Here is a 1,153,433-nt window from a genome sequence, read left to right on the forward strand (position 1 = left end):
GGTGAGGAAAGGAACCAAGAACAGGTGACAATATAATATCCCAGACTATGGAGTCCAACAGAACTCTTTTGGGTCTTGTTCTGTCCTATACTGGCTGCAGGATCGATGTCTCTGAATTTCTGCCTCCTTTTCTCTAAAAATGGGGATACAATAACCATGTAATAGGATGGCTGGAAAGATTCAGGAATTACCTAGAGGTAATGTCGAGGAAGGTCCTGCAGTGTCTGACTCAGGGTTATAGTAGGTGGCCAAGAAATGGTATTTCATTCCCCGGCCTTCGTTTCCCATGAGTTTTCCTCATACCATTTTATGACATTATTCAGAAAATATGCAGGCACTAGACCCCATATGTGGATCGACATCTTTCCTATTTCTGAGTCTAGAAATGAGAGAAAGTTATTACTTTCTTAATTTACACTGTAACATTCTATAAACATTATTTCCTACTTTGGTAGCTTTCTGTGATCAACTCACCCACGAGACAGAGGGAATTAACTCCATTTTCTCTAAAATTACACACAGAGGGTATGTTTTCCAGGAATATCGCCTTGTAACTTTTGTGATTTACATCAGCAGCACATTTAGGGGTCCTTTCCAGTGACAAAGTGAGAAAGAGAGAAGTGGCCAAAGTCTATCACACCAGCCTGAATACACCCCAGTAGTTCCAAACTGCCTGCCGGTCCCGACTTGTAAAACAGTAAAGCAAGGGGCTCAGTCACCAGCCTCTATTGAGCTCCCAGCTTCTGTCCATGGAACCTCCTGACAACCACCCTCTTCCTCTTCAGTTTTTTTAAGAGCTGATTGTGCAGTTTGCAAACTACCTTGATGGTTTGCTTCTACTTCTTCCTTTTCTTGGGAGCCATTTCTTCTTTACCTCTTAGAAAAACCAGTAGAGTGTTTTGTACACAGGGAGCTCAATAAATACCATCGTCTGGCTGAATAATGTCTTCTGTCTGCCTTTCTGACATATTTCTGTTTACAAGCTCCAGAGGAGTCAGAAAAAAAACTAAAGGAAAGGACATTCAAAACAGGTAGTACTTGTTAGCCAACTCTGATGAATGTTGGGGGTGGAAGGGCTCACAAAAGCCAGAAAGGTGGATGCCAGTGGCTTCATAACCATAGTGAAGAATTTCCAAGATGAAACCATCCAGGTTCTTCCTTCCCCTCGGTCGCTGGGGTGGGACCCGGTACTATCGCATACCCTCCTAGTTATTTTACCTTATGGCCTTCCCATACTGGTTGCCAACTAGTTTAGAAAACATTTCTCTTCAGTGCAGTGAGTCAATGCTCTGTGGAGGTAACCCAAGTGGCCCATTAGAGGCAACAGGAGTAGCCAGAGGACATAGCTTGAGCGTAGCACCATAATTCACAACCTACCTTTTTCAGCCCTCATTCTCAGTGAATAGCACCATCGTCCATCTATTTGGTCAAGCCAGGAATCCAGGAATGACTCCTGGCACATCCCTCTCCCTCAAACCCTCCCCATAGTCGGTCTAGCATCAATCACAACAGTCTCCAATTGGACTTGCCCTGCAGCCATGTCCATGCCCTCCAATCTCCCCTCTTCATTGCAGCAGAGTAGCCTCTCAACATGCCACCTGTTTGCATCACATCTCTTCTTAGAATTGTTCAATGACTTCCATTTACTTTTAGGATAAAGACAGAACTTCACTTAGCCCTGGACGGTCTGATCTCTGCCTACCTCTCCTATCTTACCATCCACACAGTGCCTGGTATGTAGGATACCCTTAATATTTGTTGAGTAATAAATATGCCACATCTAGCTGTTGATTAAGTGAACAAATTAATGAATGAATAAATAAGTGAATAGCTACCTTTCTCTTAGGACCTGGAAAAATAATCTCTCTATCCACCAGTGGAATCTTCAAGGGGTGACAACAGACATGAAGCTCTAAGTAGGTTAGGTTTTACCACTGTCCAGTCTTCTCAATTTGCTACACTAATTTCACACCTCACTCTTGGTTTCCTTTTCACAACCCATCCTGGCAATGATTCTGTCACCTCATGCACTTATCTTGACACACAATCTCATTTCTCAGGACTTAATAACTGAGCTATCTTCTGAATACAATTTCACTTTCTATTATGGCCCCTATGCCCTCCGATGTTGCCTGTTCCTCAGGCTCTCCTTGTCTTCTTCTCACATGAGTGGCTGCCATCTAGTCTGCCCTTGAACTACACCCACAAACGGGCAAGATCATGAGGTTTTTTTGGATGTCAGGGTCATGAACCCTAGAGACACAAGTTCAGTATCTCTTGGAAAGATCCCAGACTTACTAGCTCTCTGGATAATTTATTGTGCTGCTTCTGGGCCACTGCGCCTACCCACATATCGGCCAAGAGTCCTCTGCTGGTTCTCTGCTTTCAGCTGTGTCTGTAGACCTGGATGCTAACTTTTTCTATACCAGTGTCTAATTAGACAGTCTAAAGAAATAGCCATCTGTCTGATACAGTATTTCCTGAGCCATCAAATTGTTGAACAAAGTTTCATGGATAACTTGCCCAAATTTTAGCATAGGCCAGAATTTTAATAGAACAAGTAGACAATAAGACTCATTCTTCAGACTATATGTTCATTGCCAGGAAATACATGATCAATTTATACTTCAAAACTCCAGTTATCACTCACACAGAAGAATATCTTATGAAGATATTAGCATAGAGTCTGGAACAGTATAGGTGCTCAGTAAATATTTTTTGAGTGAAGAAATGATTCAAATGCACTCTTCCCCACCAAAAACCACCCTCTCCAAAAGTTGTATTACTAGATTGCCTTTTGAAATTAGAGCTGGCAATTGTACAGACAGACATCCTCACAAGCATGCCATTTTCTGAATTTGGAAGTTCGGAGCCAAGCACCAACCAACTGAATCCTTACTGACTACTGGGTTGGGCTCAGTGCCTGGGCTCCTGAGATGAAATATTAATCAGACGTTTGATTAAGTTTTGAAATGATCTCTTTTTGTATATATACACTATTTGGGTACAAATAAAATCCAATGGCTTGCACATTTTATTCTGAATGTCCTGCTGCTCAAACATTGGAATAGCCTTGGTTGAAGTAAAATTAATGTTTCTTTCATATTGGGAAAGACAAACGATGACATGTGAAGACTGAATAATAACAAAGTAGCACAGCATGCTGGCCCCTTCGCCTAAATCTAACCCTTGATGGAGACACCACAGAAGTGATCAAGAGGCTGAAGCTGTAGGACTCCAGAGCTAAGCTCAACAACTAACATGGGAGCAGTGTGGTCTAGAGTCGGAAAGGGCCTAAACCACTGGATTCCTTCCTTCCTACAGTTCTCTTTCCCTCTTTTGCATTTACCCGTGGAAATCACTTTGTGCAGCAACATTAGCTCAGCACCTTGGGAAAGTGGAGCTGGAAAGGCCACATGAAGCCAACATCAGTGCCCATAGAATAAGAAACATGGCAGAGGGGCAGGCAGGAGCCTGAGCATCTTCTCTGTGGCACCCACCTGCAAACACCTCTCCTGGGACAGAAGTACTGGGGGGTTTCTTGGGGGACAGATGATGTCTACAGAAGGGAACAAAGGGAGTTATTGAGCAAGTCAGCAATACAAGGGTCTGTATACCTTGAGGAGCAGCCCTACCATCCAAACCTACATTAACCTGGAAAGCACAAGCAAGATTTTCTCCCCTCGTCTAGGCAAACATCAGTCGTCAATGCAGCTGAGAGTCCCAATGGAAGAAAAGATGAACTCATAGAGAAAATAACAAACAACTGTTCCAGAGGGAGCAAAATTAATAGGAAAGAAAGAACAATAATTTTACACAGGCATAATTAGTAGCCCCCAACATAAAGGAGCATCAACAAGTAACTATGAAGGTAAAGCTATTAGAAATACTATATACAGAAACATATAGTTTTCCAAGTAAAGGATTCCATGGGTACATTAAATGTCAGAATGGATATGGCTGAAGAAAGACTTGATGATCTGGAAGATCAGGTTGAGGAACTCCCAGAGAAAGCACCAGGAAAGGAAATAATGAGAGCAAAGAGGCATAGAAAGCAGAATTAAAACCATCACTCTCTGCATAGTAAGGTCTCTAAGGGGCAAAAATAAATAAATAAAGAGAAAAATATTTAATGAAATACTTTCCCAGAATTAGAGAAAAAATGTTTACATTGCAAGGTCTTATCCAGTGCTAAATAAGATCAAAGACAGTGGGGAAAGCCACAATTATGTTGTTTTTTTTTATCATAGTGACATTTAGGAACGTCAAAGCTAAGTGAACATTCTAAAAGGTTACAGAGGGAAAGAGAAGATGGCCTTCAGAGGAACAGGAACCACACTGGAATCAGGATTCTTGATAGTAGTAAAGAAATATCTGCCAAATGTTGAAGATAAGGAACTTTGAACCTAAATATTTCCATTCAGTCAATCATATTTAAATGTGAGGACAAAATGAGGATATTATGAAGCATCCTGAGCCTAACAAAAATTTGTGCCATAGATTTATGCCTCTTTGCAGGACTTCTTGTGGTATACACTTTAAGATATTAGGAAATAAAAAGAAATAAAGTACTGATATATGATATACCATGGATGAACCTTGAAAACATTATACTAGCTGAAAGAAGCTAGTCCAAAAGGCCACATATTATCTGATTTTATTTACATGAAATGTTCAGAATAGGAAATCCGGGGACAGAAAGTAGATCACTAGGGGCTAAGTGGGGAAGGTGAGAAGTGGCTGCTAATGGGTACAAGGTTTCTTTCTGGGGGCGATGAAAACATTCTGGAGTTAGTAGTGATGGGTGCATGAATTTGCGACTATACTAAAAACACACCAAATTGTACTCTTTTAAAAATAAATTTTAAATAAATTCAAAAAAAGGTACTGGGAAAGTCAGTTAAAGGAAAAAAAAAAAAAGCAATGGTCTATCCCTGTCCCCTGCCAAAAACTATCTATAGCGTTTCAGACTTAAAACTCCAGACAATAGCAATGTGCCAGGAAGAGAGGGTTGAGGAAGAAGAAACCAGAAAGCATGCTAAGAATTTCTTTCATTCAATGGGAAGACATAAATATGCACACACTTTAAACATTAACAGTGAAAAATAAACATAAATAAAAATCTAAATAAAGTTGGAAGTAACCACCAGAGAAAGAACAATATGGAGTATCGTTGAGTTCAATTGTTTATATATATATATATATATATATATATATATATATATAGCAATACATACTATTTTTTGACAATTGCTTCCCTCTTACTTCTTCTTTGTATTTAGTAAATATAGTATATTTTATATATAAATAAAAATCTATTTCATATTTACCATAAACTAAAATATTTTCTAGGTATATATTTACATAAAATGCATTTATAAATGCACTATATTTCTATTAAAGTGCATTATAGGGGCCCCTGGGTGGCTCAGTCAGTTAAGCCACCAACTCTTGATTTTGGTTCAGGTCATGATTTCACAGTGGTGAAATTGAGCCCTGCGTCAGGCTCCGCGCTGAGCATGGAGCCTGCTTGGGATTCTCTCTTTCCCTAGCTCTCTGCCTCTCCCTCCCCACCCTCTCTCTCAAAATAAACATTAAAAAAAAATAAAATGAAAATAATAAAGTGTATTATATTGTGTTCTTTTACTTAAAATTTTTTTTAATGTTTATTTATTTTTGAGAGAGAAAGTGTGAGTGGGGGAGGGGCAGAGAGAGAGGGAGACACAGAATCAGAAGCAGGCTCCAGGCTCTGCTCTGTCAGCACAGAGCCCGACGTGGGGTTTGAACCTACAAACCATGAGATCATGACCTGAGCTGAAGTCAGATGCTTAACTGACTGAGCCACGCAGGCATCCCATATTGTGCTCTTTTAAAATTACATTTGCTGATATATTAACCACGACTTTCATGTCAAGGTAGTAAATGGAGTGTTATAAGCTTTTTTGAAGAGCTTTGTGTTTGATAGGGCTGAGGATCATCTGCTCAAAATCATCTTGGCGTTTCACCTCACTAACAGTTATTTTTCTCATTTACTTCTTTGTTTATTGTTTATTTGTTTGTTTCCCACTGAAGTGCAGGCTCTTCAGGCCATTCCAGCATGCGGGACACTCATGAATCACATCTGTCCATCCACACTGCTGGCCCATGCAGAGCCAGGCTGAGTGGCTTCTCCCACAGAGCCAGACCAGTTCAGCTCTGAGCCTCCACAAAATAAGGATGAGGGGAATTCAAAGAGCCCTGGAACAGTGGCAAGAGCCCTTCCACCAAGTACATCAAGGAAGGGACAGCCCACCTCTGAACATTTACCAATGTGGAGGAAACGGCTTTGGAACCAGGGGTGCCACAGCAGCCTTGGTGTCACCAGCTTTGCGCTCTGGACGTGATTACCATGTAGCTTCTTCCCAGCAAGCATTGTCCCTCTGCAGAGAAGGCACATGGACATTCCCCAACTCTCACGTCATCCTAACCACAAAAATGCCATCAAAACCCTGCCGAGAACAGTAGGGCCTTGGAGACAAATAGATTAGCAGAAGAAAGAAGGGGAATCTGAGGTCTGCCTACCATACTTTCTCAGCAACCCAAGCCATAAAGAGGACCACCCTGGTTGCACAGGATAATAACTCTTCCTTAGGGCTTGCTCTAGGGATGAATGAAAAAACATACTTCAAGTGCCTAAGGGTATCTGTTGCACTTTCAGCATCAATAAACCAATACATGGTTGAAGAGTCAAAGTACCTAGCCCAGTGGCTGACTCATGGCTGTCATTCAATTAAAGGCAGCTCTTAGGGAGAGAAACAAAGATCCAGATCTGAAGGATGATGGTCAAGAACAGCAAGCAACTTCTGAGGGTTCTGTATAGTATCTATGAAAATAAATTTGTATAAGGGGCGCTTGGATGGCTCAGTCGGTTAAGCGTCCGACTTCAGCTCCGGTCATGATCTCACGATTCGTGAATTCCAGCCCCGTGTCAGGCTCTGGGCTGACAGTTCGGAGCCTGGAGCCTGCTTCAGATTCTGTGTCTCCCTCTCTCTATGCCCCTCCCCTGCTCACGCTCTATTCCTTTGTTTCTCTCTCAAAAATAAACATTGAAAAAATAAAAATATAGAAATGCAAACTGGTGCAGCCACTCTGGAAAACAGTATGGATGTTCCTCAAAAAACTAAAAATAGAACTACCCTATGACCCAGCAATTGCACTACTAGGCATTTATCCAAGGGATACAGGTGTGCTGTTTCGAAGGGACACATGCACCCCCATGTTTATAGCAGCACTATCAACAATAGCCAAAGTATGGAAAGAGCCCAAATGTCCATCGATGGATGAATGGATAAAGAAGATGTGGTATATATACACAATGAAGTATTACTCGGCAATCAAAATGAATGAAATCTTGCCATTTGCAACTACATGGATGGAACTGGAGGGTATTATGCTAAGTGAAATTAGTCAGTCAGAGAAAGACAAAAATCATATGACTTTACTCATATGAGGACTTTAAGAGACAAAACAGATGAATATACGGGAAGGGAAACAAAATAATATAAAAACAGGGAGCGGGACAAAACAGAAGAGACTCGTAAATATGGAGAACAAACTGAGGGTTACAGGAGGGGTTGTGGGAGGGGGGATGGGCTAAATGGGTAAGGGGCACTAAAGAATCTACGCCTGAAATCACTGTTGCATTATATGCTAACTAATTTGGATGTAAATTAAAAAATAAAATAAAATAAGTTAATAAAAAATAAATAAAAATAAATAAGTAAATAAATTTGTATAAAATAAATTCATTTGGGGAAATGTCTTCATTTGATAAAGTGGTTCGTTGCTTGATAAAACATTCACCATCCATTTGTTTTAAAAACTAAACTGTTTTTGGGGTGTCTGGGTGACTCAGTTGGTTGAGCATCTGACTCTTAGTATCAGCTCAGGTCATGATCTCACAGTTAATGGGACTGAGCCCCACATCGGGCTCTGCACTAACAGCATAGAGGCTGCTTGGGATTCTCTCTCCCTCTATCTTTGCCCCTCCCCAACCTGCACATACCCCCCTTCCCTGTCTCTCTCTTAAAAATAAAAGTAAAAAAATAAATAGTAAATCTTTTTCAAAATAGCATTTCGCATATCAAAAATTTATTTACACACCACTTTCCTGAGCAATTTTTTTGTTTTGATCAAGTCACATCTGTATTAATATTTTAATAATATAAAAAATTGTTAGTGAATGCTTTCTACTTCACTGGGGAGGATAAAAATAAATTAGCTTAATTATAGTAGGAATGGCTTAGGGTAGGCATGAGGAAAAACATTGATATTAAGGGCAACCGTGAAAACAAAGAAATTCCCTATTAAATTTGTTATGTGAATACCTTCACATAAATTATTAAGGACACCACATAACCCTCTGACTTTAGTGGGCTACTTTGGAATCAAGAGAGCCATTTAGAGGAGATCCCTTGATAGTCACAATTTCTGTATTTTACAAATGCACTTCCAATCTTATTATTGCAAACTTTTAGGTAAGAAAGGAATCTGAATGGTCATTTAACTGAACCTTAACATATCACAAGTGGAATCTGAGACCCCAAGAGGTTGAACTGATTTACCAAAGGTCGTGTAGCCAGTGCACTCAGGACTGGAACACCATTCTCTCAAATACCATTTCAGCACTGTTTCTGCCACATGATATTATTACCAAGCTTTTATTCTCTTTCATTGCTGTTCTCTAAAGTCTTGATTCATTCAGCTACATTCTCTATATTAAGTCCAAATTGAACCCCAAACCTCTTCTTTTTGCAAGCTTTCTTGCCCCATGTTTACAGCCCACAATTGCTCAGTACCCTTTTCATTTTACTTTGTTGAAAATATAATCTTGGTAAAAGCTGTGTCTCCTCCAATATTATATCCAGCAGAAAATATATTCAACATGTTTAATAACAATACTCATAATATTTGATTATAGCAATGAGGTGTTATAGGTATAAATTATGACTTTTACCAGTGAAACCATAATTTTTAGAAATGGGAAGTGTAGTGTGGGAAAATATTCTCACCACTGGTGAAAAATCACGTTTTCACAGGGTTTGCAAACAGGGAAATATTTGTGGTTTTGTCTCATATGTTTTGCTTTTTTTTGGCAAAAGCAAAAGGCAGTTTTCTTTGCAATAAAAACGGCCTTTCGTTTTCGCCAATGCTTCACATCCATTTTTGCCAAGCAAAAAGCTGTTTTCCCAGGAGAAAACAGCTCAAGCTGAAATAAAAGTGAAGCACAATTTGTAAAATTTCCCTCTTTGAAAACAAAAATCACACCCTCAATGCAAATGCCACCTAAGGGGCCTTGCACAGAGAAAGATAATGGGGAAAACATACATATAAACAAGCTTTCTAGTAGACACAAAAATAAGTCCAAAGTCATACAAATGGAAGTTTTTAAATAATGCTCAGAATTAATACTAAGAGTCCAGTCCTCACCTCTGTGATCCAAATGTTCTTCAAGAATAACTCTTAAAAGAGAACTTGTTGGATCCCTGTACCACTTACTCTGTTGGCTTCTTATTGATAACAACATCTTCCATCTTTTTAGTACATCTTGATCCATTTTGACACTTAACAAAACCAAGAAAATTGGGAAGAACAGGCATTATCTCCATCTTAGACAACTCATCAGACATTTAATGGAGAGGAAGGTGCTGTTGCTCTAATGGCTAGCTTAGAGAAGGACACTGAAGCTTACCAGTTAGTGTTTCTTTGCCAAAGTGATCAAGGTGCCAGAAGCTGGGCACGGACCCAGGTGTTAGGACTCCTTCTTTGTGCCATACCCTAGGATTCTTTATAATAAATTCCAATCAGAAGTTCCTTATATGTCATGGAATTTGTTTATTTCTGTTCTATTTTGTTTGGCTTTGCATTTTCCTATGCATGATATCTGTGTATCCTTTGAAGTGTCATAGCATCTTAAGCCAGTCATTTTTGCTGTTAGAAAGACAATCCCTATAGAAAATTTTAGCTTTGAAAAAAATTGGAAGTTTCCAATAGCCATGCCAATAGCAAACAGATGAGATAGCAACTGTCACCTCTACAGAAGTAGGCCATTTATTACCTAGAAAAATAGAAAGATTGAAGCAATTTTTGATTAATACCAATGTTTAATGAGCTATTCTTTGACACTTAGTCTCTGGGGAAATTTTTTTATTGAATGTATTCAAACAAAAGCTGTAACAAGATTGCAAGATGACCCTCAAGTTTTTAATTTGTTTAAAATAAGATTTTTTATTCTAGAACTCTACATTTATCAGAACTATTATTTTATAGCTTATTATTTCACATTTAAGCTGCCACACAAAAAATGAGTAAATACTTTGCATAAATTCCAACCTAGATGTGGACATTCAGGCAAATCTCATTGGTGTGCCACAGACACTGCTAACAGTCCCAGTCCTAGATGTCTTCTTTGAACAAGAGCTGAAGTCATACCTCCTTTGAGAGCATCAGACTTCTCTATTCTTCCCCCTTTCTGAGTTTCTCCATCCAGATGAGTATATACTACAAAATTTACCACTATGTCACGTAACTGTTGTCTTAAAAATGGTAAATTTTATGGTAAATATCATATGTACATGTACTGCATCAAAAAATTAGGAAAAAATGAGTTTATGCTAACCAAGTCCATGCATAAGTCTAAGAGCTTAAAATAAAGCATTTAGGTAATTGTTCCCTTAAAAATTTTTACTGCTTGATTGCATATTGCTTGGGTTGTTCAGATATGTACATTATTTATTATATCTTCCTAACTAGATTGACTGTAAGCTTCCTGAAAGCTTGAACCATGTCTAAGCCTTTCTAAGTCCTTCTCGAGACCTATAACAGTGCAGTGACACAGCAGAGGATAAATCAATAATTATTGATCAATAAAGAAGGGTTTTTAGTTGGATACACCTCAGTCTGATGCTTCCCTTAAAATTTTAAGTAAATGTTGGAAAGACAGCCACTTGGAAAGTTACAACATCTCATCACTTTTTATCTCAAAACTCTCAATTAATATTATTTAATCACCTTATTCTTCATCCATAATTACCCTTTACATTCATAAGGAGGAGATTTCACAGAGGCAGAAATGGAGCATACCCTCTGGTAGTAAACAGCAATCTGCGGTAACTAACTATAGCGTTGGTACCATGGACAGCGCCGCGGCGTCGCTAGACTGAGTGGGATATTTGATTAAGTCAGCCTTCAGAAAGCAAACAACTAAGAAAAGAGGAAAGGGCAGGGACAGAAGCAGCAGGACAGACAGCAGAACAGTGATATTCAATTAGTGCATTAGTGCACTTCAGAAACCCCTAGGGCACCACTTGGAAGCCTTGGGCTTCCTGTCTCCTTGTATATCATGGGAGGCTAGGGGCTCCCTAGAGTCTACATCAGTCAGATGATGGCAGGACATCTGGAGCATGTCTGCGGATGCTGAGTCGCCCTACATTGACAAGGGGAAGGGAGGCAGGGCCAGCGCCAGCCATGTGGCTCTAACATGTATATGCTTCTGCCCTCCAGCACACACTGTGGAAGGGCCATCAGTTCAGCAAGGGCAGGATGGTGTCTGTCACCCTTCCCTCTCCAAAGTGAATGTTAAGAAGCTGACATTTATCAAATTGAGCAAACACCTGCTGCCAGTGAAGCGTGCCCTGAATAAGGACACATAGAAGAACATCTAGAGAGTTTGTGATGAGAACCAGAGGCTCTTGAGACAGAGTGCCTCCAAACGCAGGCTTTCACTCACACTGTGTGTGACATTTTATTACAACCAGCTTTGGCCCTGCAAGAAGGAAGTCCTGTGTCCATGATCGTACTTTGAGAAGACAGAGGAAATAATATGCAGGTTTCTTCTGGAGATATATCCCAGAGTCTCAGCCTTTTGTTCCTTATTTCTCATATACAGCGATTCATTTATATTCCACTGGGCTTCTGCACATAAAATTCATCTCTGTGTGGGTGGAAGTAGCCCCAACTTACTTCCGTGCTGTTCACAGAGCTATTTTCATTATTGGTACATGATGTGCTATCTCTGTAACTCACTGTACTTGGAGAAACTGTGTTGGACTGTGGAGGGTAAAATCTAGTTTAATTGCCTTAACTCTCCTGTTGCCATCTGGGTAAACATTGCTCTCCATCACCCTTCATCACATGCCTATATCACCAAACCTGGGTCTACACCTTCAATAATAAAACCAGTGTGGATTTCAGTGGCTTGGAATTCAAATGGTGCTAGGTGGTCTTACATTTCTATCACACAAATGCAAACTGGTAACCCAGTTTTGTGTGTTCCATGTCCCCTGCTGAGAAACTTACTTGGAAACCATACAAGACCTTAACCATAATTTCAACCATCTCCAGGTAAGGATTTGGTCTGGCTTGGGGAGACTGAGCAAGCATTTATGGAGTGCCTTCCATGCGCTAGACATTTTCACAGGTCTTATTTCATTGATCATTCCTACAATAGCTCTGGAAAGGGAGTATGACCAAGCTCATTTTGTGGATGAAAAACCTGGGGCATAAAGGGGTTTAAATAACTTGCCAACAGTCATGCTGCTAATTAAGTAGCAGAGCCAGGATTTAAATCCAGGGCTGCCTCTTTCCCGGGGTCCCCATCCACCCCTTCCTCTCTGCCGGGCTGCTTCTGTACGTGCGGGGCCTATGGGATAAGTGTTACCAACAAGCATCATTTGGAATGCAGCAGAGAGCCAGGTGGACCCCGTTCAGGAAGTCATAAACGCTTTCCTTTCTGCCCCCTGCACAATGCTATGGTGCTCACAGAAAGAAGCAGGCCTCTCTCCATCCATCTCTCTGGAGGCAGCTGACTACAGCTGGGTCACTAAGCACTCTCTCTACTGTGTTGCTCAGGCATGGTGAGGCACTGTTCGCCTTATCCCTCCCTAATATCTGACCCTGGTTTTCCTGTCCTCAGTGATAGGAGACTATACAAGGGATATCCTCAGAACCCAGATCTCCCAGGAAAAAGGGGTGCTCTCAGTCTCCGCAGGCTCTGGAGCCAGCCTGTCCAGGTCCACTTGCTGGCAGACTGACCTTGGGCAAATTGCTTCCCTTTTCTGTGTCTTGGTCCCTTCACCCATAAAAAGGTTAAGGATAACAGGATGTATTTCCCAGGGTTGTGATGGAGCTTTGATGAGTATGCATAGCACTTACACGACACCTACCCCTTAGAAGACCCTTTCCGCTATTTCTGCTGTGGGGGCAGGCTTTCCCTTTGCATTTGTAGCAGTGACCATAGCAGAGACTTCCTTGCTCCCCCTAGGACCATGGCAGGAGTCTTTACAAGTACTTAGATGCATAAGGGCTTGGGGAAATGCACTTTTTGTTGTTGTTGTTGTTGTTTTCTGTGTGATTTGCCCTTGACACGGGCCTGGGTGCTTCCTTCGTATCCGTGGATTTACTCCTCATTTAAGCCTCTGTCATTTGGGAAAGGCAAGGGGGCTGCGCTAGGTGTCTTGTCCTGGTAATGCCCTTCGACTGAGAATAGAACCGACTTCACATCCTCCCCACTGACATGTCCGTGCCTGGCACCTATCATGACAACAGTCCATTCTCTTCAGCCTCTTCTGTGGGCTGTGGATGAGTTCTGTGTCCTACCATTGTTTTAGAGGCTCCAAAAGAGTTATTGAAAAGAAGGGTCTTCACCTCAAGGACCTTCCAGCCTGTAACCTTTCATCAGTTCTCCAATTTCCTTTGCTTTCACAAGAATCCAACTTCTTGATTTGTTGTTTTTCTGATGGTGGTACCCTGGCATCCGTGCATATATTCAGATGAGTCTGCTGAAGTTGGCAACGTTTATTATATCCTGATATAATATCCTGATATAGCTGTACTTACAAAAAGTGCTTCAGTGTATTCTAAGACAATTACGTTCAATACTTCTTTCCTCCTCCATTATTTTAAGCAAAAAATGTTTGGAAAATGTGTAATGAGACATTTCTATAAAATCTCGTCCAACATTTAACAAATATTGGCTCACCTTTATGGGTCAAGTATTGTTCTCAAATGCAAAGAACAAAGCAGGCAAGTACTCTCTCTTGTGGAACACACATTTGAGGGGAGGAGACAATTGATAAACAGGCAAACAAGCAGGACAATTTGTGTTAAGTGCCAGGGAGGAAAAGGAGGAAGAGGCAGAAGAGGAGGAAGGCGGTGGGCAGAGACAACCAGGTGATGTGATAGAGAGTAAGTTACGGAAAAGGTGGCAGCACTGAGAATGCAGGGAAGTCTTTTCTGACCCAGTGACATTTAGGTTGAGACCCGAAAGAGGAGACAGACAGCCACTCAGAGTTAGGGGAAGAGACTTCCGCCAAAAGGGACAGCAAGTGCAAAGGCCCAGAGGCAGAAGAGACAGGCTACTCAAACCACAGGAAGCATGCCAGCACGGCCAAAGCTGGGACAGTGTCACAGCACAAAACTGGAGACGCAGACAGCAGCCAGATCAGGCAGGGCCTTGTGACCACTGTGAGGAGTTCGCAGGTGCTGGAGAAAACATGTCTAGCATGTTAGCAACTTGCATCTAAGCCGCCAGGCTCCACACAGGGGTCTTCCTTTGATCTGGCATACTCTTCTTCTGACTTTAATAACCATTTGTTACACCAAAATTTTCAACAGTGCTACAGTAAAGAAGAAAATGCATAGGGAGGAGTACATTTTTGAGAAACTTTGGCCAAACCTAGATGGAAACGGAAAACAAAGAAATCTTTAGTCTGAGTGCTCAGATTTTTTAAAGCTGAGGTCGCTGTCATGTGGCCTGTTATGAAGACATGGATGGGTCAGTGAAAAGAAGTTGAAATTCCTTGGAGGAACAGTTCTTTAAAGTGCTTTTAAAGTGAATTGCTTTAAAGTGAATTACAGGTGCCATAAAGGGCCACGTTTCTCTGTTATAGATGCATACAAAATCCCAGACATAACTCATCAATTCATTCATCTAAACAACATAACTTTTGCTGGTTCCTAGATATGAACTTAGAATGACATAAAGCTGGGGAAGCTCACTCCCCTGTTACATGGGGGAAAAAAAATCAGAGTCCAGTGTTCAGAAGCAAAATCTAGAGCAAAAGGGTAGAATAAATCCCTTAGATAAACTAGATATTAAAATTTTAGATATTTGTCCTGTATAATTTGTTAGTTTATGCATTAAATGCTACTGCCCCATTAAGAGAGTATCTATTTCTTCTAGAATGTGGCCGGAACTATCATTTTAAATAGCTGATCAAACAGTCTTTAGAAAATTAATGCCATTTATTTTTTAAGGTCTTTCATTGTATTGTTCACTTTCATTTACCCCAAGACTCTGCTCTGTCCTTTGTATCATTCAAAATGTAAAGAATAAGACAAACTTCTATAGCAAGACCTCCTGAGAATTGCTTTCCCCACCAGAGTGAACAGAAGCAGAGAAATCCCTTGATTTAGGAATAAGAACTTTCTCTCTGGCAGATTTAATTAAATACCTAAATGTTAATAAAGCATTTGTCAGTGAACTACTTAATTACTCTGAAAGCAATACACTCCCCCATGTTCATTTTCCAGATGAGGAAGTCGAGAATCACATCGATTTAGGAAATCATCTCTAGGACAATGCATTTTACAATCTCTAGCTGGGAAGACATCATCCCACCTTCTTCTCTTTCTTGTAAAAGTCATGCTAATATTGTCTCTCCCTGTATTTGAAGCCAGGAAGTAAAGGTCTCCCCGAACTTAGAGAATAAAATCACTTTTCTAACAGTTCCTTTTAGAATGAGTTCCAAATTGCAAAATAAAAAATACAGCACACATCTCTTCTCTGTATTTATATCTTCTGTATTTACATCAGAAGGGAATTTTAATTTAGGAAACACAGCAACTTGTATTTTAAGAACAAATTAGCCTCATTAGCTAGTACAAAATGCTGCTATCATTTTGAGATTTTTCTTAAAATTAGATTCATCTTTCCTTTGCCATCAGAAGCCAACCCTTAGATTAAATGACTGCCTCCAGCCACACAGAGAGATAATATGGCAGACCAGTTGTTGCTTTGGGTCACTGCCTTTGCAGATATCAGGAGCACCCAAAAAGGATGGGGAGGGTAAGCCATCTGCTACAAACATTTACATGGGGAAAATTTTAAATGTGCACCTCTGGGTGGAACTTTGCAGAGGAATGGGCATCCGGGGAGTTTTCTCAGGTTCCACTGAAATCTTCAGTGTTGAAGTGTCACAGCCAGGGTAAATCCAATGGCTTTGGAATGAAAAGTATGATAACAATGCAAACTCCTATTTTTCCTGCCTAGACCTCCTTTTCCTCCCCTCGCAATATGATCTTATCATTTTTATTCACAAGAAGTTTTCCTTGTTGTCAATTTCAGTGCTGTTAAACTAGGTTATATACTTTTACACTAATTATGCTTTAATAATTCCTGACTCTTAGGTGAAAAATCAGGAAGATATCTTTACACTTAAATGTTCCATTCTTGTGTCTCTTTTAAGTCACACCGCACAGTCCAGGATTCAAAACATCAGCCTGTCACCTGTTAATCACTTTTGTTGCTTTATGCTGATTTCCCTCTAGCTCTTCTTTATATCTGTGTGCTCCCCAGATACACAGACCTGAACACAATATTCCAGGTGTGTTTCTGCCAAATGCACTAAATTACTCCACCTCTCCCTCATGATGTGATGTCTCTGCACATACAGCCCCAAATCACATTAGCTTCAACGGCATATTGCAAACATGTCTAATTTGTTGTCCACTCTCCCCTGGTCTCTCTGGCATTACTGTTTTCTGGATTTTTCCCTGTTGCCACTTCCTTCTATAGCCTGTCTCTTTCCCCTCCAAAGCACAGGGGTTACACCTGTCTACCTTAATTCTCATTTTGTTTGATCCTTTCCATATTTTTAGGCTCAGAAACCCTGTGTAGCATTTTTCTTTATTCACTGGTGTGTTTCCAACTCTTCTTGATTTAATTTCGTCTGTAAATCTAATTAACATGCTGTTTACTACATTTTTTCCAGGTTACGAATGGACGTGCTCAAAAAAAAAAAAAAAAAAAAAAAAAAAAAGCACTAACAGGGACTCCCAGGGCTCTTCTCAGCACCTCTCCTACTGGGACAGCCTCAGAGAGTGCAATTAACTTTCTCCAGCTCAGGGGATGGTGGCTTCAGCCACTTGACACCATTTTGATGGACAGCTGGGTCTCTCCCCTAATCAGCCAATTTGGAGATAGAACAATTACAAAAGACAGCAATTACCCAGTGCAGTCTGTCACTGTGAAGACGGAAGTTGAGAGGAGGAAGAGGAAAGAAGAAATGGCCCAACTTTAGAGTCAGATTTTAAAAAAAGATCTCAGCCCTATGGAACAGGGGTCTCTGTAAAGCAAAGAGTATCTGAGGTTCAAGTAGGTAAAAACTCAGACTTGGTTTTCAAGTGAGCCTCCAGTTCAGCACCCAGCCTCCCAGTAGTCAAAGATTAAGGATCAATTTGTATCTGTGTCATTTTTAAACATTCTAAGAGTTTTTTAGAATCATGCTCTGATGGAGTACCTGGGTGGCTCAGCTGGCTAAGCATCCAACTCTTGGTTTCTGCTTGGGATGTGATCTCATGGTTCCTAAGTTCAAGCTCCAAGTTGGGCCCTGTACTGACACCACAGAGCCTGCTTGGGATTCTCTCTCTTCCTCTCTCTCTCTCAAAAATAAATAAATGAACATTAAAATAAAAAAAGAATCATACTCTGATATTAACACAATTACTTTTTTAATTTTTTTTAAGTTTATTCATTTTTGAGGGAGAGAGACAGAGTGTGAGCGGGGAGGGACAGAGAGAGAGCAGGGGAAGGGCAAAGAGAGGGAGAGGGAGACACAGAATCCAAAGCAGGCTCCAGGCTCTGAGCTGTCAGCACAGAACCCGACATGGGGTTCAAACCCATGAACCACGAGACCATGACCTGAGTCAAAGTCTACACCTACCGACTGAGCCACCCATGTACCCCTAACACAATTACTTTTAAGAGTATTCAGACTAATTTCATTCTGATTCTTTTTTGGTTATAATTTCAGTATATTTCTCTTTGTTTTTTTAAATGAATACCATGACAGGCAAGAACTTTTTTTTTTAACAAAGATTATAAATCATAGAGATTTGAAGAGATGCTCTATGACTGTTTCTCCTTTGGGCTCGGTAATTTCAAGGTCTTGATTTTTCCCTTAATTCACTTAAGCAATTGTCTCGAAAGCACTATATGCTTTTCTCCATATCCAATGAAAACACCGAAACATGGGGTCTTAAGCAGGGAGAAAACATTATTTCTCAATTTCACTGGCCACAGTCTTATTAGAAGGTTAGAAAAACACCCCAAGAAAAGTCATATGTATCTCTATTTACACACGTATTTAATTAAGATGATTTTCTAATTCTGTGTATTTGTTTTTTAACATGGAAACAAGAGAAGATTGGCAATTCTTCTAAAAATTTGGGTCAACATGAGAAGTCATGCTGAAGACTAGTGGAGCTTAATAAAGAAATTCTTCCCAACACAAACTGGGCATTTCCCAGGAAGGAGAGGGAAAGAAACTAAATAGATGGTTGCCAGGGAAAACTTTTTCATGTTTGAGGGAGGAGAAAAATCTTAGATCGAAAAATCAAAGCTCTTACGAATATTCTACAAAAATGCCTTATCTCTCTCCAGCTTTTTTCTGTTCTCATAAAAGAAAGTAAGGGAAAACCACATAAAAATCCAGCTTCCTAGTGAGCATTCAAAGGACGGAAAGGTTTTTAGCTGGGAGATGCCCTGAGAGACAGAGGAGAATTACGAGGCAATCAAATGTCCTCTGCCAGGTGCGCAGAGAGAAGCTTGTGTAAAGCTGTTGACGGAAGCTCCCTGAAACTTCCGGGAGCACGTTCAAACCGGAAGCTTCTTCAGCACTTCCGGACAGGCCTAGGCTTCAGAATAACTGAAGCTCTGCGGGCACTAGGAAGTTAAATACTTTCTTTCTAGAACAGAATGCAGTAAATTCAAACTGGATTTAGCAGTGATCCTGATGGAAGTCTTTGTCCTTTACTGCTTCTGTGGCCTCGCCTACCACATGTGACCTTCTGTCACAGCTCTGTCTGTTCAAATGCCCTCCCCCACAGGGTAGGAGCCACGATCAAATGAAATAATGGCAGCAAAGCCTCAGACTTCCTGCAGAAATAAGACATTTTTCATAATTAAGGCTTTGCAAAAACTTGAAATGGTTCATTGTTACCAACAGCGTTTACAGTTCCTATTAGTCAGCACTAGAAAAACACTGGATTTTATATTTATTAACACTAGACCAGTGATATCAACACTTCCTTTTTCAAGCATATAGGAAACATAAGAACTAAAGATATTAAAACATTAGAAATACGTAATTGCATATACTTCTAATTGCATTTATTCTGTGGCAACCAAACAATCAAATTTACTATGCAGTTTATCAGAAGCTTTTAATCTGAATGTTTACATTTTGGAATCATGTATCTACATATTTTTCTATATTTCCATTTATTCTATTTCTTTATCAATGATGTGCCATAAAAAACAAGTCGTACTATATTTAAATTATCAAATATTTGACAGTCACAATGATGAATTTCCAAATAATGAATAATGGAATAGAATAGTTAAATTCTTTAGCCATCAGCATTCCTGAAACTACTGGACATATCATTTGTAGACTGGTCACATGTCCATGAAGAGAAATGTGGCTGAAATTAACCAGACTACAAATACTTAATTACTATAGTTGCTAACTGATCAGGAATCTGTTCTACTATTATTCATTGGTCAACCTGCAAATGGCCTGTGCATGTAGACATACAAAGCATGTTATAATTTAGCTTTAGCCTCCGACAGTGTATATGTATTTGATGGAAAAGTTCCAGGGGTGTGTGTGTGTCTGTGGAAACTTGACGCTGCCCAGTGGCATTTCTCTAATACAATGAACACCAAGGCGCCTCAGTCAGTTAAGTGTCCGACTCTTGACTTTGGCTCAGATCGTGATCTCATAGTTCATGGGTTCGAGCCCCACATTGGGCTCTGCGCTGTTAGCACTGAACCTGCCTGGGATTCTCTGTCTCCCTTCTCTGCCCCTTCCCCACTGGCTCTCTCTCAAAAATAAATACGCATTAAAAAGAAAGTCTTCAAAAAGAATATCAAAGATTTTTTGTTAGCAATTGAAGGACTCCCTGGTGATTATACAAAGATACTGAGAAATCCGTATCAGGAAAGAAGCTTGAGATTTGATGAATATAGTCTGAAGGATCAAGAGTATATACACCTGAACTCGCCAACCAGTCTTAGCATCACGGAAAGTGGACAACCAGATACTGTATGCTCCATGATACAATAGAAAGTAATGACACAGCGCCAATGATGAAATGTTCCTGCCTAAAGCTTGACCCTGAATCTAAGTAAGCCTACAGCTGCACATACCAGTGTACAGGAAACACAGGGATAGGGGGCCAGGTTAAATATCTTTACAGGGAAGCAACTAATCAAATTCAGAGTTTAGGACATAGTAAGGACAAATAACCTGGTTTATCCAACTATCAATGGAACAAAAAGAGAGGGACTAAGATAAACTTAAGAGACATTATCAGGACCCTGTTTGGGATCTGCTTCAAACATGTTAGCCATAAAAACACATAAGGGCCTCAGAGTAGGGGACTCTAAAGATGGACCAGGAATGAGATGATATCAAGAAATATTGTTATTTTTGGCCATTGTGTTTCAAGAAGTTTCCCTGGTCTGTTAGAGATGAATAGCAAAGTATTTCAAGGTGAAGTGACATTCTGAATTTGCTTTAAAATACTCCAGGAAAGGGAAGGGGAAAGTGTGTGTGGAGACCAGGGAGAGAGATGAAGCAAAATTAACAAAATAGTAATAATTGTTAAGTCCAGGTGATGGACACCCGAGAGCTCATTATTCTAGTCTATCTACTTCTTTTGTAAGTTGTTAATTTTTTTTGTACTAAAATATTTTAAAATATGAGTAAATGTATCTACACTTCAGTGACTTGTTTATTCACAGCACACAATGATAGTTGCCAGCATAATCGTTTTGGGGAATGGATCATAGCTTAAATAAATGTTGCAAGCTCTACACTACAAATCACTAATAATCATCTCAGTTCTGACTGCAGTGAGACAATAACCCACTAATCTCTGTACAGGTCTACTCTGGTTTCCATAAGAAAAAAATAAATGACTCCACCTAATCCTTACCTGTCTGTCCTCCCCTCTTTCCCCACTTCCAACAGGCTATCAAGACTGCGTCACTTTAGTGTTGCATAGTTGAATCTCGACAACCAGCCTTCTGCAGCAGGCCCCATGCGGGAAAGCATTGCCTTCTCACAAACAAGCTTGGTGCCAGACCCAGTGGGTGGGTGGACGCTCATGACCCCAAAGAGGAGTTGGGGACCATCAGGACAATGCAGGGAAGGTGGCAGGAGACAATGTCCCTCAGTTCTTGAAATTAATATATAGATTTCCCTTGGGTTTTTGTTCGCATTTCTAAGTGGCTTTATATAAAACGGATATGCTTAATTTACTAACAGATAGATTTTTTTTTAAGTCTAAGCAAAAACCATATCCCAGGTTGCCACGTGCAGAGAAGAGAAGCTGTCCCAGTGATGGTGGAGAGACATAATGCGCAGCAACTGTTTGAAGGGCGGAATGAAGGCACATCCTGATGTCTTGGCGCTAAGAGAAGGAAAAGGATATTTACATAAGATGAGACGCCAATAAATCGGAAAGTTCAATGTGCTTAGAAATAGACAGTGGCTGGGACAATGATGAAGGAATCACATTGCTGCAGCAGACTGCATCTCTCATGTTTAATTTTCGTTTAATTCCTGAGGAAGGCAGAGGCTCAAAGGAATGACTCACCCTCACGCTCATCCTTCAGAAACACTCTTGCCGACCCCTCGGACGCCAAATCCTGGAAATGCCTTTATTTTTTACTTTCCTGAGTTGATCATCTTTCACAGGGTGTTTATTGATCAGAAGCAATGCTCATCTGGGGTTCAGCCACGAAGCAGTGTTTCAAACCAGGCAAAGAGGTACAAGGTGGACATTTCCAGCCTGTTCATCTGAACTGATTCAACTGTCGTCATCTTCGTGCCCGGAGAGAACAGTAAGCCCTCTTCCCTCCTCCTCTCTTACTTGCTCTATGTCACAGAAGTACAGTTAACAAATTAAGGTATTTCATCTGTGTTAAGCAGAAACACTTTTGTCATCTCAGTCAAGAAGTGAACTAATGTTAAGTGATGGAAAGTTCTGAATAATAAGAACAGTTTAGTTGGGTTCAACATGAGGTTATAACAAAGTTGAAGTAATGGGGAAATTGAAACTGAATATGCTTAAATGACTTTCCACAGTTGTTGGGTTTTTTGTTTGTTTTTTAATTAACTATAAGTAACAATATGCAAAGGTCATCTGGAAACAAAGACAGTATGTTTTTAATGGTCAAGAATTTGACATCCAGTTTGAAATAATTAACCCTTATGGTAGGAGTTTCCCTAAAGTCTCAAAACACACGTAAAACATTCTCACCGTGTTGCACTGATTACGACCAGAAGATGATTTATTATGCTGATTTTAGTTCAATGTGAACTGGAAAACCTAAAGAATTTCGGGTTTACTTGAGGACAGAGAGTACATAACATCCCACTAATCTTTCACAGTATGATTTTGCTTCGGGGAAGGAAGCTGGCTAAAATGTACATGCCAAGTTCAAGACTTTAAGGAGGACTGAGACCTAGTTCACTTTATTTCTTCCTAATGGAAGATTTGTCATTGATATAGAAGGTAATGATTGATTTTTTCAAGTTCTGGTTATTGGTGCTTCTTAGACCATAGGTTCATTTATTCATCAGAGATTAGGAAGCACCTACTATGTTCAAGAGAACATACATATAAATTTAAGAACCCATTGTTGAATCCTTTCTTATGCTTTTATTATTTTATAATTAGGTAATACTTTTTGGCTTTCCCATACTTTTGTTAGACTTTTTGAACGGACTTTTGTTACAGTGATATTTCTAGCCACTGACAAACAAGTTGCTTTGTTCTCACAACTTTTCATCTGGCATTAAATGTCGTTGCCCAAAAGATTATACTATATTGTATTTTTAATTCAAGCCCAAATTATAGCATTTTAAATGAAATTAGAGCCAAGTCCCACTGGTATTTGAAAGTGGCAATTCATGATTTCTCCATATTATGTATTCCAGCATTTTTTTCTGTTTTCCCAACCTGTTCTGCCGACCGGTTTCCAATTCTGAACCATGTCTTCAAGCATGATTCTCCAGGAAATTTCATACAATTGGGAAATATTCTCTCTATTTCAGAAACAAATAGCAGCTAATTTGATAACAAATCATGGCGGAAATGCAAAGTGTACATTCATTTCCCCAAATCTGACCTTTCTTTCCCACAAAACTACAGCGAAGAAATCCCATTCATGGATTTCATCTCTGTCAGGACAAAAATATAGAATTGCCTCCTCTCTGAAATCTGCATTTATCAATTATGGCTTTCTCCAGGAAATTCTAATTTGCAAAAATGCTCTATATCCCAAGCTTTAACAGTTGGAGGTAGATGTCCTTAAGGATGGGGAGGGGGGGGAAGTTCTTTTTCAAATGGCACATTTACTAATTATAAAATGCTCTTATCTCTTTGCGGCCAAAGCCAAAATGAACATGTGCCTCGTACTAAGAAATCCCAGGATTGTCACAACCCGTGCCAGCTGTTGAGGTTATGACACCTGTGCCAGCTTCGCCAGCTCTGCCCACTGTCATCTGCTCCAACTGCTCCATCTGCACTGTTTGTACCAATTCTCCCATTTCTGCATCTGTACCTTCTGCAGAGACGTTTCCAACAATGCCAGCTGTGTCATTGGTGCCAAATATGCCAGATGTTCTATTTGTCCACCCTGGGCCAAATCAATGCAGTTCTGTGCTCATTAGTTTTAGCTGGTAGATTCTATTTTACAATTTTTTGAGACGTATTTAGATGGAATCCAGGCAAAAATCCCCCTTACAACCATTTCACATCGCGCTCTCCAATCTTTTTTGCCACTGCAACTTTATCTAGCAACATAAAGTTGGTCAGTGTCCTCTTGATCATATTAAACTCATTCTCAGTAACCAGTTCAGCGTTCATTGTGGCAGGGCCTTTCCTGTATAGAAGAAAATATTGCAGAAGCTGTGGGACACAACAATAAATTGGCGAGCTAATTAAAAAAGAATAACTTCGTTCAGATAAACAAATTGAGAATGTGCAAAAATCAATATGTCTAGCCGATTAGAGTAATCTATGGCATAATGTTCTATTAGGCTGTCTGTTTATTGGTCTTTAATTGACAGAGTTACATGTGTGGATTGATGTGTGTGTCATCCATTCCCCTTCTCTGGGTTAGGGTTAGTATTAACCAAGGATGCATGCAGGGGTAGGGCCAGGCTGTTGCACTGGCCACTTACTGATGGAAGGAAGCAAGGTCAGGAGCTTATGCTCTGGCCGGAAGCTAACTCTCTCTCTTCTCTCAAATGTCAATTCTACCAGTGCCAACACAAACCATTCTTTGGATAAGAATGCGCTTTCATCTGTAAGGTTGAAAAACAACAAAAAAAGTATTTTCATACTCAAAAGCTCAGTATTCTATATCATTGCAAACCCAAAAGTAGTGTTTTCCTCTTCTCTTCTCTTTTTTCTTTTCTGTTCTCATTTAGGAAGGCCTTTCTTAAGGAGCACTAACACTTAATCTCCAAACTTTACACCAGATTCTTTCCTCTCAAATCATTTTCAGATATGGAGGATGAACCCAGAGTCTGTCATATGAAAATTGATGCTTTACTAAGGGATGTGAGGTCCAGAGGACATCACACTACCTCCTATTTATTCAGCTTGGGTTATTTAACCTGCTGTTTCCAATGATGAAAGTTGTAACCATTCTCCAGTGCTTCAAAGCATTAATGGCGATGTTCTTGACAACAGATAAAATGGCTCACGATTACATCCAAACATTTGTACTCAGTCTATGCATGTGGCAAGGTACAGTGAGGAGATGTCTCAACAGCTTTATGAGGTTTCAAACTCCACACAGTAAACACTAAGCTTCCACAGGGAATTACCAAATTACCCTAAAACAAATGAATCTGTCTAGGTCTTAGGCTAAAAATCCTAGTGACCTCATTTTTTCCCAGACAAGGGTCTGTAGGCTGAGAGTCCAGACACACATGGACAATGGTTTCAGGACATGCCAGTATTCCTGTATGGGTAGAATACCCTCGATTCAATCATACTTTCCCCTTGGGGTCAGTGATCATTTCTCAGTATCCCGAGTCCTTCACTCTCTTACCCAAATTTCATTTGTTTCTGATCTTTTCACTCCGTACCTTTTTATAATCTTCCCTGAACGTAGAGAGGAGACTGAATAAATATTGATTAATTAAAATGGTGGCTTTCTGTCAAAATATGCCCAAGTTCCTAACTTGAGAGATCAAGTCTGATTCTGCTGACCCTACTTCTAGAAATGCCACAGACTTTTTTATTCTAATTCCCTATGTTCCAAGATGCCAAGAGGGAACATCCGTAATTAGGATGAAAATAGTTTTATGATTCGTTGGGAGTGTACCCTGTATCTTCCCAGAACATTTTAATTAATATAACTTCTGCTCCCTGCTGACAAAGATGTTTCCGATGGTGTTTTGGCCCAACATATTTACCGCCTTCATTGATGTGAGTCATTTGAATACTTGGAGGAATCCATAAACTTCAAGGTTTCATGTAAAATACAGAATCGAGTGTCACGAGTGCCACGGAGGCATACACAGCTGAGAATATTTTTCATCGCCTATCAGGCCTTTTGTTTTACATAAGTTTTTAATATGGTGACCATGAGAACATTCAGATCTGCTGGTAAAGAATAGAAAACCACACATTTCAAAGACATGCAGACAAAAAGATCCAAATGACTTTGAAATTTGCTCTCATGACAGTTAGCTTCCCCTTTAGATAGTTGTTTCTCTGGAATGAGTAAGTCACCATGGACTTACTGTGCATTGATCTCCTAGCTACTTGGAGTAAACAGAGCACCTTGGGCCTCTTAAATTTCTTGACTACGTTTCTACTACTTCCTCAATCCCACTGTCCACACTTTCAATTTTGGAAGAACACAAATCCTAATGTAGTTCCCTCATCAGTAGGGGCATCAGTATACCCTGACTCTTTAAATCACAAGTACACTAGCAGTTATGACAGCAATATTTAGGAAAATGCTATCAAAGATGGCAATAACCACACTGAGGGGCCATGGCTCCATCAGCACTATTGCTGTCATTTTCACCACCTGATTACTTATTTTCAGGAAAACGACATTGTTTGACTCACTAATGTTCCAAGCCTTATATTCAGTTCCTAAATAGTCCCCGAACTCCAGGGCTAATACATGTAGGTGAGCTATCCACGCCTAGAAGTGAAGACTGTCAAAATGTCGAACAGTTTGAGGAAGTAGGGAAAGAGGGTAATAGAAAACAAAGCAAGGCAAGGACAGAAAAGAATAAATCACTGCACCAAACCAGTAAGATAAATGGATAGAAGTGGGTTGTCTTGGTTGGAAACAAGGAAAACAGAGATCATTAGTACAGACCCACTAATCCAATCAGAAAACAGGTACTCAGAGCATATCCGAGCTCACACAACTTATTAATGGCAAAATCAAGTGCAGAGAAAACCTATCTTCAGGTTCGTCATGTGTAAACTGTAAAATACAGATGATAGTAATTGTATGGAACCCAAAGAGTTTTGAAGATTAAGTGTGTCAATTGGCAGAAAGAATTGACAACAGGGTCTGAAAGACAGTAAACACTGTGGGTTAGCCCTCCTCCTCCTCATGATTAGGATACTTGGATCTGTGTGATTTTTATTCTCTTATATCATACAAGCTGTATCTAGGATACGGCGGCTGTATCAGCTCTGATGCTGAGACTTCAGCACCAATTTAAAGTCACACTTTTGGGTCACCTGGGTGGCTCAGTCAGTTAAATGTCTGGGTTCTTGATTTTGAATCAGGTCATGATCTCATGGTTCCTGGGTTCAAGCCCCATGGTCGGGCTCTATGCTGACAGCACAGAAGCTTCTTGGGATTCTCTCCCTCCTTCTCTCTGCCCCTCCCCACTCACGAGCGTGTGCTCTCTCTCTCAAAATAAATTTTAAAAAATAAACATTTAAAAAATAAATAAATAATCTTATTTCCAGGTTTTTAGCTGGACCATCAAATTTGTATTACAAAAAAGGAAGTTGGAATGAGACTCTGAAGTTAAGCAATGACCCAACTGTTTTCTGTATCCTACCTGGCACACAATGTAGATATGTAGTCAATGCAGAGAACACGGAGGTGCCCATATGAATGGAAGGAAGCAAAGGCGTGATTAATCTAGACTAAGAGAGGCCACAGCAACAGCAATATTTGGCTTCAGGAAGAAAACACACTCTCAGTCGGTAGCGTGTTCACACATTCTCATGCAGATACTTCCCAGTTATCTCTTTGGAGCTAACCACAGGTAATGGGTGTGGAGGATTGCTTGCAACCACCAAAAGCTAGAAAGGCACGGGAGGATCTTCCCTAGCACCTTAAGAAGGCACATGGCTCTGTAGACACCTGGAATTGGGACTTGGAGCTTCTAGAACTGTGAGAGAATACATTCCTGTGGTCTTCAGAAATGCATTCTAGGGTGTTTTATTGCTGCAGCTCTGAGAAACTAACACAGCTTCCTTTCCCTAAATGTGGATAATTAGATGTGTCTCTAATACAGGACCCGGGTCCTTGCTGAGCAATAGAAAGAATAAGACCGCAGGGATTCCAGAAGAAAAATGCCATTCCAAATGGAACCAGTTAACCATGTCCAGAAATTAGGAGGAGAAGACAGGAAGGAAATTATAGTAGTTACATAATAAAATGAGTGTCTCATATTTGTAAGGCACTTTAGACTTCCATTTTTTACTATCAATCACCAGGGTGGGCAATGCTAGACCAACTGAATCAGAACCTCTTAGGAATAAAGACCCAGGAGTGTGTGTTTTGAAGAGGCTCACCAGGCTATCCAGATGCACCAGGAGAGTTAAGAAACCACTTTGTAAGCCCAGTAGTGCTCTTTTCTCTTCATTAAAGCAGCCTCATAACAGAGACATTTAAATACATTTAAATTAATTATTTAGAACTTCAGAATGCTGAGCTTTAAATGCAAAATGTTACTTCATGAAAAAGGTTTGGATCAAACTGGGTTAACTTGTCCTTTCTTGGCTTCTGCTTTCAGACTCATCTCTTGCCTCACGGCAATACGTTCAAGTTGGACTGAATCATAAAACCCAGAGATAGAACATTAGCTCCTGAGTTTGCTCCATATGCTCCTGTAGGAGTTTGCCTTGTAGTTAACCTCGATACAACTCAAGATCCATCATAACAAGTGCTGGAATGCCTGATGCAGACAGAAACATGTTAGAGATAAGTCACTGTGCTGGCATTTAGGGCGACTGCAGATACATGATGATACCTAAACCCTGTTCATTGTATCCTAAGTATGAATCCACAGTGGGTTGGACATATACTAGGTAACTTTTTGTGGTTTTTGTTTGTTTGTTTTAGAGAGACAGTGTGCGTGCACAAGCAGGAGAGAGGAACTGAGTGAGAGGGAGAGAGAGAGAGAGAGAGAGAGAGAGAATCTCAAGCAGGCTCCACACTCAGTTCATAGCTTAATGTGGGGCTTGATCCCATGAACCTGGGATCATAACCTGAGCCAAAATCAAGAGCTGGACGCTCAACTGACTGAGCCACCCAGGCACCCCTAGATAGCTTTTTTCAAGCAAACACTTCAAATTGTATGTAAAACACATTTTATGCATGGAAGCAGAGTTTCCCAGCCTGTGACAATGGTACACTTGTGTGGCCCAGGTGGTTCATGGATGCCAAGATGGTGATACCTTCATCTTGGGGCAGCCAGAGCTTTTGAGCTAGTTGCCTTCAGACATTAGCAGCCTCACCCCATTGGCCATACACATATTACCATTTTCCATACGTGCCATGACACAAAGAATGTTGTAGAACCAAACAGCACAAGCCAAGTGCTGGGGCAGCACTCGCTAGACATCTAGATTCCATGGGCCAGTAACATTAAGAAGAAAAAAACATAGAAGAAGCAATGAGGAGTTCCCAAATTTTTATTTTGGATGTTAATACGACACAAGTATTATCCTTGGCTATAATTTTATAAAGGAAAAGGGAGTGTTGAGCTGTTTGTTTCCAAAACATTCACATTTTAAAGTAGCTCACATCATGCAAGAGAGCACAGTTCAAACATGTAGTGCTAATAAAACGCTTTATCAAGAGTAATTGAGTCTTCTCTGCCTGCTTTTTATTTTTTAAGTTTTCAGTCCTATTGAAAAGCTGAAATAACATCGCAATGAATATCCATCCCCTGAATTCTTTAAATTATCCACATTTGCTTTATCTCCACCTTTTCTTTCTGCAGAACCATTTGAAAGTTACGACGTCATGCTGCTTCGCTCCTGAGTACTTTGTCCTGAATCCATAAGAAAAAAAATTCTCTGAGGCTCTGGATGGCTAAGTCTGTTAAGGTCCGACTCTTGATTTCAACTCAGGTCATGATCTCGTGGTTTTTGAGTTCGAGCTCTGCATCAGCTCTGTGCTGACCGTGTGAAGCTTGCTTGGGATTCTCTCTCTCTCCCTCTCTCTCTGCCCCTCCCTTGCTTGCATGCAAGTGTTCTCTCTCTCTCAAAATAAATAAATATAAATTTTTTTTAATTCTCCAAAACAGCAACAGTACTGTTGTCCCATGAAAGTTAACAAGAATTCAATGTCACCTAATAAACAGTTCATATTTAAATTTCACCAATTCTTTCAAAAATACAGTTTTTTTTTTCCCATTTGAGATTTAATCCAATTCCATATACTGTATTTGGTTGCTATATCTTTTCAGTATATTCTGATCCATGTGTTTTAAAAAAAATCATTTGTTTTTCATGACATTGACTCTTTTGAATAATCTAGGCAAGCTGTCTTGTAGAATGCCCTACATTCTGGAATCGTCTGTTATTCATGCTTGGATTGAGGTAGAAAGGGCATTTTCAAACTCCAGAATATATAGGAAAGACATAATCCAGATAAAGTGAGTATGCCGAAGTTAATGGAGAGACTCTCCATAGCTTCTATTTTACTCCTTATGGAATGTCAATAACTTAGCCACAGAATGGCCCTCTTCCACAGGCGAGGATTAGGTAACCACCATTCTAGAGAATAAAAATGATTCTACCACAGACTGTCTATCAACAAATGGTATCACTGGTAAAAGATGCCAGGTCTTCAGAAGACTGACCTAAGTTCCCACCAGGGTTCACTTAACAGGCTTTAGGGCAATTACTCATTTCAATCAATGTGTTGAGCCAACTCAGCCTTATCTGACCCTGGATATTGCCTAGGATCAAAGTCAAATGTGGTAGGGCCCAAGGTCTACTCATAGTTGACAAAAGGAAACTAGAATTTGGCACCTGCTGACTTGCCGAGAGCCCCATGCCTACGGCTGTTGGGAGCACCCATGATAGCCTGGAGGACTGGAGCAAGGTGCACAGGTAAAGCTGGGTGGAGAGGTTCACGGTGCTTACACATCACCCACCTGCCTTTTTCCAGAACTTGCTCGGTGCCAGAAATGTCCTAATTACCACATGCCCCACTTACTGCAGAGCTCTTTCAGTCATAGACAATAAACTACAAACACATTTAAGCGTGAGCAAAAAGTTGTATCATGGGGGTGCCTGGGTGGCTCGGTTGGTTGAGCATCAGACTCTTGATTTCTGCTCAGGTCATGAACTTGCGGTTCCTGAGTTCGAACCCACGACAGGCTCTGTGCTGACAGCTCGGATTCTGTGTCTCCCTGTCTCTCTGCCCTTCCCTCACTCACTCTGTCTCTCTCTCTCTGTCTCTCAAAAATAAATAAACATTAAAAATATATATAAATAAAAGTTCTGTCATGGTACTATGGCTTTCACCAAGGGACTTCCTTAGTTATGCTGATTAGGATTGTAATGCGGGACACAGGATCCAGGCCAGAGACAGACTCCAGGCAGGACCATTGTTTCCTCTCTGGGGCAGAGGGTCTCCAGCTCCACCCAGCAGTCTTTGTGGGGTGCCAAAAGTTCTCCTCCCATGGGGAGGTCTATAGCCCTCGGGGTGGGGGTGGAGGGAGACCTTCACTCCATCAGGTGCTTTCTCTCCACCTACAAGGCACATTTGTGGCGAGGGAAGAAGAGAGAGATGTAGTAGCCCCCCTCTGAATGGTTTGTTGGTCCACCCCACTCCTGAATGCACCCCTCACCCTGGTGACGGGGTGCACAACACAGGGCAGTGCACACCCAAAGTGTCACAATGCCAATTTATTTTAAATGGACACTCCTCTGCTTCTGAAAAAGTATCTGCCCGAGGCTTACAATAACAGACACTTCTCACCTCCATTACTCCACTTCCAGCCAACCACTCTGGTGTCTGTTCTGGACCATTCTTGAACTCACTGCTTCTCCTCAGCCTCAGGGGGATGCTTCCCAAACCAAGTTCAGCCAGAGACGGTGGAGATGGCATATTGTGTGTCCACAGCAACCGCCCTCCCCCACACACACACACCCCACAAGGTCTCCTTCCATTCATTCGGTCACCGTGGTCTCATCTCTGCTGGATCTCAACAGACAGAACATGAGCAGCAGTGTGCAGACAGGAGCAAGGAAGGGCTTCAGGTGGGGGAGATTATCAGTCTGCAGAGAGAAATCTAAATACAGCGACAGGAAAGGTTGTGAGAATCTCACTGGAGGGAGAGATTCAAGCTGCCTGCAGTCGGTGGTCAGGCCATACAGGTAGGAACCCCGGAGCCTCCCTGCTTGAGGGAGAACAGAGGCCATGGGTTTTTTTCAGGGAATTTAGGCAGTTTCAGTAGGTGATCAGTGAGATAGAGCAGAGTCAGAGGAAAGAACCGATTGTCAGAAGTTTCTAGCTTGACAATTTAATCTGAATGTCAGTGCCATTCACTAATAAAAGAAATTCTGAGAGACTAGGTTTGGGGGTGGGTGGGCAGAGATGAGCCATTTATTCATTTATCTATTAAAAAAATACCTTCTTTAGCACCTACTGTATACTGGGAACTGCACTGGTTTCAGATGTACTAATTTTGAGGTACCATTAAACTACCCAGAGGGAATGTTAATTTAACTAAATTTAAACATGAATGAAGCTCAGAAGATCACTGAGGGCAGACACCTCCCCTCAGAAATCATCCCTGTTCCTCTCTGGGAAAATTCTGCTTCTTGGAAGTCTACTTCCTTTTGACTATATCCTTCCTGTGGACATGTTAGCTCTTTCGCTGGGTTATACTATATTTATTTAGCATACTTAGCAATTGTCTAGCTGCCCCATTCCCTGGGCTGGGCGAAATCCTACATCTTTCTATTATGGTTGATTGAATTATGTTCTGAGTTCTAAAGGTTTCCTACTATCCCAGTCTGTAGTCTCCAAGCCAGTAGTTCATCACAGGTAAAAAACAAAACCAAAATAAAGTCTGGATATGAGACTGAGACTTCAATAAATGTACAATGCTTATGAATCTTTCCAACAAAAAGATCAAACTCTACAAAGGAATATATTTTCTTATCTCCTGCTAGAAGATTATCCATTCTGCCTTGTTATGGCCAGTATGTTCCTCAGTTTTAATAATGGCTAATTTTGCAAAAATAAAAAAAAATAAAAAGTAAATAAATAAACAAAATAAGATAAAATAAAATAAAATAAAATAAAATAAAATAAAATAAAATAGTGTTTGTAATCTAGACAGAACTCATGGCTCATGATTTCATCCGTGAGACCAGGTACCACCTGCCCTCTCATTAGAGCTTCCTAACTTCCTGCCTGGTAAAACTTGCAAACCACAAATCATCACACAATGAAATGATATCAGATGTCTCTGTCTCCTTGATAGAACTCGCCAAACCAATGGTCAAACCAAAGAGCTACATTTAGGGAAGATACATCAGGCTACTTTGTTGATGTCACTTAATTGATCTCACGTCCTTGACGGGTACCCTCAAGACGTTCCGATCCCTGGTAATGGGATTCCCAAGTTATTACCTCCATGCAACACAACATGGGGAGACCGAGTTCCCACCTGTGGTAGCAAACAACAGCACAAGACTCTCTGGCCTGTCCCCAAGGCTGTTGCAATAAGACCCAGCAAACTGGGGCCTTGGTTTTGGCTGCTGTCATTCTTCTGGAATTCTGTGCATCCCATGAGATGAAGATTCATTCGTATGATCCAACTCACATGTCTCAGATGTAAGCAGAGGTATTCATAAAGCCTTCACAGGGAAAACACTGTATTAGAGACACAACATCTAATGATCCAAGCTTAGGGAAAGGAAGCTGTGTTAGTTTCCCGGAGATGCCTCAATAAAACACCCTAGAATGCATTGCTGAAGACCACAGAAATGTATTCTCTCACAGTTCTAGAAGCTCTGAGTCCCAATTCCAGGTGTCTACAGAGCCACGTGCCCTCCTAAGGCTCTAGGGAAGGATCCTCCCTTGCCTTTCTAGCTTCTGGTGGTTGCAAGCAATCCTCCACACCCATAGGCTTATAGCAGCATAACACCAATCTCCAAGATCAGATAGTGTTGTCTTGTGTGTCTATGTCTGTGTCCAAACTTCTCTCTTCTTATAAAGACACCATCACTGCATTAGAGCCTACCCTGATCTAGCACAAACTTGATTACATTTGCAAAGACCCAATTTCTAATTAAGGTCACATCCATAAGTAGGGGGGATTAGGGCTTGAACACATCTTTTTGGAGGATGCAATTCCACCCATGACAAGAAAAAAAAAAAACCTGCAGGCTTTTGGCCTTTGCTCTTTGTAACAAGAGGAGAAATAGAATCATTTTTACTAAAGTCAAGATGCTACAAAGTTTTTCTAAAAAAAAGTTTTAAAGTTATATGAAATAGATTTGCATTATAATTTTAAAATATATCCTAGGGGCGCCTGGGTGGCTCAGTCAGTTGGGTGTCTGACTTTGGCTCAGGTCATGATCCCACAGTTCATGAGTTTGAGCCCCACATTGGGTTCTGTGCTGACAGCTCAGAGCCTGGAGCCTGCTTCGGATTCTGTGTCTCCCTCTCTCTCTTCCTCTCCCCTGCGTGTGCGCTCTCTCTCTCTCTCTCAAAAATAAACATTAAAAAAATAAATATATATATATCTTAAAAATTAAAAGATATAAAAATCTGAAAATGTTATTAGCATGATTTGATTTACTTTGAGCTTTTAACATGTGAGTCAAACACACTAATAGGACTCATGGACAATTATAGAGACAGGAGCAGTGTATGGTAGCAGCTGGGTGGGTAAAAGCAAAGCGGAAATGAAAACAATTCTTTGGGACTCCAAAGATTCAATAGATGCTTTTAGCACGTCCAGAGAGGTGCTCAGCCATTTCCAACATTTAAGATTCCCATTGCAGAAACATGGCACATAGAGTCAGAAAACCGAGACTAGGGGCACCTGGGGGGCTCAGCTGGTTAAGCATCCAACTCTGGATTTCGGCTCAGGTCACAATCTTGTGATTCGTTAGTGTAAGCCCTGCATCAGGCTCTGTGCTGGCAGTGTGGAGTCTGCTTGGGATTCCTTCTCTCTCTCTCTGCCCCTCCCCAGCTCACTCTAAGTAAACAAACAAAACTTAGAAAAAAGAAAAGAAAAAGGAAATCGAGAGTATATACCTACTTGCAATCCAGTAACCCATCCCCGTGTGAAGCATACGAAATGCAGAAATCTAACACCAGGCACAGATGCCCAGCCCAGACTTGTGCTCTCCATTAGCAAGGGCAGCACTCCACACCGATTCAAAAAGAACTGCCATCGGTGTTATGCTTTTACACAATCATCTCTTTCTGTGAAACCAAATTGCTCTATCACCTTTCAATTCGGGTCATCATAGCCAAATGTTTTCCGAAAGCAATTTGCAGCATTTTGCTTCCCAGGACCACACCCTGCCTGGACGGTACAATCATCATCTTCTCATGGAGCTAAAAGGGTAAGGATTAGCCCCAGGATGCTAGAATCTTGAACAAACGGATTTATAGCCACTCTCACATTGCAGAGACATGCTAGCACTCCAGCTAATACGTACAAATCACCACAAATACAGAGGGCAACAGGATTGTCAGAGGGTGAAACTTGGGTGATATTAAGTCACTCCATCTTCGGCTTTTCCCAAAGTCACCCTCACCATCCACTGCTCTCCACCAAGGCAGGACTCAAGAACCAATCAGCAGTCACTTTTTCTGCCATCCGTCTGGGCTCGTGCAAAATAGTTCCAATCCAGGCTGTACCCAACTGAGAGCAGGTCGACACTTCGGAGATCACCCGGTCTCGGGCAGAAAATACTCAGGACCCGTGAGCCAAGCCTCCCAAGTACGGGTAATCACCTTGACTGGTCAGGTGCAGGGGAGATTTCCCGGGCTGTCACGTGCAGGACATGGCAAGATCCCTCTGTCCTGCTGCGTTTCCTTTGTCAGTTGCAACCAGCATTTGAGACTCTCAATGTTGGACAGTCACTGCTTGCTTTCTGCCAGATCCTCTTTCCAAAAGCCCTGACTGGGCTGTGCACGGCCCAAGACACACTGTGTGCCTGCTTTTCCCACTTGGCTGATGGACCCCTCCCCCCAGACCCTAACTCAGCATCTGATGTACAGCATCAAATGCCCAGAGGTTTTGCTCAATGAAAAAATACTTCTCCAGGCAACAGTACCTAAGGCCTAAGTATAAATTCATCCTACAGAGTTGATGTCACAAGCTACTCGGGGAGTGAGGTGTGATGTGGGTGTGTTTGTTTCCATAGGGACAGCAGGAAGAATGGAGATTAGAAGGAGGGATCTATTTAGGAAACGTATAGGTTTGTCTGCAGCTCCCAATCAACAACAGGGCAGAATGAAAAGGTGGGCTACGGGTGGCTGGCCATGAAGGGCCGGTCACGGCTCTGGGGGCCTGGAAAGGTGGGCAGGAACTTCAAGGTGAAGACGGTGAGAAGCCTGGAGACAAGCATTTCTGTTCACTGCTCCTCTTAGCAGGTGAGGCTGGCTCCAGCCTGAAGGAATCTAAAGCACACCAGGCTCTGTGTCACCTAAGGTTTACCTGTCACAGGCTAATTACCAACAGTGAGGACAACCTCCTCTCACACTGGTCTGGCTTTGTATTTTCTTCACCCTTTCCCGCCATGGCTGCGACCTTACTCCAGGTTGCCCTGGTGGCCTCTCTGGCGACCAGCCCTGACATGCCTGATTCTTTCTCCCTGCTCTCCCTACGTGACAGCAGGGACTCTGCTGGTGGTCCAAGTAGGTGCCTCTTTCCCATGTTGCATCATAACTCGCATGAGGGACTTGCACACACTCAGAGGTGCCACGCAGTGAATGAAGTTGAAGATGCAGGCCCTTCCCTGGTCCAGGAGTCTTCTGAGACTCAGGGAGGGTCCCTGGTACTCTTGCATTTGTCCCTGTGGAAGGTTCTTCCCGTGGGTGCACACCTACACCTACACACGCATATGCGTAGACTTCTATTCTGTAAACTCCGGCCCGTGCACCCAGACCCATCCCCGTCCTCACATAGAGCTCTGCACATCACTGTCCTTCTCAGACTAGCTATGCTGTCGGGCAGCCTGACCTGGCCTGGAAAACCCCATTCCCCAAATCCCATCCCGTAGGGTCTTCCCAGGCCCCTCCACCAACAAAGGCCCTCCATGTCTCCCCATCTGTTTATCGCAGATAAACTGGTCTCTGATCTCTCCGAGCGTTTCTTGACCAGAATCTGGGGTTGTGCAGATAAGAGCTTTGTCTCTGCCTTGGCTTGCTTCTTTGTTTTCTCTAAGATTTCCTCTTTCTAGTCATTCTCCCCTCCCTCCCCCCCCCCCCCCCCCCCCCCCCCACTGAGAATACAGTTCTCTCCTGCTTTTAAAGGCACATGTCATGGTACAAAACAGAATTCTATTTGGTGGGGAATCTCATAGCACTGTTGAAGTCTTAATGTAGAACTAGGCAGCAGAATTCAAGGTCAGTCTGATAAGGTGGATTCCGAGCATTTTTACCTTCCTTTGAAACAACTTGAATTTGGGGCGCCTGGGTGGCTCAGTCAGTTAAGCGTCCGGCTTCGGCTCAGGTCGTGATCTCGCGGTTCATGAGTTCGAGCCCCACGTCGGGCTCTGTGCTGACAGCTCAGAGCCTGGAGCCCACTTCGGATTCTGTGTCTCCCTCTCCCTCTGCCCCTCCCCTGCTCATGTTCTGTCTGTCTCTCAAAAATAAACAAACATTAAAAAAAAATTAAAAAAAAAGAAATAACTTGAATTAAATTCCGCATTACTAGTTAACTTGTTATTCAGTTACTTCATCTTCACTTGGGCATTTCTCCCTGCCCTTAGGTGGTGTCAGGGAAGCAGCCTGTATGACCTCCTCTCATAGAAGCCTTCTTTAAGCTCATCAAAGGAGAGGGCTCTTTCCTGCCCCAGGACATTTAAACTCACTTTTCCCTCAGCACTCTTACCTTAACTCCAGAGCTGGCCAACTTCTTCTCACCCTTCATAACCCAGTGTCATTTTTTAAGAGATATTCCCTGACTATCTCAAGGAAGTCCATTGTCATTCTTTCTTTGCTTGGTTTGTTCCCATATCATAATATGCAAATATATATGAATAGATATATTTTTAACCTTTTATTTTCCTGTGCCTTCCTTCAAACTACAAGCTCCATGAAGGTCAGGGCCACGCCCATATTTTTCTGCATTCTACTCACAGCAGGAAGTGTGGTCTGAGGAAGGATTGTCATTGCCATGACAACTGGCCAAATCACCTTACTTGCCTTGGATTTTCTCACAGTCCTGACAAAAGAGACATAGAACGTTGTCCCAGGCCCCTGGGAGGGCTCTTCCTAGTTGGGCAGGAATGAGAGAACTTTGTTATTAACATCCTCTCCTTCAGAGTTCAGGAGTTTTCCTTTGAGGTGTTACTGGTAATAATGTGGCTTCTCCAGGGCCTCTACCTTCTCCCTGCCCGTGATTTCCCCAACAGGCTGGCTCTCCTGTGCTCGCTTACTGACTCAGAAAGGGTGGACCAAGGACAATGGACACCACATGGGACTGACTGGTCTTGCCAAGTTTCACCTAGGGCTCCCCTCCACTTGGGACAACAGAGTTTCAAGAGACAAAGGCATTATTTACATAGCTCTCCCCCAGAGCAGAGGGGGCAGTGGTCCGTTTCAACACCAGGGACAGCTCCCCTGGGCCTGAGGGAGGCAGGGGCCTTCTTCTCCTCTGTTACAGCTTTGAGCCACTCTCCCTCTGTACTAACTTCAGACATTCAGAGAGCCATTAGAAGGGTATGTTGGGCTCGAGGTCAGGCTTCACCCTGTCACCTAGCTCAGAGACTTTACTTTGGAATCTAGTATCTCAGACCTACACCCAGCTGTATTGGGAATGTGGCAGGGCTAGGAGTGGGGAGTATGTTCAGAATCCTAGCTCCTTCCATCAGGAATTTACTGTCTGGTCAAGTCTGAGTTAGTCTTGGCAAAATACTAATTTGGAAGTTATCGATTCTGGTTGCCTTTTCCTTCTGTTAATTCCTACAGAATAGAATGTTTATATGGATGACAGCTTCGAAGATCTTAGAAGTTGGAGCTTGTCCCTATGGTTAATGGGAACAAAGTTGGGTCTTCAAATGGATTGGAAATTTCTAGGACTCTAGCCTTCCACTAACCTTGAAGGATATGGACATCCTTAGAGACCTGGAGTCCAAATAAGCCTCCAAAACATGTTCCCCAAAACATTCACCCTGGAGCAGACGCGACATGCGTAGTGGTGCTGAGGCCGGCACAACTCTGCAGCCAAAGTTCCTGGAGACGTGTGTGGAGATGGCTCAGAGGCCGGCCACCCATAGTAGCTGGCAGGGAAAACCACCAGCAAAGGTTCACAGCTGATGCAGAATGAATTGCTTCTGGGAAGTTTTGCATGGCAGTCAGGATAGCACAGCCCAAGGGAATTGGCAGATCAGTGACAGCAGGTTAGTTCCGAAAGTGACTGCAAAAGAGGCCTTGGGGTGGGGTTCCTGGGGTCTCAGTCAGGTGAGCATCCAACTCTTGATTTCGGCTCAGGTTGTGATCTCACAGTTCATGGCTTCAAGCCCCGCATTGGGCTCTGCACTGGTAGTGTGGAGCCGGCTTGGGATTCTCTCTCTCTCCCTCCTTCTCTGTCCCTGTCCTGGTTGTACATTCTGTCTTTCTCTCTCAAAAACAAATAGATAAGCTTTAAAAAAAAAAAAAAAGGTCTTTTGGGACGTTGACATTGTACTGTGCTGTACTGGTATTGTTGATACCCCCACTGACTGAGAAGATACATAATGACAAAAAGATGCTATGAGTTCAAGCCTTTAAGTGGATTTATATCTAATTAGATACAGAAGCATCCACACACATTTTCAAAGGAGAATGCATATATTTATCTAAGAGATTCTTCACCCAGTCTACATTCAGCCTCTGATGGACATACGGGTGCCTGGACCTTTCGGAATGTCTGAGCACCATCCAGGCATCCTAGTCCCCACATTCTAACCATCAGATACAATGTCAAAGGGACTAGCCCTTCAGGCATGACACAGACAGGCATCAACAGGGTTTTCTCAATGGGGTGACAAACCCAGGATGCCCTTGGGAATCAGGACCTTGGTCAGTAGTCCCAGGTGGGGAGAGGAGCAGAGCAAGGGTCAGCTCCAGGGAGGAGGACTAGCACAAGCCACACATGGTTGGGGCGCCTGGGTGGCTCTGTCGGTCAAGAGTCCAACTCTTGATTTTGGCTCAGGTCCTGATCTCAGAGTTCATTAGATCAAGCCCTGCATCGGGCTCTGTGCCGACAGCACAGACCCTGCTTGGGATTCTCTGTCTCCTTCTGTCTCTGGCCCGTTTTGCCCGCCCCCCCAAAACAAATAAGCATTTTTTAAAAAGCCACATATGGTATAAAGAAGTCCATCCAGCAGGCTAGGGCTCAAAGCAGGATTCTGCCTTGTAGAGGCTGTTAGAGGTCAGAGTGCTAGAACAAGGCAGGCACAGGGCGGATGGAGCAGCACAGGGCATGGTGAAACACAATACTCTAAAGGCACATAGGAGGTGGGCACAAACCCCTAGGGCTGGTTGACTGCAAAGGGCACTAGCGGGCATGGAAACTTAACAGACATGGCACAGCCATGTACATGTGGAGTCTGCAGGGCATTCAGTTTAATTCTCAGAGCTGCAGGGGGCGGACAGGGCTGAGATTGCCTACATCTTTCTATTGTCGGGATTGATTCGGGACCTGGGGCCAGACTGAGCCCGCCAGTGGGGGCGTCAGAACATTCTGTGAGAGGAACTGAAGGCAGCAGCCTGGGAGATGGACAGAACAGCGCAGCCCGCGTGGAACCACTGCATCCAGCCAGGGAACCCACCAGCACACACTCCCCAAGATTATCAGGACTCTAGCACGTTATTTAGGAAAGAACGACAGAGAGACCTGGAATAATTCCCGAGCCTCCCCTCTTTTTGCACTCTTCCTGCATAATTGCATTCAGTGGGAAAACATGAATACTTAGGGCCTTGCTTCCAAAACAGAAAATAAGAGTGGAACAGTTTTATGGGCAGAATCTTTGTGGGTTCCCTTGATTCAGATCCTTATTGTAATTCAGGAGCCAAAAGCTCTTCTACACCGCCCCCACAACTCAGGCTGAAGCTACCTCTCCAGACTGGAAGAAACGGCTCCTAGAAACAGCAACACCCCCCCCCCCCCAATCCCAGCCCTACAGAAACAGTTCCACATCCTTTGTCTCTGCATCAAAAACAGGATGATTAATGTCGACGGTGCTGATGCTTAAAAAGGGATCTCTGAGACCCAGGGATGTTATCTAACTGCAAGTGTCTCAAAAAATGCCTTCCACAAACCTCAAAGCACTCTTCATCAAATACACCCAAGGGAGCAGCCGCGAAAGGCCAGGACAATAAATTGAGCATGGATAGTGTTCAGAATAGTAAAAAGTTCCAGGAATGGCCAAAAGTCGAAACAATGCCTCGGACAGGGGAGGGCGTTCTGCCCTGAGACTCGCATTCACGGATGGTAATAAATAAAAACTTCAGAGAGAAGGAAAAATTGTGAGCCAGGAACAGGGCAAGCACATGCCTGCTTGGGACCCTCATTATGACTCTGATTGGTGTCACATGCTTCCAACCTCGCCTGAACAGGATGGCATTTTGGCAAGAGAGGACTGTAGTTCATTCAAGAGGAAATGGTCAGGTGCAGCCCAATCTTCTTTCTGTTCTGTGCCAGCTCAGGTCATTCTGCGGAAGTAGGATCCTTACCCAGACTGAGCTCTCCCCATGGCCCACGCAATAAGGAAGTCACCTTGCAGAGCCCGGATTCAGGCACAGCCTCTACAGACGAGATGGGGTAGCCTTCTAAAGCGCAAAGCCATTCAAATCCAGGACAGAGTTTCCACAGAAGGAATCATGGCCAGTCCTCTTCTGACTTTATCACCGCCCCCCCAACCCCGCCTTGACCACACAGGTGAAGTTCAAAATTACAGTTCATCCCCCAAGTCACCAGGCTCAAGTACACAGTGATGAGAACAGCACTAGGAGCTGGTCACCTACTGCCTACCAAATGTGGGCTTTCTGCCACATGCTATTTAAATAAAAGTCACTGACGAATGGTTGCTGGTGTAGAAGATTCCTCTGGTGCCCACCCAGCCCCTCCACTCGTCCCCGATCAACATCTCTCCTGTGAAGCCCAAGCGACACATGACGAATCAACCCCATAGGTAGATGCTAAGGGGTCTAAATGAATCATAGTGAGCTCATTCTCCCTGCCAGAGATTTGGCCCAGGAATGCACACGACTTCATGGCTTTCCTCCAGCATCTGTTGAGGGGTGGGCGTGTGGCCTCAGTTGGCCAATCGGCCTTGAAGGGAAGGACTTCTGATCCATGCTTTCTCCCTGCCTCCCTCGCTCCCTCTCCCTCTGCCTCTCCTCTTCTGGGTGTGAACAAGGAAACACAGGGTCCTTGCTGCTGCTGCTGCTGCTAGTAGTTACCGAGATCCCAAGAGGGAAGCCATTCTCTGAACAAAGCTGATGCAGAGATTGGACAGGTATGCAATCACTGAGAAGTGGAGCCTGAGCCCTAATCGTACTACATCTGGGGCCCACCTCAGATTTCTTGATATGAGAGATGACAAATGCCCTTATTTCTTAATTAAGCCACTCCAATGTTCTGTTACTTATAGCCACTTATAGCCTGAAGTACCTTCATGGATATACCTGGAAGTAAAGCTCTTTATCTCTCTCTCTCTCTCTCTCTCTCTCTCTCTCTCCATTATTTCCTTTTCCTCCCTAAGGAGGCCACTCTGCAGTTTTTCTTGCTGTGTGAACTTAGGCAAATCTTTCAACCTCCCCGCTCTTCAGTGTCTTCATCTTTTTTTTTTTTAATTTGAGAGAGAGAGAGAGAGAGAGAGAGAGAGAGAAGAATTCCAAGCATCCTCCATGCCCGGCACAGAGCCCGACACGGGGCTCGATGCCATGATGCTGGGATCATGACCAGAGCGGAAATCAAGAGTTGGACACTGAACTGACTGGGCCACCCAGCCACCCCCAGTGTCTTCATATTTAATGGAGGAGTTGGACTAGAATGACTTGTAAGAAGCCTTCAAACTGTAACATTTGTGGTTCAAAGATTAAATGGTATAATGCTTCTACTAAAAAGACAAGTGTCATATTCAGTAGGTAAACCACTGAGATTAGTTCAAACTAGTTCAAGCTTGAGGCACAGAGTTGCCAAGGCAATAAAAAAAAGAAGGTTTGAGAAGACACGAAGCAAACTCCCATACACAGCAGGCTTCAAGTCAATGAACACAGAAAATCAATGAGGCGAAAACCATGTACCCCTGAGAATGAATGAGGTGAAAACAAATTGACCACAAAATCGTATGTTCCCTTTTACACTCAGCCAAATAGACGCTCTTCCCAGTCACTCTGTTGTGCCTCTTGGCTCCCACTATGCAAAGATAAGGAAAAAGGACCCAATCCCTTATTCATGAGAAAATAGCAGAAGGCACCAGAATGACTGGAGAAAGAAGGAATGTTGTATGAGGCAAGAGGTTCTGAGAGTCCATCTTGCTGGCATTTTTTTCTCCTTCTACATTCTTATGGGCATTTTGTTCCTACTGAGTCTCCAGTGGACTGCATCAAAGACGGTCCAAAGACGGTCCAAAGAAGGACCAAAGATGGTCTCAGCTCAGAGTAGTTTTGCCCCCATAAAGGACTGTTCTGGTGCCCCTCCAACAAGACAAGGATGCAGTGAAGGAATCAGGAGCACATGTGACTGGGTGGCAGACAATCTGGCGGAGAGAGCAAGAGAGTACTATACTTAAGGATGCAGGGAAAAACAAGGCCTTCTATGTCCCAGGTAGCGACACCAGTGAGAGCATGGAGAGGTGCCTTAGGGACCCGGGTCAGGAAGGGAAGAGGGTGCTTACCTACACTCTCTGGGTTCCCAACTTTTAGCATCATCCTGGCATAAAAGGCAGTTCTACAAATAGTCATTGCATTGATGACCAAGGTGGGGAAAAACACATCTAAGTCAATGAAGATGCTTTATGGTACCAAGGTATCAGGGAAATTGGACAAAAGTAGGAGTTTCTGGGGACCCTGACTGGAAAAAAAAAATGGATAGAGACCCAGTGCAGCAGAAGAATATTTATATTAGCGGCTTTCACCCTTAATTGCACTTAGATCACTCAGAGAGATTAAAAATAAGTCATGAGGCTTAAGCCCCACCCCCAAGAAATTGTGATTTGGCTGGTCTGGAGCAGGGTTAAAGTTTGAGACCACTGGGTGGGGTTGCGGGGAGGGAAGCAGAGCTCTGATCAGCTCCAACTACTGGTTCTCTGAATCCACTATGTGTGGTAAGTTTCATGGTAGGAGCAGGTCTATGTTTTTATCTCTGCGCACCACCACCATCAGAACTGTCTTCCCAAAGCTCTCTCCTCTGTAACCCCAATGACTCTCCATTATCGGCAGGTTAAAAATCCTGGAACAAGTTCATGGCTTTCTTTTTTTTTTTATTTTTATTTTTTAAGTTTATTTTGAGAGCGTGAGTGAGTGGAGGAGGGCAGAGAGGGTGGGAGTGAGAGAGAATCGCAGGCAGGCTCTATGCTGTCAGCATGGAACCCAATGTGGGGCTCAAACCCACAAACTGTGAGATCATGACCTGAGCTGAAATCAAGAGTAGATGCTTAACTGACTGAACTAAGTTCATGGCTTTCTTGTGCCTTCCTTTCTTGTGATTCATCAAGAGCGGTGTCATTGTCACATTTAGACATGGATACCGAGGGATTTCTGAACTCTAAATAAAGATTTTTTTTTAAATCTTCAGAAAAGAGAGTTATGAGCCCTCGCTTCAAAGGAAGAGTCAAGAAACAGACCAACATAAAAATTTCTCTCTTGGTGGACACATTTGTAGGAAACTCTGGTTAAAGATCATTAAATTCTTGACTGACAGTCCACTGAGGGGGAAGCTAATCTCCCGGAGGCAGGCTCTCTTTAAGCTCATTAAAGTTTATTTTAAAATTACTTAAGCATTTTATCAGGAATATTAATTTCTTCCCAGAAGGAAGTAGGAAAATACATCATGCAAAGAGTTCCATCCAGACCAGGTCTGGGACAATTTTTCCTTTCTAATGAAAATCTTACAACTCTCTCAGAAACTAAAGCAACTCTCTTTGCTTTAATTTCTTTTAAAGCAAATAAAATCATTCTGGAACTATCTCATAGTCCACTCTAACATCGGAAGACAACGAACGATGTCTTCAGACTTTTCCAGAAGAAAGCTGTCTGATCCAAGATCTCCGTACCCAACAATAAGTTATTCATATGTAAGAGCAAATTAAAAATATTTTTTGCTATGCAAGGATTCTAAATGTATCCCACTTTGTTCTTTCTGGAAAACTCACTCAAGGAGGTACTCTAGCACAACAAAAATGAAACTGCAGCAAAAATTTCTAGAAAGAGGGAAGCAAACTGTCAAAGTTATGGTAAGGAACGGACACAGGTGACGATAATGTTATTGTAAAATGTAAAACACATGCTAAGAGAGACGTCTCACGAAACAGAAGAAGCACATGAGAAAAGGCAGCCCTACTCTCCTGCTCTGGGACATCCACGTCCCCCTTCTCGTTTTGCAGTATGGCGCGAGATGGTAAGTGGCCCAGGAGTCTTCTGCCTGGGGGGGCTGAATGTTTTTACACACTCACCTTAGCGTAAGCCAAAAATACCCCTTTCCTCCAGCGGCACCAAAGACTGAGATGTTCTCAACTCATTCCTAACCAGGGACAACCCTAAAACGACCTTCAGTAAATAAAGCAAGAGATTATAGCCAGGATGGAACTAGGAAATCGACCAGCATTTTGGAGTTGTGCCCTCTAATCTCGAAGCACAAAGTCGACTCCTCCAAAAGAGCCTTCCATGAAGGGGCTAAAAGGAGAAATTGCCTGACACATCGCAGGCAATCCATGCATTTTTTTGAGGGGGGGGAAAGGAACTAAATATTAGCAACCAGCTTAGCTGATTGGCCTCCCCACATACTTTGGTAAGTCATGTGCAGCTAAGCTAAGTAACTGTGCGCATTCTCATCCAGCTGATTTGTTAGAGGTCAAATCACAGAATCCCACCTCCCGCCCCCCCACCTTTTAGCAAGACTGCTTTATGCCTTACCTTCTGCTTGGAACAGAGAAGGCTGGGTGAGGAGGGCCAGGTGGGACGTGGCTGGGTGAGGAGGGGGGGTGACCTGCAGCCACTCCCTACTGCCCACAGCCTACACTCCTCAGTGCTACCCTCTTTCTAGCCCAAGGGAACTCGAAACTTAGAGGATTTTCACTGGAGTGTAGCAATAGTTGGAAATTGCCAACTTCTGTCTGCTCATACCACCCCTAGACACCGCAAATGTTAAGCTAACACCTCATTCCTTACACACACCCTCGCCCACCTCCTCTCTCTCCCACCCACCCAGAGACAGCAGCTTGCTCCAACATGCCGAATAGCCAAAGGCGACATTGGCAGAAGCCGCCAGCGACCTGAGCTCCTGCGGCTCCCAGCAGCCCACACTCATTCAGGGTTTCAGTAGGTGCACTAGAAAGCCAGAGCCCCGGCTCTGAACCCAGCCCTGCTTTCGACTGTTCTCTCCCGCTCGGTGCCCTTATCTGCGAAACGACAAGGTACACACAGTGCCTGGCGCCAAATGTTGCTCCCCTGCCAGGATGAGTCATCAAAAGGTCTGCAGGAGCCCGAAGCCGCTGTCCCGTCAGGTCTGAATCTGTATTTTCAGAAAATTCAAACATCTGCCTGGAGCTTTCTCTTTCGCACGTCTGTGTCTACCCTTCTCCAGATAAGGTCTCTCCTTAAACACCCAGTGGCTTGGCCTGGCTTCAACGGGGCGCAGTGAGAACTCAAAAGGAAACCAGGAAGAGCGCATTGCTGGCCTCGCCTGGACCCGGGGGAGCGCTGCGAGGGCGGCGGGGGCGGCGGCAGGTGCCCCAGATCCGGCCGCGCCCCCCCGCGCTGCGCGCACCTCGGGAATCTTCGAAGGAAGGAGAGGAAGGAGCGAGGCTGCATCAGCGCATTCTCAGCGCCCCCCACCCCCGCACCCCGCTTTCACCGCCAGGGCCATAGTCCCCTCTTTGTGCCCCAGGGCGGGCACCAGTCCTGCATAATGACCCTCCCTTTTCCAGGTCCAGCGACTCTGCTCGGAGACCTCCCCCGTGTGCACCAGGCGGCTACGGAGGGTGGGGGTGGGGCACAGATCCCAGCGAGTCCCCCACCCCCAGCCACAGCCCCGGGCCGCTCTCCCACACTCTCCTGACCTGAAGGGCTCCTGGGGCCCAGGGGGCCTGTCGCCTGCCACAGGCGGACCCCTTCCAGGAAAACGCTTTGGGCTCCTTGAAAGGGAAAGTGGCTGTACTGAAAACAAAACAAAACAAAACAAAACAAAACAAAAAAAACACCGAATCCACGCTAAGAGGTCCCCGGGGAAAGGATTCCAGTTAGCTGCTCTTTCAGATTTACTTACTGCTCAGGATGCCAAGAATTGGCCAAAATTCCAGGGGTAGGAGTGGAACAGGGGAGCTGGGATTGAACTTCGTACCCCGAGATGACTGCAGGTCTGTAATGTTCTATAGGGCGCTGCAGGGTAGGATGTAGAAGAAGGGCCTGTTCTGGAGGAGAGAAGGGGAAGGACGTTCCGAGGAGGGTGAGAAAAGCAGTCAAGTCAGTAAAAAATGATAAATTGTCGCTGGACGCCACAATCTGCCAGGGAATGTTCTAAACTGCTCCAATGTAATGTTACCACTTAATCTCGGGGCAATTCTAGGAGTCTGAGGTAGATAAAGCCGTTCTACCCATTTTGCAGATGAGGACACGGAACCACAGCGCTACTAACCCAACCTGCCACTGAATGGAGGTGGGACCTGGGAGGGGCTCCCCTGGGTCCTGCTCCTTTTCCAGCTTGTAAAACCAGGCTAGGTGGCAGGCCTTTGGGAACTTACCTGGTTTTAGGTAGATTCTAGCTCGGCTGTTTGGACCAAGTCGCTTAATCTCTGAGTCCCAGTTTCTTTCTCAGGAATGAGGGTGATCACGGTTGACTTTTCAGGAAGGCTGTGAAAATCAAACGCAATGACATACTTGCACGCAGTCTGCAAAGGAGAAGACACCGAACATGAAATAATGTCATCCTGTCCTAGTCCATCCCTGAAGTGGGAGCCTTGAAAATAACTCATGAGCAGGGCACTCATGTAGACTCATTAGCCTTCAGAGAACATTCCCCTTCCATTTCTGCTATTTGTTAGACATTGAAAAGCCCCTGCTCCAAGTAGGCCTCCTTACCCTTTACCAGAATTCTTTGTTTAGTATGTCGAATATAGGACTGAATTCAGGTTGCCTCCCACAGGTATTTCCTTGTAACTTAGAAACAAATTACTAGACATCATGTTGGTTCTATGGTTAATGTCGGGGGGGTGGGGGATAAGGTACAGTTTCTTTTTTCAGACGGCGAGGGGGGGGCGGTTGCTGAGCTTGGGAAACCACCAACCACCTCTTCACTCACTGCCTAGGCCATGCCTCCAGTGGAGGGCAGGGATGGTTCTCAGGCCCACCTCCTGCTTCTCAAATGCTGCGGGTGGAGGGGAGCGTCTGAGAAAATCAGGAAAACTCAGCGAGAGCCTCCAGGAGAGGAAAAAGGAACATGTAAGGTGCTGACAAGTGGCTGCTGGATTAGCTTGCTAGAGCTGGCACAACAACGTACCAGAGACTTGAGTAGCTTAAGCAACAGCACTTTTTTAAAGGTGTATTTATTTATTTTTGAGGGGGGGGGGAGGGGCAGAGAGAGAGAATCCCAAGCAGGTTCCTCTCTGTCAGCCCAGAGCCCAATGCGGAGCGCGAACTCACGAACCGTGAGATCACGACCTGAGCCGAAGTCGGACGCTCAGCTGACTGAGCCACCCAGGCGCCCCTTGCCTGTTGCTCCTGTAACCAGGAAACTTAGATCCAAACTTGGCACTAAGTCTTGGTAGCAGTGTGAAAATTTATGGGCTGTGTATCTCCATACCGTATTGGATTATGGTCTTCCAAACTTATCCATATTTTCCCGAGCCCTGATTCTATATTTATACCTTCTCTATCATGATACAATATATATTCTGGATGCAGTGTCCAACCCATTGTGGAACATGGTAAGGAATATAAATGAAGAAAATAAATTCTACAACCCTCTTAAGCAGCACCAATAATAGCACCTGAGGAAGAGTTGCCTGTGCCTGGCTTTTCCATTTACCTGGGAAGACAGTGACTTATAGGAATTCAATGAGAATTAATGATATAGATGCTCTGGAGAACTTTAAGCTACTTCAGAAGCAGAGTTGGTCAATAAAGCCGCAACTGGCAAGGTGAAGTTAATATTCTGAAACCGAGTAACATTTGCCACTCTTGATGCCTCCTCCCAAACCTACCCCTCTCCGCCCCTCCCTCACCCCAGCCCCAGTGCTCCGCCACATGATTTTCACTCCGGTTTTCTGGGGGTTTGTTCCCCACCCCCACCCCGCAACTTACAAAATTGCCCCTTGGCATCCTAAATTCAAAATGCACAGCTGGGAGCACAGAACCCAAAGATCAGAGGCCATAGTGTTTATTATGATCATTCTTAGGTGCATTAATGAGTCTGCTTTTGTCTCCTTGTGGAGTGCCTGCACTTTCCTGAAGCAAGGTACTGCCGTCCAAATGTTTTCTATTAAGGTGGCGGGAGATCAGAGAGCACAAGGGCTGAGGCCACCTGAAGCTAAATTATCACTTAATATACACAGTGAGCAGCTGATGTCCAGAAGTCAGCGTCAAGCTTCTTGCTAACATCATGAGCGACGGCCATCTGTCCCCACAAAGCCAGGCAGCGTGACCTTCAGTCCCAGGCGTTGCTTGCGTGGCTCTTGCCCGTGCTGAAGGATGAGAGAAAGAGCTACTCCAGTCATTTTCTGTTATTAGCAATGACAAAACCCAAAGCTCTTGTCTCTGTTTTTATTACATATTTTCTCCTAAAAACAAAACAAACAAACAAACAAAAAAACATAGAGGAAGAATCAACCGGAACCTGGGTAGCAAGTTACAGCTTAGAGATGTGTGATTCTATTTTCTTGGAAGGAAGATGTACGCATACAATTAATATGCAATCAAAGAGCACACAGAGCTCATGCATTGTACCAGAAATTCCTTCATGTTTTATTAATCTAAACTACATGAAAACATCTAGCCAGAACGAAAGGCACGGCTCAAAACCTCAGGCCACTAAATCTCTATTGACAAATAACAAGTCACTCTAAACTCCTTGACTCGTGTTGTTGGCATAAAGTAAACAATGACAGAGAAGGTGAGAACAAATCACTGCTAAGATATAACCTTGCCAGTGAGGGGGTTGTAATCTAGGTGGACTCGTTGAATCCTCGTGTGAATTGAATGCATTGCCCCGTTTTTCCGCTGCATTCTTTTCTGTGTCTGTCATACAACGGACTGTTAGCATCATCAGAACAAAACGGGAGGGGAGGGGAGGGAAGTAGTAAGTGCCTGCTTCTCAGTGGGAATCCATCATTTGACAGAGAGTAAAATAACCATGTCCAAGATCAACAAAACCAGACATTATAAAATGTTTCTTTAAGCCTGAGTGGTTCTCACAATATCAAGCAAATATGTACGCACTGTGTTATTTTTGTAAAGAATTCCATTTTTCCATAACCTTTTACTTAGCTGTTGGGATTAAAAAATATATAAAGTTTAAAAACAAATGTTAAGTCATTTCCTAAGAACGTGTTTTAATAGATCATTTAAAGAAATGGGAAACACATAAGAGTTTCTGGTGGATCCCTTAGCATGAGTTAGGGCATAAGGACAAGATGATGGGCCATGACTCAAGCTGTAAGGATCATTTATTGTCGTCCTCACAAGACTGGAAGGATGGATGGCTTCGGGTAGACCAGCAGCTCAAAGGTACCCTCCAGGGCCCCACCTCCCCATTCTTGGGTCCTGCCATCATTTGTGCATAGGCTTTTCATTCTGGTATCTGTCTGCTCCCAGTCTAAAGTTGGCCAACAAAGCTTGAGTTGTCATATTCTCTCGCTGGCATCCCAGCAACCAGGAAAGGGCAGAGGCACAGGTTTGATCTTTGCTGGGCTCCTTCTTTATTCAGGAAGGGCCGCCCTCTGTAGATGTCCCCCTGGATCTTATTGGCAAAACTGGATCTCTAGCCTTTCTGTAGGCCAATCACTAGTGAAAACAAAAACGGGCTTACCTCTGGCATGAGTCACTCCCAGAATAAATGTCTGCCTGATACGAAGGGGAAGATATAGGCAAATGGCGGTTGGGAGGGCAAGGAACACAGTCCACCCCAAGGGGCCAGGTCCCGGCCTCCTCCCCATTCTCCAAAAACTGTACCGTCCTATGCAGTGTCCTTGGGCCTTTCCAAGAATAGCCCATGTAAAACAGCTGCCCACCAGATAGGATATAATATTCAAACTCTCTCCTTTCTGTATTTCCAGGTATTTTCCTACTGCTTTCCTTTCTGCCTTTGGTCCAGCCACATGACTTCCTTCTGGCAGCATGTGTCTCTTCCTCACATTTGCTGGGCCTCCACGCTTGCTGCCTCCTGTGTCAGAGCAAACTTAGCCTTCTGCATCTATCACCCCCCTTCTAGTTCACCAAGAATAATTAAAAAAAAAAATGCATGTGTGTCTTGCTTATTAAAGCGGTGACTTCAGCCTCTGGGATCAGAGCAAGGCAGGGTCCCTCAGTGGCCACAGACATGAGGGCAGGGGGCAGGGCTGGAGTCTCCCCGAGGTCTCTTGTTACTGCCGCCTACAGTGTGTAACCCACTTGGCCATGAGCGCTTCTCGCTCATTTACCTTCTATGAGCATCTATTACATGTATTTGGTTGGAAAAAGAAATCTTCTTTGAAAGAAGGGTTCCTGTCAGACTGTCCAGTCCCAGGCTGTGGCTTGCTGCCCCTCCTCCCACCCGGGTGGGGCTCAGCTCCACACCAGGCTTCCAGATCAAGCCCCACCTAAGGAGGGGATGCACTCAATTATTGCCACTCCCACATTCTGTGGCTCTTACTGCTTGTCCAACCCTAATAGAGCATTATCAGAAAACTGTTGGTTTTCTGATAAAGAAAGAAAGAAGGAGAGGAAGGGAGGAAGAAAGAAAGGCATCTAGATCTGCTTGGATGGGTTGGTGGCAATGGTTTTCCCATCTTGAAGCCCAGAGTGTGGCTCTCTGTGAACGCTCTCTGCGAACGCTCTCTGCTTATCAGCTGCACCACAACCCAAGCTGGTCTTGCTGGGGCACGATGGGGGCAGAGAGCTGCACCGACTCTCCAAAACCCGGGTGTCACCACCTCCAATTTCCTCTTTATGCCCGTGCTACCGTTGAGGTGAGCTTGCAACACATAGAGAAAGCTTTTCTAAAGAGGCAAGAGAAAGGAAATAAACAGAAATGGTTGCAACTAGATGATTTAGCTTACTACAAATGTGGTCTAGTAATTGTCTTCTTGGGGTCTACTTCCAGCGTGCCTCTAGGTTCGCCTTCTTATATCAGGTGGCTCAGTCAGTTAAGTCAATCTAACTCTTGACTTCGGCTCACATCATGATGTCTCGGTTCATGAGCTGGAGCTGCGCATCGGGCTCTGTGCTGACAGTGTGGAGCCTGCTTGGGATTCTCTCTCTCCTTCTCTCTTTGCCCCTCCATCTGCTCTCTCTCTCTCTCTCTCTCAAAATAAATACACTTTAAAAAATAAAAAGAGGCCAAATGCAACAGAATGACAAAATGGGGGCTCTCTGGAAGGCCAAAGGCTGACAGCAACACAAGACCCTAAAGACTCTCAACAGGGGGTGATTTTGCCCCCGAGGGACAGTTTGCAAAGTCTGGAGACATTTTTCGTTGTCACAACTTGGGTGATGCTACTGATATGTAATGAGCCAGGGAACAACTGAATAGCCTATATTACACAGGAGAGGCCCCCCAGAAAAGACTCATCTTGTCCAAGATGTCAACAGTGCTGTGATTAAGAAAACCTACCCTTGTCTTTGTGCTCCAGCCAACCTTGACAGGAAAAACGAGGCCATGGCCCTGGTTCTGCCACAGCGCCCAGCACTTACGTGGAGGCTTATAAAAGAGGTGAGGAGGGGCAAAAAAGAACATGTATTTTCTTCTTTTTTTAATGCTTATTTATTTTTGAGAGAGAGAGACAGAGCATCATTAAGGGAGGGGTACAGAGAGAAGGAGACACAGAATCTGAAGCAGGCTCCAGGCTCCGAGCTGTCAGCACAGAGCCCGACGTGGGGCTCGAACCACAATCCGTGAGATCATGACTTGAGCCAAAGTCGGATGCTCAACCGACTGAGCCACTCAGGTGCTCCTGTTTATTTATTTTTGAATAAATAAACAGGCACAAGCAGGGGAGGGGCAGAGAGAGAGGGAGACACATAATCCGAAGCAGGCTCTAGGTGCTGAGCTGTCATCACAGAGCCCGACACGGGGCTCAAACTCATGGACCGTGAGATCATGACCTGAGCTGAGGTTGGATGCCCAACTGACTGAGCCACCCAGGCACCTGAAGACTGTGTATTTTCTAATTGGCCATTATTGGTATCTCTGTGCCTTGTGGGAGGGGAAGGGAGTGCTTCCCCCTCACTTTAAGTCTGAGTAAAAGGAAACTCCAAGAAATCTACCCCACTAGCTTGACATAGTTCCTCTGGAATTTAGAAGAAATAAGACCGGGCATCTGGCTTTTCTGAAGTAAAAATCTAGATATAAGAGGCTTTCTAGAGCTGGCAGAGCTAAGAGAAGAAGAGCTGTATTGGCACAAGCTATACCTCTACCAACAGCGGAAAAGGGCTGGCCTGGAATGGTCTTGAAGAAAGGGATGAGGCACTTGGGTGGCTCAATCGGTTAAGCCTCTGACTCAGTTTCAGCTCAGGTCATGATCTCAATGTTTGTGAGTTCAAGCCTGGCATCAGACTCTGTGCTGACACTGTGGAGCCTGCTTGGGATTCTCTCCCTCTCCCTCTCTGTCTGCCCCTCCCCTGCTCTCGCTCATGCTCTCTCTCTCTCTCCCTCAAATTAAAAAAATTAAAAAATTAAATTAAAAAATTAAAAATTAAAAAAAAAAGGCCCTATCTACAGGGATCCTGTGGAGGAACAGACACACCCCAGCACAGGGATGGACTGCTAGAACCCCAGGGGATATGACAGAGATAAGATGGGCACAACTCCTTGGGGGCTGAAGAGAACGCCACCATTCTTCTCTCCCCAAACAGAAAGTGAACACACTAGAATATAGGCTTATGACAGTGCTTTCCGTAGGGGTAGCCCAAATATTAACAATCTGACGATTGAGAATTAATGCCAGTCATCGAAAGAGAGTTTTGACCTGGATTCAGATCCTGGCTCTGTCACTTACTGGCAGAGCCTTGCCCCAGTGCTTCAAGATTTTTCATCTGTAAAGCAGGCTTGCAGATTCATAAGATAATGCCTTAGAACACAGTAAGATTTCAATAAATGGTAGCCTTCTGTGCGTGTGGGCGTGCCCTAAATTGGAACCCATTTAATTGCAACATGGGACCTTACTCTAATTCTGCCTGGACTTCTATTGTAGAAAAAAATTATGAGACTCTTTCTGCTTCTGTTGCCAGACTAATGTCTGTGTCACAGTGCCTCGCAGGACTACATGTATCTGCTGGGATGCTTTCAGTTACAAGAGCAGAAAACCAAACTCAATGTACCTTAAACTATAGAGCATTTATTATCTCACATAACAAGACCGTAAGTGGAATGGTTTTGGGTTAATTGGCAACCAAATCTACGTAATCAACAATCTTTCTTTCCATTCTCCTACTTTCAGTGTTGTGGCCTTTGTCCTCAGGCTTATTGCCTCAAAGCCTTAAGATGGCTGCTATAGCTCCAAGCATTTCATCCTTACACAGTAATGGAAAGAGGTAGGAAAATGAGGACATTCCCAACCCTTTCACAGAAAATTCCTACCCGAGAATCTTCCTTTCACATCTATTTGGCTAGAATTGTATCATATGCTCCTGTTTAATCAATCACTGGAGATAGGAACTGAGACCACTAGGAATAGCTTGGACCAATCGAGAATCACCCCAGGAGTGACTGGGATCTCCTCCCTGAGTACAAGGATAATGAACAATGAAGAGACAAACAACTGTGGTTGTTATCTCCAGGCTGAGACATTGTGAGAGCCCCATCAATTCTATTCCCAGTGCTTGGTAAATGAAAATCTCGCATAATGATATATACCAATGAAGTGGAAACACATAACCTTGGAGTTTCTACCAGCAAACTGGCCATTAGGGAAGTTAGTTTCCTTTGTCTTTTTTTTCGGGTAGCCCTTCTCCCTAAGTTTCTGTCTCCTTTGGGCATATATACATTTTTTTTAATGTACATTTTTTTAAATGACTTTGTTGTTTTTATCAAAATGGTGTATATACACTCCTTACTTTTTTTTAATGAGCAATACAGAAAGTACAAAGGAAGAAAAGCAACAAATTACCAAATCTCACTGCTGAGAACCAACTAATGTTAACGATGATGAGCGTAATTGCAGACCTCACTCTGCACGTGAAACAGATATGAAGAGAGATTTAGAGAGAAAAAAATTAATAAGAATGGCATTCTCTGTATTCTCCTATTAATTAAAAATATTAGCTTTAATTTGACTTGAATTTTAATTGGCAGGAAAAATAAATTGACGTGAAACTAAAAAGTATCGTAGAATTTTTAGACACGTATTTCTTGGCCATAAGATATATTATTTTCTTAAAATATCTTAAGTCTCTTTTAAAAAAGAAAATACAATGCTCAAGAAGTTGTTTTTATTTTTTAAATATAGGTTTAGGGGCACCTGGGTGGCTCAGTTGATGAAGCGTCCAACTCTTGATTTTGGCTCAGGTCATGATCTCACAATTGTGGGATCAAGCCCTGAGTGACTCTGAGCTCCTCATGGAGATTGCTTAAGATTCTCTCTGTCTCCCCCCCCCCCCTCTGCCCTTCTTCCCCGCTTGCTCTCACTCTCTCTTAAATTAATTAATTAATTAATTAATTAATTAATACAGGTTTAATTTTAGATAGTAAGGATCCATAGGTGAGGCCACTGGTCCCCTCCCATGTCTACTCCCAAATTTCTACTGGTGATATTATTTTTATCAAGTTTTGTGATATTTGCCCTCTTTTCAGTAACCATAATTCTGAGCCAGCTGCTTTGAACAAGATTCCCTTGCCTTCTTCCTTCTGGCCTTCTTGAAGCTAAGGGTCCAAAGGCAATTCCTTCCACCCAGACTTCATACTCTCTTCCTGGATCTCCAGCTGTGCAAATGGCGGCTTTGCTGATGTCCAGCCACAGAGGTCATTCCTCAGTCTAAACTTTTTCATACCATTCCTTTCTGTCAGACTAACCAGCTCTTATGCACTTTATCATTCACTTTATTTTTCAATCTTCTACTGCTTGTTTTGTACGTTTATGTATCATTTCTTCAAGTAAGTCAAAAGTTCCTTGTGGGCAGGAACCAAGTCTAATGGTTACACACACACACACACACACACACACACACACACACAATTTGGCAGAGCAGCAAGCTTTTAATATACACTCAATAGATAACTGCTCAGTGGAAACAGCCATGTGCAGAATAAAACAAAAGCAACAGACCCTCGTTAAAAGATCTAAAACGCAAAGATATATCTCTGTTTGCTAATCACAGTTAGGAAATGGCCACTAAGCTTCCTGACACTCTTTGGAAGAACAGACAAAAGCATGTCCGCTGGCATCTTGAAAGGAGATGATCCATCACAGGAAATAATAAGATGATTAGATCACTTTCTGTATCACTCACATAAAAAAAATCTAGAAATTTTAATGTTGAAAGTTACAGGTCAATTAAAAGATGGTATTTTTAATTTATTAAAATTCATATTCAGTCACCAATTTGACAAATATTACTGAACAGTTACTATGTTCAAGATTCTGGCATTCTTGAATTTGATGTGTATGGTCTCTGTCCTCAAGGAGAATAAGGGAGTGACAAAGACAGACATTAAGCAGAAAGAACTATTTTGATGGGAAATGTAAGGGAAGACTTATGGGACACCTGGGTGGCTCAGTTGGTTGAGCATCCGACTTCAGCTCAGGTCATGATCTCACAGTTTGTAAGTTTGAGTTCGAGCCCCAATTCGGACTCGTTGCTGTCAGCTTAGAGCCTGCTTCGGATCCTCTGTCCCTCTCTCTCTGCTCCTCCCGCTCCCTCCCTCTGTCTCTCAAAAATAAATAAACATTAAAAAATTGAAACAAAACAAAGCAAAACAAGAGAAGACTTTCAAGCTAATGGCGGCCGGGATGAGGGAACCCATCTGATCCAGGGGCCCAAAAAGGCTCTCCTAAGGGAGGGCTACTTAACCTAAAGACTGAAGAGGGAGAACACTTTCCCTTAATCTAATTAGAAAAAGTTCCACTAGAAGGATAGGTTGTTTTTTTTTTAATTGTTTTTTAACGTTTATTTATTTTTGAGATAGGGGGAGACAGCATGAACGGGGGAGGTCAGAGAGAGAGGGAGACACAGAATCTGAAACAGGCTCCAGGCTCTGAGCTTTCAGCACAGAGCCTGACGCGGGGCTCAAACTCACGGACCGCGAGATCATGACCTGAGCCAAAGTCAGACGCTTAACCGACTGAGCCACCCAGGAGCTCCTAGAAGGATGGGTTTAAGGAAATCTTGGTATGCAGGTGTGCAGTTAAAGTTAATGCAGACAGAAGAAATGGCTTCTTTAAAACGTTCAGTGGTGAATTAAGGAGAAGAGAAAATAACCAGAGGAGACAGGTCTTGTGGAGTATTTGTCAGAAGGCTTGAAGCTCTAATTATTAAAAAAAAATCAAGCTTGAGTATCTCCTTAATTGAAAAAATTAAGAAATCTCTCCATTCTTATGCTTCAATATCATTGGCTAGTTACCAGGCTTAAAATAGAGAGGGTCAGTTGCTTACAGTTAGGTCTGTACAGTAACTTTTCCCCATAAGCATCCTGAAGACTTTTTATGTCACTGCTTATTATATGAAAAGCCTTTATGGCTATATATATTTATAATGTGTCTGCAAAACAAATATCTTTACTCATAAAATAAGCATTCATGTATTAATCTAGTTTTTTTTTTTTAAATAAGAATTTACCTTTCATCTAAGACTTGGCCTCGGATATTAGGTATCTCTCATTATATATATTTTTCAATGTTTATTTATTTATTTTGAGAGACAGAGAGAGAGCGAGAGCAGGGGAGGGGCAGAAAGAGAGAGAGGGAGAGAGAGAATCCCAAGCGGGTTCCATGCTGCTAGCACAGAGCCTGATGTGGGGCTTGATCTCACCAACCGTGAGATTATGAGCTGAGCCAAAATCAAGAATCAGATGCTCAGTGGCCTGAGCCGCCCAGGCACCCCAGTATCTCTCATGATATTAACTAGATACATTTCCAGCAGTGTGTGTGTTGTGTGTGTGTGCGCGCGCGCGCGCGTGCACGAGCACGTGTTAGAGAGAGGATCCCTAAATCAAGGACTCTATGTGTTTTCCCCCCACTGATTTCTACTAGTGTAATAAAAATGCCAAGCTAAAGGAGCAAATAAATTTTAGAAGTAAAGGCTTCCTACATAGTTGTTGCAGAAATACCAACTATATGCCTTCTGGAACAAATGGTGTAGCTACTCACCGTGGACTGTATCAGGTCCTTGTCGCCTCTGTTGCTCTGTTAGCCCCAGTCTGTCTCCCTCCAGCCCACTGCCACTCTGCTTTCAGTGGGACCCAGGGCTCTGTCACCTGCCATACAGTAAGTTCATCCATCTGGTAAATGCAGGTTCCCCACCCTGTCCTCAGAAATCCTAACTCAGTTGATGGGGGATGAAGCCTGGGAGTATGAATTTTGGTCCCCTCCCTAAGTCACTCCAAAGAACGGGCAAACTGGGGAACCACTGCTAACACCCTCTTCAAGTACCCCTTTCTCTTGGAAGGCTTGCTAATCCTCTCAATTCCCCAGTATTCTCCCAAGCAATATATAAATATAAATATATCATAATATAATAAGATGTGATATATAAAGCAGGATCTCCGCCATATTACTCTTCCTGGTGTTAGCACAAGGCTCGGAATACAGTAATCCCTCTCCATCTTTGTGGAATGAATCAATAAATGAAGGAATCAGGAAAAATGCCTCAGTATCTTTGAAGATGGAAAGGTTAGCATGGGGTCTGGTCCTTGGGTCCTCAGTGGTGTCTGCTGAGACCCTCTGTGCTCAGCTTGGGGTGGGGAGGGGTAACAGGGAGGAAGGGGGGTGGTCCCTTCCTCTGGAAGCCCTGACTTCAGGCTTCACTGCCATATTTTCTTGCCTCTTGAGCAGGAGTGGGGTTGCAAGATTTAAACTTCACCAGAAACGGATGTGTAAGTGCATGAAAGCTTGAAATTCCAGAGACGGAAACATATCAAATTAGAATGAAAGAGAAACACGTGTCATTTGGGGGAGAACTCTGAGTCACTTGTAGAGGGTCCTACCATTACAGTTTATCCGCTGGCTTCCATTTTCTGAGAATTAACTGTGAAATGAGATGTGTGCGGACAGTTATCTACTGCAGTCTCCCGAAACCCTCACTAGAATAGGAAGGCAGAGTGGTGGCATGCAGAAAAGACGTAAAACAGAAATATATGTGCAAACAAGAGCATTAAACTATCCAAGAGCTAAATCGAGTCGGTCGCGCCTCAGCCGCGCTGCCGTCTGTGACCGGACTGAATAAACGGGAGGGAACAGTGGCCCCTTCCAAGCAAAATGTAAAAAGCCGCCGGAGGACGTAGCTGTTTAGGAATGCCTGCGTCGCGATTCTTATTTACCGCTGCGGAGCTTAAGCCCCGCTGCATACGCGCTCACAATATAAACAGGAAGGATTAGAGTGACCCCACGTCCCAAAAGACTGAGGCAGTCCGGGAAAAGCTCCGGTTACCTTGCATCCTGAGCAGCCTGCCCCTTGATGACAAATGTCCCAGATTCGGGCGTTCTTTTGTAGTTCATGGGAAAGCACGACTAATCCGTGCAAGCCCGCGCGCACACAGACCAGCTCCATTCAGCAGCGTCGCACAAAGCGCTGGCTGGCTCCCCGCGTGGGGCCCGGGCGCCTGTTCCTCGCCCGGCTCGGGCCCCCTGCCCCCGGCCCCCCGCCCCCAGCCTCCAGCCCCAAGCCCCCGATCCCGGGCCCCTGGCTCCCAGCCCCTGGTCCCAGGCCCCAGCCTCCACCAACCCCCACCCCCGCCCCAGCCTACCGGCCCCAGCCTCCAGCTCCCAGTCTGGCCTCCAGTCCCTGGTCCCCAGCCTCCAGCCCTCAGCCCCCCAGCCACCCCCCCCACACACACACACCATCCCAGGCCCCTAGCTCCCAGCCCCTGGTCCCCCCTGGCCCCCAGCCCCCAACCCCAGGCCCGCCCCGGCCCTGGCCCTCAGCCTGCAATCCCTGGCCCCTAGCCTCCAGCTCTCAGCCCCCACCATCCCCTCCCATCCCGGGCCCCAGCCTCCAGCCTCCAGCTCCAGATCCCCCCTCCAGTCCCAGGTCCTGGCCTCCGCCTCCAGCCCCCAGCCCCTGATCCCAGCCCCTGGTTCTGAGCCCCAGCTTCCAGTCCCCAGTCCTGGCCCCTGACCCCCAGACCCCCAGCCCCTGGTCCTGGGTCCCAGTCTCCAGCCCCCCGCCCCAGGTTCCCAACCCAGGACTCTCAGCTCCCCGCATTCCCAGCCCTGGCCCCAGCCGGGCCCCTGGCTCCAGCCTCCTGGCTGGGGCTCACTCAACTATGCCTCCACGTGTGGGAGCCGCCCCTCACCCAGAATTTGCAGAAGGGGAAAAGCAAGATCAGGCCGGCTGACCTTTTCCCTCAAACCAGTTCTTCCGCTCTGCCTGGGGTTCACCCTACTTTTTAAACCCTCTGCCCTCTGTTCCCATCTCCTTTTCCATTCTCTTGGTTCAGGTAGCACTTTGAATGTTCCAGGCTCTGTTCTGAGAGCCTTACAGGGAGTGAGTGATCTCATGATCATCGCAACCCTGTGAGGTAGGTGCATTCTGCAGGCGAGGAAACTGAGGCACAAACTGGCCCTGGGGCACCCCACGTGGAACCAGCCTTCCAGAATGAGCCTGCTTCACCACTAAGCCGCACCTGTCACTGATACAGAACTATTCTATAACCTGCACTGGCATTCGCCAGCAGAAAACCATCTACATTTTCCATCTCAATGGTCTCCTTTGGAAAGAGCATGCCACTTTCCAGGTCACACCCCAGGGCAAATGGAGAAGACCGGATGGAAGAGGCTGGAGGGGTTCACAATCTATCAGGGGCAAAACCTGGCCCCATAGAAGTTTCTTTGCTTCCGGAAGGGCTCAGGTTCAATGACAGCCATCCTCTTTCCCCATGAAAGGGGTTGAAGAAAACTCTCTGCCTCTGAGAAGGGGGGTTAAAAAACAAGCTGTAAACCCATGAACCGTGTGCCCTAGCCATTCCCAGTTAGACGCCTGGAAGGAGGGTGGTGTATGGGGGTTTCCTAACCAGTGATGGGTGATCTCCTTGGTACCCTGGAAAATGCTAGAAATCCTATGCTATGTACCTGGGAATCCAGTGATGATTCAGAAAACAAAAAGGCAGTGAATAAAATCCAGAAAGTCCAGGCAGATTTCTTAAAGTTTGGAGCGTATTAATCAGAAAACCGCTGACTTCTTGTACGGGGGTGGGGAGTTTCACCTTCACTAGTGACTAAAGATATGAAAGGAAACAGCAAAGAGATATCAGATTTTACTTTGGCCAAACAATAAAAACAAAATGGAGTTTGCCATCTGGTTGTGCCAAGTGGAGCAAACCTATAAGAAATGATTGGGAATCACTTATCAATAGCCTTAAAATGCGTACATCTTTGACCCAGTAGTGCTATTTACTTTGGATAGAAGAAGAGTCAGTAACATCAATAGAATGGAAACTGACCGGGGCGCCTGGGTGGCGCAGTCGGTTAAGCGTCCGACTTCAGCCAGGTCACGATCTCGCGGTCCGGGAGTTCGAGCCCCGCGTCGGGCTCTGGGCTGACGGCTCAGAGCCTGGAGCCTGTTTCCAATTCTGTGTCTCCCTCTCTCTCTGCCCCTCCCCCGTTCATGCTCTGTCTCTCTATGTCCCAAAAATAAATAAACATTGAAAAAAAAAAAAAAAGAATGGAAACTGACCTGGATGTCCACCAACGTCTGTATTTTCTCATTTATCTTCAACTAATAAGTACGATATGAATAATAAAGAAAAACAAAGCATTTACTTTTTTTAAGTTTATTTATTTATTTTTGAGAGAGAGAGAGAGAGAAAGCATGAGTGGGGAAGGGGCAGAGAGAGGGAGAGAGAATCCCAAGCAGGCTCCACACTGTCAGCACGGAACCCCACATAGGGCTCGAACTCACAAATTGTGAGATCATGACCTGAGCTGAAGTCAGATGCAAAGCATTTACTTTTTTTTTTTTTTATAAATTTTTTTTAACATTTATTTATTTTTGAGACAGAGAGAGACAGAGCATGAACGGGGGAGGGGCAGAGAGAGAGGGAGACACAGAATCGGAAGCAGGCTCCGGGCTCTGAGCCATCAGCCCAGAGCCCGACGCGGGGCTCGAACTCACGGACCTCGAGATTGTGACCTGAGCTGAAGTCGGACGCTCAACCGACTGAGCCACCCAGGCGCCCCCAAAGCATTTACTTTTAAGGAAAAATAAATAAATTTCTCTCTTTCTCCCTATAATGGTAAAGTGAAAACAACCTCTGAGTCAAAGTCGGGACAGTCCTCCAACTCGGCAAGAGCACCCTTTGGGCTTTACCACTTTGATAGTGGAATGTGAGACTTGTCACATGGGTGTCCAATACTGGAGCATAAGAATGTCTTTCAATCAACAACACAGAGTAGACACAGGTCTTAGGGTCCCACCAGAGAATTTAACTGGAAAATATTGTTGTTCAATGTTTGACAAATGCCCATCCAAGGGAAGTGAGATTTAAAGAAGCTAGTCTAAGGGGCTTACCGCCCACTCCTCCTTAGGTGGCTTAGCCCGGTACTAGTCCACACGAATGAGATCATGAGCTTTGCATTAGACCTCATTAAATTAGCACTCCACAGAAACACCTTTGCTGACTTGTCCATAATGTTACACGCTTGGCTTCTATCTGAGCTTAAAATGAAATGGTCATATGAGGAACCCCTTTGCTACAGATGTTATTTTTATGCTATGTAATAGTGCTCTGTAGTGACTCTCCTGATAAAAATCCCTTCAGAGCAGCAGTGTTTGCGTTGGGTTGCAAGAGCCATGGAGGGGGTTGAGGGGCCAAACCTCCGTACCAGGGGCATCTACTTTTACTTGTTCTGCATGAGAACCTGCTATTTCACCCCTCTCCAGAATTAACCTTCAAAGAAGAGGAATTCCTCTTATACTTGAGCTCTTAAAAACTTTCTCATATTGCAAGGGACCGAATCAATTATTTTTTACCACAAAGTATTATTTAAGAAAGACAGCCTGGTACCATCGCAGTCAAAGTTAGTCTTAAATTCTTTAAAAGAAGGCAGAGAAATGTAACACAGATTTAAGTGGCTATTTCTGGCGGTCTGATCTTACAAATGAAAGTTTCTGGATGCCACCGAAACAAGTCTTCTAAAGATTTTGTGTGGGGGGGTGGGAAGGGGGAAGGTATTACCAACAGATATGAGCAAAGTTTTAAAATTAAGATTGGGGCGCCTGGGTGGCACAGTCGGTTAAGCGTCCGACTTCAGCCAGGTCACGATCTCACGGTCCGTGAGTTTGAGCCCCGCATCAGGCTCTGGGCTGATGGCTCGGAGCCTGGAGCTTGCTTCCGATTCTGTGTCTCCCTCTCTCTCTGCCCCTCCCCCATTCATGCTCTGTCTCTCTCTGTCCCCAAAATAAATAAAAAACGTTGAAAAAAATTTTTTTAAATTAAGATATATTTGACATACAATATTGTGTGTACTTTTAAGGTATACAACATATTGATTTGATACATTTATATTGCAATATGATTGCCACTGAAGCATTAGCTAATACCTCTACTGTGTCACGTAATTATCATTCCTTCTAGTTTGGGGAACAATTAAGACCTAGTCACTCAGCAAGTTTAATCTTCATACTACAGTTCTGTTGTCTCTAATCATTGTACTATGTATTCAGTCTCCAGGGCTTATTTATCTACATACAGGTCATTTTTTAAAAGGCGTTGAGATAAGGCACTGTGTTGGAAAGATCACATATATATAGCGCATTTGTGTGCTAGGACTGTTGCAGCAGTGTGTCACAAACTGGATAGCTTAGATCAACAGGAATTTATTGTCTCACAATTCTGGAGGCTGCAAATCTAAAATTAAGGTGACGGCAGGCACACGTTCCTCCTGAAACCTGCAGGGGAAAATCCTTCCTTGCCTCACCTGGTGTCTGGTGTTTGTTGGCAATCTTTGGCATCTCTTGACCAGTGGGTGCCTCATTCTGATCTCTGCCTGAGTCATCCATCACACATCCATCTTTCCCCTGTGTGTCTCTCCTCTCCTGTTGCTGGATATCAGATTAGAGGCCCATCCTATTCCAGTATGACCTCATCGTAACTAAATACACCTACAAGGACACTATTTCCAAATAAGGCCATACCCTGAGGCCCTAGAAGTTAGGACCTCAACATGTCTTCTTGGAGGACATGATTCAACCCATTACATACATCTACAAAACAAATTTTTTTAAATTTTTTTTATTTTTTATTTATTTTTTATTTTTGACAAACAGAGAGACAGAGCATGAGCAGGGGAGAGACAGGGAGAGAGACAGAAACACAGAATCTGAAGCAGGCTCCAGGCTCTGAGCTGTCAGCCCAGGACCCGATGCAGGACTCAAACTCGTGAACCACGAGACCTGAACTGAAGTTGGACGCTCAACTGACTGAGCCAACCAGGTGACCCAAAACAAATTTTTGAAAAGTTTTTTTTAATGTTTATTTATTTTTGAAAGAGAAAGACAGAGCATGAGCAGGGGAGGGGCAAAGAGAAAGGGAGACACAGAATCTGAAACAGGCTCCAGGCTCTGAGCTGTCAGCACAGAACCCGATGTGGGGCTCCAACTCACCAGCCATGAGATCATGACCTGAGCCAAAGTCAGATGCCAAACGGACTGAGCCACCCAGGCACCCCTGCAAAACAAGATTTGTTTAACCGTCTTGTCTTATGTAAATGATATTTGGGTCTTGAGATAATATTTCAAAGACTGCATCATACATGGATTCAAAAGCTGCTGTATCCAAATAACTTATATGAGAAGATAATATTCTTCTCCCCAAAATGTGGCAAATGACTCCCAAAGCAGCTCCTTTTGATGATGACACTATGTGATACCTTAATTTTATGTGTCACATTGGTGGGACATGGGATGCCCAGATTGAACATTAATTCTGGGAGTGTCTATGGGAGCGTTTCTAGATGTGATTAGCTTTTGAATTGGTAGACTCAAAAAGGAGATTGCCCTCCTCAAGGGGAATAAGCACCATTCAATCCACTGAGAGCCTAAATAAAATAAAAGGCACAGGAAGGGGAGTTTGCCCCATTTTTCTGCCTCACTTCTTGAGCTGACCCATCTCCTCTTCTCCTGCCCTCACACTGGGAATCACAGTTTTGGATCTCCCAATTGTCAGGCTTTCAGACTCAGACTGGATTTTACCACTGGCTTTCTTGGGTCTTCAGCTTGCAAACAGCAGATGGTGGGACTTCTCGGCCCCCATAATCGTGAGCCAATTCCTCATTATGTATCTCCTTTTATTTATACATATATAAACATATATATGATATAAATATATACAGTATATAAATATATATAAATACTTGGGGCACCTGGTTGGCTCAGTCGGTTGAGGGTCTGACTCTTGATTTCAGCTCAGGTCATGACTTCACGATTCGTGGGACCAAGCCCTGTGTCAGGCTCTGCACTGACAGCGTTGGAGCCTGCTGGGGATTCTCTCTCCTCTCTCTCTGCCCCTCCCCCACCCACACAAGTGCATGCTCTCTCTCTCTCTCTCTCTCTCTCTCTGTCTATCAAAATAAACATTTAAAGATATATATCTATAAATGTCATACTGATTCTGTTCTCTGGAGAACCCTCGCTAGTACACATTGGTGTTAAAAAATCATTTTAAAAGTTTGAATAAAGTTACTTCTTAATATTTGAGAGTTGAAAAAGCACATGTTCTAAATTAATATTCTATCTTACATACTTAAGATATCTTAATATATAAACTACATTGAGTTGCCAGGTGGTATTTCACTTGAAAAAGGATGCCAATTTTTTTTTTTTAAGTGTAAGAATAATCCTGGACTCTTGCCTTAGGATCTCAATATATAGTTTCTTCCCATTCCACCTGATTTTTACTTCTTAATCTTTTTTTTTTTTGGAACCCTATTTATGGATACCTATTATATATACAAAACTACTTGCTAGACACAAGGAAAAGAGCAGTGAATTAAACAGACATGTTTTCCTGCTCCTATAGTCTCCATTATTTATGTTGCAAATTGCCTTTAATTCTCTTTAGAAATGGATAAATTAACACATAAGGGGCAATAAGAGTGAAATTAAGGGGTTATGAAGGGACGGGACAATTTGATGAGGGATTGTTGATGAACAATACTTGGCACCTAGAACTGTTAATCTTCAAAACTCAATGGTCAGCTTACTCATATTTAACCTGGACAAAGATGGACTAGAAATAGAAACAAACAAACAAAAAAAAAGAGTGTGCTTCCAACCAATCCATTAAAACCAGTGCCCAAACCAGGACCATGAACATGGTTTGGAGTAATCCACAGTATTGTTAGCCTTATTGTTCTGGGTCCAGAGTGCATGGTCTGTCTGCATGACCAGTCACTGGACAAAGTACCTATTTTTTCGTCTTGCTCCCCATTGTCTATCACAGACCTGCTCTTTCATTACTCTCCTTGACAGAAAATGGCACTGCCATCCACCAGGTTATTCAAACATACAAATCAGTCTTGACTCCTGTCTCTCCAACACTCCTATCAGATTTATCTCCAAGACTTGGCAATTCTACCTGGCAAGTATCTTCTGAATCCATGCATTCATTTCCATAACTGCTATTATAACCCTAGAATTAAAAATAAAGATTAGCTTGGGGCACTTGGGTGGCTCAGTCGGTTAAGCATCCAACTTCAGCTCAGGTCATGATCTCATGGCTTGTGAGTTCGGGCCCCATTTGGGGCTCTCTGCTGTCAGTGCAGGGCCTGCTTGGGATTCTCTGTCTCCCTCTCTCTCTGCCTTTCTTCTCCTTGTGCATGTGCTCTTGCTCTCTCTCTCTCTCTGTCTCTCTCTCTTAAGAATAAACACTTAAAAAATAAATAAATATTAGCATTTATTGAGCACCTAATTTAAACTCTTTATTTGTATAACTGTTTTAATTCTGACTACAATACTGTATGGTAGGTACAACTAACATCCTGACTTTAGAGATGAGGAAATGAGGCACACAGACGTAAAGTAACATTCTCAAGGTCACACAGTAGGAAAGTGTCAAAGCTTGGATTCAAACTACAAAGACTGCCTTCTGAGCCCAAGTGCTTAATGAAAGTACCATACAGCCCAGCTAGCCTCCTGTTCTTCCATAAAAGTTTGCCTCCTCTATCAGACTTGAGTATTTTATTCCTCATTCATTGTACCCCTTTCCTACTTCCTCACTCTCAGCTGATCACCTTGCTTTCCTGGAGAAAATAGAAGCCACCAAATCCACAAGTCAGCATTCATCAGTATTCATCTTTGCTATCTCCTTGGTTATAATGGAAGAAGTGTCCATAGATCCACAAGGAGTCCATGGAGAAAATTCAGTTTTGTGAACTTACATGGGGAAAGATAATACATCTCTATTTTCTTTAACTGAACAAGTCACAGTTGGATCAGCAAGACTTTTTCTCTTCATCAGCAGTAGAAATCACAGATGTTTTGATATTTCATCACAGTTTTGCAGACATCTCCAAAGAGCATTTCTGCTTCATCACAACACAAAATTATTGTAGTTATTAGACCCACCACTAGATCTTGTAATGTAATGCATTAACAGATAAACACACATATCACTACATAATAAACTTGTCTTTTAAAAAACTCTAGGTACTATCAAACCCTCTCCCAAACTCCAGACTCAGAGCCAATCACCTCCTGTCATCTCTAGTTGAGTGTCTAATAAATATCTCAAAGTTAATATCTCCAAAACAGAGCTCTTGATTTTCCTCCCCAAACTTATTGTTCCCCTCAGTCACCCACTTCTTTGTAGATGGCTTTGCCATTCACCCCACTGTTTACACTAAACCCTAAGAATCCTTCTTCATTCCCCTCTTACTCTCAATCCCCATGACCAAGTTCTATAAGTTACACCTGCCAAACCTCTTCATTCACCCCCAGAATCCTGCTCTCCTCATCACTACACTCAGCCTCACATTACTTCTTTTGGGCCCTGAACACTCCAGGCTTCCTCTCCATTTGTACTCACTATTGCCAATGTTTGCATCTCCAGATCCTCAAATGGTTTTCAGTTCCTTATCCCACAGTCCTCAGCTCAAACATCATCAACAGCATATTTTAAAACTGTAAAACACACTTTTGTATATCTTGCTTGTTTCCTGCCTCCCCTCTAGAATGTGAGCTCTATCAGGACAATGATCTTGTCTGTCCTGTTCACTGCTGTATCTCCAGAGTCTGGATCTGAACCACATAGCAGATCAATAAAAATGTACTGCATGTATAAATGCTTAATCGACTAATTCGTATGTTGCTACTTTGAAGATCAGTTAAAATAGTGCAAGTTCATCCCTTAGCACACACTCACTGCGTGGGGAGTGCTCAATCACTTTTCCCCACTGAGTGTTCACTTTCTCCCAGGGACTCCACCGTGGGGGTGACCTAAGTGTAGCCTGACAAATTAGTTCCCCTGATGACGCAAACATAAAGTTGGAATTCAATTTAAATCACAGAAGAGAAGACTGACTACACAGACAAAAACACCTTTAGGCAAACTAACATAAAATGCAGGGTCAATTTATTCAAGTAAATGCAGGCCAGAAAGAATATAAATTCAGGAGGGAGGTGGTCTTGAATTCAAGTCCCTGTTTCTTTCCTTCCCCAGATTGCATGTTGGCAATCTCTTTGAGGTCTCTGAGCCTCAGTGCACAAGAATAACAATATCTACTTACAGGCTGTGAGGGCCAAGTGGCATAACAGACCAAGGATACTGAACACATGGCAGACCCTCTCTACAGCATCCTTTTTATTTGCCACTATAGCAAGTCCTTTTTGAAAAGCAAGCACTTAGAGTTGCAAGGGACCTGCCGGAGCTCCTGCTTTGTCTCATTTTTGATATTTAATGTCACACATAATAAGGTTTTCTTAATCCACACACTGCACAGCCTACTAACAGTAATAGGCTGTTGCAAACAAAAATTTACCAAGTATTTCTTTATGCCATAAAATTTTTTTCCTTTCTTGCCAGCATTGCATTTGAATGAATCCTTTCCCCAGTAATCATGCTGACACGGACTCATATCTGTATTCAGCTTAGACTCCCACTGTTCTTTAGGGGTAATTTTCAAATCTTTCTACACCAGTCGACACGCAATTCCCATTGATAAATAACAGCCTCGGTGCTTTTACTTCCTGCATAGTATTTTGACAGATCACCACCCTGAAGAAGTTTTTGTGTTTAAGAAAAGTAATTTGTCTAAAGGAAGAGGGTATTTTCAAACCACACTTCCAAAAAATGTCAAATAACGGGAATAAAAGGAAAAATGAGCTTTGGAGTAAAAGAGACAGCTCTTAAATAAAAGAAATCTCAACATAAAAAGAACAGAAAAGATCAAGAGATAGCACAAAAGGAAAATAGGAGTCTAAACATGTATTAGAGGTGGGAAATGAAAGTGTAACTGCATTTTTATCCAGCTGTAAGAGTTTGAAATGACATGACATTAATGAAATAGGAAATGCGATATTTCAAACCAATGGCCTCATCCTTTGAAAAAATTGCCTCTATTTTTTTTTTTGTTTTGTTTTGAATTTCAGAATAATGGGACCAACTCCTGGAGTTCATGCACAGACATAAGTCCTTCACTGTAGGCAATTTTCCATCAATAATTTTAATAAAAATTAAAACTTCACATAGAGGTAAGAAATTAAGTTACAGTCTAACCCCCAATGACACGAAAATGTGAACCACTATGACATTCTGCTTAGTTAAATACCAAATAATTTGCTGGTGCTCAAAGGTAAAATCTCTAAGCCGCCCCATAATTTTTTCCTACACAATCTTGACCTGCACCCTTTGTCTGGTTGGTTTGTTTGTTTGTTTTCATGATAATAGCATAAAAAAATCCAAACCAGAATGTTGGCTTTAGAAGGGACTTTCTGGGGCACCTGGGTGGCTCAGTCAGTTAAGCGCCTGACTCTTGACTTCAGGTCACCATCTCACAGTTTGTGAGTTTGAGCCCTATGTAGGGTTCTGTGCTGACAGTGTGGAGTCTGCTGGGGATTCTCTCTCTTTCTCTCTCTCTCTCTCTCTCTCTCTCTCTCCCTCACTGCCCCCCCCACTTGCACACATTCTCCCAAAATAAATAAGGGACTTTTTATTGACCAAAGTCCTCAAAACCATTTTTTTTTTAAAAAAAAAAACAACATTTTTTTTAATGTTTATTTATTTTTGAGAGAGAGGGAGACAGAGCACGAGCAGGGGAGGGGCAGAGAGAGTGAGGGAGGCACAGAATCTGAAACAGGCTCCAGGCTTTGAGCTGTCCGCACAGAGCCTGATGTGGGGCTCAAACTCATGAACCATGAGATCATGACCTGAACTGAAGTCAGACATTTAACCAACTGAGCCACGCAGATACCCCTAAACTCTCTTTCCTATTAAAAACAACTTCACATGGCAATAAGCCAGGATTTTCATTCCAAGTCACCCCTTCCTGCAGCTGTGTAAATCTTCATGCTCTAAGTTTTGCCTGTATATATTAGGGCTTTTACCAGTTCTTTGGTCTGGTGGCTAGTTATGGGAAGGTGGGTAAAGGAATGAAGACTACTGAGTGCCCACTAAGAGTGCAGTCCTCCTGGATGCTTCAGGGTGATGAACACTTCAGTTATTTTGCCTAAGGTCAAGCATTTATAAAACTTCCAAAACGGTTTAGCAGAACTACTCAGGTAATGAATAATTCTGCCCAATTTATGACAACCGTACACATGGTAGCATCGAATGATAGAGAAGAAACAACAGCCGTGTCAAGGCATAAAGCAATAATTTGCAGTGAAATTTTGAATTTTTTAACAAGAGTATGGAAGGATCTGGTTTTATGTGAAAGATTATCATATTAGTTCTATCTCTATGTCTGTTACGGTTCTCATGAAGGAATATTCCAGAAAACAACATTTATTGGTCCAAACTGATTTTGAACATAAGCATTAAAAAGCACATTGGTTCCATTAGCTGTCAGACATGACACAAGTTCTTTTTAAATTTTTTTTTAGTTTATTTATTTATTTTGAGAGACAGAGAGAGAGAGAGAGAGAGAGAGAGAGAATCCCAAGCAGCTTCCACACTGTCAGTGAGGAGACCGATGTGGGGGTCGAACCCACAAACGGCAAGATCACCTGAGCCAAAACCAAGAGCCGGACACTTAACTGACTGAGCCACCCAGGTACCCTTCCAAGTTCTTGATAATAAAGATAAAAGTATGAGGAGAAAGACAATTGCAGCAGCGACTGAAACAGTAAGGACCCAAAGTTGGGCACTGCATTTTTTGAGGAAAGGGTGTGAGGGTCATACATGGAGCATTCACAAGCAGGAGAGGTAAACACAAATTTTGAATGTTTAGGATCATGTCTGCTAGTTACATGAGATTGTAATAACCTCTCAGAACCTGAATTGATTTATTTGAGGGCCCTTATACCCAAGGATTCTGTATCTGTGTATATGTGTTGCTTAACTATCAAGGCGAAATTTAAAATTCAATCAATCATTTTGATGTATTCTCTGAATATACACTGAATGAAACACTCAGAGAAATTTTTTAAAAATTAAAAGTTTATTTATTTTTGAGAGAGAAAGAGAGTGAGTGAGAGAGAGAGAGAGAGAGAGAAAGAATACCAGTGGGGTGGGGCAGAGAGAGAAGGGGACAGAGGATCAGTAACGGGCTCCAAGCTGTCAGCACAGAGCTTGATGTAGGGCTTGAACTTACGAACCATGAGATCATGACCTGAGCCCAAGTTGGACGCTTAACCAACCGAGCTGCCCAGGTTCCCCTGAGTATTTTTAAAAATATAGGTATCTGGAAACCTCATTTAATGCTCTGACACACCAAGAAATTGAAGCTGACTGACTTAAAGCTTGCCTGCCTCCTTTAGCTCAATCATATTCTCAGTGACTGAAATAATTTAAAATAAATTTGGTTCTTTTCTATCATGTCTGAGTAGCATGTTATAGCTGAGAGCTTCACCCACAAGTTTTGCCACCATTCTCATATCCTTACTTATTATTATCAAAGATGTTGATAGGCGCTAACATATATTATACCTCTACTATGTTCTAGGTATGCTATGATAAGCACTTTATGTATATTCTTTCACCTGTTGTAGCTTCCATGTTATAAACAAGAAGCTTGAGGCTTATAGAACATAAGTCACTTGCACAAGGCCGCCCAGCTTTCAAGAATGGATCTGGGATTTGAGTTTCCGTTGAGGCGGTCAAGGCTCTTAGCTGCGAAGATGGACACTGACCAGCTGGTTTCAGCAAAAAGGAAGAAATTATTGAAAGCATAGCAGACTTGTTTATAGAATTCCCAGGAGGGCTACATTAACAGCCACAGAAAAAATGGCCAGGAGCAAAGGGAGGCTATGAAGGCAGAACCACAGCCAAAATCATGCCCCTACACTAGTCTGGCTGATTTCACTGTGCAGTCCGTCTTGTTAGACATGAGTCACAGTGGCTGCAGCCCCAAGCTTGCCAGCAGAGGCACCAGACATTGAAGACAGCACCGCCATTCCTGGAGCCCTAGAAACTGCGTGTTGCGGCTATCCTTGCTGCCACCAGAAAGAATCTTTCCCTCTACCTGTGTTTTTGGATCACCAATCCTAATCAGAAGTCTGGGGCAGGTGAGTCTAACTGACCAGGTCTAAGTCTAGACTGTGCCTGGGCCCGAACCTCAAGGAACACTGAGAAAGGAGAAGTCTGGCCCCTTTAGCTTCAATAGTGTGAGGTGAGTTCTAACTTGTACCAAGATTCCTATTGTAAGAAACTCCCCCCAAAGATGAAAAAGATCATTTCCTTTTGCTCATCAACATATCCCAAGCATTTAGCACAATACTGACACTAAGTAGATGTTCAATAAAGATGGACGAAATGAACAAATGGATGTATGATCCAGTTGTCTCTGGGAGGGACAAAAAGAAAAGCAAGAATATAGTATGAATAGCTGATACCATGATTAAAATGGGCAAACAGGTAAACCCCAGTCGATTGAAAGTTCTGAGTAGTGAATGCAATGGCCTGGAGCCCCTAGTCCAGAACATGAAGCTGAAACTAACAAGGCTGGGAGTGGGCTACTTTCTTACTTCCTGGGCATGTCCTTCTGCTGAAAGGGAATGCCCCCAAAGAGCCCCCAACCCTCAGTATAGCCTTTGTCACTATAACTGCTGTCAACTAGGTCAGAAACAACACATTTGCAAGTATGCAGAAAGCAATGAGTGCTTACTGTATGCTAAAGGTTTTATATGTATTATCTCATGTAACCATCATAACAACCCTGTGAAATCACTACTATTTGTAGCTGTATTATACAGAATAGTGAAAGCTTGGGGGGATTGCTGAAGGTTGCATAACTAGGAACTGGCAGAACCTGGCTCTGAATCCAAGTCTTCTTGACTCCAAATCCACCTCTTAAGAGCTATGCGACACTATACAACAGCAACTTAAGCTATAAAAATAGGTTATTGTGGAAGGCATTTCTGTTACAAAATCTAGTTTCACTGTAAACCTATCTCATTATTTCTCATTTCACATTTTTACAGAAGAAATCAGCCTACATTTGAGCTGGCTCCAGTGAGGGAAATGGAGGGATGAGTTTGAGCTCTCCAAGGTTCTGAAAACCAATGTTTGAAATTTAAAATTTAACTGCCAGAGTAAAGGTAGCATCATTTTATATTGGCTCTTCAATTTTTACACCCAGGGCAAAGCCATCTGTGAGCGGATGAAAATGAAATAATTATGAAATTTAGGCAGTTCTTAAGAAACTAAGTTTTCAAAACACCCACATCCATTCACTAAAATTAAGGAATATGAACTCTGAAAACAGACTTCCTTCATACATTTTTGGCTCCCCTCCACAGTTATGAAAGTCAATCCATGCCAGTAATGTCTAAAATCACGATGGGAATTTTCTGAGTGCTGCAGTAAATCCTGGTTATGCATCATCACTCCTGGAACGTTGCGGAGGCCAGAGTAAGCATCTGGAACCAGAGTACCTGGTGGCGTAGGCAAGAAACAGCCAGTGGGGTGAGGATCAGAGTTAGAATTTGGCAGCAAGAGTCTGGAAGAAGAAAGGAAATCAAAAGGAAAGGAGGGGAGTAAAGATCTGAAATAGAGAAAGAGGGAAAAAAAAAAACCTAAAAGCTTGAATGGGGCCAGTCCGAAAGGAGATGAGGCTGTGGCCAGTGGCAAGTCGTGGCTTTCAATTCATGGGGAGAAAGGTATCATCTGCTCTCTCTTTACTCCTAATACCAACTGCAGTGATGCTGTTTCTTTCCAAGTCTTTCTACATAGCTCCACGGGGGTTGACATTGGGCTGGACTGACATCTGCTGCTACTTCTTGCTGCATTCTGTGCTATTTGGAGATATTCTATTGATATCATCCTTCTTTGACCTTGCTTTACTCTTCCCCCTCCCAACCCTCCTTCCGCTGTCCTATTTGTAGCAACCGCTTTAGTCCACTAACAAGGGCTCTTTTATCTATTGGTCCTGCACTTGCTTTTGTTTTTCTTGTCTGTTTGGAGTTAGCTTCTTGATATAAAGCCAGCACGAATTCTCCCTTGTCCTTGAGAAACTGTTGAACGTAGCTGACTTGCTGGAACCAGCAGGTAAAAAGTATAATTCTATATTTCATAGTAGTCTGTTTGGCAGCCTAAAACTTTAGCTAGGCAAATAACCATTTTCCTTTGCAGAAATTGTCATCCTGCCCTTCTAATCACAATCCCCAGCCATGAGTTACAGAGACCACATGTGTTTAGAATAAATAAATAAAAAGAACTGAGCTCCTGTCATATGGATTCTGGCTTAGGCTGTTTGGACCCTGCCATCACAGCTGAAGATGCGTTGCTGCTTACAGAATACTAATTGCTATCACTATTCTGAACCAGTCTGTTTGTGAAAGAAAAAATATGAGAGAAAAGATTATTTTGGGTTTGGTCACTCAAAATCATGAGCTGACTTGGGAGAAAAATCTATGTGCCAAATATATACACTTTTAGCTTTTTAATCGATAGGCCTTGGGGTTTGTCTCCCCGTCAGAAGTATCATGACTCTTGAGTTATCATTTACGTTTTGTGTGCTAACTTTGTCACAGCAGTCTGTCAACGATATTTACTGAGCACTCGTGTGTACACAGAACAGTAGAAAGCTGATCTTATTGCTTGTTTGACTCTATTTAGATAGAACAAATTGATCTAAAAGTCTGTTTACCAGAGATTCACCATTGATCATGTATTCTTTGATGTTCTTTTAGTGGATTTAACATCAGATGTCAGCAAACTTGAAGGCAAGAGGAAAAGTATTAATCCTTATACCCAGATAGAAGTTTTCCTGGTTTTGTGGGAGAGCTGTGGGAGACCTAGGATTAAACCCTGGCCCTTTACTTGGGCTTATGCAAGTAACCTACCATTTTTGAACCGAAGTTTATCACCTCTAAAATAAAAGTGGAAGCCATCCCCTGACTATTTCACAGGATCATAGTAAAGATTAAATGAGACTATGATGTGAACCAGCTTCGCAAGCTGTAAAATACTCTAAAATGTGATGATGATGAAATCGTGATGATAATGTGACACAGTGAGTATAAAATGTACACACTGCTCAGGATTAAGGATCACAGTTCAGGGGCACCTGGGTGGCTCAATCATTTGAGCATCCAACTTTGGCTCAGGGCATGATCTCACAGTTTGTGAATTGGAGCCCACATCGGGCTCTCTGCTGTCAGCACAGAGCCTGGAGCCTGCTTCAGATTCTGTGTCTCCCTCTGTCTGTGCCCCGCCCCTGCTGGACTCTGTCTCCCTCTCTCTCTCAAAAATAAATAAATATATTTTTTAAAAGTTTTAAAAAAAAAGGATCCCAGGGGCTCCTGGGTGGCTCAGTCGGTTAAGCATCTGACTTCGGCTCAGGTCATGATCTCACAGTTCGTGAGTTCGAGCCCCGCATTGGGCTTTGTGCTGACACAGAGCCTGGAGGCTGCTCCCGATTCTGTGTCTCCTTCTGTCTCTGCCCCTCCCCCTACTTGTGTTCTCTCTATCAAAAATAAATACACATTAAAAAAATTTGTTTTAAAAAAAGGATCACAGTTCAGAGGACGGCCACTCTAAATTGTCAACCCATTTTGCCCAAGTACAAGTTAATACTATTATAATAAATTCAAAATATGCTTCAGTTTTCTCCTTTTAGGGTTTAATCTGATTGGGTGAATTAAAACTAAAAAAACATGAGTAGGGGCTGGAAGTAATGCATATACTATAACAGGTATCATTAAAATAAACTAGAATGTATCTTAAACTATCTCACCAAAAAGATGAAGAAGCTGTACAAGTTTTCTGATTAGTTACCCCTCCCCCAGTCATCAAATGTGAAACGGGACCATCAGGGGGATACATCCTTAATGAAGGGAGTTCTATGGGGTTTTGGAGAGCATTCTACGAACATCCTCTTCAGAAGCATGTTCCCTGGGAGAAGCCACCTTCCCTGTTTCTGGCAGTGGTTTGGAAAGCTAAATGAAGTCACCACAGGAGAAGTGAGGAGGATATTAAAATACTGGATGGAGTTTTGGACTAGATTAGTCCTTCCCAGGTTAGGGTCACCAATCTTTTCTCCCAAGTTACAAAAAAAGAAAAGAAAAAACATTAATTCTCATGATCTTGTCAATGGTTTTAAAGGGTTATCTTCCCATGAAGAAAGCGGGTAACTACAAAATCACAGAATAAACAACAGTCCTGAGAATATAATCATTTAGTTTATTGGAAAAAAATCATGACATTGTCCTTAGGTTTTCCTTTTTTTATTATTAAAAAAAAATATTTTTGAGAGAGATAGAACGTGAGCAGGGTAGGGTCAGAGAGAGGGGGAGACACAGAATCTGAAGCAGGCTCCAGGCTCTGAGCTGTCAGCACAGAGCCTGATGTGGGGCTGGAACTCATAAACCCTGAGATCATGACCTGAGCCAAAGTCAGACGCTTAACCGACTGCGCCACCCAGGTGCCCCTAAAAAAATTTTTTTTAACGTTTATTCATTTTTTAAGAGACAGAGGGGCGCCTGGGTGGCGCAGTCGGTTAAGCGTCCGACTTCAGCCAGGTCACGATCTCGCGGTCCGTGAGTTCGAGCCCCGCGTCGGGCTCTGGGCTGATGACTCAGAGCCTGGAGCCTGTTTCCGATTCTGTGTCTCCCTCTCTCTCTGCCCCTCCCCCGTTCATGCTCTGTCTCTCTCTGTCCCCAAAATAAATAAAAACGTTGAAGAAAAAAAAAAATTTAAAAAAGAGACAGAGACAGAACGTGCAAGAGAGGGGGAGACACAGATCCGAAGCAGGCTCCAGGCTCTGAGCTGTCAGCACAGAGCCCAACACGGGGCTTGAACTCATGAACCATGAGATCATGACCTGAGCTGAAGTTGGATGCTTAACCAACTGAGCCACCCTGGCGCCCCCGTGGTTTTCCTTTTAGTGCAACCCAGAAAAGCTTCCTGTGATGCCAGAACCAGTTGGTAGTGGTCTAGGAGTCCTTCCGACTCTGAGATACTACGATCACAAAAACGCATTAAAACAATATTATTTCTTATTCTTACAGTACAAAAGAATACTTTTTGGCTCCCGCGTGTGAGCAGCTATCTATAAGGCTATCATTAATTTCAAAATTGAGAGCCTCTGCCATCAGTCAGAGTCTTGATGAAAAAGGTTTAATATTTTCATCAAGGAATTCTGGTCACTGCCATGCAATGAATTCACTTAAATAGCTAACAGGAATAGAGGAAGAGAAAAACAAACTAGAAAAAAAAATCAATTGCAGATTTTCTCTATTGATAAAACTGCGCAAGCTGTTCAGATATTGTGAAAGAGGATATTTGACATTTTCCCCAGGTGGAAGGTTCGATTTCTCAGGATGTTGCACCGCTGATTTCAGTTGCTCTTTGCCAGCAGTGTGGGATTCGTCTGCTGTTTTCTATTTCTATTAGCTGTGAGTTTCTCTGCATTCAAGTTCCATCTGAGAACCTGACTAAACTTAGCTCATTCCAGAGAACAGCTCCCACTGGGAAGGTGTCACTGGATAAAGTCTCATGACCCAGGTTCGAGAAATACAAAGCTCCGTGATTTTGTTCATCAGGAAGGAGAAAAATATATATGTTAAAATATCTTTGTTTTTTCTAGCCATGATCAGATATTCACTAGACTAGACCGTTATTTAGGGAAGCTTAAGAATCGGGATATGTTGTTTCTTAACAGAACAAAGCATTAAAAAAAAAAAGTGATGTATTTCCTATAAATGGAATGAACGAGATTGTGGCTGTGGGATAATATTTCAAAACTTTATAAATGTGCTATACATAGCACTTCCATTTAGTGTTTCAGGCATTCTCTGCCCAGTAGAGAGGCTGCAATGCATAATAATTGTTTCTGTCAAAATCAGGTTTCCTTTTTTAAAGCTCCTTCAGGGACTGAGTTGATTTCTTGTCCTTATTTTCTCCCTGTATCACAGCCTATCCTGAACATCAGCAAATGTAGGATAATGAGTTCAGGGGAAATTAACCCTTACTACACTCACACTCCTACCTTCATTCGCTGCCTCGTTTATTCTACAAGTATTTGTTTAACATCCACCCTACACAAGCACTTGTGCTAATCTCTGGGATTCTCGACATGAAAAAGGAAGTTCACCATGTGATGGAATCTGGGTTGGCATGCGTCAATCCCAAAGTGGTCCGGCCAGTATTTCTCAAATTCAAAGTTTTTTGTTTGTTTGTTTGTTTGTTTTTACTAATAAATAATCCATGGTAGGAAATAAACTCTACATCCTGATTCGGTACCTATAAAGCACACATACCTTCATGCACACACAAGCAAACACTTATGCAGCCAGTGCCCCACTGAAACACAATTTTCACAAATCAGACCCACCCTTTATGTATGTGAGACACTACAGTATTTTCTGTTCCATTCATTTAATTTTTTTAAAGGCTGACCCGAGCGACTGAAGTCATTTCAGAGCCCATGGTCATTACATGCAGTTTGTAAAAGAGCAGTCTGGGTAGGTCAGTATGTAGCTAAAAATAGCAAGAAAATTGTCTAGAAGTGTTTTGGAAATAAAGACAAGAGATGTCACTAAATAATATGAGAATCTTCAGGCTGATATATCTTAAGAAAGATACTAACCACAGATAGGAGGATATTAACTTCCATTCTTTGACATGAAAGTGGTAAGCTTGGACCTGATGGATTGAGTACTGTTTCCCAAAGGGTGCTAACCAAAGGGGAGAGAATTTTAGGCCTTGGTTATATTGCAAGTGGTGGTAAATATGGGGGGGAAATGAAGCTAAAAATTACCCCAATTTAATCTCTTTCTCTACATCCGTTTAACACATTTGTATCCGACATTCTTTATGATCTAAAGACAAGATGAAGGTGATGTGAACATCTGATATAGTTAGTTTTCAGACATACATCCAAATCTTGCAAGATGCAGCAGAGAGAAATCAGAGACAGAAATATAATAATCATTAAAGACATTTGAGATTAACTGATACATTATGAAAGCTTAAAATACTAGTGCTTTAATTATATCACATTTCGCGTGACCTTTGTCTCCACTGGATTGTCTGCCTTAGCAGCACCACCTTTCCCTTCTCAGCCTGCTTTTCCTTCATTTCACACCTTCTCCTTGGGTGATCCAACTATTCTCTTAAACTTTAGGTGATCCAATCCTTCTCTTGAACTTTCTCCTGAATGTGCTGACTTTATGGCCAACCCAGAATCTCTTCCATTCATTAATGGGCTGCCCACTGGGCCAATCAATCTGGGGGGTCCTATAGACGCCTAAAAAGCAAACACATCCAAAGCCAAACTCCTCCCCCCCATGATAAATCAGCTTTTTTCCCTATGCTTCCTAACACACTAAATATTACTAGATACAACCAGCCCATTTGTATGTAGGAATCACACTGTCTCACGTCCCAAACCCGATCCACCAAGTCACCAAATTCTGCCAATCTTACGTCCTCTCCATGTGTTTTCATTCACCATTGCTTCTTCATACACATGGTCCCTGTCATTGTTCCAGCCCCCACCATCTCTCAGTGGTGCAGAAGCCTCTCAGCTACGCTGCCTCTGGCTAGGCCCCAGCGGTGCACAGGCCCGGAGAGGGCTCTTTCCACTCCCCCTCTTTCCTGAGAAGCCTTAGAGCCCAGCCCCCTACCCAGAGGTTTCTTAAGAAGTCATTTTGCTAATGTGTGATACCACCAGCCCCATAACAAACTTCCAAAGGCAGCCAGTCACAGGCCTGGGAGGAGGTACAATAACAGAGACCTGCCCAAATAGGGGTAGGGATGAGGATGCTCCACACTGGATTAAAACTGGTTGCCAAGCAAATCCTCCCTCTTGGGGAGCAGAGCCATGCAGATAAGCTACAGAGGGTGGCTGCATCTCCACTCCAAAAAGCAGCAGGGATTGCCTACAGCAGAATGGGCAACAAGTTAGCACAGGCAACAATGTCATTCTGGTCTTCACCAGTCGAGCTGGGCTGTGCAGTGGATGACCCAGCTACATGTCTTCCCCACTTTCCCCACCAGTTCTGTCAGTAGCACCCCACCAACTGAGCAAGTGTCCTTCCCTAAAAATGGAGAAGAGCCTAACACTGTTCACCTTTCCAATCCACCTGCAACACGGCTGCAAATGATTCCCCCAAATACCAATGTGGTGGGAACTGCTGCTTCACAATTCTTCAAGGCTTCCCCTTCCACACAGGAGGGAAAATCTCAAGTCTGAGCATGCTAAGTTGGGTCCTGCATTTTCTCCCCTGCCTCCACATCTGCTCACCAGCTCCTGAGCCCTAACCTCTGCTGTCCTCTTCCCTCTCTCTGCTTCACTCCCACCCGCTGTCCTCTGTAGACTTAACTCTTCTGCCAAGTCTCAGCTTCTGCACTTGTCCTTCAGAAATGCCTTTTCTGTCTCCCAGACAGTGCAGTGCCCTCTGTAAAATTCTGTGAAAGCAATCATCAGGTGCATTGCACACAGGGGAAATCTATGTCTAGTCTGTCTCTGGCTAGGATGCAACAGTAGGGCTTTGCTTTGTATTTCCTAGTGTTCTTCTGCTGATTAAGCAAACATCTACTATACACCAGCATCTGAAAATACAACAGTAAACAAGACAGGCACAGTCTCTGCCCTCCCAGAACGAGGTGAGAAAGATCCCCATTAAACAATACAAAGTGATAGGTATGTGTCAAGAGCGGAACAGGGCACCCTAGTGGGCAACAGCACAGCTGGGAAAGGCCTTCTGCCCTAGCCATCTTCACATGAGACCCAAGTCAGGAGCAGAACTTAATAGTGAAGAGTCTTGAGGGAAGGAGAAAAGGGGGGGAAGATGAAAGAAAACATTAGAAGAAACAGTAGCACATGAAAAACCATTAAGGTCCAAGAAAGCATGGTAATTTCACCAGTCACCTGGTTGATCTGCTGTCTTCTTCTCGGGGCACTGATAACTCTTAGGCAGATTTCATCTCCCCTGATCAACAGGCTTGGGGGTCAGGGAGCAGAGAGGCCGGGAGGTGTATGAGAGGGTCACAGGGGGGCTGAGGTGGTGAAGAAGAGAATGCAGGGGCACATCAGGAGGTCCCACGAGCAGGACCTGAGGACTGTTTCGGCAGACCTGTGGTTGTTCTGTGATATGTGGACTTGGCCGGGTTGAACCCTTGCTCCCAGAGTTCCCTTATCTGCACGTTTCCCATTAAGGTGGCCCTGGAGAGGGATGCAGGTCCGCGGCGTGCAGGTGGAGGCCCTCTGTGCACAGCCTGCTCCATGCGCCAAGGCATGTACCTGGAAATGCCTTCAGGCTAAGAAATTAAAACCCTTGGACTAAGCCACCAGTTGGGCTTTAAGCTGCAGCCCATCGCCAAACCAGGGTTCTCTAGGGCTCGCGGCTGGGGGCAAGCCTACACTTGCTCAAGGTCACTCTCATGCCTCTCTTTAGGGTCTAACAAAATGAAGCCCCAAGCGTCGTGTGCCGCCCACGTGATGTTGCTCACATGCACACTCCACCGGGGGTGTGCACCTGCTCCCCGGGCTCTCGCCGTGGGGGCTGCGCCCTGGCCTGGGCAGGTACGCACGCCACCAAGGGCAGGGGCCCACGACCTGGCCTGGGTGTCAGTCTGCGCTGAGGGGAGCCAGCTCGTACTTCTGAGCCCAGATCTTTCCTCTTCTTCCTGCCTTTTCATTTGTCTTCCCGTCCGGTGGGCTTTACACTCCAACATCACATGCAAACAGATTAGCTTTCCAGAGACGCATAACCCGTGCCCACACTGCGTGAGATCAAATCTCTAATAGATGTATGCATGTATGTAGGCACCTATCTACCTACCTCTGGCTATAAACAGGTGTGTAGTATACGCATACCCTCTGGAGGCTCTTTGCTTTGATTGGACTCTGCTTGATACAGGAAGGGTTGAAGGAGGGGCGGCAACCGAGAATAATTTCTAGGTTTCAGACTTGGGCTACCGGATGTTACTTATAGAAATAAGACCCCTGGGCAAAAAACACATATGAGGAGAAGATGAAGAATTCTGTTTTGGACATAGTGAGTTTAAGGTACCCGCAAACATTCCGTTCAGCAGGTAATCGAATGAGACAGCTCTGAGCTTGAGACTTAGGCAAACAGCATCAAGGAGACCCAATTGCTATAACAAAATTTCAAAATTTGACGCCTGGGTGGCTCAGTCAGTTGAGCATCCCACTTCGGCTTAGGTCATGATCTCAGGGTTCATGGGTTTGAGCCCAGCACCGACCTCTGTGCTGACAGCTCGGAGCCTGGAGCCTGCTTTGGATTCTGTGTCTCCCTCGCTCTCTGCCCCTCCCCAACTTATGCTCTGTCTCTGTCTCTCTGTCTCTCTCTCTCTCAAAAATAAATTCTTACCAAAAAATTCAAAATAAAAGAAGCCCAACAAAAGCTTTTTAATAAATTTTAAGAATGCTATACAATAAAAATCTTAATGTTTTTTCACTCAACATTTTAAAATTTATTGTGATTGAAAAAATTTTAATTCCAGTATAGTTTAACATGCAGTGTTATGTGAATTTCAGGCATACGACATTCAACGGTTTCATACATCACCCAGTGCTCATCACCTGTTTGACCCATTCACCCACCCACCTACCTTCTAGTAACCATCAGTTTGTTCTCTACAGTTAAGAGACTACTTCATGGTTTCTCTCTCTCTCTTTCTCTCTCTCTCTCTCTTTCCTTTGAGCATTTGTTTTATTCCTTAAATTCCACATGTGAGTGAAAGAAATCACATGGTATTTGTCCTTCTCTGACTGACTTATTTTGCTTAACATTATACTCTCTAGCTCCAACCACGTTGTTGCAAATGGCAACATTTCATTCTTCTTTATGGCTGAATAATATTCCATTGTATATGTATACTACATCTTTATCCATTCATCAGTCATTGGACACTTGGGCTTCTTCCCTATCTTGACTATTGTAAATGATGCTGCTGTAAACATTGGGGTACATGCATCCCTTTGAGTTAGTAGTTTTGTATTATTTGGTCAAATACCTAGTAATTTGATTGCTGCATTATAGGGTAGTTCTATTTTTAAATTTTTGAGGAAACTCCACATTGTTTTCCAAGTAGCCACACCAGTTTGCATTCCCACCACCCGTGCAAGAGTGTTCCCCTTTCTCCACATTCTTGCCAAAACCTGTTGTTTTTTGTGTTTTTTTTTTTTATTTTACCCATTCTGACAGGTGTGGGGTGATATCTCATTGTGATTTTGATTTGTATTTCCTTGATGATGAGTGATGTTGAGCATCTTTTCATGTGTGTCTGTTAGTCATCTGGATGTCTTCTTTGGAGAAATGTCTGTTCATGTCTTCTGCCATTTTTTAATTGAATTATTTGGTTTTTGGGTGTTGAGTTGTATCAGTTCTTTATGTATTTTGGATACTAACCCTTTATCAGATATGCCATTTGCAAGTATCTTCTCCCATTCCGTAGATTGCCTTTAAGTTTTGTTGATCATTTCCTTTGCTCTGCAGAATCTTTTTATGTTGATGAAGTCCCAATAGCTTATTTTTGCTTTTGTTTCCCTTGCCTCAGGAGACATATCTAGAAAAATGTTGCTATAGCCAATATCAGAGATGTTACTGCCTGTGTTCTCTTCTAGAATTTTTATGGCTTCAGGTCTGACATTTAGATCTTTAATCCATTTTGAGTTTATTTTTGTGTATGGTGTAAGAAAGTGGTTTAGTTTCATTCTTTTGCATGTAGCTGTATAGTTTACCCAACATCATTTTTTGAAAAGACTCTCTTTTTCCCATTGGATATTCTTTTCTGCTTGACCATATATTATGGGTATATTTCTGAATTTTCTATTCTGTTCTATTGATCCATGTTTCTATTTTTGTGCCAGTATCATACTGTTTTGATTACTACAGCTTTGCAATATACCTTGAAGTCCGGAATTGTGATGCCTCCAGCTTTGGTTTTCTTTTTCAACATTGCTTTGGCTATTCAGGGTCTTTTGTGAATCCACATAAATTTTAGGATTGTTTGTTCTTGCTCTGTGAAAAATGCTCTTGGTATTTTGATAGGGATTGCATTGAATGTGGAGATTACTTTGAGTAGTGTGGACATTTTAACAATATTTGTTCTTCCAGTCCATGAGCACGGATTGTCTTTCCATTTCTTTATGTCCTCTTCAGTTTCTTTCAGCGATGTTCATAATTTTCAGAGTACAGGTCTTTCACCTCTTGGGTTAGGTTTATGCCTAGGTATCTTAATCTTAGTATATAGTGATCATTTAAAAGTGTTGAATGGTTAAGAAGCTAATTTAGTGTTTTTGACCATGGCAAACACAAGCATCTGCTTTTAACAAATATCCCCTAAAGTTCCCTCCCAAAGAAAGATGCTCATGATAATAGGCAAATAGAGTAAGAAAAGAAGGAGGCTTTGTGTCTTGCTTCATTTACACCCACTAACCTATTTTTATCATATGTGTCTGATTTTAAAAAATGGTTGTGCCTTAAATTGTTTTGGATTTCCAATCTTTGGATTATAGTGCTCATTTTTTAAATGACACTTGCCTAACAACCTGTCCAAGTTATTGCATCTTTCAAAATGTGCTTGTTATTCTGAGGGAACCAGATACACTTGGAGAGCCTGTCTGATTATAAAGATGCTCTAGAGGTTTTCTCAACTGCTTTATATAAATAGCTGTGTGGTTTGCAGCTGCATATCCCCATGGTCAATGTCAGAATTCCAATATAAAAAAGACCAGCCCAAAACTCTTCTAATAAATTTGAAGAATTTTCTACACAACAAAAATCTTAAGGCTTAGATTTTTTTCCCATAATCTTTTGTAGAGTGAAAATGCTACATGCTCTCAGGGCACCTGGGTGGCTCAGTCTGTTGAGCCTTCGACTTCGGCTCAGGTCATGATATCGCAGTTTGTGAGTTCAAGCCCCATGTCAGTCTCGCTGTTGTCAGATTGTCAGCTCAGATCCCACTTTGGATCCTCTGTTCCCCTCTCTCTGTCCCTCCCCCACTTGCGCTCTCCCCCAAATAAATAAATATTAAGAAAATAATACATGCTTTCAATATCCTTCAGAAGAGATATGTAGTTCACTCTTACCACTTTGCATGAGATTGGTCAGTGTTCAGTGTTCATATTTCCCAGGGAGGAAGGAATACCCAGAAGTTATATGACATGTGATAACTTAGTAAGCATCTGTGTCAAACTAGAATTTACAACTTTTAATTCTCAATACCCAGGCTATGCAAGCCACAGTCCCACATATGCTGCTTTTCCAGTAATAAATGCCAACTCTACCATATATCTGAATTGTAAAAATGAATTCTGCTGTAGAATCCCATTTACCATTTTAACTAGAAAATTGGAAAGCACAATCCAGGAGAACACGAAAATTAAAACTGCAGGTATTTTTTTTTTTTTTTACAAATTGAAAACAGCTTAATTAAACCAACAGGGCAGGTAAGGCAATTCTGTTACTTAGTGACAACCCTCAGCTGTTCAAAGTAACCATCTTGGTAATCAATACCATGTTGAGACTTTCACCTAGCATTTATTTTAAGGGGGGTCTTGTTTTGAACAATCGTTTTAAATCCTAGTAAACTGAAGAATTAATTAGCAAGCACGGAGGCTCAGCAAACTAATGCTTTAGTCTGTCCAACCATCTGCCCAGGATGCACCCTTCTCCAATCTTGGCATTATTGATGATGGGGGAACGCAGCACTTTCGATGCTTGTGCTGGTAGACAAGTTGTTCCTTAGTATTTAACCATTGCATCTTCCAAATCCTCGTGAAGAGACTTGATTTTAGGAATAAGATCAGGAATGTTCTACCTCCATTCACACTTATGGTCAGAAGCACTGCAAGGCCAAACTTTCTTTAAGGGCAAGGACCCAGTTAAAGATGACTTATCCACCCTTAGTCCCTTTCAAAACAGGTACAAGAAGTTCTTGTCTAAGTCTGATCATTCTACTCAGATCATTTTTTAAGTTTCATTTTGTTTTTTTGTTTTTGTTTTTGTTTTGCAGATCCATTCTCAAACAGTGGGAGAGAAACCTAATCTATTTAATAGGGTTAGCTGTTTGGGGTAAAAGTGTTATGTAATTATAAACTGATGAGATGATTTTTATTTTATACTGTGTGAACTGACTCAGGAAGCAATTCAGAAGTGGAATGCTAAGACAAAAACAAAACCATGCTGAGTAAAAGGTGACATGATTTGAATAAGCACATAGCTTCCTGAAGGGGCTGCTCCTGGTTGGGTGGAAAGGACTGATAGACTGGTTTAGCAAAAGAAGTCTTACATCCTTAAATAAATTCAGCACATTTGGCAATTGAAGCATAAACCCGCTGTTTTGTCTGCTCAGCACCTACCCTTCCCTCTTCCAATGACGGGACCTGAATTTCCTCTGGGAATGAGCCTCTCGCCCATTTTCAGTCCAGTTAGCTCCTGGGCAGGGTGGACAACTGAGACCAGACCCATCAGGTATGTCCCATCACTGTGGCTACAGGAATTGATTCAGGGATGGGTCCTAGACCCAAGCCTGAGAGTCCATTCCATGACATTGGCTGAAACTGGGAGAGAGAAACTTACTTTCTTTTTTTTTTTTTAATGTTTTTTTTTATTTTTGAGAGGGAGAGAGAGAGAAAGAGAGACAGAGTATGAGCAGAGGAGGGGCAGAGACAGAGGGAGACACAGAATCCGAAGCAGGCTCTAGGCTCTGAGCTGTCAGCACAGAGCCCAACGCGGGGCTCGAACCCATGAGCCGTGAGATCCTGACCTGAGCTGAAGTTGGACGCTTAACCGACTGAGCCACTCACGTGCCCCTAGAGAAACTTACTTTCTTTTGGGTTATGAAGCTTAAATAAAGTGGGGGGAAAAAGGCTGTAATTACTAGGAACCATCTATGGGAAGAACTTCCTGAGGATGAAACCAATGCAGAATAAGGCAGAGCTGAAACCTGGAGAGAAAGAATCCTGATGACGTTGTTTGAGTGGCCAGCTCCAGCTCTCCCTGAAGCTAGATCCCTGACCTTCTCAGTTATAAGAGCCAAGAAATTCATTTTTAAAAATTTACACCCACTTAAGTGTGTTTCCCTATATAATGGTTCGGTCAAGGAAAAACAAAACAGGAAATGTCCCAGCCCATACACAGACAAGTATAATGTGGCTTACGTTGTGCCCATTTATCTTGTCGTTAAGTTTCCGTTTGACGTCTTTAGTCATGTATATTTCATTTTTCAATTTCATAGCTACAGAAAATGTTTTTAATTTCTGGTCTGTTTTACAGTGCTAAAGATTTAGTGGTGGGGTGGGGGGGAGGAAAAAGCGCTTCATCTTTAAGACTATTTTCATCATCAGCTCCTTGTGTTGGGAATATAACGATTTGGGACATGATATATCCCAAGTCAGCAGTGTTACCTTAAGAGGCTAAGAGAATTTAAACCAGAAATCAACCCTGGCATCTTTTGCCTTCCCTTATGTGTTACAGCCTTCCCTTTGCTGCTGAGGATAGCCAACCTTCGAGTCTTTCTGGCAGCCTATTTCCTGGGCTATCATATCTCAGCACAGTAAACCCACGGCAGGCTGTTTTCCTCTAAAAATCTGATCAATACATCTGTTTCCCCAGGGGTAGAGAAAGAACAAACAGCAAGTCCTGATAAACCTTCTCTGGCATCGCTCATTTCCTCGAACGCTATCCATGGCACACACTTATTACTGTAGTCCTCTGCTATTAATAAGCCTTCTTGAGGCAACACTAAAAGCTCTAATTCCACCCAGATGCAAGCAGTATGTAACACCAAGCACCTCGTCCCCAATGTTCTAGCGAAATTACTAAGAGCACATCATGACTCATATGTTCTCAAGCATTCTTGTCCTAAAATCTGAAACCAAGGAATCTGGAACAGGTTGCCTTTTGGCAACTGACTTTTCAGCTAGTGTAAGTCCTCCCTGGTTCTGCAATACATTCTCCCTCCTCACAGAGGAAGGCAGTTAGCATTAAAGAATCAGCTCAGGAGTTCTGTTCCACATCCTTCAGGGCCCTCTGAGGAAGATTACAGGGCAGCTTGCTGCAAACCCAGTGAGTCACCAAGAGAAGATTTGCAAATGAGTCCTTTGCTGCAGATTCCACAACGCCACAACTGCACACAGAAAGAGTTAAAAGAAAGAAGAAAGAAAGAAAGAAAGAAAGAGAAAGAAAGAAAGAAAGAAAGAAAGAAAGAAAGAAAGAAAGAAAGAAAGAAAGAGCGAGCATGATTGTGTCAGGCCTGATGGAGAGCAAGGAGCAGGCATCAGGCAGCCTCTTAGATGTTGAACCAAATCGTCAGACACGAGGCAAAGCTGAGCCTATGATTCCCATCTGTTCCTTTTTCTGCAGGAAATCCAATCTCCCGGTCCCCAGTTACACAGGGAAACGTGCCCCCGCTGTCATTTCTCCCACTGTTCCCTTCCATAGTGACATTCTGGATAGTATGTGCCTCTGAGAGGCAATAGCATTGAACAGCTTTAGGAAATTTTTCAAGAAGGGGATTCTGGAACCCTTGGGATATAGAAAGTTTAGGAGAAACTCAACCATCAAAACTTCTCACATGGAAGAGTGGAACCGGACCCCAGGCCACCCACTCCAAGGAAGGCTATGCTTTTTTTTTTTTTAATATTCTTTGTTTGTTTTTATGTTTATTTATTTTTGAGACAGAGAGAGAGACAGAGTGCGAGCAGGGGAGGAGCCAAGAGAGAGGGAGACACAGAATCCGAAGCAGGCTCCAGGCTCCGAGCTGACCCAGAGACTGACGCGGGGCTCGAACCCATGAATGGCGAGATCAAGGCCTGAGCCAAGCCAAAGTTGGACACTTAACCGACTGTGCCACCCAGGCGCCCCCAAGGAAGGCTACGCTTAAAGAGGAATACCTGTTCAGAAGAAAAATAAGTACGCGGGGAAGCCACTGCTGTTTTGGAATAATCACTGGCTGTTTGAATATAGCTGTTAGACGAAGATAGCAGCTCCTGGGAAGTTTAAAAAGGGCAAGGTTTTTCCGGAATATCCTTTCTCTACTAAGTCTCTTTAGAGGAGGGCTACTGGGAGAGGGGGAAGGGTAAAGGTTTTACAAAAAGCGTGGATGTTGACACCAAATATTTTGCTGCCCCCTCCATGAGATCATTTTGACTAACGTTCTGTGTATAAGATCTTTGAGAGTCAATTTGTACCCATCACACTAATGGCTGGTTTGAGTTTTCTTCTGTCATTATATAATTTCCAGTTTTGAGGAAAATACTAGAGTTTCTAGATAGTATTCACAAATTATGCAAATCAAAAATATAATAGCCGCTTAGCTGCAACGTTCTCATCACCACATAGGATGACTAATTTTTCAAATTAGTAAAGGAAGTTAGAACACTATGAGTCAGTGAGTGGATCACCCAAATGAATGAAAATAAAATTTATGCTTCTCCCAGATGGACTGTAATTTATTTTTTAAATATTTATTAAGGCTTATTAGTTTCATGCCGAAATTTTGTTAGTAGTTTTTCCCCGTGTGCGTCTCGAGCCTTTAGGACATTGTTGTGTTTGTACCTATACAATTTAATACTGAGCCGGGCACGGGACAGACCATGACACAAAATACAGATCTACAAATCGTACTGCATATTACAATTCACACGTAAGTACAGGCCGGCCACCACATTCTGTCGCCGCGCTTGGGAACCATTTCAATATTTAACACAGCCTTTACGGCAGGAAAACAGTTCTGCACAGCTAATCTAAATACCACCTACTAAACTATAAAAACAGTGATGAAACCATCGATGTGTCTGGTTTTTTTTTACACCTTGTCAAATTTTACATGTAATTAGACTTGGGTAGCAGGTCTGGCTGTGTTGGAAAAGAAATAATCTTATTACAGACTGCAGCAAGCGTGTGAACATCCTTGTGCCTTGTCCATACAAGCAAACATTCTTGGGCACCTACTCTGTGTCTGGCCTAGTCTAGGAGTGTAGTACCAAAGAAAAAGGTGCCTGGGTGGCTCAGTCAGTCAGGCGTCTGACTCTTGGTTTCAGATCAGGTCATGGTCTCCCAGTTCATAGGTTTGACCACTGTGTCAGGCTCTGTGCTGACAGCATGGAGCCTACTTGGGATTCTCTCTCTCTCTCTTTCTCTCTCTCCCTCTCTCTCTCTCTCCCCCTCTCTCTCTCTGCCCCTCCCCCACTCGCTATCTCTGTCTCTCTCTCAAAATAAATAAACTTAAAAATTTTTCAAAAGAAAAAGAAAGAAAGAAAGAAAAAGGCACAGTCTCTGTGTTCAAGGAGGTGCACCCAGGATAGCAGTGGCTGTGTGAACGGATGTGATATAGGAGCACTACAGCATGCTTTCCAAAAGTATAAAGAAATGACCACTGAGTAGGTTGCGCACAGACTAGAAATGATAAGGCTGTAGTTTCACAGGGCAAAGAGTGACGATTAAGAGAAGCAGTTGGTCCAATGATGAATGTTCTTGAAATTAAAAAAAAAAAAAAACAACACTAAGATTCTTGTGACCAACAACATATGGAGATCAACAGTGCAGCCACAATCTTTTCTTGAAGAGGAAGGTTGAGTTCCAAAGGGAAAGGTCCTAGAAATGTTCAGGAACTCGTTCTAGTAAGCAGGTGAAGGAGAGTAGGTAGCTTACAGGAACTTTTGATACCCAAATTCAGGGGCCTATAGAAGCCCAAGTGTATTGAACACAAACCTAAGTAGAGGAGTGCAATGGAGTCAGAAAAAAAACCAAAAAGTCGCATTTTAATTAGGGCAGCCGAGTACGGTAGCCCAGAAACATTTTTTTTAACGTTTATTTACTTCTGAGAGAGAGAGACAGAGCATGCACACTCACAAGTGGGGGAGGGGCAGAGAGAGAGGGGACAGAGAATCCAAAGCAGGCTCTGTGTTGACATCAGCAAGCCTGATGTGGGGCTCAAACCCACAAATCACGAGATCCTGACCTGAGCCAAAATCCTACACTCAGCCGACTGAGTCTCCTGGGTGCCCCAGCCCAGAAACCTTTTAATGCCAACAAGACTTAGAGTCTCAGAGCCTCGTAGAAACAACCTCACCCTGAGAGATGCAGGGAGAGTTGGATCTCCATCTTTCAATCGGTTACTATTGAATTCTAAAGGACAGTTGGAACTGGGATAAATTGTATTTAATAATACAAACGGATTAACGACAGAGGTGTTACAATTGCCGAGGTAGTCATATTTCTTGAAATTGTACTCTAGGGTAGTCCCACTGACTCTTAGACATGTGTGCAAAGTCACAAGCAAGAAAAGATTCATTTTAAATGTTTTTTTTTCCATTTTCTTAAAGCATTTATTTATTTATTCTGAGAGAGAGGGTGGGTGGAGGGGCAGAAAGAGACGGAGAGAGAGAACCCCAAGCGGGCTCTGCAATGTCACAGGCACGGGGCTGGATCTCACGAACCGTGGTATCATGACCTGAGCTGAAATCAAAAGTCAGATGCTTAACCGATTGAGCCACCCAGGCGCCCCAATCAAGAAATATGCCCATACAAAAATATATGTGATTGAAAATAATAATCTTTTCAACTCAATCTTTTCAAGTTAATTATGCTTAGGGGATGCTTTGATCTTTGGGGTCCACAGATCCGTAAATCAGCACTCCCTCCACACACACGCACCTATAAAGGCATCTTATCTTAAACACATAAATGATATAACATGAAATAACAGGAAATAACAGGAAAAGCTAACATCTGCTGAGTTTTGCTTATATGCCAGGCACTGTATTAATGAGTTTGCATGTTGTATTTTAATTAATTTTCTCAACTACCTTAGAATCCAGGAGCCATAATTATCACCATCTTATATATGAGGAAACTGAGAAGAAATTTGCGCAAGGTTGCACAGTTAGCAGGTGGAGAAGCCAGAATTCCAGGCCAGAGATGTTCTGACTCCAGAACCCACACAGTGCAAACTCGGCTCCCTTTCCGAGGTATATGCAGCAGGGAGTACTGGCTTCTGAGTAAAAAAGAGAGCACATTGATCCGGAGGAGAAGCACGAAAGTGAAATAGGGCTGGAGGACACAAAGAACAAAGAGCAGAGACCAAGAAAAAGAACAGAGCAAAAACGTTGTCACTGAAAATCATTTCAGTGAGGACTTCCCAACCACCCCACTTGCTCCCTTCTGGCCTTATCCCTGTCACCAAACTCCCTTCTCTTCCTTCAAAACACTTCTGCAACCGTATTTTCCCCTCGTGTTTGGTCTCGATTCCCTGCACACACTAGAAAGTCTGTCTTTCCCCCAACGTACAGATAGCACAGAGCACTGCCGAGCACGTAATCAGCAAGAAGCATTTCTTGAATTTATAATTAAATCAAGCATTGAAATAATATAATTTTCTGAACCGGAGGCTAAGTTCCCACTGACTTATTTTTTTTTTTTTTTTTTTTTACCAGTCAGCTACGAATGATGCCTGCTAGTCTCTAACAACAGAAAAGACACTACCTGTAACACATTCTCATGGGTTCAGTCTCTGCCTCTTGAGCTGGGAAATCATACTTGGTCCGCAGTCAAGACTCCGGGACATATGGAAAGGAGGGGATTCTGTTTAGGGGTGGTGGGGGGTGGTGGAGTATGGACCTTCTGTAGATCACAGATAGATTATTTTGATTAGTAGATTCCGTGCTGCTTAAACTTGCCTTGAAAATCATTTCAACCCGTTCAGAATTGCCTTCTCAGAAAGCGGTGAGCGTTGTTGGAGGAGTATGTGGGAGAAAGGTGATGTCAGATGGTTAAGAGGATTTTGTTTCCACCGTATAGGGCCACGTGGAAGCTCACAAAGAGGTGCAAATGTCAGGGGAGAGTGGGAGTGGTAAGCAGTTGTGATTTACGAGGGTGGAGGTTGCAAATGTGGGAAGAGGAGGAAATGACAGCACTTTGCTTGAGCAGTGGGCTTAACAATCTGGCACTGAAGCCGGAGCTAACAAGGCCCACCTGGAGTGGTTAGCGACAAAGGGAACATTTGTAGCTCACCAAGAAGATTTAATTGAGGAGAAAATCCTACGATGTTTGGCTAGCAGGAGACTCATGCTGGATCTTGGACCCAACTTCCTTTGGAATTTTGAAATGGGCAAGAAATGACTGACATGTTTGCGCTTCTGAACCGAAAACTTGTTTCTTTGGTGATATTGTAGCGCCCACCAGCAGCATCATTATTTGCCCCACAGCGATCTTGTCTTGACTTCCGTGTTTCTGAACATGTGACATTCTGTTACTAGTATCTTCCTTATTAAAATTGTTTTTGCTTTATTCTTTGGGGAGCTTCTTGGCACAGATGTACTTTTTGATGCTAATCATAGATGTGTTCTTTTAACTTTTTATTTTCCATCCTTCTCATGATAGTTCAAGTTTCTCATTCCTTTCGCTGTGTACTTCTGAAACCTGTCTTCCATTTTTAGTCATAAAGGATTCATTCACCTTAGAGATTCCAACAGTCATTTGTCTAAAGCCTACAGTCCATCTGTTACCAGTCCTCTGATATTAAATTTTGTTACCCTGTGTTGTTTCCTCCAACTTTTGGCAGAAGAGACTCTTCTCCACTAAGCCCACTTGCGTCGTATGATAAGAAGGGTATCAAGTTTTTAATCAGTTTTCGCCACAGACAAATCATAAGGCACGTCCCCAAATGTTTACACCTACCACTTGTTTGGGTCACTGATGCAGCTCATAGAGTTGAAGGAGAAGAGATCACACAATTAAAAGAAAGACTCAGACACCGGAGTGCTGTGTTAGGTATCTGTTGCGCTGTAACGAACTGCCACTAATTCAGCAGCTTGAAATGACATAGGCGTATGTTCCATACCTCACAGTTTCTGCAGGTGAGGGGGCTTGGCTCAGCTTAGCTGGGCCTTCCTGGATCTCACAGGGCTGCAGTCACCATGTCAGCCCAGACATTTCCTCTCTGGAGCTCAGGGTGCTCCTCTAAGTTCATGTGGTGCTGGCAGCTATAGGACTGAGGTCCCCATTCTCTGTGCACTGTCAGCAGGGTTGTTCCTGACCCCTAGAGGCCATGTGTCATCTCCCAGGCTCCCTCCTGTGACAACCCACCTCTTCCAGGGCAGTAAGAGAGCCTCACCCCAAAATCAGACAAGCACAGTACCCATAGAAAGACACCTACAAACCAGTATCTCTCACAAATACAGGTGTAAAACCCCTTAACAACAACAACAAAAAAAACCCATCAAGTAGAATTCATCAATATGTAGAAAGAATTATATACCACAACCAAGGAAGTTTTATTCATTCCAGATGTTCAAAGCTGTCTCAATATTCGAAATCAATAAATGCAATCCATGTTAAGATTAAAGAAGGAAAAAAAATCTGTCATAATAGAATTGATGAAGAAAAAGCACTTGAGAAAATTCAATAACCATTCATGATAAAAACGCTCAGAAAATTAGGAATAGAGGGAAACTTCTCAACTTGATAAAGAATACCTATAAGAAATCCACAGCTAACATCATATTCAATGGCATACGACTGAATGCTCTCCCCCTGAGATGAGAAATAAAGTAAAGACATCCACTTTACCATTGCTATTCAACATAATTAGTACTGGCATAGTAAGGCAAGAAAGGAAATAAAAGGCATAAAGACTGGAAAGAAAGAAAAGCTGTCCCTATTTGCAAATGAGATTGTAGTCTACCCAGAAACTCCCAAGGAATCAACAATAAATAAGTAAATTTATTTACTTAAGTAAATAGTAAGTGAATGAATAAATAAATAAATCTTACAGAACATTGGCTATTATCAAAAAGACAGGAAATAGCAATTGTTGGTGAGGACGTAGAAAAAAGGGAACCCTTGTTCACTGTTGCGGGAATGTAAATTAGCGTAGTGCAAGCCACTGTGGAAAACAGTATGGAGGTTTCTCAAAAAGTTAAAAATAGGGGTAGCTGGTGGCTCAGCCAGTGAAGCGTCTGACTCTTGATTTAAGCTCAGGTCATGATCTCACAGTTTGTGAGATTGAGCCCCACATCAGGCACTGTGCTGACAGCATGGAGTCTGCTTGGGATTCTCTCTCTCCCTCTTTCTCTCTCTGCCTGTCCCCTTCACTCTCTCAAAATAAATAAATAAATAAATAAATAAATAAATAAATAAATATTTTTTTAATTAAAAATAGATGGGAATGCAAGCTGATGCAGCCACTCCACAGTATGGAGTTTCCTCAAAAAACTAAAAATGGAACTACCCTACGACCCAGCAACTGCACTACTAGGCATTTATCCAAGGGATACTGGTGTGCTGTTTTGAAGGGACACACGCACCCCCATGTTTATAGCAGCACTATCAACAATAGCCAAAGAATGGAAAGAGCCCAAATATCCATCGATGGATGAATGGATAAAGAAGATGTGATATATATATATACACAATGGAGTATTACTCGGCAATCAAAAGAATGAAATCTTGTCATTTGCAACTACGTGGATGGAACTAGAGGGTATCAGGCTAAGTGAAATTAGTCAGTCAGAGAAAGACAAAAATCATAGGACTTCACTCATATGAGGACTTTAAGAGACAAAACAGATGAACATAAGGGAAGGGAAACAAAAATAATATAAAAACAGCGGGACAAAACAGAAGAGACTCATAAATATGGAGAACAAACTGAGGGTTACTGGAGGGGTTGTGGGAGGGGAGATGGGCTAAATTGGTAAGGGCACTAAGGAATCTACTCCTGAAATCATTGTTACACTATATGGTAACTAATTTGGATGTAAATTTAAAAAAATAAAAAATAAAATTAGAAAAAAAGAATTTATGCTGTATTACAGCAGTATTTATGAAGCATTGAGATATTCAAAACAAATACAAAGTGTGGGCCCATTTCTTAAGAAGCTACTTTCATTTTAAGCATATCTAAATAACACCACAGGTCAAAATCAATTTTCTCCCATAAAACCCCCTATGAATCACAGTTTAAAAAATAAATCAATTAAATTAAATTAAATTAAACATAGAACTACCATATGATCCAGCAATTCCTCTTCTGGGCATTTATCCAAGGGAAATGAACTCACTGTCTCAAAAAGATATCTGCAGCCCATGTTCACTGCAGCATTATTTAGTGGCCAGAACACGAAAGCAACCTAAGTGTCCATTGATGGATGAATGGATAAAGAAAATGTGGTGTATATACACACGATGGAATAGTACTGAGCCATGAAAAGAAGGAAATCTTGCCATTTTCAACAACATGGATAGACATTGAAGGCATTATGCTATGTGAAATAGGCAGACAGGGAAAGATAAATGTCATACGATCTCACTTACATGTGGGATCCCAACAAACAAACAAGTAAACAAACAAATTCACAGATATAGAGAACAGATTGGAGGGTGGGAAAAATGGGTGAAGGTGATCAAAAGGTACAAACTTCCAGTTATAAAATAAAGAAGTCATAAGGATGTAATGCACAGCATGGTGACTGTAGTTAACACTATATTGTTTGCCTGAAAGTTGCTAAGAGAGTAAATCTTAACATTTCTCACCACAAGAAAAAAATTCTGTAACTGTGCGTGATAATGACTGTCAAATGGATTTATTGTGTGTGATCAGTTTACAATATATACAAATATTGAACCATTATGTTGTATACCTGAAACTAATATAATATTATGTGTCAATTATGTCTCAATTTAAAAAAACTTATAGAACTCACAAGTGACTTCAGCAAGGTTTCAGGATCCAAGATCAACATACAAAAATCAATTGTATTTGTAGGTACTAGCAACAAAATATGTGGCACTGAAATTACAACTGCAATACCATTGGTTAGCTCTCCAAAAGTATGAAATACTTAGGTGCAAGTCTAACAAAACATGTATAAGACAATAATGCCAAGAACTGAAACAAAACTGATGAAAGAAATAGAAGATCTAAATAAACGGGGATATAGACTGTACTCATGGATTGGAAGACTTAACATAGTAAAGAGATCAATTATCTCCAAATTGATACATAAATTTGATGCAATTCTTATCAAGACGTAAGAAGGTTTTTTAAAGCTATAGACAAGATTTTTTCAGAATTTTAGTGGAAAAGCAAAGGAACTAGAATAGCTAAAATAATTTTGAAGCAGAAGAATAGGGAAGGAGGAATCACTCTACCTGATTTCAAGAAGACTGTGGAGATACAGATAGAGATTAATGGAAGAGGATAAAGAAGTCAGAAATAACCCCACACAAGGAGGGACAACTGATTTGTGATAAGGGTGAGAAGATGACTCAAAGAATGAAGGGTAGCTTTTCAAGAAATGGCATTGGAACAATTAGATATCTGTATGCAAAAGAAAAATAAAAGGAGCCTGAAGCTAAACGTCACACCTTATACAAAAATTAACTCAAAATGAATCATAGATTTATATATAAAATGTAGAACTGTAAAAACCTTGGAAGACATGGCGAGGATCTTGAAATTATCAGGTGGGGAATTTAAAACAATGACAATTAATATGTCAAGGGCTTTAAAGGATAAAGTATACAGCATGCAAGAACAGTTGGGCAATGTAAGCCGTGAGTTGGAAATCTTAAGTAAGAACCAAAAAGGAACACTGGAGATTAAAAAAAGTAATCAATGCTGGGGCTCCTGGGTGGCTCAGGTCATGATCTCATGGTTGGTGGGTTCGAGCCCCATGTCAGGCTCTGTGCTGACAGCTCAGAGCCTGGAGCCTGCTTCGGATTCTGTGTCTCCCTCTCTCTCTGCTCCTCCCCTGCTTGCACTCTATCTCTCTCTTTCTCAAAAATAAATAAACATTAAAAAATTTTTTTAAATCACTCTAATAAAAATAAATAATGCTTTTTGGTGGGCCTGTCAGTAGCCTAGACACTACTGAGAAAAAAATCTCTGAGCTTGAGAACATGTCAATAAAACAAGCAGACAGAAAATCTTTCCGGATTTAGAGGATTTGAACTTAGCAACAAACATTTATAAAACACTATATCCAACAATAGCAAAATGACGTTCTTTTCAAGTAAATATGCAACATTCAACAAAATGGATTATATACTGAATCATAAAACAATTGTCAATACATTTAAAAGGATTGAAATTATAGAGGATGATCTCTTACCCACAATGCATTTAAATTACAAATCAATTATGAGATATCTGCAAAATACCAAAACATGCAGAAATTAAATAACACATATTTAAGGAAACTGTGGCCAAAAAAGAAAACATAACAAATTATAAAATATTCTGATTGACTGATAATGAAAACATAACACACCAAAATGTGTGTGATGCCACCAGTGCAGTAATTACAGACAAATTTAGATGCTTATTTTAGAGAAAAGAACAGTCTAAGTCAATGATTTAAGCTGCATCTTAAGCTTAAACTAAAATAAATGAAACCCTAAGTAATTATAAGGAAGTAAATCATAAAGGTAAGATCAGAAATCAGTAAAATAGAAACATATGTGCAATGGAGAAACATTAATGAAAAGCTAATTTTATGGAAAGATGAGTAATAGTAATAAACTTCTAGCTTGAACTGATAAAAAAATAAATAAGTCTCAAATTACCAGTATCAGGAATGAAGGAAGGCTACCAGATAAAGTTATAGATGTTACGAGGAGGGTAAACTAATAATGATTCATTTTATGCCAATTAATTCAACAATTTACACGAAATGGAAAAATTCATTAGAAAATATGAAATGCCAAAAATGACACAAAATAAAACTGAAAATGTGAATACTCCCATATCCATTACACAAATTCAATTTTTTTTAATGTTTATTTGCTTCTTGAGAGAGAGAGTGAGAGAGAGAGAGCAAGCAGGGGAGGGGCAGAGAAAGGGAAACACGGAATCTGAAGCAAGCTCCAGGCTCAGAGATGTCAGCACAGACCCTGATGCAGGGCTGGAACCCATGAAGTGAGATCATGACCTGAGCCAAAGTTAGACGCTTAACCAACTGAGCCACCCAGGCACCCCCACAAATTCAATTTTAAAAAAACCTTCTCATAGAGAACACCATAGACCATACAGCTTTACTGCTGACTTCTATCAAGCAAGGAAGAAATAATGCTAATTCTACAGAAGCTCTTTCAGAAAATAGAGATAAAGAAAATACTTCCTAATTCATTTCAAGAGGACGACATAACTCTGATACCAAAACAAAATAAGACATTACAAGAAAACTACAGACTAATATCCTTTATGAACATAGACACAACATCTTGTTTAAAAATTAGTGAATCGAATGCAGCAATGTATACAAAAGATAAGACATAACAACCTAGTAGGATTTATCCAAGGAATGCAAAGTTGGCCTAACATTCAAAAATCAACTAATATAATTCATCACATTAACAGAACAAAGATGAAAAAACAAGTAAGTATTTCAACAGATGCATAAAAAGCTTTTAACAAAATTAATACAAGTTAGTGACAAAAAAATTCTTAGCAAACAAAGAATAGAGGGAAATTTTTTTCAATCTCATGAAGGGTAGCAATTAAAAAATCTGTAATCTATAACATGTTACTTAATGGTGAAATGCTGAATGCTTCCCCACACTTCTCCTACTTCTTTCAATGTTATATTGGAGGTCCTAGCCAGTATAATAAAGCAAAGAAAAGGAATAAAGAGTAAACATATTTGAAAGACAACAATTACTTTATTACAGATGACATGATTATATACATATGGGGTTTACACAAAAGTTACTAGAAGTCAATAAGCTAATTTGGCAAAGTCTTGTAATACAAGGTCAAAATATAAACATCACTTATATTTCTGTACGCTAGCAACCAAAGATCTAAAAATCAAATTTATTAAAAATTACCACTTACAATAGCTCCAAAGACCATAAAACACTTAACAATAAAATTGACAAATATATGTAAGGTCAGTACACTGAAACTAAAAAATCATTGAGAAACAATTTTAAATACCTAAATCAGTGGTGAGATATGTAGTGTTCATGAATTGGAAAATTCAGTAATTTTAGGATTTTGATTCTCCTCACATTGATCTGGAGATTCTGTGCAAGTTCAATCAAGAATCCAAAAGGGTTTTGTGTTTTTTTTTTTTACAAAAAAAAAATTGACAAGCTGACACTACAATTTTTACGGAAATTGTAATAACTTAGAAGAGACAAGGCAATTTTTTTCAAAAGGAAGCAATGTTAGAGGACTTTACACTGCCTGATTTTGAAACTTATTATTAAACTACTATAATCATAGCATGGGGACTTAACATAGGTACACACATATAAATCACTGGAATGGAAAAAAAATTCAGAAATAGACCCACATGGACACTTTTTCATTGGGAAAAAAAAAAATGAGCCTTAATCCTTGCCTCGCACTATCCACAAAAAGTTAGCCTAAAATGGCTGATAGACCTAATGGCAATAGGCAGAATTGTAAAATGTTTAGAAGAAAACATAGGAGCAAATCTTCATATGAAGATTTCTTAGACCTGGCACAAAAAGCATAAAGAAAGTATTGATAAATTGAATCCCATTAAAATTAAGGACTTTTGCTCTTCAGAAAACATCACTACCAAAATAAAAGACAGGCCACCAACTGGGAGACAATATCAGCAATTCATATCTCTAACAAAGGATTCACATCCAAGACGTGTGATGTGCCTGACAGCTTAATAACAAGACAAACTGTATCTGTCTGTCTATCTATCTATCTATCTATCTATCTATCTATCTTAGAGAGAATGCGTGCACACACATACAGGAAAGCAGGGCAGACAGGGAGAGAGAGAGAGACAAAGAGAGAGAGAGAGAGATAGAATCTTAAGCAGACTCCATTCTCAGCACGGAGCCCAGTGTGGAGCTCAGTCCCCAGACCTTGGGATCACAACCTGAGCCAAAATCAAGAGTTGGATCGCCAACTGACTGAGACACCCAGTCACCCCAAGAAGACAAGCATTTTTATAAAAAAAAACAGACAAATGATTTAAGAAGACATTTCACAAGAGAAGATAAAACCATAACCAACAAATACGTGAAAAAATGCTCAATGTAATCAAAATTAAATTAAAACCTCAATGAAATAGCACAACACACCCACTAGAATAATGAAAACTAGTATGACTGGTGAACCAAGTGCTGGCGAATATGGGGAGCCACTGGAACTCCCATACATTGCTGGTGGAAATGTGAAATGGTACAGCCACTTTGGAAAAAAAAATGTGGAGTTTCTTCTAAAGTTAAGCATATGATGCCTATGACTACCCAGCATCCTTTTTCTTTTCTTTCTTTCTTTCTTTCTTTCTTTCTTTCTTTCTTTCGAGCAGCAGGCAAAAGTTTATTAGAGTATAAGATTAGAAAGGAAGAATAGTAGGAAACCTCTCTTTACAGAGAGGGGATGTTCGAAAGGGAATGCCCCCAACTACTCAGCAGTCTTACAGAATGAACAACGGGTACACGCAACGTAAGTGGCCAGGAAACAGTATGGTGAGCGGAAGAAGCCAGATATGAAAGAATACATATTATATGATTCCATTTCTGTGAAATTCTGAAAAGGATAAAATAAAGTGGTAATTACTGGAAGCAGAGAAATAGTTATCTGGCACTATGGAAGTGCGGTGGGGAGGTTGGTGCCAAGGGGCACGATGTGACAGAAATGTTCTTTATTTTGGCCATAGTGGTGGTTACAGAGGTCTATGCATCTGTATACGTTTAGGACTCTACACTTAAAATAGGCGCTTGTATTTTACATAAGAAATGCCTGATGAAGTTGAGTTTTAAAAAAGAGAAGCTGGAAATCCAAATTTTAAAAATGTGACAGCTAATTAAAGCTTTTAGAAAACTACCCACATGAGACTAAGGCGATACATCTGTGACCCAGAATTCTGCTCAATAGTTGACTAAGCTCCGACAAGTCTCTCGTGTTAACTGGAAACAACCATCGATCTAAGTACCAGTATTATCTCCATTTTACAGATGACAAAACTGAAGTCTCATTACATATTTGCTCATTTTCCCAAAGCTGGTACATAGTAAAGCTGGGACTCAAACCAAAATCCCAAGTCTTTAATCCTTTATCTGTTCTACTGTGTTATATAGTTATTCACAGTCTTTTCTTGAAAACAAATTAATAATCTTAAGCCTCTTCTTTCTTAATGCTCTGAAGAAATTAATGAACAAATGACCTCAAGCTATACTTGCTTGCTTTTTTCCTTTTGTTCTATAGAGATTGTCTTAAAATTATACTTGGTATCAGCAAGCTTCCCTTGAGTTCTTTATATTTACTGAATTTGTAATAGTTCCTCATGCTAATCTCTGCCCAGTCCAAGCCTCTGGCCTTGGGAATTTCTTAGTGATTTACCTCCTTTCATACTCGTAGGATTACCGTCACATACTGTTAACAAGTATAACATGGCAGCCAATGTTCCCACCTCCATGATCTAACTGAAGAATAAAGAAGCATAAAATGTTATATAATTAATTATTTTACCTTCAGAAAAAAACACGCTTTCTCCATATTATACCGACGAGGACGGGTCACTGGAAAAGGAGTTACTTATCAAATGGCAAAATAATGCAGAATCACATTCATTAGGAAGACGTAAGACAAATATAACAATTTATCTGTAAATTGTTACACTCATAAATATGCATACACATATGTGCTGTAGTTACTATACTCAAAACAAATTTGGAACTTAATATAATTTATATTGAAGTTCTGAATATATTTCCAAGTAAGAATTATTAACCAACCTAGAAAAAGAGAAATATTCTCTTGCTACAAAATATAAATGCAGTAACTGAAGTTCTAGTTTCTGGTAAAGGTGGGTTTCCACATGATGATTAGCAGCAAAGCCTAGCATATGTACATCTTACCACTCAACGTTTCCATTGCTATCTATACCCACCCAAATGAAGTGCATACCTATGTGTACCAAATGACATATGAGAATGTTCACAGAAGCATTATTGATAACAGCAGCAAACTAAAAACAGTCTGAATGTCCATCAATAGTGGAATGGACTTTAGCGCCTGGGTGGCTCAGTGGGCTCAGAGTCTGACTCTTGATTTTGGCTCGGGTCATGATCTCAAGTTCATGAGTCAGAACCCTGTGTTGGGCTCTGAGCTGAGAGGGCAGAGCCTGCTTGGGATTCTCTCTCTCTCTCCCTCACTATCCCCCTCTCCCCCAACCCTTTCTCTCAAAAAGAAAAAAAAATGGGGGCGCCTGGGTGGCTCAGTCAGTTAAGCGACCGACTTCGGCTCAGGTCATGATCTCACAGCCCATGAGTTTGAGCCCCGCGTCGGGCTCTGTGCTAACAGCTCAGAGCCTGGAGCCTGCTTCAGATTCTGTGTCTCCCTCTCTCTCTCTGCCCTTCCCCTGTTCATAATCTGTCTCTCTCTGTCTCAAAAATAAATAAAAACATTAAAAAAATTAAAAAAAAAGAAAAAAAAGAAAAAAAAATGAAAAAAAACAGTGGAATGTATTTTATTTCTCAATGTAACATATTCATACAATGGAATACCATACAGCAATGACAATGTACAAAATATTGCTATGGGAGACAACACATGTATCTCACAAACAAAATATTGAAAGAATATATATATATATATATATATATATATATATATATATATGGTATGATTCCACTTACATACATCTAAGACCAGGTAAAACTAATTTATGCTGTTTGTAGTTAGGATCGTGGTTCTCTTTGGGGAGAGGGGAACGATTGATGACTTGGAGGGGTGGGAGGATGGTCTGTGTGCTGGTAATGTTTTACGTCTTGACCTAGTTGGTGATTCCATGGGTAGGTCTGCTTTGTGGTAATTTATGGATCAGTAACCTCATAATATGTGCAGATTTATGTATGTATAGTATACTGCATTTAAAAACTTCATTTTAAAACATGGGGGTTTTAGAAAGACATTTTCAGACACATAAAAACTGAGGGCACATTGGTAGCAGGTAGGTACTAAGGAAAATGTTAAAGCAGTACTACTCAGAGTGAGGTTCACGGCCTAATGCCGGTGTGTGGGTGTTGGTACCAGGTGAGAGGGGTCCAGGAGCTCGGAGCAAGCCTTCAGAAAGTACAGCAATTTGACAGAGTACTTTAATGTCTATGGAATCTAATAATAGAAATGTGGGGCTTGGGGCATCTGGGTGGTTCAGTCAGTTAAGAGGCCCACTCTTGGTTTTGGCTCAGGTCATGACTTTGCAATTTTGTGAGTTCAAGCCCCATATGGGGCTCTGTGCTGACAGCGTGGAGCCTGCTTGGAATTATCCCTCTCCCTCTCTCTCTGCCCCTCCCCACTTGAGGGGTCTCTGTCTCTCTCAAAAATAAATAAACTTTAAAAAATTATTAAAAAAAAGAAACGTGGGGTTTATATTTTATATCTTTCATTTTTTCATTTGACTTTCCCAGTAATTCATGTTATTGTACTTAAAAAAAAACATTAGTCTGGGATGCCTGGGTGGCTTAGTAGGTTAAGTGCCAATTTCAGTTCAGGTCATGATCTCTTGGTTCGTGAGTTTGAGCCCCACGTCGGGCTCTGCGCTGACACCTTGGAGCCTGGAGCCTGCTTCGGATTCTGTGTCTCCCTCTCTCTCTGCCCCTCCCCCGCTCACTCTCTGTCTCTGTCTCTGTCTCTCTCAAAAATAAACATAAAAAAATTAAAAAATTAAAAAAACAGTAGTCTATGATGACTAAAAGAAAAAAAACAAAAAAATAACAAAAAAACAAGTCCTTCACCAAAGAGAGTTTAAGAAGCACTATGCTAAAGGATGGGCTTCTGGAAAAAGGACAATTCAAGATGAGAAAAGGAATGGAGAGAAAAGAAAATGGTAACTATTTGGATAAAGAAAACAATCACTAGTTGTGTAAACATTAATAAGAAGGTCTGTATGAATTTTTAAAAAAAATATTTAATTAAGATGCACAACTGTAAAAGTATATGAATTTGATAGATATGGAGGGAATAAGGTTTGAACATTGTTTTTTGTCTTTTCGTGCTCTCCCCCCCCCCCCACTTCCAGAGGAGGATAAAGCTACTGATTAACTTTAGACATTGATATATTGATTTTCCAGATTGTAATTACTTAAATAATAGGCAAAAAGTAATTGTCAAATCAATACAGAACCAAAAAAAAAAAAAATAGAGAGAGAAATCCATAAAAAAGAAGGCAAGAAAGGTGTTGGGCAAAGGGGCATTCACATATATACCTACCATGGGCGTGACAGGACATCCATGGCTAATCAAGTTTATGAGGGAAGCTTGAAGGCACAGAGCAGCTGAAAATACCACCCAGGACTCCACTGCTTATTATCCCAGAGAGAGGCAAGACTGAGGAACAGAGAGCTACAGTAGAAAGACCCTGTCCTATGAGATCCCTACTGTGTTCATGAAGGACTTGGAAGAAGGCAGGGGCACCAAGTCAGCTCTGTAACAGTGGGACCTTCCAGAGCAAGAAACCGGCGTTATTAATGGGGGAGCCGCTGGACTTCAGTGACTTCTGTCCTTCCATTGAGCAGGGATCTGCTGAGTGAGCTCCTTATTAAGCTACAGAAAGTAGCAGAACAAATAGGAGCCATCAAATAGGATAGCAGATTGTTTTAAAACCCAATTTTGTTGATTATTATATGAAAGGTAAATGAATGAAATACTCTGGTTAAAGGAGAGAAAAGTCAGATTCTATTTTGTTAAATCCTTGCAAAGCATACGTATACAGAAAGGTTTAAAGAAAGAGTTAAAGTAAAAGGATGAAAAAAAAAGCATGTAAATACTAACCAAACGAAAGTTAATATAGCTTTACACACACACACACACACACACACACACACACACACGCACGCACAGACTTTATGTATGTATGGGTATGTATGTAAAAATACACATATATACACATATGTATATAAACATACAAGTGTGTGTATATATAGCTCTATAGACCTCTCTCTTTCTTTCTCATTATGTATATAATAGTCAAAAGCATTAATTAGAGACAAAAGAGGGTCTCTTCACAATGATAAAAAGTACAATTCGCCAGGAAGATATAAGAATTCTAAATTTGTATATTTCCTTAAAATATATAAAACCAGAAATTGACAAACCTTCAAAAAAAAGTAGATGAATCTACATCATAGTGGGAGATTTTAAATTAAAAAAAAATGTTTTTATTTTAGAGAGGGGCAGAGAAAGAGAGAGAGAGAGAGAGAGAGAGAGAGAGAGAGAGAGAATCCTAAGCAGGCTTCATGCTCAGCATAGAGCCTGATGAGAGGCTCAATCTCGTGATGCTGAGGTCATGACCTGAGCCAAAATCAAGAGTTGGATGCTTAACTGACTGGCCACCCAGGAGCCCCCATAATAGGAGCTTTTAATATACCTCTCTCAGTAATTGACAGATTATGGACACAAAGAAATCAGTAAAGATATAAAAGATTTTAACAGTATTATTTTTAAAGATTCACATATAGGCATATATCTATATCTATATCTATATCTATCTATCTATCTATATATATATATAGCATCCTACACCCAACAACTGTAAGACAACATGTTTATTTCAAGTGCACATGTGGAATATTTACAAAAATTGAGCTAAAGCTAGGATACAAAATAAGTTTCAATAAATTGTAGAGGATTGAAGCCATATAAAGTATGTTCCCATCTTTGGGGGAATTAAGAAATACTGCATAATTCTAAGGAAAAAATCAGAAAAAAATAAAAAAAAATTTTTGAACTAAAAGATAACAAAAATGTGACATCTCAAGTATATGAGACATTGCTAAAGAAGTCATTAGAGAAAAATGTGGAGACTTACATACATATACTGAAAAAGGAGACTGAAAAATGAATGAGGTCATCATCCATTTCAAGAAGTTGGAGAAAGAACAGCAAAAGAAAGCCAAAGAAAGAAACTAGAAAGTAATAAAGATAGCAGCAATTAATGAATTATAAAACAAGTACAAAATAGTCAAGTAAAACCACCAGTTATACTTTTTAAAAATATTGGTGACATTGACAACCCCCTGGTGAGAATCAACCAGGAGAGAGAGGGAGACAGAGAGGAGGGAGAGAGAGGGAGGGGTAGGGGGGAGGCTGAGGGGAAGAGAGGGAGAGAGGGAGAGAAGAGGGGAAGAGGGAGAGATAGGGAGAGAGCACATAAATAACCAATATCAAGAATGAAAAAGAGGACATTACAGATTTTTCAGATATTAAGAACCAAATAAAGAAACATTTTTTAAAACTGTCACTGAGTTTGAGAGTTTAGATGAAATAGATAAACTCCTTTAGAAATCATGACATATTGGGGTGCCTGGGTGGCTCAGTCAGCTAAGCATCTGACTTCAGCTTAGGTAATGATCTCATGGTTTGTGGGTTTGAGCCTCGTGTCAGGCTCTGTGCTGACAGCTCGGAGCCTGGAGCCTGCTTCTGATTCTGTGTCTCCCTCTCTCTCAGCTCCTCCCCTATTCACACTCTGTCTCTCTCTCTCTCAAAAATAAACATTAAGAAAAATAAAAAATCATGACATATTTATTCGGTGGACTATTATATAGCACACAAAAAAGTGAGAAGGGCACCTGGGTGGCTCAGTCAGTTAAGAGCGCCAACTCTTGATTTCGGCTCAAGTCATGATCTCACGGTTGGTGGGTTCGAGCCCTGTGTGGGGCTCCACCCTGACAGCACAAAGCCTGCTTGGAATTCTGTGTTGCCCTCTCCTCTGCCCCTCCCCTGCTTGCTCTGTCTCTCTCAAAATTAAAAAAAGGAAAAGTAAAAAAAAAATTTTTTTTTAATGGGGGAAAAAAAACAGCTACTCACAACAATGTGAATGAATCTTAAATCTGTAATATTGAGAACAAGGAGAAAGTCCAACAAAAACAACCTTAGAACTTATAGACTGACAAATTGAAGGGAAAAAAAACACAAGGAAATTATTATTCCAAAAGACAGGGTAGTCGTTACTGTTGAAGGAAGGGAGGCTACGGCTGGGGAAGTCCACACTGGATTCAAGAGTGCTATTTCTGTTCTGGGGTATGGAACTGCATGGTAGTTACACACGTGTTACTTTAACCTTATTGGTCAATCCTGATATGTGTTTTATGTACTTCCTGAATAAATATTACATTTCACAATTAAAAATGGAAGATAAATCAATACAAGACTTGAAGTCTATGTGCATTCTTCATTTTGCACATACTGCTTCAATGTCTCTCCCTCCCTCTCTCTCCCTCACGCAAATACAATATGTTGCATAGTCTAACTAAATAAAGCATTCTTTTCTCAGGAAAGCAGTTAAACTGACTTTGACTCATCTGGGAACCAGAATTTTGATTACTCTAATAAGGTAGCGTATATCCTATACATATATTTATCGAAAGCAGTCTTTTTAATAATTCATGAAGACAAGAGAATCAAATGTTGGTTTAAGCAGATATAAATATTCCTACAAATTACAAACATCAGAGTTCTTGATGTTAAATTCCAACTTCTATTCACTAAGGAGCTGTGAAAACTCGGTAGTAGGACTCAAATGGGACCTTCTTTGAGAGTCAGTCCACATGACCTTGTCAAGGCTCCATGTCACGTGTATTAGTGCACGCCACTCTCACTTTTCTCGTGTGTGGGTCTTTACCACCACTTGTGCGAAATGCTCGCTGTTTCTGTTATTGCTTAAAGTTCACTTATTTTAAAAAATATTTTTTGGCAGGAAAAAAATAGCTTCCAAGAGTAAAGAAAATGTTTTTCCATTGCACACAGATGTAGTCATCTTGATATCGTGGCTCATCATCATCCGTCCCCACTGGGCTTCCTGTTTAACCTCCTCCTCCTCCCCAGCTCCCCCACCGATTTCTTGGTGTTTTTCCCCCCCTTTAATTTTTTTAATTGAATAAATTTGACATACAGCATTGTGTACATTTACAGTGTACGTGTACTTTGATACACTTACATGCTGTTATGATTGCTGTTGTAGCAATATTGAGCATATTATATAATTAAAGTACAATATGGTCTACATTCATTATACTGTGCATTAGCTCTCTATGGCTTAGTAACAACTTATTGCAAGTTTGAATGCTTAAACAACATCAGTCTTATCCCCCCACCCCTGGCAACCTGGTAACCTCTCCATTTTCTTGCAGGACTGACGTTTTCATTTCTACTGTGCTGCAGGCTCAACCATAGCTCACTTAATTGACAACCTGGGGCTTGTTTTCATGTGCAGTTAAAAATCAGTTGAATTGGAGGAGGTCATCAGGTTAATCAAGAAGAAAATGAGAGAAAAATTTAAAAAGAAGTTTGTTTTTTTTTTCAACGTTTATTTATTTTTGGGACAGAGAGAGAGAGAGAGAGAGAGCATGAACGGGGGAGGGGCAGAGAGAGAGGGAGACACAGAATGGGAAACAGGCTCCAGGCTCTGAGCCATCAGCCCAGAGCCTGACGCGGGGCTCGAACTCACGGACCGCGAGATCATGACCTGGCTGAAGTCGGACGCTTAACCGACTGCGCCACCCAGGCGCCCCTTAAAAAGAAGTTTTGAAGTTAAATCTGTTGTACTGTTGAGGTATGTCCTCAATTGAAGTCTGAATTCTAGTCTATACTGAAGGATGGACTTCTATTTTATGGCAAAAAGTGTGGTTTGTTTTTTGTTTCCTTTTCAAAGCCAGGATGTTTGCCATGTAAGTGGTAAATGTATTTTAAAAATACTCTGGGTGGGGTGTGGGAGGCACCTCAGTGGCTCAGTCGGTTAAGCCTCCGACCCTTGATATTGGCTCAGGTCACCATCTCAAGGGTTTGGGAGATCAAGCCCCATGTCTGGCTCTGAGCTGACAGTGTGGAGCCTACTTGGGATCCACTCTTTCTCCTTCCCCGCCCTTCTCGCCCCCACTCTCTCTCAAAATAAGTAAATAAGCATTTATGAATAATAATAATTGTTTAGTTTTTTAATGATTTTCTTAGAGTGATTTGGGTTTTAAGTAACTTGTATATTTAAAAAATTCCCTCTTCTTCATTCTAAGGTGATGATATTATGATCTGAAAACACGCTGGCTGAATTGGAGGCATTACTCAAATGCAACCAGATTCAAACGCTGAATGGATGGGTTGACAAATGAGGACACTGTTACCAGTTTAATCCCCATATGGGCCAATTAGTTTCACATAGAGCAGAACTCTGTTCCAAAGCCACAGATTGCACCATTAACCCCAGTCAGCCGTCTCCAAATTGTGTGTCATTGATCACAAGAGGCCCAGGTATGAGTGTCGATAGCTCAGAGCAAACCCATCATCACCTCTGAGAGTAGTCATTCTGGTAGCTCACACATTCTTCCTCTCAGGGAGGGCTGGGAACACTACAGTAAGATGAGAACTTGACTGCTCTCTGACCCCCATTTCCTGCACCTTGTAATCTTATTACCAACGGTGGAAAATTACAATTGCACAGTTGTCATTTTTATAGGAAATCTGAATGCCTTTGAGTAAACTGAGAACACCATGATCGATAAGCAATATTTATGTATTTTATATTATATCATCAACACTTAGACATCCTTAGAAATACTTAGAAATGGTACCTTAGAAATCCTAACATTGACCCAAACAAAGGAGAAGAGCCAAATACATACTTTCTAGCTCTTGTGACCTTGTTATTTCTGGTTAATATACAGAGCAATGAAAACGAATATCAGAAGTAGAATTATATTAATTGTGAAGCCTGCAAAATATGCCACGTCAAACACTCAGCGGGTCTCAGATGTAAATGTTCCTTGATCTTTTTTATTCTCAAAACAAATGAAATCTTACCTGATTTCTTCCTGTGGACAAAGTTTCAGAGTTATCCGTAACTTGGGACTAAGCCTGAGAAATGAATTGGAAGGGTAATTTGGGGTAAAATGAGGTCAAATTAAAGTAATTTAAAAATAGGCATTAATAAAAATAGTGTCACCCTTACCATCACTTCTGCAAATCTATAATAGATGTTTTGATATGCGGCTCCATTTAGCATACTTATCTTTTGGTAATAAAATGTAATTAAGTTAATGGTAAAACTGATTTCAGCAAAAAGCTGATGCAGTTCTTTTCTGTAACAGAGCCAACACTCTGGGTTCTTTATGAATCTTTTGAATTAAGCCCAAAATCTGGAGAATAAAGAACAATGGTTTAAATCTAATGACTGGGAGCCTGGGTAGATTCTGTTTGTGATTCACCCTCTCTCAGGCAGGAACTGCTTTGCATAAAGGACTAGAGATTGCAGACATTCTCCGAGGGTTGCAGTCGTGGTATTTTTTCTTTATCTTATATATCCACATCATGTCTGTTTTTCACATTCCTCGTCACTGTTTTCAAAGAGTAAAACAACTGGCCCCTTTCCTCCTTGTGAATTAGGATCCCGGCTGAGAGACGCAATACACAACACAGGCACTGGGCAACAAAATAGCAGCTTTACATTAGAACAAGCCAGGTTGGAGAATATGAATTGAGGCCTGCGCAGAAGTGAGATTACTGACACTTCATCCCAGAACCAGAAAACCACAGGCCACGCCTGCAGAGCACGTGTCTTTTGACATGGGGGTGAGGGGAACCGACTTGTCTCCCAGAGGGACCCCGGAATGGGCTAAGTGCCCAGTTACTTCCTCCCCAACTCCCCTACTAGATAAGTCTCTGGGGACAATGGAGTAAGGGATGGGAGAGGTCAAGAATGTAACTTTAATCTGCAGGGAAACAAGAGGGGGGTGGGGTGGGGAAAGGAGGTTGCTGGCCTCCAAGGAGCTCTTCATTCACAAAACCTTGATTTCCCCAAGGCATACTGGCTTTTTTTTTTTTTTTTTTTTTTTTTTTTTTTTAACCCCCGGGTGGATTCCCAGTAACACAGGCTGTGTGGAGATTGGCCAGGAAGATTTTGGGGAGTGTTGTCAGGACAGAAGTCTGTGGGGGAAGGGAGGAAGCAGGATGGGGCAGACGGGAAATCAGCACAGTCTAGCAAAGTCCTCAGCTGATCCCAGGGCTGGGTGGTGTGGCACTGGGAGAGAGCGGTGGGGAAGCCTGGGGCCATATAGACCTGCCCTGACCTGAGGCAAGACACTGGACCTTACACACTGGGACTGAACAGCCACTGGGAAGGGGATATATTCTGGGGTAAAGGGGCTCTCTTAGTCTCGGGCATTTCCTCAGGGGACACAAGAAGTGTCAGTGACCAGCATTCCTAGCTGGAGAAATATCTGCTTCAGTCCTGCAAGAAGGGATTGCACATCTGCGCATAACAAACGCTACTGCAAGTGTTGAAGGAATTCAATCGAGTGCATGATATTCAAGGCACCGAATGCAGAGAGTTATGGTCCAGCCTTCATCCTATCTGCATCCTGCCAGCATTGCCACCTGGCCCTTCCTCCTCCTCTCCACGAAGCTCGAACGCTGCCAACTTTCTCCCACCCGTCTACAAAACTCTATCCAAGCAAAGTCGTTCCACCCTCTTGCTTATCTTTGGGAAACAGCCACCTTCCATTCCTTTATCTTTCTTCTCATATCCTTTAGAATCATTTCTTGATAAATAGTCTTCCTTTTTCCTCCATTTCCAATCTCTTTCCCTCCACTGGCTCTTTTCTCATTCTTAAAAAGTAAAAATAAAATAAAATAAATCCTTCACCCTGAATCCCCTTCTGGCTACCCCGCCTCTTCTGTGTCAAATTTTTTGAAAGAGCAAAGTGGTCTAGTGGAAAGAACATTGGCTGTGGGGCAAAAAGGACCTTGGTGCGAGTCTTGGTTTTGGCCCTTGCTAGCCTAGAAAATTCCTTAATCTCTCTGAACCTAGTTCATCATCTGTAATGTGGGAAGGGCAATTCTATTTAGTGAAGTTGCAATGAGGAGGAAGTGTCAGAACAGATAGGGTAGGTATGAGTTTAATTTCCAAATTCAAGTGTTCAGGAAATGGAACTTTATTTCTAGAACTCAACATTATTTCTTTTTTGAATCTTCATTTTGTCGGGTAGCTAGAAGCTTCCTTTCTGCCTGGGTTCGTGATGACGTCCTGGAGGGAAGGCGGTAGGGAGAATGGCTTCCATGGTGTCAGGTCATGGAGAGACGGGGCGACTGGTCTTGGGTGTCCACACACACTGGCATCCTCTGAGATGTCACTCGCCTCAATTGGCCCTTGATTGCTGGTCCTTCAAAGTTACTGCTGAGCTGTCCCTCAGTCGCTCCATTGTCATTTGCTGATGTGCTACAACTGAGCTGCTGATCCTGTAGAACAGTTGAGGGGCTCTCAGACGTCTGCCTAGAGCCCCACGCAACCTCAGAAATCTGAGTCACACGGGGGTTTTGTTGCTGCTCTTGTCAAGCTGGGGCTGGGGAAGCTCTCTGGATGCCTACATTAACCCCAGGGACAAGTCAACCTCTGGTTTTTCCTTCCACCCAGCCTCACACGAGGAAAGAAACACAACTTCCCTGAAGGCTTTTCCCGCTCAGGCTGGTCCTTACAGGCCGGGGTCCAGGGCCAGCCCTTCCCTAGAAAACTACCCCTGAACCTCATACTGTCTTCCTCCAGCCATCCTGAGGGCGGTTCTGGAGGTGGTGGACGTGCATGAGGGTGTGAAGCCCTGTTCTTGGGCTCGGAATTCTCCCAAACTGGCTGTTTTAAGTTCTAGAATCATTTCCATTTCCCGTCCTCCCTGCCTAGGGTTAGGCTTTTGAAACTAGAAAGCCAGGAAAGGGCTCCTATCCTTATCTATCTGCTCTGCTGTCTCTCTCCTGAGGTGACGATTTTCTGGCTCTCTAAATGCTGGGGAAGAGCTAGAAGGACCAGAAACCAGAAAACAACAGTTAATACTTCCAAATCTCACCCCGCCACATTTAGGCAATGGGCCAGCACAAAACTGAGCCCATTGTGGGTTTTAAAAAATACTAGTTCCGGGGCGCCTGGGTGGCTCAGTCGGTTGAGCGTCCGACTTTGGCTCAGGTCACGATCTCATGGTTTGTGGGTTCAAGCCCTGCGTCGGGCTCCGTGCTGACAGCTCGCAGCCTGGAGCCTGCTTCGGATTCTGTGTCCCCCCTCCTTCTCTGCCCCTCCCCCACTCATGTTCTGTCTCTGTCTCTCAAAAGTGAATAAAGATTAAAAAAAATAAAATACTAGTTCCTAGCCTCACCCCTGCACTACCCTATCTTCCTCAATTGACCATGTTCTCTTTAACTTCGTTTGGTGAAGCTTCCAACCCCATTACCGGATAAGATCACTTCCACAAAGCTAACCAATGACTTCCCAGTTGTAGAATTTGGTAGGGACTTACCAGATTTTCTCCTCAATTTGACCTCCCCTACAGCATTTCCACGGGAGAATACAGCCTCCTTTTTGAAACTTTCTCCTACGGTGGCTTTCAAAACTTCTGTTTCTCTTCTTATTAATTTTTTTTTATTAAGAAAATGTTTTTAATGTTTATTTATTTTTGAGAGAGAAAGAGAGAGAGACAGAGCACAAGTGTGGGGAGGAGCAGAGAGAGAGGGAGACACAGAACCCAAAGCAGGCTCCAGGCTCCGAGCTGTCAGCACAGAGCCCAATGCAGGGCTCGAACTCACAAGCCATGAGATCATGACCTGAGCTGGTCAGACGCTTAACCGATGGAGCCACTTGACTATTTGTTTCTCCATCTCCTTCTGCCCTCAAATGTGAGTATTTCCCAAGGTTCGGTTCTTACATTACCCTGCTGCATGATGCCATTCACCCCAGGCCCTGGTGCATACCTAGAATTTCAGGCCAGGTCTTTTCATCAGATCCCCATATTTTCATATCCCCAAATGCCTCTGATACCAAGCCAGTTAATTCCTGTAAAGTGCTTAACACAGTGCTTGGCACAGAGTAAGCACTCAGTCATGTTAGTGGCTGTGTTTATTACTCTATCTACCTGAACGTCTCGCAGGTGTATGTCAATTTTAATATATCCAAAATGGTTCCTTTTCTCTTTGCTCCCTCATAACTCGGCCTCTCGAGAACCCTTGTCTCCAAACTAGGCAATAACAAGCATAGTGTATGCATGCTACACACACACACACACACACACACACACACACACACACACACTACCTCTCCTCCCAGTGTTAGGAGGACAGAATTCTGGGCATCACTTGCTCATCATCTGGTCACTCAGTCCTCCTGACCCTGTATCATAGGTTACTCTAGAGATTCTTCCCTCTTCTCCCTCTCCACTGCTCTTGCATAAATGTACACTCTTATTTCCTCTCGTGATTATTCTTTAGGACCTGCTCAAACTTCTTCATGTCCCTAAAACCTTTTCTGCACACATTTTCTTTTCCTGGAGTCCCTGGTGTTACACTTTCTTGCTTTTCTTTGTGTTTCTTTCACTGTCTGGAATGTCTGCTCCAGTCCCATCAACTGTTTACCTCATTTGAAAGCTCAGCTAAAATGTCATTAATCTTTCTTTAGGTTGGCCCAATGTATTCTCTCTCATTAATTGTTAATATTCCCATGGTGTATTCTTTTATCCCTTTATACATATATTGTCCCAGGTATTTGGCACACAACTGCTTATTTACATTTGGTCTCCTAATAGATGGAACTTCTCGAAAATCATGCTCATATCGGTCTCTAGACCTTTGTCGTACAGAGTTAACCAGTCTTTACGGCACTAAGTTGAAGTGAAGTTCAAACATGAACTGTACCCATCGGAAGTGTCAACCATTTTGCTGGGGAAGATAATCAGACAAGCAAATATGCAAATAAGCTTTATGAAACTCCGGAGGTTTAAGAAAAAGAGGTTATGATAACCCATCTTTCACTTTAAGGAGGAAGTGCATGAAGAGTAACAAAAGTGGAGACTTTACTTTTATCCTCACTCTGTAAGTTTTTTTCTTATGAATCATCTAAAGAAGCGTTAGCTCCAGATGTCACACAGCCCAGGTATTTGGAAAAAGACAACTATAAGGAAGTAACTTTTCAGAAGATGAGAAGCGGAAGGAGGGCTAGTATAGGCAAGCATGACATGTTTATAAATTGTTTTTCTCTGACTTATATACTCAAGGCTCACAGTAGCACTTTCCATGGAGCAAGATAAAATTATGGAGTTTACATTAGTCACCAACGTCCATTCCAAAGTCTATTTTATTCTTCTTTTTTTTTTTTAGAGTAAGGTTTTAATTTTAATTCCAGTATAGTTAACATAGTGTTATATTAGTTTCAGGTGTGCAGTATAGTGATTCAACAATTCTATATGTTACGCGGTGCTCATCATAAGTGCACTCTTAGTCCCCATCATCAATTTTACCCATCCCTCGCCCACCTCCCATCAGCTTGTTCTCTACAGTTAAGAGTCTGTATCGTGGTTTCTCTCTCTCTCTCTTTTTTTTGCCTGCTTATTTGTTTTATTTCTTAAGTTCTACATATGAGTGAGATGATATTGTATTTGTCTTTCTCTGACTGACTTATTTGGCTTAGCATTATACTCTCTAGCTCCATCCATGTCATTGCAAATGGCAAGATTTCATTCTTTTTTTATGGCTGAGTAATATTCCATTGTATACATACACCTCTTCTTTATCCATTCGTCTATTGATGGACACTTGGGCTTCTTCCACAATTTGGCTATTGTAGGTAATGATGCCATAAACTTAGGGATGCATATATCTTTTTGAATTAGTGTTCTTGTATTTTTTGGATAAATATCCAGTAGTGCCATCACAGGATTATAGGGTAGTTCTATTTTTCCTTTTTTTGAGGAAATTCTATGCTGTTTTCCACAGTGGCTACACCAGTTTGCATTCCCATCAACAGTGCATGAAGGTCCCCCTTTCTCCACATCCTCACCAACACTTGTGGTTCCTTGTGTTTTTTATTTTAGCCATTCTGACAAGTGTGAGATGATATCTCATTGTAGTTTCATTTGCATTTTCCTGATAACTACTGATGTTGAGTGTCTTTTCATCTGTCTTTTGACCATCTGAATGCCTTCTTTGGAGAAATATCTGTTCATGTCTTCTGCACATTTTTTAAATGGATTATTTGTTTTCTGGGTGTTGAGTTTATATGTGGTGGATAATAACTGTTTATTGCAAAGTCCATCATTTCCTAAATTGTTTATACTTTGATATAGAACAAAGGAAGGTAACTCCTCTTTGGTAATCACAGGCATTAAAAAAATCAGGGCAGTCTTATGCTATTTAAAAAGAAAAATCCATCTGAACTTAATGCCTGTATCCAGAAGTTTTCATGGCTCAATATAACCTTCATCCAAGTGACCAACTCTTGGTACCAACTGTACTTCCATATTTTTATTTTTGATTTTGGGGGCATGTTTATATATTGTAGGCTCTTTAGAGATAAAACTTCACAGTGTTCAACTTAAAATTCTTTGAGTTCAATTTTGAGAAATTAGCCAAGGCAAGAGTTTAAATATTTAATATCATCGATGTAGGTAATGATCTATGAAAAAGGCAATGTGTTGTGTCACATATTTTGTCAAACAGAAATATAAACAAACAAAAGAAATATAAACAAATGTAAAGAAGATACTATTTCAATTAATTTTGTGCCTTGAACACCCATTAGCTTTCATCTATTTTTTTTGGCAATAGCTGATCATTTTTTTATACATGTGAGCCCATAAGCACATGCCTAAATAAGAAACAACAGAAAATACTTGTACCACAGGAATTTAAAACTGAAGTTTTCACTGAGATCCCAAAACACGAAAATCATGAAATTTCAAGTTAGGTAAGCATCATGAAGGAAGTAGCTCAAAGTCTATTCCATAACTCAAATGCTCTCATTTACTTTAAGAATCAATATAAAAGAGCAGAGAAAATTTGAGAGAGAGATTTGTGAAGGGATTAGACTAGGGAAAGCCGAGGTCGCCATCTCTACTGGGGAGAGGGTCGGGGATGTTTCTTCAGCTCATGCCAGGGGCTGCCATGGGATCAGTGGAGAGTGTAGGGTATGTTCCCTGCAATGAGGTGATTCTGTGGAACCTGGGAAACAGGCTTCCCAACTGCTTCTGTGGCAGAACCAAGACAGAAAGGGTGGCCTGCAGAGCAAAGTGTGTATGAGTGTGTCCCTTGGCCCAGATAAAGTGCCTGGGGAAAGAGACCTGGCCTGGTGCCATCTTGAGTCCCGCCCAGGAGACCTGCCTGAGGGTGAGAGAACTCCTGTAGGGAGACTCCCGTAGTGCTGAGAAAACACAAGCCAGAGGTCCTGAGGAACAGCCGGCTGAAGGAATACGTGCATCACTGTTGTCATAGGGGTTGCAGTTAGAGGAGCCCAGATGTGACTCTCCAAAGAGCCCCTGGCCTTCAACACATGCCAGCAGCGTTAGGGATGTGTGACCTGTTCACACCTCTACACAGGTAGCTCCACTTGGCTCCATGTTTGCCTGTTGCCATCTTGAAATTCTGAATTCTTTTTCAACAGGGGGCCCAGCATCTTCATTTTGCACTGGGCCCCGCAAAATTGATTGCTTGGTTCTGTGTATCAGGCGGAGAGAGTGTAAGACTGGCTCACATGGGTAGCAGGGTAGCGCTGGAAAAGGACCGCTCGGTCCTTCACCCAAAGACCGACCTGCGGGCTGGGAGAGGAAAACCAGATGGAGAAACAGAGAAGCTGAACTTGCCTGCTGTCCCCACTACAGTCTTCCAGCCTAAAGAAGGCTCAAATTGTACATCAAATTCAGTGTTTTGATTAAAATATAATTTCCAAATTGAGATGGTGTTTGCAACTTTACGTGGCCGTAGTTCTGTCTAGGAACTAAAGGTCCAGACAAAAATTCTGAGACTGAATTTGCTCCTACTAAAAAAAAAAAAAAAGCAAGCCAGTGCTATCTAATGACATATTACAAAGTCAACCATTCAAAGACTTTGCGGCATGTGTGTGGGGGAATCGGCAGGAATAGATTCGAAACATTCTGGCTGATTCTGAAAGTATTTTCATTAGCAGGAGAAGCTGTGTTTTAATGGATGGACACACTGCCTGGAATGGAACTGCACCTGCCTGAGACAACCTCAGAAAGGGTTGAGGTGATCACCTTGGTGAGGGTTGGAAATTTTTCACTGTCAGTACTTCGTGGCTAGCTGAGAAGTTGTCTCCCCAGAGCAGATTCAGAAACAGCGAGAGGTGCACACCCCCTCGGGAAGTTAAAATTACATCCTAAAATGAGGTTCTGGGAAGACAATATGGATGTGTTAATTTTATTGCTTACCTTGATTCTCCCCCACAGCTGGGAATAATAGTTATGTATGTTTGTTGCTTTGGAATTAGATCATGAATTCTAGTTATTTTCCCGTGTTCAGTAACTTTCTGTGGCTCAAGTGTCCTGAAAGACTACACGTAACGTCCAGAGATGGCTTCAGCTGCTATGAGACTTAGCTAAGACGGAGAAGGACAATATGAATGAAAAGATGTTCATTCATGTTCAGGGATATAGAAGGGAGAGAAAATCTGACAAGAAAATAAGAGCGAGAGTGTGGAGGGCTTTAAGCATCCCAGTTTTGTGGCATCAGATTGGTGACATCCGTTCCTTACATATTCTCATGTGTTACTAACACAAACACTTGACCTACACCTTAAGAGAGACAGCTTTGAAAAAGACAATTCATACTAATCACTATTGCAACAGACTCTCTTGCTACTTACACCTAGATTTAAAAACTATGCTCTTTTGGAAATTGCTCTATTCATTAATTAGAGCTGTAGATTTAACATGGTTATTTCAGAAACCAACTGTGGGAGAGACTGGCTGGCTATTCATCAAAACTATTCCTCCTTCCCCTCCTTCTCCTCCTCCTTTTTTATTTTTTTCTATCCTGGGCTAGACTCTGTTTCATGGCCTGCCTTATAGGTAGGTGGCTCCGGAGAGTTCTGACAACTCTTTCCCCTCTTCTGCCTGTTTGGTGTCTTGATTATGCACTGAATGTATCGAAACTCTAACATGGAAGAAACATGGGCCCCCAGCATTTTTAAGAATAAATGTATAAAGGAGACTTGCTTGCATTCAGAAACTTAACATGGATGAGAAATACACTTGTGTGCCAGGAGAGATTTCTGTATTTATTTGTGATAGCAGCTAGTGTTATGTTAATGAACATATTCCCATTGAGGATAACGGAATTTTAGCCTGCTGTCTACTCACTACATTTTAGATACCATCTAATATTTCATCACATTCAATTCTCATAATAAGCCGTTGAAGCAGTTGTAATTGTCACTTCACAAATGAAGAAATTAAGGCTTAGGAAAGTTAAGCAACTTGCTGGACACATAAATTCTGAGAGACGATTTGAACACAGGTCTGCAAGTCTCCAAAGTGCATTCATGATCTTACCAATAAGCCATCCTGGAGTCAAGTATTGTATAAACTGGACATAGGGGACAGATTTTTCATTTGTTCATTCATGCACTCATTAATTTATTCAACAAACACTTACTCTGTGCGTACTTTGTGCCATTTCCATTTCCGATCCTAGACACTGGAGACAAGATACCCTTTTTATGCAGAGAAGTGGTAGCTGCTGTCCTGAAATTTTAAATGTACTTCCAGTTTAAGTAACTCCCTTTAAATGGCGGAAATACTAAGAAATAGCTCTCAGTATCTAATTTAGTCATTGGTGGTCAAGAAGAGTAAAGACTTTTTTTAAAAAAATTTTTTTGTAATGTTTATTTCTCAGAGAGAGAGAGAGCGCGCGCGCGCGCGCGCGCGCGCGCGCGCGCGCGCACAAGTGGGGGAGGGGCAGAGAGAGAGGGAGACACAGAAACCGAAGCAGTCTCCAGGCTCTGAGCTGTCTGCACAGAGCCCGAGGCGGGGCTTGACCTCACAAACCGCAAGATCATGACCTGAGCGGAAGTGGGACGCTTAACAAACGAGGCACCCAGGCTTTTCTTTTCTTTTTAATTTTTTTTAATGTTTATTTATTTTTGAGACAGAGAGAGACAGAGCATGAACGGGGGAGGGTCAGAGAGAGAGGGAGACACAGAACCTGAAACAGGCTCCAGGCTCTGAGCAGTCAGCACAGAGCCCAATGCGGGGCTCGAACCCACATACCATGAGATCGTGACCTGAGCTGAAGTCGGCCGCTTAACCGACTGAGCCACCCAGGCGCCCCTAGATTTTTCTTAAGATGCCTAAGTTACTACTACTGAGAGATGTTACCCGAGAATATCTGGCTTAATACAGAAGGAGGGCTTTCTCTCCGAAATTTAAGAGGGACATTCATTCCCATGGACAAACCGTGCTCTGCTCCCGGTATGATTGCCATGTGAGGACAATGAAGAGGAGAAATCTAGCATACGCTCCGCATGGAGTACCATCACACTGTTAATTGTCAGATTCTGCCAATTTCATGATGGCACAGTATGGGGGAAAGAACAATCCTATTTAAATAGCTCTATAATAATTCTATTATAAAAGCTGACATGATTTTATTATAGAAATTTATGAAACTACTATAGAAGAGCAAAGTAGAGCAGAAATAAAAGTTTCTAATTTTTCAAAAAAAAAAAAAAGCCTGGAGTATGTAGTTCACTGTAGTTTATACAATACTTAATTTTAGGGTGTAACCCACCTAAGATTTACTATAATATGGTGAGACTAGATGAAATAGTTCGAGGCAGTTTGGCTTGTAAAACAAATTTGGTTCTCACAAAAATGTTGTTAAAATCAAAAAACAAATGAAAATTAAAATTGATAAGAGATATTAGTAATTCAGAACACCGCAACTCTCACAGTTAAATATTTGTAAGAGCGTTGGAGACACTTTTTAGGGCTGGTATCATAAGGGATTGTTTTCTTCAACATGAGAAGTGGGTTGGGTTACTATAGAACAAAATTCTGACCCAATATTGTGTCTTACAGGAAGAAATCTCTAACAGAATCATTTTGCAGATGGGGACTGTTAGAGGCCTGATAATTATGGCAATAAATGGCGTCCATTTTACACCCTGTAAACTGGATTAAGGATCAGTCTACTATCTATTAATCAGTTCTTGATGTGTTGGGAAACATGGGGAAAATTGAGGACTTTTTTCCGTGGGGTGGATTGCGTATCTTAAAAAGGCAAATTTTATTCTAGAATCGTCGGGGAAAGGTTTCCCTCGCAAACGGAGAAAATTGGCCCACCTCCCCCGTTTCTTCTTACGTTTTAGACTCTTGTCCACACATAGTATACAAGAAGGACTACCCTCACAATGTTGTCTGGCCATGGAAAAGCAGAGAAGGAAGTGCACGTCAGGAGGAATCCTTCAAACCAGAAGCACTAGTAAGAATCTTGCACTGGGAGAAACAGGTACATCAACAAGGCTAGAACCACGTGGTGAAACAATACGGATTTTTCAAAGTGTTCCAGAGGCGACAGAACATGGTGTCAGAAAAAATAAACTTCCTTTGTAACTTTATGGACTGTTGCATGGGAAACTATGGCCATCTTGCAAAACTGGTGTCTCCACTGCAAATATTCTCAGGAGCCATGAAGTTCAAAGGAAAGAAATGGTATCTTCTTCGTAGTGAATGCAGTACATCATGGCTTCCCCAAAGTCAACGAAAACTAGTATCCCTAAAAAGGGTGTCATTTTAAGAGTGAATTCCGATGCCAGGGCCAGCTGTCCTCCCGGTGCGGTCACGACTGCGGCCCGGAGCGCGGGGCCGGCTCTCCCGAGAGGTGTTCTCGGGCCGGGCGGCCAGGTCTCCCGGGAGGGTCGGGGAGGGCCGGGCGCTCGGGACCGAGCACCGGGGCGCCTAGGGTGGGGTCCGCTCGCCGCCCGCTCCCGGCACCCGGGCTCCCCTCCGCACCGGGCACCGCCCACCTCCCCGGGGCGGCAGCGGCGGCGGCGGGGGGCAGCGGGCAGCGGGCCTCGGGGGCCGCCGCGGGCCACGAGGGCGCGGGGAGAGCCAAAACTTCCCGCCCAGGAGCGCCGGCCCCCGCTGCCGGCTCCGCCGGGCTGGGGGGATGTTCTCGCGAGAGGAGAGGGGGCGCGGGGCGCCGCGGCTTTGGGGGGCGCGGGGAAGCCTGCGGACGAGGGCGCGGCAGGGAGGGGAGCAGAGGCGGCGGGCAGGGCCGGGGACGCGGGGAAGCCGCTCCCGCCAGTCGCCGAGAGCCAGCCCCTGACGTCAGGAGTTTTCCTCAAAGTCAACAACAAGCCCCGCGGCGGCGGCGGCGGCGGCGGCGGCGGCGGCGGCGGCGGCGGCGGCGGCGGCGGCGAGAAGCGATCGGCGGCGGCGGCGGCCGGGGAGGGAGGAAGGAGGGGGCGGGGAGGCGGCGGGGTCCCCGGGCGAGGCGCGGCCCCCGAGAGGAGGCCGCAGACCCCCGACCCGCGCCGGGCGCGCCCCAGGGCCCGGAGCCTCCGCCCGCCGCCGCCTAGCCGGCGTGACCCGGCCCCCGCCCGAGCGGTGTTTTCTGGTGATGAATTGAATTTGTAGCCGATATCCGATTCCCATGTAGAGTCTCCGCCTCCTCCTCCCCCCCGCCGCCGCCCTCCCTCCGCCCTCCCCTCCCGCCGCCGCCGCCGCCGCCGCCGCCGCCTCCCGCTCCAGCTCCGCGGCCCGGCCCGGCCGGCTCCCTCCTCCCTCCCCTGCAGCCTTCGCCTGCCCTCCCGCCGGCCGCACCGGGCTCCAGGGGGGCCAGAGGCTCTGCGGGGTGGGGGGAGGACAGGAGGGGAGGAGGAGGGAGGGGGGACCCCCGAGTCGCCCCCTCTCCTCCCCCCGCCCCCCCGGCTCCATCCTCCGCCGCCGCCCGAGCAGCTGCGGGGCCGCCGCCGCCGCCTTTGCAGGTAACAGCCACCGCCCCCCCTCCCCCCGCTCGCCCCCTCCCCGCCTGGCCTCCACTCTCTCCGGGCCCCCGGCCCCGGGCCTCCTTCGGGCGGGGGGGGGGGGAGGCGGGGGCGTCTGGGTTGTCACCGCGCCGGGGGCGTGGGCGGGTGCCGGGTCACCAGAGGCTCGGGTGTGGGTGTGGGTGGGGAGGCCGGGGGATGCCCGGCGCCGCTGACACCGGCACCCCCTCACTTTCCGGGGGAAGCTGGGGGGCGGCGGCGCGCGCGGGGGGCCGGGGAGGGTGTTCCCGGCCTAGCGGTATCGGCCGCGTCTGCGCTGCCCCGGCCCTGGCGCCTCCAGTCCCTGCGCAGCGCCCGCTCCCCGCCGGCCCCGGCCGCGCGGCGTGAGGAGGGGGCGCCGCCCGGGCGGGGGCGGCGGGCTTATATAACGCGGGGAGCGCCCGTGCCGGCGTGTTTGGGTTGGGGGGAGGGGGCCGTCTGCCGCGCTCCCCGGCGCGGGGGCTGTCTGCGCGCGCGGGGTGGGGTGCGGGCGAGGATGCACCGGCGTCCCCCGGGGTCTCCTTCCTCCCCACCCTCCCCTGCTGCCGGCGCGCAGGAAGAGACGGCCCTGAGGGGGAGGTGGGGGTGTGTGTGGGAGGTGGGTAACGTGCTCGTCTGTGTTTTTAATAGTAGTGGGGTTTTAATCCGCTTGGGAGTTGTGTGCTAAGAATAGAAATGTGCGGAAGATGCTGGGTTTGGCGGATCCAGTGATGCTGTCGCTGCCGGCGGCGGCGGCGGCGGCTCTGGCTGCAAGTAAACAAACCAGCCTCTTCCTCGTCCACCTCCTCCTCCTGCGCATCGGTCTGCATCAGCCATGATGCTGGCTGGGCCCTCGGAGCCCAAAGTTGAAGCCTGGCTGGTCGCGGTGCTCACCCTGATTCCCAGGCGGGGGTCACTCCCTGTTCGGGATTACCCGGGGATCTTCGTTTAGGCTGGATTGAGTCTCTTTGGGGCCAGGTCTTCAATACCGATATTTACTGTTTATCTTCTGAAAGCTGAGGAAAGGCTTAACCATGAGGGTAGGGTAGGTAGGGTGCTCCCATTTCTTGCATCAAGAGAACGTTATGAAAATAAAACCCAACTCATTTCACCAGTGTGGTAATTGGTTGAGAGCCCAGTAGTTTGTAATAGATGACGTTTCAAATAGAAAATCAACAGCGAGACCTACGTGTGTATATTGATTAAGTAGTACTGTCAATACAGTGCTTATGCTTTATTAGTTCACCTTGTAGCTAAAAGCTGTGAAATGATGACTTTTGGCAGTTAATATCTTGCCAACTGCCTCAAGTCTTCAAGCTAGGTATGTGTTCCATATTTGGTAAGGCATGGTCATTTTATATCTTTTAGTAGACTGTAAATTACTAGAAAACCCCTGGGTTTTGTCTTTGGTGGAAACTCATTAAATTAGGTTATACGTTGTTAGGAAATAATTGGAAAAGCCAAAGCTTTAAGAGTCCTGTAAACATGGTTTAGGAAAGTTTGTTTTCAGAACTTCAGTATCATAGCAAAATACGTGTAAATGAATGAATATTCCAGGAGGTGGTTGTCTAAAACACACACCCATTCAAGAAGTGCTTGTCTAAAACATGAAAATACTTCTTATTAAGATATCCAATTTTGAGTAAATGGCCAGCTTTCTAAGGTGAATGCCCAATAATTTGGGCGATCTGTATCAGGACTGTAGATTTTTTTTTTTTTTTTTACCTTTGCCAACACATGATCTTGACTTTCCAAGTTTACCAAGGACACTGTATTTGAAGACCTGCTTTTTGTTTTTTTCTCACTAGGGTTGACCCCAATATCTTTAATTGGCTTGAGCTTCTAATTTTAAAGTGAGGGAGTGCATGTATCACATGAATGAGACAACACTGGAATTTAGATGAATGTAGAGTTACAGTTTTCAGTTGTATGTTTGTGGTATGTGTTTGTAGTAGTAAGGTTTCCTACAGCATTTAAAAAATATCTAAAGTAATCCTATAAAAAAACCCCCAAAACTTAGGAAACTATTATTTGCATCCATTTTACCCCCTACACTTAGTCTTTCTGTAATGATTACTTTAGTGAGTTGTTTTCCAACTTAAAAATTTTTGGTTTGACATTGCCTCCTAGTTTAAGTTGTGTGTGTGAAGGTACTTAAGGGTTCAGCTTTGGACTTTTTGGTCCATGTAATTTTATAGCTGTAAAAGATTTTAAATAAGATTTCATTCATTCCTCCAACAAATTATTAGAGTGTGAACTGTGTTGCTAGGGGGGCTCATTTGATTATGAACTTTTCTTATTTACATTTCATTTAGAAGATTACTACCATTAGAAAGAGAATTTGTTTTCAGAATCATTGTAAATCTAAACATGTTTTGGTTAAACATATCCTAGGACAAATGTACTTAGCATAATGGAGTCTTGTGCAAAGTAGGGATTTAAGATTTTTTTAAGCCCTAGGTTTTGATTTAAACATATGAGGGATTTTATTTCTTAAAAATTTCAGTGGAAATTTCCAACTATTTGGGTTTCTTTTAAAAAGAGGAACCTGTTTTACAAATTGATTTTGTGGAAGTTTACAGTTGGCTTAAATTTTGCATATTTTTGTGAAAAGATAACTACACTTTCTTTTCATCACTTTCTTTTCACTTTCTTTTATCACTTTCTTTAATCTTCACACTTTTCAGTTCAAGAATTCACCCTTGAGAAGATAAGGCAATTATTGTTAAGGACATGTTAATTGGATTTTTAGCATGATTGGATAGGATCTTGTCTGTATAATGTGATTAAGTTTGAAGCATTAAAAAATATTTGATTTACAAGACTTTGTATTTGAATAAGATAAGAGGCAGCACAGAAAAGTAAACCATTTCATTTGTTTTGAGCAAGTCAGTCTTAATTTGACTCGCAGTTTTGTTTTTCTCAATATATGTTAGTGCACATAATGAATTTTTGTAGATTTGTGTTAGAATGTGTAAGTCATTCCAAGTTGGTCAGTTTTTGACTCCAGGTTTTCAGGAGTGTGCATTGTTTTTCTAAATCCTGGTTTCGGACAGCGTGCGCTTCTCTGTAGTCACCTGGAAGGTTAGCCCTGGGTCACGTGATGTTAACTGAAAACTTTATCACTTTCACGTATGACAGATAGAGTTAGGTTAGGTTTAGAGTCAGTGCTGCTGGTGCCTTGGTGAGAACTTGCTACGTGCCGGGCGCTGTTCCGTGTGTCCGCTTGTTTAGGCTTCCCGACAGCCCCTGCTACACTTTTGAAAGTGGTTTTCATAGGAGAAAACACGTACTAGTCCGGTATGATGAAAATCCATTTCAGTGGAATGCTCCTTATTCTGAAACACTTTTTTCCTTCATTTTTTTCCTAAGTTGCTGGTACCTGTCCTTAGACTTCATGGTGACATACTCAACTTTGATAACGCATACAGTACAGTAATTTCCACTGAAATCGTGTTAATATAGTAAAACAAAGTATACCGATGGATCCATAACATTCTCTCTCGCATAGGTTATGTCAGAGGCCAGGTTAAATGCCACAAATGTTTACATATAATACCATAGCACCGTAAACACATTTCCTTTGTCAGGTGATTGTCACATAGTTGTTGATAGATAATATATGTTTCTTGACCTGTAGATTTGCTTTTTGGTTGTCTTCTCAATATTGTCTTGATATTCATTCATCACCAGCAGCAGCCAGTTCACATTTTGTAAATGGGTATATTTTGCTAATCTTCCGAGGAGAAAGTAAAATGACTTACCAGAAGAAATCTCTAGAAGATGCTCAAGTGAGGAGTTTTCTCTCTTGTGTTAATTACCAAAGCCTCTGACTCTGTCTGGGAGACTGGGGATGGGATGGGGAGGAAGATGGTCTTTTGCCAGGATTGGAGTTCAGTCCAGTTTTTGTTGAAGTGGAATTTGGTGTTTGATCTTCCCAGCCACATAGGAGCCTTTTGAAGACGGGAACTGTGTATAATCATGATAGTGTCACCTAAGATGCCATCTGTAAGCCAGGTGGATACTCAGTGGATTTGAACTTGAAGAATCCTAACTCGTAGCTCTGGAAGAGCTGTGAAGCTATTTATGTTCATCGAATGCTACACTTTTATTTTAATGGCTAAGAAAACGGAAGCACAGAGAATTAAAGGACCTCATATAGCATCACCCGGGGTGGGGCAGAGTTGGGAACAGGGACCCCAGTTTCTGGGCCTGCCCAGTGTTTTCTAATGAGCCATTGTGATGAACTTTGTTATGGGATCCCATACCATGGGGTATGATCTTAAATCGTTTTTACATATGCAGTGGAAAAGTGTCATACGTGACTTCACCTATGACAAGCCACACCTCATGCAGGAAATGTGGGGAGATCATTCGTCAATAGCTTATTCTGTGCATTAGCTGGACCAAAGGAATCCAGTGGGCATTTTCCTAGTTGTTTCAAAGCAGGATATTAAATACAGCACCTAGCACAAATTGCTTTTTTATTTGGTCAGTAATGGATGGGTTGGTTGAAATGGCATTCAGATGCCTGAAAAACTGGGATAAGGAAGAAGGGGAAAACGCTCTACATTTTTGTGTATATATTTAAAAGTTGATGAAGTTGATTTTTAAGAGCTGGCACTTTGAAAGAACTGAAATTTTGTGTGAAAGTTGGAAATCTTGCTGATGCTTCTTCAGGTATTTTCCTCTAGGGTGAGACAGTGAAGGGATCTATACATAGAGTTTTAAGAAAATCCACAAAGTTTGTTATTGTACTCTGCAGAGAGGAAAAGATCCAAAATACATAGTTTGTGTGGCTCGCTTTCCCCATATGATACGGTTTTTTTTTTAACAGGATAATGACTCTGAAGTGGGACAGACCTGCTGAGAGTTATTTGAAGTGCAGAGCAAGTTGCCTTGAATTTCCTTTCCATTTCAGTATTTTTCCTTTCCCTGAAATCCTTTAAAAGTTTGGTATGATCTTATGAATTTATTATGGCATATGTTAGTTTCACCTATTTCTTGAAATCAGTAGATAGCATAGAGTTGTTCTATGATTACCCTTGACAATCATTTGTGTTTCAGTGTAGTAATATTCTGTTGAATTTGAACGTGAGATGTCCTTCATTAATTCAGTTTGGCTAGGCATATCTAAAGAATATAAAAAACTGTGGTGCAGAGCAAGTACGTTCTATGTAGTGTTATAGCCAAGCATACAGTTTAGAGAAAGTTGTATTATAGGTGGTATTGTGGCTTTAAACTTAGGAATTAACCTGTGAATCTTGTTCTAATTTGTAAAGAATAAAATTGGCTGGCGTGCATTTTAACTTTATGTCAACCTTCTAGTCTTCTGTTGTTATAATTTCCTCTGTGATGCCACAGTTATATTTAGTTTTGAATTTATTGGAAAACCTTGTGCTCTCTTGGACTTTTGAAAAAGAATTTGATAACAGAAAAAAATGTTGGAGCGATTCACAGATGTTACCCATACTTCTGAGACTTGGCATTGGGTTACTTGGTAGAAGGCGTCCCACAATGAAAGAAGACTGGAATGGCAGGCAGTCACTCTTGGTGCTATCACTTATCTTGTTATGCTAACAGCGAGGAAATAACGTCCTCGGTTTTGATTGGTCACAGTTTTCCTGGGCTCACAATTGTAGTGCAATAGCTGTTACATAGATTCATTTTTAGTCAAAATGGGGTAATATATGTGAAAGCACTCTGATAACAAACTGTTGTGTGGAAGAGATTTTTAAATTCTCTATTTTGCTTCCCTCCCTGTATGCCCAGTACAGTCCTTGTCACAGCGCATGCAGTCAGTACCTGTTTACGGACTGAATGTGTGCAGGCTGTATGTTTTTTCCTCGAATGGCATTTTATTTATTTATGTTTTTAATTTGGAGAGAGGCAGAGACCCCTCGAGTGGGGGAGGGGCAGAGAGAGAGAGAGGGAGAGAGGATCCCAAGCAGGCTCAGCACTGTCAGCGCAGAGCCTGATGTGGGGCTTGAACTCATGAAACCGTGAGATTGTGACCTGAGCCAAAAACAAGAGTTAGACGCTTAATCGAATGAGCCACCCAGGTGCTCCGTGAGTGATATTTTAAAAAGATGTTTGAAGAAGTTTAATTATCGTTTAAGACTGAATGGTGTGTTGCCGTAAGTAAACCAGTATCTTTTAAAAGTTGTTATAAATATCATTAAGAGAATATGCCATTCTTTCTCTTTTTTCCTTCCACAATAGATAATTTTGGGGCAGTGTTAATGCTTAATTGTTTGGGAGTTGAAACTTGACTTCATTTCAACAAAAAGTATCCAAGAATGTGGAGAAACGTGCTAGTCCTCACAATTAGCGGACGTCTATAGCAAACGTACTTTAATGAATAAGGAAGAGGATTTCTTGTGATTTTAATTACATTCCATAACATTTGAGTTCAGGTTTGTTTTTAAGATGACTTAATACCATTCTCTCTGTTGACTTACAATATTAGTTTGCTTAGTGTGTTCTTTATTAGTTATGCAAAGCTGTATCTTCTCTCTTTCATTCATGCACTCTTTCATTCATCCTGTATTTGTTGAGCATCTCTTATGTGCCAGGCACTGTCAGATTGCTTTACTAAATAATAATAATGCTGTTGAATGAGATACAAGATGTGAAAATGTTTTGTAAATTGTGAAGTGATATCCAAATGCAGTTATCAAATTTGCAAATAGTTTTGAATGAAAAGTACCTTTAGTGTAACTGCTTTGTGTGAATTGTAAATTGAATCTGCCAAGAATTTTGTATGCTTTTTTTTTTAAGAATAGACAAAATTAGATTATTCAGCAATGAAATATTTAGTGCAACAAGCTTACAAGAAAAAGAAACCAAATTTTGTCTCTTAGAGCTCATTGGGTAGAACACAGTTCTGGAGAAGTTGGGACCGTAGGAGGAGGTGGAGTTCATGTCCAGCTCATTGCTCATCATTTTGCAGAATAATGTTTTTGGCAACACGGAACACTGAGTGGGAGAGTTAGATGACTTGGTTGCAAGAGCCTTGCCACTGTAAGGAAATTAAATCAAAGAATATGGTTTACTGCTTAAGAGTCAGTAGCATTGTGTTTGTGCACACGAGATAGCATTTATTTCTAGCCTATCGGTTGTAACTCTGAAGTAGTATACGTTTGAATGTCTTCTAAGTTATTTCATAGAATGTGTCATTTTAGCTGGGAGTCCTAGGAGCACCTTTAAAGCTGAATATTACGATTACGGGTAGAATTTGGTAACATTTTAAGATGCAAATGGATAAAGCCATTTCTATAATGTGGGTTTACTGGTCCTGATGACGATTATAAATTGTGTCCTGTCGATTTAGCATACATATAAGCAGTTTAATCGAAATGCATAAGCACTGATAAACATTTTTATCACAAAAGCTAGTTTTTTGAAAGTTTCATTATAAAACAAAATTCATTGATTTGGGTTGACCTGGATATTTCCGTATATTGTTTTGTACTGAAGGGGCAGTGCTAGTGGAAAGAACATGTGCCTGGTTCTCTGGTGTCTTGGTTCCCTCAGAAAGCAGCTGTGTGACCTTGGGCAAGTCGCTTCATCCATCTGTACTCTGTTTCCTCAACTATAAAATGAAGGTCCTTTCCTACTTTGAACTCCCAACAATGAAATGTCAACTTAAAAAGTGCAATGAATTTTGAAAATACTTTTGTTTTTTAGTGTTCTTTGCAAGGGTGTTGTGATGCAGATTATTTTAATGGAAAGGGATATGTATTATTTTTTGGTTATTATTGAATGTTGACCTCTGATCTCTTCTGACCCCTGATCTCTTCCATTTCCAATTCCAAGAATATTGAGATAGGAGGGTTTTTTGTTTTGTTTTGTTTTGTTTTGTTTTTAACCCAAATTATATCATTTTGCAGTCAGAAAGCAAGAATGACTTCAATAGATATGAGGCCCCTTGCTACAAGTGTTGCCAAAGAGAAGGTCTGTAGTGCAGCTCTTCTAAAGTCATCGTTTTGCACTAGTGCTCCCAATATTTAATTTTTTTGTAATTATTTATGTAGTATAAAGAACTAACCCTTTTCAGTTATCCAGTTCTGGATTATGTAGCCAATTTTCAGAAAGTTACATAAATCAAATTAAAATGACGTTTGGATTCTTTACTGAAGGCTTTTGTTTTTGTTTTGTTTTTGGCCCGTTTTTTAGTGGCGAAATGAGTCTTGTCTTGTGTGATGTGGCCATTTCTCAAAGTGTGCCCCCATGGATATCAGTACATGCTGCTAAAGAAAAAAAAAAAAGAGCTCTGTGTGTTCAATAAATTTAGGATTTGCTGAGATAATTAAGGTTATATATACATACTTTATATCTTTAATATGTTAATAGTGATGTTTTAATTTTTTTTTAATGTTTGTTTATTTTTGAGAGAGAGACAGAGCGTGAGTGGGGGAAGGACAGAGAGAGGAGACACAGAATCCGAAGCAGGTTCCAGGCTCCGAGCTGTCAGCACAGAGCCTGACGTGGGGCTCGAACTCAGGGACTGTGAGTTCATGACCTGAGCCAAAGTCGGGCACTTAACTGACTGAACCACCCAGGTGCCCCAATAGTGATGTTTTAAGAGAAAGATATGGCTTGTGGAATTTTCCAAACTTATTTGGCCAGAGAATTTTTTTCTCTTTTCATCTTTTTTTCTTAATTTTTTTGGAATTTCGTTTAGTATTGTTTCAAACATATCTTGGCAAAATACACTCAGATTCTAATATCCCTTTGGACTCTATGTAGTATGAGATCCAATGACTACGGGGACAGTCTTGGCCTTACCTGTGGGTGCTGAGGGTACCTATTGGGGTGGTTTTCTATTCAGCCACACAAACTTTGTCAGGGTTTAATTCCTGACTCAGTCTTGATTCCTGACTGTGAAAGGAGTAGGCTTTCCACTTAATTTGCATTGGGAAAGGGGTTGTAATTCAGTCCAGTACCAGTGAGGGAGTCTAACCTTGAACTTACTGCTATGCACTATTTATCAAAACCCAGTCTGAGAAAGTAGTATAGTTATATAGTCCATCTATCCATTTTTGTGGTTACCTAATATTTATGCCTAAATTTATCTAAAATTATGTTTCTGGACCATATAAATGCTCATGTAGCTGGACCACAGTTTTTGGTCCCTTTCTGTGGAAACATAATTTTTAAGCTTACTTATTTATTTTGAGAGGGGGAGAGGCAGAGAGAGAGGGAGGGAGAGAGAGAATCCCAAGCAGGCTCTGCACTGTCAGCACAGAGCCTGACTCTGGGCTCGAACTCACCAACTGTGAGATCATGACATGAGTCAAAATCAAGTGTCAGACGCTTAACCGACTGAGCCACCCCCCGGTGCCCCTCTGTGGAACTATTTTTAACTCAGCTTTATCTTGGCGTTTTCCTCTTTTAGGTTGAGGGGGACAATAAGTAAAACTCATTAGTGTATGTATCAGAGTATTTTTGAGGACTTTGTTACCCTGCAAGCTATCTTATAAAGACCCATGGGATACATTTCAGATTTTTATTCCAGGAAAAATTGTGTTCCCTCTGAAGCAACTTCTTTTTCTCTTTTTAAAAATATTCGTGGATACTGTAAATACTGAAACCGATGGTGTTTCCTTATTTGCATCGCTTCCTGAAAGCTTTCTGCTAAATTTGTGGCCCATCTTTTACAGATATGTAGACTTCTACTCTGGCTTCTTTTTGTCTTAAGGCAGTATAGTTTCTGCAGGCTCTGGAGTCGGCCGTATTGGCTCCATCCTTGAGGAGCTCTGTTGGATTCAGGCAAGCTGCTGAATTCTGTGAGCCCCAGTTTCCTCTTCTGTGAAATGGAGTTAATGGGGGTGCCTGGGTGGCGCAGTCGGTTAAGCGTCCGACTTCAGCCAGGTCACGATCTCGCGGTCCGTGAGTTCGAGCCCTGCGTCGGGCTCTGGGCTGATGGCTCAGAGCCTGGAGCCTGTTTCCGATTCTGTGTCTCCCTCTCTCTCTGCCCCTCCCCTGTTCACGCTCTGTCTCTCTCTGTCCCAAAAATAAATAAATGTTGGAAAAAAAAAAAAAAAAAGAAATGGAGTTAATGGTACCCTCCTAGGGCTACTGTGAGGCTTACCTAAGGGTAATAGACGTAAGCACTTGTTCTTGACACATCTCAAATACTCCGTACTTTTTTCCACTTTCATGTTCCCCATGTTTCACCTCGTCTGCTTTTAAAAATAATTGATTATATATTATTTGTAATATTTTATTCACAATCTAAAAATTCACTGTAATCTAATTTTGTAATCTAAAATATTTCTTGGAGCAAGACAGACCAACCATACCTAAGTGTTGGTTTCTTAGCATGTTGTATTTTGCATAAAATATAGCAACTAAAAACATTCACAATTGCTTTGCCATAAATATTCCTAAATTTACAGAGATTTTGAAACTAGATGTACATGAGAGTTTACTTTTAGTCCACTTCACTTTCATTTTCTTCCCTTTTCCCTTCAGACACACAGCCCCACAAACAGATTTTCTGTGTTATTTGTATAGGTGGGTCAGTGGTTTCTGAAGGCATTTTTTTACTACAGCCTCTTAGGTTAAAAGTTTCACTATCGTTTGAAATCTGTCACAAGACCAGGGAAGCACGTTCATGGTAGAACTATTTAATAAATAAGTTCCCCAGTTTGAGGAGTTAGATTTTTATGTGAGGTCAGGCCAGTTGAAGACATTTACAAAGAATTAGTTGTTTGTTATTGCTGTATGAGTTGCAAGAATGGAAAAAAAAGAAATTCTTTCTTCAATACTTCCTTCCAGGCTGAGTCATCACTAGAGAGTGGGAAGGGCAGCAGCAGCAGAGAATCCAAACCCCAAAGCTGATATCACAAAGTACCATTTCTCCAAGTTGGGGGCTCAGAGGGGAGCCATCATGAGCGATGTCACCATCGTGAAAGAAGGTTGGGTTCAGAAGAGGGGTAAGTGTTCAACAAAGCTGCACATAATGTGGTTGGTAAGTGTGCGAATGGTTGGTGGTGTCCTGGAAGTTGATATTTTTCCTGACGCTGTTAACAAAGTAAACGGACATACTACGTCCAGGAAGAGAGAAATGATATTTAACATATGTGTTAGGAATTTGCTTGTTATGTAGGGATTCTAAGTAATTCCTGATTTTGATCCTTACTACAGTTCTGAACATTTGGCTCTCTGGGATGTTGTGTGCTTGCATGTTACAGAAAGTTCCTGTTGGATTTTTCTGTGCTGTCCACAGCAACTCTGCAATCCAGAGAGATGTCTGTAGGACGATTTAATAATCTAGAAAAGTGCCTAACTTGTATGCATTTAAAGACATGTAAATTTATATTAAGCCGGTTTGGGTGAAAGCAGGGGGAAGGGCTTCTAGGGTTAAAGGGGAAAGAGCTCACCCACAAACTTCTGGCTTCAACAACCCTGTAAGTTAGGTGAGGAAAGTCCTAAAGTAAGAGACCAACTGAAGAAAGGGTTTCTGCGTGTGTGTGTTTATGTTTAATTGCATACTTTTATTTTTCATGATCTAGTTTTAGTATTTCTTGTTTGCTGTTCGCTCCTACTTTAGATAAATAATTCAAATGCATTATTATTCTTTTTACATTATTTTTACTTTAAAGGAAGAACTCTTTAATGTAAAGCTTAGTTTATCTCCTAAGAGATCACCTTTTAATGTGGTCAATGTGTTTATTAAGAAATCTAGAGTGTAGACTCGTTGCCAGGCAACTACTGTTTATCCACGTGGCCAAATTGAGTAGTATGAGGACTGTTGCATTCTTAGGACTTTTAAGTTCCTGTATACTGTATCTATTTCCTGATTAAAAGTTACCTTTTAAATAGTGATTTCAATGTTTTTTGCGGGTCTGTACTTAATACCTATGTTTGGAAAGTCATTGTCAGTAGTTAAATGGGATTATGTATTACTCATTTCTAAAAATTCATCCTTATTGAGTTATAATTTCCATACCAATACAATTCCCCTATTTTAAGTGTACACGGGGATGAATTTTGCTACATGCATGCAGTAGCATAACAAACACTGCAGTCATGACGTTGAACATCTCTGTCACTCCGAAAGCACCCCTATTCCGCTCTGCAGTCCGTCCTCTTTCCTGAGCCCTGGGACCCCTAATCTGCTACAACTGTAATCTTCCTTATAAGTACACTCATCTGGTCCTCTGTGTCTGGTTACTTTCATGTAGCATAATACTTGAACGATTCATCCACATCGCTGTGTACATCACAAGTTTGTTCCTTTTTATTGTTGAGGCATGTTCTGTAGTCTGGACGTACCACAATCTATTTATTTACTGGCTGATGGATATTTGAGCTATTTCTAGTTTGGGGCTATTACACATAAGGCAGCTATGCACATTGGAGATCATGTCTTGGTGTGGTTTGTTTTCCTTTTCCCTTGGGCAGTGACCTGGGAACGAGATTGCTGCTCATACGGTAAGTGTGTGCTTAACTATCAAACGGTTTCAGCCAACTATTGTACAATTGAGTTTAATTTATTGTATGTTATATTATAAATTTAGAAGACATTTTCAGATTTCACTGCTGTCTGAAGGTGCTTTTTCTTTGTTTTTTTAACTTGTCTATTATATTTATACTGTCTTTCCTACTTTGTTTTTTGGGGACGGCAAATCACGTAAACCTTTTGGAGTAATACTTTATGCACCTCTAATGTCTGCTCCCATTAAGTCTGTTTTGACGATTAAGTGAGGTGATGGATGTGGATGTGTTTTGAGAGCTTGAACACAAGTGTAAGTTATTGCCGGCACCACATGTTGTCAAAGATTTAGGGTTGTTCTTGAGTTTGTTTAGTTAATTGCGTCTTACCTGAAACACCATGATAAAAGGTCGGTTTAAACTGCGTGGGGCATAGAAGCAAGAAAAAACTGGACCAGGATTTCTTTGCATTTTTCCTGCCTTGGTTAATAGTACACAAAGATATAAAATGATAAGTAAAAGTCTTTTCTGTCGTGTGCTCTTCCAACTGGTTTCTCTCCTCAGAGATAACCATTGTAGACCTTTTGTATTTTATACTTTTTTTGGTGATTATTATCCCAGTTTTGTGTATAATACGCTAAGCTTTATTTTTGAGTAGTCTTACATAATCTCATGTATCGCCCTTATGAAAAATGAAGAATTTGACTTGTTAATACCTGTTCTCTTCCTTCCCTAAAGGGAGGGAGTGGGCTCATGGTGCACTCTTCATTCTAGAAAGTACTTACACATCATCTCTAAACTGACCACTTTGGGAGTACCCTACACAATCTTTCCTCTGAATTTCCCACATTCCCCTCCCAGTTTGTGGCAACTGAACGTTTATTTTATATTTTCAGGGTTTGTAATAGTTATACTTGCTGATTCGGAGAAGCAGTAATCGATATTATGATAAGTAAACAGTACCTGCTGCCAACCAGAGCAGTATGGTGGGTGCGTGTGATGGGAGCCATAGAGAGCAAATGATCCCCTCATACTCTGTTGGTGTTCAAGATCATGACGCACTTTGGTTTGGCCTCTGGTTTGGGCTATAATGGTTTTTCCTGGATTTTCTAATTGTCACGTTTCCTCCCATTGGTAAAAGAGTGTATGCTTTGCTGTCTTCCTTGTATCACTTGGTCATCCAGCTTTTTAATCCTGGTATTTGTCAAAATTCTATTGTGAACTGACCTTTTTCTAGGTGTGATACTCAGCTAGTAGCATGTTATTTAATTGCATTCCTGGACAAGTTCAGTGCTTTCTTAGATCTCCTGTCTTTCCCCTATTTGTTTTGGATTTATTTTATGGTTTTCTAGAAGTAGTTTTTTTTTTTTTTTCCTTTTTTCAATTTACTGAAGAACTTCTTTCAGAAAGAATATGTCAACACAGTGTTTGAAAATGTGCTTTTCACTTTTACACCTGATGCATACCTTTGCTGGGTATAGAATTCAGTTGTGAAACAGTTTTCCTTCAGAGTTTTGAAGGCTGCATTCCGTTACCTTTTGGTAACCAGTTTTACTGGTAAGAGGCTTAACACTAATAGGAGTAATTTCTTTCTAGGTAACCTGTTTGTTGTCCTCTTGAAGTTTGTTGTGTTCATGCCTCTTTATCCTTGGCTTTATAAAATTTAAGGAGGATAAGATGTGGTTCTTTTTAATTCACCTGTAAAGCATTTGGTGGACCCTTAGAATATGCAGGCAAATGTGTTTAATTCTGGGGAGTCTTCTGTATTTCTTTTGTTATTTTTTCCCTTCTGTGTCTTCTGTATTCTTGTATGGTTTTTTCCCTTAGAGCATCTATATCAGTGCTCTGTTTTAAAATTTTTTCTTTAATTTCTTTGTTTTCTCTCCTTGTTCTGGAAGATTCCTTAACTTTTTCTTTGAACCCTTTACTGAATTATTTATTTCAGCTATTACTTTATATTTCTGGGAATTCTTTGTAGTTCCTAGCCACCCGCTCTTATTTTACAGATTTTTAATCAAAGCACACCAACGAGACTATTTTTAAATTTTTTATCTGCTTCGAATAACTTTTTCAGTTTGTTTATTTTGTTTATTATTTTTTTTTCCTTGGTGGTGTTAGTATTCCTCAGGTATCTGATGATCCCTGTTGGTTTATTTGTGAATGAAAGACTGAGTTTACTGGTAGTGACCTCTGTCTGTTTTTGTAATTCATGTATTTTCCCTGTACTTACGACTGGCTAGATTCTCTGAATGAGGATTTGTAATGGTACTTTTAACTGGACTCTTACAAGCATTAGTTGAAATATTAGGGGAAACCAAATGGGGCATTTTTTTCCTCTGAACTATTCTTAATTTATTCCTTTAGAGATTTTCAGTATGATTTTAAGAATAATCTTCTGTTTTAGTCAAGCAAATTTCATTAGTCTGTTGTTGCTGTTTGGACATATTTTGGCTCAAAGAATTTCTTCTTAAAGAGTAGTAGTATTCTCTGCCTCTTTACACTGGGCAGGTAGATTATCATCACCTGAACTCTGGTGTACTTGTTTTAAAATAAATATATAATGTCTGCCTTCTTTACCTCACAGTGTGCTGGTAAGCATTGTGAGCTAATGTGTACAGAGTATTTGTAAACTATTAATAAAAGTATCGATATAAAAAATTCACAGTTACCCTTAGTTTGACTATCAGTCCTTTTTCTCAAACTTGCATTTGTGAATCAGTTCATGTTAGCTCCTATCTAGATATAATCTCATTTCATTTGTACTTTTGATGTAAATAAGTTGTTCATCATTAAATAGCATCCTGGAGAAGGAAAAAACAGAGTTAAAAATAATTAATGATACTGTGTGGGGCAGATACTTTCCTAACTTCGGTTATTGGTGATATATCAGCATTGAAACCTTTTTTTCCTGTACTTTTCTGGAGCAATTACAGAATGGTAAATATTAATTGAGATAACACATTGATGTAGTATTGTTGGTGTCAGAAATGACAGTAAAGGAAACGTCATGTAGCACACGTGGAGTAAAGTACCGTCTACATTTTCCTGCTTGATGGTCCTGGGAGAGCACATCAGCTTAGGAGATACCTGCAGACGTGTTAAACACTTCTTAGACTCTCTCCTTCACAAGAGAGAAGTGACCAGAGGCTGGTCACAGACCAGCCTGTCTGTACTGCCAGTCTCTAAACCTGATGTCAAAAGTTTTACTCTAAGTTTGTCCTGTTACAGTAAGGGCTAATAGTTGCTGTGAAGAAAGGTGTTGCATTAATAAAGTGGGAAATTTAACCAGCTTAAAAGGTCTAAATTATTGAATTAAGTAGGTTGCAATAGCATTAACCAGGGCTAATTGTAATTTATAAAATTCCGTTTGCGTAATAGTACTGTTTCCTAAGAAGGTAAGTAGTCTCTTCTAAAGGTGGAGAGCCAGTTCCTTGACAACATGTTAAAATCTGTAATGTATTGGTGGTCAATGCACAGTCTTACAATGCTGAAATTGGTACAAATTTAAGAGGTGGTTTTATCATTAAAAACATTTGACTGATGGGGGTGCCTGGGTGGCTCAGTCGGTTAGGTGTCGACTTCGGCTCAGGTCATGATCTCACGGTCCGTGGGTTCGAGCCCCGCGTCGGGCTCTGTGTTGACAGCTCAGAGCCTGGAGCCTGTTTCAGATTCTGTGTCTCCCTCTTTCTCTGACCCTCCCCTGTTCATGCTCTCTCTCTGTCTCAAAAATAAATAAATGTTAAAAAAAAATTAAAAAACAAAACATTTGACTGATGAAAATGCTGCATGCATATGATAGTTTCTTAGGCTTTTTGTTGCTTTGATATCTAACAGATTGAACTTCCAGGTTGTGTTCTGTGTGCGTAACCAGTTTGTGCTTTCAAAGCACTCCTTGCCTTAGTTTGCCTGCTACTTAAAGAGTTTCCAGTTCAAGGATCTTCATGAACTGTGTTCTTGGAATAACACTTGTTTTGTATTCTATGAACTGATTTGTTTAGGTGAACCGGAATGTTAGTATTTGGTAATTCCAAGCTACACTTGATAAGTCTATGAATTTTCTGTCAAAATAGCTTAATGCCACTATGCAGAATGTTTAGTAACGCGAAGATTGTAAGCTGGGCTATGTGTTAACATGAGATTGTTGTGAGCTAGTCAATTATAAGCTGTTCTAGAAAACAGAATCACAGTTTTTGGGGTTCTCATCCAAGTCCAAGGGCTTTTTCCTTAACTTTGTATGTACTTGTACAAGTACCTTTTGCTTCTGTTTTATTCACAAAGTGAGTTTTAAATAAATGATCAAGTGCTTATAGAAATAGAAAACAACTGTATGATTTTGTTTACTACGCAGAAGCAAGCATTTTCCATAGAATGTGGAGAGCTGTGGTAGCCACTGTATAAGTCACATGATAGTTTAGAGAAGCTCACTTGACTATTAATGTTACAAGTGGGGAATAAACATGATAAAATTAAATTTATTTTCTTAAAAAAAATTTTTTTTAATGTTTATTTATTATTGAGAGAGAGAGGGAGAGAGAGAGAGACCATGAGTGGGAGGTGGGGGGGGGGGGAGGGGAGGAGTGGGCAGAGAGAGAGGGAGACACAGAATCTGAAGCAGGCTCCAGGCTCTGAGCAATCAGTACAGAGCCTGATGCGGGCTGGAACCCATGAACCTTGAGATCATGACCTGAGCCAAAGTCAGATGTTTAACCGACTGAGCCACCCAGTCGTCCCAAGTTTATTTTCTAATGACATTGGGGCTCTGAGATTTAATGTATTTACAATAACGTGAATTTTATTTTATTTTCTTATTTGTCTTATTTTCTTCGTCTTATTTTATTATTTGAATACATTGGTTTTGAAAATGTTAATCAAGTAAACCTGGAGAGAACCATCAAATGATAAGCTTTCATATGCATTCTAGAGCTGGAGAATTGTAGAGCTGCTGTTATGTACGCACACACTCACACTACTCCCTATCTTATGCGAGATAGGGATACTTATCCTTCCCCATCAGCAGTTTTGTGTATTGACTTGTAAATTCACTTGTTCAAGTTAGTTACCTCTACAGTTTTCTGCGTGGTCAAGTCATCTGCAAAGAGTCACAGTTTTGCTTCTTCCTTTGCAATCTTTATGTCTTCAGCTAATTTTTCTGATCATTTCACTGGTTAGGAATTCCAGCACAATTTTGAGTAAAAGTGGTGAGAGTGGACTTTTGGTCTTATTTCTCATGTTATTTTACCACCACCATCATCATATTATGTGATAATCACTATTGTAGTTGTTGTGGGCTTTCTATTGCTGCCTTTAATCAGATTGAGAAAGTTCCTTTCTTGTCCTGTTTTGCTGAGAGTTTTTATCATGAGTGGGTGTTCACTTTTTTCAAGAAGTTTTCCCACATCTATTGAAATGACTATTTGACTTTTCCCTGTATTGTGTTAATATGGTGTATTACTTTAACGGCTGGAATATGTCCCATTTGGTCCTGATGTATAATATTTGATTTACCAGTTTTGATGTACCTTGTCAAGGATTGTGGGGTGTTTTTGCATTTTTATTGGTCTATAATTTTCATTTCATGTTTTAGTTTGATGGCTATGCTGGACTCATAAAATAGGTTGGGAAGTATTCCCTTCTCAATTTTTGAAGGAATTTGCATAAGATAGGGTTTATTCCTAACTTAACATGTTTGGTAAAATGCATCAGTGAAGCCATTTGGGTTGGGGCCTTTTTGGTGAGGTTTCTGATAATAAATACAATTTCATTAATAGGCATAGGACTATTCAGATTTTTTGTTTCATTTTGTGTCACTTTGGGAAAATTGTGATTTCTTAGGAATTTTTCCATTTAATCTAAGTTGTTGATATATTTGGAATAAAGTTGTTCTTAATATTCCCTTATTCTTTAAGTGTCTGTGGGATTTGTAATTATAATCCCCTATTCAATTCTGATGTTGGTAAATTGTGTTCTCCCTCTCATTTTTTTTCCTTTGATCAGTTTTACTAGGAGTTTATACATTTTATTGATCTTTTCAAGGAGCCAACTTTTTGCTTTGTTTTCTTTGACCTTTTCTATTTTACTGCTTTTGCTCATTATTATTTTAATTTACTTGTCTTTTTTTCTGGCTTCTTAAGGTAAAATAGTATGTCATTGGTTTTAAATCTCTCTTTTTTTAAAAAATATAAGCACTTAAATCTATGGATTTATCTTTTTAAAAATTTTTTTTAACGTTTATTTATTTTTGAGACAGAGAGAGACAGAGCATGAATGGGGGAGGGACAGAGAGAGAGGGAGACACAGAATCGGAAGCAGGCTCCAGGCTCTGAGCCATCAGCCCAGAGCCCGACGTGGGGCTCAAACTCACGGACTGCGAGATCGTGACCTGAGCTGAAGTCGGACACTTAACCGACTGAGCCACCCAGGTGCCCCTGGATTTATCTTACATCACAGCTTAGTTTTGTCCTACAAGTTTTGATGAAATGTGTTTTCATTGTTATTTAATGTAAAATGTTTTCTAACTTCCCTTGGGATTTGTTCTTTGAACCATGGGTTATTTAGAAGAAGGCTGCTTAATTTACAAATATATAGGGGTTTTTAGATATGTTAGTGTTTTGATTTCAGTTTAATGTTTGATTGTATTTACAGAAGATATTCTATAAAAGTTTCAGTCATCTGGAATTTTTTGTTATTTAAAAAATTTTTTTTATGGTCCACCATATGGTCTATCTTGATTTTTCTGCTGTTGTGGGTGTAGTTTTTTTTTTTTTTTTTTTTTTTTTTTTTTTTTTTTTATAAATGTCTGGTCAGGATGGGTGATAGTGAGTCATATCTTCTGTAACTTTACTGATTTTTTTCTTTAGTTCTATCAATTACTGAGAGAGAAGTAAAATCTCCCAACTATGTGAATTTCTGTTTCTTTATTCTATTTTGCTTTATATATTTTGAAGCTCTGTTGTTAGATGCATCCAGATTTGTATCATCTTCTGGATATATTGCATCTTTTATCCTTATGAAATGTCCATCTTTTTCTGTCTTGAAATTCAGTGTGTCTGATATTAATATAACCACTACAGACTTTCCTGATTAAAGTTTACATCTTCTATCTTTTTAAAATGTTATTTTACATTTAGCTTATCTGTGTGTTATATTTAAACTGTCTCTCTTGTAGATAGCATAGTTTTAGGTCTGGTTCTGTTTTTTTTTTTTTTCTCCTCTTTATCTCATTTGACAGTCTTTACCTTTTAATTGGGGGTGTTTAGACCATACATATTTGTTAATGTAATTATTGATATGATTGAATTTAGGTCTACTGTTTTTTTATTTATTCTCTATTTGTCCTATTTAAAAATTTTTTTCTCTGTTCATATATAGGTATATTTTTGCCTTCTATTGGGTTGATTGAATTTTTTTTAGTATTTCATCTAAATCCCTCTGTCAGTGTGCATTCTCAGTGGAGGGGAGGATATCTCCCCCAAGGGGGTAATCATTGGTTCTGGGGGAGGGTGCAAAAAACTCAGATATTTATAGTCATTTGTGCCTTTCAAGTGGGACACATTATATAAACATATACAGCATATCTGTGGCATTAAAATTTCATGTGGGAGGCTAGAGTGGTTAGGGAAAAAAAAAAGACTAAAAAGGCTTGTTAGGTGGGCCATAATGGAAAAAACTGAACTTCTCTGTAATCTTACATTACTTAATGGTTATTGTAGGGCAGTGGTTTTCAGCCAGGGTTATTTTACTCCCCTGGGGACATTTGACAATGTCTGGAGACATTTTTGGTTGTCATGACTTGGGGTGGGTGTGCTATTGGCATCTAGTAGGTAGAGGCCAGGGATGTTGCTAAGTGTTCTGTAATGTATAGGACAGTTTTCCCCAAACAGAAAATCTTCTACTCCAAAATGTCACTAGTGCTGAGGTTGAGAAACCCTGCTGTTGGGATTATAATATGCATTCCTAATTTATCACATTATATACTGGGTTAATATTTTACTGCATTATGTAAAATAGAACACCCTTGAAATACTGTAGTTACAGGGCGCCTGGGTGGCACTGTCGGTTAAGCGTCTGACTTCAGCCAGGTCACGATCTCGCGGTTCGTGAGTTCGAGCCCCGCGTCAGGCTCTGGGCTGATGGCTCAGAGCCTGGAGCCTGCTTCCGATTCTGTGTCTCCCTCTCTCTCTGCCCCTCCCCCTTCATGCTCTGTCTCTCTCTGTCCCCCCAAAAATAAATAAACGTTGAAAAAAAAATTTAAAAAAAAAAAAAGAAAGAAATACTGTAGTTACATTTACCTCTCCTCTGAGTGCCTTGTGCTGCTGTATCTCATATATAGCAGATATAAATATGTTGTAAACCATGTGATACAATGTTTGAATTTTTGTTTTATGTCCTTTTTATGTCTTTTAAAGAAGAGCAGGATAAATATAGTCTTTTATATGTACTTAATTTGCAGTGTTTCTTTCTTTCTATAGATTTGAGTTTCTGTCTGATATTATTTTCCTTTAGCTTGAAGAGCTTTCTTCAGCATTTCTTTTAGAGCAAATCTGTTGGTGAACAGTACACTCATATTTTTGTTTATTTTAAAATATTTTCGGGGCACCTGGATGGCTCAGTCGGTTGAGCTTCCGACTTTGGCTCAGGTCATGATCTCACAGTCTGTGAGTTCGAGCCCCACGTCGGGCTCTGTGCTGACAGCTCAGAGCCTGGAGCCTGTTTCGGATTCTGTGTCTCCCTCTCTCTCTGACCCTCCCCCATTCATGCTCTGTATCTCTCTGTCTCAAAAATAAATAAACATTAAAAAAATTTTTTTTAATATTTTCATTTCTGTTTTATTTTTGAAGGATTTTTTTATTGTATATAGAATTATGATTTGTGAGTTTGTTTCTTTCCTCACTTTAAAGATGTCTTTTCATTTTCTTCTACTTTCCCTTGTTTCTGATAAGTCAGCTCTTACGTTGTGTTGTTACCTGTATACAACATACCATTTTCTGTGACTACCTGCGAGATTTTTCTAGCTTTGATTTCAGCACTTTGATGATGTGCCTAGGTGTTTTCTTTGTATGTATCCTATTTTGGATTTACTGGATTTTTGTTGTTTTTCATCTGTAAATATATGTTTTTACCAAACTTGGGAAGTTGCATTGGCCATTATTTCTAAAGAACATTTTCTATGCTGTTCTCTGGAATAGTTGTTTTTTATATTTTATACAGAGTTTATAATTTTATGTATGGCAAAATTAGTCTAAGTCACCCTACAACTACTGGAAGTGGAACTCTGATAGGTATATATGTTTTAATGTGTGGATATACAAATTTGTTAAAGTTTTACCATTCACTTAGTTTTGTTATTGCTCATAACAAATTATGTGGAGTAGAAATTTCATCTACATTGATATTTGAGGAAGCTGATGATTTCTGTTTTTGAATTAAAAATTTTTTTTTAAGTTTTATTTATTTTGAGAGAGAGAGCATGAGCAGGGGAGGGGCAGAGAGAGAGAGAGAGAGCATCTCAAGCAGGCTCCACACTGTCAGCACAGAGCCTGATATAGGGCTTGAACTCACGAACTGTGAGATCATGATCTGAGCTGAAATCAAGAGTTGGACTCTTAACCGACTGAGCCACCTAGGCACCTCAGAAACTGATGGTTTCAACCAGCTGAGTTGGAAACATAGAAATACCTGGAAACATAGCTGAACCTTTTTTTCCCAACTGAATTTATAGAATTTTAAACTAAAAGAGACTTTAGAAGTCACCTAGTCTTATATCCATTTATCTTTACAGAAAACAAGTCATTTTTTGAGTTGGGGCTTAGCCCGGACCAGTAGCTGAAATTTCTTTATTGCCAATTTTATGATGCTTCATCTTTTGTTTCTTTCTTGACACTCAGACGTGTTTTGGAGTTCTTTTTTAAAAAGTCTGTTATTAGTATGTGCTGAGAGAGGGGCTCAGAACAGTTGCACAGGAGGAGAGTTTAAAACCCTGTGAGAATGGAAAAAGGGGAGTATCTTACATCTGGTGGAATCCTTATGCCATTTGAGTGGTATCACTTACCTCTCTGTGTCCCAGTGGGGACTACAGGGAAGCTGTATCTCTAGAACTTACTGTGTTACCTCCTTGGAGAAACTATTTTTATATTCTTTGACATGGATAAACTTTCTTTAATTATCTGTTCACATTCTGTAATCAATTGCGTTATCTTACTGGTATGATTAACCGTGCACATACCAGTGTGCTTTCTTTTATGTATGTTGATGCTTAACGCCAGTTTTTCTACTTTTTTTCCCCTGCATCCTTGTCAATAAAAATGTTCTAAGTATTTCAAATATAAATTCTAATATAATCTCAGATTTTTTTCCCAGATCACAGTCTTACAAAGTTGGAATGATTTCTCTTGTCTGTGTATTACATCACTTTGCTCCCTTGTGGCTTTATATTGACTAGTTGTCACATAGACCCTTTATTTCTCTTTGTCTGTTGTCAACTCCCCTGAGGGCAGGAACTGTGTCTAATACAACTACATTTTGCATATCGGTTCTGCGAGTACTTTGAATGTGGGAGGCTCTTAGTCTTTGAGTGAATGAGGAAGAAAACAGTCTTTAGAAGTTCCTGTAGCTGGGGCACCTGGGTGGCTCAGTTGGTTAAGTGTTCAACTCTTGGTTTTGGATCAGGTCATGATCTCATGGTTTGTGAGTTCGGGCCCCATGTTGGACTCTGCACTGACAGTGCGAAGCCCACTTGGGATTCTCTCTCTCTCTCTCTCTCTCTCTCTCTCTGCTCCTCCCCTGTGCGCTCTCTCTCTTAAAATAAATAAATACATTTAAATAAGAAAAGGTCCAGTAACAGTGTGTCACAGATTGCAGGGCAAGGAACTAGAATTGGGACAGCTGGGGCAAGTCAGGAAACACAAAATAGATCACAATTATGAAAGCAGCCTATAATCTAGGATAGGGTTTTGGTAAGGGCGGGGCTGGCATTCTAGATCAGGTTGTATATCTGTCAAGTTGTTTGTAGGAAAATGGAGCTAATAGGGTAGGAGTTGCTAGAACTGACTGAATGACTGTTCTATGCACAGGACTCTGATAGTCCCAGAATGGTTTAGCATATAAGATGCCTAAATCAGGGAAGTGAGAACAGAGTATGGTCATAGTTCTGGAACACTTACCCATATTTTACTCTTAGAACCACAAAGTACTTCTGAGTTCATGATTCTTCCGGCCTGGAAGAATCTTTGGTACTGTGTTGCTGATGGATCATTGATCTCCGATATTGTGGGTAACTAAAATCTCACTGTATAGGACGTAACTGTTTGATTATTTAACAGCTGTGAGTAGTGGGGGTCTTTGTTTTGCCCTCCTGAGCAATCTAGAACAAGTTCTGTTTTCCGTGAGACAGGCCTTCCAATATTTCAGGATTGCTGTGACACCTTCCCTAAAATGTTTTTAAGCAAACTGTTCTTTTCTTTTAACTTGTTCATTCTCTGACATGTTTCTAGCCCTCACACATAATTTTGGTGTCCTGCTGTGGAAATATCTCAGTTTGTCACTGTCTTTCTTAAAATGTGGTCGCCAGAGTGAACCTAATACTGCAGGTGTGGTCAGTGCAGCGAAGAGCACAGCAGGACTGTTCCCCACAGCACGGCACGGGAGGGCCGGATTGCCCTCCAAGGCCACAGCTGGGTTTTCAGTTTTAATTTTTTTTAAGTTTTTATTTACTTACTAGAGAGAGAGAGAGAGAGAGAGAGAGAGAGAGAGAGAGAGAGAATCTCAAGCAGGCTCTGCACTCTCAGTGCAGAGCCCGACTCTGGGCTTGAATTCAGCAAACCCTGAGATCATGACCTCAGCTGAAACCAAGAGTCGGACACTTAACTGACTGAGCCACCCAGGCACCTCTTTAGTTTTAACTTTTAAAGGAACTTTTATTATGTTTTGTTTATGCAGACCATTTACATATGCCAGTTTGTCGTCCACATGTTACCAATTTTCATTCCTGTCACTAGTATGTAAAAGTTTCTGCTTTCTCTTGCCATAATTATCACTTGTATTATCTTTTTAATTTTAGCCATCATATTGCTGTTTTATTTTGCGTTTATTTGTTACGCTGAGGCTTAACTTTGTTGTTAATGCTTTTAGCCATTTTTTCTTCAAATGAATTACTTGTTTCTTATCCTTAATCAATTTTATGGTATGAGGCTTATGTCTTCTTTATTAAAATTTTTTTTTAACGTTTATTTATTTTTGAGAGAGAGAGTGAGACAGAGCATGAGAGGGGGAGGGCCAGAGAGAGGGAGACACAGAATCCAAAGCAGGCTACGGGCTCTGAACTGTCAGCACAGAGCCTGACGTGGGGCTCAGACCACGGACTGTGAGAATATGACCTGAACCCAAGTCGGACGCCCAACTGACTGAGCCACCCAGGTGCCCCTATGAGGCTTATGTCTTTAGTCAATTTTATAAATTTGATATGTTCTTATTATTTGTAAGAGCTTTTTATGTATTCAGAATACCATTATTTTATTTATCAATTTGTTGTTACAAATATTTTCCTGGTTTGAGTATATCTTTTAACTCTATGATTTTGTCACGTATAAGTTTTTAATTGTTACATAGTTTAGTATATCAGACTTTTCCCTTCCGAGGAGGCCATTGAGGTCACACTTAGATACTCTTGCCCTGTTTTCTTCGAGCATCGTTATGGTTAAAACAATTTGTATTATCTACATAATACGTTAGTTCCTCTTGTAAAAGGTCCAAGTAGTATGTAATAGAGTATGATATGGTTCCTCCACTCCCAATTTCCTTCTTAGAAATAACCGCCGTCAAGTGTGATGTCCTGCTATAAAGCCAACATTTTTCTGAAAACAGGTAAGAATGAGAAAGATACATGTCAAACTATGGGTAGTATTTGTCTCTTGTCAGGAGATTGGAATTCAAGAGATTAGGTGGGGGACAGGAAGAGGGATAATTAAAGAAATGAGACTTTTACACTTTATTCTGTATAAACATTTGGATCTTTTATCTCACTTTGCGTAAATGACATCATAATCACTTAACAGTATGTCTTAGAGATTTGTCTACGCCCTTGCAACATGGTCACTCAGAAAATTTGAAAAAATGACCAAGTTGATGTAACTTGCTTTTAGTGAATCTGTTCTTCTCATCCATCTACTTTTCTCATTTTTAAGTACGCAGGTACTGTCAGTTTAGCCCAATGGTCAAGAGGATGGAATTTAACTTCAGATCTTGGCTTTGCCATTTACTAGTGACTATGGGCAGAAATCTTTTTTTTTTTTTTTTTTTCAACGTTTATTTATTTTTGGGACAGAGAGAGACAGAGCATGAACGGGGGAGGGGCAGAGAGAGAGGGAGACACAGAATCGGAAACAGGCTCCAGGCTCTGAGCCATCAGCCCAGAGCCCGACGCGGGGCTCGAACTCACGGACCGCGAGATCGTGACCTGGCTGAAGTCGGACGCTTAACTGACTGCGCCACCCAGGCACCCCCAGAAATCTTAATATGCCTTAAATTTCTCATGTGTAAAATGGTGCTGATAATAAATGGTTTAAGACTCCGAGATCATAATGTTTGATTAGCTCTTATCCCAGTGCATGGGACATACTAAATAATTAATAGACAGTAGCGGTTATTTAATAATCTGTTATAGGTCCTAATGCTGAATTTCACATCACATTTAGTAATTGTTAGTGTTTAGGCTCATCTATTGTTTTCCTCTGTAAAAACAATAAAGATACTTGCCCTTTTCAGGGTTTTTTTTTTTTTTTTTTTTTTTTTAATCCCTTCTGGTGCTCTGCATTTCTTAGAGATAATTGATGCTAACTGGAACTCAGAGTGGTAAGTCACTTAGTGTCTTCTCAGCACCTCTGGGCATCAATGTTTGCATTATGATGGTTCTCTCTTGAGAAGACAAGTGTAAAAGAGGAGTTAATCAGTATTCCTTTCCTGTTGCCCGGCCTGAGTGCTATACTCTCTTCCTCTGGCTTCATCTTTTGTAATTTTGAAATTCGCGTTGGCCTGTAACTATGTTTTCCAATTCATTGAGGATTACGAGTTCTGTTCTCTGTATTTGTTCTTCGTTATGCTTGTCTTTCCCAACACTTTTTCTGATGTTGAGTGAAGTAGCGCTTAAAGCAACAAGTACATACATTTTTTTCTTCCTCACTCAGGGTTGGGTAAGGTCAAATGATAATGATATTTTAATCTTGTGCTTGAATTTTATGACTAAAACTGCTTGCCATATAAGAACACTAACTTTGTTATCTTAATGGTTGGACGCGAAGACGTTTCTATCCAGAATTCATCGATCAAGAAATAGAACTTAAGTGTATTTTTTAGCTTTATAATATCAAGCAATACAAAAACTGAAAATGAAAATAACAGTAATAAGAATTGGGAAGAAGGTTGAAGGGGAACTCAGTTTTTCACCTTCATAGTGGGAAGTCAGTTGATGTGGTTACAGGTGATAAATCAAGAGACAGAGGCATAATACCGAAAATATTAAAAGTGGCTATTGTTGTGAAGTGGAATAGAGAGTGAGGCTGTGTGTGCACGCACGTGTGTGCATGTGTGTGCCTGTGCAGGGGAATGGTGGAAGAGATTCTTTCTTATGCTATTGAACTATTGTTGCTTGGTGTATGTGTCCATTAACAATAATAAATTATACCTTGCATGATCCCAATTGCTGAAAATAAAATACAGTTTTGTATATCAATGTATGTTTAAAAAATTGATTGGAAGGAACTATACCAAATATGATCTCTTGGTAGTGAGTTTTTTTTCCTTCATTATATTTTTCTGTATTCTGTGAGATTTCTAAAGTGAATATCTTACTTTGATAGTTTAGAAGAGCATTATTGAAGGAAAACGATCTAGGACCTCCTGGATTTAATTTGTCACTTGGCATCAGTATGCTGTTTTTTATTTAGACAAGTACTGTAACTTTTTTTTTTTAATTAAAGGAATTGTACACCATATTCTCTAAATGTTTGTAAATGTATTAGTAAGGCAGGCATTCTGCTAAAAATAACAGAAAACCCAGCCAACAGTAACAAAACAAAGACTGGTTTATTTTTTTCACTTAAGAAGGGTAAAGGTGAGCAGTTCCTAGTTGCTTAGCAAATAAAGATGAAATCATCAGAGATTCAAGCTCTCTCTGCTGCTTCACCTTTGGCTTGTTGGCTTTTCGTGCTACAGTTGTTGCTGTAAGGTTTCAAGATGGCTGTGCTAACAAGCATTACATTTCTGTTTAGGGAAGACGGATGCGAGTGTCAGCCACACTGTCCCTTTTATTAGGAAACTAGCAGCTTTCTCAGAGCTCACTATCAGACTTCCTTTTATGTTGTGGTGCCCAGAACTGGGTTATGTGTCCCCATAGCTGCGAAAAGCTAGTATCTGTCTTTCAGTCTGTGTAGGGGGAGGTGACAAGGGTGAGGGGGACTGGGAGTTGACTCTGCGTTAGCCAACAGTGTCTTCCACCACGAGTTGTGATTATACAGTTACAGTGCGTGTACTTGAGTTCCCAGACAGATTTCTAGGAGAGACAGCAGCCTTCCTAGAGGTTAGACTGAGGATTTGGCATATGAGCATTCTCTAAAATGCACCCCTGTGGAGATTATTCTCAAATGGGGCCATTTTGTCTGATTTTGGGAGTACTAGTCTTGTGCTCCTTTTTGTCTTTTGAGATGATTGTGAGTTAGGGAGTAGGTCGGTAAAATGCTCCCCAGTTTGACTTTATTTTTCTTATAAATTCCAAATTTCAGTTTCTATCCAGGATTCTAAGGATTGTGAGTTTTTAGTGTATCAGGTACATTATGTAAGATTTTCATTTTTGTTTTTAAGTCTTTGAGTATGCAATGAAACTGGTAGTCACAGGTTTTATAGCTGATGATTTCAGCTCTCCCAACCCAAATAGTACTGGGTCAGCCCCAAATACCCAGATTACACTGGTCAAGATATTAGGTCTTACATTTACTTGGGTTTTTCCCATGACGTGTATTGTAATGGGTATTACCCCTTATTTTCTTATTCCTTTGTCACGGACTTATTAAAAAATTTTTTCAAAATACAGATGTGTACAGTTGCCATTGTGATGTTTATGGGTTTCAGCATTAAAATGGTGCTGAGTACTCTTAAATGTAGAGAACAAACTGAAGGTTGCTGGAGGGATTGTGGGTAGGGGATGGGCTAAATGGGCAAGGGGCATTAAGGAGGACACTTGTTGGGATGAGCACTGGGTGTTATATGTAGGGGTATAATGACTTCAGGAATCTACTGTAATTGTACTATATGCTAACTAACTTGGATGTAAATGAAAAAAAAAATGAAATAAAAAAATAAAAAATGGTGCTGAGTAAAATGTGTTACTATCAAATTAGACTTATTTATAAAAGTTTAGGATTTAATAGTAGTGTTTATCAATGAATTGGTAAACTTTAACCTTAGGTTTGTCTTACCAGTAAACCAGGGATATTTATTTAGTCCTAACCCATTTTTTTCTTAGTCCAAAAAGATATTACTCACTTTTGCTCTTGCGGAGTGAAAAATTGTCCTTGACACGGAAATGATCATACTCATTTCTAGTACTTGGATAAACTGATGTCTTTATTTGATTAGAGAGACATGTGTGCTGGAGACTGGGGAGAGGATATAAAGATGAAGAAACAGGTCACCTGTCCTCATGGAGTCCAGAGTGTCAGTGGGGGTAAAAGGTGAATTTCCTCATCTGTGAAGTGGGGATAATGCCCGTTCTTACCTACCTCTTGATGGTTGTTGTGAGGCTTGAGTGAGGGAAATCATGTGAAAGGTGTAGAATTATACTGGTAAGTGCTCCAGAAGTGTTAGCTGCGATTACTGTTATTATCACAAAACAGAGATTTGCACAGAGTGCTTTGGGAGCGCAGACTAGGTAGGGATTGAGTTTCTGGAAAGGTTGGGGAAATGTCAGATTTTTACCTGCCCTCAATGCCTTGTTCATCTTTGCCACTCTAATGCCTACTGCCTGGTAAGCCCTCAAAAACTGCTGATGAATGAATTGATCAGAGAATGAGAATACACTTACATGGGTGGAATTTTCTTTTTCTTTTTTTTTTTTTTTTTAAACAATTTCTTTTTTTTTTTTTATTTTTTTTTTATTTTTTATTTTTTTAACGTTTATTTATTTTTGAGACAGAGGGAGGCAGAGCAGGAATGGGGGAGGGTCAGAGAGAGAGGGAGACACAGAATCGGAAGCAGGCTCCAGGCTCTGGGCCATCATCAGCCCAGAGCCCGACGCGGGGCTCGAACTCACGGACCGTGAGATCATGACCTGAGCTGAAGTCGGACGCTTAACCGACTGAGCCACCCAGGCGCCCCTGGGTGGAATTTTCTTAAAGCATCTTAAAGTAGATACAAAATTGTAAAATACGAAAATGTGATACTAAAATTTCCATGCCTGACTTAATCCTGGGATAGAATTTAGAATATTTTTTCGAGTAAGTAAATAATAGAAAGTAATTTCAGACATAGAAAAGCTATTACTTTCAACCAGGCTTTTGAAACAAGCTGGGTTTTCAGACAGTCTAAGAATATTTTCTAGCAAGGACTTAGGATACAGGTGTCTTTCGCTGCGGGGTCCAGCTTTGTCCATATATTTTGGCAGTATCGTGTTGTTTTAGATCTGTTTTGTGACATCAGTTATCTGCTGTTGTGGAACTGACCACCCAGCACTTAGTGGCTTAAACCAACAATGGTTTATTATTTTTCATGATTTTATGGTTTGATTTGGAAGTTCTTCTAGTGATCTCACTCAGAATCACTCCTGTTGCTGCATTTGAAGGCTAAACTGGGAGATCCAAGAAAGCCTTTCCCCCAAATTTGGGTCCTTGGTTCAGTGTTGGCTGGGGGTGCCTTAGTTCTCCCCCACATCACCCTTTTCCCACAGAGTGCCCTGCACTCTTGAGAGTGTGTGGCTGCCTTCTGAGGGTGGGAGACACCGGCCTCCCAAAGGCTAATTCCAGAGCTGGCACAGCATTTGCTTCATTCACATTTTATTGGTCTCAAACAAGTCACAAGATCAGCTTAGAATCAAGGGGAGAAATAGAGTCCATTTCTTGATGGAAAGAAATAGAGTCCTTTTCTTAATGGAAAGAATGACAAAGAATTTGTGGTCCTCTGTAATCTGCAGTAGAAACATAGTGCCTTACTAACTTTGGATATTTATCCTCTGTATTTATCATTTCTTCCATTCTGTTTTACCTATTTTCTTCTTTTGTTCCCAGTGGGTTTTTTTTCCTAAAGATTTTATTTTTAAGCACTCTCCACACCCAAAGTGGGGCTCGAACCCACAACCCTGAGATCAGGATCCACACACTCTGCCAACTGAGCCAGCCAAGCGCACTCCCTCCCTCCAGTGAATTTTTATAGTTTGTCTTCAAACTGTTTGATTCAAGTTTCCATTCATTAACACAAAATTACTTTTCCACCCAGTGTGGATGTTAGTTCTGCCCTTGTATTTTCCTGTGTTTTAGTTATCTCTCTTTTCTTTATATCTTTGAACTTTAATTTTATGCAGTCTATTACAATTTTTTAGTCATGACATAAGTCATAGGTGTGGTGGTAGGACCAGAGGTAGTGTCAGAAGCAGTGGGGTAGTGTCTTCTGTGCTGTGTTACTGACATTAGGAGCCTGAGTCTTTGGTTTAGTGGTCCGGTGGAAGATGACCAGATAGCCCCTTTGCATCCAGACAGTCTTCAGCTTTTGCTAAATCACTACTGAGTTTTTACATAAGTGGTTATAAAAATGATTTCAGCAGGTTACCCATAAAACTGTAGTGAAATTATGAATTGCTCAAGTTCTGTAATTTAAAACATGAAAGATAAGCTGTTGATAGGCCACTTTAGAAAGCAGTTCTTCATCCTGGTGCTTAACTTGGGAAAGCATTATCCAGAGCCATGTAAGGGTGGAGTGGCCACTGAGCTCCTTTTCACACCAAGAATATAGAATTATAGTCTAAAGTATATTATGAAGTTGTCAACCATGTGAGTAAACTGTCTTGGAATAAAACCCAGTTCAATTAGAGCCTTTTGATGCCCTCTCCATGCTAACTATATTGCCTGTAGCCTCACGAGAGGTCCTATTTCAGAACCACCAGGCTAAGCCACTCTTGCTCTGTTGAATTTGTGCAGTAAAGTGCTGATTTGGGGGTAGTTCGTTGCGTAGCAGTTGATAATACAGATTTTGTAAGGGATGGTTTTGTTTTGCCAAAGATTTGGAGGCAATTAGTGAAAGCCTCAAGAGCCTTAGAATAGACTGTCAGTGAAGCTTGAGGGGCTTTGGGTGGGCCGTGGGTGAGAGTGCAAGGAACAGTGGAAAAAATGTTAGTGGAAATGTGAGGAAGGAAATCCTTGTTCTGTGGTGGCAGAGAGTTTAGCAGTCCAGTTGCTAACATGTGAAAGGAGAGACAAAAACTAAAGGAAGTACTATTAAAGAAAAAGGAGCAAGGAACTGTTGAGCTTGGAAACACCTGGCCTCTTTTCCATGACCAGGACCACTAAAATTAAGAAATAGATTCTGGGGAAGATCAAGTATGGGACATTTGCAGGAGAACGTGATCCACAAGTGAAGCTGAAGATGTGACTTTAAAATCCTTTAGGACCTCAGCAAGATCCAAGGTGTTCCCTCAGAGAATTCTAGTCCGACAGTAGGGGTTCTGAGCACATTTGGAGAGCTGGCCCTCAGCTGTCCCCGCAGAGGGGCTTGAAGAGATTTGTGGCTGTGGCCTTTGTCTCAGAATGGAGTGAACTGTCCAAAGATGCACGGGAGACCCACAGACTTTTTTCTCTTCTTCTGTCTCCCTCTCCCTCTCTCTTTTCTCTAAAGACCATCGAATTGGCAGAACCACTGTTGACTCGGCCTGAAGGGGCCACAGACAGTACAGATGGAGGGCAGCCTTTTGATCGCTGAACCTCTGGAGATAGGAAGTGCACTGAGAGCACAACATCGTGTCACACGTGGGCCCTCCTCTCTGCGAAGGAAAGGATGACTCAGAAAGCAGAACCAAGACCGTGGAGGGCAGACCCTCATCAGGAGCTGCCTGGGCCCCCCTTGATTTCAGAATTGCTATGAGCCAGTATCAGCCAGCCACCTCCTTCCTGACCCCTTTCTGAGCAGCGCTGCTGTGGTAGTTTCTCTTTGCCTCTTGCCCCATTGGTCCTGAGTTCCCGACTCACAGGAACCGTGGATAATAAAGACTGATTGTGAAAGTCCTAAGTCTTGTGTCATCCTGCCATTCAGTGGTACAAGGCGAATGTGGTGACAGGTTGAAGTCGCAAGGCTGAGAAGGCAGCTGCCCAGAGATGGCAGGCGGTGGGGTGGGGGTTGGGCACCAGCGCAAGGGAAGGAGGGTCCAGTCCTTCACGCAGGGGAAGGGGCTGGTCGACCCACAGGGCGGCAGGCTGGCATTGGACGAACGTGCAGACTCAGGAACGTTCACAAATGCGTGTTTTCTTTAAAAAAAAAAAAATTTAATGTTAGTTTATTTTTGACAGAGAGACAGAGCATGAGTGGGGGAGGGGCAGAGAGAGAGGGAGACAGAGTCTGAAACAGGCTCCAGGCTCTGAGCTGTCAGCACAGAGCCTGACGCGGGGCTTGAACTCACAGACCGCGAGATCACGACCTGAGCCGAAGTCAGACGCTCAACCGACTGAGCCACCCAGGCGCCCCACAAATGCGTGTTTTCTTAAATATTGGAGAAAGGAGTTATCTGACCAGTAATTATTACCAAGAACTACAGAGGGTTACTTGTGAAATGAGGAAAACGTTTCTCTGCTTATTTTACACGTAATCATTTACTGGTGTTTCTTTGTCACCAAAGTTACATCTACGTAGCCTGTCTTCTCAGAGGTCACTTCCCGTATTTTGAAACGTATTTAAAAGGAATAAATGTTAGATACAGTAGGGCTCTAACCTCAGCTCTGACCTCTTCTTATCTTTACAGTGACTGGAAAGAAAAGGAGGGCACATTCACTCCTAACTTCTTATCTTGGAAACTTCAAGTATACCGAAGAGCTGAAAGTATAGTGTTCACAAGCATGTTAGCAGCCTTAATGTTTTGCCACATTTATTTCTTCCCAGCTTTATTGAGGTACACTTGACAAAACGATGTATTTAAGCTGTGCAGTGCGACGTTTTGATGCGCTTATCCATTGTGAGACCGTGAGTGCACCATGCTAGTTGACGCATCTAACACCTCGCATAGTTAACACTTTTCCTCCTGCTTTTTTTTTCTTTTTCTTTATTTTTGGTTGAACCGCTTGAAAGGGAGTTGCAGGTATTATTCTGTCTGTGAGTCCTTTTAGCCCTGATCCCCAAGAATGAGGTGTTCGCAACTACAATACCATTAACACAGCTAAGAAATTAATGCTTTCAGTAATCCCATCTAGTACCACAGTCCCAAAAAAACTTAAACATTTTTAAAAATCTGCGGTGCAGGGGCCCCTGGGTGACTCAGTCGGTTAAGCATTTGACTTTGGCTCAGGTCATGATCTTCTGGTTCATGGGTTTGAGCCCCGTGTTGGGCTTCGTGCTGACAGCTCGGAGCCTGGAGCCTGCTTCGGATTCTGTGTCTCCCTTTCTCTCTGCCCCTCTCCGACTCGTGCTCTGTCTCGCTCTCTCTCAAAAATAAATAAACATAAATTTTTTTTTTTTTAATCTACGGTGCATACTATTTACTTAGTTGTATCTCTGGCCCATTTCATTCTGGAATAATAAAAATACGACATTTATATTTCTGTGAAATTGATTCTAAGTTTTTTGAGGGTTTTATGCCTCAGGTTGCCTTATAGAACGTCCCCCGTTCTGGATTTGTCTAATTTTCCTCACTATTAGATTCACGTTGAACTTTTTTGGGTGAGAATACCACATAGGTGATGTATACTTGATCAAGAAGGTGACTTCTGGATCTCTTCACTATAAAGATGTATTTTTCCCATTTGTAAATCTGTGGGTCATAGTTCCCAACAACCCTTCACTTGTTTAAACTTCCATTGATGATACTTGCCTGAATCAATTTTTACATTATGAATTGTAGAGAAATTGCTTGTTTTATTAAAATTTTTAAATGTTTATTTATTTTTGAGGGGGAGAGAGGGATACAGAGAGAGAGAGAGAGAGAGAGAGAGAGAGAGAGAGAGAGAGAACCAGACCAGCTGGGGAAGGGCAGGGAGAGAGGGAGATACAGATTCCAAAGCAGGCTGCAGGCACGGAGTCCAACATGGGTCTTGAACTCACGGATTGGGAGATCATGACCTGAGCCGAAGCTGGATACTTAACTGACTGAGCCATCCAGGCACCCTGAGAAATTGCTTTTTAATGTCCATTTATATTTGCAAGGAAAGAACACACTGTTGCTTTTTCTTTTAAAAATAAATATATTATTTGGGCTAGAATTTAAAGATATTTATTGTCTTAATTCTGTGTATTTTTTTTCTTAATGACTGATTTTGAGAGGACTTAGTTTAAAACAATAAGTTGATAACAGATCAGATAGTTCTTAGAATTGCTAACAGTGAGGCTCATCAAACAGTCGTGCAATATTTACTGAATGCCTGGTGGGGTGCGAGGAATCATACCATATAGTATAATATGCTTAACATTAAAAATTATAGCTCTCAAGTACTTATCCAGTTGAGAAGATAAGACAATATGCACGTAAAAATGGGATAATGTTCACAGCAGAAAATCATAAATGCCAAATTACTGGTGTAGTCAGTAAATGCTTTCAGTGTTCAGAGGGCGATCACTTTGAACTTTGACGAGTGCAAAGCAGTGTAGGTATATGAAGTGTTTTAAGATGTTACTGACATTCTGAACCTGGGCCTTTCAAGCATGTTTTCCAGTCAATATCATGTGCCTGCTGTGTTCTAGCAACCAGAAAAAGGATAAAGCATGTCCCTTGCCCCTGAAATGATTATTGAGTGAGATGAAATCACAGGAATGTATACTGTCTCTGATCATAAAAGCGCTCTAATCAAACTATCTCTTTAGCGTTGTGGCTGTGTAGAGGTGAGACCTGAGACTTCGTGTTTCTTTGGAGATGGGTGTGTGTGTGTGACCGAGAAGGCTTCATGGGGGAAGTGGCATTTGACTCTGATAGGATGTTTTGGGAGAATGGAAGAATATTGGGCCCACTGGCCCAGAGGTGACTGTGTGCGCCATGGTTTTAGAGAGACTAGTGATGCCATTCTCAGCCAGGTCAGGAGGGGTCCTGATGTGAGAAGGTGGGACAGACATGGTTATTCAGCCTTTTGTGTGTGTGTGTGTGTGTGTGTGTGTGTGTGTGTGTGTGTGTATCTGTAAATAGTTTTTCTCACATAGGAGAACAACACAGTTAGATTTTAATGGTAGGTGCAATTTTGCAGAAAAAGTATATGGGAAGATGAGCAGTGGACCGAAGAAGCAGCTCAGGAAACACTTCCTCTCATAACAAGTGGGGAGTGGGAGGGGAAAGAGACTCTTCAGGCACTTACCAAAGGAGTGATTTATTAGGAAGAGAGCTAAAATAGGAAGGTCACAGCCAATACACAAGACATTTTACGAGAGGATCATTGATGTCATGAGCAGCGGAGTCTGCAGAGGGAATGAAACAGAAAAAGGCCATTGGATTGGGTAGTCCAAGAATGTTCTTAATACAGTTTCAGTGATTTCGGGGGGCGGGGTGCAGTATGGAAGCCAGATTTCTGGGGAGTAAGGAGAGAGAGTGATTGATGCTCAGATATCAGATTGAAGCCATTTGCTTGAAAAATTTGGCAGCGAAAGTAGAGGAGGAATAAATAAGATGAGGACAGCTTGGTCAGGGGCAGTGTTGTATGTGTATGATGGCAGAGGGGAACTTGGTAGTGGGGCGGGAGATCCTGCAGTTGACCGAGACAGTTGTTGCTGAACAGGAGCAGAGGGTGGGAGGGGGTGAGAACTTGGGAGGAAGGGTTACTCTTGGAGGAGGAGGGGCGATCATCAGTCTAGAGGGAAGAAGTGAGTGTGAGGGGAGAGCAGAGAGAAGGAAGGATAATTATGGAAGAAGGAACTTGTGTGTGGTGGCTAGAATGTTCTCTGGATTTGGAGAGTGCAGAATCGTCTTGGTTTTAGACCTTCCTTCTCTGTTCACGTACCCCAGGAGCCTGCACGGACAAAGCCCCTACCCACCCAGCGTATTCTGAAGTCGGCGAGTAGCATGGCAGCGAACGGGCAAGAGAGTAGACACGTAGTATTTCCTACCCTTAGAATAATGTTGATGAAAAAAAAAATTGAACACCAGATACTCTAATATTATCCTAAAATGCAATTACTGTTATTCTATAAGGATTTAAAATCACCTTATTGAGGAAGAACATGTATTCACTGTGTTTAGAAGTTTTGTTAGTATATACACTTAAAAGCATGTCTTAAGTAGAAAAAATTATTGATCAAATTTTCAAATGTTTAAAAATTTGCAGCATGTTATTATTTTTTTACCTGAGGACTTTTCTCTAGGAGGATAATTCGTCAAGACTTTAAGAAGTTTAAGCAAAAAGAACCCCACACAAGTTTACACGATGAAGGGAACATTAAAAGACGGGGTGAAATTAATAAGATCATGTAAATGGTGAATCCAGGCTGGACTGATTTCAGGTGTGCCTGAATCCAGGGAACCTGGTGACGACGTCAGGCATCCTCTCTCGGGCTTCATTCTGCTCTGTTTCCAGCTGGGATGGTCTCATTTTCAAGGAGGTTTCTGCTTGGTAGCAGGTCTGTGGTTCCTGGTGGCTCCAGGGTGGCAGCGTCGGGGCTCGCCATCCAAAAGGAAGGTAGGCTCCTCCCAGGAGCCATGTGATTAAACCAAGACTGGATGCTGTGGGTGTCGTTTTTCCATCCCCAGTTATCAGTGTAGCCAGGAGGATAGCAGCCGCTGCTAGTGGAGAGCCTGGGTTGTAGGATCATTTCTTGAAGAAGGTCACCATGATTGTGGGAGGGATGGTGGCTCTAAAACTTCGGCACGTTTCCTTCCAGTCTTACATACACATATGTATGTATGTGCGTGTGTATATTTGTGCTGTAACAAACCAAGTTGTCTAATGAAAGCCTTATGTTGAAATCAGATTGCTTAGGGAAGAATCAGCCTTTGATTGCTTATATAAATGAGGCTTACCAGCTTTTTTAGTTTATGGTTTCATAAAAAGATACTCTAGAAGCTTTTTCTTTTTTAGAAGGAAAAGTGTTTTCCACACCACGTATCACAATATTTTTATGTCTCCACAAAAATGCAGCAGGTGTCCATGGGTCAGTTTTAGTAGCAACAAACACAAACGCAAAAAAACAAAACAACCGTCACAACACACACACACACACACACACACCCTGGGTTTCTAGTTGGGATTATTGGAAGTGTTATGATGGACACAAAAGTGTAGCTGGCTTTGGAGTGTGCAGTTGTGGGCTTTTAGAGATCATTGGGAGGATTCAAGATAATTCTGCAGGATGCCATATGTAGTGCTAGGCTTCTTGTAGGTGCTTGATAAGTGAAAGCTGTCATTATCATTCTTATTGGTAAGCATTGATCTTTTGTGACGCCGAAAAGCATTGGGTGTGAATCTGACAGAAGTCCCGGGTTTCCGTGTTCGCTCTTTCAGTGACCAGCTCTGTGCAACCAACATATAAAAGTACTTGTGTCACTGAGGCTGTAAGACAGAGAGGTTGTTAGCGATCTCGTCTAGCTCTGAAGTCCTATTTTTGATGGAGTAATTTGGGTTACAGAAAAATGTTAAGTAGGAGGAATCTTGGTATACTGTAAAGAAAATTAATGATCCTCGTTTTGGTGTTAGACAGATTTGGGTCTGAATTTCAAGTCCTCTGCTCACCAGCTGTGTAAACTTGGACAAATTGCTAAACCTGTGCCCTCATGTAAAGAATGGCAACAGTAATAATACAGCTATGTAGTTCACGGAGAGAAAAGCATTTATCTTCAGTAACATTTTACTTTGATTAGAATCTGTAAATTTCCTTCCAGCTCCAAAATTTGATATGTGGAATTATTTGTGCTTGAATATTTATTTATTCCATCTTCTCTGAGAGATTCCAGCAAGGAAGATTATTTTAAGTCACAAGCGTGTAGTTATAAATATATGGTTATAAATGCGACCTTTCTCACAGCTGCGTTAGGCCTTTCGACGTGCTGCCCTTTGAGACCACATGGTGTAGAGTTCATGTGGGCGGTTTCGTAACAGGATTTGAGCACCTCATGGTTCATTGCCTTACCAGTAGTTGGGCTTGGTGGTGGATTGTGTTGGAATTTGCCTCATAAACTTGTGCCAGCAAAAAAGAGGTGAGCAGACTTACAGAAAATAAAGTCTTGGTCAGGCAGTTGGAAATAAGTTGTGGACATGAGATCTACTAAAATTCCCACGACCAAGACGGATGTCACTTAAAGGTGACACCTAATTAACCTAAAGGTTATTGTGAAGATCAAAGGCAATGATGTGTGGTTGGCTCTGGAGCGTAGTATTTTCCTTCTGCATTGGCTACGACTGTTGTTATTTATATCTTCTAGGAAGATTTTTCCTCTTGGATTACCAAGCCACGTTTAGTCCAGAGTAGACCCGGTGGAACAACCAATGCAATTCTTATCCAAGGGTTCTAACGGAACCTTCTATCAGAAGAAGCTGAGGAAGCTCACCTAAAACCCCAAACTAGACTTTTACTTTCTTTCTGATCTAGCTTTAGTTTCTGAAATCATTTTTTATGAGAAGTGTTTCTGGTATTCATTCATTCAGCAGATACGTAGTACTCATTAAGGGCTAGGTCCTGAGGAAAAGAGCACTGCTTATAGGTAGGTACATATTTTATATTAAAAAAAAAAAAAGCCAGTTGCTCATTTAAATTTTATTTCATAAAAACTTTGTAGTTGCAAAATAAAATTAATTGAAGCTATAAAGTCAAATAAGGCACATTAGTATACCAGTGACTTTTGGGTAGAAACTAGATGGTAGTACCTTGTTTACCTTTAATTTGGTGCTTCTGAAACTTTTTTTGACCTGCTGTACCCTTTCCCCCCATTGAACCCACTTTCAGAAATAATAGCCTATGAGTGGGTTTGTTTAATGGGAAGTGAACAATATTAGGTTAGCTGTAGGACAGAAACTGTTGCCTGTCAACAGTATTTTGTGGTGCATCTTAGGCTGATTGGGTGACTCTGTCCTGGTTTGCCAAGGACAGTTCTGGTTTATGCCTGTTGCTCCAGTGTGGTTATTAATAGTCTCTTTATATCTCAGAGTGCCCTGGTTTGGATGATAAATGATGCGGTCCCTCCCATAGCTAACACTTTTGGATCACGTATGTGCCAGGCAGCATTCTGAGCGTTTGATGTATAATAATTCAGTTCTCACGACACCCTGAGAGTATTTTGTCCTTTTTTTTTTTTAGCATGTGAGTAAACTGAGGCACAGAGAAGTTAAGTCTTCACATTACACACCTAATTAGTAGTGGCCAGGATTCAAACACAGGCAGGTGCATCTGGTCCTGAAGAGTATGCTTCTAACTGCCATGCTGGGCTGGTGTAGACATGCATGCTCAGTGAGCACACCTATGGGAAGTGCAAGGGTAGCACCCTGGGGAATGCGGACATTGAAGAGTCAGTGAAGGGCATGGAGACTTGGAAATAAGGCAGAAAGTAGGAGCTGAGAGGAATGAACTGTAAGTTACATGAAGTAGAATTTGGTGAAGTTGTTTTCTTTTTTCCTCTGGGAATTGTCCTCATCTTCTTTTAACTGCAAAGGGATGGTTTCCTTCTCACTTTAAAAAAAAAATTTTTTTTTTTTTTTTTTTTAACATTTACCTATTTTTGAGAGACAGAGACAGAGTGTGAGTGGGGTCGGGGCAGAGAGAGAGAGGGAGACACAGAATCCAAAGCAGACTCCAGGCTCCGAGCTGTCAGCACAGATCCCCATGCAGGGCTCAAACTCACGAACCATGAGATCGTGACGTGAGCTAAAGTCGGACACTTAACCAACTGAGCCCCCCAGGCGCCCCTCCTTTTCACTTTTAATTAGTGTCCAGAAGTACCAGTTTTCCCTTGAAATATAATAAAAGAGCATTTATTTAAAGGAATTTGTTTCTGTGTATTTTGTTTTAAATTTGGGGATATCTTCTTTTTCCTTTAGTATTAGAAATCAGACTTTTGAAAAAGCCCTTTATTTTTTGTAAGTGTTTGTTTATTTTTGAGAGAGCACACCCACGTGGGTGAGGGGCAGAGAGAGAGGGAGACATAGAATCTGAAGCAGGCTCCAGGCTCTGAGCTGTCAGCACAGGGGCCGACGCGGGGCTCGAACTCACAAACCACGAGATCATGACCTGAGCCAAAGTCGGGCGCCCAGGCGACTTAGCCACCCAGGTGCCCCTAAAAGAAGGCCTTTAAAACCTATCCCAACTTATTTATGACATTTTCTTCAGAGACCAAGAAGTTAATTTTAGGACATGTATCGAATTTTTTTTTTACTACCCTATCTCCAGACTTCAGTGTTGACCTTGTATTTCCTCCTCATTTCACGTGGACTCCAACTTCAGTATGCCCCTCCCCGATGCCCTCTGGAAGTCAAAGAATGCTAAATTATATTATTCCTTCATTGAGTAGTGATTTCTAAAACTGAATTTGCTTATTAATAACTCTACAACTGTAGGTAACAGTGTGATTTTTATAACCAAGCCTTTAAGATAAATGTGGAATTCTCAGAATTTTAGCTGTGAATGTCCAGTGAAATTGAACCAAACCAAACCATTACATAGGTAGTATATACGCGTATGTACATATACATACATATATATATAGGCATTCAGTTAGATTCCGCAATCACTGATTGAGGTACTTTTATGGTTAACTTTCCTGCTTTGTACTTAGGGATTAAAAAGATTGAGGAAACCTGTGTCCTGTGTGTTCTTCTCCCTCCCTTTCTTCCCTCTCCACCCCTCCCCTGTGTCATTTCTTCTCACCCTCCCACAAAGCTTCCCTGAGTGTCTGCTATGTGCTGGAGCCTGTGGACTTGGGCAGATCAAGATGAATACATAGTGTGTGCCTTCAAGTAACTTGTGCCTTAGGGAGACAGACTGACCCTTGAGTCAGCTCAGACAAGTGTCGTCAGTGTTGGAGCCAGGCTCACACCTAGATCTGTCTGCTGTCCGTTAAGGACGAGCAGAATCTAAGTCACATGGAAGGGGCAGGGAACTGGAACAGACAGGAAATCCATGGTGAGTATCTGGGGAGCTCACAATGGCTGTTGAGTGGGCCACTGCTGTGTGAAGGGATTGACAGCCGTGTTAGGTACCCTGAGTTGAGGGTTAAGGAATCAACGGGAAGTGAGAAAGCATTCTTCCAGGAAGTTTGATGCGGTGAAGTGGGGGGATAGATAAGATTGTAGGTTGAGTGTGCAGTACGATGAAGTGAATATTTTTTATAACGAGAGGCACATACATTTGCTGTCTAGGAGGGAGCTACAGAAATGGCAAGGTGAGATTTAAAGACAGGAGAGGGAAGATAATAGAACAGATTCCTGTGGGAATTTAGATACTTTCAAGAACATAAGTGGAAAAGGGGTTGGTTGTTTTTTTTCCTAACTCAACATTTGAATTACATGATAAAATAAGATTGTTAAACATCTTTCTGATGTGAAAGCTCTTCTAGTGAGGCCTACATGCTTATATTTGAAAAGAGTTATGTTAAAGGAAGAATATTGCCATGTTATCAGGAATTCCTGTTGGGAAGTAACTAGAAACTCCTCTTTTATCCACACCTTTCCCATTGGTCAATCCCTAGTCAAAAGCACATGAGTCTCCGCTTAGAACAGAATATCTGTTTTAAGGGTCGGATGTGTCCAACTGTTTAGCTAGGGAGAGGGGTCCTATTTGGGTCATAAATAGCAGATTTTCTGTTTTTATAAATCAGTGTTTGAGAATTCAACAATCTCATTCAGTCGGTCTAGTGAGGCCCAGAAACCAATTACTTCATTTATCTCCCAGATGTTTACTGAGAGCTTTCCTGCTATTCTTATCACTGTGACACACAGGTGATGTTAGAAGGAGGCCCCAGTGTCCACTGTCTTATTGGAGGGCAGAGGTAATAAACAATTACTGAAATAAAGAAGATAATTTCAGATAGCTATATGTGCTGCCAAGAGGGTAAATCATAGGATGTACTAGAGCGTTATCCTGGCCAGTGAGAAAGAGGACTTTGCATAGGGTGATCTTGGAAGGGGCTTTTGAAGAGGTAGCTTTTTCTGAATATTGCTTAAAAAATTTTTTTTTTAAATTGTGGTAAAATATATATCAGGAAATTTACCGTTTTAACCATTTTTTAGGCATCCAGTTTGGTGGTAATCGGTCCAGTCACAGTATGTTATGCAGCCATCACCACCACCCATCTCCACAACTTTTTTCCTCTTGTACAACTGAAAATCGGTAACCCTTTAGAAAGTAACTCTGTTCCCCTCTGAATGAGATGACAGCAGGAGATAGAAATTGCTGTATTTTGTTTTGAAATGAGGAAGCAGACGGATGGGCGACAGCGGAATTAGCAGAGCAGAACGGTCTGTAAGTGCACAGTACTTGCAAGAAGTGTAAGTAATACTGTGTCCTGAAGCTTCCCAGAGGCTCGGCGTTGGGAGCCTGCAGACCCTAAGGGAGGCAGGGTCCGAAGTGGAGGTGAGAACAGGGATCGGTCAGAAAATCTGTATGCTACAGGTGGGGTCCTTAGGTTCTCTCCTTGAGGACACTATGTAGATAGGTGACTGTCCACCACCAGCTTGTGGCCTCGGGAGGCCCAGATTTATTCTTTATAAAATTAACATGATAAAATATGAAACTGAAGAAGTGCCTGCATTCTGAAACCAGGGGCCGGGGGTGGCCGAATGACTTAAAAACAGGAAGATTCGGGGAAATCTGTATCTGAATTGTGGAACTCTGAGCCTGTTTTCTCTGCTCTCCCTGCAGAACTCCGCAGTCAAGACTGTCCTGCTCATCTCCTGCAGAAAACTGACGTATCTTCAGATACTGATAAGCTCACTACCAGAGCCCCCTTAAATGAGTGCTACCAGTTGACAAGCCCCATTTCCTCACACAGATCTTTCAGTCAATTTGTTTGTCAGAACCTCATTCTTAAATATAAATTAACATTCCAAGACCACGGGACCTTTGGGGAAAGCCCCCATAAGGAAAGAGAGGTCAAAATAAGCCAACAGAAATAAAGAAGTGGAGGATGGAATGGTACTTGGGGTATTGGGGAAAAGACAGGGATCAAGAGAAAACCTAAAAAACATCCACCCCTCTAGTAGTAGTATGAGAGAAAATAGATTCTTCTCTTCCCACTAAAATGATGGAGAAAGCCAAAGCATATATCCATCAGGGTAAAGAGAACTAAATGAGGGAGGACAGCAAACCGAAGATGCCAACTAAAGGCTGGAAGCGGACAACCTGATGCGTGAGCGGTAACCGACTTAGTAGCAGGGCTGAGAAAGTGGAAACGGAGTCCTAGGAAATGGGTAGTTGTTGTGAAACCAAAAATTGGTCTTCCCTTTAATTTTGATGTGCTTTGCCCTGTTTGGACTACTTACTAGTTCTTACTTTTTGAGTACTGTGCCCTTTCCCAGTTGGAGCTGTGAATGAGCTGTCCACCAGTAGAGACATCAGAATTACTAAAATGCAGTGCCTGTTTGCGTGTGGTTCTCCCAAGTGCACTCTTGCATCCTTGTCCTTACTGCTTGTGAGCCGGCATCTCGTAGAAGTGGACAGCTGATGCTTTTCTGGGTGCCAGTGCCAGCGGGGTTAAAAAGGATGCAGAAAAGAGAATAGAAGCAATATTTAACCTAAGAGTGCGCTCTGCATTTTGTTTGTAAAGTAGTTGTTTAAAACTTGGTACTTCCTTTAGGAATAATTAAAACATAATTGTTGAATTCCCAGACTTTAGAAGACTTTTCATCAGCAAGTAGATGGGCCTTGGTGGGTTCCCTCGGAGAGCTCCCAGTGTTGTGTAACATTTTCCTATGGAAAAATCCTTTTTTTGTGTGGTCAGGTGACTATGGGCTTGGAGTCGGGCAGACTTGAATTCAAAGCCTGCCTCTGTCATTTTTCTGTTGCGTAATGTTGGGTGAATTATTTAATGTTTCCGAGTCCCAGTAGCCTGAGACTCTGTGTAACTCCGAGGGTAGTTGTGATGATCAGGTGAAATTCAAGTAGATTAAGCACTCAGCCTCGCTCTTGGACCCTGTAAGGTCAGTACGTGTTCGTTTCCCTCACTTACACCTTTTCTGTGGAATGAGTTAAGAGGGACCATTATTTTTCTAGGACTTCAGGGAAGTGCAGATCAATTGAAGGTGTACAACATTTTCAGAATGCAATTCCTGTGTTTTAACGTTTTGCCTCATTTATTTGCAACATGTGTTCCCTGTCGTTTGATAGATTTGCTCTGGTGATGCTGTAGAAAGAGCTTGGGAACGGGCCTCGGGAGGTCCGGGGTCTGGTTCACCTCCTTTTCTCTTGCTAACTGGATGAATGATGTGGTGGTGTGTGTCACTTCCCGACTTTGGGTCCCGTTCCTGATCTGCAAAATGGAAGTGTTTTTTGGGTTACAAGATGATTTCTGAAATGTTTGTTTCTGCGCTAAGATGTGATCCTGAGACCCGTAAAGCTGTAGGTGTCTTTGTGTGACCTGGGTTTTATGGAGTGTTGACGCTTGGGATACGTTGATTGTTATAAACTTGGTTTATGTGTGTGGAGGACTTGAGGTGATTGGGCATTACTAGACTAATCGCTGGTGTTTGGCTTGTCCCTTGGAAAATAGTTCTAGCTGTGAAACCTGTTTTTGAATGGAAATATACCAGAAGTGGGCACCGCTTTCCTTCCTACAGAGATATAAACACTCTTTGGTACTGTTTACATGAGGCTATCGCCATTATTTTCAGAGTCCCATGGATTTTACCTTTGCTCTTACAGACCCCTGTCCTGTCAACAGTATGGACATTCTTATTCCTAGGGTGATTTGGGGTGTGTGTGTGTGTAAGTTTTAAATTACCTTTAATGTTTGTTGTGCTGAACTCTGCTCAGTTGTCATTACCAAAGGAATCCGTCTCTGATCCCTGGGCTAGATCATGTTGTATGTTTACATGTTTGTTTTGTATTTTATTTCCCCCTTTTCATTGTTTGGATTATATACGTGTCTGATTTCATAATAGCTTTCTTCCCAGCTGGATTGAAAGCTCTTGGAGGGCAGCGACCCCATCTCTTCTGCTGACTTTCCTCTGTAATGTTCTGGCACATAATTGACATTCAGGACGTATTTTTTGAATACACAAATAAAGTAAAATTGTTTCCCTGCACATAGTAATAGTGAGCAGAAATATAATGGAAATTAAAAGCTCAAAATACTTACTAGAATTAATGACCGTAGCCTTTGCTATTACCAAGCAGTGAATTTAAAAGGAGAGGAAAGAATAATCAAGGTGGTTGCATAAATGACGTTTATTATTGTTTGTGCAAGAACAGTGAACATTCCCTAGTACAGGAAGCAACTTTTAAAAACTGCTGGCAGAGCTAAGAAGTCAGACTGTCCTTGACCCTTAGATCAAATGTCTTAGAGCCCAAGTTTCCTTAACTCTTCTTCAGTTTGGAATAAACATTTTGACACAATGAAAGATTTATTCTGTAATTTTTGGTCTTCATAAACAAAGAGCTTAACTAAGTTTGCTAAAACGGAAAACAGAAACTTTCTGAATTTTACTGGTTCCATTTTAAAAAAGTTTGTTTCCTTTCAAGTGCATAACACGTTAAAATGAGCTCAGCTGTATTAGCAGATAAACATGTTGATTCATTTGGCCCAGAGCTATTGAATGAAGCCTGGAGGGGCACAGTCTGTTCTTTCCCCCACCCAGCAGGAGAATATTTTTCTTCCTCTCCGCCCAGTTGAGGGCACGGGACTGGAATCAGTGACCCCCCCTTATTTAAGCTTACCTGAATTGCTTGGGGGCGGGGGGGCAGAGAGAAAGGTTGGCTCACCATTTCCTTCTCCTTTCCCTTGCTTTTGTTCTTACCATTAACATACAGCATATGCTCCTGGTCCAGTGCTCCCGCTGTACTGGCTGTGTTGTGTAGTGACTTACCATCACTTGTGACTTCACAGTTTCTACAAAGACGTTGTAGAATGCTCCGTTTTGAGTAGCTCCTCTGTTGTGAGTTAATTGTGATTCATTTTGAGGATGGACTTCATTTTGAAAACAAAGAGAAGTACGCCAAGTTCAGTGGTGTTGGGATAATAAACTCACATGTGGTGAATTGATGTAGAGATTTTATCAGGTATATAGAGAACTTTTATAAGAAACCTAGGGTGGTGAGCCTTGGCATTTTGGAATAATACTTAGGAAATGGCCAAAATATGTGGCTTTTACTGTTTTAGAAACCCTCTGAGTAATTGTTTGTTTCAGCATACATCGTGTCCTGTGTGTTTCGGCCCATGTTAGGTGCCTTCAGTGTGCAAAGATTAATAGGTTCTCTGTGTACCATCTGTGTACCATTTCCCAAAGTGTACAACCTTAGTACATAGGTGTTCCTCAAAAACAGATTTCTGTCACTGAGTAAGTTTTGGGAGTACCTGGACTAAACAAAATTAAAGGCTTCTTTAGGGTAAGTGTCCATTGTGGAATTTCAAAAACTACTTATGCTTTGTAAGATTGTCCAGAATTCCTTGGCACAGTTTCTTTTTCTCACGAAACTGCTGCAGTGGGATCTGAGGGGTGGGGCAGGGGGAGAGATAGTGGCAGTGATTTGCAGGAAGATGATGATTAATGAGTCCTGGAACACTCTTTGGGACGCGGTGGACTGGTGTAGTTTTCTCATGTAGCCCCCGCCTCGGAATGATGCGTTAAGTGTCTAGCATTTGCTGCAGGGTTTGTTTATGCTGCTTAATCCCCTTTGAGGTCAGATATGGGGCTTGGGTCTTCCGATTGAATGAGTAAGCTGGAAGTGGGGATTAGTAATTCATATGAAAAATGGTGCCTGTTTATTGCAAATTCAGTCTCTATTGAAGCAGACTGACCATTTCTTCCCAAACAGTTACACCTCCCAGCTTTTCTATTTGATTATACCGTTTTACCCCTTTTCTAGTCAGACAGGAGACCACAGTCATTGTTGACTCTTCTCTTTGTCTTACTCAACCATAGCCCCAGTGCCTGTAACTAAATACTGCTTCGTTTTTCCTTCCCATTCATCAGTTTTTCCTCCAGTCCCACTGCTTTGGTTGACATGACGTAAGTGATCAGTAAATATTTGTCAAATGATGAAATCTTTCAGTCCTGAACCGCTTTGTGTTGCACTCTGTGACTTAACGCTGGGTTTCTGTGCTGCGCCCTTGGTAGCTCACTCTTGCATAGGAAAGTGGCCCAGATGTCATAACCTGGTCTTGTCTGGCACCTGTCTGCCATTCATTCCAACCTGGCCCTCACTACTGTTTCACTTATACCATACGCTCTTTCCACTGATACTCCGGCTCACCATTGGCCGTGATGTTCTTACCTTGACACTTTTCACCTGGAGACGTGTTCCTGTTTCTGTTTTTTCTTTGACCACCTATTTAATTACCTAAATCTTACCCATTAACAGAACTCACATTAAAAGCTGATACTTTCATGATCTCTCCAGCTGCGAGTGCTGCTGTTTTTCTGCACATACAACTTTTCTCTGTAAATGTCCGTCTGTACTACACTTTTGATGCTGTTTGCATGTAGTGTTATAGTTATTACTATTACTCCCATAAAGGTTTAAGTTTCCTGAGGCGGCGTGGCATCAAGCCTGACTGCTGAAACAGATAAACCTCAAATCTCGGTGGATTAAGATGATTTGAATTTTGTTTCTTGATCAGCAGAGTCCAAAACAAGCACAGTGTCCCTGATTCTTGCTCCTTCTGTCCTGTGACTCCACTGTCATCAGCAAATGGTTCCACATGTGCTCATCTGCATGATGCTGGAAAGGGAAAGACATGTTTGGGGTGGGCCCGGCCTGAAAGTCGCGCTCCTCATTTGTCATAGTTCAGTAGCTAGACCTTTGTCAAGCGGCCACATTTGACAGCCAGGGAGACCGCAGGGCAACAAGTGACCGGGAAGAAGAGCTTTTTGTTCAGGCAGTTTTGTGAGTGCAGGAAAGCTTGCATCTGGAGTCAGACAAACCAGGATTTTAATTCTGGCTGCAGCGCCGCACCAGCCACGCGGTGTTGGACAAGTTACTCCTCCTTTCATCTGAGAGATTTAAGTAATAATGCAGATAAGATGCTTGGCAGATAAGTAATTTCTCAATAAATTTCACCCGTTTTTGACATCCTTAGTGACATATCTTGGACCTTTATTGCATAGGTGCATATTAAATAAATGTTAAATAACTTTAAACATGGATAGTTTTTTGTTTTGTTTTAATTTTTTGTGTTTGTTTATTTTTGAGACAGAAACAGAGCATGAGTGGGGAAGGGGCAGAGAGAGAGGGAGACACAGAATCTGAAACAGGCTCCAGGCTCCGAGCTGTCAGCACAGAGCCCGACGCAGGCTCAAACCCATGAACCATGAGATCATGACCTGAGCTGAAGTTGGACGCCTAACCAACTGAGCCACCCAGGAGCCCCTCCCCTTTTAAAAAATATAATTTATTGTCAAATTGGCTAACATACAGTGTGTAAAGTGGCTCTTGGTTTTGGGGTACATTCCTGTGGTTCATTGCTTACATACCATACCCAGTGCTCATCCCAACAAGTGCCCTCCTCAATGCCCATCACCCATTTTCCCCTCTCTCTCCACGCCGCTCAGTTTGTTCTCAGTATTTAAGAGTCTCTTATGGTTTGTCTCCCTCCCTCTCTGTTTGTAACTATTTTTTCCCTTCCCCCATGGTCTTCTATTGTTTCTCAAGGTCCACATGTGAGTGAAAACATGATATCTGTCTTTCTCTGACTGACTTCACTCAGCATAATACCTTCCAGTTCCATCCACGTTGCTGCAAATGGCAGGATTTCATTCTTTCTCATTGCTAAGCAGTATTCCATTGTGTATGTAAACCACAATTTCTTTATCCATTCATCAGTTGATGAACATTTAGGCTCTTATCATAATTTGGCTGTCGTTGAAAGTGCTGCTGTAAACATTGGGGTACAGGTTGCCCCTATGCATCAGCACTCCTGTATCCCTTGGGTAAATTCTTAGCAGTGCTATTGCTGGGTCGCAGGGTAGATCTATTTTTAATTTTTTGAGGAACCTCCACACTGTTTTCCAGAGCGGCTGCACCAGTTTGCATTCCCACCAGCAGTGTAAGAGGGTTCCCGTTTCTCCACATCCTCATCAGCATATGTTTAAACATGGATAGTTTTAGGATTTACCTGGGTCATCACTGCTGTTCTTTCATTAATAATATTTTGGTCGGATCTATCAGAGATCTGTTTATACCAGAAGTTACAAATTATGCTATACAGGCATACCTTGTTTTTACTGTGCTTTGCAAATAGTGTGTTTTTGTTTTGTTTTTGTTTTTGTTTTTTTTACAAATTGAAGGTTGTGGTAGCTTCACACAGAGCAAGTCTGTTGACGCCATTTTTCCAATAGCATTGTCTCACTTTGTGTGTCTGTCATATTTTGGTAATTTTTGCAATATTTCAAACCTTTTCATTATTGTATGTGTTGTGGTGATTTGTGATTATGACTTGCTTGAGAGCTCAGATGACAGCTAGCAATTTTTTAAGTTTATTTATTTTGGGAGAGAGGTAGAGAGAGGAGGAGCATACATGTGCATGTGGAGGAGGGGCAAAGAGAGGGGCAGAGAGAGAGAATCCCAGGCAGGCTCTGCACCGTCAGCACAGACCCGAGGGGGGCTCCATCCCACGAACTGTGAGGTCACGACCTGAGCTGAAACCAAGAATCGGATGCTTAACTGACTGGGCCACCCAGGCGCCCAGATTAGCAATTTGTTTATAATTAGAAAGGTTTTTTTTCATTATTTAAAAAATTTAAATCCAAGTTAGTTAACGTATAGTGTAATAATGATTTCAGGATTCATAACTAGCAAGAAAGTATTTTTAAACTGAGGTATGTGCATTGCTTTTTTAGACATAATACTCTTACACACTTAATGCACTACATAGCGTAAACATAACTTTTGTCTGCACTGGGAAACTGAAAATTTACGTGACTCACTTTATTGCAGTATTAGCTTTATTGTGGTGGTCTGGAACCCAACCCACAATATCTCCAAAGTTTACCAAAGTTTATATTATTCCTGCCATTTGAGGATTTCATGCACATACTTTGAAAAGAAGAATGAACGATATTTTTGAAGAGGTTAGAAGATAAATTAGGAACACCTCCCCAGAAGTGCAGTAAAAGAAGAAGATAGAAAATGGGAGAGAAGAAGCCAGGAAAATCAGGACACTGGTCCAGGAGTTTCCAACATCAGAATCGTAGACCTTCAGGAAGAAAGCAGAAGAAACAGACAGGGGACAGTCATTAATGAAATAAATCAAGAAAACATTCTAGAACTGAAGGACATGATGTTTTCAGATTGAAAGGGCCTGTTGAAAATTCTGAGCAATGGTTGATGATAATCCCACAATAAGGCACATTATTGTGAAATTTAAGAACTGGACCCACATATGAACAATCAGGAATCCGTGCCTTTAGAATTTTCCTCAGTAGTCGAAGCAGGAAGGAACAGAGCAGCGGTGCCTTTAAAATTCTGAAAAACAAAACAAAACAAAACAAAAGACATCTAGTTTAAGTAGTTTAACTAGACTGTTACGCTTGAGAGTAAAATACAGATCTTTTCATCGAGGCAAATACCTCCCACAAACCCTCATGAAGCTGAGGGAGATACTCCATCAGAAGAAGGGGTGTATCAAGAAAGAGGAGGACCTAGGTGAGAGGGAAGAGGACTTGAGACCCAGCAGCGGGTGAAAGGGACACCAGGGTGATGGCCATGCAGCTGGCCCAGGGTAACCAGGCCAGACCGGAGGAAGTCAGAAGGCAGGGAGAGACTTCTTCAAGAAGAACTGATGGAAGCCTGATGTGAATGGATATATTCAAAGGGGATTTGTCAGACTGGAGAGTCTGAGGTTAATTAAGGATAAATATATACCGTATAAACACACAGGGATAAGTGTATAGAAAACTAAGTAAATGAGAAGCCGAGCAATTATTAATTCCGAGGAAGACAAAATGTTACACAGGAAAAGAAAGGTAATTATTGTTTACTGCTTGGCTCAGTTCTGAATACCCTGTGTAGTCATAATGAAATAAGCCTCCAATACTGATCTAACCAATGGATTGAGGCAATGGGGGTGGGCAGGGTGGAGGGTGGCAAGACTAGGAGACAGGGCTAAATCTTTTTATCTTCAGCAAGCAGTCGCTGGAGAATACCCCGTACTGGCCAGTTCCGAAACAGAGATACAAACATTCTATATTATTTGGAGAAGTGGAGGTAGATTTCCAAAACAACTGGTTAGAGACAGTTTGGGGGAAAGAGAATGTTGGCGAAGGGGGGCCGGAGACTCGTTTCCCTTAACAAACCTTGCTTCACTTTTTAACAACTCTCTGGGTGGGCACTGTTTATTCCCGAAACTCTAGATTTTGGAGAACCCGTTACCTTCAGTGGATTTTTTTTCAAGTGCTTTCGCTTCTCCCTTAAATGTTATGTTAAGTTAAAGTTTCCGTGGTGTACAGTCGGATTTGAAACCTGTAAACCCATCTTGTCATTGCCTTCATCGTTTAGATTGTACCTACAGGTGAGGTGATGGCTGGGCGTTCTTGCTTCAGCTTTGGCCACACGAGGGGCAGCTTTCCCAGGTTCCCTCTTCGTGCAGTGGTTTTGCTCAGTGTCCCACACCTCCGTCGTATTCCGTGTGTGTTTCCCTCTTCCGTGTGTTACACTCCGCCGTATTCTCAAATCCGTTCTCATGTGGACATGCCCTCTGCCCCCGTACCCCCTTTGGTCTTCCCCGAGTTCCTGTTCCTTTGTAGCAGGAATGCTTGTGTGGGGAGAAGGCCGTTGCTCCTCTCTGAGCCCTTCCCCAAAGTAGGAGTGGAGGGTGGAGACCTGGGCTGGGGAACGTGTCACCCTGCAGCCGCTCAGTGGCTTCTAATTACTTCCCCATCTCCATCCCCAGTGCTTTCTATGACTTCAGGGCCCACAAGTGGCTGGTTTACTATTTGCTTCTTGCACATTCCCCTCTTCCATTCAGAGTTCTTGATTGTTTGTAAAAACAAAGTTTCTAGTTACATTTTGCTACTTTAAGCACCATGGGGACTTGCTAGGTTCCCCTGAACTGATGAAATAGGCCCCCATGGGGACCTATTCTAGGTTCCCCCGAACTGATGAAAAGGCCAGGACTGGGATCTAGATCTCAGGATTGGGGCCACGCAGCAGGGAGCGCCTCTGTTTCCAAAGAAGGACGCTCAGTAGCCGAGCTCCCTGCTTTTGAAGGTTGTCCTTCTTTATTACATTAGTACCGCAGCCCTGCTCTTCAGTGATAGACTCGTAAACTGGAAATTACTCCTTTTCAAGTAGTGGAGGAAAATGAGGGGGTGACTGGATTTGCAGTGCCTGGGATTTGAAATCCAGAGATGGGAGGAAACAGGAAACATACATTGTCAGGAGGTGAAAGCATAATTGTGCTCTGTTTTGTGCTCGAATTCCCCTTTTTTGAGCAGGGTTAGAGACAGCCTTACGGGAGTACATTTCTGTGTGTTCTGGTACTAATGGAATTCAGGTCCCTTGATCAGAGTCTTCCTCTGGTTTCTTTTCTTGTGTAGCATTAAACATCCAAGCAGCTTTGGATAGTTTTTAAGGCTCAGGATGATGTGGACAGAGGTGGGTTTGGCACGAAGGTAACTCAAGTTTACATCCTCTTGCTTGTGCAGGGTATTTCCTAGGCTGGACCGAAATCTGTTAAGGCCACAAGAGTTTCCCACTGTGACTTTCTTCCCGTCACACTTCCCATCCTTCCAGGCTGCGTTGGAAGGGACACTGGCAGTTTGGGAACCCTCAGGAGAGGGGTGTGGGATACGTTGATGTGATTTGCAGTCAGTCAGTCAGTCAGTCAGTTTTCACGGATAGTTTCGTGATTGCAAGCTGACCCCGCATAAGAACACCTTGCAGCTGGCGTTGGCACATGGTGGTGCACGACCAGAGGCTGAATGGAGGTGTGAACTTGTCTGTGTCCTGTGGCGCCCGGTCAACACCGGAAGGATGTGGGCAATGGATGAGAAGCCAAGATGGACCATTTGCAAGTTTGCTGAATATTCTTCTAATTTTACAGCCTCTACGTGAAAGAATCGTAACAGGTTTTCACCAGTTCGATAATTTGAAATACTTACATGGCATCCCCATAGTTGTGTAGTTGAAAGAAACCTTTCTAAACTATCAATAATCAAAAATAAGTTTTCACCCTATATTCTAGATGAAAGACTAAACTATTCTCTGTAGAATTAATATAAAATTGTGCCGGGGAGCTAATGCTAAAACTATCATGTGATTATATTTAGGGTCTGTTGATGTGGTCGACAGCTTTTAAAGATTTATAATTTGATGCGGTTTCCTTTCTCATTCCAAAGGAAAAGTCCGTCAGGACCTATTTTATTTCATAGTGGTGTGTTCCTTTCCTTGAGAGAGCCTTTCCCCCAACCGTGTAAACCCTCAGCCTCCATCGGCCCTGTGTCTTTTACCCCATCCCATGTGCACACTTCATCACTCTGTGTAGTCAAGCCGTCTTGGTCTTGTTCCTCAGATGGATTTGGTTTGTTCTCGCCGCAGGACCAACCGATGCCCGTGCCTGGGACGCTCTTGCCTGGGCTTTTCAAAGAACTTTTCATTCTTTACTCCTCAGGACTCTCTTCTCAGAGTTTTTAACCACCCAGTCTAAAGTCTCCTTTTCTTCCTCCCTCATCCCTAACACATCACCTGCTTTATTTTCATAGCATTTACCAACATCTGACTTTCTGTTTCTGTTTTTATTGACTGCCTCTGCCTTTCCGAACATAAGCTCAGCAGATGAGAGCTGTTTGTTCGCTGAGCCCTGGAAAGCGCCTGCACCTTAATAGGCACTCAGTGGATTATTTGTTGAATGAAAAGTTATGAGTAAGCTTGAGCTTGTATGTTTTGCTGTGTATTTGCTAGTACAGTTTCTAATTTTTTTTTGGCATGTTATTTGTATATTCACTGTGGTGCTGGGTTGTCTTTATCAGTCTGTGTAAATTCCCTTTTGATTTTTTCTGCTGCAAATATTGCTTCAGTCTCTTACCTGCTGTTTGGTTGAAAATGTCCTGTTTTAGAATAGTCAGACGCAGTGGGCACCTGGGTGGCTCACTTGGTTAAGTGTCAGACTCTTGGTTTTGGCTCAGGTCATGATCTTGCGGTTCAGGAGTTTGAGCCTTGCATTGGGCTCTGTGCTGATGATGTGGAGTCTGCTTGGGATTCTCTCTCTTTCCCTTTCTCTCTGCCCCTTCCTACCCCCACTCCCCCCAAAATGAATAAATAAACTTAAAAAAAGAAAAGAATAGTCAAGCACACAGAAAAGTATAGAGGGTAATAAAATTGGTACTCAAGTACCCGTCTCCTAGCTCCGTCGTGTCTTGCTTTTAAATCCTTCCTTTATTAGTCACACCTTATAGAAAGGCCTGTGGTTTATGCGTCCCTCCCTCACATTGCTGCCTCCCCTTCTACCCTACTTAATCTAGAGATGTACTGAGTTCAGTGTTTAGCATTCTCATGCATTTATATTTTAAGTTTTTTCCTATGTGTAAGTGTATGTGTAAACAATATATGTTTGACAGTAGAACTAATATGTTTTCAAGCTTTATATAAATGGTACCATATTGCATGTATCTTCTGCACCTTTTTTTTAAACGTGTTTTTTTTTTTTTAAATGTGTTTATATTGATATATAGAGTCCTCATTTCTTCATTTTCATTGCTGTGTGGTTTTGCGTGAATAAATCACACTTTACTGAACTGTTCTGTTTGTTGAGGGGCTTTTAAGTGGTTGTGGATTTTTTTCTGTACCACAAACCGTGGTGCGATGGAGGTTTCTGTAATGTATATGTGAAACTCTTCTAGGATATATTCTTGCATGGAGAAATTGCCAGGTCGCAGGGGCTGCTCAGCCTTCCCTCTGCTAGGTTTCGTATATGGTTTGCTAAAGTGGGTGTTACCGGCCGATCCCACCAGCAGTTCAGGAGACAATGTCGTTTCCTCGCCATCACTTTGTATTGTCAGACATGACTGTTGTCGTTCCGATGTGCGAGGACTGTTATTTCGTGTTTAAAATTTGCATTTCTCTGGTTACTAGTGGGGTTCCGATTTTTTTTATGTGTTTATTGCTATTTAATTTCCTTGGTAAATTGCTTTTTCCCTCCTATGTCTCCACTCCCCTCTTTGTATAGGATGATTTGCCCTATTTCTGTTGATTTGTAGAAATTCTTCAGGTATTGATATAAGTAATTTATTTGAATCCCAGACATCTTTCAGTTTGTGGCTTTGTTGCATTTGCTCCAACTTCTGTTCTAGACTTTTTCATTTTGACATAGAGACATTTATCAATCTTTTCCTTTATAGTTTTGGCTTCATATTTATAGTTTTGGTATCATATTTAAGAACCTCCTTGCCTACATTGAGGTCATAACAGTAGTCTCTCTATTAATTACCTATTACTGCATAGCAAATTACCACCCATCTCGATTTGTTTAAAACAAACAGTAACTATCTCGAATCTCCATCTGTCCCTGTGAACAGCGGAGCAGCCTGGCTGGGTGCTTCGCACCTCGTCTCTGGTCAGTTTGCAGGCGAGACGGTAGTGAGGCTGCTATCGTCTGAAGGCTCCCTAGAGCCCAGAGGGCTTGCTTTTAAAGGGAGCCTGCTCCCATGGCTGGTGGTGGGTGCTGGCTGTTGGCGGGGGACCTCAGTTCATCTTCTTAAGTCCTTCACCAGAGCCACCTAAGTGTCCTCATGAGGTGGAGGCCTCCCTGCGTGAATGAGGCTAGTGAGGCAGGTGGGAGAGGGAGGTGGAAAAGCCTTTTGTGATCCAGCCTTTGAAGTCACAGGCTGTGATCACAGCCTTTTTTTTTTTTTTTTTATAAACATTAAAAAAAAAGAAAGGTGATGTACTTGAAAAAGAATCATAGGTATAATAGGATAACTGTAGATGGTTGTCATTATAATTTAACAGGAAGAGCTCAGAATCACAGAGTGGAGAATGTGCAGAAGAATGGGGTAGGGGTGGGGAGGGAAGGTTGGATACTGGAAAGAATCTAAGCTTTAGGTGAAGAGTAACCAGACTTTGTGATGTATCTTTGGGCAGGTGGAGTGCCTCTAGATAGACCCTCTCTGTGCTTAGTTGGGAGCCAATGGAGGTCCTAGGGTTTAGAACGTGTGAGTGCCATTCTGTACAGCATGTGGAGCCATCAGGGCACAGGGACATCAGTCAGGTGGTCTGCACCTGAAAAGGGGTGTGCACGGCTCTTTTTGACTCAGTCCTGTTAAATATCCCCATGCCTCAAGCACAGCCTGCACGATCCCATCTCAGCCCTCTCTTGGGGCTTCTACAAGCCAGTGGAAGGCTTTGTAGGTGGGGGAGAGATCATATGGCGGAGGGGGGGCGGCAGCCACAGGAGGGTGTGCGGATCTCCGGAGGCTGACTTGGAGGCTAGCTACCAGAGTGGCTTACATTTGCTTATAAAATGCCTAAAGTTCTTTCACATTTAGGTCTCTTTTACTCCACTTTGAGGATGGTGTGTGTGTGTGTGTGTGTGTGTGTGTGTGTGTGTGTGTGGTGTTAAGAAGGGGGTCTAACCCTGTTATTCTCCTGAAGATATAATTTGTTCCAGTCCCATTGATTAAATGATCCATCATCATTGTTCTGTTTCCATGTGGCTTTGTTTCTGGGCTCTCTGTACTCTTCCTTCAGCTTCTTTTTCTCTTCTTCTGCCACCTCTGCTTTACCACAAGTGCTGCTCTCTCTACCACCAAGTCTCAGACTCATTTTGTTCTTCTTGGCTCTTCTGGTCTCCAAAGGGCCATTAAGAGAGAACTTGTTAGATAACTCTATCGTATTTCTACGTTCCATGTAAGGTCCTGATAGGATTTTGCTTAAGAAATATAAAAATATGACTTTTTTTTTCATTAAAAAAGTGATAATGGTTTATAAAGATTTGTGAAATATTGGTAAATAAAAAGAAACTTAAGGGGCACCTGGGGGGTCAGTGGGTTAAGCGTCCAACTCTTGATTTCAGCTCAGGTCATGATCTCATGGTTGTGAGATCGAGTTCTGCATCAAGCGTCATGCTGAGTGTGGAGCCTGCTTGGGATTCTGTCTCTCTCTCTCTCCCTCTCTCTCTCTGCTCCTTCCCTGCTCTCTCCCTCAAAATAAATAAACATTTTAAAAAATTAAAAAAAAAGAAACTTAAAAAATGAAAAGCACCCTATCACCCAAATGTCACCATTGTTGTGACTAGGAATAACACTAGGAACTGTTAAAGGTTTGATATTGTAAAAGTTAAATCTGCTCTATAATAGAGGACATCATATATTGGGGAAAAAAAAAGGATTAATGTTGTTTTTTTAAAATATTCTTGGGGCGCCCGGGTGGCTCAGTCGGTTAAGTGTCCGACTTCAGCTCAGGTCATGATCTCACGGTCCGTGAGTTTGAGCCCCGCGTCGGGCTCTGGGCTGATGGCTCAGAGCCTGGAGCCTGTTTCCGATTCTGTGTCTCCCTCTCTCTCTGCCCCTCCCCCGTTTATGCTCTCTCTCTCTCTCTCTGTCTCAAAAATAAAAAACTTAAAAAAAATAAAATAAAATAAAATATTCTTATTATACAGTGTGCCTTCATAGATTATTAAGAAAAAGATAAATGACCCAAAAGAAAAATGGGCAAAGAATAGGAACAGGCATTTGACAGAGGAGGATGTAAAGAAGTGCATATACCCTTTCCTCAAATGTTAGTATTTTTCTACGTTTCTGTTTTCTTTTGTCTCTCTCTCTCCTCCTTCTCCTTTCCTCTCTGTCTCTTTTCTTACCCCTCTTTATATATGATATTTTAAACATATTTATGTAGAGATTTAAAAAATATATTTAGATAATTTCATTCTTTTTTGTGGCTGAATAATATTCTTTTTTCTCAACGTTTTTTTTTTTTATTATTTTTATTTTTGGGACAGAGAGAGACAGAGCATGAATGGGGGAGGGGCAGAGAGAGAGGGAGACACAGAATCAGAAACAGGCTCCAGGCTCCGAGCCATCAGCCCAGAGCCTGACGCGGGGCTCGAACTCACGGACCGCGAGATCGTGACCTGGCTGAAGTCGGACGCTTAACCGACTGCGCCACCCAGGCGCCCCTGAATAATATTCTACAGTATATATACACACCACCTCTTCTTTATCCACTTACCTAGCAACGGACGCTTGGGTTGCTTCCATATCTTGACTTTGGTAAGTGATGCTGCAATAAACATAGGGTGCATATATCTTTTAGTATTAGTGTTTTCTTTTTCTTAGGGTAACTACCCAGTAGTGGAATTACTGGATCATAATACTAGTTCTGGTTTTAATTTTCTAAGGAACCTCCATACTGTTTTCCACAGTGGCTGCACCAGTTTGCATTCACACCATCAGTGCACAAGGATTCCTTTTTCTCCATATCCTCGCCAATACTTGTTGTGTTTTGTGTTTCTGGTTTTAGCCATTCTGACAGGTAGGAGGTGATATCTCATTCTCATTACTAATTTTTAAATGCTCAAATTACCCTACATTTGGCCCATGGAAGGCCCTTTAAGTTAGCACCTATATTCTTTTGACATGTTCCTATTAATTTGAGGAGACTTTCTGACATTCTGACACAATAAGATATGCCAGGTTTATCGTATCCTTTCCCTTTTCCAGCTTTAGAACCAGCCACTTCTCCACAGAGTTCTGGTTCCTTCTAGTGGATAATAGTATTATCTTTCTTTTATTCTTAATTCTTTTATTTTTAATTACCTTTATTCTTCATTACTCTATTTTTGTGCTATCTCAATCCATTCTGTTTTTGCATGAGTACCACGTTGCTTTAATTATTAAGTTTTATATTTTAGTTAATTATTATTTCATTAGGTCTGTCTGCTATATATTTGACACTGGTGAGCGATCATTTTTTCTTGCTTTTATTCTAGAAACCCATAGTTCCTCTTTTGTTAACTTCTTTGATGGCTTATCTCATTCTTGTTCTGGATTATTCATCGTTGATTAGGTTTTAAAGGGTAGAGTTGCCTAGGGAACCAGGTACTGTCATTGCTCAGTCTACACTGGTTCCATCCCTCTGGGACAGTTTGATAATATATATGAAAATTACAAATGTGTATTTCTGCTTCTGGGAATGTCTTTCCAGGTGTATTTGCATGTTTCATGAAAATGTATGTACAGGATCATTCATATGAATATTGTATGTGATAGTAAAAGATTTGGAGATTATCCACACTCATCTGAAAAGTTTATTAACCTTTTCTCCCTTGTTCTACTCCACTCTGCATGAGGCCTGATTTTCTTTATATGTGTGAACCAAAACAACCTATTGCAACAAAGTGGGAAAAATCTCAAATGTCTATTAATAGTAGATTGAGTGAGTAAATTATGATAGACCAATACAATGAATTTACACATTTGAAAAATAGGAAGAATAATATTTATATGGAAAATCATGGAAAAATTACTACAATTAAAGGGGAAAAGAGCCTGGTACAGAACATATTAGATAATATATTACTTTCTGTGGGAAGGAGAGGAAATAAGATTATGTCATTGTATTTGCTTAAATTGGCATAAAGGAAGTCTGGAAGGTAAAAAATAAGAAACTAACACTTTACCCCAGAAAGCAGGGTATGAACTGGGCAGATGACAGACGGGAGTGTGGTTTATGATTGTGGCATGTAAAGGCACTACCTATTGAATTAGTTTTTAAAATGTTTCTGGTATAACTTAAAGCTAGTTTTGACACAGCACAAACTTACACTTTGTAGTTATAAACCACTGGCCCAGCATAATGGCCCTTAACACACTATGGGAAGCCCTTTGTCTGTTCAGGTTTTTACTTTGCCATTTCTGGCTCCATATTTCACATTCCGGCAACATTGAATTTCTTGGGTTCTTCTCACACATGGCACTGTGCCATACTTGTGCCTGTCTTGCTTACGTCATCTTCATATTCATCTTTAAGAGTCCATTTGTCATCTTCTCCACAGGCCGAGTTAGGGAATTCTCTCGGATGCTCTGCAGATTGGTCTCTTACTGCTCTTCTCATGTTGGGTCGTCATGATCAGCTCGCAGTACCTAGACGCAGGCACTCAAAGATTTGTTGTAACTTTTTTTTTTTTTTTTTTAATGTCTTTGCCCTTAGGGTCAGGGTCATCCCTGAAACGGCTGACGTAGTCTTAATGGAGGTGGACATACAGGCATGTCGCTACCATAGGACAGGCATACTAAGAGAGGCCCGAGGCAAAGTTTATTTCCAAAGGAGGTCTTTGACATGGGTCTTGAAGCGGGGCCAGAGTCCAGATGGACACGTTCTCACAGGCCCTGTGGAGGAGCAGCACGTAATCTGGTGCAGCTTCAGTATAGAGGAATCATGACTCAAGGTGAATCGGGAAGAGGAGGAAAAACAGGGACAGATTGTGAGAGGCCTAACATTCTAGTCTCAGGAATTTAAATAGTATCTTGTGGGCAGAGCAGGACTATGGAATGTTTCTGAACAGGGAATCAATGTGATCTGTGTTTTAGGATGATTACTTTTATGCTTTGTGTAGGGTGGTTTGAAAAAGAAAGAGATGAGACAGAGAGGCACTTGTTAAGATATTTTATACTGTAAACTACAGTGTTGAGTTTGGGATCAGAAAAGGACCAGGCAGTCACATTTGGACTCCACGTTTTTGTCCATCAAGTCCATTCAGCCTGGACTCATGTGTCATTCCAGCAGTGAAAGTCTATTCATCTCTGAAGAGACAGCTTATAGGTTACTTTTTAGCAATCCCTGATAGATTCCCTCCAAATGTAATTCATTGTGCCCTGTTCTGACTGCATTTCATTTATTTCTTTTATAGCTTTTTCCATACTCGGTACCTATCTTTTAGTAGTTGTCTTAATCACCCCCAGAGTTAATTGCTTTCTCCTGGAAAACCGTGTTACTTTATATGATCCAGTCATGTAACACCACATTGTATTAATTGTTTGATGGCTTTTCTGTTTGTTTTGGTAAATACTTATTGGGTATCAAACCTCAGGGAAACCCTGGCAATCCATATGTTTATCAATAACGTATGATCGGACGTGTGAATTCCTGAAGGGGACCTTATTTTGATCTCTTTCACTTAGCACAGTTGGAGATACATATGAGGCTCTTAGTAACGTAGAGACGTCAGTGGAATAGTAGTGGTTAAAAACCAGGCTTAAATCGTGGCTCTGCCACTGTAACCTGGGTCTACTGTAGAGGTTATTTAAGCCCGTCTGAGCCATAATTGTGACAGCTGTAAAATGGGGAATTAGCTTGGGCTGCCGTAACAACACCAGGGACAGAGCAGCATAAACAGCAGAGAGTTATTTCTCACGGCTGTGAAGAGTGGGAAGTCTGAGATCATGGTGCCGGCGCGGTCGGGTTTGGCAAAGACTCTCTTCCTGGCTTGTGGACAGCACCTTCTCATTGCACCCTCACGTGGTGGAGAGAGACTGAACAAGCCCTCTGGTCTGTCCCTTTGTAAGGGCACTGATCTCATCATGAGGATCCCACCCTTACTGTCTCATGTGAACATAATCACCTACCAAAGGCCCCGTCTCCAAACACCGTCACGTGGGGAGTTGGGGCTTCCACGTATGAACTTGGTGGTGGGGTGGTTGGGGGGCTTGAACATTCAGTCCATAACACTGTCTTACACAGTGGTTGATGCACATGGAGCACTGTGCCTGTGACATAACAAGGGTTGTGTTTATTTAACCCATCATCATCATTGTTGTCATTACTTTGACTTGGCATGTATTTTACATATGGGGTGATGGAGGAAAATGCCAAATGACGTGGTGGCTTTGCTCTTCACTGATGGCGAGTAATAATATTAATGAAGAAGGGGACGCGGGAAGAAGGGCACGATTTCAGGCGTGCTGGCAGAAATGCTGCCTCCCTCTACCCTCAGGGGAGGAGAAGGTAGATGTGAATGTCCGGTGTAGACATGGGGCCTAGCCTTGCCACTGAAAGACAAGAGCACTTTAATATTCTGTCTATGTTTGTGCCCTTTAAAATGTACTTCTTAATTTGTTTTATTCAATTCTTCATTGTCTTTTCTCTGACTTTGAGTTTTTCTCTGAGCCCGGGAAGACAGAAGTGCGATTTAGATCTTTCTCACAAATAATACTAAATGTATTTTGCTGGATTTTGAAAAGTTGTATTTCAAACGTTAAGACCTATTTTGATATTCTAAAATGGGAATGTAGTCTTTTCTTACTCACTAGCTTTTGGATTTAGACTTTTTCCTCTCTAACTTCATGAATCAAGGACTTAATTTATGAGCCTTTCTAGAATATTAAGGATCTCTAATTCTTTCACTTTTGGCAGTAATTGTCTCCACATTTACTTTATAGAGTCCTCTTTGGTGGAGCCCACGGGCGGAGAGGAAGCATGGGATTCATAAGATGGCGGGCGAGTGAGTGACTGAGAATTTGGGCTGGAACTTGGAAGAAAGTGGTAGTGGTTGCCCCTTAATAACAGGAATAAAACATGAAGTATACGTTTGGACACTACCTTGTCTTGGTGAGGACAATAGAGATAATGTAATGGTTTTTTCTGTATGTAAATCTTTTTAATAATTTGTGTGGCATAGTTATCATTGCCACTTGTACTAAGATTTTATCAGAATTCACACAGTGACTCAGCACACAGTTGACAGTTTGGGGAAATGGCAAATGGTTGATCCCAGAGGACATCATTTCTTTGATGATAGTGGCAAAGAGTACTTCATTAAAATGTAGTTGGGTTTTTTCTTTTTTGTTTGAATAATAAACATTTCAACTCTTAATAATAATTACTATTTTAATTATAATTAGCAGACAAATATGCTTCTGGAGCCACAAATCAAACTTGAGAGAAAGTAAGAAAACTTACAGGGAGGTGGTATTCATCCTCACGTAAAATAATTATCAAGTGACAGACGTTTTCATGCGGAAGAAAGATGATCTGTGCTCAAGATCAACTTTATTATTATATATCATATAACTGTGGGCTGTGATTTTATATAACATAGTCAGTATTGCAGCAGTGATACAAACAAAAGGAAAAGGGCAATGAATTGACATCAGGAAAGGAATAGAGCCTTGGAAGAGCGGAACCATTAAAAAGCGGAAAATCTGTGGGCCTTTACTCTGGAAAGTGTTTCTGTTTTGCAACAAAAATAACCTCAAATTGGTCTTGCTGGGTTCCTGATGAATTTATGAGTTTCCTATGAATGTACATGGTGGTATGCGATTAGATGAGACTGACTGTAAGATGATAAATGTTAGAAAAATCTCTGTCTCTGGGTCTCTTCTACTGCTCTTTTTCTTATTCCTTCAACCTCCTCATTTAGGATCACCCTGCATAGGTTTTGCTCCGTTTTATCACGATTAGAGGGGATCCTAGTACTTTTGGGCCTTGACAGGTTATCTTTGAAAGATGAAAAGACACAATTAATGGCAGATTATTTTACATTTAATTGAGGCTCTTGAAAATCCAAACAGAATTTCCTTATGGTTAAAGCTCAAACACTGACATCTGTTGGGGGAAGTATTTTTAAGGAAGAGAGTGTTTTGACTCTGCTCCCTAAATCACAGCCTCTTGCGAGGTAGGAAGGAATTAAGGGGGCCTGTTACACGCTGGTGTCTGGGCATCTGTGCTGGGCCCTCAATCCCCAGGATAGCTATCATTTGATCCGTACAGTGAGATCAGCATTCTTATTCACATTTTACAAAAGAGGAACTGAGAGAGGCACAGAGGGATGGAAGTGACCTTTCTAAAGAGGTCACAGTGGAGGCACATCTTCAAGTCGGGACTTTTAGCCTCTAGAGCTTTTACCTTTACTCCAAGACCAGTATTTCACATTTTATTCTTTTGTTTTACGCAGACACCTTTTTCGTGAATGTTCGGTGTCTTGCCCTTAAGAATTCCTCCATCTGCTTCTGTAGAGGTGGTTCCCCCGCTCCCTTATTAATCACCACATAGACCCCACTGCTTGTGGTCGATCAGTCTTACTGGGACCCTCTGCTGGGCTTCAGGCTGGGAATATAGGAATACCTTATTAGCAGAGGTAGCCAACAGCTGCAACGCCGGTCCTAATCACAGTCAGTTAGGTTGGTTTGGCTTTTAGCAGATTGGCCAACTCTGAAGCTTGTACTTAGAGTAGGGAAGTGTGGATGAGTTACGTGTGAACTCTAACATTTGGAAACAATCACAGCAAGAACTGATCAGTTTCTTCTTATTGACCCTTTTGAATAGGTGTGTTCAGTGTTACAGACAGTTTGAAAATGTTCATTCAACAGAGAGCTATAAAGTGCTTTCCGTGTGCTGGGGCAACGCTAGATTCTCGCCTGAACACGACACTGAAAACATGTGGTTTGCGCATCCCCCCCCCCCCCCCCCCCCCCCCGCCGTGAGATGGTAGTTTAGGAGGGAGACAAGCGAGAGAGGTCCTAGTAGAATGCACTGTCCTTATTCAGTAATGCAGGTGTGCGGGAGGAGTGGACAGGGCTCTGGAAGGAGCAGCTGGGTGTGCTTGGGGGCTCATGGAGGGATTCAGAGAAGAGGGTGTAGTTTCACTGGAGCTGGAATATATCCTCGACTACAAGAGGCCGTCTAGTCAACTTCTGTGTGTTTCGTACGGAGCATCTGTACTGACAGCTGGTCCCTCACATGGGCTCGTAACTGTACTAACTACGCTTGAACGCTTAGCTTCTTCCCGTTTCCCGTAAGTCCTGCATAGTCACGTATCTTTGTTTTCTCTCCGTATATCTTTTAGAAAGTTTGTCTTATAGGTGTTCATTTGGTTCCCTTTATTTTTCTGGTCTCCACTCTTAAGTTTCTCTGGTTTTGGGAAGCAGGCAGATAACATTTCTGGGTTGTAAAGCAAAGTCAGATTACTGTTTGTTGTCGATTTCTGCATTCTTCACAACACTTGGGAGTGCGTTGAGGGGTCACAGTGGTGGCAGTAAATGGAGAAGAGAGGAGGGTCGTGGAGCTAGGGACCTGATGCTTGATCACTTTCACTGTCACACAAATGGTTTTCTTCTGTGTAGAATAATCGAGGGGCTGACTGTATGGGTTGCTGTGTTCGTGAGCTGAAAATGCAGTGAGAGGACACCTGGCTGGAGGGAAATGTACTCAGTGGTATATGATTTTCTGGACCATTTTGGTTGGAAGGCTTTTCGGTGACTTAACACTTAAGAAAGGCTCCCCTCTGATTGGGTATTCTCGTACGTGCTTGTCTCTCATGAACACGCAGTTTTCTCAGGCACCTTGGCAGATGTGAAAGCAATTTGGTTTACTTGAGAAGCCACATGACATTGTGGAGAGAGCCCTGCACCAGAAGTTAGGAGAGCTGAGTTCTAGTCCTGCCTCAGTTTCTTGTTCTTTGCCTTTGAGTTAATTAACCTCTGGGTCTCAGTTTCTTGCTTTTTAAATAAGGGTAGAGGATAACGTTCTCTGAGGTGTTGCTTGGCTCAAAACTTTCATCCTTGCATTATTGACAGGTGTATTTAACTATAAAAATCTTCATTGAGTGCTTCCCACATTTCATGCAGTGAAAAAAAGATATGGAAGATAGACTGATGGCAGTGGAAGAAAATTGAGAGTCAGAAATAAACCTATACATCTGTGGTCAATTGTTTTTGACAAGGTTGGCAAGACCGCTCAGTGGGGAAGAATAGTCTTCAACAAATGGTACTGGGACACCTAGCTTTCCATGGGCAACAGAATGAATGTGAACCCCTACCTCACACTGTATGTGAAAAAGTAACTCAAAATGGACCTAAACATAAGAGTTAAAACTATAAATCTCTTAGGAGAAAACGGGTAAATCTTTGCAACATTCAATTGGGTGATAAAGATTTGACATCAAAAGCACAAGCAACCAATGGAAAGCTGATAAATGGGACTTCATCAAAATTAAAAACTTTTATGGGTCAAAGGACACTATTGAGAAAGTGAAAAGACCCACAGAGCAAGAGAATAACTTGTAAATTATATATCTAATAAAGGTCTGGTACGCAGAATATTTCAAGCACAATAATGAAAGACCACAATAAAAGGCAACTAAAAAAATGGGCAAAGGATCTGAATTGACATTTCTCCAGAGAAGATACACAAATGGCCAATAATACCCGAAAAGATGCTCAACATTATTAGCCATTGGAGAAATGGAAATCACAGTCACATGAGCTATCACTTCATACCCTTTGGGATGGCTGTAATCAAAAGGACACATCATAAGAAGTGTTGGTGAGGTTACCAAGACGTTAGAACCCTCAGACAGGCTGGTGGAATCGAAACCAGTGGAATTGGAAACCAGTTTGGCAGTTCCTAAAAACCTCAAACATAGAGTTGACCACATGACCCAGAAGTTCCACATCCAGAGAATTGAGAGTATACTCCCAGGAGAATTGAAACCCTGTGTTTCCATAAAACTTGGGTATGAACGTTCATAGTAGCATTCTTCATAATAGTCCGAAAGTGAAAGTAACATAAATGTACGTCAAAGATGGTGTAATCCATAAACTGGAATATTACACTCCTCCAGAAAAGGAGTGAAGTGATCCATGTTCCAGAACGGATGAACCTTGAAAACCTTATGCTCAGTGAAAAAAGTCAGACACAGAGGTCACATACTGTATGATTCCATTCCTATGAAATGTCCAGAATAGGCAAATCCATAGGCAGAAAGCAGTGCAGCAGTTTCCAGGAGCCCAGAGGAGGAGGGAAGAGGGGAGGGAGCACGAGTGGGTTCAGCATTTCTTTCTGGGATGATGAGAAGTTCTGGAGTTAGTGTTGACAGTTGCACAGACTTGTGAATAACCTGAAGCCCACACATTGTCCACTTTAAAATGTGAAATATATCTCAATAAAATTTTTGGAAGACATGGCCCTTTCCTCGTGGTGCTAAATTGAATGGTTTACGTGACAGAGATAGAAAAGGGTTCTGTGGGAGGATATGGCATGGCATTTTCTCCTGTTGTGTGGGATCAGAGTCCTGGAATAAGTAATACGGAGACCTGAAGAATGAATTGGAATTATTCAGGTGAAAAGACATGTTGTAATGGAAATGAGGAGAGGAAGAAGGAAGGAAGACTATATCAGAATTAAAGCTTCCAGCCAACGTAGCATGTCTAAGCCCCTACCGCTGTTGCTGTATAAGACTGTCAAAGACCTTTTGCTTGAGTAATTCGGTTACCCTATGGTGTTGATTATGAGATATGTATGTATGTATCTCACCATCTTGAGAAAACGTAACGTTTATATTTCATGACTTGATTGCAAATTTTTAAGATTTTTTAAGTCTATGGCATTTAATTTTTTTTTTTACATTTATTTATTTTTGAGAGAGCATGAGTGGGGGAGGAGCAGAGAAAGAGGGAGACACAGAATCTGAAGCAGGCTCCAGGCTCTGAGCTGTCAGTACAGAGCCCATCGCGGGGCTTGAACTCAGGAACTGTAAGATCATGACCTGAGCCAAAGTTGGATGCTTAACCGACTGAGCCACCCTGGCACCCCTAGTCTATGGCATTTTATAATTTAAAATTTTCATGAAACCAAAGCTAGCTTCTAGAATTTGTGCTGATTTTTTCTTTTCTCTGTTTATATGTTTTAGAAGTCCAGTTTGTAGAAATTCTACTGTTTTCATTCTTTTTGGCAGTTTGAGGTTAATTTTAGATCCTTGTAAGCATTATTTTCTTTGGAGTTCAGATAAACACAAATATTTTTGTTTGAGGTAATAAAATGTTTTATTAGGAAATTTCAAACATGCACAAAAGTAGAGAGAACAGTATAGTCAACACCCATGTAATCATTACCAGCTTCAAAAATTTTCAGCCCCTGGCCAATCTTACTATATATCCACCTGTTCCTTTACCTTGCGGATTATTGGGAAGCAAATCTCAAACATCACATTATTTCATTAATATGTTTCTAAATGGCAAGAATTCTTTTTTTTTAATTTTTTTAATGTTTTTATTTATTTTTGAGACAGAGACAGAACATGAGCAGGGGAGGAGCAGAGAGAGAGGGAGACACAGAATCCGAAGCAGGCTCCAGGCTCCAAGCTAGAACCTAATGCAGGGCCCAAACTCACGGACTGTGAGATCATGACCTGAGCTGAAGTTGGACGCAAAACCGACTGAGCCACCCAGGCGCCCTGGCAAGAATTCTTTTTTTAAAAAACATTAGTATTTTTTAACTTGGAAATTTTTTTCTTCTGAAAACAAATTGTTTCAAAAGTTATCTACTACTGGAAATTGTTAGTTACTCTTTTATACAGTTTTTAAATAGTTTATTAGAGAGAGAGAGAGAGAGAGGCAGAGAGAAAGAGATAGAGAGACAGAGAGAAGAGGGAAGTGGGGGAGGAGCAGAGAGATTGGAAAAGAGTGAGACCCCCAAGCAGGCTCCGTGCTGTCAATGCAGAGGCCGACATGGGGCTTGAACCCACAAACTGTGAGATCGTAACTGAAATCATGAAATCAAGAGTCAGACACTTAACCGACTGTGCTACCCAGGCACCCCTCCTTTATATAATTTTTAAAATTTGCTTATACATTCATTTCTTCTAATAAATATTAGATATGCTTATAAATTAATAAATTGATGTTACAAGAATATGGTTAATGCATTATTTCTTATGCTCCTATGCACAACTAATTGTGCATAGTCCTGTGCACAACTAATTGTGATTAATTGTGATTAACTAGGACTTAACACATGCTCAAACTCTACAGTAATTACCTCTCTTTAACCATATTCAGTGGCCTTGACTCTTTTGCCTTCTTAAGAGTGTTTGTATCATGTAATACCGATTACTGCCCACTCCTTATCGGACACACCCCTCTCTTGGCTTCCTTGACATTTGACATTCTTGGTTCATCCCTGCATGGTTCATCCCTGCATCGGAGCGCTCTTTCACTGACACATTTTCTGTTGAGATCCTCAGAATGTTACTGTATCCCATCCTTACTCTGTTGGTGGGCCTCTTTTGACCTCTCTGCAGGCACTTTGCTCTTCTCCCTTGGCCGTCTGATACATTATCTGTGTGTTAGAGTGAATCGCAGATATTTGTTACTCGTGAATGAAAGAACCTGTCTATTATGTCCTAGTTGAATATTTTAAAAGTTCCTGTGGATATCCTAGTGTATTCATCAGTTGGGATCTTCAGAACTGAGCCCGTCTTCTTTTTAATACCGAGTCCTCTTCAGTTTTCCTTTACTGACATCACTAGGCGGCTTCTTCAAATCACTAGCCTGGAAATGTTCTTATCTTCCTCTTGCCTCAGTCTCCTTTCCATTATCTTGTCCTGTTAATTCTTCCTTTAAAATATGTAAGTTATTTGCATTTTGTTATTATTGTTTATTCAATTTTGTTTTGTTTTGTGTTTCCGTTTGGAAAACTTCCTAACTACTTTCAGGTCAGTGAGGTGCTCTTTCTGTGATTCCACAAACCTCACATGTTGCCCAGTCAAGATGATCTACTTATGTGCCTCTCCCTCATTAGAATTTCAGGTCTTCAGGGGCTAACATGGGGTTTTATTTATGCTTGCATCAAGGTGCATGAGACATTGTAATATTCATTAAAAGCTAATTGATTTGAATTAAATTTCTAATCTCTTTACCTGTATTCCTGCAATATATCCACCTAAGGTCTTGTCTTTTCCTGAGGATGCTTCCTGTATACAGTAGTCTCAACTTCGAGTTTCTGATGAAGTGACAAGAGTTTCAATGTACTCTGTAAATTTCCATTATAAAACTTACTGCAGTCTAAAATTATTCTTTATTTTCTTTCTTATTATGGGTCTTTCTCCCTGGAGAAACTCTATATGATGGTGTGGACCATGTCAATCTCTTACATTTTTGCGTCCTCTTATTTAACCTTATACATGGCAAGACCTTGATAAACATTCATCGAATGTGAATGGGCACACTCCCTCCACCTGAGCTGAGAGCAGTGCATGTCTACATAATATACGTAATCCGAGTTACCTCAGACTTTGAATCTTGGCTTTATTGTTACCAGAATAATCTTTCTAAAACTGTGCTTGTATTAGCGAAAAGTCCAGTCAGACTCCTGTGCCAGACTTAAGACAGGTTCTGGGAACACAAACAAATAAGAGCATCAGTTCCTGCTTTTTATGCATGATAGGAGTAAAGAGGTGGAAATGCTTAAATCTCCTTGAGGAGGGCAAAGAAAGCTTCCTGGAGGACACTTGATATTTCTAAGGTTTTTGTTTTTTGTTTTTTTCAGCTCAAAAACTGTGCAGTGCGCAGGTGCCGTTTTCCTTAGCAGGAGGCAAAAGCAAGGGGGGCGGGTGGGGTGGTCCTCTACCAAGAAAGGAGTGAGAGCCCCCAGCAGGTGTTCCTGGCGGTTCCCAGCAGGTTCATTCTGATCAACCTGAACCCCTTCTTCAACCTAAGTGGTAACTTCAGAACGGAAATCTCATTCCTTACTGGATAGAGACGAGTTGTAGATGATCCCTTATGTTGTTAGTTTGGTTCACTGAAGGACTCACTCGTGTTACACACGGCTTTCCTGAAGCCACTGCAAGCTTTTGTTGCTTGCGATTTGTTGGATTTTTGTTTGGTTAACCAGGGAGTCAAGGAGACATTAGCACTTGGCACTACTAAAATACTATTTACTTACTCAGACTTACCAGACTTACTTCTGCCACTCATTTACTATGTCTATTTTCCCTTTCATTCCCATTAGAATGTAAGCTCTGTGAGAGCAGGAGTTTGTCTGTTTCCCTCACCGCTCAACACGTTTACTGAATGAATACTTAGAAAGTGTGGTAGCCTTTACAGGGTAGTTTAAATAAACGAGTGGAGACGGAAGCTGGTTTACATGGTTGAGGATCGCCTCCGCTGGTGATTTTGAATCAAACAGGACTGTTTTCTTTTCCCCCGTTAAAAAAAGTTTGGTATAGAGAGTATTTATGAAAATTCTCTGCTTTGTCACTTTCTCTGCTTTTTCTTTCTTTTTTACTGATGGTAGCTTGTAAAGTCCCTTTCAAATGAACCATGTTCTTTCAGATATCTTTCTTGTAATTTGGAGCAGTGTTAATTGTAGAATTTATTTATTGTAAATTATGTGATCTCAACTTCTTGTGAGTTTCTAAATATTTACAGAAAGTGAAAATTTTAAGTATTTTCTTCTTTACGCTAAATGCAGCTGTGAAATGAAGTATCAGTATATGGTTTTGGACCTTCGATTAATTTTATTTTTAAAAATTACTGAGCAAATGTGCACCAAAAGTAAATATATGTATAAATGACTTTACATTATTCAAAATTGTAGAATTAGACATCTGTCTAATGAATGCTGTTCTAAATGTTGCTAAATCATTAATAGTAATTAAAAGGTTAAATATAAGCTGAAGAAAGCTTTGAATTTTGAAATGTTTGCAGTAGCTGGTAATCTGACTGATGCAGACGTTTTTGTCAAAGTTGAAAAAGTTAGAACTAATTAATTTCTTGGGAGACATATGATGAAATTGTAGGTGTGATAACATATTTGAGTAACATATGGTGGTAATGGGGCACCTTTCTAATGACTGAGCAGCCAGTTAAATATAGACTTTTTTGGTGTTTTTCTTTCATTACAGTTCTTTGTTACAGTGTATTTTTAAACTAATCTTGTTTTCTGGAGGTCAGTACTCAGGATTTAATGATTTATATTTAAAATGTTAACGTGAACATGTAATTCTATTCTAAGTTGGCATAAATTTTTGTAAAAGGTTTTCTTAAAACCACAGCCAATCATTTTTTCTCTCAACACGCACAAGCATGCTTATCTGACTGAGTAAACTCAGTGTGTGGGGAATTATGGTCTCCTATACATTGTTGAACTCATATTGCCCTTGAACGAGGGCCAGGGAGAGATGTTAGATAGTTATACCTTTGCTTTGCAGCACATATAAGGGCTTACTTTAAACGTTTAGCAGTACTTGTCTCTCAGGAGGATTCACTATTTGCATTTTGACTAATTTCCTCCCTTCCAATTTTATCTTCTGAATATTGCTTGATGATGACAGCACATTAAGAAAGGAATTAACCACTGGTGGTGGAAATTTTGAGTTCAGAATTTTGCAAATAGAGACCATTTTAGGTAGTGACTTACGGTTTTCATTTTGTAAAGGTTGGGTTTTTTACCAAAATATAGGATTGTAAGCTGGTGCGTCATGCACAGTTTTGTAACCATCCTTCCAAGCCATCCGCGGTGAAATAAGAGTTCAGGGTGAAAGCTCTCCTGATTGTGCTGTGGAGCCAGTGGCTGGGGTGAGGGGGTGGGGGGGTGGGGGGGTGGGGGGGTGGGGGGGTGGGGTGGGTGGGTGAGGGGCAGGGGATGCCTCAGTCTTACTGTTGTGCCGGGGGGTGGATGAAATGAAAGTTAGTGGAGGCTGTGTGCTTCCAGATCCACTGGCATTAAAACACAAGTCCTATTTGTGTCTGAGAGGAGATATGCTGAAAGGGAATTTAATTTTAAACCTGAAAGGAGAGATGATAGGTAAATTCTAGAATTATTAAGGAGATAAGCTGTCACATTCCTTTGATCTCTACTCCAGACACTATTCAGAATATTGTTGTATTCTTGGATATACTTACTTTAAAAATCTGTGTGCACTTAGAGGGTCTCACTTGTCTAGAAACCTTCTAAATTGATTTACTAAACTTTTTTGATATTACCATAATTGTTTTCATTTAAATTTGAGTGTCCTATGAAGAATTTTGGTATGGACATCTGTTCTATGAATTCTTTCTTGTTCTAAATCTGTTGTAAAATTTCTCTTGTTAATTGGCATGCTTTTAGCCAATGGGATTGAAGACACATACCTCTGAGGGGACTGCTAGAATATTTTGTTCCTGGTGGTCTCTGACCTCGTCTGAAGTTAAATAATAAAGGTGAACTTTCAAGTAATTCACAGGAATGCGCTAGCTTTTCCCTCCTTGAAAAAAATTTATGAAGTTTGTGACACTCAGTTTTAAGATAGCAGAATTCCCTGAAATACAGCTTACCAGTATGAAAAGTAACTGGGGATTTATTCTGGGAGTATAAACTTTAAATAATTTAGTTGGTGCAATTATTAGAAATGATTGGAATCTCCAGAAACAAAATCATCATGGATAGGCTGTTTATTTATTATTTAAAACTTATAGGAGCTTCAGTAGAGTAAAATGGTGACTTAGAAATTAAATGATTGGTATTGTTGATAATCAACAACAGTAAACTTTAAGTTGGATCATTTTTTATTAAAGTAATTCATATAATTCTCTGTAGCTAGTAGGCAGTATTTAATGAAGACTAGAAAGATAATTTTTTATTCAGTAGGAAAGTTTGATATTTGATTTCATAATTGAGTAATTACACTTAGAAATAGCATTTTTTTTTTGCTTTCATAAGTTGTTAAAATATTTTCTGTTCTGATAAGTCTGTCTTTATGTCATAAGGTAAGTAAATGACAGATATCAGATCTATAAGCCAACATTAAAATTCACTATAAAATACTTGGCTCCAATCCTGAAAGCTGTGCTTAGTTCTAGAAATGTTTCTGGAACAGTGAGTGAGTGATTTTGGAAGATGAGGAGATTTACATTTTAAATACAGTGCTAACGTCTCTACCTTGCCATGCATAATTTGCATTGCCACATGTGCGAGGTCAGTGTTAACCATTCACATATCCTGCTTATTTTCTGGAATTGCTTAATGAGTCTTGAAGGGACTTAAGATTGAAAAGAAGAGTTTGAGAGGAAGTCTGCTAATAGTCTTATTAATAGTATGGAAAACAGTCCATTTTGTGGCGCTTGATGCACTCTGTCACATAGAAACATTTTTTTGGATGCTTTCGTAGCCATCTGTAGAGGGTAGATCATTGATTATACATAAGTCAGATAAAAAAGATAATTTGGACATTATCTCCCTTTCTCTAAAAATCTTGTTTCTGGAAAATGGCGTGTTAGCTTGATCAAATCATTACATAGGAGTCTCAGAGTTGGCAATTACAAAAACATATATAGTAAAATCATTGTTTATGATTTTATTTTAGTATTTTCTGTTGACATGAAAGATTTTGAGAACAGATGATCAGCAATGTAGCCTGAGAATAAATGATTATTTTTTTCCCTCTAGGAATCAAAAATTAATTAAAAAAAATTTTTTTAATCTTTATTTACTTTTGAGAGAGAGAAAGAGACAGACAGAATGCAAGCGGGGGGAGGAACACAGAGGGAGACACAGAATCTGAATCAGGCCCCAGGCTCTGAGCTGTCAGCACAGAGCCCAACGCAGGGCTCAAACTCATGAAACTGTGAGATCATGACCTGACCTGAAGTCAGACACTCAGCCGACTGAGCCACCCAGGCACGCCAAAAAATTAATTTTAATAACATTAAATTTTTTTTCATATTAAAATAGAATGCTTTATTCATTTGCAATCACCAGGTATACTGACAAAAACCTATTATTTTGACTTAAAGAAATTGCCCTAGCATTGTAATTTCTTATGAGATACCAGGTTGGGATTAGTATCAGGAGTTCAGTCAAACAAAGATTCCTGGATTAAGGAACCAAAATTCAAGACATTTTGGCCTTAACAATAAAATAAATATTTAATACATTTCTTAAAATGCTTAGATATTGTATTCCTTGAAATACACTCACCTCACTGTCTTTGAAAAAATTACGTCTTTAAGTTAACTGCTGTTTCTTTCTAGATAGCTAATGCTAACTGCTTCTCAGGCAGAGTACGGTGTGCCTTGTATTAGTATATCACTTTGTCTGTCTAAGTGGCTGAGGATAAAGCCGAGAAAGATCATTAGGTCTCGGATTACAGTCACGGGAGGTTGGCTGTGGTCTTATTTGGGCCCAGCCATCTAGGTAACTGGGACACACCCCTCATTGTGCATACGGGTGCTGCAGCTGACTGTCAGAGGATCCCAGGGATTTGAGAAATCATAAACTGGGGTTCCTTGACTGACTGAATTTTCAGGAGCCGGGGAAGATGTTCTGTCAGCTCCTAAGCTTTAAACTTGACATTTGGGATTCAGTAACAACTTAAAGCAAGGGTGAAGTAAACGGGCTTGCCTGAATGGGAGCGGAGTCTGGCCTCAGCCAGCTGTCCTCCACCGTTCATTCATCCAATTGGTCAAGCAATATTGGTTGAGCACCTAGGCAGTGGGAGGGGCTCCATTTGGGGAGGTGCACCTAGTGCGATGGCAGCCTTATCAGTGACCAAGGTCTAGTCCTTCAGTACCTGACTGATGCCCTTCTTTGGTTTTTGCAGGTGGTCACGCAGGGAGTGCAACACAGCCCTGGCCTCCGAGGACGGGCGCTGTAGGAGCCCATCCCACTTCCGTGAAGTACCTAGAGTAGTCAGATTCCTAAAGATAAGAAGTCGAATGGTGGTTGCCAGTGGCTGGGGCCAGGGGCGGGGGGGGGGGGGCAGTTACTGTTTAATGGGTACAGAGTTCCAGTTTTGCAAAATGAAAGGAGCTCTGGAAATGGGTGGGGGGGGGTGGTTTGCAAAATGTGGATGTGCTCAGTGTCACACTTCCTGATGAAAGGTCTTAGGTATCAGAAGAAATGAAAGAATGACAAATGTAAAAAAAAAACAAAAACAAAAAACCAATCTTCAGCAATCAGAGAGATGACACCGTAAGACAGTGTCTACACACACACACCGTGTTGGCAACAATTCGAAGTCATGATAATATCCAAGGTTGGAGATACTGGCGAAATGAACAGTGGTACACCTAGAACAGCTTGTCTTGATCTAGTGAAGCTGAGGACGTGCAGACCCTCTGACTGAGTAATTCAACTCCTGGATAGAAACCCTCAGATGTGTGCCTGTTTCCCATGGAGACACGCGTAGGGATGTTCAGAGGAGTGTTGCTTGAGATAACAAGCAACTGGAAACAGATGCCCGTGTGCGGGAGAATGGATAAATGAGTCGTGGTGCAGTCACACAGTGGAATACGGTACAGCAAAGAAAAGTAACGGACCAAAGCTACACTAAACAGGGAAGAATCGCACCAGCCTAGTTTTGAGAGAGAAGTGAGGTAGAGACGATGCATAAAGTCCTATTCCAATGTGTAAGAACTCCATACGCAGGAAACGTTGTTGTTTAGGGACACAGAGCTGGGTGCTGACACTAATAAAAACTAGGTAAGTTAATACCATAACAGTAGGAGAGCGTTTATACCTGTAGGGGATGCGAACCGAGAAGGCACGTGGGGAAGGCTTCTGGGGCGTAGGCAGTGTCGATTCTTCACCTGCAGGCTGAGCAAGTGCAAGGTCCCTCTACAACAATCTTTCATCCTGCTTCATTGTATGTTATCACATGGGGCCGGCGGTTGTGGAGAAGTGAGATTTGATTGTTAACTCTCATCCACTGCCCCTGTCCTCCTCTATTCCGTTTTCCAGCAGTAGCCTCAGTGATCTTACTGCAACTTAAGACAAATGACGTGGCTTCTGTGCTCAGCAGCCTCCTGTGGCCTCCCACCTCGCTCAGAGTAAACGCCAGAGTCCTCTGTGGGATCCACAAGGCTGTAGATGACGAGGGGCTCCTCATCACCTCTCTGACTTTTTCCTAGCAGTTCCTCCCTCGTTCATGCTCTGACTGTTCCAGGGGCACATCAGGCCTGTCCCCATCTCAAGCCTTCCTGTTCCCTACGTCAAGAAATCTCTCTACCATCTTGCCACCCCCGCCCCCAGGTACCCACACATCTCTTCAGTTTTTCTTAAAAGTTACTTCGGAGCACCTGAAGAAAGTACTTCGGAGCACTTTCTTAAAAGTTACTTCGGAGTCCATTAAGTGTCTGACTCTTGATCTCAGCTTAGGTCTTGGTCTCAGGGTCGTGAGTTCAAAAAAAAAAAGTTCTCGGTGATGTTGTCCCAGGCTCCCTTATCTAAAGCTTCAGTCCTCTCCCTGTTCTGTTTTTCTCCTTGGCACTTACCCGTATTTAGCGTACTATACACTCCACTTGCTTCTCACCCATCAAATATAAGCTCCATGAAAGCAGGGATTTTCCTCCACTTTTTCCTGTGGTGTTCACAGTGCCTGTGACAGAGTAAGGCACTCCGTGTTTGTTGAGTGAAGAATGAATGAATGAATGAATGAATGAATGAATGAATGAAAGAAATACATTTCCAAAACCTATTAACAGCTTTAATTGTTAGATAAAGCTGCATCAGAATGCAAAAGGGAATGCAAGTGTAAAAACCTTTACATTTTATTTATTTTTCGTTTATATTTTGAAATAATTCCAAACTTACAGAAAAAGTTGTAAGAATAACTCAGAAGCTTTTCTTTCCCAGTCCATTTGGATGCAAGACACTCCATTACTCCTGAATGCTTTTGTGGATTTTTTTTTTTTTTTACAAAGGACATTCTCCTATATGAAGACTTAACTTTTAAGTCAAGAAATAGATATTCTTACATCACTCACTACTACTGAATAACCAGGCCCTTTTCAGATTTTGCCGGTTCTTCCAATAATGTTTTTTGTTGAGAAATTTCTAATCCAAAATCTTGCACTGCATTTAGTTGTCAAGTAAGTTCAGTCTCATTTAGCCTGAATGGCTCCACCATCTTTACTTTTCTGGTTCTGATGCTTTTGAAGATTACATACCAGTTATTTTGTAGAACATCCCTCAATTTGGGGTTGTCTGATGTTTTTTTCACTGTGAGATTCAGGTTGTACGTTTTTGGCAATGTCACAGAAGAGCTGCTGTGTCCTTGTATCCTCTGGGGTGGTGTTCAGTTTCGATTTATCCCATCACTAGTGATGTTAGCTTTGATCACTTGATTAAAGTAGTGCCTACTAGTTTTCTACACTGTAACGCTCCTCTTCCCCTGTTGTTATCATTATTTTGTAAACTTATCTTTTAAAAGGTTTAGACCAATCTTTTCACCTATTCCTTTGAATCAGGTTGCATTCTTGTTGCCTGCTGAGATCAGATGTTGGTAGAAGGAAGAAGTAAATTTTGAAGTACGGGGCATTTGGGGAAGTTAAGGCAGATCAAGATGGTATGACATGATGCGAGAGGGGTGAAGACCATGACACTGGTAGAAATAACAGCAGGATATGGGAGAAAAGCTTGTATTGAGAAAGGATGTAGGAATTATGCCAAGGGTACATTTGCCCATTTCAGGTATTTGATTACGGTGAATTCTGCGCCTGGAAAGAGTGTTAAAAACTTTAACTTCCTTTTCCCCACCCCTCCATTCCAGGGACCTAGATTTAAGGCTGGTTTAGCTGGTACTGATTAGGACTACTTAACTGAGTTAAATAGACCTTTGATGACATCCTCAAATTTGACCACTATTTATAGCATTATTCTCTGGAACAAAACGGTCAAAGTGTCCAGAAGGTACCAGTGAACTTAAAGAGTGCAGACCACTTATAAACCAGGCAACTACCTGCAAAATTGTTTCTGTTATTTAAAAATTTAAAGTGTAAAATTTAAAGAAACAAAAAGTTGAAAACACCAGATCTAAGACTAGTGTGTAATTGAAATGAGGTTGTTTTAGACAATTAATTTTGGCAAGTGATTAATCCTTAATAAAGAATAATTGTTTTATCTATTTTAGGGAAAAATTAATTTAACAAACCTATTATTATGTGAAATTTAGGTAATGAACATGGGCAGTACATAATTTCCGTAACATTTATAGCATCGACCACAAAAAGGGCTGAATTGGTATCATCAGATACAAAGAATGTTCATTTCAGAATCAGAGCTGTTCAGAAAGCATTGCTCATGGTTACTATAATTAGTTCAGCATTTCAGGGCTCTTTAAAATGCTGTGCCATATCACTTAACTAGATGTACCTTTCAGGTGCTTATATGCTTGTTTTGGATAAGTGTCACATTTTTTAATACTTTTCAGTATTGAGTAGATATTTTTCTTAGTTGAAAATGTTCTCTCATTCAGTGATTTTTGATTTTGTACGAGAAGTAAAGAAACGTCCAGCTATGTTAAATAATAAAACAGCAGCCTGCCAACCCGCACTGATTAGGACTCCACACAGCATCAGCCCTGGCTCAGCAGCTGGCTGTGATTAGCCAGCCAGGCTTCTGTAGGTGGGTTCCCTTGCCATTCCCTGGAGCCAGTGGAGTTTTGGGTGGGTGGTGAATGGATATCGAAGAAATGAAGAAAGACACTATAGATTATTCTTTTGAGTTATTCTTTGATAAAAAGAGAATAGATTCAAACAGGTCAAAGAAAGATAAAGATGATGTTTGGATGGGGTGGGCATGTTCATAGGTTGTAGGGAAGGAGTCAGAATACAGAGGGGAAATTTTGAGGGTTCAAGAGAGATAGATAATCATTGCTGTAACCAAGTTTTAAAGACAGATAACAATAAAAATGGTACACGAGAATAAGGCTAGCCCTCGACAAGGGGGATATATATGTCTTCCTTTGAGAGAGAGAGAAAGAGAAAGTTTTCCAATTAAGTGTCTGCTTCAAATGCAGAGTTGGGAAGTTGGGGTTACTTACATTCAATAATTTCCATGTTTTCTGGGAAGTAAGTTTATTACAGGTTGAGGGAGATAGAGTTTGGGTAGAGGGGTTTGTATAAGGGTGAAGAAGATGTAACATGATGGCTTTTGGTAAATAATCATCTATCAGTTTGACTTGATAGATGGTCAGTCAACTGGAGATGAATTAAGTTAATTTCCCACGGCTGCATGAATTATGGTCGTTTCATTTGGCGTAGTTCCATGACTTAATACAGCCATATTCAGAACAGTCCTACAGAAAACAGATTCTATAAAAGACACAGGGTGGAGATTGATCAGATGTGTACAGTGAAAGAAAAAGCAGATGAGAAAAATACAGACTGACCAAGGAGTCCCTAGAGAATGAGACAAGAGGGTGAGAGTTGGGGGTGGGGTGGGGTGGGGAGGGGAGCTTACAGACTAAGAAAACAGGAAGAATGGATGCCTGGAAAATGGCGGGAAAGGAAGGAGGAGGTTCAGTAGGAACGGGGAAATTGGGATATTAGCCCAGAGTATTCATGGTGGAGTAGCTGATTCTGCAGTAGTGTTTCAGCGCCTGCCACGTGCTGGGTACCGGATCCTTCGGTGTTTAGGGCACATGGAGCACCAAACGTGCACTGTTCAGCGGAGCTGCCACTAGATGTCGCTCTGACTCACATGGCAAGGCTAGCCTGGCCACCTTACTCTTCAAAATGCAAGGCTTTGAAAGGCAGACATGCATAAACAGGCAATCTTTAAGAGTTTATGCAGATTGATTCTGTATTGTCTGGGTATCTTATTTTAAACCTACATCTTGAGAGAATACCTCCTTTGAACAAAAGCAAACCCTGAAAGATTCATGTGGTTAAGACTGCTTTGCCTTATTGACTTATTTTTGCTAAATTAATCATACTGAATAGTCATATTCCTCCAGTGAACTTTAAAATTTTCTGAAATTCTACATCAAAGTCCGTGAAACCGTCCTCTTTCCTTAATACTGTTTTAGTTATTTGTCTGCTAGGTTGGTTCTGGTTTTACAGGGATTAATGAAGTTTTACAAGCATCCGTGAAGCTAAGCTGTCACCATTGTCCTTGACTACACCATAGCTTGTAAAGTTTTGCTTTATGTGAACCTTTCTGGTCTCAACTGTAAGGAAGAATACCATTTCTGTCTGGCTCTCTTTCTTTTTTTTTTTTTTTTTTTTTTTTTAACCCTATTCTTGTTTTCTCTCTCAACCAGATAGGATCACCAAGTTCAATTTTGCCTCTTTATCTTCAAGCTCAGATAAAGGAGCTATGTTTAGGGAGCTAATCCAACTTCCTTGCCTACCCACAAGGTCTTCCAACTTGGTGCTTTCAAAACCTTCGAACTATTTTGGACAGCTGTGCAATACAATTACTAGACAAGCATGTGAAAACAGACAGACTAACAAACCATGTTGACTTCCTCAGAAACGCAGATAAACAACACCCTGGCACGATATATACTTTATAGGGTCTATTTATGTTCTTGTCTTTCTACTTGTGTTCATTTTTCCTTCATTTGATTGAGGAGAGATTGTTCCAGAACTGTCAGGTCTCAATATAAAACGATTTGAAGGTTGTTATGGTGGAAAAAGCATAGTATCACGTTTTTGTTTTCATGGGACTGTGTCCAACCAACCACGTGTCCCTGCGCTTTTTACATACCTCATTTCACTGGTGACCCTTTGTACCTTGTGATTAATTATGACCTTAAATCATTTTGCAGAATACTTATACACTGTCTGAAGTACACTGTCTTAAGTTTATCCCTTTTTGAATTTTATTCACAGACTGTCGCTGTGGACAAAGTCAGTTTATATTTTAAGGTTGTTTTCTGTAATACTTCTATGTAATATTAACCTTTTCATTTGAAAAGGCATCTGTTTGCTAACATCATTATAATCAACAGATGCTAATCAGGAAAGCCCTTTGCATTAGGTGGCCAGGAACAGAACCCGTGGCACAAGCTCAGTGAACTACAAAGAAAGAGACGTATACATTAAATTTGGAAGAACCGCAAATAGGCAGAAGATGCCGTTGCAGCTTGCTTTGAGAATTGTGCGTACGACTGGGGGGAGAAAAAAACAAGTTAATTTTTTGCTGGTTTTTAAGAGCAGATGTTGTTAGGTGATAGTTTGCTTTATGAACTGAGGATGTCTTCCTTTAATCTTTCATGTCTGCCAAAAGCAAACAAAAAAAAATTTGCTGTTTTGGACAAATGACCATGAATGTGTTGCCTTTACTGAGGCGTATTGGATGGAAGGCTAACACAGAGGCCAGTGAGAACCTCCCATCGGTGCCATCAGAATTCTGATCACAATTCCTCAGAAGTGTGTTGCCCCAGTCGTAATGAATTACTGCCTATGTGATAAGAAAGCATGGAAGGTGGGATGCAGAAATGCTCCGTGAATTAAATTCCCTTAGAAGTTACTCTCTAATTACTTTTCTATTCTAAAATTCACTTTGCCATGAAACTTCTGACAATGTTGGTACATTCCTGCAAAGAGCGAGTGTTCATTTCATTTTTTTGTTTGGAGCTTTATGGTGAACATACCGCAAATCCTTTTTTAGGAATATATTCTTTTGTTGTGCTGGGAACAATAAGTTTATTTAGATAATAGCCATCTACGCTCTCTATCTATAATCCCCCAAGGTCTTAACCTCCATTAGGAACCAATGTAGATTTTTGTTTGCTTGGAATAGCTTCCTGGGCATGTAAAAACTCTTTTGACATCATTATTTAGGGGCGTCCATCCTCCCAATGGGGTCACAGCCTAATACAAAACCTTTGCAGCTGGTGAGCTCCCAAAGCCCCCTTTGATGATTGTTTTTAAGCTCAGTTCAGCAGCTTGCAGTTGTTTTTTTTCCTGTCCTGGTCCCCCTCACCTCCCCCCCACCCCCACCCCCTGCCCTCATGTTCATGTTCTTCAATCTCTGATGATGCCTTCTTTATCAACTCTGTTCTCCCTGCTTCTTTTTCATGAGTCCATGAATAAAGTTTGCTGGAGATTTTCAAGGGCAAGGTCTTGGTGCTTCTCCTTCTCCCTTCTCTTCTTCCTTCTCTCCTCTCTTCTGGTCTCCATCTCTGTATTTCTACCTCTGTCTTCTCTGATGCCTCACTATCTTTAATAAACCCATTTTCTTGATGAATGTTTTAAAATCCCAACAGCGGTAAATATTTTCAGAGATCATGGGACGACTCTTCTTCTCTGTAGAGCGTTAATTTGAGACAGACTCGGAATCAGATGTTCAGTCTGCGTTTCTTTTTTTTTTTTTTTTCCGACGTTTATTTATTTTTGGGACAGAGAGAGACAGAGCATGAACGGGGGAGGGGCAGAGAGAGAGGGAGACACAGAATCGGAAACAGGCTCCAGGCTCTGAGCCATCAGCCCAGAGCCCGACGCGGGGCTGGAACTCACGGACCGCGAGATCGTGACCTGGCTGAAGTCGGATGCTCAACCGACTGCGCCACCCAGGCGCCCCTCAGTCTGCATTTCTGACGGTGGCCCAGTTACCAAATTTTGAAATTTCCTCATCTCTCCCTGTATTCTCTAATGAAAAGCTGGGGGTGCAGATAACAAGCAAGTGGTAGGTAGTTAATAACTTACTAACTCAGTGACATGCTGGTTAATAAAATAGTCCCTAAAGGTTTTTCGTTTTTGTTTTAACTTTAACTAGCTTTATCAAAGGTAGGCTTATATTGGTATTATTTAGAGGAAAAAATACTAAAGACAAATCATGTTTACTTCATTGGAATGTAAAGGTGGAATACATTTTATTTATTTTTATTTTATTTATATTTTGTAAATGTTTATTTGAGAGAGAGAGAGCACACAAGCAGGGACAGGGGCAGAGAGAGAGGGAGAGAGAGAATTCCAAGCAGGCTCCGCACTGTCAGCACAGAGCCTGATGTGGGGCTTGAACCCACAAACCCGTGAAGTCATGACATGAGCTGAGATCAAGAGTTGGATGCTTAACCAACTGAGCCACCCAGGTGCCCCCTGGGATACATTTTAACCTAATAATTAAATAGGATATGATTTGTATATTATGAAAATGTGTAACACAGCTCTCATTGAGAAGGTTGGGGAAGATGCGGGACTCATAGGCCAAGTTAGGGATGGATATTAAACTACTATAAAATACATGAGAAACATGTTTGACCAGAAGGTACTACCTGTATTTTGAATTTAGTGAAAAGAGTACTCAACTAGGGCTACCTGGAAATAGAAAACAAAGCAAAGTGAAAAATCATCCATTGAACCCGGAAGATCTTTCCTTTTGGTTCCGCATTGGGAATTTGTATTTTTTTATTTTTATTTTTTTTAACGTTTACTTATTTTTGAGACAGAGAGAGACAGAGCATGAATGGGGGAGGGGCAGAGAGAGGGAGACACAGAATCTGAAACAGGCTCCAGGCTCTGAGCTGTAAGCACAGAGCCCGACGTGGGGCTCGAACTCACGGACCGCGAGATCATGACCTGAGCCGAAGCCGGCCGCTCAACCGACTGAGCCAACCAGGCGCCCCGGGAATTTGTATTTTTGCAATGGGTTGCAAAAGAGTTCTGTTCTAGAGTCAACGCAGACTTGCTAAATTTAAGTTTTTGGGATCTACTTAATGCATTTTTATTGAGATATAATTGACATGTAACAGTTTCAAGTGTACATTGTTCTAATTTGATGTTTGTATATATTGTGAAATGATTACCACATAAGTCTTACTGGGTCTTAAAAAGGTATTTTCATGAAGAACACTACTCTGGATGCTCACTTTATATGATTATTATAGGTCTTGAGTTCACTAGATTCAACTTCAAAATCATCCAGTAGGAAATTCCTTTTTGTAGTAAAATTTTCGTTTCTAGTATCCACGATTAAGTGGGCAGGAGAATAGTTTAGAGGTAAGAATAATAAACATTCTGGAGAGCTGAATACTAATATCTGTTACACTTATTTTTGTGACCTTGGGTAAATCACTTTGCCTGTTTTTGTAAAATAAGAGGGATTGGCCTAAATTATGTCTGAAGTCCCACATGTGTTAACGTGGTGTGATATCAATGTCTTTGGTGTCATATTTTATTTTCTTATATACTTAGGGCCCATATTTTTATGTTAGAACTGAATTCTTCAACAGGTTCATTACAAAAACATTTGAATATCTCCCACATTACTTGCACAAGAAAAATCTTTTTGAGAAGTTAATAAAAAATATTTTTAAAGAGTAAGGATTTAAAAAACATTTTTTTAAGTTTATTTATTTTTGAGAGAGAGAGAAAGAGAGAGGGACGGAGGCGCAGAGGGAAAGGGAGGGAATCCCAAGCAAGCTCCTGACTGTCAGCATAGAGCCCAATATGGGACTTGACCCCACGACCCTGAGATTATGACCTGAGCAGAAATCAAGAGATGGTCACTCAGCCAACTGAGCCAGCCAGGCGCCCCACTGAGTAAGGATTTTAATGAGTAAGAAGTGTAGTTATAACAAAAGTGATTCCTACATGTTGACTAGAAGAGCCGTTTCAAAAATTACCATTTACCATAGTAAGGAATATTGGAACTAAAAATGATGGTGCAAAATATAACAAATGAAGAGGTTCTGTTCCTGTTACCAGTAATAATTTTTTTAAGGTAAACTTCTTAAAGTATGAGACACAGACTAGAAAGTGAAAGGTTGTACAAATACCCTTTTGTGAATTTTCACCAAGTAAACCTGCCATGTCACCAACACCCACACAAAGAAACAGAACATTACCACTACCTTCCAAACCTTTCCCTCCTGCCTGTCCAAGTCAGTGCCCTCCACCAAGCATACCTGGCTTTTACACTAGAAACAGTTTTACTTGCTTTTGAATATGGAATCCATTGGCTTTATTTTCAAGGCTGCATTCATGAGATTCATCTGTGTTGTTGCATGTGAAGATAGTTCATTCATGTCTCTTATTACACAATGTTTCTGTAGTGTGACTGGGCCACAACTTATCTGTTCTGTTGCATATTTGGGTTATTTTTACTTTTGGGCTGCATGTCTTTTGGTGTGCTACGGACAGATTTCTGTTGGGTGCATACTAGAGGTGGGACTGGTGGATGGCAGGGAGTGCGTATGTTCAGCTTATCTTGTAGCTCCTGCTAGACACTTTCCAGAAATGTTGGTTCTTTTTCTTTTTTAATCGAAGTACAGTTGACATTGAAATGTTGCTTCTTTATATTCCCAGTAGCGGTTTTTGAGAGTTCCATTTGTTCCGTCTCTTTACCAGCACTTGAGATTGTCTTTTTCGTTTTTCAGTCTTCCTGGTGGTATGGCATTGTGGTTTCAGTTTTTATTTCCCTGATGACTACTGAAGTTGAGCACTTTTTAAAAATATGTTTGCTCTTCATCTGGAGTCCTAAAATAATTGTATGACACTGTATGTAAACACACTTTAAAATTAATTAAACCTTGGGGCGCCTGGGTGGCGCAGTCGGTTAAGCGTCCAACTTCAGCTAGGTCACAATCTCGCGGTCCGTGAGTTCCAGCCCCGCGTCGGGCTCTGGGCTGATGGCTCAGGGCCTGGAGCCTGTTTCCAATTCTGTGTCTCCCTCTCTCTGCCCCTCCCCCGTTCATGCTCTGTCTCTCTCTGTCCCAAAAATAAATAAACGTTGAAAAAAAAATAATAAAAATTAAAATTAATTAAACCTTAGGTCAGGGACGTTGCAAATTAGATCGTGTCTAAAACATTGGGTGTCCTCACTCGCGCTAATACCGTATTTGATAAATTGTGGAAATCTTTGAAAATCTTTTCTAGCTTAATGAAACTGTTTTCTGTATTTCAAACCATAAAATTCATTTTAAATGCTTATCTTTTAAGTGTTCTTAAGACTACTGATACAATTTTGGGTGGGTGGAGGGAACTATCAAAATGAGGTAGTTTAAAGAAACAGCATCCACTGTTTCCCCAGGAAACAAATACCAGCCATTGTAGAAAATGTATGTAAAGTCGATCTAATTTTAGTTTTAGTAAAGGTCAATTAGAACCTTATCTTTTAACACAGAATTTGAGATTTCCTTGAGCAGTATTTGAGAGCTGTGTTTCGGAGGCGCAGACTAACTTTTCCATGTGTTCCCTACATTTTCCAGCTTTCCATGCGCTTACGTTGGATCCGAATAGCTAGTTTCTGGCCAGTGGACTGTGAGGGAAAGTATTATGTGTCATTTTGGGCTGAGGCAGTGTACTTCCCCCACTTGATCTTTCCTCTCACCCCTGTGACCTTGGAGGCCGTGTGCGCCAAAGTTCATGCATGAAGCCGGCCAACACTTGTCTGCGGGAGCTGTGTATATTCGCTAACTGTATTCGCTAAGTACAGTTTCGTTTCAGGAAATGGTCTAACACTTTTTCCAAAAGATACTCTGAAACCCTGACATATTTTTATGTACAGGCTTTGGTGAACAGAATGCTTGCTGTCTTTCTTAAATACTAGAGTTCAGAGGATACATCGTCTTAAGGGGAGAAAAGTTTCTAATGAGAAAATTAGGAAGACCAGAATTTGTTTTGCTATAGGACCAAAAGAGAAGAAAACAGAAAAGCAAACACTTTCTTTCTGATTCCCCAAGAGATGTATTTATCATTTACATAGAATCTCAATTTTGTATGATCTTAACTGGTTCACTTTTTTAAAAAATATTTTTAAATTTTCAACTTAGCGAGGTGACAACTCTCATAGGAGGCACGTGTCCCAGAATAGATTGACAGATTATGAAATAAGTGTGGTAGTCTTTAAGTATTTACTGAATATTGTGACTACAAAGAAGTCATGGCCTAGTTGAGATGAAAAATATTTTATTAAAAAAAAGCATCTTTCATCTTCAACTACCATTTTAATTTTTTTGCACAAAAGCAGTTTCTTTGAAAAACTCTCATTTGTTTATGTCTTACTCTTGGTTTTGCTTTAGAAAGAATTCCCAGCAACCAAATGTAAACCTGAGTTAGTATGGACGTCAGAGGCATTTTATATATCATCTGGTCTGCTAACCTTCTTGTATTAAATTACTCAAACAACATTAGTAGAAAACTTTGGAAATGCGAGCTCCGTAACAACGGGGAAATGAGAGGACAAAATTGAAATGAATAAAAAGCATGTGATAAAAATATGCAACACTCTCACTGACCTATTTAAATATTTTGTGAAGGATTATTGTTGGACCATGTTCTATCAACTTGTAGGAAGACCTTCATTCCCTCTGTTTAACCTCTTTATAGTTATTGTCAAGATTAATGTTCTTGCACATCCATTTTCACAGGTATGTGTGGTAGGACTGTCACTGACTGAAAGGTTTTAGTTAAACAGCATCAGTATGGGAAAAAAAGATAAATGCTCTTTAATAAGTTATTACAGTAGTCTTTTACTGGTGTTCTTGGAAATAGGAAATAGATCTAATGCCACTTTTTGTGTCATTTGATTTGTTTCAAGAGATAGGGAACCATGCAAGGAAACAAGAATCAATAATGTCCAAAGACTATTTTTTTTTTACAGAAAAAATACAGGTACTGTATGTTTTCTTAAAGGGCATGACATGAAAACTTAACACTCTAAGTCTTTTCTTTTTTTAATACAAGAAATTGTATTTACTTAGAAGCAATCAGAATGTCAACAAACAGTGGCAGCTTTGTGTGTGTGTGTGTGTGTGTGTGTGTGTGTGTGTGTGTGTGTCTGTGAGTTTGCAGAGTGGTATTCAGAACAACAGTCATCTCATAGAAGCTACATCAGAGGCAGCTGAAGACGAAAACCTTCCATCCCCACAAACAACTAGGGTGTGCTGGGCACCAACAGGAACCTGCTCAAGTTGTAGCGGGCAAGGTTGGTGGCTGTCGGACGTGCCACCAGGACCGGGCTGTCTGAAGACAAGTTGGCTGGCGTGGGAACTATACGAAGAAAAAGATACTGTGCAGTTCAGAAACAAATCTTACACAGCCTTACGTTGCAGGTTTTTTCTTTAAAAAGAGTGAGTTGGATCCACGGGGTTTAGATGCTTTACAGACAAGGGGAAAACCTTCGCTGGAAACAACTTCTCCATCATCCTCTTCTTCACCTTCCTTCCTTACTTTTTTTTTTTTTTTTTTTTTTTTTTTTTTTGCTTTTTCAGCCTTGCCGGTGACGGTGACTCCCTTTTTTGCCTCATCAAGTCTTCTTTAGCTCGGCACGCAGCCTCATCTTTTCGAGATTTTTCCTTCAGCTTGGCCACCGTCCCTTCCTAAGGCCACACTTAGCCAAGTTCTTCCACGTCTCTCCATTTCTTCGCAGTGTCAACACTGCATAGACCGGGATGTTCTCCTTCCATTTTGGGGCAACACTCAGAACAAAATGAGAAAAAGGCTGAAGGAGGCCTCCTGGGTGCATTGGGGTCCTTGATCTTCTTGCTTTGGTCCCCCCCTTAGGAGGGAGATGAGTCTTCATTTGTCTTTCGTGATGGGCCCTGTCCGGCTTTGCCATGTCTTCAAGTTGTCCTTTGTCTTTGGCAGACATGGTCTTCCACCTCTCCGGGCTCTTCCTTCTGTGCCCCTCCCAGCAAGTCTGCACAAGGAATGCGCACGATGACATTTTGCCTGCTGGCTTCTTTAGGCTCTCCTTTGCCCCACATAGAATCATTTTCCTGAGTGAGAGTCCCGGCACGGTCTCTGTGGAGCTCCGTGTCCTGCAGTGGCTTTGAGGGCGGGCGCCAGACGCGGCCTGCAGCTCTGTGGGTCTTCCTTGAACGAGGCTGCAGTTTGGAGTGCCGTTGGCCATCACTGAAAACAGGAGAAAACACAGTTCTGGGTGTGATGAAGTTAACATTAATGAGCTACATTTCCCAGATGTAGGGCCAGCGTTTCCTTCAGAAAACAGATTTCCAAGTACTTCCTCGCTTAAACAAGTGCTTCCCTGAGGCTCGTCCCTTGGAACTTTTGTACCCAGAACTTAATAACTATGCCTAGAAATATACAAAGATGAAGTGTACAGGCCACAGTGTAAATAAGTACTTGTTATCTGGCCTCGTACACAATATTTGAAATGAAAAGTAAAGATGGAGACCAAAGCATATCACTAGTAAGGATTAAATTGGAAGTCTTAGTATGAGAGCCTGGTGACTTGCTGATAGAATTGCAGATCTTCCTAAGTGCATTACAGGCATTAAGAGTGAGACATATTGCATGGATTTGTTTCTGCACAGGGACAGATACTAAAATACCTTTTTTAAAAAAATTTTAAGGAGTTTTTAAAATGTTTTTTTTTTTTAATTTATTTGAGAGGGAAAGAGAAAACCCGTGTGTGCTCCAGTCAGGGAGGGGCAGAGAGAGGGAGAGAATCCCAAGTAGGCTCTGTGCTGTCAGTGCAGAGCCGACGTGGGGCTCAATCCCACGAACCGCAAGATCATGACCTGAGCCGAAGTCAAGAGTCAGATGCTTAACTGACTGAGGCACCCAGGCGTCCCCTGAGATATCTTTGTAGGCCCTATGGTTTTGGTCACCACTGTAGCCACTCAACTCTGTGACTATAGTGCAAGAAAGCAGCCTTAGGCAATATTTAAGTAATGGGTGGGGCTGTGTTCCAATAAAACTTTATTTAGAAAAACCGGCTACAGGCTTCCTGTGGTTAGTTAGTTTGCTGGTCTCTTACATGTAGGAACAAAGGCACATTTGCATTTTCTGCAACAGGCTGGCTTCAAAAGGAAGAAAAAGGCACTGGGCTTAATTCTGCACACCCAGGTGTTCCCCCTCCCCCCAATCTCTCCACCAGAAAAATCACTGCATCTCACCAGAATTAGAGTAAAGGGAGAGAAGGAAGCCTTGAGTTATGTTAATGGACTCCCCTCATAAGAAGCAGGGGGAAAGCTTCCCTCTGACCTTCACTACCCTTTCAGGGGACACAGGAGAATCTTAGGCACACAGTATTCGTTGCTACTGAAGAATCCAATGTGGAGAGTCTTGGTGTTTCAGAGTTCATTTTAGCATAGTGTCCCATGGTCAGTGTATTTCTGGTTGTGACAGTGAAACCATGTTAATGAATCACCGGAGGACTCTTGTCTTCCTTCCATGCGCGTTAAGTGAGGGCATGCATCAAATAGCTCCAGTCAGTCCGCTGATGGATTCGTATTTATTGAGTGCCCATGCAGTGCCAGGCGTTTTGATAGATGCTAGGCATACAGAACAAGAGTGACACGGTTCCTGCCTCATAGGAGCTTGTGTCGCATAATAGGAAGGGATCTGAGAAGAGATCGTGATCTCTTGGTTGAACCCGGAAGGATATGCGAGAGGTGGCCAGTCAACAGGTGGGGAAGAGAAGTGTCCAATGGAGCTGACACCACAGGCCAGTGGAGGGTGCTGGCAAGTGGGGACAGATGAGGCCGGAAAGAGAAGGGGATCCCATGTCGTAGGCTGGCTGTAGAAGTGAGGTTTTGTCAGAAGATCACTGAGAAGTGGACAAAGAGTTTAAGCTGTAGATGGTGGGAACGGTTTGCACGTTTGAATGTGTTGAGTCTGGATTTGGAAGGGCCAGAGACCGAAGCCCGGTATCTGTGCCATCCAGCACAGGAGCCGGGAACCACAGGTGGCCGTGAGCGCTTGAAACATGGCCGCTGTGACTGAGGGACTAGATTTGGAATTCTGTTTAATTTGAATTAAAAACAGAAGCAGTATAAAATCTCTTCCCTGTAACTTTATTGTTTTGGTAAGATTACATTTCACGTAAGCTATTGAAAATGTAACCTCTACATTGGGATGTTCTGTAGGTATAAAATACATGCTGGGTTTTGAAATCATGCTTTGGAAAAGGCAGAGTGTAAAATATCTTCTTCTTTTTTTAAAATTGGTTGTTGAGATGACAGTATCTTGGGTGTGTTTGGTTAAGTAAGATCTGTTACTGAAAATAAGTTCACTTGTTTGTTTCTACCTTCTAAAATGTGGTGTTTAGAGCAGTTGAAGTTGTGCATGTGGGTTGTGCTGTGGACCTGCTGGAACACTCTGGCCGGGGAACAGTTAGGAGGCGCTTGCCGGAGTCCCGGTGCGCCATCCTGGTGGTCTGAGTGAGGGATATGGCCACAGAGTATGATGCAGAAATATGAGAGCTATCCAGGAGGCAAAACAGAATGTGGCATTGCTTAAATGAGAGAGGTGGCCACGTAGTTGTAAGGAAGGAAAAAGGAGCCCCTCCGAGTACTAAACTACAAGGAAATGTATATTAGGGGCTGAGTGGCAGATTAAGCAAACAAAAAGAAGGTGTTATTTTCATTAACAGTTGAAGTGTGTACTTGAAACTGTTTTTCTGCTTCGACTGTTGGGTGTTTTAAAAGCCTTTTAGTATTTGCCTTCAAGTAGGTCCTAGCTAGAAATTGGCTCTTTAGAGTTAGGTAGTTTTACATTTCTTAGATTGCAGCCGAGGACTAAGTTTTGCAGTGTCATGGTTTACCATTTTTATATTTGTCATTTATCTCCCTCGATCAGTTACCAGTTCAGACCTCCAAGTGGGAACTAGGACACAGGTTTTTTCTATGGTCTTAAGTTATATACATTCTCTAAACACCCTTAAATTTGATATAAGTGAAATGTATTTACACTTTTTCTTTAAAATTTAGTTTATTCCTATGAAAAGAATAAGCACCGTATTTACACATGAAGGTTGACTAGACCCCCTCTGATTTGAAGCTGAAGCCCTAAAACGTATCTGATGAATGTTAAACACTTAATACTTTTTCCTATTGTCCTCCTAAGAAATAAGATGCATTTCCAGCTTCATTTTCCAGTCTCTTAAGCTTATGAAAGTAGTCGAGACAGTTTGTTGACCCCAAAGAGACCTTTTAGTCTCTGGCTTGTTAGACAACAGGGTCTGACTCTTCATTGGCATTCAGATCACAGACAGCCACTGGGCCCCGTGCAAAGCCAAGCACAGCTTTAGGATTTAGACAAAGCCACTCTGGCAAAGGGACCCAGTTGTCAGGGTAGCTGGCTGTATTGTAAAGAACTGTTGCATAATGGGGAGACCAAGTAGAACTAGAAGGATGCAAATGTGAAAAAAATGGTGGTGCTAACCTGCAAAAACAAACATTTCTTTTTTGCTGAAGAGTCTATTCATCGTCGCTTTCTGCTCTTTAACTTCTTTGGGCTGTAGATGTAGTCGATGCAATTCGGGCAGACTGGCGTACCTTAATCTCCGGCCCTGACGCCACGCTCTGTGATTTAAAAATGAACAGCTAATTTGTATGAGGGGACCAGGGTGCTTCAGTGTTTTGGAATTTTTTCATAATTTACAAGTGTGTCCTACTTTCGCCCAGATCCACATTTGGGCGTAATTTCTTATTCCCAGATCCGGACAAGGAGTCATTTTGATCCTTGATTTCATTTCCTTTTGATTCATAGCAAAATATTATTCTCATCGTGACACCCAGTAGCTTACCCCAGTGGACCTGAGCATCGTCCTGATTAGTGTGGGATCTCTGTGGGCTCAAGAGAAAGTATTGAATCCTTAAAACAGGAGTTCAGCTTTATTTTATAATGTCTTATTTTATAATGTCTTATAATGTCTATATTTTATAATGTCTTATTAAGGAAACCTACCCTTTCCCTCTCGCTCACTCTGTCCATCCCGGTGTTGAGTGTCCACTCTTTTCTTGCCTTTTACTTCCTTTTCCATGTTTGTTTTCCTTTGCCTACTTTTCATCCTTCCTTAGCAAACAAATACAGTGGATCCCAACCTTGGGTAAACGCTGTGATGATAACACTCGAAAGGCTCTCCACCTAGAGTCGGGGTCAGGGAATAAGCAAGGGAGCTAATCCTTTATTCAATAGTTGCTACTTGCCCAGCATGCTATTCCGCACTTGGAGTGACCTCACAGTCTCCTGAGGTGAGTAGACTGAGGCACGGAGGGGGAAAGTGGCTTGGCCAAGCTCACGTACATACCTTGTACGCAGGAGTCTGGAACAGGTTCCGAGAGGCTGTGAAGAAGTAAAAGCCGCGACTGCAGCCAAGAGGCAGAGGGACTTGTTACCGTATGACGGGAAGCAGGTCCCTGGGAGGGGCCCAGCCAGAGTGTGACAGGATGGACTCTAGACCTTTCTGGAAGGGAAAGATCTGTAGGGCTGGAGAGAGCCTGTGAGGAAGGGGCTGGTGAGAGGTGGTGCTGGAGAGACCGCTGCTCTGTGTTCACGTAACAGTTGACCTGTGCTGTTCAAGGGTGCCACTGGGCATTTAGTGTCTGTAAATGGCCATGAAGTGCCTGTCACACGGGCACTGTTCTTTGGGAAGGTGGAAAGACAGTAGCAAACTGTGTGGGTGGCACTGGTCTGAATGGAATCAGGTGGAATTTGAGGTTCTTCTTTTTTCCTTTTTTAAAGATTATTTAAATAATGTCTACACTCAAGATGGGGCTCGAACTCACAACCCTGAGATCAAGAGTCACATGCTCTTCTGATTGAGCCAGCCTGGCGCCCCTTGAGGTTTTTTAAAGTAGGTGAATCTTGAGATCTTTGTACCTCTCTCTGTTTTGCTTTGTTTCAAACCAGCGTGTGCCTTGACTTTCTTTCTCATTTTGTTGTTGTTTTTTCTTAATTAAAAACAATTTTTTTTTGATGTTTATTTTTGAGAGAGAGAGACAGAGTGTGAGTGGGGAGGAGCAGAGAGAGAGGGAGACACAGAATCCGAAGCGGGCTCCAGGCTCTGAGCTGTCAGCCCAGAGCCCAACACGGTGTTTGAACTCACAAACTGTGATATCATGACCCGAGCTGAAGTCGGACACTTAACCGACTAAGCCACCCAGGCGCCCCATTGACTTTCTCATTTTGTAGTCAGGCTTCCACGCCTTTATCTTAGCTCTGAGCACTTTGCAAGGCTCCTAATTTCTTTAAGGTTGTCCTATGGCTGTATCCGTCATTCTTGTTTTGCTTTGCCTTTGAAATCTCTTCAGACCAAAACTGTTCTAGGCCAGTGTTCTCCTCACTCTTAAACTTTCACCTGTAGAGCCCTTTCCTTCCTCATCCTTCCGGAACTATGCTTCCTTCAACCGCTTTAGTACCTTCCTTTGAAGAGTGGATTTTGTTTGCACGGGGCACCAAGTGCAGGCATTTGAAGACTTTTGCTTTTTCCTTCCTTGACCTCAGTTCTTTGGAATTTGAATGTTGATCGTTGTGGCTGATAATGATTGGTGATTGTGATTTCTAACACACATTGATCACTCACTACAGTGCGTGCAGGTAACTACGCTGCTTGCTCTATACATACTGTATAATTTCAGCCTTCTGACAGCTTTATGTGGTGGGCATTATTATATTATCATCCAATTGTATATGGAAAGAAACCCCTTCAGAGGGACTCACTTCATCTGGGTTACACTGATAATAAGTTGGAGAGTCAGGATTCGAACCCAGGTAACTGACCACAGAGCACACGCTTTTCACCTCCTCAAGCCTTCTGTCTGGGCCTTGCCATTTCTTATGCTTAAAGATTTGTAGTTTTTGAAATAGATACGTGGCAGATAGCTTAGACTAAATGTAATGCAAACTAAATGTATCTCCTACTAAATTACCTGTGCCTTTGCTTAATATTTACATAGGACATATAAACATTTGCATTAGCAAAAGGAAGTACTTTGGCTTTTTAATAATATTTGAATTATATTGTTTTCAACCTCAAGTTCATCTGAATTATATTGTTTTCAACCTCAAGTTCATCCTCTCATTCTGCCTATTTTTCCGTGGACCATCTCACACACTGTCATTTTCTTCTCCACCTTCCTGCCACTTCGAAAGTTGGACCCTTTTTCTTGGATTTAGATTTTGTTTTCCACAGGTGATTGTGTCAAACGTGCACCTGTCTACTTCTGCAGCTCAGTCTGGTTAAGAAGGAAGGAAATAGCTGGGAAAACCAGTAATGAGGACAATGATGATGAGGCAGATGATGGTGGTAAGACTTAGCCACTCTGATGTGGATGTTCAGTTGCTGGGTCTGGTGCAGTAGTCTCTAATCAGGAAGAAAAATGGTGGAAAATGTTAGGAGGAGAAATAGAACAAAATATTTTTCTGGCTGTAAGATAATATCACTAATTATTTTTAGAATGTATAGCCTGCTGTGCAAGTTTCAGATAGCTTTCTAAAAACGGTATTTTAACAAATATTTAACATAATGTAATACCATGACCTACTTTTTGTTTTTATCTTTTTTCCTTTTTGTAGCTCACAGTTTTTTAAACAATCGGTATTCTGACACTTCAGTCTATTCGTGAACTCCAGTTAGGCACTCACTCACTCACTTAATGCATTCATTCATTCACGAATTCCTTATTGGTCAGCAATTACTATTTGCTGGAAACCCTGGATGGGCACAGGAGATACACTGACAAGCTGGGCTGATACCATGGCTACCCACGTGGGCTTACCGCGTTTCTGTCACTGGTTTGAATTTTAGGAGCACAAGCCCTCCCCGTTTTTTTCTGTTTTTTTGTTTTTCATATTCATATGTTTGGAAATCCAGATTTTAGAAGGATGTTTATAGTTATATAGATAATGATTTGGTTAGTACATACTTTTATGGTGGTGAGCCTTCGCTTCTTGGTGTTCTGGAATTTCCTTCTTTTCACAATCATATTTTTTGTATGCAGTCCACGCTATTAATTATGGCTGTAGCCACGCCTAGGTCACGCCTTTTAACTGCTGTAGAGTATTCCGCTTGACTTATTCTTTAATTGATGGACTTTAGAATTCTTTCCTCTCCCCCCTCTTCTATTTGTCAATACTATAGTAGTTTAGGTCTCTTCTGAGCCAAAAATAGGAACAGCTTTTGAAAAAGAACTGTCTCTTGTCTCATTAATGTGGTTTTCAAACAAAAGTTTGAGTTTTGCTTTAGTATTTTCGGTTGGCGCGTTAGTTTAAGCTGCCCCTGGTCTCTTCTCTTTCTGTGCCTTAAGAGTGAAAGCCCTGAAATGTGGTCACTTAAGAGAGTAGGAGTTGGCATAGCACAGGCCTGAACAGGTAGAAGGAAACAAAAGTGGAGGGAAGCAGCTAATTATAGTAATTGCAGCTGGTTTCAAAGTACTTCTAACAGTTTGTGCATAATGCTTACTTGAAAGCATCAAATGGGTGCTAGTTGTGAAACAGAACACCTGTTTGTTGTTGAGCATGTGTTTATGCAGATGATTGTTGTTGTCAAAGCACCTTGATGCAGAGTAGTCCTGTTTACACTTACATTCTCCCCAAAGGATTAACAGTGTTCTCTCAATAAATTTGCAGTCTCTTCTCCTCTCAAAGGCTGCTGTTTGGAGGGTGGTGTGAACGAGGCAACAAGTGCTTGCTAATCACTTGAATATACATAATTAGCTACAGTCTGGTGCACTGGAGTCTTTGTCAAACCACAACAATACTGATTGGCGAGAGTGCATAACAATAGTTGTGTTACCATATAGTTGTGGAGGGTGCTTGTTTGCTCACTGGTATTTATTATTTTTCTGAACTTGAGATTTTATTTATCAGCACACAGACTCTCTTCTTGTCCCTTTGAAATGAACCCGTGTCAGTTGTAACAACAGCTCATCAGAGTCACCTAAGTATGAGTGTAGCAAATTCGTAGACCAGCCAGAGCTTGGGGTTACTATTTGAAAACATATTTGACATATGTAACGATTCCGGAGATTGAGAAGTATTTACGCTTATTGGATGGCTGAGCTCAACCCACCCTGGAACGTTTTTAGACCAGTTGAAAGAGAGGTAAATTTAAGCCCAGTGGATCTATCCTGTAAGCAAAGAAACAGAATGTGTTCCCTTATTTTTTAATGTGCTAGCCTTGCATCCCATCGTAGGACTATTTAGACCTCAAACTTTGCATCTTGAACTGTGGGTGCAGACAGGGGTCACCTTCCGTTGAAAAGACAGCCTTCCGTGAAAGCTGGTAGGCTGTGGTACTATGTGTCCTTTCCCACTTTCTCCCTGCCACGCTCAGATCCACAGGCTCCCATGCCCGATCCCTCTAAAGTGGCGGACAGATGGTCACTCACGAACTTAGCATTCTAGAGGTGTCACTGAGGTTTTCCTTGTGACATAAAATATTCTGGTAGTTCCATCAGACTGCAGAAATTCAGACTTAGTAGTATTAATGAAGAAGATGCTTTTTATATAGATTTCAAAGGAAGCTTGTTAACTTTATGTCCCTAGGAGGGTGTAGTGCTGACCTGACAATTGTACACGTGGTTGACGGTCCTGTCTAGAACCCAAGTGCAGTGCAGCATTTCCCAAAGTCTAACATTTGAAGATTATTTTAGGTGGTGCCTCAGGCGATGTTTTGAAGTTTATTAAATATTTATTTTTATGTATTAGAATATGACTAGCCTATCAGACTGTCCACGGTGTGGAAATCCACAGTTGACCCCCGAATGAGAACAGTTTGTTTACCCAGAGCGTGCATAGCGAGGGAGTCCGCCACCTGACCTCGCCTTTGACTCCGAGGCAGCTGGCAGGGCAGAAGAGCTTCGCGGTGTAAACAGGGAAGGCGTCCGGTGCGCCCGGACGGGAGTGGTTGGCCCGGCGGGGCGGGCAGCTCACGTGACTGGTTTGGGGCGCATATTTCGCTTTTGCCGGTTGGCCTCGGCCGGAAGCAGGGGCAAAGATTTGGGAAGCGGCCAGGTCCTGACTGTTCGGGGCGGCCTGCTGCGGAGCTCGCGTCTTCCCGGGCTGGCTGCGCAGGCGCAGGCAGAGTTCTCTTGTGTACGATCCGCCCGTGGTCTGTGTGCACGCTCGGCCCCTGCGCAGGTGGCCTCGTTCCCGCGAAACGGAATCTCTTCAGGGAAAATAGATGCGCACGTGTGTAAGGAAGCGTATCACAGAGCTCATGCAGGTGGCGTGTGGAGGTGACAAAACTTGTGAAGGTGGTAAAAGAAAGAAATTGGGGAAGAAAACTAGAAACTTGGAAACCGTAATTATGTATCAGGTGTTCCATTAGCTGTTCTTCTACGTAATATTTCATTTCATCCTCGTGGGAGCGCCACAGGTACAGTATCGCACTCTTGAAATTAAATATGAGGATCCTGGAATATGAAGTAAACCGTGAAGTCAGTGGCCCAGATGGCACAGATAGGAAACGGCGGGGCTGGAACTGTAAGCCGGAGCTTTCCGACTGGAAAGACGTTTCTCTAGAAAGAGGACCGAATCCTTGGTTCACAAATGGGATCATTCCGTGAGCTGAGACCCTGGCTGTGTAAAAAGGGTTCCGCCTCCTTTTTTCTCCTTTTCTTCACAGCACACCCTTCTTGCGAAAAGGCGTTCCGAATAATAATGTCTCTGTCGACTCTTAAATATCGGTGGCTGCTAATTTCCAGGTCTGGGGCTGCGGAATTCCTTGCTTGAGGCTGGCTTCCCCGCGTGCGCAGAGCAGGTGCGCACACACCCCTGCTCTGTGAGAAAGATCATCCAGGAAGGGTCACCCTGGGTCTTGCCCCCTCAGTCCTTAGCTGCTGTCTCACAGCTAATTGTTCTCCAAATCCTTCTAGACTGTTCTCTGTGGCCTTTGCCTTTGGCGATATTGTTAGGCCATTTAACTCAGAAGTGTGGGTTGCAGGACACACACATGAACTCGTGCCGCGCTGTCTACTTGCTGCGGGACATTGAGTTCCCTTTGCCTTCACTCTGGCCTGTGGCGGATTGGTTTCCATGCCCCAGGTAGTTACATGTAAAGTTTTAAGTTAGATAAGAGATGACCCAAAGGTGGTTTTGAAACATGTAAGTATTTAAGGATGTTAGGAAGGAGTAAGTAGAGAGTGAGGCACTGAAAGCACAGACAAGGTGAAAACAAATTATTTTATCCTAGTATTTAAAATGACCCATTCATTGGGGAAAATTTTTAAGTATCTGTCAATAAAGAACAAAATGACAGTCTTTTATAATCATACTATGATCCTGCTACCCAGAGGTAAGTTATTGATATTTTGTGTTTCTTTCATCTTCTGTCTATACTTGCATTTGTATGTATTTGAAATACAACATTTGGAATTTTATATCCTGCTTTTTTCTTTTAACAGTCGAAACATTGGCCCATGTTGTTAAGGACTTTTCGTAAGCATTTTATACTACAGTTTAACAGTTTTCCTTAAATCATTACATAATTAAGATAATTTTTGTATTTTTTTTTTTTTAGAATTTTACAAGTAAATTATGGGCTCAAAGATACAATTATTTCCTTAAAAAATTTTTTTTCATGTTTATTTATTTTTGAGAGAGAGAGAGAGACAGAGAGAGAGTGAGCAGGGGAGGGGCAGAGAGAGAGGGAGACACAGAATCTGAAGTAGGTTCCAGGCTCCGAGCTGTCAGCACAGAGCCTGACGCGGGGCTTGAACTCACAAACTGAGATCATGACCTGAGCCGAAGTCAGACACTTAACCGACTGAGCCACCCAGGCGCCCCAAAGATATAGTTATTTTCATGGCTCTTCGTAATGTATAAAGTGCTTGATCTGGGAGGGTGGCACCAATTTATATTCCTGCCGTATTCTGATGTTGAAATTCCGTGAGCCTGCAGTTCTTTTTTCTTATACTTTGGGCTCCGTTCCGTGCCATCCTCTCCAAGACGTCTCAATTTTGGTCAGACCCTCTCTCCTACCACAGGCCCCTCCCTCACTGCCTTCATTCATCACTCACATCTGCACGTAAACACCCACTCCTACCTCCCGCCTTAACAAGGAAGGCCCTCCCTGACACCTCTACCTGTTCCATTCCCGCCTCTGTTTCTGCTTCCTCCTTTTGTACAATTTCTTGACGAATGTGTCTGTGCTGGCAGCCTGTACTCTCCCCTCGTCATTACCTTCCTACTTTGCAGACCACCCCAGGCTACTTACATTTCTCCCCGCTTCACTGAGCAGGCTCTTATTAAATCACAAGTGACTTTTGTGTTTCCCAGTCTGTTGGACATTTTTTTGGCTCCTCTTCTATTTTCTGAATATCGTTAAATGGCACAGTTAGCAACTGGTTGTTCTTCTTCCTCTTCTTCTTCTTCTTCTTTTTTGACGTTTATTTATTTTGAAAGAGAGAGCAGAGGAGGGGCAGAGAGAGAGAGGGAGAGAGAGAATCCCAAGCAGGCTCCCTGCTGCCAGTGCAGAGCCTGATGCAGGGCTGGGGCTCGAACTCATGAATGGTGAGATCATGACCTGAGCCAAAACCAAGAGTCAGATGCTTAACTGATGGAGCCACCCAGGTGCTCTGCAACTGATTCTTCTTGAAACACTTTCCTGTCCTTACTTCTTCTTCTAACTCATTGGCCATTCCCTTTTTCATTGGCTTTTGAAACTCTAGCTGATGCCTAGATACAGGAAGGCCTTGTGCCTCAATATAGGGCTTTTTTCCTCTAAAGAAGAATAGACTTGTTAGGTATTTTTCTCACCTGAGAGTTCCCCTTGCTCTCCAGGGAAGTCTGGCATTTGACTTCTGCCTACAAGTCTGACTGTAAATGGATTTGTAATGTTAAAGATACATACTTTAAACTCGTTAATCTTAGAAAGCTTTAAGACTTTAGTTTCTGGGGGCACCTGGGTGGCTACGTTGGTTAAGCATCCAACTTCTGCTCAGGTCATGATCTCGTGGTTCATGGGTTCGAGCCCTGTGTCGGGCTCTGTGCTGACAGCTCAGACCCTGGAGCCTGTTTCAGATTCTGTGTCTCCCTGTCTCTCTGACCCTCCCCTGCTCATGCTCTGTCTCTTTCTCTCTCAAAAATAAATCTAGAAAAAAACATTAAAAAAAAAGATTTCAGTTTCTGAAGTTTTCTTTCAACTGGTTATGCTTTGGCTCCTTGAAAAAATGACAACATATGGCAGGAACAGTTTTTTTTTTTTTTTTTTTAATTTATTTATTTAAAGTCAAGTTAGTTAGCGTAGAGTCTAATACCGTCTTCAGGAGTAGAACCCAGTGATTCATCACTTACATACCACACCCAGCACTCATCCCAACATGTGCCCTCCTCAGTGCCCATCCCCCATTAGCTGGTCCCCGTGCCCACCTCCTCTCCAATAACCCTCAGTTTGTTCTCTGTATTTAAGAGTCTCTATAGTTTCTCTCGCTCTCTGTTTCTATCTTATTTTCCCTTCCCTTCCCCTAGCAGAACAGTTTTTCTAAAAGAACACTGTGATTGCCTGTCTAGTCCTAACTGTTCTTGTCAAGTTTTAGGTGAAATAAGAAGTTTTATAATCCACGTTCACAGTGGCTCGTGTGCTGCATCGGCAAGGTAAAAGTTCTCAAAAACTCTTTAAACTTTTTCCTGAAAGAAGTGAAATATATAATTGGCTTAGTATCAAATGCCAGCTTTCCAGATAGCTCCTTCACAATGTGTGTTGATCAGACAAAAAACAAGTCGGATGGCTTTTCGAGGTACACAATGGCACCACCTGGGCAGGCTCTGGCAGGAAGAAGTCCAGAACCAAAGTTTGGTTTAGGATGGGTTAGTGCAGGTGTGAGGGTGTGCGTGTGTGTGTTTGATTAGGGTTGTGTGAAGATCCTGATACAACAGTAAAGGATTCAAAGAATCTTCGAGACCAGACACTTGGTACTTGACATTGAATACTCGATGGGTATTTTGGCAAGTGACTAGAATGAACAGTCTGACCATTTGCCTGGGCCAGGGTCTCCCGGAAGAGTGTTAGTGTAGACAGCAAGTTGGTTAGGGGTTAGTAGTTTCAGCCTTCAGTATCTAGGTCGTATGTGGTTTCTGTAAAATGATTAATGTCATGAGGTTACAACATTTCACCCTGAGCTTTTGGACTGGTGAGTTTTCACGTAATTTAGAGAGACGTAGTTGAGTGCTACACAGGTCAATTCTTATAAAAATGTCAGCATTCCCTTACAAAAAACTATCAAGTCAGTGTTTTCATTCTCTTCATTTTATTATTATTTTAACTCAGGTCACATTCAGAGCTACTTAATTTTAGAGTTGATGCTTATAGAGTATTTATGATGCTTCATTTACTCGGGTTTGCTTTTTTTTTTTTTTTTTTTTTTTTTACCGGAAATAGTTTGAAATGTGAGGGTAGAGATTCCTTTTCTGTTGACTAAGAGGATATGAAACTTGGTGTCGTGAGTTGCAAATACCCCTCAGGTACTGTTTCAAAAAGACTGGAGTTTTCAGCTGTGCATATTTCAACCTATAAATTGCAAACAAGGGCAAGAATCCTTAAAATAATAAACCTTGGATGTTATAGGATGATTTACGAAGACTGACCCCAGGATCGAATGGTGTCCATTGTCTGCCTTGTGTCTTTCCTCCCATAACAGATGCCAGGCCAGCCACCTTGTCCTGAGCTTGACCAGTAGTGTGTACTCAGCCTCTATGTATTAGGTATGTCGGGCTCCTTTTAAATGTTAATGTGTTCACATTAACCAGAAACACTTACACTTGTGTGAATTGCTCATTTTCTATCCGAACCTGGGGCTGTGGAAGAAATCTGTTGAAGACTGAGTGGGGCCCCAGGGCAGGAGGCAGATTTTGCCACATCTCTCTCCTCAGCTCGGGCAGGGGGCCTCGCTAGGTCACCTCTGCAAGTGCTTAGAGGGGATGGGATTGGCAGAATGTTGTCCACCTTATTTTGACTTTATATGGATGCCAGGTGTTTCGGTAGAATGAGTCCTTTTTGCGCTCTGTCTCTGCTCTACCAGATTCCCTGTTTTTTGGGTCTTTAAAAACATGCTTTTTGGGTCTTTAAAAAGATGCTTTGGGTCTTTAAAAACAAATTTTTTTAAATGTTTATTTAATTCTGAGAGAGAGAGGTAAGAGAGAGAGAGAGCAGGCAGGGAAGGGACAGAGAGAGAGAGGGAGACACAGAATCTGAAGCAGGCTCCGGGCTCTGAGCTGTCAGCACAGAGCCCATCTCAGGGCTCGAACTCACGAACTGTGAGATCATGGCCTGAGCCAAAGTCAGATGCTTAACCGACTGAGCCACCCAGGCGCCCTGAAGATGCTTTGGTTTTTAAGGGCTGTGCAGACCATAAAAGAGGACACATTTGACTCTCAATTTGAGCATTCTGACCCATTTAGAATTTTGTATCTTAAGCTCTTGGTTCGTTTTTTATCTTCCATTGTTTTGACAACTCTTTAATGGCTGTGGGACTGAGCACTTGATAACTTCCTCTTGTGTCGAGAGAATGTTGGTTGGTAAGCCGAGTAACTGAAGTTTTTCATGAAAATTGTTCTGTTACTTTGAGAAATTACTGTTACAAGTTACCATAAAAGTCAAACTTAGCCATTGGAAAAGACCATATTAAATATTTACTCTATTTTTACATTATTCTCTCCATTAGTTGAGTTCACTTTATATGTGTGAAATAGTTGCACATCTGGTAGGTAGGTCAAATGATGCTGACTTTGCTTTTTTCATAGGTTAAAAAGAAAACAAGTGACATCAGGGAATTTACCACGTTACCACCACTGGGGTTCACTTAAGGGTCCTCGAATGCACACCTATCTAGTCAGCCTTATTCTTCTGTCGTCTGCCTTTCATAGATAAGTAAAGGAGATGTGGTCTACATACTGGAAAGAAGGCTATCCCACCTTTGGGGTTCTACATTGGTCAGACTTTAAGATCTGTTCTAATGCTCAGTAATGGAGTAATCAAACCAGACTTGAAAAGACCATCAGCACCCACCAGCATGACGACACATTACGGTTGGGGTGGAAAATGCCAAACATACCCTCTGTTAGGCCTTTATGAGCCGTAGTAACCTTTTTAAAGTGGCAGTAGCCTTCCTGGTCTTCTACAAAGTGCCTGGGAAATGAGTAGAATGCACACAATGACGTTTCTGTGTGCACTTTGTGCTGCTACTGTGAACAGTCTACTAGGTATGTTGCTTATTCATTTTGAATCAATGTGACATCTTTTAGCCACGTGTATGCGGCATATGTATCCTTTTCATTAACATACCCAAATCCCATAAGGCGTTACCATTTTCATTTATTTTTCTTGGCATGTTTTAGAAGAATTAGGCATATTCGAACTGTATATGGAAAGAGCCAAAGTGGCCTTTGAAAGGAAAGGCACGTGTTATTTTCTTTCACTTAGTTGCCACTGAGGACCTACTTTTGTGCTCTCACGGCCCTGCCCTCAACACTTGCAAATCACCATGTGTGGTGAGCAGCGTTATTGCCGGGTCACGTTAGTCTTCACTTTGACGTAGAGACAGAAGAACAGCTGAGGTCTAGTGCTCTCCTCTCCAGCCAGGAGAGCACATGCAACCGGCTTTCCCTGTAGCTTTGCACATAACGCTTTTCCCTCCTGGAGTACAGTAGCCCCCCTGCCCCGGCTTTTGCTTTCCGCCGTCTCAGTTACCCACCGTTCCCAAGCAGACGATCTTCCCCCTGAAGTTGCCAAGGTCAGCAGGAGCCTTATGTGACATCACATGCCCGCCTCCTTCACCTCCCTTCGTGTGATCACATAGCATGTTCTCAGCTCACACCATCACTAGAAGGGTAGCACAGTAAGATCCTGTGACAGCTAGAGGAAGAGACCACGTTCCTAAAGCTGTTACTACAGTTTATTGTTACAGTTGTTCTGTTTCATTGTTTGTTATTGTCATTACTCTCTTTCTGTGCCCCATTTAGAAATCAGACTTGAGGGGCGCCTGGGTGGCTCAGTCCGTTAAGCGTCCGGCTTCAGCCAGGTCACGATCTCGCGGTCCGGGAGTTCGAGCCCCGCGTCAGGCTCTGGGCTGATGGCTCAGAGCCTGGAGCCTGCTTCCGATTCTGTGTCTCCCTCTCTCTCTCTGCCCCTCCCCTGTTCATGCTCTGTCTCTCTGTGTCTCAAAAATAAAATAAAACGTTTAAAAAAAAATTTAGAAATCAGACTTGATCACAGGCATGTGTGTGCAGGGAGAAAGCACCATACGTACAGGGCTCAGTACCATCCAGGGTTCGGGCTTCCCCTGGGGGTCTAGCACACGCCCCCACGATCAGTACTCCTGCACTGTGGTCAGATGGTGAGATCCTGCCCAGCAATCAGTCCGTCAGGGTCAGCTCCACTTTAGCAGTTTGCCCCACGTGCCCTGTGCCCCACGGAAAGTGAACTGTGCCAGCCTGTACCTGATTTCCCCACATAGATACTAGGGTATTTTAGAGCACCGCTTCCTTTGATTTGTTTTTCTCCCTCCATCACCTTGTAAGTTTTTGTTGACCAGTGATTTGATGAATGAAGGATGGATTTTCATGTAAAATGTAAATATCTATCATTTCCTGTAGAAATGTAGCACTTAAGCTAATATTTCTTAAAGGCTGGGGTGTAGTCCACCTGCTTTAGAATCCCGTGGGATGCTTATTAAAAATGCAGTCTTCCAGAAACTGGAATTAAAATTTCTAGGTTGGGTATTCTGCAAGATGGTTACATGTGCATTAAGTACTCTGGTAATTCATATTTCCATTAAAATGTAGGCCTTATTCTCTTAAATTATGATGGAAGTCAGTAAGAAAATGCTTTTTAAGACATAATTATGTCAAAATCTAATTAACTTTAAGGTACAGTAAGTTTTATAATGTGAAACATTTTCCTCATTTTTGTGTTTAAAAACTCTGTCTTTGGGAATTAACTTCCTTATTGATTCTCAGTTTTGGATCTTGATTACTGATTTATAATAGAGAACATAATAGTTCTCTAACGTATGTGGGTTTATATAGCTAAAATTAGAGATACAGCCAACTGAATTTGTTACCATATAAAGTGAAAAATACAACAACTGCACAGTCTTAACTGTTCTCTGAATTGTAGTGGTTTTTTTCCCCTCAATTTTCCTTGATTTTCCCCTGCCTCATGTTGTCTCAGTTGTTTTCTGGGTGTAGACTTTTTCATTTAAGGACCTCAGAGACAAGCTCCCTGTCCCCCCATTTCACACAGCTCTGTATGGTGGCTCAGAAGAGCATTTTTGAAAAATTTGAGAACTGTCTAGATGTTTGATTTGTTGTATCTAACTTGGGAAAAAAGCATGTACATTTTGTAGGAGTCAGTTTTAAATGAAGTTTCTTGAGAGAGACAGCTTTATTTAACTTGAATTCTATATAGTGTCACTGAATAAGAAGCCAGTGAAAATACTTTATCCTTTGTTGTGCCATTTTCCTAAGGGGTTGGTAGCTGGATTGTGCTTTTATCTTCTATCTAGTTGTGAAAGTAATGGCGAGGTAGAGGCTTTGAGTAAAGGGATCAGATCCTTGAATTCAGTTAACAGCATAAAGTGAGAAGTACTAATGTGACCTAGTGACTTCTCTAGAATTCTGGAGAACATTTAACTTGCATTCTCAGATCTGGAGATGAATTCAAAGTGATAAAATCTGTATTTACCTCTACTATGACATACAGAAAAAGAAAGTAGCTTTGAAAGTGTGGTTTCTTTCTTTCTTTCTTTCTTTCTTTCTTTCTTTCTTTCTTTCTTTCTTTCTTTCTTTCTTTCTTTCAGTAGTGACAGGCATCTATGAATAGTGATGAATTTCAGGAAAACTCCTAGGCTAGACATTATCTTGACAGTTGGCGGACAGATGCTTCTGATTTGAGTGTGAGACTGAGGTATTCAGAAAGCACTTCAAAATACTCTCCTATGCCAGCCAACTTTATTTTCCTTATATTGGGATGGAGTTTTTAGCTGCTTTGCAGTAATGCTTCTTAAAGGACCTGGTAAGAGCTGGGTCAGATATTTATGAGTTGTTTCTTTTGAATATAGCAACATCTAGTTATTTTTATAGATTGTCTTTTAGACCTTATCCCTACTTATAAACTGCTGTGTGTGTGTGTGTATCTATATAAAAGGACAACAGATACACACCAACAGTTTCACTTCGAATATTTTAACTAAAAATTGCAAATGTCAAAGGAAATGTGGCTTTGATAAGTTTGAAAAAGTCCCCAGATTTGTTGCATCCGTTTCTGGAGAAGGATTACTTCCTAGTGACTTGTTTTTATATTCCTGCTATCTCATATAATACTGGAGGTCCGGTTGTCATGCGATTTCTTTTTCTGGGTTAATTGATACTTTATTGAAGACCTGAATCTTCCCTTCAGTTTTCTGCATTTAGGAAGAGTTTTTCCTTGTCTGGTGGGGATTAGACAGGGCATTCTCATCCAGGGTGCTCCAGTGTGGGATTTGTTCATCTTGTGTGTTTGAAAAAATTTGTTGACTCTCTGTGTGTGATGTGATGTTTGGCCTGGGAATGTGACAGTCACTGGAAAAGATGTTTTGTGGTTGGGGAATTCCTTTTGTAAAACAAATTTTGGTAATTATATTGTTTTCTCCTCAGCATTTTACTTATATGTATGAACTCAGAAGCATGCATAAGATCTTAAAAATCTTAGGAATATAAAAAAATTAGATGGAACTGCTTTGATGGAATTATGACTTTATATTATAATGTAAATTTAAGTTATATTTCAATTTATGTATCTTTTTTCTAAAGTTTTGTATCATAGCCTGTTTGTTATGATAACAAGTTCAACTTGCAACATGAATTCAGATGTGTCAAAATGTATGCATTGTTCTTAAAAGTTAGACATTTTGCTCATGAGAATAACAGAACACCTGCTGTGACCTTTTAAGCTGTGTAAATTTCAGGGACTGTAAAATTAAAATATATTCATCTCTGAAATGTGTTTGGAAATTATTTGAAATGTTTTCTGCTTGGCTCTTTTCAGGGGATTTTTGTTATGGAATATGAAGAGATTCATATCTGGTATGAAACTAAAGCATATCATAGTGCATGCCTTTGTTGTATCTTTTTAAAAAAGTAATGTGTAGGGTAATCTCACCTCTGATGCTCCTTGTCCAGGAGCAACAGAAAGCATTATCCAATACTACACCAATAATCGGTTTCCTCTTAGCACTGACATTCTTTGATTTTATCCCTAGATTATGTGGATACTTTCTTAAAGAAGGCATCCAATAGATAGGATTACATTGAAATAATAAATTTTACAGGGTTATTAATTTATTTTTCTCTCCATGATATAAGAAACAGCGAGAAAATACAAGAATGGTAAGAATACTACTTGTTTATCTCTGGAGCCCTGTTTACCAGTGGGATGCTTTACAGCACATCCTTGTACAGAATGGTTTGTATGCTTATCTTTTCTGAGAGATACACCATGAGCTAGGAAGATGGTAAAAAAAAAAAAAAAAAAGGCAGTGATTGCATTTTGATTTGTCCCAAATCCCATTAACCCTTAATGTCTGTTACTCCTGTATAGTTTTGAAAGATACTCCTATTTGAAGAGAGTATCTCTTTAACTGCTTAAACTCTTGCTCTAAGGCAACACTGTGATATTACCAAGTCTGGTTTTTTTCTCCTCATATCTTTTAGATCAGCACAAGCAGGCCATGTCAGGTTGAAGCCCTATTTAGGACAAAAATCTTAGCACTCTCTGTAATACAGTAAAGCACATGAAGAGTGCACTTGTTATCTTTAGTGATACTTGGCGTTTGCTCATACTTGATTTAGTATTTTTTATTCATGAAAGGTTTTTTGATTGGTGTGTGTGTGTGTGTGTGTGTGTGTGTGTGTGTGTGTGTGTGTCTGTGTGTTACCAAAAAGATTTTTAAGTTCCATAGTGGTAGAGGTAGAGGCTGCCTCCCTCCCCCTAACTCCCTTCCCCTTCCTCCCTCCCTCCTTTCTTCCCTTTCTTGCTCCCTCCCCCCTTCCCCTTCCTTCTTCCCTCCCTCCCTCCCTCCCTTTCTTCTGGTAAAATAGATACAAAATTTAGCTTGTTAGCTTTTTTAGTTGAACAGTTGCATTCATTTCTTATGTGTCCCTCATAATACAGGCTAGTTAAGTATGAATTTATTTAGAATATATATTAGCTATTCAGTATAGCAGAAATGGGCTATTGATTCACTAAATTTGCACACCCTTTCACCCCACCCCACACAGTTAGACTGTATTTCCCAGCTGACTTGATGTTAGGTGTGGCCACAAGCCCACTTTGGCCCCTGAATTAAGAGCAGCAATTAGCTGCATCACTTCCGGCCATGCCTCATAAACATCTCCTGTGTTCAGTCCTCTCTCTCTTGGCCCTTCTAATGGCAATTGAGAAGCCAAGGAGATAGTCGAGCCTCTAGAAGGAAGGAGTGTTGGTCCCTGAATCACTGCCTGGAAAAGAGCCACCCATGGAGAAGGAGCATGTGTTTGACTTTCTGTGAGCCCCACATCAGTCTGGTTGTGTTTGTCACTAAGCTCTTGTGGTTCTCTTGCAGATAACCCACAGCTCACGAATCCACTCAACACTGGTTAGAGTGAGTAACTTAGTTTGTTTGAAATTTAATTCTCATTCGTTAGTAATTGGCAATGGGAGTGGAGAAGAGAAAGTGGAACTGAGGAGGGAGAGGTTGGGTGTGATTCCACCTGGAGGGAGGAGCCAATGTGGAAGTCAGTGAGGAAAACTGGGAATGCCCTGTTAGGGAAAAGAGCAGAGAGTTACAGTGTAAACACATTAGGAAAACATCTTGGGAGTTGGAGGAGTAGGGGACATTATGAAATCGACTCAACTCTGAGAGCTGGAGAGGATTTGAAAACCCTTTTGGTTTTTAAAACAGGAATTTTGCCTCATTCTGTATGCGTTTTGTTGTTTCTGCAGGCTTAGTGCACAAGTATCTTGACAAAACATGATATTCGGAAGGTGATATGTTGAAATGAACAGAGTTGCAGAGCCACATGTTTTGTGTACTATGATTTAGATTCATTACTGGAATACTTTCCTGAGTGAGTCATTCTCTTAGGTGCATGGAAATCATTGAATTATGGCCATGTTTTATGCATATGTTAAATACAGTGTATCATATTTTTACAATGCCTAAGTATCGGTGAAATTGACCCTGTGTTTCAAACATTAAAATATTGGATAGAATATTTAAAAAGGAAAACGTTCAGCAATTCCTTTTACTAACATTTATTCTTTATATTTTCAGTTGATAGCATTTAACCTTTTGTGCCTCAATACTGGATTTTATTGGCCAATAAAACAACAAATTGGTAAAATATTTATGGCTTAGACCATTTTTTAAAAAAGCTTTTAAAACAAAGAGTTAACAATACGTGTAAGTTAAAAATATACTACGTGACTGATATGATATTTCCAGTTTTCATATTCTGTGTAAATGATAGCAGAGAGAATGCATGCAGTCACTGACTTCTGAATACTCATGTCCCAGGTCTCGCCAATGGTAGCAATGGTGATAAGATGTGGGGATTTAAAAAAAATATTTATTCGTTTATTTTGAGAGAGAGTGCGCGAGATCGTGAGCAGGGGAGGGGCAGAGAGAGGGAAAGAGAGAGAAAGAGAGACAGAGGAGGAAGAAAGAGAATCCCAAGCAGGCTCTGTGCGGACAGCCCCAACATGGGGCTTGAACTCACGACTGTGAGATCATGATCTGAAATCAAGAGTCAGATGGGTAACCCGCTGAGCGCCCCCCAGGCGCCCTGGGATGTGGGTGGTTTGTACCCATTGTCCACAAGTGTTCCAACTGCACATGTGCTAAGTGCTAAGAGACTGTCTGACCTGGGCCTTGGGCATCATTGTTGTGACTGATTGAAGGGAGAGGTTCTCTTTCTTCCTGTGCATAGATAGCATGCATCATAAAAAGAATACGGCTCTCTTCTTTTACCCTACACTGACTCCGATGCATGTAGGAGACCATAGATATATTGTATATTCGGTGTCCTGGACTCCTATAAATGCATCTCAAAAAGAGAAGTGCTATTAAAGGGAATTTCCAGGACTTCTTACAAGTATAATGTAGAATGTATGCTCTGTGATGTATGATGTAGAATATATGCTCTGTGATGTATAGGTTAGCTGGAACTGTGCTGCACTTCAAGTCAAAAGAGCTAGTCCACACGCATGTCCCTTGCCAGCTCTAAATCTTCGTTTCCTAATCTGTAAAGTCATAATATTTTAGAGTCTTAGTGTTAAAAGTGACCTAAGTAACAATTTGGCCCAAACTTACACTCCGATTTCTTTTATAATGTGTTCAATATGTGGCCATCCAATGAGGTAGAAAGTCCCTAGTCTTACTTACTCTTCTCTCATCGGGTACATACAGTTTTGAAACTCTTGGGGGCTCAGTTGGTTAAGCATCCGACTTCTGCTCAGGTCCATCTCATGGTCCGTGGGTTTGAGCCCCGCATCAGGCTTTGTGCTGACAGCTCAGAGCCTGGAGCCTGCTTCAGAATCTGTGTCTCCCTCTCTCTCTGCCCCTTCCCTGCTCATGCTCGCGCTCTCTCTCTCTCTCTCTCTCTCTCTCTCTCTCTCTCTCTCTCTCTCTCAAAATGAATAAACTTAAAAAACAAATGGAAACTCTTGAGCAAAACATCTCCCTATTCTTTGTGTGTTGACTACTGATGGGGATATTAATATGTGACCTGTCTGTCTCTCAAGTTGAGGTCAGGATCACATGAGCTAATGAGAGTGAAAACAAAGTGATGTTGTTGTAAACATAGTAAGAGTCATGATTACTACTGGGTAGTGCTTTTTCAACTAATGGCTTATGTAGGAATTAACCACCATCTGTATTAGTAAAATTTGTCCTACAATCAGTTAGGCTTTAAATCTTGACAAATTTAATAACTTTTGCAAACTTACCTGTTTGTCAGATGGGGTTGGCCAGGGGCTTCTAGTATTTTTGATACTGCCTGGTCATTGAAAATTAAAAAATCTTGACCCACAGTTTGAGCTACTGGACAAGACTCTTCTTGGGAAGACATTTAGATTCTTATAGTTCCTATTGGAACTAACTAAAAGACCATAATACAAACTGAACTTGTCTTAGGATTGTAAGAAGTCGTTTGCACAGCAGCCCCACCCCCAGCCCCTCATCCACAGTTTGGCTTTCACTGTTTCCGTTACCCGTGGTGGACTGTTAGTTATTGCTGTCAGCCTCTTACTGTGCCTAATTTATAAATTAAACTTGATCATGAGTCTGTAGGTATATTAGGTGTGTTAGGGATATTAGGGAAAAAACACAGTATATACTGGGTTTGACCTGCAGTTTCAGGCACCCCCTGGGGGTCTTGGAATGTATCCTCCACAGATAAGGGGGGGGGCGGCTGTGCATTTCTGCCACATGGTTAGTGTTATTCTTGAATGTAGTGGATAAAAACATGACTGTGTTTTATGTGCTAATAGTGAATTGACAGATTCCAGTGAGTCCTGCCTGGATGCCTTAATAGTTCTCAGTCACACAAAACACAAAGCAGTTTTGGGGTAAGTTTTTTTTTTTTCCTTGTTTTAACAAAAAAAGTTAAAAAATTCAGTGGCCTATTTCACAAGGCCTTTTATTATTAGCATTTTTTTCCAATTGTTAAAACGAATCCACTAACCTAGAAATCTGTTCCTTGAAACACACACATACACACACACTTAGCTCTGCTAAGTGTGCTGGAAATGCCAGTGATTTGTTGCTCTCTCTGTGGCCCTTTCTGAGGGAAGTTCGCCCTCGCCCCCTGTTGTTTGGGGACAGACACACCTGCCCCGGTCAGGCTGGTAAGTGGGCATCTGACCCAAGAGCTTCTTCAAGGGATTGGAGAGGCTGAAGACTGAAGCAGCTAAGAGGTGCAGAGGTGAAGCCCTAGCTCAGGTCGGAGTTGGGATGGCCATCGGGCTGCCTGAAATTTGGAGGGTAGGAGGGAAGAGCCCTTGTGAGCCAGCTGAGGAGCTAGTGGGTGCAGAGAATGTGGCAAAGGCCTCTAATGTTCTGACAGAGAGAGGCTGGGGGTAGAGGGAATAGGAGAGAGAAAGAGAAGAGAGACCAGAGACAGAGACCGACCGAGACCAGACCCTGAACAAGACAAAGGGAAGTAGAGTTGGCGATTTTCCAGATCTAATTCACTGAAGTTATACCTGCACAGCTCTTTTCTTTGGATGAGGTGTTTGTACTCTTATAATAAATAAACCTTTGCTTGCATTAGCTTCAGTGGGGTTTTTCCTGGCAGCTGGGGGAGCCCCAAAAGAGCACCAAGGTTAAAGACGAAATATCAAAGGTACATCTTTGGCTGGTGCCTGCTGCTGAATACTGTTCTGGAAATACTCGCCTTCTTCCATCTCTACATCGTCATAATAATGTATTAAGTAATCGTTTTTAACTTCTGGGCTCTCATAATTTTAAATTCTAAGATAAGCATTATTATTACTTGCTTTGCTTTTGTTGTCAGAAATGAGAAGTGTGTTGTAAACCGATGCATTTCTTTTATTTCTGCCAGGGAGACCCATGTGAGTAGGTCGTCTTCTTGAATCTTAAAGTTTTGGGTCAGGTTTGCCATCACCATGAGGGCGTCAGTGGACGACTGCATTGTTTTGTCTGTGCTGTGTCATGGGCTTTGACCAAATGTTTGCAAGTATTTAAGAGTACACCATCCACTATAGATAGCATTTGGTACCTGGTTAAACCTGTTACGGGGACTTTCCTATTTCACACTTAATAAGAGAATCTCCACTTTCGTACTTCTGTGTCAGATGTGAGCTCTTAAAAAGGTACGATTGTAGGAAAGTCAAGATGAGGGTGCTGACCAGACGTACTGGTGTCTAATTTATGCACAAGTCTAACTGATGCACATTTTCTTAAGAGCTTATTCTACCTGAATTTCTTTCTCTCTGTCACCATCCCCCATTTAGGGAAAGGATAGTCTTCTGAATTGTGATTACACAAAGAAAGCATTCTTTTAAAACCACTGTTTGTACTCTCAACAAATGCTTCTTATTAGAAAGAACTTTTAAAATGGTCTTAATTTATCCCTGTGGACAATGAGATTTTTTGCACTGTTATTGAGATAATGCGAAATGGTTTCAGGTAGTTTAGCAACTGTTGATAGATTTTGCTAAGCACTAATGATCAGATGCTGAAGTCAAGCACATCGTTGTTCCCTTAGGTTTTCAGATCTTACATTCACATCCGACATCCTAAGTTTGGTAACTGAATGGAGCTTTCAAGCTTACAAACACTTCCTCAACTTGATTTTCCTAAGCAGAATCAAGTTCCTGTTTCTGCACCAAAGCATGGCTTTTTATTATTATATGATGAAGACCTCGGCCATTTGATGGTCACATCTTTGAACCTGTTTTCCAAACAATATTATTCGCTTATTTCTTCTGCCCAGTTAACCAGGATAGTTACTATATAATTCTGCACAGTTTTGGAAAAAGATTTATTTTTCTTCTGTAGCTGGAGCCCTTCTTTTGACACAAGACAGTGTCATGACCTTCTTCATATAATAGGATTCACCTGGTTTGAAAGTATGTGGACTCAGCCATGGATTACTGGTCAGATAGTTCCCAAACAAAACATCATTGTATGTCAAACCAAATTCTGGCGTATCAGAATGAACTTTGGAGATCCATTTTAATATTTGAAAATGTTCAATGAGCTGTAAAGCAGAATGCAAAAATGAAATATTTTTATCTTAAGGTAAATTGGTCCTGTGGCCCAGTATTGGTGGCATAAAGAGAAGCCACTCTGCCAGTAATGGATAAAACATATATCTTCTAAGGCAAGACAGACACATAGCCTAGGAAATTGGTGGAACTTCTTGAATGGGGCCATTCCTTGTCAGTGTAATAACACCTACCTTTGGTGGGATCACAGCCTTCTGGTATAGTACTGGGGTAATATTACATTGATACATGTATTTTAAAGTCACAGATTACTTCCAGCTTGAAGAGGGACTCTTTAGTTCTGTGTTCAACTAGTAATTCGTAAGAATATTTTACTCTTTCACATCCCCAAAATAGTGACCAGGGCAATACTTGCGGATGCAAGTACATTGTAGAAGTTCAGACCTATGATTTCATTCCACTTGGAGTTTCAAGGATCTCATGCATTCTAGTCCAGTATTTCAGTGTTTTAGAGTATAGGTTATCAATGGTAGATAAACACTTTATATTTTTATCTTCAGAGACAAAGCTGGCATTAAAATGAATTTACTTCTGATTAGAGAAAAAACTAATCTTACAGTCACTTTTTACACAATGTTTTGTCAGAAAAATGTCACTTTGATATATATATTGGACCTTGATAAGCTGTGCCCTGATGTTATTGAAGACTTTTTTCAAATAGTAGGTGGCTTTTTATGAGAATGCTGAAGTCGACAAACAAAAATATTAAATCAGTTTATGTTCAGATTTTATTTCAGATATGTGAAGACTTTTGCATGGTGCTTGGCACATAATACTTCGTAACTGTTTAATAGCTGACAGATTTTCTTGAAAAAAAATTTTAGAACACATAGTAGGAGATTCTCTTTTAAGTCTAGATGTACTGATATATATGGAGAAGAGTTACATCTGCTTCACTGAAATACAGAATTGAACCAGATGGTCTTAATGAAAGGTCATTCTCTTGGTGATTTGGTATCTTTGAAATGGGTCCACAGAAATCTTTCCAACAGCCATAGCATATTCTTTGAGAATTTTTCAAAATATACGGCACCTTCCCTCAGCAACACTTTAATGAACCTGTAGTCATTCTTTTTTATGGAGTTAAAGAAAAAACATTTTACCAAGTGGACACATTGTTTAATTTTGTTTTGCATTTACTAGATTGCAGTGCGAGGCCAATAAATTAAGCCCAGGCAGTTCTGTTGCTAATTACACACAACTTCTCTTGAGTATCAGATATTCAAATCCATTTTATGAATATGGTAGAGAGAATAACAACTGTAAAACAAAGCAGTGTGCATGTAAGTGACTGTTAGCGTGCATTTCAGAAAGGATAAATGCTCACCATATGGTACAATTACTGTGTCCAAGTTTTCAAATTAGCTTCTCTCATCCTCCTTATTACTGTCTTTAAAAAGAGAGGAAAAAACCCAACATGATTTATCTACTCTGCAGCAGAACTCTTGACGCAAAACAGCAGCCCAGTTCTGTCCAGTTTTTTTTTTTCCCTTAGCATAATAGAGGCTGTCGGACTTTTTTCTACTAATTACTGTGTGAGCCTCAGATGAACCCCCTTCAATTCGCAGGGCTTTGTTAAGGGAGGAGCTGTCAATGTGTCTGCCCGTTTGCAGCTGTGCTGTGGCTTTAGCTTGCTTAACATTATGCTGCTTTTTAGACTTGACAGAAGGGATTTTTTTTTTTTTTATTAAGGCAAAGCAGCCTTGTAGCGAAATGGTTTAAGCAGCTGCATTGTGGGGAAGCACAAAGAAGTTATTATTGTGTCTGTTTAGGGGGGTAGGACGGAGGGGGAGATATTCGGCTGCTGTTGATGCCGATTGTTGACTTGCCATCTGCCAGATAGGGAGAAGAAAAAAATGACAGCTCCAGCAGGGTGTTCAAGAGGTTGTTTGGAGAGACGCATAAACATGTGCAGATGTCGAACTGAATAATGGCTAGAACTTGAGACGGTTTATGATGCTGCTGATGTTTGTGCGTATACAGAATGAATGTATGTGTGGATTTGGTTAACCAAGGGGACATACTAATTATCATTGTTTTCCTGCCTGCCCCCCTCCCCCTTATTTTGTTAATTAGTTTAGGGGCTTAATACTTCCTCTTCCTTCTCTTATTCACGTATAGTTGCAGAAGGCAGCTTCTTGTCTAAACGGCAATGCAAACTTTCTTGTTTCCCCCTAGAGACGCCAGCTAATCGATTTGGTTAATATCAGGTGTGAATTGCGAACCACTAACAGGAGATTTGGGTTAGGAAATCAGGTAGATTGCCGTGTTTTCAATACGCACACGGAGAGTTTACCGGCAGCGTGAACTCTTACTTGAGTCTGAATTGATTTGTTTTAAAGCCGACCGCTAGGGGTGAGATAGAGAGTACCAAATTTATTTTACTAAGTAATTCCGTCCTACTTTGAACTTGGATGTTAGTAGTTGTGAAGCCAAGTTATATGGGAACCGGGCCTCCCTGATTAATACTTTTTCTCTCCGGGGTCTTTGATTCTGTAAACGATAGGCACACATTTTCATCATGGAGTACTGACTTGGCTGTGTGTTTCCTTCTGATCCGTTCTTGTCAATTAGGTGTTGGAGATCTGGTATCTGTAATTTTTTTTAAATGCTATGATAACACTTAGAGTGAATGTTATTAAATACGTTTTGTCCCTTTGACTTTAAATAATTGAGAAGAAACAGTGGTGTTAAGTACAGTTTCTCAAAGGTGTTTATATTCTAGAACAGCAAATTTTTGTAAAATTTTATTTTTTTAAATTTTTGTAAAATTTAAAATCAATCACGATGGGAGTGAAATTGCTGGAACACGAAAAGGGAAGCCTTGGCTTCTCTTTCCCCTTTTTTTCCTCTTTGGATTTATATTATCAAAAAATGTGTGTGGTGTAATTAAAGAGTTTTTACTTTGACTTTTGGTAAACTCATGTTTTCCTAAAACATTTAGGGTATTGTTGCATAATTATTAAGCAAAAATGCCTCCAGTGTGGATGAAAGGCAGACATAAGCGACGGAGCTTTGTGTCCACAGTAATGTCTTTCTGAAAGGACTAAAGGAAGATTATCTGTTGTTTTCTACTCTTCATATAGAAATAGAAGTCAGGTCTATTGAGAAGAACTTTCTAGCTCACTGTCAGTTTCTCTCCAACTGATTCTAATCTCTATTTGCAGAAAAGGCTTGGAGACTCCTCAACTACACCGGACCTTGTCTTTGTCTCCTTGTGTATTTAGTTTTCTCTTTTACTTAGAAGCCCACGAATACGCCCCGATTTTTGTATGTGGAATTATGTACAAGTATCTGTAGTTCCTTAGTCAGTGCTGATATCCCCGCTAAGTTTGGGAGCATTTTGCAGGTAGAGGCGTTATTAAACCGAGCGAGTGTGGTGTGACAGGATGTCAGCGAGTGGCTGAACAAAAGCAAGCCTGTGCGAAAGCAAACTTGTGGTGCCTCTGGCCTTCGTTTGTCATGTCCTGTTACTTCCCATTTCTCAGAGCCATTTACGGAATCTGAGTGGCACAGGCACGTGTACATAGGTGATCACGGGATTGAAGGCAGAGCGTCTTTGAACTCACGCAGACCAGATTTCAGTGGCACTTGGCTTAGATGAGGGACTTCACGAAAATGCCCTCACCTGTTTGAGTGTTAATTTCTTCGCGTGCTGACGGGAGGCAACAATGACCGCTCTTCAGAGATCTCGCGAGGACGCAGTGAGATGACAATAGGTTTAGACTGGCCCCTGGCGGTAGTGTGTTTGTGGTAGGTGTGACGCGTTTGTGGGGCCGCAGGTCTGTAACCGCACTGGTGGGCGTGCTTTTATAACGCTGTGAGTGTTGCCCTGCGAGCATGCACAGTTCCAGGGGCCAGATTAGAGGTGCCAGGTCGCTTTCTCAGAACCCTACATTTATTTAGTGATTTACGATCGTTTCGTAAATCTGCAGGGAAGGTGATTGTTCAAAGAGAATATAAGAGAACTGTGATTTGAGTGAACCTATGTTGGGGGTGTGGTAGGAGTAGTTATTCAGTAATGATTTTATATTGTATCTTATAAAATCGTTTTTCTACTTTAAAGAACTCAGCATGAGATAGCTGAAAACTGTATTTATTCCTTTAATTCAGCGTTAATCTCATTATTTTAGAACTACATTTTGCTCTTCTGTGGCCAGTACTTACGCTGGATCTGGGTTACAATTATTTTTAAAAACTCGATTGTAGAACACATTATAATTACTAAATTTTGTGATTATAGTGAACAACACTAAAAGTAATGTTTTTATCCTCTGACGGAGTCTTGAAACATTGATTGTCCCAACCCCTGATTTTGCAGATGCGGACACTGAGGAGGCTGCGGGCTGGGGGGCGAGGGGGAGGCACTCTTTCCCGGAGGGGAAAGAGGGGGGCTGTGGCCGACGGGGGCGGTAAAATCAGCGTAGCGTGGTGATGCCCCCACGTGTGCAGGTGGTTCTTTAAGGCTTTTCCTTTAAACTTGCTGTTTCTCTCTGGCATCCTCTTTACTAAATAGTACTCACTAATTTGGGGTGAAGAGTCAAGGAATGCTGTACCTGGGAGAGCGAGCGGTTCATAGGACTGGGCATGACCACTGCTGCTTTGGTTTTGAAGGATAAATTGGTTATACGAAAAAGCAAACCCTCAGTCGGAATGCTGTAGAACACAACGCTGGCTTCTTCTCAGCACGCTTTACTGTGTAATGGCACACGGTGGTAAATGCCAGTGTTTATATACAGATAGGTGTTGCCGTTTAACTCTTTAAAATAATGTCACATGTGCCCAGAAACAAGTTACAGTACCAAAGAGGCGGCACTGTCCCCACGAAACGTAGCGTCACAGATTAGGAGGAGAATGTTCGACAGTGAAGACATTATGAGTGAAATTGGTACTTGGTGTATTTTCAGGGTAATCCAAAAACCCCTGAGGAATTTCTAGCTTTAATGGTATATAGATGTATTTGAACTGTGCCTCAGAAAAATCCTGCATGAATAGTAATTTTTAAAAATATTGGCCAGTATGTTGAAAACAGAAGAGTATTTCTCTGTCTGACATATTCTTTAAGGCATCTTGCTAAATGTTTTGGCTTAAAATTTTTAATGTGTTTTAGCTTCAAGAAAATCTGATTAAAGATGTTGGTAAACTTGGTAGCACTTTTTAGAACAGAAGATGATTAAGATACAAAGGCAGAGAGGCATAAAGCGTGAAGTTTGTGTAATTTTTTGGCTGGGCAAGTCATTTATTTGCTTGAGACTAGAACACAGCATCAAAAGTTCATAATTTTATACTTTTAAGTGAAAGCACATAGAACAGCAGCTGGTGTTTCCTGGCATCTTTCTGAAGAGATATTTAAACTTAAGTATGTATATTTATTATAGAAAAGAATTTTATGAAATGACCTTCTGTCCCTTCTCTGCATTTATTATATTATGTTCAACTGACTCTTATGATAACTGTTGGTGCTTTTTAAAGGACCAACAAAGTAAAATAGGATTTGGGATTTAGGAATTTTTTTCTTTGACCTTCACATGTCCATAGGGTAGTATAATTTCAAAAGAACAAAACTGTTTAATTCCAGTAGCACATATTTCAAGAACCTCGTTTACTCAGAGGTGTGCCAGGTGATGGTATAGTTCCTGAGTAGAGAATTACCCTTAACTTAGGGAAAGCAAGGGCTTTTCTTAAAAGTAAATACACATGCTACACAAAAGTGTATTTCCACGATGTGAAAACCACACGTCAGCAGATCTTACCATGTAAAAGTAAAAGTTTGTTACTTAACCTGCTTGTAATAGTTTTTCTCTCCCTCAGTACACAAGGCCACTCACTGTAAGAAAGCTCTCTGGTTTAGGCTGGGTTCTGTGGGGCCATGGGGGGCAGGGAGGAGTTGGTGGGGTGCAGTTGCACAGTAAGACTCCGACATGAGGATCAGCACATTTTATACCCCTCAATTCAAAGTTTGCCACGACTGTATCATATAGGGCTCGTTACTCCATGTTTTGTATTTCAGACAAGTGAAGGCCAGAAAACTTCTCTCCTACTTTGTGTGACATCGGTGCTTTCTGAGAAGAAAAGAATAAAACACCCAATACACATTGCATTAGATTCTGGAAAGTGAACTGATAATCCTTAAGCTATGGGAAGAGTTTTACACTTCGAGAATCAGCGTGAAAATTAGGTTGGCGCTTTGACCCTACACTACCGATTCGTCACCTGTCTTCTATTTTATTAGTAAGCGAGGGGGTTGTAATAAATGGGCCTATTGGTTGGTGGCTGCTTGTAAGAAGACACCCGATCACCTACCGTTTGGGGCTGAGTGTTAATCTCGTTGAATTAGTTTATCTTTACCGGAAGGTTTTATGTTCTGGTGTCCTGCAGTTTTTAAGTAACAAATTATTCTACAGAGGCCATTATGATAGAAACGTAATAGAACTGAATATTTATGCAATGGGGAATCACTTTTATAATTTTTCATTTCAGTGGATTTTGAATGACTTTCATGACTGATGCTCCAAGTCGTTTTCCTTTGTGATGCCTTGATTTTCAGAAAATCTTTCCTTTCAAACTTTCAGGAAACACTTGAAAACAGGCTTTATTATGCTTGTAGAGGTGTAGGTAATGATGAGGAAAGAAATACTTGTGTATAATGAGAAATATACCCATTTAAGGTTTTTTGGTTTAATTTTTTTTACAGATTATTTGTTGTTGGAACGGTAGGTAGATTGTTTTAGCAAATTTCCTGTCTGTGTGTTAGGTAATACTGCCCTCAGAGGGCCAAGGTAAGTAAATTCATTTTTAACATTGAGAGGCAGCTTTTCAGCTGTTTGTCTGATCGATAAGCTTGCCTTGGGGAGGAGAAATGGACTTATTAGAATAATTGAATAGTGTTTGATGTGTCCTGTTCTTTTGAAATGTTCGCTTTCTCTGCGCTAAGTGTGCTGAGCCCCTTAAGCACACTCAGTTCTTGCCTCAGAAAGTGATAGCAGACGACTGGCCACAAATTGCTAAATTAGGTCCGTTTACAAAAATGATGAGAGAATTAACATGGGAAAGTTAAGATGATTTTACTTGGGTGTCTTTTGCTTTTCGTCTCTTTTGATCGCAAATATTCTGGTATTCGAAATCATTTGAACCACACTTTGAATACATAGCCACATTCATTGAAATGGAAACATATTCCCTACAGTTTTATCGACTTAAGCATAATCACATCTTAAAATACAGTATAAAGTCAAGAATAATTGACTTCACTGGATACGTAATTGTTAGATGCAAATATAAAATATACTAGAAGTTGAAATACAGTATTCTTCCTAAGTGTTTATAAAAGTGTAACATTAATGTATGGTTTAACAGAGATCTAAATTCAGAATGTTTGAGGTCCAGTGATAATTATCTTGCACAATAAAAAAAGAAGAGTGAGAAAGCCCTGGTGTCAAAGTAATGAGTTGTGCGCCCTTGCGTTTTGTATGTGGTAACGTTTTTACGAGATACTTTGAAAGAAACATTGAGATGTTTGGTAGTAAATCCCGTGGCGTGCTTGATTTTTTTCCCCACAGAGTAACTTGATAGTGAATCAAGAAAGGCTGTTTCTGTGACAGCATTATCTGTTTTTAGCAGAAGATTTCGATTGGGGGAGCATAAATGATATGTAATTCATTGTTGTCAGTAATAGTGGGGGATGAAACTAGGATACAAGCAAAGTGAGTAACAAATTGAAATTTATCCGCAAAAAACCAGCACCTCCTTTGCCCCACAAACGTGCAACAGTGATAGGCCGGCCAAATGATCCGAACAGATTACACTTTATTTTAAATACTCCACTTACTTCTGTGGAGTTTAATATGCTATACGTATTAGGCACTCGCTACATCTTTGTTTGTTTGTTCAGCTATACTCTAAGATGTAAACCATACTTTATTCATTTGACAAATGCTGGGTAATGTGTATGAGCCAGAGGTTGTTCTGTGTACTTCATAAGTATTCATTTATTTCCTCCAAACTGTTGTCCCCATTTTCCAGAAGAAGAAGCTGAGGCACAGAGAAATTAAACAGTATGCGTGGCGGCACACAGCGAGTTAGTGGCAGAGTGGCAGCCTTTGAACCCTGGGCTCCCCACTTCTGAGAGCTTGAGCAGCCTGGCAGAGTGGGATTGTGTTTACTTCACTAGATCTTTGTTCAGATCACAGCTTTGGCCTTTACTTGTTAGCAGTGTCTCAGAGCCTCAGCCCCGGTGGGCCAAGTGAGGACACCTGGCACCTGTCTCTCCGTGTTGCGGCAGGGGGGTGGGGGGGGGCAGGTCTCGTGGGTGAAGCCCGAGAACAGTGCGTGGACCTGTGCACTTAAATGTCCTTTTCATGCTGGCTTTCAGCACTTCTGTTCACCCCTTAGGTGCTGGGAGGCAAGTCTCGGGCAGGATGCTGCCTAGGAAAAATGAAGGGGAGGAGAGAAGGGCTTAGGAAGACCATGGATTCAGCCGTAGAGTGAGTTTGTGGTTCGACTCAGTGTCGTTTTGGGGTCTTGTGCTCTGGAAATTTACTGTAGGAGATACTCCGTGGGTGACAGTCTAAGATAAAGCCCTATTCTGTTGTGTTGGGGTTTTTTTGCTAAGGCAGCGATCTGAATATCGGGCTGGGAGGGTTGAATTACCTGAGGGTTTTTCCAGAGGACACAGCCTCTTCCCCGTGAGCAGGCACTCCTGTCGACTCCCGACCACTGCCCTGGGGAGGCACTGATGGTTGTGTTTGTTCTCCATCAGATGTGTTCTAACCCCGTATAGGTTGTGTTCGAGTGAGATTTCTGTGTGAGAGAGCTTTCTGACATGAGTATACTTCACACAGTGGTAGGTTTATCTGTTCAATTAATGATAAATGCCAGCCCGCTCTGGGGTAGGTGCTGGAGATACATGGTGAATAGGTTTCTGTTATGGACTTGCTGCCTCCATATTTGATATTTACTAAAGCTCTTTGCTGTATATGCAATGTAGGATGTTACGCTAATTTAAACACTTAGAGAATATCCTGTGTCGAGATGGAAAATATTTATAGTAAAGAAGCTGTACAATTTTGTCTTTGAAAACGTCCATTTCTTCCAAACTGTTTAAAGTTCTGTGGCCCCAGATACTTGGTTAAAATAGTCCAGGAATGACCGTGTGTTTGACGCAGTGTGTGGAGTCGGAGACTTTTTGCTATCATGCAGAAAGCAGATTAAGAAGAAAGCTCTGCCTTCACAATCTACAAGGGTGTAAATGTAGGCAAAATAATAATTTAGCTCACATTGAACCCAGCAGGAAGCTGAGTGCAGATTGAGTAATTCTCCACAACATATCTACTGCTATGTAAACTAATCTCATGGTTTATTCTTCATTAAATTGCCAAGATGCTATTTTTCTGTTGGCTAGTTTGTGTGGATGTTTTGCTCTCTCTCTTTGTCTTTCCTTCTCTCTCTCCATTCACCTTGCTTTTCTCTCAAAGTAAAACTTACTGCTATAATTCTAGTAAGATGTTCTTATGTTTCAAAGAATAATTAGTAAGTGTCACATTTTTGGTTTAAAGTATAATGTTGTCTAAAAATACTAGGAGGGAACCTGGGTTTGATGAACTAATTTACAGAATACCTTGAAACAAATACCATAATGCTTAAGGATAGATGGTCATTGTGCAGTTTGCTGGATGACAGAAGATAAAGCAGATAAAGTACTGGAGGACCTTAGAGACGTTTGCATTGTAACATCTTGTGGTATTCAGTGCAGTACTTTTCTTATCATTGCTTCAGCTTCAAAGCAAAACATGGAACCCAGCCTTCTTTAGGAAGTAGATGTGAAAACCATACCTAATATAAAAATGACAAGTTCATGCATTATGCAGTGGAAGCAAAATTTCTTGACTATAATATACTTTTCAAAATAATCACGAAGGAGCATATGTGGTAAAGCAGAGGAATGTGGGTACATCTGGAAAGCTTTTAAGGCATCTTGGAAGCACAACGCAGAAATCACCAAAATTGTAAACACCTTCCATCTGGTCAGTTGCGGTGGTAACATTGACCAGGACAAGAGCAGACAAATCTCGCAGTGACCTTGTGTGACAGCCAGACAGCCAGCGTGAGATCATCATAAACGTCTGAGTGTTTTGCAGTATGACCTCATTCACCAATACGATGCAGAAAGCCATGAGAGAAATAGACCGCACGGGCACGGTCCCGACACGTGAAAGCTCAGGTGTGTCACATGTCCCGCTGGGTGAAAGCAGCATCGTGAACCGTTCCTATGCCTCTGCCAGTGTTGTCACGAGGCTTCAGAGAGGAGTGGGTGCGGTGCCTTGTCTTGGAACCCACACAGCAGCAAACCAGGTCTGCATGCAATGCGGAAGGATCCTCTGCTGATACTGCTTCCAGCCCCTCTCCCCACGGTGATGCGTCAGACGGCGTCACCGAGAACCACCATCACCAGGCACACTGGGTGCTGTTTGGAGAGGCCAGGCACGGGAGATGTTGCCACCCTCCATGACTTTCTAGACCGCTAAAAACGACGAAGAGAAGCGGGAGGATTTTTCACTTTGAATTTTATTGCTCGGTCGTCCACTTTTCTCCAGTTCTCTCTTCTCCCAGCTGCCCTACTGTAGTTAAAGCTCCCTGCGGGCAGGTGCTGTACCCGTCTCACTCGTTCTGTACTCACGGAGCTCCTGCATATTTTGACACCCATTCCGGACTTCTGAATGAATGAATCGATTAGAAGCCATTATCTCCGGTTCTAAATAACCGTGTTTCAAGAACCTTGTTCTTTGAGCTGTGAGCGTTACCTGAAAATGAAGGAGCTGGGGTGCTTCTGGCATGTTTAGTAGACCCCACCCAGTCCTGGGAGACCATCAGAACACAGCCAGAGCTGCTTGATGAGGGTCCAGGAGATCTCACAGAGGACACCACAGAAAGTAACGCTTGGAATTTTGCCCAAGGGCAAGGAAAGACTGTGCTTGAAAGGTCTTGTTAAAAGGGGCGTGATAACCCAAACATTGGGGTTTGTAGAAGCTGGAAACCCCAATCAAGATATATTTAGTAAGCTCTTAGCATATGCAAAAGTACTCTCATTTTTTTAAAAAAAGTTACCAGGTTGTCCCCATGCAGTTGAAAAATTGTTACTATGCTAGCTCATTGCAGTGTAGATAATATAAAAATAATTCCTTAAGATTATTTTCAAGACATTTGTAAAAGAGGATGATGATAATTTCATTGAGAAACTCTACTTCTTTCATTCCCTGAGAGGCATTCTTAGGGCTTTTACTTAGAACTGATTGGAACAGAATACTCGCAATCCACTCTAGAAAAATGTAACAGACTCTTTCAGAGATGGCAAATGTTTTGTTATGTTTATCATCGTGCGTTTCTGCAGTAACTGTATTTGGCTTTAAGATCTTTAAGACATGGTGCATGGTTGTGAATTATATATTCAGTATTTATTTATTTGTGGTCCTAATATTTCTTTATGGAAATCTATTAGTGGAAAAGGATTCTGCTATATTTCTTTTAGGTAATGCATGTGTATTAATTTGGTTGATGTCGGTCAGTAAGCAACTAAATACTTAACTATACTGTGAACCTCAAAATTAATAGATTTTATACTGATATCAACATGAAACCTCTTTCTTGTCTTAGGTAGAAATTGTCCCATGAAGACTTTTATTTAAGACTAATGATTTCTTAAAGTCCTATAAATTCAGTTTGAAAGCTGCCATATTTTTGGCTTAAAAGCTCTTCTTTGGAAATTTAAAATTATTTTATTTTCATGGGACAGTACCCTGTGTATATCACTTAATAAAAATAATTCAGAGGGGGCGCCTGGGTAGCTCAGTGGGTTAAGCATCTGACTTTGGCTCAGGTTATGATCTCACAGCTCATAAGGTTGAGCCCCGCATCAGGCTCCATGCTGACAGCTCACAGCCTGGAGCCTGCTTCAGATTCACTGTCTCCCCGTGTCTCTGCCCCTCCCCACTTGTGCTCATGTGTGCTTTCTCTCTCTCTCAAGAATAAATAAACTAAAAAAGTAATTCAGAGATATCTAAAAGATACCTAAAATTTTAGCTCTGTTTTTGGGAAGACTAGTTACTCTGATATCCTCAAGAAAGAAGTATTAAATCAATGCCGTGTTTTGATATGGGATAGCCTTTTCATTTCTTTAGGTAGGATTCAAGTTTTATATACCTGCCGCTAGTTAAAGAGATGTTGTTTTGGGGTGAGAGAGTACATTTACTACAGGTTTTGCCTGTTGCCTCATCTATGTCAATCTTCTCGAGTAAGCGCAGTACGGATGAGTGGAGTATGGAATGTGAGGTTGGAGAGGTATGGTAAATGGCATCGGTTCCACTTAATAGTAACAAAACCTGACCCGTGCTGTGCTCAGGTAAGCAGTGTCCCACTGTGTCCTTCCGGGAGCTGCTACCACGCTTCTCGTTTTTCAGATCGGGGCGCAGGGAGCAGTTCCTGCAGCTGGAAAGTAGAGGAGCCAGGTTCAGACCCAAGGTGCCAGGCTGCAGAGTCCTTGCCCTGCAGCACGATTTCGTCTTACCTGGAGCCCTTGAAGGGTGAGGCGGAGTGGGGAAAGAGCTGAGCCTCACTGGAGAAGTGTATTGATCCTGTATTGACCTTGACTCTCTCAAAGAGAGAAAGGCACTCTCTCAAAGGTGCCTTCAGTAGAGTTTCTTTTGCTCTGAAAAGGGGACCCACGTGCCTTATCACGGTGATAATATGGCCAGTTTCTTTTTTGTGTGGGCTCTCCCCCTCCGTCAATCCTGAATTATTAACATACCCATCCAGTGTGGCTTTTATCTATTCATTCTTCCTCTCCGAGACAACAAAGACAGATAGTAACATAGCTTGAAAATGTGTGTTGTGATTAAACGTGGCAGTAGAACATACATATATATGTATATTCTCAGGAAAGCTGAGCCCGCAGTTCTCCTGGCTTTACGATGAGACGGTGGTGCCACCATGCACGTGAGAATGCCCTCACCTCTTCCTCAGGGAGTGGTTAGCTTCGGAAGCCTGTGTCACAGCACGGATGAGTGACTGTTAGTCATGTTTAAAAAGCCGTGTCACCCGTGTCTCTGACAGAAATTAGAATTTCAGTGTGTCTGCAGTACAATTGTTGATAACCGGCTCTTTTGTTTTCTTCATATTTTGTCCAAGGAAAGTAGCTTATTTTAAAGCTGCTGCTTAATTGTATCATCTAAATTCTAAATGATCATGTGTATGGGATTCATGACAAACAGTGCTATAGTTGTACCAATTGCTTCTCAATCGGATTGTCTCTATATGTATTTCAGTAACATCTTCGTGACTTCACCTGACTGTTTTCAGCATAGCCCAGGACAGTTGGCTGGGCCTCCAGTGGATGAATGAGCGTTCCCGAGCTGTTCTCGGCCAGTTCTTCTCAAGGAGTTAGGGTCAGGACCAGGTTCTGGAACACAACCTAGCCTTAAAAATGAATGAACGAATGAAGCAAATACTCGTCAACATGATTCATTTGTGAGGATACCAGCTTTTTTCCGTTCGTATGTCTGAACAAATCTCAGCATTTCCTAGTTCTAGATGTAAGATCATTTGAACGTTTTAATCAGTCTGCTTTTAGTCCTTAGATGTACGTTCCTAGCTCCTACTCTGCACTTTTTGATGATATCAGCTTTAAAGGTGCAAAGGTGATTCTCAGCAAAGTGCTGATGAAATAATCTGTAGTGTGCGAGGATGAATGTAAGTTGAAGATTATTAAATACAAATGTGATTTGAGATCAGGTAGGACGTGAACACCGTCAACTTGGTTGGACAGCCCTGAGCTGAACGCATCTCCTAATAAAGATGACCCACAGGGGTACTCATTCAGAATATTGTAGGTGGAGAGTTAGCATGGATTTAAACTCCCACCATCTCCCATCTGAGGTTGTTATTAAAGATCAAGACTGAGAGCCAAAATATTATTTGTACTTGGTGGGGAAATCAAGAATGTTCTGTATGGCCACACGCGCTCAGAAACACTGAGATTTTTTTATTTGTGTGTTTGAAGAGATTACAGGAAATAAATTATTAAATAATGTAAGAAAGTTGGCAGAAGTCCAGAATCTGAAGTGATTGTAACCAAGAAAACTGTGAACTCTAGTGAACAGCCTCCTCCAACCCCGCATTTCCTAAATAGGACTCTCTCCTATTTATAAGAGTGAGGTGCGTTTCTCCCTTTGTGCTCAGAAGGTATTAACTATGTGTCTCTCTACCACTGATGCCAAGAACTTAACAAATCAGTAGGCATTTTTTTTTGGTTCTGTAAACAAGCCTTCGGTTGTGGTGCTAAGAAACTGCATTAAGCTTTCTAGGGCCACTGTAACAAACTACAACAAATTGGGTGCTTCAAAACAAAAGATATTTATCGTCTCGAAGTTCTAGACACTGGAAGTTCGAGGTCAAGGTGTCGGGTCATACTCCCTCCAGAGGCTTCACAGGAGAATCCATTCCTTGCTTTTCCAGCATCTGGTGTCCCCAGGCAGTCCTTGGCTTGTGGTGCACCATCAAGTCACATGGCCTTCTCCTCGATGTCAGAGCCCCCCCTGCCTCACATTTACACCTGCTTCCGAGATGCTTGTGATTGGATTTAGGGCTCACCCAGATAACCCAGCATAAGTTCCTCTTCTCAAAACCCTTAACTTAATCACGTCTTTTGCCATAGTAGGTAATTTTCCCAGGTCCCTGAGATTAGGGTGTGTCCATCTCTTTTGAGGGTCACCATTCAGCTCACTACAGAGGCCAAAATCTCAGGATCCTCGTTGGGAAATATATGTGTTTTGATATTGGAACCAGCAGACTTCAAAATACATAAAGCCTCCAGCCAAGGAGTGTGAGAACTAATTGAAAGGGCCCTTAACTAAGGTAGATTGAAAGCTGGGAAGAGGTGGTGTTGGAAATACCTATCTAACATCGAGGGTGTGGCCTCGATGCTTGCTGAGGATTGATCATGACAACGCGCCGTAAGCTTTGAATAGGAGCCCCATAAATGCTGCTGCTTTTTTAAACAAGACTTTCTCCCCATTACAACAAAGCTGTGTCTTAGATAGTTGAAGCCTATGGGCTATAAATATAAAAGTATGATACAACTTGGTTTTAATACATATAATACGTATAAATTTAGGTGTAAATGCCATGTTTAAAATGCAAGCTGTGGTTGACTTTTAGCAGTCTGGCTTAAAAGGATCGGAGGCAGAGAGGGTACCTTTGTTCCGGGCACTTAGCCCCATAAAAGTGAGGACTTTTGGGCCATATTTTTAGAGCAGCCTGAGAGTGTGTGCCTTATCCAGACTCTCAGCGAGGAGAGTGTTCAGGTCCTTTTTCATGACCGGTGGGACAAGGTCCGATTTTCTTGGGAAGCCCCAGGCTGCAGGAACAGTTCTCCTTTTCCACCAGTGTGCACAGTTTCCTGCCGTGGTATCGGGAAAAGCTATGACCTTTTCTATCTCTTGAGCTACGAATCTTCTTCTTTTGTTCTGGGCCTGGGTTGGTGGCAGTAAAGCTTGCTTTTATGCTTTATTCCCTCCTTGTGAATTTGTGTCCCCGGTAAGGCCCATTTCTTTGGCAGAAAACGAATCTCTTCTCAGTTCCACTTTTGGAACTAGAAAATAAATATTTAATTAGGCCAGCACAACATGCTGTTGTATGAACTTGACTTGAGAATGTCAATGGGAACCTATAAACGAAAGGATCTGCTTTCAGGAAGTATTCAGAAGGCTTCTCCGAGTTTTAGGGGTGCCTGAAATCTCATGTGGTCAGGAGTATAAACTCCAAGAGTCAAAATCCTTGTCTTTTTTATTTGTCCACGACTGTCTCCAGCATACAGAACAAATAAATAAATGTACTCTAAACATCTTCTCAGGAAGTTTATTCATATTATAAACAAGAGTCAAATATCAAGAGTGTTCATTGAAAGTTTGAGATCCACTGTGAGCTTCATGTGATAGTATAATTGTTGACCAATTTAACTGAATCAACTCATTATTAACCAAAATTTGTGAGAAATAATACTTATTTCTATTTTGTCAAGAAGGTAAATTTTGACTTTTAATCCTGTGTGAATGACTACTGCAGTGTCTTGGTGTAATCTTTCTGTGTCATGGGTGCACAATAGATTTATTTTTAAGAGAGCTTTTTGGCAACCAGAAGTCCTGCTTGTAGACCATATGAAATATTTGAAATTTCCTAAGACTTGCTTAAGAAAAAAGAAGATTTATGTGGTGGTATCTCATGTCTCGCATCTGAGCACGTAAATACTTAGTGGCTGATAGGAAATTATTCTTAGAGATGAAAATTTGATGTTTATTTCTTTTAATTTCATATTTCTTGAATAAGTGTTTTCAGTGCTTTCATAAAATAAGAAATAGTGCTATCCCATTATTTCTTCTTTAAAATATTTAAAATGATGGGGCGCCTGGGTGGCTCAGTCTGTTGAGTGTCCAACTTTGGCTCCTGTCATGATCTCATGGTTGGCAAGCCCTGCATCGGGCTCTATGCTGACAGCTCAGAGCCTGGAGCCTGCTTCAGATTCTGTGTCTCTCCCTCTCTCTGCCCCTCCCCTGCTCACACTCTCTCTCTGTCTCAAAAATAAATATAAACATTCAAAAAAATTAAAATATTTAAAATGAATTTGTTTTGTTTTACCTTTGGTGTAATTATTAAACTATTGTTCATTTTTTAGCCTGGTAGACTTACAGCATCTTATACCGATATGAATCTGTTCCTTTACAGTAGCATTTGAAATCTAAATACTCCATCACTAATTAGAGAAGTAATAGCTAATGATTTTAAGTTTTATGTAGGAATCCATAGATAAAAATAGAAAAATAAAATAATACGGACAGTCAAGAAAGGAACTTCCTTCATCTTTTTTGATGGGAACTGTGGGTTTATTAACATTCTGGTTTTATAAATTTGGCATGTGTGTATCAATATTTGGGCCATATTTTTTCAGTAAAACAAAGTGAGGAGGGGAATCAGGTTTTCTTTTTCTTGCCCTTTAAGTTCTTTTATGTGCTGGGATATTTGTATACGTATCATTCATTCATTCATTCGTTCATTTGGTAAATCACTATTAAGCTCTGTCAAGTAGCAGCCCTAGGCTGGCACTGACCCGGAAAGCATCACTGCAAGGAAGAGGACTGACAGCCCTTAACCACCAATGGGGAAGATCAAGTTTTCAAGCAAAAATTTGAACATGTCTGCCATCGTGAGCTTGATGGCTTCCCGGTGCTTACTTTTCTGATGATACTTGCGTAATACGGTGTGTCAGTAGTGGGAAGGTCAGTATAACTCAGCAGACCAGTGTTTTCTAAATGCCCACTGTATGATGTCACAAAACCATGCATATGTAAAAGATTCATTTGACCGGTGGATTTTCCCACAACCCGGTGTAGGAAGTTCATGGATATGGTGTCATCAAACCACCACCTGTCAAATGCTGATGTAGTATCAAAGAAAGATCACTGTAACTGTCAGAATGCTCTTCCCTTTTCCAGCTTCATACCTGTTTGAACCAGATTGCTTTCCTATGTTTTAAACCAAAACAAACATACTACAATAGATTGAATACAGAAGCAGATAACGAGCACCTGGCTGTCTTCTATGAAGCCAAACATCAGAGAGATTGTTAAAACTGTAAAGCAGTTCTCTCTTGCTGATTTTTTTTGTTTTAGAAAATATAATTTTCATAAAAATATATTAGCTATGTTACATGCAATGAGTTTATTGTTATTCTTGAAGTGACAGAAGAATTTAAAATTTCTTTTCAGTTCCTAATACAATAAATTAGACGTGATCTACATTAATGGGCTTGTGGGAGTTCTCAGTAACAGTTAATAGTATAAAGAGGTGTGAGGGAAGGACCTTGAGAATCGCTGATTCAGAGGCACACTGCATATCTGAAATGTATGTTGGGGTGAGATTATGGAAGGGCTTACATTTCCTGTTAAGAAACTTGATTAAACAGTAGGGAGTCAGAATATTTTTGAGCAGACAGGTGATGCAATCAAAGTGGTACACCCAGGCATGGGATTAATCTGGAGGTGGTAGACGCATTAGGACGGAAGGGGGTGAGTAGGAATCGGGGTGGTCACGGCACAGCAGCAGAAAGGCAGGGTGCAAGGGCCCCTTTCAGGCTAGGCTAATAGGAGACTGGGGAAGGCAATACTGACCGAGCCGAAGGGGAGGCAACAGCCAGGTGTTTGAGCTTGGGTAACAGTGATCAAGAGAAGAGGCTGATTTGTAGGGAAAGTTGGGCTGTTTTCAGTTGTTTGCAGTACTGTGATTAAACATTTGATATTGAAGAACCAGGTAGAAATACCCAGTAGAGAGGGGACAGTTTTGAGACCAGATAGCCTTCCATCTCTTATGGTATCACGAAACACCTGTTTCTTAAAATTAAGAAGAGTCCCATATTAGGTAAGCAACTTGTGATCTGGTTGCTAAAAACTTACTTTTTGGAAGAGAGGTGACAGTTTATGTTAAAATTTGATAAAGTGCATTTCTTGACAATCATGTGCTTGGTATTGTAGCACGTGTTCTCACGGTTATTAATGTGTGTGAGTGTGTGAATGGTTTTTAAGCTCTGTTCACCCATGTTCCTTCATTTCCTTGACTTATTTGCAGCATTGTAGAGAGGATAATTTCCCTATTCAGAACAATAAAATGTTGTTAAAACAAGTTACGATCAAGATTTAACAGTGAAAACAGACTTTCCCCTCTTTCTTCTTAAAAAATGACACAATTAGTCAGTAGTACTTGGAAGATAAACATCCATTTCATGTTCCTCCTTATGATAAGTGTTTTTCATCGAAATTCCTTGATACTGTGTGGATGATTTACCAAGGCTTTTTAAAATGGTTGAAATATGCTCTAACAGCCCATCTGATAAAATGAAAAACTGAACAAAATGTGTACTCAGATGAATGATTCTCTGAAGAAATAATGGTGCAAATGAATTATCAAAGTGTGAAATCATTAAAAACAAAACATGTTTGAGTTTTTATTGAATCTTAATTGCAGGCTTATGTATTTTCTTTTGTAAGCTAAGTTAAAAGAAAATTGCCTAACTAAATTCTTGGAGGCCAGTGTTGTGGGACATATATTGTACCATAATTGATTTTTCACATAAAAGCTGCTGTTCATTTTTTCCCCCCAGCATTAACATGCATGCTTTCCTCATGTAGGAGAATATATAAAAAACTGGAGGCCGAGATACTTCCTTTTGAAGACAGATGGCTCATTCATTGGATATAAAGAGAAGCCTCAAGATGTGGATTTACCTTATCCCCTCAACAACTTTTCAGTGGCAAGTAAGTTAATTATAGTTGTTGATTCACCTCCTATCTATTTACTTGTGTGACCTCACGTGTCAGATCCCTTATGATATATGAGAAGCCTATGAAAGAGTTCAGGTTTGTATTTAAGAGCAGGGAAACTCTCAGCTTTGATTATCGATAATACATGGCCTTCTCTAAGGCAATACAGTACAAGATTTTATGTAGTTAGAACCTAAATGTGGTAAATACAGTTCCCCAAATATGTACCTCAGGCCTTTCTTCATAAAATAAGATTGGAGACCTTTGAACTTGGTTGCTAGGGTGAACTTGGTTGTAAGATGTTGCGGTACCGAGTGCATTTCTGATCGGTTTCCTGGCATGATCTTAGCTCTTTTCGTTGATCATCTGATGAGAAACAAGTGATTTACTTTAGAAATTATTTTCTGGGGAGGTTTTATGTTTGAAGTTAAATTTTTCTTCCTTACAAGTATCTCAGAAAAATGTTTGTAATTAAGATTGACTTAGGGACTGTATATTTTCTTGAACACAGCACAAAATAAACTGAAAGATGGTTCTGCCTGTGATAATGGCAACAAATAACATTGCTGTGAAATGCCGGGCTCTTTAGGCTGATTGTATTACTGATTAATCAACGGAAGGGTTTTTCTGTGTTAACGCAGAAATAAAGCATTTAAAAAGTTACGTTAGGTTAAAATAAACTTGCATAAGAGCTAAAATCTGTGCCATTGAGATAAAATCTTCAGCTAGACACCATTCTTAATTTTGATTTTGGTTATGTGTTGTTTTCTGTTAGCTACATTTGGAAAAGGTAGGAGGTTAAGATGGAAGCAAAAAAAATAAAAATAAAAATATCAAATAGCAACAACAAAATATCCAAGATAACAAAAGTCCTTGAATGTCATAAAAGTCATTTTAAGATTATATGGAGCCCCAGCCTTTTTAATGGATAGTATCTTTTAATTTTTTTAAGAGTAAGATAAAGCAGTAAACCAAAGGGTTTGTGAAATCATTTGAGTGATAAGAATACTAACTTAAAAGACCCAAACATCTCTCTATTTATATAAATGGATTCTTATGTAGGGATTTCAGTTTTTAACAAGTGAGAACACTTAATGTGTATATATTGGTTAAGGAAATAATTTTTCCCCCACTGGAATACACATTAGATGTTTATGGCTTTCTCTGACTAGAAAATTACTTTTAAAATCCTGTTGTCAATTGAAGTAATATCTTGTATTTTGTGTTGACTTAAGAGCACATTTTCACTCTAAAGATCTTCTGAGCGAGCATTTGCTTTAAAATGATAAAAAAATTGGCTTTTAAAACCCTAACAGCATACATTATCTCCTCCATAAGGCCAGTACAGTTTCTTAGTTTCTCTATCTTACTAGCAAATGGTATTGGTTTGTCTGAAATGATTTATGAAAGTACAGAACTCCTGTATCTGCTGATCAAAATGCAGCATTTTTTGACCTTATGAAATTTCACACCCCAACAAGTTTTAAAGACATACTGTATGTCACAGTCTGCCAACATCTGCTCCAACACTTCCACTGGCAGAGGCGGAAATAAATACTGCACTCTGGGGGAGAGATCCTATTTAGTGACTGACAGTCAGCCTATCCACGAAGTAAGTATTAGTTGACATCTGTAATCTTTACTTCTATCATCAAGTAGTCGTAGGTAGTTGACAAACCAACAAGTGAAGTTATAGACCAGCTCCTTAGTGTTCAGAAGTGTATTAAGATGGGTCTTACACTAAATCAACTATTTAAGATAGATTATTCTTGAAGCTTGACTTCCTTGCAGTCTTAAGTGGACCCAAGGATGAGTTGTGAAATGGACGCTGGTTGAAGAAGTAGTTCAAATTCTAGCTTTGCCCCGAGGCACGAGTATGACCTCGGAGGGATCATTCTCTGAAGCTCTCAGCATAGAGGGAGAAACACATGGATGTCATGAGCCTGTAAGGCCTTTTTGTCTCCTACATGCTGAGATTCTGTGAGGGGAATTTTGAGCAGGCCTTCAAGAGTGAATAGGAGTTAAATAGTTAAAGCAGGGGAGAAGGATATTCCTTAGTGTTCCATAATGTTTTTATGAAACATTAAGAGAAGGAACAGTTGGAGCAAGGGAGGGATACTTGGTCAACAGTTTCCCTCTGTCCCTGGCCCCCTGGAGTATGTGAAAAAAGAGATGATTTTACCAGGTACTTGTAAGGTATGTTGGAAAATGTTACATATGCGTATATGTATATTCCATTGATGGCTACATGAGTCCCTTGTTTTTCCTGATAATTAAAAACCTTACTTCCAATTTAATATATGTGGGTTTTATTTGAATTTTACCAAAATAGGCTTTTTATCCGTCTGAAAAAGTGAAGAATGAGACCTGGCCGGGACTTCGAATCCCTCTCCCCAATCTTCACTAAATTTCACATTCCTTCCTTCCGGATTTAAAATTTCCAAAAAGTTAGTTTGTGCTTATATATTTCTATTTCTCAATCCATTGCCATCTGGCTTTCTTTCTTAGTCACTTGATTGAAACCACTTTCAGTAAGTTCTCCAGTGACCACTTAATTGCTAAGACCAGTAGACATTTCTCAGTTGTTCTTTTCCTGGATTGACATCTTGGGCTGCATTTCATGCCATCGATCACCACTTCTTTCTTGGGGTGACCTCTCCTGTTGTATTCTGGGATGCCTCTTCTGGTTTCCTTCCTTTGCCTGTTTCGTGGATTATGGTACATAACTGGGTTCTGGTCAAGGAAGCTTCTCATTTTGTCCCCGTTTCCTGGGTGGTCACATTCACTTTGAAGGTTTTAGTTACCACCTGTATGCAGTTTATTCTCCCACAAGATATATCTTCCGGGCAGACCTCTCTCCTGAGCCCTAGGCTACTATAGTCAACTCACTGCCGGATATTTCTGCCTAGGTATTTCTGGGACTCAACCTGTCCTAAGCTGAATTTAAGATAATCTTGTCAACTTCCCCTTGTATTCAGTATGTCAGTTCTTTTCTTTCTCTTTTCTTTTCTTTTCTTTTCTTTTCTTTTCTTTTCTTTTCTTTTCTTTTCTTTTCTTTTCTTTTCTTTTCTTCTTTTCTTTTCTTTTCTTTTCTTTTCTTTTCTTTTCTTTTCTTTTCTTTTCTTTTCTTTTCTTTTCTTTTCTTTGTTTCTTTCTTTCTTAATGTTTATTTGCCTTTGAGAGACAGAGACAGAGCAGGAGTGAGGGAGGGGCAGAGAGAGAGGGAAACACAGAATCCAAAGCAGGCTTCAGGCTCCCAGCTGTCAGCACAGAGCCTGACGTGGGGCTTGAACCCACAAACTGTGAGATCATGACCTGAGCCCAAGTCAGACGCTCAACTGACTGAGCCTCCCAGGTGCCACTCCTCAGTATGTCAGTTCTGTCTTGAGCAGAAACCTGAATCTATTCCATGCCGTTACCTCCGCCCCCCACTGCCTTCACGTCTTCACCCCATTCCCAGTCCATTTCTGTTTCTGCTGATTAGTGTTTGAACTGTAAATCAAACTATAATCACCCCAGAATAAGCTTGTTGTCTTCTATTGTAGATTCTTAACTAGATGCTCTGCCTGTAGATTCGACCGACCACTTACATTCTGACCTTCTCGTGACTGTCACAGGGACCATTCCCCAGTTAAGTCCTCACCGTACCATTCCACTGTGATGGCCCTGCCATTGCCTACTGGATGAAGTCCAGCTTCTTTAGTATATCATGTGGGGATCTCCTCAGTCTGACTTCTGCTTTCAACTCTCGCTTCCTGTGTCTTCTGGGTGGTCACATGTGGGCACAATGAAGCGTTTGTGATTTCCTGCATAAACTCCACAGCTCTTCCGCTCTGAGGCTTTGTTCATGCTGTTCCCCCTGACTGGAATGGCTTTGTGGCCTCTATTTGTCTGGATCATTTTTTTTCATACTTTAAGATTTAATTCACATTTAAATGCCCATCCTTAGTCCTACTAAATTACTCTTCCCTGCCTTTCATCAAGCTGGTCTCTTTTGTTGTTATCACAGTGGTTTTTGGTTGTTTGTTCATGTGTTACGTCTCCTCTGCTGATCTGCGAGTTATTTTACGGTAAAGAGCCTAGTGTTATTTATCTTCTATCTCCTAGTGCCTACCTATTAGGGCTTAATAATAACCATTTTTGAATGAATGAATGAAAACAAATAGTCCAGATTTCTCCAGTTTTAGATGGAAAAGGAGGCCTTTTGAAATTCAGTGATCTGTATAAAGTTACCTTACTAGGTAGTAGTAGCTAAGTGCCAAGGTTAGAACTCAAATTCATCTACTGTCATTTGCATTTTATTTCCCTCCCCTGTCCCCATTCTGTGCCGTTTTCCCTAGATTGAGAGCCTTGAGATATGATTTGGGGTCAGAGTTACGATATTTTAAATGGCTAGATAGCCTTTGGCATGCAGAATGTAAACTCTCCAAGCCCCTGAAACATGGATGAAAAGATCTGACCTCATCCTCCTTTGGGGGATCATATATGAACTCTATGCGAAGGTCCTCTCTAAATATCGTACTGTAGAAATGTAAGTAAAAATAACCATTGTTTTTTAAGCCAAGTGCCTCTCTCTAATCAGAATTATGATTTGGTCAGTTGCTAATTATAGATTGAGATTATTTTTGCGCAGGAAACATTACAATTTAGGAAATAATATAGGATATGTAAGACACAAGCATTGTCATAAAGCTGCGTTCACATGTACTTTGAGCACAGTAGCTGGTCTACCCAGTAGTCATGGTCTCAAATGTTTTGACAGTTACCAGCCCAACTGAAGAGTAAAACAGTTCTTCAATGGAGAGTTTGAACATTTGTCTGTGTGTCTTGGGGCTCAGCTGCCTTTTTATCTACTCCCTTTCACTCTCAGTGGTGGGAAGAGAGACGTGCCAACCTGTGTTCCAATAGCACCTCCCAGAAATCCAGCTTATTCCGTGTTGCAAATTCTGACCATATCGCTTTCCTCTCTGAAACCTTTCTTCAGTCAGCTTTTTAAAAAATAGGTCGATCTGCATTTCTTAGGCCAATTTTGAAATGAAATGTTTACTCATTAACCTATTTTTCTTCTTTTTATAAGAAAGTAAGGGGGCTTAAACCTACCAAAAAGACATCATTACCTCTGAATACGTAGTATAAAAGATACTTTAAATACATAGAAAAATGAGGCGATTTCTACTAATGTTTTCACTGTGGCTGTTCATGGGGATAGAGAAATTGCTAATTGATTCTCAGTCTTACATAACATATAATACAACCTAGAATAGCAACCCTATAAATCTAGGGTAACTCTATACCACATAAATATAGAAGAATTATAAGAGATCTGGCTAGTTCACTTTTAAAGGGTTTATTGATCATTAGAACCATACTAGATACTAAAAGGAGTATAAGATACAATGTTTGAATGTGGGAATTTGTCATTGACTGTGGAAGACATTCACAACACACTGCAGTGGGAGGAATGATGAGATTCGTCGCCAGAATGAATTTTATAGAAGTTGAGAGAATAGGTAAAGGTAAGCTAGGGTGACTAGGTAAGGATTTTAGCATGAGCTCTGGAGGATAGGTGATATGTAAGTTTTCGGAAGAAGGAGGACATTCACAGTGAGGTTAACAACATATGCACATGAAGTCCAGAATTAATGAGGAGCCTATTTTGTGAATAGCATAGGCGATATCACAGGTAGATAGAACATTCATGTTGGAGAAAAAACAAGATTAGATACTTTGTAATCAGATTGTGAAAGATCTTAAATACCAATTTGATGTTTTTAATGGAAACCAGCTGGGAACCGTCGGAGGCTTTTATGCATTAGGTGTCCAAATCAGTATCTGATGAAAAGAAGAACCTACCAGGTTACGGTAGAAAGGGGACATCTGTAAGCAAATGGCGCTCTTCCCTCCGTGAGCCAGTCGGTCAGCAAGATACCGTCTTGTTTCCGTACTCTGCAATCTCCCTGCTACCATCCTGGGGCAGCTCTTCATCAGGTTCTCCCTGGACTATTCTGATAAGTCTCCTAGTTGATCTCTTGCCTTCAAATATTCTCCTGTCTGGAGTATTTGGGAGCAATGCATAGGATAGATTAATCTTCGGAAAAAAACTTCCTTTCCAAGTATCACCTCCTTAGCTCAGAAAAATCTCACATTTTTCCATTTTTTGCAAGAGGAGCCTGAATGGCTATTTATTTATTTTTTGTATGTATCATGTATCAACAATCGAACACTTGCCCAAATCATACCTATGTTTCTACTCTGTGTATTTTCAATATTCACTTTGTCTTCTATTACTCTTTAATGTTCCACACTTTTCTTTTTGACGTATATTGCTACATTCTATTAGGTTGAATTACATATAAAGTTCTTAACCTCATTTTTGTTTTCAGTGATTTTTATTTACACTATTTTATGTACTTCATCATTTGAAGATTTGGTGCTTTTCTTCCCCTTGCCTGTGATCAGATTTTTAGGCAAACAAAGTTATGTCCTGTAATAGTGGCGTCTCACTATATATAATAGAGCCCTTACTTAAAATTTGATCATGTAGTGGATAAGTGCAACTGTAATCAGATTTTCTTCCTTTCTGTCATATTTTCCAGGGGGTACTGTAATCATTTATTTGCAAAGTTTAACCCATAAACTAAGTTTAGAACGGGGAAAGGAGAAAACCTTGTTAAAAATCACTTTAAAGGGAGATTGTTTGTAGATAATTACAAAGAATAATAATGCCATACTCAGTCACACATTCTCTTCCTGCCATTCAAATCACACCCTAAAATGATAAGAAAAAATTTCCACAGAATGTCTATTCTTCCCTTCTTTTTTTCGGCATTACACAACAAACGTACAAAAAGAAAAAGTATAATCCTGTTTTCATGGACATGACTATGGAGTTCAGGGTTTCAGATGCGGCTCCTAGGTGTGACAGCACCCCTCACCATCACGTCCTTTATGGACATAAATTTACATTGTGTGTCACATGAGTTTCCTATTAGATAGTCTTACTGTTTTAGTACTTCCTTCGTTAGAACGTTGTCAGTGACCTGCTCAGACATCTGTCACGAGTCTTCCCTCGTGACTTTTCTGAGCTCTCTGTCACCCCCTTTCCTGATTTACTTGAAGCTAATTTATAGTTGCAGTCTTTACTGCCATAGCCTCATTTATCGAAATGTAAGTTGGGGGGCGCTTATGGGGAACCCAGGGGAGTGATAAACTTCTAGAGCACAGTGACTGTGTATGCTCATGTAAAAATTTTCCTGCAACATTTGTGACAAGGTCTGTGTGCTGGAAGGTCATCTGTCTTGGTTCTGCTACTTTACTAGTGTGTGGCCTTGGGCAAATCACATAATTTCTCTGGTCTTCATCTTTGTCATCTTTTTTTTTTAAGTTTATTTATTTGTGTATTTATTTTGAGAGAGAGAGAGAGAGAAAGAGAGAGAGAGAGGGCACAAGCAGGGGAGGGGCAGAGAGAGGGGGAGAGAGAATCCCAAGCAGGCTCAGCACTGTCAGCACATGGCCTGACGCAGGGCTTGATCTCACCAACCATGAGGTCATGACCTGAGCCAAAACCAAGTCTGATACTTAACCGACTGAGCCACCCAGGTGCTTCCATCTTTGTCATCTTTAGACACGAAGGTTAATAATACCCACTTCTCAGGATTATGGTAAGGATTAAATGAGATGCTGTATGTGAACACGCTTTGTAAATTGTGAAAGGGTGTGCAAATAAAAGTCTCAATGTAACAGGAGATATGCGGTAATTTTGCTCGGTTGGGTTAAATGACAGCCATCCTTCCCTTTCCAGCTACATTACATTGGAATGGCAAGGAAGCTACTTGATTGGATTTTCTTTAAAGATCTTGGGGCGCCTGGGTGGCGCAGTCGGTTAAGCGTCCAACTTCAGCCAGGTCACGATCTCGCAGTCTGTGAGTTCGAGCCCCGCGTCAGGCTCTGCCTGGATCCTGCTTCCGATTCTGTGTCTCCCTCTCTCTCTGCCCCTCCCCCGTTCATGCTCTGTCTCTCTCTGTCCCAAAAATAAATAAAAGTTGAAAAAAAAAAAAATTAAAAAAATAAAAAATAAAAAAAAATAAAGATCATTAGAGGTTTTAGGTAGAAACTATTTGCAGTGCTGTCTTGCACTTGAAGACAGCTTCTATGGGTTGGTTGGGGGAAGAAATCCCAATTTCATTTAATGCCAAGGACTTTGATCTGTAACAGCTAGTCCTTGTAACTAAACATGAGCTGGACCCCCAAACCATGGCCATGGCCACCTCTGGCCAAGGAAGGAAGCATCACTACAGCTGCAAGGCCAGCCCCATTTCATTGGCCTCAGAGGAGTGGGGCACAGACCAGATTCTTCAAACCTTCACGCCTTTGGGAAGTCAAAGCTTCCACGGGTGGTTGGTCCATGTGACTATTGTTACCCCTTATTTTAGTCAGAAGTTGTTTTCACTTTTTAATAGAAGGAATAGAATCCTCACATATCTTTCTGACTATCCTGAGGGGATCCCTTGGTTACCATCCATTGGTGGAAAGTTTTTGATTAATTTGGTTCTTCCATTAGATGATTACTGTTTTATAAGGTGGAAGATGCATTGGGACTTGTTCTTAAGGGAAGGCAGGCAAGGAGTGATGAGTTTCCGTAGCTTATGTTAAATGATGTGAGGAGACCCCAACAGAGCCAGCCTTCCTTCTCTCCCTCCTCTCCTTCCTTTCTCCCTTCCTTCTTCCCTTCTCCCTCCCTCCTCCTCTCCTCTTCCCCTCCCTTCTCTCCTCCCTCCTCTTCTTCCTCCTTCCCTTCTTCCTCTCTCTTTGAGCTTCTCCTAAGGTCAACAGTTAACTACCATCTATCCAAAGATACTGACATAAAAGAACACCCTGCATGCAATTAGTTTCACTGAATTATTCTCAAACACTTTACCTCAGACTCTCTCCTTGACTCTCTTTCCTAGACACACTATCCAACCAACAGCCTCCCTCACTTAATTCTGTTTTTGAAATTTCCTACCTCGTGTGCCTATGATTTAAAGTAACACAATTTGGAAGCATAGGAGTTATCACAATTAATATTTAAGCATATTTTTAGGAAATCTAAGTTCTAATGGCTATTTAGAAAGTTTTTATTGAGGGTCTATTGTGTTCTCAACATTGTACCAGGTACTGAGGGAAAAAAGAAGGAAATAAGGAAGGAAACCAACCTTTCTTTGAGCGTTACTATGTGCCAGGCCCTTTCACATATGTTATCTCATTTAATCTTCACACCGCTCTGAGGTAAGTATTATGTTCTCTATTTTAAAGAGACTGAGGGAGGTTATGTGACTCGGTGAGCTCGCTTACCTGGCAAATGGCCGGGCCAGGATTTCAGCCCGTGCTTCACAGAATGACTCTGAAGCCTGTGCCTGTGTTCATTTCATAATCCATAGACCTGGGTTAGCCCTTGGCTTTGGAGAGTTTATCATCTAGTAGCAAAAATCTGCCACAAATCCTTGGAATTGGTATTTTGCGATGTTTCATTCAGTTCTGAAGTAAGTTTTACAATTAACACATTGAGTAAGAGTTTAGGAAAGGGAGGGTCGTTAAGGACTGGATCATGAAGACGAGCTTCTTGGAAATTGTGCTCGTTTGGAGAAAGAGTAAGATTTCAAAAGATGAAGTACATTCCAGGTAACGGGAATAGCATTAATTTGAAATGTTATTTCTGAGAAACTTCGGCTGAATCTCTTATTGTTGATTTAAATGAGTATGAAATCCTCAGATATGAATGAAAGCTCCAGATGGTATGTTATTTTTTTATCCCTGTATAGAGTGAAAAATATCAAAGGAGGAAGAAGGATAAATGATGGGAATAAATATGGCACTTGAAATCTGTAGCCGAATGCCGTGCTCATACCAGACACTTGTTTTCTCAGGGTCACAGTTAGGCACTCGCCCCCCTTAGCTGACCTGGTGTTGTACGTGCGGTTCTTGCAGTAACATCGCTGTTCCTCATCTCTCCTTGAAGAGTATAAAATAATTTTACTGATGCAAAGTAGTACTCCATTTTAAAATCCCATCTTAAAGGCAGTGTTTTTTCTTCAGCTAAAAAGGTTTCAAATGATAGCTTTTCACTTGGAAAAGGTACATTATCTCTCTATCTGTTTATTAAAAACAAGACCCTGACTTCTTAGATAAAGGAGAGGTAAGGTGGTGTGGAAAGGAGTGGGCGAGGGGCACTGGGTGGGAGGCTCTCCCCCTGCAGCCTGGGCATGAGAAGCAGCTGTGTGGGTTCAGCCACACACTTGTGTACTCTTTTGCACTAAGGTAATTATTAACAGGTCAATCCAGCTCAGTCTTCCAGGTAAAAATTTGCTGAATGTGTAATGCTGCCCAACATGAGCCAGCCTGTGTGCACTGTTGTTTTTTATCTTGTCACCGATCCCAGCATTGTCCTCCATGATGCCCTTCCATCTCTGAAGGGTCAGAATCATTCTTTCCACACACTCTTCTGACTATACTCATTTATGAGCTCGTTACATTTATAGATCACTTTTGGTTAAGTTAAATGTGGATACCTACCTGATTTATTTGTTTAATACTTATTTTTTAACTTAATTTTTTGTTTTCCAGAACGTAGATGTTTATGTGTAATTCATTTTTTTAATTGTCGACTAAAAGGGGTTATATGCCCATCGTATTTGCCTGTCATAGGAAATTAAGAGGGACTTGAGGAAGCAAGGAAAGAGAATTGACATTTTTTAAGAGCCTACTATGTACGACGTGCTTTATTTATGTGATCACATTATGTCACGACAGGAATGACATGAAATAAAAGTACCTAAAAATCCAAGCAAACTAGACACTGAAACCAAGATCTAGAGAGATTAAGAAACTTTCCCAGAGCCTCTAAGCAGATAGAAGGCAGAGGTCCGTCTGATATCTGGCTGGAGTGTGTTGAATCATACACAGGGCTCAAACGACAGCTCTCTTCAAGTAATGTTTAGTCAGCACCCACAGAAACTTCACCGTATGCCAGCTATTATACGCAGTGGGTTAATAGCAGATTCTCATTGTTCTAGAGAGATGTATTTTATGTCACAGCAGTTCTTACTTATTCTGTAGCAGGGGGACGAGCATGCAGGTGATAGCTAGGTGGCCGGTTATTTGATAGATTCCTATCAACACGACTGGTAATATCGACTGGTCCCGCCACCACCCAGGGATTCCAGAGTTTTGTCACATGTGGTGTCAGGGAGGTTACAATGAAGGATCCATACGATTCTTTCTTGTGATATTCAGTGGTGTGCCAGTCAGCAACATGGTAATTTCTCGAGACATTCAGTCTGCTGAGAAGTAGTAGTAGTAGTAATAATAATAATAATAATAACAACAACAACAACAACAACAACCACTTGTTGAGGACCTTTATGGGTATGTTAATCCCACTAACAGTTTTCCAGGATATATACTATTGCTTCGTGATAGCCAGGGAATGAGGCTCATGGAGTTTGCCAGTGATCATGTGAACTTTTAAACCCCCAACTTGCAGGTTTCAAGGGCAGTGATTTTTTGTGCACCATTGCTTAACTGAAACCTCTCCTGCTGCCCCGGGGTCTTGAGGTGAGAGGTTTTCTCATGTGGGTAGTTCAGAAAGTGTGGGCTTTCCATGCCTCTAGACTAGTTTATATGTCGGTATCAGGGGTCCGAGCTGGTGATTCTCAACTAGCGTGAGAAGATTTGTTTCAGAGCTCTGGGCTGCTTCTCTTTGTGGAAACTGAAGCTTAATGCAGAGGATTCACTGGTATGTGACCGTTTCAGCTTTGCTTTTCTAATTATGTCCGAGAGGTCATAGGAGAGACTGATTTTGAGAGGCATAATCATCTGGATATTTCATATGACTCACGATCGTTGCATTTTTAACAGATTGGACTTGAAGGACACGTGTTTTGTTGATCTCTCTGCCATTATAGTCTAAATCACTCCCTGTCTTTTCCCCCCATATCTTTATACTAATTTAAAAGCATTTATTTATTTATTTGAGTGAAGTTAACTGAGGCCCAAGGCCAGGGTGCAGGGAAGGACCTTTAAGCCTTGGAATTTAGGAACACTATGCAGGCATTCTTTTGGATTGGAAATAATACATAATCAAGCAGATGCTAATGAAAAATGAAATGCAGGGAGAGAGAAAAGAGACTAGGGTGGCTGTGTGAAAGTTTCATGGAGGAGAGTACATTGCCCCTTTATTACAATAATGTTGCTGCCCTATAATAAGGTCTTTCATTGCTGGTTCAGCTTTTTTCATTCATTTGTTTTGTGCTCTGCTTCCTGTTACTAATTGTCAGCACAATCGTCTTCCAACTATGAAGTCTCAGTGTCCTTTTGGACCAATTTGTCATTGTCTTTCTCCCTCACCCCCCAACCCATGCTCTCAGAATCTATTACTATGGTTGCATTTTTAGACATTTTTTATGTTTTAAAATGGCACTGCTTTTGAAACACGCCAGAATAGTTTATGATAATTGAATCATCCAACCAGCAACAGTTACTGCTTCCAAAAGCACACTGGTGAAGTTTAAAGTTTCTGTCTCTATAGGATATTCTTATAAAGTGATTAAAAATAAACATGCAATACTCTCTTTATAGCAGTATTTCATACACATTGTTCCTTTGAGCTTCACAATGGCCCTGGGGAAAGAGGACATTTCATTAAACTATATTCTTGACATAATTCACCAAATATTTGGAATTTCTGTGCCTATAGGAAGTTATATTTTTATTGTTTTCCTATCAGTGGCTCTTGATTCTTAGACTATTATAAGAAATCTTCAGGGTTGGCTGACATTGACAAGCCTAAACAAATTCCAATATCAGAATCCAGGCACATGTTACATGTTACATGTTATTTCCTGTACGGTTTTTAACTTTTTGGCCAATACATATTCCAAATGTGCTCTCCGCCTTGAACCAGTAATTTAATATTGACAGAAAGACATTTTTCAAATTTAATTTCTGTAAAGAACTTCTGAAACAGTATTATTCCTTGACAGTTCATCTGTCACCTAGAACTTTCCCTATCTTATGATCACGTGATAAAAGTTTATTGGTGTTTCTAAGTTTTGTATTCTCACAATAGATAGCAGTTATTTTTGGTGCATAAATACTAGACAAGAAGTTTGGTCAGTTTACTTTGGGGGAAAACAATTTCAGTACTCTCTGTAGGTCACCTATTTCTGTCGATTAATTGCAGAAAACTGGCAAGTGTAATATACAAAGTTTGTTATAAAGAAAGAAAACTTCACTTCCTCTCTTGTAAGTAGCTAACATTCCTAAAACAGTTCATGACATACCAAGAAGAGCCAAGAATTCAGAGCTAGAAAACATGGATTAGAGATTCAGCTTTACAACCTTAATGACTTGATGATTTTGAATTAGTGACTGAAAAACCAGACAGCTTCCATTTTCTTATTTGTGAAATGGAAATAATGAAAACCCTCTAAAACTTTACTGGGAAGATTAAAGGGAAATAATGCACGTAAAATCTTAATGTTACAGGAAAGCAGCTGATAATAGGCCAAAATAATGGCTTAGTACTTAATTATTTAAAAAGAATAAATTTTGGAGAAAGATGTAGTGGAAAGCAAAGTTTCCCTACTCAATTGGGAAAAGATAGAAGATGAGATTTTTTTATTCTGCTGGAGACAAATGAACTGATTATTCCAATGTACACTCTTCATTTATCTTGCAATGCACCACTTATACCCAATTTTGAAACATACTGTTTTTGTGCTATAGTAAAGACCCAGAGGCCTCTTTATGGTTATGACTGAAACCTTTTAAAGTCAGGATAGCTTATTTGGAGTCAGAATTCTGAATGGAAACCGAGACATCTCTGTCTTTCCTTAAAGTTATAAGAAGTTAGTGTTTTCCAGACCGGTCAGATTATAATAATGACTCTTTGGTTATCTTTACATATGGTTTCAATGAAATTAATAGGTTTGTTGGTTTATAATCTTCCAAAATTCATTTTTTTTGATAGTTCTCCGCTTTACTCTGAATGGATAGGCCTACCTTTTGATTGTTCTCCAAGGAAAAAATCCCTTTAACTATTCTATAAATCTACTGCTTTCTATAGGGAAAGGATACTAGCTTTTAATTGTTAGAGCCATGGCTGTGCAATCAAGAATTTGATTAGGCTTTAAATAGTTTTTTCAAACTGATGTCATCATTGAGATTTATTTATATGTATACATAGAGTAAACTGGACAAATGGATTTTGAAGAAATAAGTAAGATTGGTGGGGATCATAAAGGAAATTGTGCTTCTCAAGGCATGTGAACTTTAAAATATTGAGATTATCTTATAAGAAAAAGAGAACTAGTTGTGATAAACTCTGTTGCATCAGAAATATTTTCTATTTTAAAAAAATGCTTATTTATTTATTTTGAGAGAGAGAGAGAGCAGGGGAGGAGCAGAGATAGAGGGAGAGAGACCCCTGTCAGCACAAAGCCCGACGTGGGGCTCGAACTCACAAACTGTGAGATCAAGACCTGAGCTGAAACCAAGAGTTGGATGCTTAACTAACTGAGCCACCCAGGCACCCTGTATTCAGAAATGTTTTCTGAAGCTCTTTTTGTTTGTTTGAATTCAGGCTGTGACGAATCAAACAGAACTATTAGAAGTACCAGGTACCCTGAAGCTTACAGTATAGTTAAGGAGATACACTTGAAGCAGTCTGTAACTAACAGTATGTGATCAGTCCCAGCATGTGCAATGTAAATGTTAAGTTTAGAAGATCTTCCAGAGTAGAGAGTAAGAGCTGGAATCAGAGCTTTTCAGCGACTGGAATCTAGGTAGAAGGGAAGGAAAGTGGTTCACATGACAGAAGCAGTGTGAATTAAATCCTGAAATTAAGAATAATCTGGGAGCTTTTTAAAAAACAAAGCAGAAAGAGACCCATGAATACAGAGAACAAACTTATGGTTGCTGGAGGGGAGGGGGTGGGGAATGAACAGAGTGGATGAGGGGGAGTGGGAGGTGCAGGCTTCCAGTGGTAGAATGAATAAGTCACAGGAATAAAAGGTACAGCGTAGGGAATATAATCAATGGTATTGAAACGGCATTGTCAGGTGACAGACGGCAGCTATACTTGTGGTGAGCACAGCATAACATACACTTGTTGAATCACTGTGTTGTACACCTGAAAAAAAGAACCGGAGAATGTTTAAGGGACAATGAAGATACACATATATATCAGGAGAAAGTACTCCTTGTCGTTTTCAATCAGCTTTTAAATTTTTCACACTCCACAAGCGATACCATACAGTGTTTGTCTTTCTCTGGTTTATCTCACTTCGCATAATACCCTCAAATGTGATCCATTGTTATCCATGAAATTGCAGGGTATTTTTTTTAATATCACATTTTCATCATCCATTTGTCCATCATAGGGAAATTAGGTTGTTTCCATACGTTGGCTGCTGTAAATAATGCTGCAATGAACAGGAGGGAGATTTCCAGATCATATGGTAGTTCAGTTTTTACTCTTAGGAACCATCATAGAGTTTTTCATAATGGTTGCCACCAATTTCTCTTCCTACTAACAGTGTTGTATAAAGGTTCACTTTTCGTGCAAGCCCAGCAACATTTGTTATTTGTCTTTTTGATTCTAGTCTTTCAGACAGGTAGAAGGTGATGTCTCATTGTGGTTTTGGTTTGCATTCCCTGAACGATGAGTGACGTTGAACATCTTTTCATGTGTATTTTGGCTTTGTTTATTCAGCCCTTCTGCTTGGTTTGTAATCAGATTACTTGTTTTTGTTGTTGTTGTTTGTTTATTTGTTTTTTGGTGTTGAGTTGTGTAAGTTCTTTACATAGTTTGGATATTAACCCTTTATTGGATATGTCATATGCAAATATCTTCTCCCATTCAGAAGGTTGCCTTTTTGTTGTGTTGGTTTTCTTTGCTGTGCAGAAGCTTTTAATTTCGTTGTAGTCCCAGTAGTTTAATTTTGCTTTTGTCTCCCTGGCCTCAGAAGACATATCTGAGAATGTAGAAGAAAATGTTTCTATGGTTGATGTCAGAGAAATTCCTTTTTGTTTTCTTCTAGGAGTTTAATGGCTTCAGGTCCCACATTTAGGTCTTTAATCCATTTTGAGTTTGTGTGTATGGTGGAGTTTTGTTCTTCTGCATATTGCTGTCCAGTTTTCCCAACAATGTTGTTGAAGAGACTGCCTTTTCCCCATTGTATATTGTAGCATCCTTTGTTATAGATAAAATGATGAAATAAGTGTGGGTTTGTTTCTGGGCTGTCTGTCCTATTCCACTGATCCATGTGTCTGTTTTTGTGCCAGTACCATACTGTTTTGATTACTATAGCTTTGTATTATATCTTGAAATCTGGAGTTTTGATACCTCCAGTTTTTCTTTTTCAAGATTGCTTTGGATATTTGGATCCTTTGATTTTCATACAAATTTTAGGATTATTCTTTTCTAGTTCTGTGAAAATGGCTGTTGATATTTTGATAGGGATTGCATTGAATCTATAGATTGCTTTGGGTAGTATGGACACTTTAATGACATTTGTTTCTTTTTTCTTTAATTTTTAAAAATGTTTATTTTTGAGACAGAGAGAGACGGAGTGTGAGCAGGAGAAAGGCAGAGAGAGAGAGAGAGGGAGACACAGAATCTGAAACTAGCTCCAGGCTCTGAGGTGTCAGCACAAAGCCCGACGCGGGGCTCAAACCCACGAACTGTGAGATCATGACCTGAGCTGAAGTCGGACGCTTAACTGACTGAATCACCCAGACACCCCAACATTCATTCTTTCAATCCATGAGCATGGAATATTTTTTCGTTTATTTGTGCCGTGTTCAACTTCTTTCACCAATGTTTTATAGTTCTCAGAGTACAGGTCTCTAGCCTCCTTGGTTAGTTAAGTTTATTCCTAGATATTTTATTCTTTCTGATGCAATTATAAGTGTGATTTTTTTTCTTAATTTCTCTTTCTTCTGCTTCATTGTTAGTGTGTAGAAATGCAACAGATTTCTGTGTATTAATTTTGTATCCTGTGACTTTACTGAATTCAGTTCTGAATTCTAGTAGTTTTTTTTGGGTGGGGTATTCATTTTGTTTTTATTTATTTTTTTAATGTTTACTTAATTCTGAGAGAGAGAGAGACAGAGTGTGAGCAGGCAAGGAGAAGAGACAGAGGGAGACACAGAATCCGAAGCAGGCTCCAGGCTCTGAGCTGTCAGCACAGAGCCCGCCGCAGGGCTCGAACTCACGAGCTCTGAGGTCATGACCTGAGTGGAAGTCTGACGCTTAACCAACTGAGCTACCCAGGTGCCCCTTATTGTTTTTATAGTAAGGGATAAAATTTGAAAAGGATTTGGGCTTGCTTATGAGTGACCAATGGGGTTGAGCTTTGTCCTGCAGAGACTTGTGTATTTTTGAGAAGGAGAATCATCTATAGAATAAGAGTTTGAGGAAGACTGCTCAGGCCTATAGTCATACGTGGGACACCTTGGACAGGGAGAAGGGTGGGGGAAGGGAGACCATCTGGGAGGCCAGTTCAGGGATCCCGATTTTGGTAATGAGTGTCTGGTTGAGCAGTGAAAACAGACGTTTCTGAAAGAATTGTTAAGATGAATGTTGCTTAGCTATGGGTCAGAAGAGTCAAAGATGAGTGTGTTTATTGCGTGATTAGGAAAATGATACAGAAATAAGTTGAATAGAAACACTGTGTCGATGTGGTAATTTTCAGTGCGGACGATAAAAGAAAATATGAAACGCTTTTAGGTATGTTGAGAATGGGATGATAATAGGGCCTCAGAAAAGCGATGCCAGCTTTGCCATATGGAAGGTTCAGGTTTGAGAGTCTTCAGACATCAGGTGACATTTGAGGCAAAGCCACCAGAGAGCTCCCCCAGGATTATATCTGCAGCCCTCCCCAGGTCACTGAAGACCCCCCTGACCTCATTTCCTACCATTTCCTGAACTCCAGCCACACTGGACTCCTTGCTGTTGCTCAGACACATCTGTGGGCCCCTTCCCGCTGTGGGTCTGTGCACTTCCTGTGCCTTCGACCGGAAGCCTCCTCCCACAGACGGCTGCACCGGAGCCTCCTTTCCGCGAGAGGATTTTCCTACCCTTTCGTTCTAAAGTAGTACTGCCTGCCTGCCATTTTAACTCGTTGCCCTGCCTCATGTCTCTTCATAATACTTACAAGCAGTACTAGGTTAATAAATTCATTGTTTTACTTGGTTATAGCTTGACCACGCCTCCACTCAGTGGAGCAGAAGCTTTATGCCAAAATAGGGACTTTGTTTTGTTGGCCGCTCCACCCCCAGGGCCTAGCTTGGTGCCTGGCACACCGTGGGCACACGATAAATACTCATTTAGTGAATGAACTTACTAAGGACAAAATGATCACAAAAGCACAGTTGAACACAAAGGACGGAGCCTAAGGGAGCAGCTCCGTTCGGAGGAAGAGACCCTGAGAAAGAAGACCCCTGAGCCATCAGAGGGATGGAAGCAAAACCGGGAAAGTCAGTGTCCTGGGGGCGCGGGGGGAGGGGACTTGCAGGATGGGGGACAAGAACATCAGATACAGCAGAAAAATGGGACAAGAACAGGGAAGAGATACGAGGGACTTTAGGAGAGACGGTAACCGCAGCGTTACTGATGGTTAGGGAAAGGCGACCGACGAAGGCCAGTTCCATAGCTCCTGGTTTTGAGTAATGGGCTGTGAGGGCAGGGCGATCAGCACGCAGTGCGCACGCGTCTTGGTCTGGGTGCGTATTTATGGCTTAGGCCCCTTGGTGCGCATGGCGATGTGGTGGTGAGCGTGTCGGACTAGAAATACTGTCCCGTTGGCACAAATAGAGGCACGAGGCATTTACGTTGTAAATTAGAGTTGGTACGAAATAAACCGATTATTCCAGCAGTGATTCCTATAAACTTAAATGCCCAATGAAATATTCTGAAGTTTAAATTGTATTAGGTGAGTCTAATTAACCAGAAGAGCCTTTATTTTAGATAGTCTCATGTATATTTTATATTTTAAAAATAATTTCCTTTTCCATAGTCAGCCATTTAAGCCTTTGGGGGTTTTTGTTTTGTTTTGTTTTTTGTTTTGGATACAATACTTTGAGGAAAGGATCTAATACTATTTTGGAGGGGGTTTCCGTTTTCGACTTTTGATGATGGGAAATTTCAGATGTACAGATAAAATAGAATAGCTTAATAAATTCTCTTCTACCTGTTACCTAGACTTAACAGTTACTGTTTTATCAGACTTACATTATCATTTTGTTAAAATATTTCATGTAAACTCAGGTATTATGACATTTATCCCTGAATTCTATGTAAACAATAAGGAATTTTCCCACATAGTTACAGTATCACCGTCTACCTTTATTAGGTGGATTTTATTAATTTAGAAATTTTATTAACTTAGAGCTCTTTAATAATATCTAAGAAGAAATTCATATTCGGGTTTTTTTCCAGTTGTCACCTAAAATAGCTTTAACAGCTGGCTTGTTTAACAGAATACATTAAGGCTCTGCTGGTCTAGAAGAGTTCTGGGTTCTATATGACCCCCACTTTGGTTCTGCATTCACTGAGCAGAGAGACGAGGCTGTGCGACCTGTGGAGAGTCCCTTCTTCTGGAATATTCTCTGGTAATTGCTTGTCAAAGTGTCATTAACTTGTCACATGACAAAATTTGTCATCTGTTCTCTCATTACATGTATTCACATGAGACCTGCTGTGTTTAGGCACAGTACTAGGTAATGAAATAGTATGGGCCTTGCTCTTAGAGAACTTGGAATCCAATATACGTTCTCGTTAGATTCTTTTACAATTTTATTATTAGATCCTAGTTTCATCATACCTCAAATAGAAATTAGTTTTTCTTATTTAGTTGATCCAAAACTGGTACTTATGATTATTTTTCAGATTTGAACACTGTACCCAAGAACAGGCTATGTTAAAATGGTTAGATGTTATCCTGTTTACATCTAAATAATCCACTTGTTTGTTTTGTGGCATATTATCATAATCTGCCCACTGTGATAACTGAGTATGATGGGTTTCTGTGCCATTGTTAAATAGGATGATGTAGGGGTGCCTGGGTGGCTCAGTCGGTTAAGCTCTGACTCTTGATTAAGGCTGCCATCATGATCTCATGGTTCGTGAGATCAAGTCCCATATCAGGCTCTGTACTGACAGCGCAGGACCTGCTTGGGATTCTCTCTCCTTTCTCTGCCCCTCCCTTGTTCACACTTGCGTGGTCTCTCTCAAAATAAATAAATAAGCTTTAAGAAATTAGGATGGTATAGACCTTCATTTACTGAAATGAAAAATTTGCAACATATTAAATGAGCAGAGCACCTACATAATATGTCTTACGTGTTGTGGTCTCATTTTTATTTTTTAAAAATGCTTAGAAAAGTTCTGAAGGAATGTACATTAAAACCTTAACAGTGGTTATACTTGTGTGGTAGGATGCTGGTTAATTTTCTTTTCATTTTACCTATATCTGTTTATAAAGATTCTTTTTGGTATGTATTTTTTTGATTTGGCGTGTTACAATCCTCTAATTGGCTTCCAGGTTTACAAAGTGATTACAGCTTCAAATATACTTGGGTGTCTGTGGTTCAGAACATGTAAACATAAGCAGAACACTTGAAATTTAGCTTACAGTTTAACTTGCTCAGGTGAATTTAACTAGGATACCTAATTTAAGTACCAGTGTAACAAATGCTTTGCTGAAATGTATGATGGGTTATGATATAATAAAAGTTAGCTGCCTGGCATTTTATACGAGAACACTTGCTTTTTACTAGTGCGTTAAATAGCTCCAGAAATCATAGCTAATCATTTGGTTAATAGCTTTTTAGAATCGCTATTCAAAGCTTCTGCTTTTGATTTTAGAATTTTCACGTGGCCTACCTTGATTTGGGAACTTTTCCATAATTAAAAGGAAAATATTCTTCTGAAGAGGTATTAGTTAATCTAATTATCAACCACCATTCCCTTTAAGAATAAGAGTGTCCTTTAAGAATGAGAGTTTTCAGGGGCGCCTGGGTGGCGCAGTCGGTTAAGCGTCCGACTTCAGCCAGGTCACGATCTCACGGTCCGGGAGTTCGAGCCCCGCGTCGGGCTCTGGGCTGATAGCTCAGAGCCTGGAGCCTGTTTCCGATTCTGTGTCTCCCTCTCTCTCTGCCCCTCCCCCGTTCATGCTCTGTCTCTCTCTGTCCCAAAAATAAATAAACGTTGGAAAAAAAAAAAATTAAAAAAAAAAAAAAAGAATGAGAGTTTTCAGACATGAACCATATTCTGAAAACTCCTGTATTTCTCTTCATTTTACAGGGAGCTGTAGGATGTGTTCATGATTCCATATTTTGGTTAACATAAAAGAACCAAAGGCTCACTTGTTTGTTTAAACATGGTAATTGACAGTGTCAACGGTTTTGTATTCAGATTCAGCTCTTTGACTACATCTTTGTGCAGCAGTAAACCCGATACGGAGATAGAGTGCCCTCTTCCCTTGTACTGACCCGAGTACCACTGAATATCTTGAGCCAGCTTTTGGTAACTGCTTCTCTCTTTTACTGTCTCAATCTCTTTTACTGTATCATTTTGAAGTAGGATTCATTTGTAGAGTATTTCATATTGAAACATATAAAATATAGGTTTGTTTCTGTAAAAACAGAAAGTAGTAAAAACTACGTGTTCATAATAACATTTTTGTTCAGCTAGGCTTCAGAAGGTCCTGATTGAAACCTTTAAGCCATTAGTGAAGTACTACTTTACAATTACATGTGTTGTAATTGGATGTTGAACGATTAATAACAGAGTTTGGTGTGTGCTATAGGTTGTAGAGAGTTTCTTACTCATTATTGTTACTATACTATGCCCAGAGTCTTACATAGTGGCTGGCCCAGAATTGGTATAGGTCGTTGAGGCCATGAATATTTAGCATGTTTAGTCCAAATAGCCAAGTTGTGCATAACTATTTAGGTCATTATGTTATTGTTTTAGTATTTTTCCAAAACCATCCTGTATGTAAATACAAATAGTTTGTTCGTCTCTAAGAAGTTCCTTTCCAGTGGTCTGCTAGAGAATGGTAATTAATCACTTGTTTATCACTTTTGTAAATTATGTTAATTGATAATCACTTATAATCCCATATGTAATATTTTAAGTAGGTTGTTAAATTATAGCATTGAGAAGTTTTTAAAAGTATATCCCTTAAACTTCACTTAGGTATAGTGTTGAAAATATGCTTCCTTTAAAGTCTTTCTTTAATTCCTGAACCTGGGGGCTTGGAGGTGTGCTTTGCAGGGGATCACAGCACTGCTGGTGTGAGAGAGGCTAGATTTGAGTCTGACACTCTGATTTAAATTTTTTTTTAAGTTTTTATTTATTTTTGAGAGAGAGACAGACAGACAGACACAGCAGAAGCAGACTCCAGGCTCTGAGCTGTCAGCACAGAACCTGACGCAGGGTTCAAACCCATAAACTGTGAGATCATGACCTGAGCTGAAGTCAGATGCTTAACCACCTAAGCCACCCAGACACCTCTGACACTCTGATTTTAAAGTCTGCTGTCTTGGGGCGCCTGGGTGGCTCGGTCGGTTAAGCGTCCGACTTCGGCTCAGGTCATGATCTCACCGTCCGTGAGTTCGAGCCCCGCGTCGGGCTCTGTGCTGACAGCTCAGAGCCCGGAGCCTGTTTCAGATTCTGTGTCTCCCTCTCTCTCTGCCCCTCCCCTGTTCATGCTCTGTCTCTCTCTGTCTCAAAAATAAATAAACGTTAAAAAAAATTAAAAAAAAAAAATCTCTTTAAAGTCTGCTGTCTTAGTCATCTTAACATCACCACAGGAGTGACCTTAAGTAAACTAAAGTGTAGGTGAACTTGGATTGGGCATTCTTACTTCCCTTATCTGTCCTTCCTATTTCTGCTTCATACAGTCCATAGAGTTCACCCTTGAGTATTTCTGTCAGGCCTGCCCATCTTGTGTCTGTCCTCTATTCATTACTTTAAAAGTCACTCAGTCACTTGTTCAGTCATGAGGTATGTCCTGTGTCCCCTTATGTGCTATTGCGTCCTAGGTGTTATGGGGAAGGTTTGCACATAATTCCTAACTTCTAAGTAATTTCTCTACTAGGGCGTCACTTGAACTGTATAAAAACTGACTGGAAACTTAATAAGAGTTTTGTGAAGTAGGAAATGGGAAGAACAGTGGTCTTCACAGAGAATCAGGTTGGGTCTGTGCTTTATAGGTATAAATGTATAGTATATAGTATTTATAATATTTGTAGTGCAGTATTTTAGAACTTTCGGATTTAAACAAAATATAAATTGACATTCTGTATTTGGTGCTTTTAACATTCATATTTCAAAAAGTATGTGACATCGCTGTACAGTATTTAACTGTGGAACAGATTTTACGATCTGTCGATTCTACCACCTTTTCATTATTTTGCACACCACCAGGTTCTCGCTTTTCTCCTTACCCATTTTGAATTCACCAGTTGATTACCTAAATCAGGGTGCCGTGACTCCTCTCTTTTGCTTCTTGCTTTGCCAAACTTACTTGGTTAAATTACAGCTTTGCTGAAATCCAGTCCTCTGTGTGCCCCAGCCACACCCATGTAGCTGAATAAATACATCTGGGGGAAACACGCAACCATGTGAATTCTTGATTGTGAAATTCCAACGGGCCCCTGATGCTGTCCCGCTGTCGTGTTACAGTTCCCTAGTCTGTTCGCTCTTCTATTCTCCTAGAGGGCTCTTACGTACCTTATCTCTTCTCAGAGCCCCAGTGCATCCTCTTCCAACCTGAATCTCTTTTTATACATTTTTTAAATGTTTATTTATTTTTGAGCAAGAGAGAGAGAGAGAGAGAGCTTGAGCAGGGGAGGAGCAGAGATAGAGGGAGACACAGAATCCAAAGCAGGCTCCAGGCTCCGAGCTGTCAGCACAGAGCCCAACGCGGGGCCGGAACCCATGAGCTGTGAGATCATGACCTGAGCTGAAGTCGGATGCTTAACTGACTGAACCACCCAGGCGACCCTCTTCCAACCTGATTCTTAAAAAAAAATTTTTTTTAAGGTTTATTCATTTCTCAGAGACAGAGAGACAGAGCGTGAGCAGGGGAGGGGCAGAGAGAGAGAGGGAGACACAGAATCTGAAACAGGCTCCTGGCTCTGAGCTGTCAGCACAGAGCCTGATGCAGGGCTTGAACTCATGGACTGCGGAATCATGACCTGAGCCGAAGTTGGATGCTTAACCGACTGAGCCACCCAGGCACCCCTCAACCTGATTCTTAAAGATGGCTTTATATCCCAATTCACTGGGGGAAAAAAAATAGAAGTAATATGAAAATCCTTTCTACTAGCTCCTACTTGCACGTATACCCTTGATTGCTTTGGGGCTCTTAGTGTCTTGTTCTCTCACTAAATGGTCTATACTCCTGACTAGAGCCAGCCCTCTGCTTGTCTAGCAAATCCTCTCTTCTTATCTGTATAAGGAAGTTGCTCCAGAAATTTACTCCTCTTATATCATCAAAACTACCTTCTTCTTAGATACTACTATCAGAATTCATCCAACTTGGACAATATTTGGTAAGTGTCTGCTTTGGGGAAAAATAGTGTTTAGGCACAGATGGGCACAGTTCTAGGTGCTAAGAATCTTATCAGTGCAGCTTACATTCTTGTTGGAGAGATAGACAATAAGCAAAAAAAGATACTAAGCCATTTCATATGTTTGAGGGTGATAACGTATGTGAAATAAAAAAGTAGAGCAGGTAAGAGGGGTTGGGGAGGCCCGGGTCAAGGGTGCAGATCACAGAATTTCAGCAGCATGGTCGCATGTGGGTGAGATCTGATCTGAGACTTGGTCGGCCGTGGGCTGTGTGAGGGGATAGCATGCCAGGCAGAGAGCACATCTAGACACAAGGCTAGTAGAGAGGGTGTAGCGCCTATCTGAGGAAGTGCACCCAAGCCAGGGTGGCCTGGAAGGGAATACTGACTAGGTTGGGAGGTCAGAAACTTAAGCTGGGTGGGTGGGAGGCCCAGATCATGTAGGACCCTTGTTGATCATTTCAAGGCCTTTGTCTTCTATTCTTAGTGAATCAGAAGCATTGCAGAATGTATTCTTGCAGGCGATCATGTTAAGATCTCTGGCCGCTCATGTTGAGAGCCGACTACAGTGAGGGACAGAGAGAGCTACTCTTGAGTTCTGGGCGTGTTCACATGAGAGATAATGATGGGTTGTTCCCAGACAGTGGGAGAGGAGAGAAATGATCCTAGATACATTTGGAAAGCAGAGCCAACAGGCTTTCCAGGATGAGATATGAGAAGAGAGGAGGAGTTAAGGGTGGTGCCAGGGCTTTTGACCTGAGCACTTAAGGGGATGGAGGTGCCGTCATCTGAGATGGAGAGAGCTAGAGTGGAGGGTGGCGGAGGGGGGAGGGGCAAAGGTAGGAGCAATCAGCTCACTTTTGGATGAGTTCAGATGTCTTTTTTTTTTTTTTAAGTTTTTATTTAAATTCCGGTTAGTGAAATACCAGTTTCAGGTGTACAAAGCAGGGATTCACCCGTGCTCATCGTGACAGTTGCCAAGTTCTGATGTCTTTTAGAATACAGTTTCTAGCCTTCAGTAATGGATCTAGCCCTTCCACATTTCTGAGTAGGAAGAGCTGGTTTTATGGCACCTGGGAGGTGTAGGCATTTGGCAGTGAGAGTCTGAAGTAGGACTGCATTGCTGGAAAAGTCATGTCCTGGCAAATACTACCAGTATCAAAGAGGAGCACCCCATGATTTGAGTCTGGATGGTGGAAAAATTAGGAAAGCCAGGAGGAGGAACAGAATCAGGGGAAAAGATAGTAGGTGTTAGGTGTCATACCAGTAATTCAGCCAGGTAGATCGACCCACTGTATAGCTAGTCATGGGTATCACGAAATACAGATCCAAGATGGAAAGAAGTGTGGAGTTTTAGATCGGTAAACCAAGAGATGATGGCTGAAACTGTGAAATCTTATTAGACACGAGAAGAAACTAAGTGGAGACCCTTCGGTGAATGATCTTTTTAGGTCAAAGAGTCAACAAGGAACTGGTCCAATGTGCTCAATGACTTGAGTCCTATAAAGACAGAGACGGAGGTCGATAGTTGCTACTGATGGAGGGACCGCAGAACAGATAAACACTGAGAAAACACAGTTGACTTTGTCAGCTGCAGGGAAATTGTTTCTTTCAAAAGAGCAGTGTCAGTAAAACAACCCTACCCTACTCTGTCTTGTTGGCCACTACCGTGTATCCTTAAAGTCCTGCTCAGTATATACACCTGATAATGATAACTGACATGTATTGACAACTTACTATGTGTTACATGCTAGTCTCAGCATCCTACTGATTTATTATTAATCCTCACACCAGTTTTATGATGTAGTTACTTGTTTCCCCTTTGATACTTGCAGACCAGAAAGGTTAATTAACTTGTCCCAGGTTACATAGTTAATGGTAGGAAAAGAAATTGAATCCAAGAATACAGGTGTTAGAATCCACACTTTCAGCCACTACAAAATGCTCCTCCTCTTCTTTGAAATCTTCTGAGCTATTCCCTGACTTAATTTATCACTTTTGATGAACTGGCTCTGTGGGCTGTGCTTACTAAGATTTTTAAGTGGTGTATACTGTAGAAAAGCTTATAATCTAGGGGGATAAGGATACCTTTTTAAATGATAAATAATAATAAAGATAGTCTATACTGAGTGAAAAATGAGGGATATGATAATAAGTAATGAGAATATGGAGAGGTGAATGTTTGGTTTAGGACCAGGTTGATATAAAAGGCTTCCTGCAAAGAGTGGGATTGGATCTGGACCTTTCAACTGTAAGTGATTGCAATATGGGGAGGGGTGAAATCAGTGACCAGCGCCCCAGGTAGTAAGAACTGCTGGAACAAAAGGTACAGATACAGGACAGAGCAAGATGTGTTTGGGGAAAGTAAGTAGTCCAGTTTGGCTGGTTAATAGAGCATGTGGCCAGAATGGATGATGGAATGGAAATACTGAGGTCAGATTGTGAACAACCCTGAATGGAGGGCCCTGGAAAGCTGAGAGGTTGCATAGAGTAGAACTCTCTAGTTCTCAAATCTTTACTTCCTGGTTTAAATGTAAGTATATTCAAAGAGACATTTTATGTCATTTCTAGAATGCCAGTTAATGAAAACAGAACGACCAAAGCCAAACACATTTATTATCAGATGTCTCCAGTGGACCACTGTTATAGAGAGAACATTTCATGTAGATACTCCAGAGGAAAGGTAAGAAATGTTTTTCCTATTTTATGAAAAAGCAACAATTGGTAAAAAGATATATGTGTATCTGACTTCACCATTTGTAAATATATGTGAACATATTTGTAAAATCCAATAGTCCCTTAATAATTCTGTTTCTGGTATAAGTAATGAATAACAGAGGCTTGCAACACCCTAAATCAAAGCCTCTAGAACTGCTGTGAGATTCGCTTCTTAGCAAAGCACAGGACATTCACCAATTAAAATATAAATTAAGACATTTTTATAACTAAACTACCCTTAAATAATGGTAGAATTGTGTTCATATTTGGAATTCTGAGGCTAGTAACAGCAAAAGGTTTCAAGCAGTGTGACGTTTTGTTGGTGGCGGCCTGGACTATGACATTGAGAAGGATTATGAGATTGGGGCTAAGCTCCGCGAGAAAAAGCTACCAGGATAGATTGGCATGGACCGTCCTCATGCTAAAGAGGAGAGTGACGACTTCATCAGGGCCATATTTTCATCCTCCTGATCTACGCATTTCTACAACCGCTGTACCCCCACCCCCACCCCCAAATCTGTCTTTATAATCTCTTATCTTGTGCTCTGGTTCTGACTTAGGTCCAACAACCACAACCACAGAATCATTTCCCTGCACGGATATTATCATAGTTGATCCAAATCAGCAACTTTGTGAAGTTAAATGTTGTTAGCCCTATTTTCCAAATGAGTAAATGAGGTCTTAAGAGACTTGTCTAAGATTTAAAACAAAAACCAAAAAAAACCTCCCCCAAGACCTAGTAAACAGTAAAGTATTATTTTAATAATACCCTTTTGATCAATGAACAGTGAATGATAATATGTGATTACTTTAGAAAAGAAAGAAAAATGAAAGCAGACTAGAAATCACTTGTAATTTTTTGATCCCAGTTAAGGATAGATAATTCTTTCCTACACTTCCAGTCTTACTCTGTGCAGATGTATTTAGGTCTTGAGTATACATACAATTTGGGATGTCTTTTTTCCCCTGTCTACCCTGTCTTCCTGGGGCATTTCTAGATGCTAAGTCCTCAGTTTGCTTATGCTTCCGCTCGTAACCATGGCTGGGCTAATACCTATTTATCTGCCAGATCTGAGCTTAAAATAATCACATTTTCTACAAAACCTCTGAGTCTTGTAGATGAGCCAGGCCCCCCTTCTATATACTATGTATCTCCCTACAGCTTTTATGTCTGGTGTATCACCACTGTAATCTCTGTTTGCTTTTCTCACTGGACTATGAGATTCTTGACTAGCAAGGATTGTATCTTCCTTGCTCAATATTCTATCTTTATAACACAGTCCAGGATCCGACGTAGTATTTGTTGACTGGCTGAATGAATGGAACTTTTCCCATGTCACTGTACATTCTTTGAAAATATGATTCTTAGTGGATTTATAACATCCCATTGAAGCATGATTAATTTTGCCATTTATGTTTTTGCAAAGCTGGATTTATGCCATATCTTAAGACTTCAAAATAGTTCCTGCAATTATATCACACTACTTTTCTGAACAATCAGTTTTTATTTGCATTTATGACTAGAAGGCAGTTTTAGTAAAAATGAAAAACAGCATATTTAGATTTACCATTGGAATGTGTTTTTCTATATTCATCTAGAATCTGGTGTCTGGAGATTTTATACGACTTTAATGTTAATGAAGACTTAGAAAGATGTAGTGAGAACTAGGAAAGCTATATATTTTCTGTGTTCTGTCTGCCAGTCTAAAATCCATCCTTGCTGTAAATGAAATATGTATCTCTAATCTATGTAAAAAAAAAAAGTCTATTTGTTTTATTGAATGATGGAAGTTTGGAATCTATTTTTTTTCCAAAGGATGAGACCACTGTCTCAGCTCTGTTCTTTTGTCCATTTCTTTTCATTGAATAATCCATTCTGTCCTCACTCATTATGGATGGCACATGTACATAAATATTTGTATATTTAGGTTTTTTTCTCCCCCCCCCCCCCCCCCGGCCTTTGATTTCTGTCATTCCAGCACTAAGACCACATGGTTTTAATTAGAGAAGCCCTATAAAATTTTTAACTTCTAATGGACAGAAAAGGCCATAAGTAGAAGTAAGAAAATTAAGAAAAACAATTTCATGGAAAAGGAAACATATAGTAAAGCAAGACTTCCATTATTATTCCATTATTTTTTTTTCCCAAAATGTTCTTAGTTTTTGTAAGCATAGCATCTGCAGATAAATAGTAATTTCGTCTCTTCCTTTCTGATAGGACAATTATTTTTTTGTTTTTATTCTATTTATTTTATTAAAAATATTTTTTAATGTTTATTCATTTCTGAGAGACCGAAAGAGACTGAGCATGAGTGGGGGAGGGGTAGAGAGAGAGGGAGACACAGAATTTGAAGCAGGCTCCAGGCTCCGAGCTGTCAGCACAGAGCCTGACGTGAGGCTTGAACTCATGAACCGTGAGGTCATGACCTGAGCCGAAGTGGGACGCTTAACTAACTGAGCCACCCAGGTGCCCCTGTTATTTTGTTTTTCAACAGTATTTAATAGTCTTCATGATAGCAGATACATTTATTTTTTCCTCTGGTTTTAATGAATGCATTTCAAATTACTTACTGTTAAATATGATTTTTCGTATATAGTTTATTTTGTCATACCGGAACATCCACTTTACAGACCCAGGCTATTTTCCTTTCTTAGAGCTAATCACTTTCTTTATCACCATGATGGCCCTATTGCACTCATGCCCACATGTTTATGTGCGCACGTGTTTCAGCTGTGGTGAGCTATACTTATAGTTTCCCAACTACTGATTCCATAGTGGACTCTCACATTGCCTATGGCTCTTCCTGGCTCTTTTGCCCCTGTGTCAGAAATACCTTCCCTTGCTTGTTTCTTTCTGTGCCAGCTCATCTTGTACATCTCTGCTTACAAATCACTCCTCTCCTCTGTCTCCACTCAAAGCTTAACATTGTTTGCCTTAGAACACCACTGTTCTTAGTGCATACTTGTTATCATTTTACCTATAATGCTTTGTTATACTTCTTCACAATGCCAAGGTTTCCCCATGACCCTAAGTTCATATTACACCATGGCTTTAGTCACATACATGTATTAGATGTTTTAATTAAATGTTTATTTTTAAGTAAATAATCAGCTTGTGAAAATTAGTTTTCATATAAGTAGTATATTCTTTTAAATTAAATTAAAAAGATAAGTGTACTTGCTTCATTGGGGTCTGCATTCTGTTTCCCAAATTAAGTACGTTTCCTGGCATTACTTAGTAATAAGAAGATTGCGTGCTTTCTTTCATTAGTGTGATATTTGGACCCAATACTGTTTTGCAGAGCATACATATATATTTTAGTTATGGTGAATAAGGTAATTTAGGTCAGTAGTCCACCTAAGAACTCCTAGAAAAGGTGGACAAAATGGTTTAAAACAAACAAAAAAAAGGCATACAAGAGCCAATTTGGCTGTGAAGAATTATGGGATCAAAACTTTATGGAAGAGTGAAACTTAGAGAGATGAGCCCACTGTTTTACTAGGGGTCCCTGCCAATTCTAGAACTGTCTGATTTGTTAACATGTGGAGTAGCTGTCAGATCTAGGAGTCACATTCTGGAATCCAGGGCCTACCAAAGAGGGGTCATGGTACATCAATACCTTTTAGGTTGGCACTAAGAAGAAAGGATAAACTGGATTTAAACTTATCTTTTAAAGACTGAAATCTAGCTTTAAATTATTTCAGGTCTTAAATTTGGTTAATATGATCCATTTTTGCTAGTCTCCTAGGAGCCTGTTAAAAGCAAATATAACTAATCTTAAACTATTTACAATTTTAATGTACGTTGTTCGATATGCATTAAAAAAATAAACAAGGATTCAAAGATTCACAAACCACAGAGACAAAACAGACAACTGAATCAGATTCATAAGCACTCTAGATAATGGAGTTATCAGACAGAAATTAAAAGAACTCTGTATTAGTATTTTCAAGGAAATAAAAGTTAAGGCTGGGAAATTCAGAGAGCTAGAAGTTATAAAAAAGAATAAAATGGGAATTCTAAAATTGAAAAATAAGATATTTAAAATTCTTTGTGCTGGTAGATGGTTTCAGCAGTGGATTCGGCCTAACATTAGGGAAAATTAGGAACTCATACCTAGGTTATAACAGAATATCCAGAATGAAACATGAAGTGATAAGGATAGAGAATAAAAATAAGTCAGAGTGGAATGTAAGGTGAAAGGAATGCAGTGAGAAGGTATTAACGTTTACGTAATTAGAGTCTCGAAAAAGAGTAAGAATGGGGCACAAAGTATTTGAAGAGATAGTTGCTAAAAAATTTCTAAAATGGCTAAAGACACCAAACCACATATTGAAGAAGTTCTATAAAGCCCATGCAGGAACAAATACAGAGAAAACCCACTTAGTCCCATTAGACTTTTAAAAACAAAGACAATGAGAAAATCCTCAAAGCAGATAGAGAAAAAAGATAATTTGCCTTCAAAGGAGCATCAGTTAGACTAAAAGGTGATAGAAGTAGAAATACTTGACCTGGAATATATGGGATAGAATGATAATTGGAGATAATGGAATGATATTCTCAAAGTGCTAAATGAAAATAAGTGGTAATGAGCAAAAATATGTTCCAAGAATGAAAGTAAGATGGAAATGTTTCAATTAAATATTTTAGTAAGTTCAGTCAAGAATTGATAGAATTTCTCACCAGCAGACTTGCAGAAAAGGAAATACTAATAGGGTATTCTTCACACACAATAAAAATAATCCTGGATGGGAGAAGAGATACAGAAAGGAATGAAAAACAAAATGGTAACTAAATTGATCAAACCAAATGAATATTGATCTTATGAATAATAATATTTTGTGGTTTAATTGTATAAAGAATAAAAAATCTGAAGTAAAAACATACAAATTGAGGTTGAGGGGAAAATGGGGTTAATGTCTTATGATGTCACTGCATTTTCTAAGAAGACTTAGTAGTGTGGACATGTTATATTAGGTTTTGCTAAGTTGAGGATGAATGTTACAATTTCAAGAATAATTGCCAAAAGGAAAGCAAGCATCTGATGACTACAATGCTAATATGAGGAGAAATAGCGTCATAAAAAATTAATCCAGAGTACATTATGTAGGTTGACCGTGTGAAGTTAATGCTATATATAAAAATAATATTTAAAAAATGGCTGAAAAGCCAACGGGAAAATTGAAATAGAATTGTGAAAAAATTTAATGAAACAAAAACAGACAGGGGAAAAAGAAAGGAGAAGTGTAAAAAAAAGGTAAAATGGTAGACTGCGTGTAATCATATAAATAATTGCATTAAATATCAATGGGTTAAACACAGTAGTTAAAGGCAGAGAGTTTCAGAATTAAAAATATGAGGACCACTTATGTACTATCTATAAGAAATAAACTTTAAGTATAAAGAAGAGCTACGTTGAAAATAAGGGCACCTGGGTGATTCAGTCGGTTGAGTATCTGATTCTTGATTTCAGTTCTGGTCATGATCCCACAGTTCATAGGTTCAAGCCCCATGTCAGACTTTGCGCTAACAGTGTGGAGCCTGCTTGGGATTCTCTCTCTTTTCCTCTCTTTCTGCCAATGCATGTGTGCTCTCCCTCTCTCTCAAAATAAATAAACATTAAAAAAAAATCTTTTAAGTTTATTTCTTTTGAGAGAGACAGCCAGAATGCGAGTGGCTTAGGGGCAGAGTGAGAGGGAGACACAGAATCCAAAGCAGGCTCCAGGCTCCGAGCTGTCAGCACAGAGCCCGACATGGGGCTCGAACTCACGAGCTGTGAGATCATGACCTGAGCCGAAGTCAGACACCCAGCTGACTGAGCCACCCAGGTGCCCCATCAAAATAAATAAACTTAAAAAAAAAGATGTAGCTAAGTTGAAAATGGATTATACCTCTTAAAAATCATTGGGTCAAAAACAAAATTCATAGGAGCCATTAGAAACTTCTGGGGGTTTTTTGTTTTGTTTTATTTATTTTTTATTTTTTATGTTTATTTATTTTTGAGAGAGAGAGAGAGAAAGAGAGAGTGCAAGCAGGGGAGGAGCCAAGAGAAAGGGAGACACAGAATCTGAGGCAGGCTCCAGGCTCTGAGCTGTCGCACAGAACCTGATGCGGGGCTTGAATTCATGAATGGTGAGATCAAGACCTGAGCCAAAGTCAGACACTAAACCGATTGAGCCACCCAGGAGCCCCAGAAAATTGTTTTTAGATGAATAACTGTGAAAGCAAAGCATATACAAATTTGTGGGATGTAGCTAAGTGAGTGCTTAGAGGGAAATTTATAACCATTAAATGCCTATATTTGGAAAGAACAAAGTTAAGCCAATAACCTAAGCTTCCTTTCTAGGAAACTAGAAAAATAAACCCAAAATAAACATCAAGGAGGAAACAGTAGAGGTCAGAAATCAATGAAATAGAAAACAAAAATAAAAATCAATAAACCAAAGAATTAGAAACATCTTGGAAAATTGCTTAAAAAAAAAAGAGAGAGAAGGAAGACACAAATTACCAATATCAATCCAAGAAAACATTAGAAAACCTGAATAGCCAATATCCATGAACAGAATTGAGGTAATAACTTAAAATCCTTACCTCAAAGAAAACTCCCAAGTCCAGATGGTTCCCTGGTGAGTTCTATCAAGCATTTAAAAAAATACTTATTATTAGTCCTACACAATCTATTTCAGAAAATAGTGGAGAAGGGAACATTTTCCAACTTATTTTGTAAGGTCACCCATATTTCAAAAACCAGGCAAAGGCATCATAAGAAGGTAGAACTATAATATACCTGTGAACATCAACGCAAAATTTCTTAACAAATTTTTGATAAGTCAAATTCAAAAAATATAGAAAAAGAATAATACTTCGTGGCCAAATAGAGTTTATCCAAGAGCTCAGTTGCATTTTCTGAAGGCTTTCAACTAAATTCACTATATTAGTAGGATAAAGTAGAAAAACTACATGGTCATTGAACAGATACAGAAAAAGTATTTGCCAAAATTCAATATCCTTTTATAACCAAAACACTCAGCTGACAAGGAATAGAAGAGAACTTACTCAACCTCATTAAGCCTATCTATCAAAACCTTATCTATCTATCAAAAGCTTATATAATACTCAAAGGTAAAAGCTTCATTGCTTTCTCTCTAAGATCAGGCACACATTAAGAATGTCTTCTCTTGGGGCACCTGGGTGGCTCAGTCGGTTGAACATTGGACTTGAGCTCGGGTCCCGCCTTGTGGTCAGTGAGTTCGAGCCCCACATCAAGCTCTGTGCTGACAGCTCAGAGCCTGGAGCCTGCTTCAGATTCTGTGTCTCCCATTCTCTCTGTTCCTCTTCTGCTCATGCTCTGTCTCTGTCTCTCAAAAATGAATGAACATTAAAAAAAAAAAAAAGAATGTCTTCTCTCACCACTTTTATTTAACATTGTAATGATGGTCTGATACAGAGTATTATAAGGCAAGAAGAATAAGTAAAAAGCAAATAGATTGGAAAGGAAGAAGTAAAACTGTCCTTATTTGTAGACATGCTCACATGTATAAAAAAATCCAGAAAAATAAAAGATATTAGAACTGATACATCAACTTAGTAAGGTTTCAGGGTACAAGGTCAACATACAAAAACCAACTTTATTTGTAAGTGCTACCAAGAAAAATTAGAAAATTAAACTTTAAAAAAAAACCCTCCACAATAGCATGAAGATTAGGTAACTCACAAGAGGTCTGAAGAAAGTGAAGAATGTTGCCAAAGAGAGAAACATCCTAAGAAAACAATTCAACCGATTTCATTTAAGGAAGATGGCACAGTAGGGATATCCTGAGAACACCTCTTCTCACGGACACACCAGTGTTGCAGTTACGTGTAGTACAACTCACTTTGAGAAAAACCTGAAGACTAGCAGGGCAGCTCTTCACGGCTAGAGCTATATTTTAAAAACCACCTAGAAAAGAGTAGGAGTTATGGAGACAAAGTTGGGAACCAAACCCCAGACACACTGACCCACAAGCAGGAGGGCTATCAAGGTGCTGAGGCCCTCTGGGAGGACATAGATTGGACACCCCAAGCCCTGAGGATTTGCACTGGGAAGGCAAGCATCCATAGCCTCTGCCGTTGAAAATCAGTGGGGCTTAACTCAAGAGCTTTGAAAATTAATGGGTCTTAACTCCAGGAAAGTTGGAGGACTGTAGATAAACAGACACTGTCCTTAAAGGGTGCACAGTATCACTTGCTCTGAGACCCAGTTCAGAGGCAGTAGTTTGAAAGCTTCTGGGCTATACATGAAGGAGATTTATTGACCAATTGTAGCGTTTTGCTGGAGGCTGAGGGATCTGTAGGAATATTCTCTGGGAATGGAAGAACTGGTAGGTGCCATTTTTCTGACCTCTTTCAGTATAGTTGGTCTATGCTGGCAGGCACCAGTTCTGATCCTCTCCTTCTACCTCGCTAGCACTGTAGCACCTGCCCTGTGGACCTGCTCTGTCAGGTACCCCTCCAAAGCCACTCCTGCCCCTCCACACCCAGCAGGAATCCCTCAGAGGGAATCAGCAGCAGTCTGATTTCAGTCTACTCTGAAAGACAGCATTGTGGAAGACACCCAAGCTGGACAGCAAAAAGTAAAAAGGATCTAAAAACATGAACGTAGGGGGGCGCTTGGGGGCTCGGTTAAGCGTCCGACTTCGGCTCAGGTCATGATCTCATGGTTCATGAGTTCGAGCCCTGCGTCGGGCTCTGTGCTGACAGCTTGGAGACTGGAACGTGTTTCATATTCTGTGTCTCCCGCTCTCTACCCCTCCCCCCACTTGTGCACACACACATTCTCTCTCTCTCAAAAATAAACATAAAAAATTTTTTAAAAATATGAACATAGGAACCTCTGGGGCAACATCAAACTTAGTAACATTTGCATTATAGGCTTCTCAAAAAAGAAAAAAGAGAAAAAGGGGGGGGGGGGAACTACTTTGAAGAAGTCATAGTTGAAAACTTCCCTAACCTAGAGAAGGAAACAGACTGCCAACTCCAGGAAGCTCAGAGGGTCCTGAACAAGATAAACCCAAAGAGATCCACACCAAGACACATAGCAATTAAAATGTCAAAAGTGAGATATAAAAAAAAATAAACCTTAAAAAGCAGCAAAGAGAAAAGCAACAAGCTATATAAAAAGGAAATGCCGTAAGACTGTCAGCTGATTTTTCAGCAGAAACTTTGCAGGCCAGAATGGAGTGGCATGATAACAATCTAAGTGATGAAAGAAAGAAACCTACAACCAGGAATACCCAGCAAGGTTATCATTCACAGTGGAAGGAAAGATAAAGAGTTTCCCAGGCAAATGAAAGTAGAGTTCATCACAACTGAACTGGCCCTATAAGAAATGTTAAAGGGACTTTTTCAGAAGAAAAGAAAGATGATAATGAGAACTAAGAAAATGATTAAAGGAAAATTTTACTGGTGAAAGCAAACATGGTAAAGGTAGTAGATCAATCACATATAAAGTTAGTATTGGGGCACCTGGGTGGCTCAGTCGGTAAAGCATCCGACTTCAGCTCAGGTCATGATCTCACAGTCGGTGAGTTCGAGCGCCACGTCGGGCTCTGTGTGGACAGCTCAGAGCCTGGAGTCTGCTTCAGATTCTGTGTCTCCCTCACTCTCTGCCCCTCCCGCACTTGCCCTCTGTCTCTGTCTCTCAAAAATGAATAAACGTAAAAAATTAAAAAAAAATAAAGTTAGTATGAAGATTAAGAGATGAAAGTAGTAAAACCAGTTACATCTACAATAATTAATGGATACACAAAATAAAAGATGTAAGATACGAAGTCAAATACATAAAATGTGGAGAGTTGTAGTAAACCTGTGGTGCTTTTAGAATGTGTTAAAGTTAATCAAACATCAGCTTAAAGGAGACTGCAAAGTATTATTATATTATCAACCTCATATGAACCACAAATCAAAAACCTGTAATAGATACACAAAACCTAAAGAGAAAGGAATGCAAGCGTAGCACTAAAGGAAGTCCATAAAATCATAAGGGAAGAGAGCAAAAGAAGAAGAAAGGAGCCAAGAAAAACTTCAGAACAACCAGAAAATGGTTATATATGCTAGTTGTTATATGCCAACAGATGACAATAAGTACATACCTATCAATAATTACTTTTCACGTAAGCGGACTCAATGTTCCAGTCAAAAGATAAAGGGTGACTGAATGGGGAAGAAACAAAATAACACTCATTCAAATGTTGTCTACAAAAGACTCACTTCAGACCTTAAGACATTTACAGACTGAAAGTGAAGGGCTGGAAAAATGTATGCTTTGCAAATGGAAGTGGGAAAAAAAAAAAAAAAGCTGGGGTAGGTAACAATACTCCTATCAGACAAAGTAGGCTAAAACAAAGACTTTAACAAGAGGCATAGATGGGCATTACATAATGATAAAGGGATCAATCCAACAAGAGGATATAATAGTTGTAAATTTCTATGCACCCAACATAGAAGCATCTGAATATATTAAGCAAATTAACAGACATAAATGGAGAAATTGACAGTAATATAATAATAGGAGGTTATTTTGACACCCAACTTGCATCAGTGGATAAATTACCCAGAAAAAAAAAAAAATCATTAAGAAAGGAAACAGTGGCTTGAATGGCACATTAGACCAGATGGACCTAACATATATGCAGAACATTCCATCCAAAAACAACAGAAGACACATCCTTTTCAAGTGCACATGGAACATTCTCCAGGACAGATCACATATTAAGCCACAAAACGAGTTTTAATACATTTAAGATTGAAATCATATTAAACATCTTTCCCAACCATAACAATATGAAGCTAGAAATCAATTATAAGAAAAAAGCTGGAAAAAACCCAGAAACATGTGGAGTCTAAACAACATGCTACTAAACAACCAATGGGTCTTTGAAGAAATCACAGAGGAAATAAAAAAAGTGGATGAAAATGAAACACAGCAATTCAAAAGTTTTGCTGTCCAGCAAAGGCAGTTATAAGAGGCAAGTTTACAATGATACAGGCCTCCCTAAAAACAACAACAACCAGAAATAAGAAAAATCTCAAATAAGCAATCTAACCTTACTCCTAAAGGAACTAGAAAAAGAAGAACCAACAAAGCCCAATGTTAATAGAGGGAAGGCAATAAATACCAGGGTGGAAATAAATAAAATAGGGACTTAAAAAACAATAGAAAAGATTCAGTGAAACTAAGAGCTGGTTTGTTGAAAAGCAAAACAAAATTGATAAACCTTTAGTCAGATTTTAAAAAGGAAAAAAAAAAAAGAAAGAAAGACCGGACTCAAATAAAATCAGAAATGAAACAGAAGTCACAGCCAGCAGCACAGAAATAGAATTAAAAGCAACTACTATGAAAAATTATGTGCCAACAAATTGGGCAGCCTAGAAGAAATGGATAAATTCCTAGAAACAGAGACTCTTCCAAGACTGACACAGGAAGAGTAGAAAATCTTAACAGACTAATTAGTAGTAATAGAATTGAATCAGTAATCAAGAAACTCCCAACAAGCAGAAGTCCAGGACCAGATGGCTTCACAGGTAAATTCTATCAAACATTTAAAGAAGAGTTAATACCTGTTCTTTTCAAACTATTCCAAACAAATGGAGAGTAAGATTGCTTACAAATTCATTCTACGAGGCCACAATACTGTGATTCCAAAACCAGACAAATACACGACAAAAAGAAAATTATAGGCCAATATCTCTGATGAACATAAACACAAAATTGTCACAAAGTTTTAGCACGCCACATTCAAAATACATTAAAAGGATCATTCCCTGTGGTCAAGTAGGATTTATTCCAGGGGTTCAAGGATGATTTTGTATCCACAGATCAGTCAGTGTGATACAGCACCTTAACAAAATGCAGGATAAAAATCTTCTGATCATCTCCATAGATGCAGAAAAAGCATTTGATAAAATACAACTCCATTCACACTCAACAAAGTGGGCATAGAGGGATTGTACCTCAACATATTAAAGTCTGTATATGACAAACCCACAGCTAACATCATACTTGATGGTGAAAATTTGAAAGCATTTACTTTAACATCAGGGGCAAGACCAGGATGTCCGGTCTCACAACTTTTAATGAACATTATGCTGGAAGTGTTAGCTCCAGTAGTCAGACAAGGGGGAAAAAAAAAAGGCATCTAAATTGGCAAGGAAGAAGTAAAACTCATTGTTTGTAGGTGAATGATATTATAGATATAGAAAACCCTAAAACTCTACCAAGAAAACTATAAGAACTAATAAATGAATTCAGTAAAGTTGCAGGATACAAAATTAATATACAGAAATCTCTTGCATTTTTATGCACTTATAAGAAACTATCAAAAAGAGAAAGTAATCCCATTTGAGGTGCCTGGGTGGCTCAGTCAGTTAAGTGTCCGACTTTGGCTCAGGTCATGATCTCATGGTTCATGAGTTCAAGCCCCACATCAGGCTCTGTGCTGACAGCTCAGAGCCTGGAGCCTGCTTTGGATTCTGTGTCTCCCTCTCACTCTTTCCCCCTCCCCCGCTCATACTCTGTCTCTGTCGCTCAAAAATCAATAAATGTTAAAAGAAAAGAATCCCATTTACAATTAATTCAAAAAGAATAACTTTAACCTAGGAGGTGAAAACCTGCACTCTGAAAACTGTAAGATACTGGTGAAAGAAGTTGAAGGTGACACGAATAATTAGAAAGATATGCCATGTTCATGGATTGGAAAAATTAATATTATTAAAATGTTTATACTACCCAAAGCAATCTACAGATAATCTTTTCACAGAACTGAAACAATAATGCTGAAATTTGTACGGCAATACAAAAGACCCTGAATAGCCAAAGCGTTCTTGAGAAAGAAGGACAAAGCTAGAGGTATCACAAAATTGTATTTCAAGTTATGCTAGAAAGCTATGATAAGGAAAACAGTTTGGCAGTGGCAACAAAATAGACCCATTGATCAATGGAATAGAACAGACGGCCCAGAAATAAACCCACACTTATTCTATCATTTTATCTAGGACAAAATATGCTAGAGTATACAGTGGGGAAAGACAGTTTCTTCAGTAAATGGTGCTGGGAAAACTGGAAAGCTACATGCAAAAGAATGAAACTGGACCACTTTTTTTTTTTTTACATCATATGCAAAAATAAACTGGAATAAATATCTAAATATAAGACCTGAAATTATAAAACCCTTAAAAGAAAACATAAGTAGTAAACGTTTGGATAGTGGTTCTAGCAGTATTTTTTTTTAATCTGTTTTCTAAGGCAATGGCAACAAAATCAAAAATAAACAATTATGACTGCATCAAACTAACATGCTTTTGTAAAGGAAATAATCAACAAAATGAAAAGGCAACCTACTGGATCAGAGAGGATATTTACAAATGAGATATCTGATAAAGGGTTAATATCCAAGATATATAAAGAACGCACACATCTCAAAGCCAAAAAACAAAAAAAAAAACAAAAAAAAACCCCGAATAATTTGGGGCAATAAAAAATGAGTAAAGGGCTTAAATAGACATTTTTCCAAAGAAGACATACAAATGGCCAACAGACACATGAAATGATGCTAAATATCACTCATAATCAGGGAAATGCAAATTAAAACCACAATGAGATATCACCTCAATGAGATATAACCTGTCAGATGGTTAGTATCAGAAGAAATATCAGGTGTTGGTGAAGATGTGGAGAAAAGGGAACACTCATGCACTGTTGGTGGGAATGTAATGTGGTGCAGTCACTATGGAAAATAGTATGAAGGTTCCTATAAAAATTAAAAATAGAAATACCATATGATGCAGTAATTCTTCTGGGTATTTGCCCAAAGAAAATGAAAACACTAATTCAATAAGATTGAATATATCTCCCAGTGTTTATGCAGCATTTACAATAACCAAGGTATGGAAGCAATCTAAGTGTCCGTCCATAGATGAATGGATAAAGAAGATGTGATATATTTGTCTTCATCCATAAAAATGAATGAAATCTTGCCATTTGTGACATGAATGAAGATAGAGGGTATTCTAAGTGAAATAAGTCAGAGAAAGACAAGTACCATGTACTTTCACTTATATGTGGATTCTAAAAACCAAAACAAGTGAACATATAAAACCACAAACAGACTCATAAATACAGAAAACAAACTGGTGGTTGCCAGAAGGGAAAGGTATGGGATGATGGGCAAAATAGGTGAAGGGGTTTAAGAAATGCAAACTTCCAGTTATAAAATAAGTCACGGGGGTGTAAAATAAGGCATAGCAGATATAACCAGTAGTACTGTAATAACTTTGTGTGGTGACAGATGGTAACTACACTTACGTGGTGAGCATTTCATATTGCATGTAAGTGTTGAATAGCTATGTTGTACACCTAAAACTAATATAATACCGTATGTCAAATATATTTCAATGAAAACTAATATATTGTTAAAAATAGAGTACTTCGGAAGGAATTCAAGTTAAAATATGCAAGACCTTTTCACACAAAGTCACAGATTGCATTGGGAAATTAAAGAGCTAAATAAACGTAGAAATACACCATGCTTATGGATTGGAAAATTTAATTTTTTGAGATAGTAATTTCCCCGGAATTGGTCCATAGATTTAAGACAGTTTGACTCAAAATTCTCATAGACTTTGTTTTAAGAAACTGACACACTGCTTTAAAAACTTACATGGAAAGACATGATTCTTGATCTGATAACACAGCTGTCAATTAGAGCTCCTGAGACTTACTGTCTTACCTATGAACTATGGCTATTTAAAAAAAAAAAAAAAAAAAAACTTCTCTGTGATTTGGGAACAGTTGAAGGCTTTGGCTTTGAAAACCTTTTCTTAGAACTTATATTGGGCGACGGTAAAGATCTTGACTATTTCAATGATGAACTAAACAATAGCTAGACAAAAAAGTTTTTCAAGGTGCAGCAAGCTTTTGGGGGTCAATTTACCTTATGGAAAGATGTTTATAGGCAATAAAATTTAATTGTACTTTTAAAGAATTTTAACTGAATTTTCTTATAGTTCTTTCCTTTTTTTGAAAATATACATTTAAATAAATGCTCCTACAACCAGCCCTAGGGTCTATAATGTTAAATGCTTTGGGGATTAATTTCACCTTTGAGTAAGGGTGAGAAGATATGTTTATGTGTATGTGGGGGTATTATCCTGGAGTAGACTTTATTTGTGTTAATGTCATATTTTACAAAAGGGACATATTTGATTCATTTACCCTTCTTCATTAATGGGAAATTGTACTTGTTTTTATAGGGAAGAGTGGACAGAAGCTATTCAGGCTGTAGCAGACAGACTTCAGAGACAAGAAGAGGAGAGAATGAATTGTAGTCCAACTTCACAAATTGATAACATAGGGGAGGAAGAGATGGACGCTTCCACAACCCATCATAAAAGAAAGGTAGAAAATAGTATCTTATTCCCCTACTCAGGCACGGCACTTACGCGTGTGGAAGGAACACACTAAAAATTGCCGTTTGTAAAACGTGTTGGCCGGTACAACTATATGGGTGAGGGTGGTGTTTGTCCAGGTAAATCTGAAATACCTGTCGTTGTTTAAAACCAAGTAATTTAAACGTCATTTTCGTGGTTCAGCACTTCGCACTGACTGCTGATAGGGCTTCTCAGGTCGTTGTTGACTGAAGTGCCATCATGCTGGTTTATAATTTGCATTTTCCTCTTATTGTTTTTAATACCATTTTAGAACTTGGAAATAATGTTTTCCCTAATGATTGGGTCCTGTTCCATGTGGTATTTATTTTGTACGCTCTGAGAGCAGAAGCGGAAACGGTTGTAGTGTGCTTCCTACCTGAAGCCCCAGCCTTATGAGTATCAGCGGGAACGCAAATAGTCTTGGAAATGATATTTTTTATTTTAATGGCTGCTCCTGAGCCAGTGAGGGAAACAGACTTTCCTTCCCTGAGTGCTCCAGATTAATAAATGCCAATTTAGAGATTGATGGAAATTATAAATTATGTTTTTCATTGCTACAGAAAATTGAAAAGCAACTTCCTTGTGTGAAAATGGTATTTTAGGATTAATCTAAAGGTCTCAGTGTTCAAAGTAAATGAACGTGCCATTTATCGTGTTAGAATATATTTGTTATAATAAATTGTAAATTTCATCTTGATGTAGGAGAACACTAATTTTTAATGTAATTACCCATGTAATTTGCTATTAGCATAATGATGAAGAACTCTTTTGGCGTTAGACTGCTTGAGTTCAAATCCTCCTTTTCCCACCTGCTACACGTGTGAACTTGATGAAGTTACACTGTCACAACCTATGGCTCATTAATTATTCTCTCCTTTTCTGAAATTTCTGTTTGTTTGGTTTTTTTTAAGTTTATTGTATTGATTTTGAGAGAGTGCAAGCAGGAGAGGGGCAGAGATAGAGGGAGAGAGAGATTCCCATGCAGGCTCCACGCTGTCAGTGCAGAGCCCAACACGGGACTGTGAGATGACCTGAGCCAAAATCAAGAGTCAGAAACTTAACCCACTGAGGCACCAGGTGCCCCTGAAATTTCTGTTCTAATTACAGTAATATTCTATGCTTGATCTTGGCCAAAAGGGGTGTCTTCATTGAAGACTTATACTCTGTTTGTTAGTTGAAGTGAATCCCTCTTTTCTTTTATCAACTTAACGCCTACCTGGTTCTTCAGTCATTGCAAAAAACAAAAACAAAAAAACCCCACAATGTAGTTTTCCTCACCTACTCAGAGATAAGAAAGCTGCTTCTGCACGCCTATGTGCACATGTACGCGATGAATGTAAAATTTGACTGTGCTCATAAATTTAAAATCAGATCCCAGTTAATCTCATCCTTTGAATTATAAACACCCCAGATGATACTAGCTATACTCTAAGTCTGTAGAATTGCTAAAACTCTGCTTAACAACCCATGTTACTAAAAAGCTGCTGTTGGGGCAGTTCCTGGTTGGAAGTGGGGAGTTTATAACACCCTAACGAGAAATACTGTTACTGATGGATGAGAGAATTTGGAAATGAATATGGAAACTTAACCAGAGAATTTTGAATGAAGAGAGACAAATGTTTTCAAAGATGTAAAAATGGAAAAGTATGGAGATTTTTTTTTCTGGTAAGGCTGTTTATAAATCATCATAAAAGCACAATGCAGTTTTCTCATTTTGCCGTTACAAGTGCAGATTATCTTAGAATTCATCGCCTTCACTAATTATCACTTGTAAATGTTTATTAGAAGTATATTTTGTGCTATGCTCTCAGAAGTACTTTTATATGTATTATCTCATTTAATCCTCACAAATATCATATGAGGTAGGTACTGTTATTACCCCCATTTTACAGTGATTCTGACATTGAGATAAATTAAATATCTTTTTCAAGCATGTAAGGACTTTCAATTCTATACTGTATAACTTAAGTGTGCAACTTATTGATTATCTTGAGCCTTTATAATCACTATAATTATTTATACTCATTACATGACCAAATTATATTAGAGAACAAAATTAGATATTCTCCCTTACAATTGTAGTCAGTTTCTCAAAATATTGTGTCAAGCTGTTGCACTTACTCAGTGTTTCAGTATTAGTTAATTTCATTTTATACGGCGAACTCTTGGGAAAATCAGTAGAATTTTAAAATTACAAAATAGTGGTAGAAAGTGAGGTTTAAAAATTTTTTTCAATGTGTATTTATTTTTGAGAGAGAGAGAATGCAAACTGGGGAGGGGCAGAGAGAGAGAGAGAGAGAGAGAGGGAGACAGACTCCAAAGCAGGTTTCAGGCTTGGACCTGTCAGCACAGAGCCCATCGTGGGGCTCAAACCCACGAACCGTGACCTGAGCCGAAGTTGGAAGCTTAACCGACTGAGCCACCCAGGTGCCCCGAAAGTAAGGTTTTTAAAGCAGATTCTCTAAGAAAACTCTCACTGAAACTGGGTCTCCAAAATTCAAAATTGATACAGTCAAAAGTATTTTGAAAATGGCGGATCCATTGACTTATTTGACCTATATCTGATTTCCATTGTTCTTTTTTATTTAATTTCATCTTAAATGAAATAGTATGAAACTGTTTTAAGTAACAAAGAGTGTAAAAAAAGATAGAACCTGTGCACCGCTATTCTGTGATGTTTCTAACAATTTGGTTAAAAAGGATTAAATAGTACCGTCACTTCCCTAGTTCCCTAAAACTACATCCTTTACGTGGCTCCGGTATCATAAAAAGAATGGTAGAAGTTCAGATGATTTTTCATTTCAAACTGTAAACACAGATATTCTGAAATAAGGACACCTTTCTCATAGTTTACCGTGTCCGTTTTCTTCGTCGTTCGCTTTTTGGAAAACGAGTGACAGGATGAAGAGACTAGCTACTGATTGTGGTAGCTCTGCTGAGAATTGTCGCGACTACTTTCTCTTGTCTCAAGCAGACAGATGGTCACTTCTCTTAGTGGCAGAGTATTGCCCGAAACCTGCCACCTGAGGTGAAGCGTCCCTTAGGGAAAGGTACTGGGTGGTGGGAAAGAAGCAGAGGGCCTCATAATCAGATTTATTGGTGGTTCTGTGTTTAAACGAAAAGATGGTCTTTCAAAAGAATTTGATTGGAGGACTCAGAAGTGCCTACTCTTGGTCTGCCAAGTGGCCATTTCCTAGACCCTGTCAGATACGTGAAGGGGCACAGTATAAAAGGCCAGATGAGAGTCAAAGTTCTGCTCAGTTTTTTTTTTTAAGTATATTTATTTAGAGACAGAGCGTGAGTGGGATCAGGGCAGAGAGAGAGGCAAAGAGAGAGAATCCTAAACAGGCTCCATGCTGCCAGCACAGAGCCTGATGTTGGACTCGAACTCACGAAACCACGAGATCATGACCTGAGGTGAAACCAAGAGTCGGACGCTTCACCGACTGATCCACCCAGGCACCCCGTGTTCGGCTTCATTTTTCAGTGACCAGTGTAGGCCTCTCCGAGGGTGGCTACTTACCATCTCCTGAGTTGGTAGAAAGTATAAGCAATATGTTCTACCTTCCCATTAAGTCTGGCTCCAGTTCTTGGAGTTGTGTCACCTAATGCCTGGCTACACTAACTCAAAGCAATGGCTGGCATGTGGAGGCAGAGTGAAGAAAAGAAGTTTCCGTGTGACCTGCAGAAATCACGTGATCCCTCACTGCCTATCCAGAGAGGGAGCAGCGGCCTCATCAGTGGTGGAGAGGTTGGCAGGACAAAGAGGTGGATCTTTTGAGAGCACCCCCCCTTTTTGCTTAGTGCCCCATGGGGCTTTGTTTGGTTTAGCTCGTAACATTGCAATTGTGGAAATTATTCTCTTGGACCAAATACGTTAAAACATCTGTATTCCCTTCTGAGTGGTTTCTTGTATTCATCTTCAGTTACATAGTCATATTCTTTAACCCGAATTTTGAAGTATACAGTTAGTCTTTCTCTTATATTCTAGTGTGTATTTGAATACTCTTACGAAGCATTTGTTATGTGTGCCCATGCATCTCTTAACCTAAAACGGCCACATTGACGTGGAAGAAAAGAGTGTAACTATGTAAGATATTTGCTTAATGGATTTTGGGGATTGGGTTTTAGAGGATTAACTTTTCTGCAGAGTCTCCATGCTCTCATCTTTTATTAAAATCTTACTGAATTTTTCCCTTAACACCATTGAAAAGAGGAAAACATTTTGTAATAGGTTACATTTCACTTGTAAAGACTAGATAATTACTGTGTGTACCGTGCTGAACGTGAGCATTTGGTATCAAAGATGCTTTTTAAGTTTTCTGAAGTTTTGTCAAAATATGGAACTGTTTCTGATTTTATCACATAGAATGCTTTTACTAATATTAATTTCCATGCAAATTCTCTTTTTTTAAGGTTGGCAGTCAAACTGTGAAATATAAAGATAGGAGTATTATACTTTAAACCTCCTTTTCTCTAAGAATTGCAATCTTAAGGAATGTAGCAATATAATTACATAGTGCTTTTCATCTGGAAATGCCATAAGGCAATTTACAAACTCTTTTCTGATTTTTATCCCTAAGAATTCAGTTTCCATTTATGTGGTATTTAATAATAGGATGCAGGAAGTATGATTTTTCAGTGCATTTAGCTAAAAATTGAGGAGGGTACTGCTCAGATGAAGCTTTGAGCAAAAAATAACATCATAGCCTAGTTATGAGAATAACAGCTCTCAACTCGTTATTGCCATGGAATTAAACTACCCAAGTTTAACATTAAAACAATAACAGTGTATTTCAGTATATATCTCATGATTTTGCAGTTTGTGTGGGCAGTTCTACGGGTCTCCCATGGATCTCCCAAACAGTTGCATTCAGTGTTAGCACATTGGCCAGGCTGGAAAATCCAAGAAAGACTTTCTCACATTTCCGGATACTTGGTTCTTCTCCATGTGATCTCTTAGCATATGGTGTCTCATCATCCAGGTTCTTTCTACGTGGCCCCTTTCCCCAGAAGATAGTCTAGACTTCCTTATGGCATGAAAGCTGGCTTTCAGTTACGACTTTTCCAGGAGGTGAAAACACAAGCTGCCAGATTTAAAGGCTGGACCTGAACTGGCATGTTACCACTTTGGTCATATTCTGTGTTCAAAGCAGGACACAAGGCTGGCCCAGGGAGAGGGAAAGTTGAGTCTATCTCTTCATGAGAAGAATGTGCGTATAGGGAGTCAGGGGACTTGGTGGTGCCATCGTTGGAGACCACCTAGCACAGATAGCTTTGTGGCCATATAGTACTCCTTGATTTGGAAAAATCTATTAATGAAAACACAGTTTCTTAATACTACCTGCTATTCAAATGACACGAACTTTGTTAACTATATTCTGTATATTTTGTGCCACATGTTTGATTTTTCGTTAAATTGATAAATGTACTTTGCTATTTTCCCTGATACATTTTGCTACTTTTCTTTTGAACTAGTGTTTTTTTTTAATTTTTTTTTAACATTTATTCATTTTTGAGAGACAGAGAGAGACAGAGCATGAGCAGGGAAGGGGCAGAGAGAGGGAGACACAGAATCTGAAGCAGGCTCCAGGCTCTGAGCTGTCAGCAGAGAGCCTGAAACGGGGCTCAAACTCACAAACTGCGATATCATGACCTGAGCCGAAGTCAGATTCTCAATTGACTGAGCCACCCAGGTGCCCCCCTCCTTTTTTTTGAGAGAGAGAGAGAGAGAGCAGGGGAGGGGCAAAGAGAGAGAGAGAGAATCCCAAGGAGGCTCGATGCTGTCAGCACATAGCCTGATGCAGGGCTTGATCTCACAAACCATGACATCATGACCCGAGCCTAAAACAAGAGTTGGATGCTTAACTGACTGGGCCACCCAGGCGCCCCTTGAACTAAAGATATTTTCGAATGATTAAGACATTATAATTTGACATTTGGAAAAATTTTCAAAATTATAGACAGCAAATAAACTTGAAAGGGAATATAGGCATTTGTTTCTAAAACTTAGAATTTTTACATGTCATGTACATGAGGAATATTGGTCTGTAGCTTTCTTGTAATGTTTTTGTCTGATTTTGATAATCAGGGTAATGATGGCCTTATGGAATTAATTGGGAAGTATTCCCTTTTTCTCAACTTTCTCCTTTAGGCGTGTACATAGAATTGGTATCATTTCTTCCTTAAATGTTTATAAAATTCAGCAGTGAAACCATCTAGCCCTAGAGTTTTCTTTGTGGAGAGGTTTTTGACCACAAATTCAATTTCCTTAGTAAACATAGGGCTATCAAGGTATCTGTTTCTTAAGTGGGCTTCGAAAGTTTGAGGCTTTCAGGGAATTTTTTCGTTTCATGTATATTGCCAATTTTATGAGCTTACAGCTGTTTATAATATTCCCATGTGATCCTTTTAGTATCCGTAGAATCTGTAGTGATGTCAGCTCTCTCTCATTCCTGACATTGGTTAATTTGTGTCTCTTGTTCTTATTTTCCAGGCCAGTCTGGCTAGAGGTTTGTCATTTTTATTGATCTTCTCAAAGAACCAGCTTTTGGTTTCACTGAGATCCTCTACTTTTTTTTCTTTTTAAAATTTAATTGATTTCTGCTCTGATCTTCATTATTTCCTTCTATTTCTCTTGAGTTTAATTTGTTCTTGTTCAGTTTCTTAATGTAGAAGCTGAGATCACTGATTTGGGACATTCTTGACATTTACTTCAGATGGGTGGTAACCAGGAAAAAAATATAAAAATCTTCAATAACTTCTGATCATCTGTAGGATAAAATCCAGATTCTGAACTTATTATTCATAAAACCCTCTGAACTGAATTTAAATTCAATATGATAAACTGAGCATACCCAGTTATCTCCCCTTCCATTTAAAGGCCCATTAAAATGGTAATAAAGGCATTTTAAAAAGAGATAAGTCCATACAAACAAAAAGCTGGGGGGTGGGGGAAGGCATCGGTGCAAAAGCAATATCGAAATTAAGGAAGTTTGTGGAAGAATGCTCATAGAGCAGGAAAAGTGTGCATCTAGAGGGCTGTAAAGAGCAAGTAGCAAGCAGGTCAGCTTGGCAAAATCCTGGGAATCACCTGCCTTAGGAATGAGAAATGAAACTGAATACAGGCAGATTAATTAAAGGCATTCTTAGACTTCCCTGCCTTTCTGCTCTGATTGCACCAATTGCTTTCTCAGATTTGTACTGCCACTTTCTTAGGTTTCTTCTCCTTGTGATCCAGGTTATTGTCAACATTTCTTATACACGTATCTTTCACTTTCTAGGATTCTATCCTTACTTCGCTTGAGTACATTCTCAGATAGCTTCCCTGAAAAGGACTGCTTCCTTACATGTATCTGGAAATGTTTGTGGGGCGCATTTTTGATGATCATGTTGTTTGGGGAAAGTGACACTACCAAGTCCTTAAAAACCTGAGTCCTTAGAAAACAGTGTGGAAGTTTCTCAAAAAATTAAAAATAGAATTATTATAGGATCCAGTAATTCCACTACTGGGTATTTATCCAAAGAAAACAAAAACACTATTTGAAAAGATAGATGCACCCCTATGTTCATTGCAGCATTTTTTACAATAGCCAAGATACGGAAAGAGGCCAAGTGTCCATTGATAGACAGATGGATAAGAAGATGTGGTATATGTACACCATGGAATACTACTCAGCCATAAAAAATAATGAAAACTTGCCATTTGCAACAACATGGATGGATCTAGAGAGTAGTGTGCTAAATGAAGTGTCAGAGAAAGACAAATACCATATGAATTCATTTATATGTGGAATTTAAGAAATAAAGCAAATGAACAAACAAAGGAGGAAAAAAAAAAAAAACCAGACTTAAATACAGAGAACAAATTGGTGGTTGCCAGAGAGAAGGCAGGTGGAAAAGACGGGTGAAATAGATGAAGGGGATTAAGAGTACACTTACCTTGATGAACACTCAGAAGTGCATAGAACTGTTGAATCATTATGTTGTGCACTGAAACTAATATAATACTCTATGTTAATTATACTTCAATAAAAAGAGAAAAAAAAGAAACTTGAGTCCTTGAAAGTGAATGAAAATGGTTCTATTTTTCCTTTCCTCCTACACTTGACTGATAGTTTGGCTAGCTGAGGAATTTGAGATTCACAGTTACTGCCTGTAGTATCTGAGAATTGCTTAAATTATTTCTAGCATCCATGATTGTTGGTGAGGTAGCCATTGCCAGTCTGATTCTTCTTCACTTAAGTGTGCTTAAAAATTGGTAAAATTTACTTTTGGGTAGATACCACAAACATATACCTATATGTTTATAAATGAATTGCATCAAATATTTCATATTACATTTTTTTAATTTATATTTTTCAGACAATGAATGATTTTGACTATTTGAAACTACTAGGTAAAGGCACTTTTGGAAAAGTTATTTTGGTTCGAGAGAAGGCAAGTGGAAAATACTATGCTATGAAGATTCTGAAGAAAGAAGTTATTATTGCAAAGGTAATTGATAAATAGAGTTGATTACTAAATATTTGTGTATGGTATGCACATATGTGTGTTCACGCATACACATGATTGAAGTATAGAAATTCCATTAAGTAACCAAAATGTAGATTGTTGGTTACTGCTGTGGTAGTATCTGTATATCAATATTTATTTATAACATTAACATTTTCAAAAGTTTATAATATTATCTGGAAGTTGTATACTGAAGGTATTTTATTTCCTTGAGATAGAAATATATTTATTTATGTGTGTTTGGGGGAATGTTTTTACTGTCTATTTGTGACCTGTATCACTGATTATACTTAGTGTTGCTTTTTAATGTTTTTCCCCAACATTCTGAATTTTCTATTATTAAATAAAAAAGTGATTAGGATAACACCGATGACTTGTACCCATATATTATACAGCTTATATAATGATGAATGGAAGAGCATCTTTAATAGATTTGAAAATATAGGAATCATAAAACTAAAAGAAATAGCAGTCTTTGAAATTCTTTCAGGAGGCCTTAACCCCCATCTCCGTAACTTAGATCCATACAGATAACTAGCATGTTAATGATGCTAGTCCTCACTCAAGAGTTCTGAATTGAGGAGCTCCTGGGTGGCTCAGTTGGTTAAGCGTCCAACTTTAGCTCAGGTCATGATCTCACGGTTTGTGAGGTTGAGCCCCTTGTTGGGCTTTGTTCTGACATCACAGAGCCTGGAGCCCACTTTGAGTTCTGTGTCTCCCTCTCTCTCTGCCCCTCCCCTGCTCATCCTGTGGTTCTCTCAAAAACAAATAAACATAAAAATTTTTAAAAATATATATTATTATCATACTTTATAGACTACTTTAACTTTCCATTATTTGCAACCACCATTGACCGTTGAACAAGATGGAGGTGAAGAATGACTCCCTGCTCAGTCAGAAATCCACATCTAACTTTTGACTAAAGTTAACTACTAACAGTATATGATTGACTGAAAGCCTTCATGGTATCATGAACAGTTCATTAACATATTTTGTATGTCATATGTCTTATATACTGTATTCTTACGATGAAGTAAGCTAGAGAAAAGAAAATGTTATTAAGAAAATCATTAAGGAACAGAAAATACATTCACAGGACTGTACTGTATTTGTTGAAAACAATCTGCGTGTAAGTGGACCCGCACAGTTCAAACCCATGTTGTGCAGGGGTCAGCTGTATAGTTTCCTCATCTCCCCTGTGTTTGTACATTTGTTTTAATTTCAACTGTTACACAAGTCTGTGTCTGGTATTGGAAAGAACACTGACCTTGGAGTCATGCAGGCCTGGATTCACTTCCCAGCTTTGTGTCTTACCACCTAATGGCCTTTAACAAGCAGTTTGGGGGCAGTACTGCTCCCTTAGGGACATTTGTAATGTTTTAGGGTAGTGTATTCACTTAATCACAGTGAATCAGTGGAAGAGAAACTACTGAGTGTCACCAGGTGGAGGCCACGTGTGCTGAGTACATGTTGAGTAGCCCAACAAAGTGTTGGATTTTTCATTTGTAAAATTCTACTTGTTAAAAGACAAAAAAGTATTTCTGGACAGGAATATTGAGGATTTGGATATTTAGTATAGAGCCTGACTCTTATTATTCATTAAACTGCTGTCTTCGCGGAGGTAGTATAGTGTAGTAGGCTCTGCCACTTACTAAATGATCCCAAACAAATTGCTCAACTTTTTATGCCTTTGTTTCCTCATCTGCAAAATGGGGGATATGATAGTGCCTGTCTCATAGAGTTGTTGTCAGGATTAAATGAATGAATACATGTAATAGCATTTGCTGTAAACAAAATTAAGATTAAAATAGTATCAAATGAAAATCTATTGTTGTTATGAGGATTTGCTATGATTATTATTACTCTTACCATCTACTGTGTGTCAGGCATCAGTAAAAATATCATTTCCATTCTGTTTTTTTCTTTTATGCATTAGACTCACCTAGAGCCTGTCTTCCCTTACTAATTAATTGTACTTTTCTCACTAACTCCACAGAACTGGGTATATTTCACAAGTGAGAGAATATCCAGATTGGTATACTACCCTTGATACGTTTGCCAACAAATCCCTTTATCCATTTCTTGAAAGAGAATATGTCTGCTTTTAGAAAAATGATTAAGCAGTATAATGTTTTAGAGTCTGACAAGACCTGGGGTTTGAATCCTGATGTGCCAATCACAGAGCCTCATAGAGAGGAGTAAGTGATGTCCATGTGCCTTATTACGGTTGACATTAACACTGACCACCTGATTAAAGTATTGGCTACCAGCATTCTCCACTGTAGAATTACCATTTCTCCCGTTGTAGTTAATAGCTATCTTAGGGGAGATACTCTGAGACTATACAAGTGTCCTTTTTCTTCTTAAACTTTTGCCCGCTCATTTTAACTTCCATCAGTGGATCTTGTCTACAGTACTTATTACTGTGGCGTACTAGTGGTATTTTCTTTTTTCCCCTAATTCTTTATGTCTTTATTCTTTGTGCCTTTGTATCAATTTTTGTAATCTTTTCAAAGAACCAACTTTTACTTTCATTGCTTTTTCTCTGTTTTTCTATTCTCTGTTATTTATTTCTAATCTTTACTATTTCCTTCCTTCTGCTAGCTTTAGCTTTAGTTCTTTTTTTAAGCTGTAAAGTTAGATTGTAGATTTGATACCTGTCTTCTTTATAAATGTAAGCATCTAAATCTACAATTTCCCACTTAGCACTACTTGTGATGCATCCCATAAATTTTGGTGTGTAACATTTTTCTTTTCATTCATTTCTCAGTATTTTCTCATTTAATTTCCCTTGTGATTTCTCCTTTGATCCATGGATTAAGATTCTACTGTTTAATTTCTACAGATGTGTAAATTTTCTAATTTTCTTCTGTTTTTCATTTCAAACTTCATCCCACTGCTGTTAGAGAAGATACTGGGTATGATATCTATCTTTTAAATCTATTGAGACTTAATTTGTGGCCTAACATATGGTGTATCCTGGAGAATTTTCCATGTGCACTTGAAAAGAATGTGTAATCTGTTGTTGGGTAAAATGTTCTCTGTGTGTCTGTTAGGTCCAGCTGGTTTATTATGTTAAGTCCTCTGTTTTTTACTTACCTTTCATCTGGTTGTTCTCTCTCATTATTGTGAGTAGGGTATTGATGTCTCCAACTATTACTGTAGAACTATTACTCATTTCAATTCTATTTTTGCTTCATACATTTTGAGGGCTTATTATCAGGTACATAAATGCTTATAATTGTTATTTCTTGATGGATTGAGCCTTTTATTAATACCTTTTTTTTTTTTTGTCTTTTGTAACCTTAAAAAAAATTTTTTTTGGTCTGATAATGGTAAAACCACCCCTGCTCTCTTTTGATTATTTTTGTATGAAATATTCCATCCTCTCAGTTTCATTATATTTATGTCTTTGGCTCTAAAGTAAGCCTCCTGTAGATAGCGATCATTTTGTTGTTGTTAAATCCATTCTGCCATCTCTTATCTTCTGATTGGAGAGTTTAATCCGTTTACATTAAAATAAATACTTATAAGGAGGGAGTTCTGTCACTATTTTCTTTATGCTTTGTACTTTCCTTGTCCCACATTATCTGCATTACTGACTTCTTTTATGTTTAATTGATTTTATTTTCGTGAAACATTTTAATTCCCTTCTCATTTCCTTCTCTATATATTCTATAGCTATTTTCTGTGTGGTTACCATGGGGATTACATTTAACATCCTAAAATTATAACACTCTAATTTGAATTTATACCACCTTAACTTCAGTAACATACGAAAACTGCTTCTGTGCTCCTCCGCCACTCTACTCAAGGCTTTTTAAGTTATTGATGTCATAAACTACATCTTTATTCTTTTTGGTGCAGTTGTTAATGGGATTGTTTTCTTAATTTCTCTTTCTACTACTTTATTATTAGTGTAGACAAATCCAAGAGCTTTCTGTATGTTAATTTTGCATCCTGCAACTTCACTGAATTCATGTATCAGTTCTATTGGTTTTTTTGGTGGAGTTTTTAAGGTTTTCTGTATATAGTACTGTGTCACTGCAAATAGTGACAGTTTTACTTCTTTCTTCTTGATTGGATGCCTTTTATTTCTTTTTCTTGTTTTATTGCTATGGCTGGACTTCCAGTACTGTGTTGGTTAAACATGGTGAGAGTAAGACATACTAATCTTATTCCTGATCTCAGAAGAAAGGCTATCAGTTTTTCACCATTATGATGTTAGCTGTGGTTTTTCATATATGGCCTTTATTATGTTGAGGTATGTTCCCTCTAAACCTACTTATTGTTGAGAGTTTCTATCATGAATGGAAGTTGTATTTTGATAAATCTTTTTTCTGTATCTATTTATATGATCATAAAGTTTTGATCCTTTTTCTTATTAATGTGAGATATCACATTGATTGATTTGTGAATCTTTTAAAATTTTTTTAATGTTTATTTTTAAGAGCGAGCAAGAAAGAGAGTGCAGATGGGGGAGGGGCAGAGAGAGAGAGAGAGGGAGACACAGAATTGGATGCAGGCTCCAGGCTCTGAGCTGGCAGCACAGAGCCCCATGCCGGGCTTGAACTCAAAAACCATGAGATCATGACCTGAGCCAAAGTCAGCCGCTTAACCGACTGAGCTACCCAGGCGCCCCTGATTTGCAAATACTGAATCAATATCCCTGGAATAAATCCCGCTTGATTGTGGTGAATTTTTTTTTTTAATGTACTTTTGAGTTTGGTTTGCTGATATTTTGTTGAGGATTTTCGCATCTCTTTTCATCAGAGATATTGGTCTGTAATTTGTTTTTTTTTTTTTTTTTTTTTTTTTTTGGTAGTGTCAGGGTAACAGACATCAGGTAGATATCAGGGTAATGCTGACCTCATAGAGTGGATTTGGAAGTTTTCCTTCCTCTTCTGTTTTTTTGGAATAGCTTAGAATATACGTATTAATTCTTCTTTAAATGTTTGCTAGAACTCATCTGTGATTTTGATTACTGATTCAATGTCATGACAGTAATTGATCAGTTCAGATCCTCTATTTTTTCCTGATTTGGTTGGAAGATTGTTTCTGGGAATTTATCCATTTGTTCTAGGTTGTCCAATTTGTTGGCATATCATTTTTTTAAGTTTTTTGTTTTTTTTGTTTTTTTGTTTTTTGAGAGAGAGTGAGCGAGAACGTGAGCAGGGGAGAGGGGTAGAAGAAGAGAGAGAATCCCAAGCAGGCTCCGCACTCAGCATGGATCCCACAAACCTGGGATCGTGACCTGAGCTGAAATCAGGAGTTGGATGCTCAACCAACTGAGCCACCCAGGTGCCCCTGTTGGCATATAATTTTTTATAAAATAATTTTATAGTCCATTGTATTTCTGTGGTGTTGGTTGTTATTTCTCCTCCTTTGTTTCTGATTTTATTTATTTAAGTCCTTTTTTTTTTTTTTTTTTTTTTTTTGCAGATGTGTCTGGCTAAAGGTTTATCAATTTTGTTGATTGTTTCAGAGAACCAGCTCCTGGCTTAATTGGTCCTTTTTCATTTTGTTTGTTTGCTTGTTTGAAATAGTCTCTAATTTGTTTCTGCTCTAGTGATTATTATTTCATTCTTTTTACTAGCTTTGGGGTTTGTTCTTTTTTTCTACCTCTTTTTAGGTGTAAAGTTAGGTTGTTAATTTGAGATTTTTCATTTTCTCTTTGATTTTTTGGTTTGCCCATTCATTGTTTAGTAGAATGTTGTCTGACCTCTGCCTATTTGTGTTGTCTCCAGACTTTTTGTTGTGGTTGATTTCTACTTTTATATCACTGTGGTCAGAAAAGATGCATGATAAGATTTCAGTCTTCCTAAGATTATTCAGACTTGTTTTGTGGCCCAGCATGTGATCTGTCCTGGAGAATGTTCCAGGCACACTTGAATAGAATGTATATTCTGCTTCTTTTGGCTGAAATGTTCTATATATGTCTGTTAGCTCCATCTGGTCTAATGTGCCATTGAAAGCCACTGTTTCCTGGTTGATTTTCTTTCTGCATGACCTTTCCATTGATGTAAGTGGGGTGTTAAAGTCCCCTCCTATTGTATCATTGTTAGTCTCTTCCTCTGTATTTCTTAATAATTGCTTTATGTAATTTGTAATTATAATTTGTGCAACTTACAATTGTGCTGTCCTCTTGTTGGATTGATCCCTTTATCATTATGCAGTGCCCTTTTTTGTCTCTTGCCATAGTCTTTGCTATAAAGTCTACTTTGTCTGATGTAAGTATTGCTAACCTGGCTTTTTTTTTTTTTTTCACTTCCATTTGAATGGTGTATGTTTTTCAGTTTCTATGTGTCTTTAGGTCTGAAGTGTGTTTCTTGTAGGCAGCATATAGATGAGTGTTGCTCTTACCCATTCAGTTACCCTATGTCTTTTGCTTGGAGCATTTAATCCATTTCTGTTTAAAGTAATCATTGATTGGTGTATACTTACTGCCATTTTTAAATTTGTTTTCTGGTTTTATAGTTATGTAGTGTTATGTAGTTATGTAGTGGTATGCTTGGTTTCCTTGCTTTTTATGTTTTGTGTATCTGTTGTAGGTTTTTGATTTGCGGTTACTATTAGGCTCATGTATAACATGTGTATAGCAGTCTATATTAAGTTGATTATTACATAAGTTCAAACACATAAAAGCACTAGATATTTACTCCCTCTTCCATTTTTTGTGTATATGATGTTGTATTTTACGTCTTTTTATTTTGTGTAGTCCTTGACTGATTTTTTGGATATAATTGATTTTACTTCTTTTGCATTTTAACCTCCATACTGGCTTTATAAGTGATTAATCTATTATTTTATTATATGTTTGTTTTTAACTGAAATTTTTTTTTCCTTTCATTATTTTCTTACTCATGATGATGGCCTTTTCTTTCCACTCAAAGGATTCCCTTTGATATTCCTTGTAATACATGCTTAGTGGTAAATGAACTCCTTTAACTTTTATCTGGGAAACTCTTTTATTTGTCACTCTATTTTGAATGGTAATCTTGCTGGGTAGAGTATTCTTGGTTGCAGGATTTTACCTTTGAACACTTTGAATATATCATGCTACTCTCTTCTGGCCTGCCAAGTTTCTGCTGAAAAAACAACTGATAGCCCTACAGAGTTCCCATTGTATGTAACTTTTATTTTCTCTTGCTGCTTTTAAAATTCTTTCTTTGGCTTAGCCCTATGGAGTTTTCCCCATATGTAACCATGTTATTTTCTTTTGCTTCTTTTAAAATTGTGTCTTTGGGATGCCTAGGTGGCACAGTCAGTTGAGTGTCCGACTCTTGATTTCGGCTCAGGTCATGATCTCACGGTTCATGGGTTCAAGCCCTGCATCGGGCTCTGCTCTGACAGTGCAGAGCCTGCTTGGGATTCTGTCTCTCCCTCTCTCTCTGCCTCTCCCCCACTCTCTTCCTCTCAAAATAAATAAATAAAGTTTAAAATTCTCTCTTTGTCATTACTTTTGCCACTTTAATTACTTTATGTCCTGGTGTGGACCTCTTTGAGTTGATTTTGTTTGAGGTTCTCTGTGCTTTCCAGATCTGCGTGTCTGTTTCCTTCCCCAAGTTAGGGAAGTTTTCAGCTATTATATCTTTAAATAAGTTTTCTGCCCCCTTTTCTCCTTCTTCTCCTTCTGGGATCCTTATAATGCAAATATTACTATGCTTGATGGAGTTGCTGAGTTCCTTTAACCTTTTGTCATTTTTCAGTATTATTTCTCTTTACTGCTCAGTTTGTTGCTTTCCATTACCATCTTCCAGATTGCTGATGTGTTCTTCTGCATTTTCTAATCCACTGTTGGTTGGTTGTAGTGTATTTTTTTATTTCAGTTATTTAGTTTTTAATCTCTGATTGGTTCTTTTTATGTTTTCTGTCTCTTTGTTGAGGGTCCTACTGAGGTCTTCCGGTCTTCCTTCAAGTGTAGTAAATATCTTTATGACTGCTACTTTGAATTCTTAATCAGGCATATTGCTTATATCCATTTTATTTATCTCATTATGATTTTTGTCTTGTTCTTTCATTTGGAACATACTCCTCTGTCTCCTCATTTTATCCAACTTTCTGTGTTTGTTTCAGTGTATTGGGGTGTCAGCCCTGTCTCCAAGTTTTGAAAGTAGTGGCTTTATATAAAAGAGGTCCTGTGGTGCCCTGGAGTGCAATGCCCCCGGTCACTAGAACAAGGTGCTCCAGGGTGTCTCCTGGGTGGGCTGCATGTGCCCTACTGTTGTGGCTAAGCAGTGTGTCCCTTCAGTCCAGTTAGCTGCGGTGACTTGCTTTGCCTGCAGTGGGAACACTGGGCAGGATTCGGTCCCTGTGCTGTTGAGGTCCCCGGCAGAGCTAGTGGGAGCTCATGGTGGGGTCAGCTGTCTGCATTAAGTCTCTCAGCCACAGTTGTGGGCACGTCGAGTAGCAGCCAGCTGAAAGGCCCTGCTGATTAAACTCTGGGTGCGCTAGTGTGTGCATCATCTCCCCCTCCCTTCATGGCAGGGGTCACTTGGGAGGGTTGGTTGGGGCAGGTCTGCAGGGGAACACCAGGCCAGAGCACTGCTGTTAGCAAGCTAGGTGGAGAGTTGTAATGCTGGTTCCCACAGAGTCCAGCTGTCAGGCTAGGGGAGGGGGGGAGAAACGGTGCCCACAACACGTTCCTTCTTGGAGAAGCCTCCTGAAGATCCCTTCCCCGAGATTAGTAAATAAATCTTCGCACCCCCCAGGCACGTTTCAAAGTGCTGCTTCTGTGCTGCGTCTCCTGAGTTACTTACTATGCTGGCTCTTTAAGGGTGTGTGAGCCTGCTGATTTTTCAAGTACCTAGAGTTAAGCTCCACTGACTTTAAAACCTGCTGAAGTTAAGCCCCATTGGTTTTCAAAGCCAGATGTTCTCGGGATTCATCCTCCCAGGGCAGGCACCTACTGTCCGATCCACTTGTTTCTCTGTGCCTGTGGTGCCTCTCCCGTTTGTGGGGAATCTTGCAAGGAGTTTGGTTCCCAGCTGTGTCTCTACCCCTCCTACCCTTTTTGCCATGGCTCTCTCTCTACAATTAACTGTGGAAGATCTTTTTACCAGTCTGCAGGGCGTTTTCAGAGTTAGTTGTACGATGTAGCTATTGTCTAGGCTTCAGACTTTTCTTCTGCGGCTTCCTCCCCTCTCTGAGCCTTCACAGACTTGAAGGGAGCCAGGGCCCTGCTCTGGGTTAGGCTGTGGCTTAAAGGAATGTGGTGGCTGTTTGATCTTCTGTCCAGACCACTGACACTTTCTCCACATCAGCAGTAAGGCTGTTTCGCTTTCTTATCATTGATGTGTTCACTGGAGTAGCAGCTGTAATTTCCTTCAAGAATTTTCCCTTTGCATCCACAGCGTGGCTCACTGGTTGGTGCAAGAGGCCTGGCTTTCAGCCTCTCAGCTTTCAGCATGCCTTCCTCAGTCAGCTTCATCATCTCTAGCTTTTGATTTAAAGTGGAGACGTGCACATCTTCTCTTGAACACTTAGAGGCCATTATAGGGTTATTAATTGGTTTAAATATTAATGTCAGTATTTTGTGTCTCAAGACATAGGGAGGCCCAAGGAGAGGGAGGGAGACCAGAGAGGAGCTTGGTCAGGAGAGTATTCAGAACACACACATTTATCGATTATGTTCACTTCCTCGTATGGGCGTGGTTGATAGCACTTAAAAATAATTACAATAATAACATCAAAGATCACTGATCAGAGTTCACCGTAAAATAAAATCTAATAGTAATGAAGAAGATTGAAATATTGCAAGAATTACCAAAATGTGACACAGAGACACAACGTGAGCAGTAAATGCTGATGTAAATGCTGCTTGATGCAGGGTTGCCGCAAACCCTCAATTTGGAAGAAAAACAGCACTATCTGCAAAGGACAGTAGAGTGAAGCAGAAAAAACAAGGTATGCCTGAAGGGCGTTTTTACCTCACTCTGATTGGATCAGCTGAGTCCATCTAACCCCGCCTATAGCCTCAGCCATACAGAGTGGTTGGGTATAGTGTTTATGTCAGGATAAAAATCGAACCGCCTCCCTTACAATGTTTTTGAGTAGTCTGACCTAGGTAGGCGAGGTTCCCAGTGGTGGCAGCTGGCACCCTCTTTTCTTGGATATTTCTGGGGTCAGAATGGAGTAGTCAAATTGCTTTTCCGTTCTCTCAGACTCTTAAAGTGTGCCGGCATGTTTCCTAATCCACATAGTAGAATCTATTTTTAGCGTTCCCATTCAGCTAGAGAACCCGTGTTCTATTAATCTACCTCGTTAGTCATTCAAGGATATGAACAGAGTGCTGAGGATCACCAAACAGATGAGGAAAATCTAAAGACAGCATAAAAGAGAACGAAGAAGAACAAAAGAATAGTTGATCCTAGTGAGAACAGAGACAAAACAGAGAACTGAAGATATATTCACAATCTCTAATTAGTATTTGTAGAGAAGTAGGAAAAGATGTCGTCCTACAAAACAAAAATAGGCTGAAAAAGAAATAGAGCACAAGAAAAAGTAATTGTAAATTTAATGCTTGATTGCTAAAATAAAACATTTAATACAAGGATTGTAAACAGATCTTGGGGGAATATCTGAGAATGAAGTGCCAAAAATACAGCAGTGGAAAATATTGGAAGAATAGTTAGGACATGAAAGCTCAATCAAGAAAACTCAGTATGTAGAAGAGGCGCCTGGGTGGCTCAGTCGGTTGGGCGGCCGACTTCGGCTCAGGTCACAATCGCGGTTTGTGAGTTCGGGCCCCGCTGTCAGGCTCTGTGCTGACAGCTCCAAGCCTGGAGCCTGCTTCGCATTCTGTGTCTCCCTCTCTCTCTGCCCCTACCCTGCTCGCACTCCGTCTCTCTCTGTCTCTCAAAAATAAATAAACGTTTTTTAAAAAAGAAAAAGAAAATTCAATATGTAGAAGAGGCACCTGGGTGGCTCAGCTGGTTAGGCAACTGACTTTGGCTCAGGTCATGACCTCATGGTTTGTGGGTTCAAGCCCCACATTGGGCTCTGTGCTGACAGCTCAGAGCCTGGAGCTTGCTTCGGATTCTCTTTCTCTGTCTCTCTCTCTCTCTCTCTCAAAAATAAATAAGCATTTTTTAAAAATTAAAAAGAAAACTCAATATGTATAAGAATTTAAGTGGGGGTGCCTGGGTGGTTCAGTCAGTTAAGCGTCCGATTCTTGATTTTGGCTCATGTCATGATCCCAGGGTCGTGGGATCAAGCCCCCCATCCGGCTTCATGCTGGGTGTGGAACCTGCTTGGAATTCTCCCTCTCTCGCGCTCTCTCTCTCTCTCTCTCTCTCTCTGTTCCTCCCTCCCTCCCCTGCTCTCTTCTCTCAAGATAAATAAATAAACATTAAAAATTTTTTGAAATGGGAAGAGATTGAAAGAACTAATCAAAGAAGATAAAATTAATTACAGCTGAAGTCTTCAGATTGAAAGTGTCTGCTGAGTACTGAGCCAGAGAAAAGAAAAGCCACCCCCTGGCTGGCTCAGTCAGTGGAGCCTGTGACTTTTGATTTTGGGGCTGTGAGTTTGAGTCCCACATTGAATGCAGAGATTATTTAAAAATAAAACCTTAAAAAGAAGAGAAAATGGACCCTAGACACTCTCTTACATCTTTGGGAAAGTTTTGAACCTTAAGGCTAAAAACATCATCTTGAAAGCTTTCAGAAAGCAAGAAACAGATTATCTCCCAATAAAGGAATGCCCATAAAATTGTATCATACTTATTTTAGCAAAATTTAGAAGGAAGTTCAATCAGGAGTCAGAGATGGAGTCCATGAAGCAATAGAGCTAAATAACACTTAGTGTTCATGATAATGAATCTCAAGATGATATATGTATAAATAGCCAATCAGTTCCTAGCAGGTTATTTGACTAAGGTTGTTTCTAATGGTAGAATAAAGGAGGAGGAGGGGGGAAAAAGAATTTAGGAACTTCAAGATAAAACAAATATTTGTTCAAGAAAGACCTAGTCCAAATGTGAAGCAGAGTGAAATATGGAATGATCAATGAGTAATGGATGTAGTATAAGAAGCAGTTTGGCCCAGACACATGAAGCATTGTCCCTAGAGGAACTCAGGATTATTGATGAAAAGGATTTCCTTTTTTACTGATTAACTATACTATTTGATTCTGCTATAAATGATATGTACTTACTTTTATAATACTGCAGGCACAACATTGGTGTTCGGTTTTCAGAATTAATCAATAGACAAAGCACACAAGACTTAACTATGGTTACAGAATACACTGACAATGTTAGAAGCCCAGGCAGTGTAAAAGAAATGCTGTAGTTGATGGATGTGAGCTGCAAATAGATGTTACTTTTAAAGGAAAAAGAAGTAAGACTCTGAGGCCAGAGCCACAGGCATATAGACAGAGGCTGCAGGGCAGAAATGGGCCTTGAGGAGAGAAATGCAAATACAGGGGCACCTGGGTGGCTTGGTTGGTTAAGTGGTTAAGCATCAGTCTTGATTTCAGCTCAGGTCGTGATCTCATAGGTTGTGGGATAGAGCCCCAAGTCAGGCTCTATGCTGACAGTGCGGAGCCTGCTTGGGATTCTCTGTCTCTGTCTCTTCCTGCCCCTCCCAATTACAGTCTCTTTCTCTCTGTTCCTCTTAAAAATAGATAAACATGAAAAAAAGAAAAAGAAATGCAAATACAGAGGATTTCTCACACCTTGGGGTCTAAAGGAATTTCCTTGGCTGAGCTTGTTTGAGATGGCTGATCCCTTTATTTCCAGTTTCTCCCTTTCAGAATGACAATGTCCGTCCTATGTCTGTCACACCATTGTATTTTGGATAAAGATACCTTGCTTTCTGGTTTAAGAGGTCCATAGATACAGATGGATTTTGCCCCAGGATGGATCATACCAGCCATCTCTCCCATATCTGACTTCATGATTTAGATGATGAGGTTTCAGACTTTTGAGCTGATGAGGTTTATGTGAGATTTTAGCCTTAAAATTGATAGTGTGAGTCAAGACTTTTGGAGATGTTGGGATGGGTGAATGTGTTTTACATGTGAAACAAAAGTGAATTTGGGGGACCAGAGTTTGAACTGTAGTGGGCTGAGTATTGAACCCCAGAACAATCATCTCCACATCTTAATTCCTGGAACCTGTTAATGTGTCCTTGTTTGGAAAAAGAGTGTTTGCAGATATAATTAAATGAAGAATCTCAAGATGAGGAGATTGCCCTCAGTGATCCGGGTAGGTCCCGTAGCCAGTGACAGTTGTCTGTCAAGTAAGGCAGAGGAGGGTTTGATTTACACAGGGGAGAAAGCGAAGGTAGCATAAAGACTGAAAAGAGACTGGAGTGGTGGGGCTCCAACGCACGGAGCTTCTGGCACCTCCCAAGAGTTAGAAGAGCGGCATGGGATGAATGGATTCTTCCCCCTGAAGGGAACTTAGCTCTGCCAATCTCGATTGTGGACTTCTGGTCTCCAGAACTGTGAGGGAATAAATTTTTGTTGTTTTAAGCCACCAAGTTTGTGATAATTTGTTACAGCAGTGACATGGAACTTCTACAGACAAGTAACCCAGAGATGGGAACTTTCCCATTTGGGGTAAGTATGTGCTGATTCAGATTGCCTGCAGTGCCGGTAGTCTACTGCATGTGTCTCCCTCAGTCCAGTCCCACTCATGGGGTAGAGTTACAGTCACGGAACTGGTGCACTCTCTCGACCGCCAGGCATCACAGCTGCGTTCGCGGTCAACCCTGCTTTTCCTAGATGGGGTGAAGACACAGTCCATCCCACAGGCCCTTTGGAACTCGGGCATGGCAGTTAAAGGTATAGACTATGTCTTGCTAAGGTTTGAGCCCTGCTCCTAGCACCCATAGTGGTAGCCCCGGGCCCGGGATCACTACATCAGGTAGGAAGAAAAGAAAGTTGTGGTGATGTGGGGAAGAATTGCAGAGTCCTTTCACCATCCTTTCCTACCCCCTGTTCCCCATGTCCTCCAGAAAAGTGGAGAAATCTATCAACTGGGCACACTTGGGAAGGCACGTACTCTAGCCCTTTATGTCTTTATCTCCTCCCATTTTAGATAACAGTTGTTTCAGTTTCCCATTCCAATTCTTTTTTTTTTTTTTCAAAAAAAATTTTTAATGTGTATTTATTTTTGAGAGTGAGAGAGACAGAGCACGAGTGGGGGAGGGGCAGAAAGAGGGAGGGAGACACAGAATCCGAAGCAGGCTCCAGGCTCCGAGCTGTCAGCACAGAGCCCAACGTGGGGTTCAAACCCACAAACCAGGAGATCATGACCTGAGCCAAAGTTGGAAGCTTAACCGACTGAGCCACCCAGAGCCCCCCCCCGTTTTTTTTTAATGTTTATTTGTTTTGGGGAGGGGGAGAGGGGGGAGGAATGGCGAGAGGGAAAATCCCAAGCAGGCTCTGCACTGCCAAGCCCAACGTAGGGCTCAGTCCCATAATCATGAGATCATGATCTGAGCCAGGATCAACAGTCTGACACTTAATCCACTGAGCCACCCAGGCACCCCCCTCCCCATTCTAATTCTTTATCAGATGGTTATACTGAGGATGAAATGGACATGAAATGTCCATTTGATGTGATACCTCTTTGCCCATTATTGGTGGCTGTGGGTTGTAAAGTATGTTTCTTGGTCTGATGACATGTACCTTGGTGGTCCAAATTGATACACTATCTTCTGTTCTAGTCTTTTGAATTTTTACCTACCACCAGTAGGTGGTATGCAAAGCCCAGTCCAGAGTACGTTTGCCTGTCAGGTCCCATTTATAGCCTTGAGGAATACTGGTGGTGGTGGTGGTGGTCCACTGTAGTGTACCTGGCCAACTGTATACAGTAGGGAGGGGCTTCCTCCTGGGGAGTCTGCCGCCCTAGGGATCTGCTCTCTGTCTGATAGACTGGATGGTTCTTACTGGCATTTTGTGTCTCAGAGGGTGCAGAGGAATATGTTGATGGTCAAGCTATCTCTGCATTGCTCTCCAGCTCCCCTGTATCCACTCACTTTGTGAACTCGGACGGCCACCTTAAACAAGCATTCAGGGATGTACACTTGCTGGTTCCAATCACCTGATCCTGGACCAGGTACTTCTGCTGGGCATCAGCTTGCCCTACTTTAATGTACCCCTTAAATTCCCATAATGATTGCCGTAGGGCTGTGCCCCAATTAATAGTCCATCCCTCCAGTAGTGTGGTTTTCCACCGCCCACCAGACTGCCCATATGGCCAGGCAGATGGCCAGTGCCCATTCATCATCACCCGCTTGGTCTGTCATCTTTGCTTTTCCCTCACAGAGTTCTTGCCGTGTTTTAGCGAGTCAGAATTATAATAAATTCTACTTTTTTCCTCCCAACTTTGAGCGATAATTGACAAATATAAATGTATTTGAAGTATACAACATGATGACTTGGAACTGTGGAATGATTATCAAGATTAAGTTAGTTAAAATATCCGTCACCTCTTGGTTGACCTTTTGTATGTGTGCAATGAGAATTCCTAAGAAAGATCTACTCTCAACAACTTTGAGGTAGAACATATGGGATTATTTACTGGAGTCTCCATGCTGCACATTAGAGCCTCAGAACTTATTCTTCTTGTAACTGAACATTTGTGCCCTTTGACCTACATCTCCCCATCTCCCCCTCTCCAGCCCCTGGCCAAAACCACCACAGTACCCTTTGTTTCTATGAAATCAGCTTTTTGAAGTTTTTGTTTTTGTTTCTGTTTAGATTCCACACGTAAGAGACGCCATCCAGTATTTGTCTTTCTCTGTCTGGCTTATTTCACTTGGCATGATGCTCTCCAGTTTCATCCATGTTGTCACAAATGACAGAATCTCCTTTTTTATGGCTGAATAATGTTCCATGTATTTATATGCCAAAGTTTCTTTTTTTTTTTTTTTTATTTAGATCTTTTTTAAGTTTATTTATTTTGGGAGAGAGAGAGTGCAAGCAGGGGAGGGCCAGAGAGAGAGAGAGAGAGAGAAAGAGAGAGAGAGAGAGAGAGAGAGAGAGAGAGAGAGAGAGAATCCCAAGCAGGCTCCACACTAACTGCACAGAGCCCAATGTGGGGCTGGAACCCACAAACCGTGAGATCATGACCTGACCCGAAAGCAAGAGTCAGACGCTTAACTGACTGAGCCACCCAGGCACCCCTGTATGCCAAAGTTTCTTCATTCATTCATTCATTCATTCATTCATTGAAGGACGTTTAGGTTGTTCTCATATCTTGGCTGTTGTGAATGATGCTGCAGTGGACATCTCTTTAAAACCCTGATTTCATTTCCTTCAGCTGTATATCAGGGTGGGATTGTTGGATCGTATAGTAGTTTTATCTTTAAGTTTTTGAGGAACTACCATACTGTTTTCCGTAGTGACTGCATCAATTTACATTCCCATCAACAGTGTGTAAGGCTTTCCTTTTCTCCAATGTTTGTTATTTCTTCTCTTGATAATAGCCATTCTTCAGGTGTAAATGATACCTGATTGTAGTTTTGATTTGCATTTCCTGGATGATTAGTGATATTGAGCATCTTTTCATGTACCTGTTGGCCATTTGTTTGTCTTTTTGGAATAATGTCTGCCCCTTTTTCATCAGATTATTTTGCTTTCTTGCTGTTGAGTTCTGTGAGTTCTTTATGTATTTTGGATATTAACCCCTTATCAGGTACATGGCTTGCAAATATTTTTCTTGTTCTGTACCATTTCAATTTATTGATGGTTTCCTTTATTATGCAGAAGCTCTTTAGTTAGATATAGTCCCACTTGTTTATTTTAGCTTTTGTTGCCTTTTCGCTTTGTGTCTTGTCCAGGTAAAAGTTGCCAAGACCAATGTCAAGGAGCTTTTTCCTTATGTTTTCTTCTAAGATTTTTATGGTTTCAGGTCTTAGAGTTGTCTTTAACCTATTTTGAGTTAATTTTTGTGACTAGTGTAAGATAGAGGTCCATTTTCTTTTTTTTTTTTAATTTTTTAAAATCTTTATTTTTGAGAGAGGGAGAGAGAGCATGAGCAGGGGAGGGGCAGAGAGAGAGGGAGACACAGAATCTGAAGCAGGCTCCAGGCTCTGAGCTGTCAGCACAGAGCCTAACATGGGGCCCAAAGTCCCGAACCGAGAGATCATGACCTGAGCCAAAGTTGGACCAACTGAGCCACCCAGGTGCCCCAATGGAGGTCCATTTTCATTGCTTTGACCATAGTGTTTTGCTTACTATACTGTTTTGCTTACTATAGCATTGGAATATAGTTTGAGATAAAGAAGTGTGAAGCACCCAGCTTTGTTCTTTTTCAAGATTGCTTTGGCTTTTAGGGTCTTTTTTGGCTACAAACAAATTTGAGGATAGTTTTTTAGTGCCACTGGAATTTTGATAGGGATTGCGTTGAATCTGTGTATATCACTTTGGGTGGTGTGGACATTTTCACAATATTAATGTTTCCAATCCAAGAACACAGGGTATATTTCCATTTGTTTATGTGTTCTTCAGTTTCTTTTGTCAATTCCAGTAGTTTCCAGTGCACGGGTCTTTCACCTCCTTGATTAAATCTCCTCCAAAGTATTTTATTCTTTTTGATGCAGTGGCAAATAGGGTTGCTTTCTTCCATTTCTCTTTCAGATAGTTTATTGTTAAGTGAATAGAAATGCAGTGGATTTTTTGTGTGTTGGTTTGGTATCCTGTAACTTTACTGAATTCATTTATGAATCCTAACAGCTTTTTGGTGGAGTCTTTAGGGTTTACTGTGTATATATAACATCATGTAATCTGCAAAAGATAATTTTACCTTCCCCCTCCCTCCCCCCCAGTTTGTATGCTCCCTCTCTCACCCACCTTCTTTCCCTCCGAACTATTGTGGCTAGTAACTCCAGTACTGTGTTGATTAGAAGTGCTGACAGTGAGTGTCTGTCTTGTTTCTGATGTTAGAGGAAAGACTTTTAACTTTTCACCACTGAGTGTGGGCTTATCATACATGGCCTTCGTTATGTTGAGGTACATTGCTTTTATACCTGGTTTATTGAGAGTTTTTATCATGAAAGGATATTTATTTTTGTCAGATATGTTTTGGCACCTGTGGAAATGATCATGATCATATGCTTTTTATCTTTTATTAATGTGATGTATATCACACTTACTGAATTGTGTTGAATCATCTTTGCATCTCAGGGATAAATCCCAGTTGATCATGGTGTATAATCCTTTTAACGTGCTCTTGAATTAGGGTTGCTGGTATTTTGTTGAGGATTTTTGCATGTATGTTCATCAGAAGTGTTGGCCTATAATTTTCTTTTCTTGAGGTGTTTTGTCTGGCGTGGGTATGAGAAATGCTAGCCCCATAAAACAAGTTTAAACATGTTCCTTCCTCTTCAATTCTGGAAGAGTTTGAGAAAGATTGATATTAATTCTTCTTTAAATGTTTGATAGAATTCTCCAATGAAACCATCTGCTTTTGAGCTTTTATTTGTAGGGAGATTTTTGATTCCTAATTTAAACTTTTGCTCATTACTGCTCTGTTCAGATTTTCTATTCGTGAGTCAGTCTTGAGAAGTTGTATGTTTCTAGAATTTATCCATTTCTTCTGAGGTATCTAATATTTTGGTGATAATTGTTTATAATAGTCTGTTATGATTCTTATATTTTTGTTGTATCAGTTGTAATGTCTCCTCTTACATTTATAGTTTTATTAGAGTCATCTTTTTTTATCTTAGTGTCACTAAACACTTGTCAATTTTTTTTATCTTTTTAAAGAACCAATTCTTAGTTTCATTGATTTTTTTCCCCATTGTCCTTCTAGTCTCCATTTCACTTCTCTAATCTTAATTATTCCCTTCTTTCTACTAACTTTGGGTTCAATGTGTTCTTTTTTTAATTCCTTAAGGTGTAAATTTAGATTATTTGAGATCTTTATTCTTAATGTAAGAAACTTACGACTATTAACTTGTCTCTTAGAATTGCTTTTGCTGTGTTCCGTAAGTGTTGGTGTGTTGTGTTTCTATTTCATTTATTTCAAGATTTTTAAAATTTCCCTTTTGATTTCTTCTTTGACCAGTTGCTTAATCTGAAGTATTTTGTTTAATTTCCATGTATTTGTGAATTTTCCAGCTTTCTTCCTATAATTCGTTTTTAGTTTCTTACTGTTTTGGTTGGAAAAGATACTTGATATGGACAGATTTTCTTAAGTTTGTTAAGAATTGTTTTGTGACCTAATAAATGATTAATCCTGGAGAATGTTCAATGTGTGCTTGAGAAGGATGTGTATTATCATGCTGCTATTGGATGGAATGTTCTATATCTGTTTGTTAGCTCCATTTGGCTAAAGTATAGTTCAAGTCCATGATTTCCTTATTGATTTTCTATCAGGATGGTCTGTCCATTGATGGGATCTATCCCATGTCCAAAGTGGGATATTTGAGTTCCCTACAACTTTCATATTGTTGTCTGTTTCAGTCTTCAGATTTGCTCATAATTATATATATTTATAACTATTACAGCCTCTTCATGAGCAGACCCTTATATCATTATATAAAGATCTTCTTTAAAAAAAAAAAAGATCTTTGGCTCTCACTACAGCTTTTGACTTAAGTCTCTTTTGTTTGCATAGGTAGAGCTACCACTGCTCTTTTTGCCTAGAGCACCTTTTTCATCCCTTCACTTTTCAGTCCGTGAGCTTAAAGCTGAAGCGCTGCTCCTTTAGGTAGCATACTTGGATCTTGGTTTTTTAACTTACTCAGCCCCTCTGTGTCTTTTAATTGGCGAATTCAAACCCTTTGCATTTAAAGTAATTATTAATAGTCCAAGACTTGACTGTCACCATTTTGTGTATTGCTTTCTAATTATTTTGTAGTTTTTGTCCTTTCTTGCTTGCTTGCTTTTTTGTGAATTGATGTTTTTTTGTAGTGGTATGTATACTTTGATTCTTTTCTCTATTTGTGAATCTGTTACAATTTTTGGCTTTGTGATTACCACGATGGTCATAATACATCCTGCTGTTGTAACAGTCTGTTTCAAGCTGATAACAGCTTCAATTGATTGGAAAAAGTTCTATACATGTACTTGCTCCCCCCAACATTTTATGTTATTGACGTCCAAATTTACCTGTGTCCAGTAGCAAAATACTGTAGCTATAATTATTTTTAACTCATTTGTCTTTAAAGTGTATGCTAGTGGCCAAGGTGATTTACACACTTCAGTTGCAGCATTAGAGTGTTTTGAATTTGACTATATATTTACCTTTTCCAGTGAATTTTATCCTTTTTGTATGTTTTCATGTTACTAATTAGTAGCCTTTCATTTCAGCTTGAAGAACTTTGTTTAGCATTTCATGTAAGACAGTCTAGTTGTGGTGAATTCCCTCAGCTTTTGTTTTTCTGGGAAAGTCTTTGTCTCTCCTTCATTTCTGAACGACCACTTTACTGGGTAAAGTATTCCTAGTTAGGAGGTTTTTTTCTTTCATCACTTGGAATATATCCTCCCACTGTCTCTTGGCCTGCAAGGTTTCTGCTCAGAAACTTCACTGAGAGCCTGATTGGGGTTCTCATGTATTTGATGAATACATTTTTTTCTCGCTGCTTTCAAAATTCTCTTTGTCTTTGATTTTTGAGAGCTTGATTGTAATGTGTCTCAATAAAGATCTCTTTTGGTGGAATCTCCTTGGGTATCTTTGAGCTTTGTGGACCTGAATGGCCATATCTCTCCCCAGATTTGGGACATTTTTGACTGTTACTTCTTTAGATAAGTCTTCTATCCCTTCCTCTCTCTCTCTTCTCCTGCTGGGACTCCCACATGTGAATATTGTTTCACTTGGTGGTATCCCATAATCACATAGGCTTTCTTCACTTTTTCATTCTCACATCTTTCTTTCTCCTCTAACTGGATAATGTCAAGAGGTCTGCAAGTTTCTTCTGCTTAATTGAGCCTGATTTAAAGCTCTCTATTGCATTTTTTCATTTTGTTCTTAATATTCTTCAGCTCGCAAATTTTTGTTTGGTTCTTTTATATGATCTGTATCTTTGTTGAACTTCTGGTTTTGTTCATGTATTGTCTTTCTGAGTTCATTGAATTATTTCTCTGTGTTTTCTTGAATCTTGCTGAACTTCTCTATTTTTAATTCTTGATAGAGAACTATCAAGTCCATTTCTTTGGTGTCAGTTACTGGAAAATTATTGTGTACCTTTGGAGGTGTCATGTTTTCTTCCTTTTTTGTGTGTTTCTAATGTCTTTGGGTTGCTATCTCAGCATTTAAAGGAGTGGCCATCTGTCCCAGCCTTTTTGGACTGGCTTCTGTGAGTACACCAGCTGGATGTGGCCCAGTGTCTGGTTGCTGGGAGGGTACAGCCAAGTAGTCCCCATGCAGCTCTGTCAGCTGAGACCAACATCAGTGAAGATTGTGGGTGTTTTCCATGGCCAAGCCTGTAGAGATCCCATGGGTGTTACTGGTGGGTAGGGCTACTGGGGCTGAAGGTAGCTGGGGTCCTCCCATTCTTTTTTTTTTTTTTTTTTGATTTTTAATGTTTATTTCTTTATTTTGAGGGAGAGAGAGCAAGTTGGGGAGGGGCAAAGACAGAGGGAGAGAGGGAATCCCAAGGAAGCTCCACGCTGCCAGCGCAGAGCCCAAACATGAGGCAGGATCCTTGAGATCATGACCTGAGCTGATATCAAGACTCAGATGCTTAACCAACCGAATCACCCAGGCACCCCCTCCTGTTCTTTTTTGCCTGTGAGAGGAAGTTCTAGCCAAGGAAATCCCTTTTGGTGCGAGGTGTGATGTGCTGGCACTGGGTGTCCACAGAGCTGGTGTCCTGGGATCTGGTGCACACAGAGCTGGATCTTGGAGCACAGGTGTATGTGGGTGGGGTGGCGCTGGTGTCTGGGATGCCGGTATGTGCACGTTTCCTGTGGAACTGGGGCCTGGGTCTCTAGGGATCGCCACAGGGACTCAGGACCGGGGGCGGAGAGGGACGCAGCAGTAGCTGGATCGCTAGGATGTCAGAGTGCAGTGGTGCCTTCGGACCCAATGGCAGCAGGGCCTCCTTTGTGGATGGTCAGTCACAAACCCACCTTGCCCCAGCAATGTTGGGTCAAGTCGCAACTTTAAGTTCAGGGAGCGGGTCACAGAGCCCCCAGGTGCCAGTGCGGTGCTGGTGGGACAGAGCCCTGACTCAGGACCCGAGGACCCAGGGGTGGTCCATGCCATGACAGGTCAGAGCCATGACTCGGGGCCCTGTGGCAGTGGGCAGAGCAGTCACAGCGCCACTTCTGTTTGGTCAGAGCCTCAACCTGGGACCCCCAGGCCAGGGTGTGGAGCAGCAGCAGTGCTGCACTGGTTTTGCAGGTCAGAGCCCAGACCCAGGATCAGGGGTGAGGTCGGAGCAGCGGCAGCTCAGCCCCTTACGACTGACTGTCAGTGGGGCTGGGCCCTGGGGGTCCAGGGGGCAGTTAGTGGGGCTGGGCCCTGGGGGTGGGGACAGGAGCATCAAGGACAAAGTATCAAATGACAGCACTTGAGAACGGAGACGTGGTGTTCATAGGCCGCAGAGGACCACCTGTGCTTTGCTTTTCTCCATGAGGGTGACAAGTGGGCAAGAAAGAGAGTAGAGATAGTAATGAAGGAACAGCGTGAAGACAGTGTGGCCCCTGGAGAGTGGGAGGGCGTGAGCAGGCTCATCTGGGCAGAAACCAAGTTTGCAGAAGAGGGGAAGTTAGGACCCCAGATTTAGCGCTTGAGAAGTGTGATGTGTTTCCTATGGAAAGAAATGTATAGATTGCTAACACATGGCGTCAAGACAGAGCACAAGTAGGGGCGCCTGGGTGGCTCAGTCGGTTGAGCGTCCGACTTCAGCTCAGGTCACGATCTCGCGGTCCGGGAGTTCGAGCCCCGCGTCAGGCTCTGGGCTGATGGCTCAGAGCCTGGAGCCTGTTTCCGATTCTGTGTCTCCCTCTCTCTCTGCCCCTCCCCCGTTCATGCTCTGTCTCTCTCTGTCCCAAAAATAAATAAACGTTGAAAAAAAAAAAAAAAAGAGCACAAGTAAATAACAATCGCTGGCCCTCCCTGCGGGTTAATCGAGAGTAAGTGAGGCAGGGTGCAGGCTTCTCTGCCCCCTTGTCCCTGTTTCCCGCTCACCCCTCGCCTCCAGGTGTTTGCTGTTGCTCTGGTGGGGGGCGGAAGTGGTTCCGATGGGCGTATGTTGATGTCAACTGGCTACAGCCTTGTGTTCAGGGTGGAGAAAGTCACCATGAACGGACTTCAAGTATCGGGTTACGTAGACACTGGGCTGTGTGAACAGGAGGCGGCGTCGTGTGGAGTAGAAGTGACTGGAACGTTGGCCTCACACATGCCATCAGTATTGCTTATCCCACCTGCAGCCCCGGTGCCTCCGTTTCTGCCTGCAGGGTGGGAGTAATCAAGCCTACTATGTTGCTGAGTTAGTGCAGGGATTGAAGGATCTGAAACCCTTGGTGTCCCAGATCTTCTTTTTCTCCCCTTCTCTGCCACTTCCTACCCCTCACCCCCCACAAAGCACCCAACCTCCACACGACAGGAGGTGCGGGGTGGGGAGGGGGGGGCAGATGAAGGCGGAAGCTGAGACCACGTGTAGTAGAAGGGAGTGATAAATCAGAGACAATTGGGAACCTAAATGTGAGGAAGGAGGGCTGTTCTCTGCCTCACATCCTCCAAGAAATCAAAGCCCATTCCTGTGAGAGAAACTAGATTTAAAAACTCATTAGTATTTTACGGGGATGAATATACATGGAACTGTATTTCAGAAGCTTTTTCACGAAAACATTCTACTTCTGTTGCACACCCAAGCATGTTTAGCGCTTCTTCATTTATAGTCCTGATCAACGAGTGGATTTTTTAAAAGGCATCACATTGTTTTAGTCACTAAGTTTTATCGCTGTTATTTTTAACTTTTTGTTTTGACATGTTGCTTTTAACTGTAATTAAAAATTATTGGCATCTGTGTTTACTTTTTAGCTTGTGCCTACCTTATCTTCATAGCAGAAACTAATTAGTATGTGAAATACAGTACTATTAAATCTGCATTAAGAGGGAAGAATTCTAATCTGATCGTATGTAAAATATGGCAGAAAATACATTTTAATATTTTTGCAAGATGCGTACATGGTATTAATTGCATTTCCATTCTCCTGACAAAGAAATCTTGTTTTAGCATTTGTTTCCGTACATCTTTACTTGCTCCTTTGGGGTGGTTAGTTAGGCAAATTGCAGAACTTAGAAAAAACTAATCTTCTGTCTTGAAACTTACTGATTTAGGAAAATAACTATTGTATGTGCTGGGCTTGTTTTAAGAAGCAGAATGAACTCCCCTCTGGAAATACTTTCTGAAGCACTAGGATGTCTTTTCTGGTTCCAGATGGGTTTCATACTTACCTTTTTCTAGTCTTTTCCTGGCTCTCTGCCTCCGATCACTTTGCAATCCTACATCATAACCTGCAAATGGTATCTTTTCTGTGAATCTCCTTCTGACTGCCTGTAAAGAGGTGTGTTGTTTTTTTTTTTTTAATTCACCCTCATGTTGAAGGCAGGTATTTTTTGGATTATTGCTGCTAATTTTATATCTCAAAAAGATTTTAAAACTATCCCCTTTTCTCCTGTTCCTGCTGCTACCATTGTAGCCTAAGGCATCCTCATTTCTCTCTTGGAATACTGTTGTTGTCCCTTGGTTTATCCCTCCTTTTTGTTTTGTTTTTGAGAGAGAGAAAAAGCGAGTGGGGGGGGGGCAGAGGGGGAGAGAGAGAATCTTAATCAGGCTCCTTGCTTTGGAGATTTGGGCGGGGGGGGGGGGGGGCTCCATCTCACAACTGTGAGATCATGACCTGAGCAGAAATCAAGAGTCGGACACTTAACCAACCTAGCACCCAGGGGTCCCCATCCTTCCTATTTTTTGTGTCCTTCTGCTCAGCGGAGCCTGAGTAAACTTTTAAAATAGAAATCAGATTATATCACCCCTCCTGCCCCCCACATCAACATATTACCCAACTTATATACTCCCCCAGTAATGTTAGTTTTCCTTATTTACCCCATTTATGGGGTAATTTTTTCTTAATATTCCTTATCAGGCTTAGTAATTATTTATTAAATTGGATATTTACCCATCTGTTATGCCTTCTCCACTAGCCTGTAGCTCCATGACTCCAAGTCCCTATGCTAGGGACTGTGGGTGTAGAAATCAGTAAGTTATGGTATCATTTCTGCTTCCGATTTATTTTGTATTAAAATGTGTGCTATTCTTATTTAGAAATTCTAGTATGATATGACAGAGGCTTTCAGATTTTTTTTTAAACCACTTTATACCTGCACTGTTAGTATCATTTAGTAACTGCCCACCAAGGATTTTGTTTTTTAGTGAATGAATTAGGGTCTGTATGTCACAGAGTATCCACTTGCCTGATGCTTCATTATATATTTCATGTTTCATTATGTGATGCTCATAAATTGCAGTCACCCTCTTCTCTGCTTTTTTCCCCACTAACATTGATCACCATCTGTGTAGGGAGACTGAAAGTTCCCTGAGGGCAGGGATCCTTGTCTTTGTACCGTTTTCAGGGTACAGAACAAGCCCAGAATACGTTTGTTGCATATTTTTGGAAGGGATGAGTGATTGAATAAATGAAGTTTCACACCCCTGATGACTGGAATTTATTCCTGTGATAAACAGTTGAGTTCAACCAACATTTATTAAGTGCCTACTGTGTACTAATCATTATGCTAGGGGCTGTAGGTGTGGAAATCAGTAAGTTATGGTATCATTTCTGCTTCTGATTTATTTTGTATTATTCTGATTTGTCTAAAAATTATAGTATGATATGACAGAGGCTTTCAGATTGTTTGAGCACTAAAGCTTGATTCTTATCAAACAGATACGAGGGATGTTTTGTTTCACTGGATTTGAGCACTGTGTTATTAATTACACTGGCCTTGTTCAGACATGACTGGTCCCGCCCTCTTGGAACGGCTTTGGGATCTTAGCATCTTCGATCAATCTATTTCTCATTTCTCTCTGAGGTCTAAGGTCAGATGGTAACTAGAATGAGGTGCCCTAATGTTTTGCTCTTCACATCTTACTTCTGATCTAATTGTGATTTGCTGACAGTGTGGAGACATGGATCCGCAAGAGCTTTGTCTAGGATCTTGCTAGAAGCAGAGACCGGAGATGCTGTGTTAGTTTCAGCAGTGATCTTCCTTTCCTTTCTTCTTTAAGATGGTGTTATTTTTGAAATATGAAACATTTTTCCAGTTCTCCATATGTTGAAGAAAATCTCTCCTAGTTCACTTTTGATGTCAAAATGAGATTTATGTACAAAATTGGGGAAATACACTTATTTTTGGTTTGAAATACACCCAGATTTTTTAAATTGTCACCTAAAGTAGGTTGTGACTTTTTTTTTTTAAGAAGCAAGTTAAAAAGCCACATGCAAAAAAGATAACAATTTTTATATTCTGTTTCTATTTCTAAAATGTATAGTTGAAAATTAAATCTTAATGTGTATATTCTGTGTTCCTATTTTTGGTAACTGATTTTTCTTTTAAGTAGGAGACTTATAGATTCTGTGATCTTTCCTAAAATATATCCTTTCTATCCCCCTGAATAAAATATATTACGAACTTGGAAATAATGACTACTCCATGCCTAAATATTAGCTGCTAAGGCATTGCCTTCAAGGGAAAAGGTTTAGCTATTTAATCATCTGTGTCCCTGATAACTTTTTGGTGGTTTTTGTATCATTATCAGTATATTTTGATTAAGCCTGACTGAGTTTATATGGTTCATTATACTTTGCAGCCATCTGATTTAAATAAGTAATTGGATGTTTTTGGAGGAGGTTTGGAGGAAAAGCCCAGCAATAAAGGACACATGTCATTGTCTTTTCAGATCTTTTTCTGCCTCTGGGTTTAACCTCTTTGGCTCGTAGAGAAATGGCGAAAATTTTATATCCCTGGTGCTTAGTACATATATTAAAGGTTTGCCTTTTTCTTTTGTAGGATGAAGTGGCACACACTCTCACTGAGAGCAGAGTGTTAAAGAACACTAGACACCCCTTTTTAACAGTAAGTGGCTGAAGGGCAGATGTTATAATCATAACATTTTAAATTTAAGGGAGTTGTGCAAAAACTAAGCCATGAAAAATAACATTTTAAATAAAATTCATTTAGGTATGCCATTTTCTTTGTGGGAAGACTAGAAGTTTTGTTTCTTTGAAATTACTGCAGTGTGTGGATTAAGTTTACGATATGTATGCATTTGTACTCCATTATTTTTTTTGAGACTTTTTTTTCCCCTCATGAATTTCACTGCCTTAAAAACAAAAACAAAAACAAATTACTCCAGAGCAAATATATGTAGAGCACTGAGAAAATGGTAGACTTAAAAGAATTTCTTAGTGTTAAATGTAAGGATTTTGTTTCCTTTGTCTCTTGGCTTCTGATAAATATTTAAATGATCAAGCAGCATTCTCTTCAAATATGAAAGGCAGATATCTTTACTGGATATTTTTTATAGAAATTGAGACTTGTTTTAGGTATAGAGTACTCTCAGAAACACAGGAAGACAATACACATTAAATTAAAGGTAGGATAAGTCATGATGTATTTTCTTGACTGGACAAAGTATAAACTATGAGTTATATGCATGTTACTTGTTTTGAAAGAAACTGATTTTTTTTTTTCAGTCCTGTTCTTAGATTGTAATAGAGACATAATTTGCCAAGTTTCTGTATGTTCTTGGTTCTGATGATATGTATTAAGATTAAAAATAACAGGTAGACATACAAGAGGGAGAACATTTTAAAGATTTAGCATTATGTAAAGTAGGAATTTCCAGATACCTAGACTTACTTTGTTACATTGCTGGGTGTATATTGTCCAGTATATTAAGATAGCTCTAAAGTTCTGCTGTCTTTATAACTTACACAATTATATGAACCAACTCTGTTGAATGCAGTCATGTTTTGTACCCAGTATGCAAATAGTGAAACTATATTAGAAGCCTGAACATAACTACTCTAGCTGTATTTTTGAGTCTTCCTTGCTCTAAGGTTACATGGGTGCAACTTCAGGCACTAATACAGTTTCAAATAGGTGGCACAGTAGATGGAGAGTTGCTCGTCAAAATTACTAAGTGTGTTTTTACTTAAAATTTTAATTTTAATTTTCCCCTAACAATATCCAATGCTGATCTAAATAGAATTTGTTTTATGTTCCTCAGAACTCTTGCTTACACACTCTTAAGGAGTAGGTAGATTCTTAAGGGCAAGAACATTTCATCCAGCAAGCTTACTGTTTCTAAGTGTTCTATTTTGGTATTGTTATAAGAATACTGGATTATAATGTAACATTTTTTCTTTTTCATTTCAAGTCCTTGAAATATTCCTTCCAGACAAAAGACCGTTTGTGTTTTGTGATGGAATATGTTAATGGGGGAGAGGTGAGTCAAGAAGTCAATCCAGCATATGCATGGTAGTATTGTCATCATTTTAAAAAATTATTTAAAATAGAAGTTATGATGTAACCATTCTGTACTTTGTTGTGGAGATATGTGTAGCTCTTTCTCCTGTGGAGTAGATGGGAACTGAATAATTTCTAATGAAATGTAATGGTCACTTTTTAAAAACTATTTTCATATATTAGAAAGCTTACTCATATTCTTTTTCTTCCTATATTTTGTAAGTGTAAAATATTTTATCACTTGTACAAGTTTTGAAATCATGTTTTTTAATTTTGGAAACTGGAAATACAGGGTTTTTAAAGCTTTTTACAACGTTCTTCCTCAAGTGTTTGTTAACCTTACAAAAGATAATTTAACCAATTTTGAATTCAGTTTAACAGTACTCCATAGTCTCATCCTGGCTGAGTTTCCTCTTCATTTACATAGGAGTTAGAGTAACCTTGACTGCATTTGAAGAGATTCAAAGGGTCAGGGTGCCTGGGTGGCTCCGTGGGTTAAGCATCTGGCTCTGGATTTCGGCTCAGGCCATGATCTTGTGGTTCATAGGATCAAGCCCCGTGTTGGGCCCTGCACTGATAGCATGGAACCTGCTTGGGATTCTCTCTCTCTCTCTGTCTCTCTGTCTCTCTGTCTCTCTCTCTCTCTCTCTCTCCCTCTCCCTCTTCCTCTTCCTTTCCCTCTCCCTCCCTCCCTCATCTCTCTGCCCCGCTCCAACTCTCACTTTCTGTATCTCTCAAAATAAATAAATAAATAAATGAACATTTTTTAAAATTATTAAAAAAAAACAGATTTGAAAGGCTTTTGTAGTTTTGAAGAGAAATGCAGTCTTAGTGGTACATTTCACCTATTCCTTTATTCCCTGTCCTTTCTCCTCTGTATTTTTGATCAAAATCAATGTGAGGGAAAATTTCAATTTACTGGAATAGCTAACTGGAAATACTTACACTGTGGATTTTCTAAAACAAACTTAATTATTAAATAGGGAATTTGTCTCACAGACCTTAAAATAGTCTTATTTTTCCAAAATAGATTAAATATCCCCTATAGAATATTTTCTCCTGTAGAATTATCTGACTTGTAGGAATTAGTTCATTGCAAAATTCATTCATTCATTTGGGAAACACATTTTAAATACCAGGCAGTGTGGGTTTATCAGAATGTGTGAAGACATCATCTTTCTATGAAGGAGCTTACATTTTATCATAGAAGTGTATTATAAATTAGAATGTATAGTGAAAGACCTAAGTGCTAATAAAGTCATATTAGAAAATCCTTTATGGGGTTTTCTAATTCAGGGCAGACCTTTAATGCTTAATGAGACTTCGGCAGGAAACTGATTTGAGAAGATTCTGCAAGCAGAGGGATCATGTGAGCAGAGTTACCAGGATGAGCACAGGGGCCAGAAGAACTTGAGTAGTTGGATGAGAAAACCCAGGCATGCGGTCACGTTATCTGGGAAAATGCAAAGAAAATGAATGTCATGGCATTGCGCAAGATCGGTACATGTTCATGACCAATTATTTAGTCGTGGGTAGAAAGAGAGGTATCAGAAGTGGCTTTTGGTTGGAATCAGGGAGAACTAATATAGTGAAATTACAGAGAATGTGTTGAGGGCAAGATTATAAATTTGGTTTTGAAAAGGGTTTTCCTAAGTTCCTAGGAAATGAGTATGTGGAAATAGCATGGAAATCTCACCGAGGATAAAGAAGGGGTCAGAACTATGGATACAGGTTTGGGAGCCATTTGTATAAATGTTATAATTTAAGTAATGAGGGTGGCTGTTTCCCATTTCATGGGAAATTAAGTTGATGAGATGTTTGTGTAGTATCTATCAAAATAAAAAGTGCTTATATTCTTAGAGCAGTTACACTTCCAGTAATTTATCCACATACATATTCACAGATATACCACAGAATGGAATTTGGATAAATACATTCAGTGCAGCATTCATAGTACCTTTGGTAAGGAGACTGCCGTATCCGTGCAGTGGAATACTTTATACCCATTAAAAAGAACGAGGCAGCTCAATACGGGCTGATAGAGAACAAGTTCTAAGATACATTATGAAGTGAAAGAAACACGGTGCAGAGTATAAAGCATGCCACCACTGTAATGGTTTAACGAAGGCAGGACCGTGTGTATGTGATACGCATTTTTATAGATGCGTCAACTCTGTCTGGAATTATGCTCTCTGAAATTATACACTGGGCATTAGTGTGTACCTTTGGGAAGATAAACCGAGTGACTGGGGACCAGGTGGGAGGACTTATTTCTCAATTATGTGTTCTTCAGCAGCTTTTGTATTTGGTGCTACAAATAAACATTATGTATTTAAAAAATGAAGGAGGGAAGTTAGGCAGGCAGGCAGATGGATGGATTGATAGATGACCAGGGAAGACAATATTGGGAAAATGGTAAACTCTACAAACAAAAACTTGGAGAACTACTCTTTCACAGTATCATGTATTTACATCTATTATAACAATTACCAGGTTGTTTTATAACTAACCTATTTACTTTTATATATTTCCTACTAGACTCTGAGCTGGTCAAATGCCAGCAACTTACTCACTACCTAGCATGAGTAGGAACCTGACAGATATTTACTGGATGGTTTGAATGAATAAATAAATGAAAAGGATAAATAAATTCTCTCCAGGAACAGGGATCAACAGGGATTTTTAAACTGGAAACTGCTGAGAAGTAGGAAGAAAAATAGAAAGTAATGTACTATGTAGTTTATTTTGGCCAAAAACTTGAAAGTGTTTCTTCAGAAGGGAGTATCTTTGAGTGTATTTATAAAATATATGTATTTTTTGAGGCTTTGTGCAAGGCACTAGGGTAGGTATGGTGCATAAAATCTGAATTAAACCTTGATCTTCCCCTCAAAGAGTTTGTAGTCATGTGGTGAAGGTACCAAGCCCACACTCAGCTTAGAGTGATAACTATCACCTGTATCAGAAATACAGATGAAGAACCACAGGACTTCACGGGAGGGAGAGGGTTTCGTGTGGTGGGGAGAGGGAAGCTTCGGAGCCTCGGGGAGGGGCGGGGGGGGGCTCGTGGCACCCACACTCTAGCATACTTCTGAGATTAATTAACTGATGATTGTCGAAACAATTTTACACACAAAAGCAGATTTTCAGACTAGCCAGATGGTTTTCTTTAGCACTGAAACTCCTACATTATAGCTCTCTTTTTTCGGAATTTCTGTTTTGAGAATGTGTTATAGATAAAGACTGAATTATTTAATGGATTGCAGCAGGTGAACTGATTCTGTATGTGCATGGATAGCAATGATAGCATTGCCATCTATATAGATACATTTGGAAAATTTGATTGTATTTATACACTTTTAGTGCAAAGAAAGTTTCTTATTTGTAATTTCCCAGTTTTTCTCTTTTAAGTTATTAAATATACTTTTGAATACATTTTGAATGTACTTCATAAATACAAATAGTTATTTTGTTCTTGGAACTTAATGTGTTTATTTCTCTTCTTAAATTTATTGTTTCTCTGAAGGAAATCTATGTTCAGTATATCCTTATGGTGACTTAGTTAATTTTGGTTTTGCTTTAGGTTCACCATGACACTTATTCTGCCCAGGGATGCTTCCTAGAAATGCATAAAACTCAATTTCTGTAGAAAAAATACGAAACAGAGTACTTCTGTTTGGAAATAAGGTTGACATAGAGGTAAAGCAAGGGAAGCCGTAAACTCACACAGGCAGGCTGTCCATACCAATACTCACCGATGCGCTGGGAATTATCCAGTGGGGAACATCTGGGTGGTAACTAGGAGATGTGGGTAGGAGATGACTGACCTATTGGAAAGTAAGCTCTGGTAAACGTGGTGTTCATGAAACGGCAATATATTCAGACCTCTCTGTATCTCACCTGTGCCCTGAGATGGACTTCTTTAGTGGGCCTATTGAAATCATCGTAACTAGCCCAGTCTTTACTTAATTTGTGTTTATTGTCTTGATTTTTAATTAGCAGTAGCATCCTTTGAGTCTGTGTTCTGGAATGTCTCAATAGTTGAGACATTCTTTTTCTTACTTAACATTTTTGTGAATATATGAACTTCTTTCAGCCTAGTAGACGGCATGGAAATTGAGCATGTTCGTGGCCATGCTTGTTATCTTCCCTGTGTTTGCCAGTATTGTTGAAAGCACTGAATAATCCTGATTATTCAGGAAGTGGATTGTGAGAGGATATCGATTGTAAAAAATCAGCAGGTCTTTATAGGCATATCAGTACAATGGGAATCACATCATAATTGCAGTTAACTTATATGAATTCAAAGTAAAAAGCTGAGCAAAGGACATCATAGAAATAGACAGTAGATAGATCAGTAGATAGAAAGATAGTAGATAGATAGGAAGGATTTGATGATTCTTCCATTCTTTTTAAGTGTGTTGGCAGTCACCTCAAGATGAGAAATGTAAGTTTGCTATTCTTTTACTCCATGTTCGTTTCTACTTGCCCTCCATAGAGTTTCATGGGATACAAACCCTAGTGCTTAAAAACACATAGTTTTCAGAAAACATTGTCATGAAGTGCATCATAACTACAGATGTTCATCTAAAGAAATTATGGTACTTTGTTGCTGAAGGAAGAAGTGCTGAGCTTAACTACAGTGTGTTGGGTCTCCAGTGTAGTACCTGCCTCAGGAATTTTTCAGGAATGATTTTGATTATACTTGATAATTTATGTATGAACTTCAGAACCTATTCCATTAGAATTCATTTGCCTATTAAATATTTAATGAGCAACTACTATTGACTGGACCTCAGCAGATACACAAATAAGGACAAACTTGGTACTTTCTTTTAAAAGATGACTCTCTAATTGGGATTATAGACAAGAGAGTGTGTATACACCTAATAGTGTTATTATTGCCATGATAACACTGATTGCTATGGGAAACAGAGAATGGGCACTTGAATCAGTCTGGAGGAAAGAGGGAAGAGAAAAGGAGAGAATGCCAGAGAAATGCCTTGGGTGGTTGCTATGCTAAGACTTAAGTTGAACTCTAAGTTACATCAGTACAAATGCGAAGGAGGGCATTCCAAACAAGGCAATAGAATGTGTAGAATGTGCAGGAATATGCAAATTCTCCCCCATCTGCCCAGCTACAACACAGGATGGGCAGTGCTAAAGTCCTGCAGAGGAAAGTCAGAAGTGTATGAACAAGTATTCAGTGTCGTATTAGGACAGATCTTCCAAGTAATTTGGGTTTTATCCTGAAGACAGTGAAGCATCGTGGAAGGATTTCTGTAAGAAAATGTTTCAGGGGGCGCCTGGGTGGCGCAGTCGGTTAAGCGTCCGACTTCAGCCAGGTCACGATCTCGCAGTCCGTGAGTTCGAGCCCCGCGTCGGGCTCTGGGCTGATGGCTCAGAGCCTGGAGCCTGTTTCCGATTCTGTGTCTCCCTCTCTCTCTGCCCCTCCCCCGTTCATGCTCTGTCTCTCTCTGTCCCAAAAATAAAAAAAAAAAAAAGTTGAAAATGTTTCAGGAGGAGTACTTGGTAGCAATATGAAGCTTGGACTGAAGAAGACAGAATTGGAAACAGGGAAACTACTTCAGATGAGACTGCATTTAGGTTTTTCGTCATCCAGTTATAAACTGTTAGAGTCATTAATTGAGGTAATATTAGAAGGAATAAAATTCTAGGATTTAAGGACTAAACGGAAAGAGAAAAACATGGCACAGTTTTCTGCTTGTTGCTTGGGGGGACTTGTGTGGATACTGGGCTATTCAAAAAGTCAGGAAACACAGGAAGAGGAATGAGTCCCGGCATGATCATCTTTTATTGGAGGAGCCTGTTGGGGCTAACAAGGAGGTAGAGTTAGGTCAGAGGTACAAATAGGCTTCATCAGCAATGCTGAAACCAAAGAAGGGAAGAAATGTCCGTTGTGAGAAAAATATGGGGGGCGCCTGGGTGGCGCAGTCGGTTAAGCGTCCGACTTCAGCCAGGTCACGATCTCGCGGTCCATGAGTTCGAGCCCCGCATCGGGCTCTGGGCTGATGGCTCAGAGCCTGGAGCCTGTTTCCGATTCTGTGTCTCCCTCTCTCTCTGCCCCTTCCCCGTTCATGCTCTGTCTCTCTCTGTCCCAAAAATAAATAAACGTTGAAAAAAAAAATTAAAAAAAAAAAAAAAGAAAAAAAAAAGAAAAATATGTAAAGTTAGGACATTAGTGGCCAAGAATGGTGCCTGGGGATATCAACATGAGAGGTGTTGGTGATGAGAGAAGCCTAAGGAGAATCCTGCACAGAAGGAGCCAGGCAGGAGAAGCCTGTGAAGCCAAGTATGAATAGAACAGAGTAGAGTGAATCCTGCAAGTTAACAGTTGACAAATGTGCTAGGATTGGACATTGACTAGTTCCTAAGCAGAAGCATGGATTCTTCCTTTTTCTTGGGTCGATGTAAGGTGTGAACCTTGGTGATAGGATGGAATGTACAAGAGTTAGTTCAGAGCTCACTAGAACAAGGCTGTGAAAGCGAACTCAGGGCACCTTTGGTAAGCAGCCATCCAGCATCTGGAGAACATACTATGAAAGCGTTCCAGTAATATGACCAGTGACATGCTGCCAACACATCCAAGTCATCTCTTTTTGTAGCTCAGGTATTACCAGAGTTCCATAAGATTACTTAAAATCTTAAAAAATAAGACAAACAAAAGCAAAAAACCAACACTGGGATGCCTCTAGTTAGGATTCTTCCCCCAAATCTTACTCACAGCCATATTTCTTTCCAGACCTCTGTAAATCTCTCTCCAGGCTGGAATTGGAAGTCAAGATATCCGTTAGGGGGTAAAGAACAGTCACTGTGTAGAAATGTTTGTTCACCTGATAAATTCTTCACACCCTTCTATTTTCTTTGTGTGGATACAGATGAACTGACACTGTGCTCATTATACACTATATTAATCTCTTCGAAAAAATTCATTTCGTTGTTTGCATATGACTTTCAGTTTCATGCCAGTCTTGAGATCTTCTCATACTTTAGGTTTTTCATTGTTTGTCTTCAGTGAACCCAAGTCTGTCGTTTCAAATTCACGTGAGGCAGAAGTGCCAACAGTGAGAAATTGTAGTTCTGCTCACTAATTTATGGAGGTGTGATTTGGGTGATTTTTAAATTAAAAGTATCATTTCATATTCATAGCGATGACTTTAAAATTTTTACTAAACTTATGTGTGTATAAATATCTTTAGTGTTAGGAGTCTGGCAAGTTAATTTCTTTGCCCACCATTTTAATTATGAATATATTATGTAGGTTATATCAGAGTTTCATTGCTTTCGTCCGATGTGTTTTCAAAAATTCCCAAGCCAAGAAAGATACATTGTAAAATTCACTTTAGCACGTAAAGTTTAAGGCAAAATAAGTTTGGGAATATTTTTAGTATATACTTTAGCATAATTTTATAATATTTCAAGGCTGGCTTCCTACAGTGAATCATTAAACCAATATATCACTGCATCTAAGGTAATAATTCAAAGCCTTCACTGGTTTCAACATCTAAGAGGCTTACTTTCATATCTAGAATCTCACTGGAGAATCTGACTGGAACTGTAGGAACCGATCAGGCATTTGCCTACTTCCACAATTCTTTTCCATGTGGTTATGGCACGGCACAGCGTTTTCAAGATAATCAAACTTTGTTTTTGTTTTTAATTTTAATGTTTTATTTATATTTAAGAGAGAAACAGTGTGTGAGCAGGGAACGGGCAGAGAGAGACAGAGACAGAATCTGAAGCAGGCTCCAGGCTCCAAGCTGTCAGTACAGAGCCCAGTGCGGGGCTCGAACCCACGAACTGCGAGGGTCGTGACCTGAGCTGAAGTCAGACACCCAACCGACTGAGCCACCTGGGTGCCCCAGGATAATCAAACTTCTCACACAAAGGTTGGATTACCCAGAGTAAGCATTTCCAAAAAGTGAAAACAGAAGACAAAATGTACGTATAATTGGAGACCTTGAAGAGAAAACACAGGGCATTGGAACACAATACCTAAACATTAAAAAGTATAATCTCCCTTCCCCCCAAAAAAGTATAATCCCCAAACACAGTATGTAGTCATTTGTGCTCTGCACCTTTCACTTAGCACGTTACTTTTAAAATTCATCAAAATGGTTGCATGTATCAGTAGCTTGTTTCTTTTTATGGATTTACTCCATTACATTGTTGTATCATAATGTGCTTGTACAGTCACCAGTCAATAGGCATTTGGGTTCTTTGCAGTTTGGGCTCTTATGGAAAATGTTCTTGTGAATATTTCAGTACAAAACTTTATATGGACATTTATTTTTACTTGGGTAAATACCTAGGAATGCTATTTCTGTGTCCTCTGGTGTGTCCAACTTTGTAAGAAACCGCCAAATTTCATTTTACATTTCTGAGATGTTACTCAGCATCATCACCGTGCTTGGCATGGTTAGTCTTTTTAAAATTTTACCCATTTTAGTGAGTGTGGAGTGGTAGCTTGTAGTTTGAATGTGAACTTCCTGAACAACTAATAATATTGAACACCTTTTCCTCTGTTGATTTGCTATTTGGATGTCTTCCTTATTGAAGTATCTGCTAAAATATTTTTGTCCACTCTTTAATTGGGTTGTTTGTCTTTTTTAAAATTGAGTAGTCAGAATTCTTCATAATTCTAGATACAAGTACTTTATTATATAGATGTTTTGCAGATATTTTCTGCCAGTCTGTGGTCTGCCTTTTCATTTTTTTTTAATGGCAAATTTTTCTCTCACCCTAACAAACCTCTCATGCCCCTTTACAGTCCGTGCATCCCATCACCCCCTTCCTTGTAACCACTGATACGGTTTCTTACAAGTGTCTTTTGAAGGACAAGTCTTTTAAATTAGATGAAATACATCTCATGAGGGTTTTTTGTATATGAGTGGTTTGTGCATTTTATGTTTAAAACATCTTTTCCTCACCCAAGTTAAAAATTTTTCTCCCATGTTTTCTTCTTTTTCCTTTTTAAGTTTATTTATTTGTTTTGAGGGAGGGAGAGAGAGAGAAAGAGAGAGAGAGAGAAAATGTGCATGAGCAGGGGAGGGACAGAGAGAGAGAGGCAGAGAGGGAATCCCAAGCAGGCTGTGTGCTGTCAGCACAGGAGTCTGACAAGGGGCTTAATCTCATGAACCTCGAGGTCATGACCTGAGCCAAAACCTGGAGTCACTTGGATACTTAACTGACCGAGCTACCCAGGTGCGCCACTCCTCCCCAACCCATGTTTTCTTCTAAAAGGGTTAAATGTTTTAGCACTTAAATTTAGGTCTGTGATCCATTTCAAGTTAATTTTTGTATATGGTGCTATATAAGAGTCAGAGTTCTTTTTTTTTTTTTTTAACAGTTGGGTATCTGTTTCAGCATATTTGTTGAAAATGCCATCTTTTTCCCACTAAATTACCCTGCCACCTTTGTCAAAAATCAGTTGACCGTGTACATGTGGGTTGATACCTGGGCCCCCTGTTTTGTTGCATTGATCTAGATCTATCCATTCTTATCCCTGTCACACTATCGCTAGCATTTTTACTTTAGAGTAAGTGTTAAAATTAGACAGTTTGGGTCTTTCCCTTCTGTTCTTTTAAAAAATTGTTTTTACAACCCTATTTCCTTAACATTTCCATATAAATTATAGAATAATCTTGTTGTTTCTATGTAAAGGTCTCCTGGATTTTAATTGGGATTGTGTTAAATCTGTTGATCAATTTGGAGAGAATTTATGTGTTAATAATAATGTGTTCTGATCCATGAACATGATATATATCTTTCCCATTATTTAGGTTTTCTTTAATTTTTTTCAGCAGTATTGTGTAGTTTTTAGTGCATAGGTCTTGAATATTTTTTGTTAAATTTACCCTGAACTGTTTTATGTTTTTGATGTTTTTATAAGTGATTGGTTTGAACTTGCAAATTTGAATTGTTTGTTGATAATATATAGAAATGCAATTGATACTTCTTCCCCTTGAATCTTGCATTCAATTGCTAAAAATATTTTTTGTAAATATGTTGAGATTCTCTGTGTAGATGATCATATCATGTGAGAATAGAGGCAATTTTACTTATTTCTAATCTCATGCATTTTTATTCTTTTTTTTTACCATCTAGGACCTCCAGGACAGTGTTAAATAGCATAGTGAGAGCAGACATTCTTGCCTTATACCTGATCTTAGGGTGAAAGCATTCATATTTTCACCAAGAAATATGTTAGCTGTAGGTTTTTCATAGATGCCCTTCATCAAGTTGAAGACATTTTTTTTTTTTATTCCTACTTTGCTGAGCTTTTTTTGAAAAAATCCTTATAGGATGTAATATTTTGTCAAATGATTTCTCTGTTTCTATTGTGATGGCCATATGGTTTTTTTCTTTATTCTGCTAATATACTGCGTTTTGTTGTTGAGTTTTTAATGTTAAACCAACTTTGAATTTCTTAGATAACTTGGTTGTGAGGTATTATCCTCTTCATGTGTTGTCAGATCCAGTTTGCAAGATTTTGTTAAGAGTTTTAAATCTTTGTTCCTTTGTAATATTGTTTAGGTCCCTCCTTTTCCCTTCCCCAAGTAATGTCTCTGGGTTTGCATTTGAGATAATGTTGGCCTCTTGAAATGAATTGGGAAGCATTGCTTCCTGTTCTGTTTTCTGGTAGATTTTATCAGTGAAATTTTTGGACCAAGAGTTTTCTTTTTAAGAAGGCTTATAACAATGAATGGTGGAGGGTGGGGAGGAATACATATATATATAAAATAAAATGCATGGATATATTGCCATGCATTTTATTTTTTCTTGAGTGGGCTTTGGTAGTTTATGTGTTTCCAAGAATTTATTCCTTTCATCTAAATTTTTAAGTGTATTTGCTTAATACTGTTTTCTTTAAAAAAAATTTTTTTTGATGTTTATTTATTCTTGAGAGAGAGAGCCTGAGCGGGGGAATGGCAGAACGAGAGAGGAACACAGAATCTGAAGCAGGCTTCAGGCTCTGAGTTGTCAGCACATAACCCAGTGCGGGGCTGAAACTCACAGACTGTGAGATCATGACCTGAGCCGAAAGTCAGATGCTTAACTGACTGAGCCACCCAGGCGCCCTGCTTAATATTGTTAATGTTCCCTGGTATTGCATCAGTGTCTGGGAGCAGTGGTTCGTGTCTCTCTTTTAATATTTCAACTTGTGTCTTCTCTCTTTATTTCTCATCATTTTTCCTAAAAGTTAATAATTTTTATTGATATTTTAAGCTGTAGTTTTTATTGATTTTTTTCTCTTATTTTTGGGTTATCTATTTCATTGACTTTTGCTCTTTATTATTTCCTTCGTTCTGGTTACTGTGGGTTTAATTTGCTTTTCTTATCCTTGTTTCTAATGTGGAAACTTACAGCATTTATTTAAGCCTTTTTTCTTTTCTGATCTAAGTATTTCATGTATAAACTTCCCTGTAGAAACCAATTTTATGTTATATGTTATATGAATATTTATAGCATATTTTTAATGTTATATAGGTTTTTACATGGTTTTAATGTCTCTTATTCTTTTCCCAAATTTACTAATTTATCAAGTCATGTTTTCTTTGACCAGTGGACTATTTAAAGGTGTATGTTTTCCAAATAAGATTTGTTTATTCATTCAGAAATATTTAGAGGTGCCTGGGTGGCTCAGTTGGTTAAGCATCTAACCTCGGCTCAGGTCATGATCTCACGGTTCGTGCGTTCAACCCTGCGTTGGGCTCTGTGCTGACAGCCCAGAGCCTGGAGCCTGCTAAGGATTCTTTGTCTCCCTCTCTCTGCCCCTCCCTAGCTTGTGTTCTTTCTCAAAAATGAATAAACGTTAGAAGGAAGGAAGGAAGGAAGGAAGGAAGGAAGGAAGGAAGGAAGGAAGGAAGGAAGGAAGGAAGGAAGGAAAAGAAAAATATTTATTGAGTGCTTATTGTGTTCCAGTCTTAGGGTGCACTGGGGTGAGTAAAACAGTCATAAAATAAACCCAACAAATGTATTGTAATAGCACCGAACAGATGCTATGAGAGGGAATGGAGAACCTACTTCCTATAAATTGAGTTGCCTGGCTTGAGGAAGTTGCACTTAGACTGAGACTTGACTGCAAAAAGGATGGGGAAGCAGGTACCGGGGAAGGAGCTGCACGCACGGAGGCTGTGAAGAGAGCAGCTCTGAGATGCGACCGCAGCACATAGCTACGCACTGATCTTTCAGCACAGATGGGTGGCTGTCGTCTTCTCCTTCTGCACCTTGAGAAGCTGCACTGTGTAGTAAGTTCTTTGTCCTATGCAGTTCATACTATGCAATTATGAAGGAGACTCATGAGCGAGATTTCTTCTTAATGGAATAATTTATACATTGACTGTCTCAAATTCACAGAAGCTGTAGTTTTAGTGTAATAAATAGATGATATGCCTTAGAGACAGATGACCTAAGTTTGAACTCAGCCCTACCACTTAATAGCTATGGGACGCTAGGTGAATTTTATGCCATCTCTAAGCCTTAGTTTTCTCATTTTTGTGATGCAGATAAGAATCTACCTATTTTATAAGGGGCGTTTTGAGGATTATGCATGTAAGTCACTTAGTACAGTGCCCAGCAAGTAGAGGTATTCGAAAATAATGCCTAATGTGATAATATGGGAATAGTCACTTCAACTTACTATATTTAATCATCTGTAATATGGAGATAACATTATGTAGCTTTTATGATTGTTAGAATGTACTTCCCTGAGTGCTCAAAATGATAATGTTTATTATTTTTATTGTATTGGTATTGGATATATTTCATAAATAGCCCAGATATTTCACATATATCCTAATAAATACAAATATTTTAAAATAATGACCTTGGGAACATTCACCTTTTTAAAAGTCTATTTTATTTTCCAAATGAAGAATCTGTTAATATTTAATGTGGTAGAACTGAGCAATCTCTTCTTTATCTTGTTAATGTAGTTTCAATAAAATATTTTCATATAAATTATTTAAATTGTAATAGTATATTGGGAATTTAAAATTAATTTTTAAAGGAATTATTAATTTTTTAAAACTTGTTTTAGAGAGAGAGGGCATAAGCAAGAGGTGGGGGGTAGAGAGGGAGAGAGAGAGAATCTCAAGCAGGCTCAATGCTCAGTGTGGAGCCCAACATGGGGCTCGATCCCACAACCCTGGGATCATGACCTGAGCCGAAATTAAGAGTCAGACACTCAACCAGCTGAGTCACACAGGCATCCGTAAAAGGAAATTATTTTTTGTACTTTTCACATTATTAAGTATTTTCGTTATTTGACTTTTAATCCCAGAAAATTTTCTTAACTTGTCTTGCATTACTTCTTTAAAACTTGCCCATTTAGGAGCACTTGGATGGCTCAGTTGGTTGAGCATCTGACTTCGGCTCAGATAATGATCTCATAGTTGGTGGGTTCGAGCTCCGTGTCAGACTCTGTGCTGACAGCTCAGAGCCTGGAGCTTTGGATTCTGTGTCTCCTTCTCTCTCTGCCCCTCCCCGACTTGTTCTCTGTCTCTCTCAAAAGTAAATAAGCATTTTAAAAAATTTAAAAATTGCCGGTTGACAGGCTATTTTTTCAGATATCAGGCACCTACTTGGTGATCTAGAATTCATATATTTTCCTACTTGTAAGAAGAGGCCAAGAAGTAGAGGCTGTAGGGCTGGAGGCATTTAACTGATAATATGGCTAACACGGCTGCCACCAACCAAGTGTTTCAGTGTCCAGCAACTTTGACCTTAGGTCCCTTTCATTTTTTCTGTAACATCATAAAGGTTTAATTTGTATTTCAAGAAATTTTAATTTAACTAGGCTATTAAAATACAGCATTTTTTGTTCTTCTGTCTATATCACAATCGTTTCTGAAAGAACTTTCCTTGAAAACTAATGCAGACTCTGGAGTTAGCCTGTGAAGAGGGTAGACACAGTCTAGAAGATAATTCTATGAATTGCCTGTTAAATGTAAGAATGCTTGCATTCAGAGTATCCTTCCATTCGAAGTATTTGAATACTAAGTATTCAGGTGTTTGTTTTATAATGTAATAGATACTGTTCCGGTTTTATATGTAGTATTTGCTGTGGACTGAGTATTTGTGTCCCCCTCACCACAGAACTCATGTGTTGAAACCTAGCCCCCAAGGTGATGATATTAGGAGGTGGGGTCTTTGGAAGGTGGTTAGTCATGAGCATGGAACCCTCATGAGTGGGATTAGTGTACTCATAAAAGAGACTCCAGAGAGTTTCCTCGCCCCTCCCACCATGTGAGGATACAGAAGAAAGACAGCCATGACAGACTGGGAAGGAAGTTCTCGCCTGACCCTCAGTCTGCCAGTGCCTTGATCTTGGACTCATCAGAACTGTGAGAATAAATTTCTCTTGTTTACAAGAGACCCCCAGTCTGTGGCATTTTGTTACGGCAGCCTAAACAGACTTAAGACAGCGTCAGTCATCCAATAGTTTCCCTGCAGGTAGGCCAGAGCCATTCTTTTCATCTTGTCTTTTTGTAAACCCAGGGGAGGTGTTAATCTGCACATCGCACAGATTGGCATTTCTTGTTGTTTACTTACTTACTGTCTTTAGGATATTTAAGTTTCAGCTTCAACAGATATTATGGCAGTGAATGTAGTCATTGAAATTGAACATATTTTGTTACTCTGGAGTTAAGTTTTTTTGTTTTTTTGTTTTTTAGTTTTGTTTTGTTTTACTATTACAAAGGAATGACTGAAAGTTGTAAAGGTAGTATTTGCAAGAAAAAAAGTTGTGTTGTAAATCTTAGACTGCAATGATAATTGTTAGGAACTTTTTAAAGTCCAGGTTTTTTGTTGTTGTTGTTGAAAAATTCCATTAAAAACTAAATTTTTGCAGTGAAGGAAATGACCAATAAAGCTAAAAGGTAACCTACTGAATGGAAGAAGGTATTTCTAAATACATCCAATAAGGATTTAATTTTTTTTTAATGTTTATTTGTTTTTGAGAGAGAGAGAGAGAGAGAGAGAGAGAGCGCACAAGTAGGGGAGGAACAGAGAGAGGGAAACACAGAATCCAAAGCAGGCTCCAGGCTCTGAGCTGTCAGCACAGAGCCTGACGTGGGGCTTGAACTCATGAACTGTGAGATCATGATCTGAGCTGAAGTCAGATGCTCAACTGACTGAGCCACCCAGGTACCCCATCCAATGAGGATTTAATATCTAAAATATATGAAAAACTTACACAACTTAATATTTTAAAAAACAATTCTGTTACATAACGGGCAGAGGACTTGAATAGACTTTTTTCAAAGAAGACATATAAATGGCCAACAGACACATGAAAATATGCTCAACATCACTCATCATCAAAAAATGCAAATCACAACCATGATGGGATATCACCTCACTCACACTCATCCGATTGGCTGTTAACAAAAAGACAAAAAATAACAGTGTTGGTGACAACGTAGTGGGAAGGGAGCCCTGGAACACTGTTGATGGGAATGCAAATTGGTGCAGTGACCATGGAAAACAGCATGGACGTTTCTCAAAAAATTAAAAATAGAACTACCATATGACCCAGCAAACTCCACTTCCGGGTCTTTATTCAAAGTAAATGAAAACTAATTTGAAAGGATATATGCACCTCTAGGCTCATTGCAGCATGATTTACAATAGCCAGGATATTTGAAAGCAACCTTAGTGACTGCTAAGATGAATGGATAAAGAAGATGATGTATCTCTCTATCTATAACTTTTATTACTTTGTGTGTACATAATGTATACATACACAAACATACATTTACGATGGAGTATTACTCATCTATAAAAAACAGTGAAATCTTGCTGTTCATGACAACATGGATGGACCTAGAGGGTATTACGCTAAGTGAAATGAATCAGAGAAACAGATACCATATGATTTCACTTGTATATGGAATCTAGAAAACAAAGCAAATGAACAAATAAAACAAATAGACTCATAGATACAGGAAATAAACTTGGTTACCACAGGGGGAGGGCGGGGTGAAATAGGTGTAGGGGACTAAGGTGTACAAACTTTTAGTTATAAAATAGATTAGTCATGGGGATGTGACATACAGCATAGGTGATATGGTCAGTAATACTATAATAACTTTGTATGGTGACAGATCATAACTGGACATTGTGGGGATCACTTCATAATATATAAAAATATCAAATCACTGTCCTTATGATGTACTCCTGAAACTAGTGGGACATTGTACGTCAATTACACTTCAGTTAAGAAAAAGAATATAACTGTTTTGCAAGATATAGCAATTTATTTTCAAAATAAACATTACTGGTTTTGTGAAGAAATAGTCTTATTTAGTAGGTTAAGATCATCTGTTTACATTAGTGTCTTCCTAACAGCTTGACTAAGTACATGACTAAGACATGTAGTCGTTCCCTTAAAGGAACTTAAATTTCTAAACTTTCTATGTTTTTTGCTCGAGTAGCAAGTAACTCGTTGTTTTTGAACAAAAACAAGAATATTCAATTATTTTATACGATTTTCTTATGCTTCTAATAAAAATATCCTGAGAAGTGTAAACCTTATTTTCCCTATAGATAATTATTTCGAAAGTATTTTTGAATTTCCCTTTATTCTTTACATATTTATTGAGCACATATTATGTGCTACGTATTAGGTTTGGCTCTGAAGATTCAAAGCTCTAGAGTACTTGCATGGTCTTTTCCTGTGCTTTTCCCTGTGCTTCTGCCAGGAAAACAAAACTAATACAGCATTAAATTAGCCACGGGGGTTAACAGTACATGTATTTGAAAGCTTTGCAAAGTTTCTTTCTGATTACAGTGTAACAACTGCATGTCCATTGCAGAACATCAAAAAGCCAAAAAAGTAGTTATTTTAATTCAGTTGTAAAATAAATTTATTGACTGCTTGCTAGAAGCTAGTCACCGTGTACTTGGTATATGACATGAACAAGACAGATGGCCTCTGTATTTATGGAAATCATGGTGTTTGGGGAATTCATATCAAACAAATAATTATAAGTGATTTTCAAGGTAAAAAACAGAAGATGAAAACCACTCTAAATCTCACCGCCTAGCAATAATTGCTCTTACCATGTTAATATATTTTCCTGTTTTCATACTGTACACGTTTTCCATTTTATTTAGTATTTTAAAATATATACTAATTGTCTACTGATTAATTATGTAGATATACTATAATTTATCAAATCCTTACCAAATTTTGGGACATTTAGATTATTTCCTTAACTTAATCAACTTTGCTTGGGTATAATCTACATGCAATAAAATGTGCTCCCTTTAAATACACATTACATGAGTCTTGACAAACATTACGTGCATGGAGTCCCCATTATAATAAAGATGTGGAATATTTCTGTTGCCTCAAAAAGTTCTGACATGCCATCTGTCACCCCGTCCTGCACCCACACTAGGCCCTAGGCAACCACTGACCTGCTTTGTGACACTAAAGATTTGATTTACCTTTCCTAAAGTTTCTTTGAAATTGAATCATATAATATATACTGCTCTGTGTGTTTCTTTTCCTCAGCCTAAGGTTTTTGAGTTTATTCTTTTTTGGAACTTCTCAATAGCTTGTTCCTTTTCTTGCGGAGTCGTGATGGATTGCATGGCTAGACGAAGATCTGCCCTGCTCTTGGCGAACATTTGGACTGACTGCAGTTATTTCCTAATAAAAAGGCTGATACACACATTCATGTACAGGTTTTCTTTTCTCTTAGGTAAACACTGAGGAGTATCACTGCTGAGTTTGTGGTAAACATACGTTTATGTTTTATCAAAAAAGTCCAGAATTGTTTTCTAAAGTAGTGTCATTTGACATTTCTGATAGCAATGTAGTGAGAATTCTAGTTACTCCACAACACTTGGTGGGGTCAATCTCTTTAGTTATTCTAGTCAGAATATAGACGTGTATTACTGTGGTTTTAAGGTGCATTTCTCTGATGATTAAAATGATATTAAATATCTTCTCACACACGTCTTGGCTATTCATTTCTTGTGACCTGTCCAAATACTTTGCCTAATTTGTTAATTGGATTATTTTCTCATTGTTATTATAAGAGTTCTTCATATGTTCTGGTTACAAGTAGTTTGCCAAATATATGCATCAAAATTATTTCCCCCATACTCTACCTTGTCCTTTCATCATCTCACTGATATTTTTTGACAACAGTTTTTAGTTTTGAAGTCTCAATTTCTCAATTCTTGTCTTTTCTGGTTTTTATTTTTTTGGTCTGCTATCCAAGAAATCTTTGTCTACCCTAAATCATAAATATTTTCTTCTAGAACTTTATAGTTGTATCTGCTACATTTGGATCTATGACCTATTTTAAATTGATTTTTATGCATATGAAAAGGTAAGGATTGGTGTTCCTTTTTTTCCCCATATGGATCTCCAGTTATTCCAGCGTCTTTTATGGGAAGTACTGTACTCTGCCCCATTGAATGACCTTAACACTTTTGTCAGAAATCAATTTGTCACGTATTTGTATGTTTCTGGACTCCCCACTGTGTTCTGTAAGTTGATGTGGCGTTCTTTACACTGATACCATATTGTCTTGATTATGGTAGCTTTAAAGTGTGTCTTAAAATTAGGAAGAATACTGTTGTTTCTCAGAATTGTTGTGGCCCTTTTAGGTCCTGTACATTTCCATATCAATCTAGTATCAGCTTCTTAATCTTTACAGAGAAAGCCTGCTGGGACTATGATGCATTTGCTTTGAGTCTGTAGATCATTTTGGGGAAAACTGACATGTCAACAATATTAGTGTTGTGATCTATGTGCTCAGTGTATCTGTTTACTTTTGTCTTCTCTAATTTCTACTGACACATTTTGTAATGTTCACTGTGTTAAGTCTTGCACGACTGTTACCAATTTTTCCCTTACATATTTCTACTGGTTTTTTTCATTGCCAGTTGTTCATTGCTAGCATATAATACATTTGAGCTTTTGGGTATTGACCTTGTATCCCATGGGTTTCTGAAGCTCACTTATTGTTTTATAATTTTTTTGGTACATTTCTTTGGAATGTCTTTGTAGACAAGCTTACTGCCTGTGAATAAAGGCAGTTTTACTTCCTTTCCAATCTGAATGACATTCATATATTTGTCTGTCTGTCTGTCTGTCTGTCTGTCTGTCTATGCCTTATTTCACCTGGCTAAGAACTCCTGCACAATGCCAAATAAAAGAAGTGAACATCCTTGTTCCCACTCTCAGAGGGAAAAGAGATTCAGTCTGTCATTATTAAGTGTGATAATAGCTATACATTTTTAAATGCCTTTTATCAGGTTGAAGAACTTCTCTCCTGTTCCTGCTTTGTTAAGAGATTTTAGTATCAGTGGCCATCAAGTTTTCTTAAAACTTCTTCTGCATTGCTTGAGATGATCGTATGGTTTTCCCTTTTTTAGTCTGTTAATACGGTGAATTACATTGGTTTCAAATGTTAAACCAACCTTTCATTCTTGGAATTAACCATCACTAGTCATGTTGTATTGTCAGCCTTTGTTGGATATGATTTGGTAAAGTTTTGTTAAGACTTTTTACATCTGTGATTATGAGGAATATTGATACCTTTCATGTAGTAGCTTTGGTTTTGTATTAAGGTAATGCTGGCCTTGTGTAGAGTATTTCCTCCTCTTATTTTCTGCAAGTATTTGCATGAAATTGTTATGATCTCTTCTTTAGGAGTTTGGTAGTATTCACTAATATTTTATTTGCAAGTTTTGGGGGAACTGCATTTTTGGGGGTTAGGTTTTAAATACAGACTCATGCTTACCCCTTTTTATTTTCAAGTTAGGTTGTACCATTTCACATACCATAAGACCCTTTGACCTGAACACCTTCATTTCCCCCCTTCAGGCTTTTATGCTACTGTTAATACATTTTACCTTTACATATGCCATAAATGCCACTATGCATTGTTGTTTTTGTTTTAAACCAGAACTGTCTTTTAAAAAGGTTAATAACACAAGAAAAGTCAACATATATTTACCCACAAAGTTATGATTTACAGTCTCTTCTTTACCTTGTGTAGATCCAGTTTTCCATCAGGTACCATTTTGCTTCAGCCTGAAGCATTTACCTTGAACATTTATAGTGTAGTGTTTCTGGGGTTCATTTCTCTAACCTTTTGCATGTCCCCAAAAGGCTCTATTTTACTGTCATTTTTGAAAAGATACTTTAGCTGTGTATGAAATTCTAGTTTGCCTGTTCTATATTTACTTACTATCAAGGTGCCTCTCCACTTTATCCTGGTTTGCAGAGTTTTTTTTTTTTTTTTTTAATCTTTATTTATTTTTGAGAGAGTGAGAGAGAGAGAGACAGAGTGAGAGCAGGGGAAGAGAGAGAGAGGCGGGGGGGGGGGGGGGGGGACACAGAATCCAAAGCAGTCTCCAGGCTCTGAGCTGTGAGCACAGAACCCGATGTGGGGCTCAAACCCACGAACCGTGAGATCATGACCTGAGCTAAAGTCGGACGCTTAACCGACTGAGCCACCCAGGCGCCCCTACACAGTTTCTGACAAGGACTGTGCACTCATTGTTTGGTCCCTGTGGTTAACATGTCTCTTTTATTTTTGAATTTTTAAAAATTGTTTTTAATGTTTATTTTTGAGAGAGAGAGATGAAATGTGAGTGGGGGAGGGACAGAGAGAGAGAGGGAGACACAGAATCTGAAGCAGGCTCCAGGCTCTGAGCTGTCAGCACAGAGCCTGACATGGAGCTCAAACTCATGAACTGTGAGATCATGACCTGAGCAGAAGTCAGATGCCCAACCAACTGAGCCACCCAGGTGCCCCTTAACGTGTCTCTTTACCACACCCCTGTCCTATTAAACTTTTCTTTTATCCCTTGCTTTCAGCTATTTAATTATGATGTGTCTTCTAGGATTTTCTTTACATTTCTTTGTTTCCCTGTTTGTTTATTTACTTATTTTGAGAGAGAAAGAGAGCATGAGCAGAGGAGAGGCAGACAGAGAGGGTGAGATAGAATTCCAGTCAGGCTCTGCATTGTCAACACAGATCCCAGTGCGGAGCTTGAACTCACAAACAAGGAGATCAAGATCTGAGCCAAAATCAAGAGTCAGATATTTAACCAACTGAGCCACCCAGGCACCCCTCTTCACATTTCTTTCAGTTGGGTTTTCTTTTAAGTCTTTGTGAATCTGCAGGCTTATAGTTTCATCAGATTTGAAAACTTTTTGGACATTATTCAAGTATTTTTTTTCTGTTCATTCATTTCTCTCATCCGATCCTCAGAATGCACTTATACATATGTTAGACTGCGGGATATCATCCCACGGTTTATCAATGCTTTGTTCATCTTTTTCATTATTTTTTTATATCTTTAACTTTAGATCTGTTTCCTGTATCTTAAAGTCTGTTACCATTTTTTTCTCCAGTGTCTAGCATGCTGTTACTTAAATCAGTTTTTTGTTTTTCATCTAGGACATCTCAGACTTCATCTCTTAATGTTTAATTTGGGACTTTTCATATCTCCCATTTATTTCCTTATGCTTCTCTCTCTATCTTTTGAACTTTTAGACTATATCTTAATAGCTATTTTATCATAGTATTCTTCTATCTCTGTCATTTGTGTCACTTTCTGAGTGACACATTTTTCTCCTAGTAATGGGTTATATTTTCCTAGTTCTTTTTGTGCCTGATAATTTTTCATTGGACGATGTTGTTCTTACTTATAAACGGTGATCATTTCCAGGCTTGCGTTTAACCGTAGACTGGCCACGCTAGCCTTTGCTGTGACACTGGTATTGCCGCACTGCCCAGGCAGGAACCTCACCTACTGTCCTGGGTGCCGCATTTCTTCGGAGGCCTTTCCATCCTGCCTGGCAAGGATGCAAAGCACTTTGGGCTCTGTGTGAGCCTGGGATTGTTTCACCTGATCTTTTCCAGGGTCTCTTTCCCTGGCCTCAGCCTTTTTCTTACATATGCTGCTCCTTAACTATTTGGATTTTCCTACTGGATACAGAATTTTAAGATGCCTTTTTGTTTTTCATTTAGCCATTTGGCCGTATTGCTCCATTGCCTTTTTGCTTACGTAGCCTCTGAAAAATCTAGGATTATTCTCCTATTTGTTCTTCTGTATGTTATGTTTCCCCAACCTCAGAATTTTTAAAAGCTTTCCTGTCACCAGTTTTTTGGTGATTTGAATGTGCTCTGACTTCCTACGTTCCAGTAGTTCATGCATGTTTGTGAATTTTCATCATGTTGAGGTTCATTGAGATACACAGATGTATGCATTTATCATTTTTATCCAAGTTTGGAGAATCTGGGGCATCATTTTGCAGGTGTCTCCCTCCCTTTTTCAGGAACTGCCATTACGCATATGTTAGCTTCCTTGATGCTGTCAACCCGTCACTAAGGCTCTTTTTTTTTTTAAGTTACAGTTTGTATAGTTTCTTTTATTGTGATTTGATACTCATTGCTTTTCTTCTCTTGCAGTGTCCAATTTGTTGTTAATCCCATCTACTGAAATTTTTCAGATACTGTACACTTTATCTCTAGACGTCCCATTTATTTCTATTTCTATTTCCCTTTATCTCATGTACTGTTTTAAAGTCAGTCTATTAAATCCATCACCCCTGCTATTTTTAAGGTCTGTGTCTAATGACTGATTTTTCTCTTGGTTATGGGTCTTATTTCCTGCATCTTCTTATGTCTAGTAATTACTGCTTGCATACTAGATCATTGGAATTTTACGTGAATGTCTGGGTTTTGTTGCCTTCTTCATATTTGTTAACCTTGATAATGTACTTGTTTAACTTGTACTTTGACTTTTTTGAAATACCTACTGAATGCCTGGCTATTCACTAATGACACTGTTTTGACTGCGTAGAAATTGAATGTCTGTCAGCTCGGAGTGACCTCTGGGAATTATTTGGCATACAGATCTCCATTCCTACTCGGCTGGTTTTCCTAGAGTTTAACCTCACACACTACAGTGCTCACTACTCTGTGGCATACCAAACGATGTGGATTTTGTGTGGCTTCTTGCTCACTGGTGTTCTCTTCAGCAAATGCCATCTACCTCACCCTCCTCAAAATCTGCTCTCATTCTCTGGTGGTGAGACCTTGAATCATGCTTGGGATTTCCTTTCCTGCCAGTGATGTTCCACCCAGCACCCCCGGACAGAAGACGGGTGGCTTTAGGACTCACTCATATGTTTCCCTTTTCAGAAGGATCTTGGTCCTGTGCTGCCTCTTGTCCAGTATCTAAAAAGAATTCTGTTACATATTTTTCGTAATTGTCATTTTTTTGTTGTATGCATTTCTGCCAAGTTGTGTAGGGCAAGAGGGTAAGTCTGGCCCCATGGACTTTCTATTCTACTTTTCTAGTTTTTTAATTGTTAGTTTAATATATTATGTTTAACTATTAGTTACATCAGAAGTTATTTTGATACGGGATTAGATGAGAAATCTAATTTTTTTCAACATGGTAGGAAGCCTGTGTTCACATTTTTGTCATTGTATACACTGCTACAGAGAATATCCTTATGTAGAAGATTTACACATTTCCTTTTTTTAAAAAGGAAATTTCTAGAAGAGAAACTGTGGTGCTTTAAAAATTATCATAGTATCTATTTCCGGTTGCCCTGTGAAGAGTTGCTGTCTGCTTACATCCCAACCACGAGCGTATAAAGATACTTATCTCACGACACTTCCATTGACAATGCTATTTCTGGATATGCTAAATTGCCTCGTTTACGTGTTTATCTCTACTTTATTAATTATTATAATGTGGCATGTTTTCATAAACTGTGTTCATTTGTAGTCCTCTCATTTTAATTGTCTATGTCCTTTTCCCTTTTTTCCTTGTGTCTTAGTCTTTTAATTTTTTTCATATGATTTCTTTATATCTGTATGCCATCTTTTTCTCTTCCTAGTGCTCAACACAGTGACTTGAAAATAATTAATGCTCACTAAGTGGAAAGTTGGTTTAAAGCCAAGGTAGAAACTGAGAAGGAATATCCAGAGAGTTAGCTAGAAAATCAGGAGAGAGAGCTGTATTACCAACGGCAAGGAACACGTTCAAGAAGGGGGCCAATAGCTGATGTTGTCAGTTCCAGAGCAGGAAGACATAAATAGATCATTGGATTTGGCAATTAAGAGAATATGGGTTATCATAGCAAGAATAAGTTCCATAAGATAACAAGGGTGTACATCAGAGGACAGCAGATTGAGAAATTATTCTTCTCCTTAAGTATCTTTTTTTTTTTTTTAGCTGATATTTTTATAGAAATTGGCTGGGAGACAAATTGAAGAATATGGTCTAAGCAAAGCTGTAGAAGGCTGCACGTATTATATTGATTTAGGGAGGATCTTTATCTTTTGTGTGGCAGATGAGTAGGTAGGCTTGACATTGTTTTAAGAAAAGTTAGGAATCTAAACAGTATTTTCATCCCATTAGAAGGTTGCCATAAATCTACGTAGAGATCACAGGGGTTCCTTCATCCAAGTTAGTGATATTTTGTGTAAAGGGCAGCAGAAGTTACTTGGCCCAGAAATTTTTCAGAGTGGCTTTACTGATAATGTAAACTTCTTTACCTCTCATCCTCATTTGAATGGTTATGCATTAATAATATATATCTGCCTATATAAATGAGTGAATTCTGACAAATATCCCCGAGTAATTATATGCAGTGGTTTTATTTTGGCATACTGTATTTGATCCCTTGTAAGGTGTATTTAACATTTCTGTAGTCAGAATGCCTTCTATATTGACTTTTATATTTGATGGTTTATTAATAGTTTTAATTGACAACTTTTTTGTTTCTTTTTTTGTTAAGTTTATTTAGAGAGTACGTGCGCGTGTACCTATGCTAGCGGGGGGGGGGGGGGTGGTGGGGGGGGCAGGAAAGGAGGGAGAGAGAGAATCCCAAGCAGGTTCTGTACTGTCAGTGCAAAGGCCAATGTAGGCCCTGACATAGGGCTTGATCCCACACGCTGTGAGATCATGACCCGAGCCAAAACCAAGAGTTGGACACTTAACCCACTGAGCCACCCAGGCACCCCAACTTTTTTTGTTTCTTGCTATTAACTTAAAATGGTGATGGAGTCCCAATAAAGAGCATCTTAGATTTGATACAATATGACAAGATAGCATTAGAGTTTAGGGACTATCTGCCAAATATTTTAGTTTTACTATAACTGATGTTAAGCCAGTCTTTTTTGGCAGTTGTTACATCATATTATCTCCCACTCTTCACTGTGACAATGGGTTATGCATAAAATTTATCTTAAAACAGTAACAGACTCTTCAGTGGAGGTGGAGGAGGAAGAAGGGAAGAAGTCTGTAGGGAACCTCTTTTATGTTGCTTAAGTTATGATTTGCTGTGTGAGGAACAAATCTTGGATAACCATGATTCTTACATGTTTGTCGGGGCACCAAGTCCATAATCGTGTGAAGGTGTAGTTAATTTCTGATCCAGTGGTCAAGGACACACTGGTTCATTCCTTTAATCACAGACCTGTATTGAGAATCTACTGTGATACGTAGCAGTGGCCTCAGCACTATTAACAAACCTTCAGTGTTCCTGATGGATTTCTTAATACAGTGAAGCAGTACATTAAGAGTCAACTCATAGTGCCCGGAACCTGCTCCTTCCATACATGCATTGTTGAACTGAGAGATGAGATGGGGCAGTTTCACAAATCAAGAGCTGGCCTAAATGGAGGGCTGAGTGCTTGGCCACAGTGAGCACCCAGGGAGCACCTGTTAATCCTGTAGGTGATTCGTAGGAAGTGAAGGAGCTTATGGTTTTAAGTGATCATATGAGGGGAGAGGTTGGTGTTGTAGTTATTATTGAAATAGCACTAAAAGGGGAATAACGGGAGCTCCTCAGTCCGTGTTGACCGTTACTAACAAAACCTTGAAGCCTTATGGTTTGTCATTGTAGAAAACATTGGTTCAGACTTTGAAAATGTTTCCAGAGATCTCATAAACCAACAGCGGTTGTGGAAGAAAGCAAGTTCACATTGATCTGTTTTAGCGAATCAGCAGGCCTTCCTTGGAAATCAAATACAAATCAAATAACCAAGTAGAAATATACCCTCTCTGTTGTGTTCATTTATTTTAATAATATCTCGATACCTAATCCTTGCAAGAGTGAAGCAACAGGACCATGAGGGGAAATGCAGTCTGATGATGCGTACTTTTTTCCTCTGGTAACTGAAGGTTAAATGGGTAGCAAGCAGAATGCCTTAAACAAGATTGGTATATTGATTAAAACGCTGATTTAACAGCTCGCAGTCTCCCCTTGGAAACCTGGAGAAGATAAGCCAGCTGCTGTGTAAGAGTGCTCCGCGTCCACTGAGAGTACGCTATCTATCATCACAATATGGTGGTGAGAGGTGTTTTATGTTTGTGTTAATTTCCCCCACTAAATCAGTAATTATTACAATCCTGTCCCTGCTGTTTACCCTGCAGCTGTTTTTCCATTTGTCGAGAGAGCGGGTGTTCTCCGAGGACCGCACACGTTTCTATGGTGCAGAAATTGTCTCTGCCTTGGACTATCTACATTCCGGAAAGATTGTGTACCGTGATCTCAAGGTAAAAAAAAAAAAAAAAAAGTAATCAGAATTTGTTTTTGCAGAGACTATAGGGACAAACACAAAGTAATTACAAAGTTATACAGTTTGGAGAAAAGCAGATTTCGTTGGGAAAAAAAAAGCACTCTGTTTAAGAATGTAGTTTATTGTATTTGACAGGGATTCCATTCACTGATATGTACGTAGTTCCTTTATGTCTGAGGTTTTGAAGTGCCCAGTAATATCTGTTTCACTGCTTTGGTCAGATGTGACCTGCCAATAATTGTTTCATTTTTCTGGAACTTTGTGAGTAATATTAACCATCTGATTAAGAATCAGGTGCCTTTGCCAGGGACATTCTAAAGTAAGTTTCATTGTTATAGTCTACCATACTGTTATGGATGAAACTTGTATAATAATGAAGGTATTTATTGGGAAAATACTCAGTTTGCTTTTGGTATTGACTTTGTGGTGGCTTTAAATCCCTGAAGCCTTTTAATACAGCCTTTTATTAATTTGCTTAGTTTCCATTTTAAAAAGCACTGTATTGTTTTATGGGCAATAGTGACTTCACTTCTCTGAATTCCTTCCTGACAAGGCTCTGGGACCAGCTCTGGGTCAGCATCCGTTCTGTAAAGAGCAGACAGCACCCGTTTCAGGCTTTGCTGCCCAGATTCACTCTGCAGCTGCCCTGCTCTGCTCCTGTAGGGCAGTAGGCATGTGAGTGAGGCTGGCTGTATTCTGGTAAAACTTCACTCACAAGAATGAGCAGTTGGCCAGATTTCGCTCCCAGGCCATAGTTTGCTAGGCCCTGAAGTAGCTCGTTAAAGGTAGTAGTAATTCTCATGTGACACTGTTTTGATGGATTGGCCACGTTAGGGAAATGTATCCCATGATACATTTGGAACACATTCTAAATGTGACTGTCTAGCTTTCATGAAAAGTAAATCCTACAGTAATCTTATTAAAATCAGATACAGAATTGCTTAATTTATTAAATACTAGCCCATTTAAAGTGTGATTTGATTTGTAGATATAGACGTTACCAGAGTCTTTTATGAAATCTTTCTGTACGAAACGAGATATAGATCTAGAATACTATGAAAGACATCACAACTGTCCCTCGCTCCCACCTCACTCCTTTTCAACCTGTGATTCCTACATCATCCATTTAAGTGCTTGTCTTTGAAGATGTTCTTAATCATGTACCTTTAGGCTACGAATGACCCTAAGGCGTAACTACCTCGCAAAGCATTATTCTGCACACTGATGGTGAAATTTAGTATGTATGTTTGTGTAACATGTTATGCATTGAAGTTTAAAAGTAACTATAAATACCGTATTTAGGAAAAATGAATTGAGCAGCTATAAAACATCTAGGTCAGGGGTGAGCCGCTGTGCAAGGGCCAGATGCACCAGCGGGGAATACCCATCAACGGTAGGATTGTATTTAGCCTGAAGTTTTTTATGACAAAGAATGTGATGGAATTAAGCTTCTGCATCTGATGTCTGAGTGGCCAAATAATCCGTTAATGTTTACATGTCTTGAATTTCAGTATTTTTTTAAAGAAATTAGTTATATGGCATGACAAAACTTGTAAGTTTCATGGCATTTCAGATAGACTTAGAAATAGTTTGCTCTTCTCTGAGTCTGCTCTCCCTGCTGAAGAAGTGTTATATTTTATGGATCCTAGTTGTGGGGGGGGGGGGGGTGTCCTCGATTTAGGGAAATGAGAATAATCTGGAAGTACTCAGTAACATATTCAGAATGCTTAAAGCTGGAAGATAGAACCATTAACCTAAAGGAGGAAGAGAAAGAATGCTCCTTTGATTGGCAACATTGATTAAGGAATGTTATAATTGGGATGGTCTTGGACAATATTCTTTGCGAATCATCATTAAATGAACCAACAGGGGCACCTGGGTGGCTCGGTCGGTTGAGCATCCGACTTCGGCTCAGTCATGATCTCACAGTTTGTGGGTTTGAGCCCTGCGTCAGGCTCTGTGCTGACAGCTCGGAGCCTGGAGCCTGCTTCAGATTCTGTGTCTCCTCTCTCTGCCCTCCCCTGCTCATGCTTTGTCTCACTCTGTTTCTCAAAAATAAATGTAAAAAAAAAATTTTTTTAATGAACCACCATATTGTGCATTTAATATGAGTTTCATTGCCCTATCCTTTCTGATGTTGGAATTAGATCAACATTGTTACATGGCAATATATATGAATACCAGTCCAAGGAGTTACCATATACACAGACTACTAACTTCACTAGACAGTTAGGTAGTCTCTGCTCTCCTAAGCTTATTTTTTTAATACAGTATTAATCTCAAGGTCTAAGTAAATATATAACATAGGACAGAATATACACACGCACATACACCAGAAAGAGTACATGTAATGTTAAAAGCCAAGCATTCAAATTTATATAAGTATTACTTGTATCCGTAGTGCAGGATTATGCACAAGCAAACGAGATCCTGTAGGTGGGATCATTAATACTTTGAGTTGGTCCGTAGGTGACAGGTGAGGTCACTGAAGCCCGGACGCCTAGCAGGTGACTTACTCAAAGTCAAGATGATGGAAAGCATGAATCCAAGTCTGGTGTTCTGCTCCTTACACCCTTCTGCCTCTCCAGAGTCGAAATGAAATCTATGCGGGGCCAGGAATGCATTGGATTAACTCTGGGAGATGTTTGTAAATCTAAAATTCAAATAATGCTGTGGAAGATAAGAAAATAGATGCTTTAACTGTATTTACACCAGATATATTAAAGAACAGCATCATCCACAACTGATTTAGGTACCCACTTTAATTGATCAGTCTCAGATTTGTCTTGATCATCTCCTTACTAATGACCTTATGTTTAATAAAATGCAAATCCATTTGAGATGCCTCTCATAGCTGTGCCTCTCAAGTAAATCAGTACCTATTTGCCAACACCTCATTTATCAAGGAAGGAAAGCTTTACTTCACGTGCAAGTTAATGTAAGATACTTTATCAATTCATAGTTCCTAAGAAGTTGGTGTTCATAGCAACAGATAAATTATTGCAACCTTTGTTACGCTTTCAAAAGTAAGTTTGCTTAGTTTATCAATATATGTTGTAATACGAAATTCTGTTTTAGTAAGGACCCAAATTCCTTGTGGTTACTTGCGAAAAACTTGTATAGCTTCATCATCACCTAAAAATTTGAAAAAATCCCTTTTAAGATTTCATCAGTAGTGCAGATTATATTAGAAACTTTTCTGCCTAGTTCTTATTTTGCAAGTGTAAGATTTCTTTTCAAAGACCATGCCATCAAGTACAGAATGGGCTGAATAGGGACCTATGAAAGGTGCATATAATGATACTGGAATTCATTAAGAATTAGTTTCTCCATGAGTTTGTAACAGGGCAAGAGGTAAAAAATAGTGCATACTTCACTACTGTATTCTATTGGTGGTTAATCTAATCTTGTTTTCTACTCAGAGTTTATTGGTTAATTTAATCATCTACATTATTAATATGAGAAACCCACAAATAGATCATCTCTTTTTCTTTTCAAGTTTATTTATTTTGAGAGAGAGCGGGCATGTGTGAGAGGGCACATGTGTGTGTGCAAACAGGGGAGGGGCAGAGAGAGAGAGAGAGAGAGAGAGAGAGAGAGAGAGAGAATCCCAAGCAGGCTCTACACCATCAGCACAGAACCCCATATGGGGATCCTTGAACTAATGAACTGTGAGGTCATGACCTGAGCCAGAATCAAGAGTCTGATGCTTAACTAACTGAGCCACCCAGGGGCCCCAGATTTAGATAACTTCAGAGTCTCAGTGCTGACACAAAAGGATGGCTCAGAGTCTTCCCACAGTACCCCGCCCCCCCCCCCCCCCAGTCTTCATCAGCTCCCTGGTGCTCACCCCCCATAATCCTGCAGTCTGGAAGAGAGCAGCATAATTGCTTTATTATCTGCTGTTTCAGGACTCAGCCTCCAGCTCCCACTTCTGACCAGTCTCTCTGGATTCCCTCTTCTATAAAAATTTTAAGCCACTGCTATTAAGAACTCCTTCACCCTCTAAGGTTAAATTGTATTATTGGGCTATGTTCCTTATGTGTAGTCAGTTTTTTTTTTTTTTCCTCCAAAGTTCATTTATTTTGAGAGAGAGAGTGCAAATAGGGGAGGGGCAGAGAGCGAGGGAGAGAGAGAATCCCAAGCAGGGGCTTCAACTCAGCCACAAGATCATGACCTGAGCTGAAGTTGGACGGTTAACTGACTGAGCCACCCAGGCTCCCCTGTGTGTGGTCCGTCCTTAAGCGGCCGGACAGCGGAAGTAAGGTCTCTGCTGTTGTACATTGTGAATCCCTTTCTAGCTGAGGCAGGTTCAAAGTGGAGACGTGTTTTCTTCAGTATTTTGGCACACTCTCCCAGCTTCGTGGTACGTTCCTGCAGGTGAGCTTGTATGACACTTGGTTACTTCGATAGCCCTGAGCCTGAGTGTGCAGTGTGTGGAGGATGAATTCCTTACTCCGCTCCTGGACCGGAGCAGCCTTGGTACCGGGCACTGAGTCTGATACAGCTGCCCCCAAACGGGGTGGGAGGGCGAGGGAGGGGAACTAACTGTGTATTCTGCTCCAGCAGCCATCAGAGCCCTTAGGAAGCGTTATTTTCATTCCTTCGTTTAATTACAGTGTCAGCCATTTAAGTAAAATGATACATAAGATCATTTGATGATCTTTGATGAGACGTACAGTAGCTAGATATTAGAATGTGTATCTATACTAGAATACTGTATTCAAAAGTATAAAAAACTTTGCTAGCTTGGCGTATGTTAGAGCAGAGCTTCCCAGCCTGTGCACCACAAAAGGGTTACGTGTGTGCCCAAGCCGTGGTCTCCTTCAGCCTGCACGTGGTTCAAGGAGCCTCCAGGCCAGTCCGTTCTTGGCCTCCACAGCCCATCCACTGATCCTGGTACACGCTACAAATTTCATTTTTTATTGTACTTTGAAGTGTTGAAAACACAGTGTCAAAGACAGATAGGAGTTTGAGAGTTTAATTTTATGCTACGCACCAGCAAGAACAAAAGGCGCATAGTACTTTCTTACTATGATTTCTTGTCCACAAAGCACAGAGGAAAAAAGGTTTCAGAATCGACCATATTTTTCTATATGCATGCTGAATGGAGACCCTCTGTCAGGTAATGGCTGTATGCTTCTGCTGGGTACAAATGTTACCTTTCTTCATGGGAACTCTATGAGGTATACATCTAATATTTTTTCCCTCCTGAAAACGTAAACTGTTAGATAACAGCCCTCTCTAATGGGGCAAGGAGTATTACCCACATTTTTAATATATAATCTTTTCTGTCAAACCTCTTATTTGACTTCATCATTGCTTTTGCCAGTGGACGCATCCACGGAGCATAAATGTAATGCCTGCTCTCAGTTCTGGAAACTAAGACTGAGGGGAGTAGAAACAGGTAGACTTAAAGTTTACAAATGGAGAGTGCGTGAACACTCACAGTCAGTAATGCTGTGAATTGTGCACTTTGTGACTAACCAAAAGGACAGCCATGAGACTTAGGAGAGAGAACCAAAGGGAGAGCATTTGTAAATGTTTTTCTTTCTCCTTGACACAAAACGTGTGACTAAATCCCCTTCAGGGTTAAATGCACGGAAGAGGTGGTTTCCAGGTGTTCTCGATTATATCTGAGCCATCCATCTCCACTGAAAACTTGCAGGTTTCTGTGCCTCCTTCACATTTGTGAATTACAACACCCATAGTTCTTAACATTTTACGGAAACTTTGTTATCCTTCTGTGTCAAATTATTATTCTTTTTTTTAACAAGACTGGATAGTTACCCCTGACCTATGTTTATACAAGAATAGGTTTGGGGATATCATTTCTGTAAGGTGATACGCCTCTGACTATGGTTGATACTTTCGATGGACAGGTTGTTTTGACATTCATACTCAGTAAAATAACATTTCAGGATGGTGAGAGAGCAAAATTAATTGATGGAAGAAGGTGGACACAATTGAAAAACAGGCTCAAAAATTAGGAAGTATTTATCTTTTGTTTTATTCAAAAGAAATTATTGAGTACTGAAAGTGTTTTTAAGAAGACGCTCAGCTGACCAAAGTGTTTTATTGGGTTCCATTCCTGTAGTTTCCTGCATCATCCCAAAGAACACATACCATTTTGATAACTTGTAATTTAGCCATTAAACTCTCCACATTTAATAAATAAATGGTTGATACATTTATTGAATACTTACATTGTGTTAAGTTCTACATTCAATATCTCTAATTCTCAAAGCAACCGCATTGGCTGGTACCCTTATTTACCTCTAGTTCATAGATGAGGTTGAGGGACACAGAAATCAATAGCAAGCCCAAGGTCACACAGTGAGTAAGGGCAAAGCTTGGAATTTATAAGCTCCCATGCACTACACTACCTCCCCCGTCTCTGTGACCCTCTCCCCATCCCTTTTTTCTTACTATAGTATTGTGATGGCTTTTTATGAAGCTGACTTATAAAATAAGTAGGATGAGCAACTATCTGGTTTGCCCCAAACTTCCCCAGTTCCAGAACTTTTAAGTCCTGCATCCCGGGAAAACCCCTCCATTCTGGGCAGACTGGGACACTTGGTCATGTTCAACCTATTCCTTCCTCCAACCCTGTCCTGCATCTCCGTCCATTCCCCATCCCTCAACCCCTGACATCTTAGAGCTGAGATATGAGGCTAGAGAATTAGGCGCAAATCAAGATTTTAAAAAATATGTACCCTTTTTGGTACTAAAAACAGTGTTTATATGTCTTGTTATTTCTGTATCCATGCACTTCCAAGTAGCCTTGTCAAAATGTGGAGACACAGTGCATGGTATCATGTCTCCATGAATACTGTCTGATGCACATAAAGTGTATCAAGAGGATTGATGCAGGGGCACCTGGTGGCTCAGTCAGTTAAGCTTCCAACTTCAGCTCAGGTCATGATCTCATGGTTCGTGGGTTCGAGCCCCGCGTTGGGCTCTGTGCCGACAGCTCGGAGCCTGGAGCCTGCTTTGCTTTCTGTGTCTCCCTCTCTCTCTGCCCCTTTCCCGCTCACGCTCACTCGTGCTCTCTCTCTCTCTCTCTCTCTCTCAAAAAACAAATAAACATTAAAAAAATGTTTTTAAGAGGATTGACATACCTTCAACACAGGGGAGCAGGAAGGAATGGAGTAGATAGCACATTCACATTCTCCTCAATATTATTATTTGAAGTTTTTATAAGAATTTTTATGTAATGTGCTAATAAAAGGGACTTTTAAATATTTTTAAAAGACCTTTCAGCATTTTAAGAATTTGATTTGGTTTTTTTTGGGGGGGCGCCTGGGTGGCTCAGTCCGTTAAGTCTCTGACTCTTGATTTCAGCTCAGGTCCTGATCTCATAGTTCGTGAGATCAAGCCCCGCAGTCAGCTCTGTGCTGACAGCATGGAACCTGCTTGGGATTCTCTCTCTTCCTCTCCCTCTCTCTCTGCCCCTCCCCTGCTTGAGTGCATGTGTACATACTGTCTCAGAATAAACTTGAAAAAAAAGATGAAAAGTCCTACAACATATTGAGTGTTTGTTCACCTTTCTGTAGACCAGTGAAAGACAGACTCCCTTCTCTGCAGTCTGTATAGTACATGAACCAGGTACTGAGCATTTAGTTCAGCTGGGGATGCATCTAGGCCTCTACCCAAGGACTGAGGTCTGTTCGGATCTCTCCTTCCATGAGCACAACTTGCTTAACTGTGTCGGGTTTCTCGCTTATAAGACTTTGGATAATATGACAAAGTATAATATCACATTTTATGTGATTGATACCTGTTTATATTCTTACATGGAGTTCTGTTTTGAAATTGATCTTGACTTCAGGGCTGAGGTAAGCACTGTCATGTTGTCACGTGGAGAAGGAGATGGAGTGCTCCTGAAATAGGTGAAATGTCATTAATGCTGCTGATAACGGTTTCTGCATGTGTTTCTTTGTGTGTGTATTTCTTGTGTGCGTGTGTAAGTTCTGTCTAGACGACTGAGCGGGGTTCGCATCCTTGTCTGTGTGAGGCTGTAGGATCACAGCTCAGAACTAACATGTATCTTTGTGTGATGACAATCATAAAGTTGTGCTCAAGTTGGGAGAAGAACATCAGTTATGGTTGGTACTTTTAATTGCGTTGACTTTGCACAAACTCCTTCCCCTTACATTTGACAATTTTCACTTGAGGCAAATGATCTTGGTACTTGGTTAAATCTTTGAGATTCTCTTTGGTGTTTTGGAATTAGTGGGTTCAAAGAGATTCCAGTTTTAAAATGTATGTGCTATATATTTTCATTAACTGTTGAATGTTTGACTTTGATATTTTTCTTTTTATGTTTGAAAGGGTTGGTATTTTTTTATTACAAAGACCTTCAAAAGAGGATATCGCCTTACCTTACAAAATAAGATTTAGGTTTGATTTACAACAACCACCAAAAAACATTTCTGTAAGAGAATATTTTATAATAGCAATAGATTCCCAAGAGAAATTGTTGAAAACCATCCATATATATCTAGAAGAAGGTGCTCATCTCTTTGGGATTGTTTAGATCACAATTTAGGGACACAAAAAGGATTAAGGACTGATGTTTGCTTTGAAAAGTTATTTAGGTGTGTATTCTCAGAAATTACACAATAAGGGCTCTTACTCCCATTCGTTTAAAAATCACTAATTTTATCACCATGAAGTATTTGATAAAACCTGTTTCTTTTCACACAAATTAGGAAGCTGTGGGGTTTGTAAGCTCTGAAAGTTCTATTAACTACGGCCATGTCCTCTTTCCAAAATATCTTACTCAGCATTCAGTCATTTGTCAAAACTGTATTTTCCTATTTCTGAAAACTATGAAACACGTTATGTCATTTTTCTTACTACACAGTTGGAGAATCTGATGCTGGATAAAGATGGCCACATAAAAATTACAGATTTTGGACTTTGCAAAGAAGGGATTACAGATGCGGCCACCATGAAGACGTTCTGTGGAACACCAGAATATCTGGCACCAGAGGTAGGCTGTGCTTCCATTCATAGGGAGAATACCAGGGCCATAATGTTTTGCAGGGTAAACTGCTTAGCATGAAAAATCATTGCAGTACCTACTACTTTCTTATAATTTTAATTCTAGTATTATTGATGTACAGTGTAACGTTAGTTTCGGGTATACAATACAGTGATTAAACACTTCCTCAGCAGGACAGGTGCACTCCTCAATCCCCATCACCTATTTCACCCATCCCCCCACCTGCCTCCCCTCTGGCAGCCACCTACTTGTTCTCTAGAGTTGAGTGTGTTTCTTGGTTTGCCTCTCTCTTTTCCTTTGTTTTGTTGCTTAAATTCCACCAACAGGAATTAAATCTATTTTGCTTTCACTTGTTTAACATGGTATGATAGAGTAAGAATATGTAGAAAGTAAATTTTATAAACTTTATGAGCACAAAGGTACTAACTTCCATAGAGTAAGTCAATTTTTTTTTTTTTTGGCGACGTACATTTTATTTTTTGATTAGGCCCGTTTTGATTCATTTATTAAAATCAAGTAATTGGATGGCATCAGCAAAAATGCTTGCGGTTTTATAAACTACCTTGGATCTTTCTTCGAAACAAAGACACGGTGATAATTTACATTTGTAGTGTTGTGAATTTTCATACTTCATTACTATAGGAAAAGTAAATGAAATGACAGTAGCCACATTTTGGAATTCATGCCAAAGCAAGTCCCAACCAGTGACCTCCCCATGCTGAGGGTTCCACAATAATCTGCTAATTTGTTTGTTAAACAACTACATATTATGTGTCTACTATGTATTGGGTATTTTTCTGGGTGATGTGGTTACAGAGCAAGACACAAAAGACACTGCTCTCCAGAATGAAACAATAAAAATTGGGAAATAACATAATGTCAGCTAATGAGTGAGTGCCAGGGAGAAGATAAAGCTAGGTGAAGGGAAGGGTGTGGTGTGGTGGCCATTTTAGATAGAGTTCAAATTACTCTCGCCGTGTAACAAACCACTCCAGATCCTAGCGGTGAAAAACAACCATTCTGTGTGATCTCGGATTCAGAGTCAGGAATAGTCAGGGGACAGCAGGGATGGCTTATCTCTGCTCCACAGCATGTGGGGCCGCAGCCAGAAGGACGCTGCAGCCATGGGGTGACGTGTGACTGGAGGCTGGAATCTGGAAGCATCTTCACTCACATGTCTGACGACCGATGTTCCCGTCCACTGACTGGTACCCTTCAACAGGAGCGTTTATGTAGAGCCTCCACATTGCTGTGTGGTCCAGGCTTCCTCATAACCTGACGGCTCCAGGGCAGTCCGACTTCTTTGGCTTTGGGCTCTAAAAGTGAGTGTCCTAGGAGCGCCTGGCTGGCTCAGTCGGTTAAGCATCTGACTCTCAATTTCGGCTCAGGTTATGATCTCACGATTCATGAGTCTGAGCCCTGCATCCAGCTCTGCGCTGTCAGTGCAGAACTCTGGCTCCCTCTGTCTCTGCCCCTTCCCTGCTTGCGCGCTGTATCTCTTTCAAAATAAACAAAAAAAAAACTTAAAAAAAAAAATGACTGTCCTTAGGAACAAGTTATGAGCTGCTTCCCTTTTCTTTGTTTTGTTTTTGTTCCTTTTGTTCACCTGGCAAACATTAAGAATGTTTTATTAGTTGTTTGCAAATTCCTTTTCATAGTATGTTTTTAATAATTTTATTAAAGTACAGGTCACATACCATAAAATACAGCAGTGGTTTTTACTATGTTCACAAAATTATGCGACTGTCACCAACATTGAATTCCAGAGTATTTTCATCACTCTAACAACAAAACCCATACCCATTAGTTCCCCCTCCCCACTGGCAGCTACAACCCACTTTCTGTCTGTATAGATGTGCCTGTTCCGGATACTTCCATCAGTGGAATCCTACAATATGAGGCTGATTGTGTGGCTTCTTTCACGTAATATGTTTTCAAGGTGTGTCCATGTTTTTACCATTTTAGTGGTACTTCATTCCTTTTTGTGGCCAAGTAATATTCCATCGTATGGATATGCCACATTTGGTTTATCCATTCAGCAGTCTGTGGACATTTGGTTTGCTTCCAGCATGGGGCTGTAATGCTGCTGGCAAACATTTGTGCGTGCGTCCCCTTTAGTGGCCTGGTTTCAGAAACTGCACCTATGCTCACTGGCGAAGCAGTCTGAGACCACACAGATTGAAGGGGTGGTGACCCCGACGCCCACCTCCCCTTCGTAGAAGAGCGTGTGAGATGGGAGATAGTGTTGCAGCTGTCTTTGGAAGATACGGTCTTCTGCAGATAGGACGTTGGGGGAGGTGAGGCTTGGCCAGAGACCTGAATGCTAAGGAGGAGGTAGCTCTGCAGGGTGGAGGGGACGAGCTCTCCAGACACAGGGAGCAGTGAGCATGGAGCCTGAGGCAGGAACAAGCCCAGTTCTTCCCTCAAACTCCAATAAGGGTAGTGTGGCTGGAGCCAAAGACCGAGGCAGGCATCTGATCTCTGATGGGTGAAGGTTACAGTTGATTGAACACCTGCTGTATAGGTGCGTTGCGTGTCTGGAATGACCTTTTTGTGATAGCATCCTTGATGTTTTTTTAAAGGTGAGGGGACTGAGGATCAGAACTCTTTTTCAGTGGAATCTGTACACAGCAGGGAGGTGGTGGCAAGAGGAACAGGATTGTAACTAGGTCCATCTGGGAAAGGCCACTTTTGCTTTTCTAATGACAGGTGTTATGGCCCCCAAAAGTCACACTTTCAAGGCCACTTATACATGTGAATAATTGTCAGTTTTAAAATGAATGCTTTATAAATGCTCAACAGGAAAAGGTAATTAAGAGAAATTAGGCAGTAGGAATACATTGCATTTCCTATACATGTATAACTCATGCCAGTTTGTTATTATAATAGTTTTTTTAATTAGAGAGTAAATTTACATTTCAAGATTATTGCATAATTATAAATAAGTGCTAATAATGTGAAATGCAGTACATTTCCAAATATTATTTTCTCAAGAGCTGCCAAAAATACTATTTTTCTCTGTCATAAAATCTAGAGTTTAAGATTCTCCCACTTATTGTGGTGAATTAGGTAAAATTTTAGGAACACTGTTCCTTATTCATTCAAATACAAGATCGTATTTTCTAGAAGAGAGTTGTTTTTGTGAATATCATGAAAAACAAATTCTTTGTTTCTCTGGAGTTCAATTACCCCTGTTCTCTATGCACCATGGATAGTACTGTCCTGTATTTAGAATAACAAAATTAGTTGTGTCACAGTTAGGGGAAATTATTTCTGAAGAAGATAAACACATCTCATTTCATTCAGAAGCAGATGATCTCTCAAGAAACAAAGATACTGTTTTACATGCTTATATCATCAACTGAAGAACAAAACCAAGGGTTTCATGCAAGAAGGATCCAGTTGTTTCTAAATAGCAACTTTACAATACCCAAGAAATTATCCATTTCTTAAAAAAAAAAAAAAAGTAAGAAAACATTTCTGTGTACCTATTTTTGTTTGGTTTTTTCTTTTGGGGGGGGGGAATATTACAGAAGCCTGGTCTTTAACAGCAATTTCTATACCCGTGGCTGATTCCTATCTTTTTGTTTAATGAGAAACAGAGACAGAGCATGAGTGGGGGAGGGGCAGGGAGAGAGGGAGACACAGAATCTGAAGCAGGCTCCAGGCTCCTATGTGGGGCTCACACCCAGGAACTGTGAGATCATGACCTGAACTGAAGTTGGATGCTTAACCGACTGAGCCACCCATTCGTCCCCATGGCTGCTTTCTAATTACAGTCTCAGCCCCTGATTTGTGATCATGGTAGTTACCATTTGGGGATGACAGTTCTAACTTCTCATGCAATTTAAATTCTTACATTTTTTAAGTATTTCTGTCAATCATTACATTTTTGTTAAATAGGGGTAACTTTGAATGTGTTTTACTTTTAAGAACAAGAATTGAAGTCCTTATTTCTTCTCTCCGATATGGACCATTTCACTGTAGAATTCTCTCGTTCGTTAAAGAGGTACTTACTATTTATTAGGTGTCACGCATTATGTTGGGGACTGGGAATAGAAAGAGAGTAAGAAATGGTTTTTGTCCTCAAGTAGCTTGCTATTTACCGGGCTGATAAGAGACGGAAAACAATCCTGACTGTGCAAGAAAATAATTACTTTACTGGGGATCTGCCTGGCGTGGTAGAAGAAAGCAGGGTGCGTAAGCCTGCTGGGAGGGTCCGGGGGCGGTCAGTGGGAGATGGGAGAGGAGGCTGGACACGGACACAGGGATTGGAATGCAAAGGAGTTTAGGTCTGATCTCTTGGAGAGTCACTTCTGAATTGAGAGCAAGGCAATAACGTGATCAGATACATGTGGTCAGAGTTAGTGGGCAAGAGTGACACCAGCTTCTCCCCTTTACTTTGGATGGTGTCCCTCACTTTTCTTGAACCTTGGCATTTCTGGCACATTCCATCGTCAGTGCCGGACTTTTCTTCATAGTATGTGAGTGATCAGACCTGGAATACATTCCTGATTTCCTGCTTCTCTTGTGAATGGCTCAGTGTCAGCATTGTCTCTTCCTCCACAAGACTTGCTTCCACATTATGGAGAGACCTCCGCACAATCTGTGTGTCAGCGAGCAGTGGTCACCCTCTGCCAGTTAATTGTCTCAATTGGGCAGAAGTGCTTGGCTACTTAAAGATACATGAAGGCTATCAAAAGATACTTCAAAAAAGACTTAGAGATCAGGTCAAAACCCTATTGTTTCCTGTCGGATAAATCAGGCTCCTAGCCGATTTTAAAAATAAACTTAAATTTTAACCAAACTTAAGTTTCTTCTTAAAAAAACCCACAAAAGAGGACTCTTATGGTATAAAAAATGCCCCTTTTTAAAAAAGAGAAGAGAATATTTACAACCATTCTCTTACCTCTTTTGGTGAAGAATTAGAGATATTTATTGATAAAGAATAAAATCATGTGGTTTTTTTCTTTTTTTTTTTAAAGAGGCTGGAGAAATACAGCCCTAGCAGGATATAACATATGCATTTAGTGTCCTACATCTTTAAAAATGCACTAGTATGTATTGGTTTTAAATGAATGTGTTTTTGCTCCTTCTTATACTAGAAGAAAGAAATTTTATCTGCCATACGTTATGGACAAGAAGATATTTTGGGGGGATTTTGTTTTTGTAATCCACACTGCATTTTCAATCTAGAAATTATAAAAGAAATTGGAAATCACATATAAGACCTTACTGTTAAATGTTATTATTTGATTTGGCTCTCATTGAATCCAAGCCACTTTATGCAGTGCTAATTATTTAGTCTCAGCTTTGCTCTTGAGTTAGCAGTACCTGATCAACTTTCCAACTGTAAAACAGTTTGAAAATCAAATGTAGCTTACATGCAAGACCCAACAAAATTAAAAGTGTTAAGTACGTTTTGGCAGTTCACTTTTATTATGCCCAGTCCTCAAATGTACCAGCAGATAATCATCTGAATGTTAGTTATTTTTCACATGCTTATGTGATCACACAAAAAGTACATGCTAAAAAGAAGCAGATGGTGACAGATGGGGAAGGTTGAATAAGGTGGTTTTGGAAACCTAGAGAAATGCACTTCTGTAATAGTGTAAAAATAAAAATTATTTGATAATCAAGTTAGAACTAACAAAAAGATTGCAAAAAAATGACTTGGCTGGTGGAAAATATCTAGTATCTAGTATCTAGTTGTGGTTGCTATTCAGAAAAAAATACATATATAATTTTATTTCATGTGAATGTAAAATATTTTTTCCAGTGGCTAAAGATGCATTGTTTGATGTTTTCTTAGTTTTCAGAACCTCATGTTTTCAAAAACATCCACTTGCTGTCATTTTATTTGCTTTTATTTTGAAGCCTGCTGTCTTTACTATCTTTTATATAATGTATAATTTGAAAATATCTGAAATAGACAAGAATATTTTGCTATTTGGATAAAGAAAGATTTGCTTGAAGTTATTGTGATGCCATAGAGGTAATAGCACAAATGGAAGTTAAATTTTATATAAATTTAAAGCCAGAGAAATACATTCGCTTCTTCAGCATGAGCTAAGAGCATCATATAAATTAAGGATAAAGGTTGTTGCTGGCTTGAAGTGGTATATGGGTAGTGGGGGGCGGTTAGAACCTAACTGGATTTAAATGCATTACGTGGAATTTTATTTCTTTATTTTAAATACAACAAAGAATAGATGTAAAAGATGTCATTTCATGGGCTCTGTCAATAGTGTCTTCAGATCTTGAGAAAAATGAATGAGCCCAGGGCTACATATGTTTGCACATTTAATCTGTAGGTAAAAACAGTAGCACAGTTACATTTTGCTTAGCCCTTGGACAAAATTCTACTGTTTCAAACAGATTGTGAAACCAAGTCTTAAAATGGCTGAGCATTTTGTGGAAATACAAAGTTTTAGTAGCCTTTCTAAAACCGTGTACATCCCTAATATTTTATTTGTCAATAATTCATGTTGCACTCCTCCTCTTAAGGTATTTTTGAAAAACCCTTATCCTCCTGAATGGTTCTGAAAAGGATCCATCCATACTCAGGGGAAAAGTAAGTGACAGAGATATTAGTTCAGGTAGAAGCTGTCTGCTTATGTAGAAGCGTATTTAAGGACTTCTAACTGTCCTGAGCTGGCTTACTACTTGTACTGTTTCTGGGTAATATTAAAAATCATCCCATTCCTCCCCACCCCCAGGTTGGATGTTACTTACATATGAGCTAAAGTAGTATTTTTAGTTCAACATTTAATGTCTCAGTATGTGTTAAGTTGAGGCTTCTACTTCCCAGGGGTCTGTCACTTCTGTGGCAGCTACCTGTCACCTAACGTTCTTCGCAATGGTGTATGGTCTTTTGACTTTAACAGTAAGAATATTTGCTTTTGGAATGATTCTAGGTTAAGCACAAAGTTTAATTTTAAATTCTCTGACGCATGAGGACGTACACAAAACTCACCCTCCCTGGGTGCCGCTAGTGATGGCCTGTATATTTTACAGTGGCTGTATGGACTTTGGTGACAAAGACCCAATTTCTTGGGATCCCATTATGACTCTTGCTCCGGGATAAAGGGGCAGTGTAGAACTCTCCGGGAAGATGTGTGTTTAAGTATGATTCAGCCACCAGTATTGTATCCATTTCACTTTTCTCTGGTTCAAGAATGTCGCCTGCTCTATCCAGAGATTGCTTTTGAGAGGACGCCGTTAGCTGTATGCAAGGACTTATGTATACATGCCAGGAAATAGCCCTAAAACCTACAGCCTTCTAATTCCGAGCAAATGGTGTTTACAGTTTCAGCCTCTTACGAATTAACGGAGCAGTTGAGAACTAGGTATAAGATATATATTATGGAGAAAATACCAAGAAACCATGGAATTCATAAGTCTCCTGAAACATACACTTCTCCTAAGGCTGCAATACATTTTAGAGTCTGGATTGGAAGACTGAACAGGTCTTTTTTTTTTAAGGCAAATTCCTCTGATGTTAAGAATATGCGAAGGATTTCCATAAATCGTAAAGTATATAAATGCGTCTTGATACAGAACACACACATATCCGTTACCTGAAATACAAGGTTACCAGAAAAAAAAAATTCCTTTTTGAATTAGTGGTAAATTGGTTCATCCAAGTTCGCAGTTTACTTTCACAACATAGGTGTGCAGACAGTTTGTTTGGATGTTTAATTTTTTCCCCCATCTGTTCTGTCTGGATTATTGATTGAGCAGTAAGCCACTCCGGGGCACACGTCCCCTCCTTACAACTGCTTGCCGTGGCTGCATTGTGTGGCCTGGCGGACAAGCTGAGAGAGCTGCTCCTTCAAACTTCCAGTAAATCCCAGTTGGTAAAAGAACATTGGAATGAATATGTTTTTTGAAAGTGCCCCTTAGCCAAACAGATATTTACACTGGGAACTTTAATCGATGGTACCATTTTAAAATCATAGTTCATTATTTAATATCATTCTTGAAATTAGTAACCATTCAAGAGCTACTCGTGGTGATGTTTATTTAACTCAGTTGGCTGTTTTATACACGGAAGTGTCTACAACAAATATTACCAAATATCAATCAGATGTTATTAGAATATTTAACAGCAATTGATACCTGCTCTGACTTCCTTGAATCCAGTTTTTATTCCAGCAGAAAATGAAGCGATCTCCGATTCCTGGGGGAAAATTGAAACGAAGTCTTGTTTCCTAGAGTTTGTGTTCTGTTTGGGTGTTGATTTGATGTGACCTCTTATCATTGTTTAATATTTATGTTACTTTTAGTGTCCGGAATAACCTGTTGTCCTTTGTGTCTGTCTTTGGCATTCAATGTGGTTACAAAGTAAAGCTACATCCACGGTGACAGGACAATAGGGGTAGAAGGAAATCCCAAATGTCTGCATTTGTGTTCAAACCTTGAGCTTAGTTTAAAACGAGAGTAACATTGATTTTGTGAAAAAGAGACACTTTCTTCAGATTAATTCTTTAAGATAAGTCTTTCAGTGGATTGCTGCTCTCGGAGCAGGTTTTGATCTGCATTTATATCCAAATTACATGGTAAGTCACAGGGTCATGGACTTGAAATGCACTTTGCATTGTTGTACCACTGCAGGACCAATTACACTACTCTTTGGATCAGCCCTCATGATAACCATGAAGTAAATTAGCCTTTTAGGAAAAAAAAAAATCATCAGAGGCAGCCAGAAGGAATTGCAAATCCCAGTAGGTTAAAGACTATACATTTTATATGTTACTGTAATTTGTGGGGAGATACGTGCTTTGAGTAAGGGAGAAAAATTATCTTTAAACAATAACATAAAAGAGGCTGTGGATTTTAACTCCACGCTGGAATTTCTAGAGCATTTCAGAGTACTGTATTTTGAGACAGTTCAGATTTAAGGAGAGAGAAAGGCTGTTTGTGGACAGTGGTGACGTGTTTTAGATTCTGTATCCACATGTAGAATGTTAGGATCACTTTCGTTTTTATTTCTTGTGTTTTTCATCTTCCAGCTGTTTGGAGGTGGGAGTTGAACAGAAGTCTTTCTTTTTAATTGATAACAAAGACTCTTAGATAAAGAGGGCTGGCTGAGTCTTTAGGGTGTTTTCTCCTGAACGTTGCTGGACTTTAAATGTCGATAAGATAATACATTACATCGGGTTTGTGCGGTTTACAGTAACGTAGCAAACAGTTCTAATTATAGTGTTATGTATCTATATATTCATTAAAATGCCTAGGTTCAGAAGCAAAACCACTTATTTTGAGAATCAGCATTCATTTTACAAAGTTAAATAAAATATATTTTCTTTTATCAAACATTTTTTTACAATGCAGTTTTATTTTTCAGTTGCTTATTTCTCTTCAAAAATAAAACCCTTTTTTTATGTACTCACTTTCCCTTCTGGCCGCAAACCAGGTATTTAAACAAAAATAAAGGATTGCCAGTTTTGCCAGCTGGGGATGAGAACCCGGCTGGTGAAATGTGGGTTCGGGAAGCAGTTAATCCAGCTTTTATGCTTTTTATGGTTTTATGAAAAAAGAGGTTAAAAACCACATTTGGCTCTTTTTCGCGTGCGCCACTGTTTTGTTGGTGTTGTAGGAATTCAGCAAAAGGTTACTTAGATTTTAAAATTGTTTGTTATTAGGTAAAATCCTGGGTCCGTTAGATTAAGGCCCACAAACAGTGCATTCTACTAATTGGACATGAGATAGATTCTTGAATAATCAAAAGTCACTGGTATTTAAAAATTACACATACAACATTTCCTCTCACTTAAGAAAGTGCACAGGCCGAATTCTTTCTGCTGCTTTAGGTTATTTGTTGTTTTCTCTGTATTTTTACATTACTCATTTCAAACAAGTAGAAATTTGAAGTATTTTTAGCTAATGATGAAAACTAGAATTTGTTGTTCTTCCCCGAAATATTCTGCTTAGTTTGTTATTCTATAAAAGATTTTCGAAAAAATGTAGGAAGTGGACTTGTGTTCATATCTTGCTAATGTAGTTCCTGCTCATCTTGGAACAATGATACAATTGAATTAAAAATCTTTTCATCACATGTGACAACCACTGCTGAATTAATCTTTAAGTAACATAGCTTTTTCTCAAAATTATATTCTCCACGCATATAAATACCTTGTCTACCCAAGTGCCTTTCATAGTATTTATAGGTAATCATAATGTAACCATCTAAAATGTCATGTTCAGTCCAAGACATAATTGGTAAATTTTAAATAAAAGTCCCATGGGAGTAATCCTCAACAAGTTATTTACTCAAACTAAGACAGTCTGCAACACGAGCACTACTTTGTTCTGCATCAAATTCTTTCTTATGTCATCAGTTACAAGATTTTTTTAATCGGTAAATTTTGTGGGTCTGGTTTTCTTGATCTTTTTATCCCAGAGCTATTTATCCCAGAGCTAAGAGAATCAGATAAAGTAAGCTTTAAGATTATTCAGATATAGTAGCTTAAAGTAAAATATTGAAAGATCCAAACAGATGAAGAAAACTCCATTGAATGAGGAACATACCTAATAAAAAGGTAAAAATCAAAATTTTCCTAAGACAAATGGCAAGCCATTCTGCCCCAGTTTGAATAGGTTGCTCCAACATAGCCTGATAGTGTCATACCATATCTTTCCCAATTTATGTTGCATGTAATGTATGTTGGGAAATAAATTTAAGGGCATATACCAGAGTCTGTGAGTTTTGTTTGTGTTTAACTGAAATTTGCTTGTGGGCTTACTAACGCTTTGGATACAACTCACACAGTACATCTTTATATTCACTTTGATGACTGTTTCCTTAAAGACTTGAAACGCTAGAGGCCTCCAGAAGTTTTCAGTTTTATTTTTGTGGTGGCCGTGCCCTGACCTCATCTGTGTTCCATCGCATAACTCCTGTCTTTCACCGTCTGGTTTGTATGACTTTGCTCTTCTCCATGCAAGAGGGTGTAAGGCTCATTATATACCGGGCAATCAGCACAGTGTGACTGCAAGTTAAAGTCCACATTAATGGAACCAGAATGAAAAGTTAAGTAGGCCTAAGAGAAAACGTGCAGATACGCAAACATTTTTGTTTGATCCGTAGTGTACTCAGTCATTCACTTGGAATCTGCTGTGTGGCCTGTTCCCTTCCTTGTACGCTGGCCACTTCTGGACATATATGGAACATTTCGCCTATCTGGTGTGATTTAAATCTTTTGTAGGCTACCTTATAGTTTAAATGTCAAAGTGTTAGAAGAGCCTACCTAGGCTTTGAAGGTTAGGATTCACTTTGTTGATGTAAAAGTCTTACATTTTATAAATACTGCTGTGAAAGTTAATGTGGAGTAATGAATCTTTTCGCTGGTTTCGCTCTTAGGTGTTAGAAGACAATGACTATGGCCGAGCCGTGGATTGGTGGGGACTAGGGGTCGTCATGTATGAAATGATGTGTGGGAGGTTACCTTTCTACAACCAGGATCATGAGAAACTTTTTGAACTAATACTAATGGAAGACATTAAATTTCCTCGGACACTCTCTTCAGATGCAAAATCATTGCTTTCAGGGCTCTTGATAAAGGATCCAAATAAACGGTAAGCCACAAATAACACTCACTGAGTTACTGACGAATGTGGTTAGAAATTGTGATATGGAAATTAATTCAAATGTAACTCACTCCAAGGAGCAATGTATTTGGTGTAGACATCTTCCCACTGAAATACTGACTTATTTTTAACTGCGTAATACAGAACATTTAAAAAATTTCTGCAACTCTTTCCTAACTTGGGAAATTTTATGTAGATCTTACCAAATAAGGATTTTGAGGGTTTTATTATCCGTACCGTGAGTGAACAATTTCTTAATTGCCCTGGTACTTGCTATTGTGGGGACAGAAGTATCCCCTTTTTTCCCTTTCAGTCTCTGGGCCTTTATATTTATGCTAATTTACATAATAAAAAGGATAGAACCGGCTCTGTATTCTCCTTCCATCCCAACCTGTGTTAACATAGCCAGCTACTTTTTTTGTCCATTGTAGATATTCCTTTCCATGTGTGGCTGGAAAGAACTAAAAGCAAAATATGTTTACACACTTTGTGTTTCTTTTGTAGCTACAACTGTGACCTGAAGAATCCTACAGCCCTTTGCTAAGCGAACTGTAGCGTTCTTTGTTCGTGTTTCTGTGTTCATTTACACATACAGTTTATAAGTCATATACGAAATGACTGTTAATATAAAAATGTCCCTTAATCTGTGTTTGTGTATTCATGTATACAGCCGTCCTTTCCTCTAGGTACATACGCATATCAGCGTTGCTCTAAAAACCACTTAGGTGTTACGCTCTTGAGGATTATTTCTTAGATTGCTAAATCTTCCCTCACATAATGATTTTTTACAAAGTTCTGTTCTTGGTTGGTGTTCGTTGTGTATTAGTTGGCAGACTGAATTAATGAATGAAGGAAGGAATGAATCCTAAAATGTGATTTTTGTTTGCTTTAGAGATGGTTTCCATTACACACTTCTAGATTTTAAATTTGTGAGGAGCATGATTTTACCTTCCGAAATAAGCAGACTTAATAAAAGAGATAGCTTTTGCTCGTGAGGAACCTTTCTGACATGTGTTTTATAATCCTGGTCATGGAGATCTTACCTTATATTTGTAAAGTGATTTTGGTTTCTTTTTCAGGGCATTTGTGTATCTGTTGTTCCCTTTGCTGTTTCAGTAGCCTTGTAGAGTTGATAGGTGGATATTATTCTCATTTACATTTGATTGAGGACAAAGCGGAGGCCGCTAGAAGGTGAAGCGGTTTATCCTACAGAAAATTCCTATGGAAGAAGAGCAGAAATCACCTTTCTTGGTGCCTATTTGCTGTTTCTCTCGTAGCTTATTTGCAATGCATCAGTTTCTCAGTTGGTTCAGGTTTTGAAATGTGTTCCATTTAGTGTGATTATTTCACAATTAATGTAACACACAGCACTTGGTGATAGGTAATCTTTAAACAGAGCTAAGATTTCCGTTTTGTCTACTTGATTTAGGGATCTAATATTTGGCTTGGATTTCAAGAGCAGCGAATTTTTTACTGCATCCTTTCCTGGTGACTCCAGGGAACTTAGCCCTTTCCTTGATGGCCCCTCTAAGCAGCTGGTAGAGCAAACTTGTGTCTGTGGTTCTCATGTCTGTGTGTCATTCATTTTCTTATCCCCACCCCCACCCCCGGGGGAGGAGGGAGATAACACAAACTAGATACTTGATAATTGTTGAATAAATGTGAGGTACATTCTAGAATGTTAGTGGCCTGGTGAGTAGGACAACTCCTAAAGGTTTGCCCACCCAGAGGTTGGTACCATCTAAAGAGAAGCTGGGGTATTCTTTCTCAGTTCTTTGATGTTCTCATTTAAGATAGGGGAGTCATTCTCCCTCCACTGTTGCACTGCAATGTTGGGAACGGAACGATGAGCAAGACAAATCATCTCTGTTCTAGATAGTCATAGAATAATGCAAGACAGAAAACAGGTACTCACAGATACTCAGACCTACATACAAATGCCTGTTGAAATTTATTAGCTCTGACCAGGGGGCTGGAAGAGTTGGGGAGGCGTAGGGGTGCTCATGCAGAGAAATTTACATGAAAAGAAATCCAGGGGTATCTGGGTGGCTCAGTCAGTTAAGCCTCCGACCCCCGATTACCACTCAGGTCATTATCTTGCGGTTTGGGAGTTCTAGCCCCACATTTGGCTCTGCACTGACAGTGTGGAGCCTGCTTGGGATTCTCTCTCTCCCCATCTCTCTGCCCCTCCTCCTCTCTCTCTCTCTGTCTCTCTCTCGCTCTCTCACTGTCTCTGTCCCTCTCTCAAAAATAAATAATATTTGAAAAATAATAATAATAAAAAGAAAAATCCAGAGTTGCGAATGAACATGGCATTTGAGAAGTTCAGCAACTACAAGGTAGAATATGAGTTGGGTAGTGTTGGGAGATGAAGCTGAAATGGTAAATTCCAAAGACCTTCTGCTTCTGAGAAAATATTTAACCTTTATTCAGAAGGGGATGAAAAAACAAGTGAGTTATTAAAAGTAAGAGATGGTATAATGAGTTTTGTGCTAGGAAAGGTGAAGGGCCAGGGGCAGGTAGGCAGAGCAGTTGAGAACACATACGGGATTGTCCAGATGAGAGATGGGGGTCCTCCAGAAGCAGTGAGTAGGACTTTGTGAATAATGAAGGAGACGTGGTGGGGACGTGGAAGGAGTCTCCTGCCTCCGTGCTTTCCAGCTTGAGTGATTCGTTTGGAGGATGGAGTGTTATTAGCGGACAGGGAGCACAGGCAGAGGGCTGGGGGGGGGGGGGGGGGAGAGGGGAGGGTTTACTGACACCCGCTCCGGCTGTGCCGAGTCAGGTGTCCATAGAAAACCCAGATGGAACTGAAAATAGTACCAGTGCTAAACAGAAATGCGGTGGCTGAATACATGGTTTGGGGACCCACGGATGTCTCGGAGGCAGCTGGGGCCGGGACAGTCGTGGGCAGGGTTGAGTACAAAGGGAAGACGGCCTAGGACAGAATCCTGGGAAGCATCACAATTTAAGAGGTAGGAAGAAGAGAAACAGCCACTAAGAAGACCCTGAAAAGTCTTTGGAAGCCTCATAAAATAGCATTATCCTAGACCTCGTTATTCTTCCTCTTCAACAATTTTAAATACTGCCTGAATTTTTTGAGACTCTTTACTGAGTTACTGTCAGTTCTACCAGAGGGTCAACCATCATTTGCCTTTCTTTCTAATGCTCCATTACTTTATGCTCATTCTATCAGTATCTCCTTTATCCTCCTGCACGCAGTTCATAGGAGAAGCGTGACCGTGTGTTGCATTCAGTAACACAGGAAAATATGAATTCCATGATGTTCCTAATAATGAAGAATCCATAGTCGCTGAGGATTTAGTTTGGCATTCTGATATTGGAGTTTACTATTCTTAGACATAAATATCTTAGTGCAAATCATATTTTGATATTATTTTGAAGTCTTAAATTGTATATTAAGGAGTCATTGACATTGAAGTTTTTGACAGTTTCACACTTGGAGGAAGCTTGTGTTAAAGAGTCTCTCCCAGCTTCTAAAATGGCAGTCTAAGATTATATTCTTAGACTTCACATAGTACTCATGGCTGATACTTTAGTTTTTTATGTATTTGATAAATATAGATTAAATGCTGGCAATGTCCACAGCCAAGCTATTGCTAGAGAACTGAGGGGTGACAGAAAATGAATAACTAAACTAAAGCTGGATTAAAACCTCCTATTTACCAAATGATTACGGCTCTCTATTCCCAGCTCCCACCTCATCCACTATCTCCCGTAGAATTCAAAATGAGAGCGATACGGAAATAAAAACAATAGCGTAAGGGTGAGAAAAGACAGTGAACTTCTGAGTTTTCTCCTGCAGACTACTTTGATTCATACTTTGAAATGTTAAGTTCTCTTCAGAAACACGTGTTTTGGTGTCTCTGCTTTTCTGGCTCCCTGAGTAGGAGCTTAAAGTGCTTTTTGGATAATCCAGGGCTGGTCTCTGCCCTCAAAAGAATTTGCAGCCTAACCGGGGAGGGACACATACAACTTGGAATAGAATGAAGAAAGAGGAAGGTTAGGGAGTGGAGTGCTGGCGTTGACTAAATACGGAACCGCCAGTCGGAGAGTTCTGCATTCGATCACCGCTAATACCGTCTGGTCCCATCTAGAGTCCCTGTCAGCGCTGTGGCTCATTCTGCACGATCTGGGGATGGGAGACCCATGGATCATTACTACAGATAACTCAGATATCAGCTCATTGTTCTATTTTCTATTCTGGCCGTGTGTCAGGGAATCCCAGATTCTTCCCAGTCGTGTGCTCCTTATACCTAATAATAGATTGTATTACTGTTTGTTTATCCTGACCTATTTGTGTTTCTTCCTACCCAGTGGTGTGTGGGAGTTGGCATGTTCCAGCTCTTAAGAGCCAATTATTAAATTTCAGGAATTTCATGAGCTGGTTGTTTTTAATACAGTCATTATTAAAAATCAAATTACATAAACTTACAAAAGTAAATCAAGTACATTGAAAAGAAAGGTGATAAACACTCAAAATTCATCACTCCTTGATAATTTTGTTGCATTTTACTATTCTGATGTTACTCTTGTCTGTTGTGTCTGCATAGAAATACTATGTAATGGTTTGCTTCTGTGTACCTGTTCCCACTTCTGTGTTGAGTGGCATCAGGTTGCTAACTTGAAATTGGCCATGTGGGGAGTATTCACATCACCACAATGGCAAACTTTGTACGTCAGGGCTTGATTTATTGTTTTTCAATTAGGTATAAGTAACTAAGTAGAGAAGATGTTAATAATACGGTTTACATTTTCAAGCTGTTCTGTCTGTATCTGCTACATTGTGACTAGCGCGCGCGCGCACACACACACACACACACACACACACACACACACACACACATACACACAATGAAGAGATACTCTCCCACTGTTCCCAGATGATTTACCATCCATCAAGGAGGTCACTCACATAACTGAGAAGCAAGTGAAGTTCTGACATGTGCCTTTTTGTATGACTTTCAAATTCGTCTTCACCATAAACGAAAAGATCAGTTGGTATTCGTGCTGGAGACACTCCGAGTCAGTGAGGGGCTGTGGAGTTCAGCAAAATTAACAAATGTTCTCTTTGAGCATCACTTGGCTAATTTACAATAAAGGACATTCTGTATTTTATTGCTCTTTGAAATTTTGTGCCTTGCATCCTTTGTATCTGTAAAATCCATAACAAATGTATGTATAATATGCATATGTAATATTATACATGCATAATTTTCCCCAGAGAGCTGGCTGTTAAGCACTTAGCAGCCCATACTATTCCTTTTGTTTTTCAAGTTTTTATTTAAATTCTAGTTAACATATATGGTAAAATTGGTTTCAGGTGTAGAATTTAGTGATTCATCACTTACATAAAACACCCAGTGCTCATCCCAACCAGTGCCCTCCTTAGAGCCCATCCCCCACCCACCTCCCTCCATCCACCGTCAGTTTGTTCTCTGTAGTTAGTCTCCTACAGTTTACTTCCATCTCTCCTTTTTCCCCCCTTCCCATATGTTCATCTGTTTTGTTTCTTAAATTCCACGTATGAGTGAGATCATACGGTGTTTTGTCTTTCTTTTACTTTGCTTAGCATTATACTAACTCCATCCACATTGTTGCAAATGGCAAGATTTCATGCTTTTTGATCGCCAAGTAATATTCCATTGTATATACACACCACACCTTCTTTATCCATTCATCAGTTGATGGACATTTGGGCTCTTTCCATAGCTTGACTGTTGTCAGTAGCACTGCTGTAAACATCAGGAGCATGCACCATTCCTAACCATGAACAAGACTAGAGAGAGCTTTTGCTATATCAGTTTGGATTTAAATGGATTTCTTTTCCTTTCTTTTCTTTCTTTCCCTGTTCTTTTTTTTTTTCCTCCCCTTTCTCTCCTTCACTCCCTCCTTGCTTCCCTCTGTGTTATTTTTGCTTTTCTCATTCCTTCCTCCCAATGACTGGTACACACTACATGAAACTGAGGAAGCCAGAAAACACCTGAATTTCACACTGTGCCACCTATCAGTTAAATAAGAGTACCTGCAAAGATGGGGGGAGCATCCTTAAATTCATGATTTATGTTGCAGCTTGCATAAGAAATTACCTTGCAGTGATATTTCATAGGTTAACAACCTCGTTTCTATGGCAGTTCATTTGCGCTATGAAAAAAGTCCGTGAGTTTCTGTCTATTAGCAATACTGTACAAATTGCTTTTTCTAACTAATTAGGTAGTGACTTCAGAACTCAGGGTAACAAGGATGCATTTTGACATGAGTGTTACCAAAATAAATTTGGCTTATAGAATTGACGACGGTAATTGCTACCATTTCTTGTGCGAGGTGCTTGCCTCTGGTGTCTAACCCTTGCGGTGATCCGCCAGGCTAGTGTCATTGTCCCCACTCTACAGAGGGGACACTGGGACTGAGCAGCTTGTTCATTGTCACACATGTCATAAGTGCCAGAGCTGGTTGCCTGTTTCAGGTTTGTCCCCAAAGCCTGTGCTCTCTTCAGCTACCACACTGTCCCGAGGCTACTTCTTATTAATAGCACATTAGGGAAATTAGATCTTATGGCAAAAGCTCTTTATTGGTTTGGCTATTTATCTCAAGGACTATTTATCACACAGAAAATTACATTTCACAAAAACTTTTTGTTTCGCCTTGGGCTTATGTAAATGTTGTAATGCGCACTCACTTTTGTTTCTGTCTCTTAGCCTTGGTGGAGGACCAGATGATGCAAAAGAAATTATGAGGCACAGTTTCTTTTCTGGAGTTAACTGGCAAGATGTGTATGATAAAAAGGTAGGTTATTTTCATGGCATAGTATTTATGTATTTTGGCTAAAATGAATTGACAGCAAAAAAAAATTTTAAGTGAATAAAATTCAATGATACAATGATACTTTTCATTTTTACCCCCTACATTTGATTGAATAGAGTATTGAAATTCTTAGCACAAAAATTTATTGATAAGTTTGACTCCCAAAATGCATCTTGAAATTTTATTCAGCATGGTCACTTGATTTTTCTTTTGTCACAGTGATGGTAGTTTGCTACTCGTTGTTTGCTTGGTATTAAGAGAAAAAGTAAAGAAAACAATGTTGTGTTACTCTTTAAGAGAACTAGCAAAAAAAACCATGTTTTTCTTTGTCTTTATGTCTCTAATTTTAGAGTGAGCTCTACAAGTTTGTTTATACAAATCCTTATTTTAAAAGGAATTGAAAGGAATTTAGTTTTAATATTTAACAAAGTAATAAATATTTTTCTTATTTGAGACTTCTCTGTTACTTGAAACAATTTTAATGCCCACAAAATGGGTGCTACTAATTTTATAACTTTATTTTTATTGTAATCTTATTACTTGTTTTTAATACTATAATTTTTGCCTAGGAACAGGAAATTACTGTGTCTAGTCCTTCTTTTTAATTTTTGTCTCTTTTGTTTCTACTACTTCTGGTATTGTTAGTACAGGCACTGATTTTGATTTTTTTGTTTTCAAATGCTTATATTAAAATTTTACTGTGAAATTTTTACGCAGTACAGTATTTGCTGCTTAGAATCTTTATCTGGTAATTTTGTGTAGTTCGTTTCCATTTATTTCAGTTTTCCCTATTTTTCTCTGAAACATATATAATCAACATTTGTGAAATGTCTGTTTTGTGCTAAATATTCTCTTCTATTAATCTCTAAAGTGAAGATAGAATGATAACATATGACTTACAAGGAGGAAGACAAGTACCGAATTTCGGTATTGTGTTATGGGAATAGAGGGTGTGGTGATTTTCTAAAAACACTTCTTGTAAAATAGTTGCACGATATTAAACATTTCTCCTCAAACTTAAACTGCCATGTCTTGGGGCACCTGGGTGGCTCAGTCGGTTAAGCGTCTGACTTTGGCTCAGGTCACGATCTCACAGTTTGTGGGTTCGAGCCCCGCATCGGGCTCTGTGCTGACAGCTCAAAGCCTGGAGCCTGCTTCGAATTCTGTGTCTCCCTCTCTCTCTGCCCCTCCCCTGCTCATGCTCCGTCTCTCTCTCTCTCTGTCTCCCTCTGTGTCCGTCTCTGTCTCTGTCTCTCTCTCTCAAATATAAACATTACAAAAAATATATATATATACAACAACAAGGGCACCTGGGTGGCTTAGTCAGTTAAGTGTCTGATTTTGGCTCAAGTCATGATCTTACAGTTCATGGGTTTGAGCCCTGCATTGGGCTCTTTGCTGACAGCTGGAACCTGGAGACTGCCTCAGATTCTCTCTCTCTCTCTCTCTCTCTCTCTCTCTCTCTCTCTCTCTCTCTGTTTCTCCCCCACTCATGCTCTGTCTCTGTCTCTCAAAAATAAATAAACGTTAAAAAAATAAAAAAAAATACCTCCCACATTTTAAGTTTCCACCATGTAGAAAGCACTGGGGTAGGTGCTGGATCTTTTTCAACGCTTATGAGAAGCATGTGACTGCTCTTAAATGTTTATTAACTTCATGAAGACAACTGAACATCCACTTTATAAACTGATGATGTTCTCACTGGGTTGCATCCCTACTTAGACCCTGTTGGCTCTAGACAGAGTGGAGACCATGGCCAGAGTGGAAGTGACAGTAAGACAGTAAGCCGGCTCCCTTGTGGTGAATGGGATTGGAGGAGCCAGCATGCCATGAGAAGGAAACATAGCTTTAGATGATGTATGTGGAGACATGAGTTTAAATTGTTGTCATTGATAAAAATAGATGCCACTTAATCTGAGCAAAGGTGTTACATATCATACGTGAAGAACAACTGCAAAAATTACAGTTTCCATAAACGAAATTCACCAGCAACTGACATCTGCTATAGGCTTACTCGGGCGGATGTCAGATGAGGCGGTGGCCTAGCCATCTTTACATACTTGAAGGACGTTACGCAGCATTACAGTAGCACGGTGACGTTTGAGTCTCTCTCTAAAAGCCTGTGAAAATGTGACTGGGTCTGTCTGGGTTTGTATCATATCACTAAGAAACAGGGAATTAATTATGAGAGTTCCAATGCCAGTAACTATTTTAATGAATCCGGTTATAATTCTACTCTTTGGACAGCATAAATTATGAAATAATTTAGAAAAACAAACATTTTATGGGGCTCTTATGTTTTTGAAATATGTAACTTATTCATGAGAGGTTAATTCATCTCTAAGATAAGGTATTTTTTTATATTTTTATTTATTTTTGAGAGTACACAAGCAGGGGAGGGGCAGAGAGAGAAGGGGACAGAGGGTTCAAAGTGGCCTCTGCGCTGACAGCAGAAAGCCTGATGCAGCACTCTAATGCGTGAACCGTGATAACGTGACCTGAGCCAAAGTCGGATGCTTAACCGACTGAGCCACCCAGGCGCCCAAAAGGTTTTTTATTACAATTTTACTAATACTCTTAGGGAGCTTTACTATTTCATAGATTTATTATTACGTAGTTATTGACCCATTTTTCTATATACTGTGGCAGATCTAGAGATGAAGACATAGATAGAGATGCTAATATCTTTAAAGGTAGATCTCTCCCTAGGTTAAGTAAAAAGCGAACTAATCTTGGGACGCCTGGGTAGCTCAACTGGTTCAACGTCCAGAACCAACTCTTGGTTTCATCTCAGGTCATGATCTCACAGCCTGCATCAGGCTCTGAGGTGACAATGCAGAGCCTGCTTGGGATTCTCTTTCTCTCTGCCTTTTTCCCCCTTCCCCCGCTCACACTCTGTCTCTCAAAAATAAACAAACATAAAAAAATGACTTAACCTTAATTGTGAATATCATGGTGTACCACTCAAAAGAGCACAGCACTGAAGTGTGGAAATAAGTGTCCTGGATTTGCTTCTTCCTTCCTGTGTGGAAATGGACAAATTATTTGAGTCACACAAAATTATGATCTCTGAATTGCCTTCAAGCTTGAAGATTCTCTGGAGGATGTTTTATAAGATGAAGCTGTCCAGTTAAATTTCTGTGTAGGCTTTACACTCGGTTTGTCATCTACAAAGAGTCTGCTGGGATTTTGTGTGCTATTGTGTTGAATCTGTAGGTAAATTTGGGGGGGAATTGACATTTGAATAGGACTGAGCCTTCAGATCCATGAACATGGTATATCTGTGTTTATTTAAGTCTGCTTTAATTTCTCTCCATAATGTTTCATAATTTTCCATGTTCAAGTCTTACCCATATTTTGAAGGTCCTTCAGTATTTCATGTCTTCTGATAAAATGTTATTTAAAATTTTTATTTTCACATTGTTTGCTGCCAGTATACAGAAATACAGTTGATTTTGTATATTGATCTTATGTTCTGCAGGCTTGCAAAACTCACTCACTAGCTTTTTTTTTTTTGTAGATTAGTTAGTATTCTCTGCATAGATGACTATATCTTATTTAAATAAGGAGGTTTACTTCATTTTCAGTTGGTACTTTTTTTTTTTTTTTGCCTTGGTATATTGGCTAGGACCTCACTATAATGTTGAGTAGAAGTTGAATAGAGTGAACATCCTGGTTTTGTTCTTGATCTTAGGGGGAAAACAACTTTTATCACTAATTATGATGTTAATTATCACATCTAGTGCTGAGATCTTAGTTTTTAAATATCATTCTTCAATAAAAAGAACCAAGGCTACTTTGAGAAGCAGTTGATTTAAGAGCTGGGATGGGGGAAAATAAAAGATGGGTCCAAGGAATTTTGTGATGCCAGAAAGTAAAAAAGAAAGATACGGAGGGAAGGAGTTAGAGGTACATTAATAGGATGGAGGAGCCAACCTTAAATAAGTCCCAGTGGTGAAAGCTGAAACAATTTCAACAAGAAAATAAAGATTATTATATATTGCTATTCCATTATGACCCAAAGAATAAAATACATATTCATAAGTCCACAGTGTAAAAAATAAATGTTGAGAAAAAGGGACATTCCAGTTAAGGAAAGAAGATGAGTTCCAGTTAATAAATGTGGAAGGAGTGAGAGAGCTAGAAAGTCACCATTAGGCCCCCAGCATAAAACTTAGTGCATGCAAGATCTACCAATGAATGTTAAACTTAGTGGGCAAAAGTTTAGTTTAAGAAAGAGAATATTGGGGCACCTGGGTGGCTCAGTCGGTTAAGCGTCTGACTTCGGCTCAGGTCATGATCTCACGGTTTGTGAGTTCGAGCCCCGTGTCGGGCTCTGTGCTGACAGCTCAGAGCCTGGAGCCTGCTTCAGATTCTGTGTCTCCCTCTCTCTCTGCCCCTCCGCTGTTCATGCTCTGTCTCTCTGTGTCTGAAAAATAAATAAAACATTAAAAAAATTTTTTTTTCTTAAAGAGAATATTTGCACAGTCTCAGTGTATCTCTCCTCAAGCATTTATTATATACAAAGCTTAGGAGAGTAACTTCACAGTAGAAAAGGCTGGCAGACTGTGTCTTAAGCCAGGGGATCAAGATTAACCACCAGTGATAAGACAGACTGACTTCATGTAGCCCATGATACGATGCTGTGAGAAGTGCCCAAATGGAGGAGGCATTCCTGAAAATAACTGGCCAGGTAGCCTCAAAAGTGTCAACGTCACAAAAGGTGAGGAATGACCCTGGAACTGGGCGGACTGGGGGAGACTGAGGGCACGCTGGCCACATGCTGCCTGCGGCTCTGGTTTGGCTCCTGGGACAGAAGAGGGACATGGTAGGGCACATGGTAGGTAACAGTTCCATACCAGCACTCATTTCTTAGTTTGGAGCACTATGAGGTACTGGCCTATGAGGTACTGGCCTTAGGGGCAGGTGTGTAAACGGGATATGGGAACTTTTTGTACTACTTTTGTAAGTCATCTCTAAGCCTAAAATTATTCCAGTGTAACAAGTTATAAAAATGTGGTGTTAGTGTAAGCTTCCTATACCTCCTTTATTAGGTTGAGGAAGTTCCCTTCTGTTCTCATATGCTAATAGTTTTCATCCCTGAGAGGTGTTGAATTTTGTTAAAGTTTTTCTGCATTTGTTGTACTGGCCTTACGGTTTTTCTCCTTTACATTATGAAGATGGTGAATTACATGATTGGTTTTCTGACATTAAATAAACCGTTCATTCCTAGGGCAAAACCCATTCGGGTTATCCTTATTAAGTATTGCTAGATTTGATACAATGTATTTTTTAAGGATTTTTGCATCCTTAAATCACAAATGGTGCTAGGCATCATCTTCTTTTTCTAAAATGTCTTTGTATGATTTTGATTTCGGAATCATGTTTGACTTTTTTTAATGAAGAGGGAAGTATTCCCTTTCTTCAGTTGTTTGGAATTGTTTGTGTAGAATTTGTATTACCTGTTGCTGAAATCTTTGATAGAATTTACCAATGAAGCCACTTGGGTCTGGCATTTTGTATTTGTTGGGAGCTTTGAACTATAATTTCAGTTTCTTTCATAGTTCTGGGACTGTTCTGGTTGTCTGTTGCTTCTTGAATGTTTTGGGATCTTTTGTCTTCTAGGCTTTCTGATGTACTGGCTTAAAGATCTTACTGTCTTTACAGTGTTTGCTATCTATGTAATTATGATCTCTCTCTTAATGCTGAAGTTGGTAACTTGTGTCTTCTCCTTTTTCTTGATCAGTCTGGCTAGAGGTCTATGTCTGCTGTTGAGTTTTTTCAAAGGACCAGCTTTTGTTTTCACTGATTTTCTGCATTTTTCTGGTCATTTTTCATTGATTAATTCGTTCTGCTCTTTATTATTTCTTTATTCTGCTTCTTTTGAGTTTACTTGCTTTTTTTCCCTTATTTTCTTTAAGGGGAAGGTAAGATTATTGTTTGGGGACCGTTCTCTTTTTCTAGCCTAGGCCCTCAATGGATGCTCTAAGTTTCCATTTAAGGACGGTTAACTTTGTTTTGACCTATTTGTTTTTATTTCAAAATATTTTTAATTCCTCTTGTGATTCCTTCTTCACTCAGATTATTTAGAAATGTATTGTTTGATTTCCAAATATATAGATTTTTCAGATATTTTTCAGTTACTGATTCCTAACTAAATCCTCTTGTGTTTGGAAAACATACTCTATATGATAGTGATCCTTTTAAATTTATTGAGACTTGTTTTATGGCCCAGAAAATTGTTTATTTGGGTATATGTTCTGTGTACACTTCAAAAGAATGTGTTTTCTGCTTTTATCGTATAAAGTGTTCTACCACTAGCCATTGGTCAAGATGGCTGATGGTGGTGTTCATGTTTCCTGTATTCATACTGATTTTCTTTCTAATTGTCCTATCAGTTATTGGGAAAGGATTGTTGAAATCTAAAGCTATAATTATGGATTTTTCTTTTTAGTTTTCATGTATTTTGAAGCTTCACTGTTGATTGCATACACATTTAGTTTTGTTACATCTTCTTGGCGAATTTACCTTTTAATCATTATGAAGTGTTCCTATATATTCATAGCAGTAATCTTAGTTTTGAAATCTGCTTTGTCTGATATTAATATAAGTATTCCAGCTTTCTTTTGATTTCATATATCCTTTCCATCTTGTTACTTTTAACCTTGGTCGTTATATTTAAGTGGGTTTTCTTTTAGGTATCATGTAGTTGACTCTGTGTGTGTGTGTGTGTGTGTGTGTGTGTGTGTGTGTGTGTGTGTGTATTTTAATGTGTATGATGATGGCCTTTATGTACAACTTTATGGTAAAAAAAGAAGAGGAAAAAGTTTAAAACAGGCATTCCAGCTGATCCTGTCAGATTGAAGAAGTTCCTTTTTAAATGCCAGTTGCATTGCCCCAAGGTAAACAATACTCAATCTGCATATGCAGTTTCCTTTATTTTGAGCTAAGTTGATTTCAATACCTAAGTATTAAATGTGAAAGGTCATTTTTGGCATAACAAACAATATGCAGCAAATAGCAGCATCTATAAGCACAAAACACTCCTAGAGATGTGGAGACTTGATGGAAATACAGTGTCCTGCTCAATGTGTGAGAGGTTTAGCCAGTAAGAGTCAGCTTGTGATTTTGTTGATATTCTTCATCAGTTTTGTTTTCAGTTTCATTGATTTCTGCTCTTAAAGTTATTTATTTTCCTTATCACAATTTTATTTGCTCTTCTGTTTCTACTTTCCTAAGCTGGAAGCTTACGTTATTACTTTATATCTTTGCTTTCTAAAGAACGCATTCAGTGCTATAAATTTTCCCTTAAGTACCGTTTTCACTGCATCCCACAAATCTTGGTAAGTTGTATTTTCATTTAGCTCAAAATATTTAAAATTTTTTGTTGAGACTTCCTGTTTGACCCATGTGTTATTTAGACGTGTATTATTTAACCTCTAAGTATCTGAGGGGTTCTGAGCTGTCTTTCTCTTATTGCCTTCCAGTTTAATTCCATTAAGGTCTGAGTGCATACCCCTTGAATGATCTGTTTGTAAATTTGTTAAGCCAGAGCATAAGAGACTCTTAAAAACTGAGAACAAACTGAGGGTTGATGGGGGGGTGGGAGGGAGGGGAGGGTGGGTGATGGGTATTGAGGAGGGCACCTTTTGGGATGAGCACTGGGTGTTGTGTGGAAACCAATTTGACAATAAACTTCATATATTGGAAAAAAATAAAAAAAATAAAAAAAAATAAAGATTAAAAAAATAAATTTGTTAAAGTGTGTTTTATGGCCTAGAGTGTGGTCTGTCTTGGTGAATGTTCTGGGAGTTTGAGAAGAATGTGTATTTCACTGTTGTGTGATGAAGTAGTCTATAAATGTCATTTGGATCCAATTGGCTGATGGTACTTTTTTAGTTCAACTATGTCCTTACTAATTTTCTGCCACCTGGATCTGTCAGTTACTGATAAAGGGATGTTGCAGTCTCCAGCTGTAATAGGGAGTCTATCTGTGTGTCCTTGCAGCTCTGTTTTTGCCTATTGTATTTTGATACTCTGTTGTTAGATGCATACACATGAATGATTCTTACGTTTTCTTGGAGAATTGGCCACTTTATCATTATGTAATGACCCTCTCTATCTCCGATAATTTTCCTTGCTCTGAAATCTGCTCTGTTTGAAATTACTGTAACTACTCCAGCTTACTTTTTGGTTAAGTGTTACTATGGTATGTGTTCCTCCCTCCCCTTACTTTAAATCTCTTGGTATCTTTACATTCAAAGTGGATTTCTTGTAAATAATAATGTGGTTGGTTCTTGTTTTCTACACCCTTGACAGTCATTGCCTTTTGGTTGGTGTTTTTAGACTGTTGAAATTTGAAGTGGTCGTTGACATGGTTGGATTAATATCTACCCTATCTGTTACTGTTTTCTATTCATTATCCTGTTCTGTGTATATTTTTGTGTGTTCTGCTGTTTTTCTAACTTCTCTGGTTTTAACTGAGTATTTTCTAAGACTGCCTTTTTTCCTCCTCCGTTAGCGTATCATTTATACTTCTTTTTAAACTTTTTTAGTGTTTTCCTTTGAGTTTGCAGTACATATTTATAACTAACTCAAGTCCTTTTTCAAATAATACTACACCACTTGGCAGATGGTAAAAGTACCTTAAAGCAATATTCCTGATTCCTCCTTCCTGTCCCAAATATGTTGCTGTCATTAAGTTCATTCATCCATAAGCTATAATTATTGTATACATTGTTGCATTATTATTTCTACAAACTGTTCTCTGTTAGATCAAGAATAAGGGGAAAACAGGATTTTATTTTACCTTTGTTGGTTCCTTTTCTAGCATTCCTCCTTTCTTTCTGTTGAACTAACTTTCTGTCCTATATCATTTTCTTTCTTTTCGATGAACTTTTTTTTTTTTTTTTTTTTTTTTTTTTTTGGTAACATTTCTTGCAAGGTAGGTCTGTTGGTGATGCCTTGCCTCAGGTTTTGTTTGTCTGGGAAAGTCTTTATTATTCCTATATTATTATATTATTATTTTGAAGGATAATCTTGCTGGATACAGACTTCTAGGTCAGTGGTTTTTTCTTTCAGCAGTAAGTGTTTTACTGCATTTATTTTTCTTACTTGCATGGTTACCGAAGAGAAATCCATTGTAATTCTTGTATTTGAGCCTCTATAGATAAATAAGGTTTTTGGAGTGTGTGTGTGTGTGTGTGTGTGTGTGTGTGTGTGTGTGTGTGTTTCTGGCTTCTCTCAAGATTTCATCCTTGTCTTTGATTTTTTGTACTTTGAATAGGATATGGCTAGGTGTAGCTTTTGGGGTCTTTATCTTGAATGATATTCTCTGAACTTCTAAGATATTGGTGTCTAGCACTAATTTTGTAAAATTTTCAGTCATTATTGCTTCAGATATTTCTGTTGTTTTCATTCTTTCTCTTCACCTCATGTTCCCATTACATATACGTTTTATAATTATTTCACAATTCTTGGATATTCCATTCTTTTTTACTCTTACTTCTCTTTCAGAAGTTTCTATTAACAGTTCTTCAAACTCACTGATTCTTTCCTTGGCTATTCCCTGATTATGATTGAGCCACCAAAGGTATTCTTAATTTCTGTGATGGTGTTTTTTATTTCTAGCATTTCCTTTTTATTCTTTCTCTGAGAATTCATTTATTTATTTACCTTACCCATATGTTCTTGAATGTAGTATATTTTTTCCATTAAGACCCTTACTATGCTTTCATAGATGATTTAAATTCCTGGTCTGGTGAGTTCCAACATCTGTGCCATATCTGAGACTTTCTGGTGCCTGCTCTTTACCTCGAAACTGGGTTTTGGTTTGGTTTGTTTTTTTTTATCTTTTAGTATGCCTTGTATTGAGAGCCAGACATTATGTACTGGGTAAAAGAAACTGAAGAAACTGAGGTAAATAGGTTTTTCGAAGTTGTATGTGTTTATCAGGGTAGTTTTTTATGCTAAACTTACTTGCTAGGGGTAACACCTTTTTTTAGGAGATTTTTCAATTTGTTTGCCTTTTCTTTTTTTCTTGCATTATTTCACTAGTTAGGATTGCCAGAACAATGTAGTATAGAAATGGTGAGAACAGACATTTAATTATTACTAATATTAGGGAAATAGCATTCACACGATATTAGTTGTAGGTTTTTAAATGTACACCGTCTCTCAGACTGACAACATTTTCAACTATTCCTATTTTCTGAACATTGTTATTATGAATGGACACTGGATCTTTTCAAATGCTTTTTTCTGCATTCACTGACACAATCATGTGGTATTCTGTTTTAATTTGTTAATATGGTGTGTCATGTTGATTTTTGAATATTGCCTCTATACTGCATGCCTCAGGTTAACCTCAGTCATGGTATATACACTTTTTATATATTGCTAAATTTCTTTTGCTTGTATTTTGTCAAGAACTTTTTATATATTAAATTGTGGGCTGTACTTTTTTTTATTGTTATTACCTGCCTGATTTTAGAATCAGGATAATGCTTGACACCAAAAGTGAGTGGTGTTTCCCTCTCTTCTATTTTATGAAAGATTTTGCACAGAATTGGTATATTTCTTCTTTAAATGTTTGATAGAATGTCCTGTTGAATCCATCCAAGCCCAGACTACAGAAATTGTCTCTTTAATGGATGTAGGATACTTCCAGTTACTTGTTTCCTTTGAATGAAATTTAGTAGCTTGTATGTGTTTCAAGAAGTTTTAAAACTTTATCTAATTGTTGAAATAATTGACATTGAGTTGATCACTTATTGTCTTGATTTTTTTTCCATTTTAGCTTGTTTTTTAAATCAGTTCTTCTTTTTCTAGTTTATTCAGTTGAAAACTTAGATTTGAGTCTTTTGTTCTTTTCTAACACAGTGGTTGTGCTATCTATTTACTTCTAAGCACTCCAGCAAGTTGTGTTACATCATAGTGTGACTTGCTATTCATTTAAAAATGCTTTCTAATTTCCCTTAGGATTTCTTCTTTGGCCATATGGGTTCTTGAAGTGCATTGTTTGATTTACAGTGTTTGTCGATATTTCAGCTATCTTTCTGTTTTAATATCTAGCTTAATTATCTTGTTTTTAAAGAACATCCTTTGTATATTTTAAATCTTTTAAATTTTTTGAGATTGTTTTATGAAACAAATTATGGTTTATAGCGATGAATGTTTTGTGTGCATTTGGAAAGAATATTCTCTTCTTATATATGGTGTTTTATAAATGTCAATTAAGTCAAGTGAACTAATGATAAGTCTTCTGTATTCTTATTGAATGTTTAATGGCTTGCTTTTATCAGTTATTAAGAGAAGGGGATGAAAATCCTCAACTATAATTGTGGCTTTGACTATTTGTCTTTTAGTTTTATCACCTTTCCTTTATTTTAATCTTCAAGTTCTGCTTTTAGGTGCTCCCAAATTTAAGATTGTTGTATCTTCTTGATGCATTTACCTCATCATTTCATCTAGGTTAGCCAATTTTTGGCATAAAGATTAGAGTGTAAAGAAGTGAAATAAATAGAAAAACAATAGAGAAATTTAAAAAAAAGTTGATTATTTGCAAAGATAAAATTGACAAACTTTCAGTTAGATTGACTAAGGAAAAAAAGAAAAGTACTAAAATCACAAGTGAAAGAAAGACATTACTACTGACTTTATAGAAATAAAAAGGATTGTAGGAGAATACTCTGAACAGATGTACACATAAAAAGTAGAAAACCTATACAAAATGGAAAATTTTCTAAAAACATACAAATTACCAAAATGAGTCAAGAAGAAATAGGAAATCTGAATAAAGTTACAACTAATAAGGTAATTAAATCAGTAATCAAAAAACTCCCAACAAAGAAAAGCCCAAGACCAGATAGCTTCACTAGAGAATTCTATCAAATATTTAGAGAAGAAATAACACCCGTTCTTCTCAAACTCCTCCAAGAAATTGAAGGAGTGAATACTTATTAACTCATGCTATGAGGCCAGCATTACCCTGATTCCAAAGCCACACAAAGACATTGCAAGAAAAGACTAGAGACAAATATCCCTAATATAGACACAAAATTCCTCAGTAAGATACTAGCAAGCCAATTAGTAGCATATTGAAAGGATTGTACACCATGATCAAGTGAGTTTTATGGAATGCAAGGACAGTTCAACAGACTAAAATTAATCATTTTAATATCCCACGTTAATAGAATAAAGAAAATCCACATGATCATCTTGGTGCATAAAAAGCATTTGACAAAAGTCAACACCCTTTGCTGATTAAGAAAAAACAACCTCAGAAAACTAGGAATAGAAGGAAACTTGCTCAAATGATAAAGGCCATAGATGAACCCACAGCTGACATCATACTCAGTGGTGAAAGACTGAAAGCTTTTCACCTAAAATAAGGAAGAGAACAAGAATGCCCATTTGTGACACTTCTGTTCAACATAATACTGGAAGTTGTAGTCAGAGCAGTTAGAACAGGAAATAGAAAGCAATCAAATTGGAAAGGAAGTAGTTAAATCGTCTCTCTTCACAGATGTAGAAAAACCCAACAAATACACACATTCACACACACAAAACCTCTTAAAGCTAATAAACAGCAAAGTTGCAGGATATGAAATCATACAAAATATATTATATTTGTATACATTAGCTATGAACAATCTGGAAAGCAAATTAAGAAAACAGTTCCATTTAAAGTAGCAGCAAAAAGAGTAAAGTATTTAAGAATAAATATAATCACGGAGGTGCAAGGCTTGTATGCTGCCAGCTACAACATTGCTGAAATAGATGAAAAGACATGACCACCGGAGAGACACGCCATGTTTGTGGCTTGGAGACTTACTATTGAGATGGCAGTTCTAGTCACAGCGACGTTGCAGATTCGGTGCAATCCTTAGGACGGTGGTCACGAGTGCAGGCCTTGGAATATGCCGCTGCATTTATTTTCTTCTATTTTGTTGAGGATTTTTGCATCAGTGATAATGGGGATATCGGTCTGTAGTTTATTTATTTTAATCTTTTTAATGTTTATTTTTGAAAGAGAGTATGAGTGGGGGAGGGTGGTGGAGAGAGAGACACACACACACACAGAATCCGAAGCAGGCTCCATGCTCTGAGCTGTCAGCACAGAGCCCGACTGTGGGGCTCGAACTCATGAACCAGGAGATCATGACCTGAGCCGAAGTCGGTTGCTCAGCCAACTGAGCCCCCCAGGTGCCCCTATTGGTCTGTAGTTTAGAACATGCATTTCTTTTGAGGCACTAAATCAAACCTCAGTGGGAAACAAAGGAACTATATATAACTCAGACCATATTCTGTGATCAGTAAAATTAGGAGTAACCAGCAAAGAAATACTTCTCTAAACTTCAAATATTTGAAACTCTTAAAATGAACTTTAATATAATTCACGGACTAAGAAGTAGTTACATTGAAAATCAGAAAATATTGGAGTTAGAAGGACAGTGAAATTTGTGAAAGGCAATCATACTTGTACTGGGGTGGGAGTGGGCAAGTAAAATAGAAAGATCAGAAATTAATTAGCTAAGCTTCCAAATGAGGGAAAGAAATTCAGCAACAGAATCATCATGGTGAAAGTAAGTAGAAGCACACAGTAAATGTAGAAGTACAAATGAATAAATAGAAACAATTGAAAACATCAGGAAATGCAGTTATATATAAGACTAGTAAAGCAGACAGAGCTCAAAATTAATAAAAAATATTAGGAATGAAAATGAGATACAGAAATATATTGCAATGAAAATGTAATAGAACTACCATGAATGTGTGTGTGTATATATATATATTTTTTTTTTTAAGTTTAAGTGTGTATATATATTTTAAGTTTATTATTTTGAGAGAGAGAAAGTACGTGCATATGCGTGAGGAGGGGAGGGGCAGAAAGGAAGAAAGAGAATCCGCGCAACAGCACGGAGCCCCACGCAGGTCTTGATTCCATGAACCTTGAGATCATGACCTGAGCCAAAACTGAGAACTGGACACTTAACTGACTGAGCCACCCAGGCACCCCTATCCTGTTTTTTAAAAAGAGAGTTTATGGATAATTTCAGGCAAGCTTAAAATTACCAGCTGACTCACTCAAGAAAGTGTGAAAATACCTAATTGTTAAATTAGCTTACAGTCTGTCACTTCTCCAACTCCAGTGTTTTTACCCCAATAAAAAACACAGTACAAACCCAGATGAATTTTTCAGGTAATCTCCATCAAACATTCAAAGATAAGATAATCCCTATCATTAGAAAAATTTTATACAATCTGTTCTGAAGGAAGAGAGGGGAGGAGGTTATATGCTTCTCAAACTTATTTTGTAACTTTGATCCCAAACCCTGATAAAACTATTACAAGAAAGAAAAATAATAAGCTATTTATGGACAGGGATATAAATATTCTAAATAAACTACTGAGCAATTATTTCCAACAATGCAAATAATATGTATGTTCTGATGTCCGTGTTAGATTTGTTCTAGAAATGTGATTATATTAGAAAAAAATAATGTTATTCACCACATTTAGAGATTAAGGGAGAAATCCACATGACCATCTCAAACTTTATAGAAAAACTTGTCATAAAATGAAAGTAGAACATACTCATGGTTTTTAAAAATATATTTAAAACACTTTTAGTAACATAGAAATAACATGAACCTTCTTTAAGTTTTTATCAAAAATTTTTCTATAGTTAGGGCACCTGCGTGGCTCAGTCGGTTAAGCATCTGACTCTTGATTTCGGCTCAGGTCATGATCTCACAGTTGGGGAGATTGAGCCCTGCTCAAGCACACGTGCTCTCTCTCTCAAAATAAATGTTAAAAATTTTTTTTTCTACAAACATTATACTTAATGTTTGAATATTATAAATATTTTCTTTAAACGTAAGAAAAAGGTATCCACCAATATCACATTCTAGGCAGTTTTTATTATAGATTCTAACCAACATAATAAGAAAAAGAAATAAGAGATATGTGACTTTTAAAGGACAAAATAACTTAATAGATCTTTAATGGTGGAATATGTAATAATTAAAGTTTGTCCTGTTCTTATAGTGGAATACTGTACTGAATAAAAAATGAATAAATTGGGCTTATTCAGCATTCAATATTGATAGTCAAAAATATATAAACATAAAAAGTCAAGTCATATAAGATGCCTAGGGAATGATACCATTATTACAAAAACTGAAAACGAACTAAAGAAAATTGTATCTGCGACATAATTGGGAGAAAAGTATAGGAATTTGCATGCAAATGACACAAAGGAGCTCCACCACAATATTTGCGTGAATCGAACATAATTGTAATTGGGGGGAATTAAAAATGGGTATTAGTGAGGGGAAAGCAATAGGTCTTGAGCTGTGTCTGTGTTTTAGGTCTTAAAAATACAAAAGTCTGAAAGTACATTTGACACAATGTCAACATGTGTTGCATCTGGTTGTCATTTTATATTCTTTCCTTTATGCTCAAGATAGTTCTTTTTCAATTTTGTAAGTCGGGTGGAAGGGAAAGAAACGGAAGCGCCAAGCGCGGTCCTACTCAAGAAAATGGAGGAGTAAAGAGGGTGCAAGAGCTAAATGGAAAACCGCCCACAGAATGGGTTAGATCTGTTTTTTCGCTTTTGTTTTGCTTATGTACCTGGGGAGAGAATGCAGCCAGGGCCCTGAAGGTGGAGCTGTGTAGAGAAAAGTGAGTGTGTGTACCGACAGTAAGACGTACAGTGGGTACATTGTGAGGTGTGAGATTAATAAATACAGGGGCAAGTAAGATACAAGAAAAAAGCAAGATCTGCGAAGCCTCGCCGGCGGGGTTAGTCTTCACGGAAGAGGCGGGGCAGCTGCGTGGTGACAGTCACGGGAAGAAGTGGGAATACCGCGGAAGCAGAGGTGTTCGTAGATGTTTGGTCCTGAAGCCAGGGTGGTGGTGCCTGCCTGCGGGCCCTGCCTTTACCGCGGGAGGCCTGGCCTCTTTGAGTGAGAATGTGTGCGGCCCACGGTAGGCCCCTGAGGAGAGGCGTGCCTTGTGTGGGGAGGGGAGGGGAGGGCACGGAGGGAAGCCTCACTGCGGGCAGGGCAGGGGCCCCGGCCAGCAGCTGAGGCAGGAGACTCCAGGAGTTCATGCGGACTGCTGAGGTTTTATTCTTCATAAAGGGAAAATACTGATACAGAGTGGTGAAGTGACGACCAAGAGGTTTTCAGGGAAGATTGATCTGGAATCTGTGGCTCATTTTGATTTTACTCAGATCTTCATTTTGATCTGCCTCCTACTTATTACATTTGTACTGACTTTCCAGAGGTTTCCTACAGAAAAGAAGGGAAAACTTGCTTTTTAGAGTGTAACTTAAGTACTTGATAGTTTGTTTTGATCACCTCTTTGATACTCATTTCAGTGAAATGGCAGCTGTTTAAATGAGTAATTTATATGGTACTTAGTGTGAGGAGCAGAGCGAGGCCTGCATGAAGTAAGACCTCTTCTGGAAGGGCCCGTGCAGATTTTCCATATCGATTGTAACTCTCTGGTTCCTTCAGGAAACGTCCGTGTTCCCTCTTGAACATTACCCTTCATCTCCGTCCAGTTGCGAAGTTAGAACTTTAGTATTTTCTTTTTTTTTTACATGTTTACCACTTCAAATGCTCTTCATTCTTCTTTTAAAATTAGAAAGTAATTTGTTTTACTGAGCTGTGATTCACCTGTAATGTGTACACGTGAGCGGGTGTCGGTGTACTCGCGGTCATGGTCACCATCGTCTTAAATGCAGAGTGAGTGCCCGTATCTCTTCATTCCTCCTTGGAGGCCCAGGTTCCTTTCTGGTACATTCCCCCTCAGCCGAAGGAACTTCCCCCATTTCTTGTAGTGCAAGTTGGCTGGCAAGGAATTTGTTTTCTTTTATCTGATGATGTGTTTATTTTGCCTTCACACTCAGGATATTTTCACTGGATATAAAATTGTGAGTTGGTAGTTTTGTGAGTGCTTATTCAGTTACCTGTTCCCTTGTAAATTATGTGTCACATCTCACCGGCTGCTTGCAAGGTATTTTCGTTTGTGTGATGGCTTTAGAACAAATCAGTCTGACTAGGCCAAGCTACATTTTCCAGAATTCCTTTTGTCGTATGAGACTCTCCTGTGAGATTCGGGGTGTGGGGGGCAGAAGTGACGCAGCAGGGACTTGTAGCTCCTAAAGTTGTTGCTGGTCTGTTTGCTCACCTCGCCTGCCTCTGTTCCCTGTTCCCCTGCAAACCGGTTAGCTTTCCCGCTGCCGGGCCAGCGTGTGTGTTGCCATTGCAGGTCCCCAGCTTGCGTGGGACATCTGTGCCAAGGTCAGAGACAGTAAGAAGTGGTGTGGGTTTCAGTCTGTCCTGTGGGCTCCAGTTCCTGCTTCTGGGTTTCGCTGTGTTCTTCTGCCTGCTTTACACGCGTCCTCCCCTCCCACCCACTGCCCTACGGATGCCAAGCTCCACATGTCCTTGAGTGTGAAGACAACAGCCTCACAGAGACTGACTGCATGACCAGCTCTCTCCCTCTGGCCCATCCTCCTTCCTTCTCGTCCTCCCTCTTCTTCCTCTGTCCCTCTCTGTCCTTCTCTTTCTCCCTCAGTCTTTCTCTCTCTCTCATGGACACACACACACACACACACACACACACACACACACACACACACACGTGTTTCTGTTTCTCTGCTCGAACCCTGACTGACAGACTTCGGATTTCAGATGATAATGTGTGTAGGTGAAGGTTCCTTTATATTTATTCTACGTGGAGTTCTCTGAGCTTTCTGAACCTTTCACTAACAGTGGAAGAATTTTAGCCATTATTCCTAGAAATATATATTTTGTCTTATTGTCTCCTCTCCTTTTATAATTCCAATTACACATACATTTCACCCTTTGACATTATCCCATTGGTCTTTGAAATTGTGTTCATTTTTTTCTAATTTCTTCCTGTGCTCTGCAGACTGAATAATTTCTATTGATAAATCTTCCAGGTTACCGACCTTCCTCAAATCTTTAAGTTGCTCTAAGCCCGCACAGTGAATTTCTTATTTCAGAGGTCATATTTTTCTGTTTTAGATTTTCCATTTGATTCCATTTTTTTAATACTTTCCACTTCTCCATCTCTTTATTCATTAGGAACATATTTTATCATTGAGCATAGCTGTAAAATCTGCTTGAAAATTCACATCTGCCAACAGAGTCCAGGCCTTGTTCACATCCGTCTCCCTGATTGTCTCTTTGTGGTGGGTGTGTCGTCTTCCCCTGTTTCTTTTGACGTGGCGTCAGTCTGGACTATGTCCTGGACACTGTGACTGACACACAGTAGTGCCTCTGAATCCTGTTAGATTACAGCAAAGAATTTTGAGTTTTTGTATTTGTAGGCAGTTTGTCATGGCCGAACTGAAACGGCAACGTCTGTGTCCTCCACAGGGAGCGTCAGAATTTTAGGTTGGCTTATTTAGACTTCCCTGGGGAGCTTGGAGTCTGCCCTGTGCAAGCGCGGTTCGGGAGTCAGCCGGAGATGTGGGCGCACTAGACGCAGAACGTGGGGTTCCCCGTCTTTCACTCTCCCCACTTGAAGCTGCTGTGCCCATCTCCAACTCTGTCTTCTCATTATTTAATGAGTTATTTGAGTTTCTGGTCACCTGTCAAGAAACGTTCGTTGGTATTGTAAAGCTTAGCAGATGACGTAGTTAAGTAACGTTTGCCAAAGATGTATTAGTTTTGTTAGAAATAAATTCCTCTTTTCCATATTCCCACTTCTCCTGGGTGTGTGCACATTCACATACACACACAGCATAAAACCAGTTTTTTAGGACAACAGAGATTAAATAAACCTACCTAAGCTTAGTTACTCTCTTGAATTGTTTTAAAGAGATAGAATTAAAGCCTTAGATTATTGTCTGTGGCATATCTAAGCATCCAGTAGTGTTAGCATTTTTTTAAAAAATTGTCCTCCACTTTCTGTTTTTTTTTTTTTAATGTTTATTTATTTATTTATTTTGAGAAAGAGAGCACATGCCTCAGTGGGAGAGGGTTAGGGAGAGAGGGAGAGAGAGAATCCCAAGCAGGCTCTGTGCTGTCAGTGTAGAGCCCGATGTGGGGCCTGATCCCCCAAACTGTGAGATCCTGGCCTTAGCCAAAACCAAGAGCCAGATGCCCAACCGACTGAGTCTCTCAGGTGCCCCAAAGTGTTGTCAGTTTTTGTTGCTAGTGTCTGTGTTCATAGTCTTTTTTGATCCACATCAGAGTGGTGGACATAACCATAGTGTTCAAATAGGATGACAATTAGGGTTCCCTAGTCACTGTATCCATTTTTCCTGCAAGTTTGAAGCCCTGCTTTGTATTTTAGAGCGCCTACACTGAAGACAGAAGGAAGAACACAGAAAGCGGATGGTAACAATTGATTGGTTGCTGGGGAAGGGTAGAGGACACTGACCCTAAGAGACCGTGGTGTCTGTACTCCCCTGCTGTCTGTCATTCCAGCCACACCAGGAGTGGGGACTGTGACTTATTATAATAAGTTCAGGGACATGTTTTCTCTCTGTTCTTTCATTTATGCCGCAAACCTACACAGTGCTTTAGAAACATTGCAGTTGATAGCATGACTTGGTAACTTGTAACTCTGGTAGAGGAGTAGCGTGGGAGTAGTTAGGGGCTGCAGCATTGCTGCCTCTCTGTGGTCTTGAGGCTGGACAAGTAAATGCACCCTGATGATGCCTTTGCAGTGAACTGGAAGCAAAGTCCAGAAGCCAGCACTGCGATCTTCGTGTTTACATTGTCCGGAACTACGTATCCTGAAAACAGACTAGCTTTCAAAGAAAGATATGTCCTAGGTTTATCACGTTTGCTGGGAAAATAGGTCAAGTTTGCAGTTCATGACATTGCAGCCATCCATCAAGTAGGTAGCTGAGGTGTAGAGTTGAGTGTTTCTGGACTTGGCCTGTACTTTGGCGTTCCTAAACAAGAGTTTGCAGTTGACACAGGAGTGTTTTGAGAACTATGTCCTGAGTGGGGGAGGGAAAATTAAGATGATACTGGTTTAAAGGCAAAAATAAAATGGGATGTGGTCATCTGCTAGGACTGCTATGACAAAGTACCATGGACTGGGTGACTTCATGGAAATTGGTTTTCCTGAAGTTCTGGGGGCTGGACGTCCAAGATCAGGAGACTGGCAGGGTTGGTTGCTTTCTTCTGAAGCCTCTTTCCTTGGCTTGTGAATGGCCACCTTACCTGCTCATCCTCACGTGGTCTTTCCTCTTCCTGTGCGTGCCTCTGGAGTCTGTGCGCGTGTCCACATTTCCTCTTCCTACAAGGACACCTGTCAGGTTGGACTAAGGCCCACACTGACACCTTGTTCTAATGGAGTCATCTCTTGAAAGGCCATCTCTCCCAGCACGGTCCCTGGGGATTAGGACTCCCAACATCTGGATGTGGGGGAGGGGGCACAATTCAGCCCAGAAGAATTAAATATTTGAAATGTGTTCAGTGGTTTAGAGTGAACATCTGCCCTGGGGCTCTGAGGAAACCGTGGCTTGGTGTCCCCAGATTTGCGTGGTAGCACCTCTGTTGGGGCCTGTGGTGGTTCTTTGCATGTTCTCTCTCATCCCTTTCCCTATAGGGTTCTCGCTTCCCTGTGTGGATGTTTCTATTTTACTGGGTCCTCTTCTGCTACTGTGTGTGAGTTGAGGGGAGGAAATACGCTCCCAGAACGAATGTCTTGACTTTGACTGACGTCCAGAGAAGCAGTCAAAGGCAAAGGCGTTTTCATGCCGTGTCTCTCCAGGCGCCGCAGTAGAGAGAGCTTGGGATCGGGAGACGGAGGGTTTGCTGCTCTGGTTGTTACTTGTGCCATCTTCAGCAAGTCATTTTACTAAGTGTGCTTCGATCTCCTCGTTTCTACGAGGGTAGACTGCATGCTCTCTGACAGCTCCCTCCAGCCCCAAGATTGAATGATGTGTTCGTTTACTCGTGCCACTAAGTGGCAAGCGCTGTTCTAGGAACTGGGGGTGTGGCATCACTGCAAAACCAAGTCCCAGATGAGACAAGTATGAAACAACTAGCAAGATGGTAGATTTAATCTCAGCCATGTCAGTAGTCACGCTGAGGGCAGATGATCTAAATGCCACAATTAAAAGAGATTGTCAGATTGGACAAAAAGCAAGAATCACCTATATGCTGCCTACAAGAAACCCATCTAAATGTAAATTACAAATAGATAAAGATAAAAGGATGGGAAACCATGTACCATGCTTATACTAATGAAGAACTAGAGTGGCTGTATCAGTATCCTATGAAGAAGATTTCAAGTCAATGGTATCAGAGATGAGGAGGATTGTTTCATCATAGTATAGGGATCAGTTCATCAAGAGGATGTAAAAAACCTTAATTATTTTTGCATCTAATAACAAAACTTAAAATACATAAAACAAAAATTAATAGAACTGAAAGAAAAAACAAGTAAATCCACATTATAGTTGGGCATGTCAATGCCTGTTTTCAAATAATTGATACAAGCAGCAGAGAGAAAATCGTTAGGTTGTGAAAGAGTTTAGCAATCCCATCCACCAACTTAATCTAACTGACACAGAACCCCATCCAACAACAGAACAATATTTATTCATTCTCTTCAAGATCACATAGATCATTTGCCATTGAGCAGAACAACTCTATAAATCTTAAAGGATTCAAATAGTTTTAAAGCATGAAAAGAGAATAAAAACAAATCAAAACAGATACGTGGAAAATCCTCAAGGATTTGGAAACTCAGCACAATTTTCAATAATCTGTGGGTCAAACAAAGAAATCAAAAGGGAAATTAGAAAGGATTTTGAACGGACTAAAAATGAAAACAAAGCTTGTTCTGCTGTGGGATAGCTAACATAATACCTCAAGGGAAATTTGTAGCACTGAAGGACTACATTTGAAAGGAAGAAAGGTCCAAGATCAGTGACCTTATCTTCCACCTTAAGAAACTAGAAAAAAAGAACAAATTAAACTCCATTACACAGAAGAAAGGAAATTATAAAGATTGGGGCAGCAGTCAGTGAAATAAAACAAAACAAAAAAATAAAAATAAAATCAATGAAAGGAAAAGTGGTTCTTTGAGAAGATTAACAAAATTGATAAATTTCTAACCAAAGTGAACAGAAAAGCAGGAAGACAAGTTATGAATATCATGAATGAGAGGGGTGGCTTCACTATAGACTTTATGGGTATTAAATGGATAACAGGAAATAGTATGAAAATCTTCATGTCCATAAAATCAACAGTTTTGCTGAAATGGACAAATCCCTTGAAAGACACAAATTACCAAGAAGAAATAGATATCATGAATAGCCTTGTACCTGTTAAAGAAATTACATTTGTAGTTAAAATTCTTCCCACAAAAGACTCCCAAACCATTTGGTTTCACCAGTGAATTCTCCCAAACATTTACATGAGGAATAGTATCAATTCTACGCAAATCTTCAATTCTCTGGAGCAATAAGGCAGTGTTTCCCAGTTCATTCTAGTAGTTTAGCTTAATCTGATACCAAATGCAGGCAAAGGTAATACAAAAAAAGAAAGCTATAGGACAATTTCCTTAATGAAATTATATATAAAAATACTTAATGTAATTTTAGCAAATCAAATCCAGCAATACATACAAGAATAGCACATCATCACCAAATGGGATTTATACTAGAAATACAGAGTTGGTTTAATATTTAAAAACCAACTACTAAAATTTACCATATTAACAATAATTAAGAAAGACACATGGTTATCTCACTGGATGCAGGAAAAAAAACATTCGAGAAGATCCAACATCCATCTGATTTAAACACAAAGCAAACCAACAAAAATGCTCCCAGTAAACCAGGAACTGGAAACTTCTCTGCCCTCATAAAGGACATCTAAGGAAAACTTATCACTAATATCCTAGTGGAGAAAGACTGAGTGGTTTTCACAAAGTGAAAATGTTCACTCTGTTCAACATTGTACTGGAGTTTCTGGCCAGGGCAGGTAAAGAAGTAAAGAAAAAGAAATAAAATGCATTCAGATTGGAAAGAGAGAAGTAAGTCTGTCTTATTCAGGGACAACACTATTACCTATATAGAAAATCAGATGGAATCTATAAAAAAACTACTAAAGTTTAACTCATTAGTTGTTTGATACAAGCTAAATATACAAAAGATCGCAGAATACAAAAATAACTAAATGTATACAGCAGCAATGGACAATCCAAAATGGAAATTAATGTCACTTATGACTGCAACAGAAATATGAAGTACTTAGGGATACTTCTGACAAAGATGAAAGCCCATCATACTGCAAACTAAAAAATATTGTAAGGAAATTAAAGGCAACATACAGCAGGGGAGACATCTAATTCATTCATGATTTAGAAGACTCAGTATTTTTAAGATGATAGTTCTCTCAAAATTAATACATGAATTCAACACAATCCTAATCAATATGCTAGCAAGCTGTTTTGTAGAAATTGTTAGGTTGATTCTAAAATTCATCTGGAATGCCAAAGACTTAGAATAGCCAGAACAATTTTGACAAAAAAGAAAGTTGGAAAGCTTACATTGCCCAGCTTCAAGACTTACTAAGTTACAGGAATCAGGACAGTTTGTTCTGGACAGATAACATCTTTATTTGCCCACAGAGAATCTAGAAATCTAGACCCATGCATAACTGGTTAATTGACCTGGAATAGACGTGCAAAGATCACTCAGTCCAACAAATTGTGATGGTAAAATGCACATACATACTTTTTTAAAAAATAATTTGCAGCATATACAAAATTAACTCAAAACAGATCATAGTCCTAAAGGTAGAGCCTTCTAGAAGAATATACAGGAGAAAACCTTTGCAGTGTTAAGTTACACAGAGACTTCGTAGATGAGAGTGGTGTGTGATCCACAAAGAAAAACTGACAAATCAGCATCATTAGGAATGTGTGTTCTTCAGGAGGTACTGTTAAGAGAATGACAGGAAAAGTCACAAACTGGAAGAATATATGCAAATCGTAAATCTGATTAAAGACATACACGCAGATTGTGTGTAAAAAAAAAACAACTCTGCATTTCATGACAAAAAGGGGAGTGGGGCAAATATTAAACAGACGCTTCACCAAAGAAGTTACAAATTCATGAAAAATACGATTATTCATTAGGGAAATAAATACATTAAAACCATAGTGAAGGACCACCACACATCCAAATGTCTTTTACTGAAGAGACCAACCAAACCAGTACTGACAAGAACATAGTGGAACTTTGATCCACTGGTGATAGTAACATAACATGAAGCGACCGCTTTGCGAAAACAGTTTGGCAGTTTCTTAAACAGTTAAATGTACATCTAGCATGTGACCCAGCCATTCCACTCTTTGGTATTTGTCCAAAATGAATGAAATCTCATCTCTGTACAAAGACTTGGACCTCAAGAGTCCTAGCAGCTTTATCTGTAATAGCCCCAAACTGGAAGCAACCCAGATGTCCACTGACAGGTGATGGGTAAACAGATGGCGGTACACCTGTATGACGGAACGTCACCCAGCCATGCAGCGGATGAGCTGTTGACACATGAAGTCACATAGATGGACGTCAAAATAATGGTGCTAACTGAAAAAAATCAGAGAAAGGATACATGCTATACGATTCCATTTACATACAAGTCCTGAAAATACAAACAAATCAATCATGGCAGAAAGCGTGTCAGTCATTGCCTGCAGGGATGGAGGAGGGAGAGAGAGCTCACAACGGGCTCGTGAGAAAACAAACGTTTCTCCATCTTGATTTTGGTCATAGTTTCTTGGGTGAGTACACGTGTCAAAACGTGTCACTTCGTACACTCCTGATACGTACAGTTTATTGTGTGTCAGTCAGCCCTCACCCTCACGGAGCTTCTGTTTTGTTGGGAGAAGGTGGAATGGCAGTGACGGTAAACAAATGTAAGTCTGTTTTGCATGTGTGTGCGTAGGTGTATTGAGTCAGATGCTGAAACACCATTTGGAGGAAAATGAAGCAGTGTGAGGATAGAAGGGGACGGGCGGGCGGCCACCTGGGAGAGGAGGCCAGGTAAGCCTTTGTAGCATTGGGACATCTGAGCAGAGACGAGCTTAAGCCTCCCGTGACCTTTGAAAACTGTTTTCCGATCTCGTTTGAGTGACCATTCTGGCTCTCACCTGAAAGGCTGGCAGCTTTTCCCCCAACTGGCAGCTCAATCTTTGCCCCCAGAGGGGGCCGCTGGGAAGGGTGGGCAGAGGTTAGCAAAGCCGACGGCACATGCCCAGAAAGCCACCTCTGCCAAGAAGAGTTCCTTGTGGCGAATTTTTGCTTGGAAGGACGTGGAGGAACCATTTTTTGAGCATTTGTAAAATGGTGACCCAACCAGAGCCCCAGTCTCCAGTTGTCTGTGGGTAGAGGCAGTGACCCTCCTTCTTCAAAGAGGAAAGCCCCAAGTTCTCTGATCCCGATCACCTTTGCTGTTCCCGTGTGTGTAAGAACGCCCTTGAGTCTGAGAGGAAGAGGGAAGACTTCCGTCAGTGGAGCGAGTGCTCGCGTGGCCTGGGGAGCATCACAGAGCAGGGTGCATGTGACAGAGGAGCTTGGCCCAGATGAGATCAAGGCTGTGGGAGGAAAACCAGGCTGCTGTTCCGAAGCCACTGCCAGTGACGAGTGGAACCTGGATTAGGTCCGTCCCCCCAAAAGTGCTTGCTAATAACCGGGGCTGTGCACTGGGGGCAAAGAGAAGGAATGATAAGAAGAAAAGAGATTAAAAATGCTCTGTTACATGGGCCATAAACAGGTGTGGTCCATCATTCTGAAAATGTGCTTTTAATTCTGCTCAGCCCCTGGTGTTTTAAAACATAGTCTGTCTAGAGAATAATTTAAAGATTTTTGCCTGACTATTTAACATAAATTTGATGACAGTAAGAGTGGGAAAATGCACTGAGTTAAAGCCAGTTGTGTGTTTCGTAAAATTTGTATAAAACATATTGATTTCTATCACTCTTGTTTCCTGTTTTTCTGTACACACGGGAATTTTATTATAAAAGCAGTGTCTCCTGGGGTGCCTGGGTGGCTCAGTCGGGTAAGCGTCTGACTTTGACTCAGGTCATGATCTTGAGGTTTGTGAGTTTGAGCCCCACATCCGGCTCTGCACTGATGGGGGCAGAGCCTGCTTTGGATTCTCTGCCCCTTCCCCATTCCCTCCCCCCCCCCCTCCGTCTCTCTCTCTCGCTCTCAAAATAAATAAAAATAAACCTTAAAAAAATAAAAACAATAAAAGCAGTATCTCGTATTCTGAATGGTATTCGTGAGAGCGTGTACTCTGACTCCAGGTCCTGGGTCGGGACTCCCTGTGTGAACAAGAAATCTGTAGACTCTCCTTCGAGGCCAGAGCCCTGACAAGCAGGAGTCACACCCCAGCCAGTGGAGGTCACAGAGGTTCGGGCTTCTGTGGCTTCTGTGACCTTCAGCAGCCCCAGGCTTCCCCAGTGCCACACCTGCTGCAGGTCTGAGGCAGAAGATTCCAGCTCTGTCAGTTCCTAGAGTGATCACTCTTGACCCTCTCTTGGGTCACTCTCCCCAACAAGGATCTGATGCAACCTAGGGACGCAACGTTTGCACCTAACTTCAGGGGCTCCCAAGACCCCCGTCCCAGGGCAGGGGCAGGAGGTAACGCCCATCTGAAGTAAGCAGGTGTCGTTCTGTGCCAAGTACAGGGGCAGCACCCGGTGACCTGGAATAACTGTCACTAGGTTGTGTTCTTAATGACACAGCCTGGTGGGCCAGGCGCCAGGGAGAGAACCCAGGGCAGGTCGTGCTTCTGCTGCACTGGGTAGAGCCTGCATTTTGTTACGGGGCTTTACATCTGTCTGGTTTGTGTGCATGTTTGTTACCGGGGGAGAAACTAGGACTTTTCAGTATCCTCTTTGCACCCTGTTCTTTGGTGTTCACGTGTTCTATTTCACACAATCCCTCCAATTTTATACAGAACAACCAAGTACCTCCTGTTCTGTGCTCCCGACTGTTGACTGGGAAGCCGAACTCCACGTCTCCCGTACACAGTGACTCAGAGTGTGGTCTCTCTGGCACTGTTCACTTCATTATTTGCTCCCTAATTTTATCCTAGAAATTAATTTTCCTAAATTGCAATCTGTTAACAGGAGTCTTGTTCTTTCTTCTTGCAGCTTGTACCTCCTTTTAAGCCTCAAGTAACATCTGAGACAGATACCAGATATTTTGATGAAGAATTTACAGCTCAGACTATTACAATAACACCACCTGAAAAATGTAAGTAAACCTAATAGTTGAAAATGTTTGACTATAATTGAAGAAAACAGCCACTTTTTGAAAAAAAAAATTTTTTTTAATGTTTATTTTTGAGAGAGACAGTGTGTGAGCAGGGGAGGGGCAGACAGAGAGGGAGATACAGAATCTGAAGCAGGATCTAGGCTGAGCTGTCAGCACAGAGCCCTACATGGGGCTCGAATCCATGAACCGTGAGATCATGACCCGAGCTGAAGTTGGATGCTTAACCAGCTCAGTCACCCAGGGGCCCCTGATATTTTCTTATCGGATATTTTCAAGATCAAATTCCACAGTGACTTACTCCATTCCACTTAAGAATGTGGAGTCCCTGGGGCTCCAACTCTTGATTTTAGCTCAGGTCATGATCTCGCAGTTCCTGAGTTCGAGCCCCGCATTGGGCTTTGTACTGACAGTGAGGAGCCTGCTTGGGATTCCTTTCTCTCTCTCTCTCTCTCTCTCTCTCTCTCTCTCTCTCTCTGTCCCTTCCCTGCTTGAGTGCATTCTTTCTGTTTCTCTCATAAAAGAACATGGAGTTCTGAAGTGGAAATACCAAAGACAGTAGCTGAGAGAAACGTTTTGGGGAGCCAGAAAAATTACATAAAGAAAAATTGCAGCCTGAGAATTACAGACTAAATTATAGACGACTTAGCCCTTGCTTACTATTCTAACGCACTCTTGCCATCCGCTGAGAGGATCCTGAGGTAGACCCTGCTGTGCGTCCCCGACGGCTCACTCCCAGACCACCCTCAGAATCGCGCTAATTCTGGTTTCCTGCATTCTTAATAGTTCTAAATTACTCTAAATGGAATCACCCTGTTTTTATTTAGCTTTGTCTTAAGCACTAATATCTGTAAAGACATAATTTTGTTTGCTAGTAACTTTTTGATACATGTAAAGTGAATTACACGTGTGTTAAAACTGAACATTCGTGCACCACGTAAGATCATTCCGCAGACACTAGTATGTGCACACTCTTCGATCAATATCCCAAACACGTGGGCTTTCAAGGAAAGAAAGGTACCAGATAAAACTTCCAGACAAGACACTCTCATGCCGACAAAGGACTGTGTGTCTGTCGTCATTAGCTCAGCATCGAGGATAAAATTGAGTGTGAGGGGCAGGCTTGAAAAGCCAGATTTCTTCCAGTCACACGTCTCTTGGCTCACAATCCCTTTGTGGTAGTTTTCTCTCCTTCTCTTCCCTTTAGGTCCCTTCCCACTGTTCTTCCCCCCCCCCTTTCCTTTGCCAAAGGCAGGGTAGCGGAAGTGCTTGTTCACAGTGAGGGTCCGCGAGCGGGAAGGTTGAGGCGCGGTGTTCTTCCAGCGGCGGACGTGGCCACCTGATGGTCTGGGGTTTCCAGCCCCGGGCCCGGGGCCTGACGACAAGGGGCTGTGAACACACCCTGAAGTGAAAAATATAATTACGTATGATACGCATAAGTGTGCTTTTCTTTCTTAAGATTTGCTGCAAGTTAAGAACCTCTTAACTTTAATTTTATAAGGGAAGAAATTGCAACCCAAAGAGAAATTGAGCTGCCCGAGTCCCTCAGTCAGTGTCAGCAGCCTTGCCGGGGCCCAGGCCAAGTTGTGAAAGATTAGTATGTTGAAGTGCTTCTCAGGGTATATCCCCAGTGGGACGACGGGCTTCCATTCTGTCTTGATCTTACAATGGTAAGAGTTGAAGACCATGCTGGACACCCTGTGCAGTCGTGGGCAGGTAGCTCAGGACCCGCGTGAGCAGAATGGTGGGCACAGGCCGTGGCACCGATTCCGCTGGCCCCAGAGTGGACCGTGGCAGGCAATCCACTCGTCTGAAATGCTGGGCAGCACCAGTGAGGTGGTGGGTGGGCCCGTGAGCACTTTCCGCCATAGAGCATTTGCTAGGCCTCATCATTTGGATATGCTGTCACCTGTGATCAGACCACATCCTGCCCTTGCCCACAACCCTCTGGTGGCTCCCTAAATCTGTACTCTAAATCCGACTGACCCCACTGGCTCCCACAGGCCTGTCTGATCCCGGCCTTCTGCTGCTCCATCTTGTCCCCCGTCCCTGCGTTCAGCCAGCCCTGGAGCACGCCGTGCCTCACTGTGTTTTACCGTGCCTCAGCACTGGTGTGCTAAGCGTTGTCCTGCCTGTGGTGCTCTTTCCCTCGACGTGTGCATGAACAGCTCTTACTCGTCCTCACATCGCAGCTTAAAGGTCACTTTGTCAGAGAGCCTTCTTCAACCTCCCATCTAAAGAATGGTGCAGCATTTTGGACACCGTCTCCTGCCCCCCTTGATGCTGTACGTTGACAATTGCTGATGGTCTTCCAGTTAATGTGTTTATTCCTTTGTTTACTGTCTGTATGTCCAACTAGAAAGCAGTAACCCTGAGAAGAACGACCTGGTTTCTTATTCACTGCTGGCCTCAGCTGCTAGCTGGGCACTTGGCCCAGTGTCAGTGCTCAGTAAACATATATTAAATGAATGAAGTCTACAGGCAACATAATGGCAATAAATTCATATCTTTCACTCTAAGCGTCAATGGGCTAAACTAGTTCCAATCAAAAGACATAGGATAAGAAAACAAGATCCATCTCTGTGCTGTTTACAGGAGACCCATTTTAGATCTAAAGACACCTGAAAATAAGGGGATGGAGAACCATCTATCGTGCTAATGGTCGCCAAAAGAAAGCTGGAGTAGCCATACTTATATCAGACAATCTAGATTTTAAAATAAAGACTGTAACAAGAGATGAAGAAGGGCATTATATCATAATTATGTGGTCTGTCCGCCAAGAAAACCTAACAGTTGTAAACATTTATGCTCCAAACGTGAAAGCACCCAAATATATAAATCAATCACAAACGTAAAGAAACTCATTGATAATGATGCCGTCATAGTAGGGAACTAAATGATGAATAAGCATTATGGTGGGAGGCAGGGTAGGCTCCCGGCCGGAAGGTGGCCAGCTCTTTCCAGAGATCATACTGGATCATACTGATGGCCTCCACCTGCGCCCAGGATTTTGTGCTTCTTCTCGCCGCCCCACGTCATACCCACAGCAACCTAGAAGGTGAGGTCCCAACGTGTCTCTGTGTCAGCCACCACCTCTTCGAGACCGTTTTCTCTGGTAAAGAGAGCTTTGGAATTTGTGGACTCTTTTAAGACAACTAGGTATGTGGTCTTGGAAGTCACAGAAATAGGGACAGTCTGTAAACGCAAAGCCACGAGGACATATTTTGCTTCCAAAGGTGGGAGTCCAGTCCCAGCAAGGATGAGCCTGGTGAGCCTGAAACGCAAGGCAAAGGGAACCGTAAAGGATGAGGAGAGACTGGGGTTGGGGGTGCTCCTGTTCACGTCCTGACTCTGCCACCCCATCCCTGGAAAGGGGCGGGTCACTCCGCCCTCTGGGAAAGGGGATGCAGGGCTGGCCAATGTCCCCGGGCCCCGACTTTCCCCTGCTGTGTGCCTGAGAAGCCATCTTTTTGGGAAAAGCACCTGAGTTGTGCAGCTTTGAATGGCCGTAGCTTTGATTTTATTGAAGTGCCACACAAAACGGTCTGTAGTGTTCTGTGTCCTGTGATGCATGCTTGGAGCGTGGTGACAGGCCCAGTACAGTAAATGCCCAGCAGAAGAGTGGGCATGAATCTGGGAGGACTTTGGGAGGCCAAAATATGATGCAGGGAGTGGAAGGGACCCTACAGACCAGCTCCCGAATCCAGGACTACGAGTAAGTTAAACCTCAGGCTCTGTGGCAGGTGCTGCCCTGGCCATCAGTCCTTTCTTCATACTGACTTGATTTCGAAGCCCTGGCAGTCAAGGCCCAGATGTCTCCAGGATTCAACTTGCAGCCTCACTCCACACTCCAGACTCACATGGCACTGGTCGTGCTGAGAGCGTGTCGTTAACACACCCTCTGTGGCTTGATTTCTAGAACGTAGAAAATGAGGGGGACCCAGCACAGTTTCTAGAATATAATCTGAACCCGGCGTCTCAGCTTCTTGGTCAGCAGAACGGAATGTCGTGACAGAGCATTTTGTCACTAACAGCATCTGTGTCATTTTAGACGTGGGGAACGCTGTATCCGCCCAGTGACTCGCTGATTGAAAGGGTATAAAGTGTGTTTCTAGTGTGAGACCGGGGTCAGCAGGAGGCCCACACACTGTAGTACCTTCCAAGGTGGACCTCAGAATCGACCTGTGAACGTGTGGCTGTTTCAGGTATCGGAACCCAGAAACCTGAGTCCAGCAGAGTCCTGCGTCTGACTGGGCGTCTGGTTTCCTGACCCTGCAGAGGGAGTGAGGGCCAGCTGAGGCCAGGGGGCACCTGGTGGAGGGAGGGCCACAGCAGCCAGTCTTTACCTGGATGTCCCCCGGGTGCATCCTGGATTCTCGTAGGAGGCCAAATCAAAGGAGATCTGGTGAAACCCCAAGCTTGATTACATCTCACTTGATCTTTTCTTGCAGCTCTGAGTGGTGGTGCTGGGATGGCCGTGGCCGTCCAGCGGCTAACACGCAGAGGTTTTGTTCCCAAAGCCTCCGTGATATGTGACAGTTGTCTCCCCACTTGCCACCTTGCTTTTATGAGGCAGAATGGAGTTACTTTTTAGAACAAATCAGCAGTTAGACAAAACGTTCCTTCCCTGCAAACAGCTGTGGTCATGTGCCAGATTGCTCTCACTGGTGTTAATTGAACAGATTTGGGAATGTGTCCTCTTGCATTCTACCCATGAATGGTCCTCTGCCTTCCCTTATACAGGAAAAGAGGATTTCTTTGAGATCTAGTAGCTTGTAATGCCATATAATTATAGTTGTTAAACACTAAGAAAATTGGGCGATGGATTGTTCCTCGGACTGGAGATTCTGATGCGGACTGGGGAGTTGACCTCTGCTTTCTTGTACCAGACAGGTCTCGTGTTTTTAGTGTGGGTCCTGTGTGTGGTCAGCATGGTTCCCTGCGAGCCAGCTTTCAGAGCAGAAACCTGTTCGCGGACGGTGTGTTATTGCGGGCTCTGGCTCGGGCAGGCTGCTGTCCCCTCCCTCCACAGCCCCCCACCTGTGCAGATCAGAGGGCTGCCAGTGCCTCCCCCGAGCACCTCCTCAGGGAAGGATCAGATACTGGCCCCAGGAGGCAGCGGTCCTGAGGGAATGGTGGGGTCATCAGCATTAGAGAATTTCAAGGTGTGGGGCCCTGGCCTAGTCATCTGTGAGACTGAGATTTCTTCGTGTTCGAAAATGTGATTATTATTCAAGCTACAGAACGAAGACTCTTAATTCTCAGCTGACGTGCAGCCTAGAGCAGTAAATGCTCCTCCTCGGAAGGAAGCCCGGCCCCTCCTGTGTGGCTCCCGTGTGGTGTAGGGGCAGCATAGCACAGTCCCCTCTCTGCCCAGCCTCTGCACGGGCAGTCCAGCCAATCTGCACGTTCACGGCGCAGAAAAACACTCAGCCAAACAAAGCTGTTGGTGGGGAAGACTCTTGCCTGGAAATGTGATTCACGCAGAACGCTCCGAATTTGAACATTAAGCTTTCAGCTGCCTTTTCTCTAGAGTTTTTATACTTTGTGACTCAACAGGCCATCCCCAGCCCCTACCACCTCTTGTGCAGCTAAAAATACTGTGGAAGGTATTTCATCTAAATGATGCGTGTGGTTTGCTTGATGCCTAGCAAATATTTGATAATAGGGAGGCAGAGATTTCCCCAAATCACAGGGCTTTCTAGAAATGCTGACAATATGCCTGTCAGCAGCAGGAAAGAAGCCTGTGGAGGTCCATGGTCTACACGGAGCAGGAAGCCACAGATCTTCTCCATGGACTGATTCCCACCTAATCCAGTGATATTTTCTGTTACATTCAAGGCTGAAAATGGTTAGCAACTTGATCCCTTTCTAGAATCTTCTGTATTCAGAATAGAATATTGAGAAGAAGCACAGTGAGGCAAGAGCAGAAACGTTTGCTCTCCAGAGGAATGTGTGTCATCGAGGAGCACAGAGAGTCATCCTTGTGTGACAGGCTGTGATTTCTCCCATGATGTGACATACGTGCTCTTGGAGAGGCTGGAAAATCCAAGGGATCAGCAATGTACTCCCTGTATGTATTTGAGGAAGTGGAATTATTTTGCTTGAAGCAAAAAAGGTTGGGTGTTTGAAAGCCTCCTCTGGGGCTTTCACTGTGGGCCAGCGCGTGACCCCCGCACACTGGGGGAGAGCAGGAGGGGCTTTGCGGGCACCCCTGCACAGACGCGGAACCCCGAGGGTGGCCAGAGCCCGGAGCAGGTGCACAGGGGACGGTGTGGACTGGGGTGACTGAACACATGATGACGTACAAGGAAGAGCCCCCTGCTGGGTGGGACTTCAGTCACCAGAACGGTTATGAGAAGGGCTTGGGTGACCATTTGAGATCCTTCAAATGTGGGAAGACAGGGAAGATGAGGGCGGCTAACGTGAAAGCAGCTTCCTCCGTGCCTTCGAGTGTCTTTCTGCTGTTGGTTTCCCGAGGAGCTGGTGTTTGGATGCTGACATCTTACCCTCTTTTTACTCTGGTTTAAAGTTGCATTTTAGGGAAATTGGGAATGGTGACTAAAGACAGATATGAGATGTAGAGTAAATAATGAGTCCTGTAAAATTAAGGGCCCATATGAAGCTTTATTTTGCAGTCCCACCTAAAGCACCATGAAAAAAAATACGCACATTTAAAGGCAGTTGGTAGCGGATTCTAGACAAACACGGTGCCTTAGGGTTTGATCCCTGTAATTTTGACATGCGTGGTTTCGTGAAATTGAGGGCTACCGAATCTCGCTTGTTCCTTCTTATTTAAAAAAAGTCTTCTCTTCAATAGTATTTTTTTCACAGCATCCTGAGTCTTAAGATGGTCATGTCTTGAAGGAGATGATCTGATGTTGTTATCTCTTTGTGGATCGTGTGTTTGAAAGTGAGATTGTTTGGGGATTAAGTTTAATTAGTCTGTGTTTTGCTGACAAACCCGAGTTTCTGGGAGCTCATTGCCTCTGTTAATCCTCATGATGCTAGAAGTTCAAACTAAGAAGACCAGAGATGGTGTTGCAAAAGGTAAACGTACGCTAAGTGGCCGCTTTCTGCCCGCAGATGACGAGGACGGCATGGATGGTGTGGACAGCGAGCGGCGGCCACATTTCCCTCAGTTCTCCTACTCTGCCAGCGGCCGGGAATAAGGCCCTCATTCTGCTCCTTCACGGTCATCCTGGATTTTCTTCCTCAAGATGATTCCTGGACACCACACCAGTCGTAGCTCTTACAAAGCAGGAGCGCCTCCAGACACCCCAGCCCACGCACACCCCCACGAGAACACACCTGTACGCAAACACACCTGTTTGTTTTTGCATGAAATTGTATCTCCGTCTACGGTCTCATGCTGCTGCTGCTACTGTCTTACTGTCCTATAAGCAACTTTAAGAGGTAATTTTACAGTCTTTGGAAGTCACGAGCCCGCCATTGTTCACTTGTGCACAGTTGTCATCTTTCGATCTTTTGGTTTTTGTTTTTCCCTAACAGTGAAGGCTAAATGAGATACACTGAGTCTAGGTACATTTTTTAACTTTCTAGAAGATAAATCAAAAACTAATTAGACTAAGAAGATTTAGCGTATAATTCAGAGTAAGCGATTGCGGCAGGGTGGTGATGTGCATATGCGGGTTGTAGGAGAGCCTATCAGATCAGTGCACAGAGTGGGGAACTCGCACGCAGACCTGGCTGGAGTCCGTAGGGAAGCATCCGAGAGAAGGCCTGACCAACCGTTGAGCTAGCTCGATAGACACACACTTAATCCCTGTCGGACGCTGCCGAGGAAGCCTGCCGCCCCACCCGGACGTCCAGACCTCACTGGCGGCTGGCGGCAGACGAACACTGTCCTTCCGGGGAAGGAGGCATATGCACAGCAGAGGCAGGTCACTTAAAGGGGCTATGAAACCATTTGCACCAGAGAGCATTTTTCTTTTTTCCCTGTGCTTGGAAACCTTTTTCCCTTCTTGATATTTATCACCTCTGATGGCTGAAGAATGTAGACAGGTATAACGACCCTGCTTTTCACCAAAATTTGTACACCGAGGTAAACAGGTGTTTGCCTTATTTGTTTTAAGTTTTTACTTTGAGTTCTACGTGAATTCGCTTTTTCTCGGATGTTAAATCTTTGAATGTCCTTTTATGATTTTGTTTATATTGCAGTAGTATTTATTTCTTAGTGAAGAAAACTGTGTGTCATGTTAGCAAATGCAGCGCCAACTTACATGAAATAGACTCACTGCAGTTTATTTGGACCCGTGTGCAAGGATGTACACGCCAATGAGAGGCATGCACTTTTTCTCCTATGTGACAAAATCGGACGAGGCTCTGAAATTGTACATCTTGGTTAGAATTTGGCTTTGGGAGAAGAGATGCTGTCATTTAACCCCTTGGTGCTGAAAGTGAGAAAAATCCCCAACTCTCCAAGCCGAGGGGTTAATGAGACAGAAGGATGTCGGTGTTGCTCATTCGAGGATGGAAAGGCTCTGACGCCTGGCGACGTAACGCGGGGGAGGAAACCGAGACCCGCGTGACCGTGAGAAACCAACTTGACTTGGCAAAAGGAACGCATCTCGAGTATTTGCAAAGTAGGCAGTAAGGGGTGAGAACCTGGTGTGTTTATTCCGCTCATGGTACATTTATCACTGAATTAAGCCATCAGGGAAAACACAAAACAACACAAAAAAAGAACACCTCCAACTTTTCTTTTTCTGTATATACTCATGTCCCCCAATTCCAACATTTCTCACTGAGAGGGGACATGTATGCAAACCTCATCTTTCTCCTTCATTAATGATGATCTTCAGATTAAACCCTTTGGTGCTAGGAGCTGACATTTTCCAAAGCAGCCTATGAAGTCCAGGGGCCGGGGGCCCTGTTGCGGAAGCTGGCAGCCGGCCCCACGGAGCGTTCGTGGGGATGGATCGGTCACGTGATCTGACAGCTCCCCGTGGAAGACTGCGGCATGACGTGCTGTCACTGTCGAGATGCGTTGTGTGCAAGAGCGAGTGACTTTCTGAGTAGGATGAATCATATTCATACGCAGATGTCTTAGCCTCGTGACGCTGGAAGTGTGGTCTGTACAGGAGACGCCACTGCTGGCGGTGGGCGGGCCACTGGGGCTGAGGGGGTTAAAGGGCATTTTACTAAGGCAGCTAAGACATATTCAGACATAGGTTTTATCCTAATTTTTCATATTTCTACCTGAGTGAAGTTCATCCTCAGCATCGAGTAGGAAGTTACAGGAAATGGTAGTTCATTCCTTCTGACACATGTAGCTTCACTTTTTTGTTTTTTCTTCCCTTGGAATTATGTTGAATGTTTCACTTTGACTAGAAAGTAGACTAGGAGGTATGTCCTGTAAGTTGTCTCGCATCCATTATATACAAGAGGAACAGGGAGAGGCAGAGGAGGCGGCTGAGGCTGGCTGAGGTTTGTGCGGAGCGTCCGTCCCTTTCGAGGAAAAGGGGGGGCCCGTACACTAAGCACTTCGATAGCTTTCCCCCCCCCCCAAACCTTAAGGTGATTTCCATGACCCTGGCCAAGGACACTTCCTAAAGGTTAAGGACCGCGTGGACGGTGCCCCGGGCTGGCCAAGCCTCCCAGCCAGCTCTCCAGGCCCAGTCACTCTCGGCCTCGAGATCCGTCAGAGGCACCGAGGTGTTTCCAGACTTCCCCCCCCCCCCCCCCCCGCTCTCACCCCCGGGTCTCAATCAGCTGGCGCCGAGGACCGACAGGTAACACGTGTGTGTAGAGGGAGATTTCTGGAGATTTCTGCACCTGCCCTCGAGGCTGCCCGTGGCTGTGGCATGGGCCGCCGGCAGATGGCGAGGCCTGAAACCCAGGGTCGTCCTCTCGGAGTTCGGTTCAGGCTTCGTGGACTCCGCCCCGCACTAACTCTCGTGAAGGCTGCCCTCTTGTCTCAGTGCAGCCACCTGGGAGGAAGTTGGCCGTTTCTGCTTGGATTTCTGGCAGGTTGCTCGCAGCTTTGCTTTCTACACTAATCACATAGCATTATTCCAGTGTTTTCCACTTTCCCGTACCTGATTTCCGGCTTCTTAAAGCTGACTGTTCTTGCAGGGGCCCCTTGCTTCTCCTAGAGTACAAAGGTAAGGGCCTCCCTTACTAACTGCAGGGTCTCTGTATCACACCTCAACGTACACACTTTGCTGCTACTGTTTGTACTGTCTACAGTAGAATTTCCTTATCTTGCTCCTGGTAGTGCATTACAGGCAAGCATGAAATGTAAAGTATTTATTTAAATAAAAAGAAAACCTCTAAATTGGTAATTGAATTACCTCCCTGTAGCTTTATAGTTTGTGACATTTCTTGACCTTGCTAGTTCTTTCATTAGATCCGCGCAAGATCTAGTCATCTGGTTAAGGATTTTAAGCAGACGCAACTATGAACCCAAGAAACTGTATTACTCTTACTGTTGGTCATACTAAAACTAAAACTGTTCATTTCCTTAAGTATATGACCCACAAGGATGTGAAATAACTACAAGAAACTGTTTTTGTACACTGTACATCCTTAGTATTTTTACACGTATATGATAGGGATGCACATTATTTTCCTTCGTACAGACAGCTTAAATAAAGCACTATGTCAATCTGCTACTTCTCTGTTTATTGTTGTTGGACGTGGTTCTGTAATCTCAGAAAATCTTTTCTGGAAAACAAAGAGATTTTTAATAGCTCCAGCTGGTATTAACCTACCCTACATAAAATGTGACAGGACAATACAGCAGTTTCTTGTAGCCCCGAACGCACACACAGGATTATGTTGTTACTTCAGTGACGTGGCAGTAGCGTGGTCGTGCAGACTCGGACGAAGGGCCGCCTCCGAAGGGGAGACGCCGACCGCGCCGCAGTGGGTTCGGGGCAGGTCTCCCGTGAAGTCAGGGACGGACCGGGTCTCCTTGGAAATGTGTTCAGTCAGGACCTAACAGTCTTCACAGCAGATGGTCTGGACCCGGAACTCTCTTGAGGAGTGTCGCTCGTCGGTGACGTCTTCCTGAGAACGCGGAACGCGTTGCTCCGCACGCTTCCCTTCTGAGAGCTTGTGTCGGCAGGTTAACCACCTCTGTCGTGGCTGCTAGGCGGGTAGGGCGGTTGTACCACAGTCTGATTACCTGGAAGCATTTTGGATGGGGCCTTTTTCCGATTTTACCTCATACGCCTGCTATCGTAGAAACTTGGCTTGGCTTCTGGGACTAAGCTCAGTAGAGGAACGGCTTTGGGACCAAAGTGAGTCAGGCGTGCGTGTGTGTGTCACACAGCCAAACCTGAGGGCAGGCTTCCACGTGCTCTTCTCAAAACCACTGGGATTCACACATCCAGGAGGCTAAAATAAAGCGACCTCTTACAATTCTTTAAAGGTGCTATTTTTAGAATTGTGTCATTTATTTACTGTAGTCCTAACACAGAATTAGGGACAATTAACATACCTTCTGCGACACCCTTTATGTCTAGCACGTTTGAGGAGATCGAAAACTGGATCCGAGTAGACGTTCTGCTCTTTCAGGCTTGAACTCGTCCGTGCTCGAGAGACTTTTGAACGGTCTTTGCGTGTGTATCATTTCCCCACCTCCAACGCTGAACCCCCCCCCCCATCCGTCCTGAGAGGCACGGGTGGGGGACGCTGAGGGCGAGGGCGAGGGTGCTGGGTTGCCAGCCGGGAGAGCGGCCTGAGGTCAGGGCCCTGTCCTGCCTGCAGCCTGTGGTGTAGCCTTGTCCTCAGAGACAACCCAGCATCTTCAGCGCCCATTTTTATTACTTTCCAGCATTTGAGGGCTCACCTGTGTATCGTAGAAATACTATTTGAAGCTAAAACAATGATCTGTTTACAGACATCTGATAGAACTCCAAGTCAATTGTGTCACTTCAGGAAGTACATTGTCAGGCTCCTCTCAAACCGCACACTGAAGAAGAAACCCAAACCGCCAGGCCGAAGACGCGTCCTTGTCTGTTCTTGTTGTTGACGGAGCGGACAGAACAGCGCTTCCTGGCGTCTCCTGACTGTGCACAGATTAGCAGGATGGTAAACGATGGAGCCTTACGAGATGTTGATTCAGAGCGTAAGAAGTGGAAGGACGGTGTCTAGCTCATGAAGAGGGAGAGAAACACGAGTGGCAGGAAGAAAGTCTGGTCCTTAATGCCCTTTGGCCTAGTTAAAATATGTGCCTTTTTGGTGTGTTTCGTTCATCACTACAAGGTAAAAAGGAAACGCTTCAATTCAGGTCTTTAAAAAAGTTCATTTATTGAAATTCACATGTGTAACAGGATACAAATGAGATTTATCAGAACACAGTTAACTTCAAGCCATTTCTGCAAACATAACTGCAGGAGGTCTCCTGGTCCGGCGCGGGGCCTGGCCGCACGGGCACCGCTGGGCAGTAGACGCGGCTGACCTGGCCGCCTGCTGCCGTCCGGGGCGCCGGCCACCGGGAAGGTCGTGGTGCTCTGTGGCATCTCACGAACAAATCAGATGAATGTAAATATCTCTTTGTAAACCATTTATTTCACTCTGTTTCATCCAGGTCAGCAATCAGATTGTGGCATGCTGGGTAACTGGAAAAAAATGATAATAAAAAGTAAGTTTAAATAGATCACGTTCTTCACTGTGATTTGTCTTCTCGCTGGTGCAGGTGCCTCTTCTAAGGAGGAAGACATTCTTTTGCTAAAAATAGAGAAATTGTACGTGACCAACTGCACGAAAATCTTGTTACTCCCCCTGACCTTGGATCACAGCCCCTGTCAGACAGGAACTGAAGGGAACCCATTTCGTTTTACGGCCTTAAATCTGAACACATCTGTACTGCAGGCATCGGTCTGTCTTGGGAGTAAGGCAGTCCGATGACGGGACGTGGCTGGAGGGCCACCACCTCTCTGCCCAGGAAAGGAGACCCTGATTCATGCCAGAATCTGTTTACTGAGAACTGCTCAGACATTACAGCTGGTAAAGCAGAACAAAAAACAGGATGTAGGCCGAGTGTCCCTAAGAAATTCCTAGTAAAATCAAAACGAGCTAAAACCTCCAAATTTCCAGCTGCAGACAATCTATTATCACGCACACACCCGCTTTTTCCCCCATGGAAACCACCTCCCACGCACTGGAAGAGGGAATTGGGTGTATCTGGCCTTAGTTTTGAGCAGGAATAAATGTTTCAAAGCTAGCTCCTGAAAGTCGGGTTGAGAGAGGCACAAGTTAGGGACGCGGAGAAGCCTCTCCTCTGCCCTGGCCGGCGACGGGGCCGCTCAGGTTAGCTTAAACCATGTCCGGAAGTGGTGCCAGAAACCACTGCACGTGGTTCCGCTCCACAGAACAGGGCACACCCACCCTGCACCACGTGGGAAGATGAGTTAGGCAGTCCTTGACCTCGAGGAGTGAGGTCCCTAGGAGGGCAGGCAGTCTGGTCTGTGTGGCTGGAAACCATCTTCCAGAAAGACAGACCCGTGGGCCTCAGGCTCTGCACGCCCTCTGCATTCTCAGATTTCCTGAGCTAGAATCAGGGTGGGGGGGCTCCTGAGAACCCAGTTTCGGTCACAATTACTCGAGGGTTTCCGAGACAGGACAGTGAGGGAAAGACCACAATTCACGCATGAGCAATAGGAAAATCTGCCTGTCACCTCTTTCGAAAAATGCAGAAAGGTAATGTGTACGTGTCAGGTAGGTTTCTCAGCATGTGTGACACTGATGATGCCTTTCCAGGGAGCAAGTCTGTGAGGAGACGGGGAATTAGAATGTCATGTGTGCGGCCCACCTGGCTCTGTACACAGGGCGGGGGCCGCGGCATGGTGAGGAAGCACTCAGTATGTGTGTGCAGCCCTGGGTGGGGGGGCTGGGGCTCAGGGGCCCTCTTCCTTAGGGCCCCGGGGGGCTTCTGGGCTCTCCAGAGCAGGCCAGCAGGAGTCCACTGCCCCAGAGCCCTTGCAGAAAGGGCTCCTTTCCACCCCCAGCGACACACTCAGCCCGAGGGCTGCCACCAACTCAGTGGACCATCACGCGGGGTCTCCATCCAGACCTGATGCTGTCCAGTCTGGACGGAGCTGACCTGGTGTGGCACCACCCAGGGACTGCGGGCTGCGGGCCGGGCGCTTCCTAACTTCAGAGACTCCAGGAACGTCTCTGAGTGCAAGGATAAGCAGAAACCACGACAGGCATATCGCAAATGGAGTGGAACTTGGGGTAGAAGACACACGCCCGCGACACGCACAGTAGAGTAGCAGTTAAGACCTGAAGTAGAAAGGAAAGGTGTCGCGGGAATTTTTTTAAACCAAGCTCCAGGAAACTGGCACCTCTCGTTATGAGTCTTCCTAGTGCCTGTGCCCCAGGCCCATCTAGTAACTTCCTGCCCGACTCGTCCCCTCTTGGCACTCGGGCCTCTGCCTGGGAACCGGCCACCATGGCCCCGTGGGGCCCTGTCGGAGCAGATGTGAGGTCCCCGACGTGAACGGTCTCTCTCCCTGGAGCAAATCGCCTGTCACTATTTCTTCGCTGGTTTGGTATTTTATTTGGTCCTGATGCAAAGCCTGTCCTGACTTTCCCATTATGGTGCTTGCCTTTCACTCTCCATCCCCAGTGCCCACGGCTGCCCTGCCCATGGCAAGCATTCAGTAAATATCAGAATGACTAATTCAGCCGATGACATCACCATTCAGTCTCTAATTCCCCACTCAAGTGTCACCCTCAGTTTGCTGGATCTTCAGTAAAGAACAGTTCTCGGTACCTCCCCCATCCCGCGGCATGTCCAGAGATCGAGAAGCATTAGTTACTGCCCAAATCCTGCTCGTCTGCCATCACCTCCTAGGGAGATTAGCCTTGCTGACTTCCAGAAAGCTGGGTCCGTGGTCCTCACCACCACGATCCGGGTCTGGCTGTAAGGGACAATGAGGATGCACATGCCCGTGGGACATTAGCTGGCTCCAACTGTGGCTTGAGCCCTCGGCCACCTTCTCCCAGACCTCTGCGTCTCAACTTGTCACCAAGGCCCCTTGCCGTGGCATGCCTGGGCGGTGTGGCCACATCGGCCGTGTCCATGGCTGCCCTCCAAGACAGAGGAAGGCCCACAGGGTACCCTGGCACCTGCTCTTCTAGAACACTGTCCACAGATGACATAAACGCTCCCCCCTCCCCCGTCTACATGCCTGCTACTGCTAGCCCATTTCCTTTGTTCTCATTTTAAATCCTACGAGAGCCTTCTCTCCATAAACCCTGACCTTTGTGTTTATTTCTGAAGTTTTGACTTTAAAAATTAATGAGTCTCTCTCTGGGTGACTTGAATTGTTCCCCAGGCAACCACGCCGTGGGGTTGAGCAGAGCCTTTTCTGCCGCCTTGTTCCCAAGCCTGTGACCCGGGAAGCACACAGCCCACCTCATCCCTGCTCACAGAACGGGCCTGCTCAGCCTCAGCCCGGCCCAACTTTCCCTGTGCATCCCTTCTCTGGACTCCACCTCTCACTAGTGGCCCCCCCCCCCCACCAGCCTCACTCATTTTCACATTTTCTGTGTCAGTGTGGCCAGGTCAAAAAACGGTCCTGTTTGGGGAGCCTGGGTGGCTCAGTCGGGTAAGTGTCCGACTTGGGTTCAGGTCGTGATCTGACGGTTCGTGAGTTCGAGCCTGCATCGGACTGCCTGTCGGCACAGAGCCAACTTAAGACCTTCTGTCCCTCTCTCTTTGCCTGCCCCTGCTCTCTCTCAAAAATACACATTAAAAAAAAAAAAAAAAAAAAAAGTCCTGTTTCTTGTGCCTCTGGCAAGAAAGCATCTATTTTTAGCCAGAGAGAGGAGAGTCCGTTCCCCACCTCTAGCTGGGGGCATTTTAGAGCCTTGTCCTGAGGTCCAGAGAAGCCACCAGTACCTACTGCTGGAGAGCCAGGGCCCGACTGCAGGCTCTGCCCCGGGAGAGTCGGATGGACACCCACCCCCTCCATGCAGCCTGCGGCCCAGGGCCTGAATACCACTTTCTCGAGAAGTTTTTTCCCAGTTCCGTGCACTTCATCTCTCTGGGCCTGATTTTTCTGTCTGGACAGAAAGGATGCCGAATGATTGATCCAGTGGCCCTGTCTTGCCAACCGTGATCTCTGCCAACCCGGCCGGCTTCACGGTCACCTGTGTGGGAGCCGGGTGATGGGGGGGGGGGGGCTGCCTCTTCAAGGGAAGCTGGTTCTGTTATTAAGGTTTTCTGTTTGTTTTTTGGTTTTGGTTTTGCTTTTGAGCAGGACCCGAGTGATATGAAAGCTAAACATTTTACCCCAAGTGGTACAGAGCTGAGATTTGAACCTCGGCAGCTGGACCTCGAAGTCCGGGCCTGTTAATGCTCTTGTGACCTGCCCAGCGAAGCAGCGCAGAAGCCACCAGGTGTGCTGTCTGTGGGATCAAGTAGAAGTCAGATCTGGGAGGCCAGCTGGCACTCACAAGCCACGTGAGCTGTGGGAGGCCACCGATTTGCTCAGGAGGAGGGTGCCCTCACCAGTCCTCTGCAGAACGTCGTGGAACGTGGCCGGGAGGGCCACAGAGGCGAGCCTTCCCCCAACCCACGGGGCCCTCGATGGACTGCCTCCAGGTCAGCAGAGTCCAGCAAAGTGACCCCAACCCTGCCTCGTCCCCCGGCTCCGGCACCCCAGAACCCGGTGGTCGGCAGCTCCAAAGCCGGGTCGCCCGCACACCGGGCAGTCCGCCGAGCCCCTGACAATGACAGGCCTGTGCAGGCAGAGGTCAGAGTCACGGCTTCCCTAGACCACCGGCCTGGCTCTCTGCCTCTGGGCCCCACAGAGGGAAGGGGCTGTAGAAGCCAGAGAAAGGAAAAGGTAGAGGCAGGAAGACCTTCCTTGCAGAATGGAGGTGGGCCGAGGAGGAATCCTTGGCCTTCCGGAAAACAGCATCTCAAGCTGGGCCTGGGACGCGTGGCATGGCAGGGTGGGGAACCGGGGAGCCCGGTGCGTTGGCCGCAGGGGTCAGACCGCCAGGACGCCCCTCCCCTCTCCAGAGCTCCGACGACACAGGAGTCCCATGCCTCGTGCCGTCCGACTTTGTCATCTTCCAGCTTCCTGGAATCCCGCAAGTCATGAGAACTTTCTTTGCACATGGGCAGGTGTCTGTGTTTTATAGGAACCATGTTTCCATGGTAAATAGACTTTAAGAATTCCCAAAGGACAGACAGTGTCACCAACAGCAGAGAGTGGAGCCTCTGGCTGCCTCGTGTTTGAAAGCGTTAGAAATAAAGACAACACTGACATTTGGGGTTGTAATGTGACGGAACTGCAGTCTTTTAAAGGCAAGAACCACTTCTCTCTGCTCCATGTAATATTCAGTGTTTTGTTCACTTGTCTGATTGGATTAAAATATTTAGCTCCCTTTAAAATCTTGATTGTGAATTTCTATCGCAAAATGTACTGACTCAGGAAGCAATAAGTGGAGCAAGCGTGTCTGCAGCAGCAGAAAATTCGATTTATTTTTCTTCCATGCGTCCTACTCCGACATTCACTCATGGACAAAGTGAGCTGTTAACGGAATAGCAGGTCTGTCTTCAGTGAAGCCTTATGTGCTTTTCAACATTAATCACACGTGGGCCTTCAGTGAAAACAAGAATAAAAAACAAAAAAACAAAACGGAAGTTAAACTCGGTGATTTGAGTTGCTTGGGGAAGTTTCCCCGAGGGTCGCAAGACCCGTATGTCAGAAACAGACACCGGGGTCTCGTGTCACTCTTGAAAAACACTCAGGCAGCAGGGAGTTAATGACATTTTAGCTGCATATGTTCAAGTGTATTTAAAAAAATATGCAAGTCACTTTGGTTGACAGTGTCTTGTACACAGTTTTGAAAGAATCAGGGCAAACTTTAACAGAGTCAGTTTTTATTTGAAAAATATTTTCTGGGAATGTATCAGTGTTTATTTTTGAGACTGACAATTCGGGTGAAAATCAGGATAAAAACAAAAAAACAACAATTTGGTTGAAATCAAATTGTTTGTTTTCATCTATTTAGAATTCTTTCCAAAAAAATCTTGGTTCAGGAGGAGGCTTTTTTAATTTATTTTATTCAGTGTATTTGCTGTTCTATCCAGGCACCATCTGTCCTGCAGGTAGCTAACTCCAGGAGGACACCCACGTGAGCCGGGCGAAGCCCCCAGGACTGGGGAAGGACCCCCGCCATCCCACACACACCCTCCGGGTCCCATCCTGGGCAAGCCGCGGGCACCCCCTCCTCAGCTGGACCCCAGCCTGGCAGCCCTGGGCCATGCTGACATTTCTGAGGCCATCCTGCCCTTGCCTCAGGTCAACAAAGGGGCCTCACCCTGCCCCTCATCTGGGTTCAGCCCTCTTGCTTGGGTCCTTTGGTGGAACGAGATAATGTCCATGATTCTGAATATAACCACATATGGCTGCTAGATCCGTGCACAAGTTCAAATCAGAGTAGAAAGTCAATTCACTGCCAGGAATACTCCAAAGTCACAGGGCCAACTGATTAATCACCGATAAGTCAGTCTCAGGATGCGTCCTGCGCACAAGCGCCTCAACTGCAGGGACGCAGGGAGCCCCCTGAGCACTGAGGATGGAGCCCTACAGGTCGTGCATGGCAGAGGTGGCAGGGACCAGAAAACACAAATCTGCTGAACCCCGAGTTGTTGCCCAATGAGTATATAAACAAACTCCTGGCGTATAAAACCATCCTCTAAATGGACAATCCTCCCCAAGAAAAGACTCTAATTTTCTCACTAGCTGGCATCTCCCTCCCTGGCCAGATGTTAGAGCCCCGGGCACTGGGTCACAGACCACCAACCCTGGTCCCAGCTGCCCACCCCTGGGGCCCAGCTTCCTCATCCGGACATCACCCCCATGCCACCGCTACTACGGTCTCTCTCCCCCCAGAAGAGGTGGGAGGGCATATGCCCAGCCTCGCCCGTAACGAAGCCACTCGCTGTACCTGGGGAGACGATATGGGGCCCTGTTTACAGTCAGGCTGGGTGACCGTCTTCAGGCTCTGTTTCTCCACACTGACCAGCACAGCCATTTCAAGACATTTTAACAAAAGCCCTTTGCTAGGGGTGCCTGAGTGGCTCAGTCGGTTAAACATCCAGACCTCGGCTCAGGTCATCATCTCGAGGTTCATGAGTTCGAGCCTGATTTCGTGGTTCGTGAGTTCAAGCCCCGCATCGGGCTCTGTGCTGATAGCTCGGAGCCTGGAGCCTGCTTCAGATTCTGTGTCTCCCTCTCTCTCTCTCTCTCTCTCTCTCTGCCCCTCCCCCACTTATAATCTCTCTCTCTCTCTCCCTCTCTCTCTCAAACATTAAAAAAAAACTTTAAGCCATTTTCTAGAAGTCCCCCACCTGCAGAGTGAGGCAGGAGAGTAATCAAGTCTACGTTTTTAGTCACACTAAGATCAAGGCAGATTAGTGGTCAGCACCCTGTGCCCCGTACTCCGCACTAGACTGGCTCCCTGCACCATAGCAGCGTCTGAGGGGAAGATGGGAATCCTCATGGGTAGAAATGTCACTGCAGCCTGGTTACGACTGTGACCAGCTCCCTCTGCAGACACTGTCCATGTTCCAGAAGTTAAGCAGAAGTGATTTAGGATACTAGAGCCTTTTAAACAGGCTTAGCTGTTTCCTGTCAGAGGCCACAGGCCAACCCGAGCCCTGTCACCTGCTCCAGGGCCCAGGACTCAGTACATGGGAGCAGATCAGAGGGATGGGACTCAGCTTCGGGGTGGCCAGGAAATCTCCATTCTCTTTGGGGTTCTGGGTGGACAGAGATTTTTAGAGTGTGACATACAAAATTAAGTCATTATGCTTAAGTTATCCAGGCTGAGAAAATGGAAGCCTTTAGCAAAGCCATCTCCAACCCAGAGATGAACCAGTCTCTCCAGGAAGACAGGAACTGTGGCCGAACCCTCCAGAACCGTCAGCAGGCAGTGTCCTCTGATGTCCCTGCTGGGGGCACACAGCGGCCTTGTTCACGTCAAGGCTGGGAGGCTAACCTCACAATTCCAGCTTACTCCATGGCTCAAGTGGGTCTAATGCCACACTTGGGTAGAAAGAGTAAGCCTTCGGCTTAGATATTCAGCAGAGAGCTTGCAAAACTGGACCCCTGCCTCTTCTTTGAACACTAGTGTTTGCTACCGAAAGCCAGGACTCCCTCTATGAAATTCCTTTTGTCATGTTCATATTAAAATAACTCCAAATGCACTCTGTGAATCTGAAAGACCCCTTTAGAGATGAGCCAGATGGCTGGTATCAGATAACTCAGGACGGTCAAAGCATCTCTGTTGCTTCAGCCAAAAGAAGAAAGACCAGCTCGGTTTTCTGAGAATTTTTTGAGGTTTGGGTTGTTTGGTTTGTTTTGTTTTTTTTTTTTTTTTTAATGCATTTTATGAAAATTTTGCAATCCATTTGGTAATTAGGTTTTTGAAGCCCTGGAAGAGGTTTCTAAGCATTGATGGTCCATGTTAAGATCTGAGTGGTTGTAAGGTAGGCAGATGGGGAGTTAAAAGGGAAACCCTACCCGGTAACGATCCGGTCCAGAAGCTGCCATGTGCTCGGAGCTTGTACAGAACACTCCCCACAATGTGCGTCCTGAAGTGGCTCTTGGCTTCTAGAGCCAAAGGATTCACTCCTGCTAGGAGTCCCTGTTCCTCCGCCGCGTGTGGCGGGAGCCCCATCACCTGCCTGACAGCCAGTGGCCTCGACCCTTGGCTGGTGCCACACAGGGCCTCCTGTGGGACTCACCCAGACAGTTAGGTTGGGCCCAGCTCAGCGTGGGGGGGAGGGGGGCAGGAAGGGCCTGAGCACGTCTGAGAAGCGCGGGGAGCAGTGGGCACAGCGCTGCCAGCCCCCTCCCTGGCTGTCCCTGGGCTTCTTCTGGGCCTTCTCCAGTCTTGGGAAGGGAGGGGAAGGGGAAAGCCTTGACGTTTCTTGGACCTACTATGTGCAAGAGGTTCTGCCGTGCACCTCAGGGCTGCACTCACTGAACACTTCTGACATCCCTTTTGAGTCAGGCTGATGTGACACACACCCCCCGCCCCCCACCCCATCCCCGGCACACGTGGAAACAGACTCAGAAGAGACTCCAGTGACTTGTTCTGAGCCTCACAACACTGGCACAGTCTGGAATCCTGCTCTGTTCTTTCTGCCTCCAATCACTTGAGAGGTTCTCAGACCTCCGTGTCCCTCAGAATCACCCAACCAGCTGCTTAAAATGCAGATGCCTAGGCCCTGCTCCCAGAGATCCTGCCTTGGCCTGTGTGAACCGGGCCCCAGGACCCATGCTCCTCACACTTTTCTGTTTGCAAACCTCCTGGACTGTGGCATGAGGTGTGACAGAGTCAGCGGCACGGGGAGCAGAGTGGCCGGGCGGGTCCCCAGCCCCAGGCCTTGGAGGTGTTCACCTGCTACCTTGGAGAAATGAGTCCTTAGAGAGGGACTGCCTGTGCTGAGTGGGAAAATTCACTCAGAGGAGAGCGGCTCCCCGCTACCCACTGGGCACATGGTTATTCTGAAAGAATTACGAGAGACAGTTTCCCATCCTTTTCATCTCCAGATACATTCTTCCCGTTAATCATCTATCCCAAGCACTCACTGTGTGGCGTCCCTGGGCCCTCACAGAGCACCTGGCTGCAATCCTAATTCAAGGCTAAGACCAGGGCCAGCCCACAGGCCACCCCACTATCCTAACAAATTGCTCGATGGGGCAAAAAGTACAGCTTGTCTGACAGGAAGAGAACCAATTTAGGAGAGAAAGGTCTCATACCACATCCCAAGTTCACCTGGCTGTTCCCTTTCCCCACCATCCCTTCTGGTGGCCCCAGAGCTAACCTCAACAGGGAGGTCCTGGGCTGTGGAGTCAGCCTCTGGTAGGACACTGGTAGTGTCCTACTTGCTAGCTGGGCAGGCTTGCTGGAGCCTCAGTTTCCCTATCTACGAAATGGAGGCACAATCAATCTCGCAGGCTCGTTCAAGGGCACGTTCTGTATTGCAGCGCAGCCAGGCCGCCCGCAAACACTCAGAATCTTCGCTCAGTCACCAGGCACCTGACCTGGGACAGGACTCCTGCATTCTGCTCACAGCGGCCCCCTAGCCAGCGGCATCTCTTTCCTCACCTGATTCAAAGCAAACGCATCCTCCCTCCGGGGGCAGCCCGAAGCCGCCACCTCCAGAATGCTCACCACCCTCCCCACCCTTCCACCACCAGCACCCCTGGGCAGTGGTGTCTGTGGCCTGCTGGGTCTGTTCTCTCACACAGACTGTAGCTCTCCGAAGGGGGCAGGCCCATGACCCACACGTCTCTGTCCCCCCCTCCCCTCACCCCCCCCCCCCCGCCCCGTGCCCATCACAGTCTTCAGGAACTACCTCCCCCCCACCCCCACCCCGCCCCGGGTTACTAATGGACCAATGTGATCACTGGGCATTTCACCTGTAAAGATGCAACACTGAAGAAAGGGAGGAGAAAAAGCCCTGCATGCGGATTCTGCGGTGTTCTCTGGCCGGTGAGCCAGCCCGGAGGACTCCCGCCCCCGTGCTGGGTTTGCACAGTACCTGGGATCTCAGACGCCCCGCCTCTTCCTGCAGACTCTGTCTCTCCAGCAGAAGCTGATTCTGCTTGTTGAGAAGCTGCACCAGCTGAAGGGCCGTGGCCTGGCTGTGCTTGTCCAGCTGCTTCAGCCTGCAGAGAAATCCGCCGCAGAGTTAGGGCCCGGGGGCAAGAGGTGTCAGAGAGCAAGGGGGACCGTGCCCAACTTCAGCCCTCCGGCGTGTTCCATGGCTGCCTGTGTCTGCCGTGAGCTCCGGACGGTGAACCGGGAGCTGTAAGCCTAGGGCGACCCTGAGGGGGGAGGCCGTGGCTAGCTAGCAGTGGGCTAAGTGGAACGGAATCGTATCAAATGTGAACCGGCATTAAGAGCCTTTGCAACGGAGTTGTCAATTAGGAAACACACAGACGAGTCGGAGAAGTGGAAGAAGAACTGAAAGCGTACACTCACCAGGGTCAAAGATGAGGGGCCTAAATGCCTCCATTGTTCAGCTGGAGACGTTGCTGGCAGGCTGGAGCAGACAGCCCGCCCTGGCTGGGCAAGTGGGCGAGGGACAGCAGAAACACTGAACTAAGGGTTTTCCATTATTAATCACTCAGTCAATCACGAGCTCCGGCATCGCTGACCAGATGTCTTTAAAGATCCTAAATTTGTCATTCTGCTGATGGGCCCTCCTCTCCAGACTTGCTAATTCACTCAAACTATTATCCTCATTTGTCCACAGACGGCTTCCTACAGCCAGTAGCACGCTCGCCCCTGGGAATGTAGGCTTTGGATTAAATTTAGAGTTGCATAACTACCCACAACTGTTCTGGAAAGAAGCTGGATGTGTCATGCGCCCTTCCTCACAGACTTCACCCACTAAAGCGCCAACGGTGAAATTAACTTGTATTTTCACAAGAAAGGGGTTTTCAAAGCTCAAGATGCATTTCAAACTCCAAGCTACATGTCCAACACTGAGTCAGTGACCTCTCCGAATCTGCAGACACCGGCGTCGGGGCACCCCCTTGGCCTTCCTGCGGGTCTAGGGAGCTCTGAGCACAACCAAGGGGTGGGAGGGCGCCCTCGCCAGCAGCGAGGCAGCAACTGGGAGGTGGTACAACTACACTCCAGGAAACCTAACGACTTTCTAGTATTACTGGCACTCTCCCGGATGCCTGTGCCACGTGCAACCCTGTCCATTTCCGTTTCCGAGACGGCACCTACCTACCGCCCGCCCTTCTCAACCTCGGATGGATTTGGGGGCACCTTCGTTCAAGCCGCCCCTGACAGCACACTTGCCGCCCCAGTGCCCACCCCGGTTCCCTCCTCTTCACACACCGCGGGCTACTTCCCACACCGGCAAGTGCGACGGGTAGCCGGGAGCGAGCGGGAAACCGAGAGACACCGGTGGGCGCCCAGGCAGCAGGGCGCATGCTCACAAAGCCCGCCCCGCCCCCCCCTGCGCTGGAGACCGACGTCTGGCCCCGCCCACAGGCCCATGCCCCGCCCACCGGCCTCCAGCCTTCTGCGGGTTCTGGAGAAAGAGCAAGAAGAGCCAAGGGCAGAGCTTAGTTCTTTCCTCCTTAGTTCCTTCCTGAGCCTGTAGCTGTTCCGGGCCAGGGTCAGCTGCTCCAGCCCAGATCGGCTTCCCAGGTCCCCGGAACCGAACACAAGGATCTTCCATCCAAGTGTGAGTGCTTTCCTGCTCCTGTTCTGTATACACAGTAATGCCCCCGGCCCCTGTTACCCTTCCTCCGATCGTGGTGCAGCCAGGGCACCTGGGGCTTTGGGAAGCCCGCTCTGTCCCCACCGCCACTGTCACACAGAGACAGTTTCTTCAGAGAGCAGCCTCAAAACCACCCCACTGGCGTCAGACCAAACAGGAGTTTCCCTGCGTTGCGACCTGGACCGGGCGCAGCTGGGGGAGGCAAGGGCATCCCAGGGCGGCCTAGAAGCCGGGCCAGTGGGCTGGGGGCGGGGGTGGGGGGTGAGCGCCAGGCAGGGGCATTCTGCCGGGGCTGAGCCACCGACAGATGCAGGCAGCCACCACTCATTTGAGCAGCTACTCTGCTGTCCAGCACCGGAGTGGGTCCCGGAGATGATGCAGAGAGGAGGAGAGCAGCCTTTTTCCTTGAGAAGCACACAATCTAACACTTGGATGTTTGAATCAGGCGAAAAGCATCATTGTTAGCAGCTGAGCTGTCTAAACCCTTGGGTGGCTTTCCCCCTCCAATCAAGTCCTGGGTGTGGAGACAGCCACAGGCCAAGAGTTAGCGAGGTAGTAACCCACTGGCTTCATGCTCGCTGGAAACAAATGTAACAGAAACATGTGATAAATAGATGACACCATTAAGGCTTAAAGGCAACAAGGCGCCAAGAATGGCCTTTCTCCATGTGGTCCCTTGCCCTGTGCTTTGATCAAATGGGAAAACAGTCCTATGGACTGATGGCCTCAGTATGTGTTTTTGGGCTCCTGGAAAGAGGTGGCTGCCTGATCCAGAGCTCCGGGCTGAGCCAAACCCTGCTCTCATCGCACAAAATACCGGCCATGGGCTAGCCACACTGGCTTACAGCCAGAATCGGGCCCAGTTCCTGCCTAGACTCTCCCCCTTTGGAGCCCCCCGGAACCTAAATCAGGCTCTGTTGGCAGCGTTTTGCAAACCGTAGGCTTCGGATCCCTGCGGCAATTACCTAAGGGCGCCCAGGCCCCACCCGGCCTGGCTGAATCCAGTCCCTGGGTGTGAACTGGGCATCAGAGCAGGAAACTGCTGCCTGGGTTGTGCAGCAGAAGGACCACCAATCTGGGGAGTAAGGGCCTCGGGAGGGCCAGGTCCTCCCTCAACGAGGCTGAAGCCCCCACTAGCTTTGTGGCTGGAACCGACTTGAACACTCCACGCAGTCAACCTTGGGGTGCTTTTCTCCCTTTAAAAGACGTGTTGTTCGGGGTCAGCCTCTATTATGGCACTCCACGTGCAGCAACAAAGGCAATCACAAGCTCAGAAAAGGTCAAAACCACAATAACAACAAACCCAGACCCACATGTGTTAAAAGGGTGACAGAAAGAAAGAGAGAGAGAAAGAAAGAAAGAAACCTACCTAGATTTTAGATAAAAGGGATTTTGTTACGGAAATCTATTTCAGTAGCAGTTCTCTCAAGGCCTATTAGGAATATTGGGAGGACCTTGTTTTTACAATGAAAAGTTATTTTGGGGGACAGCCTTCCCCAAACACCACACAACCCTGCCTGTACTCTGTTCATGGATGTTCCATTACTCAGTTAGAAGAGATACCTTGGGGTGTCCTAGGACACAAAAGTTGTATTTTCCACACTGGTTGTTGCTCTCACTTTTGTCCTTCTAAGTGCCCGTGTTCAGCTGCCACCACTGACAACAGCTAATGTTAACTGAGCCGTGTGCTTATTCCTCCACGGTGATGATCTCATTAAAAGGTAGGTGCTAGCTTCCCATTTTACAGATGAGAAACTGAAGCTACGAGGTTCGATTAACTTGCACAAAGCCATACAAAAGTGGTCGAGCTTGGAGGCACGTTTAGGCAGTGCCTGAGTGTTTTTGTTTTTGTTGTGTATTTATTTACTTTGAGAGAGACAGGGAGACAGAAAAATCACAAGCAGGCTCCAAGCTGTCAGCGCAGAGCCCAATGTGGGGCTCAATCCCACGGACCGTGGGATCATGACCTGAACTGAAATCAAGAGTCGGGCGCTTAACCGATGGAGCCGCCCAGGTGGCCCAGTGCCCTGGTGTCCTTAAGTATTGTTAATGGATGGTTGATTCATGGAGTTAATTCAGGGAACCAGCCAACCCTTGGCAAGCATCTTAAGTGTGGAGTACTAAGGTAGATACTGGGAATACATCAATAATCACAAGGGGTCCCTGCCTTCAGAGGGCCAATTCCGGAGAGACCAGCTGGACAATGAAAAGGTGCTGTCCTGAAAGCGGGGCCGGTGAAAGCAGGAAAGCGAGTGGTCACCGGGCAAGTGAGGGGTAGAGGAGGCTTGTGCCCATCAAGGAAAACAGACCAGCATCTTTTGAGCACCAGCTACGTGCCAGGCGCTGCACTAAGTGCTTGCAACAACCCCGCGGGCAGAAACTCATTATCCCCACTTTAAGAATGAGGAAACCCAGGCACAGAAAGATACACGGCTGGTTCGAGCCACTCAGCCAGTATGTCAGGACGTGAAGAGAATGGGGGTGTCTGGGAGGGGCAGGGAGCCCCCCATGAGAAGAGAGGCTGCAAAGGCCATGCTGTCTGGAACTGTGAGCTGGGCGGTGTGGCTGGCCCACAGTCTGCAGGCTGCTCACAGGGGTAAGGCTGGTCCCAGCCAGCTCTGCAGCCAAACTAACAGATACGGACCTGGTCGTCCACACAATGGTGGTGTCCTTCCCCGGGAAAGAGAGGATGGGAGGAAGGGCAGGCCTGGGGTGGGAGTTCTGGGGCCAGGGTGAGGCACCTGTGAGACACCCACCCACCCAGCAGTTGGGGCCCGGCACCTGGGACAGCTCTGGCTGGATCTCCGGTTGTGCTGGCCAAACCTGCTGAGAGGCGAGGCCATGAACTTGGGGCAAGATTCACCCAGGGAAGCCTGGCAGAGACTTTCACGTTTGTTAAAAATACAGGTATTGGGTGGCTCAGTCGGTTAAGCGTCTGACTCTTGATTTTGGCTCAGGTCATGAGCTCATGGTTTGTGGGTTCCAGCCCCATGTGGGGCTCTGCACTGACAGCACACTGCCTCCTTGGGATTCTCTCTCCCTCCCCCTCTCTCAAAATAAATAAGCCCCCTATGAGCTTCCTGGCTAAGCACACTTACAGCAGTGAGGGAGCAGGGCCAGGGCAGGGCCTTGGGGATCAGCCACATTTTACAGGCTAGCAGAGGACACGGAGCCAGCAAGCCATAGCAAGCCATGGGGACAGAAGACGGGGAGGGAGGTGGGGAGCCAGGAGAGGAGACCTGGAGCTTAGGCGAAAAGGGGCTTTCTGGGAGGAAGTGGGGGGGTCTTTGTGTGAGATGCCACTTGGCTGTGGAACACGCTGTGGACGCGGCTGCCTGCCCTATCAGCAGGGAGGCGTGGTGGAAGCCTGATTATAAGGATGGAAGAGGGGAGACTATCCTGGAGAGGGGCTTCGCTGAGGGCAAGGGAGCAAGAGGGACGCAGAGGATGGAAGGGGCTCGAGGCAGTGGCCAGAGGACTGCAGGAGAGGAGGGAATTCCCAGGGCAAAGAGAACCAGGCCTCCCAAGGCGGAAAGGCCCCCTCGGCAGAGACTGGGACCCTCCTCCCCGAGGCAAGAGGGCAGAGAGGTGAGCAGAGGAAGCCCCTGCCCAGCAGCCTTCATACTCTGCCTCAGTTAGAGGGCACACGTGTTTGTTGAGAAAAGAAGCCAGGCGACGGCATGGTTGTGGGGGAGCCGGCACCCGAGGGCCGGGCAGAGGGCGCACCTTCTCCCGGAGGCCTGGACACCCTGACTTCCTTCCCCTTTGGATGATCTCGCTCTTCCCGGCCCTGCGGGACTCGTGCACTCCAGCCACCCACACACCCTGCTGCTTTTCCTCATGTTCTTGGCCCTGGAGGTCCCCTGGGCCTGGAACGGGACCCCCCCCCCCCCCCGCCCGCCCGGATCTTCACAGGGCTGAGCATTCTCAACGCTCACGTCTCAGCTTCACGGCCTGAGAGGCTGCAGTTTCTCGTTCCGTCTGGGTCCCCTGTCTTGCGCTGCTTCCTGCACAAGGCACGACGTAACTGGAGGAGGGAGTGGGGCGGCCCTCACCAGGCCTGCTCTGGAGTCTGCCTCGGCAGCAGCCCCTCCGGTGAGAAGGGGCCCCCCCGACAGCCTGCAAGCCACACGCGGGCTCCCCACGCGGACACAGATTTCGGAGCCCGGTTCCTAACTTGTACGTCCACACCCAGTGCCTGCCTCTCATCTCTGGACCGGGCACCCATTCTGCTCCTGCCAGGTGCCCCCGGGACACACTTGGCATCTGCACTGTGCTGTCGTGGCCACTCTGCGCCCCAGGCTGGGCTCTCCATCCTGACGGCCGGGGCCAGACCCGTTTCCTTACGGACCTGCCGGTGCCCAGCCACCGCCACTGGGCAGAAGCGGGCCCGTCGGGGGAGAAGAGCCGTCAACAGGGGCTCGGGCTCGAGGTGCAAAGGCTCCGGGGAGGTACAGGCGGGTGGGGCCACAGTTGCCATAGGAACAAGCGAGCCTGGGTTTCTGAAGCCCAGGATGCAGATCGGATACGGGTGGCTCGTACCCACGCCGGGCCTGGACGATCCCCTGTGCCACACCCACAGCCATGATCAGAACCAGCATTTTTTTTTTTTTTTTAAATATGCAAGACTTCAGGATAAGATGGAGCAAGTGGTAAAATACAAAACAACTTTATAGAGCTGAGTGGGCTGGGTAAAATATCTTATGCAAAACAGAAGCGGTGCAAGCTGCCAGCTCTGGTCCTGTGCTTCAGACACTCGTTTGCCATGAATACTGTGAAAGCGAGTGAATACATATATTTAAATTTTTTTTATGTTGTATGTGATACATACAAAATATATGCAGTGTATAAATACGCTATGAGGTATAATAACCAAATGAACACTTGTGAACCTGGTACCAACACCATGGGGCTGCTTTGCCATGTGGTTTTCTCCAGGCCGGCCCCCTTCTTCCTCCAGAGGGGGCCGATGTCCCCATAAATGTATGTATGTTCTTGATTAGAGGTTTGAGTTTCGCTCAACAGTTTCACCCAGGAGTTTCCTACCGACTACTGTGGGGTGTTTTTTTGTTTGGGTTTTTTTTTTCCCCCCTTTCTCTTTTTGTGTTGTTTTGCCTTTGGTTTGGGAAGGAGGGCAAATGTCTTTTAACCTAAAATGTTTTCAGACCAGAACCCCTTCCTTTGATCACCCTGGCTACAGTAAAGACGTGCCTCCCCTTCTTAGAGAAGTGTTCTCAAATGCTCAGACCCACAATTTCACAGGGACAGGGGCCTCGTCATGGAAATGAACATTTTTCAACCAACATATGGATGTAAAAAGTGCAAATGCTTGACTGTAAAATATGCAATCACGTCTCTACTGTTCCCAGGGAGTGGTCCCCCTAACAAGAACAAGCAGTAGGTATTACTCTCGTCCGCATCTTCGGGGCCAGGAGAAAAGGGAGGCACAGAAGTCAGTTGTCTGCCCTCCTAACTCGGGCCACCAGCAGGGGTAAGAGCCAGGATGACTGGGTCACAGTGGCCTGCTCCTCGCCGTGCGTGTCTCTCTTGCGGGCGGGCCCACCTCTGGTCGCCTGGCTCGGAGGCCGCCTTGCCACCTCCTCCCTTGCCCTTTCTGTCCACAGGGCTCAGACGCCCAGCTCTGGAGACTGGTTCCTAAACTATCCCCTCTTTCCGCAGCCAGCTGCCCTGGTTACCCCGCTGCGATCCCGTTCTCGGTCGTGGCTTGTCTGCCACTGTCACTGAACTCGGGTTCCCAGAGGACAGGAATGGGGTCTTGTTCATCTCTCCATCTCCAGCACTCAGCAAGGTGCCTGCCATATAGACTGTGCTGGGTAAATACATCAGAATGAACAAACTACTTTCCAATGGACACTATTTATACCAAAGACACCTGTAATTTCTTGTCTGTAGTATAAGCATGCCTTCAGATGTAATAACTTTGAAAGGGCATAAAATATACATTAAATAATTTGAAGTATGCTATCGAAATTCGCCACTAACTTAAAAGATCCCAGAACAGATGCGTGAGTGCCAGCTGTACTTGGATGTTCAGACATGGCTTCAAAATCCTACCACGAACTACCTATTCCGCTGGGGCGAGAGGCTTGGTCTCAGCCAACCTCAGGTTCTCCATTTCTAAAACTGAGAAAACAATAACTCCAGACCTCCTGAATCAGCAACTCCGGGGACGGTGGGGCCCAGCGGTGTATGTTTTCCTAAGCCCTCTGGGTGATTCTGGTACATTCTCAAGGGTAAGAACCACTGGCATGAGATAATTCACAATACTAGACACACATACAACATGAGTTTTGGTGGAGAAAAATTTCTCCCCCTGGCTCCAACTCTGATCCTCAAAACAGCCAACTGTCCAAACGAAAACTATCATGGTCTACTCCCAGGCTTGGACGCCAGTCATAAGTTAAGCAAAGCAACGTGGTCACATTGAGTGTCAGTTTCCTCACATGTGAAATGAGACAAGAAGCTAGAAGCAGGGGTCAGCACACTTCACACCCCCAGGCCACACCCCACCCTGGACCACTGCCTGTTTTTGCACAATCTGCAAGCTCAGGATGCTTTTTCTATTTTCGAATGACAAATTAAAAAAAAAAAAAAAAAAAGAAAAAGAATACTTTGATGTGGACGCTCCATGACATTCACTTTCAGCCCTGAGATACACTGACTGAAACCCAGCTACGCTCCTCCTTCACATATCGTCTATGACCGCTTTGCCCTGTAACAGCCCAGTTGAGGAGCTGCAACTGAGCCCGAAATGTCGACAGCCTGACCCTTTGGAAAGAAAGTTTGGCAGCCACGGGGCTGCAGGATGATAGCCTTCTCTTCCAGCTCCACACGTCCATGGCGCTGTGACCATACAATCTCACTGTGTTCCCATCCTCAAACCCTGCGGTCCGCTCTAGTCCTAATAACACCGGTTGCCCAAGTTGAAGTTTGAAAGCCCAATTACCCTGAAAACTTGCTCTAGGGAGTTAATTTCAGCGACTAAGCCATATTAACTTAAAGTTGTACGCTTTTCTCCAATGCCTGAACGTTGCTCGCCACAGTTTACGTAATCCCATCTCATTAACGTCATACGGTGTCAGCGAGAATAAGCCACGTGCTTAGGCATCTGGAACACATTCCGCCGGTTATCCTCACATAGAACATGAAGGCAGTTTCAATGGCTGCTCTGCCTTTTAATTTCCTTTGCCCAAATCCAACCTGTTCGACAGTGATCGTAATTGAGTCGTTCATTCTAAAGACTGTGCCATTCTGGGGAGAGTTGACCTTTCCAGCAAAGAAAATTTATGTTCCTGCACCCCTTTAATTTTTCATTCTCTTAAATTTCCAATCAGCGTAGGCGGGGGGCAGGCGCTGCTTAGGGGCAGCGATTGAGGGAGAGACCCCTGCTCTTCTCTGCAAAAGGAGCACCTGATGAAGTCATGTGAGAGCTGAGGGGCACCTCAGAGGTCATCCAGTCCAGCCCATTATGGTGAACCTGCGGCCGGTGGTCACACAGCTTGTGTGTAGTAAATCTAAGAATGAAACCCATGTCTCTTGACTCCAAATCCAGTGTTCTTAGAAGCATCTCAGAATCCTTTTGAAAAAGACCTTCTATTTCATACTTAAACAAGAAAAAAAAAAAAGGATTTTAGGCAAGGATCTTGAGAAAGGTGACCCACTGGGGGACCTAGTGGGGGCTGGAGGCACAGTCATTCTCTGAGGCCGGGGTGGGGGAGCCCCTGGGCCAGTACTCCTCCACCCGGCTCAGGGGGATCGCCAGTTCTGGCTTTGCTTTTGTTCCTTTTTAACTGCACTCCGCTGCCGACTGATAGTTCTGCGAAGGACAATAAAAACACTCCTGCACCGATTGCCCTAAAAGTTTCGAAGCCCCGTTTCTGTTATCTCGTCCCCGACCGGTTTGCAGACTCCTCAGTCTGGATGCCAACCTAGTCCGGGCTGGTGCTGGCACGAAGGACGCAGATGCGGGAGGCCCAGGGCTCCAGAGGCTCATTTGGGGAGCTTGCTGGGGGCCAGCTCCCCAGGCCGCCGCACCCCCGAGGCCTCGGGTGGTGTCACCTGGCGCTCTCACAGACCAGCTGCTTAAGACAGGCTGGAAATGAGCCTCAGCTTCGGCACAGAACACTGAGAACATCTGCTGCATCACTGCCTTGTCATCCGAGAGAGAAAGTGCCATGTGACACGGGCTGAGCTCCTGATCCCCTCGGAGGGCCTGGCAGGGAGAAAGGATCCTGCAACCAGGAACAGGAGGGGCAGGAGCCGACGCGTCAGGAGCCTTAAACTCTAAAGAACCTAGGAGACTGTTTGCCTCCAGCCACGGTCACCTGTAGCTGGCTCTCATTAAGGCAAAAGCAGTCATGGGGAGCACAGCCCCACTGTGCAACAGGGAGCGGGACGGAGGGATGAAGACGGTCGGGTCTCACGACTGCTACAGAGGAGAGTCCAGGCCACATGCGGCGCGAGGCCATTTAGCAGCACCAGCAGAGCACCCCAGATGCCTCTCCTACCACCCTCTACCTAAACCTCAGTGGAAGCATCCCCTTGTTAAAAAGCATTTATTTGGGGGGGCGCCTGGTGGCTCAGTCGGGTAAGAGTCCGACTCTTGACTTCGGCTCAGGTCATGATCTCGCGGTCGGTGAGTTCGAGCCCCGCGTCGGGCTCTGTGCTGACAGCTCGGAGCCCAGAGCCTGCTTTGGATTCTGTGTCTCCAGCTCTCTCTGCCCCTCCCCCACTCAGGCTCTGTCTCTCTCTCTCTCTCCTTCAAAAATAAATAAACATTAAAAAAATGTTTTCAATAAAAAATAAAAAAATGAACATTAAAAATTTTTCTAAAAATAAAAAATAAAAACAAAACTTTATTTGAAAATACTATCAAAAAAAGGAAATAATATCATACTTACAAAAAGTTGTAAGAATAGTACAAAGAATACCTGCATACCCTTTATCCAAATTTACCTGTTATCACTTAACCCATTTATTATTCTCCTCTCTCTCTCTTCACACACACACACACACACACACACACACACACACACAATGGATATGTATATTTTTTATTTATTTATTTTTTTTACTTTTTAAAAAATTTTTAACGTTTATTTATTTTTGAGACAGAGAGAGAGAGAGAGAGAGAGAGAGAGAGAGCATAAACAGGGGAGGCTCAGAGAAAGAGGGAGACACAGAATCTGAAACAGGCTCCAGGCTCTGAGCTGTCAGCACAGAGCCTGACGCAGGGCTTGAACTCACAGACCACAAGATCATGACCTGAGCCAAAGTCGGACGCTTAACCGACTGAGCCACCCAGGTGCCCCTGTATATTTTTTATTGTTTTCAGAGCCATCTGACAGTAATTTGCAGGCACCCAGACCTCAGTGTGTAAATCCTAATGATAAAGACACTCCCATGTACCACAGTATATTATCAACTACATTGACTTGGAACAGTGACAAGATACCTTTATCTAACCTACTGATTTCTAATTTTGTCAACTGACCGGAAAATGTCCCTTTCCTCCCTACAGAAAAGATCCTTTGTGCTTAGACAGCATGTCTATTTAGTACCCTGTATCTGGAACGACTAAGAGATCAGTTTTATTTTGACGAATACTATTTGCAACTAAAGCCAAGTATAGTCTTAAAAGCAGATGTGGCACTATGAGAACGCATGAGGGGCCTGTTCAGATGCCCTCCGGAGTGTCTGCAGCAGTGTGGTGTTAGCACAAGGATTCGGGGCCAGTGAGGTCCCCCAGGCGCTCCCAGAGGGTCTGAGTGTCCTGGAGTGTGGCAGATCCACACTGGAGTGAGCTTGCCCTCTGTCTTCTTCGTGTTCAACCATCCTCGAGGTCGGCAAATTGGTCACAGAGGTGTGATCGAGTCAGAGTGGGCCCACGGCAGCTCAGTAACCAGGTCCAATCACTACGGCACCCTTACTGGCACACATCTTAATTAGGTTTTAATGCAAGTAATTTGATAAGTACTCCTGGCCATCCGCTACAGAACTGTCAGTGCTGAAAGCTTTTTATTTAGCTCCTCTTCCCTCTATAGTCTATACTGAGGCAGCCTCCCTGCTGACCCTTGTCAAAGAACCCCATCTGCTGGTTGCCACGGTAACTGAAGGCGACCAATTGAGCTGAACAGAGTGACTCAGAAATAAAATCTGCAGCCAAAGGAATTCTGCTAAGAGTAATAAATCATTTAGTAAAAGGGGGTCCTCCACACAGCGACGGGCGTCGGGATAATACGGTGGCAGAGCTCTTCCAGCTAGAAGGTCCGGCAGAGGCCTGCCCGCTTCCTTTCCGGGGAACTCGGGCAGCACAAGAGTCCTAACCTCGCCCAGTTCCACGCCGTCGCGGGGGGGGGGGGGGGGGGGGGGCAGAAGGAACCAATTATCGACACTTTAACGTTTGGGTTGTGAAATTCTGAATTTTAAAAATGGCAAGAGAGCCAGACTAGGCTTCCAATCCTCCTTCCTCTATTTTGTAAAAGGAGCACAAGTAAACAAAGTGCCCCACGCAGCTCAGGAAACCACGGTGGCCTTGAGGTGGGCGGCAGGGAGAGAACACGTATGGAGACTGCTCTGGAGGAGGGAAGGCCACCGCTGCCTCCGGTCATCGATCAACCCTGGGGTGCTCCAAGCAGAAGCCATCTCTGTGTCCAAGGTGTGCAGTGCCTGAGAGAGCAGGGGAGAGAGGATTGGGTTCGGAGAGCAGGGAGGTGTCACTACAGGGTGGCGGAGAGGGTCAGGGGCTCTGTCTCTACAGCACTTGGTCAGTGTTCCGAACAGAGCGAAGGAGGCATCCTTCCTCAATTAAGAGTTCCTGACTGAGAGGAACAGAAAAGAGAGGGAAGGACGGGCTTCCTGAAGGCTGCTCCCCGGGGCCAAGTGAGGGCCCCAGCAGTGGGCTCAGTGTTGGTGCCGAGGCCCTCCCAGCACCGCCACCAAGGTTCCGGTCACGGCCCCCAGGCCCGGTGAGCTTCTGCTGTGTAGACTAGGAACCCCCTGTGGGCAGCAGTGCCCAGATTTTAAGAAGAACCCCCAGGCATGCTAAATCATCCATCCAGTATTTACTCTCTCTAGGCCAGGTCCCGGTGGTTGTGATGCAGCGGCAGTAACACCCTCCCAGGCGATGACAATAGGCGGTGAGGGGCTACAGGACCGACAGCTGGGCCTGGGGCGCGGCGCGGGGCGGTGACGGGAGGCTGGGGACCCTGCTAGTGTCTCTCCCCACAGGCCGCAGAGCAGCATTTTGAGAGGTGTGGGCGCACAATACTGACATCCTCCCGAGCCCTGACCTGAGCTCACGGCCACGGGAGGACCTGCCCTAAACCATCCCCGGAGACAGTGTCCTGCTTTAGAGACGAGCAGCTGCCAAACAGAAGGTAGCGGTCGTCTCCCCCCCAGCTCGCCTCCCCCCCCCCCCACCTTTTCCCAGATGCCGCCAATGAAAGGCTCCATCTCAGACTTGCAGTGAAAATCCCGTCGACGGGAGCGGGGAGCGGTGGTGCGCGCTCAGGACGAGCCCCGGAGATGCAGCCCGCCTCCCGCCGCGCGCTGGCCACTTCCGAGCGCGCCCGCCGCGCCCCTGCACCTGCTCTCAGGCCGCCTCCGAGCGCGCCCGGGGCTGCGGGCGGCCCCCCCCGCGGCGGGCGGGGAGGCGCCCGGCTCCGGCCCCCCACCGCGCCCGCCGACGCCCCCCCAGCCCCAACCCCCGGGCCGCGCGGCCGCTCGCCCCGACCTCTGGGCTGCGCCGCGGCGCAGCCGGGAGGGGGGTCCCGGGAAGGCGCCTGCACCTGCCGGGCGGCCGGGGCGGCTCCGCGGGGCCCGCGGGGCTCCGGGCTGTGGCGGACGGCGAGGATTAAGCCGACGTGGCAGTCGAAGAAGGAGATGGGCGAAAGGCTCATTAACTCCAAGCTCCCGTCCCCGTCTCCTTCTCCCTGGGGAGCGGTGCGGGAAAAGTTTCCTTGTGATGGGAAAGGTGCCGCGTGATTGTTACTGGCTTTTCTTACCTTTTAATTCCTTACGTGTAAACCAAACGTTCACCGTTTGTGGATCATCCTGGACATTCAAGATTTTAACCAACCAGGAAAAAAATATTGGCTGACAGGCCGAAGCACCATTACGGCCCGCTTCGGTTTCTGGGTTAGTGATTAAGCTTCTCCTGTGACCCAATTGAAAGGGCCCAACCCCTGAAGACCTCAAAGAAATGCGAGTTAAAAGGTGCTGGGTGTGACAGCGCTTTATCCGCGCCCCCATTGTCCTCCAATAACCCAACTGGTTTCCATGACCTATCCTAAAACGCGCCATGAGAATCAGGGCTTTCTGATTCCGCACAAATGTTCTAAGCCTGAGGACCCTTTACTGCACAGTTGTTCATACTTACATTCCCTCTGCCTGCTTACAAAGTTACCATTAATTTCACTTTCCAACAACACTTCCCATCTCTTTGTGTGCGCTCACTCTCTCAAATTCTCCTCCATATTTCCACTCCCAGATACTCTTGAACTTTTGCACACATTGCCAGTTTGAGCCTGCACGGAACAATCAGTATATTAATTCCACTCGGAGAGAGTGAGGTTTTTCTAACACAATCTGCGCAACCTGAACTCTTTCCTTCAGAAACACTTTGCCTTTAAAAAGAAACTCCCAGCATGAACCTCATAAGAAGCGACATGTAACAGACAGTGCATGTGGCGTTGGGCATGCAGCTCAGAATTAAAAGAGAATTTTTTACTTTGTTTCTTCGGTGCCATGTGCATAATGTACATGTGGACGAAACTGACATCAGACATTTAAAGCAAAAAAAAAAAAAAAAAAAAAAAAAGAAAAAAAAAAAAGAAAAAGGGATGGGGGAGGGGGATGTGATGGTGGCGGGAAAGAAAGAAAATGTGTTGATAAAAACAGTAACTTCTGTTAATCTACATTTTTCAGTTACTGTCTTAATTAAGAATGTTAGGAAATATGTTGCAGTTTAATTGCATTGTTTCAAGAAATTCTAATGCTGACAAATTTGGGACCATGTATACTTGGATGGTATAAAGGATTAAAGTGGTAATTTCTTCCAATTGGGAGATAACAATCAAAATGATACTTCCCCCACAGCCCCCCACCTCCGCCCCATGTTCAGCATGAAATAAGCCCCGGGGGTGGGGGTCAAAGTAATGTGTTTTTATTTTAACCTGTGTCTATGAGATATAAATAATTTTTCTGAAATTTTTTAATGTTTATTTTTGAGAGAGACAAAGAGAGAGCGAGCAGGGGAGGGACAGAGAGAGGGACACAGAATCCAAAGCAGGCTCCAGACTCCCAGCTGTCATGTCAGCACAGAGCCCGATACGGGGCTTGAACTCAGGAACCGTGAGATCATGACCTGAGAGGGAGTCGGATGCTCAACTGACTGAGCTACTCAGGCGCCCCACGAATAATTTTTTAATACAAAGAATTCACAAAAATGAAATAGCACCTCATCTGAAATAACTGGGTGACATTGGTATCCTTGCAGAAAAGAGTTATTTATGAAAGAAATTGGTAATGATCTCCAAGTGATTCTCAGATGACCTTGTGTCAGACAGTGAAAATCATCTGCCTCAGCCACAAGTACATAAAAACAATGACGGTTTGGAGACATATTCAGATTTTGGGACGCTGTTTTCTTCCCTCCCACTGCAGCGCAGTCCTGCACATGCTCTACGTTTCATTTCTTGAGGCGGGGGGGGGGGGGGGGAGGTTATTCACGTTTAACCTGGGCTCTCACTTCTTCTTTGCTCCCATTCTCTGGGGCAGTTGGGCTCACTGCCTGTGATCGGGGCGGGGGTGGGGGGGTGGGGGTGGGAGCTCAAACCCTAAAGGAGATGCTGCTGTTCAGTGCTCTCTGCTCCCATGGCACGCAGCACAAACCAGGCACCCATGAGAGACTCCCACTGACCCGACTGGCTGCTGCTTTGATAACGTGGTCAGATAAATCAGCCAGTTCATCGCGCCTCCCGTGGACCGCAATGCATGAGACATCAGGGCATCTGACACATCATGGCGCCTGGGGGCGGGTCACCCATTCCCTTGAGGAGGCCGACCCAACTTGCTAGCAGCGAAAGGCATTGCGTCGTATATGCAGTGGCCCTGAACTGGCCACAAAGAAAGATCTGTTTGCCCCGGAACGCAGCTGAAGTGTCCAAAGAGCTTGGCCAAGAGAACAGCTCCAAAGATTTGCTCTGGCTGGAAGGTGTCCCTTCTGCCTCAGTTTCTCAAAACAAGAACGGACAGAGAACGTGACCCCAGATGAACTACTGCCCACACGTTGCCAGTTTCGCAGTGTCTCAAGTCTTGAACTTATATTTGCATTTCGTATCAGGGAGTGGAGTCCTGCTCAGTTAATGGCATGCATGACCCAAGAGACCAAAGAATTCACTGCTATGGAATTAGTACAATTTGTTTTTAAGTGGCACACATGAGATCCAAAATGGTGAAGGAGCACGCACGTCTCTTAAGTGGTCAACACCTGGGACCACATAAAACTCTGAGCTGACCCATTAAGGGATTAAAGATTTTTCATCTCTTGGGGTTTCTGGAAGTTGTGGTGGGAGAACACCTCCTGGGGAGCTGGGAAAGGCCTCTGTCGGCCCCGGATCCCTGCAGGGACCCCAGGAGGGGACCTGGAGCAGGACCCCAGCGTTCACTTCCAGGTTCAAGGGAGAGGAGAGAGTTCAGGCAGACGTCTAGGCGGGGAGAGCCCAGAGCGAAATTCTAAGTGGAAAAGTTCTGAGTCCATTCTCGGAGTTGGAAGAACACTAAAAGAAGGAGAGGCCACAAGGCGGGGGGGGGGGGGGGGGAGGAAAAAGGGAAACAGCTCCCGCCCGAGGGCCGACTGCCTATCCAGCAGCGGCAAGGCTGTTCCCGGGCTCCCAGGACCATTTGTTCCATTACACAATCTCCTGAAGCCATTTAGAGAGAGCTCAAACAACTGCCTGTACCAACACGACACATGGCTTCCCATCCCGACTCTTTGCTAATCCAGACGCTCCAACCATCTTTCTTTAAGATGCCATATGGTTGGCAGAAGCCTGTAGATCTAGCAGCACATCTGCTTGTAAGTTTCTCCTTCCCCTCCATCCCCCTAACAAAAGAGGGATCGGGAGACAGACCGCGCGGGGCACGCAGGCGTACCTCTGCCCATATATAGTTCTTTCTTTTGAAGCCTGCTAACTAAACAGAACTGTTAAAGGGATGATCGGGAATTATTCGGGGCTCGCTCATTTTTAACTCGACAACATGGCGATTTATTTGCCTGTCGTGATTCAGAACAAGATTAGAAAAACAAAGGGTGGCTGGTCTCCTTTTTCCAAGAGCTTGATCACTTGAAAACCACTTCAAAGCTCTCCCTCTGGGAATCCTTGGGAGGCTTTCTGGCCGCGGGAGAGGGACGGCACCCTTGCCTGAAGCTATCTCTCCTCTTCTTTTTGGTCAAGGAAGACGGACAATCTGAGAAACCAGCAGATACCCAGAGCCTGCTTTGTTAGCAAGCACGGCGCGGCTGTATGCTAATGAGCCGGCACTGACACACTGCTTTTCCGTATGATGAGCAAAGATTGTTGACGCTGTTGAAATCCTGGCTCTCCTGGCCTGTGAGCCCACGGGCTGCCTCCTTGGAATCCGGCCCCCAGAAAGACAGGCTGCAAAAAAATAATACATTCGACTCTCCTGATGACTGAAATCTGGCCATTTGTAACTTAGAGCGGTGGGGGACGGGGGAGGGGAGCGGGACTGGGAAAATATTCTAAAATATTTCATCAGGCCAGGAATCAGAAAGACTAACTTCTAGACAAGCTAAAAGTTAAACCTGGCAGACACATGTGAGTGATCGAGGCCAGGGCGCTCGGCTTCAGGAGCTAAATCTGCAGAGTGGGGGTGAGGGGCAGTTGGTCTAGCCTCTGTAACATAGGGACAGCTGGGATATTCCCTCCGGACTGGTGCAGAGAGCCCTCTTGCAGATGGGACACCCCCACCGGTGGCACCACTCAGTCACAGGTGAAAAGCCGTTTCTGATCTCCTTGTAAATTTGTTTGATCCATGTGTTGGTTGACCACGCATGGTTTCCCAAGTCCGTGCAAATGAGGGATGGTAAAAAAAGCAAACCGAATATGCCATTGTTGCAAAAGTAGACCCTTTTTTTTTTCTTTCAGAAGTCAAAGAAGGGTGGAAAAGGACGCCGTGTTAAGTGCTGAGCACGTTAAGTGAAATATCCCTTTATCTGCTTGGAAACTCTAAGTAGTCAGGCACTATTATTTTGATTTAATAGATTGTGGAGACTGAGGCTTAGAAAGGGTTAGCAAAAAAAAAAAAAAAAAAAAAAAGAAGAAGAAGCAAAACTTCAGCAAACCTGCAGTGAGGAATTGCTGAACCCCAGGGAGCCCGGGTGGCTCAGTTGATTAGGCATCTGACTTTGGCTCAGGCCATGATCTCATGGTTCGTAGGTTCGAGCCCTGTGTCGGGCTCTGTGCCGACAGCTCGGGGCCTGGAGCCTGCTTCAGATTCTGCATCTCCCTCTCTCTCTGTCCCTCCCCCAATAGTGCTCTGTCTCTCTGTCTCTCGCTCTCTCTCAAAAATAAATAAACATTAAAAAATTAAAAAAAAAAAAGTAACTGCCAAAGCCATGCAGATCTCATGAAGTCCAGTAGGCTCCAGGTGTTCAGGGACACTTCTGCACAGACACGTCCCCTCAGGATATGCCCGGGTTCCAGGCTGCCCACCTGAGCAGACCACTGTCAGCTGGTGAGCAATAAACTAGTTCAAATTAGTATGCTGACGGGGGCACCAAACTGTAAATTCCATTTACTTGTAATCTACAATGTGAATGAAAATTCATGTAACTGAAATGCAAAAACATGAGGAGTGACTAAGAAAGCATTGAATATTATAATGAAAGTATCAGAACTTAGCCATTCAAAAAGTATGGCCTTCAAATTATTCCCCTTGGGGAAGTGGGGATAGCACGTGTTTTCCAACCACGGGGCCACTGCCTAGGTCTTGCCGACAGGTTCCTCCTTTCTGAAACTTCCTCCATAGCCTCGGGCTTCATGGGTGGATACACACGTAAGTCTGTGAGTAGGTGTTCAATGCATTTTGTCAAATTCATACATTTGTCCCCCCCTCCCCCCCCCCAGGGGAAAGCGCGAACGCAGTCACCCACTACCAAAAATTGTGCAGTCAAGTTTCCCACATTTGGGGAAATCGCAGGGGTCAACACATCCGGAGTGCAATGGATAAGCCTCGCCCTGGGAAAAACACCTTCGCTGATCATGGTATCTCCCTTGCCAGGTACGTATAAAAATCATATGTTTTAATATAAAATACATGCAGTGCAGGATATGCTACTCGATGATTACACAGACTAGATGCTGGGAGCCTGATTCTATTATCAACAGGAACAGATAACCTATTATTAACAATTGTTTTGTTACCATTGAGATGCAGCTATGTAGAATGACGACTTTGAATTAAAAGAAAAAAATCTACGTTGAAATCTCAGCATGGTCCCAGGCAAATTCTTCTAAGCCTGTTTCATTTCCAATATAAAATGATTCTACTACCTCCCAGGACTACTTGGAGAGTTAGAGACAGCATGTAAAACGCCTGGCCCTTAGAGATCCTCACTAAGTGAAAGTACAGCCATCATCATCATTATTATTTTTAATAAAGTGTTTCAGGGGCGCCTGGGGGGCTCAGTCAGGTGAGTGTCTGACCCTTGATTTCGGCTCAGGTCATGATCTCACGGTCGTGGGATGGAGCCCCGTGTCAGGATTCTCTGCTTGGGGTTCTCTCTCTCTCCCCCCCTCTCTTTTTGCCCCTCCCCCGCTCATGCTGGCTTTCTCTCTCTCTCAAAACAAATAAATAAACATTAAAAAAGTACCTCGGAGCATATGCACAGTGCTTCCACATACACGAGCTCACCTAACTCTGAAAACGGCCCCGAATATACCAAGTGCTTCTTCTTTCAAATGAACGAGGCAATGAAGATTCCATAATAACATAACTAAAGCAATAAACAGTATGAGGTATTATTATTATTATTAATTGAGACTCTTCTATGTGCAGTGACTGTGCTAAGTGTTTTTCCAGTTATTTTTAAGTCATTATTAGCAACCTTTTCAAGAAGGTATTATGGCTACTATTGTGATCCTCATGTTATAGACAAGAAAGTGAGGCCCAGAGATGCCCCCGATATCTTGCCTTATTCACATAGTAAGTGGAGAGCTAGAACACAATCCCAGGTCTGTCATCTAAACCCATGATCCTCACGGCAGCTATAAAATAGCTAAGACAGGACTGAAAGCCAGATTTCTCTGTTTAAGATCTGGTGTTCCTTTGTCCATACCACATTGTCCTTGGGTGGAACTTAACTAAAAGCTACTGGACATTTGACAAGACAGTCTCCTAGCAAAACAAAACAAAACAAAACAAAACAAAAAACAACTTTGTCCTCACCAAATTTCCATGTATGCTAGTAAATTCTATAGGGTCCATGGTTCAAGTATCACGTGCGTTTATGTGCACTTGCACAGAGCCTGAATGCTGGGTGCCCCCTCCAGCGTAGTGAAAAATTAGAGCAGTTTTCCTTAGAGCATTTGAATGCATTACACACACAAACACACACCATCAGAGCTGTCATTATATACTTGGAATCCAACATCACTGAAGTTGCAAGGAATTTCTTATCAAGACAATAGTCTTTCAATAAAAGTTAACTGTCAATAGAAGGCTTCTGAATCAAAATGATCTGCTAGGGATGCTAGAACATTTGGAGGCTGCTGATCAGATGCTGGCATGGAGCAAAGGGAGGTTTGGTGCACATATGTGCCCAAGCAGACAGTTCCCCCCCACCCCCACAAAGCCCCGAGGTGTCCCCGAGACTCTCCTCTGGCTTCTGGGCCAGTGGGATCTGGGGGCTGTAATCTGGGGTGGGTTTTTCTCCGGCCTCTGCTCTCTCCCTCCTCGCATCCCCCTCACCTGATTGGACCTGGACTGATTTCCAAAATCACTGGATCCCCCAGCTTCCTAATTTCACCGCTGACTCCAACTCAGTTCAAAACAGAATAGGATTTTAACCAACCAGCCAAGCAAACAAACAAATACCTTTTCTATCACTTCAGTGCTTCCAAAGTCATTAATCTCTGGTCACATTTCCAGTCAACAGTCAAAAGCAGTTTCCAGGAGGGTCTGAGCATAATAGACTGTGAACGGAGATGTGTTACTTGGAAGTTAGCGCTGTATACGCACCAAGTGCCCCCACGCTTTCAAACTTAAAGGAGATGAGTCTCAAAGGCCTCTCTATAGAGTATTCTGGAATGCATCGTTATGAGGCGGCACTTCTGATCTGTCAGGGGTGGAGACCTGATTATTAACCGTCCGTCCCCCTGACGGTATTCCCCAGAGGCCGACATTGTGAACGTTGTGTCCTTCATTAATTGCAAGGGCTGCAGTAGTCCTGGGTTACAGCACGAGAACAAAAGCCCTGTTTCATTCTAACTTCGCTAAAGGTGTAGGGAAGACCCATTTAATGTTCACGAGCTCTGATTACAGGTTGTACATGTTGCTCCCTGTGCTGAGCGCTGTGGCAATGCACATAGCTAACGTTTATTGCGTCCTTGCTGTGTGCCAGGCACTGCTCTGAACATTTGTGTAATAGTTCGTGCAATCCTCTTAACCCCATGAGATACGTAACACAACTGTCATAATTTTATGGATGGAGATGTTTAGGCCCACGTTAAGTAGCTCGTCCCAAATCACACAGCGCAGAAGAGGGCAGAGCAGGTATTTGAAGCCGTGCCGTCTGGGTTCAGAAGGCACGTTCTTAACTACCCTTCCCTGTGATGACGCTCAGAGACATTAAGTAGGAAAGGGTCTGATTCTCAGCCTACCAGCCATGGGAGTTTGGTGATATTTAGCCTCTCTCTAACCAGATGACTTCAAAGTAAAATGTAATTTTTACCATACATGTCCCACCTGTCCATCTCACAAGATTGTTAGGAAACTTTATTTTATATTCGTGTTCTCACTCCCATGATTCTCTGCTTTCTTTCTCCCCGTGTGCAAAGGTCTAGTGTAGGCCCATTGGGCGTGACCTCTCTGAGGGGAGGGCCGGTATCTAATATATTTCAGTAGCTCCTGTGGCCAGACCTCACAGCTTGCTATGACTATCTTCATCACAGCCTCAGAAATTGCCTCTTTGGGTGCTAATTAGGGGCCCCAAAATGAACAACCAAAGACCTTTGGCTTTGCCAACCGAAGAAGGGGGCATAGATTTGTATAGATTTGTGCATCCTGCATTTGGTGTTTAAATGCCTTCTCCAAATGGTCTCAGACAAAATGAAAAGGCACTGAAATCAGCCAGCCCCAGTAAGATATACAGGGACAGTCTGACCAGAAATAAGCTAGGGAAAAACAAGTAGTAGCTTCTCGTCTGGAAGCCCCTGAGGTCAGCTTTGTCATCAGCCCATGGTGCTCAGGGATATTAAAAACACTGCCACAATGGAGCGAACACAGCTAACGTGATAGAAAGGAGACAAGATTGGATATAAAACAGAAATACTGCCTTTCCAGAGAGAGAAAATTGTTAATACAAATGAACAGCTGTTTGGGAAGAAAACATTATTTCTCCAAACCCAGACAAAGCTCTATTTATTACATTTCAGAGACACTTAAATTATAGTGTCTGAAAGCTATCCTATCATGGGTTTATCTGTGACACCTAAATTATCCAAAAATCTGAGAGGTTAAGCCAAAATAAAGGCTTTCCTGTGAGAAAGGCTTCTAGAGAGAAAGTTCCTCTTTTTCCTCAAAGGAGCAGGTGAATAAATTCACTGTGTAGCATAACCAAATGAATACTAAATTCCAGCACTAAACTTGCTGGAAATGCAATGGAATATTAAATGCAAAATTCATTCCAAGATGTTAATGTATGCTATTTAAAAATCTAAATGCATAGTTCACTATTCCCATTGGTCTGTTTATATTCTTGTGTTCACATGGGTTCTCGACTGCATCCAGCTCTGGGTCTGCCCCAGGTGCTCCCCAGAAGTCCTGGAATGTTCTCTGTGCTTGCTGTGCTGGGCCAGTCCTGTTATGGGAGGTGCTGGAAATGGCATCAGCCCTGACCCTTCCAGAGGAGACCAGGGCTCACCAACACCTTTCTCACTGACTAGCATGTGTCTGGCTGCCTTGAGGCATTTCTGGAAAGTAGACTGTCACACTCTGATTAAAAAAAAAAAAAAATGGGGCACCTGGGTGGCTCAGTTGGTTAGGCGACTGACTTCGGCTCAGGTCATGATCTCGAGGTTTGTTGAGTTCGAGCCCCGCATCAGGCTCTGTGCTGACAGCTCAGAGCCTGGAGCCTGCTTCGGATTCTGTGTCTCCCCCTCTCTCTGCCCCTCCCCTGCTCACACTCTGTGTCTCTCTGTCTCTCAATAATAAATCAACGTTAAAAAAAAAAAGTAAAAAAAAAAATTGCCACTAAGGGGAAAAAATGAAGAAAATCCTATTTGGCAGGGTCTAGGGAAAGTTACACAACAGACCAAGTGACCAGGTTAGGGGGCACTGTCAAGGTCAAGGGTAGGCTTGCCTCAGTCCTTTCTGCTCATCCCTCCAATCAATTCAAGTACAGCACAGGCTTCAGGCTAGATGGGAAACACAACAAAAGCAACACCATAAAGAAGGAAACTAAAATCCATAATCCTGTGATGCTACCTTACCACGGGGTGACCTGAACTTGAATGCTCTGGGGCCACTCAGGAGTCTCTGTCACCCTACACAAGACGCGTGCTTCCCTCCTCTCGTTAGCACTTGGTACCGTTCTACCTTTACTTCCAACACACCTCGTGGGGTGCGGTGCGGCATAGTAAGTTAGTGAAGACTTGAGAGTTTCCTAGTGAAAGGTGTTATGGTGTTATGTAAATACACAGTATTATTTTGTCTTTATTCCAGCATTACTGGTTTGAAATAGTTCAGTGTGTGTAAATATGTTTAATAATGTGTATTAATTAGACTTTTTTTTTTTTTTTTTTGGAATTCCCTGGCGTCTCAGTTAACCAAGTGGTAGCAGGCTTACTGGTGCAGGGAACTGTTAAGGACAGTCTCTGACAACTATCCGTTGGCCTGTCCCATTCAGATCAAATTCTAGCTAGGTGAATCCACTCAGTGCGTGTAGTCATTTACTTGAGCACAAGACGAAATCGCTAGGTTGTGACCCCCTCGTGAAAATGAAGAGCCAGGTGCAAATGTTAAAATTCACAGCATGCGACCAACCCATCCCAGAGAATGGGAGGAACTGGGCAAGCTCCCTGTAAGCAGTTAGTAGGATGGTAAGCCTAAGCGTGCAATGTTCGGAAAAAGAAGAAAAAATTCTTTTAAGTACCAGTACCACATGCTTTATACTGAAGTGTCTAAAAATAAATACTACTCTGAAGATCAAGTGTCAATCAGGGCCAGGTTAACCCTTGATAGCCACTTCCGTTCCCCTCTAGGAATAGCATTTTCTCCGACCTTGTCAGCAATGTAGGGTCAAGAGGATCTGACCGTGGCAACCCAACTTTCTTTACAGGGTTCTGAATAAAGGGTTATTTCCAGCCTTCTCTCCAGACAATAGCCATCTACACCTGCTGGCGCTCATAGGAACACTGAGAGTTCAGATTGATTACACGGACAGGTATTTCCCGGAGACATTGCTTTTTAAATATCCTGTGTGGGCATGTGCCCATGTGGCAGAATGGTCTTGTTTTCTTTCCCATCACAGATGGCCGAGAGTCCTTCCCATGAGAATGGAGTCAAAAGCATAGGCTTCAGAATTATCATAAAGATGGGGAGAAGGTGTCAATGAATTACTGAAAAACTCACAGAACTCATCATATGCTGAGTTAAATGAGTAATGTTACCCTAGAGAACATCTTGTGTTATGTGTATTATTTTCTCCCTCCCAAGATAAAAATCTGCACAGAGACCTGCACTGTGATTGGATCGTGCCCTACAGGCATCATAAGAAGTCCTTGAGTCAGGATGGTCTTGAGCTGGACAGCCACCAGAAACACTCCAGGCTAGCTGACTGAGCCACCAGGAGGGACAAGACATAGAACCATGCCTCGACACTGGGAATACAAGGGAGGTCAGACAGAAGTCATGTGCTGCTTCTCATGTTGGGTTTTAAGTCTAAACCGATCTTCCAAAGTGTGGAATCCAAAGAATATTATTAGAAAGAGTGCCTTTTTTTACTCTCTGCATATACCCAGCTCTCCTTCAGAGTCAAGAATCACCTTCTACAAAGCCCTATCTGATCTCCTCCTATATGTTCCTTCTCCCGTGTTCCACATCATCGCTCTGATCACAGTGCATCAGAACTGTCTACAGGAAGAAAGGTCAGCCCTTTGTGAGCAGGGGATGGTTCTCACGGGCAGCCACAATGTCTGGCACAGGACCTGACATAGGCAGGTATTGAAGGAAAGAAGGATTTTTTTTTAAGTGTTTATTTATTTTTGAGAGAGAGAGACAGAGAAACAAAGTGTAAGTGGTGGGGGAAGGGAAGAGAGAGAGGGAGGCACAGAACCCAAAGCAGGCTCCAGGCTCCGAGCCATCAGCACAGAGCCCGATGCAGGACTCGAACTCACGAACTGTGAGATCGTGACCTGAGCCAAAGTGGAACGCTCATCCAACTGAGCCACCCAGGCGCCCCAGGGAAAATAGGATTTGTAATGACAGCATCACAGACCGTGCTTATAAACCACCGACTGGCCTGAAATCAGATGGCATCACAGTCACATCACCCTTTTTATAGAGATGGCTTTCAAGGAACCACTGGCAAAAGCTGCCATCTCCACCTTCAGCTGGAGTAGAGAATTAGTTACATTTGTGGAGGTCATATTGCTTTTGCTTCTGAAGAATATGGACTTCTCTCTTTTTTTTTTTTTTTTTTTTTTTTTTCTAAAAGAAAACTAGATAAAAAAGAGGGCAATGCCTCGGTGTAGAGAAGGCCTTGGGGACTTTCTAGGAAAACAATTTCACTGGCAGCAGCTGGAGATGCAGCATATGATCTTGCTAAAGCTGTTTAAGTACCATACACGCTGTTGATGCTGGTGTTTTCCAGTGACTGAGAGGCAGGGACTTCAATGCAACGTGAAGAAAATACCACAACATTCACCTGTCCCGGCAAGTATTTACCCAACACCTACAACGTACTCCCTGCCGGCTGCTGGGAAATGGTGGAGAACAAGACAGAGAAGATGTCACTCCCAGGGGGTTGCATGTAGTTGTCGACGGGATCCCTATCTGGGGGAATTTCGCAAAGACGCTTCTGGGAAAGTGCTGGGAGAGGAACCTCAGTGGTGGAGTGGAGGCAAGTTAAATCTCTGCTCGAGGACTCACTCATGACGGCATCAACGTGACGCGATTCGGTAAGCTTTGTTTAAACAGACTTCCAACTACATTTTATGAGCTCTGGCCACGGTGGCTACCCAAGTAGATTAGATACTGGCCCCGCCCCTCAGCACCTCCAGAAAGACCTTGGCACACGGGTAAGGAAAGCAGTAGATCGGCGTGCAAGGGGAGGGCCCAGGTGCAGGTGAGCGGTCTTAGAATTCAGAAAGAGGACTTCATTGAAGAAAACCTCTCCATTGACTCTAAAGCAATGTGAGTTACTGATGAACCAACAAGATACGACAGGACACTCATCTGTACCAATAACCCTGAAAGAGAGTAATACGGGAATAAAATGTGCTGCCTGACTGGTAACAAAGGTTTCGATGCAATCCGTTTCACAACACAGCAGAATGCTAATGTAGTTCAAATCTGACTGGATGTGCCAAGAAAGAAAAAAATGTTTCCCATCGATGCAAATTTTTTGGAGACTAAGAAAATGGACTTCTAGAGCCTCTCAAGGACTCTGCTAGTCATGCCACAGACAGTTTGAAGGAACTGCTGACTCCTGAGACCACGCCGCGGGATTAAAACAAAGACCGCAAAGTTGCCGCCTTCCCCAAGCAGCATTCATGGGATCGAGAGGCGGGGACACCTTTCAGAGCAGGGAACAGGCAGAGCTGGGAACAGGCGGGCTGACCCAGTGCACTTTCTTTTTGATCAACCTTATATTTGACTGTATTTTAGTAAATTATCCGTGTAGTTGTATTTTGACAGCTCTCTTTACAGCAGTAAAACAAAATGTGTGCATCGCAAATGGCAAAGATTCAAATTTCAGCTATGTTTATCCAAAATAGCACTGAACTGCTTCTGTACTTATGCTATACTGCCTACAGCTTTACGGAAGGGAAGACAGATGGGATGAATTTAGCAGGGAAACAGCTGTGGCTTGAAGAAGAGACAAGCAAAAGTTTTGCTATCGGCTTCATTATGTATCAAGGTACCAGTAAATTGTGTATCCGTAAGGCAGCCAAAAAAGTGTTTTTCATTTGACTAGTGATAATTACCCTTTCTCAACAGCTGACAATGTTCTAAGTGGCATTAAATAGGTAGAATAATTAAGCAATAAGATACAACAGGCAGCGCCTTGCTGGGAACTGTGGTTCCCCTCAGGTGAGCTTGGAAGGCCGAGGCTAAGGGGTCAATGACTTCAACCGACCGCCTGAGAGATACAGCAGGAAGTTGCTGGGGGGACCGCACACCAGTAGGAAACAGGAGGGAAACTCCCCAGGGAGGCTGGAAACTGGGAGCTTATCTGTGACGGTGACATCTCGGAAAGAAAGTGACCCCCGAACTTCTCCCCCCGACTCAACAATGGATGTGCGCCCTTCACCCCCACTGGACATGCTTGTGGAAATGGAGGGAGGGATGGTCCTCCTCGGAATCATCTTTCGTCTGTGTTCAGATGTTCAGTTAGGTGTTTCTCAAGACTGGGCTGCGTCAACCTTCAGACAAGAGGAAGTTTCCGGGCTTTACAATGACGACCAGTCACATTGCTAGTTAAGTGTGCTCGGATATACCGTTCCTGACACCGTACCGATCCCACTCTCAGCTGTAGCCTCGGGGAAAATTGACCAACATCTACTGCCAATCCTAGAGACCCTCCTATGCAGATGAGGGCTCACTGCACAACCTTGGTGTTTGCAATAAGAAAGCATGCACTTTGTGGGAAAAAAAATTGTACCTCTTTATGATTGCATTAAGTAGAGCCCTTTATATTGGGTGACCGACAAAGAAAATATATCTATACGTTTATATATTGATGTTTAGCTATTTTTGAGAGAGACAGAGACAGAGCATGAGCAGGGGAGGGGCAGAGAGACAGGGAGACACAGAATCTGACGTGGGCCTCGAACCCGCTGACTGCTAGATCATGACCTGAGCCGAAGTCGGACACTTAACCGACTGAGACACCCAGGCGCCCCTAAATAGATTTTTTAATAAATCTAACCTGTGCTCCACCCAGATCAATAACGTTAATACTGCCACGGTAACAGAAAGGAGAAACACAGAAACGGCCTGAAAAAGGAACAAACACACTGTGACATGTATGCACTAAACCCGGGTGTGACAGTGCTATCTGGTGGCACAAAGTTTACCTCACTGCCACTGAGTGGTAATGAATGGAAAGCATGAATATGGTCAAAAGCATGTGAGAACAGATTAGAAACTTACTACCTTCCTCAGTTTTCACCATCACTTTCTATTTGCGCTCAGGCAAGAGGCTGTACGTTTTCTTTTCTTGTAGGTACAATTATTGTTGTCCCCCTGTGGCCTTTTTGTAACGTTCTGCTACTTTTCCAGTGACTTTTATTCCTGGCAACACTTCTCAGGACTCTACCGGACTGCGTCTTGACAGGCCCCCTAATACCACTGCTTTTCTGGGTCCACTAGGACCATTGTCTCTTTTAGAGGCAGAAAGACCATGAGGTATTGTAGAGACAGCACAGGCTTTGGAGTCAGGTAAAACTGTTTGAAGTGTAGCTTCGCCTCTCACAGACAATTTCCTTCCTCTGGGTCTCAGTTGCCTCATTTGTAAACTGGGGTAAACTGTGGACAGCTTTTGTAGAGCACCTAGTGTAACATCACGGTAAACCGTCAATAATTAGGAATGACTTTTTTTCCTTTTTTTTTTTTTAATGGAAGGAAGGATTTTACTGAATTGCCCTTCCTGCCATTCTCTTATTTCAAATGATTGTTCCTCTTCTATTCCTTCTCACAATTCATCCATCTGCCTTGAATTTACAGCAACATAAACATACTTGAGAACGTGACTATTTTAGGCTACTACATTTTCTCCTATCGATCAGCACCCAAGATTTTCACGCAGAGACATGGGATCCTCAGGTGTGAGATATGTTTGCACCGCTTAAGGCACGCATGTTGGGACTCCGTTCTGAAACTGACCAGATGCCCTTCGGGGAACCACAGTCGTGGCTTAGTGGCTGGACAGCAGCTCAGAGGACACAGAGAATGAGAACATAAAATAATGCCATCTCTGGTTGGTACCACGCAGGAACTTTTTAAAAATTGGTATCACGGGAGCTAAAATATTCCTAAGTTCTTCACATCGGCCTCCCTTCTTCATAGACTTGGGAGTAAAGCCACATGGTTCTGGTTACTCCTCTGTCGTGTATGTGGCTGTGTGACCTCCCTGTGCCTCAATTTCCTGAGTAGTACTTTCCTCATAGGGTTGTACAAGAATTAGATTGTCAATAAAGGTAAGCGTTTAGAACATGGGACAGTGGCTGGTACATAGAAAGTACTGTCTAAAGTTAGCTGCTGCTAGGGCGCCTGGGTGGCTCAGTTGGTTGAGCATCTGACTCTTGATTTCAGCTCGGGTCATGATCCCAGGGTCTTGGGATCAAGCCCCGCGTCAGGCTCTGAGCTGAGTGTGGAGCCTGCTTAAGATTCTTTTTCTCCCTCCATCCCTGTCCCCAACTCTCTCTAAAATAAATGAAAATTAAAAAAAATAAAGTTAGCTGCTACAATGTTAGTGATAACAATTGTAATGGTAATTTATTATATATGTATTTATGTGTTGTATGATTATGTGCTAGGTAATAATCATCATTATTGTAAGGTGTGTCAGAAAATTTGTACATGGTAGCAAGAAGTTTTGTACAATGTTTAATGGTGCCCAACTATGGAAACTGGGAGTCAGCAAGAGGGCCTGGAACCAAGAACCCTTAGCACATGAAATGAGAGTAGAGACAAGGTCCTGGGCCCTGGAGGCTGGTGGTGTGGATGAATTTCTCTTACGGCAAAGATCTTAAAATCGTCGTTTTGATCACCAGACTTCTTCATAAGAAGTATGCTCCTAGGGGCGCCTGGGTGGCGCAGTCGGTTAAGCATCCGACTTCAACCAGGTCACGATCTCGCGGTCCGTGAGTTCGAGCCCCGCGTCGGGCTCTGGGCTGATGGCTCGGAGCCTGGAGCCTGTTTCCAATTCTGTGTCTCCCTCTCTCTCTGCCCCTCCCCCGTTCATGCTCTGTCTCTCTCTGTCCCAAAAATAAATAAACGTTGAAAAAAGAAGTATGCTCCTAAAGTTAGTAACTTGCTCAGACCCACACACAAGTCAAGACCAAATAGAACTGTGTCTTGTACCTCTTGAGACCTCATTTCAGGATGGATCCCAAAGGTTCCTACAGAGAGATCTCGATCCATACCAGGATACTTGATGATTATATTTCTGACAGAGAGAGATGCCTTGGGTACTGCAGCCAAAAAGAGAAGAATACACGTGACAGCCCAGAGGCCATGCTGTCTCAGTGCAAGTCAACAAGGTCTCCATCTCTTGGATTCCTCATATTGTAAATGATGATAACCACCTTTGATAACCACTTAACCGAGGGTTGGAGCTGAAATTCATAAAGCATGCATGAGGTTGCAATTATATAAATACAGAAACGATCTCTCTTTTAAGAATCAATTTTGAGTGACTTCAATCAATATGTTAAATGCCTTATAAAACTAATGAAAAATTAAACTTCAGATACACTGTACTTTGACATCAACCATCAACATTACAAATGCCATGTTTGCGCAAAGACTGCTACCAGCAGAAAATTCAGAAATAAAATACACCGTATTTAAAAGAAAACATTTCTCAGTGCACGATACCTGTCAACAGTGGTAAGCCATTACTGATATGGAGACTGACCGGCCAGGCAAAGCAAAGACATTTTTACTTAAAAGGTGGATTCTTTCCCTATATTTTCTGCACGGCTCTGATATTACATTTTTTTTAATTTTTTTTCGATGTTTATTTATTTTTGGGACAGAGAGAGACAGAGCATGAACGGGGGAGGGGCAGAGAGAGAGGGAGACACAGAATCGGAAACAGGCTCCAGGCCCTGAGCCATCAGCCCAGAGCCCGACGCGGGGCTCGAACTCACGGACCGCGAGATCGTGACCTGGCTGAAGTCGGACGCTTAACCGACTGCGCCACCCAGGCGCCCCTGATATTACATTTAAAAAGAAAGAACCGTGCCTTGGATGTAAAACCAACTATTAAACAATGTGGACATTTACATGAGCTATCTCTAGTTTTGTGATAATAGTCGCTCCCTGGTAGTCTAGTCGTTAGGATTGGGCGTTCTCTAGTTTTGTGATAATTTTCACTTTTGATCTGACACCGAGAATGAAACATCCTCGTGTCTCTGGGATCAACACAGGAGACAAGGGCTGAACTTGAATATTCATATGATCTTTTCCATAAAGAAAAATTAGGAAATAATTGACAAATTGTTATAAAGCATGATGCCCATTTATGACTCCCAAGCCCTAATGTTTCTAGCATTCATGATAAATACCTATGATTCCTCCATCCATTTTTATTTTTGGAAGTTCATCTCTGTATATTCTGTGACAATCTGCTCCCCTAGAATTTGGAATTTGAATAAAGCAGATTTGGTTGCTTTTTTTTCCCCCCAGATGAATGCACAAAGACCCTAAAAAAACAAACGTTCTTTAGAAGACAGAGCAATGAGTGTATTTACTATTTATTAAAGTATAGCATCTACCAAAAAACCTACAGGCTGAGCTCTAATCAGCTCCCCCCTACCCAGGACAATTCCATGGTAGGAAGCATGATGGAAGGTCCAGAAAAGCATAATGAGAAAGAGGAGATAAAGACAGAAGATTGTCCCCTCAAAATAAAAAGAAAGGAAAGAAATAGCCTACCCCTCACCAAAAACAAAAAGTAAACCACTTCCCCTGCTTCCAACCCTTTTTTTTTTTTTTTTTAATGCTGGGAATGACCCACTTTGACCTAAGTATATTAGTATAAAAATAAAGGCTAAAAGACTGGTTTTCCTTACATATTTGCATGAAAAGAATTACAGATACAGGGAACAGCTCACTCTAATTTCTTCTAAGAAATCATTTTCTCGAAGCAGATTCTCCCACACTGGCTTCATTATAACTGAGGCATCCGTTTTTTAAAAATACTATTTATTTTGCCACTATATGGCCAAATTTGTCTTCTATTTCTGCAGGCTTATTAAAAGAATCATCATTTAGCTTTCCATAACCTGCAGGGCCCAGAGCAGCTAGAATTATAGGGGAATTTCCCCACTGGCCAGGGCAGGATAGAGGAGGAAAACAGAACTTGACTACTTGGGGCACCTGGGTGGCTCAGTCGGTTAAGCATGAGACTTAAGCTCAGGTCGTGAATCTCACAGTTCGTGAGTTTGAGCCCCGCGTCGGGCTCTGTGCTGACAGCTCAGAGCTTGGAGCCTGCATCAGATTCTGTGTCTCCCTCTCGCCCTCTGTTCCTCTCCACTTGTTCCCTCTCTCTCAAAAACACATAAATAAACATTTAAAAAAGAAAGAAGAAAAGAACCTGACTACTCTTCTCAGACCTAATTCTGTCAGGTTTTCGCTTTCAGGAAACCAAAACAAGGAGAGGAAGCCGACATCAAAGTAAACTCTACATGCTCCTGGTTCATGCAGTGGATAAGGAGGTGGGGGACACACGACATCTGGATGGAGACCAAAGGACCCCACTAATCCTCACTCCCAGACCACACATACCTCGGGTGCAGAGACCACTCTGACCCATACTTGTCTCCTTAGGGCCCAGGATAGCGCCCAGCCAGGTCCCGTGAGAAAGCTGAAACTGCTGGTTGGTTGGGTAACATTCTCAAACATGCTCTGCCCTGCAAATGCGGCACAGAGGGCTCTAATGAACTGAGTATTGTTTCACCAGCATCACAAGGCAAATTTACTACAGTGAATTGTGTTGTTCAGGGATGAATGACCACTTAACTCATCCATTTTGGAAATCTGGATTTAATATGTGGGGCTTGCCTGAAGTGAGATGCAGGGACACAAGCTTGGCTTTCTATCAGGCTGAATATGGAGTAAGACATTTTGATTTAGGGTCATTTATGAAATTTCAGAGCCTCCAGTTTTTTAGCACAATTGAGTGTGCCCAAGACAGACTGACGCAATGCAATTAAATATTTTGCCATTGGCCCACTTTTTCATGTTAGGGCTGAAAGAGGCCTCACAATTCCCTGGGAATTGTTTTCCCTATAGCTTTTAAACTTTTTATTCTTTCATTCTGAAATAGAAAGATTCCCTTCTCTTAATATTGTACTTTTCTTTAAAATTGTGCCCTAAATTTTTCTTTTTTTTCTTTAAATTTTTTTTAAATGTTTATTCATTTTTGAGAGACAGAGATGGCATGCAGTCAGGGGAGGCTCAGAGAAGGAGACACAGAATTTGACGCAGGCTCCAGGCTCTGAGCTGTCAGCACAGAGCCCTATGTGGGGCTCGAACTCATGAACTGCGAGATCATGACCTGAGCCAAAGTCGGACGCTGAACTGGCTGAGCCACCCAGGCGCCCCTGCCCTAGACTTTTCTTGTCTTATGTATTGTGCCATTGTATTGTAAGCAGTACATATGTTATATATATATGCATTTATTTATTTATTTATAAATAACATTAAAATTAATGATTTTGATTACTGAAACTAAAATGAACAGTTACAAAATTATTGTATTCTAACTCCCCTAGGAAGTTTTCTCTGACCACCAGATGCCTGCATTAGGAATGCCATATCTGGTGTGTTTATTGAAATCTTGACCACATGCATGGTCTATCGGCTGCAAAGTGCTGTGTCTGTTCGCTATGCAAGATGCAGGCCCCAATAAAGAGCTCTTCCCCACAGGTGCTCACCATCCAGTGGGGACACAGGCCCGTGTCACCAGGAGACAGTGCAGGTTGCACAAGAAGCATGATTTTAGAAATCTCAATGATGTGGGGCACCTGAGTGGCTCAGTTGGTTAAGCGTCTGACTTCAGCTCAGGTCATGATCTCGTGGTTCGTGGCTTTGAGCCCCGCATCAGGCTCTGTGCTGACAGCTCGGAGCCTGGAGCCTGCTTTGGATTCTGTGTCTCTCTCTGCACCCCCCCCCAAACTTGCACTCTGTCTCTCTATGTCTCTCAAAAATAAATAAACATTAAAAAAACACAAATAAATAAATAAGATCACATATTAAGGTTAGCTAGAGCCAAATCCCTATTGGCCACCCAAAAAGACACTACCTCGTTTCTTATTCATACCTAACCATGCATTCTAACACCCCAAACGGGCATAATCCACAGATTGTAGTGCACTTGGGAGTAGATGCATCACCGGCGCGGCTGTAAGAGGACCCCACGTGAAGGGGGCGTTTCAGCCCACACGACAGCGTGAGCCCGTCAACCGGAAACAGAATTTTAGCCCTGCTGCAATTAGTTCTCAGATGTTGGGCTTGGCCTCTGTGCCTCAGCCCCATCAAAGGGAAGACAACACTAATAATCCATCTTGCACAGCATATATGAAAAGAAGTATCTATTTCATGTTTTAAAGGTCATTGAATATATCACAGCTAGATAGTTGAAGCAAAATACCATATTCATCAGTGAAATAGGAAAGTTTAGCAGCCTTCATCTGTTCCCATTTTAAATTTACCACAGTATGTAAATGAGAGGATTTAAAAAAGCACCAAGCAAAAATCTGAGCTAGGTGCGACCGAAAAGCACAATCAGAAGCAAATTTGTGAGCCTCAAGTGCGGGAGTTTGCCAAATGGGCTGGTGCTTACATTTTACTACTAATCTGAGTTTATGCGAAGCCAGTAGAAAGATCCCAATTATTGTTAAATACCCAGAGTAGAAATTTGCTGCTAAACTGCTGTATAGTATCGGTCTCAGGTTGGTTTTTGTAAACATCTTATTTTATATCCTGAAATTATCACAGGAATACCACACACAGAGCTGAACTTGAAACACACGGTCCTAGTCGCATCCATGGTCTGAAGAAAACACACGGAATACAACTTGCACTAGAGACTGAATTACCGGATTTTAATAATATTTTGCAGGGGTTGAGGGAATCTACTTAACCAGCAAGAGCAGTTACGCTACCCAACTTAACACTTCAAAATACAATTTGATGGTAGAATGAGATAATCTGATCATTCTTAACAGGAGTTTCGTCGGGTCAGAACATTCACACCGTATCAGACATTCACACCGTACCAGAAAAGTGCACAGAGGTGGGTTTCACACTTTTGGAGATCTCAGCAGGCCAATATGTCATGTTGAGACATCAGCCTACTATTGAAACAACATCCTGTCTGGTTTCTATGGAACAAACTACCTTCAAAACCAAAATGAACCATATTACATGAAGCCAAAGGGAAAGTAAAACTCAAGCATGTCGAGCATTCTCTAACCAAGCGTTAGCAGTTGGGAGGCCTGGTGTTCATACTATGCGGGTCCTGCAAACTTGGGCTGGGCCCCTGAGCCCACCAACAAGGGTGGGATTTTCAGACAGAAAGGCCTAGGCAACCACAGGATCCAGCCTGAAAGATGAGGAGACAGACCCCCACACTGGTGCCCATCGAACGCTCCGTGGCCAGTTCCACAGCAAGACAGCGTGAAGCCCGGTCTGACTTCCCAGAGTCCCGTGATGCTTATGATTCCCTCCTTCTTCCTCAAGTAACGTCGCAATGTTTATTCAACTATGAAAATGGGGAGAGTAAAATAAGTGTCTTTTCTACCTCGTAACGTGTAATTACAGGAAAGGTCCCACTTTTGGGGTTTCTACTATGTTTCAGAAACTGTTCTAGGCAGTAGGACCCTGGTGATGAGCAACACAGACCAGTCCTCACCTCATGGCACCTACATTGTAGGCAAGAAAAGTAAACAGGGTGACTATGGAGAACAGCGGGTCAGGGATTCTTTAGAGAGTCTGACAAAAGATCAGACCTAGAACCTTGCCTGGCATAATGGAGGCACTGACAAACTAATTGGACCTGCTTCCCAGAAAAGGAACAAAAACATTAAATTTTGCATCCATTTTCGGGAGATTCACAGCCCATCGATGGATCTCAGCTTAAGAATTTTGTTGCAAAGGGAAGGAAGAAGAGGTCTAGGGAGGTGAAGAAGCATGGGGAGGGGAAAGGCCTGAGAACCAGGAGGAAAACACGATGGAAACAGGCCACTATAAGGTAAACATGTAAGTGTGGGACACACGAAATCAAAAGGGCAAAATGGAAAAACAGGTGCAGGGAACCTAGAAGGGGTTTGTCAGGGAAGGCTTCCGAGAAGGGGCAAAAACCCAAGCTGAGCCTTCTCTGAAAAAAAAAACAAAACAAAACATTTTTTTTTTACTGTTTACATTTCCTTTTACAAAAGTAACACATGCTCAGTGCAGAAAACTTAGAAATTCTAGGAAAATGTTAAGAAAACACACCAATAACCCCTTTGCCTAGAAACAGCTAATGTAAACTATGACATTCCTCTGTGTGTGTATATGTGTGTGTGTACATGTGTATAGGCACACACAGGTGTGTAACAAGATGGAAACAAATGTATTCACTCGGTGTTTGGAAGAAGTAATTTGATAATCTGAGAAGATTCCAAACAGGCATGCTGGAGTTTTCTGGTCATTAAGTGGCCTCCTACGGCAGTTTTTCAAACTCTGGGTCACGAGTCCCTAGCAGGTCATTAAACAGAAAACATAGATTGCAGTCTATAGCAAAGGTATGTACTGTTTTATTAAACTTTCTTTAGGTGTGTGTGTGTGTGTGTGTGTGTGTGTAAAGCTTGCAATGTTAACTTTACTTTTTACTCAAGACCCAGGCTAGTTTGAATGTATGTACATTTGAGGCAAGAGCACGGGCAGACTTAGATTATTCTGAATATTAGAGGGGTAAGGAATTAGCGGTCCCCAGAATGTGACAAAGCAAAGACAGTGATGGCGGCTGGGGACGGGAAGCAGAGGGAGGAAAAAGTTTCCTGAGTGGAAACACAGCCTAGAAGGGACTTTGAAAGAGAGAACCACGGATCAGTGGGAATTGCTACATTGTTTCTGAGGGATGCTATAATTTCTGAGGGTGTAAATGCTCACCACTTTTCTTATTATATCCTCTACGTCCATGCTGATCAGCCGTGTTTTGTGCATATGAAGTCTTTTTGGGAATTCAGAGAGATGCTGAGTTCTGCATACGAGTTGGCACAGAGAAAAAATTTGAGTCCACATGTGTGGGATATGAAAGCTAGAGCGTGAAGAAGATATTTTGGGTCTATATATCTGTATCTTTTTTCTTTTTTTTGCAAAAATGGAATCATGTAATATATATTACTTTTATCCTATTTCTCCTTACAGATATGGAGACAGTTTGAATGTCTGTCATGTCAATAAACACTTTTCTGCTAACAAGAGATTTTATTAGCATTTTGGAATTCCACTGTAGGGAATTTATTGTTAGCTGTTTATGTAACTAATGTTCTGCTGCCGGACATTTTGATTATTTAATATTCTGAATTGATTATTCTCAATGTTAATCTCTTAGAAATAATACCACTGCTTAGAGTCATAATTAGTAGGACTGGCCGAAGAGAAGTATCATTATACTCATTACACTTTATTATCTACTTGGGTGTCCATCCTATAAAGGAGGACCCTTTAACCTAGCACCAAGGACAGCGCCAGGTGTTAAGGTAAGTGAACTGCAGGGAGCAGGAAGCAGCCTGGCTGGGAGGTGACGGAAGGCTATATACATTGGCAACATTGGTAAATCAACTACAATCTCTCATCTCATACAGTTCTTGACATTTCTTGGGATTTAAAATGCTTCTTGCAAAAACTACACATCTAGATTGAATAGTCATAGGAATATATGTAAATTTGAAAATAAATTTGAAAATAAAAATTAGACTTGATTTAGGGAAATTTTAAGCCAAACAGAGATATGACCAACAATTGTCATCTTCAAAGTCATTGGCTCTTCAAGCATCCTGCAGATTCATTCCCAGAGCTATAAAAAATGTCATGGGGGGGGGCACCTGGGTGGCTCAGTCAGTTAAGCATCTGACTCTTGATCTCAGCTGAGGTCTTGAACTCAGGATCGTGAGTTCAAGCCCCACATTGGGCTCCACACCCAGCGTGGGTTAAAAAATAAAACAAAACAGAACAAATAAATTTTTTAAAAATGTCACTGGGATTTAGACCAAAGAAACAGGTACTAACAGTAATAGGAGGAAAATTACTTGATTCCTTCTTCCCCTCACTTCTCATATCCCATCAACCACTAGCCAACTTCACCTTCTACACATTTCCCCAATCCACCTCCTCCCCTTCGCCTCTATTTCAGGCACCCATCATTTCCTGTCTAGTTTCCCTGCCTGGCTCCCTGAAATCCACCCTTCATGCTGCCACCAGAGTGAGCTATTTGAAATGCAAATCTCCTACTGTGTCCTGTTTAACACTCTTCATTGGTTCCCCAATACCTACAGGACACAGAGACAAGTCTCCGGCCCGGACCTCCTTCCTGCTTTGCACCTTCCAACACACCCTGTTTGTTGTTCATGTGACATCACTTTTCTCTCTGGGTTTCCTCTTTGCCTGCCATGCAGCCTTGCACACCCTCTGAAGTTACGTTTTGGCGTCCCTTCCTCTAGAAAGTTCTCCAGCATCTCCTGGGCTGGATTGGTGCCTCTCTTCAGTGATCCTATGCAGACACACACACATCTCTACCAAAGTCTTTACCCATGGTGCCTGTTGGGATGGGGTGAGGGCTTTACACCTCTTTCTCCAGAGATCAGAGACCAGTGATTAATTTATCTTCTCTGTCCCCATAGCCTGCCATTCCTGTCAGGTAACAGGCATTCACTTTCCTTTGTCTGTTTGTTGTTGTTGCTGCTGCTGTTGCTTTGGATGGACCAAACCGTATTGTAGTTTAAAGGGCTAAAAAACTGCTAATAAAGCCCGGTGAGTTCAAATCCTAACGGACGGGTGGAATGAAATGAGGGCACATAAGTAATCAGTGTATACCAATACTAACCATTAGCTAACAGCTTTTATTTTTATTTATTTAAAAAAATTTTTTTAAATGTTTTTATTTATTTTTGAGGCAGAGAGAGACAGAGCATGAGCAGGGGAGGGGCAGAAAGTGAGGGAGACACAGAATCCGAAGAAGGCTCCAGGCTCTGAGCTGACAGCACAAAGCCCGATGTGGGGCTTGAACCCACAAACTGCGAAATCATGACCTGAGCTGAAGTCGGACGCTCAACCGACTGAGCCACCCAGGCGCCCCAGCTAACAGCTTTTAAATTAAAACAGTTTCAGTTCCTAGAGAATTATTCATTGATTCAACACAGTTGTATACACCGGGACCTCAGAGATTGGAAACACATGGTTCACACCAAAGACTTCTCCATCTGATGGCAGGAAAGGACACACAATACCATGAACTCAGTGCTGTAAGTGCTAGAAAACAGAAACACTGGACCAAGAGGGAACCAACTATGGAGAATTAAGAAATGGCGGTCCCCCGTGAGAACTCAGATTCTCAGTTAGCCTTGCCCTAGTCAGCCCCCCAAATCTCACCCTGACAGTAGTTCTCATGTGAGATATCTGGAGAGCAGGCCCCACACATTTTCCAGCCTTTCCTTGGGGTCACTGACTCTTCACACTGAAGACGGGGAGATCTGGAACCAGGATGGGAGCGCGGACCTGGGGGGGAAGGGCCAAGGCAGCTGCCCCCTGGCCACCTCACCTGCACTCGCTCAGCCCTCCGGGTTCTAGTGACAAGCCTAAGGAATCCGGGACCCTCTGATCCTGCGAGGCCCAGCAGAAGATGACCTTGCAGGTGGACACAGTGGCGTAATTCAAAATAAGAAATACGAAATGCAGCACAAATGTCCCTGTGTTTTAAGGGTCATGTGGAAAACCTGGGGCACTTCCAGACACAAGTCCCAGAAATGATTATTTTACACTGGGAGACATAACAGAAGTTAAGGTATATTTGGTTTGAGCAAGAAATGATCATCTCTTTCCAAGGATCATCTTCCAAGGGCTGTTCTGTCTGGCCATGTAAAACAAGAAAAATGTTCCCCCACCTCAATTCTAGATTCTCTCCTTCACCTATGATACAGAAATCACAGGCATTGGGTAAAATGTCAACTTTGGCTGATTAAAAAAAAAAAAAAACAACTCTCACAAAATTTGCAAGTTAATAGTTATCCTCTAATATATCAGGCTACTGGGGAAACCAAAAGCTTGGGAAATATATAACTCGTTCCAAGTGACTGCTGTAAAATTTGTAAAGTCAAAGTCATTTATGTAACTGCTGCCAACCCTCACATTCAGCTCCATTAAATATGACCTACAAACCTTACAAGATAAGGACCAACTAACAAGACAGTGAGTAGTTAAATGGCCTAAATAGAGTGAGGAAGCACCTCTAGTACTAGTGAGATCAAAGCATGTTTAATAGCTGTGACTAATATTTATTGAGTGCTCACTGGATACACATCCTTACACAATAACAGTTTAGATTTATATTTACTCAATGACAGCAATTCGACACACCTAGAATTGAATGGTTTTTTTTCCAAATGTGAGGATCCGGGTAAGAGGTTATAAAATATGTTTTTAAAGTTGTATATTCCCATCAAGCTCTGCTTTTAGCTCACTATTTTTCCTGCTTCTACACTTTTGGGGAGGCTGAAAAAGGCGAGCTTGAAGATAAAAATGATTGCAAAGTCACAGAGTGAGTGTCTCCTAAGTACCTGGTACCTAAGTACCTAAGTACCTGGGCGACAGGCTTGAGAAACAAATGACTGGGACACGGGTCCTGTTCTCAAGGAACTCAGGGTCTAACCAGTTGGACATTCAAAGAATAAAGATGGCATCCTGTGCACTTGAACAAAGTGTGGTTTGAACACCCAGACGGTGGGTGAAGGAAGGCGTCCCTCAAGAGAGGACAGCTGACCTGTCTCTTGAGAAACATGAGGCCCGTAGGCCGAGAAGAAAAAGTATTCCAGACTTCAGGGAACATAGGCAAGAGCATCTGGCCTTGTATTCTCAAAGACCAGGGTTCAGTCTCAGGTCCCTTTCATCCCCGAGCCTACCACACGCCTCTATTACCATAGTCAGCACTCAGTATCTGAAGAGTGTATAAACAATAAATGAAAAAATAAATAATTAAGTGAACACAGACCTTCTTTCTATATGTACTCAGAAATGACCCTAGATCCCTGAGAAGGAGGAGGAACATAACAAAAAAATCCCTTCTGAGAGCCTATGACCCGAGAGAAAAATGGATGTTTACTCTCCTGGCTCATGAGAGCCACATACTCGGTAACAGAGGACCTGTTTCTCGAGAAATCCGCTTCATGACACAGTCTCAGTAACCAGGGTTAATCACATCTCAAACTTGTCCTACAGGTAACAACCCCATCGCCTGCATGTGCGGCAGTCATGGGTGGGTCCCCCTGCCGGTGAGCTCCAGGGTACAAAGGACACGCAGTGGAACAGAGAGGCAAAGGGATGAGAGATGATCACGGAGCCACAAGAAACCACACAGTCCACACGGTCACTTCCACGCTTCGACCTGTGATCTGTCTCCACACACAGTCCTGCAGGGTGGCTTAAAGCCCTGCCCTTTTACCCTTATCTGTAAAGTTTAGTAAAGTTTAAATGTTTACAAATGTCTATATTATTATTTTAATTAAAGCCAACTTAAACTTTAAAAATGATTAATAATTTCTATGATTTATCAAGGCTTTTAATATACTAATGTAAGTTTCGCCTCTCTAAAGAGTGGGTAGTTTATGCAATAAGTCCCAAACTAAACCCTCTGCTTTTTTCAAAGACCATTTTGTGGAACTGATTGCTCACAAAATACATATGGAAAAGTGCTGCCCACAACAAATGTAGCAAGGGAGGCAAGAGGCAGGATGTTGCATTATTGTGTGTGTGTGTGTGTGTGTCTGAAGCAGTTTGTGTGCTATAATCACCATCTTGGCAAATACCATGGCCTAATTAAGAAAGGAAAAATGTGGGACACCTGGGTGGCTCAGTGGGTTAAGCGTCCGACTTTGGCTCAGGTCATGATCTCACAGTTTGTGGGTTTGAGCCCCGCATCGGGCTCTGTGCTGACAGCTCAGAGCCTGGAGCCTGCTTCGGATTCTCTGTCTCTCTCTCTCTCTCTCTGCCCCTCCCCTGTTTGTGCTCTTTCTCTCAAAATTAAAATAAACATTAAAAAATAAATTTAAAAAAAGGAAAGGAAAATGGATGGATGCTTAGACCAAATAAAAATGATAAAAAGAGAAGTAGAAAAATGACATTCACCCAATTGAGAGAGAGGACAGTTGTTCATTACTTGCTGATTTCTTCATTCATTATCATTCTAGGAATGGGACTTAATGCATTCATAGTACCCTTTAAAAACCAGGCACGGGTTCTCGGGGCGGGGGGGCCTGTGTGGCTCAGTCGGTTAAGTGACCGACTTCAGTTCAGGTCATGATCTCGTGGTTTGTGAGTTTGAGCCCCGCGTTGGACTCTGTGCTGACAGTTCAGTGCTTCGGATTCTGTGTCTCCCTCTCTCTCTGCCCCTCCCCCACTCACTCTCTGTCTCTCTTTCCTTCAAAAATAAATAAACATTAAAAAGATTAAAAAAAATAAAAATTAGAAATTAATAAAAACCAGGCACGGGTTCTCAATCCAAGAATTTATTGAAAACCATTTTGGGTTTTGTTTTTTTTTTTTAAATATAATTTATTGTCAAATTGGTTTCCACACAACACTCAGTGCTCATCCCAACAAGTGCCCTCCTCCTATGGAAAACCATTTTGAAACCATTTGCATTTTCAGCAGCCCAGTCTCCTAAGAAACCACTCCTGCTAGGACTCCGCGCAAGGAAGAGATCAGCTCCCTCAGGAAAGCAGGACCGCAGCCCCCACCATCCCCAACCGAGCAGCAGGTCACTCGGAAATCTGTACACGAGGGTGATTCTCTAGGCTGAACGGTGGCCACTGCCTTTCCTGCCAGGCAGCTGTGGAACGTTTGTTTGGGATAAGAACGCTCCACTGGCCCAGCTTCTGGGTGGTGCGAGGCCGTTCTCCGTAATCCAGGGGAAGAGAAAGCAAAACGGGAACAGAGAAAGCTCCCCGTCTTCTGCCTCCAAGTGGCTTGCCTCCTCTGTGGTACAAGAGGGAAACTGTGCATGGAGAGGGTGTTGCAGATTCTTCTTACCCAAGAGTTAGTATTTTGTACATTTTCATTCGTCTGACCCTAGTGGTTCCCTCCAAAGTAGAGCAGGAGCTCTCTGAATGGACGGCCACTTGCCCTGAGCTCCTGATGAACCAACACTTCCCTTTGCTCACCGAAATGTACTGAACAATGTCCAGAGCACGCTCAGTCCTTGTGGCCGTCAGTACGACTGGGCACCACTGCCCCGCCCGCGTACACGCTCCCCAGTCACTTGTGTTTCCTCCTAAGCCTGCTTAGGCTGCCTACACAAGCATAACTTAATGTTTAGTGAAATCAGAAGTGATTGGTAAAAAAAAAAAAAAAAAAAAAAAAAAAAAAAAAAAAAAAAAAAGTTTGCTGATTCACTGAAAACAAAGTGGAATGATTTAGAAAGAATCGACAAAGCAGAGTTGTTGCTGTTGTTTTTTTTTTTTAAGTCTGTCAAATTAAGTGTGCATGAGATAATCATAAAAAATCTGGTGGGAGAGCATCATTGAAACAGCAAATTCTGCAAGGTGGCTGCTCCCCAGGGGTCTCATGGTTTAGAGAAACCAAAATTGGATGCGTCAAAAGATGCAACTTTGGTGTGGCTTGTCCAGAAAAGACGATGTGGCGCTCCATATCAGGTGATTTGTACGCAAAGGAACTGTCTTAGCCCAACACAGGGCCCTTGTTATGATTTCCTGGCCTCTCAGTTCACCACCCAACTTCTGGGTTTGAGCTTGCAGGATAAGCCGGCTTTGTGAAACATCTACTTACCTGCACTTAATACTCTCCTCTTGATTATTAGTAGTAGCCCACCTCCCTCCTGCTGGAAACATAGATTACTGAGTGGGTCCAGGAGAAAACATGAGAGTGGCAGTCAGAGATCACAGATTCTAGTCATTACCTGAACTGTATCTTAGAAGTCACCTTATCTCTTCAGGCCTCAGTTTCCTCATCTATAAAGTGTCTACTGAGGAGGGATGCAGGGTGAGAAGTAGATGCTAACACAAAGAGGGGGGTGTCACACTAATCTTTCACGTTTCTCAGGTTCTTGAAAATGTTGTTCTGTGTAGTTCAGCTCATACAAGATAGGCAGTGTTCCGAAAACATTTACTCATCTTTATTTGGAACATAAAATAAAAATATTTGGAAAAAATATACAAATTTATTGTTAATGATAAGAATAAGCAAATGTATTTCAGAAAGATAATATTACTTAAGGGCACCTGGGTGGCTCAGTCGGTTAAGTGTCTGACTCTTGATTTCAGCTCAGGTCATGATCTCATGGTTTGAGCCCCATATCGGGCTCTGGGCTGATAGCATGGAGCCTGCTTGGGATTCTGTCTCCCTTTCTCCCTGTCCTTCCTCCACTTGCTCTCTTTCTCTTAAAATAAATAAATATAAACTTAAAAAAAAAAAGAAAGGTAATATTATTTAGAAATTTTTACTACAAAGAAAAAAATGTAAAGTGATATATACACTTCTAATACAAAAATACAAGTTTATATATAATAAACACACCATATTTGTGTGCACACACGTATATACGTGTGTGTACATGTATACACACACACACACACACACAAATAAGATTCAAGTTACCAACATGCAATTGATCATTTGTATCCTTATGGTTTGAGAATGGGAAAAAAGTCTCTAAGATGCCACATCTCCAATGTCCACGCTTTCTATAATAAGCTTTTGGGAAAAACCATACTTACTAATTTACAGTTCCAAAGTGGACTACAAGCTTTAGTTCTGGGAATAGCATGTAACATAAAATTGTTCAAAGATTTTCAAGGATTAATTTTAATTTTACAAGTACAAGACTGCAAACAGTTCTGGCTGGAGAACACAAACTACTCAAAGAAACAAACGCTGCCTTCTTTAAGTTTTTTTTTTTTTTTAACATTTAGTTATTTTTGAGAGGCAGAGAGAGACAAAGCATGAGCAGGGAAGGGGCAGAGAGAGAGTGAGACACAGAATCTGAAGCAGGCTCCAGTCTCCAGGCTCCGAGCTGTCAGACAGAGCCTGACTAGGAGCCTGAACCCATGAATCGTGAGATCATGACCTACGCCGAAGTCAGACACTTAACCGACCGAGCCACCCAGGCGCCCCCAAATGCTGCCTTCTTTAAAATCTAGAGTTCTGCAACAGAACTACAATAAAAAATTAGCTCAGGATTCAACTTAAATTACAAATGAATTTCTTTAACAGCAATGAGGCTTGTCAAAAATACATGCTTCTAGATAAGAGGAAAATTACCAGAGAGCACCAATATTGTTTGGATATTTCTTTCATTTTTATTAGGATGGTACCTGAGGTATCCTGTGCCAAAAAATTAGACACAAAAACTAGACTCCTACGCAAATATAAGAGATTTAAACTAGGCACGCATCACCTTTTAAAAGAACCGTTTGCCACTTGCGAGTGGGAAAAGTAATTGTACCATTCGGTTTACACACTGCCTTAGAATCTATATCAATTTCAAGTTTTCTTTTACGATTCAGTTATTCCAAGAGTCTGAAAATATTTCATTAAAAATTAATGTGTTACCCACACAAATGGCAAATATTGAAAAATGGAAATATAAATACAAACTAATAAAAATAGTAAGTCTACTAATACTGAAGAGGAAGGAAGACAGGAGGGGGAGGCGAGCATGTGAAAGGGAGAGAGAGTTTAAACATCCGGTTTCTATTCTGGACCGTTTATAGAAACAGACAGACACAGCAAGCGGAAGCCAAATATATTCTCGGGCTCTGACAGGATTTGTTTTCTATCTTGTCATTATTTGTACTATATTCTTCCTAATACTGCTTCTCCGGTGTTCTAGATTTCCTGACCGACCGACGATACCAGTCTTGCTGAGAGCTTGCACAGGAGAGCTGCGGAGGGCTGGGCGCCTGGGCGCCTGGCTGCCTGGTATGTTCCCTCGCTGCGGTTCGTAGGCACGAGACCACCACGACTACGTCCCCTGTCCTGTGCATCCTTCCCAAATCCCTCCGAACAACTTCCTGAGGATCGACACATGATCCCTGGTCTATTGCACAAAGGTCCAGACGAACACCTGGTGCCTATTTCACTAAGGCTTGAACAAAAGCAAACGAACTCACTCAACACTCTTTGTTTGCTCATTTTACAAGAGTGATTTCGTGTCAAACAGCAAGCAAGTGCCTACCTTACTCTGTCTCAGCCCTTGCAATTTAAATGACATGGAGAGAAAGTCACATTGCTTATTAAACATGCAGCCGTGGACACGCTTGTCCCTACATCAAAATAACACACAATAGAGTTCTCCTACACCAAAGATAATGAGGGAACTATTTTGAAAATATGAAAGATTTGTTTATGCAGACTATAAAAACATCCCTTTGCATCAAAATAAGTGTCCCTCTTTATTGCACACTGATTATTTTCTATAGAATTTAAATTGTACATGAAAGTATAATTGTGCCTTGTTTAATGTAAATTGATTGTCTCAATTATTGGGAAAGGGTCTGAATTTTAATGGACTATTTTGCTGGAGATGTGCCAAGCGCATCAGCAAAAACTCTAATAGCTCTCACTGTGGAGGTACACAGCCAAACAGTTTGAGGGAAATCAGGAAAGACGGTAGGCTCCAGGATTGGTCCTAAAGTGGTCCAGAATCTAGTAAGCTTTTCTCCACGAGCAAGAAATCAGCCGTTAATTTTCAACGTTGAAAGGTTCTGTGACAGTGAGGCTGAAATTTGGTCTGAAAAAATGGCAAGGTCCACATATCAGTAGAAAGGACTTGTGGGGCTGCACTTTTTTGTTTTAATGTTCTTTCGTTCTACAGATTAGGTGATCTATGCAAATCAGGGCTTTCCCCTAAAGGTGGAACTGACATAAAATCCCGTAGCTCTGTGTCACACAGGCACAAAGGCACAGTTGAACCCAACACTTGAGTGTCTGAGGGAAGCCACCCCCAGGAAGTTGGCTGCAGACACATCCCAGCAGCAGGCCACCATGGTTACTGCTTAACATACCTCCTTTTTATAAATCCAGTGTCTATGAAGTCAAGCAGATCTCCTCCATACTTAGAATCATGGGCAAGAGCAGACCTCAGCCGTTTGGCTACCCAGATGGTTGCAACATCGCTCTAGTTAAATTACAACCAGTGACGCCAGAGGTATAGACCCACATCTGCCCAGAACTGCCAGCTTCCTAAGATCTTTTTCTCAAAGCCTCAGCCTCAAGAAGCACTGTTGAGATAGATGTAAAAATCGCCTCTGGTCATAGTATGGTGAACTATTTACTACACAGCCAAACTTATATCTTGGCTATCAGCCATCATGAATTTAACTGCTATCTATTTGAGATATTTTAGGAATTGACAATACAAAGTTTAATCATTTTGCTCCCCAAAGAGCCTCTTTTTGCAATGGGAAGCTGGCACTATTAATCTAGACATAGACACAGATATTATAGATATTATCTTTAACACCCATCCTTTCTAGTGCATAGTGCAGAGTATAGATTGAGATTTGGGTCAGTGATAAAAATTTCTTCTCCTAGGGGTGCCTGGGTGGCTCAGTCAATTGAGCGTCCAACTTTGGCTCGGGTCATGATCTCACGGTTTGTTGAGTTCGAGCCCCACGCCGGGCTCTGTGCTGACAGCTCAGACCCTGAAGCTGCTTTGGATTCTGTGTCTCCCTCTCTCTGTATCCCTCCCCTGCTGACGCTCTGTCTCTCTCTCTCTCTCTATCTCAAAAATAAATAAACATTTAAAAAAATTTTTTTTAAATTTCTTCTCTTATTCATCAAACTTTCCTATGATGCTAAAATTTCTATGATGGTAAAGAATTAAGCTGAATATAAGGCATTTCTTTTTATAACTGAGCCCAGAAAGAGCAACCTCAATGTTAAAATAGTTCAATGTTCACATTTCCTATAACTTTTTTTTTTTTTTAAGGACACAGAGTTTCCTGGCCACTGCATGGTTGATTAAAATTCCCTGTTTCATGATTAGCTGCCTCAAATTTTGGAAAATACACCCTAACGGTATGGATTCCAATAAAATGCCACACCCAGGGCACACCATTTCACTGCATGTGTGTGAAGAGCTGCGGCAAAGCAACTGAACCAGGAGAGAGGAAAAATAATGTAAAAATGAGGGGAGTCCTAGACCAACAAGAAGGTAGGGAAGGGGCAGGTGAGTGGCCCTCGCTGGCGGGAAAGCAGCCCCGTGTGAACCACACATTTGGCATCTTTAACACCCATCCTTTCTCCCATGCCCACATTTGCAGAGGGCTGGGTGAGCTCCACTTAGCAGCTAGGGTAGGCAATGCATCAGCTGGATGGATGTCTACTTTCTCTCTCGTCTGGCATATAAACACTAACGATTTGCATTCAGCGCAAGGGAGTGACTCGAAAGTCACTGTCATGCTGCTTTTCTGTATTTCTACAAAATGCCTTTAAAATCCCCGCTCCTTACTGGGTGCTCAGTCAATCAAGTGTTTGACTCCGGATTTCAGCTCAGGTCATGATTTCACGGTTTGTGGGCTCAAGCCCTACGTTGGGCTCCTGACAGTATGGAGTCTGCTTGGGATATTTTCTCTCTCTTTTTCTCTCTCTCTCTCTCTCTCTCTCTCTCTCTCTCTCTCAAAATAAATAAACAAACGTTAAAATACCTGCTTTTTAAACTGTCGCATACTTTTCATGGATGATAAGGAGAAAATGGTTCTGCTTATCGTGTTCATACACACACAAACATTTCAAGGAGAGTAGCAATTTTTTTAACCAATTAATTTCTGGAAAACAAAGGCCCAGAAAATCACCGTATATCATCAGGATATTATCAGAAAACCAAACATGCTCTTTAAATCTGTTACGTTTCCACCGCCAGCGAGCAGTCTGCATGTTATGCATGGTGAGAACAATGCATGAACTTGCTTTACCCCCTAAATGTACATGTTCAACTAAACAAAGGAAAACGCTTTAAAGGGTCTAAAGACATTGTTCCTTGTGTAATCACTTCCGAAGTTATTTTGTTCAAAATTACCAAAGAAATGTTCAAAACAACATGGAATCCCACAAAGGAGTCCATTCATCATGTTCGATTGATTCTAGATTGCAATCTTTTGTGCAACATCAGAGCTAAAAGAGCACAAAAGCCTGGTGCCCAAGGGGCTGGGCGTCCGGCTTGCAAATGCACGAGTCCTGCCTGCCAGGCTGAGGCTCCAGCTCTTCCTGAGACTGCCCTGTGAGCTCTCCGACCAGCAGATAAACCGCCCTGCCTCAGCCAGGTCTGCCTCGGAACACAACCCCACAAAAAGCAGCCTAAAACTGAGTATCTCCTGAGAAAATGGAAGGTTCGGCCATCTCATCAGCAGAGCCCAGCTAGTGTTCAAGGGAAGCCTGCTATTTTGGGTTTTTCTTTTCCTTTGATTTATTTTCTAGTTAGCGATGGCCTACTATTTAATTGGAATTGCAAAATAAGACCCAAGAATGAATTATTTTCTTTAACAAAAACATACATTGCAGCAGCAGACCTGGAGCTCCTGTCAGTCTCAGAACAACCCAAGGCGGGGCGCGGTGGGGGATACATTCTCCCCTCCTTTTATGGATGAGGACACTGAGTCACTGAGAGAGGAGTGCCTTGCCCAAGAGGAGTGACAGCCTGTTCAGCAGTGGGGCTGGGATTAGAACCCAGGCAGAAGGCTTCAGAAACTGCATGTTCTTAACCACTATGCACCATATGCTCCACTGGTAATTAAAAAATCTTTTCAAAAACTCATTTAGTCTTGCTGTAACAGGTGGTGGTGGTGGGGGGGGGGGGGCTCTAGGCACATCAGCCTGAAGAGCCCCTAGCAGAGAATTTGACTTTTAGATGTCACACTGTCACTCACAGGTTGGAATGGGGAAATCTGCCAGGGAACTTCACAGCTCAGGACTACAGGGTCCTGGGGACCAGCCCTAGCTCAGATGCTGGCTGGTGGGGGACCCTTGCGGAGGTACTGCAGTATGAACTCTGGTGTTGGATGGCCCTGCATTTCTAGATCGGCCCTACCACTATGCATTAGCTAAGTGACAATGGTGACCATGGTAAGTCACATAACCTTTAGGAGTCTCAGTTTGCCCCTCTAAAACACAGAAGACAAGAATACTATCTTAAGAGTACTGACCTAATAGTTGCATTCCATACGGCCTCTCTGCTGCTTGAATTACAAAACTACGGTCTTGTGTCAGAGATCACCAAGTCCCAACTGCCTAAGACACACTGGGATTCCATGACACCATGACTGTAAGACAGCTGATCTTATAATAATGCTATATTTATATAGTGCAGAGTTTCCCCCTCCCCCAGTTTTCATACCTAGGATCTGATTTGATCCTCATAATTATTTTACATGGTCTTTAATCCCCATTTCACGGATAAGGAAATTAAGGCTCAAAGAGCTTACTTAAGCCTGTCCAAAATCCTATGTTGGCAGGTGACATAAACCCCGAGCTTCTGCTCCCTAGCCACTGTCCTCTTCCTTATGATAATGTTGTTTCCACAGAAGACAGGAAACCTATCTGCAGTAAGCTTGCAAATTAATGAAGAAAAAATGAAGGAATAAGAAAAACAGAAATAACTACTGACTGCTGTAGGGTCCCAGAGGAATGGAGTAGCGGTCTCTGGGTGCGGTAGGTCACGGAGCTTGTCCTGAGGAAGAGTCTCAGGCATCCAGAGAGTACGGCACTCAGTCTTGCCTGGAAAGGAAAAGAAGCCAAGGTGGAGATTCCAGGAGGAGAAGTGAAGAAAAGAAAATGAAAGACACCTAACCAAAGACACATTTGCAGGAATGAGCATAGTCAGTGAAAGGTCATGGATCGGTCTGGAAGAGAAGAAGCAGCAGAGGGTACAGGGAATGCACATGCTGAAGTCTCTCTCAAGGGCTGGCCTTGAGGCTGACACTATGTAATGCCATTACCCCTGACAGGTGTATCAATCAGCGTCTCTTGGTGCCACCTTCTCCTGGGCTCTCAGTACCTCACTGCTGCCCTCGAGCCCACTGGTCCCATGGTGGCCATCTTGGTCTGCCACTGAGGCACACTGCCCACATCTCAAGTCATGGGCTCCTCCTGCCACTCAGAGTCAAATGCCATGTCAAACCCTAGAATTTAGGATCTGGCTTCTGAGGTAGCTCTAAAAGGACTGGTTAATTTAGTCCAAAGTGCAGGTGAATTATCTCCCATGGGGAAAATTCTGGACCCACGGGAGACATGAGACAGAACCTGGACAGATAAAACTCGCTCTCTTTTCCTCCCTCCAGTGGGCTATTGGGAGGCAATTTCTTTGTAACGGGTTTGTCCAGAAGCATCTGTATGGTTGTGTCTCTATGGTTTATTATGAAACAGTCACCAGTATGATAATACATCGTCTTACATTGTTCTCCATTCTTCCATGCCTCACCTTCCTTTCCCTCACTCATTGTCCTGGGATAGCAGCAAGCAAACATCTGCCCTTAATTCTTGCTTAGGTTCAAAAACAATGGAAATGAAGGGATTGGCAAAATCTTCACTGATATCACACACTTGGTTAATTAATATATCTAAAAACAGATAGAGAGAAATACACACCAGAGGAATAAGTCATAGAAATGGAAATCGTCTCATAATGCAAGAAAAATACTAGCGAAAACAATCTATGAACTCAGGCAATAGAAACAAGGTACAAAATTAAGGATATGAAATGCTGAGCAGAAAGTGTTCAGGGGGCCACTCTGGCTTTGCAAGTGTGAGACAAACATCACCGTATTCAAAAAGTTGACATCACAGACAGTCTTTCCCGATGTAAAATCCTTCAACAGTGCTCAGGATAAACTCCAGGCATTTTTACATGATTCAAGAGAAAGACTCTTCCAGATCTACCCTAACAATGAGGAAAAAGTTAGATAATCAATAAAACCATAACTTTTCTTGAGCCAACCAGGGCTGAAGTCACTAGACAACCACACGAACTCAATTCCAAAAGGTGATATGCCGCTCTGAGGAGAGACAGAAACTTTTGAGCTATTTTGTCTTTGGAAGAGACTGGGAAAGAGCAGTGGCCACAATAAATGTAGGTAAGAGGAAAGCAGGTGAAGATTTTAATGGACTCTTAGAGTATGGCCTCTTTAACAGTCTAGAATCCCCATGAGTCCCAGACACAGGAGGGTAAAAGGGATTTGCACTCATTGTCAAGGACCTCTCCACAGGCTTCCTTCCATTGGATGCTCACAAGAAAGATGGGGGGCAGGAGAGGAGACCACAGAGCTCCCCTTGTACCTCTCCAGCTTGGGCACAAACACAAAACCCTGCCCCCTAACTAGACTCTTTTGTCATACAAAGCAAAATCCTCAAGCTTCTGGATGAGGGGTAAGAAACCTGAGGAAAAGGTCCTGGGGGAAGGTGAGAGGTAAAAGCTATCTTCCTCTGGAAGATGGGTGGAAACCTTGTGCACAGGGACCAAGGAATAGATAGTTACTGAGGGAGGGGTAGAAGCAAATCCATCATGGTGTGATAACAAATGTCTGAAATGCAGCTCTCGGGGGTGGTGGGGATGGGGAGAGAGAAGAGGTCCTCTTTCATGTCTGCTGATTTCTGTGATGTGAATCCTTCTGCCACGGCCAATTTAAAACTACCAACATGGGGGCACCTGGGTGACTCAGTCAGCTGAGTGTCTAACTTCAGGTCAGGTCATGATCTCACGGTTCATGTGTTCAAGCTCCACATCAGGCTTGCTGCTTTCAGCACAGAAGCCACTTTGGATCCTCTGTCCCCCTGTCTCTCTGCTCCTCCCCTACTCACATTCTCTCTCAAAAATAAATAAAATATTAAAAAAATAAAACTACCAACATGATGTCAAATGCCTCACACATTTCTAAAAATTTAATAATCAGCTCCAGCATACAAAGGAGCTGACCCTGTGGAAGCCTTCCTATGAAGTCCATCCCATCCCCATCCCCATCATAAGCCATGATGACAGTCTAATAGAAAGGCTAGAAATAAAAACAAACAAACAAACAAAAAAGCATCAGAAATAAAGAATACATGTGATGGGCCTATTGGCAGAAGGAACTCAACAGACTGGAAAAATCATTAAGTTTGAAGACTGGCCAACAGAAATGATCCCAAGTGAAATACAAGGATGGGGTAGAGAGTCTAGAATGGTATACCCAAGAGCTACGGGCCACCATCAGATGGTCTAACCAATGTGTAAGCAGAGGTCCAGAAGGAGGAGAGACAGGGAGAGGATGGGAAGACCTGACCCCTCTGCCTACTTCCTCCACCTCATCTACTATTCAGTCTCCCTTTAGATTTTAAAGCCATGGCGTCAGTTCTTGAAGAGACCATGTTCTCCTTGACCCCCAGGACCTTCACACATCTACTCCTTTTTCTCGGTTAAGATTACTTCTACCTCTTTCCAGGATTCAGTCAGGAACTGTTTCTCTAAAGAACTGTACCCTGTCCCTCCAAACCTGGGTAAGGTGCCAGTCTGACGTGCTCCCAGAGCACCCTGGGTTAATCGTATTAGAGTAGATTATTCCACTGGGATTACCGTGTGCTTCCCTTGTGGGTCTGGAAACTCCTTAAGGGTAGAGATGATGGCTTTTTGCTTTTGTATGCTCAATGCTTAATAAATGTTACTAAATATAAGGATATATTAATACGCCAGAAGATATAAAATAGAGCTCAATCCAGACAATCTAGTACAGGTTTTCATATTTAACATGCAATGTTTAAAATTCTAGTTCACAGCAAAGCAACAAAAATGACTGCTGATATTAAAAATAGATCCTACTTAACTTAAAAGCACAAAATTAAATTTTGTTTATTAAAAATTTTTTTTTAAGTTTATTTATTTATTTTGAGAGGCAGAGCACACAGGAGGGGAGGAGGGAGGGAGAGAAAGAGAGAGAAAGAGAATCCCAAGCAGGCTCCACACTGTCAGTGCAAAGCCTGATGTGGGGCTCGAACTCACAAACCATGAGATCGTGACCTGAGCTGAAATCAAGAGTCAGACGCTTAACTGACTGAGCCACCCAGGCACTCCAGCACTAAATTAACTTTTGAATCATAAGGGTTAAGGTAATGAAAACGCTCATGAGAAGGTCTCAGTCTACCTAAACAATAAAACCAGAGAGAGAAATTTGGCTCTAAAGAGTGAGCTCACTCAAAGCGGTTTACGTTGGAAGAAATGTGTAGGGATTTTAAGCATGGAAATACACTTTTTGTCCTGTAATGTCAGAACAGAAATTTGCCTGCTCTTTCTAGCAAAGGCTCTGTCCAAAGAGTGTTCAGTGCACATAACCTCTAGTGGTTCTTTGTACAATTTGAACATATGTTTAGTACTTTTTTTAATTGAGTATTTTTCAGTATCCAGACTTAATTGTGAAAAAATATAATATAATAAACATTATAAAAATATTGTAACTGGCTTATAATGGTTGGTTTGCTAAAATATCTGTCTCCAAAATGGCATTAGCTATTTCCTACTACTGTATGTTCTTAGAGTTTTTATTTTTAAATTTTTAAACGTTGTAACAATTTCCTTCCCAGGAATAGAAGTTAAAATCTGTTAGTTTTTTGTTTGGTTGTTTGTTTGTCTGTTTGTCCTCCTCACTCCCAACTATACTGAAAATATGACTTTTTAAAACAAGTATCCCTTTTGAAATTTTATTTGGGGCTCATACTGAACACTTCCACCACTGAATGGAGCACGTATACACATAAACACACACACATTCACATACTCTCACTTAGAAAACCTTAGACATATCCCAGGTATGGTCCAAGATTTTTCTCCATACACCAGTTGTTGGAGATTCAGAAGGGATTTCCCCATAGAAACAATATTTACGTAAACATGGTATTTTATTTCACAGACTAGCTCATGAGAGCCAATTTAACCCATAATGTAAATAAACTACCTTCTAGAATGTTAGCCTCTGAAGTTCTTGTTCCATCCCCATCCCCAGAATCTGGAAGAGAGCCTGGCATGTGTTAATGGGCTGATAAGTATGTTGAACAGAGGATATTGAATGAATAATAGTGCGAAACATTTGTTGAGCCCTAAGTCTGTGCCAGGCACCATTCTAAAGACTTTTCATGGATTATTTTAGGCAACAATCACATTCCTATAAGGTTGCATTTTTCAGATGAAGGAAGTGAGGGAGTGAGGATGATGAAAAGTAAGATTTCTGGAATTTGCTCATGACCACATGGCTAAGAAGTGGCAAACAAGAAAAACCCAGAGGGTCTGGTACTTGGATGCATGCTCTTAACTACCATACACTTGTCTCTTTACTTCCCGTTTTAGGTCTTACAAGCAGAGGACTAGAACCTGAAGGCAGCTTAAAGAATATAAGTCCCAGAAGGGCAGGGATATCTGTCTGCTTGTCGAGTGATTTATCCAAAGCATATCAGTGCTATATGATAAGCACTCAAAAAATATTTCATGAATAAATGAAAGGGAGGCTTTTTTTCCCCCTTTTCTTGGGTATTGGGCCTATTCTAGAAAGATGTGTGAATTATATTAAAACGTCTGTGGCATCTTCCTTACTCTGTTTTGTTGGGTATCTTTCCATTTAATCTATTCTCAGGTGATCAGCTATGACAGTGCCTGCCTTCTTCCAATTGTAGTGTCTAGACAGGCTGCTCTAAATAACGTATTATCCACTCCCGGATCAGAATTCTAATTCCTGGAGTTACAACCTCCTCTGTTATTGGGAGGAAAGCAATGTGACTTCAGGTCTTCCCATTAAAATATAATCGAACATGGCTTCCAGCCCTCTTAGGGACTTGTCAATAATACCTGGAATAATTGGATTTTAAAGTGATTGCTGGCTAACCCCAACTGGCTCATAATTTTGGTATAATTTGGGGGGAAAGGGTCAAGTTTTCTAAGTTGTTCGTGGTTTTCGTAGCTTCCTCCTTTCCTCTACACAACACTCTCAGATCGTTTGTCCTTAGACCCTCTAGGGAGGCAGCCTACCTAATTCCCCACATCTCCATGGTCCAGCAACATGAAGGCTAGAGATACCCAAGAAACATTTCAAAATAAACAGGATGCAGCTTCTTTCTCAGCACCATATGGATTACTTATCATCTTCTATAATTTTATATTACAAAATAATGGTATATAGATAAATCTAAAATAGCACAGGAGTTATGTTAATTTACTTTTAACAGTATGTTGTCAGTTACCCAAAAAATACAGATTCCCAAGCAGCACATCGCCAAAGCAGTGCCTCTCTAAAGCAAATTGGTGAGGGTGGGAGGAGATGGGAGGTGGGGATTATACATACATTTGCTTTAGCAAGAGAGATGCAGACAATTCACTCTGAATTACAACTCATACAGGACTTGAAACACAGTTATGGAGAAGACAATACGCTGCTGGAGCAAGTACGCAACATGGAACCCTGGAAGGTTAACAAAACAACTCAGGACAAATGAAATTAATTACCATGAAGCTAAATGAAGAGCATTTTACAAGTGAAAGCAAGAACAGCAGCATTAAAAACCCAGATGACCTCAGGGCAACACTAATGAGACATCAGTAACTGCATGCCCTGCGCCCCCAGATCATCGGAAGTCAAACTACCTGAGTTTGTGTGGGGTCCTGGGAGATTGGCAAGGCGCGGAAGCCAGTGGAATATTGCGTTAGCATTCTCAATAAATTGTTTTGATTATAAAAACTAAATCTTGGTACTTTTAAAACTTCCACGTAATAGATTTTAAACTGCCCCTGAGAACTGCAGAATGGTCCTATGATGTTGGGTCAATCTTCTGCCATCATGACCCAGGGCACTTAGGTTTGTAAGTTGATTAGTCTTCTAAATGAGGGAAGATCAACTCAAAACATTTCCTCAGGGACAGGAAAAGCTGTATGACTATAGACCCAAAGCCAACATCAATGGACTTCTGATTCACACAAGTCAGAACAAGAGATCAAACAAACACTCCAGGACAACCGACTCTTGCCCAGGCTGCCAATGGAGGTGAGTCCCCCGAGATACCCCTTCTTCTTGCCTGTGGAGCTCCTGGAGACATGAGAACAGCAGGAGGGACCTCCCAGGAGATGGTCTGTGATGTCACTCTGGAGCTCCCTGCCCCCCATCAGCCCAAACAGAGGGAGCCTGCAACCAGGGGAGAGAGGCAGAGGGAGTAGACCCTTTTCACCTCTGTACCCCCTACCCTTGAGTGGTGACTGGGACTAAGTAGATGCCCGATAAACAGAGAATAAGCCAATTCTGGCCTCCGCTCACTTTACCAGGACCCTATCTGGGAAGCCACATTCATAAGCTCATATCCTTCTCTGAGCCACCTCTGCGCAATGCAAGAGGTGACCCACTCCTGGTCCAGGATTAATCCTGGCTCGAGCTTGGTGTCCTGGAAATCTCCAAATTCATCTGATTCTCAAACCCCTTCCAGGAATACATACTTTTGTGAACCCCCTTAGGAATCAGTGAAATGATTTCATAGTTTTTATATGGTATGATTAAGAGGGATTTTTAAAGTAATAAATTGTATTTGGGATAGGTATACATTAAAACTTTTTAATATAAGGCTTATTTTTAAAGTAATTTTCCTGAACCTGAAAATGTCCTAAGAAACATCACCTATTAAAAAATATGATGAGAAATGGATTTGCATGGTCTCTACCTATCTCCCCACAAGATGCTTAATAATTTCTCTTGAGCGGAGAGATCTGGCAGACACTATCTCGACCAAGTGATCAAAGTCCACACCACCAGTGGCAGGACATGGTGACGGTTCGTTCCCCTCAACATGATGCACTGAGGACACAACCCTGTGGGATTCATGCCAAAAATGCCCGACCTCAGCCTAACGATGAGGAAAACTCAGACAAACCCACACTGACAGCCACTCCACAGACGGGGCAGTTCTCATCCAAAGTGAGGCACTGTCACAGATCAGGTTTCTCCACATGAGAGAAATTATTAAGTGTCCAAAGACTACTAAAGAGGGGCACCTGGGCAGCTCAGTCAGTTAAGCATCTGACTTCGGCTCAAGTCATGACCTTGCGGTTCGTGGGTTCGAGCCCCGCTTCGGGCTCTGTGCTGACAGCTGGAACCAGGAGCCTGCTTCAGTTCTGTGTCTCCCTTGCTCTCTGCCCCTCCCCTGCTTGCACTCTCTCTCTCTCTCTCTCTCAAAAACAAAAAACATTAAAAAAAAAAAAAGAGAGAGAGAGAGAGACTACTAAAGAGAACTACATGCAACATAGAATCTTCGACCAGAACTGGAATATTAGGAGGAAAACTAGTGACATTCTAATAAGGTCTAGAGATTAGTTCCTACGATTGCATCAGTGCTAATTTTCTGGGTCCGATAACTGAACCGTGGTTATTTCAAATGCTTACATTTGGGGGTGGCTGGGGTGAAGGACATACAGAAGTCTCAACTTTTCTGTAGGTCAAATTTTTCAAAATAAAAAGTTAAATAAAAGTAATTTTCTGGGAATGCAAGCTGGTGCAGCCACTCTGGAAAACAGTATGGAGGTTCCTCAAAAAACTAAAAATAGAACTACCCTACGACCCAGCAATTGCACTACTAGGCATTTATCCACGGGATACAGGTGTGCTGTTTGGAAGGGACACGTGCACCCCCATGTTTATAGCAGCACTATCAACAATAGACAAATGTCCATCGATGGGTGAATGGATAAAGAAAATGTGGTATATGTATATGCAATGGAGTATTACTTGGCAATCAAAAAGAATGAAATCTTGCCATTTGCAACTACCTGGATGGAACTGGAGGATATTATGCTAAGTAAAATTAGTCAGTCAGTGAAAGACAAAAATCATATCACTTCACTCATGAGGATTTTAAGAGACAAAAGAGATGAACGTAAGGGAAGAGAAACAAAAATAATATAAAAACAGGGAGGGGGACAAAACAGAAGCAACTCATAAATATGGAGAACAAACAGAGGGTTACTTGAGGGGTTGTGGCAGGGGGGATGGGCCAAATGGGTAAGGGGCACTAAAGAAGCTACTGCTGAAATCATTGTTGCACCATATGCTGACTAATTTAGGTGTAAATTTTAAAAAATAAAAAAATAAAATAAATAAAGTAATTTTCTGGGGCACCTGGGTGGCTCAGTCAGTTAAGCATCTGACTTCGGTTTAGGTCATGATCTTACAATTTGTGGGTTCAAGCCCCACATCAGGCTCTGTGCGGACAGCTCGGAGCCTGGAGTCTGCTTCAGATTCTGTGTTTCCCTCTCTCTCTGCCCCTCCCCTGCTTGTGCTCTCTGTCTCTCAAAAATAAATGAATGTTAAAAAAATTTTTTTAAATAATTTTCCTATGTAACAAATAATACCAGCTATTTCACTTGCATAAGTTAAATTATTAATGAATTAATTATATAAGCAAAAAGGCACAATTGGCCAGTAACATAATACGTTTTAGGAACAAAGTGTTCTCTAAAATGTAGATTTTAAATTAAATTGATGTATAAGAATCAAAAACCTACAAAAATAGCTGCATGATATTTTTGAGGATTCTTGTTTTTTTTAATGTAAAATTCAACTGTTACTCTTATTGCTTCATTTGTCTATTGTCTTTTTTTTTTTTTTTTGAGAGTAGTTTAAGACTCACAGCAAAACTGAGGGGAAGGCACAGAAACTTTTCATATACCCTCCCGTCCCCACACATGTGTAGACCACCAGCCACTATCAGCATCCCCAGAGAGCAGCACATTTGTTACAACTGATGAATGGACATTGACACATCACAATCACCCCAAGTCCACGGTTTACATTAGGTTCATTCTTGGTGTTCTTCATTTTATGGGTTGAGACAAATGTAGAATGACATGTAGACATGCAGACACTATTAGGGTGTCATCCAGAGTATTTTCACCGCCCTAGAGATCCTATGTTCTCCTCCTCCCCACTGGTACCCATGGCAACCACTGATCTTTTTACTGCCTCTGTCATTTTGTCTTTTCCAAAATGTTATACAGTTGGAATCATGCAACACGTAGCCTTTTCAGACTGGCTTCTTTCACTTAGCAATAAACATTTAAGGTTCCTCCATGTATTTTCAAGGCCTGATAGCTCATCTCTTTATAACACCGTGTAACATTCCACTGTCTGCTCGTTCCACACTTTATCCATGCACCTACTGAAGGATACCCTACTTGTTTCCCAGTTTTGACAGTTATGAGTAAAGCCTCTTATGGACATCTCTGTATAGGTTCTTGGGTGGATACAAGTTTTCAACTTCTTTGGGCAAATACCAAAAAGCATGACTGCTGCACCATACATTCAGTTTGGTAAGAATTTGCCAAACTGTCTTCCATTTTGCATTCCCACCAGCAGTGAATGAGAGTTCCTACTGCTCCACATCCTTGCTAGCATTTGATGGTGTCGGTGTTCTGGATTTTGACCATTCTAACAGGTACGTACCTCACTGTAGTTTTAATTTGCGCTTCCCTGAGGACATATGATTTGGAGCATTTTTCATATTTGCCATCTGTATCTCTTCTTTAGTGGGGTGTCTGCTGAGGTCTTTGGCCCATTTTTTAATTGGGTTGTTTGTTTTCTTACTGTTGAGTTTTAAGAGTTCTTTGAGTATTTTGGACAATAATCCTTTATCAGATACGGGATATTTTCTTCCAGGCTGTGGCTTGTCTCTCCTCATTCTCTTGACATCATGTTTCTCAAAGCAGAAGTTTTACACTTAAATAAAGTCCATCTTACCAATTACTTCTTTCCTGGATCACGCCTTTGGTGCTGTGTCTAAAAACGTCATCACCATTCCCAAGGTCGTCTGGGTTATTTTCTAGGAGTTGCAAAGTTTTGAATTTAATATTTTGGTCTGTGATCCATTTTGAGTTAATTTTTGTGTAAGGCGTAAGATCTGTGACTCGATTTACTATTTTCTTTTTTCTTTTTTTGCACGTGGATGTCCACCTATCCCAGCACCATTTGTTGAAAAAACTATCTTCGCTCCGTCGTATTGTCTTTGCTCCTTCATCAAAGATCATTTGACTATATTAATTTGAGCCTAGTTCTCTCTGTCCCGTTCCATGAATCTATTTGTCCATTCTTTCTCAAAGACTACACTGTCTTGATTACTACAGTAAGTTGGATGTCAGATAGAGTCAGTCCTCGAACTTTGCTCCTCTCTTTCATTATATTGAAATTGTCTTGGCTATTCGGGATCTTTTGTCAGTCCATACAAACTTCAGAAGTAGTTTGCCACTACCCACATAATCACTGAAATTTTAATTGGGATTACATTAAATCTATAGGTCAGGTTGGGAAAAACTGACATCTTGACAATATTGACTTTTCTTATCTATGAACATGGAATATCTCTCCCTTTATTAATTCTTTGATTTCATTCATCAGAGCTTTGCAGTTTTCCTCATATAAATCTCGTACATATTTTGTTAGAGTTATACCTAAGTACTTAATTTCTAATTGTTAATATAAATGGTGTTGAATTTTTAATTTCAAATTCCAGTTGTTCATTGCTGGTATTTAGAAAAGTGATTAATTTTCATATATTAACCTCGTATCCTGAACCTTGTTATAACTGCTTATTAGTTCCAGTAATTTTTTGTTGATTCATTCATATTTTCTACATAGATGTCATGTCATCTACAAAGACAATTTTCTGTCATCCTTCCCAGTTTTTATGCCTTTTATTTCCTTTTCTGTCTTACTGCATTAGCTAGAACTTCCAGTGTGATGCTGAAAAGGAGGGGTGAAAGGAAATATCCTCATCTTATATCTGATCTTTGTGGGAAAGTTTCAAATTTCTCACCATTAAGTATGATATTAGCACTAGGTTTTTTGTACATGTTCTGTATCAAGCTGAGGAAGTTCCCCTCTACTTCTAGTTTTCTGTGAGTTTTTATCATGAATGGGTGTTGGATTTTTTCAAATGCTTTTTTCTGTGTCTATTAATATGATCATGTGCCCATTTGTGTGATGGGTTACATTAACTGATTTTTGAATGTTAAACCAGTCTTATACATTTCAATGATAAATCCTACTTCAATGTAGTGTATAATTCTTTTAAAATATTGTTGGGGGTGCCAGGGTGGCTCAGTCAGTTAAGCATCTGACTTTGGCTCAGGTAATGATTTTACAGTCCATGAGTTTGAGCACTGCATCGGGCTCTCTGCTGTGAACATGGAGCCCACTTCGGGTCCTCTGTTCCCCTCTTTCCTTGCCTCTCCCCTTCTCTCTCTCTCTCTCTCAAAAATAAAATAAACATTTTTTCAAAAAGGCTTATAGAAGTCTGACAAAAGTTTAAAAAAATAAAATATTGTTGGATTCTATTTGCCAAATTTTGTCTTATTTTGCTTTTAAATGATAAATTAAGATTTCAGGCTTCTATTTTCAGGTACTTTGCTGAAAACAGTGAAGAGTCTTAATTACCCAAAATTGAAATGTCAGATTAGATAAAAATCAATACTTTCTTTTTCTTTTTCTTTTTTTTTTTAAGTAAGCTCTTGGCCCAACATGCGTCTTGAACTCACAAGTCTGAGATCAAGAGTCATATGCTCTACCGACTGAGACAGCCAGGCGCACCTACCTATTTTTTTTTAACGTTTTATTTATTTTTGAGACAGAGAGAGACAGAGCGTGAATGGGGGTGGGGGGGGTAGGGTGGGGGGGGCGGTCAGAGAGAGAGCAAGACACAGAATCTGAAGCAGGCTCCAGGCTCCAAGCTGTCAGCACAGAACCCGACATGGGGCTCAAACTCACAAACCACAAGATCATGACCTGAGCCAAAGTTGGACGCTTAACTGACTGAGCCACCCAGGTGCCCCCCATCTCCATTTCCTATTTTTAACACTGATTTTCAAGGAATAAAATTTCTATTAGGAAAATACAACATAATAGATTTGGTAAAGATCATTTGGAGGTAGTTTATAGAAGAATTACCAATTTAAGACTCATTATTAATTTGTTACATTTCAGGCCTTTGGTCAATGGCTCTTATGTATGTAATGTAAGCTACACGTTACCTTAAGAAAGAAAATAAAACTATGTGAACCTGTATAACTGACAAAGCCCCCAGGATTGCTAGCTATTGTTGGTAACACAACACTTGACCACAGGGCAGCACATGTGTGCACCTAGTGGGTCTCTACTGGCTGTTGGCTTATTCCCTCTGCAAACACTGTGGAGGTCTCCCGTGGTTCTATTTTCTGCAGTGAAATATGGGGATCCACACTTATTTTAAAACATAACCAGAAAAAAGTGCCATTGCTGTCTTTAACGTGAATTCCCTAGACTGCCTTTGTGGACGCCAGGGATTCCAAATCACCACCTGGAAAATGTAACTTTCCTGACTCCACAACTTTAATGAACTTGACAATTAGAATTTAATACATTCACATCTACTCCAACCTAAAACCAAAAATTGTCTGTTTAAAATGTCCCTCCTCATCCATTTCCCTGTCCCTCGCTGTTTGGTCTGTCTCTCTTGCTTCCTCAATGCTCCCCACTCTCCTCTGCTGACAGACTTCGTGAGAAAGCAGCTCAAATTTGCTGTATCAGTTTTTCAGCTCACGCTAACTTCTCAGCCCAATAGGGTTGCCATACACTGCTACCAACAATACTTATGTTCGTGTGACCAGTGCCGTGTCTACGTCACCAAGTCCACTGGATAGTTTGAGTCACTCAATCACTCGGCACATCTGGTCGAGCCCTCCTCTTTCCTGAGGCACTTGCATCCCTCGGAACACATGACAGCATGCTCTTCCGGCTTTCCACTTATTTCCCAGGTTACTTGTCTTCAAGTCTTTTACCAACCTCTACCTTATCTTTGAAAATGCCCATGTTCTTTAGGGTCCGGCAAGCCCTTTTTCCTTCTTACCGTATTCTCCCTCTAGGCGATCCACTACATCATTTACTCTCAAGGTTTCAAATATCCTCGATGCGCCGATGGAGACTTCTATCGCCAGCCCAGACCTGTCTCCTAAGCTGAGTCTCTATGGCCACCTGTTTATCTGACCTTTCCATTTGGACGAGGCATTGGCATGCTGAGTTCCACAGAGTCAAACTTAACACTTGGTCTCCTCCCAAAACCGAGCCATCTCCACCGCAAACCTGCTTCTTTTGCACATGTCCTCTAAGTGGCACCACTATGTACCCATTGCTCAACTCAGAAATATGGGTATTATCCTTGATGTCCCTCATTACCACCCAACAGAGCCGACCAATTATTAAGTCCTGTTGATTTCACCTCCTACACGTTTCTCCAATCTCTTTACTTCTCTCCATCATTATTACCATCATATCAAGTCCAAGCCATTATCACTAACCTCTCCTGGAGCTCCCTAACTGGAGCTCATGTAAATACTGTGGCTCTGCTCTAACGTATGATCTACTCAGGACCTAGAAAGCTGATTTTTTAATGTTTATTTATTCTGGGGGCAGGGGAGGGACAGAGAGAGAGAGGGAGACAGAGGATCCGAAGCAGGCTCTGCACTGTCAGCACAGAGACTGACGCGGGGCTAGAACTCACGACCTGTGAGATCTTGACCTGAGACGAAACCAACAGTTGGACCCTTAACCGACTGAACCACGCAGGCGCCCCTGGAATGCTATTTTTTAAATGGAAATTTGATCACATCATTCTTTTAAAACCAACAACACTTTTAATTATTTCTGCTCTTTACTAAAAGGATAAAGCTAAAGGTTTGTAATAAAAACTTAAGGGCCCTGCCATTAGGTCTGGCCCTCACCTGCCTCTCCAAGGTCACCTGTGTTGTTCTTTCCCTTTGTTAAACACACACATTTCTTTCCTTCCTCAGGAGTCCTACCTCAGGATGTTCAATTTTACAGTTTTCTTTTCCCTCGAACAGGAGCTGGTAAACTTTTTTAGGAAAAGACCAGAGAGCAAATATTTTAGGCTTCGTGGGCCAGTAGGCCACAGTCTGACTCAAGCACTCAGCTCTTATAGCACAGTCTGACTCAGCACAGATAGCACGTGGATAAGCCACACACAATGGGCTGTGGGCTGGGGCACAGGTTGCCAACTCCTGTTCTAGAAAGCTGGACGCCCCTATCCCGACACTTACAGATTCATTTCAAGTACCATTTTCCTCACTGAAACGCTTCCTGATCAGGCTAAGCCCTCTTATTTGATGGGCTTTTACCTACCAAGTACATTTCTCTTTCATAGAACTAATTGCTCTCACGACTAATTAGATATTTGTGAAAGTCTTTTGTCTATATCCATCTTCCCTGTAAGTCTGTAAATTCCATGACACTGGGGACTATATTTACTTTACTGTTTCATTCCCAGCATGTGGTGGAGAACACGACAGTCAGTAGCAATCAATAAATATTTGTTGAATGAATGAATGATTAATTTGCTATCTGACCTTTAGCCGGCAACTGTTTCTTTTTGAGCCTTAGTTCTCTCCATCTGGAAATGGATGATAGTAACAGCTTAGAAGAGATAGAAACAGGTTTGTGTCAAGGTGAGATAACATGGGTGAGTGCATGTTGTGAAATCGAATACAAATTTAGGGGAAAAAAACCAAGACAGATGCCTTGATTGCCTAGTATGGGGTACACTGTAGCTCAAGGGGCAGGACAAATCCTGTGGCGGGATTTGCTGGCCCTCCAGCTAAGAAAGCTTTTGCTCTCTTAAGAGGCTGGAAAAAACCAAAACAGAGGGGTGCCGGAGTGGCTCAGTTGGCTAAGAGTCTGACTTTGGTTCAGGTCATGATCTTGCAGTTCCTGAGTTTGAGCCCTGTGTTGGGCTCTGTGCTGACAGCTCAGAGCCGGGAGCCTGGTTCAGATTCTGTGTCTCCCTCTGTATCTGCCCCTCCTCGGCTCACGCTCCGTGTCTGTTTCTCAAAAATGAATAAACGTTAAAAAATTTTATTTTTTAAAAAAACAAAAACAGAAATGAAACAAAGAACTGTGTGACAGAAAGCACGTGTGGCCCACAAAACCTAAAATATTTTAGTCTGGCCTAGAACGGTGTCTGAGATTAAGTAAATATTTTAATCAGTAACTAAATGAAGGATTAATGTTTTCCAAAAACACTCATATTTTAATATTTTGGTGGCTAAAAGGCGGTGCCATTTTCTGACTCCCTTTCTTTTCTTCAATGGAGCAAGTGATCAAAATTGTAAACTACCCCCTCCCCAAAGGCTCTATGTTGACTTTAAATTTAACAGACAAAAAAAAAGAGAGTCTACAAGCATTTGCATTTTCCTCTCAATTATATCAACAGTTGCTTTTGAAGCAGAGAAGGTGTGGGGTGTCAGGGAGGTGGGATAGGAATGGGGACCTGGGGGCCCAGAAAACCACTGGAAAAGCTGGCTGTCGTGTTACACGTGGGATTGCCATGTGGAGTCTAAATCGGCAGCAACCAATTCATCGTGTGGTGGACATTATTGACTTTTTTTCCCATGGGGAATCCATCATTATATAGAAATTATAAACCAAACATTTACAGGAAATGATAAGGAGCTGGGTTTATTACAAAATAATAGTGCACAAATGGAAAGGGATTTGGACTCAAAAGATCAGACTTCAAGTCTGAACTCTACTACTTACTCAACCTACCACTGGGAGCAAATCCATTAGTCTCTCTCTGAGCTTGTGTTTCTTCATCTAGAAAAAGGGAGTCAATATCATTGGTGCCATTCAGTGGGTGGCCATTGGGAGCTTTACATACATTTGATCTTTATATCAAGCTGCAAACTGGCCATTACTAGCCCCAAGATACAGATGAAGAAACCGATGCTCAGAGAGGTCAAGTAACTTGCTCAAAGTGATACCACCAGGAAGAACCAAGAGGTGTGGAGTCAAATCCTGACTCGAGCAACACTACCAGTGAAACCTCTGATTAAGATATTTAACCTTCTTGGGCCTTGTACATGTCTTATCTCACAAAACACACGTGAAGCCTAATTTCTATGAAATTCCTCTATATTAAGTTACCGACTTAGACCTTAAAGGTAGATGTTTTCCTACAAAGTTCTCTCTTAAACCTAACTCTATGTCTCTCGAACAGTAAAAAGGGGATATGCTCTCCCTTCTGTGTATCATAAGAACAACTTAAGTTGAGAAAGCATTAATGCTTAAGAGTATTGGATTTCAAGCATGTCTTTTGAGTACCACAGTGACCATGAATTCTATTTATTCCACATCGATTCCCATCCTGCTTTTGAACCAACCCCCTTTTAATATACGGCATGTCAGTCGATTATTAAATCTTTATTACCTTTGCTTCATTATCTCATGTAGTCTCCCATGTTGGACACACTGTTTCTCCAATTCATCATTTCTTCTCTGTAACTTTTCCAGTTTGTCATACGTATACCTTTTCTCTTGACTGAGCTGAGCTATTTCAGATCTAGAGAGGTGAACACACAGAAATGACAAGGTGTTAAAGGTTCTTACCACCAGAGCATGTTTTTACTGTATAACCTTAGCATCACCTTCAACTCCATACTTAAACATAACAGTGTGAGGACAAGTTATTTTATATAAAACAGAGTATCTCAGACATTGCAAACTGTCTAGTGGAGACATACAATGCATTCAGGGACTCAAGTGGTGGGTAGAGAAAGGAATAAAAACTTGCTCCGAAAGACATGGCGTCTTCAAGGAGCGACACAAGAGTGATCATGACTCGTATTCACACCCAATATTTATCGAGTGCCTATCACAGGCCAGCTACCATGCTGTTAAAGGAGCAACCCCAGATCCCATCTCTATGACGGGGAGTTGTTTCTTTTAATTAACATAGCTAATGCAATGGCACATGATTTAAGTCCTATAGTTCCAAAAGGCATAATAATGAAAAATGGCACTCCTCTATCCCCGACCCCATCTCCAGCTTCTCAGTGTAACTACTAGTATTTCAGTGTGTGGTTAAATCAAGATCTCTATTACGTCAGTGGGCTTTAGGGTAGGGTGACAGAACGTGAAGCCATCTTATCCAGTGGGAGATTTTTAATATCAGTGTTTATAACTCCTCTGTGGCCATTCGGCTTCTCAACAGAAGAATCCTCCTGTTCCCTGCTTATTGTGTATAACACTAACCAGCAGTGTTCTAGGGGCTGGTTGGAAATAGAGAGTTAGGGATCTCGCCTTTCAGAATGCGGACTTTCTATTAGTTTCTCTCATCTCCCCTTCAGTGCCCCTCTTTTAACCAGAGCCTGCTGGTTTAAGCTCTTCAGAGAGGAGGGCCCTAATTTCCTGGGTGGAGAAGGACAGTCAGTGGCCGCATGGGGTGGGGGTGGAACTGTCAATTTTGCTTTCAGTCCTAAGTTCCACTTCTGCCTTCCAAGTTTTTCTGGAATCCTGAGAGCAGATCAGCTTGCTTCACAAAGGAGTGCCCCTCTGTAGACACTGAAGCCTCACCTTCTTCCACTTTGCTACAACAGGTACCATTTCCCTGTCTTCTTTCTGTCTTCACATATTTCATTTTTGGGATCACAGATATGTACTCTGGTGATGATTAATGTCCCTCAGGAAATATGCTTGCTGCCTCTTCTGTATCGTGAAGGATTAGCTCAAGTCTCAAAATCTGAAGATCAGAAAGATATCTCTCCGAGAAAAACTGTATCCCTGTCCTTGATTTAGATAAACCTTGCTCCTGTGGTCACCACCTCCTCATGTTCCACTGCCCCACAGACTGCAACTGAAAGTTTAAAATTCTTGCAATTAAAATACGAGCAGTTAACGACTGGTTTGTTTCTTGAAGTTCAAGTAAGACACTTGATGCAGAACTACGTCCCTCCAAAGAAAGGATTCCTCCTCCATTAGGTGAGAGAGTCTTTTCTTCCCGGTCAAGAGACGAGGTGGGTTTGCTCCGCGTCATTGGAAGGACCAAGCGGTGTCACTGTACCAAGCAATTTGTCACTCTGTGTTCACCTCATTCCCCATTTTGTTTTCATCTTGATTCAAGCGTCACCTCAAAGGAAGCTCGCCCTGATTAATACTTTGCAGTTCCCAACGTGTCAGCACATTTTTTGAAACTACCTCCGGCTTTTACTCATACATTAGCTTATCATTTATTCCTCTGAATGGTGCCCTACGCCTCATCTTTCTTACTAGATTATACATGAGGGCCGGGATTATCTCATCTTCAAGCTTAGATCAAGTACTCGATCTACATTTGCTTCTTCTAATAAGAATTCACCTATATTTGAAATAGTCTAAATCAGTCAATAATGGTTTAGGTTTCTCCTTTCAAAATCACATACAATATACGAGAATGTAATGCAGTTATAAGAAATTGTTAGTGTTCTTGCAAGATAGTGTCTCCTATCACAACAAGGGCTGTGCGCTGAAATGAATCCCCAAAAGACAAAAAATATCCTTAAGCCTGATTAGGAAAACATGCAGAAGAATGTCTGTTCTCAGGTACTTCCCCAGAAAAAAAGTCCCTTTTTAAAAGAATAATCATAAAGGAGACACAGACTTTACATTATAAAAATATAAAACCTTTACACACAAAAAATCATAATGTTCATAGTAGCATCCTTTCTAGCAGCAGTCTTGCTCTGCAACCCAGTATCTGCAAACTTAACCCAGAAATATGTCAACAGAAGACTGGTTACGTTACTTATGCAAAGGAATGTCAAGAGGCTATTCTGACAGTGTGGCTGTTAGTGTTATTCATTGACCTAAAAATATGATATACTGGTAAGAAAGGAAAATAAGTAAAAATCAGCATATAAAGTGATTCCATTTTATAATCAAAAATATTTTTTTAATTAAAAAATGTTTTAATGTTTTATTTTATATTTGAGAGAGTGAGCGTGAGTGGTGGAGGGGCAGAGAGTGAGGGACACACAGAATCTGAAGCAGGCTCCAGGCTCTGTGTGTCAGCACACAGCCTGACGTGGGGCTCCAACCCATGAACCCAGAGATCATGACCTGAGCCGAAGTCGGACACTCAACTGACTGAGCCACCCAGGATCCCCTAATCAAAAATATTTTGATGTGTATATCATATATTAGTATTGACTATCTCTAGGTGTCAGAATTAGGAATTTTTTAAAATTTATTTTCCTTTCCCGTATTTTTTTGAATTTTTGCAATGATACCTATTTAAGACAAAAAATAAAGTCATGTTAGCTGAACCTACTGTGGTAATCATTTCACAATACATGTAAATCAAAGCATCATGCTGTACTTCTTAAATGTATACTGATGCACATCAAATATACCTCAATAAACCTGGAAAAAAAATTATGAAAGTCACTGTGATTTTGAAAAAAATTCATGAAAAACAAAAGGAACCGGGAACAAAATTTGCAAAATTAAAAAAAGAAATGGGAACACATAAAAAAACCTAACCTAAATGATTAGAGGCATCATTTAATAAAGTGCTGTCCTACTCTCCATCAAAATTCCAATTAAAAACAAATACAGAGAGGGCACCTCGGTGACTCAGTCGGTTAAGCGACCGACTTCGGCTCAGGTCATGATCTCATGGTTCGTGAGTTCGAGCCTAGCCTTGGGCTCTGTGCTGAGAGCTCGGAGCCTGGAGCCTGCTTCAGATTCTGTGTCTCCCCTCTCTCTCTGTCCCTCCTCTGCTCACATTCTGTCTGTCTGTCTCTCTCTCTGAAAAATAAATAAACATTAAAAAAAAACAAATATGGAGAATATAACACAAATGTTCACAGAGGATGAAACAGAAATGGCCAATAAACATTTATGAAATATACAATTTCCACTATTACTCAAAGAAACGCATAATAAAATCGGATTCTGGTTGAGTATTTATTGCACAATTGTTTCCAGAGTAGTGATGTAGACACGCACCAGGTAGTGGAATCCATCCTTCATATTAATGATGGCAATTAATTCCTCAGGGCAAGTGTTTCTTTCCTTTTCTCTGTGAGGTAAATAGGAGGTTTAATGATTTGCCTGAGGTCACCGGAATGGTGATTAGCCCCGCCCAGATACAAACACTGGCCTATCCAGCTCTAAAGAGGGCTGTCTGGCCCACCATGCAATATTGCCTCTCACTTTTCCTTTCTTAAATCTCTCACTTTTTCTTGTCACATACTGAGATTGGTACATATATACTGAGAAGAATTTAGCGTAGTACTTGAGCAAAGTCGTACACATTAATAGCCTTCAAAGGCTTCCTGTGATTGAAACAGAAACAAAAAAAAAAGGTTTATTGTTTTTGGACGAATGATCCCCTTTTAGGGTATCTCAACTAAGGGGATCATCAAAAATTCAGAATTATGGACAAGATTATTATTATTCATTACAGTTAAAAACCGGAAACATCTTAAATGTCTAATGAATTATGCATACAAATGGCTCCATTACAACTGTTTCCAGAGTAGTGATGTAGACACGCATGTTCATTGGATAATATATGCAGTGTAACTCACTCACCAGGTAAACATACACGTACAGACACATTTACATCCACACGCAAATTCACTGAAAGGAAGTATGCCACAGGTTAACAATAGTTAGCTGGATGGTGATGTCACAGGATATTTTTTCTTTTTTTTTTTTTTAATTAAAAAAAAATTAAAAAAAAATTTTTTTAATGTCTTTTTATTTCTGAGACAGAGAGAGACAGAGCATGAGTGGGGGAGGGGCAGGGAGCGAGGGAGACACAGAATCAGAAGCAGGCTCCAGCTGTCAGCACAGAGCCCGATGTGGGGCTCGAACTCATGAGCTGTGACATTATGACTTGAGCCGAAGTCGGATGTTTAACTGACTGGGCCACCTTGTAGTTATAGCCAAATGCTCTATGAGGTTGTCTTACACGACCACAAAAATATAAATGTTATTTTGTAAAAGTATATACTATTACCAGGTATTTTATCGCTAGAATATTTTTTTCTGCTCTACATATTTTTGGGTTTTTTTTTTTCCCCTTTGCTTAAAATGCTGATTTGACTTCCAAGTTCCAGTGTTCGATAAAAACTTTGTTAAGTGTACACAGACATCATCTCATGTCTATCTGGGGCCCATGATACACTGAAAGAAATAGATTGCAAAGTTCAGAGAGTAAACTTCCGGCACAAGTTTCTGTGTTAGTCTGAGATTACATTTGTGGCACGGTTATCCAGTGTCATATAAAAGAACAGATGACTCTAATGCATTTTCATCGAAAATTTAGGTAATTTCTGGCTTCACAGAAGCATGAACTTTCCCCTGCATTTTTATACACCAGTTATATTGTGTGATTGCATTTGCATGAAGTATGATATTTTACTACTATAATTAGGATTACAGCAATAACTGTTTTTTAAGGGAAAACACGACCCCGTCATTTTTTATTCTTTTAGATTCTCACTCGGCTTTTGGTGACAATTAGCAGAGGTCAGTATCAGTCGTTCCTTGTAGAATATAATTTTTGTAGCATCCCAACCTAACATCATCCAAACATGCCGGGGAAAAAAAAATAGTTCAACCGGGTGTGTGTTCTTTACTTCAATTAAACTCACACAGTTGGATACCGACTGTTGCCAAAACAGTAATATAATTTATACATTATAGTCCACACAGTAAAACTACACTAAAAGTCATTTAACAATATTTATAACACCATAAAATACAGTGTTAAAATATATGAACTGCAATATGTACCAAAATTATAAAATTTGTTTCTCATCATCAGTGATTAAAACCAGGATCATTGCTCTAGCCTCAATACCCACAACCCTAGTGACAGATTAGAATTCAAATCTTAATGATCAATTTACAATTAACAAGATAGAAGTGAAACAAATTAAACCAACCATTATATATAACGAGACCCAATGGACTCCCATTGTTCCTCTTAATTACAAAACGCAAATCACAAATACACAATGGGCAGTGTTAGACATCAATCCACAAGCCTAGCAACCCAGAAAGTGACAATGACAGAAAAGAGAGGAGACGCGAAGCCGCATAGACCGGGGTTGTGTGCTCCCGAGCCCTTCTCTTCCACAAGCAAGTGCTGAGACCCTGCAACCCAGCACAGCCTTGATCTCCGCTCTGCAGCTGCCCGAGGCTCACCCCTCCCAGTGCCCAACCTTTCTCAGCTCTTTCGCAGGCCACGGTCAGAGCACAGCAAACCACACCACAAACATCTCACTGCTGATTCATCCAAGCGCCTGCGGAGAGGGACCGCTTCCCTCACTTGGATAAAGAGAAATCACAGTTGCACCAAGGATATTTAAATATCTCCACTTACCAACCTCAAAAACAAACCCTATCCCTGTAATAAGCTCTCGGGGTCCCGGGGAAGAGAGACGGAAGGGTAGCTAAAGTTTATGAGAGCGTCAACTAAAATCAGCCAGAATGTCTGCCCGGTGCCAATTAAGAGCAAAATGGAATTAATTCTCTCGTCTCGTGGTCAAAAAACAAGCTATGTAAAAGGCACAGGATCGGCAGTTCATTTTTAGTTTTGAAATGGGACGTGCCATTCACAAACCCTGGAGTTGCAGACACCATCCAGGCAGCATGGCACGCGCCGTGCAGAAAGTACCCTGCTAACGGCTGTGGAGGGCTTCCAGAGAACGGGAGCGATAGGACTTAAGTTACTTGGGGAGAAAACACATACATCAGACACACACGGAGAAACCGTTTCAAAACACTTGCCCAGAGCAGCCCAGCACGGGGCTGGGGTAAGGAGTTAGAGACCACGGAATGGTGAGCCCAGATTGTCAGCTTTCCTAGCGACTGCATGGGCTCCAGTCAAATGGCTGGATCTGTGAACTAAAAAATAAAGCTTATTATCAATGGTAAGAATCCATTTGGTTGGTAAGGGATTATAAATAACATGGAACCCTTAGAGAAACGGCATGGGCAAGACGAGGGGAGCAACAAGGACTGTTTTAAATTGTTGACCGGCACAAAAGAAATACACCTACTTTTAAGAAAAATTGTACCATAGTACTCTGAGGAAAAGCCGGATCAAAATTACCATGTGGTTTAATTATTTTGGAGACTGAGCCTCCACAACGATGACAATTTTAGAAAGCTCAGAAAATTCCAAGGTTTTCCTCACCTCAAAGCACAGGAAAAATTATTTATCGCAAAAGTTTAGTATCGGGTATACAGAGGCATGCTCCTGGAGGTCTCCCATAAGGCTTAGTAAGTTTATAATCTTTTTTTAAAAAAGACACACTTTGAGCCCTTCAAGTTCTATAGGTGAATTCAAAGCAAAAGGTAATGTCGAAATCACATGTTACATTTTATATGAATTTTGAAAATGTCCTAGGCTTCATGGAGGGAGCCAGCAGGAAAAGAGACTCAGTCAGTGGACAAGAAATTAAGAGTAAACAAGCAAACAAACAAACAAACCTTAAAATCACAGTTTAGCCTACTGACCACTTTCCTGTGAGATACACAAAATGAATACGTTGTAAACTTCGGGGGCTCCTAGAAGTCTTACCTATAATAAGCAACAATTTTTTGAGTGCTTATGATTGCCAGGCCTTAGTTTTGGGTCCACTTGTAAAGTTACAGTAGACGCCTATTCTAATTCTTCAGATTTACAAAACAAGGCGTCAGAGCAGGACTTGAAACACAACCAGATCCACATTTCCCTGATCCTCCTTCGCCTTTAAAAAGTATTTCCTTGTGGTATAGACTTTGCGTCTGTCAGAACGGCACTCAGACCCTCCCTGGAAAAGACAATAATGGCTACATCAAAGTCAGATCCAAATCACCCCTGTCAAGACCCTTCCAACAATGCCATCGGCTACAGTTATATTTCTACGTATCGAGCACGGTGCCAGGTGCTTTACATATGCATGGCTGTATATATGCGTTCCCGTGTATCTCTCTATATTTCTGATTCCCACGACAGTCCCGCAACATGATTTTAGAAATGTTTTTCAGATGGAGAAGCTGAGGTTTGCAGAGATTAGGCAATGTACCCAAGGTCATGAAGCCCAGGGGCAGAGTGAGACTCCAACCTAGCTCTTTCTGAATTCCAAAGTGCCTTTTGCTGCACACCGCCTGTCATCAACAAAGGAACAGGTTGGGACCAGAGTCAGATTAGGATATGGGGGGGGGGGGGGGGAGGGGGTGAAACCACACTTGTTTCATTCATTCAGTCAGTAAATATGTGTTGCGTGCCATCTGTGTGTCAGGCATAAAGGAACACACCCAACTGACAAAGTAGTGGTCAGGAACCGGAGGCACCCTAAGCAAGAGGAGGTGGAGAGGGGCTGGGGTTCACTTTCACTGGATCAGTACAGGGTGAATGAACAGATCTAGAGCAGGAAAAAGAGGACCCAGGGCACAGGGCACAAGTTGACCCAGGGTCACGGGTTTACCCTCACATGACAAGCATGCCTACTTCTCCATGGGCATTTTTTTTTTTAAGTTTTTATTTATTTTGAGAAATAGAAAGCATTATGTGCGTGAGTGAGGGAGGGGCAGAGAGAGAGAGGGGGAGAGAGAGAGGGAGAGAGAGGGAGAGAGAGGGGGGGGGGGGAAGAGAAAATCCCAAGCAGGCCCCGAGCTGTCAGAGCAGAACCTGATGCAGAGCTCGAACTCACGAACCAATCCTGAGATTAATGACCTGAGCTGAAGTCGGATGCTTAACTGACTGAGCCATCCAGGCGCCCTACTCCATGGGAATTTAAAGATTAAATTTTCTTTCCCAAACTTTCTTATCATAACTACTTTGGCCTGGATTTTCTTTGGTAGTAGATGTGAAATATTATACTTATCACAAGAAAGATCATTGGCTTCGGAACTAGAAATATCGAAGATAGAACTCGAGCTCTCCCACTTCTCAGCTATTTCAACACCCCGAGTATGGAGTCCCTCATCTGTAAAAGAAGGTAATAATTCCTGTCTCGGGGCGCCTGGGTGGCTCAGTCAGTTAAGCGTCCAACTTCAGCTCAGGTCATGATCTCACAGTTCGTGGGTTCGAGCCCCGCGTCGGGCTGTGTACTGACAGCTCGGAGCCTGGAGCCTGCTTCAGATTCTGTGTCTCCCTCTCTCTCTCTGTCCCTCCCCTGCTCATGCTCTGTCTCTCTCTGTCTAAAAAATAAATAAAAACATTAAAAAAAAATTCCTGTCTCAAGTTGTAAGAATTAAGTAACATATACCAAGCATATAGCAACTCCTCCTTTTAATACACTGCAGTTTCCCCAATTATGTCTCCTTAGAGAGCAAGATAATTAATAATCACAAAGCAATATTAAGATAACATAATCTTTTAAGTCCCAGATCAACTTCTTAAATTATACGATCCAGTTTGTTGTTGTTCTGTTGTTTATTTCTTCTAACAAATTACATACTTTTGGGTTCATGTGAGGCAAATCACACATTTCTAGTTAGCAGTAAGTACTGTTGATATATTATGAGAGTCTCTTCCGTGACAAAATCATTTGGGTTCCCTTGTCAAATTTCCTGAAAATATCTGGCATTTTAGCATCCTGAGCGTTTTCCCTACCCAAACAAGATATTTAATTAGCATTTGTTAAGAAGGTGCCCATGTCAGAGCACATTCTGGGTGCTTTATGGGAGCCTCTGTCTTTCTGAGAGCAGAAAGAACTGAGTTCATAACATAAGCCTTCTGATTCCCCCAAAAGATTCAGGGATGGGGATTCCATCAGCTAAGCCACCTCATTGATGCAGGAACGCAAGATGGGGCTCAGGGTCATCAGATATGCTCTGATCCTCCTGGAAATTCTTTCTGAATGAGATACCAAAGTCAGAAGTTTGTTTGCTGAGCACTACTGCTTGCCCTGTGTAGATCTAAGTGAGCTTCAGAAAAATACAGAAGAGATCTACAGGTTATTTTCCATTTGGTTATATTTTAATGTGATATCTGATAGCTTGTTAGTTACATGAATGATGCCTTTCGTAGTTGAATTCAAAGTGACTCTGTCCAACATCGTTCATTTACAAGAGGAAACAATAGTTCAAGCAGGTCGAATAAATTTGTCCGTGACTACACAGTTACTCTCAGAGCTAAGGTGAAAACTCAGGTTTTTTGTTGTTTTTTGTTTTTTTTACAATTTAGAGGCTAAAATAATTCATTCGCTAAAATAATCTGATTAGAAAATGTGCCAAAAATAATTAAGATCTCAATCAATGTATTTTATAAAAGAGCAGTGTACCAGGGCGGCTGGCTGGCTCAGTCAGTAGAGCACACGACTCTTAATCTCAGGGTGGTGAGTTTGAGCCTCACGTTGGGTGTGGAGCCTACTAAAAAAACAAATAAACAAAAACAGTGTACCTACAAAATGAATGATAGCTGTCCTAGTAAAACAATTTTAGGGGAAACAAAAGGATGGCTTGGGTTTATGTATTTTGAAGTATCCCCTACTTTCACTGTTATATGTACACATCTCATCTATTATCATTTGACCTAAAGATAGCTTCTGTGTGCTCACGGAGAATCGTGAGAATAGATTAAAACATGAACTGTATTAACATAAGGCTTTCCAACTGTTTAACTTACCCACATCCTTTATTAGAATACCTGTCATCTTGACTGTTGTGTTCTGAAGTTTCATAGTTATCAATTTTGAACATTAAAAAAGTCAAATAATAGTACATATACATAATCATGAAAACACACCAGGGTGTCTGTACAGACAATCAAGAAAGTGTTCATACAGAGAAAATATTTTCACAGTTAACATATCAACACATATCTAATTTTGACATTAGACTCTAAAATAGTGGAAATGCTGTTTTTTTTCTTAAGGAAACAAACGATAGTATTTACACAAACAGTGCTCTGAAAGTATTCTATCATATTACTTACCTGCTTTTTTGGGAGATTTGTTCCAGTTTCTTGGCTAATGCACAGCACTCTTCCTTTAACTTTGTCAAAAATGTATTCTGGGAGGTCAGCAGTGAATACTGTTCATTTTCTAGAAATAATAACAAACCCCACCCCCCCACCAACATAAGATGTTTATGGTTGTGACAGCATGCTTCTGTGTGTAGAGTGGTAAAGGTACTAAGACCACTACCCATTTCCTATAAGCCACTAGATCAATTTCAATGTCCTAAGTCGAAGCACCAGTCACCTGGCAAGACACTAAATCTTGGGAGGCATTAATTTTTCTAATAATTACACACCAGAAACATTTTTTATCATACCAGCTTGGGGTAATGTTTTAATGTGCTGATAAACTGTCAGAAACCTCAAGATGCTTATATCTTTGTAATAGGCAAGATATTATATTTTTATTTTGACAATTTTACTATAAACAGAGTGTCAAAAATAATCATGACTAGATAATTCAAAAACAAAATAACTGAGGAACTCTCTTGTATACTGTAACTCCTGCTTTGAGTGTCACATTTGCTCATAGATTTCCCTATCCCCACCCCTGGTATATAGTTCTTTCATTATGAAGGTGAAACACATAATTTCCTTAGAACTCAGCTTTCATTGTCAACAGCATGAGCTTCAAGGAAGATCTGGTCAAAGGAATTGAAGAGAGTGTGATATTTTCCTGCAAAATAAAAGGGAGTGCTCTTAAGGTGGTCTTAACAGTTAAATACTCTCACGTAGCGCTCAGAGATTCTGCCCAAGACCCCTCGATCGCCAGAATCCTGCAAGCAGGAAAGGCAAATGCTAATTTTTCCTGAAATTTCCTCCTTTTACTTTTAGTGGAAAAACATCTATTGAGTCTGGAAAGTGCTGGAGGGACTCATGTGAGTCGGTATGACATTTGCCTCTTTGTAAGCAAATCGATGATTTAGTGAATTTTACATGACCGATTTTCCACCTACAGGATAAGCAGTAATTTTTTAGCATGTCACCGAATGCAGTGCAATGAAATCATGTGCGAATTATCTTTAAGTGTAAGCTTTGCTAAGTCCCTTTATTTCTTTTCAATGTTAACTATCGATTGGCAAAAAGCACGCATCATCCAGAGCAAAATAAATCAAGGCACTAAAAACCAGGCAACACTTTTCTGGAAGAGACGGGATCAATTAAACTTTTGTTTTTAATAGTACAATCAGCTTGGAGTATGTGGTGCGGAATTATAATGACTGCCACTGTCTTGTTTTGACTAACACTGTCTGTGAACACACAACTCCAAAGTGAAAGGAACCACATAATGCTCTGACTGAACACATCAAACTGCCTGCTTGGAAAGTGCATTTTACTTTCAAATGCAAGGTAAAGAGTTACTGGCCAACTCAGTCTGCAAAATCGCGCCAACGTGATGAAAGATGGCAATTTTTAGCCAAGCTGCCAGCTGTGGTCAATGCCTTGTATTAGCGAATTTCCCCAGCAGTTTGAGAACTTGAAGAATGTGAAGGATTAAACATCACTCTAGACAGGGGCTGGGGGGAGGTGGGGACATCATACAAATGCTAAAAATGTTCGAAGCTGCAAAGATTAAATAAAGGAACATATCAATTTGGAGCCACTGAATTACATCCAGCTGCGACAGTGAATTAAGAACCGATTAATGGCTAAAGCTTTTCTCCAGTTTGGATGCTGAAGCAAACTCATTAGGCTTTTAGAGTAGCTATAATGTGTGTACTGTGGGAACTGTTCAATGCTATTCAGGAGACTCTAACTGTAAGCTCAGAGCATTTCCCGCAGAGCCTCTGATGCTATTTTCTTTATATAACATGTGTGCCTGAAAACCCAGCCAAAAACAAGCCCTTTGTTTTTCTACTTTGTTGTGGTCTCTCTCAGCTTTACGTTTCTTGAACACAGGTAAATAAACTCATAATCCAGATGGTGCAACAGATGTGAGAGCAGCACTCTGAAATCAACAGACAGTGGGCAATACTTTCCGTTTTCTCTTTTAAACGCTAACTAATATGTAATTCGGAATCTCCGGTGTAGTTAGCATCTGCTCCCTTCGGCCAGCCAAAGGTTACAGGTGTTCCTGATGTCATTTCACAGTAAGGCGTGGGCCTGGCTTGTGAGCGAGTGCCCAGGCTCTAATCTTCCCCTACCACCTACCAGTTTTGTCATGCTGGGCCTCCATTTGCTGTATCTTCTGTGTCAGCTCCTGCTCCCTTTGCTGGGCCTGAAGGGCTTGGGCCTTTGCTTCGTTGCTAAGCCTCTGCTGAATGCTATCTTTTTCCAGTCTACAAAGCAGAGAGGAGACAGACAGAAATTTAATCTGCAGATGCACGGCGCCTCCTCATTTCCCCTACAGACCCCAGAGAGCTGACGCGGTCGTCGATTGTGGGGCGTGAGAAGACAACAGTCTTTGTCGGACTCCCCCCACTCCCGCCCCCCTGGGGGGGAAGATCCAAAGGACCCTTCCTACTGTGGTAAATACGCGCCATAAATCTAACTGGACTCAAGGACGCAACTTTAAAGGTCAAAAAATCGTGACACCCGAATATTGGTGTTTTGTAACTTTAAAACACAACCCCCCTCTACTGTAAGACTGTCAATATTGTGGTACCAGTTCATGTTTTATCTCTGGAATGGTATTTCCTAATCATCTTACGGTTCTAGGAAGAGCCTGATTCTATCCTCCAAACCCTAAACTCTCGAAACGAAGCGTTGGAGACGCTCGGATGTAACGCAGGAGATTCTCTCTAGAAGCGAGGAAATGATTCTGCGGTATCACCTGCATGTTTTCGTTCAATGCCTTCACACATTAGGCCATGTAATGTGAATCTAAATATGAATATGAAAATGAACGACTTCCCCTAGCATGTCACAGTAGGGCCCCTTTGGGGTCACGTTGAAAGAAATGGCGGGATGAGGCTATTCCATGGTCCAAGACAATATCCCACCCCGCTGTGACGGGACATTGACCCAGCAAGATGGGTCACGCCACTGAGTCCAATAACCCATCACCGTGGTTCTTAAAAAAAGAGACTGCCTGAACAATTAGAAGCTGACGAACGCAGGGGGTCTCATCGCGGGCGGCACCACGCACACACACACATTAGGTCGGTTCCTCATACTCTAAATATGGGTAAGTGAAATGAGGGTTTCCTTTAATTAACTGACTTAGTTATTTCTAACTCCTTATCTCCTTGTGGGCATTTCTCATCCGTGCTGTTTTAGTTTACTAATTGAGATATTTACTGCCTTGCCTTTGCCAAACTAAAAATAAACAATTCCATAAAGCTATCACTAGTAGTCTACATACCGCTGTGGAGCTTCAATTCATTGGCTTCTAATTATAAAGCAACATAAGGAAAGTCTGCGTTGAAATTGGTCAATGCATGCAGGAATGTTGTGGTGGAAAATTTCAGAAGGAAACTACACCCATATCTCACTCAAATGGAATCATCAGGAGTCCATGCTAAATGTGAAATAAGGTCCCTTCTGGTGCTTCTAATAACGACACCCCCTTGGATTGGCTCCAAGGTCTTGCTTCACACTCAGTTCCAAACTGGTATATTGCAACAAATAGATAGACTAGGCCACTTTCTGCCTCCCCAGTCACACCGTGTCTTTTCTGCCCATGGATCATTGCATATGTTTCTTTGTTTTCCTGGGATGTCTCCCCCCACCCATCCTGTTCCATGCCCCCCACCCCCACCCCATCGTTCTGTTCAGTAAATACTGCTCTTTGAGGTGTCCTCAGAATTCTCCCCCTCTCCTTCCATTCTCTCCTAAATTATTCTTTCCCCCATGACCTAAGTACACGTTGCAAATGTATATGTCCTATAAGACAGCATTTAGCACACTTGCGTTATTGGTTTATGTGCCTGGCCCTTTCTGTCATCTTTGTCTCTTCCTACCCTGAGCGCCGCTCAATACTTGGCACATGAGAAGTGGGCAGTGAACACTAATGAACGGATGTTCTTATACCCTTGCTGTGGGGGAAGGGTGGATGCACCTTTAGTGAGGTTGGAGAATCTGCTCATGTCTCAGATGAGGAGGCAAAGCTTTTCAGACATGTTAAAAAGGAAGAATGCCCAGAAGAGAATGGCTCTAGTGGCTTTGCCAGCTGAAGACCATGCTGCTGAAGGAATCAGCCAAAAAAGAGCACTGTGGTCTCTTCTACTGAGTAACCACTCCCAGGTCAGACCCCTGGTTATGGGTCTGAGACCCCTAATAACTGGGTAGCCGTACTGTGCACTGCTCAAAACCAATACCTATTTGAGAGTGAAAAGGCGTACTATCAGCACATCGAGACAACAGTCATAACTGGGGCTACCCTTTGCAAACTGGGGCTATGGGTCCCCTCCGTAGGGGTTGCCAGCCTCAACATCAATTTTCAGCATGAGAAGTTGCCTAATTACTGATATTCCAAATTTACTATAGAAAAATACTTACTGTTATTGCGGTTCTCATTACAAAATGAGACCATTTAAAAGAGTAGTCTACCGGGGCGCCTGGGTGGCGCAGTCGGTTAAGCGTCCGACTTTAGCCAGGTCACGATCTCGCGGTCTGGGAGTTCAAGCCCCGCATCGGGCTCTGGGCTGATGGCTCAGAGCCTGGAGCCTGTTTCTGATTCTGTGTCTCCCTCTCTCTCTGCCCCTCCCCCGTTCGTGCTCTGTCTCTCTCTGTCCCAAAAATAAATAAACGTTGGAAAAAGAAAAAGAAAATTTTAAAAGAGTAGTCTACCAACAAACGTTGAGCTACACATCAACTTTTGTTTCTTGACTCCTTCCCCAATTTTTACTCTATTTAAGAAATGACATGTGATTTTATTATTTTTAATTGAGGTATAATTGACATATAATATATTGGTTTCAGGTATAAAACATATTCGATATTTGTACATAGTACAAAATGATCACAACAATACTAGTGACCATTTCCTTTCATTGCATAAAAACACAGCCTGTCTTTACTTTCCTATTTCCTCCCTTCAGTCCCCTTTCCTCCTAGGTTCGTTTGTTTGTTTATTTAGGGTTTATTCGTTTTGAGAGAGAGATAGAGTGAGCACCCAAGCAGAGGAGAGGGAGAGAGATTGAATCTCAAGCAGATTCTGCACTGCCAGCACAGAGCCCGACATGGGGCTAGAACCCATGAACCATGAGATCACAACCTGAACTGAAGTCAAGAGCTGGATGCTTAACTGACTGAGCCTCCTCCCGGGCACCCCTCAAATCTATTTATTTAAATCTGCTCACATTATAGCTGAAAAAAGAAATCTGCTCAAAGGCTACATTGTAAGTGATGTGAAGGCAGAGATGGGATTTGAACTACAGTAGAACCCTGGATTGCCAGTAACTTGTTCTGCAGGTATTCCACAAGACGAGCAAACATTTCTAATAAATTTTAATGTGATAAACCAGCGATGTCTTGCAGTATGAGTAGTATGTGAAGCCAAATGTCACATGATCACAACTGAGCCAATGGTTCTTGAAATTTACTTTGATATACAAGTGCTTTGGATTACAAGCATGTTTCCGGAACGAATTATGCTTGCAAACCAACGATCTACTGTATTCTGATTTAAGAGAGCCTATTTTATGACACTCCAGAGGCAATGCAATAATGGACTGAAAGAGTAATAAAAACCACTTAGGTAGCCAAGGGAGGGATTAGAGAAGAATCTGAATCAATTCATTTAATATTTATCATAACCCCATAACGTGAAAGACAGTCTGCTAGGCACCGAGTCAAATAAAGATAAGTATGGCAGAGTCCTTGCTCCTAACAGGGAATTCAAAATGGCTAACATAGAAAGTAGAGGGTGCGATACACCACAAGAAAGCTACAAGGCAAAAACTCCCGAGGCAGAGAAAATGAGAGGTTAATCCTAGCTGGGTGTGAGCGCATCATGAAGGGTAGCTGAGCCAGTCTTCCCCAACCGGTTTTCTTTCAGTTCTCATTAGAAACACTGATGATCTCACTCAATCCAACTTGAAGTTAGCCATATTTTTAAATTGGAAAGCAATGGCTGTAAAGAAGAATTTCTTGGTTGTTATTAAAATGAGGCTGGCGTGCCTGGGTGGCTCAGGGGTTAAGCGTCTGACTCTTGATCTCGGCTCAGGTCTTGATCTCGTGCTTCATGAGATCGAGCCCCGCATCAGGCTCTGTGCTGACAGCACGAATTTGCTTGGGATTCTCTCTCTCTCCCTCTCCCTCTGCCCTTTGTCCGCTCATGCTCTTTCTCTCTCTCAAAATAAATAAATACACATTTTTTAAAAATGAGGCTGAAAGATTTATTCATAATAGCTAAAAATTGGAAACAACCTAAATGCCCATTAGCTGCTAAATGGATAAACAAATTGTGGTGTGGCCGTACAACAGGAAACTAGGAATAGGAGGAATAAGAAGAAACAGGCTACCGTACGTATAACACATGGGTGAGCGTCAAAAGCAGTATGCTTAGTTAAAGAAGCCAGACACCAAAAACATATTGCGTGATTTCATGAACATGACATTCTAGGAAAGTAGGCACCACAGTGACATGTCAGTGCTGCCAGGACCTAAGGATCGGGGAGGGGTGCGAGGAAACAAAGGGGCAGGAGGGAAACTGGGGGTTGATAGAAATGTTCTCTATCATGATTACGATGGTCCCACATCTGTGTCCATTTGTCAAAACATATTTCATTACACACCTAAAACTGGTGATGTTTAGTATATTTAAATTCACCTCAATAGAGCTGATTTTAAAAAGGAGCAATGGGGGCACCTGGGTGGCTCAGTCGGCTAAACCTCTGACTGTTGACTTTGGCTCAGGTCATGATCTCATGGTGAGTCTGAGCCCTGCATCTGGCTCCATGCTGACAGTGCAGAGACTGCTTGGACTCTCTCTCTCTCTCTCTGACCCTCCTCTGCTCATGGTGTGTGTCTCTCTCTCTCTCTCTCTCTTTCTCTCCCTCTCACCCTCTCTGTCTCTCTCAAAATAAATAAATAAATGTAAAAAAAAAAAAAAGGAGTAAATGTGCTAGAACAGGAACAGTTACCTTCTCCAACTTACTCACAATCACTGGTGGCCACACATGCACCCTGGTGGGCACGTCAGTGTTTTCTTGGTAACAACTGAGAGCTAAAGGAAATTAACAAGCATTGGGTAGACCTCAAGCGTGGACTAAGTACACACAGAGGCTTTGTCACTCCTTTTTTCCAATTACAGTTCTGGTGATTATATTTTCTTAAGGTGGCTATGATGATATTTACCATCCCATTAAAGAAATGGACTGAAGAATTAACTTCATGTTTCTGATCCTCAACTTTATCATTTATTATTTTAAATCCCACTATTTTAAAAATACGCATGTCACCAAGCAAAAATGACTTATTAGAACTTTTTTAAAGACATTTAAAATTTTAGGGGCCTCTGGGTGACTCAGTTGGTTAAGCATCTGACTTTGGCTCATGTCATGATTTCGCAGTTCATAGGTTCGAGCCCCACATTGGGCTCTGTGCTGACAGCTCAGAACCTGGAGCCTACTTTGGATTCTGTGTCTTGCTCTCTCTTTGCCCCTCCATGGCACGTGCTCTGTCTCTCTCTGTCTCAAAAATAAATAAACTTAAAAAAAAAAAAAAAGTAATATGAGGTTTTCCAATGTGTTAGAAAGAAAGATAAAACTGTTAAAGGAGAAGTCATTTCACCTGAAAAGTAATTTTCAGGGGTGCCTGGGTGGCTCAGTTGGTTAAGTGTCCAACTTCAGCTCAGGTCATGATCGCTTAGTTTGTGAGTCCAAGCCCCGAACTGGGCTCTGTGCTGACAGCTCAGAGCCTGGAGCCTGATTTGGATTCTGTGTCTCCCTCTTTCTCCCTACCCCTCCCCACTTACGCTCTGTCTCTCTCCCAAAAATAAATAAACATTAAAGAAAAATGTATTAATTTTATAACTACATTGAGGGACTAAAGTTTCTGGTGACCCTAAAGCTCATCAATGAGTCTGGGACAGAAATGATGAAAGCTTCAAGTCTAACCCGAGAATGAAACCTGTAGTGGCAGTGATTTGAGGCTCCAATCCCATCTGCCATGTTTCTAGTCTCCTTTTCACTGACAACTGACATTCTAGTGTTAAACATACAACCCTTTTGGTTAAAAGGTCTTTCCCTCGTAAAGTACAGTACAGAGAGCTTTGTGACAGCAGAATGTCAGTATGGCGAAACTTATGAGACCCTTTATAACATGCTTACTCGCCAAGAGCCATATCTGATGGAATTATATAGAAAAGCAGCAGCAGGGAGGCGTGGGTATTATTGTGAGTTAAGACACATCGTGTCCATTTGTCCCAAGATTGGTGATATTATCTTTGATCACTTGGGTAATGTCATTGGTGTGTTCTAAAATGTTTAATAACTGGTCTTCAGGGTGAGGGGGAGGAGGGAGGAATTGCTTATTTGTAGTGTTTACCAATTTTCAGTGTAAATACTTCTACTGTGGCCTATTTCAAGCTACTGGAGTGACATCACTGAATAGAGAGTTGTGAAGAAATGCGTACCGTTGGCTTTCATAGGCTGGCATGAGCCAGCCCTGACTCACCACTGGTTAGGTGGTCTCTCCTGGGCTTCTCCACTGTAATGTTACTCTTTCCCTCTTTGTAATCAATAGGTAATTTGTTGGGAGATGTTAAGACCATGTGAATACCCTATTTCTCATTAAATTTTCAACTAATAGTTTTATATCCCATGGTTACTCCTGTGTCTAATAGTCTTTTTTATTTATTAATTAACATTGTGCTGTAAGAAAGGGCCTTCCTTTCTCTCTCATTTATTAATTTATTGATATCAGCATGGAATCCTGGATTCCTATTTGATTCAATGTGTTGCAAACTATTATGGCCACCATTTATTTATCAATTCATCCTAGATTTGGCCAGTGGGAACCCCTTCAAGCTGTTTCCTATATTATATCTATTAGTCTTTAAAAAAATTTTTTTTTAACATTTACCCATTTTTGAGAGACAGAGCATGAGCAGGGGAGGGGCAGAGAGAGGGGGATAGACACAGAATCCAAAGCAGGCTCTAGACTCTAAGCTGTCAGTACAGAGCCCAATGCAGGGCTTGAACCCACAAACCACGAGATCATGACCTGAGCTGAAGTCAGACATTTAACCAACTAAGCCACCCAGGTACCCCATATCTCTCTATTATTCTTATGAATATCTTGGCTTTGTATCCCCACAAGATGTTGCAGGTTCATCTGGTACTATCCCTGTATAAGTCATGCAATCAGCATTTGTCCAAGAAACTCTTCTGCCTTTTAGTGGAGAATGGTACTTAGAAACCAAGATCCGTCACCAGGGGGTACACATTGCTACTGAGAAGTTTGCTTCTAGGTCACTTTAGTAGACAGAACCAGGATAAGAATATATGTATCAATGTATGAATATATATTTATAAATATTTTTCTATGTATGTTCATATTAATAATACATGCACGCTAATGTTCTCAATTCCAATCCAACAACATAGATAAAACCCAGTCTCCCCTCCTTCCATCACTAACTTCCTTCCTCAACAGTGAGAAACTTGGTTCCCATTATCTTCAACATATTTATCTTCAACATTTGTTCAAACTTACTCAGTATACACAGAAAGCACTTTCAAAATTTCTAATCTACTACAGAAAGCAAATCTATTACCTAGGATTAAATATTTGCTTACAGTTTTATTGCTTCCTTTTGTGTTTGTTTGTTTTACAAATGCATCCACACCATTTTCGGTTGATTTTCTTTGTGTTCTGGGAAAGTTACATCTAGGGAGGCAATAGAGTACTGTAGAAAACTCACACAGCTGCAGTGTCAAAACATGGCATTCACTGTCTTATTACTCATGTGGCCATGGACACGTAACTTAATTCTTTTAATCCGGGGGTTCTTCGTTCAAATAAGGCAGAAAAAAAATCCTGCCTTAAAGGATTAATAATTTCAGTAAGCTGTTTACTTATTATTGTTTTTACCATAAGCTAAGCTCTTTACATTTATCCTTTTATTTGATCCTCACGCCCTCTGAGGTAGGTTCTATTATTATCCTTTCTCTATAAAAGAGGGAACTGAGGCCTAGGAAGTTTATCCTACTTGTCCAAAATCTTCCAGTTATTAAGGGGCATAGCCAGGCAATCCAGGCCTGCCTGACTCTCAAGTCCACAGTATGAATCCCTATACTTCAATCTCTTAGTTTATCCAGGGGTGCAGGGAAATGAGAGAAGGTTAAAAGGATAACAAGAGTCTTATTTCAATTATCCAGAAGTATGTGTCTTTTAATACCTATATTACCCATCTTGACAGCCAAATTCCAAGACAGCTGTCCTTCTCCTTTTCAGTTTGTCCCATATGTTATTGGATCACTTCCTCTTACAGTGACACAACCAATTAGTTGTATCCTCCTTAAAGAAATACAGTGATCTTTACAAAAACACTGAAAGTCACGCAAATATGCTTCCGGCCTAAAGCTGGTCACAGAGTCCTAGAGAAGATAAGACACACACATCTTATCTGGAACATAAGTACCTAAAAAATAGAGACCTTGGTTTTGTTCACTAATTTATCCCAAGAGCCTGGAATGGTGCCTGGAACATAGTTGTGTGGTCAATAAATATTGGATAGATGGTTGGATGGATGGATGGATGGATGGATGGATGGGTGGATGGATGGATGGATGGATGGACAAATGAATGAGCAACTGTTAAGAGATGGAAAGTACTAAGTGTCCATACAGGTTTAAGGGTCCTCCTGTCTACTGATCAGAAGAGAATAGGATAAGATAACCCTATTTTGGCCAACAATTTGATTTTATTTTTATTATTGTTCTTGACAATAATAACAAAAGAAAAACAATAGTGAAATTAGTAGACAACATGATGTCTTCCATATTTGACAAGAACAAAAACTCCTGTACTTGTTTACCACTAACAGGAGCTATGTTCTTACAGTGAAGCAAATGTAGAAATACTAGGATGTAACAAACAGGGCTAAAAAAATCCAAGAGGAGTAGCTTTCAGGAACCCCTACTTCCTCAAGTATGTGAAAAAACCCTAATGGCATCATACATATTTCTCGAGTAAATTATTTCTATTTTCTTCACTGCAAAGTATGTCAGAATTTTAAGTACAATGTTGAAAGATGAGTTATCCGATTAGAGCGTGAGTCACTTCTAGGAAAGGAAGCAGAAACAGAAAGGACATCAACTTCTTTCAAAGGAATAAACACAAAAGAAAGGAAATAATTAACAAAAACATGCCTAAAAATAATTTTCTCTCCAAAAGTGTTCTCTTATAGTAGCTCCAAACTGATTTGAAAACTCTGTCAAGGCAACGGGGGCTGTGCTTGACTAGATACTGCCTGCTTCTATTACATCTTGTGTGCAACTCTCATTTACTGAAGACAGAACCAGAGACTCTTACCAACTGAACATCCTCCCACTTCCATGCTTTCTGTGTGGCAAAGAACATTCAAATGCATTGACCGCCTACTCTTCATAACAATTCTGTATGGCAGGGGGATGGAACAGACATTCCTGCTTGATACAAGAGGCATCCCAAGTTTAAAGAATTAAGGGATTTGCTCAATGGCACACAGCTTGTAGTAAGTGACAGACCCAGAACCAGCACCCGTCTTCTCGATTCAAGTTCAGTGTACTTCCATTCCATGGCATTGCCTCGCATGAGCGGTTTCGTCAGATTCGTATTGCTCATCCATTCAACAAATACTTAAACGCCTACTTCGTGCCAAGCACCAAAGTGTGAGGATGCATCAGTGTACAAGACACAGACCATGACTGTGCCTTCAGAATTCATGGTCTAGTGAAGAAAACACACAAGAAAGAACAACTAAAGTAGAATGGTAAGTATTAAAATAGGGCTAACTACGTGCTATCATACAGGCAGATGGGACAGGAGTTGGAGAGGGGCAAGGTACCGTCAGGGAGGATTTGGGGAAACTTAAAAAATCAGAGGTTTAAAGTGAATTGTAATTAGCCATCCAAAGAATGAGAAGAATATTGTTACAAGTGAAGTGGACAACATGTGCAAAGATTCGAGGAGGAGAGACAACCAGGTGCCTCTGGAAAATTGCAAACAGCCTTGGCAGGACTGAAGGGTGGAATACACACGCTGCAGGGTGGAAGTGAGCTGCTGGTAGAAGGAGATTGGAGAACGATGAGCCTGAAGCTGTAGGCAGGAGCCAGAACATGAAGCTATTTTTAAGGACTTCATCCTGAGGAAAATAGGGAGCCAACGTAGGGTTTTAAGCAGGGGAGTGTTGTGATCACACTCAGGCTTCAGAAAGATCCCTCTGGCTGCGGTGTGGAGAACAGATGGGGAAGGGACAACATTAGAAGCAGGGAGAGCACTTATTACTACAGCAATAGCAAGAGCAATTTCTGAAATTGTTTCATAGACATGGTAGATACCATAGGTAGATACTGAGACTGAACAGCCACCAAATGTACGTTTCAGTAATTTTCACCCTTAAAACTTTTTGAGAGCTCAGAGGTCTCTGATGCATAAGTGGTTGTAAATATATCCTATTTTACAACATCATGGGCCCAGTTCACCAGACCAAAGAATAAGAACAATTATGCTAGCACATAAAATAAATTAGATCATGATTTTGCCTTTGCACCTTCAGACTGTCAAAATATTCATAGTTTCCATCTCTAACCTTTCTACATAAACTAACTGCTTTGGTCCGTTCTTGGCTTTCCTCTCTGAAAAATGTCAGCTGATCTACACAGTCCCAGTAATTAATCCTTCTGATGAGTAACTTCAAATCAGACATCGGTAGGATCAATATATGTCATAATGGCATTTCTGTACCCTGTCAATGGATATACACCATTGTCCAGTTGCATACAACTGACTGAAAAAAAGCTTCTATTTTATTATTATATGTTTTTGAAATTTATTTATCAGATCCATTAGTAAATGAGGAATGTGTCGGTCACTTTGTGGCTGCTAAACTTATTAAGAAATATGCTATATAGCAAGAATTACAATTATTAAATTCATTTTATAGAATCTTCTTTCTCAAGCACAACATAATGCTTCATTTATCTTGAATGTGGAGAGATGAGGTGTCCCCGCTTGAGAGAATTTTCCAGGCATCAGACCCACAGAAATCTGACCAGTTCCAGCGGAAATATGTCTAAAATATTTATTTATCATGACTCTTTTTCCTTAAGCAACGCATAGCAAATATAACCAACTCCACTTGATAATCAAGGTCATAATTTCAAATGAGGAAGGCCCACGTGCTGCTACTAGTGTCCCGGCCAGGACGCGCTTAGGGATCACCGTTCACCGTTATAGCTGCTGGAGGCTACCACAGTGACTGGAAGCAGAGGCACTTTGTGATAGCTGTTGCACGAAAATCTCAGAGGCTATTCTGAAGATCCAGAAAGCAAATGGAAGCCTACTGATCTGCTTCTTATAGTGCTTTTTTATCGCTTGTTTTGCTACGATTTGCTGCCATGCTTTCCATTTCGTTTGGTTTTGCTTCTTAAAAGTCTTGGCTTATAGCTATGTATCAAATGGCTGAATTTACCGGAAGTCTGAGTTTGAGTAAGTGGGGACATGCTGTAGTAAAGACTCATAGAGTTTTCAATGTCCCTGAACTGGTGTGCTTTTGGTCAAACACCCAATACGTTTGTACCTGGAAATCAGGACTGTGTTCTACTGACTAACCTTGGCTGGATAACAAAACTAGAGTTAGTTCATTTTTAAAACTTGATTGAGATCTCTGGAAACTGTCCAGTTTTCCACGGGATTCTGGAGCTGAAAAGCACAATTATATTTACAGAAGACAAAACTGCCTGAAGCCCGTGTGCTCCGGTTCCCACCTGTGTTATCCTCTCCCTCTTCCAAATAAGAGAAGCATGTTCCTGCCCCCGGGCTCAGGTCATTTTCTCCTTCAAAACATTTTCCCTTTTAGTCATTTTATGATTTAACAGGATTATCTATTTGCCTTGGAACACATGCTTGTAACTATTCCTACCTGCCTTCTGAAAGGTTTCTTCTCTGCAGTAACGTAAGTGTGTGTTGGGTTTTCTGCTTCCTTGGTCGTTGATAGGCCGTCACGCTCACCATTCCTATGGCTGTGGAGCCGCCCTTTCTGTTCCTGAAGACCAGGATCTACCTTTAGTCTAAGTCTACATGCAAACTCATTTCTACAAGGTAGCCTGTTCTGAGCTTATCCAAAACGGGAATCCGTGTCCCGAGAAAAGGAATAGGAGGAACTAAAATCCTAAAGGGCCTTTAAAAACAATGCTTTTGCCGTTGGCCTTGAGGCCTTGGCATGTAAGCCCACTGCCAGCAGGGCTGGGCCACTCATCTGCACGCAACGAGCCAGAGGTTAAGAGCTCAGACCTTGGTGTCAGCCAGCCTTGGCAGGGAACTCCCAACCTGCCCACTTCCTGGCTGTGCACCCTAAGCAAGTCACTTAGCCTATGACTCAGTTTTCGCAAATGTGAAATGGGGTTAATGACAGTACTGCTCCCTTAGGAACACCAGGATGTTATATGTAAAACGTATGTAGTACAGCACTGACATACCCTGTGTTCAAAAACATGAATCGGTACCATCAGTAGTCTCATTGCTACTTCCTAGAAGATGATGATTCAAAGTATAACAATCAGAGACACCTGGGCAACTCAGTTGGTTAAGTGTCTGACTGTTGATTTTGGCTCAGGTCATGATTTCAGGCTTGTGAGATCGAGCCCCATGTTGGGCTCTGTGCTAAGCGTGGAGCCTACTTAAGATTCTCTCTCCCTCTCTCTCAAAAAGTACAAAATAAAAAAATAATAAAACAAAGTCTAACAGTCAATACAATTATCTCAAAGACTAGCTCGAAGAAACAATAAAAACAATACAAAATTTCCTCAATTTACTGATAAAAGCAATGGGAGGAGTGGTATTGCAGAACGGATGTGAGTTTGGGCTTTGGACACACACAGACTAGATTTGGGCCCTGGCCCTACCTGATACTAGCCGTGTGCCATTAGGTGGGACCTTAGCGTTAAGTTCATTTTCTCATTTAATGAAACGATGTTATCCGGAGACTGAGGCAACCTATATAAAGCAACCAGTAACATCTGGCCCAGACCACCCTTCGGAAAATGTCTAAATTCAACTAACAGCCTGGCATCACGTTATTTAATCGTCAATTTGATTTTTCAACAGCTCTAAGGTGTAAGGACAAAGACGCAACAGTAAGATACGAAGAACTCACTCCAGCGTGCTGCGGGTACAGCTAAGAGTTCAGCTGCCCTTCAGAGAATGACCAGTAAATGGCAGCTTCCTCTCTCCTCCTCCCCTTCCTGCTCCAAGTGGCAGTCTTTCAGAAAAGGACTAATCAAAGACAGGCCTAGCTCCTGGCTCCAAAATTACAGAAGAAGCTGACATGATTTTCTTGTTTTTATAGAATGATGCCAATTATTGTAGAAAGAGAATTCAGGGTTTATGCTCATGAGAAACCCAATGGCATCCATACTGGGTGTTGTGGGGAGGCTGGGAAAACTGAAAACAAGGGCTTAGGGTTGCAATGGTTCATACAGCAGCCACAGGCCACATGTGGCTGCCGTGCACCTGACATGTGGCTAGACTGAAGTGAGATGCTCTGTATGTGTAAATAATATGCACTGAACTGTGGAGAATTGGTGGGGTGGGGGGGGGGGGAGTGGGAAAGCAGAAAAATCCAATTAATTTTTATTGATTACATGTTCAAGGATACTATTTGCTATGTTGAGTTAAATAAACTATTAGAATTAATTTCACCTTTTAATATATGGCTATTTAGGGGGGCCTGGGTGGCTTAGTCGATTAAGTGACTGACTCTTGATTTGGGCTCAGATCATGATCTCGTGGTTCGTGAGTTCAAGTCCTGCATCAGACTCTGCACTGTCACAGTGCAGAAACTGCTTGCGATTCTCTCTCTCTCTCTCTCTCTCTCTCCCTCTCCCTCTCTCTGCTCCTCCCATGTGCTCTCTCTCTCTCTCTCTCAAAATAAATAAATAAACTTAAAACAAAATTTAAAAAAAGAAATAAAATACAGCTTTTTGGAGATGTTTAATTAAGTATGTGGTTTGCATTTTGTGGCTCTCCTTATATCTACATTGGACAGTGGGGGCTTGAGCATAACTCCTTTGTCTACTCCCCCAGAGCACAGAGTCATTTTTAATCCTGATGTAGCACAAATCAAAATAACCATGTGGCCAAAACCTGCTAACTTTAAATGCCTCATGAAGATATCAAATCACATAATTTTTCTAAAGAGCAAAAACTATTAAAATGACATTTTTAAAACCAAATTTCTCATTTAAGTCAGCCAGTCACCATCGCTTGAAAGGAGAAATGAAGGAGAATTACGACAGAAAGCTAAGAACAGCTGAAGCTGAAGCAGTTACCATATTACACAAATGTAAGCAATGAGATCTTTGAAAAAAATCAAATCTGGTTTGAAGCACCTCCCAAAATACATATTCATAATTAAAATTAAATTATAAAGCATATTAAAAAATTATTCCATACAGCCAAGCTGGCAAATTATAGAAAAATATCCAGTTATGAACACGCATTAAGACTCCTAATAAGTTAATGTGCATACGGTTGGAAAATCTTTATCGTTTAATAGTATTTCTATAATTGTTACGTGGGAAATAACAGATTCTCTAAGAGATTTTCCCCCACAGGTTTCGTCCCTGAATCACCAGTAATCAACCTTGTATCATTCATTACTTGTTTCTACTAAAAACCAGCACTTTCAAAGTTGATTAAGAGGACGATGTAGCCGTATTCGTCCATCAGCTTGTCAGCCAATTTAATAAACTATCCCACCACTTGGTGAGCTAATCTGTGGCCTTTGTAGTTTTCGCTTACTGCAAAACATAATCTATACTTTGTGGGATTCAGATAAGCCAATGAATGGTTTCAACTCTCTACAAAAATTGCTGGAGTTTATCTGTTGGAAGAAACAGAATTCAAGAACCCAGAAAAGGGAAGGGGAGGGGTGGGTGGGAAAGCCAGGACCACACATAGAAAGCCCAGTCCCAGCCATCATTATCACTGCAACATCATTATTTACCGAAAATCTTACCAATAGGAGCTGCTGGAAGTAATTATAAATTACAGGCACCTCCAAGTGTATTTACAGGAAAATTAACACATTAGGAGTGCTAAACTTCTCGACTTCTAGAGCTTACTATCCATGAGTTGCTCCATTTCTTCAGACTACAGGAAAAGATACACTTAGAGGGGAGGAATATTGGTATAGCAAGAGTTGAAGGAGAAGAAGCTCTCTTTCAGAGTCTGATTTAGGGGCCCATACTCTGAATCTGTGCCAATAATCCCCAGCAGAAGTTTGTCTGAAAGGATTTATATCCAAAAGCATCCATGATATTTTATTCTATGAAATCTGATTCCAAGAGTCAGGCTCTGAGAGGTTCCTAAATCTGATCAACTAGTTACTTGTCACCTTTATTTTCAAGAGCTATTACCAGACAAAGGCCAAGTTGAAATGGTAGCCGTGGAAGGAGTCATTGTCATGTGACTCTGGCACAGCTACCTGATCAAGTAATGGTCAGAGATGCTCCCCAACGCTCGCCCTGCTTTGGAGGACAGACAACCCAAACTGAAGGGTACCCACCCACCTGGCCAGGGAGAGAAGTTCTAGAGGTACTGATAAAAACACTTCCCATGTGGTAATTCTGTCACCTCACCACAAATTAATTTAGATTAGTTTTTCCCAAAGTGTGTTTCTCTTTTTTAATGTTTACTTACTTATTTTGAGAGAGAGCGAGACAGCACATGCACACGAGCTGGGGAGGGGCAGAGAGAGAGGAGAAAGAGAATCCCAAGCTGGTTCTGTGCTGTGAGCACAGAGCCTGATGCAGGGCTTGATCCAATGAACTGTGAGATCATGACCTGAGCCAGAATCAAGAATCTGACACCCAACCCCCACCCAGCCACCCAGGTGCCCCCCACAAAGTGTATTCCTAAAAAACCTGATTCCTGGGAGAGAATGTGGAGATTTAATGGAAGAGTTTCCATGAGTCATACACATTTGGGAAATGCTGAAAATAGAAATTCCTCTCGAAGAGTCACAGTGTGCATTAGTGAGCATTTTGAAGGCTGTCAAGAACCCTATTTAATTTAACTTTCCAAAAGGAAGTGGTCACAGGATTGATCTTCTCACAACACCTACCATCACAGGCAATATAGGAAGTATAATGCATAAACCGGTCCGGGAGCCTAATTGCTGAGGCCTGAATCCCTACTCTACCTAACTGCCAGCACTGTGACCCTGGTCAAGGTAGTAGCCTCCATTCAACTCAGTTTTCTTATCTGTAACATGGGCCTCATGGCAAGAATCTACCTGAAAGGCTCTTGTGGAGATTAAGGGAGTCAATGTGAGTAATGTTCCAAAAGTTTTAATTGCTGTTTGTAAGGTACAGCTCTTTTATTTGTTTGTTTCAAGAACCAGTAACCATGTGGGAAGGTCCAAAAAGAGACTTATTTTTCCTTTCAGCAACATGTTGTGCAAGACTTCCACAGAAAGATTTTGGTAGGTTTATTCAGACCAGTCCTATTATCACTGAATACCAGGGGCATATAACCTGGACTACCAGAAGGAGCACTGGACTAAGAGCAAGGGGACGGAGAGCCCACGTTTGGCTTCCACGAAGAACAGTTGACCTCGGGCAAGTCCCTGAGCCTCACTGCACCTCAGTTGTCACACAAGAGAATGAGGGTTGGACTAGATGGGTAGTTTCACAATTCATCCACTCACAATGTGAGTTAAGGAAGGTTTCTAAATCTAAATACTGTTTTCTAGATCACACACACACACACACACACACACACACACACACACACTTATGTACACCCTGTCCACTAGGTTGTTAGATACTGTAAAGAAGGATCACACCCTCTTCATTTAAAAAACCTACAGCAAAGGGGCACCTGGGTGGCTCAGTCGGTTAAGCGTCCGACTTCGGCTCAGGTCATGATCTCGCAGCTCGTGAGTTCGAGCCCTGCATTGGGCTCTGGGCTGACAGCTCAGAGCCTGGAGCCTGCTTCGGATTCTGTGTCTCCCTCTCTCTCTGTCCCTCCCCCTGCTCACGCTCTGTCTCTGTCTCTCAATAAATAAATGTAAATAATTAATTAATTAATTAATTAGAAAACATCCTCTAGCCATATGAAAAAACTGAGCAAAAGGCTTTTTGCTTCGACTTGACATTTGCCCACAATGTTGCCAACAGATCCCAACAAGAAATTATCGATCCTTAGAAACATGTCCATCACAGGGGCGCCTGGGTGGCTCAGTTGGTTGAGCGTCCAACTTTGGCTCAGGTCATGATCTCACAGCTCATGAGTTCGAGCCCTGCATAGGGCTCTGTGCCGACAGCTCAGAGCCTGGAGCCTGCTTCACATTCTGTGTCTCCCTCTCTCTCTACCCCTTTCCTGCTTGCACTGTCTCTCTCTCTGTCAAAAATAAACATTAAAACAATTTTTTTGAGTTTATTTATTTTTGACAGAGAGACAGAGAGAGAGAGAGATGGAGCATGAGTAGGGGAGGTGCAGAGAGAGGGAGACACAGAATCCGAAGCAGGCTCCAGGCTCTGAACTGTCAGCACAGAGCCCGATGCGGGGCTTGAACTCACAGACCGTGAGATCATGACCTGAGCCAAAGTCGGACGCTCAACCGACTGAGCCACCTAGGCACCCCAAACATTAAAACAATTTTTTTTTTAAAAAAAATCTACAGCAGCTGTATACCTACTGTTGAATGAATGCCTATTTAACAGTAATCAACCCATTATCCCACCATTCAAAAAATTTCAAGACCCCATGACATAAGACATTATGCTAAGTACAATTAATTTACATATTTCTGGAAAGCTCTCAGTTCTACCTATAAAGAGCTTTGCAATTTAATTTGTGACGTATCAAATGATGACTCATTGTTGCAGTTTCTTTTTACAGCCTTTCAGTTTGTATCCCATAACTGAGGTGAGTTTCATGGTATTATGTTACACAGCAGGTCAGTGCTCGTTTTTTACATTATCATACAAAGGCTCTATGTTGTTATAAAAAGGATTGTATAAAGGTATTCAGGAGCTATGATAGAAGAGATAGCAGAATCAATACATTACGATTAAAGCAAGTATGCTCTAATCAGTTTTATGTAAAATTTTAGATTAATAGAGAACATTTATTAGATGAAAACTTCTTAACAAGTGGGGAGAAACAGGCACGTTTTGGAGCTGATTTTAAATACAGATGATCAATCTCCTTTTGTGAGAAGAAATCATTTACGATTTTTCCTTCACATATACAGTTGTGTATAGCCTCATTCGGTCTCAAAAAAAAAAAAAAAAAATGACCAAGAGCACGGATCTCCATAAACAACACAGGCGTAAACAAACATCTTCTATAATTACTAGTCAGATTTCAGTTCTTTCTTTGCACTGACAAAAGCATGCTATGCCATGGATGTGATCTCTGAAATCAGAATGCTCTGAAACACCCACCCGACTTCACCATAATCTATTTGATCCAGGCTGCTCGGAGACGGGGAATGTGAATACATGTGAATACGGTGCTTGCTGAATACACTCTGAGTACTGCATCTTTGTGAAAAGTGTGCAGGAACTCTTGTGGATCAATTACCAGATTTTTAAAATCTCAACATGATCGTGCACTTTCATCACTTCTCTTGGGGGCTGCTTCAGCTCCTCCTCTATTGGCATCGCCTTATCAGTAATGGAACGTAGGAAACTTCTCAAGGACAACAGTGGTAGACGAGGGCCCACAAAAACGGCATGCATGATGCGACCAGGCAGGGGATTCGCAAGGAGGTCTTTGGTTTGCAGAAAGTTTAATTTTAATAGGTCTAAGAAAACAGGAAAGGCCTCCATCCTTGCTCTGCTATATACTGTTTGTATTGCAAACAATTCTTGAGATTGCAGGTGTCTGCCTGAAGGCAGGTCACGGAAAGTCAGTGAAAACCAGGGCAACCCCAGCAACAGAAATTAACCTGCAGATCAGACAGGCAAATATGTATTTTAGAGAGCATTAATCCCACTGCAGCAATCAAACTGGACTTCACAAAATGAACAGAGACTCCGAACAACAAAAGCAACCAACAGCATCTATTCCAACATTGCAAATTTCTTAGATATTACAGATGTCACCCAACAGTGAGTGCATTTGCTTCCCATATGTGAACAAAACTAAGGCATCACAAGATCCATCTGAATGGAATGTTAACCTTCACTTAAAATTTTTTTTTTTTCTTTTCCTAGCTGACGACACAATTTTGGTATTATCACAACGGAGCTTCTGGCTGGAAAAAATTAAATTAATGGATGGATTAAAAAAAAGCTTAGAAACTTAAAAAAAAAATAAACAACTCTCAAATATCTATACTTGATGGTGTCAAGAGCCAAGATGAATGTGTTTCAATTGCAACTTCCAAACTAAACTCACAAATTACTACCATTATGCTAAGTGTTAGCTACCCCACTGTGCAGTTTTGCTTTGTGAATTTTTACCTTCCTCTATGAACACTTTTAGCCACTGATCGCACAGCCTTTCAATGTTTTCTGCCTTTTCCTTTAAATAAACTGGCTGTGGCTCCCTCCATCTGGTTCCCCTTCCGTCAGCAACCCTGCACCTGTTCACACCTCCTCTCCTGTTGGATTCCACTGAACATTTCCTCCTCTGCCAGGGCTATTCTGGCACTCACAACCTTTCTGTCATTCAATCCATCTGTCAGAAGTGAACTTTGTTTACCGCAAGCTTCTGCTTTCTTCTTCAAGAAGCGAAGCCCCTCAAGGTCATTGTCAAATGAACTGTCGGCACGGATTTAAATCCTCCCCTGCTAACCAGCAGAAGATGAAGTTCTGTTGTGTAATGCACTTGTGAAAATTACTTTGGGGTTCGGGAAGACAATAATTTGGAGTCAAAGTAGTAAGACGTGGTATTTTAATGATCATTTCTAAAACCAGACAGCTGATATGTATTTCCTTCATGTGTGTCTGCACTTATTATATCAAGTATGAACTATATGTATAAGAAGCAAAATAAAAGTTTTAAAGTGAAATCAAAATACCATAAACAAGTTTACACTATGCAAAAATTGCTTCGTACTATACAGCATTAACTTGAGGAATAAATATTTTCACTAATGAATTAGCCAAGGGAAAGAGTATTCCAATTAAGAAATTTTACACTGAAATGCTTACAATGTACAAATATGTACCATTTCAATTATAAGCTATATATTAACACACAGCTCCATTACTGCTTTGAGAAACTGAACCCAGGATATACAAATCAAGTGTGTTTTAAATTCCATCATTTAAAACAGGAACAATTCGGCTTCAATAGTATTCAAATAAATATATGTCGCCCAACAAACACACCATCTATCTACAGAAATGGAAGTTGTACCAATAGGCCAGTTCTGTGAAAAAAAATTTAACTCATCAAAATTAGGTGAAAATTATACTCTCAACTGAATTTATTCTGTCATCCATCCACAGCTAGCGAATAATTGCCCTCTTTTCATAAATCGGACATGAAATCACTTGATGCTGAATTCCTTACCGGTATTTTAGGCAACTGTATTCTTCAGGAAAAAGACAAACCAAAGACTCGATTCAATTTTCTTAGGACTTCTTTTCAGAAAAGATAAAAATTGAGGCTTTTGCCATTGACATAACATTGCAAGCAGGTTTTATTAATAAAAGCAGTCTAAAAACAAGTAATTTAAAATATGAATCTTAAGGGTTTGATTGATTAAATATTTACAATTTACCAAAAAGACTTTCTCAGAACAATTCTTCAGATGTATTAAGGAAAACTGTTGTGATGCTAAATATAAAAGCCAAAACAAAACCCGACAGAGACAGCTTCAAATCCGAGGGCTGAGACATTCTTTTTTAGCTCGAATTTCAATTTTATTACGAATCTCCAAAGTGCCCTGTGTCCTATAAATCATTCTGATCTAATATATATTATGTAATTTAATATGTGGATTTTTGGACGCAAAATGTGGATTCTTTGAGGTGCTTCCTTCTTTCAATTCCCCCCAAACGTGATTTCTAAATAATTTTCGTGTGGAGGAAATTTCAGAACTAGCATCTAATTCACCCGGCAGGTTTGTCTGCTCTTTTTCTGGGCATTTTTTTTTTTTTTTTTCCCCTGGAGTGTGATCTGTGCTTGAGGGGGTAGTTCAGTTACCTGGATGCCTGCTTCTGAATAGCACGGAAAGAGTCCCGGTAATTTGATCACTTCCATGGGCTGCTTTGCTACATACAAGAAAGAGGTGTGAGCAGAATGCCAGTTTCACAGGGCTGCTTAAATCACCGTGAAGGAACGTTTCATTCTTAGCTGACTGCGTTTCAGAAACACACTCGTAGGCTGGTTTCGGAAAATGTATATGGTAAGAATGTAAACAAATGAAAAACCACTCAGTCTCACATCACTTATGCTCACGCACAGATGCGGGAATGTGCACACGCGCACACACTTCTCCCCTCCAGAAGCACGTAAGAAAAAGGAAAGGGAGAGATTATCTCGATGACTTTTCCAAAGGGACTCATTGAAGGAATTTGGAGAATACTGTTAACATTCATCTGCCTAATGTGTGCTAGGCTTATTTTATGTTTTAAACGGAAAAGCTGGGAGAAAGTTGGAGATAGTTTGATACCAACACCTGAAACACACATTTTACAGGAAAAGTCGAGCGGCACTGAGGCAGGGCTGTGGCAGGGCGCAGGAGAGAGCAGTGGAGCAGCTTCTAAGGGCCCTGCTAGGTAGAGGCAGAGAGCTGATGTCATCCGCATTCTCTGATAGGAGTTTTCCTCAAACAGCATATGGACGTAGGACGGAAGGTAAAAATATTTCAACTCCGTAACAGAGAACTTGACCTTCCTTAATTTATCTACATTCTGAATGAGACTAACAGTTCTGCTTTTCTAAGAACTGAACATGATGAAAACGCAATGAGTTTTCCTCTGGTGTATTGATTTTTCTGCCCATCTATTCACGGAGTCTTTTAAAAGCAGAGGCTATTCCTTCTTCCGCCCCCTTCCTCAGTTACCTTAAGGCAAGACCTTCTCTTGGATGTGAAAATATCTGCAGGACCGCAGGACAAAGAACTGAGACATTTTCATAGAGTCGATCAAGGGGGAAGAGGCAGATCTGCGAGATTCTGTTCAGAGTGAGGAGAGACTAAATGTCAACTTTAAATCTGCCACAATCATTTACTAATGTGCTGCTGTATCAAATAAGTCTAATTTTTTGACAGGACCAAATTAGATTTATTGCAGAAACTGCTGCATAAATAGCATATGGCTATGTTATACCACCTATTTCAAATCCTGGTAACGTTTCCCCCTCCCCCTCCAAAATGAATAAATTGAGCCAAGCTACAAAGCTTCTGCAAAAAGAGAGAGAGAGAGAGAGAGAGAGAGAGAGAGAGAGAGGGAAATATACTAGTTCAAAAACAGATGTAGGAGATCTGCATTTCTTTGTTAAAGTAATAGTTTTAACCTGAAGGTCCCAACTCCAGATTTTAAAAAGAAAGGATTCCTTAATAAGTTATTGAATTTACTAGATCGTTTTCACCTTCCTTTCTTTCAGAAAGACTTAATCTTACTTTTGTTTTAAGGATTGGGGCTCGGATTTATGCCCAACATGTTGACGTTCAACCCACAGTTACAGGGGAAAGAAAAGAAGGCGAGCTGCTCTGAATCGAGAACGGTATCAGTCAGGTCACGAGAAATCACCAAGCACAAACGCACGCATCGTATGTTGGTTTGGGTTTTCATTTGTTAGAGACCCGGGTGGTAGAAATCACAGCAAAGAGTCTCCTCTGATTGTAAGTACAGCCTTGGTCCCGGAAACTCTCTGATGCATAAAATACATAAAGTGATCATTCCACGTTGCCACCCTGGACACATCAGGACGGCGGAAGGGCACAGACGGCGAAAACCAAGGTTGCGTGGGGGCCGGGACTGCAGCCCCCCGCCGCAAATTTCGAGATGGCCCAGTCTTCCCTTCTCAGTCCCTACCCCGAGAACCCACCCCCCGCCCCCAACTGTGCTACCGTTCCACTCCATTTTTCTTCTCGAACAAAAAGTTCCTGCTCTTCCGTGGATGGGAAAGACATTGCAAGGTCTTATCTCAGACCAATGGGCACACCACTGCAGACATCATGGCACTCGGCTACCCCGCAGACTCCCTCTCTGTGGTCAGTCTTCCCAGCTGCCCTATCTGTTACTGTCTGATTAGTTCTGCTAAGGAGCCCCTCCCCTGCCAGCTTTCGGCGCCATCTGTTCGACACAAGATGGCTGTTGCCCAGGAACCTAACACCGCCCTCCTACCTGGCACCCGGCTACCGTCCTTACCCCAAAGTGCTAACACAGGTTCTCACTGCTGGCAGAGTCAGGCTTTCATTACTACTACTTTGACAAGTGCAGGGTTGTTTGTAATTTCTCTTTTATCCTGATTTTGATTGTACAACCACCTCCCACTGATTCAGTTTGCTTCAGTTTTGTTGCTCACAGATTTTACTCTCCACATTAATCTCCCTCTGGCATGTTACTGCATCTGTTCCCTTTTTTATTATTAATTTTCAAATTCCCACCATTTTTGACAAAAAGGAGGTAATCTACACTCTGTTTCTGCCCATTTCATTTTCTTTAATTTGGAAGATAAGTATGAGAGCGTGCCAAAGAAGTTAATTCTCCGTTAACAGTTTATTTTCTGGCATCCCTAAGCCTTTGTATATGAAAAACAGATAGGAATAAATGTTGACTGAATCACAACAACGTCGCAACCGTTCCCGAATTTAATGAAAAGCAAACATAGGAAACAGCGTCTCAAAAGTTTATTAGTTACGTGAGTTGTCTCATGCTGTCATTCTTTCTTCCACTTTGAACAGATAACCCTTTGTGCAAATCAGTCTGAGCGCAAGACCTGAATTGGGGCTCCTCTACGGTTCCGAAATGGGCTCTGTCTCCACCGTGCATGAATTTTATCGTTCCTTAATATAATCATCATCTTTCCTCAGCCAAACACTGTGGACCTATTCAATAGCGACGGATCCTGAATCAATGCTTTATTTCGGAAACAGGTTCAGAATCCAGAACTGCCATCAGTGCAGTAAGGACAGAGCTTAAAGATATCCAACTTTGCAGGGGCCGCTTTCATTATTCCTTGTTTGACAAACAGTTACTGTCGGGAGTGGCAAGGTGGTTCTCCTCCAAAGACAAAGAGAGCCATTGAGGAGTGAGCACACGGGAAGTCGTATATTTAACAATACATTCTCTCCGTGTCCCCGACTTGTCACCACCACCGCCTTGCCATAAAAGGACTTGCCTAATCTGACCTTGCCTCAATGGCCCTGAAGTTTTCTAGACTGAGCAACGCGTTGTGCCTGCTAACGAATTTATTTTACACGAGTTCGCATCGGTGGCGTCATCCCTGAGCAGATGAGTGACGCCTCAAGATTTACAGAGCCCTGATTGCGTCTCAGTGATATTCATACTCACATTTATCCTCCTAAAATTACAGTTAAGATCTGTAGTAAATAAAGTACGGTGGGAGACTTTTTCCCAAGGGGACAGGAGATCCTCAGAAACAGAACCAGAGCTAGTGTAAAAGTCAAGCTATGCCCAGGCTGGTGAACCACACTTCAGACTAGCTGCTGGGAAACCAACCTTGAACCTGCTAAAACCCACTCTTAATGCCTCATCTTGAACACCACGCCCCACCTCCGCCCTTTGCATATATCCCAATAGTGACCTGTTAACTTTATTTGATATCCTTCTTCTGTTGGTATAGTTATATTTAGAATTACACTCTTGACACAGGCTGGATTCTTTTGGTAAATCTGGCTGGAAATAGGCTTCTTGGGGGGGGGGGGTTAGACACAATACAGGTGTTGGAGGGATACGTGACCAGACACTGGTGCCCTCCCTAAGGAATGCCTTCATACTCTGCCTGGCTCTCTGCCCTCCCTCAGGTGACTGGGGCCTGCTGTGGAGAGGTCACACAGAGCCAAGGTGGAACAGTGTTCCCCTCAGCTGGATACCAGCTTTACACACTGCTTCCAAATGCTTTCTGACCCATTTGGTGTCTGCTCTGAGTTCCTGAACTCAGGGAGCTACACTGTCTGCTAAGCCGATCTAACAGAGTAGTAGCTTAATAAAAACATGTTTAACTTGCACTGGGCCCTGGTCCCCAGTGAGACATGGCCCCAGGGGGGCACTGAGTGAAACTGGATATTCCTCAGACCTCTTCCTTTCTCAGGATCCTAAAAATGAGCTTTGATTCCAACATTTCACATCAATGAATCACTATATAATCTACTCGTGGGTATCAGGAAAACATTAAATAACAAGTAAGTAATGCCTGGTAATTTGTCTAGGCAACACTTCCAATTAGGAAGAGGTGTTTAAGAAGAAATTAGACGTCAAGTTACATTGTTTTAATTTACCTTAAATGAATATTGGAGATCAGAGCTCTCTTTTAGAAAAATATTCCTATTTAGAGGTACTGAAACCACCGTATTTTGTTTTAGCTTGTTTCTCCCCCCCCCCCCCCCCCCTTCCTATTTTCACTGAACTTGATGTTCATTGTTGTTGAGTCAGGCAAGTGCTGTGGGCAGTCCTTTCTCTGTTTCCTCTGGGCTTCTCCAGAAAATGAGTTGGCTGCCACCACCACCATGCTCCAGGCGGTGGGCCTGTGTGGCAGGGGAGAAGAAGAGACATCCCCAGCGTCGATTTTCATTGCACACACATTCGGGCTTCACGGAGCCGAGACGAGCGAGCCAGGGAAACTTAAGCAGAACCCGCAGACACACGTTCTCTGGCAGCGTCTGACTCCAACCTCTCCCGCCCCGGGGCTGCCCCGAGACCCCGGTTCTTAGTCCATCAAACAGGTGGAGAGAGGGGGCTCAGGCAACATGGTGTCCACCAGGGCAAAATGAAACGCCTTTGCTTTCCTGGCTCTCTGACAGCCTGTTCTCTCGGGTACCAGGTGGGGGAAGGGAAAGAGGATGCAATTTAAAACAGTCCCAAGGCCATCTATTTCAAGACTTGAAGATGTTGGTTGCACATATATCCATTTAAAAGTATTTTTGACACGTTCTCTGCTTAATTTATTCATGAAAGGAGCACAAGAAAAAAAAAATAAGCTTAACTTTTAAATGGAAACTGGAGGCTAAAAATTCTTCAATAAAACTCAGGAGGGGAAAAAAAAAAAAAAACCCAAAAAACTGAAGTTCACTGAGCAAGACGGCACGTCAATATTCTAGACTCTCCTTTGCAAATGAGGAGAGGTTGGGAGTTTGGTTTGTTGGCCTGAACCCGTCTGTCACCTGAAAATGAGAACAGTTCCTTCTCAATTTCCCCTAACAATAAAGAACAGAGGCAAAGTTATTCAACGTTTACGGACAATTTGCTCCCCTCAGCCAGAGGCCAAACGTGGTTCATGAGACCCGCCTCTTGGCCCATGAACTGAGGTTCCGCAATCCAAAGGGCATTTCTACTTAGCTTTGAAATACGTCTTTGCACTTATTTGTGAACAGGAGCCTCAGAGCACAGGCTCTGGAGTCTGACGGACCTGGTTCGAAGCCTGCCTCTTCCACTCGGGCCTCTTCCTTCCTACCCGGCTGCAGGATTTCATGCCTCAGCTTCCTCCAGCTTCCTCTAAGGTCTGAGAAGGCAGAGTGTTCAAGCTTCTTGTGTGAAAGCTTTTTGTTTTTTTAATTTTTGAAAATGTGTATTTATTTTTGAGAGAGAGAGTGTGAGTAGGGAAGGGGTAGAGAGAGAGAGAGACACACACACACACACAGAATCCAAAGCAGGCTCCAGGCTCTGAGCTGTCAGCACAGAGCCCGACACGGGGCTTGAACTCACAAATGTGAGATTATGACCTGAGTGGGAGTCAGATGCTTAACTGGCTGAGCCATCCAGGTGCCCTGAAAGGTGTTTTTTTTTGTTTTGTTTTGTTTTGTTTTTTTAATTTTTCTTTGCAAAGCACTGGTTTTATAAAATGGACTAAAAATGAATTACTGCAAAATTAAAAAAAATTTAAACATACAAAAAAATAAAGGTCACTGATCATGCACTTGGATAACTGGATAATGTGGCAATTTAAAGTAAAAGTTTGCGGGGTGAGTGGGTGGCCCGGTTGGTGAAGTGTCTGACTCTTGGTTTCAGTTCAGGTTGTGGTCTCACAGTAAGTGAGTTTGAGCCCCACGTCAGGCAGAGCCTGCTTAGGATCCTCTCTCTCCCTCTGTCTCTGCCTCTCCCCTGCTCGTGCTCTCTCTCTCTCAAAATAAATAAATAAACTTAAATAAACTAAAAGTTTCCAAACACTCCATTTCTGTATTTATCGCAGACTCGTAATTTACAGGCCACATTTCATGCCGCAAGGCTGTCAGGAGTCAGGCACAGCGCCTGGTTAGTGCTAGATGCTCATTTATGCATCCTTTACATCTCTCTTTTTGTATTCTGAGAGTTCTCTACTTAAAACCACAAAGCAACCCTGTACAGAACTCCTCCCCAGTCAGAGCGCCTCTCCTTGCTCAGTGCAACTCTCCTCCCTTCCTCAGGCACCTCTGCTGAGACTGCCAGGCCCCCAGCACCCAAAAGGGTGTGTGTGCACATGACCCGTGTGCATCCAAGGGGTGGCTGTGCAATTGGAAGAGGACAAGCTAGGATGCCCCAGTCTTACAGTCTGAAATCAAGGGCATGTCCTCTACCTCCAGTTCAGAATGAAGGACGTGACTCCATGGTGTGGAAGAACCTGAAAGGAGGAGGCAACATTCAGAAAGAAGTCCAGCCTTGTGATTGGCAGGGAAGGACAGCAGACTGGTGCGACCCCCGAGTCCCTGCTCCAAGAAAGCCCGAGGCCAGCTGCATCCGGATTTTACGTGGGCTGATTATCAGACTAATCAATTCCCTCTTTCTGGGAATTACCTCAACCAGAGTCCTGACATTCAACAAGCATTTGCAATAATTATTATGTGGAAGGAAGCTACGTGCTCTCCAACGTTCTGGAAAGGAAGCTTAATCACCTTTCCCCAAGTAACCCACCCACCATAACAGGAAAACCTGTTGTACCCTTTCTCAATTTCAAAAAGATACAGATACTACATTTCACGTTAATATCTCTCCAGGTCATAGGTCAGATCTTCCCCCTTTGGGTCTGGAAAGGAGGGAAGAGCAGAATACCCATTTTATGGGCATCACGGAGCTTCCTGCTCTGAGAAAGTCTTTGAAGTACGTATCACTGAAAACATCATTTATATAAAAGAGGAAATAAACATTTGAAAGGTAGCCCTGCTGAGATAAGCTTCAGCCTGCAGGTTTGATGGCAGGTTGGTCTCCCTTGTGTTTTGGGCGTAGGGCCACTCAAGTTCTAAATTCTCTGGAAAGTAAACAGAAGGCTTCCTGCAGTAATTCCCCTCCAGATCGGATCTGAGAAAACGATGCAGGATTCAAAAGAATATGCTTCAATACAGGTACAGTAGGGATGGAGAAGCGTGTAACAACAATCATCTAAACGTTCTGAAATGGGTTGTTTTAACACATTGTATCATAAAGTAATCTACCCGCATGGATGTAAATGATAGTCTCGCAAGAGGGATTGAAATCCAGGAGCTCTGTAAAAATGTTTGGACATGTCGAAAGCAAATATGTGAAGGAATTTCCACTTTTTTATAAAGGCCCCTCCTTCCTCTTGGGTAAAAATGAAGTGAAGAAAGTGAAGGAGAATGAGAGTTGTATTATAACATGTTAAGTGACTAAGGCAAAATAATGACCTGAAAACACTGTTTCCTACGAAAAACCCAAGCCAAGATTAAAACACACTGACATGTATTTATATCAGTGTACAAGGGAGCAGCTAACACTTATTTCTAGCATAAATTTACACCGCTGATTTCTTCAGTTGTATTTTCGGGGACAACTGCATGAATCCTTTTCCTGGTAATCTACACAGAAATACAGCGGGATGGATAATGGTACAAGGCGTGCCAGGCAAGCTGCTGGGGTTGAAAACCTGCTTCTGTAACATGTCAGCTGTGTGACCTTAGATGAATCATTTTACTTCTCTGCACCCTGCCTACCTCAGCTGTAAAACAGCCTGTACCTTATACAGCTATAAGGGGGGAGGTACCAAATTAAAAGCTCTGAGCTCAGATCCTGGAACACAGAAGGGGTTCGGTAAGTGATGGCCATTGCCGCCAGCCACTACCCCTGTTCTTATTTTTGAAAGAGCCACCACATGATCTAGCATGGTTCCAGGTAGATCTTAAGATGGATATATTCTTCATCTCAGAGACTGATACTCTTAGATATTTAAACAACAAGTTGTGTGTATTTAACTCACTCTCGTATATACAGGTGCACCCCGACCCAGAATGCCCATCGTTCCCATTTTCCTGCTTCCAAAATGCTGCTGAGCTCGTAAGACGCTGTCCAGTTCTCTGTCCCTGTGATGCTTTATCTGGAATCTCCCCTCTGGATCTTTTCATTTATCTCACCAACTCTGTGTATTTTCTTTTCTTCCCTAGCAGCCTGTAAGTTTCTGAGGGCCAGCATCTGAAGCTATTTTATATTTCTGCCTCCTAACATCCCTGGCACAGTGTCTTGCGATAGGATATGCTTCACGTGGAATGAGCAAATAAATGAGCAGATATTTTAAGATGTGTTTGAAAGTTTGTTATGGAAAAGGAAGAAGTCATTTGAATAAGACTAGTAATAAAGACATAACTGGAAGAAGGAAGCCTCGCTTTTGTTTTCATGTATGCTAGGCTATATACACTTATCGATCATGTTTATTAGGCACTGCTTTCAGAGGGGCCACCTCTCAATTACAAAAAATGCTAATTTGGAAGTGTGTGTGTGTTTAAGAGGGAAAGAGAGAGAGAGGTTTTTAAGGGAGCATATTTAGGTGAGAGCCGTGGTATACTTTATCAACCCTACTTGAATTGTCAGAATGTCTATCATTTGATCCTGCTATAAACATGTACGTTCATACAAAGTTAAAAATGAAAACAAAAAGCTATTTCTATCTTATCTCCATCTTACATTTTTACCCTGATATATTTTAGTGTATCAATGTACTGAATTATATTAATATATCAATATATTAATATAATAATTATGTTCAGCATATCAATATACTATATCTGTATTAATACTGTTGAAAGAACAGTCATAAACTTGCAAAACACTGGCCGTCCCTGTAATGACTTACTAAGCTCCAACTCTTCGCAAAGGGCTGAGCCAGGTGCTTGGAGAAATAGAACATTAATAAGACCTCCCACTCTCATTCCAGAAGGGAAGAAAAGCAAGTACTTAAAAGCCTTCAGAGTATTAATTCATTTTTTTCGGATTTTCACTGTTCCTGTCCCTGTTTGGAGGGATTCACTCAGGGGCAGAGCCTTCAGCTCTGAGTGGGAAGGAAGATTCAGAGGGAAATGTGCTCCCCTGTGGCAGGGCCATCTGGGAGGGCGACAGTGGAAAACTCAGGACTTTGGACAAACCTGGAAAGGAAGGTAAGATTACAATAGGGCTAGAGAAGGTCATAGGGGTATTCTAAGTGTAGGCAACAACAGGGGAGAAAAGCCCCAAAGTGCAATTTGGCTGTGTCATTGGCACGCAAGCAAGGAAAAAACTGGAGGGGCTGGATACCTGCCCCCCCCCCCCCCGCACTACCCTCAGTGGTCTGAACCCTCTGAAGCAACGCCACCCAATGGAAGGTTTCAGCAGCAGGTGACGGAGTCAAGGCAGAGCTTAAAAACCTTCAACTGGCAGAGGCTTGAGGAACAGACTGGGAGGATGCTACAGGGGAACGTTTCCATGGCCCTTGTGAGAGGTCAGCAGAGCCTAAGTTACAATGAATATAAATAAATTGGAGGCATGAAAGACGCTTCAAAGAAATCTTTGAAATTCAAACTAAGGAAAGGTCTTAAACAAAGAATACTCCAAGCAATTTAAATGCCTAATGTCAGGAAATAAGGCACTTCATAATGGGGTGTCTTAAATTACTGTTAGAATCATTGACTGTTGGGGCTAGAAGGAAACTCAAAAATCAGTTTGTAACCTCATTTTATAGGTAAGCAAGCAGGTTCAAAGAATTAAGTAACTTTTCAAAAGTTACAAAGATAGCGAATGCCCCAGGAAAGGATTCCCAAATTCTGCTTTGTGTCCCTTGGATGCCTGGGGAGGGGGCTGCCCTAAGAAAAGCATGTGGCTTTGTTATTCCATCCTGTGCATCATTCTATATTATTTCCTTATTTATTTTTGAGAGAGAGAGAGAGAGAGAGAGAGAGAGAGAGAATGAGCAGGGGAGGGGCAGAGAGAGAGGGGGACAGAGGATCAGAAGCAGACTCTTCCCTGACAGCAACAAGCCCCATGCGGGCTTCAGACTCACAAACCTTGAGATCATGACCTGAGCCGAGGTTGGGAGCTCGACGTCCCCAGGCGCCCCTCTGTTTTGTTTTCTTGTGCCCTGATGTCCCCTTCAGTATCCTTGGCTGGTGGCTCTTTTCCATCCTACTCTACAAGCATGGCCCTCTCGTGCTCTCACCCATCTCCTTGGCTACAACTAGTAGCTTTATGTCGAAGCATCCAGCGAAGAGTCTCAGGTCTTGACCTTTCTCCTCACACTGGACCTGCACTGCACATCTCCACTCAAGTCCCAAAACACAGTGTATTATTTTTCTCTGTTACTCCTTTTAAGTTTCCCAGTTGAACTAATGGTTCATCCAGTTAACATGGGAGTCACCTTTAATTCTGGCCTCTCTCATTTGCTACCCCATGCCTCCTGTTTGTTTTGTTTTGTTTTGTTTTTTAATGTTTATTTATAGTGGAGAAAGAGAGAGACAGCATGAGCAGGGGAGGTGCAGAGAGAGAGGGAGACACAGAATCTGAAGTAGGCTCCAGGCTCTGAGCTGTCAGCACAGAGCTTGACATGGGCTCAAACCCATGAAACATGAGATGAAGACCTGAGCTGAAGTCAGATGTTTAATCAACTGAGCCACCCAGGTGCCCCTACCCTAAATGCTTCTTAAAGATGCTATTTTCCTTCTGTTTTACTGGCAAAGCCATGCCCAGGATTCATTACTAACCCCTGGACTTACATTTGAATCCAGGCCCTTGTCAAGCGTCTCTTTGTTGGCCAATCTACAATTAACTTCCATTTACCTTCTTTAAGTACATGTTTGGGGGCACCTGGGTGGCACAGTTGGTTGAGTGTCCAACTCTTGATTTTGGCTCAGGTCGTGATCCCAGGGTCATGGAATCAAGTCCCTGTCAGGCTCTGCACTGAGCGTGGAGCTTGTTTTGAGATTCTCCCTCTCTCTCTCTCTCTCTCTCTCTCTCTGCCCCTGTCTCCCACTCTCTCTGTCTCTCTCTAAATTAAAAAAAATTAAATAATTTTTAAAAAATAAATAAATACATATTTGAACCCCTTATAGTCCAAGCTCTCTTGACTTCTTCCTTGAACAGCACAGCCTCCTAACTGAGGGGTTGGTAAATTTTCTCTGTCAAGGGCCAGACGATAAATATTTTAAGGTTTTGAGGACCATACTCAATTCTGCCATAATAGTCTTAATACATAATGCATAAGGGATAATCATGGCTGTGTCCAGTAAAACTTTAGTTATGGATATATAATTTTTACGTGTCACAAAACATTATTTTTCTTTTGTTTTTTTCCCTAACCATTTAAAAATATAAAAACCCTTTTTAGCTCATGGCCCAAAACAGACAACAGGCCATGTTTGCAGGCCGTAGTTGCTGACTCTGCCCTAACTGGTCCTCCTGTTCCCACATCAGCTCTCCGAGTTTGCTCTCCACAATGCTGAGGTCAACCCAAAGAGTTGACCATGTTGACAGCCTTGCTTAAATACATCAAGAGTAACCCATTACTCTCAGAATGGCCCAAACTGCAGAATACAGATCACAAGGCCCTTCCTCTGGTCCCTGTTTGCCTCTCCTGGCTTATCCCCTGCCAAACATCTAACCTGATTGTAGAGTTTATACTCCCTCTCAGCTTCCTGTCTGTACATATATATCGCTCCATCCACCTTCTTCTACTTTGAGAACTGCTACTCAAGAACTTATTAATCACAGTAGCTACCAAACATCTCCTCTTCCAGAAAGTTTTCCCTATCATCTTCACCTCCAATGTACAACGAGCCGATTCTTCTTCCTAGGTGCTCCTGTGGTAGTATTTATTCCTGTTACTGCATTTTTATCACACTCTGCTCTAACTGCATATATAGAGCTGGCTCTGTACTAGAGTGTGAGCAACCTAAGGATAAGAACTGAATCTTATGTTTTTCTCTATGCCCAAGACCAAGTAATGTACTTGAAAGATACTAGGTGTCCAATAAATAGATGGTGGATGAGTAAATGTTGTACTTACCAGCTGGGTACTTCCATAAATGTTCAATTTCTATTTTCCTTCTTTTTTTTTTTTTAAGTATTCAGTATATCCAACATGGGGCTCGAACCCACAACCCAGAGATCAAGAGTCTCATGCCCCAGTGATGGAGCCAGCTGGGCACCCCTCTATTTTCCGTGTTTAAGTCCAAGTGGACAATAAAGGGAAATAGCAAACAAGTGATGGGTTATTTTTGTTTCAGATTGCTCTACGGATTAATATGCTAGTTTATACGTTTCCTTTCCCTAGATCACCTCCATCCTTATCTTGTCATTACTTACAACATTGTTTTCATATTCTATGTCAAACTTTGTTTAGACTATGTCATTCAAAATGTTAAAGTTAAGGCTAAGTGAAGAGCTACCTGTGTGGGATGTATTTATTTCCACTGGTCTACATGGGAAAAGAAGACATAATGTTTCTCAGCCACATACTTGAGTATACCGAATCAATACAGAATGTTGAGGGAAAGCAAATTCTAAAAAGCCCAAAAAAGTGTATCAGAAATATTTAGCCCAACAACCACATCCCATTTTTAGAGCAAAAGAGAGATACACATAGTTCTTTGCTTTTTTAATTGTCCTCTTTAAATTTATGAATGTGGATTTTATAAAACGTGAACGCAGACTAAATGTAAAATGCTTACAAAAGAGTACTGCACTCAGAAAATGGGTAATTTTTTTTCTGTAAAACTAGTTTTCAATTTCTGTAGACTAGCTGTAAATAAAGCCCAACAGAAAAAGCTTTCTATGGAACCAAGCAACACCATTTTCCTCAAGAACAAAGGAATTAGTTACTACGAGTCCATTTTCAGCAGTCGCTGTACCTTAAATATGCTCCTCTTACAAGAAACTGGTCTTGTCAGACAGTACAAATTGATACGGTGCAGGAACACTCCCTACAGGACTTCGACTTCAGAAATTAACTAAGACAGAATGGCGAAGGGAACAAAACCAGCATTAATATTTATTTACTGAAGCCCAGCCACACTGAGACGTTAAAGGCTGTCCCGTTTCTGTCGTTGGCAGTGCTTAGCACACAAATGGTTGTTTCAGAAGAACAACTATTAACTATCATGACACAGCTAAATTTCAAAACTTCTAAGATTAAATAATCCATAGGAACTATCTTGACATTACATTCTCAGGTCTACAGCACAACACTTTGAACGGGCATGAAAAGAACAGCTATTATTCTGTAGGAGTAAGCAGTTTCTTCTCATAAAAAGTGTTTTATCTATTGGGATTTTTCCAGATATCACACATGTATAAATGATTTATTTTCTTTCTTTCTTTTTCTCTCTCTCTTTCTTCTCTTTCTCTTGCATTGTTTAAAAGCAAAGTTGGCAAACCATTTGGAATATTATCATAACAAAATGTTTTTAACAAAGTTTGATTTTAACAGAACTAGAGGCATCTTAACACTAACCCAAAACTTTGGGAGGTTCACCAACCCCTAGAATATTTTTTTCTCCAAATGCAGGCTGTTCAAGTGGTGCTTTTCCTCCATCTGTTATCATACCGTGCTCAGAATTACATTGTCATATTTAATGTAAAAGGGATCAGTCCCCTTTCGTAGTTTAAATTCAACATATTACGATGATGAAAAGACCAGGGATTTTCTAATTTATGAGCCACATCAAAGCTTATAAACTTACATGTGTATTTAGACAAAGTTCTCTGTAAAAACGGAAAAACTGTAAGAACTGAACTAAATGCTTGATCTGAAAAATGAAAAATCGTACTAGAATTCAAAGTGAGAAGAAACCACTTATATGGGTAACATGAAATTTTACAACCTCTATTTGAATTTCTGTGTGTATGCATTTGTGTGCGTGCGTGTGTGTGTGTGTGTGTGTGTGTGTGTGCGTGTGTGTGTGTTTTCCACACAGCAAATTATACAGCGCTTGCTACCTAAAATGTCTCATCGTAACCCAGGGCTGAGCTATACGTTCACTAAAGTTTCACAACATTGACAATCACCTCACAGTACCTCATGACAGAAGCCATGTAATTTGAGACCACAGTGGTACAGGGCACAGTTATAATAACCGTTTGAACATGAACAGTGTCAATCGATTCCATCTCTAAATTCTATCCCTTCTTAGGACTCAGGTTCCTTATTTTGTATCAGTTACATCCTAGTTTGCATCTTGGGATGCCTTCTACTTGGGTCTCTTTCACCACTGACAGTATCTGATTCTTTTCCTAAATATATTTCCTCAGATCTTTCAGTTCAACATTTTTATTAGACACAGAATTAACAGGAGAGGTACTGGTGGTGGTAGGAGGAACATGTCATGTTGCTCATCTTGATAGAGAATCACCTAAATATTTGAGCATTGCCGATGAAAGGTTTTGTAATATATCATAATTCCCTGCCACACTTATCATTCACATGTCTGGGTGTTTTGCTTTCCACATCTCCACTTCTCTTAATATGCCTGAAAGCTGTGTGTGAATTGAATGACTAAGACGAACTCTAACAACTGTTTGGAAGCCGGTGGCAAAAATCAGTGGGATGGAATTGGTGCTCTGGCGCGTAATGGGATTAGGGGTACCTGGTGAGGTGCAGTTGGTGCTGGGACTCGCTCAGCAGATCTGTCAGTTGCAGGCACTCCTCTCTGGCCCCGGCTGCCTTCTGCTGCTCCCGTTCCAAGTGCTGTTTGCTTTCACTGACTTCTAATCTCAATTTCTCTATTTCCTTAGGTAGAGAGGGGGCGGGGGGGAAGCATCCATATAAACTATATGCACTTGAATTCAAAATTATCTCATTTTTATTTTCACCATGAATTTTAATGGGATGAAAAATTATTAGAAAATTTAGGCTAGCTTCCATTTTATGACAAAGGGAATTAACCCAGCCAAAAATGCACATTAGTGAGGTTTTTTTGGATCGTAAGATGAAGTCTAATTTCAGAAATGAAATGATTAAATGAGAGTAGTCAAAATGGATAATCTGCACTTTCATTCTTAAGGCTTGGTCCTTTTAAAAACCGTATTAACTTAAAAATGTCACTACTTTAAAAATACAACATTTTCATTTGTGAGATTAGATCAGATACATGCAGTGATTTACTTCAAATATGTGACTCTGTTCTGAAAGGTATATTTATGGTTTCATTTGGATGTTTTGAAAGCCAAACTGAAGGGTAAATTGTTACACCTTTTTAAAAAATGTGAGGTGTAAAAGAAGGCATCATTATGATGCTCAACATTATTTGGAAAAAAATACTTTTTAGGAAAAAAATATAGCATGAGAACCGTCAAGCCTTTAGAGTATATGAGATTTTTGAGCTAAAACAATATTACACTAAAATTGCATTAAAAGGCAACAAAAGCACTCTACAGTTAATAAATATGAACATCTAAAATATATAAAAATTTATGACATATAAAAATTTATGATATATAAAAATTTATGATTCTCTAGTCTCAGGATGAAATTATCCCCATCTTACTGAAACGCAAATATTTTGAAGCAAAAAATACCTTATATGGAACACAGTTTTAAATAGTTCACACATTAAAGGATAATTATTTATCATACAACATCTATAAATTAACAAAAAATAAAAGATAGATCTTCAGACTATTAAATCCAGAAAAAAAAAATAAAGGGGAAAGTAAAGGGTAGAAACATTTTCAAATTCAACAGAAAGCAAGAAGCAATTTTAATTCACAAAAATGCAATCTCCTTTTGGAAAACAAAATCATGTCTAAGTGTTTTGAACTTAGTATTTAAGTACATCTCAATTTCCTCATATCATTACTCAATATGCTCCAACTACATTTAATGCATCAGGAAGATAAACTAAATGATTTGTTTTTTTGACATTTATCACATATAAATATCCAGTTTATCCCCATCAAAACTGTACATTACCAGCAACTTAATAAAATGACTTACAAGTTCTCAGATATTGCTTTATTTTTAAAAACCTATGTAATAATGAACCTATCACTTACATTCAGAGTAGATTTTCTGTATCTTTCAGATTAGAACACTAAATGAAACTGACCTGTTTCTTTAAAAATTTCAAACTGATAAAGCTATACCAATTTATTTCTAATCCCATAATTTAATATAATTAAGGAAATGAAAAAACGTGAATGTCTATTAAGTTTTATTTGCCTAACATTTACAAAATTAACAAAGGCAAACATGTATAGAATCGGAATAATATGTTGACTTTAAAACTTCAAAAATTCACTCACTAATTTTGTACACAGTGCTACATGCAAGAAACCACACTGAATATTATGGTGGGCTCAGAGAGTTTCCACCTCTATACTCAGGAGTTAATTCAGATGGGTAAATGAGACATAGACATATACAGAAAACTATCAAAATACAAAGCACATAAGAAACAACAAGAGAGCAGTAGAGAGAATCTGTGCTTCAGTAGGTCAGATTAGGGATATATTAGCATGGGCAAGAAAAGTGGGAAAGAAGGTGAGGGCACATTAACTCATGGAATGATAGATGAGACCACATTGTGAAGAGTCTTAAATTCTAGACAAATTAAAGCTGTATTTTTCTTATAGATAATGGAGAGATATTAATGGTTTTAAAAGGTACTCAATATGAGAGAAGCTGAGCTTTAAAACAATGAGAGAAATGTTTATGGTCAATTTAAGATGGCAGAGACTGGCGGAAGGAAGACCACGAAGAGATAGTTGCAATATTCCGGATATAAGAATAGAGACACTTCAAACATAAAGAGAACATGGAGAATATATGGAAATAAAAGGAAAGCTATCATGAGACATCAAAGATGACTCCAGAATTATGAATTCTGCCAAAAAATTACAGAAATGGAAAATTTATAAAATCCCCAACTTTCTTAAAAAGAAAAGATGCAACAATTTTTTATAAGCTCGACACAGCTCTGGCACTTTCCAGCCCTGTGAGCTTGGATGAATCACTCAACTGTTAATCAGATTGTTCAGTCCACAATGGAAGTTATGGCTGCAGCCGGCTCTGAATGCTATCATAAAGATTAAATGAGATGATGACTAGTTAGCAGAGTGTCCAGCACATAGTAAGAGCTGAATAAAAGACAGCTAGTGCTGCTATTGCTGATTTTTTTTCTCTGTCTTTCAAGAACAGCACAGTGGTAAGTAGATAAAATGATCTTCCTAAGGATATATGGCTATCACAGAGGACTAAAGAGCTCTTGACCTAATTCAATAAAATTTCCCCCATAAATCTGATGAGAGCTGAATAAAACTTTATTATAATTTCAAAATGCAAAAAGCATTTTTGTTAGATGGAAAATTACTGCCTTCTTCTGATTATCTGTGCCAGAAAAAAAGCTTATTGGTGCAGATAATCAAAATCAACAAATAGCGTAACCAGCTGGACCAGGGCTCAACACTCACTCCCTGAGTCAGGAAAATCTGCCATGGCACCAACTCCAACAGTTAGAAGAGGACTCTCTTGCCAGAAATGCCATGCTCCCACTGGCAGGATAACCCTTTGCCTCACCCAACTAGGTCAGCGCTGCTTCCTTGGCCGTATACAGTGGTTCAGGGATGAAGGACCAACAACAGTCATAGGCCAGTGGTACGTTACTCCCAAAGCACACTATTAACCTGCAGTGTCTACAGTGCAACTTGATGCGGCCATCTCTTGGCCAACTGGGCAAAGACAAGTCCAGATAGCTTTACGCTTTACCAAAAGATAAACAGTAAAACCTTGGATTGCGAGTAATTTGCTCTGTGAGTCTTCCATAAGATGAGCAAATAGTTCTAATAAATTTTAACTTGATAAAGCGATGCTGAACGTCACATGATCACAACTGAGCCAATGGTTTTCTCTCTCTCTATCTCTGTAGGATTGTGGGTGATCATCTCCCATGCTCGGATGCTCGGTCTCAGGCCGCGATGTTTGGCAGAAATCAGTGACATTTCAGAATGTTGGAAGGTGACCACAATAGGCACTAGTGTATTTATTGTCACTTCAAAGCAACCTATGGACAGTCCTTTGCTTTTCCATACAGGAGTAAGCTTGAAATGCTTTGCTTCATTCTAGGTCAGGCTGCCTGCAGATAGAGACTGTTTTTTCTGCTGCCTTATTGCCGGTTACATTAAATACAGTGTATGACAAGAGTTTATTAATACTGTACTGTAGTCAAGGTCCATTAGTGATAGTGAAAGTCATCCTACACAATAACCCTCCTTTCTCTTGTCTCCCTCACACCAGCCACGAAAGTTTTCAAAGGTAAATGGAGGTTAATTTGCTTATTTTTCTTTATTATTTTGTATTATATTATAGTACGGTAATCATTTTCATATGAATATTTTTGGGTGGTGGAATGAATCATCTGAGTCTCCATTATTTCCTATGGGGAGAATTTGCTTTGATATAAAAGTGCTTTGGATTACAAGCATGTTCCCAGAACAAATTTTGCTTTCAAACCAAGGTTTTGCTGTACTTCCAGTCATGAATGTAACCACCAGAACAACTAAAAATAGAAACTGTTAAAAGGGCTATAGTCGCCTGGGTCACTCAGTTGGTTAAGTGTCCAACTTCAGCTCAGGTCATGATCTCACGGTTCATGAGTTCGGGCCCCATGTTGGGCTCTGTGCTGACAGCTCAGAGCCTGGTGCCTGCTTCAGATTCTGTGTCTCCCTCTCTCTCTGTCCCTCCCTCACTTGTGCGCTCTCTCTCTCTCTCTCTCTCAAAAATAAACATTAAAAAAAATTTTTTTTTAAAGTGGCTAACTCAGGGGGCGCCTGGGTGGCTCAGTCGGTTAAGCGGCCGACTTCGGCTCAGGTCATGATCTCACGGTCCATGAGTTCGAGCCCCACGTCAGGCTCTGTGCTGACAGCTCAGAGCCTGGAGCCTGTTTCAGATTCTGTGTCTCCCTCTCTCTGACCCTCCCCCCGTTCATGCTCTGTCTCTCTCTGTCTCAAAAATAAATAAGCGTTAAAAAAAAAATTAAAAAAAAAAATAAAATAAAGTGGCTAACTCAGGACAATCATACCACAGATGGGGTATCAAGAAAGGGAGACTTTTTACTGTTTATCTATAGTCTTCTGTAGTATAGGAGTTTTTTTTTTCTTAATCATAGACATATGTAACTTTATTTTTATTACTTATTAAATTTTCATATCAGAGCACTTCACTTTACCTAAGTCAAATAATACTCAACTACTCATAACAAAGAAGGGCAGTGCCCATGCTCTTCCCCACACCCATCTCCAAGCCCGATCATCAATGGCCCATCCGATCCACTCTTCTGATATGTATCTTCATATTTTTATATGACATACTTATAATGTTATTTCTTGATTTTATAATATTAGACATTACCTGTTACCTCCCTACATTAAAAAAGTAACAATTTAGGTCACTCAACATACCTATCTCATCTTCCCATATAACAATTTTGGTCAAAATAAGACAAACCTTATTTTGATTAATTTTTTTGTACAATATTTTATTATTTCTGGAATTAATTGCTTACTTTTTAATAGCTTATTTTTCTAGGTAACTGACATTTTCCCCCAATATTCAAAAAGATCTGTCACATACACATTAATATTATTTTCTCAGATAACAAAACACATCAGATAAATTATCAGTTCCTTTTAAAATTTCCCCCTAGATATATCCTTCTTGGTGCCTTATGTCTGGCCTGGTTGATCTCTGTCTTGGGTCAAGCCTTAGACATGCTACTATTAAAGTTTCATGTTTTCTGGGTTGTAAGTCATCCTGTTTTTCAGTTTATGTCCTTTTTTAGTTAAAGTACATTCTTCAGGAAACTTTCATAAGAAAGAATATCTGAATAATACCTTTTTAAAAAGTATTTGTATGCCCGAAAATGCCATTTTTCTAGCTATACATTTGACAGTTTGGCTAGGTATAAAAATCTATGTTGAAATCAATTTTTACTCAGGATTTTTAAGGGGTTACTCCATTGTCTTAAAGATTCTAACACTGCAATTGAAAAGTCCTATGCCATTCTGATTCTTAATACTTAGTCTGTGATTTTTTGTTTGTTTGTTTCTGAAAGCTTTTATATTAATTTCTTTTTCCCTGGCATTTTGCAATTTTACAGTGTGGACCTTGGAATGGCCTTTTTTCATGTTTTGTGCTGGTTTTTCAGTAGACCTTTCAATCTGGAGGCTGTTCTCCTTAGTCTGGGGAATTTTTCTTGTATTATTATTTAAAAATATTTTGATGTCATACATTTTAGTATTTCCTCTTCTTGGAACTCCCAGACATTGGTTTTTCACTCTGTTGGATTTATCATCTAATTTCCTTATGCTTTCTATCTCACCTTTTGATTCTAACTTCTGGAAGACTGTGTTGACTTCATCTTCCAAAGCTTCTACTGAATTTCTCATTTTTCATTTCCACACATTTTTCATTTCCACGAGATATTTCTTGTTTTCACTGTTTTACATAGCATGCAATTTTTACCTTATGGATATATCTAATCTCTCTACTAGAATATTAGAGTATTTTAAATATTCTCCTCTGCTCATTACATATTGCTTCAATTTCCTTTTCCTCTGTTCATCCATTTTTAGCCAATCCCCTATGTTAGAGGCTTTCTTCAAATGCATGGTGATACCTGGCTGTCATTTCGCATTCAGAATGAAGTAGTGAGCAAAAATGGTTTTTGGGTAATGTGCCAGTTTAGATTATTGTTCAGAAAAATTTCATTTCTATCTCCCTTCCACTGGGAATGGAATATACTATCCCTTCCTAATGACTTCGGGCTTGGCCATGTGATTTCACTTAGCCAATAAAAATTTTGTGGCTATAACGTAAGCAAAAGTCATAAATACTTCACTTCCATATTCTAGTGATTCTCCATTAGAAAAGTATGCCCTGGACAGTTGCTACCCCTTTTGCCTGGACTGAAGAATAAATACATGTGGAGCAGAACCAAACCCAAACCACAGCCCAGACAACCCACAACTCATAACCTGACGCAGAGCCACTGAGTCAAATGCAGCCTAGATCAGCCGAATCTCAGTTGACCTGAAGATTCATAAAATGAACACAAATGATTGCTATTTTAAGCCATGAGTTTTTTCAGTAGAAATGACTGACAAACCACTTGAAAGGAATATGGAGTGCTACAACTATCTATTACCTTTAAATGTTATTTGATCCTTAAAACAACTGCATAAAGCATATAGGGCAGGTGTCCCTATTTATTCAAAAAGAAACTGGGGTCAGAGACATTGAATGACGGTTCAAAAGAGTAAATCTAAGCCCTGAACCAGATCTTCTGACATTACTGACCCCACACCATACCATGTTAAACAATGGCTTTCAATCTTTTTTGTTTCTTTTCTTCAAATAAGACCATAGTAAGAAATCCATTTTACATCACAATTCAGAAACATGCACACTTTCACACACGTTTAAATGTAACTAGCATTTCATAAAACAATATTATGTGTGAAGCACTCAGATATGTCCAATTCCTTCTGATTCTATCCACTTCTTTAAAAAAAAAAAACTTTTGGTTGCAACCTATAACATCGATTTCACAATCCTGCAATTTGAAAAGCATTGTGGGTTTCTGAGAATTAAAAAACTTTTTTTACATAAATTAAGGAGAATCAAATAAAGAGTTTCATTAGGAGAAGCTCTAGTATATATTTTTTCTTTATTTCCTAAGGAAAAAATATCCAAAGAAATGAATGTAAAACCCATCTGAAAAATATGTCAGCTTAATCTGGAAGGATAACTTTACCTGGAAAGATAAAGTAGCACACATAAACTATTTTAATCCAATGGCAGTGATTTATCCCTGCTAATAAACAGAATGTGACTTAAAAATCATGTAATAATTTTTAATACAGGGTAACTGATTCATATACTGAGGAAGAGAATGGGGACAAAAGTGAAAAACGGAACAGTAAGAAGACCGGAACCCAAAGTTCTTGTTAAGTGACAAAGAACTTGTGGTTTTGAAGCTGAAAAAACTTGACAGTGTGAATTTATCACTCAGAAACCAATGGATAAATTCATAGAATAAGTTTAGAAAGTAAAGTTGTATACGATACTGAAAAATGAGACACAGTAACCCATAGCTTGGGAGAGAAATGATAGTTTCTGTCAAGTTCCGTATAGGTAGAAAGAATATACTCATTGGAAATTTGGTATTTGTCAGTTGACACTTGTATTAACTTGCAGATGCTAAGAGTGATTTTACCAAATCACTAATAAGGTTGCGTCTGGAGCTACACTAGCTACCTGTGGCTGTTAAAATTTAACTTAATCAAAATACAAAGTTTAGTTCCTCGTTTGCATTAATCACAGGATAAGTGCTCAATATGGATTGTGTCTGCCATACTAGACAGTGCAGGTATAAAATGTTTTCATCATCACAGAAAATTCTACCATAGCACGGCTCTAGAATATAGCAAAATGTGTTTCTGAGACTCATTCTCCACCCTAGACAATTAGAAAAACAGCCTATTTGAATAAAAGGATATTGTAGGAGATTAAAACGTCATTTTGGAAATGCACAAAAATGGTTGCCCTTTTTAGCGTAGATGTGGAAGGTTGCTGATACCATTCCAGAAGTTCTATTCGTGGTTATCATTGTTGAGGGCCCACGACATTGATTTAATGTTTTTATGGCAGACCAGATAGTAACACTGATACCAGTCGTCATCTTTGAGTGCTTACCACGTGCCAGGCACTGTCTTAGTTAGCATTTTATATTTTTAAATTTTGTATTTTTAATCTCGTTTTGTGTTCATGACAACCTTGTAAAAATAAGCATCCTATTCCGGTTTTACAGATGAAAAAACTGAAGCTTACAGACGTTTAGTAACTTACATAAGATTATATAGTGGCAGAGCCGGGATTCAAAACTGGGTTCGTCTGATCTCAAGCTCTGTAGTCTTTCCACTCTCCTGTGTATTGTCTTCCTAAGCAAATGTAGATGTTTACAGGAGGTGGAGAGGAAATGATGCAATGTGCTCTCTACAACCTCTTGGCCCACAATTTGGCATGGATAACAAAGACACTGAAAGAGGACATAACTCAGATGGCTTAGATCAAATATCACACCGGCAAACACAAGGATCTCAATTTGCAAAGCCCTGGCCAAGATTAATTTTGAAGAAGCATTTCTCCATGAGACGTTAGCAGTGGTGATCTGAAGTAGAGTGTGGATTTGCTTTGCCGAGGGTCACAGTTTCTATCTTCTACAACAGAGTGACTCCACGCCAGCCTAAGAATCAATATGGCCTTGACCTTTCAGTCTTTCAGGTACAATACGTAACATCTTGGTGAAACTTTTCAGTTTTCTAATTGTTTCTAATGGGACTACTGAATCTATCCTTATTCTAAGAAAACGTTCTTTAAAGAATTTTAACAAAAGGTTTTTTTTTTTTCCTTTCCTTAATATTAAGGGAAGTTGTATCAACTGATCACTTACATTCAGAAGCTAAAGTAACTCTCAGACAAAACAAGTGTTCAAAACAGATGAGAAGGGACTGTGGAAGAAAAGAAGTGCCTTTCTAAAAGTATGTATCCAGAGAAAAGGAAAATTGAAGTCATCTAAAATAAAATTGATTCTGCTGCTCTGACAATACAGCGGACTCTTTGGTTAAGCCAAACTTAAACCACTGCTCTGTGACACCAGGAGATTCAAGGGAAAAAATAAGAATCATTTCAACTCTATAGTCAGTTTACAAAAAAGAGCCCAGGTGATAGCTCTACTTTTTGGGCTGGTTTAGTAAATGCTTTATGCTTGCTAGAGGTAGAGAAATGGCTTGCTTTGTCTTCTCATGAATGCGAATTTCCGTTCATCACAGACAAAGTATTAAGCCATTCAGAATCTGTAATGTTTTTTCTTTAAAACGCTGAAGTGCCCTAATTCTCTCATGCTCTTTCAGTGTTCTAAAAGGGTAAAATGTTAACAGTGTTCCAATACTTATGTGCTTGCACATTCACATTATAAAGAAAAAGGAAAGAAAGATCTTGACCTTTGGAGTCTGATGATATTATAAGTGTAGCATATTGTGGAAATATTAAGGAGCATTAAGATGACCCAGCATTAAAAAGAATTTTTTTTTAAAAAGGGGCGCCTGGGTGGCTCAGTTGGTTGGGCATCCGACTTCGGCTCAGGTCATGATCTCGTGGTTTGTGAGTTCGAGCCCCTTGTCAGGCTCTGTGCTGACAGCTCAGGGCCTGGAGCCTGCTTTGGATTCTGTGTCCCCCTCTCTCTCTGCCCCTCCCCTGCTCATGCTCTGTCTCTCTCTGTCTTAAAAATAAATCAAACTTAAAAAAAAAATTTAAGATGACCCCAGATGAGGTAAAATTTGAAATAAGATGTGATTGTTGGAAAGCCATAAAAAGAGAGGCGATAATTTTTTTCTAGTGATACTTTGCAAAGGTATCATTGGCTAAGAACGACTGGGTGAACTAGGTGCGGGTCTCAGACAGCAATGGATAAAGAAGACTTCACACTGTGAGTAAAAAGGTGGACTTAAAGGACGCAATATTAAAATAAATGTTGCGTTCTTAAATTAATGAAATGTAAATATGTAAATCTGCTAATCGTTGACCATACCAGTTATTGATAGATGTATCCATGATGTGAAGTTTTAACGTTAGCTGAGAATAAATTTTGCATTGGTTCAATACCAGCAAATGTATCAAGAGTTGCACTAGAAAAAGATAGCCATCAATCGCGATGTTACAAAGAGAACCTACCACTTCAGAGGCACACTTGTCACCTGCAGGAGACATTTCTCCTTTGAAGCTCCCCTGTTTCTTCTATACTATAGTTTGATGCCAAGAGCCCCCGTTGTGTGCAATCTCACATTTCATCTGCGTGGTACATTTCATCTTTGCCTTCATTCATCATGATCACACAATCAGAGGGTTCAGAGCTAATGTTAACTGCAACACGAGTACACAGTAGAGTTGCAATGTGCAACAGCAAGAGAGAAACGAAAGAAGTGGACATAACTCTGCCCACCATTTATCTCAGGGACTGAACGTCCTGGAATGAATATGAAGAGTGAGACATGGACCTACCGAGCCTCCGGTCAGGTACAGTACGTGTGCACCTCTCACCATATGAGCATCCCGGTACGTAAAGTGCAAGTTCATCTAAGAAACAGATGGATTCTTCATACAAATGAGTCCCACGCACAAGCCAACTTGTTTATCCCTGGTCCCTGTCTAAATAAATGGCAATCTAATCCAATAATGGAAGTGAAAAAAATGCAAATTAGAATTTTTAAGAAAGGATATGAATGTATCCAATGTGGTAGAAATAGAATGCTCTAAACACATATAAAACCAATACATTCGAATCCCTGTGGACTGTGTAAATTATGAGCAATTTGTAAGATTTTCAGAAGTAATTTTGACCACATACAATATTTCCCTTTTTTTTTTTAATTTTTTTTTTAACGTTTATTTATTTTTGAGACAGAGAGAGACAGAGCATGAACGGGGGAGGGTCAGAGAGAGAGGGAGACACAGAATTGGAAGCAGGCTCCAGGCTCTGAGCCATCAGCCCAGAGCCCGATGCGGGGCTCGAACTCACGGACCGTGAGATCGTGACCTGAGCCGAAGTCGGACGCTTAACCGACGGAGCCACCCAGGCGCCCCAATATTTCCCTTTCAAAGTGAATTTAGAACATAACCCTCTCCTGAAATGTCACTTTGCTATAATGAAATATAGTATATGAAATATACTGAGTTTATTTTAGTAGAATTTATTTCAATAGCTTCACAAATAATTTTAGTTCTATATTTATAAATATTCTAGAAGTTGAAGGGGTCACTTATATTTTATTATATTTAATTGGAGGAATTAATTGCTTTTGCTGTCATTGAAGACTTGGGGATTTGTCCCAACAAATAATCAAGAAACTGCTGTAACCTCAAAGATTTGAAAACAGCTTCCTAACACCACCCCTTATGCCACACACCGCCCCCCCCCCCCCCCCGCAACTGCGACTTCACTAAATCGCTGGAGAACTAATAGGTTTAAATGTATCAATAAGTAAAAACTTCCTAGGAATGGTTGCTTCATCTCTGACAAACCCACCTAACCGAACTATCATTCAAGAAGATATTTGTGTTTCGTTCATAGCTGAGAGCTATGTTACTGGAGTTATTTTAATAAACTCAAAACACTTCAGATCATTGGCAGTCCTCTGCTTCACAAAGCCGGTAATCCTATGGCATCACCTCTGCTGCACATTTACCATAAAATGCTACATTAGGACATTTAAATATGAAAGGTCTTGTAATGTTGTTCATGGAGAAAATAGAACTAAAAAGACTAGTACAGGTCTATATATTCCTGGGTACATAAAAAGGACATCCTCTAATATCTTGGAACCACCCCAGATTATAACAAAAAAAAAAAAAAAAAAAGGAAGGCTTTAAAAAGGTAACAGTTTGGCTTCTTGTTTTCTAGAAGGAAATTTATGTTGGCAATGTACTTAACATTCTAATTTAATAAAAGCAGAAACCATTTTACATTTAAAATGTGAAGATATAAAATTAACTTTATGGTGATATAAATTGGTACAACCACTATGGAAAACAGTATGGAAAGCCCTCAAAAAATTAAAAGTAGACCTAAAAAATGATCCAGCAACTCCACTTCTGGGTATTTATCTGAAGGAAACAAAATCACTATCTCAAAAAGATACCTGAACCTTCATGTTCATCATAGCCTTATTCACAATAATCAAGATATGGACACAACTGGGGTGCCTGGGTGGCTCCAACGGTTAAGCGTCCAACTTTGGCTCAGGTCATGGTTTCATGGTCCGTGGGTTCAAGCCCCACATCTCCAGATCATCTGCCTCCCTCTCTTTCTGCCCCTCCTGTGCTCGTGTGCCCTTTCTCTCTCTCTAAAAATAAAGACATTTAAAAAGAAGGAGATATGGACACAACCTATGTGTCTGTAGATGAATGAATAGATCAAGAAAACGTGATTTTATATACTCAGTCATAAAAAAGGATGGAAATCCTGACATTTGTGGCAAAACGGATAGACATTGAGGGCATTATGGTAAGTAAAGCAAGTCAGACAGAAAGACAAGAATCACACGATGTCACTTACATGTGGAATCTAAAAAAAAACTGAACTTATAGATACACACAACAGACAAGTGCAGGGCGGGCCAAACTGTCCAAAGGAACCAACTTCCAGTTAAAAGATAAGTAAGTTCTGGGGATGCAGTGTAGACTACAGTGACTGAAGTTAACATTACCATATTGTATATTTGGAAGTTATTAAGAGAAAAGGTCTTAGGAGCGCTCATCACATGAAAAAGTGTGTAACTATGTGAAGTGATCATCATTTCACAACACACACATACATCAAAACATCAGAGTGTATACCTGAAACCAATACAATGTTATATGTTAACTGTATCTCAATAAAACTGGGGAAATACATTTAAATATATTCATATATATTTAGGAACACACGTATATTAAATATGCATATATTATACCTTATAATCTATTATATATGTATGCACGTTTTAAATATGTGTAATATATCCAAATTAAGTTTCAGCGTGAATTTAGTAAAATAACAGGGGATATTAGTTTTTTTTTTTTTTTTAAAAAAAAGGCCAAGAAGAAACCGCGACTCCTTCCATTCTTCCCGGAAGTGGGGCCATGGTCTTTTGGCCAAGAGGCAGGAGAGGGTGGCTAGTGAAGACAAGCCCAGTTTCCGAGGTGAGGGCGACCCGCACAAAGGAGTCTTTGACCTGTACTTCCCAAGAAGTTAATACAATCCTTTTTTATAGTAGCTCTGTACAGAATCCATACTAAAAAATGCTTGACTAACTGTAACCCAGTGCTTTTTAAGGCACTTCAAAAGAAAAATAAACTCTGGGTTGTTTCTCGCAAACTGAGCTGCAATAAAAACAGGAAAATCCCTTTTCTTCTGTTGTTGTTGTTGATTTTTTTTTTTTGGCTTTCCTTTTTTCTTTTAATTTTTTTAATGTTTATGTTTTTAAATTTTTTTTAATGTTTTTATTTATTTTTAAAGGAGAGAGAGACAGAGCATGAGCGGGGAAGGGGCAGAGGGAGAGGGAGACACAGAATCTGAAGCAGGTTCCAGGCTCTAAGCTGTCAGCTCAGAGCCCGACGCAGGGCTCGGACCCACAAACTGTGAGATCATGACCTGAGCCGAACTCAGACGCTCAACCGACTGAGCCACCCAGGCACCCCAATGTTTATTTATTTTTGAGAGAGAGAGAGAGAGAGAGAGAGAGAGAGACAGAGTGCAAATGGAAGAGGGGCGGAGAGAGAGGGAGACGGAATCTGAAGCAGGCATCAGACAGACTCTGAGTCTTTTTTTTTTTTTTTTTTTTTTTTTAGTATTTATTCATTTTTTGAGAGAGAAAGAGACAGAGCTTGAGGTTGGGGGTGGGGGGGGGGGGGCGCGCAGAGAGAGAGACACAGAATCCAAAGCAGACTCCAGGCTCTGAGCTGTCAGCTCTCAGGGCCCCCACACAGGTATGGAACTCACAAACTGTGAGATCATGACCTGACACTTAACCGACTGAGCCACCCAGGCACCCGGATCTTTTTTCTGGTGGGACATCCTCGCATAAAAGGATTGGTCTTTTCAGGATGCCTGGGTGGCTCACTCAGTTCAACACCGACTTCAGCTCAGGTCATGATCTCACGGTTTGTGAGTTCAAGCTCTGCGTGGGGGTCTGTGCTGACAGCTCAGAGCCCGGAGCCTGCTTCAGATTCTGTCTCCGTCTCTCTCTGCCCCTCCCCTGCTCATGCTCTGTCTGTCTGTGTCTCTCTCTCTCATTCGCTTGCTCAAATATAAAAAAACAATAAAAAAAATTAAGTTTATAAAAAGATTGGTTTTTTCTAAGGCCAAAAAACTATTTCACATGTTTTTCTCTCTTAGGAAAGAGGACTACTCAACAAGTACAAATGCTGGGAGATAAAAGAATTGCTAAAGAAAATATCTATAAATAGCTACTCTAAACTCACATGTTCATTACAATTGTTGACTTTTATCACCATTTGAAAATTGTTTATCACCATTTGAGAAAACCAGCCAAAGCAAAACTAAAATAAAAGAATTCCTATTTAGGAAAACAAACTGTTAACTTTTGTCAGTAATTCCTTCCCCCTAGCCCTCTACTCAATACAATAAATATTTTTCAGTGCCTACTAGGTACTGTCCATCTAACTCTTTCTTGTCCTTTATAACTATTAAAATATAGACTAATTCCCTACCATTGTGATACAAAAACCAAACCCAACAATATATCTAATTTCTTCATATCATTACCTCCTCAAATTTACAAGCATCTGGGCTATAGTAGATAATAGAAATTGCAGCAACACTCTTGTTTAATTCTTGTCAAAATTTATAGTAGAAAATGTCTTTCAGGTCTTAATCTTAGGGCTCTAGGATTCATGGTATATGTAGTCAAAGCATAATTTTCACATTACATTACTACATTTTGGAATATATTGTTCCTTCTATCTCTGAATATTAAAGATGTTAATATTTTCCAATAACATAATCCACTTGAAAATATACTTAAATATAAGATTAAAATCACTTTGGTCCTATTGTCCACTAATTACTAATTATAGAGTTGTTGCTACTCTAGCATTCCCCATGGATAGAAACAGAATTAAGCACAAATAAAAAATAAGACTAAATATAAAGCCACACTAAAACCATCTTAATAAACAAGAGAATGAAAGACATTTTCAAGTAACATAAAGATGCTTTCACTACCTATAAAGATAAATAAATTTACATGAACTGAAAATACTGCTATTCTTTAAGTTTTATCTGAGTATGCTACAGGAAAAAGTATCAGTTAATTTCAATGTGTATTATTATGTATTTATGGTTTAGAAAACATCTTTTTATTATCAAATGTATTTACAATGCCTTCAGGTTCTCATTATGAGATTAAAACTACTTAAAAGACACCAAGGATATAATTTATCATCCTAAATTAAATAGTTAATTTCCGAAAGTTTTTCAAAATCGACACAACCTTAAATGAGTTGCAGCGTAAAGGTATAGCAACGCGGAATTCCTATATCTTCTATTTATGCTTCAAATGTGATTTTTTTTCAAATACTATAATTACAGGAATACCAATATCCAAGTATGCTTTTCAAAGCCAAAAATTTTTTTTGAGTAGACATAAAAGTATTGACAACTAGCAAACCACAATTTCCGAAGAAAACAAGTTAATAAATCTGCTACTATTCCAGCAGTAAGCATGGCTTTTTAGTTACTGTGTCAGCTATTAAGAATTATGTAAAAATACACTGGCCCATTCATTCGTGGTGGGAAAACAGGCAATGATGGCAAAACTATTGTGTCTCTTAGATAACACATACATTTTTATTATTTTTCAACTGGAACAAATTAAAACTCTTATATACTCAATGTTACTGTTTCACGAGTTGTCAGAAAAATATCAGTGAAATATTCTGATTCCCAAAAGGAAAATGCAAGAAAGCTTTTGGATTATTTTGCACCTAACTTTCAAGACCTCGATGTGGATTCTTTAATTGATAAAATTCTTCCTTAAATATTGTGCTGCTTAGATTTCTCCTAAAATGTGCTTCTACCAAAATGACCCTAAATCATTTAGGAGCCTCCTGAAACATTTTGAGTGTTAACTTCCCTGTTTACTTCAAGACTTTGTTTAATAAAAATTAAATAAAGGCCTTTAAATAAAAAAAGGTACAGTACGAAACAGAAGATGCCCACTTATCCTCTTTATCTATTCTCTCCCTTTACAAATGGGAACACTGGGGTCCACTGTAGAGAGCCCACTGAAGTTCACTCAGCTGGACTAGAACCCAGTCTTCGGACTCTCTGTCGAAACCCATTTCTATTTAAACGTGGAAAAATGCCAAACCACAAGGCTAAGTCAGTTAACAAGCATAAACAAGCTTCTATTGGCAATAATTAATTTTTTAAATGCAGTAAAGAAAACACATCATCTGTTTCTTCTCTGACAACTGTTATTCAACAAGAAGTTTTTCTTTGTGCTCTGTGTATTCTCCTATTAGTTAAATTCTGTCAATCTCTGACAATCAGAACAAATTTAAGACTCAGATCTCCTCTTTTTAAAATTAGTTTCATAAGACCATATATATCATTCCTTAATTAAAAAATATATTTTACTGGATTTTATTTTTTATCAATATTACTGTTTAGTATAGGTGCTGGGGGCAAAATAAAACATTCCTTTGCTCTTAAACCAAGAAAAGCTCAAACATTTAGACCTATTCAAGATCTCCCAGCCTTTCACTGGAAACTGAATGATTTTACTTTATGGGAAATCATATTTTAATTTTTCAGAAAAATCAGTTTCAAATGACCGAGAAAAGTAAACCCCCATCTAAGGAGTCTAGACCACTTAACAGTACAGACGATGGAATATGGCCCCTCTTCTGCCCCATGCAAATATACTGGACCTCCAAGAGGTCACCCCTTTTTTCTACCCACCCACTCTCTGTTACTCCTCGGTGTACCTGATGACAGAGAACATCAATATCAGTGCTCTGGCTAGAAAACTCTAAAGAGCGTAAGAGAGGTAGGGTATTACTAAAAGCACACGTAGAACATCCAAACCTCTTCCCTGAACACCTATGCTTGGATTCAAAATCCTCTGACCACTGAACCAGCATGTCTGTCTTCAACTCACCTCTTAGCTGCTACTCTGCTCGTGACACAAAATGGGTTCTCTTCCACTGGAAAACTGGACAATTTAACCTTATCTTGTTGGACGGTTTTCACCCAAATTAATGAGACGTTCTTATGTGAAGAGGAAACAGCAAATTTTAACAACAAAACTGGGTTTATTTTTAGAGACATAACTGATTGAAAAAAAAAAATCCTTCTGTACTGAGACATGGCGTACGTGATCTCACCTTATGGGGAGTTTTTAGAAAATTCACTTTAGCTGTGAGTTATATAAATATTTCTGTAAAGTTCTATTTGGGGAACTTAAGAATTTATTGTACTTCACTTCAACTCAAAAATAACCTGTATTTTCTAACTAATTTTGGCAAGAAGCTTCCAATGTGAAATAGATGCTTCAGTTAATAAATATTTTGGGTATGATTCTTTTACATTAATACCATCCACATACAAAGGAGTAAATTCATCTACTCAATTTACTGAACACCTATTCAATCATAACAGCTCTCTCTGTATATACAGCTTTTCACAGTTTAGAAGACACTTTCATATAAAGTACAGAATTTACATGTTGTGATGATTAGAAAAATAACATAATTCTTGCTTTCACTCATTTTCATAAAGAAAAATGAAGTTGGCATAGAAGAGAAAAAAAAAAGGGTAATGATGAGGATGTAATACTTTTTGCCACTGAGATAAAATTGACATATAACATTGTATTACTGTTGACCCTGAACAATGTTGGAGTTAGGGGTGCTGGTCCCTGACAAACTTGAAAATCCACACAGAACTTCTGACTCTCCCAAAACTTCACTACTAAAAGTCTACTGTTAACAAGAAGTCTTACCAATAACATAAATAGTTGATTAACATGTAAGTTCTACGTATTATGTACGGTACCCTTACAATAAGGTAAGCTAGAGAAAAGAAAATGCTATTAGGAAAATCATAAGGAAAATAAAATACATTTATAGTACTGTACTGTATTTATCATAAAATACCCTGCATAAGGGGGCCCTAGCAGTTCAAACCCATGATGTTCGAGGGTCATTGTACTTTTAGGGGCTCCTGGGTGGCTCAGTCAGTTAAGCATCTGACTTTGGCTTGGGTCGTGATCTTGCAGTTTGTGAGTTTGAGCCCCGCGTCGGGCTCTGGGCTGACAGCTCAGAGCCTGGAGCCTGCTTCAGATTCTGTGTCTCCCTCTCTCTCTGCCCCGCGTCGGGCTCTGGGCTGACAGCTCAGAGCCTGGAGCCTGCTTCAGATTCTGTGTCTCCCTCTCTCTCTGCCCCTCCCCCACTCATGCTCTGTCTCCGTCTCTGTCTCTCTCTCTCCCAAAAATAAATAAACATTAATTTAAAAAAAAAAAAAACTGTACTTTTAGGTACACAGCATAATGATTTGGTATATGTATACAAACATATTTTTAAAAGGAGAGTAGGCCAATAGAATGAATAGAAGAAATCTCAGAATAGAATTCTACAGTCTAATTCCTCAGATTTCCAATTTAGTGTATTTATCCAGATTACTTAGATGAAGAAATTGGAATTTCAGGCAGGCCCATCCCCTTCCACTGGGAGCTTCCCAACACGGGTTTAAATCCTGCCAACTACAAATCTGCTCCCTATTTACAAAGGCACTTTGATTTCTTAGCCATCTATGCCTAATTTCTTCATTATTTGCCATCAATCTAATCTGTCATATGGCTCAGTGGGGCCCACACACACTACTTGTACATAGTAGGTACAAAAGTCAATGTGTTTTGATTTGACTTGAAGAAGGAAATGGCCTGGTTCTCAAAGAAGAAAATAAACACATCAGCTTAAGAAACCATGTGGAAGACAATGGAAGTATCCAGCTCTAGGGAGGTCTCCAGCCACAGGTCACAGGGTTCTGCTCTGCGATTCCTGCTAAACTGCGTAAAGCACTGACTTTACAGAGCACACCAATGATGTTGCTGGTCAAACCTGCCTGGGACATAAATCTGAGAGGACTAATTTATTACACTGAGATGTCAAAAACAGAATCCAAAGAGGTTCAGGCCAGCTGACACAATAGGTCCAAACTAAAACGATCAACTTTCAGAGAGACAAATGCAAATAGCTGTATTTACTGCCCGGTGTAGGGAAGCAGACACGTGCTGTTTGGGGTTTTAACTGAACTCGAGCTCAAGAAGAGTTCACAGTGAGACACAGTTGATAAACACATAATGCAAAATGGTACCTGGGTTCCAAAGCTAGATTAATGTAAGCTCACATGACTAGTCAGGTCATACCAAAAATATCATTATGTGGTTACCATGACTCTGGAGAGCAACTAGATAGAACACAGTCAGGAGAAAGAGATGTGGGCAGAGAATGTGAATAAGAGTCATCAAGACATTAGTAAAAATATACTAACATATACCAATATATAGTAACATGTTAACATGTACAGATCAGTTGTATGTCACGTACTGTGCTATGGGGTTAACGCAGATTATCTCCAATTTTTATAAAACCCTGTAAAGTGCTAATTTTATCTGTCCTCATTTTACGGATCAGAAAACTGGGGCTCGGACATCTTAAGGAACTTGCGCAAGTTCACCAGGTAGTAGATAGTGAAGGGAGAATTTGACTATAGGCATGTACTCTCAGGGCCTAACTGTTTGGCTACCTCTCTACCCACTCATCCATCCAGTTACTGGGGCCTTCACTGCATGTTAGACACTGGAGCACAGGAACCCCAAAGGGAATAAGACAGTAAGAGTCTCTGACCTCAAATAACGTACATTCCAATAAAAGAGAGAGAGATTTTTTAGTAAAAAAAAAAAATAATAATAATGAAATAATTAAAAATTACAATAAGTTCCATGGAGGAAGTAAACCAGATGCCATGAGAGACTAATGGGGTGGAGACAGGCAAGTGGGACTTAGAAAGAGAAACAGCTGATTAAGCACAGGAAAAGTGCAGAAGAACAGATAAGGTGGAGCTGACACGTTTGAGAAGCTAAAGGAAACCCACTGAGGCTTGAGAGAATGGAGACAGGAAGAGCAGGTGAAGGGGTAGAAAGACAGGTAGTGATCAGATTACACGGGGCCTTGGAAGCTAGGAGTTTGGATTTGTGTTTCTAAATGCAAATGAGAAGATATCTCAATGACTTAATTCAACTTACAATGTGCTTCAGTAAATATTGAGTATGGACTGAGGGGGACATGCCTTCATGGAACCGATATTGTGGTGGCGGGGTGGGGGAGGGCAGATAATAAAATAAGTGAGAAAGATAGGGAGTAAAATAAAGCAGAAAGGGCAAGAGGGAGTCCTGGGGGAACAGGGTAAAATTTAAAATAAGGTGGTCAGAGAAGGGCTCACAGAGGAGATATCAGAGCAATGACTTGAAGGCTGGTGATCCATAAGGCTATCCTGAGGAACAGTGTTCAGACAAAGGGAACAGCGAGTACCAAGGCCCCAAAGTGGGAGTGTATCTGATGTGTTTGAGGAACATCAAGGAAGCCAGTGTAGCTACAGCAGAGAGGTGGGGGGCGGGGCGGCGGGGGGAGTAGGATCTGATGTGTTTGAGGAACATCAAAGAAGCCAGCATAGCTAGAGCAAAGAGATGGGGGCGGGGGAGGGGGGAGGAGGATCTGGTGTGTTTGAGGAACAGCAAGAAAGCCAGTGTAGCTGGAGCAGAGAGATGGGGGGGGGGGGTGAGGGGAGGGGAGGCAGGGAACATGGAGTAGGAGATGAATATGGAGAGGTAACAGGAGAGCCAGACTGTGCAGCACCTTCCCCTTGTAGATCACTGTAAGGACTCTGCCTTTCACCATGACTGAGACAGGGAACCAATGGATGGTTGTAATCAGAAGAGTGACAAGACCTGACACAGTTTTCACAGGGTCCCTCTGGTTGCAAAGGGACTAGATGGGGAGAAACTGGGGAAGAGAAATCAGTCAGGACATGATTGCAGTAACACCAGTGAAGACAATGGTATCTTGAACCTGCAGGGATCGTTGCAACTGATGAAAGTATATGGATGGCAAGCAGGCACCCAAAAAGATGGTCAGTATCATCAATCATTAGGGAAATGCAAATTAAAACCACAGTGAGATACCATGTCGCTCTTACAAGAGTGGCAAAATACAAAAAGACTGATCAAATGTTTTAAACAAGTTAATGAACTGCTAAAATGGAAATGTGACTATAAAGGAAGTTCCTTTCCTCTTGACTCTAACACTTTTTGTCTGCTCTAGCACAACAAACATGTACTAGGAGTTAGAGGAGGTGTCGTTTAGTTGAGGCACTATTACTGAGTATTTTCTTTTAAATGTTTTTCTTATTTTTGAGAGACAGAGACAGACAGAGCATGAGCAGGGGAGGGGAAGAGAGAGGGAGGGAAACACAGAATCCCAAGCAGGCTCCAGGCTCTGAGCTGTCAGCACAGAGCCCAACGTGGGGCTTGAATTCACAAACTGTGAGATCATGACCTGAGCCAAAAGTTGGACGCTTAACAGACTGAGCCACCCAGGCGCCCCTATTACTGAGTATTTAAAGTTCATTCTTCAGCTTACCTGTGCATTCATTTACTCACTTGTGCAACTGACAGATAAAACTTTTGGTAAGCCTTCTCTGTGCTGGATACTGGGGATGCAGAACAAGATACAGACTCTGACGTCAAGTGATTCACAGATATTTCTGGCAAGAGACTACAGTTTTCTGGGGCTCAGTCTTCCGTCCTCACCTCTGGAGCCTCCTTTTGTCCTCCAGATATATACAGATCAGTGTCCCTACTTATTCTGTCCCTTTTACCGGAACGGCCTTTCCTTCCTACTCTTGTTCCCCTCCAGACTAGGCTGAAATACGCCATCTAGGGTAGGATTCTTTTTTTTAATGTTTATTTATTTTTGAGAGAGAGACAGAGACAGAGAGAGTGAGTGAGGATGGGGCAGAGGGAGGGAGAAAAAGAGAAGCCCAAGCAGGTTCCACACTGCCAGTGAGGAGCCCAATGTGGGGCTCGAACTTGAGTTGTGACCTCGAAGTTGAGATCGTGACCTGAGCTGAAACCAAGAGTCAGACGCTTAACTGACTGAGCCACCCAAGTGCCCCTGTGGTAGGAATATTTTTTTAAGCAACAGCTCTGTTGACATAATTCACATATAATTCTCTCATTCAAGTGTGCAACTGAACATGTCTTAGCACATTCACAGAGTTGTGCAACCATCACATCAGTTGATTTTAGAACACTGTATTGCCCCCAAAAGAAACCCCATACTCATTAGCAGGAGTCCCCATTTGCCCCCAACCTCCTCAGCCCCAAGCCACCACTAATCTTTCTGTCTCTAAAGATTAGCTTATTCTGGACATTTCCCATAAATGGAGTCATACAATAAGTTGTTTTGTGACAGGCTTGTTTCACTTAGCATACTTCCTTCAAGGTTTGACCATGTTATAGAATGCATCAATACTCCTTTCATTTTTACTGCCAGTATATAGAAATAGATATAATCACATCACTAGTTGATGAACACTGAAGTTGTTGCCATTTGGGGCTATTATGAATAATGCTGCAGTGAACATGCAGGAACACAGTTTTGTGGAGACGTGTGTCCTCTCAGGTATACACGTAGTAGTGGAAATGCTGGGTTGCACGGTAACTCCATGTTGAACCTTTGGAGAAACTGCCAGACTTTTCCCCAAAGCAGATGCACCACTTTACAATCTTAGTAGCAATGCACGAGGCTCTGATTTCTCCACATCTTCGCCAACACTTGTTATTATCTGTCTTTTTGGTTACAGTCGTTCTAGTAGGTGGAAAGTAGTTCTTATCTTGATTTGGATTTGCATTTCTCTCACAGCTAATGACGATGAGCAACTGTGCACAAACTTCTTCTGCCATTTGCCTGTCTTCTTTGGAGAAATATCTACTAAGGTTCTTCGCCCATTTTTAAATTGGGTTGTCTTTTTATTAAATTGTACGCATGCTTTATAAGTCCTAGTTACAAGTCTCCTACCAGCTAGGTGATTTGTAAACATGTTCTCTCTTTGTGGGGATTGCCTTTCCACCTTCTGGATGACGACCTTTGAAGCACAAACATTTCCAAATTGGATGATGCTTGATTTATTCTTTTTCTTTTGTTGCCTGTGCCTTTGGTGTCATAACGAAGAAACCACTGTCTAGTCCAAGGTCACAGAGATTTAGGCCTATGTTTCCTTCCAAAAGTTTTAGAAGTTTAGCTCTTACATTTACGTCTTCACTTTGAGTTAATTTTGGAATACGGCGCAAGGTAGCGGCCCAAGTTCATTCTTTGACATGTGGATATCCAGGTTGCCCAGCACCATTTGTTGAAAAACTACTCTTCCCCCCATTGATTTTTCTTATCATCCATGTGGAGAATTGGCTGTTGAGTAGAATCTTTTCAAACTCTCTCCCACCACAGGATGCCACCCCTTGCACTGAGCCCCCACCTTGTCACATTTCACCTCCTCACCAGACCAGAAGAGTTGTATGAGCACTACACATAGTTTATTTAAATATATCCTACTGCAACCCCAGTGACTATTTGTGAGTGACATATAATAGTTTATCAGTAATATTAAACAAAGTAGTGCATACAAGTGAGATAATCATTCTGTGCTCCCCTGCAGTCTAAACCTCTACAACATGAAGGGGACAGCTTAAGTCATTAAACACTTTCTGGCTCTCAGTGCCCATGAAGCCATTGCTCCTTATGACCTGAGGCCCTCCAACTCTGGTTTTTCATATGTGGCCAATGAAATGAGGGAGGTAATGAAAAAAATCACCTCCATCAATTTTATTGCTATGTGATTAAAAAGCATCTTCTGAAAAGTGCCACGCTATATGGAATTACTCTCAACAACCAGTAATGATTTAGGGGAGAGGAAGTGGGGAGAAGGTGGTTATAATAGCAATTCTAGTTTTAAAAAATCTATTATTATGGATCCCTCCTGAAACTGCTGATGGAACATAATGGATGGATCTGTGGTCATGTTTGCCTTTCCTGAGTTAGAGTCTAATGGAAAGCCCAGTTATTCTTAGTGTAAATGTCTATAGAATGCTTTCTAAAATCTTTTTCATTTTCTCCTCCTTTTTCCTCCCTTTCCCTCTACTCTTCTTTTCTCTTTTTTTAAATTATTTTTTAAATGTTGATTTATTTTTTATAGAGAGACAGAGTATGAGTGGGGGAAGGGCAGAGAGAGAGGGAGACACAGAATCCAAAACAGGGTCCAGGCTCTAAGCTGTCAACACAGAGCCCTACGTGGGGCTCGAACTCGGGAACGGTGAGATATGACCTAGGCTGAAGTCGGATGCTTAACCAGCTGAGCCCCCAGGCGCCCCTCTCTTATTGTTTTTATAACTGAGACAACTCTCAGAGGGTCCTCTCTTCTCTTCCAGCCTTCCTCATGAGGAATGGGAAATTGTTCTTTGTATCACATCTCTGTACTTACAACCGAAGTTCTGATGATCATTCCATCTCTGCTCTGCCTCTCTCCATGGTAATAAGTCACGCACCTGATAGCATCAGCCTGGCTTTGGAAATCATGAATCAAGCTGTGGTTGAGAAGGCCTACTCTCTCTTCCAGCTGATGAGGTAAGTCTAAGGTATCCTAAATTCAGCATTTAGAGACTTAAGACTGGTTGTCATCATCAGCTAGTCAAACTTCTTGTATGACATGTTAGCAAGATACATACAAAGATCAATATCCACTCACAGATTTTAAAATATAGACAGGGGCGCCTGGGTGGCTCAGTCGGTTGGGCGTCTGACTTCGGCTCAGGTCACGATCTCGCGGTCCGTGAGTTTGAGCCCCGCATCGGGCTCTGGGCTGATGGCTCAGAGCCTGGAGCCTGCTTCTGATTCTGTGTCTCCCTCTCTCTCTGCCCCTCCCCCGTTCATGTTCTGTCTCTCTCTGTCTCAAAAATAAATAAACATTAAAAAATTTAAAAAAAATTAAATATAGACATAAATAGATATTTGACCCATTATCTTAACTCCACCTTTCGATTAAAACATATCTGGTTCTTGCTATACAAACCCTTGTATGGCTTCAATCACTATACAGAGAGTGGACCTTCAGTAACTTAGGAAAGGAACACTGACCCGGTCCTATAATTCTATGATAAATTTCAGTGGAGAGGCAACTTGAACATGATACCCTAAAGTTTCTAATTCAAATTGGGATATGACAATTATCTCTCCCTATGAGTGAATTCAGGTTTCTATGTAAAATTCTGAGCAAGTGAAAGAAGGATCCAAAAGAAAAGGCGGTACTCGCAATGAAGAGACAAACTTTCAAGTGGAACAGTTCTTTTCAGTCCATCTTCTTAAGGTGTCCCCAGAAGCATTTACTTCTCTTTTTCCCCTAGCTGCCACTCTAAGAAAACAGGAGCACTCTCCTGCACTTCAGTGGGAACTTTCAACCACAGCTTGATTCATGATTTCCAAAGCCAGGCTGATGCTATCAGGTGCGTGACTTATTACCATGGAGAGAGGCAGAGCAGAGATGGAATGATCATCAGAACTTCGGTTGTAAGTACAGAGATGTGATACAAAGAACAATTTCCCATTCCTCATGAGGAAGGCTGTAGGCAGGCAAGAAATAAGGACACTGCTGCTCTCTTGTCTTTTCCCTAAAAACTAAATGCGACTACATAACTGATCCACCTAACTACAGATGTTGACACCAAAAAAGGGTTAAATTACTTTGACAATCTGTTAACAAGAATAACGGGAGAATCTAGACATGTTGCAACTTACTAACAGTCAGTTACATCTAGAATCTGCAGACTTATATCTATAACCTCTGCCTGGGGCAGTCTCTTACACCGGACTCCAATGAGGGCCCAGGAAACATTCCAGGGATACATGAAATCTCTAAGAGAATTTAAAAAAGTATTTTTTTATTGTTTTCATTCAGATGATTAACAAAAAAATCAAAATACAGAAATTGAACACGATCATATAATAGGTCACCTAGGTCCAGAACTGCCACACATTTCATTCCTGGACTACATTTTGTTAGAGCACCAAGTGGAAGTGTTAAGGGAAAGCATTAGCTATTAGGATCATAATTCTCCAACAGGAATACACCCTTGTCATCCTGGGGATCGAGAGTTCACACGGGAACTCCAGCTGAGGATATTTCATTCCACGGGTTTCAGGAAAGCTGGCTACTCCTCTAAAATACTTCCTTGGACAGTGTGCTGTTGCCTGAAACGTATCCAATAGAACTTCATTCTTAATTCAGAGTAGGGCTTTAATCCTTATTGCAAATTAAAGTCTGTCTTGTAATTAAATTCAACTGTTTAAAAGGCTAGACATTTCATTGTCCTATTATTAATCATAATGAAAAAATATGATCTAAAATTGGTGACAGTAAAACTTCATTTTTATCAGATCAGCTGAATAACTGGAATATTTGAAATGACACTTGAAACTCCATGCGATTTATATTGATTTTATTAATACTTAGTTCATAATTAAGAGAGGCAGAGAAATATCTCCTGTGTTTCTGGAAACGGAGGGATTTTGAGTTAGAGAAAACCTTAGCTATCACTTCTCCAAGCTTCTCACTTCACTGGGAAGGAAGGTGAGGCTCTGAGAGGTTTGCTCAGGAAGTTAGCCGAAAAGCCAAATCAAGAAGTCAAGTCTTTGGACTCACAGTCCGAAGGTCGAGTAGGACCCCGTCATTTGAAGATATCTTCCATCATTTGAAGATACCGTCTACAAATCATTAAGGGAACTGTGAATTCTTTATTTTTTAAAAAAACTAATCCTACTTGATTCTAACATTATTTATAAAATGACATTTTATTGTATGCTATCTGAAATTTGAAAATCTTGAAATTATTTTATTACGTAGAAAGCACTACAAAGGAAATGAAAAACCAATGCAAATATTCCCCACATATAACATGACTTCTACGCCTGACTGCAGGGCGTGCAGTATGTTACATAATAGGGAACTGCACTGGGATTCTGAACCTTACAGAAAGAAGCCTATTTTCTATGGCACTGGAGATGTTGGGGTCAGTTATGCAAGCATGCTATGGAATCAAGACACATATGTTCCTTGAACGCATCTTCCTTTTCCACAGCCCACCCCACCGTTCCCATTCCTTTGCTCAAGCTGTCACACTGGATCTTCCAACCAAAATGCCTTCCTCTCTCATCTCTAATGGGCAACGTCCTACCCATCCTTTAAGGATGCCATCTCTCCCTCTTCTAAATCCCCATCCCCCTGTGTAGTTTGCTAATTATAGTTACTAGGACCTCTCTGACATATAGTTATTTGCATACCTGCCTTACATCTTCCCTTCTCTAAGAACCAAAAAACAGAAGTGCGCTCCAGCCCGGCACAGTGCATGCCATATATGGTTGCTGAATTAAAGCAACAAGTGAAGTTTAGGGCAAAAAAATTCTAAATTTGTAACAAACAGTGTTTGTTCTATTCCAAATCTGACTTTTTTTTTATGTTTGTTTATTTTTGAGAGAGAGAGACAGAGAGTATGAGCGGGGGAAGGGGAAAGAGAGAGAGAGAGAGAGAGAGGGAGAGAAACAGAATCTGAAACAGGCTCCATGCTCTGAGCTGTCAGCACAGAGCCCGATGCGGTGCTTGAACTCACCGACTGGAAGATCATGACCTGAGCTGAAGTTGGACAGTTAACAGACCGAGCCACCCAGGCGCCCCCAAACCTGACTTATTATTCTTTCCTTTAAAAGTACAGGTACATGGCCATATTGAAGTGATCACTATGAAGAAGAGGAAGTAACACATAAAAATGCTGGAGATATAGTTAAGTGAAATAAGCAAAACCCAGAATTCTACCAAGTAGCATGTTTGCTATTTGCAAATACCATATATGCATATGGACAAAAGTAAAAGGTAAAACAGAAAAATGAAAACAATTTGCTCTACTGGGTGATGGAATTATTGGCTTCCGTGAATGTGCTTATGTTTATATAATATTGTTTTAAAAGTTGTACATCTGTAGTAATGAGTAATATTTACACTGGGTATCAGTACTAATATTTCTGGACTGTAAAAAAAGAAAAAGCACACGTAGCTGCCCTATGTCTAACGCTTCCCAGCTTGCTGGCCAGTGTGGCCGCACAAAACGCTGCTGGCCATCTGGTAGCTACCCCTATTGCGGACTTGGTACCCAAGACGATGGTCTCCAAAGAGCGGCAGGTTGGTCTGTGGGTCCAACCTTTAAAGTCAAAAGAAGCATGCGGAAAGTTTTTTAAGGACCAAAATACGTATATCCAGTGAATCTGAAAATACAGCAAAAATTCCTTGAGTTCACTTACAGTTTTATATTCCTATCCAAAGACATTTATTTCTAAATGTTTACCCCACAAGGCATATGCTTTCTAAACTGGCTTGTTTTCTATCCTCTTTGTACCCTTATCTCTGAACAGCCCTAAGTTGCTATCTTCAGATATATTGTTTCTGCTTACACATTTGATTTTTAAAAAATACATCATTATGGTGAATAGCATTACCATGTCTCTTGGAGAATCAAAGGACTCTTTTTTGAGCGTATAAATTTCCACTGGGTTTTCATGAATGGGGTAAACAAGTACTGCCCAAAATATTAACAGAGTTATCAAATGATGAATGCCCCAATAATCTCCAACTTGGTATTATTCACTGGATTGATTTGGAAACTGTTCTGTGCAAAAAAAAAAAAGCAAAAAAAAAAAAAAAACACACAAAAAAACTTACTTTTTAACTGCTAATTTTGTAATTTTACCGACACAATTACGGTTTAAAATGAAGAAATTAACTTTGCATGGTGTTTTAGAAAAAACAGAAGTTCAATAATCTTTTATTAAATGAATTTTATTTTTATTTACATGATCCCATTTGTCCCATTCAAGCAGCGCGCGGCGCAAGAACAAAAGAGGCTGATTTATTAGACATACGCCGGGCTGAAGAATTTTCTCACAATTCTTGGTTAGGCTGTGATAAGAACACAAATTTATCTGAACAATGCTTTAGGGCGTACTTAGGGAAGATGCTAGAAAAAAAAAGCTTTATTGCATCACACACATGGAACCAGATTCTGCCTCGCATGGGCTGTAGCCAGCATGAAGTTCACACTACATTAATTTGCACTTGTCGATATGCTGCTTTGCAAGGTTTTTGTAGGCATGTTCAAATGTGTACCCCATCTCCTCAGCTAGAATATAAACTCCCTCAGGGCAGGACCTGGGTCTTCCAGCTAGCACCCCCTCGGTGCCTCCTGCACCGGCCTGGGTAGGCCAAGCCCTCGCACGCGGCTGCTGCCTGAGTGAGGAGCAGGGAGAGGGACGCGCTGAGCCTCCAGCGCTGGAAGAGGGTGTGAAGAACACTGGAGAGCGGCTCTGTCATCACCAGGACCGAGTGATTACATGTGCTAACGGCATGCCCAAGTGGCCCCTCTCCCAGTCAGCTTTCAGAGGCAGAAGTGAGACTGCAGGTGGTAGTTGGAAAGTCTCTCAAGTCTAGCTCTCCAGAAGCTATCCATTATCTCAGTATACTCCCCCAAAGCCTTCCGACGAGATCACATGGCACTACAGACACAAAGCAGAGAACAGAGCTGAGGAGGATTTCGCTTTAATCTGTAGGTGCTAAATTACAAGCAGAAAAGACAAATACCACTACTAGCCACTTGAACAGATCGGAGTGAAATATTCTGAGGATGCTCCCACAATCCAGTAGAAGACAGTGGACCTCGGAGGTCCATTTGCTGGGTTTTCAGCATATTGTTCTTATTGTTTGAAACTGGCAGTTTCAGGGAAGAAAATTCCATTGCCTGTTGCTGCAATCTACTGCAATCATCTTACTGTCAGAAAGTTCTTATTTCAGGCTGTTGTGATTTCCAGTTGCTGTGATTAAATAGCTTTCTTCTTATTCTTTCCATATTGAGGATCAAGGCGTTTAAACAGGTGTTAAGCTTCCTCCCTGAAAGAATATGTCTAGCCCGTGAAGGTAGCGAAGATTTAGACTTCTCGAAATGAAAAGGTGTAATTCTTCAACTCTTCTTCATTGTCTTTATTTCTCTGCCCTTCAGTAGGACCTCCTTTTGGGACTTTGAAGGCTTCTTCTCATCTTTACACAAAGCCATGCAGAACAGATGCACGTCTTGCAACAATTTAAATAAGTCAACTGTACTTCAGAAATAATTCCTCCACTGAAACAGTCCACCTATGACGTCAGTACTAAAGTGCTGAATCATACTGCTGTAGACAGGAGTTCAAATTCTTGTTTGGCCCAATTTTTCTAGCCAAAATTTTCTGATCTATTTCTTTTTTATATGTGCCCTACCCTAAAATATTTGTTTTCATTACCCCACTCAAGTGATTTTGAACTTCAACGCCTCCTGCTCAGTTGTAGCTACAACTCCAAAGTTATAACTTATGCAATACTGGTGGGAAAAAAAAAAAAAAAGTCTTATCTGAAAAAAACTGTACCAACCTAAAAGAAATTGTGCTGCAAAGCAACTTTTATATTTATACTCTCACCTAAGCCATTATTATTACACCATGTGCCACCACTAAGATGATGACGCCCTAAGCAGTCACACACTCATTTGGCAAGGCCGTGAGATGACGAAGAGGCCACGGAAGAGGCCACGTGCTGCGCTGAGAAATACTCTAAAACCATTAAGTTATCATCGAAGATTGAGGAGTCTTTGAACCCAAGCTCCACTGTTTAGTAAGGCATGAGAACCCAAAGACATACAGTTCTGTCTCTATACCCAGGGCCAGCCGGGGCTGGCCGCCTTGGTCCATCAGGGCTCAGAGAGTAAGTGTTTCAGTCTCCGTGGGCTTGAGCGTCTCCGCCACAACTCGACTCTGTGTAGCAGGAAAGCAGCCGTCGACAACAGAGAACGAACGGACGTGGCCGTGTTCTAACACAACTACTTGTCAAAACAGACAGTCGGTCGATTCGGCCCATGAGCCGTCGGTTACGGGTACGGGGCCCACGGGCGTGTTACACGCTCCTCCACGTCGGCGTGTGTCGGTGGGAGTGCACGCACGTGCAGCAGCACACCACACCTCTGCCTGCCTCTCCCCACTGCCTTGGCACCGTCACGGGCGTGTGATGGGTGCAGGCGGATGGGGCCCCGGGTTGAGAAGCCTGCCGTTTAGCGCTCTGTGGTCGACCTCTCGAACTTCTTCATGACTATATACTGGCACTTGTGTTTTGTCAGGAAAGTCTGAGGAGGCAGTGGCGCTGCTGCTGCTCGGGTCCGCGGTCTTGTCCCTTCACTGCCTCACGGCAGCCCCGAGACGGTCCTCAGACACCTGTTCCCCTGCAGTTCCCTCGTCTGGCCCGAGCTGTGTTATCCTGCCCTGTGTCTCGGGTGGAGTCAGGTCATGGGGGTGGTGTGGGGGTGGGGTCGTGTACTGCTGTCATGCTCTGCCTCTGCCAGGAGCCCAGGTGTGAACCTGGAGAAGATGGGGTTGAGGGTGTGTGCCCCTGACATCACAGGGCAGGACACAGAGGTGGCTACATCCCTGCCTCCGACAACACCCAGTGGCCTCAATATACAGCCTCTGCTTACCCTGATCCAGCTACCAGGTAGGTCTCCCCACTGCTCACCCCACCCCCCCACCCCGGGGAGCCCTGTGCTGGAGGTCATCCGAAGTTAAACAGCAAATAGAAAACACCATAACTGGGCGAGAGAGAGAGAGAGAGAGAGAGAGAGAGAGAGAGAGAGAGAGAGAGAAAGGGACAGGGGGAGAGAGAAAGGCTATAAAAGAAAGGAAAATTTTTATATTTTAATACCTTTAAAATATCACTTTTCCCCTGCATTTGAAATTACTGCATTTTCTGTTTATACTATACCCTGATCAAACCTTTTAGCTCTGAAGAATCACCTTCAGAGATTCATCTACCAGAATGGAAGGTGACAAAGAAACTTTCACTTCTTCATCAGCCATAACCTTTGTAATGGGCTTCCAGTCACACTCCCGAATCTTAAATGTAAGACTGAATTAATTACAAAATTTGTCTTTCAGACTCTACAGGGCTCACTTCAGGATATGACTATTGGGGTTGCGACATGGTAGCCATTTTCCTTCAGACAGTTGGCTCTAGGATTAATTCATATTTCTTTAGAATGATGCTGACGCACCTTATAAATTCAATCAAAATATGTGTGTGAAATTTAATGAGACAACAGCAGATAAAGAAAGTTGAAATTTTGCTGAGATATCCCTTTATCTCCTGTTAAAGAAGATCAAACCATAACATTCTGACATACAAAAATGCTCCTGTCTGTCTGGTTCTAAAAAAAACAGCCAAAAAACAGACATTGTTAAGATGGTCAGAGGAGTGTGAATATGGGCTTGGCATTATCAGATATTAAAGAATTATTGTTGGTATTGTCATGTGTGATGACGACCTGGTGGTTATGAAAAAAAATATCCTTCATAGATGCACACTGAGGGGTTCATAAGTGAAATAACATCATGTCTGAGATCTGCCTCAAATACTTCAGCAAAAGGAGCAATGGGGGAAGAAGACAGAATTCGGGAGAGAAGAGGAAGAAACAGACGACAAAGGCGACAAAAAAGACGAAGGAGGAAGAGAGGAAAAAAAACCCACGAGATCGATGGAATAGAATTGGCAAAATGGTGAGCCTAGGTGATGGAGATGTGGGAGTTCATATTAACATTCTCTTTGTATGTTTTTAAATTCCAGTAATGGAGTGTGTGTGTGTGTGTGTGTGTGTGTGTGTATGTGTACCTGTTGCTTACAAAAAATTTGTAATAAAAATCAGGGTACAGATTTTTCATTCTCCTCCAAACCAAATGTCTTTTTTTTTCTTTTTTTTTTTTTTTTAGTTCAAGAGGCGTCCTCTCGGGCTGGCAGGGCCGCTCTATGCTGATGTGATACAAAGGAGTTGATGGGAAGGATAATCCGCCCATGGGTTCCTGACACAATATAAAGAAGAAAAGGAGAAAGTGGGAGGAAGAGATCGCTATTGTTAGTCCCCTAACCCTTCCTTCTAATTATGCCAGAGTCAAGGCTCGGGTCACAAAGAAAATGATTTTGGTGCTCAACCATTTGCCCTATTTTGTAGACATCAAAAAAGCTCTTGTTCTTACCACATTCCAATCTCACAGTTTCCCACCTACTTTAAAAATGTATCAAGAGTCCAGATTAACAAAAATATGAATAAAATGACTATATTACAAGGAACACTTTGTTTGTGAAGCTAGAGATGGCCTTCTTGTCATGCTCAATTGCGTGATGTGTAACACTCTAAAAGTTAAATACACTTTATATTATTATAAGTATTTCAGATAAATGCTCGACATGCCCAGCTTTTAAAAGTTGAATGTAAATTTCTCTCTTGAGTGCAGATGGTGGGCAAGCAAAGGAGCTCTTTGGTCTTGCGGACAGAAGGTCAGGTCATGGCTGAAAGACCAAAGAACAATTGCTGCTTTGCTCGTCCAGATCATCCTCGGAATGAGACACCACTCCTTTCTTTTCAGAAACTGTCTGTTTGATACAAAATAGTTACAAAGAGTACCTATAAGATTTCCTCACATTCTGTCCAAGAGAAAATGGTAACGAGCACATCACATCACAAGCATCTTGTAACCGTTCCAAGGTTTTATTCCTAACCCTCTGACCTCCTGAGAAGGCACATCTTTATCTAAAAACACTGGAAATCATTATGAAAACTGCTAATGTTTCACTATGTAGCAGGAAATGGTTTACAAATGGAAACGGCTCCTTTTAAAATCCTGCAACCTTAGCCTCCACATCATTGCTGGTTAATTGCCAAGAGCTATAAGCTCTGAAAGACAAATACTACAAACACTTCTACACGTTATTCATTTACAAGTGATATGCTAATCTTATTATTCCTATAGTGTTTTTTCTCTCTGGAACATTATCCTGTAATTTTAAGTAACTCAGACACTCTTCCTATTTGTTTTTCCAGTTAGTCCAAGATGTTATATTGGGCAGATGCTATAAAATACTATTACAAAAGTATATAATAATGCTAGTGAGCAAACCAAGATGATACCCTTAAAAAAAAAAGTCATTATACATCAGGAAAGGAAAGGAAAGGAAAGGAAAGGAAAGGAAAGGAAAGGAAAGGAAAGGAAAGGAAAGGAAAGTTCCGTTTGGTGTGGTAGTCTTAGTCCTTCAGTCGAGGACAGAGAGGATTTTCAATTCTACTATCAGGCACGCCCCCAACTGGATGCCATGAAATAGTTTCATTATCCGTACATGTTAGTAATGAAAACTCTGAAAATTAAAGTCTGAATATAGCGGCACAAAAGCAGAATCTGATTTTGGTCGTTCAGATGTTAACTTAATGCCAGAGATTTCAGCTATGCCTTGAAAAACTTTTTGTACTAAATTTCATTATCACTTTCATTTTTAATACTTTTCCCAACTGTCTCTGTGTCATCTGCATAGAAAGTTGACGGGGTTGAAAGGGAAAATATGCTGGAAAGTATAATAAAATGCCTTGAACTAGAAATATGTTTTGAGAAAATTTACCAAGAGCTACCTACTTTTAAATTGTGGTGTTTTTTTAAAAAAATATATTGACACTGAGAACTCATTTTAATGGAATAGATTTATCAATCTGCTTTTGCTGAACATAAAGAATGAGAGCCTCCAATGTTCTGTACTGTAACATGAAAATAGAAAATCCAAAGTGAGTCTATTAGAATTGCCTCTCTAAAAACTTTATCCATGTCGACAATGAAAATTGGAGTATCTACACGATCTCAACAAAGATATAACATAAAACATCTGTTCAGCTGAGATTGAAGTAAGCAGCATTTCCCCCTAACATTTCTAATTTCCCTGTATTTAGGCAAACGTATTCATGGTTATCTTAGTTAAAACTGGTTTCGCTCTGCCAACAATCAATTTGATTGACATATTTACATATCAACTCATCTCATCTTACAAATTTTAAACTTTTTCACTTAAAATTGGATTCAAGTTGGCATCTTTCAAGAACTTTATGTACGTATATTTTAGGTTCAAACTGTGCATTAGAACATTTTTTTTTTTTACTTTTGTAAGTAATAGATACACATATCCAAATGTATTATTTATGACCTGTCAGATTGGGATTTTATATGCATGCGGCTGTATTCTCACCATTTCATGTGAAAGGTGATAATTTTAGGCAACTAGAAATGAAATTCTTTTAATAGTATAAACTGGATTGTTCCATTAGTTAGAAGCAATATAATAGAAATAAATAACTTACGTCTTTAATTAGGTCTTTAATTGCTGCAGTTACCCTTGTCATCTCTTACCTGATCTTTCATTTCAAGATCCCTTTTAGTTTTTGCTCTGTACTCTCTGTGCTCCTTCTCTGCCTCATCCTTCTCCATTTTGGTTTTATTCAACTGATAGCGCATTTCCCCACACACCTGTTAGATTGTAAAAACTACATCAATAGCTGCTGGAATCTACCAGGCAATGCCTGCAATTAGATCTTTTGGTGCCCCCTAGAGGTCATATAAATAAAATACAATAGAACTCTTCGAAGAATGGCATTTTCTGTATAGAATATTCAATGCATTCTGTTAAGATGCGAAGGCAGTATCAGGTACCACTGAGTTTAACAACTTCAGATTACAGATAAAGAAATGTATTGAGAAATTTAAGTAATGTGCCCAAGATTTTTTGTGGGAAAAATCGTTTCAATTGCATGCTATTATCCAAAATGCATTGTCACCTCAATCTTAACTAGGTGAAATCATTAACTATAATATTAAGCTACATCAATACTCATTCAAATTATTACAGTTAAACAGACATTCTATAAAAGAAAGGTTTCCCTTAAAGATTTGATCAGTTAGGCTTTTATTCAAGAAATTTATAAAGGAATTTTTCTCTCTGCTAATAGGCTATATGATCGGTATTTACGTGTACAGTGGTCCCTAGTATTCACTACAATCTCTTAGATAACATCAATCTTATGCACAGTGCTATGCACTTAAATTAAGAAACACTGTCTCATAAGAGTCATAGACTGGAACCATGCACACTCTGCATTTATAACTGTAGCATTCAACATAAAAGGAAAATATACATTTAAGTGAAATGATTTTAACATATCATTAAATAATGAACACACACAGCATCCTAAAAGTGTTGTGTATCATCCCTTACACAATTTTTTTGTATAAATTTTTTTTTATACAAGGGCTCTACACACAGGTAAATATATTTGGTAAATGCAATTCAGCAGATAAATCTAAAGAAATTATGAGCCTTTGAGATAACTGAGAACCTGTAAGAGATTAACACACACGTCTGTTAATTCAGTCTCTGATTTACAAATACAAGTTTTTAAAAATTATGTTTCATCCAATGGTTATAGGTGCTTGAAACCTTTCAATTTTGGTATTTATCCGAAAATACAATCAGAACTTTAGAAATTAGTTTTATCATTACTGAGGTATTAGAATCTTATAAAACCTCCATCTATCTCCTATGCTCAAACAAACAAACAAAAAAAAACACTTTTGAAAATAAACCAATCTGACAGAGGAAAAAGTCAGTAAGTTTCTCCCCAGGGGCCCTCAAAATACTAGGAGAAGAATACAATTACTGAAAATTCTACTTGAAGTTCAAATTCAAATGCCTTGAATGTGTCAGAGCTGACCCCTCCCATTTCAAAAACACTAGTAATTTATAAAAAGTTATTAATTTTAAAGCTAAATAAAGTTTAAAATGAAGAATGACAGAAAAAAATTAGAGAGGCCCTAATTCCCTTTGCTTCTTGGTTCTTCACTATTCCAACCTATTCGATGTATATACATGAATGAAATGAAAAAAACCAAATTGACGCCAGGAAATAATAATTACACAGCCATGGTGTTTCAAACCTAATACCAACATATAATTATTGTGTAATAATAAATGCCTAGGCATTAAGTTTTATTTAAAATTATTTTATCCCTTAATTTGATTTTTAAAGTTCCCTTGCCTTACTGCTTCCATGTTAGCATCTGCTAAGTTTATCCATGACACTTGAATTTCATCTAAAATAAACTAACGAATTAAACTGAAGTAGAATGATTTCATCTCAGGGTTGGAGCCACCTCAAGGCACCCTTCTGATGCTGGAGTGTTTTTTTGGACAGTTCTAAAGATAGAAGAGGCATCTCGACTGTACATGTTTCAACAGAAAGTTCTCTCCCTACAATGGACTGAACACTCACTACAGCTTTCTCCCTAAATCTGGATTAACCACCGTCACCCCTCTATCCCAACTCCCTTACATTTACCCTTAGCCTCCACACAAACGCGCTGATGATATTGGCAAATATGACAGCTTTAAACCTCTATATTGGCTAACTTGAGTTTTAGAAAGCAAATGGAGAATTAAAGAAATTCAAGGGAAAAAAAGAAAAAAATGGGCTTTGTTTCTTCTATATATTAAAGGCAATTGCAATTACTAAATTATAAAGCAACATTGGCATTACAAATGTGTCAACATTTAGGAAAATATGTTGATAGCTAAAATGCGATATGAAAAGGGTATACATTGCAAACAAAATTATCCGTGTACATTCTGGTAAAAAATACATCCATTTAATTTATTACATCATGCGTGCTCACACGTAGTTTCTTAGTTTTAAGGCAACTGCTTACTGATACCTACATGGACTTCTCGTGTTTCATAAATATGTACCTTACAGTGGCCAGTTGAGACTACTAAATATTTTAGTTCTTGGTTCACAAGTTTGTGATGCCCAAAGTGCAGACACTGTGATGTTTTGAAGTATAAATTTAAGGACCAATAAAATAAGACACTTAGTGTGAGAAACCTTGATATTGAAGACCAGGTATGAAAAGGAATGGGAGGTAGAAAATTTTTTATTTTAAGCACACTCTTGGTGTTGTATATATATATATGTCTTTTACTATTTTTGTGGGGACCAAACCAATGCTATCTCTGGCAAACATTTTTCCTAACTGTCTAATTTAGAGATGCTGGGATTATCACACATTCAATGACTAAAGTAGTGACACTTGCTTAATGACAAGTCTGTTTCAGCCACTTTGAGTTCTTCAAGGACATTATTTGTGTCTAATTCATCTTTGTATTTTCAGCACTCATCAAAGGGCCTGCCAGTAATAAGTAAATGTTCGCTTAATGACCATTAGGTGGACCTTTACTGTCTGAAATAACAAAACCTTTCTATTCCGTGCTTCTTTCTGAGTTTTGTGCATTAGAAAAAATTATAAACTAGAATCTCACTTTGTACCTTTGTGACATCCATTTCCTTGGAAGCAAGCTGGTTTTGAATTTCCTCTAGTTGATTAATAGCTGAAATCTTCTCTCTTGTAACCTTTTCAACCTGGACCTCCAGTTGGGCAATATTTTGAGACAGGGACAATATCTATAGGAGGAAATAAAAGTCCTAAATGATAATGGCATTTGACAAAATAAATACTGAGAACACTGATGACCCAGCCATAAGAAAGAATGAGATCTTGCCACGCGCAACAACGTGAGTGGACCTAGAGACAGTAAGTCAGAGAAAGACAAATACCGTATGATCTCACTCACTTGTAGAACTTGAGAAACAAAAGAAAGGGAAAAAAGAGACAAAAAAACCCCACAGACTCCTTAATACAGAGAACAAACAGGTGGTTACCAGAGAGGAGGTAGATGGGGGGGGGGGGGAGGGGTGATGGGTGAAACAGGTGAAGGGGATTAAGAGTGCACTTATCTTGATGAGCACAGAGCAATGTATAGAACTGCTGAATCATTGTATGGTGCACCTCAGACTAATAAGACACTATGTAAAAAAAAAAAATCTTGAATTAATAGTCTTCACGTGGCCACTGGGTTCACTCTTAGATCATTTCTCTGTGGATCGGGTATGTCCATTTTTCCACCTCCTCCACTCACCCGTCCCCCATGACTCAAATATGTACTTCCTTCCCATTTATTCCTGGGTCTCTACCCTCATTTGGGGAAATACATAACAAGATGATAAAATCAAAGTTTGGGTTGAAACTTTAAGGTGAAAAGTTGTGGAAGAGGCTGATACAAATAAATTTCAGGGGCGATGTCAAGCAATCAGAGAAGTCTTGAACTCTTCTCTCACATGGAAGGATAAAAGGACTGGTCGGGAGAGCTGGAGAGGCAGATCTCTTTAGAGAGAGCAACTGAGATTCAATGGATCCTACTCTCCTTCCCCCCAACACCAACAGAGGAGGCTCTATGCACTTCACTTGGCTACACAAAACCACCAGCGTTCCTGTTATTTCCCCTCTCAGCCATTATCCCCTCTCCTCCAGGAAGTTTCTTTGACCCCCTTGTTCCCAGCACAGAATAGGAGCCCTTGATGCACTCAGGGTTGCTATTCAGCTATTGTGTCCTGGGGGGGCCATGTCTGCTGTTTGCAGCTGACATCCACTCTCACGGATTTGCTGCTCATGCAGTACTGCGGTTTCGTATCTCGACTCCCACTCCGGTGTATGGCTCCCACAACAGCTTCTATATATCTCCATCACACCGCAAGGTCTGCACGCTTCCAACGATGTACTTATCTCACTGTGTTTAGTTGTCTGTTTCCACGTTAGACTGCAAGTTGCTCAAGGGCGTATTCCTCACCAAATGTTTGAGGAATGGATCACTGGAATAAACAGCTCTTCTGAGGAGCACTCCACTCTACGGATCTCAGGCTCTTAGTTTTTCTTCTCAGGGTGAGAAATGCTTTCTAGGTCTTAGATTTAACCCATTTTACAGTTTTTTTTTGTTTGCAGTTACATTTTACTCTGCTCCAGTAAGTCAAAATTTCCTAGGCTCTTAATTTCTTATTTGTATTAGCAGCTTTGACATGAAGAAGAAACGCTACCTTCCTCGAGAGTGAAACACGCAGAGATATCTATCAGTTTTTAATCGGGTAAACAAGAACTCATAACAAAATTGAAATAACATTTTAAATCTACCGTTGCACACTGATATGGGTGTGAATTCAGTTTTCACAACTGAAATCAATAACTCGGATTTTGTGACACAGATCAAGATGGCCTTTGAATTACATAACAAACTAAAGTTGACACATATGAAATAATGAGCCCTGGTAGCTATTTTCTAATTAAATGGTAGATACATTCATTAACTTTTCTGGCGATTGTGGGGAATTGTGTATTTGACTTATGGTTTGTTTACACGTCCTTCTTATGGTTGAAAGATTGTCTAAAAGTCCAATTTGCACATAAAGCTACTTTTACTAATACCCAGCTACAAATGATTCTAATTCACATTATAATCTGAACTTGAAATTCAAAAGAAGTTAAATGCAGCAAATAACAAGATTAATTTATATCCTTAATTTGAAAATTCAGGTTCATGAGTATCCATATTATGAATGTAATTCTAGCTTCTCTGGAACCATACCACAGCAGCAAACTTTAATTACCAGCTACTAAAAATCATATTTGTGTGAAGATGTATCTTATGGTAAACATACTAACATTGGTGGTTTTTGCAGTAAATATGCAGACATTTACCTGCTAACTGTAAATTCTGAGTCAGTTTCTATAATAAGCATGTAACAAATCACATCCCTTCCATCTGACTCCCTCCCTCTGCCACCCATCACTTCTTCCCTGTGCCCACTACCTGTCTGCTCCCTCCTGTCACCCACTTCCTGAGGCCTCCGCTCCTGTTGTCACACCTCCTTTTTCCCCACGCCCACCATCTGGAAGTCAACATTACACCGCAGGAGCGTCTCCATCCACATCTGTTGCGGAGACACAAGTAACACGGACAGCTGCAACACTGTTGGATGTCCGGGGCGTTGACATCAGGCAAGTCCTTTAAACTTTGACAGGGGCAAGCAAGAGACAAGGACACCCAGGCTGGGACAGCTTGATGGAAATCTCTATACAAAGGTGGTCCCTAGTGCACTCACTATACAAAGGGTGCAAGAGTTAAGAATTCTAGTGATGGACTATCAAGGGAACCAACTGAAAAAAATGGGTAGACCATAGGGGGCGCTCAATAAATATGATCAATGGCCCACTGAACTAACAAACCTAGGGGCTCAGTGCAGCCAAGGACCGTAACAGAAGACAGCAAACAAACTCACAGCAAGTCCTGCTCATGGGGGAATGATTCGAAATCTGTCTAGGTAGAAGACATCTGCTCTCCAAGAGCTTCCCACACACACGAAATTTAATGAGAATGAGTAAGAAGAAAGAAAAGAAAAAAAGAACAAAAAGAGAGAAGCAAAGCCTAAAAGCCTTGCAAGCGTTCCTTACTGCTAGGAAATGGGGGGCGGCGAGGGGGGGGGGGCTCTTTAGCACAAACTACAGAGCTCTCCCAGCGTTAGGATGAACTGTTCTGTCTCCCGTGTCGGATACACTTCCTGTGCTAGGCAGTGGGATACACGTTCTCTCTTTTCATCCCCTTGGAGAAGGAATTATATGGGATTAATTTTCCAGTGGAAAAAAAACCAGGAGATTCTGAAAATCCAGAAATTTGCCTACGTGCATTCAAGCTAATGAACAAAAAGGAGAGCCAGGCTTTATATTCAAATCTGCCTGCTTTGCTAAGACGCAGGTGCAAGAATTCCTTCCTCTCAGCCTACTCCTCTTTCTGGGCAGTAAGAATGATACTCGCCTCAAGCTGAAAGCCATTAAATGTCCGCTCTAAGCGAGGTATATAGGTCCTTCCGAAACATTCTTATTTAAGCCCATCAGTTCCTTGAGTAGATCAACTCCATTATTTACTCCTCTGAAATCTGGCGAGGTTAAAAGAATTGTTCAAGGTCACACAAAGGTCAAAGTGGATTCAACTCCGAATCCTTTGACTCCAAAGCCACTTTCTGCCATTTCCTGGTGACAGCACTTGCCAGAACGTGAGAAGCACTTTCAGCTCTTCATTCAGACACTTTCCTTAGGGCAGGACCTCGAGATGAAATGCCAGCCAAGGCTCACTGAGGGCAAGACACATGACTGGGTCTCAGCCATACATTGTACTTTGGTTGCCATTTTTGCTCCTGGAACGATTATTAGTGTTAAGAAAGAGGCTGTGTTATACAAGAGCACCTGGAATGCTGCCTGGCACTCTCGGCCTTCCTTTGTCCTTCCTTATCAGGAATTCTCACCACCATATTTTTGTCAAGTGGAACCGCTCAGCGGGGCTAAAGGTTTCCACTGAACAGCCCCCAAATTAAGAGTCTCCCAGGCGTGAAGAATAGCTGGTCTTTGCTATCGGTCCTGTTCTTTGTCACACGCACAACACTCACTTCACAAAGTCCCCTCCCTCCACGCCTTATCCTTGTTGGTTCCAGCCAGCATCCCTTCCCTCATGCTCTGTATTTCCGAATCCTACTTACAGGTCCATATGCCACCTTCCTCCCCGGATCTTCCATGAGCTCAGGCAGACACAGACCGTTCTGATCCTCTGAATTCACAACCTCCTAGTCACATGATTCCAATGGCACAGGGCCTCTCTTCTTCCCCTGTGTTACACTCATTCATTCAACAAATTCACATGGAGCACATTTTATGTGAGTGGGATGTGCCAAGCAATGATGATGTGAAGCGACCACACATTCAGGGGACTCGTGGTAAATTGGGGGAGACAAACAATTCAACAAGAATTTGCAATTAACTGAATCACAGGAGACCATAGGAGAGACTCCGAATTCATCTCTGAAAGTAGGTGGTCTCAAGAAGAACTCGGAAGGATCACTTAGGAAGGACACAGAGCAGAAGATTCCTCTAAGCAAGGGGCAAAGCACATGGAAACTCCTGAAAGAAAAATAGTAGAGCAGGATGGTGGTGATGCAAGGAAAAAGGTGAAGGGAGATGAGACTGGGAAACCAAAGACAGCCAGAGAAATGCAGAATCTGTGTGCGATGCTAAAGGATCCAAAATCTTACCCAAGGAGAGGCAGGGAGACAGGAAAGGATGTCAAAGCAAGAGACTGACATATTGCCTGGTTCGTTTTAGAAAGACCATCCTGGCTGTGGCTTAGGGGTGACACGGGAAGCAAGGAGAGTGCTCGGGGCTGTAGAAGTCATCCAGGGGTGATGATATGCATGGCAGGGAGACAGGGCAATGGGAAACTCCTAGGTGTCTGAATCTCTAGAATTTGGTGACTTCGTGATGAGTATGGTAAGGGACAAAAATGCCAGCGAGACTGCAGAGTTGGGCAATCTCCCGTAGGAGAGGGAGCGTGGCAAGAGAAGCTGGTTTAGGAGATCACTGGAGAGCTGAGGATCTAGGAATCGATGTCACATACATGAAACCGGGAGCCACTCTAATGCCAAAGACATCAGAATATAATGCTCTCTGCTAAACTCTAGAACTTTCCATCAAGTTGCTTTCTGGATGCATTTCCTTCATTGTCTCAAAGGCACTTTAAACTCTGAGCAAACTGAAAGGCACACATGATCATCCTCCCAAATCAAGAAATCCAGAGAAATCAAGGAAAGAGAACCTTCCATTTATGTATTTTCTAAAAGTAAGCTTCATGCCTAGCACAGAGCCCAACTTGGGGCTTGAACTCACCACTCTGAGATCAAGACCTGAGCTGAGATCAGCAGTCAGAGGCTTAACCAACTGGGCCACCCAGGTGCCCCGGAAAGAGAATCTTTTAAAGAGAATAAGAACTGGAGCACCTGGGTGGCTCAGTCGGTTGGGCGTCCAACTTCAGCTCAGGTCACGATGTCACAGTTTGTGAGTTCGAGCCCTGCATCGGGCTCTGTGCTGATGGCTCAGAGCCTGGAGCCTGCTTCAGTTTCTGTGTCTCCCTCTCTCTCTGCCCTTCCCCTGCTTGTGGTCTCTCTCTCTCTCTCTCTCTCTCAAAAATAAACAAACACTAAAAAAAATTTTTTTAAATAAAAAAAATAAAGAGAATAAGAACTAACAAATATTCCCTAAAAATAGCACAAGGAGGACATAGCAATGGTAATTCCACTGGCTGTGGGCACAGAAGCTGAAATGCAGGGGCTGAAGAGGTAATCAGAGGAGAGAGCATCAAGGCAGCATGTACAGACAGACCTCTCAAGAAACTGGACCATAAAGGGCAAGCATAAGGAGGCACACGGAATTACTGAGGTGGTTTCCAACCTGGGATACACTCTGGAGTCACCTGGATCCAGTCTCCTGAATCCTACCCACGGTTATTTTCACATACTGGCTTGGGACGCAGACTGGACAATGAGATTTTGGAACTTCTGTGGCTCCAAGATTGAGAACCATTGGATTAGAAGAAAGATTGTTTCTTTCAATGGGTGAGAGAAACTCGAGGGGACTTTCCTGAGAAGGAGGAAGCTCCCTGAGGTAGAGGGAGAGAAAGGGACCGAGAGCAAGGGGAAAGAATGAGCGCAAGGCCTCTCCCATTCTGACAATGTTGTGTTGGGATGCTGGTGAAATCGTACTTGAAGGCACAGGTGAGGGGGAGATAAATATTGAAGTGGTTACCACTCACTGGCTTCAGTTCTCTTTGTTAGGTAAGTAAGACTCTGCTGAGAATGAGGGGAGTGTGGTATAGTAGAGAATTTGAGGAGAATAAAAGTGATTTACAAGAGTCTTTGGGGGTGCCTAGGTGGCTCAGTTGGTTGAGCGTCCGACTTCGGCTCAGGTCATGATCTCGCGATCTATGAGTTTGAGCCCCGCGTCGAGCTCTATGCTGACACCTCGGAACCTGGAGCCTGCTTCAGATTCTGTGCCTCCCTCTCTCTCTCTCTCTACCCCTGCCCCCCCCCAAATAAATAAACAAAACAAAAATAGTCTTTGAAAATGGGCCCAAGATACCATCATTTCCACCGGGACTACGATAATTACCTCCCACCTGATCTCCAGGCATTTATTCCAAGTCTTCTTCCAATTTACTGACAGATGGAAGTTCTCAAATAGAAATGGCAGCATGACGCTGCCCAATTTCAAGGTGTTCAATGGTTTTCCACTTGGTTTGGGATAAAACCTAAAATCTTTCACATGGATTTTAAGGGCATTCCTGCTTTGGTCCCTGCATACTGCTTCCAACTCATCTCCCACTACTGTCCCCACGTCCTATGCCCCATTCCTGCTTTGGTCCCTGGATACTGCTCCCAACCCATCTCCCACTACTGTCCCCACGTCCTATGCCCCAGTCACCTGGGCCTCCTCTAAATTCCTAAAAAGTATGATGCTTGCTAGCTTCAGAGTCTGGGGGGGGGGGTGCTGTTTCCCTGGGTCTGAAACTCTTCCCCTCAACTCTTCACCTGACTACTACTCATCGCTGTCGAGTCTCATTTTGAAAATCTCTTTCTTAGGAAAGTCTTCCGTGGCTGCCTAGACTAGGTCAGATTTTCTCACGGTACCCTATACCGTACTTTTTTGCCTTTATCACAGTGGTAATTAAAAACTCATTTACGGAAGTGTGTGTTTAGTGTCTTCCTCTTCCCTCCTCTGTAAGCAGCACTGCACTGGTCCTGGGACCCCCACACCCCAAGCCCCCCAGTTACTATCTGTTACCCCATGCTGAGTGAATGGGAGAGAGGAGTGCATGGCAGGACTGCTGGAAAGCAGCAAGAGCACCGTGGACACTCAGGCCATGACACACCTTGGTGCCATCCGCAAGGCTCAGATCACCAATTCTGGCCGGAGAAGGTAAAGTCTGATTGACACATAGTGGGCTTTCCACAGGCACACTTTTGCTTTTTTAAAGGAGAAGACAAGGGAGTTTACAGTAAATGCCTCAGGCACCCATAAGACTTCAAATTCACCGGACAGAGTTGGTGATTTTTCTCTTTACGCATCCTCAGGATTGCATTGCCTGGCACACAGCAGATACTCAGGAGAGACACGTGCTGAGTAAGGTCATTATCACACACTAGAATGGTATAGCACAGCATTCAGGGTACAAGCTCGAGTTGCTGTAAACACAACAACAACATGTAACTGCTGTTTCGGTCATTTCATGGACCACATCTTGCTCAATTTTACTCTGTTATAGCAACTTGAAAGCTAGGTTTCACTTATCTCTGTATTCCAGTTCCTTTTTTTTTTTTTTTAAGTTTATTTATGTATTTGGAGAGAGAGAGTGCGTGAACAGGAGAGGGGCATAAAAGAGGGAGAGAGAGGATACCAGGCAGGCTCTACGTTGTCGGTGCAGAGCCGGACGTGGGGCTCGACCTCACAAACCATGAGATCATGACCTGTGCCAAAATCAGGAGTCAGACCCTTAACCAGGTGCCCCTCTCTCTTCCAGTTTCTTACTGTTTCCCAAACACTGCCCATTTCAGGCCAGCTGTTCACTTCTCCCTTGTATTCATCCATCCGGTTATGTTCATTATTCATCGGGTACCTGCTTTGTACCGTGTACATAATCACTTTTCCTTGGCCACTTGGTTTCTTACATGCGTTTTATCTTCTGCAAGTCTAATTTGAGAGTGGGGGGTAAAGTGGGGGAGTCACTGCTCCTTGACTTCACCCAGGTTGAAATAAAATCTGGATATATCCACAGAGCACCTCCTTTCCTCTGAGAAACAGGAGACAGGGACTCAAACAGAATGGAGGGATCAAAGCAAATTTTACAATTTCACAGCATGGAACCGAATTGACTGTTTTATTTGGACAGGTCCGAGAATATACCTTTTCTCGAGAAATACATTGGAAAAATGGAAAATGTTTCTGAACTCTAAATTATAAGCAATTGGCTACTTACAAGATTTTTAAAATTTAGAGTTCATTCAAAAATTGTAGCCTACAGCATCATCAGTGACATCACCAGAAACATTTCTGCTGCAGGGCAGGGAACAAACTGAATCCACAGGTACCTTTGATCCCAGGTCCTCCTTTTCTTTTGTTAGGTCCTTTTTCATCATCTCTTTCTCAAAGGCCCTTTTTTCTTGCTGCGATGCGAGTTCTTTTTCAAGTCGCTCTTTCTGCCTCTCCAGTTCGTTCTTCAACTGTTCACATTGGATTAAAGCCTGCCAAAGTAAGATGGAGGGAAATGGGGTCTTAGAGTTTGGAAAATGTGAGGGGAAAACGAGATAATTAAGCCTTGATTTTACTTAAAATCATCACAACTCGCTGTAGAGCCCATTAGAAGAATTTTATACTCGTTTGTCAATACCAATTACAGATCTAAAATACTATTCAAATGGTACATTTATTCACATATTTCAATTTTCATAATTAACGCTGTATTAACTAAGCAACTAAAAGAATTCAGATAAATGGACCCTGATGAAGGCCACAGATGAGTCCAAATTTGGAAAAGGGCATCAGAAAACTCAAGCATTCTCATATTGTATTTCAATTATATATCATGTTTATACTGAATGAAATATGTGAGTCTCCAGTTTAACTGATTTTTCATTTGCTCCTGGTTAAACAGATCAAAACTGAAAATGAGATGAGCTGGTTATTACATACAGGCATCTATTTTTAACATTATCAAATAATCGAGGTTCCTGAAACTTGATTAACTAAAGTAAAGATTAGGTAATAATAAAAAGTTTAGATAAGGAAAGACTCAAAAGAGCATTTACTACCTAGTTTTATGAACTAAGAAGTACCATCTTTCACTGCTGGTTTTTTATGAGTCCATAATAGTTCTTAGTCTCAATTTCCCACTCTGGATTTCTAGAAGCAAAAACTTTCTAACTTCCTTTCGACTACATTCACAGTGTCTTTATGTGTAACACCCAACAATAAACTAGCTTCAAAATCCCAATTAAAAAAAACCCCTATACAGCTAAGGTGCTTGACAGAAAATCTGAGTCATTCTATGGTGTCTTATTCCCGTGGCTCTTATCTAATATCCAATATCCACCTCATTCAACAGCTACGTTCCCCTAAATTGGGAAGCCAAGAAACCCAAGTCTCATATGACCTACAAACTGTGTAAGTATGTATCAAGTTACAAGTGGGATAGAGACACATTTGTTGTCTCAGTAAGCACCACAGGCTTTATGTGTAGCTCTGCTTCCCTCTGGAGAAAGCTACAATAAATATAAACAATAAATAATCTAGGGTATGACAGGCGAATTTTCTTCTCTTCATCTGGAAAGCATTAAATCCTAATTTCCTTCAAACTCTTCTGGAAAGTTGCTGTACTCCTAGTTATAAAATACGAGGGTAAAACTTAATTGTCTCAGATTAACTGACAAGCATATACAGTAACTGAAAAATGATTCTCCCAGGGACTTGGTCCCAAGTCCAATTCTAGTTGAGGATGCCTGTAAAATAAAATTTTACATTCGATTTTAAAAGAAGTGAAAAAGCATAGTTTTTCTATAATTTAAGCCCTTAGAGCTTGATAGATTATGAATTTGAGATTTCTGTGCTTCAGAACACAATTGCTGTTGTGAAAAAGATTTTCTATGAACCTAATAAAAATGTTCATAACTTTTACAGATAGAATACAACTGGCATGAAAGAATAAAATGACTGTTGTATATAAAGCTTTTTCATCAAACAAGAACTCAGGAGTCAACATTATTAAGCACAGGAACAGCAGAGCATGACTGCTGAAGGTCTAAACATCAGGTTAACATGAACAGCAACCAAAGAATCACTTCCAAGAAGTCAGTCCATTCGGGAACAAGGAACAGTAAATGATCCTGACAGGATAAGAGGCCTAAGCCGAGGTAAGACGTTATAAACACAAAGTCCAAAGCAAGAAGTTGTAAATCACTTAAAAGCAAGGCTGAAGTCTCAGTTTCTGTGGATGGCCTTCTCCTGGTTAGGACTGGCCACCACGGAGAGGTGATGATGAGGAAGTGTGAAGGCATACTTTTATTTGTCTTGATTTTCATATCTATGCCTGGTCACAATGAAGAAATTAAGGATCGGTAACACTTGTACTTAGAAAAGTGATTTAATCTTTCTAGAGGTATCTCTCTTACCACGGACCTCACACACTAGATAGATCACAGAGAACTAAACAAGTATTTATACACTCTTTCCATTAAAGCTTCCCTGTTTTGTTCCAGGGCTCCCTCTCCTAGTTTCCGGAATCCCTCCCTGATTCTGCTGGTCTAACCATCTGGTAAAGGCGTAATAACTGAATTCTCACAAGTGAGGTCAGTAAATGGTCAGTGACAACTAACTGAGAGATGTCCAGAGGGGACCAGGGTGATTGGGGGCCTGTAGCTGCCATTGTTCCCAAGAGGGTGGATTCTTCCTGTCCCTGAGCACGGCCCCTTTTCGGTGGAAATGGCTGTGGCTCTTGAGGAGCTGAATTATACTATTCCCCCACCCAGTAGACTCAATCCTCAAGGGACCTCTTCTCTTTTGGGACATTTCTTTCATTTGTGGTTATTCTGTGCTGGCCACATTAACACACTTTTTAAGACATAATTTATTGGACTTGATATGCCCAGCTCTAGTTTTATTAAACCAACCAGTTTTTTGGGGTCAAAACATTTCCCAAATGGGGTCTTAATGGGGTCAAAACATTTTCCAAAATAAATTTATATCTCGTCAACTAAATTTTTCAAAATAGGAAATCTATTTTAGGACACATAAAAGTCCTTCCCAAGTGTTAGAGTTGGGTTCCTAGAAACCTTCATGATCAAAGAATTCATGATTCAAGAATTCAATATATTATGAGAAATAATAGAATTCACACTTAAGTAAATTTAAAATTCACGTGAAAACTTGTGACAGTGTTTTCATTTTGATGAACTACAGCCCACAAAATAAAAATGATTGTCAACATGTTTTAAGCATTTAACTTATAAACAATGAAAAGTATTGATTTTCAATTTATAAACTTGCTACTAGAAACCTATCAGTCTCTATCTCCCATTTTCAAGATGTTTATGATTTTTGTTTTGTGGAAGATAATCTACGTATCAAGAAGCATATGTTCTCTGCCTGTGCTTGTGATCAAATGGCCGATTGCTTTCTGATCTTTATACTTTAGGTTTATAATTTTCACCTTTCTGACTCTACTATAGTGTAAGAAAAATAATAATTTGGAAAGGAAAAAAGTTGAGGGACATTGATTCAACCTCCTGGGTTGTTTTTTTTTTTTTAATCTTCCCTTGGAGGGTTATCTTCTTATAGAGATGGTCATGATAACTTCATGCCAAAGGCAACAATTTCTCTTCAAATAGAAGCAAACAGGTCTGAGGCCTGGTTAACCTCTTCATCTTTAAGCTTTACCAAGGCATCACTACAAAACTTCTGCTTTTCCACCCTCATTTTTTTCAGGTTATTTTTTTCCTCTATTTTAAAATTATCCCTGGTTGTAAGGACTTGCAATTTCAAAGAAAACCAAAAATATTTATTAGTCACTTACTATGTGCCAAATAATTTGCTAAATAGCTTACATGGGTCAATTTTTTAACACTCTTGTTAAATTTTAAATAGTTCTTTTTTTAAATGTTTATTTATTTTGAGAGAGACAAAGAGACAGAGTATGAGCAGGGGAGGGGCACAGAGAAAGGGAGACACAGAATCCGAAGCAGGCTCCAGGCTCTGAGCTGTCAGCACAGAGCCCAACGCGGGGCTCGAACCCATGAACCGCAAGACCATGACCGGAGCAGAAGTCGGAGGCTTCAATGACTGGGCCTCCCCAGGTGCCCTGAATTTTAAATAGCTGTTATCACTCAGCTGAAGAAACTGACCAGCTTTGAGACATTAAGTAACTTGCCCAAGATCACAGACCTAAAAAGTGGTAGAATAGAGCGATTCCACAGCTGAATCTACGCATGGCATTACAACTTTCTCGTGTTACAGATTTATTTTCTTATAAAATCCTTAGGTGTTTTCACTGCCATTGTCAATGTAAGTATATAACATAAAATAATTCCATGTACTTACTTAGAATGCAATATGCAAAATGGAACACTAGATGGCAACAACAGTCAAGGAACTAGATAGAAGAAGGGCTCAACAATCAAGTAGTTGTTTTTCAAATTAAAATATGTATGCCATTTTACTCTTTACTCTCACGAAGCAAAATCCCTAATATGTTGTAACATCCCTTAGAGATAAAAACTAGTAGATCTGCATTGTATTTTGTAAACTGCTTGGAAATCAGTTCCTGCATTATTACTCATTCAATGATGCTTAGAAATCGGTTCTTGCACACTTACTAATTGAATGAAAAATGCTTTGGATTCCCAATACACAATAGCTTCTTTTGTTCTTAACTGTTAAATTTTTAACAGCACTAATTACGAAATTCATATTCATAGTTAAAGCTAACAATTGACTTTAATTCAATTCAACAAACACTGTGCAATGAACATGTGAAGGATATAGTGATAGATGTCACAGGCCTGACTTTTAAGGTCTTTTGGTGGTGAGAGCTATGTAAACAGCTACCAAAATTCTATACAGCTCAGTCAAATATGGAGGAGGAAGAGATTAATTCAAACAAGAAGGGGCTGGGGAAAACTTTGGGGAAGACTGCCACCTGAGTTGAGCCTCACAGGTTGAATAGATAGATCAATACAGTGCTGTAAAGTGTAGCATAAGCAAATTCATGGTCACATTCAGGAAGGTCACATTCCTGACCTTGTAAGTCACATTCAGGAAAACTGTAGGTCACATTCAGGAAACAGCACAGGTCATATGAAAGAGTGTAGTGGAAAATAGCGGGGTGGGGGGGGGGCATATTGTAAAAGATCTGGCAGGTCATGCTTTTATTGTACTGCAAGAAGGGAGCTCCCAGAACAGGGAGCGTTACAACTGAGGAGGACTTCAGCAACAGTGGGAAAGATATACTGGAACTGGAAGAGGCCTGAGCAAGACCAGTAGAAAGCTAATGCAATCATCTACATAGGTTGGGTAACAGTATGTTGGGACTTGAGCCAGGAAGGAAAGGGTGGGCATAGCTTAGGAAAAGACTCCAAAAACCAAGAGCTTGGCAACTGATTGGATGTTGAGAGCGAGGGATGGGGAGAAGCCAAGATATTTTAGAGGCTGTGAGCCAGGGCTGTTGGTAAGATGAGGGAGCCAGTATCTGAGGAGAATACAGAAAATGGTAGAAGGAAAAGGAGTGGTGGACAGGAAAATGGAGAGGAACAATAATCTGTGCAGATTTTCAGATGCTAATGGAATATCACCCATATACAGGGGTCTAGGAGCAGCAAGAAACGGGGGTGTGGTGCTCAGGAGGGCTGGTACAGCTAAAGGCACAAGGTGGGGGTGTTCCAATGAAGGGAGGGTTTTGGAGAGACAAATCTTGGCAATTAGGACGACACGGGTGGAAGGAACTCCTGACTGAGGAATGTCGGTGTTGAAGGCTTGTGGAAAATAAGAGAAAAGAGATGGAGAGGAGAAGAAAAAGCATGCAAAGAGGATGACTCCCACAGGAGTAAATATCAGATAAATCAAGGGGAAAAGAGGACGTGTTATAACAGGCCAGCCAATGGCTTCCTAGATGGCAGAGCTGGAGTCGAATGAAGGCAGAGATGAGGTCACCGGGTTTAGTAATCAGGAAATGAGTGGTGACCACTGAGTGAGCAATTCAGCAGCATGAAATCAGACTACATTTTGTTGAACGCCTGACTGCAGTGTGTTCAGAAGGGAACAGAGAGCTTCGAGGGTGAACGCCTGTTTTGAAAGGTCCGCCAGTAAAATGGCGGTGGGAAGGTAGGCAATTACGTGGAAGCTGATCAAGGGAAGGCTGCCTCTTGTTTGTTTAAACAAGAATAACAGCTGTAGACAGGATGACAGGGGAAACAGAGGAGAGGGAGGGACAGAAGATATAAGATGTGGTGACTAATGGCTCAGGGTCCCTGAAATCCTCCAAGTAGGAGGCTTCAAGAACTTAGAGAAAGAGATCCATCTTGGGAAGTAAGAGGGCCAGATGAGCAAGAAAAAATGAGCAGAAGACACGTTTGAGGGATGAAAAGGTGTTGAAGGGGCTCTTGTCAGTTGGTTGTGATGTCAGTGACATAGGTTGGCCATGGAGTGATGAGCTAACAGCGGAGCTGGGGAAGCGTGGGAAGTGAAATTCCTGCCTTGAGTACTGAAGGCGGTCAACTACAATGTAAAGAATTGCTAAACAGTACTTCTAAACAACCGAAGGTGACCGGTGTACCACTCTCCCGTGGAATTCATTCGGTGGCTTTCTTCAGCAATGCCTGACAGGCTGAAAGTAGCAATAAAAAAAAAAAAGTGCGATCGGGGCTTTCGCTGGGCACCGGCAAAGTGGGTAAACCAGAAAGATAAGAATAAGAGAATTCTAGACTGTTAGTGAAAACAGGTTGCAGTTTCCTTAGTGAGTGGATGCTGGGTACCATCAAGGGCCAAGCACTATGCAAGGTACTAAAGATTTCATAGTGACCGAGATGGGTAAGTTCCTTCCTGGCAGAAATTTTAAAGCTTAATGAAAGATAAAGACAAGGAATAATAATACGCTTTGATAAATGCTGTAATGAGAGTTGTTCTTAGCTGGGGGCGATTCCGCATGCATACACACACGCACACACACCCTGGGAAGCTGTAGCAATGTATGGAGATATCCTTGGTTGTCAGAACTTGGGGAACAGGAGGTATGCTGTTGGCATCCAGTGAACAGAGGCAAGGGTTGCTGCTAGATATCCTATGGCATGCGGGCGGGATAGCCTGTACAACAAAGAATTATGTTAAAGTCCACAATGTCAATAATGCCAAGGTGGAGAAACCCTGCTCTACAGACACATAAGAGGTACATCAAATCTAGGCGTGGGAGAACAGAGATTTTCTTTTCTTTTTTTTCTTAAAGAGAGAGGGTGCAAGTGAGTGAGGGGCAGAGAGAGAGAGAATCCCACTGCAGGCAGAGAGAGAGAGAGAGAGAGAGAGAGAGAGAGAGAGAGAGAGAGAAGTGGGGCTCACCAGAAGCGGGGCTTTAGCTCACCAAAGGTGGGGCTCAAACTCACGAATTGTGAGATCATGACCTGAGCCAAAGTCGGATGCTTAACCAACTGAGCCACCCAGGTGCCCCCAGAGATATTCTGGAGTAGCAGACCTGAAAGATGGGAGAAAATATCCAGGTAGGAAGTGAAGAAGAATTTGTGCAACATGTGCAAAGGCCCAGGGGCTAAAAAGCAGGGCATAAACAGGGGGATCAGGAGGCATCACCATCACCTAGTTACTGAGGAAATACTGTGTGCCCAAGTTTCTACAAGATAACAGATCTCCACTTTAAGATGTAGTCCTCAATGGGGGTGCCTGGGCGGCTCAGTGGGTTAAGCGTCCGACTTCGGCTCAAGTCATGATCTCACGGTTTGTGAGTTTGAACCCCACATCGGGCTCACTGCTGTCGGCACAGAGTCTGCTTTAGATCCTGTCTCCCTCTCTCTCTGCCCCTTCCTCACAGGTTCTCTCTCTCTTTCTCAAAATAAATAAATAAAACTTAAGTTTTAAAATCAATCAATTACATGCAGTCCTCATGAACAATCCTCAAAGTCAACATCATCTCCATGTTACACATGAGGAAAAACCGTGGCCTGGGGAATTAAGTAAGTTGTCCTAGGTCACGCAGCTGGTGAATGGCGGGGCTCCAAAGTTGAATCTAGGTCTGCTAACTCTAATAAGACCTTGTCCAACCCCTAAACTCAGCTGCCTTTGCAAGCTAACAGTGGCCACGTTTGTTGGAAGAGAGTAATAAGTGACATGGAAGGGCTGGAAGGAAGCACATGACAGACCTCGGGAAGTCTGTGAAAGGGTTTGGAGACTGTCCTGAGGCAGTGGGCAATCCTGGACAGATTTTAAGTCAAAGTCCCAGGGTCAAATCTGCCTTAAAGAAAGATCACTTCTAGCCGCAGTGCAGGGAACAGGGCAAAGGAAGAGGATGTCGTAATTCATAAGTCCAGAGAGGATGCTGTCCTGAACAAGAGAGGGGACAGTGAGGAAGGAATTCAAGAAAAGTTCAGAAACTAAGACGTGTACTTAGTGACTGGAAGTCAGGCGAGAAGCAGGGGATGACCAACCAGCTTTCCGGTCAGGGCACGGTAGTGGATGAAAGTGCCATTCAATGGATAGAGAACACAGCAGTTTGGGGGGAGCAAATGTAATGAGTTCAGTTGGGGACATAAAATTCATATTTAAATGGAAAGAGAAGAAGACCATCCTGGAGACAACAGTTAAAACAAGATGTGAGAAGAAGCTGAAGGAGAAGCAGGAATGAGGACAGTGAGTAGGTTTAATGGGGATGACGAGGCAGAGAGAGGCTCTGGTCAGAGAGAGCATTGCAGAGTTTGAGATCCCATGGACACACCAGTTCTCACGGCAGTCACTGCAGAACAGGGAAAGCGCTAGAGGTAAGCAAGCCAAAGTGTGCTGGGATTACAGTGTTGTGTGTATTAACAACATGGACGTAGAAACCTTTCAGGACGATCCGAGGAGGTCAGTGGAGCGTGCTATGGACTCCAAGTGTGTGCCCCTCCAAAATTTATGTGTTGAAACCTAACCCCCAATGCGATGGTATAAGGGTGTTTGGCCTTTGGGAGGTTATTAGATCCTTAGGAGGGATCCCTCGTGAATAGGATTAGTGCCCTTATAGAAGAGGCCCCAGAGAGCTCCCTCACCCCCTTGGCCATGTGAGGACACAGTAAGAAGACAGCCACGTATGAGCCAGGAAGCAAGCCCTCATCAGATACCAGATCTGCTGGTGCCTTGATCTTGGGCTCACCAGCCCCCAGAACTGTGAGAAAGAAATATTTGCTGTTTAAGTTCTGTTACAGCAGTCTGAACAGACAAAGACAAGGGAGAAAAGGGTCAGAGGCTAACGCTCTTAAAAAGTATCAGATAGCCAACAACTATTTTATAAACCCAAGTAATAAAATGGATGATTTTCTTTAAAATAAGTCTCAAATAGTGACATCTAAGATTGAGAGTTTATATTGATTAAAATCAGGGAGAGGAGAGACAACAATGATTTCAAAGAGGAATGGCCACTAACGTAGATGATAAAACAAAGGCCTGGAAACGGCAGGAAGGAGGGAGAGGATGCTGATCCCTCCATCACAGCCAGATGAGGCGAGGGGAGTGGCAAAGGGCCTTCACCGGAGGGTTGGAGGGTCACGGTGTCATCGAGGGACAGCTAGAGTTCAGTACAGATAAAGAACTAGGAGTGTTTGAGGAGACAAAGCATATAAGGGAGCTTGGTCTGAATGAATAGAAGTTTCAGAGGCACAGGGGCATTAGTAATGAAAGCAGTGAGGGCCAGTGGTCTGGGAAGAGTCACGGATGAACTGGATGGAGACAAATGGATAAGGCAGTGACTGAGGAGCTAAAGAGAGAGTTGAAAAGCCCATACCTTAATAAAATACTGCTGCTGCTCTATGGCTTAGACCAAAGCTATCCGACAGAACGCTTCACAGAAATGTTCTATATCCACACCGTCCAATACAGTAATCACTAGCTACTCGAAGTGTGGCTGGTATGGCTAGGGAAAATACATGGCAACCTCGGTGGACTCAGACGGAGCAAGGAATCCACGATAACCTCCCATAATTCAAAGTGCTTACGACACTGCCTGATCATGAAGTGGTAACTATTACTGTCATTATCACGATCACTCAATGTGTTTGATTTAGCATCCAGGCGTCCGGACTCATTCATAGCTAAAGATGCTATTCCGTACACATATATTATTCATTATCTGTGGCATATTTGGATGTTCTCAAAATCTCCCATGCATGGAGGAGAAACATTTGTCTGCAGTCATACCTGAACGTGTACACATGTGGTTAAGATCTTCACAGCACGCGAAATCGCCAGCAAATGAAAAGGTGAGGCATGCAAGTCTCTCCAAGTACCTTGCCATGTCGCTCTCTATTCTCTGAACAGCGATATAACAAGAGGATTTGCAGAGGACTAAGAATTCTACCAACAGGAAATCTGTGTAATTCAGCAAAGCCAACACTCAAACACTGGTCTTTGCTTTGCGTGTTTCGAAAAAAAGAGTTTAGTTAAGGATGAACAGCCACAGGAATACTTGGCGGAGAAAAAAGAGCAGTGACAGGCTGCCTTAATTTTGATCTTCTGAGACTTGCCTTGGTCTTCTCGAAATTGGCTTCCTCGGCCACTTGCACGGCTTGCTTCACCTGCTCATAAGCGCCGGCTTCTCTTTCCTGCACGTCTGTCAAGATGCTCCTGACGGAAACTAGTGCGGACATTAAGTCATCTCTTTCCCTGTCAGCACAAAAAGAACATTCAAAACAAGAAATGGTCACATGATCATGTATTCGTGAGTCAGGAAGAAAAAGGCATTAACACACAGTAGAAGAAGAGCCAGGGTGGGCCGGCTTAGCACGTCCTGAAGCACACCCTGGAGAAAGGCCCTCTGTCCTCCCCTGGCGAGGTGCATGCAGAGGGGCCAGAAAGGCTGAGGCTTCATAGCAGGACTGCGTCTGGAGGGACAACCACCTATTGTGGAAAGGATGACCACACTGCGGGCTGCAGATTCAAGCCCAGAAAAGAGGAAGTTAGTCTACAAATTAAAAGGTTGGGGGCTGGGAGGAAAAAAAGGAATAAGACAGAGAAGGTGGGGGCTGTACACAGGTTCAGGGGCTGCTAAGGCCTTGTCTACACTGCTGACTCCCCACGCATTTTTCTGAACAAATAGGTCCTTTCCTTTTTATCTTTCTCTACCATCCTCTTTTTGACCTTTCTCTCTCTCTCTCTCTCTTTTTACTTTGAGAGAGAGAGAGAGAGAGAGAGAGAGAGAGAGAGAAACAGAGAGACCACGAGCGGGAGAGGCAGGAGGAGAGGGAGAGAGAATCTCAAGCAGGCTTCACGTTCAGTGCAGAGCCCAACACAGGGCTCGATCTCATGACTGTGAGATGACCTGAGCTGAAATCAAGAGTCGGACGCTTGACTGACTAAGCCACCAGGTGCCCCTGCCCTACTCTTTCAATTAAATTCTTTCACTTACTTATGAACCCATTTCTTCTTTCAAAGGGTGGTACTGCTGAATCCCTCAAATAGTCTGGTTCCACAGAGAATGCTCAAGATTTAACAAAATCCCATCCTGCTGGGTTGGACCGCTGCCTGGTCCCACACCCTTGTCAGCAATTCTCAGAAGCCCTCTGTCCTTGGGGACAGATGGAACCAGATGCCAAAACACTTTGGCATGTAACATAGCAAAGGCCCAGTCCCATGGGTTAAATAAATCCCGTATAAGACTTTAGGATATTTGGAATTTATCCACTGGATAAAAATGACCAGCTGACCAAAGAGAAAATGAGGTGGGCAAATTTCTATACACACAAAGCAAAGAACTCTAAGTTGGGCTGTTATGTATGCTATTCCATGCTTTGTTTGAGAGCTCAAGTTTAAACCATGGTTTCAAATTCAGTGAAAGTAACTGCTTGAAGTTTCCTTTTTTTTTTTTTTTTTTTTTGTCCAAGTTCCAAACTACCAGGAGAGAGCCAATTTTGATTTTTTTATTTTTTTTTAATTTAGCAACCTTTAAGGAGCAATGATTTCAAAGATTATAGTCTCTGAGTTTGAGTGGCTTTCAGAATTAACCAATGACTCCATGTAAAAAAAAAAAATCTCTTAAGACAAAATAATTTAAACTATTTGTGGTATTTGGAAAGCAGTCATATTTTAAGAAATATGTAATACTGAACAAAGTTACAATTATTAGCAGTTTCATAAATGCTCTTTTTGTTAAAAAAAAAAGGACTGCTGCAAATATAAAATTCATGGGAGCATAGTGATCTTCAATTTAGAATTTCCTGGTTTGTTTTAAATTGAGAAAAATAATTTGTCTTTAATTCTTTTGTTCTAAAGGGAAAGAAAATGGAGTTCATTATTTTGGTCAAATCTAACCAACACAATGATTATGTGAAAAAGTAGAAGAGTCAAAGCAAGGTTAAATTGTTCTGGTTAAGGAAAAAATAGATTATATGAAGGCAAAAGTGAATGTATGCCTATTTGCATACCAGAAAAGCTCTAACATGGAAGGGGACTAGGTTCATTAAGACTATGCAGTCAGAGTTCCTGGGTGGCTCAGTTGGTTAAGCTTCTGACACTTGATTTGAGTTCAGGTCGTAATCTCCCGGTTTGTGGGTTTGAGCCCCTCATTGGGCTCTGTGCTGACAGCTCAGAGCCTGGAGCCTGCTTCGGATCCTCTGTCTCCCTCTCTCTCTGCCCCTCCCTTGCTCTCACTCTGTCTCTCTCAAAAAGAAATAAGCATTAAAAAAAATATGCAGTCAGGGCGCCTGGGTGGCTCAGTGGGTTAAGCCTCCTGACTCTTGATTTCTGTTCGGGTCATGATCTCCTGGTTCCGAGATCAAGTACCACATCGGGCTCTGCGCTGACAGTATGGAGCCTGCTTGGGATTCTCTCTCTTCCCTGTTCCTCCCTGCTCTTCCCCACTTCTCAAAATAAATAAATAAACTTAAAAAAAAGTTAGGTAATAAAAAAAAGAATATGCGGTCCAGGGGTGGTTCAGTCAGTGGGGCGTCCAACCCTTGATCTCAAGGTTGTGAGTTCAAGCCCCACGTTGGGCTCTGTGCTGGGTGTAAAGCCTACTGAAAAAGAAAAAGAAAAAAAAAAGTATGCAATCCAACTAGAACCTACGATTCTAGAATAAGATAAAAATTTACTCTTTAAGGGCAGCAAGTCAAAATGGGCATCTATAGTCACCTTTCTTAAGGTTGTACGACCGACTAAGAGACCCAAGTTACTATTCAGTGATGCTCTGATCTGTTCCTGACACCGTGGCATCATTGAAGCCAAAGTTCCAACTAAAAAGATTAACCGAAAAGCTCAGTGTTTACAGTATGCTGACAGATCACAACAGGATCAAAATCCAACAAATTTGCTTCTAACAGGAGACTTAATGCTTAATATGTTTAATCTCTTTTCAGTGTGTGTCCTCTTGTTAAGAGGAGTCTGCCAGATAGTAGATAATCAGTGTAACAGAGGACAAAGACCAAGTGGGTGAGTAGTGATCCTGCCACAGGAGGGCATCAAAGAGGTAAAGTAAAACTCCTCCCAGTTCTAGTATTGCATGATCTAAATTTAAAAAGTCACTAGGCTACTTAGAATTGGAAACTAAGGAGTTTTGTTGCTCTGGTTCAAAAAATTTTTCAGGCTATCAGCTCACCAACTTCAGACCACAGACAATCCTCAAAGAGAAACAGCCCCGAATACTGATGTCTTGTTAAGCTCATCATTCAACAGTGAGCCCATAAAATGATTGTACTGAAAACCTGTGGAGCCACCGGACGGGCACCCTCCAATGTTCTGTCAGAGAAATGTACCACATGCTTTCAGGTGGCCTTCAGACCACTGGGCAGCTGAGCTTCATCAGGAGAGATGCCTGAACTGCACCAGTACAGGAAGCCACTTGGGTAATCTGCAATTCTCCACTCAGTCGCTGCATTTTTTGTTTTGCCTCGTCTCAACTCAGCCAGCCCACATCTCAACAGCAAGCACTCGGAGTGAACCCAGCTCTGGGCATGTCAGCCCTGTCTTCCACACAATGCCTTGCTTCCGGTCCCGTTCCTATGTCACCTTCTTGATTTAGCTCCCCTTTATCAGCCCCACTCCACTCCTCATTACCTGGCCCTCGGGAGCAGCCAATCCCAGCACCCAGGATAACTGCACAGGCAGCTGCAGGCCTGTCCAGAGCTCCCAGTCCGCAGGCCCAGCCCAGAGCCAGGCCTGAGTGCGTCTCTCCCAGTGGGAAGCTGTATAAACACACGTGGCCTATGAGTGTGAACGTGAGATGGCAGCTCTCCATATCACCGTCTCCCAAGGCCAGAGTTCTGTGAGTGCTGAACAAACACCATGTACGTGATCAAGGAGTTTTCTGAAGCAAAGCAAGCAGTATGGCATCGATGCTGCTGGGAGAGCAACTAAAGCAGAAGATGAGGCAAGGAGCTTGGGTGGGAGTTCTCAGACAAACCAACTAACAAGATGAGCATGGGGTATTTAAGGAATGCAGAGCAACAATGAGAGCAATGAGAACCGAGGAAGTCCCTGAATAATCATGGTCAAATGTTTAAAATAAGGAAAAGGGGGGCACCTGGGTGGCTCAGTCAGTTAAGGGTCTGACTTTGGCTCAGGTCTTGCGGTTCGTGGGTTCGAGCCCCGCGTCGGGCTCTGTGCTGACGGCTCGGAGCCTGGAGCCTGCTTCGGATTCTGTGTCTCCCTCCTCTCTGCCCCTCCCCCAACTTGTGCACGCTCGCTCTCTCTCTCAAAAATAAATACACATTAAAAAAAAACCTTAAAATAAGGTAAAGAGACGGTTAGTCTGCTATATAGGCATGAGCTTCATCTTGAAATATAAAGTGCCTACGAAATGCCTTTAGTTCCTCAGTTATTCCACAGTGAGTACCAGTTTCAAGCATCATTAAGCATCATTAGTCAGTATTATCCCTGTTTTTTAAAAGAAGATCTAGAAGGCTGACTACAACATCTCCTTGTTCCTCATTTCTGGGAAGTTCCTGCCACAGTCTCTCAAAGCCAACTATACACGACTGTGCCAAGACCCACTCGAAAAATCACAAGCTGGACTAAAGTCCCAGGATAGTACAGTAGTAATTACTTCTCCTTTCTGAGCAGTACGCTGACACTTCTCCAAGGCACTATCAACTACAGAAAAGAATTTAATATAAAGCAGTTCCATCTTGATTATCATTCGAAACCGTTTTGGTCATTAAGCGAAAAGGAGGGGTTACTTTCCCTCTTACTGACCTCAAGGCATAATGAGGCCTGAGCGAAAGGCAGAAGTTCAGAAACACTACAAAGACTTCAGATCAACTTTTAAGTGCATCCAGTGTCATCAACAGTTGTTAAGTATACTCTCCAAAAAAAGTCCTCACGGCCCTAACAAAACGCCACAAACAAACTGGTGGTCTGGTCTCCAAGTCATGGCTGATCCTGTTCATTTCCTGGGCTCAAGTCAGTCCTGTGTCATATACCCAATATATTCCGTGCTCACAGATCAACAAAGGAACTGACAGCTGGTGTCACAATTGCCACATTTCAAGTAGAGGCCAGGAGGGAAGTCTTGATTTGTCATATTTGGGGATACAAGTTTTTTTGTTTTTGTTTTTTGTTTTTTAATTCCATCCTAGAGTCATGCAGGGAATTCTATGATGCAGCTCACTGAGGCTTCAACCTTCTAATTATGCATGAAACTAGAAATCCAGACCTAAAGAGTGCTGGCCCCTCTTCCAAGTGAGCCTAACACTCAATATTCAGCATTCTGCATTAACACATTGAAAGAAGTGGAACACCAGCTTCGGCCAAAGGACTCCTCTAGACAAAGGTTTCATTGACAATATAAGCAGGGGCCTTCCACTGCACTGTTATTAAAGTAGAACAGGAGCCAATGATGTGCTGACAAAGCAGAAAATTGAACGGAGAAGGCTGACATTTATTTTAAAAGGCTAAGAGCTGAAATTTAGGATAGAGACAAAGGAATACAGAACCAAGAATCTAATTTCTAAATGACTGCCAGTCTTGAAATCAATGTAAACATTGTAGCTTCCTCTTAAAATACTTTTCTCATGACCTACAAGGGTAATATGAAAGGCAATAGGGAAAGAAACCCTGCCTTTAATTTTTGGTTTGGTTGTGCTTGGCTACTTAAACTCTGCCTCTCTTCATCTGTGTGACTTTGAATATGCTTTTTGCCCTTTTTAAGTTAATTTTTTCATTACATTCTCCCTGAAAAATTCATTACCAATGTGGTTAAAGACCCATTCGACACACACTTTCAATTTCAGTGCCTTCTTCCACCTCTCCAGTGGTCATCACCGTTAAGTACTGAGTGTTTATCCTTTTAAGCCTTTTTCTATGTGTATGTATGAACCTGGAGAAAATATACTGTATGGCTGTGTATGGACTTTTACAAAAATAAAAATACAAATAGTTTTGTATCACATGTGTCTTTTTCATGTGTCACATGTGTATCACATGTGTGTTATGTTTTTCCTTCAAAAATCTATTGTGGAGCTTAGTCCCACATTAGCACATCTAGATCTATTTCATTCTTTTTTTCTTTTACTGTGCATAACATAGTAGATGCAAAACTCTGAAGGATATTTAGTTATTCACATCCAAAAGAAACACTTTTGGTTTCTTCTGTAGTTTCTATACTCACACTTCTGACACCTCATGTGGGGGGTGTCAGATACTGACACTGACCCTGATGCTCAGTGGGGACATTAATTTCCTGAAGTCAGCACAGACCCCACAGGGTAAGGCTCAGCCCCACAAGACTGTCTGCTGGCTTTGGGTGCCACTTTCAAGTCCTATCTTGTCACCTGTACTTCTGAACAACTGGCCGTAAATCACAGGTTCTCCTGACCCCTTCCTCAGCTTTGATAATTTGCTATGACAGCTCACAGAACTCAGGAAAGTGCTTTACTTACTCTTTCAAATTCATTATAAAGGATACAATTCACTAACAGGTAAATAAATAGAAGGGATGCACAGGGCAAGGTATGTGGGAAGGGGTGTGGGGCTGCCATGCTCACTCTGGGCATGCCACCCTCCCAGCACCTTGGTCCCCAACCCAGAAGCCCTCCAAATCCCATGGTTTAGGGTTTTCATGGGGTTCTATAGGTTCTATAGGGGGTTCTATAGGATTGAAAAAACATTACTCATTGGTGATAGAACTCAATCTCTAGTCCCTGCCCATTTCCCAGAGATTGGGGAGTAATCTCTACTCACCAGGATGCTTTCCCTGGCAAGCGGCACACCCATCCGTACTGGGGTTCCAGAAGTCATCTTATTAACATAAGCCCAGGTGTGGTTGAAAGGAGCTTATTAAGAAAAACAAAAGATGTTCTTTTCACCTTTATGTTCCACAGCTATTTCAGGAGCAAGGGACAAAATCCAAACAAAGGATGTTCCTTCTGTTCTTACCATTTAGGAAATTACAAGGATTTTTTTTTTAATTTTTTTTTAGTGTTTATTTATTTTTGAGAGAGAGACAGAGCATGAGCCAAGGAGGGGTATAAAGAGGGGGAAACACAGAATCCAAAGCAGGCTTTAGGCTCTGAGCTGTCAGCACAGAGCCTGATGCGGGGCTCAAACCCACGGACTGCGAGATCATGACCTGAGCTGAAGTCGGACGCTCAACCGACTGAGCCAACCAGGCACCCCAAGAAATTATAAGGATTTTGGGAGCTATATGCCAGGAACTAGAGACGAAGACCGAAATATGTATTTCTGATCATATCACAATATCACAACCCTGTCACAAATAACGCTATAAGAGCATTCCCTGAAACTACTCCATTTTGCATATACATATTCCTTGGGGGTAATGTTGAAATATGTAAGACACAACTTAAATATTACTCACTCATAGCCTCACCAGTACTTGTCACTATCAATCTCCTTAATTTTCACCAATTTGATGGGTTGGTTTTGAAAAAGAATCTGTCTTTCCCTGAATGAAAGCAGAGTGAATACCTTCTTCTACGGTGACAGTTTCCTCTTTCATTGCTCACCAATTCCTATTCTTTATCCGCTTTGCCACTGGGTAGTTTGTCCTCTGTGTTTGTTTCAAAGGATGTTCTTTATACATTATACCAACTGTTTGTTATGTAACATGCAAATATTTTCCCCAGTCTTTTAATTTGTATTATTGTATCATAAAAAGTTTCTTTTGGGGGCGCCTGGGTGGCTCAGTCGGGTAAGCATCTGACTTTGGCTCAGGTCATGATCTCATGGCTCGTGTTGGGTTCTTTGCTGTCAGCACAGAGCCTATTTCAGATCCTCTGTCCCCCTCTCTCTCTTCCCCTCCCCCACATGAGCGCACGCATGCACACTCTCTCTCTCAAAAATAAATAAACATTTAAAAGGAAAACACTTTTTTAAGTGAAGTTAAATGTATAACCTTTTTCCTTTATGCCATTCATTTTCCATATGCACAGGGCTTTAGCTGAACGCCATGAAAATAATTTTCTACATTTTCTTTTAATATTTTTATAGTCTGAATTAGATCTGGGTCTTTAAACCATCTTGAATTTGTTTTTGTGAAACAAGTCTCTTTTTTTCAAAAGTAAACAGGAAAAATTTTAACTTATCTGAGTCTCAGTTTCCCTAGCCACAAAATGGAGCTAATAATATTTACCTCACGAATGCTTTACTAAGATTAAAAAAGATTATGTTTTTAAACAGCCTGGCAGAGTCCTTGACATATATAAATGTGTACCACATGGTAGTTGTATCTGAAAATATATTTAATATATATTTAATAAATTTCATAGTTATGTGAAATCTATAAGAATAACTTAACAATACATTTAATAATATAACATAACAAAAAGCAGAACCATCAGCTGAGATCGTAAAACCTACCAGTCGGTCCACACTGGAGAAATTCAGTTTTTATACAAAAACCAACAGGTTAATCACGTGTGGAAACCATGGCATTTTGATTCTTTTGGAACAGGAGAGGTACAGAGGAGTTTTAATATTTATGGAGCATTTATTATCTGGCCTGCCAAATAACAAAAAAACTGGGCTTTTTTTGTGTGTTTTTGTTGTTTTCTGAATTATTCACATCACTGGTAGGAACTGTCTTAAGCAGTGTATGGTATTCTTTTAATGAAACCTCAAAATAACTCTATTAGGTACTTTTATCTCCATCTTAAAAATGGGGAAATTGAGGCATGAGAGGTTAAGTAATTTTCGTGAGGTTACACAGGTAGTTAGTGGTAGAATAGAGTATTAGTCTCAGCAGCCAGTCTGACTCAAAAGCTAGTGCTCTGGCCCCAAGGCTAAGCATCCCCGTAAAACCCCCAAACCAGATGCAGAGAAGTAATTTGTCCAAAGGCCAAAACACAGAGTAAAACTGGTCTGACTTTAATGAACAAGTCTTTCCATTCTCCACGCCAGTTCCAACAGTAGGATCTCTGACTGTTGAGCAGTAAAGGCCAAAATGCCTGGTCCTGCGAGCAGCAAACACTCATGGAGCGTCTACCACAGGCCAGGTCCTCTGCTAGACGCCAGGCGTACAGACAAAAACAGATCACACGTGCTGCCTCCAACATATTATAAAATCATGGAAGACAGGAGCCTAAATCAATTGAAGACCAGGTGGGATGAGGTTGGCCAGAGAATACTTCTCAGAGGTGGTGCTGTTTGAGCTATTTAAATGAGTCCAAACAGACAGGGATGACCTTGAGCACAGGGAATAAGAACCAACACCACCGGACAGTATCGTAGATAAAAACTCTCAACTGCGCAGGATAACCTTTCCACAGGAAAACACCTCCCTGGAATAGTGAAAATAGGACAAAAAAGATATGCACAGAGAACTGTCATATTTCAGCCTAGATGAACTACATGAAAGGCCATTTGTAACTTGTCCTTAGTTGATCTTCAAATATTGATACTGGGACATAGGGAGTCCTTCTTCCAATGCACTGGTAATACTCTTCACTGCAGGCACGAGACAAAGACGTGATAAGAACTCACTCTACCTACGCTACAGCACGGAAGTCCAGGATTTGACAACATCAAAAGAGAGCCTCACAAACTCAGTTTTGTTAAGAATAGTGCTGGATTTGCAGTTATAGACTCAGAGACATGCAGGGAATTGTAAAGATTCCTTACGTCCATTCTCTCACTTCGAGATGAGGCTGAAGCCTAGAGAGGTAAGACCACTCGTCCGAAATGACCTGATCGCACAACCCTGGCAGAACCCAGCTATTCTGTCTTCCAGAAAGCTCTGATGAAGGGACCGTTTCCAGTCCATTTCACTCGAAGCTCAGGGTCAATCGCATATGAGACAGCACGGGGATAAAGGGACACAGCGCTCCTTTAAAGATGCAATTCTCCATGTGGAGAAGCACACTTACTTAGTCAGTCTTTCAATGGTCTGCACGTGAACATTATTATGGGTTTGGGAAAGAACAGCTTCGTGCTGAGCACATTTCAAACACAGGCCACCAACCCAGTTAGAAGTATTCGCAGCGAGGAGAGACTCTTTATGCTTCAGTCGCTCTTTAAGATCTTCACAATTTTTCTGATATTCAGCTAAGTCTTTCCTGAAAAGAAGGGAGAGAAAGTTCTAGCAAAATGACCAGGAACATTACTTTCACCTGGAACATCACAGTGGTAACTCCTACTATTGCTGATGGGTGTTTACCTTATGAGGTGCTCTGTATATAACGCATTAATTCTTACCACAACCCTGAACGTAAGCGTGATTATCCTAATTGACACTTCGGATAAAATGAGGCTTGACTATATTAAATAATTAAGCAACGTTCTTGTAAGATTTTAACACAGATTAGTCTACCTCTTGATACTGGCTCTCATTTCAAAGGATCCCATCTCCATGGCATTGTATTACCCACAAACCAAAAGTAAAACTACAAATACAAATCCTCAACAGTTTCTCTTTTTTAATAAAGAGTCAAGGCAATATAACAAAACATCCTTGTATTGAGAGAAATACCCTATTCCAAGTGTTAACCCTTGAAATTTGTAGAGTACCTCAAAAGATTACATAAAGCTCATGGATTTTGTCCATGAGTAATTTATTATTGCCCGTTCTTCCTTAGGAGGAAAAAAAAAAAGAACTTGAAAACAATTATCTAACCACAAAGTTCTATAAAGAGCTATTTCAAAAGAAAGTGGGCTCCTCTCCTCTTTCAGAAAGAAGTTATATAGAATTTACCAGTCATAAGACTTGTAAGTATAAGCTATTAACTGGAAATATGCAGCCCGATAAAGAAAGGACAGAGGAAATGTGTGTGTGTGTGTGTGTGTGTGTGTGTGTGTGTGTGTGGTTACTTTGTTTGTTTTAATATATGAGATAGTTCCTGGAAAAGGTTTTGCTCCAAGCTGACTGTTTTAAGAATAAAATGTATGGGTTGTATTCCTACCCCCACCCCTTCTCATAAAGCTTTGGCAAAATCAACTTGGAGAACTGACTTTCCCACTGTATAAAAAACAAAACAAAACACAAAACAAAACAAAAAAACCCCACTTCCTAGCTTACAAAGGAGAAAATAGCCCTTAAGTACTTGGACTCCTGAAAGCAGGCACGTGATCTCTGTCTGTGTCAACTCTCTGTTGTCAGTTTCTATTAAATTCAGGGAGCTGTAGCTACCTTAACTTGCTGTCACAGAGGGGAAGCCAATAATCAAGACACCTGGCTGTCACAGGCTACCTCATCTCTGGATGGGGAGGGGGAGGGCAGGGGGGAGGAGCTGATTTTGTCCCATGCCCAAGATACTCTTTCCAACACACTTAGTTTTCTGTTTAAGTTCCATGTAGAAAAAGTCTGACTTTCAAAAGGCTTTATAAAAATAACTTTGGAAGCACATTCCAAAGTCAAAGGGTCTGCATTACTCTTTCTGTCAGTTTCAGATTCAAAACACTCAGGTAGATTTGATTACTTGAAATGCCAAAAAAGAAAAAGAAATAGGTACCAAAAAGGTAGAGTTTCTGAGAGTGGTGGTTTTATCTCTTTCTGAAAGAAAATGCCTCTTTAAGTGCTCTTAAATTACACTAAAGGAAAAGACAAAAAAAAACAAAGATGCAGGGAATAAAGTCATTACAAAGTAGTATTTTAATGTAATTAACTATGGCATATTTGACTTCTGAATGAAACAACAGAAGTCACATTTCCATAGTATAGTAACCTAGAAATATATTAGTTTAAACACTGGAGACTTGGGGTGCCTGGGTGGCTCAGTCAGTTATGTGTCTTGACTTCAGCTCAGGACATCATCTCGCAGTTCTTGGGTTCAAGCCCCACATTGGGCTCTCTGCTCTCAGCACAGAGCCTGCTTCAGATCCTCTGTCCCCCTCTCTCTCTGCCATTCCCCTGCTCACGTTCTCTCTCTCTCTCTCTCAAAATAAATAAATGTTAAGAATTTTTTTAAAACTGAAGACTCAATACACTAGACATCAAAATATAATAAAGCAAGATAAAAAGCAAGAATGCAAAAATTAGGCCATTTAAAAAATATTAGGTTTCTTCATGAAAAAAAATATCTATAGAAGTAGGTATATACATAGAGATCAGGATAAGGTTTAAAGGTTTAATACACATAAAAGCGTATTAAAATAAATGAATGATAGTGTGCTTAAAAGCCAGGAGCTCTGGTTCTTAGTATCACTCTACTTACATTTCCAAACAATACATGGCCTGAAAAATCTTAAATTTTATTTAAAATTAGACTTATTAAAATTATAAAAAGTATTTTAAATTTTGATTGAAATATATTTCATTACTGCTATTTAAAATAAGCTGCAATGCACAAAAAAATCAATTCCTGTTACTTTTTCTACACATAACACATAATAAATCACTGATGGTTAATCTATCATATATAAGTTTTATTGGGATTTTTTAAAAAAACATGTCAAAAATTACATGAAAACTTATTATATATAAAGAAGTCTCAGGGCACCGGGGTGGCTCAGATGGTTAGGCGTCCGACTTCGGCTCAGGTCATGATCTCGCGGTCCGTGAGTTCGAGCCCCGCGTCGGGCTCTGTGCTGACAGCTCAGAGCCTGGAGCCTGCTTCGGATTCTGTGTCTCCCTCTCTCTCTGCCCCTCCCTGACTCACATTCTGTCTCTCTCTGCCTCTCAAAAATAAATTAAAAAAAAAGAAAAAAAAAGCAGTCTCTCTCTTATCCACAGTTTCACTTTCCACAGCTTAGTTTCCCACCGTCAACCGAGGTCCAGAGCAGATGATCCTCCGGACAGATCATCAGAAGGTCGGTAGTAGCCTAGGCTGCTTCACAACACCTACATCCTTCACCCCTTCATTGCATCACACAGGCATTTTAGATCTTACGTCATCACAAGAAGGACAATAAGATATTTTGAAAGACCACATTCGCTTAACGGTTATTACGGTATACTGTTATGGCTGTTCTATTTTATTATGAGTTATTGCTGTTAATCTCTTACTGTGCCTAATCTCTTACTAAATTAAACTTTATCGCGGGTATGTGTGTACAGAAAAAAACCAATATGTACAGAGTTCAGTACTGATCAGTTTCAGGCATCCACTGGGGGTCTTGGAACGTATCCCCCATGGAGAAGGCGGTGGATACGTTCTCATATTCATCACGTATAGAAAAATACTCAAACTATTATTGTTACAATTTTAAAAATTAGATACAAACACCTATAGAGAAAAAATACTTTCACGTAATTTTAAAACTAGAAGAATGCTTTATTTTCGGTATTTTATTTTAAAAGCATGGTTTCTATCAGAGCAGCTAGTGTTTCTTATTTGTATAAGAAAACACAAATATTTCATAACCGATGAAGGCATAAAATTTGTAATTTAGCTCATAGTTCTTTGACATGTGATTTGGAAAAGGCCTTCACAATTTTATGCCCCCTTATCCTTTAATAACCTGAGGATATTTCTTATGTACACATAAAATGTCATCAAGTAATTCTTATATTGAGTAAGACTGGCAGGTCAGCAAACATTCAAATATATTTGAAAGATCATTATGCTTTTGCTATGATTATTTTAAATGGACAATGATACTTTACCTTAAAAATTTCAATTGAGATTCTAGGACTTCAGTCTTTTCTTCATAAGTAAGTTTCAGCCTCTCCTTTAAAAAACAAAAATGTACATTTTCTCTATGTCCCGTGCTTTACAAACAAGGTTTCATTATTCATATTAAACTCAATTTTTTTTCCTTTTACCCAGGAGGAAAATTTTTAAAAATTAAAAAAAATTTTCCCTAGTCCACCCCAAATTTTGTATTTTATTGACTATATACCTGCAAAGAACTATCGAGTCATAAAATGGGTATCACTGCCAACCCCCGCCCCCAATTTTTTTTTTTCAAAAATGCATTCATCAGGTCTTACTTTTAAAAGTGTGACTGAGAATGAATAAATAAATAAACAAAAGGGTGACTCTGGGAAAAACCGATTATAACCTGTAAGGTCTGTGAGGGCAAGGATCAGATCTTACTAGAATCCCCCACTGTGATTGCTGCATATAGACATACAATAAATGTGTGTTGGATGAATGATAAAAGCAAAGTTATGAATCACAATAAATGACAGAGCAAACTAATATCCTGGCTACAAGGGTCTGTTGGTGTCCCACTATTCTCTCGTTCAGCAAACATTTTTGGGGGTACCTAAGAAGAAGACGCCTTTAACCTTAAGGAGCTAATCATCTAGTACAGAATAGAAAACACATGGATGGGGGTGCCCGGGTGGCTCCGTAGGTTGAGCATCTGACTTTTGATTTTGGCTCAGGTAATGATCCCAGGATCAGGAGATCGAGCCCCGTGTCAGGGTCCGTGCTGAGCATGGAGCCTGCTTAAGATTCTTCCTTTCTTCATTCCTTCTTTTCTTTTCTTTCTTTCTTTTCTTTCTTTCTCTCTCTCCCTCTGCCCTTCCCCCACTCATGCATGCTCATACTCTCTCTCTAAAAAATATAAATGAAAAACAAGAAAAAGAAAAACACATGGACAATTTCAATTATACATAATTCACTCCAGTGAGGCATATAGAAGGTAAACTGATATCACAGAGGTGGGAACTTGTAATTCAGCTTAAGAGGGGTAGAGAAGACTTCAGGGAGGAAGTGCTAACACTTAAAGGATTAATTTCCAGCAGAGCAAAAGGCACAGAGAGAAAACATGCTGAATATCTGGGTGGTAAGCAGATCTGTATCCCTACAAATAAAATGCGAGGTGGAAGAATGGGTAGAGATGCGCGGAACAGGTGAGAATGTGCCACGAGGAGGATAAATACGCAAGACCTTGACCCAGACAACTCGTGTAGTCTCCATGTAGTGGAGGCATTGGGTGGACACTGAAAACTCTATCAGATTTGATTCTTAAGTCACTCTGAAGTGTGGGAAAACAAAGACCAATGAAGAAGTGCATTACAATTACATCAGGAAGAGATATACACACAAGCAAGAGTAATCACACAGTAAGAAGAGAAAAGAAAGAATTTAGTATGGAGCTACATAAAAACTGAAATTGACAGAATTTTATAACTGAATAGATAACTGGGGAGAAAAATACATTAAAAATGATCCTGGGGGGTGGGGAGCCTGGGTGGCTCAGTCAGTTAAGTGTCCAACTCTTGGTTTTGGCTCAGGTCATGATCTCATGGTTTTGTGAGTTCAAAACCATCGAGCGCCATGCTGACAGTGGGGAGCCTGTTTGGGATTCTCAATCTCTCTCTCTTTTTCTCTCTCTGCCCCTCTCCCACTTGCACGCTCTGTCTCTCTCAAAATAAATAAAATAAAATAACTTTTTAAAAAAGAAAAAAAACTGTAAAAGGTTATTGACAAAAATTAAAGATGTCCTATATAAATAGAGTAATACATAAGTTTAATGGATTAGATGATATAATATCATAAAGATATCTTTTCTCCCAAGTGACTTATAGCTTAAAGACAATCTCAGTCAAGGGATGCCTGGGTGGCTCAGTCGGTTAAGCATCTGACTTCAGCTCAGGTCATGACCTTGCCATTCCTGAGTTCAAGCCCCATGTCGGGCTCTGTGCTGCCAGCTCAGAGCCTGGAGCCCACTTTGGATTCTGTGTCTCCCTCTCTCTTTACCTACCCCCAGCTTGCACTCTGTCTGTCTCTCTCTCAAAGATAAATAAACATTAAAAATTTTTTTTAAATAGACAATCTCAATCAAAACCTCATAATGGCTTTTTGGACTTTGACAAATTAATTTTAAAAGGTATTTGGAAGTACAAAAGGCCAGAAGTAAGACATTTTTGGGGACAAAGTACAACGTTGGAAGATGTGGTAAGTAGTCTAATAGGTAGATATACCTACCCTAACAGATAGAGAGCTGTAACAATCGAGAGGAGAGGATGGTTGTAGCACAAAGAACAAGGAAATAAAAAACAGAGCCCAGACATCTATGTACACCTGATTTATGACAAAGATTCAGACAAAGGACTGTCTTTTCAACAAGTGGTTAATGTGTGTGTGTGTGTGTGTGTGTGTGTGTGTGTGTAGACAACTATATGGGAAAAGAGCAAAAGGTGATCCCCTACACACTACATCAAATACAAAACTAAATTGCAGGTAGATTGAGATTTAAATGTTAAAAGCAAGACTATAAAGTTTCCAGAAGAAAATCTAAGAGAAGTTCTTCATGATCTGGGGCAGGGATACATTTTTTGTTTAATTGTCTATAAGAAACTCACCTTATTTTTATTTTTATTTTTAAATTTACATCCAAGTTAGTTAGCATATAGTGCAACAATGATTTCAGGAGTAGATTCTAATGCCCCTTACCCATTTAGCCCACTCCCCCTCCCACAACCCCTCCAGTAACCCTCAGTTTGTTCTCCATATTTAAGAGTCTCTTATGTTTTGTTTTCCTCCCTGGTTTTTATATTATTTTTCCTTCCCTTCCCTTGTGTCCACCTGTTTTGTGTCTTAAACTCCTCATATGAGTGAAGTCATATGGTATTTGTCTTTCTCTAATTTTGCTTAGCATAATACACTCTAGTTCCAGCCACATAGTTACAAATGAAAAGATTTCATTCTTTTAAATAGGACACAGAAAGCACTAAACAATAAAGGGGATGACATTAAAATTAAGAAATTTTAGTCATGAAGGAAGGAATGAAAAAAATAGAAAGCAAGAGAAAGAAATAAAACTATCAAGACAATTATAAGGCAAGCCACAGAGTGGGAAAATGTATTTACAACAGATAGAACCAACAAAGGGCTTGTATCCAGAATACATAAAGAAGTTCAAAAAAACAATGTCAGATAACTCAAAATAATGAGTAGGTATTGAACATGCACCTCACAAGAGGAGCACACCAATAAGTACGTGAAAAGTATTCAATCTCATGCGTAATCAGGGAAATGCAGATGAAAACCACAAGGACATAGCACTACAAGCCCACCAGAAAAACTGACAATACAACGTGTTGGGGGGATATGGAGCAAAGGCGTCACTCCTATGCTGCTGTAGAAGTATAAACTGATAAAAACCACCCCAAAGCTCAACTTAACCACTCAGTTTGAACAGCTATATACCCCTAAGACCAATAATTCCACTCCAAGATATACACCTGACATAAATGTGTGCCATGTACGCCAATAGACCAATCTTAAAGAATGTTCAGGGATGCCTTGAGTGGCTCAGCCGGTTGAACATCTGACTTTTGATTTTGGCTCAAGTCATGACGCCATGATTGTGGGGTCGAGCCCCGCCTCCAGCTCCGTGATGAGTGTAAAGCCTGCTTAAGATTCTCTCTCTCTCTCTCTCTCTCTCTCTCTCTCTCTCTCTCTCCTGCCCCTCTCTTGCTTGCACGCACTCTCTCTAATAAAAAATTTTAAATAAGTAAGATTCTCTTTCTCTCCCCCTCTGTCCCTCCCCTGCTCATACTCTCTCTCTCACTCTCCCTCTCTCTAAAATAGATAGATGGAGGGGCGCCTGGGTGGCTCGGTCAGTTGAGCGTCCGACTTCGGCTCAGGTCATGATCTCACGGTCCGTGAGTTCGAGCCCCGCGTTGGGCTCTGGGCTGATGGCTCAGAGCCTGGAGCCTGTTTTGGATTCTGTGTCTCCTTCTCTCTCTGACCCTCCTCCATTCATGCTCTGTCTCTCTCTGTCTCAAAAATAAATAAATGTTAAAAAAATTAAAAAAATAAAATAAAATAAAATAGATGGATGGATGTATAGACAGATAGAAATAAGGAAAGAAAGGAAAGAAAGGAAAGAAAGGAAAGAAAGAAAGAAAGAAAGAAAGAAAGAAAGAAAGAAAGAAAGAAAGAAAGAGTTAGTCCATAGCAGCAACATTTACAATAGCCCCAAACTGGAAACAACACAAAAACCCATCAACTGAGGAATGGATAAATGAATTGTAGTGTATTTACACAGTAGACCCACCCTGAAAATGAACAAATGTCTGCCACATGCAACAATGTGTATGAATCTAACAAACATAATGTCAAACAAAATAAGTCAGACACAAAAAATTATATACTGTGTGACCCAATTTTTACAGTGTTTAAAAAATCAGGTAGACATCAACCAGAGTGTCCAGAGATCTTGCTTCGGCAATTTTCATAAAAGTCAAGATAGTGATTAGCTCTAAGGGAATGAGGGGGCAGTGACTAGGAGGGGGCACAGAGAGAGAGGGTGCTCATTAGAACAAAATCATGAAGCTGCACATTTTTGTTTTGTGCACTGTTAAAATTTTTATCTATTTATTTTGAAAGAGAGAGAGAGAGTGTGTGCAAGGAGGGGAGGAACAGAGAGAGAGAGAGATAGAGAGAGAGACAGAGAGAGAATCCCAAGCTGTGAGCACATAGCCCGACACGGGGCTCAGTCCCACAAACTGTGAGATTGTGACCTGAGCCAAAATCGAGAGTCAGATGTTTAACCAACTGAGCCACCCAGACACCCCTGTTTTGTGCATTTTTCTGAGCGTATGTTAAATTGGGCCATTAGACAAGTAAAGGGGGATGACATGAGCATTATACGTATCATAATTAGAATGCTGCCACAAGGTTGAGGAAGAGGAGGACTGATTGGTGCAGGTCATTGATGACCTTGAAAAGAACAAGTTGAGGCCAACATGAGGTATTGGCTCAACCGACGCATGTTAAAGAGACAGTGGGAGGGGAGACGTGGTGACATGAATGTGGACAACTGTTTGGGAAGGTGTTGGTATGCAGGGGAGCAATCGTTGAGTGATAGTTTGAAGGGAGCACAGGGTCCAGAGAGTATATTTTGTACCTGCTTCAAGATGGGAGCTAGTAGAGCACATGTTCTGCTGAGAAAAACCCAGTAAAGAGGGAGGAAAGATACAAGAGCAAGAGGAGATCAGTACAAGAGCAAAACCCTGGGAAACAGCGAGGAGGATCAGGACACAGGGCACACAGACGTGGGGACTGCAGTTTGCCACAGACTGGATAACCAAGGAATTTATAGCAATTGTAAACACGACACTAAGAGGAGATGTAAGAGAGACATTAATTCTTTTTTTTAAGTTTATTCATTTATTTTGAGAGAGAGAGAGTGCAAGTGCTCGCGTGCATGAGCGGGGGAGGGACGGAAAGAGAAGGAGACAGAGAATTCCAAGCAGGCTCCGCACTGCCAGCACAGAGATCAACAATGGGGCTTGATCCCACGAACCGTGAGATCATGACCTGAGCTGAAATCGAGTGAGACACACAACCGACTGAGCCACCTAGGTGCCCCAAGAGAGAAACGAATTCTAATGTGGGAGAAGGAGGAGTGGAAGTGTGTAATCAAGGAAGGTAGAACGGGAGGGGGCATCTGAACACAGCCTTGTAGGCAGGAAGTATTTCGGTGGGTAGATGTTAAGAAGGAAAGTTTAGGTCAGGATATCTGCATAAACCACAGCCAGTGATGCAAACAGAAATGGAAGTGGGTAGGGGCACCTGGGTGGCTCAGACAGTTAAGTGTCTGACTTCAGCTCAGGTCATGATCTCACAACTCTGTGCCAGGCTCTGTGCTGACAGCTCGGAGCCTGGAGCCTGCTTCAGATTCTGTGTCTCCCTCTCTCTCTCTCCCTCCCCGTCATTCTCTCTTTCTCTTTCTCTCTCTCTCTCTCTCTCTCTCTCTCTCTCTCTCTCTCTCTCTCCCCCAAAACTAAATAAATATTAAAAAAATAAATAAATAAATAAATGAAAGTGGGTAATAAGTTTATGACGTAGTAAGTAGTGAGGGGTCTGTATGTCTACAGTAATGTTTGGGAGACTGACAGAAATGAGTCCAGAAAGGTAGCTTGAACCAAACTGTGGACAGCTTGGGAGATGGGTCTTTATCCTGTGGGCATTAAATAGATATCATAGATTATTCAGCTGGGAAGAAAATACAATTTATGTAATCTTTCATTTTGTTTAAAAAAAAAAAAAAGAACTCTTTCCAAAATAGTAGCATAAAGCTTGGGTTAGGGACTGAGAAAGGAGAGGGAGTTAGAGCCATATGAGCCCTCAGAATACTCTAACAATAATACCTAGAGATGATAATGAGAGCTGAACTATATAATCCATCCTATCTCCCCCTGGAGTCCTCCATTTACAGTGTCATTTTTACATTTTCATCATCATTGATCAATTCTGCACATCAAATTTAATGCAAATAAGATTTCAAGCAATAGGAAAAAGAAAGGCCTGTTACAACATCAAAAGATTTGAAAGTATCATTTGATCTGAAAATAAAATTATTTGAGACTCTGGGAAGTGAGGACATTCAAAACCAGCTACGTATATGAGGGGATTTAGAAAGCCTTCCCCCGGAAGATACATGCTCGGGCCTGAGAAGACCTTAAGCTTTCACTCCAGCTGATCTCTAGGCTGAGAGCAAGCCCAGCTACACGCTGAAGGAAGGAATGCCCCAGCACAGAACCAATCCACAAAGACTGGCAGAGGTGGCTCTTCTTTCTGGGCTTTCTAGGTGTGTGTGGTTTTGGTGGTTGTTGGCTTGCTTGTTTTAGCTCCTGGCATTCACGGAAATCTATCAAACATTAGTGGAACGTGAGCTAACGAAACAGAGTTCAGCGATCACACACAACAAGGAACAGTCTACAAAAATAAATTGGAAGAGTCTCGAAACAAAAAGACGATACAACCTTCAACAATAAAAGAAGCAGAAAACCATTGGGGAAAATGGGGGATTGGATTTCCAGAGTTATCACAGTATAATAGTTCATTCCAATGTCCAGTTTTCAACCACCAAAAAAAAAAAAAAAAAATCAAAAGCATACAAAGAAGCAGGAAAATATGACCTACTCAGAGGCATAGAATAAATCAATAATAAACAAACAAACAAACAAATAAATCTACAGAAACCACCCTTAAAAAAATCTACAGGCACCAGGCCTACTAGAAAAATAATTTATTTTTTATTTTTTTATTTTTTTTAAATTTTTTTTTCAACATTTATTTATTTTTTGGGACAGAGACAGACAGAGCATGAATGGGGGAGGGGCAGAGAGAGAGAGAGGGAGACACAGAATCGGAAACAGGCTCCAGGCTCCGAGCCATCAGCCCAGAGCCGGACGCGGGGCTCGAACTCACGGACCGCGAGATCGTGACCTGGCTGAAGTCGGACGCTTAACCGACTGCGCCACCCAGGCGCCCCTAGAAAAATAATTTAAAACAATAATCTTAAATATGCCCAAAGAGCTAAAAGGAAACATGGCCAATGTCCAAAGAACTACAAGAAGTAAGGAAGACACTGTACACCTGAAACTAATATAACACTTCGTGCCGACTAACTGGAATGAAAATAAAACCTTTAAAAAAGTAAGAAAACAAAGTATAAAAGGAACCAAACAAAAATCCCAGAGCTGGAAGGTACGATAACCAAAATGAAAAATTCACGAAAGGTATGGAAGGGCACATGTGAGCAGCAGAACAAAGAATCAGAAAACTTGAAGACAGGACAGACGAAATGATGGAGTCTGAGGAGCAGAAAGGAAAAAGAGTGAAGAATTACCATAGGATCCAACAATTCCATTTCTGGTTATATACCCAAGGGAAATGAAAGTCGGGGCAAAAACAGATACTTGTGTACTGATGTTCAGCTTCATTCACAAGAGCCAAAAGGTGGTAACAAACTAAACTTTAATCAAGAAATGAATGGATAAACAAAGGGTGGTATAGACATAAATGGAATGTGACTCACCCTGAAAAAGGAAATTCTGCTACATGATACAGCGCCGATGAATCCTGAAAACATGCTCGATGAAACATGCCAGACACAAGAGAACCAATATTGTTTGATTCTGCATATGTCAGGTACCTAGACTAGGCAAATTCATAAAGACAGAAAGTAGAAGAGGTTGCCAGGGGTTAGGAGAGAGGAGAATGGAAGTTTTATTTAATGGGTACACAGTTTTTTGATTTTTTGTTTTTTATTTTTTATGTATTTATTCTGAGAGAGACAGAGAAAGCATGAGTCAGGGCGGGACAGAGAGAGAGAGAGAGACAGAGAGAGAGAGCAAGAGAGAGAGAGAGAGAGAGAGAAAGGATCCCAAACAGATTCCTCAATGCCAGCACAGAGCCCAACTTAGGACGCGAATTCACGAAACCACGAGACCATGACCTGAGCGGAAACCAAGTGTCGGATGTTTAACCGACTGAGCCACCCCAGGTGTCCCAACAGTTTTTGTTTCGGATGATAAAAATTCTTGAAATGGATAGAGTTTATGGCTGTACAACACTGTCATTGTATTTAATGCAAATGAGTTGTACACTTAAATTGTTAAATGGTAAATTTTAAAATGGTTAAAGTGTTAAGCTTATGTTATATACATTTACCACAATATAGTACACAAGAGAAAAGCACTCAAATTCTCACCAGTTCTAGTTTCCATTTTTCAGCTTCCCCAGCAGATGCACCTACGACAATATCCGCATTGCCATGGGAGAATCGTCTCTTGGCAGCTTCACCCACCCCAGAATCTTCACCTGTTGTAATCCAAGAATTCTGCATGTTTCCCTAAAATAAAATGTACCAGTAATTACAATTGGCATTTTAACTTTAAATCAACATGCATGCTTTACAAATGGAATACTGACTCTCATCTGTGATGAAAGGGGTAAAAAAGCATATGCTTCTAAACTGCAAATCAAGAATGAATTTGAAGTGTGGGCCCATGAGGGTCATACTGCACAGGTGGTACAAGGTCAAATTCCTACAGGCGCAGGCAATAACATAAATGAGCAAGGAGGGCTGGATGCCAGTGCTTCAACAAATGAACTTCTCTCTTATTTCTCTGAAGACATACTTTTCTCTTTTTTACATTTATTTATTTTTGAGAGAGAAAGTATGTGTGTGTGTGGGGGGGGGGGGTGGGAAGGGAGGGGGTCAGAGGATCCGAAGCAGGATCTGTGCTAACAGCAGACAGCCGGATGTGGGGCCCAAATTCAGGAACCGTGAGCCCATGACCTGAGCCAAATTCAGGCACTTAACTGACTGAGCCAACCAGGCGCCCCTGGAGACGTATATTCTTAAAACACAGGGCCCTCTCTTGTTTTCATTTTCCACATTTCCTAAAGCCATGACTAATAATAGTGCTAATACCTACGGTGTTTACTATGTGCCAGACTCGGTTTATGTGATTCACTATATATCAACTCATTTAATCACTACAACCACCCCAGGAGGTGAGTTTATTGTTATCTCCAATTTATAGAAAAGGAAATTGAGTGACACTGAGTAACGTGTAAGAGTCACAAAGGTAGAAGTGGCTAATAAGCGGCAGAGCTGGGATCTGAACCCCGGGCAATCTAATTCCCTCGTCCACACCCTGAACGACGATGCTCTCCTGCCCTTCCAGAAAAATATTTATCTTCAACAACAACAAAAAAAAACAATGCATGCAGATAAACAGAACTGACATGCAGCCTGCATGCCAGGGACTCACCAAGAATTGGTAGGGACCATTGCAAACCATCTAAAACATGCAGCCGCTACTCAGTTCCAGGCAATTGCTGCCATGTGTGAATGCGAAGTTGAGTTACAAAAACAGTCTTTTGAGTTTTTAAGAGATTAAACCGGGTATCTGGCTTTTCAGCTAAAACATTGTTAAACACTGGTTCATAGCTCGTCAAACAAAACATGCCTACAGACTGAATTTGTTGCTGCCCCTGTGTTTGCCACCTCTGTTACCCTCTCAACATTCAACGAAATATGCAGCCCAAAGATCTGGGTAATTTATATGTACCACCAGGACGGAAATACAAATGTACCTCAACGAATAATTATGGAACTCTTGCTAAGGGCCAAAGAAGCACTCACAAGAGAGGACAGATCCGAAACCCAGAACTATACTGCGGTGTCGTATCATGCTAGAAAGAGATGGTATTCCGAGAGCCTCCTCCACATTCTTCTGGAAGTTCAGTTTAATGCAAACGCCTGTGTATGATACCTCCTATGTTCAGGCAGTGTGCTAAGGAGCTTGGAGGGTAAAAATGAGCCAGACCAATCTTATCCTCAAGGCAAAAACCCTAAGCAGATAATTTCAGTTTAATATGGTATGTGCTAAGCCAGAGGTGTGCATGGGGGACTATGCCAAAACGGATGAGGGACACTAAGAACAACCAGAGATTCAAGGAAGGTTTTCTGGAGGTGTTGACACTGGCATGATATCTTGGGTGAGAAAGAGAGAGCTAGAGAGGAAGAGCATGCCAGGAAGAAACCATCACGGGGAAAATCACAGAAGTGTCAATAAGTATGGTGCCTCCGAGAGATTCAGCCTATCTGAAATGACTAGAGATTGAAGCAATCCGAAACAATGGATGTTCAAAATGTCAAGCCTCAGAGGCAAATAAGGGTCTGGGAAGTATGGCATAACAAGTCTGAATTTGATTTGGTAGGTAAGGACAAATCTTTCAATATTTGACTGAGTGCATTCAAAGCTGCATTAGAGAACTATCTAATTTCCTGTGGAGAAATTGGAGAAAGCACATAGACCACAGATTGCTGGCTTATGGTATAAAATACTGTCATTCTTTGGAAAGCAGTGCTAGTCTAATTGACACTTTGTCCTTTCACAGATAACATTTAAAAACCTGAATGGCATTTGACCAAAGTTTTAAAAATTTAGTTAGCATTTACATCCCTGAAGATCACTGAAAACCTTTGATTTCTTAATTGAGGGGAGGGGTGGTAGTGGGGAGAATGAAATAGACAGAAAAAGAAATGGCTCAGAAATGTTCTGCTTTAAAAAAAAAATCTCCTAGATCTTTTAATGAGTATACATGCCAAAATTTCTTTTTTTTCTTTTTTAATATATGAAATTTATTGTCAAATTGGTTTCCATACAACACCCAGTGCTCATCCCAAAAGGTGCCCTCCTCAATACCCATCACCCACCCTCCCCTTCCTCCCACCCCCATCAACCCTCAGTTTGTTCTCAGTTTTTAAGAGTCTCTTATGCTTTGTACATGCCAAAATTTCTAATAAATAGCATATTTTAATATTATTATAATTTTTGGAACTCTTGAGAAAAGCTCTCCATGAAAAGAAATTTCATAGGAAAAAAACGATGAAAAATAAAGATAGAAATGAAATATCCCTTGAACAGTTTTAGTTTTTAAAAAATAAACTGTTTGTTCCTTCAACTACTAGGTCATAAAATAGACTAAAATCTAAAAGTCATGTAGGCTACCATCCAAGTCCAAGGCTAAAATTAAGGAACAATAAAGAGGACGTTCTTCTCTTCTGGGGAGAATCTTCTATGCAATGGCAAACAAAGATGGTTTGGTTCAATATTGACAAGCTATTCTTAACCTATGCAGGAAGTTCTACAGTATGACATTAGACTACGTAGATGGATCTAGGGAGTCAGACAGTCTGATATTTGAGTCCTCACTTTGCCATTTTCTAGCTGTGTGTGTGTGTGACATTCGTAGAGTTGCTTTATTTACTTAACTGCTATATACCTTAATTTACTCATCTGAAAATAGATATAACACCTGCCTTCTTTGCCTACTACAAGCCTGAAATAATTTAATGTAAACAAAGTGCTGGATATAGTGCCTGCTACATCATAACCATGTAGTGATCAATAAATGTCAATCATTACTATCTATTTTAATTATTCTTCAAAAGAAAGTATTAAGAATACTGAAAATCTATACTCAAATCTTCCAATAGCTTTGGCAAGATCTACTGTCAATATGGTAATAGATTCAGTAAAAAGCATTCAGAAAAAAAAAGATAATCTCTCTTGGTGTGTTTATATTTAAGATATTCTAAAAAGTTTCATTTTACGTTAAAATTCTGAATAAAAAGAGTTAAGATGGCAGCATAGTATGGGGATCTTGAGCTTGTCTCATCCCAGAAAAACTGCTAGATCAACACCAAACCATTTTGGACACCTAGGAAATTAAACTGAGGATGAACATGACAATCTGCATAATTTGAGCGAGAGATCTAGGCAGGTATATGGTGTGGAGGTGAATTGAGAGAGAGAAAAGCCGTGGCACCACAGAGATTAGGGAGCCATTTTCACAGATAGAGGACAGAGAGAGAAGGGGGAGACAGTGCAGTGTGTTGGAAGCATGCAAGAAAAGCATTTCCCCTGAAAGTAGCTAAAGGGAGAGACAAGGAGAGAGAGAGAGAGAGAGAGAGAGAGAGAGAGAGAGAGAAAACACTCACAGGGAACTGGACAAGAAGAAATTTGTTTCCCAAAACCACTGACAGGGAAAAAGGAGAGGGTTTCAACACCAACAGTTTTCTATAAATAGTGGAGTACAGAGGTGCCTGGGTGGCTCAGTCGGTTAAGCATCCGACTTCGGCTCAGATCAAGATCTCACAGTCTGAGGGTTTGAACCCTGTGATGGACTCTGTGCTGACAGCTCAGAGCCTGGAGCCTGCTTTGGATTCTGTCTGTCTGTCTGTCTGTCTCTCTCTCTCTGCCCTTCCTCTGCTCACACTATATCTCAAAAATAAATAAACATAAAAAAAAAAAACCCACACACACAGCAGAGTGCAGAATCTGAAATTTCAGAGCTCAGTGCCTAGTAGTGCTCTGGTGAGGAAGCAGGGTGAATCCCCCAGGAGCGGGTAGTGTGGTCTAAGGGGTCCATGTGCCACACAGGGAGAGAGGGTTCCATTACTTGGAGTGCATTTAGTAGAGGCAATATGGCCTCTCCACAGGCAAAAGTCTCAGCAGGCCCCAGAGAGCTGCCATGTTTACTGATATCAGAACAAAGACACTGGCTAAGGGCAACAAACCCTGGCGATAGCTATGTGTTGGGATTTACCATAAACTTTGAGCCTCTGCTGATGTGTGGTCTCCTGCGAATGTTTTTTGGGACAATCAATACCTGGCAATTGTTCAGCAAGACCCTCCCCCAGAGGATCAGCATGGGTCTGAGCCACGTGGGTCTCTGAAGTGTAGGGTTTTGAAACGCAGCCCCATCTGAGATAAAACTCTGGAGGGAGGTGCCACCTGGCAAGAGAGCAGCTTGGATAGGAGAGTAAAGGTGGGGAGAGGATGGAAGCCTGAGACGAAAGAGGAGTGATTGATCACACATCTGTGAAGGTGCAAAATTCTCACTATAGAGACTAGACAGTGGGGTGAAGCCATTTTCGCCCCCAGCTGAACTGCAGTGATCAACCCCAGTGAGCTAAGCAGTACCATAAAATGGAGAACAGAGCTGTTATAATCCCTACCCACCTGCACTCTCCAGGCACATCTCCACTAGGGCAAGTCGGCCTGAGAAACAGCAGTAGGCCCCTCCCCCAGAAGACCAGCAAAAACCCTTTCCATCCACTTAGTCTAAAGATCACAGTGTACTGCAAAGTTTCAGTTCTAGGGGAAACTGGATCTACCTCTATTTGGGTTGTTTCTTATTTGCTTGTTCATTTTCTCTGCTTATGTTTTTGATTATGTTGTGGAGTTTGGGGTTTTTTTTTCTTTCTTAGATACAGAAAGAACCATTTAAAATTTTTTTTTTAATGCTTATTTTTGAGAGAGAGAAAGAGCACGAACAGGGGAAGGGCAGAGAGAGATGGAGACACAGAATCTGAAGCAGGATCCAGGCTCTGAGTTGTCAGTACAGAGCCCAACACAGGACTCGAACTCACAAATGGTGAAATCATGACTTGAGCCAAAGTCGGATGCTTAACTGACTGAGCTACCCAGGCACCTCAAGAGCAAAATTTGTATTCTATTTTATTTTTTATTTTATTTTATTCTATTCTATTATTTAATTTTTTATTTTTAATTTCTTTTTCTTTTACTTTTTTTCCTTTTCTCTTTTTTCTCTTTTCTATCAAACTTTTCTCAGGAAGCACACGAAACATACCTAGATTATAGCTTCCTTTATTTGATTTTTTTGTTTTGTTTTAATTGTTTAATTTAAATTTTTTTTCTCTTCCTCCAAAATGACAAGATGGAGGAATTCACCCCAAAAGAAGGAACAGGTTAAATGATGGCTAGCGATTTAATCAACACAGATATAAGTAATATGTCTGAACTAGAATTTAAAACCACAATTATAAGAATGCTAGCTGGGGTTGAAAAAAGCATAGAGCACACCAGAAAATCCCTTTTTGTAGGAATAAAAGATCTAAAACCTAGTCAGGCCAAGATTAAAAATACTATACTGAGATGGAATTTTGAATGATGCCATGATGGTGAGGATGGATGAAGCAGAGCAGTGAATCAATGATATAGAAGATAATTATGGAAAATAATGAAGCTGAAAAAAAGAGGGAAACAAAGACAAAAGATCACAATACAAGACTTAGAAAACTCAGCTACTTATTAAAGAGGAATTACATTTGTATCATAGGAGTCCCAGAAGATGAAAAGAGAGAAGAAGGGAAAGAAGGTTTGTATGAACAAATTATAGCTGAAAACTGTGCTATCTGGGAAGGATAAAGACACCAAAATCCAGGAAGCACAAAGAACTCCCATGAAATTTTAAAAAAGCCAACCAACATATCATAGTAAAACTCACAAAATACACGGTCAAGAAAGAATCATGAAAGCAGCAAGGGAAAAATAAGTCCTTAACCTTCAAGGGAAGACAGATCAGGTTTACAGAAGATTTGTCCACAGAAACTTGGCAGGCCAGAAAGGAGTGGCAGGATATATTCATCAAGCTGAATGGGAAAAATATGCAGCCAAGAATTCTTTATCCAACAAGGATGTCATTCAGAATGGAAGGAGAGATAAAGAGTTTCCCAGACAAACAAAAACTAAAGGAGTTCATGACCACTAAACCAGCCCTGCAAGAAACTTTAAGCGGAACTCTTTGAGTGGAGAAGAAAAAAAAAAGAAGACCAAATCCACAAAGACTACAAAGGATCAGAAAACATCACTAGAAACACCAACTCTACAGGTAATATGATGGCGCTGAATTCATATCTTTCAAAAATCACTCTGAGTATAAATAGACTAAATGTTCCAATTAAAAGACACAGTATATCACAATGGATTAAAAATAAAACACAAGACCCACCTACATGATACCCACAAGACTCATTTTAGACCTAAAAACAACTGCAGATTGAAATTGAGGGGAGTGAGAACCATCTCATGCTAATGGACATCAAAAGAAAGCCAGAGTAGCCATACTTATTATCAGACAAACTAAATTTTAAAACAAAGACTGTAACAAAAGATGAAGAAGGGTATTATATAATAATAATTAAGGGGTCTCTCTACCAAGAAGATCTAATAATTGTAAATATGTATGCCCCCAACTTGAGAGGACCCAAATATATAAATCAATTCCTCACAAACATAAAGAAACTCATTGATAATGATACAATGATACTAGGGCCTTTTAACATCCCACTTACAATAATGGACAGATCATCTAAGCAAAAAATCAACAAGGAAACAATGGCGTTGAATGACACACTGGACCAGATGTACTTAACAGAAATATTCGGAACATCCTAAAGCAGAACTCATATTCTTCTCAAGTGCACATGGAACATTCTCCAGAATAGATCACATACTGGGACACAAATCAGGCCTCAGCAAGTACAAAAAGATCGAGATCATACCAAGCATATTTTCAGACCACAATGCTATGAAATTTTAAGTCAACCAGAAGAAAAAATGTGGAGAGACCACGAATACTTGGGAGATTAAAGAACACCCTACTAAAGAATGAATGGGTTAACCAAGAAATTAAAGAGAAAATTAAAAAGTACATGGAAGCCAATGAAAATGAAAACACTACAGTTCAAACCTTTTGGGATGCAGCAAAGGCAGTCATAAGAGGAAAGTATATAGTAATCCAGGACTACCTACAGAAGGAAGAAATGTCTCAAATACAGAACTTAACCTTATACCTAAAGGAGCTGGGGGAAAAAAAACCACAGCAAATAAACCCAAAAACAGCAGAAGAAGGGAAATAGTAAAGATTAGAAAAGAAATCAATGATATCGAAATCAAAAAAACCATAGGACAGATCAACGAAACTAGGAGTTGGTTCTTTGAAAGAATTAACAAAATTAAATACCCCTTAGCCAGACTTATCAAAAAGAGAAAGGAAAAGACTGAAATAAATAAAATCACAAATGAGAGAGATCACAACCAACACTGCAGAAATAGAAACAGTCATAAGAGAATATTATGAGCAATTATATACCAACAAATTGGCAATCTAGAAGAAATAGAAAAATTCCCAAAAATATATAAACTACCAAAATTGAAACAAGGAAGAAATAGAAAATTTGAACAGACACATAACCAGTAAAGAAACTGAATCAGTAATCAAAACCTCCCAACAAACAAGAATCCAGGGCCTGATGACTTCCCAGGGGAATTCTACCAAACATTTAAGGAAGAATTAATACCTATTCTTTTGAAACTGTTCCAAATAACAGAAATGGAAAGAACCAAATTCACTCTATGAGGCCAGCATTACCTTGATTCCAAAAAAGACAACCCCACTAAAAAGGAGAATGACAGACCAATTTCCCTGATGAACATGGATAAAAAATTCTCAACCAGATACAAGCAAATTGAATCCAACAACACATTAAAAGAATTATTCACCATGATCAAGTGGGATTTATTCCTGGACTGCAGGACTGGTTCAATACCCACAAATCAATCAATGTGATATACCACATTAATAAAAGAAAGGATAAAGGGGCACCTGGGTGGCTCAGTCTGTTAAGTGTCTGACTTAGGCTCAGGTCATGATCTCACAGTTTGTGGGTTCAGCCTTGTGTTGGGCTCTGTGCTGACAGCTTCGAGCCTTGAGCCTGCTACAGATTCTGTGTCTGCCTCTCTCTCTCTCTCTGCCTCTCCCCTGTTTATGCACTTGCTCACTCTCTTTCAAAAATATATAAACAAACATTTTAAAAAATAAATAATAAAAGAAAGGATAAGAACCACATGATCCTCTCAATACATGCAGAAAAAGCATTTGACAAAATACAGCATCCTTTCTTGATAAAAACCCTCAAGAAAGTAGGGAGAGAAGGAGCATACCTCAACATCATCAAGTGCATATACAAAATACCTATAGCTAATATCATCTTCAATGAGGAAACACTGAGAGCTTTCCCCCTAAGGTCAGGAATAAGACAGGGATGTCCACTCTCACCACTGTTTTTCAACATAATACTGGAAGCCCTAGCTTCAGCAATCAGATAACAACAACAAAAAATAAAAGGCATACAGACTGGCAAGGAAGTAATCAAACTTTCACTTTACAGATGATACTCTACATGGAAAACCTGAAAAACTCCACCAAAAATCTACTAGAACTGACATATGAATTCAGCACAGTCTCAGGATATAAAATCAACTTTGAGAAATCTGTTGCATTTCTATATACCAATAATGAAGCAGCAGAAAGAGAAATCAAGGAATTGATCTCATTTACAATTGCACCAAAACCTATTAGATACTTAGGAATAAACCTAACCAAAGAAGTGAATATCTGAATGCTGAAAACTATGGAACGTTTCTTAAAGAAATTGAAGAAGACACAAAGAAATGGAAAAACATTCCATGCTTATGGATTAGGAGAACAAAAATGTCTGTATTACCCAAAGCATTCTACACATTCAATGCAATCCATATGAAAATAACATCAGCATTCTTCACAGAGCTAGAACACAATTCTAAAATTTGTATGGAACCAGAAAAGACCCCAAATAGCCAAAGCAATCCTGAAAATGAAAACTAATTCCAGACTTCAAGATGTACTACAAAGCTGTAATCATCAAGAAAGTATAGTACTGGCACAAAAACAGACACTTAGGTCAATGGAACAGAATAGAGAACCCAGAAATGGACCCACAGATGTATGGCCACCTAATCTTTGGCAAAGCAGGAAAGAGTATCCAATGGAAAAAAGACAGTTTCGTCAGCAAATGGGAAAACTGGACAGTTACATGCAGATGAAACCTAGACCACTTTCTTATACGATATGCAAAAATAAATTCAAAATGGATGAAAGACCTAAATGCAAGACAGGAAGCCATCGAAGTCCTAGAGGAGAAAACAGGCAGCTACTTCTCTGACCTCAGCTGCAGCAACTTCTTACTAGACACATCTCCAGAGGCAAGGGAAACAAAAACAAAAATGAACTATTAGGACCTCATCAAGACAGAAAGGTTCTATAGAGCAAAGGAAACAATCAACAAAACTAAAAGGCAGCCTGTGAAATGGGACAATATATTTGCAAATGACATAGCAGATAAAGGGTTGGTATCCAAAATCTATAAAGAACTTATCAAACTTGACACCCCCCCCAAAATTAATAATAATCCAGTGAAGAAATGGGCAAAAGACATGAATAGATACCTCTCCAAAGAAGACATCTAGATGGCTAACAGACACATGAAAAGATGCTCAACGTCATTCATCATCAGGGAAATACAGATCAAAACCACAATGAGCTACCACCTGACACCTGTCAGAATGGCTAACATTAACAACTCAGGCAACAACAGATGTTGGCAAGGATGCGGAGAAAGAGAATCTCTTTTGCACTGCTGGTGGGAATGCAAACTGGTGCAGCCACTATGGAAAATAGTGCAGAGTTGCCTCAAAAAATTAAAACTAGAACTATCCTACGACCCAGCAATTACACTACTACATATCTATCCAATGAATACAAAAATGCTGATTTGAAGGAGCACATGCAACCCAACGTTTATAGCAGCACTATCAACAACAGCCAAATTATTGAGAGTCCAAAAGCCCATTGACTCATGAATGGATAAAGAAGATGTGGTATATATATATATACAATGGAATATTACTCTGCAATCAAAAAGAATGAAATCTTGCTACTTGCAACAATGTGGATGGATCTAGAGTGTATTATGCTAAGAGAGATAAGTCAGACAAAGACAAATATCACATGATTTCACTCATCAGTGGATTTAAGAAACACAACAGATGAACCTAAGGGAAGGGAAGGTAAAATAAGATAAAACCAGAGAGGGAGGCAAACCATAAGAATCTTTTTTTTTAAGTTTATTTATTTTGAGAGAGAGAGAGAGAGAGAGAGAGAGAGCGCGCGCATGAGTTGGGGAGGGGCAGAGAGAGAGGGAGAGAGAGAATCCCAAGCAGGCTCTGTGCTGTCAGCATGGGCCTGACATGGGACTCGATCCCACAAACCATGAGTTCATGACCTGAGCTGAAACCAAGAGTCGGACACTTAACTGACTGAGTCACCCAGGCACCCAACCATAAGAAACTGTTAAATACAGAGAACAAACTGAGGGTTGCTGGAGGGGAGGTAGGCGGCAGGATAGAACAAATGGGTGACGGGCATTAACGAGGGCACTTGCTGGGATGAGGACTGGGTGTTACATGTAAATGATCAATCACTAAATTCTACTCCTGAAACCAATACTACACTACATGTTAACTGACTTCAATTTAAATTTAAAAACCCCTCTGAATTATAGCACCATGCTTATGTTGCTGAAATGCCTCATTTCACCTACGCAAGCAAAAAGCAGTAAGCAGTGGGGGTAGGGGTGCCTGGTTGGTTCAGTTGGTTGAAAATCTGACTCTTGATTTCGGCTCAGATCCTGATCCCAGGGTTGTGGGATCGAGCCCTATGTGAGGCTCTGCACTGAGTGTGGAGCCTACTTAGGATTCTCTCTGTCTCTATCTTTCTCTCTCTCTCCCCGCTTTGCCCCTCTCCCCAGCCTGAGCCCTCTCTCTCTTAAAAAAAAAAAAAAAGCCGTACGGGTAGTAATTCTATATCTACAAAGTAACAGACGACCAACGTTAAAACAGACATCAAGGTCTCCTGACATATCTGCAACAATAATTTTGATCGTCTGCATTATATTTTAGTTCATGTGAATGTTAAAACATAACTCTCGACAGCTGTGTTTTTTCCATAATTAAGGCTGCAATTGACTTCAGCTAGTTTCCTTTGTTCATGTAGCAAAGCATGTTGCACTTTTACCATTGTCTCCTTCCCCTTTGGTGTTACTCACTTCTCTGCCCTCTGGCTCACTTGTCTGCCTGATTTCCTTCCTCACTTCACTTCCCCCTTCTTCGACTTCCTTGCCACTGTATAAATACTGAAGACTATGAATAATCAAGTAGCTGTTTGCTAAGCGACTGCATATTGGGAAGAAAACCAAAAGAATGTACTAATTTTTTAAAATGAGTGAATTCTAAGTACTTTTTATATGGCTATATCACCTTAAATTGACATTGAATAAGCAATTAAGATGGAACTTTTAACTACTAATATTGATAATAAATAATATAACATAATAATGTAAATATTAAGAAAAAGCCTTCCAGGGAAGGGAAAACAGCTGACCGCAAACTGAAATGTACTGCAGAAAAATAACCTGAAACACTGATCAGCCCACTTTGTCATTCAGATTTAACACAATCAGCTGCCTCTAAATAGTAAATTCTAACACAGACCTCAAGGATTACAAATGAAACATCAGGTCAGGAAAATTTAAAAAACTTCAAAGCCAAAAATTAGAGGACACCTAGGTAAAACATTAAGACACGCATGTTTTTTTTCTTAACGGGACGGATTTGCTAATGATGACTAAGCCAAAATCCACTGTAAAGCTGCAGCAGGCAAGTATTAAAACTTCCCCGCGGAACCCTGACTTTGTTTCAAAAAGCAGAACAGGCTGTGATTAACTGTGTCCTACAGCAAAAGCGTAAGTAAAAATTTTAAGGTGACAGTACCGCTGAAAAGTCATAAGGAGATACTGAGTTTAAACACTACTTAAGTATCATCACAAGAATGTTGTGTCCTAGAATTATAGAGATCCTCGAATCCACTGTTGTGCAAAATATGGCACATTCATCTTTGTGACTCAAGGTCTCAACCCAGACCGACTGCATCAGACTCTCAGGGGATGGCACTCAGGAATCTGCACGGTCAACAAATATCTCAAGTGATTGTCACTCACGCGAAAGATTAAGAACTGCTAATATAGCTGAATCCTCTCCATTTGCCAATAGACAGAGAACATGAGGTTAAGCCATGTTGGAAAACCCTGTAAAATCACTCGCTAACCCGCTTGTTAGGGACAATGGGAAGACTAACATGCTGATCCCTGGACCCTCGGGCCAGGGTTCCTTCTGCTCCTCCATGCTGCCAATCAGACTGATCAGAATTCAGAGCACGATTGGAACCCTTAGGGAAATACAACAGAAATCCAAGCTCCAGTTATACAGTTTCTGGATTTAACAGAGTCCCTCCTATGTAATGCACTTCCTGCTTCACCCTGCTGTTTCCATATGGAAGAAACATCAACGGTGTGCTCAGGGAGGAAACCAGTGTGGATATGAGGCATTGCTACATCATTTCATTTGAGGATTCGGCCCACCACGGCACAGCGAATCTTAATTTTTGAGGCCCAAGCGAGCAACGGCAGAGTACATGTGCCAAATTTCAAGTGGAGGATTTCAGCAGTTCAGAGGCTGGTCGGGGAGGGTAGGAAGGAACGTTCAAACTAAAATATAATTTATGGTTTAAAAACAATGCTCACAGATGCATCCAGAAGTGTTTGTTCCCTCATTGCTTCCTCTTGTCTTTGAGATTTCAGCTCTTGTTGGAGACTTTCATTTTCAAGCACAACTACTTGTACCCTGTTTTTCATTCCAGAGAGTTCCTCCTGTAAAAAGCAGAAACAAATAGCAAATGCATTAAGCACTTTAAAGCACTGTTAATTGCTGTTTACTAAATGATCCAACATGCTATAAAGCATGGAAAACTTATGCTCTCTATCCATTTTCTGAATTATTATATTTAGAGAAATAAAGCAACTCAAACATTAGCTAACAAACAAACAAACAAACAAAACAAGAGGCTAGGGAATACAGTAGAGGGGTCTGCGAATGGCCATATCACAGAAATGTGTGATTTCTGACAATTTTTTTGTAGGCTTAAAAAAGGCTTTAATTAAAGGGCTTATCTAAAAGACTTTTAAGAATAAGGTAGAATGCTGAAAAATAAGATATATTATTATTCATGCTCAAATGCTAATAACTTGTTGAACCTGATAGAGTGACTAAATAGATAACAGGACTCTGAGACCGAAAGGCATGGAAAGTTGGAATAGTTATCCATGAACTGGTAGCCAGATGGAGGGAAATTATGAGTGACATAGTTTGGCAGAGAGTTCTTTCAGAGTGCTTCCTTAGCCTGGTGAGGAATAATACAAATGATTACAGATAAATAACAATTAGAATAGCTATTGAGTGGCGTCTCACTCTCTGAAAAAAATGTCACAAAAAAAATCAATGCACTGATGGTACAATATTTACCTTAATCTTCATTACCAGTATAATAAAAAAAACATATTAAGCAATATATGCAAATTCTATTTCAATTATTTTATTCAGAAAAAAAAGCCCAAAAACCAAATCTGAGCTCGAAAGCTATAATTAAAAAAACATTGCAGACTTGCAATTTTTGGTCTGGCATATAATGAGCTTGGAAGACATCATTCTCATCTTTACAACAAGAAAAAAGCTGAACAAACCAAGAAATCAACCACTCTTCTGAAATCCGTCAGAGAACGGAGGTCACAGGGAAAACTTCCATCCACGAAATTTGAGAGACCAGTCTCTGAGAATCACAACCTACCTGAGCAGAAACTTCCAGGGAAACCAGTACCAGGAGAGGGAAAGGTCAAGTGCGATTGGTGAAATGCCAGGAGCTCAGGGTGGACAAGTTTAAGAGTTAAAAATGCCAGACGGACGCAGTCTAAAGGACCCAGAAGGACCCAGTCACAGTTTTGTGAGTTTTATCTTTGGGACACTACCAGGTTCCTACAGTAAAGACTAGAGACAAATCCTCTCAATCTTCTCTAGTAGGAGAGGAAAAATAGCTACCTTGAAATATGCCCAAAGCATTCTATTCTTAGAAAGGCCTGCCTCGAGAGAAACTATTTTACCAGAACCTAAACAGCTAGGGCTTTTCAGAACCTACGTGACCTGAGGGAAGGGAAATACCCAACTCCAGCTCACTCAAGCCTTCTCACTGCACGCACGTTAGATGAGAGGGTGAGGCCACTTGGGTGGCTCAGTTGGTTAAGCATGTAACTCTTGATTTCAGCTCATGTCATGATCTCATAGTTCGTGAGTTGAAGGCCCACGTCAGGGCTCCATGCTGACAGTGCAGAGCCTGCTTGGGATTCTCTCTCCCTCTCTCTCTCTGCCCCTACCCCCGTGCATACTCTCTCTCTCTCTCTCAAAATATATAAATTGGAAAAAAAAAAAAGATGAGAGGATGACTGAGAAGCACTTGTGAAGGTCAAAGCTAAGGGGCACAGACTCATTAAAAGATGGAAACCTAACCATACGACTATAAAATGCCTCCGTTGCTCCCACATCTAACCACCACATCAAAAGGGTGTCTGTAAAATAACAAAGGAATACAGTAAAATTACACATCTCAGACTATATTTAAGAAGAATTCTCAAGGGAAGCCCAAAGATAACAGGGGAGACATAAACCAGGACACCAGAGGAAATTTTAGTCTCTGACACCTATAATAACACAAAACAGTAAACACAGCCCAACTCCTACCAAGAAAAACATAATATCTCACACTAAAAAACTATTCCCTCAGTTCCTTCTACTATACCGTGTCCAGTATTCAACAAAAAATTAGAAAGCACATGAAAAGACAGCGCAGTTTCAGGAGACTAAGCAAGCTCAGAACAAGACTTGAATATGGCAGTGATCGTGGAATTATGAGATTGGGAGTTTAAAATAATTATGATTGATACGTTAAGTGTTAAAGGGTCTGATGGGAAAAGTAGACCACATGCAGGAACAGATGGGCAATGTAAGCAGACATGGAAACTCTAAGAAAGAATAAAAGTGCTGGAAATCAAAAACACTGTAATGGAAATGACAAATGCCTTTGATGGGCTCATTAATAATACACTGGTCACAACCAAGAAAAGAATCAGTGAGCTTAAAGAACTGCCAATAGAAACTTCCCAAAAGAAAATACAAAGAGAACAAAGAATGAAAAAGACAGAAGAGAAGATCCAAGAAATGCAGGACAATTATAAAAGGTGACAAAAGGGGAAATATTTGAAGGAATAATGACCTAGAATTTTCCAACATGATAGTCACCAAACACAGATTCAGGAAGCTCAGAGAACATCAAGCAGGATAAAATAAACAATAACAAAAAAAAATCGGGGTGCCTGGGTGGCTCAGTCAGTTAAGAGTCTGACTTCAGCTCAGGTCATGATCTCGTAGTTCATGAGTTTAGGCCCTGCGTCAGGCTCTGTGCTCAGAGCCAGGAGCCTGCTTTGGATTCTGTGTCTCCCTCTCTCTCTTCCCCTCACGCTCTTGTCTCTCTCTGTCTTTCAAAAATAAATAAATGTTAAAAAAGAATTTAAAAAAATCTATACCTATGCATATTATATTCAAAGTGCAGAAAGTCTATACCTATAGAGAAAGGTATGGGGAGCTCAGAGAACATCAAGCAGGATTAAATAACAAATAAATCTACACCTATGCATATCACATTCAAAGTGCAGAAAATCAAAGACAAACAGAAAATCTTCAAGGAAATCAGAATTTTAAAAAAAAAGCAACCTTACTTACAGAGAAGAAAAGATAAGAATTATATTGGACTACTCTTCAGAAACCATGTAAGCAAGAAGACAATGGAATGAAATATTTAAAGTATTACAAGGAAAAAACCCCAGCAACCTAGAATTGTATATTCAGGCAAATTAACCTTCAAAGGTGAGGGGGAAAATAAAAACTTTCTCAGATAAATAAAAATTGGGAAAATCTGTCTCCAGTAGACCTGCCTTGCAAGAAATGTTAAAAGAACTTCTTCAGAAAGGAGGAAAATGATACAATTTGTAAGTTCAGGTCTACATAAAAAAAGAAAGAGCATTTGAAAAGGATTATATGCTGATAAAATATTTTATTTTTCTTAATATTAACTGATCTGACATATAGCAGTTTGCTCAAATCACAGTAGTAGCACTATATATAGTGATTACAGTGTATGAATAATTGAAATGAATGCCAGCAATGTTGTAGAGGACAGGAGGGAGGGATTGGAAACTCTTACAAGGACCTTGCCCTACCCATGTAGTGGTATAGAGCTATTTGACAACAGCCTTTGATTATTGATCAGTGTGACTGCAAACTCAAGGGCAGCTACTTACAAAAGTAAAAATAGTTCACCTGGTATGCTAAGAGAGGAGAAAAACTGCAATCATATAACATACTCACTTAAAACCAGAGAAGGCAAAAAAAGAGTAGAAGAGAAGGAAAGAAAGAAAGAAAGAAAGAAAGAAAGAAAGAAAGAAAGAAAGAAAGAAAGAAAGAACGAACGAACAAACAAGGGCAATGAGTAGAAAACAGTAACAAATATGGTAGATATTATCCAACTATATTGATATCCAACTATATCAGTAATAACTTTAAATGTCCATGGTCTGAATACACCAATAAAAATCAGAGACTGTAAGAGTGAATGACAAACAGGACACAAGTATATGTTGTCTATAAGAAGTCGACTTTAAATATGAAGACACAGATTGATTAAAGGTAAATGGATAGAGAGAGACATACCATGCTAACACAAATCAAAAGAAAGCTAGAGTAGCTACATTAATTTCACACAAAACAGACTTCATACCAAATAAAAATATAAGGGATAAAAAGGAGCATCACACAGTGATAAAGGGGTCAATTCTCCCAGCAGACATAATAATCCTCAACGTGTTTGTGTCTAACAATAGAGCATCAAAATACACGATACAAAAACTGATAGAACTGTACGGAGAAACAGAGGAATCCACTATTTAAGCTGGAGATTTCAATACCCCTCTGTCAATAACTGACAAGACCCAGAGATCTTGCAGATTGGCAAAATATCAGTAAGAATATAGTTGAACTGAACAGCACCATCAATCAACCAGATCTAATTTGGCATTTACAGAACACTTTATTCAACAACAGAATACACATTCTTCTCAAGCTAACAGAACATTTCACCAAGACATACCAATCACATCCTGGGTGTAAAAACACACCTTAACAAATTAAAAAGAATAGAAACCATAAAAAGTATGTTCTCAGATGACAATGGAATTAAACTATAAATCAATAACAGAAAGAGAGTTGGAACACTCCCAATATACTTGGTAATTAAACAACATTTCTTCTTAATTTTTTTTTTAATGTTTATTCATTTCTTGAGAGAGGGAGAGAGAGCTAGAACCAGGGAGGGGCAGAGAGAGAGAGAGGGAGATACAGAATCTGAAGCAGGTTCCAGGCTCCGAGCTGTCAGCACAGAGTCCAAGGTGGGGCTTGAACTCACAAACCATGAGATCATGACCTGAGCCAAAGTCGGATGCTTAACCGACTGAGTCACCCAGGCAACCCTAAACAACACTTCTAAATAATATACAGGTCAAGGATAAAGTCTTGAGGAAAATTTTAAAATATTTTGAACGAAATAAAAATGGAAATACAACTAATCAAGATTTGGGAGATGCAACACAACTAGTGAAAAACATTAGAAAAGAAGAAAGATTCCAAATCAGTAATCTAAACTTTTGTCTTAGGAAACTTTCAAAAAAGGGGGAGCAAATTCAATCCAAAGAAGATACAATAAAAATTAGAGTAGAGATCAAAGAAATTAAAAATAGGATAAATAAGGAAAATAGGAAATAAGATACCTAGGAATAAACCTAACCAAAGGGGTGAAAGACCTGTACTGTGAAAACTATAAAACATTGGTAAAAGAAACTGAAGAGGACACAAAGAAATGAAAAGATATTCCATGCTCATGGATTAGAAGAACAAATATTGTTAAAATGTCTATAGTACCCAAAGCAATCTACACATTTAATGCAACCCGTATTAAAATACCAACAGCATTTTTCACAGAGCTGGAACAGACAATTCTAAAATTTGTATGGAACCACAAAAGCCCTCAAATAGCCAAAGCAACCTTGAAAAAGAAAAGCAAAGCTGGAGGCATCACAATTTCGGACTTCAAATTATAATACAAAGCTGTACTGATCAAAACAGTATGTTATTGGCACAAAAACAGACACATAGATCAATAGAGCAGAGTAGAAAACCCAGAAATGAACCCACAGTACATGGTCAATTAATCTTTGACAAAGCAGGAAAGAATGTCCAATGGGGAAAAGACAGTCTCTTCAACGAATGGTGTTGGGAAAACTGGGCAGCAACATGCAAAAGAATGAAACTGGTCCACTTTCTTACACCAAACACAAAAATAAATTCAAAATGGATTATTAAATATCCAAATGTGAGACGTGAAACTGATAAAAAAAAATCCTAGAGGAGAACATAGGCAGTAACCTCTTTGACGCTGGCCATAGCAACTTCTTTCTAGATATGCCTCTTCAGGCAAGGAAAACAAACGCAAAATAAACTATTGGGACTTTATCAAAATAAAAAGCTTCTGCACAGTGAGAGAAACAATCAACAAAACTAAAAGGCAACCTATGTAATGGGAGAAGATGTCTGCAAATGACATCTGATACAGGGGTAGTATCCAAAATATATAAAGAACTTATAAAACTCAATACTCAAAAAACAAATAATCCAATTAGAAATGGGCAGAAGACATGAACAGATATTTTTCCAAAGAAGACACACAGATGGCCAACAGACACATGAAAATATGCTTAATATCACTGACCATCAAGGAAATACACATCAAAGCTACAATACAGAACTACAATGACATGTCACCTCACACCTGTCAGAGTGGCTAAAATCAGCAACACAAGATACAACAGATGTTGGCGAGGATGTGGAGAAAGGGGAACGCTCTTGCACTGTTGGGGGGAATGTAACTGGTGTAGCCACTTTGGAAAACAGAATGGAGGTTCCTCAAAAAGTTAAATATAGAACTACCCTAGTTCCAGCAGTTGCATTAGTAACTATTTATACAAAGAATACAAAAATACCAATTCAAATGGATACATGCACCCCAAAGTCTATAGAAGCATTATCTACAAGAGCCAAATTATACAAAGAGCCCAAGTGTCCATCGACAGATGGATGGATAAATGCATGGTATAGATACATGATGGAATATTACCCAGCCATAAAAAAGATTGAAATCTTGCCATTTGCAATGACATGGATGGAGCTACAGAGTATTATGCTATGGCTACAGAGTATTATGCTATGGGAAATAAGTCACTCAGAGAAAGACAAATACCATATGATTTCACTCATATGTGGAAGTTAAGAACAAAAAAAATGAGCAAAGGAAAAAAAAAAGAGAGGCAAACCAAGAAACAGATTCTTAGCTATACTGAACAAACTGATGGTTACCAGAGAGAGAGGAGGTCAGTGCGGGGAGGGAGGGATGGGTTAGATAGGTGATGAGGATTAACGAGTACACTTGTGATGAGCACTGGGTATTGTATGGAAGGGTTGAATCACAATATTGTACACCTGAAACTAATACACTATATGTTAACTAACTAGAATTTAAGTAAAAACTTAGGGGTCCCTGTCTGGCTCAGTTGGTAGAGCTTATGAGTCTTGATCTCTTGGTTGTGTATTCAAGCCCCAAGTGTGGCATGGAGTTTACTTAAAATAAAATTAAAAAAATAAAAAGAAAATACATAAAATCTTTAAAAAATACATTTAAAAAGGATATAAAAATTAATTATTATTAAATAAAAAATTTTAAAAATTAATAAAATATCTCTAAGCCCTTAAATGTTACTTTTATTCTGTTACTCTCTTGTTAAAACATACCAAAAGCGTACTCCGTCTACCTTTCAAGGCTTTTGTAATCTTCCATTTTCCCAGCTCAGCATAGTTTTAATAATTTCTAACAGAATCCTCTACTGCAGAAATTTAGAATAGATGCCTCATGGCCCCCATAAATAAACCCTATTCATCCTGAGTATATCCTTTCAGTGTTGCTGTTCTCTCTATGGAACTCTTTCACCCCACTTCTGCTGATCTAAATGATCTTACTCTTTTAAGATTGCTCTCTCCCAGAAAAATATCTCCCAAAACTCCAGCTTTTAGTACCTTTCTACTCTTATTATAATTACAGTTTATATTACAGAATACAGACTACATTATACTCTCTGTAGTGTTGCTATGGTGCTCATAGACATTAGTACTCTCTTCTTGACCAGATGGTAAATTTATTACAATTTATATTGAAAGGGTGGCAAAATCTGCCACCCCAAAATATGCCAGTTTGGAATAAGAATTATTTTGAGCTAAAGACACTTGAAAAACAGCAAATACAAAAAGAGTGCTCTGACTTCCCCTTTTTTTCCTGAAAGCAGGAGATAAAACTCCCATGTGAAAGATGGCCTCCCCGTATCAGGAGGAAAGAAACATTCTTATCACCAGAGACAGGGAGTGGAGGCTGAGAGGCATCTGTGCAAACAGACCTCATAAAAATAACTCATCTTCCTTTAACCTCCCCATATATTTTAGTTATGTTTCCACACTGCCTCTCTTTGTTCAACGTATAAAAGCATTTAGGTTTTGCCATTTCTTTCAGACATCATTTCCTTATGAGGTCTCCCATGTTACATAAAACTTCTATTGAAACAATCCCATTTACAATTGCACCAAAAGGAATAAAATACCTAGAAATAAGTTAAACCAAGGAGATGAAAGATCTATACTCTGAAAACTATAAGACACTGATAAAAGAAACTGAAAAAGATACAAATAGAAAAGCTATACCATGCTCATGGATTTGAAGAATAAATATCGTTAAAATGTCCATGCTACCTAAGGCAACCTACATATTCAAAGCAATCTCTATCAAAATACTAATATCATTTTCCACAGAACTAGAATAAATAATCCTAACATTTGTACAGAACCACAAAAGACCCCGCATTGCCAAAGTAATCTTGAGAAAGAAGAACAAAGCTGGAGGTATCACAATCCCAGATTTCAAGAAGTTCTACAAAGCTACAGTAGTCAAAATAGTATGGTACTGGCACAAAAACAGACACATAGAACAATGGAACAGAATAGAGAGCCCAGAAATAAACACACCTATACGGTCACTTAATCTATGACAAAAGAGGCAAGAATATACAACAGGGAAATGACGTCTTGTCAATAAATGGTGTTAGGAAAACTGGACAGCTACATGAAAAAAAATGAAAATGGACCACATTCCTATACCATACACAAAAATAAACTCAAAATGGATTAAATACCTGAATGTGAAACCTTAAACCATAAAATTTCTAAAAAATAAAACATAGGCAGTCATCTCTTTTATTAGCAACACGTTTATGGATATGTCTCCTCAGGCAAGGGAAACAAAAGCAAAAATAAACTATTGGGACTACACCAAAATAAAAAGCTTTTGCACAGCAAAGGAAATTACCAACAAAACAAAAAGGAAACCTAGAGAATGGAAACCTAGAGATGTGCAAATGATATATCTGGTAAGTGGTTAATATCCAAAATTTATAAAGAACTTACACTACTCAACATCAAAATAAATAACCTGATTTAAAAATAGGCAGAGGGCCTGAATAGACATTTCTCCAAAGACATACAGATGGCCAATAGACACATGAAATGATGCTCAACATCACTGATCATCAGGGGGGAAAAAAATCAAAACCATAATGAGATATCACCTCACACCAGTCAGAATGGCTAGTATCAAAGAGACAAGAATTGGGGCGCCTGGGTGGCTCAGTTGGTTGAGCGGCCGACTTTGGCTCAGGTCATGATCTCACAGTCCGTGAGTTTGAGCCCCGCGTCGGGCTCTGTGCTGACAGCTCAGAGCCTGGAGCCTGTTTCAGATTCTGTGTCTCCCTCTCTCTCACCCTCCCCCGTTCATGCTCTGTCTCTCTCTGTCTCAAAAATAAATAAACATTAAAAAAAAAAATTAAAAAAAAAAAAAGAGACAAGAATCAACAAGTGTTGATGAGGATGTGAAGAAGCAGGAACCTTCATGCACTGTTGGTGGGAATGTAAATTGGTGTAGTCACTGTGGAAGACAGCATGGAGATTCCTCAAAACATTAATATTAGAAATACCATATGATCCAGTAATTTCACTGCTGGGTATCTGCCCCCAAAACTAACACAAATCCAAAAAGATATATGCACATCTCTGTTTACTGCAGCAGTATTTACAATAGCCAAGATATGGAAGCAACCAAGTGTGTGCATTGATATATGAATGGATAAAGAAGATGTGCAGGCTGTGTGTGTGTGTGTGTGTGTGTGTGTATACATACATATGCATGTATACATACACACACATATATATACGTATATATATATATTACTTAGCCATAAAATATTACTTAGCCATAAAAAAGAATGATATCTTGCATTTGTGACAACATGGATGGACCTAGAGGGTATCATGCTAAGTGAAATAAATCAGACAGAGGAAGACAAATACCATATGATTTCACTTATACACGGAATCTAAAAAACAAAATAAAGAAACAAACCAACAGCCTCTTAAATACAGAGAGGTGGTTGTCAGAGGAGAGGTGGGTAGGGGGATGAATGAAGTAGATAATGGGAATTAAGAGGTATAAACTTTCAGTTATAAAATAAGTAAGCCACAGATATGAAAAGTATAGCTCAAAGAATACAGTCAATAATATTATAATAATGTTTTATTGTGACAGATGGTCACTACACTTATTGTGTTGAGCACTGAATATATGGAAGTATTCAATCAATATGTTGTACACCTGAAAATAATATAATATTGTATGTCAGTTATACTTCAATAACAATAAAAACAAATGTGTATACTTTCATTCATCCTGTTAATCTGCCTTATGTTAATTTAAGTCTAAGTCCCAGCTGTAAACTCTAAGAGGGTAGAGATGAAGTTTTATCTCCACTACAATATTTTTAAGTTTTACCCACAGCATCTGAGTGATTAACAGGAGCTTATTACTGGAATGAGTCCTAGGACATTATTTTAGCCTTTCTGGTAATCCAAGAACACTGTGCAATGATGACTGTATCTGCTAAAATCAGGAACGTCTTTCTAAAGTCAAGACAATGAAATGTTTAAAGGTTTCTGAAGGCACATATCAACTTGCATCTTGGAAGAGTAACCAGAATGTAAAAAAAATAATACACGAGGGGCTCCTGGATGGCTCAGTCGGTTAAGCATCTGGCTCTTGATTTTGGCTCAGGTCATGATCTCACGGTTTGTGAGACTGAGCCCTGCACCAGGCTCTGCACTGACAGCATGGAGCCTGCTTGGGATTCTCATTCTCTCATTCTCTCTCTCTCTCTCTCTCTCTCTCTCTCTCTCTCTCTCTCTCCTCTCTGTCTGCCTGTCCCCAATGCTGGTGCACTCTCTCTCTCTCAAAGTAAATAAATAAACATTTAAAAAATATATATATAATACAAGATGCATTGGTAATGAATAAAAAAAAAAAGAAAAACTAAAATGCTAACCTAGTTTGGAAAGGCAGGAAAGCTCCAATGGCATTAGTGACATTACTAAACTGCATACAGTTGAGCAATAGAACCATCTGGTGTTTCAAGCCGTAGTGGACACATTTGGTTTCTCAATCATTGCTATCAGTACGACCACGAGCCATCCTTATTCAAAGCTAAGGGAAGAACCTTCACCCTGACAATGGAATAGACTCGGTCTGCAGTTTATAGTTCCTGCTTCTGCACCAGTGCTCAGTAGGCTGACAAGGTGGGAAGATGACCAACAGGTTGTACTGTCCCAAAGCATGTGCCATCAGCTGGGCTAAAGAACATGGGGTGGAAAGCAAAAACTCTGAAACGTGAGAGCATATTATCAAAATATCAGACATAGTTATGAGCTGGGGAATTAAGCAATCATAAATGGCATGGTCAGGAGTATCATTCCCCGGCTTGGGAAGCTCCTGTAACACATCAGCCTCCTCAATCATGGAAGGGTGATAACTGTCAAATGTATCGCAATACACATAAAGATGAATAATAGCAAATTTTCACATAAGGTATCATTAATATAAACTTTAATGTAGTTACATTTAAATTTTTAATGAGAAACTTACCTTGCAGAACTTGACTTCTGCCTCTAAATGATGAATGTACTGAGACTGGTCATTGATGATCGGAACAAGATTGTGGATGGTAGGCACGTTGGCTTCCTCATCTTCTGACGCCCGCTAAGGCAAGAAACAAACAAAAACTAAGCATGTTTGGATTTAGCAGAGACTCAGGTAATACTGCCTCCATACTCAACTTAGTACTGATGTCATATAAACATCGAGGAGATCACAATGTGGCCAATAGTGTTCATTTCTCTATCCTATAAATTTCACATAGATAAGATTCAAGGATACCAATATGATGTGTTGAAGATGGAAAGTGGAAGTGGTTACAAAAAGAGTGGCAAGTGGAAGAATGCTGGACTAGTCTAATTGGCTTGGGATAAACTGCCCATTAGAGCCATCTGGAAATGGGACGTCCCGCTCAGTAATGCTGAGATAAAAGGACAATTCCCTTCAAGAAACTGCCATGCAAGAGCACTGCTGCCTAAAACTGAACAGTTGCCAGAAGAAAGGATTCTTCAGGCAAGCATTTGCCGCCAGGTGGGTCAATGAGGTAAAATTCTACAAAGGAGTACATTAGCCAAGCGTGGTTTCTGAGTCTTGACTCAAGGCCATTGGAGACCCTGCTGGTCTGGGGCACAGAGCCTCCAAGACTAGAGTGCTAAAGCAGACACTGGAGAAAACTCAAGCGTTCCCTTGCACCGGGAGTCCAGGGAAGAGACTTCCTGCGTCCTCCTGCAGCATTCCTGAATTGACTTTAATAGCATCTATATCCTACTTTCTCCTAAAATGATTGTAGAATGGTTTCTAGAATCGTTTATCATTCCATGACATTTTGTAAAGAAAAGAAGAGGTCAGGAAGGGAAAATGAGTGTCAACCAGATAGATGAACCCAGAGAAAGCTTGAGATCAGACACCCAGTCACTATTTCTCAGTCTGGTAGAAATTCCTGACGACAACAAAGTACCAGCTCTCACGGCAGAATAATTAAGTAGAGTTTTGCTTCTTGGAACATTTAAGAAATTTAAAAATCAAAATAACTTTAATTAAATGGATGATCTGTTGTGAATAGAAAGCAATTCTTTATAATAAAGGTATATTAATAGAAATGGGTCCAGAATATGGCAAATAAGAATTAAATATCACTCTGGGCACATAAAGGACAGTCTGTGTAAAAACAAAACAAAACAAACAAAAAAAACATAAGCTAATACTCTGTGGAAAATAAAATCATCTGTATACATTTTGAGGGATTTATTATAGTCTGGATATCCACATTTCAAAAATATAAGCCATAAAATCCTTCTCAACCGTGTCTCAATTTCACTGTCCATACAGCCCCTTATTACCAGTATGGCATACGGGCTATGAAAGTGCATCTAGGGGCACCTGGGGGGCTCAGTCGGTTAAACGTCCAACTCTTGATTCCGGCCCAGATCATGATCTCACGGTTTCGTGAGTTTGAGCCCCTCACTGGGCTCTGCGCTGACCATGCAGAGCCTACTTGGGATTCTCCCTCTTTCTCTGTCCCTACCCCCGCTCGCACTCTCTCTGCCTCTCTCCAAATAGATGAATAAACTTCACATATAAAAGTGGATCTAAACCTTCAAAAGCTGCTTATTATTACTGTGGCTTGTAATCGTTCCATGTGGGCTGTATACATTCCGAACGTGAGCTGTATCCTTCCACGTGGCTCCATGTACACAGACCTGTGCATCTGTAACGTACATGCTGCACATACTGCTCTGATGATACTCTTGATGAGGCTCCTCCCACTCTCCAGGTTCAATCCTGCTGCTGCTTTGTAGCTTTAAAATGCTAATCAGCGTGTCTGAGCATTCAACAGATACAGCAACTTCATCTACTAGACTTGAAAGTACTCCACCCTACTTAAGAGCATTCTAGAAGCTAGGTGGTAACAGTAATACATTTACTTAATGGTGAAATGTTGTATTAAAATTATGATTGAGAGCCGTAAATATTGAATAGGCATATGTAGTACATTTCTCCAGAGTGGGAATTAAGCAGGAAGGTATGTGTCAGGCTGGAATGAAGTGTTAATATAGGGGTACGGTTATGACATTTCGGCTGTGAGTAGAGAAAGTGACGTGTCTCCATGGTTTCTAGCAAATAGCCTTGGTATCTGTCACACACACTGAAAATGCAAGGTAGTTATTGCTACTATGACATGTTCTATTTGTGTCACACTTCACAGGTTCATAAAGAATTTTAAGTATATATACTCTTATCTTATTGTTACAGAAACCCTGGGAGACACAATATCCTTCTAGAAAGTACACAGTAGGCCTTAGATACACCTAAAGGCTAGACTGTTATTTTGGCCATTTAAATCTGGCCAAATCCTCTCCCTCCCTCGCATCTATCCCAGGCTTTAGTGTATCATACTGCCTCAATCAGGAATAATTCACTCTGCTAAAGCAATAGCAATAAAAAACAACTTCAAACAAAAATAGAATATAGCTTCTCATTTTGTGCAATTTTATAACCATGTATTTTAATGCATGAATTAAAAATGCAGAATAAGATTGCATACTTTGGCTTTGACATTCAAAATAGACAAATATTACAAAGGACAGCTAGATATACAATTAAGTAAATTCTAAAAATGATAGGATATCAATAGGAGCCTGTTGAAAAGGCAATGGAAGCCTATGGAAAAGGCAATTCTTTTCCATATATTGTTCCTTTTTTATATTTGCTAACAGCTGCAAAGTAAATTTTCCAAACTGTTTCCTCACTTACATGTTTCAAGCACACAATAGATTTAAAACTCAGGATTCCCTCTGCCTCCTCTTCAGCCAAAATAATCAGACGAAAGATAATTCCTTTCAATGCTTTACATTATTAGAATGTTTTGCTCAGAATCTATCGACAAAATGTACTACTGAAACGACATTGTGGAGTTAAAACACAGAGACAATGCTCCTGTCAGGTTGCAGACGTTGATACTTACCAGAGGGGACACTTTTCGCCTTCTTGATGGAGACACCTCACTTTCCTTAGTTGCTTGTTGGCGCAACAAAGCTTTGAGCTGATTAACTGGAGAGCAAACACAATGGTTTCATCAGCCTTACTGCAGGGGCTTATCATCACCCATCCATGCTTCCATCCACGTAACAAATATTGTTTAAACATGCTATAGGCATCAAGAACTGTGCCATGGACTGGGGATCCGAAGGCAAACATGAGAAAATCTCTACCACTTAAGAGCTAAGAATCCACCGAGCAAGAGAGATCCACTGACAGATATAAGACGATATAGTAAGTTCACATGTAGAGCAGCAGCTACACGTAGTGCTGTAAGAAGAGGAAGCGCCTAATCATGCCTGTTTTTTTTTTTTTAATTTGTTTTTACGTTTATCCATTTTTGAAAGACAGAGAGAGACAGAGCACAAGCAGGGGTGGGGCGGAGAGAGAGGGGGACACAGAATCTGAAGCAGGCTCCAGGCTCTGAGCTGTCGGTACAGAGCCCGACTTGGGGCTCGAACCCACGAACCACGAGATCATGACCTGAACCGAAGCTGGACACTCAACCGACTGAGCCACCCCGGCGCCCCAATCGTGCCTGTTTTTATGGAGGAGCTAACACTGTGAAGGATGAACAGAAGATTACCAAGCAGAAAAGGGTCTGAAAAATCCCACTTGGAGGGCGTGGCATATGCAAGAGCATAGAAGCAGGGCCAGTAGGTTGGTATGCACTAGAACATGCCTTGCAAGATGGGTGGCTGGGAGGAGGACAGAAAAATGAGGCTGAAGAGGTATGTTGGAGCCTCTTAAGAAAATATTGCTAAGACACACAAAGGAATTGGGACTTCAGCCTATAGGCATCACGAAGTCAAAGGAAAAATATTAAGGAGCGCCTGCATGGCTCAGTCAGTTAAGTGTCTGACTTCGGCTCAGGTCATGATCTCACAGTTTGTGGGTTTGAGCCCCGCATCAGGCTCAGCGCTGACAGCTCAGAGCCTGGAGCCTACTTCGGATTCTGTGTCTCCCTCTCTCTCTGCCCTTCCCCACTGGCACTCTGCCTCAAAAATAAACAAACATTAACAAAATATTAAGCAAGAGGATTATAGTAGTTGGTTTGTGTCTGAGGAAGAAAAGCCTAGCAGTAGAGCAGAGGATGGACTGGAGTTCTTACTGTACCGGATGTAGAATATTCTCTGTGTGTCATTCAGACCAGGGCTGTTATCCATCCACACTCACCGGCATGGCTGTGTCGCAGTTCATGCCAGGCGGTCCCAGCGTCCTCATTTTCCTCATTTTCCTCATTTTCCACACTGGGACCCGCAGCATCTTCTCCAACAGTGACATCACCTTCTCTCAGGGCACATTTCAGTTGGTGAATGCTTCTATTTGCACGTTCTGCAACAACAGCCAGGTGAGAATCAGGGCCTGGGAAGTCTGCATGCCACCATGCACACTTACCCAAAAAGACGGTTTCTAAAGAAGCAATTGTTTGTCATACTTCATGGAAAAAAAGCAGAGTGTTGTTTCTAGCCTGCTGAAGACAGTGCTAGAGGAAGATAGAGATGAAGTTCATGGGTCAGAGGTTAGACCTGATGATCTCTAAGGTCCCTGACATCTCGGTGGTGGATATTCACTAAGTATAGCTCTATCGCCAAAGAGGATAATGGGAGAGAGCTCTTCCCCACCCTCCAAGCACTAACCCCACCCCAGAAAGTGCTCCCCCCTCCCCTCCTGGAGACACTGGGGTGGGTGGGCAGAACCGGCAAGAGGGACTCCACACCTAGTTCCTGCCCAGGGAAGCCCAGTTTCCCTGTGAGCCAGATGTCCCTCCCCAAACAGGAGACAGTTGACTACCCGGCCGCGTTTTGGTCAAGACTGAAATAGGTGATGTGCTCATAGTACCAGCCTCTGCAGTACAGTCCTTCTTCTGCCCTGCTTGCTGACCACATACTTGCGGAAAGTCTCGCTTAGTGAACCTCAACACCCCTAGAATTGAAGCTTCAGCTCATTAGCACATACTTAACATTACAGTCTGAAACAAAGTATCTGAAGACATATTACTGTAGTAGTTCATCTCTACAAATAGCCTCCCACAAATCTAGCCTCATGCCCTTGCCCCTCCAGGCTGTAACAGAGTAAGTCAGTGACCTGCACTTGCCAATGGAATTCAGAAGTTACACAAGGCCAGACCAGGCTTCATTTCTGAAATGTCTGGTAGCTTCTGTTTCCTCCCACTTGGAATCCGTAAGCCACTAAGTAGGAAGTCTGCCTGATGGAGAGATTGTGGAGAGGCCATGTGGAAAGGAGAGGCTCTGAGACTATACAGGGAAGGAGAGGAGCCTGACCTGCTGACCCCAGCAGGGCCTCTAGATGACTCCAGCCCCAGAGGCCATGTAACTGCAATGGCACAAAAGAGACCAGAAGAAATGCCCAGCTGAGTCCAGTCAACCCACAGATCCGAGAGATAACCCAAACGCCTCCAGTTGTTGCTGCCAGCCATCAGGCCTTACAGTGGTTTGCTACTCAGCAACAGGTAACTAAAGTAATTAGGCAGTGAAATACCTACCCGAAAGCATTTTCAGCAAAGGATCCAAGACTTACATTGAAAACAGACCTATACTGGGGTGCCTGGGTGGCTCAGTTGGTTAGGCGTCCAACTTCAGCTCAGGTCATGATCTCACAGTTTGTGGGTTTGAGCCCCACATCAGGTTCTGTGCTGTCAGCACAGAGCCTGGAGCCTGCTTTGGATTCTGGGTCTCCCTCTCTCTCTGCCCCTCCCCCGCTCGCTCACACACGCGCTCTCTCTGTCTCAAAAATAAACATTAAAAAAATTTTTTTCAAAGACCCATATTAATGACACTAGTGATGGCATTAATAATAATCCTACCCTACTTTATGGATATTTTTACAGTAGAACAACTGGAGAACCAGGCAATCGATTGGCAATTTCACTAATTAAGGTCCATGTGCTTTCTCCATTTAAACTTGTTGTTTCTGCTAATCTCTTATGATTCAATTCACTGGTTCCAATCTAGAAACCTTTAACTGTAACAAAAAGTGTTCCTTGTACGTTAGAGCTGGGACCCCGATTTCTGTCACCATTTTCATATTCTGACATTTGTATTTGAAAATTATTTTTTAATTCACTCATTGATTTACCAAACATCTACATATATCTAATATGAAAATTTATGTTAGAAAAAGATGGATTCCCATGCAAATTCACCTACATCTATTATCTATTTCAGATAGATTGCATCTAAACAATCCTCAAGGTCTTCGGAGGAGAGGAGCACCTTGGTGGCTCAGTCAGTTAAGCATCCGACTCTTGATTCCGGCTCGGGTTCTCCCAGTTTGTGAGAACGGAGTGTGCTTGGGATTCTCTCTCTCCCTCTCTCTGCCCCTCCCCTACTCATGGTCTCTGGTGCATACTCTCAAAAATAAATAAATAAACTTAAAAAACTTAAGTACATTGAAAAAAAAAAAACCAGATCCTTAGAGGAGATGGTACGTTCCCTAAGAAGGAGCAACTCATAACAATGATGGTCAATGACATTCTTACTCTTCCGATCTAGGCTCTTCTTTGACAACTTAGATCTGTTTCTTCTTGTGGCCTCAGCAGAAAAGCTCCTAATCTTTGCCACCTATATGTGAACTCTAAGAGAGCAACAAAACAACTATCTTTTCATTACCAGCCATGGATGAAAATATATTTACAAACATATTCTGCAGGACCTTGAAAAACAGATTTTATTTTCTCCAAGCTCATTGATTTCAAAGTTTAGAACAGAAAAAGAGGAAAAAAAATACACTCTGTTGTTACAAAATAGCTAATATAGGTTCTTCTCTTAGAGGAACTCATTTTATTTCTTGATTAAACTAAAGAAAACAGGTCTTTCAGGTCAGGGTTCAACAATGAAATTTTATTATTAACTACACAAGAGACTCACTGCATTTATCTCTATGTTTCTCTCCACACACCAATCCTATTTCTGCACAGACCTTTCTGTGACAGGCCATCGGTGCTAAATACTGAGCCTGGCTTCCTCTTACTCATCATGAGTTTAAGAAAAGCCTAGATAAGACACATTACTAGTTTTAGCAAAATAAGAAGTAGCAATAGTTTTCCCATAACTTCGGATTTTCTAAAGAGACTTGTTAATGGAAACGGAAAACCAAAGTGTTACTTGATAAGAAATTTAGTTCACAGAGCTTTAGATTTACACATGGAATCTATGAATAAAGTACTTATCTTTACTGCATCCATTAGAAAGGAAACAGAGTCTGACTAACACTAAAAGTGTGCTCTGTCAGGGGCATGTGGGTGGCTCAGTCGGTTAAGCATTCAAATCCTGATTGCGGCTCAGGTAATGATCCCAGGGTCATGGGATTGAGCCTCACGTCAGGCTCTGTGCTGAGCGTGGAGCCTGCTTAAGATTCTTTCTCCCTTTCTCTCTGCCCCTCCCCGACCCCTCAAAGAAAAGTGTGCTCTGTGGAGCTAAGAAATGATTTCACTTCTATGATAAAGAGTAATTATTTATTTATACATAATATGACTAAAAACTAATAAGCTACATTAGGAAAAAGAAAGGAAATCTGGAACAATTTTGCAGTTGAAACTCTATACGTAGAGTTCTTATAATCAGATTATAAGGGCAGCAGAGTTTCATGAGCTCTTTTAATCCCTTTCCCAATTTTCTTCTTTAATCTTTTAGAATTTATAATATTCAAAGACTACATGTTAAAATTATGCTATGAAAATAGTTATTAGTGAAATAGTGAGATACTGAAACCAATAACTATCCTGAAGAAAAGTGATATCCAAAAGACGGTTTGGGTTTTTTTGTGGTTTTTTTTTTTTTGTGTTTGTTTGTTTGTTTTGCAATTACTGACTTCAATTATTAGGATCAGAGAGGAAGAGAAGGAATTAGCAAGAACTGCATCCTAAAACTGAAACTAAGGAGGTGACAGTTTTAAGTCATTTCAATACTACATTTCAAAACATGTGAAATGCTCTTCAATATATACACAGCAATGATAATTATACAGTGTAACAGACAAACCGAGTCAGTCCTGAGGAAGAATAATGCTTAGATGACTTAAAACAAATGAAACCCTATTGCTTTTCCGCTGGAACCAGTGTAACTGAAGGCCCCAGAATCCTTACAAGGAACACTACTCCCCACATGCAGTTATCTGCTACCCACCACATTAGACAGGAGGTGCCAGTTATCACTTCCTGTCCCATTACTATTGGGCACAACTTTATCTATCTATAACCGAGAGACAGAAAGAATACTCCTTTCCTCTTCTCTCCAGAGAGGACAGGAAGAGTATTTCACGCTGCATCCTGATTTCAACGCACCAGCCATGCATTGAAAATAAACTTAATTATGAAGACAAACACAAACAGGACCTCTGAGTCCTACAGAGTCACGTGAACATAAAGGTAAGTAAATAGTATTTCTGGGGGTGCACTGTCCAAACATCAATCTGTACAAAGAGACCCGAAAGTGAATGAGCTGCTGACTGTTGGCCAATTTCAGTCTGTCTTCATCATTCTAGTAATCCAGTTCCCTCCCAGCTCACCATCAGGTCCCTCTTCACCAAGGTGTCTTCACCAAGACAAAGGAGTCCCAGGCTAGGAAGGATCATCACTTGTAGACCCACCATGAATTATTAATGTCTGCCTTATCCATTTGCACAGGGAGATGTGAACAAGAAGTACTCCAGTGACAGGGAGGGGGGACCGCACCCTGGGTAGTGCCCAGCTGTCTCTCAGAAACCATGCAACAGACCAGAGCTTCCTGGGACTTGAGATGCACTGCACTCCTCTAAACAAGCTCAGACCAGGGCAGACAAGCAGAAAAACGAAACCACATCGAGATAAGAGATACATCTGTCTGTCCACCCTTGACTGGACCTCAGCTGGCTCAGAAGATTGTGGTCACTGTTCACCTGGGGACTGACAGGTAGGGCAACCAAGATAAGAACAGCATAATCCAAAGTCAGGCAGAGCCAGATCTGGAAATGGCAATTATGATAGTGAAAGGGATTAAAAGAAGTACCCAGAAACTACAAGATCAAAAAGAAAATACTGTCATAAAAGACTCTAATAGCTGAAAAATGTGAAACGGTTGGCACCGGGAGTGAAAGATAATCTGAATAAGAATGTCAGCATCTTAAGAAAGCAGTGTCTGGAAGATCATGAAGGATGTGTGGATGTTGGCAAATCAAGGAGACTGGCTATCTACATAATGGGGGATATGCCAGGTATGATTTGGGGCACCACCTGGGAGGATTTATGCACCCATCACTTTCCACCAGAGAGAGTCTCCCTCTCTCTGACCCTCCCCCATTCATGCTCTGTCTCTGTCTCAAAAATAAATAAACGTTAAAAAAAAAAAAAGAATGACTCTTGGGGCACCTGGGTGGCTCAGTCGGTTGAGCGTCCGACTTCAGCTCAGGTCACAATCTCACAGTTTGTGAGTTTGAGCCCCGCATCAGGCTCTGTGCAGACAGCTCAGAGCCTGGAGCCTGCTTCGGATTCTGTGTCTCCCTCTCTCTCTATCCCTTCTCTACTCTCACTCCATCTCTCTCTCTCAAAAATAAATAAATGTTAAAAAATTAAAAAAAAAAAGAATGATTCTCGAGGAACAAAGGCTAAGAGCAAGGCCTTGCTACTTCTAGGTCACAGTATCTCAACCCGGCACTTCTGACGTCTGCACCTGATAACTCTCTGTTGTAAGGGCCTGTGTTGTGCATACTTAGCAGTCTCCCTGGCCTCTACCCACCAGCTGCCAGCCGAAATTAACCCCCAACCACCACCAGGTGTGACAACCAAAAATGTCTCCATCCATTACCAAATGTCCCCTGGGTGGAAAAAATCACCCCTGGTTGAGAACCAGTGGTTTAGAGCAATAAAACAGGATAGCCACTGTTCAGTTCCAAGGAGAGACTTCCCACATTACGACATGGTAACTACAGTCACCTGTTAATGAAAAATGGGCAGGACAGTGAGCAATTCAGCCACAGTAGTGGTGGTGGACAGTGCACGACCCACAACCTATCACAGCCACGATGGGGCACCTCTGACCCAGGTGTCAGGAGAAAGCGTTATACCTACTACAACTGAGAACTTGAAATTCGTATTTTAGCTTCATATTGTTTCAAGATTTAACACATGAAGCAATAGTTACACCTCAGAGCCACTTTTCAGAGCCACCTTGGGTGATCATTCCTGTAAATATTCTAGTGGGCTTTGAAGAAGACCCTCCTCCCCATCAAGGTTGCTTTGGCAAGTACACAAGTACATTTCAAGCTACTTTCTCTACCTTTTGACCTTGACAGGACTATCACTAAATGAAAAGGTAGAAAACCTCAGCACACACTGGGGAAGTGATCAGAGCATAAGTTTGTAAACATCCCAAGAGAAAATATAATTATTCTCAGTTTCTCAATAGTTTGAGAGTAACTTAATCTCTTTTTCTGACCAAGAGCATGTGAAAATGCCCGTACAATTTCATAACGCTCAGCACTGTTTTGGTTCTAGATAATTCCAGGGATGATTCTTTACTTGTAACACAGGTTTTTGCTGGCTTTTCTTTTTTGGCTGCTAAGTCCCGTCTTTTGCCTATTTTATCTCATCAGTAGTATGGATGAGATACTGGCTTTTGTTATTCTGGTAGAAGAAATGGTCATAAAAGTTAAAAGTATTGGGGCGCCTGGGTGGCGCAGTCGGTTAAGCATCCGACTTCAGCCAGGTCACGATCTCGCGGTCCGTGAGTTCGAGCCCCGCGTCAGGCTCTGGGCTGATGGCTCAGAGCCTGGAGCCTGTTTCCGATTCTGTGTCTCCCTCTCTCTCTGCCCCTCCCCCGTTCATGCTCTGTCTCTCTCTGTCCCAAAAACAAATAAACGTTGAAAAAAAAAATTAAAAAAAAAAAGTTAAAAGTATTAAGAAAAGCCATTAGAGCACATAAAACAAAAAAATGAATACATTTAATTTAAATTTTATCAGCCCCAAAAAGAAACTCAAATGTTTACAAATTTCATTTGCATTACCAATCCTTACTTAATAATAGCCAAACCATTCCATGCCTCTAATTTTGACAAAAGAGAGCTGTTTCAGTCTGCAGTGAAATACCAAAATAATTTTTCCATTTGTAATGAATGTTTCTGGGGCCTTTATTACATTGGTCTCAATGAGGCTGATAGTAAAGCAAACAAATAATCAAACGCTAGCTGTGGAGAGACAGAGAGAGAGAGAGAGGGAGCGAGACAGCGTATATACAGCATACATGGCAAAGAATATAAAAATATTCAGAAAACAGTTAAGAAAAGCAAAAACAAAAAGAAGAAATATAAGTTTCATGAGTAAAGCTGAGGAAAGGAAGAACTTGACTTAAGTTCCACACATGTTAAGTTTGTGCAAGGTCCAGATGATATCACAGCTGGCTAATTCAGTGACCAAAGTATTGGCAAGTTAAGATTAACACAGGCCTTCTACAGATGTGAGCCCTTCCCTGGAAGGAAAAAAAAAAAATTATAGAATCTGTGGAGATGTGCCAATCATACATATAAGTAAAACATAGAATATCAACATTATCTTCAGTTTTCTCAAACTAGATCAATTTACAGAGAAAAGAATCACCCTCCCCCTCAAATTATGTATTTTCTTCCCATATTCAACTTCTCATGTTCTATGGGCCTAGTTCCACTCTAGCTCTCATTTTTATAAGAGAGACACATAACCTTTTATCGTGCGCATGGGGCCAATCAGTGTTGATGGAAGGGATGTTAGAAACCCAGGGGTCTGAGAGAAGTGCCTGGAGGAGGAACCGGCTCTCAGATGTGTTCTGCTTGGCCAGCGCAGTGTGGAAGGGAGAAGAGGAAAGAAATTCCAATGTTTTTAGAAAAAAGCGTAAGCTGCCCAATTTGGCCATAAGCCTCACCATTCCCTAGTGTCTTCCACAGAGGCCATCACACATTTTGTCACCTGCCACCTCGTCCAAATGTTTCACTTTACTGATGAGGAAACAGGAATCCAAGAACAGTTTACTGACTGCCTCAGGTGACACCGATAGTTATTGGCAAAACCATAGTAAGATTTCAGTGACCCGGCTCCTGCTTCCACATTCTCCTCTGACTCCACTATACTCTTACACAAATTCAATCTAGAGCCCAGAATGCCAACATGTTGAAAGAAAATGAGGAACCAGTATCTAAAATGCTGGTTAATGGCTAAAATATGGAAAATGTTGTATTCTTGTCACAGTTCAAGTTTGTTCCATATTTCTTTATGCTCACCTAACCAAAGGTGGTCAGGACCTACGTGAATAGGTGAGTCATGAACGCAGTGCTGTTGACACAACTGTACCCACAGCTAACACTGCAGCAATGGACGAGACATCATTGTGTTATTAAGGCTGGGACACTGCTCTTCTAACAAGTTCTCTCCTTCTTTCTATTACCATAGCACTACATTCAGGGTACAGGACTGAAAACAGCCTGGATTCCCTGTTAAATTGGTTTTTCTGACCCTTTCTTGGCTACGTACTAGTTATTTTATATCCTTGTGGCCTTGTACAATGAGAGATTTCAATCAGATTTCAACGAGAGAAGAGCTATATGCTACTCTCCGCAGTTCCCAAGACAATCCTCAGTCCTTCTGTAGGTCTTGAATGCTAGCTGCCTATATTAACCACAAAGGGGATGAACACCTAGCCATACTGCCAGGTGACCTCCCAAGTCACTTTCACTTCCACATTAAGTTCTGTGATTCTCAGGGTACATGGGATATGTCCCCTTTTCCCCACTCTGGAGACTTTCAGATCACCTACTGTGAAGCAATCATATTACAGATCTGAGGGGCAATGAGGCCTTCTAGCTTTTCTGTCAGAATGCTTGCTTTGAAGGACAGTCACTAAATGTCTCTAACTTCTTGCAGCAGGGGCACAGACAGACAAGCCAAAGCCAGAGATCCCTTTAGAGAGGATAAAGAGGGGTCACATCTGGGAAGCCTAAAGAAAAGGATGAGGGGAGTGTGGAGTCTGCAAACAGGTTCCCTCCTTCCATGGCTGCTCTAAGATCACAGGTCAAGGACAGGCAAGAATCCCACTCAAGATTCATAAGAAACAAAGCAGGTTGACTCTGCCTTTCAAATGAGAACTTCAAATTCTTAATATACTATAATAGTCCCTAAAATTACATTTAAAGCAAAGAACTGAGGACAAGCTATGAAAATGAGGGATTATCATAGAAAATTGTGAAAGCATTTTGCGTTTTTATATGGCTACTTCCTGGCTGAATATAATTGAATGGATATTAATAACGATTACATGTACAATTATTTAGGAATAAGAGAAATAACATGTGAGGAAGGACCAAGAATGCTTATGAGCCTTTCTTTAAGCACAAACAAGGCAAAACATTTTGGGGACATAATAGCAGATAAACAAAGACAAAGCAAGAAAACCAAAACAAAATAAGACAGAAGTACTTAAAATTACCTTTTATCTGATTGTATAGTAACAGAATTCTCAAGTTATTAAGCACAAACACTGAAAATAATGAAGTTCCATGTGTAAAATAATGCCACTATACTTTGTTTATTCAGAAGCACAAATTTTTATATGTGTGAAGCAAAGAACTTCTATATGTGTTTTAACTCAGGATTGGTTGTTTCCTTCCATGTGCTATAATTTTTTTTAAGTTTATTTATTTTGGGGGTGGGGGCAGAAAGAGACAGAGAGAGAGAATCCCAAGTAGGCACTGTGCTGTCAGCAGAGAGCCCAACACAGGGCTGTGAGATGATGACTTGAGCCAAAATCGAGTCGGATACTTAACTGTCTGAGACACTCAGGTGCCCCCATAAGCTGTTATATAAACCAAATAAACAAACAAGTTAAAACGCTACTAAATAAATAATAAAATAAGTTATGAAAACCCAGGAAAAATTTCAGGATCCATTTCCTGATTTGTTGTTAAAACCATCACTTAAAAAAAACCCTTTAACTTTTTTCTCTTCTTTATGTTTGCTTCTGATTATAAATGTTCTTTACTATCACACTACATTTATAATTTATCTCTAAATGTATCATCTTTGAATGAAAACTCCCCACTCTATATAATTACTGAAAGCAGTATTAGTTTGAAATTAACTTTATTGCATTAAAATGCCTAAAATTAAGCCCCCGATGCTTACATAAAGGTTGAAAATAAGGCAAGAGGAAGAGCAGCATTAGCAGAAACTTATAACAGAAAACAAATTGTTTTCACCAACCTCAAAAAATCACTCATTATCATTGTGCACAGTACTTTTCTTGCTTTCAAATGAGAAGTTAAAAGTAGTTATTTCTGTATCTAACAGCTCTTGAAATACCAGTAGGCTGATGAAAACATTCATCAAGACCAATTATTTAACTCACGCAGTTTGAGCATGAAGAATATTGACAGTTTGTAACACGTTGACAGATGGAAACAATACATAATAACCCTTACAAAATCTAGAGTTACTAGAAGGTAAACTTTCTAGTCTCTTCGAAAAATCTTCACTTTGCTGCAAGTCCCAATTATAAATAGCAGCTGACATTTAATGAGTGCTTATGTGCCAAGCAGTGATTTTTACCCTTATTCTCTGTCATAGTAATCTGTCATTATTTTATTTATTGTTTTTTCCTCCCACTAATCCAGAGGCTCCATGGGGACAGGGACTCTGTCTACTTCTTTATTGTATCCCCATCGCTAGTATGCCTTACACATAGCAGGCACTGAATTGTTAAATGACTCATTGTTCTAAACACTTTAACTTTTTAAAACTATTGGTCATGGCCTAGAGTGTTAAGAAAATGCAAAAGAATAAGTGGAATGTATTACATTTAGTAGAATATTCTTCAATGAAACTTTTACATGTATATGTCGTATCTGTGTAACAGTAAAAAAGAAAAAGGCTGAAAATCACTGCTTTATGTGGATTATTTCATTTGCTCCTCACAATAACCCTGTAGACAATAGCATAACTTCTACTTTAAAATAACAGAACTGAGGTTTCCAGATGGCATATATGATGTCCATGATGATAGAGCTATCTACAAGTAAGAACATCATTTCTATAGACTCACTCACAGGGTACCATACTAAGAAAACCTGAATTAACTAAGCAAGGTTTCAGTAATAGTAATTGTGCAATGATTAATAAAGAAAAAAAAAAGGCTTTTACGGGAGTCAGTCTTGACTGAATTTAATATCTGACTTAGCCACTAACCAGTTATGTGGACTTTGGACGAACTTAATCTCTTTGCACCTAGATTTCCCCATGTGTAAAAGAGGGGTATTCATCAAGTTGTTAAGTTTTAAATGACTTGATGTATGTAAATAGTTTAGACCACTAAACAGAAACTGTTCTGATTAAAATAGTTAGTATTTCCTTTTTCTTGGTCCGAAAAATCACATTCAACCCATTGCACTACAGTTGGAATGTGTAAAAAATGTGAATAAGGAATTTACTGGATTAAAGAGCAAAGCATGGGAACTGGGCAAGTTTGGAATAGAGCCACCCAAGAGGTTCTGCTGGACTTGCGTGAGAAAGATGCTAAGTCAAGCTCAGGGAGTTGGTCCAGGTAACTATGGGAATCAAGGGAAACAACACTGCTTAACTGTAAAAACACACACAAACGACTTCATCTTCCCTCAAGGATCACAGCAACATCCATCTTCCTCTGCATATTGGCTGGGGCCAATCCAAGGTGTCAGGAAAGGAACCTGGGTCAGCTCCCGCCCAGTAGGGCCTGGTACCAAGGGGCTAGGGCGCAGAGGTTCGGCGCAACTCACCCCGGAGACTCCGTTGATACTGCCCTAGAATCTCCTCCAGGGTAGAGTTCTCCGGGGACTTCGCCATGCACAGACTCGGGGCCCAGAGATGGGAGTTACGTAGGGAAATGTCCGATGTCGCCCTTCGGGGAACCAGAGGCCTTGGCGCCGGAGTAGCACCCGCCAGCTTCCTGCCGCTGCTGTCACTGGGGAGCATGGAATCCCGGTCGGAGCTCGCTGGGGGCCCTTCCCACCCATTCGCCCTCATGGTTGATTTCGGGAGTTGTAGTCCGCAGACTGCGGGCCTGCAGTCACGAGGCTCCTAAAAGGCCCTTCCAACTGAACTACAATTCCCAGAGGTCATTGCGCCTCCTGGTTTGGCGGTTTGGCAGCCAGATCCGGTTGCCAAGAGACTGCCTGGAGGCTCCGCCCTTTTTTTGTAGCCCAGCCTGGCTCAGTCCTGCCTTTATCCCATCCTGCTGTTTGGACCACCCAATCGACAGAAAGAGCTCACTGAAGGTCTTGAGTCTTCTAAATTTGCTGGCTTGCAGTTGGTCCCTGAAATTTCTCAAGGACACAAATAACAAGTTCTACACCCTTCAGCCGCGACATCTGCCAAAATGGCCAAATACATTCTCAAGAAAAAGAAGCTTTATATCTTCGAAACAGCCTAGATTGTGAAAGCGGCTGACACTACAATTCCTAGCATGCCCCGCAACCCGACCTCCACTTGGAGTTGGCGCACTGCCCTCTGGGAACTGTAGTCCTTTTTAGTTGCGGTCCCGGCCTTACACCAGGGTCCTCTTCATTGTTCAAGCTGGGTTTTTTGGAGCACGCCTGCGCAGTAGGCAGCTGGAGAAGCCTTTGGGTGAGACCCTCCACACAGCCCCTTTTCATTGTCTGCGTTTGGCGCCTGCGCAGTAAGAGATCGTTGGGACGGCCGGAGGAGGGGATAGGGCCGGGCTCCTCGCCCTTTCCCCAGGCGCCTGCGCACTGGGCGGCCGCTCTCCGCCGTTACCGCTATGTGTGGGGCGTGTGTGGAATAACGTTATTGCCCAGCGGAGCTCAGGGCCGGGAACTCGACCGCAGCGGCAGCGACGACGACGACAGCGGCGACGACGACGACGGGGTGGGGGGAGGACGGCGTGCGAGAGACTCACGGGACGCGACGCGCCCCGCCTCCCCCGTCCGGTCCCTCTCTCAGCGGTGAGGGGTAAGTGATGCGCTCAGCGGCTCGGCTGAGGCGCTGCCGATGCCGCCGCCGCCGCTTCCCCACATCCTCCGGGGTGTGCAGCGGGGGGCTCGGGGCGCGGCCCGCGGCGGCCGGGGTTGCTTCCCCGCGGCTCCGCACGGCGCCGCCACCCCCTCCCTTCCCCTCCCCTCCCCCACCCTGCCCCCAGCCCCACCCGCCGTCCCTCCGGGCCCGCGGCCGCCGCCTCTTCCCGAGGACGTCTTGAATCGTTTTCAGCCCTCTCTCGGCTTTGTGCAGCCCTCCCCCCTGCGCCGTAGCAGTTTGCTAGGGGTGCGGGCGGAGCATCGGAGGGAATGGCTGTGCTGCCGCCGGGGCAGGGATTTTTTCCCCCGCCCCGATCCGAGCAGCTAACAGTGCCGGCCCTTTCTGTGAGGTTGGTCTGGCGATGTGGGGCGGTTTGGGGGAGGTCAGGCGAGGAGCCCTCCGGACGCGGCTGGAGGGCGTGGAAGACGTGGAGTCACGCACCCTGCCAGGCGACTGCACCCGCGCTGGCTCTGGCTCTGTAGTAAACCCGGGGGAGGAGAGAGTGGCTTCCTGTCGGCTTCATTGTCCTAAGATTCAAATGTGGGGTTTGGGTATGCTTCCCGTCATTTTATGCATAACACAGGGCGGGAAGACGTGGGATTTGTATCCCAAGTTATAAAAACTCTGGGTTTTTTTTTTGGGGGGGGGGGAGGGATGGTGTTTAGCAGAGTTTTATTTGTCTGAAGAATATAAGCCCCTGGAAGACAGGGACGGTGCCTGTCCAAGCATTGCCAAGGTGATAAATATAAAATTACCAGCTGGCGAGGAAGAGTGGACTTAGAAAGGGCCTGACGACGAGGCTGTTGTGTATCAGGGAAATGAACCAGCAGAATTGTTTTTTCGATGGGTGGGTAACGCATTCACGTTCCTAAGGGAATAGATGAGGCTTCATCTTTCCGTTTTGTTTTTTGAGCAGTCAAGACAAAAAATAGGCCTGCTACCTTTCTGTTCCTGATTTTGTTTATAAATACTTTTATTCCCTTAATGAAAATTCACTCGTTTGGGAAACATGTAGTGAGGCAGATGATAGGTGATTGAAAATGCATCTTTTAAAATGATTTGATCTTAAGCTTTCAATGCTTACAACCGTTTGTGGCGTTAAAACCAGGGGAAGAAAGAATGAAGCAGGATGGGGAGGAGCAGGTGGAGGAATAATGGGAGAGGAGAGACTTACATTGTGAGTACTCTATGTAAATCTTCAGTGATACAACCCTAGCTGGACATGCTTCAGGAATTTAGTAATTCAGCTCTGGAAATACTACATTGCAAGGGACAAATAATTTTGTATTTTTCTGCCGTTATTTTTGAAAAACTAAAACCAGGGCTGTTTTTCATCCTTCCTAACTTCGTAGATACGGTAGAATTTTGATGTTTTAAAACTCAATCTAAGTGCACTTGACACAGAGGAGGACCCTAAAACTTGGGAAGTTCGCTGATTTGTCTGTCCAAGCCTAACTGCTTGGAAAGGGCAGAGCCAAACCAAGATCTGTGCCTGCAGAGTGCTCTTTCAGTTTTGTGCCTTAGTCTGCCTACCCTGTGAAAATTTGTGGAAGGCTTCTCTACAGCTCCTTGAGTTGTCTTTGACGATCAAGTTCATTGATACCCTAGTTTGTATTAATCTTGTCCTTTTCTTCGTGATGTAAAAATAGTAATTCTGCTGAAGTGGAGCTTTAGTTTTATAAGTTAACTTATGATGTAAGGAAAGATGCCCTACCAGGGGGTTTTCATAAAAACAAACTCTTGGAAGCTTTTCCCTACTACTTGTTAGTAACCACATTTTAATAGCATTTCCTAACATTCAGTATTAGTTGATAGCGTGAGCAACTCTGTAAGCTGTTAAAAATAAAATTGCCAGGTAACAAGAACCTGTGAAGTTCATTTTTCTCTTCTATTAATGAATTATATTATTTGCAACTTGCCTTTTGAGAAAAAATCTTTGTTGAACTTTTTAATCAAAATTAAATTTGTGTGTTTTCATTGAGCTGGTTTTCATACAAAGTGCTTTTTTGCTTTTATAAACTTTTAAATTTTACATTGCATTTCAACAGACTTTTAAAAAAGAATTTAGTAATATGCCTTGTAAATTTTAGCTTACTTAAAAATAATCTATTGTTAAATGCAGCACGGGGAATTATATTAAGTCAAACTTTAAATGTATTTTACTGGTAAATTTCGCTGTTGTCAATTACTTTGTATGGAAATAAATAACCATCTGTGTTTTCTATCTTAGCATTAAATTAATGAAATTTATGCTATAGAATTATACATTATGCCCATTGATGCAGATATCAAAGTGTATTTAAAAATCCTATGCTTAGTGATCTATTTTCTTTATTTCAAGTATCTGTTTCCTTTTATCACTGAAGAAAAAACTAGTTTTATTGTTGCATCTGATAGCAATCGGATATCACTCATCTGGTACTCAGCACTGTATGTTTAACCTTGTTAACATGTTTTTTTATTCAACAAAATTCTCCTGTAAAATAATTTTTACTATTTTAATTAATGAATGATTTTCTCAAATGAATGATTTTGTTCTCTATCATGAACATTGGGGTTTCAAGGAGTGTCCTAATAAATACTTAACAGACAGCAGTGTACTAAATTGCCAGCTAAAATATCTGTACAGTTGCAAATTATTATGGAAGTGTAAGTATAACAGAAGAGCAATTAGATGCCATCTGAAAAATCCTTGGTGGGTAGGTAATATTGAGAACATCACGTGTTGATGTGTTTCAGTAAGAATAATGAGTTTCTTATGGAGAGAAACCTCAGACCATCTTTATTTCATAAACTTCAGTTAATAACCAAGACTTCTAGTAATCAACTACCCTTGTTGAAGTGGGATTTAATTTATTGACTCAAATATTTCTTGAGGGAAGTGCTCAGCAATGAGTTAGTCGCTGTGGGCAATACAAAAGAATAAGAAGACATCTGTTTGGTAGTAGAGTTGATTAAACTAGGTAGATATATAGTCTAGCTGAAATGATTATGCAACAGTATATCTATTTTGTAAAAAATTTTTTTGGCTAAAATGAATGATATGGTCAATGTATACCAATGATAAAGTCCTCTTTTATGTCAAACAAAGGTAGAAAGGAAACAAACAAAAGCGAAGCTAAAGAAAACCTTACAAAAATTACTTCAATCCATATAGGGATTGTACAGAACATGGCAGTGGAAAGAATCTCAAGCGTGCATTGCTTAGATTTGAGAAACAGAATATGAAACATAGCAGAGAATAAGTCATTATTTGAGTATATCAGTAAGAAATAATGTAGAAGACATTACCCTTTGGGACATGATATTTGTTGAATAAATGACAACAACCTACCATGTATTGAGACCTACTAACTGCCGGGCGGCAGGTGTGTGTATGTGTATGTGTATGTAATTAATGCAAGAGTCTTGTATATAAGGTATAATTTTACACATTTAAATCTGAGAATATTTGAAGCCCAGAGTTAGTGATAATTTTGCCTCTGTGTCACACATTACTAAGTGGTAGAGCCTATAACTGAACGTTTGTCTTTTTAACAAAAGCCTAGATTTCCACTCATCCTTTTTGGTAAATTAAAAAAGCAAAATTTACTCTTTTCTGATTCACAAATTTTTAGAATTAGAGGAGACTTTAGAGTCATCTGGTACAGTGTACCTCCTACTACAAATATGTCTGAGACTTTTATTGAGTCAGCTGCTCCAAGAACAACACTTCCACGAACAATGAGCCATAAGATGTCTCATTTAGCTTTTGGAAAGAGTAATAGGAAGGTCTTAATTAGAGCCGGTATCTGCTTTCCTGTGTAACTTCTCCCCATTGGTTGTAGTTTTGTCTTAAGTGTAGGCCACAGTAAGGTTTTTCTCTACCAGGTCTTCTCTTTTCTTGTTAAATACTACAACCCTAACAACTTCATGTGATGCTGTTCCCTCTACCTTTCTCATCTCTGTCAACTACATTCAGTTTTGTTGATGCTGTTCTTTTTGTTCCGATCTCGTTTTTATATTTAGTTCTCCAGTTATGGTCTAAAAACAGTGTAGTGAAATTATCCCTTTCTTTAATTCAAGCTATACACTTGTGTTTACAGTCTAAAATTGTGTTAACTGTTTAATAACCTTTATTACTTCTAAGCAAAAAAAGAGAAGGAAATGTTATATGGCTTTTCAAGTTATATTTATACAATTCAAAAGATTATTTGAGACTCTGTATTTCTACTTTTTTAATGTTAAAATGACCTTTCTTTATGAAATGATAATATGTAGTAAGTTTCTTTTAATATTTGCCTTGGGTTTTTTGTATTGGTTTGGTTCTTAAATGAACAATGAAAAGTTGGCAACCTTATATTGTTTTTCATTTTGTTTTTTGAAAAATCTGTTTGGAAACCACTGATGCAGTCATCATAAGCGAGTGTCTTTTCTATGTTAAGATTTCTCCCATTCTGTAGATGATTTTTTGAAGCACTGTTTAACCCTTTCAAGTATCATCTCCTTGAATGTAGCCATAGTTAAAACTTGTCGAGATCTTATTGAATCATGATTCTGTCATCCAAGGGATTAGCTTCCCTTCCTGCCTTTTAGACATTTATAAATTTAACATACCAGCCCTCTTATGTCTTCATCCTGGCCGTGTACTGGATATAGCCAAGGACAAAGCTGTGCGGATTTATAAATAGAATAAATGTAGCATAAATAAAATATGCTTAAGAAAAGAGACAACACAAAGATAATGAAAGCCATTTGCATGGTTTTTTGTTTGTTTTTAGTTAAGGGGAAAACCATTATATTCTCCAGTACTGGGTAAAGCTTACAGTCTGTGGGGTGATACAGATAATTGTATAATGGCAAGTCAAGTAAGCATAGGTGTTATGAAGAAAATTCAGAGTAAAGGGATAGACTGTGATGGAGGACTGCTATTTTTCATTTATTTTTAAGTTGTCACTCAAATAGAACATTCAAATGGTTCCAAAAAAATCAAACTTCTAAGAACAAATAATGTGAAAAATCCTCATATCCTCAACTTGCCTGCTGAGTTACCACTTACTCTAATCCAGTAGATAACTTTTTATTATTTCTTGTGTATAATTCCGGTGAATTTCTTTTTCAGTTTAAGCAAATATAATGTATATTCTTAATCTGCTTCCCCTCTTTTACACCAAAGACAACCTCTTCAGACAATATTCTGTACCTTGAGAGCTTCCCGTTTTAGGAGTGGTTAAGGAATACTGCTCTCTGAGGAGGTGACGTTTGGCAGAGACTTGTGGTAGGTCAGGAAGTAAGCCATGGAGGTGTGTGGTTGGACTGTGCAGTGGTCCTGAGACAGCAGGGATGGGTGAATTTGGTGAATATAGATACCACTGGCTGAAAGTGAGTGAGCAAGAGGAAGGAAGAATAGGAGGAAATGAGGCTGGATAGAGATTGCATGGTTTGATTTATTTCAAGTGCTTTGGGAGTTCATTGCAGGGTTTTGAGCAGGGGAATAACAAAATAATTGTGTTACATTTTTGAAATGTGGTTCTGACTGTTTTGTGGAGAAGACTGGAGGGGAAAAGAATGGGAACAGGGGGATGAGCTAAGAGACATTTGGAGTAATCCATACTAAGATGTTAATGGTTTTGACTAGAGTGATAATGGTGGAGATAGTGAAAGTTGCAAGGTTGTGAGTTTTTTTCATGTTGTTTAAAATGTCTGTTAAACATCCAAGTGGAGCTGTCAGGTAGACAGTGGAATATATGAGTCTGGAATTCAGAGAAGTTCAGACTGAAGATACTCAAATCTTAAGCATCACCAGTAGACTATATTTAAAGCCATAGGATTGTAAGACATCACTTAGTTTGAGAAGAGGTCCAAGAATTGAGACCTGCTACTCTTCAATAGTGAAAGCTTAGCAAGAGAGACTGAGTTCCCCAGAAGGATTGAGAAGAAGTTGCCAGTGAGATAAGAGTGTGCTGTCCCAGGAGCCAAGTAAAAGAAGCATTTGTAGAGATAGGGATGTTCACTCTATACTGCCTTTGATCACCTGAACACTCCTTGTAAACTGTCTGTGAGAAGATTTTGTTAGACCTCTCCTTACTCTTACTAGTTTTTGATGGGGATGTTCACAAGTATTCCCCAGAAACTACTAAATCTAAAGCCCTGAACAAAGTTTTATGTGTAAGTAGACCCCTGCTGTGTCTTAGATGGATGGATGTGGTTGCTGCTGCTACTGAGGTTTGAACAGGAGAGACAGCACTGTTCAGTGAGAAGAATTTGCAGTCAGGATTGATTCAGAGTCACTACCTGTGTGATCTTGAACATGTCACTTAATTTCAGAAGTTTGGTTTCTTCCTCTGTAAAAATAACACTAGTGGTAGTCCATCTACCTCGGAGGTTTATTTTGAGAAACAAATGAGGTAGATGTAAATAAAGCAAACGAAAGGGATGGTTGCAGGTAGAAACCTCCTCCCATTGCCCCAAATGTGGCACCACTTGGTGGTGGTTCACGTGAAGAGATACTTTGTTAGGGGTGAGGAATAGAAACATTTTTTTCAATCAGACACTGTAGGAATAGTTTTGTACTTCTTCATTTCATCCCCATTAGGCAGTTTTGCACATTATTTTAATGTTCTTAGAAGTGGAGAGAGACATGATGTGGGAAAGAGGCTTTGAGAGAATGACTTTTCCCCCAAGTCCTATGCTCATCCTTCAGTTCTAGGCACAGTGTCTACATGAGAATGAAGTCGATAAAAGTAAGCAGGCCAGCTTTCTTGTTTCCAGGCCCACAAGGAACATTTTCTCTTCTCACTGGCTTCTTTTCTGGAAGGTGTTTTGCCAGCTAAGGGTTTGTCACATCTCCCATGGAAGAGTAAAGTACAAGTTCAAATCGTACAGGTTGTTAGGGGTCTTTGAGGCAGCCAGCTAGAAGCTGAATTGAGGAGACAGTGGACAGGGAAAATGAGCATACTTGATATAAAGTATTAAATACTCATTTTGGTGAAAAAGGAGTATTGCAGTTGGAGGACTTTCAGCAATAGTCCTAAGCGATAAAGACTTCGAGGCAATTGGACTGTAACTTCAAAATATCTATCTCGAGGACCCTATGTATTATTATTTGCTCTGGTTACTCAATAAACACTTCTCATTGGATAAACAATGCATTGCAAATTGAAGGTCACCTTATTTTTTCATGCTTTTATTTTTCATATTAAAAAACTAATCCTTGTCTATTGCAGATATTTAGAAAATATCATTATGTCAGGAAGAATATTCTCTTGTAATCCCACTAGCCAGTGATGCAGCTGTTACATATTCTTGTTGATTCTGGTTTAATCTGGTGATATTTTATCATGAGAGTAAACTTTCCGACCAGTTTTTCATGGTGGTATAGGAGTCCATGTTACCAAATTTGTAATTTACTTAAATTCATTTTTTCTAAAGTAATGTTCATCATTGTGTATAGTTGTAACAACCAACTCCTTTATAAGTCATATACATGGTAAATATTTTTCCCAGATTGTCATTTTCCTTTTTAAATTTGTTATTTTTACCCAACAAGGATTTTTAACTTGGGTATTTCTCTTTTCCTTTTTCCTTTATGAAGTAATACCATTGCACACAGTTTTATATACATACCTATATTCTTACAGAATTCATAATGTGAATATGTGCAAATGTGTTATTTTCTCTAAAATGTATTTAGGTGTGTGTGTCTGTGTGTGTGTGAGGGGGGGGAGAGAGAGAGAGAGAGAGAGAGAGAGAGAGAGAGAGAGAGAGAGAACGAACACAAGAGTATGCGCACCTTTCGTCCCAGTACCATTTATTCTGTAACTCTTAATAATCTCCAAATGTCCTTTTAGTATGCATAGGTTTATTTCTGGATCTTTTATTCCTTCTGCCTGTCTACCTATTCTTGCACTGCTATATTACTACCATGTTTTATAACATAGGTTTATAATATCTGTTTATCGGCGGACAGACTGTTCTGTCTACACTATACTGGTTTTAACAGAATTTACTTTGTTGTCCTTGTATGCTTATTTTTAAGTGCACTCTTAATCCCCTTCACCTGCTTCACCCATTCCCCCCTAACCACCTGTTTGTTCTCTGTAGTTAAGAGTCTGCTATTTGATTTGTCTCTCCTTTTCCTTGTTTTGTTGCTTAAATTCCACAAATGAGTGAAATCTTACGGTATTTGTCTTCCTCTGACTGATTTCACTTAGCATTGTGCCCTCTATCTAGATCCATGCATATTGTTGCAAATGGCAAGATTTCATTCTTTTTTATAGCTGAGTAGTAGTCCATTGTATATTTGGGGATCTTAGTTTTGATAGTGTTTTCAGATCTGTTCAAGTTCCTACCTATTATTTTAGTCAATATGTCATTTTCATTTTCCTAGAAGTTTATTTATTTGAGATTTTCAAATTTAGACGCACAGAGTTGTAGTTATTTTATAAATTTAAAAAATCATGTCCGTTGCCATAACCTAAGCATTTTTAAGTTTATTTATTTGTTTTGGGGGAGAGAGAGAGAGAATGTGTGTGTGTGCATGCGTCTTAGCCAGGGAGAGACTGGGAGAGAGAGGGAATCTCAAGCATGCTCCTTTACTGTCAGCACAGAGCCAGACGTGGAGCTCCCAAATTGTGAGGTCATGACCTGAGCCAAAATCAAGAGTAGGATGCTTAACTGACTGAGCTACCTAGGAGCCCCTGTGGTTACATCTTTGTATTACAAAGCCAAATGTTTATGATGAATGAAGAAAAATATCTGTTAGGGATTTTAATACTTTTGAAAGAATGAGCTTCTGATTTATCATTTTTATTTTTGTGTTTTTAATTCATTAATTTGTTTTTAAATCTTTAATCTCTATTTGTTGGATGAGTTTATTTTTATTTTTTCTAGTGTAGTAGAAAACACTTATAAGGCTTTGAATTTTGCTCACTTCACTTTGGGTACATTCCTTAGATTTTTATATATATAGTGTTCTGAGAGATTACTTTTTAAACTATTCTTTCATTTCACTTCTCTTTTATTTTTGAGAGAGAGAGAGAGAGAGAGAGAGAGATTGATTCTCAAGCAGGCTCCACGCTCAGCATGGAGCTTGACACAGGGCTCAGTCTCACAAACCGTGAGATCATGACCTGAGCCAAAATCCAGAGTTGGACACTTAACCGACTGAGCCACTCAGGTGCTACAAAATTTTGTGCTTTCTAATAATTCATTTTAAAACACATTTTTTTTTCAACTTTTTATTTATTTTTGGGACAGAGAGAGAGAGAGAGAGCATGAACGGGGGAAGGGCAGAGAGAGAGGGAGACACAGAATCGGAAGCAGGCTCCAGGCTCTGAGCCATCAGCCCAGAGCCTGACGCGGGGCTCGAACCCACAGACCGCGAGATCGTGACCTGGCTGAAGTTGGACGCTTAACCGACTGCGCCACCCAGGCGCCCCTTAAAACACGTTTTTAACAACTCTCTTGTAAAAACAAATTCTCAGATGCAAAAACTTACATTTAAAACAAATAAACTCTTGCAGCATACAGTAATACATTAACACCTTTTTTTGAAAAGTTCATTAATTTTAGGACATAGCATTCTGAAAGGCTAAGATATCCTTAGATTCTAGTGGGCATTTGTATTTTATATTCCAACTTTGCTGTGTGTACAAGCAACTCTGCTTGTAAGAGCTGGATTAGACGTTTTCTTAACAGGAAATAGCATTTTTTTTATTTTTTTAAATTTTTTTTTTTTCAACGTTTATTTATTTTTGGGACAGAGAGAGACAGAGCATGAACGGGGGAGGGGCAGAGAGAGAGGGAGACACAGAATCGGAAACAGGCTCCAGGCTCTGAGCCATCAGCCCAGAGCCTGACGCGGGGCTCGAACTCACGGACCGCGAGATCGTGACCTGGTTGAAGTCGGACGCTTAACCGACTGCGCCACCCAGGCGCCCCAGGAAATAGCATTTTTAAAAGTAGTAAACCTACTTTCCAAAATGAGTTGCTGTCTAAGGGTATCATGTTCAAAATCCAAAAGTTGCATTGGCCTTGGAAATTTGAATTTACTAATATGGGTACTGAATTCTGTTACAAAATTACTTTTTGGTTCGCTGATTTGAGTTTTTCGCTGATATGTACATATACCTTATGACTCTAAAAAGTAAGATTACTGGGGCACCTGGGTAATTCAGTCAGTTGGGCATCCAACTTCCCTTCAGGTCATCATCTCATGCGTTTTGAATTCCAGCCCCACATTGGGCTCTGTGCTGACAGTTTAGAGCCTGGAGCCTGCTTTGGATTCTGTATCTCCCTTTCTGTCTGTCCTTCCCTCTCTTGTGCTCTGTCTCTCTTTCTCTCACAAATAAATAAACATTAAAAAAAATTTTTTTTAAGTAAGATTACTATTTGACAGAATTCAAATATAATGATCAAAATCATTTCTTAAAAATGTGTAAGTATTTGGCTACACCTGTGTTGATCCAGCATAGATGAGGAAGCAAAAGTAAACTTTTATCAAACATATGTCAATGTCAAAAATAAGGACTGAGCCTGGGTGGCTCAGTCGGTTGAGTGTCTGACTTCGACTTAGGTCATGATCTCACAGTCTGTGGGTTCAAGCCCCACATCAGGCTCTGTGCTGACAGCTCAGAGCCTGGGAGCCTGCTTCAGATTCTGTGTCTCCCTCTCTGTCTGCCCCTCCCCTGCTCACTTTCTGTCTCTCTGTGTCAAAAGTAAATTTTAAAAAATTTTAAAAATTAAAAAAAAAAAGGACAGAATAAGGGCTAATGTCCAGAGAAGGGAACAATAACTAAAATGTTTATTAATCAGAGTCTCTAGGCACTTAATAGGAACAAAAATTATTTACTTCTTTTTATATTTTGAATATTTTTATTTGATTATGTGAAAATGTCTGATCTAAGTCCCCTAAGAAATGAATATGAAATTAATATATATCAATGAAATGCAAGATTATCATACCTTTTTATAAGATTCTCAAAGATCTAATGGAAACAGTAAACTGGTTCAAATAAAAAACTTAACATTAGAGGGGCGCCTGGGTGACTCTGTTGAGTCCAACCCTGGTTTCAGCTCAGGTTGTGATCCCAGGGTTATGTGATCGAGCCCTTCATCAGGCTCCAAGCTAAGTGTGGAGCCTGCTTAAGGTTCTCTCTCTCTCTCTCTCTCTCTCTCTCTCCCTCTGCCCCTCTCCCCTGCTCATGTGCATTCTCTCTCCCTCTAAAAAAGTAAGGGACTCTTGGGTGGCTCATTCGGTTAAGCATTTGACTCTTGGTTTTGGCTCAGGTCAAGATCTCACCCTTTGTGAGATCCAGCCCCATGTCTGTCTCTGCCCTGAACAGTGAGGAGCCTGCTTGGAATTCTATCTCTCCCTCTCTTTCTGCCCCTCCCACCATCAAAATAAATAAATAAACTTAAGGAAATAAATTTAAATTAACAATAGAAATTTCAATAGGATTTTTATTAATTAATTTAATGTTTATTTTTCCTTTTGCTAATTTACCCCATAGATTGGTTTTTAATAGTGTGACATGATTTTATTCTCCATTGCAGTTATAGGGAACCATTTTTCTGTTAAAATTGGCAAAACTACAGAGAAAAAATGGGGCTCACAGGAAGATAGGAACCAAATTATTTTCTTTTGAGACAGTCATTTGTATAAACCTGTTTGTTTTATAAACTAAAAAATATATATATCATTTTATTTAATAAATACTGTCATCAGATATCTGCTCCAGAAAAACCAGATGGCTTAGTTATTTTCTGTCACAGATGACTTTTGAGGTTGTTTCCTGATCTTAGGGTAAATTCACACACACATACACACTTTGTCAACATGGTGTGAATAAAAGAGTACTTTGTACAAGAAGTTAGATCCCCATTTTAGTTTTGGCATTATAGCTATATGACATTGAACAAGTCTTTAATCTTATAATCTCATTTGTTCATTTGTAAAAAGTAAAAGACTTAAACTCTCTTATTTCTAAGGTTACTCCCAACCTTTAAAGCAATATGGTGTAGGTGAAAATTTCAAAGTATTCTTCAGTGTTTTGTTTTATGGCCCATTTAGTCACAAAAAGAGAGTCAAAGGATTGGAAGGATGTTTGTGGTGTTCAGTGGCACACAGAGATGCAGAAAAGGGGAAAAAAGGCTGAATAGAGGAGGAAAGAAAGGTAGGATTGAAGAGAGACAAGGTGAACTTTTTTTTTTTTTTTTTTTACATGTATCCTGATATTCATTTGGACTCAGAGTATTATTTCCTAAGAATCATTGTCCTTAAAAATACCAATATCTTGGGGCACCTGGGTGGCTCAGTCTGTTGAGTGTCTGACTTGATTTCTGCTCAGGTCATGATCCTAGGGTCGTGGTATTGAACCTTGTGTCAGTCTCTGCACTGAGCGTGGAGCCTACTTGGGATTCTCTCTCTCTTTCTCTCTCTCCCTCCCCCTTCCCTCCCCCTCCCTCTGTGAGCTCTGTCTCTCAAAAACAAACAAACAAAAATACCAGTATCTTTTAATCTATTATAGCTGCTTTTTATCCTCGAACTTGGAGAGCAGCTCTTCTCCAAATGAAATAAATGTCAGTAGGACATTACTCTTTAACTGTGTGTGGGGATTCCCTCCCTTAAAAGAATTGCTTTCTCAGAAATATTCACACCACAAAATATTTCCAGCGAACTATTCCATACTTAATGGCGTATATCCTGGTAAACGATAACGTAATTGCTTTAAGCATTTATAGTCTATTTAATTATAATATGAAAGAATAGACTTAGAGTAACAGTTGAAATGATGGTTGAAAAGTTTTGGCCAAGAGATAGGCTTGTTTACATGAATGCTATATACCTTCATAAATGAAAATGTGAAGCTCCTTATGCTGTTGTAATCAGATCAGAATTTTTCTTTCCAACATAGGTTATTTTTTGTCTGCCTAATCTGTGAGTTTATATTCTGTAGGTATAGAGTATATAACTAAAGCTATTCTGTTAATGTAAATAATCATGTGATTCCTGCTTGTGTAGAGCTGAGTAAGCTGGGGTAGCCACTAGCAATATGTGAATATTTAAATTTAAATTAATTAATATTAAATAAGTTTTCACAGATGCATTTGCTGTTCATATTTCAAGTGCTCAATAGTTACCATGTGGCTAGTGGTTAAAACATTGGATGGCGTAGATCTAAAACCTTTCCATAAGCACAATTTTACTGCATAGTACTGTTTTAGAGATACTTATCAGCATTATAGTTTTACATGAAGGTGAAAAGAAATACTGCAAAATATAGGCTATTAACATTTTGTTACACAATAAATAAGCACATTTATGATATATATGAAAATACCCTTGCTTTTAACACACTCTAAGATTCTTTATTCTGCAGTTTGAAGATTGATTATGGTTTTCATGTGTTGTCCTGACCCTGTGGTTGAATTACGGTAGTAGTTATGAGCAGGAACTATTTTTAAAGGGCACATTAGGCAGTGATATTGTGAGATTCATTACAGACAGATGGCAGAAACAAGAGAAATTGGTGTCAACTAAGAAATTGTTGAATTAGGAAAGGTGAATCAAAAATATTTGGCTTTCAGGATCTTACAGACCCTCAGTTCATACTGCCTTCTCCCCACTGTCACCCCCTCCTGTAGAGTCTGTTAAACTGCTTTGTGCACCTTTTCCTGCTCCTAGTGATACATGACCTGACCAAGATTTTCAGATCATTGTTGTTCAGTGAGCCTGGAGATAGTTTACCATTCTTTCAGATTCTAGGTTTCTGATCCATGCTGAACCCTGTTTACTAAATTTGCATCATTCCTCCAGATGAGTCAGCTGACATTTGGTTCTTGTCTACAGATGTCTGAGGGAGGCAATCTTGGAGCCTACTGGTGGCCAAGCAGGAGGGTAAGAGGTAGATTAATTTGCATGAACATTCAGTGTTTGTGGCTCAGAAAGATAGTGTCAGAGAATATGTTACCAGATAAAATATGTATTTCTTTTCAGTCATATTCAAATTCTTACACAAAATCTGAGTTTGTGGGAATTGGTATCACTAGCATCATTGTAAGATATACCAGAGGACAGTATGAAGAAGACTGTGGTTGTGAGGAAAAGCCCAGACCTTGGTATGTGAAAGCCCAGGTTTGGATCCAGGTGGCTCCTGTTGACTAGATTTGTGACCTTGGGTGAGTCCTTGAACTTCAGCTTTCTTGAAGGGAAAAAGGATTTTCACACATATGTTCTGGGAGTTAAATGAACCCTGGGAGTGTGAGCTCTTAGCACGGTTACTGGCACAAAGAAGGTACCTGGTAAATATTTGAATCTGAGTCTTTTTTTTTTTTTTTTTAATTTGTTTATTTTGAGAGAGAGAGCACAAGCAGGGGAGGGGCAGAGAGAGAGGGAGAGAGAGAGAATCCCAAGCACTGACAGTGTGGAGCTCGATGCAGGGCTGGAACTCAAGAACCTGAGCCGAAATCAAGAGTTGGATGCTTAACTGTCTGAGCCACCCAGGCACCCCTGAATTGGTCTTAACTGATTTGTTGGTGTAAAACAGCAAAGTTGTGCAGTTCTGCAAAAGAAAGTAAGTCAGACTTTGCATTTTTCATAAACTGGCAGAGAAAACTTGGCAAGAACTTTTAATGCCTAGATAATTTATGGAAATGTATGCTTGTTTTCTCAAGCATTTTCTTTAAGCACTTTATGAAATGATTGTTATGAAGAAATGTCTTATTAAATCACTAGCTTTTTTTTTAATCCAAACTAAGTCTTCTTTTGAAAATATGTAATAAACTCCGATATAGAATATATGACTATTAATATTGGAATGTCATCTTCCTTTTTTTTCTTTGTGAAAAGAATTTTCACACTTTAATTAATTTTAGGTGAAAGTTGTAAATTACAGTTTTTCTGAATACTTGTCTCAATATTTGCTTTGTTTTTTAAAAAAATTAATGTAGGGGCGCCTGGGTGGCGCAGTCGGTTAAGCGTCCGACTTCAGCCGGGTCACGATCTCGCGGTCCGTGAGTTCGAGCCCCGCGTCGGGCTCTGGGCTGATGGCTCGGAGCCTGGAGCCTGTTTCCGATTCTGTGTCTCCCTCTCTCTCTGCCCCTCCCCCGCTCATGCTCTGTCTCTCTCTGTCCCAAAAATAAATAAACGTTGAAAAAAAAAATTAAAAAAAAAATTAATGTATATGGCAGATGATAAAGGTAAAATTGGAAGCACTCATTTCAAAGTAAGCAGGAGTACATGAAAACAGACATTTTCCCAGTACCAAGTTTGTTCACATGAGTATAGAGCAAGTATCTTGGTAATTACCCAAAAAAAGCACAGCTGTGGATTTATTGTTTTGGATTAACTGTACGTTTCAAATGGGGGTGGAGCTTTAAAAGAAAAAATTTTTCCCAAGGGTATATTTTTCATCATCTGTTCCAGGTCAAGTTAATTATACAGCAGAACTGAATTTTTTAACATGTCACTTTCTCAGAGATGTTGGCCTAGACCATCCAGCCTAAACACCCAACACCCTAAAACTGTTAACATCATGCTGTTTCTTTGTCTTTTCATGTTCCTGTCTTCTCATGGTCACTAAAGTGGTCTTACTCACTTACTTAGCTCTCGTTTGTCTATTTTTATTTTTGCTTTGATGAGAGAAGGAACTTTTTCTATGTTGATCACCACCCCGTTACCTTTAGTGCTTAGTACTTAAATACTTGTGAATGAAAAAAAAACCAGATTAATTCATTTTAGAGTTCTCTATAAAATGGTGTCCTCATATATAATTGGTACATAATATTTATGTCCATTTTCTAGAACTTACATAATTTTTGTAATTAAAATAAATTATGTGAGTGTATGTATATGAATGAAGTTCTTAGAATGGTATATGGTACATGGTCTATAAATGATACCTGTTATAAGTAAAAGATTATAGATAATTAGGTCTATTTGATTTTATAACATATGATCAGTCATACCTATACCTTGTTTGATCCTGAGTCTTCAGCTGATATGCATCCCAGAAGGCAGAGACTTTAATGTTAAGGATATTTTCCACTAGGGATTTAGGGGGAAAATGTAAAATATGAATTTTGGGTTCATACGTTTGCTTAAAATTTATTCAGTTATCTTTTGGGTACCTGGTATGATGGCGTAAGATATGGTATTAATAGAAGCTTGATTTATAGTTGCTAAAACTTGGAAGCAACCCAGATGTCCTTGAGCAAGTGGATGTATATACATAAACTGTGGTCCATCGAGACAGTGGAATAGTGTTCAGCAGAAATGAGGTATGAAGTCATGAAAAGACATAGAGGAGCCCAGAATGCATATTAGTAAGCAAAAGAAGCCAATCTGAAAAGGCTACATGCTATGTATGATTCCAATTATATGACATTCAGGAAAAGGCAAAACTATGGCAACAATAAGAAGTTCGGGGGTTGCAGGGAAGAGATGACTAGGCAGAGCACAGGGTTTTTAGGGCAATGAAAATACTCCATGATACCATAGTGATATATCCATTGCTATGTCATCAAACATTTGTCTAGTTCCATAAAATGAACAACACCAAGAGTGAACTGTAATGTAAACTATGGACTTTGGATGATAATGATGTGTCAGTGTAAGTTCATCAGTTGTAAAAAATAATCACTGTGGTGAAGGATATCGATGATGGGGGAGGCTTTGCATGTGTAAGGGTTGGGGGTACTGGGACATCTCTGTACCTTCTCCCTGAATTTTGCTGTGAACCTTTAACTGCTTTAAACAAATAAAATCTTAATTAAAAATTTTTTTTTTCTAAAAGCCTGTATGGCAGTTAATGCAGCGGCTTAGTTCACTTTACTGCTTATTTTTTTGGTAATTCCATTTAGTTAGCACACAGTGTAATGTTAGTTTCAGGTGTGGACTTTAGTGATACATACAATACTCAGTGCTCATCACAAGTGTTCTCCCTCATACCTATCACCTATCTAACCCATTCCCTACTCACCTCCCTCCAGCATCCCTCAGTTCTCTATCGTTAAGAGTCTTTTTCCTAGTTTGCCTCTCTCTTTTTTTCCCCTCTATGTTCATCTGTTTTGTATCTTAAATTCCACTTACGAGTGAAATCATATGGTATTTATCTTTTTCTGACTTCTTTCACTTCGCATACTACTCACCAGCTCTGTGCACATCATTGCAAATGTCAAGATTTCATTCTTTTCTATGGCTAAGTAATATTCCATTGTGTGTATACATACAGATCTTTATCCAGGTATCAGTCAATGGACGTTTGGGCTCTTTTCCATAATTTGACTATTGTTGCCAGTGCTGCTATAAACATCAAGGTGCATTTATATATCCCTTCAAATCAATACCTTTGTATCCTTTGGGTAAATACCTTAGTTTTACTGCTGGTTTAAATGACAGTTTCAGGAAGTGAAATTTATTGCTTTCTTTCCCTTTAAGTTTTCACTTATTTTGTTATGAAAATCCTATTTTCTTTCTCCCTGTTATGTATTCATTCAGGAAACAGAGCTTGAACAAAACTGGGCCAGGCCCATGAAGATCTTTGTCACCCTTTGATGCCTCCTGATACCAGAAGAAAAGTTGTCATTTGGATTCATCAGTAGATAATATTTTATTGAAAAAAGAATTGGATGCATTGGAGGAAAGCATTTTTAGCTGTGTAGATTAATAGGTTTTTTTTTTTTTCCATTTACTTATTTTTGAGAGACAGAGCGCAAGTGGGGGAGGGGCAGAGAGACAAGGAGACACAGAATCCGAAACAGGCTCCAGGCTCTGAGCTGTCACAGCACAGAGCCTGACATGGGGCTCGAACTCACAAGCTGTGAGATCATGACCTGAGCTGAAGTTGGATGCTCAGCCGACTGAGCCACCCAGGCTCCCCAATAATCTTAATGCTACCCCAGTTATTTCTTACTCTGTAGTAGCAGGACTTGTGGGGTAGGAGGAAGTTCACACTCTAAAGCCATCTGGTGATGAATCAGCGAGCCGATTGCCAGAAGCATAAGGATAGACTGCCCTTAGCATGTGTTTTAGCTCCAATAATTACATACACTGATGATCATTTATAGAATAGCTTTTCAGTCATCTGAGTTAAACTGCTCTTTGCCATTGGTTATGTTCTGTGTTATTTCATAGTTCTGTTGTAGTGTTATTACATATCCAGTACAGTGTTGTCTGTCTCACAGAATTCCAGTAATTAATAGCACTCGGATTCCTGCCATTAGTCCTCAGTTTTAAGTGACTGGAAGCAACATGTTTCAATATAAATAAACAAAAGCAGTAAAATATCTGGAAGGTTGAAACTTAGAAGTGTAGTTGAAGCTGTGTGTTCTGAACATCTGTAGTTTTTTTTTTTAAATTTAAACCTTAAATATTAGATTTTTAGTACATTTGTTTCTGAAATGAGCTAGAATCTAACAGGAGAGTCCATTTTTAAAGCCAGTAATAGCTATCAGGATCATGGAAACCAGACTGTGATTCTGACCTTCAAAGATCAGGGCTTTAAGCTTTTGTCCGGTTGCTGCTGGAAAGAAACCTGTGTGACAAGGAGATGAAGAGTATGCAGGAGGCACCTGAAGGCAGGGGCAGAAACTACGGTTTCATGACTTTGATTGTACTAATGGTTAAATGATTAATTTCTCACCTTCTGTCCCTGCACATTTCCATGTTACCACCTCAGGAAGATTTGCCACAGCTTCAGAACTACTCATTCATTCATTAAAAATAGCTTGTCAGGGGCGCCTGGGTGGCTCAGTCGGTTGAGCATCTGACTTCAGCTCAGATCATGATCTCGTGGTCCGTGGTTTCGAGCCCCACGTTGGGCTCTGTGCTGACAGCTCGGAGCCTGGAGCCTGCTTCAGATTCTGTGTCCCTCTCTCTCTCCGCCCCACCCCTGCTTGTGCTCTGTCTCTCTCTCTCTCTTTCAGAAATGAATAAACATTAAAAAATTTTTTTTTTTAAATAGCTTGTCAGACACTCACTAGAGGTGAAACAGTGGGCCGGGCTCAGGGGATACAGAGGTAAAGAAACATGACTGTAGTTCAGCTCTGCACTGACTTGGAAGAATACCACGCCCAGTGTCACCATCCCCGTCCAGGGTAATGACAACCTCCTGTTTGCTCAAGCATTACTTTAGACTTACCTCTCTCATGGTATCTACTAACCAGCATTCCCCGGGGACTGAGTTCCTTGTGGAATGCTACCGTTTTTATTTTGTCTTTGTGCACCCTAAATGCCCAAAGTGCCCGGATTTCGCATGTTTCTCAATAAATATTTACTGAAGGAACTGGTGATGGAAAAAGATAGATTTTTCTTGTTTTCAAGAGATAATCTACTAGAGACATTATCATATCATAGTACAGTATCATTAATGCTATAAATTATAGTTTAAATAACAGCATAAGAGATGTTTGAAAAGTATTGTAGGGCTACAGAGGAAAGAATGGCTTACTCTGCCATGGGAATAGACTTACAGAAAGGCATCTACTTTGTACGTTGTCACACACTGAGATTTCTTGAATGCTACAATTAAGCACAGAAGATAGAGACTAATGTAACTTTGTATCATGTCTAGTTTGCATTTCTAAGGCTCTAGGCTTTGATAATTGTTACAGTGTTAGAAAAGTCCGTGAGGATTGCTGGTAAGGGTGACGGAAGAGATTGAGTTGTGTTTTCATTTTATTCATTTTAAATGAAGCAGACTGTATCTATTTTTCATTAATAGGCTTTCTTTAAAAAAATTTTTTTTAATGTTTGTTTATTTTTGAGACAGAGAGACAGAGCATGAACGGGGGAGGGGCAGAGAGAGAGGGAGACACAGAACCGGAAGCAGGCTCCAGGCTCTGAGCCATCAGCCCAGAGCCCGACGCGGGGCTTGAACTCATGGAACGTGAGATCGTGACCTGAGCTGAAGTTGGACGCTTAACTGACTGAGCCACCCAGGCGCCCCTCATTAATAGGCTTTCATGTTTATAATTCTTAAGTGAAATGTCCTGGAATTTTTACTGCTTGTAATTAAATCTCTTACCTGTTTCTCATATCCAGAATATACGTACATATTTAGTGTTTTGTTGATTTTTCATAATTCTGTGTAAAACTCCTCGGACCCTGAATTTGTTTAGCTTTTTAATCTAAACCTAAGCCATACCTATCTGTGTTAATTATATGTTTCATGGTTAATGGGTCAGCATACACCATATGGTCTAATCCCTGAAACATTACTAGTAGCTTTAGGGGCCAGTCTTGTAGGCTTTTATATTTCTCATTAAGTTAAATTCTTGTATTATACTAGATAGCAAATAGTAGTGCTAAAAGAAATAGTAGGCAAAAAGAAATAGAAAACTAAACAAATAAGCCTTCACTAGGTCTCCAATTTAAAAACAGAGTAATCAAAGCAGAGAGAGAGCTTGAGTGGATTTTTTTCCAATTACATTTTTTTTAAATTGTGGTAAAACATACATAATGTAAAATATTTCATTTTTTAGGTGCACCATTCAGTGACATTAATTGCACAATGTGTATTATGTATAAAATGTGTATTATGTATGTGCATTCACAATGTGTAACTGATACCACTATCTATTTCTAGAACATTTTCATCACCATACTAAACAAAAACTCTCTGCCTGTTAAACGGTAACTCTCTTTCTTCCCAGCCTCTTGTAGCCTCCATTCTCCTTTCTGTCCGAGTGAATCTGTCCGTTTTAGGTACCTCATAAAAGTGGATCATACAATATTTGCCCTTTTGGGTCTGGCTTATTTCACGTAGCATAATGTGTTCAGAGTTCTTTCATGTTGTAACATGTGTTAGAATTTCATTTCTTTTTATGATGCAATAATCATTGAATGTACAGATCATATTTCGTTTACTCATTGCTGATGGACACTTAGGTTGTTTACACTTGTTACCTACTGTGAATAATGCTGCAGTGAACACTGGTGTGCAAGTATCTGTTACTTCATACTTTTTAGTTCTTTTGAGAACTAAACACCCAGGAGTGGAACTGCTGGATGTTCAGCTTTTTGAAAAACCACAGCAGCTACACCTTGTTACAGCCCCACCAGCAGTGCACAAGTGTTCACGTTTCTCCATACCCTCGTCAACACTTGTTATTTTCATTTTTTATAATAATGGATCACACACATTCTAATGAGCGTGAAGTGGTATGTTATTGTGGTTTTGATCTGCATTTCTAATGTTAGTAGTCTGGATATTAATCCCTTATCAGATAAATAATTCGCATACATTTTCTTCCCTTCTTTTCACTGTTTTGATAGGGTCCTTTGGTACACAAAAGCTTTGAATTGTTATAACGTTTGATTTATCTCTTTTTTTTTTTCGTTGCCTGTGATCTGGTGTCATCTTTAAGATACCATTACCAAATGCAAGGGTTGTGCAAATTTCCTCCCGTTTTTTTTTTTTCTTGTTAGAATTTTGTATAGGTTTAGATCTGTGATCCATTTTGAGTTAATTTCACAGATGGTTAGGTAAGTAGCCAACCTCATTCTTTTGCATGTGAATATCTAGTTTTCCCAGCACTGTTTGTTGCAAAGACTGCCTTCCCCAGTAAGTGGTATTCACACCCTTTTCAAAAATCAGTAGTCCATCTATGTGACAGTTTATTTCTGGGCTCTCTGTTGTGTTTCATTGGTGTATATATCTGTCTTTATGACAGTGTTTTAATTACTGTAGCTTTGTAGGAAGTTCTGAAATCAGGAAATGGGAACATTTCAACTTTGCTTTTCTTCTTCAAGGTTGTTTTGGTTGGTCACAGTCCCTTGAAATTTCACATGAATTTTAGGATGGATTTCTCTATTTCTTCAAATAATGTTGGGATTTCCATAAGGATTGCATCAAAGCTGTACTTGGCATTGGGTGGTCTTGTCATCTTAACAATGTTACATCTTCAAGTTCATTTATTTAGGTCTTCAAAAGTTTCTTCCATCAGTGTTTTACGTTTTTCAGTGTACAAGTCCTGAGCCATCTTGGTTATTTTTAATCCAAAGTATTTTGTTATTATTGATGCTGTTATAAATGGACTTTTTAAAAAATTTCCTTTTCATATTGTTCATTGGTAGTAAGTAGAAGTGCATTTGACTGGGTTTAGATCCTGCAACTTTTCTGATTCATCTCTTGCCGTAAACAGTTGTTGGACCTTTTTTTGGAGGGGGGTAATAATCTTAAGTTTTTTACATATAAAATCATTTCATCTTTGGATAAAGATGACTTCACTTCTTCCATTCCAATTTTGATGCCTTTAATTTCTCTTCATACCTAATTACTATGGCTAGGATTTCCAGTACCATATTAAATAGAAATGATGAAAGCACTCATTCTTGTCTTGTTTCCAAATTTTTTTAATTTTTTTAATTTTTTTTTTTTTTCTTTTTTGAGAGAGACAGGCAGAGCATGAGCAGGGGAGGGGCAGAGAGAGAGGGAGACACAGAATCCGAACCAGACTCCAGGCTCTAAGCTGTCAGCACAGAGCCTGATGCAGGGCTTGAACTCATCAACTGTGAGATAATGACCTGAGCTGAAGTCAGATGTTCAACTGACTGAGCCACCCAGGTACCCCTTGTTTCCAATTTTAGGGGTACAGGTTTCAGTCGTTCATTATTGAGTCTGATGTTAGCCCTGGGATTTTCATACTTGGCCTTTATCATGCTCCTTTTTTTCCCTAGTTTGAGTGTTTTTTTTTTAATCAGAAAAGTTTTGAATTTTGTCAAATGCTTCTTTGTGCATCAATTGAGCTGATCATGTGAGGTTTTTTCCACTTATCCTACTAATATGGTCTATCACATTGATGGGTTTTCCTATGTTGAGCCATCCTTTTAATTCAGGAACAACTTCCACATTGCTGTGGTGTGTAGTCCTTTTAACATGCTACTGAATTGAGTTTGGTAGTGTTTTGTTAAAGAGTATTGTATTAATATAAGATAGTCTGTAATTCTCGTAATTTTTATATTTATCTTTGGTATCAGGTAATGCTGATTTCATAGAATGAATTAGGACATCTTCCCTCCTTTTCAGTGTTTTGGAAGAGTTTGAAAAGGATTGGTGTTAATTCCATTTTAAATGTTAGGTAGAATTCACCAGTGAAGACATCTGGTCCTTGACTTTTTTGTTGGAATGTTTTAATTACTGATTCATTCTCCTTACAATAAATCTATTCCATTTTTCTGTGTCTTCATGACTCAATCTGGTTTGGTGGTATGTTTCCAAGAATTTGTCCATTTTGTTTAGGTTATCCAGGTTTTTTTTTAGCTTACAGTGCTTTATAATATTCTCTTACAGTCCTTTTTTGTTTCTCTAAAATCAGTAATGTCACCATTTTTACTTCTCATTTTAGTGATTTGAGTCTTCTCTCTAGCCAGACTTTTCATTTGTTGCTCTTTCAAAGAAACAGCTTTTGTTCTTACTGACTTTTCTGTTGTTCTTTATACTATTAATTATCTTTATTTTTTATTATTTTCTTCCTTCAGCTAGCTTGTGTTTAGTTTGCTCTTTTCTCATTCCTTAAGGTATTAAGAATAACAGGTTATTAACAGTTTAACAGGTTATTAGTTGGAGATATTTCTTTTTTAATGTATGCATTCACAGCTGCAAATTTCCCTCTTAGCACTGCTTTTGCTCTGTCTAGTAAGTTTTAATATGTTGTGTTGTCTTTTTTTTTTTTTTATTTTCTTATGTTTATTTATTTTTGAAGAGGAAAGAGACAGAGTGTGAGGTGGGGAGGGCCAGAGAGAGAGGGACACACAGAATGTGAAGTAGACTCCAGGCTCTGAGCTCTCATCACTGAGCCTGATGCAGGCCTCAGGGCTCGAACTCATGAACCAGGAGATCATGACCTGAGCCGAAGTCAGACACTTAACTGACCGAGCCACCCAGGAACTCCTGTTGTGTTTTTGACTTTACTTGTCTCAGTGTGTTTTTCCATTCTCTCATGATTACTCCTTTTACCAGTTGTCTAAGAGTGTGTTGTTTAATTTCTACCTATTGAGAATATTCCTGTTTTCCTTCTGTTACTGATTTTAATTTCCTTCCATTGTGATTGGAAAAGTTGTTTTGCAAGATTTCATTCTTTTAAAATATGTTTAAGTTTTGCTTTAGGCCTAACATAATGGACTCTCCTGGAGAGTGTGCTTTGTGCACTTGAAAGGGATGTGATTCTGCTGTGATTGAATTGAGCATTGCATGTATGTCTGTTAGGTCAAATTGGTTGATGGTCTTGTCAAGTCTTCTCTTTATTGAGCTTCTATCTACTTGTTTTTGTTTTATTGATGAAAGTGGGGTATTGAAGTTTCTGACTATTATTGTTCAGCTGCCTGTTTTTTTTCTTTTAATTCTGTTTATTTTTGCTTCATATCTTTTGGAGCTCTTGTTAAGTGCATATATGTTTACATTTGTATGTCTTGCTTTATTTAAGTTCTTGTAATTATGTAATGTCCTCCTTTGTCTCTTGTAATCTTTTTTGTTTTAAAGTGTATTTTTTTTTTCTGATGCTAATATAGTCACTTACACGTTTGGGAGGGGATTACGAATTGCATGGAATATCTTTTTTCATCCATTTAAACTTTTTGTGTCCTCATATGTACAGGACCTTTTGTGGACATTATATAGACAGATCCTGTTATTTAGCTGATCTGTCTTTTTCTTCCTTTTAATAGGAGAATTTAATACATTTACTTTTTTTAAGTAGACTTCATGACCAGCATGGAGCCCAGTGTGGGGCTTGAACTCATGACCCTGAGATAAAGACCTGAGCTGAAATAAAGAGTTGGACACTCAATCAACTGAGCCACCCACACACCCCAGAACATTTACATTTTATGTGATTTCTGAAGGATTTACCTCACCACTCACCTGATTTTTTGTATTCTCTATGTTTTGTATTCACTATTTTTGTTGTTTCTCAATTTCACCACCCTGCCTGCTTTTTGTATTTAGTTGATTTTTTGCTAACATGCCATTTTGATTCCTTTCTTTCCTTTCCTATATGTTTATTTACTTATTTTCTTAGTGGTTACCTTGAGGATTACAAACAGTACCTTAAATTTGTAATAACCTAATCTCAATGATACCACCTTAATCTCAAGAGTATACCACACTTTGCTTCTATACATTTCCATCTCTCCCCTTTTATTTTATAATTGTAACAGATTAAATTTTTATATATTGTATTCCTATTGACATAGCTTTATAATTACTGTTTTATGTATCTGTTAAATCATATTGGAAAGAGAGAAAAGTTACAAATCATATCAAAAGTATGGTCATCCTGGATTTATACTTGTGTAGTTATTTTACCTGTGTTACTGCTGATTTTTCTTAGGGTTTCTAGTTACTGTCTAATGTCTTTTTGTTTTAGCCTGTAAGTCTCTCTCTTGCATTTTTTGTAGGCCAGTCTACTAGTAATGAACTCCATCAGCTTTTTTTTTAACTGGAAATATCTTAATTGTGATTTCATTCTTAAAAGATAGTTTTACCAGATACAGAATTCTTTGTTGACGGTCTTTTCCCTCCAGACTTTACAAATAACACCATCCCACTGCTTTCTCGCCTCCGCGGCTTATGAGAAATCAGCTCTTAATCTTATTATGGATTCATTGTACATGACAAGTGTCTTTTTTTTGATGTTTTCAAAATTGTCTTTTTCTTTCAGTTTTGACAGTTTGGGTATAATATAACTGAGTGTGGACTTGTGTGAGTTTATCCTGCTTGGAGTTTGTTGAGCTTCTTGGATGTGTAGTTCTATATCTTTCCTCAGGCTTAGGAAGTTTTTTGCCCCTATTTCTTCCCCTTTTTTGGGACTCCTTTTCTGGGACTCCTGTAATGTATATGTTGATATATTTGATGATACCCTACAGATCCTTCAGGCTCTGTTTATGTTATTACTTCATTTTTTCCTTTCTAATTCTCACACTGGGTACTTCAAATTGTCTTATCTTCTGATTTGCTGATCATATTTCTTCTTTCTGCTCAAATCTGTCAAACTTCTCTAGTGACTTTTTTCATTTTCTGTCATTTGTCTGTTATGCTCTTGGTTTTCTCATAGGTCATTTTAAGATTTCCCTTAGTTCTTTGTTATGTTATACATTTGAGACTGTTGATTTAATATCTTTGACTAATAATTAGAACATCCAGGCTTCTCAGGGGTGGTTTCTGTCCATTTTTAACCCCCGGCAAGTGAGCTTTCCTGTTGCTGCTCTGTATGTATAATTTGAAAACTGAACTGGACAGTTGAAGTATTATATTGTGGTAAATGTGGCAATTTAATTATCACACTCCTTTGAGATTGCTGAATCTTTCTTGTTGAGGGCTGAAGCCAACTGTTACTTTTCCAAACTTTTGTGTATTCCTTGTTGTGTGTGGTCACTAAAGTTATGTTCTGTCATCTCTGTGGTCATCCAGTGACCTGATAGGATTTCCTGAAATACCTGGCTCCCAAAAGGGGAAAGAAAACGAAGCAACATGCACACACTGGCTATTTCCTTGAAAGATGCTTCAGCTCATAAGAGTTGAAGCAGCAGTGATGGCCAGCACAAAGGCTAAGTGATAAAAAGCAGCAATCAGCAACCAGAGCGCACAATCCAGTGTTTGGATGACAAAGTCTTTATTATGTATCCTGGTTCCGGTGAGCCACACCAGAAATGCAAGAGGCTGTCCACAGGTGACTTCTTGCAGCTTTTGGAATGGGAAATGGGATGGCACCTGCTACCATGCGAAATACTGAAGTTTAACAGCCTCTTCAAGCTAGACATCAGAGCCCCAAAAGAGTTACTTCAGATGGTTCTTAGGAGTTCAATAGTTGTTTAGGTGGAGGAATGGATTCGTGGAGCTTCCTATTCCTCCATTTTTTGTGGTATTCCTAAGTAGCTTTTATAGAATTTCTTACCAAGGTAGAAGTGCTATGCTTAACCAAGGAGACGAATACATAGAAACTGCAGATTGAACAGTGAAACCACCTAAACCATTTTGTTTAGTTCCTACAAAATCAGCAGGGTGTTTACTGTTTACAGTGTGTTTATTGGGGAATATTGCAGGATTCTTCTATTGGAATCTGAACTGTTCCACAGAGGAAAATAGTAAACTAATGATATTGGCTCCCCATCCCCCTCCAAAAAGTGAGATTGCATTTTCTTCCATTGTATGATTTTCCAGTTGTTGGGGTCTTTGTTACAATAAGTAAGAGCTTTACCTATAATTTTTAGTTCTGTAATATATAGCAGCCTTATGTTTCATTATACAAATAAATATTATCATCAAGAAAAGAGTAAATTGGGAATAAAGAGACAACTAAAACAAAAACCTCATTGGTATATTAATTCAAAAACTATTCAAGTGAGTGCATTAGACTGTGAATGTACTTACTAAAAGATACTGTATTTTAGTGAATTATACTCAGTGTGCATTATACTCATTGGTGAAACAAGTCAGCCCACATTTCTCAGTGGCTTCAAACAACAATCATTTTTATTTTTTGCTCACGTACTGTTGTTCAGCTGGAGATTGGATGATATATGAGCGCCTGACTTCAGGTTGTACATGAGGCCCATGTCTGTTCCACATGTTTCTCATTCATTTTGAACCAATAGGCCAGCCAGGGCATGTTGGTTTTTTAGTGATTGCAGAGATTCAGGAGAGCAAGCCAACTGACCAAGCACATTTGAGCCTCTACTTGCCTCAGATCTACTAACCATCCTATTGGCCCAAACAAGTCATGAGTCAGAACCCAGAATTATGCTGTGGGAAATTATACCCACCTCTCAGTGGAAGAATTTCAGAGTCACAGGACAAAGGTTATAGTTTGTGGTAGAATTTGTGTAAGAGGGCCTGGGGCTCCAGTCTTCAAAAAAGTCAGTGATCGGGGCGCCTGGATGGTTCAGTCAGTTCAGTTAAGCATCCAACTTTGGCTCAGGTCATGATCTCCTACTTTATGAGCTCAAGACCCGTGTCAGGCTCTGCTGACAGCTCGGAGCCTGGAGCCTGCTTCGGAATCTGTGTCTCCCACTCTCTCTGCCTTTCCCCTGCTGTACTCTGTCCTCCTCTCTCTCTCACAAAAATAAACAAACATAAAAACTTTTTTTAAAAAAGTCAGCAATCCTCTATACTATTCAGACTTTTGATCCCAATGAAAAGTATTCATGCTTTGAGAAAATGTTGTGAGAATTTTAATCATTGATCTATTAAATTTACTTATCTAAAATTGAAATAAGTCTGAAATAAAGACTATAGCATTTTTAATTTTATGAGTAAGCCATAAGCCACATTATGTTGTCCTAATTTTTATTCTAAAATATTCCTTGAAGGGAATACTTTTAGGATGTTGACGTAGAATATACTCCATAAATGTGGATTGGTTGGTTGATATTGTTCCAGTCATAAGTTATGACTTTAGGGTATTATTTGGCAGAAAAGATTAAGAGGACAGGGAGAAAAGGAAATGAACATTACTTAAGTGCCTCTCATATGCCAAGTGTTATCAGATACTATTTCTGTGTCTCATTTTCTCTTTAGATATTGTCACTTTGGTTTTTTTCCTTTGTCTGAAGTTCAGAAACATTTGTTGTTACTTTTTTTTTTTGTCATTTTGGGTTTTTTTTTTTTTTGAGTCACCTAGAAAACATGAGGGACTAGGGTTTTAACTCAAAAAGTCTACTCCATCAATGAAACAGAGTAGAGAACCCAGAAATGGACCCACAAATGTATGGCCAACTAATCTTTGACAAAGCAGGAAAGAATATCCAATGGAATAAAGACAGTCTTTTCAGCAAGTGGTGCTGGGAAAATTGGACAGTGACATGCAGAAGAATGAACCTGGACCACTTTCTTACACCATACACAAAAATAAACTCAAAATGGATGAAAGACCTCAATGTAAGACAGGAAGCCATCAAAATCCTTAAGGAGAAAGCAGACAAAAACCTCTTTGATCTTGCCTGTAGCAACTTCTTACTCAACACATCTCCAGAGGCAAGGGAAACAAAAGCAAAAATGAACTACTGGGACCTCATCAAAATAAAAAGCTTCTGCACAGCAAAGGAAACAATCAGCAAAACTAAAAGGCAGCCAATGGAATTGGAGAAGATATTTGCAAATGACATATCAGATAAAGGGTTAGTATCCAAAATCTATAAAGAACTTATCAAACTCAACACCCAAAAAACAAATAATCCAGTGAAGAAATGGGCGAAAGACATGAATAGACACTTCTCCAAGGAGGACATTGAGGTGGCCAACCGACACATGAAATAATGCTCCACAGCACTCATCATAAGGGAAATACAAATCAAAACAACAATGAGATACCACCTTACACCTGTCAGAATAGCTAACATTAACAATTCAGACAATGACAGATGTTGGCGAGGATGCGGAGAAAGAGGAGCTCTTTTGCATTGTTGGTGGCAATGCAAGCTGGTGCAGCCACTCTGGAAAACAGTATGGAGGTTCCTCAAAAAACTAAAAAATACAACTACCCTAAGACCCAGCAATTGCACTACTAGGTATTTATCCAAGGGATACAGGTGTGCTGTTTCGAAGGGACACATGCACCCACATGTTTATAGCAGCACTATCAACAATAGCCAATGTATGGAAAGAGCCCAGATGTCCATCATGGATGAATGGATAAAGAAAATGTGGTTTATATATGTATATATATATATATATATATATATATATATATATATATATATGCACACACACACACACACACACACACACACAATGGAGTATTACTCGGCAATCAAAAAGAATGAAATCTTGCCATTTGCAACTATGTGGATGGAACTGGAGGGTATTATGCTAAGTGAAATTAGTTAGAGAAAGACAAAAATCATGACATCACTCATATGAGGACTTTAAGAGACAAAAACAGATGAACGTAAGGGAAGGGAAACAAAAATAATATAAAAACAGGGAGGGGGACAAAACAGAAGAGACTTATAAATATTGAGAACAAACTGAGGGTTGCTGGAGGGGTTGTGGGAGAGAGAATGGGCTAAATGGGTAAAGGGCGTTAAGGAATCTACTCCTGAAATCATTGTTTCACTATATGCTAACTAATTTGGATGCAAATTAAAAAAAAAAAAAAAGTCTACTCCAAAACACATGTTTTCTTGGCTCATCCAGAAACTACAGAGAAACGTAACTGCTGTCACATCTGGTCAAGACCTTGAACATATTGTCAAACCCAAAGTCTTCTTTCCCCCCTCCCTTTTGAGGAATCTGAGCTGAAACCTATTTCTTGGTCATTGAGGAAGCTCTCAACCAGGTTTCAGTTTTATCCATGTGTTAAGTGTCAGTATTACTCTGTGAGTAGTAAAAGATCATTGGAATTGAAGGGCCACTGAGAAAGCTGTGTTATTGAAGGAGAGAGCCCTGTGTAAAAATTGAAAGGCCCAGTAGCTCTTTGTAATATCTCATTCCCACCTATTGTTGAGAAGCTAGAAGACTCAAGGCCATTGTGCCACTGCCAATGGATAAATACCCCTCATCTTGAGGATTATGTTTATTTTTGTTTTTCAGAAAGTATGTATTCTTTTAGGTACCTTTCAAGTGTCATTGAAAGTCAAAACAATATATTAAAAGCCATTATTTTTATTTTATGTAGTTATGTACAGTTGATCCTTGGACAACGCACAGACTAGGAGTGCCAACCCCTGCACAGCCAAGTCCGTGTATAACTTTTTTTTTTTAGAGCTTCTTTATTTATTTTGAGAGAGAGTGGGGGGAGGGGCAGAGAGAGGGAGATAGAGAAAGAATCCCCAGCGGGTTCCACGTTGTTAGCACAGAGCCCTACCTGAGGCTGCAACTCACAAACCTTGAGATCATAACCTGAGCTGAAATCAAGAGTTGGATTCTTAACCGACTGAGCCATCCAGGCTCCCCAGAAGTCCATTTACAGCTTTTGACTCCCTCCAAATGCAGCTATTAATAGCCTATTGTTGACCAGAAGCCTTATCAATAAGATAAATTATTAATATATATATTTTCATGTCACAGGTATCATATATTCTTACAATCAAGTAAGCTAGAGGGGTGCCCGGCTGGCTCACTTGGTAGAACATGTGACTGTTGATCTCAGAGTTGTGAGATTGAGTCTCATGTTGGGTGTACAGATTACTTAAAAAAAAAGCTAGATAAAATAATATTAAGAAAATCATAAGGAAGAGAAAATATGCTTACAGTACTGTATTTATCAAAAAATTCACATATGAGTAGATCCATTCAGTTCAATCTCATGTTTTTCAAGGGTCAACTGTAATTATTGTTGTATGTTTGTATTGTAGGATTATGTATTATGTATTTGTATATTATGTAATTGTGTTTGATATTATCTAAATAGCTAAAACAGTGTTTTTGTAGCATATGAATAATGCTTATGTAAAACTTTGATTTTGAAAATGTTATATTGTTCCCGTTGCCCATGTTTGGCTCTGGTGTGTGTGCCACTTACATGCTGTATTTAGATTGGAGGGGTTTTCTTGGGTAAAATTTTTTTGATTCTCTGTTGACTTGGCCAGGAAGTACACATGCAGTGCTAAATGCCCGTTTGTCAGAGAGTAGACGGATGAAAAACCAACCACATCTCCAACATGGAGTTAAGTGGATGGAAGATTAAAAATCCACATAAATTGACCATATCAAGGGATAAGCTGAAAGTGGAGTAAGACTTGATTGTTTCAGCTTTACAGAAGGCTCTTTGCCTGTTTTGGTGAAACCCATTGTTTCGTGTATATGTTGATAAATTTATAATATATGGGATGTTTACCTTCACATAAAGTTTTACATTTTATAGGATTTTGTTTTAATGTATAGCTATATTTCTTATTGCAGAATGTTTCATGTCACTGTAGTTTGCTTCTAATTAAATTGTAACAATATGCCATTTCATGGAAAAAATATTTGCAAGTAGTAGTTTCATAAAAAGCGGTTGAGTAGATACTATTATTATCACCGTTTTACAAAAGAGGAAACTAAGGGACATGAGATAAATAACTTGCCCAAGGTCAAGTGTTGGAACCAAGAGTCAGATTCTTTATCTGTTAGTCTGACTCCAAGATTTAGGTTCTAAATGACATCACCATGTTCTCTAGGATAGTAGTTCTCAAAGCTCAATCCACAGGCCTCTGGGAGTCCCTGAAACCATTTCAAAGGTCACGAGGTCAAAGCTATTTTAAAAATAATATCAAACATAATTGGCCTTTTATATTGTATTGACATTTGAGTTGCTAGTATAAAAAGAGTGGTGGGTAAAGCTGCTGGCTTCTAGCAGAGATCTAGGTATTAGCACCAAATTATACTAATAGTAGTTTACCGCCATGCACGTGCAGTTAAGGGAGGAGAAAAAACCAGTTTCACTTAAGAATACCCTTGATAGGGGCACCTGGGTGGCTCAGTCAGTTAAGCAGCTGACTTCAGCTCAGGTCATGATCTCATGGTCTGTGAGTTCGAGCCCTGTATCGGGCTCTGTGCTGACAGCTCGGAGCCTGGAGGCTGCTTCAGATTCTGTGTCTCCCTTTCTCTCTGCCCCTCCCCTGCTTGCACTCTGTCTCTCTCTGTCTCTCAAAAATAATAAACATTAAAAAAAAATTGTTTTAAATGTCCTTGATAAAGTGGTAAAAATGGAAGTCACATCTTTTTAATATTCTGCAGAAGTAATTGGAAGCACATGTAAAACACTTACATTGAATTCCAAAGTACCATGGTTGTCTCAAGGAAAAGCATTTGTGCCGTTGTTTGAGTTGTGAACTGCACTACAGGCTTGTTTCATGGACCAACTTGTTACTTGAAACAACGACTGACAGATTAATGGTTTTGTACACTTGAGTGTTTGGCAAACAAAGTAAGCCTGTCACCTCAAAGAAAAGAATTGGTAGTAGTTTTTTGCCAATAAGATTTGAGCTTTCAAGAGAAATTAGAATTTTAGAAACCTTGGTTCTGCCACCATGAGCCTCACAGCTACCCAGTACTTGACTTTTCTGAGAAGGTGAGATGGGTGATAAAGTTAGCAGATGTGATGTTTTAATAATAAAGTGAACATGTTAACCTTTGGGAGACTGTGTAACTCAGGGACAGTGTTCCCAAGATCCCTTCCGAGCTGAAGATGGGTATTTACATCACACACTATAAAAGTGTTAAGATTTCATATTACAAATAAATTTCAAGAAACTACCATTATTGAAGTTTTGATATTAGTATCAAAATAACACTACAGTTATTTGAGAAGACTATTAAATTACATTTCCCTTTTCTAACTATCTGAATGAAGGCAGGCCTTTAAATATTTCAAGTTCAACAGTGTACTGACAACAGATTGAATGCAGAGCAAATGCAAAAATCTATTATGCTAGACATTAAAAAGATTTTTTTTAATGAAAAAGATTTTTCATTAAAATGTTAGTTTATTATAAATGAATTAATAAATCTTAGTTGCTCAGTTTTCATTGTTTTTATATGGTAAATATTAATATATATAATCCACATAAACAAAATGCTCTTTGGTTTTTTTTTTTTTTTAAGAGAACAAAAGCCTAAGAATTGGTGCTGTAGAAAAATGTACTAAGAAAGTGAAGTACATGTGAGGAGAGAAATTGAAATTGCATCTTTCTGAAAGTTCTTTTGGTGGTTACACTTAGTTGACTAAGAAGCAATTTCTTTAGTTTTTATTGTTCTTAATTAGATCTCAGATGTATTCAAATGAACTTAGTCTTTCTTTCTCAAGTCATAAGTTAGACATTTAAGTGTATAATACTCCTAGTGTTTACTAAGGTTAACGTGATAATAATGTGATCATTTACTTGAGGATTAGACCTTTATTATAAGCTGTGCTCAGAGCCTTTCAGGAGTATGATAAATGTTTATTATTTGACTACTTAATTGCATAATGTCTTTTAAAAAAATTTATTTTAATGTTTGTTTAATTTTGAGAGACAAAGTGCGCATGCGCAGGCATGCATGAGTGGGGGAGGGGCAGAGAGCAAGGGAGACACAGAATCCGAAGCAGGCTCTGGGCTGGGCTCCGAGAGCCCAATGGAGCGCTCAAACCCACAAACCCATGATTGAGCTCAGACACTCAACCGACTGAGCCACCCAGGCACCCTTTGTCTGCCTTCTTAATTGAACTCTTCGCGGAGTCTGTGGACTTACTTTACTAACGAGAATTTGGTAGATGTGCCATGTCTGAGGGCCTCTGGATGGCCTGTTTACTTATAGTAGGAGCAGATGAAGAACCAACTTCTATTCTTAGGCCTGCTTGAAGGGTTTGGTGAATCGATACCAAAGCTAAATATCTGAATGTATGTTTTTCTTGAATATCTCTGCAGGATGACGTAGCTTTGCCGAAGACTTAAAAGCTAAGCAGAAAATGAGCTTAACATCCTGGTTTTTGGTGAGCAGTGGAGGCACTCGCCACAGGCTGCCACGAGAAATGATTTTTGTTGGAAGAGATGACTGTGAGCTCATGTTGCAGGTAATTGCATCAAACTTCTGTGCCTCCACTCAAAACCCGGGACTGGTGTAAAATGTGTCCACTCAGAACCTGGGACTGTGTATAAAATGTGTCCACTCAGAACCTGGGACTGGTATAAAATGTTTTTCTGTTCCATTGGAGAACAACACTACATGGATTTGAACTTTCTGACCTTTCCTCTTTTAGCTCCACCTATCAGTTTAATTCATTTTTTCCCTCTTGAATCCTCTAAAAATAAGTTGTAAGTCTTGGGGAATGTCTTTTCAAAAGTGAGAGCTCAGAGTAGAGTTTATTCTTAAGTAAGAAGTTTCTCATTATATACTTCAAAAATAAGACTTGTAAATAATTCATAAAATTAGCATAGCATGAAGTAAAAGTGAATGTTAATCACAGATGTTTCAACAACACTGAAAGTAGTTTCTCTGTTTCTTTTAGAGATGTTCATTGAGATACCTTTCAGTAGTTTGAGCATAATTAAAGATTGTTGGTATTTACTGCATTATGTATAAAGGAGTTACTTTTAAAACATACTTTGAAGATATCTTTGAGTAAAGTAATTAGCAAAAGAATTGATCTCCAGAGTTTTGAGAATTTGGTTATTTTAATAAGTCCCGGTACTTTTTTTTTTTTTTTTTTTAACAATTTATTTATTTTTGAGAGACAGAGAGAGACAGAGCACAAGTAGGGGAGGGGCAGAGAGAGGGAGACACAGAATCTGAAGCAGGCTGAACTGTCAGCACAGAGCCCGACACAAGGCTCAAACCCACAAACTGCAAGATTATGACCTGAGCTGAAGTCGGACGCTTAACCGACTGAGCCACCCAGGCGCCCCAATAAGTCCTGGTACTTTTGAATAAAGTCTTATCCCCTTATTCTTCCTCCTTTTTTTTTTTTTTTTTTTTTTTTTGTTAAAAGCCTTAAGCAAATACTTAGAATAGAAATGTTTATTCTGTTAGCCCATTGGTTCTTAACTGGGGCAATCCTGTCTTCCCCTGCCCAAAGGACATTTGACAATATCTAGAGACATTTTGATTGTTACAAGTGATGGGAGGTTGGAGGTGGTTGCTATTGACATTTAGTAGGTAGAGACCAAGAAGCCAAGTGTGCTGCTAAGCATCCTACAATGTACAGCATACTTTCCCTACTCCCCCCACCCCAACACACACTGCAAGGAAGTATGTGGCCCTGAATGTCTGCAGTGCTGAGATTGAGAAACCCTGCATTTTCCCTAGAAAAATCAATCTTGCATGTGTTTGTAAACATGTTTATTTTAAAATTAGGGAACTTTATAGTTTGAAGCAATAAAAGTAAAGCCACCATACAGCTATGTTAGTTTGGTATATAAATGCAGTAGGTAAGTATAGCATATGAGTAAGTTGCATATATAATGACACCTCAAACAAATTCACTGCGAGAAATAGAATACAGAGATCTGCTTCTCAGTGAGATGGAGTGTTGAGAGTGGCAACTGAGAAAAAGGCAGTGATGATTCTGTTTGGATAAAGGCCTCCTGGAACTGGGCCATATCTTAGGTTCAAATAGGGGGGGCTCATTTATCAGAGAATGGAAGTGGTGCCTTCTATGTGGCATCTCTATCAACCAGCCAAGAAATGTGGGAATGGTTGTTCTGGAGCTTCCTACATTGAGATAAGGAATATGAAGAGACGAGACTGACAAGGTCATAGTCTTCCTGGACTATGTATAACAAATGGAAGTTGTCTGACAGTAAGTGAGGTGGGCAGAGAAAGCTGTGAGTCCAAGGAGACCAAGGTGGGTTCCAGTTCACAGGACACAGTATCAGAGTGGAAAGAGTTACACAGAGAAGGAACTTTGCAGAGGTAATCCCTGAGTATGAGGTTGAGTACTGATCCCATACAAGTGAGGAAACTAACCAAAGGCAGTGGGGAAAAAACACTCAAAAGGATTAGAGTTAACAGTGTGGGACACTAATAGGGTCAAGAATGGTGCCTGTCTTAACAGCCAGACTGGAAAACCTTCTGAGTCACACACAGGGCATTGATCTCTACCCCCTCAGTAGTGGGGAGTCGTTTACCATAGACTGAGTTCTAGCCTCATCTAAATCTTAAAAACAGTACCCAAAAAGGTCACACTCTTTTCAAGTAATTTAACTGTGTCCCATAACAAAGTTCAAGAATATGTATAGGAACACAGAAATATTTAACACCCTCAAAAGGCAACATCTATGGTGTCTGGCATGCAATAAAAAGTCACCAGTCTTGTAAAGAAGCAGGGAAGTGTGGCCCATTATAAAGACTGATGATAAAAGATGTTTTGTTTCTGAAGAGTTTGGCTAAGTTTAGCAAAGTCTGACAAAATTAAAAAAAAGTGGTAAAACGGTAAAATCTTGAAGAAGATTTCAAAACTTATTATAAAGCTAGCGTCGCTGGCTTTTATAAAAGTAGACATATAGACAAGTGGATTAGAATAGAGAGTCCAGAAATAAACCCCTATATATCTGTAGCTGTTGTGGTTTGAGTTGTGTCCCCTCAAAAAGGTATATTAAAATCCTAAACTTCCATACCTATGAATGTGACCTTATTTGGAAATAGAGTCTTTGGGGATATAACCAAGTTAAGATAAAGTCATTAGGGTAGACTCTAATCCAGTATGACCTCGTATCCTTATAAGGAAAGGAAAAGACAGACACAAAAGGAAAATAGCTATGTAAAGATAGAAACAGAGATTAGAGTTATGCTACCGGAATCCAAGGAACACCTGAGTCTACCAGAAGCTGGAAGAGGCAAGGAAAAATAAGATCCTCCCCTAGAAGTGTTGGAAGAAGTATGGCCCTACCAACACCTTGACTTTAGACTTTTATTTGTTTATTTATTTTTAATTTTTTAAATGTTTATTTTTGAGATGAGAGAGCGAGCAAGCGGGGAAGGGGCAGAGAGGGGGACAGAGGATCTGAAGCAGGCTCTGTGCTGACAGCAGAGAGCTCAATGCAGGGCTCAATCTCACAAACCGTGAGATCATGACCTGAGCCAAGGTTGGATGCTTAACCAGCTGAACCACCCAGGCACCCCTGATTTTAGACTTTTAGAGTCCAGGCTATGAGAGAATTAACTTGTGTTGTTTTAAGCCACCTAGGCACCTAGTTTGTTATGGTACTCCTAGGACACCATTGCAATGGCAATTGAGTTTTTAGAAGGCTGTTAAGTTTATTCAGTGGAGCTAAGAATGACTATGGCAGAGGAAGCTTGGGACAGCTGGATTTCCAGATACAAAAGAATGAAGTTGGGCCCTTGCTGCATACCACATGTAAAAATTAACTCAAAATGGATCAATGACCTAAATATAAGAGATAAAGCCATAAAACTCATAGAAGAAAACATAGCGATACGTCATCATGACCTTGAATATGGCGGTGGAATCTTAGGTATGACACCATAGCACCAGCAACAAAAGAAAAAGGTAAATTAGACTTCATTAAAATTAAAAACTTGTGTATATAAGGATATTGCTAAGAGAGTGAAAAGACAACTGGCAGAATGGGAGAAAATATTTGCAAAACTATGTATCTTATAAAGATTTAATATCCAGAGTATATGGAGAATTCTTACAACTCAACAACAGAAAGACAGCAGCCAACTTAAAAAATGAGCGAAAGACTTTACTGGTCATTTCTTAGAAGAAGATACAATAATGCTCAATAAACACGTGAAAAGAAGATGCTCGACATCGTTCATCATTAAGAAATGCAGATCAAAACCTCAGTGAGTTACCACTTCACATCTGTTAAGGTGGCTATAATTTTGTTACAAGAGGAAAATGGGCACCTCGGGTGGCTCAGTCTGTTGAGTGTCCAGCTCTTGATTTCAGTTCAGGTCATGATCTCACGGTTTGTGGGTTCAAGCCCTGCATCAGGCTCTGAGCTGGGCGTGGATCTTGCATAAGATTCTCTTTCCCCCCCTCTCTCTTTGCCCTTCCCTCCACTGTCTGTCTGTTTCTCTCTGTCTCCTTCTCAAAATAAATAAATTAACTTAAAAAAAAAAAAAGGAAAATGTTGGTGAAGATGCAGAGAAATTGAAATTCTTATATGTCGCTGGTGGGAATGTAAAATGGTGTCAGTGCTGCAGAAAATAGTGCTTCCTCAAAAAGCTGAACATAAAATTTCCATGTGACCAGCAGTTCCACTTTTATATATATACCCACAGTAATTGAAAGCAAGGTCTCTGGGCTCCTGGGTGGCTCAGTTGGTTAAGTGTCCAACTCTTGATTTCAGCTCAGGTCATGACCTTATGGGTCCTGAGATCCAGCCCAATGTTCAGGCTCCATGCTGAATGTGGCACCTGCTTGGGATTCTCTCTCTCCCACGGTCTCTGCCCCTCCTCTCATGCAAGCGTGCGCTCTCTAGAAATAAACTTTTTTTTTTTTTTTAAAGCAAGGTTTCAAACAGATACTTGTATGAATTATACGTACATTATTCACAGTAGCGAAAAGGTGAAAACAACCCACGTGTCCAGGCACAAATGAATGGATGAAATGCAGTGTATACATCCACTGGATTATTCATCTGTAACAAGGAATGAAGTTCTCATATATGCTGTAACATAAATGAACCTTGAAAATCTTATGCTAAGTGAAATAAGCCAGACACAAAGGACAAACACTACATGATCATTTCTTTGAAAATAGCTAGAATAGGCAAATTTACAGACATAGGATGAGTTAGAAGCTACCAGTGGCTGGGGGAAAGAAGATTAGGGAGTTATTTCTTAGGAGTTACAGAGTTTCTGTTTGAGGTGATAAACATTTTTTGGAAATAGATAGTGGTGCATAACATTGTGAATTTAATTAATGCCACTGAATTGTACACTTACAAATGGTTAAGATGGCAAATATTATGCTTTATATATGTATATATAAATTTATATATATATATATATATCACCATAATGAAAAAAGGAAATCGATGGCAATAGAATTTTAAAATATCTTTGAATTGATACATTTGATTCATATTGCCTTTATAACAGAAATTTAAAACAAAAATCAGTATTATTTTAATGAGTAGAACCAATATCACAGTATTATAAAGTCAAAAATTTAAAGAACATTTTTATTTAAATTTATAAATGTGATATGGGCATCTATCCTATTTATGACTGTTTTTGTTTATGCTTTATTTTTTAAATAGAATGTAGAAGAGATGAGAGAACTCCATGATCAGGCAGGGCAAAGAAACAGTTTTGAACCGTTCCTCAGTCTCCACCCCTAAAGATAACTTCTGCGCTTTATCTGATAGGAGCACACTGGTTTTAGCACTGCTCTCGACTCTGTGTATTCTCTGAAAGAGATCCAGAAAGAGATTGGCATGCTGGTCATTTGCTAGTCTGAATCAATGCTACATATTAATAGTCCTCTTCCTAGCACTGAAAGACATACGTGGAAGTAAGAACAAATATTTGCAAATTGTATTTAGTTTTTAACTGATTTAATGTTAATTTAATCTTTCCTAGTATAGGAGTAAAATGATACTTAAAATCTTTTATGTAATTTTTTTTATGTAATTTCTGAAAAATGGACTATAGTGGTAGAAAAGTGAAGAATTTTGCATTTATACATGCAAAATATATTTGTTTTAAAAGATTAGTGCTGTAGAATTGATGAAATTATGTTTTCCTTTTAAAGGCCTGACATAGCTTAAATGGTTCTGCATTGGTTAGGTCAGTCAGTGTGGTAATTAAAATTGTTAGTAGTGCGAATAGCTAATATTTGATTGCTTTTTAATGAATAAATAAGAGTTCTTTAAAAATTTGGTCAACCTAAGTCTCCATTTATGGTTTTAAGCCCTCCATTTTTAATGTACAGGAAATCACTTGTTAAATTTTAGAATCTCTGCCTCTGAATAATTTTAAGTAATTTCTTACATGTAAAGATTTCAACTACAACTAGATTTGCTGGCATTAAAAGAAAATACTTTGATGATAATATGGCTTAAACCCAGTGCAGAAGAGAAATAAATGATCTATAAGGTTAAATGATCTGTTTGATTATAATTAATTTTTTTTTGTTATTTTATGACAAAAAATAAAGTTTTTTGAGTTTTATATTTTTTGTTACTTCATCTCATTCCAAAAAATGTACTCTAAAGAATGTGATCATCCAGAAGAAAATGTGCCTGGATACTGAAGAGTAGGTAATTACACAAAAGATTCTGGATGAGTTTTCTCACTTAGCTTGGAAGCTTCCAGCAAATTATGCAGATTTGCTGTGCCTGTCTCTGGCTGTAGACAGATGATTGTGCTGTTTCGTAAGACATATTATGCAAGATGAATCTTGCATAGCCATGGATGAAAAGCCATAAAGTATAATTTATTAGATAAAAATTATACTTTGGAGCAACACATGAATATCACTATTAACAGTACATTCTATTTAAATAGTACTTTCTATTTCTCATTGTTCATTTATGTGATTTTAGATGTTGCTCTCAACAGTTTTCTAAAAGATACAGTCATCCCCGTTTTTACAGATGGTAAAATCAAGATTTGGAAAGACTTGGTCACTGGGCCAGTATCATACAACCATTAAGTCATGGAAGCTGGTGTTAGAACCTTTATCATTTTGGCTCAAAAATCAAATGACCTTTCTCTTCCACCACTTAGCAGCTACTGCGTGTGTGTGTGTGTGTGTGTGTGTGTGTGTGTGTGTGTAACCTAAAAAGGACTTGATAACTTAATTCTTCTAGTAAACATGTTCAAACACTTCTTGCAACATATGGCATACTTCTAAGTACAAATAAAGTTGCATTTTAAAAAGTTTGTTACCTAAATTCTAATTTTATCATCATAAAAAATTTTTAATTTTTCTTTTAATGTTTATTTTTGAGACAGAGTGTGAGCGGGGGAGGGGCAGAGAAAGGGGGAGACACAGAGTCTGAAGCAGGCTCCGGGCTCTGAGCTGTCAGCACAGATCTTGACGCTGGGCTCGAATTCACGAACTCTGAGCTCATGACCTGAGCCAAAGTTGGACGCTTAACCAACTGAGCCACCCAGGTGCCCCTGTCTTCATAAAATTTTTAATTGCACCAAATAATTGAATTTTGCTCTGTTTTGAGAAATACCATCATACTAACTGAAATAGCAAAATTATATTTGACTTACTATTTTAATGTTTTAACTTTCACGCTGGTGTAAGAACAGTTTCCAGGAGGGTAATGGTATGTTTTAAAGATCATAGGTAACATATTTTCAAAATATGTCTTTTGGAGCACATAGCAAAGGATAAATCACTATTTATTATTCTGATTGTAAAAATGCAGTTGGGTTTTTAAAAAGTCTTTCAGCCACGGTGCCTTTTTTTTTTTTTTTTTTTTTTGATGAAACAGCAAAACTGTATTTGATTGTTGGATATGAAATTTACTGTCACATAATTAAAAGGGACTGCTTCAGAGAAAGAAGCATAAAAATAAAATGTGATTTTTTTAATATGAAATTTATTGTCAAATTGGTTTCCATACAACACCCAGTGCTCATACCAACAGGTGCCCTCCTCAATGCCCATCACCCACTTTCCCCTCTCCCCCACCCCCCATCAGCCCTCAGTTTGTTCTCAGTTTTTAAGAGTCTCTTATGGTTTGCCTCCTTCCCTCTCTGTAACTTTTTTTTTCCCCTTCCCCTCCCCCATGGTCTTCTGTTAAGTTTCTCAGGATCCACCTAAGAGTGAAAACATACGGTATCTGTCTTTCTCTGTATGACTTATTTCACTTAGCATAACACTCTCCACTTCCATCCATATTGCTACAAAGGGCCATATTTCATTCTTTCTCATTGCCACATAGTACTCCATTGTGTATATAAACCACAATTTCTTTATCCATTCGTCAGTTGATGGACATTTAGGCTCTTTCCATAATTTGGCTATTGTTGAGAGTGCTGCTGTAAACATTGGGGTACAAGTTGCCCCTATGCATCAGAACTCCTGTATCCCTTGGGTAAATTCCTAGTAGTGCTATTGCTGGGTCATAGGGTAGGTCTATTTTTAATTTTTTGAGGAACCTCCACACTGTTTTCCAGAGTGGCTGCACCAGTTTGCATTCCCACCAACAGTGCAAGAGGGTTCCCCTTTCTCCATATCCTCGCCAGCATCTATAGTCTCCTGATTTGTTCATTTTAGCCACTCTGACTGGCGTGAGGTGATATCTGAGTGTGGTTTTGATTTGTATTTCTCTGATGAGGAGTGACGTTGAGCATCTTTTCATGTGCCTGTTGGCCATCCAAATGTCTTCTTTAGAGAAGTGTCTAGTCATGTCTTCTGCCCATTTGTTCACTGGATTATTTGTTTTTTGGGTGCGGAGTTTGGTGAGTTCTTCATAGATTTTGGATACTAGCCTTTTGTCTGTTACAGCCACAGTGTCTTTAAAAAATACTTTAAAACAGTGATGACACACCATGGCCATCTTTCTTTTTCTCTTCAGGTTTTTTTAGTCTGTGTGTCCCTGTATGTCTGTGTTTTTCTTAAATGTTTTAATAGGAAAAATAAATAATACAAGAAGTAATAATAATGTTAAAAAGTAACCATTTCATATCCAAAGCATATGTGACACATATTAGGTGGTCATTGGTGCCACTTCATGTTAGCTTTTAGGTAGAGATTTGCTTTTCATTGTGCCTGGCCTGGAATTGTGTTTTTGTGTTTTTAGTTGATTTGATAACAGGCTTTTTGTTGTTTGTTTTTTTTGTTTTGTTTTTGCAGAAAAGGAAATATTTCTTAAACAAATGAAACCATATTATTACTTCATTTTTTTTCCAAAATTTCCTGGTTTTATAATTATCTTGTCTGGGGGCCAGAATTTTGTTGTGACTGCTTTGGTTCTGTTGTTTAAAGCTACCCAGTTTGTAGGTTTCTTAAAATTTGGTCTGATCTTTGTAAATTCAGTACTTTTGATATTTTAATCTCTAAGAAAATTTTTCTACCTTCATTCTTTATGAAGTGAGATTGGCTAAACAGCATGTATTTTCTTTCTAATAAACCCTTCCTGAGCATCTACAATGCACTAGGCCCTATGCTGGCTTCCAAGGGATCAATGCATATCCCAGGCAGGGTCTCCCTGTCCTTGAGGGCTTATTGTCTAGTAGAAGGAGATGTGCATGTAAACAAATATAGACGTTACAACATAGAATGTTGATGTGGGATGCACAAAAGACAGATTAATCAGTCCCTACCTGCAAGGGCATAAGATGAGAAGTGTGGAAAGAACTCATGGAGGAAATGGCTTGAGCTGAATCTTAAAAGATGAATAAATGGTTTCTGGAAGGTTTAGAGTATGATGGAGTCCATGGTATTAAAGACAGCATGATGTTCAGTCTCTGTTTAGGTAATTAAAATAGTTCCTTATAATTTACGTATAGAATATGAAGGCAAACATTTGGAAGTTAAAAGAGACCAGACCTTGGAGGGCATGTGCTGAATTAAAGCTTATATGTTTCACCTTAACCAGCAAGTACACTTAGGAGGTTTTGCACAGGGAAATACTGCCTTTTTAAATGCCTCCCTGTTATGTCTTTGAAACCTTACAAACAAACCTGTGAGATTAGTCTATCTTCTTTATAGATGACTCAACAAAGATTAGTCATTTTACCAAGGTCACACAGCTGCCAGATGTCGTGACCTGTTCTTTTGGACTCCAGCACCTGCTCTTTAAACTATCACTCTACATTCATTACTGCTAAGGAATTGGAGCTTGGACTCGGTGGAAGCACTTAGGAGGTGACAATAATCTAGAAAGTGAGGCAAAGTTCAAGAGAAGAGAGAATTCTTTGAAATGAAAAGGCAACAGAGTGCTAGCAGGAAGTTAGGATGTACTTTCTAGTTATATAATGAGGGACGGGGAGAAAAAGAGTTTCAGATCTATTGTTTTTGGCATAGAAATGAATATAATAGAGGTACAGAAGATGCACTTTTGGGGAATAAGATCATGAATTTGAGGTTCTGAAGGGACATCCAGATTGAGATATTCAGTAGAAAGCAGGAAATAAATATGTGAAGCAGAGCCGGAGTAGTCTGGGCAGAAGGTAGAGGTTTAGTAGAGTTTTGAGCATGAAGAGGTAGCAGAAGCCAGGGGGAGCTGGATTACAGAGAAGGAGGTAAAGTCGGGGTGACGGGTGTTGTGTGGGAGAAAAGGAAGGGTCGGAGTATTAGATGTCCTGCTGCAGTCAGAGAACTGAGGTAGCGTACTCGTCAATTATTGTAAATAAGTGAGGAAACTGGAAGAATAGAGGAATGTGGTCCTAGAGAAAAATACTGCAGTTTAGATTCTAGAGGTAGAATCAGTTTTGTAGAAGGTCTAAGCAACGGGAGCAATATGCCAGGATAGGGTTTGGAGTTTGGTTGTGGAAGTCAAGAAGGCCAGATTTTTATATGGGTGTCTACATAGATGTTGAAAATCGATCACGATGAAGTAGGAGTTTGTACAAGAAGAAAGACTGAACCATAACTCCCAAACTTCAGTCAGAAAGTGAGAATGAGGGCTGCATGTGACTCTTGACCTTGGGGTCATAGAGTTCAAGCCCCACTTTGGGGGTACAGTTTACTCAAAACAAAGAGCGACCACAGATGATTGCAGCAACCTAGGAAGGGTGTGTGTGTGTATGGAAATATATAGTATGTATATATACTTGTGTTTATATTTACAGGTGCATAACAAGAACTTCAAAAAAGGAAAGGGCTTTTCCCCTTCAGGGGGAAAGTAATGGCCAAAAGCCACAGTGTAAACTGTGTGAATTCATTCTGTGTCTCTGAATTCAGCAGAATGGTGGATTGGGGAGGACAGCATCCCCTTTAAAGGAATGCTGTAGAAATAGTGTTCTCAGGAGGAAAACCAGATTTCAGTTAAAGGAAGGAAGTAGGAGGTAAATATCTGTGAGAGCTTGAGAATGAAGAGTTTCCGGTAAGGCGGATTCTCGGCAGCAATGCAAAGCCTTGGGAAGAGAGTCTTTCTAGACAGTGAAAATCAAGAGGAAGGAGGCACACTCTTCTGGATATTACGTATAAGGAGATAGTGACTAGAGGGTCTTGATTTTTGTTTTTTTTACTGAGGTGTAATTGAGTTACAACATTATTAGTTTCAAGTGAACTGCAATAATCATATGTATATAGTGAGAAGCGATCACCGTAGTAAGTGTAATTAATATCGGTTCCCCTACAAAGCTGCAGAAAAAATTTGTTTGCTTGTGATAAGGAGGCTTGCATTCTTATTGGAGGCTTAAAGTGACAAGAATAACAGAACTGGTAAAAATTGACAATCTTTGCAGTTTATGCCTGATCAGCTAAGACTTTCCCGTTAGAATCAGAAACTCGATGAAGTTACAGTCTCTGTTAGGATTTAAATTATGTGCTTCTGAGATACTATCGGATTTTCATTGAGATAGCCAAATGGGTTGTGAAAATTAAGTTGTAACACACCTTCTCCTGGCTAGTTTAATCTAGAGAAAATGAGAATATGATTATCTGGAAATGAAAATGGGTTAATTAATACTTAAGTGGTTAGATGTAAAAAGCAAACCTTTCTTATTCCTTCAGTTTTTCTTGACCACTGACTTAGATGTATTCTCTATAATCTTGGCTTTTTGCTGAATTTCTTTGATGGGTACTGAAACACACTGGCACCTTGAAGACAGGAATGTTTTGTTTTGCTTTCTTTCCTTGGCTGTTACTTTTTAAAGAGTTACACAAATGGGAATGACTTGTTCTGTTTTATGATAACTCTAGCCTTAAGTTTGTAAGACCAATCTTCTCAAAGAGTTACTACCCTATTTACTAAGTTGCTTTTTCTGATCCCACGTAACATCCTCACTCCTTCACCCCCCAACTCCAAAGTTGGAATGGTGTCTCAATTCAGTGCACTCTGTCGTTTTCTTATGTCTTAAGTTGGCTCTATGTTGTGTAGGAGGCATTCTTGTACTTACCAACCCCCATAAACATGTTGAGGGCAAGATGTGGATCAGATTCAAGATTTCCAGGTTTCTGGCAAGTTGTTGACTTAGTCAAGTGGCCTCTCCTAATTATCTCCTCCTTGAACCATTTTGTTCTCCTTCTCTCTGGTCCGTGTTGACCACTTCCCTCCAAAGCTGTGACGACTCCCTGGCTCCATGCGCAGCCATTTGGCTTGTTTTCCATATCTAACCGTAACTTCCCTTCCCTGTATGATTTTTCTTTTCTCTGCTCTCATTGAAATTTCCCCCCATGAATTTCAGTACACCGTGCTAAGACTTGAGCTCCTACTATTTTCTTCCTCACAGAGATTATTTGTGATGGATGTTTCATTCATATTTATTAAGAGCCTACATATACCTGAAATCTCAGTTGCCTTACAGCATGTGATTTTTATCGTTAGACTAATTCAACTTGGTAAATCTGCAATATGGAGGAATTATTTTCCTAATGGTGCCACATTTCTTTTTGTCACCCTAATAACTGAATTTAGGACTTCATTAAACAGAGCATCGATTTAAAACACAACAGTAAAAACTAAAAGTTTAAGTAACTTTTAGATTAATGCAGATGTTTTGTATTGGTTACAGTTATAAGTTGACACAATAATTGGCTTTCAAGTAAGTTGTAGAGAAGTGGCATTAATACTGCTCTGCCCAAAGTCGCTCTTGAGTCTGGGGTTTGCAGTTTGTCCTAGAGAAACTGAGGTTTCAGAGAAAACCAAACCAAAACCCAACTTTTAAAACTTTTAAGAATGAAAATGTACGTGTGATGAATGTTTAGGTTTTGTTGGAAGATTATTTTAGGTCACATACTGTTTCTTTCTAACGTACTTAGAAGGAAAACCAAAACTTTTTCAATATGGGATTTAAGCTAATTGAGGCAAGGACTTTTAATTTTGGTGATACTTTTTGGATAGGACAATTTCAACTAGGGTTTACGTCTGTATTGTTATTTTATTAGCTGCTGACCCTCTCCTCATTTTGTGGGTGTGGCTGGGAGTTAGGCCGTGGTTGCTATTGGCTGTAGCTGAAAGTATCAGAAGTTAACGTTTCCTCTGGTGTCCTTGTTTCTGTCTCTCCTGTGGTTTTTTGAGTGTCCTTAGAGACCCGTTTTGTTCAATAATCTGAACTTAGCCATTTTTTCCATTGTAATCTCTTACTGTGTGCGTGTGTAAACCCCTGTGGATGTGATGGTAGCATTTGGAGGGAAAGGAAGCATTCCATAATGCTATGATTAGTTCTCAGTCTTTCAGTGAGGTCATGACCTCCACAAGTGCATCTCACCTCTTCCTGAGGTGAGACAGGAAGGCTAGAGGAGACTGGAGTTCAGGATTCCTGTTCTCCCATGTCAGTTAGGCGCTGGTAAAAGCCACGTTGGTTGAGCACTGGTAAAGTAGTCTTCCTGGAGGACAGGCGCTTGGTGACAGAATGCTCTGGGTGTATTTCATTCTCATACTGAGGGGAACACAAGAAGAGTTTCTCCAGTCTTCACCCTGACACCCTTGTGGGGCTCCCAGGGTAAAGCTCATGAACCCATGGCAGTGATGGCCCCCAGTGCTGTGTCCCTGGGAGCTTTTGTCTGCAAGCTAGTTCGCATTCACATTTCTAGCAATTACACATCTTACCCTTAAGTTTTCTTGCCCTGCCGGCTACAGCCATGGTTTCTGTGTTCAGGAAGCTGTGATTCTCTGATTTCACCTCTCTCTCTAGTTGTCAGGGTGGCAGTTGGCCATATGACCTCAATTCTCTGATAAAATAAAGACTATTTTTGATTTTCAGTTTGTGCATCTTTTCTCTTGTAAGGATGGGACTGATGACTCCAGGCTCTTCACATGTTGGACTGGGAACTGGAAGTCCTGTCTCTTCCCATGTGGGATACTTCCTTTGCTTTTTGTATACCAAGGTTCACAGAGTAGCCCTCAGTGTTACTGAGTTCAGATTCATTGTGGTTCTCAGACTGTTTCTTCCTGTGACTGGATTGATATTTCTTTCAATAAAAGTTTCCACAGGCCTTTATACAGTTCATCTTTCAGGTGCTTCTATCTACAGACAACTCGCTAAGCTCTGGAGTGTGAGCTCATGTGCGTGGACATCCGAAGAACATCTTCAAATTTTGGCAGCTTTCTTCTTTGGGGAGTGATGCCAAAGTTGTGTTATATAGTAGTAACACAGTTTAAATCTCATTTAATCCACTTTTACTTTGATATTTCCTGATACTTATCTGTTATCCTATTAATATGAAGTATCTAGCCAAAAAACTTTGTGTTTGTTATTCTAGTATTTTCTTGTATTTACTAACTCAGAAAACTTCCTTTCAGTCCCGTAGTGTGGATAAGCAACATGCTGTAATCAATTATGACACTTCTACAGATGAACATTTGGTGAAAGATTTGGGCAGCCTAAATGGGGTAAGTGAAGATTTTCTCTTTTGCTTTATTTGAATATTTTTTTAATATTTGAAGTAAACAGATCAGGTTACAGTTGCTATTTGTGTTATATTTCCTTCTCTTTAGTTTGCATTTTACTTTCTTTCTGGGTTGTTTTTTTTGTTGTTGTTGTTGTTTGTTTTTTTTTTGCGTGCATGCGCAAGTTGGGGAGGCGCAGAGAGAGAGAGAGGGAAACACAGAATCCAAAGCAAGCTCCAGGCTCTGAGCTGTCAGCACAGAGCCCGACACAGGGCTTGAACCCACAAACTGCGAGATCATGACCTGAGCCAAACAAAGTTGGACACTTAACCAACTGAGCCACCCAGGCACCCGGGTTTGCATTTTACTTCTAAAGGCTTATTAGGTACGTGGCACTTTGGGGACCATACAGTAGAATATGGAATGAGCCCATGTTCCCAAGAAACTGTGTAGGCAGAAAATACAGGAATGCAGACGGTTGCTGGTTCTTACTATCCATAATGGTTAAAAAAGACTTCTTTAAGGAGATGAAATGAAATTTGACCTCACCGGATGGTTTGAATTTATATGTGGGAGAATAGTGGAAAACCATGGCAGTAAGTATGAAAAAAAGGACTCTTGGGAGCCCAAGAAGTATAGGTTAACTTAGAAGATAAAGGTGAAAACATAGTTTGATGCCAGCTGCTGGAGAACTTTCTGTGCTAGAGTAAAAAAGACAGGAAACACATCCATTAACCTTAAACATGTGACTTTGTGATCTAAACACCAGTATTCATTATTGCTTTTCTGTATTCCTGCTTTGAAGATATTTTTGTGTTACTGCAGTGAGTTTTTTTTCCTAATTCTTCATTTGGTCTTTCCACATTGTTGGAACATAACTAGCCACAGACTAAGAGAATGCTGAAGTATTGAATAATTTCTTATTTTTTAATTTTCTAATAGCCTTGGTAATATAAGCTGATGCAATATTTGTCTACATCTGTGCTGTTGAAATTACTAAAATGAATTTAACAGAAACTAAATGTATCCCCACTGCTTCCAACTGCCACTGCTTTTTGAAATATACATTAAACTTTATGCAGATTTTGGGATGAGCACTGGGTGTTGTATGGAAACCAATTTGACAATAAACTTCATATATTGAAAAAAAAATAAACTTTATGCAGATATTGAACAATTATAGTGAAACATTGTTTTCTTGTTCTAAGTTGCCCTGGTACTGAAGGACTGATGTTTAATCTTTGAGATACTTTGTTTTTCTGTTAGTTTTATTCTAGCCTTTGTTTGTTTCTCATGGCACACAGAATTAAGTCTCAATTCAGGGTTGAACCAAAATCCCTCACATTTGACACTTTTCCAGATTCCTGCTCCCTTGGGCTTTCCCTTGTCCTGCCTCCCGAATAGTAGTTCTGCTGCTGTCCGGTCTCCTCCTCCGAATACTTTGTTAGATTTTCTTCAGCCTAGTAGTTCTCCCATCTGCCTTGTCATTTAGAAAAGTTGTACTTATAAATTTGTACGAGTCAAGCCCAGATTCCACTTCTTCCTGAAGGGAAGGAACAAAGGAACGGTATTTAGGAATATTAACTTGCTGACGTCGTTAACATGTGGAGCAGATAAAGCAGAAACAGAGCAGACTAGGTAGAAACCCTTCTAACGTGAGACAGGTAAGTAAGCTACTGTGATTCCCAGCTCCCAGTTGCAGAACTTCTTTCGTCCTTCTCCACATCTGTAAGCCTTTGTTTTAATCTTGATTTGGGGTGCTTTCTCTGCTTTGTATTATGTCTTCTTTTACTTCTCTGTCACCGTGTTGAGTCATGAGCTCCTGAACAGTCATGAACGTTTGCTCAGAAGTCTGCACAGTGCATGAATACAGTCAGTCTTTTTTTGGTGAAATTGGATTTATTTTCTTTATTAAGGAATTTATGGAGAAGAATTTTAACTTCTGTCTGGGGACTATTTTAACAATGTCATGTTCTGGTTTTAAGCCAGAAAGATTGATCTTTACCACAGTGCTGTGCGTAGATGTCCTTACATTATTATCTTGGAAGATAGTAAGTGAGAATTACGTCACAGTGTTTTATTCTTTTAAAAGACTGTGATCAAATATAAAAATTACTTGTTTTTCATTATAAAAAGAAGTCAGATGAAGTACTTCTAAGTTTCTCTAGGTTGACCTTTCTTCATAATTCGATTATACTCAGTAATTCTGTGGAAGATAATAACTCATAGGGGGCAACATTTGCATTTCGAACTTGAAATCAGTACCTAGATTTGAACGTCAGTCTGTAATTTACCAGTCCTAAACACAGGGACAATCACTTTCTCTTTCTGAAATTTGGTTTCCTCATACATCTTCATATTTGTGAGTGTGAGGACAGACAAGTTCAGTTCCCTTGTTTTAGCTTTCAGATAATGAAATGGAAATTCCTGCTCAGTAGTACTGGCGTGGGGATGCAGCCTGACGACAGTATGTGTGAGTTTGTGCCTGTTACGGAACTTGGGAGCATCCGTCACACAAGCGATAACTGTGCTCTGACCCAGATGGCAGCCTAGGGAATACACCAGAACAGAGTTGTGAACCACCAGCTGCCGTGCGCTTAATCCATAAGGAGACCGTTTGCTCTTCATATTCATATAACTCTAGAAATTTGAGCATCAGGTTAACAGCAGTAATTTTAGAAGTCAGGGGACACGATGTAGTGGTTATGAGCCCCGCTTGAATTCTTACCAGTGACGTAACTGTAGACGGGTTACTTAATTTTTCTGTTCCTCAACTTTTTTAATGTTTGTAGCAAAATGGCATTTCTCTCAGGTTGTACCAAAGCTATAAATAAGTTCATAATTGTAAATGATTAGAACAGTACGTGGTGAGCATTCAGTAAGTGCTGGCGGTGGTGTGGCAAGCAAAGCAGTTAAAACGAGTTCAGCACCCTGGAGCCTACATGCTTTCCAATGAATCCACTGCCTTATTTTTTTTAAAAGCACGTGCCAACTAACCCCAACTTATAAATAACTCTTAACTGTGACCACTTTCACTCCTCCCTTTCATCCTACCCTAAAAGAACACTCCCAGGGGACCTAGACTTATACTTGATGTTATTGCTACCAAAATGAGATTGCTCTGCCTAAGGAAGCTGGAACGGGTTTTGTTGCTGATGTTATGGTGGCCTGTTTCCCCGCAAGCCCCTGGGAGCTTCTCCTGTGAGAACCCTTGTTTGCCTTCACTTCTTCCTGCCTCCCTCTCCCACTGGGGCACTTGCCCCTCTGAGAGCCACTGTGGCCTCTGCCATGTGCCTCCCGTGGCATTCTACCTCTGGCTTTTGTTCTAGGCTGCCCCCTCGACTCCCTGTGTTCTAGCTTCTGCTGGATCCCCTTTTCGCACTGGAGTTTCTACCAGCATCAGACCACAGTGGCGTAGAGTGGAGAGAGTATGCAGAGGAGAGGGAAAAAAGAGATGACTTTTGTCTCTGGCAGTGTGATTGGGGTGGTTACGCCCCTGGCCACTCACTCTGTTCAGATTTCCCAGAGCGTTAACACAATACACAGTGGTTATGTGGTTTTATGCAATCAATTATGCAATTTCGTTGTATGTCAAATAAATAGATGTTTTTCTAGTTTGGTTTGCTTCTATGAGCTAGTGGTTTGGAAGAGGGAGTTTGAAGAGCTGGCCTGGCTCGGGCACCCATCCTTCCTTGAGTTGGAGAGAATGTGGGATTTGTAGCTCAGAGACCTCAGTGTGAATCCCAGCTCTTATTCCACTTATGAACTCAGGTGTTTGTCAATTCATTCTCCGTGCCTCCTTGTTGTTGTCTGTTCCTCCTACAAGGCACAAGTGTGATCAAATGGTGTTGACGTAAGGAATCAATCCTGTTTTTCCCCGTGCTTGACTTACTAAAATGCTCCATAATTGATTTACTTAAATGATTTTTTTTTTTTTTTTTTTTGCCTGTTGCTCTTTGAAATTTTCTCTCCTCCTTGCGTAATTTCAGACCTTCAGGAGACTTTTTCCCTTCAGATGTTTTCACTTGCATTTTTGTAAGCTGAAACTTTGCATTTGGCTCATATTTCCTAAGCCTTTTTAGACCTTAGGGAATATTTCCGTCATAAATGCCAGCATATTAAAATTGTATGTTTCTCGTTCTGCAAGTACCTACCTAGTATGTATGTTAAACACACAGTAGGTGCTTAATAATTAAGAGAATTGAGCTGTCTTAAGCTTTGCGTGGATCTGATTGGTCATGTTAAGCCTTTTGAGTAAAATGGTTGTTTAAGTTGAAACAATTTTAAGTAAAACTGGCTTAGAAGTGTGGCATTCCTTGTACATCAAGTGTCTAATTGCTTGTCTTCTGCATACTAAACATCAGTGAATTAATGTTTTCTTTTATTCTTTTCTTTTCCATCATTTGAAAAAGCTCTTCTGTTTTGTAACTCTACATAGAATATTTTGGTAAACTCAAGGTTTAACTTTTTTTTTTAATGTTCATTTTTGACGGAGACAGAGAGAACGTGAGTGGGGGAGGGGCAGAGAGAGAGGGAGACACAGAATCTGAAGCAGGCTCCAGGCTCCGAGCTGTTAGCACAGAGCCCTACGTGGGACTTGAACTCACGAACCATGAGATCATGACCTGAGCCAAAGTCAGACACTTAACTGAATGAGCCACCCAGGTGCCTGCCTCAGGGTGTAACTTTTAAAACACTGTAAAATGTTCATTTTGGAAATGAACATGAAATTAAAGCTTATAAATGCCTGTATTCAGAATTTTCTTTATATTAACATTTTAATCTTTCTGTGAAGGATGTTGGAAGATTATTTTCTAGGATTACTCATGCATCATACTAAGGTGTGATCTCAAATTTTAGCAGTATGCCACTATCTTCATATATCTGTGCTTGAAATTAAGACTATAACTTCTAATTTTTTCTATAGATTTATAAATTGGTATTCTGTGACCTATTACAAAGTGCTAGTCGTGCATAGGAATTTGAACATATGACTGTAATCACATAATTTCCTGTAATATTTTACTGTATGTCACTTAGGACCCTTCTGAACTTCCTCACCATGGAGGGAGCTTTCCCAGATAAGGTATTATGGCCATCTCAAATCCAATAAAATAGAAGATTTTAAAAAATGGAATTCACTAGGAAAAACTAATTTTTAAAGTTTCAGCTTATCAGAGGAAAACTTGGGTGTTTATATGATATCTGCATTCTGGGCAGTTAAGTATAACATTGTTCTGTGTTCTGTGAATCTAGCAAATTCCAATTTAACTTCCAACGTGCCAGGAAAAATAGTCATCACCATTTGCCATCTGTGTCTAGTTGACTCTTTGTCTTTTTACAAATAATTTGAGGAAGTAAGGATAAAAGGATAATGAAGAACAACTTGAAATTTTAAGTAAAAATTAGTCATGACAAGCTCATATTTTTATTTCATATTTTTCTGGTTTTGAAAGGTACGTAATACACAAAATGGGTATTGTTCATCAGTTGTCAAGGGAGACCTGGGATATATATCCGTTTTGTAAATGTTGCTTTTCAAATTTCAAGTGCATATCCAGCTGGTTCTAGCTTATCATTATTTCTAGTTCTTCTTGCATTGTATTGTCAAAATGCATTATTTTTAAGACTTTGATAGCTTATAGTTTTATTAAGATGATAGCTTTCTTCTATTATTGCAAAACATTTCTCAATTTTAGATTTGTTAACAGAAGGTTAATTTATTTCTTTTTACATCATCTTTGCTTCTAGTTACCTGATAGATACCTGCCTTGGGCATTTATCCACTTAGAAACTAAATCAAATAAGTGTTGGAAAACATCAAAAGATGAAAGAATGCTGTGAAAATGTGAAATACAGAATTGTTCAAGTTCTTATTGAAAAATATTTAATTATTTGTTGAAATGGTACTATTTTGGATATATGGGTTGGGTTAAAATATAGCATTAAAATTAATCTCACCTTTTATATTAACTTTTTTAATGTACCTACTGGAAAATTTAATAGTATATGTTTGGCTTGCATTTGGGGCTTGCACTATATTTCTGTTGGATAGCAATGTCTGGGCAATTCCATTTTCTTCTGTTTTCTTATTATGTTGGTCATTTTCAGCATAGTTAGAAATAATTGATGAGTAATGATAAAATAATGATGTGAAATAGCACAGTGTTTCAAAAAAAAAGGAAAAATAAGATCAGTAAGATCCCATAATGTATCTTAGAGTCAAGAAAAGACTCATATGGCAATTGTGAAATAGAATAGCAGTTTTATTCCTTTTTTTTTTTTTAAGTTTATTTCTTTATTTTGAGAGAGAGAGAGAGAGAGAGAGAGAGAGAGAGGAGAGGGCATGTGCTTGCGAGCAGGGGAAGGGTTAGAGAAGAAAGAGGGAGAGAGAGAGAATCTCAAGCAGGTCCAGAGACCAATGCAGGGCTTGAACCCATGAACCGTGAGATCACGACCAGAGCTGAAACCAGGAGTCAGACGCTCAACTGACTGAGCCACCAGGTGCCCCAGTATTTCATTACTTTTATTCTTAGAATTCTTCTAAAGAACAAAAAGAAAATTACTTTAAAAAATGGAATAGGGGCACCTGGGTGGCTCAGTCAGTTGAGCATCTGACTCTTGGTTTTGGTTCAGGTCATGATCCCACTGTTTTGAGTTCGAGCCCTGCATCAAGCTACTGATTGGGATTCTCTCTCTCTCTCTGCCCCTCCCCCACTCGCTCGAGCTCTCTCTCAAAATAAATAAATTTTTTTAAAAAGTAATGAAACATCAGACCTCACAAATAATTAGAATTGTCCGAAAAAAGCTAAAATTGAGTCCCCTGCATCCTGATGATATATCAAAAGTTAAGTATTTTACAATTTGCCAGCTTCACATGAGGAGCTTTTCTTAGCATCATTTTTAAATGCCTATATTTGTCTTGGCAGCGTGATGGACTTAGAGGAGGTACAGCCTGGTTCTTTGTGTGTTCAATTATTAATAAAAGACTTAGTATGAAAATCACTTATCAGCCTATAAGATGCATGGCACATTTTGTAATACACAAGCTGTGTTAGCCACCATAGCTAATGTATTTTTAAGTATAAGGTTTGAGTGTTTGTTTGTCTGAAATGTAATAATCAATACTTCATATATAACCTAAGATCTTTTTCTCTCTTTGTAGACTTTTGTGAATGATGTAAGGATTCCAGAACAGACTTATATCACCTTGAAACTTGAAGATAAGCTGAGATTTGGATATGATATCCTTATATGATTTTGTGCATTTATTGAATTTATTCATAAAGCTTTCTGATGTACATTAACATTTCTTGATCTAAGAGTTTTCAGTAAAGGCATGCTAGAAGTCTCTTTGCCCTCCCATACTAAAATACATGTTTAAAAATAATACATATATTTTCTGGTTGTTATGCCTATTCCTAAAAATAATCCTAGAAAAGTTGATGGACTCAGCTTTTCCCCCATCCCTATAGTTTCAGCAGTGGTATTTACATGTGTAATTTGGGTATCAGAGAATGTAACAAGGAGAGGACAAAGGACTGTTTAATATTAGCCCAGCCCAGGGATTTTGTTGTTGTTTGGATGAGCATGACACAGATCAGTGTCCCGGGAGGAGTGTGAGAACTTATCCCTACCTTTTTTTCCCATTCGTACTTTTACTCTGTTCTAAGAATTCTGTCTCTATCACTTATTTCACTCAGATTTTTCAGTATCCTATGTCTTCTGAGACCCATACTCCCTGGCTCAGTTCATTATACAGTTAGTGTGTATTTAAAATTCTTTCGTTAAAAATAGGATTCTAGGGGCGCCTGGCTGGCTCATTCAGTAGAGCATGCGACTCTTGATCTCAGAGCTTGAGCCCCACGTTGGTTGTAGAGATTACTTAAAAATAAAATCTTTTAATAAGTAAATAAGTAAGTAACAAAATAGGATTCTAAGAAGTGAGTGGGGACATGACTTTGTCCTCCCTAGGGTATAGTAAAAAACCACTAGTGAAGAAGAATAAAGCATTTCTATTCATATAAGGCAAAAAGCTTTGAAATAAAGGGGACTTACTTTATTTAATTAAAATATACATATTCCACCTTATACTGAATGTTTTTCTTGAGTTTTCATTTTTCAGTTACTACATTTATCTGGACTTTAATATTGAAGAATATATTAAACATTGGCAAGTCAAATGGACTTTTATCACTATACTATAGCAAATGTAGTCTCAGCTACCTGGAGTTGATGCATAGATAAAATAAATGTACTAACACTTTAAAATTGTTCTTAAAGCATAACCAGTTTTTTTTTTTTAGATTTAACTTAAAATTTATGAAAAATCGTTTTTAGCACATCATATGAACTTTATACTTGAACAGCAAAGGAACATTGAAAAGTGAAACCATTGAATCTTAGTATTTATGAGTTGTATGTTTTAAATCCTTTTAAGAATATGAATCACATAAAATGATTAAGAATTAACATTAAAGCCTTGATCCATGGACCATTTTCCACCAGCATAAAAAGTTTCATCAAACAATAAATGCAAATAAGTATATTTTGAATTTAAATACCTCCTTAATCTGATTCAAAACATGAGAAAATAGAAAATCTGAGTTTCAATAAAACTCTATAATGTTTACTTTGACTTTTAAATCAAGAGAAAACTGTTGAGGGGCTCCTGGGTGGCTCAGTCGGTTGAGCGTCTGACTTCAGCTCGGGTCATGATCTCACAGCTTGTGAGTTTGAGCCCCATGTCAGGCTCTGTGCTGTGACAGCTCAGAGCCTGGAGCCTGTTTCAGATTCTCCTGGAGCCTGTTTTTTCTCTCTTTGCCCCTCCCTCGCTCGCTGGCTCTCTCCCTCTCTCTCAAATAAACATTTAAAAAAAGGAAAGAAAACAACTGCTGAGAAATAACTCCCGCTTTTACAATTTGTGTAGTGATTTCTTAGTAGTGAACTAATACTTCCTTTTTTATATACCAGCTCATAATAGTCAGCAATAGGAGTTGCTGGGACACATGTTTTGTTGGTTCCAAAGGACTTTCTTCGTGTTATGAATCGGTGTTGAACCAGAACTGTTATCCAAATCTTCAGAGTAGGCTCAGTAAATTTTATTATTTTAAAATAGCATCTCCTATTGCTTATGATTTTTGAAAACTATACATAAATGAACATTAGGATGAAATTTTATTGTATGGGATAAAATTTTTAAAACAAATTTTATATGTTACATTTACCTGTTTTATATTTGGCTGAAATAATTGTGCTTTATTTTTATTAAAATTAAGCTTAATAGTTAGCCAGTTTACAAACTCCTCTTCTTTGGAGTGGAAAACTCTTTATTACAATGTCACAGTAATAGAAGGAACATCTTACCATGAATTGAGATAGAACTGAAGACACAAAATTTATCTGCCACAAGCGCTTTTCTAATTAAAGAAATTAAGTGATTTGGAAAAGCCAGTAGTGGAAGAAATATCCAAGTTTAAGAAATGACTATAAACTCATGAGGGATAATAATCCCTGCAGTAATCAAAAAGGAGCTCTTAAGTGTCCAAGTGGCCAAACTTTAGCAGATATGCAAGCCTACGGTTATTCACCTCACAGTTATTAAATGTGTGTATCTCCTGTGTGCTGGGAGATCCTTGTCCCCATGGTCTGGGGACACGAAAGTGAAAGAAACAGACCACTCTGTCCTCCTGGCGATGATACTTGTCCTCCTGGTGATTATACTCTAATGGGGTTGAAGGAAGCTGACAGCACACAAAAAAAGAATAGTAGAGGATAAGTTCTATGGAGAAAAAGTGTAACTGGGGGATCCAGAGAGCTCGTGGTGGTGAGTGAGAGGTTGTAATTTTAAAAAAGGATATTCATGGAGCCCACAGTGGAGCAAAGATAAGGAGAAAGTAAAGAAGCTGGCCATATGGATATCAGGGGAAATTGCTCTTCAGGAAGATAGAAGAGTAAAATACAAAGGACTTGAGGCAGCAACATGTTTGGCATGTTTGAAGAACAGCCTTCAAAAGTCATTGTGGTTGGGACCAGTAAAGAGTAGGAAGATGGGGTATGGGAGCGGGGTGCACATCAGCCCTAACAGACCATTGCAAGGATTTTGACTTCTAAGTGAAATGGGGAGCCATTTACAGGGGTTTGACCAGAAGAGTGACATGATAATGACTTACTTAGAAACATCCTGTGGCTATTCTTGTTCAAGAAGACTAAGGAGGGAAGTGGGCCGCGGTGAAAAGAGGGAGGTGAGTTAGGAGGCTGTGTAGTAGCCCCAAGTGAGTCAGAGGTTTACAGCAGGGTGGTGAAAGAGGAGGTGGTGAGGAATCAGATTGTGGGTGCATCTTGAAGAGGAAGCCAGTAATATCCTTGATTAGATTGGAAGTAGAACGAAAGAAAGTCCAAGATTTGGCACTTGATCTCAGCAGTTGGAAAAGTAGAGTCACCATTAACTGACAGAATTCTGTGGGTAGAGTGAATTTCATGGAGAAAATGGGAAGAATCTTCTGAGAAAAACAAGCTTTTGGTTTAACTGAGTTTCCTCTATTTCCTCTTTGATTTCTAATTAATTTCTTTTTCCTAGATAAAAACTGAGGTTATTCGTTTGAGACCTTTTTTTTAATATAGGCTTTTAGTTCTATAAATTTTCTCCTAAGTACTGCTCTACCATTCAAAATACTTTCTGATTTCTCTTGATTTTTGAGTACTGGTTATTCAAGTAATTTTGAATAAGTTTGTTAGTTTCTAAGTAATTTGGAGATTTTCCCAGAGACTTTCTGTTATTAATTTCTAATTTAATTCCATGCTGATGAGAGAACATACTTTGTATGTCTCAAACCGTTTTAAATTTATTGAGACTTGTCCTATGGCCCAGAATATACCTAATTTATCTCTCCTGGTAAATGTTCCATATGTACTTGAAAAGAATGTGCATTTCTGTTGTTTGGGTGGAGTGTTCTATTAATGTCAGGCCAATTTGGTTCACACCTTCTATATTTTACCAAACGATTGTCTACTTGTTCTGTTAATTGAGAGATCAATATTGAAATCTTAGGCTATAATTATGGATTTGCTTATTTCTCCTTGCAGTAGTTTTTCTTCATATAATTCGAAACCTGGTTATTAGGTACATAAACATTTAGGATTAAAATGTCTTCTTGATGAATTGATCCCATTAATTATTATAAATTGACCTGCTGGGGGCACCTAGGTGGCTCAGTGGGTTGAGTGTTCAACTCTTGATATCAGCTCAAGTCTTGATCTCGCAGTCATGAGATCAAGCCACAAGTAGGGCTTTGTGCTGGGCTTGGAGTCTGCTTGGGATTCTCTGGCTCCTTCTCTTTCTACCCCTCCCCAGCTCACACTTTCACTCTCCCTCAAAATAAATAAATAAACTTAAAAAAAATAAATAAAAGAAAATGATCTGCTCTATTCAAGACAGTGTTCTTTGCTCTAAAATATAGTTTGTTTTGACATTGATTTAGTTGTTCCAGCTTTCTCTTTCTTCTTTCTTTCCTTTCTTTCTTTGGATTGCCGTTAGCAAGGAACATCTTTTCTGTTCTTTTTTATATTCTTTTGCTTTTAACCTATTTGTGTCTTTACATTTAAAGTAGGCATCATACAGTTGGTATTTTTTTTATTCAATCTGATCATTTCTGCCTTAATTTGGGGATTTAGGTCGTTCACATTCAGTGTGATTATTGATGTAATTAGGTTTACCTCTGTCATCTTGATATTTGTTCTATTTGTGCCATCAGTTTTCTTTTTCCTCTAATTTATTTTGGATTTTTTTGAACATTTTGTATGATGCCATTTTATGTCTTTTATTGGCTTATTAACTATAACTTTTTTATTTGATTGGTTGCTTCAAGATTTGTAGTTACTTCTTTTAAGTTGTATCTTCAAGCAGTATTATACCAATTCACATATAGTATAAGAGCCTTACAGTAGTATACTTTCATTTCTTCTGTACTGACCTTTGTGCTATGATTGTCAAACTCTATTCTTAGATGTTACAAACTCCATACTACATTATTACAAGTGGAAGGTCAATTATCTTTTAATGAGATTGAAATAAAAATATCTTATATCTTTATGCCCATTGTACTCTTATAGCTTAAACCAGTGTAACTATCATTTCTCATGCTCTTCGCTCCTCTTTATAGATCTGTTCTTCTCATCAGATATCATTTTCTTTCTGCTCAGGGCTTCCTTTAACATTTCTTGCAGTATGGTTTTGCTGGTGATGAATTCTTTCAGCTTTCATGTGTCTGGAAAAGTAGTAGTTAATATAGTAGTGAATATAGATTGGTAAGAGATCCAAGAACTGAAACCTATTCTATACCAGTATTAAGAGGTGGGAGAGATAAGGAACCAGTTTAAAAAAGATTAAGATGCAGGGGTGCCTAGGTGGCTGTCAGTTAAGCATCCGACTTTGGCTCAGGTCATGATCTCATGGTTCATGAGTTCAAGCCCCGCGTCGGGCTCTGTGCTGACAGCTCAGAGCCTGGAGCCTGCTTCAGATCTGTGTCTCCCTCTCTCTGCGTCTGCTCGCACTCTATCTCTGTCTCAAAAATAAACATTAAAAAGAAAAAAAGATGGAATCACTGGTGAACTAGAAGGAATATCAGAATATGATATGGTTTCCATGTTTAGTGGAAAATGATTTAAACATTACTTAAATACCGTAAATCTCAAAATCCTTACCATCTCAGTCATCTCAGGGTTATTATAAAGAACCCAGTACCTTAATTTTTTTAATGGGCTGGTTTTTCCCAAAGTAGTTGTCTATTCCTATAATGTCCACAAAACGATTGGATTAATTGTATTAGAAACAAGGTAAAAATCATTGTCTTGGCTTTTAAGATGATGATTTATCTATAATTGGAACATTACCTATGGCATTGTGTGTTTGGGTCCAGATCATGGCTGCTAAAATGATCGGGAAGGGGATAAACATAACTAAAAATCAAAGACTCTTCATTTAGAGAAGTTAGGGTTCTTCCTGATTAATGTGATTGATGTCCACAACAAAGCATGAACACACTTTCCAGATTTCAAAAATGGAGGATGTTTCCAAAGTTTGAGAGAGCTAAATTTAAGAAATTGACATGAGCTATTAGATATGGAATAAAGTCGTAGAAGAAAAGTTTAAAGGAGTTGTTTTAAAACAAGGTTTTCTAAAAGCTGGACAAAGGAATTGATCTTCCAGAACAAAACGATGCATCTTTCTGAAGATAAAGACAAACTTAAGCTAGTAGAAAGTTTGCTTAAAGAAATAAAATTTTACCCTTGGAAGGTTTTCTGCTATGAACTTTTTTTTTTTTTTTAACTTTGGCATCTTCTAGGACCTGCCTTGTTAATACAATGTGCAATCTATTTTAGCGTAATTGTGTATTTTATTATGAATGTAGTCAAACAAATTTCCCGTATATATTTTTTTAATGTTTATTTATTTATTTTGAGAGGGAGAGAGAGAACACGAGCAGAGGAGGGGCAGAGAGAGGGAGAGAGAGAATACCAGGCAGACTCCACACTGTCATCACAGAGCCTGATGGGGGGCCTGAACTCACAAACTGGGAGATAATGACCTCACCTGAAATCAAGGGTTGGATGCGTAACCAACTGAGCCATGCAGGCACCCCTAAATTTCCCATATTTCTTTAAAACAATGTTTTGGTTTTTTTTTTAATGTTTATTTATTTTTGAGAGGGAGGGAGAGAGAGGGAGACACAGAATCCAAAGCAGGCTCCAGGCCCCGAGCTGTCAGCCCAGAGCCCGACATGGGACTAGAACCCACAAACAGTGAGATAACGACCTGAGCCAAAGTCGAACACCTAACCGACTGCGCCTCCCAGGTGCCCCTAAATTTCCCATATTTCTAAGAAGATCCAAACAGACAAGTTTTTGGCTAACTTTAAGAAAAATTTTTAAGGGTAGTCTTACTATATATGTATTTTAAATCACACATATAAGGCACATAAATTTTAGAAAAAATGTATTTTTCATTGTGTAAAGTACTTTACAATTCTCATTTGTTGTGGCATCCAGTGTCTTCAACACCATGAAAGTCACATTCTTTTTAGTAATACAGTTTTTGAGAGAATATTGTATTAATGCCCATTAAACAGTTTGAAAATACAGCATCTTTTGAAACCTTAACACTGGAAACCTTGTACCAAGCAACAAAAGCTCATATATAATATTTGATTTCTTCTGTAAGTGTTTGGTATCTCCCGAGTGAAGCAACTTAATTTGTAAAATGACTTTTGAGATGCATGTTCACACTGGCACCTGTTGTTTTAAGGCCCTAGGAGTAACTAAAACTGTTCAAAATGTTGCCCTCCTTTTAGTTAGCTTTAATTGTCATTTAGATAAGATGTTTTATCTAGCTAAGATCATCTAGATAAGAGATAACATTTAGATAAGATGTTTTTGAATGCATTACTAGTATGCAGATGAGTTTCTTTGACCCCACTTGTAGATAAACATTTTCTTTTTAAGTTTATTTATTTAGAGACAGCTCCCTGAAGGGAGCACAAGTGGGGGAGGGGCAGAGAGAGAGAGAGAGAGAAAGAGAGAGAGAAAGAGAGAATCCCAAGCAGGCTCCACACTGTAATTGTGGAGCCAGATGCTGAGCTCAAACCCACGAACCAGGAGATCATGACCTGAGCCAAAGTCAGGCACTTAACCTACTGAGCCACCCTGGTGCCCCAATAAACATTTCTTGAATAAACTGAGCATAGGGAAGATGTAAAATCGCAATCACAGCCCGATGTAAAGAAACAGGGAAATAACCTAACAAATACAATTTTTAATAAGTAGGATTTTAAACTTTTTATAACTTAGGAAGTTACATTAGGAAGAAGGTAGCTAAGCTGGAATTAGGGCAGTCTCAGAATCTCCCAGCCAGACCGGTGTTCTCAGGTGAACTCATGACCCAAACAAGAGGATCCTTGAAATCTTTGGTTTCACACACATGAAACTTTTTGAAAGATAAAGTGTTTGACCCCAAGAAGTGTGGGCTCTCTCAAGTTTTCCCAGATCTTCAAGGAGTCTTAAGTGTAAACTTAAGACCCCACACTAGCCTTAGGGGACAGCCTGGAACTCCCTCAGCAATAAACTTGAATGGAGCGCCGGAAAACCCCCAGAGCAGGCTAAAATCATTGGTGTTTCCCATTGAAAAAATGGAAATGGCTTTCTGTTTTTTTGAGACACTGTGTTTTCCATTGGAAGTATGCAAATGCTGTGAATCTCCTCCAGCTGTTCATGCATTTCTTGGGTGTAAAACAAAGTTACTGGACTTTTATTTTTCATTAAGTATGAAATTACTAATTATGAAATGCTTATTTTCATATATGTCAGCAAATATGTATCAGCATATACATATAACAAAAAAGGAAAATTCTAATATTGCACAGCTACAGGAACCCTGGACTGGGTTTCAGCTGACAAGATTCTCGTCTTAGGTTTTGCCCTTCCATTCCTCAAGTTCCCTATGTATAGAAGAGAAGGATGAGATATTAAACAGGATAGTCCCTAAAGCTCTTTACAGTTCCAAAAAATTCTGAATTTTTATCATTTTAATGAACAGAAATAGAAGTTAAAAACTCATTTGCAAGTTTACTGCTCCTTATGCATGGGAACAAATATTTTTACCCCAATCATTTGTGATAATTACAGCTTTCTAGCCTTGAAGTCATAGGGTGCTATGAATTGGTAAAGGATAATAGAATTTAGTACATGGTTATAAAAGTCCTTTTAGTACAGGGTTAAGTAATGGTGGGAAATGTGACCTCTACTGTTTAGTGAAAGATGTTTTTTAATATACAGAGGCATTGTTCTTTTTGGCATAATAATGAAAGCACCCATTATTTCTAGCATTTGGTTCTAATTGTATAGAATCAGTTGTTTGTCAGTGTGATACGACCCTGATTGCAATGTCTGGAGGAAAGGGGTGATTGTGGTTGTTGTAAGGACCCTAATTATAGAATTTCTTTTGCACTTTCAGAGTGAGCTTCATTTTTACCAATGCTTGTGAAGTCTGAGTAATCGAATTCTTTCAGGATTTGCTGTTGGATAATCACTGATGACATACTTCCTTTTACATTTTTGTGATTAAGTATTAATATAATTTGATCCAGGTGCTTTTTCTTCTTTGTAGTCATATTGTTTGTTTGTGAGAACTGAATATGTCTTTGTGCTCTGATTTATTACCCAGTTATTTACTTCCTGAAGGCCGTTATTAAGTTTAGAATTATTTGCTAGATTTTAAGATTTTTCTCTAGTATGTATTTTTTTTTAATGTTTGTTTATTTTTGAAAGAGAGAGAGAGAGAGGGAGAGCACAAATGGGGAGGGGCAGAGAAAGAGGGAGACAAAGAATCCAAAGCAGGTTCCAGGCTCCAAGCTGTCAGCAGAGACCCCCACGCGGGGCTCAAACCCACGCACCGTGAGATCATGACCTGAGCTGAAGTGAGACGCTTAACCAACTGAGCCACCCAGGTGCCCCAAGATTTTTCTCTGGTATTTAAAAAGTAAAGTCCTCACAGTTATGAGCATATTTTAACATTTCACTCTTAAGGGGAATATGATACTTCTGTTGTAATTACCTATTGAAAATAGGACAATTCCTAAATTATCTTTGATTATTTTAAGCTTGATTATCACAATTTTGAAATATATTCTTCCTTAGCCTTGTTTACATACAAATCTTTTCACTGTAGTTCGAGGAGAAATGAGGGTCCCTGAAGAAGCACTAAAGGTAAACATTTTTTACTTATTTCCTTTGTAAATCCACCATTTGCTAGGGTCGATTTCACTCCTGGATGTTTCACTTTCATTTTTAAATGTTTTATAGCATGAGAAGTTTACCATTCAGCTTCAGCTGTCCCAAAAATCTTCAGAATCCGAGTTATCAAAATCTGCGTGTGCCAAAAGCCTGGATTCAAAGGGAGCAGATACATCAGCAGAGGTGCAGCATAAGGCCACAGAAGCACTGAAGTCTGAGGAAAAAGCCATGGGTAAGTTCACCTGTTTGAAAATACCATATTTATACGTGGTTATGAAGAAATTGCATCCTTTGTTCTAAAAAAGTTGGCCATGTCCATATAAATTTGTAATAATGACAATTTTAGAGTAGGTTTTAATATAGCCAACGCTTTCATTAGAAAGCATTTTATAACACATAATTATATATGACAGTTATATGTAGGTGTGTTTAATATATTTAAATATTTGAGAGAAATAAATATAGTTTTCAATATTTTTATTTAATGTTTGTCTGCTTTTTTTGAATTATAACAAGTGAATTAAAAGGAAATATCCAGGGGCACCTGGGTGGTTCAGTTAGTTGAGCGTCCAGCTTTGGCTCAGGTCATGATGTCATGGTTCGTGAGTTCAAGCCCTGTGTCAGGCTCTGTGCTGACAGCTCAGAGCTTGGAGCCTGCTTCGGATTTTGTGTCTCCCTCTCTCTCTGCCCCTCCCCTGCTCGTGTTCTGTCTCTCTCTGTCTCTCAAAAGTAAATAAATGTTAAAAAAAATTTAAAAATGACAATGAAAAATCTAAAAAAATAAAAGGAAATATCCAATGATACTATGTCATCATAATTATTATTGTATATATGATGTTCCAGGAACTGCTCTACATAAATAATCCTATTCATACAAAAACATTTTTTTTTTAATTAATAGAATAGGCATTACCAAATTTGCTCAAATATAAATCTACTAGTCATGTTAACATCTAGGTTAAATTTAGTTACTGTACAGTCCCCCTAGGCTTAAAAAAACTTTTTCATGGTCATTCATACCAAAACTTACTTTTGTCTTTTTTATCTCGACTTACTTAATGAGCCATTTCTGTATACCAAAATACTGAGTACACCTTAGCAAAAAGCTATTAGGTTACAGCAGTGTGCATTACTTAGATATCAGCCAGTGCAAAATTTCATTTATTTAGTCATGTCCAACATTGAATAAGGTCTGACACAAAAACTTAAGTTTTTCAACTTAGAGTACTCTTCAGCTATCTAGACTATATGTTGTTTTCATTTAATAAATTAGCCAGGCAATTCTAGCATTCTGCAAAACCATTTTTTTTTTCTGTTTCATATGCTTTAGACAGATTTTTTTTCACCTTTTCCAGATATTTCTGCGATGCCCCGTGGTACTCCATTATATGGGCAGCCATCATGGTGGGGGGATGATGAAGTGGATGAACAAAGGGCTTTCAAGTCAAATGGCAAACCTGAAGAAAAAAGTCATGAAACCGGAACAGCAGGTAAGGAAAATCTCAAGATTGTGACATTAAATGGACATTTGGGGAAGAATTTGTAATTAAACAAAAATCTGGCAACTCTGAAAAAAAGATATCTACTACTCCTTAATTTAATAAAAAATGTTGATGAATGTCTTAATGATGTCATTTTAAGTTTATTATGAATGATTCTCATATAAAGTATTAATTCCAGTATCATTTTATTTAAAAGGTTTTTCCAACTTATGAGATTAAAACTTGGAAAATAGATTAATAATGTAATTGAGCATTTAAGGTATTTAAAAAGAATTATTAAAATGTTTCAATTAGACCAAAATAGTGGGCACAAACGAATTGTGTGTTTCCTTAGATTCACAGGTTTATAATCATGTTTTTAAATGAACAGTTTCTGTTATGTTCAGAAATGTGATATAAAATTAAAACTTATTTAAAACCTCAGTTTGCTTTGTTTGTTGGGATATGGTAGCAAGACTAGCCAAGTTCAGCCAGAATGAAAAATTAGTTCTGGGTCACATTAATAGTCAAGGAACATATTCTTGTGTTGCTGGAGGGATTTAGTAATGAACCAAGTGCCCTTAAGCCAGCAAGGGTCAAGATTTCCAGGAAATGAATGGAGGTGTCATTCGTCACGTAAGGACTTGGCAAAGACATCAACACCAAAGGGTGAAACGGGCAGTTTCTACGATAATGTCAGATAAGGATCCAGAACTGTAGGAATTGAACACAGGTACCAGGGAGCAGTCTGGAAAACCAAGTCTGACTGAGTCAAAGATAGATCCCAGCACAACTCTTCTCAATTTTCTACCTTCGACCCTAATTGTACAAGATAATTAATTAATTAATTAATTAAGAACACTGTTCTTTAAATATGTGCTAATTTGACCTTGGACAGGTCTAAGAAAGCTGGCTTTATCAACTTGATTTTACAAGTGCCCCAAACTGAAGTTGTCAACTTTGCAAATAAATTCCCATCGTAGCTTCCTTGTTTCTCTCCACCAGCAGTTTTCTTCATGTCCAAGCTTAGAAATACTTAGTATTCATACTGAGTATCATTCAGCGTTACATCAGATGCAAATAACAAATGCTACCTGAGACTGAACAGGAAAGAAATTTCCTGGCTTAAATAACCGTACCTCTTCAGGGTTGGCTAAGGCATCTCTACAGTGTCATCAGCAACTGGTTTTTCTCCCTTTCTCAGCCCTTCAGTCCACAGTGGGCGTATAGGGCCGCATAGGGGGGTGTCTCCCCTCATGGCCATCTGTGTGAATGAAACTAAATTCTTAAATGATTATCAGCTTATGTGGCATGTCTCATTGAGTGTCATTTTTGCCAGATGACAAAAGCTGTTTCATAATCTTGGGATTATTTTTGAGTAAGAAGGAATTAAGTGATTTATGTTCGTGTTAAATTGCTTGAAGAACCCAGCCAGATTTAGCCTATTAGGTGTCTTGTGAGAGAATTTTATCTGCTTTCTTATGTTAGTGCAAGGATGTTATTGTTTCAGATTTATCATTGGCAGTTTTTACAATATAGGATGAGGGGAACAGTTTACTGACCTGAAATAACTTATGATACTAGCCGAGATTGTAGAATCAGTTTGAAGATGGGTACTTATTTAATTTGATCATTTTGAAAGTGTTATTAAATGTTTCCAGTTATGAAATATAAGTGATTCATTTATGCTTTAAGCATGCAACTTGTAAATACAAAAAGTGACTTGCTTCTTGGTTACCCATTATTAGAATGCAAAATCTTAGTAATTGTTAGGAGGGGGGAACATTTCAGAAAAGCTAATAGAGTATCTGCGACCTAGTAATTTGTTATGTCCCTCTCAGTGGGTCCACATGTATCCAGAATCTCCTACAGACCTAACCCAGGAAGCAAATGTATATACTGGAGCAATCTAATTCTCCAGAAATTGTCCGAGTATTTTTAGTCCAATTAAAAAGGAGAACTGCCCTCACTTTAGCTATAGGTGCGCCCAGGACCTGCTAACTTGGTGTAAACATTTACGTAGGTTACATCTAAAGGTCTTCTAGTGTTGCAAAGGTGTGTTTGAAAAGAAGGTGTGTGCAGCTGTGAGGAATAAAGCTCTGGCTCTTTTACGTTGATTTTCATCTAATCACACTAAATTTGGGAACTTTCAAGTTGTGACTCCTTTTGCTGTTTCCTAGTCTTTATTTGCAGTCCTTGAATATGCCAGGCTGGATGTATGTTGTAGGCTGAGTGAATGTGCTTTCATCATTGCCTTTAGCATCTGGAATTGAATATTTCTTAATTTCGTACAGAAGAATGAAGGGAATGGCTTTCTTGGAGGTGTACTGTCCCCATTTTCTCTTCTGATTTAGATAAGCAATTCTAGCATAATCAGTTATTAAATAGTTTTAAATACCTAGCAGTTGAGATTATGACAGACTATTAGTATACTCAAAATATTAGTATATTTAATATATTAATTTACTTAATTTGGTATAAACAGAACTGAGTTTGAAGGTAAATGAATGTTAAATTCACAGATTTCCAGAATCTGTTCCATCAGCATTCTGAGATAGAGCTGTTTTATTCTTCTGTATTAATTTTCCCAATAATTTTTCTAGTAGGCCTACATTTCCCAAGTATAGTAGGTCCACACTTGATCTGTTTTTATCATCTCCAGAGAGATGAATTCCTTCACGTAATGAATTTTCCAAATGACTGAACTTTTACAACTGACAATTTCTGTAAAAGTTTGACCATTTTCTATATTTCTATTAATGAATTACCCATATCACTGTCTTCTCAAGTGGAGAAGCCTGAATGTAATATAAGTTTCTGGTTTATGACCCAAAGTCATCATGATGGATGTCACTTACTGCAGTGTGATACATCACATGACAGCCTTGGGAGACATTACGGGGTGTGGGACTGTTGGCCCTCTGCACAGAATGGTTCTGGACTGTTGTGGTTCTGAGCTGGGTCCCAAGCTCTTGTTTTTTGTCTTACTCCTGCCATCTGTCTGACCCTTACTTCTTGGTGCAGTGTATCTTACCTTAATCCTCACTTCAGGTTTGCTACATGTGTCTGTGCAGATAGTAAAAAGACTCTTGAGTGAGTGACTTTTCTGTTAGTAAAGGTCATGAATATGGGAGTATAGGTGTTATTGTATCCTTCTTGAGTTTTTTAGAGTTAGTTTTTCTTGTTTCCCTAATTCTTAGCTATGTTGGAGAGTTGGGGAAAAGAGAGAAAGATTTATTTGTGTGCCTACTTTGTGCCAGGCTTTGTTCTGGGTAATGTACGTTGTGTCACTTAATACTGAACCTCACTGGATCATGACAGTGATCTCATGGATAGATACCATTATTTCCGATGAGAAAAATGAGAATTAAAGACTGACAGACACAGGATTCATCAGATCATAACATGCTGCCTTTCCCCTCTACTGTGCTACCTGATGTTGCAAGATAAGTGATTTCTGGATAAGTTGTGTAAGTCTCAGGTTTCCAGTCCTTGAAGTAAAGGTGACATGGATGTAGGACTAAGGGGTGATAACCTTTAAAACAGTGGTGTGCATTTGATCTAGGCTGTTTTTATGTGTTATAATGTGAAAACATGTTGAAAGTATGTCAATATTAACTGTGAACTTTTCCTTCACAAGGAAGGAAAATTAGGAAAATATTCCTTTAAATCATGATGACAAATAGATGGTAAGTGTTGTACCCCCGGAGCAGCTTTTCACGGTTTGGGCTTGCACTTCAGCCACATCATTTTATTTGGGTATCTGGTGGTGGTACTAAGAAAGTACCACCCCTTGTTCCCAGCCAGTATTATCCTGTTGCTAGAAAATGAGCAAAGCAGATAATAAATGACTGAGTGATTGTATGCATGTGTATAGATAGATAGATACATAGGTAAGAGAGGATAGGTTTATAAGCCAGTTGTCCTATGTGGAATTGACCCAAGTACAGTATACCGTAATGAACAGGAAATAAGTCCATGTATGAAAAACTACAAATAGCATTTATTAGTGAATTCATTAATACATGGGAAGTGCCTAATTTTACTGTCATGGAAATTTTAAATGACAGGCCTTCAGAATGCAAGTGAACATTTTTTTATTAAGATATAGATGAATTAACTCTGAAAGAAATTTTTAAAACATGACTTAGGTTATTTAGTCTTGTATAATCTCTTCTTCCAATTAGCAAGTAAAATTTTTGCTTTGATGTATTTTCTGATGTCCATTTTTCATTTTCAGTTATAAGAAAAATTAAGTATACTTTGATAAGAATAATTTTTACATTGAAAATTGTTTTTGTTAGATACTCTGTTTACCTTCTGTGTAGTGTTTTGTTTTGGGAGGCGGGGGGACTAGAGCTTGATGTTCTCTATACCCTGTTCCACACCCTGGATGACAGCAGTGTTGCTGTCCCCTTCTCGTTACCTGAAAGCAAACAGTTTGATGTTTGTTTATATTCAGAAAGTACTGCCAAGAATTCAATTACAGCACCTGAAGAATCCCATCAAGATCTAATATTCGATGCTTCAAGAGACCAAATATTACTTCACTTAATTGGGGAATGACTGGAAACAGCCTAGTCTCCCTGTATTGCCTTTCCTCCTAATAAATTACCTGCATACGGTTTTCCCATCAATCTGTTTAAAAACGGAGTACTTTTATGAGCTTTAGGAAAATGTTTTTCATTTGAACTCTTTATCATCTTAATAATGGCTATGGTTCTTTTGCTTCCTGAAAAATAGAGCAGCTTAATCTTTTTTTATTTCTTTATCTGTTTATTTTTTGCATTTGTAGTATCTGGTAACACAGTTTACAAAAATTTTTCAGTTATCATTTTCATTTATGTATTTTGTTTACTTATTCATTTACATATATTATGTATAAATGCATTTTTATACCTTTATATTCATTTCTGAGACAGCAGAACAATAGTGACAGCACCCCAGCGTTGCTCACTTCTTCTGCCAACTCTGGTTGTTTTGATCTGAGATTTAATTCAGCTTTCCTCCAAGAATTCTTGACACTTGTGCATATTCTGACACATGTATAGACATATACGTGAATTTTCTTCTGGGCTTATTGGCTGGCAACTAAATTTTCTATTTTTAACCTATTTCTTTCACACTGCTGCTTGGATCGCAGTGCTGCAAGCAAACCATGTTTTATCTTTAGTTATTCTTTCATTCTTTACAAAATGTATCCATCTTCTCACAAGGATCGCACATCAATGTTATTTTTGTAATTCGAGAAGTAATGCCTCTCAGTGTCATGGTGAAGAATGGTAAGTGGAATAATTACTTCTAGAATATTGCTCACATGGTGACCTCATGTTTATTTTACTTTGTGCAGAAGCTGTACTTTTTGTTCATACATATTTCATCCTCCTGACTTGATACGGAAATTCCTATTTTTTCTGTTACTCTAAGATATGTATGTTGAACGTGCATCTCCATCCACATTTGATTTCAGTTCTTTTGCACTTGGATGATTTCCGGATCCAATTTGGAAAAAATACGGTCTAGCCATGAAGGATCCATCTCTTGCTGTCGTGGCTTCTCTTGCATCTTCTGTTGGTACCTGAACGCTGTGTTTATAGTCGACATCTCTTCTCTCTGACATTTGCCGGTTTTTCATCCAGGCTCTGATCTGCCTTCTGATGCTCATGGCGTAATACAAATGGCCATGATTATATTTCCTTCTGTGCTAGAAGCTCCCAAATCTTTTGAATTTTCTCTTATTTTTTTATTAGGGTGCAGCATAGATGCCAAGCACGTTGAGGAACAATCTGCAGCTGCAAGCGAAGATGTACTTTTCCCTCTCTGTAGGGAACCGAGTTACTTTGAAATCCCTACCAAAGAATTTCAGCAGCCATCACAAATAGCAGAGAGCACTATTCATGAAATCCCGACAAAAGACACACCAAGTTCCCATACAGCAGGTGCAGGGCATGCTTCATTCACCATTGAATTTGATGACAGTACCCCAGGGAAGGTAACTATTAGAGACCATGTGACAAAATTTGCTTCTGATCAGCGCCACAAGTCCAAGAAGTCTTCTCCCGGAACTCAAGACCTACCAGGGATTCAAACAGGAATGATGGCACCGGAAAATAAAGTAGCTGACTGGCTAGCACAGAACAACCCTCCTCAGATGCTATGGGAAAGAACAGAAGAGGATTCCAAAAGTATTAAGAGTGATGTTCCAGTTTACTTGAAAAGGTTGAAAGGTAAAGTGAATTACTTGATCATTTCAGAACTTGCTGTTTTGTGACAAAGAAAATTCAGTCTTCACAGTTACCAAACTCCTGCTAGATAAAAAATTATATGGTAGGAAACTTCAGCTCTTTCAAAGCTTCCTGTTTTGATTTTGAAGCTCAGAAGCAAACCGTACTGCCCATATCCACCTTACTCATTGAAAATAGTCTGCTTTCACTTTCTTGCCAAAACCAGATTGGTTTTGTGAATTTATATTTATGCCATTAAAAATATTTCTTTTCCTATGGAAATAAAAGATTCATTCAGTTCACCTGTGGAACTCCCTTAGAAGACCTTTCTCATCGTTTTCTTGACTTAAGGAAAAGATGTGTTCAATTCTGTTCTTCTCTATTGTGATACTTCAAGTGAAATGTCAGTGTCTCGATTTTGAAAGAAATTTTAAGCCATTTGATAATGGGCGAGAAGTTCTACATTAGTAATAATAGTCACATTGGAGTTTTTTAAATGTTTATTAATTTTGTGAGAGAGAGAGAGAGAATCAATCCGAAGGAGGCTCCACCTGCCAGTGCAGAGCCCGACATGGGCCCCCAACTCACTAACTGTGAGATCATGACCTGAGCTGAAATCAAGAGTCAGACACTTGCTGACTGAGCTACCCAGGTGCCCCAGTAATACAGTCACATTGTTGAGAAAATGTTTCAAACTTTTCTCAGTGGTTATTCGTGAAACAAAATTCTTGGTTTAGAGAACGAAATTCTTGGTTTAGAGATACTGGGAATTAATTGAATTAAAAATGTTTTTGATATTAAAACTTATGAAACCACAATTGAGTGTTTATTTGTGAAGTAGTCAGTATATGCTTTATTAGTATAACACTTGGCCAAAATTAGTCAGATGTCTATACCTGTACAACAGGGTATCAGCTGAATAATTTTTCTATTGTTTTGCTCTATCTTAATTACTCTATCTTAATTTTATTTCATAAGCTATCATTAAGAGAAATGACTGCATGCTAATATGACCATTCTGTTACTATACAAGGAGTTAATGAGCTTTAACAAATGCTAATTGAGGTCACTGTATCCCTAACACTTCACCTGGGACTTAATTATGTGGCAAGTACTCAGTAATTTGAATACACAATGAATGACTTTGCTATCAATGATAAGACGAACCCTGGCTTAACCTGTACTTTATGCCCTGGGATTTTGGTCAAGTACTGAAGAAATACCTGTTCTGATTTGCTTCTAAGACATTTCAGGATAGTGAGGTGGTGTGATTACCTAATTCTTTGCTGGGGCCTATTACTAAATCTAATTATAATCATAAGCAATTGCCTGCATTATGCTCTTCATGTTGATTGTTATCTTTTGCCTCTGTCAGATAATATTAAATTCATAACTGAGAACTATATATTTACATATAGGTGAAAGCTCACAGATAAAAGCTACCCATCTGTATGCTGACCATTTGTAAGAATCAATAAATAGTACTGATATCCAAGTGTAATATAAAAGGTAGCATAAACCTTGACAATTTAGAAATGACATGGTCTTTCTCAAACTACTTTTAATAAATGTGCCAAAAGTGAGCTAAAAGGTTATTTTAAAAGTTGCCATTTTTAAATACCTTTATCCCTTTATTTTATAACTGTTTTTTTTAGTCATCATAAGCATTTTCTGTATTAGCTATTATTTTTAAGCCATCATTTTTAGCCATTCTCTTCTTGAACAAGGCCCATCTGTAAGCCTGATTCCAAACAGAGGCATTAATGCCCATAATCACACTGTATCTGTGCATTAATGATACTTAAAAATTTTACCAGAAATTATACAAATTGCTGTTTTCCCTCAAAGTTGATTTATGGGTAGACACATGTTCTAGTGTATTGCCATCGCTCAGAACTCTTCTTTTGGATTGGCCTTCAGACCATTTTACAAAAAAATATCTTTGTGAATATAACTCATTTTTGGTTCAAGATAGATCCATTTTATTGCTCCAGTTATATTTATAAATGACATTTGACTTTTTCCCAAAGTCAGATATGCCATCATTAGACAGAATTTCCACAATCTAGGTAGGATGTTGAAAGTGTATACATAGACTTTAAATAAAAGTAACAATTTTACATTAATTAGACTTCCAGCAATTATTTGAATCAGTCTCAAAAATTAAAAGTAAGTAAAATAAAAGCAAAAACCTTTGCTCCTACAAGAGTAAAGTGCACGCGCTTTGGGACAGTGAAGAAAATCATGCTCACAAAGCCCGTACACTTTTCCCTTTAGGAGACTTGCAGCTTCTTTTGACCACAACGTCTGACCTGGTACAGCTAACCTACCCCCAAAAATACTGAACAGACTTCAACATATTTACGCGTGGTTGATGGTAGACAACACAGAAACTCGGAGAGGAGAGTTTCCCAGTGATTTTTGTTGTTGTTGAGTACAAAGAGAAATTGCAGTTCTTGCCAGGGGTCTCCCCTTTTGTAACACTGAGAAATACAAGAAGGAATAGCAATATTCCATGAAAGAAAATGGCTAATCCATAAAAAGTTTTAAACTGTAACTTAAAAAATACCAAAAGGACCCAACACCACTTAAGTGCCAAATTTTACACGTTGGTACAAGAGCTGAAGTCTTGTAAACATGGTGTTTTCATGTTGTATATGTGTGCTGTGTGGGCTATTTGGTCTTATTGGTACAGAAATTTAGAGTTTAGTTATTACTGGCTCTTGGAAACTGGATTCCTTTCCAGTTCAGCCAGTGCAACAATAAAAAAGATTGTAAAATAGCATGTTTTCAGTGAGTTTTATATTTGAATTAGTGGTTTAGTTTGGTTTTGCGTTCCATTTGCTATCCCTGATTCCTTGCTTAATTGCCTGAGGGTGGGGATTCCATTAATTAAACACCTGTTTGGGTTTTATTATTCTTTTCAGATTGCATTTTGAATAATTGCTAATTTGAAGAAAGATTTTCAGATTTGTTGTTGTATCTGATGCTTATGACATTTGTCAGTTTTGTTTTGCTGGGAAGTGCCTCCCTTCGTGTTGGTGTAATTCTCTCCCTTGGCTTCCCTTGCCTGTGACTTTTTCAAAACATTACCCTTTTCTGTGGATTCTTTCTAGCTTCTGAGTCTTCTCACACCTTTTATGTACATTTTTACAACTAGTCTTCTGTTAAATCATTAGCACCAGTTGGTAACCTCTAAGTACATTTAAAACAAAAGACAAAAAAGAACCCCATGAGTATTAAAATTCCCCTTTCTCTTTTGGATGTGTGCCCTTTGCCCCTCCCAGCCAATGCATCGTCCAGTTCTGATCGTTGTCTTGTTTGTTACTACATTATTCAGCAGGTCTTCAGATTTAGAATTTGTAGCCCAGGAAAGGTTTAAACTCAGACTTGGGACTAGAAGCACTTTTCTTCCAATGAAGCCATCATTTAAGCCCTCGTTTGTAATTCATTCAGTCTAAAACTGAATAATTTAGGAAGCATAGAAAAATTCTTGACCTTCAAAAAAAATTTATGCTATAATAATATAAGTATCATTTGATAATTTCTTCTAATGTACTTATTTAAATACTTAAAATTCTAAATCATTGAAAACTAATTTCTCTAATGTTTCACATTTAATCCCTAGTAGAACTATGAAGGGTAACAGAAAAGCTGTTAGGAACCTAATGTTTCAAAATTCAAACATATTCTAACTTGACTCTATATGCTTTATAGAGAAGACAGATTTTTAGCTGGTTATATTTAGCACCCTGCCATTTGCCCAGAAGGTGGTTAGATTTATATAGGATTTCATAGACGATGCTATTCTGTGATAGGCCTTTAGCATGCTTTATTTAACTCTTTGAAGCCACCAGAGTGTAGAGCACAAATGTAAATTTGCAAAACTTCTCATAGCTAGAAAGACACTTGTAGAGAAGTGTATAGTAACTGGTGGAAACTACAAATTTGTATCTTTGTATTAAAATTTTGTATACTTTTTATAAAAGTATGCTGTAGTTTTAGAAGTATTAAACATTGTCAAAATTCACATTTTATGGCATTTGTGTTCTATTTTACTGTGTAGTGATAAGCATCTCAGGAGGATCACTCTCTTTTCTCTTTTCCTCTCAGGCTAGAAGCCAGTTTTTGATTGCTAAAGAAGGTATAAGGCTTGGAGGCCGGATTAACGTTTATTAATGTTATAAATACAGACTACCGCAGATGATACAGCATTGCTTATCTGTTAAGGCATTAATGAATCATTAGAAAGTTAAAAATTTGGAGAAAGAAAAGCAGTCCTATTCATTTATTTATAAAGGACCTCATTGTTGGTTGAGAAAATTTGAATGTGAGCGTTGCAGTTGAGGGGAGTTTGCCGAGCCTGTTACTGAAACGAACATATGACTGGGGTTGAAGAGGGGGAGGGAGGGTGCCAAAAGCAAGTAACGCTTTTGTATACGCGTCTAATTTTCTACATGGGACTTTTTCCTTCCCTATTATGTGGCTTCTGTTTTGTGTCCAGGAAATAAACATGATGACGGTACACAGAGCGATTCAGAAAATGCTGGGGCCCACAGGCGCTGTAGCAAGCGTGCTGCTCTCGAGGAACACTTAAGGCGGCACCACTCCGAACAGAAAAAGCTGCAGAAGGCCCAGGCCACTGAGAAGCATCAAGACCAAGCTGTTGTAAGTCAAACTGCTTTTATGATTGCATTCTTTGACGAAGACAATCCCAGAAAAAGACGGTCCTACTCTTTTACTCAGAGTGCGGGAATCTTGTGTCAGGAAACTGCTTACTCGACACCACATACAAAACTTGAAAAAGCAAAATCTCCAACAGCAGATGCCAAAGTGGTTTCTTTGTCTTTCCAGACTAGCTCTACGCATCACAGAGGGGGGCATGGTGTTCCACATGGGAAATTGTTAAAACAGAAATCAGAGGAGCCATCGGTGTCCATTCCCTTCCTACAAACTGCATTATTGAGAAGTTCAGGGAGTCTTGGGCACAGACCAAGCCAGGAGATGGATAAAATGTTAAAAAATCAACCTACTTCTGCCACTTCTGAAAAGGATAATGATGATGACCAAAGTGACAAGGGTACTTATACCATTGAGTTAGAGAATCCCAACAGTGAGGAAGTGGAAGCAAGAAAAATGATTGACAAGGTAAATAATTGAAATTCGGGGATGGTGGTAGTTTTCTTTTGGTGTATTTGACTGTTGGAAATTATTGGAGGGTCAGCATGAAATGTTCTCATGCAGTCAGCGGCATGGGAACTTTAGGTTTTTGTGAGGGAACTGCAAAACTAACAATAAAACCAAACTGCTTTCTGATTTTATTCTGCTGATATTCTGAACTTACCTGACTTCCACGTGTAAAGTCCTTTATGTTTATAAGCTGTTTGGACCTTTTAAAGTTGTGTAACTATAAGATAGAATTTTAAAACCGTGTACTTTGTGTGACCATTCTCACTCTGTATTTACATAAAAAGCCAGGCTGCTCTGCCCCTGTTAATATAAACATAAACGTCACCCGATGATATTCACCCGTGAATCTTGCCTACTGGTTTCATGTCAGAAATAGGTGAAAGTGTGTATGTTTTAGTCCATTTTGTTCTTTGTCCTTATTTTCTTTTCTTAATTTCTGTTCACTGCTGCCTTTGGAGATAGAAAAGAAGTGTATGGAAACAAAATCTGTTTCACTGTGATACTCTGAATTCAGCCACTTAAGTGTATGCCCAGCCATGATGATTATTTACATTTTAGACGTGTTCTTTGATGTTATTAGTTAATGTGCCTAATGATTGTGTTGTTTGGTTTTAAAAGCAGTTTTTAACAGTTTTGCCTGTAGTTATGGAAAGTTGAATTTAGGATCAGCTGTTTGTTTTACCGTAGAAAACAACAGCTTAAGTTTGGTTACGTGTTAACCTCTTGTTTAAGTTCTTGTTACTCAGTGTGAGCAGCATTAGCGTCACTTAAGAGCCTACTAGAAATCCCAGAGACTCTTAGCCCTGATCTAAACAGGCCGAATCAGAATCTGCTTTAAAAGCAAGATCTGCGGGTGATAATTCGTATGCACCTTAACTTTTGAGAGGCACTAGTTCAGGTGAGGGGTTCACGGAGCGGGCTTTCAGGGAGTCGAAGAGGTCCACCTTTGGGAGGTAGGAAAATTATTAGGACTTTTATTTTCTTAGTCTTTATTTACATGTTGGAGTGTGTTCTGTAGTGTATGCAATCTGTTACTACACGGATAGACATGTATATAATTTATTGAGGAACACATGCTCAAAATTGTTTACCTTTGGAGTGTATGACACCAAACTTTCAGAGACCCATTAGTCTAAGAGAAATAAAGCAAGTAAGAAGCAGATGAATAAAGTGAGTTTTCCAGTTATATTAAAAGAAGTCTAAGAACATTCTGTCTGGTCATTGAGAACAAGGATATTGCTATCTAAAATACTGTCACATGCAAAATAAAGGAATAGGTTTGAAAAGGAGAAGGATAAGTTTTAGAATTCAGATTAATAATGATTTTAATCCTATTATGCCTTTGTTTGGTTTATGGATATTATGATCATAGTGGTCAATTTTTCTCTACTCGGTTATTTCACGGTGAGGGATTATATTGTAGTATTGAAGAACATGAGCATCTGCAGGCAGATAGATCTGCGATTAAGTTAAACTCTGCACGTACCAGATATGTGCCCTTGAGTAAAGTAACCTCTTTGAACCTTTCCTTTTTTCTAAAATGGAAGAAAGTTCACCAGGTTTTATAAAAAGAATTCAAATATATAATTCAAATAATACACAATGCCTGTCTTGTAATAAGACATCTAAAAATGTTAGCTATGTTATTACCCTTACCAGGAGTCTCCACATACGGATCTCTACACAAGGTATGGATAAATGCTGGAAAGTGTTTTCAGCCTGAAAGAGTCAAATCTGAAGCCCAAGGGGAAGTGCAAGGGAGCAGCCTGTCCAGGATAGCAGAAAGCCAAAAAACAAGTGCACATGACCCTGGTACACATGACCCTTAGGAAATGGCTGGATGGAAAGGGTGACCACAAAACCTGGTGCATACCTGCTGTGTGTAATTATCATGAGCATTTTTTCTTCAGTGGCAAATTATATGGTAACATTGTGGATAGAAGAGAAAACAAAGATTTTAAAGCAGGATTCCTTTAAGGGAGTAATGGTTCTATGTGAATGGTCATTCCTAGTTTGCATAAACCAGAAAACAAAGCTGCCCATAACTATAGGAAACAGTCACTGGTTGTCTTGTGAATACAGAGAAAAAGAGCTGTGAGTCTACTCGTTGTGGTTAGAGCCAGAGGCCAAATTAGGTTAATGTCAGACTCTGGGAAACAAAAGCAGGGAAGCAGGAGTCAAATGTGTGAAGAAGATGAAGTAACCTGCAAGTGTGGAGAAAACAAAGACCAGGACTAGCCCAGAAGTGAGTGCCCTGGGAGGGTGTAGCGATACATGCATCATATCAAGTTGCTTGGATGAGTTCAGGTGTGTGGATAGAAGTTGGGGCCTTAGCTGCTTTCCATCTAAATTTCATTGTTTGTCCCTGAAAACTTGCATTTAGTCTCTTACCCTATCCACTCCATCATTTGAAAACCGGTTTATTTCATTGATTTGTTTTCACAGGCTTTATTCAACATCAACTGTATGCCAAGCTTTGAGTTAGAAGAGAGAGGTTCAAGTTGAAAAGACAGAGTTCTTCCTCTCGAAACATGAGTCTGTAGACGAATGGAAATGCACAAGTAAAAACATGAATTAGAATAGTAATGCTGAGTGCTTTGATAGACATAAGCTATTGGAGGAAGGGTGCCAGTAGCCTCCAAGAAAAGATCTCAGGTTAAACATCCCACCTTCAGAGAAGTTTTTGGCCGAGCAGTCTAAAGAGACCTGCGTAGGCCCTCACTGTCAAGTCAGCCTGTTTGATTTTAATCGTAAGCTTTATCACTACTTAACACTTTCCTATTTATTCACCTTCCCACTCCCCCAAATACGTGTGCACACATGAATGTAAACTCCATAACTGTGGGAACCTAGTGCCTGGCATTTTATATGTCTTCAATACGGAATTTAATTGCCAACCGAGCTCATTTTTAAGCAGGTGGAATCAATCCCATAACAGGCGTGATAAGGTAGGGTTTTTCAGAAATATGGAGCACTCTGTTCCAAATATGGAGCATGAGAGTGTGGAGGACCTGTTCAGAGGACCACAGTTATTTTAGACAGATGAGATCAGACTAGATATTGAAGGCCCCTGTGTATCATACTAAGGACTTCAGATATTTTAATGCTGAAGGAGAATCCCTGAAAACTCTTAAATAGGGCAGTGACATCTAATCATTGTCAGAAGTGTGAAGAATGGATTGGAAACAGAAAGCAATTAAAAAGCTGCTGGTGTGTCCAGTATTCATTTGGATAGAAACATCTGAGTCTTAGATAAGAGATCTGGGCTAAAATACTAAGTTGGGAAATATCAGGAGTAGCTCTGTGCAAAATAATAGATGAGATTACTTAGAAAGAATGTACGGAGGGAGAGGAGACAAAGTATGAAGTTCTTAGCAACACCAGCATTGGTGGACAAAAGGAATAAGAGTGAACAAAGGAGGCTGAAAAAGATTGAACACAAGAAACAGAAAATAGCACATTGGAATCAAAAAGCAGTAGGCCACAGTATCGCATGATAACAGCATTGAATGCCTCTTCAATTTTTCCCCCAAATACATCATATTCCTGGGCCTAAGCAAGTTAATTAGAACAGGTATAATTTAGGAGAAGTTGCATGTAGTTAAAATAGGATCTTTTTAAAGAAATTACCAAGCTGAAATACTGTATCTTTGTTTTTCTGTGCTGGTTGTAGTCAGAAGGTAACCAAAATATCCCCTCACCAAACTCCAGGTTATGGGATTACAGCATTTTGGTTCATGTTGTTGTTGTGTGGTTGTCAGTAGGTAGCCTTATTTTATGCATTGTCCCCAAATTCACTTCTTTTTATAACACAAATGCCTGTTGTTTATGAAGACCTCTTAAGTTTTATGTCTAAGCTTACATGGAGATGCGCTATGATAAGAAAATGCTGTTCACTGCCTGGATGAAAGGTAACTGCCTTCCATAGTACTGATAGCCTCCCAGCCCTCCCTTGTCTGGCCTTCCTCTGGGATCTAGAGAACCCATCACAGTAACCAGTTTCTTCTTCCCACTCCTCTATCGAAACAGACCCTGCTGAGGGAAGAGGAGGATGTTATGAGGGCAATTTCCTAGTCTTCCAGGCAAAGGGAGAAAAACTTGTAGTGAGAACAGAAAGCTAAATATTAAATTAACAACAAGAAAAAGAAATTGGTCCAAAAAATTGGCTTGAGGTGCTCTTTTGAAAAAAGTACTTTCCATAAGTTTCCTGCCTTGAGTTTTGATTCCTGTCCATATATCTCCCAAAATACCTCTTCTCAGCATAGTCTCTTCTCTCATGGGCCTTGTATCTACCGGTGCTGCTCTGCAGGCAGCAAGTGGTAGGGAAGAATCCAGAACCAGGAAAACTATGACAAGACTGGAAACACAGGATGAAGAATATCTACAGCCCAAAGAAAGTCAGTGCTGAGAACCTGAATCCAGCTGTAAGCAGTTTGGAATAGGGGATATTACAAACCTTGAAGTCCACAGCAAGACTTCAGATTCGACCAAGTCAGAGCCAGGGGAACCCCGATAAACCTGAGTCAAAATCTGGGTGACAGTGCCCGACGGAACACAGAAAGGCAGCACATCCCAGGTCCACTCAGACTCAGGGTCTGACGTGCGTGGGAACTAAGACGAGGAGATCAGCTCCGAGCCTTGAGTGAGAAGAGAGGACCTTGATAACAGGCAGCATTTTGATTTGGACTTCATGTTTGCTTCCACTTTGTGCCAATCCAGGAACAATCTGAGTTCCCGGGCCAAAGCAAACAGCAGTTCTTAGCCAGCAAATTCTGAGGGCTTCGGTTTTCTTCCTCTTATACTAATCTTTCTTGCCCTCCCTTCGCTGATCATTTTTTTCTTTCAATCTGTATCACAAGGATTTACTTTTGGTCACTGTGATTATGGCTCCTTGCCCCTTCTCAGCTCTCCTTCGTAGCCCTCCTCAGGTACAGGAAACCCTCTCCTGCTGCGTTCCCAGAGCTTCACAACTGAACCCTCACCTTTCTTCATCAGCTGAAAGCTTAACATGTACTAGGTTTTCCCCCCTTCCTTCCTGTGTTATTGTATGAAATCCTGCTGATTTTCCTGCCTAACAGTGCTTGCCACCTAGAGTGCTTTCACACACCTAGCTCCTTCTCCGTATTCATGCTCAGAGACTTTCTCTCCCCACCCTGCCCAAGTAGCCCTGGCATTCACCTCTGCTCTCTCTGTATCACATTACCATGTTTTATTTTCCTTATAGAACTCCCCTCTAGCTAGTTTATTTCCTGCCTGGCCTTTCTAGAATGACCCGGTTTGTCAGATCACTTCTGTATCTCTTGTGCTTGTTAGAACGGTGCCTGGCACATAGCAGACACTCAATCCCTTTTTAATGAATGGATGAGAAAGAAAACTGCATGACCTGCTTTTCAATTTCTGTCAATATTTGTATGTGGTTAAGCTATAGATAAGCTGCTTTATTTAGTGAATTTGTGGATTGGTCACTTTCAGCCAGTCCTCCACAAACAGGTTTTCCTGTATTTTTTATTTGCTGAAACTAGTTTGTATCTTGATCCTAACATAACTTGTTAAAATGGGTCGTTTAAAACCTTGATGTGTCATTTAAAACCTTGTATGTGTTATAAGCTTCGCTTTGTCAGTAGAAAGCTGAGGAGTATAGGTTGTATTAGAAGAAATACATGTGTTTAAGTCTTAGGGGAGTTGCCTTGATTAGTAGGAGACTGGGCATGCCTTTACGTTTCTAGCAATACCCAGCTAACAGCACTTAGAAATCGCTTGGCAAGGAAAAGGTAACATGGTCATTGATGAACAGCCATATTTTAGACACGAAAGGAAGGAATGCATGTCAAGAAAATGAGCCATAAAGAGAGAAATTGGACATTTTAAGTGTAGAAGCAGGAGATTAGACCTGAGCATAATTTGAGGACACGAAAGGAGGAGCTAACAGAAGATGTTCAGCAGTGCTGGAAAGGCAAGAGGTCGTGGATATAACTCCTAAGGAACGGAAGAGTCAAGGCGCACGGGGTAGGGCAGGGAGAGGGCAAAGTTCTGAGAGCATGTTTTTACCCAGACAGAAGTAAAAAGGAACAGGATCAAACTAGATGGTGGCTTAAAAAACTGAGGTAAAATTCACATAACTTTCACCATTTTAGCCATTTAAAGTGTATATTTCATTGGCTTTGGGCACATTTACAAAGTTATACAACCACCAGCACTATCTAATTCCAGGACATTTTTGTCACCCCAGAAAGAGACGCCAAACCCGGTTCCGTTTCCCCCGGCCCCTGGCAGCCACTAATCTCTACTTTCTGTGTCTGGATTTACTTCTTCTGGGCCTTTCGTATATAAATGGAAAGTCATACAGTGTGTGGCCGTTGGTGACTGGCTGCTTTCACGAGCATAATGCTTCCAAGGTTCATCCTTGATGTAGCATGTATCAGTATTTCATTCCTTTTTATGACTAGTACACCATTGTGTGGATGGACCACATTTTATCTGTCCATTCATCTATTGATGACATTTGGGCCATTTCCACCTTTGGCTATTGTGAATAATACTGCTATGGACATGCATGTATGCATGTTTGTATACCATGATAAAATATAAAATGTCTCTCTTAACCCCATTCTGAGCTCTTTTTTCCTAAAATTTTAAATGCGTTTTAAATTTAAAAGTTGATTACAAATATGTTCTAAAAATCACAGTGTTAAACATTTAGAGCCATTTATTCCATTGATTTTTAAAGGATTTTTCTTTCCAAAAGTGGAATTAGATTTTTATGAAAAATTACATGTTTGAACAAATTCTCCTCTATAAAGTCATCCTGATTTTGTTCCCTGATGTTAGAAGCTAGGATTCTGCATAGTTCTTAACATATCAAGTGATTTTCATGGGGACCTTTGCTGTTGACTTGAACTGGTAGAGACCCTGCTCTCTCTACCTAGGAGGTCCTTGCTCATTGAGGAAAGTGTTGTCCTGGTCATCTGAGGTTGAGCCTTGACACCCTGATTGATATACTAATGCAGTACTGTCTTCAGTTGCTAATTTAAAATAAACCCAGAAAAAGCTTGATACTTAACCTACCATTGTGTTTCTTATTTCTGTGGAAAGTTGAAATCTGAATTTCAACTGATTTGGAAAGTGTTTTAACTAATAAATTAAGGATTATTGCTGTTGAATTACCATTTTGCTCAGCATTTGTACCTATTACTATTTTTATATGCCCAAGTCTTCTCCCTTTCAACACGCCTTTTCACACTGGTCTCTCCCCTGTCACAATAAACAAAGCTCCTTATCTGATGTTACCAAATATAATTTGACCTCCCTTTATGAGTATTTAGTAGGTGGGATATTTACCCCCATGAAAATTGACCCTGTACTCTTTGGTTTGATATACCGTTATTCCCTCTCCCACCCCAGCTCTCCAATTTCAGAATTAGAAACTGTGGACATTTTCTGTACAGTCTGAGCTTTTAAATAATGACACTGATGATAACATGCTAGTGAAAAAACCAAGGTCACACTTTTCGCAGGCTTGGTTTGTATAGCACATACTGGTCCTTTATCATCTAGAGAATGTTTCATTTCTTTAAATTTAAAACTAAAGATGTTACGGAAACTTTGTTTTAACTACAGAGTGCCCTTGCATGGTTCAGGTGACAGTCTCTTTTTTTTTTAGGCTTCTTGTATTAGACTTGAGCTCCTTGAGAGCAAGGGCTGAGTTATGTAAACTTTTGAAGCCCCTATGGCAGCTAGCCCAGTAGCCTACAAAGAGTAAGTACCATACCTCAGTCCCAGGTTGTTAAAATTACTTAGAGTAGTTGCTGAGACATAGATGTGAAATCCCAAGGTGAGATACCAAATATCACATGCATACATTCAAAGGAAAGGGGTAAAGAGGTGTTCCATAATGCTGAGAGTGGAATGACGAGGGAAGTGCCATCTTTTTACCCGAGACCTAGAAGCCACAGGAAGGGGTCACAGGTCACTCCCTAAACTAGAGATGCACCTGCTTGGATCAAGGCCCCTAGAGGCATGAACACTTTCCACCCCTGGTGTGAATGAGTTCTCTTTAAACCTCTCCCAGACCCACAGAGCTCCGACAGTGCAACTTCTAAAAGAAAGTTTTTCTTCCCATCTATTCCTCCTTTCTTTTGCCCCCATCTGGAAGAATTAGAAACTGACAAACTTGGTGTGCAGGACCCTGCCTAACAATCAGACAGGCATCTGATCTCTCTCCCTTCCTCACTTTAGACTTCCAGCCTAAAAAAGTCCCTAGCTGAATGAGAGAACCAGATTTTACACATATCAAGTTGGGGGGGTGTGATTGAGCCCAGAGAAGGGAAGAGAATCATGAGCCTGATTAACATATAGTGCGTTCGAAACACCTTTGAGCCATCTGTGAGGAGAGATGACAGGCAAGCATCTGTCTGTAGTTGGAAATTGAAGAGAAGCTTGGATGTGGATGAAATCACCTAGGGACAGTTTATAATGAAAAGAGAAAATGTAGCAAACTTGGTCTGAAGTGTGGTCCAACTCTTGATTCATATGTCAGATTGTATGTACTTTTCGAAATGTGAAAATTTTAATAGCTTTAAAGTACACAGACACAGCGTGTTTATGTCCTCTTGGTTTTCACATGAAAGTCCTCACGAGGGGATGTTTTTGCACCTAGACACAAACAGGAAGATCTAGATTTCAAGCTGGGCTGGTCGTTGCTATCATTAATTTTCCAGAACACTCAAAAATATAGGTAGGAACTTTGAAGGCTTCTTTTTCCACACAGTAGCGCTTCAGGCCCTATTACTTGTTTGGGCACAAATAGTGATTTAACTTCTTTGACAGATGTGTGTATAATTGTCTCTGATGCTTTGCAGGGAATCTGTGGAAAGTCATCTGAGTGTTCTTTCTGTCCGACGTCAGCCCCTCTTCCCTAGAAGCGTTACTTCTTTGTGTCTGTGTCTTTTGTTGTCATTTCAAAATAGCTTCAGAGTGATTTGGAGAGATAATATTTTGTTTGAAACTTGTGGTGCCTCTATGTTTGAGGAAAGCAAGTTTTGCAAGTCCATTTTGAGTGTGAAGCGTCCAAGTAAATGTTACCAAGTCAGAAAATCACCTGAGATCATTTGTAAATTAAAATGCCAGAGAGATACCACATGCACATACTCACACCTGGGTGCTTTTATCTTTTACTTCCAAACTTGAGTTAGATTTTTATTCCTCCTAATCATGAAAATAAGGAAATAAATTTGGAGTTCAGTGACTTAAGCTAGAAAAATTTCTCAATGTTCTTGTAAGACAGTCCTAAATAACTCGAGTAGCTCTAATTTGCTTTCTTTACAAGTGACACTAGAGGCAGAACACACAGGACAGTATACACAGTATTTTTACTGTTGTTGTTGTTGTTGAACTTACTAATTCTGATGTTTAACAAAATGAAACAGGTTTGTTTTTTCCCTTCTGTAAACTTCCATGTGCTTCCATGTATTACTAAAATCCATATTTGATTTAAAGTTAGTAATATACAATTTGCTTCTAAAGCAAAGGTAATTTGAATATTGAGTGCTTCAACAGAATACTAAATCACAAGTTTTGAAAACCATACAGTTCTATTTGAGTTAAATATTAAGTAATAAGGCCATCTAGTGGTAAAATTTCCAAGTTTCAGTGAATTTGAGAATGATGTTTCCTTTACTAAATGTAGACTTCAGAATTTATCAGATGTGATCAGGCAATCATTGAAAAGCTTTCTAGAAAATAGTTTAACCTAAGGTATTTTCCCCTTTTTATACCAAAAAAGGCCCTTTGGTTATGTTCCTAAGATCTTTTCTACAAAGCACCAATTCAAACACATAGTATTTTTCTTGATTGTAATCATTAGAGCCACAGATAACATCTATGAATAATGCTTAAGAGACTTAATAGTAAATAAAATGGAACGTTGCAGTTTTTGTAGTTACGACCTTTTTCCAATCTGTTTGACAACATCAGGGCCTATTTACGTGCCAGGAAGTCAGTCAGACTCAGATCCTCCCCTTGATCAAGCATATGATTATTGGTCTTTGTATTTAAATATTTCACAAGCGTTGACCATAGTCATCCTGCTTATTGAAAATGCTGATCTGTGAGAGTAGACCGGAAGATCTGCATTTCAAAGGCCTTTCAATGATTTTTTTTTTTTTTAGGCAAAAAAAGTTTGACGATCTCACTGTATTCCATACAGAGATCATACAACAAAATCTGTTCTTCAGGACCTTAGAAAATTCTAAGTATAATTTAGTTCATATAGATAAACGTTAAACATTTGTTAAGAAAGAAACAGGTAAAATCAGCTTTATGTTTACGGTTTTGCAACATGCCTCTTTCCTAAAAATAAAAGAGCAAAGAGATAAGCTGAAAACAAGCCAAAGCGTATTCTTTCCTAATTTTGCATTATTATAGTATTTAACATTATTAACACCTTTTAATAAATCAAGTGTAATATCCTGGATATTTCTTACTTATCAAACAGAACTTTGCTACATATTAAAAAGGATAGTTTGATTTACATGAGCTGCCACCCAATTTTCCTCTTCAACCTTCACTCCCTGTCCTTAAATAAGTTTCCCTGATTATTGAATTACCTGTTGAAATTAGAATATTTTTATTTGCCTCTGAAGTTACTGATAATATTCATATTAATCTGGTGCTCGGACTTTTCATTTATAAAATAATTTCTTCTCTTAGGTATTTGGAGTAGATGACAATCAGGATTATAATAGGCCTATTATCAATGAAAAACATAAAGACCTGATAAAAGATTGGGCTCTCAATTCTGCTGCGGTAGTAATGGAAGAAAGAAAGCCACTGAGTACACCTGGATTTCACAACTCAGAGGTATACATCTCTTCCTCATATGTGACTTTTACACACATGAAATGTGAATTTTTATCATTTGTAGTTATATTATTTTAAGTAACTGATATACTCCTTTGAAAATTCTTCTAAAAACTAAATTCTCACAACTGAATTTGTTTCTAATAAAAGCCTAAAGCAAGTTTTGCAGTAATTCTGTTTCAGTTTTTGTTATTTCTTTTAAATTATGTTACTCTGTTCATCCGTGAAGGGAAAATGTTAATTTCAGTAAGCAGTTAATGAACTCACTGCTCTGATTGGCATTATGAGATAAAAGAAAAAGTATACTCCAGTAGTACTTCCTAGGAGGGCCCGTAGTTAGAATGGAAAGATCTGTAGATCTTTCTGTCATGCCAGGAAGGATGTGCCCAGTAGTGCCTGGCAGATAGAATTTCTATACCTGAATAAGTGCCAGTGCAGCACAGCCCCCGATGTTGTTAGAATGACCTGAAGTTAGTCAAGGATGGCTTGGTTAGTAAGCTTGGGGAGTCAGCATGGGTGCAGTAGAGCTACGAAGACCTGAGCTCAGGTCCCAGAATTGCCACGTTTGTCCAAGTGCCCTTGTGTCGTCGGTCACTTCCCCTCTCTTAGCTGCAGTTTTATCGTCTGTGCAGTTGGGATTTTTGATAAAACCTACTTACAGGGAGTTCAGTGAAGTATGTAAAGCACTCAGCATAGTAATCGCCTGAGATCTGTGCCCTCAACAAATGGTTATTCCCTTATTGGAAGTGATACTGGAAACTTCATTCCAGTGATATGTCAAAAATAAATGTAAAAAAAAAATATGTAACTGAGAAGTATTAATTCATTATAATGTATTCAATCAGAGCTAACATCCAGTAGGAACTTTCTCGTGCCATTTTACAAATGTGGAAACTGAAATATGTAGACCAAGGTCATAAAACTAGTACCTTGTGGAGCCAGAATGTGAACCGTAAGCAGCCCTGTTTTCTTAATTCATTCTCTTACTCAGTATGCTACACCACCTCTCCAGAAATGAGTTAATTTATACAAATGGCAAATAAAACAATCACAAATGAAATGTTACCTTTGTCAGAAACATAAATAGAATATTTCTATAGGCAGGGAAATCCACCTATCCGTTTATCAATGTTAAAATCGTCCCTTTATGGCGTGCCTATTCCTGAAAGCTGTTAAAGCATTTCTTGCATTTCAGTGTTCTGTTTCCTTCCTTGGTCTTACAGAACTGTAATTCTGGTCTCCGTTTCATAAGATGCTTAATTTACTTACTGAAAACAAGTGATACTTACGCGAGGCGTAAGTTCTGGTGTTCTGATTACCAGGAATGGTTCTGGTGACCATGAACTTTTATATAAGACTTCCTCTTCCCTTCCCCATCCCCTCAACCCATCCCAAGTGGAATTGATATATAGCCCAGTATGTACCTGCCTTGGAGAGAATCTCCGGCACAGGGCATGAGAACCTCTTCACAGAACATAAGTGTGTGTGTCAGTGAAGGTGGGAGGGGCTCTGGTACTTCCTTCCTGCTGAGAAGCGTGAGCAGTTAGTAGAGTCTTGGAAGGAACTTCAAGGATCCAGCAGCCTTTGGAATCCTTAGGCTTCATTGTGTGCAAGTCACTGAATACTTACTGCTTTAACCTATTCTGGAAGTCGTTATCTGTAGCCTGTTTGAAATAGTCATCAGTTTTTAGCCCGTAAATCTGATACTTAAGATAGTGTTTTGAATCATTTGTAATACAGTTTTCGTGATAGTCTTCCATTCCTTCGTTGTCATTCCAGTCTCAAAATTAAGATTTGACTTACTTTTTTTGTGAGGGAACATAATTTTTTTTCTGTACTCCCTAGGTCTTGCCTGGATTGCCCTCAAGTTACCATTCTATGTCCACAAGTCTGTAGAGCCATTTCATGAATTAAATTCCATTTCACATTTGACTGTGGAAGTTCAGAGAGTACTTGCCTTAAGGCCAGATCTAGACATGTGCAGGTCTAGGCTCAGACTAAAGGCTGAGTGATTTCTAGCTTCTTCTGGAAACAGCGAAGTGTTGTAAAAAGAGGTCTAGAGCTTTGGGTTTGTTTTTGAAATCCTTGAAGACACGACCTGGCAGATGTAATGTTCCTTGAGACTCTGGAACCAGTCCGCGTCCTAGAATCACGGAGAGGGCCAGAGAACAACTTAGGAATAGATCTTTAGACTCCTGCTCCAGCGACAGAAGCAGAGCCAGCCTCAGTGTGGTAGCCGTGAGGCCCTGGTGACACACCCACATGTATCCAGCCACAGAAAATGTTAAGCTCCAAGTATTTATTTTAGTGCCATCGTTAGTATTTAATAAGTAGAGAAAATTATACTACGTTTACAGTAATGATAAGATGTAGTTAAAAGGGGTACCTAGAGACTTTTCATTCTATATCTGAGGACATTTAATAAATGATAATATAGCAATGTGAGTTTTAAATACGGCTTCTTATGACAAGATAATGTAACTAAATAGAATTCTCTCTTGTCTAAATAGGCTATTTCCTTCCCTTATTTTCCTCCTTTAGGAAGGCACATCTTCATCAGGAAACAAACGCTGGGTTTCACAGTGGGCTAGTTTGGCTGCAAACCACACAAGACATGATCAAGAAGAAAGGATGATGGAATTATCTGCACCTGTTCCTTTAGAGAATGGTATTTTCTTCCTCTTGGTCTCTTTTTTGTGAATCAGCTTTGTAAAAAACAAGCTAAATCTATATAGTGAGAAGTAAATTAAACCTAAATAAGCAAATCACATATTCTCATGCTTATTTTACATATATGATTTTATTTGCACTAATAATGCAGGTATCATTAAAATAAAACCCTAACTGAAGATGAGAGGTAATTTGTAGATGAAATATATATATATGTATTTTTACATATGACATGTAAAAATGAAGATTTTAAATTTTCTAAATTACAGTTTTCTAAATTACAACATTCATTAATATCATTAATACAACAAATATTTAAATGCTACTTTGTGCATTTAAAAAACATTCAGTACAGTTCAATAAAAAAAAATACACACTTAATTTACTTAATGTATCTTTTGCAAGTCTGTGTAATGTGATTTTTATTACCTTCTAATAATATTTCTATGAACTAAGTTTCCTTAAAACAAAAATGAAATTTTATGCCTAATGATTTTATTTTAGATTCAGTTAATTACATTCTTAATTTAAAAACCCTCAAGGAGAATTTGCATGTGACTTTTTATGTGTATTCTTAATTTTGTTATTGTTGAAAACAAATGAAAATTTATTTTGCCCCTGGCTTATGGCACCCCAAAAATCTGGTTTAGGAATTTTGTAAACATTACTCAGTAAGGATTTGAGCAGGGTACTAGAAAAGGTATATCATTTACTTACTATAGAAATTAGAAGTAATTGATAGTATTCCCAAAAATCAAAGACTGAATGATCTGCAGATTGATTAACATAAACTGGTCACTTTTCGGGGAAACAAGGCACCCAAACAGAGAGGGTCAGAGGGGCTAGATAAACTTACCAAAGAACCCATTATAAAATTAGTAAGCATTAGCTGTAGAAGGCAAAATTCTACCCTTGTTACAAAATAAATCAAACTGCCTGGCCCTCATTATCTCATTTCTGTTTTATCATATTCTTTTTTGTTTTTTTTAAAGTTTTTTTTATTTTTGAGAGGCAGAGCGCAAGCGGGGGAGGGGCAGGGAGGGAGACACAGGATCAGAAGCAGGCGCCAGACTCTGAGCTGTCAGCACAGAGCCTGATGCGGGGACTCAAACTCACGGACCGTGAGATCATGACCTGAGCCAAAGTCGGATGCTCAACCGACTGAGCCACCCAGGTGCTCCTATTTCATCATATTCTAAATTATTTAGCTGATAAATCCACTTAAATCTTAAAATATTCTTGTTAAACATTCATCTTATGTGTGTTAGGAGCAGGACAGTGTGAGAAATGCTAGAAAAATAAAAAAGATAAAACGGTTCTTACATTTTAGCGCTTCAAGTAGTATCAAGGAGCCAAGACATAATACGGTAACTTAACAATAATTGCTAAAGTTGAATCAGTAAGTTTAGTAGCTATTTTCCTGCATCATACCATTACATTGCTGTGAAATTTAAATGTTAAACTTTCAGCATTATAAGGGGAAAAAAGACTTACAGAAGCTATGTCTTAGTATCTTGTCTCCGCTTATCTCCCAAAGATTAGAATGCTTTATATGTTAATTTATATTTCCCTTTGTCAGAAATGTCCTGCCGCATTCTCAATTTCTCTAACATGGAAACATCAAAGTATGTATTTTCTCTTTGGCTTCTACTTAATTGTAAAAAGAGAAAGTGATCATGTGTTTGTATATGAGGTGTTAATATGCCAGAAGACCATAATTTAAAAATCCCTCAGTGTTTAAAATTATGACAAATCCTGTGATCTTGTTTCACATTTACACTTTTTAAAATTCTTTTAATTGGTGTTAATTTTTTTTTTTTTAGAAAACCTAATAAAGGTTTGCATTTTCCGTTTTACTTAGGAAATCCAAACTTGTCATTCTTTCAGATAACAGTGCGCATTAAAAGCTAAATATATTATTCTTATATTATTCTTATATAATTGGAAGTGTTTATTTAGGCCTTCTCTGTGCAATTCTGTAAAACAGCTTCTTGAGCAAAATTTCATGGGTGGAATACACCACAAAAACAGAAATGAACACAGTGACCTTCCCTGCCGTAAAATACATTGAAAGAAAAAGAGAGCAGCGGATGTAGGAGTAAGATCGGATGACCCCAGTTTTCGTCTCCTAAAACTGCCTTTCTTGACTCCCCTGTTAGTAATCTGCCTGTTTTATGTCTTGGCACTGTACTTGCTTTTGAAACTACTCTGTTACCATGTTGGTATGTTTATTCAGAGTTTTCTTGTACATGAAGCCATTTCTTAACTTACACGGCAAAATCTAATTAATAGGATACTCTGTATTTGTACCTTTTTGCCCTAATAGATTTATTCTTTGTGGTTTTATTTTATAGATACAGACATCAGTGAGTCTGGCATTTCAGTGAGAAGTACTGGCTCAGCAACGTCCTTGGTCAGTCAGGGAGAGAGGAGGAGACGCACCCTTCCTCAGCTTCCCAGTGAAGAAAAGTCCAAGATTATAACACAGAGGTCAGAGATAGGAGAAAAACAAGACACAGAACTTCAGGAGAAAGAAGCACCCACACAGGTATACCAGAAAGATAAACAGGATGCCGACAGAGCCCTGAGCAAGATGAACAGGGCAGTGAATGGTGAGGCTGTTAAAACTGGTGGAGACAATAAAACCTTGCTTCACTTGGGCAGCTCTTCTGGGAAGGACAAAAGTGAAACTGATAAGGAAACTTCTTTGGTGAAGCAAACGTTAGCTAAAATTCAGCAACAAGAACAGAAAGAACAGGCGCAGTGGACGCCTACCAAGTTGTCTTCTTCAAAAAATGTTTTGGGTCAGATAGATAGGTGTCGGGAGGAATCTTTTAAACAGGAGTCACAGCCTCAAGAAAAAATTCCAGGACACTCTACAAGCAAAGGAGAAAGGGTGATACAAAATGAGGGCAAGCGAAGAAAAGCTGAGGAGGTTCTGAAAGGTCAGTCTTCAAAGGGCGGAGACAAGAAGGAATCCTCCAAGTCCTTAGTGCGACAAGGAAGCTTCACTATAGAAAAACCTAGCCCAAACATACCCATAGAACTTATCCCCCACATAAATAAGCAGACATCATCTACACCCCCTTCTTTAGCGTTGACAGCTGCCAGCAGAATACGAGAAAGAAGTGACTCTATGGATACTGATTCTAGTATGGACACAACCCTTATTCTAAAAGACACAGAAGCAGTAATGGCTTTTCTAGAAGCCAAACTGCGTGAAGATAATAAAACTGATGAAGGCCCAGATACTCCCAGTTATAATAGAGACAACTCTATTTCACCAGAATCTGATGTGGACACAGCTAGTACAATCAGTCTGGTTACTGGAGAGACTGAGAGAAAGTCAACCCAAAAGCGAAAGAGTTTCACTAGTCTCTATAAAGACAGATGTTCCACAGGTTCTCCTTCCAAAGATGTTACAAAATCGTCCTCTTCAGGTGGTAGGGAGAAAATTGAGAAGAAAACAAAAAGTCGTTCCACAGATGTAGGTTCAAGAGCAGATGGTCGTAAATTTGTACAGTCCAGTGGAAGAATAAGACAGCCTTCTGTAGACCTAACAGACGACGACCAGACCTCTAGTGTACCTCATTCTGCGATCTCTGATATTATGTCCTCTGATCAGGAAACTTACTCTTGTAAACCTCATGGAAGGACTCCACTTACCTCAACTGATGAGCATGCACATTCCAAACTGGAAGGAGGCAAAGTGACTAAATCTAAGACTTCTCCCGTCACACCTGGATCATCCAGTAAGTCAACCACTCTTCCTCGGCCACGACCCACCAGGACTTCCCTCTTGCGCAGAGCACGGCTTGGCGAAGTGTCCGACAGTGAACTGGCTGATGCTGACAAAGCATCTGTTGCCTCTGAAGTGTCCACCACCAGTTCCACGTCCAAGCCCCCCACAGGAAGGCGTAACATCTCTCGGATTGATTTATTGGCTCAGCCCCGTCGAACAAGGCTTGGCTCATTGTCGGCTCGCAGTGACTCTGAAGCAACCATCTCTAGAGGTAGTGCCTCCTCACGGACTGCAGAGGCCATCATTAGAAGCGGAGCCAGACTAGTACCTTCAGATAAATTTTCTCCTAGAATTAGAGCTAACAGTATCTCTCGACTATCAGACTCCAAGGTCAAAAGTATGACCTCAGCACATGGCTCTCCTTCAGGTAATTGGATCCAGACTTTTTATAATATTAGCGTATTTCTTTTATGTTTTGGGACTCCTTTCTTTCTTTCTTTCTTTTTTAAATACGTGTCTAGTATTACTTCTAAAAATATTCAACAGAGAGGTTATGCTATAAGAGGGTATTTTCTCCTATAAAAATTATTTTTGTTAGCTTAGTAAATGGAAAATTCAGACATTACACACCCTTCCAGTTAATGACCTAGGGCAAAATAGTGATTTCAAAATTAGAAGTATATGGAACCTATTTAGGAGTTTTAGTTGCCTGCTTGGTGAGGCATCTGGACCCGTGTGTCAGAATTAGAGGAGGAATGGTATCTGGTTTAAATAATAGGAATAACATTGAACTGCTAAAAGTGTGTGGCTGATTCTTAAATATCCTCACGTGATTCAAAGCCCTTAACCTGAAGAAAAGCAGTATACCTTTTATTATTCCTTTCAGGGCTAAGTGAAATAATTGCCGTTTTACCCTTTCTTTCCCATTTATTTAGAAATGTCTCATACACTTTTTTTTTTTTTAATTTTTTTTTAACGTTTATTTATTTTTGAGACAGAGCATGAACCGGGGAGGGTGAGAGAGAGGGAGACACAGAATCTGAAACAGGCTCCAGGCTCTGAGCGGTCAGCACAGAGCCCGACACGGGGCTCAAACTCACGGACCGCGAGATCATGACCCGAGCCGAAGTCGGACGCTTAACCGACTGAACCACCCAGGCGCCCCTCATATACTTTTTAAGCTTCAATCTGTTTGTGGTTGGGGCAGGTGAAGACTAATCCATGGTTTATTTCAGTGGAAGAAGATGGATCCATGAGATAATCACTAAGCACATATGGGTCACACTGGGCTATAGACATGTAACTGGTTGTGAGCATTATCTCCTGAAGCCCTGTGCTATCATCGAGCTACAGTAATTAGCAGTCATCAAATGTAACAGTTCCAAAAGTTACTTCTTCCCCACGGAATTTAACTGCCTCTAGTATATTTATCTGTACCTTCGTATTCAGAGCTGCAGCCAGTGAGAGTATGTGCATGGCCAGAGATGTGACCCAGATACTTGTATGTCTCCTGTGAGCACGGTATCATTACTTCATAATCGGCCTCACCCCTGGGTGTGGCTGGAAGGGCCAGTGTGGGGAAGCCTGCTGTTAAAAGACTTAAAAATTTCTTGTCAGCAAGCATCCAAGTGAGCTGAGTCTTGGGGGGAGAGTGAGGGGAAGGTTGGTCTGCAGTCCTATGTTCGTAGTTTGGAATCTACCTGTCTGTAGCCTACAGGACCCCGAACAATGCTCCTTATTTTATTTTTTCACTTTTTATTCCTCCTCTCTCCTTCCCACTGCTGCTTGCCTCCCCTGCACTCACATCTCCCTCCCTCCCGGTCAGTGGCTGTGGTGATGATGGTCAGAACTGTGGTAGGAACAGTCGTAGGCTGAAGATAGGTAACATACAATCACGATTCCAAAAGAATGGACAGTGATTCCCTTATTAGCGCCATCTTCCTTGCTTCTGCGCTTCAGGCTTTCACTGGTGGTTCATGCAGTTTTTGCAGGTGTTTTAAAACTGACTGCTGTCTTCTGGTTTATGTTTACCTATCGTTTTCCTGTCGTTCCTTATGGCCCTACCTCTTCAATTCACATTTCCTTTGTGCTGCATTCTGTGACGCGTAGCGCGATCAGATCTCTTCTGCCACGTTGCCTGTTTGCTCACCCATCTCTGTTTAGCACAAGAGAAGTGTTACACTTTTCTCCTGTCTTACTGTGAGCCGTGACGCAAGCTGTGTATCCCCGAGTAGCGTGGAGCAGTTCCTTCTGTACTGGTCGTCTGGTCCTTAACACGAGTGCTGTGGTGCTGCTCCTCAGTGCGTAACAGGAGGGGCTTACGTGAGATGCAAGCCAAGTACCATTACTTAAGCACGTCTAAAAAACCACTATAAGATGCCATGTCTAAAGATAAGCTTTGTTTTCTGCCTTGAATCCAGAACTTGATAAACATGCAGTTTTCTGTATGCAAAAAGTACCTTGCATTCAGTTTAATGAAATCCCCTAGGATAAATTGAAGTATGTGATGTGGACCTTCTTCATACATAACAGCAGTGTATTAAATAATTCAAACCATGGCATTCAAAGGCTGGAAGGGTTATTCACTTCAGGTAACTAACGGCAAGATATGAAATCATGTGCCCTGTTCACACAGCTATGGCAGGAGAAGAAGTCAAGGCCTTTTCCTTCCCAGCCTCTGGCTTCTTCCATGTCTAGTCTGGCTCTCAGAAATAGTCTTTATCTGCTTGCTTGCAAGCTGCCAGGGGATGGCTGGAATCTACTGGATTATTTTCAGGAGTATATACAAGGCCACTGTACTGTGTATTTGATATATTGTGCACTGTAATCTGTGTAATCCCGATTTACTGAGTTCATGTTCTGTGTTCTACCCTGTGATCCAGGATTGTTAATGCACATTCTCTCAAGATACACATTTATATCTTATTACATCTTATCTGGAAGGACAAAGCTAGGATCTTTTAGTCAGTGATAAGGTATTAAAACAGTTACATTGGGTAGGTAATAAAACAGCAGTAAGAAAAACAGACACTTTTTTGGTCTAGTGGCTAATTGGGGTGTCTTTGATGTCATGACATTTCTATTTAAGAAAATTATAATATCTTGAATGGAAAAAGAAAATAAAAAGTCTTAGCTTTTGAAATACAATTGAAAAGAATGTAAAATCATACTGGTCAGTGTTGCATCAACTGTAAACTTTAAAGGATTTAGAAATATCTGAACCCAGAGCCTGTGATATGTCCAGATTGGCATATGTGAAAATAATTCTGTGATGTTTCAAATTTCATATTTCAGGCCATGTCTTAAAAAGTTTTTCAAAGAAATGTATATGATAAAAACATAAGAATGGAAATATCTGATTGGAAAACAGAGTAAAAGTTCTTTTATGCTTCTTTAATTCTGATGTAATTTGCTTTTAGGAAAGTTTAGTCCCCACTTGTCCCCACCCCAGTTCCTTCGGTGATCCTTCAACATCAAGTTACAGTAAAATATCCAGATTTATTGTGATAAGATGCTTTTAAAACTAAGTGTGCGGAGTTATCAAAATAAAGCAGTTGGTTTGCATTATGTTTTAGGTGCACATTCTAAAAAATAGCATCATTTTAACATCCTTAGAATTTTTTTTAGACTGATTTCTCATTTTTATTCTAAACCTCAAACTTTATAGATGGTAGGAATGAAATGTTAGGCATGCATGGCTTCAGTTCTTTCTTCCTCCTGGTCAAAGAGCAATATAGCACATTGTCAGGGGTCTTTTCCCCAAATGATCTTATTGCTACGTGCTTATAAACATACGTGTAAAATATGTTTGTGGTTTTGTTTCCCACAAAGATATTGTGATAGAAAGTGTGAAAATGCAGTGTTTGTTTCCTGAAATGTGTTTGTTAAGTCTGTAGTTGTGATTGCGTTTTAAGGCCAACAAAGCTTTAGTTAACAGTAAGAGAAATCTGAGCATTCACAAATGAATAATGCTAAGAACTCTTTCTCCCTTTTAAAATTCTGGATGGTATGTTTCCATAGTGAATATAGTAGTAGTTGATTATTTCCACAAGAGGAAGTGCTGCATAATTTCATAACTAAAATAATTTTCAGGTTAGCTGTAAAATTAATTAAGCTGATCTTAGAGCTGATTTTAATCTATGTCCTATACAGCCCTTCACCGACCAAGGAGCCTCTTAGGGACTGGCATTTGAAATAGCTTCTATATCAATGTTCAATTTAATGATTTATCAGAAATGCCTTTTTATACCAGTATATTAAATAAGCCTAATGCTATACAATTAAATTTAATTCTTTATAGAATTTTACCCAAACAAAATAAAATTCAAGAAGAAGAAGTAACATTTTTCTTGATGGGTAGAAATCACAAAAATTACCATCCTATGAGAAATTGAGGCTGTTTTATAAAGAATTAGCCTAACTGGAATTGTTTTTTTTTTTTTTTAATAAAGATTTTCTGGGGTACCTGGGTGGCTCAGTCAGTTAAGCTTCTAACTGTTGATTCTGACTCAGGTCATGATCTCATGATCATGAGATGGAGCCCCTCGTCGGGCTCTGTGCTGACAGTGTAGAGCCTGCTTGGGATTCTCTCTCCCTCTCCTTCTCTCTGCCCCTTCCCTCCCCTGCTTACTTGCTCATTCTCTCTCAAAATAATAAATAAAATAAGTAGGCATTAGCAAAAGTTAAAAACATTTGAACTTTAAGTTTACTCTGCAACAACTAGCAGATGGTAGGGATTTTTTTTTTTTTTTTCCAGATAAACTGTGTTGCTGCTGTAGTTTAGAAGCAAAGATTAAGAAAGCAAAAGGTATTGAAAGAAGTTCTTTGAGAAATAACAGGTCCTGGCATGAAATCCCCTTTCCTGGTCTCTTGGCCCCCGAGTAGTGATCCACTCTTCACTGTTACATGAACAGAGTGGTGTCCAGCCATAACTGAGCCCTGCTTCCTAGCACACCCTGGAGGATAAGTTTTCCAGTGGTAAAGATAACCCTTAATCAGTTGAAGAGTTATTAATCCTATTTTCATTCCTCTGCTGTACCCTATTTTTTTTTTCTCTCTCTCATTTTGCCCTCAATTTTAACAGAACAGACCTAAAAATGTTACCTTTCAGTTTTGAAAAATATGCTCTGTCCTTATGGTTGCTTTTCTTTGTCAAGATATTACTGAACTTCACTATTCTTACCAGATAGTAAAGTAGACCTGTAAAACTAAGTGGGAGCTTTATGAATGTCATTTGAAAAAGAAATTTTTCTCTTTTATTCCTCAAATATGTAATTATTTTCTGATCTTGAGACTGAAACTATTAAAAGTTATTTCTAACGTGACTCTACTTACTGACACCTGACTGTCAACTGACAATCAGCACTTGGTTCTCAGTTTCCCATTCTGCCCTCCTGTATTGTCCCACTCTTGAAATATACCAGGCATTGATGCTATTCTTTCTAAGTTACCTCTGAGTTAACTAACTGAGCTCCATCATACCTACTTAGTTTACCATCTCCTACAGTTGATTGAAACTCTTTGTTAGTGGTTTTGTTTTCACTCCAAACAATTTTCCGTTGTAAGTATGGTTTCCATAGTTCCCAAATCAAAAATCAGGAAATTCAGTCTAACAAATGATCTTATTATTTCTGAACTTGTTTTCTACGAATAATATTTTAAGGTACCAAAACAAATAAACATCTAACACTTAGTGAAATGCCTTTGTTAAAATATAGCTATTTTGCAATATTTTTAGTGTTTTGCTCTTATTCCTAAACTTTTTCTAAAATTGTTTTCAAGTCTTAGGGTCAGTTCAATTCGTAGGATTTTTCAGATGTCTAAAGTTTAGTAATTTTCCACTATGGTAAAAGTAGTTTTATGTTAATGAATGATCTTGGTAAAACCAGAAACAGTACTGACTACCGCCTTCAAAAGGCACTATGAATAATTACCTAGAGTTCTATACATGTGTTTGCATACACTTTTACAAAAAGCCGTGGAGTTTCTGCTTATCGTCTTGTACCCGTGAATCTTGTTCCAAGTTCCAGGAGCTTCAAAGGGGAGTGTGAATCAGGACAGATAGGTAGGCTCTGACTTAGGGCGTATTCCTGATTACAGATTTCTCTGCTTCTTAAACCAACTCTTTGGCAATGTATACCAGTCATTTTTGTCTGACAGCCACCTGAGACTTACAGAGTCCCAGACAAAAATGGGGTTTGGGGAGGAAAAGACATGAGTGCATAAAATCCTAGTGAGGTAGGATGAAGGAATTCCAGACTTCACCACGATGCAGCCTCGGGTCAGTTTCTGTTTTAAAAGAAGGAGAGAGAGAGAGAAAGAAAGAAAAACAAAACTCTTCTGATATTAATAGCAACTGGAATTTATATAGCAGGTGCTAAGTTTTTGTCCCTGTACCCACCAAAAACATCTGCTTTTCACTGGCTTTCCCCTAATTTGAGAAAAGCAAATGGCCAGTAGCTAGGAATTCACTTACTTTTTCAAAAATATTCATTAAACATTTGCTAGCCAGACACTCTGCAGAGTCCTAGGTATGCAGTAGTAGATTCCTGCCCTTGTGAAATTTGCTGTAAATCAGCCATCATTGCCCTGTTTTTGACCTCTGTATATGCCTCACAAATTATTTGTGTGTTTGGTTCTCGCATTAACAGTACTAGTGAAATTAATTTGTCTTCTGATTTTTCAGATGTGTCAACAACACCATCTTTTAAATGTCTTTCCTAACCTCAAACACGAAAGTGGTTGCCACTTTCTTTACTGTGAATATTCACAGTATCTCCTGTGCCTTAAATGTCAGTGGTTGTGAGCATAGCTTTGTAGAGCTTCGCTCCTCGTAGGTCTTACGCCATTGTCTAATTTCACTGTATGCTTTCAGTGTCAAAGCAGCCGCGAGTTGTACTGAAGATGCTTTGTTGTGTTTTTACCATGTAAAAGATTTTTTCCAATCATAGCATAACAGGATGTTGAATGACAGAGGTAATGTTTTTTTTCTGCCATAAAAGCATAATTTCCACAGCAGGAATTATGCACATTTGTATGTTGGGAAAAGAGGGTTTACCATATCCATGTTGCAAGTCCATGTGGCATGAGGAAATCTTTTCCCTTATTTCTGTTGTTGTTGTTACTGTCGTTTTCTAAAACAAAAATCCATATCGTCACTCGAATGAGAACTGTTTGCAATGATAAAGTACCCAAGTTAAACATTTATGGATAGAGCTTGCTTAGTTGTTTATCATTAGTGAATTTTTCATCTGAATGTTTTATTCACCATACTATGGAAAACGTGGTCTTTCGATTGTTTTTAATTCCTCATTGTTTTTAATTCACCGAAGTATATTGTTTCTATCTTTAAGGAGTAGTAGACTTATTTCGTGAGGTATGTGTATGTCAGTTATTGAAAGTTGTGCTGTGTGTGTCTCATGGTGTTTTTGAAATCATGATTTTTATCTCCTTTAAAAGGTAACATAATAATTCTTTTTTTAATAATTAAACTAATTTAGTAAATTCAAGATGGAGGCGCTTTCCTACTGATTATGCTTCCACCTCAGAAGATGAATTTGGATCAAACCGTAATTCCCCTAAACATACTCGTCTACGTACTTCTCCAGCCCTGAAAACCACTCGGTTGCAGAGCTCTGGGTCAGCAATGCCTACTAGTTCTTCGTTCAAGCACCGGATAAAAGAACAGGAAGACTACATCCGAGATTGGACCGCTCATCGAGAAGAGATAGCCAGGTTGGTTCTAAATGGATTATCTTTAAGAGCTGGAATTTCGTGTCCGTGTTTCAACTCGATAGCAAAAGCGTAGCTTTTACTCGATTTGTACAGATTGTCCAAGGAGTGAAATCCTCAGGTAGCTGTGCACGCACTTCCATCCAGAGTGTTGCTCTCCATCCAGTTTCTCTGGGTTTGTGTGTTTAGTGCCAGTGCTACTAACATCTTGTAGAACTAATTTATTTTGCTTGCAACCCCCTTTCTTGTTTCTAGTAGAGTTGCCGATGAGTTAATACCACTTTTGAAAGGTGGTATTGGCTCTACACCATTAAGAATTGTGCAGCTAAATTTTTGAGTACTTTTCCTTTTACCTTCCACTTCCAAAGAGGTAATAGTATAGTTGTTGGAGATACATGGCTCTTATTCTCTGGGGAGAATGCGAGGATGTGGATTTTTACTCACACTTTTATGAATTCGTGAGGTACAGTTGAACCCTTTATTATTTTGAATATTAAATTTGTTTATTATACCCTTTAGGTTATATGATTAAAAAGTAAAATTCATGCTGCAGATGTGATTTTTAATGAGTACCTTATCATGTTTGAACACTGAGGAGAGGCCGTACTCAAACAGATGCTATTGTAGTTAAAATATGGGTTTTGTTCATTTTGTAAGATAGTATATTTTACTGTGGTATACCGTATGTCACCTAAACGTTTCCCCGTGACACTCTACAGTTGTTTCTGCCTTCAATTTAAGACCCTAAACTTCAAGTTTTACATTTGGCAACATTATTAAAGAATGTGATATGTAATGGTCCAGAGATGGTTTTTAAAAAAATAAACTCTTAACCATAATTTAATGGTGTTTTATCTTTTTTTTTTTTTTCCTTTGCTCTGTTGACTTCTGTGAATTATGTTTTTTCTGGCTCATTACTTCAATGTAATGTCTGTGGTTTTTGGTCGCTAATGACTATTGTAATTGCTTTTAATTGCTTATCATTCTTTGAGAACATGCCCTTTTAATCTCACTGTGCTTCTTAAACATTTTTATTTTACCATATAAATCGCTTTTTGGGAGACTAATTATTGAAGCATTGTAAGCCAGTTCCAGTTAGGGGACAGGCATATATGTATGTGCTTTGGGATCCCTGAGTTATTAGGAGACTACAGGACGCCTGCAGTGAGGGAGTTTCTACGTCTTTTTATTCTTGTGGGCACGGCTGGCCTCCCTTTCCTGACATCATTTCCCTTCCTGTGGAGGGGGGACCTGCTGCAGCTCAGGAGGCACCTGATGGTTCCCCTTAGGGGGCCACCTCTTTGAAATCTGGACCCCTCCTTCCGGGCCACACCCACTTCCCTGCCCCCAAACAGAAAAGATGCTGCGGAGGGGAAAGTGCAGGGGAACTGGAGGTGACACTTTCACTTGGTTCTGTCTTTATTATGTGCATTTTATTACTCCTGTCTCTTGTGTCTCTTGTTACCTGTAGCGGGACAGCTAATGGGCCAGGCCTTTTAACTTCTAATGACTTTATGCCTTTTCCCTCTGGTTTGTTAAGTAGCACTGTGTTAATAAAACTTGCCTTTGGGATTTTAATTTTTTAAGGTGTATTTTTCAGCCATATATCTGAAAGCAATGAAAGCAGATGGATTGCAAAACTCTAAATAAAATGTGTGCATCATTTTAGAATTTCCCCTCCTAGCAGATTTGATGGGGGTGGAGACTGAGAATAAGAACGAGGATTACAAATTTAAGCATTGAAAAAAGCACAGATACAAGAGATGTAAAGAAATACGTTATTATAAAATATTCCAGTGAGTGTAAACCTAGAAGCTTTCGGAATTCGTAAGCTTCGATGTAACAACCTTATGAAGAGGTCCATACTTTACACTGAACCATAAATCTATTATTTCTACTTGAAGATATTTATAACTTTGATTTTCTTGATAATTTTGCTTTTTAGAATTCCTAATGCTGGTTTTAGTAGGTGCTGAGATTTTTAAGCAATGTGGATTTAAACCAGTCTAACGGTCTGTATTACTGAGTTGACTTTCAGATACAAATTGTTGTGTAAGAAATCGCTGGCATATACACGATACACTCAAACGAAAAGGTGACTTTGGGGTGCTTGCCAAGTGAACAACGTATGTTGTGTATACACACATTAAGAGTTGTTGGTGTTGGTACAGTGGTTACCACATGACCTGTTGATGTTGCTATTGTCTGGTTTTTTTGACTCTTTTTTTTCTAATTAACTCCTGCTTTCTACAAATATCAGAAGCCTCATTGTACAAAAGTCTGCATACAAAACTTGAGAGCAAAAAATAGATTTTTTGGATAAGCTCATGCTTGTCTATTTTTTGTCTCATTAAGCTTGGTTATTCTGTTTTTCATCCTACTTCATTTGTTTCAGAAATGCAAAAATTGAATATATCATCTTAGAGAACACTTTAAACTCTTGCTGAGAAAATTATATCGACAGTTAACAAGCCTTTAAAAATTACATATGGAATGATTATGTGAGATATAGCATGACATAATAAAAAGATCTAGTTATACCACTTAACCATTTGTGACCTTGACCAAAAAAATGGTCACATAACTTCTCCTAAGCCTTATTTTCCTCCTCTGTAAAACAAGATGGTGAATACCTCTCCTCCTGCAGGGTGGCTGTGAGAATGAAGTCAGTTGATGAGCATAAAGCTTCTTTATAATGGTGCTCACGGGGCGCCTGAGTGGCTCAGTTGGTTAAGCGTCCGACTCTTGGATTTGGCTCAGGTCATGATCTCACGGTTTGTGAGTTCAAGCCCCATATCAGGGGCTTGCCTGGGATCCTCTCTCTCTCTCTCTCTCTCTCTCTCTCTCTCTCTCTCTCTGCCCTTCCACTGCTCTCTCTGTCTCTCAAAATAAATAAACTTTAAAAAAATTAAAAAACAAATATAATGGTGCTCACTATCAAATAGTGGTTTTGACTGTATTATAATGTAATGGTGCTCATTACAATTGTTGTAAGCTTATGAGAGCAGGGACTCTATCTGCTTCTCCATCATTATAGCCCTTAGGTCATAACACGGTTCCTGGAACATAAGAAGAGACCAGAAAGTGTTTATTGGTGTTCTTCCTACCTTTTTGTACTGATAAATAAAGGAAGTGACCACAGATTGCTCTTGGTAGGCCATAAGCTTCCATTTAGCACCTTTTTTTTAAATCTGTAGTTAATTATGCAATTACTGCATTCCTTGAAAGTCTTACATTTTGCTCAAGTCAAAACATGTTTTACTTTGCTTCTGCTTTCGATTTTAAAGTTGAAGAAGCTTTCATTTGAACCTTCTGTCATTTCAAAACCTTCCTTGTGGAAGTAGCCAAATTGAGTTCAGTAGATCCATAACTTAGAAATTTTTCAAGTCTCATTGAATTGAAATCTTTTTGATTAAAACAGGAATATCAGTAGTAGATTATGTAAGTTTCTCTCTTTTAAAAATAGAGAAAAATCAGTTTTTTCTTTTGCTTATCACTGGTAATATTTATTTAGTTCTTCAATCTGTGTGGCTGATGACACAAATAAATGGCTCTCTGGGAATGAGCTCTAAACCTGGAATGTGGCCCTCTGCCTTAGCTATTTGTAAGTTGTGTTGTCATGAGCAAGCCTCTCACCTTCTCTGAGAATGTGTCCTCATTCACATTCAGTTAGAGAAGGCCTACCTCACAAGAACTGTGTGCCTCTCAAATGACCTCATGTGTACTGTGAGGTGCTGTGCATAACAGAGTGCTGTGTCGGGGTTACTAATCTCTTTGGCCACCTGGGGAAGCTTATGGATCTCTTCTCAGAACAGTGCCTCTTCTTTTTTTTTTTTTTTTTTTTTTTTTTTTAATGTTTTTATTTATTTTTGAGAGACAGAGACAGAGCGAGTAGGGGAGGGGCAGAGAGAGAGGGAGACACAGAATCCGAAGCAGGCTCCAGGCTCTGATCTGTCAGCATACAGCCCGATATGGGGCTCGAACTCATGAGCGGCAAGATCATGACCTGAGCTGAAGTCAGACACTTCAGCTTCAGACTGAGCCATGCAGGCGCCCCTCAGAACAGTGCTTCTAAATGCATAAACATAGGGACTCTGGGTGGCTCAGTCAGTGAAGCATCCAACTCTTGATTTTGGCTCAGGACATGATCTCACAGTTTGTGAGTTCAAGCCCCACATCAGGCTCTGAGCTGACAGTTGGGATCCTGCTTGGGATTCTTCCTCTCTCTCTCTCTGCCCTTCCCCTGCTTGTGCTCTCTCTGTCTCTCAAAATAAAATAAACTTTTAAAAACTTTAAAACTAAATAAATAAATACATAAACATGAAATTACTTCGTTGTGTTTCAGTATGATTGCATTTCTTTGTAATGTTATCAAAGTATTTTTAAAGTGACAGAGTAGTACATGGAACTTTGTTGCTGTGGGTTTAATGACCGCAGTAATCTTGAGGCAGTGATGATGAAAGGCTCTGGGACACCTATAGCAACCATACTATCTATGATTTCTGTGGGTGGAAAAAAACCCAGTATCACTAATTCCAGTACTGTTTGTTACCCGAATTCTCACTGAAAGAAATGCTAAGCTTCAGGTGGAGGTTAGTGAGAATGAAGTTGTAATTGCTCCTTCTTATCCAGGTTCATGGACTCCTTGGGTTCTGTTTACCAGCCCCAAGTCTAAGAGCTGTCATCTGTTAGTGCTGGTCGTTAACATGAACTGTATTTTGAAAGACGTGTCACTACTTCAGGGTGTTTAACATATTTTTCAAAGTGACGTGAAATTTAATTTTATTAATTTTTGGAATTAAAGCTTGAAAGCTTTCTTGAGTATCAAAATAGTTGATAGGATTTCCAAAGAGTCTTAAGTTTTTGGTACAGATCTTTAATTAGATGTCGAGCTTATGTAATGGATTCTATCACAAATGATTGTGTCTAGAGCTGTTGTTTAAAAGAGATTAAACTTCTTTTCTGAAACTATCACCAGGATCAGCCAGGATCTTGCCCTCATTGCTCGGGAAATCAACGATGTAGCAGGCGAGATAGACTCAGTGACATCGTCGGGCACCGCCCCCAGCACCACAGTAAGCACTGCGGCCACCACCCCGGGCTCTGCCATAGACACTAGAGAAGAGGTAGGAGATCTTCATGGACAGATGCAGAAGGTTCTTCCTTTTCTTTGTTTCTTTTGCTTTTAGCCTTTTGCTGAGTTTATTTGAGTTATACCCACCCTCCCTGTTTGCATGAAGCTCTGCATTTTCCAACTTTGGTTTAAAATTTTTCTTTTTATGTTTTTGTAACAAAACTAGCAAAGGCTAACATTTGGTCTATTATTCCATGAAGCTGTAAAATTATTTAAAACCGGTACTTTGTCTGCCAATTACTGGTATATAGTTTCACTGGAAAATATGACTATAAATGACATCTGAAAAGCAAACTAAAATTTGATAAATGATTGTATAACACTTCCATAAAATTTGGCTATGAAAATACTTCAATTAAAAAGGCATTTTTATATGTAGCTGGCTAGTAGATGTCTCTAATAGCAAATAAAGGAAAAATTGTACAGTTTCCACTAACTTTAAATAATTCTGTTGAAAATTACACATATATGTTTAAGGATACTTTGAAAACTGAAAGATATACACACATAGATACACAAAGATATATACACATACCCACACACAAATACATGCATATTCAGTTTTGAAACCTTCCTGTAAGTTCTGGAATGCAAGGTAGCACGTAGAGACTATTGCCTTCCCCAAACTGAGACCTCCTGCTCTCTGGCTCTCTAACGTTGCTCCAGAGGGTGCCTTTAACAGATAATGAAAAATAAATGGTAGTCTGACATGTTGGCTCTCAATCTGGTGCAGAAATACAAGCAAAAGATTGGCATTTGAGAGAATGAATTAAAAGTTTTATTGGGACAAAGCCACATTCTTTTGTTTAATTATCTGGCTGTTTTGTGATATAATGTCAGAAATGAGTAGTTAGACACTGTATGGCTATAAAGCTGAAAGTATTTATTATCTAGCCTTTTACACGAAAAAATGCCAGCCTCTAATGTGCTTCGTTAATTTTATAAAATAATGTCATCAATAGTAGCTCCAAATGGCTAGCCTTTTTGACAGATTCGATTTTGACAAACTCTATTAATAATCTCTTCCTTTGCTTTCTGTCACATTCCTTTTATAATCCAGTTCTTTAATGGTCATTTTTGTTGTTGTAGTTGTTGTTTTTCACCTTCACGTGTTGTCTAAGTTGGTAAATGAGCTTTTGTGAATCTGTGTAGAGTTTTGTTACCACATTGATCAATTGTAAATGTATATAAAATCATCCTCATTGGTGAAAAACAAAAGGATCTTCTTGGTGGCAAGACATACACAATTCTTCTGGTACATTTAAAACGATGAAGACATTATTTCCTCAGCTATCTAACTAAATGCTACCTAACATGATTATACACTCACGCAGACCCAGTAAAATTACTCAGTCATTTCATTGAATAGACTTTCATTTTTCCTTTTTGTTTTATCTTAGAATATTGTACTAAAATTTATTCCTTCTTCAGTAAACCTGAGTTACTTTGTATTATTGGATGTGTATAATTTGCACTGTAGATGGCAGTATGTCATTTTCACTAGAATATGTAACTGCTGTAGCATTGTTAAAAGTTTACCTAAGACCAAAATACTTACTTTGTGGATTTAAAAATTGTTTCCTTTGTAAACTTAATTGGAATTTGCAATTTATGTATTTGTGAAGAAATTTGGCACCTGGATTTGGGGAAGAAAAACAAAAAACAAAATAGGAAACTAAAAGAAAAAGAAACATTATTTTACATTGGTAAGGCATTGTGAGTAAAATGAACTTGTCCATCTACATGGCTCAGCTTTTTCTATTTACTATCTGTTTTACAGTTGGGGGAAATCTTATCCATGGAAGGATTGAACTTAACAAAGTTCTGTGTTTTGGATTTTAAAAATCTATGTAGATGAACATCTATTTTATTAAACAGGCACCTTTGAAGAACTTATAAAAAGAAAGAGTAATTGGTTTATTGAAGATATCATGCTTCTGTTACTACTTGAGAATGTAATAACTTCTGTCTAATAAAAAAAAATTATAATGCCAATATCGGTACTTACCCAAATTATTCTCATAAGGATATGCTTTTGTCCTATTAGTTGGTTGATCGTGTTTTTGATGAAAGCCTCAACTTCCGAAAGATCCCTCCATTAGTTCATTCTAAAACACCAGAAGGAAACAACGGTCGGTCTAATGATCCAAGACCTCAACCAACAGAGCCTCCTGATCACTTAACAATTACAAGGCGGAGAACCTGGAGCAGAGATGAAGTAAGTAAACCACAAACTTTAACAAATGTCGGAGGAAACATGTCCTGTTGTGGGAAAAGAAGGAACTGTTCAATAAATGGGGCTGGGGAAAAAAGTGCTTGCCCTTATGAATAGAGTGAAGTTTCATCTTGACATTAAATCATGTACAAAATAATCAACTACAAATGAGTTAAGTTTCTAAAGGGCAAAAGCAAAACTTTAAAACTTTTAGTTAAAAGTATAGGTAAATGTCTTTCAAAAAAAGACACAAAAAAGCTTTAAAATAAAAGACTGATAAATTAGAGTATATTGAAAGACTTTGTGAAACATGCAGTCAATGAAGGAGTAGTATACAGAATACATAAAGAAGACCCTACCAATCAATTAAGGCAAAAACAGTCTCCACAGAAAAATCTCCAAAAGACATGAACAGCATTTGACTGAAAAGAAATTAACTGAAGTCTACAAAATAGAGATGTTAAACCTCATGAGTATTCAGAGAAATACATTTCAGGGCGAAAATGTGATTCTTATTCAATTGGCAATAAATTAAAAATCTTAAAATAGTAAGTATTGGAGAGCTTGGATACATAGACTCCTTTTTGTGTTGCCACTAGACGTTAAATTGGCACACTTTGGAAAAACAGTTTGACATTATTTCCTGAAGTTGAATGTAAACATGTCACATGATCATATCACACAGTTTTACCTCTAGTACATGCTCAAGAGAAACCCTTTCCTATTGCCAAAAGAAGTCATGCAAAAGAATATTTATAGTACCACTATGGGCCTAACAAAAACTTGGGAACTGTCTAACTTTTTATCAGCAGAAAGAGAATGTATAAACTGGTGTGTTCACAAATTGAATACTTACAGAGTAATAAAAATAAATGAAGTACAGCACTATGCCACTACATGGATGAATTTTAACAGTATAACAGTAAATGAAAAAAGTAATTCTCAGAAGATATATAATGTGATTCTTTCTCATACATTTTTTGAAAATGAAAAGATATACTTAGGACAGAAATGGAAGTAACACATGATATAAAAAGGAAAGCAAGGGAATGATGAATGGAATTTAAGATACTGTTCAACTTGGGCGGAGGGCAATAGGGAAATGGGGAGGGGGAAACCATAGAAGTAGAAGTAGATTCTATCAGTCAGCTATTTCTGTATAACAAGCCACAAAAATCTCACTGGCATAGAGCAGTAAGCATAAATTTATCACATACCTGTGGGTTAACTGGGACAGCTCAGCTGGACAATTGAAAGTTACAGGTTGAGGGGTGCCTGGGTGGCCCAGTCGGCTAAGCGTCAACTCAGCTCAGGTCATGATCTCGCAGTTCGTGAGTTCGAGCCCCGTGTCGGGATCTGTGCTGACCGCTCAGAGCCTGGAACCTGCTTCAGATTCTGTGTCTCCCTCTCTCTCTGCTCCTCCCCATTCTCTCTCTCTCTCTCTCTCTCTCTCTCTCTCTCTCAAATAAACTTTGAAATATCTTTAAAAAAAAAAGTTATAGGTTGAGTCCAGGTCTGCCCCATGTGTCTTTTATTGATTGGACGAGTGGGCTGGCTAAGGCATGTTCTTGTCGTGGTTATATCAGAAACACAAGGGAGCAAGCCCCACCATGCAGGCACACTTCATGTTCATGTCGTGTCTGCTACTGTCCCATTGGTGAAACCAAATCACACAGCTTGAGGTCAGAGGCAAGTATCCTCTTCCTATGGCATCAGGAGCAAATGGCTTATTGTTGCATTCTAGCCTTTGTTTTGGTGTTAGATTCATAAGTGCTTCTTACGTTATTCATGAGAAAGAAAGAAAAAGTGGTCCGTATTGGACTAGTGAGCTATGTCATGAATTAAGAACTGTGATTAAAGGTGCCTGGGTGTCTCAGCTGGTTAAGCAACCAACTTCAGTTCAGGTCATGATACGGTTCATGAGTTGGAGCCCCGCATCGGGCTCTGTGCTGACAGCTTGGAGCCTGAAGACTACCTCAGGTTCTGTGTTTCCCTCTCCCTCTGCCCCTCCCCCCCTCTCAAAAATAAACATAAAAAATTTTTTAAAAAGAATTGTGATTAATTCTATATACTTGTGAACCAATGCAGATAAAAATTATTAAGTAAATGTGACAGTGACAAATCAAGTAAAGAGAGGTTTATTGGAAAGGTTTATGATAATGGAAATTAGATGAAGTGAGCTTGGGAAAAATTCAAGGATATAGTTTGGTTTATTCACCAAAAACTGGCTATTTCAAATGGCACCATGGAACGAGCTAATTGAAGGACGCCATGCAGGGGTGGTACAGGTAAAAAGCCTTAGGGCATGGGTGGGAGAAGATTGTAGAAAGCGGCAGTGGGCAAAAAGGGTTTGGTCATAGGCTGGCATCCTGTGCATCCCTGGATTTAAGGAACAGGAGCTAAAAGTATGTAAGAATGTGTATGTTTGCATAATACTAAGTAGAAAAAAATGTCCCAATGGGAAAGCACACAGCTAGCTCCATGGCTGCCACTGCACTATATACTAGATGCTTTTGTTTGTTTGGTTTATTTTTATTTACTTATCTATTTTTTGTGAGAGAGAGGGTGGCGAAAGTGAGCAGGGGGCAGAGAGAGAGAGAATCCCATGAGGGGCAGAGTGAGGGAGAGAGAGAAAGAAGCAGGGCTCACCCGAAGTGGGGCTCATGTTTTTACCCGAAGCGGGGCTCACCTGAAGCGGGGCTCAAGCTCACCCAATGTGGGACTCGAACTCAGAAACCCTGAGATCATGACCTGAGCCAAAGTCAGGCGCTTAACTACTGAGCCACCCAGGTGCCCTATTCTAGATGCTTTTAACACGCACTCCCTGCCCTGGCCTAAGTGATACATGTCTTCCACTCTTGTTTTGGCTTGTTTTCTCAAGGCTCTCAAAATCATGTTTATGTAGCCTTTTTACTGCCTGTATGTTGCTGATCACATCCTAAGTAACTTTTTATCCCCCACTGACTTGTCAACCCTTATCCCCCAACCCTTGTCATTCTCGGGTTCTCATTTTCCATGGTGCCTTCCTTACTTCTGCCTCCTTTCACTGAACTCCCTTTCATTAGAATTTGCCTCGCACCAATTCACAAAAGTTAGCACTTATTTATGTTCTTTTTGATAAAATATTTAACAGCATTTCCTAGGTACTTTTAACTCCCACACTGCTCTTTAAAGCTTCTTAACCTCCAAGACCATATCTTATTTTTTGGATTGTCTTGCAGAGTCTAAATACAGTTTTGACATACAAGGAGGTGATTTGGGAACCCACATCTAGCCCCACGTTCAGTCCTTTTTCTCGCTTCTGGAGACCAAATCCAGCCTGCCACCTGTTTTTATAAATAAAGCGGTATCTCAGCACAGCCATGCCTGCTCGTTTGTGGGTTACCTATAGCTGCTTTCATAGCACTGAGTTTGGTAATAGTTGTAACAGAGTTCAGTTGTGACCTGAAACCTTCACTCTCTGGCCTTTTACAGAAGTTTGCCAAGCCCTAGTTTTGCCCATAAGTTTCAAGTAGGGTGGTATCAACCTCCATAATAAAAACTTACTCTTTTGAGTAAATTTTTTTTTTAACATTTATTCATTTTTGAGAGAGAGACAGACAGACAGAACCTGAAGCAGGCTCCAGGCTCTAAGCTGTCAGCACAGAGCCCAACGCAGGGCTCAAACTCCTGGACTGAGAGATCATGACCTGAGCTGAAGTCAGACGCTTAACCAACTGAGCCATGCGCCCCTCTTTTGAGTAAATTTTTAAAAATTATCTCTCCCACTAGACTGTGCTCCAAAGAGCGGGATTGTAATCTTCTTCATCTCTACGTTCATATTATTTGGTGAAAGAATAGATAATAAACTTAGCATTCTAAATTATCTGTATTTTCCCTTTTATTATCTTTTGATTTGGAGGCATGAGAGAGAGGATCATGATAGTCATTGAAGATAAGATAATATGGATTGGTTTTTAAAAGTGGTGTGGACCAAAATAACATGGAACCTTGACAAGTTTTTTTTAAAAAAGGAACTCCTTTGTTGATATTTATTTCTCTTTCTCAATTTAGTTATGTAGTTTAGTTATACAGTTTAATTCTAATTATATTCTTCATTGACCTTTTATTAAAATTAGCATACATACTAAATGCCCCTAAACATAGTGGGCTGTGACTGGTGTTCTCAATGGTTTTACAATACAGTGGTAATATTTTAATATAATTTCTCTGGATGTTTCAGGTCATGGGAGATAATCTGCTGCTGTCATCCGTCTTTCAGTTTTCTAGGAAGATAAGACAGTCTATAGATAAAACAGCTGGAAAGATCAGGTACTGTTCTGCCACTGGAACCTCCCGGCTTCCATTATTAACAGACGCGTGTTCCACTTTGTGCGAGCCTGCTACCCCCACAGCTAGTAGGAGCTAGTGAAGCCGGTGGCACTGAGTCTTCCTGCTGCCAGTGTCCCGTTCCTTGTCTTTTGTAGGTGTGAGTAACAGCCATAAGCTAGGTCACATGCAGGGGGCAAAAAGGGAAAGAAATGTCCTAAATAATCAGCCTTTTGTAATTGAGAGTTAACAGCTCTAATTACTTAGGTTAACTTTATTAATAACCAGGAACAGTTTACTCCTCCACAAAATAATAGGTAAGTATTTAACAGACCTTTGGGGTTGGCTTTTATAAGACCTGAAAGTTGAGTCTAATTTCATGTTCCTTATCAGTAAAGAGGACAGTATTGTGTAATTTTATAAGACTCAGAATACCTGGTTACTTGTCTGCCTTGTGTACTCAATTATGAGGGCATCAAAACAGTGCAGGACAAATAATATGCAGTCAAAAATCATTCAGTCTGATGAGATTTGGAGATTTTGTTCCCATATAAGATTATTTTTATCAATATTTATTTCATTTATTTATCCCTTTGGTTCATTATCCTTCCAGTATGTCCTAGTTCTAGAATATAATTTTAGTGGAATTAAATTCAGAATAACAATGTTGCCACCTTCAACTACAGTGAGTACTTGAGCCAAACTTGAGGCATGACTCCTGGTATTAGGCAGGCACGATTGTTAGTTCGTGTGTAATAACTAATTGGTTAGGCTTAAAATTTTTTTCCCCACAAATTTCAATTGGTTGGACTTAATTTGTCCAGCTGCATGTTGTATTGGCAACTCCTAGGATGATGGGGCTGTTGTGGTGAAGGAGAGCACTGTGACTTTTCAGAGAAGGTGGTGGGATCAGCACACTTGGAAGTGATGTAGCTACTGGGGGACACATACACATACCTCACCTAAGATGATACCAAGGGTGCGGATTGCTTAGTCACTGAGTATGATTAAAAGAAAAACAGTGGGCTCACTTATAAGCCAAATCAGAAATTACAGAATGTGTTATTTATAAATAACATGCAACTAATTTGATTTCTTTACAATCAAATACAAACCTTAAAATGGACACATTTTCCTAATTTAGAAAGGATCCAATTAAATTATATTGTCTTTGTACTTTTTATTCTGTATAACTAGTGATTTTAATAATAAAAAGGAAAAAGGGGTGATTGGGCTTGGTTGGAATAGAAGTTGTGAATAGTAAAATCAGATAATTAAAGCAAAATAATGAAGACAAATCACATGGAGATAGCAGGAAAAGCTAACTTTGTTTAAGTGGATATGCTCAGTAAGTGAGCTAATGTGTAAATCCCATGAGAGCAGTGGTCTTCGTCCAATTATAAAGTACCTAGAATATACTATGTAACTATTTGTTCATGAGTGAATATTAAATTATTACTTTATAGGAAGTTCAGTTTACTTAAAATTTATAGGAAGATGTGAAAATTGATACGGGTAAATTATCTTGGGAAAAAAAAAAACATGGATGGCAGCATAATGGTAGTCATTAAAATAACTATTTAAATTAGTTAGATGTACAAGGTACTCCTTAAGAAAAGCCAAACATGCAGTCACTGTGAAGGTAATATGCCTCGTGTTTCAACTGTATTTGGAGACGCTGTTGATATACTTCTCTGAGAACTCTTTTGTAAAGGTGAAGGTATTAAGTGAAAAGACCAAGGTATAGAAGAGTAAATATATTATGAGGCCTAAACCTTTAAGAAGTAAACCTGGAGGGAAGAATTATATGTATATGAACATTCACATACACACATAATTAGGTGTTACATATAATATGTATTATGCTTTTTTCTGAAATATTTGTATTTTTAACCATGTTCTGTATTACTTTTACTAAAAAAAAAAAATCTAAAAAGTAAAAAATAGGACAAGACAATGTAGATTACATTATCCTTTTTAACCTAAGGAGAATTTAATATTTTTTTTACAAGGCAATACAGTGAAGAGATAAACTGGTACATTTTTAAGGGATATCAAGATAAGGGCTCAAGGTATAAAAACTATGTAAAAATACTTCAGAAATTCATTGATGCTGTGGCTTAATTTCTGATTCCTATAAATAAAATTTTAAGATATAATGCAACCGTGTCAGAATATGGTTTGTGAATTATAATATTGCACACAATCTTATATTGCTTGTATGTTGAAATAATACATTTCATCAGTGTTTGATAAGTACCTAATGATGGTAAAAACACATTGAACACCGTGTTATTGAATTGCAAGGCTAACTATCTAGTTTAAGAGAAATCATTTAGATAATTTTTTTTTAAAACTCTTCCAAAAGTACCTTTTTAAAATATTGTGTTTAAGGTGTTCTTTTAAAAACACAACCATTTTAACATATGTTTTAAGCTACTGTAAAGGCAGTTTGCTTTCTCTTCCAGTAAATTTAGAAGGATGACCCATATAAATTTTGCATGGTGTTAGATGGTCAAAACCTGGGTAAATTAAGAGGACCGGGGGTGATGAGAGATGACCCTGGAGAGGTAAGGGAGGGCCCATGTAGGTTGAATTTGTTCAGGAGTTTGGACTTTACCCTAAAAAACCATGGAAAGCTAATACCTTAATAGGGTCCTCTCAATAGCCAACGTTACCATAAAAGTACATGTAGGTCTCATCATGTGGTCATGCGACCTACCAGCAGGAAAACTCTGAAGTCTTCTCACCTGTAAATGGAGATCCCTTTTTATTTCATCCCACCTATTGAAATACAAGTCGTCCTCCACAGTAACTGGGTCCCCATTCACTCATGTATTCATTCAGTAGATTTTCATCATGTCCCTGACTGATACCATTCTCTCTTCCTGTTAACTGTTGCTTCCTACCAAGTATCTTTCTCAGTCTGCACTGAACTCGTCCCTAGTTTCCTCCAAAGAAAACTACTTTTTGTAGCTTTAGCATTTAATTAAAATTGAGACCAAAAAACACATTCATTCATTGGTTGATTGATCTTACTGTCCCAGAAACTTGACAGAATTTAAAAAGGTTAAGTACGTAAAAATGCCTCAATCAAGTTTGATATTGTTGCCTTCAGTGTGAGCATTGAATTGTACCATGTGTTGTAAAGCACTATGGCGGGCTCTGTGGAAGATCATAAGGAGGTTAAAACCTCATCCCTACCCTTACAGGGTTTACAATCTGATCAGCAAGGTGAAACATATACACACTTAACTATTGTACGGGGTAGCATGTGGTAGATTGGTGCCCACTTATAGATAAAGACAAAGGAAGGATCACTTTCATTCAGGACAATGAAGGAAGGCTTTATGGAAGGTAGTATTCAAAGATAGGTATAATTTTTAATAAGCAGATCTAAGAGAGCAAGCCTGAACCTTTTGTGTGGAGTACCAGGCAGTTTGGAGAATGACTGGTCTTTAACTTTTATGCCAGGAGTTATAAGCTCAAATGCCTACCTGAGCCTAACAATATACACCTATTTAAATTGCCCCAATGCTTTCTATGGGCATGGCTGAAAATATTTATGCAAAAACCGTTTTACAGAGTTCTCACAGTATTCCATGTGAAAAGGACCCCCTCAAGCTGCGTAGCATGGCCCTGTGTTGGTAGACTACCAGTTTGTAACCCTAATTTGCATGGATTAAGGGCACTAGAGAATAGACAGTGAAAGTCGTAGAGTATGAACCAGAGACTTTATTCTAAAGCCAACTGCCTTATCAAAGAAAGGTTTTTTAGGTTAATAGTTAAATTATTGAATGAAATTATCCTTGGAATTTAATGTGTTCCCATGGTGACATTTAGTCTACCATTTTGAATCTGTAATGTAATACAAAGATCACTCAGAAGCTATGAATTTTTTCCTGATAGATCTGTAATGACCTTTAAACAAAAACAGTTCTAACCAGTATGACCTAGTCTAAAGTAATGTCTTGATCTAGTTTTCTGCTTCCTTAGATTTAAATACTGTATTAGAGTTCACTTCCTAAAGCCAAAATGGTAAGTTTGGCTTCTTAAGTCCATACCGCAATATTTACAGATTATCTTTAAAGTAAGTTTTTCATCCTTCAGTACTTCAAGCTCTGGAGGAGCTCCAGCTTTTCTGGAGTCAGGGACCTCAGGTGACCATTCTAAGCCATTTTCAAAAAAGCAGAGGTGAAATATGTACCATTTAACAGTTTGAGAAGCCCAAGCATTATACCCAGTAACCATCTTCTGGCAAAATTCACTAAATTTTTAGCACGCTGTAGCTAAGCACGGACTTGCTCTATTATACGAGTCCGTTGCAGTTCTCCATTGGTCCATGAAACAGTCACTGTTTTCTTCCCGCCAGTCTCAATGCTGCAAGGACTCTTTTACAAATATCCCATAATTTCCATAAGTGCCCTAATTATCTTAGTATTATGAAAACAGCTCTTAGACAGCTGGCAAGGACATTTATTAGCCTTTCAGGTTTAGAAAATTTATCAGTTTCTAGAACCATTATTGCCCTTTTAAGAATGGTGATGCATAATTATAGATGTTCCAGACTTGATTTGATGTTGATGAATTTCATGTTTGCCAAAAGTAAGTTGTACTTGCCATATTGATCTTTGAAGAAATACAAATAATATAATTTAGTTTACTACTTAAATACTGATCAGCTTCCAGTAGTAATAATTTATTTACTTCTACACTGGTGATGTTTATATAAAGTCAGTTAAACTAGATTTCCAGGCTCAACAAAGAAATCTTAGAAGGAAACCAGAAAGGTGCCTATTATTTATGTCTCTCTAAAGCTGCTGAGTCCTCTCTCAAAGATTCCGAAGTATTTGGGAGAGAAGGACAGCACTTTTGAAAGACAAAACTTTGTGGTACTTTTTTTTAATAAGTTAAGATATTTAATAAGTTAAGATACTGAGTTAAGATATTTAGTTCCTAATGTAAGGATAATTATCTGTGTGGCAGTTGTTTTTATCAGAAGGATAGTGTCTTACTCTAATTGGTTAATCATATACAAATCTAACCTGAATTAAGATTTTTAAAGAAAAGCACAGTAAGTACTCCAATTTTCAGCCTTTAAAATAATGTTCACACTTTAATCAGTTGGAAATTCTTCATACCTAATTCGGTCTGTGTTCATCTTAATTTCATTTTAGGTTCATACTGCGCACATTCTTTCTGAACCAAGTTGTGCTCATTTAATAAGGGGTCATTTTATGGTTAATTACAAATGTTAGATAAAAACAATTTGGAGGTGGTGTCATCAACATTTGTTGTATATTTGGTTTTCAGTAACGAATGTGATAAATGTGAAAGGATGTATGTGTGTATTCACAACCACACACTTGCTTTTTTTGATACAGATTTCTCACATAAATGAGCTAATTGGTAATATTGGCTCAGTAGTTTATTTGCGGTTTTTGTTTAGTGGTTTCTTTATCCTCGTGTAGCTTTGACTGTTAAACATATGACAGATTTTTAAAACATGAAAAGTAAAATGTTTATGTTTTTTTGATTTCTAGAATATTATTTAAAGATAAGGATCGGAATTGGGATGAAATAGAAAGCAAGTTAAGAGCTGAGAGTGAAGTCCCGATTGTGAAAACCTCAAGCATGGTATGGGAATTCTGCTTGAATATTAAAACATTTTAATGGGTTTAAGGGAATGATATGCTTACTTTTGCAGTGCTTGTGGATTTACGGTTTTAAAGAGATACAAATACCCAGATTTGGGAAGGTTTACACCTTCAGCTGTCTGTCATAGGGGCTTAAAATGTTGATTGCTTCAAAGCTGCAGACAGTATGAAGGAGGAACTTTGTGTTTCTTGCTAATCCATTCTTTTTGTTGTAACAATTATATATTATAAATAGGCGATTTGAAATAGGGGCCAAACTTAAATAGAAGTTGACATGAATCATTTCCTCTTACTCAGTAGATTGCTTATCTCCTCCTTAAGAATTTGTACAGATTTTCATTGTCAGAGAGTCTTACTAAAACTAAGGTTGCAGTTCATGCATTTTTCAAAGAAAATCCTTAACGCAGTTTTACAAAGTTGTTGTGAGGTTGATCAATGCAAGTTTTTCAAAGTCTTTGCTTATTACAGTAGTATTATCTTGAACTTTTCATCTTTTACCATTATCTCATTCAAAAAATAATTCTAGTTAAACATTAAAGATTATAAAATTTGCATCTTGTTTATGGGATATCATAATCATTTCCTGTCTTGCTGCAGATGTCGTGCCATGTAGATGTTAAATATTCCAAATAAGAGGAGTGTGAGATTTGTTGCTATTCAAATAAAAATGCTTTCCTTACAGTAAGCTATTTTTTGTCATTGCTCTCCCTACAGGAGATTTCTTCTATCTTACAAGAGCTGAAAAGAGTTGAAAAGCAGCTACAAGGTACATTTACTACTGAATTAAGTAGGAAGAGCTAATGATTTCAAACAAGTACATTCTAAGATGCCACTTTAGAATGTGGTATCTCTTAAAATATTCTTACTATATTATAATGTGATTTGGTTAAATGGATATATAGTTCTACGTATCCAAATTACTCATAAAAAGGAAGTTTTAAAATCCAGTATAAATAAAAAGGTAAAGTTAAATCTTGGGTATGTGGGCTAGTTGTTGTAGATGAAGTCATAGTATTCTATATATTATCTATTTTACTTGTATATAAATACTAATACATAAAAAATATGTAAAATAGTGTATTAAAATGTGTGTGAGCAACTCAGAATCCTTATTGACAGTTGATCTTATTTATTTGATTTGACATTTCTTAAGTTATATTTATGATGTCACCCCAAATGAGTTTGTATTCTAAAATGAGTGATAGTTGTTTGGATGAACCACAAGAAGAGAGTGCATCTTGCCAAAGGGGCTGGAAAAGGAGAGAGAGAAGAAAGAGAAAGGGACTCTGTTTGCCTCCTGAACGTTGACAGGGCCATTGTTTGGGTATGTGGCACATCTTACTCAGGCACTAATGCCTGTGTGTGTCTTGAGCTAGAATCTGCAGCGATAGAACAAATAGCTTCCAGAGTTAACTGCTAATTCTACTCAGTCTTTCGTGCTTGAATTACCATAGGCATTATTTGTTGGCCGTAGCTCAGTGATTGTTAACATCCAGTCAGCTTCCACACCCCGAAGGGTTATGTGTTCTGCTCCCATGGGGAAAAGTGTCTTGCTAATAACACAGCGACTGTTAGCTGGTAGAATGGAAGTATACTTTGAAAAGGACCTCTGAGTGATTCTTACATCAGAGGTACTTCCTTCTGCCAACTCCCCCCTCCGCCCAACGCCAAGTTGGAAATCACTCCCTAAGAGTTTTCCTCATCCACTCAAGGATCTTTTGGAATGAAAGCCCCTCCCATGCAGTAGCCAGGTCTGTGCGGCTCGCAGGTGCCGCCATGGGATATTAGTAGAGAGATTCTTCTGAGGGTGTCCCTGAGGCCCAGTGGCACATACACACATGCACACGGCTGATGGCCCCACATCCTTACCCAAGAAAAGGGACAACATGCTTGTGGTAGCATTCAAAGTGTGAGGATGTTCTCTCGGGCCTCCCCAACCTTCCAGTTACTCTGAACCCCATCTTAGCAGTGAATCCCCAGTTATCCACGTAGTAATACATCTAGGAGTGCTTATTAAAACCACAACCAGTATTATCCCTATCCTCTTGCAATGATGAGCAAATTTCAAAAAGATCTTTCTTAAATTCCACATCTTCAAATCTCAGTCTTCCAACAGACTCCAGAAGGCCCATGTGTGAGCCTGTTCAGGGCACCAGAGAAAGCAATCAGGTCGGTATAATCTCCAATGTAGATCAGCCCCAGAATTATCACAAATGGGTTTAAAATACAGTGTCAAGAGGATTAAGCAAATTTTAAGATCATACAACCATCAGTAGTTGAAGTATTATCCGAGTCATGAGCAGTGTTCACGTCCAAATTTAACTGCATCTGCAATTCTCTTTTTTTCCCTGTGTTCCTTTTTTTTTTTTTCCCCTTCAGCAATCAATGCTATGATTGACCCAGATGGAACTCTGGAGGCTTTGAACAACATGGGATTCCCCAGTGCTATCTTGCCGTCTCCACCAAAGCAGAAGTCAAGTCCTGTGAATGACCACGGCAGCCCGGGTCAGACACCGACACTTTGCCAACCAGAAGCTAGGGTACTCCACCCTGCCGCTATCCCTGTGTCGGCCGAATTTGAGAATGCTGAGTCTGAGGCTGATTTCAGTATACATTTCAATAGGTTCAACCCTGATGGGGAAGAGGAAGACGTTACAGTACATGAATGACTTTCTCTCGGTTGTTAAAAATAATTACCTGTGGATTGACTAGGAATATTGGCAGCAGCGTAGTGTTGACTTACACAAAACAAGACAGCTTGGTCAGCTACAATCTTGTTATCTCTGTCTTCTTAATTTTATTTATTTATTTTTTACCTGTGACGTGGCATCCTATTAATCCTTGCAGACCATTAGCGAACCACTTGATGCACACGTAGGCAAAAGCAGATTGTGGCAGTGTTGCCTTTTGTGGTTTTATGATTTTCAAATTGAATTCTGTAATTGCATCCTTTCCCTTCATAGATCTTTGTTTTTTTTCTTTAAGCCATGCTGTGACCTACAAGCAAATTAAATACCCAACATTTCTGACCCCCATGTCTTCTGTGCCAAGCTGCTCCCTGAAATGGACTTCTTCTTCATCTGTACAGATTTGTTAAACACTTATATTTGCTTCTTAATAATAGGATTTATATTAGTATTCATTACCATTGGATACAATGACCTGTTACTCTCCACAGTCAAACTGACCTTTCAAAATAGTCCTTCTTGTGTTCTGAAATTTTCCAGCATCTATGTGATTTATATAACCTTGTTGCTACGTAAATTGTCTTGGGGTTTACGGAGATGAACTGTTATGTTTGCACTAAGATTTGCCGGGAGTGCTAGGTGGACATAGCTATATATCAATAAGGACTAACTGTCTTTTTTGTACATAGGAGATTGATAATACTGTATTTGTTTTAACCCCTCAGTGTTTTACTCCACTTTCAAAAAGCTTAATCTGGCACTTTTTTTTCATTTTTTTTTTAACGGAAGTAAGATTTTGTCTCATTTTAGGGCAAATGATAACTAGAAAGATTAAACTGGACTGCTTAGGTGGAGTATATTTTTTAATCTGACAACACGTATATTGGTCCTGTGTTACCAAGTTTATATGTGACAGTCGAAAAAAAATTCCCTTGAAATGATCATGAAGTTAAAATTTTCTTCATTAGGAGACTTGGAGAGCCAGTAGTCATAAGATTAGCTGATAGTTTCACTCCCAAGCAATGAATTGCTTCTGTGTGTTTCCCTGTAGGACCCAGTAGTAAATCCTGTCCGTCTTATACATTTGTAAGGACCCTGCAGGACAGCAACGATGAAGGCTCGGGCCTGTGCTACTGAACAGGAAGCCTGTGACAGATACCTTCTGTAAACTTGTCTTTTCTCTTTCCAGTAAGTTTACATTTGGTTAAGTTTTAAAAGAAAGTAATTACCTTTGTGTTTCCAGAACACTATAATTTGGGTGAATCTTATGAATTCATTTAAATATTACTAGCAGACTTGGATTTTCCCCTTGACCCCATCAGTCTATAAAGGTTAAAACTGCAACTTTTGCACCTTGTACGAAATGGTCTTTAATATTTAGCAATAATCCTGTACTACATTTGTTTCAAGAAACAAACTAAGTCCATGCACTTCAAAAACCTTACAAGATTTAAAAACTCCTGTACTGTTAGGCCAGTTAATAAAGATGCAAAAAAAAGAAAAAAAAAAAGCCTTTTGTAGAGATGTAAAAACAGAAGTCTGTTGTATAATGAATCTCATATTTTTCTTTAAATTAAAAAACACGGTAAATGAACTATTCTCCTTGTAAAGCTAACTTCTCCATTCTGTCTGATAAAGGAAGACTGAAGAGAAGGTTTTAAAGAACATGAATGGAATGATACAAATGCTTTGAAGGAATAAGTGAAACATTAAAACAGGGTCAATATCCATTTGAAGAAAAAGTCGAACACAATAATCACACCATTGTTCCCTCTTTTATTTAATGTTTGGGTACTGATTATACCCCCGTGGAAGTGGAAGGTAAGGAGTTGTCAAGGAAAATATTAGCATCTACTCTACTTAGTTATCCTTTTAAGTGTTTACACGGTTTTGTTCACTTATAAACATTTGGCCTTTTACTATGTTATTTTTATTTTGTATGAATACATTATCCTCCTTATTTATTTTTGTTACATTTATTACTTATGTTATTTTGTTATGCATTTACAACTCCATTTTTAAATAAAGTGTTTCTGGAACTTTACACAATGATTGTACATTTTATTCTACCATCTGAATTGCTAATACTTCATCAGTTTATCAAGTAACTATTTTCCAAGGCTTAGCAAAACAAAAAATCCTTCAGTTCTAGTTAACATGTGATAATTGTGAGGCTTCATAGTATTTTGACTAAGGAAGAAAAATTTTTCTTGGCTGATCTCTGTAAATCTGATTCTCTTAGCTTAATACTCCTAATGTAATGTGCACACACAAGGCCTTTATTTTTAACTGGCCTAGAATCAGTCATCAGAAGGTTCTATGACAGTGATCTATTTGGGGAACAAAGGAGAAATTTCAGATATCTTGGACATCCTAAATTTGAGAACTATCCATTTGGATTCATTTTCTTTCCTCGTACCGTCCACACCCAAGAATCTTAACTGTCCCCCTCTTACCGTTCAGCATTGTTTCTCAGCTTGACCTTTGGAGGCTTTGCACGATCTGGTCCTTTTCTTTCGTGTCTGTGTGCACCTGATACAGACTCTCCCACTAGCTCCTGACAGTCAAGCTCCTTCACTGCTCTGTGCATGTAGCTTCCCTTTCTTCTTCCTTCCTGCTGCCCCATATCCTCTGTCTTCTTCTTCATGAAGCTTCCCTGACTTGACTGGGCCACAGTACAGACCTGTGCCACATACTTGCATTTTTCTCTTCCCTTCCCCCACTGTATATGCGTGTTTCTTCCTTCCAAATCACCAAACTAATCTTTACTTCCTGAATAGACCCTGTACATTCAAGTATCTGTGCCATTTGCCTCCTTCATCTGTCCTTGAGTTTGCTTGCCATATCTCTGCCTGACCAGACCCTAACTTTTGAAAGGAAACTAGACTTAGAAGCATGGGGTCCAGACCCATCCCTCATTAGCTAAAATGTGTTTCTCTGCTTTTGATCTGCAGAACGAGAGCATCATGGTCATTCTCCACGTCCCTGCCAGTCCACGTGGTCTGTGACTGTGAAATGGTTCCCCTTCCTCTTTTCCTCCAGAACGCCTTCTCAGATTCCTTGTTCTAGAAAACCTTCCTTTCACCATGTTGTCATAACCTCTTCTTCTCTGCTAGAGCCCAAATCACAGATCTGTTCAACAAATAGGTACTGAGTGCCTAACACTTACCTTAAATATACCCTCACAGGCCTTCTGTTCTAGAATAGGGTGACAGAAAATAGAAACTAAAAATTAAGTACATTGATCATGTCAGATGGAAAGATTACATCCTGCGTCTTCCTCCCAGTGAATTGTTTACATGCCTGTCTCCTAAAAGGTGTTTTCTATAGGCTCCTCTCTAGAAATACACATTTGCTGCAGAACCCCTCACCCTTTAGGAAGTAAGTGGTCTGCTAGGACTGTCTCTCATCCGAAGGAGGAACAACATCCCTGCAGGACACCAGGTGCTGGCCGTGCTGCAAGAAAGTAAGTGTGGGAGTTAAGATGTGACCCTGGGTCTGACTGACTGCTCCGGCCCTCTTTGTTCTCTGTCATGAAGACACAAGAGAGTAGAGTCTCCGTGGTGTTAGAAATCCTGCAACTAAACTTACTGTAGTTTTGGCTTACGGCAAGCGATTTCAACTCCAGTCTGTTTCGTTATCTGTGAAGAGAGGGGGAGGGGGGCGGTGGTCGGCTAGCCAGCCGGTCTCTGAGCTATCTTCCTGCTGTATTAGTTTTTATTCTCTGACCTTCAGGTATTATACTCTTTGCTCTCTTCCCCAGATTTGTGGCTGAAACATACTTCGCTATCTTTACAGTAATTCTGCCTCTCTTCCCGTCCCCTTTAGCAAATGATTGGCCAGACACTGGCTCTTTCATTCTATGTTATTCTTACTGCTTCTCCCAGAAATCCTCCAGTTCTGTGACTTCACCACAACTGTTGGCTCATTTCACTTTTGCCCACAGACAGAGTGCCCGTGCTTTGGGCTGAACAAGGACATCCTAGTGACGATGACACCATTTCCAGGAAAAAAGGCCTAGCACTTACTGAACCCCTTCTCTGTGGCAGGCACTACTTACCCGGGGCTGTATTTTGAGAATTTGCCCTCATCTTTCTCCCTTTGGCCAAACCAAACCAATCGCTCATACATAGACTCTGAGGAGGAATGTGGCAAGATGGGAAGCAAATCTCACCTGTAATTAATTCTGTCTGTTTTTGAGAGTGTTAAGACCAAAGCCCTTCGGGGAATTTATAAGACTTTCAGAGAAATGAAAGCAGACATTCTGGATTTGATGCAGTCTCTTAGCTGGAATTGAAAGAGAGGATTCCTTGCACAGCAGAAGATGGGACTCCAGGTCCTGGGGCGGAGGGGGCGGGGAGTGGTTGCTATAGCTTCACAGCAGCACCGCCCAGGGAGACAGCAATACCCCCAGGAAAAACCAGTGTAGTGTGGTGAGCAGACTGGGGGCAGCGTGGGAGCTCCCCTTGACTTAACCACCAGAAAGCAGGAGTACCTTGGCACCGAAGCCTCAGGCTTCCAGGACAGTAGGCCTCTCAGAGGTGACCTCTGCGGACAGCTCGGTACACTGTCCTATCCTGGGGGCAGAGGGATGTCTCCCAAACCTCCTAGCTGCAGTGATGGGGTACTTGAAACAAAAACTTCGCTGGTTTATAGAAAGCATATTTTTACACATCTAAGTGTGTGGATTGTGGACCGATCTCCACATAAATCTATCTCTATATATCCCCCTCTGCGTAGGTATATAGAGATACAGATCTGTCCATACAGCACGCTCGCTCGCTCTCACTCTTGCTCTCTTCATAGGTATATCGTATTGATGTGTATCCAGGCATACCTTGGAGATAGTGCAGGTTGGGTTCCAGACTACTGCAATAAAGTGAGTATCACCATAAAGCAAGTCAAATGAAGTGCTAGGTTTCCCAGGGCATAGAAAAGATTTACGCTATGCTGTAGTCTGTTCGGTGTGCATTAGCATTATGTCTAAAAACACAGTGGACATACCTTATTTTCAAAATATGCAGCTAGTAGGAGCACGGGGGGGTTTGCGTCCAGGTCACTTTGCCTGGGACAGACCTGGCAAGTTGCTAACAGCACCCCCTTCCATGCCCCAGGGTGTCTCTGTTCAGATACCAAGTTGTGTGTTCACACGGGCTGACACCCACAGTGCTGTTGCCTACTAGCATAGCCTCACAGGAAGCCCATGTGCAGGTGACAGGAAGGAGGCAGGCCTGCGCAGCGTGGGGGCTTGGCCTGCTGCCTCCCCGCCTCTCTGCCCCCCTCTCCCTGCCTCTGTTCCTCCAGCCTCCCTGCCTCCCACCTCCCTTCCTCCAGCCTCCCTGCATCCTGTCCCCCAGCCCTCCTGCCTCCAGCCTCTAGCCTGCACATGTAGGGAGGGGCAGTCCTGCAGCCAAGCCATGCTGTGTGCCCCGAGCCTGTGCTACTGAGGAAGCCATTTCTTCAGCCTGTACTACTGAGGAATAGAAAATTGTAAGTACATTTGGCACTGAAGTGAAGATTTATTTAGAGCGAGACAAGAAATGACAGCTAATTGCAAGTTTCCACAGTATCACAGCATCATCAAACCCCAAAAAAGAAACCTCTACCGTATTTTTGTCCTGCATTTTGGGGATGCATTCCCTGTGATGACCTTCCTCCACCTATAGTATGATACATCAAGACGCCGGGAAGAAGTTCCAGACACCAATGCCCAGCTCCTCACATGGCCCACCTGTTTCTTTCCACCCCCACATGTTGCCTGTGTGGGTCGCTGTTGAGCACGTTCATACTGCGTCTGCACCATCGTGTGGTGCCCTGTGGGTGAAGATGGCACCAGTGCAGGTAAGAGGGTTTCTGAAGACCATTCCTACACCAGGACAGGTAGAAATCGCTTAACTATGCTAAGAAGAGACTAAAAACCACGTAACATCCTAAACCCAAACAAACCCTGTCCTCAATTCGAATCCCCCTTATCCACGCCTATTCCCATTTCCGATGTCCACAGACACGGGGAAGTGTGGAGGGGGGAGGGCGATATTCAGGATGGAAGAGATAGTAACTTTAACAATCGCAAATTGTAAACCTGCCTGGAGCTTGCCCTTGTCTTCCCCTTCCCCATGCCTCTCCAGTCCGAGCACTTGAGTCCTCTGGAAATGTACTAGATTGCTGATGCATTCAGGAAGTACTTTCTGAACATCTACTTATCCTAGGCACTGTGATTAGCACTGGAGTACAGCCAGGATGTTGGAAAAGTTCTCCACCTGGAACTTTCTGGGCTGCTTCGCACTGAAGTTGGTTTCCTAGCCTGGCATCAGTCCTGAGACAAAGCCGTCAGACTCACAAAGCTGCTCAGGGGGTTGTGAGCTGGAGAGAAACTTCCGCCTATCAGAGGCCCTTTTGTCCCCTCCTCCTCCCAATCCAGCCCCAACCAATCACTTAGCAATTTCTGGGATCAAACCTCCTTATCACTTAGAGGCACCGTCTTAAGATTACTACAGGCTCCAAGGAAGGTCCTTTTTGAAAATCTTCAGGAGGTGAGTGATAGATGCCTTGACTTGAAAGGCCAGCATTTTGTATTCACAAGCTATATGCAGTAAATCAGTAAATACTGTCCCAAGGTACTCCTAAACTTAACTTCTGAGTTTCAAGCTATTGCGTTTTATTAAGACACTGGTAGAGTCATCAATATATCACAAGAGAGAGAGGAATCTGCAGGAGGATACATTTTAGGATGTGTTGTCCTGGCCTTGTTAATTCCAGCAATATCAACCAGACATAAAGTCTCTCTCCCTCTTAACACCTCAAAACACTGGCTAAAATATAACAAACATGGTTTTAATAGCATCATTTTAATTTTTAATAATTTTAGCATTAATTTTAATAGTATAATTCAAAATTTCCCAGGGGCCAGGATTAAAAAGGAAACCGAAATACAGAAGTGATTCTGTGTCTTGTGCTAGTCGCTGGTTCTTGGTGACCAAGGGCCTTGGGTTTTGCTTGGTGCAGAGAAAGGACATGAGCCTCAAGGGTGTGCTTGCTTGGCAGTCAGTGTGGTAATGTGCACATGAGCCACATCGAGGAGAGGGAGACCCGCCATGGCAAAGAGGCATTGTTCCAGAAGAGAATAGACAGTCTTTTTCCAGAAATGAGCTTAGACACGGATCCTCAGATTTATAAATCACAATAAGTCTCAACCCTGATACATTGTTCTGAAATACCTGGTTATACCATGGAACACCAAAGTCCAAGACAAAATCTTAGAAACTAATCAAAGAGAAGAGACTTATTTTTCACCAAGAACTACAGCTAGACTTCTCAACAGCAGCAAGAGCTAGGATGCAGGGGGCTACTTGTTGTTCATGGTGCATATCCATGCAGAAGTACAAAAGCATATATGGGAATGACACATATAAATTTTCTTAATTATTTCTTAGTGTTTTTATTTATTTTTGAGACAGAGCATGAGCAGGGGAGGGGCAGAGACGGAGGGAGACACAGAATCTGAAGCAGGCTCCAGGCTCTGAGCTGTCAGCACAGAGCCCGACGCGGGGCTCGAACTCACGGACCGTGAGATCATGACCTGAGCCAAAGTCGGACGCTTAACCAACTGAGCCACCCAGGCGCCCAGACACATACAAACATTTGAATCAAGTTATCCCTGAGAATGGAGAGAAGAAGGGGGTGGACAGTGGGTGAGTTTTTAGGGAGGCTGTGATGTTTTTTTTTTATTATTAAAAATGAGATACCCCATTACACCTGTTAGAATGGCTAACATTAACAACTCAAGCAACAACAGATGTTGGCGAGGATACGGAGAAAGAGGATCTCTTGTGCATTGTTGGTGGCAATGCAAGCTGGTGCAGCCACTCTGGGAAACAGTATGGAGGTTCCTCAAAAAACTAAAAATAGAACTACCCTACGACCCAGCAGTTGCACTACTTGGCATTTATCCACGGGATACAGGTGTGCTGTTTGGAAGGGACACGTGCACCCCCATGTTTATAGCAGCACTATCAACAATAGCCAAATGTCCATTGATGGGTGAATGGATAAAGAAGATGTGGTATATATATATACAATGGAGTATTACTTGGCAATCAAAATGAATGAAATCTTGCCATTTGCACCTACGTGGATGGAACTGGAGGGTATTATGCTAAGTGAAATTAGTTAGAGAAAGACAAATATCATATGACTTCACTCATATGAGAACTTTAAGAGACAAAACAGATGAATGTAAGGGAAGGGAAACAAGAATAATATAAAAACAAGGAGGGGGACAAAACAGAAGAGACTCATAAATATGGAGAAAAAAATGAGGGTTGCTAGAGGGGTTGTGGGAGGGGGAATGGGCTGAATGGGTAAAGGGCATTAAGGAATCTACTCCTGAAATCATTGTTTCACTATATGCTAACTAATTTGGATGTAAATTTTAAAAAATAAAAGATAAAATTGAAAAAAATAGCTTTTTGTTCACGGCAATGGTGGGTTTAAAGCAAATAAGATAAAGTGTTAGTAACTACCTCATTTTTGACAGTATCCCATAGAACTTGTTATTTCCTATGCTTTTCTATATGCCTGAATTGTGTCAAGTTTAAAAAAAAATGTTAAAAAATGTTTTGAAATATATTTCCTTTCCCACTCTTATTTGACTTGTGCTTACAGAACGTCTATCAATTAAAAGATTAAAATTGATACTGAATTTCTGGTATGTCTAACAAGGAGAAGAATTCGTCAGATCTACTCGTCACACATTTGAAGGAGACAAAATATAAAAAGAACTAAATTGGCACAAAACTTCCTTTCAGAAACTGAGCTAGCATTACCGAAAAGAGCAAAGTCCACTAAGCTCATTCATTGGCTTATGAAATTGTAGCCTAGTGGCTTACATCCAACCCCAGGCCTCTCTTAGTCCTGCCTTCTACTTGGGAAAATTTATATGCAATAAAGATCTGAATACCTAGTGAAATAAGATTTCAGAATTTCTTTCTTCAGAGAGGTTTTTTTTTTCTTTTTGTTTTTTTAATACAACGGTTCTTGGGTCAGTGACCTAGCTGTGGTCCCAGCTAGATCCAGGGGGCAGTGCACCAGGGACTTCTCCAAGAGTACCTTGATAATCCATGATGGGCTACTTAATATATGTGTCTTAATATATGCAACCAAGCACTCAAAGGGTACAAGGAGTCTTTATTCACCAGTGCCCACCTCCCATTGTTCAAGGGTTGCCTCTTGGGACATTGAGTCCTGTGTACATTCAGACGATGCCTGTGTAAGCACTGGGCTGGCCCCTGCAGGTGTTCCATGGGGTGGAGCCAGCAGACAGGAAGTGTTGCCAGGTTACATCTATTCGAAGCTGGTTGCTATAGCAGTGGCTGGAGTAAGAGAAGGACAAATTAGATGTGAGGCTGGGCACATGTTTTGTCCCAAACAGGTGGTCGCTGCGAAAATGGCAGTGTTTATTTCTCCTGGGTTGGGAGAAATAAAAACCCACTTATCTACTCTTTTCAACCACACAAGAGACAATACCGGACAAATCCATGTGTTGTTTCCATCCTAACACTCCGGGAACAAAATTGTACCTCAAGGTTACTGGCATTGGAAATTTTTTATTTTTCATTCCTGTGCACTTCAATCAAAACAATGTTGTATCAAGTAGGTCATGCCCTGGTTTTCAGAGAAAGCAGTAAATCCATTCCAGAATCCCTCAGAAGTGTGCTGATCTAGTCATTTGGAGAAGATGCTGTTTGCCAGAGGCCACTAGGATTATTTCAGTCTTAAAGTAATAAGCAAATAGGAAAACATTTTTCTCCTTCATATTTTATAAGAGTGTTACATGGATAATAATGACATGACTTCCATAGGGCAATGTATTGCTTAAATTGCATTATTTACCTCAGTATTCAACTTTAGATTCTCTGAGTAGTGAAGATTCACCCTCGTTGGCTTTGGAGAAAAAAACAAAATACCTGAAAATATTTTGTTCTCCTAGACTCCAAGATCCTAATGAAGAATTTATAATTAAGACTATCTTACAAGTAGCTAAGACATCCTACCAGAAATGTCAGCACCCTGGATATGTGTGCACGTGTCTACTTGTCACAACTGTTGGCTCCTCAGAAAGACCAAGGAAGAACACTTTCCAAGGCACATCTTCCAAAGTACACGGAGCCTGAGCAAGGCCACCAAACCCCAGATTAGCTGGACGAAGAGAACCCCTCGGAGGCTTGAGTGAGACAGTTCTCAAACAAAATAATTGGAGGAAGTATTTTATGCTTAAAAAGGAAATTGAGGGGCCTCGTTTCACTAAGGGGATATATGGAATGGAGATATAACCTGTGTAATAGTTAAAACAAAGAATCCAAATTATCCATGGATGACCAAATCATAATTTTTTTTGAGAGAAATAAAATGCTGTGGGGCATGTTAGGTTGACACCTGGAAGGGGATGGGATGCTGTTCCCACAGTGTACTCCTGTCACCTCAAAGACAGAGACAGCACCTGGTAGGCCATGTGCCTGAACTAAAGGGGGAGGCAGCACCAGGGAGAAGGGAAACTCTACTTTGTTGGATACCCACCATGTGGCAGACACGAATGCACACCATGTTTCATGTCATCTTCCTCAACCTCACCCTCATGAAGATGAGCAGCTGGCCCAGGCCGCATGGTGACGTAGAATGTTGTTCCTCACTTCCAAGCCTGTCTCAAAGTGTCTTCCTCCTCCAGGCCACACTAGGGCTGGCCCCCATCTGTGCTCTGCTGCTCTCCAGGGCACAGAGCAGGGAGCTCAGCAGAAGCAGAGTCTCGGTGTTGCCTGGTCCTGAGGGTCTGGGACCCCGCCCCAGAAGCCAGCTGATGTGGGATAAGCTTGCAGGCATGGTCATGGGGCTTTATGTAACTTCTGATTTTAAGAGTCACCAAAAGATCTTACATTGCTGAAGGAATCTACAGGGATGGATCCCAGAATGGACTAGGTTAGAATAAAAAATCAGCATATCAAAGGAAGAAAAACATTCAGTAGCTTTAGTGTTTCCAAATTTTGGTTTTAGACACCTGGGATCTTGAGACTGTGGTATAATGTATATGCTGTGTCTAATCCCAAAGCAGCCAACTGGACCCTTTGATGAGACCACCACAGTGAATCGCAGCTGCAACAGTGAGGCCATTTTCTATCCCATCTTTGAGTCTATGGAGCCCAGCCATAAACACATGTCACTGAAGGCTCATAATATCCCCATGAGCATGGTTTATTGTTCCGTGCATAGATTAGGAGGGATGAGCGTACTAGTGACCTTCCCAAGGTCAAAGAGCTTCCAGGTGGTAAGGCCAGCATCTCCATCTGTTTTTGTTGGCTCTGGCTCCAGTGGGTTTTCCAAGACACCAGACAATGGAAAAGTGAGACCTGTTTCACCCAGAGTAGTGTGGAAATCTGCCTATATGCCCGCAGACTTTTCAGATTTAACATGTTTTACATTAAACACCTGATCTCTCATTTTAGACGGGACCTGCTAAACCTAGAACCTTTCTCATCTCAATCACAGTGACTCCATTCTTCCAGTTGCCCAGGCAAACAAACAAGCAAAATCCTTGGAGGCATCCTTGCCCTCCTCTTTCTCTCACACCCACAAAATCCTCCTGACCTGACTTGAAAAATATCCAAAATCTGACCACGTCTCACCCCCTCCACAGCTGTCCTGCTGGCCTGAGTCACCATCATCACCTGCATGGATTCTTGCAGTGACCCCCTTATGGGTCTCCCTGCTTCCTGCCTTTGTTCCCAGGATAACAGCCACAGTGATCTTTTTAAGATAGGACATAGGTCGTAAGTCAGATCAACTATTTCTCTCCTTGAAAACCTGCATTGGCTCCTTGTTTCACCAGAATAAAATCTAAAGTCCTTGCAGAGACTACAAAGTCCTGTTTGCTCCCACCCCATTGTCTTGGTCACCTGCTCTCTGATTGTGCTCTCCTGTTCTACTCTAGTCACACTGGCTTCCTTACTATACCTCCAGACTTCCAGGCACATTCCGAATACAGGACATTTACTCTGGATGCTGACTCTGCTGGGAGTGCTCTTTCCCAGATTCTGTTTGGCCAACTCCGTCCCCTCTACCACCTCTTTGCTTCCTACCAAGGGCTGCCCTGGGAGCTCTTCAATCCTATCTTCTGCTCCATACCATTGCGTCTGACCCCCTTACTCTGTTCTATTTTTTCTCTATAACCCTACTTCCTTCTGTTTTACTATTATTATATAATATTATAGTAGATAACATAAATTGCATTATTATTCAAATATATTCTCTGATACCCCCCTGGGAGAGGATTATACCACTCCATTGACATCCAACATTGCTATATGACTTGCTCTGATTGATGACATGTGAACAGAGATATTGCCACTTCTTTGCAGAAGTTTTAGAGCCAGCATGTGGTCTATGGTGTTTGTTATTCTTCCATGATGTCTTTTGAATTTGACTTTTCACTTAGTAATAATACTTTTGAGTTCATCCTTTTTACTTTTCTGAATTTATAACATGTTGTGCTTTTTCATTGCTGGATAACATCCAAAAAACAATACGACAGTTGTTTTTCCAGTGTTGCAGATAATGGCTGTTCCCATAGTCTGGGTCCCAGAGGGAAGGCAGTAAGTGGCAGAACAGCTAACTGGCAATGGCCAGGTGGCATGAGTCATCAATGAACCTTTGTGGTGGAAGCTACTGAGATTTTTGGAATAGTTTATCTATCCTAACTGATACATATACTCTTTTGTTCATTAGTGTATCACAAGTATCTAGAATAATTGGGAAAAGGGCTAAAGAGTCAGCCAACCATTGCTGAGTAACCCATGTTATTGAATAACCCTTGTTCTAGAAGATGCACCATGGAAGAATTGGATATACGTTTCTAAAGTCATTATGACACAAGTGATCTCCCTGACCATTAAACTTCTGCCATTGCTAGCACAATTTAAGGATTATACCTTTAAAATAGTTTTACTGGGGCGCCTGGGTGGCGCAGTTCGTAAAGCATCCGACTTCATCCAGGTCACGATCTCGCGGTCGGTGAGTTCGAGCCCCGCGTCGGGCTCTGGGCTGATGGCTCGGAGCCTGGAGCCTGTTTCCGATTCTGTGTCTCCCTCTCTCTCTGCCCCTCCCCCATTCATGCTCTGTCTCTCTCTGTCCCAAAAATAAATAAACGCTGAAAAAAAAAATAGCTTTACTGAGGTATGTTTGCATTGAAAAATCCACTAATTTTAAGTGTTTGATGATGTTTGGTATGTGTATGCAGAGACAGACCTCTATGGCAGTTAAGATATAGATGAGTTTCATCCCTCTATCAAGTTTCACCATGACTCCACCATTAATTCTCTTTTCCAGCCCCCTGCCAAGGGTTACCACTGACCTTCCTTCTGTCTCTTTACCTTTGCCTTTTCTAGAGGTTCACATGAATGGAATCTCACTGCTTGAGTCTTTTGTGTGTTGCCTTTTTCATTTAGTCAGAATGTTTTTGAGCTAGTGTCTGAGTAAGTAGTATCTTCTACTTTCATTGCTGAATAGTATTCCAAAGAATGGATAGGCACAATTTGTTTATCCATTCACAAGCTGATAAACATTTGGGTTGTAGGTAGTTTTTGCTTAATTGTCTATATGCATAACATAAAATTTACCATTTTAACTATTTTAAAATCTACAATTCAGTGACATTAAGTACACTCACAATGTTGAGCAACCACCACCACTGTCCATCTACAGAACTTTTTCATCATCCCCCAAAAGAAACTCTTTACCCATAAGATGCTAATTCTCCATTCTCTCTTCCCCTGAGCCTGTCTCTATGAATGTAACTAGTCTAGGTATCACAAATAAATAGAATTACACAATATTTGACCTTTTGTGACTGATTTATTTCATGTAGCATAATGTGCTTTGTGTTCACCCATGTGGTATCATGTCTCAGATTCTCATTCTTTAAAGGCCGAATACTATTCCATTGCTTGTATCCATCACATTTTATTAACCTGTTCATCTGTTCATTGACATTTGGATTATCTGCACTCCTTGACTATTATGAATAATGCTGCTGTGAACCTTGGTGTACAAGGATCTGTTCAAGCCCCTGCTTTCAATTCTATGGAAGTTGAAATGGAGTTGCCAGATCATATGATAATTCTATGTTTAACTTTCTGAGGAACTGCCAAACTGGTTTCCACAGGGGATGCACTATTTTACATTCCCACCAACACTCTTAGGGACTCTACTTCCTCTACAGCTTCACCAACAATTTTTATTTTCTGTTTTGGGTTTTTTTTAACTTTTTAACTTTTTTTTTTATAATAGCATTATAATGGGTGTGAAGTTTGTGGTTGTGATTTGATTTGCATTTCCCTAAAAGCCAGTGATGTTGAGCATCTTTTCATGTGCTTATTGGCCATTTGCATGTCTTCTTTGGACAAATGTCTGTTCAAGTCTTTTGCCCATTTTTTAAGTAGGCAGTTTATCTTTTTGTAAGAATTCTTTCTGAATATTAAACCCTTAATATATATGATTTGCAAATATTTTTTCCCATTCTTTGGGGTGTCTTTCTACTCCCTTGATGGTGTTCTTTGATGCACAAAAGTTTCTAATTTTGACAAAGTCCAATTTATCCATTTTTCTTTGGTTGCCTGTGCTTAGGTGTCACATCCAAGAATCATGACAAATCTAATGTCATGAAGATTTTCTCCTGTTTTCTTCTAGGAGTTTTACAGTTTCAGGTCTTATGTTTAAGTCTTTAATCCATTCTGGGTTAATTTTTTTTTTATGTGATATAAAGAAGGTTTGCAAAAAAAAAAAAAGTCCAACTTCATTCTTCTGCACGTGGATATCCAGTTTCCCCAGCACCATTTGTTGAAAAGACTGCCCTTCCCCCTTTGAATAGTCTTCACACCTTTGTCAAAAACCAGTTGACCATATATTTGGGTTTATTACTAGACTCTATTCCATTGGTTTATATGTAGCCTTATTTAAGTGCCACATTGTTTGTATTACTATAGCTTTAGAGTGAGTTTTGAAATCAGCAAGTGTGAGTCCTCTTTTTTCTTTGTTAAGAATATCTTAACTCTTCAGGATCCCTTGAAATTCCATATGTATATGTGCTGCTGAAGCAAGCACACTTGAAATTCCATATGAACGTTCGGACAGCCTTTAATGTTTCTGAAAAACAAAACAATATTGAGATTTTGATAGGTTGCATTGAATCCTATGAAAACTATGTAGATCATTTTGGGTAGCATTGTGGCCTTAAAAATATTCAGTCTTCCAGTTTATGAACATGGGATGTTTTTCTATTTATTTATGTGTATTTTAATGTCTTTCAGCAATGCTTTGTAGTTTTTGGTATACAAGTCTTCTGCTTCTTTGATTATATTTATTCTAATTTTACTCTTTTAGATACTATTGTGAGACTGTATTCTTAATTTCTTTTTGGGTTGTTCATTGTCAGTGTATAGAGATGCAACTGATTATTGTCTGTTAATTTTGTATCCTGAAACTTTACTGAATTCATTTATTAGCTCTATAGGTTTGTGTGTAATCTTTGGGTTTTTCTACATACCATATCATCTATGACCAGAGATAAATTTACTTCTTCTTTTACAATTTGAATGTCTTTTATTTCTTTTACTTGCCTAATTTCTCTGGCTAGAACTTCTAATACTATGTTGAGTGGAAGTGGTGAAAGCAGACATCTTTGTTTTTGGTTATAGTTTTTACCTGTCTTGGTTTTGAATAATGCTGATATGAACCTTCATGTTCAAATATTTACATGGATATATTTCATTTCTCCTGGGAGAAAGCTAAGAGTTGGACTGGTGGGTTACATGGAAAGTGTATGTTTAATTTCACAAGATGTTGTCATTCTGCTTCCTAAAGTGGCTGTACTATTTTGCATTCCCACTAGCAATGTATGAGAGTTCAGTTGCTCCACATCCTACCAACTCTTGGTTTTATCAGTCTTCTCAGCTTGAGACATTCTACTAGCTGGGGAGACATATATCATTGTGGAGCTTTGTTTTTTTAGAAGAGCTCATGTGTTTTTCACTTGCATTTCCCTGATAACTGCTGACTCAGAATTTTTTAATGTGCTAGTTGAAATTTATTTTATTATATATATTTTTAAATGTTTATTTATTTTGAGAGAGAGCATGAGCAGGGGGAGGGGCAGAGAGAGAATCCCAAGCAGGCTCCACACTGACAGCATGGACCCCAACACAGAGCTCAATCCATGAACTGTGAGATCATGACCTGAGCCAAAATCAAAAGTTGGATGCTTAACCAACTGAGCCCACCAGGTGTCCCATGCCAGTTAAATTTTAAAACGTACTCTGGGATGGATATAAAGTTAGGAAATTTGTTGTCAAATATATTGTGAGCTTTCCAATAGGATAGGTCTCTTATATCACATTCTCTCTTGAAAGCCCCTCCCCACCTTTTTTTCTCAGTGATCTTTTATGTAAAAGTGAGTTTTTGGAAATGTATCTTATCGATATTTAATTTATTAATGTAAATTTAGGCTTAAGCATTACCTCTTCCAAAATTATTTTAAGCCCTAAAAATAACCGGAGAGTGAAAAACTATGTTTTTCATTAAAGAAATTGAAGGTGGAGAAAAGAAACTGAAGGGGAGAGAGTACGAAATGGATTTGATGAAAGGAAAGACATTATGAGGGAAGAGATTGTTTTGAAGGAGGGAGAGAAGGAACAGAACATTTAATGAAGGTCTTCTGAGAACCAGACACTGTCACAGTTTTGAGGACTCACAGATGAGTGAGAATTCCTTGTGACCAGACCGTTAGCTGCATCAAGTATGCCTCACCTCCTCACCTGTCATCTATCTGTGGAAATGTGAAAACCATAGAGGGCACCCTTGAGACCCCCAGGAGTATGCCTGATGGATCCTTGGGGCCTTCTGTCATGGCTTTCCATGTTTGTGACGAATGCCAACTACATAAACATTTTATTGTCTTAACAACAAATAATGTTGCTCATCTCTATCTTCCAAAGCTGTGAGAAAACCTGCCCTTTTCCCCAGGAGACACTCTTTTCCAAGGCTGTTTGCCACACAAATACTCTGGAAAAGATAGTCCAGAAGAAAGGCCTCTGCTCTCATCATGTGGAAATGTGACAGGCCCATGGAGAACTCTCTCCCAACACTAACTGCCTCACGACTGTCAGCACAGACATGTTTGCTCAAATGTTAGCCTCATGATGCTGCTGTTTAGGGAGTGCTCCCTAATACATCTTTCTTACTATGCAAAAATAGGTTAAGGGTGTGTTACATGACCAAGAACTAGAATCTGTGTCTGCTCTCTTGGTGCTGAAAAAGTCATCCAGATGGTTTGCAGCAATTAAATAAAAAAGTCTCATCTGTGGTGTGTTTTCTTCCATAGTCTATTTTCAACAAAGTCCATGAATTTATTCCTTGAGTGTCTATTTTCACACAGAACCATGATAGTCCATGTAATAAAAAAACAAAACCCCTAAGATAGTCCATGACTTCAAGGAGTCAAAAAAAATTTTTTTTAATTCCATACAGGAGTTGACGCAATACATAATGTTAACTGAGAAAAGAGGCTGAATTAAATAAAAACAAAAGTATTTCTCTAGGGCCTCAGAATTGCAATTTGGGGAGTACAGATTTGGGCAGGAATCCAACTTGTGCCTCCCCAGCCCAGAACAAAAGTCAAGGGTTTTAAAAAACAAAAAGGGAGGCTTGTATATGGTGTTTACAAAGAATTTTGATTGGTGTTGGTGGCAGAAAAGTAATCTTGGCTGAAGATTATTGGTTTATTATGGCGTTCACTAAGCAAAGTCTCCTACTATACAGAATGCAGGTTTTCAGGCCGAGTCCTTGGAATATTTGTGGTTAGGTGAGTTCAAAAGTTCATGGCTTTGCCAGTGAGGACTTGCATAAGGTTCCTTAATGGCCTCCCGGCTCCGTTTTAAAACCCCTTGCCATGAATGATCTCATTTCATTTCACCTTTTGCAATGATATGCTATCAAGTGACAGGACAATAAAGGTTTGTGAGAAAAATCAGGCTTACCAGACTGCAGGGAATCATTACATGGTATTTGTGCGTATAGCTAATGAAATGGTAAATGATTTTGAGGACCTAACAACGCAAAGACCACTAAATGTTTAAACTCTTGTTCTGCACAATATCAGATTCCTTTTCTGACAATGACACAGAGAGAGATTTTACAAGAGAAAACGTTAGCTACCCTCTAAAATTCAGGGCAATGCCATTCTGTAACACCATCACTGGATGCAGTAAAACCTTTTCAAGGCTGATTTATATATTCAGTGTTGTTGCTTCTTGGTAGCAAAGAGAGGCATATATGCTGGCTGCTGTAATAAACAACATAAATTTTGCTCTCCAGATATTCACTCCGATAACAAACACAAGGACCTGCTTTGCTCAGGACAGGAGATAGGTGCTCACAGAACTCAAATATCAGGAAGGGCCATGACCAAAAGAGTGAATAGACTAGCCTGGGCACAAAAAAGCAAAGCCAAGGGCTGGAGCAGATAGAAAGCAACATGGGCCTACAGAGAAAGATACAGAAAAGTGTTCTGTGCACTCACGAGAAACTTGTATTAATTTTAAAAAATAAAAGGATAATTATCACTTGTATACTTTAAGAGGATCTTTGGTTTTACAAAAGAATTCGTCATAGGATTCCTCTAAATGGCAGTTTTCCTGAACGAATTCAAACTGTCATTTGATTGGTCACAGTTGAATTGATGTGCAAGTCTTCGGTCACATGTTTACTGGGTGAAAGATGTCACTGAATAAGCTCTTTATATTTGTTCTCAAAATGAAATTGAGTTTAATAATTAATGTGAGGCAGCATCTAAACAGGCAGAATCCCAGGGTCGCAGGGCCACTAAATAAAGAATTTCGTTTACCAAACCAAACTCCATTCCTGTTCTGTGTCCGAGAGCAACTCCTAAACATGCAGAGCAAACTAGAACCTCACTGTCACTTGTGGGTTTCTTCACTCCTCTCATGCTCTGGGATATTGCAAAGTTCTTTTATAATAGGCAAGGGAGAGATAGAATGACATCAGGTGGCTGGTTTCTAATCAGCCTGCCACATCAAGCTCCAGATGGCAGTGCAGACTTGTAATTTTGCTGTGTGCTGGGATTATTTATTGATATCTATTAAACAGCCAGCAGCTCCATATTCTGGACTGTACTTCAATGATTCTAAATGACTTGGATGTGCATTATAAACATGCCTGCTTCCCTGGGACTGTTGACATTTCTGGAATGGCATTTGAGTCTGTTTTGCCGTGGCCTGTTCCCAGGAGGCCAGTCATTATTTATAGACACAAACCAGTTTTCTGCTTTTTCCATCATTCTTCCTTCTTAAGACGTGCTAAAGCTGTGGGAGTTCAGGCCAGTCTTAATGATAACAAAAGGTCTTGTCTGGGGTCTGATCTTCCAGCTGCACTAGGTCCCAATAAACATAAAGCTCAGGGATTGTTGGCCCTGAGTGTTAGTGGTCCAGGAAGACAAATTGTTGGGGGAAGGGATGAAGGAATGAGGAGGATTCAGAACAAAGAGATGGATAGATAGATAAGGGCCAGAACAGCTTCCATCATCAGGCCGGTGATAGATCTATAGGAGTCAGCTGGGCAAGGAGGAGCTGGCAGGGGTCTGGGTCCAGGTAAGTGACAAGCATATGGTTCATTTAAAAAAATGTTAGTTGAGCACCTATGAAATGCAGAGCAATATCCAGAATCCAGGCTGATCCGGTCAAGAGGTAGGGATCAAGAAATAAGGTGAGATGATGGAAAGAATGGAGCAGAGAGGCCTCCAGAAGTTTAGGAACTGGCCAAGCTCTGTCAATAAGAAACCTGAGACAGGATCCATGTAAATTCATGTCATAGTATGTTTTGAATGTCCCAAGAAGCTTGCCATTTTGAGCAGAAATTCTCAAGTAGTGGCCTGTAGACCTATACCATCATAATTGGAGGGACAAAAAGGAGAAGGGGGGCAAGAAAAATTCAGACTGGGGTGCCCCATCCCAGACCTACTGAATCAGAATTCCTGAGAATTCTGAATTCAAAAAGAAAATAAAATGACTCCCTTCTAATCGTGAGTCTTATGCAGCTTTTTGAGAACCATAGATTTAAAAAGGTCTTTTGGTGAATTTTTTTTTTTGTAAATAAAAAAATGTATCTATCCCTATCTGTGTCATCTATCCATGTAATCTATCTATAAACATTCTTTGAAAAGTGGCCACTAAAGTTTGAACTAAAGCTCTTTAATAAGAATTTATTAAGAATTCCTTCTAATAAGGGATTCCCTTATTAATAAGGGAATAAGAATTCTCCTAAGTCTTTTACTAGATTTCTTTACTGGCACTGTTGTTGTCACTGTTTACATTAATACTTCTGGGTGCATGAAATAAGGCAGGATGTGAAGCTGGAGTGTGAGAGCCTAGGACTCTGTAACCTCCTCCCAATCAGAGAAGTATCTTGTAGTGAAATGACACAACTTCCAGGTGAGACTAGACTTCCCTTGAGGGCAAAGACCTACATTTTGCATATCTCTGACTGCCCTGTTCCTAACCCATATCTGGAATACTGTAGGCATTCAAGAAATGATTGATCAGTTTGCTTTGCTGCTGAACAAACAATCTGCAAACTCAATGATTTAAAACAAATACCTTGCTTGGAATCTGTGGGCCAGCTGGGGGTGGGCTAATATACTCTTGGCTCAGTTGAGTTTGGCTATTGGCTGCAGGTGGGTTCAGCTCTGCCCCATGTGTCTCTCATTATCCTTGGACTAGCAGGTGACTCGGGGCATGTTCCCTTCATGACAATGGCAGAAACCCAACAGAGGAAAGAAAAACACATGTAACCTCTTAAAGTTTATGCATAGAATTAGCAAACTATAGGAGCGCCTAGGTGGCTTAGTCAGTTCAATGTCCAACTCTTGATTTTTGCTCAGGTCATGATCTCTTGGTTCGTGAGTTTGAGCCCCTGCATCGGGCTCTGTGCTGGCTGTGCAGAGCCTGCTTGGGATTCTCTCTCCCTCTCTCTCTGCCTCCCAACCACCACCACTTTCTCTCTCTCTCTCTCAAAATAAAAAAAAGAAAAAATCTTAAAAAAAATATTTAGCAAATTATCACTTGGCCCCCATTCAAGTAGGCAAAGGAAATTACATTCCTAAAGCCTAAAGTTATGGATTGGGTAAAGTTCACATCTTTAGTGAAAAGAGCTGCATATTAACATAGCAAAAAGTATAGATTCAGGGAAGGATGAACAATTGGGGCCAGTAATCAAATCTACCAAATTAGGGAACATGAACAAAGTACATTTTTATACTTGCTGGAGTGCAGAATTAGGAAAATGGGGAAGCAAGACCATTTCAATGCAATAGTGATTTACTTATGTTACAGATTCATTAGGAAACTAATGTAAGACTAATTACCAACTCTTGTTGGCTTGATGAAGACTGTTAGATAATTCATAACATTTAACATTCTTTAATAAGCCAAATGTCAAGATTTAAGCACGGAGGCTTAAAGCCAATTATAGTTTTAAGCACAGAGGACAAAAAAGAATACTCTTAGTTCACATATTTTGCAACACTCTGGAATTTGCCAGAGCAGTGAAAAGCAATGGCTATTCATAATCACACTTTTCCTCTGGATAATTGAAGTGAAACCCAAGCACTGATGTAATTATGCCTACAGATGACCTGTTTGTGATTTAACACTTGATGAATGTCACTAAAAATCAAATTAATCTTCAATTATCCATAAACAGACATCACACATCTACTACAGTTTGGTCATCCTGAGAAACCACTAGTGGTTTCTAGGCAAAGGCAATTATGTCAACAGGCAGAACTCATTGCACTTTTTTTAGTTAGTTTCTATTGGTGTCTTTGGGTTAACTAATCTTTCCCTTTCCATTCTCTAATCTGCCACTAATCATTCCAGTGTATTTTTCATCTCAGATTTTATAGTTTTCATTTTTAGAAATATGATCTAGATCTTTAAAAAAAACTATCTTTTTAGGGATACCTTGGTGGCTCAGCTGGCTCTGTGTCTGACTCTTGATTATTGGTCAGGTCATGATCTCACGATTCACAGACAAAGAAACAATTATGAAAGCAGCAAGGGAAATAAAGGGCCTTAACCTACAAGGGAAGACAGATCACGTTCGCAGCAGACCTATCCACAGAAACGTGGCAGGCCAGAAAGGAGTGGCAAGCTATATTCAACATGCTGAATCAGAAAAATATGCAGCCAAGAATTCTTTATCCAGCAAAGCTGTCATTCAAAATAGAATGAGAGAAAAAGAGTTTCTCAGACAAACAAAAGCTAAAGGAGTATATGACTCCTAAACCAGCCCTGCAAGAGATTTTTTTTTTAATTTTTTTTTCAACGTTTTTATTTATTTTTGGGACAGAGAGAGACAGAGCATGAACGGGGGAGGGACAGAGAGAGAGGGAGACACAGAATCGGAAGCAGGCTCCAGGCTCTGAGCCATCAGCCCAGAGCCTGACGCGAGGCTCAAACTCACGGACCGCGAGATCGTGACCTGGCTGAAGTTGGACGCTTAACCGACTGCGCCACCCAGGCGCCCCTGCAAGAGATTTTAAGGGGGACTCTCTGAGGGAGAGAAAAGACAAAACAAGACAAAAAATACCCAAATCAACAAAGACTAGAAAGGACCAGATCAAAAAGAATGAAGTCTTGCCATTTGCAACAACATGGATGAAACTAGTGTGTATTATGCTAAGTGAAATTAGTAAGTCAGAGAAAGACAAATATCATATGATTTCACTCATATGTGGAATTTAAGATACAAAATAGATGAACTAAGGGAAGGGAATCAAAAATAATATAAGAAAAGAGAGGGAGACAAAACATAAGAGACTCTTAAATACAGAGAACAAACTGAGGGTTGCTGGAGGGGTTGTGGGGGGCGGGGATGGGCTAAATGGGCAAGAGGCATTAAGGAGGACACTTGTTGGGATGAGCCCTGGGTGTTATATGTAGGGGATGAATCACTGGATTCTACTCCTGAAATAATTATTACACTATATGTTAACTAACTTGGATGTAAGTTAAAAATAATAATAATAAAAATATTTTTATCCAGTGTGTGGTCTCTCCATTGAAAAGGCAGTGTGAGCCACTTGTACCTGAGGAATTCAGCAGTTTTCTTGCAGGATTTCTTTAAATTTTTTTCTTAATGTTTTTATTTATTTATTTTTTTTGAGAGAGAGAGACAGCACATGAGTGGGAGAAGGGAAGAAACAGAGGGAGACACAGAATCCGAAGCAGGCTCCAGGCTCTGAGCTGCCAACACAGAGCCCAATGAGGGGCTTGAATTCCTAAACTGCGAGATCATGACCTGAGCTGAAGTCGAATGTTTAAGTGACTGAGCCAACCAGGTGCCCCTCTTGCAGGATTTCTAAAACAAACAAAGGTGACTATAGAATAATTCATTATGCAATAAGCTTAGATAGACCATCCCAAGACACATTTTTGTTTATCAGTTCTAACTAGGACCAGAAAAATAATTGAAATTCTCTGCTATCTCACAAATGCTGTTTTAATTGCTGTGGTGGTTTTTAATTTGTCAATGTGATTGGATTATATTTCCTGGAAATCTTGTTTGTATTGTTTCTGGTTAAGATGGACCACTAAACAAATTCTTTTTTTTAATGTTTATTTATTTTTGAGAGAGACAGAGTGCAAGCAAGGGAGGGGCAGAGAGAGAGGGAGGCATAGAATCCGAAGCAGGCTCCAGGCTCCGAGCTGTCCACACAGAGCCTGATGTGGAGCTTGAACTCATAGGCAGTGAGATCATGACCTAAGCTGAAGTCTGATGCTTAGGTGACTGAGCCACCGAGGGGTCCCCACTAGACAGATTCTTGCAGGAAACTTTGGGGAGTAAGTGAAGTTGCAGTCACTTTGTGGTTCACACACCTTGTTGACTCTCTTCTGGTGCACTTTGTTAGGATGAGGCAGGGGTCAGGACTAAAACTGTCCCTCCATCCCCTGAATTATCCTCCAGTTTCTCTCACCCCTGTGTGTGTATTTAGCTCAGTCATGAAGGGCGTTGGCTTCTGAAGGACATATGTATCATCAGGGTCATATGCAACAAGAACTGACAAGGACCCCCATCCATTTTTGTGGGTTTTTCCTTGTTTCTGCTCTCCCTCACTTCACATCTGTCTTCCCTCCCCAGCAGCCTGCCTTAAGGAATATCTTCTATAAAATCTAGTGGTTTTGCTTCTCTGATTGACCTTGACTGATACCAATGACTTTGGTCAAATGTCTCCCAACCAAAGCACAATAGCTGAGGAGAATAAAAGTATTGAGGAGGAGAGGCAAAGTGTCATATCTTAGTCTGGATAAGAGCAAAGGGCCTTGGCAGGTGGTGTGATGCTGACTGCAATTTCCTGAGTTGGGGCTGGGCCTTCTTCCACTTCCTGGTTCTCGGGCTGCTTTTAAGATTTTCTCTGTAAAACTGGATTTAAGCAATTTGATTTTGATGTGCCTTAGTGTAGTTTTCTTCATGTTTCTAGTATTTGGAGTTGTTTGTTTGCTTTTTTCTTTTGCTTGTTTGTTTGAGAGAGAGCGTGAGTAGAGGAGAGGGGCAGAAGGAGAGAGAGAAAAAATCTTAAGTAGGCTTCGTGCCCACTGCAGAGCCCAACACAGGGATCGATCTCATGACCGTGAGATCATGACCTAAGCTGAAATCAGAGTCGGACACTCAACCAACTAAGCCACCCAGCCAACCCATGGAGGTTTTGATCTTAGATTTCTGGGTTTATGGCTTCCATGAAATGTGGAAAAAATTTGATTATTTCTTCAAATGGTAATTACATTACTCCAGCTCTCTCACTTCTTATTCCAGGATTCTAATTACATGGAAATTAGGCTGATTAATGTTGTCCTGATGCTCTGTACCATTTTTGGTTTTTTTTGTTTGTTTTTTTTTGTTTTGACTTTTTTTAGTTAGTTTCTATTGGTGTCTTTGGGTTAACTAATCTTTCCCTTTCCATTCTCTAATCTGCCACTAATCATTCCAGTGTATTTTTCATCTCAGATTTTATAGTTTTCATTTTTAGAAATATGATCTAGATCTTTAAAAAAAACTATCTTTTTAGGGATACCTTGGTGGCTCAGCTGGCTCTGTGTCTGACTCTTGATTATTGGTCAGGTCATGATCTCACGATTCGTGAGATCAAGCCCCACATTGGACTCCACACTGACAAAGCAGAGTCTGCTTGGAATCCTCTCTCTCTCTTTCACTATCTCTCTCTCTCTGTCTCTGCCCCCCTTCTCAAAATAAATAAATAAACTTTAAAAAAATAAATAGAAATTAAAAACCATCTTTTTATATCTTTTCTGAGTACTTAATGTACTCTATCTTTCTTCTACCATCTGGAACATATGGAACATAGTTTTAATAAAACTTCTATGCCCTTTGTCTATAAATCCTATCTTTGTTATTTGGGGGTCTATTTCTGTTGATTAATTTTCTCCTCATCACGGCTCATACTTGCCTGTTTCTTTGCACACTTGGTAGTGTGTAACTGGATACTAAACATTTTGAATTTTACCTTTTTGAATGCTGGGTATTTTTATATTCTTATAAATATTCTTGGTCTTTGTTCTGGGATATAGTCAGTTACTTGGAAACAAATTGATTCTTTAAGGCTTGCTTTTATTAGGTGGGATCAGAACAGTCTTTAGGTTAAGGCGAATTTTGCTCCTTTGTTTAGGCAAAACGCTTTTATTGATCTACCCAATGTCCTATGAGTTAAGGGGATTTTCTACTTTGGCTGAGGGAGACACAAACCACAGACATACCTTGAAGATATTGCAAGTTCACTTAATAAGGTGAAAATTACAAGAAAAAGAATCAAATGAACATATAAAAGTTACATTTAAACTATACTGTGGTCAAGTAAGTGGCAATATGTCTGTAAAATCAATGTACATACCTAAATTTTAATATTTTATTGCTAAAAATGCTAACCATCATCTGAGCTTCCAGCAGATCATAGTCACTGATCACAGATCACCATAAGAAATATAATATTAATGAAAAAGTTTAAAATATAGTGAGAATGACCAAAATGTGACACAGAGACACAAAGTGAGCAAATGCTGTTGGAAAAATAGCACTGAGAGATGTGCTCATCACAGGTTGTCACAAACCCTCAATTTGTAAAAAAAAAAAAAAAAAAAAAAAAACACAATAAAGCAAAGCACAGTAAAATAAGATATGCCTCTATTTCAAGTCTCATGTGAGCTCCTAGGGTAGCTTCCCCTACATATATGCTGGTCAGTACTCCCCTAAAGAATCAAGGGGGACCCTCTGCAGATTTCTTCAACTCTTTCTCTGTTCAGCTCTCTCTTCCTTGGTACTCTGTGAATTTAGCTGCCTTGGCCTGCCTAGACGTCCAGGTCTGTCTCCTCCTGTCTGGGAGACTGCTGGGACCCACTTGGGATCCTCCTCTCTGAGCTGCAACCTAGAAACTCTCTCAGGGCTGTTAGCTGCGGCACCTGTGAGACTCAAGTTGTATGCTTCCCTCTCTTGTGCTGCCTGATGTCCACTGATGGAAAACCTTTGTTTCCTATATTTCATCTGTGTGTTTTTTTTTTATTATTATGTATGAAGGATAAATCTGGTCCCTTTTATTGCATGCATCTTGACTGCAAGTGGAAATTTCAATTTATATAAATTAATATTGACATGAAGTTTTTCCTGCTAAATCTGCTTAACTTAAGAGTATCTTGTAATTGTGGGGCACCTGGGTGGCTCAGTCGGTTAAGCAACCAACTTTGGCTCAGTTTATGATCTCGCGGTTCATGAGTTTGAGCCCCGCAACAGCGCAGAACCTGGCCTGGAGCCTGCTTCAGATTCTGTGTCTCCCTCTCTTTTTTCTCCTTGACCACTCATGCTTTCTTTATCTCAAAAGTAAATATTTAAAAAATTAAAAAAAAAAAGAGTATCTTGTAATTGCAAGTCAGCTAGTAAAAAAAATAATAAAACAAAATACACGCAAAGCTCTGTTACCACATACAATTACTTATGTGTTTAAGTCATGTTTTAAAATGTGTTTATAGAGGCACCGGGGTGGCTCAGTCAGTTAAGTGGAAGACTTCAGCTCAGGTCATGATCTCACAGTTTGTGAGTCTAAGCTCTGTGTCAGGCCTTGTGATGACAGCCTGGAACCTGCTTCGGATACTGTGTCTCCCTCTTTCTCTGCCCTTCCCCTGCTTGCACTCTGTCTCTGTGTGTCTCTCTCTCTGTCTCAGAAATAAACATTAAAAATTGTAAAAATTAATAAATAAATAAACATTTAAAAAAATAATAAATAAAATATGTTTATAACTGAAACAAAACAAAATCAATTACCTGCTGAGAATGATGTAAGATGCCTATTAATGTTCACAACTCCCAGTGAAAAATTTGTTCTTGTTTTTATTAATTATCCTGACAGATTAATGTAAATGTATATGTCTAAAACACTTTTATAGCTATGAGATGTTGTTTTTATCTTCTATATACAGAGATTATAGCATTTTATATAAGAATTCATTTTTAAAGTGTGTTCTTGGGATGCCTGAGTGGCTCAGTCGGTTAAGCGTCAGACTTCAGTTAAGTCATGATCTCACAGTTCATAAGCTCCAGCCCCACGTGGGGCTCTGTGCTGACATCTCAGAGCCTGGAGTCTGCTTTGGATTCTGTCTTCCTCTCTCTGCCCTTCCCCCACTCACACTCTGTCTCTCAAAAATGAATAAATGTTAAAAAAAGGTTTTTAAAGAAGAAATTACCTTAAAAAAATAAAGTGTGTTCTTATGTTTAGAAAAAGTCAAAAAAACAACTGTTTTTGGCTGTCATATAGACTGTTTTTTAGCTACAGTTGTGAAGGAATGTAAGTTGGGGCAGTTAAGGGATAGGATTGAGTGAGATGCGTGTAGTGATGGAAAAAGGACATCAACCCAAAATAGTGAATAGCCTCAAGTCCTAATGCTGTGTCTGGACATCAGCTCACTTCAAAAGCAATATGTGTAGATTCAAGATCTTAATTTTACTGTGTCTCTTCTCTCCACACCAGGATTTCTCAAACTGTGTTTCAGGAGATTTCTCAAACACAAGTTCCAGATATGAGTAGGTACTTTGTGGGCGAAAGTGGTTCTGGGAGTAAATAAATTTGGTAGAAACATTGAAAATCCTGAATACAATGTCCTCTTCCTAGATATGCATAATGCATATTAATATTAAAGGATCTGGAGTGCTGGGGTGGCTCAGTGTGTTAAGCATCAGAACTTGATTTCGGCTCAGGTCATAAGCTTATGGTTCATGAGATTAAGTTGGGCTCTGCACCGACAGCATGGAGCCTGCTTGGGATTCTCTCTCTCCTTTTCTCTCTGCCCCTCCCCTGCTCATGCTCACGCTCTCTCTCAATATATAAATAAACATTTTAAAAAAACATTAAAGGATCTGACAAGTCCTGTTTCATTTTTTAAAATGTTTTATTTATTTTTGAGAGAGCATGAGCAAGGGAGGGGCAGAGAACGAGAGGGATAGAGTATCCAAAGTGGGCTCTGCACTGACAACAGAGAGCCAGCCGGCTGTGGGCTCAAACTTGCTAACTGGGAGATCATGACCTGAGTCAAAGTCAAAGGCTTAACTGACTGAACAACCTAGGTGCCCCTCAGTTTGTTTAATCAAGCATTCTGTTTCCTGAGGGGAAAGTGTTATTTGCAAAACTAATTTGGGAAACCCTGATGTTAATGTTAAAAATATTTATAACGATAGCAAGTGCCTTAATAATTGTCATTACCATTAAGACTTTACTTTAAATCTTAAATTTTCCTGTTTTGTCATTGTTCTAACATTGCTTCCTGTAATGACTATTTAAATTTAAATTAATTTAAATTAAATACAATTTAAAATTCAGTTCCTCAGTCACACTGGTCACATTTTTAAGTGCTCAAAAGCCATATGTGGCAGGTAGCTGCCCTAGGAAATATCTGGTCTAGTTTGCTTTTTCAGGAAAAGCAAATAAATACCTTATTAATGCAAATCTTCATAAACTTCTAAAACATGCAATGTAGACACTATTATCCAGAGTTCTCAAACACCTTTGAAAACATCAATTTATTAATCTTCATAAAAGCTTTGTGAAGTACTGAGCATAATTCCTTCCTGGAGAGAAGATCTCAGGTGTTTTCACTTAAGGGAAATTTTCGTTGCTGGATTTAACTTAATTGCTTGATTAGTCATTTTCAAAAGTTCCCAGTGGTCTTCTGAACATGCCTTATGCAAAAGCCAAGGATATACAAAACCAGAGACCAAATCCTCACCATTTCGTGACAGGAAGTGGTGGTGGGGGCACATGTTTTCTGGGTACCCTAACAGATACAAGTAGAGATGGGCATGAGCATCTGCCCCTGGTATCTGGGTGTAACTTGAACTTTGAACACTATTCTCAGTAGGGGACTAGGTGCTCTTCTTGGCCTTTGTTGTTAGGAATTGTCCAGACTCCTATGCCCAACATCTGTTCAGTCAGCCTTGCAGAATCAAACTTTAACACCCACACTGTTTAGATGTATAAGCAAAGAAAAACATAGCTTCTAAGGGGAGTGGAATCTGTCACTCCCAAACATGCCTCTAGGCATAGGGATTATTTTAAGATTGTTATTTATGAGGAACTAAACACAAGAGAAACTCTGAAAACAGAGTAAAAGTCACACTTTTGTAAAAGACATTTAAATTTACAGGGAAAATCTCCATTTGTAAAGATGTCTCTGCACCAGGAAGAGAAAAATGACTATAAATCTCTAGAAACTCTTATCAATTCAGTGGAGAAAGCAGAGACTAAATCTGCATAACAACCACACCTCACTTACTGTACTTTACCTGGAAACCTCTGACCACTGGCCCCACAACTTCACCCCACCCACAAACATCTTTTGTCTTTAACTGGAGATAATATTTTGGGTGATGGCTTGAGTTATTTCAAGGAGTTACTCAGTTTTCCTGGGTCTCTTCCATGTATACAGAAGGTATATATGTTATTAAGCTTCTGTTTGTTTTTCTCTTGTTAACCTGTCCTTCATTATGAGGGTGGGGGTGGGAGTGTCTCAGCCATAACCTAGAAAGGTAGAGGGAAAATTATTTTTCCTCCTTCACTTCTCTTTCTTTCTTTTTCCAAGACTCTGAGAGGAAGCAAAACACCCCAAAATATGTCACTTTGGCATGTAAATTATTTAGAGGTGAAGGCAATCAAGACCCAGGAGACTCAAGAAAACTTTTATCTCTTCCTTAACTACCTAAAAGAATTTAGTTACTGGGTATCAAAAAGAAAACTCCAGGCCAAAATGGAGTCACTTATGCTAGGCCACATCACCAAAATGAGGCTTAAACCTAACTGCAGTTTCAACCTCCCCCAGAAATGGGGTCTTCACTGGTCAGTCAGGAATTTTCTGGTCAGCACCAATGAGATAATCTGCCACATGGGCCCTCTCCAACCCCAAAAGGAAGATGAGGTCATCTGCATGATAACAGCCCCTGCTTTTCCCCCTAGAGGAATATTACCTCTCCTGAAACAACCTTTCCTGTATCAGGCTCTGTGCTGACAGTGGTGGGGGGTGGGGTGCTGCTTGGGATTCTCTATCTCTGCCCTTCCCTCCTTTGTGTGCTCTCTCTCTCTGTCTCTCCCTCTGTCTCTCTCAAAATAAATAAACATTAAACAACAATAATAAAACAATAAAAATAAGAGGTTTAATTCTCCATTGAAAAGAAGAGATTTCTCTCTCTTCTTCTTAGAGCATTTACTTTAGAAAACTTAAAATTGTGCATTTTTTTCCTCTCTGAGAGGTGACTATAAATCCTTCTGAAGAATTCACAGGTCTTTTGTCAGATATATGCTCCAAGAATGTCTTTTCCAGGACACAGGACCGTCTCTTTGTAATATAAACATCAAGAGAGAGAGCACCCCTGTCTCCCAGATTCTGCATGTGTGTGTGTGTGTATGTGTGGGGGGGTGGTCAGGACCCTAAATGGCATGACAATGGGTGCCTTGTTCCAACCTGCAAAACTACCTCCTGTCATAAAGAGATGAAAAAGTGGTTTTCCTTTGTATAAAGCCACTTAGCTAACACAGATGGTCACCTCAACTAGTAGGTAAAATTAAGATGAACTATGTGTGATAAATGGTGCTATCACATTCTCTTACTTGAGGACTAGTTATTGCTTATCTTAAGCACATGATGTAATCGTTTGTATCTGCTTCTCTGTATAAAAGGGTGAGATTTCTGGGGTGCCTGGGTGGCTCTGTCGCTTAAGCAACTGACTCTTGATTTTGGCTCAGGTCACAATCTCATGGTTTGTGAGATCGAGCCCTGCATCAGGCTCTGTACTGACAGTGAGGAGCCTGCTCGGAATTTTCTGTCTCTGTCTCTCTGTCTCTCTGTCTATCTCTCTCTGCCCCTTCCTTGCTCGTGCTTTCTATCTCTCTCAAAAATAAATAAACCTTAAAAAAAAAAGGATGAGATTTCTTTATGTCTTGGCAATTGCCTGTGATGTGTTTCACATTCTGCTTTAAAGCTTACTTAATAATAACTCATTTTCTTTCTCTAGTACTTTTTTTTTAAGTAGGCTCCATGCCCAGCACAGAGCCCAATGTGGGCTGTCTGAGATCAAGACTTGAGTCAAGATCAAGAGTCAACCGACTGAGACACCCAGGTGCACCATTTCTTTACTACCTTTGAGAAGAGGATTTCTGGACTGGGGAAGATTTTGTATATAGTTATATTTCACCAGCACATACTGGTGGGAGCTTGCTGTAGGTGACACTTCCATTTGGCTCTGTGACATCATTTTGCTTTCTGTTTTGTCTTGCATCCTTGGCACACCTTGGCCTCTTGCACTGTCTTACCTTCCTTGGTCCATCCTTTTGACAATGTGTCCTCCTAGGTTCCTGCCTGAATTCTAGTGTTTTGTTTTGTTTTGTTTTTCAGAGAGAGAGAGAGAGAGAGAGTGCAAGCAGGAGAGAGGAACAGAGAGAGAGACAGAGAGAGAGAGAGAATCTTAAGCAGTCTCCACACTCATTGCAGAGCCCAGCATGGGGCTTTATCCCATGACCCTCGATCATGAGCTGAACCAAAACTAGGAGTTGAACGCTCAACTGAGCCAGCCAGGCGCCCTAGTTTTTTCTTAATCTGAACAATTTCAGCCGTTCTCAGCCTGTGTGCAGATGACAGCCAATTTCTTTAAATGCCAAGTCCAAGTCTCACTTTCAGACTTGAATTTTGAATTGTTTATTGGACATCACCATAAAATACTTTTGCCCATTAGCCCATCACATGCCACATGGCAGAGTGTTGGAGTGGATGGAGAGACAATTTTGGTTTACCCTAAGAAAATCTTTGTTCCTATACCAGAGTCTCATTTTGCCACCTGACAATGAAAATAATAAGTGTCAGTATGAGTATTACAGGAGGTAATATATATATATATATATATATATATATATATATATATATATATATATAAAGAACTGGCACATAATAGGCACTTAATAAATTGTAACCATCATTATTTGTTCAAAGCCAAAATAGCTTCCCTCTTTCCAAAAAGGCATGCTGCCTTTTTTTTTTTTTTTTTGGCCTTTGCTAATAGCAACATCCTCTTAATCTCACAAGCCATGAAGGTTGCTGACATCAAACAAGTCACCAGATCTTATGAATTATACCTTTTGAGTATCTTTCAAACCTGTTACATCCTCCAACCTTGCTCTCTCTGGCCTTTATCATCTCTTTCTTAGAAAACTAGTTTTTTCCTAGTCTCTAGGCCACCCCTCTCCCAACTCATCCTCCATACTCATGAGTGTTGTTGTTAATAATGCAACCGGAGTGTTCTTTCTGAAATTAAAATTTGTCTCTATTAGAAATCCTTTAATAGTATCCTTTCCTGCAAGATAAAATCTTCACTTTTATTCTGGCATATCAGGTCCTTCTGGATTTCTCTCTGCTGCTCTGAACTTGTGCCCTGTGCCAGCCTCACTAGGACACCCGCTGTCCCCTGCCCACACTCCGTGTCATGATCTGAGCCTTAGTGTTTGTCTTGCTCTCTGCTGAGAATCCCCTTCTCCACATTTCTTTCTTGCCCAGAGATCTGTTACACATTCTTGCCAACTTTGCTCAGATACCATCTCCTATCTGTCCCTGACCACACAGGACATCTGTATTGGTTTTCTATCACCACCAAAATAAATTATCACACACTTAGTGGCTTAAAACAGTATATATTTATTATCTTAGGATGCTGGAGGTCATAAGTCAAAAAGAGTCTCATTGAACTAAAAACAAGTTGTTGGCAGGATGTATTCCTTCTGGAGGTCCTAGGGGAGAATCTGTTTCTTGACTTTTTCAGTATCTGGAGGCTGCCTATATCCCTTGCCTCATGGACCCTTTCCTCCATCTGCAAAGCCAGTCAGGCAGCACCTTAAAGTCTTTCTCTGACTCTGAACTTCTGCTTCCCTTCTCCCTTTTAGAGGGCCACTATGATTATGTCAGACCTGCTCCAGTGACCCAGGGTCATCTCCATACTTGAAGGTCAGCTGACTAGCAAGCTTAATTCCACCTGTAACCTTAATTTCCTTCACCATGTGACCTAACATAGTCACAGGTTCTAGAGATGAGGATGTAGACATGGCAGGGAGGTGGGTGGCATTCTGCTGCTTGTTTCCGGTCCTTGATGTTCCATGGCTTTATACAAACCCACTTATAGCACTTATCACATGGTATGGTGGTCCTGCAGAGTAGTCTGGGGATGGTTAGAGCAAGAATTTCAAAGACATAACTGTCTTTTATCAAATGCGAAAGTTATTTAAGTTCTCTCTGTGTCAGTTTCCTCATTCGTGAAATGTGGATGGTAACAATGACATCTATTTATGAAATGATATCTATTTTATAGAATTGCTAAGAGGATTCCATTATATCTCATAACACACAGGAATGCACTTTTTAGACTGCTTGGCAAGGAGTAGCTGCTAAATAAATGTAATATTGCTATACATGATCATATAGCCGTGATAAGAAATCTGGCAGCTAATGAAGCCTGGAGAGTGGGAATTGCATTCCCTTGTCTTCCCTTTCTTCTCAGTTTGATCTGTTCCCATGAGGGAGGGGATAGAAGAGTGGAAGGGAGGAAGAATATGTCCCATATGCATTCTGGAATCCAGATCCAAGAAGAAACCATGTCCTAAATTAGCCATCAGTGTGATGGGTGGGGGACCCCACTGGGCTCGCTGATGGATGTTGAGACTGAGTGCTACAAATGGCCCCTGATGGTCTGCCAGTGGGGATGGACATGAGGACAAGGACAGGAAAAAAACTAAAGGCAACGTGGAGAAAGTTCAGGGCATGGTCTTCGGAGTTCCTGGAACATCATGAACATCCAAACATAGCAGGGTTCCCTATTTCAAAGTGAACTTAGGTTTCCTCATTAATTGGCAAGTGAGAAACGCTCAGAGTATCATCAGTAGGTCCAGAACAAGTGCAGAGTGTGAGAGGAATTTCATTAACCAAGTGGGCTATGATGGCCAATTGGTCTCAGAACATTAATTTAGAGTTATCAGGTTAAGTCTTTGGCAGGGAAGCAATGCCAGCTCATAAAGAATGCCTACTCTATTTTTGCCGGACTCAGAATTTCTTGGTAGAGTGGTGTCAATTTTTGATTTGAGACAAAACCCTTTGCGCTTTTGACACTTATATGTTTCATGGAGACAGTGTACAGTTGCCTGGAAAAATAACTTCAGCTCAAAGAAATATTAAAATCTGCTTAAGCTAATGAACTGACTGTACCTAAGTCGAAGTATCTTCTAAAAAGTTTCCTGTGCATATGCATATGTGTGGCATGTGCATGTGGTTGTACATAGGTGGGGGAGGAGGGTTGTGCTTTTTTTATCCCCTTAAAATGAGAGATTTGTTCCCTTTTTTAATGGATGTTTTAGGAGAAACTCAAACAGGCAACATGAAATTTATGAAATCAATTAACAAAGCAAAGCAAGTCAATTCTATCCTGATGCAGACAGCCCTCTGTGACTGATACATTGCAATCACTAGCAGTTCTCAAAGTGTTGTTTGTGAAATCAGGTGCTTCATTGAGAATGATATTTCAAAAAAAATCCATATGATTACCATTTCTATCAATGTTTTGAGCCAAAACAGGGGAATTTGATGCATCTTTCAGACAGACGTACTTAAAGAAAAAAAAGGTGTGAGTTCCATTTAACACTCACTGTAAGTGAAATACATTCACCTTCTTGGTTACAAATAGTAGAAATCTTGTGAGCATCTGGAGAAAAGGAATTAGAAGAAGCTAGCTAGCTTAAGTAGCTAGCTCATGGAATGGATGGAAAAGTTAGAGAACAGGGGTGGAAAAATAAATATCTAAGAACTAAGGAGTTGTAGCTGACACCACAAACAGGTGATGAGGCAAGAACACCCTGATAAGGAGCTGCTGCCACCAGAGGGCCAGCCACTGCAGAGATGCCCCCACTGCCCTGGATGGTAGTCACTGGAGGTTGCCCCTCTTACCACCACAATGAGGTCTAATAACACTGTCCTGTCACTTACTTCTGTTTCCAAGATCTGGCAAAGGCTCCATAACTTACCAAGTTTACATCACAAGCACAAATGGCTGCCTATGTGCTGTCTTGCTCCAAGATCGACACAATGATGGGTTTCCCAAACATAGAATGGGTTTCAGATCCTGGGAAATCAAGATAACAACCAGTCAATCAACTAAACAAAGAACTTCAAAGATTAAGTATCTACCAAATACAGGGTTTTCCCTCCAAGTTTTGTTTTAATCTACACTGTCCCCAGTGACCATGTAATTTATAGGCCAAACTGGGGACAATTTGAGAGTGAAACCTGGTGCTTTCAATAGAACCATCCTGGGCAAACCAAGATAAATGATTGCCATACCTATATCTGAAAAATTATTACTTGCCTTTGAGGGCTGTCTCTTTGTCTTAACTAAGAATTTGCTCATGAGTTCAACAATATGCTGAAATATAGCAAGAAAGGTGTAAAAGTCTGATATTCTCTCTAACTCAAGGGGAGTAAAATAATGACCTTTGATGAGGAATGGAATTGGATTTGGTGTAGCTCTTTATCAGTAGGATTTCTAAAGGTAGAAATATTGCAGACTGAACTCTCCAGCCTTTGGTCATCTACAGTGGATTTTTGTGTTTGAGTTGTCTGGGCCTCTGGGCTGTGGGCTTGAAGTACTCTGAATAATATGGATGTCCTATTCATCAAAATTCCTGAAGCAGCAAAGAAAGAAGGCTTTGGAAGGAAAGGGGAAGGATCTTTTCCTGTCAATAGAGTGAAATGTTTCATTGGATTTACACTTCCAAGGTGACTTTTGACAGTTCCTGTTAGTGGTGTGGTAGAGAATCTACTCCTGGGTGCTAGAAAGGAGCTCTTGGGTCAGGTTTTATTATGATGTACCTGAGTATGGTTTTTAATGTCCTCACATCTTGCGTGTTATAGCACTGTATTGAATCTGTGGCTTGATATCTTTCATTTATTTTGGAAAATTCTTTTTTGAGAAACAATCTCAAACTTACAGAAAGTTGCAAAAATAATACAAAGAAGTATTTTGTGGAACCATTAGGGGTAACTGCTGATATGATGTCCTATCACCCTAGAAGAGTTTAGTATGCATTACTGACAGAAAGGACATGCTGCAAAACCATAGTGCAACCATCAAAACCAGGAAAAGAACTTTAGCTCACTACCTGCCATCTAATCTTCAGATTCCATTCAAGCTTATCAACAATCCCAACAATGTCCTCCATTAAAAAAAGATGAAGAATCATGCACTTAAATTTCATGTCTCCTTAATCTCCTTTAGTCTAGGACAACTTTCTGTCTATTCTGTTTTTTTCTTGGAGTTTATGGCTTTGACACTTTGGAAGATTACAGGCACTGTTTTGTACAATGTCCCTCAGTTTGGGTTTGTCTAATGTTCCCTCATCATTAGACACATTGTGCCTTTGGCAGAGATGCCACAGAAGTGATGTTTTATTTTCTCATTGCATTGTATTAGACGGCTCATGATTTTGACTTGCTCTCTTAGAGATGACACACACCTTGATTAAAGCAGTTTAGATCAGTGTAGTTCTTCTAGGTTTCTCACCTATTAAGCTATGCTTTTCCCTTTTGTAATGAATATGTAATTTGTGGGCAGCTTTCTTAAGGCTATGGAAGTATCTCATTCCACCTCAAAATTTCAACATATTCAGTTATTATTTATATTAATATAATGTCACAAATCCATACTTTATTCAATGGATCATAATCTGCTGTCATTAACAATGACCCCCTGGATGACCTGGATCTCTAAAGGAGATTTCTTGGAAGTCCCTTATAATACTCATATATCATTAGTCAGAACTTGTTCAAATAGCCTTCTAACCACAAGGGATCCTAGAAAATTAGCCTTTTATTACAGGTGTCAGTGTGCCCAGCTAAGATCAGGGTCCTGTTAATAAGAAACATGGAGAAGATTGGCTACTGGAAGCAACTAGCAGCCTTTGTCACTGTGACTTAGAACAGAAAAACTCACATGAGGATTTCTTGGTGTATCCTGGAGCGTAATTTCTCAGTAACATTTGTGCAAATAGCAGATATTTATATCAATCACAACTTTAAGGCACTATATCCAATGCTTTTTAAATAGTTATATATATTTCAACTAAATAGTACTCCTTTGAGCATTTGCAGTGCTGGATAAGATGTAAGGAAACGTTATTGATCTGCTTTGGAAAGTCCCTTGAAATGTCTGCATGGTTGACTCTTTATTGATAATGAAAGAATGTCTTTATAAGGAGGTACTATTAAGTCTAGAAAGTGAATAAGAGAACTTCTCTCATTAGTATGTTCTCATGGATAAAAATATCTCATTGTCCTCATCCATTAAATGGCTCAATAATGCTAAACTTCCAGAATTACTGTGGGAATTAAATGTGACAGTGTATAAAATGTGCTCAGCACAGTGCCTGGCATATAATATATTCCAGATAAATGATATTTATTAATTTAATAATAATAAAATTTTTATTATTAGAGGGTACCTGCACATGTGTATGTAAAGAAATATAGTGGTATCAAAAGGGAGATTATTTTTGAAACTATCTTGGTTTCTGTGATAACTGAGGTTTGGGCTCTTTACATTGTAATTCACCACTCTGATCAAAATTCACAAAAATGAAACTGCACTGAATAACTGTTGAAAACATATGGTCCCAATGTACTGCTGGTTTTCATGAATCAGCTCAGTTGCTGATTCAGAGCTGATGTGACTGTATCTCCTTCCAGCACTTTCCGTGACTACCTGATTATACATTTGATTCTGGGGAAGCCCTAGTTTATTATCTACCAGGAATACTGGGAGAAATAACGGTATAAAAGTTGATTTTCACAGTGTGTTAAAAACAGGTTAACATGGACCTCATGTTCTAGCATTTTCCAATGCCTTGGTCTTCCCCACTGCTATTTGTGTCATGTCAGAATTCTGGAATTGCACATCTCTCAAAATTATTTTTTTTTCTGTCTCAATAAGATAAATCCAGTTGAACTAGAACAATAAGATTATAATAATAGAATTGCTTTTTGGGGTGTTTCCTCAGTACTTGGTATTTGACCTTAACTGAAAAGAATTTCAAAACTAAAAATACCATATGAATAAAAATGGAGAGCAGATATTTTTGAAGGTATTTCAATCCCAGTGAAATGTGTAGGTATATCAACCTTACACAATTGGAGACGTAATAGAGAAAGTTCTTGGTATTGCAAAGACCAAGGTGGTAATTCTAATAGCACATGGCATAAAATATTATACCTGGAAAATAATATACAGCATGTGAGAAATAAAATTCATCTTAAAAGTGTTTGTCCTTAGGTAACAAGCCCTAATACTTTCAGAAAAGCTGCATATAATTGTAGGAGTGAATAAAAGAAGAAAAAAAATTAATTCTTCAAAGAACTGAGAAAATTTGGGGGCAAACGTTGCCACTAAATGGAGAAAAGGCAATATGACCCTACAACCCAGTTAAGATGGAAGGTTTTTCTAATGAAAATAGCAAATAAACGGAAATCATCCAGTCTTGGCTTCTGTCCGTTTTCAGGATTTTGGGACACAGGTGACTCATTGACACTAATTCTATTTAAAGGAATATGTATCTTCCTTGCTCCTCTCCCATCCTCTCTGTGTACCTGCCCCCTCAAATGAAAAGAAAGTAAAGGAGTTAAGAGATGAAGTAAGAGGGAAAGGAAGTGCATACAAAGATCATAAAGGGTTATTTTCTTCAAGGTGGAAGAAAGTCCCCTGTCCCATCAGTGAATTCTTCACTGGGGCACTTACAAAGTCCTTAGCAAAGTGCCAAGGGCAGGGTGGCATTGCTGATGCATCGTGATTTTTAAAAATCAGGCACACGCACATATTTGCTCACTTTTATTACTGTTTTTAAATTCTCTACAGATCATGCCTTCTTGCTTCCATGGGAGCTGACCATTCCCTCCACTCTGCCCTTGGTACATCATTGGAGGAACTTCAGGTTTTATAAAACAAGTCATTTTAAGTTATAATTATATAAGGGCATTTGGGGAGCAGAGTGGAGTTCATCTTAACCACAAAAGGTAATTAATTGTGTGTTTTTTAAAGGCCACTGCATTTCCTGACCTGCTCTTTATTCTCCATCATCTGTTTGGATCACTTGTGCTTTCTGCTTTTCAGGCTTTGCATTGCTGAAGTCACTTCTGTGGTTCATGATCCATGAAACTGCTTTCACAGTGAAATGGCACTACCAAGCCAGGGTTCAAAGCAAATTTTTATGTCTCCTCTAGGTCAGAATCCAAACTATGGAAGAAATACAGCTATGTCAACCTTCCAAAGTAGTCAAACTCTCTAAAAGTCTACCTAGCCATGTACTATGTAGCCCTTCTCTTTCTGAAAGAAAAAAAACACAAAATAAATGCTTTTTCCTAGTTAAAAATCCATGCATATTATAGAGAATATAGTAAACAAAAAGAGGAAAACAGAAGGCAACTCTAATTCCACTACTTACAGATAACTATTATTTCTTTGAGTATATGTATACTTTAAACATTAACATACATAGGTAATATATACGCACACAATTACATATACTGTTTTACAATCTTTTCTCACTGAATAGCTTATTAACAGTTATTTATGTTATTATGATAGCATTTTTTCTTCAAGGCCTTCTAGAATCAGGCGTTTGCTCCTCTATCTGGAGACCCCATTCTTTCAACAGGCATTTATTCTATCTGTTCCAAAGAGGTATTCTGGCTGTAATCATGGCCAAGAAAGGAGTTATAATATGAGGCCTAAAATTAACTGCAAAACTGCTATTTTTGGATGAATATTTTGTTGTTTTGACAGGACTTAGAAGCATTATGAACTTCAGGATATTTAGTCACTACCCATTAGTCTCTTTCAGAAGTGGCAAACTCAAAGATTGTTTTTAGAGGGATGTGTATTTTAATTCCTATGTTAGGAGCACCTGGGTGGCTCAGTCAGTTAAGCATCCGACTTTGGCTCAGGTCATAATCTCACAGTCTGTGGGTTTGAGCCCCGCATCGGGCTCTGTGCTGATGGCTCAGAGCCTGGAGCCTGCTTCCGATTCTGTGTCTCCCTCTCTCTCTGCCCCTTCCCTGCTCATGCTCTGTCTCTCTCTGTCTCAAAAATAAAAATAAAAAAAAAATAATTCCTATGTCAGTAGCAGGGAAGACATCCAAACAAATTCAAGATCTTGGGTCTTGCCTATGTGGTCCTTTGAGGGAAGGACAATCATTTGTTTAAGTAGGACTGAGCAGTGTGTTCAGTACCAGCATTAGGTTGCTGAGTCTGAGTCTGAGAGGTGTAAAGGGAATGTTCTCAAGCACATAAATCTTCTGCAGCAGCCCCAACAGTAGATGGCAGCCTAGCCTCTGATTGAGTTCATAAGTGATGGAGGAGGGAGGGTTACTCTTCCAATTGCAATCTGTGTCACTGATGGATAGGTCTAAAGATAAGGAATTTATTGCTTATGTTGAGCTAATTTCTGCTTCCTGATAATTCTCTTGAATGTGTCTACTATCTGCTTTCTGGACTGCCACAATTTAGTCTCCTTCTGCTTGAGCATTCATGCTTGTCTTTCTGTAGCCTTTCTATGCTAGAGTAAATGCCCTAGGTTTTTTAAGGGTTGACATACCAGATGGCTTTCTTGGGATGCACCTGTTGTGTACATTTCCTTCTCTGTGAGGCACTCAGACAGAGCATGATCTCCAGGTACATTGTGGTCTGTGCAGAGGACAGCAGGACGGAGATGCTTGATGATCAAGACCTAAAATATAGATTAATACGCCTGAGACTAGATTAGCTTTGTGTGTGTGTGTGTGCGTGTGCGTGTGTGTGTGTGTGTGTGTGTGTGTGTGTGTGTGTGTGTGTTTAAAGGATCTGAGTCACTCAGTTGGATGGGAGTGAAAGTGCTGATTATTTTCTATTTGCTTCCCTGCCAAATAGGTTCCCCAGGTTTGTGTTCCCTGAAAAATTTCCTAGGAATAATCCCTAAGGAATGTACCTCTCAGGTTGCCCTGTTCTCTAGCTTCTGGTTGGGTTTGACCAATGGGAGGCCCCCATATGAATTCTGAAGATAAGAGCAAAAAGGTATAAACCATTAAAAAAAATGAGTGTGTCCTTCTACCTATGGCCTCAGTTCCTGCTGGGAAGCCATGGTGCCAGTCCCTGGGTGATTCACCATTACTAATTAGCTGCCATAACACTCCTTCCATTAAACTCTTCTTAGCTAAACTCTTTGACAATACCACTATTTCCTGCTGGGACATGGACTGATATAAGAAGCATACAGGCACTAAAATGCTGAGGAATTCTTCAGATGAACTGCATCAGAACAGATCTTCCTGATTCTGTATGTATAAAACTATTTTTTTAACTCCCAAATATAGTACTTTGAACCTAGCCCTGAGGAAGCTCTTCATGTTGGTGTCGGTCAATTATTTCAGATTGCTGAGATGATTTGGACATTGGTTTTATTAATCATCTTGGCCTTCCTTCTCAACAATTTTCTGTGTACAAATTTTATTAGTATGTGATATGTGATCTCTACCTCTATCCATGGAGAGGCAGTATAGTATCATCACGAAAAATTGACTTTGGAATATATAGAGTTATGTTTGAGTTACTATGTAACTTTGGAAAAATTAAACTTTATGAACTTCAATTTCTTCATCTATAGGATAGGCATAATGCCTGAACATTTTGGTGTGAGTTTAGCAAAAAATGTCTGTAAACTGTTACATTCCACTTGGCCCATGATAGACATCCGATAACTGGTAGCTTTGTATACAGGAGAGAAATATGAGCTTTCCTAAAAGGAAATAAGGGAAATAAGAATACCATTTGAGATGTAAATGTAGAATGAGAGGGGTATAACTCCTCTCTCTCCCTCTGCCTGTGTGTATGTGAGTATGTGAGTGTGAATGTACACGTGTGTGTAGGAGGGAAGGGGAGTAGAAAGAGAACTGTTGTTCAGACTTCCATGGAGAGAAAAATAATTTTACTAGGACCTGCAGTCATTTGAAATGATGGGAATTTGAACTTTTTCTTTTACCCTCTGACTTTGCTTCTCCAGTTGGTTTGTTCATTGAGCTATCTCTGCCTTCTTTCTTCTGTGCCCCAGCCTTCTTTCTTCTCTGCCCCAATCATCTCTTCCTTCCCCTAACTCAAAATTTTCCTCCCTCCTGCCAAGAAATAGTACTTTAATTTATTAATTAATTCTATGTTTTTGTTTTTTATGTATTGATGTCTACTTTCTTGTTTATTAATATGTTCTTTCTGCTTTCCCAGGCATAGTTATCTTTTACTAATTTTTAAATTCAGTACTTACTGTGTTTATTTTCATTATGCTATAACTATTTTTCATATGTAGTGTTTTATTGTCACTATTTTCTAGATATTCTGCAAATTTTATTTTGATTTCTTTTTTTATTTTGGTTCTCAGTAAGAATTGAGAGACCTTTTAAATTCTCGTATTGTAATTTCTAGCTTTATGATCAGATAATGTAATCTGAAGCATTTCTGCCTTCTCTACTTTGCTCAGATTTTTTTGGGAAATGGTGGTGTTTAATGTGTTCAATTTTATAAATGTGTCACATATATGTAAAAATTCACTGTTTCTGTTTTCTGGTTATAGGCTTTGCTATATAATATTATGTATGTATATTAGGGCCTCTATATATCTTCTTTGTTCCCTCTTTCTCTATCATAAAATTAGAGGAAAGTAAAAGTCTCATTATCATTAGTTTTCTTTCTCTATTTCTTTGCATTTCCCAAAGTTTCATCTTCATTTAACTTTTACACATTAAAAAATCATGCATACAGTTTTTGTGCATAACATTTGGCTTTTACCCTTTATATAAAACTTTTGTCCACCCCCCTTCTTTGAATCTGGGTGGGTGTTGTTAACAGCATAGGATATAAATTCCAGGGAGAAATTTCGTTAAGATTCAGCAGGATCTCAGGGTTGCCAATAGTTGTTCAGAACCACGGACAGTTCCCCACTCCAGAAAAGTCTTGGTTATCATATCTCAATGTCTTGAACAGTGTGAATCACAGAGTTGGAGAACAGATATGTCATCCCCTTAAGATGACAAGCTGATTTCTGATCTTCCCTAAGACTTATAAGAAGGCCAATAGACTGTTCAAGCCCAGAAACTATCCAAAGTTGAGGAGTCATTTCTAGTATCTTCAATATTACTATCCCCCTTGAGCAAGATTATCCCTACTCTGAGGGTGACTGTCTTAAGCTGTTTTGGCTGAGGCATGTTTCTAAAAATTTATCCAATTAACTTCCCTTGTTGTGATTCTTTGCTCACAAAACACTATTCTGATTATAATTCAGCATTTCATATAATTCCATCTAGAGGGAGAGAATATGCTAGGCTTGACAATGCTAACATTTCAGTCCACGTACTGCAAAAATGTCAGTATAATTTGATGACTTGGCATCTTAGTTCTATACAATGTTCTCTATGTTCTTGGTTAGTGTGATGATTTCATTTCCAGAAATACTCATCCTTTCTTAGATGTGGATAAATCAGCTTTTGCATCTACAAGGTTGAGAGTCAGAACTTAAAACTATGAATTCTCTAAGACATTGCCTGTCATATGCTCTGTCAACTGGTCCCCTCTTGGGGGCACTTTGACATCATTATAGATTTTCTAATAAAGTCATGGACCATATGTGATGGAGGGAGAGCCCTGTGACACTTCACCTAATTCCTTCCTTCAAGTTCACATTGACTTATTTACCAACACTCACTATCACATGAAACTCTGTAACTGAATCTGGGAACCTGGTATGATGAGATGGTATGAGGTTCAAGTAGGAATATGGATATCAAATATCTTTTTATTTCCTGGGAGAAAATTTTTAAAGAAAAGTATCTTTTAACAAATGTTTATGTTTGACTAAAGAGAAGAAAGCAAGCAAGGAATTTATGAATTTGTTAATTGCTATTCTCAACTGAGAACATCAGTGTTAAGTATTTGTCATTATTCTTCCAGATTTTGCACAGAATGCTCCCAAGGACTAAATCCTGGGGCTATTGAGGCTGTCACAATGACACTCTTTTGTTTGGGTCTTGGGAGCATTTTTCCTGAATAGAGTACAATAAGGTTTGTTCTCATTTGTCACACACACATGAATATACTGAAGTTTGCTTATATTTGACTTAAGAAAAAGAGGAAACCTGTTACTAGGAAGACACATCAATGCATTTCTCCTATGCTGATAGTAATTAAGGCAGCTCTGTTTTCTTTTTAAGGCATTTTTCTTACATATTAAATGCCAAGAAAAGGGCACTCCTTAGTTTTAAGGAGACTCTTTCTTTATGAAGTCAAATGGCTATGTTTAGTCAATTTCAGTCAATGATATTTACTAAATGCCACCCAAGAAGAAGTGAATACCAACAGAAAATTGCCTTTATAAAGACCTTCACCTCAGTATCCTAACTTGCCGTGTCATAATTCTGAGGCTGCTTTTCTCTGATGTGGCTGGAGGAATACAGGTAGCCTCCTGAGACTACTTGTATGACCTTTCTAGAAAGGAGGTTCTTGGATAATGAGGTATTTTAAAAGCTGGAATGAGTCAGCAGCAATAGCAGAAGGAGAAAAGTGAGTGTGGTCTGTCCAAGAAGCCATCTGGCTGCTAAGGGTTCTGCAGGAAACCCCTGGTTTAGGAAGCAGCTCAGGCATTGCTTCTATCACAGTGGGATGGGATGGCAGGAGGTGGGGAATTCTGAAGTTTAGTTGGCTAACTTCTTGCCTTAGTTCTAGTGTAAATGATGCACTTCATTTCAAGGATTTCTACTTCTGCCACTTAGAGTCTATTTATCACTCTTTGGCCCTGCAACATCTTCATAATTCCTGTTAGCACAGTCATCTCCTTTCACCATGAATTCTGCACTGGTGGCAGTTTTGTTGGTGTGGGTGAGGGCAGGTGAACTAAGTTGTAGCTGTCTGGACATTCTCAGTGGGAGTTTGAACAGTGAATGAGAGAGGGCAGTCTTGCTACACAGAGGCGAGTAGGCTAAAAATGTTCTCCCAGCAGCCCGTATTTTCTGCTGTCCAGCCCTGTGAGGGAATCCCTTTGTCCTGACCCGCTCTTCAAGCCTTGTTCTCCATCACTTCTGCGAGTCTCTCCACCCATACTTTCAAATAAATCCCTTATTTTTAAATCTATCCAGAACATTCAGAATAGATTTTGAGACTTTCAACCTAAGACTCCAACTAATATGTCCTCTCTCAGCATTGATAGACTTATTTAGTACAAATTTTCTGTTTTGAGTAAGTCAGGATAGGCTAGGTTATGCCATGTTAACAAATTTCCCCCACAGGGAGCTCTGCTTCTCATGCTCACTTGGGACCCAGGCAGCTGGGTATCAGGCTGAAGTAGGTGGAAAATGTGTGAATCACTCTCGTGCTCTTAAATAGCTTAAATAGGAGCTTAAATAGCTTAAATAGAAGCTCTTAAAGCTTCTACTGGAAATGACACATCACTTCTATTCATATTTCATTGACCAAACAAATCACGCGGCCCTGCCTAACTCTAAGGATGTTACAGAAGTGCAATCCCACAATGTTTCCAGTAACCATCATAGTACATGTTTACAGCTCTTCTTACAGAATTTCCTGTGTTCTATTGTGTGAATTTTCTATATGCCCAAATAGGAAGGAAACTCTTAAATGGAAAGAAATAATTTTAAATTGCCTCTAAAAGGTCTATCTTGCAACTCTGGCATGGTGCACATGTGGAGTTCTTACTGATAGACCCAATCTTCTTAATGAAATATTGAGAAGTGAGGCTCAAAATTTCATAACATAGACCAAAGGAAAAATTTAAATGAACTTTTAAGATAATTGAGACAGAAGCAATTGTGGTATCAATACAACTCAATTTAACTACTTACTAAATAATTTGGAAAAAAGTGAAAATAAGTTGATAGTCACCGCTAAATCAGAATTGCTCTGGCTTTTGCTGTATTGACATAATAAGGCATAATAAATACTCCAAGTATCACATAAACATAGCCAATATTCCTTCAGAAAGCAGAATTTGCTGGTAGCATTATTTTTTAAATATTTATTTATTTATTTATTTATTTATTTATTTATTTATTTATTGAGTGTGCATGTGTACATGAGCAGGGGAGGGGCAGAGAGAGAGAGAGAGAGGGAGAATCCCAAGCAGGCTCTGCCTTGTCAGCACAGAGCCAGAAGTGGCTTAACTCACAAACTGTGATATCATGACTTGAGCTGAAATCAAGAGTTGGACACTTAACCAACTGAGCCATCCAGGTACCCCCAGAATTTTATGGTGGCATTATTACTAAAAACTGGGACATACAGATGCTCGTGTGGGTTGTCAGGCTGTCTAGGAAGTACCTAAAAAGTGGCAAAAACCAAACACAGGGTGTGATTATGAAAATGTAACCTTGGGCTGAAATATAGTTTTGGCTCAAGATGACACTAATATTTCTTATAGCTTATCATCTGTTACATGGAAGCCATTGGACAGGACATCCTTATTTTTCATCTTCCATTTTCTAACCACCTGGTCCTAAAACATGCATGCACACGTGCGCGCGCACACACACACACACACACACACACACACACACAGCTCATGCAATTTCATTCATGTTGGCAACTTGGCTGTCATTAGGAATTAGTCTACCAACTTACTTTCTCTTTAGAGAAACTAAAAAAAAAAGCCCCAAACTCATTTCACCCACTGAACCAGATGAAACCTATAACTGTTCCCATAATGTTAACAAATTATTATAAAAGAATAAGTAGCAAAAGAAAACACGCTCATTTACTCCTGAAGAAGTTTAATGTTAATCTTTTGAAAAGTATGCTCTGAGCCCATTGTGGCAACTACCAATGGCTTTGGTGCGTTATTCTCATCCCAGTGACAACAGAAGAGTTGGCTGCAGATCTGAAGTACAGATTCCCTATTTGCCCTTCAGAATGTCTGCCTGAACTAATTTATTGCTCAACTTGAAGAGCCATTTTTTATAACTCACTGCAGTTGTACCTCCTATGTTTCTCCAACTCTCCTGCAAAGGCTATTGAGAAATCAGTTTTGTAGATTTCTCTACTATAAGTGACTAAGGAAATCATACGTTCATTGTTACCTAATGAGGACAAAATGGAAACACTTTGAAGCCCAGCACTACCTCCCAACACACACAGACACCTGCCTCATGTCCCTTCTGTCTCAGGGTGCACAGAGGACGGCCTTCAGAGGCTGCCTCCCTTTGCCCTTCATCAATCCTGTGACCGTATCATTCCCAAGGAAATCTCAGTTTCCAGGCAGCAAAGGATACATACAAAGATAAGATCATTGTGAGGGTTCCCCCCCGCCGCCCCCCTCCACTATCTTGGCAGTTAAGATTTTCCTGGGACTTATAAATCTTCCAGCATTTATTAAAATTTCTGGTTTGATGTCAGCTTATTTGTGATCATGCCCAAGACTGAGGGGGCCCACAATCCAGCCAGGAGGTGTGGCTAATTCCAATGGTCTCTCCCCCTAGCTTTTGAGCAGCAGGAAGCTCTCAGGTTCTGGGGAGGAGGTCCTCCAGCAATTTGGATGATGTTCCTCTGCTCTTCCCAGTCACACTGTGCAGAACTGGGGTCTGGTGTTCATGTCTCACCTGAATTCATTTCCTCGATTTGCTCTGGAATGTCCTTGGATGGGATCGCTCTCTCATGTCCAGTGGCTTGGGTATCCTGATTCTTGGGCTTGGCTCCCAAGTTGACTCTGACCCTGACTTACAGCAGATGCTAGAGGCCAAGAAACCTGCAGCCTTGGCAAAACCTGAGACGCTGACGTTTCACATTGAGACTCAGGAAGGAGGGAACATCTAAGTGAATGTGTTTTTTTGAGTACTGGTTAAAATCATGCCCAACTCTTTCTGGTGGTTAGCTCTGGGCTGTGGGATTTTGGGAGACATTTGCTTTTTTCCTTCAACTTACCTGCACTTTCTGTGGTGGGCGTGCATTGATAAAATGCATGATGCTGTTCAGAAATTGCCCCTTTGATGTGCCCGGGTGGCTCAGTTGGTTGACTGTCCGACTCCGACTCAGGTGATGATCTCACGGTTCATAAGTTCAAGCCCTGCATCAGACTGTGCTGACAGCTCAGAGTCCAGAGCCCGCTTTAGATTCTGTGTGTCTCTCTCTCGCTCTGCCCCTTCCCCATGCTCTCTCTCTCTCAAGAATAAATAATAAAACATTAAAAAAAAAGAAATTGCCCTGTTGTCATGGTGCTGATGTTATTGGGGCTGTTGTTTCTGATAGATAGAAATCCAGGCTGGACACCAAGGTAATGCAAGTGATGTTTACATTGTTTGATAAGTGTTCTTACTTCTTCACCCCTAGAAAATTTAAACACAAAAGTGTTCTATGTGATTAATAGGTTCAGAGAGTAGAAAGGTATCCTGCCTTGTTACCTCCTTTCTATCCCTTCTGGTGGCTGCCCTGCCTCACAGCACATTGAAAATGGTGATTATAAAAGAAAACCATGGTGCCTTACTGTAAGAGGAGTATTCAGGTCCATCTTGTCTAATGTCAGACCCACTCTCTGCCTCAGGCTAGCCACACTCCTCAGCTTCCCGGATTTCATCAGGGTCAACGGAATGGTCGTGTCCCTTTGGTTTCTCCCCATCTCCTTCAGAAACTTTTAGCTTATGCCCATGACACAAATTGCAAACTGCAGTCACATATTCCTAAATGGTCTGCATGTCCCTTTGCATGGATATGCACATGTGACTTTGGCACTCTTCCCATCAAGATAAGGAGCCTATTTAATGGAATTTGGGCAGGCCCTGGAACTTGTTTTGCCAATAAAATATAGAGGAAGCAATGTTACATGACATTCAAGGCTAGGCTATAAAAGGCTTTGGGTCTTCTGCATTTGCTGCTTTCAAATGCTGCCCAGAGACCATTATAAGATGTTCTAGCCTACCAGAGAATGAGGTCCACACATGAGCCTGAAGGCCTCCAGCCAACTGCTAGTCATGTGAGGGAGGCCATCTTACCAGCCTGGTATACCTTTACACTGAACACAACCAAATGGAGCCCAGGCAAACAATAAATCATGTTGTTGGTTTGCAGATGGTGATTATACAGCAATAGGTCACTGAGAAACCCAATGCCTTTTAGAGATGGAAACACCCAAGTCCAGTTCATGTAGATACACGGTTAGCACAACCTGGCTGTGGCAGTGGCATTGATCACAGGTCAGGTAGGTAAGCAGCGACCAGAACACAAGGCCTATGTCCCATGGTCAGGAGTTTAGACTTAACCCTAAAAGCAGCCAGAGGAAGGTTTAGGCAAGAGAGCAACATGGTCAGATTTTCAATTTGGAACATCATCTGTCGCAAACCCAGAATGGCTTGGCAGGTATGAAGGCTGGAGGCAGGAAGGTCACTGGGAGGCTGCTGCAATCTATTGAAGAATTGATGGTAGGCTGAGGAGTGTGGCAGGTGTCTGGAAGATTTGAGAGAGGGGGAAATTGGTGGGGCTTGCTGATGGGACAAGGAAAGCAGGTGGAGAGTGGTGCTGCCCGGAAGGTGGAAGCCCCTTGGCAGGGGGAGGACGCTGGAAAGGATAGATGTTGAGTTCAGTGTTGTGTGGGCTGTTTGTGGAAGAGGCGTTCCATTGGAGAATGATGATGAGCTTTATATAGAGGCCTGCTTCTAAAGAAGCCAGAAGTGAACTTACGATAAAATGGAATCCACCAATAATTGTCAATTTTAAATAAAAAGTATTTTTCTTTCTAGTTAAAAGAAGTACCATGCAAGTCAGAGAGCCAGAATTTTATTTCTGCTGGCCGAAGATTATGGTATAACCTTTAGAAAGGAACGTAAACACTGATCTTAAACATTAGCTTGTAAAGCTCATAAGAGAACAAGGAGGATTGTGTTTCATGATTTACGTACGAGGAGTAACATTTTAGAGTTGATTTCATGGGGGAATTCATTAAGCCAATAGAGAGCCATGCCATTTTAACTGTAGTGTTTAAATATCTTTAGCTCTGATTTTTTAATTAGCAGAAGCAAATAAAGAGAGCTTCATTTTAACTGTGGGAAATCACTCTTCTGTACATCAAGTGACTTCAAATTTGTCCTGATGCTGCTGTCCTAGGAATCACTGCAATTACCAACATCATTATTAATTTCCTGAGTATAAGTCCATACTTTGCCTCAGTTTCTCTCCTGTGAGTTGGACATGGGAATAAGACCTACTAACAGGTTTTATTGATAGCCTCTGGAATAGCTACCAGAGGAACAGCTACCAATGTGAAGTAACAGACAAAATATGTAATTTTTTTTTTTAGTGCCAGAAGAGACATTAGAGATTTTTCACCTATCCCCTTCCCTGTGACTCACACTCTCTCTGACACACACACACACACACACACACACACACACACACACTAACTCCACTTTGATGCAGACACAAAGGATCTTCATACAAGCTCCTATTCATTGAGCACTTCTTAGGTACCAGGCACTGATTCTAAATATTTCACATGTATTAGTTTAGTTAATCCTCAAAGTTCGATAGAGTAGATGCTGTTACTATTCCCTTTTATTTTACTAATGAGGAAGTGAGGTACAGAGAGGGTTAGTAACTTGCTCAAGGTTACCAAGCTAGTGATTGGTGCAGCAGGGACTCCAAGGAGGCAAGCTGGTTCCCAGACCAACCAAGAGTGAGGTGTTGTCAGGCCCCCAGGAAGCTGAAAAGGGTCAAGTGGAACTCAGCCTCAGCTACAAAATTCCACTGCAAGATTTCCTCCCACCTTCCCAGCCTTGCTCCCAAACAAATAAGAGCAGATTAGGAGGCAGTCACAGCTGGGTCCTCCCCTCTTCCCTCCAATCTGACCCCCTCCCCAGATTTGGCATCAGTCTGTGTCAGCCCCAGGGGGTTGCACCCAGTCACCCCTGGGAAGGCAGCACAGGCCAGGGCCAGAAGGCTGGTCTTCCCCCAGACCTCTCCTCTCTGTTCACATCTCCACCCAAGCAAGTAGCTTTCTCGTGAAGTCCTTCCCTGAACCCCCTACAGCAACCCCCACTCTTACAGCCTGCTTTCTTTTTCCTCAAAGTCTTTATTGCTACCTGACATTGTATTACACTCTTTAACTGTCCCCCTCCTTGAAAAAACCTCTGCGAAGGAAGGGATTTCTCCTGTCCCATGCTCTCAGAGCTCTGGCACCTATCATACGGACACACAGTAGAGGCTTCTTAAGTATCTAGTGTATGATGAAGTGTGCTGGACTCAGCCTCCCCCAGGGCCAGGACTTGGCCATACTTAGCATAAGTATGGTGGTCCTCAGAGAATTCAGCCACACTAAGCCCGGCCCTGAGCCAGGCTGGATAGTGGGGTCTCACGGCCCCAGTCCTAGCCTGAGACCTTGCTGATTTGATCTCCATCATACTGTGGGGACCAGCTTGAAGCTTTCATTTGCTTCTCACTGGGAAGCTGCTGAGCATGGGACCGAGGATGGGAAGCTGTACTTCCTGTAGTCTCAGTGTGGCCTGGGCACCCATGAGGGCTGCAGTGTGCTGTATGCTCCACCAGTTCTTCTAGGGTGAAGGCCTGACCAGCTGTCTGGGGAAAGGACATTCTCCAGTCCCAAGAAGGGTGTGCTCCAATGGGGAAAGTTCAACAATAACAGAGTCTTTCAGAGCTTGTGTTTTGAGCTTACCTTAAAAATTCTGGTTCTGACTCTTCCAAATACTGTGAGTTAACTTCTTTGAGCACTTTTTCTTATCCATTTAGTGAAAAGAACTATACTTATTTTGTGAGGTAGTTCTTTGGATTCACCAAATAGTAGTCATTATTGCAAAAGAATCACCTATTTCTGAAGTGGGCAACTCGACCTTTTTCTGGGAGCTTTTTGGTATGATTTCAGATATCTGGTGGGATTTTGTGAATGGGTTTATTGTAAATAATTTTCATGGTTCAGATTGTTATTAAACAACACGATTTCCAAAGTATATTCCATAGGGCGTTCATTAGAGGGATGTTAATAGATATCACTCAAAAGTAGGCAAATGTTGCAGTGCTTGTATAGTCTGTAGAAGCCGAGTGGCTGCTGCAAATATCCAAGAGGAGTATTTTCCCAAATTCATGAGGTCACTGTTAACTTTCAACAGAGCAAAGATCAATTTTATTTAAGTTTAAAAAAAGTTTATTCAGGAATAGCAGAGGAATGGCTCTTTGGGACAAGCAAACTATCATGAACCACCAGCAAGTCAAAAGAGACTTTTATTAGGTTTTAGGAGGAAACTGGGTAGGGTTGTTCTGAACAAGAGTTTATCTGAGAAGGAGAATCTGAGGTTGTGAGGGTCTCATTGGCTGTAAATGGTGGTTAGTGCATTGCTGCTGGGGCATGAAGGGATCTTCCTTCCTTTTCTTTTTTTTTTAATTAAAAAAATGTTTCATGTTTATTTTTGAGAGACAGAGTGCTAGTGGGGGAGGGGCAGAGAGAGAGGGAGGCACAGAATCTGAAGCAGGCTCCAGGCTCTGAACTATCAGCACAGAGCCCGACACAGAGTTTGAACTCATGAACCATGAGATCATGACCTGAGCTGAAGTCAGATGCTCAACCAACTGAGCCACCCAGGTACCTCCTTCCTTCCTTTTCTTAAATGCAGAGGGTAAGTTCCTATGTGAAAAGTGCCCTGCCTTATGGAAATAACATTATCTTCCTTCTTTCTGTTGGTTACTGGCTGTGTTGAGTGGTTCGTGTGTGAAAACTCCCCCGTCAGAGCTTGCTATTTGAAATCGGGTTTTCTTTATTTACTTTCACATCACAGACTCTTCTTTCAGTGGAGTGCTCAATAGAACTCATGTTCCATGGAAAGTATTTTGAGAAATACTACTGAGAAAAGAAAATGACTGGGTTCTGCATCAGGGGAAATATCTGGCATCATATTATATTACACAATCAAGTCCCATCTGTGAAAATCATCTCATTATTCACAGACTGTAGGTCAGGTAGTGGGGCTGAAGGGAAAATGGCCATTTTGAATGGTCCATACCAAGCCAGTGGGGTGGCTCAGAGTCCTACCTGGCGGGTCATGAGTGAAGAGACTATACGATCAAATGCATTTCCATGGCTAAGAAATCCTGAGAAGAACTTATAAAGTAGACTGTGACGGTCAATATATTTTAAATTCAAGAGTCTCCCTGTCATGGTTATGGTCACAGTTACTGTTTAGGCCTCAGGGTTGCTTTAGGGAGAACCAATTTCATACCTAAGCCACACTGATTTTAAGTGAAATATTGGAAACCATTGTTGAAATTGCATAGAGGTCATCAGCCAGCAGGTGAGGTCCAAATGCCTGTTACTTTCCTTGAGCTGAAGTCTCTCTAATGTCCTTATTTGCAAATCCATTTGACTCAGAAAGTACATGCACAATCAAAGGTCACCACCTGGTTTTCATTTGAGGTCTTTATTAAAATGGGTTCCAAGCCATTCATTGAAAACAAAGTGAAATCAAAGATTTTGTTGGTAGACACAAACTGGATTTTTAATAAGTGCTGGCTGCAGAAAGAATTGTTCTTTTTTTGGATAAGAATTTCTGTTCCACTTCTCTACCCCCCCCCCCCACTCCGATTCTATTTGTTTCAGATCTGGATTCAAATGCTAGCTCCACAGGCCACAATATCTCAGAAGCACCCTTGAGTCAGAATACATTTAACCTCTTTAGCCTTGGCTTTCTTACCTGAAAATGGGCTGATATTTATGCCTGACTCAGAGGGCTGTAAGGTCAGAGGGACAGAAAGTGCAGTTAGTGGTTCCACTGTCACTCTAAGCACCCCTGCCGTTGTGTCCTTCCATTTACTGGAGAGAGTGTGAGGTGACATTCTTCTTGTGCAGTAGTTCAAAATACAATGAAAACATTAGCACTGGTTTCCCAATGAAATCATAGGCAGATGACCAGAATGTATAATGCAGAAGGTAGGAGCTGCTATGCTTAAAGAAGTGGGGACTGAGGCAGGGGAGGAATCTGATCCCAACCTGCACTGCTCCTCAGGGCCACTTATGCCTCTTTGGAACAGTAGCTTTGGCAACTCATGCCTGAAAATTAAATGATATTTCGGGGCAGAAGTTGAACACTCTTGGAAGTAAGGAGGCTCTCGCAGCTGAGCCAGCAGCTCCTGGACCTGCTTATTCAGAGCTCAGTCCTGCTTTGCCTGGGGCCAGCTCCTGGAGGATCAAGAGAAGCTGTCCAGCCTTCTGTTGTGTCTGGTATGTAGAACCCAGAGGAAGCTTGGCATTCTCTAGAAGTTGGAATTTACACAATGGTGGGCTTAACCTCAGAGTGATGACTTGGGGCCCAGGCAGGTAGCCAAGATTGCTACCAGTTTGACCCACATCTCTCCCTTCATATAGTTTCTATCTTTCTGCATCCATTTATTAAACAGATACTTATCTAGTAATAAGTATTATTAGATACTAAGCCAGGAGCTGAGGAGATAAATAAAACACTGTCCCTCTCCTCCAGGGGCTTTTAGCCTATTAGGATGGCAGAGGTACATTGTAATAAACACCAAGCATCTCATGAATGCTGCAAATGGCATGTGCAGAGTGATGGGGTGTAGAGAGAATAACTGGTCCAAGTCTAAATTTTTGATATAGGCAAACACAGACTCAGAGACTTTATTGTTATCAGATCTATAGTATTTCATGCTAACTCTCCTTTGTTTTTTCTTGTCCCTAATATCATTCTTCCTTCAGATCATGATCACAGAATTTGAGAAGAGGATAGACTGAAAATGGACCTTTCTGCAAGTTTTTTCTTGCAAACAAACATTTGCTTTCCTCTTGGAGGCTGGTTATAGTGATGGCTACCATTTATTGACTGCTTATTATCCATTGGACTTTTGCTAAGGCCCTTTAGGTATCTCATTGACTCTTTATGATAACACCACAACAAAGACACTTTATATGAAGAAGAAAAGGGGAGATTCAAAGTAATCAAGAGATCTTTTTTTCCACACAGGTAGCAAATTGTAGAATTTCGATGTGAGCTTAGGTTTGTCTGACCCCAGACAAACCCCAGCTTAGGTTTGTCTGAGCTTAGGTCTTGTGCTGGTTGTTTTATATGTCAACTCAACTGGACTAAGGGTTTCTTAGATAGCTGGTCACACATTATTTCTGGGTGTGTCTGTAAGAGTATTTCTGGAAAATATTAGCATTTGATTCAGTAGTCTGAGTAAAGAAATCAACCCTAATCAATGTGGGTGGACACCACTGAGGGCCTCAACAGAACAAAAAGGTGAAGGAAGAGCAAATTCTCTCTTTCCTCTTGATCTGGGACATCTATATTTTCCTGCTCCCATTGGAGTGCATGGTTCTTTTTCAATTATAGTATTTTTTCCCTTCTTTACACTCTTCCATTCCCACCTATCCTTCTTCTCAGAGAAGCTGTTCTATCAATAGCAGAAAAAGTGTGCCTCGGCACAGCTGATAGGACCAGGGACGGACACTTGAGGCAGATGCTGCTTAGCTAGTAATTGGGGATTGCAAGACAGTGGAAACTGAGCTGGAAGGTTCTGCTGATTATCGTGATCAGACTGCCATTTTGGAGTAACTTTGATGGGCCCAGAAATGGATAAGTGAGCAGAGAAGTCAATCTGCAGATGGAAAAGGATGGAGGAAGATGGCAGCAGAGTAGGAGGACCCTAGGCTCCCCTTATCCCACAAATACAGCTAGGTAACTAGCAAATCATCCTAAATACCCAGAAATTGACCTGAAGATGGACAGAACAAACTCCATAGTGAGAGGAAGAGAAGAGGCCACATCAAAAAAGGTAGCAAGTGTGGAGATGTGGTTTGGGGAGAAATGGACCCTGGCTGCTGTGGAGGGGAGAGAGCCATGGACATGGAGAAGGGAAAGAGAGAGAGGAGCACACAGGGGTGCACACAAGAATGTTTCCCTATTGCCACTGGCTTGGAAAACAAGAGGGCTGAATTTTGTGAAGTGCTGCAACCAGTGGGGCTTAACGCCTGGAGTTTTAAAGGTCAGAGGGCTTGGCTGGGATAGAACCCCGAGGGCACTGTGCCACTATTGGGGAGAAGGCAGGCAAACAACCTGAGGGCAGATAGCATGGAAACAGTGATCTGAAGAGTGCCTAGTGCACAGAGTGGGGAGGTTATTTGTTCTTGGAGTGTGTCCCTGAGAGGCAGCATTCACAGAGGCACCTCTTTGGGAACAAAGGAGCTGGCCAGCACCATTTCTCTCCCCTGCCCTTCGGCATAAAGGCAGAGCCACCTCTGGAAGCAGCCTAGTACCAAAAACTGGCTGCCTAACTTGCTTACAATAAGCCAACCCCCATGCATTCTGGTGGAACTGCCCTTCTCAGTCATGGTTACCTCAGTCCCAGTGTGGCAGACCTCTCCCCCAGAAGAGCGGCACAAGCCCCTGACCATACTGTGTCTCCCAACCAGAGAGTTTTGCATGGCCTCAGTTCTGGTGGAAGTGGTGACAGGTCTCATCTTGCAAGAAGACCAGAGCATACCTAGGTAAAACTCACTGCATTCAGGCCAGAGATCAAACACTGCCCAGAGCATGCAAGGAGAACCGTGGCAGATGGCTAGCCTAATGGATACAGCAGTCAGAACTCAAGAGTAGAGTGCATGCAGCACACATTGGAGACACTCACTGGGGCACCAGGCCCTGGGCACTATAAGACCTCTTCTTTATAAGGCCATTACTTTCATGAGTAGGAGACGTAACTGGCATTTCTAACACATAGAAGAAGGCAGAGACTTAGACAAAATGAAAAGACAGAGGAATTTATCCCAGATGAAAGAACAAGATTAGGCCACGACCAGAGAGCTAAATGAAACAGATATAAGTAACATGCCTAATGGAGAATTTAAAGCAACAATCATAAGGATACTCACTGGACTTGAGAAAAGAATGGAAGATATCAGTGAGACACCTACCACAGAGATAAGGAGCTAAAAAAATCAATCAGAGGTGAATAATGCAATAAACAAGATTAGAAATACCCTTGATGCAGTGGACAGCAGGCTTGAAGATGTAGAGGAATGAGTTAATGACCTAGAAGAAAAAGTAGAGGAGAAAGGAGAGAAGAGGACTGGAGTAAGAAAAAGTAACACGAAGCAATGAAACTGAAAGTAAGAGAGAAAGAATTATGCAAAATGAGAATAGACATAGGAAATTTAGTGATTCCATCAAATGTAATAACATTCGTATTACATAAGTCCCAGAAGCAGAAGCAGAAGAAGAAGGGGGTAGATAAAAGGGGGTGGAAAATTTATTTGAAGAAATAATAACTGAAATCTTCCCTAATCTGGGGAAGGAAATAGGTATACAGATCCAGCAGGCACACAGAACCCCCATCAATATCAACATAAGCAGGGCAACCAAGGAATATTGTAATTAAATTTGCAAAATAAAGTGAAAGAGAAAAAAAATTTAAAAGCAGCAAGACAAAAGAAGTCAGTAATGTATAAAGGAAACCCATAAGGCTAGCAGATTTTTCAACAGAAACTTGGAAAGCCAAAAGGGAGTGGTATGATATATTCAAAGTGCTGAGTGGGAAAAGTATGCAGCCAAGAATACTCTATCCGGCAAGACTATCATTCAGGATAGGAGGAGAGATCAAGAGTTTCCCAGACAAAGAAAAACTAAAGAGTTCATGATCGCTAAACCAGCTCTGGAAGAAATATTAAAGGGTTTCTTTGAGTGGAAAGATGAGACCAAAAGTGACAGTAAAAGGCAGGAAACACAAAAGCAGTACAAATGAACATTTCTATAAAATAAGTCAAATAACTCACAAAAAATGATATAAAATATAATAACATATACCTAAAACATGGGGCGAGGGGAGAGGAGAAAAAAATGGGTTCAAACTTAATACAGACTGCTACATGCAGAAGAGATTATATACACAATGGTAACCATATATCAAAAACCACCAATAAACATGAGAAGACTAAAGAGAAAGAAATCTAAATATATCACTAGAGAAAATCAGCAAATAAAGGATCATAGAAAATCTCCAGAAACAACCACAAAACAAGTAATAAAGGCACTAACTACATGTTATCATAATTTGAATATAAACGGACTAAATGCTCCAATCAAAAGACACAGGGCGTCAGAATGGATTAAAAAAAAAAAAAAAACACAAAAAAAACAAGACCCACTTATACACTGCCTGAAAGAGACTCATTTTAGACCTGAAGGCACGTGCAGATTGAAAATGAGGGGAAGGAGAAATATTTATCATGGAAATGGATGTCAAAAGAAAGCTGGAATAGCAATACTTACATCTGACAAACTAGACTTTACAACAAAGACTGTAATAAGAGACAAAGAGAGACACTATATACTAATAAAAGGGACGATCCGAGAAGATATAACAATTGTAAATATTTACATATCCAACATGGAAGTACCCAAATACATAAAATAATTCATAACAAACATAAAGGAACTAATCAATAATAATACAATAATAGTAGGGGACTTTAACACCCCACTTATGGACAGACCATCTAAAGAGAAAATCAACAAGGAAACAACGTCTTTGAATGACATACTGGACCAGATACATTCAGAACATTTCATACTAAAATAGCAGAACACACATTCAAGTGCACTCAGAACATTCTCCAGAATAGATCACATATTAGGTCACAAATCTTTGAATGACATACTGGACCAGATACATTCAGAACATTTCATACTAAAATAGCAGAACACACATTCAAGTGCACTCAGAACATTCTCCAGAATAGATCACATATTAGGTCACAAAACAGGCCTCATCATTTTCAAGAACATTGAGGTCATACCATGCATCTTTTCTGACCATAGTGCTATGAAACTAGAAGTCAAGCACAAGAAAAAAATCTGGAAAGACCACAAATACATGGAGGTTAAATAATATGCTACTGAATAATGAATGAGCCAACCAGGAAATAAAAGAAGAAATAAGAAATACATGGAAACAAATGAAAATGAGAACACAACAATCCCAAACCTCTGGGATGCAGCACAAGTGGTCCTAAGAGAAAAGTATAAAAGTGTATAGCAATACAGGTCTACCTCAGGAAGCAAGATAAATCTCTAACAACCTCACCTTACACATAAAAAAGTACAAATAGAAAAACAAATGCTTACCAAAGCCAGCAGAAGGAAGGAAATAATAAAGATGAGAGCAGACATAAATAATATAAAAACCAAAAAAGCAATAAAACAGATCAATGAAACCAGGAGTTGTTTCTTTGAAAAATCAATAAAATTGATAAATCTCTGGCCATACTCATCAAAAAGAAATGAGAAAACACCCCTATAAATAAAATTACAAATGAGAGAGGAGAAATAATAACCAACACCAAAGGAATACAATCATAAGAGAACATTATGAAAAACAACAAATCAGACAACCTGGAAGAAATGGATAAACTCCTAGAAACATATAAATTATCAAAACTGAAACAGGAAAAAATGGAAAACTTGCAGATTGATACCCAGCAAAAAAATTGAATCAGTAATCAAAAAACTCCCAACAAACAAAAGTCCAGGACCAGATGGCTTCGAGGCAAATTTTAAAGAAGAGTTAATAACTGTTCTTCTCAAACTATCTTAAAAAATAGAAAAGGAAGAAAAACTTCCAAATTTATTCTATGAGGCCAGCATTACCCTAATACCAAAACCAGATAAAGAAACTACAAAAAAAGAAAACTACAGGCCAACATCTGTGGTGAACATAGATACAAAAATCCTCAACAAAGTATTAGCAAACCAAATCCAACAATACTCTGAAAAAAAATCATTCACCACAATCAAGTGGGATTTATTCCTGGGTTGTATAAGTGCGGTTCAATATTCGCAAATCAATCAATGTGATACATCACATTAATAAAAGAAAGGATAGGGGCGCCTGGGGGGCTCAGTTGGTTAAGCGTCCGACTTTGGCTCAGGTCACGATCTCACGGTTTGTGAGTTTGAGCCCCACATTGGGCTCTGTGCTGACAGCTTGGAGCCTGGAGCCTGCTTCAGATTCTGTGTCTTCCTCTCTCTCTGCCCCTCCCCCACTTGCAGTCTGCCTCTCTCTCTCTCTCTCTCAAAAATAAATAAATGTAAAAAAAAATTTTTTTAAAGAAAGACTAAGAACCACAGATCATTTCAGTAGATGCAGAAAAAGCATTTGACAGAGTACAACATCCATTCATGATAAAAACCCTCAAGTAGGTTTCAAGAGAACATACCTCACATAATAAGAGCCATTTATGAGAAACCCACAGCTGATGTCATCCTCAATGGAAAAAATTTGGCAGCTTTCCCTCTGTAGCCGGGAACAAGACAGGGATGCCCACTCTCACCACTTTCATTCAACAGAGTACTGGAAGTTCCAGCCACAGCAACCAGGCAACAAAAAGAAATAAAAGGCAACCAAATCGGCATAGAAGAAGTCAAACTTTCACTATTTTCAGACGGCATGATACTCCATATAGAAAACCTGAAAGACTCCACCAAAAAACTGCTAGAACTGATACACGAATTCAGGAGAGTCACAGGGTACAAAATCAATGAACAGAAATCTGTTGCATTTCTATACATCAGTAATGAATAGCAAAAAGGAGAGATTAAGAAATCAATTCCATTCACAACTGCGTCCAAAACTGTAAGATACCTAGGCATAAAACCTAAGCAAAGAGGTGAAAGACCCGTACTCTGAAAACTATAAAACACTGGTGAGAGAAATTGAAGATGACACAAAGAAGTGGAAAGACATTCCGTGATCATGACTTGAAGGACAAGTACTGTTAAAACGTCTATAATACCTAAAGCAATCTGAAGAGCTAATGCAATCCTTATCAAAATACCACCAGCATTTTTCACAGAGCTAGAACAAACAATCCTAGCATTTGTATGGAACCACAAAAGATCCTGAATCGCCAAAGCAAGCTTATATGTAAAGAGGAGGAAGCCAAGCCAAGCAGAGGCCTCACAACTCTAGACTGTATTACAAAGCTGTAATCATCAAGACAGTATGGTACTGGCACAAAAACAGACACATAGATCAGTAGGACAGAATAGAAAACCCAGAAAGGAACCCACAAGCACTGGGAACGGTACTGGGAAAACTGAACAGGAACATGCAAAAGAATGAAATTGGACCGCCTTCTTTTTTTTTTTTTTAATTTTTTTTTTTCAACGTTTATTTATTTTTGGGACAGAGAGAGACAGAGCATGAACAGGGGAGGGGCAGAGAGAGAGGGAGACACAGAATCAGAAGCAGGCTCCAGGCTCTGAGCCATCAGCCCAGAGCCTGACGCGGGGCTCGAACTCACGGACCGCGAGATCGTGACCTGGCTGAAGTCGGACGCTTAACCGACTGCGCCACCCAGGCGCCCCTGGACCGCCTTCTTACACCATACACTAAAATAAATTCTAAGTGGATTAAAGACCTAAATGTGAGACCTGAAACCATAACAATCCTAGAGAACACAGGCAGTAACCTCTTTGACATCAATGGTAACAACGTCTTTCTAGATATGTCTCCTGAGGCAAGGGACACAAAAGCAAAAATAAACTATTGGGACTATATCAGAGTAAACACTTTCTGCACAGCAAAGGAAATAATTAACAAAACTAAAAGGCAACCTATGGAATAGGAGAAGATATTTGCAAATGACATATCAGATAAAGGGTTAGTATTCAAAATACATAATGAAATTATAAAACACAACACCGCCAAAATGAATAATCCAATTAAAAATGGGCAGAGACTTGAATAAACATTTTTCCAAAGACATCCAGATGACCAACAGACATATGAAAAGATGCTCAACACCACTGCTCATCAGGGAAATACAAAACAAAATTACAATGAGATATCATCTCACATATGTCAGAATGGCTAACAAAAAATAACATAAAGGACAGCTGTTGGCGAGGATGTAGAGAAAGGGGAACACTCTTGCACTGTTGGTGGGAATGCAAACTGGTGCAGCCACTGTGGAAGACAGTACGGAGGTTCCTCAAAAAGTTGAAAATAGAACTACCCTGTAATCCAGCAATCAAACTACTGGATGTTTACCCAAAGAATACAAAAATACCAACTCAAAGGGATACATTGAATCCCAATGTTTATAGAAGCATTATCTACAAATGGTCAAATTATGGAAACAGCCCAAGTGTCCATCAACTGATGAATGAATAAAGAAGATGTGGGAGATATACATAGATATGTTGTACATATACACATATATATGTAATATTGGTTTTTATACAATATAGTGAAACAATTCCATGTATCATCACCCAGTGCTCATCAGGACAAGTGCCCTCCTTAATCCCCATCACCTATTTCACCCAGCCCCCCCCCCCCCCCCAGCCTGTTACTTCCAGTAACCATCAGTCTATAGTTAGAAGTGCCTACATTTTGATTGCCTAATGATGCTGCCCTCTTTATATACAAGATCGCTGATCTTTATTCACCCTGGCCCTGGCAATTGGTAATACGTGAAAGGAAGGGAATTTGAAGAAAGTAAACAACACATCTGTGTTTTTGCACAGTTAGAATTGTTGCAGAAAGAACTGGGCTCTGAGTTTATCTAACTCCACAGTCCATGTGCTCACCCCACCTTCTTCTCTATCTCCAACGTTTATTGAGGACCTACCATGTGCCAGGCTCTTGGGAGACAGCAGGAAACAAAAGTCTTTGCTCTCAGGGAGTTTACAATCCGGTGAAAAGACAGAGGATAGTAATAATAATTAAAATATGATGATGATGATGACAATGACGATGATGATGTCGTCTCCTGTGACGGCATATTTCCTTGTTTATTGTTTTGTGTCCATCAGCAATGCATTTTTCTCAGGCTACATCCCCCATCCTCCAGCGGAACTATCTCTGGTCTGGAGACTCGGCCTCACTTCATAGAAAACACCTGCTGTGCCTTTGTCTCCGGCCTTTGTCGGAGACAAAGCGGACACAGCGGCAGACAAAGCTGCTGGCCCCGGTGGTGCTGCCGGCAGCCAAAGGGGTTCCGAAGGCAGTGTGTGCGGGGTAGAAGGGCAGTGGCGGGCAGCTCCCCGGGGCCAGGGTCGTGCCCACCTGCCAGGGAGCCCCGGAGCAGCGGCCGCAGATTCTCGGAAGCGTCCGCGCTCTAAGCGGGTCAGGGGCAATGCTTGCAGGATCAGTAGCTGAGTTAGAATTCATGCTGAGAAATCAGCATTTCTATTAAGTCAGGATCTCAGCGGAGACAGTGGGACAGAGGAAAACAGGCCTCAAACCTGAATAATTAGCTGCCCCCCCACCCCCGGGGCCCTGCTGCACCTGTTTATAGGACTTCTGGTTGCTGATCATGGAATCCAACCAAGAGACCATAACATCTCAGAAAAGACAGGCTTCCAGAAGCTTTTGGGACACTGACACTTTGGAGGCTGTGCCTGGAAAGCACTGATTTTTTCTTTTTCTTTCAAAAAATTTTTTTAAATGTTTATTTATTTTTGAGACAGAGAGAGAGAGACAGAGACAGAGAGAGAGAGAGAGACAGAGAGAGAGAGAGAGAGAGAGAGAGACAAAGCACAAGCGGGGGAGGGGCAGAGAGAGAGGGAGACACAGAATCCAAAGCAGGTTCCAGGCTCTGAGCTGTCAGCCAGAACTCACCAGTGGTGAGATGTGACCTGAGCCGAAGTCGGTGCTTAACCACCTGAGCCCCTCAGGTGCCCCTGCTTTTTCTTTTTAAAGTTGTTGCAGATTTTTGGGTTTTTTTTGGGGGGGGGGTTATTGTTTCATTAATGGGGCATCTAAATAGCAACTTTGTATTTTAACCTCTTGGAGGAATTCCCCCGAGCCTGAGAGTGGAGAAGAGGCGGGGGATTGCTAACCAGAGGCCTGGTGCATTTGGGTGGGACGCTGTGTGCAGACAGCTTCCTGGTTAGGGTCCTGTTTCTCCATTACTTTAGCCCCCAGGGACATCGCCTGACCCAGCTCCTCCTCCCTGTGTGCTGGGGGTGACAGTGGGTGCTGATGAGGCCGTGGTCACCAATGCACTGAGGCCAGTTAGTTATCCTGGGGCTCATCGCCCCTGGAAGCATTGCTAACCCTGTCTCTGTATAATCACACATGCCTACACATTGGAATCACTTGGAGAGACCTGAAAAACCCTAATGACCAGGCTGCATCCCAGACCAATGAACTCAGAATCTCAGGGTGGGGTGGATGGGACAAGGCATCAGCAAGTATAAAACTGTCCCCAGGTGATACCAATGCTCAGACAAGTTTGAGGATTTTTATGGCTTCAGGTCTCACATTTAGGTCTGCAGACCAAAATGGATTAAAAATCATTTTGAGTTTTATTTATTTACCTTTTAAAATGTTTATTTATTTTATTTTTTGAGAGAGAGAGAGAGAGAGAGAGAGAGAGAGAGCACATGCATAAGTGGGGCAGGGGCAGAGAGGGAGAGGGGAAGACAGAGAACCCAAAGCAGGCTCCACGCTGTCAGTGCAGATCCCCACGTGGGACTTGAACTCACCAACCATGAGATCACAACCTGAGCCAAAGTCAGAGGCCTAACTGACTGAGCCACCCAGGCGCCCCTTAAATGTATTTTTGTGTATCGTGTAAGAAGGTGGTCTGGTTTCATTCTTTTGCATGTTGCTGTTCAGTTTTCCCAACACCATGTGCTGAAGAGACTATCTTTTGCCCATAGGACAGTCTCTCCTGCTTTGTCGAAAATTCATTGACTTTTGTCTCTTCACACTCAGCACATGTCTCCCCCATGATGGGTCAATAGCCTGGCATTCTCATGGGGGAAGAGTAACCATGAACCACGTTCTTATCCCCATTTTACAGAAGATGAAACTGAGGCTCAGAAGAATGGGCAAAATCCCCCAGGGCACCCAATTGGAAGAGACATTAACAGTGCGCATGAGTGCTGAGGATTCTACTCCATCCTAGGAGCAGAGGGTGGACCAGTACAGAGGGCCCCTCTCCCAGGCTTCCCAAATCAGAGTTTGAGCCTTGTTTATAGCACCCCACATAGAAGTCACCTTCTTTAGGCTAACGTGTGTCTGTGTTCACAGGTAGATGCTCATAGAAGGAAGGACAGGAACATTAAAAAGATTCCTTTTATCCCTTACAAGAGGGATCTTAATAAGTTAGCAGGTGCTCGGACGTATCAGGTTGAATTAGTTCTCTATCGCTGTGTAACAAATTCCCACAGAGGTAGTGGCGTGAGACAACCCCTATTTATCATCTCGTGGTTTCTGTAGGTCGGAAGCTTGGGCCCAGTGTGGCTTGATGCTCTGCTCAGGGTCTCACAGGGCTAGAATCAGGTGTTAGCTGGGGCTGCGTGCCGTAGGTTCCAGGCTGAGTTCCAAGCTCAATTCTGACGGTGCTGGCAGAATGCCTCTTCTGTGGTTGCAGGACTGAGGTCCCTGTATTCTTACTGGCTGTCAGTCAGGGGCGACTTTTCGCTCCAAAGGCCACTCTCAGGTTCTTGCCACGGGGTCTCATCTGCCTTTAAGGCCACCGGGAAAATTTCTCTGGCATGGGGTTTCTCTCCTGCTTTGCATCTCTGACCTCTAGGCCCAGATTTAATTTTTTTTTATGTTTTATTTTATATTTGAGAGAGAGAGAGAGACAGAGAAAGCAGGGGAGGGGCAGAGAGAGAGGGAGACACAGAATCTGAAGCAGGCTCCAGGCTCTGAGCTGTCAGCACAGAGCCCAACGTGGGGCTTGAACTCATGAGCAGGGAGATCATGACCTGAGCTGAAGTTGGATGCTTAACCAACTGAGCCACCCAGGCGCCCCTAGGCCGGGATTTAAAGGGCTCACAATCAGGTCAGACCTACCCAAGGCGATCTCTCTTTTGCCATAACATAATCTTGGGATTGATGCACAAGTTCTACCCACATCAAGAGAGAGGAGGTTATATAAGGGTGAGGGTCACTGGGGTCATCTGAGAATTCTGCCTACCACACAGTGTTAATGAATAATGTGTCCAATCTTTGGGTCATTGGATTCTGGGTCTATTTATGGGCACTGGTCTTTTTGACTCCACCCTGAAATTGTATTTACAAATTTTCTGTATGTATGCGTGTGTCCTTTTTTTCTGGGAAGAAGATCCGTCATTTTCATTGGATTCTCAAAAGGGTCGTTCACCCATCAGACGTCTGTACCCGGTGAATTAAGCCAGAACCACTGGGGATGGTGAATTCTCATGGGCAGCCTGAGCGGAGAAACACCGTTGTGCAAGAGACACTAGGCTTGGAATCTAAGTGACCTTGGTTTTTATTCTCTTGGCCATGAGACCTTAGAGAAACCCCTCAACTTCTCACGTGCAGAGGACGAAAATAATGGTAAATCCTTTTGCAGTTGTTACAAGGATTAAAAGTGTATAAAAGGGCTTTGTAAACCGTGAAGTGTTAGCATATGCCCTCTGTCTTGTTGGTGTGAAGAGACATTGAGTGGAAAAGAAGGTAGAAATTCACACCTACCAAAGTTAAAAATAGTAGATGCTGTGTGCCCTTCCTGTCTGCGGCTGCTGGGACCAATCGAATTGTCATAACTTTTCTGAAAGGCAGTTTCCCAATGGAAAGAAGGAGTGTAAAATATGTCTAGGCTGTTTGACCCCAAGATAACATTTCTAGGAATTTCTCTTAAGGATTTAGTTAAGGGCATGTACTAAGATTGTAGTAGTACAAAATTGGAAACCATCCAAATTTGTAACAATAAGGCATTGTTTAATAAGTGAGGTACTATTTAAACATTAACATTCTTTCCCATTTAAATATTTGATGTGGAAAGATGCCTATGGCAAATAATATAAAAGGCAGTGTAAAAGTGATACATACAGGGCACTGGGTGACTCAGTCGGTTATAAGTGTCCGCCTTTGGCTTATCTTATTATTATCTTATTATGTTACAGTCTGTGAGTTCGAGTTGGGCTCTGTGTTGACAGCTTGGAGCCTGGAACCTGCTTTGTGTTCTGTGTCTCCCCCTCTCTGTTCCTCCCTGGCTCTCTCTCTCTCTCTCTCAAAATAATAAATATTACATTTTTTTAAAATGGTATGTATAATATGTTTGCACTTACCATAATTTTTTTTTAAAGTAGGCTTCACATCCAGTGCAGAGCCCAATGACCTTGAGATCAAGGCCTGAGCTGAGATCAAGAGTCAGATGCTCAGCCAGCTGAGCCATCCAGGCACCCCTGTTTACATTTATTTCTAGAAGAGCTTGCACCAAAACAGTGACAGGAGTTAATTACAGGTAATGAAATTTTGGAAAATATTATCTTTTTCTTATGTTGAATCTGTATTAATTTCAAACATATTTTTCATTTACAAAGAAAATTTAGGTAAGTGTATGAGAAGTGCCGGTGTGGTTGAGGGCCGGGCTGGCTTACAACCTTCCTGAGAGCAGAATCCATTTCTCTTGTGCCAACGGAAGAGCCAGGAGCAGAAACGGGGCTCCCCTTGATGCCAGGGTCTGACTCAAAGAGATAAAAAATTATCTCCGTTTCTCCCAAAGGCTGGCCATCCCGCCCTCTCAGTTCTCCATTCCCAAGCTGGACCAGGAGTTTTTGAGTAAAATGAGTTGATGAGATCCATCATGAACACATCCTGCCTGCCTGCATGGTCAGGTGGACCCTCAGATGGGCCCTGCTGGAACGGGGTCTTTTCACTGATCACCAGCCTCTGCACCCCTCTCCTTCATCACAGTGGGAGGAGCTGGCCCTTCTCGAGTTCCAGGCCTGCCCTCAGCTGAGTTAGGAATGATTAAAAAGTGTGGAGTTTGGGGTCAGACAGACTGGGACCCAGGTCTAGGCTGCCTGACTAGTGAGCTGCGTGGTCTGATGCGTGTGATTGATGTGCTCTGGGCTTGGGTTTCCTAATCACTGGTTGCCAGACAGGTTGGTTGGTTAGAACAGGGTAGACTGACCTGAGAAAGCAGTTGGGTACTTGGACATGTTCATCTGGTACTTCTGACCAGATCTTGTTTCTGCTTCTCCGAACCACTGTGTGATGCCCCAACTCTGAAATCATTGCCCATGACCCACAGGCTCGACGTGCACACAAGTCACCAGCTGAGCTCCTACATGTGCACGTCTCTCTGAGGTCCTGCACTGAGTTCTGGTCTCACATTCTTCTCTCCCATGTGGCTCTCGCCACTGCCCACCTCAGGACTGGCAGCCTGAGCACTGGCCAGGGGATGGCTGGGAATCTCTGCTCTCATTACACAGGTTCTTCTGCACATTAAGATGTGACCACCTATCAGAGCTTGGATACTGAGCAAGGGCCTCTCAAATGCTGCCTGGCTCTTTGCTTTCCTGGCTGGCCTGGACTCAGGTGCTGGACCCTGCTCATCTCTAGGTCTTAAATACGTATCTTGTATTGCCTCATATTATTAGTGCACTTTTACTCACAAGTGAACAAAACCCAATCCAAAATGATTTAAGGAAAATAAAGTTTATTGTCAAAGTTCAGAAATACACTGCTTTCAGGCATGGCTTGATCCAGGCACACACTCTATTATCAGGAAGCAGTCTTTCTCTGCCTCTCGGCTGCACTTTCTCTGTGTTGGCTCCACTCTCCAAAAGGATTGGCCTTGTGGTAACAGAATGGCTGCAGGGGTTCTAGATCTTATGCCTTCTCAGATTCAAGTCTGGTAGAACATTCAAGTCCAGAATTCCCATCAAAGTCTTATAGACTCTTTCTGGCTTTGGTGTGGTTACCTGTGCATCCCTGAGCCTGGCACAGAGCTCAGAAGAATGAGTGGCTCTGATTGGCCAGAGTGTGGTGGTGGTTAGTTTTTAAAAACATATAGACCCAGGTGGTTGTGGTACATCCCCAAATGAAAGTGGCAGGCTTTCTGTAGAAGTGGAGTATGTGAATGCTGTGATCCTAGGGAGCAAATATCCATTTATCCCTTTTGTGAATGCTGTCTGGACTCCACACTGACTCTGTTGTGACTGAGGCCTGCCTGCCACACTCTGTGTTATGTTCTGACCCCGTGGGTCAGCACCTACCTGGGACAGGAGCCTGGCTCCCGCGGTCCCCCTGGCTTCCTCACCCAGCCGCAGATTTGCTTTTCTGTCCCAGGTCTACAGCTGCTGAAACATGTAAGAACATCAATGAGGAGTAGCCTACGGGAGCTGCCTTTGGCCCTCTTGCCAGAGAACTAACACTGGTTGTGAACAAAAGGGCCACATCGGGTGTGCGGATATATGATCTCTTAAATAGTGTTTCGAGGAATGTCTTGGCCTTTTACAGAAAGCAGCACATCAAATCATTGGTCTGGTCACTGGAAGTGCATTAGCAGAGGACGCCTACCAGACTCAGACATTTGAGCGTCTGATCCAGTGAAAAGAGCACAGCACAGACTAAACTTTTTCGCATCCTTGTGTGAGTGCCATGCACGACAACAGCCATCGGTGTTCGTGTCTGCTTTTTTCTACTTTGGGTCGGACAATGAGAGGAGCAAGGGATTGAAGTTCCGTGTTTGTTTCCAGTCCTGACTGGCACTGCCTGTTTCGGAAAGACTGTTTCCTTGAACCTATCCTGAGACTTCGTTTTTAATCAATAGGATCAAATGGATTTTGTAAAAGAACAAACTGGAACAACCCCAGCGAGGCCGTGTCACAAGGGGAGTTTTCATAAATGTCAGGTCATTGCTGCTGTGTCCCCTCAACTAAGGTACTGAGCGTGCACACTACCCCAGGGGCCCTTGCTTGCTCCAATAGCATTGCTCAGACGTGAGTAGTGCTTTGGCTGAAATGTAAGTGGCCTACAGCCTCAGAAGTACAGATCGACATTTGAGTAATTAACTCAGCCACCAAGATGCTTGTCTGACGTCATGCAAAATTGCCGTCTCCACTGTGTCTTCATCCTTGATGTCATGTCAACAGCCTTAACCGAGCCCTCCTATTGAATCTTAATGAATTCAAAGTCCTGCGACTTTGAAATCTCTGGGGGAGTTGATCCTATGTGCTCCCCTTGGGGATTGAGGATGTGCTCCCCTTGGGGATTGAGGATGTGCTCCCCTTGGGGATTGAGTAGAGCCTCCTCTCAGGAAAATCTGCTCATTCTGCCCCACGACAGGAGGTTGGGAGAGAAGAAAGAACATATTTCCTTATGTTGCCTATAGATTTATTTGCTTGTATTGCTGTGGGAAATGGGATGACTTTGTGTGCCAGTGTTATGGTTGATGGAATAAAGCATCATTTCATATCGTACCTGAGAAATAAATAACTTCTGAACCTACATAAAAATAATAAAGTGGGCCAGCTCCCTCTGGGAACATTCTCTGTCCCTGGAATCCAGCTTCCATTAATATATAGAAATGATGCCTGATGTTACTTTATAGTTACATGGCTATCGATGCTGAATTTATTAATACACACCTAGGCTTTCTTAAGTTCCATAAGGTGATGAAAACAGTTTCAACGGTGATGCTATATATCCATTTGGACATGTCTCAAAAAAACCAAAGCACTCTCTTCTGAATCGTTAACTGTGTCACAGGGTAGAGGCTGTTTGGAAGGGTCTTTGAGGTCTCAGGGCACCATCAGGGATGGACTGGCCAGGCTGGTGGTACCTGTGAAACCCAGCCACCTCAGGTGACTCTGGAATAATCCTGGCTGCTGAGTTAGTTCTTGCCCACCTGCCACTCTTTTACTTTATGACTTTGAGATGAATCTTTTTCTCAAATCCTTGGCCTCAGACTGTGAAAAAGTAAGATCCCCATTGCCAACTTGAACCTGAAGGGAATGGCTGTGTTAAGTGTCCGTGCACCAGCCGCGTTGTTGGCACCTTGCATGTCTTCCCTCATGCCATCCTCCTAGCAACCCCAATGAGGCATAGTCTGTCACTCCTCCTGCTTTGCTGGTGGCATACTGGGCCACTGGCAGGGTGGGGTCCTTGTCCCCAAGCACATGGTCCAGATGAGTCCAGGCGGTCTACCCGACCCTGGGCCCTGCACAAGGAACCCTTTGGCTGCCTCCCTTAGGAACACTTGCTTATCTGTGCCTGGAACCTTTGGAAGTGCAGGGCCAAGGGCACTTCTTGGGTTATGCTGCTATGTCACCTTTCTATAGCATCCTAAAAAGGCAGTTTCATTAGTTAAAAAACAAGCAAAAAAAAATCAAGAAGTCAACCACTGAAATAGAGCCATTTCAAGTCTTGTACGTTGAGTCTTGGTTGCTCTACCCACTGAGCAGAAAACTTCCCAAAGCCTTTGTGGTTTACTTTGGTCAACTCCTCCCAGCTCAGAAGCCTTTCCTGGACCCCTAATAGCTCTTCCTGATAACTGAAATGCAATGGTAAGATCCTAAGAAATAGAGGAAGGGTGAGTTTGGTATGGGGTTTCCCATTTCTCCTTCCTGGGCCAGGCCCTCAAATTCTTACTGTATAAAATCTTTAAGGAGGAAACATCCCCACGAGGCCATCCACGCAGATTTCTTACCCAAGTGAGATTTCTAATCCAGTTCATGCAGCAAGAGTGCTGACCTGGCCCAAATCCTGGTACCACCATTGGGTAGCAGGGTGGCTTTCAGGAAATGATTTAGCTTCTGTAAGCATCAGCTGCCTAATCTATAAAGAGGGGATAATATTAATAACTACCTCTCAGTGTTCTTTTTTTAAAAAGTCATTTAATTTTTAAGCAATCTCTACACCTAACATGGGGCTCAAACTCACCACTCTGAGATTAAGAGTTGCACACTCCACCAACTGAGCCAGACGGGTGCCCCCTACCTTTCACTGTTCTTAAGGGGAAATATGCAGAGAAGTACTCAGCATGCTGCTAGGAACATAGTGAACAGTCAATAAATGTGCCTATTGGTGTCGTGAAGACCATCTCATCTTTGCTCAAAGGCTCTCAGTGATGGGGAGCTAAGTACCTCACAAAGTAGCTTGTTCAAGAAATCTTAAAATTCAACACACGAGAGACCAAGCAGTCCACAGACAAGAAATCTAAGGCACAGAAAGATCAAATGATTTATCCAAGGATATACCACCAGTCAAGGGCAGAATCAACACAAGAACTTCTGAGTTCCTGACATTGACTCCAGTGTCCTTTCTTTCCATTGTGTCAAAGTCAGCTTCCCGGTATTTTTTTCCCTATGGGTCCAACTCTCTTGCTGTCATGGGCCCTGGCAATAAATACTGGATCTTTTTTTAAAAACGTGATGTTGGAGGGAGATTTCACATTGTCCATTGTCAGACTATAATAAATGCTCAAATTCTCATCCTTGGCACATATAAATGCTGCATAGATAGGTTATAGAACCAGAAAAACTGCCCTTTCTTTTTTAAAATCTTTTTTTTAAACGTTTATTCATTTTTGAGAGACAGAGACAGAGCACAAGCAGAGGAGGGGCAGAGAGAGGGGGAGACACAGAATCTGAAGCAGGCTCTAGACTCTGAGCTGTCAGCACAGAGCCTGACGCAGGGCTCGAAACCACGAACCGTGCGTGAGATCATGACCTGAGCCGAAGTCTGACGCTTAACTGACTGAGCCACCCAGGTGCCCCCAAACTGCCCTTTCTAACATGGCATGACTGAGCTATCCCCTATATTTTCCCTTTTCACATTAAAGAGTGGTCACACTACACGACTATCCATTTTCTCTTACCTGGTCTAATTGTGAGTAACATATTAGTCGCCCTTCTGTTTATCCATTTGTCACTCAAAATGAGTCCCTACTCTTTGCCACATGCTGTGGATACACAAACAGAAAGACACTGTCTGCTCTCCAGATGCCAATGGAAAAGTGGAAGGACAGATCAATAAGCGATGGTACTGGGCAATGAGTAATACAGTAGGGACAGGTGCAGAAGCATAGGGGAAGGAGGTGCCAGCTGAGGAGGTGATCTGCAGTGGTAGGGAGGTGAGTGGCACCATCACTGTGACAGACACTGGCTAGTTGTTCAAAAGTGTCTCCCCTTCCTCCTGAGCATAACAGCTCCCCTTGTGGTCAGGAGGCCGCATGACAGAATTGCAGCAGATAGAATGTGAGCAGAAGCCATGGGAGCTGCCTCTGGCCCAGGCCCACGAATTACCCAACATGTGATTCTTTGTGTGCTCTCTCCACCTATGCACTAGACGCAGATGAGGACAGTGATCTGGAAGCTCTATGTTGCAGAAGGTGGAGCCACAAGATGGAAGGGAGTAGTTCCCTGGCTTAGGAGAGAGAGGCTCCTGCTGACCAGGAACAGGAGTCGTAGACTTTATGGATGTGAGAAATAATCATCCGCCTTGTTTGAATCCTTACATTTGGGGGTTAATTTGCTGCTGTTGAAGCAGTGAGTGTCACCTCTACTATGCACTTACCCCGAAGTTGGGATCTATTTACACCACAATGAAACCAACCGAACTAGGTAAGTCTGAAAGAGATGCCCCTGTAATCCCTTACCCGGCTTCTGAGTCTACTAAATGATGAGCCCATGGGAGCTGGACTCACAACGTGTGCTCCTCCTGGAAAATTCCATTTGAGATATATTTGGGCCCTTATCCTTAAAGAAATCACTTTAGCCCTGATTGAAATGTTCCTGTTTCTCACAGATAACATGGCTTACTCTATAGCTGGTTGCTGCTGCTAAAAAATCTACAGCTTACTTGTCTTTTTTTTTTTCCCCCTAAGCTAAAAGGAAGGAGCAGGAAGCAACTTTACTCCCTATAAAGGGATTGCAGAGAGGACTGGCAGTTCACGTATGAGTGTGGAAAAGACACAGAAGGAAGAGTATTTAGCCCCTTGTGAGTGGGATTTTTCTGGGCTTTCCCTCCAGTTAGCCAGACCCTCCGCATCTTTCACTCGATCTTAGTCAGATCACGTCATATTTCATTACGTTTTTATTATCACTTTTGACAGTTCTGCCACAAAATAATCCATGGACTTCAATCAAATAAGGAATACATCAAGGAAGGACACAAGTAAGGAATAAATTAGAGAAGTTATAAGAAAAAAAGAAAGATGTCTAGTTGTTGACATTCCTCTGGACACGTACATATGCAACACATTTTCTATTTATTCATTTGTGCATCTGTATTAGTTACCTATTGCTAACTGTCAAAGTATTCCAGAACTTGGTGGCTTATTAACATGTCATCCATTATCCCATAAAGTTTCTGAAGGTCAGGAATCTGGGAACAGCTGAGCTAGATGTTCTGGCTCAGGGTCTCTCATGGGGCTGCTGGGGCTGGAGAATTCCATTCCAGATGGCTCACTGACATGGCTGGTGGCTGGAGGCCTCGGTTCTTCATTATTCATTTCCTCATTGTGTGGGCTTTACCATAGGGTTGCTCCTGACATGTCCATTCACTTCACCCAGAGTGAGCGATTTCATAGAATGAGTGAGGAGGAGGCCACCGTGCCTTTTATTACCTAGTCCCTGAAACCATACATCATCTCATCTGCTTTGTTCTTTTCATTAGAAATGAGCCACTAAATCCAGCCCACACTCAAAGGGGAGAGGAATTACATCCTACCTCTTGAAAGGAAGAGCATCAGGATTTGTGGATGTGTTTCAAGATCACTACAGCCTCTAGTAATTATATATTACCTTCTCTGGACCAGGCACCGTTCAAGGCACTGAAGACCCAGGAGTAATGGAAATAGTACTTAAGCAGCATATTGCTCATAAACTTTAGCAACTGATGTTAATGAATCAGCTTGGACACATTTTTCCAGCCACTTTTTCCCATGCTATGCTGTAATTCCTCAGTCAGTTGACCAGTTACCTTTGCTGACTGAGTGCCTACTATGTCTTATACAGTGCTAAGAAGGCATGTATTATACACAGAATGTCTAGTTGAATATACACCTAGTGTTTCTCAATCATCAATATAACATACTATTTAGACATGCTTCATATTGTATACAGATGAACATCAAAGAGACCTCATGCAACCAAAGATTTATAGTTTTTCCCCACAAATTCTGTTTTCTGGCCAAACATGATTGCTGATAAGTTGCAGATAGAGTAACAAGTAGAAAACAAATCAAAGAAAATTAGCATAACTTTTGTGACATCAACACAGTGAGCTATAAATGACTCATAATAATAGTAACTACCTAAAAAATTACATATGCACCTGAGAGATGGATGAACTTAGGTGGCTTGGGAGAGGGGCAGAGAGAGAGGGAGACACAGAATTGGAAGCAGGCTCCAGGCTCTGAGCCATCAGCCCAGAGCCCGATGCAGGGCTTAAACTCACGGACCGCGAGATGGTGACCTGAGCTGAAGTCGGACGCTTAACCAACTGAGCCACCCAGGCGCCCCATACATCTCCCTTTCTGATGAATGAGTAAATGGAGGCGACCCTGAGTAACCGTGGGTGCTCTGATGTGCCCCAACTCTGTGGAGAAGCAATGCCTTACCGTTCAAAGAGAAAGCTCTACATCCTGCTCACAGCCCTGAGCAGAATGTACTGACTGTGGCTCCCACTGAAGGCTCCTAGAATCTCACGAGGTGGAAAGGGTCCTGGTTCGTAAACTAGTCCAACTTTTCCATCTACCATCGTAGAGACTGAGGCTTAGAGAAGAGAAGGGACTCACTTTGGATCATGTGGTGGTTGGTAGCAGAAGTGAGATGTGACAACCCAGATTTTCTGGTTCCAATCCTGACCTCTCTCTCTCTAGAGCCTATGCTGCCTCTTGCAGTAGAAGTCCCCACAGGTGTCCACTGAGCAGGGTCAATGCCATGTTTTCAGAAGGAAAGGCAGTTGGTTGCTGTCGGCCTCTGCGTATCCTATATTTTGCAAATTGCTATCCAAACATTTTGTAAAATGTAATGATAGCCAATGTTTTTGAGGACTCTATTGCCAGGAACTGTTCTCAAATTCATTTGATTTTCACAAAACCTCAGTGAGGTTGTTATTACTTCAATTCTTCTCTTATAGCCAAGGAATCCAGGCACAGAGAGGTTATGTAACTTGCTCCGGGTTGCACAGGTGGTAAGTGGCAGAAGCCATCTTTCCACACCGGTGAATGGCAGCCTAAGATAAGACAACGGCGTGAGTTTTGGACTAGAAAAGGAAGGCCTGGGTTTGAGCCTCTGTTGTACCACCAACATGCCTAGTGACCCTGGAAACTCCATCAAGCCACCCAAGGTTTTGCATCTGTAAAAGTGGTGCTGGTTATTCTGTAGTTCTCAGACTGGTGAAATGGTTGACTCGAGCAAGGCTTGTCAGAATACACTTGAACACTAGGTGAGAAAGTTTCAGGGAGCAGGTGCTTGTGTGTTTTTAATCCATCAATCCACAGATTACGCACTATTTGCAAAGGGGAAGCATGCCTTTACTCTGGAGAGACCTGGGATCACCTCTTTAGTCAAGAGGTCAAAATGAGCATTATTTACGGAAGGACAACCTGAAATTATGGGTCCCTTGATGTGGTGCAATATAAAATGCACAATACCGTCTCTAACAGCTTTACCGAGATACAATTCACACACCATACAATTCACCCACTTACAAGGTATACAGTTCAGGTATTTTGTTGTTGTTGTTGTTTTGTTTTGTTTTGTTTTGTTTTGTTTTATTCATGGAGTTGTACAACCATTGCCAGAGTCTAATTTCAGAATATTTTCATCACTCTCAAAACAAGCTCCAGACCCATTAGCAGTCACTCTCATATCCCCTTCCCATTGCCCCCAGCCCTGGGAAACTGCTACCCTACTTTGTGTTTCTGTAGATTCACTTTTTTTTGATACTTCATAGCAATGGAGTCATATAATTTGTGGTCTTTTGTGACTGGCTACTTGCACCTAGTGTGTTTTCAAGGTTTATCTGCCCATCAGTGCTTCATTTTTTTTTTATGGCAACTAATATCCCATTGCATGGAATGGAATGTGCCACATTTTATTTATCTATCAGTTGATGGCACTTGTCTTTTTCCCACTTTTTAGCTGTTATGAATAATGCTGCTGTTAACACTCTTGTACGAGTTTTTGTGTGGACATATTTTGTTTTCATTTCTTTCTTGGGTATATGCCTTGGAGTAGAAATGCTGGATCAGGGGTGCCTGGGTGGCTCAGTCAGTTAAGCATCCGACTTTAGCTCAGGTCATGATCTCACAGTTCATGGGTTTGAGCCCTGCGTCAGGCTCTCTGCTGACAGTGTGGAGCCTACTTCAGATCTCCTGCCTCCCTCTTTTCCTGCCCCTCCTCTGCTCGCACTCTTGCTCTCTCATTCTCAAAAATAAACAAACATTAAAAAAAATGTTGGGGGCGCCTGGGTGGCTCAGTCGGTAAACCATCTGACTCCAGCTCAGGTTATGATCTCACAGCTCGTGAGTTCAAGCCTCACATCAGGCTCTGTGCTGACAGCTTAGAGCCTGGAGACTGCTTCGGATTCTGTGTCTCCCTCTCTCTCTGTCCCTCCCCGCTCACACTCTGTCTCCCTCTCTCTCTCAAAAATAAAGATTAAAAAAAAATTTTTTTTTCAACGTTTATTTATTTTTGGGACAGAGAGAGACAGAGCATGAACGGGGGAGGGGCAGAGAGAGAGGGAGACACAGAATCGGAAACAGGCTCCAGGCTCCGAGCCATCAGCCCAGAGCCCGACGCGGGGCTCGAACTCCCTGACCGCGAGATCGTGACCTGGCTGAAGTCGGACGCTTAACCGACTGCGCCACCCAGCGCCCCCTCAAAAATAAAGATTTAAAAAAATGCTGGATCGAAGCGGCAAGATGGCGGCGAAGGAGGACGCTGGGCTCACCGCGCGTCCTGCTGATCACTTAGATTCCACCTACACCTGCCTAAATAACCCAGAAAACCGCCAGAGGATCAGCAGAACAGAGTCGCCGGAGCCAAACGCAGACGAGAGGCCCACGGAAGAGGGTAGGAAGGGCTGCGAGGCGGTGCGCGCTCCACGGACTGGCGGGAGGGGGGGGGGGGGAAGGGCGGCCCGCCGGCCAAGCAGAGCCCCCGAGTCCGGCTGGCAAAAGCTGAGGGCCGGGAGGACTGTGGTCCGACAGCAAGCGCGACTTAGCGTCTGGGAGGTCATAAGTTAACAGCTCTGCTCGGAAAGCGGGAAGGCTGGAGGATAAAGGGAGGGAGAGCTGCTGAGCCCCCTGACAACACAGCTCAGTTTGGTGGGGAACAAAGGCGCTCGCCAGCGCCATCTCCCCCGCCCATCCCCCAGCCAAAATCCCAAAGAGAACCGGTTCCTGCCAGGGAACTTGCTCGCTCCGGGCAAACACCCAACTCTGCGCTTCTGCAGAGCCAAACCTCCGGCAGCGGATCTGACTCCCTCCCGCTGCCACAGGGCCCCTCCTGAAGTGGATCACCTAAGGAGAAGCGATCTAAGCCTGCCCCTCCTGCCCCCTAAGCCTGCCCCTCCTGCCCCCGTGCACCTTGCCCACCCACCCCAGCTAATACGCCAGATCCCCAGCATCACAAGCCTGGCAGTGTGCAAGTAGCCCAGACGGGCCACCCCACCCCACAGTGAATCCCGCCCCTAGGAGAGGGGAAGAGAAGGCACACACCAGTCTGACTGTGGCCCCAGCGGTGGGCTGGGGGCAGACATCAGGTCTGACTGCGGCCCCGCCCACCAACTCCAGTTATACACCACAGCACAGGGGAAGGGCCCTGCAGGTCCTCACCACGCCAGGGACTATCCAAAATGACCAAGCGGAAGAATTCCCCTCAGAAGAATCTCCAGGAAATAACAACAGCTAATGAGCTGATCAAAAAGGATTTAAATGATATAACAGAAAGTGAATTTAGAATAATAGTCATAAAATTAATCGCTGAGCTTAAAAACAGTATACAGGACAGCAGAGAATCTCTTGCTACAGAGATCAAGGGACTAAGGAACAGTCATGAGGAGCTGAAAAATGCTTTGAACGAAATGCATAACAAAATGGAAACCACCACAGCTCGGCTTGAAGAAACAGAGGAGAGAATAGGTGAACTAGAAGATAAAGTTATGGAAAAAGAGGAAGCTGAGAAAAAGAGAGATAAAAAAATCCAGGACTATGAGGAGAAAATTAGAGAACTAAGTGATACACTAAAAAGAAATAATATACGCATAATTGGTATCCCAGAGGAGGAAGAGAGAGGGAAAGGTGCTGAAGGGGTACTTGAAGAAATAATAGCTGAGAACTTCCCTGAACTGGGGAAGGAAAAAGGCATTGAAATCCAAGAGGCACAGAGAACTCCCTTCAGACGTAACTTGAATCGATCTTCTGCACGACATATCTTGGTGAAACTGGCAAAATACAAGGATAAAGAGAAAATTCTGAAAGCAGCAAGGGGTAAACGTGCCCTCACATATAAAGGGAGACCTATAAGACTCGTGACTGATCTCTCTTTTGAAACTTGGCAGGCCAGAAAGAATTGGCACGAGATTTTCAGGGTGCTAGACAGAAAAAATATGCAGCCGAGAATCCTTTACCCAGCAAGTCTGTCATTTAGAATAGAAGGAGAGATAAAGGTCTTCCCAAACAAACAAAAACTGAAGGAATTTGTCACCACTAAACCAGCCCTACAAGAGATCCTAAGGGGGACCCTGTGAGACAAAGTCCCAGAGACATCACTACAAGCATAAAACATACAGACATCACAATGACTCTCAACCCGTATCTTTCTATAATAACACTGAATGTAAATGGATTAAATGCGCCAACCAAAAGACATAGGGTATCAGAATGGATAAAAAAACAAGACCCATCTATTTGCTGTCTACAAGAGACTCATTTTAGACCTGAGGACACCTTTAGATTGAGAATGAGGGGATGGAGAACTATTTATCATGTGACTGGAAGCCAAAAGAAAGCTGGAGTAGCCATACTTATATCAGACAAACTAGACTTTAAATTAAAGGCTGTAACAAGAGATGAAGAAGGACATTATATAATAGTTACAGGGTCTATCCATCAGGAAGAGCTAACAATTATAAATGTCTATGCGCCGAATACCGGAGCCCCCAAATATATAAAACAATTACTCATAAACATAAGCAACCTTATTGATAAGAATGTGGTAATTGCAGGGGACTTTAACACCCCACTTACAGAAATGGACAGATCATCTAGACACACGGTCAATAAAGAAACAAGGGCCCTGAATGAGACATTGGACCAGATGGACTTGACAGATATATTTAGAACTCTGCATCCCAAAGCAACAGAATATACTTTCTTCTCGAGTGCACATGGAACATTCTCCAAGATAGATCATATACTGGGTCACAAAACAGCCCTTCATAAGTTTACAAGAATTGAAATTATACCATGCATACTTTCAGACCACAATGCGATGAAGCTTGAAATCAACCACAGGAAAAAAGTCTGGAAAACCTCCAAAAGCATGGAGGTTAAAGAACACCCTACTAACGAATGAGTGGGTCAACCAGGCAATTAGAGAAGAAATTAAAAAATATATGGAAACAAACGAAAATGAAAATACAACCATCCAAACGCTTTGGGATGCAGTGAAGGCAGTCCTGAGAGGAAAATACATTGCAATCCAGGCCTATCTCAAGAAACAAGAAAAATCCCAAATACAAAATCTAACAGCACACCTAAAGGAACTAGAAGCAGAACAGCAAAGGCAGCCTAAACCCAGCAGAAGAAGAGAAATAATAAAGATCAGAGCAGAAATAAACAATATAGAATCTAAAAAAACTGTAGAGCAGATCAACGAAACCAAGAGTTGGTTTTTTGAAAAAATAAACAAAATTGACAAACCTCTAGCCAGGCTTCTCAAAAAGAAAAGGGAAATGACCCAAATAGATAAAATCATGAATGAAAATGGAATTATTACAACCAATCCTTCAGAGATACAAACAATTATCAGGGAATACTATGAAAAATTATATGCCAACAAATTGGACAACCTGGAAGAAATGGACAAATTCCTGAACACCCACACTCTTCCAAAACTCAACCAGGAGGAAATAGAAAGCTTGAACAGACCCATAACCAGCGAAGAAATTGAATCGGTTATCAAAAATCTCCCAACAAATAAGAGTCCAGGACCAGATGGCTTCCCAGGGGAGTTCTACCAGACGTTTAGAGCAGAGATAATACCTATCCTTCTCAAGCTATTCCAAGAAATAGAAAGGGAAGGAAAACTTCCAGACTCATTCTATGAAGCCAGTATTACTTTGATTCCTAAACCAGACAGAGACCCAGTAAAAAAAGAGAACTACAGGCCAATATCCCTGATGAATATGGATGCAAAAATTCTCAATAAGATACTAGCAAATCGAATTCAACGGCATATAAAAAGAATTATTCACCATGATCAAGTGGGATTCATTCCTGGGATGCAGGGCTGGTTCAACATTCGCAAATCAATCAACGTGATACATCACATTAACAAAAAAAAAAGAGAAGAACCATATGATCCTGTCAATCGATGCAGAAAAGGCCTTTGACAAAATCCAGCACCCTTTCTTAATAAAAACCCTTGAGAAAGTCGGGATAGAAGGAACATACTTAAAGATCATAAAAGCCATTTATGAAAAGCCCACAGCTAACATCATCCTCAACGGGGAAAAACTGAGAGCTTTTTCCCTGAGATCAGGAACACGACAAGGATGCCCACTCTCACCGCTGCTGTTTAACATAGTGCTGGAAGTTCTAGCATCAGCAATCAGACAACAAAAGGAAATTAAAGGCATTAAAATTGGCAAAGATGAAGTCAAGCTTTCGCTTTTTGCAGATGACATGATATTATACATGGAAAATCCGATAGACTCCACCAAAAGTCTGCTAGAACTGATACATGAATTCAGCAAAGTTGCAGGATACAAGATCAATGTACAGAAATCAGTTGCATTCTTATACACTAACAATGAAGCAACAGAAAGACAAATAAAGAAACTGATCCCATTCACAATTGCACCAAGAAGCATAAAATACCTAGGAATAAATCTAACCAAAGATGTAAAGGATCTGTATGCTGAAAACTATAGAAAGCTTATGAAGGAAATTGAAGAAGATTTAAAGAAATGGAAAGACATTCCCTGCTCATTGATTGGAAAAATAAATATTGTCAAAATGTCAATACTACCCAAAGCTATCTACACATTCAATGCAATCCCAATCAAAATTGCACCAGCATTCTTCTCGAAACTAGAACAAGCAATCCTAAAATTCATATGGAACCACAAAAGGCCCCGAATAGCCAAAGGAATTTTGAAGAAGAAGACCAAAGCAGGAGGCATCACAATCCCAGACTTTAACCTCTACTACAAAGCTGTCATCATCAAGACAGCGTGGTATTGGCACAAAAACAGACACATAGACCAATGGAATAGAATAGAAACCCCAGAACTAGACCCACAAATGTATGGCCAACTCATCTTTGACAAAGCAGGAAAGAACATCCAATGGAAAAAAGACAGCCTCTTTAACAAATGGTGCTGGGAGAACTGGACAGCAACATGCAGAAGGTTGAAACTAGACCACTTTCTCACACCATTCACAAAAATAAACTCAAAATGGATAAAGGACCTAAATGTGAGACAGGAAACCATCAAAACCTTAGAGGAGAAAGCAGGAAAAGACCTCTCTGACCTCAGCCGTAGCAATCTCTTACTCGACACATCCCCAAAGGCAAGGGAATTAAAAGCAAAAGTGAATTACTGGGACCTTATGAAGATAAAAAGCTTCTGCACAGCAAAGGAAACAACCAACAAAACTAAAAGGCAACCAACGGAATGGGAAAAGATATTCGCAAATGACATATCGGACAAAGGGCTAGTATCCAAAATCTATAAAGAGCTCACCAAACTCCACACCCGAAAAACAAATAACCCAGTGAAGAAATGGGCAGAAAACATGAATAGACACTTCTCTAAAGAAGACATCCGGATGGCCAACAGGCACATGAAAAGATGTTCAGCGTCGCTCCTTATCAGGGAAATACAAATCAAAACCACACTCAGGTATCACCTCACGCCAGTCAGAGTGGCCAAAATGAACAAATCAGGAGACTATAGATGCTGGCGAGGATGTGGAGAAACGGGAACCCTCTTGCACTGTTGGCGGGAATGCAAATTGGTGCAGCCGCTCTGGAAAGCAGTGTGGAGGTTCCTCAGAAAATTAAAAATAGACCTACCCTATGACCCAGCAATAGCACTGCTAGGAATTTATCCAAGGGATACAGGAGTACTGATGCATAGGGCCACTTGTACCCCAATGTTCATAGCAGCACTCTCAACAATAGCCAAATTATGGAAAGAGCCTAAATGTCCATCAACTGATGAATGGATAAAGAAATTGTGGTTTATATACACAATGGAGTACTACGTGGCAATGAGAAAAAATGAAATATGGCCTTTTGTAGCAACGTGGATGGAACTGGAGAGTGTGATGCTAAGTGAAATAAGCCATACAGAGAAAGACAGATACCATATGGTTTCACTCTTATGTGGACCCTGAGAAATTAACAGGAACCCATGGGGTAGGGGAAGGAAAAAAAAAAAACAGGTTAGAGTGGGAGAGAGCCAAAGCATAAGAGACTCTTAAAAACTGAGAACAAACTGAGGGTTGATGGGGGGTGGGAGGGAGGAGAGGGTGGGTGATGGGTATTGAGGAGGGCACCTTTTGGGATGAGCACTGGGTGTTGTATGGAAACCAATTTGTCAATAAACTTCATATAAAAAAAATGCTGGATCATATGCCAACTCTATATTTTATATATAATTATATACATATATAACTTTAAATACAATTAAATTTTTTTCTCCTTTATTCTGTTAATATTGTGTATTATTAGAATGTTTTCTTAAGACTTTATTTTTTTATAATACTTTTAGTTTTACAGCAACATTGAGAGGACAGTACAGAGATTTTCCATAGAGCCCCTGCCCCCACACATCCCCCTGCCCCCCATTATCCACATTCCCCATGAACGTGGCACATTTGTTACAAATGATGCATCATAATTCCCCAAAGTTTGTATTAGGGTTTGTATTAGGGTATTTAATTAAGGTTCACTCTCACTGTTGCCTAAAAATCCTCTGTGTTCCACTTATTCATCCCTCCCTCCCACTCCAACCCCTTAAACCACTGATCTTTTTATTGTCTTCATAGTTTCGCTTTTTCCAGAACGTCTTGTAGTTGGAATCATACAGCATATGCCCCTTTCAGATGGACTTCTTTCACTTAGTAATATGTGTTAAAGTTTCCCATGTCTTTTCATGGCTTGATGGCTCATTTCTTTTTAGTGCTGAATACTATCCCATTGTGTGGATGGACCATAGTTTATGTATCCATTTAATATACTACAGGACATCTTGGTTGTTTCCAAGTGTTGGCAATTATTAATAAATCACCTATAAACATACATTTACAGCTTTTTGTGTGGATGTAAGTTTTCAATTCCTTTGGGTTAAGTACCAAAAAGTATAATTGCTCAATCATATAGTAAGAATATGTTTACTCATCAAAAAAACCCTCAAACTGTCTTCCAAAATAGGTGTACAATTTTGTATTCCTACCACCAATGAATGAGAGTCCCTGTTGTTCCACATCCTCACCAGCATTCAGTGTGATTACGGTTGTTCTAAGAGGCATACAGTGGTGTCTCATCGTTTTAATTAACATTTCCCTGGTGATACATGATGTGGAGCATCTTTTCATGCTCTTATTTCTCATCTGTATGTTTTCCTTGATAAGGTGTCTGTTAAGGCCTTTGGCCCATTTTTATTTTTTATTTATTTTATTTCTTTATGTTTAAAGGTTTTAAGTAATCTCTACACCCAACATGGGGCTCAAACTCACATTGGTGACATCAAGAGTCACATGCTCCACTGACTGAGCCAGCCAGGATCTACTGGCCCATTTTTAAATAGGGTTTTTTGTTTTCTTATTGTTGAGTCACGAGAATTCTTTACCTATTTTGGGCCTTTATCCGATGTGTCGTTTGCAAATACTTTCTTCCAGTCCGTGGCTTGTCTTCTCATTCTGTTGAATTGTCTTTTGTAGAGAAGAATTTTTAAATTTTAATAAAACTTAGTTTATCAATTATTGATTTGATGGATTATGTATGTCTTCCGTGTTATCACCAGACCCAAGGTCACTTAGGTGTTCTCCTATGTTATCTTCTAGGAGCTTTATAGTTTTGCCTTTTACATTTAGGTCTATGATCCATTTTGGGTTAATTTTTGTGAAGGGTGTAATATCTGTTTCTTCTTTTCTTTTCTTTTCTTTTCTTTTCTTTTCTTTTCTTTTCTTTTCTTTTCTTTTCTTTTCTTTCTTTTCTTTTCTTTTCTTTCTTTCTTTTTCTTTGACATGTAGATGTCCAGCTGTTCCAGGACCACTTGTTGAAAACATCACCTTTTCTCCATCCTGTTGCCTTTGCTCCTTTGTTGAAGATCAGTTGACAATACTTGTGCAGGTCTACTTCTGTAATCTATTTGTTCTTTCACCAATACCTCACTGCCTTGGTTAATGTGGTTTTATAGCAAGTCTTGAAGTTGAGAAGCACTGTTCTCCAAATTTGTTCTTCTCTCCCAGTATTAGGTTGGCTATTCTGGGTCTTTTGCCTCTCCATATAAATTCTAGAATCAATTTGTTGATATCCACAAAATAACTTGCTGAGATTTTGATTGGAATTCACCAAATCTATAAATCAAGTTAGGAAGAACTGACATCTTCACCATATTGAATCTTCCTATTCATGAACACAGAATCTCTCTTCAATATTTAGTTCTTCTTTGATTGCATTTAACAGTTTTGTAGTTTTACTCATCTAGGCCTTATACATATTTTGTTAAATTTATACCTAAGTACTTCATTTGGGGGTGTACTAATATAAATGATATTGTGTTTTTAATTTCAAATTCCACTTGTTCGCTGCTAGTATATAGGAAAGAGATTGACTTTTGTATATTAATTTTGTGCCCTGCAACCTTGCTTATTAGTTCCAGGACTTTTGTTGTCGTTGTTGTTGATACTTTTAGATTTTCTATATAGATGATTATGTCACCTGTAAACAAAGACAGTTTTTATTTCCTCCTTCCCAATTGGAATCATTTGTATTTCCTTTTCTTGTCTTACTGCAATAGTTAGTAATTCTAGTCTGATGTTGAAAGGAGTGGTGACAGGGGGCATTCTTGCCTTATTCCCAATATTTTGGGAATATTTACTACTTTGAGGAACTGCCAGACTGTTTTCCAAAGTGGCTGTGCCATCTTTCATTCCCACTAGCAATGTATGAAGGTATGAAGTTTTCTTGTCAAACATGTTTAATCAAGACTTTAGGCCTAACTTTCAGTTTACAGAAAACATTGACAGAGAAAAAAGTTAATAGACACCGTGAGGGAGCAATCAGGAAAATCAGATAATAAGAAAGTGAGATAATCTGTAACTGGCCTGACCTCTTTAAAAAGTCAACGAGTCGGGGCGCCTGGGTGGCGCAGTCGGTTAAGCGTCCGACTTCAGCCAGGTCACGATCTCGCGGTCCGGGAGTTCGAGCCCCGCGTCGGGCTCTGGGCTGATGGCTCGGAGCCTGGAGCCTGTTTCCGATTCTGTGTCTCCCTCTCTCTCTGCCCCTCCCCCGTTCATGCTCTGTCTCTCTCTGTCCCAAAAATAAATAAACGTTGAAAAAAAAATTTAAAAAAAAAATAAAAAAAAAAAAAAAGTCAATGAGTCAACGTACTGAAGAAAAGAGGAATGCTGATTAGAAGTGCCCCCTCGCCCGCCTCACAAAAAAGTAATGGCCAAATCTAATGTGTCGATTTTTAATTGGATGCTGGTTAGAACAAAACAAATAACATTTTGGGGGGACAAGTTGGGATATTTGAATATACATGGGAATTTAGATGGTATTATGGAATACTGTCTTAGATATGATATTAATATTGTGGTTAAATGGGAGGAGAATGTTCTTACTTCTAAGAGAAGTAGCTGAGTTATTTTAGGGACTTTTAGTGTAGTGATACCTGCTGCTTTCAAGTTGTTCGACAATCTCTCTCTCTCTCTCTCTCTCTCACTCACACACATGCACACACAGTTATAAAGCAAGAAACAGCAGATGTTAGATTTTTAATAGAGGTGATGAATATGAGTGCTCAGTATACATTATCCTTCAGCTTTTGAGACTGCTGACATTTTCATAACAAAAAGTTGGAAAGAAGGGAGCTTACAAGTACCATCACTTTTTAGCTTCATCTCCCAATCCGACTGCAAACCCCAGAGGTCTAGGGCCCGCCTTGTACCTGCTTAGTCCCTGTAACAAGCCCAGGGCCCAGCACCTTGAAGGTTTCCAGCGATAATGCCTCAATTCAGATGTGTAGTCATTAATCAGGAAGCAAGAGAGAAACTCGTACAGACTAGCAATTCCAAGTGTCACTGCAGTGGAAGGAGACACTGACATCCTTCACTCTTTATAGCCTTAGTTTGGAAGATGAGTGGGTGGTAATTGCAGTCATGTTCCCAATGCCTGCCAGGAAAAACAAACTTTTCTAACTTTGTTCCCAGAGCAGTTAATGCAAAAGAAAACAGAAATCAACCAGCATCCCAATTAGCATCACTCATGTTGATTGCTGCTTCTGCCCAAGGTGAAGCTAGTCAGCTAAGTAAGATCTTGAAATAAAATATAACCCCTGGGGTGCTGAACTCTACTTGTCTTAAGAAAGATTCTTGGCAGGTAGGCATTCCATTACATAGGGGGCATTTTCATAACCAGCCCTGGTGGAGGGTGGTTTCCTGGGAATTTTATAAAATGTTTTTATAAAAATATCAGGGTCGCCTGGACCAAATAAGGGCAATCCTAAGCTAATATCATTGCCAGCCTTCCATGTTCTCCCTGACCTCCACTGCCAGGCGATGGAAAAAGAATTGTCTTCTGCAAATGCATATTTCTTCATTTCGAAACACAAGTTGAATTACTTTTCCCCCACAGTATTGCTTTTAGGATTATGAGTGAGTGCTAGAAGTATAGCATGTACCTCAGGAGAAATGGAAAAGTAAGTGCTTGAACCAGATAAGCCTGTGTGGCCATTCCTCATTGCAAACCTTTGGGAGATTTCTAATTTCAAATGTTCCATCCTGTTATTCCTGTCAACTGGTAAGATGTCCTGGATATTCTTTTGTTTTGGAATTGAATCTATTATTTCTCAGGTGGCTTATCTCCAACCCCTTGTAATAACAAAATTCCCTTTTAATATACTGAGTCATACTGGTTTTGGGAAAATGTTGTCACTATGGATGTTGAAACACCATAGGCTACTTTCCTGATAGATAACAGCTCTGCTTGCTCAGCAAGTCTGACCTCACGCTCTGAACTCCAAGGGCAGTGCCAGTTTCAATATTCTGCACCTCCTTAGCCATGTATCCAGACCCTGTATCCGTTCAATATATGTTAAACTCTTGCTTACAAACACGTGGTGTTCATTGGCTTGCCCACACCTGCAGTTACTGTAACTATAGTTACTTTGTTAGCAACTACAGTTCATTGTTGTTCATTGGTCTAACCACACTGTAGTTACTTTGTTAGTAACTACAGTTCTGGAATCCAGTTAGTAATAGAATGCAGCTTTGGAAAGACCATATTGATCATCATTAAGACTTCTGGACAAAACCAATCCCATCACATTTTTCACAGGGGAGAGAAAGCTGACACAAAAATTAAGTGACTTGCCTCTGATAGTATTTCCTATGGTTTGGGTTTGGATCAGAGAAAGAAACCCATGTTCCAACAGATTTGGTAAACTGTAGGCCAGATCCCTTTTTCGGAGAGTCTCAATGCACATTAACATATTGAAAGCTTAGGAAGGCCATGCAGGAAAGAAAACTGTTTAACTTTGTTTAATTCAGTGTTTGCTAAATTTATGAGCCCATGAGATTTTTTTTTTTTTTAGTTGCATAACATCAATTAATATCTCAGGGAAGACACTTTGGAAAATGACCTATAGTAACCATAAAGACGAACACAGTATTCAGAAAGACTATGAAAGCAATTAGCAAACAATCAGAGTTATTTGAATGCTGATTGAATATTTGATAATATTAGTGAGCTGTTATTAATTTTTAAATATAATAATGAGATACAGTTCTGGTTTTTTTTTTCTTAACTCCTCTTATCACATGCTGAAATATTTACACGAGTGATTTTGTATCTGAGGTTTGCTTCAAAATGGTCTAGAGCAGAGCACTTTGTAATAGGTGACTTCATGAAACAACATCAGTTGAAAATGAAGGATTTTTTAAATTTTAATTATTTTAATTAATTTATTAAAAATTTTTTAATGTTTATTTTTGAGAGAGAGACAGACAGACAGGGTGTGAGCAGGAAAGGGGCAAGAGAAAGGGAGACACAGAATCCGAAGCAGGCTCCAGGCTCTGAGCTGTCAGCACAGAGCCCGACGTGGGGTTTGACCCACAAACCATGAGATCATGACCTGAGCTGAAGCTGGATGCCCAACCAACTGAGCCACCCAGGCACCCCTGAAGCTTTTTTTTCAAAGGACACGATCGTGTTCTTAAACATTCTTTTCTGACATTGTAGATCTGAGTGTCTGGTTGTTGTGTTGATGGCATGAGGTTGCTTCAGAAAGTGTCTCCAAATAATTTCCAACTTCCACACTAGTTGTAGGATGGTTATTTCTAAGCAGATGGTGAAGAGCTGACCTAGGAGCACTCCGCAGCACCTGGGAGCTGCAATAAGCACTTGCTCATCAATGAGATTGATTTGATGGCTGAGCCAGGAGAGCAAGCATCCCAGTTGCAATGCATTTCATTTATCCACATCCTTAATTTCCAAGGGTGGGACTTGCTATGATCCAACAATCTTTTTTTTTTATTAAAAAACACATTTATTTATTTATTTTGAGGGGGGAAGGGTAAAGAGAGAGAGAGAATCCCAAGCAGACACCACACTGTTGGTGCAGAGCCTGACTTGGGGCTTGATGTCAAGAACTGTGAGACAATGACCTGAGCTGAAATCCAAAGTCGTTCACTTAACCAACTGAGCCACCCAGGTGACTCAGAATCCCACTATCTTAAGCTCATCGGCCAAAGATCTCACATAAGAAGTTCCAGCCAGGAGTTCCAGAGACTATCTTCATCATGGTTCCCTCCAGAGACTCAGAGGCATGGTGGAGTAAAGATTCTGCTCAGAACTGAAGTAACCATAATGTCTTCTTCATAAAGCTGTTGTGACTTTGAGTCAGATGATCTCATATGAAGCACTGGGTAAACGTTTCACGACGATCCATCATCGTCGTCGTCCCCATCAGCATCATCTTGCTGGCTCCTCAGTGGCAGGGTGAGCTCAGCAAGGTCCCCTGAGCCCTGTGCCCTGACAGAGAATGGGAAGTGGTTATGAAACCAGTGGAAACATTTTGTTGCCACACACACACACGATTGTTTCAAAAAAGCACAAAATGCTTACATTTGTACTTACATTAGGAAGTATGTTTTCTCTTTCTCAACAGTCTTCACGTTCAAGTGAGACAATACCATCCTGAACTAATTTATTGAAATAGAAGTTGGGTTAAGTTCTAAATATAAAAGTTGATCAGGAGTGTGTTACATACCATTGCTAATATGGATTATTCTTTAAAAAAATTTTAAAGTTATTTATTTTGAGAGAAAAGAGAGAGAATGCATGTGCGTAGAGAATCCCAAGCAGGTTCCAGGCTGTCAGAGCAGAGCCCGGCCTGGGGTTTAGTCTCACAACTGTGAGATTATGACCCAAGCTGAAATACAGAGTCGGACACTAAACCAATTGAGCCACCCAGGTGCCCCTGGATTCTACTGCCTTTAATAACAACTCTCATCATAATTTCAGAAATTTATCATCTCAGGAAAAGCAGTCAAAAATGCTGTTGCAGAGAGGAGTTTAGGCACCCCGTTTATGCCTCTCACGGTGTACGCAATCTTTGTGCGTCTTTAATTTCTTGCACAATTCCTTCAAGAATTAAAAGAATCAGTTCAGATGATTTTAGGCAGTTAACATATCCATATGTTTAAAAAAGTCATGTTTTTCCTTCCCCTGGAATGGACACAGGAATTTCTCAGGATTTGAAAGAATATCTGCCCGAGATATTCAGAGAATTGTAGCAATATAAGCACCGCCTGATTTCCAATCTCATCTAATAAGCAGCAGGTAAAGAGTGATATGATCCGAAGCCTAGTCTTTGTGGACTAGTAGGCTTGCAGCTCCCTTTGGCCAAGCTTTGACTTCCTTATCTATAAAACAGTGTTACCTACTGCAGTGGGTGATCAAGAGCTGAAAGGTGCACAGTGTGCGAAGTTTGACGTGCTAAACGCTAGCCATTATCATCAACGTACAACTTTCAAATAACTCATAGACTTTAAAAGGTGTTAGCTTGATGGGAAGTTTTGAAATGTTGACTACTAAATCTACGGGTGTTTGTTCTTCTCTCATTTTTTTGACAGTTATCTCCACTGCTGGCCTGCCAATGGGAGTGAAATAGTTGTGTGGCCCTTTCTCCTTGGAAAAGCATGATTTTAGTTCATTAGGTTACTTTACAACATCTGCTCTCTGATAGACTAACGAATGTTATTCTTTTTTTTTTTAATTTTATTTTAGAGATAGAGAGGGCCTGTGTGTGTGCATGCACATGGGTGAGTGAGGAGCAGAGAGAGAGAGAGAGAGAGAGAGAGAGAGAGAGTCCCAAGCAGGCTTCATGCTCAGTGCTGAACCCAAGGCAGGGCTCAATCTCACAACCCTGGGATCATGACCTGAGCCAAAATCAAGATTTGGACACTTAACCAACTGAGCCACCCAGGCACCCTGAACATTATTCTTTTGTAGACTGTGGCTTGTGGGTAGGAGTGACATTCTCTTGAGATTTTTTAATTCCTAAGCCAGAGAGGATGTCCCCATGGGGCTCCTTTAACACTGCTGAAGCTACTCCTCCAACCACTGTTGAGACATGGTTCATGGAAAAAGATAGTAGACAGCTAAATAGGACCATTGCCCCCTAGCTGAATCATCTTGAGAATTGAGTATCTTTAAAGAGGTTCTTTTAAAGGTACCTTTAAAATATATGGGTCAGGTTCTTAACCATTCAGTCTGTGCTTTCTGGTTAGTGAGCAGGTTGTTGGACACATTTCCTTGCAAACTCCAAATGCAGGCATGCTTAGTTATACAAAAATGGATGTATCCAAGAAAAAGATGGTCCTGAGGGTCCTGTGATCTGTCAAAGAGGAGTAGGCTTTGCTTCTCTCCCTTTCTTTCCCTTTCTCTTTTATTTGCGGTTGAAACAAAGAAGCACAAACAAAACAAAACCCTGAATAAATCAGTCACTCTACTGAAAGCTTCTGTTCCACTCAAAAAAGCACATGTTAGTAGGTTTGTTTTCCCATTGTACCCTGAAGTTGGCCCACATGGATATAGTTTGTTTTCTCAATTTATAAGCAAACCTTCTTACATCATAATAAAATGTAAATGGGTGACCAAGTCCACAGACATGCTTATCATCGCCAAAGGAAATTTCTAAGCTCTCAAATCCTTGAGATTGCTAGTTGTCCTGAATATTAAATGTCAGGACATTTATTACACTGTTTTATTACCTTATTATAATGGTATTATATAATTTTGGCCACATGTATTCTTTTTACCTCTTTGACCTCATTATTCTCCTGAGGTCAAACACTGATAATGAGAGGAGCATTTAGATTAGAAATAAATACATTTGACTAGTAATTGTGCCCCGCACTTGTTATTAATTCCTCATCTCATACCTTAAAAGGACAGCTCTTTATTCTTACAATTCACTGTTGCGAGTCAGGGTGTGCAGAGTGTAAGTGGGACTTCAAAGTGGTTTACGTCTGATGGTTACCATTGTCAGAGCTCACGGGGACAAATAGAGAGTGAATGTCTCAGCTTCTCTCAAGGATCCAATGCTCTCCCCAGGTGTGAGGAACCAACATTCATTCAACTAGCTGAACAAGAGTATGAAATTATTGGAATCAAGGTAGGGTCAGAGAGAGACTGAACCTCTCACTGGTAAAATAGTGGGATAGAATGACCAATGAATTGCGGTCATACTCATTCTTCCAGGCTCTAATGGACATCCATTTTTCTCTGGCCCACTGAAGGTCCAAAAGTAAAGAGTTCTTGGCCAAGGCAAAGACAGAGCTAAGCTTCCTGGTGATCATTTCTGATCATCGCTGGTGATCATCGCTAGCTTAAAAACTAAATAGGTTTGTTTTGTGTTTTGCATTTTGCTTTTTTTTTTTTACTCTTAGTCCAGTCATGTAATTAAAGGGGTGTATACATTAGAGAAAGAGAGAGAGAGAGAGAGAGAGAGAGAGAGAGAGAGAGAGAAGCCAATGTTGCAAAGAGTGAAGGGAGAAGGCTTAGCAAGTTCCAAAGCAGAGGCAGGCTGAGAGTCCTAGAAAAATAGGATCTCCTTGGGGCACCTGGGTGGCTCAGTCGGCTGGATGTCCGACTTCCGCTCAGGTCATGACCTCGCGGTCCCTGAGTTCAAGCCTCGCGTCGGGCTCTGGGCTGACAGCTCGGAGCCTGGAGCCTGTGTCTCCCTCTCTCTCTGACCCTCCCCTGCTCATGCTCTGTCTCTCTCTGTCTCAAAAATAAATAAATGTTAAAAAAAAATTAAAAAAAAAGGATCTATTTCATAAGAGCAGGGAAGAGCTGTGGGGTAAACATGGGGCCCGATTAAGAGTGAATCATGATTGTTTAGTGCCAAAGAATCTCCTCATTGTGGGCACCACTTAGACTGGGATAAAAAGTTTCAAACCATGAGGCAATCTGCACCCACTTAATATGAAGGTTTGTTTAAAAAGCAATATCCCACAGGCGCCTGGGTGGCCAGCCGGTTGAGCATCCAACTCTTGATTTCAGCTCAGGTCAGGATCCCAGGGTTGGGGATCAAGCTCCACATTGGGCTCTGACCTGGGTATGGATCCTGCTTGGGATTCTCTCCCTCTCCCTCTGCCCTTCCTCCACTCACTTGCTCTCCTTTTCTCTAAAAAAAGAGAAGAAAATAAGCAATATCTCAGATGAGATTGCCTTTTATCATCCTCTCAGAACTTGCTTGGTGTCTTCAAAGGTCCAGGGTACCTTAGAGACCTTGGCTGTTGGCAGAACTCTCCATAACCTTCCAATCATTGGGGAAAGAGCAAGTAGAGCTGCAGTGTGGACACTGACAACAGAAACCAGCCAGGGTAGCAGAGTTTGGCAAAATGCCATGCCACTGCTACAGCACTGTAGCCCACATGTATGGCCCGGAGGCTACCCTGAGACCTGAGCTGGAAATGGAGTCATAGATGTCAGTGAGCATTGGAAAAATCTCAGGAAAGCTGCTATTAAAACAATTTGGTATGTCTGGCTGCTTAGCTGCCTTTATTGTTCTAGTTGGCTTGCATACAGTTCTGGAATGTGATTAAAGGGAAGATAGAATTAATGTCCTTTGGACAACACCACCCAGCCAATAAGACTGGGATATAATTTATTTCTTAAGAGCGCTATCAGGGGCATCTGGGTGGCTCCATCAGTTAAGCATACGAATCTTGGTTTAGGCTTAGGTCATGATCTCACTGTTTGTGAGATGGAGCTCCACATTTGGCTCTGTGCTGACAGTGCGGATCCTGCTTGGGATTCTCTCTCTCCCTCTCTCTCTCTCTGCCCTTACCCTGCTCATGTTCTCTCCTTCTCTCTCAAGATAAATAAATTAAAAAAAAAAAAAAAGAGTGTTACCAACTTGAGCATGATTTGTGGCTGGCTTTCCAACTGGGCTGTAACTTTCAGGAGAAGTGCCCACCTCACCCTGGCAACAAATACAATCTTTGCTTTAAAGGTTCTTTTTATTTTAATTTTTAAATGCTTATTTATTTTTGAGAGAGAGAGAGAGAGAGAGAGAGAGAGAGAGAGAGAATGGGAGACACAGAATCCAAAGCAGGCTCCAAGCTGTCAGAACAGAGCCCAATGTGGGGCTCGAACTCATGAACTGTGAGATCATGACCCAAGCTAGAGTCAGATGCTTCACTGACTGAGCCACTTAGGTGCCCTGCCTTAAGGGTTCTAAAACGAGTTTCAACCTAAGGTAGCCAGCAGAAGCTAAAAAGTTCCAGCACCTCCTGTCAGCCAATGAGACTATTCACAGAGGTATATGGGATGAAAAGCAAGCATCATGATGTATTTACCACTCCATGCCCAGCATCTGGTGCCGAGCCTGGCATGCAGTAGCACTCCACAACAACTGATAAATACGTGACTGTAATAAGTGATTGGATGAATGAATTTAAATTGTTTAAGCTTTAGCCTCAAGCTAATTGGCAAGCTTCCTGATCAAGTTCAATCCACATGATTATATTATTCATATTTATCTGTAGTGTTTCCTTGAGCGTAAAGACAAAAACGAGGCATAAGATGGGAAGGGTACGACACCCTTTTTCTATGAAAACAGACTGTAGTGTTGTCAGAAGGTCAAAAGCAGTGGTTCTTAGACTTAACTAATCCCTAGAAACAGCCAGGGAGATTTAAAAGGACAGGTTCCTTAAAACTTCTACATAGTCCTAGATCATTGGTTGGGGAAAGTGCCTAATTATCTGGATTTTTAAAAAATTTGGGGTGCCTGGGTAGCTCAGTTGGTTAAGCTTCCGACTCTTGACTTCAGCTCAGGTCGTGATCTCACAGTTTGTGGGTTCAAACCCTGCCTCTGGCTTCATGCAGACAGTGCAGAGCCTGCTTGGAATTCTCACTCCTCTCTCTGTGTCTTCCCTGCTCACACACTTGCTCACGCACTTGCTCTCATGCGTGCTCTCTCTCTGTCTCTCACAAAATAGATAAACTTAAAAAAAAAAACTACCCTAATGTATTCTGTTTGATGAGCGGGTGTTGGGAAATATTGGGCCAACATGTTCTAACTTCCTAATGAATGTGAATATGGGCTCAGCACTGTTTCCAGTTTCTTTGCATTTTCTGGGTAGTGGCACCAACCTGGTATGACTAGGACTAAGGATAAGGGGTGATGTTGATTTTATTTATTGTTTATTTTTTTACAAAATGTTTACTGATTTATTTTGAGAGAGAGAGAAAGAGGGGGAGGGGAAGAGATCAACTTATTCCCATCGGAATTATTATGGACCTTCTGGTCAAAATGCCTTCTCTAAGAACTCTCTTCAACTAGGTGCTCCATGAATTCAGGAATCTTATCTCATTTATTCTGTGTCCTCAACATTTAGCAAAGTGCCTGGCATCTATGAGATGTGCAAGAAACCTTGTTTTCACAAGCAAGGTGATCATCTTGCTTCCTCTCGGACACGCTGGTGACTGACAGCTCATTACTCATTGACATGGCAATTTCCTTACTTAGCATAATGATTGGGACATATAATTTAATACATGTACATTACAACTAACTTACATTATGAGTACAATATTGATTAAAATTATAAGAGGAAATCACCAACTTTTATTTATAGCCTTGGAACTATCTTCTTTCTATTGGTTTTAGCTCTGACCTGTGAAAATAACTTTATCTCTCTTATATGCTCCCTTATTATCTAGTCATCCCATAACTTTTGGCTCCCTGCAGTAAAGTAGGTAGCAGTAGGTAGCAGTGAGCAGATGTCGTGCCTGCCTTCACTTAGGTAGAAGGTAATGATGATCGATGATCTATAAGCATCTCTATATTATATTTTTACAAATACATAACCAAAGACTGTGATAAATTTGATGAAGCAAGTATGTATAAGATGCCACAAAAAAGACCAGCAGAGACATTCTATTTAGAATGAAGACTCAGAGAAAGGAGTTTTGCAAAGGTGACATTTGAACTGAAACGTGATGGGTGAGTAGCCATTGGCTGGAGGTGGGGGGCGGATAAGGAAAAAGAATATTCCATTAAAGGAAGTGGCAGGTGTGGAGGAAGCTGGTTCTATCCCAAGAAGCAGAAGGTCCATGTGGCAGGGAGAGGAGGACTACGTGGGATTGGTCAAGGCTGGTGGTGAGCCAGGGGGGTTATGCATTTCAGATTATCACTAGCATTGTAGAAATGTTTTTGTCCCTGTTGGATAAGCTCATCTAATTTTATATATTCCTTGTTGGAAGATGTGGTTTCTGGTCCCGGAGTCTTTTCTGACCCCCTTTCCTGCCAAGTTTGTGCCTGGCTTTAGCTCAAATGGGGCAATCCTTCCAGCAGCCTTAAGAATTCATGTATACATCCCTAAGGAGCTACTCTTGTATGTTCTATATAGAATCTTTTTGTGTGTGTGTAGTTTTCTCACATACGTGATGGGATTCTCGCTAATAAGAGTACATTTACAACCATGAGAAAGTCAATTTGATAGCTTTGGCTACACCTTTTATGTTCCTTTATTAGTCCCCTGTGCTAACAGAGTTTAATCAGGACTTCACTTTCTACCTCAACTATTATTCATGGCTATACTTTCACTCTCATCTTAGATTGTAACCTTCTTGGGGGAGAATCCAGGGCTGAATCATTCTGTACACCCAGAAGACACTCCCTTAAACTGGGACCTCATCACTTACCTTTTTCTCTTGCTCTCTCCAGGCATTCATCACTGCTGTACAATTGCTAGAGTAAGCATAAGGTGAGTGGTTGGTTTTGTCTTAGAAAAACATCCCAACTATGTTTAGTACATATTTTGGCCTTGAGGGGGTTTATTTTACATTATCTTCTGCCTTATTATAAGATATTGAATGGCTTGTGCTATAGGGATCTGGGGAAGGTGTCTTTCCAGTCATGCTTTGGGTTTAAAAAGAAACAGATCAATTAAGGGAGTAATGTGACACTTGGTTTGGAGAATGACAGAGACCATTAGTCTCTATAGAACATTGTTCATAAGTAAGTTATACCTGGCATGGGGTTTAGCATGTTTTGTAACAGTAATTGCCTTAGTTTATAGTTTTCTTTGGCTTTTTTTTTTTTTTAAAGAAATTCATCACTTTTGACAGAATTGCTGTCTTTTTTGAATTACTGAACTACATTTAGTCCATTGTAAGGAAAAGGATTGTCTTATTCAACACTATGTTCCAACACCGGGCACAGTGCCTGGGACATAGAGACACAGATATTTATTTAGATTATTATGGGATTCTAGGGCATGTAGATGCTTCCTGGAAATGTTTATGTTTATATTTTTGTGCTGGCCACATTGTATTTAAAGCTTTTTTCTTTTCTTTTTTTATTTTTTTTAACATTTATTTATTTTTGAGACCGAGAGAGAGCATGAACAGGGAAGGGTCAGAGAAAGAGGGAGACACAGAATCTGAAACAGGCTCCAGGCTCTGAGCTGTCAGCACAGAGTCCGACGCGGGGCTCAAGCCCACAGACTGCGAGATCATGACCTGAGCCGAAGTCGGACCCTTAACCGACTGAGCCACCCAGGCGCCCCAAAGCTTTTTTCTTTTTAAAGATATTATTTTTAAGTAATCTCTATACCCAACGTGGGGCTTGAACTCACAACCCTGAGATCAAGAGTCATGCACTCTACCGACTGAGGCAGCCAGGTGCCCCTGTTTGTATTGAAGCTTTAAGTGCATCTCATTACTTCAGGCTGTCATAAGGTCTCTAGATCCTCTGGTGGCATAAGGAGTTTTATCTGAGAGTACTCTGTCCTATGCACTCCACTGGAAGGGAGTTCCTCACTGTTTCTCTTGGAGAACAGAATCTCTTCTTAGTTATATTCATAACTCAGCAAAGTCCTTGGCACATAGTAAGTGGTCAACATGTTTATGGATGGCAGAGAATGAATACATCACTAAAGAAGAAATTGTATTGGCTCCATAGCTGTGACCACTAGAGCAGTGAGTGGTCAACTTTGAGATGTGCTTCCTGTTCTCTGTCAACTTCTAAAGATTCAGTTCTCAGTACTATTGTTGGCCACCAATGATGATATTGTCTGGAACAGTATTGACTTAGAACATTCAATCAATCTGCTAAAGGGGATCATATGGCTGCCTGGGGTTGAACTCTCTTCTCTTTCTTGGATGGGGACAAGTCATGTTCTTTTATGGGGGATGCAGTTTGAAAGGTCCCTCGCTGCCTCAGTGATTTGTGGTAGCCTTGGCCATCCACAGAATCTGTGGCAGAGATCCAGCTGTCTGGCTTTGAATACAAACCAGTTTCTGCAACCCCTGTGGGAAATCTTTATAGGCAAGGCCAGAACAAGTCATATTTGTAGTAGAAACTGTCAAAATGCTGTGAATAGAGTGATAAAGAAAGCCCTTGGCACTCCCCACACACACAAGTCTACCTCCCCTCTGTCACAGAGTACACTTCTCAGAGACTGAGAAGTCTAAGATGACACATTTGCTAGTTTTCTCAGAGGCAGAAATTATTTTAGGTAATGTACCCTTATTTTTTAGAATCCTGTATTAGATTGAGAGAGTAGATGCCAGTGGAGAGGTAGGGTAGGGATCGGGGACAAAGCTTAGTATTAAAAGAGAGAGGGAAAGAAGACAAAGAGAAAGAGGGAAGAAGAAAAGGAGTGTGTGTGTGTGCACTCACATGCGTATGTGTGTGTGTGGGGGGGATAGGGATCAGGGGCAAAGCTTAGTATTAAAAAAGAGAGGGAAAGGAAGAGAAAGAGAAAGAAAGAGAGGGAAGAAGAAAGGAGTGTGTGTGTGTGTGTGTGTGTGTGTGTGTGTATGTGCCCACGCATGCATGCACGCATATGTGTTTGTGTGTGTGTGTGAGAAGAAAGAGAGGTGGAGAGAGAGAAGGAGAAAGAGAGAGGGAGACAGAGACGGAAAGAGATCATTTTATGCTAAATGCTAAATGAAGGCCCCAGGAATTGGAATACTAAATTTAATTATGTCCTCACGTCATACTTTTTTTTTTGTTAAATCTTAAGTTAATATGAGAAAGGGCACAACTAAACTGAATATTCACATTTTAGTTAGCTAAACAAAAAATTGGCAACAATGTTAGCATTTTGAGGGCAGGAGTTTATTTATCACTGTATTCCCAGTGCCTAGGACACTGCCTTGACCCTAGTAGTCCCAGAACAAATATGTATGAGTAAAAAAATGAATTAAACACTGCCCAACATTTCCAGAAGGATTAAAACCAAGTCCTTACAAACTTTTCCATAAAATAGAATGGGGGGAACATTTCCCAACTCATTTTGTGAGATCATCCTGATGCTAAAGCACAGACATCACAAGAAAACTACAGATGAATATCTCTTATGAATATCAGTGCAAGAATCCTCAACAAAATACAAGTGAACCACATCCAGAAACATATACAAAGGATGATATATCATGATGAAATGGTATTTATCTTGGGAATACACAGTTGGTTTAAAATTGGAAATCAATTAATGTAATATCAATAGAATAAAAAACAAAATGCACAAGATCATCTCAATAGAGAAAGAATTGCTTTCTCATGATAAAAACATTCAACAAACAAGGAATAAAAGGAACTTCCTCAACCCAATAAAAGTCATCTATAGAAAATCCACATCATATTTAATGATGAAAGACTGGACGTGTTTTCCCTGGGAAAAAAAATGTCAAGGGTATCCATTCTCACCATTCCTATTTGACAGTGTACTGGAGGTTCTAGTCATGACAATTTGCAAGAAAATGGAAAAAAGTCATTCAGACTGGAAGAGAAGAATTAAACTATCTCTATTCGCAGACAGTCTGCTCTTGTACATAGAAGACTTTAAGGAATCCGCTAAAAAACAATTAGAAGTAACAAATGAGATCAGCAATGTATCAGAATATAAGATTAATATGTAAATATTAATTGTATTCTTGTATATTTGCAGTGAACAATCTGAAAATGAAATAAAATAAAAGCAATTATATTACAAAAGAATAAAACACTTAGACATAAATTTAACAAAAAGTGCAAAGCTTATGTTCTGGAAACTGTAAGACATTGTTGAAATAAATGAAAGATGACCTCAGTAATTTGAAAGATAGTTCATTTTCATGGACTGGGATATTATTAAGGCGGCAAATTGATCTACAGATTCAATGCAATCCCTATCAGTGTTCCAACTGGTTTCTTGGTAGAAACAGACAAGCTGATTCTAAAACTTAATATGGAATTGCAAGGGACCCAGAATAGCCAAAATAGTTCTGCAAAGAACAAAGTAGGAGAATACACACTTTTTAATGTCAAAACTTATTAAAAACTAATGGTAACCAAGGGCATGGCATAATTATAGGCATATAGATCAACGAAATAGAACTGAGAGTCCAGAAATAAACCCATGCATCTATGGTCAGTCGATTTTCAACAAGGGTGTCAAGACCATTTAATGAGGAAAGAATAGTCTTCAACACATGGTGCTGGGAAAATTGGATATCCCCAGGCCAAAAAATGAAGATGGCCTCATGCCACATATAACATTAATTCATGATGGATCAACCTAAATGTAAGAACTAATCCTATAAAACTTGTAGAAGAAAACAGAGGTAAATCTTCATAATCTTGGATTTGGCAATAGTTTCTTAGATAGATCAAAAACACAAGCAAACAAGGAAAAAATAGACACATTGAACTTCATCAAAATTATAAACTTTTGTGCTCCAAAGAATGCTATCAAGAAACTGAAAAGAAAATCTATAAAATGAGAAAAAATTTTGCAAATCATAAATCTAAATGTCTAAATCTATATATACAACATCTAAATATGTAATATATAAATATATCTAGGATATGTAAATAAAAAACCTCTTATAACTCAAGATAAGAAAGCAAATGTCCCAATTAAAAGATGGGCAAAGAATTTGTATAGACACTTCTCCAAAGAAAACATACAAATGTCCAATAGCACATGAAAAGATGGTTGACACCATTGGTTATCCTGGAGATACAAATCAAAATCACAATGAGATAGGCCTTCATACTAACAAGGGTGGCTATAACCAAAAAGTCAGGTAAAAACAAGTGTTGGTGAGGACGTGGAGAAATTGGAACTCTCATACACTGCTGGTAGGAATGTGAAATGATGCAGGCACTTTGGAAAACTTTAGGACAAGCCTTCAAAAAGTTAAACCTAATGATACCATATGACCATGTAATTCCAGTTCTAGGTATATACCATGAGAAATGAAATATATATCTACATAAAAACACATACATGACTATTCATAGCATCATTACCCATAATAGCTGAAATAACCAAAAGTGAAAACAACCCAAATATCCATCAGTTGACAAATGAATAGATAAGATGTGGTATGTTCATTCAATGGAATATTATTTGGCCAAGAAAGCTTCATAACAATTAATGGTGCCACAACATGAAACATTATGCGAAGTGAAAGATGTGATTGACAAGAACCACAAATGATGATTCTATTTATATGAAATGTCTAGAATAGGTAAATCTATAAGAGACAAAAAGTAGATCGTGGTTGCTTGTAGGTCAGCACAATGGGAGAAGAGGGAGTTTGGAGTGATAGCTAAAAGGTACAAGTTTCTTTCTGGAGTGATACAAAACAAAGTTGATTGTGGTGATGTTTGTACAACTCTATGAATATACTAAAAACTATTTCACTGTGCACTTAAATGGGTGAATTATATGGTAAATAAATTGTATCTCTATAAAGCTGTTATAAAAAAAGAGAATGGATTAATAACTTGAAAGTTTTGAGATTTGAATAGAGCTTTTTATATAAAGAAATAAATATATAAAGTCCATACCCAAGTCCTAAAATTAATCAATAAAACCTTTGGAAATCAAAGAAGATTTCTCCTTCATTAAAAAAAATCGGTTTTTGATATAGGATTAGATTTCCTGCCTAACACTCAGACTCTATAGAAATAAATTTTGAGGAGGAGCCTCTTATTCGCCAATGTTGTGGTAAATAAAACAACACGATGCATTTGAAGGCATCTGCAACAGGGCAGAGTAGACTTGGACAAAAGTGTGACAGCCCCCTTAACTCCTAAGTTGAGCTCCCTGGTGGCCCAGGGGCTCAGCGCAGCATGGCATTCTCAGGAGCGCCCCTTGACATCCAACAGTATTTGAAAAGCAATTTCTGGGCACCTGGGTGGCTCAGTCAGTTAAGCCTCTAACTCTTGATTTCAGTTCAGGTCATGATCTCACGGTTTCATGAATTCGAATCCTGCATCCGGCTCTGCGCTGACACTATGGAGCCTGCTTGGGATTCTGTCTTCCTCTCTCTCTGCCTCTCCTTCACTCTCTCTCTCTCAAAAATAAATAAATAAACATTAAAAAAAAAAAAGAGGGGCACCTGGGTGGCTCAGTTGGTTAAGCATCCAACTTTGGCTCAGGTCATGATCTTATGGCTCCTGAGTTGGAGCCCTGCATCGGTCTCTGTGCTGTCAGCTCAGAGGCTGGAGCCTGTTTTGGATTCTGTGTCTCAGTCTCTCTCTGCCCCTCCCCCAGTCACGCTTTGTCTCTCTCTCAAAAGTAAATAAACATTAAAAACAAATTTAGGGGTGTCTGGGTGGCTCAGTTGGTTAAGAGTTTAACTTTGGCTCAGGTCATGATCTCACAGTTCATGAACTCGAGCCCCATGTCAGGCTCTGTGCTGATAGCTCAGAGCCTGGAGCCTGCTTTGGATTCTGTATCTCCTTCTCTCTCTGCCCCTACCATCTCTCATGCTCTGTTCTCTGTCTCTCAAAAATAAACATTAAAAAAAAAAATAAACAGAAAAAAAGAAAAGCAAGTTCAATGTTATGAATAATTCCAAGCCATTCTTAATACGAAGCAAGCGTACTGAAATCTCTCAGGGCAGGGGCGCCTAGGTGGCTCAGTCGGCTAAGCTTCCTACTTTGGCTCAGGTCATGATCTCACAATTCGTGGGTTCAAGGCCTACATCAGGCTCTGTGCTGACAACTCAGACCCTGGAGCCTGCTTTGGATTCTGTGTCTCTCTCCCTCCCCCCCAACCCTGCCCACTTTCTGTCTCTGTGTTTCAAAAATAAATAAATGTTCAAAAAATTTTTTTAAATCTCTTGGGGCGCCTGGGTGGCTTAGTTGGTTAAGTGTCCGATTTAGGCTCAGGTCATGATCTCATGGTTCATGGGTTCAAACCTTTGTCAGGCTCTGTGCTGACAGCTCAGAGCCTGAAGTCTGCTTTGGAGTCTCTGTCTCCGTCTCTTTCTCTGTCCCTCCACCGCTCACACTCTGTCTCTCTCTCTCAAAAATAAATAAACATTAAAAAAGTTAAAAGAAATCTCTGTCACTTGCTTCTCAGCAACTCATGAACATGACAGCTACCCCAATAATACTTTCCTCCATCATCTGTGTTCACCCTCATCTCCCCCCAAGCTCTTTCCAATCCTGTCCCAATGGTTCTTTTTTCCCCTCTCCCATCTCATCTCTGTGTGTCATCTATATTCACTGGTCAATGATTACCTGTCATTTCTAGTGTCAATCAATTCAGCCCATTTTGATGACTTTTAATCCCCTCTCACCCATTACCTGATCCCTATGCAAGAAAGGTCACAAAGATAGAATGCACTATAAGAGGCATTGGTCACCTTGCCCAAGACATCTAAAAATTAGAGACAATAGGTTAAGACTTGTGGAAAGAGGAAGTGGGCCCTGCCCTATACTTTCTGGAACCTTCTTGTTACCTGGGTGGCCAGGACATCAGCTGGAAGCAGGGGAAGGGGATTCAGTTCTCCTGAGCTCAGTGACTGTCAACCCAGTGTGAAGGCGAAAGTTTTTCAATTTTAAAAGACAAGACTCTTAACATTCACATTCCTCATCTGAGGTGGACTGACCCCAAGCCTTTGAAGTCAAGGAAATTATAAGGCTTCTTAAGGATCTAAAAGAATCCACAATGATGCAATTCTTTCAAACAGAGTTCCTGAGGGGGATGTTTCAAATGCCAAACTGAAGACAGGATGAAAGGGGTTAGAAAATCACCAATTCTGGGAGCATTCAGACTGCTTCTCAAGCTATTTGCTAGCCAACAGCACTGAGTGATTGTCCTCTGTATACCCAGTGCCATTAGCCTGTACATTTCGAGTTCTGTAAAGAGAACCCTCCCTCACCCCTGGGCCAAAGGAAGTGTATTTTTCTCTGCAAACAAACTCCTTCTGGGAGTTCCGCGGCATTCTGCATTCTCTGCACCAGAGTTAGAGGTCTGTGCTCTAATTTCACACAAAAAGAGGAGGCAGACTGTTCTCCTGGACTCCCCTGCGTGTTCTCCTGCGACAGTAAGAATATTTCACTCAGCCGGCACAGCCTAGACTGGCTTTAGAAGGTTCACTTGATTGAAGATGAGTTTCTGATCTGCTATCTCTCTACTTAGGTTGAAATCCTTCCACTGAGGAGAGACAACAGGAATCTCACATAGATCTATGGGTATCACTGTTTGCAATGTGGATTCTCTGAGGGAAGATGCCAGGTAAGGTGCCGTCAGTTAATGAGCCAAAAGGCCTTTGGGGTTTATACACATTAGAGAGTAACACGTGAGAGGGGCAAGGAACCAACCACTTTCATTTGAACCCTATCTTCCTGTTTTCTTCTACCAGCCCACCTTTTGGTTGTTGTTTAATTTATTGGCACCAGTGAGATACAGGTTAAGGGAGAGGATAAGAACCGTAAATCTCACTTGGTCAAGCTCAGGCAAAACAGTGCTGGGGGAGTGTGATTTAATACAAGTGTCAGAGTTTTTCAGAAAGTATCCACGACTCCTAGACTAAGTGTATGGCTGATGCGGGGCAGGGACAAGCAGCCAGATTGAGAAGTCTGACTTCAGTTTGGAGCTCGAGTTCATACATTTAATGGATGAATGATGTTGAGTCTTCCATCTGAAAAGGTAGATGCCATAGAAAATAAGTAGCTGGGCGATTCTTTTTCGATGGCTACAGGAAATTTCTTTACAAAATATGAAGAGGCTAAAAGAAGAGGGTTCTTAAATTTTAAAAATAAAAAGCTTGCTGGGGCACCTGGGTGACTCAGTTGGTTGAGCATCGTACCCTGGTTCAGGTCATGATCTTGGCGGGTTGTGAGTTCGAGCCCCACACCGGGATCTGTCTGAAAGCTCAGAGCCTGGAACCTGCTTCAGATTCTGTCTCTCTCTCTCTCTCTCTCTCTCTCTCTCTCTCTCTCTCTCTGCCCCTCCCCCACTCATGCTCTGTCTCTCTGTCTCTCTCTCTTCTCTCTCAAAAATAAATAGACATTAAAAAAATAAGTTAAAAGCTTGCTGACTTCTGACAACTGAACATGATGTGCTGTTGAATTAGGGTGTCTGGGAGGGGTTGCAAGCATCAGTGGAAGGCCAGCAACGCTGGGTGACGGGCTGTGTGTGACATTGCCCAGGGCAGGAGTGCCCCTTCCCATTAGTGCGTGTGTGGGAAGATGGGGGAAGGGAGGAGGAGGTAATGAAATGATTGTTGGCCTTCCAAATGTGTGGCTGTGTGCTGTGGTTCAAATGTGTGTGGAGCTGTTGGTGAGGGAGGATGAGGGCAAAATATAGGTTGGCACCCCACTTGCCAGGCGGAATATGTGATATTCCTCAGACACTCCTGGCTACCCAGGAACACAGGAAAGGGGTTTAAGTGCTTGCCCTGCTGATGTGGGAAACTAAGGCAAATGAAAAATTAAATTCCCTTCCTGCCTGCAGCCCACTGACAAGTCCTTGAAACCTCCCTCTAGGAGCTCAGCTGCCTCAATGATGACTCTATTGGGGGCAAAAGAGAACCATGGCTCAACATTGTCCCAACCTCGAGGACCCTGTAAGTCCAGCTTCTTTTTCTCAGCTGCCTCAGGATTTATGCTGGCAATCATGCTTCAAGCTTATGGTCCCCTGATATGCATCTGAGGGGTCTCATGACTGAGGTTTTATTAAACGGCGATAAATGGTGTTTCCCTAGCAACAGCTAGCCGCTCAAGGTCCTGGAAAGCTTGCTTCCAAAATTCCTTAGAGACTTACTCTATCCCCGACCCTCTCCCAACCTGAGGGTGTATAATGAGTTCTCTGTCAGGACCCCCGTGCAGGTCTTTTTGCCTGTGGGTCCTGTCCCCATGCTTTAATAAAGTCACCTTTTTGCACCAAAGATGTTTTCAAGAATTCCTTCTTGGATCCCACGAACCCTCCATCACCCCCAAACTCTATCACTGCCACGGGGGAAGCTGATCCCTCTGAGACAGACCTCATCGTAGTCTTTTTTTTTTTTTTTAATGTTTATTTATTTTTGAGAGAGAGAGTGAGACAGAGCGTGAGCGGGGGAGAGCCAGAGAGAGGGAGACACAGAATCGGAAGCAGGCTCCAGGCTCCGAGCTGTCAGCACAGAGCCTGACGTGGGGCTCGAACCACAAACCGTGAGATCATGACCTGAGCTGAAGTCGGGTGCTCAACCAACTGAGTCACCCAGGCGACCCAATTTTTTTTAAATGTTCATTTATTTATTTATTTATTTTTTGAGAGGAGAGAGAGAGAGAGAGAGAGAGAGAGAGAGAGAGAGAGAGAATGAGCAGGGGAGGGGCAGAGAAAGAGGGAGAGAGAGAGAATCTGGAGCAGGCTCCAGGCTCTTAGCTGTCAGCACAGAGCCCAACACGGGGCTCGAACTCACAAACCGCGAGATCATGACCTGAGCCCAAGTCAGACACTTAACGGACTGAGTCACTTAGTCACTTAGTGACGCTAAGGGCGTCAGTCTTCCTTAGCATTCTAAAGCAATTTTCAATAAAGTGTACTGTTTCTACAGATGCAATTTTAATTTTCCATTCTATGCCTAGTTCGTGGCTAAGCCTGGTTAATAGCCACTTATTATTGTTAAGAACGAAAGAAATAGTCGACTCTGTCTACTACTTTATTTATAGGCTGCCCCGAATTTTATTATTTGCAGTTTTATTATGGCTATTGCCTGGATTCACTGTAGCGATTGATTATTAATGAGTTCTTAAACATTTATCTGGGATATTACAATGAATAAGCACAGCCTATATCCTCAGGAGCTCATAGTCTAGCGGGGGAGGCACCTAAAGAGACAACCAAGCATAAAGCACCACAGTAAACACTGTGCTGGGATGTGGATGGAGGTCTGTTAAAGGGAAAAAGCACAAAGGAGGTGCTTCCCAGTGACCTTTTTCTCTAGTCTTAAAAGACTGGTGTCCTCTGTAGGACACAGCCATGTGGGAATGCCTGGGCCACCAGGGAAGAACATTTCCACATCGTGGTATGGAATGTTAGCTTCCATAGCTATATTGGCTTGTGAGGAATACTAGCTTCCTCACAAAGGGCTACCTCAAGGGCTCAGGTTTCAGGCCCTGGAGGATCACCAACGTCACCAAATATTTAGATGCCTGTCTCTTAGGTATAGGAGTCACGTCATCACAAGAAGAAGGGGGGTGGGTACAGCCCTGCAAGATAGTTTAAGAGAGAGACCATGTCCACATAACTTTTATTACAGCATATTGTGATAATTGTTCTATTTTATTATTACTTGTTGTGGCCAATCTCTTACTGTGCCCCATTTATAAATTCACCTTTATCGCGGTTCTGTACATAAGGGAAATGAACATAGAAGCTGTCGTGTTCTGGCTGTCTGCTGGATCAGGGGTCTCGGGATGTAAGCCTCCTGTGAACTGCTTCTCAGGAGGACTTGTTGACTTTTGGACTCGTTGGGCTTGTAGAATTCTGTGCCCTCACCCAGCACATGCCGCTGACCCAACCCCTCACCCCCCAACGTTGACAAACCAAACCCTGCCCCATATCTCAGATTCCCTTGTAAGAGCTGTGACTGAGTCACAATAATGGAAATCCTAGTTAGTAATCAAGTCAAAATTAAAAAGTTGGGAAGGTAGAGTGACTAGGGGTTCACAGACTAGGGGGTGGGGTACATACAAGAGCCATGTCCTCATTCTCTGCCTTGGAAAATCAAGTTAATGCCTAAGACTCACCAGGCTATTTAGGGACATGAAGACAAATGCAGCAGATTTAAAGAGTTGAAGGTGGCTTCTTCCAGGGAGGAGGAAGTGGGAGGTAAAGAGCTGCCTGGGGAATGCCATTTTTTGGTAAGAAGACCTGTAGAATTATTTGTTGTTGTTATTGTTATTTATATCTGTGATTAAATATAAGTTGAGATTGGGGGTAGCCGCGGAAGCACAGAGACTGGTTAGGAATAAGTTTGGAATATCTCTGTTAGTCTTGTCATTCACCCACATACCCATTATACGGATGGTGAAAGTGAGCTCTGAAGGCTTAGAGTGGTTAGTAAGTAGCCTGAGGTCACAGAGGCAGCAGAAGGAGGAGGCAGAAAGCAGTCTGGTCTAAAAAGCCCAGCTCTCGGGGCGCCTGGGTGGCGCAGTCGGTTAAGCGTCCGACTTCAGCCAGGTCAGGATCTCGCGGTCCGGGAGTTCGAGCCCCGCGTCAGGCTCTGGGCTGATGGCTCGGAGCCTGGAGCCTGTTTCCGATTCTGTGTCTCCCTCTCTCTCTGCCCCTCCCCCCCCCCCCCTCCCCCGTTCATGCTCTGTCTCTCTCTGTCCCAAAAATAAATAAAAAACGTTGAAAAAAAAATTAAAACAAATAAAATTAAATTAAAAGCCCAGCTCTAAAAAAAACACATGAGCATATGGGAAGGGGGGAAAAAGAGAGAAACAAACTACAAGTGACTCTTAGGGACAGAGAACAAATAGGGTTGCTGGAGGGAGGTGAGTGGGGGATGGGCTAGATGGGGGATGGGTACTAAGGAGGGTACTTGTTGGGATGAGCACTGGGTGTTGTACATAAGTGATAAATCCCCAAATTCTACTCCTGAAACCAATATTGCACTGTATGTTAACTAACTGGAATTTAAATTAAAATCTGACAATAAATAGCGAAATAAAAGTCCAATTCTAAACCCCATCACCACCTTCTGCCGCCTCTAGAAGAACAAGTGAGGGGAAAGAGGGAGGACAGTGGGAACAGACATCAGGGGCTGAGACGTCCTCTGGGGATGTGGCTGCAGGTGTTGTCCAGGGGACCCTGTCCCTGGCGCGAGTTAAAGGACTCTGCTCGCAGGCTGTTGGCAGAGGGCAGAAGACAGGGAACCACTTGTGGAGTTGCTAAGAGAAGGCGGGGCTGGGTCTCCTGCTTCAAATGCTGCCTTCTCAGAGTGAGCGGGGAAGCCCAAAGCCTCGCTCATGTCAGACGGCTGATCCCTGGGCTCCGTTTCAATGTTTCAGCCCGGGAAGGCCTGTGCATTTACAACACTCTCCCTAGTCACCTTCTCCCTGGTAGCTTCAGAACCTTCCCGAACAGGGTCTCTGTAGGAATATATTTGAACATGATCTAGTCCTCAAAGTACTTTGGCTTAGGCTCGGCAGCTTTTGTTTTATTTATTTATTTATTTATTTATGGCACAAGGGAAGTTTCACCCCTTTTCCCCCAAAACCCCTTTTCTTACCCCTATCATGTCATGTATCACACCAGATATTTTGTTATATATTGTTACTTTTTTTTAGTGTTTATTTATTTTTTGAGAGAGGGAGAGAGAGTGCGTGCACACACAAGCCGCGGAGGGGCAGAGAGAGGGAGACACAGAGTCCGGACTCCGAGCTGTCAGTTCAGAGCCCAAAGTGGGGCTCAAACTCATGAACTTTGAGATCATGACCTGAGCCGAAGTCAGATGCTTAACCGACCGAGCCACCCAGGTGCCCCTACATTGTTGTTATCTTTATCACCATGTAATCTTTTCTCCTGGCAGAAAATTGGGAAAAAATTTAAAAATTACAACTAAGAAAATAAAAGCGTCCTGCCATTGCCCCACATAGATAACCACTAACTGTGACCCTGTGGATCCCTCTCCACATGCTGGGACTTCTCGAGTGTAACCAGGACTTTCATCCACAATGCTCCTGTCCCGGGCAGGACACCTGGCCCAGCCAACACTCAATAAATGTTTGCCCAGGCTTTAGCTAGGCGCCTGGTATCTAAGTGAAAAATATATCTAGAGATGTAAAAAAGTAGCTGGCCCACTTAGGCGGAGACGTGAGGAACCTTGGAAAAGTCTGCAGGGCAACTTTAAATTTTTTTTTTTAATGTTTATTTATTTTTGAGACAGAGAGAGACAGAGCATGAATGGGGGAGGGGCAGAGAGAGAGGGAGACACAGAATCGGAAGCAGGCTCCAAGCCATCAGCCCAGAGCCTGACGCGGGGCTCGAACTCACGAACCGTGAGATCGTGACCTGAGCTGAAGTCGGACGCTCAACCGAATGAGCCACCCAGGCGGTCTGCAGGGCAACTTTAAATCTCCAGGCGCATGCTCTCAAGATCCTGTCAAGACCCTCTGAGAGATCTTGCTCCTTTCCCAGACCTGTTCCTCGGACAGAGTGACATTCCATCTCAGCTGCACCAGAGCAGAGTTGTTCTTCATGCTCCCTTCTCTTCCAGAGTGTTCTTCCCCCAGCCGTGCACTAATCCGTTCTTTTAGTTCTAGCTCCAGTCTGAACTGCCGCCCAGGTGTCCCTGACCACCGGCTTTCCTGCTTCCCTTTCTCCTCCACGTTCTATAGCCCCTGAGCCTGCAGCTGGTGCTTCCCTGTGGCTGGCTTGAACCCTGTACCACAACTGCATCTGGATTGCCCTCCTTCTCCTCACAGAGGACCAGACAGGAGGTAGATGTGCAACAAAGATAGACTTGTATTTTAGAGTGATTACTCAGGACTGTGGCAGACGGCCCATCCCGGGTTTGGGGATGCTTTCTGGGTGATGCTGGAGGTGGGCTATAAGATATGCCCTTTCAAGGAAATGGAGGTCCAGCTCCTGGCCTTTGGGGTGATTTTTTTTTTTTTTTTTAACGGAGCTTAAAAGAGATACGAAATCCAAGGCTGGGTTTTTGGAACCGGTGAGTTAGCGATCGCTTGCGCCCTGAAATCTGCAGGCCCGTGGCAGGACTGAAGAGGCAAGTCTGCAGTAAGCCCGCGTCTCCCCGATGTAAAGGAGGCGCGAGAAGAGTGCCGTCATGCGACCCATCTGAGGAACCCAGAGCTCAGAAAGCAGCTCCAAGGGGAGCAGGTATTTCATGAGTCGCCTGTGGGCAGGGAGGTGAGTGGAGCAGGAAAACCCGCCCTGCCTTTCGCTGTGTTTCGTTGCCCAGGTGCAAACCCACATCCGACCACCAGGGAGAAAGAGCACAGCACTTTTTTGTTCCTCCGTTGTTTAGCAGTTTTGCAATCACCCCCCGCAAATAGGTATGTAAATTCAGCAGCAACACGGCGAAGCCACATTAAGGCCGAGCTTCCCCAGACGGCTTTCGGTCAGGCTTTCTGGAACAGGGCCTCTCAGCGACACCCTGGTCCAAGCCCGCTGGCACGGTCCGTGATGGGGTGGGTTAGCAGGTGCCTCGCGCACGAGTGCAGCTGGGAGAAGCCGCAGTGACATCCTGCGGGCCAGCGGGGGGGGGGGGGTTGGCTCCTGAGGGTGGGGGTGGGGCACCTGCTGGGTCGCCACGAGGGGGGCGCCGGAGGCCTGTAAGGTTAGGAACGCGGTTCCTTGTACCAAACTGGCACCAAGGGAAATTACCAGAGTAAATGTGGTAAATTCCATCGGTCCCACTAGGGGAACACAGATCCTGTCTTCCTTCAGGTTCCTTTTTTGTGCATTTAAATTAGATAACAAATTAACTATTCCTGTGTAGCCAGCGAGTCAGCAGATGACTTATTCATAAGATGCCATATCCCTGTCTTTGGGAGAAGCTTCCTGAGGCTGGCTGATTCAGAAGACTCAGGCTGCCCTTCCAGCCTGACGGATGGTGCTGGGGCAGAGACTCACTTCTGACATTTTCTTGGAGGCTGTGGTGTGTGTGTTGTTTGAAGCCTCTGAATGCCTGCCTCTCTCAACACATATTTCTTTTTCTCCCCCCTGCTTTATTGAAGTATAATTGACACATAAAAATTGTGTGTATTTCAGGTGCCCAACGTGACGATTTGCTATGCATACACGGTGTGAAATGATTACCGCAGTCAAGTTAATTAACACATCTATCACCTCACATAGTTATTACTTCCTTTTTTTGTGGTGAGCACGCTTAACATTTACATTCAGCCAATTTCAAGTACATGTTATGGTATTATTACCTACGTCCCTATGCTGCACATTAGATCCCCAGGACTTATTTATAATTTGTATTTCTTGTGTTCCAATCGCAAGGCAATGTCCTGGTGGTGGTGGTATGGTGTGTGTGTGTGTGTGTGTGTGTGTGTGTGTGTTGGGGTGGGGGTGGGGGAAAGCCCGAGATGTATAAAAAACCTCTGCACTTGAGAGCTGCCATTAGCAGGGGAGACCGGACATGCCTACCCAGCTCCGTGCCAAGCAGAATCCATTTTATATGGTTAGAGGTAAAGTGCCGTGGGGGCGTCAGGAGGAGGAGGATCCTGGGGCCTGAGGGACTGGGAAAGGCTTGGCATCTGAGGCCAGTTTTGAAGGATGAGGCGGATTTGCACATTTGGGGGGACTTAGGTGAGCAAATGCAAGCCAAGAAAAGCTCCAAGGTATGAAACCTGGAACAATCACGTAGGTCCATGAACATCAGTAGGTAATTTCAAGTACATGTTATGGTATTATTACTTATTGTAATAGGTAATAATTGTAATCATACCTATGGTATTATTACCTCTCTCTATAGAGAGCCAATGAGGACACCATATGGAGTGGTGGGTTAAGAGTGTGGATTCCAGAATCTGCTGGCTGGTTTCACGTCTGCCTCTACCTTTCTAGCTCTGTAACTTTAAGCAAATTACTTAACCTCTCTCCGCTGAAGTACCCCCATTTATAAGGAAACTCTCGGTGCTGCCCGCAGCATCTTGTGGGTCTTGCCATTTGCGACCAGCGAGGGCACCACCTTGGCCTTGACAGATGGTGGGTACTCTAGCACCCAGATGATGGCCCTTCTTTTCTCATCAAGTCTCAGAGTGTGTGTGGCAGTGTGGGAGAGCCTCTTCTCTCCCCAGCTCTGCCTCTCATCTGTCCTCTTCATTCCACTCTGTCCACATCAGGGTCCCGGCTCCTTCTGTGAACAACATTTCTGGCTTCAGATGCTCTAGGTATGAGTGGCCTCACGGTTTTCACATTCTGTAAGTTATAGCGTCTATAAAACAAGCCAAGTTTTCTCTTGCTCATGTTGGTCAGCTCCTCAGAGACATTAACAAACGCAGTCTGTGGCTATTTATACTAAGTCAGACCTTCTTTCCACTCAGTGGAAGAAGGGGAGGAGGGGCAGCGAAGAAAGGGACCAGAATTGCCTTCTTCCACAGGCAAAATAGAAACAGGGAAAATACTTGCCTCATCGGCAACTCCCCAAATTCAAATGGCAGTAATGGAAGCAAAGCCTCAGCACAGTGCAGGGCACGGAACAATCTTTCAAGAGCCACTAGTAGTAGGAGTACTGCAGCTGTCTCCTGGGGGCTGGAGGGCCTCGGATGGTTGAGATGCTTCTGTGATAGACTCTTCTAGAATCTCTCTCGTAACTGTGCTAGGCCTTTTGTTAGCTGCTTTAGTTAAGCTATTTCTAACAATACTGATGGTAAATATTGCATTTGTCAAGATTTTGGTTTTTTTGGTTTGCAAACAACCACTTTCTTAGGCAATCATAGCAAAAAGAGGAAGGAGCGTGGAATGCCCTGTCCCCCATGGAATCCAAACTGTTGGACCACGAAGATTTGGAAGAGGTCAGAGCCTGGGCATCCCCAGGGGTCTGAGAGGCAGCTCTTTGTGAATCTTCTCCCCACAGCCCCATCTCTGGGCCTCAGTTTCCTCATCTGATAAATGGAGATGACAACAGTCCTTGTACGTAGATTGGTTCTGAAGATGTAAACAATAATAGCACTTAGAATGGTGTCTGGCACCCAGTAAACCCTATCTGTGTTCGATTTAGTGTTCTTGTTTAGTACTGTTGCTGTACTAAGACACCTGTTGTTGAGCCAGGTGTCACCTTGGGATGAGTTGGTTGAGGCAGAGGTGGAAAGGTGACTTGGTACAGGCATGGCTCTTGGGGACCCACAGTGCTGTGTTTGCAGAGAAGGCAGCTACCCCAGGACGTGTTTACTGAGTCACTATTCCCATTGTAGAGATGAGGCAACTAAAATTCAGACACATCAGGTTACATGCTCAAGGGCACATTTTCATGAGTGAGACGCAGAGTTTAGATTAAATGCAAATTTCCAGGGGCACATGGGTGACTCAGTTGGTTAAGCAGCAGATTCTTGATTTTGGCTTAGGTCATGATCTCACAGTCATGAGATCGAGCCCCAAGTTGGGCTCTTCGCTTGGCATGGAGCCTGCTTTAGATTCTCTCTCCCTCTCCCTCTGTCCCTCCCCTGCTTGCTCTCTCTCTCTCTCTCTAAAAGTAAAATGAAATAAAATAAAATAAAAAAATGTAAATTTCTATGCCTTTTAAAGCCTACCGTCTCTCCAAGTACCATCTACTCTGTTGCCACACCCCACCCCCACCCCGGCCCCTGTGTCAGTCTGGGCACGTGTAAAGGGCTATCTTTGAACCAGACACCGTGATGGGACGGGTTCTTCTCGCTGGAAGGAGCCATCCATGATAAATGACGGCAAGAACACAATAATATGCTAATACCGACTTCACAGCAAACTGACGAGCGACAACGTGAAGTTCACCCTTACGTTTTAAATTAGATTACACAGGCCACTAAGCCAAGTCACAATAGATGTTTAGATCTTTGGACAGAGTGCACACAGCCAGAACTTATTGTTATGCAAATGAAAACCAGACACTCAAGGTTAAATACCTTGAGTCCAACTTAAAACTAACTTTGTCACCAACGGTGGCTTCGCTGGAAAGTGTGGAAAAGGCTTGTAGGCTTTTATCTTGACTTGTGTTCACCACATACTTATCTCCTAAATGCTTTCTATTTGCAGTGGAAGGAGTTTCTTAAAGTTACAAAGAAAACCATTGTCAGGGAATAGAATTTGTCTTGTTTTTAGAGCTGGTCCTGATGGTGGGTCTTCTCATTACAAAAATCATTTTCTCAGTGTAACCCTGTCCCTTTCTTTGAATTTCAGGACACTGTGTAGAACATTCTGCATGTTCTGGGTGTTCATGGGTTCTTTTTAAAATCCTCAAGTTGGCCAATGTATGTTCTTGAATAAGAAATGACAACAGGAATGAATATATTGCGTATAGATTTTCATTCTCTAAGCACCTTTTGCCCAATCAGTATTTCTCAAGGGGAACTGGATTCCAAGAACTTTGGCTTCTATTATTTTAATGGCTACATACTCAAGAGTAGCCAGGAAGAGCAGATAGGATTATCAATATCCTGGGGGCATGTAAACCGAGGGAGCAAAAAGCCAAGTTACCTGTCCCAAGTTAAAAAGCCAGTGAATGAAAAAGCAGAGGCTGGCCCTGGGCTCCTGTCTCTGAGCCTGTCCTCATGAACCTGGGGTCTGTTTCCCCAGCTACCACAGCACGAATTCCATACACGCACGGATCCTCCTCTCCACCCCTAAGGGAATGGATATGAAAAGTTTTAGAAAACTATTGTCTTTAGCTGCTATAAATTCCTTGTGTGAATGTTCCAATATGAAAATATTTCAGAATTGATAATGAATGAAAAGATATTTGGAGTTGATTTGAAATCATTCTGTTTTCCCCAAACCAAGCCAAACATTTCCTAAATCCACAGTGATTACATTTATTTTCTTTTATATTTTCTTGTCTTTATGAGAAGTCATCAGGCTCATAATTTGTTTATAGTTTCACCGTGATCAATAATCAAGCAACCACATGTTTCCCCTAATCATCTTGTCTGCTGAACCAAATTCTGAAACTTATGACAAATATGTCCAAACTCCAAGCATTGTCATGATATTTAACAAGTGTTTGCCCTCCCCAATTCGGGTCCCAGCTTCCTGAAATTTTGTACTTCCTCATAGAACACATTTCTGATTTTTTTTTCCATCTTGATGTTATTTCCTTCCCTAATTCCTCCTAGTCTGGGTATTTGAGGTACAGTCAAGAAGCAGTTGTATATTCTAGAGACAGCTCGTACTGGCTTGTTAGAGCCAACTGGTAAGTTGTCAGGAATTTTGCAAGCTGATTTTTAACCCACAACCCTGAGATCTAGACCTGAGCTGAGATCAGGAGTTGGAGGCTTAACTGAAGGAGCAACCAGGCACCCCGGCAAGCTGATTAAACATAGCTATTATTAAAACTTAAAACTACTGAAGCTTATAATTAAGTAATATTAAAAACAGGTAATAAATATGTAAAATTTATTACTTTCTAATTATCTTACTACATTTCGGTATTATGCATGCTCTTAAAGTTATTGGTCCATTGGTGGAATGAATATATAATGGTATATGCTACTTGCTCTCCATTTTTTCTCCACTCTGTGTTCCGTGATGTCATGAAATAGCCTGAAATAGGCTTTGGTGGGAGTATTTTCACCATGGAAATTGGCAAACTGAACAAAGCAGGGATTTTTCTTCTGTAGAGCCGGTTGTTAGACATTTACTAGCATACCACCGAGTGCAGCATGAGGGTATAGCCTCAGGAGAGCGACAGAGCAGGCTCTCAGTCTCTGGTCAATGGCTGTGTCACCTTGGGTGAGATGCTTAGGGTCTCTGAGCATTATTTCCTCATCTGTAAAGTGGGGTTGTTGTGAGGTTCAGTCAGTGCCATGCATATAAGACATTTATCACAATTCTTAGCTCAGCTTATGGAATGGGCTTTAGAAATGATGGCTAATACAATTAGCAATAAAATTAATGTAATAAACAGTTTCAATCTTCTCTGCTTTCTCTGCATAGTAGGAAGATAGCATGTCTTTCCAAATATATTGGCCACTGCCTTTGTCCTCTGCAGAAGGACCATAATTTGTCTCAGGGGTGGGTTTTCCCAGTGGTTGATGGACCCTGAGGGGCCTTGTGTGGGTGGAAAAGTGAAACTCCCTTGACACAGCTTGTTGGGCAACATTAATTACAAGGTAGAACTGAATTCACATGCACAGTAAAGGGAGAGGAATTTTGCGATGTGATGGCAATCCAGGAAGGAGGTGTGAAAAGGCAGCAGGATTGGATTGAAAGAAACTGCACAGCTCTGAGTAGGGGGAGGAGGTGGAGGTGAGATGCTAGTGACAGGGACTAGCCAAGCACCTGAGCACAACCCCCTCGGGGAGAAAAGCTCTCTGATGAGGGAGGGTGGTACGTCTGACTTTCAAGGTGAAGCTGGTTCTGGGCTTGGCTTGATTTTGCTCCCTACTACCACACATAAAAGTATGGTACATCACGTTAGGGGTGCTCTGGGGAGTCAAAATGAACCAATTATGAGGGTCTTAGAAAATTCAGTGAAAGGAAAAATTGTGATAACGATGATATCTGCACGTCCCCTGCCTTGGGAATCTATAGAAGAAGTGAGCTCCCTGTGTTTCGCACTGCACATGAGAAGGAAACTTGAACCACCTTTCTTAACTATCACAGTCTTCGAAGACATTTGGGCAGTGGACTGTGGGTTACGGGCAGCTGTCATGTCCAGGATGCACACAGTTATCGCTCCAATCTATAGCTGACTCTCATCTTTCTCAAGCTTCAGTCTGTCTGTCCAGCTGCCTGGTTAGCCTTTCTACCTGCACCTCAACATTAACAGATGAACACTGAGGTCAATAACTGCCTCCCACAAACATGCATCTCTGGGCTGGTCGTTTTATTAACTAACCTTTTCCATCCAAGATGTTTAAACAGCCTCTTAAGAACAGCCACCTGCCAGTTCGTGTCTCCCAAAGCCAATACACAGATGAAAAGGGTTGCTACTGATTTATGTGTTCCCTTTTCTGTAAAGGATTCTTGACAGTTTACAAAGCATTTCTCCCCAAACTACCCTCCATGATGCAGACAATAATTTTGTGAACCAGCCAGTTTCTATGTGTGGTCTTCTAAATGATAATTGGTTGGCCACCAACGATGTACTTGTGATTCTAAACAATCAAAATCATCCTTTTTTTTTAATTTTAGAAAGAGAGAGAGTGAGGGGGGAAAGGGGCGGTGGGGGGGGGAGAGACAGAGAGAGAGAGACAGAGAGAGAATCTTAAGCAGGATCCATGTCCAGCACAGAGTGCAATGTGGGGCTCCATCCCATGACCCTAGGATCATGACCTGAGCTGAAATCAAGAGTCAGATGCTCGATTGCCTGAGCCACCCAGGTGCCTCTAGCAAGGAAACTTTAAAGTGAAGAATCAGGATGCTCTCAGAAATGATTTGTGTTATTTTGAGGTGGAATGGGGGAAAATAAAACCCAGGTGTGCTGGTGGGCTTACACCTGCATAAATGAGGGGGTTCTTGCAAGGGCAGATCCGTGATTCTCAGCGTACAGGGACTAAGTCAAGTGTAGATTCTTGGCGAGGACCACCTGGGACTTGGTCTGAGGCTGGAATGAAGGGGGTGAGAATGACACCCGTAATTATGAGTCATTGTTGGGTCACTTTCCCCTCCAAATCCCCATCTGCTTAACATCTAGGCTTTCTTCAGACCCAGAGTAAATATCGTCTTCTCCTACCACCTTCTCTGAGGGGCCCTCCTTGCCTCACCCAGGCCGAGCTGGTTTCTCCTTTGCTGTGTTCCCATGGCATCCCATGATACCTCCCTCTTTGACACGGTGTTGTTTTATTTGGGCAGTTTCACAACTGTTCCCCCAGATGGATTCTGGGCTTGGGTGGGCAGAGATGATTCATCTTCATGACCCAGGGACTGCCCGGTGTCTACCACACATGAGGTGCCCAGGAGATGCTTCTTGGAATAACTGGCTAATGAATGGAAGGGTCAGCCGAGCAGGGTGGAAGACGTAGGTAGTAGGAGTGCTTGAAAGAACAGGGTGCAAAGAACTGTGCATATTTCGTTCTGGTTAAAACTTCATCTCGAAAAATGACGTCTTTGAATTGAGAAGAGAGAGAACAGTATCTACAGCCAAATGGCTCTTATGTGCCAAAGAAAGTGACTGAAGGCAACTTGAAAACACATTAAACGTAAGAGCTCTTCCGTGGATGTGTTGGACGTGACCTTATTTTGTGCTGGAATAGAAAGATGAGAGAGGTTGGGAAGGAATATCAGGCTTCGTATCCGTTAGCCAGACACATGTATCGCACAAGTGACACAGATACTCAGGACCAACTGCCTTGGCATGATTATCTCACAGAAAGATGTGCCTTTATTTGTTGATTTATTTATTTTAATATTTATTTCTTTTTGAGAGAGAGTGTGCAAGCAGGGGAGGGGCAGAGAGAGAAGAGGACACAGGATCCGAAGTGGGCTCCAGGCTGTCAGCACAGAGCCTGACGCGGGGCTCGAACTCACAAACGGTGAGATCATGCCCTGAGCCAAAGTCGGAGTCTCAACCGACTGAGCCACAGGCCCCAACATGTGCCTGGACAGGACCTGGACCGGAAATACAGAAATCTAGTCGCAGGCCAATGTGCTGCCCCCAAATAGCCAAGCTGTCAATTTCTCAGGTCTTTGGAGTTATTTTGGCTTTTTACTGCCTTTTTAAGTACTAGTGTGAAAGGGTGGGTCAGAAGCAAGAACTTAGTTCAGTGAATTTCGAAGGGAGCTTTGACCTAGCCTTGTACAGGGTGGTAATAACTCCGATCGCAGGCCCAGAGTGATGACCGCTGTCTGCTGGGTGCAGGGGAGGGAAGAGTATGTGTGTGATCCAGGGGCAAGGAAAGCGGGTGACGATGGATGGCTGTTTCTCCTCTTCTTTGGAGAAATTTAGATTCGCTGTCTTAGACTTGGAGAGAGCTGGAGGGTCTTGAAACACTTTTTGCGTCGATGGTTTTGAGTGGGGGCAGGGAGGGAGGTGAGGGGAAAGTGGGAGGAGGGGGGGAAGGGAAGGGGAGGAGAGAGAGAATGAGAGAAAGTAAAGAGAGGAGAGAGAAGGGAGGAGAAGGGAGCGGCAGTTCTCTGTCTTCCCCTCAGGACCCGGGAGGGAGCTGTCCAGGCAGATTCAGCAGATGTCAGGAGTTGTGTGGTCCTGGCACTGGGTCCCCGAATGGGCAGCTTATGCAGGCCTGACTAATGGAGCACAGCAGTCCCCCCCTTATCTGGGGTTTCAGTTACTCGCAGTCAACCGTGATCTGGAAACAGATGATCCCCGCTGATGTCTCCTCAGAACGTCAGCAGGAGCCTCGCACTAGGTCACACGCTTAACGTCATTCGCCTCACGCCATCTGATCACATACGCATTTTACCATCTCACATCGTCACAGTAAGGGTGAGTGCAGCACAGTGAGATAGTCTGAGAGACCCCTGCGGACAGCTCTACCACAGAATATTGTGATAATTGTTTTGTTAGTTGCTGTAGTTCATCTCTTCCTGTGCCTGATTTACAAATTAAACTTTCTCATAGGTATGTACGTACAGGAAACGACACAGTAAATATGGGGGTCAGGACCATGCCCGGTGTCAGGCATCGCTGGGGGTCTTGGAGCGCATCCCCCATGGGGAGGGGAGCATGCGCAAGAGCAGACCCTGGACACACTGTTCTCAGGCTTCTCTTGGCCTCCAGCCGTGCTGAGCTGTCTCTGTCCCTCTCACTGGCCAAGCAGTACATTTCGTTGACACTCCAATTCCCGAGAGAGCAGAAGACATTAAGAAAGGAGCTTTGCTGGGGCCTCATGTTTTAAGCTTCAACAGGTCACTGAAATTTCCTTTGGATGGATCTCTAGTCTTCTCCTGCAGTCCCGCTGGGCCCCGGGAGAGGGACGGGCAGGTGGCTGCACAGAGACAGCAGGGTGATGGAGGTCAAACTGAACTTCCCGATTTGGCTCCGAAGACGGCGAGGTGGTGGCAGTGTGAGCAGTGGCCAGACCTGAGGTCCATGCCAGTTGTCTGTCCGGCTGAGTCTCCTCTGTCCTCAGAGGCTGTGTTAATATCCACCCACAATTTCAGTCTGAGGCATTTGGTTCATCAACTACTCCCTGTGTCCCCTCACATGGAAAGGAGAGAACAGGAAATAGGAAGCAAATTACATCCTTCCTAGTTGAGCGTGTTAGATTCATTTTCAGATGTTTACAGTTACCTCTGCACATAGGAAGAGAAACAGAGAATGTTTTTCATAGACTATCTCTTTTCTCTTAGTTTTCCTCTGGTCTGGAGTCTTCCTTTGTTTTGCAATTCTTTTCTCCCTTCCTTCCTTCCTTTCTTCCTTCCTTCCTTCCTTCCCTCCTTCCTTCATTTCTTTTTCTTTTAGAATTTTTTATGTTTATTTTTGAGAGAGGGAGAGAGACAGAGCTCAAGCAGGGGAGAGGCAGAGAGAGAGAGAGAGAGAGAGAGACAGAATCTGAAGCAGGCTCCAGGCTCAGAGCTGTCAGCACAGAGCACGACATGGGGCTAGAACTCACAAACTTTGAGATCATGACCTGAACCGAAGTCGGATGCTTAACCAACGGAGCCACTCAGGCACCCCCCTTCCTTCATTTCTTAATTTATTTCTTTTGTTCCCTCTCTCTCCCTCCCTCCCTTCATCCCTCCCTCTCCTTCCTTCCTTCCTTCCTTCCTTCCTTCCTTCCTTCCTTCCTTCCTTCCTTAATTTCTTTCTTTTCCTTTCTCTGTCCCTCCGTCCCTCCCTCCCTCTCCTTCCTTCCTTTTTTAATTTCTTTCTTTCTTTCAGTCTCTCTCTCCCTCCCCTTCCTTCCTTCCTTCCTTCCTTCCTTCCTTCCTTCCTTCCTCACTTTCTTTCTTATTTCTTAATTTATTTCCCTCTCTCTCTTCCCTCCCTCTCTCTCCTTTTCTTTCTTTCTTTCTTTCTTTCTTTCTTTCTTTCTTTCTTTCTTTCTTTCTTTCTTTCTTTCTTTCTTTCTTTCTTTCTTTCTTTCTTTCTTCTTTCTTTCAAATGTTTATTTATTTATTTTGAGAGAGAGAGGAGAGAGAGAGAATCCCAAGCAGGCTCTGTTCCATCAGCACAGAACTCAACACGGGGCTTGATCCCACAAACTGTAAGATCATGACCTGAACCGATTTCAAAAGTTGCATGCTTAACCAACTGAGCCACCAAGGCACCCTGCCTTATCTTTTTAAAAAAAGTGTATTTATTTATTTTGAGAGAGAGAGAGAGAGAGAGAGAGAGAGAGAGAGAGAGATGAGGGCAGGGGCAGAGAGAGAGGGAGAGAATCCCAAGCAGTTCCACACTGTCAGTGCAGAGCCAGAATCAGTGCGGGGCTTGAACTCACAAACTGTAAAATCAAGACCTAAGCCGAAATTAAGGGTTGGACACTTAACTGACTGAGTCACCCAGGCACCCCTAAAAGTAACCTTATCTTAACAGCAGCTAGCCCCTCAAGGTCCTGAAATCCTTGCTTTCAAATTCCTTAGAAATGTATGCTATCACTAACCCCCACCAACTTAAAAGTGTACCATCAGTCTCTCCTCACAATCCTGGTGCAGCTCTTTCTGCCCATGGGTCCTGTCCTCGCGCTAGAATAAAATCACCTTTTTTTGTACCAAAATGTCTCAAGAATTCTTTCTTAGCTGTCTGCTCATGAACCCCACTTTATAATTTCATCATTTTGACACCCTTATATGAGGCTTTGAGTCTTTTCATCTGGACCCTGAGCCCCAGAGCAAACTCGGTGATTAATTCCTCTTCTGTTCCCTTACTCTCATTTTGGGGGCTTTTCAAGGAATAGGGTCTTATTGGAACACTTTCATGTCGATTGCTCAGGCTGTAATCCTCTAGCCTGCGGCTACTCTACAGGGAAGAGAAAGCCTGCCCTTTGGCTGGAAGGTAGTACCCTGGCCAGAATGGTAATAAGACTCAGAAACTTGATGCCCTCTCTTTATTCTTATTCTTATACAAAATTGTCTGTCTTGGGCACAGTACAGCCACCTAAGTCCCTCAGACGGCTTCCAATCTTAAAGACTCCTGTGTCAGTTTGCCTCCTCATTGGTCTAATGTGATCCCCTCCACATCTCTTCTCTAGCTGAGACCTCTGCTCAGAACCCGTCAAAAACACTACCCGACTGAATTACAACCCAACTGGGGACCATTTCCAAGGAAAGCTGGCTGTAAAGACTACATGTGTTGGAATGTCGCATAGACCAGGATGGGTTTCTAGCTTTATTATTTTTCATCAGTTCCCCTACTAACTACTGAAGTTACTTCTTCTGTAGGAAACAAAGCAAAGAGATTGAGGTTCCCTATGTCCATCCCCGAATGGCCCTAAATCAGGACTCTGGTCTAAGAACCTCTTGTAGAATGTGTCTGGCCACTTAACCAGGCTGCTACACTCCCTCCTGATATATTGGATGATTGTCTAAACCGGCGTCCTCCCTAAGGAGCCTTTTTCCCTGTTTATTCTCGCCCTAATACACTTGGTGCCTGTGCTCCTAACCTTGTTCGTGGGTTCCATTCTTCAGCTCCATCAGAACATGATCCTGCGTTACAAGATCATGTCACTTTCTTGCTGGAAACCCTCCAGTGGCTCCCCATTGCAAGTCTGATCAACCCAAGTTCCTTGCTGGTTTACAGACTCCTGGGTGCACTGACCTCTGGCTACTTCTCCCTCTCTGCCTTCCATTCTCTCTGGTGCTCGCCATCCTCTAGCTCATTGGTCTTTGTTTTCTAAGCTTGCCAATAGCTTTCCTGCCTCAGGGCTTTGGCACATGCTGTTTCCTTTACCTGGGATGCTCTTTCCCCAGACCCACTGTATGAGGATACCCAGTTTTATGCATATCATCATGCAAACACATTTGTGAATTAAGGCTGGCATCACCCTATATTATTTTTTCAAAACATTTATGACTCTCTGAAATTAATAACTTCATTTACTTGTTTATTTCACCTCTTTTCGCTAGAGTGTAAGAGACTTTAATCTGTTTTGCTCATCCCTGTGTATCCTACAATGTTTAAAATAGCACCTGCACAATAGTAGGTACTCAGTATTTATTTGTTGAAAGCATAGGCCCTCTTTATTACTTAAAAGGCAAGAGCAACAATAGGAAACTGGGTTAAGATTTGGGGTGAATAATCCAACAGCTGTCCGTATGGTATCTTAAGCCTCAATTATTTTAAGGACTTACGCTGCTACTTAAGAAACAGAAACAGAGTAAATGCAGTTATGTAACATTATTCTCCAGAAGAACAAATTCACAGCAAAATCAGCCCATCTGAATATATGCTAAGTTATGAGGCTGTGGAGGTTTCTGCCAAAGTCAGTGTTTATAAATTCATAATATTTATTTAATATTTAATACTAAAACCAAACTGCAGAAATTTACTGAGATAATAGCTTTCATTCTTTGGGGAATATGGTAAAATCAAGCTATAAAAAGGAGCTTCTCTTTTTATTGTGAGTTTCTGCTTCTGATAAATTTCTGCACTGTCAGTAAATAATAGGTGAATGAAGGGCAAACTTTGTGGCATGAATGAGAAAAATTATGGCTGTAATTCTGAGAGCTAACTACTGATTTTCTCTTCTCCGGGAAACAGCACAGGGAGTTACCATTCCATGAAAAAGGCAACGCGGTGTTAATAATAACATAAAGAGGGTTTCATGGATGAATTTTATCTTCACTCTCAAGAGTTTTGCCATCAAAATGCTTCCAAACAAGTCCACCAGGAAGTTTGTTTCTTCCCCCTATTTACAAAATTTCTGCCCCTCACTCATTGCCTACCTTAACTCCTGTAATGTACATAGTGGGGCAGACAGCACAGCTCTTTTCTTATTTAAGAACAAACACAATCTCTATTGCCAAATTGGCATGAAGTTTTCTTCCAGTGGCTTCTGCCACATGAGTTCAGAAAGAGTCATCATCTGGGGAGACAGGGTCGACAGACCCTCTGGAAGGGGCTGAGCAGGTATGGAACCCATCCCCACTGTGCAGGGGGTTGTGAGTTACCCTATCACTGTTCTTTTCTTTCTTTCTTTTTCTTTCTTTCTTTTTCTTTCTTTCTTTCTTTCTTTCTTTCTTTCTTTCTTTCTTTCTTTCTTTCTTTCTTTCTTTCTTTCTTTCTTTCTTTTTCTTTCTTTCTTTTGTATTGATTTCTTGGAAATAGGTTTGTCAGTCCCCTGGAGGCATTCCCTGTTGAGAAGGGACCTTAGCTGTGTCTACATGAGGTCGCTACAGTTGGTTTCAAAGTGAAACATTCCGTCAATCAGCCTTTATCTTTAGACCAAGGAGCCAAACCTCCCACTTTACTGACTTAGCTCCACTGAGGAAGGTAAAATTCTGCCCGAATCGATGAGTCCATTTAAGACCGAGAAAAATTTTGCCCACAATGCAAATCAAAGTGCAGTTGGGGCGGGGGAGGTTGCAGAATGAGCAAGAAGATTGCGTAGCAGGTGTATCGGAAAGAAACTTCACTAGAGTTTTGTTTTATTTTATTTATTTATTTATTTATTTTTTCAACGTTTATTTATTTTTGGGACAGAGAGAGACAGAGCATGAACGGGGGAGGGGCAGAGAGAGAGGGAGACACAGAATCGGAAACAGGCTCCAGGCTCTGAGCCATCAGCACAGAGCCCGACGCGGAGCTCGAACTCCCGGACTGCGAGATCGTGACCTGGCTGAAGTCGGACGCTTAACCGACTGCGCCACCCAGGCGCCCCGAGTTTTGTTTTAATTGAAAGTAACACACCTCTCAGACTCTGGTACTGCTTCAGGCTTGTGGGGGGGTATTGCGTGGCTGGCTCTTTTCCTTGTGACCCAGAGTGAGGCTGTCCTTCACTGTGACCTCCTTGCTCAGCAGCCTGGCTCCTTACTGTCCTGCTGATTGGCCATTCTCATTTCTTCCACCGTGCCTTTGTTTACCCTGAGCCCGCCTCCTTTTGTGCAGTACACAGATCATGGGGTCTTGAGAATGTGAAACCAAATTATCAATGTTCTGGTTAGATGAGAAGTCAGCTTTGGAGTCAAATGGGCATCTTTTTTTTTTTTTTTAAGGTTTTATTCATTTATTTTGAGAGAGAGAGAGAGAGAGAGAGAGAGCACAAGTGGGGAGGAGCAGAGAGAGAAGGAGACAGAGAGAACCCCAAGCAGGCTCCATGCTGTTAGCACAGAGCACAGTGTGGGACTCAGTGTCGTGAACCATGAGATCATGACCTGAGCTGGAACCGAGTCGGGCACTTAACTGACTGAGCCACCCAGGCACCCTGTAAAGTGGGTATCTTTTGAAGAATTTTCTATTGCTCATGCAAGAGTCTTTTAATTGGAGGACTAGGTTTCTCAAATGAACCTGAAGGTAAAAAGGGCACAGGGCCTATTGAATGTGATTCTGGGAGACTGGGTGAGAGGTGGGGGTGGGGTGGGGGTCAGGATCCCATTTTATTTTCTTTATTTTTTAATGTTTATTTTTGAGAGAGAGAGGGAGAGAGAGAGAGGCAGAGCATGAGTGGGAAGGGACAGAGAGAGAGGGAGACACAGAATCTGAAGCAGGCTCCAGGCTCAGAGCTGTCAGCACAGAGCCCGATGCAGGGCCCGAACCCACAAACCATGAGATCATGACCTGAAGTCAGACGCCTAACCGACTGAGCCACCAGGAGCCCCTTCAGGATCCCATTTTAAACAAATACCACAGGGGTCTTCAGGCAAGCAAGTCTGTCAAACTGAGCTGCAGTGGGAGGTGGATGGGGGGGCGGGAAAGCCAAGATGTTAGTGAGGTGCTTCTATGTCTAGCTGGTGAAAGTGCTCAAGGTTATTTCTGGGCAGTGGCTGCCTCAAATCCTCTGTGCTGGGCCATCTAAACCAGCATTTGGGATTGAGGTTAGTCCTATGTCTGGAAGCACAGAGTTTTTATATTGGAAGCCACCTTGAAGCTAATGCTTTGCCTTCAGTTGACAGAGAAGGAGACGGAAGCTTCCCTGGGAACTTGCCTGGCCCGCACAAAGCATCAGAGGGAGGAGCCCACGTCTCCAACTCAGGGCTGGTTTCATGGGCTGTGCCCTCCTGCATGCCTCTGGGCTCTAAAGGGCTCTACACCAGGGGTTTAGTGCTCTGCTGTTGTCATTTTAAAATCCTGAGCGATGTTATCTGTGCATGTGTGTTTTGTGAGCGGGCAGGGGTGGGTGATAGACACACACATGGCTGGAGCAGACATGCATGATCCACGGGGCACCTGGGTGGCTCAGTGGGTTAAGTATCTGACTCTTGATTTCTGCTCAGGTTGTGATTCTACAGTTCCTGAGTTCAAGCCCTACATGGGGCTCTGTGCTGACAGTTGGGAGCCTGATTGGGATTCTCTCTCTCCCTCTCTCTGCCCTTCCCCTGCTCTCTTTCTCTCTCAAAACAAACAAACAAACAAACAAACAAACAAAAGAAATGCACAATTCGCTGGTCCACCATTCTGTGTCCCACACGCCCTGTGTATCCTGATCCGCAGAGCAGAGGGTTCCCATACAGCAGATGCATAGGAGTTCATGAGTCTCCAGGGGCGTATGTGCCAAGTATGCGGCCGAGGCTGAGTGAACAGGGCACCGAGAGCCCCAAAGGCCAGCTTCTACTCCAGCCACAATTTGCTTCCAACACAAATGGCTGTTAAGGAACTGGCGTGGCTAAGGAGCCCTATCATTTCCTTTCTTACTGCTGCTACTTCTGTTTGCACTTCCAATGGGCGTTCTGAAAATGAACAAGGTGAGCAGTGAAATGTGTCCTTGCATGTAAAAATTTAATTTCACTTTACTTTAGAGCAACATTCACTCGCAAGTTGAGAGAGACCATGGAAAGGAGGATAGAACTTTCTATGGCGAGCTTCCAGGAGGGGCCAGAAGGGCAGTGCTCTGAGGAGGCGGGAGGGAGCCACAAATGTCTCCTCAGGCACGATGATGTCACTCTGCCTTCCACAAGGAAATTCTGTGCAGCTGCTTTACCTTGGTCTCCATGGAAACTGGGAAAGTATTAAAATGCAAAGTTAAAACACCTTTCCGCTGGCTCTCCCTCAGGAAGGAACCTCCCATGACTGAAGTATGTTAATAGATGCAGCCTGCTACTGGCCCCTGCCACTGGAAGGGGACATGGTTTTTCAAGCACAGGCTCCCACGAAGAAGTCACCTGTTCCTGTCACTCTCGCAGACCTGCGAACAAGAGGACACCAGACCATGACATTGTATCCCGAAGAGGATAGGCTTCTCTGAAGACACACAACTGAGCTGCGGCATATCCCAACTTTCTGGACTTGTTTGATTTTCTAAGAGTTGGAAGCAGACATCTTCTAGAAGGGTTTCTTTATACTTGTGTTTCAGTCAAGCTTGGAAGACCAAACTCACTCCCAACATTGAGTTTCCTGTGGGGAGAAGGAAGGGAGTTTCCAGATTCCCACCTACCGTGAGCTTCAGAGGTGTCTTCCGTGACCAAGGAAGGAGGCCACCCAGGGCCACAGGGCCACTGGGTGCTACTAGCTCTGGAAACGTTTTGTTCTCTGTCTGGCTGTGACCCAGAGACTTCACGAGTAGTTCTCCCAAGAGAACACTAGGGAGGACACTGCGGTATGATCAGCCCCCTCCACGGAAATGCTCAACGAGGCTCTCCTCATGAATTCAGTCAACCTGGCTCCTAATTTTCAAGATGATAATTACCCTAGGGGCACCTGGGTGGCTGAGTCGGTTAAGCATCCGACTCTTGATATTGGTTCAGATCTTGATCTCACAGTCATGGGATTAAGCCACGCATGGGACTCCACGCTGGGCATGGAGGCTGCTTCGGATTCTCTCTCTCCCTCTCTCTTTACCCCTCTCCTGCTCATGCTCTCCCTCTTTCTTGCTGTCTCTCAAAATAAATCAATAAACTTAAAAAAAAAAAAGAATGATAATTACTCTATAGCAGAACAGGAAGCTTTCAAAATTATTCATGGTGAATTTTGGAACTACATAGCCCCGGCCTCTGAGATTCAGACAAGCCCTGACGCTCGTCCTGCCCAGTGGAAATACATAAACAAAGAACAGCATCAGGTATGGCTTCACATGAACTCTGCTCTATGTCCACAGCATAAGAAGTGCCGTACAATGAAGCAAAGAGGAACAAAGCAAAATGCCCCTGACCCCCATCCCAGTCTTCCCCCACAACCACATACCCCCGGCTGCTTTGCTATGCACCAGGGGACAGGGTGGGAGGGGGGGCTTACCTGTGTTGCTTCCTGGAGCCCTAATAGTGCATTTCTGTGGAGAGGAGATAAGTGTCCTAATTAGGAAGCCTTCGAAAATGAGTGATTGAGGAATTATTGGATCTGATTTGCAACATCACTGCAGTCTAAAGCCTGAACACATTAAATAGCAATGCATTAGAGTAACGGGTAGACTCGGCAGAAAGAAAGAAATGGAAAAGGTCTATTGGGGAAGAAAATCCTTAATGAGTTTTCTATTGAAATAACTGATGAATGGCTTGTTAGAAGTAGGTCAAGAGAAAGTATATATTTATATGTTCACTCACCATCTATCCCTCATGTCCAGCTTGCTGTCTAGAAAGCTTTAATTCTGTGGACTCTTACCATTAGAGCATTAACACAAATAACGGTGCCTGTATATAATGGTTTTCAACATGGCAGAATTTTCCAGAAGTGTGGTGTGCTGGGAACCAGGCTGATTTCCTTGTGGGGATCCTTATATTGTCCTTTAAATCCTTGGTGAGGAAACAACTCCTTTGTGAAGACTGAGCTCTCCTGCTTCTCACTATGCATACCTCTCCTACTTCCCATATCCTAACAGGTTTCAAAAAGGTTTTAAAATTATTGTTTATATTATTTTTTGAACTTGCTTCTGTTATTGAAGTGAAGTCATGCGGCAGTAGAAAAGGCATGGGGATGTGTTATCAAGCAGGCCTGTATGCAAAGTCCAGCTTTCTCCAATACAAGCCATGCATTTTTGGACCAGACATAACTCTTGATTTCTTCAGCTATAAAGCAAGGATCATGACAATGTCTACTTGGACTGTGGTTATAAGATTTTAGTGGAGGGGCATCTGGGTGGCTCAGTCGGTTGAGCATCTAACTCTTGATTTTGGCTTAGGTCAGATCTCACAGTTGTGGAATTGTGCCCCATCCTGGGCTCTGCCAAAGGTATGGAACCTCCTTGGGATTCTCTCTCTCTCTCCCTCTGCTTCTCCCCTGTTCATGCTTGCTTTCCTTCACTCTCTCAAAAAAAATTAAAAAATAAAAAATATTTCAATGAAATGAAATATGTAAAATGCAGAATGTGCATTGTTTAAGAATAAATGTCCAAGATAATTATTTAGGCATTAGTTCCTTGCACTATTGTGATGGCTTGTGATCCCTGGAACTTGTGAATACATTACCCTACATGGCGAAAGGGATCTTGCAGATGTGGTTAAATTGAGGACCCTGAGATGAGGAGATCAAACCCTGGAACTTGTGAATACGTTTCTCTACGTGGCAAAAGGATCCTACGGATGTAGTTAAGTTGAGGACCTTGAGATGAGGAGATCATCCTGGACTTTTTAGGTGGGTCCAATGTAATCACATGAGTCCTTAAAAGTGGAAGAAGGAGACAGAAGAAGGGTGTGAATAATGAGATGTGGGGACTGCACTCACCATTGCTATGTCAAAGATGAAGAAAGGGCACCAGGAGCTCAGAAATCCGGGTGGCCTCTAGAAGCCAGAAAAGGCAAGAAAATGGATTGCCCCATAGAGTCTTTCATAAAGGAATGCAGCACTGCCTACATCCTGATTTTAGCCCAGCAAGACCAGTGTCAAGCTTTTAACCTACAGACCCATAGGATAATAAATCTGTGTTGTCATAAGCCACTAAATTGTTGGTAGTTTGTTATAGGAGCAATAGGAAAGTAATAGACTCACCTTAAGTATTACTCTCCACCCACAGCCACAGGGAACTTTTGAGAACCTTGGACAGATCATGTTTCTTTTCTGCCCAGGACCTCCAGTGTGTCAGACTCCCAAGTCCAATGACAGTCCTCAAGATCCTATAGGATTGGGTCCTGCCACACCTCCTGGACCTGTGTTTATAAATCTTTCCCCTCTCACTTTTTGGCTGCTCCTGAGACATAGTAAGTTCTCTCCTCACCTCAGGGCGTTTACCTAACTTTCCTTCCACCTGAGACCCTCCCTCCTCAGGTTGGCGTGGTGGGATTACCCATAGGCTCCGGCCAGCCTGCCTGGGTTCAAACCACACCTCTGCCACTTGCCAGACAAGACATTTAGCTCTTCTGTGTTTGCAGTTTCCTCATATGCAAAATGAGGCTAATCACATCACCCACAGGATATGATCTTGATGATGATTCAAAGAGTTAATCTGTGTAGAGACTTTACTACTATACCTGTTTTAGCTACACTCCTCGGTAACTGTTCCACTATGTCTATGTGGCTCAGGGCATTTCCTCTGTCTGCTCTGCTTACCACTTCCTATCATTCTCTGTCACTTTATCCTTCTTTTCTTCCCTGCGCTCACCACCACCCGACATATTATGTGTTTATTTGCTAGTTTCTGCTCTCTCCGCTAGACTATGAGCTCCATGGGAGCAGGGCCTTTCTTTTGATCATTATTGAATCCTTAGCCCCTGGAACAGTGTGTGGTTCCAGTAGGCACCCGATGTTTGAGAACGGGTTCATTCCTATTGGGAATCCTGGGTGGGAACACCTGCAGTGAAGCTGAGGTTGAACCGGCTGAGACCTCTAGGGTTATTTCTGTCTCCAAGATTGAAGATGTTCTCACATTCATAGCAGTAAGTGACAGAACCAGCATCTGAGTCCTGGGTGTATGTTTGGTATCCCAAGCAGTTTGTTATAGCTAGTTTTCATGTCCCTCCTCTCTGATGCCTTTCCCACTGGGCCCTCCAGTGAGGTTGATGTTCCTTCCTCCGGGAAACACATTTTACTTGCTTGAGTCTTTAGGGACCTACGTGGTGCCATGTCATAGTTGATAACCATGCCTTCATAAAACCAGTTATAGCCACCAAGGGAGCACGAGGCCCTAAAGGAGCTAAAAATTCCCATGACCTCAGATTACCTCTGAAGCGTTGACAGGGAGGTGAACAGGAAGGAATAGCCCTATAGGAGATTCCTAAAGTCATGCCACGAAGAATTGACATTTGCAGCTCTTATAGTGGGTTACAATTTGTCAGTGGTGCTGTAGAAACTGATAAGAAGGAAGATGTGGCTGATTTGGAGACGTAAAGTGGTATTGAGTATTGAGAGTAATATTTGAAGACTTTTGTTCCTCGATATTGCCACCTGCAGACTTTGTGCACACAGAAATACTAGATCAGGTATTTTGAATAAGCTGATTATTCAGCCCATTGATAGATTTTTGAAAAATAAAACAATGACTTATTTAATTGAATTAAGAAAATCAACCTGTTGACTTGTATACCAATCATGGTGTAGGTGCAGATAATAAGCACCATTCTATGTCTCTTTTTTTTTTCTTTTGGTAAAATATGCATATATTAAAATTTGCTATTTTAACTGTCTTCTTTTTTTTTTTTTAAGAGATCATATCCTGAGCTGAAACCAAGAGTCAGAGGCTTAACCCACTGAGCCACTCAGATGCCCCACTCTTTTAACCATCTTTAAGTGTACAATTCAGTAGCATTAAGTACATTCACAGTGTTGTGCAACCATCTCTACTGTAGATTTCCAGAACTTGTTCATCAGCCTAAATAGACACTCTGTACCCACTCAATAATAACTTGGCATTCACTGCAACCAGAAGGACTCTCCTAGCCTTTCGAGCAGGGCAGGTTTCATGATAACAGACTCCCTTGGCTTTTGTTTGACTGGGAATGTCTTAGTTTTGTCCTCATGTTCACAGACACTTTTGCAGATGTGGAGTTCTCCTTCAGCACATTAAGTGTATCATCCCCACTGCCTTCTGGTCTAAAAGACTTCTGCTGAGAAATTCACTGATAAATCGTGTGGAGGACTCTCGCGTGTGACCAGTCATGCCACTGTCATCTATTTCCCCAATCCCTAATCCTTTCCTCTACTCTCCACATCCAAACCAAATCCTCTAACTCTGCCTACCCCCATCCCCCCCCCCCCACAAGTCCTCTAATGTCTCCTTCTCTCTGTCCTCACTGCCACAAATTTGGCTCATCAACTCTTGTTAGGATTACAAGGTGCTTCCTAGCAAATATGATTTTGCCCTTCCTTGAAACATTCTCTTTGTTTCACAAATTTGACCGATCAGAGACAGTTATGAACATGAAGTTCACCTTTTTAAAATTGTTTGTTGGTTCCTTATTGCTTTTAGCCGAGTCCAGACTCCTGTCCATGACACGTAAGGCCCTGGGCCTCCCGCTCACCAGTCCCTCTCTGTCTTTGCCCCATTTTCTTAGGCTCGCTCAACCACCAGCAGTTTCATGACAGGGTTATGGGCATCTTTTGTAACCACTTGCCTGAGAAGTGCTTTCTTTTCCTCTTCACTGGGACAATTCCACTCATCACTTAATCCTTGGCCTAGGACAATCTGGAAGCTGCATCACACCAATTTCTCTCCAGCACAGATGAAATATTTTTCATGCTCCCAGAGCCTCTTGTATGTGGTTTTGTCACACCACTTAGCTCTCTAGATTGTACATCCTTTTGTCTATGGAAGTGCTTTCCCACTGTACAGTAGGGAAGGGACATTTTTTATTTAATTTCATGTTTTTAATGCCTAGAAAAGCATCGGCTCTATAAATCCTTGTGGAATCAATAAATGAATGAATCGTCACCATCCTTGTTGGTGGAGAGCATTTTTAAAAAAATCCGTCAGCATTCTTATCTTTCTTTAGAGAAAATAAAAAAAATGAGTTGCCCTATTATTAATTATCCAGTAGGTGAATACATGGGAAGAGTCTGGCTAGTTTCTATGTCTTTCAGGAGAAAGAAATGGAATTAATGTTCTACAGGTAGATTCTTTGTAGACTTTTTCTTTGATGAAAAATCCATTCTTCTTTCATTTCTACAGGACAATAAACACAAACCATATTTTTCTCTCAGTCAATTAGATGCTTGTACATTTGTGCCCATTCGCATGTCTCTTATTAAACTATCTTGTTATTCTTTTTTAGAGAGAGAGACAGCACAAGTGGGGGAGGAACAGAGAGAGAGGGAAAGAAAGGGACCCCCAAGGAGTCTCCACACTGTCAGCATAGAGCCCGATGCAGGGCTTGAACTCACAAACTGTGAGATCATGACCTGAGCTGAGATCAAGAGTTGGACACTTAACTGACTGAGACACCCAGGTGCCCCCCCTACTATTATTATTTCCCATTTTCATATCCCCTTCCCAGCCCCCCTCACCAAGTGTAGACCCCAAAGCAGAACTTTCCCTTTACTGAGGGAAGCCTCATGCTGGTGCCAGACCAGTGGTTCTTCCAGGTTATAATTTTCCATCACATTGAATGACATTGTACTCTTGTGTCTGTTGAATGTTTCCACAGGTTGACTTGCGTCATTGCTCTTCCTTATGACTGGGCTGTCTTTCATTTTGGTTGTGATGGCAGTTCATAATATAATTATTCAGGAGTACAGTGCTGCATTACCTCAGAGACGGAGAAAGACCAGAGGAAAGGGTGCTAAATCAGATTAGGCCACATCCTTTGAGAGAGAGAGGCATGCAGCACCCCTACAAGCTGACCGGTCATGTCCACAGTTGTTACTTTTGGGGAGGACAAACAAAATTAGATCCTAGAGAAGTGGCGTTGTCTAGATAAAGGGAAAAAGTAGCTTTGAATTTCCATGGGACCAACTGCATACATGTATTCCTTGGAAAACATAGGCCACTACAAACTCTATGCTACATCAATTTTTCCCATTGAGCTCACTATACTTCAGCTAAGTTGGGCTACTCATTCTTTCCCAGACATCTCCTGAGCATCTCTGTGCTTTTAAATCCTCTCTTTGGTTGCCTTTCCTTGGAAAACAGCCATTAGTGTCCTATTTCTCTGAGGCCTTTCTAGAATACAGCTGCTACGTGGAACTTCACAGGTTTTCCACAAAATAATCTGTTCCTGCCTCTATGAGCCCAAAGCACTGTCTTCAATCCATTCCTTATTATATACTTTATGTTGAGGTTATTACTTTTTGTATATTACACACCTTGCAGTCCTCTGTCTGTGCCCAGTATGTGCCTTGTGTCTGATAGGTGCTCCATGGTTCAGTGTTGTATGGATGCTGTGGAGAGCACCAGGAGAAACTCGGTGTAGGGCAGATGGCATGAGGGATATCAGAACTGAGGCTGCATTTCCACAACTGAGGCATGGAAGAACAGGGGCTGAGTCAAAAGCTGCATTAGAAACTTCAGGGCTTTGATGTATTCCTGCCCTTTGGGAAGGGAAGAAAGATGTGAGAAAGAGCCAAACTGAAGTCCGGATGTCTTGCTCTGTTCTGCCCTGTTCTGGAACCAAGTTATTTTGGGAAGAGAAAGAATATGACTGAGTCTCAGGGAAGGTGAGGAATCCCAGCAGACAGAGGGTTTTACATTTCCTACATCGAACACATTGACAAAAATGACCTAAGCTTTTTCTATAAGGAGACTTTTGGGTTATTTTGGCAACCCTCAGGGAGCCCCCGGTATTTGGAGAGCGGGTTCAGGTAAAAATAATGTCAGTCATATACACCCAGCTCTCCCAGTGATCTGGGTCTATGTAACATTTGCAATAGCAAAGTTTGATTTGCAAAGTCCACTGTCAGCCCTGGTTTCAACCTTGGACTCTGGGGTCCAGGGCTGTTTTCCATACCTCAAAAATCACAAAGGAATGTACATGTTTGCCCATGGTGGACTGCTCAGGCTAACTAAAATGTCAGGTGTTTTTACTTTGGACTGGAATTATTTCCACTCTAGGTAGGAACCCTCATGCTAATTTGAAGTTGATTGGTAAAACATGAGCTCGTTTTTAAAAATGCAATTTTTGTAGATAGGCTCTTTCAACTTTGGGTTTTCCATATTTATCGGAGCCAAGACTTCAAAGTATTTTTTCCCTTTTGTTCTGTTAGGAGATATTTTAACCCTGCAGCTCTGCAGTATCTGCATTCCTCTATATTGTTACTATTTGTACAGGTCTGACTTTCTCTTCTGTTCCTTTCTCTCACTTCACCTGTCTTTTGCATATTTAAATAGCTAATTAGCATCAAACTACTTTTGTAAATGCAAGTGTGCCAACAGTTTCAGGCTTTTGTAATCTGCTAGAGCCATTCATCTAAAGAGACAGTTTACTATTTTCTTCTGACAGTTTAAAACACTTCTGAGGATTAAATACACAAATATATAAAAAAAAATTGTAGTGATATTTTCATCACTACATCTGTAAGAAGACTATCCCTACATTTATTGTTTCTTCTTGACATTTGAAGTTAAATGATGAGGTAGCAAAAAATGATTTCAGGGAAAAATTGTCTTACATAATTCCACAACCTAAAATGGTTTCATTTCTGCATTTTATCCTTTAGAATTTGTTTATATGATTTATAAGTTTTTTAAAAAATGCTCATTTATTTATTTTAAGAGAGAAAGAGAGAGAGACGATGAGTGGAGAAGGGGCAGAGAGAGAGAGAGGGTGAGAGAGAGACCCAAGCAGGCTCGTGCTGTCAGCTCAGAGCCCAACTCGGGGCTCAAACTCACCAACTGTAAGATCATGACCTGAGCCAATATCAAGAGTTAACTGAGCCACCCAGGCGCCCTGATTTATAAATAATTTTTAGTTGTGTTGTAATCATTGTATGCCAGCCATTTTGTTGGTATTCTTTAACTAAACGTCCCACAGTCTCAAAATAGTCATTTATCTACAACAAACAGGATGAGAAGTCAAGATGATAATGATAGAAAATAGCATGCTGAGAATTGCGGGAGGGGGAAGGCTGATAGATCAAACAAGGAAGAGAGTGGACGAGGTCAATATGTCTAAATTTTTTTATCATTAAACTTTAAATAACAGTTTTTTGATAATTAGGTTTTACATCACAGTTGGTATGTGCATGACAATGTAAATAATACATATGTAAGCTCTCAACGTCAGGATGCAATGAATGCTTGGAGCCCACCACCCAACATGGGATCTTGAACAAGTATCCATCATTTGCTTCTGTGTGTTCTACTCTCATCCCATCCTGCTGCCTACACCCCAAAGACAATTCTTCTCCAGAATTTCATGCTAATTACTTCCTGGCTTAGTTCAAAGTTGAGGTCATTGGTGACGTAGCTTTAGGCATATAACTTAAAGCTAAGCCTATGTAGAACCTAACCCAGACTACAGACCTTTCAAAATCTCAAGGAAAAAAAAAATCAAAGCATAAAATAATATAAACAAAAATAAAATACAAAGAAAACAACAGAGGACTTAGAAATATAAAAGAGATATAAAACAAAATACAAAATAAAATGGATAAGAAAACTGAACTTGTTTTCGCAGCAGAAGGGAGGGAACTTACCTGCTGAAAGAAAAAGGCTCTGAGAGTGGATTTAAAAACAAGCATCCAGCAATCTGTTGACATAGCGAAAATGAAGTGACTCACACATTGGAAGGAAAATGATGCACAAGAGTTTGATGGAAAAATATAAAGATATTAAATAGCCAGGAGGGTTATTGAGGATGAGGGTTTGGTCCTCAAGGAGGCTATTAACACAATTCTAAAAACCAAGTAAGAGTTTTGGAATACAAAAAGCAGATATCTTTGGAAATGTAAGTGAAAACTGGTAACAGCACAATAATCGTGACAGCTCTTAACTTACCTCCCAGTCCTTGATAGATCAAGGAGACAATGGAAAATATAGGATATGAATGACATAATTTTTTAAATGTTTTTATTTATTTTAGAGAGAGAGAGAGAGGAAGCGCATGCAAGTGGGGGAGGGGCAGAGGGAGTGATGGGGGAGCACTGAGGATCCAAAGCAGGCTCTGCGCTGACAGCAGAGAGCCTGATGCACTCACAAACTGTGAGATCATGACTTAAGCCAAAGTCGGATGCTTAACCTACTGAGCCACCCAAGGGCCCAAGAATGGCATAATTTTTGATACTGATTTGAATTCATTTTTTTAAATTTATTTTTTTTTAAGTTTTTATTTTAAAGTAATCTCCACACCCACCATGGGGGCTCAGACTCACAACCCTGAGACCAAGATTTGCAGGCTCCAATGGAGCCAGCCAGGTGCCCCTTTGACACCGATTTTAAAGAAATACATCAAATTTTATACATTGCAAACAGAAAATACAAATTATTTCCTACTACTGATTAAATTTTTACATTGACCCTATATTACATTAAGTTAGTTAATTAGTTTTTTTTTGTATAAAACTGGCACAGGCCACTCTGGGTTTAATTAGTTGGAGTTAGAAACACATAGTAAAAGTAGAGTTCACATCCCCAATAACAAGTTTAACATCCTTTCCTAAAATAACCCCCTCAGTCAAAAAAGAAAAAAATCGCAATTCCAAAAGAGCTGGAAAATGGGAATGAGAATACTGCATATGAAAACCTATAGATGTGGTCAAAGTTATAATCAGAAAAAACGCAGAGACTTGAACACTTGTTTGCCAAAAAAGAAAGAGCGGAAGTCAGGTAATTAAGCACTGAAATCATAAATTAAGAAAAAGACGAACAAACAGTAGTAAAGTAGAAGTAAGAAAATAAAAGATAAATGCAGAAATTAATGAATTATAAATAAAGAAGCTCACTTAAGAAGTAAACTCAAGGGGGGCCTGGGTGGCGCAGTCGGTTAAGCGTCCGACTTCAGCCAGGTCACGATCTCGCGGTCCGTGAGTTCGAGCCCCGCGTCGGGCTCTGGGCTGATGATGGCCCAGAGCCTGGAGCCTGCTTCCGATTCTGTGTCTCCCTCTCTCTCTGCCCCTCCCCAGTTCATGCTCTGTCTCTCTCTGTCCCAAAAGTAAATAAACGTTGGAAAAAAAAATTTAAAAAAAAAGAAGTAAACTCAAGAGGAATATAAAGCAACCATAAAAGAAGTTAAAACACCACCTACACCAATCTTAAAGATAAAAAGGGGGCACCTGACGGCTCAGTTAAGCATCCAACTTCTGCTCAGATCATGATCTCACGGTTCACAGGTTTGAGACCCGCATTAGCCTCTGTGCGGACAGCTCAGAGCCTGGAGCCTGCTTCAGATTCTGTGTCTGCCTTTCTCTCTGCCCCTCCCTTGCTCATTCTCTGTGTCTCTGTCTCTCTCAAAAACAAATAAAACATTAAAAAATGTTTTTAATAAAAAAATAAAAAAGAGAGAAAACACAAGTACACAAAAGCAGGGATTAGAGAAGCAATATTGTCATCACAGAAGAAATTATAATTTATAATTATAAGAATTATTATAAGAATAATAATTATAAGAAATAATACTATAATAAATACAATATTTATAAGAATAATTATAAGATAACTATAATATATAATAATATGAAATATTCTGCTCTTACATTTGTAACTGAATGAGAAGGAAGTTTTTTTTATTAAAAAATTTTTTGTTAATGTTTAATTATTTTTGAAAGAGAGACAGAGTGCAAGCAGAGGAGGGGACAAGAGAGAGGGAGACACACAATCCAAAGCAGGTTCCAGGCTCTGAGCTGTCAGCACATAGCCCGACGTGGGGCTCAAACTCACAAACTGTGAGATCATGACCTGAGCTGAAGTCCAACACTTAACCGATTGATCCACCCAGGCACCCCGAGAACGAAGATGTTTGAGGAAATTAGAAACAAGCAAAATTCACTTAAGAAGAAATTCAAAACCAAATATGGCAGGCGTTTCCAAGACCAGCTTCAGACCGATGATTTGCTAGAAGAATTCACAGAGCTCAGAAACACCGTTTATTGCAGTGAAAAGACACAGATTGAAATCAGCACAGGAAAACAGTGAATAGGATGAAGCCCAGGAGAAACCACTGCCAGCTTGTCCTCTCCCAGGGACTCCCACAGACAGCAGCTGTGTGGGACCAACACGGGCAGAGTATTGCCAACCAGGGATGTTCACCTGAGCCTTGCTGTCATGTGGGCCTGGGGTGCCCCTGGGTCTGACTTTCATATTTAGTTTCCAGCCCCTTCTGAAGTCAAACTGACACAGCATGGTCCAGGACCCCAGATGAACAAAATTAGGCACTCACCATAAATCACATGGTTAGCACAAACTCTGGCATGGCCTGACGCCTCCAGTGTGGCAGACATACTCTTCAGGCAGGCTAGCAAAAGGACTCAGACATCATGTCCCAGGAGCTGGTCAAGCATCAGTCCTGAAGACTTTTGGAACGTGCAGGGTCTAAACAACGTATTCCCACTGAGTATTCTTCACTGCACACAAAATAAACCAGTTATTGTGAAAAAGATTTTGAAATTGTCAACATCTACCATTCCAGAAAGCACTAGGCGTCTCTATAGCTTTATAATGAGATTCCTTCAAACTTTAAAAGAATATTGTGCTGTGATTCAACCCTTTCCAGAGTTTATAGGAGAAAAAAATTCTCATTATTTGTATAATTCCAGCATAGAAACATACTACCAAAAACAAATGATAGTGCAGAAAACTGCAAATGAATCAACTTTTGGATATTGATGCAAAACCCCTAAACAAAATGTCAGTTAATAGAATTCTAGTGGTACAGCAAAAGATTAATACACTGACACATGGAATTCATTCCAGGAATGCAAGTGTGGTTCAATATATAGAAATGAATCACTATATGTCACTCCATTAATAGTTCAATGGAGGGGGAAAATGTATTGTCCCAGTAGCTAGCAAAATAATATTTGACAAAGTTCATTTTTTATTTATCATTTCAAAATAAAGTAAGAAAGTATTTCCTCAACTCAGTTAAAAATGTACTTCTCAGGGGGCACCTGTGTGGCTCTGTTGGTTAAGCATCCAACTCTTGATTTGGGCCCAGGTCATGATCTCCCAGCTCATGAGATCGAGTCCCCCCAGTTGGGCTCTGTGCTGACAGCATGGAGTCTGCTTGGGATTCTCTCTCTCTCTCTCTCTCTCTCTCTCTCTGTGCCTCACGGCAGCTCGTTGGTACCTCTCAGAAAGGAGATTCTACACTTGACCCTGAGCCCAGATCTCTGCAGCTGTTGCATGGGGGGGTCGCCTCCAGATCTCCTGATGTGGAGACCAGCAGGGTTTACCATTGCAGCCCCTCAGGACTGTGTATATTTGCACACTTTGAAAGCGGCTGCCTGAGGGTCTGGTCTCCAATCAGCCTGAAACTGGGTGCTGGCTGAGATCCCTCCCTGGGGAACACCAGTGTATTTTTGCACACCTTCAACAACCGAAGCCCATACAAAGAAATCAGGCTACTTAGACAGTCCCAAAGGTTCTGGAGACAACCAACAGCAAGGCAAGGTGGAAGGATAAGGTTCATCTCCTATGCAAGACCACTCTGTCAAGAATGGGAGAGGCAGCTCTTTCTCCTGGTACTAGAAACACAGAAAGGCAAGCAAACTGAGCAAACAGAGGAATATGTTCCAAACAAAAGACCAAGATAAAACCTCAGGAAAAAACCTTAAATGAGACAGGGTTAAGTATTTTACCTCACAAAGAGTTCAGGGTAACCGTCATGAAGATGTTAGAGTGGCTATTATCAAAAAGACAAGAAACAACAGGTCTTGGCAAGGATGTGGAGAAAAAGGAATGCTTGGGCACTGTTGGTGGGAATGAAAACTGGGGGCAGCCACTGTGGAAAACAAAATGGAGGTCCCTCAAAAAAATTACAAATAGAACTACTCTATTATCCAACAATTCCACTACTGGGTATTTATTTGAAGAAAACAAAAATATCTGCACCCCCATGTTCATCAAAGCATTATCTACAAAAGTCAAGGTATGGAAAAAACTCAAGTGCTCATCAACGGGCAACTAAATAAAGAATATGTGAGTAGATAGATAAATAGATAATAGAATTTTACTCAACCATTAAAAAAAATGGAATCTTGCCATTTGCAACAACACAGATGGACCTAGAGGGTATTATGCTAAGTGAAAGAAATCAGACAGAGAAGGAAATATCATACAATTTCACTTATAGGTGGATCCTAAACAAAACAAACAAAAGCCATGCACATAGAGAACAAAAACACAGAGAACAGAATGGTGGTTGCCAGAGTGGGGGGTGGGCAGCGTGGTTGAAGGGAGTCAAAAGGCACAAACTTCCAGGCATGAAATAAGTTAGTCATGGGGATAGAATGTAGCATGGTGACTATAGGTAATAACATTCTATTGCACATTTGAAAATTGCTAAGAGAGGAAATCTTAAAAGCTCTCATTAAAGAAAAGAATTTTGTAGCTGTGTATGGTGGCAGGTGACAGCTAGATTTATTGTCATGATCATTTGGCAACATTTACAAATGCCAAAACATTATGTTGTACACCTGGAACTAATATGTTATATGTCAAGTATACTACTAAAAATTAAAAAAAAAAAAAAAAGACGTAGTACTGGTGAAACCCAGAGAGACATAAGGGACAGGTGTCCAGAAAAGATGATGAGCAGGAGGCATTTCCCCAGTCACTCTCCATTCTCTCCCATGCCTGCTTTGAATCTAAACGCTGGTTGCAAATGGCACAGCTTGTCCAGGCCCTCCCTGCTGCCTCAGGTGTGGTCTGCTGGCCAGCTCACTTCCTTGCATAATAGAAACTGGAGGAACTATTATATGACAAGCTTAGAGTAACCAGTGAATAAGGCACAGAGACCATTTGTAGTGACAACCTCTTAGTTCTATAGAGTATAAAGCCCACCTAAAGCAGCTGGTGGTGTGGCCAGAGACTGAATGTATGTGCTACTCAGAGAACAGCCTCTAAAGTCCTTATTTTTTTTTGTACTCTGGGGAATCCAAGTCTGTAAGGACTGCAAAGAATTAATGAAGCACTTCCGATACGTAGACCAGAAGCAATCTTTGAGGACAGTCATGGTATTCCTGTTCTTTTTTTTTTTTTTAAAGGTTTAAAATTTATTTTTGAGACAGAGATTGAGAGAGGGTGTGGTGGAGGGACAGAGAGAGAGAGAGAGAGAGAGAGAATCCCAAGCAGGCTTCACACTGTTAGCGCAGAGCCTGATGTGCGACTTGAACTTAAGAAGTGTGAGATCATGACCTGAGCTGAAATCAAGAATTGGACGCCCAACCTGACTGAGCCACCCAGGCACCCCGATAACAAATATCTTCTTATTAGAAGTAATGAATCTACTTTTGTTTAACCTCTGGTGGTCAGAACTGTTACTTTCATCTTCCGAAAATCAGCAAGTGGAGAAACAAGGCTAGGTTTTAGGCTTTGAACTGGGGCTATAGTGGGATGAGAGTCTTGGGAAGGTGGGGAGCTGATGTACACAACCTGTATAGTCCTCTCTTTTTGAGTGTAGGTGCAGCTAGTGAATATGACGGCACGTTATTCACACATATTAGTTCACATATTAATATGTGAAATCAATATTAATTCACACATATTATTCAACTGGTTACTAGCCAGTTGACTGAATTAATTTCAAAAGGAGATTATCCTGGGTGGGCCTGACCTAATCAGGCGAACCCTTCAAAGGAGTGATACGGAAAGAGTCAAAGTAGTGGGGACATTTTCTTGTGGGCCTTGAAGAGACAAGCTGCTATGAGAGGCCAAGATTATGGCCTTGTGACACCTGGGTTGAGGGGATGGCTGAGTCCTGCTGGCCCTTCTGAGCTGCAGGACTGACGGAGCCAGTGGGAGTTGTGCTCAGTTGTGTTTGTGGTGATTTGTGGTGCAGAAATAGAAAATCCACAGTGTCTGAGTGGAACAACACAGGGATAGTGATGTGATTTGTTTTGGCTTTGTTTTGTTTCTTTTAATTTTTATGTGAAGTTTATTTATTTATTTTGAGAGAGAGAGAGAGAAAGAGAGTGAGTGAGAGACTGTGTGCGAGAGGTGGGGAAGGGCAGAGAGAGGAAGAGAGAGAATCCCAAGCAGGTTCGGAGCTATGAGTGCAGAGCCCAACACAGGGCTCAGTCTCAAGAACGCCCAATGTCATGACCGGAGCCAAGATCAGGAGTCAGCCACTCAACCAACTGAGCCACCAGGGGCCCCTGTTTTTTCTTTCGAGCAGTAATCACAGTTTTAGTGTTTTGTGTTTGTGCTTGCATTCTATTTCCTCCTGCCCTCCTTTCTTCCTGTTTCTCTCCCTCCATCCACAAACCTTCCTTTGAAGTATCCCTTCCCTGTCAGATTGATTCCTGTTTCTGTTGTGACAGGTGATGGTCATACAGTCACATACACTTGGAATGTGTGCAGCTGACAGGGTCGTACCTGAGCGAGAGCTCCACTGTTGGTTAGCCCCTGAGCAACATCCACGACTCACTTGCGGATGAGTGGTTGGGCCAGGATGTGTCCGAAGTTCCTATTTGCACAGGTGTCTCAGGATGCTCTGACCTGCCCACATCTGTGTGCAAAGCGGGAGAAAATGGTGTCACTGTTTCTGGGGTGCTTGAAGGATGACATAAATGGCTCCATGAACAGTTTGTCTTGAGCTTGTGGCCACCTCCTCCCGGGACAGGCTCATGATGTTCCCAAGTCAACACAGCCTCATTCAAGAGCCTCAGGCAGCCCATGAAGGTTGGGCTTTCATCCCAGCCTGTCATTGATGCTGCTTTTCTTATCAATAGTGTAGAAGAGATCTAGAGGAACAGATGCTAGAAAAATGGGCAAGAATACAGTCTAAGAGCGATCCTCTTTTCTGACGACCTCTTCTCTGGAGGTTAGAACTGGCCTCTGTGAATTCCACCAATATGCCATCAGCACTGCTCTTTTAAGTGCTAAAGATTAAAAGGTAAATAAATCAGAGCCTCAAGAAGCTTACATTCTACTTGGTCCAGGTTTGTACACGACCTCAAACAATGGTAGGCACCTCAAAACCTCAACATATTATGGAGGTTCGGAAGAGGGAAGTTTTAGGATTCAGACTTTGCAGTATTGAACCCCTTCCCACCTTGTGGGTCTGAAGGGATGGAGGGGAGAGAGTTTGTGGATCAAGTCACCACCCCTCACAGGTGTTCTCTCCTCCAAGCTGTGAGCCTGATCACATCCCAAGCAGTTTGAGGAATAGTGAACTTCCGTCTGAGTCACCTTGAGGAGCTGAAATGAGTGGAAACTGAGGAAGGCTGGCTTCTCTGTGACTGCGTAAGTGTGACCTGCCTGGCTGACTGCATTAGAGGGCCATACAGGGTCATGAAAGGGGTCAGCATGATGTTATTTTACATCCTTATAGAGAGGCCTGCCTGGACAAGGGGCTGGTGTCAGCAGAAAAAACTTGGAGGCTCTGGATTTCCAGGGCTAAAGAAGTGATTCTCAATTTTTCTGGCCTCAGAGTCTCCTTACACCTTCAAAAATAATTGTGGACCCTGAAGAGTTTTTGTTTATATGGGTTATAGCTACTGATTCTTACCATATTAGAAATTAAACCTGAAACAATTTTATTTTTTTATTTTTATTTTTTTTAAATTTTTTTTAACGTTTATTTATTTTTGAGACAGAGAGAGACAGAGCATGAACGGGGGAGGGGCAGAGAGAGAGGGAGACACAGAATCGGAAGCAGGCTCCAGGCTCTGAGTCATCAGCCCAGAGCCCGACGCGGGGCTCGAACTCACGGGCCGTGAGATCGTGACCTGAGCTGAAGTCGGACGCTTAACCGACTGAGCCACCCAGGCGCCCCAAACCTGAAACAATTTTAAATGTTTACTTATGAATTCATTTAAAAAGAGCAAAAATCTTGGGGTGCCTGGGTGGCTTAGTTGGCTAAGAGTCCAACTTCCACTCAGGTCATAATCTCAAGGTTCATGAGTTCAAGGTTCTGCACTGACTGCACAGAGCCGGCTTGGGATTCTTTCTCTCTCCCAGTCTCTCTGCCCCTCCCCTGCTCGCACGCACTGTCTCTCTCAAGATAACTAAAACTAAAACTTAAAAAATGTTAAAAAATAGCAATCATCTTACGTATGTGAATAAGATTCCCTGAAAGGGATTCCCTGAAAGGGTCCCAAGAATCCACAGGACTTCCTGGACCCTTCTTGGGAAGAGCTGAGCTACAGGAAAGGGAAACCAACCAGCCAGAGTAGGGATGCATTTGTTCCACACGGAAAGTCTCTTGGTGCTGAGGGAGGCTCTGACGACACATTGACCAAGCTCAGAAAATACTATCCATGTAAGAACCTCTCTGTTTCCCTTAGCTCTTCTCTGCCCTTAAGAGCCAACCAGGAAGGCTTGGAGACACAGTTCATCAATGTGGAGAAGGGACAGTAGAAGGGGAACGAGAAGCATTCAACCACTGCTTACCACAGTCAAGAGGCAGGGAAGGGGCAGGAGCAGAAGCCTCGGCTCTACGGTTGACCTTTTAAATGTAGCGTTTCAGGGGTGCCTGGGTGGCTTAGTTGGTTAAGCATTGGACTTCCCCTCGGGTCATGATCGTGTGGTTGGTGAGTTCAAGCCTGGTGAGTTCAAGCCCCACGTGCGTCAGGCTCTGTGCTGACAGCTCAGAGCCTGGAGCCTGCTCCAGATTCTGTCTCCCCTTCTCTTTGTCCCCCCCCCCCCCACACCCCCGGCTCACACTCTGTCTCTGTCTCTCTTAAAAATAAATAAACATCCAAAAAATTAAAAAAATAAATGTTACATTTCAGTTCATTTCCAGGGAAACTTTTATTATTTAAAGTGATCAGATAAGAAATGGTGTCCGCCTGAATTTTTGTTTGGAGTGGAGAAGAAAAAGACCCCCATAGAATAAACGTAAAGACATAGTGAGTGGGAAGTAAAAATAAATTGGCCTGAGCAGCATTTTTGCTAAACACACTTTAAATACATAAATGCACAAGGAGTTGTGTAATTTCTTGTTTTTAATGTTTATTTACTTTGAGAGAGAGAGAGTTTGTGAGAGTGGGGGGGAGGGGCAGAGAGAGAGGGGGAATCCCAAGCAGGCTCTGAGCTGTCAGCACAGAACCTGATGTGGGAGTCAATCCCACAGGATCATGACCAGAGCCAAAATCAAGAGTCAGACACTTTAACCAACTAAGCCACTGAGGTGCCCCCAGAATTGTGTAATTTGTATGAAAGAAAGCAACAGGGTGTTTTAGAGGCAAATAATATTGTTACCTAATCTAGTCTTAGGAAGAGGACCTGGATTGGAGACAAAGTTGAAAAGATGGGCTTGGGGTCATAGTGGACCAGAGTTGAGCTGCCCTTTTGAGCCATGTGTGTTCAGCTTGCTGGGCAACAAGGCGTAGCTAGTGCTGTCGGAGAGGCTTTAGACAAGGTTGCTTTCCTCCTTATCATGGAGAGTAGAGGCTGAGAAAGCCTAACAAGGGAGCATGTTTAACAAAGCTTTTATCCCTTTTTCCACGATCACTTCTGAGCCTTTCAACTATACTTAAAATCTGTCTTTCTACTCTCACTTCGGATGTTGGCAGCTTAAACTCTCTTGGGTTCTGCTCAGGAACCTTGCTCCTGCAGGATGTGAGAAATGCTGTCACTCTGGGTTGAGTAAAGTCCTGAGAAAGGTGGCATCTAATCACATTGGCGGACTGTGGTCTTTTCCTTTTCATTCTTTCTGTATGCACCGTCCCCGCGCCATCTCTGTCCCTGCTTCCCCTCCCGACCTCACCCCTGCCATCTTTTCCCCTGCAGTAGCTTCCCCAGCCACAGGAGTCTGGAGGGCATGGAAGCCTTAGAGCCACTTCAGCATCAGAGCAGAGCAAAGACACAGGTCTAGAGCCAAGTAAATTAGAGGCTTATTAGGAATCAGGTCATGGTGTGCACCTGCTGCTCCCAATGCTGCCCTTAAGAGGGGTGATGCCCTGGTTGTGCCCTGTCATAAGACTCAGGGAGTAAACCCATCCTGGCTCATGTGCAGAGAAGGGCTCCTATGCAGAGGGCTGCACCTAAAAGCACCAAAGAGCTCAGCCTCTTGGGTCAACACAGCTTCCTTTCTAAGCCAATCTACTTGTAAAGAAGTAGGTGGAGGAGTACCTGGGTGGCTCAATTGAGCGTCTGACTTTGGCTCAGTTCATGATCTTGCATTCATGGGTTCAAGCCCACACATCAGGCTCTGTGTTGACAGTTGGGAGCCTGGAACCTGCTTCTGATTCTGTGTCTCCTTCTCTCTCTGCCCCTCCCCCACTCACACTCTGTCACTTTCTCTCAAAAATAAATAAAAAAACAAAAAAACAGTGGGTGGGGAAGAGGGTTTACAAAAGGCTGTTACTTAATGCCCGACACTGTATTAAATCGCCTCATGTAGTCCCTCTTTCTCTCCCTTTTCTTCTTTTTTTTTTTTAGAGAGAGTGAGCAAGAGCGAGCAGGGGAGGGGCAGAGAGAGAGGGAGAGAAAGAATCCCAAGCAGGCTCCATGCTGTCAACATAGAGCCCAACGCAGGGCTCAAACTCATGGACCGTGCGATCATGACCTGAGCCAAAATTGACAGTTGCTTAATCGACTGCGCCACCCAGGCGCCCCCATCTCATGTAGTCTCTTACGAAAACTCTGCGGAGGTGGGTTTTCTTATCTTCACACCACAGATAAGTAGGGCACTAAGAGATTAAACAGCCTGCCCAGGCTGCACCCCAGCAAATGACAGAGCCACACATTCACCAGAGGTCAGCCGTGCCTAGGGGCCACTGCTGTTCCCCGCTGCTGTTTGTCAATCAGTTCGTGTTTCTTATTAAGAAGGAACTTCTTACGGAACACGATCAGTTCCAGGTTTTCTTCCAGTTTATTACTCTCTTTTGGGGGATATTGCTTTTCGTGTTTGCTTTTTTAATTTGGAAGGTAAGAGAGGAAGAAAAGCTGGGGTGGTTACTTTTCTAAATGGATTCTGAGAGGTATTTTCTCCTTGCGGGAAGAAGAGAGATCTGTGTGTGGAAAAATAAATCTGGTCTTTGTTACCTTTCTTTCTGATTTCTCTAAAAAGTTTTTTGTACTAAAAAGTTTGAAAAAATATAGGAAAGTAGGAATAATAATATAATGAATACCCATTATCTACAAATTCTCCTTCCTAGATTAAAAACAAGTTATCTCTAAAAATACTTTACCCGTGCCCTTTCATGCCTGCTCCCAAAAGAGAGAAATTGTCTTCCGACTAAGGCTTTGAATTAAGATCTGATGTTAGCTCCTTCACTGGCAGACGCTGAGTTTCTAATAAGATGGCTCTTTCTGGAGTTTTGAGATCTCTTCTTTCTATCCACTTACTACTTCCCCTTCATTCTGAGACATAAGAAAGCTCCTTCGGTAGCCATCTTCACAGGGAAGCTTCTAGAATTAATGAGCTGAGAGAGATGCCATTTTGAGCTTCTTTAGTAAAAAAAAAAATTAATGTACAGCCTATTTCTCCCGCTTCGCTGTATTTTTAGAATAAGAGACTGTCTTATCATTCTCTTACACTTACACTCAACAGACACCACTCCAGGATTTACTGCAGGATAGAAACTGGGGCATGGTTCTAATTGAATAATGATAACAAGAAGAGATGCAGGGCCATTCTGAGACATGAAAGTATGAAGAATAATTAACTGATAACAGAAAGGATAAAGCCAAGCTAGTTCTTCATTTATTCAAGTAGCAAGCGTGTACAGAGCACCATAAAGTTATTTCTTACATCAACATGCATTTGCTCATTTATTTTTGGCTTTGTAACTAAACTTTAATTATTTTCTATGATGTCACAAAATAGCAGAAGCAAAGGTGTCCCAGCTCTACCTTTATTAGTTTCGCAACCCAGAGCAAGTAATTTCCTTTTGGGAAACCTCGCTGTCCTCAAGTGCAGCGTGGAGATAATGAAGGGACTCATGTCATCGGGTGCTGAGAGTGTCAAATGAAATAACTCATGCACAGTGCCTGCTTCCTAACAGGTGCCCCCTGCGTGGGTACTGCTGTTTCTGTGCTGATTGCATGGTTTCAGCCATTGTTTGGAATGACATTTACAATTTACAAGACTCCCAGAAATCCACAGAATGACTCTGTGCTTTCCGTCTCTGCAACTCTGGATTCTATAGGGTGAGAGATGCTGGTACCCAGAGGGGGCATACTATTGCTAAGGTTCCCATTGAATTTTGAGGTATGGCTGCCTCCTGAGCCCTGTAGACAACTTGTGTGGATGACAGACAAGAAGAGGTGTCATTGTTTTGGTAAGGGTCATTGGCCTTGAGCTTCCGGAGGGGACAGGGTTGCTGTTGTGCAGGGGTAGGGAGGGATCTGTAGGAAACCAAGATGATCCACTTGGGTGCTTCTTGGGACTGTCTTTCACAACTATGACTGCAAATGGACAGAGGTCGTAACCTTGGCCTGAGCAGGACATGTTTCAGAAGTGATGGTCTGGTTCATGGCCCGGGTAAGCTGATGAGATCAGCAGGGATGCAGCTAATGATGAGGGCAACTGAGGATGATAGTGGAGGAGGGAGATGATGGGTATCCTTGCAGCCCCAAGGTCAACCAGAGTAGAAGGAGGGCAATTCTTCCTCCTAACTAGCCTTCTTTTTCTAAGTTTCTGCCACTGGATATGGGACAAGACGTTTCCTGAATGTATACAGAGAAGCGAATCCAAATGGCACGAAGGGTGGCCTCTGATAGACACCGAGTCTATACCTTCAAGGGAAGACTTGCCACCCAACTGTGGGAGTGACCAGAAGGCAACCTCCAGTTACCTGCTTTTCAGGGTCTGCCTCGGCATTGGTACTACAGGGCTCCTGGCCAAGAGGATTTTCTGGATGGACATCACAATTTGACTTTGCTCTTTGCACAGATCCTATCCTTTCTATTCACAGGTGTTCATCCTTTGTATATATCTTGCATCCAAACTTTCTCAGCATTTGCTTCTAGAAAACTCCACCTGTGACAGCACCTGTTTCCATTTGGAACCAAGGCACTGGCTAATTCCATACACCACCTGCCCCCTGTTTTTGTTCTGTTCTTTCTAATTTTATTGGGTATGATTGTATTTCTTATTCATAACAATCATTGACTATTTTCCACCAATGTCGCTTAGTGTCATTTGCAAGACTTATGCAAGGATTCATTTGTGCTATAAGTTAAGAAATAGAAATCAATTCTGGGCAACTAAAGGGGGAAAAAAAGGAGATGAAAATTTGCAAGACAATGGCACAGCCCACAGAATCCAGGAAAAAGATGATTCATCTGGATCCAGGGAAGAAACGATCCTGTGGGAGTTCTAAGGTATTTAGGAGCAAGAGTTCCGAGGTCTCTTTTCTGGCAGAGTACTGTTATCAGCTCAACTTCCACCATTGCAATGTTCCACTCCAAGCTTTTCGTGCATAAGAAAGGAAATGTGACCCACCAGCTTGTGTCTGTTTCAAACTGGGGATCACAGAAGGAGCTGTTGGAGTCCCGTAGCTGAGAAAGGGCTGCTCCCACAGAAGGGGACCGCATGATGACAGCTATTCCAAGAAGCATTTATTAATTTTGGTAATAAATCAATGATGGGGTGAGTTTCAAAGACATGCTTGGTTGCCAGAAACTGTGTTAACAGCGTTGAAAAAATATAGGAAGGTTAAAAGCTTGATTTTGGTGTTTCTTTTTCTATTGTAGTTCTGCCAGTCTCTCTCTTCTTTGCTTGGTCTTTGGTGAGACGGTCCTCTGGCTCTTTTGTACCTAGAGACAGTGTCTTTCCCAGTGGCCTGGCAGCACATATTGTGGAGATCTTGGTTTTTCTTCCTCTGTCCCAGGGTGACCAGACTCTTTCAGGTCAGTAAACAGAGCATAGCTCCAACTGCTGTCATCTCCTTCTTAGCTCTGAAGAAATGATTCTAAAAATCTTGGGCCTTCTGTATTTTGGTAACTTTGATAGAGGGAATCATTGCTTCTAATCCATTCTATTGTTTCAGGAGTAATTGCATTCCTGAAGATAAATTTATGAGCCGTGTAATGTTATGAAGCCAAAGCCAGATAACCACAACATGTTTCTCTTTTCACTTTCAGTCATAGAAAAGTGAGGTCCATAATAATTTTCCAAATGGAAAAATTTGTTCAGCTGTGGTATCTACTAGCACCAGCTCTTTCCTTTCCCTTTATGTGGGCTCCCTTTTGCTCTATGCTTAAATGTCCCATTGTGCCTTTGCGCTACATGCCAAAACTGTGAGCTAGCCCCAGGTCCTTCTGGAAGCACACAGTATATATGTCTTTAAATAAATAAAGATAAGCCATCTTTTCTCTTCCTTCCTCCAAAATAGAAAATAGCCATAGTGGTTTATTTTAGAGATAAGAAAATGGAAAGGTTTTGATGAAAGGGAAGTGACCAAATTGTAGATAACTGCTGGGCCTTCCACAGAGTGAGATGGACATTTATAGAGAGCACACAGGTTCTTGGCGCCAAGAAGGAAACTTCAAAACACACAGCCTTTGTCGGAACTGCCACTGTGACAAAGAGCCACCATGTCCATCTGACATAATGGGTACCCATGTCTTGTCTTCTTTTTTTTTTAAAGCAGTTGAACAAAAGACCTGTCGTCTGTATACTCTGCATTCACTTTATCTGAGAAAGCATCCAAAAAAGGGATCCTTTTGGGCTAATTATCCCTCTTGGCAGAAATTGGAGTTGTATTGATATGTGTGATTTCTGTGGTGAAAGCTTCTGTGTTTTGGGCGCATAATTTTCAAAGGATATAACTTGCACTTCCCTTCCTCGGACAGTTAACATGTTTAGGTGGATGACCAGTGTTAAGGGGGCCATCAATTCTGGCAGTTTCCATCTGTGGACAGAAGATGCTGTCCCAGTGTCTCCCTGTTCCATTCCATAGGCATAGAGTTCACCTGTAGTCCTGAGTAACCTCCTGTAAGCTACAAGGTATGGGGCTGGGGAAGAAAGTTCTCTGTGATTGAAGAGAGCAATGAGGGCAGTCCTCCAAAGTCTGCTGAAGGTATGGATTTTGAAAACCAGAGCAGGAGGGGGCACATGAAGACACAGTGGGGGACGAGCTATTTCATTTCATCTCCTGGTGCGGCGGATCCTTCAAAGTGCTATGACTGATCCACCACCATTCCAGATTCTCCTCAGCATGGCTAATACTTGTGCTGGTCTAGACAGCTTGTCTGGTTAGCTGATCCAGATTTTCATCCATAAGGGATCAGAGTCCTTATTTATCATACCTTTGTCAATCCATGGTTGCTTTAATTGTCTCTTCACAGATTAAACTGGACATGAAGATATCAAGATATTTCCTAGTGAATATCTGTGTCATAAATATATTCCTCTTTGCCCCCATTATGTAGCAATAACCCTACCAATGGTAGATTACCCTTGCTGATACAATTTCTTTGCCTGCTGGTCTACCAGTGTAACCTAAAATCACCTGACAAGCTATGAATTTAAGTATAGAGGACCCTTATAGTCCCCAGGTGGAGGAGTTCCTCTTCTGGGAACAAGGTACTCTAGACCTTCAGAACCTGTTTGCCTCCAGGGGGACATTAGCAGTGATGATAAGAGTCTTTCCACCCCTTGGTTGTTAGACTGTTGTATTCTACATATGTAGAACACAGAACCATATAAAGACCACTGGTTTAGGATACGTACTTCATTCTGAAGGACAGTGCATCAACATTGCAGAATGTCATCTCCATGTTAGTGCCTCAGCTGCACCTTCAAATGACTGCTTCATCATCATCCAGGCTGATGGCATCTGTGTGGTGCAGCACAGTATGGTGTATGATCATGGAATACCATAGACCATGTTCATGGTTGCATGTCCTTTGGTAATAAGCCGGTCTCTTGGTCCAGGGTGATATTACATGAGATCCCACTCTGTACATAATTGGACATCGTAGTACCCTATTAATGTTGACTAGTGCTGTTACAGGTTGGATATGCAGCAGTGGCAGTGGCTAGATAAGCTTTGATGAGAGGGAGCTTTTGGTTTGGGGCCCAGGCATGGCCTCCATCTGTTAGACTATGGCTGAACTCTGCCCTGGCCCATTTTGCAAGCACTGGGATTGCTAATACTTACTGGATGAGTCATTCTGTCTACCTGGTTGTTTAGCACCCCTTATGCCGTGGATACTGTCTGGTGAGCAATAATATGGAGCGCAAAGAATTGCTCACGTTGAGCCCACTCCCACATGCTTCTCCATATGCCTCTTCTCCAGGTTGTTCACTACAACCCTATGACAAACCAGCTAAACACTACCCCAAAGGCGGGAATGTGTGCATATCCCTTCTTTCTCTCAACAAAATGGACAACCAGATGCCTTCTGAAGCCCCACCCACTGGGAGGGCTTGCTCTCATCGCGGGGGTTCAGGCTCATGCTTGAATGAAACCATAGTACAGCAGCAATATTTGTTCCAGCTCACACCAGCATATCAAGCTGACCCTTCTGTAAGCCAGCCCCAGGATTTTTCCATGTCTGACAACTGGTTGTAGAGAACTGCAGTAGGAGGCCATAGATGTGAGTTGAGGGAGACACATGGGTGCAATAGGGTGGGTAATGCTAGAGCCTGGCCACCTGTTCATGCAGCTCACTTGTGCTCAATGGTCCTGCTTGTGCCCAATCCACAATGTACTGCCTCCATTGTACAACAGATTGTGGCTTTACTCAAGTGGCTTTATGACTTGGTTGGTCTGATAGCACCCAGCTCATGATGGGAAGCTCCAGTTACGTGGTCACTTGATCTATGGTCAGAGCTCAGTCTCCAGAAGGACCCAGTCTGCCAGAAGATGCTTTCAAATGGTCTTACTCCAGAATCCTAGGAGCTTGCACTGAAACTTTCCTATTGGAGTTGGCCAGATACACAGTTCAGCGTCTGTCTACTACAAATAACACTAACACCATGGGATCTGCTGGCCCACTGTAGAGCTTTCTTTTGTTCTGGGCTCCATTCAAAGCTGTAAGACTTCTGAGTTTACTGATCAATGAGTTGAGCAGTGTTCTTAAGTTTGGTGCATGCTACATTGCACTCTGAGGAGGCTACTCAGAGCAGTATTTCTTACTTAGTGGTAGAAGCTGCAAGATGTAGTACTTATTCTTTTATTTTTACTTTTTTAATTTGAGAAAGAGGGAGAGAGCACAAGCAAGTGAGAGGGACAGAGGTAGAGAGAGAGAGAGAGGAAGAGTCTTAAGCAGGCTCCATGCTCAGCGTAGACCCAGATGTGGGGCTCTATCCCACGACCCTGGGATCATGACCTGAGCTGAAGTCAAGAGTCAGATGCTCAACTGACTGAGCCACCCAGGTGCCCCAGTAGTACTTATTTTTTAACTTGGAAGGGAGATATCCTGGCATGCCCTAGACCACTAGACCCCCAAAACTTCACCAGTGTGCTACATCTCTGAATCTTTGTTGGGTTTTTCTACCCTCTCTGGACTGCATGTGTCTCATCAGGACATCCAGAGGGACTGCCACTTCCTGCCTATCAGATCCAATTGTTAATTGGGCCAGTGTGCTACTCTGTAGAATGTCTAAACAATAAAGTTCTCTTTAGGGAATACTATAAAGAGAACAGGAGTGTTAACAGCCCTGGGATAAGATTGAATTTTTATTGTCCTTCCCAGTTGAATGTGAACTGCTTCTGGTCCTCTTTCCTGGTGGCTTATTGACAAGGATGAAATTATCAGATCCACAGACACATCCTGTGTAAGATGCTGTGTTGATATACTCTACTAAGGATAAAATTGCCCAGCAACTACAATTAGGCCGTTTCTTGATTTGGTTTGCAGTTGTCTCTATCAAGCACTATGACCCATCTGTCTACTTCAGTGGTCAGACTGGGATTAAGAGGGGGGTATGATGAGGTTCTCTACTACTGCAAGCTTGAAGTCTTTGAGAGTGGCATGAATCTCTGCTAGTCCATCCACATAAGAGATAGTGTTCTTTTTTACTGGCAATCTTGGTGGGAGAGAGGGAGGAACAGTTTTAAGGGCTTCTTCTTGGCTTTTCTTAATGATGGCTCTTACCTCACAAATCAAGGGGCTAGTGTGAAGATTCTACTGTATGCAAAGTGTGTCCACCCTTCACATTGTTATGCACTTGGGACCTGGGAAAGGACCCCTGTGGATGCCCCAGAGCCAGGACCCCATTCATCATCTGTCCTCTACATGACTCCACTCTCACATGGGACCTTGATAACTTTGGATTCCCTGTTGAGGGTCAGAAAAGATGCTGTATCCAACAGGACCTGTCCTGTCAGAAAAAATAAAGGGGTTGCATTCTATCTCCTCTATAACCCATTTCTACCAGCCCTGTTTTTCAACATGTCCTTTGGGGTCTCTTTGGCTTGAAGGGGCACTAATGAGCTGAAATTTCCAAGCAGAGCTTAATCCAAAGTGTGTATTTCTATCTGAGCAGTTAAAATCCAGGGCAAAACCTCTTTGTCATAATCGTTCTAGACCTCTGTTTCCTTATCTTTTCCACCTTTATAAATCTGCATTCTAACATAGAAAGGGATGTGAACAGGAGGTGATTTGAGAAGCAGTGTGCTTATGAAGTGTAGGGGGGAAAAAAGAAATTATTGTCTAGCAAAGAAAGTATCTGGTTCACACTGAAAGGCCCCCAAATTGGACATGTGTTTCTAGCCCCAAAGAGCTTTTTTAAAATAAGTAAATGCTTTTGCCTTGGACTTCTACTTAATAGAAGTAAAGCAGCTTTAGGACAAGGCCTGCTTTTGGAGAGATTTGGGTGGTTATTAGTTATATATCCAAGAAAAGGAATATTTTCTTTTTTTTAAATTTTTTTTTCAACGTTTTTATTTATTTTTGGGTCAGAGAGAGACAGAGCATGAACGGGGGAGGGGCAGAGAGAGAGGGAGACACAGAATCGGAAACAGGCTCCAGGCTCCGAGCCATCAGCCCAGAGCCTGACGCGGGGCTCGAACTCACGGACCGTGAGATCGTGACCTGGCTGAAGTCGGACGCTTAACCGACTGCGCCACCCAGGCGCCCCTAAAAGGAATATTTTCAAATTTGGGTGGTTGACCTATAAAATGAGCTGAATTGATCAATAGATCCTTTCATTAATTTATTCAATGAATATATATTAAGGAACCTACGATGTTCCCAATTCTAGTAGGCACAAGGGACTCACTAGATCAGATGTAATGACATCTGATGAGTGTGGTGTCAGGGTCGACAGGGACAATCTGGGAGAACAGAACCAGGGTCCAGCACTGGGAAAGGTTGGACCAGTTGCTGCTTAGATATTGGGGGTAAACTAGCGATAAGAAAATGTCATTTTACTAATTCAGTTGTTCTGTTAATCTCTAAAGTCTATGTCACTATCCTGGCAGCTATGTCCTCTAGGGACATGTGTGGAACATGAGATCTAGCATTACTAAGAAATAAGACCAAAGCAAATGTTCCCTTTGCACTTTCTGTTGGAAGGTAATACGATTTGGGCACTAAACTGACTGATAGCTAAAAGCAAGACTTTGCTGGCATTATTCAACTCCTTTAAAAGTGCTCAAGGCCATTAAATGTTTTTCTAACACACATTCAAGATGTTTTCATAAGTTTGGGGCCAAGTTGTCCTCCCTCCCTGATTTTGTCTCTCCTTGCTGTCTTTCTTTCTGGATTTGGCCATCTTTATAGATTTCTATAAAAATTTCCTGTGGTTTTACATATCAGTATCTTCAGAAATATCTTGAACGCCATATTTCAACTCCATTCTGCACATGTTTACTCTATATTAGGGATCTGTGTTACTGACCCTTCTCTTGGTCACATCATTTCTGTTCCCCTGCCCAGTCCTTCTGGATTAATGTTTCACTAGGACTCTATTCTGGAGTCTTGCTGTGACTCTGCCTCTAGATATCACCTGTGGCTGTCTCTCCCAGCTGCATTGTCCACAGCCCTAGCCTCAGCCAATTCTAAGCCCAACCTCTCTGAGAACCTCTGCACAGTCGGCTCCCTAGCCCCCACCTACAGCAGAGGGGTCCGGACAATTTCAGCTTCTACTATACACTCTTCACTCTACACTCACTATAAAATAGAAGCTGATAATTAATTTACTCCAAGCAGTTCACGATTGGAAAAGATACAGCATCTAATATCTATATCATGAAGTTTTAACTTCTAACAGCAGCTGATACTTTAAACCAAAGCAAAAGAATACGATAGTTATGTTTCAGACAATATGAGAAACTAATGGAGGCTATACTTTAGTGCAAGATGATCACATTCTTCTAGAGTGGCTCACAACTAAAATGTCTTTCCTTGTTAACATGTGGCTTAACATAATTCATTTTGAAAACGCTTTCTTTTCTGTAGTCATGATGGAGGGTTTTCAGCTTCCCATTCACATTTTGGAGAACCAGGTCGCCCTGAAGAATTCAGCCATTCAAAACGATACATTTGGCCATGTGAATATAGTGGATATCGATTCACCAAATTGGATGAATAGCTATCTTTTTGTGGTAAGGTAGGTAGGTGTGTGTGAGTAGAGTGAGTAGGCATCTGTGCATGCGGATAGAGATGCATGTATGAGTAGCAAGAACCTGATGGAAGTGATGAAAATATCGGCAGGTGCCACCATGCTTGAATGTGTGCCCATTTTGATTCACTTGCTGGTCAGCCCAGCGGGATCTTGAGCGGTCAGGGCTGTACCTTGTCATCTATCCTTTCTTCGGGCTCTAGGACGGGGCCTGGCACAAGTTCAGATTTGGCAAATATATACAGATGGCATGAATTGCAGCAAGTGGTAGAAATGTCATAGAGTCATAGGGGACCTCAAAGGTCTTCTAGTTTAAATCCATATTTTGCAGAGAAAACAGTGCAGCCAATGATGAGTGTGCAAATCTGTTACAGTTTGTCGGTGGCAGATCTAGTCTCACACCTAGACTTTCTGGCTCCAAGTTCCGTGCTCTTCATGTTGCTCTGGGACTGAAGAATTTTTAAAAAGTAGTTTGAAAAATTGTTAATCAGATAACATGTAATATAATGCAGGTTTATTTCTGTTTAATCTTCTGAGCACAAGGCTTTGGGATTGTTAAGCCTTTGAAACCGAGTGCAATATTTGAAATTAGCCATTTTCTTCTGATCAAGACATTTCCTTAGGGAAGAATACTAGAAACGCTAGTGGAGTTCACCTGAAATTGCTTCCTGGTAATGTCAGCTATTGCTTCTTAAGCCCCGGAAGGTAGATTGATAGATCTTGCATGGCTTGACATTAACAATTTTCTGTGACCCACTTTTATATAAAAGATCATGTTTGAGGGTGAAGAAAGAAACAGACAGATATCTAAATGAAGAAATACCTATTAATGGAAAAAAGGAGGTCTGAGCTTCTTCTTTCTAAAATATATTAAGGGAATTGCAAAACACAATGAGAGGATGTGTAGTGCTACAAAGAAGAAAGTGGAATATAAATGAAAGTCAGCTGAAAGACATTTCATGATTTTTTTTTGTCCTTGCTTCTCTTTGGTAGAGTGACTTCAAACCATGGTCCAGTAATATTTTCAATGAAATAAATGTTATCTTTATTCAGATGTGAAAGGGTAGATGCAAGAGTGATTGAGTGAGAGAGAGATAGAAAGACAGAAAGAAAGAGTGACTGAGGATAGGAGTGAGATTTTATTTTTAGGAATCTTATTTGAAAAAAGTGTTAATAACCTTCAGAAGAGTATGATGTTGAATTCTGGCCTACAAACCACTGTATACCACTGTGATCATAACCGCACCCAAAAGCATTATTAAACTGTGGGATCGAAACCAAAAAGACCCAAGATACTAACCAGAAAATCATGATGATTGCAAAGATGTAGGCTTTCTAACTTTTCTAACATATTCTCTTGGTATCTTTATTATTATAGTTAACCAATAAAAAATCACCAACTTAGATTCAGATCCAAGAATATAGGAGATGAAAATAACTACAAATTATGCTTCCAAGCAATGAAACGATTATGGCACTGAATCATTATATGTACCAAGTGTACAATAATTTTCTTTCTTTCTTTCTTTCTTTCTTTCTTTCTTTCTTTCTTTCTTCTTTCTTCTTTCTTTCTTTCTTTCTTTTGTTTTATTTTACAGGACAACAGCATGATCAGGGAAGAGGGGCAGAGAGGAAGAGAGAGAGAAGCCCAAGCAGGCTCCCACCTCAGCACTGAGCCAGATGCAGGGCTCGATGCCACAACCCTGAGATCATGACCCGAGCTGGAATCAAAAGTTGGATGCTCAACCAACTGAGCCCCCCCAAGCACCCCTACAAGAATCTTATTTCTTATTTTCTTCTGATTTATGCTTCTTCTAAACCTGTGGGATTGACTAAAATATAACAACTTCATACCTTTGCTCCAGAATAATTTCTAATAATCTTCACTTATCAATAGCTTAAAAATGGAGATTCCAGTAGTCTATGGATTCTTCCACGTTCTGATGGCAAATTGGGGGTGTATAAATGATTTCAGATTCTTAGTTCAACACTCAATGAAATCTGCCAAACAGGGTCCTCTCAAATGCAACTATACTTTTGTCAAAGTTATAGGGTGTTTCTTTTACTTTATAGAAAAATTATCTCTCTGATCACCAGGGTTTGTGGAATTGCTCCCCATAAAGGTTTGTGGGCAGGATGCCACTGGCTGATGTAAGATTATAAGAGAAGAATAAAAATCACAATGTGTTCTGTATGTCAGTTAAGAGGCTGGTTTGAAATGATGGAACCAATCCTGGAAAATTGTCTTAATCAGCAGTAAAAATTTTTCCATTTGACTGAATGTTGCTGAAGAAGTTCATGGGTTTGTAAAAGAGGAGAGCAAGAAAAGAGCTTAAAAATAATCATAAACCTTTTCCTTTTTATAAATCAGGAACCTTGGAGATCAAGGTTAAATAACTTGTCCTGAAACTCAAAACTAATAAGTAGCTGGAATAGGAAATAAACTCTCCTACCTTCCAGACTGATTATCTTCCCCAAGTTACTTATTCTTCACTTAATATTGGATAATCTGGCTCCATATGAGCATCAGCAAAATCCACTCCCTCATTTACACATGGCTTGATAAATCTAAGCCTAGGTTTATGGACAGGATACAAAGGCAAAAAACTCAAAAGGCCAAATTTCTCTAACCTGATCTTTCCTTATAGACATTATTTCAGGCAAGTTCCCTGCAAAAATACATCCCGAAAAGTCAAGAACAAAAAGGTGACCACAGTGTAATTTTAGCATGAGGGTGGGGAGGTTGAATTAATAAACTTAAGGTTTATATTTAAATCTGGATTTAGTCTTGGGTGGCAGTTCTCAAAACTTTAGCACCACACAGCACTCTAACTCAAAAATAGGACTTCAGAAAAGGAATGACTCTTGTTGAAATCTGAATGGGAACTGTATTTTTCTGGCATACTGAAAAGAAGGGCTCTTTCCAGGGCTGGGTTCTTACAAGTCTTGGTATTTATGCAAGAAGTGAACTAACACAATTTAACAATGTTTTTAGCAACACAGATTGAAACAAAAAGGAATTCTCTGCTCAATCTGAAGCGAATCAGAACATTTAATTAGCCAAAATACTCTGAGCATCTGGATTAGTTCAGTTTTTAGTGGCGGAAAGATGGTGAATTGGATTTACACTGAATTGGATTTACATTTGGATGCACGGTGGGATTCAAAGCAGGATGTGCTGTGTACTGAATTTGGAACTGGAAAACGATCTGTCAGGTGCTGAATTTCAGGAAAGTCTTTATCATTGAAGAAGATGTTGAAGGGCATTAAAGAAGGAAAGCAAGGTGACATCATGATCATTAGCAAATCCATGGAGAAGCCAAGCTCGGAACACCGCACGTGCCACTGGCTAACGTGAAAAATTTGGCGAGCTATAGTCACTTTGTCTGCAAGGAAGAAAACAGTCTACTGGACATTCCTTGTTTTGTGTAAATTGATCAGTGTGTCAGTGCTGGGCATGTACAACGTAGCTTTATGCCGTGACATGGACAGAGCTCCACGTCTTACAGTTGTGACTGGACTTCTCTCTCCGTGGGAAGAACTCCCTAACCTTATCCCTTAGCCTGTATGAAAAAAAGTCATGATTGCTTCCTTGCTGTGTTATCAAAAGATCTTTCAATGTTTTCATTAAATAATACCAAATCTTGAGTTTAATGTTTATTAAAAAATTTCAACCAAAAAAAACATTAGTTATTTTATGAAAGATATAGAGTTTAGCAAGTTTGTTATTAAGCTTGGGGATGAAGTTGAAGAGAGTAATTACTTTTGGGCATAGAACAATAGAATTTGGGCTCTTTCTGCGCCTAGCAATGTGCTGGGCCAGAAAAATCAAGTGTGTCTATAAAGTTCACAAGTCCTGATGTGCTCAAAAGCCCTGGTTGTTGGAATAAACTTGTCCTTCGATCTCCCACCCTTCTTACTGATGTACAACGGGGCAACAAAAATAAATTTCACAACTGTGACATCTGCCCTGCCTATGCTTCTCCATCCTGAAAGCTACATAGGGTCCCTCTTCTATAGACTCACAGTGGACCACTTCAAGGATGGCGTGTAAGCTCCACTTTCTGAACCGGTACCATGTCCACGGAGTGAAATCCTCCTTTGTGAATGTCAGGCAGCACAGGGCCACCAGCATGGAGGGAATAGTGAGCACTGGGTCACCACACCAGCCTCTGGGATCATTACCTTACTGTTTCTGATGTTTGCTCTGAGCTAGAGTCTGGGGGAAGAGCCCTCGTTGTTTCCAGCTCTGAACAAGGAGTTTATGACAAGACACACAGTCCCTACTGTAGCCGGTATCTTAAGTGCCAGTTTCATTGCCAGCTCCCCAAGCAAATATTATTGCAGAAACCAGCTATTTTTCTTCTATTTTATTAGAACTGCAGGGGAAAACTCATTTTTCCCAAAGATTTTTATTGCAAAAAGGTAATGAGATTCCTTGATACCATACCAGGATCACAATAAATACTTTTGAGTACTTTTAATAAGCAGCAAGCCCCATTGGAATAGGAAAGAAAGCTTATTCAGCATTAAGACAGCTATTAAACATGCTTCCTTCCAATTACCAAGGAATAGCAGCAATAATGAGAGTGGACCAAATCTCATCTGTGGAGATGGGTTGGTATTTACAGTCATGGCTTGAGTACCAGCTTCTCATTTGTAACATCCTTCCCCCAAAAGAAGTGATATGGGGTTGAAAGTAAACCTATGCATATATGGCAAATTAATCTATGTCAAAGGAGGCAAGAATATACACTGGGGGAAACGACAGTGAACAGATGTTGTTGGGAAAAGTAGACAGATGCATGCAAAAGAATGAAACTGGACTACTTACACTATACACAAAAATTTACTAAAAAGGGATCAAAGTCTTGAATGTAAAACCTGATGCCATAAAACTCCTAGAAGAAAACATAGGCAGTAATCTCCTTGACATTTGTTTGGTAATGACTTTTTGGATCTGACTCCAAAAGGAAAGACAACAAAACAAGTGGGACTACCTCAAATATGCTTCTGCACAGCAAACAAACAAACAAACAAAATGAAAAGACAACCTAGACAAAATACTTGCAAGTCAAATATCAGTTAAGGGGTTAATATCTAAAATATATAAAGTACTCATACAACTCAACAGCAAAAAACCCCAAACAATCTGATTGAAAAATGGGCAGAAGACACGAACAGATATTTCTCCAAAGACATCCAGATGGTCAGCAGACCCATGAAAAGAAGTTCAGTGTCAGTCATCATCAAGGACATGCAAATGCAAATCCAAACCACAAGGAGATATCACCTCACACATGTCAGAATGGCTAAAATAAAAAATACAAGAAACAACAAGGTTGGTGAGGATGCTGAGAAAAAGGAACACTCGTGCACTGTTGGTGGGAATGCAAACTGGTGCAGCCACTGTGGAAAACAGTATGGAAGTTCCTCAAAAAGTTAAAAATGGAAATATCATATGATCCAGTGATCACACTACTGGGTATTTACCTTAAAATAAAAAAACAAAAGCAAAATTCAATACAAAAATACAAAAACACAAATTCAAAGGGATATATGCACCCCAATGTTTATAGCAGCATTTATTTATAATAGCCAAATTATGAAAGAAGCCCAAGTATTCATCAAAAGATGAATGGATAAAGAAGATGTGAGATATATATATATATATATATATATATATATATATATATATATGTTTATACACACCCATACATACATACATATACACATATACACACTGGAATATTATTCAGCCATAAAAAATGAAATCTTGCCATTTGCAATGACAGGGATAGAGTTAGACAGTATAATGCTAAGTGAAATAAGTTAGAGAAAGACAAATACTATATGATTTCATTCATATGTGAAATTTAAGAAACAAAACAAATGAGCAAAGGAAAAAAAAACAAAAAGAGAGAGAGAGAAACCAAAAAAAGACTCTTAAGTATAGAGAACACACTGATGGTTACCAGAGGGGAGTTGGTGGGAGGGGTGGGTGAAATATAAGATGGGGATTAAGGAGTACACTTGTGATGAGTACAGGGTAATGTATGGAATTGTTGAATCACTATGTGGTACACCTGGAACTGATATGACACTGTATGTTAACTATATTGGAAGTAAAACAAAAACTACAATGAGATATCCCCTCACATCTGTTAGAATGGCTATTATCAAAAAGACAGGAAGTAGCAAATTCTAGGGAGGCAGTGGAGAAAGGGAACCCTGTGCACCATTGGAGCAGCCACCATGGAAAACAGTATGGAGGCTCCTTAAGAAATGATAGTAATCATATGATCTAGCAATGTCACTTCTAGACATTTATCTGAAGAAAACAAAAACACTAATTCAAAAAGATATATGCAACCCCATGTTTAGTGCAGCATTATTTACAATAGCTAACATGTGGAAACAATGGATGTTTCCACATGGAAGTGTCTACCAATGGATGAATGGATGAAGATGTCGTATATGTATCGATACAGTGGAATAGTATTCAGCTAAAGGGAATGGAATCTTGCCATTTGTGGTGACATGGTAGAACTTGAGGGCATTATACAAAGTGAAATAAGTCAGACAGAAAAAGACAACTACCATATGATGTCATTTTTATTGTGGAGTCTAAAAAATGAAACAAACAAAACAAAACACAAAATACCAAACCCATAGATACAGAGAACAGGTTGGTGGTTGCCAGAGGGGTGGGTGGTGGAGGTGAGGGTACAATGGTTCAAAGGGGTCCAAAGAAACAAACTTCCAGTTATAAAAAAACTAAGTCATGGGGACATAATGTACAACATAGCGACTATAGTTAATCATACTGTACTGCATGTTTGAAAACTGCTAAGAGAGTAAATCCTAAAAGTTGTAATCACAAGAAAAAAGAAGAAAAAAATTTCTGTAACTATGTTTGGTGACAGATGGTACCTAGAGTTTTTTTGGTGAACATTTTGCAATGTATACAAATATCAAATCATTATGTTGTGCACCTGAACTATTAATATAAAGTTATATGTAAATTATATTTAAAAAAAAACCCAACCCCAGAATAGTCTATTTCTTATTCCGGTAAGGATTAGTTCTCATAAATGTTATAACACTTCTCAGGGATTATTTACCCTTTGGTACATGTGATGAAACTTCCCACAGGATTAAAGCTACATGGGAAAAATGTCCAGCTCTATAATTATATATATATATATATATATATATATATATATATATATGTTACATATATATATATACACGTTATATATATACGTTATATATTTATATATATATATATATATATATATATATATCATATATATAACAATCTGTGGCAGAAACAGTCAATTCTCCTTCAAGCCTACCACCTCCCTTGGATAGTGTACAAGGAAGAATTGCCTTGGTTCTAGAGTCCTAACTTAGAATACTGGTTTTCAACCAGAGGTGATTACCCCCTCCAGCAATATCTGGAGACATTTTTGGTTATCACAACTTAGGAGGTGCTACTGGTATCTAGGACGGAGAAGTCAAGGATATTGCTAAACACCCAATAATGCATAGACAGTCTCCTCCCCAAAGAATTGTCTGACTCAAAATGTCAATGGTACTGAGAAACAGTATTTAGAACAACAGTGAGGGCTTCAAATGAAAGCATTCAGGAACAGATATTGGGTGGCCTTAATCATACATGTTTTAATAATTGGAGTAAGCTGGTGGGAAAGAATGAAGAGAGGGAATGTGCAGGAGCCTTCTCACGAGGGCTTCAGTTTGTCTCTCTGTTTGCAGGGTCTGATTCCATCTATGACCAGGCACCAGCAGTTGAATGGGCTGTGGGACACTGACTGCCAAGATAGACAAACTCATGTGAAATCAATGGATAAGTCAGGTCAGTATACCTTATGATTGTAAATATAATTTGCGAATAGACACTTGAATCATCTTATCAGGATAATCTCTCCCTGCAGAGACACTGACATGTAATCAGAAGATGTCTTGGTAAACATACACTCAGAAAGGGGGTTGGCATATCCTATGTGAGTTTTCTGTCTCTGAGTCCTCTGTCCCACCTGTCAAAGGGACAAGATACTTTTTTATTCATACATACAAACTGTGAACGGATTACCACAGTCAAGCTAATTAGCATATCCATCATGGTTGCCGCGCGCGTGTGTGTGTGTGTGTGTGTGTGTGTGTGTGTGAGAGAGAGAGAGAGAGAGAGAGAGAGAACTTAAGATCTACTCTCTTGGTAAATTACTACTACTCTCTAGTAGTAGTGACTACAGTCACTAAGCAGTGCATTAGATCTCCTGAATTCAGTCATCATACATAGCTGAAACTTCACACCCTTCCACCAGTACCTCCCTGTCCCTGGTAGCCCCATTTCTACTTTCTGCACCTGTGGATTTGAGTTTTTTAGATTCCACATATAAGTGACATCATGCAGTATTTTTCTTTCTGTGTTTGGCTTATTTCACTTGGTATCACGTCTTCCAGGCTCATCCATGTTATCACAAATGGCAGGAATTCCTTCTTACTTTTCTTTTTTTAAAGATTTTATTTTATTTTTAAAAATTTTCTTCAATATTTATTTATTTTTGAGACAAAGAGAGACAGAGCATGAACGGGAGAGGGTCAGAGAATGAGGGAGACACAGAATCTGAAGCAGGTTCCAGGCTCTGAGCTGTCAGCACAGAGCCCGACGCGGGGCTCGAACTCACAGACCGTGAGATCATGACCTGAGCCGAAGTTGGCCGCTCAACCGACTGAGCCACCCACGCTCCCCAAAGATTTTATTTTTAAGTAATCTCTACCTCCAATGTGTGACTTGAACTCATAAACCCAAGGTCAAGAGTCACATGTCCCACCGACTGAGCTATCCAGGTGTCCCTTTCTTTTTATAATTTTTTTAAGGCTGAATACTTTCCATTGTTCCCTTTTCTCTGCATCCTCACCAGCACTTGTTACCCACAGCTCTTGCCTTCTCGACTGTAGTCATTCTAACAGGTGAGGTGACATCGCATTGTGGTTTTGATTTGCCTATCTCTGATGATTGCCTATCTCTGATGATTTGCCTATCTCTGATTAGCAATGTTGCACACCTTCCCATATATGCATGATTTTTCTGTATAATTTGTATAATATGTATAATTTCCCCTATAATTTGTTACAGGAGTTTTATGGTCTTGGGTCTCCTGTTTAAGTCTTTAACCCATTTTGAGTTGATTTTGTGTACTGTGTAAGATAAGGGTCTGATTTAATTTTTTTGTATGTGATTATCCAGTTTTCCCAGAATCATTATTCAAGAGACTATCCTTTCCCTGTTCCGTGCTCTCGGCACTCTGTTGAAGAGTAGTTGTGTCATTTTCAAATTCTTTCATCAAGGTTTTATAGTGTTCAGAGTACATATCTTTTATCTCCTTGGTTAAATTTACTCCCAAGTATTTCCTTCTTTGTGAGATTATTGTAAATGGGACCTTTTCTCTTGATTTCCTTTTGGATGGTTCCTTGTTGGTATAAAAAAATACTGCTGGGTTTTGTATGTTGATTTTGTAACCTGAAACTTTACTGAATTCATTTATTAGCTGTTCTAACAGGTTTTTTTTAATAGTCTTTGCATATAGAATCATGTCATCTGAGAACAGAAATAATTTTATTTCTTTCTTTCTGATTTTGATGTCTTTTTTTTTTTCTTGTCTAATCGCTCTGGCTAGGACTTCCAATACTATGTTGAAGAGAAGTGTCAAGAGTGGGTGTCCCTTGCCTTGTACTGAACCTTACAGGAAAACCTCTGTCTCCCCACTCCCCCCATTATGATATTAGCTGTGGGATTTTTATAAATGGCCCTGATTATGGTAAGTTCCTTTTATACTGATGTTGTTGAGAATTTTTATCATGAATGAATGCTGAACTTTGTCAAATACGTTTTCTGCATTTATTGAGATGATCATGTGGTTTTTCTTTTTCATTATGTTAATATACTGGGACACATTGATTGATTGGAATATATTGAATCAATATTGCATCCCAGTGATGAACCTCACTTGGTCATGGTACATAATCTTTCTAACGTGTTGTTGAATTCACTTTGCTAGTATTTTACTGATGATTTTTGCATCTATCTTCATCAGATTTAGTGGTTTATAGCTTTCTTTCTTTGTAGCATTTCTGTCTTTGGTATCAGGGTCATACTGGCCTCATAAGATGAGTTCAGAAGCATCTCCTCTTGTTTCTGGTAAAGTTTAATAAAGATTGGCATTAATTCTTCTTTGAGTATTTGCTAGAATTTCCCTGTAAAGCCATCTAGCCTTGGGCTTTTCTTTCTTGGAAGGTTTATACTTACTACTTCAATCTTTTTATTTATTTTATTGGTCTGTTCAAGATTTCTAATCCTTCTTGATTTAGTTTTGTGCATTGTATGTTTCCAGGAATTTTCCCATATCTTTTAAGGTATACAATTTGTTGGTGTATAATTGTTCATAAAAGTCCCTTGTTATCCTTTTTATTTCTGAGGCATTCCTTGTAGCATTTCCTTTTCATCTCTGATTTTATTTATCTGAGTCTTCTCTCCTTTTTATTAGTCTGGCTATGGGTTTCATTTTTCTATTCTCTGATTTATTCCTGCTTTAATATTCATTGTTTATTTTCTTCTGCTAACTTTAGGCTTAGTGTCTTCTTTTTCTAGTTCCTTGAGGTGTAAACTTAGGTTGTTTACTTGAGATATTTTTTTTTCAGTGAAAGAATTTATTGCTATAAACTTCCTTCCTAATACTGCTTTTGCTGTACCTCATAAGTTTTGGTATGTTGTATTTTTATTTTCATTTGCCTCAAAATATTCTGAAAATTCTTTTTTGATTTCCCATTTGAGTCAATGGCTATACAAGAAGTGTGTTGTTGGTTTCCATGTGATATGTGAATTTTCCTATTTTTTTGGTGTTGATTTCTAGTTTCATTCCATTGTGGTCTAAAAATATACCTGTAATAATTTCAATCTTATTAGCATTTTAAGACTTGTTTTATGACCTAAAATGTGATATATCCTGGAGGAGAATGTGTATTCTGCTGTGTTTTGTGGAAAATTCTAAATATGTCTATGTGGTTTATTTGGTCTAGATAGCTCTTTCTTTATTGATTTCCTGTCTGGATGTTCTTTGCATTATTGAAAGTGGAGTATTAAAGTTTTGTACTATTATTGTGTTGCTGTGAATTTCTCCCTTCAGACCTGCCAATATTTGCTTTATATGTTTAGGTGTTTTGATGTTAGGTGTATATAGATTTATAATTTTTATATCTTCCTGTTGAATTGACTCTTTGAGCATTATACAATGACTCTCTCTCTAGAGTTAGTTGTTGACTTAAGTATAGCCACTACTGCTTAAATTTGGTACCATTTTCATGGAATATGTCTTAGGGACAACATACTCTTGATGGATAAGGGGAAGGCTCATTGGACGGAATCTCAAGACCACCACCCAAGATGCCACTAGAATAGCTCTATTTTTAGTTATTTTATTCATTGGGTTTTGTTTGAAATTTCGTTAGGGGAAAAAAAATGATTCTACTGCTTATAAAGTTAGAAAATCCCCTTTGCCATCCCCTGGTCCATCCCTCCTCCTTGACATACTAACATGTGTACTCTCTGGCTGGTCTTTCACAGATGCTCTAGGCTGAATCCTGTTGTGTTTACAGAGCTCTTTTCCAGACAGGTCACTGAGGATACATCAATTACATTTTGGCTTATTAAACTTTACTTCTTATTATGGATTGAATTGTATCTCCACAGAAGTCTAAACTCCTGGTGCCTGTGCATGTGACCTTACTTAGAAAAATAGGGTCTTGGCAGATTGAAGGTAAGATGATCCCCTTAGTGCAGTATGACTGTGTCCTTATAAAAGGGGGAGACATTTGGACACAGGGACAGACATGCACACAGAGAGAACACTATGTGAAGATGAAGGCAGAGATCAAAGGGATGCGTCTGTAAGCCAAAGGATACCAGAGATCACCTGCAAACCACCCCATGTCAGGCAAGAGGCCTGGAACAGATCTCCTACCAACACTGATCTGATCTCAGACTTCTGACCTCTAGAACGTGATAATGCAGTTTTGGAGTGGTGATGGGGGTCTGGCGCTGATGTTCAAGAATGAATTCTTGAGACGTCTTTGGTGCAAAACGGTGATTTAATTAAAGCACAGGGACAGAAAGAGCTGCAGTGGGGTTGTGAGGAGTGACTGATTATATACTATGGAGTTGGGGGAGGTAAAGGCAAAAGGGAGGTTTCTAAAAGGACTTTCATATGCTAAAGAAGGCTCATAGATACTGGAGGCCTAGCTATTGTCAAGCTCAGGTGGTTGTTTCCTCTAGTAAGGCATTAACATTAAGACAGTAGGGAGTTCCTGGAGAAATGTCATATTCTGCCTTTCTCAAGTATTTGTCAATGGACTGCAGGTTATAAAGAAATTTAATTTTACCTGCCATTTCCTTCCTGCCTTCGTTCCCCACATTACTGTGGAGGGGAGAGTGATGTTGGGGCTCCTGGAAACTGAGTTTATGGATTTCTGGAGATTAGGCTACTGATAAGACTGCCTTTTCCTTGTAATTTACTAAGACACATGTAAAAGATGGAGACTCATGTCCTGCATGACATCAGTTAACTATTGGTTTTTCCCTTTCCTTTGCTCCTGGGCAGCCAAGAGTGCCTGAGGAATATCACTGCTGGTGGGGTAGGGCGGTTGGGTGGGGAGGCTTTGTTAGCTTGTGCTTTGTTCTCAGTTTGCTTTGGCTCCCTCATCAATGACACTGTAAGTTTCTGCTGTTAAACAACCCAGTTGGTGGCACTTTTTTTGGGCAGCCATAGAAATCTATGGAAGCCCACAGTCCAGCCCTGAGTTTACTCCCAGGCCACTTGAGATTGGAGTTTTCAGTGTTCCCAGACCTTGTCAGTTGCACACGGACAATCATTTCCGGGACTGTTTTCGCCTCTAGCTAATCTCATTCAACCGGGGGTGATTTTTCATTAGCTCCACTTTAAGTTGGCAGCCTTATTTCCAAACTCCTGAAGGGGTGGGGCACATGCCTCATAAATTCTTTCTTTCTTTCTTTCTTTTTTTAAATATTTATTGGGGGGCCTGGGTGGCTCAGTCGGTTAAGTGGCCGACTTCGGCTGAGGTCATGATCTCGTGGTCCGTGAGTTCGAGCCCCGCGTCAGGCTCTGTGCTGACAGCTCAGAGCCTGGAGCCTGTTTCAGATTCTGTGTCTCCTCTGACCCTCCGCCGTTCATGTTCTGTCTCTCTCTGTCTCAAAAATAAATAAACGTTTAAAAAAAATAAAATAAGTATTTATTTATTTTTGAAAGAAAGAGAGACAGAGAGAGAGAGAGAGGGAGAGAGAATGAATGGGGGAGGGGCAGAGAGAGAGGGAGACACAGACTCTGAAGCAGGCTCCAGGTTCTGAGCTGTCAATGCAGCCCAACGCAGGACTTGAACTCACAAACCTCAAGATAATGACTTGAGTCAAAGTCAGACTTAACTGGCTGGGCCACCCAGGTGCCCCTCATAAATTCTTTCTTGTACCAAGAAAACATCATATATCAGGGCTTCCTTTTGGTCTGTACAATGCAGAAGTGAGAGAACCAGTGAGAAAAATCAAGTGAGAAGCAATCAAGGCTTATTAGTAAAAAAAAAAAAAAAAAAAGAGCTGGGTCACAGTGGGCTTGGACTACAAGCAAGGTCATCTTACCTTATTCTTTTCAGAAGTAGATATTTTATTATTATTTTTTTTTTTTTACCAAAAAGTCAAGGGAACAGGAGGTTCAGAAAGTTCTTAATTATCTAGTATACCTAGTCTTAAATTGGGGAATGAGTTGGCAAAACAGAGCTGACAGCAACAATTCACAGAAGTTGGTGCAAGATTAATAGGTTTCTAATTGCCAATTTCCATGCAAATGTAGTTAAGGCAATAAGTGCCGGCACCCTGCTGGCAGCTTATTTGCATTGTTTTCTAAGACCCTTGGCAGTTTTGCAGGTCGTCAGGAGTTTAAAAGCAATAGCTAGTTACCTATAGGCTTCCTCATGCTGGGGCTCAAAAGCTGAGGCCAGCGCGAAGTTGAACCTGGCTCTCAGAGTCCCCCAGCACGGACCCAAGTAGCCTCCTCTAGGCCCTCTTCCTAAAAACCAAATATCTCCGCACTGAACCTCTTCCAAGCTTTTCTGCCTTAACCATTGACACCTCATCCACTGAACTGTTCCAAGTCCTAAGAACCATCCTGATGCCTCCCTCCCTTGCCCTCTCACACCCAAGCCCTTTCCAAATGCTGTCATTTTTGATTCCTAAATAACTACCAAATCCATGCCTACCTCCTGACTGCCACCCTTCTCCAGCAAACTGTCATGACTTCTCACTTGAAAGACGGTAGTAACCTCCTGACTGGTCCCCTTTCATCTCTTCTTGTTCTGATGTGAACAAAGACATAGTTCTAGCCCTCATCCAGCTTAGCCTGGAAAGGGTGTAGGGTGGGGGAGGAAAACCATTAATCAAACAAACGACATAATTTTTTGTAAAGGTAGAATTATAAGAGTGATACATGTAGAGGAGAGGTACATGGGCTATAAAAACTTACATCAGAGCAACGGATCCTATCAGGGAAGGTTTCCTCCAGAAAGTGAAGGTTGAAAGATGAGGATTAACCCAGGAAAAGGGCAGAAGGTGTGTAAGCCCCTTGCATGAGGTAGCAGGGCTTATTGAGGAAAGAAAAGTCAGTGTGGCTGGTGCAGACCCAGTGGGACAAGGTGAGGGCTTCGGGTCTCTATCTAGTCTAAGAGCGGTGGGAACACAGCAAAGCGAGTGTGTGTTGTGAGATATCAATTAACAGGCGTCTGATCAGATCTGACTTTTGAAAAGATCTCTCTTGCTGTAGGGGGGTAATAGATTTGAGGAGAGGAAGTAGGAGACTTCTGCAGAAGGCAGGGCCAGAGACGACAGTTGTGGACCAGAGCGTGCTGGCAATAGAAGTGGGGTAAGTGGCCAGACATAGGGGGCAAATTAATGGGACTTCCCACTGCACATGGGACGACCATCTGGTGTGTCTTGTGAGATCACGTAAAGCTTTTTTTTTTTCTGGAAATAAGTCTGGGCTGAGACCTGAGACACAAATAGGGATGGGAGACAGTATTAGGGTAAGAGTATAGGAGGTATAAAGTCTCAGAAACCTATCTATGAACGTCTAGAGGGAAGCCACGACCGTGCCTTTTTGCATCTAGCCTTGAACCCGGCACATTCTGAAAGGAAACGGTGGTTGGATAAACACGAATGAACTTAGCAACTGGTATTGAAAACCAGTCGGCTCGATGCCAAGACCCAAGCTCTTTTCTCTCCGCCAGGTTGCTTCAGTCAGTGTCCATATAATATTTCTATGTCTTTATTATAGAATAGATGAGGAAACTAAAACTCATAGAATTTCAAGCTTAAGTAGGAGAAAAGACTGACTTCATGGCCGATTAAAATGGAGGTGATTTGAAAAAGACAGGCTTTCATCACACCTGCAGATCTATAAAGTAAGTTAGTAAAAATCAATACTTTTTTTCCCCCCCAGAAGAACAAAAGTTTGTCTCTACCTTATACACCAGAGCCCTAGGGTCTGAGTTTAGTGTTGGGATCAAGAGGAGGTTGGAGGACTGTTATTAGGAATTTGGGGTTTTTTTTTAGGGGGAAGGGGTCCAGTATGCTTATAAATATTCTCCCTAAATGAGAGCAACTGCCTGTATGTGAGTTAGAATACACAAGATTATAATATGGTAACAAAATAAACTTCAAATTTCAGTTTCTCTTTTTAAAACAAGAAACTATTTAATTATTTATCTTATTGATTTTCTTTCTTTCTTAAAGAGATTGAGATGTAATTGATATAGGACAATTACTTTCGGGGGTACAACATAATGGTTTGGTGCATGTATATATTGCAAAACGATTATCACGGTAGGTTTAATTAACGTCGACCACCACATGTATGCATTTCTTTCTTGTGATGAGAACTTTTAAGATCCACACTCTTAGTCACTTTCAAATATACAGTGCAGCATTGTTAACTAGCTTCACCATGCCCACATGATACCCCCAGGGCTCGCTTATCTTATAACTGGAAGTCTGTACCTCTTAAAATTTTTTTTAATGTTTATTTTTGAGTCAGAGACAGAGCATGAACGGGGTAGAGGGGCAGAGAGAGAGAGGGAGACACAGAATCCGAAGCAGCTTCCAGGCTCTGAGCTGTCAGCACAGAGCCTGACGCAGGGCTTGAACTCATGAGCTGTGAGATCATGACCTGAGCCAAAGTCGGACACTCAACCGACTGAGCCACCCAGGCACCCCAGAAGTCTGTACTTCTTGACCCCCTTCACCCATTTGCCAACCTCCTTCCCCCACCTCTGGTAACTACCAGCCTGTTCTCTGTATCTATGAGTTTATTATTTTTTTAAGACTCCACACATAAGTGAGATCACACAGTACAGATGACCCTTGAACAACAATGGTTTGAACTGTACAGGTCCACTTATACGTGGATTTTTTAAAAATATGGATTATTTTTTGATAAATACCCTATGGTACTATAAATGTATTTTCTTTTCCTTATGATTTTCTTAATAACATTTTCTTTAATCTAATTTACTGAATTGTTAAGAATGTATTACATAATACATATAGCATACAAAATATGTGTTAAGGCATCCAGCCAACTGTAGGCTATGAATAGCTAAGTTTTTGGAGAGTCAAAGTTACATGAGTTGTTTTGACAGCGTGGGGAGGGTGGGAGTTGGCACCCCTAACCTTCAGATTCCATAAGATCAACTGTGTTTGTCTTTCTTCGTCTGACTCATTTCACTTAGCATAATACCCTCAAGGTCTATCCATGTTGTTGTAGAAATCTCAGTTTTTTTAATAGAGCAAAAGGTAATTTCTTGTGACTCCGTGACCCAGGCTGATGGGTACATTGATACCTCAAACAAACAACCCTTATAACCATGAGAAGAGAAAGCACAAAAAACAAAAACAAAAACAAAGAGGACTAGAGATTGATGCAGGCAGGGCCTTTGACACACAACACCTGTGCTCACATCTCAGTACCCAGCTCTGTCCAACTTCACTGGGGCCTGGGAAGCACAGCCTCCATATAACTAGAAAGGAAATGAAAACTGGGTATTTTGGCAATTACGGCATCTCTAATCTCATTGAGGTGGCATGGCTCACGACTTTGATAGATCCGTGCAAAGTATCTGCTCAGAAGAAGGAACAAAGGGTTCTCCATCTCACTTCTAATGAAATCAGATAAATAGTTGGGGCCGGGGGTGAGAGGAAGTAGACACAGATTTTCTTCTTAACGCCTACTATGTGCCAGGCACAACCCCCAAAGACTTTACATGGCTGAACTCATGCAGGAGGGAAGGAATTCATTGTGCTGGCTCTTATTCTTGTCCAGGGCTGGTCTTTTTGAAGACAGCTGCCTTTGTGGCATAATTTCAGAATTACCCTCAGTTCGTGGCTCTCATTAGCTTATGATGTCCATAAACCGACTTAAACACAGACCACAAGTTTAGGTATACCTATATTTTTTTAAAAGATTCATCATAAATTTGAAATATGTGTAAATTATATTATTTAAAATAAAGATAAAATATGATTTCACATTAGTGAGACGATGTTTTCAACTCTAACCCAGGTAAGTCTATTGAGTTTTAGGGCAAGGAATGTGAGCCATAGATCGAATTCCACGTCCACTTCTTATTTAGACCTTTTATTTCTTCTAAATTAGAAATGCCAAATTCACAATATGTCCTCCAGAAGGGTTGCAAGTACTTGGTGGCTGTCAGTGCTGAGAACTGGTCACAGTGAAACACTAGAAAATTCAAAAGTATAATTAGGGAGAGAGGAGAACATAGATTACGAATGAACTCACTGATTGCACACTGCTCTGGAAGTTAAAATGATATTTTGCTCAGATATTTAGATGTGGTCTTACGTTTTTTCATGGTCCATGATTAATTTCTTCCTCTAATAAGTGAAATAAAATATAAAAATAGTGGGATAGAGTTGAATTCTTAGCAATTGACTTATTTAATTCATTAGTTGGACTTCTTATAAATCAAAATCATGATGTAATATGTGCAGGTTATTTATTTTTTTATTTATTATTATTTTTAAATATATGACATTTATTGTCAAATTGGTTTCCATACAACACCCAGTGCTCATCCCAAAAGGTGCCCTCCTCAATACCCATCACCCACCCTCTCCTCCCTCCCACCCCCCATCAGCCCTCAGCTTGTTCTCATTTTTTAAGAGTCTCTTATGCTTTGGCTCCCTCCCACTCTAACCTCTTTTTTTTTTTTTTCCTTCCCCTCCCCCATGGGTTCCTTTTTTTTTTTTTTTTTAATTTTTTTTTTTAAATTTTTTTTTTTTTAACGTTTATTTATTTTTGAGACAGAGAGAGACAGAGCATGAACAGGGGAGGGGCAGAGAGAGAGGGAGACACAGAATCTGAAACAGGCTCCAGGCTCTGAGCTGTCAGCACAGAGCCTGACACAGGGCTCGAACTCACGGACCGTGAGATCGTGACCTGGCTGAAGTCGGACGCTTAACCGACTGCGCCACCCAGGTGCCCCAGCCCCATGGGTTCCTGTTAAGTTTCTCAGGATCCACATAAGAGTGAAAGCATATGGTATCTGTCTTTCTCTGTGTGGCTTATTTCACTTAGCATAACACTCTCCAGTTCCGTCCACATTGCTACAAAGAGCCATATTTCATTCTTTCTCATTGCCACGTAGTACTCCATTGTGTATATAAACCACAATTTCTTTATCCATTCATCAGTTGATGGGCATTTAGGCTCTTTCCATAATTTGGCTATTGTTGAGAGTGCTATGTGCAGGTTATTTATGACACCACATATATTGCTGAGTTAATTTCTTCAATTGAGCCACTCGAGATAGCAGAAATTGCCTTTACTACAATTGCCATGTCATGCAAAAATGTTTTCTTATTTCTCCTCTCATTTCAGAAACTCTCATGGTCATTTTGCCCCTAGTAGTTGGCAAGGTCTTATCCTTATTGCCCTTTCTTTGCCCAGCACCTACAAAGATGTACTCTAAGGGAAACATTGTTTCAAGTAGTTTTCACAATTTTCTTCAACACTGGATCAAGAGGAACATTACTGACCCCCAACCGTTGTCTGTTAATAAAGCAGCAAATTTACTTAGAGAGACTTACAGACTTAGAGACAACTTCTATTCAGGAGGCTAAGGACTGATGCTCTGGTAGGAAAGGTGACAGTACACGTTTTTTTTTTTTAATATAAAAATCAGACTGATAAATGATTATTTCTACTTTTAATGGCATTGATTTTCAATGCTAAGCAGATAAAAACCCCTCTATTATATGTTTTATACATTTTCCAAGTGCTGGTTCATGCTTTGTACAACAGTGGGATTGTTTGTCCCCAAAGCAAACTATATTTCTTGCACATATATGATGGTGACTATTTCTCCACACTGAATGCCAGTGCTTTGCTCAGAGTTCCATTTCCAAAAGGATTTGTGCCAACAACACGTTCTGCATTCTCTCTGAGCATCATTTCATAAACCTTTCTCCCGTTTTGTAAGACTTTTGGCAATATCCTGAAGCTGGCCCCATTTTTGCTATAAGGAATGCAACGTTGAATGAGGACTTTGTGGTTTTGGTTTTTTCTCTGCTTTCTGTGACTAAAATCATTAATTTTGTACTAAAAAGCATTTTGAAGTTATTCCTGGACAACTTGATGGACTCCCAAGTCAGGGCACTGTCCTTGTAAGTGATGAAAAATTCTTCAGTGGCTTCCTACCAACATTTGACAATGTATCATAACAGAACAGCAGAAGCACTAGAAGCAAGTAGTCAATACAAGCTTGTTTGTGTTTTCCTTATTATACTCTCTGTTCACCTGTTTCCTTATCAGCTGCTACAAAACCCTCGCCTGTCTCAGAGCGTGCACTGCACTGGAATTCTTATTCCTCTTCATGTTTATTGTGCTATTCTGAGTCCTTGTGTTTGGGTTCTATTTTCATTGCTACTTTCATGCATCAATGCACCGGTTTTGAGCCAGCCATCCCTTTTTGCCACTTTGGGGCTATAATACATCAACCTAATAATGAGAAAAAGTGTAAATTAAACAACATAAAATATTATATGCCGTTAACATGAAAATATGTTAGCCAGGGTGCCCCGGGCCTTGGAATGATAACCAAGATAATCTAATTCATTCAGCTCCTTTAGTGGAAACAGATGGTTTAAGAATATAATCATTATCAAAATGAGAAACTATTTTTGTTAAAGAATTTATTAATTTTGACATTTCAAATGCGAAATATGGATGTAAATAAACTTATTTCACAATTTTTTGCTCCCCAATGGCTACACAGCCTGCAAACAACTTGACAGATTTCCGGGGGTTTCTGGGAATAGCCTGAAGTTATAGAACCACAGGTGGATAAGCTCTGATGTGGTTGGGAATAGTGACAGCTGTGGTCCCCTGCCCAGACACCCCTTCCAGGCTAGAAGCTCTATTTCCGCAGGTGACAGGATGTTTGCCAGTTGGTTGCTCTAGGCTGTCTCTCTCAGGGACTTGCCCTTGGCTGAAGAGAGCCACCTTGCCAGTCACAGCCCTTCTAAGGTCAACACCCATCCAATGACTAGTGGATGTTAAATACACATACCTAGTCCTCATCTCAATTTGGGACAGTTTTGGAATATCACATTTCTCCATTCTCCTGCTGATGGACACTTCAGTTGTTTCCAATCTTTTGCTCTCGTGAATTAGGCTCCTGATGGAAACATCCACTCTCTTCTCAGGTATATATCTAGAAATGAAACTGCTGACTCATATGTTTGGCGTTAGTAGATAATGCAAAGAATTTTCCAGAGTGGTTGAACCAATTTCCATGGACCACAGAAATATTTGAGAGACTGCCAGTTGTTCACGTTCTTCCCAAATTAGATATTTTCTTTTTCAATTTAGCTATGCTGATGGGAAGGCAGTAGTATGCCATTGTGATTTTGATTTGCGTTTCCCTAATATGGATTGATTTTTGGGAGCTTTTTCTATGCCTGTTTGCCATTTAGATATCCTCTTTTGTGAAGTGCCTAAGCCTTTCACCTATTTTTAAAAACTGGGCTTTTTCTTATTAAGTTGTAGGAATTCTGGATATAAGCTCTTTAGTGTGTGTGTGCATGTGTGTGTGTATAAAAATATAGATGTATGAGAATATAGATAATCTGTAAGGGTATAGATAATATGACATATATGAAGGTGTGTGTGTGTGTATATATATATATCTCCTCATTTTATATGCATTTTATATTTCTCAGCCTTTAGCTTGCCTATTTACTTTCTTAATGATGTCTTTAATATGTAGATTTGATTTATTTCATTGAAGTTCTATTTGTCAAAAATTTTCCCTGGATGTTTAGGGCTTTTTGTGTCTTAAGAAATCTTTGTTTATCCCCAAGGTCATGAAAATATGCTCCTTTGTTTTGTTCTAGAAGTTTTACTCATCTAGCTTTCACATTTAAGTCTGTGAGAATTCTCAATTTAATTTTTTGTATAGGGTGAGATGGAGTCAAAAATAACTTTTCCATATAGATATACCATTGTTCTTGCATCATTTATTTTTTTTTATTGACTATCCTTTCTTACTAAACTGAATTGGCAACTTTGTTGTAACAAATTACCTTGTAATGTGGATTTATTTTTGGTCTTTCTTATTCTGTTCCACTTTTATGTTTTTATATCTTGAACCAATATTCTATTGCTTTATTTACTATAGCTCTATAGTCAGTTCTAAAGTCTGGCAGTTTAAATCTTCTAATTTTGGTCTCCCTTTTCTAGTCTTAGCTTTTCTGGATATTTTTGCATTTCTATGTGAATTTTATAATCAGCTTGTCAATTTTAATGAGAAACAAACCTGTTGGAAGTTTGACTGAGACTTCATTGAATGTATAGATCAATTTTGGGGAGATTAATATCATAATGATAATGAAACTTCCAATCTATAAACATGATATATCTCTTGATTTTCTTCAATTTCTCTTAACCATAATTTGTCTTAGTCCTGCACATATTTTCTTAGATTTATTTCTAGAACTTTGATGATTTTTAATACTATTATAAACAGTATTATCTTAAAATTCCATTTTTCTAATTAGTTTTTGCTAGTGTATAATAATAAAAATCCAAATGATATCTATCTGTTAACTTTGCTTCCAGAAACTTTGCTAAGTTCACTTATTGATTCTAGTAGGTTTTTATGTAGATTCTTTGGACTTTTACATATAAAATAATGTCATTTTGCACGGAAAACAGTTTATTGCTTACTTTTCTACCAATTTCCTATAGCTATTATAACAACTTACCACAAACAGTGTGGCTTAAAACTAGACATTTATTCAGTCATAGTTCTGGAGGCTTGCAGTCTGAAATCAAGGTGTTGGCAGGTTCTCACCTTCTCTGGAGGTTCGTAAGGAGAATCCGTTTCTTGACCCTTCAATTTTTTGTGGCTGTTGGCATTCCTTGGCTTGTGGTCACATCCCTCCATTCTCTACCTCTGTCTTCACATCTCTTTCTTCTGTGTGTCTGCATTCTCTTTCCCTCTGTCAATTTTTATCACTTTTTAAAATGTTTATTTATTTTTGAGAGAGACAGAGCATGAGCAGGGGAGGGGCAGAGAGGAAGGGAGACATAGAATCTGAAGCAGGCTCCAGGCTCTGAGCTGTCAGCACAGCTGACCAGCACAGCTGGTGCGGGGGTTTGAACTCACGAGCTTAAGCTGATGAGCTGCGAGATCATGACCTGAGCTGAAGTTGGATGCCCGGCCTACTGAGGTGTCCTCATCTTCCTTTCTGTCTTATAAGACACTGGTAAAGGCATGCAGGACCCACCTGGACAATCCAGGATGATCTTCAGGATCCTTAATTACATCTGCAAAGAACTTTTTCCCAAATATAGTAACATTTTCAAGTTCCAGGGATTAGGTCTTTAAAGACCTTATCTCAAAATACAGTCACATTCTGAGGAACTGGGGATAAAAATGTCAACGTAAGAATTTCAGGACACAATTTAGCCCATAACAGGTTCTCTTTGATTTTGATGGATGGGCTTTAAATAATAACAAAAACCTAGCACCCCTGGGTAGCTCAGTCAGTTAAGTGTGCAACTCCTGATTTCGGCTCAGGTCTTGATCTCACAGTTTGTGGGATCAAGCCCCATGTGAGGCTCTGTGCTGACAGCTCAGAGTCTGCCTGGGATTCTCTCCCTCTCTCTCTACTCCTCCCCTGCTCACTCTCTGTCTCTCTCAAAATAAAAAAATAAACTTAAAAAAAATAACAAAAACCCTCCCATAATGTGGTACCAGAAATGCAACCCCCTGGGACCAAATGATGATGTCCTGTTTCTGATGTGTAACCAAGCAGAATGGCAACCAAAGAGAGTGGTTAAGACCACTGCATTCTGCCTATACCTGGTCTGGAGTTCTCTCTTATCCAGCAAGAGAGCGGGCACAGAATTAAAATGCCAGAGAGGCTAATGTCCGGGAGGAGACAAGAACTCCAAATAAGGGGTCCTTGCTTTGTTTTTATTAGGATCAGAAGGCTTACAAATGTGATGGACGTGCACAAACAGACAACGAAATTGTGAATATTAATTTATGTGTGTGAAAAAAAGGGGGGTTCAAAGATATGCAGTGTTAGGGGTTTAGGTCAATACAAAACAAAATCCCAGTGCAGGGCAGATGGTTGTTTAGGACAAGCACCAGGCACCATGTCTGTTTATCTTAGCTTGCCTAGGGGATAAGACAGATAGAGCATACTACCTCAGGGTCAACAAGGCACTTTTCTTTTGCCGATTAGCTCCCTTCCTCCAGGCCACCTCACCCTGCTGTGGTCTATAGCCCTGTTTACCTGTTTACCTATTCTGGTCCTTCTCTTCTGTGAAATCAACTTTCTGCTATTGTACTAAGTTGGGGCACTTCTGCCCTGAATATCTAATAATCTTGGATGCTTTCATCCTGTGACTTCCTATTCCTTTATGCCTTTGTTCTATATTGGGGGTGTTTCTGCCCTGATTACCTAATCTTGGATGCTTTCATCCTAAGCCTTGTTAACCCATTGATGCAAGCTCAGGGAATTCCTAAACTTATTCCTCCCACTCCACCTAGGTGACATCAAGTTCATTCAACTCTGTGTTTCAATTTCCTCACTTAAAATGGGATGAATGATACTTCCTGGCTGATGACATTGAATTATTGTGAGGATTAGAGGAGTTAATATTTGCAGAGTACTTCCAGCACTCCTTGAAAGAAGTGCAGAATTTACAGTATCTTGGAATTCTTTTTTTCTTTAGTTTTCAAAATTTATTTTCTTATTTCAGAGAGAGGGAGAGAGTGCGAGCAGGGGAGAGGGGCAGAGGGAGAGAGAGAATCTTAAGTTGGCTCCATGCTCATCACAGAGCCCAAAGTGGGGCTCAATCCCACAACCCTGGGATCATGACCTGAGCTGAAATCAAGAGTCCAGAGCTCAAATGACTAAACCACTCAGTTCCCTCCTCATGCCTTTGATCGCTCCTTTCCCGATACTTGTCTTTTCTGCTCTGATCCTCATTCGCGTCTGTCCTGGAACATAATCTGGCTCAAACTCCACTTCTGTTGGAACCATGGATCACACAGAATGACTGAGCACGCTTTGGGCTTGCATCCTTCAGAACTTGAATTTGACTTGTTTTGGTATTTATTCCTTTGCTCCGCTCAACACACAGTTTTATCCTCATATTGTTCCACCTGTTTGATTCCCAGACTAAGTTATAAGCCAGTTGAAGGGTGAGAGCTGGCTCCTTCTCCCCCGGCTCTAGGGAGTTCTGCTTCTGCAGTGTGCCTTCAACTGACCAAGATTTAATAGAGCATTGCTGTAAATCCTGAAGCTCACTTCATTTCCCTTCCTTTCAGCTGATGGTCAAGTTAGCTACCACAGTTTTCCATTTGCCCCGTGAGAGTATTTTCCTTCTTGGAGACAGTGTTTATCATTTTCTTTTGCCAACGGACAGACCTACATGAGTTACTATTTAATTTTCAATGACAAATTAAAGCTTTCCAAAGAAATGCCTAATTTTGTGAGCAATTGAGGTTTAATATCTCAAATGTCATCTGCGTTTGCATCCTCTGAAATATCCCTTGTCTTCGCTGCATTTTTGCATGGGGTATAGGGACAGTTTTATATAAGGATAAGGGCTTCCAAGATAAAAACTACCTACCGCAAAGTGTTGTTTGTGTATTAAATGAGATAGTGCTCGTAAAATACTTTGCAGAGTGCCCAGACCCTTAGAAGATCTCCATAAATGTTAGCAATGGCCATTATTACTCAAACCTTTAATGCTATTTACATGCATTCTCTTGCATTTCACAAAGAGAATCGGTCATGTGATTTTGCATGTTTTCTTTCTCCTAAGCCCCTGCATGTTGCTATGCCCCCTAGGGCTTTGAAACAAATGGTTGTGCCAGAAAGAGCCCCTTCCTTGCGTGCTGTGAGGCTATCAAATCATTGGTGTTAGAAAAGGCCAATGTGCTCCTAGGGAAATTGTGTGGGCTTTGCCCTTGACATAATGTGAAACTTTCAGGTGGTTCTGGTTCCCTTAATTATTGTATTCCTCCAGGGTAAGCCAAGTGGTCACTTAAAAATTTCTCGGGGCTGGGTAGGGTGAATACTTACTTTAGAAAGAGCCATATGCCAAAATCCGAGGGTTTCTAAATATTTTCACACTGGTTGGTCCCCACGTTGCTCTTCCCCACACATATTGAGTGAATTTTGATTTCTTGCTACACTTTCTTTTCCTAAATATAAGACACATGTCATGTTAAGCAAGAACTTCAATTATTTTTATATCAAGGTTAGCAAATAAATTTTACCCCTTGTATCAACTTCTATTGATTGGTAATGGAAGATTGGTCTCGTGCGGAAAAATATTCTGAGGCGTTGGTTCCTGGTGTGGGAGAGTATGTGCCCAATTACTACTATCTGTGATGGACGTGAGAATCAAGGACGGCAGCATGCTTGTCTTGTGTTTGCTGAATTTTACATTTGCTGAGGTCCGACTCCCATATCAGAGCCCTGTGGGGGTGAATCGGGCATCAAAGTTGCCTTTGTTCTGCCTGAGTGTGAATGCCAAGAGCAACAAAAGTGAGCTCACAGCCTCTTCACATAGACACAGCTGAGAAGCCCAGGGAGATAAGGGAGAGCCTGTGACCAATAAAACCAGATGAAAAGTGACAGCCTTTTTTTTTTTCAAACTTCAAAAATTTTATGACATAACATAACTTTTTTGGCAAATTTTCTTTTCCAATGGCATCAATGTCATATTAACATTAGCCCAGGTGTCCTTTCCTTCTTTGGGGAGAGAGAAAATCTAGATGCTGAGATATTAGTGCTGTCAAGGCATTACATGATTCAGGGACAAATAGGACAACTTATGTTGAGCCCTCCTCACCCCACTTGGTTTCAGTTCTAGGCTCCCAACTCCCCCACCCTCTTTCCCATCCACATGGATACCTTTGCTACCTCCTTGGTCTTTCGTATATGGTGTCAGGCTACACCCATGCATGAACACCCTTCTCAATCTGCCCAGAATCCAACAGTCCCTGCCAGCCTGCCCCTTTGTGAGGATGCCTTCCTGATGCTGCTTAGTCTCCTGACCCACACGGGTCTGGCCCCCTAGTATGGACACTCCCTCACCCCACTCAAGCTCTGATGCCCAATATGAGACTGTCCTCTGCAGAGGTGCCCTTCTGTCCTTGTTGGGACTCTGACTCTTCACGTCACACTGCCCACCTCATGGACAATCCCTTTTCCTTGCTTGGGCTCCAGCTTTTCCTATGTGATGCCCTCCTCAGCCCACGTGGGCTTTGATACCTTGCTTTGAGGCACTATGGCCCATCCACCCCTACCAGCCTATCCTGTTCTGCCTTCACAAACAGCTCGGGGACTGGGTTGTTTGGAAAAGAAAGGGGAGGGAAGGAAAAGAGGAGCAAGTTTAAAAAGCTGATTCTGAAAGTATTCACTGAAAATGTATAAAAGCCAAAAAAGCAAAGGTAGGAAACACAAGTTGATCACAACACCCAGAGATACCCTGGAGAGAACGCAGAGACTGATATTTTGCTGTAGATGCTCTCTTCATTTTCTGTGCATACGCATCTATATCTGAAACTAATCTGCACTCCCATCTCTGTCTATCTGTATCCATCTTGTACTTTTCTGAATGTTAAGTATGTTAGTTGCACCAAAACACAGAAAGCAAAAGTGGTATCTTGGCATTTTTAAAGGCTGAGACTTCACCTATGATGCTAGGACCAATTTCTATAGACAAAGTCTGGGACTTCATCTGCCCCCTGCCCCCGCCTTCCCGCCCAAAGATTTTGGTCAAGGAATTGGCATAGGAGCTGAGTCAGTCTACCTCAACTATGTATGCAGTATGCAGGCATCCTCTCTGTAAAAACAGGATAAAATCCTTGTATTTGACATGCTCTTGGAATGCTTTGAATGTATTTTATGAAGATGGTAAGTGTTCAAGAAATATATATAGCTTTAAATTTTAAGAGAGAGAGTGTGTGCGAGTGCAACTAGGGCAGGGACAGAGACAGAGAGAAAGAGAGAGAATCTTAAGCACACTCTACGTTCAGCACCAAGCCTGCTGAGGGACTTGATCCCAGAACCATGAGATCATGACCTGAGCTGAAATCAAGAGTCAGACGCCCAGCCAACTGAGCCACCCAGGTGCCCCAAGAAATATATAAATAAAAGAAGTGATTTAATGTATTTTTACTCATCTTCTGGGGGTCACAGCCATCTCAATAAACATGTAATCAGCCTTAAAACAAAGAAATATCAGGATGCTTAAAAAATACTTTGTGAATTTAACCAAATTTCAATTATAATTCAAAACATACAACATGTTCTAGGCAAGAATGTGGAAGGGCAAAGCCAGGGTTTTAATAATGTTTTACTGGACTTAGATCTATTTGTAGTGTCTATTTATAAATATTTGAGTCAGCAAAAAAATATATATATATAATAAGAGAGAAATGTGCTTCTCTTCTGCAGATCTGTGGATGCTGTTTTGAGTGGACACACACTGTTGGTGCTGAGGGAGAGATGGAACTAGGTGCAGCTGTTTTATAAGCTTTTATTTTTTATTAAAAAAATTATGTTTATTCATTTATTTTTGAGACAGAGGGGGAGGGAGGGGCAGAGAGAGAGGGAGAGAGAGAATCCCAAGCAGGATCCACACTGTCAACACAGAGCCCGATGTAGGGCTTGAACCCACAAACTGTGAGCTCATGACCTGAGCTGAAACCAAGAATTGGATGCTTAACTGACTGATCCACCCAGATGCCCCTCTTTTATAAGCTTTTAGGGGAGAAAAGGCAGGAACCAGAATTCACGCTTCTCACTCCAGATCCAAGCCTGGAAGGAACGAAAAGCCAAATCACACACCCGAGGATACACCCCTGATGAAACGTGTCCCACACAAATGTTCAGCAGAAGACCCATGTCACAAGTATGAGTAGGGGTAATAGTCGACCTGATTCTGCGAGGACACTCACCGATTTCCAGCAATCGTCCCCTGGAAACGATGAGGACATTTGCAACAGCAGGCTCTCCAGACCCAGAGGCCGCGTCCTGCAAGCTGTCATCAGCTTGAGTGCATCTCTGGCTTTGAGGGACTCCGGGGAACCATGTTTCTGAATGCTGGTCCTCAGATTCCCTCCTGGCACCTCGTTATCCAAATCAGTACCTCTCTGTCCTTATTAGCTGCTTAAATATTTATATTACTAAGCATCAGAGATCCTGACATCCTCAGGATGTCATCCATACATCCTGTCAGTTTGTAACCTCTGTGGTGGTACTGTGCCCTGTGAGCTTCCTGGAAGGGACTACACGGCCAGGGGCAGTGGCAGAGTACAGGATGCTCACCTGCTCCATAAACAACAATGCTCTAGGCCAGAGTGGTGGGAGCAGGAAGCAGAAGCAGGAGAGACATTGCCAAAGATGGGTAAAGAACCCTAGTTCCACCTCCGGCTCCAGGATCTCCCTGGATTGACCCCTTAAGGTGACAGATGGCTCAAGTATGCCTTGTTTGTCTTATTGCATCTCCCTCCAAGTATTAGCTCAAGTTTTACCTCTTTAAAATTAAATTATCTCTGCTTCCCATCTGCCAAGCTACTGTTGACCCACCGAAAAATTCTGTTGTCACAGTTCTTGTGTTTCTAGAGGCTGTATGTAACTTAAGGTAATTACTCCATTATAACACAAGAGAAGGGCTTTCTCTCAACCTATGAACTAAAGAGCCAGGGCGCAACTCACACGTCCTGATTGCCTGAAAAGTAATACAAGAACCATTAACAAATACTGACCAAGCTTTGTGATCTTCTTCCCCTGAAAATCCAAATTTTGGATAAGTATATTTCTACATAGACAGTTTCAAAATTGAGAATATGTTTAGAATATCTGAAACTTTTATCTATTTAAAAGAGAAATATCATCCAAGATTAAGAACGTTTCTCCTGGAGAGATTCCCGTTTCTTCTCCTTCCTCCCCCTCCCCCTTTTAAATTTAAGACTAACAAAGTACATTTAAGGACACATTGCACCAAATGAAGCTAACATTTGCACCTCACTCCATCCCACATATTAGCTTTATTATTGCTTCATCCTCCTCTAAATAAGCCCTCTCCAAGTCTGTGTGATAAATTCACATTTTCAGAGAGATATGAGTCTGTTGCCAAGAAGTCAGCAAAGTGCCAAGGAGAAACTCCTTGTGATTTCATGTCGTGTTTGACTTTGAGACCTTCAAGTGTCTGAGGAGGAGGGCCTGGATGAAAAGGAAGACAAGGGGCTGCTAGGTTTTGGATTTTCCTATTCCTAAAAGAAAACAATGGTGCTGTCCATAGACTCTTTAGATATTCTCAGAGTAGAGGGGTGGGAAACAAAGAATGAGATGTTGACAGGGAAACAGGTCTGTTCTCACAGTTAAGTTTACTCTTAAGATTGTGGTTTGCTGGGGCGCCTGGGTGGCTCAGTCGGTTAAGCGTCCGACTTCAACCTGGGTCACGATCTCCACCCGGGTCACGATCTCCACCCGGGTCACGATCTCACGGTCCCTGAGTTCGAGCCCCGCATCGGGCTCTGGGCTGACGGCTCAGAGCCTGGAGCCTGCTTCCGATTCTGTGTCTCCCTCTCTCTCTGCCCCTCCCCTGTTCATGCTCTGTCTCTCTCTGTCTCAAAAATAAATAAACGTTAAAAAAAAAAAGATTGTGGTTTGCTTCTGAATGCTTATATTTTATATTTTGGTATTGAATCAGTTAAGAACTCTTATCAAAACTGGCTTAGGAAAAAAAAGTAAAAAAAAAAACAAAACAGACAAAACAAAACTGGCTTAGGAAAAGAAAAAAGGTAATTTACTGTCTCACATAACTGAAAAGATGTAGATTTCAAAAACAAGGCTTAATATAGGACTCAAAACATACATGCCAGACGCCTTTCTCTCCTTCTATTTCTCAATTCCACCCTGCTGGTGTTCTCTCTGGGTTTCTTAGCCCAGTCTCTGAACTGAGACAGTCTGCTCTTCTGTGGTCCTTCCAGAAGCTTCTGGGGCTGTAATCTATTGGGTCTAGCAGGACACAAGCTGAGTCGTGGCCATGAATGTAAATGGTCTTGATTGGCCTTCCTGGAGCTTGTGCCAACTCCTGAGCCAATCACCTTGGTTGAAGTGAAGGGACTCTAAGATTTGCCTTAAGTCAGTCAGGGCTCATTCAGGGATGTGCGCCCATTCAATAACTCCTGAATCGCATGACTCTTATGTGTATGGTGAAAGAAGTGTTCGGCTTTGGAGTATAAAGACTTTGGTTCAAAGTTCAGTCCCATCTCTTAATAGCTGCATGATCTTTCTGAATTGTTTCCGGTCTTCTAACTTCAACTCCCTTTAGGGTTTCTTGGGGATAAGAATAATAGTTATTTTTATAGACAGACTGTTAGGATTACATGAGATAATCACTGTTAAGTGCTGTGCACAGTGTTTGGTGTGCAGTGAGTGCTCTGACTTCCTTTCTCCCATGTGTCCCTTCCAGCTGTTGGATCTTTGCCAAGGCCACAAGAGACCATTTGGCAAACTTCCTCTTGGAAGCTTGGGAAGATACATTAGGCCTCTGACAGAAATTTGGACTTCAGCATGTGCTTGTACCAAGCAACTTGACATCAGATTCCATTCGGATCTTTGAGGCCAATTAACCCGATAGCCTTATGTCCCCAACTCCATTAGACTATGCAAACTTCTCTTTCTGTGTAGGCATTCCCAAAGAGCTTGAAGATTCCTGGTCCCTGACTCATCCTTCCAAGACCATTGTCCTCCCTAGCAACAATGCCCTCCATGCTACTAGCCCTGCCACTGCCCATGTGGATGTGGGTGTTGGAACTAAATGGTTCATCCAAAATCCCTGCAGAAATTTGACCTCTTTGACATCATTATCTTCCATCTTGAATGCACCAGCCCATCTGAGGACTCCCATATTCCATCATCGTGCAGAACTTTGCCCTCATTGAAGATCTGATCTGCAATATCATCTATAAGAGGACAATCTCTCACATTTCTGGTTCTCCCAATCTCATTTCCCATCTTATCTGCTAATCAATCTCACACAAATTTTAGTCCTTGTCGCCTCATTTTTTTCCTCCAAGTTAGTAAACACTTTCAAATCTTCACATTTGCCTCAATCCAGTGGTTTGTCATTTGAACTACTCTGTTAATCCTGTGAGATTCAGCTACCCTTGGTCTAACCTCCAATCCAAACACTTGTCATCTCTGCTCCTCCATCCATGTTGCTAAAGATTTCTGAAGAACATCAAAATTTATGTGAATTGCTGCTATTATGATGTCATTGTCTCTGATCACAGGTACACCCTCGGCAATGCCTAGCAGCCCTCAGGAGAGTTCCTAGACAGTTCCTTCTGCAATCTGTTCAAAATATTCACCATTCTTGGGACGCCTGGCTAGCTCAGTTGGTGGAGCATGCGACTTGATCTCAAGGTTGTGAGTTCAATCAAGCCCCACATCTGGTATGGAGATTACTTAAAAATAAAACATCTTTAAAAAAATTCACTCTTCTTTTCAAATCTCCTCTTCTACTCCCTCCTTCTCACTTGTGTCACACTCCTCCTTCTTCCTAGAGAAAATATTCTCTAAGTTCCTGATCCTCTCTAAAGAAATGTTCCTGAACTTCTTCGTGTAAGTTACTCTTTCCTCTTCTGAGATAAAGCAAACTTCACCAGGCTTTACCCCTCCCTCATCAACAACTAGTAATTTTATCAATGACTCCTTTTCTTCTGGCATTAGCCTCTTCTCTCTGAATTCATTTCCATCAGCACCGAGACATGATCTTTATCTTCCAGATCTAGCCATCAATTGATCTTTCTCTTTCCACTTACAGCCATGATTCTCCCAATTTTAGTTAAATCCTGGGGGTTCTCATTTACTTAACTGGAAACATTTCTTGCTGACATTATCAATGACCTCCCCGTTATCTAAGCAAGGGAACATTTTCCAGTCCTTTTGAACTCGGTGATATTTGGTAATGTTACTCATTCCTTATTTTGATCTGGTCCTCTGGTCTCATGGCTATTATTTTTCTTTGCAACATATTTGCAGTTCTAACTAGTTCTAATTAATACATAAGTAAATTTTTATTAAATTGGAATGCTTCAAATAAAACCAGTGTCCCTTGATATACAGTTCTTAAGTACAGTGGTTTTTTCAACTCTAAAAGAAAGAAATAAAAGCATTTTCTTCAAACATAAATGTATGCAGAAACCCAATATTTGTTCCTTTGTTCATTCATTCCACTTATTCATTTGCTAAATACTTACTGAGTACCTACTACTTATGAAGCCTCAATATTTTAGGCACTGAGAGTATCATTATGGAGAGTTACTTATTGATAGTTACAAATATATAGATTTGTGTCTAGGGCTCACCCCTTGTACTTCCTTGCTGTTCTCTATATAAACTAATTACCTGCATGAGCTCATCCAATCTCACGACGTTAAATGCCATCCACTTACTGATGAAGCCTCCATTTGTGTCTCTCACCCAGACTCGTCCCTGAGCTGCAGACTCCTAAATCCATTTGCATGTTAGACACATCTCCTTGGGTGTATAATGGGTATCTCAGGTGTACCATGTTCAAAGCCAACCTTCTGATTCCTTTTCTTACAAGTGTATGTCTCCCACAGCCGTTGCCATTTCAGTTCACGGCAGTCCATACCTTTGATTGATCAGGATGACCACCTTGGTGTCCTTCCTGAACTGTTTTTCATCACTTCTCACACCAGGTAACTAGTGAATCCCATGGTTGCATCTTCAGCGAACCTCCAGAATCCAGCCACTTCTTACCATTTTATTGCTACCAGCCTTGTCTAAGCCACCACCATCTGCTGCCTGCATTATTGCAATAGCCTCCAATTGATGCCCCTGATTCCCATTGCCCCCGCTGTCCATTTTCAGCAGCATCATCCTTCTCAAAACCTAAAATGCATCACTCCACTTATGTGTTCAAAGCCCTCACACAGCTTCCCACCACACACAAAGTCAAAGAAATCTTCACATGATCTAATCATACCCTGTCTTCCAGTCCTCTCCCTTACTCCTCTCTAGCTGCTCTGGCTTCCTTACTTACTCTAACAAACCAGTGAGGATCTTTCCTCAGGACCTTGACACCTGATATTCTGGAACTCTGCCCAGGATGCTCTTCCCTTGGATAGGCTTTTAACCAATGTCTTACTCCTGTCAAATTTTGCTCAAATGCCACCTTCTTAGTGAGGCTTACCCTGATCACATTTACAAAAAATATAGCCCCCACTCTTAGCTTTTTTTCTCATAAGCACTTAGAACCTTTTAACATTCTATCTATCATCTATCTACCTATCTTTCTATCATCTATCTATCCATCCATCCATCTATTATCTATCTATCTACCATCTATCAATCTATCAATCTATCTATCTATCTATCTATCTATCTATCTATCTATCATCTTCTATCTATAGTTTTTCCTCTCCCAGACTAGAAGTAAGTTCCATTAAGGCAAAGACTTTTGTTTTGCTCACGATGCATACCTGCCAGCTAACACCTAGTAGGTGCTTAATGACATTTTACATTATAACATTGCACAAATATATAAAGTTCATTTATCCATTTTTTTGTAGATGACCTTTTTTGTTGTTCCCATGTTTCCACCATTGCTGCAATGAACTTGTCTATGAATCTTGGTGCAGTTTGGATGGATTTCACTCTAGGGTATTGTCTCAATTTGGTTCTTTAGGAAGGAGACTGACATTTACATATAGAGGATGCTACTATGCAGTGCTCTTTGGAACAATACCTGCAAGGAATCGAATGAAACAGGACTGAGTAGAGAAAAATATTACACTGAGATGTACTTACAAAAGAAGCCTCAGCTCTGCAGCTGATGTGGACATTCAAATTGTCCCAAGGCAAGTCTTGGACTCTAGATCCCCAAGTTGGATATTGGCTGTCCCCAGCAGGTCATTATTGTTGGGTGAGGCAGCTCCCTTCAAGAAGAGCAATTTCCTGAGACGAAATTAGTGCCTGAGTCCTAAGGGGCAGGATCCAAGCCGTGAACCTCAGCACCCACAGGCATATTTTAAGAGGAAAATTTTAGGTAGAGAATGTGCACTTCTTCAATTTAACTAGATTTTGCCAAATTGCATTTTTTAAGTCTATATATTTATTTAGAGTGAGAGCAGGGGGGAGAGAGAGAGAAAGAGAGAGAGAGAGAGAGAGAGAGAGAGAGAGAGAGAATACCCCAAGCAGGCTCTGCACTAGCCCAATGTGGGGCTTGAACTCATGAGCTATGAGATCATGACCTGAGCCAAAGTTGGACGGGTAACGACTGAGCCACCCAGGCCCCCTTACCAAATTGTATTTCCAAGTGGTCGTACCAAGTTCTGCTCCTATCCACAGTATATAAGAATTCTTATTGTTATTCTCTGTATTCTTTTTAATTTTCTGTATATTTTTTTCCTTGTGCTATTTCTGGATAGTTCCTACAGATCTGTCCTCAGGTATAAAAACTATCTCTTTGGCTGTGTGTCTAATCTACTTTTTACATTATTGGGGTTTTAATTTTTTCTTGAAGTTTCGTTCCTTTTAAAATATATTTTTTCCCTTAAAAAGCAAATAGTTTCTTTCTTATGCTCTAATTTCTTATTTTAATTTTTAATAATATAAAGCTTATTTATTTTCTATACTATAGTAAGTCATTGTATTATTTGAGGTTCTAAGGCTCTGATCTCAGTCGTTGTTATGTCTGGTGATTCTCATGTGGGCTTGTCTTTTCATATCTGTCACTATGCGATTGTGAGCACATAACTGTGAGAATTTGGTACTGCCTCTATTTTTCCTCCAGAGAGATCTTAAACCTACTTCTGCCAGGAAACCCAGAACCCAATTTCTCTTCTTTTAACAGACCTTAATTTTTGGAGCAGTTTCAGGTTCACAGAAAAATTAGGCAGAAAGTACAGAGTTCCTGTATACCCTTCCCCCACCTCCGCCCTGCCCAACTGCCTTCACTACTATCAACATCCCCACCAGAGCAGTACATAGGATACATGATCGCTCAAAGTCCATAGTTCACATTAGGGTTCACTCTTGGTGACCCTTTTTTATCTGGAAAGTTTTAAACGTGCAGAAAAAATATGAAATATTATAGCTTCATGCAAAAGTCTCGGTTTCAACCCTATGGCCTTGCAGAGGCCGAAAACCTTCTTCCCAGTCTCCATAGAGTAGCTGCTATCCACCCTGCTTGTCTCTGAGATCAACAAAATATCTTCACAAAATACGCTCACCCCTCCTGGTTTCAACTTCCTCTTCATTTGCATATTTGGAGCTTTCTCAATTTATTAGAAACTCAACTGCGCATTAGAAATAGTCTTGTTATGTATTATACAGTTTATCCAAGTGTTTTGTAGCAGAAAGTGTTTCTGGTGATTTACTCCACCACATCTTCAGAATGGAAGTGTCTTGTGACTTTCCCGCATTTTTTAAAGTTTATTTTTGAGAGAGAAAGAGAGAGTGGAGGGGAGGGGCAGACAGAGAGGGGGACGGAGGATCTGAAGTGGGCTTTGTGCTGACAGCAGAGAGCCCGACGAAGGGCTTGAAGTCACGAAGTGTGAGATCATGACCTGAGTCGAAGTCAGATGCTTAACCGACTGACTGAGCCACCCAGGTGCCGTAAGATTTGATTCTCCCACATTTTAATTGCCACTTTCTACTTTCTACTCTTTTCCATGGGGCTCCTCTTATTTCCTCTGCCCCCTGAAAGTGCGTGACCCCCAGGATTCTACCTCAGTTGTCTTCTCTTCTCATCTGTGTCCAAGCCTCCAACTAAGTTGGTAATTCCCAGTGAGTAATTCCAGTTGAGACTTTGCTTCTGACACAGACTTCCTACTGCTTAGTGGACACCTCCATCTGGTGTCCCACAGTTACCTGCCCATGTGTGCCAAGTTCAAAACTGATTTTATTATTCTCTTCCAGTGATTGGCCTTCTTAAGTTATTGTCCTGCAAACTGAACATCTAAAGTCACAGTTCATGGAACGTGTACCATGATTCACTAAACATTACAGATGGGAATATGAATATAGGTTCACAATGTCTGAAGACCTGTCAGCCTTATCCCCATACAAGGTTACAGAGAAGGTTTATGGGGGTGCCTGTTCCGGGAGTCAAAATTAGTCCCAGAATCCAGTCTTTCCAGGCACAGAGTTGCCTTCCCTTATAACTGGGGAAAGGGAGCTTTCCAAGTCAGACAACAGCACATCTGACTAAGGTCAGTGCACACTGGCAGGACTTCTCTTCCTCAGCATTGCTCTCATTCCCAAATTCATGCAGCCCCAGCTGTCCAGTCTTTACATCCCTCATTCAGAAAGGTGGACTCTGGTTTATGTCTGGTGATTCTCACACGAGCTTGTCGTCTCATATCTATGACTTCATATCTTTGACTGTGATTATCATAAAAAACAGTGTTGTTCTTTTTCTCTGCCTCAGGATTATCTAGCACATTGCTGTCATGTAGCAGACTTTTAATTACTTGTTGAGTTGAACTGAATTAATTCTAATTCTCATGACCACTTGGGAAAGGCCATCTGAAATAGTGTGGAAAAAATGTGTGGCTTTTTGGGGGGATATGATGGACTCTGATATGTTTGTGTATAGAAAGGTAGATCAAAACCACTATAGAAGTCAGGAGGAAACACGTAAAATTGTTGCTTTATCTAAAAATTCTGCTGGACTATATTGACCTGTGGTCGTCACATATATGCAATGGGCATGATATTCTGTCTCAAAAACAGGGAGAGAGACGAGCCAGCACTGAGACATTTTTCTCAACAGAACTGCACCGAATCACATATTAGATCATCTGAATGCTTTTCACAATTTAGCAATTTATTCTCTGCTTTTGCTTCTAGTTCATAGCTCAGTTAATCTGCCAGATTTTGATGAATAAAGCAAGGTGTTCTTGGGACAGGAACATGAACATCTATAAATCTGAAACCTTGAGGTACTGAGATGTCAGATGCCAAGTGTATTGTGCATACCAGGGTTGGGGCAGACAGCTGAGTTTGACCTGTTTTTTCCTTTTCCCTCCCCCAAGCTCGTCTTGTGTTCCTAGTTTCTACCACCCTGTCAGTTATCCAAACCAACATTCCAGATTCTTCTTAAATGCCTTCATCTGCCTCACTCGCCGTGGTGGATCAATCCTGGTCTTATTGATTCAGTGCCTTAGCTGGGGACAGGACCATCACCCGGAGCACTCCATCAGTCCCCTAATTAATACCTCTTTCTCATTCATTCACCACTGCCTAGGTAATCATTCTAAATGCAAGCTTGAGTATTTGCCTCCCTTACTTAAAATCTTTGAGTGAGTCCCCACAAAGCCTTAAGGACCAACTCCAAATTTATTGGTCCCACCAGAGATTAGCTTCCAGTGTTGTGTCCTCTCCTGTCACTTGCCCCTCAGCTTCTCCACCTTGAGCATGCTGAACATCCACAACTTCAGGTTCCCCTCCCTGTGTCCTTCCCACAACACATTTCCCATGTGTCCCTCTCTTCTGAGGCTTGGCTTATGCTATTCTCTGTGACTGATGCCACCCTCTCTACCATCATGTGCTCGATCTGTGGCAGAGCTCAAAGCTAAACCCAGGCCTCATTTTCTTTGGGATGTCTTCCTTGATTCTTCTGTTTGGTGTCTGACCACATACTGATCTCCTACTGTGTGTCAGAAGCTTTATTTAAAATATCATATTTGATTTTCACCAAAGCCCCATGAGACAGGTCCTACCATTCTTATTTCACTGATAAGGAACATACACCAAGAGGTAAAGTTATTTGCATACACAATTCAGTGACAGAGTAGAGATATGAATCCAGATCCCTGTGGAGGGCAGAGCCTATGTCTGAGCCACCTGTAAAGTATTAGTGTTTCCCTACATCTGGTAGGTGGTATTGTTTAATAAATATTTATAGGTTGAATTGACACTGACACTTTGTCCTGGCCCAGTCTAAGGCAAAAAAAAATATATTTGGGGGTTCTTCAGCCTCCTTTTTAGGGACTCCAATTTTCCCTACAATGTCTCAGCCTTCTCAATACATATGAGACTAATTCAGATTTGGTGATGACCAGTGTATTTTAATGTGCTCACACTTTCTGGCATAAATCAGGTGTTCATTGATTTAGGGGACTTTGGAAGCACATTGCCCTGGGATCCAGTGCTCTCATGCGGGGGCAAGTAGGAGACAGAGGGTGTACTGGGTATAAGAAAGGTCTGGGGACAGATCTGTCAATGACAAAACCTTCTAGAGAGCCTCAAATCACAATTCTATGTGACTCCTGTAGAACAAAAGCAGCTTTGTTTGCTTCATATAGAATCAACTAATCAGCTCATAAGGGCTCCAATATAATAAGTTCAAGGTAAACAAACTTCTATATTATTTAGTGACAATTAAAAGACCAATCATCAGAAGAGATGTACCCTGCAGTAAAGCAGTATCTGCTGATCACCAATAAAAGCTTGGGCTCCACCGTTTCATGGGCTGAGCTTGGGCTCACATCTGTTCATTGGGATTAAAAAAGTAAGTGAGGGGCGCCTGGGTGGCGCAGTCGGTTGAGCGTCCGACTTCAGCCAGGTCACGATCTCCCGGTCCGTGAGTTCGAGCCCGCGTCAGGCTCTGGGCTGATGGCTCAGAGCCTGGAGCCTGTTTCCGATTCTGTGTCTCCCTCTCTCTCTGCCCCTCCCCCGTTCATGCTCTGTCTCTCTCTGTCCCAAAAATAAATAAAAAACGTTGAAAAAAAAATTAAAAAAAAAAAAGTAAGTGAAATACCACTTTGGGATGTTCAGGATGTCCATTTCAGGGGGAAATCAATAACCACTTAATTATCATATTGTTGGGAAATCAATACCCACTTAATTATCATATTGTTGATGTTGACTATATTTATTTTTGGTAACTGAGCAACCAGAAGGGTTCCCCTCATTCATTCCCTGTTTAATGATGAATGAAGACTCACACCTCAGAGGCATTTTAACCCCAGCTGTAAAAAGCAACAACTGCCTGTCTGTCCTGAGATTGTGAGGTCATGGTATATCCCTCAGCTTAGTAGTGAGGTGGCAAGGACAGCTCTAGTGTCCCACCTCCCAATATGGCGCTCCTGAAGAATACAACTACAGTCTAAAATTGGACTTCCCCCTGTGTGTGTTTCTCTCTTAACCCAAACAACTTCTTTGATATAACCAGGATAAATAAGGTGACTTTTAAAAAGTGAGACCAGCTTTTTGTTAATGAGAGAGAGACAGAGATGGAGTGACAGGAAGAGCTGTCCAGAAACATCTGTCCCAATCTACCTCTGCTGATATCCCTTCCCACCCACCTCCTCTCACATGCCATTTGCTCACCATCTTTCAGTCTTTCTAACCACTATGACATCTTTTTTCAAAATTTTTGTTGTTTTATTTCTCTTCTTGACATACAGGTCTGTGCTCGTCTTTTAAGTCTCAGCTGAAAGGTCACTCTTGTCCACTGCAGAGCTGGGCACGTCCTTCTTGGAGATCTCTCAACATTTACCCTTACTTCCTTCATCCCACCGGATTCTGATCATGTGCGCACCCTGTCTGTCCTCTGGCCTGGGCTACAAGCTCCTGGTGGCCAGAAGCTGAACCCTCATTGTCACAGTCCCATACAACAGCCCACTGCCAGGCAGAGGGACTGTCCAGAATGCGCCTCTGGAAGGAATACATGGCCCCTGGAAACCCTGTGGTCACTTGGGTAGGGGTATGATGCCTGATTCAGTTTGGAATGAAAATGGAAGGCAAGGATGCTGCTATTAGATATCCTGTTTCCCCTGTGGCAGTGTTTACAAGATGCCCAAACTAGAGGAAAAGAAAAATAGCAGTCATTGTTTGGTAATTTTGTGTAAATAATGAACAGTTGTTGGACTCTTTGCTCCTTTGAGTGAGTTCTAGCCAAAAGCAGGATCCCGAAAAGGAACAAATAGACAAATTTGGACTCATTAAAATGAAAACTTGTTATCTACAAAAGCCCATGTGAGGAGGCAGAAAGGACAGGCTACCAACTACAAGAGAATACAGGTGCACCTCATGTGATTGCTGCTTGCCTTTTATGGCACTTCATGGGTACCATTTTTTACAAATTGAAGGTCTGCGGTAAACCTGTCTGGAGCAGGACTGTTGGCACCATTTGCCCAACAGCATTTGCTAATTTTGTGTCTCTGGGTCACGTTTCAGTAATTCTCACATTATCTCAAACTTTTTTCATTACTATTGTATTTATTATGGTGATTCGTGATCAGTGCTTATGACCTGCTGAAAACTCAGATGATAGTTAGCATTTTTAGCAATAAAGTCTTTTTAAATTAAGGTATGTGCATTGTTGTTTTATTGCACACTTAATAGGTTACCGTGTAGTATAAACATAACTTTTATTTGCACTGGAAACTAAAAAAAAAACATCATTTGACTTGCTTTATTGCAATATTCTTTTTACTGCAGTGGTTTGGAACTGACCCTGCAATGTCCCTAAGGTATTCCTGCATTTCCAAACCATCAAAACTCAACATTAAAAATCCAAAGAATTCAGTTAGAAAATGGGCAAAAAATATAAACTGACCAAAGAAAATATACAGACAGAAAATAGCACATGAAGGGGCTCCTGGCTGGTTCAGTCAGGAGAGCATTCTTGTCTAGATCTCAGGGTTCTGAGTTCAAGCTCCACGTTGGGTGTAGAGCTTACTTTAAAAATAATTCACACGTGAAAAGTTTAACATCGTTAGTCATCATAAAAATGCAAATTAAAACCACAATGAGCTATGTTTATCTACACTGATCAGGATGGCTAACATAAGAATAATGACAACAACAAGAAACCTGGCAAGGATGCAGAGGGAGGAACTCTTCCACTTCTGGTGGGAATGTCTAATGGTACCACCTCTCTGGAAAATGGTTTGGCAGCTTCTTACACAACTAAAGATGCTTTACCATATGACCCAGTCATTGAACACGTGGGCATCTATCCCAAAGAAATAAATATTTCTGTTCACACAAAAACCTTTACGCAAATGTTCACAGCTTTATGCATAATAGCCCCAAACTGGAAATAGCCTGGAGGTCTTTCAATGGGAAAAATGGTTATATAAACTGTGTTACATCCTTGGAATTACTCAGCAATAGAAAGGAACACACTATTGAAACACACTACCAACTTGAATGAGTCTCCAATTATGCTGAGAGAAAAAAGCCAATCTTGCCAAGGTTACGTACTACATGATTCCATTTACATAACATTTTAAGAAAGGACAAAACATTAGAAATGGGTGTTTCCAGATCAGTAGTTTCCAGAGGTTAAAGATGGGATGGGCGTTCGGAGGGGGTTGGGTTTCGTTACAAAGGGTTAATACGAGAGATTCAGGTGGGGTGGGAACTGCTTGGTATTTTGACTTTGGTGGTGACACATGTACCTACACATGTGATAAAAGTGGATAGTACCAGGATGCCTGGGTGGTCAGTCGGTTCAGCTCAGGTCATGAGTTCACGTTTTGTGGATTCAAGCCCCGCATCGGGCTCAATGCTGACAGCTGGGAGCTGGAGCTGCTTCAGATTCTGTGTCTTCCTCTGTCTCTGCCCCTCTCCTGCTCATGCTCTGTCTCTCTCCCTCTCTCTCTCTCAAAAATAAAATAAAAACATTAAAAAAAATTTAAGTGGATAGTACCAATACGCACGCACACACACACACACACACACACACACACACACACGTGTGTCTATATGACACATGAGCATAAGTAAAACGGGAAATCTGAATAAAATCTGTGGATTGTGTCAATGTCACTACCATAGTTGTGATGTTATACTACAGTTTTACAAAATACTACCAGTGGGGGAAACTGGTAAAAGGATCTCTATGCATTATTTTGTAATATTGCATGTAAACCTATTCTGTATTCTAATTATCTCAATAAAAATTTCAACAAAAAAGGGAGGGCTTATTCCTACCCTTTATATTTTCTCTCTAGCAATTTCTATCTTTTCTTAGAGAAAATGGTGGAGAAACTTTCAGAGATGACTGTATTTCTCTCCCCTAAATTAAAAATCACAGAAACTGAGGAGAATGCCACCAGTCAGAATTTGAGCTAGAGTGTAGTACTAGAAAAGGAGACTGTCCTTTTATGTAGATCTTCTATTATTTATGGTTTTAGATTGGTGATACAAATTTAATCCCAGTATTTATGTGTTTATAATCCAAACAGAACAAACTGTGGTTTTAGAAAAAGTCTCTTTAGATTATTGTTTGCACAATGTTTCAAGAAAAAAAGTAGAATGATTATTCTAACCTCATGTTTTATTTTATTTCAAAAACATGTGTAACATATAGAAACATACAAAATGAGTTACCCCAGGTAAACAAATATTTGCTTCAAACTTCTTTGGGTTTCCTTCCCCAATTTCATATATTTCCCACCCTTCCCAGAGTTAGGTATAGTTATGAATTTGGTGTTATACAGTCCATGTATTTTAAATTTTAATACACATACATACACAAAATTTATTATTATTTTTAAAGTTACACATGTAGTATATTACATCTAATATTCTGCAAGGTTTTTTTTTCTGTACCAAACATTGTCTTAGAATCTGATTCTGTTGATAAATGTGCATCTATCTCATTTTAACAATATTCCTGACACCGATATACCATAACTTACCTATTCTATTAATGGTATTTTTTGATCTCCAATTTTTCCCTCATGCAAATGTAAGACAAAAATTTCACACTCACAGCAGCCCTTGCTTAAGAGCTAATCAAACCAAGTAATATATTTCTCTGTGATTGTTTCTTACTATTTAAATATGGTGACTAGATGCTTGGAGTGACTTTGGTATATCAGTGAACTAATTAATTCTCTTTCTTGATACTAAGAAAAATTAAAGTACCCTTATTCTTTTTTTTTTTAATTTTTTTTTCAACATTTATTTATTGTTGGGACTGAGAGAGACAGAGCATGAACGGGGGAGGGGCAGAGAGAGAGGGAGACACAGAATCGGAAACAGGCTCCAGGCTCTGAGCCATCAGCCCAGAGCCTGACGCGGGGCCCGAACTCACGGGCGGCGAGATTGTGACCTGGCTGAAGTCGGATGCTTAACCGACTGCGCCACCCAGGCGCCCCTAAAGTACCCTTATTCTTAGAAGTAAAAGATAAATATCAGAACTGGTTTTAAAATGTATTTATTTAATCAATGATAGACTTATAGCCACAATAACAAGTAAGCATCAGAATTGGCTTTTAAAATCCCTCCATTAAATCAGAGGCAACTCACTTCAGTGAAAACACCTCTGTCAGTGACAGCTTCATGCTTTGAAAGGCAGCCGATCAGCATCAGACTCCAGTTACTATGCTTCTAAGACTGATGTCACCCCATTCCCACCTCCACAACTAATCTAAACATGCTCTGTAGGCAACACAATCAACCCATGCTTCTGAGACTAGAGCCAACCTACTTCTGCATCTGTAACCATCACTGCCCAAAGTAAGCTTCCCAAAGGACCTTGTACACAAGATGAGCAGTTTGCTTTGCTTAATGACTGTATATCTGACCAGCATACCTGTCCCTCTCTTAAGTAAGCAATAAGTTGAGCTTTCTGGTTTCAGATATTGGGTGATATTTTTCTTCTTCAACATTTACTGCTAGCATGTTTTAATCAACTGTGTATGGCTATGAAGTATATTAAAATATTTAACTCTATCTCTAGTGCAAGCTCCAGTGTATAATTCACATGGATTCCATGAGCCCTGTCCTCCCTTCTTTCCCATTATAGAACTACTCAGTGAATTACTTCACTTGCATGTCTTCTCTTATTAGGAAAGTAAACAAACTCTTTATTAGTCACTATACTGGTCATTATCTTTCCTTATACAAACAGTACTTCAATGAACAATCATTTCCATGTCTTCTTATCTAGATACAAGACAGAAAGAACATACCTTTATCAGAAATTGCCAGATTGTTCTCCAAAATGGTATTAATAATTTATAGCCACAGCATTAATAGTGTTGTTCTCACCAACAATTTTATCATCAGTCTTTAAACTTTTGCTAGTCTGATGACAATGAAATGGTAGCTTAATGTGTTAATTTATGTTCCTTGATTACCCAAGTGTGGTTGAACTTCTTTGGCTGTTTATTAGCCATTTAGGTTTTTTTCCTGTGTGACTTACCTATTCTTAAACCATTTTTCTGTTGTATCACTTGTCATTTTCTTATGAATTCTGAAAGAGTTCTTTATGAATTCCAGATAGTAATCTTTTGCCATCTATGCTGTATCTATTGTCACTAGTCCATTTTTAAAATTATAGTTGACAACGAAAATTGTATATGATCAGTTTAACCAAGTATTTGTCTTTGGGATTTGTGGTTTTCCTTATCTAAGAATCTCTTCCTTATTCTGGAGTAACAAATATATTCTGCTGTATTTTCTACTAATAGTTTTTTTCCCTCACATTTAGTTTTTAAAAATCAGTCTAGAGTTTATTTTTGAGTAGGGTGTAATATCTGGAGACCTAATTTCATGTTTTTATGTTGAAATACAGTTTTTCCCTGAATGGACTGTAGCTATGCATGACATGAATGTACCTCTACCTGTTGAGCGAAAGGAGCAAGTCCCAGCAGTCCTGACAGAATGTGCTAGTAGACCAGATTTAGAAGTATTAAACAATTATGAGATAAAAAAAAACCATTTTGAGGCCCATATTCAATATGTCTAAAATGGACTGTGATGTGGTTATTTTAATATTTTAATATTTAATGTTAAAATAATAACAATCCCTGTTCATCATAATACTTCAATTTAGTAATGCTTTGCCATTTACAAAGCATGTTATAAGAAAATTACTGCATTTGAAAACTGTGCTTACAGTAGTGATTTCCAAACCTCAGACCAGCATCATCATCGTCACCTGGGAGCTTGTCAGAAGTGCCAAGTGTAGGCTTCAACCCAAACCCTGGGAATCATTATGCACATTGAAGTTTGAGAAGCACTGGGCTGGGGGATTTATTTTTAAGAATCTACCCAGGTGCTTCTAACAATGAATCTGACTTCGGGACAAATGGCCTACAGTGTTTTCTTCCAGAAAGTTCAAATAGTTGGCATAAGAAGCAGACCTATAAATATAGAGAACAAACTATTGGTTGTCAGAGAGGAGGAGGTAGGACCATGGGCAAAATGGGTGAAGGGAAGAGTGGGATACAGGCTTCCAGTTACGGAGTGAATAAGTCATGGGAATAAAAGGCACAGTAGATGGAATGTAGTCAATGGCATTGTAATAGTGTATGGTGACAGATGGCAGCTACACTGTGGTGAGCACAGCATAACCTGTAGACTTGTTGAACCACTATGTTGTACACCAGAAACTAATGTAATGTTGTGTGTCAACTATACTTGAATTATTAAAAAAAAATTTAACTTTATTTTTTTATTTTTTAAAATTTACCTCCAAATTAGTTAGCATATAGTGAAGCAATGATTTCAGTAGATTCCTTAATGTCCCTTACCCATTTAGCCCATCCCCCCTCCCACAACTCCTCCAGCAACCCTCAGTTTGTTCTCCATATTTATGAGTCTCTTCTGTTTTATTCCCCTCCCTGTTTTTATATTATTTTTGTTTCCCTTCCCTTATGTTCATCTGTTTTGTCTCTTCAAGTCCTCATATGAGTGAAGTCATAGGATTTTTGTCTTTCTCTGACTGACTAATTTCACTTAGCATAATACACTCCAGTTCCATCCACGTAGTTGCAAATGGCAAGATTTCATTCTTTTTGATTGCTGAGTAATACTCCATTATATATATATATATATATATATATATATATATATATATACCACATTTTCTTTATCCATTCATCCATCGATGGACATTTGGGCTCTTTCCATACCTTGGCTATTGTTGATAGTGCTGCTATAAACATGGGGGTGCATGTGTCCCTTTGAAACAGCACACCTGTATCCCGTGGATAAATACCTAGTAGTGCAATTGCTGGGTCATAGGGTAGTTCTATTTTTAGTTTTTTGAGGAACCTCCATACTGTTTTCCAGAGTGGCTGCACCAGCTTGCATTGCCACCAACAATGCAAAAGAGCTCCTCTTTCTCCGCATCCTCGCCAACATCTGCTGTTGCCTGAGTTGTTAATGTTAGCCATTCTGACAGGTGTAAGGTGGTATCTCATTGTGCTTCTGATTTTTATTTCCCTGATGATGAGTGATGTTGAGCAATTTTTCATGTGTCAGTTGGCCATCTGGATGTCTTCTTTGGAGAAGTGTCTTTTGACCATTTCTTCACTGGATTATTTGTTTTTTGGGTGTTGAATTTGATAAGTTCTTTGTAGATTTTGGATACTAAACCTTTATCTGATATGTCATTTGCAAATATCTTCTCCCATTCTGTTGGTTGCCTTTTAGTTTTGCTGATTGTTTCCTTTGCTGTGCAGAAGCTCTTTATTTTGATGAGGTCCTAGTAGGTCATTTTTGCTTTTGTTTCCCTTGCCTCCGTAGACATGTTGAGTAAGAAATTGCTGTGGGCAAGATCAAAGAGGTTTTTGCCTGCTTTATCCTTGAGGATTTTGATGGCTTCCTGTCTTACATTGAGGTCTTTCATCCACTTTGAGTTTATTTTTGTGTATGGTGTAAGAAAGTGGTCCAGGTTCATTCTTCTGCATGTCGCTGTCCAGTTTTCCCAGTACCACTTGCTGAAGAGACTGTCTTTATTCCATTGGATATTCTTCCCTGCGTTGTCAAAGATTAGTTGGCCATGCGTTTGTGGGTCCATTTCTGGGTTCTCTATTCTATTCCGTTGATCTGAGTGTCTGTTCTTCTGCCGGTACCATACTGTCTTGATGATTACAGCTTTGTAGTATAGCTTGAAGTCTGGGATTGTGATGCCTCCTGCTTTGGTTTTCTTTTTCAAGATTGCTTTGACTATTCGGGATCTTTTCTGGTTCCATACAAATTTTAGGATTATTTGTTCTAGCTCTGTGAAGAATGATGATGATACTTTGATAGTATTGCATTGAATATGTAGATTGCTTTGGGTAGTATCGACATTTTAACAATATTTGTTCTTCCTATCCAGGAGCATGGAATCTTTTTCCATTTCTTTGTGTCTTCTTCAATTTCTTTCATCAGCTTTCTATAGTTTTTAGTGTATAGATTTTTCACCTCTTTGGTTAGATTTATTCCTATGTATTTTATGGGTTTTGGTGCAACTGTAAGTGGGATTGATTCCTTGATTTCTCTTTCTGTCGCTTCATTGTTGGTGTATAGGAATGCAACTGATTTCTGTGCATTGATTTTATATCCTTCAACTTTGCTGAATTCATGGATCAGTTCTAGCAGGTTTTTGGTGGAATCTTTAGGGTTTTTCATATAGAGTATCATGTCATCTGCGAAGAGTGAAAGGTTGACCTCCTCCTGGGTGATTTGGATGTCTTTTATTTCTTTGTGTTGTCTGATTGCTGAGGCTAAGACTTCCAATACTATGTTGAATAACAGTGGTGAGAGTGGACATCCCTGTCTTGTTCCTGACCTTAGGGGTAAAGCTGTCAGTTTTTCCCCATTGAGGATGATACTAGTGTTGGGTCACTTTTATATGTTTTTTTATCATCTCGAGGTATGATACTTCTATCCCTACTTTCTTGAGGGTTTTTATCAAGAAAGGATGCTGTATTTTGTCAAATGCTTTTTCTGCATCTATTGAGAGGATCATATGGTTCTTGTCCTTTCTTTTATTGATGTGATGAATCACGTTGTTTTGCAGATATTGAACCAGCCCTGCATCCCAGGTATAAATCCCACTTGGTCGTGGTGAATAATTTTTTAAATGTATTGTTGGAGCCGGTTGGCTAATATCTTGTTGAGGATTTCATCATGGAAATTGGTCTATAGTTCTCCTTTTTAGTGGGGTCTCTGTCTGGTTTTGGAATCAGGGTAATGCTGGCTTCATAGAAAGAGTTTGGAAGTTTTCCTTCCATTTCTATTTTCTAAAACAGCTTCAAGAGAATAGGTGTTAACTCTTCCTTAAATGTTTGGTAGAATTCCCCTGGAAAGCCATCTGGCCCTGGACTCTTGTTTTTTGGCAGATTTTTGACTACTAATTCTATTTCCTTACTGGTTATGGGTCTGTTCAAATTTTCTATTTCTTCCTGTTTCAGTTTTGGTAGTGTATATGTTTCTATGAATTTGTCCATTTCTTCCAGATTGCCCATTTTGTTGGCATATAATTGCTCATAATATTCTCCTATTATTGTTTTTATTTCTGTTGTGTTGGTTGTGATTTCTCCTCTTTCATTCTTGACTTTACTTATTTGGGTCCTTTCCTTTTTCTTCTTGATCAAACTGGCTAGTGATTTATCAATTTTGTTAATTCTTTCAAAGAACCAGCTTCTGGTTTCATTGATCTGTTCTACTGTTTTTTGGTTTCGATAGCATTAATTTCTGCTTTAATCTTTATTATTTCCTGTCTTCTGCTGGTTTTGGGTTTTATTTGCTGTTCTTTTTCCAGCTCCTTAAGGCATAAGGTTAGGTTGTATATCTGAGATCTTTCTTCCTTCTTTAGGAAGGCCTGGATTGCTATATACTTTCCTCTTATGACTGCCTTTGCTGCGTCCCAGAGATTTTGGGTTGTGGTGCTATCATTTTCACTGACTTCCATATATTTTTTAATTTCTTCTTTAACTGCTTGGTTAGCCTATTCATTCTTTAGTAGGATGTTCTTCAGTCTCTAAGTATTGGTTACCTTTCCAAATTTTTTCTTGTGGTTGATTTCGAGTTTCATAGCATTGTGGCCTGAAAATATGCACGGTATGATCTCGATCTTTTTGTACTTGTTGAGGGCTGATTTGTGTCCCAGTATGTGGTCTATTCTGGAGAACGTTCCATGTGCACTGGAGAAGAATGTATAATCTGCTGCTTTAGGATGAAATGTTCTGAATATATCTGTTAAGTCCATCTGGTCCAATGTGTCATTCAAAGCTATTGTTTCCTTGTTGATTTTTTGATTAGATGATCTGTCCATTGCTGTGAGTGGGGTGTTGAAGTCTCCTACTATTATGGTATTACTATCAATGAGTTTCTTGATGTTTGTGATCAATTGATTTATATATTTGGGTGCTGCCACATTTGGCCTATAAATGTTTACAATTATTAGGTCTTCTTGGTCTATAGACCCCTTGATTACGATATAATGCCCTTCTGCATCTCTTGATACAGTCTTTATTTTAGAGTGTAGATTGTCTGATATAAGTATGGCTACTCTGCCTTTCTTTTGTTGACCATTAGCATGATAGATGGTTCTCCATCCCCTTATTTTCAATCTGTAGGTGTCTTTAGGTCTAAAGTGGGTCTCTTGTAAACAGCATATAGATGGGTCTTGTTTTCTTATCCATTCTGTTACCCTATGTCTTTTGATTGGAGCATTGAGTCCATTGAAGTTTAGAGTGAGTACTGAAAGATATGAATTTTTTGCCATTATGATGCTTGTAGAGTTGGAGTTTCTGGTGGTATTCTCTGGTCCTTTCTAATCTTTTATTGATATATATATATATATATATATATATATATATATATCTTTTGTTCCCTCAGAGAGTCCCCTTTAATATTTCTTGCAGGGCTGGTTTAGTGGTCACAAACTAACTATACTCGAATTTTAAAAATGTTAAAAACCTGGAAGCTTGGGCAACTCAGTCACTTACGCATCCAACTTCAGCTCAGATCATGATCTTGTGGTTCACGAGTTTGAGCCCCACATCAGGCTCTCTGCTGTCAGCCCATAACCTGCTTTGGATCCTCTGTCCCCCCTCTCTCTCTGCCCCTCCCCCACTTGTACTCTCTCTCCTTCAAAAATAAGTAAAACATTAAAAAATTAAAATACTAAAAATGTTAAAAACCCAAATAGTTGCCATACATTCCATCAATCTTAATCTTCAAAGCAGTTTCTTTTGCCAACTCTCTCTCCTGTAGAAAATCAAGTCACCATATCTACATGCACGCAAAGTTAGATGCTCAAAGTTAACATTAGATGCTCAAAGTTAGTTGGCGTGTGATCAGGTGTCTGGTCTTATATTCCAATAAGTTAGTTCTCATGTCTTGGTGGAATGAATACTCCCAACTGGATATATATCTCCACATCTAAAATTCTTTAACTGTTCCAGATTAGTTAGGATGCCTCTTGATCTAGTATATGTATACGGTGGAATTTATTGATGCAGTATTTTGGGGATTAGGAATGAATCTATAAAACCTGCAAACTGTATCAAGTCCTGAAATGTTGCCTAAAGATCCACCTCTTTAAACATAAGAAATGTTTCATGATTGCTCTCTAAAGGTCAGTGTTTTGATTAATGAATGCCTTGGGGTTGGACTAAAGAGGAAGAAGAGACAGTGGGTGTCCTTTTGTTTGGGTTTGTTTATTCATTTTGATTCAGATCAATCTTGAACTAGACCCTCTCTGTTCTAATGTGTCACTTGCTGTGTTGCCAAGTCATTAAATAATTGAACTTGGCCAACTCCTTATTGCTAATTATTCTTTTGCCTAAAGAGAGACCCATTATTTTCTTGTCACTCCCAGGGCTGCATGTCAAAGAACATCCCATTTAACCAATTTTCAGCTATCAGCCAGAACTGATTTGCTAAGATGATGAAGCTAATGACATGTTGTAGTTGATAACTTACTGCCCACAGGAGATAGCACTTGTTTGATAATGAGAGAATGGAATCCACTCTCGGCTGTCACTTGTGCCTAATTCGTATCACATTATGTAGTGAACTGCACCTTAGAACAGAGCTACTGAATGAAAACTTACACTGGGATCTAAAAATGAACATTAGGTGATTTGAGAACTGCTTCCTTTTTATTTTTCCTCTTATGACTTTGTTAGCCAACTCCAAATACAGGCTTGTTTTCCCCATACCTGATGTGTCTCTTGGCACATTTACTGTTTGCCTAGTTTCTCTTGTGCCTTGCCGCCATTTGATTTTTTCCTCCAGTTTGAATAAAAAGTAATGTTAGACAAAAAAAGCGAGCATTTGGTATTACCATTTTTAATGTTTGTATCTCCTCATTGTTTTTGATGAACTAGAGGAATGTCTTATTTACAGCTTTAAAATGAAGGTTTCAGCATTTTGAGTATAGGCATCTAAAGCCTTAGCTCAGGGCAGAAGAGTAAAAGAAGTTAAGAACTATTGCTATGAATTGAGACATGCCTTGCCTGCATAAAAAGTGCCTTCCTCCTCATTGTTTATATAGATGTCTATAAGAAATGAAGTGAGTGAATGCATGACTTAGTTTGATGAGTGAAATACATCATTTGGTGATTAATCATATATTATTATTATTACTGCCATCAAAATGATCTCACTCCATATCCCCTCATAGAGAGTGTAATAGAATAGGAAACAATCAATACTTATGTAATATGTAAGCTATATGGGCAAAGTGTGGCCATGATCTTTTGACTTATCCTTTACTAGATTATTCCTCAATCTTCACTTTAAAGAATTTGAAGTGAAGGCTTAAGAGGGAACGAGTAAAATTCCTCCTTGGGCCGAACCCTTATTATCACATCATGGAAGAGATCTTTTAGACTCCTTTAGGTCAGCAGTGATTCATGAGCATCCCGTGGCAGCCCAGATTATTACTGAGTGGAGCTCAGCCACTAGTACTCTGGTGACACAGAGTAAAAGACCAGATCTTTGCAACTGCTACCATACAGCTTTTATGTTTGGTGCAACATTTTGCTCTCACAGCTATACTTGAGTTGTGACCTACCTTGCTTTTCTGTTCCACAGGCTTTTCCTTTAGAGATGACCCCACAACAACTTCCTGAGTCTGGCCAGTGAAGTGTTGACCAAGTTATGATTTGACAGTGCTTCTCAACCTGGGTTCTCAAACATCCTGCCTCAGAGTCCATGAGCCTTGCAAGTGACAAATCTAACAAGCTCCCTGCATGATACTGGCACACATTAGGTTTTGAGAACCACAGCTTCAGGGAAAAAAAAAGAATAGTTAGAGATTACCAATGGTCCACGAGAGATGGCCACCCACCCTGAGCATGTTTGAAACGTGTGGGTATTAGCTACTTCTCCTATGGGCTCTGAGTTGTAGTCACTGCCTCCTGGTGAGTCCCTGTTGTTCTTTCAGGGATTGCAAGAGGTGCGTTTCTGAAGCTAAGATTTGGCAAATGATATACACTGAATATTTCCTTTCTGCCAAAATGTGTATGTTGAAGCCCTAATGCTCAATGTGATGGTATTTGGAGGTAGGACCTTTGGAGGTAATTAGGTCATGAGAGTGGAGCCCTCATGATGAGATTAGTGCTTTTATAATAAGAAATAGGAGAAAACAATCTCTCTCTCCATCATGTGAGGATGCAGTGAGAAGATGGTCGTCTAGAAACAGGAAGAGAGCTCTCCCAGAACCCAACCATGCTGGTACCCTGATCTCAGACATCACAGCCTCCAGAACTGTGAGAAATACATTGCTGTTGTTCACGCCCCCCACTCAGAGGTGTTTTGTTATAGCAGCCTGAGCTGGCAGAGATGGTAAACAACAAAATTGGGCCAAAGCAAAAGGAAAACAAAAGTCTTTGGTATGTATGAGTGTGTATCTATCTGTCTGTCTATCTATCCATCCATCCATCCATCCATCCATCATCTTATGATTAATCTATCATGTATTTCTACCTAAACTATTTTCCTTATCAGTATGAAAACTCAACTGTTCAGGCTAGGTTTGGTTTTTCAGGCAGCCTGAGGCTCCGTGTTCCGTGATTCTCTTCACTTCCACTCTCTAGTCTTTAGACAGAATTTTTCTAGTCTGTTTCATTGTCAGATCTAAGAAAAGCACCACTCTCTTCCCGTGTCTACTTGGAACAACCATCTGGATCAGACAGAAGTGTGTCCCTTGCCTTTGCAGCCACTTTGTGAGGTTAGTAGAATCTTCTAGAAATATTTGTCTGGAATAGCTATAAAAGGAAGAGTCTGGATTAGATGAGGTGAAACTATTTCATGAAGTAGTCACTGTGGCTGAATTTCCAAATGGCCTTTGGCTTTGGTGTCTAATGTTTTTTGTTTGTTTGTTTGTTTGTTTGTTTGTTTTTGTGACCATATCCATGTGACTGCCTTTGGGTATCATGTGCAACTCTTTAGCCACAAGCCCCTGCCCTGTGTGAAATAAATGAGCCATTGATGCCTCTGTGTATTGGTCTTTAGGCTGTTATTTATTCACCAGGCAGGGACCAGTTACCTCAAAAGCTTGCTGGTGCCAAAGTTAAATTTTTACACATCCAGTTTAAAAATAACCCTAATGAGTAGATTTTTAGCCATTTAGAGGCTTCCTGCTTTGCATACCCCCATGAAACCTCATCCAGCATCTGTGGGCCATTAGTAAGATAGAGCCCCAAGCTGCTATTGCCCTCTGACCCAGAGACTGCATGCTGTCCTGCTGAGGGAGCTGGGAAGCAGGAAAGGTGTTTTCAAAAAATAGACATTTAAAAACTGAGAACAAACTGAGGGTGGATGGGGGGTGGGAGGGAGGGGAGGATGGGTGATGGGTATTGAGGAGGGTACCTTTTGGGATGAGCACTGGGTGTTGTATGGAAACCAATCTGACAATAAATTTCATATATTGAAAAAAAACATAAAAAAATTAAAAAAAATAAAATGAAAAAAATGGACATTTAAGTGGTGCCTGGGTGGCTCAGTCAGTTAAGTGTCTGACTTCAGCCTGGGTCATGATCTCACGGTTTGTGGGTTCAAGCCCCGCGTCAGGCTCTGTCTCTCAAAAATAAATAAACTTTGAAAAAAATTGGACATTTAAGCTGAGGTCTGAGTTATGGGGAGAAACTAACCAGGTTCAGGGGAAGGAAAATAGTCCAGAGAGAAAATTGTTTTATGCAAAGGCTCTGAGAGGAGAAGAAGCATGGGCTTCTTTGAGTGCGAGGCAAAGCATGAATAGTGGGATGGCTGGATTACACAGGATCTTCTCAACAAGTGAAGGATTCTGTGTGTGTATGTGTGTGTGTGTATGTGTATGTGTGTGTGTACATTGCACTTTGATATGAGGAAGAGGTAACACTATAAAACTGTCACCTCTGGAATCTCTGCCTGGTAGCCCAGAAGCCTGGGAGTTTAGCCCAACTTATTTGGGAGCAGTTATTCACATTTGACCCCAGGGAGACATACCAAGTCCTTTGGTTGACACCACAAAACCAAGTAGAACAAAGTTTACAAATTCATGACCTGTAGGCTCTAGCTACCCCTAAGATGTATTTTGTTGAGTTCTACGATATTGTTAAAAAATAAGCTTTGACTAGCTTGCCACCATTTAAGGCTGGGAATATTTCTTATAAAATATGAATATTTGGCCTCTTTTGAAAAAGTAGAGATATGCAAACACTAATATTACCCTCTAACAGAAACACAGTTTGCTGGAGATGAATAATGACAGCTGCCTGCTGACTTTCTGTCTCCAACCTCTCCTCCTCCCCCAGTGCCCTTCTCCTGCCATCTGCATGACTCCAGGCAACTGAGCTTAGGATGTCAGAATCAGAGGATTGAGTCATCTCCACGTACGGTTGAGGACAGGGACTGTGGCCACATACCTCCATGATCTTGGTGTCTGACACAGTCTTCGGTGTATGGTAGATACTCATTAAAACATACTAAATCCATGAAGTGGGCAAAAACTGGAGGTATCTCTCTCTCACACAAGCATTGGCTCAAGGTCAAACTCTTGGGGCTGTCAGACTGCTGTGTAGAGCTGTTCAGTTAAGACTTGAAATTACCAATGCCCCCAGTTGGCCTTGAGAGAATCTTAGAAGAATTGAATAATGGAAGATTTTGGTGTTGGAGTCAATTTACTTGTACTTTGGAAAGAAATCTGACAGTGTTGTGGGAAACTTGCCAATGTGAGTAGGGAAAAAAGGATATTATGCACAGTGAGAAGTTTAAACAGGTTCCTTGTTCCAGATGTTTTCTTATGAAGAAACGGGGTGGAAGTAAAAAAAAAAAAAAAGGAATTAGGAGCTACATCAGCATATGTTTTTTCCCCTGAGGAAGCAGCATTATTTGAGGCATCTAAATATGAAGAACCTAATATTAAAGCATAAATTATATGAGGCAGAATGAATGGATGTTATCTTCTTAAAGACTCTTTATTCTAACCCTTATGTTATGTTTATGTGAATTTCTTATCCCACATAAAAGCCAAAAATACATGACTTTGCTTTCCAAAATGGATTGTCTTGTAGCGTTTGTGTGGCTTAGTCATTTGAGCATCCAACTCTTGGTTTTGGCTCAGGTCATGATCTCATGGTTCGTGGGATCGAGATCCACGTTGGGCTCTGCGTTGACAGCATGGAGTCTGCTTAGGATTCTCTCTCTCTGCCCCTCCCCTGTGTGTACATGCATTCTTCCTCTCTCAAAATAAGTAAATAGACTTAAAAAAAATCTAACCCCCCCAAAAGACAGTTCGTAAAGTAGAAAGAAAAAATTAAAGAGAGCACATACACCCTAGCCTACTGTAGTCACTATGAGCCCAGACCAGTATCAAACTGCCTGTGTTCACATTTGGATTCAATCACCACTGACTGTGTAACCTTATGCAAATGACTTAATCTGTCTGTGCCTCAGTAACCTCATCTGTAAAATGAGAATCATGCTTCATATCTCCGAGAGTTAGTATGAGGATTCTATGAGTTAGTATTTCAAAAATACTTATCAAATAGTGTCGGCCACATAATATATGGCATATTTTGTTAAATAAAGGGGACACTCAGAATCAGTTAAATTTTTGCTTATATAATTCCAGACATTTTCCTCTGTATACACAGATACAATTTACACAAACACATTTTTAAATGAATAGGCCTATTTCCAAATAAGATTTTCTCACCTGTATGTTTTGATGAGTTTACATAGAAAGATTTTTACCCCTGGTAATTTTATAATAATTTTAAAACATAGTTTTTAATTTTTTTGTATTATGAAATATCTCATTAAAGAATTTTTAAAATGCACATATAAAGAATAAACTAGGGGGAGGAGGGAAGATGGCGGCGTAGGAGGACGCTGGGCTCACCGCGCGTCCTGCTGATCACTTAGATTCCACCTACACCTGCCTAAATAACCCAGAAAACCGCCAGAGGATTAGCAGAACGGAGTCGCCGGAGCCAAGCGCAGACGAGAGGCCCACGGAAGAGGGTAGGAAGGGCGGCGAGGCGGCGCGCGCTCCACGGACTGGCGGGAGGGAGCCGGGGCGGAGGGGCGGCTCGCCGGCCAAGCAGAGCCCCCGAGTCTGGCTGGCAAAAGCGGAGGGGCCGGGCGGACTGTGTTCCCACAACAAGCGCGACTTAGCGTCTGGGAGGCCATAAGTTAACAGCTCTGCTCGGAAAGCGGGAAGGCTGGAGGACAAAGGGAGGGAGAGCTGCTGAGCCCCCTGACGACAGAGCTCAGTTTGGTGGGGAACAAAGGTGCTCGCCAGCGCCATCTCCCCCGCCCATCCCCCAGCCAAAATCCCAAAGGGAACCAGTTCCTGCCAGGGAACTTGCTCGCTCCGGGCAAACACCCAACTCTGCGCTTCTGCAGAGCCAAACCTCCGGCAGCGGATCTGACTCCCTCCCGCTGCCACAGGGCCCCTCCTGAAGTGGATCACCTAAGGAGAAGCGAGCTAAGCCTGCCCCTCCTGCCCCTGTGCACCTTGCCCACCCACCCCAGCTAATACGCCAGATCCCCAGCATCACAAGCCTGGCAGTGTGCAAGTAGCCCAGACGGGCCACGCCACCCCACAGTGAATCCCGCCCCTAGGAGAGGGGAAGAGAAGGCACACACCAGTCTGACTGTGGCCCCAGCGGTGGGCTGGGGGCAGACATCAGGTCTGACTGCGGCCCCGCCCACCAACTCCAGTTATACACCACAGCACAGGGGAAGGGCCCTGCAGGTCCTCACCACGCCAGGGACTATCCAAAATGACCAAGCGGAAGAATTCCCCTCAGAAGAATCTCCAGGAAATAACAACAGCTAATGAGCTGATCAAAAAGGATTTAAATGATATAACAGAAAGTGAATTTAGAATAATAGTCATAAAATTAATCGCTGGGCTTGAAAACAGTATACAGGACAGCAGAGAATCTCTTGCTACAGAGATCAAGGGACTAAGGAACAGTCATGAGGAGCTGAAAAACGCTTTGAACGAAATGCATAACAAAATGGAAACCACCACGGCTCGGCTTGAAGAAGCAGAGGAGAGAATAGGTGAACTAGAAGATAAAGTTATGGAAAAAGAGGAAGCTGAGAAAAAGAGAGATAAAAAAATCCAGGAGTATGAGGGGAAAATTAGAGAACTAAGTGATACACTAAAAAGAAATAATATACGCATAATTGGTATCCCAGAGGAGGAAGAGAGAGGGAAAGGTGCTGAAGGGGTACTTGAAGAAATAATAGCTGAGAACTTCCCTGAACTGGGGAAGGAAAAAGGCATTGAAATCCAAGAGGCACAGAGAACTCCCTTCAGACGTAACTTGAATCGATCTTCTGCATGACATATCATAGTGAAACTGGCAAAATACAAGGATAAAGAGAAAATTCTGAAAGCAGCAAGGAGTAAACGTGCCCTCACATATAAAGGGAGACCTATAAGACTCGTGACTGATCTCTCTTTTGAAACTTGGCAGGCCAGAAAGAATTGGCACGAGATTTTCAGGGTGCTAGACAGAAAAAATATGCAGCCGAGAATCCTTTATCCAGCAAGTCTGTCATTTAGAATAGAAGGAGAGATAAAGGTCTTCCCAAACAAACAAAAACTAAAGGAATTTGTCACCACTAAACCAGCCCTACAAGAGATCCTAAGGGGGACCCTGTGAGACAAAGTCCCAGAGACATCACTACAAACATAAAACATACAGACATCACAATGACTCTAAACCCGTATCTTTCTATAATAACACTGAATGTAAATGGATTAAATGCGCCAACCAAAAGACATAGGGTATCAGAATGGATAAAAAAACAAGACCCATCTATTTGCTGTCTACAAGAGACTCATTTTAGACCTGAGGACACCTTTAGATTGAGAGTGAGGGGATGGAGAACTATTTATCATGCGACTGGAAGCCAAAAGAAAGCTGGAGTAGCCATACTTATATCAGACAAACTAGACTTTAAATTAAAGACTGTAACAAGAGATGAAGAAGGACATTATATAATAGTTACAGGGTCTATCCATCAGGAAGAGCTAACAATTATAAATGTCTACGCGCCGAATACCGGAGCCCCCAAATATATAAAACAATTACTCATAAACATAAGCAACCTTATTGATAAGAATGTGGTAATTGCAGGGGACTTTAACACCCCACTTACAGAAATGGACAGATCATCTAGACACACGGTCAATAAAGAAACAAGGGCCCTGAATGAGACATTGGACCAGATGGACTTGACAGATATATTTAGAACTCTGCATCCCAAAGCAACAGAATATACTTTCTTCTCGAGTGCACATGGAACATTCTCCAAGATAGATCATATACTGGGTCACAAAACAGCCCTTCATAAGTTTACAAGAATTGAAATTATACCATGCATACTTTCAGACCACCATGCTATGAAGCTTGAAATCAACCACAGAAAAAAGTCTGGAAAACCTCCAAAAGCATGGAGGTTAAAGAACACCCTACTAACGAATGAGTGGGTCAATCAGGCAATTAGAGAAGAAATTAAAAAATATATGGAAACAAACGAAAATGAAAATACAACAATCCAAATGCTTTGGGACACAGCGAAGGTAGTCCTAAGAGGAAAATACATTGCAATCCAGGCCTATCTCAAGAAACAAGAAAAATCCCAAATACAATATCTAACAGCACACCTAAAGGAACTAGAAGCAGAACAGCAAAGGCAGCCTAAACCCAGCAGAAGAGAGAAATAATAAAGATCAGAGCAGAAATAAACAATATAGAATCTAAAAAAACTGTAGAGCAGATCAACGAAACCAAGAGTTGGTTTTTTGAAAAAATAAACAAAATTGACAAACCTCTAGCCAGGCTTCTCAAAAAGAAAAGGGAGATGACCCAAATAGATAAAATCATGAATGAAAATGGAATTATTACAACCAATCCCTCAGAGATACAAACAATTATCAGGGAATACTATGAAAAATTATATGCCAACAAATTGGACAACCTGGAAGAAATGGACAAATTCCTGAACACCCACACTCTTCCAAAACTCAATCAGGAGGAAATAGAAAGCTTGAACAGACCCATAACCAGCAAAGAAATTGAATCAGTTATCAAAACTCTCCCAACAAATAAGAGTCCAGGACCAGATGGCTTCCCAGGGGAGTTCTACCAGATGTTTAAAGCAGAGATAATACCTATCCTTTTCAAGCTATTCCAAGAAATAGAAAGGGAAGGAAAACTTCCAGACTCATTCTATGAAGCCAGCATTACTTTGATTCCTAAACCAGACAGAGACCCAGTAAAAAAAGAGAACTACAGGCCAATATCCCTGATGAATATGGATGCAAAAATTCTCAATAAGATACTAGCAAATCGAATTCAACGGCATATAAAAAGAATTATTCACCATGATCAAGTGGGATTCATTCCTGGGATGCAGGGCTGGTTCAACATTCGCAAATCAATCAACGTGATACATCACATTAACAAAAAAAAAGAGAAGAACCATATGATCCTGTCAATCGATGCAGAAAAGGCCTTTGACAAAATCCAGCACCCTTTCTTAATAAAAGCCCTTGAGAAAGTCGGGATAGAAGGAACATACTTAAAGATCATAAAAGCCATTTATGAAAAGCCCACAGCTAACATCATCCTCAACGGGGAAAAACTGAGAGCTTTTTCCCTGAGATCAGGAACACGACAAGGATGCCCACTCTCACCGCTGCTGTTTAACATAGTGCTGGAAGTTCTAGCATCAGCAATCAGACAACAAAAGGAAATCAAAGGCATCAAAATTGGCAAAGACGAAGTCAAGCTTTCGCTTTTTGCAGATGACATGATATTATACATGGAAAATCCGATAGACTCCACCAAAAGTCTACTAGAACTGATACATGAATTCAGCAAAGTTGCAGGATACAAAATCAATGTACAGAAATCAGTTGCATTCTTATACACTAACAATGAAGCAACAGAAAGACAAATAAAGAAACTGATCCCATTCACAATTGCACCAAGAAGCATAAAATACCTAGGAATAAATCTAACCAAAGATGTAAAGGATCTGTATGCTGAAAACTATAGAAAGCTTATGAAGGAAATTGAAGAAGATTTAAAGAAATGGAAAGACATTCCCTGCTCATGGATTGGAAAAATAAATATTGTCAAAATGTCAATACTACCCAAAGCTATCTACACATTCAATGCAATCCCAATCAAAATTGCACCAGCATTCTTCTCGAAACTAGAACAAGCAATCCTAAAATTCATATGGAACCACAAAAGGCCCCGAATAGCCAAAGGAATTTTGAAGAAGAAGACCAAAGCAGGAGGCATCACAATCCCAGACTTTAACCTCTACTACAAAGCTGTCATCATCAAGACAGCGTGGTATTGGCACAAAAACAGACACATAGACCAATGGAATAGAATAGAAACCCCAGAACTAGACCCACAAACGTATGGCCAACTCATCTTTGACAAAGCAGGAAAGAACATCCAATGGAAAAAAGACAGCCTCTTTAACAAATGGTGCTGGGAGAACTGGACAGCAACATGCAGAAGGTTGAAACTAGACCACTTTCTCACACCATTCACAAAAATAAACTCAAAATGGATAAAGGACCTAAATGTGAGACAGGAAACCATCAAAACCTTAGAGGAGAAAGCAGGAAAAGACCTCTCTGACCTCAGCCGTAGCAATCTCTTACTCGACACATCCCCAAGGGCAAGGGAATTAAAAGCAAAAGTGAATTACTGGGACCTTATGAAGATAAAAAGCTTCTGCACAGCAAAGGAAACAACCAACAAAACTAAAAGGCAACCAACGGAATGGGAAAAGATATTCGCAAATGACATATCGGACAAAGGGCTAGTATCCAAAATCTATAAAGAGCTCACCAAACTCCACACCCGAAAAACAAATAACCCAGTGAAGAAATGGGCAGAAAACATGAATAGACACTTCTCTAAAGAAGACATCCGGATGGCCAACAGGCACATGAAAAGATGTTCAGCGTCGCTCCTTATCAGGGAAATACAAATCAAAACCACACTCAGGTATCACCTCACGCCAGTCAGAGTGGCCAAAATGAACAAATCAGGAGACTATAGATGCTGGCGAGGATGTGGAGAAACGGGAACCCTCTTGCACTGTTGGCGGGAATGCAAATTGGTGCAGCCGCTCTGGAAAGCGGTGTGGAGGTTCCTCAGAAAATTAAAAATAGACCTACCCTATGACCCAGCAATAGCACTGCTAGGAATTTATAGAATTACTTTTATAACCCATGCCCTTCATGTATTTTTACCTGAGATCTATTTTTTAAATAATTTTGAAATATAGATTGTAAAGAGTGTACCTGAAGAATACATATGTTCAGTTTAAAGACCAATAATAAAATGAACAGCATATGCCCAACAACCATGCCAGAAAACGAATGATCATAACCTGGGACTACTTCTGCCAGAAGTAGTCACTTAGCTGAATTTTGTTCTCTGGTTTTTCTTCACCGTTGTTATAAACATTTTTATTTCCTTACACAATATACTGGTTAATTCTGACTATGTTATGGAATTGGAATCATACCTACATATTCTTCTATGACTGCTTAAAATTATTTTTAAAAATTGTACCCAAACTGATTTTTGTAACTATAAATCATTCCTTTTCATTGCTATATATTATTTTTTTAAGTTTATTTTTATTTATTTTTGAGAGAGGGAGAGAGCAAGCAGGGGAGAGCTGGAGGGAAAGAGAGAGAGAGAGAGAGACAGAAGTCAAAACAGGCTCCATGCTGTCAGCACAGAGGCTGATGCGCGGCTTGAATTCACAACCGTGAGATCATGACTTGAGCTGAAGTCAACAGTTGGACACTTACCTGACTGAGCCACCCAGGTGCCACCTCATTGCTATGTATTGTTCAGTTTATAGATGTTATAGAAGTTATTTATTTATTTATTTCAGTCTACAACTGATGAAAATTTGGATTGATTCCTATTTTTTCCAGCAATAATTCTCCTAAAAAATACTTGTACATGTTTTCTAGATCAATATGTGCAAGAATTTTTCTGATATAAATGAAATTGCTGTGTCCTAGGACATGTACACATTCAACTCAGTGTCCTAATGTAACAAGGGTTCATTTATTACTTAATCTACATTTCAAGTAAAGTCAGTGTGGTGGGGTTCTTCTAATTGTCTTTATACTGGGACCTTTATTCCAGAACTTTCACCCCGTGGGAAGTTACTGGTAACCTGGAAGATAAAAGAAAGGTGGAAAATTGTGCTTCGGCTCTTAAATTCTAGTATCTAGAAATGATACATATCACTTCTAATGTTTATTTCTTTGGCTTTAAGCAAGTAACATAGTCACACCTGGTTTCATAGGAGCAGGGAGGTACAATCCTCCTGTTTGGATGAAAGACAACTGGAAATATTGGTCAGGAGCTCTAACGTTTGCCATAGTCCACCATTCTGGACACCAAATATTTGGTTCATTCTCCTTCGCCTATGAGGAGCACATGAATGCTCTTCTCAAGGAAGTCAGTACAAAAGCCCTATCCAGTCATGGCATTGAGCTCAAAGTTCATGGCCTCTGGATGATGGGCAGTAGTGTTTAAATGAGGAGTTTCAATGAGGGTGGGGTGGGTGGTTTGGTGATTGAATTGTGTCACCCTAAAAAGATAGGTAGAAACCCTAATCCTGGGTGCCTGTAAATGTGAACTTATTTGGAATTGGTGTCTTGGCCGATGTAATCAATTTAAGATGAGGTCATACTGAATTAAGGGGGAACTCGAATCCAACGTGGCTGCTGTCCTTATAACAAAAAGAGAGAGAATCGCCTCTCAGCCTCTGGCTAACATCAAGTGTAGTAACAAAAGGAGAGATGAGAGAGGAGAATGTCTTGTGACCTCAGAAGTGGAGGTCAAAGTGTTACTGCTGCCAGCAGAGGAATGTTCTGGATTACTGGCAAACCTCCAGAAGCTAGGAGGAGACAAGGAAGGATTCTTCCTTGCGGGCTTCGGAGGCAGCATGACTTTGCTGCCACCTTGATTTCAGACATCTAGTATCCAACTGTGGGACAGTAAATTTCTGTTGTTCTGAGCCACTCAGCATGTGGTGTTTTGTTATAGCAGCCCTGCAGAACTAGTACAGATGGGTCATCAACATTTGTCTCTAGTCAGGTCCAGTGTAATTACTTTTGAATTAAAACTGATGATCTAGGGGCGCCTGGGTGGCTCAGTCGGTTGAGCGTCCAACTTTGGCTCAGGTCACGATCTCGCGGTCCGTGAGTTCGAGCCCCGCGTCGGACTCTGGGCTGATGGCTCAGAGCCTGGAGCCTGCTTCAGATTCTGTGTCTCCCTCTCTCTCTGCCCCTCCCCCGTTCATGCTTTGTCTCTCTCTGTCTCAAAAATAAATAAACGTTAAAAAAAAATTAAAACAAAAAACAAAAAACAAAAAAACTGATGATCTAAATATGATACATCTTTGGTCCCCAGTTTCTCCAGCACACAGAGACCTGATGTACAGTGCTGGGACAGGGCCACAACAAGGAGTGTGGCCTGCATGAGAGACAAAGGGGAACTGAGTATGTGGCCAAGGTTGTGGAGTGTGGCAGAAGTCATCACCTCCACTGACACCCAGGCCCCGCCCTTCCAGCTAAATGTCAGGGTTGTCCTTGCATGTCTCTTTGAAGTCAGGCACAGTCACGTGACCGGCTCTGGCAGATAGGTTCGGGTGGAAACGATGTGCTTTTAGTTATTGGCAGGATTTTCCAACCATGGTGAGAACACTTTCTGAGAGGAAGCTTCCATCAGGCTGATTGATGATCAGAGCTCTTTTACCCCCACATTGGAAATGCAGGTAATCCTTGCTGCTTTTTTTTTTAATTTTTTTAACGTTTTTATTTTATTTTTGAGACAGAGAGAGACAGAGCATGAACGGGGGAGGGTCAGAGAGAGAGGGAGACACAGAATCTGAAACAGGCTCCAGGCTCTGAGCTGTCAGCCCAGAGCCCGACGTGGGGCTCGAACTCACGGATCGTGAGATCATGACCTGAGCCGAAGTCCCATGCTTAACCAACCAAGCCACCCAGGCGCCCCTAATCCTTGCTGCTTTAAGCCACTGTTATCCATGGTAATTGGTCATACAGCATAATCTAGCTGATCCTGACAGACCAAGCAGGACTCAGTGGTCCCTTCTTGAAACTATTGTATTATAGTGCACCTGGGTGGCTCTGTCGATGAAGCGTCTGACTCTTGGTTTCAGCTCAGGTCACGATCTCATAGTTCGTGTACTGAGCTATACACCAACAGTGTGGAGCCTCCTTGGGATCCTCTGTCTCCCTCTCTCTCTGCCTCTCTCTCTCTCTCTCAAAATAAATCAATATTTTCTTAAAAGAAAATATCGTACTGTATTATAATAAAATAAAAGAAATAAAGCCTTGAATTTAATTTCTAATATTCCACAAACCCTTTGTTCTTCAGACCGAAACAGATCTATGAGTGTAATCGGGCTCTGTTGCTATTATTACCACTTGCACTCATTCATACGTTTACTGAATGCCAACTATATATCAGGCAATGGAAATGAAAGATAAAAAAGACACAGTTCCTCATAGGAACTCTAAATACCTCTGAAGAGGTATTGAAGGATGTAAGCTCCATATGTCATGGCAGTGTGAGAATCTCTACACAAATCTTTTTATTGTCTGGTCCCCCGAGGAGGCTGGGTCATGCCTGCTGTGAGCTGCCTCTGGGGGGCACAATCCTGGGGTGAGAAGTCACTGAAAGGTACAGGTGGCCAGGGTCTTAGGTGGAAAATAAGGGGCAGGTCATAACACAATTCATTGGTCTGTGAAGAACCTTGCTCGGAAAGAAAAGACAGCTGTGAGAATCCAGAAATTGAAAGGTTCGAGTGTTGGAAAGGGCCAGAAGCAGGAAGAGAGAGGTGGGGCCGGGTCTTAAATCTGCGAGATAGGGCAGCTCTGTGGAGTGGTGAGCCAGGAGACCAATGGACGCAGGTGGGCTCCACACTCGCACAAAGTGTCGCTAAAGCTGCGAGGGAAGGACATTTGAATTGCTGCTGAAGGATGGCTAGGGGCTCCCAATAATCGAGGAAGCAGGATTCAGTGCCCGGTGGATCAGGAATGTCAAAAGTCATTTTGGGCAGAGGAAAGTGAAGTGGAATGCTCCCTGGCACGAAGAATGGGGCCGCTGGGTCTCCAGACCATGGCAGAGAACTTCGTGCCCGTGCATAAAGAGCTTGCATTTGATTTGACACAGCAGATGCCAGTGAAACTGTAAAGCAGGACACAGAAGGACCCAAGAGGTTATTTTGGACAGGGTAGTTTTGCAGCCCCACAGAGAATGATCTGGTGTCAGGAGAGTCCCGTGGCGGGACAGCCGGACAGAAGGAGCCTGCAGCGGTCCCAGCGGGACACAGCGAGAGGCCGGATCAAGGGAGTGACAACAGAGGTGTGGAAGAGAGGCCAGAAAATAGACATTTCCAGGGTTGAGGGCTGGGACTGGGGGCCTGACTGGAGCAGGGGTAAGGAAGACGGGTGAGTTATGCAGACTGTGACTTTAAACCGTGGTGACAGACACCTGCTGGCACTGGGACCTCAGTTCCGATTCAGTGCTGCAGTGAACTGGCTGCTGGACACCAGGACATGCACTTCCCCTCCTGAGTCTCCTTCTAAAAGGAAGGGGTTAACTGGAAAATCTAATTTTTTCCTGCTTGAAGCTTCCATTAGTCTAAGCTCCCCTCCTCCTTCATGATACTTAGTTCTAAAACCAGTGAAACATGAATTGCTGAGATTTTTCTCTAAGATAAACTTGGAAAGGGGTGCCTGGGTGGCTCAGTCAGTTAAGCGTCCGACTTCAGCCTAGGTCATGATCTCGTTGTTCCCGAGTTCGAGCCCCACATCAGGCTCTGTGCTAGAGCCTGCTTTGGATTCTGGGTCTCCCTCTCTCTCTGCCCCTCCCCCACTCATGCTCTGTCTCTGTCTCTCTCTCAAAAATAAATAAGACATTTTAAAATAAACTTGGAAAAGGGGCGCCTGGGTGGCGCAGTCGGTTAAGCGTCCGACTTCAGCCAGGTCACGATCTCGCGGTCCGTGAGTTCGAGCCCCGCGTCGGGCTCTGGGCTGATGGCTCAGAGCCTGGAGCCTGTTTCCGATTCTGTGTCTCCCTCTCTCTCTGCCCCTCCCCTGTTCATGCTCTGTCTCTCTCTGTCCCAAAAATAAATAAAAAACGTTGAAAAAAAATTAAAAAAAAAATAAAATAAACTTGGAAGAATATATTGTGCATAGCCTTTAAGACCCTAGGTGTCCAACATTTATTGAGAACGTGATGAGATGTGTGCTGAGGCACATGACTTGCCTTTGGAAGTTGACCTTGAAATCGTGCCTCGTAAACAGATCCAGAAGGAGGAGGGAGCGAAACTCAGAGAGAAGTCAGGAAATTTGAATTGAGCAGATAATTAAAAATCGAGAACAGTTTTCCTTGCTAGCTGTATTTGTTATAAGCTTGCGGGTTATAGAAATATTGAACTTCAGTTTTTGAGCAAAACACGTAATGAAACGAATTGATTTTTAGGGTTTGGGGTCATTCGTATATTTTAAAGTTATTAAGAACACTTCTGGAAGGTTTTAGTTCTTTGTAGCGGATCATTTATAAGATGATGAAACCTCCTTATAATGGATGAAACCTCCATTACCTGAGGGAAGTTCCAGAATCCAGTACAGTAACAATGGTCACAAACCACACATTTAATGGGAATGATTAGCAATAAAAAATGGTGCCATTTCCCTCTGCATTGCCAGCAGACCTCCTGATGAATGTTTTATGTTAATGTGCAAATGTTCTTTTCTGTCTGCCTGACTTTGGTGAGGCAGCCTGAAAATATTTCATCCACATTTCAAATACTTTGTTCCAAGGATATGGAATAATAAAATGTGCTTCCCAGCATCTTGAATAATAAATCCATTTATTCATGAAGCAACTAATTTTGTAAACTTCATGTAATTTAGGTTTTTCTGATCTGATGTAAGAGTTTTCCAAGAAAGAGGAAGGATGTGGAGTAAATAAGAATCTGCTCTTTTCCTTTTAATTTTTCTGAGCGTCGTAGTAAACCCAAGACTCCTAGAACTGAAAAATGGGATGTTTCGCTCAGAGCCATCTAAGCTGGTGCTTTAATATCCTTAAAATCGACAATGGGATTATGTCAGTGATGGAAGACAAATGGGTAATGACTTCCAGAGAAATAGCATCTGACTTCCCTTCCATTGTGGAAGAGCGTAATTTAAAGCTTCGGTGCTATGACACAGCCTGTACAGATGACAAATGAGAAGGAGGGAGAAGTTGTGGGGAGCATCTCCTGTGGTTCTGTGAGGAGGCAGGTTGAGAACAAGTCATTGCTGTCTGGAAGTCACTGAGCCAGAGGCTGACCCCATTTTGATTTGGCCTGGAGTTTGGTTGGGGTGGGTAAACGGCGGTGGCAGATACGGCTAGAAATGGGACTTTGGGAGTTAGTAGAAAGTGAAGGAAATAAGAAGATGATTTATATCCGTTCACTCATTTATTCACCCAGCCAGCCATTTATTCAATAAATATTTGTCAAGAGGTAGTATGTTCTGGGCACTGCTGGGGACAGAGCAGTGAATGATAAAGACAGAAACACTTGCCTTCAAGGAACTTCTATTTTAGTGAAGGAGGCCAGATCTAGCATCAGAATATAAGTGTCATGGAGAAAAATAAAGCGGGAAAGGAAGTTGTGCTGATCAGGATCCAAAGGCTATTGTAAATAGAGCAGGGGAAGGTCTTGCTGATAAGGTGACATTTAAGGAGCGACGGAGAGGACAGAGGTCCGGTCATCTGGGAAGAGGGGATGCTCAAGGGCAAGAGCCTTTCAGACATAGGGAAAATAGCATGCGCAACGGCCCTGGGACAGGAGGATTCTGAGTAGTTCATGGAAGCAGACCGTTGGAGGGGAGTGGACCCTGGAGAGAAGTCTGCAATGCTGTGTGCAAGTTGGAGCTGTCCAGAGCATGGAGTGCCTTGTGGATTCTCACTCTGCCTGAGAAAGAAGGCACTGCAGAGCATTAAGCTGAGGGTAATGTGATCTGATGTGGATTAAAAAAAATTTTTTTTTAATGTTTATTTATTTTTGAGAGAGAGAGAGAGACAGAGTGTGTGCAGGCGAGAAGCAGAGAGAGAGGGAGACACAGAATTCAAAGCAGGCTCCAGGCCCTGAGCTGTCAGCACAGAGCCTGACGCGGGGCTCGAACCCATGAACCGTGAGATCATGACCTGAGCCAAAGTCAGACGCTTAACCAACTGAGCCACCTAGGCACCCCATGATGTGGATTTTAAGTAATCACTCTGGGTGCTATGTTGAGACCAGACTGTGGGTGCAGGTGGGGCAGGGGCAAAACAAAACAAGGATCCAGAGATGGGGATCTTGAAGTCATTAAGATGCAGAATGGCGATACTTGAACCCAGGACAAAGGAGCAGAGATGAGCAGCCATTGGAATCTGAGTAGATTGTGAAGGTGGAATGAAGAGGACTCACTGATAGACTGGATATGCAGTACCAGAGGAACAAGTGTCATAAACGATGAAAATAACCATCTGAGCACCTAGCAGGATGATGCAGGAGATTGAGAGCCTATGGACCGTGCAGGGTACAGGTTAGGACTTTCTGTCTGAACCTGTTAGATTCGGAATGCTTCAAAGTGTGAAGGGAGGGGCACCTGTGTGGCCCACTTAAGTGTCCGATCTTGATTTTGGCTCAGGCCATGATCTCATGGTTTGTGCGTGCAAGCCCCTCATTGGGCTCTACACTGACAATAAGAGCTTGCTTGGGATTGTCTCTCTCCCTCTCTCTCTCTGACCCTCCCCCTTGTGCTCTTGTGCACACATGCACGTGTTCTCTTTCTCTCTCTCTAAGTAAATAAACTTAAAAAAAAAACGGAATGTGAAGGGAAAACTAACAAAACATGCACTCCTTCAGATTTTAATGTGTACTGCCCAGGAAAATAGACATGTGTGATAAAAGTTCATAAAGTAGAAAGGAATGACACCCACAAAATTTAAGGTAGTGGCGTCTCCACTTGGGGAATAAAAAGGCAGGGTGTTGGCATCAAGAAGGAACCACAGGGCAATGCCACGAAACTGTTGATGTTCTGAGTTTTTAAGTGGAGGAGAATGTTTGCTAGTGTTGATTTCATTATACTTCAAAACTTACATATATTCTGTTGTATCAGTCAGATATTATATGATAAAAATGTTAAAACCGAGTAAGAGGAATTGGAAACATGGATTCTAGACAATTATTTTGAAGGGTGCTTCTATGAAGAGGGGCAGAGAAACTGGGTTGATGTGGGGTAAAGAGAGGTGTTTTTAAATTTTTTATGTTTTTAATTTTATTATTTAAAATTTTTTTTAATTTTTTTCAACATTTACTTATTTTTTGGGACAGAGAGAGACAGAGCATGAACGGGGGAGGGGCAGAGAGAGAGGGAGACACAGAATCGGAAACAGGCTCCAGGCTCTGAGCCATCAGCCCAGAGCCCGACGCGGGGCTCGAACTCACGGACCGCGAGATCGTGACCTGGCTGAAGTCGGACGCTTAACCGACTGTGCCACCCAGGCGACCCTTTTATTATTTAAATTTTTTAAAAAGTTTATTTACTTTGAGAGAGAGAGAGAGAGAGAGAGAGCAGGTGGGAAAGAGCAGAATGAGGGGGAGAGAGAAAATCTCACTGTTAGCGCAGAGCCTGATGTGGGTCTTGAACTCATGAACCGTGAGATCATGACCTGAGCCAAAACCAAGAGTTGGAGGCTTAACCGACTGAGCCACCCAGGATCCCCAATTATTATTATTTTTATTTGAGACAGAGAGAGAGAGAGAGAGAGAGAGAGAGAGAGAGAGAGAGAATCCCAAGCAGACTTAATGCCAAGCATGAAGCTGGGCTATTGATCTCACAATCCTGGGATCGTGACCTGAGCCAAAATCAAGAGTCAGACATTCAACTGACTGAGCCACCCAGGCACCCCAAGAGAGAGTGTATTAAAAATCAAATAATGGTGCTTCACGGGGAACCTGCTTAAGATTCTCTCTCCTCCCCTCTTCCCTTCTCCTCCACTCGTGTGGGCTCCCTCTTTCTAATAAATAGCATAGCATAGAATAGAATAGAATAGAATAGAGTTAAATAAAATAAAATAAAATGACTACTAAGAAAGGGCTGTGTGTGCTGCTGGGAATGCTCCAAGTGGAGGGGGTGCACTGTTGGTGCATGAGGATGGTTGTGCATGTGCTGCACACTTGTCTGTGAGCAGGTGAGATGGTGTGCAGAATGCTGCCCGCCACCTGTCCATTGATGGAGTTCCATTTATACGCTAGATCCAAATCCATCACTGGTTTTAGATATCGAAAATGCCTTCTCCTGGTCTGTCAACTGTCCTAAGCATTCTTTGTTGAAAAGAAATGCCCATTTTTGATGCTATCAATGTAAAAAACGTTTTGCCTGTGGTATTGTTTTTGAATTTTGTTGAAAGAAGTTCTTCCCCGCCTCCAGGTCATGGAGATGGTCTCTTGTGTCTTGTAATATTAAATGTATCACTTTAGATCTTTAAGTCTTCTAGCATCTACCCTTGCTTGTAGCATTAGGTAGGGACCCAACTTTAAATTCTCCAAATGGTAAACCAATTTTTCCAACACAGTGTGCCACAGTCTACCTTTTCCCTGTCATTCATGGAAAAATAATTGCTAGTTTCCCCTCACATCATTTTCTCCAAATTGCCTTTTGGCTTTTAGTATGTTTTGGCTTCCGTACTTTTTATTTGAAGTTTTTACTCAAATGCCTATGGAGTCTCTACTGTGTGCTCAGATGCTTTAAGACTGTCACTTGAGGGGTGCCTGGGTGGCTCAGTCAGTTACGTGTCTGATTCTTGATTTAGGCTCAGGTCAAGATCTTGCGGCTCATGGGATAAAGCCCCACTTCGGGCTCTGCGCTGACCGTGAGGAGTTTGCTTGGGATTCTTTCTCTGTCTCTCTCTGTGCCCCTCCCCTATTCACGGTCTCTCTCTTTCTCTTTCCCTCTCTCTCAAATAAATAATTATTTTTTTTTTTTAAGGCCATCTCACAAATGAGCTGATTGGAAGCTCTGGTGTTCAGGAGGACTGCCTGCCTGTAGGCACCTTGTAGGAAGGTCTGGTGGTCTGTGTCACTGAGTGGTTGTCCACGTCAGTGTCTCACCGTGTCTTCCCCTGAGGGGTCAGATTCCCCCAGGAAGGGTCTTCTCTATCCTGCCTGGAGGATACACTGAGCTGCTTGCTTTTAGAAAAGGGTGAGGAAAAGAGCCTGGGGGAAATGGTAGTGTTGAGGGAGGGGTCCAAACTAGAATATGCAACATTTTACACAAGCCTACTGGTTTTTTTGGGGGGGGGTACCCCCGACTTATACCACACCTGCATGTCCATAAGCCCAGAGACTGTCAGTTCCCACTGTGAGAGAGTAAACATCCAGCCTTCTTTCTGGGTTCAGATGGGCGTGCTGGTCTGGCTAACCAGATTTGGGGGGAATGTATGTGGTTGTAGATTTTTGCAGAGACTTAGGCTCAGTCGCCTTGTTTCAGCCCCATAATTGCCACACCCCAGGTGTCCTAGGGGACCCTGGAGAGTTGATGGAATAACTCTGTGGCTCCGTGGCTTGTCACTCTTCAGGCTAGAAATCAGCTTTCTTGTGACCTCTAAGTCAGCATTTACCTATTTATTTCCTGGCTTCCGAAATTTGGGGCACTCATTTTTTTCTCCTTTTCTATGTCTTCTTGTGGGGCTAGAGAATTTCAGTTCCCAGCTTTCAGTCATTCTTGTGGAAAAGCCACCTCTGCTTCCCTCTGGGCTGAGGCTTCACTCGCTTTCCCAGCTGGCCCCGGAGCTACCTGGCATTTATGGGAAACGCCACCAAGGTTAGAGGACATCAACTCAACTGTCTATGATGACAAACAGAGCAAAACAGTGAATGCCCCACAAAAGAGATTTCACCTGACGCGAACTGAGCAAACACCCCTCTGGACTGAGCCTGGGTGAAGGTGGAGAACATGATTATGGCTGTGAGCTTTTCTGGAAGGGGACTCAAGCCCTGGAATCTAAAATTGAGAGCCCAGCTGTGCGGCAAGAAGCTGCGAGGCACACACTGTTTTGCAGAACTCTCTAGCAGACCTGTGCGCAGATGCAGCTGGTTAGAAAACAAAGGTCTTTGTCTCCTACGTGTATGACTGCACCCGGCATTCTGGCTGGAAACAGGTGGCCATGCGTTCGGTGCTTCCTTTTGAGAGGGTAGAAGTGTGATATTCAGGTCCCTGCTAAGAGGAAGGCTGTCCTCCTTGACCTCGTGCTAAGGGATCAGCAGCGACCTGCCTCCGACTATAAAATGATTTCCGGCTTTGTATCATTTTTCTTCCAAAGAGCTTTGAAACACAAAAACGCATTTAAATCCCACCCCACTCCCGGTTTGTGGCTACAGAACCAGATGAACGAAGAGATCAGACATGCTCGCTGTAACTCTGCATCGGAGATGGGTACAGGAATAGGGTTCAAGCCGTTTGTCTTAGCTGACTCCCGCAGAGACCCTAGCTTTGCTAGGAAAATTGTGTGAGAGCACAGATAATTTTCAAAATGCTCTAACTGCTTCTTGGAATTTTCAATGTTTGTTTATTAAACTTCCTGACCTGAGGCGATGGTGATGGATTTCCAGGATACTTTTTAATTAAAAAATAAAAAAGTTAAAAAGGCACCGTACATCTCATTGGCAAAGCTGAACCTGAATAGGATTGAAAGTTAGAGAGTAATCTTTCATGAAGGGAGGATTGGGATGATGAATTAATAATGCACTAATGATATTAAGTTCCTAGGATAGAAATTGGGTCCGTTGCACGTGCTCTGGGAAAGCTGGACGAGGTGACTCAGTCAATTACTTACGATCTCACACAGAATTCTGATGAGTTCATTTCTTTCCCGTAGTCCTAGCAAAACAAAACACCTAAATGCTCTGTCAAAGATGCCTCAAAACTACGCCAGGCACAGTACAGTGACTGTAAATTGCCCTGGATTAGTATCATATTTCATAAAATGAAAAAGAGCAGTTACAGCTGAGACCGTCGAGGCTTAGCTAGGACCCCCAGCCCTGGTTCTAATCACAGAACTCCCACTTCCAGTTTTTCTGAACTACTGTTTATTATGTGTTAGGTTTTTTCCTGGTCAAAGGTGCCCTCTGAGGCTGAGCCTCTCGATCTGTTGTATTCTGAAAGTTAGGAAATATCTGGGAAAAACTGGGGGTTGATGTGATTGCCATCACGTGGTAGACTGCACTGTTACAGTTTCCCCTCCCCTGAGGTGTGGTTCTACCTATACAACCTTGACACCATGGAGGGTGGAAAGTACTTCCCCACTCTTGACTTTGGCCTCAGTTATGTGATGCACTTTGGCCAAAGGAATGTTTGGGTTTGCTCTCTTGCTTGTCTGCCATTGTCATGGGAAGAACATGTCCCAGCTAGCCCAGTGGCCTAGAATAAGAGGCCCATGGAATGGAGCTATACCAACAATCTGTAAGAGTAGCCAAGAAATAAATGCTTATTTTTATATGCCATTGAGCCCTGGGAATGCGTTACATAGAATTGTGACAGATCTACTCAATATTTTATTTTATTTGCCAAACAAGAACAGCAAAGGACAGAAGTTCTTATTATTATTTACCATCATTTCACACTAGACAGACATCTGATTACCAAAAACCAGAAAGAACACAAACACAATTTAGAATAAAGGATATTCCTCCAAACTGAAATATTTAACTGTATAAAGAACACATTAAAGAATTCTCATTTTCCTTATAATTTTTTTAATGGGACCTGTGCAAATTTTATCATTGGCTTGTAGCAGTTGGGGACTAACTATAAGGAGTGTTTATGCAGAGAGAAGGATCTAGTTGGGGGTCCCCCAGAAGGTTTCCTTGGTCGCCCCAGCCATGCATGAGTCAAAGTTTCCACATATTTCTTTTCCTGAAGTTCAGGGTACCATTTGGTGTGGTGACTTTCCTACAAATCTCCTTTCTTTAACTCTTCAAAGGGCAAGCAACACCCCTGGCATTTAAAGTTTGCTATTCCTGAGACGCAAGGGTGTGCTGAAATAGCCTGGTGGGGGTCCTGCAAGAGGTGTCCCTAAGTGGAGCAAAGTTGTTTCCTTGTTTCCTTTGGTGGTTTTGGCTGCTGATGCCCAGTGTCTGCGACCTGTGGTTCTCAATGAGATCCACCTAATAGCATGGCGTAGGCAGTGTGACACTTGATTTGATTTCTCCACTTTCCTTTCTCATTTTTAGCAGTTCACAAAGAAAATAAAGAAAATCACCCAGAAGACTGAACATTGAATTTCAGGTTGCAGAATATAAATTATAGCCCAAGAGAAGGGATTTGGCTTTTCCTCTTGTTATAAAGCACAAAACTGGTTATTCACTCAGGAAGTCATGGTTTAGGGGAAACAAAAAACAAAGGAAACTCAAGTGGAAGACCTTCCTCAGACAGGTGGAAAGCTGAGTCTTCTAGGTAAGAGCGGAACCAAACCTACTGGTTTTCACCAGACATGATGCCTGTAGTCTGTGGATTCAGCCAGGCCCTTGAATGAGCCACCAGTTCTGGGGCGTACCAGGCAGTGACTAGGGGTGGGTCTTGTAGGTTCTGCACCGCAAAGTCCTGAGATTCTTCTGGCTCTTGTTTTTGGAATTAAAAATAAAAAGCAAACTCTATACACATATACAAATGAATACATGTAAAAATGGTAAAAACTGAATAAGGTCTGAGGTCAAATTTTCAATATTGTCCCAGCATCAATTTCCTGGTTTTGACATTTACACTGAGGGTTGCCATATTTTACAAATAAAAATATAGGACATTGAGTTGAATTTGAATTTCAGATAAACAACAAGTTATTCTGGAACATACTTACATTAAAAATCTATTCGTTTTTATCCGGAATTAAAATTTAACTGAATATCCTATATTTTATGGGGCAATCCTGGTTAGACTGCAGTTATCTACATTGTCACTATTAGAGGAAACTCATTGAAAAAGAGATCCATGGACTTTTTTTTACAACTTCCTCTAGTCTGTAAGTTTTTCAGATGAAAAAGCTAAAACTTACATCCTCTGCTATCTACCATCCATGTAAAAATACAATTCGGGAATGCTCATAATCTGGGAATTAAGTAAACTCTCTGCTTTTGTGGTCTATATGTTATTCATTGAACTACAGGGGTTTTAAGAGGCTAGCTACAATTCTCTCAACTGTGGGGCAGAGCAGTGAAGACGATTGGCAAAGATAAATTGCATGTGGCAAGCTTCTCGTCCTGATCTGTTAAGGTCCTGAATGCCCCTCACCTGCTGGCAGTTAGGCAGCAAATAGCATTTCACCCTGATGTGTAGAAGTGAGCTGTCTTTGATTTCCCACATCCCCATTGACAAACTGTCATGGTTACCAAAGTAATTTGGCTAACTAGGAACTAGGAGCTGAATTTCTATTTCTTATCCTAGACGAATTGCCTTTAAGACTACTAACTATGTTGGGATGCACTGTATGATCAGATTCCTGAATTCTAAGGGACCGACACCAAGGTGACACTCCAAGGAAACATATATTGTCCACCTTGTTAGGCATTTGGCTTTGCATCCATGGTGGTCTCCTAGACTGATGAGGTCTGGGGCTCCCTTTCAATCCTATGATTTAAAACCAACACAAGGGCCCTAAATTCTTGGCCCTTTTTTCATGGAATTGTTTACTATGTTAGCACTCAAATGTGGATGGAAAAATGAGTAAGCTTGGGAAAAGATGACTAGAAATCCTTGCCCAGAGCAGCATTGTTTGAACACCGCAGGCCACATTTTCCTGTTCTAGTATTCAGAGATGATTGAAATATTCAATAAACAAGATCAATGAATGACTGATATACCTATGGTCTACATTCTCTATGATTCTCTCTGATCACCTCTTTATAGGACAGTTTTATAGCATTTTTCGCCAAAGAATAGATAGGCCAGTCTTTCCTTTTGTATGTCTCAGTAAAAAAAATTTAAATCATATTTGTAGTTTAGAAAACTTTCTTTGGGCTTTGCAACTCACTGTTAGCAATGCCTTGCTAACTTTTTAGAATTATTGTCAAATTTGGAAAAATCGTATGAAATTGCTTTCATATATGAGCAGTGAGATTTTAGGGACCTTCAGTTCTCTGGTTTGATAACTGCTCTTACGTACTCTAAATTGGTGACACTCAGTGACCAGGTATCAAGCTATTCTTGGCAAGATGTAGGTGAGTTGCCCCAAGCATTTTATGAATATCCCTGGGAACCAACCACATCAAATAAGGCCTAGCAAAAAAACCTACCTGTATGTGGAAGTGAACTGCAAAGTACACAAATATATTCTACTAAAAGCAAATTGATATATCCCCAATTCAACTTTCGTATAATGTTTGCCAAACTGATGTGAAAAATGGCCATCATTTTTATTTGTATTTGGAGTCCTTGTGAGGTTAAACCTTCTTTTCTTTTTTTGCTTTTTTTCATTGTTTTATTGTGAATTCCAGTTAACATTCTTTGCTTATTTTTCTCTTTAGGTGTTTTTTTTCTTTTGATTTGCAAGACTTTAAAAATATATATTAAAGATATGTTTTGTGTGTGTTACAGATGTAACTATCTGTTTGAGTATGAATCTTGTTTATGGCGCTCTCTGCTGCATAGAAAGTTTTCATTTTTTATAATTAAATCTACAAATCTTGTCTTTTATGGGTTCTACTTTTGGCATCGTTATTAGTACGTCCTTCTCTATTGCAAGATTGTAACAATATTGACCAAATAAGAGAGGTAGCCATGAGCGTAGCGATAATAATAACACTGGTAGCTGCTGTATCTGTCTATTTAGGACATGCTTTTTGCCAGACATCTCACTGAACATTGAACTTCCGTGATGAAACTGAATTCTCTTTAGCCCAGAAACTGAGGAGTTGTCAATTTCAACAAAAAGGATCTCTGGAAATTTGTTCGACATTAAAAATTGAATCTTCCTATGTAAGATCATGCCCTGCCTCTTCATTTCTTTAGGTTCTTTCATGTTTTCAAATAAAATTTTATAGTTTTCTTTATACTAATATGGCTCACCTGCTAAGGAGAGTTTTTGTTGTATTATGAATGAGATCTTTTTAAACATTATACTTCTAGCTGGTTATTATTAGCATAGGGTACACCTTTTGATTTTTTTCTATGTAGATCTTATATCCTGCCACCTTACTTGACTCTCTTCATTGTTCTAATAATTTTCCTGATGATTATCTTACAGTTTCTTGGTGGACTGGCATGGAGTAACAAGATTTCTATCTTCCTGCAACTTAACATTTAAGAGAAAATGTAGTTTCTTTCTTTTGCCCATAGCTGACTTGGTCTTCCTATTTGCATCAAGAACGTTTAACCGAAGGCTCTGTGTAATTTAGTCCAACCCAGTAATTTAAATGCACTCTCTAGAGTATTCTCAGTCTCTCCAGGAAGACCAGCAAAAGCACAGTTGTTTGGCAATCTGCCCCTTTGCCCTTTATTTCCCCAAGATGGGATCTGGATAGAGGAGGAACCCTGACCAGTCTTCATGGTGGTGCTGCGAAGGAGGACTTGGCTGTGCATAATATCTTTGATCTGTCTTCTCCATGGCAATCTCATTGTCTACTCTGCTGGGCTCATTCAGTACTGTAATTTGTGCCTGGGATTTGCAGTTCACTCTTCATTCACTGATGCTCCTGGTTACACTCTCACTCGCCCTCCTCCCCAGACCAGGTATCCCAGAGTCCCCACACTACTATATGCCCCTCCCCCAGTTCATGCTGGCTGCATCCCTGACCCCCTGCCTCTTCCTCTGCCTGCTTCCTGGCTTGAGGGTCCAGCCCAGCCTCTGTTCTTAGGGCACAAGCCCCCAGGCTCTCCACCGAGCATTCCACTGGATGGGAAGATGGTGTGGCCCATGAAAGCTTCATGTCAAAGCCTCCCTCTGCATGTATCTCCAGGGCCCTTTGGCATGTTTGAGTACCATCGTGGTATGGGGACAACCTGTGAGTTTCAATCTCACCTGTCTTACACATGTCTCTCCATCCTTGTCCAGAGGGGATCACTGGAACAATGTTGGCCTGCTTTTCTCTCTTGAATCTCTTTCCTTTCCCAGCCCAGGAAAAGAAAAGATTTCTTTGAAATTTGCCCTTCACTACCTTTTTTTTTTCCTGTCATGGCTTTGCAGTCATAGGAAGATATGGTATCTTTTCTGCCCCAAAGAACACTAATCCTATTCACATGTTAGAAGCCAAATAGTACTGTATTCTTTGTTTTCGTAAGATGAAACTATGCCTACCTGCCCTTCATCAATTGGGGCAAATATCATGTACTAAATTATTTTCAAATATTGCCCTATTTATAAGATCATCATAATAATTGCAAGTAATTTCTTGTCATTTTTCTTAGTGCACTAAGCAGGGTCCCTAGGACAATGTTGAATAATAGGATTGATAGAAGACTTGCCTTATTCTGACTTTCATGGTGTTACTCTTAATATTTTGCCATCAGGCTATGATGTTTTCTGGCAGATATGCTTAGGTTGAGCAAATTCCCTTTTATTTTCAGTTTACTGAGAATTTTTTTTCAAATTAGGAATAAGCATTATAGGTTATTTTTTTAATTCCTGTATAATTAACATAGAGCATTATATTAGTGTCAGGTGTACAATATAATGACTCCACAGTTCTATACTTACTCAGTGCTCATCATGATACATGTGCTCTTAGATACACTTTACCTATTTCACTCATCCGCCTACCACTGCCCCCTGGTAAACACCTGTTTGTTATCTATAGTTAAGAGTCTCTTTTCTTTGGTCGTTTGTTTTGTTTCTTAAATTCCACATACATGTGAAATCATCTGTCTCACCCTGACCCTTATTTCACTTAGCATTATACTCTCAAGCTCAATCCATGTTGTTGCAAATGGCAAAATTTCATTCCTTTTATGGCTGAGTAATTCCATCATATATACACATCTTCTTTATCCATTCATTTATCAATGGCCACTTGGGCTGTGTACATAGTTTGGCTATTGTAAATAATGTTGCAATAAACATAAGGGTGCACGTATCCCTTTGAATTAGTTTTTTTTTGTATTTTTTGGGGTAAGTACCCATAAGCACTGTATTTTAGTTAGTGCTTTTGTAAGTGGCTTCTATTGATAGCTCAGAAATCTATATAATTAAATTGTATTTCTAGATATTCTAATTGTTCTGGTTGAATTTCTCTGGTGGCAAACAATTAAAAATAATCCTTGAATAACAATTTAAAAATGGTGCCTTGGAAATATAGTGGAGGTATTTTGCAGAAGCAAGGTAAAAGCGATTACAGCTCAAGACAGGCAGGAATCAGGGCTGCTCCAAAAAACGGAGTAACACAAACCAGTGGACCATTTTTCTACTATGGCGCCATTGTATAATTGACCCTGCCTGCTTTTGTTGCTTGACGACTCTTTTCAAAGACCAGATTTTAAGCAGAGAGGATCTGATTGCTCAGACTCAGGGCACATGTTCACTACATTTTTGAGCAGGAATAGTGTGTGCTCTTTTGGAACGGGGACAGGATAACTCCTTAAAGAAAGTGACACCATTACCAAAGAAGGTCAGTGGTTCGTGATGAGAAAGAGATGTGTTAGGAAAAATACTAGTTACCATGATACATGCTGTATTGGATTCCCGGTTTTAGAAATAATCTACATTGTGTATATGTATTTGCATCTCTGAGGTGGAATGAGTTTTAGTTTTTTGTGCTGTTTGAAGTTTTCTTTTTTTATATGTGAAAAAGTTTAATAGAAAAATTTTTTTCTCGATTGAGAGAATTTGCCTGAGTCTGATACATTATTATCATTGGTTAATTTATAATATATTTCATGAATAATGGTACTTTTAGGCTTTCTTGCCTCTTGAGCAAGTTTTGACTAATTATACTTTCAGGGAAAATTGTTCATGTGGATTGTCAAATATATGCTGTTATAAATTTGCGTTTAATATTTATTCATACTTAAAAAATGCTTTCTTGTTGTGGTTCAGGTATTTTACCTATTCTTAATCCCACTTACTCCTTTCTTCTCTTTGTTTCTAAACAGATCTGTCATAAGCTTTTAAATTTATTGGACTTCAAAAAAAACCTCTGTTTTTGCTTTTGTCATGTGTTTTGTAATTAAATGAGTTCATTTATCTCTTGTGTTATCTTCATTGATCCCCGTCCTACTTTCTTACAAGGTTATTCTGTTGCTCACTTTCCAGCTTCTTTAGTTGAATGCCCATTTACTCATTTTTAACACATTACTTAAAAAATTCATTTTACGGTCATAATTATTTCTGTGAATAGTTCTTTGGCTGCTTTTCATAGGATTTTTCTGAGGAACTTTGACGAAAATCATGTCAAGAACTAAGTTTTTTGTTGTTTGTTTTTATTATTTATGATTTGCTGGGCTGTGCTATTTTGCTTGCCCTGTCCCAGCCCATTAACTCAAGACTTCTATAAAATGAACTATACACACACACCCATGCTCATGCACACACACACAGATTTGAATTGATGGCAGTTTGGGCCATGAGGTAATGGGGGCGGTAGCCTTTGGTGGTGTCTGGTATATCAGGTGCAGAAGAGACACTGCACATGCGGGAAGAATTTGATGGTGCTGGGACGAAGCAGGTGTGTGAAGCAAGTATGAGGACTAGGAGGGTTGTATATCAGCCAGGGTTCTCCCCAGAAACAGAACCAATATGATGTGTACAACAAACAATCATTTGTACAAACGAACATCATTTGTCTCAAGGAATTTACTTACATGGCTGTGGGGGGCTGGTAAATCTGAAATCTGCAGGGCATATTGGTAGGCTAGAGACCTAGGGAAGAGTTAACATTGTAGCTCAAGTCCAAGGTTCATCTGGAGGCAGAATTCCTTCTTCTTCAGGGAACCTCAAGAGTTTTTTCCCTTAAGACCTTCAGTTGGTTGAATGAGACCCACCTACACTATGGAGGATAATCTGCTTTACTCAAAGTCAGATTTAGATGATAATCTCATTAGGGGCTCCTGGGCGGCTCAGTGGGTTAAGTGTCCCAGTTCGGCTCAGTTAATGATCTCACAGTTCATGAGTTTGAACCCTGTGTCGGACTCTGTGCTGATAGCTCCGGAGCCTGGACCCTGCTTCAGATTCTGTGTCTCCCTCTCTCTCTCTGTCCCTTCCCCGCTTGTACTCTGTCTCTCAAAAATAAATAAACATTAAACAAAATAAATGATAATCTCATTTAAAAAAAATACCTTCATAGGGGCATCTGGGTCGCTCAGTTGGTTAACCGTCTGACTCTTGATTTTGGCTCAGGTCATGTAGGTTTGAGCCCACTGTTGGGCTCTGTACTGGCAGCATGGAGACTGCTTGGAATTCTCTCTCTCCCCTCCCCCACTCTCTGCCTCTCTCTCTCAAAAACAAATAAATAAACTTTAAAAAATACCTTCAATAGAAATATCTAGATTAGGGTCTGGCCGACCACTGAGTACCATGGCCTAGTCAAGTTGTCATAAAATTAACCATCACAAATCCACCCTTTGTCAGCTTGGCACTCATACACATCTCCTTAAACCATACTTAATCTCCAAGTAAAGACAATAACAAGGCTCTACTTCATGTTAACATGATACAATTATTCTTCATTCCATTGAAAATGTACTAACCCTTTCCCCAGAAGAGGATGCAAAATTCTTGGTGATGTTTACTCTTCTCCTCAATGTCCTATGGTATGCAGATGTATCTGTGAGCAGCATCACCCACTTAGTCTTCCACCTTCCCCAAATCTTATAGATACTGGAAGGGATGCTAGCTTTAAGCTGCATTTTTCTTAGAAATAAAGGACAATATTCCCAGAAGCTGACTTCCGAGCTTTATAGATTTAGCCTATTTCACAGTTTTGCCAAGGACCAATCTTGCTTTGACCATTTTTAATACCTATATCCAATTTCAAAGTCTGGAAATAAGTGGGCAAGTTAGGAGCATTCCAAGCCTCTCCAGGACTATTTGAATTCCTTTACAATAATTCTTTTTACTTACGGGGGCACCTGGGTGGCTCAGACAGTTAAGCATTGACTCTTGATATCAGTTCAGGTCATGATCTCACAGTTCATGAGTTTGAGCCCCGTATTGGGCTCTGCACTGACAATGTGGAGTCTGCTTGGGATTCTCTCTTTCTCTCTCTCTCTACCTTTCCCTCACTTGCTCTCTCTCTTTCTCAAAATAAACAAATGAACATTAAAAATTTTTAAAAATCTATTTACAGCTAACTAATATCAGTCATAAAATCTTAGATTTAGAAGGGCTTTCATAGGCCACCTAGTCTATTGTTTTATAAATCCTGGTCTATCCCAAGTATTTCACCAAGAAGGTTTTAGATGAAGGGGCTTTGCTGTCCTAAGAATATTTGAGAAGCTCTTTGTCTAATCCAACCCTTCTGGCTCCTGGATCCTCCATTCTTCCTTCCATCAGGTGTCAGTGCCTTGGGGAGAAGCTCACATGGTCCCCCGGGCTGCCCATTTCATCTTCGTATGACTCTTAAAATCACTTAAAATTGATTTTACATCATATCCACAGCTCTACATCTTAACCAATTATAGGAATTGGTTCTTTTCTGGTTACTCAAATAAAGCAGAACCTTAGCATTCACAGATTTAACATCAGCAATTTCACCATGGTCCTCAAAGATTCATGAAATGACCTAACTCATAATTTTGTTAGGACATTAACTTGAGTAATGTCTTCTGCTAGGCTGCTCTGTAGAATTGAGTCACTTAGCTGGCAAGTGGACCCATCCAGAAAGTCAGCATTCACTTTTGATTTTTTTTCTCCTTTTTTATGTTCACAGTAACTCTCACGAAAGGAGTAAATAGTCTTATAAGTGACTTTGGTCCTATATTTATTATTTATAAAGGACTGAAAGCAGTCAGATTTTTAAGCTATTTAATTTTATGGGAAAATATATGCTCTAGTGGTATTTATGTACTTGGGATATTTGAAGGCCTTGAGAAATATTCCTAGCAGATGCCAATATTCTACCAGATAATCAGTTTCCAAGGGCATTTTTTTCAAAGAACTCTGAGCACTGCTTTAGCATTTCTTTATTACTAGGAAAAAGGTGAAAAGAGAGATATATATTGAATCCCATAAAGATTTTGACATTTCAAAAATTAAATAATGTTTTGAAAGAAAACTAAAGGAATAACACTGGGATTAGCATAGTAGGGAGCAAGCCCATAGTGTGCTATGACCAATGTGTCCCTCAATTCTGTTGATGGAAACCCTCAAGATAAATATTTGTGCAAAAATTTACATGATGAGACTTTAAATTTAGTAATTCTTCTTTCCAAAATCAATCTATATATTATTTTATTTATTCTCCCTGTTCTTTTAGAATTGATTTGAACTGGCTTATAAAGCTATTTAATTATTTGATAATACAGCATGAGTAAAAAGGTAGCAACAAGATGGGTGACTTTATAGAAGTAGATTTATCAGCAAAAAAAGGAAAAATGCATTCGAAGACACTAGCAAAGGATATCACGTCAGCAAACTGTGGCCTATGGGCTTAATCTGGCCCTGTTTATGTACAGCATGCAAGATAAGAAAGGTTTTTATAGGGGTGTCTTTTATAGGGGCACTCAAAGGTTGGTTGAGTGTCTGACTCTTGATTTCAGTTCAGGTCATGATCCCAGGGTCATGGAATCGAGCCCTGTGTTGGGCTCTGCACTGAGCATGGAACCTGCTTAAGATTTTTTTTTCTCTCTCTTTCTGTCTTTCTCTCTCTCTCTTTCTCTCTCCCCCTCTGCCCCTCTTCCTGGCTCTCTCTCTCTCTCTCTTTGTCTCTCAAAAAAGGTTTTTATAATTTATAATGGTTTTTTTTTAATTTTTTTTTTCAACGTTTATTTATTTTTGGGACAGAGAGAGACAGAGCATGAACGGGGGAGGGGCAGAGAGAGAGGGAGACACAGAATCGGAAACAGGCTCCAGGCTCTGAGCCATCAGCCCAGAGCCCGACGCGGGGCTCGAACTCACGGACCGCGAGATCGTGACCTGGCTGAAGTCGGACGCTTAACCGACTGCGCCACCCAGGCACCCCTAATTTATAATGGTTTTAAATGAAAAAGAAACCCAAACAAACAAAAGAAGAACATTTTGTGACATTTGTGTAAATTATATGAAAGTCAAATTTCGGCATCCATAAACAAAGTTTTATTGGAACACAGCCATGTTCAATCATTTACATATTGTCTACAGCTGCTTTCTTGCTCAAATGCCAGAGTTGAGTATGTGAGACAGAGACTGAATGGCATGCAGAACCTGAAATATTTATTGTTTGGTTCTTTATAAATAAAAGGTTGCCTACCCCTGATGTAGATTATTTAGAAATACCTCCTGCATGCAGAAGGTTAAAAGGTTGGCCTGGATGACCATTTGATCCCTGCCTGTCTCTGTAATAGCTTAACTGTGCTCTGAGTCATTGTGATGGGCGGCAGCAACATGGTAGTCAGGGCTTAGGTGTTTTGACTCAGAGACAGGGACAGAAAGGTGGTGAGGTGGGGACCATAGGTAGTTGGTTCTGATGCCTCATGAGTGTCTACTGAGGCCCAGCAATGAGATGAGCTCAGGGGAATTTAGCTGGAGTGCAATGGAAGGCTTGAGACATGAACAAGGAGAACAAAGAACAGAATAAAGAAACACGAATGGGAGAGAGGAAATGTGAGATGAGGAAGGAAAGTGGTGAATATAGAAGAGAGTCATTGAGTCTGGCTAAGTTTGTTAACTCATCTCTGCATTATTGGTGAATGGGGTTGAGTAGGAAGAGGAAAATACACAATGTTTAAAAAAAGATGACTCTATTTCAGTGACATTGGTTTAGACTGACCTGTTCAAATGATTGATATCGTGCAGTCAGATGAGTTGACTGCAATTCTTGAGGTGACACTAGAGTATTGAAAATGTTTCATGGTATTGAGATTAGAGACCCTGAATGGCCCAGACCTTGGCCAGCTAGTAATTGTTACTCCATGCCCCCCTCCCTGCCCCATCTGATCCACCTCAACTGCCATCCTTCTGCCCTAGGAGTTATATCGCCCAGGAACAGCAACCAAATGAGAGTAAGGTGCTAAGCCAGTGCCGCAAACTTTTGATGGTAAAAGGTGGGTTACAGGATAAAATTTAAGGCCTACATGGGCACCACCTGATTGCCCCAAGCCTGAATGGAGACTTTGGGATCTTACTACCTTCAGCGTCCCATGGTAGAGAAGGCCATCACACAACCAACAGACAGGCACATATGCAGAGCATACCACCCAAAAGTTAAACGCAGGTTCCAAGTTTATTAACACAAAGCCTCACTGGAAAAAGAAGTTCAAAGAAGAGAATGGAATATATAGGCTCTTGACCTGCCCCACTGAATCAGAGTTCACAGTGGCCATTAATGCCAATGATACCAGCCACTAGTGAAGGGGTTATATCAATGACTTGGATTCTTAATCAGTTAAATTAGCAGCTTTTCCTTGTTTGTGTATTTGCAGATTGGGAAGAGGGCAAGGTAAAGCTGGGAAAAAGTAGTAGAAAGTTCTTTATAACAACTATTCCTCAGTATTTTATTTCGTTTTTTATAAGTTTATTTATTTATTTTGAGAGAGAGAGAGAGAGAGAGAGTGAGTTGGGGGTGGGGTGGGGAGGAACAGATTGAGAGAGAGAGAGAAACAATCCCACGCAGGCTCCATCAGTGTGGAGTCCAACACAGGGTTCTATCCCACAATGGTGAGATCATGACCTGAGCTAAAATCAAGAGTCAGACACTTAACTAACTGAGCCACCCAGGTACCCCACCTCAGTTCTTTAATCTGTAAAATAAAGATGAATAAGTGATTTTTAAGGCACCTACTTGTTTTCAAATTCTATATTCATAACTTTCACAAATGAAGAAACTGCTGCAACATTCTTACTATTCCACTAAAAAATCTTTTCCAAAAAATGGAGCTGATTAAAAGCTTGAAACAGACAAATATGACCCCAAATTATCTCATAAATCTTACTCTAATGAGTTCTGAAATAGCATACTTCACACAGACTTAGTGATGCTGACATGTTGAAATATTTGCAATTCAAAATATCAAGATATTGATTTAAATACATTTTATGGTTCCAGTCCAAGATAGTGACATTAGAGGCTCTTTAACTCCCCTGCTCCCATGGACACACTGAGTTTACAGCTACACACAGAGCGATTTCCTCTGCAAGAAATTCAGAAACTACACATTGACTCATACACATCAGGCAAATGAAAAAATATTCACATAAAAAGGTAGGAAAGACTGAGACACACTTTCACCATGAAATGCATCCCAGGCAGAGTGCCATACAATCAGGAGGGAACTCTCATTCCCAGTTTCCCCCTTAGGAGCAAAGATTTGGACTGCACATCTAGCATCCTAACTTCGAAGACTCCCACCTAAGGGGTGGGACCCCCAAACACCTAGCTCTGAAAGCCAACAGAGCTTGCATTCACAAGATCCACAAAACTATAGCAAACAAACAAACAAAACCAGTTTTCAACTGGCTCGTGAGATCTTGGTATGGCAATGCCTCAGGCCTCAATGTAGGGGGTGGAGGCAGAAACCACCAATCTCCCAGCTTTTTCTTGAAAGGTAACTAGTTATAAATTTGGACAGGTACTACCTATATCAAGCTTCTAATTTAGCACACATCTAGGGGTTGACTGTAATCTTCTCCAGGGAAAGGGAAAGCCAACAGACACCACCTCAGCTTTCTTCCTCTAGCCCACTGCAAATTGCCAGTATCCCTCTGGAAGGGGCTTGTATGCACATATGGCACCTCAACTTTTGTAGCTGCCACTGAAGGGATGGGACCTTCGATTGCCTGGCTCTGAGAGCAAATGGAGCTTGTGTTTCCAAGTCCCACAGCATTTTAGCAAACTAAGAATGAGTACTAAACAGACACAGGAACACCCCAATATAGTTATACACCTGGGCCCAGGATGGAAGAAGAAGGCAACAATGCGCATCTCTAGTTTCTCCTTGGAAGAATCCTAACTACATTCTCTCCCAGAGTCTGCCTGAGGGTTTGCTTCTAGTCATCCTGCACATAGGTTCTGACTGTGTTCCTCTCCTTTGGGACACTGACAGGTCTTGGCACATCCTTAACAATGGGGGACCACTAAGAACAAACAAGGCATTATAGACAATCACAAAGGTTTCAGAGTCAACCAAGAGCTTGGTCAGGTTGATGGGTCATGCGTACCCCCTACATGAAACTACCACTCAGTCAAGACTAGCAGAGGTGGTTGTTTTTATCTAGTGCACAGAAATCAATGGGGAGAGGCAAGGAAAATGAAGAAACAGAGGAATATGTTTCAAACAAAAGAACAAGATAGAACTGCAGAAACAGATCTCAATGAAGCAGATATAAATGATATATCTAATAAAGTGTTCAAAATAATGATCATAAAGACGTTCACCAAGGTCAGGAGAACAATGCATGAACAAAGTGGGAATTTCAACAAAAAATTATCAGAAAGTACCAAACAAACCACAGAGCTGAGAAATACAATAACTGTACTGAAAAATTCAACAGAAGGGATTAACAGCAGACTAGATCAAGGGGAGAAAAAGATCAGTTTATAGTGAGAAGGGCCTACATTAAGAAAAATGAAAGATATCGAATAGACAACCTAAATTTACACCCTAAGGAACTAGAAAAGCAAGAACAAATGAAGCCCAAAGTTAGCAAAGAAGTGAAATAACAAAGCTCAGAGCAGAAATGAATGAAATAGAGACCAAAGAGACAATAGAAAAGATGAATGAAACTAAGAACTGGGTTTTGAAATTATAAATAAAATAGACAAAACTTTAGCTATACTTAATAAGAAAAAAGAGAGGACTCAAACAAGTAATCTCTATCAAAATTCCAATGACATTTTTTCACAGAAATAGAAAAGATAATCCTAATATTTGTATGGAACCAAAAAAGACCTTGAATGTCCAAAGCAATCTTGAGAGAAAACAAAACAAAGCTGGAGGCATTAAAATTCATGATTTCACAATATATTATAAAACTATAGTAATCAATCAGTGGCATTTGCATAAAAAGATACACATAGGTCAACAGAATGAAATAGAGAGCCCAGAAGAAAACCCATGCCTATAGGGCTTGATTTGTGACAAAGGAGCCAAGAATACAAAATGGGAATAGTCTCTTTTATAAATGATGCTGGGGAAGCCAGAAGCTACATACATATGCAAGAGAATGAACCTGGACCACTATCATATACCATACACGAAAACTAACTCAGAAGGGATTAACACATTGGATGTAAGGCCTGAAACTGTAAAACTCTTAGAAGGAAAACAAAGATGATAAGCTCCTTGGCATCCATCTCAGCAGTGATTTTTTGGTGATGAGTTTTTTGGATTTGATACCAAAAGCAAAGCAACAAAAGCCAAAATGAACAAGTAGCATTGCATAAAACTAAAATACTCATGCACAATGAATAAAACTACTAACAAAATGAAAAGTGGGATAAACCCACTTTTGGTTGGATATCCCAACCCATCAAGTGGGATAAAATATTTATAAATCATGTATCTGATAAAGGATTAATACCCAGAATATATAAAAAACTCATATAATTCAATGACAAAACAAAACAACACAAACCCAGACGATCTGATGAAAATGATAGGTAGGGGCACCTGGGTGGCTCAGTCAGTTAAGTGTCCTACTCTTGATTTTGGCTCAGGTCATGATCTTATGGTTTGTGGGTTCGAGCCCCATGTGGTTCTGTGCTGACAATGCAGAGCCTGCTTGGGATTCTTTCTCTGCCTCCCTCTCTCTGTGCCTCTCCCCTGTTCATGCTTTCTCTCTCTCTCTCAAAATAAATAAAACATTAAAAAATAATGAAACAAAATAAAATAAAATAATGGGTAGAGGATCTGAGCCAGACAGATGGCCAAGAAGTACACGAAAAGGTGTTCAGCATCACGAATCATCAGGGAAATGAAAATCAAAACCACAATGCAACATCACCTCACGAATGTCAGAAAGGCTGTCATCAAAAAGATAAGCAATAATAAGTGTTAGCAAGGATGTAGAGAAAAGGGAACACTTGTGCACTGTTGGTGGGAATGCAAATTGGTGCAGCCATGTGGAAAACAGTAGGGAGGTTCCTCAGATGATTAAAAGGAGAACTACCATATGGTTCAGCAATCTCACTTCTGGGCATATATTGAAAAGAAATGAAAACAGAATATTGAAGAGATATCTGCCTTTCCATGTTCACTGCACCATTATTCACAACCAAGATATGGTAGCAATCTAAGTATCTGTCAGTGTATGTGTGGTTAAAGAAGGTGTTTTACACACACACACACACACACACACACACACACACACACACATGCTTGAATATTTTTCAGCCATGGGAAAGAAGAAAATCCTTCTATGTGTGACAACATGCATGCATCTTAAGGGCATTATGCTAACTGAAACCAGCCAGACAGAGAAAGACAAAATAACACATGATCACTAATATGTGGGCTCTAAAATATATATATATATATATATATATATATATATATATATATATATATATACTTCAGGGGTGCCTGGGTGGCTCAGTTGGTTGAGTGTCAGACTTTTGTTTTCAGTTCAGGTCATGATGTCAGGGTCGTGGGATTGAGCCCCAAGCATAGCATGGAGCCTGCTTAATATTCTCTCTTCCTCTGCTTCTTTTCCCCATTCGTGAGCACTCTGTCTCTAAAATAAAATAAAATAAAATAAAATAAAATAAAATAAAACAAAATAAATAAAACAAATAACATAACATGACTATATATATGTATATACACACACACACACACACACACACACACACACATCAAACTCATAGAAACAAAGAATAGAAAAGTGGTTGCCCAGGGTTGGGGTTGAGTAAACAGCGTGAGGTTGATAACAGTGTACAAACTTTCAGCTATAAGAATAAAGTCTTAGGATCTAATGTATAGCATAATTACTATAGCTGATAACACTATGTTGTATAATTGAAATTTGCTAAAAGAGAATTTAAATGTTCTCACCAAAAAAGTAAATAAGTAAAAAAGAAATAAAAACACGTAAGGTGATGGATGTAATAATTACCTAGATGGGATTAACTAGATCCTTTCACAATGTATATATATATATATATATATATATATATATATATATGTACATCAACATGATGTACACCTTAAAATATATTACCACTTATCAGTTATACCCCAATAAAGCTGAAAATTCATAAAAATTTCATAAAATTTTTCTCAGGTTCTTGCTTGGAGGAACAAAAAAGTAACAATAGGGGCACCTGGGTGGTTCAGTTAAATGTCCAACTCTTTTTTTTAACGTTTATTTATTTTTGAGAGAGAGAGAAACAGAACACTAGAAGGGAAGGTCAGAGAGAGAGGGAGACACAGAATCAGAAGGAGGCTTCAGGTTCTGAGCTGTCAGCACAGAACCCGACGCAGGGCTCTAACTCACGAGCCATGAGTTCATGACCTGAGCCGAACGAAGTCAGATGCTCAACTGGCTGAGCCACCCAGGTGCCCCTTAAATGTCCAACTCTTGATTTTGGCTCACGTGGTCATCCCAGGGTCATGAGATCAAGCCCTGTATCAGGCTCTGCACTGATAGCATGGAGCCTGCTTGGGATTCTCTCTGCCCCTCTCCTGCTTGCGCACACACTTCTCTCTCTCAAATAAATAAATAAAACATTTTTTTAAAGTAACAGTAAATGCAACTATCACTTTTCCTCTAAGCTTTGTAAATGATCATATAAGTTAAGATTATATTTGGCTGCATAAAAAATAATAACAGAAGTTTAAATGAGCTAAGATGTGTATTTCTCTCACATACAAAAGAAATCCTGCTGGAGGTAGTTCACATTCAGGCTGGTACTGTGGATCCAAAGTCAGGGATGATTAGTCAACAGTCACTTTAGTGCTGTTACATCACGCTCAGCACATCATTCCCAACCTCAAGGCACCTCATTGTTCAAAAGGGCTGCTGGGGCACTGGTCACCATGCCTGCAGGTTGGGACAAAAGGGACTCTTCCTAGGGAAGAAGCTCTCTTTAAGCAGACTTCCGGGAAAACATGCACATCACTTACACTAATATCTTATTATCAGAACTTAATGAAATAGCTTCCCCTTGGTGCAAGGGGACTGAGATAAATATATTTCCCATAGGAGTACACTGATGTCTGGATAGAAACTGTAGACCTACTTGAAGACAAGAGAATGGATGTTGGGTGGGAAATAGCAGCCTCTGCTACAATGATGAAGAAACATAGTTGCTTTGATAAGCCATTTGTGGACCAGACACTGAAGACACTTAGGATGCATTTTCCCCATTTGGTAGATGTTTCAGAAGCATGGACTCCTCCAGCATCCCAGGTGAACTCTCTTCAGAGCTTGTTCATTAGAAAGAACATGGGGTTGGGATCAATCTCCATTCGGCCTCAGTTATTACAAGTAATAGGTCTTGGGAAAGTCACATGACCTCCAAGTATATTTCCTTACTTGCAAATTGAGAACCTTAGGACTACCTGGGTGGCTTATTTGGTTGAACATCCGGCTTTTGGTTTCAGCTCAGGTCGTGATCTCACAGTTTGTGAGTTCAAGCCCCTCATTGGGCTCCATGCTGATAGTGCAGAGCCTGCTTGGGATTCTCTCTTTCACACTCTCTCTCTGTCCCTCTCCTTCTCTCTCTTTCAAAATAAATAAATAAAAGCTTTTACAAAGCTGAGAATTTTATATAATATCAGCCCTACCTCCCCAGGGTTGATATAGGCTCAAGGATGCAATAAGTAAACATTTATTAAGGGTTCACTATATTCCAGTCTGTGGGCTAAATGTTTTATGTACAGTATTTAATTTCATTGAGAGGCTGGATTCACATTCAAGATTCTACTAAATATTTATGAAGTGTGTATTATGTGCACGATATTTGGATTCAGTAGTAAATGAGACAGTGTCCTTGCCCGCCTGTAATCATATTCTGTCAGAGAGTCAGACATTAAGCAGCACATTTACAGAATTAATTGCTTCATGAGAAATACTCTATGTGCTCTGAAGGCAAAGTACAGGGTCCTGTGAGGGCTGCAGAAGGGGATGTGACTTCCTTTGGGGGGTCAGGGAAGGCTTCCTGGGAAGGAGACCGGAGCTGATCCTTGAGGAGGATTAGGAATTCAACAAATTGGTGAAAGGTTTCCAGAGATGAGATATCACATAAGAAAAAAAGTCGCAAACGTTAGGAATAAAAATTCTAGTTATTCATTCTGACGATGGACTGTACCGATCTGACTTTGAAAGAAGAGGCAGAAATGTTCTTCAATTGCCCATTTCTTCTGTCTCCCCAAGTGTGCACATTCACACGTCCTTCTTCACATAAGGAAGAAAAGTGAGCTCAGATTTGTATAGGCTTTAGTTTAATTATACAGTTGACTCTTGAACTTCCTGGGTCCACTTACACGCAGAATTTTTTTTTCCTAAAAAATGAGCTACCGTTTCCATTTGGTCCAGGACTTGAGAGCAGCTCCAGGGTGGTTAAAAAGATGCCTACTGGCTTCAGGGAGAGACTCAGGCACAATCCCCAACACCAGGGGTCTGCTGGGCTACTGAAGCTCAGAGGTGAGCCTCTGAACAGACACCTGCGCAGCCCAGCCTGGGGTGGGGCTGGCCAGCCTGCACAGGTGCAGGAGGTGGTCGCCCGACTTCCTGTTGAGTTTCACTGCTTATCCCGGAAGTGGGTCTCCAGGAAGTCCCAGAGATGGACGTCTTTGTGGGCAGAATCCCAGGCATGCAGATCCAAAAGAGCCTAGTTCGCGCTCTTCTCCAGGACCATAAGGGCTTCCATGGCCTCCAGGGTTTTACCCACGCATCTTGAGGAGGCTTCTGCACCTGGGGGCGAAGACGAGGTCTCCCACCGGTTTGCATCTTCAGGAGACGCAGGGCGCACTCGCGCTTCTCCTTAATCACCCGGGGAAGAAGTGGCCCACGGCCTGCAGAGCCACAAGTCCTTGTGGGAAATAGAAGCCCAGAGAGAGGCAGGCTTGCCAGCCGGTTGATGGCAGCCTCCACCTTGGTGGAATAACTCTGATGAATCTGAGAGCGCATGAGCAACAAGGAGCAAAGTTCAAAAAACGGTGTGGGCTAGTCCTGAAAGGCAGAGGGTGGCTGAGATGGTGGTTCTGAAGGTAACTACTGGAAAAGAGGTTGGAGACTGGAAGAAGGGGCGCTCCTGGGTCTGTTCCAGCCAAACACTGGTGAAGCAAGACACAGATTGGGGGGTTAGGCGCATTGCCTCCATGCAGGTTTTACAGCAAAGTACTCTAAGTGTATTTTCTCTTCCATACGATTTTCCTAATAACACTTTTTTCCAGTATAATACATTGTGAGAATGTGGCATTTAATACATTTAACATAGAAAATATGTGTTAATCCACTGTTTGTGTTACTGGTAAGGCTTCTGGTCAATGGTAAGCTATTAGTAGTGAAGTTTTGGGGACTCGAAAGGTAGATGCAATTTTCAATTGTGTGGGGGTTGGCTCCCCAAAGCCCTGCATTGTTCAAGGATCAACTGTAATTACTCTTGACAAACTGAATTTCTTCCATCCCAGCCAATCGCATCCTGCCCAAACCCCCCTGAAGCTGGACTAACAGAAAATCTAAGAAATGACACCTTGTACCTTTTCCTCACACAGTTGGAGGGCTGTGATGCTTCTTGCTGTCACTTTGTAAACTCGGGTGATACCCAGGACCAGGGTTCTCCGCAATTGTCTCTCTAACTCATGAGGCTGGGGCCAAGGAAACGCCTTTGTCAGGAAAGATGCTGAAGCTGCCAGTTGGTAATTTTCATTATCAGCAAACCTCCACGGTCCGCTTGCACAAAATCATGGTCTCATCCAAGAAAAGACAGTAAAAAAAGAATTGAAATTAAGTCGGAAGCCAACCAAAATACCAACATTCTTCATTGGCTGATGGTTTTTTTTTTTTTTTTTTGGCAGATATGAGAGAAAATAACTTACCTTGAACTTCTTCTGAGGGTTAAAACCTTCTCCAGGTCATGTGCAGGCTCTGCAAGTGACCTTCAAGATCTTTAAGACAGTAGTAAATTATTTCAAGTGGCTTTTCCATGGTCTTCAATCTTTAACAACAATAGCAACAAAAATGGTATATTTTGTGGTAGATTTTAATTTTTTAGAGGTAAAGGTGTCTTCTTTGATGCTCCCTTTTAGCTCTTTGACATACATATCTGTATTTGTGACCCATGGGGAACGACCAAAGACAGTGCTTTAACTCAAGAAGTTGAATTTTGGTCTTTGTTTTCTTTGAAGTCCTTGGCTCGCTTTGTTTATTTTCAAGAACATGCCTGTCAAACATCCAAGTCAGCGCAACCATAGTTTGCCTGCTGCTGTAAGTTTTTCATTCAAGTAAAAACAGTGTTCAGGGTGAACAGTGGGTAGATGTGCTCACAAGGTGAGCAGTTACCCTAGTGCTTTTATGTGAGGCAGCTATGAAACCCCAGTGCACAGCAGAAGTCCTTGATGTACAGCCCCCATTTTGTTACACAGCATGAAAAGCAAACAGTGTTTTAGTATTACTATGGAAGTGGTAGGATTGTGGGCATCACCAGGGGTCCAGGGACCACACTTTGAGAACTGCCATTCTAAGATGTAAAATGCTTCAGACTTTTTTAGTTCAGTCTCATTCCTCTCTTGTAGGATAAAGAGAGGCTTTTGGGATTTGGTTACATATATTTATCAAATACAAAATTTCTAGGAGTTCTAGGTCCTTTGCCTTTCCATAAAAATTTGAGAATCAGCTTGTTGATATCTATGGTAAATCCTTCTGGGATTTTGAATGAGTGTGTGTAATATCTGTAGTCCAGTGTGGGGAGAAAGTGAGTCTTCCAATTATTTACATGATGTATGTTTCAATTTATTTACGCCTTTCTTGTTTCCTAAGTTGGAAATGGTGATGGTGATGGTGGTGGTCCTCCTTCACCTCCTCCTCCCCCTCCTTCCTCTCTTGTCTCTCTTCTTCTTTCCCTCCTCTTCCTCCTCTCTCTCTTCCGCACCAACTCCTCCTTTTCCTTCTTTTTGGTGCTATTGAAAATGGCACTTAAGTTTTTTCAGATTCTTATTGTTCATTTCTGGTAAATAGGAATATTGTTCACTTTTTGTATCGAATTGATCTTGCCTCCTGTGACATTGCTGAATTCACTTGTTTAACTCAGGACTGACTCTGGGATCATTTTGGGTATGACTAGGGATGGATGTTCTACATAGCCAATTTTTGAATTCAAACATTTTTGTTTCTTCCTTTCCAATCTGTGTTTTATTTATTTGTCTTGCTTTATTGCATTTCCAATATATTGATGGATAGAAGTGGTGAGAAAGGGTATTTTTGTCTTGTTGCTGATCTAAGGGTGAAACCATTCAGTCTTTACCATTAAGAACGATGTTAGCTGTAGGGTTTCTTTCTTTCTTTCTCTTTCTTTCATTTTTTAACATTTATTTACTTTTTTTTAGAAAATATATGTAATTTATTGTCAAATTGGTTTCCATACAACACCCAGTCCTCATCCCAAAAGATGCCTTCTTCAATACCCATCACCCACCCTCCCCTCCCCCCCACCCCCCATCATTCCTCAGTTTGTTCTCAGTTTTTAAGAGTCTCTTAGGCTTTGGCTCTCTCCCACTCTAACCTCTCTTTTTTTCTTTTTTCCTTCCCCTCCCCCATGGGTTCCTGTTAAGTTTCTCAGGATCCACATAAGAGTGAAAACATATGGTATCTGTCTTTCTCTGTGTGGCTTATTTCACTTAGCATCACACTCTCCAGTTCCATCCACGTTGCTACAAAGGGTCATATTTCATTCTTTCTCATTGCCACGTAATACTCCATTGTGTATATAAACCATAATTTCTTTATCCATTCATCAGTTGATGGGCATTTAGGCTCTTTCCATAATTTGGCTATTGTTGAAAGTGCTGCTATGAACATTGGGGTACAAGTGCCCCTGTGTATCAGTACTCCGGTATCCTTTGGGTAAATTCCTAGCAGTGCTACTGCTGGGTCATAGGGTAGGTCTTTTTTTAATTTTTTGAGGAACCTCCACACTGTTTTCCAGAGTGGCTGCACCAGTTTGCATTCCCACCAACAGTGCAAGAGGGTTCTTGTTTCTCCACATCCTCTCCAGCATCTATAGTCTCCTGATTTGTTCATTTTGGCCACTCTGACTGGCGTGAGGTGATATCTGAGTGTGGTTTGGACTTGTATTTCCCTGATGAGGAGCGATGTTGAGCATCGTTTCATGTGCCTGTTGGCCATCCATATGTCTTCTTTAGAGAAGTGTCTATTCATGTTTTCTGCCCATTTCTTCACTGGATTATTTGTTTTCCAGATGTGGAGTTTGGTGAGCTCTTTATAGATTTTGGATACTAGCCCTTTGTCGGATATGTCATTTGCAAATATCTTTTCCCATTCCGTTGGTTGCCTTTTAGTTTTGTTGATTGTTTCCTTTGCTGTGCAGAAGCTTTTTGTCTTCATGAGTTCCTAATAGTTCATTTTTGCTTTTAATTCCCTTGCCTTTGGGGATGTGTCAAGTAAGAAATTGCTACGGCTGAGGTTAGAGAGGTCTTTTCCTGTTTTCTCCTCTAGGGTTTTGATGGTTTCCTGTCTCACATTCAGGTCCGTTATCCATTTTGAGTTTGTTTTTGTGAATGGTGTAACAAAGTGGTCTAGTTTCATCCTTCTGCATGTCGCTGTCCAGCTCTCCCAGCACCATTTGTTAAAGAGACTGTCTTTTTTCCATTGGATATTCTTTCCGGCTTTGTCAAAGATGAGTTGGCCATACTTTTGTGAGTCCCACTTTGGAGTCTCCATTCTATTCCATTGGTCTATGTGTCTGTTTTTGTGCCAATACTGTGCTGTGTTGATGATTACAGCTTTGTATTAGAGGCTAAAGTCTGGGATTGTGATGCCTCCTGCTTTGGTCTTCTTCTTCAAAATTACTTTGGCTATTTGGGGCCTTTTGTGGTTCCATAGGAATTTTAGGATTGCTTGTTCTAGCTTCAAGAAGAATGCTGGTGCAATTTTCATTGGGATTGCATTGAATGTGTAGATAGCTTCGGGTAGTGTTGACATTTTGACAATATTTATTCTTCCAACCCATGAGCATGGAATGTTTTTCCATTTCTTTATATCTTCTTCAATTTCTTTCATAAGCTTTCTATAGTTTTCAGCATACAGATCTTTTACATCTTTGGTTAGATTTATTCCTAGGTATTTTATGCTTCTTGGTGCAATTGTGAATGGGATCAGTTTCTTTATTTGTCTTTCTGTTGCTTCATTATTAGTGTATAAGAATGCAACTGATTTCTGTACATTGATTTTGTATCCTGCGACTTTGCTGAATTCATGTATCAGTTCTAGCAGACTTTTGGTGGAGTCTATCGGATTTTCCATGTATAATATCATGTCATCTGCAAAAAGTGAAAGCTTAACTTCATCTTTGCCAATTTTGATGCCTTTGACTTCCTTTTGTTGTCTGATTGCTGATGCTACAACTTCCAACACTATGTTAAACAACAGGGGTGAGAGAGGACATCCCTGTAGTGTTCCTGATCTCAGGGAAAAAGCTCTCAGTTTTTCCCCATTGAGGATGATGTTAGCTGTGGGCTTTTCATAAATGGCTTTTATGATGTTTAAGTATGTTCCTTCTATCCTGACTTTCTCGAGGGTTTTTATTAAGAAAGGATGCTGAATTTTGTCAAGTGCTTTTTCTGCATCGATTCACAGGATCATATGGTTCTTATCTTTTCTTTTATTAATGTGATGTATCACGTTGATTGATTTGCGAATGTTGAACCAGCCCTGCATCCCAGGGAATGAATCCCACTTGATCATGGTGACTAATTCTTTTTATAAGCTGTTGAATTCGATTTGCTAGTACCTTATTGAGAATTTTTGCATCCATATTCATCAGGGATATTGGCCTATAGTTCTCTTTTTTTACTGGGTCTCTGTCTGGTTTAGGAATCAAAGTAATACTGGCTTCATAGAATGAGTCTGGAAGTTTCCTTCCCTTTCTATTTCTTGGAATAGCTTGAGAAGGATAGGTATTATTTCTGCTTTAAACGTCTGGTAGAACTCCCCTGGGAAGCCATCTGGCCCTGGACTCTTATTTGTTGGGAAGTTTTTGATAATTGATTCAATTTCTTCGCTGGTTATGGGTCGGTTCAAGCTTTTTATTTCCTCCTGATTGAGCTTTGGAAGTGTGTGGGTGTTTAAGAATTTGTCCATTTCTTCCAGGTTGTCGAGATTGTTGGCATATAGGTTTTCATAGTATTCCCTGATAATTGCTTGTATCTCTGAGGGATTGGTTGTAATAATTCCATTTTCATTCATGATTTTATCTATTTGGGTCATCTCCCTTTTCTTTTTGAGAAGCCTGGCTAGAGGTTTATCAATTTTGTTTATTTTTTCAAAAAATCAACTCTTGGTTTCGTTGATTGGCTCTACAGTTTTTTTAGAGTCTATATTGTTTATTTCTGCTCTGATCTTTATTATTTCTCTTCTTCTGCTGGGTTTAAGGTGTCTTTGTTGTTCTGCTTCTATTTCCTTTAGGTGTGCTATTAGATTTTGTATTTGGGATTTTTCTTGTTTGTTGAGATAGGCCTGGATTGCAATGTATTTTCCTCTCAGGACTGCCTTTGCTTCATCCCAAAGTGTTTGGATGGTTGTATTTTCATTTTCGTTTGTTTCCATATATTTTTAAATTTCTTCTCTAATTGCCTGGTTGACCCATTTATTCTTTAGTAGGGTGTTCTTTAACCTCCATGCTTTTGGAGGTTTTCCAGGCTTTTTCCTGTGGTTGATTTCAAGCTTCATAGCATTGTGGTCTGAAAGTATGCATGGTATGATCTCAATTCTTGTATACTTATGAAGGGCTGTTTTGTGACCCAGTATGTGATCTATCTTGGAGAATGTTCCATGTGCACTCGAGAAGAAAGTATATTCTGTTGCTTTGGGATGCAGAGTTCTAAATATATCTGTCGAGTCCATCTGATCCAATGTATTATTCAGGGCCCTTGTTCTTTATTGACCATGTGTCTAGATGATCTATCCATTGTTGTAAGTGGGGTGTTAAAGTCCCCTGCAATTACCACATTCTTATCAATAAGGTTGCTTATGTTTGTGAGTAATTGTTTTATATATTTGGGGGCTCCCGTATTTGGCACATAGACATTTATAATTGTTAGCTCTTCCTGATGGATAGACCCTGTAACTATTATATAACGCCCTTATTCATCTCTTGTTACAGCCTTTAATTTAAAGTCTAGTTTGTCTGATATAAGTATGGCTACTCCAGCTCTCTTTTGACTTCCAGTAGCATGATAAATAGTTCTCCATCCACTCACTTTTGATCTGAAGGTGTCCTCAGGTCTAAAATGAGTCTCTTGTAGACAGCAAATAGATGGGTCTTGTTTTTTTATCCATTCTGATACCCTACATCTTTTGGTTGGTGCATTTAGTCCATTTACATTCAGTGTTATTATAGAAAGATATGAGTTTAGAGTCATTGTGATGTCTGTAGGTTTCATGCTTGTAGTGATGTCTCTGGTACTTTGTCTCACAGGATCCCCCTTAGGATCTCTTGTAGGGCTGGTTTAGTGGTGATGAATTCCTTCAGCTTTTGTTTGTTTGGGAAAACCTTTATCTCTCCTTCTATTCTAAATGACAGATTTGCTGGATAAAGGATTCTCGGCTGCGTATTTTTTCTGTTCATCACATTGAAGATTTCCTGCCATTCCTTTCTGGCCTGCCAAGTTTCAGTAGAGAGATCCGTCACTAGTCTTATAGGTTTCCCTTTATATGTTAGAGCATGTTTATCCCTAGCTGTTTTCAGAATTTTCTCTTTATCCTTGTATTTTGCCAGTTTCACTATGATATGTCATGCAGAAGATTGATTCAAGTTATGTCTGAAGGGAGTTCTCTGTGCCTCTTGGATTTCAATGCATTTTTCCTTCCCCAGATCAGGGAAGTTCTCACCTATTATTTCTTCAAGTACACCTTCAGCACCTTTCCCTCTCTCTTCCTCCTCTGGAATATCAATTATGCGTAGATTATTTCTCTTTAGTGCATCACTTAGTTCTCTAATTTTCCCCTCATACTCCTGGATTTTTTTATCTCTCTTTTTCTCAGCTTCCTCTTTTTCCATAACTTTATCTTCTAGTTCACCTATTCTCTCCTCTGCCTCTTCAATCCGAGGTGTGGTTGTCTCCATTTTATTTTGCAGTCATTTATAGCATTTTTTTTAGCTCCTCCTGGCTGTTCCTTAGTCCCTTGATCTCTGTAGCAATAGATTCTCTGCTGTCCTCTATACTGTTTTCAAGCCCAGCGATTAATTTTATGACTATTATTCTAAATTCACTTTCTGTTATATTGTTTAAATCCTTTTTGATCAGTTCGTTAGCTGTCGTTATTTCTTGGAGATTCTTTTGTGGAGAATTCTTCCGTTTTGTCATTTTGGATAGTCCCTGGAGTGGTGAGGAACTGCAGGGCACTTCCCCTGTGCTGTCTTGAATAACTTGCGTTGGTGGGCGGGGCTGCAGTCAGACCTGATGTCTGCCCCCAGCCCACAGCTGGGGCCACAGTCAGACTGGTGTGTGACTTCTCTTTCCCTCTCCTAGGGGTGGGATTCACTGTGGTATGGCATGGCCTGTCTTGGCTACTTGTGCACTGCCAGGCTTGTGGTGCTGGGGATCTGGCGTATTAGTTGGGGTGGATCAGCAAGGTGCACAGGGGCAGGAGAGGCGGGCTCAGCTCACTTTTCCTTAGAAGATCCACTTCAGGAGGGGCCCTGGGGCACCGGGAGGGAGTCAGACCTGCCGCCGGAGGGATGGATCCGCAGAAGCACAGTGTTGGTTGTTTGGGCGGTGCAAGAAAGTTCCCTGACAGGAACTGGTTCCCTTTGGGATTTTGGCTGGGGGATAGGTGAGGGAGATGGCACTGGCGAGCGCCTTTGTTCCCCACCAAGCTGAGCTCTGTCATCCGGGGCTCAACAACTCTCCCTTCCACTGTCCTCTAGGCCTCCTGGTCTCTGAGCAGAGGTGTTAGCTTATAACCTTCCAGGTGTTAAGTCCCGCTTGCTGTCCGAACACACTCCATCCGGCCCCTCCTCTTTTGCAAGCCAGACTCGGGGGCTCTGCTTTGCCAGCGGGCTGCCCCTCCACCCCGGCTCCCTCCCGCCAGTCCGTGTAGTGGGCACCACCTCACCGCCCTTCCTACCCTCTTCCATGGGCCTCTTGTCTGCGCTTGGCTCTGGCGACTCCGTTCTGCTAATCCTCTGGCGGTTTTCTGGGTTATTTAGGCAGGTGTAGGTGGAATCTAAGTGATCAGCAGGACGCCGTGAGCACAGCGTCCTCCTACGCCACCATTTTCCTCTGTCTCCTCTTTCTTTCTTTTTTTTTAATGTCTTTTATCAAGTTAAAAACATCCCCTTCTGTTTCTGGATTGTGGATAGTTTTATTTATTTATATATAAACCTTTATTCTTATTTTTTTATTTTTTAAAATTTACATCCAAATTAGTTAGCATATAGTGCAACAATGATTTCAGGAGTAGATTCTAATGCCCCTTACCCATTTAGCCCATCCCCCCCTCCCACAACCCCTCCCGTAACCCTCAGTTTTTTCTCCATATTTATGAGTCACTTCTGTTTTGTCCCCCTCCCTATTTTTATATTATTTTTGTTTCTCTCCCCTTATGTTCATCTGTTTTGTTTCTTAAAGTCCTCATATGAGTGAAATCATATGATTTTTGTCCTTCTCTTACTGACTAATTTCACTTAGCATAATACCCTCCAATTCCATCCATGTAGTTGCAAATGGCAAGATTTCATTCTTTTTGATTATATGTGTATATATATATATATATATATATATATATATACTTGCAAATCAAGTGATATATATACATATATATATATATACCACATCTTCTTTATCCATTCATCCATCGATGGACACTTGGGTTCTTTCCATTCTTTGGCTATTGTTGATAGTGCTGCAATAAACATGGGGGTGCATGTGTCCCTTCAAAACAGCACACCTGTATCCCTTGGATAAATGCGAGTAGTGCAATTGCTGGGTCGTAGGGTAGTTGTATTTTTAGTTTTTTGAGGAACCTCCATACTGTTTTCCAGAGTGGCTACACCAGCTTGCATTCCCATGGATAGTTTTTATCATTAACGGATGTTGAATTTTGTCAAATGCTTCTCCGTTTCTTTTTCAATTTCCTTATAATGTATTTCTTTTAATTCATTAATATAATGGATTTATATTGAATTATTTTAAATGTAAAGCCAACCTTGTATTTCTGGGGTAAAGCCATTTGGTTGTGATGTTTTATCTTTTTATATGTTGTTCAATTTGATTTCCTAAAATTTTGTTGGGTATTTTTATATCTATGTTTATTAGAGATATTGGTCTGTAGTTTTCAAAGACAAAATTTCTTTGTCTGGTTTTAGTATTAGGGTACTGCTGACCTCATAAGATGAGTTGGGGTATTCCTGTGTCTAATTTCTGGAAGATATTATTTAGAATGTCTATATTTTTTCCCTTAAATATTTGTGTTACTAGTGAATTGGCTGAGCCTGGAATTTTGTCAGTAGTTTTTAAATCACATTCATTTTTAAAAGTATAGATTGAGAACTCTTAAGATTCTTTATTTCTTTCTGAGTGAATTTTGGTGGTTTTTGTCTTTCAAGGTATTGTTCCATGTTGTTTAAATTGTTGAATTTATAAATTATATTTAATTTAAAAGTTGTTGAATTTATGAGCAAAAATTTGTTGGTAACATTTTTCTTTAAATATCTACATGGTCTGTCGCAATGTTCCCTCTTCCATTGCAAATATTTTGGGGATTTTTAAGATATCTTTCTGCTTTTACTTTCTAGGTTACTTCTGTTCTGGTCTGAGGTCATACTTTGAATAATTTCAATACCTTTAATTTTGTTGAGGTTTAAAATATGTACTCTATGCTTCTTGGGTAGATGGTTCTATAAATGTCTTCTTTATCCTTACTGATTTTGTGTCTGTTCTGTCAGTCACTGAGAGAGGCATATGAACTCTCCAAGTATATCTGTGAATTTGTCTGTTTCCACTTTCAGTCCTGTTTTCACTCTATGTATTTTGATGCTCTGCTTTTAGGCATTAGTTACACTGAGGAATGGTGCTTGTTCTTAGAGGGCTGACCTCTTTATTATTATGTAATGAAGTTCTTTATCCCTGGTATTATGTCTTCCTCTGAAGTTTACTCTTTATGATTTTGAAAATATTATAAAAATATTAATACAGCTACTCTAACTTTATTTGATTGGGGTATTTATAGTGTTTTTTCTCTCATTTTACTTTTAACCTATATATGCATATATTTCTTTTCCTTTTTTAAATGTTTACTTATTTATTTTGAGGAGAGAGGGAGGGTGGGGGAGGCAGAGAGAAAGAGAGAGAGAAAATTCCAAGCAGGCTCTTCTGTCTACATTGTGCCTGATGTGGGACTCTAACTCACAGAACTGTGAGATCCTGACTTGAGCTGAAATCAAGAGTCAGACACTTAACCAGCTGAGCCACCCAGGTGCCCCTCTATGCATATATTTCAAATGAGTTTCTTGTAGACAGCGCCAGTTGAGCTATCCTTTTTAAAATTTTTTTTTCAACGTTTATTTATTTTTGGGGGGACAGAGAGAGACAGAGCATGAACGGGGGAGGGGCAGAGAGAGAGGGAGATACAGAATTGGAAACAGGCTCCAGGCTCTGAGCCATCAGACCAGAGCCTGACGCGGGGCTCGAACTCACGGACCCCGAGATCGTGACCTGGCTGAAGTCGGACGCTTAACCGACTGCGCCACCCAGGCGCCCCAAGCTATCCTTTTTAAAAATCCAATATGACAATCTTTTAATTGGTGTTTCTAAGTTTGTTGTGTTTAGACTGTTTGTAGTTGATATAATTATTTATATGGCTGTATTAAAATCTACCATCTAATAGGTTTTTAAATATTTGTTCTATTTATTCTTTTATGTTTTATCCTCTTCTGCCTGTTCTTTAGTTCATAGACTGAATTCAGCTAAATTATTACATTATGATTACATTTAAAACAAGAACAAGTATTATGTTGCTCTTTAAATTTATTTATACTTCTCTTTAAAATATTTTTAGTGTTTGCCATAGAGTTTATGATCTATATCTTTAATCTAAATCTATCTTTAGTAGTACTACCTTTATAAAAGTAAAATATATTGCTACTATTATTGCTTTAGATAGTGGTCCTTTGGAGAAATTAAAAGTATGAAAAATAAATATTATCTTTATTTCATTTCTGACACTTTGTATGTCTTTGCATAAATGTAAATTTCTATCAGGTATCATCTACCTAAAGGAAACTCTTTTAAAGATTTTTTTGTAGTGTGGATCTGACAGCGGTGGGTTCTCTCCATTATTGGCCTGGGGAAAAAATCCTTATTTCTCCTTTATTTTTTGAAAGATACTTCCCCTACAGATAGAATTTGGGGTTGATGGGTTTCTTTTTTCTTTTAGCAACTTTACTTCCGCTTCATTATTTGCTCATGGTTTTCATGGTTTCAGACAGATTCTGTTGTACTTCTCTCCTTGGTTTCATCTCTCTAGGGCCACCTGTCTTTCTAGTTCAGCCTAGTTGGTTGCCTTGAAATCTCAGGTTCCTGATGGATTTAAGGAAAGTCATGAAATTATACTCTGCCAGGCTTTTTGTTTTGTTTTTGTTGTAAGGATAAAAGTAAAATTCTGTCTAGTTCTCCACACCCCAAGCAGAACTCATAAATCCCCCCCCCCAATTTATGGAACTAAGTTTGCAGAGAAATAAGTAATGCAGTGAGTTGCTGCACAGTATTTGTGAATATTACTGTGCACCTATTTCTTAGAAGCAACTGTTCTTAGTGAAAGTATCACTGAAATATCAGTAAACAATGGACAAGAGAATATTTAAGGTTAGGGAACCATCCTGCAGATTTCAGTGTGCTCAGTTTCAGTGGCCAATACGTTGTCTGATTTCTTCCATAGTCAGAATGGAAGGATCATCCAGCCCGAGGGTGAAAATTATAACACACCTCATTTCCTTTTCCTTGCAACCCTGAATTCTACTGGTTTATATCTTAGTTTATAATGGGTAAATAGGGGCACCTGGTTGGCTCAGTCAGTTGAGCGTCTGACTGTTGATCTTGGCTCAGGTCCTGATGTCACAGTTTGTGAGTTTGAGCCCTGTTTTGGGCTCTGCACTTGTCAGTGAAGTGCTTGGTATTCTCTCTCCCTTCCTCTCTCTCTGCCCCTTCCCCCACTTACACAGTAACTCAATCTCTCTCTCTCAAAATAAATGAATAAACTTTAAAAAATAATGAATTAATACTATCTCTATGGGTTATGACAAATATTCCATTTAGTTCAATGTTGCAAACTGCTATCTGTCCACTCAGAGCTCCTTATGCCATACCATGAATATGGAACAGAGAGGGTTATCATGTTGATTGCACTGATTCATCTCCATTATCCAGGGGGAATAGGGTTGTCCCTACACAATGGCAGCAGGGAGATCATGCCCTGAAAAGGAGTGATTCTCTGGAGCAATTCTTGCTGCCATCAGGTGCAAAGGAAAAGTTAATTGACATCTGTAAGAACATACAGACAGGAAAAGGGTCTCAGAAATTCTGGGAATGAAGTGTTGGGTCTCCCTACCATGTATAGAACCCTAGCTTTCTTTGGTGCTGGCTGAAGGCGGTAGGAACTTAGAATAGGAAATAGAGAAAGAGAACCATTAAACCAACGACAGCCTTGTGAAGAGCTGCAGAAATAGGGACATAACACTTAACTGTACTTATCTCTTGATGTGCCATGTATATATTCTAGGCTTTTAACTACTTTTATCATTCTTTCCTATATATTTTCCCAATGTTGTGAATAAAGGTTATGTTGTGATGATTAATTTTACAATTTGGTTTATAAGCAATGGACATCAACAAGAATCACAAAAGAACTACATGTTTTGTTGTTTAGTGGGGCTCATGAAAACAGAGTTAGGGATAATCAGTGGGGTGAATCATAATCTCTGAGCTTCCAAGTCTGTGGTCAAAAGGTTACTGGCAGATGCCTGGATGGCTCAGTCAGTTAAGCTCCCAATTCTTGATTTTGGCTCAGGTCATGATCTCACAATTTATGAGATCGAGCCCCGTGTTGGGCTCTGTGCTAATGGTGCAGAGTCTGCTTGGGATTCTCTCTCTCTCTCTCTCTCTCTCTCTCTCTCTTTCTCTTCCTCTCTCTGTCTCTGCCCCTCCCCTGCTCACTCTCTCTCTCTCTCTCTCAAAATAAATGAACTTAAAAAAAAAGGGTAGTGGCAGAAATAGTAAAACTCACCATATATCCATGTGTTGCCCATCATTTCCAAGTCTTCTTGCAGCTGAGTCTGTCCTGTGTGACTCGTTCTAGCTAATGATCAATGTGTGAGAGTGACATGGGCTTTGGGCTAAGGCAGTTTAGAGCTGTGTCACTTCTGTGTTTTCTTCCTCCACTACTAAAATCTTGGAGGCCATGTGTCCAAGGTGGTGTAGCCACAAAAGCAGGCTGGGCACTCTGCATATTTCTTTTATGAGTAAGAAATAAATCTTTATTGTGTTAAACCACTGGAATTTTGAGGTTATCTTTTTATCATATGTAGCCTTCCTATCCTGACCCAGACTGCAGCATTGATGGCCCTCCCCCCACACACAATTTTAATTTTATTTTATGATATAATGGTATCATATATGGCATATAAATAGAAAGTTGTGAGCAAACCTATTATGCATTGCTTATTTGCTACCATGTTAACCCAGAAATCTCCATTTCTATGCCATGGATTTTTATGTATGTGTATGTATGTGTTTGTGATACACACACATACACACACACACACATTCCCATGGCACATACATATACACTATGGAGATATAGATCTAGATATAGAGACAGATGTAGGTCTCAAGTTCTATCTTTACTGGGAGCGATGGTTCAGAAATCAGAACAAGATAATATAGGTTCTTCCACTGTTACCAAATGAGGCCCTTGTTTTCTTAAGCAAAATCGAGTTATGCTATCTCTTACTTTGAATAAGCTTGATTCAAGAGACTGACTCAAATAACGTATACAAAGACTCCATGTCAGTGTCTCTCTAAAATGCCTAACAGTGAGCACCTAACAGTATAGTCCTTTTTTATTAAGATTTTCCCTATAAAAAAATAAAATGGTGGTTAGAGGCATAATGACTTTTTCTAATTAAGCTTTTCTTAGAATATGCCAAACTTTTACCTTTCTTGTCTGTTTTCTCTGTACGAAGTTTAAAATGGAATGAAAAAAGTTTTTGTGCATTTTTTGAAAGATCAGGAAACTTACAGGTTGAAAATACTTTGCTGGTTCCCTCACTTGCAAAATGAGAACAGTTAGACCAAGTAATCCCAGAGGTTCTTTTCTGCTCTAAAATTAAGTGATTCTGCTATTGAAAAAAATACAGTTTTGTGGTGCCTGGGTGGCTTAGTCGGTTGGGCATCTGACTCTTGATTTTGGTTCAAATCATGATCCAACAGGTTGGTGAGTTTGAGAGTGGCTGGACTCAGAGTCTGCTTGAAATTCAATCTCTCTCTTTCTCTCTGCACCCCTCACTCACTCTCTCTGTCTCTCATGCATGTCCTCTCTCTGTCTCTCAAAGATAAATGAACATTAAAAGAAAAATTGTAGTTTTCATGAAATGTATCCAAGGTTAATTTAATTTGGGGTGATCTTTATTATCTTTAGATTTTCTAGGTGATGTAATAGGATATATTACCCTCTGGAGGAGGGAATCAGTCACCAGGATATGGGAGATGAGAGCCTAGTGTAACCATTTTTATCTTCACTAATGGTACCTGGATACAAATCTACCACTTGGCAGCAGACATACCTTTGAGGTCCACTGGATCTGGCCCCAGGGGTGATGGGGGAACCTGCTGAAAGGCCTGCTTGACCAGAAACATTTCTTCCCAGCCCTACCCCAGGCTGTGCCCATACCCCATGGCTATCATGCACTGCATTTGGGGTTGCTCTGATAGGCTGTTAACTTCACTGGAAATACAAACAACTACCAACGACTGCCTTAAATGAAGTGAGAAGGTCAGGGAAATCAGTTATTCTACCTATAGGCACTGCTTCTCCAGTTTCTTTCTCCACTTTACAATTGAGGATTAAAGACTGTCCCTCCAATCAGGGAAAACGTCTTGACAAACTCATCCTTATTATGTTATAAGGAACTTACTGTACAGTCTCTCCAAAGATAATTATATTTTAAAATAGACGTAATGGGAAAAGATAGACTCAACACAAACAAATGAGCCTCTAATGCTGTAATTTCATACATTGGATGGTAGGGCTCCTAGCAATCCCGTTTTTTTAAGTAAGGAGACTATTTGACCTGCCCCAGGCTGGCTCTGCTCTTTGGATCTAATCACATGTAGCTTAATCTTTGAGCAACTTTATTAAACCACCCACTGTTTCCAAGGACTTTCTGACATTTCCAAAGAATTCTTGTAAACCAGATGTATTAGTAAGCAGGTCAACTCTCACGGATAAGATTTCGTGATCCGAGGTCAATGTCTTGTCCCTGTTTTGACTCATGTTTTAATGATCAACAATCGTCTTCAACCCTGGCAAAGAGGCAGATAAAATAAGTCCTCTGTCTTAATAGCTGTTCTCATTATCTTGGCAAAATCCATCATCCAGGAGTTGAAACCCATCCAAAAGCAAATTCCATTGTCCAGGACCTGAACCTCATCCAATAGCTAGCACCCTCCCAGACAGAGCGGGCCTTGGAAGCGAGTCTCTGAGCCCTGGCTGGCTGGAGCTGTGTGAAGTCCTTAGGTACAGTTGGTTGTGGAGGTCTTCATTACAAGATAGAAACCCTAAAACCCAGCAATAGAACTATACCATCTCCCACTCTTAACCTAGGTAAAACCAGAGAAGAATAGAATTTGATTTTAATTGTCTGGCGCAGACTCTTTGATATAATTAGACAACAAATAGGCAACATTTTAGTAGGAAAAACAAAACAAAACAAAGCCATGAGGTTTGGAGCCAGAAATCCAGGTTTTAAATTCTGTCAGTTTGGTGATTATCTGGCCTCAGATAATTAACTTATCCTTCCTGAATGTCTGTGTCCTCATCAAGAGCGAGAAGGAGCATTGAAGCAGTGGCAGAAAACAGAATAATCCCCACTCCGCATTGCATTTGTGTGCATTAATTGCTGGGAATATAAGACTGTCAGATGCAATGCCTGTTTCTGACAGAGCTCGTCAGCTGTCTTGCCCTTCCCCCAACACTTCTGTCCTTCTCCCTTGAGACAAAGTGGGATCAGCATTTTATTCCTCAGCACACACCATTTTTTACAACTGCTGCCTTCCAGTGGATTAACAAGGCATTCATAAAGCACGCATTATATAAAAAGCCATTTTCTCTGTGATGTGGAAGATATAAGAGATATGGGCTTGAACTCAAGGTATTTGAACATGACAAGGTTCACATACGAAACTGTTCAGTTGCATAGGAAGGCACTGTATATAAAAATTCTCTAAATTAAAGGGGTGGACAGTGCAAGATCTTAAAGCCCCAGGAGGTCCTATCCTCGCTTTGCTGTGGCAAGGTAAAGGAGACATACTTCATTCTTCTGCATTCAGACAAAGTATCCTTTTCTCCACAATAACAATTTCCAAGGTCGGATGGGCTCATGTATATGCAGAATCAGTTGGTACATGAGGACAGTTCCACCGGAGAAATGAATAGCACAGTCATTCTTCCCCTGAGTTGGTACCTTGCATGGCCTCCAGTAGCTGCCAAGAACCTCCACAGAGGTGGTCCCATGCCTGGCTTCAGGTATGGCTGGCTGGCACATTGCTTACGTCAGAGCCAAGTTTTCCAGCGAGCTCATACGGCTGTGATAATTAGGCAATCGGACTTTAATACGGATGGAGGATTCGGAGTAAAGTTTAGTAAACTTATCCTCAGGAAACACACATATTAAAATATTTAAAAAAATGAGTCAATGCTGAATTCAGTATATTTTAAGTGGGTAGGTAATTTTTTAAAAAACCGATTATTTGATTAAGAGTGTGTGTGAGATTTGGAGAGCCCGCCTACACATCCAGGGAGGGCATGTACTGCGTGTGGAAGAAGCTGGAATTCTATCGCCCTGGCGGAACCACTGGGGTCTGCTGTTCTGCCTCTCTTCCTCATGCGGGTCCCACAACACCTTCTACATCAACCTTGGAGAGAGAGCATTTATAAAAGATGTATTCTGCTCTTTTTTCTTTAAAGATTTTATTTTTAAGTAATCTCCACACCCAGCATGGGGCTCGAACTCACAACCCTGAGATCAAGAGTCGCATGCTCTACTGACTGAGCCAGCCAGGCGTCCCTAAAAGATATATTTTGTAAACAAATTTTATTTTAGGATGAAGAAGTTTTCCTTTCTGAGAAAGTCTCTTTTGAGCTCATAGCCCTCAGTCGACACTAGAATTTTATCATAAATATTGGATTTCTTTTTAGAGCAGCCACATCCTAGAGCAAATAGTAAAGTGGAAATGGTTCACTGTTAATGAAAATAGTAAAAAAAAAAAAAAACAAAGCCCAAGTCACAGATAAACTTCAAAATCAATTCTCTTTTCATTTGTGTTATGAAATATCTGATACAAAGGAGTGTGATATGGATATACATACATATGAAAATTTACGAATCTGTACACTTAGGACTTGAGATTTATATACTGCACTATATGTAAATTGTATCTAAAAAGTTAAAAGCATAGACTATAATAAATAGTCCAAGCATAAAACATGGTAATCAAACAAAAATTTCCATTTCCAGCACCCCAGTTGATACAAGGCCCCCTCCTTCTTCTGCCTAAATGTGCCCTTTTGTCTGCCTTTCCAGGGGAAACTTTCTCCTGAATTATGTTTTTTTCTTTCTTTCATCTCTTTGTAGGTTATTATGCATGCAATTGCACCAAGTGGCTTCATTCACTTTCACCTGGTTTTGAACTTCATGTAAATGACGTTGAACTATTTCTCCTCTTCAACAACTCACTTTTTTCATTCAACACTGTGTTGGTGAGATTTATCCATTCTGATCTTTGCAGCTGTCACTTCAGCACTTAGAGAAATATGGAATATTTTATGTCCCACGAGGGTAAAGGAATTACCCTGTGGTCAAACAGGACTACTCCTGGGGCTTTAGCACTCCTTGGCCATGTGCAGAGCCGTGTGTGTGTGTGTGTGTGTGTGTGTGTGTGTGTGTGTGAAAGTTTTGTTAGCCTCACAAAATGAGCTGGGGATTACTCCTTTTTCTATCATCAGATAGTTTCTGAAATATTGGAATGTTCTCTTCAGCAACTATTTGATAGAATCCTCTTATAAAATCATTGTGACCCTGATATTTTACTTGTGGGAAGATTTTAAATTATTGATTCAATTAATGTGGGGTTGTAGGACTATTCCGTTTTTCTATTTCTTCTAACATTAGTTTATATTATGCCAGTTTTTAAAAATGCCTTGAGACATCTCATTTAGCTTGGCATACAGCTAATGTTCATGAATGTTACAGGTGTGCTGGAAGAAAGTATGTCTTATTCGTGTCATTGAGGCAGGATTCTATGCATATTTATTGAGCCAGTAATCATGTGTTCATTTATTCATTGTTTATTTTTCTTTCCTTAACCTATCTAGAGTTGTGTTAAAATTATCCACTCTGATGGTGAATTTGTCAGTTTCTCTTATTTTGTCATTTTTTGTTTTATATGTTTTGGAGCCATATTATTCATTGCATAGTATTATAGGATAGTTATATTTTCCTGAGGAATTAATCCTTCTGTCACTTGAGCCTCTGTTTATACTAATGATTTTTTTTAATGTTTATTTATTTTTGAGAAAGAGAGAGACAGACAAACAGAGCATGAGTGGGGAAGAGGCAGAGAGAGAGGGAGACACAGAATCTGAAACACGTTCCAGGCTCTGAGCTGTCAGCACAGAGCCCGACACAGGGCTCACACTTGGGAATGGTGAGATCATAACCCAAGCCGAAGTCGGATGCTTAACTGACTAAGCCACCCAGGCACCCCAATATACAAATGACTTTTATCTTAAAATTTATGTTATTTGATATTAGTGCAGCTACTTCTATTCTCTTTGGTTTGGTATTCTTTTCTTTTACTTTTAATGTACATTACATGTATATATTTGAATATGTATCCTAGCTATCCATTGGCAAGCCTCAAGATCTGTTAAGTCATGACAATATTGTTTCATCTGAAACCCCATCCACTCCTCCCTGCCTCCCTCCAGATTATTTTGAAGTAAATCTCAGGTATCTTGTCAGTTCTTTTGTAAATATTCAATAAATATTCAATGTGCATTCTTAAAAAATATGGATACTTTCAAAGACATAATAACACTATTGTTACTACACTTAAAATTTAACCTCATTTCCTTAACATCATCAGCTATCCAGTTATTGCTCAAATATTTCTGATTATCTCACTTTTTACATGCTTATTTTTAATTTAGATCCAGATAAGATCCTCATGTTGCAAGAGGTTAATATGCTTCTCAAGTCTCTTTTTATCTACACATGTCTGCTCCCACTTATGTCTTCTTTTTATGCAGTTTATTTATTGAAAACTTCCTTGTTTGTCTGGTAGACTTTCCCATATTCTGAATTTTCATAATTCCAACCTTGTGAAAGATTTCAGCTCATTCCTTTGTATCCTTTGTTCTACTGGGTATTTTTCTACCTTTTTATTTTGAAACGTTGTATATTCTGTTTCAGGGTTGACAGTTTTAAACATGGTATATCTGGGTTTTGTAGTCCATTTACAATTATTTTGATGATGTTATTTTGGCTTTATGTTCATCATTGTATCTTTTGTTCTCTATTAGTTCAACGTTTTCTGTTTGGTCTTTCTTGTTCTCATTTGAATTTATAGTGTTTTTTTTAAAAGTCCCTGCATTTATTTTATTTTATTTTATTTTATTTTATTTTATTTTATTTAAAATTTTTTTTAACATTTATTCATTTTTGAGAGAGAGACAGAGAGAGAAAGAGAGAGAGAGGGTATGAGTGAAGGAGGGGCAGAGAGAGAGAGAGACATAGAATCTGTCAGCACAGAGCCCGATGCAGGGCTTGAACTCATGGACCATTAGATAATGACCTGAGCCGAAGTCAGATGCTCAACCGACTGAGCCACCCAGGTACCCCAAAAGTCCCTTCATTTAAAAATGTCTGTGGGTTACGTGTAGCACCTCACTTCCCCACAAATGTCTATCTCAGAAACCTATGCATTTCTAATTTAGCATATATCACAAAGCAGTGTTATCACAACGTAACGGTAAACATTGATTGAGTCCTGTTCCCAAATGCTTTATGCAAATGAGCTATGTCCTAGTTATTATTATCCATTCGCATATGAGGAAATTGAGTATGGAGCAGTGACATGATTTGCCCATGATCCCATGGACAGGAAGGGGTGCATTTCAAATTTGAGTTCACAGTTGAACTCCAGAGCCTTTGTCTCTTGCTGGGAATATTAGCTCCTTGAGGACAGGGCTGTGTTATCCACACATGCTCAACACAGTACCGGTGCTCAGTTTTTTGAAATAAATAAATCTCTGCTATATCTCTCCCTGATCCCAATATGAAGGATTTGGGGGGCAGGGGAAGCCCTGGATTCTGGGGTTCTAGCCTCCCTCTGGCACTACTGTCCTAACGGTACATGCTTTTCCTTCCAAAATTAGCGTGGTGATAGAGTTGCCAGGCTTAGCAAATAAAAATCTAGAATTCCCATAAAATTTGAATTTCAGATAAACCACAGGAGAATTCTAAAGTACATTCCATGAAATAGTTGGGACGCAGATATAATAAAGAATTACTTGTTATTTGCTTGAAGTTTAAATGTATCTGGTCAGCCCGTATATTATCTGGCAGCTTGACACAGGGATGGCTTGGGAGAAACCTGTTGCTCCTGAGACTGACCCATGGCTCCAGGCTAGTCCCTGCCCTTCTTTCTCCCAGCCTGAAAATGGCCGCCCTGAGCAAAGGTTGTACCTGTTCTTATGCTGCCACTGTGTTCAGTCACTAGCCTAATTTACTCTCCTGTTTTGATGGGTTAAAAACACATACCGCAAGTGACTATAAATTATAGATCTGTTTCCTAATTACCTAGCTACTTCTACTCAGTTATGCATAAGAGAGTCTGCTTTCAAAGCCGTACTCCCATTATTCATTATCAGAAACATTGTTCTATTCTAAAGCCTTAAAGTGATAAAGTATTTACTAAAGAAAATCTAAAAGTCATAAAGAAAAATGGAAAACACATGGACATGGAAAGAAGGGAAAGTGATGATCTTCGATGCTCGTATTAGCAATAGCCATAGTGAACACTCGTTTTCAATCTATGTCAAGCCTTTAAAAATACTTAAACAGTATATAGATGGCTCAGTCAAGCATCCAACTCTTGATTTTGGCTCAGGTCTCAGTCTCATGGTTGTGACATCAAACCCGCCTCAGGCTCCTCGCTGGGCATGGAAGCTGCTTGAGATTCTCTCTCTCCCTCTGCCCCTCCCCTGCTTACACACACACACTCTCTCTCTCCCTCAAAGAAGTCATTTCTATTCCCTTTTTAGTATCCATGTATGTGGCAGTCACTATTCTCTGCCCTGGAGCTACAACTGTGAAACTGACTGTGTCTCTACCCTCAGACAATTAATAGGGGAGATAGAAAGTTGCCAAATATATAAGAACACATATATATCAGGAAGGGATAAGTGATAAGAAATTGAGAGAACAAAGCAGTGGAGAGAGAAGAGGGTGCTATTGTACTTATTTAAAAACATTTTTTAATGTTTATTCATTTTTGAGGGACAGAGACAGAGTACAAGCAGGAGGGGGGCAGAGAGAGAGAGGGAGACACAGAATCCAAAGCAGGAGTCAGGCTCTGAGCTGTCAGCACAGAGCCCAATGCGGGGCTGGACCCCACAAACCATGAGATCCCCACCTGAGCAGAAGCTGGGCGCTCAACCAACTGAGCGACCCAGGTGCCCCTGAAAACATTTTTTTAATGTTTATTTATTTTTGAGAGAGAGACATAGCACAAGCAGGGGAGGGACAGAGAGAGAGGGAGACACAGAATCTGAAGCAGGTTCCAGGCTCTGAGCTATCAGCACAGAGCCCGATGTGGGGCTTGAACTTGTGAACCATGAGATCATGATCAGCTAAAGTTGGATGCTTATCCAACTGAGCCACCCAGGAACCCCTAAAAACATTTTTTAATGTTTGTTTATTTTTGAGAGAGAGACAGATCATGACCTGAGCCCAAGTCAGATGCTCAACCAGGCACTCCTAGGTGTGCCTTTTATTTTAAAAGAAGGGGGGAGGGGACACCTCCTGAGAGGTGTCATTCAGGCAGCGATCTGGATGAGCAGCGAGTGATCCATGGGCACACATGTGGATAAACATTCCAGGTGGCAGGAACAACAGGTACACAGGCTGCAGGACAGTAGTTTGCCCAGTGCACTTTCCTGGTTAAGGCACAGAAGAAAGACCAGCTTTGCTGGACTGCGGTGCACAAGGGGTGAGTGTGGTGAGAAGCCAGGTGTGCTTCATGCGTGGGATGCCCCTGGACACACCTCATTCTGGCTTCCATGTGAAGGGTTGGAGTGAGTGTAGGGACGCAGTTAAGACGCCATCACAGAAGGCTGAGTGGGAACGATGGTGGCTGGGGTTGAGTTTATGGTAACGGAACTGTGAGGAGTCGATTCAAGATAAATTTTGGAACTGCTGTTGCCCGAACTTACTGATAGATTGGTGTGGGGGGAGAAGGAAAGGTGGAATCAAGGGGGATTCTGGCTGTAGTGTTTTTCCTGAGCATGAATGATGGTGCCATTCTCTGAGATACAAGAAGACTAGAAGACTAAAGTTCTATGTGTGGGTGTGGGGAGGGGAGACGGGTGGGGAGAGTGGTGGAGCATTGGCAGCTGTGTTGGGCTTGTTGAGCATGAGATGCCACTTAAATATGCAAGAGAGGATGTTAGTGGACAGCTGGTGCTGTGGTCTGAATGTTAATGCCACTCCACCAACTTGTATGTTGAAGTCTTAACCTCCAAAAATAACAGTATTAGAAATGGGGCCTTTGGTCAGTGCTTAAATCAGCCATGAGGTTCTACCCTCATCAATAAGATTGATGCTTTAGAAAAGACGTTCCAGAGAGATCCGTTACCCCTTCCACCATGTGAGGAGAAGGTGCAGGCAACAACCAGGAGGAAGGCTCCCTAAAGAGCATGACCATGTTGACAATTTGACCTTAGATTCCCGGCCTCCAGAGCTGTGAGAATAAATGTCTACCATTTGTAAGATACCCAGCCTATGGTGATTTGTTCCAGCAGCCCGAATGGACCAAGACAGTTGCTATGCTCTGTAGTTCTGTAGCTCATAGAGGAGGTCAGAGCACAGCCCTGTGCTGAGCCATGAAACATCTTTCTATAAAATGTTGATATTTCACTCATGATGCATCTAAGGGCCTTAAAATAAATTTTGCATTAAAATATGCTTTACTGCTGATGAGTTTCTTTAAAAAATTATTATTTATTTATTTTTAAGAGAGAAAGAGAGACAGAGCATGAGTGGAGCAGGGGCAGAGAGAGGGAGACAGAATCCAAAGCACGCTCCAGGCTCTGAGCTGTCAGCACAGAGCCGACTCGAGGCTCAAACCCACCAACTGTGACATCATGACCTGAGCTGGGGTCCGTTGTTTAACCGACTGAGCCCCCAGGACCACCGCCCCCTTTTATAAATTTTATTTTTGTTGCTGTTGATAAGCTTTCTGATACTCTTGCATTTAAGCTCGAGGCTCCAAAGGCACCAGCCTCTTCTGGAGTCCACTCCAGGGGCCCCAGTGAGCCATCGAGCGAGGACCTGGGACAGAGAACTCCAGAAAAGTATACCCAGCAAGAGACAGTGGAGGAAAAGACCGTGAGCTGGAAAGGAAACAGGAAGGAGGAGGTCCTGGAGGTTGGAGAAGACAGTGTTCAACCAGGAGGGAGACGTCAGCTGCGCCTACCTGGACGGAGTGCAGTGAGATGTCTGTCCCCAGGGGCCTGACCAACCAGGGCCTTTGTTCAGACTGAGCTCGGGGCAACTCTGGGAAATGCTATTTCCGTCAGGGGACGGGGGGCTGTGAAAGTTCAGTCAGAGAATTGGCATGGGTTGTGGAGAGAATGGGAAATGAGGAACGCAAGCGTAGAAATTTCTAGAAGTTTTCCTCTAAAAGGGAGCTGAGAAATGGAGTGATTGCTAATGGGGAGCACGGGGTCCACAGAGGGTTTTCCTTTAAAGGTGGGCGAGATGTAGGCAGTTCATGTCTGGTGGGGTCAACCCAGTGGGCAAGGAGACTGATGGTTCAGGGGAGAGAGAGGGAGGTTTATAAGAAGAGTCCTAGGTAGAGGGAGTTGCATGTGCAGCACATGCCGGGGAGCTGGCCCGGGCAGGGCCTGGCGTCCGCTCCTTGGGATGGAGTGGAGACAGTGTAAGGGGCAGCAGAGGGTGGTCTCCTGGGTTCGTTGTGAACACGAGGCTATTCTGGTGTGACCGTGCTATCAGAGAGGTGTGAGGAGGGAAAGGATGTAAACTGGTCATCATGGAGAAAGTGGATCTCTGTGGGCAGGGTGACAGGCCTGTCTTTACTGATCTTCTCAGGTTCAGTCATTTTTCTGCACTATTTCTGGATTTCCCAGCCAAATAACATTATCATCTCTGCAGACAGTCAATGTTAACCATTTTCTCTTGTCTGTTTTGTGCCTTGTGACCCAAGACGGAACTTCCAGAGGAAGATGACGGTGGGCATCTTCGTCATTTTAATAGACACTTCCTTGGTCTTGCATTGTTAATTATGGTGCTAGCTCGTGTTTGTAAAGAGATATTTTTTACCAAGATGTAACAACATCATCATACGACCAATTTATTAAAATGTTGTGGTAGCAGCGATTGTTGAATGTCCATTAATTTCTGATCGTTATGTAAAAGCTTTTCTTTCCTTGTTTTAAAGCTTTAATTGTATTGCTTCTCAACCTTTTGGCTAAGATCAACTGTGAAGCTTTAATTGTGGTTTTTCCGGTCCCAGTGGGTGCCCTCTCTTTCTCTCTCTTGCCTTCCAGCTTTAATTTGATCCTTATTTAGACTTACCTAATATCTGGTTAGGGACTCCTCCCAAATGCTCCCATAGCACCCCATGCCACATTTTCCTAATGATCTTTCTCCCTAGGCTTTAAGCTACCTCAGGACCTTTTTAATTTACCACCACATCATCAGCTCCTGGCTCAATAGTGTTTGTTGAATGACTTAATGAGGTAGCCAGCGGTGTGCTGGTTCTCTCTATCATCAATCCCCCGGCTACACTCACCTTAGCAAGTGGGCGGGGAATGTGCATTGATTATCAGTAACAATTATAACCACCACTGTACAAATGTATTATATTGATTAGCTGATTTAATCATTACAGTGATTATACAGAGATAGTATTATTACCCCCATTGTGTAGATGAAGAAATGGAGACTCAGATAGGTTCAGTTGTCCAATTCCCACATGACCTAGAACCCATTCCATATGCTCTTGAGATTCGTGTTCTGTTGCTTTCTTTTGTTCATATCCACATTTCCCTCTTTATTGGGGTCTTCTCTGCAAATTTTGACACAACAGCTCATGCCACAGGAGCCACATCCTGAATTAAATTGGGTGGTAAGATGGGCACCTGTTCTGTGAGAACTCTGAGTCATTAAGAGATAGTTAATGAGATGGACATTTGCTGGATCAAAAAGTCTGAAATATTTTGTTCTCATTTCATCTTCTTAAAAAAGCCCTTCTCTTTGCTTTATTGTCTGTTGTTTGTCTCCCCATCTCTGTCTTTTCTGTCTTCCAACCCAAATGTTTTTCTTCAACAGTCTCAGATGAAATATTTGTCTACACTTCTTTACTTTTCTCGTGTCCTTTCCTTCTTAAAACAATCCTGTGAACTAGAAACTATGACTATCCACCTGCTTCAGACGAGGAAAATGAGACATACGGTGGTGAGATAATTTGACTGAAGCTGTAAGACTAGTAAGTGACAGTCTGAATTGAACTCTCAAAGTCTGAGTTCTTCAGCACTTGCTACCACAGCCCTTGTTATAACCTGCCCTTATTATCACTGGAAAAAATTGTGTGCTAGGCACTGTTATAGAAAATTTAGGTGTAGACCCATCTCTAAATGACTTAGTCATTTTTCAGTGTGTCTCTTCCGTTATCTAACCCCTCTAGAATTGTGTACGCTCATTCATAATAGCCTGAAGTGGCCAATATTGATAACTCCGGGGTTAATACATTCCTGCAGTGACAACACCTGTTTATTCCTTTCAAATCTTGCTGGCATGTTGCTTTCCTCTTTTAGACGCTCTTAAGTCAGCACTCTGCACCAGACAATTTTCTCAAATTGACCTGGCCCTTCTGATAAACCTGGCAGCTCTTTTTAAGTATATACTTAGAGTCAGAAAAAAAAAATTTTTTTTTCAACGTCAGCTGGCAGAGAGTGAAAAGCTGCTTATCTTCTGTTTTCCCAATGGCTTTCCTCGCCAACAATAAGCCCAGTGTAAGGCAGAAGAGCCATAGGCCCGGTAATGATTTCATGACATCTGGATATGGAGGGAGGAAATTGCTTTGTGAAGAGGAAAGCATTGGTCTTTAACTCTCAGGAAAATCTCAGGCTGGACAAAATTCCAGTGTCCACCTGAGACATTTTGGCTCCTCATATCTTCTAAGTCATTTTGCAGTGGTGATTGTGCTGTCCATCAGGGTGTCTGGGTGAATGACTTAATATCTTCTCATCTATGGAAATTTGGTCAACTTTCTTAGCTTTTGTAGGTATTGTTCTGAATATTTTCCCCTCTAGCCTGGAGAAATTTGTGTGTCCCCATAATCAAAGATCTGATTCCCAGAGAAATTGGCCAGTGGGAGTTTGCCGTGAAATAAATGAGCTGGTCATCAAGTCTGCCAGTGTCTTGGAGTGTCTTTTTTGCAACCTGAGCCCTAAGTGGTCATATTCTTCTATGGGCACCCTCATATTCCCTTCCTCCCGATGGTTCACAAATGTTTCTCTTTGGGCAGACTGGATCAGAATCACCTTGGTTACTTATGAAAACTACAGATCATCAGGTCACATCTGAGATCTACAGAATCAGATTCTCTAAGGACAAAATGGCCCAAGAATTTGTGTTTTTAATAGACTCTCCGGGTGAGTTATTTTAAATCAAGCATCCTGCTCTCTGCTGCTACTTAACTACTCTGCTCACATTCTCTAGAATCTCTTCCTTGACATCTTCCAAGCACAGGGACCTTGGGTCCACTGGTGCCACTACTTTTTCTCCATCTCCTGTCTTCACTCATGTCTTCACTTTGCTTCTTACACTATTAGCTACCAAGACTCAGCAACATCAATTCCTGACATCTGTTCCTCATTCCTTCATCTCTCTCTCCCTCCATGCAACTTTCTTGGAAAAATCCTAATTCTGATTTTGTCTAACCATTTTCCTAATCCTGTGCCTGTACCTAACAGCTAAATATTTTAGAAGAAAACCACGAAACTAAGCTGGGTGGTCAAATTTTAAGTTATCATAAATTTCATGTGGATATTCCATGCTCTTAGAAAATTCTAGCATCCCTCCCCCACTCTACTATTTCACACCTTTTTGCTCCTGCCTTAAGTCTCTAAGCCTCTTCCTCAATTCTCAAAATAGAAGCAGTCGGATGGGCAATCCTTCATCTTGCCACTAAATAGTCCAACAGGGCACGTGCATCTGCACCCTTATGCCCACACCTGCTGTGCTGACAGATGCATCCACTTCCGGCCAAAGCCAGCCCCTCCCCTCCTTGTACGTGGCACCCCATTTACTCTCCATTTCTCAAGAATTTCATTTCTACAATCCCCTTCCCAGTCTCCCTTCTACATAATTATGTTTTCCTCTCTTCTTGATCATTTCTATCAGTGGATAAACATGCTTTCATATCTTCCATTTTAAAAAGACATCTTTGATCCCATTCTCTGCTTCCTCCTCCTCCCCATTTTCTGCCCTTCCTGTAGCAAAACTCTCTGGAAGATTTCCGAGAGTGCTGTCAATCCCCACCACCATCTCACTGAATCATTTAACGAGGTCCCTGGTAGGTTCTGTCTTCACAGACCCCAGCTCCAACCCTCTGTTCTTCCCCTTACTCAGCGCCTGGTTTGACTTCGCTTATGCTCTTCATCACTGTGATCTCTCTGAAGTACCTTCTTGTGTAGACCCCACAGTTTTGCAGTTTTCTATCTGCCAAAGATTTCTCCTCAGTCTCCTTCATCAAAAATTTGGAGTCATCTTTGGTGCCATTCTCTTCTTCAGACCCAGCATCTGACCTGTCAGCACTACCTCAACCTTCATTCTCAAACCAGCAACTACTCACCATCCATATCGCTATAAGTTTAGGTCAAGTGACTGCCATGTCTCACCTGGACTACTCAAATAGCCCTTTTTCCTCTAGACATAAGCACTTCAAGTCATTCTCCACAAAGCACCGATTGCAACCTTGCTAGAAAGCATAAATCTAACACTTTCTTTGCCCTGCTTGGTTACAATCCACAGTTGGCTTCCTATTTCAGTGAGTTAAGAAGGAAACTCCTTACCATGTCCTGTATGGCTCTGCCTTCACTTGCCATTCTAGAAAATGTATTGAGTATCTATGAGCCAGATACTGTTTCAGGTATTGGGAGAATATTACCGAACAAAACAAAATCCTTCCCTTATGATGGGGATGGCAAGCAAAAAAAGAAATTAACAAGAAAACTTATATGGGATGTCAGATGATGATCAGTGATCTGGAAAGAAAGAAAGCAGGGAGTGGGAAAGGGATTTCAGGGATGTAGCGGTCCTGTGATGGATGGGGGCCTCCCTGAGAAGGTGGAAGATGGCCTCTGGAAGACACCTGAGAGGAGATGGGAGAGCCATGGGGCTGTGTGAGGGGGAGAGAGCTCTATACAGAGGGACATTCAATGAGAGGGTTCTGATGTGGGAATGGACTTGTGGTGGGGTCAAGAAATGTCCAGGAAACTGGTTGATGAGCTCCAGGAAGGGAGCAGTTGTAGGAGGAAGTCAGAGTGCTAACCAAGTAAGGGAGGAATAGGAGATAGAAAATGTGGGACATTGTTGGCCATGTTGAGAACGTCGGTTTTTAGTCTGCGTGAGATGGGAAGATGTTGGAAGGTTTTGACCAGAAATGACTAACACTTTAACAGGATCACTGTGCGATCTCTATGTTAAGAATAGACTGAAAGGGACAAAGTTGGATCCAATTAGAAGACGTTCAATAATCACCCTGACAGATGCCAGTGGCTTGTATCCAGGTAGTAGCAGTGGTGGTGGTGAGAAATGGTTAGATGCTGGGTCCATTTTGAAGATGGAGTCATCAGGGGCACCTGGGTGGCTCAGTCAGTTAAGCGTCTGACGCCTGATTTCAGCGCAGAGTTTGTGAGATCGAGCCCTGCTTCCAGTCCTGCACTGACAGTGTGCAGCCTGCCTGGGATTCCCTCTCTGCCTCTCTCTCTCTCTCTCTGCGCCCCTCCCCCAGTCATGCTTACTCACTCTCTCAAAATAAATAAATAAATATTAAAAAATAATGATGAAGTCACCGGGATTTGCTGACAGATTTGATGACGGGTACAAGAGAAGGGAAAGAGTCAAGGATGACTCCAAAATTTCTTGGTCTGAGCTATTGGAAGAATCAAGTTGCCATAAACTATGACAGAAGATGTAGATAGAGTAGTTTATGGAGAGGTGGGGAGCAAGAGTTGCATTTCAGCTTTATTTTAGGAACACATAAGAAAGTATATGACCTGCCACTGTCCATCTCTCTGATGAGACAGAGGCCCTGGTGACACCTTGGTGGCAGTCTTGTGGGACCCTGCAGCAGGAGACCCAGCTAAACCATGCCCAGTCTCCTGACCCACAGAAACTGTGAAATATCAAATTGTGTTGTTTTAAGCTGCCAAATTTGTGGTAATATTGTTGTGCAGCAAATCATAGCTAAGACAATGAGAGTGTGCTATGATTGGTTTGATTTTTCAATTTATCAAAAATAAAGTTAAAATTTATCAGACAACAATAAATGAGACAAAAGACAAAAGATGAGGTATACTTGCCTTAAGTCCAAAACATTAGCATTTTCAGAACTTTTAGAAGTAATTTTTCTTGGGGTGCCTGGGTGGCTTAGTCAGTTAAGTGTCAGAGTTCAGCTCAGGTCATGATCTCTCGGTGCACGAGTTTGAGCCCCACATCAGGCTCTGTGCTGACAGTTCAGAGCCTGGAGCCTACTTCAGATTGTGTGTCCCCCTCTCTCTATGCCCCTCCCTTACTCGCACTCTGTCTGTGTCTATCAAAAATAAATAAACATTAAAAAAATTTTTTTAAAGAAATTTTTCTTTGGCAATTTCTATTTTCTTCATGTTTCAAGGTTCTTTCTAGAAAGAATGTGCAGGTTTAATCTGGCATATTTCACATTGGTTTAGTCAAAGATAACACCAAGGTGGTTATGGTATAAAGTCCTGGAGAATTAAATTTTGAATTCTTATGACCTTAAAATGTTTTACAACATGAATGTGCAAGTAAATTCAGCAGATTGCAACTTAAACATATTGCACAACTCATGAGGAGCCAGTGAGTGGAAAATGTGGTTGTTCTGAATTCTCAGGAAATCTGGTTCCCCAGCCTTGCTGGTAATAAAAGAGCTATGAGAACAACTGAGTTGGGTAGGGCAGCCTGTTGAGGCATGCCGGAGAGGAGGGGGGTTCCCAGAGACACCAGAGGCTGGCAAGGTAAGGTTTGGTTTGGGGTGGGTTGTTCATTAATGCACTTTTCACCATACAAACAAGTGAATTTTTTAAGCATATAATGAGACCAAAAAGCCATCAGCTACCACAAATCAGTCCAACTTTCTTGCCTTGATTGCAATAAACCATTAATTGAAAAATTTGCAACTGTACTTCAATCTATTTCCTAGTCACTGATTTTGCTAATACCATAAGGTCGCCTCTCCCCAAACTTAATTTTTTTTTCACAAATCAATGTCCGTTTTTATCTCCTAAAAGAGAAATAACTTCCACAATTTTATTTTCACATGGGGACACTAAAAACAAAGAAGTTACCTTGGCTTAAACCCAGAGGGAATGCTCAGGATCACACTGGGTCAGACAGAAGGAGAAAAGCCCCCACGGTCCACCCAACTGTGCAGACAGGAATGTCCCTCTGGCCTAAAGAATCAAGGGTCCTGGTGTAGCTGGTCCAAAAGCTTGTAATTTTTATGGAAATGCAAAGAATATCAAGCCATGTCAGAATTTACTGTACTAATAGCATGAAACCCATAATTCAAAAATTAGTAATATTAATTTAGAATAAAATACTGTAATTGAAAGAGACAGATCTTGATTAGATCACCCAAGGAGAAGAGTCATTAAATACACAACTTTTTTTTAAGTGTCTTGAAGCCTCTGATGAAGTCCTTTGCAGAATTGCTCTCTAGGGTCTACTCACCCAAAAGGAGACCATGGGATGAAACCTTGAATCTGTTTGGGTGGAACATGGCTACCAAGCTTAAAGAAGGCAATTATTAAGTGATGCTACTCTATGATACATTTAAATGTGCTCAACAGACTATTTAAACAGCTGGCTGACATACTAGGGTTGACCTGATGCCTTCCATTACAGGTGGCTGAAGACATGGCAGGACTAATATGCTTGTTTTATTGGCCTTGGGTTACCACATCTATGATGATGTTGTCCGTGAAGGTGTTACTTAAAAAGGACTTTTGGCAAAATAACTGGTGAAGACATTCTCAAGATGTATGAGGTATGTAGCAGGCACTCTATCAATTACAAAAAATTGTAAGAGTGCATGGCCGTGTTCACAGATGGAGCTATATCTGGAAAGGCAGAGCCGAGATGAAGAATGTCTCCTACCAAGGCTGTTAGTACACCCAGGAAAAGACCAGCATCCACCAGATTCTTTACCAAGACACCCCATCTCAGAAAGTATGCCACTTTCTAAGTGTGTTCAATGGGAGTAGAGGAGATCAAATTATGACTTCTCTAAAAAAATAATTGCTTAGAATTCTTATCTTTTTAAAATAAATTTGTCAGGAAACCAGAAATGTCTTTGAAAACTGGCTTGCCGTTTGCACAGAGGTAAGCTGGCTTAGCCAAAGAAAAGTAAATGTTTGTCAGAATTTATTTTTCCTAAATGGACCTCAGGAGTATAATACCGGTGAATCACAAGCCTGTTTCATATCATACAGTCATCTTTAATTTACTTATAAGCCACTTTTGTATTATTTACTTAAAAATATATTTTAATAATATGAACACCTGTAAACTCACAACCCAATCCAAGAACTAGAACATTAATGACTTACATCCACCAATGACGTTTCCTTCCATTGCCCTGCCCCATCCTCAACATCTTGAATTTTGTGGTTATTGATTCTTTTCTTAAAAAAAAAAGAAATACATATGCATATCTAAAGTACATTGTTGGTTTTAGTTGGCTATAAAAAGTATAAAAAGGTTTTTATGCCACATGTAGTTCTTTGGGTACTTGCTTTTTTCCCTTCATCATTCCAAGAATTATTAAGAACCTTCCATTTTGTTTCATGTTGCTATAGTTTATTTTCACTAAGATACACAGTAGTCCCCAGTATGCACCATTTTGTGTGGTTTCTGTTACCAGCAGTCAACCCTGGTCTGGAAGCAAATGAGCCTTCTTCTGACATCACTAGAAGGTCAGTGGTAGCCTAACACTATGTCACAACGCCTGTGTCCTTTATTTTGCTACATCCGATGGTGTAGGTGCTTCGTCATCTCACATCATCACGAGGAGAAGGGTGAGTACAACACAAGAAGATGTCTTGAGAGAGAGAGATAAACAGACCACATTCCTGTAGCTTCTATTACAGTATATTGTTATCATGGTTCTATTTTATTACTAGTTATTGTTGTTAATCTCTTACTATGACTGATTTATAAATTAAATTTTGCTATAGGTACAAGTGTATAGGAGAAAGGATGGTATATAGGGTTCACTACTGTCTGCAGTCTCAGGCATCCATTGGGGGTCTTGGAACATGTCCTCTGCAAATATAGAGGTAGGGGACTACTGTAATATTTCATTATGTAAACATACCAGATAAGATAACTTCAGTTTATTTGTGATGTAATATCTCCTTTATACACCACTGAATTTAGTTTGTGGCTACACAGTCATGGGTTAAAAGTGCCAATTATTTTCCTTTTTTGGGTTGTTCCTGTCCAATTTTGGTATCAAAGTTATATTGGCCTAATGGTATGAGTTGGCCTAATGGAATGAGTTGGAAAACATTCCCTTTTTTTTCTTTTTAATTTTTTTTTTAACATTTATTTATTTTTGAGACAGAGAGAGACAGAGCATGAACGGGGGAGGGGCAGAGAGAGAGGGAGACACAGAATCGGAAGCAGGCTCCAGGCTCTGAGCCATCAGCCCAGAGCCCGACGCAGGGCTCGAACTCACGGACCGCGAGATCGTGACCTGAGCTGAAGTCAGACGCTTAACCGACTGAGCCACCCAAGTGCCCCAAAACATTCCCTTTTTTGATGTAATTGTATGTATTTTATTTATTTTATTTAAATGTTTGTTTATTTTTGAGAGAGAGAGGGGGAAAGGGACAGAGAATCCCAAGCGGGCTCTGCAGTGGCAGTGCAGAGAGTGATGCGGGGCTCAAACTCACAAACTAGGAGATCGTGAACTGAGCCAAAACCAAGAGTCAGACGCTTAACCGACTGAGCCACCCAGGCACCCCAATATTCCCTTTTTTCTTAATTAAACATTTTGTTTTGAGATCACTATAGATTCACAAGTAGTTGTTAGAAACAATACAGAGAGCTCTCATACACTTTTATCCAGTTTCCCTCAAGAGTCACATTCTGCAAAACTGAAGTACAATAGCACAACCAAGATATTACTATCAGAACAATAAAATTCAGAATATTTCCATCACCAGAGATTCCTTATGTTGCCCTTTTATACCCACATCCACTTTTCTCTTACACACTTCCCCCAGTCTTAATCTCTGGCTACCACGAATCTGTTCTCCATTTGATTTTGTTGCCGTAAGGATGTTATACATATGGAATCATGTGGTATGTAACCTTCTGAAATTGGACTTTTTTACTCATCATAATTCTTTGGAGATTCATCTAAATTGTTGCATATTTTTTAAAATTTTTTTTATCTTTATTTATTTTTGAGAGAGAGAGACACAGAGCACGAGCAGGGGAGGGTCAGAGAGAGGGGGAGACACAGAATCCAAAGCGGGCTCCAGGCTCTGAGCTGTCATCACAGAGCCTGATGTGGGGCTCAAACTCACAAACTGAGAGATCATGACCTGAGCCAAAGTTGGCACTCAACTGACTGAGCCACCCTGGTGCCCCATTTGTTGCATATTTTAACGGCCCAACAGTTTGTTCCTTTTTATTGCTAATATGCCAACAGTATGGATGTGTCAAGGTTTGTTTAACCTGTGTGTTTTTTGACCCACTGAAATACCTCTGGCTTATTTCTGGTTTTTCACCAGTACGAATAAAGCTGCTAAACATATGTGTAGAGGCAATTGTGGGAACATCAATTTTCATCTGTCTGGGATAAACACCCAGATGTGCAATTGCATATTGGGTATTGCATATTAACTTTTTAAAACACTGCCAAAATGTCTCCCAGGGGGCTGTAACTGTTTGCATTCTCACTAGCAATGACCGAATGCTACAGTTTCCCTACATCCTCGACAGCATTTTGTGTTGTCACTATTTTTTATTGCAGACACTGTGGTAGGTGGCTGGTGTTCAGTTCATGGTGGTTTTAATTTTTATTTTGTGGTTCCTAAGGTTGAAGATCTTTGACTGTGATTACTTGCCAAACACCTATCCTCTTCAGTGAAATGTCCATTCATGTCTTTTGCCTACTTCCTAACTGGATTGTTTCTGTTTTTACTCCTGTTTTAAGAGTTCTTTACATATCCTAAATATTAGTTGTCTATTGGATATGTGGTTTGAAAATGTTTTCTCCTATGTTAATTGTCCCTTTATCATCTTAACAGGACCCTTTGCAGAACAAAAGTTTTGCTAAAGTCAGAGATCTCAACTTTTCCTTTTGTGGACCAGGCTTAGACAGGTCATGTCTAAGAACTCTTGGCTGAGCCCTAGATCCAGAAGATTTCTCATTGATTTTTCTAAAGGTTTCATGTTTTCATGTTTTTCATTTAAGTCCATAATCCTTGAGTTACCTTTTGTTTTTGTTGTGGGGTTTAAAGCTCTTTTTCTCCCCCTCATGGATGTTCACTTGCTGCAGCACTGTTTGTTGAAAACTCTATCTTTCCATCCACGGAAATGTTGTATCTCTGGGCTCCGCATACAGTTCCAATGATCTATGTGTCTGTGCCTCTGCCAACACCACCAGACTTAATTAACTTAGCTACATAATAGGTCTTGAAATTGTGTACAGCCCTTCTTCCCATTTTTTTCTCCTTTTTCAAAAGTGATTTTAGCCATTCTGTTGCCTTGCCTTTCCATATAAGTTTTAGAATGATCTTGCTATAGCTGCAAATATCCTGCTGGGATTTCAGTGGATTTATGTGTTTTGTTACTGTTGGTGTTATTATTTTGATACATTTGGAAAGTCTACAGTCATTATTTCTTTGAGCACGTTCCCAGTCCTGCCCCCTTTCTTCCTTCTTCCCTAGACACTGTTGACACAAATGTTAGATCTTTGTTATATTCCCATGGGTTTCTAAAGGCTCTAATCGTTTTTTTTTTTTTTTTCCTATTTCCACTCTTTAGCTCTGAGTGGGTAATAGCTTTTGCTGTATCTTCAAGTTCACTGATTCTGCCCTTTTGCCCTCCCATTCTACTATTGAAACCAAGCATTCAGTTTTTTATTTTGGCTATTGTATTTCTCAGTTTTAGTGTTGATTTGGCTGCATTTCAGGGATGAGAGATAAAAAAAAAAAAAAAAAAAAAAAAACTTCCATGCTCTTCTGCCAACTTAGCCTCTCCTGTATTTCTCAGTTTTAAAATAACCATTTGATTCTTCTTCATATCTTCTATTTCTTTGTCAGGGCTTTCCATTTTTCTCGTTTGTCTCAAGGATTTTTGTAATTGCTTGTTGACGTGCTTGTGATGGCTTGTTGATGGTGTTTTGTCAGATGATCCTAATATTTCTGTCATCTTACCGTCAGCATCTACTGATGGTATTTTATTATTATTATTATTATTATTTGGTTTAGATCTTCCTGGTCCTTGGCATCATTAATTATTTTCTGTTGAAACCTGGGTGTTTTGGGTATTACGATGTAAAATCTAGGTATCATTTAATTTGTTTTATTTTAGTTGGCTTCTTCTAACACTGATCTAGCAGAGGAAAGAGGGATACCTGGTTACTGTCAGATGGGGGTAAAAGTCCAAGTTCCCCAGTCTCCACTGACATCCTCAGGGTGGTGTTTCCTATGATTCTTCGGTGGGCTGGGAGCTCCATCCTCCCATTAAGCTTCTTCCAATATTATGCCAGTAGGAAGGGGAAAGGTCACCTGGCTCCTGGAAGGTGGGCATGGCAGTTCAGCCTCCTCACATGGTCTCCACTGACATCATGGTGGAGGGATTTGTTACTTGCTGTAGGATGAGAGTCCTAACTCCATTGGCCTTCTCTGACACCACCCTGGAGGAGGGTCTTGGTACAGGCTTGTGAAAGCAGAAGTCGAAGCGTGTCACCTTGCCTTTGCTAACATGGGTGAAATGGTGCACAGTTTTTCTGTGGCTTTTGGCTGGGGTAGATCGCTTACTGTCTGAAGTTTTTATTTTGATAGATTGCACCTTTCCTGCTCTTTCAGCGAGAGAAGGCAGGCTTTCATTGGGACTATTTCCTCTCTGTCCATTGGTGTTTCCAGCTTTTTCAGCTCCAAGTATGGAAAGTTTGAGGCAAAAAGAAAACCCAGGGAACTTACCACTGTGTCATTCCTTGGATAGTGAGATCTCTAGCCAGTCTGTCTCAGAATCGTCCTATATTTGGATTTATATATAATGGCTAGGGCCTCTGGTTTTGCTTAGCAGAAAGAATACAGAAGAGTACATCAACTCCATCTTTTTTTCAAATTTTCATTCCTCAAAAAATATATAGAAGAGGAGAGAATATATCCAATCTCATCTTATGACCATTACTCATTCATTATTATATATTAATTATTTAGAATGAATATTACTCATTCTAGCATTACCCCGATACTGAAATCAGACAAAGACATCACAAGGAAACTAGAGACCAATATCCCTTGTGAATATTCATGCAAAGATCCTCAGCAAAATACCAGCAAACTAAATTCAACAATATATAAAAGTGACTATATTCCATGATCAAGTGGAATTTAACCTAGAAACACAAGGTAGTTTCAACTTCTGAAACCAATCACTGTAATACACAATATTAACAGAGAAAAGGATAAAATCCACATACTTATCTTAATAGACACAGAAAAAACATTTGACAGAGTTTAACACTCAGAATACTTTTATGATAAAAACACTCAAAATACTAAGAACAGAAGATAACTTTCTCACCTGACAAAAGGCATCTATGAAAAACCCATAACTAACATCACACTTAATAGAAAAAGTCCTAAAGCTTTCTCTCTAACATCAGTAATAAGACAAGGATATACATTATTGCCACTTCTATTCAACATTTAAAAAAAAAATTTTTTTAATGATTATTTATTTTTGAGAGAGAGAGACAGACGGAGCATGAGCAGGGGAGGGTGAGAGAGAGAGGCGGAGACACAGAATCCTAAGCAGACTCCAGGCTCTGAGCTGTCAGCACAGAGCTCAGCACAGGGCTCAAACTTATGAGCTGCTCGAGATCATGACCTGAGCCGAAGTCGGACTTCTAACCAACTGAGCCATCCAGGTGCCCCTGTATTCAATATTTTAATGGCAGTGTTAGCCAGCACATTTTTGCAATAAAATGGGGGGGAGAGGCCTCCAGATTGGAAAGGAGAAAATAAAATTCTCTATTTGTGGAAGATATGATTGTGTATATAGAAAATCACAAGGAAACCACTAAAAGCTTTAAACATATAAACAGAGCATATAAACATGTAACACAAGTTTGCACAATACACAATCAATACACAAAGGTCAATTGTGTTTCTACACAAGAAATGCACAAGAAATGAAAAACCCAAAAATTAAATTAAAAAACAATTCCACACACAATAGTATCAAAATAATAAAATAGGGATTCCTGGGTGGCTCAGTCTGTTCAGCATCCGACTCTCGATTTTGACTCGGGTCATGATCTCACGGTTTGTGAGTTTGAGTACCTCATAGGGCTCTACACTGATGATGAAGAGCTTGCTTGGAATTCTGTCTCTCCCTTTCTCCCTGCCCCTCCCCTGCTTGTGCGCATGCTCTCTCTCTCTCTCTCTCTCTCTCTCTCTCTCAAATAAATAAATAAAATACATAGGAATACATTTAATGAGTAAAATATTTGAACAAGAAACCATAAGACCTCATGGAAAGGAACTGAAGGAGACCTCAATGAATGGAAAGACATCTCATGTTTATGGATTTTGTTTATGAATATTGTTACGACTATAATATTCCCCAAATTGACATGTAGATTCAACATGAGCTCTATCAAAATCCTAGCTGTGACTTTTGCAGAATTAACAAGCTGGATCCTAAAAGTCATGTGAAAATGCAAGGAATTCAGAACAGCCAAAAGAAATCTCAGAAAAGAACAAAGTTGGAGAACTCACACTTCCTGATACAGTCATTTCCTACAAAGCTACAGTGGTCAAGACTGTGTGCTGCTGGCATAAGGATAGATATGAGCTCAATGGAATAGAACTCAGAGTTCAGAAATACACCCATATATCTATGGTTAATTGATCTCCAACAAAGGTACCAAGATAATTGGGGAAGCAATAGTTTTTTAATAAGTGGTACTGGGACAATTGAATCTTCAAAGATAAAATAATGGTTTGGGGCTTCTTCATACTATATACAAAAACTAACTCAATATGGACAAAAGCCTACATATAAGAGCTAAAACTAACAAATCTTAGAAAAAAAGACATGTATAAATCTTTGATACCTTTGGGCAATTGTTTTTTAGATGTGATACTACAGGCACAAGAAACCACGGAAAAAATAGGTAAATTGGACTTCATCAAAATTTTAAACCTTTGTACTTCAAAGGACATCATCAAGAAAGTGAAAAGAATGCACAGAATCAGAGAAAATATTTGAAAACCAAATCTGATAAGGATTTAGTATTGAAGGTATATATAAAACAACTCAACAATAAAATGACAAGTAACCCATGACACCTGGGTGGCTCGGTAGGTTGAGCATCTTTGATTTCAGCTCATGTCATGACCCCAGGGTCATGAGGTTAAGCCCTGCGTTGGACTCCATTCTGCATAGCTAGGGCTATGTAGCTATGTAGGGCCTGCTGTAGAACGCAGCCCTATTTTCCACATGTGATGGTTTCAGCACCCAGGATACTTCACTATTAACCAATGAGCCTTGGAGAAACTTGTTTCTTTGCCCTCATGATAAGTGGAACACATGGACATTATGAAATAGAATGCAAAAATTATGGAATTTGGAGATAGAGCACCCAATTTGCAGTAAACCATTTTAGTCTAAACAGACATCAGACCTACCGAGGTCCTGTAACCTGTGCTAAATAAATATTTTTGGTAGAAATGTTTGAGAAACAGAATTCTAATTCAATAATCTGCCATCCCTTACTGGACACCAAGGTTGAGGCTGAGTGTTACCACACCCTAGCAAGATTGTAAACCCCTATATATTGACTCCTAAAACCCACATTGTAGTTTTGGAACCTCACTGTATTTTTGCTTAATTTAACTTAATGTTCTTTTTCAGTAAGTACTTTTTACAGTTCACATTTAAAAATGATCAAGTTTCCTCATTTGCAGTGGCCACTTGATCATAGTTCCTGATGTAATCTTTGGCACAAGGGCCTCGCTGAAGAGTTCATTTTCATTTCCAAATGCAGGCAAATTGCATAATGCAGCTTACAGTGATTTTTGAAGATCTCCAACCCCTCTAGCAGTGTTTAGAAATATTAGTCCAAATATTTGGCTTTATCATACTGAAAGGTAGCGTTATGAGAGGAAAATAGCATAGAAATTGAAGTTTTGAGGTATTTTCCAAAGAAAGGGCTAAAAGGGGTTGGTGGCAGGCATCTCTAGAGAGCACTGCTAACTAAAATAAAAACTCATTCTCCCATCTGCTATGTACTGGATTTCTTCTGAAAATACCATGTCTCATGAAACATACATCCTGAATGTAAAATACGTTGAACAGGGAATAGCAGTTACCGACTTCTGCCCAGTTAAATGTTTGCTCTAATAAATGAGTTGCCTGCACAGATATTCAGTTATAATTTCTGGTGATGCCTAGTCTTAATTTCTATCTTTAAAGTATGTTTTAAAAATCCTGGAGTGAACATTGGGTTTTTAAATTGAGTATATTAGTGGTACTCTTATTAGCAACTGATTAGTAATTTTTCTTTAGTAGGTGATTTCTCTGTGAATCTTGAGAAATCCTGGGAATTCATTGTCCCTAGACTTTCTGCTCAAAATTTTCTTATCTAAGTGGAAAAGTTTGTGTGGCCATGCTGTTGTGAGCGGGGGTTGCTGAAGGAACTGGTAATGTTGACAGATACCTTAAGAGTGATGAGGTAGAATGTATCAGTCAGTTTTTGCCACAGTAATGCTGCATAACAAACCACCCCAAAGTATAAGAGAAAGTATATATTACTAGTTTTTGAATATGCAAGCTTACCCATCTGGGCTCAGCTGGGTTTGACTCCAGGCCTTGGGTTCAATTTAGATCTCCTCCAAGAATGTCATTCTTCCAGGATAAGTGGACCAATAATCCTCAAGGCATGTTCTTCTCATGGTGATGGCAGAGGGCAAGAGGATGAGACTAGTTATGCAGGTACATCAGATAATACCCCATCCGCCAAAGCAGACATGCTGCCCAATCCAAAGTCAAGGGGCAGGCAGATATATTGTACCTCTAATAGGAGGGGCCGTGAAAACACAGGGCACCATTGGTAAAGGAAGGGGTGAAGAAATAGAGCCAGTATTTCAATCCGCCAGGAATTCAATGCAGGCTTCCTTGGAATGTGTCAAATTATAATAAAATAAATTCTAAATTTTCTTACCATGTAGTTGTGTCACATGTACACCCTTTCCTTGTTTGATATTCTCAGAGAGAAAGCTCATTTGCTACAGCGTGGTGGTGATTTTCAACTATTTGCTCATTTTAATGTTTTAAAGCCACAGAAACCCCTGTTCAAGCAATTTTATGTAGAACCTCAACTTATGAAATGGATAGTGGTGGGAGCTGCTTCAGGGTGAGGGCAGAGAAAAAGGAAAGTTGAGGGTAGGATTTCCAGGTAAAACATGGGATGCCAGCTGAATTTGGATTTCAGATAAACAATGAGTAATTTTTTAGTATAAGTATATCCCTTGGTGCCTTCTCTTTTTCTTCTTTTTTTCCCTGCTTTTCCGTTTTCTTGTCTCCTCTCTCTTCCCCTCCCCTCCCCTCCCCTCCCCTCCCCTCCCTTCCCTTCTCTTCCCCTCCTCTCTTCTCTTCTTCTCTCCTCTAGTTTTCTCCTCTTTTCTCTCTCTTTCTTCCTTTCTCTCTTCTTCCTTCCTCCCTTCCTTCCTCCATTTCTTTCTCTTTCCTTTCTTCTAAATCTGGCAACTCTGGGCAAGTTCAATACATGAGCGTACCCATTCCACCCACCCTTTTGCTACCTACTCCTCTAAAACATGCCTCGATGCCCGTGGCCTGCTGGGACAGGGTCATGCTTCTCTCCTGCTCCAGAGTTCTACGCCCTCACCTGTCTTCCCAGGGCTCTTCCATGGAAAACACAGCTCAGAAGTGCCTGTGTCCCCCAGTGCCTTCTGGGCTCCATAGGGGAAAGCTTTTGGGGGGAGAAAACTAACGCTTGGCTAAGCCTACAAGAGCAAACCAGAGACAGACAGAGGCTCTCCAACAGCCACCAATGCTATATGGTGGAGTGAGTGCTAAAAAAAAAAAAAAAGAAGCTGCATGAATCATTTGGAAAAAGAGTTTTCCTGCTTTAAAAAGAAGGAACGATTGAAAGTCCTGCACCGTTATAGTTTCTGATCAGTGAAGTGCTTGATTCCCTACCCAGCACCTGAAAAACTCATTTTCCCCGCCCCCGCCCACTGGAACAGCACCCATCACACTTGCACCTCGCGTTACTGAGGTTCTGAATAGTCCTGCTTGAGAATATCACAGGATCCGGTGGGCAAGCAGGGAGTTGCCTCTCCTTGCCTTCTGGACATTCAGCTTCTCTGACCCTCTGACCACACTGAGTTTGCACAACAGTGAGCACCTGTTTACACAAGGCAAGTCAGCCCTATTAGAACTGATGCAATTGATTTTCTTCCTTCAGCGTAGGGATTTAAATCATGGGGAGTCAGGGGAGGCCTCAGGCCACAGTGAGAGTAAGTTGCTTTAGATCTGTGTTCTGGAATCAGCAGATGGGCACATAAGAGCCTGAAGACTGTACGTTAAATACTGCTCCCTTAACAGCATGCCAGTCTTCCTGACAGTTTTAATGAGTGGGAAATATTTCATCTACTTTCAGGCAGACATCAACAGTAAGCTCAAAAGTTCTGGGGAAAAAGAAAGCTACCTAGAAGCTGTGAAATGCTTTTGCTTTTGTTGGTTTAATTTTCTATCTGCAAAGGAAGTCCAGAAGGTAGAGGTCTCTGGAAAACTTAGATGAAGGCCTCACTGCAGTCGGTTCTGGTGGGGGGGTGGGGGGGGATAAGGCATAGAAGGAAGCTTTGGACTCCCTCCCTCACTTCTGTCCCTTCCCAGGGGCAGGCTGAAGCCCCTGACACCAGTGTATTCTTTGGCCTTCTGTCTGTCCGTCCAGAAGATAAATAATACATTGGTCTTATTTATTTGCTTGAAACAGTAACTGGACAAAGTAAAAATCTTTTCTTTCTTTATTTTAAGTTGTATTAATTTATTTTGAGAGAGGCAGAGACAGTGTGAGCCAGGAGGGGCAGAGACAGAAAGAGAGAGAGAATCCCAAACACACTGCGCACTGTCAGTGAGAGCACTATGCGGGGCTGGAGTGCACAAAACTGTGAGATCATGACCCGAGCCGAAATTAAGAGTCTGCCGCTTAACCAACTGAGCCACCCAGGCACCCTGATTTTCATGTCTCAGAAGTGATCAAAAACTGCATATGCTTTGAAGAAAGAAAGCCTACACAATGAAGGGAGACATTTGAGCAGAGTAAGGGGATTGTACTGAGAAATCAGACAGTAAACACAGGAGGACAGCATCCGCAGTGAAGACAGCGTCCTGTCTCTTTGAAGTGTATTGAGACAACCCACGATGTTTGTTCTCCTTGAGTCCTGCCCTTCAAGACCAAAAGATTTATTTTATTTTTTGTTTGTTTTAGGGGCAGCAGTGATCCGCTGTTGTTAATGGCAGAAGTGGGTTCTCCTTCTGTTTTGCAGAGGCCAGTTAAAGCACCCACCGCCGCCAGCATGGAATTTCTGTAACCTTGTTAGACGGCCCCAGTACATTTTCTGGGTGAAAGGAATATTATGGGCCTGCGGCGAAGGGCTTTGTGCACGTGAAATGCACGCGAGTGGCAAGCCCACTTCTGATCGTGTGTTTACCAACGGTTCTTCCTCCGCGGATAAACAAAAAGCTTGGTCAAGAAGTGCCCAGAAACAGGATGCAATTTCATTTCATGACTATGGGAAAGATATTCAGGAGATCCTATTGTGTATGTGGTCCAGAATCGTAGTTACAACATTAACGTTGTACACTTTTCCTTAAACTGCATGACGTATTTGATGCTTCTAATTATTACAAGAATGGCAAGACTGTGGGATCAATCAGTGCTGTCCGCAAAGTGAGAAATCTCATAGATGTGTATAATGGCCACGTGGAAGGAATGAGAGAAATCCGTGGACTCTTAAATGTGTTGCCGGTCATAGCAATGCTCCTGTTACATCAGGGATGCTTTTGTGGAGCGGTTTAATGCAGATCGACTTACTTTCATGTTTGATCACTCATTGAAGATGCTAATATGAGTAAGTTTTTGTCAAAATGGGGCAATAACCTATATTGCTTACTTTCTGGACATTTCATATTTATTTGATATAAGTTTAATACAAATTTATGTAATATACATTTAACTATTTAATATTAATTTTATTTAATGTAAATTTGTCCATAAGTACTTTTCCACCTTTTCCTAGAATTCGTTTTGCCCAAAGGCCTCTGGGTGGAAAAGTATGAAATCCTCATGGTCGCCAAGGGAAAGATGGCCTTACTCTCCATTTATGCATCCAGTTGGCTGAAAACTCTGTAAAAAGGGGTCTTTCACAGATATGTTTTCTTTTGAGAGTTCTCAGTGCGTGGCAGAATGATGTGTTAATTGTGACCACATGTGTTTTTTTCTTTCACATGTTCATTTTTCAAGTAGCACTTTACTTATTCTCTTTTGACCCTGAGGAAAAGACACAGTCCCTCCAAAATTAATGGTTTTGTAGAATTCCACAAATGTCATGCTATCCCCTGGGAAAAGCCCCATGCTAGATGTCTGGGGCCCTGCCTTGACGTTACTGCACATGCAACTTTTAACAGTGACTCTTCTATAATGTCCTCATCTGCAAACTGAGGACAGTAAGTAGAATCCAGTGGACAAACCCCAGGTCAGCTTGTCCAGGTGTGGATAGGAGGCAAGGTGAGAGCCCAGGGAACTGAACGTGATAGATGGGGGTCCCATGAGTTTACTGGATGCAGCCTAGTTGGGGGGGTCCTTCGAAAGCTCATGAGCCTCCCCTGCTCTGACCTCTGAGCAAGCTTTGAGGAACCCCTGCTAATTACACGCATGTGAAATGTAATTAGAAGCTACACTCTGCCCCTTTTGGCTCCTTGCGGGATACGACTCCTCTGTAACATAGCTTCTTCACATTTACTGTGCCTCGTGTTTAATTTCTGAAAGTCCATTTGATCAAGGTTGCCCTGAACTGTTATGATAACTTCATTTGACCTGTACTACTTGCTGGGGGAGGGGAAGTAGTAGTAATCCTTTTCGATATGGACCGGGTTATAACTGAGTATGTATTTTTTTTCCCCTCTGGGAGAAGTTATCAAGTTAAAAGAAAAAGACTGTTTTGTGTGTTTGTGAACGTGTGTATGTGTGAGAGAGACAGAGACAGAGAGAGAACAAACAGGTCATGAGAGGGTCTACTCACTGGCCCAGGTTTAAACAAAAGATCCCCAGAAAGAACTAGAAATAATTTGGGCTGCAGAAGAGGCAAGGTTGGTCTCCAAGAATGGCTCTGTACTCACAGATTTCTCTCAGAATATAGAAGAAGTGAGATCTGAAGAATGACTTCACATATGACTGAGCGAGCCTGTCGAAAGCAGCACTGTCCATCAGAAACTTTCTACGGTGATAGAAATGTCCACCACGGTAACCACCAGCCACATATATGGCCGTTCAGTTCTTGAAATGTGGCTGGCACGACTGTGGAACTGATTTTTTTTTTCAAATTAATTTACATTAAATTAAATTGAAAAAAAATTTTAATGTTTATTTTTGAGAGAGAGAGAGAGAGAAAACACAAGCGGGGGAAGGGCAGAGAGAGGGGGACAGAGGATCTAAAGCAGTCTCCATGCTGACAGCAGACAGCCCAATGCAGGGCTTGAACTCACGAACTGTGAGATCAAGACCTGAGCCCAAGTCAGATGTTCAATTGACTGAGCCACCCAGGTGCCCCTACATTAACTTAAATTTAAATCTAAATGGCCACAGGATCTAGTGACTACCATATTGAACAGCACAAATCAAAAGGGACAACTTTATTTTCTTTTCAATTTTTTATTTAAATTCTAGTTCGTTATCATACAGTGTAATATTGGTTTCAGGAGTAGAAATCAGTGAATCATCACAGCACCCAGTGCTCATCATAACAAGTGCCTTCCTCCCTCACCCATCTAGCTCATCCCCCACCCACCTCCCTCCATCAACCCTCAGTTTGTTCTCTATCTTTAAGAGTATTTTATGGTTTGTTTCTCTCTCTCTCTTTTCCCCCCTCCATATGTTCATCTGTTTTGTTTCTTAAATTGCACATGAGTCAAATCATATGGTATTTGTCTTTCTCTGATTGACTTATTTTGCTTAGCATAATACTCTCTAGTTCCATCCACATTACTGCAAATTGAAAGAGTTCATTCTTTTTGAAGGCTGAGTAATATTCTTGTGTGTGTGTGTGCGTGTGTGTGTGTGTGTATGTATGTATACCACGTCTTTATCTATTCATCAGTTGGTGGGCATTTGGGCTCTTTCCATAGCTTGGCTATTGTTGATAATGCTGCTATAAACATTGGGGTGTATTTACCCCTTCAAATCTGTATTTTTGTATCCTTTGAGTAATTACCTAGTAGTGCAATTGCTGGGTCATAGGGTAGTTCTATTTTTAACTTTTTGAGGACCCTCCATACTGTTCTTCAGAGCGGCTGCACCAGTTTGTATTCCACTAACAGTGCAAGAGGGCTCCCCTTTCTCTGCATCCTCGCTATTACCTGTTGTTTCCTGTGTTGTTAATTTTAGCTATTCTGACAGGTGGGAGATGGTATCTTGTTGTGGTTTTGGTTTGTATTTCCAAAGGGACAAATTTATATACAAAAACAACTGCTCTTTGATCCCGCCTTGCTGTCACTTAGCCAGGTGATCTTGGCATGGTCAGTTTCTGTCCACCCTCAGCTCTCTCAAGTGGGCTTGGAGAGGATTTCTGGTCTGAAATTCCTTCTGCTCCAGGAGCCCAGCTGAGAAAAGAAGTGTGAAGAATAGAAAAGAGAAACTAGGAACGCCTGGGTGGCTAAGTCGGTTAAGTATCCGAGTCTTGATTTTGGCTTAGGTCACGATCCCAAGGTTGTGGGATTAAGCCCCTTGTTGGGCTCTGCACTGACAGTGTGGAGCCTGCTTGGGATTCCCTCTCTCTCTCTCTGTCTCTCTGTCTCTCTCTTTCTGTCTCTCTGCCCCTTCACCCACTCACACACTGTCTCACTCTCTCTCAAAATAAATAAGCAAACATTAAAAAAAGAACAAAAGAAAAGAAAACAGAAACTTGCCCTGTCACCACTGCAAGTAATTCAGTTCCTTTCTTCTCTCCTCTGTGGTCTCCTACCACAGACTGAACAACTGGGCCTCCAAATTGTGGAAAGGGAACATGTCATCTTTTCTACACAGCACCCAAGAGATTTTCCTAAAACATAGACTCAATCCACTTAAACTCTTTGCAGGTTCTCCCCGGCACTCAGGGTGAAGCTCCTCCCTCTTGGCGGTTCCGTGCTCCCCTCGCTCCAGCTGTGAGCCTTCCCCACAGAGGCTGGTGGTGACATTCCTCAGCCACATAGTGGAGGCCACAGGAGCATGGGCAGGCTGCCAGCAGGCATCAGAACCAGGACTTTTGCCCATGAGCCCGGCCCAGGTAGACACGATTCCAAGACCACATGTGGAGATGTGGTGGTGGTGTTCATGATGGGGGCCATGGATACAGGTGGGCTGAACAGGGTTCAAAGTGAGCCCTGATGGTGGAGTCAAGGTTGGTCTCATCAGGTTTGGGGCCCAGAGACTCAACTGTGGTGGAGGCCTTGAGAAGGCAGACCTGGTGGTTCAGGTTTCAGGACTCAGGTTCTACCTTGGAGCTTCTGAGTGTACCTCATCCAAGATCTCCCAGCCCTCCTGCTTTCTCCTCTCCCACCCCTTTCCTCTCATCTGTCCTGTCCATGGCTCCCTGTCCATGGCTCCATCTTGCCAAGCCAAGCCTGACTTAGGCCCCATGGTGGGAAGGAGTCCTGAGTTATTTCCAGAATCACATTCTTTGTCAGTCAGATACAGGACCCATTTCCCACAGCCCAGTGGGGGTCAGTCTCTCCAAGCCCTGCTTCTTGTCCTCATGTACTAGCCCTGTGCCCATCCTGCTGTCTTTGTTGGCTGAGGGAGACCTTTCACTAGAATCTCAAAATATGTCCATGAGGGAGGGCATTCAGCCTGGGAGCCTGCAAAATTTCCCAGGCGGCCAGATGAAGTCACATAAATGCATGTGTGACTGTGGCTGCTGATTCCAGGAGAAGGGCTTCTGCACAAACATGTACGTGCTTGTGACTTCTGTCTTTGTGGTGAATCATTTATTTAGGAAGGAAGGAATCCCAAGGGTTTTCCTTTGGAAAATGCCCAGCTTTACCATGGTCAAGAACTCTGACAGGTGGGCTCTCCTGGCATAATGGCTGAAGTGGCTCTAGCTTTGGGGCCCACAGATGAGCACCAGTTTCTCTGTAGAAAAAAACAAGTAGATATAAAGACCGGGTTTAAGTTCCTGAAATCTTTTCAAGACATCACAGTGCCTTTTTAGGCCCTACTGTGCATGGGATCTATGCTGTGTATGATCCCAAATGACCAGTAATCCTCATGCCACGAGTCCTGAAACCTGGAATATGTTTGCTGATCTTTGGGATGTGGGTGTTATCTGACGTAGATGTCCACAAGGAAGGGCATGGGATCTGCTGATTCCCAAGGACCTGCCATGTGCTGGGAATTGTACTTGGGGAGCAACGTCACCTGACTCCCTTCTTTCTCTAGCAGTCTACTTCGAGGTCTTTTTCTGTCCCCTCCACTGGAAAGGACACCAGTATCCATTAGACAGATGCAAAGCTGTCATCTGGAGCAGAAATGCCCAGCCATGGAAGAGCAGAAGTTAAAGTTTATTTTCTAATGACTGACAATGAACTTATATTTTCCCAAATGAAATCTTACCTGGGATAGTAAACGAATTAAAAAGAAATAAAAATTTTAACCAAGTAGACATGCTACCCTGGTTGAAGAGATTTGTGAGTGGAGCCTGGACCCCCAGCCCCCAAAGGCCTCCAGGCACACCCCCTCAGGTCTTGAGACCTTTGGGGATGTTCAGTGAAGCACAAAACCATCAACAGCACCCGCCATCACACCAAGGGAATTTTCTGTGTATGAATGTTGCTAACTTTTTTCATGCACTATTCCTTTGCTATTCGTAACACTATGAGTTTTGTTATTATTGTTAGCCACAGTATTAATATTATTTTACCATTCCCATTCTGCAGAAAAGGAAACTGAGGCTTACGATCAGTCAGGCACAAGGTAATGGTGGTTTGCAAGCAGGCTGAGGTACTGGAGGTGGTGAGCAGTCAGGGTCAGGCTATTTTGGGGGACAGAACTGACTTGTTTATGAATTAAATGATTGTCATGTAAAGGAAAGAATGGAATCATGGCTTATTCTTAGGTTTTTAGTTCTAGTGACTAGGTGGATGATGTTGCCATTTTCTGAGGGATCTACTTTGTAGACAAAACATTGAAAATGTTTATTTTTACCTGTGAGTTTTGAGGGTTTTGTTAGACATCCGATTGGAATTCTTATTTTAATTAGGTGGAGATCAAGGCTAATAAATACATATTTGGGGGCCTATGCTTATAGGAGGTATTAAATCCCTTGGGTCAAGGTATGATCATATAGGAAAAGAATATAGAGAAGAGGGGCCACCATTGAACCCCGGAGCACCGCAGTACCTACAAATCACTCAAAAAAAGCCAGCAAAGGAAGCTGAGAAGGGACAGCATCAAGGTAGAAAGGAATGCAAAAGATTATGCTGTCCAGAAAATCTACCAAAAAAGGCGTTTCAAGAGGACAGGAGGTACAAGTGTGTCAAATATTATTGAGAGGTCAAATAAAATAAGGGGGAGGGGGGATGGACCATTAGATACTAGTGAGTTGTTTCAATTATTTTTTAATATTTATTTTTGAGAGAGAGAGAGAGGCAGACTGTGAGTGGGGTAGGGGCAGAGAGAGAGGGAGACACAGAATCCCAAGCAGGCTCCAGGCTCTGAGCTGTCAGCACAGAGCCCAACCCGGGACTCGAACTCACGAACCTTTGAGATTGTGACCTGAGCCGAGGCCAGACGCTTAATCAACTGAGCCACCCAGGGTCCCCAGTAAGAGTTGTTTTAAGAGATAGTGGGGAACAATGCCAAGGGGGTGATTGAGAGATGGGAAGATAAGTTTGTGGGGTTAGTCACTTCTTCCTGAGTGAAACAAAGGAACAGGGGTAGCTGAAGAGGCAAGGGTTGCTGAAGAACCATCCATTTATGTAGTTACTAGTTTTTGAATGGTGAACATGCCAGTAGAAAGGGAGAAAATGATGAAATTGAGAAATAAAAAATCGCAAGAGAAAACTTGTTGGAGAGAAAGGACGGAATCAGAGCAAAAGTGTAAAGGTCAACCCTTAATTAAGACCAAAGCTGCATTTTGCATTGTAACAAGAGAGGAGGCAGTAATATACAGAGCCAGGTAGACAGTTGGATTGTACAGGGAGAAGATGGGATTATCAACATAGAACTCCAGCTATTTTTCTTCCATGGATTATTTTTTTTAAAGCTTTTATTTTTAAGTGATCACTACGCCCAACATGGGGCTTGAACTCACAACACTGCAATCAAGAGTCGCATGCTCTACTGACTGAGCCAGTCAAGCACCCCTCTTCAATGAGTTATTAGTCATCAGTTGGTGGTGGGGTGAGGATGAGTGCTGATGGGGGAACATAGAGGAGAAGGCGTGCAACAGGTTTCGAAAGAGTGAGAAAGTGAAGTTACCCCACAATCACAAAGAGTAAACGGAAATAGAAATATCCACTTGAGATTTCCAGTAAGAAGAGTGAGGACAGTACTGTGATTAACTCCAGCAACCTGTAAGTACGTGGGTACAAGTGTGCAGTTGTTGGCCTCAACTATGGCTGAGGCTTTGCTGAGCATATAGGAGGGTGGCATGTAGAGAACTGAAGATGTTTGCAAGAGACTTACAATTAACTCCAGACCCTGTGCCATTGAAGCTTGTTTAGCAGAATCGGCTAGCTGTGGAACAAAATCCATATTCACTTCTTATTCCCCCAAACTCAACTAGACCTGGAGTGATCACCCATCCCAGTATGCCTGGGATTGAAGTGCTTCCCTAGATGCAGGGACTTCCATACTAAAACAAAAAGGTAAGCGGTACAGTCTGATCACATCCATGTGCCTTCAAGGAGCTAAATCATCTTCTGATTGCTATGTTTGCAGCCAAAGCAGCAGGGGTCCTCTGACCTAATCCTGGATTATCATCGTCTTAGAAGACCATCTACAGGGTTGGATTCGAAGTTTTGCCCAGAGGGGTTCAAGTCTATCTAGAGAGCCTGAGTCCTCAAGCCAGTGCTGAAACTCACACCATGGATAAATGATACCTCCACTGGTCTCAACACTCCAAGTGTCCAACTTACTGAACGAACAAACTTTTACATGCACCTAGTATGGTGTCTGGCAAGAGACTCCCAATAAATATGATTTATTTTTTTGTTAGGCTCCCCAGAGCACACTTCTTTTTCTGTCAACACAACTGATGGTACCTATAAAGAATGCACTTACCTCCACCCCCCAAAACTACGATTCTAAGGAGAGGCAAATTGTTATTATTGCCACTGTTATTTTCATACTTTATTATTGTTATTAAACTCTTTTTCTGCCAAACCCTAAAGAGAAATTCATGTTAGCAGCTGTTCTAATTCTGTGCACTCAAATAACTGCAATGCCAATTTGTAATTATTAAATGTCATATAAATGGTAAGCAAGGATAATAATAATGGATTTGGATTTATTTAAATGGCATGCAACACATGAAATACATAGCCTAATTCTGTTTCAAATCTGAGAATGAATGGAAGGAGTTGAAAGTACTCAATGGAAGAAGATCAAAAGTCCCTACACTCTTCAATAAATATTTTCAGCAAATTGTTATAACATGAATTAACTTACAATACAATAAAAAATATTTATATGGAGAATACAGGGAATCAAGTGAAACCATTCTAATTAACTATGAGCTGGTACATCATTGCCCAGGAAAAATCAGAAAATTTAGAAAGATGGGACAGAGAAAATCCTAAGCAGACTCCATGCTCAGCGTGGAGACTGATGTGGGGCTTGATCCTATGACCCTGGGATCATGACCTGAGCTGAAATCAAGAGTCAGATGGTCAACCCACTGAGCCACTCAGGCACCCTTAGATTCTTAAAGATAGGCGAGATCTTTGAAATACAGTTGAATCCTCTTTATAGCTGAGAAAACTCTGACTCACAAAATTGTATGCCCTCTGCTCCTAACTGGTAATGAATTTGAAGTGTAGCTTCATGAATCTGATGGCTTTTGAAAAGCACTAAGATCTTTGATAACCTACATGGGCAGAGGGGCAGGGAGTGAGAGCTGTAGACAGGTAATAAGGAAGGGACCTCACTGCAGACTCGAGTTAGAGTGTTTCAGTGACTGGTGGGATAAACACAGGTTGGAGAGGGGAGGCTGAGTACCCATTGTCTCTTGTGGCATACTTTAGTCAATAGAAGACAGGACCCAAAATTTTCTACTGCATGCTCTCTTGTCAGCTCCAATTTCCTGGCTTCCTAACAGGTAAGGCAAATTGTCTTTTCCCAACTATGACAGCAGGGGCTCTAAAGCAGGGTGTGCACAACCCTTATAAATCATTAGGACGCATGAAGAAGAGATGGAACTTTTATACAGATAGATAATATACCAAAACTTTAAAGAATTAAGCTTTGCTAAATATTTTGTATATGAGTCAATGCTATACAAGTGCTATATATGTTTCTTCTATAGAAACACAAGTGTTTCTTTTTTTTTTTTAATTTTTTTTTCAACGTTTATTTATTTTGGGGACAGAGAGAGACAGAGCATGAACGGGGGAGGGGCAGAGAGAGAGGGAGACACAGAATCGGAAACAGGCTCCAGGCTCTGAGCCATCAGCCCAGAGCCCGACGCGGGGCTCGAACTCACGGACCGCGAGATCGTGACCTGGCTGAAGTCGGACGCTTAACCGACTGCGCCACCCAGGCGCCCGGAAACACAAGTGTTTCGAATGTGTGTCCAAACAAAAAGATCCTAGAAAAACTCTTAACAAATGCAGTGAATTTGTCCCTTCACTGTAAAGGTGACTTTTGAGAAATGAGTGAGAAAAACTAATTTTCAAGAGAAAAAAAACTTGTGTGATGATGAGAACGTTTAAAAACTGATGTTTACAAATATTTCCATTGTTTCAAAATTTTGTTACCTAAGACAGTGCATATAACTTATAAGGCCTCTCATTTCTGCACACTTAATACTTGGAATACAAATTTTCCAGCTCGTTAAAAACAGTCTTCCAAATGAAACATTTTGGTGAGTTTTAAATTTATTAGGCAAATATGGGGTGCCTGGGTGGCTCAGTCGGTTAAGCGTCCGACCTTAGCTCGGGTCAAGATCTCATCGTTGGTGGGTTCGAGCCCACATCGTGCTCTGTGCTGACAGCTCAGAGTCTGGAGCCTGCTTCAGATTCTGTGTCTCCCTCTCTTTCTCTGCCCCTACACTGCTTGCATTTTGTCTCTGTCTCTGTCTCTTGAAAATAAATAAATGATGGGGCGCCTGGGTGGCGCAGTCGGTTAGGCATCCGACTTCAGCCAGGTCACGATCTCGCGGTCCGTGAGTTCGAGCCCCGCGTCAGGCTCTGGGCTGATGGCTCGGAGCCTGGAGCCTGTTTCCGATTCTGTGTCTCCCTCTCTCTCTGCCCCTCCCCCGTTCATGCTCTGTCTCTCTCTGTCCCAAAAATAAATAAACGTTGAAAAAAATTTAAAAAAAAAAAAAGAAAATAAATAAATGTTAAAAAAACCTTAAATTTATTAGGCAAATAGTATGATGGCAATATCATAATGTAGCACCTTCCAGTTAGTTTGCTTGGATGCTGATTGACAGTGAGAAAGATGGAAATTTACTAAGTGAATTCCAAGAAAAACATGGACATAATTAGAAAATTTGACTGAACATAAATACCACAATTTACTCACCGACCAATACTCAGCTTTCACTTCAATCTAGAAATCTGTGCAATATCATTCCCAGCCATTAATACTGACCAATGAAATAAAGCAAACTGACAATAACATCCTCAGATTACCATGTAACAAATGTTTAATCAAAACAAGATATTGTACTAAGTCAATGTCACGTGACTCTCCTTAAAAGTGTAATTAATAATAAATAAAACTATTAATAAAGAAAATTTTTTGATTAATTAATTTATTTTTGAGAGAGAGAAAGAACAAGTGGGGGAGGGGCACAGAGAAAGGGGGACAGAGGATCTGAAGTGGGCTCCACACGGACAGCAGAGAGCCTGATGTGGGGCTCGAACCCACGAACCGTGAGATCATGACCTGAGCTGAAGGCTGCCACTTGACCAACTGAACCAGGTGTCCCATAATAAATAAAAATTTCTAATACTTTATTTTTTTATCTCATCTCAAAACATTGTAGTAGCTTATTTCATTTTAATCTCATTACTATTTATGAGAAAGAGAGACTGGGTATTTTTTTTAAGTTTATTTTTGAGAGAGATACAGTGCAATTGGGGGAGGGGCAGAGAGAAAGAGAGAATCCCAAGCAGGCAGGCTCCACACTGTAAGCACAGAACTCGATGCAGGGCTGGAACCCATGAACTGTGAAACCATGACCTGAGCCCAAACCAGAGTCGGATGCTGAACCAACTGAGCCACCCAGGCACCCTGAGATTAGGTATTCTTAAAACCATTTTACAGATGATAAGAAGCACACTGGGAAAAAACTCTTTTGAAACATTCTTTTCTCTCTACCTCTACCCCCATCAAACATATCCGATACCCCAACGCGGTCATCTAAATTACCTTGGACCCCAGATTTACCTTGAATGGAACAAAACAGCTGTGGCATTCATTTCTGAGGTGCAGAAATACTCAAGGTCGCAAAAGAGAGTAAAATCACAAGATGAAAGAGACTTGACCTCACTCGCAAAAATGTGTCCTAAAGCCAACCCAATACACACGTTCGGTGCTCTCAACCTTTCAAGCCGTCATCCTCCAGAGGCAACGGGACCAGGGAGGGAAAGGTCTTAGCATGTTCTTGGCATGTTCTTGGTGGGCTCAGGTCCTCCAGGTCTGCATGCACAGCCTCCTGCCTCTGCCCTACCTGCCTCCCCTCCTGCTGGCTCTCCATCCAGCCCCAGCTCAATGGTCAGGTGTTTCAGGAAGCCTTTTTTCAAGGCCAGCTTGGATTAAAGGTTCTTCCTCAACTACTTGAGACCGTCACGGCACTGGTCATCCTGTTCCATAGTTCCAAGACTTCTCTGTTCTCAGCACAGCACTAGAGGCTCCCAGAGCACAGAGCTGGGTACGCAACAGTGCTCGATGTCCTCGCTGATTAAATGACTGGACCCATTTATTTGTATTGCCACCAGGGTTATGCTTCCCACTCCTGGGGTAGCTAAAACATTTCAGTCTTGACAAACCAAATTCTAGAATGTTCTCAGAGCCCAGCATGAGGGGGAGATAATTACGTGAGAGAAAGCTTATTCAGGAATAACAGCTGTGGGTCCAGTTATTCAATTTGGACTTTCCAGGCTCAGTTGAACCCCTTAAAAATAGCCTCTAAATCTTCTTCCAAGTCGAAGGCAGGCAGAATTTTCTGCCTTGAGTTACAGAAAGCTAAAATTCTCTCCTGGATTCCTTTCGTGTCCCAGCATGAAGCCCACGGGTCAGCCTTCAGTAGGCCTGGTACATGTCTGCATCTGACAGAGCAGTCCTGGCAGCAGGCATTCTGAGCATAAAACGGGTCTGACTCGGGTGCTGGGCTCTTCATAAGCTTCCCTAAGATGCCCCTCAGAGAACAAGGCTGTGCTCAGGACTTCAGGTGGAAGGAGGGCTCCAGGTGCACCTTTGAGTAGCATCGACTCCTTGCCTTATTCTCATAGGACACGGTCAGAAAGAGTCCACTTGCTGTGAGCGCCTTATCCGGGCAGCTACTGCTTTGTTCGGCATGGACCCGGTGGTTACCTGCAGGGAGAAATGTGAAATCTGGTAGCGTCCCTCCTGAGACTCCAAGGTCAAGGTCAAGGTCAAGGTCAGTACATTCAAAGCAAGTGCCATCATGCTCACTCCCAATGCTTGCGCTTCTCTCTGCTGGAAAGTCCTCTCTGCTCTGTTTGCATAATAATTAAACAGACCTGTGGGCAAAGGGCAAGCATCAAGCAAGAACAATAGAAGGAAGATACTACTGAATGAATGGAAATTTTAAGATAAAAAGTTTCCTTTACCTCAAGCCACATACATTTAGAATTATTCACATTTTGGCTTAAATCAATGAATGCATTAATAAATGAGCTATCACTTTTGCAAAACAAAAATGTATTTGCTTTTTCTGAACCGAATTGCCAAGATTCATTGGTTCTCATGCAAATACCAGATTTTTGCCTCAATTGACCTTATTTCAGACCCTGAACAGTTGGCTGCCGAATGGATGCAATCTTAGTAACAGCTCCACCTGACTTGCATTGTACTTTTGTTTCTAAAGTTTTTGCTGAATCTTATCTTTATAGCACGTCCTTTTGCAGCCAGGAGATGCAGACCAGAGCTGTAGCGAGGTAAGTCCAGTTTGCTAGCTAAGTTCCTAGTCCCAGGACCGGGCCACAGACTCTCCCCTCCTTCTGACCCTTGTATCACACGGGGTTCACTAGCCTGTTTGCAAAGGGAGAGCTGAGCTCCCCCATCCTCTCAGTCTCGCCCCATTCTCACCTCATTCTGGCACCCCAGCTGTGACCCAGGAACATGCACAGGACATATTTAGATCTTCGTCTCTGCGTTTCCCCCTCCAGTTGCTGCTTAAAAAATAGCAGAATATGGTCATTAATGGTTTTACATAATCATGTGTGCGACTATATTAAGCTTAGCCAATAGGAAGGGGGAAGAAATAAGAGCGTGTGCTAATTAACTCACTCTGCACAATAGCCTTGGCACTAAGTGCTAGAACGCTGCCCCGATTTGTTGATTATACTGATTCATTCTTTCACAGAGGTTTCTCTTAATGCAGGGAGCAGGGTTGACTCCAAATCCTCCCATGTTATGATTGTACAGCCTCCCGGCACCCGTGTCTCCTTTTTATCCCAGGGCTGTGTACAATAATGTCTTCCGTTCAGTGTCAAGTCCCCTGCAACTTTTCATGCTCCGCCTCCCGCTGGTGATCCAGGCCCACCGGTGGTGTGCGCACAGGGAACCCGCAGGGCCATTCTGCCTTGTCCATTGCGTCCAGGGTGGCGATGAAGCCACTGCAACTATTAACAGCCACCATCCTCATCGTTTATTTTGAGATGGCCTCTCGCTCTGCTCAGTAACATGGAGAGGCAGAAAGAATACAGTGATAATTACGTTTTATTTATAGCCTTTTTCTATGCTTTCGGGTTGTCCTTTCCATGAGCAATACAATTACTGGGCAGGAACAACAGAGCAAAGAAAATCTAAGTAGTTTAGATGAAGGCAACATGTTCAATTGTTTCAAAATGGGATGAAGTTGACCAGGTGGGGAGATGAATCAAGTCTTCTTTGGGGCAAAAGCTGCAGCTAAAACAACACACACACACACACACACACACACACACACACATGGAAGAGTGTGCTTGTGGTGAGCTGGCAAACGCTGCTAGGAGAACTCAAGACTGTGCTGTGTGTGGGGGTCACACACACAAGGGTTTGGGAAAGACCTTTAGAGTGAAAGTTAATGCCCTCAGGATTGGAGCCAAGTGGCACAACCAAGGACACAGTTTCAGGACCTTTTTTTTTTTTAAGTTTATTAATTTATTTTGAGAGAAAGAGTGAGAACAAGAGGGGGAGGGGCAGAGAGAAAGGGAAAGAAAGGATCCCAAGCAGGCTCCATGCTGTCAGCATAGAGCCCAAAGCGGGGCACGAACTCACGAACTGTGAGATCATGACCTGAGCCCAAATCAAGAGTTGGAGGCTTGGGGCTCCTGGGTGCCTCAGTCGGTTAAGTGTCTGACTTCAGCTCAGGTGATGATCTCATGTTTCATCGGTTCATGGGTTCAAGTCCCGCATGGGGCTCTGTGCTGATAGCTCAGAGCCTGGAGCCTACTTCGAGTTCTGTGTCTCCCTTTCTCTCTGCCCTTTGCCCCACTCGTGCTCTCTCTCAAAAATAAATAAACATTAAAAAAAAAAAAAGAGAGGCTTAACCAATGAGCCAAGTAGGTGCTCCCAGGATTGGCTTTTATCCCCAGTCCCAACCCTGATCTGCACTCTCCTCCCCTGGTCTGATCATTATCAACCTCCTACCACTCACCTTTCAAGGCCAGACTGGCTCTATTTCTTTCACCAAAAAAATTTCTTTCTAATTTCTTTCCTTAGCACACCCAGCCTTCAGTACGACCACCTCGTCTGAGCTCCTGGACCATCCATCATTCTTAACTGCACATTCAGTTCCTGTCTCAGTGCTGGACATTCCTGGGGTGTGTGTGTGTGTGTGTGTGCATGTGTACACACATACACATTTTTTATCCATGCATTTATTTCATCCACAAATATTTTTTGAATATCTGCTATATGCAATGCTGGAGACACAGTAGAACATAAAAATCAGTATTTGGCCTCAGTAGGAGAATCAGAAAAGGAAATACATGATTTCAATACAGCATTATAAATGATCTGAAGAGACAAAAACAAAATTCTATGGAAACACAAGCTTTAAAAAGATCTAGTCTAGGGGCATCTGTCAGGTTGAGACAGTAAGGCATGTGACTCTTGATCTCTCCTGATCTCGAGGGTCCTGAGTTCAAGCCCCAAGTTGGTGCAGATATCACTTAAGAAAAAAAAAAAAAGATCTAGTCTCAAAGGATGAGAGACTGTTTTCTGGGAAAATGGAATCCATGCTGAAATGCACATTGTCTAGGGGAAGAGAATTTATCCATACTAACCTAATACATGATCTTGACCTATTGTGGACTCTGACCAACCAAACAAGCATTTACTTTTGATTTATCGATTCCCTTCCTGAGCCCAGCCATTGGCATGCAGTCAAAAGTTTCTATACAAATGATAGATTATTGCTAGGAAACCCTAGTAAACCAGCACATTTAATTCTCCACTGTTAGTTTGTAACATTAAATAGTTTATAGCCATAAAACTATCTTTCTGTGTGTTCAGCAAATTTTAAACTTAGGTATTTTTGCTTCTGTCCATGTTTATTAATATGATGGCTCTGGCTATACCTCCATTTATTTGCTTTCTATGGTTTTAAGGTAAAGATTCTGATGCTAAAATGTGAAACCCAATCAATAGTCTCTTGGATTCCTTCCAACAAAAAAACTTCCAACACTTCCTCCTACTCTATGGGCTCATGTTCAAAGCAAAGCGAGATCACCAGAATCCTTAGTCTTGTTTCCAGATTTGTAAATTTGGAATTGAACCCCAACCTAGCATCTTCTCCCATTTTTTGAAACATTTTCCCAAATTTGATCTTTGAATAAAATCCTGATGCAAATATATAGTGAATTCGAATGGATTAATCAAGAACACATTTATGTTTTACTCCCCTAGATAAAGTACGTATGGACTATGGTCAATGTCTAAATAGTCAGAAAATGCCTGTATTTCCAGAAACTCCCATGGCTCAGTCATATGCTTAGTGGCAAGTCCCTGAAGCATGCAGTTAACCTGGAAACTTCCTCTCTTGAACGTGGGCCTATCACAATGCCAAATTCACTAGCACGTGTATGCTACCTCATGTCTGGATTGATTCTTCTCCCAGGAACGGATTCTGAGAATCAACAGTAGTTTTAAAAGGACAACAGGGCAACACAATGTGCACAAATCCACCTGATTATGTGTCTAAAAAAAGCCATACAGCAAGTCGTGTAGTTAGTACACACGACAAGTACATGCCAACATTCTGGTCTAAACACCAGAAAACCGCAGTGTCGTCTGGCGGTATCCGCTCAGCAGTTTTGTGACGTAGGCAAATTCACTGCGCTGAGCCTCAGATTATTTGTCCACAGGAGAGGCACTGGAATGAGAGCTCACTCCGACTACTAAAACTTTGGACTAAAACTAAGCTACTGTGTTATGGCCCTTTTCTCTTATTTACTCACCTTATTAGCTCTGCACTCCTTTTCTTCCATAATAGGACAAACAAGTGAAAAAATTACATGAAGAGATTAATAGTTTTGAAATTTAACAGAAATATTATTGCATGTGTTATTTTTGCCTGGCCCTTTGCTTTGAAGCGAAGAAATGGCTCAAATGTCATAGTCTTTGAGGCTACAACAGGCTCAAGAAGAGGTGAAGGGCTTTGACCTTGACACTTCCATTCAACAAATATTTTTGGCATGGGTCTACTGTGTACCAAGCAAAACTATTCTAACAGGGAACAAAACAAGCCCAAAACTCTCCTCTCATGAAGCTGACAGTCTTATAGAGGAGGAAATGATAAGTGAGATAAATAAGAGAAGTTTAGATAGTAATAAGTGATAAAGAGAATCAGGTGATGGATCCAATATGAGAGATGAAGAAAAGGAAAGAATAAAAGATGATCCCTTGTCTGTCTGATTTTCATATATGTATGTTTTGGGCTTGAGTGATTGGATAGTTGGATAGAATGATAGTTACTGAGATGGAGAAAAAGAAGTGGGGGCAGAGGGAATGCAAAGTAGAGCCTGAATCCAGTATTCTGTTTGGGGAATACTAAGTTTGAGATGCCTGTTGAATGCCCACATGTTGATATCAAGTAGGCAGTTGGACACATGAGTCCGGAGCTTTGGGAAGAAGTGAAGGATTGGGAATCCTCACCATATAGGTGGTTTTTAAGGCGCTGAGTCTAGAGAGAAGGTATAGGAAATCAAGAGGATTGAGGATTGAGCTGTGAGGATACCCAGTCAGGTGGAGGAGATGTAGTCAGCATAGAAGACTGAAAATCATCAGCCAAAAATGCAGGAAGAGAATTAAGAAACTGTGCTAATTCAAAGCCAACTGAAGAGAGTTCCTCAAAAAGAATTAAATGTTCAAGAATTAAATGTTCAATACTACTGAAAAGGGTGGGTGGATGAGGTTAGAAAGGTGTCCCCTGGATTTGACAGCAGGGGAATCATTGGAGACTTTCCAAAACACAGTTTTAGCTGAATGGTGGAAAGAGCAACAGGATAGGACTGAGCTGAAGAATGAACAGGAGATAAGGGAAGAGAGACTCACAGTCTAGTCTACTTCAAAGACTTTTGTTGAGAAGGTGAAGGGGGAATGACATAGTAGAAGAAAAAGTGTATGAGGCCAAGGCAGACGGCAGATTGTGTTCACGTACTAAAAGGACAATCCAGCAGAAGGACTGGTTGATGCAGAGAAACTTGGAACCAATGATCAAAGACCCCTCGGAGACCATAGGGGTAGATTGCAGAGCATTAAGTGGATAACTCTTCTTCCACAGTAGTGGGACAAGAAAGACGTGTACAAATCTGGATATTCTGCATCCTTGGGTGTGGAAAGATAGTTGTAATTCTTCTATTTTTTCAGTGAAGGAGAAAGAAAGATTATCAGCAGGGATTTGGGGGAAGAGTGGGAGAGAAGATATGTGGGAGGCATGAGGGGAGAGTGTGAGTTATGAGAACTCACCTCCAAAGAGTGGGGTTGAGCATGTACCCAACGACGACCACCATGAAAAGGAGCAGGTGCCAGGTCTGGGAATGGAAAGGAAAAGTACATGGAGGTGAGAAAATCCAGGGCCTGACAGACTGTGGTCATCCCACGTGGGGATCCAATTCACCAGAAATGGTTATAGATGTGGGTGTGGAGAGAGCCCTGAAACAGAGGGCCAGGAAGTCAGAGGCCACAGTGATAAGAGATAGACTCACAGGTCCCTTGGAAACTGAAGATTTTGGAGGAAAGAGAACAAAAATTAGAAATAGGTATGAGGTATTAAAAGAAAAATGGTGTGTGATTGAGAAAGCAGCAAGCAAGGGGGTATGCATCATCAGAGGCTACCTCGTGCAAGGAATTTGAGGGAATGTTCTAGTCACACAGCTGGAGATGGTGGGTGCAGTCACTGAGCTCAGGATTTCAGACCCCAGACAGTGGCCTTTGCTACTTGATCACGTTGCTATTGGTAAATGTGCTTTCTCCTTTTGGCTTTCAGATTTCATGCTTTTGTGATATTCCTGGAGATAAGTGGGAAATCACTGAAGATGGTCCAAAAAAATCTCTAAGGTACATATGTAATTTAGATCTTGATTTTTGATAATATACACATTTATGTTCTCTTATCAGCATTATAAATAGAAATAAGCCAAAACAGGAATAATTTTTTGATTAACCTGATTTTGATTTAATAAAAAGTTCCAGAAAGTCGAAGATTTGTACCTTTCCCTCTATGTCTTTCCTTCTTTTAATCACATTAACCATCTGCTTAGACATTGATGCATGAATCCTCCTGATAACCATCGGCTGTTCTAGGTCATTTTATTCACCCTAAAATCCTCATTTTTCTTGAGCCCATATCTTAATACTTTTTAAAACTTCTGGGACAGGTTGTCCCATAAGATACAGTGTTAAGGATTTACCAGACTAAAGTATTGGAAATATATGTTCACACACACAAACGTACACAGACTCCCAGTTTTGCCACTTATAAGCAGTGCGACCTTGGCCTAATTTCTTAACTGCTCAACTATTCTGTAAAATGAAGACAATAAAAATGCCTAAACCATAGGGTAGTTATGGGAACTAAATATGGAATTCATATGTAGAGTTTAGCACAGAGTCTGAGTCATAGTGAGAACCCAGGAAATGCTAATTCTGATGTGTATTAAATATGCATTGCTCAGTAAAGTCACATATGTATGCACGCCTAAGAAGAAGGATAAACTTCTCTTGAATTACAGATGTATGAGTGAATGCTCTTTCTATGAACCTGTCTTCCTTCAAAACACTCTTCACAAACATCCCGATCTGGATAGCTGGAGCATCCAGTCACGTGTGGTTTCCCACATCCAGAATCACCTATCAGCTCCTTGATTTCTCATCTCTTCTCAGATTTTATTTAAAAGTTCCTTTTTCTTTCATTCCTCTAGTCCCCAGAATTTTTGTCCTTTGGTTTTTAGCCATGTCAAAACAGAAATGAAATGCTGTTAGAACTAATGCGATCCTGGGGCATCTGGCTCAGTTGCTTAAGCCGCCAACTATTGACTTCAGGTCTTGATCTCATGGTTAGTGGGATTGAGCCCCAAGTTGGGCTCTATCCTGACAGTGCTAAGACTGCCTGGGATTCTCTTCTCTCTCTCTCTCTCCCTCTGTTCCTCTCCCTCACTTGTGTGCTCTCTCTTTCTCAGAGAAAGAAAGAAAAAGAAAGAAAGAAAAAAAAATGACAGAACTAATGCGATCCAAAAAAAACGGTGTTTAATAATCATTTTAAGTTTCTTTTAAATGAACCACTTCATACCTCATCTGAGATTGAAAATTAACTTCTCTGTTGGTGTTTTCCCCTGACATTCCTTGGTGAAAACAGTCACCTAATTAAGTGTATCTTTCTTCTTCGATGTGCTTCTCACTGCAGCTCAGACAGGAAATGAATGATTCTGGGTGGAAGCACAACTGGAACCATAAGAGCCTCTCAGAGGTGACGTGACCGTGTGTGAGCTCCCCTCATCGGAATGTGCCCACCTGAAATTAAACTTCCAGCTCGCTGCTCTAACATTTACTTCTGTGAAAACAACATCACCTTACCTGGATTCTGTCAATGGTGCACAGATAAAGAAGTATTCCCTTAAATTATAGGCATTTACAAGTGACTGAGAAAAGAAAGGCAGAGTGAAAAGTACTTAGGACATGACACTGAGCAAGATTTTAAGCTGGTAAAAGTTAGGTGACTTCAAGTATTGCTGTTTCAGAAGAAATTGAATCTCACTTTCGTCTCTCCTGAGGGTTGCTTGGTCAATGACAGTGTTCGCGTGAAGAATTCCTATACACCGAGCTGTCCAATAGAAAGGGTACTGAACTAGGGGCAGACTTCTGATTTGGACATACTTCTGATTTAGATGAAATGAAGGAAAAGAGAGTTGAGGAAAGAAGCCAAATGTTTGACCTCCTAGATATTTTCCCCCTAAATCCAAATCAGGTTAAAAGGAATTTGATTGTTCAAATTCAAAATAATTTAGATTATTCAAATGCAGAATTCCTTTTGATTCAAAATCAAAAGGAATGTGATTATTTCTGTTTTAGCATCTATTTATAATGCTAAAAAGGAGAGAAGTGCGAGTGAGCATATGTGTGTATTTTATCTGAAAGCAGTTAAGATACTATTAACTTTACAAGGAAGGGAGTGTTACAGAGATCCAGTGTTATTTTTTGTAAAATTAGTAGGGAGGACTAGATGTTGTTAAAACTTCTAAAACTGCCCTGCAGCTGTTTTTTCTTTATGTAAAATGGGGCAATATGACCTGCTTTAACAAAGAGTCAAAGGAGATAATGTATGTGAAATCACAAACTAGAAGCTATTGGTCAATTGTGAATTCCTCTTAATATTGTCTTTGCACCACAGGAGGGTTAAGGAATTGTTTGAGATAATACTACTAGTACATGGTATTCTTTTGCTTCCCCAAACAGAGCCTAACTCATTATAGAAGCTAAGAAAATATTTAATGTATAAATACATGAGCTGGGCCTTGAACCCAGGCTGTCTGGCCCAGGACCTGGGAGCTTAATCACTATGCTCTGCTGTGCTACGTTTGCCGCCAAAGATAAATCAAAGTTAGCTGTGGAGAAGAGATGGAGATATTCCGTGAGATTAGTACTAATTTAATTTGGGGTAACGGAAGCAGAGAGCACTGCTCTAAGTAAGCTGTGAGGAGCTATCCTACTGGAGAAGTATTTTGGAATGAAATAATTTTCATGTGCTGAATACTTTTCAGAGGTTGGATGATTTCAAAATGTTCCCATGCTTCAGATATTGTGGTACAATGATACTCCTCTTTCCCCTGAGAAAAGGGGAAAAAATACACAGATGAAACTGCAGTTCTTTCCTAGAAATACAGTGACCCACCCCTGAGGGGGTAGTACATTACGAGGTGGAAAACAATGCCAGGGTCTGTGCCCAGACAGGAGAGGCCAAGGTAATGGCATAGCTCGATAAAGAACAATTAAAGGAAGTTCCATTTCATCTGACTCCCAAAGCTCACACCAAACTTGCTGAAAAGACCAATATGATCCTTGTTCTCCTTCCACACTGCTTACACATACAGTCTGCTCTTGTGCCAGGGGCATCAGATCCTGAAAGCAGACCTCTCCCCAAGGAGTCAGCCAATTGCCTTCAGCCCACTCCAAATGAAACCCTTTCTGGCATTAGGTCTTCTTCTGAAAATAAAAATGCCTAGCAACTTAACTTGCTGTTAGCCTCTTAAATATACTTTGCTAAACCTTTTCTTTTAAAAACATCAGGTCTTTTGCTTACTGCTGAAGTAAAGCACTGCAGAATATTTGGAAAATATTGAAAATCAAATATAATGTCATTCCTTGGAATCAACTACCATCATGTATTTCTTTCATATGTGTGTCTACGTGTATAATCCCAATTTTAGATTCCATAGGCATGTACCATGTCTATATCATTTGTTTCATATATTTAAAAAACAAATCTGTGACTATCTGTTTAATATCTTCTAAATTTCATATGATACTGGAAGTATATTCCTATATGATGAATATTGTTTTAAAATATGGAGTTTTAGAAATTTCTTCCGATTGTAATGGAGTTGCTTATAGCAAATCAACCTTTTTCAGGAAGCAATTATAGAAGCTGGGTAAAATGTGACAAATCCATCTAGATGAAGTCACTGGAGAAGGACCAAAGCAGCCAGGGCTTGAGGGGCCAAGAAACCACATTATTGAAAGATCAGTGTTTTCCTGTTTTTTCCCTCTTGAACCATGTATCTCTGTCCCTAAGCACATTAGGGCACATAAGCCAAACAGAAAGAGGGAGGCAAAAATTACTATGTTCCAGAATTCAAGGGGTCAAGAAAAAAGAAAGATGAAAAGAGAAAAATGTACTCTGCATTTTGGCCCTCTGAATAAGAAGCCAAAGGATCAAGCTGGAAGTGGCTGATAAAAACATGAAGAGCTAATTACACTTGGGTTTCCAATGTTCTTAAGGTGAAATAAAAATTAGGGTTCAGAAACCCCTAAGGAGGCAGGGTCCCAGTACACACTTGTGTCTTCCATTGAGACCCAGGAAAAGCTACATCTCAAGGGAAAAAACAAACCAGGAAAAGACCAGCCTTGCAAAAACTAAGAAACTGTCTCAAACCATCCAAATGTCTGATAGTTCCCAAGGTAATCTGGCCTTACTCAAACTGCTTACCAGAAGAAAATTAATTTCTACTCCAAGAAAGTAACCAGAATTTTAAAATGGTAACATGTTATAACATTCAAAAATTACCAGGTTTACCAGAAGATTGGACTAAATAGATAAAAACAATGAAAATGGTAACCGTGGAGTTATTGAAAACAGACTTTAAAACAATTTTGATTGATATGTTCAGCAAATTAGGTGACAAAGATATGAAGCTTTGGAAGATAATTGGAAACTATAAAAAAGAATTCAGTACAAATTCTGTAACAGAAAACATAACATTTAACAGTGATTAGACACAGCGAGAAGGAGAATTAGTCATCTGAAAGATAGTTCAGGAGAAAATATTAACCCTGAAGCACAGAGAAGAGAAATATGGACAATACAGAGAAAAATATACAAGAAATATGAGACAATATGAAAGGGTAATATGCATGCAACTAGAGTTCTGGAATGTGAGTGGAAGAATGGGTGAAGCAATATTCTAACAGATAATGGCCAATAATTCTTAAAAGTGGATTAAATACATCAAACACACATTTAGGAAGTGTTACAAACACTGAGTAGTATAAATAAAAAGAAAACTAGGGGCACCTGGGTGGCTCAGTCAGTTGGGCATCCTACTTCGGCCTAGGTCATTATGTCGCCATTCCAAAGTTCGAGCCCCATGTCGGACTCTGTGCCGACAGCTCAGAGCCTGGAGCCTGCTTTGGATTCTGGGTCTCCCTCTCTCTGCCCCTCCCCTGCTCACACTCTGTCTCTCTCTGCCTCTAAAAAATAAATAAAAACATTAAAAAATTAAAAAAAAGAAAACTAGACCAGGACACTTTGTACTAATACTGGTGAAACTAAAGAAAATAAGAAAATTAAAAGCCAGCCAGAAAAAAAAAAAAAAAAAAACCCCACACTTTTATAAAGAACAATAATACTGAGGCTGAATTCTCCAAAAAAAAATAATAATAATTATGGAATCAGAAGAAAATGGAATAATATCTTTAAAGAACTGGAGGAAAGGCTAACTGCCTTCCTAGAATTGGATACCCAAAAAATATCATGGATAAATTAAAGTGAAATAGAGACATTTTCAGACAGACAAAAACTGAAAGAAAAGTGTTTTGTTGAGTGAACCTACATTTAAAGAGATACTAGAAAGAAGTCTTCAGGAAAACATAAAAACAGATCCTTTATTTAAACGTAGAAATTGAGAAAGGAATAAAATCAAAGATGTGGTAAAATGTGGTAAGTATGAATTAACACTGTTAAAAGAAATGACAAAGCTTTGTAGGATTCTAACATTATGTAGGATTTAAATGGTTACAAAAATAATGAAAAGAGAAAGAAGAGGATATATGAAGTTACTCTAAGGTTTTCCATTGGAAAATGGTAAAAATGCTAATTGATAGTTGATTAAATTAACACAAAGATGCATGTTTTCATTTTTAGGGTAACCACTAAAAGAAAATGCAATGATAATTTTAAAAATTATTATTGCAAAAAAGGAGTAAAAGGGAAAGCAAAACAGATCAGCCAAATAGAAAAAAAAAGTGATTTGATAGCTATAAATACACCTATGTAAGTAATTGTAAGTGTACTACCTATGCTAAGTAAAAGACCATCAGACTGAATCAAAGCAAAGTCTGTGCTGCTTAAAAGAGACACATCTTGTATATAAGACACAAAAAAGTTAAAAGTAAAGGGATGGAGAAAAAGCTACCATACAAGTACTAACCAAAGGAAAATTGGGGTAGCTATATGAATATCAAGCAAAGAAGCCTTTAGACAAGAGCATTACTAGAAATAACAGGGGCATTTTATAATGATACAAAGTTAGCAGCAAGAGTAACATATAATGATTCTATGTTTTATGCACCTAATAACATTTTCTCAAAATACATAAATGAAACCCTACATGGTAAAAAGAGAAATAAACAAATTCACAATCATAGTGAGAGATTTTATAAGAGATTTATCTTGTGAATGGATCAGAAGACTCAATATTATTAAGATGTCTGTTCTTTTCACATTGATCTATACATTCAATGCAATCCCAGGCAAAATCCCAGTGAGGCTTTTTGGGTAGAAATTGACAAGCAATGCTAAACTGAATATAAAAAAGCAGAATACCGGGAATATCCAAAACAACTTTGGAAAAATAAATAAATAAATAAATAAAAATTTAGAAAGATTGCATTAATTGGATTAAAGCCTTTCTATGAATCTAAGTAAACAAGACGCTAGATATTGGCCTAAAGATAGACATAAACAATCAATGGAACAGAATAGAGAGCCCAGAAATGAACCCCACTGTAGCATTTCCTCACACCATATATAAAAATAAACTTGAAATTGATTGTAGACCTAAGTATAAAACTTATAACTATAAAATGTCTACTAGAAATCATTGGATTAAATCTTTGTTGACCTTGGGTTAGGCAAAGGTTTCTTAGGTAAGACACAGAAAGCACAGTTCATAAAATTATCTTTGAAAAATACTGTTGGGAGAATAAAAAAGCAAGCCACAGATTGGTCAGAATATTTATAATGCCTATAGCTGATTAAAGATATATATTGAAAATATATAAAGATATCTTATAATTTAGTAAGTCAAACAACCCAGTAAAAATAAGTTTGAAATACCAGATACTTCAATGAAGAAGATATGCATGTAATAAATAAGCATGCTTAAGTATCCATTAGTTATGAGAGACGTACAAATTAAATGCACAGCGAAATACTACCAAGCTGTCTAGAATGAGCATGTTTCATCCATGTTGAATAAGGAAATCCATAAAATAAATAGGAACAAACTACTGATATTTGGAGTAACACGAATCAATCCCCAAAAGCATTATGCTTAGTGTAAAAAGCCATAGAAAAAAGACCATAAATTGTATGATCCTCTTTATGTGACACACTGAAAAGGCAAAAATATACAAAGCAGTGTTTAAGAAGGGCTGGAGGGGAGACTACAAAGGGCACAAAAGAACTTTTTGGGCTGACAGAAATATTTTAAACATTGGTCTTGGTGTGGTTAGGGTAGTCACATAACCGTATATATTTGTCAAAGCTCATCAAATGGCACTTGTAAAGGGTCAACTTACTGCACATAGATTATTACACACTTCTCTTAAAAAAAAAGAAGATGCTTGTGGGATACAGATATAGACAAAGGTCTGCTTAGAGAGCTATTTATAGTCTCAGATCCGTATATTAGAACAGAAAAAATTAAGTTCTAAATACCTCTTTCAAGAAACCAGACAAAGGGAGCAAATTAAACCCCAAGAATGTAGAAGGAAGGACAGTGTAACATTGACCACGATGCTGACAATGGATCCTGGTAGACATGAGAGTCCAGACACAGACCCCCACACATAAGGGTGCCTGACAGGATGTAGTAAGGAAAGAATCATCTGTTTGATAGTTGGTGCTTGGCCAATTGGATATACAAAGTTTTTCAATGGTTTTTGGCCCCTTTCTCACATTATTTACAAATATCAATTATAGGAAGATTATAGATCCAATTAGATCCATGTAAAATCCAAGATAAAACAAAGTTTCTAGAAAATAAGAGAATATCTTCATGACCTTGGAGTGAGCAAATGTTAAATAGGAAAAGTATGTTCACCATAAAAATATCGAGAAATTGGACTTTATTAAAATTAAAAACTTTTGTTTATCAAGAGACACATTAAGACAGTGAAAAGCAAAGCCACAAAATTGGAGATGTTTGCTACAAATGCTCATGTGTGCGTGTGCGCACGCACACACACACAAACACACATGATAAAACAATCATTTCCAGGATGTACACAGAACTCTTACCATTCAATAAGAAAGAGAAACATCCTAATAGTAATGGGCAAGAGACCTGGACAGGAAATGAAAAATGCTAAACTGGTCAATAAATAAAAAAAATTGCTTAACTTCATCAGTCATTCAGAAATACAAAATAAAACCACATGAGACACTACCATTATATACCAGAATTGCTATAATTAAAAAGGCTGACCATACAACTGTTGACAACGATATGCTACAACTGAAATTGTAATACACGGCCTGAGGATGTCTACCTTTAGATAATTTAGCACTATCAACTACAGCTTAACATATACACACCCTACAGCCAGACAATTTTACTCTAGGCGCACACCAACAGGCATAAATATAGGTACCAAAGACACATGTGAGAATATTCATAGCATTGTTTGTAATAATTTAAAAACTGGAAACAACTCAAATGTCCATCAACAATAGAATGGATAAATGCATTGGGATATATTTATATAATGTATTGAAAAGCAGCTGTAATGAACTGTTACAATATGCTACAACATGGAAAAGGCTCATAAATGTAGTTTCTTCGGGCAAAATTTACACACATAATAATGTGTAAGTTAAAAAATATGGAAAACTAATCTACAATGATGAGAGTCAGAGGAGTGGGCACCTTGGGAGCGGTAATGACCAAGAGGGTTCATGAGAGAGACTCCTAGGGTGTTGATAATATTCTATTTTTTTTATGTGTGTGGTGATTTCATAGTTGTGTTCACTTGGTAAGAATTCATGGGAAAGTACACTTATAATGTATGTACTTTTCTCATTTCATGATGTTTTATTTCTATTTGTTCTATTTGAAAAAAACATGTTTTCCTAGGACTACATAGTATTTGACCGTATCAATACTCATTGTTTGTTTAACCCACTCCCTCTGGTGATTCTTTTTTGATGTTTGTTACATTGGCTATCATAAAAAATACTTTTTTTTTTTTTTAGAATGATCATATTTTACTTTTCTCATTCCAATCTTTGACTTTTTTCTAAAGGTAAAGTCCTGGAAGTAGAGGTGCTGGGTCAATGGATACATCATTTCAATGACACTGAAAACATGTTGCCAAATGGCCCTCTAGGAAGATCTCACTATTAAAGCACTGAAGATCAATCTTATCGAGGCAGACATAAATGTTCATAGTCCTTATCCTGCTTGACCTTTATGGTATTTGACATTGTCCATCACCTCTTCTTTTTTTTAAATATTTTATTATTTTTTTAATGTTTATTTATTTTTGAGAGAGAGAGAGAGAAAGACAGAGCGTGAGCAGGTGAGGGGCAGAGAGAGGGAGACACAGAATCTGAAGCAGGCTCCAGGCTCTGAACTGTCAGCACAGAGCCTGACTCAAGGCTTGAACTCATGGACCGTGAGATCATGACCTGAGCCCAAGTCAGATGCTTAACTGACCAAGCCACCCAAGTGCCTCCCCCTTTTTTTTATAACTTTTAAAATTTATTTTATTTTATTTTTGATTTTAGATAGAACAAGAGCATTAGCAGGGGAGAGGGGCAGAGGGAGAGAGAGAGAATCTTAAGCAGGATCCACACTCAGCACAGAGCCTGACACAGGGCTTGATCCCACGACCCTGGGATCATGACCTGAGCTGAAATCTCTAGAGTAGGACTTTCAACCGACTGAGCCCCCCAGGAGCCCCCATCAGCTCTTCTTTTGTAAAATTCTATTTTGCTTTGGCTTTTGTGGCACCCCTCTGCCTGTTCCATGTTTCTCCTCTTCCTTCTGCTTGACTATGCATGGGCCCCCAGGTTCAGTTCCTGTCTTTTTTTTTTCTCTCTCCTCTCCCCTAGAGGAATGTGTTTTTTTACTTTGCATTTGTACGTTTCCCTCTACATCTATGGTTTCCTATTCTCTTCCCAACTTCAATCTCTTATCTTGTTCTGCATTTCCAACAGCTACGCATCGTCTGCTTTCATTTCCAATCTCAACAGAATTAAGTAGCGTGAGGAATGGCTAATGAGCTAATACTTGAAATGGCAGAAAGAATGAATGATATTATTCGGAAGCTCAAAGACCCCAGGACTTGCAGGACACGCCTCCAGCCAGTGTCCCCTTCAGTTCCTAACTCCACTCTCTCTCCCCGTTTTCCCCCCATCCTGCTTCCTCCCTACCTCCCCCGGCCTTCCTCCACACTCTCCCTCTTCTTTACTCACACCATCAGCATTTTTCCTTTTTGTTCCATTTTATCTTCTCTCCATACTAAATTACACAAAATATGTCTGAATAGTTTCTCATTACTTAAATTTTTTTTTAATATTTGTTAATTTTTGAGAGAGAGAGAGAGAGAGAGAGAGGCAGGGAGAGAAGAAAGGAATCTCCAGCAGGCTCCACACTGCCAGCGCAGAGCCCAACGTGGGGCACAAATTCACGAATCATGAGATCATGACCCGAGCCGAAATCAAGAATTGGACTCTTAACCAACTGAGCCACCCAGGCGCCCCTCATTTACTTTCTGAATAAAGTTTTATGATCCTGTTTTTCCAATTAGAACCATTTAAAACAGGTGAGTTAAATGTCTCGTTGTTGTTTTTTTAAGAGACAGTAATTCCTTTGCTGTTTTGAATGTGGCCTATCCCTAATTGGAAAAAAGTATTCATTGATTGATTGGTGTCACTTAAATTGTCTCACTAATGCTCTCCACTATTGCAGATTTGCTACCTATATGCTTGCTGTATAATTTTCTTATTCTTTAGACTATTGCTTTGAGGTAGGTTTATATTTTTTGCAGGTGAGAAACTGAGGTTTAGGCAGGGCATTTGCCCAGGTCACATACCTGGCAGGCTAAAGAGCTGGGATTCAAACCCAGGTCTGTGTGACTCCTTGAGTCTCACTAGGAAACTCTCTACTGGGAGCTCAGTAAATTTTGTTAGCTTGAGCAGCAGTAATGTCTCTGGAGGAAGGAACAGACAGTACACTGTGTAAAAACAGAAAGGTCTTTATGATGTCTCTTTCCTGGCCCCTCCCCCTCTATAATCTGCTTTGATCATTATAAGAGAGATTAATAAAGTCAATAGTCTTATTGTGCACGTGGGGCAGGGACAGGGTCAGGAGCCTTAGGCCCTGAGCTATGCCCCCACGGCTTTAAAGCAGACAGACATCTATTGTAGTACTCCACGTATGGTCACATGTAGTCCCCATCACCTTCACACCTAAATCCGTGAGGAAAGAAAGAGAGAAACACATCCCAATCCCTTCTTATTTATGAACTGTAGGAATTAAAGTACATAATAGCAAGTGACCTGCTAAATTGTGTTTTTATTATGTAGGTCAGGGCCGTCTGATTTGTCCTTGGTGCTTGGACCACTGTGAGTGCCTGTCCTCTGTTTGGCTGGCTGTGATTTTAAGGCTGTGGGTCAGCCTGATGTTTAGAAACTTCCCCAAGACCCTTCTCAAAACCCCTTCTCTCCTTTGTTTTGTTTTACTCCAAAGGTCATTAATTTCATTTGCCTACATCCGACACTAGACAGAACAGTCACATTAATTTACTTCCATTTGTTCTCACAGAATACCGAGCTCTGTTCCTTGTCTTTAACACACACACACACGCACACGTACACACACCCTTTACCACATCTCCATTCCCACAGTACCACTCAAGAATTGTTGTGAAATTAAACAGTAATGAGGCATTCACAAGAAGAGAAAGCTTTACTCGCGGCTGAGAAGCCAGGGTAGAACCGATTGCTGGTCCTGACCACCAGGTCTGCGAAAAGAGCCGCAGTGGACCTCCTTGGGAAGAACAGGGCTTCTCAGGCAAAGCATTTGACATTCACAAAGCTCTTGCTGCTTCTTCAAGACTCAGACCCGTTGTTATTCTGCGTGAAGGCTTCGTGATCTGCAAGAGGAGTGAATCACGCTCCTTCCTCTCCCGGCACGCACAACTGAATCCAAGGAACAACAGGCCCACATTCTCTGAAGGGCTGAGTGTCAGCTGGCTTCCAAACCACAGAAAACGTGGCAGGTCGCTTTGCCATACAACCAGGAGATAGATTTATTGGAGACTCTGAAGAGGGAAGGAATGCTTTGGGGGCATCCATGTGTATGGAACTGGAGAAGGAGGGAGCGTGGTGAGCTAACACCCCCAGATCGCCAATGCTTAGGGAGGACTGGCTAACTCCAGATCATACCATAACTGGCATTGTGCTTAAGCGGTATTGGAGTTAGCACTTTACATTTCTGTCTCTCCTACTAGCAAGTGATAGCCCTAAAGGCAGGGACTTTGTCTTATTCACACATTTGCCCTATCACCCAAAAGAGGGCTGGAACAGAGCAGAGTCAAACATATACGTAGAAAATGGCATTCGGGCCAGTAAAAACCACTCATTGACAGACAATGAGACAAGACAAGCACGTTGTCACTTCTCCTACAGAAAGCACGAAACAGCAACCGGTAGTTATTCATAGATGTCACGACCCCCTTTCTAATCCGGGGTTCTTTTACACCGGACAGAGAGTTTGCAAGATGTACAAAGTCCCATGGGGCTGTGCTGTTACTACACATCCCGACCAGGTCCCCGGGGAATGTGTTGTGTGACTGGCAGGCTGTTAGCACTGTGCAAACCCTCAAGAATATAATCCCCAGAGGAAGGTGAGGACCATGTATTAAATCCAGGTTATTTTTTTTCTCTTTTTAAACATTTTTATTTATTTTTGAGACAGAGACAGAGAAAAGACAGAGCGCAAGCAGGGGAGAGGCAGAGAGAGATGGAGACACAGGATCCGAAGCAGGCTCCAGGCTCTGAGCTGTCAGCACAGAGCCCGATGCGGGGCTCCAACCCACAGACTGTGAGATCGTGACCCCAGCCGAAGTCTGACGCTTCACCGACGGAGCCACCCAGGCGCCCCTCCAGGTTATGTTTTCTTGACCCCCTCTCAGACCTAAACGCTTTGGAGTTAGCAGGGAAGCAAAGCTGAAGGCAAATCAGCTATTCACCTCTCTGGGCCATGGAGCTGAACTGCAGCCAAACCCCTCAGTCGCTTGGGGCCCCTCCTATACTGCTATTGATCAACAAAAGGAGACTGGGCTGGAATATTTAAACGTAAATCTCCTGAGAGTTCTCTTTCATAATCAAAAACTGTAATTGCTTTTCGCTGTAGCTCCTCTTCCTGCAGGGAAGACTTCTTTCTTGCTGGTTTTTTAAATTTCAAGCCAAAAACACAGTTTCTGGACTCCAGGGAAAGCAGCCAGGAAATGAGTAGGGGAAGCAGCGGACCCTGGACAATCATAGCACCACCATAGGACGTAAGACCAAAGGCAGGCAGTGGAGAGCATCAGGCAGCCAAAGGCAGGGTCCTGGGGCTGTGGCCTGGCCCACTCCTCCCGGTGAACAGCAGCAGAACCAACCCCGATCCTTTCATTCCAACAGACAAGACAGGAAGTTGTTTACTCCCGAGCAGATTTAATGCCTCTTGCAGAGAGAAACTGCAGCCTAATGGCGGGATGATGGAGTAGATCAAAACGCGAAGGGGAAGAATATCAGAACACTGGGAGGATCTATTCCAACAATGAAATCTGGTGAAGCCACAAGCATCCCTGTATGCCTCCAACGTTCCTTTCTCCCCCCACACCCCCACCACACCCTCATGTCCCTGCTGCCCTCAGAAGATAGTTCCTAGCCACTTTCCTTGCAGAGCAAACTTAAACCAAAGCTCTTCCTCTGCAGGGATCAGTGACATTGGAAACCTTCAATCTAACTGCAATTATGACTGACCTCTTCATAAAGGGATTTAAAGTGTAGGGAGGTGCCTGGGTGGCTCTGTTGGTTAAGCGTCTGACTCTTGATTTTGGCTCGGGTCACAATCTCATGGGTCATGAGATTGAGCCCCACATCAGGCTGCAAGCTGTCAGCCTGCTTGGGATTCTCTCCTTCCCTCTCTCTGCCCCTACCCCCCACCCCTCTCAAAATGAATAAATGAACTTAAAAAAAAAAAGGTATAAAGTGTCAGGGAGCTAGTGAGTGAGATTTCTGTGGTGCCACCTTCCCCCAGCCAGGGTAGGTGATAGCTCATTCCCATTCCCCTAGCTCTGCTGCGGGACGTAGAAGAACTTCATCCTTTCTCTTGTCTATCCTGACATGCCCTTCAGGGTGACCTCTTCTGCTGAATCTCAGGAGTGTACATCCCCAAAGATTCCACTGTTTATTTAAAAACAATATATACAGAGTCAAACACTCTCTGAATTACCTGTGAATATTTCGAATATGAATTAGTCACCAAACTCCATACGAAAAGGTTTCGTTCATTGGTTACTAAGTGTTTGCTGAGGACATTGACTATATGCCAGGCACTGGGTAGATGCTGGAAACTGATTAGAGATTTTGTTACTTCACTTTTGAGCAGACTAAAAAGAGTTTAATATGAATGAAGTATAGTTTTATCTGGTTTGCTCTTAAACTGTCATACTGCTTTATTTATTCACTCAGATATTTATATTCCCACCACGTGCCCGGCATAGAAACTGGTGGAGTGGCTTCACTGAACCATAACTCCAGAATCTATCAGAGGCTCTCTGGGTCTCAGGCTGACTCTACCACTTACCCGCTGTTACTAAACCTTCCAACCCTCAGGCGCCTCATCTTTAAACTGGGCATTATACTGGCATCGATTTCACAGGCCTGTAGTAAGTATGTAATGAGAAAATCCACTGGAATGCTTGGCACATGAGAAGCATCCAATAAACATGAGCTGCTTGGCTGGATGTAAGACACGACGCTGGTAGTCATTTGGAAGAAAAGCCCTAGAGTTCAATTTATAGATCAGATCTAGAAATATATAGTTCCAGAAGACGAAGAGCCATTGGAGGCCCGTGTGCCCAGAGAAACAGAGGCTGAACTCCAGGGAATGTAGTGGACTCTACACCATCAGGCATCATAAGTCCTCAAGGAAGCTAAGCAACAGCACCAGGTGCACTGCACCTGAGAATGATCATTACCACCTGTGCTACCCTGGCCTCCATCACCATCTTCACTACCAACCCCCCCTCACATCACCAGTGCCACTCCTACCATTCCCAACTGTCACCTCTACTGTCAGCACCACCAGCATCAAGGCCACCATTACCACTTCTACGATCTCCAACCAATGCCTTCCCCTCAGCCACCATCACCAACACTGCCATCTGCCATTACCCCTTCCCCTAATCTCCAAACAGCACCATCACCACCCCCGTGCCACCTGTATCCTCCCCGACAATATAATTATCACTAACATGTTAGCCATCGTTTCTCAAAGAATGGCCCATTGTCACCCGATTCAGAATCGGGGCAATCTTATTAGAATTATAGTATCCTGTACCTTACATGAAATTTACTGAATCCAAATCTGTGGATATTCTCTAAAAATCTGCATTTATTTTTTTTTAATTTTTTTTAATGTTTATTTATTTTTGAGACAGAGAGAGACAGAGCATGAATGGGGGAGGGGCAGAGAGAGAGGGAGACACAGAATCGGAAGCAGGCTCCAGGCTCTGAGCCATCAGCCCAGAGCCTGACGCGGGCTCGAACTCATGAACCGTGAGATCGTGACCTGAGCTGAAGTCGGACGACGAAGTCGGACGCTCAACTGACTGAGCCACCCAGGCGCCCCTAAAAATCTGCATTTAAACAAGCTCCCAGGTGAGCTTTGTAGGGAGTTAAATAGGAAAATCACTGAATTTGAGGACATGTGTGTCCATCACAAACTGGGATTCCCTATGTATTTCTGTTGAAGGCTCTACTGGGTGTTTACTTGATTAGGGTTCATGGAGTGTTCATAGGCATCAATGCATGATGAAAATTAGGACAAAACTAAATGTACGAATAAAGGCTAAATTGTACCCAGACCAAGTACTTATGCATTCTAGGAAGGTATACCTGAACCTCATCTCCCTGGCCTTGGGATTTCTCACCTATAAAATGAAGAAATGCCCAAAGTCACATGGTTCTAATGGCAGAGCCAGAACAAAAAAAACATATATTTTGACTCTCAGTTTACTTTGGTTGGTTTTCCAAGGAACTGGTCCAGGAGAGGGATGCAGAGGAAAACACCAGCAAGAGTAGACTGAATTGGGGTCTACAGACAAGACAGAACATATAACAGTATGGGAGATAATGATGTATATATAGCCAGGGACCAGGCCAGATAGAGAAATATGAGACAGGAGAAATTTGTCTTTGGACACTTTGGTTTCTTCCCACTATTTCTGCTTTTTCTTATAAGACAACCTCCTCTTCACCCCTGTATCTAGTGCCCAAAGGCAGGTGGCCTCAGGGGCAATGCTGTCATGCAGATCTGCTGATGAATTTTCCTTCATGATCTCCTGTGTCCACCTGTCCTATGTCTGCACATACTCTTTCCCGGGCCTCTCCAAGCTGGCCACACTGGACTCATTACCACATTCCCACATCGCACCCAGAGCCACTCCCGCCATGGGGTCCTGGCTCTCCCTGGTCCTTCTGCCCAGGCTGCTATTTGTCTCATTGAATTTCAGCCTTTGTTCATATGCTACCTTATTAAAAGGCTCTTTCCCAGTAGCCCTGCACAAAGTAGGCATGGCTCACTCCATCCCTCTGTCCTGACATCTTTCTCACTATCTGACACATAAGATAAATACTTCTTAGTCTGTGTGTCTCTCTCTCCTCTCACCAGAATGTAAGTTTTCGAGAGCAGGGAATTAATGTCTGTTTTATTCAAACAGTGCCTGACACATACACACACTCAATAGATAACCAAACAAACGAATCCACCCATGAGCAAACCAGTGGATCTCCCACATTGCTAGAAAGCTAAGCTCTGCTAATGCAGAAATGGCTAAAACCTTACCCTTTTCCAGGTGATATGTTTGCATCTGACAAGGATTTTCAGGAGAAAATGCTCTGGTTCACAGAATTGCCCCAGTGGGAGATATGGCAACATGTGTCAGGCCACTGAAGTTGACATTCTGAAGCACATGCTCAACCGCCCCATAATTGCCCTACAATCACCATTCATCACTGTAAACTCTGTACCCTGTGCAGGGCCTGGCGTGTGGCAGTTTTTCAATAGTGCTCGTTGAACCTGATGACGTGGGAGGCTCTTTTTTGCCACATGGATGGTCTGCTCTGTTTATAATAATTCAATCGTCACTTCCATGAGGCTTTCCATCCATTGCCATCACTGCTTTTGCTTCCCAAACTGTAACTTCCCAGCCTAACAGCCAGACACAAATTCAGGTCTTGCTTCTCTTTTTGTTGATGACTTCGTGATCTGGTGTGGTTTTGCTCCACATGGCATACACACGATATAAGGTGGTCACACAGGAAGCCAGTCTTTCTTCACAGAGCAGATAATCACCAAAGTTCATGGGTAGTTAAGAAGTTTGAGGTCCAATTGTTCTGCATCTGCCTTCCTTAGGAAGTCACCTCCCTAAGTGGAAAAGAAAACAGTTGTGCAAAGCAATTGTACCTTAACCCATCTTACCATTCAAGATGCGGTGTTTAATCAGTGCTAAATTTATCAGAGCTTGCCTGGGTCCCCAGTACAATAGCTTCCAAGCCAACTGTGAAGGAACGGAATGTGTGAATATTCTGCTAAAACTAGCAAGGAAATCCTTCCTAATCAAAACCAGCAGTCACTGTCAAAACGAGCAAAACCTGAATGACCGTCGCTGGCCAACAAAATTCCGCACTCCCAAAGCTTCCACAAAATACCCTGAACACACATCCACAGGCAATTTTTCTTCTAAAGAATTCCTGTTCTCTGGACAAAGATGCTGACACAGGGAATCCATTTTTAAATGCGTCATAAGTCATGTTAATGGCTACCTCAAGACTGCCTATAAGTTTGACCCACTAGAAGGTCTTGATTTAAAGATATTGTTTATTTTGATCATTTACCTCATTTAATAGATAAAATTTAATAATTTCTTTTAATAACATCTTTCTTAGTTCTTTTTTTTTCTTTTTTTTCTTTTCTTTTTTCTTTTTTAAATTTTTTTTATTTTTTTATTTTATTTTTTATTTTATTTTATTTTTTTTTTAACTTTTTTTTTTTAATTTATTTTTGAGACAGAGAGACAGAGCATGAACAGGGGAGGGGCAGAGAGAGAGGGAGACACAGAATCTGAAACAGGCTCCAGGCTCTGAGCTGTCAGCACAGAGCCCGACGCGGGGCTTGAACTCACGGACCGTGAGATCATGACCTGAGCCGAAGTCGGACTCTTAACCGACCGAGCCACCCAGGAGCCCCTCTTTTTTCTTTTTTAAAATTTACACCCAAATTAGCATATAGTGCAACAATGATTTCAGGAGTAGATTCCTTAGTGCCGCTTACCCATTTAGCCCTTCCCCCCTCCCACAACCCTTCCAGTAACCCTCAGTTTGTTCTCCATATTTATGAGTCTCTTCTGTTTTGTCCCCTTCCCTGTTTTTATATTATTTTTGTTTCCCTTCCCTTATGTTCATCTGTTTTGTCTCTTCAAGTCCTCATATGAATGAAGTCATATGATTTTTGTCTTTCTCTGACTGACTAATTTCATTTAACATAATACCCTCCAGTTCCATCCACGTAGTTGCAAATGGCAAGATTTCATTCTTTTTGATTGCCAAGTAATACTCCATTGTGTATATATATATATATATATATATATATATATATATATATATATACCATATATATACCACATCTTCTTTATCCATTCATCCATCGATGGACATTTGGGCTCTTTCCATACTTCGGCTATCGTTGACAGTGCTGCTGTAAACATTGGGGTACAAGTGCCCCTTTGAATCAGCACTCCTGTATCCTTTGGATAGATACCTTTTTTTCTGCTCACCCCACTTAAGCCACACCTCCTTTCTTTTTGGACTTTGGACACATCAAACTCATACCTTTCTCGGGGTTTTCATGGTCCTTCTGAGCAGAATTCCCTATTCCCAAATCGGAGCGTGTTTACCTTCTTTACACTATGTGGGTCTCAGCTCCAATACTGCTTTTTTGAGAGAGACTTTTTGGATCATATCAGCTGTCATTATGATTTTAATTTACATCTCTTTTATGAGCACTGATGTTAAGCATCTCTTTGTGTGCTCATTTGTATATTTATATATTTTCTCTAGGGAAGGGTCTGTTCAATTTTTTCCCATTTTTATTGGGGTAATCATATGATTGAGTTGTAGAGCTTTTTTATATAGTCTTGAGAAAAATTTGTGTTAGATATATGTATTGCAAATATTTTCTTAGTACGTGGCTTGCTTTTTCATTTTCTTATAGTAATGTTTGAAGAGGGGAAATGTATTTTGATGAGTTCCAATGAATCATTTTTAAAGGATAATTTTGGGTTTTTTCCAGTTTTATTGAGATATAATTGACAAGTTCTTGATGTGTTGATTTGATACGCTTATAAACTGCCAAATGATCACCACCATAGCATTAGCTAATACCTGCATCACATCAAAAAATTAGCCTTTCTTTTTGTGGTGAGAACATTTAAGATCTACTCTCTTAATAAATTTCAGGTATATAAAATGATACTATTAATTATAGAAACTATGCTGTACAGGAGATCCCCAGAACTTATCATCTTGTAATTGGAAGTTTATATTCTTTGACCAGCATACCCCTTTCGTCTACCCTTCAGTCCCCAGTGGCCACAATTTGAGACTGTTTCTCTTAGTCTGGTTTTTTAGATTCCACATATAAGTGGTATCAGGCAATAATTATCTTTCTCTGTCTGATGTTTTAACCTAGCATAATGCCCTCAAGGCCCATCCATGTGGTTGCAAATGGCAGGATTTCCTTCTTTCTCACGGTTGAATAAAATTCCATTATATATATATCACATCTTGTATGTTCCCTTAGAGGCATGTCACCACCGTGTTTAGAGACAACCTCTGGGAAAATCTCTCATAGCACTTCCTAGATGAGATATGACCGACCTGGAAGATATTGTTTAGAGCATGGAGAGCACATGTTTCTCTTGGTGGATTTCTGAGGTCACTGACTGAAGAAATTCTAGTGATTCCCCCTTCACCTTATCTGTCTTCATAGCATACAATTCATGTGGTGGTTTTTGTTTTTTTTTTTTTTAGCTTGCCAGAGAATTCTATCAACTTCTCACCCTGTCTTTCCAGAATTGGTGAATTCCACCTCTTTCCTGAGGGCCCCTGATTTAAGCTCTGCCATTAGGAAAAGCAGTTGGAATAAAAAACCTCTTCTAAAAAAAGAGGTTAGAGTGGGAGAGAGCCAAAGCATAAGAGACTCTTAAAAACTGCGAACAAACGGAGGGTTGATGGGGGGTGGGAGGGAGGGGAGGGTGGGTGATGGGTATTGAGGAGGGAACCTTTTGGGATGAGCACTGGGTGTTGTATGGAAACCAATTGGACAAAAAATTTCATATATTGGAAAAAAAAAAACCTCTTCTAATTGGAAAAAAAAATAAAAATAATGTTTACAGTTATTTTGCCTCACTATCAAACTTCTAGAATCAAAATCATACAAAATTTAATACATTTTCCCCTCTTTCCAAGACCTCCCCTCTCCTTCTTTCCAGAGAAATTTGCATTTCATGTTATATGTTTATCCTGTGTAAGTACCAACCAGACCATGAGGTAAGAGGAACCAAATGGAATTGTCCCAATTTTGCACATTGCTCTTTTCCTTCTATTTCTTGGGCTCCATTATGCCACTTCCCCAGATGACAAGGTGTCAGATATAATGTAAAACCAAAGTGGTCTAGAGTCTAGTAAGAGGTCAGTGGCCTCACAGATCTCTATGGCAACTCTTCATCCCCTGCTGTGCTGTGGGATGAGGTATGTGAGACACCCTCACAATTAAGACTCTCTGGCCCCCTGCCACTGGCTTTGACCTGAACCTGGAGAGCAAGAAGCTAGTTTCTTGGGAAGACATAACACAGAAGTGCTGGACATCTGACTTTCCTGTTATGAATGAGAGAAAAGGCAACATAATCTAATAGTTTCCCTTCTGATTTAGTGTCATCATTATACGGACATCAGCATTTGCTGTACTGTAAGCTAGAGATGTCCTTCAGGCTGCTGTGGAACATACTTCCCCTTGACCTACACTAATGGACCAGACTACTAAGGCTTCTTTGTTCTCACATTTTGTCTTAATTTCCTGGCTCATTCTTCACTGTCAGGAAGTTAGATAACACATATTGCCATTAAGCCTGTGCTTCTTTAACAGCCACGTTCTCTTCTAATTGCTTTGGGCAAATAACCCAAATGAAGCCAGTTTTTTTGATGCAAATATAAATGAACTTGGAAACCATACATTTCTAACTAGCAGACTTTAGCACGCGGACCGTCATCCCACATGCTCATGAGCTTCGAACATTTATCTTCATGTTAACCTGCATTTGGGAAGAGGTTATTTGAGGTCTGACCTCCAGATATTTTGTTAGACTGTTATTATTAGAATTTTATAAGCTGGATTTTACAACAGAGTTACCCTCAATCAACACACACACACACACACACACACTCATGCTTTTTGCTCACAGTGCAATTGCAAAGGACAGACTCCACTCTAGCTGGTCTAAACCGCACCGACTAATAAAAGGTTTACAAAATCACCAAAAGGGATAGAGGCACAGGCTGTAGGCTCAGCTTCCAGGAACAACTCTCAGCTCCTAGAACCATTCTGCCTGTGCTCCAAGTAGGAAAGGAAGCTGCTACTGTCACTGCGAAACCACACTGTCTCCAGTACAACCCATGTCAGTTGAACAGATGCCCACATGCAATGTGTTTCCCTCCATATCAAGTCTCACACAATGGATAATTAAATCTGGTACATCCTGAGCCCCACCTGCAAGGGACTCTGGGAATTGTAGTTCTAACCTTCCAGCATCAACACTGTAGGAAATAATTCTAGAAAGGATTTGGAGCATGTATTGAGAAGCCAATCCATAGAACGCCTCCTCATATCTCATAATCTTGTCATACTATTGTATATAAACAAATCAAAAATTACCTAGCGCAAAAGAACTATTAAAAAATTCCAACAAAGTGCCAGTGGAGTCTATATCTGATAAAATATTCTTATTTTTATGTAAGTCTGTATATGTATATGTGTGTATGTATGTGTATCTGTGCATATACATGCGACATATATGCCATCGGGGGCACTGTGGCAGGAGACAGTCATGTTGAACCAAACATGGCTAACCACGCCACTCTTCAAGCGCGCTCTAAGGGTAGACCTTAGGCTTACAAAGGGTGGACTGGCATTTATCAGGCTATGTGCTAGGTGCTGACTATACAATTTTGTCCATGTCATCTAGTAAGAAGAGGGAGACACCCATGTATGAATAATTATAAGACAACAGGGTAAGTTTTACGCTGTGAAAATATAACTCAAAATTTTCATCAAATTATCCCTGAACTATAGACAAGGACAGAATGGAAGTATAGCTTACAATGGTTCTCTGTAAAAAAAAAAAAAAAAAAAAAAAAAAAAAAAGTTATTTGCTATCCATGTGAATTTTGTGGTCTGTTTTATATTTGTTATCTTTTAAAATGTAGGTGTATATATGCTTTAAATAACTTGCCCTCATGAAACACACATTTTATCTTTTGGAAGAGGAAATTCTTTTCTCTGTGCTGGTGTCAGAATATTTCTAGTGGTTGCCTGGGTGGCTCAGTCGGTTAAGCGTCTGACTTTTGTTTTCGGCTCAGGTCGTGATCTTGCAGTTCATGGGTTCAAGCCCCGTGTCGGGCTCTGCGCTGACAGCACGGAGCCTGCCTGGGATTCTCTCTCTCTCCCTCTCCTTCTGTCCCTCCCCTGCTCACACTCTCTCACTCTCAAAATAAATAAATAAACATTAAAAAAAAAAGAATACTTCTTAAATCTAAGCCCACCAAAGTATATGCCTATTAGTGGCAACTGTTTCCAGTACTTTTATGAGATTTATGATTTTGTGAATTATCCTTTATTCTTATGATTACCAGTGAACTCATTTCTTTTGTGCAGGTTTTCCCCCTTTGTTGCACTTTTTTCTCATGGAGAAATATACCATGGAAGCTTGAGAATACCAACTCTAGGGAAGCACCCAGTGTCTGTAACAGGGGTGAGCATGGGACTCCATGTCTGTAACAAGGGTGGGCAGGGGAGGGCTGCAGGGGGTCTACCCCTGTAGGGGGAGTATGTATTTTATCACTGAAATTATCTGCAATTGTTGGAACATACAGTGATAATAAAAAACAAACCAAATTCATGGGCTTTGCAATGATTTTTCAATTCTCTACAGACAATGCATCCCTTCATTGCCTGTCCCCAGGACAGATGGCTCCTGCTGACCAATTTAAGAAGCCACTGCTGTATTGTGTGGGCAGACCTTCAAGTTATTTCCCATTATGCTGCCGTGTGGCTACAAGATGATTATTCAGTGCCCTTTTCTCCTTTGTGAAATTTATCACTTTGACCACCTCACTGAACATACACAAATACTTCATAAACATCATCTTTATAAACATAGGGAACAAAGAAACCAATACAGGCAACAGCTCATTACTTCTAAGCACACATTCAAATGTACACACAACCAGGTTGAAACTGTTTTGCAACCAATTGTTCACATCTGTCTGTGGAGAGGAACAAAATCATCATCTGGTCGTGGGGGAGTATCTAACACACCCTGTGGCCACCTTTGAGTCAGCAACAGCTGAGGCCAGAGCCAGAGCTCCACCCTCTTTTCCTCTGCAAAATGTAATTTCTAATGGGCTTGTTCGGTTGTGTTTTACATGGTTTCCTGGCCAACACTTGCTTTATTTTCATTGCAAACATTGCTGACATTCTCTTTAAATTTGCACATGGCATATTTGAAAATATCTCCATAATAATGATAGTTTGGGGCAAGAATTGCTGAGGATGTTTGAGAATGTGGAGGAGCACAGGTAGGACAAACAATGACACTCGATTTTCTAATAAGCCTGAACTTTCCAGTCAAAATCGTTTACGTCTTGGGCTTTTTTTCTTCCTTCTCTTCTTCACTGTATCTGTTAATTTTTGCTGCATGGTAAATCATCCCCAAATGTGGGGTTTATTTATTTATTTATTTAAAAAAAATTTTTTTTAATGTTTATTTATTTTTGAGACAGAGACAGAGCATGAACAGGGAGGGTCAGAGAGAGAAGGAGGCACAGAATCCCAAGCAGGCTCCAGGCTCCGAGCTGTCAGCACAGAGCCCGATGCGGGGCTCGAACTCATGGACTGTGAGATCATGACCTGAGCCGAAGTCGGCCGCTCAGCCGACTGAGCCACCCAGGCGCCCCCCCAAATGTGGGGTTTAAAACCACAGTACTTGAGGGGCACCTTGGTGGTTCAGTTGGTTGAGTGTTTGAATCTTGATTTCAGCTCAGGTTGTGAGCCCAGGGTCGTGGGATGGAGCCCCACATCAGTCTCCATGCTGAGTGTGGAGCCTGTCTGGGATTCTCTCTCTCTCTCTCTCTCTCTCTGCCCCTCTCCCTTGCTTGTGCGCTCTCTCTCTCTCTCTCTAAAATGAAATAAGACCCCACAATCATTGATTTACCTCGCAATTCTGTGGGTCAGCAATTTAGAGCTGGGCTCGGTTGGGCAGTTTTTCTGATAATGGGCAAGGCTGATCTTTCCTGGGCTCACTCATGTCAGCTGTGAGCTGACACATTGCTCTGGGGCTGGCTGACAGCTGGGGTGCCTCTGTTCTTCTCGTGGCCTTTCATTCTCCAGCAGCCGAGGCTGACCTTCTCACATGGTGGCAGTATTCTAAGAGCAGCAATCCCATGCACCGTGCTTGTCAAATCCCTTCGAGCATCACATTTTACACATACGAGGGTCCTCCCAGCCTCGAGGGCTGGGAAGAAGACTCTACCTCTTCATGGGAAGAGCTAAAAAGCCACCTTGCAAGGATGTGGATACAGGGAGTGGAAGCATTGGTATCCATCTTTGCAGACCACTGCACTCACTCACATTCGCATCTAAACATAGCTGACACACAGTCTGGGGTAGGCCAACACAGGAAAAGTGGAACTCTACTAACATGTACTTGCGTATACGTGCATCAAAAATATCTAAGAGATTGGGGCTCCTGCGTGGCTCATTTGGTTGAGCATCCAACTCTTGATTTTGGCTCAGGTCATGATCGCATGGTTTGTGGGATCGAGCCCCACATCCGGGCTCTGCACTGAGAGCACAGAGTCTGCTTGGGATTCTCACTCTCCCTCTTTCTCTGCCCCTGCCCCCCCCCCCCGCACTCTCTCTCTCTTTCTCAAAATAAATAAATAAACTTAAAGAAATGTTTAAGAGATTAAAACAAAAGCTTCCCAAGTCTTCAAGTAAAATTGGCACTGAGAGAAATCACTCTATGCAGCCCACTGTTTTTGGCTGCCACCTGGCCCCCACGGTGTGTATCCCTAGGTGTGAATGCACTGTCCTTGAGAAATGAGTTGTCAGAGGTGAATAACAACCCTGTGATAGCATGAACAAGACACGGACTAGCTGTCCCTAGGAATAGGGTGTTGGAACAGAAGGGAGGAGTCAAACAGTGCAGATGGAAGAGGTAACAAACTGAGATTTAATCAGGGGAAGGAAGAATGAAATAGATACAAAGGAGGGAACAAGAGCTCCCAAGACTAGAGAAATGCACAAATACAGGAAACAAACTTACTGCCTAATCTCTTTAACCCTGAAGGTACCGGATGAGTCACATAGTGCAACATACATCAATACAGTGGATCTCTGTTACCTGCCACTTTGCAAAACTTGAGGCTGGGATTTAAAAAATTTTTTTTTAATTTACGTTTATTTATTTTTGACACACAGAGAGAGAGAGCATGAACGGGGGAGGGTCAGAGAGAGAGGGAGACACAGAATCTGAAACAGGCTCCAGGCTCTGAGCTGTCGGCACAGAGCCCGAGGCGGGGCCCGAACTCACGGACTGCGAGGTCATGACCTGAGCCAAAGTCAGACGCCCAACTGACTGAGCTACCCAGGCGCCCCGAGGCTGGGATTTTAGATACCTCCCCTGAATTATTTTTAGAAAGTTAATTGGGACAGAGTAAGAATAGACCGACCAGATGCATCAACTTTCTAAAGGATTATTATTTATCAGTCATGTTGCTGACAGACAAGTAATATGAAGCATAAATACATACGATGGGAAGGCAAGATGGAATTCTGTCTAGAGATGCCACAGGTGGAAGGTTCTTCAGAGAGCTTCATGGAGGAGACGCTTGAGCCAGGCCTAAAAGTGTGATGGATGAATAAGAATGTTCTCTCAGTCTGGGAGCCTGCCTGCACTGGATCAATCTGTGAACCTTACCTTGCATACCAGATACTTCATTGTGGTCCACAGTGACTTTTGGAGATAAAGAAAGGGAGCCAGAAAAATCAGTCCCACTGGCTAGTTGGTCAGGGGATCCTCATGATGGATCCACACTACCTTCTGTCTCTCGCATTGGGCTTGGGTCCAGCATCTGCTTCTGTTGGTGGTGGCACATTCACGCATCTCTCAAGGCTCAGCGCTGAAGGTTCAAACGGCCCTTTATCCTCGTCAATGGACTCCAAACTACTGAGCAAGGGAGGGTTAGGTGTGTGCTTAGTGGGAGGCGAGGTGACCATTCCCTGTTGTCACCTGTCTAGGTAGCTGTCAGCCCTGACTGCGACCCTGGAGCTCCTCTCCCCAGACCCTGAGGGCATTCAGTCCTCTTTACACCCCCTGTTTCCCCTTCCTCCAGCACCTAAGTCCTGGTAACTCCCTCCCTGCAGGGGCTGTTCCCCAGCACTCTTTGGGGGAGAAGTCTTCAGTCTCCAGTGTGAGGTGAGAGTCAGAGTTCCTCTGCCTGTTGCTCAGAAGGGTGAAGGGAACGTGTCCAGGGGTGAGGCTGGGGGGGAATAAGGGGACCCACGTGGCCTCTGGCTCTCCACCACCTCCTTCCTCTTGTATTTTGTTTCTTTGGGTGGCCACGATGTGAGATAATAGGAAACACATGCGCTGGTCTCCGCCCCCATTTCTGATACAGGGCTCCTTGCAATCCAGCTTCTTCAGTTCTAGGAGGCAACTCTGGGTGGACTCCTGGATGTTTCCTGGATGGGAGCTGGTCACCTGAAAGGGCAAATCATGATTAGAAGGTTGGGATTTTCACCTCCACCCACCCCCACACACTTATCCAGAGAAGGGGGAGGGGCTGAAATGGAGGTAATGATCCATCACGCCCTTCCTGAAGAATCCTCCATAAAAATCCCAATGGTACAGGGTTTGGAGAGCTTCAGGGGAGTGGACACTTCCACATACGAGAGGGTGATGCACCCCAGATCCACGGGGACAGATTTCCTGCCCTCAGGACCTTCTCAGACCTCACCTTATGTATCTCTTCATTGGCTGTTCATTGTGTCTTTCTTCACGTCCTTTAATAAACTGGTAAATGTAAGGGTTTCCCGGAGATCTGTGAGCCTCTCTAGCAAATTAATCAAACCCAAGGAAGGGTCATGGGAACCTCAGATTTATAGTCAGTCAGAGCACAGGTGATAACCTGAACGTGCACTTGGGTTTTCCTAACACACCTGGTTATTTAACAGAAAGTCAAAGACCTCATGCTGTGAAGAAAGAACAGTATGATAATCTCCTCTGTTGGCTTGTGTGTGAGGAGTAAATGCGTTAAAGCCTGTATAAGCAATGGCACAGTGCCTGGCACATACTTGGTGCTCAATGGCACCAGCTGTTCTCTTCTCGGCACTCCCAGTACCCAGGCATAGACAGCAGCCTCCACAGATGCTGCGCATACACCAGGAACTCTGCCGCCTTCAAGGGCACAGCGTCCCTCCTGTAGTTGCCATGAGGTCTGGGAGGGTCCCAAACAGCACAGTGTTTGACCAAGTTGCTGGAAATGACGTCATCCCTTTGGCGTGTTCCAGTCCGTCGTCATCACACCAAAGCAATACCGCCTTGTGTCTCACAAAGCTTTGGATAAATCTTGAGCGAAAATTGCTCTTTTCGTGTTTACCCATAGTTCATCCTGGGTTGCAGGTCAGGGTGGGTATCACGGCACAGAAAATGTAAGCGACAGACACATGCTGTGTGAATTCATCCAACAAATATATATTGAGTACCTACTACCACATGTCAAACAATGTACTGGGAGCTGGGCTCCGTCAGTGACTGGGAAGGGAGGAGTTATGACATCTGCCTGGGCATTCACTCCCTCCTTATACTGGGGCAACACTCCCTGGGGGAAGAAAAAGTAGGCAAGTGATCCTTCCAAATTTCCTCATCAGCTAAACAGCCGAGTTGATGGATGAATGCTATCTGCTAGGAAAAAGGGCCCTAACTCTTGGATGACCTTAGCTGGATATCCCCGGCTAAGGACCACTTGCAGCATTAAACCCAGAATCTATGAGGCAGGGGTCCCTGCAGAATGTCCCATACACTCCACACCTTTCTGGGCTGTGAGCGCTGCCTAGTGAGCGCGGGCACCCAGCAGAACCTCACTTAGAGACCTCCTCTATTATTCTGGGCCAGAGCCCAGGTGTCCAAAGTGGGGATGACACTAGCTGTCACATGGGCCTGGGAAGTCACACAGGTGTCTGGGCTTTGTGCATCTTGATTGACTGTGTCTTTGAAATAATGAGCACATCTTGATACTGGGTGCGTTCTAGGGGTTCACATGAGCCTGCACCAGCCATCTAACCCTGTGTTAATTCCACAGTTTATGTGAGCACAGCAGACAAAATCCCTGCCCTTTTTGGAGCTTCTTTTATCCTGGGGAGTCCTTCTTTCTTCTGACAACTCAGGCTTTGCTGCTGAGTCAAGCTCAGTGCGTGACAGCTTGTGGGTGAAGATTGACCCCAGACTGCCGAGGGTAGCTGTGTGACTTCAGGCTACTTACTCTACCTTTCTGAAACTCGGTTTCCCTGTCTATAAAATGGGGATTATTATGGTACCCGCCCCCTGGGGTTGCTGTGAGCTGAGCTAACCCCTATGAACACAGGATGTGCTCAGAATAGAGCTAGCACATGGGGCAGCTACGTCAGTTTCTTGAAAACTTCCTTTTTAGGCATCTTAGAAGTCCTCAGTGCAAAATAACTCTGGCTAGCCACCTACCAGACGTGTCTGGACACCATTCATGGGTGCAACTTAGACTTGAATTGACTGACACCTTACACTTACATAAGTCACTGTCATCTTCATGTCTGTATGTATCACACATGGAGTTTGCTTGGAACTGAAATCACTTACTGGAGCTTCATTTTTAAGACCGCATCAATTTGAGGTTTAATGGGATATTTATTTACTGTGATTCCTCCCCAACCAAAATATTCAAACTTTATTTCTACAAGAGCTTGCAAAGCAAAAGTATGTTCAGATTAGGAATAATTATATAAGTCTTTCACATACAATTTTAAATAATATTACTTAATTTGCTGTAAACTGAATCTTCCCTGTGGATACAGTGTTAGGAAAAAATTATATGGTACATTATCTACCAAAGTCCCTGTTCCCTGCACACCTCCAGCAGACGCATTTGAATGTGGCCTCAGGTGTTGCTGTTTGAAATGCAAATAAGCTCCATTAAGGCTCAGCAGCTGGGCTCCAGGGCTGCCGCCCACGCCAGCGGGTTTAATAAGAATTGATTCGTCAGTGTGTGTATTTTGGATAAGTTATAGGATTGCTTAGTATTCTGGCATCTGTACCGTATCTCTCCCTACTTTCTGAATGAGATGGTTCCCACACACAGCCTGTTATTGTCTTGTTTTGTGCATTTTATTGATTCAATCATTTATTTATTTTCAGAGAGAAAGAGCACGGGGGAGAGAAGTGGGGGGTGGGGGTGGGAGAAAGATGGAGAGAGAGAGAGAGAGAGAGAGAGAGAGAGAGAAAGAGAAAGAGAGAGAATCTTAAGCAGGCTCCACACTCAGCAAAGAGCCCAACCTGGGACTCAGTCTCACCACCCTAGTATCATGACCTGAGCAGAAATCAACAGTCAGATGCCCAACCAACTGAACCACCCAGGTGCCCCATTCTGTGCATTTTAAAACATATTTTCCTTTAATGGAGAGAGCTTGCCTTCTACACCTGCAGTCTCTCTCAGAACCTAACACATGGTTCTGGCACAGAGTGGAGGCTCGTCTAGTATTCATTAATAAATGCAGAAATGACTGACGTGCTACTTTCTGGAAGGTCAAAGAATTTGGCTAAGTTGTACCTATTGTGCCCTTTGTAAAATTACTTTTTATTTTGCAAAGAAACTCCTACCTGTACTCTGACTCAGACACAGTTGCATTCTTTTTAAAAGTATTGTGACATTGGCCCAGCAACCCTGGGCCCATTTTACAGGTGGGAGTACTCACGCTTAGTGTGCGTTCACGACTCGACCCACGTTACTGACTCAGCCACTGGGAACCTCCAGACTCTGTGCTCTCCCCGCGTCAGGACACAAGACAAATTATAGGCAATACTACTTAGCTGGTAAACATCTAACAGCTAGAAACAAATGGAAGAGGGGAACCTGAAGCAATTTAAAAACTGTCAGGGAAATCACTGATTGGAAAATGTAGTCACAAATTGTTCTGATGAAGCAACCTCATCCCTGTTACTTTCCCGTACCTCCTTTAAAGAAAACATTTAAGGGTTCCACTGGTGCGTGGGGGGATTCTGGAGGGGTACTCACTGATTGATGGGGAGGTATACCTGAGTCCATTCACCCGTGCAGATCAAGCACAATGTCCTTCAAACTCCTGCACATGTAGGGCCATTGCTCCCAAGAGATCTTAAAATGCCTGTCTTCCAACTACCTACAGTAGGCCCTCTTCTAATAACCATTGGCCAGTGGGGTTCCTACGAGAAACAGCTCTAAACGAGTTTAGCCATGCACCCAAACGAAGCAGACTGGACACCATGAAAGCCCTAGGTCAGACGAGGTCCACCAGTGGACCGGCCACTTATTCTATGAAGAGAGGGCCCATCTTTCTTCACCGCACATGCTACATCTTTTTTCTGAGTACCTCTGTGTGCAAAGGAAGGTTGGTCTTTTGCAACCAAAGGCCAATTTTACTCATGTGACTTGAAAAGAGGATAGAAATGGAAAGCCAGGGCTGCAATGTAATATCTTGGCCATCATACCTCAAGGGACTTCAGAGCCCCGGGCAGAGTGTGGAACTCAATCTGACATTGCATTGAGATGGAAAGTGCTGTCAGTTCCAACAAGAGGGCCCTCTGAGCCCCTTCCTAGGGAAAAAGGGCTGAGGAGGGGGTGCCATGACTCCAATCTTTAACCGATTGGAACATCACCATGAAGTTATTTCCTGTCTCCTTTTCCTTTTCGAAAAATGGAACTGTGGGGGGGTGGTCAGGGAGATTGCTCCAAAGAAATGATGCAAAAAGCATTAAAGGCAATGTTTTCTTGGAAGCGGGAAGTAGTCAGCAAGAGTTACCTCTTCTAGAAAGAGAAAATGCTACAAGATGCTGCCCACGCGGGCTTTTGGACAGAAAACCACGTGAAAGAGCGGACCTACGCCGGCCGACTCCATCTTGCTCCGTGTCCTCCGCCTTGAGTGACTATGTCCCCGACATGCCCCCTTTCCGGGAAAATGGCAGAAACCTCAGACCACGCCTCCTCCCCTTGAGTAAACTCCCGCTCACCCATTCAAACTTCCCGATCAACACGCCCTGCAACCTGCGAAACAGGACTCCGACCCTTCCCCAACCAATCGGCTGAGGCCACAGCCATTACCTCACCAACCGCCCCTAGACCCCTGTAAAACCTTTGTGCTTTTGAAACTCGCTCTCTCTGCCCAGCATCTCACCGGTGTGTCGGTGCAGGTAGGAGATTGAGCTCGAGCTAGCTCGAATAAAGGCTCTTTTGCTTTTGCATCGGACTCGGCTCTCTGGTGGTCTTTGAGGATCACGAATTCTGGGCATAACACCATGCACTATGGATAAGTTTAACAAAGAGTCTACCTCTAAGATAGAGAATTATGGGGGACACTGGGTTGGCTCAGTCGGTTAAGCATCTGACTCTCAATTTCAGTTCAGGTCATGATCTCACAGTTCATGAGTTCAAGCCCTACATTGGGCTCTCTGCTGTCAGCACAGAGTCTGCTTGAGATCCACTGTCCCCCTCTCTCTCTGCCCCTCCCTGCTCTCTCTCTCTCTCTCAAAAATAAATAAACATTTAAAAATATATTTATAAAAAGAGAATTATGGATAATTAGACCCTCATGTTTGGGGGGGGGGGAAGAAATATCTACGTAAATACAGACTAAACAGTTACCTTGTAACCTAATTATATTAACTGCTTTGTGTCTTTAAGTGTTGGTGTGAGTTGATTTGGCCTTTTCAACATGTTTGATTAGGTTTAATTAACAATTTTATTAACCATTTACAGTTTTAATTAACAGAAAAATCATACTTAAATGGAACTGGGTAACAAATTTCCTAAATTTTTCATGTCTATAGAAGATGGACATTATGGAACACATTTGTAACACATAGAGTATATTTTATCCAAGTTTTATGTGTGGAAAAGGCAAGGAAAAATAAGATTTCTCCTCATATTCTGACCTTGCAAACACAGCTTATAAAGTGAAATGACACTTCCAATAGTAGAATTTCAGACCCAACAAATACCATGTGCTTTGGGCTTAATAGACAAATGATTAAAAAGAACATTGTGTTCCTCCTGAAATTTTGGACGGCTGCTCTCAATGAGTATTTCTCAGTTACATTACCAAGTTAAGCATTTTGGTGCAAACATCCTCTGATTTGGTAATGCACAAAGTGAAATGTAGCCTCACATCTGCTCTGTAAAATGACATTAAATAATTGAAATGTAATTAAAGTTTAAGATGTTACAGAAATTATGCCAAGATTCACCAGACCCCAAAATCACCTCCAGCATTTATTTTATAGGAAAACAATGGTAGATGAAACTTGGGAGTTACTCAGAGTGACCTTGAAGTTCTTGGATGGAAACTCAAGATATAAAATCCAAGGTTTTTTCCATTTATTTTAATTAATGGCTCTGATTATAATAGAGGCGGGCCACAACCTGTTTATTTGCCTGCACACATGCCAGAATTTCATCTCCAGGTCCGTCACTATATGCTGGAATGATGGATTCTTATTGTTCCAGCTGGAATAAGGTAGGATGTGCTATGTAGACAACCAGCCTCCAGATTTTGATAGATTATTTTTCTCCCCTGCCTTCAAGTGCACTGTAGATTTGCAAGGGGCTCTGCTCC

At 40.9% G+C, this 1,153,433-nt stretch overlaps 3 protein-coding genes, 6 long non-coding RNA genes, 1 other non-coding gene and 2 pseudogenes across 54 annotated transcripts; 7 read left to right on the forward strand and 5 right to left on the reverse strand.

The window, feature by feature from the left end:
• Positions 1–24,093: 24,093 nt before the first annotated feature.
• Positions 24,094–47,874, reverse strand: LOC109495530. Its single transcript, XR_002739182.2, has 3 exons — positions 47,722–47,874; positions 47,247–47,391; positions 24,094–24,217 (listed from the first exon to the last, which is right to left on the reverse strand). It is a non-coding gene; the product is annotated as an uncharacterized LOC109495530 (long non-coding RNA).
• Positions 47,875–124,503: 76,629 nt separating this feature from the next.
• AKT3 (AKT serine/threonine kinase 3) lies at positions 124,504–431,335 on the forward strand. Of its 8 annotated transcripts, none has more exons than XM_023247426.2 (14): positions 124,504–124,626; positions 135,430–135,587; positions 259,476–259,601; positions 286,803–286,914; positions 302,239–302,383; positions 310,780–310,911; positions 337,910–337,975; positions 339,282–339,350; positions 365,825–365,947; positions 374,840–374,968; positions 386,346–386,560; positions 393,292–393,379; positions 420,578–420,680; positions 427,785–431,335. In XM_023247426.2, the coding sequence occupies exons 2-14, from the start codon at positions 135,542–135,544 to the stop codon at positions 427,868–427,870; spliced, it is 1,440 nt and encodes a 479-aa protein (XP_023103194.1). In that variant the 5' UTR covers positions 124,504–124,626; positions 135,430–135,541; the 3' UTR covers positions 427,871–431,335. The 8 variants fall into 8 exon arrangements, with proteins under 8 accessions (XP_023103194.1, XP_023103195.1, XP_044905253.1 ...); XM_045049318.1 differs by lacking the exon at positions 124,504–124,626 and adding an exon at positions 130,884–131,060; XM_045049316.1 differs by lacking the exons at positions 124,504–124,626; positions 135,430–135,587 and adding exons at positions 187,099–187,311; positions 187,746–187,807.
• LOC109495532 lies at positions 213,116–214,576 on the reverse strand (annotated as a pseudogene).
• A 1,617-nt stretch (positions 431,336–432,952) lies between the features above and the next one.
• Positions 432,953–679,843, reverse strand: SDCCAG8 (SHH signaling and ciliogenesis regulator SDCCAG8). Of its 24 annotated transcripts, XM_023247417.2 has the most exons (20): positions 679,062–679,823; positions 667,470–667,628; positions 666,220–666,305; positions 663,246–663,359; positions 651,715–651,840; positions 638,584–638,724; positions 629,786–629,850; positions 626,112–626,300; positions 616,323–616,461; positions 606,153–606,305; positions 597,627–597,761; positions 594,661–594,777; positions 559,247–559,389; positions 545,318–545,428; positions 523,345–523,472; positions 521,170–521,278; positions 510,679–510,810; positions 443,251–443,377; positions 436,972–437,087; positions 432,953–433,288 (listed from the first exon to the last, which is right to left on the reverse strand). In XM_023247417.2, the coding sequence occupies exons 1-20, from the start codon at positions 679,306–679,308 to the stop codon at positions 433,240–433,242; spliced, it is 2,586 nt and encodes an 861-aa protein (XP_023103185.2). In that variant the 5' UTR covers positions 679,309–679,823; the 3' UTR covers positions 432,953–433,239. The 24 variants fall into 24 exon arrangements, 21 of the variants coding, with proteins under 21 accessions (XP_023103185.2, XP_023103188.2, XP_044905242.1 ...); XM_023247420.2 differs by lacking the exon at positions 626,112–626,300 and having other exon boundaries at positions 679,062–679,843; XM_045049307.1 differs by lacking the exon at positions 510,679–510,810.
• LOC109495534 lies at positions 443,376–450,942 on the forward strand. The gene is made up of 2 exons (XR_002150976.3): positions 443,376–444,915; positions 450,631–450,942. It is a non-coding gene; the product is annotated as an uncharacterized LOC109495534 (long non-coding RNA).
• On the reverse strand, positions 462,123–462,287 carry LOC111558463. Its single transcript, XR_002739371.2, has one exon. It is a non-coding gene; the product is annotated as a U1 spliceosomal RNA (small nuclear RNA).
• LOC123382919 lies at positions 546,313–548,042 on the forward strand. The gene is made up of 2 exons (XR_006592072.1): positions 546,313–546,469; positions 547,163–548,042. It is a non-coding gene; the product is annotated as an uncharacterized LOC123382919 (long non-coding RNA).
• Positions 611,500–620,382, forward strand: LOC123382918. Its single transcript, XR_006592071.1, has 3 exons — positions 611,500–611,931; positions 619,149–619,258; positions 619,375–620,382. It is a non-coding gene; the product is annotated as an uncharacterized LOC123382918 (long non-coding RNA).
• Positions 679,844–680,017: 174 nt separating the features above from the next.
• On the forward strand, positions 680,018–805,305 carry CEP170 (centrosomal protein 170). 15 transcript variants are annotated; one of them, XM_045049302.1, is made up of 21 exons: positions 680,020–680,253; positions 714,626–714,771; positions 729,050–729,139; positions 736,302–736,380; positions 745,836–745,894; positions 745,991–746,153; positions 747,277–747,411; positions 753,153–753,629; positions 758,131–758,294; positions 758,481–758,774; positions 769,524–769,673; positions 772,215–772,341; positions 774,698–776,512; positions 783,585–783,819; positions 788,795–788,972; positions 790,998–791,168; positions 795,388–795,476; positions 801,017–801,110; positions 801,845–801,896; positions 803,510–803,635; positions 804,869–805,305. In XM_045049302.1, exons 2-21 carry the CDS (start codon positions 714,667–714,669, stop codon positions 804,952–804,954), a joined length of 4,689 nt encoding a protein of 1,562 aa, XP_044905237.1. In that variant the 5' UTR covers positions 680,020–680,253; positions 714,626–714,666; the 3' UTR covers positions 804,955–805,305. The 15 variants fall into 15 exon arrangements, with proteins under 15 accessions (XP_044905240.1, XP_023103181.1, XP_023103184.1 ...); XM_006942628.5 differs by having other exon boundaries at positions 680,021–680,253; positions 803,510–803,670; positions 804,116–805,305; XM_045049304.1 differs by having other exon boundaries at positions 680,021–680,253; positions 803,510–803,670.
• A 3,397-nt stretch (positions 805,306–808,702) lies between these two features.
• Positions 808,703–812,785, forward strand: LOC109495533. The gene is made up of 2 exons (XR_006592070.1): positions 808,703–810,350; positions 812,482–812,785. It is a non-coding gene; the product is annotated as an uncharacterized LOC109495533 (long non-coding RNA).
• A 96,622-nt stretch (positions 812,786–909,407) lies between these two features.
• On the forward strand, positions 909,408–965,298 carry LOC123382866. Its single transcript, XR_006591956.1, has 4 exons — positions 909,408–909,617; positions 909,713–909,808; positions 963,487–963,637; positions 965,248–965,298. It is a non-coding gene; the product is annotated as an uncharacterized LOC123382866 (long non-coding RNA).
• Positions 965,299–1,057,396: 92,098 nt separating this feature from the next.
• LOC109495410 lies at positions 1,057,397–1,058,042 on the reverse strand (annotated as a pseudogene).
• Positions 1,058,043–1,153,433: the final 95,391 nt, after the last annotated feature.

This window comes from Felis catus, chromosome F1 (genome assembly GCF_018350175.1).
Source record: "Felis catus isolate Fca126 chromosome F1, F.catus_Fca126_mat1.0, whole genome shotgun sequence".
Classification (NCBI taxonomy): domain Eukaryota; kingdom Metazoa; phylum Chordata; class Mammalia; order Carnivora; family Felidae; genus Felis; species Felis catus.

What these genes read in the sequence shown, in the direction of transcription:
- AKT3 (XM_045049316.1), top strand. Translation starts at nt 187,226, where the DNA reads ATGAAGAAGGGGACGCGGGAAGAAGGGCACGATTTCAGGCGTGCTGGC. An exon ending in ATTCATAAGATGGCGGGCGA is followed by an intron (nt 187,808 to 259,475) that starts GTGAGTGACTGA and finishes TTCCTCATGTAG; the next exon opens with GAGAATATATAAAAAACTGG. An exon ending in CAGAATATCTGGCACCAGAG is followed by an intron (nt 374,969 to 386,345) that starts GTAGGCTGTGCT and finishes TTTCGCTCTTAG; the next exon opens with GTGTTAGAAGACAATGACTA.
- SDCCAG8 (XM_023247417.2), bottom strand. Translation starts at nt 679,308, where the DNA reads ATGAGGGCGAATGGGTGGGAAGGGCCCCCAGCGAGCTCCGACCGGGAT. An exon ending in AGGAGGACCTGGGATCAAAG is followed by an intron (nt 597,762 to 606,152) that starts GTACCTGTGGAT and finishes TTCCTCCTATAG; the next exon opens with ATATTGTCCCTGTCTCAAAA. An exon ending in GGCCCAGCATGACAAAACTG is followed by an intron (nt 521,279 to 523,344) that starts GTAGGTGGTAGG and finishes TATTATTTCTAG; the next exon opens with AAAATGAACAGTATTCACTG.
- CEP170 (XM_023247409.2), top strand. Translation starts at nt 714,667, where the DNA reads ATGAGCTTAACATCCTGGTTTTTGGTGAGCAGTGGAGGCACTCGCCAC. An exon ending in TCCCTGAAGAAGCACTAAAG is followed by an intron (nt 745,895 to 745,990) that starts GTAAACATTTTT and finishes AATGTTTTATAG; the next exon opens with CATGAGAAGTTTACCATTCA. An exon ending in CAAGAAAAATGATTGACAAG is followed by an intron (nt 758,775 to 769,523) that starts GTAAATAATTGA and finishes TTCTTCTCTTAG; the next exon opens with GTATTTGGAGTAGATGACAA.